This window comes from Pezoporus flaviventris, unplaced genomic scaffold, assembly GCF_033815535.1.
Source record: "Pezoporus flaviventris isolate CSIRO_AGI_PZ_B2104156 unplaced genomic scaffold, CSIRO_AGI_Pfla_v1 ptg000007l, whole genome shotgun sequence".
In the NCBI taxonomy this organism is placed as follows: domain Eukaryota; kingdom Metazoa; phylum Chordata; class Aves; order Psittaciformes; family Psittacidae; genus Pezoporus; species Pezoporus flaviventris.
Window position 1 is genome coordinate 60,856,604 of NW_026892555.1, and position 1,041,357 is coordinate 61,897,960.

Here is a 1,041,357-nt window from a genome sequence, read left to right on the forward strand (position 1 = left end):
CCCTTTTGTTGTCTGCTACCCTACAAAGCATTTGTACTCAACAGGGATGGTCCAGCTGATGAAGCCTGTGCTGCTCATATAGGATGTTTCCCAACAGTGATCCTCATTGTCACTAGAAGTTATCTTCAGGGAATGCTGCAAGGTCTTCTCCCACGAAAGCGAGAAGGCAGTGTTCTATAAACAGTTCCCACTCTTGGTTTACTTGGTTGAAAGAATAAAAAACATCAAGAAAAATGAAGGGGGGCTGGTAATGGATATAATGGGCTTTATTTCAGGCTTGCATATCTGCTAAATTTCCAACCAGGGTATTTGTTTTGAGCAAGGTATTTTGAAATAAACAAAATAGTCCATTTAGGAAATGTGGAATGCTTTAACTAATGTTCTTTTTTTGGTCTTTAAAAAAATTCAAAATAAACTTTGATGTGACTTTCATGTGGAAATTTTTTTAAGTGAGGGAAATTTTGACATCTATTTTGATACTTACAAAAAAAAAAAAAAACACTAATGGGACATCATATTCATAAGCCATGTCTTTTCTATAGTGTGGTAAAAGCTCCTGTGCCCACCCACAAAGGAGCATGGAGAGACAATGGCAGCTGGAGGAGCCCAAATACCTTGCCCTGGTGGATTCCTCCAGTTTTATTATTGCCATAACTCCAAATGAAATGGTAATTATGAGTATTTTACAATGATCATCAGGAGAAATCTAACCATCCTTTACTGACTGTACATTTATTCATACATTGCCTAAAACAACAAATGACATCCACTGCTGTCCTCAAAGTCAAGCTGAGCCAAAATGAATTTAATATAATTGCAAAGACAATTAAAAGTCTAAGTTGTGTAACTATTAAATTATGAGTGTTTTGTGCTCTGATCCAGCAAGGTTAAACCTAGTTCCAACTAAAAGTGGTTGCCTTGTTCTATTGCATACCAACAGATTAAATGTGGATTAGATGTTACCCTGAAATGAAGGCACTGAGCTGTATCTATGGACTTGAGAATGTTGCCATTTTTGCAAAGAGCAGCAAATTCTTCTGAAGATACAGAAGTTGTTTTACACCACTTTATCTGCAAATTTTGAAATGTCCCATAGAGAAGAATTATGCAATATCTGATGCAGAAAATAAAAATCCTGTGGCAATATGCAGCATTTCTCTGTTTTAAATATGCATATTAATATTACCTTTTACATGTGCATGCACCACATCTTTTTTTTCCCATTAATGAAGTTTGACAGTTTGTGACAGGATAGAAAGGGAATTCATTATATTTAGCACAGAAAACTCATTTCTCATTTTTCTAGTGCCAAGCAGCTGCAACAAAATTGCCTAAACCACTGTATCAATTCCTCACCATTGTGGTTCTTCAGGTCACCCTCAAGGGTCTTCAATTTCCTTATGTTCACAGCTTGGCACCTGGTAATTTTCAGAAGCAGGAAATATAAATAACCTATATATTTTTACTTGGAGAAGGATTTTTCTTTATTTAAGAAGAAATAAAACTGTCAGGTTGAAAATATTAAAAATCAGAAGCTTGACTGTAATAATCACAGCAGCGCCAATGCCAATTTTGTTTAGCAAACTTGGGAATGAAAATTTTCTGCATGACAAAGAAACCTCCCCTCTCCCTGAAAGAAATTGTGCATGTGCAGGAGAAATTGAATTTTTAGTTCAACAATCAATGGAGTTTAAGAAGAAGTTACGGTAATAAGGCTGAAATGTTCCCAGCATTATTTTTCCTTTAAAACTTACTCGGTATTCTTGCTGCTTGTGGTCATATGCTTTGTATACCAGCATTAATAATTGAGGAGATGCAATAGTACAGAATTCAATCTATTTCCTTAAGAATGGCTTCAGAGACTTGCTTTGGGCTCTTGCCATGAAGTGAAAGAAGGGTTTCCTTTTTCTCTAACTTTATTTCTACTGAACATATATTTCCTAAGTCTTTATCAGTGTATGACCTGAAATAAAGTACTTTTTCTGTTCCAGTTAAAATTTTGCTACTAATGGAAATATAAGGCTCCTGAATATGAAGACAGAAATTAAAAACAATAAAAACATTAGACAAAAAGCATGTTCTGAAAAAAACTACTTCATATTTATTCAAATAAACCCTCCAAAATCTGACACTTTTATATGCTCTCAGACTAATTTGTTTTACCATGGTAAATACAGGCAATCAAATTCACGAATTTAATACTGGCGTCACAAATTTAATTACTATGGTGTCATAAAAGCATCAGTTTTGTGCTCTGCTCTGTCCTTTCCTGTGCATCTTAACCAGATCAGTCTTGCTGGGACATGCCGTCCCCAAATTTTCTGTCCCTGGATCTAGGTCAGCACCTTTAAAGCCTCAAAGCTCTTTCAGGAGAGGGCAGGAGAGGATCTCCACTACTCCTTCCACCCCTCAATAACACATTTTCAACAAGGAGAGCAGTGGCCTTACAGAGGAGGTTATACAAGTTAGGATTACTTCAGTAACACGGAAGACAGTGAGACAAAAAGGAGCTGTCATCTATCATTTGCTATTACTTTCCCAGAAAAATCAGATCTTCTGAGGAATGTTTGCATTAGTGAGGAAAGTGAGAGAATGCTCCCTGGAAGCATCATACAGCACAACAAGTTTAAGATGATACAGGGCAGGACTGATCCCTCTCAAAGTCAAAGCAGACTTAGAAATTCAATACCATACTGGATTTACCAATATTCTATTAAAAGTCTATTCTTTTAAAAGTCCATTCATGATTTGGTCTGTTCTAGTATGAATGCACAGGCTTCAGTCCAGAATCAGAGATGTGATTTCTTAATATGGTTTGAGCAGACTTTTTACCTCCTCTGGATGAGCCCTGTGACTGAGAATCACTTATACTGTGTTTGCTAGTAATGCACACATAGAAATTCAACCCAGCCAGTTACTAGTTCAGTGCAAACACAGTCATGAAAAGCTGTATGTTATTAGCAGAGTTTTTCTCAAGTTGAAGTTGTGAGAAATCCAGTCTGCCAGGGGATAATAATATGAACTATGGACATATTCTTTTATGTACAAACATACAAAAGCGTAGGTCAGAAGCTACACCAATTCTTTGCTATGCATCTCATTAAAAGGAGCAACCTCATTGATCAACCCTCTTTCCCCACAATGCAAGTGCATTTTTTGATTATATCCTTCTGAGATAATCCTTCTGGACCAATTGTGGAAGATTTCCCACTGTTAGATCAGTAGGAAAAAAGCATGCTCATGATGCATCTACAGATTTACTAGTGTATCTGGTTTTAGAGCCTGCATTATGAAACAACGTGGTACATAAGCAAATGTCTTCTTGGACTTTCTTTATGGCTAAGAAATTATATAGGTCCTTCCTAAACAGACATCTTTTCTAATATATTTTTTTGTAGTCAGTGATTGACTGTCTTCCTGAATTATTTTCATAGTTTGACATCTAATTTTGTTTTATTTTTTAAGATATAAATGTGGTATTTTGAATCTCTGAAAACTGTATGAACGGAGCTGTTAATGGCTTCACATGTCTTTGTTACTGATACTAGTGGAATCCGTCAGCATTTAATGTCAAAAAGCTTGTTTTGAAAATTAAGTGGTTGGGCGGCTGTTTGTTGTTTTAGCTGTTGTCTTAGCAAAACCCCAAGACTACGACTTTATAGCAAAGCGTGCCTGCACCCCTCTTCACTGCTCTTCAAAAAATGCTGTGACTTGCTTAGCCGACTGGCTCAGTTGTGCGAGCAAACAGCCAAGCGTGCAAATACATATCAGATCACTAGGTGTCCTCCTGCCACAAAATTTCTTCTCATTCTCAGCAGACTGGGAACATTGGCTTAAAACCCGCAATCGCGCATAGCACTAAAAGATTGCTAGTGCAGATTTGTGCGAACAGCCTCAGCGAAGGTCAGAGCACTGCACTTAGTTTTTGTTACACACAGATTAGAACTTTAAGGGATACAGAGGAATTTTCTGTCACATTAAGTATTGCAAAAGCAGAGCTTTATGAATAATTAATCAAGCAGCAGCCACGATCTTAGCATGGTTCCTAGTTTCTTTGCCTTTTCCCATAGCTGCCAGGTCCTTACATGTTTCTGTAATACTCTTCTCCCCAACAGGTAAAACAAGAACTTGGTTTGCACTTGCCTGCTCTTTATGTCTCAGAAAAAAAGTTTGTTATCAGAATTAAGTTGTTTCTAGCACCAAAGTCTTTCAACTATATAATTTCAGGCAGCATTTCTAAACCAGCCAGATAACTTTCTTGGCTTCTATTTGTTCCTGTCCAGCAGAATCGTGGAGCAATATTACAAAATGCCAAGTCTGTAGTGCAATGGTTCTCTACAGCCATTTCCTGAAAATAAGGAATGCAGCAGCACTGAGAAACACACACTAAATCATGTATGTGGGTTTGGGAATTGTTTCACTGCTTTTATCCTATTGTGATATGACAGCATATTTAGAAAGTCAAGGTGCATCATCTTTGCAAGGAAGCAGAGCATTCTGACTATAAAAACCTTACGTGAAACACAACATTGTTTTTTATATCAAGTAAGACTTTTGGTTTCTGATCATGTTTCTTATTTGAATTCATTAGTGTTCTATGAATAAAACTACCTGCATATTTGTTACTTGGGGTGATGGTAAATCTTCAAATTGGACAGAAATGTGTAGATTACCAGTTTATTTACCAAGGGAAATAAAGATTTTGAGGACATGGAAAACTGTTGAAATGTTTACCAAACTGGAAAGGCTTTCAGCTGAAGTAGAAAATAATGTCCAAATATTTTGTGTGACTTCTAAATCTAACTTTAAAAAAAATTACCTTGTATATCTTTGTTGCTAAAATAAGTGAACAAGCCAAAACCAACAAAAACCTTTCATGTTGGGTTAAATAACACACACTGGCTGACAGACATTCGTTGCTCCAAAAGAATAAGTATTATCTAACAATTGATTAAAATTGACTCCCCTCTTCTTTGTCCTGAGTTTTGTATTTGGTCTACTACACAGGCAGTACTATCTATCGGTAGGCTCTGTGCTATGCTGGGACCTCACAGGCGCTTCAGTGCTGTGTTTCATATTTCCTAGAATTTACTGGTCTGATCTTCATGCTTTTATTCAGGGGAGAATTGCCTCTGAAGTCAAATGAGATATTCTTCAAATTAAAGGATGCATGGGGAGATATCCATCTGTCAAAAATTAATTAAATCTTCCGTAAATGGGGAGGTGACCCACATATTCCTGTAGCTAAAGAGCGTACACTGGAATATGGGTGGTGGTGTGACTGCTCCAGATAAGTGTTGTTTTAGATAAGCATGAGGGGGGTTGTTTGCTTGATTTAGAATGCAAACTTCACTTTAGAGGGATAATAACTGTTCTTAGATATAATTCACATGTGGGTCACATGCATATGAATTCATTCAATAAAGGACAGATTCAGCAGATAGTGACTTGGAAGTGTCAAAGATAATAAAACAGTACTGATGCAGTGGGGGTTCAGAAGGTACTTACATTTCATGCAATATTTAGGTGGAAAGCATGATGTTCTGATGAGTAAATAAAGCCTTGTCTTAAACAATGGCATGCTTCTGATTTCTAAGGTTCATTTGAAAGTTAGACCTCTTTTTCTGACTCGAAGCCTCCACGGTACCCATGCAGCAGTACCAAACTGGCTGAGGAGAAGCAGATGGTGTTCACCACTCCTCCCAGGCACATTCATGTTTTATCATGCCAGCTTTGTCATCAATTATCTCAGTGTATTGAAACAATGATGAATCTCATTCGAATGATTAAGGCCTATGACTGGAATCATCTATGTGCTAGCTACATATGTGATGAGAAATTTATGCTTGGGAAATGATGAGCTGATCATAAACTTCAATGTATAAAGTAAGGTTACTACAGTCATGCATCAAAAGTTTACCAAAAGCATTAAGTTTCATCAGTATATCACATTTTTGGAAATTCTTCTACCATGCCCAAATCCAAGGTCCTGATCCATGTGGAATAGACTAAGGAAGTTAACCTGTAAGAGACAAACAACCCTTGATTGGATCATGTACACAAATAGAATATGAATGATGTTGTCATGTCACATCTTTTGTACTTAGCAAAGTTAAATAGAAGCATTGTCCTTATTGCTTACTATTTACGCACTTTTTTTTCCAATTAATAGCTTCTCCTTCTAATTATAGAAACATTCATGTGCAAATCACAACTTGGCAATGCAGGTGTTTTAAGTAGCTGTTCTGGGGTACGATAATGCTTCAGATGTAAAGAGCTCATGAAGCATCTCACAGCTTCATGCCTTTTTCTTATCCTAGCCACTAGAGGACAAAAGACATAGAAATTATTCGGACGTGGTATGCTTTCACATGATTTTATATTATGAGTATTGCAAACTACAGGAATAAGTCAATGCTGAATAAGAATCTACAAAGGCTTTTTGCTTAGATGGACTTCAGATACAGGACACAACTTTGCTATCTTCTCACAAACTGAAAAGATGAAGTAATAATTAATGGGCATATTGAACTACAATAGACAATTCTGAGTTCAACGTTGTGGGTGTAAGTGAAGTTGTCATTAACTCAAGAGTGATCTCCTTTAGGGATGTGAACAGGTTTTTCAGTCTCTTGTTTGCTAACTGCCTTGAGGGGCTGTGTGGCCCCGACCGGCTCCACGCAGCTGCCTTGCTGCCATGAGAAAACAAAAGCAACTGCAACAACCCCAGAGGAAGCTCTGAGACCCAAGGAAACCTTAGATATGGTGGGAAATGGAACAGACAAGAGTGCTCATTCACTGTGTAACTCCACTCGCTTTGTCAGTTATGTGAATGACATGTGAAAAATAATTTCCTGCATCTCCAAGGCTTTAACCCCAGTAAATGGTAGTAGTTGCATTGCCCATCTCCTGACTTTCAGTATGGCTTGTCCTGGGCCGTTGCACTGCAAACATGCAGAGAAGATGGAGTAGCTGAATATTAGTAAAATATATGTATATATATATATATCTTACTGGCAGACATTAATAAGCCTTTGCTGTATGTTACATTTTAAGCTGTATGTTCTAGTCTTCAAATTATAATGACTAATTAGAGGTATGTGAACACTGTAATTATCTTCTGGCAATAAATTGCAATACATATTCATAGTTACATGGATTTTATCTTCTGTGAAATGGTCCTTATAAAAACAGCATATCAGAAATTAATCCTTAGAGATGAATGGAGAGAATGCCCTTTTCTCTTTGTCTCTGGTTTATTTATGTGTTCCCATTAATTATGCCTTATTTTCTGTTGGCACTTTTCTTCTTAATGCAATTCAGTTTTAGCATATCTTTCCATAGACTTGTTAGTAGGTAGGATCATCATTTATACTGTGTAGCACAAATATTTTATAATCCACTAATCTTGACGAAAAGTCAATGCCTTACCAATAAAAAAAATACATGAGGCATAATGATTCCCTGCTAGTAACTTATGAAGTCAGATCACCCAGTTTGAAGTGTCTATTACACTTTAATTTCACCAGATTTCTTCCTTTGTGAGCTGCTACTCTTTATCTTTTATTGAGGTTATTTTTATACCAGCAACTCATCCCTTGCCAAAATCAACTGCACAGTCATAGGTCAAACAATAGACACAAGGAAACAGAAAGGAAAATTCCTGGATTAAGCTAGAATTTCTCCATTATTAGAGTAGTCACACAGTGGAACAATTTGCCCAGAAGCTCAGTCCTATTCAAAACAACTGGAGAAGACTCTGGTCCAGCTCTGAAGAGAGCCCTGGCTCATGTGGCTGCTGATGACCCAAGTTTGCTCAGCAAAATAGGTGATGTAGAGCAAGTGTAAGGATAAAAGGCTATGGTGAGAATAAGAAAGTACTTTAACCAAAAAGCCCTAATTCTCCTGCCTCTAGACCAGTGTCATACCAGTCCCCCCCTCCATATTCCAGTGCATTTACACATAGACTAGCCAAGAGGAGCTCCAGATGAGGCCATGGTGGTGTCATGTAATTTGTGCATGTTCAATTCTCAAATTTCCAGAGCTTGTGCTAGGAAACTGGTAAAGTTGCTGTACCTTACACAAGCAATATTTAATTACATTTAGAAACAAAACAAGCAGTGATCACAACCAGATGGCAGAAAATGACAGGATAAAGTTAAACTTACTTCTACGCACCCTCAAATTTTGTCTGGTTAATCATTGATCTTAAGTTTAGGTCAAGACAGTAGCAACAGGTAAACTGTTGATCTCTAGATAATAGTGTGATAAAAATCCTTAGGTTTCACTTTCTGGCTGGAGCAGGTCAGATAAAAACTGATGCAGGCAGGCACTCCTGTTGCACTGTAGGTGAAGTAAAAGGCCTTTTTTAGTGTTTACAGCCCCAGCAGCTTCAGGCTGAGATATTTCCTCTTTTGCTATGCATACCGAAGCCCTCCTTCCTGGGAAGTGGCTGCACATCACCTGATGATGGGAAGTAGAGAATAAATACCTTGGTTTCCTTTGCTTCCACACTTGGTTTTTGCTTTATTAAACTGCCTTTATCTTGACCCACAAGGGGTTTTTATTCCCATGTTATTTTCTCCCCTCTTGTCCTGCTGAAGATGGGAGTGATAGAGCTACCTCATGTGCACCTGGCATCCAGCCAGGGTCAGCCCAATGCAGTTAAAAATTATATTCCTCAAATTGTCACTGATGATGATGTGAAAAGTCTGCCCAGCACAATTTACTCTGTAGAAATCATCCTTCAGTTTACTCTAGTGTCATAATCTCCCCTTACTCTCACAATTCAGTTCCAGAGACTTCAGCTTTAAATCAGACTAGCTTGGTACATTGTGGATGCACAGTATTGCTAATAGTTATCACCATTATACACAAAACAGAGGTCATTATGAAGTTTTCAAAGAAATGTTAAAAACACGTCATTACTGCAGCCTTGTACAGGCAAATAGAATAAATTAAAACCACTGACATTGTGAGTTGATTAATAAAACAATTTATAGGTATTACGGCTCTTTGGGAGTTCACTATAAGCTTTGTATGATCCCTTGTATAACTGATTGATGAAGTCTGTCATTCAATACATTAGGTGCAATTGATAGTTTCTAGCATAAAACAGTGCATATTGGTGCTTTCATTCAATATAACAAGCTACATAGCAAATAAGTGCAAAAAGGGATGTTTTCTTTCTAGCAAAAGAAGCCATAAACTAATTTATGTAGAGTGTAAAAGGTAGTAAATATTTATATTTTGTTATTTTATACTTGGAATGTTAATTTGTAAAATCAGCGATATAAAAGATGCTTGACCTATACTGAAGCATGGTGGGCTCATAGAGATAATGCAAGTAATGAATATAAGTAACAAAGTGGATGCTACATAACTTGTCTATCTTACTTCAGAAAAAATACTTCAGCACAAATATTTGTTGGAATACTACCAAATCCTCCAACCACCTGTAAAACATCTATAAAAGCCGTACCACATTAACTGTGCCTTTAAATGCACATCATCTGTGTTTCAGCTGTTCTCTAAATATGTCTGTGGAAGTGGTTTAGAAATCTCAGAGCTCACCATCCAGCTGTTCTTTTACCATTCACTTTTTTCAAGACTTAATTAAAGCATCAGCCATTACTAGAGAAGAAGGACATGCCTTTATTTCTGTGGTCTAATGATAAAGAGTAATCTAGCATTCATTATAAGCCACATAGCAAATTATGAAAAATAGCAATGCCCTGAAGTATTTATCACAGAATAACAGTCCACAGAGCAATAATACCTTATCTATTCGCATCTGGCGGATCCCCCACCCTCACTCCAGTTTTTGCAGCCTCTCTGCTCCTTGGATCCTCTGTCCTGCTTCCTCCTTGCTTGTTTTCAATGGCACTTTTTCAAGTTCTGACTTTTCAGGTTTTCAGAACTATAAAACTACCCTATCTGGTGGCTCTGTTTGGAGCTGATACTTAGTTTAATGACAATGAACATGAAAACTTCTCTTCTCAGCACCATCTTTTGTCAAGAATACAATCCAGTTACCTAAACAGATAATTCTCATTCACTTAAAGTGAGAAACATTAACATACTAAAATAGACTATCAGTGCCCGCTGATTCTCAACACTTTTTTCTCATTTCAGACGTAGTTTTTGACTGTCATATGTTTTCCATTTAAAACCTTGCCCCGCTGCAGCAGAATTAAATTTGGTTTTAATGATTGTCTTGCTGTAGTCGGTGCTGCCCAGATTCTTCTTTTCAAAAGCTGCACCCTAGTGGTGCTTTCTTACTTGCCCTGTACTTAGACTAAGACAATAAATTTCTACTCAAAAGATCAGACTAAAATTATTCCATAATATTTTGATGTTGAATGGAGTATTTCTTGAAAACGACTCATTTGTTGGCAAAGCACAATAGCGCTAGAGAGCCAGGAACAACTTCACTGAATCATCAGGTTGCTTGGAAATCTTTACAGTATTGTCAAAAATAAGCTTGGAGAAATGAAAAACATTCCTTGAAAAAAAAGAATCTGAATATTTGTGGAAAAACATTCTCATTGCTCAAAAAGACAGACTGTGTGTCTGCTTTTGCTGATATATCGCTTAACTGATACAAAAAGCAAATAGGCCCCAGCGGTAGCCTTACCGAAAAGGGATAGCAAAGCATGATGGACTCATCTAATATTTTTACAACCATCTTATATGGGCTGCCAAGGACAGCATCTGTCTCATTATTGCCATAAAGCTGACTGAACAAATCCTTAGGGATTAGTCTTAAAGGATATCCTTTGTGTGTGGGAGAGAACATGATATAAAATACTTTATTCTATTTTCCCTCCCCTGAGAAAGATTAATAAGAAAAATTCTCCAAATGTCACTTTCAGAGTTTTTGTGATGTATACGTGCATTTTAAAGATAGGCACTAAAGCAGATACGTGCACATTTTCTGGTTTGTTCAGAGAAACCAACATTGTTTTCTGACTTCCATCATTTTGAGATAATATATATCCTCATTTCTGTTCTGGAGTTCACTGCTGAGATTTGGACACAAAGTGAAATACTGTCTAAAAAAAAAGCTCATTTTGTAGGAGTCTTTAGCTACAGTCAAATGTCTTAATATATCTATGAGCTTTTTTCCCAGTCCAGAATTTTGCTCAAAATGCTCTCTCTTTATCAGTGCAAGTGCATACAAAAAGCAGTCATTTTGCTGTACATTAGACTACATAATTCTCTGCGGTAGTGTTATCACAGATAACTTCAGCTGGCTAGACATTCTTCAACCAAATCTCCACATTCTGATGGGAAAACTGCAACTTCAACTTTCATCTGGGTTGAAATGTACTGCAATAGTAATAACATACGGGACGATTTACACAATTAAAAACTTCTGGGGCTAAAATGGTATTAAAACATTATTAATATTTTAGTAATATGAAAATATTTCTGTTCTGCCATTTTAAAACTGTAAAGAGTTCATAGTTAGACATCTCCGCCACTTTCCAATGTGTGACTCCTTCAACTGCCATGAAATATACCTTTGTTTAATCTGAAGACGACACTGCCATAATTTCTAAACAGACACATTTTACGAACCCAGTTTTGCAGTAGCTCACTACTACATGAATAATAGGGGTTCTGTATAACTGTAAAAATAATGTGGTTACTTTTAGGATTAAGCTAAAGTAATTTATGGTATTGTTGCATGAAAAAGTTTTTTTTTTCCTCCTACTTTAGATTTGTCAGTAGTAGCATTTTTAAAATCTGTGTTGTGCTCTGAAAACCTATTCGTCCCAGGACCATGCACCAACCAAGCCAATATCACTGTCTTGTGTATACAGACCTTCACCTCGCATTCACAAAGGGGAAGCTCTACAAATTACAGAAAACTGAAAGAAGTAAAATATTTCTCTCTCCAGATCTAGGGTGGGGTAAAATATGAAATCACTGTGGTTTATGTGTTGTTTGCCATACACACAAGCTGCCTGCCACCTGGAAAGCTAGCTAGAAGCTTCCTTCACAGCCAGCAGTTGCTTTTGATCAAATAAGCTCAGAAATGTTTTGAATAATGTAGAAATACCCTCTGAAGGATACACAGTAAATCGTTCAGTCAAGCTTCAACAGCAACCACAAAAAGTGCTAGCAGATTCTTCTTCAGCAGGAAGAAGGAGAAGTTTTGATACAGCCCTTTCTGACTAAATTCTGAGTAAAGCAGCCTTAAGAGAAAGTTCCCAGTTATGGGTTACCTATAAAAAGATTGAGAGATTAACACTGAAGGTATTTCCTGGCTATAAATAAATAATTTGTGACCACACTGTACTCAGAGCACAAACAGGACCAGGAACTCAAAGTGCCCCTCGCTCTCCAGCATATACATTTATAATTGGTCTGGTGTATAATGAAGATAACTTGATAAGGATTGCACTATGACAGTTTTTCTTTCGCATTGGCTGCTGTTTCCTGTGGCCAGCAACTGTTTCCTGTGGCCAGCCACCTATTGATCTAGTTCCCTTCTGCCAGTGGTGCAGTTCCACAGGCAAATCAAAGCTACATTTTGTCTTCATTTTCATCTGAAATATGAGTTGATCTTTTGTACTCTAGACAGCCATTTACCACTCATTTTCCTTCATTGATGTTTATGAGCTGAGGCATAAAATTATTCTCAAAAGTAGTTTAACTGAGACAACAGTTGACATTGTGACCGTGACTACTGCTGCACCATGAGCTGCATTAATTCCATGAATCAAGGTTTGCTTCTCATTCACTTTTGAGGCAGCACACAGCAGAAAGTATCCTTAAAAGGCAACTATGCTGTAACTGAAGAAATGCAGCAGTTTGTCAGCATAAGGACTGAGGGGAGGAAAAAGTGCCCAAAGTCTTCAGCAAACAGCAACAGAACAGTAAAGTCTTTCTAATTTCTTCACATTCAAGGGCCTTTCCCCACATCATGTCTCAAGAAATCATTTCAAAATGCTTATTTTTACTTACTTCTTAATATTTTTCTCACTAAATTATTGGTAACAAAATGAATAGAAGGAAGAGCTGTCATACACAGCAAGAGGGAAAGCCAAGGCACTCAATTCATTTGTAAAATGGTAAAAGACATCAATACTATGGGCAAGTATTTTTTATATGCAATTATCAGCTCATAAGACACAGTATATCTCATCTCATTTCAACAACAGCTGATGCCTCCATTTCCCCCTGGAAACCCCTGCAGTTGCCATTATAAAAATCATAAATAATATGTTAATGAGATATAGATTGATTATGTTGGAAAAGATGACATTTTCATCCATCGTTCTAAATGATGTTTAATGATGGATTACCAACCAGTAATTCCTCTGGTACAAGCTTAAGCAAAATAGCAGGCTGTTTCAGCAGGCAAGTCCAAGGAGATGGCAATAAATCTGCTCAATTATTGTTATTACCAATCCTGTTTTCACTGCTAAGGATATTATTATTTCATTTAGACTTATTCATGCATCATAGGTTATTCCAGTCAGTCAATGGGAGAAACTGCTCTATTTTATTCTCAGAGCTGCAAAGAACTGAGCTTTGAGAGAACACAGTGTATGGAGATCAGCAGGCCTTAAGTAGACATAAAAAAGCTAGCAATCTATCAGACCAAAAATACACTGTGAAAACCACATTTTAGAAAGTAGCGTTTTGTTTGCAACTCAGCTTCCTTTACTTACGTGAAAATTCTCAACCAAAGAATACTGCCTGAGAAGCTGTCCCATTGAAACAGAATTATTGGATCCTCTATGATTCATACTTCACCTTGGTCCTGTAATATATTGAGAATTAGGTCATTCAGACTATCTTTTGGCCTGGGAAATTAGACTGCAAATAAGCATAACAAAAAATGTCCCCTTTTTTTCCCTGCCTCATGCTCAGGAGGGGAGAAAGCATGCAAAGAATTAAAAGAAGTCTACCACAGAAAGTTATTTTCTTTGCCAGCCAACCTGGCGTTGCAGTTTTGATAAACTCCTCCTCCTTGCAAGGAAATCAAAAATGTTGCACTTCTCTCAGTGCCCATGTTTCTCCCTGGGATCTTTTGTAACAGCAGATAAGACTATGGTATGGAGCGTATCTAGTGCCTATCTAACCAACTCAGATGTGAGGGAACTTTTAGATAGATGAGCAAATTTTAACCATCTATCCCAGACTGCTCATCAGTGGAGCAGGTGGAAACACATCGCACGTAAGTGTGAATGATCCCTGTTACTTCAGCACTTATTTTTCTGTAAAAGAAGGGAAGATGAGACTAATGGCTCCTCTGCTCTCCAAACATTAGAGAGGCAACAGCCTTGCAGTAGCAAGCTGTAATCTGTTCCTTGCAGGAGGGAATTTCTCCAACCCTGATCCAACACCTGCTTCCCAAGTTTTCACAGACCTGATTCTTTCCATGTGCTTATGGACATCCCCAAAAGAAAGATGTCACTAAAGTAGGATTTTCCTCAAAGCACAAATCATTTATACTCTAGCTGTGGAAACTGTACTGAAGCAGCTAGATGAACAGGAGAGATGCGTGGAACATAGAATTTATTTGTCTCCTAGTTTCATCTCTCAGGGGTCAGCAAAGAAGGGAAAGCTGCTGAGGTGCAATGGAAAATTTGCTTCCGGAAAAAGTTTCCTCCCTGACTCATTCCTGTTTCATAGCCCATCAGATAAGCTTTTATCTGACCAAAACAAGGGCATGTTGCAGAATAGTGCCACCATGGAAGCATAATCATAAGTATCTATGCAGTGCTGGACTAATTCAGCACAAGGGAAAGCAGTATGGGGGTCAGTATGACTAGGTCTTAGAAAAAAACATTAGTCAAAAAGGCAACGAGAATTGTTAGGAATTATTGAGACGGGAGTAGAAGTAAAATAAGAATGTCATTGCATCACTGCATTTGCTAACGTTACTTGTTCAAAAACAGTATAGCAGAGTTAGAGAATGCAATACAATCAAGAGGCAGATCAGCCTGACCTTACCCTGCTAACAGATCAGCAGCTAACTGCTAATTTTAAAAGGACAATGAATCCACCTCAGATGTTGCACTTCAGGGATGCACAGCATTGTCGAATTTCATCTTGGGCACCTTGACAGTGTTTGCTCTGTACAGAATTTTAAATGTATCCATGTTACCAATCTAGAATGATCACTCTGAAAATAAACCCAAAAGCCAAATAACTCAGTTAAGGACAAATTCCAAAGCCGTGTACAGAACCCACACACGCCTGAGTACATTTATGACGAGGATACATCCCAGGCACAAACTCTCCAGACAGCATTTGTCTGGTGTTGTTTTTTAAACTCTCTCTGCAGGCCTTGGCACAAGGAGCCAGCACCCAAGGACGTTGCACACTGCCGACTACTGTGAAGGGAGGGAACAGGATTTTTTTGCCATCATGGTCTGTCTTGCATGTCAGAACAGCTTTGTGTGGAGGTTGCATAATGAAGGACATCAGCACAGACCTAGGAGCAGAGCATGTCACTGTGGTGGCAGAACAAGCAGAGGGTAAATAAATATTGTAATTCATGTAATATGAGCAGATGGCATTTCATCAAAGTTGTTAACAAAAATGGTTCAAAGATGTTGATATTCTCTTAACCTACACAACAATATATACCCATATCTATTTTTCACCTTGGACAGCCAATAGATTATGATGATTTCTATTTTCTCAAACCGATTTTTATCTTTCCGGACTACTTCCCTTTTCTTCCATGTGGAACAGACACTGGCATCTGACAATTCCTACCTTCACATGATGTTTCCTCCCTTTTCCAGACTGTTTTTCACCTTTCTAGGTGATAAGTTGCTGTTACAGCTCCTTAGTTTTGTGATTACCAATGGTATCTCAGGATGTCTCCAGTTTTTTGGCACTCAGCTGCACTTCAATGATTCCAGCTGAGTTTCTCCAGGATGCTTCTGGTTTCCAGGCTGGCAGGCATTTTCCCTGTCAATATTTCAGCAGGCATCTCCTGTTCTGCATTTTTTCCTTTACAACCAGGTTGCCTTTATGGCTGCTCCCATCGGTTGCTGAGTTTGCTTAGTCTTTAATAAATTGACAATGCTTGACTCAGGAAAATGGTAGTTTGCAGGTGCTACAGGGTGACTGGAAAGGAAAGGTGTTCTGAAGATGTAAAAATGCCATCTCTTCAGCATACGACTGTTTACACCTCCTCTTTTTACTTTCTTTCCGATTCCCACCTTACCAAGGCTTTCAACAATAGGCTGCATGACATTCCCTGTAGCTACTCAAATCTGCCTTGATACAAGGAGTCAGTAACTCATGCACCTGCTCTGTAACACAAGGAATTCAATCTCTGAACTGTAATACTGGGTTGCTTGTGGATATATATGAAGGAACCTAAAGGAATTGTCTGCTGGCATTTTTTTAATATTTCTTTTTCATGCTATGTTTTTGTATCAGTTTTGATTCCTCAGTTTCTGTGATTCCCATGTTTAGGCCAGACTTATGGAGACTGAAGTCACTTATTTGATGTAAATCCAATTATTCTAATAACAACCCGTAAGGATCAGTAAGAATGTTATAGTTTTTTCCGATGCTGACTAAGACTGTTTGGCTTTGAAGAGGAAGTGTGTGTGGGGAGAGGAAGTCTGGCTATCTTTCCATGCCTTGCAGCCTTCCTGTAAGCACCGACGCAGTGCTTATTTACAGACCCAGTGGGGGAACATGCTTTGCATGGGTATCCTAATTTTACTGACTGTAAAAGCACCAGATATAGCTTCACTTTTTAATTATTATTATTTCTTCTGCAGGAAAGATTATTCACTTCTATACTTGATGCCTTTTTGAACCATCTGAGCAAGTATGCAAAAGGCTCCTTGGCATAGCACAGGCTTAGGGAGGTAAGCCCTCTTCTTGTCCTGTTAGGAGGTACCTCCCACCATTTTAGTGAAAGCAGGGGGAAAGGATGAAAGCAGCAACTGTCCCTGTTTGCATGGCCATAGCTGGTCCAGTGCCCTTGACTTTCTTGAACAGACTTCCTTCTCCATTGAACAAACAGGATGCAGCTAGTCCCATGCAAACACAAAGGTGTCAGCAAACAGCTCCCACTGCAGAAACCTAGCAGCAGCAGCTATTCCCTACTCACCGCCTGCAAAACACTGTGAAATGGAGGATCAGACCAAGAAAAGAGGATTACCAGAGATGGCTGAGGCTTAAATGGCATTTTCTTGCTGGACCAATTCTTGCCTTTCATAACACTGATAAGCTGATAGGCTTAACATTGATGAAATAATAGGCTGAGTGTGCTGTAGTAAGCTATCTAAAGATCACTAAAGCTTCCAAACGTGGTCAGTAGGTAAATATTCATCTGGTCACCTACAGCTGTTTTCTGCTGTAGGTGCACTCAGCTGGTCAGAAACTAGCCCTGCTAAACTGTCATCAGCCAGGACAGCTAGCTCACGGCCACACATCCAGTGGATACCTGACAGGCAGCCCCCCCTCCCCTCCAACTCCCCATCACCTCCAAATGGCCATTCTGCCACACACTTGGTGCCAGTGGCAGGGAAGTCCTGACTGCAGGCATGACATCACTGCAGCTTGCAGTGAAGTTCCTCTCATTGCAAGGGAGTGGCACAGCCCTCTGGGCACCCCGCACCCCTTTCCCCTTCTCACCTAGTGTGTTCAAAGCTCAGCCTACCGATTTGAAGTTTGCCATGTGACATCTGTTCCGAGGAGGTCTGGGAGATGCAGTCTATCGGTTACCAAACTTTTGTTAGGTTGTGTTGTGCTTTTCCAGAAACATCCCTTCTCCACACTGCCCATCTTGACTGGATAAAAATCTTGACCTGTTTCAGTTCAAGGAAGTGTCTTGCCAACGCTGGAAGAGGGTTGCATTCACCTCCGCAGTATCTGAAACTGACTTTTTTCCGATTCTTCATTAATTGGGAGAATTTTTGAAAGCCACAAGGAGGCGAGTTCCCTTTCTTGGCCATGCTTGTCCAGCATTGTCAGTTGTTCTAGCGCACAGTGTCTACTACCATGTCCAGGTAACGCTTCTCCCTCAACAAATGATTTCCGAATAGGTTTTCACTAGCTTCTTTGCCCCACCAGTAACTGTATCATTTATGTAAGTGCAATGACTGTCTCCTTATGTTAGTAGGCCAATTTCTTGTAATATGTGCGTAAATACATAACAATAACTCACTAGTGATTGTACAGTGGGTTGTTGTAGATATAGTATTATTTTCATTTCAGTTGTTGTAATTTAGCAACATTTCTTCCTGCTGCAGCTCCTCTTTGTCCTCCTATTTTCTCAGCTGTTATCAAAATGGCAGTGGTGCATTGATGGCTTCTCAGTTGCTGGGAGTCTCTTCTCTGAGCTGATGTTACACAACAAGCCTTGTGTCCAAGAAATAAAAGGTGCTATTTATGAATCTTCATTAATAAGTCTTTATTATACTCTAAGTGAACAAAATCCTGGGAAATCTACCCTAATGATGTTCAGTCACTTTAACCCCTGCTTGGGATTTACCTTGGGTATTTCAAGATAGCACCCACAGGCATTATGTCTTCATCAGGATTTTGTACCAGATTGGCTGTTACTGGGTAAAAACACATCAAGATATGCAGAAGTGATAACACAACCTTTGTGGAGTTCTGCAACTGTGCTGAGCTGATGCAACTGAAAATCATGCCACTTGCCCATAAAAAGTCCATTTTTTGTGTAACTAACTGTTCTAATCTTTCACTTTGTACATAACAATAGGCTTTGCAGGTGTTGACATAATACAGGTTATCATGTTTCTAGTGTGATTTAGTCATTTTGGATGTGTCTTGTCTGTTCTTGTATCAAACTAATATGTCTAAGCCTGTACAGGACGTGTGATCTTAATAGCTTTAATCTTCTATGCACTTCCTCTTTCTAAAACGAATTTTTGTTAGTTATAGTTTCAGATTACTCCCTACAACAAACAGCATCCATATTCTTTAGGTATACACTTCCTGTCATGATAACATAGTTATCTGCTACTATTGTGGGTTTGCCTGTTCCTATTTTTATTTTTTTTATTTTTTAAATCCATCTCCTTATTATGTGCAACCCTAGATGGTTATAATTCATTTTGTTGCACATATATCTCTTCTCTTTTAGTAAATTCAGGCTCTTTGGATGTAGAAATACTTAAGACTGGCTGGACCCTCAGAAGAAACTGCTTGTCTTGATACCTGAGTCAAAGTATTACTAAAATAATGCCTCCAATAGTGACTGATTTCCAAAAGGCCCATTGTTGCTGTTGATTATTAACAGGAGACAATTATTACATTTCCTCACATTCACACGTTTGTATAAGTCTTTTGGGATGTACAGATGCTATAATATTACGTTACTGACCCAGGAAAACAAATCAAATTACAGTTCTTGTAGGCCAAGAAATCTTTTGCTTGGTTTAACTTTGTTGTTTCTATCCCTTTAAGTTTCAGTTGCTCTATTCATCAGATATTTTACCTTTTACATCACTGATTAAATTAAGATGCAAATTAATTTAAGGGCTCTGACTGCTCTTGTCAGCAATTTGGATGCTTATTAAGTGGTTTAAAGTATAATTAATTAAGGATGTATTGCTTCACATTCAACAGTCAGTAAAATACTCAGCATTGACATCTTAAATTTATTTAAGCATTATCACTTTTTCTGTAGTTCAAGAAGAGTTTTAAAGGCTTTATTCATGATTTCCTCATTCTGAAAGAAAGACTAACCACTAATTGCACTGAATATAGTCTTCCTCTGGCCTTTTAGAATTAGAAAATTAATTGGCCTTTGCGAAGTGCTACATCTTTGCTTGTTCCTAATGAAAAAATTACATACCCACTCGCTATCTATTTCCCAGGTTAAGAAAGACTGCTGATCAGTAAGTCAATGGTAGAGATGGGTCTGGAGTTTAGGCACCGACCTGAGTCACACACTGCTCTGAATCTTTTTTTTCTCTGTTCTTTCTCCCCCATACTAAAAACCTATTCTAGAACAGCAGCAATCAGTCTTTTTAATATATTCCAAAATAGTCCAGAAGGCACAGACACACAAACAAAAGCAGCCATAATACCAAATGCCACATAAACGGATGTTTCTTGTGAGTTTAGTTTGCTTTCCCTTTCTCCAACACCTTTATGAAAGTTAAACCGTTATGCCCTGCCTTCACCTTCCCCACAAATCCTTTGGCTGTAACTACCAGAGTGGGGTAGGAAGGGTAAGTGGTTAAAACAAACACCGTATTTCTTTAAAGGTTCTTGGTGAAGAGAGCAGGCAGGAGGTCAAAAGCAGTGACTGGACCAGCCCCATTTTAAACCTGGAAGGAAAATCCTGGCCATTGTAGATATTTTTCACATTTTTATATAACTATTTATTTGGGAATAGAAGAAAGAAATCACATGCTCAACATGAGTTGAGTTAAAAAAGTACCAGTGACTTCTCCCTCCTGGTTTTTGAAGCTGAATTACTCTAAAATAATGGGGTATGTTGAGAGTAATCAGGACAGGAGGATTTGGACATCCTTCCCAAAACAGGCCAGCCTCTTTCACCTTTAGCAAAAAGAATTTGGTGTTTGGTGTTTAAAGAAGCAAAAGCAGAACTGGAGATTTCTGCAGCTGATGTCGGTGAAGATGAATTAACCTCCTGAGGTTTATTTGCTTGTTTAGTAAGGTCACCTAGCCCTCCTGTTGAATCAACAGAAAACCACACCTTCCACAGGCCTCCCCACTCCTGAGACAAGGAGGAGCTGGGTCAGGATCCTGACTATTCAGCATCCTGTTGGAGGGAGGTTTATATTGGACTTTAGGAAGCATTTCTTGACTGAGGTGGTGGTCAAACATTGGAACCTGCTTCCTAGAGAGGCGGTTGATGCCCCAAGCCTGTCAGCGTTTGGACAATGCCCTTAATAACGTGCCTTAACACTTGGTCATCCCTGAATTGGTCAGTCAGACTGGATGATTGTTGTAGGTCCTTTCCAATGGAAATATTCTATTATACTTTATTCTAAAGATAGGGACCCAGGAATACATCTGCCACTGCCCTGTATTGCACCAAGCCCCACCTGCCATTTTTGCAGGGTGCAAGACAGGACAATATCTGGACACATTCCTCCTTCCCCAGCACTTAGCTGGTTGCAGGCAGAAACATTAGGCAAAGCAATAATGGCATCAGTGGACTTTTCCTTGCTGGGCAGGTAGGGCCGCAGGGGGGTGCCAGTGCTGTTTGCCTATGTGAGAAGCTTGCTCTTATTTCTAAGTTACATTGGGAGCGGGTGCCCAGGCACTTGCAGGGGGGGCTGCAGGGTGGCCAGACACAGACACACAGCTCCAGCCAGCTCAGATGGACCCCCACAGTCAAGGTGATACCTCCTCAGAGAAAGCATACGTAAGACAGGGCAGAAAATGCGGGGCAGGCAGATGAGTAGGGAACACCAAGGTCAGAGGAGATGCTCCCTGGCAGAGCCTGTGGAGGACCCACCCCAGGGCAAAGGAAAGGGGAGAGGCAGGGCACAGCCTAGGTGCATTTGTGCACACCAGTCATTCCCTCCTCTCTTGCCCCTCCTTACTTTGCTGAAGGGACAGAGCATGACCTGTGGAAGTAACAAGGGGGAGGAGAGGAGCATGGGGTGATGCTGAGCCTGGAAAAGAGGAAAGGTGTTTCCCCCGAGCATGTTAGTGTTCATCTTCTTGCTTCCCAATACCCAAATCAGTAATTAAACACACAGATAAATAACTTGTTCATAAATTAATTTCCACAAATCAAGTCTGATTTGCTCATGAGGGTAATAGGTAGGTGATCTCCCCCATATGTATCTTAACCCATGAGCTTTCTTGATTCTTTTTTTTCCCTTTTCCCATCTCACCATTAAAGGGGATACTTGAATCAGCAGCCGGGTGGGAGCATGGCTACCCGCCGGGGCCAACCCAGCACAGATGTTCAGCAACAAAAAGTTGTTTGTAAACTCGAGACTTAAGACAAACGACAAGTAATTTAGGCTTATCAGTCTGTGTTCACTTTGCATTGACTTGAGTTGTCTGTGCTTCTTCACCATGACTCTACAATAAACTTCACATGAGAAAGACCTTTCCTTTTAAATCATCTTATTAGTTTGCACATCTATAAAATCATAGCTTCAATGAAACTGGTTATACAATTCTTTGAGTAAGAAAGTCTGTTTGATCTTTTGCAAAGTCAGTGAGACCTAGAGCTGCTCAAGCTTTGCACAGCAGCTTGTAAAAGCATTGTTTCTAGAAGCTCACTGGAAAGATAAAGCTTTTTCATCTGCAACTCATACCCAGGTTAATAAACAGTTAATACAAAATAAGGTATATACTATCCCAAGTGAATAATTTTCATGCATTTGCCTATAATCCTTTTCTTGTCAAATAGAAGTCACATTGTTCTTAAAACTGTTTGATATTAGTTTAATTCTTACTTAAGAAACTCTTATTCTGTGAAAATCTAGTCATTCTTCCCTCAGGTACTTTACTGTCTTGCCTGAAAGGGTACGTATGTACAACACAAACTTCAGAAGCTAATACAAAACACCCTACACAAGACAGGGTTGCAAAGGAGAATGGGAATGGTTACAAAAGAAACAACACAAACACAATAAAAGTATTCTTAAAAAAAATAAGCAAAAGCAGCATTTATTACGAGATTATAATACATGCCAAATAAAAGGGGCTTTTAAACCACCATGTTTATTAACTGTGTTTACTGGTTTTTCCTCCCATTTTAAAACTGGAATTTGGTTTTGTATTTCCATAATTATTAAAAATAAATATTTAAAAATGTGATTTGAGAACAGATGCATACAGTAAGGAAATGGTTTGAAATGAAGCCATTCCAGCAAAAGCAAGAGCAGAGGATGCATTAGGGTTGAGAATTTAAATATGCCCTACTTAAACTGAGGGTAAAATCTTGTGAAAACAAAACCAAATCACCTAAAAACTAACAATGCCAGCCTCTTTCATAGTATCACATCAAAATTACACAGAACACCCCAGTGATCACTAGGGAATCTGCCACAGTCTAGTTTTTCCAATCCGATTAAGTCCATACTTCGTGGAATAATATGTCCCCCTCCCCCTGCAGGCCGAAAGTAGATGCGGTCAAATCTCATCTTGCACTTGTATGCTGCATGCAGGTTGGTATTGGAGTGGGTGTCCCAAGTATAGCGGCAGTGTTGTGGTTTACCCAAAAACTCCCACATATCCATAATGTTGTCAGGTAAGTTTCCTAGTTTAGCTACCTGAAAGTAGAAAGTGGGGGGGGAATACACAAGACACTGAGTGAGTTCAGAAATTTTACCTTCAAAACCAGATCTGAGTTGTCACATCACTTTTTCTGCAAAACATAAGTTGTGGAAAACAAAAAGAGTGGAGATGTTTCTAAATCGTGGTATTTCTCAGGATACTCTAAAGCATGACCAATTTCTGTGGTACTTTCTAAATCCAACACGTTAAAAAATATGCATTAAAAAAATACCTCTGAAATTTTGAGATATGGGGTTCAACACCAAGTTCTCTGAATCAGTGTCATTCCAGTTTACTGCAAGGGAATTTTATGACAAGGAAAGATGAAACATTGACCTTTTAGTAATAATGCACAAATTTTACTTTAAATATCAGCAGCCAAAAATGACTTCTAATTTTGAATGTCTCGATAATGGGGGATTAATTCTGAACTCCAGAGATCTATTTCTCCAGAGTATTAACCCTCTGAGAATCGGAGAGTTGATCAAGTAAAGATCAGGTTCTCAAAATGAGAAGATGCTTCTGAAGTCGAAACTTCATCAACTATCCCTGCATCTTCTCAGATATATTGTTAATAAAGCATTTTGTTATTGGGCTGGTGGAGGGCTCCTCATATGTATCACCTCAACTATAATAATGCCTCAGCATATCAATGCCACAGCTTCTACTTACACTTTCACTTTTTAAGAATAAATGTCTCATATCTCTATTCTGTCTAAGGAGGTCATTTCTCATGAAAAGAACAGAAAAGCTTGAGAAGATTTTGGCAGAATACCTTCCCAAAATAACAAGGTTGCTTATTTCTATTTACCTCACTGTCTCTAAGGTTTGTATCCCCTCCAAATATAACAGTGGTGGACTCAGACTCCTTCTGCATTTCTTTAAACACTATTTGTAGTTGCTTCGTACGCTCATTGGAGTGATCTTTAGTGCTTTCCAGATGAGAAGTCATAAGGCAAAGTTCATTACCAGATATGCTCACCTGTGTGTGAAATGAAGAGGCAATGTTACTATCCACACTACGATAAAAAGTTCAAAGACAAAAGTATAATGTTGAAGTAAATTACTTACTGATAGGGCTCTGGTTAATATTAATTTTACATTGAAGAAAAGTGGCTTACAGGAGGATAACAGACTTTTAGTCTTGTTTTCAGACATTATGAGACTTGAAAACACAGTATGACCAGTAACTTAAATAAAAGATTTAAGTTTGCTAGTACCAAATGAAGCCGAGTTTGAATGTTTGGTGAAGTTTTTCTGCTGTTTGAGACTGTCATAGAGTAAAGCCAGTCCAGCCTTTCCCGAGATTTTTTTCTCTTTTGAAAGCAGAAATGCAGCTGTTAGGTACATACTGTCTCACTCACATGCACAACCAAAAGGTTCCTCATCATAGAGGTTGTTGGAAAAGGTATTATGTCATGTTTCAGTAGCTTCACTCTTGATTTCTTCAACATTATGACAGTGAAATAGCCATCTATGTTACCTAAAGAGGAACAGGGAAAGTCACGGTCAAGGATATCTTCTGCTGTGCCATAAAAAAGGTTCTGAAAGAGACCTTTTTGCCATGATCCAGGAGAATCCCATTAATTTTAATATACATGAAGTCATTAGTTAGAAGTTTCACAATAGGGGTGTGACTTTTTTAAACTTTGTAAATGCAAATATTTAATAAATTACTTACCTATGGGACTTTTTTCTTCTTTATTTTTTTGTTACCCTTGCTATCAGTTTCTCAAAATGCAGAAAAAATAAAAAGAAATCTGGAGAGAAATTTTTACAAAGGCATGTGGTGACAGGACAAGGGGCAATGGCTTTAAACTGATAGAGGGGAGATTTAGATTAGACATTAGTAAAAAAATTTTTACTATGAGGGTGGTGAGGCACTGGCACAGGTTGCCTAGAGCTGTGGCTGCCTAGAGCTGTGGCTGCCTAGAGCTGTGGCTGCCTAGAGCTGTGGCTGCCTAGAGCTGTGGCTGCCTAGAGCTGTGGCTGCCTAGAGCTGTGGCTGCCTAGAGCTGTGGCTGCCTAGAGCTGTGGCTGCCTAGAGCTGTGGCTGCCTAGAGCTGTGGCTGCCTAGAGCTGTGGCTGCCCCATCCATAGCAGTGCTTAAGGCCAGGCTGGAAAGGGCTTTGAGCAACCTCGTCAAAACACTAGTGGAAGGTGTCCCTGCCCACTACAGGGGGGTTGGAACTGGGTGATCTTTAAGGTCCCTTTCAACCCAAACCATTCTGATTCCAAACCAACAGGCAAGCAAGATTTTCACATGCATAACTCGCATTATATCCTGATAGTAAAACACAGTAATTTAAGTGCTTCTTTCTTGACTTTATTCCTTTCATTCCTGCAAATGGTCAGATTTTAGCAAAGGAGACAGAATAAAACTGAACTTACTTCTCTGGTTTCTATCTGAAAGTGAGGGTTATTTCTTACCTGGAATCATAATGTAATTGCCTGCTTTCATCTGTAGAAGACAGAGATGCTGTGGGACAACCTCTTGTAAAAACACAACATCTGGACTGTATCTGAAATCGGCAAGATGAGATTTTAAATTAACTACTGAAATGTAGTACTGTTACACTCTGAGGCCAAATGGAACAGGGTCGGGGGTTCAGGCACACTTTGTCCTCCTCTTTAGATACTTTAATAATCTGTTTTTTAAAAAAAGAAAAAACTCTCTCCATCTTATTTAGTAGCATGTAAACATATCACCACTGCTAAAAGGGAAGAAAAAAATATTACGGCTGACACGTACTGATGTTGTACAAGAATGCACTACTTCCTTTCACCTGGATCCTGCAAACATTTGCACAGGTTTCGTACACTGCATACACAAGGAATTCAACTTCAGGAGCTGCAAAGTAGCTTTGGAACATATTCTGCAACATCTAAGCTCTCCAGGAGATTCCAACTGTCACCTCGGTCCCTTACAACAGATCCTCTCACGTAACCTGCCATGCATTTTCTCCAGTCTCATCAATGACGAGCTCTTTTATTTCTTAAGAGTTTTTCAGTCAGTAACTGTGTGAGGCAGCAGTCCTGAAAATACTGATTTAGATATGACTTTACAGCTGTCCCTGTGTTTGCTATACTGCTAACAGCCCTACTGTAAGCAGGTAAAGGACAACCCTATCACCTTACTTACAAAAGAAAAATATGTCACCCCAGGTTAACAAAATCAAGTGAGAATTTATTTAGTTAAGGAGTTTCTGCTGGTTTAAGAGAAAATTAAATTATTACTTAATTATATTAAGAATATAATTACTTTATTAATTTACACTGATAAAGTTACTGTGTTAAGATAAATCAATTTATGTAATTGTTAAGCTGCTCATAAATATATTCATGAAAAGTTTCCACTGGTGGAACTATAAAAGATAATCACAAATTCTACTGCTTTTATCTTACCTTGCACATTTTCTTTTTTTAGTAGACAACAGTTACAGCAAGAGACCCACTTTTCAAATTTTACTAAAAAAGTCTCCAGTTTTTCAGTTTGCTCTAGAGTGATGTTATTCATACTACTGGAATGAGACAAGTTTCTTGCAGTTTTATACTTCTCATATACAGGATGGAAGAACGAAATACACCCTTGATACATGACTACAACTTGCACAATACTGATCGTTATAAAAAAGGCTTTTAAAAATAGGCACCACAAAATACATAACCTTTGGGATGCTGCATGGGCTCATACCTCTTCCATCCAGTATGTCAATGTTTCTTCAGCTATTTAGGATTTATAAAGCGATTGTATTGTTTTATCTAATATTAAGATAATCTGGGCATGAAGATTTGTAAATATCTAAACCAAGAAGCTTCCTTTTTCCTTTAAAGCTAGGTACATGACAATACAGAGATGAAGCTGTACTTACAATGCCAGGTAAGAACAGATTCCTCTAGCTCGTTCTTTTAGATTTCCTGAATCCAACCCATCAATGTTCCAGGTTATCAGTGAGAAGCTGCTGTCATCTTCTTGTTTCCTTGAGTCTGCACTATTGACACTGTCATCGCTAGTAGTTGCATCTGCTGTGAGGTCAATACTAAAGAGAGAGTTTACTTGTTTTACAACATGCATCATACGACTCTTCCTGCAATTACCTCCCTTATCTTCTAAAGCAAAATGTTTTAGACCCATCTAAATATCCCACCCATATGTGGCCATTAAAATTTTCCCAACAAATAAGTTAACATGTATTGATCTCAACATAATTTGATGGCTTGGCTTCGCAAGCAAAGATTTGGGAAGGGCTTTAACCACGCTTACCACATGCACGATGACCAAGGGCATGTGGGATATGCGAATCTGGTTGGAAAAAAAGGCTGCTTGGGCAATCACTAAGTGTCCGACCATGACTGTCATCTCCCGAGCTAACTCGAGCTACCCATGCGCTGGTCCACCCACATGCAAGGTTGGATCTGCAGCTTCCCATGCACCTTGTCACCTACCGTTTCAACCCTCGCCTGTCCATACAGACAAGTGAGAGTCAGCCCTTCCAGCCTGTGCAGCGGATTTTTTTAGGTGAAGTGCAGCTTGCGCAGAACTGGTCCCACCCTTTACACCTGAGGTTTAACTGCCACGGCCTAGTTAGCTAGGACGGTGACAGCAAAGTCTGCAGGTTTTGTAAGAGTGCCCTTCTCTTAGATGGAAGACCATACATGGCTAGATGAGCTCCATCAGCCCGGGTTTGAAGATAGGAGTTTTCCTTCTCCTATGAGGAAGGCTTGTCTTTGCTAACGAAGATTCGGAAAGACCTTTACCCATGCATTCTGAACGTCAACATAATTTAAAAGCACAGTAACATACAGACCTCAGTCACCCATAGCCTTAGTACACAGGAGAAGTAAGTGGGTTTTCCTCCTCCTTATACACACAAAATAACATTTACCATTCTGATTTAAGTTAATCAGACAGCCACCAATGTAATCCAAAGCACTTGAATAATTCAACTCTTTCCCTGTGCTAAAGACAGGCTGGGTGTATTAGTTTTTCAAACACTTTCCAGCATACTAAAAATGAAGGACTGCAGCCAGGACTTGCTTTTATGTGCTCATCTTTGTAGTACAGCCAAGTGTTTTCAATTGCCAAACCCCTGGGGAGATAAATGTGTTAACTCATTATGTAACAAATTGATAGCCTTTTTCTTTGGGAATATTCACTCCAAATCTCACCTCAAAAACACAGACCTCGTCTACCCTGTGACCAAAACGATATCACAGGGATGTGTCAGCTGTTGTGAGCAGTGTTTACCCAGCATCAAGGCCTTCCCTGCTTCTCTGTTGCCCCTCCAATAAGCAGGCTGGAGATGCACAAGAGGCTGGGAGGGAACAGCCAGGACAGCTGACCCCAACTGACCAAACGGATATCCCACATCATACAATATTGCGCTCAGCAATAAAAGCAGGGGGAAAGGAAGAGGAAGGGGGAACATTCAGGGTTATGGTGTTTGTCATCCCAAGTAATCACTACATATGATGGAGCCCAGCTTTCCTGGGGATGGCCAAACAGCTGCCTGCCCATGGAAAGCACTGAATTACTTGTTTTCCTTTGCTTGTACTCACAGTTTTTTCTTTACCTATTAAACTGTCTTTACCTCAACCCATGAGTTTTCTCACTTTACCCTTCTGATTCTCTCCCCCATCCCACCAAGGAGAAGTGAGTTAAGTGTCTGTGTGGGTCTGAGTTGCCCACCGGGATTAAATCACAACAGTGATCCAAAGCAAATTCCTTGAGTAAAGTCTGTAACAAAATACATTAAACAGTATAGCTAAGACTAGATAAACTGTATTTTGGCAAAGTAACGATACCAGAATTTTCTTTTAAACATAGAATTTGTATGCACACATGAAAATAAGGCCTGGAACCAAACCAAATCTATTCCCTAGATCTTAGTACTGGTTTTGTACTTAGTGCTGCATAAACAACCTAAGAGTCCACTACCATGCACATGTAATCTAAACTGAACAGAAGAAGGAAAGCAGAGGAAAAAGAGGAAGCTAAGGGATATTTAAATAGGTAAATAATGCGGTATATGCCTCCAGTATCTCCATGATGACTTTCTGTATTTATACTGTAACCTGAAGGACTGAGATGAAATACAAAAGTCTATGTGGTCTGGAAGGTCTTCAAATAGTCCTCCCTTCCAACACATCCTGCCATATAACAGCTCAAGGCAGAAGCCACAGTGCAAAAGACAGAGGCAAGTAGTGAAAAAGGTGCTGCCAATTTGATACAGATATATTCTAACTCATCATGGACTACACACAGACTAATGTTAATGTTCAGTAGGCTTGCATTTTTTCATACATACTGATTCAGAGAAAACTCCAGGAACAAACTCGCCAATAGAGTTTCAAGTTGACAAGGAGGTATTCTCTATTGTAGCGTGCTGGGAGACACGGGGAATAGCTCCTCCTAACGTGTGTCCCTGTATTGCTATACAGGCCATCCTTATATGGTCACTGGGCATATTACATCCAGAAAGTTTCCGGCATGCATACAAAAATGTGATGGTGGTCTTTAAGGGTCGTTTACTTTTCCCAACAATCTCCATAACCAGCTTAATTAACATTACAGACATAGTAATCACCCTGTCTTTCTACTTATCGGTTAGTTTAACTGCTCCCATCCTGGACATCTGCTAGTCCCAGATGCTCCCCATCCCCAGGTCCTGTTTATCTATTCTGCTTTTCTTACACCTTTTGTACTAAGGTCCTAAGGACCTGAAACTATGTCAACTACCTTCAAGCGCTGCAGTTATTTTCCATTACAAAGCCATCAAACTTACCATTACTTAGAACTGATTACATTTTGTGCTTTTGTGCCTCGTCTCAATACATATCAAGCAAAAGCCGATATGCTGTTACCAAATACAGTTTATAACTATAAAGATCATAAGAGGTCTTATGATCCTTATAGTGCAAGGTCCTGCAAGGAACAAGTGCAAGGTCCTGCATTCGGGCCAGGGCAATCCAAACCACAACTACAGGCTGGATGAGAGCTGGATTGAGAGCAGCCCTGACGAGAAGGACTTGGGCTGTTGGTTGAGGAGAAGCTCATCATGAGCTGGCAGTGTGCGCTTGCACCCCAGTAAGCCAACTGTATGCTGGGCTGCATTAAAAGGAACATGGCCAGCAGGCCAAAGGAGGTGATCCTGCCCCTCTACTCTGCTCTTGTGCAGTTCTGCGTCCAGCTCTGGGGCTTCCAACATAAGAAGGATGTGGAACTGGCCATTCCACAAAGATGATCAGAGCCTGCAGCACCTCTGCTTTGAAGACACGCTGAGAGAGTTGGGCTTTTTCAGCCTGGAGAAGAGAGGGCTCAGGAGAGATCTTATAACAGTCCTCCAATATCTAGAGGAGGCCTACAAGAAACCTGGAGAGGGACTTTTTACAAAGGCATGCAGGGATAGGATGAGGGGGAATGGCTTTAAACTGACAGAGGGGTTATTTAGATTAGATATTAGGAAGAAAATTTTTACTTTGAGGGTGGTGAAGCACTGGCACAGGTTGCCCAGAGAAGCTGTGGATGCCCTATCCCTAGCAGTGTTCAAGGTCAGATTGGATGGGTCTAGTTGGAACCCCCTGCCCATGGCAGAGGGGTTGGAACTAGATGATCTTTAAGGTCCCTTCCAACCTATTCCATAATTCTATATATAACACATAAGTCTAATATATAATACTACAGTAAAAAAACTTCCCTCAGGACTGCGTATGGCAGGGATCTGTAAAAGTTCAATTCTACATGCAGTTCAATACCCTCGGTATGCCCTATGGGTATGCTGTGCAATAATCTGTGTGTACAAGGAACAGATCTTAGATTCTAACTCCCACAGGTACATTTAACAATGTGTGCATGTACGTCAGTTTTATTTATATAAATATAAATGCACACAGAATCACAGAATCATCTAGGTTGGAAAAGACCTTTAAGATCATCAAGTCCAACCGTTACCTCAGGACTGACAAGTCCACCCTTAAACCATGTCACTAGGGCCTCATCTACAGTGTTTCTGGACACTTCCTTGGGAAGTTGTGAATGCTCCATCCCTGGCAGTGTTCAAGGCCAGGCTGGACAGAATCTTGGGTGACACGGTCTAGTGGAAGGTGTCCCTGCCCATGGCAGGGGTTTGGAATTAGATGATCTTAAGGTCCTTTCCAACCCTAATTATTCTATGATTCTAAACCTGTTCCAGTGCCTGACCATCTTTTCAGTGAAGAACTTTTTCCTTATATCCAATCTAAACCTCCCCGGCACAGCATCAGGCTATTACCTCTTGTCAACTACATGTAATATATGATATATATGCACAGTTTACATATATACAAATGCGTGTGTGTGCGGTAAAATCTGCATATGTATTGCTGCACAAGACAAGGCAAATGAGCTCATCCCTTCTCCAAGACTCACAATCCCAGAGGAAGGTGGCTGAAGCATCCACTGAGGGAAAGTGCATCTCACAAGTCTGACAGCCTCCCAGGAGAAGCTATTCCCCTCGAAGGGGATAGTGATGGGAAGCAATGAGAACTCCGGCAGAAACTTCAGTGTGAAGACCACAAACCACCTGCCTCACAGCATGTCAGCAGAGGTGCGAGGTCAAATGGGGAGAGGAGCGCTGCTCCTCAAGGGTACACTATGACCCGGACACAGCTCTCTCGGGTGTCGGGGACCCTGCCTGCACCCCGGAGGTACAGGCGGGTGGAGAGGCACCGCTCCCCTCACCCCGCCTGCCGAGCCCTCCTGCTGTCCCGGGCTCCACGACCACCTACCAGCTCCCGGGCCCCGCGCAGACCGTCGGCACCCTGCCCGCTGCCTCATCCTCCTTCTCCATCGGCGGCTCGAAGTAGGCGTTCAGCGCCCTCTGAAACATAGAGGCAGATGGCAGGGAAGGAAGGGGCCGCTGCCGAGGCAGCCCACCGTGGCCCCCGGGCCAGGCGTACCTCTATGTGCCAGTCGTTGCTGGCCAAGAAGCTGCGCGCCACCGCCGCGTCGCTGCTGGTGATGGCGGTAAACTCGGAGCACAGCACCTTCCTCCGCTTAGCAAGTGGGGACTCTTCCTCCTCCTCTTCCTCCTTCTCTTCCTTCTGCTTCTGCTCCCGCTCCTCCTCCTCCGCCGCCGGCACCACCACCGGCAGCTGCTCCCCAGCCTGCGGGTACCTCGTCGCCTCCTCCTCCTGCCGCCGCCGCCCCTCCGCCGCCGCCGCCGCCGCCGCTTCCATGGTTGCCCGGCGGTGGGACGCTCCGGGCGGAAACTAGGGGGAAAGCTCCGCCCGCCGGAGTTGCTGTTCCGGAGCGCGGGCAGCAGCGGAGCTGGCAGCATGGGATTTACGGTGGAGAGCCTGAAGCAGGCCATGAAGTACATGACAGAGTCGCAGGGCTTCGACCGGGTGCTCAACAAGGTAGGGGTGGCCTCAGAGCGGGACGTACTGGAGGGCGTCCCGCCGGCGACGGGCAGGTAACGGCAGCCTCTGACCAGAGAGACGGCGGTCGGGCGCAGCGGGGCTGATCGTTTAAAAGCCCCTTTTTTCCCCTCCTAGAATAAAAGGCTAAGCTGGGATGAGGTGTTGTGGGGGGTTGCCCTTGGCTGGATGCAGGTGCTCTCCAAAGCCACTCAGCTGGACAGGGGAGAGAATATACGGTAAAAGGCTTGTGAGTTAAGGTCAGAGAGAGATCACTCACCAGTTACCGTCACGGGCAAAGCAAGCTCGACGGGGAAGTTTAATTTATTATCAATCGCATCAGGGTGGGATAATGAGAAATAAAACCAAATCTTAAAAAACACCTTCGCCTAACCCCTTCCTTCTTCCTGGGCTCCACCTCACTCCCAAATTCTCTATCTCCTCCCTGCCAGCAGCACAGGGGAACAGGGAATGGGGGTTGTGGGCAGTTCATCACACGTTGTCTCTGCTGCTCCTTCCTCTTCACATTCTTACCCTGCTCCAGTGTGGGGTCTGTCCCACGGGAGAAAGTCCTCCATGAACTTCTCCAAAGCGAGTCCTTCCCCCAGGCAGCAGTTCTTCACGAACTGCTCCAGTGTGGGTCCTTTCCATGGGTGCATCCTTCAGGAACAGACTGCTACAGTGTGGGTCCCTTCCATGGGTGCAGCTCTTCAGGGACAGACTGCTACAGTGTGGGTCCCTTCCATGGGTGCAGCTCTTCAGGGACAGACTGCTCCAGCATCAGTCCCCTGCATGGCCACAGGTCCTGCTAGGACCCTCCACCAGTGTGGGCTTCCCACAGGGTCACAGCCTCTTTCAGGCATCACCTTCTCCAGTGTGGGGTCCTCCATGGGCTGCAGGTGGAGATCCGCTCCCCATGGACCTCCGTGGGCTGCAGGTGTAGATCTGCTCTACCATGGACCTCCACGGGCTGCAGGGGCACGGCTGCTTCACCATGGTCTGCACCACGGACTGCAGGGGAACCTCTGCTCTGGTACCTGCATCACCTCCTGCCCTCCTGCACTGACCTGGGTGTATGCAGGGCTGTTGCTCTTACATGTTCTCACTCCAGGCTGGCTAAGCTGCTCTATCCTTGCAGGGCAGTAGCTCCTCAGGCTCTGCCTCAGGCAGGCAGCAGCATGACAGACAGTGCCCTTGAGCCACACAGGCCAGGCCACTGGAGCTGGAGGAGGCCAAGGGCCGTGGTGTGTTAGCTGAACCATGACCTGGTGTCATGGCTGCAGGCGCTTCAGCAGCACACTGGTGCAGGCCTGGATTCAAGATCTCTAAACGGGTTATGGTGGTAACACATGAAAGCACAATTGTTATTCAGTAACTTTTAAAATGCAAGAGCTACCTTCCAGTACCTCTCTAAGGATTCTACTGAATAACCTGCTGTGACTTACTTAGTAACTAGTATTCTTCCCTTCATAGTACGTGTGACTAAGCTAACTTCCAGGACCGTGAAAGTATGAAATAAATCATTACTCTGTTTAAAAATTAAACATAGCTCGTTACAACATCTCACAGTTTACCTTGAGATCAGACTGAAAGCACAAGCATCTCACTGCTCTGTGAGGTTCCACTAAAGGCCCACTATGAAGAAATGCATTTGACTGGTATGGCTCTATTGTAATGCTACATTATGATCAAAAATGTTGAAATGACTTTACTGTGTTGTCCTAAAATCTGTAGTGTAGCTTCTGTGTAGGGTGGTCCTGTGAAGCAGTTTCATTAAATTTTGCAACACTAGAATTCTCCATTTAATTTCTTCTTTATTTGTGTAACTGTGACATAAAAGGATACAATAACTATATCTAAGAAAACCAACCAGGTCAAAATGTACACATTTTGCAATACTGAAGCATTGCTTTCATCGACAGCTTCATGATCCGACATATTTAATAGAAGGTAACTGTTTGCAGAGCAACTCTTCTTGTCTTGTTTCCCCAAGACGTTTTGGTCTTGTATATAAAGCTTAAGAAACTCATTTATTTATAAAGTCAAAGTAGTTCTTAGTCACCCCTTCACTGGGATAATTTACTCTCCTTTACCTTAAAACTTTACCAGTCTAAGTAGAGAGCAAATCACAGAATCATAGAATAGTTAGGGTTGGAAAGGACCTTAAGATCATCTAGTTCCAACCCCTCTGCCATAGGCAGGGACACCTCACACTAAACCATGTCACCCAAGGCTCTGTCCAGCCTGGCCTTGAATACCACCAAGGATGGAGCATTCACAGCTTCCCTGGGCAACCCATTCCAGTACCTCACCACCCTTACAGTAAAGAACTTCTTCCTTATATCCAGTCTAAATTTCTCCTGTTTAAGTTTTAACCCGTTACCCCTTGTCCTATCATTACAGTCCCTAATGAATGCAGTATTTCAGCTCATAATGGCAAATGTCTGGAAGTGAGCCTTAGGAGACTGGCTTCATTAAGACAGGCTTGCTCTGAAATACTTTTAGAACTTTTCTGCAATCTCCTAGAATTATGATGCTATGAACAAAATCATAACAACAATAGAAATGCAGTTTTGTTTGAATGTAAACTATTTGCTGGTTTTTTTTTTCCGGGAGATACCTGAAGCTTTTCTTTCTGTAATTAAATGACTCAAGATTTTTCCTGTTCTGGATAAGACAGATTCCAGTCTGAAACTTTCAAGCTCCAGCAACAGACTTAGTTTCTGGTTTCATTCCAATGTGACATCCACACAGGGCTTAACGATTGTGGGTTTTAAAGCCCTTTCTCCAAGGAAGTAGTGCATTGCAGTAGTAACTGGGAGCTGAAGCAGCATACTGTTCACGGAGACAGAGGCGTGGGAAGACAAGCACAGGAGGGCTGTGAGAAGTAGAGACCAGCAGTTCTAGCTATGTAAGTCCTGGAAGCATTCGTACATAGAACTGTTTTCGTCAAGGAGAGCAGGCAGCTAGTGCCAGATCAGGGCAATGACAAATGAAACCAGATGTTTTCCTTGCCTTGCTGGTGGATTGGAGCACTCCCTGACGGTACTGGAAACCATCTGCTCCCAGTGTCAGGCATCAGTGAAGTCCTCATTAGATCTGTCAGAAACTTAGACCTTCAGTCGGTGCAGCACAGCATGCCTGGTTTAGGATTTAGGATTTCTGTTGATCAAGGTGCTATTCCTGTATTAGGACACTGCCTCAGTGATTTCCTTCCCCTCTGCTTAATTCCAGCTTTTTGCATTCATAGACAGACTGTGTACTACGTCATCATTTATCTTAGTATCATTTCTCTGCAAAATTTGGGTAATTTTGGCCTTTCAGAAGAGGACATTGACTCAGACTGAGCACTTACACTGCGTCACAAATAAGGAATAGCAAAATGAGAGATATTTAAATCTTAATTCCATGTAAGATTAAAAAGATTTGAGTCAACTCAGCTGATACAGTATGGAAACATGTAACTTTTAAAATAAGTGTAAAAAATCAGTAGGAATTATAATAAATATGCCCGTATTTCCCTTGTGACAGTCTAAAGGTACTTCAGAGTCTTAGTTGTAGATGTAAATGCATATGCTGAATTTACCTCAGTTTTGCATCTGCTTTCAGATTTTGAACATATTTTGGATTTTGACTATAATGCTACTAACTGAATCACAGTAACTTTGTGGTCTCAAAAATCCAGCTGCTTGTGTTGATTGCAGGGGGAAACATGGTGCCATAGATGTACTGTAATTTTCTATTTAATACCTATGGGCTGGAATAAAAGTTTATACACAAATCATAGTGCTGTAGTACAGTGTGATACAACCTTGGATACTTCTGCCAAGGAATATGAATTTCAGTTGAGGGGGACCAATCTGATTAGCATTTCTAGTGCTCCTGGCCAAATACTGATTTTTACTGAGGTTGCTCTGATAGAATGATTATTAATGAATTACTGTCAGTCTCGTTTCCATTTAGTGAGCTAACAAATATGCCTTCACAAGTGTGGTACACACAGATAGAGCAGTTTTGTGTTCCCTCTAATCTGGGTTTCAGTCACAGATTAAAGCAAAAGGAAAACCAAAGAATAATGTTGTCTCCTAAGCAATTCCTGAGAGCGTAGTAAGTATTGAAGCTTTGTTAAGCTGTCAGTTTAAATGTTTATCTGCACTAGAAAGACATTTGATTTCTAAGGCAACAATCTTGTGCTCAAAATGCATGGAAATACCTAATATGACAGTTTAATTACTATATTTTGTATCTTCTGTCTCATGAGTCCAGAGTTAAACAAGATTTACTTTCAGTTTGATTCAGGGCAGTATTGGGTGTTGGTACTATTGTCAGTAAGCTTTTTTTATTCTTGTTTTGGTTATACAGATGAAACTTCTTTCTGCAACTCCTGGAAAAATTGTTTGTGAAATGAAAGTAGAGGAGGAGCACACAAACAGAGGTGGTACATTACATGGAGGTTTGACAGCCACACTTGTGGATGTGGTGTCAACAGCAGCGTTGCTGTACACAGAAAGAGCAGTGCCCGGGGTCAGTGTGGACATGAACATCACGTAGGTATCAGCCACGATATTTACCAAAACATACTAACTTTTCATCCCCTAACACAGTATTGAGTCCATTGTACATCATTTCTGTGCTGTAGTACTCACTTAAAAAAGTGTTTTCTGTGATTTTAGAAGTCTTGTTTTGATAAATTAAGGGGAGGTTGTATTTGGAGACACACCATTTGGTTGTAAAATTAGAGTTGGACTTTAATCTTTCATTTGTTACATACATTTAAGAGACGGTGTCCATTCATTCATAGAATACGAAGGGATGTTGATGTGTGGTAAACTTTAGTCTTAAGAAATTGGCTCAAATTCTGTCTTCGCTTGTAAAGATATGTTAGAGCGTCCTCAAACACCAAGATCTATGGTAAACAGCTTTCTGTAAGCCCTTTTTAAATATTACTGAATAAAATATTAAAACAGGGAAGATATTAAAATGGGAAACAGTTTAGCTCTGTTGCATGCTCACATAGAAAGCAAATTACAGATTGGATTAGAATTTCTCAGTGGAGGAAGATTCCTTTGCTCTAGGTCATTTAAAGGGAGTTTTATACAGAGAATAGTTCTTTCCGTAATGCAAATTTAAAAGCACAGTGTCTTTAAAAAAAGTTGCTCTAAAACCTTTTCTGCTCATGCAGTTACAGCTTGTCAGCTTTGATTCATTACTTTTAATGAAGAGATTATGACTAATTGGAAGTAAAGCAATCCTACTTGGAATAACTAACACAGAGCATTAAAAATCTTGGGAAAATATCCCATCATCAAGACTTAAACAGAAAATGTAAGTTTTAAAAGTGTCTGGGGAGCAATCTGTATCTTTACCAGGTTCCCTCCTTTCCCCCACCTACCCCATCATCTTCTGATTTCTCCACTGGATGGGTGGGACTGGAGAGTCTATTTAAGCTTTATACTGCCACTGTGATGACTAGAAACTTACTGGAAATGAAAACCTGAAATTCTGTGATTCTGTTGTTTTTTTTCCCTACAGTAATATAACAAGAGGCCAACATACAAATTATTTATATTATCAAGTATGCCTACCCAATTACAGAAGGGCTAAAATCTTAAGATAATTCTGTCTCTGGAGGTGATCCAAAATAACTGAGTAGCATAACCTTTTGGAAATGTTATGTCAAGCAATATTAATAGATTTGTTTAACCCAGACTACTGCCTTACTTGAACAAGTGAGATATTGCATATTGAATATTGCTATAATACAACTTTTTCCTTTTGGGGAAGGAGCTTTTTAAAACATTGACACAAGGGAAATATGTCAGTAATGGAAAGAACAGAGACACAGAAGCTTTTTGTTTGTTTGGGATATTTTTGTTGCTTTTTTTTAAATCACAAGAGGATCAGCAGCAGCTTCTAAGAGTGAAACAAAACTGAAACCATACCCTCTGTCAACTAGTGGGGCTTGTGCTACACCAGTATTAGGCGTGACTGAGAATACTTTTGACATGGTGTCATGGATAAAAATGGACTGGTTGATGAAAGTAATCTCAGTAAGATTTATATCCAGCAATTACACATCTTCCTCTGTAATTCTAACATTTGAATATTGTTCCCTTACCTCAGATCATGGTTGGATCATATTCATCCTAATTCTTTCCAGGCTATTTGTAGGGGAGTTTCTTCCTATTCCCTGGAGAGGAAATAAATGAAAATAAAAACTCATGAAAATAAAAAAAAAGAGTTATCTAATGAGTGGAAACAACATCAAACCTGGGAAGTTTTGAAGGCCTCCCAGATTTCCATTACTTTTATCATGGTGTGGGAAGCAGTTAACCTGTGCTGCGGTTCCATAACAGAAATGACCTTCTGGAGTCTTTGTAATAGAGACATTTTGCAGCTGAACCAGCTAGACTAGTTTAGAAAGGCTATAGGAAGCTAGTAGTGGCTGCAATAGGACTTGGAGCTGACCTTCTAACTGAGGTCTTTGGTATCTATTTGTTTCTGCTCCAAAATGGACTCTTCCTCAGAATCAAGCCAATGGGTTTTTTTCAGTCCTCTATTTTCTCAGAGAATTCTTATACTGAACTACCACTGCAGTACTTAGAGGAACTCAAGGACTTTACGAAGTGGTGATTTGCAAGCAGGCGGTTATGATATGTCTTTATTACTCACTTTTGTTAATTCCCTTTGTGATAATCTAAAACCACAGGAATAATCTTGGATTTGTGCTCTATAAAGCCTCTTACCTGTTCCTTTTGCTCTTCCTTGAAGATATACTTCTGCTGCTAAGATGGGAGAAGAGATACTGATTACAGCTCAGATTTTGAAGCAAGGAAGAAATCTTGCATTTGCCACCGTGGATTTAACAAATAAGGCAACAGGAAAATTAATTGCACAAGGTAGACATACAAAGTATCTAGGATAAGAAAGTAATTTAAAAAATAATAATGTTGGGTATAAGAATCCCATATAGAATTATTTTTCTCATTATGCAGTAAGACATTTGCACAAAGTTGTGTTAATCTATATGAAGTGAATTTGCCTCACTCATAATAAACAAATTTCTTAATGACCACCAAAGTGGCTACAAGCCTAAAATTAGTGCCTATTTTGAGATGAACAACAGAGTGTGATAGCATGGGATTGCATCTGGCTCTTTAGGGTCAAGATAGCTGAAGGGACAAGCCTTTGGAGCAGCCATATGGTTTATCAGCATGACAGTGTTTTAGGAGATCTGTTTTCCTTGCCTGTGGTGTGGTCGTGTGATAAAGTAACCCTGTCTTCAGGTCCGTAGCAGTCACAATCAAAAAACACTATATATGCTTACAAACTAAACTACTCATTGTGTAAGATGGTAGTAGTACAGAGTTCCTGTAACAGAGTGTGAAAATGGTTTGAGAGTGTAAAGCAGGGTAATACAAAATGTGATTTACTGATGCTGTAACAAATTCAAAAGTATTAAATAAAGCTTCCTGAAACCACCTTTTTAAAGATTATTTAATAGTTTTGTAATCTTTTTGCACTGAGTAAAAGCTTGCCAGCATGGAGTGCTTGAGAGAGTGTGTGATAGAACCCTTGTATGCAAATTCACCTGAGATGTCATCATCCCCCTGTGATTCCTGAATGTGAAAATGCAGTTATGTCACTGGGGCTTTTCACCATTAACTACCTGAGTTCTGGCTATATTTGTTTAAATATCATCAGTTCAGAGACATATCAAAATAAACTGGCTGAGCCTTTCATCAGGCTAAGGCTGTAGATTGCCTGACCTGGGTTGAATGTGGTACAGTTAAGCTGCTGTTCTTCAGCTGAAAACTTGTCTCCTCATGCATTCTTGTGGACAGGTTAAACCACTTTCTTCAAACTGATGACAAATGATCCTTGGCAGGGCTATCAGACTGCAATAAAAACAGTGATGCTATGTATGCTGTGCAGGTTTGCATAAACCATGACCTTAGTTTTTAGTCTCTCGTGGAAGATCTGAAAAAGTTTACCTACACTATTAAAGGGCATGCAGAATTCTTTTTGTCATTGTTGACAAAAGTCAAGTTGACTCATTGTCTTCAGTGCTTTGAATTTTGTTATCAAATGTGCAGACTTTTTATGCATTCCTAAACCTAAGAAATAATTTCCCATGAGTTAAGCGACCTGTTCATGCAGACTGATTTTCAGCATGAAGTCAAACAAGATTACCAGTATATCAGACTCTCCGGAAGTCTTTTCAAACAAGTGATACCTGATAACCTTTAATGGAAGCTCTCTAAAGAAATACCTACAGTGGGCTCAGGCTATCAGCATGTATTTTAGCTGCGAGTTTATAACAGTTATTTGTGGTATATACATTCTCACCAAGGCTTTTTCTCTGAGGCTGTCTTCAGAAGCTTACGTGCCTTACATGCCTGTGGGTAGTTGAACTAATAGCAGCATCCCCTCTCCAGCAGTGCATCTGTAATTATTTTTCCCCAGTATTTGCACTCATGCTTAAAATCATCTCTCCTATTTATAGAAACACAGTGCTTTGCTAAAGCAGTTCTCTGAAGATTACAGGAGCAACTTACTGCAGGAGCAATCTTTTCTGCTTAGCAGAATGATATGCTTCACTCTATTAAATTCTCTCACTTTACATCTTTCTCTGCCTGGAGCTCTATTACGAGTCTTAAAAATCTCCAGCTCCTCTACAATTACTAGGATGAGCAGACAGAAAATCTGTCATAGCATGTGGACACACCAAGTGGTTTAGCAATTGCTGTTCTAGTTGTTTTCCTATTAACATGTTCTGCCATCTCCAGTCATCTTTTTCTCATTCTTAAATTTACTGTCCGTCTTCTTCCATAGGTTACCCATGTAGCAGAGTGCAAAGGAGGATTAAAACTGCTCCCCCAGCTACTACAAACCCCACTAGGACACAAGAGGGATTTTGTCCAATATCTGAAATAAAAGGCAGAGGGTGAGAACAATGGAGGTGACAAATATGTGCCAAAAGATTGAATGCTCTCAGCTCCTTGTGCTGGGGCTGCTCTGTCCTTGTGTGACTGTCCCACTGCAACTTCACAGGACTTCCCTCAATCAAAGCTGGCTGCCTTGGGAGCCTACCATAGTTAAGTGGTCCCATTCTATCACTGAGCATTCATTGTATCTACATAATTACAATTTAAAAGTGTTCAGGCAAATTAAGAGCAGCAAACCTCAACAGGGAAACCACAGTATCCTCCTGTTCCCTTTACAAGCCTGGCAAGGGTTGTCGCAGGCTGAGAGGAAACAGAGAACAACGTCTTCCTGAAGTAACAAGTGAATTCTCTTTTCCCTTGTAACAGACTATTCAGCACAGTGTTTTAGTGCTGCCTAATTAATAAGAGGGACATCATTATTATTCAGGCCAGTTATTTTAAAATGGTTCATTGAACTGATTCTTTTAAGACAACCTTGTCTATTACTTCTCCACCAGCAGCAGCATGTTGACCTAATTTATTTCACAACATAACTTAGGCTTTGAGATGATCTTAGAAGGAATTGTTGCCACTGAGCTTGCATAGCTTTGGGAGTAAACTGTCAGTCATCAAGCTTAATGTTTGGAATTGTTCTTTACTGATTTCACCCTAGCCTACATGTTGAAAAATCTGTATTTTACCTTAGCTGAGTCTGGAAGTAAGGGAAAAAATTACTGTTCTAAGGACAAATGGTACATAGCTCCACCTGGCATCAGAACAAATAATCTCCTGCAGAGCTGACCTGGTTCTATCACTGCAGATTGAGGCATAATTCCCTTACAAGCAAGTGAATAAAGTGGCTTGATGAGACAATCTTGTGCGTCTTACACCAGGTTATATATCCAATAACTGACAGACATCTGTAAGCTCCGTATCTTACAGCTGCAAATGACACCGTCCCCTCTATATTGTGCTCTGTTTTTTTCTCCTAGTATTTTTTTTTAACATACCAAACACCTGCACTGTACTCCTTGATGCCTAGAGTTCTGTCCTTATGGAGGGCCACACTTTTCACATAGTGATATGTGATGTGGTGGCACAGTTTGGGTCTCTGTGAAAGTAACTGTAGCTTCTCCCTTCATGCAACATACGGGTCAGCCAAGCGTTCCATGCTGGTTTCACAATTGCACGAGTGCATTCAGGCAGACACCCAGATACTTGCACCAGGATACAACTGTGCAATACAGAGCCCTTGAGACAATGAGGAATTGGGACAGTTGTTCCATTGGAATTTAAAACCAAGAGTCTAGATACAGGACAAATGCACATCACAGATTAAGGTGCTGTGAGGAGGGATTTAGTCATTAAGGATTCCAGCTCTCAGGAAGAAGCAGCTAGGGAGAACTAGGCTGTTAAGTAACTGTTCTGAACAGCAGTTTAATTCTGTTCAGCTTCATTGACTGGCTCTGAGCCACTTCCAGGGCATATGGAAAAATTTCCAACTGTATTTTATCACTAACCATTTTAGAATTCTGTATCTGCAGAATCCATTCGAACAGCAGAGAGACTCCCAAAACCTCTCCCTTACCTCAGTGGCCACGGGAATGAAGAAAAACATTACTTTGATTCCTATTGTGTTACTCAAGTGCTCGGGGACAAGGTGATGACAGTTACTACTTTTTGATTCTGTAACACATGCACTGAATGACTGCTGTTGCCAGATCACCTGGTCCCAAGCTGCCTCAGTTGTGGGACACTGCAGCATATGCAGTTCTCACCTAAACCAGAGTAAATTGCCTGCAAGCTCTAATCAAACAAGACACATTGGCTATCCTCCAGGAAACAAACAAACCAACTAACTTTTGTTCACCAAATCAGTGCCTCGGGGCTGTGCCACTGTAGTGGCATCCAATCTTTGATTTGTTTTGCTTGGAAGCAGTAGCTGCTTGGGTAGATTTCAAGAGTGCAGAAAAACAGCTTGTAGAGTGGGTGCTCTAGCATGAAGTAATTGTGCTCAAATTAAGGGACCTTTCCATATGTAAATCCTTTCCGAGCAGAAGTAGGTCATAGATATCTTCAGCCCTAAAAAGCATTTCAGTCAGCCATGCAGAAGAGGAATTATGCTCACCACTTCGCTTGCCTCAGTTAACGTGTAGAGCTGGTGCACCCTTCCACCACATCCATATTGTCTCATCAGCTTCATGAACAACTGCGGTGCATCCGTCAGGAAGCAGCACCTACTGCTCTAGATAGAACTGCCATTTCTTCCTCAGCATTCCTGACAGTAAGAATGAAAGCCAAACCCTACACAGAAATATCCTTTCTGTGCGCTAGCAATACTAAGGGACAAGTAATAACACTGGCTTTATGGTTAGGGAAAGAGTGGTTTACATGTAAAGATTATCCAAATGAAAAATTCCACTAAAAGACTTCCAGAATAAACACCACTGAGGCTAGATACCATTCTTCAAACACCCATGCTAAGCTGTTCCCCTTTTGTAAGACAGTATTAAAACCCTTTATCTCACTGCTTCCTTTCAGAAAGCTGTTCCAGGATCTTAAGCTTATGCAGCTTCCAAATTTGCTGCTGCAGTAAGTACAAAACTAAAAAGGGAGAAGCTTTTCCAGGCTAATAAAAGAAAATGGCAGTTAAATGAACTCACAGCATGTATCTGCTTAATGCATGTAAATGTAGTCTAGTAATTCTTGGCTCTAACAGCTACCGTGCTAGCGGCAGGAATCTTAATGTAGTCTCAAATGAAGCCTGTAACAGCACATTAGAGTAATCTCACACTTAAGGAGCAAAAAAACCCCTTAAGTGACCATTCTCAGCCCCTAGAGATCCAGATGTAACAGGAGATGGTGTTCATTAACTGTGAGTAACTGAACGACTTTGCATGTGATGAGCACCAGAAAACACCATGTTCTCCCAGCAGCAAAACAGACGCAGACAGGGACAGACGCCTGCAGAATTTTCAAGCCAGGAGTATGCACAAGCAACAGGAATCTGTGGCACTTGTAGTAGGTTTGAAAGTAATTTTAAAGCTAATACATTATGCCTTAGCACGTCAACAAAGAGATGTGGTCACTCACAAGGACCAGAGCACCTACCTGTACTGAAGACTGATCCATATTTACAAACAACAACAAAAAAGCAGAGGATCAAGTATGTCTTTCAGAGGTATACTTTTGTAAGTCTGGAAAATTGAAACTGGCAAAATTACCATCTTTCCACCAGCTTTGTTTTGAATAGGCTTAACATTCTGATATGAAAAAAGAAACTAATAATCAACTTGTAGCAAGGGATCAGTGCCTTCATTTAAAGCTTTCAGTGCTCAAAGGTCAGTAGAAGTTTTGAGCAACTGATTTCTTTTTGCAAGAGAAACACTGATACCCCGAATGTGTTTCTAGTGCCTGATCTATCAACACAGCAATTTTAGTGTAACAAAATAGCTTTTGAGAAGCAATTTGTGTTGTGAGGCATATGACAAAGGGCATCAACTGCAAACTAGCTATAGACCTATTACATTTGGGCAACGCTTGTACAAGCAGTTCTATCCGTCCTGCTGTATTTTTGATACCACTTGTGCAGCTTAAGAGGTCTGACAAACGAAAGAAAACTATACAGCCATGTACAGGCTATGACACTTAAGAAGTTTCTCCTTGTTATCTGGAAAGCACCTTGTTTATCTGGAAAGCACAAGAGCTTCCCATCAACAGACATTTTTTTTCAATGCAAGGTTTAATGGGCATTTGCCTACTTCATTTTCGTGCCTCTAAATTTATCCCATTGGCACTTGCCAAGTTGACATGACAAATCCTTAAGCAGTAGCCTGGCAAAACTCCCATATTCAGGTGAGATAGAGCATATGTCAATTCTTGCTATTAGCATATCCAAAGGAGCCACAACAGTAGGTGATAACCAAAATTGTCTTATAAAAGAGCTTTTTCTTTACAAACAGCTCCACCACCAACTAATCTTGTTTAGAGTCACAAACTGCTTTGTGAACGTTAGTTTCATGAGATAAAACCTAGGCTCTGAAGAAAGCCTACCAAAAAGCCACTAAGCTGATGCCAAGAGGACCTGAAACGAAAAGCTTAGGTATTGTGAACTGCTCCCCTTCACTTCTGAAGGGCATTTTACTGAAGTAACTGAATAGAAGAATATTCCGAGATTGAACTAGAAGCTCCAGTGAGAAAGAGTGGGACAATTTCAGGCTTAATCTTTTCCTTCAGAAGTCATCCTGCTTAAGCGGAGAAAAAGATACCTTTCAAAGATGCCAAATCTTACCATCACCAACATGTAAAAAGCATTTGTATGCAGCCATTCAGGCCAACACCTCAAGGCTACTAAGAGAAACCAGAATGAAGAAAACTCCTAATGCAAGTACTACTGTCATTTCCTTTGCTAACCAAGATAGCTACAGCCATATTCTCACTGCTGTGAGATGACGTCCAAAATGACACATTAAGAAACGGAGGGATTGTACTTGGAAAGCAAAATCCAAACTCATGAAACTTGAGCATACAGGACCTTACAAAACCCATCTTGAGCTTTATGTGAATGCTTGGTATTATGTCTTACAGGTCATTCAAAGAAGGGAAATTTTAAGTACTATTACAGCAGGTATGTTGATTACTAAATAGTCCAGAAAGTCTCCACATTCTGTGAAGCAGCATTTTCGAGATATTTATTTGTGACTTAAGGCATTTAGAGTGAAGTTGCTGCTTTCAGGTGGTGTTTTTTCTAGGGTGCTCCAGTTTAACCTGGAGGACTTTATGACCAAAGAACTAGAAATCTAATAGTACAACAGTATGTCAGCGATATTTTTGACATATCACTATACAACAGTACACTAATGATACGTTTCACAGCTACTTTTCAAAACAAATATTTCACTCACATATGTAAGTACACCTCTGCCACTAATCTTTGTTAATACCATTTTAAAGTCTGTATATTTTCAGTGTTCGTAGTGGGTGATACTGTCAAGATGCAAGACTACTAAAATTCAGTTCACAGGATTTCTCCATAAATACAACCAGTCATCTTTCATCTAATTTATTTAAGTTCCATTTTTTTTCCAATTCCAAATAAAAGCTAAATACAAGTTTTAAACAGGTAAGCACTAGTTTTATCCAAAGGGAGCAGGCTTATGCAGTTTTACTCCAGTAAAGTACTCAACCCTTAAGCAGAGCCTTCTTTGTCATCAAAACTATACAGTAGTCTTCCTTTTATCATTGCACAATCTTAAAATGTTCTGTCAGAACCAACTTTTGACACTCCAAACACTATCTTACATTGTTTTATAACATCTAATCCAGAAGAAAAAGAAAAAAAAACAAAACAAAAACCTCGATGGGTTTTCCATAAGAAATGTTTTAGAAACCAGTATTTCCTGCACAGTTCACCTGCACGTTTACAAGTCTCAACTCTCAAGAAAAAATAATCCTCTACCAACATTGTTTCTGCAGCTATTATTTTACTTTATTTTTAGCTGCTTTAGCAACTTCAGACTCCTGGTCTGCCTCATCCATACAAATGCACTCAACTTGAAAGAATACTTCATACAGTTATACAGCAACTTGGGAAAGAGATCCAAAACAAAAGTGCCAGTAAACTTAAGACATGGCCCAGCAAAATAAAAGAGGCAAGAAATGCCTACACATTAAACGAGATGCCTTTTTTTCTAAAGACAGATTTCTTTCCCACATTTACTTCCTATTGTAATAGCCACTTTTCTGTTCATTAAAATGATTGGTAGTGCTCTTTGATACAATCATTAACAGCAAAGCTGTAAGGCTTTTATAGCCGTTACATTCACTTCTCACCCTCCGAATACTGATGGTTAACATTACAGATGTTAGGGGGCATGACCAGCACAAATGGGAACACCACCACAAATGATCACCTTGTGCTTTCAGATACATTTGTTTCAGTGTACAGTCCCTTCACATTTTAGCAAGATGCTGATGCAGTGCAGAAGGTGCAGAGCATCCTCTCTTTCACAAAGTCCATGCAGAAAACATCTAAAAAAAATTGTAAAGTTCTGAGATACAAATGATAAAAATAATCCAGGATGATCAAGGTTCACAATGTATAGTGTTCTGAACATGAGTCCATTTTCTTCTAAATTCTGAAAGAATAAAGTGGTGAGGAAAGTGAAAATCCACTGCTGCATTCTGTGATCTTCCCCATTTTGCTGGCCAGAACCTTACTCTGGCATGTAAGGACGGAGGTGATCCTCTATGGTACCAACTGTCCAGTGAGTGAGCTGCTCCTGTGGCAGGTACAGGCAGATGCTGCATAACTTGAAGATTGTAGCTTTGTTTTTTGGAGTCTAAAGGCAAAGACAAAAATCTATTAAACATGAAAGTTAACTCAAGACTAATAGGCAGATGCCCAGCAAACCCAATCCTTAGCTTGCCACTGGTTGGGAAGAACAGTACAGACATTTAAAAGCCACTGCTTCACTTGTATGAACAGCCAGAACTCACTAATAGGCTGACATCTGATACCTAAAGTATTTTCACTATTCTGTTCATTCTTCACTTGAATCACTTCTATAGTATCACCCAAGTTAAGCCAATTTTTATTTTTTCCAAACCACTGTTAAACCTATTTTAAACCTTATTTTTTAAAAAAGGTAATTTTTGTATGTATTAATCCTATTTATAGCACAAGTTTCCTCTGAGACTGTTGAAATTCAAGCATGAACGCATGAGCAACTTTTCTACTTCAGTATTTTGCAGCAAGATCATTGATGTTCCCCAGAAGAAAAAGCGTTTTGCGATTACCTGCAAGTGCTGTCTGTCAATGAAGAGAAACACTGACTGGTTAGGGTTGTTGACAACAATTCCAGTCTTGTCCTTTCGGCTCAGAACATGCAGAAACTGTTTTTCATAGTCACCATGATGAAATTCAAACTTGGCCTGCATTGTGTGAATGAGGGAATAAAACATTTAAGAAACTAAAGCTCACACTTAACTGATTTCCTCCCATCTGGAGCTTTACAACCACTTTTGTTTCTTTCCTTCTCCCGTCTATGAAAAGCAGAAACTGGGGACCACAGAGATGACAGCACACTTGACTCTTGGCACAATTTAAAGAACTCCCAAGTTTCATTCTGCCAACACTGACATCACTTACTGCAATGACATACTAACAATTCAAAGGTACAACATCAACTGCATTTGCAAAACTGGATTTAGCTTGTTGTGGCAGAAACTCCTGGTGCATCAATAATACAGCACATTGCTTCAAACTACTACTGCAGAACTGGCACAGAAAATACATACAAATGTTAAAAAAACTGAATGCAAACAGCTAAGTTTAGCTACTAAAAAAAAATTAGTCTAAAATGTTTGAAATTTATTTCAAGGTAAAATCATACTGCAAGAATTCCATCCATCTCAGATTCTCTTTAATAAAATACAGCAACTTGGGATACTCTGAAAACCTTAATTACACCATCATATTTAGACAAAGATTCGACTGTACTAAAAGCCACATACTAACATGATTCATGCACCTGCAAACACACCATTTACAAAGGTCCTTCAGTGACAAACTTTGAAGTGCTAAAAAAACAGTGCATAAAGATGGAAACAGAATTTGGCATTCAAAACACTGACTGCTTCATAAACAGAGAGCACACTTTAGCATCTACAGAAGATGCATAACTTTGCCAACAAATTGGTTAAGAAGAGAGTACTTATTCTCCCCTCCAAGTGCAAGTCACTGAATGAAGTTAAACAAAAATAATTACCTGAACAGGCCTAAAGGGTTCATCAGATCCCTTCCACCGAGAAAACAGGAGACAGACTATCTTCTCAATATCATTACGAGGCCAAAGAATGAAGTCCATCTCCTGTGTACAGCCAATCACATCCTGTAAGTAGCAAAGTTCTGTACTTAGATTCCCTCCATTAGTAAAAAACACAGATCAGCAAATTATCTACATAAGCACACAACTGAAAGGAGGTATTTATTACCATATTTGTGCAATGCTCCAGTTGTATTACTCATAGCCCAACTAAAAGTCTTCCTTACCTTCCACTGAAATTTAGTATCAGTATCCAGTTAACATGAATTCCCTTCTAAGGAACTTTCAAGAAAACATTAGCAAAGACTATCTTCCAATATTTGTAATGAGAAACCATTTAGCTCTGCAGCAAGAGCTGTTGCAAGAATTAACACCACACCTAAAGAACAAGGATAGCAAGAAGAGATAATTCCCTAGGCATAGTTGAATGAGATAGGTGAAGGGTAAAGCTTGAGCACTAGGTATTTAAACAGACTTTGAGAATACATACGTTGTTACCCTTCAAAACAGACCGCATAAACACAAGCCCACAAAACCTTCATGCAGCAAAAGAGACAAAAAAAAAACAACCCAAAAGCAGAATTAGCCTTAAGAGCCTCAAAGAGCAGCACAATATTGGAAACTATAACTCAGCAAGTGTGAAGAGGAACTTTACCCTGCGCATAGACTGGTAGCGGGGTGCATGAAGCTGTACTACATCCTTCTGCAGAAGCTCTAAGGAACTTTCCAAAGAATAGCTGGAATCCCGCACACCTTTCAGGATATTTTCTTCATAATTATTGGTCATGACTGGTATTACTTCAGACACTTCAAAAAGCGCTGACTTTTTTTTCTGAAAGAAGCACAGGTTACATGAAGGTTATAATCCTTTCTATGCAACTATAGATAACAGTTTGTCAGGATTTGTGATTTTCTGTTAGCATTCACATCTGAAGGGCACATCGCATCAATGAGGACTTTGACACAAACAACACTAAAACATACATGCAAAATTTTAGAAAGTAAACAGAATCAGTGCAACAACTTTTATAAAAAAATTAACGTTTTTTGTAGTCTCCAAAGATGCAGATTTACATGACAATCTTGCATACAGTAAAGCTGTATCTAAACATGAACAGAACTGCCCTTTTATCACGTAAATACATTACTTCAGGCCAAGAGCTCTCTGTAAATCAAGCAACACTTTTTTTCCCCCTTTGCAATACTTTAAAGCTGGCCTTTTATGAAAAAGGAAATCTTTCAAAGCCACATCTGGTAACTGCGTGATCAAGGTCCAATCTGAAGTTAGCTGTAAGTCATAACCTTAGGAGGACTATTTTGATTTGCTAAGTAACTTTTATAGTCACTACAAATATCTCAGTCTCTCTCAAGCAAGGCCAAAATATACTCAGGGAATTTGGAAGAACAGTTTCTGCTGCATGCAAAATTGCTCAAGTCGTGTATCTGCTTCTAACAGATAGACAGTATCTGTTACAGCTTACAGCTCATGAGAAGTCTTGACCTATTTAAGAACTACATGACAGGCAAAGCATATTTTATCAAATAACCCCCCCAAGCCACAGGCCAGAACATACATAATGGGCAACTCTGTGACAACCAAGCTAGGCTGAGCTAAACACCTACTTTAAGTAAACTGTCACTGATGGACATCTTCAGTTCACTATAAGCAAATTCTGTAGGATTTAAAACAGGCATCTGCAACTAATTTCTACAAAGCAACCAGAAAGTACTGTTAATGCTCCAGCTGAAACCATCAGAGTCATATCATCTAAGGAAACCTAATTTTCACTACTGCTTAAACATTCACATTTCTTTCTATTTCTTTGACAGTGCCAGAAAATTACATCCCACTATATCCATCTGTTTGCAGTAGAACTGAAGAACAAAAGCAAACTGATCTTAAGAATTAAGTGAAACTTTCAATTAAAGTTCAGAGAACAATCATCACTAAAAAGCACACAGCTATTAAAGCAAATGCAAAATCCATACATCTGAAGGGATTAAACACTTTCAGTGCTCATCTACATGCACTTTGTGCATTATGAACTCTGCTACCATTTGCTTCTATCTTCACTTCCCCATCATTTGTTCAGCACATTCTCTTACTACACGCACCTACTTTTCTTCACCATCTGTGGACGGAAACTCTCCTCAAACTGTGGGTCTATAGTTAGCTTTAGAAATACCACCAGGCTCCCCACCCTGGCCCACAGGCAGGCACACAGCATTCAGCGGCAGCAAAAGCAGCCAAGCAAGGACTTCATCTTTTGCTTTCCCGCTCCCTTTCAAAACGGTAGCAGCAGCTTCACATTTGGGCCATTTCACTATTGCATTTCACAATCCTTCCCTTCAACTGCCAGGTTCACCCTTCTGCTTTAACCAGATAGTTACTTTAGCAATTGAACGAACCAGATCTCCCTTTTCAACCCAACTGTTCACAGCCAGCAATTACACAATTCAGACTCCAATTAGGCTCAATACATTACAATATTAACTTTGAAAAACCTTTACCCAATTCAGAAGTTATCAAGTAATCATTTAAGGGGGCACTGGCACCTCTACATTACAAACCTACAAATATGTGAAAAGCCAAAATGACAAACATAAGCTAAATAAATATGGTGATTAAAAGAGAAATGATAAAAATAAAAGGGAATCTATTAAGGATAAACCATAAAATGCAATCGGGCAGCAAGACTTTACACAGCATAGTTAATATCCATCACAACAGACAACACAGCATGAAAGAAAAGATTAAGTTACCTTGTCTTTGAACACAAAGGCAATGTACATCTTGAAGTCAAACTGGTCAGCTAAAGATTCTTTTTTCTTTCTAAGCTGAGCACGAAGTCTGTTCAGAGCTTGTTTCTTCCGGGAGTTTGGGTCCCCCATTTTGTAACACAGGTGGTACTAAAGCCTTTGGAAACTGTCGCTAAACTATGGGCACCTTTTCGTAAGACTCAAGTACAACAGAAACAAGTCGTTTGATTCCTGCTAATATGACTAAACAGATAAAACGCTAATGTAACCCAAAACCGCACCTCAGGCACTATTTTACGAAAATGGCCTTTCGGAGGGGTCAAGGAACAAAGTAAGTAGTTGTCCAGCCATGCCTGGAGAAGGGATTTTACAATAAACCAAGAAGTAAAACCCCTAAGAATTTTGAAGACAAAAAAATTTTAACAGTTTAACTGCAGGAATAAGTGGGTAAGAAAAAAACAAACAAAAAAAAAAACAACCCACAACAAACGTTATCACAATTTATGTGTACAACAAAAAGCAACTGGCATAAGCCGAATCCATGGGGAGGGGGGTACTTTTGCTCTGCTTACAAAAGAAAAAAAAAAGTGAAGCTGAAATTACAAATTGCGTTTTACCCCAGCCAGATCCATGATTCTGATTATTATTATTCTCAGCCTTCCACTACTGCTATGTTGCCCACCTTATTTTTTTTCACCCCTTCAAAATTATTACACTTGGTGGAGAGCAGAGAAAAGGGTGCAAAGGACAAGTGCACATCTTAGGAGGTACATTTCTCTGCCAACAACAAAATCAACTACAGACAACACAGTGATGGCTTGCAGGGGAGCAAAGAGAAAAAACAGCGGACTCATTTCTAACTTCATTCTGCTCATCATCAGGCACATCACTGACCTGCGGCTACTGCTGCCAAAGAGAAGAGGGATCATGATGGCCATAGATGAGGGGCGGGCAGGGGTTTAAGGGACAGTATTATCTCACCTAGAGACTAAAACTCAAACTAGTGCCCCAAACCCAGGCTCCTTACCAGTGGGAGAACCCTATATCCCCCAGCACCTCACACACTTCCTGGGCTGCTGACCCCCCACGGATCCTTCTCTCTCTGCTGCTGCTGCGCTCAACAGCGAGCACGGTTAACCGAGGCTGTGCATGGCCAACGCTTCTCGCTTCTCCTTACGCCTCTCCCTACACAGGGTGGCAGAGGCTGCAGCAAGCAGGCCGGCGGCCTGTGCCCAGAGCGGCGGGACACCCCGCAGGAGGACGGTGTCTCCCCTCTCACTTCATGGTCACGACTTGGGAAACATGGGAGAGTTTTGCTCCTGCTTTTCTTGCAACACAGGTTTTTGGTGTCAAATTTTTGAGAGGTTTAAAAACTAAAAAAACCTGCAACTCTAGGTTGCAATTTTAAACCTCTAAAATACCCTCCCCCCAAAAAGTAAAACCCCAATTATCAAGTTATTTTCCTCCTCTCTCCAGACATTTTTTCCCCACCCCTGGTGTTTGATTAGTCGGGGTTAATAAGTTTTCAGGTTAGGAAATTCGTCGGACCAAGTTAAGAGAAGGGAGGAAAAAGTATTCCTCCCTCCTCCTCTCGTGAGGAAAGGAGAAAAGGAAAATAAAACCAAAAAAGCAACCCCTCCCAAAACTTCTCCCCCCACACTTAGGCAAGAGACTGAGAGACTCAGACAAGAGACCGAGCCCGTGGCCCGCTCGCTACCCGCAGCCGGCGGGCGCAGGAGGAGCAGTGGAGGCGGCGGCGCTGCTAGCAGCACGGAGAGGAGCCATGTCAAGATAAAGACACGAAGCCGCGGAGCCCCCCCATGCCTGCTGCAGTAGACACGGTGACCGGGCCGCCCGCTCTGCCGCTGCGCAGCCCCAATCTGGTCCCCATAGTCTAGCTCAGCGCCCCGGTGCCGGGGAGTGGGGAAATGGTGGCGGAGAGAGGAAAAGGAGGAGGAAGAGGCGGCGGCGGCGGCAGCAGCAGCAGCGGAAGGAGGAGGAGACGGCGACGGGTCTCTGCGCTAGTGGCTCCTACGGAGGGCGGCGGGCACAGAGATCCCGGAGTGGCGGATGGGGACGGACGGAAGACGGATGAAAGAGCTAAGGCGAGCTTCTCTTCGCCCAGGCGGTGCCGGGACGTCCTCGGAGGCGGCCGGCAGGAGTGAGTGGCAGCGCCGCGGTGTGCGCGGGTAGCTCGGCACGGGAGCGAGCGCGAAGCGGAGCTGCGCAGCCGGCACTGACCACTCAAAATGGCAGCGCCTGAGTCACACAGGCACCGCCCTGCCAGCAAAGCGCAGGCGCGTTCTGCCGGCGCGTACCAAGTGCTCCAGTCCCCGGGGTGGGGAGAGCACACGATGGACTCTTGTACTTCGGGCAGTAAGGCTCAGCGGTAGCTCGCTAGCCACGGGCACGCCTTTTCGGGGCAAGAGGAGAGCACATCCAGCGGCAGAGGACCCCCGAGCCGTCCTCACGGTGAGAGTTGGGGTCGCACCTCCCTGCTCTTTCCCCCCGCCACTGTCACGCCCCGTGTCATAGCCCTGGTGCGCCATGTGACGCCGGGTGGACAAGGGCTGGAGTTGCACAACAGCAGTTCTGTGGGGCAGGGGGTGAGGGGGAGTAACGTTATCGCGGCAAACGCCTGCTTCACGAATCTAGTCGCTCCGTCCTTTCCCCGTACTCATCGGGAAGCGAATGCTTAATCGTGTTTACACTTTAAAACACTGTGATTTATATTGGTAAACGCAGCTTTTCAGTCTGGTAGCAGCACGGTTTGTTCAGTTCTTTTCAGCCCGTGTGTGAAGTAAACTAAATTAACGAATGTAAATCCAGCGTTTACTAAAAGTTTACATGGCGATGGCCTGGCTCCAGTACCGATCTTGCGTGTTCCTAAGGTACTTTCCAACCCTAACTATTCTATGATTATATAATATGCTTAAAACAGGCTGTGTTACTCTGTGCTGGTGGTTGCAATGCTTCCAAGGAGGCGAGCTAATTGTTGTAAAGCAGTAATTGCTATTCCACAGACCCAAACCTAATCCTCGGAGAAAAGTAAAAAGAGAAAAGTACGCAGGTTTATCTCTCTACTATGAGGAAAGGCTTGTTCCACCCTCCCTGCAATGGAAGTGCAGTGAGGACAAACCTCACTTTTACCTGATGTCTTCCCTTCCCCAGGGTGAGAAGGAAGAATTACTATCTTCAGCACTGGGCACAGGCATTTGGTGCCCACCCCTCCTGTATCCCCGCTGGGAAAGCCCCATCACCCAAAATAACTCAGACTCCATAGGTCTCAGTCTTTTTTCCCCCTTTTACTTGTCCCTGCTGGTTTCCCTTGTTCTCTCCTGAGAACTATTTCCCCCTAGTACTCCTTTCCTTTACACACTTTCCCTTGGGCACCTTTCTGTTGGATTTTCCTCCTGCCTGCCTTGCAAGCAGCTGCCATGTTGTAGCCCTTAGACCTTGTTCTCACACAGCATGAGTCAGGCCCTCTGATGCAAACGCTGCATCTTGCCTTCCCCTTCATAGGCGTTACCCAGGACGCTCCTCTCTTGTTTGAACAGGAACAGAGCAGAAAGGGAGTAATTTTTACCCACTTACTTACAGACTGTTGTTCACTCCTCATGGCAGTGCCTGTTGGAAATCACCCTTTGTTTGGAGGTAAAAAGCAAAACCTCTACACAGGAATACTCTACTGCTGGGGCTATTAAAAAAAAATGCCAGCATTTTTAACCTATATTATCAGTCTGGCCTTAATGAGAGCTATGCTTAGATACCCTTTTTTTTCCAGTCATAGCGCTTTTGTTTGCCGTGCCCCCCCCCACCCCACATGGCATTTTGTGCTGCAGTCTTGTGCCTGCTGCTATTTTAAGCCGTGACTCACACTTGGCCTGTGACCCTCTTTGTGCTGGCACTGCCGATGCAAGGACGGGTGGCTGCAGCAGCACTGCGGGACACAAGGATTACCCGGCACAGAAGACCCTCTGACAGAACTGGCGCCTTTCCTACCTGCAGAGGAGAAGGGAAGGAGTTTTCTTCCAGCCCAGTAACTCCAGCTGCCCTCTGAAGTGAAGGGATGTGGCTGCAGCTACTGCTCTTTGTCACAAGGGATTGAGCAGCTGCCCAGCCCCAGGTTGAGGAATGCAGCCAAAAAAATCTGTCAAATGTAGTGCTGGCACTACAGTTTTTCTTCTGGAGGACTTTCTAGAAGAGCTATGAGGACTATACATACTTAGATGAAATATATATATATATATGCGCACACAGATATGCAGAGGAAACAGGAGGTCGAGTACAGAGTATTACAGGTTAAACAGCTGCCAGCTGTCTCCTGCAAACTTTGGCTGCTCGAATCTTTCCACAACATTTCAGGAGGAGATGGGGAACTGAAATCACCCCAGGTTCCTTGTGTATAGATTGCTGCTTCTCCTTATAAAGGAGAACCAAACACAGAGAAGACTTTTTCTTTTCACTCATGGGCTAGTAAAGATATCCTGACAGTGGTTACACAAATGAGTACATCAACCAACCAAAGTATGTTTATTATACATATATGTGCAGAAATATCTACACTATTAAAGCCATGAGTAGTAGCTGAGTCTTGTACTACATTTATAGTTTGTTGCTTTTCCTCCATCATGCAAAATGATGAAGCTCATATAGGAGGAAAATACCAGCATCTTGGTTAAAATATGTATTTTTAAGTAACATCACTGAATGGAGAGTTAAGAATTATCAAAATAAATATTTATATAAAACTGACCTTCTCTTGAGCTGATAATTTTATATTACTGTTTTGCTTCTTACTGGTTATGCAATGTTGTACCATTTGAAAGAGGGGCTTTGTGCCTGAAAGCTGGTGTGTGTTTTGCAATTACAATACTTGGTCTAATGACAGACTGCCTCTCTTCAAATCCAGTTTAAAATTATGTAAGCTTTATCATGAAGAAGAGAGAAATGTGCGTGGTATATAACACAAACCCGACAAGTGGGTTGTGGCAGTATATGCAAAATACATAATTGGGTTTTTTTTTTAGGCTTCAGTCCCATTATCACAGCAAAAACCGTGTTCCTTGTGCATGTTAAATCCAGGCTGAGCACAACAGTGAGTAGAGTGGGTCAGGTTCTGTTTGGTTAACACAGCACAGACAAACAAGCTAGTGTCCTTTAGTCTTTCTCCCGGAGTGAGGAGCACTTGGTAGGTTTCCATGTAGCTGCAGTCCCATGGTCTCTGAGGAATGAAATGCTTGTGTATCCCTAGGGACTTTGGTCTCTGCAGCAGAGGGGGTAGGCACTGTTCAGCTGTCATCCTGGAAAAATAGAGGATCAGGCAGCATGGGCAATAAATCGTGCGGAGGTAGGAGAGACCTGGCCACAAAATTACATTCCTTGGGAGAGAAGATGTCCGAGTAATGTAGTTTTGAGAAGTACTGTGAGTTTGGAATATCTGGTTCCTTGTGTATTTTTACCTTTTCTGCTCTGAAAAACTTTAATTTTCTGTTCACCATTTTATTGTTTCCATGCTGTTTTCAGTGAAACCAAACACTTATTTTCTTCACATTTCAGTTTCATATTAACTTGTGGAGTTTTCTCCTGTAAGTTAAAAAAGGATTGGTAACTTTATAGGAAGACCTTGTCTTTTTTTTCCCCCAAATTATGTGATTTCACAGTCTAATTCCTGTTTTCATAATTAAATGTTTACTTATAAGCACATGGGCAGAATTGTATGCTAATGCCTCTGTTCTTAATTTCCAGCTCAATAATTAGTTAATTAAAATGTAGCAATTTCTAGTTAATAATTAGTTTGTAACAGATTGTATCAAATTGATGTATATGGTATAGATATAGTTAGGAAGAGAGGAACTGTATTCTGTTATCTTTCTGGTTATGCTTTCCATGCATACTGTACTGGCATGCATATGTTAGAAGTAGTATCAGCCCTGAAGCTACTTGCTTCAATAACAGAACTATGATTAATTCAGTGCCAAAATGTTTATGCATGAGACAAAAGTAAATTAGTATTCTTTCTAAATTCAAACAACACAAATTAGATGGCAGTTAAAACTCTTTCATATACTTTGGAATATAGTGTGATTCACTGTTTTCTGCCTTTAGAGAAAACATTTGTTTCTAAGACGTAACAGGAATGCTTTTGTGCACAGAAATGGCAATGTTTAATGCATAAAATATTCCTTATAGCATGCTGTGGATGACTGTATATCTGCTGCACAGCTACTGCTACATAATTAAAGCTTCATTCATCACTTCCCTGTGCCTTGCCTTCTAGTCATAGGGCTCTGGTCACAAAAGCAGCCATATATTGTTGGGCACATGAGGTATTGATCCTAAACTTCTACCTACTGTCGTTGGGTTTGTTTCATCTAAATTAGTATAATCCTTCCTTTGGACAGAGTTTCAAGCATCCTTCCGTCCTGGTTAACCTAGGGAAAAGAAGACAAATCATGAACTTCTTGTCGGTAACACACGAAGCACTCCTCTATACGATGTAATACCCCAGAAACAAGACGCTGAGGGACGGGAAGCATTAGGCACTGTGATGCCACGCTGCCACCTAGCGTCACCCGGCAAATTGCGGGGAACCCTTTTATCCCTTAGCTAAATGGCCTTTTAATTGGGCAGAAAGGCCAAAAAGCAACAGCAAGAGACCCGAGAGCTACAATTCCTGTTTATTGATTCAGCGATCTCGGGGCTTCCTCTCCTGCAGCACTCTGCAGGGCTTGCACCCAGAGGAGAACTGAGACACACATAAATGTCTTACATTTATGTGCTTCAGAGGCACAACGCTGCACTGACTCCCTTGGCACCCTCCACGGTAGTTTTCTGCATCTAAAATAGTTACAGTAGTAGTTTACATTAAATACTAAAAAAAAAAAAAAAAAAAAAAAGAAGTGTTTATGATATTTACTTAATAGTGTCATTTATGAAATACAAAATTACAACGTAGTTTACCTGCACTTAATGTAGCAGGTAGAAATAGAGTCCTTAAGCACCCTAGAGCTAGATAATTATCTGTGGGTTACAGAGCCTTGACAAAAGGTACAATGTGACCATCAAGTAGAAACACCATTTTGCCAGTACTTGATTCAGATAGCCAAGTCCAAGCTCTCTCTGTGTAATCCTGACGAAGTTCCCACACACCGGAATCTAAGCAAGACTGGACCCCAGAGGTAGTAGAGACTATGTACTGCCTTCCCACCTATTCCCATGTTCCCAGATTCCTGGAATCATAGAATCAGCTAGGTTAGAAAAGACCTTTAAGATCATCAAGTCCAACCTTTACTCCAGGACTGCCAAGTCCACCACTAAACCGTAGTCACTACGTGAACTCCCAAGAAGCTTTTTTTCAGCTGTCATTTGCTATAAAAACTGATGACATTTATTAGTAGCAATGGAGTACAAAAGCTCTGAAAATTACACATACTGTCATGACTAATCTAACAAGTTGGCTAGGCTGTATGGGAAACCTCATGTCCTGGGTTCAGCAGTAGCAGTCATTTTTCTCCTCCTTGGTAGCTGGTGCAGTGCAGTGTTTTGACTTTCGGCCTGGGAACAGAGCTGATAGCGATGTTTTGGTTTGGCCAAGGACTTTGTGAGCCTCATGCTCTGCCAGGGGGGAGGGGAAGCCAGGAGGAAGCAGAGACAGGACACCTGACCCAAACTGACCAAAGAGGTATTCCATACCACAGCACGTCATGCCCAGGATGTAACTGGGAGTTAGCCGGAAGGGCTGGGAGACTGCAGGGTTGGAGGAGGTATCGGTCGGAGCTTGGTCGGGCTTGGGGGCCGAGTTATCGGTCAGCTGGTGCTGAGGTGTTGTATTCTCTTCCCTTGTTATTTCCTTTATCATTATTATCATTGGTGGTAGCAGTAGTGATTTGTGTTATACCTTAGTTACTAAACTGTTCTTATCTCAACCCGTGGGAGTTGCATTCTTTTCAATTCTCCTCTCCATCCCTCCGAGAGCAGGGGGAGGGCAAGAAAGGGGGGGAGGTGAGTGAACGAATTACCTGACTGGGTTTAAACCACGACACCTCAGTGTGTTTACTTAGGCTCATCTGAAGTGCAAATAGTTCTCAGTATTCGTGACAGAGAGGGTTTTTTTATGAAACAAGCTAAAATGCATTATATTGCTGAGGTGAGTAGCTTGAGAGAGGACGCCTGCAACACCGGAGTGGCGCGGGGAGAGATCGGCCTCCAGGAGCCTCACCTCAGAGCGACAAAAGCCATTGAGGAGGGAGCCTCAGGTCCTCAACAGGACTTGCCCAGGAGCCGGCACCTCAGCTCATGCGAGCAGCTGACTCACCGGGGACGGAGCCAGGAGGCTCGGCGGGAGCTGTGAGCGGTTAAAAACCTGCCCAGGGAGCGCGGGCGACCAGGAGCGGGTGGAGGCAGTTTGTACGGCAGTTCGAGTGAGGTGACCGCCTGATCAAGAGGACTCGACTGGAGCGCAGGGGGAGGAAGGACTGCTTGCTTGTGCGGGGAGACGTAGACGGACCGATCGACCAGAGAGATCATGGTCACCACTCGATCAAAACCTGTAGTTAGGAATAACGTGGGTACCCAGACTGAGCCTTCCTGCAGACATGCGGCCGTGCAGGTCTCTGGCTGCAGTAAATGACTGAGCCTGGCACTTGTACTGGAGGGAGCCAGTGACACCGCTTGTGTGAGGTGTGAGCAAGTAGATGACCTGCTAAAGCAGGTGGTTGAACTGAGGGAGGATGTTGAAAGGTTGAGAGCTATCAAAGAGTGTGAAAGTGAAATTGATTGGTGGAGCCACAGCCTAAGGCAAGGGCAGAGGGAAGTGGTTGAACAAGTGATAGATCCCTTTCCCTCCTACCATTAGATAGAAGGAGTGAACTTAAAGGACAAGGAAGTATGGAGGGAGGTCCCTCCTCGGAGAGGTAAGTGAAAACCCTCGCAATCCCTTCCTTCCTCCCAGTTGCCCTTGAGTAACAGGTATGAGGTCTTAGAACTACAGGGCCAGGTAAATGGAGATGGAGGGCTAGATCCATCTAGTGAGTCACCTAGGGCTTGTCACTCACCCCCATACCTTAGAACTTACTCAACGAAGAAGAAAAGAAGAGTAATTGTGGTGAGTGACTCCCTTCTGAGGGGAACAGAAGGGCCCATTTGTCGACCTGATCCATCCCACAGGGAAGTCTGCTGCCTACCTGGGGCTCGGACTGGAGATGTTAAAAGGAAACTCTCTGATCTGGTGCAGCCCTCTGACTGCTATCCGCTGCTGGTTTTTCAGGTTGGCAGTGATGAAATTATTACAAGCAGGGCAAGGGCAATGAAGAGAGACTTCAGGGCCCTGGGATGGCTGGTTAGAGGGTCTGGAGTGCAAGTGGTGTTTGCCTCCATACCTGTTACAAGCAAAGGTGAAGAGATAAATAGGAAGAGACTGCAGATTAATGTATGGCTACGGGACTGGTGCCAAAGGCAGGGGTTTGGGTTTTTCAATCGTAGGCTGCTATATGAGACACCTGGTTTGCTGGTGGCAGGTGGGATACATCAGTCCCAGAGCGGGAGAAGGTTTCTGGGGCAGGAGTTAGCAGGGCTCATTGACAGGGCTTTAAACTAGGTAGGAAGGGGAGATAACTGGGCCTGTTCGGGACAAGCCCAAGAGAAACATGCTAGGGCTTGAATAATGGCAGTCTAGGGAGAACTCTCGATCTATTGTCTCATTTGAGGGAAAGGGTAGTTGTTTAAACCCTGTCCTGCAGAGGAAAAAGGGTACCTGGGCAAGAGTTAGTAGAGCTCACTCACAGAGCTGTAGGTTAGATTCAAAGTGCGAGGGGGTTGTAGCTGGGTTTGAACTAGTGGGGCAATGTTCTAGTATGAATGAAGACCAGAAGGCCTCCTGCCTTCCAAGGGTGCCACTAGCATGCTCTGCTCGCCCCCTGAAATGCCTGTACACCAATGCACGCAGCATGGGGAATAAACAGGAGGAGTTAGAAGTCTGTGTGCGGTCTAAAGGTGTCACCGCACCTGGTGGCAATTACAGAGACATGGTGGGACAGCTCGCATGACTGGAATGTGGTTATGGATGGCTATGTCCTTTTTAGGAAAGATAGATCAGCAAAGCGAGGTGGTGGAGTTGCTTTTTAAGTGAAAGAATGTATTGAGTTCTGTCCAGGGACAGATGAGGACCAAGTGGAAAGTCTGTGGGTGCGAATTTAGGGACAGGCTGGTATGGGTGGCACAGTTGTGGGGGTCTATTATAGACCTCCTGATCAGGACGAAGGAGTTGATGAGACTTTCTACAGGCAATTGAAAGCAGCCTCACGACTACATGCCTTGGTCCTTATGGGGGATTTTAACTACCCCGATATCTGCTGGAAGACTTGTACAGCCAGTCATTCACAGTCTAGGAGGTTCCTCCAGTGCATTGATGATAACTTCTTAATGCAAATGGAGAGGAGTGCTGCTGGATCTGGTACTCACCAACAAGGAGGGTCTGGTTGAAGTAGTGACAGTCAGTGGCAGCCTGGGCTGCAGTGACCATGAGATGGTGGAGTTTAGGATCTTGTGTAGGAGGAATAGAATACCTAGCAAAGCCACATTTCTAAATTTCCAAAGGGTAAACTTTGGCCTCTTCAATCAATTGCTAAGGGAAGTATCATGGCAAAGGGTACTAGGTGGTAAAGGGGCTCAAGATAGTTGGTCAGCATTCAAGGACCACTTCTTCAAAGCTCAGGATCACAGTGTCCCAATGAGTAGGAAGTCAAGTAGGGGAGCCAGGAGACCAGCATGGTTAAACAAGGAACTGCTGGGCAAACTCATGTGGAAAAAGAGAATCTATGGATTATGGAAGGAGGGGCTGGCCACTTGGGAGGAATATAGGACAGCTGTTAGAGGATGCAGGGAAACAATTAGGACAGCTAAGGCCTCCTTGGAACTTAATCTGGCAAGTTGGGTCAAGGACAATAGAAGGGGCTTCTTCAAATACATAGCGAATAAAACTAACACAAGAAGCAGTATAGGCCCACTGCTGAATGAGGTGGGTGCCCTGGAGACAGAGGATATAAAGGGAGAGGTGTTGAATGCCGCCTTTGCCTCTGTCTTTACTCCTGCAGACGCTCCCCGGGGGACCCAGATTCCTATAGCCCCAGAAGGAGTCAGGATAAAGGATGAGTTTTCTTTGGTAGATGAGGATTGGGTTAGGGATCAGTTAAGCAATCTGGACATCTGTAAATCGATGGGTCCGGATGGAATACACCCGCGGGTGCTGAGGGAGCTGGCGGAGGTCATTGCTGGGCCACTCTCCATCATCTTTGGTAAGTCATGGGAAACAGGAGAGGTGCCTGAGGATTGGAGGATGGCAAATGTCACGCTGGTCTATAAGAAGGGCAAGAAGGAGGACCCGGGTAATTACAGACCGGTCAGCCTTACCTCCATCCCTGGAAAGGTGATGGAACAACTTATTCTTGACACCATCTGTAGACATATCAAGGATGAGGGAGTCATTAAGAGCAGCCAACATGGCTTTACCAAGGGGAAGTCATGTTTGACCAACCTTACAGCCTTCTATGAGGAAGTAACTAGGTGGATGGATGATGGTAGAGAGGTAGATGTGGTTTTTCTTGATTTCAGTAAGGCATTTGATACTGTCTCCCACAGCATCCTCATAGATAAGCTAAGGAAGTGTGGGCTTGATGATCAGGTAGTGAGGTGGGTCAAGAACTGGTTGGAAGGGAGAAGGCAGAGAGTTGTGGTCAATGGGGCAGAATCTAGCTGGAGGTCTGTGACTAGTGGAGTCCCTCGAGGGTCGGTGCTGGGACCAGTCCTGTTTAATATTTTCGTCAACGACCTGGATGAGGGAACTGAGTGTACCCTCAGCAAGTTCGCTGACAATACTAAACTGGGAGGAGTGGCTGACACACCAGAGGGCTGTGTTGCCATTCAGCGAGACCTGGACAGGCTGGAGAGTTGGGCGGAGAGGAACTTCATGAAATTCAACAAGGACAAGTGTAGAGTCTTGCATCTGGGGAAGAACAACCCCATGTACCAGTACAGGTTGGGGGCTGACCTGCTGGACAGTAGTGAAGGGGAAAGGGACCTGGGGGTCCTGGTGGATAGGAGGATGACCATGAGCCAGCAATGTGCCCTTGTGGCCAAGAAGGCCAATGGCATCCTAGGGTGCATTAGAAAAGGTGTGGTTAGTAGGTCAAGAGAGGTTCTCCTCCCCCTCCAGTCTGACTTGGTGAGGCTGCATCTGGAATATTGTGTCCAGTTCTGGGCCCCACAGTTCAAGAAGGACAGGGAATTGCTTGAAAGAGTCCAGCACAGAGCCACGAAGATGATTAAGGGAATGGAACATCTCTCTTATGAGGAGAGACTGAGGGAGCTGGGACTCTTTAGCTTGGAGAAGAGGAGACTGTTTACAAATACGTAAAGGGTGAGTGTCGGGATGATGGAGCTAGGTTTTTTTCAGTGATGTCCAGTGACAGGACAAAGGGCAATGGGTGTAAACTGGAGCACAGGAGGTTCCATGTGAACATCAGGAAAAATTTCTTTACTGTGAGAGTGACAGAGCACTGGAACAGGTTGCCCAGGGGGGTTGTGGAGTCTCCTACATTGGAGATATTCAAGGCCTGCCTGGACAAGTTCCTGTGTGATGTACTCTAGGTTACCCTGCTCTTGCAGGAGGGTTGGACTAGATGATCTTTTGAGGTCCCTGCCAACCCTTGGGATTCTGTGATATTGCACTCAGTCTGAATAAATATGTATTTTCCTAGCACTGGGTTGACAGAATTTTGCATATAAATGCCATAACCCCTATTTAAAGTTAACCTTCAGTCATAAAAACAGGAATTATTACAATAAAGTATCTGAGTTTGTAGTTATCAAGGAAATTGTATTTGCTGATGTGATTTTCAAAGTGGAAATTAAGTTTGTGCAGTTCTGGTGTCCTCAACATAAAAAGGACATGGAACTGTTGGAACAAGTCCAGAGGAAGGCCACAAGGATGGTCAGGGGACTGGAGCACCTCCTGTATGAAGACAGGCTGAGAAGTTGGGGCTGTTCAGCCTGGAGAAAGCTGCGTGGAGACCTCATAGCAGCCTTCCAGTATCTGAAGGAGGCCTACAAGAATGCTGGGGAGGGACTCTTCATTAGGGACTGTAGTGATAGGACAAGGAGTAATGGGTTAAAACTTAAACGGGGGAAGTTTAAATTGGATACAAGGAAGAAGTTCTTTCCTGTAAGGGTGGTGAGGCACTGGAATGGGTTGCCCAGGGAAGCTGTGAATGCTCCATCCCTGGCAGCGTTTGAGGCCAGGTTGCACAGAGCCTTGGGTGACATTTTTGAGAGTGAGGTGTCCCTGCCAATGGCAGGGGGGTTGGAACTTGATGATCTTAAGGTCCTTTCCAACCCTATTCTATGATTCCTTTTTGTGAGATTTTTGTATAATAATACTAGTTTCCCCCTCCTAAAAAAAAGGAGGAGGTTCTTTAGACAACTCTAGAAGTATTTTCCAAAGGATATTGTGGGCGATGAAAGTTTAAATGGCTCAGTGGGAAACTGAACAAGTTTATGCAAGAGATATTAGCTTTATTTCCTTATCCTTGTTTACAGATTTCCTAATTCATCCTTATTTATATTCTGCTCTTTTTTCTTTCATCAGACCATCACATGCTCCTAAGTACTATACAGTTTCTTCACAAACAGAAGGCTGACAGAGTGGAATGCTAAATAAATGCTTCTGTCTGTAATGATCCCAGTTTCTAATAGCTCCATCAAGTTGCCTGGAAAAAGGTTGATAGCTGCTCTAAACTACCTATGAGACCTTCACTGCAAGGAATGTGTCCTTAACTGTACAACTATTTACTCACAAGTCAGCAAAAGATTCTATTATCATAAATAAAAGATAAAAGTGCAAATATTTGCAAGAACATAATCATAAAGTGGCTCCTAACAACCTTAACAGCATAATTAATGGAGAAATGTAGTCTATATCATATGCAAAATTATTGTTTATCAGTTGCTGTGGCTTAACCATGTTAATTTTTGCCCCTTTTTTTTTTTGCAACTTGTACTGTATTTAGATAGGAGTGATGACAATTAAGTGGATACATGGTTCAATTCAGTTTGGTACAGTATCTTTACAAAATACAGTGAGTTTGGGGAGTGACAAAGCAGTCAGACAGACTTTCCATCTGCTTTCAAGCTACAGGGAGATTTTGAATATGGAACCAGTAGACCTTCTATGCAATCTTTCAATAGCTAAGATGAGCACAAGGCAGTGCTTGTGTCTTTCATTTCCTACAGCTTTACTTGGTCCAGGTGACTCAAGCCTTGTTACCTAAAATTTGGTGCAAAAGAAATACTCTCCAAGACTTGTTCTGGAGTTTTAGAAAGCAGGTATTCTTTATTCGGTGCTGGGAACACACGGGATTGCTCCACCTAGCATGTCCACTGAGTTACACAAAATTCATTCCTTTTATTGTACAAAACATGCATATGCAACACATTTCTTGGAAAGAGGCAGTCTCTCCCAAGAACTAATTAAAATATTTACATTCACATTCCGCATGTACCATTAATTGAGGCTGGGGTCATTTGAGGGGCTCTGGTGGTCTTTTAGGGTCTGTACACAGTGTCCTTCGGTTAAACTCTGATGATGAGCTTGTGCTGTTCAGACGTGTTGCATAACTCGTCAAGGTAGTTGATTGCACACTACCAGTCTGAACTGGTTACAGTTCCTTCTGTGGAAACCAGGTTCTTCTGATCTTTCTTGTTTTGTTCTTCAGAATGTTGACTTGTCATTTTTTATTGCAGATGTTTCAAAACAAGACCTTGCCTCCAGGTTAATTATTTATAGAAGCTACATACTCAGAATCAAGTATGTTACAAATAATTCAAGGGATCAAGTCTGCCCTTTTCTCATGAGAGTTTTTGATGGATTGTCATCAGAGACCCTCATACTAAACTTTTGTACCTAATTTTAAACCATATTTGAATATAACAACTACAACGTTGTATCACCATACAGGCAAGGATACAAATTAGGATAATCAAGATTATTCCAACAAAAAAAAAAATTTAACCAGGACAAGTCTGGCATCCAAGAGGTAAGTTTATCCTGTATTTATTGGAATACCCAAGAAGTGTAATCTGTGGTAACGTCATGTAAAATTTTAGTGCAATCCCAGATCTCTTCCAAATCTGTAGTAATTCTGCCACTTTGATCAATATACATGCAATAGCTGTATTTATGATGGTACAAACACCACCTTGTGAAGCCAATAACAAATCTAGGGCCATCCTGCTTTGGATCTACTTTTGACAGGCTAGATACTTTAATCTGCAAAGCCTATATGGCACAAATGGTTTTCTTTTCAATGTTTTCTATTACTGTTGAAATGTTTATTATGGTTTTCTCTAATTCAGTTACCCCAAGCCATGGGAAGAACCATCTCATAAAACCACTGAACCCATGGGCTCTGTCAGCTAAAGCACTATGAACCCTGTTTACTGTACTCCTTGTAGGTATGTTCTCTCAATAATTGTGATGTTAGGAACTAAAGCTCCAAAGGTACATGCTCCTCTCCATCCTAGGGTAATATTTTCTGAGCAGTTGTGCCACACAGTCAATAACATCCTGTTCCTGCAGGAACTAGAAGACCAGTGTAATTCAGTCATTGAAGTTCAGAGTCTATCTTTGCCATGTTAAAACAGCATCTCGTTACAACATGAGAGTTTTCCCAGAGAGATACCATTTCCTGAACTTACTTAATAGGTCCATGTACTATTTTCTTCTAATATAATTGTGTTTTTTTCCATTATGTTTCACACTTCTTGACACTGGATCTTTTTAAGAGCGGTATTGCTCCAAAATGTGCTATTTGTCCAAGAGCCATTAAGTGGGATTCCTATTAAGGATAACCTTGGACTAGAATCCTTAGGCACTGGGTGTGAATCCAACAATCTCATTTTTGTACAGGAATTGGGTAATATTTTGAATTAGAGATAAGTGTATATTAAGCCTTATTCTCACCAAGCAAGAGATAGAGCCTGTACACAAGTCATAAATGTTTCCTGACATCTTTTTTTCCAGCTGAGTTTTGTGTTATTCTTTCTACCATTCCACTTGACTGAGGTCTATATGGTGTATGCAAATCCCAAGAAATTCCCAATATTTTACTCATTTGTTGAACTTTTGCTATAAAATGCGAGCCCCTATCTGATGACATTCCCAAAATAATTTCAAATAATGGGAAAATTTCTTTTAATAGCATTTTACCGCTTCTCTCACTCTTTCAGTGTGCATGAGAAGGCTTCTGGCCAGCCAGTAAATGTGTCTATTAGAACAAGCAAATATTTCCATCCCCCTTTTCTTGGCAGTTTGGTAAAATCTATTTTCCAAAACTCTCTGGGTAAATTATCTTGTTTATTGGTTCCTAATAACATTTTATTCTGAGTGTTAGGATTATTTTTACTACAAATTTCATCTCTCTCTGTAACAGATCTCACAACTTCTATTGTATTTTGGCTAATAACAGTTTTATGTAGGTGTTTCAATCAATTTTTAAATCCCCAGTGTACTCTAACATGTTCCTCTTTCATGATTTTTCTCATCAGAAAGTAGGGTATTACTATTTGTCCATTAGGGGTCACTGCCCATCCCTTTTCCTGGTTTTGTGCTAGTAAAGTGTCAATTAGTTTTTCATCTTGAAGGTCATGTTTGGGGTTTTCAGTTAAAGTAAGTCCTTTTTTCTGGCAGTAGAGCTAACACTTCACCTTCCATTTCAATGCCTCTTTCTACAGCCACTTTTGTCTCTAAATCTGCTTATCTGTTTCCCAGTTCTTGAATGGTTTTTCACAATCGATGGGCTTTACAGTGCATAATAGCTTTCCTTCTAGGAAGTCTGACACTGTCTAACTAATGTGGTCAGCATCTTTGACCTCAGTCCCTTGTGCTGAAAGTATCACAGTACCACAGTACTGTGGGGACCTCAAAAGGTTATCTAGTCCAATCCCCCTGCTGGAGCAGGAACACCTAGATAATGTTACACAGGAATGTGTCCAGGTGAGTTTTGAATGTCTCCAGGGAAGGAGACTCCACAACCTCCCTGGGCAGCCTGTTCCAGTGCTCTGTCACCCTCACCAAGAAGAAGTCTCTTCTCAAGTTTAAGTGGAACCTCTTGTGTTCCAGTTTGTACCCATTACCCCTTGTCCTATCATTGTTTGCCACTGAGTAGAGCCTGGCTCCATCCTCATGACACTCCCCCTTTATATATTTATAGACACTAATAAGGTCGCCCCTCAGTCTCTTCTTCTCTGAACTATAGAGACCCAGCTCCCTCAGTCTTTCCTCATAAGGGAGATGCTCCACTCCCTTAATCATCTTCGTTGCCCTGCGCTGGACTCTCTCCAGCAGCTCCCTGTCCTTCTTGAACTGAGGGGCCCAGAACTGGACACAATATTCCAGATGCGGTCTCACCAGGGCAGAGTAGAGGGGAAGGAGAACCTCTCTCGACCTACTAACCACCGCCCTTCTAATACACCCCAGGATGCCATTGGCCTTCTTGGCCACAAGGGCACAGTGTTGGCTCATGGTCATCCTGTCGTCCACTAGGACCCCCAGGTCCCTCTCCCCTACGCTGCTCTCTAACAGGTCGTTCCCCAACCTATACTGGAACCTGGGGTTGTTCCTGCCCAGATGCAGGACTCTACACTTTCCCTTGTTATATTTCATCAAGTTATTCCCTGCCCAACTCTCCAGCCTGTCCAGGTCTCGCTGGATGGCAACACAGCCTTCTGACGTGTCAGCCACTCCTCCCAGCTTAGTGTCATCAGCAAACTTGCTGATAGTACACTCAATTCCCTCATCTAAATCATTGATGAATATATTAAATAATACCGGTCCCAGTACTGACTCTTGAGGCACTCCACTAGTTACAGGCCTCCAACTATACTCCGCCCCATAGACTACAACTCTCTGGCTTCTCTCCTTCAGCCAGTTCACAGTCCACCTCACTACCTGATCATCCAGACCACACTTCCTCAATTTAGCTGTGAGGATGCTGTGGGAGACTGTGTCAAATCCTTTGCTAAAGTCAAGGTAGACCACATCCACCGCTCTGCCATCATCCATCCGCTGTGTTATTTCCTCCTAAAAGGCTAAGAGATTGGTCAAGTATGATATAATGGTCAGGCATAATCCTCTTTCTTTCCGTACGGCTTCATGGGCATGAACTACTCCAAAGGTCCATCCAAATACAGACAACTTTTCTTTTGCTCAATTCCAAGGTATGGGTGACAGCTACCAGTTCTGCCTTTTGTGCTGATGTTTTCGGGAGAAGGACCTTCACCTCTGTTACATGCAGCAATCACTGCATAGCCCAACATATGCTTTGTTCTCACATAAAAATACTACCATCTGTATACAGAATCATAGAATGGTTTGTGTTGAAAAGGACCTTAAGATCATCAAGTTCCAACCCCCCTGCTATGGACAGGGACTCCTCACACCAGACCGTGTTGCCCAAGGCTCTGTCCAACCTGGCCTTGAACACTGTCAGCATTTACCACTTCTTTGGGCAACCCATTCCAGTGCCTCACCACCTTCACAGTAAAGAACTTCTTCCTTATATCTAACCTAAACTTCCCATTTAAGTTTTAACCCATTACCCCTTGTCCTATTGCTACAATCCCTGATGAAGAGTCCCTCTCCAGCATCGTTATAGACCCCCTTCAGATACTGGAAGGCTGCTATGAGGTCTCCACACAGCCTTCTCTTCTCCAGGCTGAACAGCCCAAATTTTCTCAGCCTGTCTTCATACGGGAGGTGCTGCAGCCCTCTTACAATCCTTGTGGCCTTCCTCTGGACTTGATCCAACAGCTCCATGTCCTTCTTATGTTATATAGTTCATAGTCCAGTTTTCCTAATGGAGCATCCTTCAAGTCTGGACAACTGGAGCAGGCTTCTTCAATGGTCTGTAGACAGTCATGCTTCAGCTGGGCTGAAAGAAACATGGCAGGATTGACAATGGCAGTTGTTTTGAGCACGACATCATCCTGTTCCAACAATACCATTTGGTATTTCAAGATGCTGCTAGGGGACAGCCAATGCGCTCTTTTCTGCTCCAGTAAGAAGAACCATATGTGGAACATATACTATCATTTACTGTCCCAAAGTGATCTTACTAGCCTTGTGTATTAAAAGTACTGTTGCTACAACAGACTTTAAACATCCTGGCCATCCTTGGCTTACAGTGTCCAATTGTTTGGAAAAATACGTCACAGCTCATCTTGAATTTCCCAGAAGCTGTCATAAAGCTCCCAGTGCTACTCCCTGCCTTTCATAAGTGAACAATTCAACAGCTTTAGTGGGATCAGGGAGCCCCAGGGGTGGAGCTTTCGTCAGTACTTGTTTTAATCTTTTAAACACAGCCCTGCTTTTTTCTGTCCCTTCCAGATGGGCGTTTTACAGTCGTTCTTTAGCATCTCATGTAACAGTTTAACTAAAAGCCCGTAATTTGCAATACACAGGCGACACCATGCGACCATTCCTAGAAATGCTTGCAATTCACAGGTACTCTGTGGCGCCAGCAGGCGACAGATGGCCTCCTTTCGTTCTGTGCTCAGCTGTCTTTTCCCTTTTATAATCTCAAGGCCCAAGCAGGTTAGTTTCTTGCACAATTTGTGCTTTCTCCTTCGATATCCTATATCTGCTGAGTCCCAGAAAATGTAACAGGCTGATAGTCAATATGGTACGCTGTTCTTGAAGTTCTGCTGCTATTAGAGTATCATCTACATACCGCAGCACCATCCCGTCTGTATTTTCTTGTCTCAGTAATTCCAACTCCTTAGCTACTTGGTTTCCAAACATTATATGGCTACTCTCGAACCCTTGTGGAAGGACTGTCCATGTGTATTGCGTTTTCCTCCTAGCCTCAGGGTTTTCCTGCACAAAAGCAAATAGCTCCTGACTCTCTAAATCAAGAGGTGTGCAGAATAAGGCAGCTTTTAAATCTAAAGCTGTAAACCAACCTTGCTCCCCCCATAACGGCAGTTAATAAAGTGTATGGGTTGGCTATTACAGGATGAGTATCTTGGACGATCTTATTTGTTGCCCTTAAGTCTTGAACTAACTTAAGGTTCTTTCCATCTGCCTTTTCCACTGGTACTGTATTTAGATTTACAATCTTTTAACAAATGGTATCTAAGAAATCTCTGAATGATTGGCACTAACACCATTCTAGATTCTAATTTTAAAGCATACTGTTTCAACCTTGCCTGTATTGATCCTGGTCTAAGCTTAACTCTTACTACTATTTTGGCATGTCTCAATCTCACAGGTATTTCTCCAGCCCCCACAATTGGGAGTACTGCTTCTTCTGTTTCCTAAGAGATCAGTGGGAGATACCACAAAGTGGAAAACATATCACAATTCATCATCCCACTTTCCCTCTCTTTTCAAAACCAACACTGACTGTAACAACATATCATAATCCAGTGTTCCACTCTTCAGCCATTTCTCTCCACTAATTTGTACAGCAGCCACCAATGATACTAATATTTAATTGACCTTGTCTCCTTGCAGTCCCTCCCTGGGGTCCTCCAATCTTTTCCCAGCGTTTCAGAAGACATCCCAAGGGAGATTTCTTTAAAATCCCCCCACCCTCGAAGGCTTATTACCCCTTATGTCACACTTACAATGCGCAACTACAAACAACAAATTTAACACATAAGTCAAAAGAGCTCTTTGGTGGGACTCCAGCCCACGATTACCAAACCTAGTGCACAAGAAACCCAAAATATCCAACTGCTGTGTAGGATAAATCCTCACGGCTTAGGTGGATGGGAATTTCCATAAACAATACCTTTTGTACTCACCAGGGGTCTTACTTCAAGCTCTCAGGAATCAGGGTTCTTCCCAAGGAAGTCCTCGGTGCCAGCTGGACGTTCTGCAGTCCCAGGGTCCATAGAGGTCTAGAAGCATTTGTCCCAGCTGGGTCGCCAAAATATTACCTAAAATTCGGCGCAATACTCTCTTAAGACTCGTTTTGGAGTTTGACACGGTACGTGGAGCAATCCGCCGTGTCCCCAGCACCAAATAAAGAATGCTTGTTTTCTAAAACCTCAATACGAGTCTCAGTATTTCTTTCTCATCGAGTATGATGTAACACCTAGGCGCAGACTGCACCAGACAGCTCTGTGCCGCTCCCCAAGGCACTTGGCAGGGCCAGGACGCGTGGTTCACAGCTGAAGTGTCTTATACCCCAGCGCTCTACTCCGAGTGTCCCTCTCACCTTTCTAAAGGTGAGGATCTCTCCTCGGACCGCCTCCAGCAGCAGTTGCTCCACCCGATCTATGCTCCCCCTTATCCCACCCGCCTCAGGGCCCCTCAGACCGCCCGCACGCCCTCCTCGCTCTCCGTCCTCCCGCCATTGGCCCACGGGGCGTGGCTCCGCCGGCTGGATGAAAGAGCGCGGCCCACGATTGGCTCGGAGAGCGGCATCTGATCACGTGGCCGTGTCCCCCCCACCCGTTCTCCGCGCTCCCTAAAGCCGTACGCCGAGCCCTAGCGGGCAGGCAGTTGTGTGCGCTCTGAGCTGCAGCTGCGCGTAAACGGCTGGTGGTGGTGAGCCGGGCCGAGGAGTTCGCTGGGTGTACGCGGTGGGTTGAGGAGGTGGGGGCCGCTCTCCGTCTCGGGGAAGGTTTTGGGAGCGAGGTGGGCGCAGGTTTTCATGGCGGCTTTTGGGTCTTGGCGGGCTCCTGCCTCGCTTCCCCATTGGCCGCGGCGGCGGGCTGGGAGGGGCGCTGCCGGCTTGCTTGGCGGGAGTGGTGGGGGAGGTGGGGGTCTTTCCGCCATCTTGGGCGTGCGGCTGAGGCGCTCTGCCGCTTCTCATCCGTGTAGGAAGGGACAGCGGGGCTGTGGTTCGTGGTGATGTCTGCCGTGGGCTGCTGTGGGAAAGACGGTGTCAGCGACGCGGGGTGTGTCCTCGGGCTTTGCGTTTCCAATGCCTGTGTCGGGAAGGGACCCCGAGAGCCGCGCGGTTCACGACTGAATGTTTAATGCTGCCATAGAAGTTGATGAGCGGAAGCTGTAGTGGCCTGTAGCTAGTGTCCCCGTGCTTGCGTTGCAGCTGAGCGTTAATCATTCTTTCTTTTTTTTCTTTTTTTTCAGTGATCCTATAAATTCCAAAATGAAACAGAACGCAGAAAAAACAGGACCCTTGCAGGTATAGGTTTTGAAGTCTTGAAGCTAGAGTATGGGGCAGATAGGGGTGGAAAATTAAAAGGTTATCAAGAGCATCTCAAACACGGGATTTCCTTTGTTATGAGGTTTGTGCTCAGTTCTGTAGGAAATGGTCCCTCTGGCACGTGTTTCGTATCTACTGAAGGAATAGAAAGGGATCTGTTGCAATGTGCTTCCACCTGGCTTATGACCTGTTGGCTTGGGTATCCTCATGGCAGGCAGTGTGGCTTGGGAACACTGTCCTGCTTGGGCATACGAGGTTAAGGCTGCTTTTTTCTTACTACTCAACAAGGCCTTTTTACCTCAACGCTGAGTGTGCTGTCTTTCCACGTGACTTAGGTTTTTAGGTACTGACTACCTGCCCTAATTTGGTTACTGAATCAGTCTGGCTGCCGAGGGGGTATAGAGTGGGTTCTGCAGTCTGCCCTTAAATAGGGCTGAAGAGTTAAATCGGTCTTGGCTTGAGCATGCTTTAACTGAAGTATTCATGCAGGCAGTTATGTTTTTGAAGTCACCCTCATGAATCATAGTTGCTGTGGAATTGGTGGAAATGCTTAAATAATACAGATTTTTTTAAGAGGTGGCTTATAAGAAGTTACTGAATTTTATACTTATTCTACTTTTGTTACAGTGTTCCTTTGTTAAACCTTTTAATGTAGGCCCTAAGTGGAATAGTGCAAATGCAAATAGAGGCTATTAGTCCTCTATAATGAGGAGTAGAGTTACTGTAATGAAAACCTCTGGTATTAATGAAAATTGCCAATTGTAAAGTCTGACTTATGCACATGGTAATCTTGTCCTGTAGTGTCTCTAGGGTATAAGTTTCTCAGTGTGGCTTTTTGTGCTTTCAGTGTGTTAACTCAGGTATTACTTAATAATTTCTTGGCAGAGTATACTTAACTTTAACCCTCAATAGCAGCAAGCAGTGCCTGACACCGTGTGCCTTCTATGCCCACAGCAGTTACTGTTTGGCCTTTAGTTTAATAGTAGGGTGATTGGTGGCAGAAACTACCGTGGGAAATGCAAGCTCTTGTCAACTCAAGTACAGTGTGAATCGGGAACTTTCTCACGCTGGTATGGCATTGTGCTCTGGCTAGTCTTGCTTGGTTGTCTGCCATTGTTTGCTGTTTCATGGTGGCTGTGTAACCAACCCAATCGGAAAGCTTTAATGCAGGAAAGAGGTATTTATGCATGACAGAAAAGATGATAAACATACTATTTATACAAAACAATAGCATGTCTGGATCGAAGCAAGGAAGCTTTAGATCTCTTTTAATGGGTAATCGAAGCAACCCATATATTTAAATGAACACCGCTTGAGGGTGTGTTCACAGGTAACCAAAGCAGGTACTGCCTGTGACTTAGCCGCATAAACTTGCAGTTGCTGTCACTTTGGTCTGTGTCCCCTGAAGTCATAAGACTGCTGTTGTCAAATACAACTTTGAGAGCTTCAGCTAAAGTTTGTGTGTCACTGCATCGTAACTGGCCTTGAAATCCAGTTGGAATATTTCTGCTGGAAGAATTTTTCAAGTTCCTTTGTGAAGGGGGCTTCCCATAGCTTCTTGTGATTAAGATCCATCTCTGCTACAGATAACTAGCTTTCTTTTACACAAGCCTTAACATAGGCTAGGGTATCATCTTTTTGTTTTGAAAATATGAACCATGTGTTACCATAATAGAAACGTGACAAATTCAGAAGCTTCATTCCATGGAGAGATAAGTGGCAAATGTCTGAAGCTTTATTCTTCTTTCTAGAAATACCTCACAGACACCACAAGCAGTGCTGCCCCAAGACGGACTCTTAAAATGATCCAGCCTTCAGCAACAGGTTGCCTGGTAGGCAGACGTAATGAGGTATGAATTAAAAGATAGCTTGTAGATGTGTAATTATTTCTACTTGTAGTGAAATGCTTTTGAGCTCTTAACTGAAAAGCAATATATTTGAAAAACCTAATGTGCTAATAAGTATGACACAACTTAAGCTTATTATTGTTTTAATAATTAACAATATTTAATAATTAACAATATTAACTAGCAATTTCCAAGTAATTCAGAAAAATGTTTGCTATTTTTCTTTTGTTAAACCTATGGTTATCAAGGAAGATGTCTGTAAATTAGAACTATAATATGAAGAAAGCAGGGCTTACGAAGACATGTTTTCAGTCATAGTGAGCAGATTTACAAGTCTTTGGTTTCTTTTTAAAAAAAGCTGAAACATTGCTCTGAAGTTAAACCTGCCTGTGTTCTATGTAGAAGAAGTCTTCAGTCAAAAGGAAATGCAAGTTAACCTCAAAGGCTTGTAAAGCTGGTGTGTCTGTGGTAAAGGAGCAAGAAAGTGAAAATATTAATGATGCTGTTGAAGCCATAGATCTCATGATAAAAGGTATGTGGTAATTCCTGAAATGTTCTCTTGCACATTTTATGCTTCTGTTGGAATAGAACTTGAAATGCTGTTCCTTTTGACAGTTGGATATGGGCTTTGTGGTGGTTTCTTTTGGTGATGCCTAGCAGGAATTAATGACACTTATTCTGTGTACAATGGTAAATACAGTGTAGATAGCCAGTGCTTAAGAACAAGTTTGGTTGCCAGTAGCTGAGAAGTGATGTGTGCAACAGTGTTAAGAAGTCCCGTAGCTCATTACTTGGCTTGGCTATGAGCTTTCAAGTGACTAAGTTGAGGTGAGAGCCTGTTCTGGCATAGTGTGCGGTGTGTGCAGTTCCTCAGAACCATTAAGCCCAATATGGACAGTGACTTGGTAATAAGACTTCTGTCTTCTACATAGTACAAAGATACAAAGTACATGTTAAAAGACTGATATTTGCAAACATGACCATCTGTATAGCCATTAATATATTGTAAGCTCTTTTCTGTAAGCTTACGTTTCTAGTTGTAAACTAGCAACTGATTTCTGGGAAAGCAATACATGGAATGAGCTCTTACTATTACAGTTTATAGAATACTTGTATACAAATTAGATGTCTTAAAGTGATCCCAAAAATTCAGTCTTAGCACAGGCTCACTGTAGTTTTCTTTCTTCAGAAAGTCCTTCACCTCAGTATTGGAAGGAACTGGCTGAAGAAAGGAGAAAGGCTCTGTATGAAGTACTTCAAGAAAATGAAAAGGTAGCTAGCGAAAGATAATTAACTTCCTTACTAGTGGCTAGTGTCTTTCTGTTTTAACATTTTGTTATTTGAACTCAGTTGCACAAAGAAATTGAGCAGAAAGATGGTGAAATTGCCCGCCTGAAAGAAGAAAATGAAGAGCTGATGTCCCTTGCTGAACATGTGCATTTTATGACCAGCATGATTGAGGTACTTACAGGACTTTTCAGTTGTAGAATGAAAATGAGAAGCCAGCAAAGATACTTTTAATGAATCACGGCTTCTTTTTTGTGTGCTCCCAGAACACTCCTTTTTAAGTTACTTATCTGTTTCCTGTAGAATTGCTCTAATCCAGAGGCATAGAGTTTCTTTTAGGAGATGATGTTTTTTTTTTCCACCTTGGAACCCACAGGGGTAACAAGAAAGTACCAAGAGGGACTTTTCCTGAAGGGAAGATTCAACCTATTGTCATAGCACAGGCTTTGCATGTTACAGATGGTAATAAGGGAAAGAAGGGTTCTTTTTCACTTTGAGGTGATTTAAATTCAAATGCTTAATAGACTTAGCATCCTTCCAGTATCTGAAGGGGGCCTATAGGGATGCTGGGGAGGGACTCTTCATTAGGGACTGTAGTGATAGGACAAGGGGTAACGGGTTAAAACTTAAACAGGGGAAGTTTAGATTGGATATAAGGAGGAAATTCTTTCCTGTAAGGGTAGTGAGGCACTGGAATAGGTTGCCCAGGGAAGCTGTGAATGCTCCATCCCTAGCAGTATTCAAGACCAGGTTGGACGAGGCCTTGGGTGACATGGGTTAGTGTGAGGTGTCCCTGCCCATGGCAGGGGGGTTGGAACTAGATGATCTTAAGGTCCCTTCCAACCCTAACTATTCTATGACTCTCTGAGGCTGCTGGCTAAACCAAGTGTTTGTACTGGTTCTGCCCTCTGGGGAGCTAAACTTGGAACCAGGACACATGAAGAGGACCTGCAAGAGGGAGAAGGAAGCACCTCTGCCTTTTAAAGTCAGGGTTTCACTGAGGAATTGCCAGTTTTGTGGAAGGGTCTAATGCATTTAAGTCTGTAGTTTTCATAAACTTGTAAATTTCAGAATAGCTTCCTCTGAGAAGTCCTTGGGGCTATATAGTTGTGTCACTGATTCCATGACTCCTCTACCAGGAGTAAGTTGTTTGTAACAGCCTCTGAAGCTGTCATAAATATATAGCTATGGAACCTTGATACTACAATTACTAGCTAGGTGTTTTTTGTAGGGATTGAGCTCTCAACTGGAGTATGTAGCTGGATGCCTGGCAAATACTTTGGTTCTGATCAGACTGGAGAGGTGGAAATAAAATGAAAAATTATTGCAAGCAACTTGAAGTAAACAAGTTAGTTTTTAGTTCAGTTATTTAGCTCAGTCTTGAGAGACTCCACTAATTTGCTACACTTGAATTACTTTGGTATTCAGGGAGTGCTGCTTGTTATGATTAACCCACACGCCGAAGTTAAATGACTTGAGGAATTAAAGAACTAATATACTTGAACTTCTCTACAGGTCCTCAGTGGTTCACGCTAACTTCTGAGGTTTTAATGAGCCTTAAGTGATACATTAAACAACTAGAAACCTTAAGAGCAGCCTTTTAAAGTCCTCTATTTTTCTTCTGTAGATCACCTTAAATAAGGAACTCTTAATTTGATCAGTGAGTGCTAGAAACTGTGGGGTCTTCTAATTCATCTAGACTTAATGTAGCTTCATTATCTCTGCTTAAAAATTGAGCCTCATCTGCTATATAGTAACTTTTCTAAAGTTATACCTATATAGTACTATAATAATACTTAACTTGGGAAGCTGTTTCCTGTATTTTAGGTTGCCTAACATAAAACCTAAGGAAGACCTAACAGCAAAGCAGCAGATGTGATCTGTGAGTTAGAGGTAGCAATTTGAGTTAAACTAGAGTGTTTTAAGTTTTTTGTGACTGAGGAATGTTTTAATTACACAACAATCTCCAAATGAAGATAATTAGCTTGCTTAATTTAATATGCACATTCTTATTTCACTGGCTGTTAAGTAGAAAGCATTAAATTTGCTGTCTCCTGTTTTTCCTAGAGGCTAACTGGGCAAGCACCTGACAGTCTTGAGGAACTGGAGAGTCTGGCTCTAAAGCAGTCCAAACAAGAAAATGAAGAGCTTAACTGTGCAGATGATACAGACAGTGCTTCTGAGGAAGGACCATCGCAAGTATCATGTGGTGTACGGGGGAGTATATCAGATCTTGCTTCAAAGGAAACAAATAATTTGCAACAGGAATAACAACCTTTAAATAGGTTTCTGTATGTGGCTTTTAATTGCAGACTTCCTCTTGAAAGGATATACTAAAACTTGTCAGGTATAGGTAGCTCTTGTGGAAGAATTACAGATGTTGGTTTTAACTGAATTATGTGCAGTGAGAGTGCCTGGATACTGCATCCAAAACTTCCCACAGGCTGTGCTTAGTTGCTTGTATAGAATGCAAATACTGTGTATTTGAAATTGTTGTGTAAATATCGGTTGGTCTGACATGATACATGAAAGTTGATAAATAAATCTTTGCATTATTAAAACTGCCTCTTATTTGAATGGAAAATTGCTTGTTCTAGATTTAAGTTAGTTGTGACTGCTGTAAATGGAAGCTTTCAAGTTTTTTAGTGAATACGTGGGCAGTTTTTAACTCCTGACTTCCATAATTCTGGAGAACAGAATGGTTTTGGTAGATAAAGCAGAATAAAACCTGTGTGCTGTTGGTGAGGCTTCAGAAAGTCAAGAATGGGTAATAAAGAGTCTAGATTTATGCTTTTTGGGTTTTTAAATGATTGCCTCTGTCTTTTAAGAGAGCCTTTTCCAAGATCTCTGGATCAGACCTTAAGTAGAAAGTATGTTTTAGAAATGCATTTATTGGCTTGTGAAGAAAAGGTGATGTGTTCTTGCTCCTAGTAGCAGCTGTACTGAAAAATTGCATGCAGACAAAGCAACTGCCTGCACTTGAGAGCTATTCTGGAGACACAGTATCTGTTTTCAGTGTACTGCTCTCGTATTTACCAAAAGATAAAGCACCTTTTTACCAAGATAGTAATGTTCTGAAGGGTTTACAGGAACATAAAGCATACTTTGGAACTTAGAACATCTTATCTGGCATTCATATGAGGTGAAAAATGCTTGCAGTTGAAAGCAAGTTAAGTACAGTTTTCCAGTCCTGAGTGAACTCGGCAATTTTGTAACAAGGTCTTAAAGGGCTTTAAAAGGTGGCTGCCATTGCAATATCTAGTGAAGATCTTAAAGTTGAGTGGCTTTCAGGAGGCAGAGGTACTTGGAGAGATTCTTCTTTGAGTCCATCAGGCTTTGTGAAAATGGGTGCTTCAGGGTATGCATGAAAAAATCTGCGGAGTTATTGGATGAGCACCTTTAGATTTCTTCTATATCTTACTCTCTCCCTGCTTCTGTCAGTAAGTTAATAGATTTTTCACAATTTATTTCAGTTGTGACATTTGGGAAATGTCAAACATTATAGGAAGTAATACTCTTGTCTTCCATTTCACCTTGAATCTGGTAGCCACAACATGAGGCATCATGTTTTCCTGGGAACTTTGTAAACAAAGGATTACATCATACAGTTTGGGGCTCTAGAGCATACTTGGATATAATTGTTTCCATTACAGTGCAGAAATGGTGACAAAGGGGTGTCCTGTAATTTGTACTGATGCTGTGTTTAAGAGAAAACAGCTGTATGCTGGATGACTGCTTTGTAGAGTAACCTTTGTTTTCTGTTCAAAAGAAATAGATAATGCTGTCAAGTGACAAACATCTCCTATCTCTGTTTCTTAAGCAATCTTAATGTTAGCAGTTCTTCAACAATAGTAAATAAGGAAATGCATGAAACCTTAGTTACAACTTTATGCAGTGCAATTCAGTTTGAGGTATTCACAGTTAACAGACATTTTTCAGAGGTGGCTTTATTTTTAAACATCGGGAATATTTTACATTTGCAGAGACTGCAGGAGGGAGGAAAGCACTGTTGCATAATAGCTGAACAGTGCAGCTGAGAGAGCAACTTACCTTCCACCATTTCACCACCTGCTCTGTGAACAGCTGTAATATGGATGCTGCTGTTAGAACCAGGATTTGCATGCATTATCTGTGTCTGGCTTTTTCTTATTTCCATCAAGAAGGGCAAGAAAAATGCTTATTAGACTTAAATCTTGTGCTTTTTCTAATTTTTATTTTTTTTTTTTAATAATAGACTCCCCTAAGTAGCTGCATGTCTACTTCTCTTGAAATGGATTGTGTGCAAAATGAAGCATGCAAGTTTTCCTTGTAGCCTGATGGGTATATTGCAGCATTTGGACCACCTGAATTGAAGAATTTTTTACATCAGAAAAACATGTGCCATGTAGTAGTGCATAAACCTGCACCTAAAGTCTTCAAACCAAGGCTATTACGGGTTTATTAATTTGAACTCATTAGACAGAATAGTTTGCTGTATCAGCTCCTGAAAAAAAGATGGTGCAGGACAGGACTCGGTGTGAAAGCTCAAGCAGAGCATAGAAATAAAACTGCTGTACATCTCAGTCTCCATCATTGATGTTTTGGACCTTTGATTGAACAATCTCCCTAGGCCTATTATGTCGGAAGAATAGTGTTGTCAGAAGGCTTAAAATGATGCATTAATCACTGCTTAAACATGTTCAAAAAGGAACAAGTTTCATTTATTCTGAAATTCCCAAGCATTTTTGGAACATGCATGCAGTAGAATGATGTTACATAGCCTAGGAACTTTGTATGCAGATGTGAAAGGCTTGTCAAATGTGTAGTAATTGTACAGAAATCTATGTAATTAGTTCTTTTACAACCATCTGACCTTTTATCTTTGTTTAATTATGTAGGGAAATTCATTTACCACTGAAACATAGCTATATAACAGCTGAAAATCAGCATCACTGAAGACAAAGACATTTCATATCTAGCTAAATTACAGAGACCATTCTGTTGAGCAGAATAAAATTACCATTTCTGGAACCTAACTGCATAATGTGATTCTTTCTGAGAAGTCATAAATGGTTTTGTGCACCAGCTTGACCAGCATGCTGACTCCTTTTCAGTGCAGGGACTATGGCCACAGTCTTGTTTTTCCCTGAAGTATCCTATGGCTGCTGAGAAGTGGGATGCTCCTACTGCATCCCAGCACTTCTCCCATAAAAAGCATGCCCCAACAGGACAATTTTAGAGATGTAAGGCTGAAGTGTGGAGAGATGGGCCATTTGCAGGTGTCAGCTGTTTGAAGGGGGAGCTGCTGTTCAGGGACAAGCAAACTGAGGTGGATGTTTGTGAGAGGAGAAGCTTTTTAATTGGTTTAGCAAAAAAATAACAATTCTGGTGTAAACATCCATTGTACTTAAGACGATGCACGGAGAAGTGAATTGGATGGTAGTAACTACTTGACTGAACAACTGAAACTGGTGGTTGGCATTGTGTTGCTTACGTGAGGGCCCACAGTGTTGTCGTGTGTTGTGTAAGTAGTAACTTTGGTCGTCAGTTTTTTGCAAGGAAGCAGGATGCATATTCATATACTCTTCCTTGAGGGCTGTCTGAGGTTGTTTCATTTTCAGAACTGGTTTTGAGATTCTGAGCAGGTGGTTTGCAAATCTGCCAAGGCTGTGTGTTTCCCATGCTCTGTTGTTCTTGAGACCGGATTGCATTGTTACGATTTTCTTCAGCAGAAAATGTTCACTGTGTATTGTTAATTCCTCTTTCCAGTCTTGTGACAACACAAAGTAGTTCAGCAAGTGCTAATGGTGTTCTGAGAAACTTTAGTTTGCTGCTGCTCTGTAAATCTGATACCTGAAATGGAATGTGATTGGCTGTGTTCAAGGTTAAACCCTTGGGTATGACCATACCTCTGTCATACCCTCAGGGACACTGCAGCCATTTGGAGAGGGTGCTATGCATCCTATTATTGGGATAATTCCATTGCAAAGCAGGAGTCCATACTTAAGATATGTAGTCTGGCAGTGTATTGACTCCTGATTTTGAATGTTTAAAGTTAATAACCTGGATATAACAGACTGCAGTATAGGATAAAGCTATAGTGGATGCTTTTTCTGAAGGTGGACTGGGGGCAAGAGTCTTAATAGTAGCATGAAGCTCTGGGCAGCCCAACTTATACTGAGGCTGTAGCTAGAGTAATATAGAGGTACTACGGGTTTATATCTACCAGGCAGAATACAGAGAGACAATAACAGCATCACAGGGGTAGTGAAAACCACCATAGCTATGAAAAGCATGAAGTGCAAATAAGCCACCCACAAAAGCACCAGTCAAACCCCTTTTCCCAGTGTGCTTTTCCCAATTAGCAACCTGTCTCCTCAGTCTGTGCTGTTACCGGGTTACTTCAGTACAGGAACTTCTTCCTGAAGTATTTTTTTGGGGCAGCCCAGACCTTTAAATTTGTTCTAGTCAACCTGCTGCAGCCCTGTGAAAGGGGTTGTCATTTGTCATAGAGTTATAGAATGGTTTGGGTTGGAAGGGACCTTAAAGATCATCCAGTTCTAAGCCTCCTGCCATGGGCAGGGACACTTTCCACTAAACCAGGTTGCTCCAAGTCCTCTCCAATCTGGCCTTGAATGGTGCCAGGGAGGGGGTTTTAAACAACCTGATGTAGTGGAAGGTGTAACTTACAATTACTGCCTGCTGGTTCATTCTTTGCTCATTAGTAAGCATCCTTCCTGCTATATTCACCTCTACAGGTCTATGTTTTCCTGTTCTACAAAGGAGAGGTTTTGCATTAGTGTGGTAGTAAAGGGCAGCACTGTCAGCTCTGCAAGCATAAAAGCATGTAATTTGTGAGACAAATATAGTGCTTGTTCCTTTTTATTTGCCTTCTGGTTTTGGAACTTCCAAAGTTTGTTCACTTTTTCAAAGTGACCCTGGGGGTCATGGGGATGTTGTTTGGTGTTGGACTTAAATTGAGAGTGTGATTTTATATGTTGTCATGAATCATGTTAAAGCATGATTCTTTGTTAGCTTTCTAACACCGTGTTAACACTCAAAGTGAAATTTAGCCTCTCTGTGTCTGTGTCCCAGGTTCAAGCTTGTCAGTCTCAGCACAACAGGAACTGTATTTGGTCTAACCACTCCCACTTAAATTCCTGTGAATTTCCTCACTGACTTTATTGACAGGAGGATTTGCTCCTGCCTGGTTCATATGAGCTGTGTACGTGGTTTTTAATGGTTATAATATTGTAGCAGATCAGCTTTAGGTTAATGGACTTCGCAAAAGGTGGATTTAAACTACAGTGAGATAAAAGTAGCTATACATTCCACTTGGCATGGTACCTGTAGGTATGAGCAGCCTTGTGTTCTCTGCAGCTTTGGCTCTGCTCCATAGGCAGTTCTGCATTCCCTAGGTCTGCGCCATGGGGCTGAATGTCTGCAAGAGGAAAAGGAGTGTCTTCTGTATGAGAAAAGTCTGTCTTCACAGAAGGAAGAAGTAGCCAGCGAAAGTCTGGTAACAGCCCTGGAGCTTCTTCAGCATATTTTCCACTAGTCCGTGTGAAGCCTTTCTTGATTATCTTGAAGGATACACAAAGCTGTTTTGCTCCAGACTTAAACTAGGACTAGCTAGAAGTGTAGGGTGCTAGTGCTTCCTTGAAAGTGAACTCTGCTCCTTCTGAAGTGACAGTTCAGGACGTAGCACCTACAACCGATGGCATTGTGGCTTTTGTGTTAACAAAACAATCTTCTGTGCTGTGACAGCAAACCTTTGACTGACTATATATTACAAGTAGGAGATTTTGGCAGAAATAAGAATATAAGAACATTCTCATCTTCTTTTAAATACTGTATACCTCTTGCTTTCACCCCAGAACATCAGCAAGAGCCTGCACATATGCATTGAAGCAACCAGAGAAGGAACGCTGAGAGGGCACAGTCCTCCCCTTGTCTTCCAAAATGGCATTTTAGTTTAAAACTGGCTTTTTGAAGAAGTGCTTTGGTTCACCTCACAGAGGTACAACTAAGAGCAGCTGTTTTCACTATACTTTCATCTCTTCTCTACTTCTTCTACTTTTGTGGGTTGTGTGTTTGTTTCAATTACTAAAACAATTTGCCACATACCCCCATCTTGTCCAGCAAAAAGAAGGAAACGCAGGTGTTGTGCATATTAAGACACAAGCTAGTGCTGTGCCTTTTCACCCATGCAGAAGTTGCAGTCCTCTGCTCTCAGGCAGCAGTCCTTGCTACATGTAGTTTACTTGTTCTGATGTTTCTGTAAGACTTTAACGTTCTTCTAAGTCTTAAAGTTGATCTGGTACACAACACAAGTTATTTCTATGCTGTTTCACTTGTTCTGATGTTTCTGTAAGACTTTAATGTTCTAAGTCTTAAAGTTGATCTGGTATGGAACACAAATCATTTCTATGCTGTAAGAAATCAGCAGGTGACTTCATATAATTTAGCTAAACTGAGATTGTCCTAAAGTTTTGACCTAACAGCTCTCCCCAAATCCAGCTGCAAGTAGTGAATGTAAGAGCTACCTGGGACCTGACTTTCAGGATGTTTGACGGTTGTATGAGCCTCACAGGAGAGGGGGTGCTGATAGAAAGAGGGACTATACATATGGACTGATGTGCTTAGTAATTAAAAAATAATCTTTATTATAACTTAAATGTGATAGGAAATATGGTGAGTACAAATGCCACAAAACTAAAAGAAAAAAAATAATTAAAAAAAAAGAATCAGAAGTCAGTACAAAAGGACACCTTGGAAGAATTCAGCTGATGGGAGAAGTGTGGTATAAAAACCGTAACATGGCTATTTTACCTGCTGCAAAAAGAGTCTATCTTCCTCAGTAAACAAGCATTTTGAACTGTACAAAATGTACTTTTTTAATTCAAGGAAGAATATATATTTATAAATATACAGATATGTACACTGTTGTAACATTCACAGTAAAAACAAAAACCTAAACAAAAGGGCCCTGGCCTGCCAAGTGTTTGGCGCACAAGGCTTCCTTTTGATGTGAACTGTTTGCAATCTTTTCTATGTAGCCTATGCAAATTTGGATACTTCAACTGACATCTAAATAGCATTTCATGCATAATGAACACAGTACAGGAACACTCTTCTGTTAAATTCTATTCACCTCCTCTGTTAACTTAACGCTCACAATCAACAGTTTGAAGTACTTACTGTCTTTCATCCTTGCAGTGGGGAGGGGGGGAATGCGTTCACTTCACCCTCTGTTTATTACTGCCTTCTAGGTCCACTTGTTCTAGTTCTTTGTATTGAAATGACTATAAAAAGCTACGATCCACTAATTAGAGTGTATGAAATCCAAGCCTGCCTGCAATTTACAGGAGCAAATGGCTTTGGGGACTCAATTAGCTGTATTCAGTCCTTCCTGGAATAAATAAATGCACTTTACCTTTTCATTTAGTTTTCAGAAACCTACGTGATTGATCCCCCTCACAAATCTGCATTAATAACAGCTTGTAGCTGGAGGGCAAGAGAAAGGAAATAAAAGACCAGTGAAGGCATTTAGAATGAGTCACCAAAGTGACACCTCCCAGGGTTTACATCATGCTGTTTCTGGAGGCAAATCTTGAAGAAACTTGCTCTGTCTTCCATTAATGAGAAGGCCAAGTGGTGGTCCTTGCTGCTGGAGTGTTGGTGGGAACACCAAGAGAAGGCTGCTTTGCTGTCCTGTTCAGGTAGCCTCCGACTTGTCCTTCTTAGGTACAGTATCGCACATCTCAAGCTTTCACGACAACTTCAAGGAAGTAAATGCAATACTCAGTAAAACAGATGAAGATGCCAAATCCTAAAAACTCAAGTTTGTTGAGGCTGAATAACTGTGATTACATCATACATTACTGATCAGTCAGGATAGTTCCTCAGCATCCAGCTGTTCCATCATGAGCTGCAAAGAGGAGCCAATAGGAACCCTTAAGCTGGATTTTAAATGTTGCCTTTCCTTAAGAGGTCTGTAAATTGCTACATTTGAGGGCTTTCTCCTAGAATTCTTCAAAGTCTTCCTTCTGCTCCCCACACTGAAGTGCAGCCTCATCCTATTAATGCCTGTCACGTGTAGGCAGGTGCTTTTCCACCTAAAAAGCTGTGGCAGTTTCAGTTCCACGGCGGCTTCCAACTCTAACAAATTCCCGGGGAAACTTGTCCAGCTGTTCATAGGCCAGTCTCCCATCTTCACCTGGATGCAAAATGTTAACGCATAATAATGTATTATGTCATTGCCCTACAACATTTAAAATACTGGATTCTCTGCTGTTAGGAAGTACTGTTCAGACACTAACTTCTTCCCCTTAAAATTCCTCTTGCTGAAGTCAACTTCAGAAATTAAATGGAAAAGTTAAGCATGCTCTGAATATTCAAATTATTTTATTTTCACATGTAATTTCCTGGTTTTATCTACAGCAAAGCAGACGCAGATGTGACTTGTATGATTAGATGACAGTATCTGTACCCTTGGCTTACTAAATGACCTGTAGTACTTGTCAAGATCTCAGTTGCAGCTGTGATATACTTGAGGGAGATGATGTTTATCTACTTCTACTTTGGACAGTATAAAGCTTACCCAATTCTCACTTCCTAACACTTTAAATAAGTGAGTCTAGCCACTTCTTCACTTTTACCACTGAAAACCAAGAAGCAGTCTATTTGCTAAATTTAACTATTTGTGTCTCTCACATTTGTTTTCTCTTAGGCACTGTCATCTCTGTGTACCTCAAGATAGAATTGAGCCTAGTGTGCTGAGCTGGCCATTAGGAACCAAAATGCTCTCTCTGTTTTGTCTACAGATCTCCCAGAGATTTCAGAAGTGTCCCTGCGCTAGTTGTTTTATAAAGTGAGCACTGACACGTCCAACAGCAGAGTGAATTCCTGCTGAACTGGTGAATGAAAGTATATTTGAAGGGCTTGCATAACTAAAATCACAGATGGGCACGCACATGGAGTAGAAATTCTTGCCTGATATAAAGGCCATTAAAATACAACTTTACTGCCCTGAAACTACTGGTTTGAGTACGGATGCCCTGAAACTGTGCGGCCTTGCTTGCAGTCACACACTGCTATGCAGCTAGATTACAGATTAATGAACAGGGTATCTCTTGTCTCAAGGACAAATGAGGGTCAATGCAAGGTGCCTGAGTTATGGTGTAAAGGACTTGCAGGCTAGGGTCTGCCCAAATAAGCATATAAATGAACACTTGGCAGTGCTGATGGCATTTGGGCGTGTGACTGTGGCACTACAAGGGTGATTGATAGGAGGGGATCTCCAAGAGGGGTTTTATGAGATGCAGCAGGCAGTCTGCTCATCCTGCATCCTCAATGCTGCTTGGTTTTCAAATTAATTATGAATTATTTCTGTTTGTCAATTTCTCCTTTGCTGTTTTTAATTTTCTGCTTCATCCTCCAGGCTCACACAATTCAATTGCTCTTTCTGGCTCATTTTCATGGTTTTCAAAATTAATGATATTTAAGAATATATATTTTTTTAGCCTGTTCGAGTTTCTAGGTAAAGCTTTGTTTCAATTTAGAGTCTTATGCTTGCATAACTTAGGTATCTTACATACTGCTTTGTCAAAAAAGAAAATTAATACTGCTCTAAACCAGGCAACTCACCAAGGGCAAGCAGGGTTTCGGACGCCACTTTTCTGATCTCTTCATTGTCAGACTGACAGAGTGTGACCAGCATTTTAATACTCTCAGTAGCCTGGGAAGTGCAAAAGATAAGATAAACTTTGTCATCATCACAGAGCCCGGCTGTTTTTGCCATGAAGCTTCTTAACTGTTCCCAGACAGTACAGTATCTGTAAAAGGAAGCAGTGCAGCAATGCAAAACAAAAACACTATTGCTGCTGCTGTTGCAATTCCTATTTTGCTGTTTGTACCTCTCAGATACTCTTTCTTTAAAGTAAAGCCAAGAACCACAATGAATTCATTGTCTCTTACCTTCAGGAACCTTAAAGCCAAGCAAGCTGCTTTCTGCAGCTGGAGGTTGGGCTGGGTTAGTGCTTCACAGTAATAAATCAAGGCCTGAAAAAAGATAGAGTAATGATGAAAATGTCTGTGTCTCTATGGAGCAGAAGGAGTGTGGAGGCATTGCTGCCCTGCTAAAGGGAGAGGGATTGCTGAAGTGAGCACATGGGATGGAGAAGCACAGCCCCTGCTACAGGTAATATGGTGGGATAATTCCCTACAGCAGATAGGGAATTGCCTGCAGACCAGGCCACTAGTTATTGCTTAGTAATCTCAGGCCAGCTTTTGGTGAGGAACAGTTCATGTGAAAGCAAGAAGCACAGTCTGGCATGCTTGAGAGCCTTTCCATATAAATTGCCAAAGAGCTTTAAATGGGCCTTGGAGTCTAAATAGCTCAAGACCTGACCCTTGAGATGGTCTCTCTAATGCAGAGGTAGTAATGAACAGTCTGGGATGGACCCTAGGGGGACTGCAGGTATCTATTATAAGGTTAGCATGAGCTGCTAGACCACTTTACTGTGTGGCCCTAGAAATCAGTAGCTACTGCTGAGCAAACAAACCAGTGTGAGCAGCAAATCTCAGCAGCAGTTGGCTGCACAATGAATTCAACTGCAGCATAAGGCTACATAATGCCCTCACACAAGGCACCTTGTGGTTCTTCCTGCAGACAGTGAACTAGGTATCACCTACACATGCCATATCTGTGACAGATCTCAAAGCTGAGCTGTGTCTGCCCAAGGTAGTCCATCCCTCCCAGAAATGGTGGGAGGTCTCATAGATGCCTCTTTTGGAAAAAAAAATACAGAAATCCCAGACCTAATTCTTTGCATGTTGGTGATGCTGAGGACTATTGCCTTGAAGCCTTGGGCTGAAGCCAAGTCTGAGACAGGCCAGCAGAAATGCTTAAGTGTGGAAGATACCTGGAGAGCACAGCAGTCAGTAAGTACCTCAGTTTTGGTTAGTACCTGTTTAGTGTAATGACAGGTAGAAGCAGACTGGTGTAATGACGAAAACAGACCTGCATATTTGCAGAAAAATTAGATGGGAAATCCCCCTGGGTAAGTTTAAATCAAGCTTGGAGCAATTACTTTATATGTGTAGACATTTGAGACACATAGGCAGAAAAAACGTCACGACGATACAGGTCTCTTATGTGACAGGTGATTTTCTGCCACTTACCTTCTCCCTGAAGTGCCTGTTTTCTGCAGTAGCTGTCAGAAGTGATGCCACAGTCTCACTGACTTCATTTTTATTTTCATTGAGAAGTAAAGCCAAAGCTCTCAAAACTTCTTGCTGTGGTGGAAGGTTATTGGAGTTTATTTTGGCCACGTTTTGCTGCAGTTTTCCATCTTTCACTGACTGCAGCACCTGAACCACAGAGGCTACAAGTGCAGGAGAAAGGTCCTTGTTATTTATTTTATCCTTTCAATATCCCAGATTTCCCTGCCAGCAATCCTCAATTTATACTATGCAGACAAAGTACATGAAAAAATCCCCCTCTGAGTAACTGCAGTATTGCAGTGTCTGCAGGGGGAAGGAATTGTTTGGGCTGTAAATTGTGCTGGTTTCCCACCTGTTTTTCCAAAGGAGATGAATAGATGGGCTAGGTGGGACACTGCAGCATTTAACGCCTACTCTGAGCTAAGGGCCTACCTGTCAATCTTCACTTTCTGCTTGAAGATGCAAATCCTCTCCGTAACAAGTGAAACCCACATCCTTGTCAGGGTAGTGACTTCCTGAGCATCTTTATGAGAGCTTTTCCTAGGCAGATTGATGTCCATCACCCAGAGCCATGTCTAATTGTTCCAGAGGAGGGCTGAAATACCTTTTTACTTCCAGGTTTTTGAGTAAAACTCCCCAGTAAGCCCAAATAATAATGAAAAACTAGGCAAGGTTCCTCCAGTTCCCTCTCAGAGAAGAAAACTTGGCACACCAGGGAATGCAGTGTAGAACACTCTAGATGCTCTGTGAAGCATCTGCTTCTCTTTAGCTCTCAATGGCAGAGCCTGTCAAACACTGAACTGCTGTGATACCTTGGCTCCTGAGAATCACTCAGGTGTCTTCATTAAGGATAGTGAAAAACTGGAATGTCATCCAGTCATCCAGGCAGGCACAGAAAACCTCCCAGCCCACCACCATCAGTCATTTCCAAAAAACTAACTTTCAACATAGTTTTTCCCATTTGAATATGGAAATGGAAATAACTGAGGAAGCATCTCCATCAGCTCCTTTCTTTCAGTGGGTTCAGGTGCATTTGGACCTGCTATCCAAGGCACTTCCTTGACTCTTTTGCCCCCTTCTTTTGTAAAATTAGCTTCTGGGCTGAACTGTTTTGAGCTGAACTCAGACACCAATGGACTCCCCTGTTAGCCACCAGAATTTATATATCCTACCTTCTTTTGCGAGCTGCAGCAAATAGCTTCCAAGGTCATTAACACTGTGGCTGGCAAAATAGTTGTAATACTGGAAGACGGTAATGATCTCAGAGGACATGCTGGAGTAGAGGACAGGCTCCGTCCGATCCAGGATCTGAGACACCAGGATCCTGAAGACTGCAGGCAGTCATGGACATAGGGAGATATCAGTGAGGGAAAACAGCTGCTGGCAAAATGCTGCAGTCTACTTTAAAGCCAGAAAGAAAGAACCATATTTGCAAAGCCAGATACATCCCAATGTTTCTAACCACAGCTGTGGCTAGGTTACAAGCTAGACAGACCTTCTCCCTGCCTAGCTCTTATCACCAGAGGATATCTTTGTAAGGACGAACCTCTGCCAGTTTACTGATGGCTAATGCAGATTTCTATCCCATCAATACAGTATTCTTTCTACCCGAATGATATCCTGAATCACTAAACACGTATCCACATGCACTGTCAATTACGACTCTGCGATGCTACTGTACTTCACTGAGATGCTCACAGAGACAGGATTTGGCTTTTGGCTTTGCTTGTTTTTATGTTCCTGCGTGAGCATGTGGCATGAAGAAAACTAGTCTGAGGCACTGTCTGTGAGAACTGTAGCATGGAGGAGGAAGGAAAACAGTACTCTGGGTAGGCTTCTGCAGTGCAGGTGCTCACTCCTGAGCAAGTCACCCCGCTTCCCTGTTCTGTCCCACAGACATCTAGTTTTCAGATAAACTCACTCGAATGTGTATGAATTTCATCCCCAGTGCACTGTAATGGGGCATGGACGTTATACAGACACATAAAATTACGTGTGAGGATTTGTACTTCAGCTTGTACTTTGGAATAAACTTACTTTCCAGTTAGCTCATAAACATCATTAGATCATAAACATCACTCTATTTTCTTTTCTGCTGACCTCACCTTTTTCCCCTATTCTGATCTCACTATTTGGGGCCAAAACTGTTTTAAGAGTTGTAGCATTAGACTTAAAATACAATCTTGAAGCTGTGACGAAACAGACCTCAAAGGGTTTGGAAAACAAAGCAATGAAGGTCAAATGAAGGTCAAAGTACACAACTGTTCTCCATTTTGATAACTGACACTTTTTTTTTTCTGCAGTAGTTGGTACCTGTTTCTGCAAGTCCTGGACACTCCTCATTCACAGTGGTGGCAAAATTGGTATCCAGCTGCTTCATCATCTTGTCTGCAGATGTGTGATACACTCCTGAAGGGCCAGTACACTTCATCCAGAAAGCCAGCAATGATAGCTTCTTGTGGAACTCTGGAATTGCTGGAGGAGAAGGCAATATGAACAATGAAACAAAGCAATGCTAGAAGCATCAACTTCCAGAAGAGAAAAGATGGTAAGAGCAAAAGAAACCTCACCTACTGATAGACAGTTACTGTTTAGTGTGTCGCCTTGTGCCATTACCTCTACAGAGTGTGATTATGTGCTCATCCCAAGTTTGTGCCATACTTTTTCTGTTTCCCATAGCAGGATGTGAGAAAATTTGCTCCTGATCCAGCTCTGGGCATTCACGTCTCTTCCTTTTAAATACCACAAAACACTAGGAAATACCACAAATGTTCTGCACGAGACTGGTCCCTTCCTAGCACTGCTTTGTGGCCTTGGGTAAGTCACTCAACCTTGCCTCAATTTTCTGATAAACAAAGTAAATACACCATGTTGTATTTATGTAACATGGCAGAATGCTCACAAGGGTAACTATGTGCTTGTCAAATACTTCCAAGGTATTAAAATAGATGCATCAACAGGAAAAAATAACTAAATAATTCTCCATAAAGATGGCAAAATAAAATTGATAAAATGTTCAAGAAGTTGTATTATGCCTCCCATAGTTATAAGGCAGATCCTGTCTTCCCTTGGGAAAGAGGAAAGAGAGGTGGAGGAAGAATTTGGCTCTTCAGAGGTGGCAGCATCCCCACTCTATCACAGTGGTGGTGGACCTCTGTCCGTATTCTACACAAGCAGGATAAGAAGTCCTTTCTCTTCTCAGTTGCTTGGTTTTGGATACCAGAGCTGAAGACGGTATAAGGTCCCTGACCTGCTGTGGCGACTGCTACATCTGCTGGTAAGTCATGAGTTGGCCCTTATTACGGTGACATCTCCTCCAGTGATGGTGAGCTCTGCACAGCGCTCATTTCAGCAGGCATGCATGCCCAAACAAACCATTTTCAGAAGGACACCCCCTAAATTGTCTCTTACCATCAGTAAGGGAGGTGATGTTTCCCAGGTTCTCACTGCTGATCTCCGCGATATTCTCCATCACGAGGATCTGCCTGGACAGCTTATCCAGGAGGTCTCTTGCCACAAAAGGTGTTTTACTGGAGAACACAATTTGCTGGTGGAGACAAATGGGGAGAGAGGAGAAGGAGTCAACCTCAGAAGAAAAAACAACTGGCAACTGAAGTGCAATAGCAAGTTCACTGCCCTGGAACCATGGCGTCTCCTTAACTTTGACAGTTATTTTTCTCTGGGATATTGTATGGTCATGGCTGATATGCATTCTTGCTTATATCTCATATAACACCTACATCCAGACCCAGACACTTGATTATCCAGGCAGCCATTTGCATATGTAATTTCTGATTTACGCACTCTGCAAAGCTAAAGGAATCTATCATCATAAGCCTTAAAGCCAGAACAGAGTATTAATCTGACTTTCACATAATATATGCTGCGGACTTACCTGCCTGGGGGCACACCAATGGTTGCTCTTTCTCCACTCCATTTCAGCTCTGATGAACTACTCGGGTGCCTTTATGAATTTGGTGCTTTCTCCCTGCTGCTGACATCTTCACGTCATTGTTCAGCAGTCCACATAAATATTGTTCATGTCCAATCTGCTCCATGTGTGGACAATAGCTTGAGCTCACCTCCCCTAGCTGCATATGTACTGTGTACTCTTGTATTTAAACCAAAACCCTCCCTTTTTCTCATACTTGTGAGTCAGCAGTGTCCAGCTCAGTACTAAAGGTAATGGAATTTGGCTTGCTCTCTATTGCTTCAGTGGGCCTCTGGGAAAATAAAGCTAATTATATCTACGATGGAAGAGCCAAATAATCACAAAGGGGAAGTTGCTGTATGTTTTGATTCCCAGGGAAACCCTGAAGCCCTTGCTTGCTGGAGGTTTAAAATCACATTTCCTGTGCTCAGGTTCCGAAAAAAAGAACGGCTCTAAAACGTTGTGCTAGTTAGCTGTGAGCATGAACAGACAATTTTGATGTCTGCCATGTGTCAGGGGGTTGTCATGTGCTGCCTTCACTGCATCTGTTGCAGACAGTCCACCTCACTTGCACAAATTCATTTCTGCTCTTGAACATGGAGGCCTTGTCTCAGTGGGGCCACAAGCTTCTGGTTTACCACTGAAGACATGGGCTGCTGTAACCAGCGGCCTATTTCGTTAGGACCTCCTGGTGAAGCCAGTGGACATTTGTAACCCAGAGCAGGGCCTGCCCTGCCAGGATGGAAATCATAGAAGCATAGAATGATTTGGGTTGGAAGGGTCCTTAAAGATCATCTAGTTCTCACTCCCCTGCCATGAGCGGGGACACCTTCTGCTAGACCAGGTTGCTCCAAGCCCTGTCCAGCCTGGCCTTGAACACTGCCAAGGATGGGGCACCCACAGCTTCTCTGGGCACCCTGTGCCAGTGCCCCACCACCGTCATAGTGGAGAATTTCTTCCCAATATCTAATCCCAGTTTCCCCTCTCTCAGTTTAAATCCATTCCTCTTGTCCTATCACTACATGCCCCTGTAAAAAGACCCACTCCAGCTGGTTGAAGGTGAAGGGTGTCACTGCCCTACCCCACACAGCTGCTGTCGCTGTGCTCACACTGCCTCCCAGGAGCAGCACAGACCCTGCTCGTACCCCACGTTACAGGCACACACCGGTGCCTGCAGGAAAACCCCACATTTCCCCAGAGGAGCTGTGCCGGTACCTGGATGAGCTGCGTGCAGTACTGCAGGTGCTTAACTATGGTGACATCCAGGCTGTCGTTCCCCGTGGTCAGCGGCAGGGGGCTGCCGGCCACGCTGGTGCCCACGCCAGTGTCCTCGGTGAGAGCTTCGCTCAGGTGTCCTCTGGCTTCCGGGTGCTCCGTCCTGTAACTGGGGAGGACGAAGGGAGGAAGGGTCAGTGCAGGGCCAGGCACGGCCGTGGCACACACACACAGACACGCTCACTCGGGGAGAAGCAAGCAGCAATGCTGGAAGCAGCCACATCATACCGCGAAGGGGCAGCGCCGCCTGGCCGGGAGCCGGAGGGCCGTACCCACCGAGGGGACGGCTCTCTGGGCCCTGACTGGTTTTCCCTGAGCGATGCAATGCCCTGAACAGCAGCCCTTTTTAACCTGCAGGCACTGTCGCTTGGTGGTGACAGCTTCCTCTCAGCTGTCGGTGAATCGCCTCCCCAGTCAAGGTGGATTAAGCACCGTTCGTGCCATCCCGAGCACCGAGCTGCTAAGAACAGCTCTGTGCTTCCCTTGTCCTCCTGCTACCAAACCTAGTGCTCGTTGCAGAAGGAAAGGAAATCCACTGCTGGAGTCAGAGACATGATGTTTTCATAGGCTGTTTCAGGCAGAATTTGTACAGCTTGCTTTGCTAATTGTTTCTGTAAGAGCGTAAAGCTGGCCTCACTGTGTTTTAAATCCTTATATCCAACATTGTCTTGTACGAATGTGTTTAAACACAAAGCCTGAGGTCAGCCTCCAGATGGCAAGTGTATTTGGCTGCAAGTTCAGAAGTTTCAGCACTTGCAATCTTTACACTGAGTCACACACTTACACATCTAAAAATGGAAGCAGGAATCTACACTGTCTGGGGATGAGCCAGAGGGGAAAAAAAGAAAATGTAACTTCTACTTTCGCTTAAGGGATTTGAGTTGCTTTCCGAGTTAGCTTGTAACTGACTTACATTTTTGCTGCCTAATTTCAATTCATGCTAAAGCGCCTGGTTAAAGCCGGATCCTTAAATCAACACAGGCTGAATGAGCTCAGTGCCATTTCAGCAACGCCATTTTCCAAGTTTGTCTTCCCACCAAGTCATATTCTGGAGAAAAAGATACTCAGTGTGGTGGTGGGAACTGCACGGTGGCTGCTTGTTTGCACTCAAAATCCTTTTAAACAGGCCACAATAAGCTGCAAGAAGCATTGCTCCCTGGCTGGGAAGCAAGGGGTGCCAGGGAGCCATGTTCTTTTCTTTTTTTCCAGCTCTAGCACTGCTTATATGCCTGTTGGGCATTGTGTCAGCTGCAAGGATGCAAACATGCTTTTAGGATCTAATGACTGAAACACAGCATCTTAAGGTCACACAACAATGACAGACCACGGCACAAACACCACAGCTATTTCTTTTTGTTTTTTTCTTCTCAGAAAGACCAAAAGTGATGAAAGAAGGGCAGGTAACACGCAGGGCCATGAACAGAGTACCAGTCATCACTCTTACATTCCAAAGGAAACCTACACCATGCTGCTTAAATCTGGCCCTGTGTTATTGTTACTGACAAGCTTAATCCACTGCAAAGACTCATTCGGCTAGAGAGAAAAGACAAAGGGAGGGGGGAAAAACCACAGAGGAATTAGTAATTGCATCCAAGGAAAGCCAGGTCCAAACCTATGTCAAGGAAGAGGCTCTGCCAGTATTGATGTCAGCTTAATTTAATTTAACCTTCTCCTTTGGAGGGCAGATTGCATATATTTCAACAGGGAAAAAAAATGATCCTGGAAGCTAAAGATTTTGTATGCAGCAGCCACAGGGAACCCTCTGACCCTATGAACTCATCAAGGATTACTCAAGTCTTCCTTGAATAATGTGTGCACCGGGATCCCCTGTTAGCGACAAAGAGCTAGGGTATCAGTTTGGCGTAAGCACAACTGGCAGTTACTACAAACTTACCTATTCTTCTCAATCTCAGTATCTGAAAATACTGAGTCTGCACCTCCTCCACCATTACAAACCTCCACACCACCACCATCCTCATCATCAAAGTCAGAGGTGTTCAGGAAATCAAAGCTCTCTAAAGCACTTTCAACTGTTAGACTTAAACTGGAGGACCTGCTTCGGCTTACTGCTGGCTTGCACTGCAAAGGCAGAACGAACCAATGAAAACCCCAGATATTAGCTACTACTGAAAGAAAAGAAAAAAAAAAGAATAAAGCTTAAAACTTTCAAATTCTTCATTTTATTTTTTAAACTTCATTTTATTGGGTGTTTCATTTCAAACCTTCATATTCATAGCACATACAATCAAAGCCTGAGAACTGGAAAACCCCTTCCATTCCTCCTCCCCTCCCCATCCTACCCACTTTCCTCCCCAGAGCAAAACCCTTAAGGGCAAAATTTGATGTATTTTATAGAAATGAGGAGTACAGCTTGAACCCAAGTGACTCAGCTTTCAGTGTTCTCCGAGAGGAGAGACAGCAATTAACACGGCGGAAGTTGAAAGGGGAGGGCATATTCTGTAATTACTGTTCTCCAGCTACAGAAGCCAATTTCTAGATGTCCGATGGCGTTGGGATTTATTCCAGATGTAACTCCAACAGACCTTAATCAGGAGTAAACATAGTCCCGTATCTGCAGATTTAGTCATGGGATGAGAGGACTATTGTGGCCTTCAAAGCCACATGGCTTATCAAGGAAAAGCCAAATCAGGCATCAGAGTTGACAGAGAAAGCCAGTATTGTAACTGGGAAGTTATCAGTGGTAGAGAGCGGGGAAGAAACGTGACAGAAACTGTGCTGTTGCTGTAGGAAGTATCAGACACTCTGGTCCCACATGATGACGCATCCAGACATGCCTACAGAGTTGATTCCAGGGTCACCTTGCAGGAGCAGATGTAGCTTGAAGGATCACCTCCACTGGTTTGTGCAGTGACTTCAACACCTTTAGCACCATGTGGTTATTAGATCAGAAACAGCCAGGAGCCACCAGTGCTGTTACCCGAGGCACATCTTCTAGGCAGGAGCCAGGACTGTCTCAGCTTGTGGAAAGAAATCCATTGGCCTCTGAGCTGCTGCTGACTCAGCACCAGCTGCTCTAGAGCTGAGGGGGGTTCTGTTTCCAGTTCATTTGCACACAGTATTAATTTTATAGCAGTTGTATGTTAGCACTTGACTCTACAGCCAGGAGCCGGTCAAACACACTTCCCATCACCTCCATGACACAGGTGGGTGCTGTATTCTGATTCCTCTGCCAGCACTGACTGTTTTAGCTACCATTTCTTTCAGGACTTCTTCAGGCAAAAGCAAACAGCAACATGTGGGCTTCTTTTCTTTGCCCATCTAATATGGCCAAGAGCGATTTCTTCAGCCACAGCTGGATTCCAGCTCAGCATTTTTGCATGGGGAGTCCAGCATGGCTGCTGGCAATGCAAGCTGATCAATAGGTGACACCCAGACATAAGCAGATCTGGAAGAGGCAATTCATCTCAAGAGTGCAGGAATCCTGTCTGCGTACATGTGTCCTCTCCCCCCCATCCCATCCTTTGTAACTTCTGATAAAAGGAGTGTAAATAAGCACTCTCCATTGTCCCTCTGCTGTTTGAATAGTTGAACTCTTTGTACAAGTTGCAGAGCCGCCAGAAAGTTAAAAAGTAACAGTAATGGTAGCTTTGCCTGCTTGAACCTCCTTGGGAAACAGTGCAAAACCCAGGGGCTACAGGCTGTTAAAAAACCACTTAACTTGGGGAAGTACCATGCAGCTGCAAACACCAATGGGAACAAGGATATTAACAAAGCTTTTGTGTAAAGATGATTCTGAAGGATAAACACATCCCTCCTTCCTCCTCTGCCATGTTTTTGAATGATGAGGCTTAAGTGATTAGCAGACAGACTTGCATATGAATATGAAGCATTTGAAATGATTATTTCCCATATAATACTCTTTGCACAGTAACGCCTCTAGAGTTGTTACCAGTCACAGTGATCAGGAGTAAAGGTATTAACAACACACATGCAAAACACTTCTCTTTTTGTCAACACTTTCTGTCCATTCTGATGTAATGACAGGATGTCTCTCATTTTGAAAATGGAGGGGGGAAAGAGGAAAAGGCTTGAAAGAAGCCTAGGTGATGTGGGGATGGCAACCTTTAGCAGGACTCGTGCATCTGAATCCCTTTGGTAATTTAGAAGGTTCAGATTCTATGGCTGCAAGGCCCGATCCTCAGCTGATGTAGTTTTACACAGCTCCACAGTAGTACACCCACTGAGGATGCAACCCATAGATTTAAAAGGCAGAAGGTTGGCTATAATCTGATTTTCAGTATGGCACAAAAGTGAGAGAGAAGGGTTTGATTTAATTACCCCTCTGCCACTGCACCTTTTTCTTTTTCCCCCAGGTTTTGACCACGTTAAAAGGTCCATTGCTGGAGAATACAAGGCTACAGTAAGCACATCATTGACCACAGAAGTTTAAAAATTGAACACTGTGAAAGGATGCTCCAAGCAGGAGCAAATCTACTGCTACTGCGGAGTTTTACTGGTCTCCAAAAGCCCTACTTTGATGTTTGCGAGGCAGGGGAGGAGATTCTACCCACTCAGATTTTCTTTAGGGTAGTATTTTCTGAAAACGTACTCACTTTTAGGATGTCATCTAGATGCATCACCTCCTGGTCCAGGTCCTGAAACTCTTTATACTGCTCTTTATGTGGCTCAAGAGCTAAGAGAAGCCCTTGCAAGGCTTCTTCAATGCTTCCATCCAGATAAGACTTGTATCCTTCTGATTCCCCACTAATTGACCCCTCGCACAGCAGCCTCTCTGGGATCATGGGTGCCTCAGCTGATGTAAGCCTTTTTACCAGCTGCTTCGTGATGTTACCCTCATAGGTATCCAGCTCCACAGGCTTGAGCTCTGAACCTTCATCTGTGTCCTGCAGGAGAGACACTGGGACACTTGTTTCTAGGAAGACATGATCGCTCCCAGCATCAGAGGTCTTTCGGCAAACTTCAGGAGCTGCCTTTGTGGTGCTCTTGTTCTCAATCACTGCGCCCTCTCCCTGGGACAGCAGGTCCTTCGGCTCAGTGACAGAGTCTCTGCGGGAGTCACTGCTGCTACAGTCCAGGCTTGAGCTCTTGGAGGAGTTGAGACCTTGGTGCTGGGTGGGGGTCGCAGTGATGTCGGGGCTGGAGCTGACATGAGCAGAAGAGGGCTCTGCTGAGTTGGCAGGGGGCACGTGGTCTTCATAAGGCAGGTCACCAAAAGTGAAAGAAAGAGGCCGTTTCTCAGTGGTCGCCGTTCCATTCTCAAAGACATCATCTGGCAAATTTGACTGAAAAGGTAATAGAGAAGGAGATAAAATGTTTTTCATTCAGCACTGGAAAGAGGGAAAAAATACAGTGTGTGCCTGGGAAATAAAAACATAAGGAATAGGAATAAAGAAGCATTCGAGACTTGAAAGACGGGAAAGACATTTCAGATCCAACTTCTGCTTTCATCTGGCACCGCTCCTGATTTCAGCAGGAAAACTGCTGGGACACTTGGGCTCAGCATCTCTCCGGTAAGCAGAGAGCTCTAGGAAGCAAGTCCCAGAACAGAGACCCAAACTCTGCTTGTCTTACCAGATTCCCTCAGACAGCATTTCCAGTGAGCTTCTCCAGTTCCTGCAACATGTCTCTTTTTAATGGAGTTGTACGTAAGCCACCCTGTATGCATTTTCCTATCCATTATAGATTTCTCTTGTATTTATTTTCTGACTTCTAAAGTAGCAATCCCCAAAATTTAGTGCTGTTTGCTCCAAAAGTTTCTCTAGTACCATGGCATTTAAATGGTGACATTACTGTGCTATTGCTTTTCTGTTGAAATTTTGTTCTGCATGTGGATATCTCTCCTAATTGTTGAGCATGAGTTATATAGAAGTCTCATTCGACAGGAGCTTCTGCCAAAATGAAAAAGAATTCTGTGGTGATGTATTGACCAGGCCACTGATCATTCAGGAAACAAAACCAGCATATACAGACCCAAAAGTGATCACAGCATGTCATGTCTCTGACAGACCTATAGAGAAAAATCACTATAGGAGTCACAACCTGCCTATCTGACCTACAGATCTTGCTCTGTTTTGTGGCCAACTCACAGAAATGCACAGCACAGATGAAAGGCAACTACTATTTTGCTGACGATTTGCTGGAAAGAACCATAGACATGCACGCATTGGCAAGGTGCTAAAAGGTGCCAAAAACTTTTTTTTTTCCCCAGCACTATTAGCAGTCTTTTTTTCCCCCTAAATATAATTATACTTGAAGGTTTATTTCTTCTTTTCCTCAATATGGGTATGCTTTTAGCATCTGAAAGTCATGTTACTAAGCAAATGTTTAACATCAATCAGTGCAGCGGGAGATTTTTAGAGAATACCATTAGCTTGTATTCCTGCCCTGCTCTCTGCCCACAGATAGTTGGCTTCTGATCATTATCCCTGTAGAAACCAAGAGGAATTTTGATTCAATGGGAGCAGCATGGGCTCACAGTCATGTTCTCCCCTCTAATCAGTCAGCAAAATGAGTGAGTTGCAACAGAGAGCGACGCATGAAGCATGCGGGGGAATGGAGATGCCACATGGGGACTGACAAAAACCTTCACCAAACATAAACGAAGACTCACATATAGCTCTAGCTTTGGGCTTAGCCTGAGCGATGGCAGGTCACTAAAAGAACGACTGCGACGAAGCTTGTCAAAGAAAGTGTCTTGCAGAGCATCTAAGATTGTCAACTTTGGCCTGTCTTGCAGGGGATGCAGCCATTTCTTCAACAGTTAAAGCAAAGAGGGTGTGAGGAAGGGCAAGTTAAATGAATGCTTTACAGCAGTGTACTAGATTACAGGCATGGGATTCAGCACTTGTAAAATTCATATCTGTACAGATGGTCTATTCAGTTTATACGCAGTCCTGATTAAGCAGTCAGGACTTGATTCACACAAAAATGTGGGAGCACCCTATGAATAGCTTAGGTACGGGAACAAATTTTAGCATGGGATACATTAGAAATACTAGTGCTGTAATGGTTGTTTAACTACTGTTACAAAATGAAGACACGTTTTAAAAAGCTGATTCAGGTTTTCTAGCAGGCAGGCAAGAATAGGTATGCAATAATTTGCCACATAGTTTGAAAGATGCCAAGACCACGGCCACCTTTTAGGATTAGCAGCTAGGAATGCACTTTCATTATAAGTATTTGTAAGGGTAACCTGCTGCAACCAGGGGAAAAAAGCTTCAATGTGTAAAGCAATGAAATATTTTCAGTACTTGAACTGCTTTAGGGCTTCTCATTACATAAACATGAAGCTAAACAGAGCTTACAAAGAATGAGTGGTCCTTGAAGGTTGGTGTTTCAGGAGTGCCTTGGCTGTACATGGACATTCTCCTCTGGAGAGCAGATGCCTTGCTCACATTTCCTGCAGATGGGGTCAAGTCTTCAACATCAAAGGGGCTACGGACACACAAGCAGAGAAAAACAAAAGGCTGTTAGGTTGAGAGAGAAGGAAGCTCAGGTCCACAGAAAGGATGTTTGAAAAGGTGGTTTGTTAGCACATCAAAACCCAGAGGCAGCAAGTTCTTTTAACAGAAATGTTTAAAAGAAAATGTTGCTAATTAGACAGCAGGTTCCCAAGTGTGGTTTTCTGTTCTGGTAAGTGTTCTACTCTCAGACATCACTTATGTAGCATAGTTATTCTTCTCACATGAAAAGTATTCTTGGATTTGAGTTACCAAGTGTCACACATACTAATGAGAAAGGTGCTCTACTATTAATAGAGCTGTTGCATTATAAAGGAAACCAGCAGCTGTTATTGCTGACTTCATGTTTATTGTGTTAGAAGAAACAGCATACATGACTGTAAAAGTTAAATACATCAATGCTTATTCATTTACCTATTTCATTAAAATGCAGTGAGAATTGGGTTTGAATCCTAACACTGTGCTGACCAATGCAGACACATATGGCAATGCTAGGAGATTTCCTACCATCCTCATGGTGAATGAAGCCCTTAAAAGCCGGCTTTTAAAGATGGACAACTTCTGATCTTGGCTAGGCTGGCATAAATCCAAGACAATCTACTGAACTTTACACTAATATTAAAAAAATGAATGCACATATGAGCACTCAGTTCTGTCCCTCTTTTGAGCTTAGGGAAGAATTTTACACTTAAACAATTCTATGATCTCTCATCACTATATGTTTCACATGTCTTTCAATGTCAGTACTTACCAAATCTAATTTAACAGCCGAAACCAGGCACAAACCCCTTTTGCCACAGGTAACACAACGAATCTATGGCTGGCCATGAACTATTTCTCGTCTCCCAAACTTGGGCTACAATTCCTTTCCCATCTGTCTCAGCAGTAAGCAAAATAAAGAGAAGAGACTACATGGATGGACCTTTTCTCTTCTGCAGTGAATTTTTACAGTTGCTTAACCAACCAACCAGTTGTACTTACTACCAGGTGATTTCAAGGTTCAGCTTTATTGTGCCAAGGTCATTAATGTCTACTGCAACCACCTGAGGCCGAGCTGCAAACAGGTCTTTTGTCTCACAGGTAACACTTCCCACAAGGATATGAGTAGCAAGTCCTTTAACTTCTGTGACCTGTAAGAGACCAGAAAAAGACATAGAATCGCAGAGTGGTTTGGGTTGGAAGGGATCTTTAAAGCTCATCCAGTTCCAACCCCCCTGCCACAGGCAGGGACACCTTCCACTAAACCAGGTTGCTCAAAGCCTCGTCCAGCCTGGCCTTGAGCACTGCCAGGGATGGGGCAGCCACAGCTTCTCTGGGCAACTTGTGCCAGTGACTCACCACCCTCACAGTGGATGGAGCAGTGGTGGAAAGACCTGTGTATTTCTCCAGATCAACAGATGCTGCTTTCTTATCTGAGCAGTATTAACAAACTCATCAGGACTGGGATTTTTTGGTTTTTATATATTTTTTATATTTGGTTTATATTTTTTTGTTGGTGGTTTTCTTGAATGCTGTTAGTAAACAGGTTTCCAGTGCTCCCTTGCTTTGATGTAACTGATCTGAGTTCCTGGAGAGTGATGTGAGGCTATGGGGAGAGTTAGGATAACCTCTCCACAAGACTCCCAAACTAGTAAGTCTCACAGCATCTAGGATGGACAATACTATAGTACATCACTCTAGTAGGTATGTTGGAAATACTAATGATAGCTCATTTCGGAAGAGTTTAATGATGCTGATAGTGCGTGAGAAGGCAGCTTCATGACTCCTTGCTTGCAGGCAAAGGAGTCAGCATGTGTACCTTAATGGAAATCAATCCAACAATGAGAGGGAGAAAAACCATTTCTTCTCCATCCCAGCTCTGCTTGCCATTCACTTCTATTTTGCCCTTCAGTTTCCATCGCTGGCGACCGTAACGCATGAAAATCTGAAAAAGAGAAATCCTCGTATTTTCTTGAGAAATCTGCTCTCGTGATGCACAAAAATCAGAAGCAGAACTGGGGAAAAGGGTCAGTAAAACGTTGGAAGAGGTAGTGACTTGGTGCTGCTCCCCATCAAGCCAAAAGGAAAAGGTCTATCCTGCAGTATCTGTGCCTCCCAGCTCTCCTAAACACTTTTGGTAATGTACCTCTTGCCCCAGCTTTTACCTTTGTGTACCTAGATGACAACCAGCTGCAGGAGTTTTAACACTATTTGCAGGAAAGCAGCAACGAGGAGGGCAGGATGAAAGCCCCCATGACATTTCCTGACATCTACAGCTTGCTGGATCTGCTGCCTTCCCAGGCAGAAGAGAGGGTAGATGAGCTCATGGGTATCCCCCATCAGAGGCCTCGCCAGCTGTGAGACTTTGGCTGCCCGGTGATGCATATAACAATGCAGTAAGACAATTTGAAGTGATAAGAGCAGCAAGCCCATTTTGGGCTGCGGGGTTGCCTGGGAGAGAGCTGTACCAACTAATTGGCCCCACAGGGGAAGCACACGCTTGCAGGCATGAAAGCATCAGGAGAGATTTCTCACAGGGAATGAGAGTGGGAACAAATGAATCAATGATCAAGACATCTGGGAAGTACAGGTTGGGGAGATCCATTACCAAGCCACTGTGATTTATTGCAGGGTTAGCTCTGTTCTCTATAGAGCTGGAGGCTTTTACTTAATTAACCTGCTGATAATATTCTCCACTGGAATGTTGTACTGACCAGAGATCCTGACACAGACTCATAGCAGGTAATGTCTGGGTCTCAAGAAATGGTTATTCTTTCTGCTGCTCTGCTTTATGAGGAAGTAAAGTCTTAGCATCCAGTAAGGATGTGTTCAGTTTGCTCTACATGCATGGGATGCGACATATGCATTTTCCAGGGGAATTAGAAAAGTTTGTCACAAATAAAATTTTTAAAAGTTAAAAAGCATAAAGAAAACTTGTAGTCCTTCTAATAGACATTATCCAGTGCTCTGACTATAATTTTCAGGTCTTCCGACAGATGCCTTGGCAAAGGCAGACATAAGGAGAACTATAAGGTTTTTCAGAGCGTATACTGGAAAAATAATTGCTGTTTCTTGGGGTGCTGATGTGAAAAGGTCTTATTCATTTTGATGTGAAAAGCAGCAGAAATCTGCCTTCTGATTCTTTTACTATTAAATAAACCATAAACCAATGCAAACATACCTCGTATTGATCTCCTGGGCAGAGCCGAGCGAAGCCAGCCAGACCTGAGAAGGAAAGACATGAGGGGCTATGGGAGGGCCTGGGCCCGGTGGTGTCCGGCAGCGGGTTGCAGTGGGGCGCCCAAGGCCACTGCTGCTGTGCTTGGACAGGAAAGGGTGGCAGCACCCTACAGCCCATTCAGCCACTTGCTGGGAGGTGTCTGTAACCCCCCTCTTATTTCTGCCTCCTTTCCCCCCAGTCTTATAGAATCATAGAATAGTTAGGGTTGGAAAGGACCTTAAGATCATCAATCTTAATTTTCTTTCTATTTTTTTCCAGTACATAATGAATTGGGTTGGGGCTTCTTGCATAAGAAAGACTTGCACTTCCCACCTGGTTTATCCTGAAGAGCTCCAAGTTTCCTTTTATGTAATAATTATACAAAAAGAAGAAACAGCTTCCTGACATCATCTGGCTTCAGAAGCTCGGCTTAACACCCTTACTATCGCATGGTGCAGGTGAGCTGTGGAATACCATGCACTGCTTGCTTCCTAGCACTAATCAGATGGAGCTATACATTTTAACACAGATTCCCTTTTAGTACATCTTAATAGAGAGACAGTAAATGAGACAGGCTCCTTCTGCTTGGCATTTCCTTAACATTATCATTCCCATACTAGCTGAGTATCTTTCAATAGTAAATACATCACAAAAAGTGACTGACATCTGTAAAATGAGATTTACCCATCTTTCCCCAGAGGGGGAGTAGTGCAGCAAAGCACTAGTGTTTATTTGATCTTTTCAGTATTTTTTCTTTAAGGCAGCACATGGTGATGCTATTTCTATACTGGCGCTGTGCATATGAAGTGAAAGTTTCCTGAGGAACCATGCTGAAATCCCAGGGAAGCTACTGTCCCTCTCCTAGCCTTGCGACCTTCTCTTCTATAGGATTGAACTGGTGGTTTTTCATTCAGAGGGATCCTCCCCTTTCTCACAGATCTCCTCAGTAGGTAGGAGAGCTGCACCTCTTTTGCTATAGAAATTTACCAGCTTTGCCTGGGTAAGCCTAAAACTATGCCTCTAGTAGTGTAGCAATGCCCAAAGAAACCATCTTGAGGAGACATACGAAGCCTGTGGCAGAGAAAGGAATGAAACCAAGATTGCTGGGGTCTTCAGGCTGCGTTTGTCTTAAAATGCCATGACTGAACCTATATGGGTGTGTTAAAATCAAAGCAAGTATGGTGAGCCCTAGTATTGGCTTTATTTGCTGGGCTGAATTAGTCCCCATCCCTGAATGCAGTCGTGGCCTGTCCCTGTGGCCTGCTTGATCCTCCTCTTCCATTTCTTTGACCAGAAAAGAGTTTTCTTCAGTCGTCTTACTGTGCAGCCCTTACAGAGGGGCCCTTGCACAGCACTCATATTACCAATTCCTTCCTAGTTTATTTACTGTTTATAAATAATTCAAGCTTACTAGCACTTCACTGCTGCTTCTTTCTCCCCAGGCACACTTTTATAAGTGAATTTGATCTCTGCTGGGATACATCACTGGAAGTATCTGAGGAAAATAAAAGGTCCTTTCTTTGCTCAGTGGATGGGGTTGGAGGGTGGGGAAGCACAGCTTAAAATTCCACATGGATGCTGTCTGGAGTCAAGGTCTGTGAGTGGTGGCTGGCCTAACCAGGCTTGTCAAGTCTCTTCAGCCTGATGAACAGGGGACTAAGAGCTTATTTGATTACAGGGGATACAGTACTTTCCTAGGAAACAACATTTTGGTAACTGACTGGCTTCTGGGGACCAAACACATGGCAGAAGCCAATGGCTACTATACAAGCACCATGCCTGTAGTGTAAATGGAATGGGTGATTGCTCCTGGGGTGTCAGCACAAGTAATTAGGGAATAGGGTCCTTACGTGGCTGTGGTAAGGTGGCAGGGCCACCTGAAGCTCACACAGCCTGTGCAGCCCTGCCCATGTGCAGGATGCTGGACATGTGGGCACATGGACTGCGGTTGTGGTGCTGGGCTCCATGCTGCAGAGCCCCTGGTGCATCAGGCCAGTGTATTGCGTTCCGTGTGTGAGACAGCTGGGTGTTTCACCTCCTGCTATCTTGGTACTTCCAAGAGGCAGAGGGGCATTTCCCTACACATCGTAACAGGACACACTGATTCCATACAGGCACTTCTAAATTTCCACTGTTTAATTTCAGCACCTGATTAACCCCTGAGCAGTAATCTAAGCCTGCAGAGAAGTTTATTCTCTTTATTTTGAAAAATAATTAGGCTTTTGGGGGGGCTTTTTTTGAATACCAGTTGTAAAAATGCAGTGTGGGTCCCCTGCTCCCTGGCAGCGCTGTGTAGTTTGGCTTGCTTTCAGTGTAAGTGACAGAGGGCACAACGTAAAAATAACTTTCACTGGAATGGCTAGGAACAGATAAGATTTGGGGAGAGGAATGCTTTGATTTTAAATTAGATCCTAAAGTTAGCTGGATATACTGCAGTATAACTTAAGGGAGGGGCTTGCTCTGTGATCTGCAGGCTTTTGTGCTAGAGCTGTTGTCAGCTTTAGCAGTGGCTGGATTGTCCTATTGTATTCCTGTTCCTAGGGAAGACTATCTAAATAGAAATCTTAGATGTCCTAATTAGAGAATACTGAACAATACAGCATTTCTCTTTGCTATTTTCTAATTTGGGCTTCTTTATGTTACGAGAACTGTGTTCAGAGGTAGCTGTTGTTCAAGGTTTGTGCTCAGCTCTCGCACATGAATGCAGCACCTGACTTCTTGAGAGCTCATAAGCTTCGCTGGAGGATTTGGACATAGAAAGTAGAAGGGGCCAGACCTTTTTCAGCACAGACGTTTGTGACACCATGACATCTTCTGCAACATGTCCTGCTGTCAGGAACTGTGCATTGCGCTGCATTTACAGCAAGTAAAGGAACGCTTTGCGGCACCTGGTGTGATGCAGTGCCCTTTCTACACTACGTGACCTCATGTTTCCTTCAGCATGTTCATGCTATGATTCTGCTGTGAGTTTTTGTATAGCAATATCTGACTTGGTTTCTGTGTGTTCATCTTGTCACTTTACATCTATGCATCTTTGACTGCCTTTCCAGTACTGAAGAGTGGGGGCTTTAAAACCTGAGGTTTGGTGCTGTGGGATGGAGCTAGGAGAACTCTTAACAGCTGCTGCACTTGTTTCTCTCATACGAGAGCACAGAGTAACTATTTTAACTTAATCTAAGCTAGACCATGTCAGTGCAACCACAAGAAACAACTAACTCAGCTGTGACAAGGCAGGCAGAATCAAAGCCCTGTATGAGATTGGTAAGCTTTAAAAAATGCACCAGCAGATTTTTTAAATGGCAAGATTTCAAGTGAAGAATTAAGAGTGCATGTGTATTTCGATGCTGATTTTGTTTCCTAGAACTATTTTCAGGCCAGTGATTGAAGATCCAAAAAAAGATATCCCCCTACAATCTCTTCTTTAAGAGTCTTAAAGGGATAACAGGATTAGCAATAGCCAGTGATTCACTGGTGCTTCAAGTAAAACTGATTCCATTGTATGCAAACCTGTCAAGTCTCCTGTCATAAAGACAAGGAGGAAAATGAAAAGGTGGGTGCCACCACAGAGTTATCTAGGTGATTAAATGGTAAACTACCTCAGCTCTTTGCTTTTTTATGTTTGTTTGAAAATAGCAGTAATCAGGATCAGCAAAAGTAAAGGACTTGCAAACATCTGTTGTCAAATTAAGGAAGTTTTGAACTTCAGCTCCGTGGGCATTCAACACCATTTCCCAGTCATCTACTTAAAGGATTATGAAAAGGCAAAGGGGACAGCAGCCTTCGAAACTGAATTGCTCTGGCTATCAGGGGAGTGTCTGAGGGAAGTAATTAGCCTTGAAAACAAGAAGCAGTATCCCAGAATGTCTCTCTGTTAGCTTTGATGGTCCTGGTTCTGTGATCCTTTCCAGTGTGCAGGGGTGTAAGCTGGGGATTTGAGGGCTGAACAATGCCTGTGGTGGGGGGCAAACCACGCCTATCATAAATACACATCACAGCAGTGTGTCTCGCTAGCATGCACAGTGGCTGCTACTATTTTGGAGAAAGGAGGGAAAGGTGAAAAGGCAATTACCTTTCATCTTGATGCAAAACTCCCCCAATAGGCTCTCCAGCTCTGCTTCTATGGTACACATGTTCTGTGTTGGAAAAGAGAACGGTGAGGTCAGACAAACCCTCTCTCTGCCTTTTTTTCTTTTTTCCTTTTTTTTTTAAGGTCTATTTGGAAGGGAAGATTCTGTCATGCAGATGAAAGCTGTGTTGCAATAAAATCAGTCCGCTGAGCCATCCTTGCTCTTTAGCTACGTCTGACCCTAAAAATGGCAGCTGAGCTGTGCCTGCTCCCACCAAAGCTGAATGTAACCCTGAGCTCTTCTTCTGTTGCACTGTAATCCTCCCGTTGGCACAGGGCAGTTGCGGCCCTTGAAGCATGACCTGGTCACTCCTCCATTCCCCTCCAGCCAGGAGATGTGCCAGCAGCAGCTCCATGCCAAAGTGGCTCCCAGAATGATTTAACATGAACTACATTAAGAAAAAAAAGGCTCTGTGAGGCGTTATTGGACCCAATCCGGTTCTTCCACCAGATTTAGGAAGGGTGTTACAGCTTGTATGCTGGGATGTTTGCAGCGCTATTAGACCCTTGTTCATCTACTGCCTGTTTAAATAAAATAGATCACAGTAAGTAAAATAGGATGGGTTGCAGCAGATATCTGTATACATGTGGGTTCCAGCCAACCTGCTATCCCCAAATTTGCAGTGGTTGGAGTGTAAGTAGGTTCAGGGCAGATTTATGCTTTTTTCTTGTGCAGCAGTTCCTGGGTGTAACCCTGCTCTCATAGAGCATAAACATTATTATTTCAAGGAACTTGCTGGGCCCATGTACCCTCTCTAACTCACTAGGTATCGAGTTGAAGACAAATAAGTAATAATTCTTTGCTGAGTTTGCTTTTGATCCCTTTATTTGGATGAAATTCTCCCTGAAACCAGTGGCAAAGTTCCCATGGCCTTCAAACAGCATGAGAGCAAAAAGAGCAAACTGATGAGGCTGTACCTCTGTGTACTCCTTGTAACTCCTGTTGATTTCAGTTAAACTCTCCCGAGCTGCTTTGCTGGCAGGAGACATTGCAAAGGCTTGTTTCATTTTGCTGGCACCATCGCAGAGACGTCTTTGGATACAATAGGCTTCATAAAGCTCATCCACCTAGTGGGAAAAAGGAAAGCGTATTGGAAAAAAAAACAAGAACCCCATCAAAATAAAACCAGCCATGAAGTCATTTGCATTGTAAGGAAACTCAGCCAAGCGGTTAGATCCAATGGAGGGGCTGAGCAAATGAAGCTGTGATACTGTTACAGTCTGTGAAAAAGAAACACAAGATAAAAATCACTTCCAATGTAAAAATCTCATTACAGTAAATGCTGCCAGCAATTCACCTGTTTGCCCTGCTTGCCTTTAACCATAGCATCTCCCTTTCCCCCATACGTGGGGTTATGTGCAATCATAACTGTAGAGCAGGCATGCAGCAAGCCTCTCAAATATATTGGTGTGGAAAAACTCTTTCAAAGGCAACTGCAATGCTCACACTGCCAAATCGGATTGGATGCATTAAATGGAACATTTAACAGGGCCAGCAATGTCTTCTGTATTGCTAAGGTCAGCTATGCATCAAAGCTGTTGCAGTATTTGACCAACAGGTAGTGTTGGAAAGTGGAAGTGATTCTTGGAATTCTCACTGCCCATCCTCCAGAAACTGGGAGTCATAGTCAGAATCAGCACAAGTAAGGGGCTTAGAAACAGCTGATGTCAAATTGAACTTCAGCCCCTCAGGCTGATAATTTCCTTGTCATCTTGTTAAACTCCTTTGCCGTGACTTGGGCACCCAACATTTCGTAAGCACTCTGGAAGTTTTGCAAAAACCTAGTCACACGCTGCTCACCTGGATCCAGCTTCAGAGTGCAATGGATTTACAAGTCTCAAGCTTTGGTTTCCCTTTTCCCTCTAATCCCTGCTCTAAATGTATATATTTATTCCATCTGAGAGGTTCAGGAAGAGTCCACAGTGGTATAGCTGGTGAATGTATATGTTTCCCAGCAGAATTTCTCTCTATGAACGCATCCAGTACCTTGACTTGTTAATGTATGACTTTTTGTTGCTGCACTAGAGATAAGGCTGATGCAACAATCCAGGGATGTTCCAAATCCCATATTCTAAGCCTTGTTTAACCTCTAACAAAATGTGCTGTTGCTTATTTGTTTGGAATGGGACTGGTCTTCCTGACAGCTTCAAAGCCTTAAGTTTTTTCCAAGGGTAGCTTGGATACCTGATGTCTGAAGCCTCTGACTTGAGGGATCACTAACCAAAACAGGGACTGCTTTGCAAATTGAAAGAGTTCAGCAAAGGGTAGTGGGCGCACAGGTAGCATTTTGCCATTTCCAAGTTACAAAATAAGCCTCTTGGAGTCACTGCTATGTCTTTTGTAAGTCAGCAAGCTAAAGACAGACACTATAAATAGCTGTCACTTGGTATTTACTTCTGCCATCAGGGTGAAGTGTTTGCCTAGGGTTGATGTTGTGCCCTGCCATGTGTACATGGCTAGGGCATGCTCATCTGCCCCCTAAATACACAGGCTCTGCTGCTGTGCTTCCCACTTCCCTCATTTTGGTTTCTCTATGGAATGGGGCAGAATGCATTGCTCTGGCTCTGATTTGGTGCTGCTGAAAAAGACCTTCTCTATTGGACAGAGCCTTGGGCAACATGGTTAAGTGTGAGGTGTCCCTGCCCAGGGCAGGGTGGTTGGAACTGGATGATTTTAAGGTCCTTTCCAACACAAACCATTTTATGATTGCAAAGAAAGATGTTTCTTTACCTGCCCAAGCCTGTAAGCTTTAACACAGCACAGCACAGCTCAGTTCCTTTTGTCTCTGTTGTTGTGGGTTACAGAAAGTGAACTAATGTACTCGGCAAGCTTGAGTAATACTGACCAGCATTACCCCTTGTGTTCGGTGCTTTTCAGTCCTATAATAAGCCCAGAAGCCATTAAATCCAAGCAGGCTGGAGTGGGAAGGACTTGGAAAGAAATGTTTTTTAAGCACTAATTTTGCCATTCATGTTGCCAGCAAGAGAGAAGGTGGTTTGGGGAACAAAATCTCAGTCTATTGCCTTATGATTTATATTTTTTTTCTAGCTCCAAGAGCAAGAGAAAACTCAAATTGAAAGGTATGGATGGGTTGTTATAATTGGAGCACTTCAAGCTGCATGAATGCTTTTCAAATGACTCTCTAAAGACATTTCATCCATCAAAAATAATTCAGTCTTTTGTCAGGCTCAGAAAAGCAACTAATCACTAGCAGATATGTTTATAAGTAGAAGAATACATGCCATGGATTTTGCCCGGCTGTAAAATGTATTAGTCACAACTACCTCTACTGAATACTCTCACTGATGTGATCAAGTGGACGTGGGCCCCAAACCATGCAGCAAAAGCGTTAGCAGTGAAATCCAGGAATAAATCCAATCTAGCTGCTGCGTACGGTAGAGACAATTGCTGAATTAAATTACTTTCAGATGCAACTCTCCTTCTACCTATAGTTTAACAAAAAGTGTGCATCGAGATAGATTTTCCCAGCCAGTGTCAAACCCTATGTTCTCTCTGTACTAACAGTGGGTGGGAGTGTTTCAGGGCACGGCTGCACCTCAGGGACTACAAACCATGTGGAAGCCTTTCTTTGGCTCTGATGACCAGCCCATCACAGTAAAAATAACTGAATCTGGGAGAGGCTTCATCAAGTGAGCCTCCCTGGAGAAGAGGGGCAGCAGGAGGCCAAAGGTTTGTTTTCATAATAACATAGGAGCAGATGCAGAAGAAAGAGGATAGGAGTGCTCATTACCTTGCTAATGTGGAACTCCAGCCTTCTCATATATCTTTCGACTGCTTTGATTTGCTGGAGGAGAGGAAGAGGTAGAGGGTGAGGCACATGAAACAAATCAGTAAGACACCACCACACTTTCTCTGCTAGTCCCCATGGATCTGAGAGATGACTCCTCAAAACACAGAGGGTTTCAGTGCCCTTGAATCTGGAATCAGCTGGCCCACCTTGCTACCATTAATCTGCTGCTGACAGCAGAATTCACTGACTTGCGCGCCTAATATATTTTCAAAAAGGGGTTGTCTTTGATGGGATTCCTCTAGTTTTTAAAATTTTTAAATGAGAAAACAAACAAACAAACGCAGAGAGCCTTTTTAACCCAAAATACTGTACTTTCAAGTACTTTGAAACCCAGTATTAAAATTGGATCAGATTTTGCATTTCAAAATCCATTCTCTTCCTTAGCAAACACTTTCTGACAGCAAAACCAGGCCTGGCATTTTGACTGAAAGAAAAAGCCAGACTTGTTCAGGAAACATTTTTGAAAGTTTCCTTTTTGTTTCACCCAAATCTTCCTGCAGGGAGAAATATGTCCAGCTTTTCCTAACCAGGAACTGGCAGGAGCAGGGATGAGCCAGGGCTTGACCCGGCTCCCACAAGACCCCCCTGGGGTGCCTGTGCCAGCCTCCCAGACACCTGGATCTGGCAGGGCCATGCTGCAGAAGGTGACAGCTTTAATGGCTGGCAGCTGACAGCAATAGGAGGTCTCATTCCTCTGTCTCCCTCCTCCCCTGCGCAGGGGTCTCCTTCCTTCCCTGTGCTTGTCCCAGAGCCTGTTTAACTTGATGGACCCTGTGACAGGGCTGAAAAGGTAAGTTTGATGCTGGGTTAGTGAGCACATCTGGTTGCCAGAGGTTCTGGATAATATCCCTGGGAAGAGGAGGGGAGTGGGACTTCTTCCTTTCCAAGAGCAAATTGTCAGATAACTTCTCCCTCAGCAGTGCTGGCCTGACCATTAGATCTGGCTGAGAGGTTTCCCATGCCAGCTACCTATATACTGTAAGGGTACTAACTTCCTTGCAAAACCAGTGTCAAAGGGAGTAACATACCTTATCTAAATCGTACAGGACTCCCTGCAACAGAAAGCACAAAACTGTGATTAATTTTGCAGCATAACAGCACTATGAGAAACTTGATGAACTATGAGAAATTTGATGGACCGTGAGAAAGTAACATTTGTCAGTCAATAGAAATCAGAAATTGGTCACAAATAAGACCAGGGCTGGAAGGGAAGAAGAGCATCAGTGCAATGTCTCAGTATCCCACTCCCACCCCCTGGCTGCCCCAGCACCTCGAGGAGGTTCACTGTGCATTCACACAATGAAAAAGCATTACACGTACCAGGCGTGAGTTTCTTTTCATGTCTTTTAACTGAGTAGTCAACTTATCCAGCTCTGTCTGGTGAACTTCCAGATACTCACTGTAAACACAAGCCAGAGAAAGGACGCATGAACTCTGCAGCACACAGTGAGCTGGCTGCTGATCATCCTAAAAGAAAATCTCTCCAACAAATGTCTTTCTTTACTGGATATGTTTTCAGACAAGAGCTCATCCGCATCAACCTGTCCTAAATGCAGCTCCCTGCTGCTTTTGGGGGAATAAATAGGAGCCAAGTATTCAGCTGTGTTTTAGCTGTATATTAGCTGTGTATAGCACTTATTTAGCTTGGTGTTCTCCTCTCACTGAACAGCCAGTTTCAAGTTTGCTAATCTGCTGCTTACTTTGTGGGCTGGTGCCTTCCAGTTACTGCCCTTGTATCTGGCTGGTTAAAGCCCGGTTATCGTCTGGGATGTTATCTCAAAGGAGATAGGATTCTAAGAAATCTATTTTTAGTAGGATTCTAAGAAATTCAGAGTAAAGAAAAAATAATCTGATTTTGAAACCCCAGCCTTTGGGAGCTTTCCTAGCAATTTCAGTGGAAATGGGTTTCTGCCCCCTGTATTCCTGTTTCCCATGCAAGTATTTCAGATCCTAAGTGTTATAATCCAGGCTCCAATAGGTATATGCTCCTCTCCTACAGTTAAGGATCCCTGTTCCTGTGATACATTTCTCTAGGCTATAAAATGCCACAGGAAGTGTCAATCAGAAGCAGGATAAAGGCTCTTACTCCAGGCCACTCTTCAGGGCTCGGTAGACCTCTTCCATCCTTTTAGGCTGGGGCTCTTTGGGCGTGGTGCTGTTCTTGTGGCCCAAATTATGCATTTTCTTCACCTTTGCTTGGGGCTTCTTGAGTGCAGAGGAATTTTCAATAAAGGAGTTACACCTGCAAAATGAACATCAAAGAGGAGGAAATCCCTATAAATCACAACCATCTCAAGGGAGGCGTAGCTTGGAGAAATCTTCTGATATTATCTCTGCTAGCAGAAAGGAATCTGGTGCTGTGCCTGCCAGTTGAAGGACTGTGTTTGTTTACAGGTTAAGAGGTCTGAGCAGCCCGGGACATGCGCTGTAGGCTTTTGATGTGCCAGTTGCCTTCCTGAGATATGAATGCAGGTCTGGAAATGCCGCGCTGACTATGAGGCTCATCAGACGTTTCTCTGTCTTATACCATGCCTGTCCTGCCTCACATTGCTCAGCCACAGCCATAAAAGAGCTGAGCTACATCCAGGTACAAGAAACACAAGGGAGCCCAGATAATCTGTGCCATAAAATGTGGGGGCTCCTAAGGAAGATTTGGCTCAGTTAAGAGTGCCTCTGGAGGACAGCATCACGCCTCTGGTCTTGAGCATGGACCATATTTAGCTCTGTATGAAGAGGGAGAATAGTTGTGCTACGTATAAGTGAATCTCCTGGGGACAGGTCAGCATCTAACAACCATTGCTGGCTTGACCTGACAACAGGAGGCGGCCCTTTGCCTGCTGTTCCTCAGCTGCTAACTGGTGGTCCGGCACCAGGAGATAGTGATTTCCACAAGATAAAATTAATTGTAAAGTAGCCTCTGGGGGCACTGGGGACTGGATAACTTGCTAAGTGCCTGATTCAAAGCCCTAAATCCTGTCTAGCTAAAGGGTAGTGCAAGGAAAGGCTCTAAAGCTAACCTCTGCCCTGTTTCAAGCAGGGCATGAAGGCAGGCAGCCCTGCAAGGGAAACAGAGGTGTTTCGAATTCATAGCAGCACTGCAATGGAAAAAACTGTCTTTTAGGCAGGAACAGTCTTAAACTGGGGGCGGTGGGTAGCGTATTGTGTTCCAGCACATGTCTCATGTTGAAAAGATCACTGCATAAGTTAGTAAATTAAAATGATTCTCTGAAATGCTCTCACAGCTCTGAGGCATGTGAGGAAGCCCTGCATTAATGGGGGAGAGGCAAACAGGCACTTGGGTAGTTAAGGTAGATGGTAACAGCTTGATTATACAAACAATACATAGAAAGATTTTTGCCTAGATTTCCTCTCACAAGTCAGGGAGAAGGCAGTCTTCTCTCACCTCTTTTCCACCTTCACCCCTAAACCCCAGTGCTCCCTTAGGACCCAACTTGGAAATTCCCCTTAGAAAGCACAGCACTTGCCTGGAGCGTCTCTCCTGAAGCCCGCTGAAACCAGCGAAAGACTGGCTTCTAATAATCCCATTAGGACCTCCTGGAGAGAATGAGTGTGATCCTATTGACATGATTTCAGGGAGCCTGGATGATATTCCTGAAAAACAACAGAAAGCAGGTCAGTGATGGAGGAGGATAAGAGGCAGGCAGTGAGGCTGGGGCTGCCTGGTGTCCATTAGTTATGGTAAGGGGTAACCAAATCCCAGGAGGAGCCGTGAGCCAGGGCACGAATCTGTTTGCGTTGCCAAATTGTCCTGACCCAAAAATAAAATGGTCCGATTTTAACTTCTGACTTACAGCCCAGGATCTACTGAAAATGTGCCAGAGACACCAAGAGGGTCTAATTGTGGGACTAGGAACTAGTCCCAGTGCCATCCCTGATATCTGCCATGCCTGGCATGCTTCTCCTCCAGTTCTGGTGTCCCCATCTGCTACATCAGGGTGTCCTGGAGATTACTCTGGGAGGGTGCAGAGCTCTTAGGGTGCACTCACCATCACTGCAAAATGATATTGCATATAATAACATTTTTAAAAGAGGGATCATTCAGCATGAGTCAAGTCCATATTCTCTGCGTATCACACATTTGGGAGGGGGCTTCAGCATGTTGAGAGGAAGCCCCTGCTCTGTGTGTTTACTCATTTCCAGTGCCCATCTCAGCATCTACACCAAACTAAGGTGATTTCAACCAGCACAGAAATAGCAAACAAGTGGCATTGTTCGTAACAGCTCCATCAACTTGCTGTTGCCATGAGGGTAAAGGGGGGATGCTTCCCTCTTCCTCTACTATGAGGGTGATGAGACACTGGAACAAATTTCCCAGTGAAGTTGTGGCTGCCCCATCCCTGGCAGTGTTCAAGGCCAGGTTGGATGCGGCTTTGAGCAACCTGATCTAGTGTGAGGTGTCCCAGCCTACAGCAGGCGGGGCTGGAACTAGATGAGCTTTAAGGTGCCTTCCAAACCAAACCGTTCTATGGTTCGATAACTCCAATGCTGGACCCAGATGGTCCCAGTTCATTTCTCTCCAACAGCTGGGTCAAGGGGTGAGTTTGGTGCCAAGGCAGTATGGTGTGGCAGGGGCTGGAGCTGCAGGCAATGGAGATGATGCCTGGTGAGACCATGACCTGCAGGCTGAGGAGGTGAGAGTCTAAATCATCCTCTCATCCTCACAGATGAGGAATGATCACAAGCGCCCAAAAAAACACTCACCTGTGAAGGTGACAGATTTACGATGTAAACCTTCACAATCAAGCCTATTTATTAAAGATAAGCGCCAAAGCTACATGGCTCCTGCATGGCAAACACTCACCAGAGAAAGCAAACATGTGGGGAAACACTGTGCCCCATCCAGTTATGTTTAATTAGTAGCACTAAGCTGGGCAAATACTCTTTGAGGTGGCAGTACGTGTAATGGCTAGCTACTGCTTCTCTGTGGAGAGGACTGCATTGCCTGAAGTGCTGCTTTATCAGGAGCATTTCTGCAAGAGCTCTGCTAGGAATGCTTCTTTCAGTCCTTGCATTGCCAGCGCTAGTAGTAATGTGAAGCTTTCTCTATTGCACAGTCAAAACAGTGTACCTCTTTCTGTTTTGGAAGCAAGGGCTGCAGTGGGCATGTGAGTAGGCAAACCACATGGGCTGCAATTGCAGTTAAGGCCAGTTCTGTCTGCAGGCTCTGGAGAAACTGCAGTGAGGATGCACTTTAGCTAACTTGCACAGAGGTAAACATGCTCAAGCCACAGCTGGAGATACCTGATTCTTCAGTCAGTGAGTGCCCGAATTTGGCCCTATACTCACCCCTAGCACCCTTAGGCTCTCGGCACACCTCTGCAGAGCTGAGCTCTGCTTAGGCTTGCAGCTACCCAGCACCTGGCTGAAGCTACTTTGCAGCTCCCAGGGTCACACCTCACATCCCAGTAGATGGCACAGCATCCACCCATGCCAGTCTGACAGTTCAAACCCAACCGAGAACCAGCTCCTGCGAGACAAAGCTGAAACCACCCCATCACAGTACTCTGGGAGTCTGTCTAGCAAGTTCCCTTTGGTTTTGCAAATAACCCGAAGATGGTTAAGCTGCGTGCCGAATGCTCCTATTTGCATACAAGGATTTGCATTAAAAGTGGGTCCAGAGAGCCAAGGAGCAGAAAATCCCTTGCAAGCGTTCAGTGCTTGCATCGTTTGATAGGATGATTAACACACATCCTGACAGCAGCTGGAGACCTATGAGGGCAGAAGCTAAACAACACTGACAGTCAGAGGAGATTTAAATGCATAAACATCAGCCATTCCTCAAAAAATAAGAGGAATAAAACCAGCTTGAGGCTGGGTGCTAATCATGATCACATTTGCTATAAAAATATAATTACTTTAGATACAAAACTCAAAATGCTAACGTCTTCCACACAATTAATATATTCTGTATTAATGTGAATGAAAGATGAATTGGTTTCCCGCTGAACAAAATCTTTGTGTCCAAATGTGACCATGTGCAGAGAGACTGGAAGTGTTTTGGTTTTCCTTTGGGTAAACTTAAAAACTTCATAATTTTGGAAAAGGAATTTACTTATTTTCTTTATTTTGCTCAAGCACTCAGATGGCTTTGCAATGCTTTAGTAGCTAAGACTTTCCCAGAGATACCAGAAGGAAGTGTGGAATAAGCGCAATTGAAATGCAAATTGTAGACCTGCCTGGAGCTGCTTTCGCTTTGCTTTTGCATAAAATGGTCAGAACTCAAGAGTGCAGATAGGCTTGTACTCTCTCTATATTATATATAATCTTAGTGATTAATGTATGTTTGGTTTCTGTACAGAAGAAAACTGTGATTAAAGGAGGTAACAGAGTTGGAACTGATGAAATCTCCCAGTTACTTTTCAGTTTGTCAGATTAGAGGTTGACCCTACTGTACAAACACAATCTGTTCTTGAGATTTAAACTTACATTGTTGACATCTCAAATACTTCCAACTGACCTTACAAAATAACACTGACTCCACCAGCAGCAGCCTCTTAGCCCAGACTCACATAGACACCAGCTGCATATGGGCACCACATCACTGGATTATTTATGATACCTGCATCTAGCAAAGACACTTTGAGTAATGAGTATTTGTCACATTGTTGTAATATACTTTGCCTCAAGCCATTTCCAGGCCTTTGTGCTATCAACTAAATAGACCTACCTCTGCATTTAATAATACAGTTGTATTCTGTTTCTGTGCATAGATACAGTCAATAGTATAATAATTTCAGTAAGGCTCAGTCTACAAGGATCTTTTACTGACCTGACTGGTATCCCTACAGATGAACACTACTGAGGGGATTTTGGCAGTACTCCAATGTAGCGATCAAGTTTCTAAGTCTACATTTAGTAGTTATATGACATAATGCTCCTCTCTTCTAGATACAGCATAAGCTTTGCTCTCAATATAAAGCATATTGAACATCTAAAACGATATTAAATGCCTTTGAGATTTGAGAGATCCACCTCAGCAGTGGACGCACTGACCATGCTTACATTTTTATATCTAGCTAATGAACCACCTACGTTTCATTTTAAAAAGGCACCAGTCTGCTTACTGCTAATGCAGAAACATAATTAATATAATTAGTACTGCCTGTGCTAAGTGCATGGCAGTTGAATGATGAGCCCATCAGTGAGTCAAGGGATAAGGTGAAATCCTATCAGTACTCTTTCCCTGCCCTATTCTCTGACAGCTTAGCTTGCAGCAGGGAATGGCAGATAATTGATGATGTCTCTGTCCCCAGGGAAATAAAAGTCCCCTTTCCCAGCTCTCCTTTCAGTCTGGAAATGGGAAAACAGCTGAGCCTGAGTTAATGAGAGGGGAAGGGACCATCAAGGCCATCACATCTATAGGGCTGCCCTCTCTTCATCACCTTCAGCATGAACCCCCACCTCCCATAATGCAGAAGTATTTGACAAACAGCATGGACATCAATCCAAGCTAAAAGAGGGGAAATTCCATCAGAAACATATGTGCTAAATCTAGACTAATTTATGCATGGCCCCTTTTGGTTTGCTTTTTCCCCATAGTATTTTTTATTCACCACATTTTGAGACGTTGGGTTTGGTACACATGTGCTAGCAACCACGTAAAGCTGCAATGAATATCCTAGTGGTAATGGTGTCCTTGATTCCCCCTGTTCTCTCCTTGTAGAAGCTATGGTTACAGCTCTGGGTCTAGGGTTTGCTGTAGGCTGTTAGGGAGCTCTCTGCAGCTGAGGGTTCATGGAATAGAGGCTTCAAGGACACTTCAGGATTATGCATAATCCTTGACTGAATAGGAATGAGGGGTAGGACTCAATGAATGAAAGGAGCCTTGATAATCCTTTGTTCCTGTATTATTTTTTTGTATGACACATGTTTCAAGGTCCACTTGGGATCTAAGCAGCTGCAGTCCCTACAGTGAGATGGTTTGTATGTTGTTCCTTCTGCTGATCTGTGTTCTGCAGGGTGCCCATTAAAAATTGGTGGTAATTATTTAGGTTAAGGTAAACTAAGGGTGTTCTCTAAACTGATGTGAGTGGATGGCTACAGAAGTCAACTGACTCTATTTTGCATGCTAGGAACATTTCTTATCTGCAAACCTGGGGAATGTCTAACAAATTAACTGGTATCTTCTTGAGTAATGAAAGAAAAGATGTCCCTCTTTCATCTATGTCAAGGTATGTTCTGTTTATCAGACTAGCTGGCCAAAGATAAAAACTTTTAATTGCAGAAAGATCACATTCAGGAATGTGCACCTCCAAAAGAATAAATCCAGTAAGGGAAGAAACTGGTTATACCCTAGAAGTCACGTAAGGCCAGGAAGTTCTTTCTGCTTTGCACTCATAAATCCAAAAAGCAAGCTCAATTCTGAACTTACTCAGGCTCGGTTCAATGCTGAACTTATTCAGTACAGCTTCAACTGGTGTCACTTGCTTTTGTAGCTTGAAGTCTAGTAATTTTTAATATTTAGTTTCCAACTTCTTCCTTCTTATTTAATTGAATCACCCTGGCAATATGAGGCCAGCAGGGCCAGTATCCCAAATAACCACCTGGAATTTATGGTTTCCATGTTTCTTAGACTCCTAGAAGGCACAGAAGTATGCACCTTGGATGAGAATGTAGACATTCTTGTGGATGTTTTTTTAATATAAAGAATTGACAATAATATATGGGTAAGAGCACTCAGGAGCATTATAAAAACTTTCACAAGAAACTTAATTCTCACACAAGAGTTTTTACACTTATAAGCATTACTGGTAATTCCTGAATATGTCAGGAACATTTCTGTGGGATTGGATCTCCTGGAAGCACCTGTAGAAGGGTGTCTTCTGCTGGTCACTGGATTACATGAGTTGTGGCTTTGATTGCACATTTTATGCTCCCAGTGACTGGGCTGCTCCTTCCTTGTGCAGAGTAGCATTCACCAGAGCTGTACAGGCATGTGAGCTCCATCTGAAGAACTATTCTTGGTTACCAAAACAAAATCATTTGCATTTTTTCCATCAAAGTCCAAGGCTATGAGATTCCTAAATAGCAGCATATGGCTATACTGACAAGCACACTTCCCAAGCCTACATCAGCCGGTGAAAGGCCAGCAGATCTGTGAGCTTCAAATGTTAATTTTAGCATACAGAACAAGAGCCACGTGGACTTACCAGCATGGCTGCAGAGAGCAGCACTGCACAGAGAAGGAGCTGTAACTGACACAGGCCCCTCTCCTTCAAATGGGAGTTTTGGGAGCACCTGGGTCATGCTTGGGTAGGCATCAAAGGTGTTGGTAGCAACATATCCCTGCCCCAGCAGAAGGAAGAAAACTTCTGCCCCACCTCTTAGAGCAACAGGAATCTTAGTTTAGTGCACCACAGCTTGTCCTGCCCCTGGTGGCAGCCTGAGGTGGGTCTTTTCCCCAGCCACAGACATCCAAGCCTTGCCACCACCTATCCAGCAGGATCTCTCCAAAGGCTTTGTGCTCACTTGTCACTGTTGCTTTATATGCAGTGACACCTACGGTGATTCTTTCTTTTATCAGTCTCATTTCAACACTTTCAGTTTGTGTGGAATCAGTTTTTACAATGCACAAAGAAGTGTTTATGCAACTCATGCATTTTTTTATAGCTCTACTTAAGTCCATAGCTGGGGGCTTTAGTTTGCCATGCAGAAATCGCTGCGAATGAGCACAAGGCACAGTTACCTATTTCTAAGAAACAAAAATGTTAGATTTGGGTATTTTGTTGCCAATTTTACCTTTTGTTTCAAGTAATGTTCTTCCCAAGACTTGATACTGACAGCAAGACTTGTACTTCATGGTCTCATTTCCATAAGAACATTTTTTACGTTGAATGTAAAGACATTTTCAACTCAAATGTTACAGTATTTGCTAGCTCATCACTAGACACTCCGAGCAGAAACACAAATTGTCTACCAACTGGAATAGCTCATGCTGTTTGTTCTGCTCCTTCTACCCAAATTGGATGTACAGAAACCAAAAAGCAATAATAATAGCAAGAAAAAAGCTAACAGTGAAGGTCAGTAAAGGTAAAGAGTATGTGGCTGTAAATGTATAGGACCTGATACCTGATACTCCCGCTGCAATATAGCTCCATAAATTCAGCAAGCATCAGTCACCTTTCACACCAGTCTAGCTGCTAAAGTCAGCATGGGGACTTTTAACTTTATCTTGAATTTTTTCTGTAAAACACGCCTTTGGCATCGATACTTCACGAGCACAGAAATAATGTCTGGGGGTGGCAAAAGTAAAAGCAGCACCCCTTCTGTCTTATACCACAATTAGCTTTCTTCCTGCTGCTACTCTTTCACCAGAGGTCCTGGTACATGACCCACTTTTCCTGCTGGGGAGCTACAAACTGCCCTTTCCTTTGCTTAACCTCCCCTCAAGAGAAACACTCACAGCATTGCTCCTTACCCTTGGTACGGCACATACCAAAAACATAAGGAGAGGGAAATGCGAATGAGTTATTCCACTGTCATAAACCCAAGAAAAATAAATATGATCCTAAATGGTTCCCGTGCAGGACAGATGGGTTCATGGTCACTGACCTCCTTTTTCCCAGTTCCAGCATTTGTTTCTCTCTGGCAGCTGGAGTGAGTGTGTGCATGAGCCCACATGGTACCCTCCCTAATGCCATTCCCTTACAGCACAAGGAACACGGAGCAATCATATTCAGCTGGAATTAGTGTAGATAAGCAAAATTTGGTCTGTAACAGTGTATATGAATGTGGCTGGGGGATCAGAATCCAGCTGTCTAATCAGATTTGACGTTCGTTCATTTCAAACCCACCCCGCTACGCAGAATTATCTTTGATTAGAAGTCAGCTCCAATCCTACTCATCATTGATTATTCGTTATGGCAATCAAGGATTTAATTAAAAACAAAGCCCCCCCTGCCATTCAAGTGCCAGCAAGTAACCTAAAGAAAATGTATTTCTGAAAATCAACTGAAAATTATCTTCTTGTGCTCTGAAGACACCTTTCCCTAACACCAATTCAGGGCGAGTGACCTGCACAAGCAATGAATCACGCTGTCATTTCAGCAGTGCTACCCAGTAGTAAAGGTGGAAGGCTTTGTGCTGTTCTGTTCTCTATCCCTGTATTAGGAGATCAACTACGAGGAGTGATCTTGTGTTAAGCACTAAGACTAGCATGATGCCAAGCAGGCTGTGGGAGCTACTCTGTCCAGCAGCAGCCTAGGTACTTCTCTACCTCTTTCAGCTCAAGCCACTGAACACTGCCTGGCTGATCGCACATGCTGGGTGGAATTTCAGTTTCTCAGTTCAGATCACATAAAGCAATCAACCTATACTGCACTTCTGAAAGCATTAGCGGTAGGGAAGGCCTAGGAAGCCATGAGTGGTGCTGGTGGTCTCCCTTGGCCTTTACTGACCAACAGTAACAGGTGGATGAGCCCATGAGTATGATCTGAGAACAAGGAGGGTAAGTCATCCCTGATATCAACAGATGCAACTCCAGTGGGAGTCTCTTGTCAAAATCCATGATGACTCTGAGCAGTGACCTAAATTTTTGTGTCAAGTACAAGCAGCAGAGTGGCTTCACTTTCTCAGACTGTGTAAGCAATGAACATAAAAACCTTCTCACTGGCAGGAGAGAAAAGCAATGACCCAGTAGTGTTTAATATAAAATCATCCTTAAGAGTACTGCTTTCCTTTATTACTTGGCACCAGTATTTCTGCTGTTTACAACTCTCATTTAATGCAGATGGCAGCAGCATGGGCAAGGACAGCAAGCAGAACATACAACCTCTTTGCATCTGCAGGGAAGTAAATGCATCAAAGAGACACATAGGATGATTTTGGTAACCAGTGGACTGCTCTAGAGATTATTTGTTTCGCTTCAGCCAAGACAGACAAATTGTAGCTGTACTTGGTATCCATTCCAGGTACGCTCTAATATAAGCATGAGCCAGCTAAATTAAACAAATAAGACAGGCTTTTCATCCTTGAAAGGAAAGTAAAACAGCACTGTTGTTAAAACCTTTCAGTTGCTAATGAGATACAAACACTTTGCTACTCCTCTTTAAATACATGGGATTAGGGTGACTTAAACCGGCCTGGATGTTTATTGATCATTCTATTTCAAGGGCCCTCTTAATGTCATGTTGCTCACTAAAATATTAAGATACAAAACTACATGTTTAAGGGCAGAGGATCTTTAAAGCTGAGCATTCTCGTCCCAGATAGGAGCATTGCAGCAATGGATTTGTTTAATCTTTTCGACACCTCACAAGAGCACTGCCGTAAAAGTCCTGTGTTACTTCATTTGTATTTGGCTATAGCATGTGTCTGAAGCTCTCCTCTAGTACATCATGTAGCTGAACACCGTCCATGCACAACTAAGAGAAGCTGTGTGCCCAGATGTTACTCCCTTGTCTTTTGTCTTCAGTCCATTTAAATTCAATACTTGAATCTTGTGCTAAAGAAGACCTTACACATATGATTTCTATGAGTTATATTTAAAGTTATGGCAGAGGTTATTATTCTTCTGGCTAGAGTATTTTAATCTTTAAAAACTCTCGAAGGTATAATAGACAACAGTCCTTATCTAATATCACTAAACAGCCTGAACTTCCCCAAAAACCACTACCTTCTTCAGCCAGGATCATTAAAGGAGCTGTAAAAAGCAGCTGAAATACATTTGATGCAGGATAGAGGGATAAGGGAAATCTGTGCTATGAAGAGTCCCTCTTGGAAAAGCTTGTGTTAATGATGCTCGTACTGGAGAAAAGATCTGACAACCAACAGGGAAAGTGAGCAAAACCAGGAAGGTGCTTGCTATGTGCAAGAGATCTGATTGTAGCCTTCCGGTTCTTATAGGGGGCTTATAAGAAAGTTGGGGTCAGACTTTTTAGGAGGGCCTGTTGTGATAGGAGAAAGAGTAATGGTTTTAAACTAAAAGAGGGCAGATTGAGACTAGACATAATGAAGAATTTTTTGTATTATAAGGATAGTGAAACATTGGCACAGATTGCCCAGAGAGGTTGTAGATGCCCCATCCCTCAAACCATTCAAGATCAGGTTGGATCAGGCTCTGAGCAACCTGGTCTAATCGAAGATGTCCCTGCTTATTGCAAGGGGATTGGACAAGATAACCTTTAAAGGTCCCTTCCAACTCAAACTCTGCTATGATTCTAAGTCTCTCATCATAGGAAAGTTGTTCCCTCTTGAATCTGCAAGGGTTTTCTGCTCCCTGGGGCAAAGGAGATTACGCTGCTTGGGCAATTGCTGGCACAGATGTGGTTTGGGCCAGTTTGCGCTCTCCCACACAACTACTGGGCATGGTCTGGGAACTGGCAAGGGCCAAGGACCATTCTCAAAGCAGTCTTCATGTGTTTTCCTCTTTTGAAGAACAGGGGAGTTTAATGCCACGGATACAGTCTGGTCTGTGCCTGTTGCCATTAGTGCCTGCGACCAATCCTAAATGCCTGTATTTTACTGTCACAGGCACAGTCAGAGCAAACCTGATGAAACACTTAAATACGTGGCAAGTAGATCTAGTCAGGTTAAATAGGTAAATTTAATCTCTAATTAATTACAAATTAAATTTTGAGTTAAATACAAATTAAATACATTATTAAATACAAAAATTTTGAGTTTAAAAGTCATACTGTCCAGCCATGCTATAGGTTTAGTTACCATATGAGTCTTTCAGGCACGGAGACATTACAGATAAACTGAGCATGGAATGAATAGATCTGACAGCGTTTATTGTTGCTGGACTACAAGGCAATTATGACGTATAACTTTGCATTGCTCAAATTAAAGCAGCAGTCATCTCACCACAGCCCTGCTTTTCCAGAGTCTGCCATTTGAAGGAAAAACCCACTGGGGCTATTGCAGGCTAATGGCAAGCTTAGAAGAATGACCCCTTATCTTGTTCTCCCTCTCACTCCTTCCTCATTTCCCTCTCTGTTGAGATTTCTGCATTTTCCAGTTCACATCAAAGTGATGGTCTGTCATTGAGGGTATAGGAAAAGGAGGATATAATGGGTTTATAAGATGATGGAAAACTAGTTCGTCGTTTTGCCAATGGAAGCAATTGTCTTCCTCACTTCACAGCAGCATGACATTCCCACAAGGAAAAAAAAAAAGTGGCTGCAGAAATTCTGCATACAGTATTTGGTTTATGTTCACATAGGAGCTGTTACACTGGATTCACTGGTCCCTTCTTCTGTACCAGGAAGGACGATTATTTTCTTTTTAAGGGCAGGGACACGAAAGAATGGGGAAAAATGCAGCCCCTTGCTGGATAACTTCCAGATGAAAAGCTATCTAATCATCAGGGATCTTTAGCTTTCATTGTAGGGCATGGAAATCAAATATACTGCAAGTGCTTCCAGTCCAGCACCTGCATGCATGGAAGCAAGGCTTTGTGGTCCAGCTGGGGAGATGATGGCAACATCCCCCTCTGATTTCAAAGAAAGCAAAACCTTAGTATATGCAGGCAGGATTTTAAGCTGATTATTTTCCAGCCTCAGCTGAAGCCTTAACCTTTTTTAAACGGCTTTGGTTTGGTTTTGTGTAGCACAGATGACTTACAGAGCATTTCCAGCTCTCGGCTTTATTAATCTAAGTATCTAATAAACTGAGCACTCGCCCCTGTTTACTTTAGAGGACATCTATTCTCATGCATAAGGTCTTGTGTATATCTAAGTAGATGCGGCCTGCGACTGTTACACTGAATTCAGAAAAAAGCCTCATCGTTCAAAGAGCACCTCACAGCCAATTGTTTCCTGCCCCACAATCATCTCTGTGAAAACCTCCAAGTCCTTCTTTGAACTAACAAAATGGTATATTGCGGATGTACCAAACAAGACAAGCAAAGGGCAGTCAGTCATGCAGGACTTGACACATTATGCACTTAATTGAGCATTGGCATTTTTTCAACAGCATCTTCATCCACGGACATGCCTGTATGGTTGGAAAAAGGCACAGAACAGCTGTTACTACCATAATCCAGCAACACTTGCAGGGATGGGCAGAGAAAAGTGTGTCTTCGTACCCGGGAAGACTCCCTGGCCAAAGACTGCTCGCAGGGATGTTATTGCACAAAGCTGAAACATACGTCCCTACCACAATTAAAGTTTTAAATCCAAACATTTTTAAATTAAATACCAACAGAGGATGTCAGGTTGCTTAATTATGGAAAAGGCCCTTTCCCTCATGTTATACAATTAGAAAACGCCCATAAGACTTCGACTACAGAGCTACATCGAATGCCCTACCTACCTGCCTGCCTGAGACAGTACCACAGACAAGTGACACTATCTCAGCCCCAAGCACAAGCCCCACTCCCCGAGACATCTTCAAAGGGCATGTTCAGTACAAACACTATTTTTTCCTCCAATTTGCCTCAGTCTGCAGCAGATGCAAGATAAAATCAAGAAAGAAAGATGCCTCACTGAGGGACAAGTCAAGCTGTTTTGGCTGCTCAGATAGTGAGATGGTAATTTGGGGAATGAGAAAGGAAGCTGGGGTGCTCAACCTTGCCCTGTCTGTTGAAACATGAACTCCTGCAGCTATCTGCAGGTGCTTATTTGCCTATCTCCAACGGATTTCACTGTAAATGAGTTCCTTCCTTTGGTCAGCTCAGATAGAAATGTTTAAATAGTCAGCCTAGCCTGGTCTTTTGTAGAGGTGAAAGCACAAGCTAAAACCAGAACCTTGGTGATTGCTCTGCTGCAACTGCTTTCTGGAGTTGATGGACGGCCTCAAGCTTTTCTGTTGGCAATGTTTTCAGGACAAAGTAAAGTCTGACAAATATCTGGGTGGTTTTGAATAATAATAAGTAAAAGGTTTCATGCAAAAGGAATTATGTGAAACAGATCTCGTGTCACTGAAGGGTTACCAGCAGGCTGCCTGACCTGGGAAGCTCTAGCTGCTGCAATTAATAGGGCTGTTTGAGGGCCAGGGGAGAGGGCAGGCTGTGAGCAGTGGGACAGCAGTAATGAGGTGGCTGGCTCTGCCAGCCAAGGTCAGCTTACTGCAGGCATCAGAGACCAGAGAGCTTCTGATGCTCTAAAAGGGCTGGACAATAAACTGTATGATTGTGACTACTTCATGTGTTGCACTGGGTCCAGGGAACTGTCAGCTTCAATTTGTTCCTTCCATTGAAGAGAAGGAAGATGCTTGCATACTTCTGTGCTATATACCCTTTCTTTTGTGCTGGCTGGGGAGTAGAAAATACAGGATACACTTCTAACATAAAAACATGGCAGAAAAAGGTAACTTTAGGAAATAAAATCCAGTTAGTTCTTGCATCATGCTTAGAGGACTCACTTCTTATTGAGGCCACTGGGTGCAGAGCCTGGATGCGAAGACCAAAGCAAGGTCTGTGTTTGTGGCTGCCAAAAAGCAATTCAGGAGCACCAAGGTGATTCGAGGTGTACACCAGCATGTACTGGCACTTGTTTTTTGATCACGGCTGGATACAGCCAATTCCTGGAGCCTTGCTGCTGCTCCCTAATTAACCTGGACGTGGTCAGGGAGGGCGAGATCCTCTCTCTTCCCAGCAGCACCAGACCCAGAAGTGGAGATACTTCAAAGCTGGAGGTATAAAGACAAAACTTGAGGGGCTGAATCCAAACCCCCTGGATGCAGATCTGCAGTGATAGGAGAAGGGGTAATGGTTTTAAACTAAAACCTGGGTAGATTTAGACTAGATATAAGTAAGAAATTTGTTATGATGAGGGTGGTGAAACACTGGAACAGGTGGCCCAATGAGGTGGTAGATGCCCCATCCCTGGAAGTGTTCAAGGTCAAGTTGAACAGGGCTCTGAGCAACCTGATCTAGTTGAAGACGTCCCTGCTGACTGCAGGGTGTTTGGATTGGGTGACCTTTAAAGGCCACAGAATCATAGAATGGTTTGGGTTGGAAGGAACCTTACAGATCATCTGGTTCCAGCTCCCCTGCCATGAGCAGGGACGCCTTCCACTAGGCCAGGTTGCACAAGGCTCTGTCCAGTTTGGCATTGAACACTGCCAGGGATGGGGCACCCGAAACTTCTCTGGGCAACCTGTGCCAGTGCCTCACCACCCTCATAGTGAAAAGTGCTTCCTAATGTCTAATCCAGATCTCTTCTCTTTCAGTTTAAAGCCATTTCCCCTTGTCTTATCACTACACACCCTTACAAAAAGTCCCTCTCCAGCTTTCCTGTAGGCCTCATTTAGGTATTAGAAGACAGGTCTCCTCAGAGCCTTCTCTTCTCCAGGCTGAACAAGCCCAGCTCTCTCAGCCTGTCTCCATAGGAGAGGCGTTCCAACCTTCTGATCATCTTTGTGGCCCTCCTCTGGACTTGCTCCAACAGGTCCACATCCCATCAGAATGGGACAGAATGGGACAGGGCAGGAGTGAGCCAGCCCTAGCCCAGCCACTCAGCTCACATGGGTGCAGATAAGCAAGGGCAAGAGCAGCATTTGCATGGAGGAGCAAAAATAAAGCTGCTGAGCAGCAGTGGCCAGGAAAATACAGTTTCTGCTTCGATTTGGGGTATGCAGGGAAGGACAGTCATGAGGTTCAAAGTGAGCTGGCTGCCTAGCCTGAACTGAGCCATTCCTGACATTAGGCAGAGATATATAATATGATCTGGTTTATTGCACGCAGGGTTGGCTCCTGCTGCCGCTCTGCTTCCAGCCCTCTCACAGGGAGCTGGCTAAGCCCATCCAGCTGCTCCTCCTCCAGCCACCCGGCTCCTCTCCACACAGAGTGCCCTCCTGTCTTGCTCTGGAAAAACTGAATGTTTGAAGGGCAGTGAGGGAAACAAAGATGTTGGCAACTTCACTACAGGAAACTGAATTCTCGTTTACACTGTTGCGCATCCAAACTGGAGCCACCACAGCCTGTGAAGTCCCTCAGAGCAAAATTGCTTTCCTCACAAGACTTGGAGTTTGATTTTCTAACTTCGCAGTGTGTCCAGTGCTTCCTCTCTGCCTTCTCAAAGGGCAAGCACATCTTGGAGCCAGTGGGAAAAAAGTAGTGCATGCCCTTGCTGATTAGTTTTGAAAATCTGACTGAGAAACATGTCTAAGAACCTTCCTGCCAGAAGAGCAGCAAGCACTGGAAGCTAAGTGAACAGAACACAGACCTCCAAGCTCCGGCTAAGTGTGAAAATAACCACATTTCTTCCCATTTTGTTAAGAGAGTCATCCAGGAACACATAGCTTGAAAGTGATGTGGCAGACCCCTATCTCATGTCCTCTCTAAGAAGCCTGTGCCATAGCACACACTCAGGCATCGTTCTCCTCACTTCCCTCCCTGGCTGCTTTCAGCTGATGCTCCGTGCTAGCTCAATGGGCACAGACACAACCTGCCCATCTCCCTGCTGCTCGCAGCTTAGCTTGAGTGGTGAAAACTACCCCAGTAAGTGGGTTGTCAGTGAGCAGCTTGTCACTGCCACATGTATAGCATGCGGAGAAAAAAAAGCCCAAGTCAGACCAGCCATCCCTTTTTTGGAAAAAGCCAATGCTGCCTTTAGTTCTCACTCCCACTTCTTCCCAGTGGGGAAGCAAGGCAGCTCTCCCCAGAACCAGACCTTTCCCAGCAGAGTGTTTTGTGTGGAATTTACCTTTCTGCTTGCTTGGGTTTAAAAATATCAAACAGCAAAATGTAACCCTGCATGCCGTGTGAATGCGCTGCTGAGAGTTGTGAAATCGTGCTCTGTACCGCTTGTACCCTGAGCGTTTGCTCTGTGATACTGGTGAATAAAGTGGTCATGTGCCATGAGACCACAAGGAAGTACAGCCACCTTCTCGCTTAGGGATGCTCCTTCATCCTGAACCACACACTTGTCCCTTTATACATTCTCAAATGTTTAAGGAATATTCATTCCGCTATAGAAAAACCTCTAAGATATAACTGGATTGTCATTCTAGGGAGAAGCAGAGATACAGAAAAGCTAATTGCTCTGATCCCAGGGCAGGATCCTGAAAAGAAATGAAATCTGTTCCTTCTTACAAATTAAAACAAACAAACAAACAACCCCCCTAAACCCACACCTTGTCAGGGAAGTGCTGCTTGAATGTCAGGCATTAAACCAGCACAATGATATGGATGCCAGGATTTTAAAAGGCCACATTGCACAAGTGCTCCCCTGCACTTGCAGCCATTGCAGACACCATCTTAACTGACTCTCCCTAGTGATTCAGTTACTGGCTGAGCAAAGGCTGAATTTACAGAAGAAAAGATAGATTCTGCTGCCTTTACACTCCCACTGTTTAATATATAGCCACCCACACTTACTTAAGCATGGAGCACTCTGTCACATTTGCCCATTATGGTTATAAAGCCATGCTCCTAACCCGGCTCAGCAGATGCCTTCCTCGAGTCTGGCCACAGTAAATCACTTATGTATCTTCCAGTGTGTGAAAATCTCAGAGACAGCTGGGCAGCAAGTGCAGACACCTTCTAGGAAAGACACCGTCCTCTTGCCTCCTTCCTTAAGCCCCCTGTTTGGGTATGCTTTCGCTCTTGTTTATTCAGAAGGAGAGGGATGCTTGTGAAACCTAATTAGCCACTGGAGAACATGAAGGTAATGTTTCTGTTTGGGAGTGTGTTCCCTGCCCCGGGCTCCAGCTGCGTGACAGCAGCTCAAACATGGTAATTAAGATGAGCGTGGCTGAATGCACGGCCAGATTAATGAATGCAGAAATTACACATGAAAACACATTCAGCTCTTAGGGAGATGTATGAAAGGGTGCAAAGGCAGAACGGCCACACGCACACAAACGCGCACACAGAGTTTCCAGAAGCTTTTTGAAACTTTGAATGAGAGACAGCAAAATGCTCAGTTAACACAGCCATAGAAAGACCAGCTCAGATTAGGCTGACCTTTTGTAACCAGAGCATTCAAAGGTAAACTGAAGTGCTGTGCCAGAGTGTAGTACGCTTGCATCAGTTCTTGGGAACGAGCTAGAGACTGAAAGGAGAACTTAAGAGGGTCTAAGCTTTCCTCCAACCAGTAATACCATAAAAGCTCACTGGAAATAGAAGACCTAATAGACTGAGAGTTTTTTTTATGGAAACCAGGCTAAGCACTTCCACGCGCGCTGGGAAACCATTAAACTCGTTCCCCCGCACAGCTTTTCACATCCCTCAGCGGACACCCACTCACAGCCGAGATTTTCCTCACATTCCCACCCCAGACGCACACACAGGACGCCGCGCAGAACTCCCTTGTCCAGCCACAAATACCTGTCGCCGCCTGACCCCCGCGACCGGCGGGGAGGTGGCACCGGAGAGGGGTCAGGAGCCGCTCGGGCACAGACGCTCTCCATCCCGGTTCGGCCACGTCCTGCCTGGGCAGCAGGAGCCCCCCTTCCTCCTATCAAGGGTTTCTCTCCCGCTCCGACCCCCCGAGCCCGTGCTGGTACCTGTCGGTGCCAGCGAGGCTGTCCGCGCCGGCCGCCGCTCACAGCCCGTCCCGGGGCGCCGCTCTCCCGCCGCAGCCCAGCGCTCCGCGGACAGCGCGCCGCCCCATCCCCGGCGGCAGCGCTCGCAGCCGCAGAGCTAATTATAGCCCCGAAGAATTAAAAAAGAATCATTTAAAATTTTAAAATTGAACAAAAAAAGGAAAACGGAGGAGGAGGGGGGCGGGCAGCCCGTCTGCGAGCCCAGCGCACCGCCGCTCTGGCAACGAGCGCAGCCGCTGCCGCTTTTCCTTGCGGAGCTGCGGGAGGGAGGAGGAGGAGGAGGAGAAGGATGGGGACAAGGCGGAGGAGGAGGAGGCGGGGGCGCTGCTGCGAGGCGCTTCGCAGCCGCGGCCCGCCCCCCCGCGGGCGGTGCGGAGCAGAACGGAGCTGATCCCCAGCGGGTGGTGTGGGCCCCCGCAGTGTCGTGTCCCCCCCCACCAATCTCTTCCCGGCTGGCAAGAGGCGGAGCTGGCGGCTCTGCACCTCTGTTGGGAGCGTCCGCGCGGCTCTTCCATCTTGTCATTCGACGCTTGCTGCCTCTCAGGCGGTTTGCCCCAAAGGTGGAACATCCGCAAAAGCCCTCTGATCCCGGCGCATATACCACGCTGATCCTTCCGCAGGGAATGGTGGGGGAACAGGCTCCCGCAGCTCCGCTTTCCCGAGGCCAGTTGCCCTCAGTAGTGTGTGCGAAAGCAGACTCTAAATGTGGATATTGGGAGGGCTAACGACGGCAATTAAAGGTGACTGTAAATGATAGAACATTGCAGTTAATGGACCTTACGTTTCTTCCTTTGAGCATCTTTCTTTGAGTATCTTCCCTCTGTTACCCCAGAAAGGAAAAAAAGGTAGGAATGCAGCATTTTCCCAGAGATTCTGGGGTGTTTTCTTCAAGTCCAGTCTTCCTTCCAAAATGTATAGTCCTATTTACTATAACGGGGGGGGAATCCCTGGTAGGTCTGTGCAGTTGGTAAATAGATACAATTTAGATGGTGGCTCAAGGGGGCAATATTGATACCATCCCGATATTCCTGTATCTTTATCTTTGCCCATTTGGGTCAGGATAGGTAGACTCACCCTTTCTCAAGGTATGTTTTTCATGGAGCTTGAAGACCTGTCACACAGAGGATGACGCAGTATGAGGAAGTTTAGGAAATCACAACAACGAAAGAGAGCTGGGCTTTCACAGAGCATTACACATGGAAAAAACCCAAACCCTCAATGAATAAAAATCCAAGCTGCTAATTTCACCTGATCTGGAGTGATTTTCAGCAGCAGTAATGAACCTGTGTTATTTATATTGTATGCTGAAAATAAACAGCACCCAGTACCCTTAAGCAGTAGAAATGAGAGAAAACAACTCCAGATTAAATAAAAGCAGAAAAGGATGCTGCTCTTCACACTGGTGTGCAGAACTCTGGGGCCTACAAGCTATTCCCAAAGGATTCTGAGTTCAGATGGGCTTTACAGCAATCCCAGCGGTGCATTTCCAGAGGCACACACTTCTCTACCGCTGCCACCACAATGCTACTGCTGTAGCTCCAAGGTGAGATGTTTAGGGTGACCTTTCCATGTCTCTGATGGGATTGACTACTCCCCATTTCATGGGTTTCACACAGGATGTGAACTGTGAGGTCAAGACAGAGAAGCTGCTTTCTGGACAAAGCAGCTGTGAGCCTCAGGCTGTGGAATGCCAGGGGAAGAGGAGACGGAATATTTGTGGCAATGCTGAAAGCTATAAATGTCTCATCATGCATACTTAATATGCTTTTGAGTCCATTTCAGCCTTTTAGGGGGTGGCAGATCTCACTGTGGAAGCCTGGTTAATTTATTAAATGTTTTCAGTGTTATATACTAATTGCAGCATCCTGCTCCAATCTTGAGCCTCCTACAGTAGTTCTTGGCAATTACTTTATCATATAACCCATGTCACAAATTCCCTCTGGCCCTTTTGGTATCTTGAGGAAGAGTTTTTGAACTTAAGGTTGCAGATGCAAATACCTCATTCATTTACAGCCTCCTCTTTCAAGGAAATATTCTCTACCCTATGCAAATACATGTGCTAGGGATGTATGAGCTTATTTCTCTTGATTTCTCATTGTAGTTTTGCATAACAAACACAGAAAGCTAGTTTCCTCCTCTTTGTCACCCCAAACCCTGCACACATTCCCTCTTCCCTGCTTCCAGTGCTGCAGCTTGCCGAAACTGCTGGGAGATTGAGTAGACTTGCAGATGCTCTAGATAAAATCTCTGTCCCACTTAGTCCTTCCGGAACATGTATTCATCCTGACGCACATGCTTTTGAAAGGCTCAGGGTCAGTCATTCCACGTGTGTCTTGTTTTGCTAATTCGGTGGAAAATGCCAGAGAGCTCTGCCTCCCTCAGTAATTAGGCAGGAACCGGAGCTGCCGTTGTATTGTGGCTGTGATCATGCTACTACTCCTATGAATTATTCACTGTATTACAGTGTAATCTGCTGTTATGTTAAAAATAGGTCAGCGTGAATGTCCCCAGTGAAATTTCTAAGTGACAACAGCTGATTTGAGCTTTGTCTCCAGAAAACAGTGACCTTTCCAAACCAGTAATTGCCAATTATGCTGCACTTCCACCTCCTTGCCAGCTCCTGTGCACCTTCACAAACACTGATTCTCAGCAATGGTAACCCCACATTATACTTGAGACAACTAAGCCAGAGTTCCTAAATTACCTGCTGAGCTTTGCCGGGGCACTTTCTTTGCCATTAGCCTTTGCTCCCAGGCCAAATCGTAAATCAGGATTATGAATGAAGAGATTATAGTCTGAGAATACCTAAACGGTCTGCTCCTCCCAGGCACCCGGAAGGCTTCTTGCAAGGGCTGAGCAGGATTTTCTGGCTGATATGCATCAGTTACACATTGCTCCAGGGGGTGGATATAATGAGAAGTACTTCACTTTTCCCATCACCCTCCAGGCTCCAGCCCACTAAATCCATCAACTCAGCAAAGCCAGGAGAGCTCCTGGCTCGCATGTCCATTGCAGACATACCTAGAGAAACCTGGAAAGAGGGAGCAGGACCCGGCAGTCTGGACACAGGTCTGGGGGAAACCCTTTTTCCCACATAAGATACTCTGTGGGAGGATTCTATGAACACCCCTGTGAAAATGTGGGATGTCGGTGCAATTTCCCTGCTGATAGTGGGGTGTATGCCTGTTATGCAGATACAAAGACTTAGCCTAGGCCTGGATTCTTTCACCTGCAAGCAAGGATTGGTGTCAATACTCAGCAGACCATGCAGATAGCAATTCACACGGAGGTCTCCCATCAGCATGTTTGGATCAGCCAAAGGAGGTGGGGGGATAGGCGGGCAGAAAATGGCTTTGAGCTTTGGATGTCTGAGATAGGTCAGGCCTGCCTTAGCTTTTAAGGAAGGCAATCTGTATCGGAGCTTTTTCTGTTGTAACGTTTCTTTGCTATGTTTCTATGTAACTCTCCTGCTGATAACGGTGTGCCTGGAAATGCATGGCATCTTCCTATCTCTGATGAATGCCCCACAAGACGTCTCCAGCAGGTATCACACTGTGTGAACACAGGTAGCAAGCCTGAGCACTCTTATTTGGGGACCGTGATCCAAAAAAAGGAGGTGAGTGATCACATTTGAGTGTGGGAAGCGCAGCAGGTGCCAGAACCATCATTTGGAAAGGCTCTTAGGGGAGAGGTAAAAGACAAGAGCCTGACGTCTGCCGTGAGCAACCTGGGCAAGACATGAGCTTTAACTTTCTAAGCATACACAAGTTCACTGTTACTCTTTCCAGCTAAACACATTAAAGTGTTGCCACAACTTTCCTGCTACACCTTGCCTGTGCTGCCCTTTGGGTTGACCCCCTTCTCTGTCAGCTGAGCCTGCCCAGCACATCTGGCTTGCACTCATCATCATCCTGTAACACTTCTTAGTCTCCTTCTAAAAGAGTTTGATCTCCACTTGTTTTTCACTGCTGACATCCTCTAACCACTGTGCAACCGTTTCCACCTTTTTACTTCCCATCACTGTGTTGCTGCTCTCTCAAGTTCCGCATTTCTCTTGCTGTTGCTTCTGTAAAGCTTTCCACCTGCTGCTCTTGGGGCGTTTTGTGGGAAAAGCTACTTGAGATGATCTTCTGCAGTTATTCAGGAGCAGATTCAACCTTTTGGGACTTCTGGCCAGATGCTCAGCACAGCCGGATCTTTGAGAAAAACTGAAGTATAATGCAGTGGTTTTGCCCTGTGGCATGGTGGTCAGGACACAATTGATATACCAAGGAACAGCTATGCGTGCAGAGAGAGGGCCAGGGACATAAAGGGGAATTGCCTTTAGCCTTTCATGTACTGCAAAAGATAATGCTTTCCATAGGTAATCCTTCCTTTATCTCTTCTTTGGTCTACCTTGCTGCATTTGTGCTGAACTGAGATAGCTGCCTTTAGAGCAAGAACACTTCCCACTGATGACCTGTGCCTCTGGCAGCATTTGAAGATAACAACTTAACTTTGGGAGGCATTTGCACAAGCATACAGCCTACCTGCCCACATGTGTATAACTTGGGGGAGCAGGAGGAAGGAGCCACTGATTGCTTTCCCCCCCCACCCGCCAGAACTGTCCGTATTTCAAAATCACCCTCAATGCCTTTTTCAGGCAGATTTTGGGTGGCAGTGTTCGTGGAGGGCTGCAGGGAGCAGCGCATTCCAGTTTCTCAGACTGCTTAGCAACCAAGGCCGCTGAGCCGCTCTTAAGTGCACACCAAGTGTGTGGATGGCATGTCTAGTGCTGCAGTTCTAGCCTTATTTCCCCCTCTCTCTTGGTTTTGAAAAGCATTCCTTGTTTTCTAATTAAGGCACACAGAAAAATGCTAGAAACTTATTTTTGCTTTCCAGGACAGCTGGAAGTCAGCTATGCAATGCAATGATCAAAGCTATGGTAGTGATCAGAGATCTGAAGCGACAGGTATGGTGCTGTTGGCCTGCTTTTTGGGAGCGCAACTGTCAGACCACCTCTTCCATGCTGTTGGCAATGGGCTGGCTTCAAGTTCTGCTGCTGGACAGACTTGAAACCCTCTTTACCACCTTGTCCAGAGGAGTGCGGAGAGTGGAATGCAGTGCTTCCCAAAGGTCTGCAGCATGGGAGATACCTGCTTGGGGCTGCCTTTCCCAGTACCGCCAGCATGCATAAGATCAAGAAGGCACTGTTAGACTGTTTCCAGGAAAGGATCCGGCTTTGTAGACAGAAAGTTGATCTGATCCCAGCTTCCTTGTTGGGATTGTCTTGAATCTTTACGTAATCTCTTGGCTCTTTCCTGTTTCTTGGCTCTCAAGTGCCCAAACCTGGCTCCCTGCCCCAGATTTCTTTTTCCATCACAGCAGCGGGCTGAATTCCCCACTGTGTTTGGGAGTCTCGTAGGGTTTGATGCCATCTCTACCCAAGTTACCAGACCTGTTGGTGAAACTTGCTAGTGACATCAGGGCTCTAGTTAAAATGTAGGCTCAGCCCATTTTCACTTCTTTTGCAGCCTCACCTGCACTTGTAAATCTGGGACAAGGTCTGAAGCGCAGAGGAGAAGAAAGCCTTTCTTGCACATGCTCAACCACTCTCTGGTTAGCAGTCCCAGGCATGGCTGGGCCAGCCCCATACTCATCCACCCCAGGCTATGAAGTAGGCAATTGACCTGGAAGGACCAGGGATCATGAAGGACAGGTATTATATGGGGCCAAACAGGGTAGGACATGTTATCAACTACCAAAGTCATCCTAGTTCCATGACTGAAAGAGCAGGCTGGGGCACCCAGGGCTTCGGCCTGCCTTGCTGTGCCCTCCAGCAGCAGTGTAAGGACAGCCTTTGCCTTCCTCCAGCAAAGTGTGTCCCACAGGTCATGGCAAAACCACAAGGAGCTGCAGGGATGAAGAATATGGTCTGGGGAAAATGATGGTCAGGTAGGAGAAGGATACAAAGGCTGGGGTGGAGGGAACAGAGCAAATCATGCCAGACAAGCTTCAAAATCAAGTGCCATGTATGAAGCCTGCAGTGCTGCACACCTGTACTCCTGCATGTTCCCAGTGTAGTGGCTTCATAACAGAAACCCAGGAAGAGTCCTCTGGGGAAAAGGCTCCAAGCAATTTCCACCCTCAGTTACACTAGTATAAAACCAGAGCTGCCCCGAAATCATTTCCGGATGGACAGCAGTATAGGAGGCCCAGCCAGTTCCTCAGTGTGGCCAGTGACCTGGGCTGACCAAGCCCCTCTTCCTTTCTCCTGGGCCACAGTTCTGCACAGCGCGCTGCAGCTTTGAGAAATCATTTTCATCCCCTTCCAGCCTCCAAGATACCACCACAGCCCTCTTTTCCTCATCACCGCATATTTCTGTGGCTTAAATATAGCAAATATAAAACAAGTGCAGCGCACATGAAATGCCATTCGGGGGAGCGCAATGAATACGCTGCCTCTGTAACATAATGAGCCCCAAGTGCATCTGCCAAATATTTGGACTGAGATTCCAAAGGAGAGGGAGTGGATCTACGGCATGGAGAGGCTCGTGATCAAACCCGCAGGCCAGTATCCCTATGCGTCTCTTGGGGGAATATAGGTTGCTCATTGGTCCAGCTTGCCTTAACATGGAAGTATTTAACCACTCTCAGCGGTTGTTTCCTCTAGAAAAGATGAAAAGCAGCTTTTTGTACCATGTCACTAGGGATGTGAGTGGAATTGAATTAAAAAATGACAAATAATATGTAATTTAAAGCAAAGAAATAGTGTTTTCTTAGGGGTGTGGTCTGGCTTTGTGGCTAAGGTTAAATGACGCTGATTAAACTATGTCAGCTTTTCAACATCTGACCCCGGGTACTATTTTCAGAGCAGTGGTTTTTGAAGTGATTAATGACAACAGCTTGGCACTAAGCAGTGGCTGGTGTTGCTGATTAAGCTAACCCTTCCTTGGCTCACAGCAGGCATCAGGAATAGAATGGGCAGGAAGCTCCCCAGAGTGACTGAAGAGGCAGAGCAGATCAGGACCTCCCGAGCTGCCTGCTCTTCCATGGGAAAATCAAAACAAAGCTATAGCCATCCAACTCCAGAGCTGAGCTCAGCAGTGCTGGAGGGTTCTGCTCCTCCTTTGCCTTCATTCTGCTTTGACAATATTTTTCTATGGACCCTTTTCAACATTCCTACCCCTCTCAATAACAAAAGTGACTCACTTGTTAAATTATGCTAGTATTGCTAGTGTGGCACCCCTTGCACATGTTTGTAGGAGGATCTCAGAGATGCTATCTAGCCTCAAATCTATCTGCATCTGTAAAATTCCTCTTTTCCCTGAGGCACTCAAGAGAAGGAAATCTGTTAGTTCAGTGTGAAGGCTGAGTATTATGGCCCAGTCCTTCAGTCCTGATGTTACCCAGACTCCCCAAATCATTCAGTTCATAGATCAGACTGATTATCCAGATGGCACTCTAGAACTCAGGGGTTCCCTAGAGGAAGCAGGCTGTTCTCAGTCTGCTCTTTACATCACCACCATTAGGAAACTCCAGTGACCCCTGGTCTGCTGGTGACATTTGAGACAGAAAAATGACTTATCTACTCAGTGCTACCTCAGTTATTTTCATGGCATTACCTGGGCCCTGTCCTATCTTTTTCTTCTTCCTTCTCGAGTGAGAAAACGCAGTGAGTGGGAGTCCAAAACTTACAGGGAGCTCCCAGTTGGCAAACTGCACTTCTACACAGGCATAACCACCCTGCTAAAATGAACATAGTGCCCGTGGGTTACATCCATGTTCACAGCAGAACTTTTTCACTGCCCTGAGCTATCACAAAGTGAGAAAGATGTGAATGAAGCTCCCTTTATGCCATAGAGCCTGAAGGCTGGCCAGCATCGTTAGCCTCTGGCATCTTAATCACAAACTTCAGAGAGCTGTAGGGCAAAGATGGAAGATTTCATCTCCAAGAGCATTCTGCAGGAGTCCTTGAAAACTTAATGCCTATGATAATGGCAATATATTCGTAAAGCCATCCCCTCAGAGAGGCTGTCCCCCTCTTTTCTGCTGCAGGTGGTTCTGACACACCTCCAGGGAAGCTCCTAGATGGCTGCTGGGCCACTGCCATTCCAGGACCATAGGCACACTCCTCAGGGGAGCCCAGAGGGTTTTTCACTCCAGTATTGCACGGCATGAAGAGAAGATCACTTGCACAAAAGCTTGTTGCTGTGGGTGACTTCCCCTCAGGCTGGGCACATGGTGGGCAGGAAGGCAGGGCTGGCCTGGGGAGCAGCCTGGCATGATGAAAGGGGAGGTGTTGCAAGCCCTTGTCTGAGTTTTTGAGCAGTTTTGGGTTTTGCTTCCCAGGGTGGTTATTTCACCTGGGATTATGGACTTAAGTGTTTGTCATTTGTTCATTCAGGGGCTGGGTCGCAGTGGAACTTTCTCCAAAATCTCTCTTTATTTTCTCACTCTGGCTATGTGCCTCTCACTGTACCTTCCTTTCTTTACACCTCGCTTTTTGTCTTTCCATCTTTTTACCAACTGTTTGAACCCTAGGCATCACTTCCAAGCTCTAGGTGCCTGAAATTTCCGATTCCCAGACTCTGCAATTAAACCAGAGGAAGCCAGTGTCAGCCCCCATGAGTTATGCAGCACTAAGCCTATTGTGCTCAGCATTTCCACAGTGGTTTTGCTTCACCTGTTGTCCAGTTGCCAAAGACGCAGGAATATCCGTGGCTCCTCACAGCATAAATGCTTTCCTGCACCCTCCCCACCCAATCTTTTTTTGGGGTGTGCAAATGCACACATATATACCTACCCCCCTTAGCTCAATGTCTCTGGGTTGAACTAGGAATTTCAGCAGTGTGGAAGGATTGCTTAAGTGGCTGCCACAGTGGGACCCCTCTTCAAACCATCTCCCTGCTCTTAGATGTCAGATCAAGCCAAAAATTCCGTGGGGCCTGACAGCACCCCTCATTCCCCCCACGCCATGCTGAGATGTAGGAGAAATCCTACCATGTGGGAATCATCCCACCATCAACCTCTGTGACAAGTCAAGTGCTCAACTACTTTCCCCTCTGTCTCTAACACATGTTCTCTGACCGTTTTCACTCTTCGCCTTTTAACTCTGCACTTCCTGCCCCGGCTGTTCTGTGACTGTCACACCCTTGGTACACCAACCACAAGGCTTTGGTTTTAGCATCCAGGCAGGGGAAGCTCATTTCAGAGGCAGCTGAGCTGTGCCTCGAATTGTTAAAGGGGTGAAGCTGTTTACGCCATCAGCTCATGTTAGCCAAGACACATCTATTTTGTGACTTTCATGATGGGGCTGGGCGACAAAAAGCTTGTTTCACAGAGCTTTGTAGAGACACCATCTAAACACAGGAGGGGGAAAATGGGTGAAAAGGAAGGCAATTTTGTTGTAGCTTTTGGTGGGACACTTGTTTTGCAAGCTTAGAAGGTGGCATGAGCACACCTGATCAGTGGTTTCCCTCTGGCTTGTACATACCTTCCTCTTTTCTCTGAGGGCTGGTTAAATGCCACTTGTTTATTTGACCTGTTTTTCTCCTTCACTGTTGTTATTGTGAGTGATTTAGAAATATTCTGACGAATACGAACCAAACAAGTTACCTTCAAGACATGGAGAAGGAAACAACTGAAAGATCAAAGATCTTTAATTAAAAAATAAGGAGACAACAAAGCAGAAAGTGTCTCTCCTTTCAATCCTTTTCAGTTCTGGGCCTCAAGGACTTAAGCATTTCTTCTTCAGCTACAGAGCACAATGGCCTGTTAAAAATAGCCCTCCAGCTGCCCAGGACAGCTGGAAGTGCAGGAAGGCCAGAGCACTGCGGGTTGGTTGATGCACCCAGGGTGGGGATGGGCATCTCGCACTGACTCCTCTGACCACAGAAAGCCCTCTCACCCATCTGCATAACTCTGTATCTGCCCATGGGCCACAACCAAAAGAAGCAGCTGTGAGAAGTAGGTGAGCAAAGCATTTAGTGTAAACGGGAATAAATGCTCCCTAAGAGAGCTCCATTTTCTCCATGCCATCCTCTTCCTACACATTAAGTAGGTCTGCCCATATTTTTGGAGAAAGGTGTTTCAATCTGAGTTTGTAGGCCAAATAACTCTTACTATGATCTATCTATCTGGTTAAAGCAGGCACTGTTGCCTTGGTGATGCAGTGATGGGACTTCTCTTCCCTGGATTGCAGTGACTATGGCACATGTGTTCTCCATTTCCGGGAGCATGAGATAACCTGAAAGGACAAGTGGGGCTGGTGGGACCTGTAAGCATTTTCAGGACAATGATACGTAGTCTCCCAGCAGTCAGGGAGGAAACGCTCCCATGCTTAATACATTGCAAATCTGCTCGCCTTTACTACAGCCTTCTCAGATATTAGGCACTCATATGCTGGAAAAAGCGGACATGTCAAACTCTGAGCTGGAAACAGGAAAAATGGCATCTCTGTATATCTCTAAGACAGACATTCAGTGGAATAGCATACTGATATATACTCATGGATATCCTTAGAAGACATGATTTGTTTAAAGTTGCATCAGTTTGATGTGCTCTGTGGGGAGAAGAAGTACCTGGACTGGTCCTCACCAGAGCAGGGCTCGCCATGGTGGGTGAATGGCTTGCTAGCTACAGCATAGAAAGAAGCTTGGGCCAGTGGGTCATGGACAAGCTATGACATTGATCTCCCTGCATGACTTTCAGACATGTCACTGCAGCTGTATGTATGAGGAAAGCATAGTCTTGTATTGCTTTAGGGGAAGAGAAAGGTTGCTTAACCTGAATTGTTGCTGAACAAAAAAGCATGTCTCAACTTTAAGTTAACATCCAAGACTTTATCCTCATTTTTCTCTAACATCAGCAGTGATGTTACAATACACCAGGCAGTACACATAACCATGAACAGCAGCTACCTTTCATTTCAGCTAAGCCTCAAAGCTGATCCCAAACCCCAGAGCTAAAACTCTTTCTCTCTTAAAAAGGGCAGGTAGGCTGTACAAGGATGTAAAGGCATCTGGTACATTTCTGAAGCACACTTTTAAAGTTTGATGCAGCTATTGTTCTGCTGTTCTGTGGCAGGCTGGAGTGCAGCTGTGTGCCATGGCAGCACATCAGTCCTGGGCAAGGAGAAGACCCTGGGACTCTGTGCATTGCACCATCTCAAGGGGAGCTCTGGTCAACTGAACTGGAGCACACACTTGTTATTGGACATTATGAAAAAGACAGCTTTGCTTTTTGCCCCCATGTTTCGGAAACATGGATGGGATTTTGTGTTGGCTCTGGCCTGAGAGGCAGGTGACAGTTATCATGGGTCCAGCTAGTGGGCATATAGAGGAGGTGGGAAGGGGAGACATGAGGAGAGGTCAGTGTGGAGCAGCTCTATGAAACAATCTGCAATAAATCACAGTCTAACTTCTACTTCTCCTGTGCATTCTCGGTTTGGATATGCTGATCACTGCTAAAGAAATGCCTGGACCCATATGCTACCTGTGTTTGCTGAGTGCTTGCAAACTCTGTGCACACATACGTCTGAGTTGATCCGGCAGCTCCTGCTGTGCCAAAACCCTGGACCCAGTCAGAGGCTGTGCTGGGGTGGTGGCATCATGCCTCCATGTGAGCATTCAGCTCTCCTCCCAGGAGACCAAGGTCTGCCAAGAGAGCTGACGCATGCCCAAATCTCCCTCCCTCCCTGGGCATGGGAGCTGCAGGAGCCTCGCTGGCTCCTCAGCTTAGACAGACCCAAAGAAAACCCACGCCTGTTTGGCTACAGTGATGAGGGGAAGCCTTGTGCTAGTGGAGGCAATTTCTGTAACTTCCGAATCTCAGGCACTTGGAGTCACTGAAAACTAAGCATTTTCCTCAAAGCAGGTGTTTTGACTGAACAAAGGTGTAAAACTAATTGATGTCACTTGCCTTGAATTAACATATTGAGTAAGGCCGTAAAAGAAACAAAACGTGTCACTGCCTATACTTTCCAGAGGCTGAAATGGTTCCTTCTCAAAACATTTGCATACTACAGCTGTGCTCTGTGAAACGATGAAAATGATGTAGAGAAGAGGGAGCTGTACTTCACTGAACCTAAGCACAGTCATTTTGCAAATTCTCTGCAGATCCTTTGAAAGAGGGTAGCATAATGTAAGTGCAAGGTTGATATTAGAAAACAAGAACATTGGCTAAAGTATTTTCTTTGAGGATGAACATTTTCAAGCTTTGAATACCTGCTGCAAGAGTCAGCCTGATTTTTCAGGAAGATATGTGTAGCATATGTTGCCACACGAAGCTCCGTGACTTGGGATTTCAATAAGGTAAATAGGTACAATAAGGAAAATACATGCTACTGGAGCATAAGCAGATAAAAATGGCGCAATTATCAATGATGACGCAATGGTCCTGGCCTTGTTACAGAGTAAGTTATGTAGGAGTCATATAAGCAAAATGCCCCATCCCTAGCAGTGTTCAGGGCCAGGTTGGACGGGGCTTTGAGCAATCTGGTCTTGTGGCTGGTGTCCCTGCCCATTGTATTGATAGTGTAATTTGACTTCTATAAGAAGTAAGACTTGATAGTGCATGAGATCTTATTCAAGAAGCTTAAAAAGGATTAGATCAATTTGGGAAATGCTGAAGGGCCTCAGAACAAGTCTGAATGACAGATGTTACCCAGCTGAGGAATCATCAGGGATGCCAGTTTCTAGTGAGGACCAGCACAGATTGATTCTGTCCCTATGGGATTTAACTCTTTTCATGTCAGTGACCTAAAAGGCAACTTTAAACTGAATATTAAGATGGCACAATGGCAAAGGGTAAGAGTGGTATGAATACAGTCTGTGGATAGTTATATGAGACATTTATATGTACAAGCAATAGTGAGTTCCTTGCTCTCCTGGGCAAGAAGGCAACAAACTCCAAAAAACCTAGAACAAATCAGCACTTGAAGAAAAAAGATAATGGCTATCTTTAACTGTGAGAGTAGCTAAGCATTGAGAGAAGCTAAAAAGGTGGATGGGAGATCTGTCATCACCGCTTTCCAAACCAAGCCAGATGTGGAGAACAAAAACCCTCAGCCCATGCCCTATGAGCTGTGGTCTGCACTGAGCTGCAGTTCAGCACCTGACAAATGCCTCCATCTGGCCTGGAAATCTCACACTCAGTTTTGGCTGGCTCCTAGGTCTCTGCAGCATGAGCAGGGTGACTGAAACAGGCTCTGCTCCTCCCCTCTCGGATCCCACCCAGCTTGGGGAAGAGCACTGGGTTGTCCAGGGTCAACAGCACTCCAGAAATAGCAGCCAAGAGTGAATGTTTTCCTGCTAACCCGCTCAAGAGAGAGGAGAGGGGCTGAAGGGGAAGGCTAGCACTGTGCCTGTGTTGTCCGGGCTTTCCAGCTGGCAGGTTTGGAAGCCAACAGACCCTCTGGCCAAGAGAGCAGCTGGGGTAGATGTGTTCCCAGTTACACACAGATGACTTGAAGAGTCTGTCACCAACTCCTAGGCGTGTAGGATAACCCAGGTGGGAAGGAAGCTCAGGAGGTGATGTAGTCCAACCTCCTGCTCCAAGCAGGGTCATGGAGAGGTTTCTAAAATGTTCCTGCTTTGATAAGCCAGCCTCCTCTAGCTGTTGCTGGATCAGCCCTGCCAGAAACAACTTAGTTGAGAGGCTGGAAAGGATTTCTTAAGTACTGTGTCTTTCCCTTCAGATAACACAATATAAATGTCGAATAACCTGCACAATTCCCCTCCTTCCCTCCTACATTTCTGATTAAGAGCATAGGCTAGAGGTTTCAGAAACAGCAACGAAGCCTAAATCCCACTGGCTCTTCAGAGCACTTGAAAATGTCCATATTGAGTCAGAGCACACAGCTGGTGATCCTGTGAAGCAGCATCCACCTGCATAAGAGCAGGATGCAGGGAATGCAACAGGGTACTTTCATTGCCAGTTGATTTGCCCACTGGCATTTCCCCATGTCTTCCCTGAACTATCAGGGTTTTTTCCTGAATGCAAATGATCTGATGTCTCCTTTCTTCAAATCCATTGCCCTTCTGAGCCCAGTCTGAGACACAGTGTGAGGAGTGGGGGCATATAGACGTGAGAAATGTATTTGAGTACAGACAGTACATCATTGAAACTGCTTTCTTTTCTGTGCTGATGCCTTTCACTGGGACACAGATAACTTGATTTGGCACTATTCATTGCTAAGTTTTCCATACCAACCGCAGCTGAGCTTTGTTTAAATGAGGTTTGCTGAAGCTGTGCTGAAAGTGAGTTTAAAGGTTCACAGTCTTTGGAGCAGATCCAGGCAGCTCTTTGTGCCTTCAACTCCCTTGGAAACTGCAGAGGGCTGGGGGCCGGGAGAAGATTTGCATGAGCAAGTTCTTCCCCCAGCCCCTGCTCAAGTGCAAAGGGCAGCAGCTAGCAGCAGAAATTAGATACCGTGGGCCAGATTCTTCTTCCTCCTCAGGGTCCTCTTATCTGCGTCTCTGCTGTTTTGACCTGAGATCACTTGGTACACATGTAACCAGTGACTTGGGATGCTAGCAGTGAGGAATCAAGCTACAGCAAAGCAGTTTTAGGGATAACAAACTACAGTGCCAGCTTTGTGCCCTGCATTGTGGCAATCAGAGAAGAGGAGGCTAATTTTGCTCTGGTAATTTAAGCAGAAAGTCACCTTTAGCCCCTATAAAGAGCTTCTACTACTTTAGTGACAGCTGCACCTGTGGTGAATGCCCAACGCTACTTTGCACAGTGTAGCCACTGTGGAAAACACATTTGGTGTTCCCCCAGCTATCTTCATCAGCAGTAACCCCCTTGCTAAGGAAGCAAGCTGCTGAAACAGTGTGAAAGTTATTTTTATTGTATCTAGGGTGCTTTTGTTCTCCATTCTCTTAGGAGAAAAAGAAAGTCTGGTCACCCTGTGACCTTGGAGCCCACAGACAACTTCAGATTTACCCAAGAAATACCACCCAGGCTAGAAACCGGTCTCTAGTCTGAGCAGGAGAAGGATTAATTTAAAAAAAGATGACTTTACCTTCCCCAAAGACATCATCTTCTTCCCCGGGTGCAGCCAGATCTTCTTGGGTGTGCTGCATCATGGCAAGGACGCAGCTCAGGGAGCAGCCAGAGCCAAGTGCTTGAACTGGTTCCTATGCTACAGCTTGACTGTTTCCTTTCACCGGTTCCCTAAACATTTTGGTGGTAACAGCTTCCGCATCCGCACTTACGAAAATAGCCTCATTCATACGAGTAAAGCTTCTTGTTTTTATGATGGGTTTTGAGGTGGGGTGTCCTTACTGCTGAGAAGCCGATACTGATACTGAGAGCAGAGACAGGCAGGATGGGCACAAAATGCACCCTGCCCTGTCACACAAATGTCACAGCAGGAGCTCTGTCACCCTGGGGTGCAGGGGTTTTGCATATGAATGCGAATCCTTTTTGGTGGCAGAGGCTGGGAACAACTTGGTCCTGCAGAGCAGCTCACTTTCACCCCAGGGACAGTTTGACCCAAGTAACCCCCTGGGGCTCTCTCAGTCCCATGTGTCCATGGTCTTTTTCTCATTTAGCATGGCAGCAATGACAGTGCATTCTCACCCCCACTGAGGTGACCTGTGGCAATGGACACATGAACAAGCTGGAAAGCCCTAGGTGACACGAACTGTCCCATGGGCAGATGCACTAGCAGGGATGTAATTCTTGCAGTTAGGCTTTCCCGAGACACCATCCTCAGTGTGTTACCAAACTAAAGGACCTTCCTGATGATCAGGTGAACAACAGAAGAACACCAAATTAGAACTTGCTGTCTGTCAGTAATAGGTATATTATTTGAGTATTGTTGTCACTCTAATTCTGTATCACACTGGTCCATTCAGTCTCTGTGTTTCCTGAACTTATAAAGCAAGTTGAATCCTTCCTGCCAGGTCTCCCAGTTTATGAGAGGACCTTGCCTACAGACTAATGTACTCTAAACTTGCACAAAAATATATTTGGGCTTCAGGGAGTGTATGAGCCTTGCACAGACCTGCTGACTTCATCAAAGCACTCGGGTATTCGTGTACATGTGTGTGCACATACAGGTGTGGGGCCTAACACTGCCAGTCCCTCACATTTCTGTTATCAGAAGTTAGGGTGTAATGACAGTAAACCTGTACCAAGTTTTGATTAATCAGTCTAGTAATTGCATGTGTTGCCACACCCTTGAAAATGAGATTCCCAGCACAGCAGAGGTGTTCGTTACAGCTTCCCGTACATGAGTCACAAGCAGATATAATGAGCTCATCTCCAATCATTATGGTTTGTTTTTTAAAGCTCAAGCAGTGGGTTACTGCAGGGCTGGAAATGGAGACAGCTGGTTTCCTAGGCAGTGCACTTGGACTAGTCCAGATGGAGAAGACAAGCCAGAAGATGGGACAGGTCCATTTGGAGCACCTGACCTAACCCCAGCCCAGGCTTTAGAGCCAAAACTTCCCTGCAAGAGCTGCTCCGGGCAATGGGCAGCTGTGACCAATATCATTTCCTTAAAACAGCAGGAGATGGGTGAGAGAAATCTTGAGCCCCTGTAAAGTCAATGGCTGAACTGCCCTAGGGTACTGTGGAGCATGTCAGCCCCTGAGGATTGGTGTGGGCCAGAAGAGGCTTCACAGTTCCTGCTGTGGAAGTTTTTTGGGCTTGATTTGAGTAAGTTGTAAGATGAGCAATACTACACATGCAGACTTGAATGACTCAAAACAGACAAACAGCCTAGCAGGAAGAAACCTGGAAGGAATATGCTGCAACAGCAATGCTAACTTCACTGTGTTGTCTTGCAATTTGAGCTCATTTGTAAATTGGGCATGGGCAGTTTTAGCCATTTACTGCTCTTTCAGAAACACGATGGAGCGGGCTATGTTGTCCTGGTTATTGCGGCAGCTCCCTTTTGTCCCACATTTCCCTGGGACTTGAAGTTATTTCCCTACCCGCTGTTTTCAGTCAGCCTCTCTGGATGCCTGTTACCTTGACAGCCCTTTTTTCTTTTATTTTCAGGAATTAAAAGGCATCAAAAGCTGTCCTCTCTCCCGAAAACAACTGTCACCAGAATGAACACACCAGTCAGGCTGGTGATGAATGGTAATGACTCAGCCTCCACTGCAGATGCACAAAGAGGAGTCTATTCGTTCCCATTTGCCACATCGTCCCTTGACGGCAGCCTCACCTACATTGTTCTCAGCATGAGATATTCCAAACCTGTCCCCTAAGGGAACGGGCTGCACTTTTCCTTGAGAAAGGATAAGTTAACAGACAAAAGCAGCCTACTTCAAGTGGATGCCCTGACCCTCCTTCTTCCTGCTCCATCTTTGCATTTGTGGAAGCATGTTTGCTGTGTCAGTTTGCATGCCCCTGTCTTTGCCATTTCCTGATCTTAGCCATCCAGCCTAACAATGTAGCTTCCTCCCTGCTTTATTTTGTGGCATCTCAGCTTCTTTATTCCCCTCTGTACCCACAAGAAGTACTTTGTCTTGTTCTTGTTGAGCTGCTCCAAAGCACAGTAACTTTTCACCTGTTGGCTAGTGAAGCCCTACTTCACACCAGAAAAGTCCCAAATCAATCTTGCAGTCAAGGCAAAGCTCTCACGTGTGTGTTTTTCATGTAACCACATCGGATGTTGCTCTCAGAAAAAGCCACCACCCATCCTCTAAAAACCTGTCAACAAAAAGTGGGTAGACCAGGGAAGTGTCAAAAACAAGGGCGGATCAAGCAAGAGACAGCTCCTTTAAATCACCCCAACTTTACTCTTCTTACCCTGCAACTTAGTCTATTAGAATTTCTGACCCAGGAGAAAAAATCAAGTGTTCTGATGTTTTATCTTCAGATACAGGACTAAAAGCAAAGACATCCTTAATGAAAAAGAAGCGTGAAAACTTGTGCCATTTAGCAGTCTGGATGGGGTTGTTTTAATTCATCCCTACCTTAAATTACCAGCACCTCCACATGCAGCAGGAGAGATGAGTTGGCCCTTGTATGCCCTGCTATGCTGGTGCAGAAGGGAGGTGTCTTAAACAGCTTCTGCCCTATTCATGTCTCCTGCTCCAGCACAAGGAGGATTCCCACGACACAGAAAGTTGTTTGTCAGAGGGTTAGTCAATGCTCTGCTTTGTTCTGGGGTTACTTTGAGGGTGAAGATTGCATATGGGGGAATAACCTACATGGAAAACGAGGGAAAAATGAGCTAAAGGAAGAGCAGATGACCCCAAGATGGAGACAGTATGAAGAGGGATATAGGAAAAGGTGGTTGACGTCAGTTAGTGGTCAGTTTGGGAAAAGGGAATGTTCACATGGATTTTAAGCCCTTCTGAAAGTTTTACTCTGGATATTGCTGCAGTTTCAGTTCTCCCGGTAAACATCCTCCTCAGAAACCCGACGGATGGTGCTGCAATAACTTTAGTTGTTAACTCATTTGCAAGTTACAGGGACTCCAGGGACTTAGGTTATATTTAGACAGTCTGTGTCAGTCACTGACTGAGCTTAGTACAATTTTTTCATTGCCAACTCTCGAGCCTTTTTGCACTTTTTTCCCTAAAAAAAAAAAAAAAAAAGGGATATTCAATTCCAGAGAAAACTTGGGAGAAATTCTCCCTCTTTCTGTCTGGGAGAAGAGTCAGCAGGCCAGGCCAGTAGAGGACATGACTCACTCAACACAACTTCACAGACCTTAGGAGCCCTATGCACAAATCTTCATGAGCCTATAAAATAGACACCACGTATGTGTGCTGATAAAAGGGCTGGATCCAGGAACCACTCACCCAGCAGAGAGGACAGTGGTTCCTGAGGACCCCCGTATTGAATTAGATGGTGAATGTATGAATTGGCCTCAGGGAAAACTGCACTCTTGTGCCAGGTGGCTGAAGAACCACAGGCTGGTTTGCCTAGCCCAGCTGGTGTCAATGTCCATCTTGGACACCTTGGTTTGGGAGCCTGGAGGGAGGTCCAAGCACAGCCCCGTACTCAATACCCCATCAGACACGCACATCACAGTGAGCAGGAATCACAGCCTGTGTTGTTGCTGCCTACCGTCTTCCTTCATGTTCCCTGCCCTTTTGTGATCAGTGAACCCTTCATATAACCTGGAAGTGAGTTGTATGTGTATCCATTCAGGTGTGCCACTGCATCTAGCACATCCCACTAGGCCCATCAAAGGTGACTTTGGTTTTCTTCTTCTTCATCTGAGAGCCATTTTGCATTCCAGTATCATTTGGACTACAAAAATAAATAATCACTTTCTCATAGCAAAATGGTAGTTTAGTAAAAGGGAGGAAGAAAACCACCCTGATGAAACCCCTAGAGAATGAATATAATCTTGAAAATTGTACTTAGTGAGTAGTTCCCAGTGATTCATTATCAAAAGAGAAAAAAATGGTCAAGTGCAATTTTGCAAGGATGGATCTGGTATTATTCAACATATCATTTAATATCCTAGATGATAGAATGGATATGATCACACTCATTACAATTACAGATACCGGACTGACAAGGAGCGTACAAGGACAGAATGAAAATTCAAGCTAATATTGAAAAACTGGAGAAGTGGTCTGGAAAAAACTAAATCCAAGAAAACAAGCTGTGAAATACTATGCTCAAGCAAGAATAATCAACCTCATAAATGCAGGCTGAGGAATGGCTTCTTAACTGTGACATTTTAGAAAGGAGGCTGGGAGCAGCCAAAGGGGGCTCAGCAATAACGCCTGAAAATAGCAGGCACCTTGCCATCAGGTGTGATCAAAAGCAGAGGCACAAAGCAATTCAGTCACTGTGGTTGGGCTTAGCAAGGCTTCTGCAGAGGCAGCACATGGCTTTCAGGCATCTCAGTTCAAGGAGAATAGAGGCTGTTTGGTGACAGTGCTGAGGGGATGGACCAGACTGCTCAGAGGGCTAGAAAACGAAATGGAGAAAAAGATAGGGGGAACCAGAACAACTTCATTTGAGGGAGACAAAATGAATAAGGGAGATAAGAACAGCCATCAATCCTTCTTCTTCACCTCTGTGGTGCACAAGAAGTCATAGACTTAGACTGCAGAATGAAAGAATCAAATTAGGAAGAAAATCAGCAAACTCAAACTAGGAAGAAGCAAGTTAGGAAAAAACCTTTCCAACAGTCAAGGCAGTGAAGCAGCAAAAGTGAGTGCTTGGGTGAGTCAGTGCTGAGTGAATCAGAGTGCTGCTTTAACTTATAAAGCATCCATAAAGATTTTAAAGAGCAGACTAGTCAAGTAGCTATTGGGAATAATATAAGAATAGTTGACCCTGCCTTAGGGAAAGGCGGTGGGAGTAAGGGATCTGTTGAGGTTAGGCTCAGTGTTATTTTGCTAGAGCAGCTATTGAGTAATGCTGGATTTCTACTTGTTAGGTTTATTTCTTGGTGACATTTAGCTGAGTGCTAAGTTCTCACACTGCTTGAGGGGTCCAGCACATTCCAGTGGCTATTGGCTGGGATGGGAATATCTTTGCTGTTTCAGCCAATTTATGTATCCCTACTGTCTCTCTCCTCCTGTATAAATCTTTGTGTCTGGTTGGTTTTGCCTTCATTCTTTCTTCCTAATTATTTTCACACCTACTCCTCTATGACCCAGAGAGGTCATTGTCATCAACAAGGAAGAGATGATGAATTTTTCACCCTTTGATGACTAAACCCCATGGGTTTCTCTCAGATGTATTTCAGATTGTTCTGATAAATTGTTAAAAAGAAGTAGTCTGCAGACCATAACATGCAAACTAGCTGATGCTATCCCCAACACAACCAACAAATATGCTCAATCCTGCTAAACATCAAAACCTTATGTTACACATCATTTATATAAACTTTTAACCAACTTGATCGAATTCTAAAATTGACCAAAGAGGTCTATACAATATTCTAATGCCAATGCCAAAGCCACAAGACCTTCTGCATTTTCTTCACCATAGCATCTGTTAATCAAACTTTTTTTCCCCCAAGAGTAGTTTTCCTGGGTGTTGGAGGAAGTACAGGGAAGAAACTCATCTCATTGTTCAGCTCTGTGTTTTCAATCCTAGGCAAAGTATGCCACAAGTTGATTCCTAGCAATATTTCAGTAATATTTCCATAAATATATGGACTTCCTTTTCTTTCCTTTTAGGAAGACTAATAGAAATGGAGTGAAAGCCCCGGGTTATTTACTGTAGACTCCCAGGTCACACTGTCAAACAAATGCTGCCTGTAGATGAATGTCCTTGCTACATGTTAAATTAGCTCTGCCTGTAGACTATTCCATTTTAGAACCTTTGCTGCTCTTCATTGTGTACGCCTTGTTTCCAGTTTCACCAGCTATTGGAAGGAGTGAGGAGCTGGCCTTCTCCCCTAGTCTTTTCTGTTTCTTCCAGTTCCAACCAGCACAGTGCTTATTCTGCTGCTGTGAGATGGCTTTTGACAGTATTGACCCCAGGCATTTTGCAAGACAATGTGGGGGGTTTTCTCTGACAAAGGAATTTCTGAAGACATTCTCCTATATTCCCAGAAACTGTGGGTAAGATGGGGAGCCGCAGTTGTGAGATGTCTCAGACCCTGCCTCGGGCAGCTGCAAAAGGAGTATGCAAACATTTCTCTGAGGCTGTCTGACTTAGCCACTTCCAGCACCAGGACACTGTCAAGTCTCAGTATTTTCCCTTGCCCACAATGCATTCCTTTTATCAGTACATAAAATGCTGTGAATCACTATTTAGCATGATTTTGTGGCTCTCTTACAGAGCACCACTTAACAGGGGCTGCCACAGATAATGTTCCAGGCAGAAGTATGAAATTGAGGCCATGCCTTTGCTTCCAAACTCCATTACAGAGAGAGCATGAACGCCACAGGTTGTCTCTGGCAGGGCTTTCTCTGCTAGACTCTGTATTTGCAAGAGCTGGAACAGCCCTAAACCTTTGTTTAGCAGGAAAGTGTTACTTCAGTCTTGCTCAAATAGGCAACTGCAAAGCTGGTATGGCACCAGCTTCACCACAGGCTGGAGACACTAGTGAGGTACTTTGGTATCTAGCCCAGCCTGGTTTCCATCAAACCTTTGCTGATACTGGTTCCTGACTTAGGTGCTCTCTCAGGCCATGTGTCACTCACACCTGGTACCAATGTGCCAGGGAATCAGAGCACTTAAACCCAGACTTAGTGGCAATGCCAACATTCAAGCTTTTGATCCTTCCCCAGTAGTGTGTTCCAATCCAGTCACTGCAGGTGGCCGTGGCACAGTTGTTTTAAAACTGGAGCATCTTTGTGTTAGAAAAACAAACGGATGTCTCTAAAAGATGGAAAAGCTCTCTTATATTGCCTGTTTGGTGTGTGACAGCAAAGAAGAATTTATTTGTTAAGGACAAGAAGGTTGTGAAGTTGAGGCAGGCCTATTCTGTTCTTGCTTTTGGGCAGCTTCTTGAGAATGTCTTGTGAAAAATGTCCCCACTTTGTATGTGCAACCTCCTGGTACATCAGTGCCACCCTGGGATTGAGTTCTCTGAATAATTGCAACAGCAGGATTTGCTTCTCCTTTTTCTGAAGCTGTAGAATAGAAGTATAGCTGAGAACGGAACCTGTGGTAAAGGAAACCTCGTTGCAAGGGATCCCCACCCTGTTTGGCTTCCTTCTTGAGCAAGCAGTACAGGGCATGCGCAGGGGCTGGACCCGCACCGGGCTGGTAATAGCTCTCCTGGAGGGATTGCTCCATTTTTACTCCTACAAAGTAGGGCGGAAAGGAGGATTTTTATAATTCATATTTTTTTAGCACAATGTCTCACTTTCTGCAGCTCGCTGAAGTGAGTAACAGCTCAGAAACAGTGCAATGGCCACAGCAGACCGATTTGACATTTGTGGGTTTGGCTGCTTTTAACTGCAGAGTAACACTTCTCCCTCCCCTGAAAAGCATATAGGGTCAAAAGAAGGGGTGTGGATTTGAGCCCCATCAAAAGAAGGAAGTGAAGAGCCACTTCCATATCTTCCAGGAAGAAATTCTGCCAGCTGGGTGGACAAGCAATGGTATTATTTGTAGAGTATCTTAAAATGAGGAAATCCCTGCAAATATTTACATGCTCCTGCAATTCCCTACCCCACCAAGGTATAGTGGTTTAAGATGGGAAGTGAAGAGCAGCTTTTCCACCTTTACATGAGGGATGTACATAAACTGGCTGCTGTTGACCATGGTATCCTGAACAAATTTCACTCATAAAATGTACCTAAAGCCTTCCACTGGCAAGGAGTTTGGTTCCCTCCTTCTGCATTGCTGCACTAACACTTAGCTGGCCCAGGGGAAGATCACCACCCACTGCATCAGTGCTTCAGAAGCCCTGATTTTGTTAATCAGCCCGTCTTTCATCCTGGCCTTGTTTGCTGAGAGAGCTACTTCAGAGAGAGCGGTACAACACAGGAAAGTAAAAATAGCAGCAAGAGTTTCAGCAAAATGTGGCACTTCATGCAATTATTTTTTTGCTGTTTGCATCTCCTGAATTTTCTTTTCCTAACAAGTTTAACTCTTGTGTAGAGACCACCACACACACAGATTGAGGTTAGTGAGTGGCTCTCCTAAACAGTGATGGATCAAGGAGTTTGCTTTTCAAAGTAAGCAAAAAATGGCTCAGTCTGCTGAAGCACAAGTGTTCATGACATTAAGTATTCTACAGTAAAGGCAGTTCAGAAATAATAGTCATGGCTGATAGAAAATAACATAGGCTGGCCAAAAGGAAAACCAGAAACAAACTAGCATACCCATATGGGCAGACTCTTTGTTCTAGTTCAGAAAGATGCTGTGCTTTATCTAACAGCCTCAGTACAGGCTTCACTATTGCAGATTTGATGAGAAATCGGTGATAGCAAAGCAGTGACCTGCAGTGTGTGACCAAGAAGCTATTGTGGAAGACACACTTGCATGCCCTATTTCATGCTCTCTGCATGGAGAGTGCACAGCCTGTGAAAAAGCTTGGGGGGTGTGTGTATATTCTATCTCAATTTGACTTCATGCTGCCCCTCTAGCTGTGGAGATAGGCAGAGAGATGCTACCGTTTGGGTAGGGTGGCAGGGATGGAGGAGCCTGGCTATGAGCCGGCTTGGTGGACAGCAGCAGACACTGCAAAGCGTGCAGCAGCTCACCTTTGCCATCAGAAGGCAAAGCCCCAGAGGAAACCTCTCCCTACCTCTAACCAGGTGGCTGCCCCCTATCACAGCACCCTGCCCTCCATGGGCTGGTGGGAGGCACCGATGGTACCCCTCCTCCCTGCTCCTCTGCAGAGGCTGGCCAGGATGGGGATAACATTCAAAGTCAAAAGAAAAAAGGTTAATTATATTTTTCATCGTGCATCTTAGCAACCACACCTACATGAAAATCTAAGTATAAGATCTTTTACCCCCCACCTTTCCAAGCAATTAGCATGCTGAAATACAGGCAAGAAACAGGATGGCGGTGTCAAAACTGACACGTAGGAAGACCGTTTCCTTTTCGCAAGGGTACACCAAGCTGGCTGAGAACAGTTTCTGAACTTTTCTCCTCCCTGTGGAGAATTGCCTCCGCAGCAGCTTTGGTAACTGTCCAAAACCTCCTACTTTTGGTGACTGGCACTCTGCTGGCAGTCGATGCCCAGAAGGTCTCACATTTCCTAAGTAAGAAAGCCCCAACCCCCGTGGACTGTTCTCCAGTGAAACTAGGTTGCTCAAAAACATCTGAGAAAGATGGAAAATGAAGGCTGCCCGTTTGAAGTAGAGAGACTGTCTTTTGGAGCCGAGTAGAGAAGAAAGGCAGCTGATGACATATTCAGTGCAGCGCTGGCTCTGTCTGAGCCTTCTTTTGTCGGCCAAATTTTAAATTAATCTCAGTCTGGTCTCTGAATCTTGCTGGCAAGTTTTCTGGTAAACTTCAGGCTTAGAAGAGGCTAAAGAAGGATGCTAGCCAGACAAATTTATGTTAGGGTTTCCAGGTGTGGCCAGCAGCGCCTGGGAAGCTGTTTGTGAAACCGGAGGCTGCTGTGGGAAATGTGGGGTGATCTCCTCCAGCACTGCTCATCTCCTCTGTGCAGGGAGAGCAGGCAAAGCCCCCCGGCTGAGACACAGCCAGGCCTATGTAGCTGGCCATGAACCAAACCTGTATATGCTCATGAGCTGATATATCTTGAATAAAGAGTAAATCCAAGGCCTTTGCTTGTGCTGTGTTTTCCTTCATAAGAGCAAATGATAACTTTTTCTTTCTCTTAGCAGCCAAGAAATGTTATTTCCACCCAACAAGTTCGCTGCTCCAACCTGCAGATGATGAATAGAGCAGACAAGGTGAGGCATCACCATATAGGGAGGATGTCACTGGGGAAGGCAGGGAAGATTGAGTTGGGAAGGAAATGCCTGTGAGCCTCCTCACACAAGGGAAACCAAAATCTCTAGAGATATCTCTATAAAGATATCTTAATTTCTTCATGTTTGTTGACATTTGACCTCCGAGTGCCTTGTCGGACTGACAGCCTTGTTCTTTTCCTTCTCTCTGTGCCCCACGAGTCTGGGACACTGCTTAACGCCAACTCATCCAAACAGTCCTTCCCAGAGTGCCTACTTGTCCCTGCGCTGGGTCTGGAGACTCAGGACCAATTAAAACAAGACAAAAGGTCTTGTCTTGAAGGTTCTAATGAAATTCCCTCTGTTAGCAGTTAGGTTAACAATCCATCACCAACGGGCTTGCAGGACTAGCTCTGTAAGTGTGCCTGAATAAGGCTGTTTCCATTTTCAAGGCCAAAACTAAACTTTTGAGGCAGGCAATAAGCCTGTGATTAGGCCTTTAGAGTAGTTTGCATTTGAGAAGATGCAATGACTTGTGGAATGAATCACCAAATCTGAAGTTGACTTTTCTGGTCAAGATTAAGAAGAAAGTAGCTGAGTGTAGGAGGATCACAAAATACATTAAGCATAACAGCAACAAAAAGTCTGACCCAGCCCTATGAGTTTGTGGGTTTTACTTTCTTAAGTGCTATTCTTCCTCTCAGGAGCTACCAGAACAGCAATACACTGAGCTTTTAGCACATGCTCTCCAGTTTCTTCATCTCATTCTCACCCTCAGCCGCAGCCAAATGACTGTGCCTGACCCTAGTGAGCTTGAGCAAGCAGGGGTGAGGAACCCTTGCTTGCTCAAGTCCTCTTTTCTGAGAATAGGGAAGGCAGAGCAACACTGGGCTCCACCTTTCAGACCTGGCTGTGGATGAGCTCTCACTCCTCTGTTGCTTGCTCCACAGCCCAATGAGCAGAGCAAACCCATTTGAGACAGACACATGCTCCTCAGTGGCTGATCCATGCTGGTGGAGAGGACTACTGCAAGAGCTGGTGAGCTTCCTTGACCCAGTGGTCAACCCAAACTGCTCTTTGTTAGCTAGCCTTTCCTACCACACATGCAGCAGTATAATTAAGTTCATTAAAAAACCTCTTACAAGCCAGAAGCAAACAGGTCACCAAAACACTCCACTGCACACGCTTGTCCCTTTAGGGATGGGAAAATAGAAGAAGGGAGCTATGGCAGATGTCAGTCATGCTTCCCAGCATGCCCCTGGAAGGGTGCCCTTGCCTTGGGCATGAGCCCAGCCATGGACCTCAACAGAAAATGGAACACAGCTCCCTGTTGTCTTGTGCAGTGCTCACTTAACTTGAATTTGAGGAAAGCCCTTTGAGCAAAGTGCTTTGCATAAGAGTAGCAGTCCACCCTGAACATCAGGATTATCTTCTGTTTCATAGCCAATGCTCAGAAGGCCTTATAACCAGCTTGTAAGCACTGTCTGTGGATAGCATTGCCTCCTGGACTACTTGCAGGAAAGGCATCACAAAGCAGACCTGGGCACTTCTCTTGCCTAGTAGCTGTGTTTAAAATTGTGTTTTCTGTGCTCTTAAAGAGAGGGGTTCCCAAGAGCACATAAATACATTATAAAGCAGCAGAACATTGAATAATTAATTTTCAGCAGGCAGAAGATTTTATTCCAACCAGAATGGCATAAAAATCCTTTTGGATTCTCACAGTCTGTAAGTGAAAAGCTGAGACAATTCAATCTAAAGTCTTTTGTGAAAGAGGATCAGACAACATGATCTGATCCTCACACAGTGATATCCTTACTCCATTCAGGAGGAAGTGCAGTTTTCTGTTCTGTTTCTCAGTAATAGGAGTAGAGAGTCCACAAAGCAGCATATCCTTTTCAGTCCTTTCCTCTTATTTTGTAATCAGAAATTATCTTCCAAAGTGCAATTCCGCTGCAGCAATCCAGAGCATCATCCCACTTGTTTCCACCAGCAGTGTGCTGTTTGCTCATTTGTGGTGTTGTTCCCTTCTCATATACAGCCAACTGGTAGTTGGAAAATGGTCTATTTATACTGTATTAAGGCAGAAAGAGCTGATGCATTATGTTGTTGGTACTTTGCTTGTATTGTGAACAGCTAAATAATTCCTTTGATGAATTACCAAAATACAAATAGAGATCATGAAGGACTCAGTCTTGGGATAAATAACACAGATAGCTCTACCTGGGGATGAATAATGCTTTCCACAAGCACCTTGGGTGACAGATGGCAGTGAAGCAGCTGATCTTGTGTCAGGAAAATGCCTATATGGTACAGCCGGTTTAAGAGATGAAGCAACAAAAGAGGAGAGATTTGCTAAAGACACAGAAAACCTTAGTGAACAAGAAAACAGCTTTAAAGCTAGTTACTATGAGTAGTTTTCTGCATACAAAGGTGTACAGGATTCTGACTGCATGACTTGCAAACCACCTATACTAAATTTTATTCTTCATTTATCATCTTTATTAATCTTACTGCTCAAAACCCAACAGCAGATAAATTGCTAACCCTGTGTAGTGCATTAATGTAGTTTTATTTTGTGGCTGGGTTTTATAATGCTTCCACTCTGTTACCATCCCTAGCAAAACCCACCAAATGCAGTAGACTGCCCACAGGGCAGCATCTCCTTACATCACCTTTCCTCAGCTCAACCCCACCAGACTCCAGCCATCAGCAGTATGTTCAAGGTGCAGACCCGCTTGGTATCTAAGGGTCTGAGAGAAGCAAAAGAAAGCTGAAGAGCTGTGTAGCCCCCAGGCCACAACCTAATTGGTAAAAATACCACTAAAAGCCAGGCACACCAGCTTCGGGTGCCAGTGCTGAGGTGAAAGCCAGGAAGATTTCAGGTGAGGTTGGCATCACTTCCCCAGTTTATCCAGAGGGTGTGGAAATCACAGACGAGGAGGTTCTCCTTTGTTGAGAATACTGTAATTCAAATGCAGTAATGAAGGTCTAACTACTGCGTGACTGATGGCCAGCAGCTGGGTTATTGACATGCAAGGACTGAAGCGGCTGCAGGCACAGGGTGAATTTGTACCCATCACCCAGCTAACCCACCAGCAGCACCAGGAGTGAAGTGGCACACAAGGTGCTCTCACAGCACTGGCTGGCTCTTACTTGTGCTGTTTCTGTGATAGTTATAATAGTTTTTTTCCACATTGGTCATAGCCTTGTGATGTTTCTGGTGGGAAAAAGCCATCTCTATTTCATGCCACCCTTCCATGAATTTTCATGGCTGCTATTCCAGAACTCATTTCAGTGAGTTTCCTCAGAGTTCCCCAGTCTGAAATGCTATGTGTTCCTGTAATAAGGATGCCACTTGTAGCTAGAGGCATTTTTCATACATTACTTATTCATTATTCTATGTGATGAATGTAGGAGGTGTTATGAATCCTTGGTAGGAGATCTGGAGGTAAACTCATTTGTTTCTAGTACTATGTGATTAAAAAGAAACTCTCTACTTGCTGAGGCAATGAAGGTAGTGAATTTCTCTTATCACTGAATGGTGAAAAACTTGATTTCTTTCATTTCCTCCATCAAGGAAGCAGTGACTGCCAGCACAAGCACAGCGTGATCTGTTCAGAAGATACACAGTTGCTAGACTAGATCTGTTCTCATCACTTGCAAAACGCAGAGCCAGGAAGTAGGCAGTTAAGGGATAACATCAAGTATTTAGGAGATAAAATCTGCACAGAGTATAAAATGAAAGATTTAATCTAAGCCTTGCCTTAAAGACCTGGGTTTGTTTTCCTGTCTACTATCTACTGCCCATATCCAAATGAAATGTTGGAAGTCACCCATGACATCCTCATAGGCAAGTTCAGGAAGTGTGGGCTGGACAGATGAGGTGCATAGAGAACTGGGTGAATGTCAGGTCTTGGAGCGATGTGGTCAGTGGCACAGAATCTTTTTGGAGACCTGTAACTAGCAGTGTCCCCAGAAGTCAGTACTGGGTCCAGTATTGTTTAGCTTATTCATCAGTGAATTGATGAATCAGTTTGCTGATGATGCAAAAGCAGCAGGAGCAGCTGATAGCCCAGAGTGCTGTTCTGTCACTCAGAAGGATATAGACAGGCTGGAGAGATGGGCAGAGAAGAACCTTCTGAAGTTCAGCAAAGGCAAGTGAAGGTTATTCCTGTAGAGGAATAACCCCATTCACCAGTACAGGCTAACCTGCTGGAAGGTAGCTCTGCGGAGAGTTACCGAGGGGTTCTGGTGGACATGAAGTTGTCCATGAGCCAGCAGCAATGTGCCAAGAAGGCCAATGGTATCTTGGGCTGCACTAGGAAAAGCATTGCCAGGAGGTTGAAGGAAGTGATCCTCCTTCTCAATTCTATTCCAGTGAGGCCCCACCAGGAGTACTGTGCCCAGTTCTGGGCTCCCCAGTACAAGAGAGACATGGAGTAAGTCCAGCAAAGAGCTACCATAATGATAAAGGGTCTGGAGCATCTCTCATACAAGGGAAGGCTGAGGAAGCCTGGCCTGTTCAGCCTGAACAGGGGAAGATCTCAGGGGAGATCTGATCAATGTGATCAAGTGTCTGAAGGGAGGGCGTCAAGGGGATGAGGCCAGACTCTTCTCAGTGGTGCTAGGTGATAGGAAGAGAGACAGTGGGTATAAACTAAAGCACAGGAAGTTCCACATGAACATGAGGAAGAACTTCTTTACTGGGAGGGTCACTGGGCATTGGAATAGTTGCCCAGAGAGACTGTGGAGTCTCCTTCCATGGTGATACTCAAGAGCTGCCTGGACACAATCCTGAGCAACGTGATCTAGGTGTCTCTGCTTGAGCAGGGAGGTCGGACTAGATGACACCCCATGCTGCCTTCCAGTCTCCACCATTCTGTGATGCTATGAGACATTACACTTGAGTACAAGCAATGTAGAGTTCAAAGTTGCTTGTTTCAGGAGTGCTGTCTTTCAGGGGTTTGCTTCTGTCTGTGACAGAAGCACAGACCTTAACAACCAGGTGAGATAGTCAAAGGTTTCATGTGGATTTAAAGGGGGTAAGTGAAGACATGTCTTTTTGGTTTCTTTATAGTTCTACAGTTTCACATTTCCCTTAGCACAAAAGACAACAAAACAAAACCCCACAAACCCCAGCCACTTGCAAAAACACCCAGCCCTTACTGAAGGTGAGCGTGCGGGTGGCATTCAGGAGGACAGAAGAATAGGACTGGTATTTCTTAGCAAGGAGGATCTAGGCACCTGCACAGACAGTACTGAGAGCTCTGTCTGGATGTGGAATACAGAATGAAAAAGATGGTGATGCTCAGAGCACCACGAGGACCTTTGCAGTAGCTCAAAGCCATTTCCCAGAAATGGGAGGAACATAAGCATGACCCAAAGAGATAAGAGATGGTAACATTCTTAGGCAGAAGACAGTCCTCCAAAGGGCTGATGGATTCATGTTGATTCAGTAGCTAATCACAGTGGCCCTCAGAGACGCTGGAGGTGTTACGCACCAGTGTCCCAGGGCACATTCCAGCAGTGGATATACTGCTGGAATCACAGCTAAAAAATGCCCAGAGTGCCTCAACCACTTACCCCTGCTGTGCTCAGCCCTGGGCTCTCCCTCTGCTCCACATGCCTCTGCCCAGCTCCCACTGCCCTGCTATCGTCTGCGCTGGGCAGAAAAGTACTCCCAGCACCAAGGACTTAGCAGTAGTTGTTTTTGCCTAGATCTTTCCCCTGCTTTGTTTGCATGGTTTCACTTCTGTTTGTATTCATCATGTTCCCTTTAATGTCCTGCTTCGTTTCTTAGAATATTACTTGCACAGCTACTTTGCTGAGCATCTTAGTGCTGGGGAAAGTGCTGGTATGGGAAGATTCGGGAGTATAGTGTCCTTTATTCAGCTGTCTCCTGGAGGCTGGGGGGCCTGCAAGGTGGGCTTCCCAAGCTGAACAGAAAGACCTGCTTTTAACAGTCTGATTCACCAAAAAATAATGCTGCTGCTGGGGGTAAGAGCTCTCCTCTGCTCCCAAGGCATGGACAGGCTAAGGAGCCATCAGGGATGAAGCACTGCAGACTGAAACTGAGGCTTGAGTAAACACTATAGTCCCATCAGCAGTAATGCACCATGCACGCAGTTGTCAGCATTTTGGTTTCAGACTAGTCTTCTGGGCTTTTCTGAGGGTGAGAAATCAGCTGAGGTCTCCCACCCTCAGCTTTCATCCTGAGCCCATCATGGTGCTTGCAGATGCTGTGCAGAATGCAGCCCGCAAACAAATCCCTTGGCAGGAGGCTTTCAAAGTCCCAGTGACATTCCTCAGGACAATCCAGCAGTGATCACAGTTGAGATGGCCACTGTGTGAAGCCTCACAACCCATGATGGTGAGGAGCAGGCAAGGCTGATGAGGTCTGGGAAAGCGTGAAGGCATCTCAAATGCTTCCTGCATAGTTTGTGGAAAGCCATAGCATCATATCCTCAACTACAGCATCCACAACTGCTGGGTACAAAACAGCCTCGTGGTTGACAACAGGCTGAAGGTAGGTGGAGAAAGAGCTTTTCCCATTATGGCTTTTGATGTAGTGGGAAGGGAGGAGGAAGGGTCCAAGGCCTTGGGATATGTGTATCTTGAATCACGCCAGAGTAACTGGGAAATGAAGCCTGGGGATCAGCCCTATTAAAAGAAGTGTGATTTCAAACTACATGAGAAATAAAAATTCATTGTTATAGCCTTCTGAGCACGTCTTTACTGGTACAAATTCCCTCCTCTGCTATCAAACAGTGGGGGCTGTTTTTCTACTTCTGTGGCAGGAATTGAGCTGTAAAGACAAATTTTCTATTGCTACACTTTAAAAGGATGCCAACAAAAAAGCCCAACCAAGAGCAAGAAAAGAACCCTGAAAATGCCCAAGGTCAGAGAATACAGAGCTGTACATATTTTTGATCTACAGTTAGTATTCTTATCTAGGCATAGAAGACATAACTTTTCTTTTTAGAAGTCAAGTAACTAATACAAATCCACTACGCTGGAGAGCAAATGCAAATCCCATGAAATCACTGTGCCCAGCTCTTATGGCTGGGATTTTGGCAGAGCCCTGGCTATACTGCCCTATGAGTGATGGCACCTCAGATGAAGGCTGTGGGCACTGCAGACAACTCTGTCAGGCTCGTAGGCAAGGGAAGTGCCCCGCAGAGGAAAATCATGAATGCAGCTTCTTACATTACATTAGTACATTCTCTTACATTAGTGCATTCTCGTTAGCCAAGCACCAGCTCATACTGGCTGTGCAACCTCTGAATCTGGTTGTGGGCTGGAAGCATGGCTGTTGAGAAGTGATGGGTTTACAGAACTACAGAAGTTGAGTAGGAAAGACCCATGGGTACCCCAGCTAAACTGTGAGTACATCTGTGCCAGATTTTTCCCATGAAGGAAAGAGGAACTAAAAAGGGACAGGGAAGGAAGGATTTTGGAGAGTTAATCGCATAGCATCAGCTAATATAAAGCCCCTGGCCCAGCTGAGACTCAGGCTCTAAGGTCTCCTAGCTAGGTAGGAGACATCAGAGAGCCACTTCCTGACAGAAAGAGATGCTGAAACCCGAAATGAAAGCTAAAGTTAACCTGAAGTTGAAAATCTCTTTCTTGGAGAAGATCTCTCGTAACTTCCTGAGAGGACATTTTGTATCTTGAATAACCATCTCAGTGAAGTTAAGTAACTTCTAGTAGAGGCAGAAATGCCCATCAGTTACAATTTCCACTTGATCTGAAAACTGTGGTCATGTGCGGAGTTGGTAGGGCCCATTTCCCCAGTAAACACTCTCTCATGAACACTGGAGAGCTGAGAAAATGCAGGCACAGTCCAAAAAAATGTTAACGCACAGTCATCAGACAAATCCATAGCAGCAAATGGAAGAAAATGATTTATTGCTGGTGCTACTCTGAAATTGTCCTTTCAGGACAGAACCTGACCATGGTAGCAGAATTGCCAGGAGGTCACTGCCTGACAAGTCCTCTGCCTCATTGAAAACACTTCACTCCTCCTGATAGTCAGTCTTAAAAAGCAAGAAAAATGCAACAAAACGTGACGCAATCATTGCAGATTATTGCAGCATGTGCTCAGCCGCCTTATCCAAATCCCAGCGTGTGTTCTATGTTGTGTGCCCTCTCATCACAAGATAAACCCTCAGCTCTTTTCCTCGTCAGCAGATTTTTGGCAGCCAAGGAAAATAAAGTGCCACTGACCATCTTATTCATGGAGTAACTTAAAAGGAGAAAGTTTTGGTGTTTGTGCTCATTTTTGGCACAACAAATGCCTGATTATCAAAGCAGCCCAGCCAGGCGGTGAGGACACTGCTTGGTGCTGGCTGGGGTGTGGTCCCAGCCTGTGATGTGTGGTGTGGAGCAGCCATGTCTCCCCAGTAGAAGATGGTGTTCCTGCCCCTATCACCATCACCAAGTGCCTGGGAGCTCCCCTCAAGTGTCCCCCCATACTCCTCAGGGCACCCACTTCCCCTCCCTGTGCCAGGCCAGGAGATGCTTGTGACTGCAACACTGACAGGGGACATCAGTTAAGGACAGAGGTACAGAGTTAAAATGCAGAAGTGTAGAAAATTAAAATAGTCCTGGAAGAGACCTGCAGAAATTAATTCTCTGCCTAAGGCAAGGCCACTCTATGCAGATTTGCTAAATTGTTCCCTAAGACCTCAGATAAGGTGGATCTGAGCCTTTCCCAGCAGCATGTCCAACTGCTCCGTGGTCTCCACCCTTAAAAAAGGCTGTCGGCTGCCTAAAGTTTAACCCAGCTCTGCCCTGCTGCAGTTTAAGACCAAACATCAATGCAACATTTATTTTTTAGCAAATATATTCAATTTATGTATATTTTAAAGAAAATCTACTGTAAGGTGTTTTCTGCTTACTTTTCTTGAGCAAGATATTTAGTAAGCCTTTATTCACAATAATCTCAAGCTTTTCCCCTGAATTCCTTGTTGTCAGTCACTTGTCAAAGGGATGACATAAGAGCAAAGGTTGATCCAGGGAACAGAAATATTCATGTGTGAAAAAGGAGTTATGGTTTCGAGTCTAATATCCTCTTTCTGAAGTGAAAGGAGTGCTGTGGTTTCATATCGTACCCTCAACTTTACAATAGTAATGAGCTGTGGAGCAGAGACAGGCATGTGTCGAGGTGGATCTGATGAGTTGGTTGACCAGGCTCGCTGCAGGGTGCATGGCTCTGGAACGCCCGGCTGGGTGGGCAGCAGCATACCTGCCATGCACAAGCAGAGCCCTTGCTGAAATCAAGCCATGGATGCTCCTGGTCCCCCAAGACTGGTGCTGCCTGGCACCCCACAAACACCTCTCCCTGTCCCCAGCACATTTCCATGATCTGCCAAGGGCTCTTTCTGTATTGTCCTGCCCTGACCTCACAGCTGGGTTTGCATGAGGAAACCGAACCACACCTGATACTTCTTGCTGCCAGGAGGGGAAGTTTCAGATGCTTAAAGTGTTGCTGCAGCCCTTGTGCTTGGCACCAGTTCAGCTCTGCTTGTTGCTGGTCACTTGTGCTAGAGAGCATTTGATATCATACTGTACATGGGGTGTAACAGGGATACAAGCTGCTGGGAGGCACAGATCTTGGTGGGAAAATTCTTTTTGCACATGGCAAAATGTGTTACTTGTGATGGGGAATTGCATCACACATGATCTGTCACTGGTAATTTTCATAAGCAAAGGAAATACTTTACGTAAGTAAAGGCTTATTAAAACCAGTAATAAAGAAAATGGAAGGCAGAGAAATTTGCATCTACATCAGCCCAGGATGATGTTCAGGATATGTGCAGTGCCCAGCTGCAAGTGCTATAGTACAGCAACTAACACTGCAAACAGATGATGCTATCTGGTATTGCTTTCAGTAATTGCGGCTTAGAAATGTCTCACTGAGAAAAATCAAGGGAAGTCATAAAATAGCAGTGAGTTGTTTATTTGCATGACTGTCCCAGCAGGAGAACGCTCTTTTGCACAAGGTTTGAAATCCCAGGGAGGACAGGGTGTAAACAGGGGAATGCTCACCAGAGATTGAGGAATATGGTCCAGCAACCCCAGCAGCCTCCAAGGGGGAAGAACTCTCCTAAAGGAATGTTTTGCTTGCCTTTTCAGCATCACAGGGAGGTTTTGCCACAGAGTCTTTCTGTGCATTATCAAGATTGTGGCTGATGTAAAACATTTGTTAAAACTTTTTAAAAGCCATTTCTGGATGGCAATAAGAGGCAGAACTCAATGACTGTGTGGACGTTTCTGCTGCTGCTTACTTTACAAGGGTGTGATGCCCTGTTTCTGTGGGGGTTGTGAATACTTATTCCTTGCTGGCATGTGGTATAGTGGAGCTACCGATGTCCTACTAGATATGAGTTTTTCCTTTAGCCTCTTGTCCAATGACCTCCTGAGCATGCAGTGCTCACCTTGCTATGTCCATGTGTCATCAGGGCTCTGAAGCACCAAGATCAAATGCCCCGAGGTGGATAAATTAAGCCCCCTGCTTTTAGTGTGTGCTTTTGTCCGGGACCTTAGCACCTCACATTCCTGCTGGCTCCATGAGATGGTGAGAGGTCCAAAGCTCTTCCCCTAAAGCCAGTTTTCCATAGATTTCTTGCTTATAGTCTCTGCCTCCATCTACCTCAACACATCTACACAAATGCACTTTGTGCATACTACATCATTTTGGTGTGTGAAGTGTTTCATTGACCCTAGATATCCTAGAGATGTTTGTAAACATCTTTACTAGAAGGTATGCTTCCTGTCAAGTAAGTCATTCCCTGAATTTAACACGGATTTTGAAAATAGGTCTCTGCATGTGTGAGTGCAAATGAATCCCTGGGTTACACTGCCTGAGTCTCAGCAGGATGAATGTGCCTCCTACCTCTGTGCTGCTGCAGGAGCACCAGGCTGTAAAAGCCTGGATGTTAAAGAAAGAGGTCAGAACAGCAGGTGGGTCAGGAAATGTTTAAGAAAAAAAAAAACAACTCATCAAATATGAAATCCTCTGAAAGTACATGAAGCTCTCTGCCATTAAGGAGGAACAGCCCCAGGATCAGCATCAAGATTAGGGGTGTTATAATGCTGTTCTCCGGCTCTGAATTAATCTGTGTGTGAGGAGCAAAGGCAGTGCAGCTGTGCCAGAGCTGCTGATGGTGTTTCCAAGCCATGTGGTTGGGAGGCACCAAGGGGAGCAGCTGAGGTCTGATGGGAGAGCTCCTGTGAAGGGAGCTCAAACCATCGAAACCCTTGCTATGCACGGCAGGCATTTCAACAACTGCCAGAAAGCAGCTGCTGGTGGAATTCCCTCAGGACATTCTACCTCTAAAGGAGGATGTAGGAATTGGGAGGAGACAAGCAATTCTTCACTGTGAGGGTGGTAAGGCACTGGAACAGGTTGCCCAGAGAAGCTGTGGATGCCCTGGCAATGTTCAAGATGAGGTTGCATGGGTCTTTGGGCAACCTGGCCTAGTGGAAAGTGTCCCGAACCATGGCAGGGGATTACAACTGGATGATCTTTAAGGCTGCTTCCAACCAAACCATTCTGTGATTCTATGATTTATCACCTACTTGTGTATTGTATCATTTAGGGACATAATCACAACTCAAATCTTCATTTTTATATCCATGTCATCACGGTTCTATTGGCAGCACCTTGCAGCTTTCAGACTAGAAAATTCTGGTAATCTTTAATAAGATTTATAATCCAAACTAGCTGAAGTTAGAGGAGTCACTGAGATGTGTAATATATAATCTGTTGAAGTTGGGTGAGCCAAATTCCTGCAGTTCAAACTGAAGCTAGAAAGTCTGTGCCTCTCCTCAAACTGCAGCACAAGTAACTTTTTGCTCCATCTTCATTAAACATGGGAGCTCTGTGTTTGCAGAGCCTGAGTATAATTGCATGTAATTTTTGACTGTGATAAAGAACCTCTAACGATAAAATACACTAAGGAAAAACAACAGAGATAAGATCAAAACAACTTGAAATTGGAACACTTGAAGTCTTGGCAGAGAATTTGCTTAGGAAGTTTACATGGCAGGGAGGAGTGTGATCCCTCAAATGCTGGGGATTACATTTCCAAAGTTACAGCAGGGGTATGCAATAACAGCTCCATAATATTTTGATTAGGAAGGAATCAAGCAACATACTGCTGGATGCTGCTGCCATAGCACACCCATTGGCAACACCCTCTTTAAAGAAAAAGGAAAAAGAAAGAGGGAAAAAAAGGGCAGGGGGAGGAATATTCCAATAGCTTAAAAATACATAGGCATAGAAGTCAGTGCTTAGAGAAGACATTTGCTTCTTCCCTTAACACTATTTTCCACCTTGAACCCATCAAACAACAATCTGTGTTTACAGAAACCCTGTTGTATCCAAGAAGGAAAACTTCTCAAGACTGTTGCAGCCACTGATGGTTTCTTTGGGATCTAACTGGTCTAAACAGGCTTTCCTCCCTTGCTTTTATATAAGTTCCCAATACTTTTCATTCCTGCTCAATCCCATGAACTTAGCACACACTTTTTACTGGCTCTAGGTTCTCAGACAGTGACATGCAGTGGCCTCTTCAAGTCTGGAGAGGACAACTTGATTTTAATTATTCACTTCTGACAGTGTTGGGGTTGAGGACATTTGAGGCTGAGCTTTAACATGGAACTGTAGCAGGAACTGTTCTTGGCTTGCTCTAGAATCAAGGTTGCTGGGCATTAATTAGCACTATCAGTTTCTCTTTCATGAGTGCCCACCCCATCGCCTAAACCAGAGAAGTGTCCCACAAGCCATGTGTCAGCCCAGGGCACAGATGGAAGGTGGTGTGTTATTCTTTCCAACACTGCAATATCAGCAGTCTGCATCTGAGTTCTTCTTCCATCCTGCAGGGACTTTCTTGCTGCATGTCATGACATAATGTAGGTGTAGGCTGAGCAAGAGAAGGTCCACTTCAGTCTTGTCTCACTGCAACTATTAATTTCTTACTTTCTCTCACAAATATCAGAGGGTTTTGAACATGCTGGTTAGCATCATTGCTAGCTCTTATCAGGTTTAATGTGGAAAACAGTGAGTGAGTGTTTGTCCTTATCTCCTGTGAGTAGTATTATTTCAGACAGAGCAACTACCTCACTGTACGCTTGTACATAATGGACAGGCTAAAGAAACCCAACTCAAACCCAAACCAAAAAGAACAAAGCATGGTTGCACCCACAGTGCAACTTGGGTGGCATTGAGACTCAGACTAGCTGAAGCTCCTCAAAGGTCATAGGCATCAACATTTTCACCAGTAAGCACCCCCCTCCTGGAGTTTCACTGATGACTTCCAGGGAGGCTCCAAATATCTTGGCACCTCTCAGACCTGAGACCATTTTCAGTGCAATAGACTGGTGTCCCCTGGCAGCAGGAGGACGTTCTTCACGGCAAAAAAACATTTACGTGCGCCTTGCGGTGGTCCCATACACCCTGCTATTGACACCAGCACTCACCTGCTCCCACCATGAGACCTTACATAGAGCTCAGACTGGAAAATCTAACCAACAAAAAGATTGCTTGAGCAGCTGGGCCTTTCGGGTGGGCTTATGATACTCCCAACATACGCACCAGTGTGTGGTTTGGCACAGCCAGAAGCTATATTGTTCAGCATTTACATTTATCAGGGATACTGGTCACACTTAAATACTCTTGGAACTCTGGACTTTAATTAGTAAGGTGTCAAAGTACTTGCAGTGCTTCTAGGAGATAGCTATAAGTGCCCCCAGACAGTGCCTGATGGAGCTGGCAGCCCCATCTGTAAAGGGGGTAGCTGGGTGTTAATGAGTGTCATCAGTACTTAGCATCACTCAAGATAAAGAATCAATTATTCTATCAATATCTATTTATAACACCTCTGGATATCTAACAAAAGAATAACAGTGACAAGCTAGTAACAAAAAGAAAAAGACAGGAAAAGGAGGTGTTTAGAATCATAGAATCATAGAATAGTTAGGTTTGGAAAGGACCTTTAGATCATCTAGTTCCAACCCCCTGCCATGGGCAGGGACACCTCCAACTAAACCATGCCACCCAAGCTCTGTCCAACCTGGCCTTGAACACCACCAGGGATGGAGCATTCACAACCTCCCCGGGCAACCTATTCCAGTGCCTCACCACCCTTACAGGAAAGAACTTCTTCCTTATATCCAATCTAAACTTCTCCTGTTTAAGTTTTAACCCGTTACCCCTTGTCCTATCACTACAGTCCCTAATGAAGAGTCCCCCCACAGCATCCTTATAGGCCACCACTGGAAGGCTGCTATGAGGTCTCCACACAGCCTTCTCTTCTCCAGGCTGAACAGCCCCAACTTTCTCAGCCTATCTTCATACAGGAGGTGCTCCAGCCCTCGATCATCCTCGTGGCCCTCCTCTGGACTTGCTCCAACAGTTCCATGTCCTTTTGATGCTGAGGACACCAGAACTGCACACAATACTGCAAGTGAGGTCTCATGAGAGCAGAGTAGAGGGGCAGGATCACTTCCTTTGACCTGCTGGTCACGCTGCTTTTGATGCAGCCCAGGATACAGTTGGCTTTCTGGGCTGCAAGTGCACACTGCAGCTGGCTCATGTTCATTTTCCCATTGACCAGCACCCGCAAGTCCTTCTCTGCAGGGCTGCTCTGAATCTCTTCTTTGCCCAACCTGTAGCTGTGCCTGGGATTGCTCCGACCCAGATGTAGGACCTTGTACTTGGCATGGTTAAACCTCATGAGGTTGGCATCAGCCCACCTCACAAGCATGTCAAGGTCCCTCTGGATGGCATTCCTTCCCTCCAGCATTATCAACCGAACCACACAGCTTGGTGTCATCGGCAAACTTGCTGAGGGCGCACTCAATCCCACTGTCCATGTCAGCGGCGAAGATGTTGAACAAGACCGGTCCCAACACCGTTCCCTGAGGGACACCACTCGTTACTGGTCTCCAGCCGGACATTGAGCCATTTACTACAACTCTTTGTGTGCAGCCATCCAGACAGTTCTTTATCCATCCATCAAATTGATGTTGCTCCAATTTAGAGACGAGGATGTCGTGTGGGACAGTGTCGAACTCTTTGCACAAGTCCAGGTAGATGATATCAACTGCTCTACCCCTGTCCATCAGTTCTGTAGCCCCATCATAGAAGGCCACCAAATTGGTCAGGTAGGATTTCCCCTTAGTGAAGCCATGCTGGCTGTCACCAAGCACCTTGTTGATTTTCATGTGCCTTAGCATGCCTTCCAGGAGAATCTGCTCCAAGATTTTGCCAGGCACAGAGGTGAGACTGACTGCTCTGTAATTCCCCGGGTCATCCATTTTCCCCTTCTTGAAAATGGGGGTTATATTTCCCTTTTTCCAGTCGTCGGGAACTTCACCTGACTGCCATGATTTCTCAAATATGATGGCCAGCGGCTTCGCAACTTCATTTGCCAGCTCCGTCAGGACCCGCAGATGGATTTCATCAGGTCCCATGGACTTGTGCACATTCAGGTTCCTAAGATGGTCTCGAACCAGATCCTCTCCTACAGTGGCCCTAGGGTTTTCATTCTCATGGTCCCTGTGTCTGCCTTCCAAGACTTGGGTGGTGTGGTCAGAGCATTTGTCAGTGAAGACTGAGGCAAAGAAATCATTAAGAACCTCAGCCTTCTCCAAATGCAGGGTAGATTTTTTAAGCCATTTAAAATGTGTGTGGTTAATTAACTACTGTGGTTAATTAGCATGAAATCATGCTAATGATTTCTAAACTGAAGATAATGAGACCAAAGTCAGATTCCACAAGGTCATGCCAGAGCTTGACCACAGTAACAAGGAGGCACAAAATGAACAAAAGTGCAGAAGCACTGGTTCGAATAACCCATGTACCCCAGCTTGGCTTTTTCAGCTTCAGTTGATGATTGAACTAATTTTTCCAGCTAAATGAAGCCACACAATTCTTAGGAGCAGAAAGCAGTCATATTATGATGTGTATTAAAGAAAAGTTGAATAAATGCTATGAGGAAATCCTTTTGTGATGATAGTGAGCTGCCTTTCCTGTAGCAAGGAAATGTGAAGCAAATATGTCAGGACTTGCTTCTCTGCAGAATCAGTGATGCCCTTGGGTGAAGGGAGCTTGAGTAGTACTATGCCTGGGTGGAGTAGTTCAGAGGCCCATTTTTGGTAAAGCTGCAGATGGCTTGTCCTCTTGATTTCTCCAACTCTGTTTCTCCAGACTTGAAGTAATGGCCTGGGAAGAGCATCACGGAGACAAACTTGCCCCTTTGAATTAGTGGGCAGAAGGACAGAAGTAGGTATGAGTTTGGAGCCTGTAATGAAAGTGCACTCCGTAGAAACCACACTTTGGTTATCTCTCTTAGAGACCTTCAGCTGAAAGAAGACTCTATGTAAGTTCTGAGAGGGGATTTTTCCTTTTAGTTTCTTATTTCATGTAGCCTCACAGGAGATAGATACACCAAACAGACAGCAGACCTTCGCAATAACAGATTGCAAACAGGATTAGCAGGGCTTGACTTCACCTGAGCGATCTGGCTCTCCTGTTGGTGGGCTGGATGCACAGGCTTCCTCAAAGGGGACTACTGCGATCATTACTAAAGGAGGTCACAGAAAGCAGACAGAGCAGGATGTTTTAGTCTTCAGTCCCTTTATGGTCTCATCTAAACCGAGGATGGAAGAATTGTACCTCTCTTCCTCAGCTTTACAGGGTGGTTTGTTTGGTTTGGGTTGTTTCACATTCAAGGACATAAATGCCTGACAAATTATACCTAGTTCAGCGTGATTTGGGGGCAGCTGAGCATCAGATACATCATGCTGAAGCTCACAGAGCACTTTCTTCTATTCAGGAGATCTAGAAGGAAACTTTCCCTTGGAAGATTTCAGGACTCTCTGATGCATTTTTGATGAACTGACTGCAAGTCCATCAGTGGTACTCGCTCCCAGCACCTGGGAGAGGAGACTTGGGCCCTATATAGGGGGTCGCATGGCTGCAGGGTGGGCAAGACAGGCTGCAGGCATTTGCTCTGCACCCTTTCCTGGGGAAAATGAGCAGTTACAGAACTGCGAGGTCTGGAAGGAAAAGCAGTCAGGTTTATCTCACAGGACAGGGGGCAATAACCCTTCAATCCTTTGATAAAGTACAGTATCAAAATGTGCCACCAAAGAGCTGTGACCACTGGACTTGCTTTATATTGTGTTAGTAATGCAAGTGCATATAGCAGCACATATAGATTTACAAGGCAATTTATTTGCATTTATTCAGCCTTATCCTGCCTCCAATTGGATATTTGCCTTTTCAGACAAAATTTGTTTTAATGTGAACAATTTTCATGAAATAACTGAGACAAAAAATGGTCCCTAATTTCTGTCACTTTCTATGGATAGCTTGATTAGAGAGATCTGACATAAATAACTCAGCATCTCTGCCCCAGCCACATTGTAAGGTTACCACACAAATGAAATCATAAGTTGGATGCACACTTTTGCCTTCAAGGAACAAATGTCCCCCAGATCCCATCTGCCACCACAGCAAGAGCGGTTTAAGCTTCTGCTTCTGACAATAAATCAGAGCAAAAACCTTCCACGGGTGCATATGCTGCAGGATGTGCTATTTTAAACAGCAGAGAGCAATTTCAGAAGAGGGAGTCTTTGGGGCTGTGCAGAGGGCAGCTCACCTGTTCCATTCCTGTGGGGTTTCAGCACCCCCCCAAAAGCACCTCCTCTTGCAGGTGCATACACCACAGCACCCTGCCAGTCCCCCAGCACACACAGTGCCTGCTGTCAGCATGTCCACCTACCTCACGTTACTGTCAGATGTACACACCAAGCCCATGCTGGAAGAATACTTAAGCTTAGAAGATACATGAAATCTGTTGCTGCTACTATTTGTGTTTGTTTGGGTTTTATTTTTAAGTAAATTACATTAATGACAATGCCTGAGACACAAAGTACCTTGTTTTCATTTTAATTAGCAATTATGGTTGCTAATTAAAGCAATACCAAAATAATTGTGTCATAGTACAAAAGTAATGCACATATTTCTCTGTGCCAGAAAAATAAGATTATGTCCTCCAGTCATAGTTCCAGAAAAGATAATGTTTTACTAATACTTTTACAGGGCTTAATTCAGTGTATGTAGGAGAGAGAAGAATTGTGTAGCTTTTGATTTATGGTGCACAGTTGATTTATGGACACAATGTCACATAAAGGTGCAGAGAAAGATCACCGCAGTACCTGTTCTTAGAATCATAGAAACAACTAAGCTGGAAAAGACCTTTAAGATCATCAAGTCCAATCATTAGCCCAGGACTGCCAAGACTACCACTAACAAGTAAGGGTTTCATCTACATGGTTTTTGAACACTTCCAGGGATGGTGATTCCACCAACACAATTAGCCAAAGAATCATCTTTAAGTGATCTCACATCCTCACTTTCTTTTGTTTTTTCAAATCTTCTTTGTATGCTAAAATATAATCTGTAATTCTGTTGGTATGGATTTTCTTTGCCTAGAGCCCTCATATAGACACATCTTTGACCATTTACTCAGGGAAGCACTCATCAGAAAAGACTGATTACCTGCAACCAACTAAATAGGGTTTTTCTTAAGAATAAAGGCACGTCCTCCACAAAAGGTAATTCATGCAGCACGACTCTTTGAATATATAGTCTATCAATACACAAGAGTTGGAAGTGGCACAAAAGATCCTCAGAAAACACTTCTAATTGATTAATTTAGCAGGGTAGGACTGTGGAAATGATTGATCTTAGTCTACCAGACCTCCCTCTGACCTTTTCAGAGACTCTGTTGATCAGTAGTTGAATGGACTAAATTGAATACAAATGGTAATATGACAATAGCATCCAAATTCTTTAAGCAAAGTTTTCCCATCATTTTCATGTAGCAAATAGACTGCAACAAAGATGCCTACCCTGGTTTCCTGCTGGGCTGATTAGCACTGCAACCCACCTGCGTATTGTACAGAAACAAGCATTTTTGTGCGATCCCCATTTAGGTCCCTCCTGCTAGAGCCATGGCAGCACATCTCTCATTATTCAGCATCTCTGTCTTCTTGGGCTGCAATAATTTCTTTTTTCTTCCCCTTACAGGTGCATAAGAATCACCACAAAAGTCTGTGCCTGAGTCCAGCTCCCAGACTAGTCCCAGTTAGCAGTGAGACACACTCATGCAGTTGTACCTAAGACAATCAGAAATAGAATCATAGAATGGTTTGGGTTGGAAAGGACCTTAAGATCATCTAGTTCCAACCCATCTGCCATGAAATGGCTTAACCGAGCTTACTATTACAAGCAGAGAAGTTAATTATCAATAATTAGCTCACTCAAGGGCTGTGGGCTTACCTCATGTGGTTAAAAAGGAGTGGGTTTCTAATATAATGCCAATTTTCATTACAGAGATAGCAGAGATAATATAATACCAATTTTCATTACAGAGATTTCATTACAAAGATAGAGTGGGTTTCTAATATAATGCCAATATTCATTACAGAGATAGCAGCAGCTATTACTCATCTCAGCATCTTAAAGATGTGGCAGTTTCTCCGTTCTTGCTGAAATACTTTGGTGTTTTTAATGAGCATCTGGGTGCATTAAAAAGACCCCATATGCATATGTAGGTAAAATATTGATTACTTAAATTTTAAGCCATAGTGGATTTATCCAGCACTCTTGCACTAGGAAAGCAAAGGAAATAGAAGCAATTACAGGCAAACTGAATTGCTCTGTTTATGTTCTTTATAGAAGGTTTTTTTCCTGGTAAAAAGGGGATTTGACATTTTTGGGTTAGACTTTAGGAACTCAGTGCAGGATCCTAGCTTTGTACTGCTGCTCCAAACAAGAAACGATTCAATTATGCAGCAGCCCACCCCTCCTCAAGACTAAACCCTCTCAGATCCTGAACTCCCTTCATCACAGTTTTTAAATAGAAAGGATAAGTAGGGTAAAGCTGGTTGTGGGAACTATTTTATCTTCCATATTTTCCATCAGACAATTCCTCTGACCTGGCTGGGCTCTCAGGTTTGCTGGCTGTGTTTTCTCTTCCTGGGAGATGCTGATTTCCTTGCACCATGTGGATGATCAGGAGTGGGAAACAGAGACACTTCTGCATTGCAGATCTCTCCTTCGTAACTCAGGGTCTAGCCACTACTGTGCCAAGATTTAGTGAATCAACAGACGTTTTTAGTATAAGGTTCAAGTTTTATTTCAGATTTTATATTAAGTAAAAGGGCCTAGTTTCAGTGAAGTGTAGTTGTCTGAAAGGACTATAAGGCTGTTCATCTTATGCAAAAGTATATAATGGTTACCCCTGCTAAGCAGTTTTACAAAGCTGGTGACAAGCTTATTGCTATTATTTTACTGCACACAGTTTCCTTAGTACTTAGAACACGTTCACCTTTTTTCAGTTTTGTCTTAGTGGTCTAAAGTCTGGATGTTAAAAACAAGATTGAAAATTTGACCTTAATTTCTTAGTTGTTTTAAATATGTTTGCATCCAGAGAATTTACCCCAGAAACCTGACTTCTGCAACAGAGCAAGCAGTGTAACATTTTTGAAAGTGGAGAGTTTTGTTTGTCATAAACATTAAAGCACCTTTTGCTGAGTATGTTGGAGGATAACAGATATAAAAATCAGAAGTGAAGAGCTCACTCCAAAAAAAATGGCAATTCTAAGTAAAGGGTTTTTTTTTTCAATTTTAATAGCACAAAGGTAATATTTCACTGGAGGTCTGTATTCCTCCCAGCATTTGTGTGATGCATACTGATATTCCCTAGAGCTGTCCATCACTTAGAAAGTATCTGCATTCCATTATTTAACAGAGATGCTTTATGAAGACTTCTGTAATTCAGTTTCTTCTCAGGAGAAACACCCAGCACTTGCAGAGCTACTAGAGCTGAGCCACAGGTGACTACAGCCCACACTGGCTTTGAAGGTGACTTGCAAAGAAGACTTCAGGAGGTGGTGACTGATGGAAAGCTGTCACCAGCACTTGGAAGCTTTGACAAAAGCAACTGCTGCCTATGGCACAGGATCGTAATCTGCAAGGGATTAAAAACCATGTCATCATAAACATCACACTATAGTGTCACCCCAATGACATATTCACCCTGCTTTCGTTTAAGTCTTAATCTGACAACACCTAAGTTTGGTTCTTTCTCAACTTTTAAAATGAAAGTTACATGCTTTTATCTGGACTTCTCAAACCAGATGCTCAGTGTGGTGACCACTCCGTGCCTGGTGACTGCTGTAATGCTTTTAAGGCTATTACGTGTCGTTTGCATTTTTTTTAGCCCTGATGTCCTCCACTCAGGTGTAATCTGTTGGTTTTTTTCATCACTTTCTCTTTGCCTTCCAGCTCAGTTTTCCAACATGTCACTCCTTACTCAGATCGACAGGATTAACAGAGCTAAAAAGCTTAAGTAAAACAGCCATTGTATTTGGCACAGGTTCACTAGTGCCTATGCTGCAGATACTGTAACCACTCTGTTTAAATGATCAGCTTTGGACCAGCTGATAATTTTTTACAGCTGACTGCTAAATCCTTACCTATTTTGAAAGAAAAAAATAGGGTTGAAACCCTCTTTAGAAGATCACTACAAGTGGGATTTACCTTGACTAATTTTATCCATCCAGGAGTTTTGGAACTACCTTAAGCCTGTACTATTCTCAGGAAGGAGAAGGGAGGAACTGAGGATAGCCAGCAGAGTAATTCAGCAATAGTCAGTGATACAGTAATACCAAACCTCTATACTACTGCGTTTGTCTTCAGAGCAGGAGCTGAGCATGTTATGCTCCAACCCAAAGGTTGTGCTGCACTGCTTGTGAGATGCTGAGAGGCAGAGCCCATCTCCTCTGCACAGTGCAAGGCTCATGCACCCCCTCAAGGTGGGATTTATGCAACATTGTCCCTAGGCCCAGGATTTAATTCCTTTGGATTTTATGTAAGCAGTTACCAAAGCTATTTAGCACAAGGCATTAGGTAATGGGGCTTGCTCTGAAGATGTAAGGCTTGTGGGTTTTCCAAATGTTCAGCAGAACAGTGAAGTCCTCACTGTATGAACATAACAGCTTTAATACAAAAAGCAAAGGGAAACATTTGGCTGTTGGAGAGAGTTATTTTCTTGCACTGCCCCATGTATTTGGCAAGTGTTGTTTCATGCCCAGCTGAGACTTCTAAGTCCTACAAGTGGGAGAACTTTAGTGGCTCAACTCCTTCCTTTCATGCAGCAGTTGTCTCCTAAGGCCAAGGCATCTTTGCCAAGACTTCACAGGACATCTGTCAGCTCGTGTTGTGTGAGAATGAGGAACAGTAGTGCCGTCCCTTCCATTCCAACAAAAGTTATTGCATCAGCACAATACTTTGTAACTGATGTTGAGCATGAGACCACTATCACTCTGCATGAGAGTTAGTCAGCTTTGCTGATAATTCAGCTGAGAACTGCCAAAGTTTTGCTGTAACCAGAAGGATGAAATGGAGGAGGGTTTATATGCTGTCTGTAATTATAAAGCAGAGCATAGAGGGGGGAAAACCAGAAGCAAAATAACTGTTGCTACTGGTTTAATTTATGAAAGTTTTTGTTTGTCTTGCTTAGGCAATTGCAATTATCACCTGTTTCCTAGAAATTCTTAATATTGGTGAATTATTTTATGTTATGTAAACGTACCTACCATGTTTTCACTGCCAACTGCCCCAACAGGGCTGTGCTGCAGCCTCACCATTAAGCTGTCAGGTTCCCTGGTTGTAACGAATAATGACAAAGCAGCTCCAACTTCTCTGAAATGCACCTTAAAATGAATGGTTGGGGTGTGATACTAAGAAAACCAAAACGAATCATGCAAATGTTGTTGAGGTCATTTTCAAAGACTTACTGATATGAAATTCTCAGTATTTTAATTGGTATTCAAAATGTACCTACAAACACATTATGATTTTCTGAAGGATTGAGTCTAAGCATTCCCCGGGCACAGCACTAACAAAGGCTCTGTGGGAAGAAGTTTTGCACAGCAATGGGTGAACATTAGTCATACTTGTATATTCTTTCATCACGCCAAAAGGTCTGGGAAGACAAAGAGCCATGCCTTAAAAGGTTTTGAAATCCATCAATCTGGATCAGTCTTGAATAGACCCCTCTGAGTAGAAAGGCATTTTGCCCACGCAAGTATTCACAGTGCTGCACAAGGAGCCATGCCTTCAGGTACATTACAATATGTTTTCCAAAGAACATTTCCCTGAAGTAAGAGGCAAAATATAGCTCTTGTACCCAATATTGCATACAGTCTGTCTACTCCTCTGTAGGAAAGCAATCTCCTCCTCCATTCCCGAAACAAAAAAACCATTTAAAACTACGTAAGTACCAAGAATGAGCAGGACAAACATCACACTCTTTTTTTAATTGCCATTTGATGGCTAAGAGTAGTTTAAAGCCAGGCTCACCTGTTAGATTATAGAATATTTCCACTTACAAATATGAATAATATTTCTGTACTCTTTTCTCTAATAACAGTGACTAGTATAATTAATTTTTCCTCTAGGAGCCAATTACATATACCATGAAATAAGGTAGGTTTTGCTATTGTGTGAGGCTGTGCAGTTTATGTACAAACTGTGGTTTTGCCTTTTTTTTTTTTTTTGGATGACTTTTTTGCCCCTGGATTCTTGCTTTTCTCTGGTTTTTGGTGGCAATTGATTTATTTCTTTTTCAGTTGGAAACAAATAGAAATGCATAGCAGACATTTTCCTGCCTAAATTGCCCAGCCAGTCTGAAGCAGAAATAATAAAGGGCTGTTCACAGCATTACTCTAGTAGGCCTTGCTGGTGAGGAGAAAAAGTTCCTAACGATGAATACTTCGTGAGATTTGGTCAAAGCTTGCCCCTGATTACTTGCTCTAACATTTACAGGTTGTGAAAGCTACATTAGCACCAGAAGGATATAGCTTTCTAGGTCCATCCTTGGTGGGCAGATGCTATGGGTGGACCGCTAACACTCGGCAATGCTTCAGGATAGGCTGGTGGTGGTGACAGGCAGTGGTGCCAAATGCTAAATCCAGACCTGGACCAGCATGGTGCTGCTGGTGGCTGATGCTCATGGGAAGAGCGTGTGGATGGGCATGTCTGTGCCTTGCCTCCCAGCCCCAGCTGGGATTATGGCTCTAAACAAGTCACTTCATGTTTCTGCTGCAGCTTCCCCACCTCTTCTCTTCGACTGAATAGTTAGAGTGGAGGAAGGGGTATGGATGGGTCCAGCACAGATGAGTAGCTGCAGAGACCACCCAAGACCAAGAGCCTTGCAACTTCTGAGCACCGGGCTGGCATAGCAAGCCATGAAAAACCATCTGAAACTCTCCTCATCCACACAGCCAGCAGAATTTCCCAATGCCATCTTCCATGAGGGACATAGAATTCTTTTTCTTCTTGGGAAGTCTTAGTTTTTTTGTGCAAACCCCATCTGTTAAATTTCAGGCAAACGCCTCACCACAGATCCGTAGGGCTTTAACATGTATTGGTGGCCAGAAGCCAAGTACATTTTGGGGAGTAGCAGAGCACAGCTGTTTTTCAGACTCTTCCCAGCCCAGTTTTAAGACTTGCTCCATGAAGTTATTACTAACATGACTCAAAATCTGCTTCCAACCCTGGCGTGAGCAGGACCTTTTTGCCTGCTTTCCTAAGGAAACGTACATGTGATGACACTCTGACCATCCATATTTTTTAATCCACTGGCCAGCTTCTAGCAGTCAAGCAGAAGTCTTGCAGACCCCAAGTTCCTACAAGGTTCATGAACCATAAGTGGCTGGGCCAAGGGATGTGAAAGAAAAAGCAGGTTAAACTGTGTGAGATCACAGAAATCCCAGGGACAGGGAGATGCTGTGGATGCCCACTTCAGAAAAACTTTGAAACATTCTTCATCTGCATGGACCATAGAGCATCCAGCAGGAAAGCAGGTTTCCTTAGTTCCAGTATCATTTTTACTAGTACCTTTGTCCAGTGTCTCCCACAGTATTGGAAGCAGTCACCACCATGAGGCAAAAACAAAGTCGATTTTGTGAATGTCAAAAGCCTCTCAGAGGGATTATCTGGCACAAGATGCAGTTGCTTTCCCTGGGCTGGAGGGACAGCCTCATCCAGTGAGGGAAGTGTTGCTCTCCATTTGAAAATGTGCCTTTGTTCAAGGCAGCGTTTTTGCCATGAGCCCACGTGCCTGCAGAGAGCTTCCTTCAGGGACCCAGCTGTAAAACAGGGCCATAAGGGCAGGCACAGAAGGTCTGCGAAGTCCTTCGGCTGTTTCTTTGAATGACTGTTTTAATAAGAAGGTACAGTGACAGCCTGTGCTCACAGGGACCTCAGAAAACCGGCAGCAGTAGCTTCCTTACCAGATTATTATATTCATTTCATTCTAAACTGTAGATTTCTAGACAGAAGAGTAGCACATCTGCTGTTTTACAGCAGTTTTGCTGCAATGCCTTAGGAGAAGGCAGCCAGGGAGGACAAGCTGAGTTTGGACACGAGCATCTTGCAAGGAGCAGGACTTGAGGACTGGCCTCAGTACAGATCACAGAAAACTGTGTTCCTTCACTGATGCAGACTAAAGCAATCTAATTAAAGACACCAGAAGGTATTTCGAGTAACAAATCCAACAAATACCCTTCTAAATGATTAGCATTTTTCAGACTTGTGAAGAAATAAAAATAAAAACATCTTTCTCTCTCTTTTTCTTTCTGTTCAGTCCTGCAATGTTTCCCTAAGCCAAATGCCAGACAAAGAGAGGGGCTCTGAGAGCTGTGCAAGCATAGCACCATTGTCAACCAAAGAAACCTCCTTCAATTATTCAGAGTATCTGCCATTCTCAAATTTCCCATTCTTATGGCTTGAGCTAAGTGGTGCTGCATGCATTTGGCAGTAGTTCTTATTAACTCAGGGGACAATCCAAGGAAAGAGCATATGTATTCATAGGATAATTAATGCTTAAAGTGAATGTTGTGGGAAGAATTTTCCATATACATTCACAAACTATCTGCCAAATATGTATTTGTGAAGAGCAGGGAACTTCAAATGGAAAAAGTAAATGTAACCCAAAGTAGACAGGAAACAAAACTGCTTCTTTTTTAATACTTCATTGACAACCAGAAAATCGATCATAAAGCTGTGGCACAACAAAATAATCACAAAGATGCAAGCACTGAAAACCAATGAGCAGCTGGGCACAGTCAACCAACAACTAGGAAAATCAGTCTTTCTGACATCTACCAGTAGTATTTTGAATCTGAAAGGCAAACTGGAGTTGAATTCGTGACAAAACTATATTTAAGAAGGCAACTGTGAGAGCTTCGTGTCTATGCTGGAACACCAGACTTACAAAAATTCAAACAGACCTTGGTGTCTCCACAGATAAACCAGAATAGTGAAATGACCCGAGTTTGGGGCAGAGGTGTTGACAGACAGCATGCTCCTTTTATGATGTTTATCCTTTTGCAATGTACCCTGAATAGCATTCTCATTCCAAGATCCCTCTTACAATATATCAGCTGCTTGACAGTAGAGACATGCTTCAGTTTGCCAGCCAGCCCAGCCCATCCTCCTGAGCCACTGCACTGAACCTCCTCAGGAGTGATTAAACACTACAGTTGCCTGCATCAGAGAAATCCCCAGTTTCCTCAGTTTGTCATAGATACATACCCTTACTGAGTCTCTGCAGAACCACTGGCAGCATTTCTCTCCAAGGTGCCAGCTGAAAGGCAGACTGAAAAAGCAGCTCGAAGTGGCTGTGTTTCCACACAGCAGCACCTGCTGTAGTATGTAAGGTCTGTCACAGAAGGCAAGCAAACTACCTCCAGTAAAACCATGGTGAAATTGTGAATAACGTACTGCAGCAACTTGCAGCAAGGCTATACGTTAGGTCAGTGATGTACATGGCTTCTACCAGCCAAAGAAGCAGGAAGACTCAGGACATGGTCTGCACTGTGGCATTTCACAAGCCACTGATCTGGTTATGTTCCTTTCGATCAAGCTTCTTTTGAATAGTGCAGCTGGTCAAAGAAAGAGGGGCAAGTATCATTCTGCATTTTTCCATACTCCTCTTCCAACACACAAACCACCCTCTTTATAACACTCTTAGAAGTGTGCAAAAGCGCTTAGCCATGTTAGCAAGGGACCCCGATTTCAAACCAGCCTTCCCCATAGATGTCCCACCAGCCACAGGTCTTTGCAGCGCCCATCAGCTCCCACCTCAGGGCTGTAGAGGACAGCCGTGGCTGTGTCCCTGCCCTTCCGCCATGCCCTCAGCAACGAAGAGCCCTGGGTGGGCTGTGGGGGACCCGCTCCGTGCTGGCACATTGTGGGATGGGTGCAAGCCATAGAGGGCAAGGGCCCAGGAGTGGAAAAGGGGTACAGGGTCGCGAGGAATCAGACGCCACACTTACTGCAGAACCGCCGCCGCCGCCGGGGCCCGCATCGCCACAGCCGCGTCCGCACCCAGTGCAGGCACGGGGACAGGTCCATGGCCCGAGGGGCTGCCCGGCCCCGGGGCCACCAAGGACGGCCTGCTCCTCGCCGGACAAGCCTGCGGCAGCCCCGGGCCAAGCCGCGGGCCGCCGGGAGGATGCGGCGGGCAGCTGCCGAGGCCCTGCCGTCCCGCTGTCGCCATGCCATGTTTTATGCATGAAGGAGACAGCGCGTAATTTCATCCTGATTCTCTGCGCCTGGAGCGTACGTGAGCTCCTGCGACGTGGGGGAGCCATGGCATCCATCCCAGGGGAGAGCAGCTCATGGGGGAGACGGGAGTGTGCAGTGCTCTTGGGGTGGGGGAAAGTGCCCGTCAGAGAAACGGGTGTTTGTCATCCTCTGTGGTACTATCTGAAGTTCATCCATCTTCATGTCTACCAGTGCTGCGCATGGTGAGAAGGATGCAAAGATATCGGGATGCACTGCAGAAACCCATGTGCCCTCTGGTCACAGAACCACAGGCTGTGAAACCTCAGCCCCGCTGCTGCAGTGTGCGGAAAACGGGGTGCTGAGAGTGTTTGAGCACAATAAAGCTTTAGCATGTCCATGTCAGTGCTGCACTGGTAGGGGTGGTCATATGTCTCTCTCACATTCTAATCTCACTTTTGATGTTACAGCAATCCCCAGAGTGCCGCTCATAACCCTGTCACTGTTGTCCAATGCACTTGTTTTGTAATGTGACAAAATGGTCTCCCCACCAATGAGTCGACAGTACCTATAAGCTTTGCCTCAGCAGACAGATTTATGGGTTTTTACCTTAAATGTTCCTTAGATCACAAGAAAAAGGTTACTGTCCACACATACTCCCCCAGCACACCCTTTACCAGGTAAGAGCAAAGCTAAGAAGTGGGTCTGGAATACATGAACTGTGTCACAAATGCACAGGTAGTGTCCTCTTTGGCAGGACCCCTGAATCATAGACTCATAGAACGGTTTGGGTTGGAAGGGAACATTAGAGATCATCTAGTTCCAGCCCCCTGCCATGGGCCTTTCCCTACAGCAGGTCCTGCTGTGAGACCACTGAAAGCTGGATGGGAGGGAAGCATGCCCTGCCACATGCACCAGTGTAACTGGAGAACGGTGGCTGGCAACGTTTCAGGTTTCCTTGCTGTCTGAATCTCATAGTAGGGTCATCCGAAGGGCCATCATCATGGATTTTTTGTGTCTGATGTAAGCAGGTAAATCTTGCATTCTCATTCATAGTGATGGATAAAACCCAGCAGATGCATTTGAGCTTCATTTTAAAGTTCATTGGATTCATCCTTGTCTGGAATAAAAATAGTAGTTTGAATGCCTACTGGAAATATGAAAAACTCGGTGATATTTACCCTGAAGTTTGTGTTAAAGCTTATGCGTGGATCACTGACACTGGGAATTCACATAGGATTCAGTATGACAACCCAAATAGCCTGGAAATTTAAAACCAAAACCGCAAGTCACTGTCAAGGGAAGAAATTAAATCCCATAGAACCCCATTATATTTTGTCAGACAACAGTCGTGTCGGATTATTTGGAGCTGATCAGGAATGAAAGTAATGGTTGTGCAGAAACACTCTGAAAAACGTGAAGAATTTGCTTTGAGCCTTGAGTGCGATAACTTCATTTTGAGACTCATCAGGGTGAATTAGCCGCATACTGTGGTGGACAACACTGCTGGCATAACAGGGAGCAACTGACCCAGGTTATTTTCTCCACCAACATGCTTCTGTTTTTTCAGTGGGCACCATCACCTATTTCTGTTCCTATCAAGAAGGACTCATTATGTGATGCTTTGGGTCTGCAGAAACCATTGCTGTACCAGACTGGAAGGAATTCCTGGGTCGTCATGTCCAGTCTCCAGCTGCCTTGGCAATCCCAGCGTATTTCCCGTATTTGATAAATTATATCTCAGAATTAATCTGCCTGCCTTATTTTACATGTGAAATAAGAAAATACAAGTTGAGGAGACTTTAAGAGGTGAAGAGTCACTTTTTGATTAGAATTCAGCACAGCAGTGATATCAGTGTCATCAGTTACTTGCAGTGACTTTGATGCACATAAAGCAATAAATGAGATATAGCAGCAGGTATGTGTGGGCTGGAAAAAGAAATTAGATCTGAAATGAGAAAGGTATAATGGCTTTGGTGTAATTTATGCTTAAAGAGTGCTTATAATTGTCTTTTTTAGAATTGTACAGACAAATAAGTAAGAGCAATGTAAGAGACTGGCTATGTAACATACAATGTGGCTTGTTTAAGGAAAATATATTATGGTGACAAGTATATTTGTGCTGATGATAGCTTGTTTTCTTCAATATTTGATGTTTGTTTTCCTCAGTTTTTGGTTTAAACAGTTTTTTTTTTAAACACAAATACACCTAAGCTTAGAATAAGATGTATATGTAGATATATTTTTACTTCAGAGGAGGCAGAAGTAATCCTTTTTTACAGCTGATTCTTTCTATTTCAGTATGACATTCTTCATAACATTCTGGGTGATTTGCATGCAGCCATCTCTCACCAAAGTGCAAGGAGACATTCAGAGGAGCTTAATTATGCACGTCATTTTCAACACCAACCCCCCTCCAATTTTCCTCCAACTCATTTTCTGTAAATTAATGATGACATGTCAGAGTCACAAGGCAGGGCACCCAGTACATGTGTCTATGCGTTTTACTTTAACATCTTGGTGGAGTGGAAGAGACATTCATTTGCACAGTAGAAAAAGGAACCGCTGATGCAGTTTGCACTCAGTTACGTTGCTCCTGTAAATCCAGTCAGCAAGAAAAACCTTGGCAACAGCCAACAAAGGCAACAGCCTTCAGTCATTGTAGGGTTTCCAAGGTTAAATATAACCCCTCAATCTGATGCCTGTCACTGACGCCCCAGCGCAATGTGGGTTTCTAATGGCTGCTACTATTCCTCAAGAAAGACAGACCTCTTGCAGATCATGATGGCTACAGATTGGCGCCTCAAGCCCAAACCACAAGCCTGCTAAATGTCAGAGCATTATACCTCAGCATGTCAGATGTCTATTTTGATGTATAGTGGAATTCAATCTTATTTAATGCATGAAAGCAGTTGATAAAATGTGGTGTTAGTGGATGTCAGGAGTACGCAGTGCACTCAGCAATGGAGTAACTAAGAACTTCCACGTAAGCCATTCACTCTGCGTGCTTCGGTGCAATGATTCAGTCAGTTAAATCACTGGGTAACAGGGTTCATAAATAACCGTGTGTGTGTGTAGACCAAGTCAGTATTGATGGCTCAGGATACAACCCCGTAGCTCAGCTTTCAAGGTGCAGTGCAGTGCAGTCGTGTGCTGTTCTTGTGCCACCTACTGACCAGTTCCTCCTAACTTTCAGTTCATCATTCCCTTAAACAGAAAATCGTCCAGTTTATTTTTAAATGCAAATATTTGATGTTGGATTTTGCCCAAGAAATTAATAGCTAGTCAACACAGTCTTCATGCCTTCATATTAAGCTCTAACTTACAGCTAAACCACCCTATCCTGCACTAGTTGGCTCATTACAAGAAAGTTGGGATGGGATGTCCTGTGTTACCCAGCATGTCAGATCCGATGGTGCTTTCTGTCTTTAAATATGTAATTTCCTGCTAAAATAATTATGGTTGCTCAGATGTTCAAAAGCAAAAGCTACCTGGAGTTTGCTCTCTGTCTATAGGTGCTTTCTGCATTGTGGCTGAGTTATGGTGAGGGACATTGAAACACAGGTTGCAGGCCCTTACCCACCAGGTGTACTAATGAAGAAGTGCTTTACTTTTGGCTTTCCAAACCCCTGAAATCAGGAACAATCCTGAAGAATTTAGAAAATACTTTCAACTTTTTTATCAAAAGTCAAATCAGTGACTAAATGGATATGTGTCCCCAAACAGGGATGTCCCTGAAGTGCTTAAACGTGGAAAACATGCACTTTATTTTAGCTGTAAAGCTACCTGTTTGCATCTGTTTTGGGTAGATATATGCCAGATTGATCTAACACTGTGAATTGCTCTGACAGCTGGTGAAACAGTGTCTTTAAACCTATAAAGAGTGGCATATTGATGTGACAAGCCTGGGATTGGGGATCTTAAATGACTGTGGCATCAATAAATTATTTCCCCACAATACCAGCATCAAGTGTATTTGCAGGCTGCTATCAGAGCAGGTAGCACTTACAGAGCTTCTTGTAGGCAAAAGGGTGATCAGAATGGCACTCTTTTCTACACATGATCTTAGATGAATGTGTTGCTATGGGGCCAAAGCAGCCTTGGCCAGGCCAGGGTGTGACACTGGAGAAGCTGCTTCCAGCTGCAGCTCCTACCTCCCCCTCATGCTGTCCTCCAGCTGCACATTTAAGTGGGGCCATGACCTCGCTCTGTGTTTTAAAAAATATGTGGAAAATAAGCTTTCAACTAATTTTTTTGTTAAACGGGCTGCCTCTTGCAACTCTTTATTCAGTGGAAAGGTAAAACTGGGAAGATGGGGTGACAGGCTTCTTCACCCTCCTTTAAAGCATGGTGGAAATGTCATATGCTCTTTAAAAAGGACAACAAAGGGACTATGCATAAATTTTGTGTTTGGAGACACAATATTTTAATTATTTAAACTTCATTCTGTGATCTTAATTAATTTTTTAACTTGCATTTTACTTGTTGGCCTGTGGGCAATTTCTCCTAAAATTAATTTATCATTCCAGAAATCTCACCTGGATGAGCATGCATTTACTACATACATGATCATAAAAATACTAAATATTTTTAGAAAAATAGATTGTCAGAGATTGGCAAGCATTTGGATTATGCTACCAATAAACTTGTCATGCCACTGTACGGAAAGAAGGGGGTTTTAGGTAACTAAGGCTATGATAGCCTTCTTATTCTACACTCAAGTACGCTACAAGACCTGCCACAAAGCCTCAAGCATTTAGAAATAACACAGTGCTTCCCACTTGTATACATAGATTTGAGTAAGAAACACTGCAGGAAACTCACCTCTGACAAAAAAGCTTTCAAAATAGAGTGCTGGCCATGAATAACAGCAGGGGAGATAGCAGACATACCTCTTAAAATATTTATCTTAGCATTTTCCAATCAAACATTGAAAATACAGCTGTACCACTTATGGGTCAATAAATACATACTGTACTTGAGGCACAGTTCTGTTGTTTCCTTAATCTTTTCCTGAACTTCCTTGTTTTCACTTGCAGACAGCTATCAGGTGCAGGAAAGCCAGCTCATTAAGCTTCCAGGCTATCCAGGCTTTCACAGGTGTGACAGATAAACCAACTGCTAAACTCTTTCAGATAGAAAAACTCAGGGTGGAGAGGATTGTGTCTCTGTAAAGGAGGATGCCTTAAATGGGAGCTGCTGTGAAAGTGGAGCTCATATGGAAGCTCTCAGCGTGACTTAACTGTAGTCTTCCTCCTTGAAAAGATGCACCCATGCAAAACATGTAAAAGTACACAGAAGATTTGTGACTGTTAATAATATTTGTAACACTTTATTACAATGATGCTGTACTTATGCTTTCATTAGATAAGTAGGTTTCACCCTAAAGGCCTCTTAATTAAGAATGAGTATGCTTTATAAGTGGTATCCATTGCTAAACTTACTGAGCTGCCTTCTGTCTTTTCCTTTGAAGCCTGTCCCTTATTAACTCATTTAAAATACCATTTCTGGTAGCCCTCTTAATTATCTCTTCTATTAGCTTAATCTCATATTTCCTGGGCTTAGCTTTACTTGGTATTCTTCTGAATATTTTTTCCCTTCTTGCTCTTTTTAAATACATGTTGATTGTTAACACATTGATATTTTCCATAGCCCTGACTATATTTTTGTTATTCTGCATCTTTCTCTTTGAATTCCTTTTGACAAATGTGAGTCCAGTACCAAACACGGTACTCCAAGAGCTTCACAAGGACTATATGGGCCAGAACTTTATGTCCTTCTTTTGTAGAGTTATGCTTTTGCAAGCACCGTGGTGTATACTCTCATATCACAAAGGAAGCTCACACCCACCCTGTTGGTATTTTTTTTCAGTCTTCACAACTGATTTCCTGTAAGTAAATTTCTTTCTTAGGATGTCATATTTATATAAAAGTGATTATAACTATGCTTCAATAATTTTAAATAATATCCCAAAAATAAGGGATGGTAGGATGTCTCATGTAACTATAACATACCTGACTGCCTTAAACCAGAAAGACGTAGCACTTAGACTACTAATAAGATTTCTAAAGATAAGTTTTCATTTACCTCCCACTATCCCTTAAGATAAATAATCTCTTTTAAGAATCCCGTCAGAAGGTGCAGCTCACGTCTTGGAATGGATGTGAACAAAGAATCCACAGCTATTGCAGCTAATATTATATGGACTTCCTGCATAGTCACGATTTCTGACTTTGTAAAGCTAAAAAAGGTACCAATAGCATGACTCAAAACCAAAGAAATGTGTAAACCTGTTTTCTAACCTATTGTGCTCTCAAACTGAGGTTGCACAAAGGATCTGGTAGGAGAGAAATAGGTTCAAATTACTCTATAGTCTGACACAAAATTTCCCTTCCACTTGTTCATGACTCAGATGCTTTTATTTACTGACTGCCTCAGAAAAGCATGCTTGACGAAACAGTCCTGGGCATTGTTTCTCCCTAACTCCAAAACAAATGACTGTATGAAAATAATCTTTTAGGCTTATTGTAGGGACAATTCCAGAGAATCAAAGACTTTAACTCGGTGCACTGCTGTGAAGGCACGTCAGTGGTCATCCAGAAAATACAAAAAATCATTAAGTCTGCAAAGTCATGTTTCAAACCTAGTTTGCCTCAGTCCCATAGGCACATTCATCTTCTCCTGAATTAATTCTGAAATTTCCAGGCTTCAGAAGCTGAAACTTGAAAATTACACCCCAGATATTTGTTATAAAATTGCAAAAGGGGGCATTATGCGTCTCCAGTAGAGTGGTAAATCACGACATAAATTAACTGCGAGTTATGCCGGAGCTTCTCTTCAAAGCGAACACTCTGATCATGGTTTTATTGAAAGTTTTCTGGCCTGTGGCTTGGTTTGACGTGTTACCCAGCTTGCTGGGTGTCATGGTTTAAACCCAGCCAGCCAGCTTGTTCACTCACTTCCCCCCCTTCTTGCCCTCCCCCTGCTCCCAGAGGGAGAATCGAAAAGAATGCAACACCCACGGGTTGAGATGAGAACAGTTTAGTAACTAAGGTATAACACAAATCACTACTGCTACCACCAATAATAACAATGATAAAGGAAATAACAAGGGAAGAGAATACATCACCTCACCACCAGCCAACTGATAACTTGCCCCCCTCCCCCCCTGCCCTCAGCCCCGACCAAGCACCAACCCATACCTCCTCCAACCCTGCAGTCTCTCAGCCCTTCTGGGTAACTTTCAGTTACATCCTGGGCATGACGTGCTGTGGTATGGAATACCTCTTTGGCTAGCTTGGGTCAGGTGTCCTGTCTCTGCTTCCTCCCAGCTTCCCCTCCTCCCTGGCAGAGCATGAGGCTCACAAAGTCCTTGGCCAAACCAAAACATCAGGCCGAAAGTCAAAACACAGCACTGCACCAGCTACCAAGAAGGAGAAAAGTTGACTGCTACTGCTGAACCCAGGACACTGGGATAACCCTAGTTCAGAGAATGACAGAAAAACTGAGATTGGAAGGTGCTCTGGAGGTCACCTGGTCCAACTCCATGCTCAAGTCAGGGTTAACTTCAGAATCAAATGAGATTTCCCAGGGTCCTCTCCAGCTGCGCTTTGAAAGGTTTCCAAGGATTAAGCTAAGAAAGCAGTGCTAATGTCCTCTGCCTACATAGTATAAAGACAGGCCCTCAGATTTTCAATCCTGAAAATTAACAATTCCTGGTTCTTGTCCTAGACCCATATTCTGAAATGCTAGGGCTCCTCCTCCTTCATGTTTGGCCATAACCAAAATTGTACCCAAACCCCACAACAGTATATTTTCCCTGGGCTCGTCATCAAGAGGTGTCTCATCCTTTGTCCTCCTTTTAGAGCATAACTACATGTGACACCTCTCCTACGGGGCACAGTAGCACAGCCTTGAGTGCCTCCTGCTGCTGCCAGCTAGTTTAGTGCTGAATCAATCCATCTGACACCCTCTGGATAGATCGACAGAGATACAATTGTGCATGCAAGCCCCACAACTTTACACTGACATGAGATTCAGTATATGTGAAAGCATGACCCATCGTACACAGCGCTGGAAACATCCAGTTCATTGCAGCTGAATAGTCTAGTGCTGGGATCAGCCTTTATCAGAGGCTCCAAATGTTAAACAGCTTCTGAGCAGAGGTAGCTCCAGCCAGGAGACCTGGCTTGGTTGATGTAATAGGTGTTTGGAGAAAGAGCTGTCATCACCTAGCAGAGTAAAAATAGAGGCAATGCACACAAGACCTGCAAATAGAGTTACTACTGCTACCAACCTGAAACACAGTTGGTGTATCTTGGGAAGACACACGCTATCCAGGAGGGTGCCTGCACAAGCTAAATGTTCAGGTGAAGCAAATTCTCCCAAACTGGGAAGTCCAGAAGAGGCATTGCCCTTCACTTAAGAAAGAGGTTTGGATGAGTCTTTCAGCTCTTAAGTTCATAAAGGTTCACACACAAGTCATCTTACAGTGCATACAGCAGCAGAGCTGGGAAATCTGTATCATTCCAACATATTTTTTTGTACAGTATTTTTGACATTGTCACTGTGGGTAAATGGTCGTTCGCATCATTATAATGGTTACCCATGAAAAAGTCACGGATTCTTTTTCTTGGGCATCTTTAAGAGATGACTGTTGCTCTTTGGGAGAAGTTGTGCACTCCATACAAACAAAACAGACTGACCTGGAGTCAGGTAATACTTTCACTGCCAGTCTGAACTAGCCCAATGAACTTTTCAAGAGCAGGAAGATGCTTTGCGTTTTCTTCCTCACGATGCCTTTTTCTTGGGAAAATCTTTCAGTTAAAATCTGAAGAAGTCAAACATACCCTCTCTGGCATTGCTGCTCAAAATTCACCTTTGCCATGCTGATATACAAATCATTTTCATCTTATATGACCTAAATGCTCGAGTTTGAGACCCTCAGGACAGTGAAAAGAGCATACAGCAAGCTCACTGCCCTGGACTTCAAGACAGCAGACTTTAGCCTCTTCAGGAACCTGCTTAGGAAGGTTCCATGGGACATAGCCCTAGAGGGCAGGGGGGCCCAAGATTGTTGGTTAATATTCAGGGATCACCTGCTACAAGCTCAGGAGTGTTGCATCCCAACCAGAAGGAAGTGCAGCAGGAGGGCCAGGAGACCTCCTTGGATGGGTAAGGAGCTGCTGAGGAACATTCAAAAGAAGAAAAAGAGGCTTATAAAAGGTGGAAGCAAGGACAGGTGGCATGGGAAGAGTACAGGGATGTTGTCTGGGAAGCTAGGGACCAGGTTAGGAAAGCTAAGGCCTAGTTAGAATTAAACTCGGCTAGGGATGTGAAAGATAACAGGAAGGGATTCTATGGGTACATTGTAAATAGAAGACAGACTAGGGACAATGTGAGCCCCCTCCGGAAGCTCTCAGGAGAACTGGCTACCCTAGATTTGGAGAAGGCTGAGGTTCTGAATGACTTCTTTGCCTCAGTCTTCACTGACAAATGCTGTGACCGCACCACCCAAGTCTTGGAAGGCAGACGCAGGGACTGTGAGAATGAAGACCCTGGGCCCACTGTAGGAGAGGATCTGGTTCGAGACCATCTTAAGAACCTGAATGTGCACAAGTCCATGGGACCTGATGAAATCCATCTGCGGGTCCTGAAGGAGCTGGTAAATGAGGTTGCTAAGCTACTGGCCATCATATTTGAGAAATCATGGCAGTCAGGTGAAGTTCCCGACGACTTGAAAAAGGGAAATATAACCCCCATTTTCAAGAAGGGGAAAATGGATGATGCAAAGAATTACAGACCAGTCAGTCTCACCTCTGTGCCTGGCAAAATCTTGGAGCAGATTCTCCTGGAAGGCATGCTAAGGCACATGAAAATCAACAAGGTGCTTGGTGACAGCCAGCATGGCTTCACTAAGGGGAAATCCTGCCTGACCAATTTGGTGGCCTTCTATGATGGGGCTATGGAATTGATGGACAGAGGTAGAGCAGCTGATGTCATCTACGGAAGTAATCTATGGAAGTCATCTACAGATGTCATCTGAGGAAGAAGTTCTGTACTGTAAGGGTGGTGAGGCACTGGAATGGGTTGCCCAGGGAAGTTGTGAATGCTCCATCCTTGGCAGTGTTCAAGGCCAGGTTGGACAGAGCCTTGGGTGACATGGTTTAGTGTGAGGTGTCCCTGCCCATGGCAGGGGGGTTGGAACTAGATGATCTTAAGGTCCTTTCCAACCCTAACTATTCGATGATTCTATGATTCTAAATCAGTGGATGAGCAGGAATATCTGGGTTTTCCTCTCTATTGTCTCATCTTCCCAGCTCACATCTCCAGCTTTAATCTGTTTTGTCTAGCTGACACTTCTTGTCCCCTACATAAACACTGAGGAGATTAGGCATTGCCTAACTACCCTTTGAGTATTTTGTTAGTACAAACCCAAGCACACTGAGTTCCTAGGAGTTAGTGTAATTTAAACAATACAAATACATCTCCACATAAGAAGAAATTCCAGGTTGGAGCGAGGGCTGTTTCAAGCCCATTACACTTACTACTTCCTTGAGCTAAATAGATTTTCAGAATCCTGTTTTTGCTAATTCAACAATAAAGAAACCAGAGATTTTAAGAGAATCTCAACATTTATATGCAAGTTTTACAGCAGAAGCAGAAATGACATCCTGAAGTAGCCAGAACTCATCTTGTCCCCACCTTATGGTGGCTCTCACACATTTCATTTGCTCCCTAGGCTGAGGTCTGTCCTGAAATGGGCTGACAAGGGGCTGGGGACCCATGGCTAACAGTCCTGGCAGTTTCCGCTTCAAGACTTGTTCTTGCCTAGGTCTTGCAAATGTCTCCAGTGGAGAAATATTATTCCTCCAAATCATCCGGCCATGATCTTTGAGCTATCTTCTCCCTGGGGGATGGTCTAGCTGGAGCAGAAACCCCCTATCTGCTGTCAGAGGAGCAAAGCCTCCAAAGGCATTTTTTCTCCCTGGGAGACAGGAAGTTCAACCATTCTTCGCCATAGAAAAACTTAAGCAAAAGATCACAAAACCACATTTACGCTTCTATTTCTGTGGCTCTTTAAAGACTTAAGTAAATAATAGTTAAAGAAAATTTTGCCTTATAGGGAATGGCAAATTGATTCGAAACGCAATAGGATTTTTTTCTTTAGCACTTTCTGGCCACAAGGTGTCAATCCTTACTCACAAGAACTAATGGCTGGCATATTCTCAATCAGAGCTACAGCAAAGTTTACTTCTCTTCCAGGAGCAATGGCAGTTATGGAAATAGAAAATGAAAATCCAGTAAATGCAAAGGATGAGAGTAAATCTCAACTGCAATGTCTTCTCCTTTCAGCTTGTAAGGAGATCACATACAGGGTCCTGCAAATCAGCACTATTCTTTCCCTCCAGCACTCAGAGTGAGTACTTGAATGCAGAACTGCCACTTGGAGCAATCGAAGTTCACCCGGGGAACCCGGAGGGAATTCAATGTCTATTAGCTGTGGTAAAAATATCTTTGCTGTATTTCAGCTGGATTATTAGTACTGTGTTAGGATTTCTGAAGGCAAAAGTGCTGTTTATACAGCACCAGTTGGCAAGGGGTTGTTTTATTATTAAAGCACTGTTGAAAAATCTGGCTATTTATTAGACATCTATATGGTGCCTAGATACTTTCCTGCAACATTTCAGTTTTAATGAGATATGTTAAAAAGCTGTACTCTTCTCAACGTGTTTCTATTTAACGAAGATGTGAAAACGATCAGCAAAAAAGACAAAGCTCTAGAGACTCATCCAGAAACACTTAACACTTCTGAATAACAAGTGACAGAAGAAAAAAAAAGGTGAGAAAAAAGAAAAGGGAGAGCCAGGCTTTCAAAAATCTTGACACCATATCAATGTCTAATAAATAGCCAGATTTTTCAACAGTGCTTTAATAATGAAACAACCCCTTGCCAACTGGTGCTGTATAAACAGCATTTTTGCCTTCAGAAATCCTAACACAGTACTAATAATCCAGCTGAAATACAGCAAAGATATTTTTACCACAGCTAATAGACACTGAATTCCCTCTGGGTTCCTCGGGTGAACTTCGATTGCTCCAAGTGGCAGTTCTGCATTCAAGTACTCACACCGAGTGCTGGAAGGAAAGAATAGCGCTGATTTGCAGAAGAGGAAGAGCACAATTTACATGGCACGTGTAATTTAGTGGTATTCTGAACTGCCTCTTTCAGTGCTGTTATATTTTTTTTTCTCTGTGAGCAAGACCGTGTGTGAATATGCATGAATTTATGCTCCATGGTGGCATAATGGGGGGGTGGGGGGAAGGCATTTTTGTGCCCCTTCAGGGATTTTTTCCATGTTTGGAAAAAATTGGAAAGTGGAGAAAACTCTCTTTCTAGCCCGCAGCAAAATAGTCTTCTAGTGCAACCACTCTCTGAAAATTGACTAATGATGGTGTGCTTTTACCCATGTAGGGTTCTTCTCACCTTAGTCAGTCAGTCCTTAGCTCTTCTCATGACTCTCAGCAGCCCTCTTCAGTATGTACAGCCACCAGCTCTGCCACCTTCATTGCAGTGAGCTCCCAATGTTCCCTCTGTACAAGAGCTACCAGATCCAGCAAGATGTCACTGATAGTGTCAACTGATGGCCACATGGTCACACAGGCACAGTCGGAGTCTGAAGCTTGTCAGCAGGACCCTTGATTGCTAGCACTGATGCTTAAGATGGAAGAAAGCCAGATTAACTGCTGGAGACTTGACGGAGTTGGCAGCTCAAGAAAACAGTGTTTCAAACCAAGCCTATTTCATGGGGAAATCATCACTCGACAGTAAACACTGCAAGCTCTGTGAATGGTCTCTGGGGAGAGCAGAGCAGCATTTCAGCAAGAATTAGCAAAACTAGGTGGGTCTTCCAAAGAAATGAAAAGCAAATGATAATTTAATGCTGTTGGAACTAAGCAATGAGGATCCTAAGTCTGGTGAGGTAGGGAGTTGCTTCAGGTAGGGTTGCTCTGTGTAAATGTCACAGGGAACTAAAGACTTCACTGGCCAGCTTCCACCCCCTGCACCCCTATTTGGACACAACATCTATGCTTGGAGGGATGAATACCTCCTGCTGCCCCCACAGTTCAGCAGTTCTGGCACACAATGCACTTGTGCTTTGGCGTGTGTTGCATTAAATACATTGTCATGTATTGCATTTCACCAAACTCACTGGTGTATATTATGTGTTAGTGTCTGGGCTGGTCCCCTTTCTGTGTGCAATGAGGACATCTGGCACATTTTCCCTTGCACAGAGGCTATGGTTTCACGGCTGAACATCCTTGTTTTGGAAATAAGGCATTGCAGGGTCCTAATTCCTTTGCTGAGAAAAGGAAATGAGTTGATTGGGTGTGTGCAACTAGGAGGAGTGAGGAGGAGTGAAGTATTTGTGTTTGGGGCAGTTTTCCCCCTGCTTTCTGTTGAATCATGGCTAAATAAATAAACAATCCAGGAGAGCCATGGGACAAAACCTGAAGAACACTCCTAGGCACAGGTAAAGCATAAATAAGCTCTGCCAAAGATCTAATTGTATATGTGCTCACCCTGAGATGCTGACAAAACACATTTTGCTGCTTATTAAAGAACATCAATTTCAGATGCCATCTGATGCAAACCTGGAAATAGATACAGCTACTCCCAGGGCAGCAGCAACAAACTAAAGGTTCATGGAGCTCCTAGCTTGCTGGGAAACATGCCTACACACTGCTTTTGGAAATGGGCAGCCAGCCTGGTTTGTGTCAGCCTGTTCCTGCCCAGCCAAGGGGAGGAGGTGCCAGTACCCCTCCCCGGGAGCCCCACAGTGCTCCCTGTGGTGGCATGAAGTCATCATGGCTGCTCTGTTTGCAGCTGGAGTAGAAGAAAGCTGGCTCTCCTCAGCATTTTCCAAATATTGTGGGTTTTTTTTTCCAGATGTCCATCTCTTCCCTAGATGAATGGGTTTCTCTTCTCCAAACCCTGTCCTTTGGGTGTCCTGCTATCTCTGCTGCAGTGCCTAGCAGTCCTACTAGTTTCTGTGCCAGAGCTCTGACTTTACTGAGGTGAATGCTGAATTAGCTCTTCAACTTCTATTTTCACCCCAAACCACAGTTTGCTCCATCATCTCTGCCTTATCTGCAAATATTACAGTATGCATACTGTACTGTGTACTTGCTGGTTGGGGTATTTTTAATAAGGCTGTTTCTGCTTCTCATTCTCCATATTTTGGTTTTCAGTTACTGCAAGTTTTACCCTTCCTGTCTAAAATGTGCTGTAGTTGAAAGAGAGATATGAAAAACCCAGGACCATCTGTCTGCTTGCAGCACAAGGAGTGACACTGCCAGCTTCATGCTGCCTCAAACTGAGCTGGTCAGCCCAGCTCTGCTCCAGCTCCTGGGGACCTTGATAGGGCCAGTACATCCCTTCACCCTCTGCAGATCCCTCTGTCTGCTGCCAGGCATATTTAAGGTCATATTTGTAGTCTGCCTGTACACCCATCAGAAACATAACTGTGCCCATTGAACAATTTAATGCAAGTTGTCTGACAAAGGTTTTAGGCATCTGTTACACTAAATGTAAATGAGCATGTGTTAACACTGACCAAGGTTTCCTGTTATGAAGCTACCTGGGGATAAGGGACTCATTTGTCTACCCAGATAAGCTCATCTGTACAGAAAAGTGAATAAAGCTATGCCATATATACAGAAACAGTGCTGGTATGTAGTATGTTATCCTCTTTTACTGCCCACATGATGGCATACCAAGTCAGCGTGAGCACCTTGCGGAAGTTACAGAGGTGACCTTTACTATTTGCAGCAGGTTAGGTAGGTCTTGTCTGTGCTAGGATTTTATATAGATTTAACTGGCAATGTGTAAAACCATAGCCTTTTGCAGTTCAAAAAAGCCTACAGTAACATTTAGCTATCACTATATTAAAGCCAATAAAACAATTCCAGAAGCCTTTGTGTGCACACTGAAACAGAGTCTTAAGCATAGGCAAAAAAACCAAAGCCAAACCCAAAAACCAAGTAATCAGCAAGGGAAGAATGGTGAGAGACCATGGTCCTCTCTAGGAAAGGCTCTTGGCTGCCTGTGTCACTTGCTATGTCACCACAGCAAATCTTACCTTCTCTCTGCCTGCCAACCAAGACAACAGCCTAGGTATTTGACATCACAGAGAGATGGAATTTTCCAAAGCTCAAAATTTAATGGGTTGTTGCAAAACAAAAACCGTTTCTGACCTCTTGCCGAAGAATGGGGAGCTAATGCTTTCTATCAGCAGAGAGCTGTTAACGCATTGAAGAGATGACGCTGATTCCTTGATGGCGGTGCAAATGAATTAGAATGAGGGAAGGAAAATTGTCATCTTGTACTGAACACCTCATAATTTTGCTGTCAGTTGAAGAGCTAACATTACTGCCAGCAGCAGATAATACACAGTGAAAGGAACCAAAAGCATCAAGTTGCAGGGAAAAAGATGAGCACATGTGCAGTGAGGCAGGGGAGGAAGAAAGGGTAATAAAACCCTGTTCTGAATAGTAAATTAACCACTTAGGGGCAGACTGAAGACTGCTAAATCCTGCTGGGTCCTTTCTGTTGAAATGAAGATGAAAAGATTAAATACAAACTCATCTCTGACCCTGCTTTGTTTTATTGCACATAATCATACTAAACTGATGCATTTGTGCTCTGAGAAATTATGTTACAGAAAATTGCAACCAAGGTTGACAACTGGGGAAAATGCTTCCAAAAATCTCCAATCAAATCCATGAGTAGATTCTGAGTCCACTGGGGCTGTAAGCATTTCATAACTGTTTTCAGAGACCATTTGAGCACCTGAACTTGATGAGAGCAGATGCTCATATGCTGAAAGCAAACTTCAGGCTGATTGTGAAATATGCTGTTCTTGCTATGCTAGTTTATTATGCAAATCATCCAGAGGGGGAACAGAAATAACACCGTTTGACCTATATCGCTGACTGAAAAGTGTAGCTTGCAAATTGTGAATGTTACAGCCAGCCATACAGTTCCCTATTTGCCATCTTTATGTCCCAGCCTAAATAAGGTGGTCTTGTTTCTGCTCCCCTGGCTGGGAGGCATCTGTAACTGAGATCAAAATGTGAACTGGAGATTAGAAACTGCAAATAGTTATTCATAAACTTGTGCTTTGCAGATCACTGATTATTTTCTGGAGAAGTATGCAAGTAATTCTTTTCTAATAACAAATACATTCCGTAAGTGTCTGATCATTTCAGTGGTGATTTGAGATTAGAAAAATGGAAGAGTCTAAAGCATTTACAGCAAGGTAAAAGATCAGCTGTGACTTTTCTGGAGCATCTGATTACGACCTCAACATCATGATACACTGACTTGTTTTCCACTTGGGTCTTCTCACTTGGCTTATTGTATGGCCCTGCAAAGAGTTGTAACTGCCTGGTGTTGTGGGTTAAGCCCAGCAGGCAGCTCAGCCCCACACAGCCACTTGCTCCCTCCCTCCATGAGATGGGGGAGGGAATAGGAGGAGCAAAAGTGAGAAAACCTGTGGGTTGAGATAAATACAGTTTAATAAGTAAAAAAAGGAAACAAAGCAAAACAAGTGATGCAAAACCCACAACTGCTCTGCACCAGCCAACCAATGTCCAATGCCAGCAGCAGCCCTGGCAAACTCCTCCCCCAGCACAGCTTTCATTGCTAAACATTATATGATATGGGATATCCCTTTGGCCACCGGGGTCAGCTGCCCCAGGTCTGTCCCCTCCAAACCTCTTGCCTACCCCCAGCTCACATGCTGGTGGGGCAGCAGGAGAAGGTCTTGACACTGCTCACAGCAGCTAACACATCCCCATCTTATTACCAATCTGGTTTTCATTAAACCTCAAAACACAGCACCATAGGGCTGCTGCAAAGAAAATGAACTCTCCCAGCCAAAACCAGTATGCCCAGTCAAATGACTATGAAATGTGGCAATGGCGTGAGCAGAAACATCTTCTGCTGTTTTTGCTGATGGCATGCCATGGAACTGCGCAGGCTTTCCTTCTGAGACCTCCTCATATTTGTGGTTTATCTCAGGAATTTTACAAGTGTTTTTCCTTCTGCTGTTCTCAAAGTGCTCCTTTGGCACTGCTGGCTTGAGGTCATTGCTTCTGCAGCAAAACAGCCAATGATTTCACTGTGTTGGAGAAGTCCTCTGAGCACCCTTCACCATGCAGGGAGGGGAGACAGAGTGTGCTTAGTCTAAGTCTATACACACAAATAATCTGTGCCAGGAACCATACTCAGCCCCTGGAAAGCAAATGTCTGCACTAAATAGCTGTTCTCTGGTTTGAGCCTGCCAAGTGCCACCTGGCAAACAACCCTCCATCACTGCACAGTGACTAAGGTGCTCCATGTACCCTTTGAAGGCTAAGGGAGTCATTAGCATAGGTACAAGCCACCCCATGATCACTATGCTCAGCACCCAGCAATGTCATTAGGCCATTCAATTTACTCACAGAAACACAGCCTTCCTCTTCACACAAGTAGTGTGGAAGTGTTTCTCCTGCCTTTATAAAGCTACTGATGTGAATTTTACCTCTCCTTTGCTGGGGAGCAGAACACCTAACTGGAGTGGAAAGTGAGGCTGGTTGGTTGTTGCTGGGCTTCCTTGCAGTACCCTGAGGGCCACAGTAAATGCCAAGAACTGTTTCTTGCCTCTTCAGGAAACCAGAACCTCCCACTACTTTTAGTTCAGTGGTGCCATTTGCTCCCGAATACCAGCCAGCTTCAGAATTAGAAGTAGGGCTTGGAATTAATAATTAAAGACACTATTTTTCAGTAAGATTGAGTAAACGGCCATACATGGAGGCAAAGTACTCAGAGGAACGTATGTGTGTACACTGATGAAAGGAGGTTGTGCATGTTGGTGATAATCCAATTGCACAGGATTATAATTTTTTTTCAGATCTGGAAAATGATGATTTGAACCCAAAAGGCAGCATTTTTTTTTTTAATAATTTTCTCCAAATCACTGTTGACATGTATGCGTCCAGAACAACTGGTGTGACCTCAGCTTTGCTGTGTTACTCAACTCTTATGTTAACATCCTGTTATGGCCAGCCCAGGAAATGGCAATCTCATTTTGCCAGTAAATTCCTATTACATTGCAATATCACATCTGATGCTGTTTTATATTAGGGACATGCAGCTAGGATGTTCCTGCAATTTGCTCACATTGCTTTCCCTGCTTGCTAACTCCTCTATATGTTATTCATAAAACTTTCATAAGTTGTCCAGAGACACTGGCTTCTGCAGAGGAAATAGCCCGTGCAGAGGGAGCAGAAATACCATACAAAATACTACTGTCATAGAACATATCAGAGTTCAGATATCCTCTGTGAAGGAGACCTCTGCATGTTCTAGCCACATCCCCACCTTTTCCTAAAGGTGGCTGAAATTCAAAAGGTTGGTACCTCAGTGTAGCTAGAAAGCTTTTTGGCATTTAAAATTCACCTGTAATTGCTGCCACTCTTCTCTTCAGTCACTATATATTCAACTTTTTCTGGTCCCAAGGCAGTAAAGTCCAAGAAAACTTTTCCTCTACACTGCCTACCCTCTCTTCCCTGTCTCTCGGGCTATCACACCGTGAGCTGGAGGGTTATGTGTCTCCCCGTTTAGGCTTAGCACCCCTTCTTAAAGGTTCTTGTTGACGCACCAAATGGTCAATGACCTCTCCAGAATGTGCTGCTTCTAAGAAAGCTTTTTGAGATTTGAATAACACTTTTTTTTGCAGTAGAGGTTGTTAGGTTGAATGAAGGGTATTGGTATTGATAGAAGGGCTGTTAGTAGCTTATGCAGGGAAAGAAGTAAGAAGAGTAAAGGCTGAGAGAGAAGCTCAGGCTTTTAAAAAGTAAAGAGATAATCATTTTATATTTGAAATTTAGGTAAGAACTACTCCAGATTTATTTTTATACAGGTTCACTTCATCCGCTTCACTGCAACAAAGAAAATCTTCCTCAGTTATCTCAGACAGTTCAAATAATGTCCATGGAGCATGTTTTACCACCTCAATTCCAAGGGATAGTTAATGGCATGGAACTAATAGAAACCCAATCAGGGCATGTTATTTGATTAAATTGGAATCAATGGTAAGAAAAAGAGGGTTGCTGAGATATTTGACATGATAAAAGTCTCTAGTAGAGGAGAAATGTGATTTCATAGACCCTAAAAATAGTTGCCCTGGGTTCAGCAGTAGCAGTCATTTTTCTCCTTCTTAGTAGCTGGTGCAGTGCTGTGGTTTTGACTTTCAGCCTGGGAACAGTGCTGATAACACCGATGTTTTTAGTTGTTGCTAAGTCATGTTTAGTCTGACCAAGGACTTTGTGAGTCTCATGCTCTGCCAGGGAGGAGGGGAAGCCGGGAGGAAGCAGAGACAGGACACCTGACCCAAACTAGCCAAAGAGGTATTCCATACCACAGCACATCATGCCCAGGATGTAAAACTGGAGGGTGTTACCCAGAAGGGTGAGATCACTGCTCGGTTGGGCTGGGTATCGGTTGGCGGGTGGTGAGCGGTTGTATTCTCTTCCCTTGTTATTTCCCTTATTATTGTTATTGATGGTAGCAGTAGTGATTTGTGTTATACCTTAGTTACTGGACTGTTCTTATATCAACCCGTGGGAGTTACATTCTTTCGATTCTCCTCCCCATCCCTCCAGGAGCGGGAGGAGGAAGGGGGGGGGAGTGAGCGAGCAGACTGCATGGTTCTGATTTACCAGCTGAGCTAAAAGCACAATAATAGTGTAGCTTGATTTAGTAAAAGGTGAGCTGAAGACTTGCAACACTCTCATACCTGTTTTTAAATGCTTTAGAATGTTGCATTTCCACTCAGTATCTTGCTAAGTGTATGCAGGCTGTTGCTAGTAATGCCTGGTACAGAACAGAGAAAAACAGGATGCCAGTTAGGCTGTGTGTCTAGGAATTGTCTGCTTTTGCTTGCTAGTTCCACATCTGAAGTCATAAAAGTTGTAACAATGTCTAGCTAAATGTGATGGGATATGCTAATTTGATGTGAATGCTAAGGAGCAGAAGCAGATGAACTCTTAGGCAACAATGATCCTGGTTTTATGTAAATATGCCTGCTAAAAATAAATGAAGAAAGAGGAATATGGAAATAGATGATATAATAATCATAGAATTATTTAGGTTGGAAAAAACCTGTAAGATCACTGAGTCCAACTGTTAACCCAAACCTGACAAGTTCACCACTAAACCATGCCCCTAAGCACCACATCTGCACATTGAATACCTCCAGGTACTTCCCTGGGCAGCCTGTTCCAAGGCTTGACAATCCTTTTGTCAATGAAAATTGGGAAAATAAAACTCCTTAATACCAAAGTAGCATTAAGAAGCAGGCACTTCTTTATTGCAGCACTGGGTGCTAGGTGGAATTTCCACAAATCAAGCACACCTCATGTTGATTTCATCCTTATATTTATATACAAAAATTACAAGGTAGTACACTCCCAGTTACAATGATTGATTAGTGATTTGCATACAATTATAATACCTGCTGTGTCATTCTCTTCTGTTACTATGCTTGCACAGCGTAAGGGTCTTCACCTGGGCAAGGGTGTTCTTGATCTGTGGGTGTTTCTTCTAGTATTATAACGAAGGCAATTTACTTTAGGACACCTTAAAAGTAAGCTTTGTTGCCAAGTTGACTGGCTAGATTTCTACCTTGCAGGTTGTCAAATAACTCATCCTATATACAACAGACCCTACGTGCTCTGGTTATGGTCTAGAGAATAAGGACTACGGCTAACATGTCAGAGAACAGGGACTTCAAGCAACACAGCATCAGATTTCAAGTAACACAGCAAACCATGCTAACATAAAGGTTCTCAAATCAAGATGTTCCTATAGGCAACTGTTTCACAAACAGAAAATATAAAAAGATTCAGTAAACTTAAGACAATCTGCAACACTTTCAGTCAAGTATTTTTTCCTAATACCCAATCTAACGTCCTTGGGTGCTACCTGAGGCCATTTCCTCTTGCGCTATCACTTTGTTACTTGGGAGAAGGGACCAACACCCACCTCACTACAACCTCCTTTCAGGTAGCTGTAGAGAGCACAAGACTGAAATCAGACTCCACCATCCACTGTCTCAAAGATTGGTGTGAGAAGCTGAGGCCCACTACCTTGAAGGTGGGTGTGAGAGCTGAAATAGGACTCCACTGTCCACTGCCTGAGAGATGAGTGGGAGGAGCTCAGATAAGATTACATTATCTCAAGGGCTGGTGTGAGGAATTGCTGTCCATTATCTCAATGACAGAGTGCAGCTGAAGATGCAAACTGGATGCAGGTCATCCACCAGGAATGTGAAATACCTTAACAACAGAGGTACATCACCCAACACATAACAAAAGGGGAAAAAGGTAATTGCCCTTGTGGCCACCCACCTCCAATGAGGACTACAGACCCTGGGGGAGGACACCAACCACTGATGAAGATCATGGACCCTCGGGTCACTGCTGGATCCACGGTGGTTGAAGATGACCAGCTACCTTGCCTATGCTGCATGCACTGGTGTAGATGCACCTCAGTTGGGCTACGGCTCCTGCCACCTTTCTGGGGGGACAACTCCTCATTCCAGGTTCTTCCATGGTTTCTAATACATCCATAACACTTGTGACTTTGCTGCCACATAGATCTCCATCCCTGACTATGTGTGGCAGATCTCATTAGCACACCATCCATCAAACACTGGTGTGCCACCCCAAGGCTTATCTCTAGTGAGCCTGTTTTTATCCCTTGCCTCTTTCAAATACAGTAGAGTAACCTGAATTATTCTGAATAGATTTCCCTTATTAAGACAGGTCAGCTGCTCTTTGTAATTACCTTCTTAACACTACTGTCAACGTATGCCTTATCAAAATATGCATCTTTGCTGCTGCATTTATATTCACCCTATTTAAAATCAAGACAAAATACTTGTGTGTGTGTGTGTGTGTGCGTGCAGGGTACTGAAATAATCCTAAGTGCATACGGCAAGCCAGAGGAGATGGTCTGAAAAGACTCAGTCACAGATTACAGCAGGAGACTACTTACAAGTGTGTCATTTCCTTTGCCAAACTAGCAATTGATGGAGGACACACATTCTTCCTTATCAATTTTGTCTCAGCTGGTGAATTCCAAAGCTGGCATCCAGTCATTCAGCAATATAAGACATATTTATTATTGTGCAATTAGCTACCTACTTGTTTTCTGCTCTTTTTATAATTAATTTTTCATGTCAAAGCATCCCTGACTCCTGGAACATCTACAGGTTTCTGAATATATGTGATTAATGAGGGGTCTAAATACCACATTTAATGGCATCACCACACATAGACAATGAACACAAAGATATTAACTGGGTAAAAATTATTAAAAAAGCCCCATCAAAAGCCCAAATAAACCCTCCAAAAAACCCCCAAATAAAACCAAACACAAAAAACTAGATAGAGCCCAAAATTGCAAGTGCTATAAATTATTTTTAGGCTGAGTGGAAATAAAGCTGGCATAGATGGGCAGACTTCATGAACTTCTGAGCTCAGGCATAATTGGAAGTATGTATCTTAATTGTGCTTCACATACGTCCATAGAGTGGTAGATTAGCTGCCTCTCGGTTTTTAAAATGCTTGTAATAATTGCAGTGATTGAAAAGAAACACTTCCTTAAATGATACTGCTTGTGGATACGCTTGACTGGCTACCACTGTGGGACATGAGACAGAGTGACCCCATTCTGTCTGCATTCAACTAGGGCAGTAAACAGTATCTATGGGGTAGCAAAGGCATAGCTGAGGAAGAATTCATCCCTTTGAATTCGTGCTTAGAAACGTGACTGGCAAGGCTTGGTGATTTATCTCTAGAGCTGTCTTTTATGAGACGTTCTCAGCTTTTGCTGCATACTTCAAGACAGCTTTACAAATCAGACTGGATCATGTTGTTCCTCCCACCAGGATGCTGTTTTGCAGCAGGATGACTCCAAGGCCTGACTTGAATATTGGTCTGACACCTGCTGTTGGCAACCGAAATCTTTCCACTGGCTTCAGGAGGAGCAAGGTCATGCAATTGACCACATCATAACATTGATATCATACCATTGCTTCTCAGGAAAAGAGACAGATTCTTCAGTGCTAAAGCCATAATCTAAGTGGGAGAGGAGTTGGCAGGGAGGATGTGCAGCAGTTGAGATTATGAATACCCTACCTTACCACAGTGTGAATGGCTTGGCACCAACTCTTATTGACACCTGCCTTATCTGCAGGAGGAGAGAGGATTTAGGCTAAGAAGAAGGACAAGGGCAACTGACTGGCTGCAAAACAGGAATACGTTACACCATATGTCATAGAGTCATAGAATCATAGAACAGTTAGGGTTGGAAAGGGCTGTAAGGTCAACTAGTTTCAGCCTCCCTGCAATGGGCAGGGACATCACACACTAAGCCATGTCACCCAAGACTCCATCCAACCTGGTCTTGTAAATACAGGGTGTGAGGTGCCACGATAATACAGACCTCTGAGAAGTGGAGTCACAAGTCCCTTAAAAGTTACTTCATGTAATTAATGGCTAATGTGATGCATGAAGGCTGCAGTTTTGAGGACATCCCCCCCCACCCCATCACTTTCTGTCACACATGCCTTCCTGATCCATGTCTTCTGAAGCTCCTAGTTCCCCCCTGCTCTGTTACTGTCAGTTAAATATAAGCTGTGGATGCTGCAACATTCCCTGTAGCCATTTAACACACAATCCAGCCCACTACTCTCATCAGCATTTCTGTCATGCCAGAAACTACAACAACTTGAGCTGCCTTCAGAGAAAAAATATCTCCAACGAAAACCACACAGATTCCATTCCTGTGGCAGGCAAATCAGTTCCCCTTTGAATAACTTTAAAAATGACTTCTGCTCTGGCAGAAGAACATGTAGCATCTTTTCATTCTCCGCAGGCCTGCTGCACGTGTGATATGCAATGCTGCACTACTACTGGAGCATAAACCTAGCTAGGGCACTGAAGTGGAGATCATTTGTAGCAATGCAGGTAATGTGAGGTTAGGAGGCCCTGCTAACATAGCATGGACTGCTCAGGAGCAGCTCAGGGCATGAGCTGCACCTGAGAGTTACAGGAATGCTGCTGAACTCAAACAGGAAACCCAGTCATGCCAGTTTAAATTGGTCACATTTGTCGGTGGGCAAGGAGGGATAAAAGACAATTCAATTACTGAAATGACAAAAATCCCCTTTCTGACCCACTTCACCTATTCAGGTTACAACACAGTACCACAATTTCTCACCCTGGCACAACATGCAAAGTAGTAAACAGCAGTGAGTGAGCATGGATGGCTTGATGTAGGGGGCTAAACTTCTTCCAAGTGTCTTTGCTGTATCCCTGCTGAACTGACTAGGGGAGAGTAAGGGTCAACAGGAGAGGACAAAAATCGTATTTCCTTACAAAGCCAGCAAACTCTGTGGTGCTCCTTTGCCTTTAAAGTGTGGAGGAGAGGCTCTGTTGTTCAGAAGGCTCTGGGGGTTGATTGTCTGGGATCCCTGGGAAGGAGTCCCAGTCTTGTCTGTGCTGGGAGGTGGATTCCTGGGACTGGAAACCCCCCTTTTTTCCCAGGCTTGACTGACATGATAGCTCCAATCCACAGGCACAACTGCAGTTGGAGGAGCAGGAAGCAGCAGCCTGCCTGGCCAAGCATGTTTTGCCTCCTGTCCAGGGAACAAAGAATGGGAAACCATGCATTTTGCTGATTGAACCTGGCCTTGGGAGCACTAATCCACCTGAGTTTAGTCTGTACCTCCCCTCCCTTGAAAAAGGTCCAGCCTCCCAGGCACCAAAGTGGGGATTATACAGTAGCCTTGGCACTGCTACTTCATTAGTCTATAGCGCTGGTGACTAAAACCCAAAACAAAAAAGCCCTGCTTGCTGCCAGTATTCTTTTTTTCTTCTCTTCCTTTACACATCCTGGACTGGCTGTACTGGCTGTCCTGGCCAGCTCATGTGGTAGAGATCTGGGAGGGAGGAGGTGCTAGCTGTATCCCGGCAGAATGATGCAGGCAGGCAGGCCTGGAAGGAACACATCATTTTTGGAGCTTATGCATGCTGAGAGGCCTCTGGGTGTCTGGTCACAGCCAAGGAAGCAAGGTCCGTGCTTCAAATACTGTTTCAGACAGAAAAGAGGCGGTGGTTTACTGCAGGATGAGAAACTGTCATGCTTCATGTACAGAAGAAGCATGTCAGTCATAGATCCATAAATATACATTTTTTTGCAGTGCAAGTGAATGGTGATTGAAGAGAAAATATCTTCATGGAAGTTTTAGCTGAACACAGGCATTAGACTCAATATGGAAATAACTCCATGAAATAACATGGCCTCTCTTATGCACACTTTATGATCTGATTTTTCCCTGTTGGTAGGAGGAAAGGTATGAACTTCTCAATTCTTTTTTTGTTCCCTGCTAGAAGATGCTCATGTTCCTTGTCAGAATTAAGCTAGTGTGTATACAGCAAGCAAGAAACATAGTTTTCTGTTGAGCTGTGAGGAAAGACTGGCAGCAAGGGAAGGAAGAGGCCAGCAGGTATTCTGCATACATTGGAAAAGTATTCAGATACAGTAAGGAAAAGAGTGCTAGGGACTGTCAATGGACAAGGAATACAGTGCATTCTCTCTATATATATACATATCCAGGCAAGATCTGATTGACATTGTTATTTATTAAAAGCACTCAGCTTCTTTACTATATTCTTTTACTAGTATGTTCACTTCTTGTTTATTTTCTTTAAAGGGTGTCCTTATTTGTTGCATGTAACCAACAAACTGGAGAGCAAATTGTAGCCATTTCTGTAGTGATTGCACCTGCATTGGTAAAATCATGTCTGACATTATTTAGAGATCTGGTTGGTGCCACAGGGAATCATCATGAAATTGCTTGACAACTCATATTGATTTCAAACTGCTAGTCATGTTTCTTCCTAAGACCACCATATGCAGTAGTCCCTGAGACAGAGAGTGCTGCTGTGTGGTACTGTAACAGCAAAATAACTCTTCTTGGGTTTATGTCCCTGCTCTCACTGAATGCATTCAGATTCCTTAATTAGGCATAAATGACTCGGATCTCCCAGATCCGTCACTCACTTTCAGAGTGCTCAAAATACGAGGTTTATACAGCAATCCACCCCTTTAGGATGGAGAGCGGCCAATCACAGTCCTGCTGCAGTGAAAATGATCCTTCCATCGAAACCAGGCATAGCTGCCAGAAGGCAAAGGATTCCCAGAGCTGCCGAGCCTCTTCCCTCGCTCTCATCCAATAAGCTGCTTTCCGTCCTCGTTTTTAGAGGTGCAATTAGGTACCTCGCATGCAGCATTTCTCTAATGTGGTTTTAAGGCACAACAATATTCTCAGCAGCAAAATGTAACGAGCAGAACACTGCAAAGCCGTGGATTTGTCTCTGGTCCTGGGAAAGAAGGCATGTTCGGTTCCCTTCGCCCCAGCCCAAGCTCAGAGACTTGACTCTCCCTGCACAAGGAGTTTCCTAAGCAATCTCCAGCGAGGGTGTTATCTCAGAACAGGTAGCTGCCGTCCCTATGGAGATAAGGGTGGGGGGCAGGGAGAAGCAGATGCGTTCTGGATCAAAGGTTATCCTCTTCAGGGCTTGAAGTGATCCAGCCTGGGCGATCGCTTCCTCAGGCCGCGAGGACTGACTAACGACCACAGCCTCCCCCGCTTCGTGCCACGCACCCTTTTAATGGCATGAAACCAGCGAATTCCCGCGGCGCAAAGCCCTGAAGGTGAAACTGCGAAAAGCAGAGCGGAAGCTGCAGAGGGCCGGTGCCACCACCACACACCGCGCTGACGGCCCTGGCTTGCGGCTGAAGGGCCGGGCAGCTCGAGCCGCGCCGCTCGCAGCCGCCGGCAGATGGCCCCCGCCGCCACCCTCTGGGTCAGCCGCAGCGCCGGGGGCTGATCACGCGAAGGAGGGGCCGGCTCCGCCGCGCTCGATTTCCCAGCTCGCTGCCCTCCTCCTCCTGTTCCTCCCTCTCCGCGCCGGGGCGGGCGCGATGGCTTCCTGAGGGCGATGCTCCGGGCCACCGCCTCCCGCTGCTCCTCCTCCTCCTCCTCTGCCGCCGGGTGCTCGGTGGGAGCGGGCGGGCGGGTGGCTCCCGGTGGCTCTCGCGAGGTGAGGAGGCCGGGCCGGGGATCGGGCGCCAGCCCTCCCGGGGCGGGGGCAGCCACCGCCTCCTCCCGCCCGCGCCTCAGCCGCCGGTGCCGGGCGGGGGGAGCCGGACAGCGCGGAGGTGCTGGCTGTGTGAGGGGGAAGGAGGGAGCGAGCGCTGCGGGGTGCGTCCTGGCTGTTCCTCCGCTGGAAATGCCCCTCCTGGCCTCGCCGGCAGCCGGGGGCGTCATGTAGCGCGAAGGGAGCCGGCTCCGCGGGGCGGGAGAAGCCCCTTCCGTCCTTCTCTCTTTCCCTCCCTCTCTGCGCTCCGCGCACACCCCGCACCACAGAGGCACCGCACGGGCGCCCCCTCCCCCGCCCGCCGGTTGATGCCCGCCTCGCCTGGTGGAGGGGCGGCACGCCGCTGAAGCAGCCCCGCCACCGGGCACCCCCGGGCGCCGGGCAGCGCCGCCATGGCCGAGGAGAGCTCCGACGTCCCCAAAGAGTTGATCGGTAAGGGACGGGGCATGGCGGCGGGGATGGGGATGCAGGGGCTCGGGGGAAGGGGGATGGAGGGCAAGTTTGGGGGCGACCCTCGGCTGCAGCGCTGGCGGTGGGGGGACCCGGTGGCCGTGGAGCCCGGGGGGAGCTCCGCGGGATATGGCTGGGGAGCCGTAGGGGTACTCCGAGGAGCCGGTGGGGGGCAGCGGGGCCGCGCCGCAGGCGCTTGGCCCCGCTGCTGCCGCTGCGTGTGGGGAGCGGAGGGCTGCGGGCCAGCGGCGGGGAGCGGGGCGGCGGGGAGCGGGCAGGGGCCGTGCCCGTGGAGCCCGCTTCTGGAGGCGCGAGGCTCCCCTGCGGTGAGCGGTGGGTGGCAGGCGGACCCGGCCCAGCGGCTGCCCCCCGGAGGGCTCTGCCGGCGGGGCTGCGGGGTCTGCAGTGGCTGCCGGAGTGCGGGGAAGCTGCCCCGGTCCCCCGAACCTCCCGCGCCCGGACAGCAGCCCCGCCGGGGCCAGTCCTCCGAGCGCCTCGGCCTGAGGGCACGGGCTGAGGCTGCGAGCTGTACCTCTGTCCGCTGCGCCTTATTTCCCCTCGGGGCTTCGCCTTAAGACTCTTTTTCCAATGTATGTACGAAGGAGTGAGGGTATTTATAATTAAAGTTTTATGGCCACATGCATGCAACCCCCGTGTTGCACGGTGAGCGCATCATAGGGGATTGTAAGGACCTTGGAAATGCCGTCATCGCTGTTGGGGAGCTTCCGACAAGTGGATCATTAATGCTGTATGTTGGCAACCGGTGTCATATGGAGGGAGCAAGTCTGACGCTCTAGGCCTGGTCCTCAGCTACCTCACTGAGGCTGAACTTCCTTTGGTTGGCAGTTTTGCCTGTTGAAGGAGAGATCTAAGGATATCACCAACGTTAGAATAATTTAGTGTTGCCTTAATGATAGATGGGAGCAGAAATTTGTCAGACAGTAAGGTACATATTGTATTGAATACAAACCTTTGAACCTCACCTAGTTCATTTACAGTGTTGCATTTCCTTCAGTTTCATCAGTCAGGGCTATAGGTGGCAACTGATTTTAGCATTTAAAAAATATTGCTAAAAATCTGATGGATGGTTGCAGCTGTCATAGGATTTTTTTCTGTATAGGCAAAACAGCTCTATTTTGCAGTGCTTTTAGTGTGCAATCCATGTGGTTTGCTTTAGTCTACAGCTTACTATCAAGAAGTGATGAGCTGGGAAGGCTGCTGGGGGTAGCTATGATCAAAAAAAACATTTCTTTTTAAAAATGGCCAGGCATGTTTGAGGTGCTAATACATGGTACTTGTTACTCACTGTGGGTCAGTGCTGTGCCCTAGTGTTGTAGGTGAGGTTTAGAGCAACGTGAGCATCTTCACGCATCCCCTTGTCTGTTGGCTTTAAGAATTACCCCTCAGTCCTGGTGCCCTGCACCCAACTTGCTTTTTCAAGGGCTCTTTTGTGACATGTGGGTCTGTTAATATAGATTGGTTTAATTTCTAGCAGTATTTTAGTGTCTGCATGTTAAAATTGAGCCTCTTAAATAGTCTTTTTGTAGTAACCTTGTTTTGAGAACAGGATGGAAGGATGTGCCTTAACACTTAGCGATTGGAGCATGGAGATTAAACTGGGAGTAGGAGTAGATTAAACTGGGGGTGGAAGTGTTTGAGCTGTGGTTTTCATTGTGTTTTTTCCCATGTGACCTTTGTCAGGTCTCATAGGTCACAGTCTGCAAAAAACCTCATTGTTGGCTTACCTGAATCCACTCCTCTGAGGTGTGGACGTATGAAGTCTCCAGCATCAGAAATAGATGAATGCTTTAAAATGTTTCCATCTCTGAATCTGAAAAACAACTTTGCAAGTCCACTTGCCACCCAATGTGTAAGGAAGTGGCCTCAGTCACATGGAGAATATCTATGAAAAAACTCTGAAGAAGTTTTTTGAGCCCTTTCTGGCAGATAGAGATTTGGAGGGAGCTGGCATCCTGATGCTTTCTGGAATTTTGGGTCCCAGGCCCTTTCTCTCACTTCTGTGGCTTGTTGAAATAAGAGGCCTGGAGCTGAGGGCTTGCAGTCGCTCCCACTGCTGCTGTGTGGGACAACAAAGGGAAGAAGAAGGTCTCCCCACATCGGCTCTTCAGGAGGAAGTCCCTTGCTAGATGCAGTCATTTGGAGCTGTTAGTGGGAGAGGAGAAATTGAAAGGCAGAGATAAAGTAGCAGAAACAGCACATTATCTTTCCTTCTGTGAGGAGGTAGGACTTGAAAAAAACTGAGTGGTCAGCTTGCTACTGGGTTCCTCAGCAGGAACAGAGAATCCAGAACTGGGGGTTACTCATGGGAGAAGAGGACTCAGGAAAATAGTTCCCATCGGGCTGGACTTTTCCCTGGGCTTTGGTTACCTGGCTGTTCAGGAAGCTGACTGCCTGGATCCCCCCCATGCCCGGGGAGCTGGCTGTCTGCCACAGGGCTGCCATGGCTTGGGACAGGCTTCTCGCCGGCCAAACCGCTGCTACCGAGGAGCTTTTGTTTCCTGATATGAAAATTAAAATTCCAGGGGAAATCATGCTGATTCCTCAGGACAAGCTCTTTCTGGTGGAGACCAAGTGCATGTCTGACTTGCACACCCTTGTGCCCTGCAGGCAGAATGCTGTGGCCTGGGCTAAATGTCCAGACTTAATAAGTGGTGTATTGTTTGCTGTAATGTATTCTGACTACCAGATGCAAATTGTGCAGAGAAGTGCTATAAAGAGCTCTATAATTAAAAGCCTTAGGAATAGCCCATTATCTTCAATTTTAGCCTTTAAACTTTAGCATGCGCAAGGGCAAAGTGTGTGTGTCTGGGGAGGGTGGAGACTTGCCTTTGGCAGATGCCAGTTGTAGCGCTGGAAATAGGTTAATGTGTTTAAAAGGTTTCTTTCTCATTCCTTTTCTGTGGGGGCTGGGGAGAGAAACTTAAGGAAGGTGCCAAATTGGCTCTTCTAGATGAACTTCTCTGTTTATCTCCCAGTTACATCAGTGTCAGTAGTTGTATAAGCTTTCTGACACTGTTCCCTGTGTTAGCAGTTCCCTTCAGGCCAGGGTGCAAACGTTTAGGGGAAAGGCTGGTTCATTTAGTACTTGGCAGAATGGTGTATACATGTGTATGCATATACATATTGAGGCATTATGGCAAGTAATGTAACTTTGGTGTTGGCACCATGAGGTGGCTACACTGTCGTTAGGACTTGGACTGAGACCAGTGTTCCCCTCCATAGCATCCTCTGCAGAGCTGTCAGGTGTTAGCATCTGGAAGTCTGCTTGGTTTGCTTTGCAGCTTAAATGCGCAGAATGCAAAATGTGTGAACACTTGCTTTTCCTTTGCCTGACCCATTTAGCTTCCCTGATACCAGCAACATGCTAAAATTTTTGCAATGCAAGAAGTTAATTTGCTTTAGCAAGCTTTTCAGGTACAAATAATAGCAAGTGAGGAATCTGTTGTCTTTTCCCAGAGTAGAGCTAAGCAGTGCTGGGGCTTGTCTTGGGAATGCTTTTGATGTCTAAGTAGTGCTGGAAAGAAGTATCGAACTATGTTTAGAATCCTGGCATATGACATTGATAATCCTATCATATTAGACCTAAATTATTGTGTAGATGACATATTTAAAAAAAAGTTGTACTTGTGTTAGGTTGTGTTCAGTCCTGGTGAATGTGCATGAGACTTCCATGATTGCAAGCGATCAAGAACAATGTGTTGTTGAGCTATGTTGAACAATGTAGCTCTGCGTCTTCCTGAAAACTCGAAAGAGGTGTCCTTTTTTTCCTTCTCATGTTGACACTGAAGGTATTTAATTAAGGTATTTTCTTTCATTTCAGAAAGTGTCAGGGATGTTATTGGGAGGAAAATCAAAATTTCGGTCAAGAAAAAAGTAAAGCTGGAAACTAAGGGAGACAAGGTGGATAACAAGGTATTGGTAAGTATGACAGAATGACTCTGATTATATATGTGAAGGAAAAGCCAGTATCTTTTCAGAAGGCATTAATTCTCCTCAGAAAAGCTCCTTTGAACTTTGTGTGTGCCATAAGATACATGTATCACTTACTTTTGTACTTTCTCACTAGCCTGCACAGCAAGTTGATGTGAAGGCATGCACATGAACACACGTTTATCACTGAGTTCTTCTTCAGAGTTTAGGGTATTGGGTTGTGGATGATGTTAAAGCAAGCTATTATTAGAACCTCTTCTAAAATAATTTGCTGCCTTTGCCGGTTAGGTGTTGTTTACGTCTGTAGGAATTTTGAGTGGATGAGAAATGCAAAATGAGGCCTGTGGAATTATTTATCTTTTGAGAATCTTCTGAAGCTGTTATGGTGGTGAATAGTAAAACTATTGTGCTTTTTGAACTCAAATGACTATTCGTACTTTTTAGTACTCTCTGTTAAGTCACACATCTGCATGTTAAAAGAAATGCTTAATGTGTGGGATCCTCCATTGTCATTCCTGAAACTGTAGTGGAGGAAAGTGTCAAATTAATCTCTCTTAAGTATGCTTTCCTGTTTTCTCAATAGTAGTTTTGCTGGCCTCTCTTGATAAGAAGCAAGCTGTGGTAATGAGCGGGTATGCTTACATACTATCTTGAATACTTGGATATGCAAAAAGAGATGGAACTTTGTGTTCTTTTGCTATGTCTTTCTCAGGAGAACTAGAGTAACAAACACAAATAAGTACAGTGCTGCTGTAATATTTTGCAAGATATTTGAGATTTGGTGCTTTGTGTCTGTAAAAAATGTATTGCAGATTTGAAAGTTTCGTTGCCAAAACTTGTTACAAAGTTTGGGTACATGGCCTATGCAGATACTCTGTTTTGTCTTTAAAATCTGTAACGTATTAATCAGCTCTGAATTGTTTTCATAAAGTACATGTTGCGTATTCTTGGGCAGTAAGACTGTAGATGATAGCCTACTTTTCATCAAGAGCAGCTACTTAACGAATTTGAAGTATTTTCTGCATAATACCTACCCATGTTATTTGTGGCTCCTGGATTTACAGTTCTTGTGGTGGAAATAGGTTGACTATGTAAATGCTGATGGATTGTTTCAGTTTATTTAAAAGCCATGTTCATAGGGAAGGCTGACAGTTTCACTGAAGTGGTAGCACTTGATTGACTTTTTGTTCTATACAGAATTGTTATTCTTACCAATACTGAAATATATTGTGAAAATATTGCAATACTGTTCTGACCTGATGGGACCTAAAGAATGTTGAGATTCGAATTGCCAGTGAAGTTTCTGAGGGGTGTACTACTTGGCCTAGATGTGATGACTTGCATGTTTTTTCTCTCTCTAATCTCCAAAGCTCTCAGGTGGGGGACTTTAACCTTTGATGACTGAAGAGGTACTGCAAGAGAGACGCATTTTTAAGGTGTTCACAAGTTAGTGAGCACTTCTTGTGTGTGTGCATGCACACTGTCTTCAGTGCAGAGGATAAGTCTTTCATGGGGATGAATTGCTGAAGGGGATGTTGTCTGGAAGAACAAATGGCTCCATGATACAAAAATGCAGGGGACTTATATTGGGGAGGTGTAGGGGGGGAAGTTTTCATGGTCAGAAAAATTGACTGCTGACTGCTTGGGTTGGATTTTGTGTCTTCTTCTACCACAGAAGAAAACTGCCCTGTGTGAAGCTTCACAAACCACTATGGCATCTTTTTTAAGTGTTTCTCTAATTGCATGTGTATCTTTATGTGGGTTTGGGTTTGGTTTTTTTTTGTTTGTTTTGGTTTTGTTTTTTTTTTTTTTTTTGTTTTGTTGCAGAAGTGCTGAGTGCTATCTGCTGTGGCAGGGCCAGTGGAGGCTGTGGCTCCTTCTGGGGATTCAGAGTTCTCTGAAATGCAGAGTGCTCTGAAAAAATGACACCAGTGACACCTTAAGTTGCCATAAATTAGTGGAGACTTTTTGGCCTTGCTGTGTCTACATACTCATTTTTGATCTGTGAAGTAGAGGAGATGTACCCTCCTCCCCTCCAGAGTGATGCTGAAAACAAATAACATTGCTTCAGAGAGATGCAGATGCTTAATACTAAATGCCATAGGAAAGCTACTGACAAAATTAAGATTTTTTTTGTACTCCAAGCTGAGACTTCACAATATTCAGTAAATAACGCATATGGTTGCATTCTGACCAGGGCAGGTAAAACTGAATGCTTGAATTACTGTGCCTTGGGTAAGCATGTCAAACTGAATGCTGAATTAAGTGTTGGCAGCAAAGGCAATTCAGTAATTAAAGACTATATCCTTAAGTGTATGCACCAGAGGGATCAAATGTGATTGCATGGGCAGTGTTCATGCCAGCACTCCTTGACTCCTGAGAGCTTGGTTTTGAGATGTTAATCGTTTGAGAATGGTCTCTTGAGTGCACGTGTAGCAATGAATTGTTTCAAGATTTTGGTTTAAATTTTATTAGTAGTTGGGAGTTTGTAAGCAGATTAGGTAGCATTCGTTGGGTCCAGCACTTAATAAGGAGAAAATACCAGTTGCTGTCAGGCTAGCCAACCCCAGAGCCATGGTGAAATTGCTCAAGGTTTTAGAGGAGGTTGATCTCAGAGGCTGGCACTGAGCCCTAATACCCACATCTGTGCTTTAATTGAATGATCTCTCGTTCTTCATTTCTAGGAAATTTGAGCAAAATCAGTACCAATTTGAGAAAGGGAGATTATTTAAAAATGACTGCACTTGGCAGGTGCCTAGGAAATCACTTGACCTCTAGTCCTGTTGTTCATAGTCTGTTCAAGGTGTAGAGTACTAGAATATGAATATAACCATCTACTTAAGTCACTCTGCTATAGGAAATTCCTCTGATAGTTAAGATAGAAATTGGAATCTGAGAGTAAAGATGAAACAGTGGAAAACCCCTGCTGTTGCTTGAAATATGGTCCTAATGTTGAACTGGTGAAATTGGTAGATGAAATCCATGCTTGCCTTAAGGTGCTTTAGGATCTCAGCTTTCAGTGCCAAAGTTTGGAAATTATGACTAGGAATTTTGATGTAAACCAGACTTTTTCAGTCTGCACAATGAGTTTGCTGCCTTAGTATTCTCAATCTGCAGTTGCTTAGTTATTCAGTTAGTCATAATGATGCAAACTGGTAAACACAGTGAGCTGCTCAACTGCCTCTGGTCTGTTGGTACCAGGTCTTGGGTGGTCAGGCAGCAAGCGGGTGCCCAACCCTAAAAAGGCAATAACCAGCTTGAGTGGGCAGGTCAGTCCTCACACAATTAGGGTCAAACTCCAGCTCTATCCAAGTCATCTTGATAGCAGGGCAAATCTGCTGTTAGGTAAGGTGAGGAACTTTTCAGGTGACACGCTGATGAGGAATTGCTGCCCCATGGGCAAGGGGTGCTGGCAGTACCACCATGCACCAGCAAGGCAGGCAGCAGGACCAGGGGTGGTGGCTGGGGGCAGCCTTAGAGCTGCGGCAGAGCCGAGGTCAAGCCAGGCAGTTGGGTTTGCGAGGCAGGCTCAGGCAGGAAAATGACCAAGCACAGGGATTGCTCAGGCTGGGGCTGAGTGCTGGAGCTCTGGAGCAATATGGGGAGCTCTGGTCAAGGTGTCTCCCAGGTTTTTGGTCACATACTTGTGCCACATTGGGTGCAGACAGCCAAACTGAGGCAGGGCCCTGGGGCAGGCTGCCCTAGCTGGTTCCATGTGACCTTCGAGCCAGAGGCAGAGTACTACTGCGCTGGGCTTCAATGTGGTTCTCACAACAATAGTCTTATTGGGTTAAAATAGATAAAGATATCACTATTTTGTAATCAGTCAAGGATTGCTTTGGTTTCCTGGGATTGTTTTGTTTAAAGCTGTTTTCTTACAAGGTCAAGGCTTAAGGCATCATGCAGAGTGGCTGCTGTGTGCCTTTCTCACACTGAAGACTCTGACCTTCTCTCCAGTTTCAGCTTAAGCTGATGGGTATGTAGAGGTCTCAGTCGAAATGGGGCGCTGGGGAAAGGCAGGCAGAAAAAGAAGAGAAACTTGACACCTACTCCCTCTCATAAGGGCCTCATTTTGGCAAGATAACGGATCAGTCAGAATGTCCTGTCCACCAGAAAGATTTCAGTGTTTTGTCTTGGCCTTTTTTTTTTAAACCAGAGGCCTCAGGCCTTGCCTTCAGACAAACACCACTGGAAAACTAAGTTTCTTGCTTTCAGCTGCTTTTTCACCCTCAAAATAGCCAAGGTATCTGTACAATACTCAGCGTTTTGTACAATCTGTACAAATACTCAGCATTTTGCTGAGTATTTCCCATTGCGGTTTCTTTCTATCAGATTTATTGTAATTAGTAGCAATGACAGGTAAAATTGTAAGACAAAAGCAAGATGTTAAATACATCGGACCAACTCCTTATGAAATACTGATGTTTTTGGGAGTGGCTCATGACCAGAATTCAGGATTCCTCTTACTTTTTTCTTTCTTTCCTGTTAATGAAAGAGAATACTCCTAGACTAATTGCCTTTGAAATTAGTTTTCCTTTCCAAAATAGTTTTATTTTAGACATTAAGGACAAGAAAATGTTGCAGGAGACCATGCTCTCTGTATGGCTGGTCTGTTTTTTTGCTATATTTTTGGGTTGATTGTGTTTTTGTTGTGATTGTTGTGGTTTTTTTTTTTTTTTTGTAATGTCTTCCTAACCTTAAGGGCATGAAGTAGTGTGATGTGATGTAGTGAACAACAGCACTTCATTAGTAAATCCCCTTGAGGATTCTCTGTTAAGCTGTTGCCCCAGGTCTTTTACTTTCTTCTCTTTGTTACGGTAACACAATGGTGCTTCTGGAACCAGGACAGTTGCTTTGGCAGGTGGCTTCCCTGGGAGTAATCTCTATGTCCCTGTCACTTTCTTTGGGACATATGTTTCCATGGGCTTTTAGAACAAAACTTAGTCAACTCCTCTCAAACAGGTTTATATTTGTTCTGTGCACATGGTGTGAGATTTCATGTTCTGCTTCTAAAGACTCACAAAGACTGAAATTCTATTTAAAAAATCTATCTGCATTCATTTTTAAAGGAGCAGTTTTGCACTGTCCATGTGGTTTCTGAATGCTGTCTGAATAACCTGGCTGACTGCCCTGAAGCAGCTGAGGAAAGCCTGTGTGAGCTGCAGTGCCTGTTCAGCTATAAGGGTGGCAGTCTCCAGGTGGAGGCAGAAATAATGTTTTGCATTGCCAAAAGTATTTTGGGATTAAAAGCTTTGGTGTTGGTTTCCCGTTGCTCATCTTCTGTCATGATCCATCCATGACATTATTTTCAAATAGATGAATTTCTCTAGGTGCAAATGTCTTGCCTTAAAAAATATGTACTTGTATATTAAACCACTAAAAGCATGAAGCTCACAGGGGGTCCAAGGTTAGTTTTACATAAAATGTTTGCAATCTTGCACATTATATCATGACAGCTGGTGTGTGATAATGTGTTAAATATGGGCATTCTTTTAAAATAATGGTGTTTTCTCTTCCCTGCCCAGAAGGTTGACTGTTATGACATATATCTTAAGTGTGTGTTTATGAAGATGAAAGGAAGTAGGTGTTGGTACATCCCTCATGTCAGAAAATCTAAATGAAGTGAGGTAATCAAAAAGTACTTATATGTGAAAATGTATTTTAATACATTTACAAGGTGCCTCTTAGAAAACAATTGAACTGTAGCCAATAAGATTACTACAGAAAACTGAAATAATGAGTGCTGCTGGAAAGAGAATTTATTAATCCAGCCATGCAGTTGTATATGGTCCCAAAATAGGACCTATTTAAAAAAATACTCATTGATGTGCAAGTTTGACTGAAATCTATATTTATGTTGTATATCGATCTGTAGGGTTACTTTTTACTGGTGGGAATGCCGGACCTAGCATTCTGATGCTGTGATAGTGCATGCAGGTGTTGGATTCCTTTTTGTTGACATGTTTCCACTTCTGTGAGGAGAAATTGGCATTCAGTGGAATTAACAAGGTTGAGAGAAATGCTTCCCTCCTCTTTGGGTTGGTGAGGTTGGGAATTATTTTTTTTCCCCCCTTCAATTTCTCTTTCCAGTTCTTACTTCCACTTTTTCTTTTCCCTTATTTCCCACAATCAAAGCATCAGTTGCAGATAGAAACTTGTTTTGTGTTTATATCGGTGTTGACACACTTTTTGGGATATAAACTCTGAGGCTTCTTCCCCTTAGGTTTGTCTGCATTAAGGGTAAGATCTAATCTAATTGCTTAATGAAATTGGCCTTTGACCAAACAGAAACAGTCCTCTTTCTCTGGCTACCCAGGCAAAATGTACATTTTTCTGCAATCCTGGCTCTTTTGTGTCCTTTTAAGTGCAGGTCTGACTGGATGATTTCTTGCTCATCAAAGAACATAGTGTATTCTTTGCACGCTTTGGGAGGGTAGCATAACCATTATAGAAGAAGGGCAGCTGCTTGCTCTCCTTTTCTTTAATTTTGGGCAACTGGTATACGCAAGGAAAGGTAAGAAAAGGTAACTTCTCTTTTGGTGCCTGCCCTTGTGCTGTCTTCTGTACTTTGCATGTGCACACCGACCTGTGGGTGCATCTGTCCTTAGCGGTGCTCTGGAAGAAGGAAGTGTAAATATTATCTTGCTGTTAGCCACTTCTGGTTTCTTGTTCACAGCTCACAGGGGAAAAGGAGTGGTGGAAGGCAGGAATACACTGTGGCTCTGAATTGTTCATGGGATCAATTAAAAACCAGTTGTGTGTGTTGTTCTTTTTTTTTTTTAAATTTTTATTTTTAAAATGTCACACTCTTTCTACTTTTTTGGCTGAATATATAAATGGTATAATGGTACCAAAGTGGTTTGCTGATCTACTTTTGTTTGTAGACGGCCTGCCTCTTGCCACTGTTATTTGTGAAATGGAGCTCTCCTAAGCAAGGGTTTATGTTGAAAACTGCATGAACGTGGCTGAAGACTATTGCATGTAATTTCTCAAAAGCTGGAAATAAAAAATAGAAGATGAGCATTAGGGTCAACTTCTTGTCTCAGTCACTCTTCTCCACTGACGGCTTTTTGTTTTTCTTTTACCCAAGGAACAGAATATGTGTTCTTTGGTAGACCAACATAAATGCAAAAACGTTGTCCGTATTTACTGGTGGCTTTCTTTTCCTTTTTTTATATTTTTTCCTTGTATGGCTTGTTTTGTCTGCCTGAAGATACTTATTCTAAGAAAAGACTTTTTTTGCACAGGGAATGTGTTTCACTTCATGTAAGTGGTGTGGAGGAGCACACTGTAAGCTTAAGAGGCCACAAGGGCTGCTAATTCAAAAGTTAGTGCTGCATACTGTGAAAAATGCTTCCTGTTGCTCAGAGCCCCTTGTCTCCAACCATTGTTGTGGTGTGAAATTGGTGAGCCTTACTGATTTGTCTGATTATTAAAATAGTTACTTTGGATCACTTGCAATTCTGCTTCATTTTTTTCTCAAGATGGTGGTAATTTAATTCTGTGTAAAATAATTACAGGGCCAGGATGTAAAATTACTCTTGAACTATAACTGCTGCTAGCTGTGCTTCATATTGCTACCAGAGTCCCTAACGTGGGTTAGAATGATGGTCCCCAAGCTGATTTCTGCCCTTGTTCCTGTCTCTCCCTGTTTCCAGAACACCCATTCTGTGGCAACTCATGAGTGACAGCTTTTTGTTAATGATGGCTTCCCTAATTTGATTATTTAAGATGAAAAACTATTACGATGAAAATTTAATTATGAGAGCCAGAGTCTGATAACCCAGTGCTTCTGAAACAGACCTAACCAAATTACTTGCCCTGCTGGATGAAGGAAGAGCTACCCTGGCTTGGCGAGTAGAGGTTGCAGAATAAGGTCCAAATAGCTGCAGGATGCGATGTTAATGTTAGCAAAACAAAACAAGTTTCTGCTGGTTGGTACAAAGTTTGAACAAGAAGTCACATTGCTGGTGGGGAGTGTGGGAGAGGTGGCTGCCTGGCCCCATAAGGACCAGGCCAGCAGCTCTGGGGGGAGCAACCGGTAGGTGGAGTTTTAGCAAAGGGGAAGGCTTCTCCCCCTTCACAGCCAAGCAATATTTGCTCATTGTCATATTACAGTTACTCTTCAGGGGGCTTTGCAAATGAATCCTAACAGTGCTCACCCCTCTGAACAAATACAAATTGAAAGGTCCACGTATCCTCTGAGGCTATTGCAAAGGTGCCCACAGGATAGAAACCGTGAGCAAGTGAGGAGCAGCTCTCCCTTGGACAGGTTGTGTTTCTGGATCTTCTTTGCAAAGTGACCTTTATTTGAAGACAAAAACAAGAAAAAAAAAACCCTAAACTTGTGGTTGGACTTCTGGGTGGTGGACATGTTGCAGCTTATTCCCTTATCTGACAAGTGGCATTTGTATCTCCATGCACAGTGGAAGGCCTGTGTGACAGCAGGATGAGCTTCAACAAGTGTGCATGTGGGTATGGAAAGTGGAAGGGGAGAGTCTGGATCTACTTTTGTGTTAGGATTTAAGTAGGTTGATAACTAGATTTAATTTCTTCCCCCTTTCCACAGTTAAAATAGCAGTTAGCAGTGTGCTGCCTGTGAAGTGGGCAGCGATGTGGTTGTGGTGTCTGGGAGAACTCTAACAGTCAGTGGTTAGGAGCCTGAGGTCGCTCAGAGCAAGCCATTTCCATTTCGTGCTCCTGAGTGCTTGGACAATGCTTGCCAGAGGCATGTATTTATGGAATAAGCACTTCAGGTACGTGTTGCATCCTCAGGTCTCTGATTAAACCTTAAACCTTAGGTGGAGCAATCTTCCACCTAAAACTTTGATAAACCACTGCCTTTGGAGAGCTTCATGAAATTTTGAGGAGCTAAGTTACAGATACCTACTTGTTCTTGGGGCATGGGAGGAAAACAAGAAGGTGAAAGAGCTGCTGCAGAACAGTTTTTACTCAAATCTGATTAGGGGAGGTGAATGGCTGTTGACCCTGATCTGAGCTGAGAGACAGGGCATTTCTGTGTTTGTTCAGGGTCAGCCTTAGAATGAAAAGACTTCTCCCTCTCTGCCCTCAAGGCCATAAGCCAGACCGAAACTTTTTACACAAAACTAGGGATAAAGGGGAAGCCCTGTTAAGAGAGGAGCCTCTGAAAAAATTTGGGCCTGGTGCTTAAGGATGATACTGTCTTACAGCCCTGCGTGTGAGCTTCCACTCCAGTGTAGGTCTCTTGGAGGCCTCAGATTGGGAGCAGTGAAGGCAGATCAGTACAGATGTCTGGATTTTTAGTGCAGCCCACTTTCGCTGATAATATTCTCTTCTGGTGTTTACCATGTTACCAGTAAATATTTGCAGAAATACTAGCTTTCTTAGGTACTGATGAGTAATAATTTCTGCTGTCTTGGTAAGTTTATTCATACCCCAAATCCAAAATAGGTAACTTTTAAATTATTAATAATAGTGTAACATGAAAAATGTATTCTGAATATAACAAGCAGTTTTCTTAACTATGTTACTGCTCACATTTGTACCTTGCAAGTGTCAGAAAAGCACAGTGGGCTTTGGGCTTTCTGTTATCTCAAGAAGATGCAGAAATGCATTTTTTTTTTGTGAAGCATTTTGTTGTATGCTGTATGCAGCTGTGGCATACACTATGGGTATCTTTATGCCCCTTTTCCCACCTGTGTCCCTCTTTGTTGTCATTCCATCTTCGCTGCTTCAGCAAATCCCAGGAAACTTTTTATGTGTAGATAACCGTCAGGATTTGTGTTCTACCCCTTCTCACACTGGTGTCCTCATTTTCCCAGTGGTGTGTTGCCTGACTTGTTTCTTCTCTTTAAAGAGATAATATAAATATCTCCAAAGACTTCAGTATCCATGCAAATATGCGGATGATGGACAGAGCATAATGCTGCTATGCTAAAATATGTTGATTGCTGCTATAAAACTTATTCTGTACATGACTTTGATCCTGCTAGCCAAGTTCTCTGCTACCTTGTTCTTCTCAGATTTCATAAAAATCTGTGCTAGAGCTGTTATTTGTGTGGTGGAAGCAGTTTGGTTCATGCTGGGTATTACGGAGCTGTTAGTATAATCTGGCTTTAGGTTCTTTCTACCTTTCTCAAAGCTGCTTTCTTTGGTTAAAACCAAACAAAGCCCAAAACAGCTTCTAGCATCTCAACAGAATGCTGTGCAAATGATGCTTGTCCTGAGGGGAAGCAAGCCATTAGGATGGACACAACTGAACTGTATTGGTCTCTAGGTAGGTGAGATGTTGGGCTGAAGAAAGAAGAAAAAGTGAAAATGAACCAAGTAAAGAACTGTAGTATAACATGGCAATTTAAATGCAATTACCTGATGTGCCAGAGCAGTCTAGAAGACTGTAAAATTTTGCCTGGCAAAATCTTGGAGCAGATTCTCCTGGAAGGTATGCTAAGGCACATGAAAAACAACAAGGTGCTTGGTGACAGCCAGCATGGCTTCACTAAGGGGAAATCCTGCCTGACCAATTTGGTGGCCTTCTATGATGGGGCTACAGAACTGATGGACAGGGGTAGAGCAGTTGATGTCATCTACCTGGACTTGTGTAAAGCGTTCAACACTGTCCCACACGACATCCTTGTCTCTAAATTGGAGAGACATCAATTTGATGGATGGACCACTCGGTGGATAAAGAACTGGCTGGATGGCTGCATACACAGAGTTGTGGTCAATGGCTCAATGTCTGGCTGGAGACCAGTAACGAGTGGTGTCCCTCAGGGATCGGTGTTGGCACCGGTCTTGTTCAACATCTTCGCCGCTGACATGGACAGTGGGATTGAGTGCGCCCTCAGCAAGTTTGCCGATGACACCAAGCTGTGTGGTTCGGTTGATAATGCTGGAGGGAAGGAATGCCATCCAGAGGGACCTTGACACGCTTGTGAGGTGGGCTGATGCCAACCTCATGAGGTTTAACCATGCCAAGTGCAAGGTCCTATATCTGGGTCGGAGCAATCCCAGGCACAGCTACAGGTTGGGCAGAGAAGAGATTCAGAGCAGCCCTGCGGAGAAGACTTGGGGGTGCTGGTCGATGAGAAAATGAACATGAGCCAGCTGCAGTGTGCGCTCGCAGCCCAGAAAGCCAACCGTATCCTGGGCTACATCAAAAGCAGCATGACCAGCAGGCCAAAGGAGGTGATCCTGCCCCTTTACTCTGCTCTTGTGAGACCTCACTTGGAGTATTGTGTGCAGTTCTGGTGTCCTCAACATAAAAAGGACATGGAGCTGTTGGAACAAGTCCAGAGGAGGGCCACGAGGATGATCAGGGGACTGGAGCACCTCCCATATGAAGATTGGCTGAGAAAGTTGGGGCTGTTCATCCTGGAGAAGAGAAGGCTGTGTGGAGACCTCATAGCAGCCTTCCAGTATCTGAAGGTGGCTTATAAGTATGCTGGGGAGGGACTCTTCATTAGGGACTGTAATGATAGGACAAGGGGTAATGGGTTAAAACTTACACAGGGGAATTTTAGATTTAAGGATTCTTTCCTGTGAGGGTGGTGAGGCACTAGAATGGGTTGCCCAGGGAGGTTGTGAATGCTCCATCCCTGGTGGTGTTCAAGACCAGGTTGGACGAGGCCTTGGGTGACATGGTTTAGTGTGAGGTGTCCCTGCCCATGGCAGAGGGGTTGGAACTAGATGATCTTAAGGTCCTTTCCAACCCTAACTATTCTATGGTTCTATGATTCTATAAAATAGCTTTAGAAGGTTTTGTCTGTGAATACAATGCTATGTTCCCTATTTTGATAGTTTTCTCTTTGCTTTGGGAAGGCATCTTCTAAGAGATTTCACAATTCTGTCAGTTTTCAATAAATTTTACTGTATCTTATGTAATCTCTACTACTTCCTTCACAAATTATTTCATATCCACTTTTCTGTTTTCTTGCTTAGCTATACCATGTAGGCAAACTGCAGGAGAAGCTGAAGGCTGATTTAGGCTTCTGTGTACGTACGTCGATGAAAGCTTGGAAAAACTAGTTATCTAGAGAAAAGTGTTATGTTCAGTCTTTAGCCAAATGCTGAGAGAAGTCTTCAGGAGTGGTTTAACGCAGCAGGGACTTATGTTTTGTTTCAGTTGTATGCTGGTTTTGTTTTCTTGCCTGCACTGAATACTGCTGAAAATGGTAAAGTGTGCAGGTCTCAACTCCTAAGAGCTGCGTATTCAAATTCAAAAGACTTTAGGTAGTTGCAGGATTGATGCCAACACTGAAAACACAATGTCTTTTTGCCCTCTCATTGTTAAACAGTGACCTTTTGTCAGCTGGCAGAGTTTTCTTAAACTTAGTAAATGCTTATTGTAAGCCTTGGAAATATATTTTTCCCTTTTAAATAGTTTGAGAACATTCAGCAAAATGTACAAAACCTAAAGAAGGGTTAGTTTCATGTGATGTTTCCAGTGTAATGCTATCCTTTTAAAGTATTTCCTGTAACACTGTTAGATGGATCTACTGTTGTTTGTATGTGCGTGAAATTGTGTGAAATTAAAATCCTGCAGTTTTTTGTATGGTATTAATTTATCACAATGTAGCCTTAATGTAATTTTAGTAGGTCTTTGTTCAGCCTGAGTGGTTAAGTCCGCCCAAAATACATTATTCTTCTATTTTAGAGTAGTCCTTTTTTTTTTTTTTTTGTTCCTTTTTGGAGTGTCTGTTGACTCCCATTATAAAGAAAATATTGCAGACAATTGTTTGGTATCACGGCTGGTCTTGAGGACATACGTGTAGTTGAAGGAACACTGGCAAGTCTGCTTCTCAGCCTCCCGTTGCACCTCTTTAACTACTCCAGCCCTCTACTGCTGTTTAGGATGCAACTTGTATGGTGGTGATGGTGCCTCTCCTTTCAGCCAGGAGCAGCATAAAGTTTGCACGAAGGGGTTAGTGACACAGAGTGCTATGGACCTCCTTTCCTCTGCCTTCTGAGGTGCTGCCTTCTCAGAAGCCAGAGCTGCCTGGTGGTAATGCTCTCTGCCTCTGAATAAATGTACTGTAGTGTCAGGGTAGCTTAGATCCTAATGAGAGGAGGGATGCTATCATGCTTGTACCTCGAGATGTGCTGCAAAGAAAGCTGTGCTGTGGAGCAGCCTGTGGACTTCAAGTTCACAGTGTGGCATTGTGGCCATTCCTTGTGCAACCTTGTTTGTGTGCCAGAGCTCCAGGGAACTGGAAGAGGCTGCACTGCGCTGGAAGGGGAGGTGTCTCTGCACAGTTTCTTCTGTGATGTTAGACTTCTCTCTTGCCAGATGCATGAATTTGCACGGTGCTGCTCGACATCAGAAAATGATATGAGGGAGGGTTTCACTCACTGTACTGCTGCTTTCGTTGCACCAATGAACAAGAATAGAGGAGTTACATCGCAGGCACTGCGTGCTCCTACCACATCCATTTCGCTGTACTCATTCTGTGAGGTCCTAGCCTCAGAAATGTTTTCCCAAGTCATCTTCACCTGCTAATTTTTTGGTTTTATTGATAATACTTGTAAAAAAACCCTCATTTTATGCAAAAGGGGATATACATCCTTGCAGAACTTTTTCCACCTCCCTGTGTCACTGTTTCTAAAGTGAGAATAGCAGCTTTCCTGGAACATAAAGAGGAAGAGCTGGCAGAGACATGAGACTCTCAGTTGGAAGCCTGGCAGGAATTAAGCAAGCTGCCTTAGTTGTTCTTGTGTTTTTGTGTTCTCTTGAAGTGTATTTTCTATGGTCCAGGCAGAGGGATTTGTTACAAATACTGCACCAATCTCACTGGGCTTTGAGACCCTTTGGCAAAAGGTGTTATTTTCATCCATTTATTTATTTATGCTGTTGCAGTTACCCCCTTGAAAGAAAGTTGCTGCAGTATCACAAATCGCATCGGTTTTATTTCTGTAGGAATATGCTTATGGTAATTGAAGCAAATTGACAAGAGGACTGCAGAAGTGTACATGAGAGACCTGCTGCACTGCATGGATGTTGCTCTGCTTTCCCACAGTACTGTTTCAAACTATATGTTAGGCTTGGGGTCCAGTGAATTAAGACTTAATGTAATAAAACATGTTGAGAGAATCTGTAAGTGTGTAGGGTCCAGATGCATCTTCGGGGAAGCCATCAGGGTTGTTTGTACATTGTGGTTGTTGCCACCTAGTGTTTTGAAGGACACAAAGTTGTGTAATTGACTTCATGTGCATGGGTATTGAATGACCCTCCCTCAGGGGGCAGAGAGGTTTTCTTAATTGACCTTTGGATAATCTGATGGCATTGTCTAAGAGAACAAACAAAAACCACACGTGGTCAGGTGGAATTTTTCTTGCTACGTCATTTAAACTTGGGTGGTAGAAATCCATTTAACACAGATCTGTTGTATTTTTAGGATTTCTGAATAACCCATCTGTTCAGTTATGTTGAATGGTACCTACTTAAGATGTGACCAAAACCTGATTTGGTTTCCTAGCTGTAATCCCTCGTGGTCTAAGTATAGAGCACTCCCAGGTGGCTTTTGAACCCCACATTTGCAGGGTGAAGAGAGGATTGGATTGCCTTGTTCAGAATTTCTTGCACAGCCTGAGGATTAGTGGATCTGTTGGTGCGTGGTGGAGCCAGGCCAGTCAGGCTAAGCATTAGGTTAATGCTCAGGGCATTGTGACTGCATTGACATGAGGAAATTTAGTATCTGGGTTACAGTAGCCTCTGGCAGTAGCATTAAGCTGCTACTGTAAGAAAAATAGTCCTTTTCTCCCTCCCTTTTTTTTCTAATTCCCCTGTAATGGAAAATCTGTCCTGAGCTGATTTTAGCATTACATGGAGGTAAAAATTCATAGTGGTTTGCAGTTATCACTGTACAACTGTATGGTAGGGTTGCTTTTCTGTAATGGGGATATTGATGTTCTTCCGTTCCTGTAGGCAGAGTTCATGCGTAAAATGAACGTTGAGCTTTTACGTGTGTTTAATCATCACCCCTCCCATGAATCTGTACCAGTGCATGTAATGTTGCACACACTGATGCTTGAGATGGGTCTGTAACTGAAAGAGCTAGTTTGTTATATATTGCCTAATATATTTCATGTAGATTATATACATTTCAGAGATTATTATGTTACGTTCTTATTTTAAGGTCAGTGGAGTAACTTGAAAGAAGAGGCAGTAAAATCAAATCTTCTGAGCCCAGCATGCTGCCTCTTGCATCACAATGATTTTCAGTTCCTAAATGTGTGTTTTTTTCCCAGACAGCGAGTGCATCTGCAGATTCTGCAGTGCCCATTTGTTTCAGCCTGGGCACACTCCTCTGTCAACACTTGCTGTGAAATACCATAGCCTGGTTCACCTTCTGTGCTGCTGAGTTCTTGTAGCTTTATCTGCGTCGTTTATTCATTATTAAATGCATACTTTCTGCTTGACAAGTGCTATAAAATCCCTTTCCCTGTGGCTGTACCCAAGAACCTCCACTGAGAGTCTAGAAGGGTTATTAATTTTTTTTTTTAAATGCAAATACTGTGTATTTCTATTTTCTACTGAAGTGCTCTTCCGGCTAGACTGCTTAACAGGATGGTGGATCCTTTCCATTCTGGTCTCTAAGCTGTGTAGTTGTGTAAAATTAAAGTGCTAGATTTTTGCTGAAAACAGAAACAAGACTATCCCATGTATTTGAAAATTCCTATGGAGATCTAATAATATATTAGGTCTACCTAAAAATGGATGTTCATACCATATGTATGAACATTCTGTACTTCTGTATTAATGTACCTGCTATGCAGTCCCCATGAATAACATGCGCAGAGCATAAAACTGAAAGGTGTGCTTCCCTGACATGAGGTGCAAGGGTTTAAGCTTTCTTAAGTTTTAATTTTAAAGTAACTCAGTTTAGACATCCAGTGTTAAAGGTTTTTTATTTAAGTTTATGATGATTTGAGAGCAACAAACAAATCAAGGCGTTGGGTTTTCTTCCTAAGCTCTATCTTATGTATGCACTGGCTTGTCTTTCAATTATTATTAAGCATGTTCTGACTAGTTTTTATTGTATTTTATTTTATTTATCCTTTCTTAGATGAGCATTCCTGTATTTGGGAGTTATAAACATACCTGATACTACTCCAGAACATCAGCCTTTTCTCTAAAGGGAGAAGAACAAAGCTAACCACTAGACCTTGGTTTGAGAAGAAGTTATCTTTCCAAATACAGGCTTTTGTTTCTGATTCAGAAAATACAGCCATGGTAGATTTTAGCTCAGTCTCCACCTGTGTGTATTTATTTGTTTGCTTTGAAAAATAACCAGTTTGGGACTGTAAGGTTCTTTTTCTGGAAGATTTCACCTCTTGGGTCAAGAGAGGTAGCCTCAGGACTTCTCATGCTGTTGGATGTAACACCACCAGTGACCTGGGACAGCAGTTTTGCTGTCAAGATAGCTAACAGTGGAAGAGCTCACTCTTCACCAGAAAAGAACAAAGAATAAGAGGGGAGGCTCTCTGAAGAATATTTCAAAGAAGGGTCAGGAAGGGTGAGATCAAGGCCAGAGGAATTACTCAGATTGAGTGAGCTTCCTTCTTGCTTTCTGTACTTGACAGACTGCAGCTGTGAACCTTGTCCTCCTCCATGCAGCAGAAGGCCTGGAAGGAAAGGCGTATTTTTTTCCTCAGAGTAGGGGTCATCTAGTGTTTCTTTAATTGGGCAAACAGAAGCTGAAAAGAAAGCGATGGAGCTCAAGTGCTACATGCTAAATGTTTTTATGGCCATTATTAGTAAAGCAGTCCAAGGAGTTGAGGCTTTCCATGCCTCAGACTCGTAGGTTTTGTCTGGTCTCAGCTGTGATTATCTTAGCTGTTCCATAGCTTCACTCTTACCTGGCCAATGGGCAGCTGTACATCTGTTTCCAAAGCTGTAGCTGGTAAAATAGCCGTAGGTAGGCCATGAGCATGGCAGGCGATGTGCCACCTCAAAATGCTGTAAGACAAGCTGGGCATGAGAAACCAGTTTCTTCTGACTAGTGGGCTGTTGGTGTCACCCCCCTCCCCAGTTAAAATGGCAGGCTAATTCCTTTTGGGTCATAATACCTCCTCAGAGTAGAGGTAACTGGATTCCAGGGCAAGTGCGCAGCTGAGGACCCTGACCCTTGCTAGATCATAGAATAGTTAGGGTTGGAAAGGACCTTAAGATCATCTAGTTCCAACCCCCCTGCCATGGGCAGGGACACCTCACACTAAACCATATCACCCAAGAAAGATACAAGTCTACATGCAGTCAGTACTGGTTTAGTCCAAGTGAACCACTACCTCTTTCTACTAAGGAATGCTGTTCCATGCCATAGCTGTAATTATCAGGTACAAGCTCTTCAGTAATACTGTCTGCTGAAATACATTTCCAAGGCTTAGAATAGAGCTTCTCTGCTTGTTTTAGTGCTGCAGAATGCATGGAAGTTGTGGGAGCACTAATTGGAACCAAGTGTGTCATCTGAATAATTAATTGTATAAATGTATACCTTTACCTCTTCTGTATGGTTATGCATTTACAAAAATGCCATGGTTTTTGTTTTTGAGGTGGAATTAACACCATTCCTTGGAAATCTCAGATGGCTGTGCAGAGCTCGCTGTTCAGAGGCTTGAGTCTGGCTTATTGGATATTTGTTCAAATGATTTTTCCACACCCAGACTTATAGATGTTGGAAGCATTTCTGGTGTGAATATTTATTTCTGTCTCCTGTGAAGACTCACAGGGGTCAAGCCCTGCTATCATTTCTGTGGGTGCTTTTTCAGTCAGCTGGGTTTCTCAAACACTTGTTGAAGCACTTGGCGAGTCCTTGTGTGAGAGCGCTAGCCTATGGCTTTTGGTGCTTGCTGAGAGCAGTGTGTGGTTGTTTGCTTAGCCTTGCTCTCTTTACTGAGGTTTCTAGTGCTTTTCTTCTTTCTGCCTTTTTCTGGGCAAATCTAAACTTGAAAATAGAACTTTCGGTTTTGTGCTTCTGATGGCTGACCACATAACACTATATCAGAGTACACAAGAATGGTGTTAACTCTGAACTGCACTACATGTTAGCTGTTGTGTTTATGGGTGAGGAATTAGAAAGTGGGACCTGTCACACAATCATTTATAATGGCAGTTTCTAGCAACAGAAAGCCAGAAGGAAAGTCTGTTACCTCAGGTCGTATTGACAGTTGTATCTGCTGTCACACTCATTTCTTTGGATTTACTGGTAATAAGAATTCCTGAGCATAAGCTCTGAGCAGTATATTGATAACTGAGTGAATGCTAAGTATGAATATTTAATAGCGTTAAATACTTAGGATCAGATGTATAAAACTTTAGCTCTAGCCAGCAGCATCCAATAATTAAGCGAGTTGTCAACTCACTGTAGCCATCACATAAATCATCTTGCACCCATTCACACTGAGGGTGAATGGATCTTCCCCCACACCCCCAACCAAGACAAATCAAATGAATTTTGTTTTGTTTTGTTTTGTTTTTTTAACCCCACCAGACTCAAGAGGTAATTATTTGCCTGCAGCGAGGGGGATAGTTTAATGACAGAAGGATAAGATCTGAATCCTGGAGTCGTAAATGATACTAGGAGCTTTCAGCAGCTGTCTGTTTTCATGAGAAGGCAGGCTCCTTTGGAGTGGCTCCACTTTGCAGCTGGGGAAACGCGTATCAAGCAGAAATGCTGTTGGCCTTGACCAACTAACATTTTTTTAGTTTTAAATATTTTTCTTCCAATGTCATCTCTGTGCTCTGATGGTGTGATTGCAGCAGAGTTTTGGTGCTTCCCAGTTTGTGCTTCCCCAGTGAATCCCATGTGATAAGGTCTCTTGGACAAGTGTTGTCTTTGCAGGGCAACTTACGGTCCTTGAACCATATGATGAGCTGTTGACTTCTGGTAAGTCTGAGGCAGACAAGGCCACTGACTTGGACAAACAAATAACAATCTAGTGTAGGAGAGATTCTTTTTTAAACTATAATGTAGACTATTCCTCTGTTTTTAAAATACTAGTATTTTTCATAAGATCTGCATAACTTTCTTGCACATTATAGCAAACTAAGTATATTGGAATATATTTATTATTAAAAGGAAAACAAAGCAGAAGGGAGTTGTCCGAGTCTGACTCTAGGGAATATCACCTGTAACTTAGATGTAAAGCTCTTCCCTGAAGTGAAACACCATGCAGGCATATTTGTTGTTAGTAAGTAGGGGAGAAAATATACTGTGAGGCAACACAAGCATTTAACAGATTTTAATAAATACACAGTATGCAAGGACAGGGGAAAATATTTATAGTATTACAGGTCTGCTAATTTTTCAAATGACCTTGAATATATGCAAGTGCAGCTGTTGTTAATGTGGAAGGATGGTGCTGAGTGGGTAAAGTGGGACATGAGTCTGGTGGGCTCTGTGTCATATCCTTATAAGTAAAAATCCTGAAGATGGTGACTGGTGACATTAGCGTCTAGTTTGAGTTGGAAAGGTCTATGGATTTGAAGCAGACTTTAGGAGGCTGTGTTAGGATTTAGGTACTGTCCCTCAGTATTTATCTAGTTTTGACTGATCAGGCTGGAGGAGGGATATCTTTGCCAAGAAACTAGCTTGAAAGCAATGCCGCAGCTTTTAAAGAATATTGCTCATTTGTAGTTAAGTAGTGGACATGAGCTACTTAAATTGCTGGAGAAACTGGAGGTTTTCTAACTTGGGCCCAGTCTGGTTTTGGGATTGATTCCTAAAATGCAGGAGGTCTAGGATAGAAACTGCCAACTTGATTTGTGTAATTCAGTAGAAAGAAAGACAATATTTACATGGCCAAAATGGCCTTTAGAAGGGCCATGATGAATCATCTTCAAATGTTTAGTTTCTTTGTACTTCTTGGATGTCTCTGTGTGTACTGAATAAACTGACTGACCTTGAATCTTCATGATCTTGTAAGAAAAGATTGTTTAGTTAGGACTTGTCAAATGCTGAAAAGGATTAAAGCTTGACTCAGTTTGGAAACTCCCCTTATACAGAGGAACATGTAGTGTAATCCTTTCTCTAGAAGTTAACTAGTTTCCATTTGAAAGGTCATTAGTGTTTAAAAATGCATTTGGAAAGTTGGTTTCTACGAACTTTGTGAGGTCATATGTTGTCAGGATTTTTCTACTGAGCTACATGAGTGATTAAACAAACTTCCCTGGGTTTTGTGACAGTGTTATCTTTTCACTGAAGAAGCCACTTCACTCGGTTTGTTTTTCCTCTGTAGAGAAGTCCATTGATCCCTTAAAAACTTGATACAACAGTTACGGTTTTTTTTTTCTGTGAAAAACTATTTTCTTTCTGCTTTTCATTGTTTGAATGCCCTGTCTCTTCAAGCAAGGTATTGCACTACAGTTTATAATTCACAGGATGCTTTATGGAGGTAAAAATGTCCAGGGAAATGAGCATCTTTATGAAGGAGTGACCTGATGTTGAAGCTGTTGATGCTTGGCTTTTGTGGCTTTTCTCTTACCCATGTTTAAAAAAACACAGTGTTGATTTCTTTGTAATCTGCCTGCCCCTGCTGAGAGAGAGCGAGCGGCAACAACCTATGGATGTTTTGAAAGAATAAAAGCCATAACAATAACTTTGAGCTCTTTCTCTACCCTGGATTTTCCTTTGCTATTTGTTGTGCTAGCCATAGGTGAGACACCAAGCTGTTTGTGGTAGGTTTTCATATTTCCTTGAAGGCTGGAAAGGACAGGGGGAAAGGCTTTCCAGCTAGAGAGCAGCTGCCCATTACTGTGGTCTGCTGTGTTTTCCTGAGCTGCTGTGATGAGCAGAATGACAGTGAGTAAGCTGAGCAGGCTCAGGCTGCTGCAGGGCAGCTTTACCTGTTAGTGTAGATAGAAACCAGGCAGGTGTCAAATCAAAGTGCAGTGGGATAGCTCTTGCGAGCTGTAGTTAGTGGGCTTCATGGTGCCAAGGAGGAAAAAGCAGATGGAAACGCTCAAATGTATTTCCTCCCTCCCCTTTCCTTTCTCTTGGATCTTTTATTTCAGTCAGTAATGGAAATCTGTGCTTCGAGTTTTGAATGAATGGCTTACACTGTGCTAGCGTTAAGTACTTAATGAGCCTCATTTCTCAAAGATCTTGCAGTCTGCCTCAGTTAACCCAGCTGCTTTTTTTAGGAGAACTTGTTCTGGCAGAGACTTTTCTGTGTGTATGAAAAATGAACAAATAAACCGTTGTGCAATTTGCAATTAAGAATGAGGTTGTAGGGAACGGGACATTTTTAAACTAGGAGATCAGAGACTACAGAGCCAAGTAAAACAATTGCTCAGCATCGCTTCATAGACCTCTGTCTCAACAAGACCTCTGTGTTTGCATTGTCTGCTGAAGAGAATGGAAATGTGAGTCCATGTGGGGGGGAGTCCTGCAGTGCTTATCAGTAACAAGCCATGGCAAAGGGATGTGGAAGTAACCTGGAAAGGCCAGAAATTTAATTGGGTTTGGCTGATTGTTTCTTGATTTCATTCTTGCCTCCCCAGTGTGGTAAGATACTGCAAAACATGTGCAAGGATAGTGGTCAGGATTACTGTGATTAAAATGATTGAAACTAGCAACTCCGGAAGTGTGTACTTCCAAGGAGTGTTTGAGAGGATACAAATACATAAATCCAGAGCTTAGCTGCAGCTGCAGAGTTGTTTTGATTCACAGACATCAGCAGTTAGCCATAAGAGTAGGTGTGCTGAAGCTTATGCTGAACTCGGATTTCTGCACTGATTAGGTTAGCTTTAAGCAGGAGTGGTTTGGTCTGATATAAATTTTATTTGGGATGGAAAGGGAGGAGGGCTGTTGCCTGAGTTAATTACATCCAATCAGCAGTTCCAGTGACAGCTTGGTGCTGGCTAGAATTCCAACTGTAAACAAAGTTTTAAAGATGGACCTGTGTTTCTTTTCTTCCTTTTGTATAGGGGTCTTGAACAACTGTTTCCTGAATGGGCTGCTTTAAAAACATACTTTTTAGAAGTATTTGGAATATGGAAGAGGACATAACTGCACAGATTAAAAATGTCAGCTGTGGGTTACACAAACAATTGCCTGATTACTGGAATTCAGATGTCTGGCATATTTGCTACAGCTGGCATTTGTGTGTGTGCATGCTCTTGCTCTGTGAGAAGTCCTGTGTAACCTCCTGCTGTTTGCGATGGTCAGCTTGCCATGACTACTGCCCTGCTGCCGAGATGTGCTGCTGAGGAAGGACCATTCTCTGCATCCAGCTTCTTGTGATGGTGTTTTAGCCCTACGTCTCCATCTTCCTTAAGAGACTGCAGCTCAATACTTTGTTAGTCATGAGGCAAGATAGAACCTGCTGCATGTTTAGCTGGCAAAACCCAAAGGGTTTGTTATTTGAGCTAGTTAAATCATCAGAGAACAACTCTGAAGCAGGTGGGGTGAATCACCCTCTTTGAGTAGAGAGGGACCAAAGGGGATACCTATATTTCAACTTGGGTTAAATGCCTGTCTTTTAGGTAGCTCAGGAATGATTTTTCACTTTGCTTCTCTGCACTTTGCTTTCATGTTTGAGAAATGGAAGAGCGGCTGGGCACTGCCTTGCAGAATGACCATCCCTTTGCCTGACAGGTGTATCCCACTGTTGTGCAGGGTTTTTTTACTGTGATGGGTTTCCACAAATGTGTGGCACTTGGTCATACTGTTGATCTGTCCATTTGTCTTGCTGTGGCATGCTATAATTGTGGCTTCTGGTCTTCTGCTGAAGTGTGTAGTGGTGTATGGGGACATCGGCTATGGGCTGTGGCAAAGCATTTAGCAGATGTTTTGTGGAGTCTGCTAGACACTCTTTCTACCTCCTTGTGATCTTCTAAGTGTCCAGCACTGCTTTCCTCTCTCTGTCGCTTAGAGGTGAACAAGACTGGAATATGTTCTGGTATCCCCAACATAAAAGGGACATCGAGCTGCTAGAGCAAGTCCAGAAGAGGCCATGAGGATTATCAGGGGACTGGAGCATCTCCCTTGTGAAGACAGGCTGAGAAAGCTGGGGCTGTTCAGCCTGGAGAAGAGAAGGCTGCGTGGAGACCTCATAGCAGCCTTCCAGTGTCTGAAGGGGTCTATAGGGATGCTGGGGAGGGACTCTTCATTAAGGACTGTAATGATAGGGGTAATGGGTTCAGACTGAAACAGGGGATGTTGTAGAGGAACACCAAGTAACCGTGGAATTTGATCAAAACCAATTTGCCTGGGTTACAGCTGAGGAGGCTTTCCTTCACCGTCTTGATGGAGGTCTTTGATACCATCCTGCCCTGGTATGTGCAGGAAATGTGGCCAGTGCTTTGGCAGTCCCTTTCCTGTGACCAGGGTGGGCATCCCTTCTGTGTTTCAGGCACAGCTGGTGTCCCATCGGGTGCTGGAGGAAGGAGGTGTGCCTTTCTCTTTGAGACCAGTGCCTTTCATCAAGTGTCTTCCAATGCCTTTGCTCTAATCATAATACCAGAAGTTTCCCTTTGTTTCTAAGGAAAATTTTTTCCAAGGAGCCCAAGATCAGAATGACTTTAAATAAAAATAAATAATTTAGAAGAGCTGAGGCACATGCTCTTAAATCAGAGATGAACAGAATAAAGTGTTGTCTAATCCGTCACTAAAAGCCAGTTGAACTAGCCAGCAACAGTTGTGAAGGGACTGTCTCACAGGAGCAGTCAGGTCACTTCAGGGAGTCTTCCTCTCCTCATGCAGGAGTTGCCTGTTACCAGCACTGTAACAAGACTCGCAAAATGCAGCCTCTGAACTGGTGACTTGCATCACTGATTTAATACTATCTTGGCAGTTTCTGAAAGTCCAGCTGTGAATCTACTTTGTTGTATTAACCATGGGATCCTATTTTGTATTCACAGAACGCTTGCTTAAGCACAATATCCTGGGAAGGGTAATAATCCATTGTAAATATAGTATAGCCACTGAATGCCTTATTTCATGGAGCTTCTCATCTTTCTCCCTTCCTCCAAGAACTCTTAATTATTTTTCTAGGCTCTCCATGCAGTTACGCTATGTAAACGTGTATTTATTTCTCTCTTCCTTCCCCCCTTCTCCTGCTGTTTGTTGCACTATAATGTCTGGTGTTAACTGTTGCAAGCCTAGGGGGGAGTTGATATCTGTGTTCAAGTAAGACATTGAACTCTCAGTTCTAAAAGGGTTTGTAGGTGCTGCTTGAGTGGAAATAATAATGAAATGTGCTGTGGTTTTGGTGATATACGGTACATGTTTGTGGTGTTTAGCTTGGGATATAAAAAAGAGGGCAGTTTAATGACTAGCTACTAAAAAGTGGTAGTAATAGTAGTTTTCTTGCAAAAACTCATTATGTCTGGAATACAGAACATTTTCTTGTATGCAACAATTCTGCCTTATGTTTCATCAGCACCAGAAAATGGGCCTCGAGCTTTGCTGTTGTCCATGGTGGTTGGCAGATACAATTGTAACAAGTGGAATCAAAGAATCATAAAATGGTTAGGGTTGGAAAAGACCTTAAAATTATCCAGTTCCAACCCCACTGCCTTGGGCGGGGATACCTCACGCTAGAGTATGTTGCCCAAGGCAACATAAGTGAGCCAGGCTATTGTGCCAGGGTGCTTGGAGTGATCAGGGTGATAGGGAGGAAATGGAGAGGACATGGTGTCTAGGGTTCTGCATACAAAATTTGGGAGCCATCTGAACGAAGATGCTTCTTTCTGTTGGATGAATTTGATTTGCAGAGGTGCCACAGACATAACCTATTGGTTCTCTTTTGAGTGCTTCAAATAGGTGTCTTTTCCTATGGAAGTAATTAGCAGCTTGCAAAAGTTTTCTTGTATGTATAACCCTGTCACAGAAAAAAAATCACTGCATTAATAAGCTGCTAAGACTTTTTGTTTGGTTTTATTTTACAACCTGGTGGCAGATGTCTTTTTCTTTCTCAGCCATTTTACTTATGTCTTAAATACGACATCTCAGCAAATGATGTTCCTCTACTTCATCCCACTTTCCAGAGGATTTGGATTAGAATCGGCAGGTATCAAAACCCCCTAAATCCTTGCAGAAAAAAGAGCATGCAGCAGTTTGTGTGAAGGATTCTTGCCTGCTTCTCCCTGGCCTCTGCCCTAAGAGGACTGCAGTCCATTGGGGAAGCTGTTGCTTGTTTGCCTGCCTTTCATTTGGAGAATGACTTTGCAAGGGCCGGTTTGTAATGGGCTCTATACTCCCACTCCTCAAGCTGCCTGGGGTGATTTGGTCTTTAGATGCCATTCATACTGTTAGAAAAGAAAGCATTTTTCTTTTTCCTCAGTATTTCTTGTCTGTCTGGTATTTTTTAGAACAGATACAAGCTGCAAGTGGTGCTTGATGCAGTTCAGTAGAAATTGTAGCCAGTTCCAAACTGAAATGACAAACTTTCTTCATCTTCCAAATATGAAGTGTGAACACACCTGAGGTAATTTACTCCATAGGAATGAGCCCTGAGGTATGTCCCTTCAGTGTGACTACAAGCGTACCTGCCTCTGTATGCCAGGTACGACAGTTTCTAGTCTGGTCTTTGTGTTCCTGTTATGTTAATGTAGTCCTAACAGGACAGGTGGGTAGGAGACAGTGGCTTTTATTTTAACGTATGTTATTCCACGGGTGGCAAGGAAGATTTTTTCTAGTGTTTGACTCTGTATAGTCCCACTAAAATTAGTAGCCACCTTCTATTTATGACAGAAAATTTTATCTTTCAAAGTTTTATAGAAAGGTGCTGTTTTTAAACCTGGGTTAAAATGTAGTACATAGCTCCCATTTTGTTTTAAATATGGAATATCTCAAAGGAATAAAACTGTCTGGAAGAGAATGCATCTGTGTTCTCAAAAAGACATAGATGGGAATGAAAAATAGACATTGTTTAATGCCCCATCTTCCATTAATTTGCCAATATTCACCCCATGGGAAGACCTTAAAGTGTTTTCTTATTTGTCACCTTATCTCTCTTGAGTGCTGGTTACATCCTACTTCTCTAATTTATTGACATATTGTTTTCAAGAAATAAATTTTTTTAATTTACTGTATACCCTAGTAGAGCAAACAAAGAAGATAATTTTCTTTCTGTAGAAATGTTTCCTGTAGGAAACAAAGGGCTACTAGCTAAGCAGAGATATTATCTAGGTGTGGCAACATATGTGGATAGGATTTTGATAGCAATTCTGCGTGTTTCTTGCTGCTTTAATGATTTTTGAATACACAGGTAGAATTTTGAGACTTTTGAAGTAAAGGACATTCTGGACCTAACCTGGCTACATCTTGTAAAAATCTAGCTAGTTTCGTGGCTGTATTTATAAGGTGCTGAATATGAATACCTTTGAAAACCTGCTTAATAGCTGGTAACTACTGGAAAAATAGAGAAGAAATTAAATTAATTTGTATTCTTTTTGAAGATCAATGAAATGAAAAGAGGATTTTTTTTTTCTGTTGGGAAATAGCATTTTCTGAATTATTTTGCTATGGAATTTGCAGGGAAGTGTCATGAAAGGATGTTTGTAGCGGTGGTTTTGTAGCTGATACAGTGGAATCAAATCTTGCAAACCACCACTTTGCAAACCAGTTTCTTGTTTATTGTGTCTTTGACTTCTGAGATATTTTAGAAATCTTGTTCATCTTTATGAAAATACTCACCTGACTGTGATATAAAAGCATCAGGAAAGAAAAGAAATGTGCTTGTAATAGAAGATTAGAGCAGGAGAGATAGATAAAGGCTGTCAACTTTGATCTGATGAGGCTCCCTCTGTTATCAGTGTATAGATATAGGGGCTTCTGCAGACAGTGATTGGGAGAATCGAGATTAAGCTGCTCTTCTGAACTTCTTTGTGGAGACTGCTATATCTCTCTGTTGATTACCATTTACCTCTGAATTCAGATATTTAATTGCCTGGCTGCACCTAAGCAATATGAATATCCTCTGCTGCCATGAATCTGAAGAACATGATTCGAAAGGGGTGAGCTTGTTTGGGAGGGAACAAAAAAGGGAGCTCCATACCACTACATGTGTTTTGGAATTTCAGTATGAAGTAAATGTGAGGAATAGGTGTAAAAAAAATTTCTTACAGTGTCAAGTGCAGGGGCTTTAAACTTTCCTTGGAATGTTTTGCCTTGACAGTTCATGAGTTTTATTGCTTCAGTTTTGGCAGGAACCCAGACATGCCAATATTATGTTTGCATGGATAATGGAGACTCCATTTATAACTGTTGGACTGAAAAACTATCAGTGTAATTTAAATGGGCTGCGCTGGTAAGCACTCTTCTCCATTTCTGAAAGTGCCTGGTGCATCTGTGTTAAGTCCTCCTAGAAGTGCATCTTGTCATATCACTCTGTGTTACCTCCCGGAGGTTTCTACTCTTCCAAATTCATTCTACAGTATAGCTCCTGTGTAGAAGAGGTTGTGAGGGATTAGGTGTTTGGTTTTGGCACTCATTGCACTCAGAGTTGACAAACCAGTCACTTGTTGGTATATTGCTGGATGACTACACTGGAGAGGAACGCCACTGCAGGGATGGGGGCGGGATGTTCACCGTCAATGGCAGAAGTGTGTGAATTTCAGAACTGAAGAGAAATAGGCTAGTCCAGTGTCCCCTTTCCATGTTTATTGTCTAAAAGAGTTGAAATACTAGTCCCCAAACACTGTAGAATATATGAAATATCTTCTCAACATATTAAATATTGTTTATCCCTCTCCTCCTGTTGTTCTTTTTTTTTTTTTTTGTTCTGTTTTTAACAATTAAAAAAAAAGTAAATTGCATTGAGTGGCTCAGTGGATATATAATAATAAAAAAAACCAGATAGGCCCTTGTTTAGTATTCACAGTATCATATTTTCTAGGAAATGAGATTAAGCTGTTAAAGCATCCCAAGAGGAACTTTTTTCTCCTTGGGACTTGTGCTTACATGTAATTACGTATTTTTATCCTTACTGCTAAGTATATTCATGCATCTCCAGCCCCAAACTGCATCACATGAAACATAAGTTGTTTCACGGCTGATGAAATCAGCAGAGGCAGATTCCCTCTGGCTATAGAAAGCTGGTGATGCTTCCTGCCCTAGGTAAATCGAGGAGACTGACCTAATGATGACCCATCAAGCAGTGTAATGATAGGGTGTGCTGTATCCCCAAATCTGACCTTCGTAGCTGGATTATGGGTGACTCATGAAGGGCACTGCAGGGTTTCACTCCTTTCCCAGGCTTTACCCAGGAAAGCATCCTGCCGAGTTGCAACAGTGGACGCGATGGAGAAATGATATCTTGTTTTGCAGCCAAGATGCTGGTTTTTCTTCAGGTGTGGTAGTTGTCATTTACATCTGATAAAGGCTGGCTGGAACTGATGGGCTTGCAGCTTGTTGAGAGTGATACTTCTAGTTACTTTTTCTTTCCACATTTAATCACTTACAGGTAGGTTTTGAAACAGTGCATGCTTCTCGAGTAGAAAACTTAATAAAGATGGGGAAAAAACCTGATAAAAGGTAACAACAAGGAAAAAATGCTTTTAGAAGGTGGAAGAGGTTCTCAGGGATAGTGGAGTGATAGCAGTGAGTTACTGCTTTATAGGCACCATTGAAAATAGTAAGGAGGATTGCAGTTATCCAAAGGACAGGGTGTTGGCAAACACTCAGGAATCCTCTCATTGGCTCCCAGTGAGGGACATCAGTGTTCTAGGAAGGTGATCGTATGTCCTGTATAGGAACAGCCAAAACAGAGTTTTGCAGTCTATGCCCACAGCTGTTTTATCTGCACAGGGAAAAGAAACATAGTTTAATTTTTTCTTTTCTTTTTTTTTTTTTTTTTTAGCCATTGAGATATATGTTTATCCAGCTGGAGAAAGGTTGGATGACACTCTCCAACAGGAATATGATGCGGTTGCCACAGCTTCCTAAGGCTTTCCCTTTTCTAATTCATATGAATATCTGTTAACCAGCCAGCTTCCTAACAGACCTTTAGTTGTGTATTTCTTGCTTTTAATAGCACATTTCTCAGTTTATTGCAGTGAAATAATAAAGATTTTAAGGCTTTGTTTACCACAGGCTTGCAAAAGAAGTGTTATGTTACAAGGGCAGCTTCGTGTCTTGATTATTCATAAAGCTAAGCTATACTAGTCAGTAGTCATGTGGGTTTTCACTTCATTTCAAGGCCAACACTGATGCTGAATATCAGAGGCTTGCACATGATTACTGTACCACAAAATGGGAATGTTTCATGTGACTCTTCACTTGTAAGATTGTGCCTTGCATTTTGTGGGGTTACTGCACTGTATTTGGTGTATGTGGGTGTTTTTGGCACTGTACCGCTGCTATAAAACTTCTGGATAAAGATGTTTGTTCAGAAGTTTGAGTGGGCTGTGTAAATACCTGAGAGTTTGGGTCCCAGAGACCAGCTGGCATCAGGTACCAAATGGTTACAGGTATGCAAACATGTAAGAGTAAGAGGGAATAATCCCCTAATCCTATCTGCTCCCGTTTTGTTCCAGCTCTCCCTGCAGTTGGGTGCAGAAATGCTGCCCACATTGCAGCAGCAGGGAATGACCAGGAAGTGACACACGCCGGTGATTATCACCGGGCAGCCAGAACAGGACGTTCAGATTGTGAAGGAACATGAACTTTCCAATTTTCTGTTTTGTTTTGGATTTTTTTTTATCTGCTATTGTTTAAAACTGACCTGTTGCTTTCTTAGCTGGTGTCATTATTCCAGGGGAATGTCAATTCTGTGGTTGTAACTTCACAGCAAAGAAACAAATAATGGTTTCATAATGATGAGGAATCAAAACGTATTTGTTAAGGTGACAAATTTTGCCCCCTGGTTGGTGTCAGTGAGGTGGACAGCAATAATGTATTCACTGTGAGGTGACTGAGCTGAAAGCACATTTATATTTATGCTTTATCATGTTGCTGGATTTGCTCTTGATTTTCTACCTTTCACTCGTTAGGATGTTAAGCCAAGTTAGTATGCTCGTTGCTTGGCAGTTAACTCCCTGTTTTCCATCTCTTTGGAATACATGTGTTCATAGTGCTCTTAGAAAAAGCTTATTTCAGGGAATGATTCCACCATTCTTAATTAACTTTGAAGTGAATATCAGTTATTTGTTACTCCTGTTCATGAGTAGGCACTATTTTCCTCTAAAAAAAAGAATGCATATTTGCATGGCTTTTCATTTTGTATCTTTGCAGGTGCCTTGCTGCTAAATGTTTCTGTGGAATGCATGTAAAAATTGGTGAAAATAAACTTGTATTTATTTTATAATTACTTCTGGCTTTACTTTTAAGATGTGGCTCACACTGAGCAGTTAATTTTTACTTAATTTTGTCAGTAACAGAACAAACCATTTTTTGTATAACATTAATACAGCATTACTAAACTGATGGGATTACGCTAGTTCCAAGATGCTATAGTTATTGGACAATAAATTTGTAAAGTAAAGGCCATCTGTTTATGAACTTCATAGTTTCATATCTAAGTCGGTTTTGATAGCATTATCTAGTGTGACCTACCCCTTCCTGGCTTTGCATGATAGGTGGTTTTCCTGCCCCATTTTTGTGGGGAAGTCTCACCCAGGCAATGATACGGCTGCTGCTACTTTATCAAATCAGTGCACTGTATTGTTGGGAGGTAAACAAAGACTGGAAGGTTGAGTGACTTGCCCAGGAATGTGCTGGCAAGGGAGAATTCAGGCATTAAGGCTTGCTCGGCAGTAGAAGATAGGACAGGAAAAGATGGATTTTGTCTTGGGACAGGATAAACTATTGTGAGATGAGGTGAGGAAGTATGAGTGTCCATCACTGAGATGAGACTTGCGGCATAGACTTAAGTGACTTTTTTGGAGTTACAAAGGGGGAAGTCTGAGACAGTTCCATATTTTGGACTAAGGTCTTCATCTCTCATATCTGGGGCTCCTGACCTGGATCCATAAAATGAAGAGTATTTTACCTGATTTTTGTAAAGATATTTCCCCTCTGTTTTCCTCTGGCAGAATATTGTTTACTGGCAAGTATTGCAGGCACAGAAACCGGTATCATAATAGCTTGTCAGCACTGGCTCTTGTCGCAGAATGAGGGTGGTACTGGTAGATATCAGGCAAGAAAGTGCGTATAGTAGCAACTGGTGTCTGAGATGGGCTGACTGAAGGCTCTCCTGGTTCCATGGATCTGATGAGTGTGGTTTGCCAGACCAAGGCACTCTGGGATCCTGACAGCCAGTGTTACATCTGTCAACTTTGCAAACTGGGTGTTGGTGAAGAGTCCCCTCAACACCACTGCACCAGTGCTGAGGAGATTGCTTAACTGTCCTGTTGCCAGGATCTGGATTGCTGCTCCCTGATTGCCTCAAGGGGCAGCACTGGCCAATTTGTGCCTGGGTTGGGCTGCGCACTGTGGGCTTCCTGCGTTCTCCAGCGCTCTATGCTCAGCCAAAACTCGCCTCATAACCCTACATGAACTCTTTACGGAAAGCTTCCCAAGGAGCATGGCACTTTCTCATCATTAACATAATCAACTTGTATTTATTCAACTGAGAGGCTGAATTGTAATAAATGTTGTTGACTCAAAAGCAATAGGAAGAACCAATTGCTTGTGGGCAATAACTATCTGTGGCATAAAGTATTTAGAACGTGCTTGAATTGTCAAAGCTCTTGAAAGAGAATGGGGACTTAGTCATGTCCTATGGCAGGGCTGGCTTGTTCAGCCTTGCAGGGAGACAGGTAAAGATTAACGCAGCAAACATGATTCGTTTGAACAAAATGAATGTGGGTGCTTGCTCCTGATACACATGGAGTTTCTGCTGTCACACTCTGGCTGTTTGCTGCCATCCCGACTTCTCAGGTTCGCTAGTAGTTTTTATCTTCAACTGTGGTGGTGAGCTGTTGTGAGAAGTGCTGTGTTTTCAGAGGAGAATGCATGTCCATGAAAAAGCACAGTTTCATGTATTTGGGACCCAAACGTGTGCACACATGCCTGCCTAATATATCGAGGGCAGTGGAACTATGTGTGCACGTGGTGTTTGTGTATGTGCTGTATGCAAAATAAAGCCTGCACTTAAACATTGTCTACAGTTTGGGCCATAAGCAGATAATTAGTTTGGAAAGCATTTGGTAACTGTACAAAGCATTGTGGTTTTACAGAACTCTGATGTGACTGTACTGTGAGACAGGGTAATGACAAGGTCATTCTTTGAAAACCAAGGTGCTTGGTTAACATCCTGCCTGAGTACTTTGTAACTGATTGGGGTGGAGAGGTTAGAAAACTCTTCATATGTCTGTGAGATGGTTTGAGAAGCTACAACATTGGAGAGTTTTACATCTGTACAGAAGAGAAATTACTTTTATGGACATGTTTCAAACGGTTCTGAGGTATCTGGGGAAAATACAGTGGCTTATTCCCCTCCTACCCTCGCCCCCCCATTCAACAAGAAATAGCTATGTAACAATGTTATACACAAATGTTCACAAATGTTTTGGTTTTTAGATGCTGGTATATTGTCCTTTAGTGTCTGGAAAGCATAACTGAGCAGTTAGATCATATTTCCTGACATGACCAGTAATTTACTGGTAACCACAATACCCCAGTAACTGTTTAGCTAATCTAGAGTATTTCCAAGAGAGGAAAGCTAACATGCAGAAGTATTTTAGTTAGTTGTGCAAAACACAGAGGCATCTGTAAAGAAAATAAATGCCATGAATGCATAGCCAAAATTCAAAGTGCATGCAACTTACTTTAAGGCAGCTGAGTGCTGTCCAGGAGCAGAACACATGAGAATTTTACAAAGTACCTCATGCCTGAAGTGCCTTCAGCCTGCGCAGGGTGCTGCTACTTCTCTGGAGGGTCTGGAAATCTGTCACCTTCCCTCCTTTCTGAGAACATAACACCTTCTGGGTTAGATAGGCACAGTCTTTGCATGCCCATTCACTAAAGGGTTTGAAGATTTGCTCCAGGGCACATGAGGCTGTACTATCGGAGTAGGGGCAGTGTCAAGGGATCCGGGGCTTTGGTGGATTATGTGACTGGTAGTATTGCTCACTGAAACTTTAAGCTCCTGTTTTGAAGCTGGAATAAAGCAATGGAACAGGAAGCTTATACCATGACTTATTTTTAATTCTCTTTTTTTGGGCATTGAGAGGGTGCTGCTGTGCAAACATATATGCAGCACTACAGTGTGGGTGTTTTTGACCAGAATAGTATGTACACCAATATAAAACAGTGCTCGTTCTACAAATGAGACAGTTTTAATGTCACAAATTTGGGAAAGAATTTGTGCTGTGCTGAGCTGCAGCAGCAATGTTTCTTGTCCCTTACATTAATATTTGACTTGTGCAACAAAACAGAGCATACTTCTTAAAATAATGGAGTTGCTTTTGCAGCAGTAGTGCCTCAGACAAGGCGAAAGGAGGTGAAGTATTGCTACAGAAGGCAAGGATCTGAGAGGGAGCATCCCAGAAGTCAGGAAGAATGGTTATAGGACATAATAGCTGCACATGCTTAATACAAGCTAAAACATAGTTTGGGGAAGTCTTCCCAGTTCTATCGTTACAGTAAGGAGCCCAGTGCCTCAGTCTTGCTTCCTCTATCCACTGAAAGTCTAAAGGTTGGCTGGAAGAAATGAGCGCAGCCTGGGAGGCTAGTTCCAGGAGCCTGGGCTAAGAAGAAGGACAAAGGAGAGAAAAACTGTGCTCCAGTTGACATGGAGAAATTGGCTCATGAGTTTATACCGTGCTTGCTGTTTGAGCTCAAGTCTTGTGTATATGGCAGCAGCATTTCAGCAAACTTGGGTGGCTGAAAGTCCACTCAACTGCAGAAGTGCGTTGGAACCGACTGGGAGGAGCAGGGTGCAGGCACTGGCTTTTGCTGTCACTCTGGATCAGAGGCAACACGCAGGCCTGCTGGACTTGATGCTGCTTTATCCCTTGCCCTGCCTTCCCTGCTGTCTGCGAGCTAGAGATTCTAACCCAGTTTAAATGCATTTCCCTTTCTGTGTACCTGAGCTCTCGTGCATCATCCAAATACCCTCATGCAGCTCAGTGAGGAAAGTCTGGCCTCTGAGGTGGCAATTAGGCATTTTACTGGCTTCAGCAAAGTCTTTGAATACCTCTCTGAGCAAACCCAAGATAAGCATTCCTGTAATAAAGGGATCTGAAATTCACTTGGTGCCTCCTCTGTTCATGTTTTCCAAAAGTGTAAAATAAACTTTGTAAGGATGGACAGTGTAATAAACCCTAAACCCTTATTACCCATTATCTCTCCAGCAAATTCTCTGATGTCTGTAATATGCGATGGTATGTGATGAAGGCTGGGAATAGCAGGGAAATGAGTTTTTGCTGGTTTGCTGTGAATGTTCCTTTTCATGAAGTTTACTAGTCACAGTTATTGCCATTCATCATCTGCTTTTTCTTTTCTTGAACAGTTCATTTGTAAATCTGACATCAAGTTGCTAGATTTGAGATCCAGCCTCCTCTACTTTGTATATAATACATCCAGTGGTACTCAGCATTGCTTAGAAAGCCAAATTTAGAAATACTTCACTGAAATAATTTAAGCTGTATGGAAAAGACAGCTATGCAACTCATCATTTGAAAGTTACCTTAAATCTTGTGTTTGGACTTATGTGCTTTACTGACCTTTTCATAGTTGCTGCTACATAATTAGGCAGTACTAGAAAGTCTTTGAAATATCACTTTAATATCTTTTTCACAGTAGGAAGCTTTTCTCAAGGAGTTTCAGTGATTTTCTGCCTTACAGTGAACATGGAATGAGATTAGCAAACTTCATAGAGCATTAGTGTAATGTAAAATAAAGTTTTAATTGCAGTAAAGAAGTAGTTTCTGTAAACCACAGTTAAATAATTTCTGAGAATTCAAATTAGGATTCACATTAGTTTGATAAAACTCAAATAAACCAGACACGTTGGCAGTAAAAACCACTGTGATGAAATGAGATGTCAGATAAAAAGAAGACATTATTCCAAGTTCATCGGCTACTCAGTGACTTTGAAAACTGTCCAATAAAATGCTGATTTATATATTTAGGGATCAGCAAGTCATGCTACATTAAATACTGGGGGTTTTTGTTGTTGTTTGTGTTTTGGTGAGTTTCTTCCTGTGACATGAACTGAGTAAGTGCCATTTTGCTGAAAAAAATAAAGTGATTTTTGTTGTTTGTTTTCTGAATCTTTCCAAAGCTTTTCTTAACAGGGTAGTTTTCTAGGAGGTGTCAGGCTTGCATGGAGGTTGAGGTCCATCTGTGTTAAATAAATCCTATCCTTTGGTTGTGAAATAGCATTGATTCCTGTTCTGTGGCTGCCCTGGAGCCCTTTCCTTTTGTAGTTGACTGTACTAGGTATTTTTTTTCTCCTGCTCTTCGGGATTAAGGTATAATCTTTCTATTAATTTCCATTGTGTGGGAAACTCCTCATAAACATTATATCATCCTTTTAACTTCATTGCAAAGAAAGAGTATTTTGCAAATAGGCAAGTCACTTTTCTTCTACAGCAAAGAACAAGGGTCCTCTTAAACCCAGTGAGCTGGTCATCATCCAGCTTTCCTTGGTGAACAGTCTTTATTGTCCCTCTGTGTTTGGCACTGGTGAGGCTGCACCTCGAATATTGTGTTCAGCAATTGGACAAGAAGAAGTGACCTCAAGCTGCACCAGGGGAGGTTTAGATTGGATGTTAGGAAAAATTTCTTGACTCAAAGGGTTGTCAAGCATAGGAACAGGCTGTCCAGGGAAGTGGTGGAGTCACCATCCCTGGAGGTATTTAAAAGACATGTAGATGTGGCACTTGGGGACGTGGTTTATTGGTGGACTTAGCAGTGTTAGGTTAATGGTTGGACTTGATGATCTTACAGGTCTTTTCCAACCTAAATGATTTGATGATTATAATGCTTAGTAATTAAAAAAAGGGAATAGAATCCACAATAATTCTGGGAGTTCTTCCTTCTTCTCTCTTCTTTTTGAATATGGTTGTTATGATGTAGCTAAGCTAAACATGTTTAATCTGCAATAGAGGTTTCTACGCAAAGTTGTCCGAGCCACACGGTAGGTGTCAATCTGCAGCAGATCCCAGGCTTCTGCTGCCCTCCAGCAGTCTCTTGCCTAAAGCAGATGTGTCAGCCATGGTATGCTTGATTTTTGAATTAATTTGGGGTTCTGTTGGTGGGCTTGTGGGCTTAGTTGAATTAATGAATTAATAATTAGCAATCTTTGGGGAGGAGGGAAAGTGATATGTTGACTGTCCAGCAGTTTTATAAATTTCTGCTTCTTTCAAGTTCAAGTTACTGAACAGAGAATTCTTTGGGTAAGTGTTGTATAATTATGAGTATTCTCTGAATTATTTGTTCCTTCTTGCTCTTTTCCTTTTCTGTAGTAGTATTTATTTTAGAGAGAGGGTTTTGGTGTCTGTTTTAGTAGAGCTGTGTTCACATGTTTTAATTCAGTTGGAAAAAACTTCAATACTAAGAAAAAATCCCTTTTTTTTTTCTCTCCCTCTTCCTGTTACTGTTTTTTATACTCTTTACAGTAGCACCCAGTGTCTGCTTTTTAAAAGTAGTGCAAGAGAAGAGTGAAACAAGTAGGGCATTTTCAGCCTGGCAGGGGAGAGATGGAGGGGTGGTGGGAAAGCACTGGATGTTGGAACAGCAGGTTTCTTGTTGCTACAGCTCATGGGTGTTCCAATGGGGAGGCTGAACATGGACATGGGTCTTCTGCTCTGGGACCCCATTTTCATGTTGTTTTCAGAAGGGAGAAAGGGGTACAGACATAGGATAACAAAGACTAAATCCTACTGTATGCCTGAAGAGCTATTTGGTGTGTGTATGTATATATATATATATATATATTTGCTTCTACAGAATACATAGTATAAAGCTAAGGAAAATAGGGAGCAGCTGTGAAGTGCTGTGATGCACAATTACAGCGGTTTGTTTTGGAACAAACATGCTTTGCATGTTCCTGTACAGCTATCACAGACTCTTAAAGTGAGGTTTTCTTAACTGTTACATGTGCCATATTGTTTAGATCTTCCATTTTCAAAACCAAGTGTCAGGAGTGCTGCAAAAAACATACCAAAGAGGCTTTAAGTTAAGTTCATCTCGCTGTAAATTTCTTCCAACCTTCCAGTTCCCAGCAGATTGGTCACTGTAAGAATAAGAGCAAATAACATATTTGAATCCCTGAGAGTAAACCCAGCCCTTTTAAGTGCATCTAGACAGCAGGGATGGCTGTACCTCTAGTAAGGCTGCATACTGAATCCCACAGAGTAAACTGTGATTGGTTTTTATTTGTTCAAGTTTGAGTGGTGTATCTTTTTTCCTGCCACTCAGTTCACCTGGGGTGAACTGCTTGACTTTGTACGGACGTATTTTTTGGAGAGACCATAGTCTTCTAGTTTGGAGGTTTATTACAGAGGTCTTAGAAGGAGGAGTAAAACCAGGAGGAAACCCTCGGGGATGCAGTGAAAGAGAGGACGATTGAGAAAGAAGCTTCTTGAGAAAGAAAGTTGTGAGTAGCAAGAAGTGCATAAACTCCTTGCCTGGACAGTTCTGGGATGGAAATCACCTTGCTTTTTTTCCTCATGTTATAATTTGATACACTAAGTGGCAAGCTGTTAGAGCTTATGAATTACCCGTGCTTGCTGGCAGGTTAAAAATAATCGGAGAATATGTTACTAAATACATTGGGAGTTTATTGAAATGGTAGTTTATTTAAATAGAAACCATTCATGAAATCAGCAATTCTTAAACTTGTTTTGCTGCTCGTGAGGTGCTTTTTTGAGGTAGGGGTCCTGCTTTTTCAGGCTCAGCGTTCAAAGCTAAACCATTGCATTTCTGCCAAGGGTTTGTGGCCTTTTCTTGAGAATGGTGACATTGGATTGAAGTGTTATTTCACTGACTGATGGTATGATTTCCCATATGGCTTAGGTTATCTTTTCATTTAGTTTTTAAGTGAGCGGTAGTATTGAAGAATGATTTAGGAAAGCTTGAAAACCAGGTGAACGAGTTGAATAGAAAATTAGACTGGACCTTTAAGGTATTTCTTTGGTTTTCATGCCTGGTGCCTGCTACCGCCAGCAATGGTTAAATGGCCTTTAGTTAACCTCTTCTATTTCTTTGAAGGCTGTTTTTGACTGTTTTCTGTACTAGTATAAGAAGAACTTCCTGAACAAGTTTACATGATTTACACTGTGCTACATATCCCTTCTTGTTTCTTTTTCTCAAACCTTTGACTAAAAGTATGCGACCTCATGGGGTGCAAATAACTTGCAGACCTCGTAAATCAGTGGCAAGTTAAATGTACGCTAATATTTCTTAAATAGACGCAGATATCTTTTTTAGGCCTAAATATAGGAAGCCTTGGTGTCTAATGAAGTACGTGATTTTTATGCCAGACACTTGTTTCTGTAATACAGTATAAAAATTTTAGAAGATATGTGGACAATATTTCAGCAAAGTAAGTAAGCACATGCCAAAATCCAGCTATACACTAGTATCTATACTTGAGCATAAGGGTATGTGTTAAGGGACTTCTCCATCACAAGCTAAAGAATTTTGAGTTGTTGGGTTTTTGTGTTGTTATTGTTTGTTTTTTTAACTATAATTGAAAGAATCTATGTGATGAGAGACTTGGTTGTGCTGTAACAATTGTTTTAGGTTTATTCTTGATGTCTGTGTAAGTCATGTTTGGTTTCTGTGCAGTTATTATTATCTGAACATTACCAGTCTTGAGTCTTAGTTAATAATTGATGTTTTGTCATTGAGCAGACTTTATCCTGGGTGAGAAAGAAGGTTAGAAAGAAACCATTTGTTCTCTGAGGCATTGCAAGCCATTTGGACTTCTCTGTTTAATTACTTCTGCATGGACAGGAAAGGTGTGTCAGGTGATACTGCAGTGGAGTTCTTCATGGATTGCTTTACACTAGGAAACATCAAATACTGCCTTAAGTCTGCTAAAGTATGTTTCCCTCTACTCTGGGCTTTTGATGGTGATGAAAAAGAGTATATAACTGGAGGTTTTCTTTCTGGCTCTGTGTGAGAGGAAATGGGTGGTTTTCAGAGTTGTGAATTTGCACAAAGCTACTTTGTCTCAGAGAAACTGGTTTTGAGGCACAACATAAACTCAGAGAAAAGTAGTCATCCTGTGGTTTTCCCCAGGTAACTTCTAAAGAGATGAACTCCAGAGGGCTTTGCCTGTTAGCATTACAGTCTAGCAGGGGTCAGACAGCTCTAGATGCCTTCTTGCAAGCCTGGAAAATAAACTCTCAGAAAGGAAAGAACTGTCCCAGCCTGGGGTATAGTGATGGATGTTTGTACTCAAGTAGTTTCTTTTGAACGTTTCTCTCTGGAGTAGTTAAAACACAGGGGCACTGAAGCTGTTCACAGACTTACAGCATCTGTGGCATTCATCCTTATCCCATTTGCTGGATGTCTGCAACATTAGGCCTGGTGAAACTTTATTGGACCCTGAATGACTGTGGGTCACATAGCTGCTTCAATAGCTTGAAATTCTTGTCTGCTGCATGTGTGTAGCTATTGGCTTTGCACTTTTTTCCCCTGATGTGTTAATATCTCATTGTGTAAACAGGGTGCATGAAGAAGGAGAGTTGTGCTCTGCTGTCAGAAACCTTGATGGGCACTACAGTCTTAGATGCACACAGCAGGAATGACAGCTTGCTGGAAAAATGATGAAGGGCTGGAAAGGTAATGGTAATAGCTTTGTCCTGGCTGTGACATGTGCTGAGCAGCACTGGGTCTTGCATCCTTCAGAAGAGCAACCGTTCATGAGGTACATGATTTAGTTCACCTAAATCTTAGTTGGCCAAGGATGAAGGCTGTTAACAGCTGTTTTAGTAACCTCTTCACATTCAAACCCAGTTGCTTTTATCTCTCAGTGAGTTGGCTAAGATCTCTTGCACAGATGTGTCTTTTGCACCTGTCTTTTCAGGTGGCCAGCCCTTCTGGAGTGTTATGTGAATTCTGACAAGAAAAATTGTAGGCCTTTCTGCTTGCAAGTGTGTAAGGTTCTGGATATAATTTCAGTGTTGTCCAGTTTCTTAACTGGGGAATTCTTTTCTGTTCTGCTAGTTTTTCAGCAAGGAGAAAACCTGCAGCCTTTATTAAATAATCCTTAACAAAGATTAATGTCTGCTATTGTATTTTGAATATTTCAGATTGAATTCTCAACCCTGTGCATGAAAGTACTCTTTCTGCATGACAGGAGAGAGTCTTACAGCCTGCTTCTTCAATATTTCTCAATTGCAGCAATCAGTGTAATAAAAGATGAAGTGAATGACTGTTACAAGAAGAATGGAAAAGAGTATCTAAATGAAGTCTGTATCAGGAACTTTCCAAGATAAAATTTTGGATGTTAACTTTGTCTTTGGGAAAAGTTTTATTTAAAGAACTTAGGATAAAACTTCTGGTAAGAAATTTAAATGGTAGATGCTTGCAGGAAGCCATTCTGTCACATCCCAAACATACCACAAAGTGATCTAATAAAAGGTGAAGAGCTTTTAAGTTCTATCTCTGTCCTAGGAATGCTGAAGTTTATAGAAGTATGGAGAAAAGGCATGAGAGGATAAAACGAATAATATCTGCCATGAGTAATAATTTCCATTTGCTTCATCAAACAAGGCACTAATTAGATAAATTCTAAAAAAAGGTCATGATTCTCTTATTCTCATAGTATTTTTTTGTTTCTTGTAACACTAAGTACATGGCTGAGTTGATTACAGTAGAGCAAGAACAACTACAGCAATTCTAATCATATCTTATTGCTTTTAAACCCAGTAGTACTCACATGACAGAAATCCTGCATTTATTCAGTCTGCCTCCTGAAAATTTGATTCACATCACAATTTGTAATATGTTTACCCAGTGAAGTATGAAATCGTGAAATATACGGTCCCAAAATAAAATTACCTCCCCCCCCTCCCCCCCCAGTCTCATTCTGGTTGTTCTGTGCCTGTTTACTGATTCACTGTTATGGAATTCAGTAGGAAAGGAATTTAAAACAGTCATCTTGCAGAATCTCAGTGAATGGAGAAGTGGGCTCACTATAGGTTGTGTAAAATTAATCAAATCTGTAGTCTATGGATTTTAGCAAGTGGTATAAGTTCAATGTGAGATGGAAAAAATAATGTACAAACCGAAAAGTGAAAAAGCAATTGTTTTGTATTAAAAAAAACCCCATGCATAAAGAATGCTCTTAACTTTATTCCTAATTCTTATTGTAGGAAACATTGGCTGATGTGTCCAGAGAAAATTAGTGGCTGCTTTGTCCTAAATATAAGAAATTTTTCTGTACTATTTTTCTTTCTGGAGAGTAATCAGTATTTTTAAAGTTATAAATTCATTGTTCTAACAGGGAGAAGGGAAGGTTCAGAGAGGCATACAGTTTTAAAGTACAATAAAACATGGAGATTGTGAAAGGGGAGGCGTGTAAGTTGACAGTTTTGAACTTTGTTGAATACTTTGATCGGGGATTACCGTGATGTTGATATTAATAATAGTGTCTCCAGGATGAGCAGGCTAGTTTTGAAGGGATTAATTTACGTGACGGGAGCTAATATTGAAGATTGATTCAGTGCTGGATTTATGCATTTGTTGATGTATTAATTATGACAACTTTTAAACAAAACCACTAACCAACTAAAAGGCTTTTCATCCTTATTTAAACTCGCAAAGACTTTGGGAAGTGGCTTTTCTCAGTGGGTCGGTACACAACGTGGAATGTTAAAAAGTGTGCTGAGAAAGGAAGAATTGTTAATACCAGCAGAAGAGTCAAATTTTAAACAAGCAAACCCAAACTACACAGCATTATTAAATTACCCAAATGCAGGCCTGCCTGCCCACAGCCAAGGTTTAAATTCCTTAAGTCAATAAAGTGTTTATGATGAAGAGTGCTGATGTACAACAGCTCTTTAGTGAGTGATAGATGGTAAAGTCAACACTATAGGGCTTTCTTTGAGATAGAGCTGAATCAGGCAAAAAACATTCCCTCCCTCTTGTGCGGGATAGGACTGCAAAGATCCTGCCCTCTTACGTTTTCCAAAGTGTGCTATTTTAATTCCTGATGTAACCAGCTGGTTACAAGTGTCTAATTATTGTGATTTTGTGCATGCAGACTTCATCAGTTTTTTTTCAGCTGGAGCTGGCAGTGCAAGAGAAGCTTGGCATTTTATCTACTGTATAATTTGCTTGGTTTTAGGCTTAGTGTAACAGCTTGCTGAATGAGCGCCGCGGTGAGATGTAGACAAACAACAAAAGGGGGGTGGGCACCCAGGCACGTGGGTCCTCAGTGGTCATTGCACACATCTGAAAAGGCCTATCAAACAGGCAGTGGGAACGCCAAAAAAGTGATAGAATGTTCGGGAGTGACTTCTGCTGCTTGCTCTGTTGACACCTGCATCTTCAGTTTTCCCCCCGTGGAGGTAATTTCTCTCTGGGTGAATGACATGCGTTGCTTGAAGAGGGCCCTGTGGTGCCTTCCCTTGTGGGCACAGCAGTTCCTGGCAGCAGCTCCTTGGGATGTGCAGGGGGGTGGAAGGAGGACATCCATTACTGGAGTTTGTGCCCCATCGTTTTTGGGGTGGGGTCAACACCAGGGATGACGGTGTTATTCTGCGAGCAGGACCTGGCCACCAGCCTGCCACCAGAACTGCTGGAGGCTGGTTTGCTGAGAGGTGTTTCATCATGAGGTCTCTGGAAATCTAAGATAGCTGCAGTCAAGAAACATGTAAATAAAGCCCTGCCCGCTGCACTGGGGCAGAGTGGGAGGCAGGGGTGCCCCTCTGCTGTCAGGACATGGTGATGGCTCCTTGCTTGTCCCGTGGTTACAGTGGAGCGCTCAGCTGAGAGAAGGGCAGGAGCCTCAGCAGGCCTAGCTTATTCCGTGGCCTGTACTTACACAGCAGCCCCATTGCTATAGCCTCATTGCCTGTGTGCTTCCCTTCCTTGTGTACCTGCACGTGGTTAAGAGTTTACGTGGGGTAATTTGTTGAAGGCCACTGCTGTGTTCATTTTAACAGCTTCCTTCTCCCACAGATAGCAGGTGACAGTTAAGCACTAGATCAGAAGGCTCTGGTTTTGGTTCCTAGTCCTGCAGACAGCTTGTGACCTGTCAGCATTGGTAGATAGGATCATGCTGGAAGCAGTACAGGTCAGACCAGGTGTTGATCCCAGTCAGTGCCTCAGGTAGGTGTGAAGGCTCTCCATGGTCATGCTTACTCGTCTGCCCTTGCTTTCACTTCACGAAGCCTCCGTGCTGCTTCCTCACTGACTGGACTCCTCATCCACCCTCCCCTTCCCTGCTTTGCATACACCAAGGCTGCAGAATGATGCAGTGAGCTCTGGGTTGTCTCAAGACTCAGCCAAGTTGTTTCCATTCTGAACCATGACAGGGAAGATTTATCTGTGGATCAAATTGCTCCTTGAGAAGCTGGCTTAAGTCACCTGGCATGGGATCTGCAGCATGCCAGGAGGCAACTTCTATGACCTGCACTAAATCCTGTTGTATACTGCTTGGGTGGTTGAGTAGTGCTTGGGTGACTCAGTACTATACCACACTCTGAAATAGCTTCCCAGAGGCTGTTACAATGAAGTGAGGGTAGAGGATGTTAGCAAAGTGACACATTTGACTTCTTTTTGAGCGTGTCCCTTGGCAGTGCAGATGGAGCTGTGCTAGCAGCCTGCTTTTGCTTGCCAAGGAAAAGTAAATATTTCAAACCTGTACAGCAGGACCTTCTGAAGCCTGTGTTTCCTCTTGACCTTTTTCTGGGTTTTAAGTTCCAAAGTTTGTGATATTTGTGGTTGTTCTTAAAGCGGTGGCTTGGTTTTATTTATGTTCTCATTTTGTAGTTTTTAGAGTGGACTTCGTTGGCATAGCCAAGATTTTATTTGGAAGCCTAAGGTGCACGTTCAGGAGATTTTGGGGAATAAAACGGGCTCTGATATTACCCTGGTATTGACAACGGGATGTGGGATTTACAAAAAAAGTATGGTATTATGAGACTTGACAGTAAAATGATGAAAGGTAGTTTAATATCCCTTCACAGTTCTGCCTGCAGTGAGCTCATGGAAATTCTCAGTTACCTCTAAAAGGTCACTAGGTTGCAGTAGGAACCATTGGGTTATGATAGTATTGCGGTTTATTCATACTTTGTTCTTCTGGAAATTCTAGCATTGCAACAGGAAATTAATGTTTTCTTATCTGAAGCTGAAACACACACCCCAATATTTTGGGAAGTATTCTTAAAATGAGAATTCTGAAATACTATTAGGAGGGGCATTGAAATGTTGGATTTCAATAACGGTGTGAAACTTCTTTATTTTTTAAAAAAGGAATTATTAGTTTCAGGTACTAAATAGAACTAAGGCACATGTCTACTCTTGAGAATAAAGAAATAGAGGGCAAAACAACTGGCATAGAAATGTCAATGTCATTTTAGTTTAAAATGCCTGTATGCCTCTACATGTTTCCATGAAATGCTGAGCTCATCAGAAAGTGCTTTGGTATGTGGGTTTGGTTTTTTTTTGTTTGTTTTTTTTCTTTTTTATTCCTTTTTTCTTTTGGGTAAAGTATTCATTTGAAGTATATTTAACAGCCTGTCTCTTCCTCCTGCCCCTTCCCCCTTTTTTGTTTCTTTCATGTGCCATATGTTGGATGTCTTCTTGCAAGATCACTGGGGATAGATGATATCTAAATATACTTTTTCGCAGTTTTATCACAATGTGGCTCTGATCCTTAGTGGGGCTTGAATGTTCTTCAGGATAAAAATGTTAAGGAATATGATGCCATTTGTGAAATGGACCCTTTATAAACATAGGAGGTGCTTTGAGCCTTCAGCAGAAACAACATTTCTCCAAAATGTCCTGGTATTTCAGCTGAACAAGGTATCATCCAAAACCATGGGATATTAAGTAATATGAAACAAGTGGGTTTGTTTTTTAATCAGATTTTATATGCATGGTGTATTTTCATGTTCTGCTGTGAGTTGTATGTGCCCTGAATAAGGACTTCAAGACAGTACGTATTTGTAATGTACTTAAAATCTAAGGCTGAAATAAGGAAAAGTTAAATAAACATATCCAACCAGCTTTTTAATCTCTCTTCTATGCCAATAAAGCAGTTCCTCCCTTATGTATGATGTCTTACATGTTAACACTGGCACACTGAGGGTGCTGTGTCTGCAGGAAGTGTCTGGGTTAATGGAGACTGCCCCTTGTGTTTGCCCTGGTCTGTGTCTTGGTCTCGAGGAGGATTTGTGGCCACTGCCATGGGTCCCTGCAAGAAGGTGAACAAAAGTCATTAACTGAGGCAGAAGTTGGAGTTGCCACGTGGAACGAGAAGAGCACATGTACACTGCCTGGGTGTTTCCTAGGTAGATAAAAGTAAGCAGGACATTTGATGAGCTCTTTTCTGGCCTGGTCTGAGTAAACAAAGTTTTTTTCAGTATAATCTGTTCTTCTGTTGTTTTTTAATTGTAATGGGGTCTAGAAATCAAAAAGCAGTTATCCATGGCATTCAGTGTAATGGCTAGGGATTCTTGGGCAAGCCTAGACCATGCTAGCTTGAAGTTATACTTCAAGTTGCATAGTACAGAAAGGTACAGAAAGGAAGAGATTATAGCAGTGAATAGTGGCTTCATAGTGCTGTAGGTGAGCTGCTTCCTGAGGCTATTTGATGTGCTGCTCCTCATGCCATTTAGACATAACTATGTATCGCCCAAGGCACTGTCCCTTTCAAAAGCTTAAAAATAGACTAAGTAAGGAAAGATTATGAGAAGTTACTCTGAAGTAAGGGGACTTGCTTGGATTTGCTGGTGAAGTCATGCGCAGACTGAGGTCTCTTGTGTCTCTATCAGGCTCCAGTCTGTTAGACGCTAGAGTCTTTTAGTAGCTTATTCCCTGTTATTCAGTAGATGAAGGATATTGGGGTAAATAAAGTAATGAAGAAGACCATAAGCCTCTTATGGTGTGGATAGTGGTTTGGGGAATGGCAAGCAAGTTTCCTTTGTCCTCTTGTGTTTTTGGGATGTGCTGCAAATCATAAACTGTGGAAAAGAGAGCTTTCTCTGTGAGATCCCAAATGCAGCCAAAAATGGTTTGAAGCCTAGACTACAATTATTGCAGCAGGATGGAGGGAAGTGCAGGATGTACCTAGGTTTATGGTTAATTTTGTAGTATTTCTATGTATTCAGAAGCATTTATACCTGACAATTTTGTGCTGTTTGAGAATGCGCAGTAATATTTCTTTAGGAGGACTAATAAACAGAAGTCTACTTGCACGTCCTAGATGAGCATGATTTTCCCTTCCTTTACCACCCTCCCTTTTTACTTCCTTGGTTAGTGAATGTGAACTATTTTGGATTTGTAGGTATTAATTTGGAAATGTTACAGTTTCCTGGCAGCAGTTTTGTCTGCAGCAGAGGAATCTAGAAGTGTTTGTTAATTAAATTAATTTATTTTAAAGTACACATTATTTCAATATAGAGTTCTGGGTTTAGTGTTCATAGAAAGAAAACAAAAACTTCCAGTTTGGGAACATTATTGTTCATGTTACTGCAGTTTACGGGAAGAAATAAAATCGGATTGACTGACTCATTTTAAGGATATTTTGATTCTTTTTTCCTAAGTGGAGCAACTGTTGTGGGCTTTTTTTGTTGTTGATTATCTTCTGTTACTGCTCACATCATACTTGGCAGCTAATTCTGTGTCCCTTCTATACCATGCTGTTCTGGATCCATTGCTTGTGGGTGGGTGTTTTTTTGCTAGCTGTTTTTTCATGGCTTGTATTACAGCTTTTTCCCATTGTTACATCTACCTTTCTCCATCTTCCCAATGAAGCGCATTAGCAGGAACACTTACATAACTGAATTGGGATATAGAAATTTGCTTTTTATATGTATCTGACATGAATTGTGTGGATTCCGGAGGTGGTCTGTGAGAACTGAATGCACTGCTGGACCTACCTGTGTCAAGCCGGGGCTAGCTGCACCTCCAGACGTGCATTGGTCCCAGGTGTCCGGTAGGATTGCACAAGAATTTAACCACCTAAATTCCACTGAACTTCCTCTGGCTGTTTGTAGAGGAGACAGGCAGCTAGCAGTTGGAAAGGCCAGTCAGTGAGGAGTAAGAATGTCACACTGGTCTGATGTGGTTTTTCTTTTTGCTGCTGGCAAACTGATGTGTTTTACTGTTTTCCTTCAGCCTGTTTCTTTAATTATGCTTCCCTTTGCGATGTGTTCCAATGCCATATGTTTCTACCGAGGTGGTTTTTATGAGCAGTAGTTGCCTGGATGACTTGTTTTTGTTGCCACTTCCTCTGCCTTTTTAAACTTGTTTTTAAATCTAGTTACTGCATTTTTTTTTAGTGTTTTCAGGTCATATAATACCCTCTACTTAATAGTTTTATGAAAGTCCTTGCACCTAGCCCTGCAATTGCATTTGCCAGTTCTTTAAGAATCCGCAGATGGCAATTACTGAGGTTTTTCTAGTTTGGAGTGGATTAAGCTCTTTTCGTTTTGCTGCTGTTTTTATGCTCACTGCCTCATAGGCATCTTGAATTTCCTAGCCTCTAAAACAAAGTTAATTCCATTTCAAGACTGTTGAAAGTTGCCTGTAGGGCATGTTGATGGCGGATGCTCTGCACAAATGTTGTGGGATGCCTAAGTGAAATTTTCATTTTATTGTTTAAAAGTAAGGATAGCAGTGCCGTGGAAAATCTACAGCTATGTCTTGATTTTTTCTTTTTTTTTCTTTTTTTTTTTTTTACCCCAGTGGAGTGTTCCTCCTGCTCTTCATCTACACTTCTCTATGTGCTTGTTCACAGTAATTCCTTGCTGCAGTGCTCACCCATCATTCAGTGAGGTACCACCCAACAGACGACCTTTTCAGGCACCTCGTCCTTTGCCCAGGAGGAGGCTTGTGCTTGTGCAGCTGTTGTGCTGAACTCTTGTCAGTAAAAAAGAACCAATTTCTCTGCTACCTGTCAGGATTTTGCAAGGACAGAAAGAGGCAAAAACACACGTCTGAGTCATGGAATATGGTATTTCCCAAAAGATAATAGACCCCAAAAGATGCTTTCCCAATGTGTGTAGTAAAGCTAGGAGTGGGTTAGATGTGAATGATGGTAGGAGCCAGACTGAGTCACCTTGGTGAGTTTAAATAGTTTGTGTAGTTTCTAGTTCACAGTGTGTTAAAGTCCGTTGAGATTCAGAAACAGCATTTCCTCAGCTAGTGAGGTGAGTGAACCCAGCTCATCTCTGGCTTCATTGGGGAACTACAGAGTGGGCAAGAACAGGTAAAAAGATAAAGCCACCACAGAAGAAGTGTATTTGGGCAAGTGTTATGACTTTGCGTGATGGTTCTTTCACTGACGACTTCTCTTATAATAAGGACATTTTAAACAGTTGAAGCTCAGCAGATGGCCATATCATCTGTAGTTGAGACTGTAAAAATGGAGGTTGAGGGGACTTCTGGAAGAACTTGACACACCCTGACAGAGGGGAAGTACAGTCAGTGCATGTCTCCTTTTGTGCAGTGTCTCCTTTTGTGCAGTCCCTCCTTTCTGTCCAGCTGCCTTCCCCAAACCCTAGAGAGCAGATGCAAACCCTGTTGCATTCAGGCTGCTGTTTACAGAGGGAGATTGGAGGGCTTCGATAAGTATGATTTCTGAAGCTCATGAAGCATCAGCTCTCTAGCAGTGGTGTTTTCCTCTTCCCTTTTCCTCCTGAATTATTCTGGGAGCTAGGACTGAATCTTAAAAAGTCTACAATTTTATAATTTAAAATTAAAAAAAAATAATTAAAATGCAGAGTTTTAGAATAGGCAGAAGTAAGGGTTCAGAAGGGTTGTCTTCCTGAACAGGAGGATTTATGCAGTAGGGATGATGCTGTTGCTTAACCAACTGCTTGACCATAGACCCTTCTGTTTGGATTGCTGTTGGAGAGGCTTGTTAGACTCTTAATGTTTTTTGTCATTGCCAAGCCAACTTCTTTTAGCCTTTCACAGAGCAGAAAAGGAAAGCCTTGCTCACACTTTAAGGAGTATTTGAAATCTACTGTTGCCTCAAGCTTTAACTTCCTGTGCTGTGCACTGGAGTGTCTGATAATGAAAGATGAAAGCTTTCTATTTTTGTCTTGTGAATGTAGCTCATGTTTCGTGGGCCAGATTGGTTGATTTTTGTGTGTTCCTTTTCAGTGCTGCCTTTATCTTGGAGAAGGAGGGAATAGCGGCTTCACTGAGATGCTAAATTTAAAGTGGTTAGAAAAAGTAAGGATGTGTATCTGGGATCTTTCCAGCTTTTCAGGCTGAAGGCACCTGAAGAGACTGATGTGTGACCGCGCATGTCAAGTTGAAAAGATGGTGGCTGGGCATCAGAAACTGCCTTGCCCTTCATCCCAGTGAATATCACAAGTGGCAAATCTGTGTACCCTGTGACACATAAAGACAATCTTTATGTCATTTGAAGTATACATTGCAGAGATAGCTGTCAGTGGTGTGTTCTGATCTCGACAAGCTTAAAATACACCTTTGAAAAAGTTATGGTTGATTCTGGGTGTTTAATTCTGTGTGCTTAATACACTAAAAAGTTTGATATAGTAATTTTTATTTACATAAAAGTGTAAAGTATTCTCAAAGATGAGGGACAGCAGACTTGTGTTGTGGGTTGTTTTTTTTTTTTCTCACTCCCTTTCCCCCAGCTGTGCGAAGTAGAGACAATGTTAAAAGGAAAAGGGAGAGTGCAAAAAGAATACATAGAGGAGAGGCCATGACATTCTGTGCCTCCAATGTAACCTACTTTCTGCCTTAGATTTATAGGGGAAACTTGCTTACCTGGACTGTAATTATCCAAGTGTTTTTACTGTATGAGTATAAAAGCAAAATATGATTTGTATTTTCTTTTTCTAAGACTTACAGCCTAGCTGTAGAATTAATATCTTTTCATTATAGTTGTGTGTGTTGGGTTGTTTTTACACCTCATTTTCAGATGTTGCTATTTCCGCGTTCTTTTTTAGGATGATGGATACCTTCATTAAAAACATGTCTGCGCAAGAGCTGCAGAATGACATACTATGTCTCTTCATGGCCTGTGCCAGGGGGGTTGGAACTAGATCATCTTAAGGCCCTTTCCAACCCTAACTATTCTATGATTCTATGGTATGTTCCTGCTGTAGGAATTTTTCTGCAGAGACAGAAGCCTGCATACTTGTGTGACCAGTCTGAAATGCTCCAGAGCAGATGCCACCCGTGTTCTACAGGGGGCTGTAGTCCAGGATGCAGTTCTGTCTTCAAACCCCAGCCAAGAAGTTCTGTGTCTCAGTCTTCCTTCTCTTTTTCCCTCAGCTGTTCACTGCTATCCCTTTCCAACCTGCTAGTGGTTGGTACTGGCAGCAAGTGTGATGCGTGTGATTCCTAGGCTGTTCTGGAAGAACTCAGGTTAGGTGAATGCTACTGGATTTCACCTCCTTCTGAACACTGGCATACCTGGACAGCATTCCACACCAAGGATGGCCAAGATCCCCTACAAAGCAATGCTGTATTCATTGCAAAACAGTTAGGGTTGTTAATGTTTTGTAGTAGGTGCTACTTTTTGTGATGATACACCCCAACTACAGCTTCATTGTCAGGATGCCTAAGACATTTTGTACCACACAGTTCATTATGTTGTTAATTAGCATCATTAGCATATTTACAGTAGGTCCTGCTTTTTGTGATGACAGTATCCAGACTTTTGTGGAGCCAGGTGACTAGTTTTCTTGTTTGGAAATCACCTTGGCACTGCTGGGTTTCAGGCATTTGTGAGAAGAGTTTGGCTTGTGCATGCTTTTGTACAGCAGCAGCAGCTCATTGTTAGGCCCTGCATGTGTAGTACAGAAAGAAACACTCAGCTGCTTGGGCAGTCTTTCCTGCTGGGAGAAGTGGTGTTCTGTTCTGAGGAAAAAGATGTCTCCTCACATGAAAGCATCTGGGAAGGCTGTATTCAGCTTCCTTAGTGTACCTTATTTTCTAGAAAGCAAGAGCTGTGCTAAAGGCAAACACAGTCATCAGAGGTTTCCTTGTTGTGAATGAGAAAATTCACAGTGATTTTTCTTTTAGTTTTTCTATGACAAATGCCCAGCCTGGGAAGATGAGACTAGACTACAAATGATGAACAGTGAGGCTAACTTCATGGTTGGTCTGCAGTATGAGCTCAGTGCTTGTTTTTACCTGGTTATGAAAATATGAAGATTCTTATGTTTTACTGTTTCACATTTGTAAGATAGCATAAAGGACATCTTACAGGGTATCATTTTGATCCTGCTTGTTAGAATTCAAAGTACTGTATTCAAAAGACATAAAAGTGCATTTTAATCCAAATCAGAATGACAAAAAAGGAGTGTATGTTGGAGAGCTGCCTTTGGAGTGTACTTGAAGTGAGTTGCTGCTTTGTTCTCCAAGTGCTCTGAGACAGAACAGGCTGTTGCTGTTACACGAGACCTTTGTGCAGTGATTCCCTAGGTCTCCCAAGCAGTTTAGGAAGCTCAGTGCCCTGGTATATTTATTACACGATTGAGCTGTCATGTTAGTAAACAAAATAGGTTATGTTGAAGTCATTGATGGGAGCCAGAAAGGAAGTATTATGTAGACACTGTGGCCTGTGTGGTGTGTGTGAATAAGGAGGTTCTGTGCCCTACTCTCAAGGGACCATGTTTACAAGTAATGGTGTGTGTATGAACATTGCACAAAACCACACATGTTCATGTGTAATTGTCTCTGTGAAAGGCATGGCAGAGAGCTGACTTGCCTGGCTAGACAGCTTGACCTGGTTGAGCTATTGCAGGTGGATTGTTCACAAAAATAATCAGTTGCTTTCACAGAGTTGGTTATGTCTGCCCTGCTTGTTTTAGCATGAGGCAGAAAGTTGTGCAGTGCATTATAGGCTGGTTTTGTTCAGCTTTATACCTGCAGCTGCTACTTTTTCCACATGCTGGAGCTAACCTGTTTTTCCTCTTAAGTGAAATATGTCCATAATTAAATAAACTCCTCGGTGAGCCAGGTTGCTGGTGGCTATGGCATTGCTGGAGGATGGCCAGTGGTGCTCACTGACTGAAGATAAGGATTGGAAGGCAGCAGCATGTAAATCTAGAAATGGGAAATGCTGGTACTTGGCTACACAGAGCTAGAACTGCTTTGTGAGCAGTCTGAGCACCATAAACCAGCTAGTGACACATCCCTGAAAGATGGGTTTGGCTTGCAATCTGCTGTCACGCTCTATGAGTTACAGAGCAAACTTCAGTTAATGTTTGCATTTTGTTTGGTAGGTGGCTCTTTTTTAATGTTGCTCAGGGTAATTTGTGCTCTTTCCTTTTTCCTGTCTTCCTTCCCTCCTGCAGCATGTGGTACAGTTATTTATCTTCAGTCTTTCTGTTTTCTCTTGTTTCTCCTTGTTGTCTGCTTGCTGCTTAGGTCCATAAGGAAATGGATTCAGCTCTTCCACCTATATGCTGTGTCAGTAACTGAAGCTGCCTCTTCAGAGCAGAGCAGGGAAGAGAAATGATGGTATCTGTAATACTGTCTGTAAGCTCAGAAGTCAGCAAGTTCCCATGCTGTATCAGTGTGACATTTCCATTGTTAAAAGGGGTTTCTGAGAGTGTGGAAAAGCGCTGTCAAAGTCAGATTTAGAAGAAAAAGGGGTTGTGTAAAATCACAGGCAAGTTCTCTAGCAGTCAATACCTGTTTGTTAATGGTTCCACCTTTATGACAAGTTAGATTTGTAGAGAGAAATTATTGTAGGGATTACTTTAAGTGGAAATACCCACAATTAATGGATTTTCAGAGTTGTGTTTTTTTTTTTCTTAAGAGGCAATAATAATGAGCAGCAGTACTCCTGATATTGTCTAAGAGTCTAAACAAAAGCAAATACCATGTCTGGAAGTAAATTACTGCTTTGGTTTCTATTTCTGGGGTTTGCTTTTGTTGTTTTTCAGTGACACCCCGATCCTGTTTGGTACTGCAAATCTCCAATGCTGTTTTAAAGCTTTCCTGTAGAAGTAAGAGACAAATCCTGACCGTTCACCAAAAATGAATGCACAAAAAGTTGAAATGTGTGTTTAACGCAAGACCATTGGAAGCACATCCAGATGGAGAGCTGGTGCTGCCTGAAATAATGGAGCTGTCTTTGTAGGAAGGAGATGTTACTGCTGTCCCATTGAGGAGTGAGTTTTTCTAGAACTTCTCAAGTTTTTTGAGATAAGTTTTGTGTTCTGTAACGTGCAGTGGCAGAAAGTTACGAGGCATACCATTGTTGATTACATTTTATAGTTCATAAACATGCTTTAATGTCTTGCTTAGCAAATGTAATTGTTGCTGATGAAAATTGGGAAGTTAATACTTACATGACCCAAGGCAAACAGCTGCGAAACAAGCCCATTCCTGAAGTTTTCTGTCTGAGCAGATGCCTCCATTCAGACAAAACTTCAAATAGCTGTGACTCATGGCCACCAGCTACAAGTCTTTTGCTGTTCCTCAGGGTACAAAGCAATTTCTTTTATGTTTTGAGCAGTGAGTCATGGCTGAAAAACATGTCGGTGGTACTTCTAAAGGTAAATTGGAAATGGTGATCTGGACAGCATCTGAAATTCATGCACCATTAGTTACTTGGGGTGAGGGACTTTGGTTTGGTGTTGTGGCTGTGCTCAGAAAAGATGACCAAGTGGTTCGTAAGGTTTATTCTGATGGTGTGTTTGACCTCCTCTGCAGGCACTGGTGACAAAGAACCATGAGCTTTCACAGTTTGGTACTGGTTGTAGACAGATAAGAATGTTGATGGTTCCAGTTTCATTAGAGATGAGGTATGGGATTGTGCAATGCGGTGGTAATTCCTGGACTGATTCACCATGCTTCCCTGTTGTGCACATATCAGGATTTACAAAACATGCAGGCTGCTGTTGCTTCCAGTTGACTCCTTAGCTGCATCGACAGTGCTCTGTTGTGCAGCCTTGTGGTGTGTCCGCCTCTCCGTCAGACTACCTCAGCCTCTGTGCCATCGGTGTCTGTGAGGTCTTCTTGTTGCATTTAAGGTAAAACTAAAGTGCGTTGCCTTTACTGTGAGCTAACCTGAGAACAGTGTCATGAAATTACAGATGTTTTTAAAATATAAAAAGCTATTAGCCTGGCAGTTAAGAAGAGGGTGTCAGCAGTTAGTCTAGTGCAGTAGCTGTGGATATGGGAGGGAAGCATTGTTCTTGCCTGCTGTTCCAGGTGAGAACACTTCTGCCTGTGCATGGTTGGCAGCAGATTGTTTCAAGCTACTTTGCCTGTCTGCAGGTCTGAAGTTGTTTCTTCCTGTACTGGAGGAAGTTTTATGTTCTGGGATAGCTATTCTGGCTGCATATGTGTGACTGCCTGTCTGTGCTACACTCAAGACCAGAGGTGAGTAGGGCACGTCAGCTGTGCATGGGGTTTCTCTGAGTTTGGTAGCATCTAGATGCAAAGGTGTGGGGATTCGCACAGCTGATTCCAAGTGAGGGGTGGAAAAGCATAGCTGATAGCTCTCATGTCTGTGTAACTTCTCCCTTGTAGGGGGTGGAGGGCAGGTAGCTCCTCTTTCTGAGGGCAGCAGGCATTGAACAAGCAGAAGGATTGAAGCCGCCTGGCCTCTGGAGTGCAAGTATTTCACGGTTTGTAGGGCAGCTGGGCGGTTGAGTAAGTTGCCTGGTGTGTTCTTCCTCAGAGGCATGGATTTGATACTGTAGAGAGTGTGGACTGCAGCTGACTTCCCCAGTGACTCTGCTTGTCTGCTGACTGTGTTGTAGATGGAAGATAAATTGCTCATCATTGCAGTCTGACAGCTGCCTAGAGAGCAGAATAGGATTAATTCCTGAAGCTCTTCTTTAACTATTTAATTTACCTGGGTGGATGTTCACTACTGAATTTCTAATTCCTTTACGGGAATGAGTAGTAATATAATTGTATCTTGTTCCTTTCGTGTATGCTTAACATCCTAGGTAACACAGCTAGTATATTGTTATTTATCTGTCTTGGGGAAAAAATCTAGCTTGTTAAAATAAGCTGATAATGCAGTCTTACCCCGTTTGGTAGAGGCTGTTGCCTTGGGCTATGGCTTATTTCATTAACCAGTCATGAAAACTGTGCAGTTTTCCATCTTTGCTCTTCACTGGGTATATTACCATTTGTATTATGTATCTACAGTTTGCCCAGGGTACAGGGGTATTTGTAGGGTATTTGTGTATTTCTGGTGTATTTACACAAGGCTGCTTTCTCATGATTGCAGGCTGGAGTTGGGTCTTAATGCATGTGTTGATGGACAGCTGCTGTGTAATTAAGTAAGAAAATGCCCTATTCATTCGGCTGGGAGGTTTGCTTACCTTGTATTGTGCCATTCAGTTACCTATTGAGGTGTTACCCGGTGAATGTGCTGTAATAACAACAGGCTGCTGGAAAAGCAGGTAGCAAAACAACAGCCTGAAATAAAATACTTTCTGGAGGTGTCTCAGGGGTGGTTAATAGATAATTCCTGAGCTTTTAGCTGTTGAAAGTCTACTCTGAGCTCCAGCCAGATTACGGATGTTTTGTCTGGCGGTAGTATGGAACAGTGAGCCAAAGGGTTATGAACAGTTAAAAAAATCCTTTCTGACAGGGTTCACGTCCTTGTTTAGAAAAGCTGTTAAGACAGGGTGAAGGAGGTAGGTTTTCTCCTGGGTATCCAACCCAGGAGTTGGATAGTCAGGTAAAAGCAGACTTTGAGGTATGTATTTGTTGTTTCAAACCTGTATTCCTCTAGTGCTTTTTGTTTTTCTACTGATAAGATTCAGTATTGGTTGGAGAAGGCTGCTTAGCCACTGGACTTAGCATAGCCACAGCCTTCCAGGAGGGAGAAGGCTTGGGCTATTATGGGGTCCTGGTACAGGGGATGGGAGTCTGTGGGCACCACGGGCTAGGAGCGGGTCTGAGCGGAAGCAGGCAAGGACCCAGATATAAACTTGGGAGCTTAGAGGGGAGCGCTGGCAAGGACTGGAGTGCAGCCCAAATGTGCAGACTCCAGACAGTGGCGCTGCAGCCACCTTTGCTGGTTTTATTAAAATCGTAAATGGTGCTTTGTGAACATATAAAAAAGAGACCTTGGAGAATGGTGTGTGTTAAAATGTCTGGGTTTAAGTTGTTATTTATTGGGGTATTTTTGTGAAGATGGGAGTCAGTTATTTGTTTGGCTGTTTTTGCTTTATTTAGGACCTTGAAAGGGAAAACTCTTTCATAAAATGAAACTTTATTCCTGCTTAGAGTTCTGGGACAGATGCTGTATGTTGTCATGTTCTCATTGGAAAGCAAACGTAAATATAGCTACAGCAGTTTTAAATGCTGTGACTAACCTAAGATGCTCTGTAACATACTGTTTGAGATTTTATGCTGCCAAGAAAAAGAACATTTGCTACAAATTTATTTTAGCACTCTGCAAGGGGTTGCTAAGCATATTTGACAAATGGATTGCTACCTTCAGTATTGTGAAGAATTTTGGAAGAAAATCGTGATAATGTTTTCTGATCCTTTAGTATCAGAGAAGTCCTGTGGAAAAGAAATGCCCACGTATCCTTTCTGTGTATTTTATCACTCCAGTGTATGCATGTATTTATGTATTTCTGTGAGGACGCCCTCTTCCCCTCCCCCCTCTCGTTATTTAGTTCTCCTCTAATTGCTGATTACTTTAGAAGAAAGTGTACTGTCAGGTCTTGTGTTTTCATGTTTTTCGCTTTCTGTTTCACCAGCTGAAGAGGTAATCTATACCTCTCCTTGTATTAGTAGAGGTTTTTTTCCTCTTTTCCTCTAGGCAGACACAATGTCTTCCATGGTGCTGTGGAGGCTACTATGTAGATGACCTCTGCTTTTTAATGTGCAAGCAAAACGAACGGTGTGTGGGCATAGTCAAGCGTAAGGGGTTTGTTTGTTTTTTTTTTTCCTATTATGGTTAATTTTTTTTTTTTTTTTAATAGCATAAACCTTTTAGAAAACCACCTTTAGTATGAATGTGCTTATCTTGGCTGATGTGATAGCTAAATGGAAACTGAAAGGCTCTTTGGAAACCCACTTGTGTATCTGTGGATAGCAGGAGTGTCAGGATTACAGCCAACTTGACCAAAATTACGTGCTGTATGTATGTTAGAGCATATGAGCAAAGCATGCTACCAAGTTAACTTGCTCAGACTGGACCCTGATTTTACAGTAGACTCATTTCTTTGCTTCAGTTTTCCTGAGTTTGCTTTCTAATTCTGTGAGTTAGCATCTCATACACATGGGAGGGCATTTTCTTTGGACCCTGCATTGAATTATTCTGAACTGTGTAGAAGCCCTTGCAGTGAGAGGAGTTGAATGTCTCATCTATCCTGTTAATGGGTTTTTCACTGTGTATTTTTGCACCTATTTGGAGCAGTGATACTAGCTTTCCAAGTACTGATCAAGCTCTTTGAGTGTGCCGATGAGCAGTTATGCAACATGTCTGAGTCGCTTCCTTTTTCCCAAGAGTGGGCAAGAACTGGCTGGATAAGTGCTCACTCCTGTGTGCAAGTTAACTCTTGAACTGAGATTCAGAGCTCAGGCTGTGAGAACTCTGAACAGATCCCAAATAAATGAGGATGAGGGGGTGCTAGCTATTAAAGAAGGGATGCCACATACTAGCACAGTGTCAGGAGGGATGGATTTCAGTCTGTGCTTCTGAAATGTTGAGTGTAAATTCATGCAGCATTGCCATCTTTCAGCTACTGTAGAAAACGGTGAAGGGTTTTCATTTATTTATTTAAGGTTAATCTATCCAAATGGCGCTGGTTGTTCTAGTGTAGTGGTTAAACAAAAACATGAACCCTCGTGTGTGGGCTTGTTACTGTGCTACTTGGTGCCTCAGTGGTCTGCCCTTCCAGCTTCCAGCATCTGTTACGCCTTCAGGGACCTCCACCATGCTTGTGCCTCTGGAACCTGGAGCAGCTTTGTCAGGTTTATCAGCAGAGGCATCTCCAAATGAGGCATCTGTGTCTGGGTAGGATGCTTGGGGGTGAACTGCCAAGTGGTAATTACTAGAGTGGAGATCTGCCAGGGCTCAGTCTGTATACCTAAATCATAGAATGACTCAAAGTCATCCAGCTGTGGTGCATCACCGGCTTGTTTAGAGGTTTAATTACATTGCCCTTCTGCTGCTGCTCTTTCCTACAATAATAACACCCCTAGCTGAGTTGGTGGCATGGCCATGGCCATGCACGGCTGCATGGGGTGCTGGAGAACTGATTTGGTGTGCATGTACAAGTTAGCTCCATGTCTGGATGAGCGACCTGAGCAGCTGTGTGGCATTGAAGATGCCATGCGCAGTGGTGGAACTGGGGGAGGATCAGGCTCAGCCGCTCGGGGATAGCCCTGTGGTTATACTAGATTAGTTGTAGTATGCAGCTGCATCCTAAGACCGCATTTTGGCACGTGCATGGAGGCTTTGCACTTCTAATTGATTTCCCTCACTTTCTTTCCTGTTTTCTCCAAGTGTGACCTAGAACATGGAGTGCCGAGGCTGATGCAGTGCTCTTGGTACTGCATGCAGTTTTATGTATTATTACAGGGTATGAATCCCTTTTTAACTGGGGGATTTTTCACCTTGGTTTGAGTGATCTAGATTTCCTGTTGCTTATGAACGTTTTAGTGGATGCAGCCGGATCTTGGAAGAGAGCAGTTCATACACATAAGCAAGGAAGAAAGAGGAGGTGGGTCCTGCTTCTAGTGCTGGTGGATCATCTTCAGATGTGCCTTCATGAGTGGGTGGTTAGAAAAAAAGGCACTATGTACTCGTGTGACTGTTGTAAAGCTTCGTGTATTTTTCTTCAGTATCCCCAATTGTGTGCAACTGTTGCCCTCTTCCCCTGACACCCTCCATCATCTTTACTTAATAACTAAGGTAAGACGCAGATGACTGCTTAACTCCAGACTTTTAATTTTTGTGTGTGTTATAGATTTGCTGACTGTATTTTGATAACAGAGTTGACTTCTGAAGCTATACAAAAAACATACCAGCTCTGGGTAAGATAGAGGATGCTATCTCTGGGTGAGATATCATTAGCTGTCATTTTTTGTTGTTGGTTTTTTTTTTTTTTTTTTTTAAGAGACATTAGCTTTTAAGCCTTCTCCTTTCCTCCTTTGGAGAGCCTCATTTGTTGTTGCAAAAGATTTCTCTCTTCTTTAGTAATTACTAAATTAAATAGAAAACAGTATGGTTTTGTCGTTTCTTCAGAATTGTTGCTTACCTTGTATTTGTAGTCTCTCTGTATTTATTTGTTAGAATGAAACAAAAAATAATACTTGAATCAGTGCTCCATTACAAAAGCAGTCCTAAGTTTGAGTGTGCATTGCAAGGGATGGTGTTCTGAACTAATAATCAGGAATAAAAAAGCACTGTTTTGTTTAAAATGTGGTTCTGCAGCTGCCTATACATTTGCTGTTGAAAAAGGGTATGTTTATAACATTAGAGTGGATTTGGAGAAGCAAAACATATTTCATGGTGTAAAAGTGACCTGGAAAGAAACATTTTCCTACAGTTTTATGTTGTCACTGTTTTTCATGCATTACGTGCACACGCATCCTTGGCTGAGACATTCTTTTGTCTTGTTGGTTTCAGAAGCTACCTGGCTTTTCTGTTAGAATTGTTTAGTGTCCCAGATCTGCCAGTTATGAGCTGCTCAAGCTGTGGGCACAGGAGCAGAGGGGTGAACCTCCAGGGAGAAACAACACTGCAACACTGAAGCCGCTGCAGACAAAAGGGCAGGCTGTGCATTTGGTAACATTAGAATTGAGTGCGCTGGGATTGAAACGTAGGCATATGAAAGGTGACAAATTTAGCCCAGGGTAAACTTGTCTTTGGGAAATAACTCAGTCCCTAGTAAGTGTCAGGTGTTCACGGCTTTTAAATCAAGACAGCTTGACTTGCACAGATTAACCCTTTTGTGAACCCCGTCCTTGGTCTTTGCAACTCATATACATTTGGATTTCTCTGATCATGTTACCTGCTTCCACTTGAGGGAAACCAAAACTAGGTAAAATGTTGAAGGTATGGTGCGTTTCTTCTGGATTTCTAGGCCTGTGGTGTCCCAGAACAAACAGTGGCTCTGAAGATGCTGAACACCTGGGAATCATGGCCACAGCTACTCTAGGTATACATGAACACAGTAGCCAGACACAGCTTGCATGAGCTGCATGTCAGGACACATAGAGTGTGTCAAGCATGTTGGCTTGCCAAGCATGAGCAGAGAAGCTATCATTTGTAGGCAGCAGAGAAGCCAGATGCATTTGACTTGCTGTGTAAAAGTGCAACCTTAATGTTTTGTATGTATAGCAGATCTTTTAGAGCCCCAATTGAAGAGGTTGGTCAACTTTAACCTGATTTTTTTCTTCCAAATTCTTCTTCAGTATCTGCATATTGTCAATAAGTAGCAACTTTAGATACTATAAATAAAAATCACTGTCCTTAGCAATGGAGGTTTGTGTGGGATGTTGTAGTCTTTGGACTGGTAATGCAGCCTTCTGGAAGCAAAAATGTGGCAAAGAATGGAAATGAAGCTAGAAGCCTGTGGTCTACAGGCTTTGACCCCTTTGAAGGGAGCGTTACTGAGTACCAGTGTTTTCAGACAGCTGTGATTCATTCAGCATGTGTTTGCAGTGACATGATCATTACAACCAGGGTCGGATCATAAACTGTAAATCTTGAAGAGAAGGAGAAGCTTGTGTTTTCCTAGCTAATTTACTGGGATTCAGAAACTCCATAGAATTAATTGGTTTGTGCCATGAGTGGGTCAGTGATGTACTTTGAAAGTTCTTGCAGATTTCTGTTTGGCTCCAGGGAAAGTGAAACTGCCCCCCTCCACTGTTGGATGTTTTAAAGCAAAATTCTTCAGGCTTTTTATTAGGAACCACAACAGACAGCTACTGAAACTGCTCTGAGGGGTCAGACTGAGGAGCTGAAGTTACAGGTCCTGTGCTGATACTGTGGATTTAAAACACTGGTATTTGACATCTTTTCCTTAAAGAGTTATACCTACTTGCTTCTGTCACATGCATTTTTAAATTAGGGCCTTAATCACACGTCTGTATGGTAATAGCTTCTAGGCTGGGAGCAGCCTCATTAAAATGTACTGTATGATCATGATAATGTGATCATTTGAGGTGAGAAGCCAGTTAAATGCATTGGGTAGTGAGTGCCCTTGCTTTTTTAAACTTAAACTGGAGCTTTTACTTAGCCTGGAGTAGATATCAACAGCGCATCTCATTGTTTCCATCTCCCTTGACTGCTACTTTAGGAGAAATCTATACCTGAGGACAGAGAATATCTTAATTTCTGATCTAATTTATGACCAAGGGGAAGTGTCTCTTTCAGAATTGGTGAGAGTTCTGCAATGCACCTGAATTTAAAAAATCATAATTCCACCACAGGCATGTTGATGCGGATGCTGTCTTCTTGTCCTCATTTCTCGGTGCACTTGCTGTGTGAGAAATACTGGTAGCGTAGGCAGATTGAGTGATCACAGGACACTGACATAGAAGAAATGGAAGATAAAATAAGGCTGGGGGGGGTGTTGTTTTAGTGTGTCAGTTGTGGTGGGAGGTTTTGATGGCTGTGCTTTACTGACATTAATGCTCTCATCTGAATAATAAAGTTAATAGTCCAATAATACGAATGTTTGTGTGTGGGTAGAGTTCATATCTTCAATGTATCTGATGTTCTGTCGGGTGCAATTTTCTGCAAACCTGCTAAGAAGACTGTGGTCATTCATTTATGGTGTTTTGGGGAGCTTATCTGTGAAATTCAGAAACTTTACTGTGATTTCCCCTTCCCTTTCCAGAGTTCTAATTTTACTTGTACAAAACTTGTGTGTTGATGGAAGTATCAACACTCAACAAAAGAAAACATATTTAGAACTTTAAGCAACAAAAGATCTTGAGAAGTGATGGTAAACAAGAAGTGTGCTGAAAAGTTGTGATGATATACGTTGATCAGCCATTTAGGCAATACAATTGAAGGGTTATTTTCCCTCTGACTGGTGAGAGAAGACCAGCAAAATTGGCTGAGTCCAGGTGCATTTAAGTAGTTGATGGATGATGTATAACTCCAGCAATAGTTAATCAATGTTATTGTGAACTTAATTAGGCTAAGGATGATAACCACATTAGAAACAAATTTAGCTGAACTGGTGTGTGTCTGTTAATACCATACTTTAAATTTGGTATAAACTTATAATTGCAATTGTAAGCCTTTCTCTTACAAACTAAACTTGGCTTGATTGTCCTTTAACCAAACTAAAACTTCACTTGTGAGGACTTGCACTACCTAAACTAAGTATTACAATTCCACCTGAAGCTAATAGGCGACAAGGAAAGGCAATAGTAGCAACTGTGTGAGGTCCACCCTGGAAACTCAACATTTGTAGTAGTTTTTTAAATGATAAACACTTGTACATTATTGTGAAATACAGCTACCAATTTTTGGGTTTGGTTTTGTAGTAAAAAACCCCATTCACCAAGATTCTGAATCAAAGAAACCACAGCTTAAAAAAGAAATAACAGCAAAACAGCAATACTTCCTTGAGATTGTTCAGGACAATTTTAGCATGGGTTTTGTCTCACATTGGTTTTGAAGCTGCAATGATAACATGGTGAGTTTAAAGTTGTGTTTAAGGGTCACTCTGTAGTAGGATGAAGGCGTTTAGGGTTTTGTTTTTCTTAGGAACTGCCTACCTTAAGACCACAATAAAGACAGAAATTGTGTTTGTAAACACCTTGTGTCAGAGCCAAAAAGGTAAAGCATTGAAAAGACAGAACATGAAAAATTTTGTTTATGATATGTTGAATTTCAGCGGAAGGTTTTCCAGCTTTATTAAAAGCAGTATTTCTCCAGTGCTGGGAGAGCCAGTGGGTTTTCAGCCATGCTGTTGAATAGGAACAGATAATAGGCCTGGGGGTACTGTGCTTAAAGGCATCCTGCTGCTTAAATTTTTGTCTGTATTAATTTTTTCTCTGTTTTCATCATTAGTGGAGCTGTGTTGATGGCAAGAGCATGGTGGTGCCTGGGAAAACAGGAGCCTGGGAGAAAGGGAGTGCTGTAAAATGTGCCTGTGCTAAAGTCAGGATACCTTCTGACTTGTAGTATTCAAGGAAGCCTTAAATTTCCATGAAACCACGGTAACTTACAGTAGTGTGGAGCTCAGTTCATCCTGAAAGACCTGCCCATGGGATGGAGAAGTTGTTACGCACTTAGCTCACCTAGAGCACCATGTTCCTGTGCCTCTGCTGCTGATGGTAGCTGGGCTACATTGCTGCTAAGCTGAGCTAGGTTTCTTGAGATAGAAGCTGCCTTTGACTGTTCTGGGCACATCTGGTGGTTCAGTGCTGGTGGCATGTGGGGCTTAGGCCGATGGGGAAGGTAGTCTCACCACAGTGCAAACTCTGCTGCTGAGCTAGGTGGGTGCTCACCTTTCCTTCTTAGTTGAGGCACTATACCAGCTTTTCCTCTGTTAGAAATTCCTTCAAAAATAAACCACTCAATAACAGTTTTTGAATCTGTGTTCTGTCTACCCAGGATGATTTTTAGGGTGTGTTTAAGGTGATTGCTGGAGATTGAAGCCTGGCTTGCAGGAGGCAGGTCTGTCAGTTCCTGAGATTGGGGCATTGTGCTGCCAGCTCCCAGAGGCTGCTTCAGCTTTTCAGGCTGGCCAGCACTGCTGCTCCTCATGCTGCTCCGTGAGCTCCCAGCAAAAAACTTTGGAGAGCAGGTTGGTGTGGTCAGCAGAAGAGCTTAAGCAGTTCCAGAATGAGTGGGGGGGAAGGCTGAGAGCAACCAATGGCTTGGCTGGCTGGAGAACAAGGCAGAGCGTTGCCTGCAAACCTACCATCTAAACAGAGCAAAGGATGTTCTCAGGTTTGCTTTCCTTTTTGGCAGACTGTACTTCCATAGCAAAAGTTAAGACAAATTGAAGAGTTCATAAGTCATAGGGTTAGGGTTAGGTAAAATGATAAACCCCGGAAGATCTAGTTTACTTTTGTAGCTTGCACTGGCAAGCTGAGTCGTTTGTTCACATTTGCAGTAGTGAGTAACCTTTTAGAAGCTCTCTTCTCTGAGACGTCTGTGTTCTGAAATGAACAATGATTAAGCCACATCAAGCATGGTAGCTCAGTTCTTACAAAACCAAAATTCGCCCACAGAATTGCTCTGAGAAACAGTTTGACTTGGAAGACCTTTGCATCAGAATCTCATGAAGGCTTTTTGGGGAATCTAGCTTTTTTTCCCCCCCAGTTTTTCGGAGGCAAAGGTAGTTTACAAACCACCAGAATCTTCTTTACAGCTGGGAGCTGACTCCTCACGGAGTGTTGTGTAACAAGTGTAACATTTGTTATACTTAGGAACTAAGTTTGAAGAGCAGAATTATTTGTTATTTTGCATTAAGTGCATTGTAATTTCTGGTTTGGGTTGGTTTGTTTGTTTGTTTGTTTTTAGCAGTTTCTGGCATTTTGGGAAGTTTAGTTTCCATTTGGCTGTTGGAAATTGATGTTCTCAGGTAAATAGGGATATTTCATTATCACATATTTTGTCATTTTAATATACTATATAAGAAAGCTGTACAAGTAAAACACAGGCAATATTAGTGTGATATGTTTAAATAAGGATCTTTAAAAAAACAAAGTATTAAAATAGCTTTAATATTGGACTGGAGCATATTCATTTTTAATAATGAACAGCATTAGATAATTGCCATCACATGACTTTTAAAACCCAGCACAAACAATAATAACCCTCCATCGGGGTTACTTAGTGGTTTTTGCTGAGCACATGCAGCTTGTCCTCCTTAGGCAGACAATACTGTGTGCATGGTGGGAGCGGGGTGAAACTGCAAGTGTTTGTTGTTTTTTTTTTTTTTTTTTGCAGGAAGTTGGAGGCAAAAGTGCTTTCCTGGAATGTGGCAATTCCTGAATTTCTGTCTGAGGGGAAGCCAGATGCAATCAGCTGTGTCAATGCCTAAAGCTGGCTTGGCCTCTGGGTTTCCTGCTTGCTATATAGAGTGGGAGCAGGGGGAGGGACTCTGGGATTTATCATCTGGTGCAGAATTTCATAAGAAAGAAATCTGTCCAGCGTCATGCACCTGTGTGTTGGGGGTGAGAACACTGTTCATGCCTTGGTTATTTAGCCACCCTGGCTGCAAAAGTGCCTGACCAAGAAGCTTTGTCTGTTTCCCTGGGTGTCAGCACTGGGTAGGCCAACAGAGGATGCCTCAGCCGTCTTCAGCTCCCACCACTTAAATGGTAAAGTATGGGAGCTATGGGAAAGCTCCATAATGGAAGTAACCTCCCTTTCACTGCCCATTGCATGCAGAGATGGCAGTGGGCAGTGAAAGGGAGATCCCTTCCAGTCCTGCCTTCTTGTGCAGGGAGAGGGGTGATCAGTTTGTTCTCCTTCCTATTTCGGAAAGGTGTTTCAGAGCTCTGAAAGAAAGGATTCCTTTAGCAGAGGAGAAATGTGATACAATAATAATAAAATAGCTGCAAAAGAGATAGTCTTATAAAATGTGAAACAGTATAACAAAAAAATACAAATTTGGGGGCTGGGAGTATAGCGGTGGCTGGTTGCAGTACTTAAGCACCGTTCCTGTCTTGAAAGACTGATAGTCCTAAGATGTCAAAATACAAAAAAGATAAAGACCTGTAGCATATCTCAGGTGATTAAAGATGGAGTGGCTGTCACAAGTCATGTTAATTCTAGCAGGTACTATGTATTTTGCAGATGATAGAGATGGAAAAAGGGTTCTGTTGGGAAGCAAAAGAAGGAAGAGGAAATAAGAGTGCACCTGAGGACTGCAGTGAGGCTCCTGGAGTGATGTAGAGGAGCAGATCTTGAGTAATCCCCTCTGAACCTAATGGGTTTTGTCTTGCACCTGTAGCAGTGGTTTCTTTGGGAAGGAGTTGCCTTGGTCTGAAGGTTTTCATAATTCTATACCCATCAATTTGGTTTTGTGTTTGAATGTGTTTGTGCCACGGAGAGGACAAAAATGACTTAATTCTGCAGATTTATTAGGCCAACATCTTTCTCTGGCCCTTAGAGCTCTTGGGGCTGTCGAAGGTCAATATTATTGAGACTGTGGTTTGTGGCATTGTGTACAGAGCAGAATTTTACTATGTTTATGTATTTTATTTTAGTATTAAGTGGAGCTGAGTGCATTGCACTTTATTAGTTGAATCTTCATTTAATTGTTGATAACTAAAAGCAAATACAAATGGTTGTAGAAGAGTTTTGTATAAAACACTTCCTTGATGGACAAACGGCCTTTCCTCTGTCCCTGAAGTTTTTGTTTTGTTTCCTGGTCTTTAAAATTCTGCATGATGGTTGTGTGTGACATATATACAAAGAGAGCAACCCCGTCACCAAGGAACAGTGTGAAATGTTTAATCTGGCATTTCTAAGTGATGAAATTAAAGACGGTAAGAATAAAAGCACTGCAGTAGCAAAATCTATTTCCAGCTGCTTCTGCACAGAAACAGCATCATATGCAGCACACCAAAATGCTTTCAGTCTTACCTACTGCCCGTAAACCTAAGGAAAGAGGCTCTCTGTAGAAAGAGGGAAGGTATACAGATGTTTCTTATTACTCACATCAGGGATAGATTGCGGGAGAGCTTTTCTAAAGGGTTCCTGTATGTTCTGTTTTTATGAGGGAGAGAAGTAATGCATGATCATAAAAAAAATATTGCACAGAAAAGGCTAGAGCCCGGGGCCTTTTGAATTACAAGTCAAGAAAAGGCTTTAAAACTATTATTTAACTGAGTATCGGGGGGCTAGAGCATCGTAAAAGGCTGGTATGTGGGGAAGGTATCCTGCTGTGGCACATCGTAACCTGCATTGAGGCAGTGAATCTGTGTAATGGTTGTGTACAGAGGAGAATGAAAGTGGGAAAAAATCTGAAATAAAGGTATATTAGCAGTAATGTGCTAGTGACCTATTTATTTTTAATGTAGGTACAGAGAAGGAAAAACTCCTTTGGGGTTATGTGCTCATTGATGAGTTACAAATGAATGTACATGGTTGAGGTGGCTCCCCTTCTTCACCCCAGCTGGGGTCAATGTGCTGGGTCCATTTGTATCCGTGAAATGCATCTGCTCTGTTTCCTATTTTCGTGACTAAGAGCAGGCTTAAGTAATATGGTAGTTAGGTCTTCTGGTATTTAGTGCTTTACAGCACTGCTGTGTTTTGTTGTTGGGAATTGTGTGGTGGGAAGAGGATCAGCAAGGAAGTTTTGCAGTCTGCAGGGGGTTGTCTTGGTTTAGGTGTTCTGTGTTGGACATCTCGCACAATGCCATGAAAATCTGTTCCGTGACAGACTGGTTGAAAGAACAAGGAAGCCCTGCGCACATTTGGCTGCCCCTCTGCAAGCAGCTCTGCGGTTAATGGAAACGATAGGATGTGATAAGCAATTGAGTGTAAAGTCTGTGAATCAGGGGAGTCCCAGTCTGCACCACTGGTGACCACATCACAGCCTGCTTCAGGTGATGGGCTGGCAGTTGAGCTGTCCGTGGCTCCTGTTGCTGCCATTGATGGTGTCCAGCCAAAGGTGAACCCCTGTCTCAGCATCTTCTGAAATCCCACCTTTACTGGAATAGCTGGGTCATTTGCACAATGCAGATAGGGCTATAACAAGTATTTATATTAATTTGTGCTCCAGGTGTTAAAGAAGCACAATTTGAGTCATGCATCCATTGCAGTTTGCAGGGCTAGGATCCTTCCTGGAGGTGATAGTGGTATTGTTGTTACAGCTGTTGGGGGAGCTGACAAACAAATTTAGCTTAAGCAGGAGATTTTGGTTTAGTTTGCTGATAAACCTCCAAACTATGTTGTTTTCTCCTGTACTCTAAAATTAAGAGGTGTTTACTCCGAAATTCTCTTTCAGGCTTGGCTACTTCATTTTTCCCTTTTGCTTTAGACAGATTTCTTGGCTTGTCCATGCCTTGTTTTTGTCAATTTGAAAATGAGGATATTTTTTTCTTTATCTATCTTTATCTATATTTTAACTTATCTTCCAGGGAGGACTCTGAAGTAGAAACTGCTCTGCATATTGGAGCAGTTCTCCAATAGCTAAATAGGCTTCTGTTAAAAGGACACCTTTCAACTTCGACTGAAAGGGAAATTTGAGCCAAGCACTCCGTTGTGCCATCTTGTGGTGTCCCCTGTCTTGTTCGGTGAATTATTTAAACGCAGCGGATTTGTTGCCAGCAGTTCTGATATCTGACCCCACTTTGTTGTAAAATCCCATTGCAACTAAAGGCTGTTCCCGTACCATCCTTTGCCATCCAGAAAATACGGAAATTGGTGGCCCATAACAGATCAGCCTTGAGTTTTTAATGCAGTACAACAGCGGTAAGGACCAGTGAAATGAAAACCTATCCTCTGCACAGTGTGCCCATGGGAGGGTGGAGAGCAGGCTCTCTGTCCATGGCTCCAGCAAGGGGACCTTGTTGTGGAAGCTGTGATTGACTTCAGGAGTGATCACAGAGAAACATGCAGCAGAGCAGTTCTTCATGGGGGTAGCTGAGGTTGTTACTTGCACTGCAAGTAACGATCTCAGAGTTGATGCAGAGGGAGAACAACGGCTTCGTTTGCTGCTGAGGATCTGCTCCAGGGTGTGTTTTGCATAGGTCTTTGGCTGGCCACACAGGCACCAGCAACTTGGGCAGGCCTGGGAATGTGTTCAACTTGGCTGTCAGTTCAGGGACAGAGAAATTCTGGTTTCTGTTGTTTTTTTTTGTGTGTGTGTGTGAATGCCAGGAGCTGAATTGCATTAACCCTTTCCCAGAGCATCTTCCCCAGCTACAAAAGCTGTGGTATTGGTAGGTAAATAAAGTAATCATTTGAACAGGAGTGAGTAAGCTTTGTCAATGATTTTATCATAGGTGGCATCTTAAAAGTAGCCAAGACCAAATGCTCAAAGTCAAATTCAACCTTGGATGACTGAGAGGGCTGTGGATGAAGGAGGTGGTGCTGCAAGCTCTTCGACTGGGGCTGAACTGGGCTCCTTTGCTGGTGTTAGCGCTTTGCAAAGAAACTCTCCATATTCCAAGCAATACCACCATTTCAGAAGCAGCATACGTGTTCATGTTGTGCCTGAGCTAATTAGCTCTGTAAGAAGAGCTCTAGGATGTCATCTGCCCTCTTTGTGTAGGGAAGCTCAGTGCTTTTAACAGACACCACCTTGCTTTAAACCAGCTCTAGTATCTCTAACATGATGCTGAAAGGGGCCTTTTATCTAATCGAACTCCAGTTGCTTCAGGATGGAGCATTTATAACATCAGACATGCGACGTGGTAGATGAATGGTTGATCCTATAGGAACTGCGGGAGACTGGATGCTCTAACAGGTATTGATTCATCCCTATTTTAACAAACAAAAACTATTAGTGCTGCTGCTTTACCTCACATTATTATGTGTACATTAGATACTGAATCAGTAGTAGTAATGGAAAGGCATCTAGTAAGTGGTGAAACTTAAAAAATATATATATATTATATTTGGGATAATAATGGTAATGAATAGTGATAAAAATAGGGATGGTATAACTAAGTGGTATATAAAGAAAAGCAACTGTATTCTGGGCTTCAAGGAATTCTCAATATGATGAATATCTAAGTAAGAAAACGCATCACAGGTGCTTCTTTCCTTAAGTAAATTGTAATGGAAAAGACCAAAGCAGTTTTGAGACTGACAAAATTGCAGATGCTGGGGGAAAAGAAGCAATGGTGGAAGAAAGAGATTAGAAAGTGTATTTTAAGAAGTAAAACTGCAACAGTTGATCAAAAAAGTACTAGGGTATTTTTTAATATCTGTGTCAATCAGTTCCAACAGCAAAAAACCGTAGAAGGAAGTTTCAGAATGAAAGTGAGTGGAGCGAGCATCACTGAGTTTCCCGGGGCCTATGAAGTGCTGAGGTGGTTTCATTTTGGTTTATGTTTGATCATGAAGCCATGTACGGTCACTGTGTTTTCCAGCGGTCTCTATTCCTGTGCAGTTAAAAAAAGGTAGTAGTAACTTTTAAAATATGTATTTAATTTGCTTGTGAATTTGAAACAACTTTAAATATAGATAAGGTGTCTTGAGTTGCAGTGGTCTGTCTGGCAAAACAGATGCAGTTAGCACAGAGCTGTGTTGCTCTAATGATCTTCCCCAGAATGACTGCCAGGTAGGGTGGCTGCGTTAACCCTGTCAATTTAACTTGCAGTTAATGGGTACTAAGGCTAGGATTTGAGAATAAATCACAAAATGCATCTATGTTTATGTTTTGTTGCTATACTCACTGAGGATCTGTGTTCAAATTAATTTTATTTTCTGAAACAAATTACTTATTCTGGTAAATAGAAGAAATAGAAGATGACCTTGTAGGCCACAAGTCTCTGGATAAATAATTTGCAGGGTATGTTTCTGGTGAACGTTTCCAAATTAATTTCCAAATATTAACTTGTTTCATGTGCACTGTGATCAGTGTAGGGAGCGTTACAGAATTTGGATTGATAAAAATGTAAAGAAATCATCAACTTGGGTATCTGTGTGTGAGTAGGAGTCATTTAACATTCAGATGATAATCCTGTTTTGTGCTTGAAAAAAAGGCAGAGTAGGAAGAGACAGTAAAGCTCCTGTAAACTAAATATAATTCTCTTTCATTGTGTCTTCCATGGAGCAGCAGACAGATTATGTATAAAATCGGCTCGGATGTGCTTGCTGCCTTCACATCAATTACTTGCAAACCTTTTGGTATACAGCTGTGTATAAAGAGTGAGCCCACTTCTGAGTCTCTTTACCCTGCACTTGTTTATCTTTTGATGTGATCTTTTGACTTTATTAGTGATTGAATACTATTTGTGACCAAACAAGATGGCTGTGGAATGGGGGTGCAACTTGTTGAGTTGAACAAATGGTCATTTTCTTATCAGAAGACAAGATGGGTTATACACTGTGCTTAGCTCATTGCTGATGGTTTGTGAGCGCTTTGTTCAGAGTTGTCCAGGTACAGGGATCGGCACCTCTGTGTCTTTGGTTTTCAAAGGAACTTTGACCATGGTGCTTCTACTGTATACTCAAGGTTCCCCAAGAGCAGAGCAAATATAATGGTAGCAAAATCTTCTCTTCTAGCCTGACAACTGCTAGAGAGTAACTGGTGGCTACTTTTGCTTTTTAGTGTCTCTGTATGAAGAGATTAAAATCTCCAGGAAATCTAGTATCTGCCTATTCATAAAACCCAGCACTCCAGGATACTTCTGAAAGCTCTAGACAACTGTGCAATTAAGCACATACTCGTTATTCATGTCAGAGGAATGCACAGAGACCTAGAGTTTCTTTCACAAAAATAGCTCAGTGTTTAAAGAGGGGACTTGAATTCTGAGTGTGAAAACACCTCCTGTGCTGTGTGCCTTTGGTGCCAGCATCGTATTTCACACGGGAAGGAATAGAGTGATCTGTTTAAGTCGGCTATAACACAAATTCCGTTGTCCTTGCAAGTACTAACAACCTATTGACAGAGACGTGGGTGAGCTGGTACCTTAATGGCCATTATTTGTTTATGCACGCAGCCTTATCAAGAAAGAGGAGGTCACTGGAAATAATTCATGTTTCCCAGCTTATCCAACAAGTCTCAAGTTAATTTGAGGTAGAGGCTACTGTGTTCTTAAACATAAACAAAAGCAGGGATGTTAAAATGCAGCAGATGTCACATAAAAATTCTAAAAAGATTGAAAAGAAATAATCAGAGAGCAGTAAATTAAAGCTGGTCCTGTCAAAGGGCGCAGTGCATGCTCATGGATTTTAGCAGCTAAAATCGTGGTAAGTGCCAACCCTTCTCTTGGCCAATTCTGCCAGTGTAAAAAAATAAATAAATAATACAGTCTTGCTGCTGTTAAAATGGGACATTAATTTTGCAGTAATAGTTGACCTTCAGTTGAACTTAGGTGAAAATCAGACTCTTGCTTGTTTGTGACAGTCTTAACTGTAAAAACGGTAGAAACCTCAGTGTTACTGGGTTACAGGGCTCAGGCATTTTGTACCACCTTATTGCTCAAGAGTAGTTTCTTTACCGGCTGAGTGGGGAGTATCATCTTACAGCAGTCCTTTGTATGTAAATGTGTTTTCTTAAGGTAAGTGGGTAGTTCAGCTGTGGTGGTTTCCCCAAGATCACTTTAGGAGCACTGATACATCTCCCAGGAGAATATACACTGACATGTGCTCTGTTGGAACATCATTTCCCAACATAATTGTATTAAAGCCTTCTGGTTACCTGGTTTGTGTTTAAATTTGTTGTTTGGACTGCTCATGTGTACTGTGATCATGTTAAAGGGACCCTGTCAGTGCTTATATAAAGTGGCTTTAACCCATTTATACAGGCAAATGTCTTATAACAGGACCGTGACATGATTTTCCTGTAACCAGCTGTCCCAGTATGGTGACATACACACAAACACTGATCTCTCTAATATTGTAGGTGACTACATAGAAGGTAAATATGGCAAGCAGTTCATCAAAAGCTGTCCTTTCCCCTGACTGTCTCACTTCTGCACCTGAGATATGCTGACCAGAAGCAGATACTCTACCTTGGATACTTACCAAGCAGAACTTGGTTCAAGAGGTGCCAGCTGTGTGGAAGAGCTCCATACATGCTGTGGGACTTTGACCTATATGTTCAAATTAATTTTACTTCTTTTTTTCTGTCTGGAAAAAGATGTAGCCAATAGTAGCTAGTTCTGTAAGCAGGTCAATCAAAAGTAATACTGGAGGTTTGCAGAACAAGTCATCCCTTTGTAAACCTGTGAGTGGGATGTGCCACGGGAGTGTGGAGTGGTACTTGTGTGTCATATTTTGATTGGCAGTAACTTCCAGAATATTTGTTTCCTTGTGTTTTCTCCCAAAGTCACTGGTCTCACTGATTCCATTGTGTTTCTTCATTGTTTTTCTGGAGAAGAAATTCAGATGGTGTTAGTGAGAAACCTTTGTATTGTTACTCTAGAAATGCACTGAGTATGTCCAATAGAAAACATTTGTTTATGGTCTCTGTATTACTAACAATATCATGTTTATCTTGCATATTTTTGTTATATTTAAGTACCTCATGTTTTCCTGGTAGGACTTTTTATCCTTGCTTCATTTTTAAATGTCATTAAGGTTTCTTACATCATCATAAGATGTTCTTGAGAGCTTGATTAAACAAATTTTTGCAGTTCATTGCTGTCCTAACTATCTCATAGCTGATCAGATTGCAGCAGTCTCTTCACTATGCTCTACTGGATCTGAGCCCAGTTTTCTTTCCCTCAGTGTATGACAGCAAAGGGAATCAACACTCACTCTGCTAGAGGCCTTTTCTTTCTGGTTTCAGGATTTTCCTGGAAATACTTCTTACAAATTCTGTTCTCTTGTTTGGTTTTTTTTCAATAGGTGTTGGCATCATGTCGGGCGTTTCTTTTAACATCTCGGATTCCCACCAAGGTAAAGTTACTGTGTTTCTATAAATATTCTAATTTTTTTAGATACAAATATAACTTGCATAAACTTAGCTATTTTAGTTATACTCGTTCACCTATTTAAAAAACGAAAGAAATGGTACATTGCATGGTGTTGCGTTAGAGTGGTGCTTCTGTTAGTGTCATCTTAAATGGATTTGTCAAAATATACGTATGCACATACTGTTTCAGAGGAATTTTAACTTCTAGAAATGCAGGTAAGTGAAGAATTATGTTGGAAACACAAACTTGAAGAATTGTGAGGTGAGCCTGATGATCTTTCTAGTGGAACGGTTTATGTGCAAACAAACTGATGGTGTTATTCCCTCCAGAGCTTGTAGTATCAAAAAGTAATATATTTGATTTGGAGACAGAAATGGTGTTGATTTTTATTAGATTCTGCTGTTTTCTGATGATTTCTGTTCATTTTGAAAAGCATCTTGCCAACCTGCCTTGCCAGTGCCAGTGAATTACTTTTGCTATTCCTGTGACAATTTGTAATGATTGTTGTAGCAGAGAAAGGTAATTTCCACATGAATGAAAATGACTGACATGCAAGAACATCTCTTGTCCAGCTTTGAATCAGTGAATGGGAATTTGGTACATGTTCTATTTTGTTGTGTTTTACATGTGTGTGCATGGAGGGATGTGTGTGTATACACTTTACAGAGATACAAAAATATATGCTTTATAAAAAAAAAAACAATAAACCCAAAACCAGAACTGATAAATGGAATGACTGATACCAGATTTTCAGTTATGGTCACTGATAAATGTGACCATCCTTACCTATAATTTGAAGATGCAAACAGGCAGGTAGGATGACTCCAGCTTGAATTTCTTCGGAGATCTATTTCCCTCACTTGATTACCCTGACCGTGTAGCACAGACATCACCAGTTGGCTGTCAGTTGGCTTTTGGATCACTTCAGTTTTCAGCCAGGCTGTTTTAAGACAGGGTCTGGTGACGGATTGCATGGGACCAAAGAGCCAGTTGGTGAACAGCTCGGACATAAGTGCAATGGCAGGATGATGGACAGGTGGTGTTGGTGATCCTGTTAAATAATAGTAAAGCTATTGTAATTCATCAAAAAGCTTTTGAAGGCTAGAACTTGGAGTACTAAGGAATAGCTGTACTTCTGGTTTAGCATTACAGACTCCTCTCAAAACTCCTTTCATTAAATGTATTTACATAGTTGAAAAACTCAATTCTGTTTTCATGGAAATCAAGAATATGTACCCTGTACAAGAAAAGTGACTTTAGTGCTAACAAATAGAAGAAAGGCTAGCAGAAGAAAGTGCTTGCTCATGATGTATGTTCAAAATTAAACTTTGTATATCTAAACAATTATAGAATGTTTGAAAATTCATTTCTTTCCTAGCAGGGTTAGTGAAACTTACTGAATTTTTTAATGTCTGTAGGATTTTCAGACGCTTCTCAGAAGCTTTCTGAGCCCAAGAACTTTCAATGCAGGCAGTAGCTACTAGCAAGACAGCTCAGAACATGCAGTAAAGACACTTAATTCCCCCAAGGACTTCTCACAAAATTGAGTATGCTGAGAGACGGCCAGTTCTGAGTGGCTATTAATACTACATCTAATTCCAAGCTTCACTTTTCTTTAAACAATGCTATTGAGATGCATCTACTAAACAAGGATCAAAGTTAAAAGGTATAAAGTTGATTAACTATAATATCAACTCACATGATTTTCCTTGAAGCAAGGATATTAAAATGGCCACTTCCTAACTCTACGCTTGGGTCCAATCGGTCATTTCCACTGATTTAGATGGGTTGCTAGGAAAGGAAGTACAGTACTTAAAGCTTGCTAATTCTTGCTACAGCCTATTTTAAACATAGTTGCAACAGTAGTGTATGCTGGATGTCACTAAGCCAAAAGTCAAGTGTGTGAAATATTTGTAGGAGTGTATTTCAGGTTTGTGAACGTATTTCTAGTGCCAGCTTTCGTGAAGTTTTGATTGAAAAAAGATTTGAAACTGTGAAGTTAGCCATCTTGGTAACTGAAGGGTCCCTAGAGGAGAGGCACTCATAGCCTTTTAAGAGGATTAAAAAAAAAATTGTATGATTTTTAGGTATTAAATGCCATTATGCTTTTTATAACCTTGTAAAAATAATTTCACAGTTAGAGGTAGATGATTTTTAAAATGTGCTCTGTAGCTTTTCTGCAACTCAAGGACCATAAATCCATGTTTTTAAATAGAAAAACAAAGCAAAGGTGAACTATAGAAATGTTGCCATGTTTCCTGGTATTTGTTAATTCTAGTCAAGAAGATTTTTGCAGATTGAATTCTTGAGTTTGGATCTATGTATTTTGTTAGGCATAGAAGAGTATTCTGATTGCGTGTACATATGCGTGTTTGCACATGCACAGTACATTAACAAAAGCAGATCTTTCAATCTGGTTGGTAAATAATTTGCAAAATAGGAAGGATTTCAATCACAAAAACTCTTCCCTTAAAATTTCATTGTGATTTGGGTAAGCAAATGTTAGATAGTCTCGTGTTTGTTTAATCTGACTAGCACTGAAGAAGAAGAGCTTTCCGCTTCTGTACGTGTCATCTAGCTTACTTCAGTAGCCAACAACAGAAGCTGTTATGTATTTTTTTCCTTTCCTTTCTGGCCTGAACGAACTGCACAGGGCCATGTCCTCTCATCACAAAAGATTGCCAGTCTTAGCTTAGAAATAAGGCACTGAAGAGGAGTGAATGTCTTACCCTTGGAAAAATGCAATACTTTGGTGTGGGCACTGGGAAGATGCTTGTAATGGCTCTGCCTTGCCTGCCTCTGTTCCCTGTGCACTCTTGCTCCATCAGTAACTGCAGTGACACCCCTGTGGTCTGAAACTGCCTTGTTGCTGTGGATGCTGCCCCTGCAGCAGAATAAGGGAAATGAAGCATGTGAAATACAGAAATACAGGGTAGAGTTTGGTCACTAAATTAGGTCTTTGGTAGAAGGTGATCGTGGCACAGAAGTGCCTGAAGGGTGCTTGTATCTTTTGGTGCTGTCATGAGGGCAACTGAAGGGAAAAAGATTCAGAAAGTAGTCAACCGAAAACAAATAGAGAGCAATAACATCTTCAGTCTCTGCAGCTGTGGGTGTATAATGTAGCTAAGTGCCTAAAAAAGCTCTTCTGATTCATTAACCTCCCCTCCCCCCCCCCCCCAATTTCAGTGCATTCTATATCATAACAATTTTAACTGGATTTTTTGGGGCAGCTTCATCCTGTGATAACACTGTGACTACTTATAGATTTGCCAGTTAGACCTTGACATTTAGGAGCTCTCCCTACTATTTTGCTGCTTTCTGGAAAATTTCTAGCTGGTTGTTACGGATGGAAACTGGTACTTTTGTTCCCAACTTTCAGATATGCTGTTGCAGCTTTGTGAATGGGGATTCTTGAGCTGCGCCTGGGTTCTGAGCACCCCAGGAGTCATTTGGGGTCATCTTTTAAAGATTGCCACATGTACAGAAATAGAATAACATGGTGTTAGCCTGGGAGCACCCTGACTGTGAACCTAGGATAAAATAAAGGGCAGGAAACTTGGTGCAGCTCATACAGACTGCTCAGTTACATTGGCTTTAATAATAAGTAAAAGGAAACGTCCATAATAATGTCTTGCCCTGTAGTTATGATTTAGTCCAAGAGGTTTGTTTCTTTCTGCATATCTCAGCTATCAAGTTGTTTGTCTACATAGTTGTGAATTCATATCTTAGCACACTCCCTGTAGCCCTGGATTTGTCCTTGGAGAAGAGGACTTCCCTTCAGAGTTTCCATTTGGATTCAGTTTGTTCACCTTTCTTCCCTGCCTATCCTGCCTGTCGTCCAGATAAGCCATTCACACAAAGCTAACGTATTACTTCCTCTACTGAAGCAGTTTCGAGCATCTATTTATCTGTCTGTCTGTATCTATTTATGTATGGTATTTTTATTTCTATATGTACATATTAAAAATTGTGCATTCATGTCCCTTCAGCTTCTTTTGCTGAAGCTTTTTTGTCTTTTTGGGGATAGACTTTTCAGCAGGGTATGTTGTGACAGGACAAGGGATAATGGTTCTAAACTAAACCAGGGAAGATTCAGGCTGGATGTGAGGGAAAATTTTTTTACAGCGAGGGTGGTAAAATACTGGCACAGGTTGCCCATAGTGGTGGTGGATGCACCATCCGTTGGAGACATTCAAGGCCAGGCTGGATGTGGTTCTGGGCAACCTGATCTAGTTTAAGATGTCCCTGCTTATTGCAGGGGGGTTGGACTAGATGGCCTTTGAAGGTCCCTTCCAACCCAAGCTATTCTATAATTCTGTTTTTCCCATCTGTGATTAGTATAACTAATGAAAGAGTAATTGTGATGCTGTAAGTATTTTAATTAGTGATTATTTAGTCACAAGGGTACATACACATCAGCAGGGCATTGTATAAACACTGTTTTTTATAGTGAAATTTTGTCATAAATTTTATTAGAAGTTCATGTGCTTAACGCTTGCAGTAAAAGGTTGTATGCCTATAACCTCTAATAACCATTTGAACTTGTAACAACCACATGTGTTCTTTTAGGGAAAAATGAAATGAGATATTAACAAATACTTACTGTCAGTTCTAGAAATTGATATTAAGTAGCAGTAGCCTTGCTTAAGGATTTTTAATCTTATTGAAAAGCGTAAGTGCCCTTTAAAATATTATGATGTTTGCACTAATGTGGCATTTTCTTTTTTAACTACAGTTAGAACTAACTTTCAGCTACTTGGAAATCCAAGGAGTAACTTCCAGTAAACCAGGTCAGGTAAGTGTATTCTAGATAAGATACTTGTTCACTCATTGCTAAATCTGTTCCACCGAAGGAGGTAATGCTCTAACATGCAGGTCTCCATATCCAGTGAGTAACTGTATGTTTTTGCATTCTTAAATTCATGCTGCTTTAAAGTCTTAACAGTAATGGTAAGAATTTAAAAAGTCAATTTTAGGAATGTGTTGTGCAGATGGGATGATGATAAGAAATTCTTATTTTCTCCTAGTTCAATATGGTGCCAGTTTTCATTTGTCTCATGAGTGAATATGTTTCTCGGAGATGATGAAACAATGGCAGCTGGTACACAATCATTACCACCCAAACTTGCATGGCTTCTGTGGTGTATACCTTTACAGTGAAGCCAAAAGCTACTTAAGCTACTACTTACATTGCAGGCAGAAATAGTTCCCTTCCAACTACTCATGGTGCCATTACTGTATACAACACAAAATATATTTGACACCAAGTTGTGTGCCAAAATAAGTAAATGCAAAGAGAAGGTGCTGAAAAGAAGAATGCCTTCAACACATTTTTAATTCATAAGATGAGCATATTTGAACACTTCATTTGAACTCTGAAAAGCTCTTACTGTATTTAGCATGTCGTCTTTCTAGCCTGGCTTTTGGAGCTTTCCTTACAGAAGGAAAAAAAGGTCTGGGTGTTTACTATTATAATGGGAAGACATTTAGTAAATTCTGTGTGTGTTGCTGTAGCTTGCTTTATTTAAGGTACTAAAATGCCATGGTAGCTAATACTAATTATTCCTGGAGGCATAGACAGTCACTGTTGTAGCAGGGTTTACAAGGGATTTTCAGCAGCCTCACTTACATACCATTTTCCTAAAATATTTTTTAAGGTTTTGCATGTTTACATTTATTTGTGTTTTAAATGTGTAAGCTTATAGCTGAAGGCAGGCCAAATCATAGACTATTGCTTGTGGGGCAAATCATACTGCTGCAGTTTTCCTGCAAACAGTGTGATATATCCATAATACCTGAAGAATGTAATCTTGTGCTAGGCATTTTGCAGAAAGCCATGAAACGCTTCCCTCTATAAGAATAGGGAACAAATGGAAAGAGTGATACAGGGAAATGTGTTCATATTGGTGACAGTGAAAACCAGTAGTAACTTGCCCACTCATCTTCAAGGAGCAATAGCAGCAGGTTCAGAAAGGAGTTGAATTGGTGGGAAAAGGTGTGAAGATTCTTGGTGTGCTTTTGGGGTAATGCAGCCTTTTCAAGGATTATCCTCATGATGATCCTGGGAACCAGTTTCAATAAAATCCCATCTTCTGTAGCATATTGTGTCCTCTTGTACTGTCTATCTGTATTTCTTATTTATTCCTAACGTTAGCTTCTTACTGTGAGTTCACAGCTCCATATCTAAAAGACTAAATATGTGCTAAATAGTCACATTGGGGAAGACAAACATTACATTGCTTCCTGTGGTGCAGCAGACCCGATGTGTCAGTCATACTGTAATCTGATTTAATTCTGAATACTCCATATATAACAGAGATGATTTGCAAAAGGCTTTATTTTTCCCCTTTACTGAAGCAGCTATTCCCCAGACAGCGGGACAGTTATGTTGGCTGAGTTACTGCTTCATCCAAACCGAGACAATGTATTACCGTAACATTTTCTTAAACTGCTTAGATCAAAGCATTAGTGCTTTTCCAGAGGATCACAGCCATTAAAGACTTTTACTTTTTGCTGGAGGAAGCAGGCCCTGCTTGTTCAATAGTTTCCTGTCAGGCTGCGCTTGCTTCTTGTGGTGTTCTGGGACACATTTCAAAAGAGGACAATGATGTGAAAAGTTCTTGGTTTTCCAAGTGCCAGCTGAGGTCAAGGTCCTTTGAAAATTTACTTCCTATGGGAAGCAGGGTACTGTTAGGAAAAACAGAGTTTGAGTACAGAAGTCTTGTACGTTCAAGAAGAACTTTCAGGAAACTTTACCTGGAGCATTGCTATGTCATGTCTTAAAGAGTAACAGGTTCCTACCAGTGCACAGAGCATTTAGCTGGCATTCAGAATGCTCTCTGTTTTAAATAGACGCAAATTACATGATACCCAGTTCTTGCCTTCGTGCCCTCTTATTTGTAGTTGATTATGGAAACTGAGAAATGCAGCATCTCCATGAAGATGGCGTCCTCAGAAGACGTGAACGAGGTGCTGGCACACATCGGGACCTGCCTCAGAAAGATATTCCCTGGACTCTCACCAGTGTAAGTGTCTTTAAGGGAACCTCTAGTCGGAACAGATTGTGCAGCATCAGTGGCAAGCCACCACTTCTTGTCCACTGGTCTCCCCACCCTGACCTCAGAAACACACTGAGGATATAAGAAACACCTGGAGACACGTGCTGAGCTTTTGTCGGAAGTGTATGGCAAAACCAGGAGGCAGTGCAGAACACTGGGAGGCTATGTGTCACAAGAGCCTTTGCTTTGAAGAGGGGATTGCAGGTTTTTGGTGTCTTGAGTTTTCATTTTACCTTGTTGCCTCTCCAGACTCAGGTATAGCTTAGGTTCTGGGGTTTTGTTGTAATTTACTTCTTTTGGGTTTTGTGCAGGTTTTGCTGGTTTTTTTTTTTTTTCCCAGAAGTAAAATCTGATTTGGGAGAGGAGAGAAAAGTTCTGTTTACTTTCAGTGTGTGTGAAATGATGCACATGACTGGGAGACTTGTTCTTCAGAACTGAGCCCTGGGCAGTCTTGTTATATACTTTCCATGGTTCAGCTCGCTCCTTGGATTGTATGTCTCCTTTTCTGTCATTTCTTTGTTCTGCTTCTTTCTGCAGTGCTCTTGCCTCTGATTTCCTTTTGTATCTGTACCTCTGAATTTTGTGTCTTGCAGCAGTTTTCAATGGTTTTTATTAGTTTCATTTTCTTTCTTCTGTCTGTCCTTGCCTTATCTTCATCACTGTCTACCAGGTCATGCAGTTCTACTATTACTCTCTTCAGCTTCTAGATTTCGACAGTATGAGAGAAAGTGGGACTGTGCAGCAGAGTTTTCTTGGACATGCTGATCTGTATAAGTGAACTTTTGTAACAGACATTAGATGTGAATGGTCAAGCTAAATTTAAATGTTTTATTTTGGGTGCATGTCTTTATTATTCACCTTTCCTGTAGGCAGAGTAGGAAACAAAGTTCATAAACTCTGAGCTGGCAGTTTCTGGTTTTGACTTCCAGTGTTCTTCTGTGGCAGTATTACTAACTGCCCTAATGGAGATTGAGTTCTTCCTTCAAAAAGCATGCAGACAAGTAAATATTTGTGAGCAGGTTTGCCATAAAACCTCAGTCATGATGTGAGAAACGCAGGCAAAAAGAGTAGAGCAAAGAGGGCTGCAAGACTCTGTGTGTTTGAGCAATATGCATGTTTTCTCTGACCTTTCCTGAGAACACGGGTGGAGTATTTTGGGGTAGCTGTGTGGAGTGCTTGCTTCCCAGAAAAGAAATCAAATTTCTTGCTTTCCTGTCAGATGGCACAACTTTCCAAAATGAAGACACTGAGAGTTGTGCAGATGATGTGAGATCAGAACAGGCAAGAAGGGGGATGGAGGTTTTTCCCATTAATATCTCTTAATACTTCCCGTCACCCTGTTTTATGGAATTCTGCAGTTTATGAGGCAGTCTTGTCATACAGAAGAACAGATAATTCAATTTTTATAAGGCAGGAGGGATTATGTTTCTGTCCTGGCGAGGAAGAACATTACCCAATTAGAAAGATCAGAGCTGAGTAGAGTGCAGCCTATGGGCCACATGTAGTTACTGAGCGTGCTCTATTTGCCCTATAGTGCTTTTACTGGATAAATGCAGTGTATAAACAACAGTGGTTTCAGGGTGACCGACAATACCATGTCTCTCTCCTGTTTTAGGCATCCTTGTGTTAGATGAGGGCCATAAATCTCCTTAGCTTCAGTGATCCTGTCATGAAAAAATACTTAGTTGATCCAGTAGTCACAGGGTTAATCACTGGAAAGAAAGAAGAGACAAATAAACATTATTCCTGTTGGACTGCATCACAATGTGTGTGGCTTTTAGGTAGAGAATTGAGTTGTATTGAAGTTGGTAATTCTTCCCATACACTCATTTAAAATCATACTTGAAGTAAAGAAGATTTATGAGTTTAAAAATACTTTCAAAGTCATGAATGTTTTTTTTTTTCTCCCCCCTCCCTTCGTATGTAGGAGGATTCTCAAGAAAGTAACTATGGAGCCTTCAGAAAGACTGGCTAATCTCCAGGCCCTGTGGGACAGTCAGACAGTGGCAGAACTTGGACCCTGTGGTATGAATTTAAAGGCTCAAATATAAAAAGGCTGGAATTGAAAAGTCGGGAAGTTTAATTCTATTTCTGGCAGAAGCTTGTAAAGGTGTAATTAGTTTTAAGGTGTAATTAGTATGGAGCAGACTTCTGATTGGTAGGTGAAGGCACTATATTAAGCTTTCTTGCAACCTACCGGGCAAAGATAGGATAGTCTCAGTTTCTTTCAGCAGCACAATGGACACTGTTCTGGGAGAAAAAAAGAGTGAGTTTTGAAAGACTGGGTCTTTAAGTATTAAAGTGTCCTTTTAGATGTTTGTTTGTTTGCTGCTGTTACTATTATGTTAACTACTCTCTTGGGTTGTTTTTAGGGGGCTTTTCCCAGATGTATGCCTGCGTTTGTGACTGGCTTGGGTTTCCCTACAGAGAAGAAGTACAGTGGGTAGGTACATATCTTGTTCTGGAGCTCTTTTCAGCTAACTGTACAGAGGATGAAAGAACAGGTAAATCATAGAACTTGGAGAAAAAAACCCAAACCAACCGTTCTGTAAATATGTATTTGGTTATGTATTTTTAACAGGATGTTGATACAATTTATCTGACACAAGATACCAGAGAGCTGAATTTGCAAGACTTCAGCCACCTTGACCACAGGTAAGCAATATGCAGTAATCATGGTAATATTTTGCAAACTTTCCTTGTTCTCCTTCTCAGCAGTGTTTGCGTGCCCTTGCTAAAGTGGAATGGTCTCATAGCTGTTACTTGAATTTGTAGACCTGTGAAGTGACCATCTGTAGCATTTTTACTTTTCAGCACAAAGCTGCTGTTTTTGCACAAAAGCCCATGGAGACCACATTTCATTGAGGATCCTGAGAAGAAAAATATATTTTGCTATTGGAAGCACTCCAAGAAGTTAGCAGATAGATACTTTTCCTGTGATGGCGGATGCAAGAACTCGAATTCAGCAGAGAAAACAGGCAACTGCATCTGGTGGGCAAAGTAAAAAAGAAAATTATGCAGTCTTTACATAGGCAGAATCTTTTTCTCATGGTATACACCGTAATGAGGATTATTTTTGTCAGCAAGTCAGTGGAAGGTTTGAGTTGCTTAACTGAATCCCAGCCAGTAGTTTCTTCACTTACAATAGATGCTATCAAAAATGTGTGCTTCCAGAAAGGGACTAATTGAGGGTAATTTCAGTGTGAAATGTGGAGATATAGCTAAGTGTTGCATTTAGTTTACTGAATTTAGCTGGCTGAGGAAATTGGATTCTAAGAAAGTTGAATCTGAAGATATATAAGTAGGAGGAAATGGGAGGGAGTCTTAACTAAAATCCGTCATTATACAAGGAAAGTGACAAATTTAAGAAACTGTAAATAAGACAGAGAAAGCACTTGTTTCTTTGGGAAAGTCCAGTGGAGGAATTAAGAATCCGTCAAAAGTACAATGTTAAAATATTGTAACAGGAAAGCTGAACTTGGAGGAAGGTAAGTAAGAGTGTTTTGCCACAGGGTTCTTTGCAACTTTAAGTTACCTGGTCTGTAAACTCACAAAAAAAAACCCCACTCAAATACTTTATTCAGCTTCTGTGATGGATTTTCACAGTCTGCACCAAATCCCATGCCAAAGTTATTAACCAGTTCCCATGTTGACTAATTCAGTGGTAACTCAGACAAGACAAGGGCTAGAACTACTGCATGACAGATACAGACAAAGACTGGTTAGTTAAGCCTTGCTGAAGCAAGATAAGGGAAGGAGTACTATTCAGCACAAGCAAATATGAGACAACTTGAGAGTGCTTTAAACATACTGCAAAGTGGAAGTGCTGAAAACCCCATGGGGCATTCTTCAGAAAGTGGCCTACAGATACCCAGCTTTAATAGAAATTAAAATGATTGAACAATTTATGGGGAGTGAAAAACGCTACTTATTATGAAACAGTAGATAGAACTGTTTTAATATTTAGGATATCTCAACTGGTTCAAATGAGCTGGCTTTTGGAAAGCAGAATAATGGACTTGTTGCTTCACAAAAGCTTTTCATTGAAGTATACTTTACATAATTGACATCTCTAAGGAAATATATTGGCATGGTTAATAAAAATCTTTATTAAATGTGTCATGATTGTGTTAAGTCCAAAGATTCATAACAATTTTGGAGCTGTTTACATGCTGTGGAATCTATCCTGTGATGAGAGTTTCTACATGTTGAAGACTGAACTGAGGAAAATGTTTTGGATTGCAACTTCAAGAGAAATAGATATTTCAGGAAGTCAAAGTCTTATGTTATTCATATACAAATTAGGATATGGGATCCCAGTCAAGAATGTATGTGAATGTTTTGTGATATATTTAGAAAGTAAGAATGCTATAAATTAACAATGCACCATCATCATTTGCATTTTGAGAGACTGTTGTCCACATAATTTTGGGGATTGCTGGAACTATATATTTCATGTTGCGGAGTAGCTCTGAAGTGAAATAGGATGAGTGCACCAGTCCTCTAAATAGAGGGGTTATGCATTGCAAAAATAAACAATTTGTGGTTTTCCTAGGAAGGCATTTCTGTTAGAGGTCAGCATAAGATGTCATGGATTATAGATGAATTTAAGTTCCCAGAGCATCTGACTGAGTGCATAGCATGGCTTGCCACATGGGAACATGACTTCTGAGGCTTTATCTGAAGTTATATCATGCTGCGAACCATATAACTTTTAAAAAACAGGAAAAAAGGCTCAAAGTGAACAGGGCTTACTTAAAACTCAGTGGCATGATTTTCATCTGTGTAGCGTATGTTTTAGCATACTTGGACATTCAAAAAGATTGTCAGAAAAGCGTGATTGGTTAGACTTCTTTGCGGTGTTTTAACTTTCTTACCGTTTTAAATGCATGAGGGAACGGAGATGCTGAAAAAACATGAAGGCATTAGATCAGCTTGAATGTTGTGGAAGCTTGGAGAGGTTTTCTGCATTCCAGAAGAAGAGAATCTGTTCTCAGTTTAAGATGGCACAGATTTACATTTTGTAAATTTTTCTTTATTCTGGATGGTAATTTAGTAAGCAAACTAATGAATATAAGCAACCCAGTGAGTGAACGTTATGAGAAGGCCCTGCCTTTGGAAATGGTTGTTCGTGTTCTTTCATACTGTGTTGCAGAAAATTCAGGTAATTATTAGCACTGCATCTAGAATTTAATTAAGTGAATAAAGCAGAGTATAATGTTGAAAAGGAAAACTCAGTAAGAAGTGCACTGAGGTTAGATAAGCTTGAAGAGAAGTAGAGGTAAATTCCTAATGAACACTCACTGGTCAGAAGTACCTTCAGAAATTTGAACAAAATGGGAAAAACCCTAAACTATGTATCAGATGGTAGCATCTGATAAAGCAGAGTTTCTAAACAGTAAGGCTTTTGCAGAAATGGGCAGGGGTTTCTCTGTCTTCAGGCATGTGAGGAAGGAGGGAACTGGGGAGAAGCTAGCAGTTGGTGTTACTGAAGGGTGCCAGTATCTGTGCTTGTCTAGTGTTTGGACAGACAAGCCTTGAATACTGCAGAAGACTAAACTATTTAAAAAAGAGAATTTGCAAATCAGCTGCATTGATTTGTTTTAAAATATCCCTGTCCTGTGCCAGCGATGTTTCTTTAACTTCTTGAAAGTATGATGGTTTTCCAACTAAGCCTGAGAACCCCCTGCCCTTTAGCATTTCCCTCCCAAACCTGGGGACAAGAGAGGAGAAAGGAACACCTCAGGCAAGTTCTGCCTGCAGCCACTCTACTGCCTAGAAGTTACTGAGCTCTTGACAGCCCTCCTAGCTGGCTTATCAGCTCCCTGATAGTGTAAACATTTGGAACCAGTGTTCCCCTATCCGTGTCCTTCTGTTCCTATGGAGGAACTAGACTGTGGCTGATAGCTGAAATACAGCTGGTGGTGCCTTCTGCCTCTTTTAGGATTGGTGGTCCACAGCATTAACAGCTCTGCTCCACCAGTGTGAAAGTGGTACCGTCAGCCTGTCCAGTGTTTGCCCTGCAGCATTTACCGCTAGCTGTGGCTGTCTGGTTACCACTGTGTGGATAAACCAAAATTACACCTGAAAGCCTTATGTTCATTCCACTTTCAAGCCAAGGGCACTGGCAAGAGTGACATTAAAGGTGCTAATTCATTATCTTCTTACTGATTGTGCCAGGGGAAGGCAAAGGAAGACAAACCTCTCTGTGTGCACATTCTGTACTCCATAGCAAGGTTTCTGTCTGCCCAAGGAAAATGCTGGGAAAATGCTTCTGTGGTTGTTATTTTTCCCTCCTGACATTTCACTAGTCAGTTACTGCTTTACATGGAAATGAAGTGTATGTGTGTAGGAACAAGACCAACATGGTGGACAGAAATAAATCTATACGCTTCATGAAGCTGCTAAGACTCTAGTGTGCCAGTGGAAACGAATTCACCATGACACTTGATGTGTGCTGTGAGCAAGATGGGAAACAGTCAATCCTTGAAGGGCACCACACACTAGTTCCTCTGCAGGAGTGTGAAAACAGTCTATTTGCATGAGCTTCACAGTCGGTGGGCTACAGTCTTGCTGCAAAATGCTGCACCTTCGTACTGTTACCTTAGTGATGGGCTTGCACTTCCAAATCTAGCAACCGCATTTCCCAATATAGCCTGCTGAAGGCTTGTCCGTATGATGTTGCCTTGTCTCCTGGCTCTCCTACGTGTTTAACAGCCACCCTGAAGTGTCGGAGGGTTTGTAGAGAAAAATTGAAGAGAGGAAGAAGGAAAAGAAGATGGAAGGATGCTGCATGTTTACTGTAGATCTGTGCCTGCCTGCCTGCCCTATATCCTGAATGAGAAGCTGGGGGGTGGGGTGTGGTGTGGTGTAGGACTGGCTTATAAAAGCCAATACTTTTAAATTTCTCCCTGTAAAAACTGAGGCTTGGATTGACACTGTTTTGCTGGTCTGATAAGTTCATGTATATTACAGCTCTTTGTTTCATTATAAAGACAAGGGCTTTCTAAGTAGCTGTTAAGTCCCAGTGTAGGTGTATATATGTATTTAATATTGCATCAAAATGATCCAAGTGCTGTGCTGCTAAATGGTGTGCTAGTGCCTGATGAATGATTCAGCTGGGGGTAGTGTACAGACATGACATTTTTCAACGTCTGTTATTGCAGAAACTTAACAGAGGGAGAGCAGATCGCATTAAGAGCCTTGGAATGAAGAAAACGGGAATAATTTAGAATTTCATTTGTGAAATCCCTTTTACAATGAAGGAGGGCTGAAAGTCACATTATCCTTTTGCAGGTCTCCTGCTTCCTGGGGGAATTTAACTATAGCAATGAGACAAGGAGGTGTTCTCTAGAAGCATTCAGTCATGGAATTATATTAAATCATCAGACTGCCAAAAAGCTTTTTAGCGTCATGCTAAATTATAATTAGAGGTGATTAAGAAGCTAAAATATGTCACAGGCTGAAGAAAAAGTAATGCTATGAGTAGGAATGGCAGCCCAGACAAATTCCTGATTTAAAAATTCGTGCTAGAATGGATGTCAGTTGGACAGTAAAAAATCTGTATTAAAATACCAAAAAGACACACATCTACTGGTGATGCTCGATTTTTAGAATGCTGAGCTTTCTGTAATGAGGATGGTACTTTGTATTGCAAAAGCATGGGGAATTAGATATGGAAGAACACTTAAGAGGTTGTTTCAAATGAGCAAAGACAGTTATATGAAATGTGTGTAAAAGTGTTTTTCTTTTTCTAGAGACTTAATACCTATAGTTGCTGCTTTGGAGTATAATCAGTGGTTTACAAAGCTGTCCTCCAAGGATCTGAAATTAGTAAGTAACAAATTGAAACAGTGTACTTGCTCCTACCAAGCTGTGCTATGTTTTAGAGGATGCTGTTACATTTTTCAAAGTGAACCTTTTTAGGCTGGGTAATCTATTGAATTTTTGTTTTCTCCCTTAATCAAATCAGGAAAATATAAATGGTTGGATAGTTAATTCATACCATAGAAACACTGTCGAGAGGCAGGTCTTGTCAAAACTTCAAATGAATAAAGTTTGAAAACTTCCTTGGGTGATAACAGTAGCCCATAAAACTACTTCATTAGCACCCCCAAACAGTTTTGGGTGACTAAATAGGAAACTGACTTTAAAGCAACAAAACATCTGCTACTTTTTGGAGGTGGAAATAAAGTGTCAGGATTCGGGGTTTTTTTTCTTTGCATATAAAGCATGGTTTTCCTCATAATTTTCATTGCAACCTGATGATTTTTTTTCTCCCCATTGTCTGACGCTAACACTGTGTAGTAACAAGTATGTAGTGATGTGTGACATTGACATTCTTCTACATCAGTTTTGTTTCTGAAAGAAAATCTAAACGAGTTGGACAACTGAAGAAAAGGCCAAGAAATTCAGTTATTATTTGACATTTTAAATATTTCAAAATACACTATTTCTTCTAAACTTGCAAGTTTATAGTCACAGGTAAGCTCAGTGGTTTGAGAAGTTACTTTCACAACTGCATCCAGAAGCTTTTCTCCTTAATAATGGGAGGTTGAGTCTCATCTTGTTTAAATTGGTGCAGTTTTATTGATCTCAAAGTGCTCTTATTGCATTCCTAACCTATAATTTTGCATGGAAATTCAGTAGAAACTAGCTTATGTGATTCTTGGCAGAAGAAGGCAATAAACTGTCTTGCTAGGCCATCTTACTCAAAGTTATACGCAGAATGAAACGGGTTATTTTTAATCTTGTAGCACACTGTTAAAATCAGCATTGTTAAAAAGTACAGTGCAATTAATCAGTTTCCACTTCAACAAAATGAGACAGTTTGCTTAGTTAGAAGAGTGGCTAGTGTAGTTTGCTTAGAACCAGAACTGGCCACATTATCTGTCTGAGTATTTTTGTGTTCTTAGCAACTTTTCTGTGGAAAACAAATAACTTTGTCAATCTTGAAAATGCATCAGTTCCTTTAAAAAAAAATCTTCCACACATTCCATTTTCAGTCAAAACCAACAGGAAAACATGAATTGTTGGACAGTAAATCTGTGCTATCGGAACAGTGCTGAGAGTCAGTATGAGGTCAGACATATCTAGAGGCTATTTAATGCATTGTGTTTCATGAGTCCTGCTCTGGCATTGTGTTTGATAGATGGTACCTATCTTCTTATAGTATAGTGTTTTTATAATACATGCATGAAACTTTCCACTAGCAGTCACACTGCTCTAGAAGCATTGTGATAATGTGCTGAATTATTAAACTATAGAAGTCAAAGATAGAATTAGGAAGATGAGTAAGGTGACAGTCTTCAGGAAAAAATTGTCACCTTTACTGCGTAAAAGATGAATAAGATTTTATGTGTGTGGAAGAGCAGGGGTTTTTTTTTCTTTTTAGGAGATTCAATTAGCTTAAAGGTATAAAAAACCCAAACCCCAAACAAACAAAAACAACCAACCAACAACAATTAACACACCCACCCACACACCAACCCCCCCCCCCCCCCCCCAACTAGAAAATTCAACTCATTAGAGACAGAGATGTCCCAGGTATGACACATTGTTGTTTTTAGAGGCAGATAATGAAATAGTTTCAGCACTTCATGATCATGACTGAAATTCAGCTGTGGACATCACGTAATGTTGGCTAATGTGTGCTGTGGGAAAAAATAGTCAAATCCAGAAGTGAAATAAAACATGATAATTAAAGATACTGAGGTGTAGAATTCACTGTATGGCTTTTGGATCATTAAAGTTTTATTTGTTTGAATGAGCACAGCTAACAAACAGTTTTGTAATTGTGTTTGGTTAATGGTACTTGCAAATGTCCATGCAAATTCTAGAATCCAACAACAGTAAGATCATGAAAATTTACTCCTCTGTAGGCTGGGAGAATTCAAACTGAAATACACTGGCCCTTAAGCACTAGTCCATAGCAGTCTTTGGAGGACCTGCAGCTACGCTGCTTTTGCTTTTGAAGTTTTTTGGGGAGGGGATTGTGTTTTGTTATCATTCCTGGTTAGGCTTTATTATCCTTTGCACTAGTCACTTTTTTTCTGAAGAATTATCACGTATATGAACAAGATTTCTTTAAGAATTAAGTGAGTGTTTTTTTTCTGAATCACAGAGCTTGGTTTTTTACTATCATTAAAAAAGTCTTGCCCCTATGTTTAGGTGGCCTAATTCATAAATGCCTTGCTTTCAGTCTGCCTCTTGCTTCTCTGAGTCTTTTGCAGAAGTCCTCTGTTGCTACCTGACTCTCTTTTGGATGTTTCTGGTATATTTGCTTACTATTTATGTAGTGTAAAATGATGGCCGTGTCCTGGATTCCACTATGATGTAGAGCTTATAACTCAATAACCAGCTGTTCCATGTTTGTGTTAACACTGTTCTGTCTCTTCTGTGGCAGTCCACTGATGTCTGTGAGCAGATACTGCGAGTGGTGAGTAGGTCCAATCGATTGGAAGAACTGGTATTAGAGAATGCCGGGCTTAGAACGTAAGTAATTCCTTTGAAATGTTGCATTAGTTACTGCTTACTCCCAGTAAAAGGGATGTGTGATGTGTGTTAGCTAGAATAAGCATTAAAAAACCTTGTGCTTGATGTCTACCTTGCTCTGAGAAGTCTGTAGTCACAAAGCTTTTTATCAGGTTTTCCAGAGGTTCCTATGTCTAAGAAATCCCCTTAAACTGATGTATTTTGAGATTCTGCCTGGAGAGTTGGGTTAAGCAGAGCAAAATGGATTGGATAAGAGCATAAACCCTCAATCAGCTCACACTGTTCCTCTCCAAATAAGATTGCCAGGAGAAGTAGGAACACCTTTTTATCACTTATCATTTAAAATAGTGTTAAGAAAGTGCATTATTGCATCTTGCAACAAATTGTTTCATTACCAAGAGAGCTGTTCTTGTCTTACCCTGGATTGCAGTCTGCTCAAATGTAACAGGACTTCAACATGAGCAAGTTTTTTAAAGAAGCAAGAAAGGATATAAATAAGTTTTAATGTTTTGCCAGAGCCTTAAAAGAAAGATACATATAAGTAAGCCATAGAATTTAAACCTTGCATGTGTTTTAAATACAGTAAGTTGTAGTTACTAGGTGCTTGCTTTTTTTTCCCTTCACATGAAATAGAAGGAAATTTCAAGTTACAGACTAGCCCACTTGGAAGTATTTGTCTCCTGGTTTAGTGTTAAGAGTATCCTCCAAGACCATGTAGACAAGAAAAACCGTAGCACTAATGGATTTTTTTATGTTAAAAAAGCAGAGGAAAGATGGGCAAAGCGGAATGCTATATTGAATTGCAAGTGAGGAAGGAAAACAAGTGCAGGGAAAATATTTGGTGTGCTTTATATTGTCTCCTCTTCTACTGTTTCAATCTTCTTTTCCTTTTTTAAGATGGGTTTTTGCATTAAAATACCTGTAACAGAAAATTGCCTAAATAACACAAGAAACTTGAGGTCAAGTTTGGAATTACACCCAAGCTTTCTGATCACTAGAGCACTGCCTTTAATAGCTGTCATTCAAACATACCTGATTTTAATCCCATTTTTCTTGCAGTATGTGCCATGAAATCGAGTGATAATCATTAATATTAAAATATACATTGACTACCTTTACACATTGCCTACCTTAATTTATCAGAGTTGGATTAACTGGTTTCAGTTTTAACAGGATTTGACAGATAATCAACCTGTGACTTTGGTTTTTGTGTCTCTGTCTACGTGCACAGTGTTTGGCATTTTGCCTTGGTGTGTATCTGCTCTGATCAGCATTGTCTGCCTGTTTTTGTCAAGGATGTATTTGTCAGTTTTGGCATTTATCATATCTGCTTGCTAAGAGGAAATACTGTTGTTACTCGGCATCTTCCTGTGCATAGTTTACAGACCAGTCATTTTTAATGAGCTGTGACAGAATGCCAAACCAGGGTTAAGAAAGAACTACCCAGAGTAATAAGCAGATGCAGGAGCATATTTCTTCCTGCAGTAGAGTCAGTTTCAGATGATTCCATTCTCTCCTACCTCCAGCCTCTCATTTCTGTGATTTGGTTTGGGCCATGGCCCCTTAAACACTTGTCATCCTCCCAGCTGATAAGGCAGAAAACTATTGTGCGGTAGCAGTTGAAAGGATGCAGGACTAGGGAAGTGCAGACTTGCTGTAGGGGAAAATGGTGTCAAGTGAAACCTCCTGTCTGATGAGATTTGTGACAGTTTAGATGTTCTTGAAAATTCTGTCTCCATTGCTGTTTCTTTATCAGACGTTGTCCTGGGTTCAGCAGTAGCAGTCATTTTTCTCCTTCTTGGTAGCTGGTGCAGTGCTGTGTTTTGACTTTCAGCTCAGGAGCAGAGCTGATAACAATGATGTTTTGGTTTGGCCAAGGACTTTGTGAGCCTCACGCTCTGCCAGGGAGGAGGGGAAGCCAGGAGGAAGCAGAGACAGGACACTTGACCCAAACTGACCAAAGAAGTATTCCATACCACAGCACGTCATGCCCAGGATGTAACTGGGAGTTAGCCGGAAGGGCTGGGAGACTGCAGGGTTGGAGGAGGTATGTGTCAGTGCTTGCTTGGGTTAGGGGGATGAGTTATCAGTTGGCTGGTAGTGAGGTGATGTATTCTCTTCCCTTGTTACTTCCTTTATCATTATTATTACTGGTGGTAGCAGTAGTGATTTGTGTTATACCTTAGTTACTAAACTGTTCTTATCTCAACCCGTGGGTGTTGCATTCTTTTCGATTCTCCTCTCTGTCCCTCCGGGAGTAGGGGGAGGGCAAGAAGGGGGGGAAGTGAGTGAACAAGCTCTCTGACTGGGTTTAAGCCACCACAGATGTAAAGGGTGCAGTCTAGTTGGATGGCTTTAATGTGTGTATCAAACACTAATGTTTTGGTTAAGTATGTTAACTGAGGTAAATGATAACCATCTCACCAGGGAAAGGAAAATCATTCAGGATGACCTGAACAGATGAGCTTGAGAGTTACATCCCTGAGGTGTTTTATAGGAATGGGACAATATTAGATAACCAGTATTCATTTCCATGAAACGGCAAGGCAGGCTCTTCAGTCTGCAAAGGCCTGTTTGCAGAAGCTGGTGAAAATGGATCTGTTTGCTGTGCTTACATACTCTCTGAAAGCTGGCAGGCAGAATGTCCCTACGACCTTGTGCACTGCTCTCTGCAGGCCTGTTCTAAAGGGAGTGCCCAGCTCCAACAGAGAGGAAAAAAGCAGAGGTGCCTGGTGCTGGTACCTAGAAAGCCTTTGGCAGTGATACTGTATCTCATCTTCCCCTGCTGGATGGGTTCTGAATGTCCTTAGACCTAACAGTGTTAGTTCCTTCCACACACGTCCTCTTTTTTTGTGTTACAGGAATATTATCTAGACAGATTTTGAGAAACGACTTTTATTTTTCTGAGATTTATGGGTCTGCGGTGTTGTTATTCCTGGTGTTATATCCTTACCTGCCATAGGTACAGTTTAATTGAGTCTTTTTTTTGAACTCCATCTTCAAGCCTGGCTGTGCAATGCATACAGAGTGAATTCCACCTCAGTTGTCCAAAAGGTTCTGGTCATCCTGCTTATATTGTTGGCAGAAACTGGAACAGATTGTAAACAAGTCTGGAGGTATAGGCAGGATACTCTAATGGCAAGAATCTGTTAGGGACAAAGGAAGAGGTGGAAACTCCTCATGAAGAGCAGGGGTTTGTTTATTTGGTTGTTTTTTTTTTTAAACTCAAAAGCTCATTTTTCTTGGCTGGGCATATGGAGCTTAGTTCAGTTGCCTAAGCACAGGCATCTAGTGCCATTTGAAATGCTGGAGGGTATCCACAGAGTGTTGGCACATGTATCCGAGAACCCACAGGAGATACGCAGTCTTCTGTGGCAGCAGCTGGTAGCAAAGCAGGACACCCTGAGGCCTGTGAGGTAGCAGAGATTCAAGCCCAGAATTTCTTTTTGTCGAGTGTTTGTATTCACATGGTGCTTGTATTTTAGGAAAAGAATACCCTTTTCCTAAAGGCAGCCCATCATGCATTTGCAGCGCTGGAACCTGTTCTAGCCCCAGGAGTCTGTTTAAGGACATGAGGTTTCAAGCGGAAATTAAACTTGCCTGGAACATCTCTGTACGCAAGTACATCTTGCAACAACAGATAACCAAAAGTTATTGAGGCTATTGCTGTCCAGTCTCTGCTCTTTTCCAGATACTGGAAGAGAATGCTACCTCCACTGCAGTTCTCAGCACACAGACTAATCTACTGATTTTATGATAGGCAGGATCTGTCCTGAGGAAAGAGGGTGGTGTTGAATTATTACTCTCCTAGCAACGTAGCCAGTAGCTCTCCACTACTAGGCTACAGAAGGTAAGATGATGCACTTCAAGGCAGAGAGAAGAAAGCTCAAGGCATATTTTTGATTTCTTCTGCCATGTCTAATTTAAGTGAAGCAAGAACATTGAAATTATAGTTTATTTTAATGAAAAACCACAGTAAAGCTAGTCCTCTCATACATGAATTCTCTGTAGATAACAAGGACAGGTTTGAGGATTTGTCTTGGTGCTCCTAACAGCCAACAGTCTTCTGACTAAATGCAAGGAATATCTCCACCAGCGTCTGACAGTGTGGTTGTATAAGAAACACAAACTAGCCTTGAACTTAGTGCTGTGGATAGGGGTAGTCCAGCAGCAGCAGAACAGTCTCAGACAGGGCAGTGTTCCTTTGCCTCTCAAGTGGATTTTGAACAGATAAGAGGTCATGCTACTATAGCTGCCTACTATAGTTAGTTAAAGTTAATTCAAAGCTATTTGTGCTACCTGGCCTGGCTGTTGTGAACACATAGAACTGATATACCATAGTCTCCTGGGACCCGTTACTAGGGCTGTGGTTGGCTAGTTATATGCTTGGATGCTTCTCACTGTAAAAAGAAGCAAGCAAATACCAATTCATCTGTGTCCTGCTGTTCTTTGAGAGAGCTATTCCTGCTCTTTCACAAGGTCATAAATACTCCTGGTTTGTTGACCTTCTGGATGTGTTGCAAAGCCTGTCTGGGTGACCTGGTAGAGAGCTGCTGCAAGTGAGGGGGTTGGCTTGTAAGTGAAGGAGGTAGTGGTATGCGAGTTGATGTATGTATCTCATTCATGCGTTGAGTCTCTCCATGGAGGAGATGAAAGATGTGCAGGAGTTTTCATTTTTTCTGTGTAATTCCTATTTCATATCTTTAGATCTCTATCAAAAGCAGATTGAGCTTTGATTGAGTGCCCTCAGTCTCTTAGGTCGTTGAATAAATAAATAATATAACAATCCACTTTGAAAGATAGCAAATTAGCCAGATAAGCATTGTTTAGAACCATGAAGAATCAGTTACTGCTCTGCAGTAGGATAGGCCACTTCTGGCTAGTAATCCCTTGATGCTTTTACGCCTTTGAATGTGCTGTTGATAGAGGAGATAACAAGATTCTTTCTCCCTCTATTTTCTTTCCTTGCAGAGATTTTGCACAGAAACTAGCCAGTGCCCTAGCCCATAATCCCAACTCAGGACTCCATACGATCAACCTTGCCAGCAATCCACTTGAAGATAGAGGTATTGTAACTGTAACCTTTCTTTTTTCCTCTTTCTACAAATACAGTAGGAGGATTACTGCTGCTCTATTCAGCTTTGCTTGGATAATAGGTTATTGTTCTGTGTGTAATGCTATTGTAAATATCTGTTGTTCTCAAATGACTCAGAATCTCTGTTCTTCTTTGGTTTATACGTATCCATTAGCTTGTGAGAAATATTTAAATGTCTTAAGCCAACCATGGATTTCATTAGATTTCATTACATTTTCAGAGAATTTTCTTTTAAAGGAAGATAAAACTCAGTAACTATTTAGGACTAAAGTGGTGTGCATTTTAAAAGGCAATGTAATCAGCTGAAAGATTAAGCATAAGGCAATCTTGTTGCTTGAATTATGTTTTCCTAATTTTTTTTTTTTTATTTCAGCCATAGTATTAAAACTATTCCTTTTTCAGCTTTGATTTGCACAGTGTGTTGCCAGTTTGCAGTGCTCAGTAATACTGGTGTAGCTGGTGTGCTCATGGAGCAAAGTGCCCATGCCACAAGATATAAAATCAAGCTGAACAGAACAGCTATTCTTAGATAGGGCACCACTAGGCATGATATGTACCGAAATCAAATCATTCCCCTCCCTTGTCTGCTCTCTTTTCACCCAAGAGGCACAAGGTTACATTCTTTCAGGCTGGAGTTGACCCGTCAGCGCTGCCCATGTGAGGTTCCCGTTTGCTTCACTTAATGCATTTCAGGGACTCAGTGTCCTGGGATCAGACTTTCTTGTGCTCCTGTTGGGCCAGAAGAAAAACAAAAATTTTGTACAGTGAACCTTTTCTTCATTTACTTGATTTGAGGAAATTTTCCAGTCTTTTTGCTGTCATGATTCAAAATAGAAAAACTGCTCATTTTGATTGCAACCTGTGTGACTCAGAATGTTGTCAACGCAGGGTTGTGTAAGTGTCTCTCCTTTTTTCCTCACTGGACCGGCAAGAAAAGATGGAAAGGGATTTTTTTTCCTTTCCTCTTTTGTATCTCTTTTCTTCTTGACTAGAAACAAGTATGAAAGTATTTTTGGTTGTTTTCTTTTTACCTATTCAGAGTATTATTTTATTTACAATTGTTCACATGGTTTGCTTTAACTCTTCTGATCACGGCTTGCCTGCTGATTACCTCTTGTCCTCCTTAAGAGTCTGTATCCCATGAAAGCAAATGGTTTGCTGAAGAACATCACTATTACAGTGTGCTGTAGGCCTAAATGCATTGTACAAGAATTTCTGTTGTAAGCTGGAAAAAGGCTGTTATGTTGTTGGTGCACTTCTTCAAAAGCAGAATTTAGGTTGTGTTATAGGAAAGGTTTTTCTAAAAGGAGCTCATCTTTATCTTGAAAGCAAAGCAAATACTCATTTGACTGACGTTATATAGTGCAGAGGATTTTTTTTTTTAAACACATCAGTGTGGGTACTTACTTTGCAGCAAACTTATAGATTCAGTAGATTCTAACTGTTCTGTAGTATCCACATGCAACATACGTACAATGAAATGCAGCAACTACAACTTGGAGGAATTAGTAGTGTGGGGTTTTTTTTCATTATCTCAGTCTCTCATCACATATGCAATTAAGATTTGACCTTTTCTTTAGGGAATTAGGTAAATTATGGGAGTACTTAAAAAGAAATTAACTATAATTGCAATGTGCAAATATTTCAGCTTTTCAGTTTAAGAAAGATTTACGTGTCCTGTGATCTGATATTCACTGAGTGCAAGGTAGATTTGACTTTATTAGATTTGAAGGGGAGCAAGCATTTCACAAGTAAAAGCTGGCATAATGGAGATTCATGTAAAAATTAATATTTCCTAAAATCTTGAAAAATCACCTGCAGGAACTGGACGTTCTACTGTATTATTTTCAGTTATAAGAGAAATAACACAGTTGTGTGAATTATAGAGAAAAATGTATCTTTGTGCCTTGTTTGAACAAAAAACCACCCTAAGCTATTGTATATTATTGAGTGCAAATAAGTAAAGACTTTATATTATTACATTAATGCAACTGTCAGTATCCCAGTAACATGGGAAATGCATAAGGCATAAGATCTGGCTTCAGTTCAGATACAAAGCAGTGTTTATATGAAGTGATTTACACTGAGACCAGTCTCTTAATGTGTGTTTGGCTTCCCTTTATGGTACTGTCAATATTTTTGAGACTGACACCTGGAAAGTTTATCAGTCTTGGCTTTAAAATCTAGCCATGCTAAAGCAATGGGAGTTCTGCTTTTGGCTCTACTAAGATCAGGATATAATGTCATATTTTGTTAAAATTAATGCAAAACAAACATTTTGAAACCTGGAAATACTCAAATTCAGAACTGTGTGCGCCCTGATGCAATTAACTCTATTTCTGGCATTAGAGGTCTCATCCGTATTATGAGGTTAGCAAAAATGGGTGGCTTAAAGAGTGTTTAAGGGCCTGAGTGACCAGAAGTACTTTTTCTTTTATGAACCTGATTCCTGCATCTTAGAACTGGGTGGATCCTTAACCTCCAGTGCTGGTAACATGTTAAAATTACTCTGTTTGGCTAAAGTGGTAAGCAGTATGCAGATTGTTAGCTAAACAAGAATACTAAAATGGAGAGGTAAAATTATTTGCTGCATGTCTTACTCAGAAGCCTTCACAACAAAAAATATTGTTAGTGGTCCTGATTGTATTCCTTTTTCTCCTCTTTTGCCAGCGTAACTCTATGTTGATTTTGAAAGCATACATTGTGACTAACCCAGCTTAAGAAATATGGACAGTCCACAACAGATTATAAACTCTGAGGCCACTCTAACATAGATTGAGCCTTCTATTTTGTGAGGAACTAAACAGATTTTATTTTAATAGTAGAGCTATGAAAGAAAATCTGTTAATATGACTTGATCTGTTCTTGCTTAAAGTTGCTGAAGACATCTGGTTACCATTGTGCTTTTCAATAAATGATGCCAACACATTCATGGGTCTTGTATTTTGGCAATATAAATAAAACACGGTATGTTATCTTGAGCTGCATGGATGTTGTACCTATCACCAGCATACACGGCATGTTTTTACAGAGAGCATTAAAGACCACCATCCCCCGCAAAAATATGTGCAAGGTAGCTACTCATTCATTATCAGTGATAGTTAAAAAATGATGTCAGCAGAGTAAACATATGTGTATGATATACTAGTGGACTGTTTCTTGTCTGCATATGTGAAAAAGGGTACCAGCTTTTGCATTTACTGTGTTTTGAATCTTTACTCTCTTTCTCACTTTTCTCTCCAAGTTTCTGTAGAGAACTGTATTTCACACCTCAGGTTAAGCCTGGAGATTCTCTGTTGATTTAGTCCTCTAATAAATATTTCAAGATTAGTTCCATTGTTATTTAGGAGGTGCTCTCTGAATCAAATTTCAGTCTTTTGCTTAAATGGAAGAATTAAATTTATGGAGTGTGGAACTTGGATACTGTGAGAAATGGCTTTGATAAAAAAGTGTTGGGTTGTGGGTTTTTTTTTTCTTTTGTTGGATTTGTACTGAGATAGTCCAGTCTGTGTCTGCATCTTAGTGGATTTTTGCTGTTTGGGATCACATGCATTTTCAAGCCTGTGTCCTGGCTGGTTACCTGCAGGCTACTGTAGGGGAATTAAGTAGCCATTATGGTTCAGTAGACATTTGAGGTTCTCAGGGGCAGTGTTCGCTAGCATGGGTGTCTCTCTTGCCTTGACAGCCCTTCCTTTTGAAAGATAATAAAAATTGTTGGAAGTTTCTCATGAAGTACTGTTGTTGGGTTTTATTTTGTTGTTGGGTTTTTTATGTTGGATTTTTTTTTGGTGTTTTTTTTTTTCTGACTCATAAAAGGCTTCCAGATTTCTTAAGTGCTGACTGCTTGACATATGTAGCATCTGCCCTTTGACTACTTTTCCAAAGTATGTGTGTATTATATAGTCATTAAATTAATCAAGGTGACTCACTGATCGTTAACAGGAAGATTTCCTATTTGTTCAGTGTTTAGCAAAGACCTTATCTAGACTAAGTCAATCATTTCAAAGATTTACGGTCATAAAAGGTAGGGTCATTTTGCTTCTTTCCACCCCCAATGAGTGCAATTCTGTAGTTCCACCAGTGCCATTTGCACTTGTGTGATTGTGTGAAAACCTGAAATCACACAGTTGACCTAAAAATTTCCATTTCTCCTTGCTCCCCCAACAGGCGTGTCATCTTTGAGCATCCAGTTCGCCAAACTTCCAAAGGGACTGAAGCATTTAAATTTATCTAAAACCTCCTTGTCACCTAAAGGTATGTTTTATAGCTATGCTTCTTTACTCTGTTCTACAGGTTTCAGGCTTACAGTGTAGTAATACCTCATGTTACCAGATTATAAAGTAATTGAATCTGTAAATGATTTACATATGTATTCCCAACAGCACTGATGCTTTTTTGCAGTCCTGGGTTGCTGAACTGTGGGCTGAGTTCTGTGTTCCCTTCTTACTCACTTCTGTAAGCTTTGGGCTTGAGCCTGTACTGTTCAAGAAAGATTGAATTTAGACTTGGCGTAAATGTTATGTTTCATACATGCTTCAAAAAGATGTCTGAAGTAGAAATGTGTAGGGAGTTTTCCAAATGTTTTGCATGCAATTATTTGATGAAACCATGTGTTGTGACAGTGGCTGCTAAGTGGTTTGTTCCGAGTAAAGATTTCTTTGTTTTGTAACTTGCGGATTTCTGACTTGATGCTGTAATTGCAATGTATATTTTAAAAGCAGTAACAGTCCTGAAACACAAGTCAGAAGCTTTCACAATTTTTTGCATTGCTGTTTTACAAATAATAGATGCAGCCACCTCTCAAGCAGGCTGCATAAATCCAGGCTCTCCTGCATAGGACACGAGTGTTAAAAATAGAAAAAACACACTGAGATTATTGCAGCATTTTTGCAGATGTTGATGACCTGGAAAATATGAGTTAAGGTCTATGAAGGGCATTAATTGATAACAGATAGTAGCCATGCTCTTTTATCCTTTCAGCTACTGCTTTGTGAAGTGCAAATTCTGTTCACCTAAGCTTTAGGGCTGACCTGGAGAGAAAGGTTTTTTGGTGTGTTTTTTTTAAATGAGTGTCTGTAGCTTGTTATGCTGAACTAAACAATAAACTATAAACAGGTTCAGTCATGATTGTCATTAAAAAGACTGTTAAACTGTGGGGTTAATTTTTTCCACTGTTAACTGCTTGTCACTAAAAATGAAGTTAATAAAAAATCTTGGCTAACCTTACATGTACTACATTCATGAACATTAGATGTTCATGAATTTGACAGAAAGTCATGCAGTTCTGCTATGTTCATTCATCCTGTTCTATTCTTCATGTGATCTGAATGATTTCAGCAAGTGCTTTGAGATTGTTGAGTCAGAGAACACTCTAGCTACACTTCTGTCTTTGTAAAGAATAAATTGCCAGCTTCGTGAAGTTCATCCACAAAACTCTTGTCAGTAAAAATGAATTCTGAGATTATGAAAAGAATTTGGAAGGTTTTTAACAGACTTTTAAAAGACAATCTTGAAACAAAAGCTGAAAATGTTTCCTAGTATGTCTAATACCTCATGTGAATCCTAGACCAGACTACATTGCAATAACTGTCTATTCTCCAGAGAATAACATGTCACCTTGAATATTGTCCCATGGCAGATCCTCAGTATTCCTTAGAAAAGTATATGCAAAGTCTTACAACTGGAATTCTTATTCCCTATTCTCAGTAACCCTCTTCACCTGAAAAAACTGACCTTCACTTCTTCATTTGTCTGCAAAACTGTCTTATCTTATCCAGTTTAACTTAAGAAGACAGCACTGAATTGGTTTTAACTTGTGAGGCTATTTTTGAATTTGTAATACTTCCTATGGGGAAGTCTGAAGGAGACCTTGGATTTTGGATTCAGTAGACTCCAAGGTGCGTGGATTAATTTTTTTCCTCAGACTTTTTCTCTTTTAATATATTTTATTGTTTTTTATTTTGAGCTTTTCAGTTTCAGAAATTCTGTACAATCCCTCATTACTTTTTGACTTTTTGAAAGTTAAAAGAACTTTCTCTTTGAGATAAGTTTCTAAGGTTGAGAAGTGAAGTTCAGGTGGTAACTTCCCAGCTGATCTTTCTTCAAATATTGTATCTCAAAGTTCCTGAGAGCCATTAACACTTTGAGCCTTCTGAGAGCAGTAAAAGAGCATAAAAGATTGTCTGCAAATGAAAGTGAGATTAGTATTAGAGTGTAGCATGAGGTAGGTGAAGTTCAAACAGAAATATATTGATTTGAAGATTGTGGTTAAATGGAAAATTCTAGTATACTCATTCAAAGATAGGGCTTGCTTTTCTGAGCCCAAGCCAAAGGCTAATTAAATCCTTCATTCACCTTGTTTACCTTCACTGATGTGCCTGATTTTGAGCAGTTGGCCCTTTTTGAACATGAAACAAGCAGCAACGTTATGGATTGTTTGATAGCTCTTCTTCTCCCCCAAACTCAAACACTGCTCCTGAATTCCCATAATTGATTCTTGATATCACAATCTGAATTGTTAACAGGACATTACATTAAACTAGATTTGAAGGAGTTAGAAATAGCCATGTCCTAACTTGTATTTGGAAAAGCTGAAGAATTTCAGAGAAAGAATGCTCTGACTGGTTTGTTCTCAATGCGAGCTTTTAATTTTAATGTAAGAAATATGTATTTGTTTTGATCAGGAGCTGAGAGTCTTTATGCATCTCTTGATATTTTAATTAACTGTTTTTCTGAAATTACAGGCAAATACATTAGCTGAAATATTTCATTTTCGAGGTCTTGTCAGTTGCTTTTGAAGTTTTCGCAATTATAATTGTTAATGTCTTTCACAGATACTTTCATCTACTGCAACAGCTACTTTTATCTAAATAGTATTGTTTGCAAGAAGACGCTGACTGAACATTAGGGAGTAAACTCTGTTTTAAAAATCTGTTTCAAAATGGGATCACACTGTTAAAGCCACTCTAGGCTTGGCAAAAAGATTTCTTCTCTGGATCTGGGACCTGTAACACACTGTGGCTTTGTCAGGGCAGCTGGTGGAGCATGGTCCATTCAAAGCTGTGCATCTTGTAGCAGGGAACAGTCTCATATCTGCCTGGTGATCTGTATTCCCCTGCTGCAGTGCGCTGATGGTAACAGGAGGTCATTAAACATTTATGTACGCCTGTGTTCACTGAAACTGCACTTGCAGGGTCTGGGCAACTAAGTTGAGTACTGACAGGCTTTTCTTTTTTGGCAGGGGTGAACAGCCTTTCCCAGTCACTGAGTGCCAACTCGCTGATTGCAAGCACGCTTGTCTATCTTGATCTCTCAGGGAACGCGCTCCGTGGTGATGATCTCTCAGTAAGCAAGTTCTTCTCATTTGGGAGTTGATGAATGGATGTTTTAATTGTTAAGAGAAAGGCAAAGTCATTTAGTTTAGCTCCTTTTTTGCCTTTATTTCAGTACAGTTCTAGGAGGGATAGAAAATAACATTTTGATCTCTACTCCTCACTATAGTCAGAGAATTCAGTTGTCCCATGCAGCTAAACAAATCCACCTAATTGTAGTTCATACTTTTAATCCTTGGCTTCTCTGATAAATGAGGAAGCTGCAAGTGTATCACTTGTTTTAGTGGACATACCATGCTCCTCAGGTTCTGTTTGAAAGCAAGCAAAATAAAAGGACTCATCTATTTTTTTAGTGATAAGTGTATTAAAAATTTTTTGTTGGAAGGTTGGAAACAAATTATTTCTTTGGAAAGAATTTCTGTTTTCAATGTTTTTGTTTGTGTAAATAAATCCGTGCAGCCGGTTGACACATGCTGTTGAAGCTTATGTTTTTTTTTTAATAATGTAACTATTTTCTTCATTTCTTTGTTCATTTTTTTGTCAGTTGCCATAGAGGTGCAGCTCTGTTTTCTCCATAACAGAATCCACTTAGTTCTCAATTTGTATGTATTCGCTTTTTGACTGTTACATCCATATTTCTCTCTCACATCAGAAGTTGTGTGTATGTGTCAGGCTTTGAATTCTTTATGTATTGAGCATCTAAAATGTGCAACACTAGTCACCCAATCTTAACCATTTAAAGTGCACTCAGACACGACTGACTTTTTCACAAATCTTACAGGTTTCAGATTCATCAGTATATTCAAAGAATTAGTCTTTTAAGACAGAACTTCAGTGGGACAAGAGGATTTAAAAGGTAGCAAACAACTAGTTAAATGTACATAAAGACACACAGTGAATACTCTTTGAGAGACTAGCATAGCAAATAATGTAAAACCAAAAGGTAAAGTAAAATGTACAATTTTGGTAGGCAATGCTTAAAGAAACCTGATATCTACCTACAGTATTTTAAGGGACATAAATGCAAAAGTGGGGCTTTTCTTAGCCTGTCAGAGAGATATGGTTCAAAGAAAAGGGTTATTAATACTGAGATCTCTTAATCTGTGGAACAGTTTTCGAACTGGAGTAAGGAAATCCTGTTATATAGCAGTTAAAATAAACCCTAGCAAATCACAGGGATTTTTAAAGCAGGGACCTTTGTTGCACTGTAGGTATAGGGGCTAAATGACCTAGTTTTTAGAAAGATGGATCTATTTTAGAAATGTTGAACATGCTCTGTTTGGCTGGTTTTCATGTGGAGTTGAGCATTCCTTGCTTCTGTGAATTGGGTCATACTTTTATCTTTCTGTGTTGTTCTCTAAGGCTAAAAAAAGCCCAAAATAAAGCTATAGTGAGAAGTTTTAAATACACTAACATTTACTTGACATACCTTATGCAGTACTGAAACCATCATATTAAAATCTTATTACCTGTACTGCTGATACTAAGAAATAAACATGGGCTTCAGATGCAAATTAGTTGCTTCCCTCATGCTTCAAGGGGCTGGCTTAAACTTTACAAACCAATTAGCCTTTCTGAAGTATAATAGCAATCTGAGTGACATTGCAAGGTATTTCTAACTGAATTAATCATCATTTGCTGCAAAAGTGAATTGCAAGGTAACTCAAGACTTGTGCATTAAGAGTAATGTTTGATAAATGTAGTCTGATCGCCAATATTTCCCATTATTTTAAAAAATAATAGCCTTCAAAAATAAAATGGGTTTTGCTGCTTAGGTGAAAAGAAATTTCAGAGACAACTCTTGTAGCTCAATTTTATAATAAAAGCCTAAAACCTAATGAGAAGTAGGGATCCAGTAATTAGTGTCATCATATCAAAATTAACATGGATTTATTTTTTTTTTTCCTCTATTAATTACAGAGCCTGTACAATTTTTTGGCCCAGCCAAATGCCCTTGTTCATCTGGATTTATCTAACACGGAGTGTGCGCTAGATATGGTAAAAACATTTTTTTCTTGGAGATTCAAATACCAAGGAAACACTCCCCACCTTCTATCCCCAGGCACTGTTTTGGTTAATATGAAGTAAAATCAGCCTTCCTTGTTTTAAACCAGGTGTGTGGAGCCCTCCTTCGGGGATGTCTTCAGCATCTAGCTGTCCTTAGCCTCTCTAGAACTCTTTTTTCTCACAGGTACAGTTTAAATATCATTACTCTCAACTCCTGCAATATTTTGTTTTATCATTTCTTGCTCTCATCTTGCACTTTTCTTTCTAAGAAGAAACCTAAGACTTTAAAAAGACTTTATAAAAGTCTTAGAAGTCCTAGTGCTCTATGAAATAGTTATTATTTTTTCCATGCAAAATACTTTCTTTCCCTTCCTGCTCTTTGTCATCATTACCTTGCCTAATATGTTTTTTGTGATATTGATGCAGTGGAAAGTCTGTATGTATCTTTTCTCTCTAAGAGGCATTAACATCAGGTTTTGAAGTCTGACTGAGTTGATTCCTCTATAAATTTGGATTGGTCTTTTTTTTTAAGTTTGCGTTTTTCAGGATTTGATGATGGTTACAAATGCATTTTTGCTTTTTTGTCCTCTTCTGGGAGGATGTCCCTTTGAAAGTCTTTGAGACTTAACACTGACTTTAGAATACTTGCACTGTAGGAAATAACAACATTAGCCTCCACTTTCTTCAGATCAGTGTCTTGGGTCTATATCAGCGATGATACCTAATTGGAGGTAAGCTATACCAGCATTGAGTAATTATTTCTTGTGGTGAACAGGCAATTTCAGGGTCTTTGTCGTGTCCTGCTCGATCTTCTGCTCATAAGATACAAGTATTTCCACTATTAACCAGACCTAAATGACCATTTTTTATTTTGTAGTTCATCAAACAGAAGCTAGATAGTAATGTCTTCTGTGCAGCAATGCAATGCTGAGGTTTGTTGAATCAACATTTTGATGACATTATAATTCTAAGCTAATTGAGATCCCCTGATTACAGAGCTCTTTAAGGTAGAGCAAATTAAACACGTAAAAGATCATTATGATTCTGACGGTTTGCATTCACTGTTTATTGGAATAAGGAGTGTCTAGATGCTATGTCTTAATGAATTTGCTTACTTACAGAAAAGGAAAAGAAGTCCCTCCCTCCTTCAAACAGTTTTTCAGCAGCTCACTTGCTTTGATGCAGATTAATCTGTCGGGAACTAAACTCCCTCCTGAGCCTCTAAAGTAAGAATTTCATTTTCTCCTGTTGCTTAAAACCTAGTTTTCATTGTTCTTATGTGGGTGCCTTATATTAGAAATGAAAGGGAAAGGATTTTGCCTCTTTTTTCTTCCATTGTACATTATTGATACATTGCCTGAGTTTCATAATGATGATGCATTCAGAAAATGATGTTTCCATCTCACAGTTGAGGGCATTAATCATACTTCGTTCTGTGGGAATGTCACAGCAGTTTAGCTTCCATCAACGTTTTTTTTGTGATATATTTCTTACTTTATAGCTTACAAACAGAACTGTTTGCTTCATGGAAAATGGGATTATGTACTTGTGCAAGTGCCATTCCTTTGAGGCTGCAATATTGCAGCGGCCATTATGAAACTGAACCTGTTGCAGTGCTTGGGAGGAGAGACCTATTGCACAGAGCTCTGCCCTCCTTTTGCAGGGAGAGGCAATGGCAGCAGCTTCTAGGAGTGCTAAGTGCAATGCGTCTCTTTGCTGTATGTCATGCATCCTGTAGCTAAAAGGTTGTGGTGATGTGGGTTGGGTACTTGAGAGAAAGTCTTCTTACAGCCTCATGCGGGCTAAGGGAAATAGTGAAGCACTGTGTCCCTTCCTGGGACATGCGCAGTTTTGAACTGTGTTGAACTTTCCACACATGAAATGTAAAGGTATGTTTTAAAGTCAAGGTAGGTCTAGATAGACAGGTCTAATCTAGGTACATCATTCAATGAGTCTGACAGAATCTTTGTGTTTATTGGGCTAAATTAAAGAAAGCGCTCTTTCCACTGTGTCAGCTTGCTAACTAATAGGCATTAAAACGTACATAATTCTATCCGTAGTAGACATCTAGACATGTTCATTAACCATTTCAGGGAGCACACCTCCAGAAGCCTAATCTGGACACAGATACAGATACATATGTGTATGTATGTATATTTGCATGGTTGGGGGCCTGCCTCCTAAGGGAGAACAGGAAAGGGAAGTGGACAGTAGCTCAGCAAGGTTGTTGATGGCAAAATTAGAGATATAGTATATAAAGAATAGTTATGAAGCACTGGATGAAAAGTTGATACAGTCTGGGGGAAGCTAAGGGAGAGAAGAGTGGCAAGTGCCCCACAGAAAAGAGTAGTGTGCATTGTTTTGGAATATTTTTTCTTAGTGCAGTTTGAGATTGGAGAGGATAGTACAATATGATGCTTAAGTAAGATGCACTGGATTAAAATCAATATTCAGCTGCAGGAGCCTATCACTTTACCTCTGATCTTTTACTGATCTGTTTGATGCTCTTGGTTGCTGTCTTGTTTTGCTAGGATTGGAAGGTGTGGTACTTCAAACAGAAGTCTTTTCAAACAGAAGGTGGTTATTGAGAAACACATTGGTTGCATCTGATTATTTTAGGGCTATTGATTCTGTGGTGAAGGGCAGCAGGGAGCTATGTTTAATGAAGCAGAAGAATGGAGAATATACACAAGACAGTCTTATCAGTGCTACAGGAAAAAAAGAATGATGTGAGACACTGACTATATCTACGCAGATTAGGAAAGGTGAGAAGCTCCAAACACTAAGGTTTATATTTAGCTCTTCTTCTTGGCATGTTGAGTATCTCCTGGGGTGTGAGGAGTGTCCAAAGTCCAGCTGGACATGGAGGGTTGCAAAGTGTCCATGCCACTCTCAGCTGGCTGGCATTCTGTCATGGGCTGCTTTTGTTTTGTTATGATGCAATGTTCCCCTCTGCCTAAGAGATAGGTCAGAGCTCTTAATATTTTCTGTTAGTTTCCTTGATGTGCTTTCTCTGACCTGAGTTTCTTCTTCAGTCTGAGCTGAGTGTATTTCACAACAGCCGAGAGAGCTGTGATTGGCAGTATATCTTGCTTTCCTTCTCACACCCGGTGTGGCTTGAGTAATACGCTTCAAAAGCATCCTGTGGAAGTTAATCTGATGTTAAAACAACTGATGATGTGCTATATCCTGGGGTAGCTGTTTAGCCTTTTGGTCTTAACTGTAAAAAATTACAAAACTTCTACAGAACAATCAAGATTGTAGGATTTTTTGAAGACAAGAAAATGGAAACACCTTTTTTTAGACAGACTTATTTGTCATTGCCAAGATTGTAATAGCACATGAGGGATGATCTCCTAGAAGGAAAAATAAAAATGACATAGTGTATGATAATAGTTCTTCTCTGGCATCTTTAATCAGTGTATGTCAAAATCGTTCAGACAACATCAGCCTTTGGAACTGTCCTGTCACAAAGAAGTTTCTGGTTTTATGTCCATGAACCAGAGGTCACTGAGTTACATGCGTGATTCAAGATCAAGCCTGCCTACAGAAAAGAAACAGATAAAATGCAGATACCTGGCCCTGATTTCCAAATTCCCCTGATTGTTAGTTGATTCTTTTCTTATCAACTTCCTTTAGATCAACAGTTGTGGCATGTTTAATTGCATATGCTATTACGAGTTTAAAAATACTGGTTAATCAGTACAGTCAGCAAAGGAGACAGACTTACTTGTATAGTGATGGTCCTGTTAATATAAGTCAAGCCTTTCAGGGGAGAGATTTGCTAATAAAGCTGTACTGTGAGGATGCTATGTAGTGGGTGGGGAAAGGGTGCTTCTGGTTTTTGCACATAGTTAATATAGTTAATGTTCCATCACAGGTTGCTCTTTTTTTTTTCCCCTTTTTTAACTGAGTGAAGCTATTTATACTCTTTTCCTTGTTTAAGTGTATTATGATGGTTTAGTTCATTTACAGACATTGCCGAAAGTTATATTTTGATCTGTCAGTGCTACAACAAGGGAAGTTTCTGATATGCTTCTCATGCAAATGCTAATTACAAGGCCAAATCTTGGATTCTGCATCTAGCACAGTTGACAAGACCTTTCCATATTGCCTTGTGCGATTTAAACATAGTGGCTAAGTATAATTATGTCTGCCTTCAGTGCCTTTGGATGCTGGTGATTTTTCATGACAAAAAGTTGAGACATCATGAGATTTTCTTAGGATGAGTTTGTAGGAAAGAGGAGGTTAGGAATTTAAAATAACCCTCTTCCTGTGAAGAGAGTACATTTGAAGCAGCATTGGGTCTCTCTTTTAATCTGCCTTTTCTTTATGGTTGCACTATATTTTTTTATGTTACCTCAAAATGTTTAGGAAGTTCTTTGCAAAGTTAACATCAGCCAGACTAACTTTGAATAAAAACATGTTTGGGAAGGAAATATAAGCTAAAAATCTGTAAAAGCTGTTGCAGAGCTTTCACGTCTGTTTCAAAGTCTGTACATTGGTAGCTTAAGAAGTAAATAAACACAAGATACTTGCCTTTGTTAACTGTGAAGGTCTGATTCATGTTCATACCTGCAGGGCAGATATAAATAGGTTTAAGTGAAAAATCTTCCTGGGGCACACACATTTTAAATGTGGCTTTTACACACTACTTGCATAGCAAGCGTGTAGATGAATGGCTCAACAAAGTGGATTGGTTTTTGTTCCACGCATCAGTAGTTTGGATTCTGTTAGATTGGTTTTAGCTGAAATGAAGTTTGGGAAAGAAGTCCTTCTGTTTCTTTGTTCAAGTATTAATTCAAAGCAGCATCTCTTTTAAAGATACTAGAAGGTGTATGCAGATTGTGTTTGCTCCTTCTAAGACACATACTGTTGTTCTTTCTGATTTGACAGCATTAATAGGAATGTGATGTTAACACTGACTTTTATATGTGGAAACAAGCTTCTGTAAGGCCTTAAGGGTGGATTTAGGAAAATCATGATCAGTCGTTGCTACACTTGTCTGCCATTATGCCTAAAGACAAAGGATATCATTGTCTGGGTTATCATTCCAAAATCTGTAAATATTTATTGGGTTGCAGAACTGAGAGTGTTGTGTGATACTTGAATATGATCCAGTGTTTGAGTGTTACAGGCACTGTGCCTGGATGAAATGGCAGTCTGCACAGCATCTTGCATATATTAAAAATGCAATCTTCCCCTGAATTCTTGTAAAATCAGAGGGCTAGTGTGGTTGCACAATGGAGCACTCCTTTTGTAATCACTTGACGCTCTTTGAAAGCAAATGTTGAAGCAAACTCATCTCTGATGAATGTTATTAAATGTTGATGTAGCATTAGCTACACGGTTTCTTTATTAGCCTTGCATCCCCGCAGTTTTTGAAGCTGCTGGAATGTTCAAAGTGTGGCAGGTTTGTGCTGCCATTGTCATTTAATTGATCAGCTATTGTTATTTTGTCTTGAAATGGTTCTTTGCATTATAGTTATATTAACCTGTGACCTCTTGGATGATGATGTAAAGCTGCTATTCTTTTTTTCTTTTAAATGGTTCTAAAATTCATCTTTTTCAGAGCGCTTTTGTTAGGCCTGGCTTGCAATCACAATCTGAAGGAGGTGTCTTTAGATCTCAGTAGCTGTGAGGTAAGGAATATTTATCGGGATGTGTTCAAAAGATGCAATAATGTGGAATTAGAGTTCTCGTGAAATCCTCTGCAGTCAAAAGTTGTGGGAAAGGTAGAACTCAGAGAAGCAGTTACTGTAAAAATCAGCTGCTCTGTGTTACAGCATCCTAAATAATGAGCCCAGAGGTTCAAAGCACCTGCAGCACCAGATTATCAAAACCCTCCTTGCAGCATAGCTGCTCTTGATATTGAGCCAGCGTGCTGTTTGCTACTTGGTGGCTTATGCTGTTGGTGCTGTGATTACACAGGACCCTGCTGCAGGACTTTCCAATGCATCCAGATTTGAATGGCTCACAGGAATCCCTGAAGCCATGTCTGTGATACACTTGTTTTCCTTCAAAACCAGAGACATGCTTCATCTTTTGCAGATTTGGTTTTTAACCCTGGGAGGACCTCTGCTTTCCTAATCAATTAATCAATTCAGGCGAATAGGGAGCTTTGGTAAAAGTTGATTGAAATATTCCATTAATGCAAGAGGCACTGTGCAAATGGCTTTAAATAGTTGAAGAATAAAGAAAAACAATTGTTGCAACTTGATTGGTTTTATCTTGTTTCCTCTTGCTTCGCTGTGCTTTGTTGTGCACTTCATTTCTCAGGATTGTCCATACTTTTGCAGGACGATGCCTGTGTGGCTGCAGCTTAAGACAAAAGATCAGCCATGACCCTGGGGAGTTAGTGAGGCAAAGTTACATAGAGAACTGTGGGGACTTTTGCCAAAACCAACATGAATCAGCTTAGGCTCAGGCCCCCTGGCTGAGCAGCCAACTTTTCCTTTTTAAGCTGCAAAGAAAGCCTCTCACTTGTTAGGCAGATCTTTCCATCACCTGAGTATTAACTGTTCTGAAAGTGCCTTTCAAATGCAGTGTTTTCGCTTTAAGTAGTAAACATGTAATTTGATGAACATGTTGCGGTGCAGTAATCCTTGCTTTAGGTTTGAGGTGGATTGCTTTCGGAATGTGCACAGAGTTCCTTATGAAGAAAAAACAAGTCATTGTGAATGCATTTCATAGCTTGTTTTGATACTTCATACTTTTTTTAAAATTGTATTACTTTGAAGAGCACTACATGTAAATTCCAAATAGAAAAGCTTTCAGGTCAAGTACACATGCTTCTGACTTCTGAGTGGAGAGATCAGAGGGATGATAATTTTTCTTTCAGAGAGAGGAAGGAAAAGGGAGGAGTAATTAAGTAACAAAAATAAAATCCTGTAATCATAACCTTAAAAGACTGAATCAATAAAACACAAATGTAAATAATGAGGGTATAAATTAGCATGTAAATTATCAAGGGCTGACAGGAGTAAAAACATTATTCTTTCATTATATAACCTCCAGGGTAGGATATGGAAGAGTCCTTTGTGGGGCGATTAGCTTTATTGGACACCAAAGCACATATAATCATGTCTATCTCTGGTGACAGAAAGGAAGAAATTGTGCCCAGCTCATGGTGTTGCGTTCCCATAGCTGGTCTGCTCAAACTGACAGCACTTCCTTAGATCCTTCCCTTAACATTTTTTTTCACAACCCTGAGCTTTATCCATTCTCATGTGCTTTGGAAAGAAGAAGTTATGCTTCCACCATCAGGAGTCTTGATGTCCCAGGAGCTGGGAGTACTCTCAGTGGGTCCTAGTTCCACCTCTCCCTGGCTCTGTTGTGAGCTGGGCAGGGTAATCTGCACCCAGAACAAAGCTGTGGGAAGCTCTGACCTGCACTATGCCTGGTTCCTGCAAACACACACTGTTAGCAGGCTGAAGAGCTGATGCTTCAGCTTTGCTCTCCTCTTTCCTACATCGGGCAAGCTTGTATTTAATTATGGAAGGATAAATCTCAGTTCCTTCCCTCTCCCACCACTTTTCATTTGCTCCCATAATTTTCTGATATATTAACTCCAAGCTTAATCATTTTATATTGCTTATTTGTTTGGTTTTAATTATTTTTACTATGAAAATTACATTTTTATTTCTACCTGCTCAGCACTGATGTATTGCACTCTCTTCCCTTCTGCTTCCCTTAGCTTGGTCACTGTGTAAGTACCTTCCATGCTTTACCTTAATTGTTAAATCAGTAAGCAGCTTTGTTTGCCCTTCCTATATTGGTACCTCAAAGCTTTGAACGTGCTTGGCATTTAGAATTGTTGAAGGATGGTTCTTCGTTTGCTCTGAATAAGAGCTTGTATTTGTAGTCTCAGAAGAATGTCATATAGGAGATGTTGCAGAGGTTTGATTTTTTTTTCAGTGTCACAGTCCACATTGATAAATAGCCATTCAATTTATCTCTGTGTGTACACATACACACACTCTAATACAGTTGCAGTAAATTTTGATCACAAAAATCAAATTATCCTTGCCCCAGATTAAACAGATATCACCATATGCACCTATGAAATACTCATGTATTAAAGTTTTTGAATATAGTTATCAGTACAAGATTGAAAGCTGCTCCTGAAAAATTGTCCACTTCAACCCTCAAAATATATAAAGCATAAGCATTTGGATTCTATTGTGAGTATAATTTAAGTGCATGGCACTAAGCATAGTAAAAACAACCAATGCAAACTATCACACACACATATATAAATACATATATATATATATATTATATATATATATATAAAATTTACCAGTTCTATAGATCCTGCAATAATAGCTTTGACATTGTGTGTTGTAAAATGGTCATTTTCTGGTGCACCGCACTAGGAGAGCAGTGCAGAGCAAAGCTGAATGGTTTTGGTATACACCAAATGCTACAAATGCTCTCAGAAAAATGAGTTAAAATTGCACCACTTCTGCCCCAAATACAGACTTTAATCTGATCACTTCTTGAGAGGATAGGGTGAAGGATAGGTACGCTTTGTTTTATGCTGAAGAGGAAAGGTGCCTTACGTTCTGTATCTCTTACACTTCCAGATGTGATTTATGATTTAGATGTTGTCTTTGACTACCATTGTTCTTTAAATGCTTAGGCCAAGTTATTGAGCTGCATGTTAACCAGTCACATATCTCAAACGTTACAGGAAGTGCCGAATTGCGTCTTTACTGAAAAATACTTCTAGAAGGCATATATGCTTCCTTAGTTATAGCATAGATAAAAGTAAAATATTACTCATTTTTTTATGCACAGGAGGTGAAAAGGCTGTTTGATGTTTGATAAAGCTTTCAGATTTTTTTTTTTTTGAAGCAAGGAAAGAGAAAACAGAAAATATGGAAATAGATTTTAGTAGATTTTTTCCTCTCTTTTGATTAAGTTTTTCTCTGGGGGATGTTCGTAAAGTGAAGTGCACTTAAGTAGTTTATGTGGCTGCAGGAAATAAGAAAATGCGTTTGCTTCTTTGAGGGGAGTAAAACCCTGCCACATTGCATTAATTCAGTACCATTAGTAAATAAGTGTGTAAGTTTTCACAACTGTGAGTCTTGATGTTTTCCCCTGGGCCATTTAATTGTTTTTTTTTTCATTAAATCCTGATATTTCTTTTCTATTCATGTAATATTTCAGATTAATTGTATCATAATCAGTACTTTCCAGCTAGGCATTTTTGTTATCATTGCTGTTTTTCTTTTTTATGTTTTTAAATTTAGAATAATGAAAATTACTGATTTTCTTGTTTATCGTCTTTTGTGGCCATTTTACAATTGGATTATTTAAATTTTCTTTTCAGTGAAAAAGAAAACAATTTTCTTTGGGAAACGTAATTATTTCATTGCCTGTGGTTTTTTGTTTGGGGTTGTTTTGTTTAATTTCTTTTTATTTTTTATTATTTCCTACTCATCTTTGATGGAGGCACCCTAGCATTGTCCTGAGAGCTGAAAGAGGACTTGAATGTAGTGAGATCCAAGGGTGACAGTGTTGCATGCTTGTAGGCTGGGCTCCATTTATTTTTTTTCTTGCTAGATGTTGGAAATATCCTGGACTTTTCATGTAAAGAAGCAGCACCAGAATCCTGCAGTCACTGCCTAGCAAAAATGCTAAAGGATTCATTGTGTTTCCAACATTTAAATCTTTCACCAACGTTAACTGTTGAACGATAGTTTTAAGAGAAATCAGAGTCCTTTTTCTCATTTATATGTGTATACTGAGTTTAAGGGATGAAAATAGTAGGAATGTGTGCATAGGCTGTCATTTTTATGTCTATAACTCCTTGTGTTGCTGTTTTTTTTTGCTGCTGGTAGTGCTTTCTGTATCCACAAAGCTCCTACTGCTGTTTTCTGTGTTATCTTGAAACCGTAACTAGTTTGCAAAAATGGATGATGTTTTGTCTCTAGTTAAGATCTGGAGGTGCACAAGTCTTGGAAGGATGCATAGCAGAAATACACAATATCACAAGCCTAGATATTTCAGACAATGGTAAGTACACAGTAAAGGAATGGAGGATCATGCAAGTCAAGAATCTGAGAAACTTTTTCTTTCAGCTCACAGTGTAATCAAGGATGGTCATTCTTGCTTTATGATTATTGACCATATTGATTATGGAAACATCTCGGACCAAGAACTCCCATTGCTATAAAGTGTATAAGGAATGTTAATAGACTAACTTGGAAGTTTGTTGTTTGGGATAATATGTAACACAGCAAAAGAAATTGATGGCAGCAAGCGTGATATTAGATCTAGAAGAATGTGGGTTTAAGTACAAGTGGATGAGAAGCTAAATGAGAAGTGAAAGCATAATTAAAGGCTGGGAAAGACCAGGTAGAGAATGAAGCCCTGACACTGAAATGAGGGAGGGAAGTTTGGAGCAAACAGTCGAGCAGCTTAAGGTCAGAGAAGACTTGTTGGAGTCTTTGGAACCTTGGACTGTTCCTACATTTTGGGCTCTGTGCTTCCTAGCTGGGAATAGCAGCTGGCTTCTCATCTTGCAGACTTAGAGTGTAAATGAAGTGGAAGAATTCACCCGATGTGTTTGCCCCTCTAACAGCCAAATGCTGAAGTATTTCAGAAACAGATTTCCGGTACAGATGAATGCCCAAAAAAGGTGGAATGGCCTGGTAAATAGAAAGTTTTGGGTGGTGCTGACTCAGCCCAATTATGTAAACAGGTTTATTATTATAAATAGACATACTTAATACCTAAATTATCCTGTGGATCTGGATCCTAGGTCACTGTAATCTAATTAGTGGACTCTTCAAATGCACCAGTAGTTTGGGAATACAGTACTGCAGCATGTTATTTTCCTCACTCAGGAGTAGAATAAAATTTGGCTTGTTTTTCAGATCATTTTGTTCATAGCCTTTTATTGTTGGCCTTTTTGCTCTTGAGGGCTTTGAGACCTTGTTGGTACACAGCTCTGCTAAGATTAAATAGCGATTAGTGTGGTCTCAGAATTCTCAAAGGAACTTTAAACTCTGCCTGACAATGCAAGGAGCTGCCTTTGGGTGGTTGACTACAGGCAAGGGACTATGTTTCTCTTCTGAGTTTCTGAGAGGTCCCTTCAATGGCTGATTAGGATGGAGATTTAAAGGGCTTATTTTAGAGAAATCATTTATTCTCATAGAAAAGCAGAGGAAAAATAAAGGAGTAAAAGACTTAAAAACAGAAGAATGGAAATTTTTCTAGAGCTCTTAGAAATTAGTACATTGATATAGTTACTTGAATTAATATAGCACTAGTAAAGACCCTGCCTAGGTCTTTCTTGTGAAAATGTGTTTTAATTCTTAATCTTATCTGATTCTTTACAGGCCTAGAATCTGACCTCTCAACCCTTGTAGTCTGGCTTAGTAAAAACCGATCGATAAGGCACTTGGCGTTAGGCAAAAATTTTAACAACATGAAATCCAAGTAAGGCTTTTCTTTCTTTTAAATAACAAAGAATGGATGAGGAGAAGCTGCTGCTTTCATTGTCACCCTAACTTTTATTTCCTCAGAAATCTCACTCCAGTACTTGATAATTTAGTTCAGATGATTCAAGACGAGGACTCAGTGAGTATCTTTCTACCTACTATCATCATGTGTATTTGTACCCTCACAACCTATTTCTGTTAATTTTTTTCACTGTGTTAACTTGCTGCATAAGACTTGATCATGACCCTGCACAAACATGTCCAACATTTTAGTTGTTTGGGCTATTTTTTTTTCTTTCAAATAGTAATTTGGATTATGTGTAGCATGTAGGTGAATGTTTCTTAGGATAGTCTTAGGATCTATGCTTGTTGAAAAGTAGTCATTCTAAATAGTTGGATGTATGTAACCTAGTTGTTTGAGGTTTAAGTTATACAGCCCTGCAGGCACAAGTTTTCAAAACTTTTGTGCCCTGGTAGATTTCAGTAGTAGTGTTCTCTGGGTGGCCATACTTTTAATTAATAGTATGCACTATTTGCTAATAGCTGTTCTTAGGTATCAGCATTTTTTTTGCTTGACAAAATGCAGAGTTACTGCAGTGATCTCCCAGAACTCCCTTCTCCTTCAAAAAATGCAGAAAAACTGTTCACTGTGCTGTTCTTTACTTCTTCCAGTACATTAATCACAGGAAGAATTTCACAGAACCCTGTCAGAGTGCCTTGCTGTGTCCTTGTCCACTTTCTTCATTTCCACCCTCTTTCCTGATTCTGAAAGACTTCTGTGGTTGGTTTTGTGTTCTTGCCTTACTTAGCATCCTGGTTTTGGTTAGAAGGGAATCTTAAGATGCTCTGTTGCTCTCATGCTTGTCAATCTTTATTCATCTATTTGTAGTCCTTTCTTTCTCCTTCATTTCCTGTGCAAGTAGCGAACAAGCCGTTTTCCTTGTTCTCCAGACATAGCTGACTGTAGAATTCAGTTGTCTATAAACAGCTGCTATTCCTGTTGTCTTTATTGTCTCACCTACAAGTTCATGGTCTCCACACTAACTGCTTTCTTATTTTCTCTTCTCATCTGTATCTGTACCCTGCAACTCAGAGGAGCATTTTTTACCAGGGTTTCCAATATCTCCTTCCATGCAAGGAAGAGGTATTGGATTCCATGTTCTGTGTTCATCCTTTCTTAATGCTTGGTAGTATTTGAAGTGATTTGTTAAACTCTCTCTCTTCTGTCTGTGTCCTCTTAGTTGGGATTAGTGGTACTGTTTCTTCTTGATTCTTTGCCTGCCTTATGACTTTAAATCATTGGTTGTCAGTGTAATGCAGTGAAGTGCTGTGTGTGAATACCAGAGCTGATTCTAATGGAGTTAGCGCTTGTAATGAAAGCTGTAAGTCCTCGTTTACTCAAGTCAGATGGATTGTGTTAAGAAGTATAAGTAGATCTCTGTATTAATTCTTGTACCAAGCTAACCTTTTCATTTTGTGACGTGGCCACCTTCTACTTTGTCTATAAAGGGAATGCTGCAAGACTGATTTCCCCTTCTCTCCTTTTCCTGTTGATAGCATGCTGAAGGGTATCATTTAATCAGGTAGCACCTGCTTCTTCTCTTTGAACATTTGTCTCCTGCCCTATCTCTCATGTTAAATCTTTCACAGCTGTCCTGAAGACTGTTATGTCAAAACAGATTACTCATAAGCAAACATAATTTAGTATTTTTTTTCTCAGTTTCCTTCATCCCTTTGCTCTGTTGCAGGTGAGCATTTCTTCCCACTCAGGCCATAGACTAAAACACCTCTAACACACTCCGTGTCTGTTAAGTATACAAACCTCTGTTGGTTTGTTGGGTTTTTTTTCCTTTTTGCATGACTATCCTGTTCATATTATTTGTTCGTAAGGATAAACATTCCAAATTTCACCCTGTTGTCTCTATTAAGTGTTACAACCTTCTGTTTGTCTTTCTTGGCTTCTGCTTTGGTAGCTTCCAGGTCAAAGAAAAAGTAGCTGCTAAATTTTTTGGATGTATCATTCTCACAGCTCTCCATCCTTTGCATCATCAGCTTCAACTTCCTGCGCTCCTTTTCTTTTCAGCTCATGGGTGATCTCAGCCATTGCTCCACTTTCTGCCTTTTCCACAATCTGGTGGTCAAGTGCTCCTATAATTCTTACTTACTCTATCTTTCCTCAGGTAGCAGCTCAGGCTCTCTGGAGTCTCATCCTGTTTTCAAACAGTATTACCATGAAATAATCCACAAAAAAGTTACTTTATTTAGGTACTTAATAACTGTCTCTCCTATATGTTATGCATTAACCTTTGAGGTACAGTGTATGAACCTGTCAGTGTTACCCTGTTTTTTCTGTCCCGGTGTTCTTTTCTCCTGTTGATCCTCTTTGGTGAAGGAATCTTGTTTCTTTCTGTCTCATCAGGTGCTAAAATCAGTCTGAAGCATTTCCCAGCAGCTGCAGAGTTGAGGATGAGCTGTAGTGCTGTGGAAAAACCATGTGTTGCAGATAGCTTTGTAGGATTGTCCTCACTATACCCTGATGCTTAGAATATTATTTTAAATTTCTAGCTATTTTGACTTGGATTTGAGTTTTAAATGGGGTGGTCCTTGTTATACCATTACATATTCTATACCGTTACTGTATTTACTGCCACAGGACATTAAAATGAAGATGGAACTGGAAAGAGCAGAGTATGATGATGCCCAGCGCATACTGCTTTATCAGTATTGCCTGCAAGCTAGTACAGTTTAGGGACTGTGCATTGTCTTCATGGAGAGCTGAAGCAAGAGGCTTTAATCTGAAACAGTCATCTGCCAAATGCTTCTTCATGTATTTATACAAGCTTTAAATAGATCTGTTGCTGTGTTAATGTGAGTCATGAGTAAAATGATTTACACAATCAGTAGCTCAGTTATATGACTCTAAAAATAGAGCTAGACACAAATACAATTCTACACAATTTGAAAGCAGTAGTAGTAACTGACACAGCAAAATTTACAATGTGTTTAGAATAAACAAGAATGTAATACTTAGATTTATTTGGGGGGGTTCTTTTCAGTTCCTGTCTATTTATGTAGATGCTATACTGTGCAGGCAATATTCTTACTGTACCATTTCCTGTTGCAAAAATTGATGTTACAGTGCCAAGTGTCATTACTCAGGGTGCCAGTTACTCCTTCATAGGTGCAAAGAATTACTACAGTGCTAAGTATTTTTAGTTTTTAGTTAATGTTTGTGGCAGAATTGGCCTTTTGAGAGTTTTTACAGCATTTTTTTTCTTAGGAGAACAAATTTAGCTTGGTTTAATTCTTGAACATTTTCCAGCAGGAATATGACAAAATCAGTGGGCTACAATCATACAATTTCTAATTCTGTTCTTTAAGAATTCCTCTTCTGTGAAAAGATGGTGTTAAGGCATCTTCACTGCATTGGCACAGTATCTGTTTTCTGCAGCAGGGACGCTGAAGTGCTTGTCAGACTTCTTTTTCTTCTTTTTTTTTTTTTTTTCCTAAATATCCATCTCAAACTACTAAGTTGTTACAAGGAATTAGTGTTTGTAGGCTATCTAGAGTATTGCCCTTATTTTGGGGGATTTGGGTTTCATGGCTTTTTTGTTGTTGGGTTTTTTAATGTAATGGTCAGATAATGGATGTAATGACTATTTAGGCCGTATGTTTAATTATACCGAGTTAAGTTCTGATTGTAGTTTGCATTCAGGGCACCAAGTGAGTCCAGAGCTTTTTGCTCCTTGTTCACCGAGTAAATGATAAGGGTAACTGTGCAAGAAAAATAGCAGTTCATCCACTTCAGAGACACTGCTAATATATCAGGTACTTTACTGGGCTATATACATGTTTTCTATGTGGTAGTAATGATATATAGGTGTAAACCCTTGCAGAGCACAGTGCAGAAGTGTTTTCAAGAATGTATTTTTTTTTTTCAGAGTATTTGAATGCGAGAGGTGAAACATCCTCTCCTGTGAGGATATATGAGGTTTAGAAAAATTGGCATGTGGGAGGGAGCACCTCCAGCTAAGTTACTTGAATGCACCTTTCTGAAGTGGCACGTAGGAAGCAGAAAAACCTTGACTTTCATAAGCTTATTGGCGATTTCTGTCGGAGTGATGCTGCGTTTCTGTGAAATCTGTCACAGGAGGTCTCCTCAAACTTGTGCCAAGAGCTCTAAGTGCCATTCTAACATGATGCTAATATTCTTTAGGGTACATAATGTAATAAAATGGGGAAACATAGACAGATTAAGGTCATTAACATAGTAATTTAATAACTTCCATTTAAAATAAAACCAGCATGTGGCTTGTGTTACTGTTAGCCTTTTTAATTATAAACCTGCTGTGCCTCCAAATACTTATGCATTTCCTCATTTGTAAGTGTATTTCCTATTGTTGCAAGCTTTTTAGTTATCACTGTAATCCAGTCATGTCTGGAGGCTGGAGTCCCATTGTATAACAGGTACCATGCAAGCATCTTGGACTCCAGAAGGTGTGCACAGTTCAGTTATTTATTTATATTAATCTCAGCTTTAGGCACCTAATGTGGGTTCATCCTTAAAAGATACTGATTTTCCCATTCTGACAGTTTGGACATTTTAGTTTGGACATTTGGACATGTAATTTGGACATTTTAACTTCTAAAATTCATCCTCCAGTACATGCTTAAGTGGGCGTATGACAACAGCAACCTCCTCTGCATGAACTCACACTTGAGCAAGGGAAATGTTTTGTGAAATTCTCGTGCATCAGCTAAGACAAATTACAGTTTTACTTTTAGCAATTGTAATACATCTGCAAGGCATGGTGATGGACAAACTGTAGTTCTTGAGCTCCTGCTGTTGAGTGTTGGGACACTGAGAGAATACAGACATTTTTAAAAGAGGTTTTCTTAAGGCTTAAAGTTTGCCTTACCAGAGCCCAGTAAAGTAGTTTCAGCATAACATAGTGCGTGTGTATTTATTTATCTATCTGTATGTATGTATGTATAAAGTTACCTAAAGATACTGCAGTCAGAGGTGTCAGAACACCACTGCGAATAATATTCATTGACTTACACATTTAAATAGATACTTTCTTACTGTTTTTAATTTCAGACCTGCTACAGTTTTCTCTCTCTTTCTTCCCAAATGACCATGCCCGTAGTTGAAGGAACACATAAGCACAATCACTTCTGAAGTTGAATAATAATAAAACAGTTTAAAGGAATTGGTTTTGTTTCAGCAATGTCTCGGTTCCTAATTTGCCCTTGGATAAATCTCTCGGTCTGAGGGAGAGGAGGGAAGTGCTAGACATTTTTGTCACTGACAGGGAAGCATGCTGGTTAAGTGAAACCTACTGGACAATAGAGATTTGTCTTGCAAAGCTGATTGTTGCCTCATTTTGGGTTTATGCTGTGTTCTGTACTTAATAGAACACAGGAAATTGAAGGCACTGTCAGCACAGGGTGTTGCAACTTACCGTGTGTATGTGTTTGACACCTGTGCTGTAAGTTGTTGACTCCCAGTTTATCATGTGTTGTAGGATCTGCAGCAAACACAGAAATAACTCTTTGATGGTTATTGCTGTCTCCAAGAGTTTGGGGAACTTGCAACTTTTGGTTGGTGTTTGGGAAATGAGTGTGTTATCAGTTGCTGTTCTCAGTGCCCTTTCTGTGCTCCACAGCCTCTGCAGTCATTGTCCCTCGCAGATTCCAAGCTGAAGACTGAGGTCACCATCATTATTAATGCCTTGGGCAGCAATACTTCTCTTACAAAAGTGGATATTAGTGGAAATGCCATGGGAGACATGGGAGCAAAGATGCTGGCAAAAGCCTTACAGATAAACACCAAACTCAGGTAAGGGAAATGTATTTGCAGTAAAAGACAGAATAGCTTAATAATACTGAAGGTGATGACTTAAGCTGTTTCGCCTCAGAACCCTTCTGTGTATAGCCACCTTTATAGTGTCTCCATTTGGAAAGATTCTCATCCTTTTTTCTTCAACAAATTAACAAAAGCCAGGAAAAGCAGATTGTTTTTTGTAAAAACATTTCTATAACTGAAACCAGAGAAAATTACATTTTCTAATTTAAATGAAAGACCTCTTGTTGGAACAATAGAACTCTAAATTTCTTAGGATCATAATAAAAATCCAAGCATCCTTGTTAATAGAGCTCTGAATGTTGCGTAATCCAATGTCCTTCTCAAAGGAAGGCTGACTTTAAAGCTATACGGGGTTGCTCAGGGCCTTGTCCAGGTAGGTTTTGAGGATCTCCAAGTACAGGTATTCCATGGTGTTTCTGGAAACCCTGTTCCAGTGCTTAGCCATTCTCTTCTGCTCTGCTCAATCTTTTCTACTGGAGGCGTTCCCAGCAGAGAAATTAATATTTGATGGGAAACTAAGTTAAATCATTCTTTGTCTTCCGGATTATCAATTTGTTTAGGAGAGCTAGAAGCATGTGGAATTCAGAGTGGGTAGCAGCATGGACCATCCCTCCTTTCCCTTCCCTACTACAGTGCTGATGGACCTTGGCATCTCTTCTCTGCAACTTCATCCACCTGACAACTTCGCTGCTTTTTAGCACATGTCTGGCACTGATGGCTTGAGAGTATCACTTTTTTCCTATCCAGCATGTAAAACCTTCAATCAGTATGAATCTGGATGGGGACCTCTAAATATGTCACCGTTATCTGTAAAGATAACTCCTCCTCTTGCCAGACTGTGCAGATGAACCTTCCTAGTGTACTGTCTGTGTGAAGAGACCACTTTATGCTTGGTCTCCAGGCATTTGTTCCCCGTAGGATAGAACAGTCCTGGCTATTTTGTTCAGAAGCAGGGATTCTGGTCTTTGTGTTGCTGTGCCCAAACTGAATATTAAAAACACTGGAGAGGTGACTTAGACTTATTGAATGTATTAACCTGAAATGACCACTGTGCCTGACAAAATAAAAGCCTTGACAGCTTTCAAGATGGCAGACTGAAATGTTTCACAGTACATTGAATGTCACAGTTGGCATAATGTCACCACAGTCTGTGGTGTGATTACAAACTGAATAATGTAGTCGTAACTGGCTCTGCTTAAAATGTTATAACATCACATCCGGGTAGAAATACAAACACACTTTCCAGTGACCAAAATATTCAAGATTTGACCTTAAATATATCTGATCTTTGCAGAGTGGATGTTCCTCTCTTTATCTCCATCTTTCCATTTGAAAAATAAAGGGGTAATTCTGCAACAGCAGAAGGGTGTCAATACCTGTGAAACCCTGCCATCTATCTTTTCTCTTTTTTTGCCACAAATCTTGAGGAGGGGGTTGCCTCTACTTTTTAATCACAACTACAGCTAGTGCTCTTGTACAGGCAAGGTTTATCTGCTTGACTGTCTCTTCTGACTACTAATGAGAACTTTGAACATGTGTTCACAAATTGCCAGGCAGTCTGCTTGAGTGGCCTAAATTGAGGGAGGAGGAGGGTGGCTTGATCACTCATATCACTGTTGTGTATTCAAAAGAGCTACAATTATGCACCTAACCTAATGGCTTATACTGGCAGCTAGTTATGTTGCATGTGGAATCACAGGAACTGTATGGTGAGCTAGTAGAGGACTGAATATGCAATAGTCTGCAATTTTTGACTGCCACTCAGTATGAATTCTTTAAATACGTTTTTCTATAACTGTAGCCATATAACCTATATAGAACAGGGATTGATCACTTGCTGCAATGTTCTTAGTTTTCAGTGTGGGCTTGCAAACACAAACATTTGAACTTTATTTTTGATTCTGTTCCTGGAAAAAAGCTGGCATTTTATCTCCAAATCCTTCTATTAACTGTATTTTAGGAAAGTTACAATTTTATGCTGGTGGTAGAAAATGCAGTACAGAGTCTCCTTTAAAAAAAGAGAGACTGAATTTTGTAGTATCTTTGTCCCTAACTTCTGACATTTCAAGGTTTTAGGTATAACTAGAGGCAGGTTTTTAAAATGTTGCCTTTCACTATACAACTTTCAACATACAGCACTGGCTTTTTTCAATAAGCAACATTTCAGTATAGATTTATTCAGTGCTTTTTGTTTAACCTTTTTTTTTTCCTTTTTTTTTCACCTCCACCTCTTAGAACTGTAATATGGGACAAGAATAACATCACTGCGCAGGGCTTCCAGGACATAGCTGTGGCACTGGAAAAGTAAGTTCTCAAGCAACTGAATGATTGATGAAGAAGCCAAGGACTTAGATCCTGAATGATCTGAGCAGCTGCAGTTCTCACTGCAGTCAGTATGATCTGAAGACGCTGAGCGCTCTCAATTTTAAGCATCAGGATGCTCAATCTAAAGGAAAATGTATGACTTCACATCCTTCAAAAGGATGGGAAAGGCTCTAATGCTCTTTCATCCATACTCTGCTATCAACATTAAGGCCATTGAGTTCTACTGTTAGCATTAAAATTCTGAATTTGAGAATATTTTCCATTTTCTTTATTCTTTTGTGTGGCTAGCATGCAGAAATTCTATTCTAGTCAGTGAATGAAGCTGTATGTAATAACAGAAAATTACTGAAGCATGCCTTTTGGGCTGGCTTTTATTTTTCCCTTTCCCCCAGCAAGTTGAAACTAATTGTTATCTCAGGAACTGCTATTTTTCATTGTAATCACTGTAGTCTAGGTCATTTTGCTTCCCTGAGCTTACTTATAGTTGCAGCCATTACCAGTGATAGATGCTAAACGACTTCCATCTATCTCCATCTCCATCACATTTCTTTATATGTTGTTACTACTTTTTTTAAGAGGGAAAAATTACAGATTTAAATTAAGCAGCAGTTGCAGTTGTGTCACACTGTTAAATCCCTCAGGAAGAAAGGGTGTCTGCAGAAGGTGAAGGTAAGGTGCAATTGCTAGTTACTAGATAAAATGTCTTTCAAAACAGTGTCACTATTTAGGGCAGTATTTTAGCCCTTGGAGGGGTTTTGAGGCTAGAGCTTATAAAGTTACTTGTTTTATGAAACTGTTGTAGTTCGTATACTTGTTTTCAAAATGAATTCAGTTGCACTGGTGGGGAAAATTATATAAATGATGCATAATTAAGCAAATCATCTTGGAGTGATTCCATTGATAGTATTGAATAATAATTTGCAAAGGTTACTTTTCAGCTTGCAGACATTTCTCTTTTAGAGGGCAATAGAATGTGTATTTATGAGACGGGGTAGAAAAGAAAATATGTCTATTTTCTGGGGAGCATCAAGTTTTCTGTTTTGAAGTGCTTGGATAAGTAAATAGAAAGGAGGGGGAAATCCTAAGGCAAAAGCAAATCATCTAAGAAAAAAAAAAATGCTACAGATAACTGTGTGGCACTCTGCTTTGCTGAGGTGGCATCTAATTTATTTACCTTTGAAGCTGAGGTCATTTTATGTCTCCTCTAACATTTTAAAATTGTTAAAACCATTGGTAATATTACAAACTAAGCCACAAGCAACAAAGGTTTAAACCTGCAGGAGAGGAGCTGTCAATAATGACTGAAAACTATTAGCCTTTGAACAATCCATCTTGAAAACATCCTCCACTATATGTTGCCTAAAAAAAAACATGAAACCATCAGTACTCCGTAGGAAAGAATTGTTGCTCAAAATGGGTCAAAATATACTGAAAATGCTTAGGGGTATACTTGTTGTGTGTGGTGTTTATCTTTCTAAAGAACAAAATGAAATCATACACTAAACCACTAAAAAAAGCAAGCTAGGCTTTCATAGTATTATGCAGAGGCTGAGGAGAATTGGGAGGGATTGTAACAGACTTTAAAACAGGCTGAAGTAATCTAAAGATTGTTTTTTTCCTCTCCTTCCAGCTTTTTTTTCATCTGTTTATAGTTGTATTCCTGCAAGGGAATTCCAGGAGCATGGCTGTTGGCAGAGTTGCCCCAAGGGTGTCCCAGCCAGCTGATGTGAGATGCTGAGAGGATCTTCTGTAGAGTTCAGGGTTCAGTACAGCTGGCAGCTCAGGAGAGCATGTGAGAATAGTGGGCATCCTGTTCGGCCTGGCCATTAAACAGGGACCTGTATCTCTGTAATTTTAATATGAAAATAAGAATGTACTTCTGTGCTTTGCAGCCTAGAGCCCACTTTATCATAGAAGTGTCCAGTATTGCCCCACATTCATTTCTAAACGATACTTTTTCTGTATGGACTGATAGAATAAATAGCTCAGGTTCTAAAATATCATGGTAAATGCTGGGGTTTGTTAGAAGGCTACAACTTTTTCCCTTAGCAGTAACATGAAATTCACGTGCACAAGCCTGCAGAACAGATGATCTTATTCCCATTAAAAAGAAAAACAAATAGGTAGCAAAATCATCATCAGTGCAGCAAAGAATGTATGTCATGAATGGGACAGAAGCTACTACAAGGGACCAAATGTAGGACTGTTGTCACACATGCTGTATGTAGAGGGAGAGATGGGATGGGTTTGAGACATCCTTTCCAGTATCTTAGCACCCTCTGAAATTTGACATCCTTTAAATATAGTTATGTTGCTGAGAATATTAATGCATTATGAAATCACTGGATTTTCCATTTGGTAGAGAAATACACTGGTACAAGAGACAACTGGAGTGCTAATAAAAAGAAGAATGGAGGAGTATTTTAGACTTCAAAAGAAACAGAGAAAAATGAAGCGTGAAGATAAATATTGCTCTGATGATCAAAGCTAAAAAGCAAGCTTTAAATTCTTTCTTTATTTTTTTTTTTTCCCTTAGAGCTGCTTAATTCTTAGGTGAAAATAAAGTAGCATTCCAATACAATGCTATCTGTCTGGAAGGAAAGCAAGTACAGAGCCTTACTGAGATAGTGGTCATCTGAAGTTTGGCCTCCGTGACGCTGTGTCCATGAAATCTCTTTGCCTTTCATTTCCCCACCCTTCTCCTGTGTGTGCGTGTGAGGGACAGTGCACTAAGCTTTTGACTAAATTGAATTTAGCATATAATTACTAGCATGAGAGCTGACAATTACCGATTTCAATGCATGAGTTATATTAAATGTCAAACAGCTGCAGAATTCCTTGGAATTCTACCTCTGTTTTTAGCTAAATAAATACACCACCTGGCAGGTAGTGGGCAATCAGCATGTTCTGTAATTACTGTCTGACTTTTAGCTTGGTATCTTTGGCATTTAAAAATTTTCCCCATGCTGATGGGCAGCCAGTTGTTTGCTGTTTAGTATTACATGAGGACACTAACAGGGTCTGCATTGTTTGCACAGTTCTCTCGAAGGACAAGTTTTATGGCTATAATGCAGTAGGCCGTTGAACAGTGTGGAAGGACGGGGACCTTGCTGATTCCATGTGAGCAACTGCCTGGCACTGACAGCTATATATATATTCTGTAATCACAGGATGGTTTGGGTTGGATGGGACCTTAAAGATCATCCAGTTCCAACCCCCCTGCCACAGGCAGGGACACCTTCCACTAGACCAGGTTGCTCAAAGCCTTGTTCAACCTTCCAGGGATTGGGGGGTCTACAACTTCTCTGGGCAGCATGTGCCAATGCCTCACCACCTTCACATTGACATTAGGGAAGAAACATAGAAGTTTTTAATTATAATTTAAGGTAAAATGTTGGGTAGTGTATATGAGACATTGATGTGTTTGGCACTTCAAAACACTGCTGCCCTTCAGAGAGTGGTGTTTCATGTAGCTAAGCAACTGGTGGGAGAGGAAGTGAAAGAACCTTGGAGTTTCACAGTAGTTAAGGTGTCTGCCGTTGGATTTTGCGTGTTTGGTGAGGATGGGTCCATTGAAGTCAATGGAGTTGACTCAGTTGAAATGGTCAACTTTAAAGTGCTCAAAAATACGGGGTTCCATCTATATTTATGTATTTCTCTATGGAATGGGAGCAGAGGATGGGACGTACGCAGATGGCTGGAGGAGGAAGAGATGTTTGCAGGAAATTAAGACTATTGAAAATAGGAAGAAAAAATTCCTTTCCAGGTTTTAAGAATTTCCTGCTGTTTTGTTTTCACTTACTCAAATTTGAAGGTGTGTGGGCACAACACTTCATGTAACATTTTAGGTTTAACTGTGTCATGCGAGCCAATTTATGTTCTCAGTTTAAATGCAATTTTCACTCAAGACCAAAACCCTGTCTTTATTCTCATATCGCAGCAGATGGACAAACCTATGGAAATATTTTGCAAGCAATAAGTAAAATGCAGGGAGCACTTGTTTGCATGAAGCGGTGTAGAGATGCTATGCATGTTTTGTCAGCTTTTATTAAAAATTCAGCAAGTGTCTTCAAATCCTTGTAAACATAAGAAGTTATTAAATAGTAAATTTTCGAAACTCAGTTTCTTAGTCACTATCTGTCTGTTACTGAATATTTCCATTTAGGCTTAGATCTGATAGAAATGCCAGCAGGCACTAACACTGCCTATTCTGTTTTGAAGTAGGAAAAAGTAATTCAACCTTGTGCACAAAGGTACAGAGGACAGCTTGGCCTTTTAATTCACAGCCACTGGGCATTGGTCACTTGACTGCCGTTTTCGCTTTTCAAAATCTCCACCTCTCTCTAGTGGCAAAGAAGAAGTAGGAGCAAAAAGGAGCGTGCATGCCTCCAGTTAGTCCACACAAATGTGAAAAATACATTCTTAGTACCTTCCATGGACAAGCTAGATGCATCTTATTTCTCCGGTCTAGTCATTCTCCATAAAGAGGCACAGTAATAAGGTTAACTTTTATTATTTAAAAAGTCTTTTATTTTTCTTTAGGAATTATACTTTGAGATTCATGCCTATACCAATGAATGATGCTTCCCAAGCACTCAAAACAAACCCTGAGAAAACAGAAGAGGCACTGCAAAAGGTATTGCATATACATCCAACTTTATGGAAATAAAACCACTAAAAATACAGTAATAATGTTAAGTGGCTGTGATTTCAGGCTTGCATGAGTAAAACTTCTAGGCTAGGTTCATTGATTGTTTGATTTGTGTGGACATGTATGTGGTAATCAAGTGCTGCAAGAGTATGTAAGGCTTTTTATTCTAAAGAGTGGTCGGAGTGAAGGCTGATGGAATGTAATGGTACAGTGTCAAAAAGTCATAAGTACAAGCTAGAACTTGTATTGCTGTATGCCTAACTATGAAAGGGAGAATTGGAAACTGGCATGTTTGTTACATGTGTGCTTGTGTGCTTTTCTTTCTTTGTGCCTAACTATGAAAGGGAGAATTAGAAACTGGCATGTTTGTTACATGTGCTTGTGTGCTTTGCTCTGCTTTCCATGTGCATAGAATTATTGGTATGTGGTTTTCATTTTGTCATAAAAAGTGCAGTCAGTGCTGTATAAGACAAAGGGTGCTCTTTAATTGTGGGGGAGATTGAAAATGTTTATTGCCTGTGTTTTATATTGTACATATAAAATCTATGCAGTATGTTGCCCTAAATAAACAATTGCACCAAAATGTTCTTTTGGATGAAGAGGTGTTGACAGTATGTGTAGCTGTTCCATTTGCATGAGTTATTAAAACACAGCTGGGAGTTTTATATAGTGAATCTTGCAAGCTCCAAATGAGCCTCCTGCTCAGTCAGAAAGCATACAGTTCACATCTCTTTAATGAGCAGTTTTCCTTCAGCCAGGATAAGGTCATAAAAACCTGATAAATAGTTCTTACAGATAACTGTGATTAAAAAGCAAACGTCTATGATCCTTATTAGTAAAGAAATTTTCAGTAAAGTGATTCTCACAGGGAGAAGTGCTGATAGTTAGTGCCTTTTTCTTTGATGCATAAAATGATTAAATTCTGCTTTAAGAAAGCTGAATCGTGGGGGATGGATGTGTTTCTTACATCTCATTTAATATAATTGTAGATAGGTTCATATCTAGAATGATAGGTGCATCTCTGACAAAAATGTGAAGCTTCTGGCCATGGAGATTTAAATTCTCATTGATTAGGCATTACGTATAAAGAGCATTTTGTTTTACTCATGTCAAAGTTGCTTAAACTGTTAGGCCCTGAGTTTGTTTTAACCTGTGTGGTGCAGGCTTTCTTTACACAACACAAGGAAGGTCTTTCCAAACAAAAGGTCTCGGGAGCAGTGCTGTGAGCACAGCTAATTCCATGCACACAGAAATGCCTGTCTGCACAAACTGAGCTGTCATGCCCAGTGTGGGGGCACTTCAACTGACTAACGTCTCAGGAGGGCCTGTAAGCTTCAGCACACCACAGCTTGAGTACAATGAGAGTGCTTCTGGCCCTGGTCCAGCACCAGATGGGCATGGTAGCAAACCCCTCGAGCTCTAGTATCGCTGCAGCACACTTAATGTGGCCAAACTGGGTAAACTCTGCGTTACTGCCAGGCATGGTCAGACTCTTCCAGTTCTTGCTGCTGGTGCAGATTTAGAGGTGACCACCCTTATTAGTCTCTGCCTCACAACCTGTGGCCCCTCCACCCATCATTTTCCCCTCTCTTCTTTTCAGACCAGATCCATCACCTTTGATAAACCTTAAATGTTTGCTAGTAGGGGTTTTTTACTTGACTAAGTTTGATGGGGCCAGGTTAGGGGGTTACTCTGTGTGCCACTAAGCTGGCTGAAGGAGACAAGAGGTTCCACTTAAACTTGAGAAGAAACTTCTTTTCAGTGAAGGTGACGGAACACTGGAACAGGCTGCCCAGGGAGGTTGTGGAGTCTCCTTCCCTGGATTCATTCAAAACTCGCCTGGACACATTCCTGTGTAACATTATCTAGGTGTTCCTGCTCCTGCAGGGGGATTGGACTAGGTGATCTTTTGAGGTCCCTTCCAATCTCTAGCATATCTCTAGCATACTGTGATACTGTGAAGGTAAGTTTACTACTGGTGACAGTTGTGGTAGGCTGTGACCAGTAGCTGTAAGTAGGAATCACTTGTCTTTTAAGAGCATGTAAGTACTGCTTAGCCTTACGTAACGTTTGAACTGAGGCTCCTGTAGCAGTTAGGCACTTTCAGATATTTTATCTTCTCTCCAAGACCATACTGCTACTTAAATCTGTGTCTTTGCAGCGGGCCAAATGCATCTAAAGGAAATGAAGCTACTATCTTGTGTCATCATGGTCTCTACAGCAGCACTTCATGGATAGAGTCCCTTCTAATATTTCTCAAACCTGGATCTACTCCTTTGTCAACATAACTTACTAAATTGTTCAAAATAGAAGATTAATTCGGAAAAAACTGGCTAAAGCACATTGTTTGATGATGTTTCACTAGTCTATGAGTGAATGAATACAAAGCACTGAGACACAAAGTTTGCAGATAACCAAACATACTCAGGCAGCTTTTCCTGTCAGTCCCAATTTTTGATATGACAGCAAAAATGAAAGGAAATTGCAATATGGAGAGTTGAATCAATTTCCTAAACTGGCTTTGTTTTTTAGATAGAAAACTACTTGCTTCGTAATCACGAGACCAGAAAGTACCTGCAGGAGCAAGCATACCGGCTGCAGCAAGGCATTGTCACTAGTACCACTCAGCAGGTGAGAACTTGTTCCTTACTGGTACTTCTTAGTGTCTAAAATCAGCCTGGGGACAAAGTTCTCTCTCATTCTGTCAGAGTAGCTTGAACCTTGATATAGCTTGAGGGTGAAACTTAGTTTCCCAAAAAATAATAATTATTAGTGATAATATTTTGTGAAGGAAAAATAAAGCTTTTGTTAGAGGGAGGCATTGCGTATAGTAGCAGTGTGTAGAGAAAGCCTCAAGCTATTTCTGGATGAGCTACTGTTGGAAGCAGGAACAGTTTAGTTCATTCGTGCTGAGGAGTCTTGACTTTTCAGAAGGCTCTCATCAGTGTGATAAGCATCATCGTAATGCTGTGCAAATTTTGGAGTCTGAGTCAGTTCTAGTGTCTCTGCCTAGCACTGAGTAACCATGTATAATCATGCCTTTAAGTGCCACCAGAGTAAATAGCCTTAGAGAGCAAATCATTGTGTACCTTACACATTCAGAACTGTGGGTATCATGGGAAGCTGTACCCAGAGAACAGGAGCAAAGGAAGGTGGAAGTTTTCTGTGCTCTTTCTACTCTGGACAGCTGAAAAGCCTTCCTGTCTAACACAGCCAAAAATATTGCTTGAATCTGAGAAGCTTCTGTGTTCTGTCAACCACTACCAGGTTTCCTAAATGCCACATGTTGTTTTGTTTCTTTATCCTTTCTCTTGAGAGATCTACAAGTGTTTTCTCTGGTAGATTACCATTCTCTCTGTTCTAGTGCATTTCTTGTCAGTACCTGTCAGGGCTGTTTTCAGCTCCAGTACACCACTGAAGGAAGGTGGTGTAAGCAGAATAAAACTTGTCACTGCCTTTGTTTTAAATTTACTTCCATGTTTGTTTGCACCAGTTGTGTTGCCACACAAATGGGACACTCCAGCAAACAAGAAAGGAATATCTGTTTTGCTTTTCAGCTGAGTCAATGAAATTTGTTTTCTGCATTTATGTTTTTTTTTGTAAATCTTCATTCAAAGTGGCCTCCTTCTGCCTGTGTTATTAAAATTTAATGGGGCAGAATTTTATTACTAGAAGCTGAAATTGTACTTTAACCTCTTGACAGAGAAAATAGTATACAGAGATGTGCTGGTACTAAAAACTGGAAGAGCAGTATCACTTTATTTTGTTTTAGTAATTTATCTGTTCTGAAGCCACCTGTTTTTCCCAAGTTCATCTGAATTAAGTTTAGATCTTCTCATAGTTTGGTGGTTTTAGTTGTGCTTTTCTCCAACAACCACACATGCGTCAAGCTTCAGTAACTGTAGTTTATTGTTATTTTAAAAGTAAAATTACTCATTTCTAAATTAAATTGTGTACAGTGAGGATGGGTTTCAAAAACAGTTTTAATAGAGAGCTGGAAAAGATTTTTTAGTTAGGATGGTGGAATTGCATGATTATTCCCAGAGTGTTGGGGGTTTTTGTGTTTTCTTTTTTTTCTTAGTCCAGATGTCCCAATGGGACTTTCCACTCTAATAATTAATTAGCTTTTTGTACTTCTACAAATAAACCCCATCCAAAACCCTTTGAAGAGGGAGAGTCATGTGGAGCAGAAAAGGAGCATGCTGTGAGATTATTTCAGTTCTTGTTGCTAATGATATGTGCTAGAACTCCCGACTTTTCATGATGATGACACATGCGCTCAGATATTGCTTCGAAGTGTCAAATAGCCGGTTCTAATGAATGCTCCATGGGCTGATAAAGACTTTTAACTATTATGTCTCCTTGCTTCATGTATCTTAATCAAAACTGACTGTGTGTTCAGTATTCGTATTGGTTTGTAATGTAAGGATACAAATACACTGCCCTGTATTTTCAGCATGTTGAATGCGATTCTATTGCAGATACACATTTAAGTTCAATTTATTCTACTGCAAAAGGTCTGATGGAAACTTCTACTTTGGTAGTTGTAATTTCCTTACAACAAGGAATATTTACATTTGAAAAAATGGTCCATAAGCCTGCGCAGTTGCATTTTGCTTAGACAGGAAAAATCTCTTGGCTTTTTTGACAAGCTTTCTTTTACTGTCTGAAATTCTTAACAATTCAGGGACCTTCTGAGCTAAGTGTTAGAATTGGCAACATTTTCAGTATTAAACTTGCTCAAAAAAAAACAGAACAACACTTGAAATGAGTAACTTGTTGGTTATTTGCAGTTATCCTGGAGGTAACTGGGAGGTAGGGGGAGAAACAAGAAAACGTTTCTGTGGGTTTTCTTTAATATTAAAGTTTTATTTATTTTTCCAGTGCTTAGGTGTGTCTTTGTGAGATATAATGCTTTTCTTCCGTGGCATTGATATACCTCTAAGCTCTGATCATGTGTTTCCAGATTGTTATATTGTCTCTACAGATCTCATCATGTTAGTATTGATTTTCTACCTGGACTGAATTCAGTTTGCATTTGACCAATATTCTGATGTTTTATCTTTTTTGTGTCTTTTGTTCAAGTAGATGATTGACAGAATATGTGTTAAAGTGCAAGATCATCTCAACTCTTTAAGAAACTGTGGTGTGGATGCTGTACAGGAAGATGTCAAATCTGCAGAACGGCTTATGCGGGATGCTAAGAACTCCAAAACAGTAAGCCTTTCCTAGCATACTGGTAATACTGAGAGCAGTCCATTGTGTGGTTGCAGCTTTTCTCTTCTGGGGGAGTTGAAATAACAATCTGTCAGAAAAGTATGTTTTCTTCAAATGATCACTTACAGGTAGTATTGAAAGTGACAAAATAATTCTAGTTAATAAAGGCTTTGATTTAGCAGAGAGATTTCGTGTTTGTCCAGGCTTGAAGACGGGTGTTGATGAGCCTACTTTCCAAAGAGATTATTTCTCTCTTACAGCTCCTACCAAATCTGTATCACCTCGGTGGAGCTTCTTGGGCAGGAGCGAACGGTTCACTCTCCAATCCAATCCAAGAGACACTTGAATCCATGGCTGGAGAAGTCACAAGGGTTGTGGATGAACAACTTAAGGTCTGTGGATAGATGTGTTACTGTCTCTCACATGCAGGAATAACTAAATCTGAGGTTTTCTGTTGCTAAATGCAAATGTGCCACTCTTGTTTGTTTAATTTTCTCAGTGTATTTATACATAAGCTATCTTTTCATTATTAGCTCCTTATAACTTTGGGTCTTATCTGGATGTTTGCCTGTTTAGAATGAAAAAAATTGCTTTAGTGTTTGCAAAGGGCAGTAGGAGCAAAAACTGTTTACTATCATCTTATTTTGTCTTGTAGAAGGGGAAGAATTGCCAGTTGCTCCTTAGACCCTTAATAAAGGCATCTCTCAAACACCCTAAAAAGTCTCATGCCATGCATAAAAGTACTCACTAGTTAAGGTATCCCACTGGAGTGAAAGCTGCTTTTCTGTAGACGGCATTGCAGAATTTTTTTCCCAGTGACTATTTTGAACCTGGTGCAGAATTTCCACTTTAACTCTTTGGTTTGGGTAACTTCTATGCATTGAGAGTGCCCCAAGAATTGCTACAGGCAGCTTTACAGGAAATCTTTTCACAGGCTGCCTGTCAGACCACAGTTCTGGAAACAGACATCATTGATCCGTAAATATTCTCACCTGAGTTCAGCCAGCTCTTGTTCAGAAAATTCTACCTTTAATTATGTTAGATCTTGCTGTATAATAAACATGAAATAGATACCCATAAAGCACGTGTAAGTCCAGGAAGAAGTCAAGGTGGGGAAACTTTAGCAACTGTTGGGATCTGTATGGAAGCTGATGAATTTAAGGATATGATTCTGAGGCAATTCAGATCAACTTAAATTTAGGATTAAGCCACCTTTCTTGTGTTTCTCTGTATTTAAACTTATCAAAGGATCGGAAAGTGAAGGTTGAACTTTCAGTTGAAACAACATGAAAATGTTTCAGTCAGTGGGAATATAATGAAAAGCAATAATAATACCATATTACTAATTACTTGTTGGAAATTAAAAAGTTAATGAGGAGGAACATCGTGCTGAATTTCTGGTATTTTCCCTTTCCCCATTATATGAAATGAGGTGAAGTTTTCCTTATCACTTTTTTTTAATCTCTGCAGACATGAAAGCAATTTCTCCACCAGATTCTTCTCAGTAGAGCTTCTAGGATATCATTGGGATGGGAATAGTCACGTCAGCCCTTTTTGCAGGGCTCATACACTTAAATAAGTCCTGTGCATTTTGGAGAGTCTTAGAGAAGGGGGAGGCAGGGAGGAAAGCCTCTTCAGCATTTGGAATGTTATTTATAGTTCCTGGCATAAGATTGAGTTAATGGGTCTTCCATTTACACTTTCACACATTTACAGCAAAAGGCACTTTAGCTCAACCATTCTAACTTTTACATTTACTTCTGATTTGTGTAGTGTTTAAGTGCCTCACAAGAAACTATGAAGTCGTAATGCTCTTTGTATATTGTAACGCTCATTAATTTTACACTCAAGGCTGAAAGGTTCTATGGTGCCATTCTTGGCATGGGAGAGAAAATGTTGAACATGGATTAGGATTTTTTTTTCCCAGTCTTTTAGGTCAATTTAAAAACATTATGTGCAGTTTATTACTTGTGAAGATAGATAAGAGAGCTCACGTAAGTATAGTTCTTTTTGTAATTGTTAGGGGGGAAATATCCTAGATGCTGTAAGTGGAGTTTTGATTTTTAGCTTCCATAGCAACCGGAGCCTGATTTTAGATAGGAGTGTTTGTTTAGAAATTGGGTAAAGTCAGTGAATGCTTTTCGGGCAAGTAAGAGATTTTTTTTTCTTTCCTTTTTTTTCCTTTTAGCCTCAAAGAAAGGAGATGGGGGGAGGAAGAAGTTAAAATAAGGAAAAGTAAAATCTTGAAGGGAGTTGAGTTAGTCAAAGAAATTATAGCAAGGCCGTTGTATTTCTTTTCTCCTGCTGGTGTCACTGTGGACACACAGGACCCGAAGGTGCTTTATCCAGTTAAAAAGGCCCAAAGGAAAATTGTATGCAAGACAAATGGTGCTTAGGCAAGAGAAGATCATGTTCCTGTTGAAATTTTCAAGTAAGGTCTTTAGTCTTTCCTCCTGCTTCCCACTGACACCTTCATGCAGCATTTTGTCTTTGTGACTGTTGGGAAGCTGAGTGTGGTTTTTCAAGGTAGAATGCACAGTTGCACCAGTGAATACATGGGTGTATGGGAAAATGGGTTTGTCAGAAGTACTCATTAGTAGTTTGGCTGGCTCAGTTTTGTCTGCCATTGAAGTTCTTCATCTTCCATATGGATAATGCTGCAGGGATTTGAAAGGCTCTTTTATTAGTGTTATGACACCATAATCTGCTTGGGTATTGAAGGAGGGAGTGCAGGACAAGTCCTTAAAGTGCAGAGAATTTGGGAACCCAGAAACAAGCTCTGTATTAGCTATAATGGCAGTTGTCCCTTATACTTGTAAATCAAATGTTGTAAAGATCAGACTTCCCTGTGCTCTGTGGCTAGTTCATGCTGCTGCATTGTCCTTGTAGATCTACACTTAGTCAATTAAAAGCTACAGACTGCTGCTTCGAATCATTAAAATTATTGTGCAGTAATGGTAGTTTTATTTCTTACCTCAGTATCTGCATATGAAAGTTGCCAGTTAGGGCTATGCAAGTAGAAAGATGTTCTGGTAAGATGGAGTTCAGCCTGAGGTCACTTACCAATGGAGTGAGATTGAGAAGAAAAAGGAAATCTGTAGAGTTTTCATGGGGTACAGTTTGTTATTTTTGCACAGTTTAAAAGCATCCAAGTTAAAGCTAGGCATACCTAGGATAGCATTTCAAGGAAAGTATGATTTTGTTCCTTTTTTTATTTGTAAATACCTTTTATATTTGGTTATCAACCTTCAGTCTTACTGGAGATGACTTGGCCCATTTCAGTAAAGTGGGCTCTGTCCTGTTCCTCTCTTCTTTCCATCTTCCTTTGAATTTAAAAAAATGGCTCAAAAGCTGCATGCAACATGGCGTATGTTGAAAAATCTGATGTCTTCTAATAGATGCTGCTTGTCCCACTTATGTAGAGTATTCAGAGATGGGGGAAATGGGTCTTGCATGAACCAAGGATGGTGTCTTTATTCCCCCTGCCACTTTGGAAGCACTGTAGCCTGAGGAGACCCCACGGTCACTGGGGTGCAGCAGGATGACAGCTTCAGTGTTCAAAGGGACCAGCTGCCAGAAAGAACCATCTGTTTACCAAGTAGCACCTCATGCTGGGAATGGACGTGGAGAGTTTGTTTTCAAATCCTGTGCTGATGAGCCTTGACCTCTTGCAATCTCTGAAAAAAGTTATTTGACGGAAAATTAATTGATGGTCAAACAGCCTCCAAATATGCATAAAATAGATTTCCTGAGTTTCTGGGACTGGAGATGAAGTGAGGTGGATGTAGGAGAGAATTTGAACAATTGCCAGTCTTACAGAAAATACTGCTTAGTGTGAATCTGTTTTACTGTACACAGGTGTACGTCAGCATGTAAGTAAATCAGTATGAATTTAAAATTTAGCTTTCCACTTGGCCAGATGGTTGTATCATTCCTTCTGTGGTCCTGCCTAAGCTTTTTAGATCCAAAAACTGAAAGCAATTAAAAGAAAGATGTTTCAGTGTTGATGCGGGAGTCACGGACAATGCAGAGACGATCAATGTGATCAAGCGATTGCCGAATTTATTACAAAGCCTTAACTCCTTATATACTATTTCTTACGTGCACTTACAGTGAGTTGGCATATTATGGTTGGATACATGTCTTGAAGACCCTTAGTGACTAACTTATAATTGGTTAAGCACAGGTGTGAGAACTTGGCCTCCAAAGCTTGCCAACAGTCCACAGTTCTCATTAACTCAGTGAATTCCAGCTTCTTCTTATCTTGCTTGCTTAAGCTTCTTCGGGCCTCTCATAGCCTTGCTGTATCTTTCAGGATTATTCAGAGTTTATGTACTAATTATGCATTCTCCCGTGAGAACACTGTCTCCACATCTCCCCCTTTTTGTTTTATATATGTTTTGGGTGACCCTACTTGAGCAGGGGATTTGGGCTAGATTATATCTCCAACATATGCCAGCTACAGGCTGCTGGGCCTGCCCCTTTTTTCTGCTGTATGGCTCTCTGATAACAGGGGAGGCCATCCTTCACATCAAGGTCTGGCATGGCATGTGTCCCCACTGCTCCACGCCTGCCGGGTTGCAGCCAACAGCGGAGCTAAAGGTTCTTCTTGGTGGCAAACACAGAAGCCAACCCAGTCTTGCCCTTGACTGTGGTAGCAGGCATTTTGTCAGCCCCAGTCCTTGCACCTTGTTGTCAATGCACAGTTTCACCTGCTTCATCCAGTAACAAGTCGCTACTACAGCAAGACACACACAAATTTACATTAGCAGAGTAACTATTACAGGGTGCAGCAGCATGTTGAAGATGCTGATGGCAGCGAGGGACTAGCCAAAGAAATTTCTTACCAGTGGAATTCTCCCCCCCTCTTAATTTGTTCCAGTACCTGCTTTATAACACTACCATTGTATTAGAATCTTTCCAGCTTTTGCCTTAGCATTTTCTAGCAGCTACTGCAAATTTCCATATTCTAACGTCTCTTTTACAAGTGACAAATCTATACAATACAAGGTGTAGTTCCTCATTAGCAACTGGCTAGTAAATACAGGCGGTTTTATACACAAAATTACAGCCTCTAATAATAGCTACTTTACAGGCACACATATTCAGGATGTTACTTTTCAGTTGCCCCCAAGTGATGTTTTGCAATCATGAGTTTTTCTCTTCCTCTATCTCATTCTGCTTGGGGTATTCACAGTCAGCTCCTGTAGCTGAGGTGTCAGGTTTTTCCATTCATCTGTCCAGCTCATGGCAAGGCTTGACAAACTTTGCAGGCAGTCGCCATGGACCTGTAGACAGGAGGACACAAATATAGCCCCTTCTCCAGGTTATCAGTTCTTGAGAAGCAGACAGGTTAAACTGCACATTGTTAACAGTCACGGAGTTTGCTGCATCATTGCCTCTTTTCTTTCTTTTTCTTTTTTTTTTTCCTGCCACCCTGATGCTGCTTAGGTGACGGCTCATAAAGCTTGTGGTTGCACTACCCCTCTCGCTTTTTTAGTTAGCAGTTCTTATTTCAACTGATCTATCTATTCCTCCAAGTCTTGGATTCACCCCCAGGTTACCTTAAACATACCAAGCAAGGTTCCTACCATGCACCCACTGTGTTGCAGGTGCTCTTTAGGCTTTGTCTGTGGCATCTCTACAAACTGCTTCAATACCTCAATAGATTGAGAGGTTGGGTTTTGTTGTTTGGCTTTTTTTGTTGTTTGTTTTTGTTTTGTTTTGTTTTTTCCAAAAGTCGCTCACCCTGCTTTGCACAGCTACAAATGCTGGCCTGCTCAGCAGCAGCTACAGCTGCCTGCCTGCTTCAGCAGCAGCCATAAATACCTGCCGGCAACCACACTTTTGCATTAACCCTTTCTTGCCCGAAATGTTAAACTGCTACCAGTTAAAAACGTTTACATGAACCCAACAACAAAAAATACACAGAAAAATACACAGAACACCGTCTGCCCTCAACACACACACACACACACGTATGGGATCCCACAAGCACACTCCACACAACTGCAATATTTGAAGCACAAAATCCAGACAATCATTACTCCCACTACAGTCCCACGTACAGAACATGGCACTAGGACCCTGTGGAGACTAACAGGAAACCAGCTCCGAGAAGCATCATTGCAGTGCAAGGTGGCAGGCTCATCCTTAGCGGGTGTCCCCCCAGAGGCTCTGCCTCCCCCACATCGTATGAGGCTTGGGCTTTTATACTGACCAGAATGCACACTCATTCCAACACAGCTGGCCAGCCTATGTTGGAAGAAGTGGCCAGCAATACCTATAAAGGTCTCCAAAGGTCGACAGAAATGTGGACATACTTACATTTACCAACTTCTAGTACATGAGTATCACAGGGAGACTGTATTAAAGGAGTTGTATAAGGGATCCCAAGTCCACGGTCCATCACAGTATGCCCAATACCCCTGATAAGAGCATAAGAGAGACCTTCCCACCACCAGAAAATCACACAATATGTCTGTATCCCACGCTGATCTTGCTTCCCTGGAGGCTTGGGGGAGGAGGGTGTGGGGGTGGGTGGTGTTTTTTTGGGGGTTTGTTTTATTTTTTTGTTTGATTGTTTACTTTAACATAAAAAAGGTTGCTCCCTTCACTTTAAGAAGGACTGAAAACATCCATAAAACGGATGTCCTAAGCTCAAATTTCAGTTCATTCAATCACTGACAAGGGGGGTGTCCTGGGGTGATGCTGACTATTTCCAGGGTTTCACCCATCGAGCTGGCACCCACCGCAAACCGGAATCTGTAATTTACACACGTATAACCTTGACCAGTTAGTTTTACTTCCACAGGACCTTTCCAAATGCCGGTTTCCAAATCCTTGTACTGGACAAGAATACCCGGAGGTTTAGTCATATAACCTGAACCTAATGCCTGACCATGTATTATAGCAGGGGGGGTCATTAAAGTCTCCTGTCAATCACAAAAAAAATCATAACATATACAGCTTGAGTATAAGAGGATTTTAACCCGTATGTGGTCACCGCTTGTCAGTCCTCAACTATTTTGAGATCAAATGCTTCCCACTCTTTACGCCCTGCTGTGTAGTAAACACAGGATATGCAGAGAGGCCCACTGCAGAAAATTCACCCGTAATAATTGCATCTTTGATTAACCCGTGCCAACAGTGTGCAGGATTTGTGCCCCCCGATACCTCTCCCAGCCCCTGCCCTGTTTGCCTTCTTTAAGGAAGCGGTTTTGCAGAGGATAAGGTGGTGACACCGATAGAGATGTGTCGGTCCGAGTCTCCAGTGCTTCAGGCTTTTTCATCAATTGTTGCAGCTGAGCATCTCCAAGACCAGTGGGTAGTTGCTGATGAGCCAAGCAGACCGACCCAGAAGACGAGGAGTCAGAGTCTGGAAGCAGAGGATATAAATCTGGCTCGGATTCAGGGGACTCGGAGTCCAATCCTGGGTCGAACTCGGGGTCTCTGTTGTTCGCAGCTATGTCTTTCCTGTCAGGTGTCTCTCGTTCAGTACATGGCCATCTGCGGACCTGGCTCTTGCTTTCATCGGCTCAGGGCGTTGATTTTTTCGGCGCCGTTCCAGGTACCACAGGAGGTGCAAAAGTCATAGCTGCAGCACTATGATGGGGGTTAGGGGAGACAGCCCCTTCTGGAGCTGTGGTGGCAAATACAGAAGCTACCGCCGCCCTTTCCAATTTCATCTCTTTCAAAGTCTCGAACACCAATCTCCAAAGTGTAGAGTGTTTCTGTGCATCTTTGGTCCCTTTACTAACCTCGCGATCACGGGACCACTTTAACAGCCTCTGTAAGGCGGCGCTATCATATTGCAGTCCTCTCTTAGAGAGGATGTGTTGGAGGAGCTTCACCACTGCCTGTTCCTCTTTGGATAGCAAGTGCCCCATCTCCTCCTCGGCCGCTCACCTGATCAGAGTGAGATTCCCGAAGTTTTGCAGACATCTGACTTCCCAGTGCTGGGGCAGCGCTGACTTTCGGCCGGCTCTCCGCCCCCTCCTTTTCGTTGGACCTTCAAACTCTTCTTCGTCGAGTTACCTATCGGAGGGTCCCTGTTCGGGCGCCACTTGTTGATGCGGGAGTCACGGACAATGCAGAGACGATCAATGTGATCAAGCGATTGCCGAATTTATTACAAAGCCTTAACTCCTTATATACTATTTCTTACATGCACTTACAGTGAGTTGGCATATTATGGTTGGATACATGTCTTGAAGACCCTTAGTGACTAACATATAATTGGTTAAGCACAGGTGTGGGAACTTGACCTCGAAAGCTTGCCAACAGTCCACAGTTCTCATTAACTCAGTGAATTCCAGCTGCTTCTTATCTTGCTTGCTTAAGCTTCTTCGGGCCTCATGGCCTTGCTGTATCTTTCAGGATTATTCAGAGTTTATGTACTAATTATGCATTCTCCTGTGAGAACACTGTCTCCACATTTCAGTGACATAGGGCACTAGTAGTGTTTCTGTGTCTCATCCTGATCCCCGTGTGTGTACATTAGAGCATTCCAGCACTTTTTGTGACACAGATGGGTGATTGTGAGGAACTGAGCCCTCACCTGTGTCTGTAGTGAGGGCTCTATAACCTTCTAGTCAGAGCTGGGATTTGGAAAAGAAACCGGATAAAACAGGATTTAAACTAGAATTACCTTTTCTCACAGACACAGATAGGAGATAAATCTAATGAGATTGAAAGCGTCTTCATAGCGTAACATCATAGCATTGAAGTATATATGAAAGATTTGTCTAAGATGAAGTCTAAGAAGGAAGAAGTTAGCTTTATACCGTTGGCAGGGGAGACTTTATTTTAAGATGAAGAAAGTTGAAGGGATTTGGAGTTATGCGGTCCTGTTTCTGGAGTGTGTATGGTTTTCTTTTGTCCTGGTTTGTGATTTTGATCAATCATTAAAAAAGAATAGAAGTCGTTGACTGCACCTAAGTTTCACTGTGGGCTTCCAGGTATATAAATGAGATCCATATATGAAAGGTTTGTATGCCCACTCAAATCATACTTGTAGCTACTTCTTAATACTTGGCTAGTATATTCCAGCTCTGTACAGCATGTCAAGTTCTTACAAGTCTCCTTCATGTACTCATGCCTCTTACAAATTGGTGGGTCAATGAAAATTGCTGATTCAGGGCACAGCTTAGAGCAAAGGCAGCTGCAGCAGAGCATCTGCTTCTGCAGCATGCACAGGCAGCAGTGGTGGGTGTACAAGGCAGATTCTGGCAAATATACAGGTATGTAAATGTTTCATATTTAAAAAGGCAATCAAGTACAGTTGTGGGTCTTTTCAAAACAAGTACGTGGTTCTTTCTTATCTTTATTTTGTAAAATGGATTGGAAATTAGGAAGAGAATTTGTGAAAATTACAAGTCTAAAAGTGTCATAGTGCTATGGCCCAGAATAATGCTGTGATCTTCCAGCTGATGAAAACCTCGATAGCTGATGTTAGCTTTTGCTTACTGTGTTGTAGACACTCCTTGAGTCTATGGTGGATGCAGCAGAAAACCTGTGCCCAAATGTAATGAAGAAAGCTCGCATCCGTGAAGACCTGATTGAGGCTAGCACTGAGAAGATTTCCATCCCGCGCACTTTTGTGAAAAATGTCCTCTTGGAGCAGTCTGGAATTGATATCCTCAATAAAATTAGGTACTTTAAAAGAATAACTGAATAAAATTAGTTACAGAATTTGGATCTTGGGTTGCATGTATGTGTGTGTATAGTAGAAGATTTTTTGAATGCTTTGGTGACTCACAAGAAACTATATTAAGGAATTCAAAGAGCAGGAAATTGTCGACATGTCTGGTGAACTTAGTTCAAGACATTCAAATAGTTGGAATCTCCAGGGATGTTGACTTAATCATTAATGCATGTGCTTCTGTTTTATTTAGTAAGAGTTTGGGCTTATGGTACACAAATAACATATTCATGACTGATACCTTTTTTTTAACTTGTTTATGTTCTCAGGTAATATTGAGCTACTGGAATAGACGAAAATTGCACTTAACTTGCTTTTTATGTTAACAGTGCGCTGTCTGTTGCTGCACTTAGCCTTGTCCTGTAGCTGTAGAAATCACTTTAAAATTTTGTGTGGGAGTTGTGCACAGCAGTCAGACATACTTAAAAAATGGAAACTTGGATATTCAAACCACAAACCTGGACAGAAACAGTTACCCCAAACAACTCTTTGTTTGCTCTTTAAAAAGGAAAGTCTTTTACCTGACCTTTTGCTGCATCTTTCTTCGTATTAAGCAGATACCAGTTTAATGCAGTATAAGGTGGTTGACCTGTACTTAAACCTTTGCAGTTGCCATCATTTGTCTTAGGAGTCCTTTCTGCTTGATGGAAAAGCACATAATTTTCCATTGTGATGCTAATATCTTTGCAGAAGAGGGAAAACAGTAAGACTTAGAAATTAGCTTTGCAGGGTGCAGCAAAATTGGCAGGAAAAGGTGTTAAGAACTTTAGCTATGCCTTCAGAGTGTTTCAAATGCTTCAGGGAGTGAGTTGTCTTCACTTCAGTCCTGTCAAAGAAATCTTGACCCTGAGACAGCGATAGTTCCCGTTCCACCTGTAGAAGCTGCAACTGTCAGTGGGTGCCACACTGTTACCCTTCCTGCCTTATACTATTTGAAATTATTGTGTAAGTAACTGAAGAGAAATCCCTTCACTCTTGTTCTCTTTCTGTCATGGCTTGGCCACCATTCTACGTCTCTGTGAATTGCATTGCTTTTCCAAGGAGTTTATTATCTTTTTCCCCAGCCTTTGTGCAGCAGTAGTGCTAGCTCCAGATAGATATAGCTTTGTTAATCCAATGTAACTCAGTCTACACATAAAAACTTTAGAGCAAAATGATGTTACTTACCGGTAAGTGTCAGTTGAAACAGTTGCCCTTGACACTGTAAGGGCAGGCATACATGCTTGTCAGCTGCAGCTCAGCTGCCTTCCACAGCCTGAGCCTTTTGTACTGTGGCCAACGATGGGACTCCAAGGGAACAATTCAAGGTACACATTTCCTTGGTAAGAGGTTACCAGTGAAACCTCAATTCAGGTATGGGGTGTGTGGGTGTTCCACATACATCTGTGTAATGGGAATGGCAGACATTAAGATCTTCAAACAAAGCGGTTACCTAGAGCAAAAAGAGGACGCCAAGTTATGATGGTAAGGACTGGAGAAGCAGCATTGTACAGTTGTTGTTTAACTGGCAGACAAACACAAAAAGAAATAGAGAAAATGCCTGGATTGTAGTAGTGTTAAACAGGCAGCACTGTTCTAATCCCATTCACCTGAGGTTCACGTTTCTCTGACTCCAGAGGTGGAGTGTTCCGTGCTGCATTTCACATGTGGTTTTAATTCAGCTCTCTTACCCAGATGTTTTCATTTCAGCTTTTAGAAAAATGTGAGAAGCAGGTTAAATATGGTACAGAGGCTCTTCTGTTTATTATGTGATTCATGAGTTTATTTCTGAAACCTGCAGTCATGTAGCCTGACACCCTGTAATGTTTTACTTCAAATAAAGTGACAGCCCTGTGGATAATCATCGCACTGTTGAACGTGTAATAGAGACAAAATTCTCCTGTGTGAATTAAAATTTTCTCTGTCTCATTTTAATCTTCACACAGTGAAGTAAAGCTAACAGTGGCTTCTTTCCTGTCTGACCGAGTGGTAGATGAAATCCTGGATGCACTTTCCCATTGCCATCACAAACTGGTGAGTATTTGCATGGTTGATAGCTGAATCTGCTGGGTATTTTAACAATGCCACTGACATTCATAACTTGTTCAGTTTCCCCCTAGCACAGCTCTATTTTGAAATTGTTCTTATTTTCATTGGCATCACTGACATAATTTGAAGTATGATTGTGGGGCTCCTGCCTCCTTGCTTTAAGGAAGATATAGCCTTGGGAAAGGCTGCATTATATATTTGTCCTATTATCTTTTGCACTATTGTCAGATCTAAAATAGAAGTGCCATCAGGATGTAGCATTGAGTCATTAGTTACAAACAGTGCCAGTACTTGTTCTGGTGAGATGATAAGAGTTGGTTGCTCATGAAATGAGAGGTAAAATTTCATTCTTTAGAGAAGGGACTGCTGAGATCTTGTTCTCTGAACAAGTACATCTTGAGGCTACCTCAGAAAAATAGGTATAAAGTTGGAAGAGAAAGGAGTAGAAACATAGCAAAGGAAACACTGTTTTGTTATTTGAAGGTGCTTAGCTGTCGGAAGGCTCAGTTGTTTATTATAAAGGTTGTTGCTTCACCAAAAGTAGAAGAAATAACCAACTGTGTACCTACAGAAAAACGTTTCTACTTCTAATGTAAGTAAATTACATTTAAGGGCCTTTGTAAGGAATATCCAGTGCTTTTTTTTTAAAGAAGCTATTGGGTGGTCATCCTCCTGGTTGAAATTGCTCTTCATTTCTAATTGAAACTTGTCTGGCTTCAGCTTGCAGTCATGGATTTTTTCAGATGCTTTTCACCACAACATAAGGGAACCATATATATTTCTCTTTATTTCTTCTCTGTGAAAATCCTCATACACAGAAAACAAATCACACTTTCTCCCCTCCCCCCTTTTTAAAGATAAAAAAAAATAAAAAAATAAATGACTGTTATTTGAGGGTGTGTCTTCATGATACAGAGCAGCATTGTGTAAAGTTACCACCTCTGGTCTCAGGAGCTATGCAGCAGTGGCCACGTTGATGAGCTGCAGTTAGTCCTGGAGCAGACTCAGCTGGCATGAGCAGTGGGCTGTCTCTGTCCAGTGTTATTGCACAACATGGTCATGCCCCGACTCTTGCACAGTAAGTCATTTTCTCCAGTCTTTGAGTCACTTCAGTAAGAATCCACTGCACTTTGTCCAGCTGTTTTAAAAGCCTCTTTTAAAACTATGGTCCCAGAATCAGACGACTATTCCAATATTTTAACCAACACTATATATAGGAACAAAACTGTTTTTCTCCTGATACTCTTTACTCTTCATATTTACATAGCCAAGGAGGTAAGAGTGCCTTCCTTTTGTCAGTGTTTCAGTGGTACCTCATTTTCAAAACTGGGGTTTGCTCCCTCCCAGTAATGGTTTCTGGATGCTTGACACTTGCTGCTTTTCACGATTGTGTCCATAGCTAGTTGCCTTAGTTCCTAAGGAATGATTGTCTGTACATTCTTTTTTTGAGTTGATTTACTTTGTGATCCATTTTGGCCTGCATCAGGAACATGTCCTCTTCACTGTTTAACTCTCCTGTGTTTGTTAGCTGCAGATTATTTCAGATAGTACAGTACTATTGAAAACATTAAAGAGTAGGATTCTCAACAGATGCCGGTAGAGGAGCTCCTATCTAAATTGTCAGTGTGAGAGCTGGCAGCTAGTTCTTAATACAAGAAAGAGTAAATGTACTGATGGAGTTCTGTGCCAGCTCCTGAAATTGGAGTGTCATATACTAATACTTCAGCCACGTACAAATATCTGTGTATGTTACACTGGCACAGCAGTGTTTGATGTGAATTTGAAAAGTAAAACATATTCAGCAAGACCTGAGTTTGCTAATGATGATGATTAGCATTAATTATTATTTGAGCCCTTTTAGTGTGATTGAAGAGAAATCCATAAGAGCTCTCCAGTTGTTTTTTCTGAGTAGACACTAGTCTAAGTGAGCTATAATTGTCTCAGGTCATCTGTTTACTCCTTTTCATGGTTAACAGACTGCGATCCACTGGTTGTCCAGAGTCATGCTAGTGTTAAGCAGTGGACTACAGCTCTCCCTAGCTGTCTCTGAAGGTTTCTGTGATTAACTGATTTGGGCCAGCTGATCTTCAAATACTTGCTTTTAACTGATGTTATTTAATATCTTTTGTTAGCAACAGAACTAGGAAATAGTTCATCATTTTCCTGACATGTGGTTTATATAGCATTCTCTGTGCTCTTAGTAACAGTTCTTGCTATGCAGGTCTAAGAATGGATTTTATTATTGTTAGAGTATTTCATCTCTGATACTTAAAAAAAATAAATCTTATCCCTTAGATATATCAGTAAATAACTTTTTTTTTTTTTTTGCTTTTTTTATGGTAGCCCTAACCTAACTCTTCCGGGAAACAGAAGTGAGGTATTTAACAAAGCTCTCCTGTGTTTTGAATAGCAGGTGCTAACAGTTTGGCCATCTAATAGTTATGAAAAGTGTATTCACTGAAATTGTACTGGTCTTTGTGTTATTTAATTAAAAACAACAAACAAACCCACAACAAAACAAACCACAAATAAAAAAAAAACCTTAACAAACAAACAGACAAAATTGTCCTGGACAAAGCTTCTCTTCCACCCCTTTGTTTTCTTTGTAATAAAGGCAGAATAAATGCTGAGGAAGTCCCATAATACTATTATAAGTCAAAAGTAGGACATCTTTTTATCTGATCTTTTTCTTTTTTCCTATTAGAATGTTATCTCTTCCCTCTTAGAATGTGTGATTGTCGTGGTTTAAACCCAGTCAGGTAATTCGTTCACTCACCCCCCCCCCCTTCTTTCCCTCCCCCTACTCCCGGAGGGCCGGAGAGGAGAATCGAAAAGAATGCAACTCCCACAGGTTGAGATAAGAACAGTTTAGTAACTAAGGTATAACACAAATCACTACTGCTACCACCAATGATAATAATGATAAAGGAAATAACAAGGGAAGAGAATACAACACCTCAGCACCAGCTGACCGATAACTCGCCCCCCAAGCCCAACCAAGCACCAACCGATACCTCCTCCAACCCTGCAGTCTCCCAGCCCTTCCGGCTCACTCCCAGTTACCTCCTGGGCATGACGTGCTGTGGTATGGAATACCTCTTTGGTCAGTTTGGGTCAGGTGTCCTGTCTCTGCTTCCTCCTGGCTTCCCCTCCTCCCTGGCAGAGCATGAGGCTCACAAAGTCCTTGGCCAAACCAAAACATTATTGTTATCAGCTCTGTTCCCAGGCCGAAAGTCAAAACACTGCACTGCACCAGCTACCAAGAAGGAGAAAAATGACTGCTACTGCTGAACCCAGGACAGTGATGGAAGGGGTTCCGTTAAAGAAAAAACAACAGAAAACCGAAACAAACCTTGTGTGAAGATTCACACACACAACTGAGATTTGCTTTTGTAATTGGCCTTTTAGGATCTGTGAATACTTAAGTTCTGTAAGCTTTCTGGTTGGGTTTGGTTTGCCTTTTTTAATAGTTTGATTGATGTGCTCCTGTCTTTATCCTTGCCTCCAGGCTGACCATTTGACCAGACGTGGCAAACCACTTCCACAGCAGGAATCACTGGAAATTGAGTTAGCTGAAGAAAAACCAACTAAACGCTCTGTTATCACAGTTGAGGAATTAACAGAGATAGAACGTTTGGAGGACCTGGACACCTGTATGGTAAGACACATTCCTCTGCCCAGTTAAGCATGCAAATAACTGGAAAAAAATGCTTTTCCAAATGTCATTTGGCAATTTCATGTTATCAGGAAACTGAAGTTAGGAATTGTCTTGTAGAAAAAATAAATGTTAGCTTGTGAACATTGAGTTGCATGTTGCTGTTCAGCAAAGGAAGAGCTTTTCCCTTCATTTCTCCTTTTCTGGTACCTATTCAAGGGCCTATCCCTTGTCTACATTGCTGCAATCAAGCTTAATACACTAAAACCTCTCCCACTGGCCACAGTTTCACAGAGGTTTTAGTTGCAGGAATAAATTGGATCGTGCTGTCCTTTGACAACACAAATCCATGTCTTCATTCTGCTTGATGTGGATTCCTCTGAGCCATGACAAAAAATGCTTCTGCCTGGAAGTTGTATTATCGACCTTGAACAGAAGTTGGCTTCTTTAAAAGTAGCTTTTGAATGTATGGAGGAAGTCTTAAAACCTTGAGACTGGGCTGCAAGTGATCCTGGAGGGCAAGCTTTTCAAAAGTAATTGATTTAAGAGTATGAGATTCAGTAAAAATGCTGAACATAAATCACTGAAGTACTTTATAAAATTCTTAAAAATTTAAAAAACTTCTATTATAAAGATTACTCCGTGTCATATAATGATTCTTTGAGATGTAAATCCACAGAATTAGAAATTAATGGTTTTCTACCTGTTTCCAACCTCAGACCCCCCTCCACCCAGCTCACTCTGTTGAGGAACTCTACTGCGGACAGGAACTTCAGGGGGCACGTCTCTATTAGAAATTAGTCAGTGTAATAGATGGTGTCTGCTGCAAGGGATGGGCTTTCTCTTCTGCTTTCCTGCCTTTCCCAGGAAGCTAAACTGGCATAAAAATGGGTTGTGTCTTTTTGTAGAAGCTTTATTGATTCAATTCCCTGAGTAGACTTACTGTAAAGTCAGACGAGTACAGCTCGAGAGAAGGAACAGCAGGGTTGCTCCTTTCTGCAGCAGCTATCTTCTGTTCTCACGTAACTGTATAGAACAAAAACACACCTTCATTGGAAATACCAGATTAAAAATCATTCTCTCTCCCTTCCAAATCTCCTTCTTCACCAATATTTGATTTGGTGAACTATTTGTCTGGACATCACAGGTCACTTTGAGGTGTGTATTGCTGATGGCATCATCTCGCTCATCACTGGTACTGTCAGGTTCCAGAAGCGTTCTGTAGCCAACATTCAGTAGTCATTTTTAGCCTTAAGTCCTATGGGAGAGAGACTTCCCAGTAAAATGTGTGGCATCTGAACCCTGTACCTCTAAGTTAATTTTTACATGCTGGCTTCATTTATAGAAAAATAAGCTAAGTGCTCACTTTGATACCCCACTCTTCCCCTTGAAATTTATTTTTGCAGCCTGTTAAGAATAATAATTCTTTGAGAATGTCTTTATCTTGTATCACCATGGATATATGAAAGGATCCTATTGCTATGCTGCTATCTTTCATTTTGGTTATATTAAAATAATAGAAATGTATCAATGCTTACACTCTGTAAAAGATGCATTAGATGCTAACGGTACTTATCTTCAGAAAGGTTTATATCTCTCTTCGTTCAGTTCTTTCACCCTCTTCTTGAACAGAGATTCAAATACCTTTGTGACACAGATTCTCATCAACATATGATTTCTGAAGAGAATGAAGCATAAAATAAATACGAGGCAGTAATCTTAATGCTAAAGAATCCATTCATTAAAAACTGTGATCCATTTTTAAGAGCTGCTTTTTGCATCCTGGCTGAAAGTGATATTGGTTGCTGTTGTAAAAAAAAATATATGGATAGCCCCAGGAGGCAGAGTAATACTGGGATTTTTATGGAGCTAGTGTTCTATCTGAGGTTTTTGCAACTAAAAGCATCTTAAGAATGGATTTCATGCATCTTTGGGGTGGAGTTAGAAATTCAAAGATAGCATTTTCCAAGTGATGCATTTTTGCTATAGGAAAATCCTATGGATTTCAGATATTGTCTTAGAAAAATTGAGAGGATTTGTGGCAGATGTGTCATACAGATATTTGCATGGAAATAAGGATCCTTCTGAAAGGGGCATCAGTGAATGCTTTGTGAGCCGCTTAGTGCAGGAAACAGATATGTTGCTGAAAGATTTTACTAGAAAGAGAAGCATGTGGTTTTGTGAACTATAATTATTTTCAGTCTTAGATGAGATACAGCTATGTAGATCCCACTTCCAAAATAGCTTTAGTCCAGAACGCTGCCTTGTTTGGCCATTGGAAATTCCTAAGCATTACAAAGTGTGATGAACAAATCTTAGTCTTGTGAGTAGATGATGCACCTGCTGAGTATTCTGTTCTGCAAACCTCAAACCTGAAACCTTGAATTTCAGCTTGGTGGTGTGCATGTTTGGGAATCTAATCTCTTAACTGCCAAAAAAATACAGAACCTGGGATGGGGCTGATCAGGTTGCTGGGATGCAAGGAAAAACTTGCCTTGTCTATCAGTTTGCTCCAGCTGGTTGTCAGGTTGTCTGGGGAAGAAGAGATTTTGGTCTTACAGGAGAGGCACTGAGTTTGGACCATCGTTTTGGGGTAGCTATTTTTTTTCCATTTGCAAAATTGGATTCATTTTTCAAACCCATTTATCTCCAGCAAGCTGGTTCTCTTCATTCTTGTTTTCTTCAGCAAGCTGATACTCAGCTAGTATTCTAGCTGAGGCAGGGTATGCAACAACATGTTGTTATTTACCAACCTCCCTTGAAGGTGTATTTGAACAATGTGGGGGAAAATGGATCCCAGTTCAGTTTTGATTCTGTGGTTTCAGGTAGATTATGCAGCACTGTAGTTAGGTGAATGACTATGAATGAGGTAGGTGTATTTGTAATAAAATGCTTATGAGCTATTTGGTCTTATATGCAGATTGAAAGGGGAAGGCAGGAAGGTTTGTTTATAAAACTTGGACTGGCAGCATAGGGATCTGAAACTGCTGCTGGTGATAGATCAAACAAACAGGCATTTATGCATTTCACAGCTTGCCCACCTATTCTGAAGCTGGGTACAGAGTAGTTGTGGCTTGGAGCATTTCCAAGTCAGTTGCCGTGGAAAAAAAGAGACTTTAAAATGTTATTTCTAGTATTTTTTTGTTGTGGGAATTAGGACTTAACTACACACCAAGTGTGCAGTTAAAGCTTATTAGCTTTAACTACGGATATGATTTTCATCCAGCCTTTAATGATGGCCTAAGAGCCCATAATATGAAAGTTTTGTCAGTCATACCAGAATTTGCTAGTCTGTTAAATGAGCTCTGAAGAACATTGGGAGCTATTGAGTGGTCCAGTGTAGGACGCAATAGCTGGAACATTATGAACCCGAGAGTTGACACCTCCCTGAGCTGCAGTACAATAAATTGATGGTTCCCTAATCTGCAGCTTAGTTGTCTATGTTTAATTAGGGCTGCATTGATGGTAATAAGTAATTAGATAAAAGTTGTGTGCAAGTAAGATTGAAAGAAAAACCTTTATGCAGAAGATTACTTACTGTTCTCAGGTTAAAGAAAGAATCATGTCCTGATTTTCAGAGCTTAGACTCAGTCATGAATTAACTTCATCAAATAGGATGGTTTCTCTAAATTTTTTATGACAAGTGTGACACATTTTAAATTAATACATACATTTTAAAACTAACTTTAAATAAAGCATCCTTTTTTTACTGAGATTGAATATCATGTATCTTGGCATGTGTAATTGATTAGGTAGATACTAATGGATTTAATTTTGCATAAAGTTGTACTTTATCCTGTCACAGCCGTTAGTTCTTTGCGGAAGTGAGAGATTTTAAATAGTGCTCAATTTCCCACCAAAAGGTAATGGAGCATCTTTGTTAGATTGTGTTTAACAATTATGTTCTAAGGTGGTTTTTTTTAATTAGCTGTTGGAATGTTTGTTTGGCTTTCAGAGTGCAAACAGGAGATCACAAGAGTAGAGTCGCTATTTAAATAAAAGTTCTAGGAGAAATAGGTTTTTACTAGAAATCCATGTACTCATCATCTTTCAAATATCCATTTCAGCAGTATAATTTCATCGCTGTAGATAGTAACAAGCATACAGCTGCCATAAGTATCATTTTTAGAGCAAAGCAGAAGTTATTTGCACTATGAAGCGGTATGGTAGGAAATTGTTTGAAACACATAAAGGAATTGTAGGTTGTAATACACCAGTCTGCTTATAAATCTTCTTTAAGGCCTTTCAGTGTCAGATTGAAATGCTTGGATGGTAAATTACATGTTTGCAAAAATGCTTGTAGCTAATAGAAAATGACTGCCTCTGATGAATGCTGAATCTTGGCCATTTCTCATCTATTTCTAATTTTAACCGTAGAAATGGTTCATTTCGATGGAGGACAGTTGTTGTTTTTGTTTAGTGGTTTTGTTTTTGGTTTTGTTTTAATAGGCTATGAGCAATATATTAATGTTTTAGTCTTTATTGAGCAACAGATTTCACTTGTACAGTGGAGAATAAAATTTGCAGAAGTAGCAGAACTCCTATAGATTGATGGTGTATGTTTCTTTCCTGGGAATGTTCTAACTAGCCATTGTCAAAGATTTAGCAGGTTAGTCCAGTATTGAGGTGAAGACTTATGAACCCATGGGTTCTGAAAGACAAGGAGCATGTGAACCTCAGTGTTTTCAGAGAAAAAGGAGAAATTTCTCTCACCACACCAGAACTGAATTTATTTTGTATTTTAAATAAAACTCATAAAGTACCACCTGGAAGCTTTCTCTCCCCACTCCCTCATCCAAAACAGAATTAAAACAACAGAAACCCCTTCAGTTGTTTTCACTGGAGGAAGGAGAAAATCATGGTACAGACTCATTTACATGTGCGCTGATACTCTAGGAAATGAAAATAAAGCAGATATTCTCCAGTATGCCCTGAAGCTCTTCCACATCTGATTCCCATTGCTGTTCAGCTGCAGCAGAATTTTCTCAGGCATAGACAGCTTGTTGGATGAAAGACTAAACACCTACTGCAGTAACACCCTAGTTCCTATTGGATTCCCTGTTCTCTTGTGCTATAAATAAAGCTCTAGCTCTGTGCCTGGCTTAATCCAGGAAAAATCATTGTTCTTGCTGAAAAGAGCATTTCCACTTTCCCCAGTACACAGTTCACTCTTTCTTGCCCACACCCTCACACCTGTACTGGTATTATCACAGGCTCACTATTAACTGAGTGTGGGAATTGGTTCAGCTGAAAATTAAGCTTTTTATGGAGGATTTCTTTCCCAGGTTTGTTTACAGCCAGACTAGTCCCCTGGTTGAGTTACAAAACAAATCCTGAGCGGCAAGAACAAGCAGGCAGGGATGAAGGCAAAGGCAGCAGCCTGGATGAATGCTGGATTAAATTGATTGTGACACATGAGTTTCTCTCTTGTATACATTAGCAGAAATGGGCCTTTGATGTGTAGTAAATACAGCACCCTGTGGGAAGCTAGGAATTGGCATTATGGTATGCGAGAGTATTCTTGGCTTCTGAAAAGGCTTCATCACAGGCATGTGAGCAAATCTGCTTCAGTGGGAGTCCAGTAATATTTCTGACTCACCCCAAACCAGGACAGTTCATGAAAGTATCACCAGGAGGGGCACAGCACAGTGCCAGTGTGCTCCCTAAGCCCTTCCCTACGCATGCAGTGCTACGGCTGAGAACGTAAGAGGTGAAGAGAGCCAGTGTGACAGTTTTGCAGAACCTGCAAATCCCTTATTTATTTGTAAGTTGTGTGTTTAGCCTCACCATCGGTATTATATCAATTTTAATTGTGAATATATGTTACCTATCTATTCCTGGATTCCTAGATACAGTTTTGCAGCATCCTTGCTGCCCTTGGAGGTCCTTATCTGTGTGTGTTCAATGCCTGTTACCTGTATAGACTACAAAGTGCAGTCACTTTCAGGCTTATTAGGGTTACATATTCCCAGCTGAAATGCTTTACGAGAAACCTGGCTTTCAATGTCTTTATCTTGGTCTCTGAGTGTAAGGAGATGATGGATAATTAATTGATATATAGTATGTTTTGTTTAAACCAACTGAGATTTCTTAAGAGTTCAAAGCCGTCTCTGAAAATCTAGGGTACATTATTTGCACAATATGAAGTAAAGGCTGTAATAAACTGCTTCTGTTAAAGCACTACATGATGTCTTAAGCACTACATGCTATCTTAAGAAAAAAAAAGTAGTGTAAAATAGGATTCTGTTTTCTGCTTAGGTTAGAACGAGAATTGTGAAGTGCAGCCGAGTGTTCTGTTTGCACGGTGGCACTTCTGTATCAGAAGCACACTGCCATTCTCTTGCTCCCTCACAGTGGGATGGGGGAGAGAATCAGAAAAAAGGTAGAACTCTGGGTTGAGAGGAAGGCAGTTTAATGAATAGAAAAGGAAGGGAAAATAATGATAAAAGAATGTATAAGACAAGTGATGCACAAAGCAGTTGTTCAGTACCCACTGACCAATACCCAGCCAGTCCCTGAGAGGCGGGTTTCCGTCCCCCAGCCAGCTTCCCCCCCCCCCCCCCCCCCAGTTTTATTGTTCAGCACAATGCCCTATGGTGTGGAATATCCCTATGGTCAGTTGGGGTCAGCTGTCCTGGCTGTATCCTCTCTCAGCTTCTTGTGCTCCCCAGCCCACTCGCTGTTGAGGTGTTACGAAGAGCAGAAAAGTCCTTGACTTGGTGTAAGCACTGCTCAGCAACAAATGAAACGTCATTGTGTTATCAACATTATTCTCATCCTAAATCGAAACCACCATAGCCGAGCACTGTACCAGCTACTAAGAAGAAAATTAACTCTATCGCAGCCAAAACCAGGATAATATCCACCCCTTATTTTATACCATCAATGTCATGCCCAGATCCTACACTTTCCAATACCTCCCAATTAATCACCTTCATGTTTCCTGTCTTGATATCTACACACAGGTATCTTAGTCAATGGGCCATCCCTCTAAAATATACATGAGCATCTACATGGCATACCTTCACCACCACGTTCTACACTCTCACCACAATGCAGTAGCCCAGATGGGTTTACCTCTGCACAGCCAATTGCTCTGCTTCCATTGCTGCAACCACCCCCACAGGGCATTTGCCACCATCCATAAGTCAGTGTAGATAGAGCACCATCCAGTTTTCTCGGTCAGCAGTATCTGTAGCTAGACTAAAGTAGTTACATCCTGTGTGGCAGTAGTTGCCTTACTGATTTTCTATCATTTTATTTCACATGTTGTGAAAAAGCCATGTTGAAAGGAGAGCTCAGTTACAAAGCACTCACTGAAACACTGATCTTGCGAGTTTAACTTCCCTGCAGTGGTTTTAAGAGGGAGTTTACTACTATGATGTTAGTCTGTGGCAAACAGAAAGGTCTTCTTGAACATGTAGCTATGCAGTGTACAGTTAGTGGGAGCCCTGACTGCTCAGTCCCGCCGTTCGCCACTGCATTTGAATACCTAGGCTGCAGGTAGAGTCACCCCATCAGACACGAGCAAGCTGTTGCAGGCTGTACCTGGACACCCAGATGAGAGAGGTGACTATCCCTACCTGGTTCAGTGTCAGTCAGCACTCATCCACAAAGCCAGCAGCAAGGATCACTTACCTACTTCAGGTAAAGCTAACAGGTTTTGAGGACAAAGACCCTTTACACAGTCTGGATCAGGGGGCATTTTGTCATCCCCTTTACCAGCAGAGCTGTGGAGTCAGTTGATGTTCAGCACAAATGGATACAGAATTCACCTTTCAACAGCCTCTGTTTATAAGAACCTACTCACACATTCCCACGGCAGATTAGCACGAGCTCCTTTGGAGTTGTTACAAAATCTTGATTCTGTAATCTTTGGCAGAAGAACAACCACAAATAGCAGGAGAATAACCTGAAATAGTGCTGTTTCTGTAACACACATCTGTCTGCAGCTATAATGCTTCTTGATTCAATTAATATCTGGCAAGTTGACTATCTCAGGTGCTTGAGGAGTTTTCTATATAGGTTGCATGGTCCTTTCTACTGTTTTTTGGTTCTTGCAGTGTCTCAAATGAATAACTTGGCACAAGTTACTTATCTGTACTGTATGGGGGAGTCTTATTTACTCTGAAACATGGAGAGCCTGCTGAAAATAGCATATGCACGAGTCTGTCTCGTGCACTAAGTGCACTTTATGGTTCTCAGTTCACCCAGAAGAATAGGAGGCTTGTAATTTTTTGCTCTGCAAAATCAATACCTCATATTTCTGGGATAAAGCATAGCGCTTATAGGAAGAGGGGAGTGGAAGTCTCTGTTAGGGCAAGTGGATGTCGATTACCATTAGATTTTGCTATGTTTTGTCAAGGAAAAGGAGGTTAGGATGAGCAGGGCTACGTGAATAGGAATTTTAAGTAACTACATAAAATCAAGCATACATAGTGCCAAAAATGTAGAAGACAGCTTCTGAGTCATCAAATCTTATCCCTTCTGTCACTGACAACTGCATCATGCAGTCCTATTCGCAAATCTATCAAGCTTCCTCTCAAAACATCTCTCTCAGATTAGAGGAAAACTTAGAAGTAAACAGACACTTCTATGTTATTCAGGTCAGCTAAAGCCTCATTGCAAAGTGGTGGGTGTATCTCTGCAGTAAGATCTTACTTCATGTGAGTAAAGATCAAATTACTGTGAATTTTTGAGGTCAGTAGTGACAGGATTGGAGTACTGATCTGAAACTAAAAGCACTTGAACTGGTGAAAAAAAATCTTCAATGAGCACATGTTAAAGAAAAAGGAATATGCAAGATAGACAAAGTGATTGAAGTGTCAGTGCCTCATGCCTGTCTGACCAAGCAGCATTATTTAAATCATGTATCACACTTAAGTGCTGGCACTCCATAGACCAACCTTTGAGTTTGCTATCCTGTCTTGGGTAATTATGATTGACCTCTTCTGTTAGGTTGTTTTAGAGACAAAACTTAAATACTCTACTGAGGTATTTCTGTTTCCCATGTAGGGTCTTAGAATATTTACTTGTTGTCTATCAAGATATTTCCTGGTTTTAATAGGGAAATACCTTGTTATAGTAGTTCCTGACAGGACTTAAAAGCTCAGAAGGTTGCAGGTTGGGTTTGGTTTTTTTTATGTTCGCAAAGTCTGATGGGTATAAAGATTTGCTGTGCATGCCGGAAAGATGTCTGAAATAAACTTAAATGAGAAGAGAACAGAACAGCAGCAGCTCAAGTACTGGGTTTTCCCCATCCAGGGTAAACTGTGCCTGATTGAATGTGATGCATCTCCCTGTAGCGTTTCTCCTTTGAAATGTCACTGCTTCAGTGCAGGTCTGCCCCCAAAAGGTCTAACGATGGTGGGAAGATGACTGATTTTTTTTTTTTTTTCTCCCTGGATTTCTACTTATCCTTTTGGTATCTGTTCACTCCAGGATGTTGGGAGGAAGCAGACATGCAGTTGGTTCTCGGTCCTGGGAAGCTCTACGGCAGGCAGATAGCACAGTCCCCATTCATGAAATCATAGAAGGGTTTAAGTTGAATGGGACCTTTAAAGATTATCTAGTTTACCCCCTGCTTTGGGCAGGGACATCTTCCACTAACTCAGATTGCTTAAAGCCCCGTCCCATGTGACTTTGAATGCTTCCATTCATGAATACCTTGCCTCAAACTTGCTTTAATGATGTTATTGCCCTGGGGTACCAGATACATATGGTGGCCGTCTTTAAAGAATTGCCAAAGAATATCTGAGACAGTTGTGCACCCCTCTGTATTTTCTGAGTTTAAGAACATTTTCTTCTTACTATATAGAAGTTTGGCTCATGAACAAAGTAATTTTTGCACCAGCATTTGCTGGCTGAAGGTAATGAACAGCCACAAGCAAGAAGGTTGTGGTGGCTTAAAGAAATAGTTTGTGCCACCTGACCTGCAGCAGCTATTTGTTCTACACTTAGTTTTTAACTAGAATAAATCAGCTGGAAGCATCCTTTTTGCTCATCTTAAAGCCCAGCTGCTGTAGAAGATGCTGCTAGCCTCTTCATGAGCAAGTAGAAAACAGAACTGATGATACAGAGCTGATGATATGGAGAATTGCTTTTTTTCTTGCAGTGGTAGTTGCAGGCACAGTTCCTTGCAGGCTACTAATTCAGAACATGAAATAAATTATTCAGTTTAGTAGTTTTAAGAACTGCTCAGTTTAATTCATGCATCTAATTCTTTACTCTTCATAATAAAAGCTTTGGATATTTATATGCAGGAATATTTATTAGCAGGAATTTTACATGACTTGAAAAATGCAGTAGCAGAATTATTTATTAAAATAATATATTGTAATGCTTGGTGAAATATTGAAGATTACATGAGCCACATCTCAGCAAGCAGAAAAGCAAAGGTTTCTTGGCTAGTAAAATGAAATGAGCTTAAGGGCAAATCTGTTGAGCTTATCTTACTGCAGTGCTACTCCTTTTCTCTCAGAAAATGTTGCTGTGCAAAGTATTCTAAAGGTCAGGCTGCTTTAGATGAGACTAATTGAATTAATTCTGAACCACAGCTCATTCTCTTGAGGAAGGGAAGGAAATAAACAAGTAAACCCCTTATATTCAAGTATGGATTATCTTGTTTCTGAGGCTTTCTATACAGATGATGAGACAGCTGCGTGTCCAAAGATTAATATGCAAAAAGGCAAGGTTGGTCAATTTACTGCTCTGATTTATAAAGAATACCTGAAGTTGATTTATTATTAATGATTTTATTACTATTTATTTTAATGAGTCAACAGATGTGTAACACATCTGCCAAAGGTAAGAGACTAGAAGAAGTTCGACTGACTGGAATGGTGTCATGGCAGTTTTACAGGTCAGGACTCCTTACAGCAAAACAAAATAGCAAGCGCTTGTGATAAAATGCTGTTTTCTTATTCCTCTTTCTTACCCCATAAAACACATATAGCTGAAACAATTTAGCAGTGGTTTAAAATGTCCTGGAAGAATCCTTCCAAATATTTTTTTCTGACAGCTCATTCCCATTTCGCACATCGGCACATTGTTACAATTCCCTGATTTGGTTCTGCTCGCGTGAATTTGGTTGGGATTTCTGGTTGTGGACTGGTGTTTTGTCTTTAGTGATGGCCTGTGTACACTGGGAGGCAGACCACTTTATTTTGCAGTTATGCTTAGTGCAAGTGAAGTGAAGGGAAGGGTTGGGTGGCCTCATGGTCTGTGGTATCTCAAGGGTCTGAAGACTGGCATCTGCAGAGCAGCCAGATTCCATGGTGTCTTCAGGCAAGTCCCTTAGGCTTTGCTTTGCTTGGTGGTGCTTCCTTGTCTAACCTGTTGCCTGCTGTGTGCCTCCCTCTCCTCCTTCTCCCTCCTTACCCCCACTCACAAGCTGTTTAGCACCTTTTAAGGTTTAATCAACTCAGTAGTCACACTCACTTAGGTGAGATCACTAAAGTGTTGAAAGTAGGAGTATCCGTAAGCCCTCGATGGATCAGGACCATAGACTGTAAACTCCCCCAAATCCTGGGATTGCTTCCTGTTATATACGTATCACTTTGCACTTTGGTCCTAATCACCTTTCCAGCCGCTTGTATAATGTAAGTACTTTTCCTACCCCTGAATTAAATACACAGAACGCATGGATGCTGTCTGAGAGAGAAACCATGGTGCAGATTATCTTTGAAATGTGCTGGAAATTTATTTTTAAAATGTTTCTCTCTGAATTCTGCAGTCTCTCCAGCAACCTCAGGGCAGCCCTAGTGAATCTTACAGAAGATAGGCAAGAGAAGAGAGAACATGGGTTCTGGCAGGGAAGCAGAGTAAGAGTGTATGTGTGTGTGGACAGCATACAAAAATGATAGTAATGAGGAGGTTTGCCTGTACCGCTGTTAGCTGAAAAAAACTGCATAAAACCAAAGTTTCTGAAGGTAAAAGAAAATAAAAAACAAACAAAGGGTGCCCCAAACAAACAAAAGCAATCAAACCAAACCCGAGGACAGCAGGAAAAAAGAGGAAGTGGAGCTGTGTGCAAGAACACCGTTCTTGCTATTCAAAGATAGCCCATCATATCTTAAAAATTTAAGCTACAGTTAACCTTAAGTGTATGAACTGTGACAAGTGAATCATTATTGTTGAAAATGTCGAAGCATTGAAAAACCAACTTTAATATCCCCGCAACAATTACATTCTGAAGTTCATGTTATGCACAGTCTGTTTTCTCTGCTGATAATTAAATGCCGGTGCGATATCCATTTGAAAATGCAGTACTTCCTTGCCTTGAAGTTTAATCCACACAGTGGCTGTTGACTTCTGCCACAAACACACTGCTAATACCAGCAGTGTTGTTACAGCAGTAGTACCCATTCAACTTGGAAGACAAAACCACATTTATAATAATTGATTTTTATTACTCTAAGTTAAGGAAGGGCATGACTGGTTACGTGCCACACGAGATGGGATACGGCATTGCTTCCTTTCTTTTAGTTTTTTTTCAAGGGGAGAGGGAAGGTCATGCGCTATTCATAGGCTGACTTTCTTATAATATGCCAAAAGTGCCGAAAGCCTGCACCTCTAAGCCTCCCTATAAGAAAGAGAAATACTGTTGCTTTGGCTTAAGTTTATATAAACCTCAAGAGAACACACTTGCATCCTTTTTTATTGCTTCGAGAGAAGCTTTGGGTTTTTTTTTCCTTCTTTTCCTGCTTTCCATAAAAAACTGCAGATTTTTAATTTAGAAGCTTCCTTCAGACTAGGAAATAACAGAATTACAGGGGTTTTCTCACTCCTGATGCCGGGAAAATTAAAACCACATTACAGGGGGACAGTAGGTGGCAGGTTGGCACCATTGGTGAGTGCCATGTATTGGAAACAAGCCTCTGAAAACCTGAATTTGTCCCAGTATAGGTTAAACATGGAAAAATGAAGTGTATAGCCCTCCAAATGCAAGGGATTTTTGCCCCATTCTTGCATGTCACCTTTCCTGCTAAGACTTCTCAGTGTTTTGGCTTTAATTTTCTTTATTTTGGTGACTCTGGTTTTGCCTCCTTTCCTGAGAACTGCTATTGCTTTGTCTTCCCCATTCATATTCTTTTTCCTTTCTTTTTTGCTGCATGGAGACTCTCTGCTGTACAAGTGTAAGTATTTTTTTAGCTCTGCTGTTTCTGGCCTACTGGTTTACGTTTTTGTGCTCCATTTGCCTCTGTACTGCCTTGTAAATCTCCTGGGAGACTGTAGTGTCATCCCTCTGCACCTACAAATGAAATAGGCATCAGTTCAGGGGTGAGACTGGATTTTACAAAAAGTTTCAGCTTAGCATACCATCTGAATTTAAAGCATCCCTTGTCTTTAAGACTAAACCAAAGCAGAGTGCTGATGTTGGATTCATAAGCACAAATATTGGTGCTCAGAAAATCTATTGATAATCATCATCCAGCTTAATGAAAGAATGGCTTAAAAATGGGCATAAACTATGGCTTTTTTGCCATTAGGTTGGAAGAGATGTCAGGGGTTATCTCAGTTTGGTCAGTTGTGTTTTCTTTATCCAGTTGAATCACCTTGAGCTTTTGACTCCTGTTCTCACCTTTTGTGCTGTCACCCTTAGCCATTAGTGTTTCTGCAGGAAGGAGAGTTGAAGGGAGCTGAATTTCAAGATGGAGGAGGAAATTGTGCATTAGTTTGCTTGAAATCTTTTGAAAGGGAAGTGACAGGAGGGTCCCAGAACATCCCTGTATCTAATAGAATTGAATATAAATTACTTTGGATGAGGAAGAGAAAAACATGGAAATGATCACATCCCTTAGCACTGAGAGTAATTTCAAACATCAGTATAATAAGAGAATGTGGAGTATTGGAGAACCTGCTGCTATAAGCACGTTGCTTTATAGCACTCAGACTGGTTTTATTTGTTGTTTTTAATTCCCAAGGTACTAGTGTTCTTCCACAGTTGATAATATAATTTAAAAGAAAAACCTCAGGAGAGCCCAGGTAGTTTTGTGAGTAAGGGAGTCAGCAGAGAGGAACCTGAGACACTGATCATGGTGAGAGATCCTGGGAGTTTAAAGTTGGGTGGGACATGTGAAGAGTGTCTAACTAAATAAGCCCTTATTTGGGAGCATGATGGAGATCTTCTGGCTCCCATCTCCTGCAGAAGGGTTCCTTTGTGGAGCCACCTCCAGAGATCTCAGTGGCACAGACTTCAAAGAGTGTCTCCCAGCACTCAGAGATGCAGTTTATATCTGTTCTGCTAGGCAGCGTACAGTATGCTCACAGAAGTGCAAGGAAGAAGTTCAGAAGGTGTTATGCTAAAATTGAAAGCCCATGAAAGATGTGGAAGAAGTGAAGGACGGGAGGTTGATACTAACAGTAAAGGGCATGAGTGAAATATAAGGCAGGAGAGACGCATTGTACTTGCGTGGCCAGAGATGCTGGGAAGGCAAAAAGTGTGCATCTGCCAGACCTGAACTACTTCCATGAACTGTGGGAAATGGGTCTAAGGCTAGGGAGAGGTAGAGATCTCTTCCTAAGAATTCAGCTATCTCCTCTAGTAATGACATGTGCTGTGCTGCTGTAGCATACTGTGTGGAAATATTAAGCTGAGATTAAGTCTAATGTTTTGTAAAAAGAGCACACTGGCCTATTTAAATTAATGCTTTGACCCATTTTGCTCTGTGTGTGATCTAGAAAGTTCACTTGGCAAGAAGCCTTTCATCTGTGCACTTTCTAAATAGGCTAGAAAACAGCAGTTTTTCAAATAAAAGTGTATGTATAGCTGTTATTCATGCTGTTAAAGCGAATGGGAGGCATCTCTATCCTTCTGCCTTTATCCCCAGCAACCAAGCTGCTGATGGATCATGCCAAGCTGACAGACAGTAAGTTACAGCAGTGGTCCAGCAACCAGCTTATGGGCATCAGCACAAGCTCTGCAGGGTCATCTGGGGGCATTTTCTTGTTTGAGAAGGAAGATGAAATCATTGTGTTCCTGGCTGTTTAGGGATGTCTTGGAGTGCTTAAATCCCTACACAGGAACCTCAGAATTTGCCCTGTGTTGTTTTGCATTGCTGCCCTGGGCCAATGCAGCTCTCAGCTTGTCTGTCTTCATCCAGGAGCACTCTGAATACTGGCTGTGAAGTTACTGAGTGATTTGAGGTCTCCTATCAGCCTTGTTTTCTGCCCTACTTTCTGACCTTCTCTAGCTCATGAGTTGCTTCATTATCCTACTAGGTGTAATCTTCAGTTGCACCACCCAAAAAAGTGGCCAGCAGACCAAAATGCATGCAAGTAAACATTGACAAGAGAATTGGGCTATGGCTGGAAATAAAACCAGGGACTACTGATGGTGACTCCTAATTGCTGTTCCCGAAATGCTGAATGGCTTCAACATTTCCTTACATGAGGTGTGGATGCCTGTGGTTGTTTCAGGTTTGGGTGATTGGCAGCTGTTGAGGTGTGCAGCTCAGATGTTGTCCAGCTGCCTATCAGTTGCACAACCCACTGCAATTTTGAGTGAAAAAGTTCAGCACCTCTGCAGCCACTTGCCATCAGATCCACTGCATTTAATTTATTGGTAACCCTGAAAGTAATGTTTGACCTTTTGATGCAGTAACATTTTCCTTCCTCATTAGTTTCAGGGTAAGTCAGCTCAGGTGGCAAGCTATTTCCTGGTTGTTCTTGAAATTGTATCATTTGCTGATGCTTGTCAAATGTGGAAGTGGAAACCTGTCTCTTTTTACCTCAGCGGTATGCATGGCAATAAAAACAGAGCTCTGTTGTGCAGACAATGCTATCACTATTCACTCTCTAGTCTTCAAGTTCTTTTCTGGTCTTCAGAAGATGGGTAATAACTTTCCTGCTATGAAAGTCTGTCATAATCCTGAGCATGTGAATAGTGGCATAATAATCCTCCTGACTACTTTGGATGGGAATATGAATTCAGTACATGTAAGTCTGTGCACTGAACTTTCCATACATGAAAACTAACAGATGTTTATCTTAACAGTTCATGATTTGTCTGAAATGTCAATGCCAACTATATCTTTTCTGGCTCATATATAATTGATACTACTAAACTTAATTAACAATTCTGTTAATGAGTTTTGAGCTATAACAGCTTCCTGACGGACAGTCCAGGTTTGAAGCCATGAGACTTTAAGTCTAGCAAGTATATGGATTGTCACTAAAGCCAGCAAGTACCACAAAAGGAGCCTGTCTTTGCAGAGCTGAGTCATTTTAAAATAACTCTTTAGAAACCCTGAAACCAACTTTTTGGTTGAAAGTCTTACAGGGCTAAGGTTAGGAGGTTTGGAATTGGTGACGCATGTAGCAAACCTGTCTTTCTTGCCATGCAAACCTTCAGAAGAGTGCAGGCAAGAAAACAAGGGCAATTTTTTTTCCAAAAATAACAAACTCGGGTCTTAAGTCTTGGGTATTTGTGCTCTTAAGGCAAAATACTTCTTTTCTTCTGGGAATGTGAACATGAGAAGAATAATAGCACATACCTTTCAGGAACTGCATTGGCTCTGTGATGAGGTAACTTTCCACCTATTCTCAGCCTATCTAAAGCCCAGGGAAGTCAAGTATTTGCTGGAGATATTGCTAACACTGACACAGTATTTTTTCTTTTTGAAGAATGTCTGTGTGCTCCAAGACTGCATTTTGCTCAGGAAGTTTAGTGAGCTGTGTGGTGGTGTCCACAGCTGAATTTTAATCACTTGTCACTAGCAAATGAACTGAGGGAAATGTGTTTTGTATCAAAAATTAAGTCAGAGCAAGGAGGAAACTGTCCCTGCTACTGTCATTAACTGTGCAGTACCTGACAAAGTAATTCAGTTTTCTGTGCCTCATGATCTCAAATGCAGAGGTGAGGTTTTAATAGTTCCCTTGTTTTACAGTTGGGAATCAATGCGTTAATGCTTGGACAAATCAAATAACCACCCTGTGTACAGCCTGTGGTTTTAATGGGAAGAATAAACTTATCTCCCTGATTCTGTTCAAAACGGAGTTGAACAAAATGGTAATTTAGAAAAAAGTTCTACATGTTGAAGAAGGGGAGGGAAAAAAAGACATTCCCCCCTGGTGTTAAACCTAACCATATCTTGAAATTACATGCATGCTTGAAGAACTGATTTGTCAGATAAAAAAGAAAGGGTGTTTTGTCACGTCTTCTGTCTGCTAGGGTAATTTTTGTTTTGTTTTATGTTGATAGATGACTCCTAAATCAAAAAGGAAAAGCATCCACAGTAGAATGCTCCGCCCAGTGTCCAGAGCTTTTGGTAAGTGAGAATATCTTAAAACCTTTTCCCTTCCTTGTTTGCCTGAGATTCTAGTAGGTAGTTCTTGACTGAAAAGCACAGGTGACTCCCCCTCTCTCTGGATTGCATCTGAGGCCCACACTGGTTGCTTTGGTTTGTGACTCTGCTAGTGTACTTGGTAGTAAATATTTGCTCACAGTGTTCTGTCTGCTCACAAACGTGAGTTCTTTAAATGTGTTTATAACTATTTACCACAAAAGAGAGGAATGGCATTGTCTTTTGTTTTAAGTAGCATGCTAACTCTAATTAGAAAGTTTTGATTTCTCTTAGAAATGGAGTTTGATCTAGATAAAGCACTGGAAGAAGTACCTATCCATATAGAAGACCCACCATTTCCTTCCAGCAGGCCGGACAAACGAACTTCTGGATTTATTTCAGAGTTACCCTCAGAAGAAGGGAGAAAACTGGAACACTTTACAAAATTAAGGCCCAAAAGGAATAAAAAGCAACAGCCGAGCCAAGCAGCAGTGAGTCCACATTAAAATATTGCTGGCGATGTCATCTGTTGATTGCTTTTTGCCATGAGTCAGGCCTTGCAATGTAATGCAAGTTTTTAAAGTCCCCTGTTAAAGTTTTAAAAGCCATAAGCGACTACTTAATTTTTCTTCTGATATTCATGTCTTTCAGTGAGCAATCTCTATTACAAGCTTTTTCTCTTGTTTGACACAGCCTAAAACCAGGATATGTGTCATTGTTTTTCCATTTGTTTTTGTTTTTACATGGAAGCAGTTTCTGGAGGTAGTTGGAGCTTTCACAGGAAATGCACAAAATATCATGAGACTTTTCAATTATACTGCAAGGTTTTGTTAAGTCTTAATCCTTTTTTCTGCCTGCATTAAGACATGGTAACTTGGCATGAATTTTTATTTCTGTCAGCTCTCAGAGGAGCTACTCTGTGACACCCAGCTTCCCACAGCTCCTTAACTAAAGATGGTGTCTGGGCCAGCAAATCTACATAGTCACAGATCTGCTTTTCATGCTGGAGCCTGCCTTAGAAAAGCAAAACAGAAGAGCACTGTGTCTACAAAAGGCATTGGTGTGAACCCAGGAATATGTGTGAGGAGTTCCCACAGTTCCATTTCCTTGGCATACCACATCAATAAAGATTTATTTCTGTGGTGGTATGTCCTCAGGGTATGTAAGGACAGATCTGGAGGAGTTACAGAGCTATCTCATGGCAACAGAGCACAGCTGATATGATAAGTAACCCTTATCAAGGGGCAGCCATTGCTTCTCTGAGTTATGCTGCCTAGTAATGAATGCCTGTGGCCTCTCCTGCTTGCTAAGAATTGTCAACGGAGAAGACCACTGAAAATTTCCCTAATGCTGGAAAGATCATATCAGGTGATAGAGTGTTTTTTGCACCATTTGGAAATGCAGAAACCTTCAAGCAGAGGGGGATATTCAAGCCAACTTTCCATTCCCTTGTGCTATATGGGGAAGGGTAGAGGTAGCAGAAGGATGGACTGTTCTCCACATCGTAGTAAAAACACATCTGTGTTTACTTCCTCCAGTTTCAGTTATGCAGAACACGCGTGTTTTCCCAGTTGCTACAATTGCTTCTCTTCCAAACTACTCAATGCATCCCATGCCGTCTGCACAGGGGTTTGGAAGGAGTGGGGGCATGGGAGAGAGCAAGTGCTTTACTACCAGGCATGAGACTAGGACATGCAATATCTTGCTCAACAGAAACAAAAAGCTTACTTCTCGTTGAGGAAAAGTGTTGCTTCCCATGATAGTGCAATCTGGTGGGAATGCTCATCCACATTGAATTACTTAGGAAATCGGGGTTGTTTAGTTGCAGAAATTGAAAGAAACTTTTTTCACTTAAACTTAATTGTCCCTGTCTTGTTTTTATGGACTATTTAATTCCTTACTATTTCTGACCCCATAACAAGTCTAAACAACTTTTTGAAAGACTTAAGGTGTTTGCTTTGATGCTTCCAAAAATGAAACAGCTGAATTTTGAAGGCCAGAATAATGAGTGGACTGTGTCATTGTTTTGGAGGTAGTTGGAGCTTTCACAGGTAATGCACAAAATATCATGAGGCATTGTCTGCAGAATTCATTTGCTTCTGGTTTTGTCACTTTGAGACTACAGAAAGCAGTGGTTAGGAAAAGCACGTGAAATGAGCAAGGCAAAATCTTGACCTTTTCTAATGCTTAAAGCAGATCTGTAGGGTTGTTTGCTGTTCCCGTTATTTCCATTTAGTGATTAAAGGGGTCTCTGATGGTCAGAGCTGTACTTCTCTGGTTTTGCTGAAAAATGTAAGGAGGAAAAAAGGGAAAAAGAGAAAAAAGGGAGGAGTGAAAGCTAACATGGGGTGGGTGGGCAGAATTAAGATTTATAGTTTTGTCACACTTTTTACTGAAATGAGTGTTCAGAGGGAATTAAAAAAAAGGGGGAACATTAACACCACTCATCCCCATGTAGTTTTGAAGCAGTACGATGAAGCAGTTGTTTATTGTTCAGATTTTTGTGGGATCTTAACCTCATGAGTTCCTCTATCGTGTGTGAAGATTTAGTACAGCAAAGAGGTGAATCTCGGAAGTATGCAAGAGATTGTGATTCATTTTATTTAGTTCTGCTTCCAAGCCAGTTTTTTTTCCTTAATAAAGAAACAGACAAGGCTCACTTTTAAACCTAGGCTAAGAAAAATAATAGGATTGACAAATGAAAACTAAACTATTTTGGTTTGTTTAGCATTAGGAATGTAAAACATAAACCAGAGCTCAGTCCTTTCCATGAATGTTGATCACTAAAGGGCATTACATTAAATATCTCTAGGAAAATCTTGTGCTTTGAGGACCTTATTAGGCTCTCAACATTTGTGTATGTCTTTAGGACATTTTTAGGAACTTGTTGCTTTTCATGTACAAACTAGTTTCTGTTTTGAGGTAGACCTCATTTGCTGCAGATCATTGGATTCTTCTATTACTTCTCCTTCAGGAGATGCATTTGCCTTTGATACTTCCATGTTTGTTCCTACTATCTGGAGGGTTCCAGTATCAATATTAAATGGTGTCTCATTCTGTTGAAATGTGTCAGCCACTGTTGGTTGATGTGTTTTGGTTGAAACGTCAATGTCAGCTGTTTTTGACTGAGGAGGTAAATATTTACATTGAGACAAGCAACACTGGTGTGACCAACCCAGATGTTAGCATATGCATTGCTGCTTAGTGTCAGATGTTCCAGCTAAACAAGTTCTCTGCAGAAAACCCCAAAGGTGGCAAGAGTTGGAGGTCTGAGAAGTCATTGTGCTTCTTAGAATAAACTGGTTTTTAATAGAAAATACACAGTTTAGCTGGCAACAAGGGAGTCATTCCAGGTGGGCTCTTTTCAGATCAGTATTACATTGCTGCAGCAGGTATTCATAAAATATTAACTGTTGTTTGATAAGAAAGTAAATACTTGGTTTCTAATGAGGTTCAGTAGTGAAGAGTAAGAAGTTTCATGCATGTGTCAAAGCACATCCGTTGTCCTGGCTTAATGGAGTCTGGGTTTGATGTTAACTGCAGCTTTTAAGAGTATTCATTTTTCTTATTAGAGGTATAGAAAAAAGTGTGCATTCCAGCTGAAAAGAGAAGCTGGGATTATTCTTAGTTATTGTGGCAACTAAGAGATTCCTTGATTTAAATTGTTTTAAATTACAAACCCTGCTATTTTGTGGCAGTCCGATACCTGGTGGTTAGTACTACCAAGAATACAGCTGGGTTGGGTCTTGTGGAGTCCTTTGTAGTCACCTAAGAGGTTTCTATACAGCATTTAAATGGAAGGAACTCTCTCTACTGGTACTAGCAGTTTTCCACATCAAAGCCACATAGAGGAGCCAGACCACATGAGAAATCCTCCCAGGAGACAGCATGTTTCATCTTCAGGAGGCTACAGAGTCACAAGCTAATCTTCACAGGGCCTTTGTGATCAGCAGGTATTACTACATCAGCCTGGTTTAGGTGCTTCTGTCACCCACATTCAAAATGTGGGCACTGAAAACAAAAAAGGGGAGTGGGTGCGCCGTTTTCAGACACTCAGCAAATATCTGTGTTCAGTTCCTAAAGTGAAACACCTGATTCTGTATTTAGAGTCTCTGCTTCTAGTAGTGCTGGACTGAATGGACTATAAAAGGCTTTTTGTTAGCCTGCTGGAATTCTATTTCTGGATCTCTAAATCCAAAATCTAGAACATAAGTTTTTTCTCTGAATGGGGGTACAGCTAGCTGCTGAAAAAATGTTCTCCTCAGGTCACCACATGATCAGGATGTCTTAACTCCCTTTTTAATTTCCTAGCTGAACTACTGATCTATTCTCATAAGCCCAAGGCATTCAATGCCTGATCTCATGCACTGCAGTATGCAATTTGTCACTGATATTCTGGGTTGCTTCACATTTGATGGAATGCGTCACCTGCCCTCACTGAAGGGAAGGGGAATTCCAGTGGTGATTCCATTGTCCACACTGAGGTTTGGTTGGCTCACACAATTTTTATAATGTCTTAACTCTCAGTTATTATCACTGAAGCAAGTATGCTTAGATTACTGTATACCAGAGCAAGTGTTCTCTTCCTTCAGGTATCTGCTGGAGTACCTCCAGAAGGTGATCAGAATGGCCTCATGGGGAGAGTGGATGAAGGCGTGGATGAATTTTTCACTAAGAAAGTGACAAAAATGGATTCAAAGTAAGTTCAAATTTATTTTTTTTAAGTTTAATTTTCTAAAAATAAATAAAAAAAAAACAACCCACAACCAAACAAGCAAAAACCATCCTGGTAGACAGGCACATAGCACTTCTATGTTGTGTTTGACTTCTGTTCCCAATATCCAGGGTTGCTGTAGTCAAAGGCAGAAATTATCTTGATAATCAATGCATTGTGAATTCAGTTACCCTCCCTTAAAAACTGCTACTTTGTAATAAATTGCTTTAATATACTGTCCTGGGTTTAGCAGTAGCAGTCAATTTTTCTCCTTGGTAGCTGGTGCAGTGCAGTGTTTTGACTTCTGGGTTGGTGAGTGCCCAAAAAGAACTGTCATGGTTTAAACTCTAGCCAGACAGCTTGTTCACTCACTCCCAGTGAGTGGTGCTGGGTTGGAAGCAATCGAGGCCCCCCCTGGGGCTCTCCCCTTCCCTGCTCCCGGAGGGATGGGGAGGAGGATCGAAAGAGTGGAACTCCTACGGGTTGAGACAAGAACAGTCCAGTAACCAGTGTTCAACACAAATCACCACCGCTGCCACCAACGACAACAATGATAAGGGAAAATAATAAGGGAAGAGAATACAATACCACCGGCCAAGAAACGAGTCCAACCCAGAAGCCCGTGTCCTTCCGGGTAACTCCCCGTTCCCCCCTACCCTGGGCATGACGTGCTGTGGTATGGAATACCTCCCTGGCTAGCCCGGGTCAGGTGCCCCATCTCTGCTTCCTCACGGCTTCCCCTCCTCCCTGGCAGAGCATGAGCCTCACAAAGTCCTCGGTTAGGGTAAACATTACTTAGCAACAACTGAAAACATCGGTATTATCATCACTGTTCCTAGGCTGAAGTCAAAACACAGCGCTGCACCAGCTACCAAGAAGGAGAAAAATGAATGCTACTGCTAAACCCAGGACATATACTGTGTGATGGGAGTTACTGATTCAGGTGTATTTCTGTAATTCAGTTGCCTTCATTTTATTCTTCAGTGGAGCTCATTAGGGCTGGAGCAGGGCTTTGTATTGGTTGAGGATCTCCTCTCCAGTGCTAGTAGTGCACATGGGCATCTCTGTTTAGTAAGGACTGCTGCTGGGCAATGTTTTGATAGATGATTGAAATAGTAGATGATTTAGTAGATTTAAGCTGATTCAGAAACACGTTAAAGACATGTTTGATCAAGGTTTAGTATCCCAGATTTAGACAATTCATTCATCTGAAAGATATATCTCCTTCAGCTTTGTAGAAGAATTATACAGCTTATACAGTTGCTTTGTAGCTGGTTGTGTATTTACAGGACCACAAATCTAGATGTTCTTGTATTCATGCATGTTTGTGCATATACATACAGAGACACACACAAATACTTGCATAAATAAATGAGAAAGCGAGGCTGATTTCCAGACAACTTGGAATGACCGCTTCTGTGCTGTATGTGACATCCATTAAGGAATGGTAGGTGTTAGTGGGTAACTAGATGTGGCAAGAAAAGCAAATGTTTTAAAGTCAGCGTGAGTTATCAACAGTGACATGTGAAGCCATGTGTGATACACTATGTGTAGTGGTTAAATGATGGCAGCTTTGAAAAATGGATTAGCCAGGTTGGGTTCAGGGTGCTCACAGACTACTGCATCCTCCTGTGCTTCCCCTGGGTGCCTGCCAGCCACTCGTTTTCAGATATCACTATGAACTTGCACTATCCTTGTGTGCCCATCCCTGGACATGCCTGTTTGCTGCTGTGGTTTGCTGCACTGGTGGTTCTCTCTCCAGTTAGGATGTTCTTATGCAGGCATGTTATGCACCCAGCTTTCCTCTCAATACTCTGCTTGTAACATACATGCTGGCATTGGCTCTATCAGACACAGGGGAAGCTTCTAACAGTTTCTTCTCACAGAAGTTACTCCTCTAGATCCCCTCCCACACACACTACCAAAATACTGTCATGTGAACCCAGTACAGATGTGCATAGGCAGGTTGGGTAGAGCTGATTGACATTGGAAACAGCGACGTTCCAAGTGCAGATGACATAGTTGCCTCTCTTCAGTGTACATGCACAAGGCCAGGACAAGAATCCTCAAGACGGTATGATCAATGTTAATTGTCCAGTTTGTAATTTAGACACACCAGCTAATGACTTGGCTGAGAGCAACGTATGGGTCACACAAAAGATTGGTTTGCCCAGTAGAAGAAATTTGGTACTGTGTAAAAGAGAGGGAGGAGGGGAGTAGAGAATTGTTTAAAATGTCTATGTCTTAATAGGAGACCATCCGCTAAAAGTTCAGAGAGCAGTGAACCCAGTGAAGCAGGCGATGAGAAGAAGAAAAGGGACTCAAGGAAGAGTGGCTTCCTTAACTTAATCAAATCAAGAGGCTCCAAATCTGAACGTCCCCAGACTGTGATGGTGGCAGAGGAGCCCTCCTCACCCAAGGTTGCTGCAAAAAGTCCAGCTGTGGACACAAACAAGAAGGAGGTAAAGCCGGCAGAGCAGAACAGTGGTACAGAGCGATCTGAGGAGTTAAAGACGCCAGACTCGCTGGAGGAGGCACAGACAGATGATGCAGCAAAAGCCGAGAGGGGTGACAGCAAAGGAAGCCCACAAGGAGGCCGGAGGTATGGCGTGCAGGTGATGGGCAGTGGACTTCTCGCAGAAATGAAAGCCAAGCAAGAGAAGAGAGCAGCGTCTGCTCAGAAGGTGAAGGCAATTTGATTTCTCTTGAGTTGTTACAAAAATGGGTAAGAGCCAAGTGTCTTCAGGGGAGGTGGACTGGGTCTACAAGGGTTGGTGCCTGGGGTTTGGCACATCAGTCCTGCTTTCCACTAGGGATTATGGTGTTCTGCAAGAGGTTTGCTCTCTGCTGTGTTGGTTAAACATGAATACCCTGGCTAAGGGCTAGGCTGCAAATGTGGAGGTACAGCAGGAAATCCGCTCTTAAGCCTGTACTTTCCTCTTGTGGAGAAGGTGACACCAGCTCTTGCGCTTTATGTCAGGCCATCACAAGCACAGAAGAGGGCACGTAATTGTTTACATGCGTTACAGAGAAATTTTTGGGCAACTAGTAAGCACAGCGTGGAAGTCTTCTCTCTATATGATGTGTGGTTTGTTCATGTGTAATGGAAACATGCTTTGGAAAAGGTAAAACTAGGACAGATGTCTTACTGTGTGCCCCCTGCACATCAGTATCTCAAGTGTTCGGCAGAGTGAACTACAGTGGTAGCTGCATGTACTCTTCTCTTTTAGAAGGTGATGTAGAAAGATGGAGAGATGTACTGTATTTTAAATTATATATTCCATGCAGAGAAGTAAATCTGGCTTCGTGACACTGTTTACAACTATTCAGATGATACTTTTCTTTATGCACTTCATTTTTACATCCTTTTTGCCCTGCATCTAATTATTGTTATGCCTTCAATTTCTGTATTTCAAAGCTAACACTCAAAGAAAATAAGCTTTCTAAAAAAAAATTGGTCTATTCCAAATTATCTGTCTGGATTCCCTCCACTACCCTCTAATTTTCTCCTCTGTGAAGTGCTGATGCTGGGCAGGAACCTTGCTTCACTTTACAAACGTGTGGAGTGGAATATCCTAGTGTTACTCTGAAGCATTTTAGGCCAAACTATTTTGCCTTATGTCCATTTGCCTTTGAACTTCCCCATTATCATCCCAGCTGCAGTTGCCATATTCTTAAATTACCAAAAGATCAACCTTTTTTCAGTCCTCTCCTTCTTTTCAGCATACAGGGAACTTGGATGCTCTCCATTCCCCACCATTTATCCCTTGTCATTTGGAAGCTGTTACCTTATGACAGAGCTCATCTGCAAGCTTTGCTGTGTTTTCCTTTTTTTAATACATTGCAGGTTCATTCTGTCTTTCTTTGTAGTTTAAAGTTCTCGCCATGATACCTGAACCATTCCTGCAAACACTGGAGTCTTGTAATAAGCAGATTCAAATTAACAGTTGCCTATGGTTCATTGAAGGGATCCTCAGCATAAAACTGATTTTTTTTTTTTTTTGAAGAAATGACCAATTTCTGCCATTCTCATTGGTGCTGAGTATTGCCCGTGAATAATCCCACTGGTTTCTAAAACACCAAGTTTTTAAGGAAAATGCTGTATGATTTTAAGTGAGAGTGTTATGCTCTGCCTGTAACTTTAAATTTACCATGCTACTCCAGATTATGTACATTTTTACAACTGCAAACAGTGTATGCTTGGTGCTCTTCAAGTTCTTAACACTTGTCATCTAGAGTTACTCAGATCTGGAATAATGTGACTGAGGTATAATATTAGCATATGTAATTTTTTTTCTTAAGTGGGCAGAGTAAAAGTGCTCTGTGATTGATGAGCAGCTTTGTAGCATTGATTGAAAATTTGAGTTTCATCTATCAAAAAGAAAAGTTGCCTCTTCCCAGTTTTTTCCACCCTTTGCTTTTTTACTGGTTGGAAAGGTTGCCCCTCTTTTTCTTTAAGGTTTAATTTTCAAGAAACTATTATTGATTTTTTTTGTTAGATTTTTGGTTTTATCATATTTATGGAATATAAACATAGAGGGGTTTTTGTACTACTATTTAAAGAGAATTGAAGAAAACAGAATTGAAATAGGAATCTGTACACAGCAGGGTACCGAGTTATCCATTCTTAATGTTGCCAAGACCACACAAAATTGAACTGCTGTTCAAAAGAATTTTTCACATACTTCATCCTGGATCACAGTATTGAATAATTTAGGTTTGTACTTTTATTCATGATATTCACAAGGGTGAAAATCATACAGTATCTGGATGGTTGAGCTACAGAAGACAGCATCCTACTGCTCTTACATTGTTTAGGATGGGTATGACATCAACTTCCCTACCATCTTCAAATTTATCAGAATTCCAGTGTGATGGAAAATGGTATTTTCCTTTAAGCTACAGATGGCTGCTTATATTCTGAGCTATTTTACATGCAAACAAAGCCAGAAGGAATTTACTATTTCATTCATACCCTACCGCAGTCTTGTTACAGATACAAGCAGGTGCACAGTAGATGGAAAGATGGTAGGTAGATGCTTTTTTGTTTTCTTTTGCTTAGAATACAGTGTGTGAATTGGCATTAAGGGTAGAGTCTTTGGCCATGCATAAAACTATCTTTTAGCTCCATCTAGTGTTTGCAGACTGCGTTTTTAAGTACCGCAAGCAAGACCTAGGAGCAGACCATCATTTGTAACCTGTTTATTCACTCTCAATGGTACCCAACTCTGCAGGATTTCCCAACCTTGCAAGAATTCCTATTAAAAGTAGGGCCTGCTCGTTATTTATCTACGTAATAAATTCACCTGCATTTATCTGACATGACTGACAGCTTCTCAGACTGAAGTTTTGTAGCTAGTATTAAGTGTTCTCTTGGGACTATAAGCAGTTTGTAATGTGTGTATTGCAGGTAGCCAAACAGGGTAACATCCTAATTGCATTTTTAAGTACTCCACTAACAGATGGCAGCACTGGCTGTTGTACTTGTCTCTGTACATGGTCTGATTTCCCCAGTAGTCCCATAACTAGGGATGGAGGCAGGAGTTATAGTGAAATTAGTTTTCATATTGTCATACAACTGTCTTAAGTCATTTACTGTAGCTAAGTGTTATGCATGTATCTTCAATATTTACATAGAAAAAAAAGTATATTGGTGACAGGCATGAAGAAATTGTCGCAAATTCAGTTCCCAAAAGCTTTTTTACCAAGGTATGGAAGAAAAAAAATTAAGCAGAGAGTGCTATTCACTTCAAAAATACATACTCAAGACCGTCTTACAAAGAAACATTTTACTTTAGGTGGAGGTGGAAAGGTGAGAATTTAGCCAAAATGTCAATGACAGCCAAGAAATTTTAATAAAACCTGAGTTTTCACGCAGTGGTACAAAGCATAATGTTCCTGCAGGTCAGACACTAAAAGGAGGCTGGCTCTTTTACAAGCCCATCAGCTGCCTATCTAAGCTTCTTCTAGTGAGCACGCAGGTTTCAAGCTTACTTAGGCTAGAGCTAGTCTTTGCACCTTTTGTTTTGAGGCCAGGATGTTAGGAAAGCTATTTTTGAGAATATAAGACTTAGCCAGTATACCATCCATCACATGAACAAGAAGACCCCTTTCTGTAGAGGTGCTGAGCATCCACTGGTGCTTGTGATGGGCAGCTTTAAACACCTTTCAGTAAGTAAGGTCTGTTGTGTAAAATATGTTAGTACTGCTACTGCTGTAGTAGCAGTTTTCTTCCTGCTTAGATCTTCAAGAGCTGCAATAGAAACAAGGAGAATCTGCCATTTATTACTATCACTGCTTTCTCTGCCTTATGGCTTCCAAATAAGAGCTTTTTTTACCCTAACAGAACCACTGAGTTGTATTAATTACAGATACATTATTAATATGAGAGATTTTCTCACTCTTTCAGAAACTTGGAAATGACACAACTCCCAGAGAATCTTTTGACACCACGACGTGCTCAGAACGGCTGGATGGAAGTGGCACAGGTACAGTTTGAATGTCCTGGTATAAGCTTCTTTTTGAAAATGCAAAATGCTTAACCTCAAAAATCTCACTTCCTTCTCCAGGTTGTGTGCCTACAATTGCTTAAGTGAAATATGAGCTTACACTATGTGAAAAGGATAAGAAACAAGCTCACTTTTTTTTACTGTGTTGGGCAATGCTTCTTGTGAAGGCAGCTCTAGGGCAGAGTTGACAGCTTAGCTTTTACTCATGTTCCACATTGTACAGAAGGGAAAGTACTTGATGCATATGCTTGAGGTACCTTCAAAAAGATGCCGACTTGGGATCAGCAAAGCTGAAGATGAAACCAGGAGTCAGCAAAAATGTTTGTGCAGGAAGAAGTGAAACTCAATATATCTGATGACCTAAGTATGACCAATTTGCAAGATTTATTGTAGTCTGTGCATGTGCCAGCTTTCAACTGCTAGACTAGACATCTCGTAGGCAATGGCAGCTGGCTCTTCCAAAGGTTTACCTGGCTTGACCAAAGCCAGGGTTGTCTGCAAAGCTGTGGAAGCCCTTGGACATTGCACACATGCACAAAATGACTCTCTGTTACGTACAAAGTAGAGTCTAGCCTTGCAGTGCTTAAAGTACCAGTTCCCTCTGCATGTAGTCCTGGACCCTGACATGGCAGTGCCTACAATGCAGCCATATCAGGACAAGATGAAATTCTGGTGTCTGTGTATGGTTCTGGAACTGGCTGGCCAGTGAAGCATTCAGAAGAGATTCAGATCTGGTGATTCGTGCATACAACAATGACTGGACTGAAAGGAGGAGGCTGAACTGGGAAATCCAGGTCTGATTTCCTAGTGGTAGGTATCCTGCAAGCATGGGACATAGGGCTGCCAAAACATACAGAAGCAAGGCTGAAAAAAACAGGCTGGAATAAAAATCCAAATGGGGCATATTCAGAGCATGCTAAACTCTGTACATCAGCACTTTTAAAGCCTGATTATCTTTTGAGGAGGACCTTGTGTACTGTGTGTGCTCCCTAATACTATCAAACTGAAGCCAGAGGAGCCAGAATAATCTGTGCTTGGGGCGTTAAAGTAGGTGGGAGTGTCTGACCCCAATTTTTCTCTGGTCCTTGTCTCTGTATACGACACATTTCATCCCCACCTCACTGCACTGTGCATGTCCCTTCCATTTGGCCTCCAGCTGTCAGTTCTTTTATACCTTAAAAAAGTAAACTCTTGCTTAAGAGCTCCCTGGGGCTGCTCTTCGCTGTTGCGACTACAGTTTGCCTTTGGTTTGGGTTAATGTATTTTAACTTACTGTGTTCTAATGATATTAGCAGGCCTGAGGTTAGGAAGGCAAGAGAGACAGTTAATGGAGAATGCTACAGGAAAACTGAAGCTGGTGATGCAGAAGGAGAATATGGGGGGTTTTATTCCTTGCTTCATGTCTGGATGTTGCCTGCTTTTTTTGTGGAGAAGGTGTCCTCTCCACAAGTGGAGAAGGTGTCCTGCTGTTTTTTGCTTGCAGCATGAACGTCTGTTGCATGCGTGAAGACCCACAAAAATATGTATGTGCCACCCAACTCTCTATAGTTTGCCAGAGTTTAACTCCAGCTGGACTGAAAAACAGCTACATAAGCTGGAAGAAGGTATTGGAGATTGGCTTGCAAAAAGCTGTATCAACATTCCCTTCCCTCCCACTGCCCTTAAAATGTCTGTGCTCAGCACTTTTGTCACAAGTAGGATTTCTGAATGGCAATAGCAGGTAGGTAGGTCAAATCAGCATCTTTGCCAAGTACCAAGGCTACCAGTCTGCATTTCAGTCTGTAATTCTCTTCTGAGGATAAAGATGTGACAATCGTTGAAAGTCCCAAGCTAACATACAAGTGCCAAGATAATCATTATACCCTCTACGTACAAGCCTTCAACCTTTCAAGAGCTGCAACATAGGAAAGGAGGGCGGGCATTTTGCTTGTTTGCAGCCTGGAGTCCCGCAGGCTTTCTACAAGTTGCACAGCTTGATAGGACTGATTTATTGCCTGCAAGTCAGTGTAGCTTTATCTGTAAATACCTTGGCCTTTGGTTGGGGTAAATAATAAGTTGATAAATTTGCTAATGTGTGGAAACCATAATCCATATACACTGTTACTAGATTAATCAAAATGTTATACAGTGAATACTTTGATCTCAGCTAAGTTTCAAAACCTCCTCCAGAGCTTGCTAAAAGCAACAAATAAAAAGATGTAGCCTGCTGATCACACATTTGGGATTTATTTTCTGGGCCAGGATTTCTCTGTTGATCTTGGATACCCAGCCTTTTGTCTGTAGAGGCGCAAAACAGCCAAAGACTGCCTTTTCCACCGATCATGCTTTCTCAGCAGGTAGGCTGTAGCATCTGCTCTGAGAAAGGTGAAGGAAGAATAAGGTCCAGCCAGCCATCGCCCCAAGTGCATTAAAAAAGGGGAGATGCCATCATTATGAAGCTTAGCACGTGTAAGAACTAGCAGTTTTAGAAGCTTTTTTTGCAGTGATTTTGAATGAACTGTTAGGGGTCCTCTTACTCACCCAGCAGTGCAGCAGTGATTTGTGAGGTAATGGTGGTATTTTCCACACGAGCATATCTCTGTACGAAGCCTTCTGTGTTGCAGGAGATTTTATTTTATGTGTCTCTGTATTTTAGTGCCTAAACTCCAGCAGCCCCTTCCAGAGAGCCGATTTGCCTCAAATAAAGGTGACTCCATCTCAGCATCATCTGAAAAAAATTCAAAAGCTGAACCAAAGGCAGAAGCTGGTGCAAAGGCAAGAAGTTCATCCAATACACCGACCAGCCCAAAACCCCCACTGCAGGCAACAAAGCCCAGCCTGGCAGCACGACCCACGGTGCCACAGAAACCGCGCTCTGCCTCTCGTACTGGTGAGGAGCTCTTCTGGGCATTTGCTGTTCCCAGCTGGGTACTTCTGAGTGGTGTTTGTGGGGGCTGTGGAGGAGACACCAATGGCCACATGCTTAACAGAAGTTAAATGTAGAGGGGCAGGTTCTTGGGCAGGTTCTTCCGTCGCTTGCTCTTGACTTGCATCCTTCTTTCCCACCTCCCTTTGCCCTAATTCAGATAAACTTCCTAAAATGGTTCAATCTGTGATCTCTGATAGTAAAGCCATAAGAGAAGCAATAGCAGCAGCAGCAGAGCTGTTTTGAGTTAGCCTGCTTTCATGGAAGAGGTGATCACAGAAAGCTACTTCAGCATCAAAGCTCTGATGTAATAGCACTGACAAAAGTAACTGTATTTTCCCTAAACACTTTGCTCTAAGTACTGAAGTCCTTGGGTGTTTTCTGGCAGGATTCTCCTAAGTCCTCAAGTAAATGCCTGTTTTTAATAACTTAAACAAAACAACTCTCTCTCACTCTTTTGACTTGTTTTGCCTTTGTTTCTTTCCATATTGCTTTTGACTGGAAATAATTGTAACTGTGCTTTTATAACTCTGTAAGTCTGCCAGTTGAATGAATGTTAACTTCTGTTCTGCCCTAACTTCCTGCCTGGTTATTATCTCCAGGTTTCCAATAGTGAGAAATACCTCAGCACGTCTCCCATACATTTGTCTGTCTGCTGCTTTAATAGGCCAGTATCACAACCCCCTCATCCCAAAGTACAGCCACTGCAGTTGCGGAGAATTAAGTGGTAGTTACTGACTCTCACATCAGCTATCACAAATGCAGCTTATTAATTGCTAATGACTGAAAAATTTGGGCATAGCCATCTGTAAGAGCTTATAGACTTCTGGACTTTTCCCATACTCACTGTTGACCTTAGGAAAATATATCTGGTGAGGATGAGGGGACAGAGGGATATTACAGCCTCCTCCCTGCCCTTCACGTGTAACCTGAGCATTACTTAGTCTCTGCATTTCAGTGGGTAGGATGTTGTTCAAACACAGAATCACCTTCAGGTTTTAGATGGCGTTATATTTGCTTTATTGATCATTTTAGAAATGGCCATAAATGTGAGAGGTGTTGGGTAAGATGCTCACAAAGATTAATACAATAGGAAAGCAGGGCTTATATTGTGATGCTTAATCTGTAAAATAGGCAGTGGGTTATCTCAAAATCTCAGATATCAGAAAGACCTAAGCTATCTGTTTCTGCCAGCTCCTGTTTCCTGCAGAGAAAGCATACTGTGGGTTTAACACAAGGGAATTAATATTTATTTGTAATAGGCCAGCTCCTCAAGTGGCAGAAAAAGCAGCACCATCTCTGTTGCAGTCTAACTTCTGTTCCTGTACCTGTAACAACCTGCTGGTTAAGCATGCCCAGGTGATGTGGTGAAGAAGCCAAGCAATAATTCTATTTACACTCTTGCTTCCGCTGTTGTTCCCAGTGGTGTGGCCAAACTGTGGTAGCAAATTCTTGCTAAGTCATCTGAGGGACAAGGAACACAAAGCAGAGGTCCACAAATTATCAGAGACTGCAAGTGGTTCCTCAATGAAGTACATTACAGCTTTAGTTCAGAAATACATGGCTGTGTTTGCCAAGCACTGAGCGCATCCGTATGTTGATACCAAGTTTCCCAAGCAACTGGCCTCACACACACATCAAAAGCATGGAGCAGGTCCAAGAATTGGTGTATCTGTTCTGCTTGAGTTGCATTTGGAAGTTCATCACTTTCCTATGCTGAAAGTAAAAAGATTGTCTCCTCTGTGGTGGCTCCTCCACAAAGAGATTAATTCCTATTATTTTCCAGTATGCAACTGAATTGATTCATTGTACAAACATGCAATACAGGTGATACCCTTGAGTTCCTTTTTCCTTCTGTCAGCACTAATGTATCTTCTTAGTCCCTCTGTTGTGTACATATGTCACTGTTTCCTCCTTGGGAGGCAAACATACAAGCAGTTTAAGTAATCTATTGTAACTGCACTTCCCTGCTGTCCAAATGGTAGGTGTCTAAGACTGAAAATGTCTTCCTGTAATGACTGTAAAGATGGTAGTCAACTTGCCATACATAATGCATATCCAGTCTTTTAGAGAAACAAAATATCCAGGTGGTTTAAACTATGAATGTGAACTTAAGTTTCATGTTTCCTCACAGTCTAGAAGGCAAACTATTTTTTTCTGTTTAGAAAGTCTTTGCAGATGTGATGTGATCATGTTATGTACTGGCAATTTATTCCTGGAAGTAGAGAGCTCTGTAGGCTATTGATGAAACTTGTTTCCCTAGTTCAGTTTTATGTCTTATAACTGTGAAACAGTACTTTTAAATTGACCAGTTCATTATGTTTCAGTACAATGAAAATATAAATAGAATCAATATTTCCAAAAATCCATCCAAAATAATTTTCAGCTGTCCCTTACAAATTGTATACTTACGTCTTGCAGGAAATTCAGTTGGTCCCATTGGCTTACTATTTGTGCTGCAACAGCAATACAAATTAAAAATGCTGAAACTGAGATCTTGGTTTTGGCTATTAAGATCCTGGACCAAAGGCCATCATATGCTCTCTTGACATAATGTAAATTCCTCCTAGATTCTTCCTAATGTAGAATCCTCCTTTTTCTGACACAGATTTTAGCTGTTTCTTGGGTTTGTATTGTGTTGTGGTTTGGCCCATCATAACAGCACCATTTCTGTGAGCTACAGCACAAATGTAACTTCTCACCCTTTTGTTCATGGTACTCCACAGAGGATGCTCCAGAGTCTCCCTCTGGCCCCAGTTCCCCAAAAGTTGCCCTGATTCCACCAGTGCTGAAGAAAGTTCCTTCTGATAAAGAAAAGGATGGTCAGAGCAGCCCCTCTGTCAGATCGTTTTCTCAAGAAGGTAGGTGTGTTGCTCCAGCTACTAGAACTCGATATGTCCCTTGATTTGTTTTCACTTGGATTGGAAGAGGGTTATTAATTTGGAGGAAGAAAGAGAAAGGAAAGTGTATCTAATTATCTGTTCCTCACCTCCACCCTTTGATCAAGCCAAATGAAAGATGAGTCCTTTGGTGTTAATAATGTAGCTGAGCAATTAATGGACTCTTGTGTATATTATGGTTTAGTTTGGTCTGAATTGAGGTGCTGATTGGTGTTGGTCACACACAGTAATGTGGAATGCAGCTCCGTGGTTCAGCACATTTCCAGGGGAGCAGCCACAACGTTGTTCCTTGCAGCCAGCCTCTTGCTTTGTTCTAACTCTTTCTTTCTGCAGGGTCATTGCATGTGGCTGAATTAACCTCCTCAGACCATGATACTCTATGTGCCAGGTCAGGGCTTGGTACCTTTTACACACACCAGTAGACTGCTGCCTTGTCATTGATTTTCATGTGTGCACTGCACTGCTACTTTTGCTGGTGCATTTCCTTGCCCACGGTGGCCTCTTAGAATTGCTAAGGCTTCCTCTGATAGCATAGGGTGTGTAAAGAAGTCTTTGCAGAAATGTTGCTCAGTGTGGTGCTAGCTGGCACAAAAGACATTTGAAATCTGGGGGTAACACCTCTTCCTTCCTGGGACTCTCCTCATGAATACAAAGCAGTTCCCATCACTTCAGCTGTGAGACAAAGGGGTGCCCTTTCACACTCTGCCAGCATTTCTTTATGGTATGGCATTGGGGCAGGTAAGTCAAGGCAGATACCTAACACTAGGTTGTAGAGACCAAGCGGTTGTGCTGCCCACAGAGCCCACGGTTACTCTGTAGACAAGAGGAGGGGCGAAGCGATCTCCAAAGCAGGATGGTCCAGAGGTATATTTTGAGAAGCTTCTCCCTTTCTGTCCTGAAACTACCATGGCTTCTATGAAACAGCTTACCTCACAGTCTGGGTGTTGCTCTGCTTTAAAAATTCCTGCTGTGTGGCTGTGATCTGCATGTCAGCACATGTGGGGTATTTGCAGGTTTTGACTCTCACTTCAGCCATCTATATGATGCCGTTGGGCCGCTCTCGTGCCCTAATGGTAGCCCAGCAGAACCACCACAGTCACACTGAATTACCTAAAACCAGCAGGACACGACACACCCAAGGACCTCTACTGTGTCTGGAAACGGCTGAGGGTTCAGAGGTCCATGATGCCAAAAGCTGCTGTGGTCTGTGGCTCAAGGTCTGGAAAAGACAGCAGGGTGTCTGAAGTGCCTTCCAGTATTTGTGGCATTACGAGGGCTGCAAGGCAGAATAGAACCTGTTTATTCTCCTGCATTTAGTCACATCAGAGCCTGTGTTGAGACAGGTGAACTGGGCTACAGCTTAGGCATCAGACTTGCTCCACTAGTGCTGTCATGTTGAGAGCTGTTGCAGTCAAAGGCTCTTGTCACAGTAGACTCTCTAAGCTGCTGTCTGATAACTGCCTTTGCTGGAGTCCTTGTTTTCTCATCAGCTTTTCATCAGACTGTGAGAGTAAACTTGGTGCTACACAACTATAGGTCTGGAAAGAGTAAATTCTTTTAGGCTTTTTAATTGTGTTTGAGGTTTTCCTTTTTCTTTATTGCTGTTGTACTTCCTCACTCAGTCATTCCTCTGTCCTTGCTTTCTGCCATCTTTCAGGCTAGCATGCTGAGTTTATTTCTGCAACTGGTAAATCACTGCAAATCTGCCTAATAAGTAAGCAAAGTTGTATCTCGTGCAAAAGAGAGCTGCAAATTAGATGATACTTGATTATAAAATCGCTTTGAGACAGTCTTGGAATACACCTCTTTACACAGCATACCTGTAAGATTGGGCTGCAGTTACTAACATAAATATCTGGACTACATTTAAGCAAGCATCTCGCATATTGATTACTACTCTGAACAACTGATTAAATGGGATGGATAAATGAAGTTATTTATATTACTTTCTGTATGTGGGCCTATGGAACAGCTTAGAGATATGAATCCTTTTCCCTGCTAGAGCAAACAGGAGATTGTCAAAAAAGAGATACAGTTCCTGACTGTGCCAAGCCATCTAGCAGCATGAAAACCACTTCGGGGCAGTGTTCTACCAGTGCAGAAGAGGAGGCTAATGTGCTTGGGCAGAGGAAGGCACAGCCAACTTCTGGTTAGAAGTTTTCATTTTTCATCAAGACAGTGCTTGATAACTGGCACTAACAATTGTAATAGCAAAGAAGCCACAAAAGGGTGTGGGTTTGTCATTGGATTATGAGAAAGGCAGAAATCTCATGGGATGCTAATCATCTTTCTGTTCCCATGGGGACTACCTGGCATGAGCGAATTTCCAGAGAAGAAATGCGTGTGAATGTCCAGATTGGACAGAGCTTTGAGCAACCTGGTCTAGTGAAAAGTGTCTCTGTCTGTGGCAGAGGAGTTGGAACTAGATGGTCATTAAGATACCTTCCAGCCCAAACCATTCTGTGATTCTATTATTTTTCTTTCATGACAACATCAATGACCAGTACCATATAGGACCTGTAGCCCTTCTGCAGAAGAGGGTTTATTACAAACCGTGTTTGCTCATTGCAGTGATGCTGATGTGTAGGCATGCTGCAGGTAGACTGTCACACAAAAGCTTTGTGTGCTTCCCTACCTTCCCTTTTTAAAATGTGTGCACTGAAGTATTTCAAAATACATTTCAGCCTGAATATTGTTAGTGCCAGTTTCAGTACATCACTCACAAAACCATTTGAGAACTGGGTAAATCAGGTTATTTTGACATAGTACTTAGATTTTCAGCTTCATAAACAAACACCACCAAAAGAACCCAAACCCAGCCCTGTGCTGCAAGCTTAAGCCATTACTTCCTGAAGAGCAGCTTTGACTTACGGTGAATTCATTTAGTAGGCTATAAAAATGGTTGATCCATGTGTTTTTAAAACATAGAAGCTCCTGTTCTCAAATGGTGTGTGTTTACATGGGTTTTTTTTACCTCTTAGCTGGTTTGTCTAAACAATGATTCAAAATTACTTTTTTATGAAGTATTTTAATGAGGGATTTGAACATCTTATGTAATTGCATTTACCCTTCAGTTTTTCTATTTGTAAGACATCATGTATCCCTTTTGTAACATCCTCAGCCCAAAATGTATGAACTTGTTTCCTTTTCATACTGTAGAATCAAACTTAGCCCACCCAGACTTGGACTCCCTGTCATAATCGAATTATTATATTTTAGTTTGTTCTAAGATCTCTCTCTGATAAAGTAAGTTTCAAAAGCTGAGATGCTGCCACAGGTCTATGCAGGTCACCTGTGTATGGTTTCATCGGGGCAAGGGCAAGCTCTTGTGGCAGAAGCCTGCTTTGCAGTATGTGAACTTAGATGCTTGATGATACATTTTTCAGGTAATTCAGGGGCAAACTACCTGTCTTAATTTATCAGGTTCTAAACTAAAATGGCTGCTGCAGGATGTGTTCTGGGTTTTGTTTGAAGAGTGAATGGAGGCCAAACAAAGGCCGTGTAATTATTAGGAAGTACAACTATCAAAAATGACTCAAAAATTTCCAGGCACCATTTCTTTGAAAAGCAGTGGTGTTTGGGAAGGTGAAAATGCCTAAATGGTGGGGGTTTTTTTAAGGAATTTTTAGGTATCTTAATCCTCTCCAATTCTATTAAAAAACTGTATTATTTTTAAAAATCCTTTCCTCTCTGTCCCAACTTGCAAAGCCAGGGTAAGAGTGCAGCAATTGCGTAGCTGTTGGCTCTCATTTCCTCCCATATTTTGGGTAGTGCAAGCAAGGAAACAGGTATTTTTGGCTCAAGAATGCTATTTGGGTAGCAATTGTGCCATGTGTGCGGAGGTGGGTCTCCACAAGACATGTGCTGGATATGTCTGTTCTGCTTTCATCACAGCAGAGATCCAGGACTGGACAATGTCTGTGCCAAGCAGAAATGGTCGAGAGCTTTTTGTCTCTAGTTTCACAGCATGTTGGCATGCAGCAGCGCTGCCTGGCCACTTGTGCTGGCCCCCTGTAGATACAGGGAGCATCCCTACTCAGGCTGCCGCAGCAGCGTTAACTCCCTTGGGATTCCTCTTTGCATCTTCTGTATTCCTGGCAGACCCTAACACAGCCTGGCACAATTTGTAATGGGTCATGGAGATGCATCAGTGACAGCCTCCTGCTTCCCTGTCCCTGCTGTGGCTGGAGCTGCATGGTGGTGACAGGCAGGCTGTCCCTTGCAATGGTGAAGCTATAGGTATGCAGTACATGGGAAGGAGAGGTGGTGCTTCTTGGCCACTGTGACTGCTGGTGGTGCCTTGTTAAGCGAGGTGTGCACAAATGGGAACAGGCACAAGGATCAGTGTGAACCAAAGCTAGACATCCTTATCTGAAATGGTGGAGCAAAGGTGGTCTTGTAATTTTAACATTTATTTTTCTGGGTATGAAGAGAGACAACTTGCAATGAAGTCCCATTTAACACATTTAAGTGTGTTTAAAAGTTCATTTTAATAGAAAGAATGAGATTTCTAAATCTATCAATCCTTGTGTATGATCACCCTCATTGATGGGCATAATAACTCTCTTGTTACCACAGCAATTGTGGATCACTGATTCAATTAGAAATCTTAACAAGGTTTCACAACCTTCTTTGTAATTTATTTCAAAGCCTATAGGTTTGGGGAAAACCCTGGCCTTACAGAGATGATAGAGTGCTGGGTGAACAAAATGGGTGTTGTTTGCATTTAGATCATGGGAAGTGGGTATGTCCTGCTTACCCCATTGCCAAGCACAGCAAGGTGCAGAGCCTGTGGTCTCAGCTGGAAGAGGTGCAGATTGGGCTCAGAGCCATGGGTGTTTTCCTTTCCCCATCAGAACAGAGTAGGCAGGGAGCAACACTTCAAGTAATGTGGATGCCAAGGTGAATGTCTGTCCTGATGAAGGCTGCTGAGTCAAAAGGGACTCAGAATATGTAGATGTGTCCTGCTAGGAAGACAGGCCCACCTGGGAATGTGCTGCACATCTGAGGGGTGGCCAGTGAGGATGTCCACCTTAGCAGTCAGGAGTACATTGCCTGAGATCCAGCCCAGTGGGGAAGAAAAGAATACTGTTCTGGATTTGAAGTGGTGTGATGAGAGGAATGTCTCCAGGCTGTTTCTAACTGTTAGGTTTATCCATGTCACAGTGAAGTACTGAGTTTCATATTTCAAGTTTCCCTGCTTGGCAGCCAACACTGGAATAAAGTTTGCTCACTCTCTCTTCTCTCTCACCTTTTTTCTGGGTTGAAGATTAACAGACCTAGGCTAGTCCCACTAGTGCGAATGAATTGAGTGGGAGCAGAAGCAGGTCCTGTGTGCACGAATGACTATTTATTTTTTGCTGTCTTCTCTTTTCTGCAATTATTAGTAAGACCTATTTCTGCTTTATACAGCTGCGAAAAGAAGCCCTGGCCAGCAGCCTCATGAGTTCCAGAGATCCTTAAGTAAAGATGGCCATCAGGGAAACAAGTCCAGTGACTCTGGAGAAGAAGCAGATAAAGATTTTATTTTTGTTTAGCAATCAGTACAAGTGCTTCGTAGTGCAAGAGCTTTTTATAACAATCAGGGTACAGCAATCAACAGCCCTTCTATCCAGCTGCTCTTTCACCACAGGTACATTTCCATGCAGAAAACCTGATCTTCCAGTCATGATTTACAGTGCCCTCACTTAGCATTGATTTGGTCCTTAATTTCTGTTCTGTAAGACGCAGACATTCCTTTCCATGCCTTTGCTAAAGCCAGCGACTCTTTCATGTATTCTACTTGAATTTCTCTGAAGCAGCTACCAAGTGTGCCCTGCATTAGGGCACTTAGAAAGCGAAGCAAATTAACTGGACATTGTCTTACACTAATACACTGTACAGCAGGTAATGTGTTGTACTGCTGAATGTAAATGTGTCAAATCTGCACGTGACTTACCTATAAATATATTCTTGCGGTATGCAATTGCACATTGTAATTATATTAAAAGAGCACACTAATAAAATAATTTGTATAGATTATATATATTAAATGCTTGGGTATGGTTTTTACATTCTCCCATAGGGAGCTTCTTTCTTCCTGTTCTCGTACTGTACATAAAGCTCCAACGCTTACATTTGTGTACCGTTCAAAAAGCACAACAGAGAAGGATTCGGATGACGTATAATCATGGTATGCTTCCGCATTCGTATATTAATGTATATAGTTGGTTGGAATGAGGGCAATTGAAATTTTATTAATATTGGTGTTTTCTAGAGGCCTTCCTCAGTTCTGTCTGCATATTAGCTTCCTTTCAATGTGTAATTCTACAAGAAAAATAGTTTGACATCTGTAAAAACATTTCAGCTTTTGAGGGAGGGGGTTCAGATTTCACAGCTACCCACTTACATTACAGGTTGAAGGGATTTTATTCATATGTATATTTGTAACAATAAAAAAATGATTTTACAACTGAAATGCTCATCTGTGTTTTTACCAGCACTATTTGTGGTCTGATAGTCTCTGCTTGCTGAATGATGCTGTTGTGTCAGGTAGACAAAGCATAGTTAAAATACATATAATCTTTTTCTGCTTCTAGTAAGATGCCTGTTCCTGCTGAAAGGGAGACATGCCACATCACCTCTGTGAAACTGGTGAAAGGAGATTTCTTTGCTAATCTCCTCCCTTGGCATCTTCAGCAAAGCAGCCTTCTCCTGAGCCAGAAATACCTGCCATCCTAATTCTCTATTTCAGTGCCATAGGAAGACAGAACAAAATCATTTTGGTAACTCCCAAGAGCAATTTCCCTGCCCCAGCTGTGGCTTCTTGCCTGGATGGAAATGCTCAGTTAGCTGTCTGTCAAATGACATTCTGTCTGATCCCTGTGCACATACCTGTTATTATGACTCCTCCTACTGCAGTATAAAGGGCTGCTAAGTCAAACCAGTATCCTTTTATGCCAGAACACCTTAGAGGCACTTCGTAGAGGTTAACATCTTGAAAGTAGGCTACAAGGCTGTGGGAAAAAGGTCCTGAAGGATGGGGGTTCATACCCAGGGGGATTGCACTGTTGTGGAATTCTGCTCTCATCTAAAACGATTAAGAGAAAGTTCTTGATTTTCACATATATTCCTGATTTGAGGGGCATCGGTGAGAACACAAGACAAATGGCAAAGGAAAGCTTTAAACTCCTGTATTAAAAAGGAAACACAATCCAGTCATAAATAAACTGCAGTTTTATTACCACTGGATATGGAAAAGACAACTGAGAAATGTAAGTATGCAAACACAGTTGCCTGATTAGTTGGCTTTGTGAACTTAAGGAAATTAACAGCAAGGTTTGTGGTATTAAAGAAAAAAAAAAAGAACAGACTCTTAACTTCCAACTGCTGAACATTTCTCTTACTTGTGCTTGATGTCCTTCTTACCAGTCACCTGAGACACTGTACTGCTCCCGCTGTGAGAAATCACGGCAACAGTGTGTGCCTGGCATCAGCAAACCAGACAGGGACGTCTGAAACGCTGTACAGAAAATATGTTTGTGCTGTTCAGAAGACGAAAAGCTCCAGTGCTGTAATAGTTACCTGCTGGAGTGTAAAGATTTCATTAGACACCAGTGTTTTTCCACATTAGTTATGGAAAGCCTTTCCAGTCTTTATTCCAGCCATCAGTGTGTTGTGGGCAGGCTGAGTGGTGGAAAAATGACTTTAGGGGAGTGCTGGAGTGAGCTCTTGGAGACCTGGGGTTGGTTTTGTGTGCCTGTGTGGTTTTGGGTGTGGGGAGGAGCAATAGTTTTCATTTCTTTACTGTCTTTCTGCTTGCTGAGCCCAGCACTGTTGGCCCCATTGCAAAGAATTGAGGTTGCATCCAGGGCACCAGCATTGTACCTCTTACACAGTTAAGAAATAGTCTCTTTCGTGTATCTTGAGCCCATAGAGGCCTCAGGTAAGTGTCAGTGTGTTTCAGGGAAGTAGCAACCACTGCACCCTGTGCTCCCTGCCCTTCCTGGGCCATGTGCTGCACTGGGAGGCCAAGGGACACAAGTTATGTCCTTTGGTGGGATGCCAGTGGTAGAGATCCTGGGAAGCTGAGCAGAAAAATCAGCTGGTTGTACTGCTGAAGAGAAGTGCTGCTGCTTGTTCCCCCATGGCATCCATAATATCTCTGAGTACTACCAACACTCTGCCTTGCTCTCAGCCCCACACTGGACACTGCTTTGAGTACCTCAAGCTGTGCTGGTGGCCGTGGGAACAGAGGTTGGCACAGAAGAGGAGGTATGCTGCAGAGCACACTGCCAGCCTTCCTCTTGCAGCTGGGGGCATGTCCCCAGCACTGTGCTGTGTGGACTTGGCTGCTCAGAATGGGCTCACAAGGTCCAGCTGGGGTTATGTCTAACACAATGGTTTGGTCTCAGGCAAGACAGATGCTGCATGTTGCATTCTCTGTTTAGAGGTGATAGTGAGGTCCTCTTCATCCCTCCGTGCATTCAAGCACCACTCCCTACTAAAGGAAGTGGGCTCATAGATTTTGAGCATTTTAAAGTATTTCCTGGCGTGCAGTAACAACAGTAAATAGCTGCTTCTGAAGGACGGGGACAGCAATTGTCTTAAATCTTTCCCTTCCACCAGAGCCATCCAGCCGGGCTGAGATGATTTGGGAATTAATGTGGCCCATTAGTCAAAACTCTGAACAATCCATTGCTCTAAGCTGAGAGCTGCCATGGGCACAAGCTCTCGCTGCTGCTGCTTATTAATGGATTCATGTGGAGATGACTTCTCTTTCCTGTTGCACAGGAAAAAAAGTTACTGAGATACATTATCTAGGAAAGAAAGCTCTGCTCGTGTTCCAAATGTTGCTTTCCTGTGGTCATGAGAACACTGTACTGCTTTGCCCGTGCCCAGGGGTGTTAATGCTGGGTGGGCTGTGCCTGAATCCCACCTCTGGAGATTATCCTCTGCTTGTGCTGAAGCTGGCTGGAGGTTTCAGGTAGTGACACTGTCCTTTGCTTCTGGAGCTGTGGTCCAGAGTGTCTCTTAACAAACACAGCACAGGTGAGTACTAGAGATTATCATTTAATGCCGGAATCTTGCTGACCAGGCCTGAAAGCAGAGCAGTCTTTCCCCATCCTAGGAGTTTGTAAATGGGGAGGATGAAAACTGCTACATAAACACATGGTGATGACCTTCTCTTTCCTTCAAATACAGGAGATGCCAAAACCCCATTGCCTGAATCATTCCCCCCCATCAGCCCTGACCTCCTCTGTGTGAGCCCTACCCATAGCCCCAGGCAGGCAGCTGGTGAGCTGGTGCCCAGCCAAAACCCTTCTAACATCTTTGGGTACCCAACAGCATTGCCAGGAAGTCTCTCAGAGATTACAGCCTGCTCACTGGATAATGAAAATGCCTCCAATCTGTCGCATAAACATTAACTTGCGCTCTGCTAAAGCAAGACAAGTGCTGTCTGGGGTTAGCCTCCATCTCCTTATCCTGAATATAAGCATAGGAAGGTTTGCCAGGCACCTTCCCAGCTTTCCTCCTCATCCTCCTGCAGTCCCTCATGCCTCTTCCCAACTCTTGGGTTGTCTTTCTGGGGCTCTGAGGTGGGGAGCTGAGCATTGCCAGCTTCAGCAGGGGCTCCTGTGCTGAAACCCAGAGGTACCTGGCAAAGGACATGGAACCATGTTTGACATCCCGTTGGGAGCTCCCCAGCAGGGTTTGTGTGTTCAGGGACCTGGGAATAGGCATCTGAACAAGGTGAAGAAATGCAAAGTTGAGGTCCCTTGACTCAGGGTGAGCTGCAGCGCAGTGAAACAAGGTGAGTGGTGTAAAAGCTGATGGCAAGCCCCTAGAAAGCAGCCTAGGGGGCAACATCGAAGTATCCCTTGAGGATGTGACACATCCCAGAGCCTCTGGGGTCTCACACGGTGAAGGGAGATCGGAAGAGTCCAGTGCAGAGCTCCTGCCTCTTATGGGAGGTATGGAGGAGAAGAGAAGCTTCTCTATCTCTGCCAGCTGAAATGAAATCTCTCAAAAACAAACAACGAAGTTTTCCCCTGGGTCTGGGACAGAGCTGTTGGCTCTCCACCAGCACTCAGCCAGGGACACGCTGGTCCTTGGGATGAGGCACTTGCCTGGGCTGGAGCTGGAACTGCCATCCTTGCCCTGCCTGGGGGGTAAACCTCGTCACCATACCTGGGCTGCCAGGTCACCCCTCCCGAGACATCCCACCCATGGTCACTCCTGCATCAGAGAGGTGCTGCAAGGGCTGCCTCTGCCCTGGGGGTCCAAATTGCCCTGCTGTCAAGTACCACAGAGAAATTGCTGTGAGAGCAAAGATGCTCATCAGCACCGAGGAGCTGAGCAGTGAGACCCTGTGTTTTCAAACAGAGGGGAGCGAAGTGTGAGTCTGCACATCAGGTGAAGTGCATTTGTTAGAGTTGCCTTTGCAAGGGCTGTGCTGTCGCAAAACTTTATTTCTTACGTTGTATCCAGCCACAAACTGAAGCGGCTCCTGCCAATATGAGCAGTCTCTTCCCAACATGAAAGCCCCTCTGCCTTTGACCACCCCTCTATCAGCTGTTCTGGGGCTTTATTAGATGCAGGTTTCAAGCACCTGTGTTTGAGAAGCCTGTGTGGAAAGCAGAGATGTCGCCATGGGTGTTCTCAGCCTCATGGCCCAGTCCTTGCTTCAATGCCCCTGTGCTGGAGCACTGTGCTGATGCTGCTCTGGCAATTCGTGATGAGCTCTGCCAGCTGACTCCAGGCCTGGCCCTTCAGAGCCTGTTTTCTGCTTTTTCAGTCAGTTGAATTGAGGAGAAGAAAAGCTGCTTGGAGAGAATGAGATTTTAATCACATTGGTGCTGGGCAGAGAAGGCAGGAGAGGGGCTTCAAATCTGATTTGGTTTCACTGAACGGAGGAGTAAAGTTAATTCTGTGATCTCTGCTCAGCATCACAGATGCAGGCAGGTAGAGGAGAGCAGAATGGGGGCTGTACAACCCCCACTTTATTCAGACAACGTTAAATTCTAGTCAAAGACTGAAATAATGAAGGTCATGAACTGTAACTGAGGTTGCAGCCCCTGGTTGAGGGGCATCCAGCAGCATGTGGCGAGGGGAAACGTTGGGTTTTCTTTTGGGGAAATCTCTTCTTATGCCCTATCTGATAGCCTGAGTCCCTTTCCAGCAGCATCCTAGTGGGAAGGTGTTGGCCGCTCCACTGTAATACTCAAGGGGTCCTCATTGTCGGTCCAAAGAAAGAGGACAGAGGACTGACGCCTCTCAGTTTGTGGGGCTGCATGGGAAAGGATGAAGAAATCTGGCCTTGGTTGGAACCTGTGGATGGGAACATTCATGTGATGGTTGTCCTTGCATCACATCGCATCCGTCAGTACCACAACCTGAACTGTGCATCTCCATGCACCCCTGCAAACACATACTGTCTGCCAGCTGAGGCACAGAGCATGGAGCCAGCATCCAGCCCAGCACAGGGATGCGGGATTTGCTGGGCAGAAAGGGGGAGAGAGCAGAGGAAAGGAGGAGGGTATCTGCCTTGGAAGGTGGGGTAGGGTCTGCACTAATAAGCAGCTTGTACCCGTTAGAGGGTGGAGTGGAGAGGTCTATTTCTTTTCTGCCCAGCCAGCTTTATCTCTGACTCGGTTTGCAGGCAGATGGCAGGGGAACTCACGGACTCTATTATTTCCACTTTGTTTCCCCTTCTGTTTCTCTTTCATCTGCTTCTGCAGCGTCTTCCCTCGCTGGGGTGCTCATAGATCCTTGCCGAGTGGCAGCACGTCGTCCCCTCCCTCTGCAGCCCCAGCTGCGCGCAGCAGCTCATCTGGCACTCCCCTCCCACCGCCCCACTGCAAATCGGGCGCTGGGGAGCATGGGTGACACCGGGGATCCAGGCTTGGGTTTCCTTCAGGACCCAAACTACCTGCAAAGCACACGTCTAGTGCAGGAGGAAACACTGATGGGGGCCAGCGGAGACTTCCTCAGCATCTCCAGTAAGTGCAATAGCAAAAGCCACTTGATGAGGAAAATCATTTCCATTTGTAAGTCCGTGTTTGCATCTATTGGGAATTACCTTCTGACAAGGTAAGGGACGGGACAAAGCTGTGCCACAAATCCAGAAGACGATTTTTTTTTTGTTTCCTGTTCTGGTCATGGAATCCCAAATGTGTGTTTGAGTCCAACCCAAAGAACGAGGCATTTGTCAGCTGATCTTTTTATTGTTTCCACATCAGCAATGTGCACTTCTATGCATGTTTTTCCATTTACAGTCGCTTGATTACACCTTTCTCCAGAGCTGGCCCACCCTGAGGCTTGGCCACACGCTCCTTATTTGGAAAAACTGCCCTTCCTTTTATTCGTTTAGCATCAGCTAAATGATACAGCACTGATGGTGTCCTCCAGCTGGAGGGCTCCCCAGCCCACAGCAGGGCTGCATAGTGGCCTTGCAAATGCTTCCAGCATTGAGGCACCTACTGAAGTACATTCATTAAGAGCCAAATGCCTCCAAAGTCAGGGTGTGTCCAGGGTATTTCCTCCTCTTTGCAGGTGTGGGGCAGGGTTTTGGGAAGGGTGAGGGGTGCTGTGGAAGAGAAGCACCTCTCAGGGAGCCCAGGAAGGTGCAGAAGCCGGGTTGGAGGCTCCCTGAGCAGCAGCAGAGTGAGGGTTGATGCCCACCAAAACGAGACCACTTGAGCTGAAAGGAGATAAGAGTTACTGGGAATAAGCTATTCATTTCTGCTTCCTAGTGAGTCTTATCCAAATCCCAATTTTTTGGTTGTGTTTTTCAGGAGCCTTGAAGATCACAGGGAAAAGAGGTTTTCTAGAAAAACTGCTATTTTTATACATTTTCAAAGCTATTTTGCACACCTAGATTGATACTATAAAAAAAAGGGGGGATATTTTTTATTCCTTGATGTCCAATTGCCATAATGTGGAAATAAACCAATAACAGAAACAGCTGAACTAATGATCTGCCACCCCAAAGCCTCCATGGAGAAAATCATCTTGTCAAGTATTATTGCATTAAAGCCATTTCTGAATTTAAGAAAAATACACTGGGACAGTGGCATGGTTTTCAAAAGATGCATCTTTAAACATCCAAAATGCTCTGAAGCAAAACAATTCCATTGGCTTTTTTCATTTTCAGCTTTTCAAAACACGGAGTTGAGATCTTTTACCTCGAGCGTTACTGCACAGTGCAAAGCTGGAGCCACAGAAGTCCTTAATCAAAAGCATTCTCTACTTTTTTAAATGCTGCCTACCCTCAATTGTTATTTATTCTTTATTCTTAGTTAAGAATATACTTAGTGAGAAACCAGCTATCACGATCATACTACCAAGGACCGTCATTGGTATCAGCCATGGTGGTGCTTTCCAAGGCCAGATTACAAACCTTGCCAGAAACTGATCTGCAGCTCTTTGCCAAAGAAACCTGACCAGGATGTTCCTATCTCTTCCTGTCCTGGGCTGCCAGCTAGAGAAACCCTGTACCAAGCTGCTCACACACTGCTGCTTAAAGGCATCAGCTCTGTGGCATCTCCTTTTCTTTTGCATGCTGGAAAAGCTGGACATGTCCCCCTGTTGTGTTGTGGTGTCTCTGAAAGAATGTAATTTGCAGACCTGGTGTTTCCCGAGTAAAACACAACTTTTAGTTCTTCACGTTTGGGGTTTTGGTTTGGGTTTTTTCCACCTCAGATCAAACAGAAGCCTGCTCAGGGCAAACCAATAGCTTTTAAAGGGCTTTCTGCTCTGAAAGCCCCTCTAAAGAAATCTGTATTCGCATAAAATTGAAGTATATATATCAAATCAAAAGCAACCAAGGAAAAACTGTCTGTAAGGGACTTCAAGGGAGGTAATAAGCTGTGAAAACTGATTCTGGGAGCACCCAAAAAGAGACGGAGCCCAGTCCCAGGTACTTGAAATCACCACTTTCACTTGAAAGGTGAATATAAGAGTGACACCCAAAACATGTGCAGTCCCTAGCAGGACCTTCAGGAATGTAAATACTAGCAATTTGCTGTTAGCACTGAGACCTCTAACCTCAATATTCCTTCTTTTGCTTGGTATTGAAGGAGGAAGAGAGCTTGGATTTCCACCTGTCTTCATTTCGTGGCTCTTCATCCCTGTGAGGGAAACCCTGCTGATGGCTGGAAGGGATGAGAAGGTGAGATTCATAAACTGAGGAGGAGGTACAAGATTCAGTTGGGGTTTTCCCCCCCTTTTTCCCTAAACACCCCATGTCCTCTGAAGTCTTACGTTTCCCTCAAGCACCTCTGCCCCCTTCGGGTAATTGTGAAGCTGTGAAGGTTGCCTGCAAGCAGAGCACGGCTCTCCAGAGCAGTGGCTATGGGGCGGGTGCTCCGCATCCTGAGGACCCTGAGGTCCGTCCTGCCACTCCTGTGCCCGGGCGCACCCCGTCTACTCGCGGGCCTTGCTCCGTCCCTCCACAGGCCCTGCAGCGGGTGGGAGGGATCCGAGCGGCTCCGGGGGTGGGAGCGGTGGGACGGGAGGTCCTTCCCCCCCCCCCCCCCGCGGGGCGGGGCCGCGGCACTCAAAGCCTGGGCGGGCTGCGGGCAGAGCCTGCGGGGCTGAGCGGGGTCTGCTCGGTGAGGGCGCCGGCTGCAGCAGCACCAGCACCATGGAGAGCGGCGCGGCGGGGAGCCTCGACGCCGCCGTCTTCCTCGGAGCCTGGCGGCGCTTCGACGCCGACGGCAAGTGGGGCTGGCGGGGAGAGCAAGGGGGGGCCCATGCCGGGGTGGCTGCATGCGGGTGCTAGGGTGAGACACGTGAACCCCGTCTCCCTCTTCCTCCTCATGCCCAGTAGCAGGGCTGAAAATCTCCCCACTCCCAAGTTTTTGCCTGTTCGTCACCTCCCTGTTTCTTTAGCTGTTCCCTCGTGTGCGCACAGCTTGTGACGTTTACCTTTCCCTGAAAGGTTTCCTGTAAGGAAACTCCTCGGGAAGCTTGGAAACACTGTGCCCAATGTCAAATAGATGGGAGCTGATCAAATGGAGCAGGACCCCCCCCACGAGCAGCAGGAGGCTGACCTTTCTGCAGGCAGCCCACAACATGATCCCAGACCTCAGGCAGTGCCACCTGACCATTAATATGTTTGACTTTTATTTAGACAATGGTTACATAGAAGGGAAGGAGCTGGACAACTTTTTCCATCATCTCCTGGAGAAAGTGGGACCAGAAGTAAGTACTGTGCCGTGGTAATTGTGCGTCAAGTCCAAGCAAAAAGGTCGTTAAACTGAGATATGATTCATACTTGTTGTTCCCTAGCTTCCACAGCAGCCCCCAAGGTAAAGAGCTTTTCTCTCGGCAACAAGGTGTAACCATGAGTGCAAACACCTGAGAAGCTGATCCATTGTTCTCAGTCCCCGGGTTGCTGCCTGGGTAAGCCTGCTGTCAGCAACTGCTGAAGGGGATGGTTGGAAGGATGGAGAGAAAGTAATTTATTGCACTTGAATAGAAACAAGTGGAAAAGCACTGGCAAATTGTCTGGCAGGGCAATGAGAGGACAACAGTGGTGATTTACTCGAGCAGGTGCTGGTTAGTTTTGTTAATATGATATGTTTCTTTACAAGGTCAATCTTTAACAACTGTGCTGCCATTAATTTTTAACGGTACTTAGGAAGAAGATGTGCATCTGTAATGCTGCAAATGGCTAGAAGCCAAACAGGAGTAAATTCTGCTGCTCGTAATGTCAAGACCTCGCTCTCAAGTGTTTCTGGGTTTCTCCCATGGTTTCCTTTCCTTTCTTCCCCTCCCTCACTCTTAAAATCACTGTTCTATCAGAAGCTGCACAGCAATTTACAGGAGCTGGTTTCCCCAGCTCTAGGTCATACATTGCCTTTGACTGTCACCATTGGTGAAGGAGAAATCCTGGCACTCAGGCCAGCTTTTCATAAGTATGTAAAGAATATATTCTGATAGCAGGCTTAATATTCTCGCTACACAGTGTGTACCCAACTAGGAAGTGAATAAGAATGAATAAGGAATAAGAAACTTCCAAATGGAAGGGGATGCTGTGCCAAAAAAAAAAAACAGAGATGAAACAATACCTTTAAGCAAAAAGTAATTAATGAGAAGGGAAAAGGTAGCTCTTAAAAGGCATAAATTAATGAGTATCAAGTGTAAAATCGGAATTATGCTTACAAGTCAATTAGGATTCTTGGATCTTTGGGGCTATAATAAAAAGATAGCAGCCGTGAATAGTTTTTCAAGCATGTTTTTGTTTAATTCGCAAGTAAATTTGGATAGAAATACTGTCAGTTTCTGTAGAAATGTTTTTTCTAGAGAATGGAAGATTAGATGAACAGATAGGCACGTGAAAAGACTTTAAAGCAAATCACAAAAAATTCACCGATAAGCGATAAGAATCATTAAGGACACAGAAAAACTGATTTGAAGAGAAATTGAAAAGCTGAAAAACCAATTTGAAGAGAAATTGAAAAGCTCATGATGGTTTACCCAGGAACAAAAGATGAAATGGGGAGCTGCCACTCTTGGGGTATTGAAACACCAGCACAGGGCATGTTTAAATGATCCCAGTGACAGCAAATGTGAGCTGTTGAAGGAGAGGCTTAAAATGAGGCCACAGAGCTCAACACTGTAGTGGGTCATTGAAGAAATGACCTCTGAGTGGGGCTCTCCAGTGTTAGCTAAAGTGAAGTTTAACCAGGGATCTCGCACTGCAGGCAGGTTCGTAATGATGAGAGGTCAAGAGGAAACTTCCAGCTCCACTGTAGCCCATCACTGCCTTTGCACATCCCTCATGTGAGCTTTTGGAAACAGCATCACACCGGGTGGGTTGCAAACCCAGTGGGCCACAGCAGTTTTTGTGGTCTTGCTGATATCGACATGAACTCTATTACATTCAGCACAAAGTAAGGGTGTGTTAGTGATGAACTGTTCTGCTTCAAGAAATCGGGAACAGTTTCATTGATTGCCAAAAGTCACTGCTCAGCTGACTCCAGCTTAAACCAGCACCCTCATGTGGCTTGCATATCCTTTGCTTCCGCTGCCTAGGTTTTGCCATTAAAAGGAAAAGCTTAACACAAATTGACTAAAGAAAGAACTATCTCCCTCTCTCCCTGCTAAAGAGAATGAACAGGCAAGAGACCTACAATGTTGTCTAACAGCATTGAGCCATTTTTGCCTTTTTCGCATGATTTATGTTGTACGGGTTGTGGTTATAGTAGGAGAGGAAAAGGATCCCCTTTGCACGGGTGTTCACCACCTTACAGAAAAGAAGTGTCCTCGATGCAAGCAGTGAGATGGCACTGAGCGTCTCTGTGCTTCAGTGCTCCTTTTGACCTTTACTTCTTCCTTTGGCTCTTAATGTCTCTGTTTCCTTGCACAGTAAAAGGAGGAGACAGTGACACACTGGCATAACTTCCAGATGTGTCACAGGGATTAATTAGTGACCGTGCCTGAAGTGCCATGCAAGTGATAAATAATGTTATCAGCACTTAAAGTTGTCTCACTTGAATTGAATAGCGAATGGCTTCATAATTATATTTTTTCAGCCTGCACTCTCTAAGCTGTTATTTTTCTTAATGACCACTGTAGTCCTTCAGCTCTGTTTTTCTTCCCTGCAGCATCCCCAGCTGACATTAAATGCCAGGGGGATGAGAGCAGCTGGGAAAACAATGCCAAAGGGAGCCTGTTGGGAAGCTGAGAGGCACAGCTCTTCCTGACGGCGCCCAGCAAGGAAGAAAGCTTGAAATATCATCCAGCAAGGGAGGCTAACTCATCATCTTTTGCTGAACCATCAAGATTTAGGGGGGAGGGGGTGTGAACTTTGCAACAAAGGTAGGCCTACATTAAACTGATCTACATCCCAGATGCTGCTTCCTGTTTCTCCTCCTCTAGCATTTGGAAAATGCCCTTCACAACATGCTGAAGTGGTTAGGTGTAGGCCTCTTGCAAACAAAATAGTCTGATCAGTTCTATTCTGTCCTGTTCTGTTCTGGTTTGTTCCTAAGAAAATGCCTTTGATTTCCAGGTGTGCGTTACGTATCCGTAAGACTTCAGTGTTTTATGACACTGAAGTTTATATAAATTCTCCATCAGCTGGAGGGGCTTCTGCAGTTTGATTTGTTTGGGGGATATGGGGCAGAATAGAGGATAATGCAGCCACACGCTAGCAGAGCTTTTTGAACGCTGGCATTACCCATCTGCCGTTGTTATTACTCCTATGACTTCTCTCTAAGCATTCGAACCTCCAGCTTCCAATTGCTGCTTCGTGGCTGCTGTGAGTGGCCTGTGCTCTTGTCTGCTCACTCATAAAACTTCTCATCGTACATTTTGGCTATCATGCATTTTCTAGTTTTTATACTAAGGAGATAATTCAGTGGGGAAAAAAAAGGGAATTTCTTTCACCACTGAAGGAGTTAATTTTGTTGGAACAGAAACTACAGCCTCTGCCTTTCTCTCTTACATTGCTGTACATCTTTCTTTCTGTATAGAGATCATTTAGGATCTTCCTTGCTTGCTCTTTGCTATAGTTTCAATGCCGTTTTATGTATATTCTCATAATGATTAGACAAGAAGCTTTTTATAGATGAATGGCTACAAATTTGGGGTTTGGATTACTGAAAATCTCCATAAACCCAGTGATGTCTGGGCAGATGCAGAAGGCTCATTGCCATTATGCTCTCTGGGCTTTCACAGACAGGCGTTTCACTTTGCTTCAATTATACTACAATTAGACAGAAGAGTCTCAGATAAAAGTTGGTTGCCCTCACCTAACTGTAAGTGTGTGAGAAACCACATGTAAATATTTTTGATGTGTAAATTTGATCAGGCAAGACAGGTATTAGCCTTGTTCCAATCCCCCTGCCCAAACCATGTAGGTAGTTAGGACTGGAAGAAACAGTCATAAAGGATTTGTCTTTGCTTTTTACTTCCAAAGAAGATAAGCAGCCTCCAGTTGCTCTTGTACTTCATCTTTGACTCACACAGTGCGTTGTCTGTCTAATTTATGTGTTTAACTTAGTATGATCACGAATGCAGCACCTAATCATTCAAAGTTCAACAGCCAAAATACCAGCCAGCCTCAAAGCCATCCAAAGCAGACTTCCCCTATGTATTACCAATCCAAGAGACCCAGGATGATAGACCAGGTCTCTGGTGACCATTAGGTTAACAGCAACAAGACTTCTAACAGGAAGCATTCATCTTTCATCCTTCTCCAGACTAATTCAGAAATCTAAACCTTGAATCAATCCTGATTATTTAGACATTAGGAAGAAGTTCTTTACTGTGAGGGTGGTGAGGCCCTGGCACAGGTTGCCCAGAGAAGCTGCGGCTCCCCCATCCCTGGCAGTGTTCAAGGCCAGGTTGGATGGGGCTTGGAGCAACCTGATCCAGTGGAAGCTGTCCCTGGCCAGTAACTAGATGATCCTTAAGGTCCCTCCCAGCCTAAACCATTCTTTGATTCTGACACAGTAGTTATTTCTTTAGGTGTGGCTTTTGACAGCATTGATTAGCCTTACCATAGCCTTATTATTCCTGTTCCTGAACATTAAGGTAGGGCGCTGCAAGTGCCTGGAAGTATCTCTAAATGCAAACTCAACGTGCCCATGGGAAAAGACAGACATGATATGCTTTGAGTGTCCAAAGGCATGTCAAAAGACTTCCAGCCTAGTGGAAAGGACAGAACAAAGAACCTGTCCAAAGCCTAACCACAAAACCGTGCTGGCACAGGGAAGACTGTAATAGCTTTTGTTGTATGGTGGTGTCTTCTATGTGAAAAAATATTTCCCACATATGTGCTGATGAGAGCAAAAAACGCAGCGTGAGATGACAGGATAAGCACTCATCTATTGTAGCATGCAGGATTACAGTAAATCCTAACTAAAATACAGGCCCAAATTCTCAAGCGATAGCACTGCAGTTAAGTAAGCAAGGTTGGCCCAAATGAGACGTCTCAGGAGCTGCATGGTGAAATCCCACACTAATACAGGCAATCCAATGTACAACTGCATGGATGAAGTGAAGTCATTCATGTGATTCATTTCTTTTAGCTACAGGATTTAAAGAAGAAATCTTTGGCCAAAAAAGAAGTGGTTCTTTTAGCGTCAAAGTGTACATTAATGCTGTCTCATCTGGTATTTTCTGGCATCCTTTCTGAACTGTGTGGCTTTTGGCATGGTGATAGTTGTTGAGTTTGTTTTCCAACTAGGTTTCTTGGCAGATGTAATTTATTTTCATAGATCTTGTACGAACTTGATATCTCTGGGACGCTTTGCTCTTCTATCAAATTTGGCTGAAACATTAGCAGAAACATGTAACCAATCCAGCATTTTCAGATAAAGAAACGGCTATAATAGTCACTTACATTTAGTTTCTTCTTGCTTTTTATACCATTATCAATATAGTGGCTTGCTTCCGAAAATCATGTCAAGAAAGAAAAAAAAAATCAATTTATGGTAAACCTGTCCTGACCAGCAGGAATTAAATGAGACTTTTGAAAGCAGAATGTGTTTGGTTTCTAGGCTTTCCTGCTCGTTGCAATCTGTAGTTGAATGGTGAGTTAATAATTAAAGGGAAGGAAGGAAAAACAAACTTCCTGGGGAAACCGGTGGCCACAGCACTCAGTGCAGCACCTGTGTGCCCATGTAAATACCATTATGTCCCTGCGTTCGCCTGCCTGGAGGTCTCCCCTTCTTGCTCTCCTCATCCTGATCTTTCTCCCTTTATCACAGGACTTGCCCTCATCTGGGAGGCAAGGAAATACTTGTAGATGCCCAAAGGCGGAGAATGAAAAATCAGGCATCTTGATCAGTAAGCTGCCAAGCTACTACCTTGGCCTCCCCACATCAACCTCAGCCCAAGGTGGCCAAGGCAGTGAGGGCACCCCTGTATCCCCCAGTGGAAGTGGTATGGCTTACTTGATTCATTTATTTATTCATTTATCCTCTAGGATTGGGATTTTTGGTAAACATAAAGGTCATCTTTGAAACCTAATGGTCATAAACCAAAGTGTATCATTCTCAGTGTAAAACTTCATACTCTACAAATATTTTTGCCTTGAGCAAGCATCTTGGGAAAGCCAGTTTGTGCAATATCTTTTATCCATTGAGAGTAAAGGATGCCTTTTAGTAGATCCATTACCACTTCTGTTTTATAAGTTTTTATATTTATGGACAGAGAGAGATCGTCCAACTTAAAAAATCCACTGTGTTGTAACCCCTTGGACTAAAAGCTGCTGGAGCTATGTAAATATTGTCACTATTTCCGGTATTTAATTGATGTAATCTATAGTTTAAATCACTTAAAAATAAATAATAAAAAAGGAGGCAGTCCTATTTTTCTGTAGATAACAACGCTCCTGCCACAGAACGCTCAATGAGGTGGTGGTTAATGGCTGACAAGAAGCTGAGCAATAAGCTTTCTTAACAAGTGACTAGTCTGAACTCCACAGCACACCTTTCACATACCAGCTATGATTATGGTTTCAGAAATAACTTATCCAACTGGGCAGGAGGAGTATAATTTCAGAGTACTTTGCAAGCCTATTGAAGTCAGCAACTGGTAGGCTTGCCTAACTCCTGGGAGCTATCTCGAAGCATCAAGGTGCCATCAGAAGGCAATTTAAATAGCCTGATGGCCAGTTATAATGCTAAGGGGAAAGAAAAGTGTATGTGCATGTTCAGTGGTAAGCTCTGTCCACTGTGGCTCCCAGCCATATGGCCTGCAGGGCTTGCTGAACACCACTATGGGGATGGAGTATCCTGCAGCTGTGCCCTGGGACCTGCTCATGACCAATGGCAGGCTTCAGGAAGGGGATTGCCATCTCGAGCACATCCCTGTGGGATCACTGCTGGGTGTTTAATCCCCTAACTAGGAGCTTCCAGCCCTTAGCATTGTACCCCAAGCATGTGTCCCAGGAGCTGCAACCCACCTGCCCTACAAAGACCCATATAGGTACCTCTAGCCTCCTATTCCCACTCCCAGATTCCCAAACTTTCCATCGTCTGACCCATCCTAGTCCTGTGGTGCCATAGATAGTGAAGAGATTGAAGAGCTTCACTTGTTCTAAGCAGAACTCTCTCTGGTTGTTTTGACTTGACATTGATAAATCAAAGCCAAGTAACTCTTTTTCCCCTGAATTCAGTGCATGATCCTCTGCACTGACAGTAAAGCTTTTCTATAAACCTATAATGACTTTGTGCAAATAAGTGTTCATATACTCTGAGTCTGCTCTGAAATGGGGTGAAGGCAAATCAAATTATATCATAGGTGATCACTCATGCTATTGGCCTACCCATCTACTTATAGCTATCTTTTTTTTCTGTTATTACTAGCAGCAAATTACAGCTTTTGGGAAATACCAGTCACATCTAAACACATGGGGAGAGGTAGTGACAAAGTGGGTGCAAATGTGCACCTCAGCTTAAATGAACCTAAGCCTAAGATATCTCATTTTCTGTGACAACCTAGTGTATCTACTGTCCCAGAGAGGGCCACCTCCCATAGGGCTGGGAGAGGAGCCAGGACCTGCTCAATACAGGTGAGGAGGGTAATGTTAGACTTCATTAACTGCTTGGACAAGATTGAGTAGGTGAGCTTCCCAGCCCAGCCACAAAGCTTGTCTGACCAGAAACCTTTCCCCAGGGTAGGGAAATTGTGCTTTGTGTAGCCTAGTCAGGCCAGATACTCTAATGGTTACTGCTAAGAGAAAGAAATCATCACCTGTCACAGAGATGCCTGTCAAAACGTACAGCCTGACAAGTCCTGAAAACTCCTCACTATGTATAAATTGATTATGGGGTTGATGCAAAGGGAATGTGAATTGCTTGAAATTTCATGCTATTAACCTAGAAACACTGACAGGGTTTCATGCCAGGTCTTGAACCGGTTGACAGGCAATAATAAGCCCCACTGACACCTTTTGGGGCTGATGATGTAATGAACTAAGGGATGTAGCTCAAGGATAAGGACAACTTCCTGAAAAGCATGAGTTGAAAATGAGTTGCATGGAAACCGCTGTAACACACACTCAAGGAAAATCAAACCCCAGTGATACAGTGGGAACAGTTGGATAAGGAAGCAGGTGTCACTGAAATATTTTGGGGTCTCCAAACACTGGTCTTCCAACTGAAGCTTAGTTGCTACAGAGCTTTGCATAAGACTTGTTACCAAAAGTTAATCTGTGGTGAAGTGTTTGTGGGCTTTTAGGAAGGAGGTAAGGATACAATGATCCTGATGGTTACCAGTGAGGCGAGATTTCCTCCAGGAGACTCTTCTAATGCCCTCAGCAATTTTCATGTGCTTGTTGTTTCCCCATGGCAGAAAACCATCACAGAAGAAAAAGTTCAAAGGATGAAGGAGCAATTTATGTCTGCCTATGATGTCACTGCAGATGGACGTTTGCAAATCCAAGAGGTATCTCTCCTGAGCCCCATCCCAGGATTTCCTTTATAGAAGGTTGGAGAGTTAGGACAGAAAGGGCCTGTCGGGATAGGACATGGAGCAGTCATTTTAAATTAAAGGAGAGTAGATTCAGACTAGATGAAAGGAAGAAATTTTTTACAAGGGGGGTGGTGAAACACTGGAGCAGGTTGCCTGGAGAGGTGGTAGATGCATTCAAGGTCTGGTTGGATGGGGCTTCGAGCAGCCTGATCTAGTTGAAGAGGTCCCTGCCCATTGCAGGGGAATTGGAATATCTGAACTTTAAAGGTCCCTTCCAACCCAGACCATTCTATGGATCTATGAAATGGGCCTATAGAAGACATGGAAGATAGAGCCTGAGTGGGGAGGACGTGAGTTGTGGAGTACTACAGTAGCCAGACCTCTTGGTATGGGGTTTTATTTCCAAGGCAACAATATGCCCAGTATATATTTTTCATACTGGGTGAGCAGCAACCCAAGTTTTTCTCTTTTCTTTACTTTCACAGTTCGGGTTTGGTTTGGGGGGGTTATATGTTTTGTTGTTGGTTGCATTTTGGTTTTGGTTTGTTTTTTTTTCCCCAAGCTTGCAAAGATAATCTTGCCAGATGATGAGAACTTTCTGCTGCTTTTCCGACGGGAAACTCCCTTGGACAACAGTGTGGAATTCATGCGGGTCTGTATATCCACATTGCCTCTTCCCCTTGCAGCACCAACAGCTTCTTCAATGTGTATGCTACCAGTCTCTGTAGTACATAACATTGGAAATACAGGGGTATTGTGGAAGCAAGATGTATTCTGACCTGTTCATGTAGAGAAGGTTATTTATACCAGCAAAATAGAGATGTGGTAGCTCAGAGTGGACAGAGGGCACCCAAAGAGCTCATTAAACTTTGCAAACAGTCTCAGCCACCTATCAGTAATGCTGCCAGAGACAAAACTTTATGGTAATGCAAACCCAGTGGTGAATTCAGCCCTGTTGGGAGCTACAGCCAAAGCTGCCTTTCCTGCAGCACAGCATACACCAAGAAGGCACACCAGGCATGTCTTAAGTGCCATTTTATCCTGAAGCATTAGCCTGGTAGGGTGTAGAGTGGAAATCTCCTTAACACGGGTCAATTGAGGAGCAAAATCCCATCAGTTTTCCTTAGCCTTGCCCAATGTCTCTGCTCCTAAGCATCCCAGCACCAATTTTTTTTCCAAGACTACTTGCAGTTACTTTCATTTCACATCAAAAAGAGGGCTTCTGCAGATCAATGGCCAGTTCTGTATGACCTCGGCTTTTACTCAGAGCCATAAAAGAAACTGCATGTACAAATTAGGTAAAAAATGCAGAGCAGTTTCTTAGTCTTTTCTTCCTTTTATAGACAGTGTGTCTGCATTAAATATGTGATAGCAGCATGTCACATGTGCAGCATCCAAGTGAGAATAAAAGCTATTGTGTGAAAAGTTTATTTTATGTCATCTACAATTAATTAAGTATTGGATAATGCGCAGCTTGCTCATTAGGGAAGCCCTGATCTGAATCTTTACAATCTATCACCCAAGCAGATGATTAACTGCAATATTTATGTGGTCATATCAATCTATCCCCATTCAGATCTGGCGCAGTTACGATGCTGACAGCAGTGGATTTATCTCAGCTGGTGAGCTCAAAGTAAGTTATTCTAATAAGTCTCTTTGGGCTTGATCTGCAGCTCACTGATGTCAGTGGGAGCCTTTACAATGGCTTTGCCAATTTGCTGCCTTTTTGTGTGGTTGACAAATAGCTTTTTGAGGTTGTTCATGGCAAGTTTAAGGACTGGGGATCCTCCAGCCTTCTAGTGTGGCTGCAGGGACCCTGCTGAGACGGAGTATGCTCTGCTATTTCCCTTGCTGTCCTGCTTTCTCCTTGCCTCATTACATGACCCCATTTGTCTCGCAGACCCCCAAGCACCCCAGGTGAGGCAGCACTCACCTTGGCTTTTCGCATATGCCTCTCCCAGCTAAACAGAGCCAAAGCTGTTGTGTTTTATTAATGGGATTTCTTCAGTCTCTTCCTGAGCCTGCAGATTTCCTGAGCACTGATTTCTTTTTAAAGCTCATGCTATTGAGGCTGAAGCCTGTTCAACTCAAATGCTTTGAGCCAGCTGGGCACAGGAGTCCATCCCTGGGCTACAGACCCAGCGCTGACATCTCAGAGTGTGGTTCCAGCTTGTGCCCTAACAAGGAGCTAAAAGGATGCTTCAGTTTTTGCTGAATGACAGATATTTTGGTTTGAGATCAGTTAGCAAACATTGCAGGGCTTACATTATCTTCTCCTTATTTTGTGAGTTAATTATGACTCCTTCCAGTGTGCCTGCTCGGGGGAAATCTGGTTATTTTCTAATGTATTTATTTAGGTTTCAATTAAAAAAGAAGTGAACTTTATGTGAAACTGAATACACCAGAACTAGTCAGGAATGTGAAACAGATTCATGTAACCCTGCTGAATTTGGATTTAATTTCTTACTGGTTTTTCTTGAATTTACTCCAAATTTACTCTTTCCTTCCTACAGGATTTCCTGCGAGATCTCTTTTTGCAGCATGACAAGGTGGTAACTGAAGTGAAGCTGGAAGAATATACTGATACCATGGTAAGAGAAGATGGTGTTAATATTGCTTAGATTATAGTACTGCCTAAAAATCTCCTTCAGAGTCAGTATCTGTAGGGCTGTAAATGCCGTCTTAAGAGGTGTATCTTGTCCAAGAGATCTCTCTGGGAACTTTGCACATGCTGCTGCTGTTTCTTTGCACTGCACCAGACGTCAGCTGTGAAGAGCATTTCAGGTATTTTTGCTGTGAGTTGAACTGTTTTCTATGAGAAAACAGCTTGACTTTATGCTAAAGCAAACAGGGCTCTATGCCCCTTCAAAAAAGAGGTGAGGTGCATCCTTCTTCATCGTGTGTTCAGCTCCAGCCAGGTTTGCAGTTCCTTCCCTTCCTCCCTTCCTCCTAGCAAATCATTTTGCTCCCAAGACACGCACGTATCTGTCTCTTCTGCTCTGTGAAGCCCAGCAAGCCTTGAGGGCTCCCTGCTGCTTCCCTGAAAGACTGGGATGTTGGAAGCTTCAATTCTTTCCCTGCCTTATCACAATATAGCTTTTATACTGCAATCAGCAACATAATATTTGGTGTAAGTTTAGCATCAGTCACCTGGATTTCAGAGCAACTTGTCACATCTAACCATCTAAAAACAAGAAAAGGAAAGGAAAGCAAAAAGCTCATTTCTTATGTCACTCGCAAGGGTATCATTTGAGTTCCACTAGCAGACATCTACCATTGCAATTTTCTAAATGAGCTTCAGATGGGACTGTCATGATTCCTGGCACAAAATCTGTGCTTGTGCCTGAAAACCAGCTTGGTATGCAAGCAAAAAAGGAGCTGCCAGCATATTTTGCGATGCTGAGTTATGAGTGCACGATGCATCTGTGCCTGAAATGTGATCCTTTAGAGCAAAGGGTCCATAACACTATTGAAGATTGTGGATTTTTTTCATATTTGTAGTATAATGAAGGGAGAGGAATGCAGGCAACAGAAATTCCTTCCCAACTGGCAGGGCTTGGAAACAATAGGTGCCAGAAGCTACAGCTAGAGCAAAAACCTTTCTGGTACTGTTCGCAGGTAGCAAACAGCTTTTATGCTGCTTCATTCAGGTTTCCATCCCCAGTGGCTTATTTATGATCAGGTGCTGGGGAATAGGCAATCTCAAGCCTGTAGACATCGGGAGGTTCATTTCCTCCAGCTCTTTTCCCTTTTCCATAATTTCCCAAGAAAGATTTGCCATTTTCGCTGCTTCAATGCAGCTAGATGTCAGTGCAGCCCAGGGCTGACAGCCAGGAGGCCTGCTTTCTTATCACATGGGTTTTTATACGTTGGCTTTGTGTCTTTGGAGAGGCAGTTTGGTCTCTGTGTCACAGGATAAGTTTTGATCTGGAAAAAGGGATGTGTTGTTTATCTGGGGAAATCTGTGATCCAAAATGCAGATTTGGCTCATGAGGACAAAACACTGCAAAGCTTCAATGTCAAAAGCATCAGGGATGTTAATGGTTACTAGAAAATGAGGATATGGCAGATGACTTTTTTCCCCTTGCAATTTCTTGCTATAAACTGAAGATCAAGGATATTTACCAACACACCTGATCCCAAGAGCTAAGGCAGGGTATGACATTACAACACGTGCAATCTTACCCTGTGATATCCTGTAGTAAAAGAGAGGATATGAATTCTGTACATCACGGCAAAGTATCCCCATGGACCCTATCTGCATAGTAGCAGATAGATAAACTGTACAAAGTGATAGCATGGAACTTACCTGAAGTAGGAGGGCAAAATTACAAAGAAGGAAGGAAAGATTCAGTCTTACGTTTGCAGTGCTGGATTAAAAAGGCAGAAGTGACTCAAGGAGCCAAGAGCAAAGGTATGATGTCAAGGTCCAGGGCAATGAAAGCTCTTTGCTTTCTCTCTGCTTTCCATGTGGAGTTGGGAGCTGCCAAAGTGCAGAACTGTGATGGAACCCTGCCACAATCAGTACTGTCTGAGAAAACAGAGGGACAGTGGCCCTTACATTTCACTCTTGAGGCTTTCACAGACTTCCTGATGTATCTTTAGTAACCAGCTGCACCCATTAATTTACTGCAGAATGGAAATATTTCTCTCCCCTATTACTTTGCTCTCACTCTTTTATCTGTTTAGAGCAAAAGGTCTTTGGGACAAGCATCTGTTTCTGCTGTACACGGCTACAGGGTCTCTCATGGTGGCCTATCTCTCCAACTCAGGGCTTTCAAGTGCCACTGTAATAACATTACTTGAAATAAGCTGTGCCCCAAGGAGCTGTAAGCCCATCTGTCTCCACAGGATTTTATAGATCTCTGCCCTCTTTTCTGTGCATTCACAGCCAACTGCACACATCCTAAGAAGCTACTGATACCCTGAGTGGACCGTACAGCCTTCTGGGGACAGGGATAAAGGGGAAAAGACAGAAACTGTGATTTTAAAGAAGCTCACCCAGGCATGAAGGAAAAAAAAAGATAAAGAAAGAAAAAAGGCAGTTTGTGATTCTGTGCTGAGTATTTGCTGCTTTAGCTTGTGAGAGGTGTGAGCAGATATCATATTAACCAGGCTATGCTAAATACTTGTCACTTATGTTTCTATGAATGACCTTAAACCACATTAAAAAAAAAAAAAAGCTGGAAAGAGGGAGAAAGTGTTTCTTTTGGAAGAGATTTGTTGTCTCCAGAAAGAAATATCACTTTATCAGGTTGCTTCGAAGCCATTTCTTAGGATGCTATTCTGTTCCCTTGTGACCTTGAAATCCTCTAGAGAGCACTAATAGAGATCAGCGATTTGATGAACAAGTAATGAACCCCTGGAAAGAAAACAGGTAGTGAATGCATTGGCATTGCACAAGCTCCAGGAGTCTGCTAAATCAAATCTTAAAGAGCACTAAAGCCACTGGGGAAAGCCAGAAAATAAAAACATTTTAATTCTCAGGACTCTCCATGGGGGTTTTAAAGTAGCAGCCCTGTGCTGAGGAAACCCCTTTGCAGCCATAGTTCTAGTTAGTTGTCGTACCTGCATATATGTATGTTTGTATTAATAGTCATTAAGTGTGTATTGATGTTTATTTATCGGCACCTGCTTGCATGAGAAGATACACAGTCATGTGTAGCTCTGTATCCTTGAAAACAGTAGGTTTGTTGCCTTCCCATGGGTGCAAACCAATAGTTGTCAGCATGGAGCAGGTACTTGGAGGCTGAGGCAAAGCCTTCTATTGCTCTGAGACTCTCCAGTCCATGAGAAGTGATCCTGCGGGTCCTGTTCCAGGAGACAGGACAAGCATAGCTGAGAATGGAAGGGTTTAAGAGCATGGTGGGAGTAGTCTGCCTTTCTGAAAGAACAAGTTGGAGAAATTAAAATTTACCCCCTTATTGCTTCATGATGAGAAGGAGGCTGTAGAGGATCACAGCAGTACTACCAGCCTTTCCCAATCCCTTACCACCACCTTTCAGTCCCCAGAATCAAGGTATGATTAGGCTTCTGGGTCCTGGTGAAGTTTCAGCCCATGAATACCCAGCTTACACATGCATTTGACAATATTTTTTTATGAGTGACAGCTTCCATGCGTGTGCATGCATACAGCTGTGTACTTGTAAACGTACCAGATATTGTAAAGGCTGGAATATGAACAAGATTTAAGACATAATTTCTGATGAAATGAAATATTCATCCTTTTTCCTATTTAAGAACAAAATTCTCTCTCAGCTGTTGCATCTTGGCGTATGTTGCTACCTTTTCCATAGAAGCACTGATAGTCCATAGCTTCGCAAATAGCAGCGTGCTACTTCTAGTTAGTAATTCTAGTGTCTACAAGCCACATTCAGGGCAAGCTCATTACTGAGGCAAACTTCAGCAAATTAAGTTATATATATACTGCTGAAGCAGTCGCACATGCAACACTGACATTCACTTTTTGCATTGCCTTATGTTGATAATGTCAGACTGAGCATGAAAAAGTCCTTTAGTTTCAGCATTTTTTTGTTTGAGGAAAATGTAAAGGATAAACCCTCCCAAGGCAGCATACCATCTTTGCTCATCGCAAGATAAATTCTAGAGAGGCAATAATGTAAGTGCAGTGATAATAACTCAACAAGCAAGGGTCATGAACTGCAGCATTTGAGAGCTCGCAGAAGGAGATGGCAGAGGATGAAATATGAACCCCAGAGAAGTCAATATAGAAATCCTCCCAGCTGCAACAACACCAGGGTTTTGCTGTGCTCATCTGCAAAGTTTCTGAACTATGTACCCCAATCATGCCAGCCTCCAGCTGACAAGCTGGGGGCTTCTCATCTTCTCAGTGCAGAGGGGAACAGGATGACTTCTCCCTGAAGCTGGTCTGTGCCCATGAGTATGCATGGTGAGTTATCTTTACTGAACGTTGCAGGGATTTCTGGTGCTTTTGAGGCTGCTGTCTGTCCTGTCTGTGAGGACAATGATAGAGGCTCAGTGTGGCCATTTCTTTAGCTGTGAAAGCCTGTCTGTTTGTCTGTGCTCAGTGCCAATGCCAGTGTGTTTATGTAGGAAACAAGTCACAGCACAGAAATCACAGGTCATTTAGCCCCTTAATGCCTTATGGGCCAAGCCAGCTTATCTGTGTTAATGGAGTCTCTTATGATCACCAAAGTAATGGTGCAGTAATGGAAAGGCAAATATTTATTGTATTGAAAAAAGCCTAAAAAGAGTTTGTTATGCTTATTAACACACTGAGCAAACCTCCCAAAGCTCTAGAAATATAGTAGGAGTGGGTTATAGCCTAGAAGACTGGCTGCCTGGAGGAGGTCTTTATACATCCCTTCTCCCGGCAATGGTTCATGCTGGCCTCCCTCCCAGGTGGCTCCGTAAGGATGCTGTGACCTCCAAAAGACTGCATCTGCAGTGATGCAGTGCACTGCAACCATCACATCTCCTACCCCCGGCCACCACTGTAGGAGCCACCCCATTTCCAAAGAGCTTCCTACTGGCTCTGGGTGGGTATGATTCCTCTTGTTGCTTTGCTGTGTGGGATAAAGAGAGGACCCGCACAGCTGATGAACACAACTGAGGGAAATCTGCCTCCCTTTTGCCTTCTAGACTCGATCACGATGATGCTGTCACCTCTAGTTTCGCACCACACTTCCTGTGGCATAAGCCAGGGGAAGCAGAAAATCCCATTTAAGCTGAAACTTTATTTTTGAAGATCAAAAGCAGCAGAACTCAGGAGCCTGCAGGCTTTTGAAAGCCTCAGCAGATAACGCCTTGGTCTTTTAGGAACCAAAACACTCTCAGAAATCCTGCACTAAATGACTTCTCTAGATTACACAGGCAATCTGGTCAGGAAGAGCACCGAGCATTTTGATCTGAGGGCAACAGGGCCCTCCTGTTGCTCTGCAAAAGCCTTTGCTTCCCCCTCCCCTTCCTTCCCTAAGGAAAGAAGACACAGGCAGTCTTACGGCTCGAACACATTCCTGTCTTTATGCTCCTTTAATAACTTTGGAACTCACTAGCCAGTTTTAGTTACTGCTCTCGGGTATAGGTGCCCTCAGTGTATGTATTTGTGAGAATAGGAGGTCAGGCAAGAGGCAATTCTTTCTGTGTTCCACTTGGGAGATAAAGCACTTTATTGCACACAGACAACCAGAACCAGAGAAGGTTTAAAAGCAGGCTTTAGTGAGCCCACTGATCACTGAACTATTTATTTTGGTTGTTTACTTCTTTCCTTATCTCTGTCATGGAAAATATTTCACATTTATAATCTTATATTGCTCTTCAAAGCACATGTGTCTGTCATATTGTGGTGTTTCAGTGGCCTTCTTGATAACACTGGACTGGGAAAGCAGAGATATTTCCTTTGCTGTATTCAAAGCCAATGGCAGTTTTGATTTTGCACTTAAAAACATGAGATGTAACAACTCTTGTTTTGCAAACCCAGCTCTTACTTTTATGCTCTGTCTGCCTCTGAATGCATGGACTGCATTCGAGTAAATAGAGCTAAGACTTCCCTGGTGCACTGCTATTAAAATGTCAGTGAATTAATTTGTGCAAATGCTTTAAAACATGGGGCAGCTTGACAGTAAAATAAATGCATCATTTTATAAAGCATACTACTAGATGCAACAAAGCTTTTACTGAAATGCAGTGCTATTTAAACATGCCAGACCTTATCCTTAACCACATTGGGATGTTTCATATCAGCCTGGCAGCATAAATACACCTTTCAGGTATTTAACCTTTAACTGAAAATCCACACAGTTTAACGTATCAAGATGGTGTGTAAAGGTAAAAAGTGTAAACTAAAACAATCTCATAATGATTTCAAATATCTGCTTCTCCCTTGATGTATGCTTCATAACACTGGGTAGGTACCCTCTGTTGTTTGTTGTGTAGTATGTACACAATTGGCAGATCAGATCAAACACATGCTTGAAAACTGGAAGTTTAATTCATAAGCTTCCCAAGATTTCCCAATAAATTTTCCAAGGCTTTTCCCAAGTAACACAGCCCAAGATTGCCATGCAGTGGGTATGCATGAGTTCGAGTTTTCCAGATAATAGGATTAGGTCTATCTTATTAGCTGTGGTACCTGAACTAATTCAGTAAACACTGGTCCATCTTCCCTACATGTTTTCCATCTTTCATGTGGAAGTCACAGGACAAGAATTAGCTTGGCTTACGTCTTCCAGACAGGCATTTATTTTTTCTCTGTTGACTGGCATGGACAATCAAAATATGGCATATGTCTGAAAAATTTATTCAGGATACTTGTTGCGGAAAAAAAGGCCAAACAATTTGAAATCACAAAGATTCTGTCTTGGTATTGCAGCAGCAGAGCTGAGTGAAGGAGGTCAGAGAGGGGAGCTGGTTAGCTGTAAATAGACACAGTCAACCACTATGTTGATGTTAATGTTAAGGTCAAAGATAGGGTGCAAATGAAATAAATTTTATTTGTTTCTTGGGGATGTTACCTTTCGTTACGGTTCCAATAAGGAAAATATCGTCTCTGCAGCCAAGTGTGTTTAATGGGGTCTGTGCCACTGCTGGAATATTGTGAGGGGTTCAGAAATAGACGGATTTGAAAACCACCAGCTCAGAAAATCGTGCCACCCTTGCACTTGGTGCTAGCAGAGGACATCCTGCCAGGGGCTTCGGCAAGCACCCCAAGCAAGCAAAGAGAGGGCACAGGATAGAGTAAAATATGTACTGACAGCTCATGTGTGTTCTCCTCATGGCTTCCCTATTTCATCTCTGTTTTCTTGATTTTTAGATGAAAATCTTTGACAAAAACAAAGATGGACGACTGGATCTGAATGACCTGGCAAGGTGTGCTTGAGTAATATTGATGGGGTTTTTCAGCTCTCAGTGGCAGATCCAGGCAAGGTGACGATCTCCCACTGGGCACATGCATTAGAGCCCTACCTCCTTTCAAGTTAACTCAGGGACTCTGATGTAGGTATCACAGGTCTCTAACATATGGTCCCCATCGCAGTAATCTAAGAACCCAGAGCCTGTGACAGTGAGCAGTGCCAGGACCTGCTTGTGCATTATCGACATGCTCTGGCATGATCTGTGCTACCTCTCCAATGCTCCTTGGGAGGTGACAAAGCAGCCAGTGGCACTGCTTCTTCAAAAAAGGATGGCAATCCCTTCAGCAGGGCCATGGATGTGTGCATTTCACATCATTGTGCGCAGCAGAGATTGCAAAGGACTTTTCTTTCTTGTTTGAGGAATAAAAGTGCCACCACAAAGCATTTTGCCAATGTTTTTGGAAAAACAATGTGAAGACACTTGTGAATGAGGCTGGGGACTCAGTCATGGACCACAGTCTCTTTTCTATCCTTAGAGGTTTCTTTATATGATTTTCACTGCATGCAGATAGAGAGTATGCCTCTGTCTGTAAATTTATGTGCAGTGACTGCACAAAACTTCAAACATGCAAATACAGTCTTAGAACACCAGGTTGGGAGATGAGAGGAAAGAGGTACTGGTTTGCCACTGTTTCTTTCTGCTTGGGATCATGATGCAAGCCAGCACAAATAACTGCAGTGCATATAGCAGTTCCCTTTGGCCACTGAATACATTAAGAGAAAGAAGGAGAACAGAGAATATTTAAAGGGGGTTGCTGTTGCATTTTCCTGTTCATTGCAGTTCCCTGCTGGTGCCTTACCCCAGGCCAGTTGAGGCTCCCCTCCGGTCTGAGCACATTTCTCACACCCCAGCCCCAACCCTCCTGTGTGCAGGCACTGCTCAGCATGCCCAGTGTCATAGGCTCTAAAAACCTCAGGGTTAGCAGAGCAGCCAGAGAGAAAAGGTTTTTATCAGTTCTCTAAGGGTCTTTGGGAGGGGAAAGGAGAGGAATTTGGCCAGTCCCAGTGCACAGGCCAGTAGTACTTTGTCTTTTACAACCACCAATTCTCCCTCCAAAAGAGAGTGATAAATTACTCTTTCCTTTAATGCAGCACAGCAGTCCAGTTACAAGGAATGATTGTCTGGTAGCTTTTGCTTCCAAAGCTGTCAACCTCCATTGTGCAGGACCACCGGAAATGGTTTGGGAGAAGCAATGGTGCTAAGAAACTCATTTGTAGTGAGACAAAGGGCACCCACCATTCCCCATCAGCCAGGGAGGGGGGCATATGTTCCCATAACAGCCCTCTGTAAATAACCCTACAGGCAATTTTCTTTTTGAAAAGCCCATAATCTAAAACCCCTTTGCTTTATGACCCAGAAGTTTGTGTGCAGATAATAAAGTGGAAAGATCATAATTTAAATCTCTCCATTCAGGATTCTGGCTCTCCAGGAAAATTTCCTTCTTCAATTTAAAATGGATGTAAGTAGTGCTACTTGGTGATGCATTGTCCTGGGTTCAGCAGGACAATGTATCAATCCCATTTCTCTCAGCTGAGATAACCTGGGCCCAAACTTGATTCTTTTTTAAATGTACTTTTCATCTGCTTGTCCCCTTCTCATGCAGGCTTGCAGCACGGAAGAGAGGAGGAGAGATTTTGAGAAGATCTTTGCACACTATGACGTTGTGAGTCCCAGAAGCAATTCCATTGCAGTCTTTAAATCACACAGATTTAGCATACTCAGACTTACTCCTCCTGCTCGGTGCTGTGGGGATCATTCAGGAGGTGCAGCTGTGCCTGAGACCATGGGCCAGAGGGGTCCAGCGCTGGATGTAAGGTGGGGGCAGAGGGAAGCGATGCTACCATACCTGGTGGCAAAGGACCCATTCTGACTTTCTTCATCACCGCAGCCAGTGCTGCTGCATTAGCAGCATTTCACTTCAAACGACTCAAGAGACGTAGAGGAGGTCATGTCTTTAGCATTTGCAGTCTCTGGCAGTTTGGGACCTGCATCACCACCACCTTGAAATGAAAACCCCTTCCTGTACTGATCCATGGGTTATTTAGGGAGTCTGGCCCAGGACAGACATAACCAGCAAACTGCTGTCAGAAATCAGTAATTCAGTGCCACTCTGACAGTTAACAACTCCCTCAGTGTGGTGACCATGTGAACCTACTGACCAGTAAACATTGTAGTGGTTTTGACTCATTGGAATGTTTTGAGTTTATTTCATCTTTCAGAGTAAAACAGGAGCACTAGAAGGTCCAGAAGTGGATGGGTTTGTCAAAGACATGATGGAACTGGTCCAGGTAGCTTCATGGCTCTTTCTGTTCGTTAATATCCTGTTTCTGAGAGGAGGGTGCATGTTTGGGAAAAGTTAAGTAAATAGAGGGGCTAGTAAGACCATAGAGTCAAATTTAATCATCAGCAGAAATGGATGTCAGTCTCAGCATATACACTGTGGAGCATTTAATCATATCACAGAAATTCTGCCTGACAAATTAATACAACTTCACTCTGCAGCGCTATTTAAGGAAGATCCATTCTAGCTCATACTCTGAATTAGGCAAGATGGTATATGTTAGCGTCGCAAATTGTGTTGACATGGATCAGTCATCAGAAGTTCTTTCTTCACTGTGGACGTAGCCCTCACCAGAATGACCTCATGGTTCATTAGTTCATCACAGGGCTACACCTGAAAATTACTTGAGGTCTATCTCTAGTCAAGAATACCGTATCCAGTGTGTAGAACCAGAGAAAGCAGTACAGCATTAGGAACATAAAGAGACAGTGTAGCTTGTAATGTGTGTCTTTAGCATTCATGTGATCCACTAAAGGTATTTTTAAGTTGCTGACTAGCCTGTAAAATAGTAGCCTGCTGACAGAAATGCCACATCACTCCTCATGTAGCAGGTTTGAGAGAGGAAACCAAATGAAAGCACAGGTAGAAAAGTGCAGTGATTTGTATTGCGCACCTTTCTGCAGACTTTTGTTTGATATGGATAGGATACTGATGGCCTTGACTAATAGACACAAAAATCATGTTGCACCTCCATACAGTTACTCACAGTCCCATACCCCTTCTGTTTTTGCAGGGTGCCCTTTCCTCATGCTCTGTTTGCCTCCCCACTGTGTATGAGCTGATGTAGGGTCAGGCCATTTGGTTACCCTTCCTCAGGTGGATTTTCCAGCTGCTGCACAGCTTGCTGCTTTACAGAGCTGAGGGAATCCAGAGCCGTTTTCTCTCTCAGCACTGTCTTTATCTTTTGCCTGCAGCCCAGCATTAGCGGGGTGGACCTGGACAAGTTCCGCCAGATCCTGCTCAACCACTGCGACGTGAACAAAGATGGCAAAATTCAGAAATCCGAACTGGCTTTGTGTCTCGGGCTGAAAATGAACCCGTAGCCAGGGTTGTGCTCGTGGTTGTGTTTCCCTTGTGAGATTTGCCTGCTGCTCCTTGTAGAAGTGTGTCTGTGCTGCTGTGTGAGGAGGGGAGCTGGAGAGTGGGATCTGCATGGAGGACCTCCATGCTCCACCAGTCCCTTTTGTGGTGTTCACGCGCTTCTTGTGGTTCCCGTTAGCTGTGTTTGTGCCCATAAGCACAGCAGCTGCTCAGAAAAGTGAGTGCTGTTCTTCTCCTGTCCCTATGGAACGGTGTCCTACCATTCCCTAGACTAGGGACAAGCATCTCCTTAATGACATCCCGTCAGTGGTCGCAGAGTGCAAGTACTAGGTGTTTCCGATGGTTGCCTTGTATGTGTGAAGTCATTACTTTGGTGAATGCTGTGCTTTGTTCATTTAAAATATCAGGTGGATGACAGTGTATTTGTGCAGAAATAAAAAATGGCAGTTGTAGAAATTCTGTAAGATTGGAGTTCACGTGTCGCATACAGAAAGCCATCTGCCACAGGCTGGCAGAACATATGCAGTAGCCACTTTGTGTAAAATACATCATATGGCCGCATATAGGTTTTGTGATGCCTATTGGGTGTGGGGTTTTAATCTGTCAGGCAATGAAACATGGTAGATCCTTCCCATGGGGAAAACACACACCCCAGGAAATAATGTCACCTCCAGGGTGAAGCCACAGAGTAGCATCACTTCTGGAGGAAACCTTTCTTCTGACTCGAAATAATACACAAGGTTTCCATAAACTGGAAAACTGGAAGGACAGAAGCCTAATGAGAGCAAAGCTACTGTACATGCTTAGTTTTTAGATATGCAAGAGTTAGTAAATACTTGTAACCTTTAATGAACTTAAAGCTTCCCATCACTTCCAGGCTATGAGTGCAATCCTGGAGCCTACTGCCAACAGCATCATTTATGCCATGTTTTGCCATATTCCAAAGGCTTTGACTGAATAGTCAGAACACACCTACACTATTGTGCCCAAATAATCCTTTCTTCATTTCCAAAGAGAAAACTGTGGAGGAAGGTTTGTTGGCAAAAAGCATGCACATTTCAGCATTTCTGTCCTCTACTGATGACAGACCCCGATTTGACACTACAAGCATCTTCCTGGTGAAGTTTTTTGCACAAGGCAGTACAATGAAACACTCCCTTTATATTTGGGTTTATGAAAATTAATCAGAAATTACCTTCAGTCAACATGAATAGAGATGGAGGCGATGATTCAGTCCAGTGCTTAACAACATACACAACTTTAGGGATACGCTCATTTTTCTGTTTTCATTGATGATAAGCTCACAGACTGAACAAGTGCTAAGTGCATGTTTAACCCTAGCACAGAACCAGGGCTTTAAACTCCCAAATTGCTTTTTATTACCCTGGAAGCAACATAAATCACAACCACAATTACAAAGCTTTGCAGTGGCTCAGAAAAACAATAAACAAGAATCAGGCCTTAGCAGCAGCTCCCCAAGCCGTCAGGGATGCAGCTTTACTCAGGGATGCTGATGCCCCTCTGAGGACAACACAAAGGAAGCCAGCAGAGAAATCCCACACACTGCTGTTGATCAGACATGCTTTATCACTGTCCTGAGCAATGTGTAACAAATTCAGTGATGCACATCACCAATCACTGTTTCATCGTACCTCAAATAGAACGTGACTTACTAGACTGTAAGTGTACACTTCTGTTTCTTTCTCTTCTTTAAGTCTTTATATCATTATTGTTGTTTCTATTACTTTGGACATAGGAACAATTTCTGTACCATCCCCTACAATATATTTCCACAGAGTTGTATGATCTTTACACTATTCGTATTTTTCAGTGATGGAAGGTCCATTCTGATTTACCTCTGTTTAATCCTGTTGGTAGCATAGAACTTTCTCATATATTAAAGTAGAAATTCAAGAATATTCTGCCCCGATTCACCAAAAATACAGCAACTTTTAACCTAAAATGGCAATTATTTTCTAAAGACTGTGTACAACCACAGCTCTCATTTTAAGAATTATACACTTCCTCTTTATTGAAACCTTATGCTTTTCACATCTTCTACAGCCAATAGTTTTGTTCCACAGACACTGAGCAGTAATGAATTTGGAACATCAGTGTCACAATGTATTTTGCTGCTTTTGTACAAATCTGGGTTTGTTTTTTTTGAATACTGATTTTGCTGAAGTCTTCGTTGCTGCAATTCATGTAGCTGGTTTCGTTAGTCTTATATATGTGAGTGCATAGCCTTCAGTAATGGAGTTTACGGGAGCATTTTACAAAACATTAGCAAAAAGTAATTTGGGGTCATGGATTAAAAAGTTATATACAGAACTTAGAAGAGCAGTTTTGGTTTGGATTTGTAATGTAAATTTATTGAGTTTTGCATTCCCATGAGGATATTCTTTGTGTCCAGAGCAGAGACTAGATAGCAGGAAAACAGGCATGCACACTGTCTTGTTTGCAGGGACCATAGGAACCTACTGGTTCCATAGGACCACTGGTCCCTAGACATATCCCAGTGGGACTAAAGTCTCAGTGACCTGCAGGTCCCCTAGAAACAAAACAAAATATCAGGAGGTGCAGCAAGATTTGAGCCCATGTTACAAAGGTCAGCAAGGCAATTAATAGTGAGCCATGGTCTTACGACCCTCTAGCCTCTAAAAGTCAATGTTATGGCAGGAGGCAGGCATTTGAGACCTCCCATGGAGAAGGCATGTTTCTTACTTTGAGATTATTTTTGTTATTATTTTCACTTCAGTAATGAATGATTTATAAGGCCCTTTGGTCTCAGGCTCTGGTGATTTCATCCCTTTAAGCTGCTATAGATATACAGCTTAGCAATACATTTGGATAGAACGTAGCTATTTGCCATTTTACAGACTCTAAGGGTACTCTAATGTGCAGTACGTATTCCTTTATGTACCAAAACACAAGATACTATTTCACATTTGAATGGTTACACAAAAATATGTCTTAATTATACGAAAACATCTTGCCTACAAAACCAAAAACATTTACACACCGTGATGCCTTCTGTGCTGTAAATATACGGATGATATGCAAGGAAGGTTTGGAGCCGTTCGATCAGTGCATCTTTTGTCAACAAAATTCTGCGAATAACACATTATTTAGGAGCCTGCCTCTTAGTAACTAGAATTTGAATGCAGAAAGTGAATGAAAATGTTTGCTAAGATTATTTTCCCTTGGTATTTTCAGTTTTCCTCTAGAAAACTGGGATTGAAGGATTCAGTTTCCTATTTCTTCATAGTATGCAAATCTACAGAAATCAATTTTAACTGACTTATCTTATTTAACAGGTATATTTCCAACAGACATTTAGCTACCTCAGGCACAGTGTTCAGTATGTACAGTGCTCACAAATGTGTCATTTTATGGTTGGTTTTCTTCCCTTGCTTGTTTAATCGGCAAACTGCTGGATCTGGAAACCAGTGTGTGAATTTCCTCAGAGCAAAGCTGTTCCTTTGCCCCTCTTTTTGCTGTGAGTTATATGAGATCATGCCCCCTGCTTGCCTCAGCCCTTCTCATTTTTGGCACTCGACATAGATTTTTCTGGGTGACTTGCCGTGACAACTTTGTTCAGGAGCAGCCTCTGACAGCTGCAGCTGGTGGCGTAGAACTGATACCTGTTGAAAATAAACATTTATAGGAGTTTTTAACTCAAATCCACTTTAACTTCATTGGTTTCACTGGAAATAATGGTATAGAAAGACACTTTTTTGTCCCATCATTTTGAAACTCAAGAAGCTGCTTGGCCATCCCAAGCCATCACCATGGAGGTCTGCCACTGGAGACCCCCAATTTCCTGAGCCAGCCTCACAATCCCAAATTGCTCACGTGCCAGTTTTCCCTTGGCCTATGCAATTTTTTCTTCAGAATAATGAACCCACATGTACATGTTCACCTCATTCCTTAGTCTGGACACACTCAAGCAATCTCACATCACTGACACCCAAACTGGAATGAGATGAGATGTTTAGAAATCATAACATGTAAGTTTCATTAGTGCTTTATTTTCACATTTTCAATAAAATAATTCTCCCCCACTGTTCTTACAATATTGCTTTACATAACATGGGTGAAGTTGTCTGTGCGTCTTACAAAACCTGCTCTTTATTCCTACTGAAAGCATCAGTCCAAAAGAAGGCTCGGAGCATAGGAAACCAGCACAGTATTTTGATTAATCTCCTTTTCTGTTTGTGTGGCAAGAGAATAGTGTCAATATTAATGAAAACAATTGTGACTAATGCAGCCAACAAAACTATCAGAGAATCATCTGCCACATCATAATAGGAACCCATCACAAGAAATACCTTAATTACAACTATTATCTCTTAAAATAGCTGGGTGACTCTTACATTAATCTGTTTTGAAATAAAAAGTTGCTGTTATGTAGTGAGATGTTAAATGAGGCTTTGCTGTGTAATTACATGGAGTAAAATAACTAGGAAAGTAGTTTTTGCGTGAGGGCTACACTGAATGCTAACAAAAAGCTCTCATTTTCTGGCACCTGTATTTTCAGTAATTCCACAGAGAATCACGTCTCGTTTTAAGGAGTATTTGCATGTGAGAAAAGGGGAGGTAAGAGTGCCAGTTACAACCATCATGAGAGAAAATGAGGGAACCATGTGCCTAATGCCAAGACACATCTACAGGGAATTCCCAGTGAGTCCCAGAGGTAAAACCACTTCCCTGCCCTCTCTTGCTTAGCTGGTAACTACTGATTTTCACAAGCTCATCCCATGGCAATGCATCCTGCTGCCCACCTGCCATGTGCTCAGCTTCAGGCTGAGCTTCAGGCGTTGCCCTTCCTCTTGGTTTTGTTCCTTATATTTGCTGTTGTCTATAAAACCCACTGTGTTGCTGCGCTGGAAACTCTGCACGGGCAATGGGAGAATCAGGGAGGATGTCTCTGCTCAGGAGAAATGGCTGGCACAATGGCAGGCACAGTGTGGACTGGATACCAGGCTGCATCTCTGGTATCATCTGGCATCATGTTAGATGAGTTGTTATGGGAAAAAAACAATTTGAGTGGATTTTATGGGGACACCACAGCCCATGAGAGATATTACTATTAGGCAACATGGCTGGAGAATGAGCATCTGCCCCAGGCTTGGAGAGACCTAGTTTGAAGTCCCTGCTCTCCCTGATGTGGCTGTGAAGCTCAAACGGTTTCAACCTGCTCAGTCTTACCAGGGAAGGTTTCTGTTGTGAATGATGTGACAGCACATAACTGCATGTTGAAAATTAGCCAGTCTGGTTTGGAAGTGTACTTTCCAGGGATATATTAACAACAGCGACCACCATGTCCACAAATAATGGAGAGCTAAATGTGCTGGTGCCCACACGCAGTAAGAGGGACAGCATGGGCTGTCACTTATGGTGAACCTTGTTACTGCTTTGAGGTCCTCCTGCACCAGACCTTACTGACAAAGCCAAGGTAAGGATCTCCAGGTGTTATGGAGGAACACAGGGAATATAAGCCCTAAATTAATTTTGAATCCAGCTGAGGCCTGCATCCTTTTACGGTAATGTTTGTACCAACTCTCCATGGTTCTGCTTTGTAAAGTAATCAAAACCAGAGTGCAAAGAGAGAGAAACTGGTCACCTCTGATGGGGTGAAGAAATCACCCTTCCTGCATTTCTTTGTGAGGTGGGAAATGGGTTTTAATGCTGCTGCACAGGCAAAAGCTGCACAAGGCAGCCACAAGGCTCAGTCCTCTACCCTCAAGCTGCTGCCAGCCAGCAGAGACCCCTTGGCTCCAATGGAGCCAGGACAGCTCAGGGTGGCAGGAGATGTGGCCATGGCTCCATTGTTAGACATATTATAAACTTTGAAACCTGATGTTTTCTAAATTAAGTCATACCACTACTAGAAAGTGTCAGCACCAAGGCTTGCTCAAGCTGACACCACAGTCAAATACCTCTAACTCAGAGGGAAGATTTTGCTAGGACTGTGTCTGCTTTATATAAGGGGCTGTAACACAGCTGTGAAGGGGATTCTTGTGGCTGGTAGAGCTAAGGAGATAGTTTTTGATTCCTTTGCAAAATCTCATGTAAGATATCACTCCCAATGCCTCATGGAAAGAAGGATGGAGGAGACAGACGCACTCAGAAATCCCATTTGCACGGCTGGCTGAACAGATTGCTGTCATCTGCCACTTTGGCTAACATATTTCTAACTTTGATTGTGTGGCCAAATACAGTTTTTATCTACCATCGTTAATCCTTAGGATATGGGTTAATTTCTCCGGTGCATAAAAACCAGGAGCTAGCAGACTGCTGAGGTTTACTGTGCCAGCAGGGGAGAAATCTTGGGTTAAGATGAGGATGCAGGTAGCAGCCGGGTGGCAGAGCCTGGAGAAATGTAGCACCTGGGGTTTAGGTGAGCCTTGATTCAGCTGGCAACTGGAGTGAGGGCAGCAAGAAGTTGCAGCTCAGGGGAAGAGCAGAGACTCCTCCAGACACACTAACTGGATCATTGGGAAACCCATGAACGCACAGGAAGTTCAGGCCAACCCATTTTTTCAGGTCTTCCTGCAAGCAGAGAGCGTGCACGTGACAGCTCAGGAGACACGGGGTGCTTGCCAAGGCACCACAATAGGTTGATTGTTTGCCTGAGACCTCATTAATGAGTTCATCAAAGGCAACTGTTTCTTCCTTCCTGATGCCTAAATGCGCACAGGAGTATGGGCATGAGTCTGGGATGTTTCCTGGTCATTAAGCTGAGAGTGATCTTCTTGGGTTTGGCTATATAGAAGGTCATTAACAAACCCTCCATTTTTATTATTAGGCAATAAGGACCTTAAGTGATAGATACAATGACAGGATGTCATTTAGAGACTTGTTCTACAACTTCTTTAACCATCTCCTTATAATACACAGATGGTATTTTTTTCAGCAAGGATTTCCTTTTACATCTAAAGAATGGAAGATCCTATGGGATTATTGTCAATGACATTCAAATAGCTTTGTTTTGATTTTTAAGAGCTAGCAATTGCCCAATTTTAAACGTATCATGTAGGTGTTATTGTTAGGTTCCAATAAATTATGGTACATGTTCTGCCTCCTCTCTGCTTGCTGACCATGAAATTTACCATATGTTTTCCCTGGCCATTGCTTCCACTCTCCTGCTGGTGGGATCCAGGAATGCTGCAGCCAACACCTGGCATGCAGCAGTTACGAATCAGGCCACACAAGATCAAGCAGATGGTTTTAAAACCCATGTAATCTCTGTTCTTTTCCTTCTTTCCTTGCCTCCCTTCTTCATCTTTGCCCTGTTTCTCCTTGTTAAAGGAATCTGTGGGATTCTTCCTACCATGCTTTCTGGGACTGAAGCCTCTTGGCTGCCACACCTGCAAGCTTTGCTCTTGATTCCCTGCTCTGGAACAGACAGACTGATAGGTGGAAAGAAGAAAGGAAAAGTAACAGCATGCCAGTCCAAGGCAGCGATATATGTCATGCCATAACCAAACACGCATCTGTGCCTAAATTCATGTGTTCAGGCTCCTCTGGCAACTCAGCTTTCCTTCCCCTGCACTTGGGAGATGTCAGTTCTTAGAGCTGCTGTGTTACTGGTGAAAATGTCACCAGGCTCCCATCAGAGCTCAAGTGAAATGAAGCAGGGAGGTGTACGGCTTTTCAGTCCACACAGAGAGGGTGTGAGGGATGGCACCAAGCATGGCCTGAAGGATGCCTGAGACTTCCCCCTCAATGTCTTCTTTTCACTGCCTCTGAGGTTGCTGGTGCTGGGGGGTGTCCTCTGCTGCAACTTTAAATACAGATTTTGTTGGCCACACTCCTGGTTTTCAAGAGTCCTTGTGATCCTGATGGGTTTTTGGAGGTAGGGGCAGACACTGCTTGGGCTTAAGCAGGGGAAAACGCATTATTGAGACTGTTCCAGACCATGTGAGAGCCCCCAAAGCTGTGTGTATGGGGCTGCAGCAGAGGAGCTGAGGAAATTCCTTGTACTTCTGGCATTTCAAAGCAACCCAGGGAAAGTGCCCCAAGAGTTGTGAGGACATTGCCTCTCAGCTGGAGGGAATTCGGAAAGAAAGCTTCAAAATACCTGTTTCTGAAGCAGAGAAACTCTAATGCTGCCTGGAGACATATCTGGAGAGAAGTCCTCAAACCACACTATGTATGCTTACAAATGGATATGAGAAGAGTGATGGATTAGTCAGTGACAAAGATGTTTTATACCCTGCTGGAAGAATAACAGAAAGAAATGGCTTGTGTTAGCATCCTCTGTGTCTTATCTTCTGCTGGATAACAACGTATCAGTACATTGAAATATAGTACGTGGTTGTCGTCTTTGGGAGATTGTCTGTTTTCTGCTTTTTTTTAAAGGTCAGCTCAGTAAGCAGCAGTTTCCTACCACACTGTTAATTTTTTAGAGTTTTAGTAGGGAAAGGGCCACACAGTAGCTGTCAGCTACAAACTTCATCAAGCTCCTCCATCTCTGTATTTGAAACATCACCACAGCTAACTTGGTGTCCACAGAAAAATAATAGGAAACTCAGCTTATTTCAACATACATAGATAGGCCTCTTAATCTCCCAGACATGAAAGACTTCTCACAAATAACTGGTGATGAATAATTAATGTAATTAAAATATCCACTTTTCCCATCCATGGAAACAGATCCTTCATTTTTATTGCTTCAGCACTTTCTGAAGGGGATCTTTGATCAGCTTTGTAAAGCACGCTGTACATTTCCATTTTCTGCTTCAGATAAGTTTTATCACTGGGCAAAGTGCTTAAGGAATTAATTTAGCTTGTGACTCTGTCAGGCTTAGATTTCAGTCTAGGAAGAAATGGAATTTTTTTTGAATGTCAAAGCCGTCCCTAAAATGAGTGCACTATAAAATATAATGCTTGGGTGCAGAGATAACAAAGCCCATCATGGGTGCTACTGCATCATCTATATCTATATCTATACCTACACCTCTGTCTATATCTATATCTATACCTATACCTATATCTATCTATTATATATCCTACATATTTTAGGAGAATAGGTAACAGCCTCAAGCTGCACCAGGGGATGTTTATATTGGATATAAGGAAAAATTTCTTCACCAAAAGAGTTTTCAAGCATTGGAACAGGCTGCCCAGGGAAATGGTGGAGTCACAGTCCCTGGAAGTGTTCAAACAACATGTAGATGAGGCCCTCAGTGACACGGTTTAGTGGTGGACTTGGCAGGCCTGGGGACTTGATGATCTTAAAGGTCTATTCCAACCTATCTGATTCTATGATTCTATGATATATTTGTTCTTGTCTAGTTTAATGGTCCCATTTGAAACTTTTAGGCCCAGCCGCTAAATAAGCAGGCATGTGTACGTGTCCTTTTATTAAGTCTTATTACAGAAAAGGGAGTTCTTTGAAAGAGAGGGAGATTGGTGAGTGGTTAGCTTAAATTGTTGCACATTTCCTTTGAGAGCTGTGTTAAGGGTAGTCAGATCATCCAAATTTCAATTCTACTAATCCTACAATCCTTCAATACTACATCCATATAAAGTCATCATAATGCAGAACATCAGCTTTGAAAAATCTAATCTGTCCTGGAAAAGTCATCTTCATCTGGATTATTTGAGTCCCCAGTGCAATTTTCCAGTGTGGACTATTTCACAGCCTTAAAATTCACTTACCTCCAGCAAGTGTGAAAAGCAGGCTTCAGCCAGTCATAAGCGTACAAGAAAAGAAAGAACTGAGACCAGTGACCAGAGCTCTTTAAAATTCCAGCCAATACTCATGGAAGTATTTTCACATTTTCATTTCTACAGAAAACTGTGCACAGGCCAATACTAAGATGAATCATAGCTCTGGGTAGGCTCTGTCTTGTGCATGTCAGACCTGTTTCCTTCTTGTCAGCACAGAATCTATAGGTCTTATAGCTGTACATTAAGCAATGCAACCAGTGTCTGTCCTGCGTAGCTCATCCCCTCCCGGCAGCTTCCCCAAGGGAGCAATTAGATGTGTAGCATTACAGTGTGGTGTGGCACGAAGGACCACCAGGAAAAGCAGCCAAAGTTCAAAGGTTAAATTGGTCCTGTGGATCTCTGCAACAGATGTGAGCTAATTAAGGTTAACATTAAATTAACATTAAATGAACTACATTATATTTGAGAATCAACTCAAGTGACTCCCTTTTTCCTTCCCTTTATGTTTTCCATTGGTTATGTTGCCATTTATGTTGACACCTAAATGCCATGCTACTTTTCGAAGCCTTGTCATGAGGTTTGTTATTTTGCTGGTGCTTTCTAATTCCTGCAGTCCAGATATGTAGCAGTCTGTGCTTGCATTGTTGAGCTCCCTTGCCCACAGATGTGGCTCCTCATGCAAACAAGCATTTGCAACTACAAACTAGACCATTAGATGTGATTGCCTCACAGCACTCAGGGAAATGGCCGTTTCATGCACAGATGAGAGGTTTTGCAAAGGTGAACACATGGAACAATATGGAAAGAGATGTGCTAAAAATGCCACTTGCAGAACATACACTTGCAGCACCCTGGTTTGGTGGGAGTGGACTCTTGGACCAGAATATATTGCTGTAGCTGCAGTGGGCTGCACAGCATTCCTTTATGATCTGCAATTGCAGTTAAACACGATATAGTTAAAACACCGTGTGCTGTATTCAGGCCTCTGCACTGGCCTGTGGGGCTCATAGAGCTCTTCTCAGCTTTGTAAGGACTTTTTCTGGGTTTCTCTTTGAATACAGAAAAGCAACGTTATTATGCTGCATTGGGTCAGCCAAAGCTATGTTCATTGAGTGCAGCTTTTTCCAAGGGGGATATGGCTGATCTTAAAGTATCAGCTTAAGCTTATCTTAGCCCTTATTTCACAAGGTATGCACTTTTTTGCTAATAGCAACCTAGGAGGATTTCTATCCAACATAGCAGAGCCAGGGGTGATGTTTGACTACAGCACAAGCTGCCACTTGCACCTCCACCCCTTGGCATATGGCTGAGCGTCTTGCAGCCAGACCCAACAGTAGTGCAAGGTGGCATCTCACTGATCCTAGTCTGCGTCAAACTGGGCTCTTCTGTGGTGTCCTGTGAAGTTCCCCCACACTGTCTTCACCTTAATTTCCCAGGACTCAACTGGTCCCTTCATATCCTTCTCCTTTCTATTCTGTGCTTCTTCTCCTTCAAGAATGAGCAATTTGGTCTCTTGTTTCCTACTTGTAAATGATGCTGACAGGTAATAAGTCTGCATTTGTGGCACCTATACTGAGCAGCCATAAAGAGAGGCTTCTTTTTTCGTAACTGAAGATGAGCAAGCAGTTAAAGCCAGGAGGCTACTTCAGGTAATTACAGCAGGTGAAGAACTGGCTCTTAATCAGGAGGCTTTCATTGCTCTCATCCCACCTTGTATGAACACTGGGAGACAATGTTAAACCAATAGAAGAGCTTGTGAAGAATTAGCAAGGTTTACTACTTTTACCTGCTCTCCCCTCTCCCCACAAAGCTCTTCTGCAGAGTGCTCCCAAATGACCCTTGCCTAGCAGGGAAAGGATATCCACAGGGGCTTGCACGGGTTGTGGGTGGCAGGGAAGCAGCTGGGCACAGCAGCAGTGTTAGTGCTTCATCCCAGGTGCGGAGGCTGCTTGGCTGCTGTTTGGCACAACAGAACTAAAAAAACCTTTTTACCTTACTGCCAGAGGTTGCATTTCCATGGCACAGGCATGGCACAGACTTTTCTGGTCTGGGGATCTGGTCTTGTATCTGTTTGGTTAATGCTACAAATGCATGTTAACACCTTCTAGTTGCTCACAACTGATCAAACTTGGAGTAAATACCGTACAGAAGACACTTGGGCATCGCTGTAAGCAAGCTCCTAATTTGTCTAGGATCATATGTGGAAAAGGCAGGACAGAGGTTCTTAAAGGCTGATGGTTAGCAGTAATGAGAGAGAGGCTTTCATCCTATTCTGATGTCAAAATAAATCATGCGTCCCAGGATTTTTCCTGTTTTATTATCTCTCTTATTTAGCCTGTTTTGCTAAAGCAGATTAATGCTTCTGCTTACGTCTGTATGAGGACAGAGCCACAACCTGGAGGTTTGCCAGATCTTCCTGGCTCAGAAACACTTTCCAGTGGGTGCAGTTTGGACCGAGAGTGCCTGCTTCTGACTTCTGTAGTCCTGTGTACCAAGGAGGCATTACTGATGGTAACACTGGGATGTGTCACAGGGCTTCATGAGCAGGAATCTGAAATTCAGTTGAATTAGAAACCCCAAATTTCTGGGGGCAACTTACATCAGTCACACACTACTACATACAGTGGCTGTGTATATGCAAATATACTAACACACATGCACAGATTAAATGCCCGAATTTCTGTATGGTATCCAAGCATGTGCATATTTATTTTAGTTTGAGGTTGCATGTACCCTTCAATCAAACAAAACCGAAGAGGGATGTCTTATTGGAAGAACCATGATGGAAGCATGCACAGGATGCCAGAAACACAACAAAATTACCCTCTAAGCAATTCAAGTCTTCTGGGGGTTTGCTTTACACTGTAATTTAGCATTTCTGGTGTAAGCAGCTCAGTCAGACCAACACTTAATTTCCATGGTTTGGAACCATGGAGCCATTGCAGAGCTGGGAATAGCTGGCTGCCAGAGAGTCTGGTCCAGCCCGCTCCAGCAGCCAATCTATGCTACTGGCAGGGGATGGAGGCTCTGATATCCTTTCTCCCCAGCTGCAGAACTAGACAGCACACATCCATGGGCCACATGGCCAGGGAGCTCTGCAGCGCTGCTGGGTAGAGTCTCTGAACAAACAGAGGCTCTGAACAAACAAAGGCATTAACAGTGCCTTTTGGACCAAACGATTGTTAAAGCTATCCTACATAATAATTAGTGCACAAGTGGTAATTATTAGTAGCAAGTAATTATTAAATTAGGCTTGAAAACCTTGTTGTGCCAGCTTCTGAATCAATACACCTGAGGAAAGACATCCCTGCCCTGAATTCTTACAGCCTTGTTTGGTGACAGCTCCCAGGGTGCGGCCAGAAAAGAACACAAAACACGTGTCAAGCTTCGTAGTTCAGCGGAAATTCGAACTCAACACTTGCAAATACCATGTCCTCTCAGCTGCTGGGTACCAGGACTCTCAAAGGTGAGGTGATGGAATGGGAGTTTGCAAAAAGCCTTGCAAAAAAATTAGGGAGAGAATCCTACCTTATAGCACAGAACCATAGAACCACCTAGGTTGGGAAAGAACTGTAAGATCATCAAGTCCAACCGTTATCCTAACACTGTCAAGTCCACCACCAAACCATGTCCTCAAACACCACATCTAAATGTCTTTAAAATACCTCCAGGGATGGTGACTCCACCACTCCCCTTGTAAGCCTGTTTCAATGCTTGACAATGCATTGTTCCCCTGTACTTGGCACTGGTGAGGCTGCACATCAAACACCGCATTCAGCTTTGGGCCCCTCACTACAGGAAAGACATTGAGGTGCTGGAGCAGGTCCAAAGAAGGACAACGGAGCTGGTGAAGGGCCTGGAGCACAAGGATGATGAGGAGTGGCTGAGAGAGCTGGGGGTGTTCAGTCTGGAGAAGAGAAAGCTCAGGGGGTGCCTTATCGCTCTCTGCAACTACTGAAATGAGGCTGTAGTGAGGTGGGTGTTGGTCTCTTCTCCCAGGTAACAAGGACAAAGAGAAAACTGTTCCATGTTGCACCAGGGGAGGTTTAAGCTGAATATTAGGAAAAATCTCTTGACCGAAAGGATTTACAAGCATTGCAACAGGCTTCTCAGGGAAGTCGTGGAGTCACCATCCCTGGAAGTATTTAAAAGACATGTAGATATGGCACTTGGGGACATGGTTTAGTGGTGGACTTGGCAGTGTTAGGTTAATGGTTGGACTTGATGATCTTAGGGGTCTTTTCCAACCTAAACTATTCTATGATTCTATGAAAGGCAACCTGACATGAACAATTTGATTCCAACTGTAGGCTTCTGCTTGCTCCCTGCAACCAGCAGATTGCTGAACCAGCTTCTGTTATTATCCCTGGAGAAGGATAAGCATGTCCAATGTTCAGAAAGAAAGTGTGTAAAGCATTAATTAACTGCAAAATACAGTAATATTAGGTGATGACATACAGATGAAAAGCATCCTTTCACTGTATTTGGCTGGATTGGAATTGTTCTGTGCAGTCGCAGGGTGGATTAAGGACAGAGTAATTTAGCATCATGGTCCTAGGGAACTCATTGTTCAAAGTTATCTTCATGTAAGCATTGCAGTGTACTGTGTAAAACAAGGATTTCAACCTGTTTCTGTCTGGGTACATTTTCTCACCACAGAAATCACCACTAAAATTTTTCAATAAAGAAAAGTATGCCACCACCACTGGGCTAGACAGCAGCTTTTTCTTGGGCTATCATTAAAGACTATTGATAAGCTAATAGGAGCTAAAGCACCTTTCACGATGGCTTAGCATGGTGCATGTAAGGTAAGAAAGTCAGCCTGAAGGGGGAAACCCCAGTTAGGATTCATTCTGGGAGGGCCTGGACTGGTTCCCACTCTACTTAGGCTCCTGCACTGTTGGCCCTTGGCAGAACAGGTGGCCCTTTCCTTTTGGGGTCAGGATCTCCTTCTCTTCTGAGTTCTGCTTTTCAAACAAAGATCATAAAAAAGCAAATGCTCCCGACGTGTGTGTTTGCTGGCCAGTTGTGGAAGCCCACCTGAGCAGAAACAAACTAAACACATGGGGTCCCAGTATGGATCCTGGAAAGATGCTGCTCTGAGGTTGTTTTGCAGGCCTGCTAGGTCAGAAAATCCCTTTACCTGCTGCTCTGAAGAAACACTCTTGTCCAGCTTGTTCCCTGAAAGCTCTGTCCTAGTTTATGAAATCTACTATGCTGCTTTGCCTGGATCATTTTTCCATTAAACATCAACATCATTAGTGTAGAAGTAATGGCATTTAAAAGGTATTGTCCCAAGGATCCAAATTAGATCAGGGTCACTGCCATGCTGGGCACTGTATGTGCACAGAGAGAGCTGCTTGTCTGGGAGGATTTCAGACTCTTTTTTTCTCTTAAGCTCTTCCATCCAGACCTTCAGATGCTTGTTGAAGACTGTGGTAGGTACTGCCAGCATCTGGATAACCACAGGGGGGTGGAAATAGCATGCAGCTGTGAGGAGGTAGGAACTCCCTTGCAGCCACGTATAGCTCATTGCACGTTGCTTTAAACATTCAACCTCAGCCAGACCAGAGCTACAGCCAGGAAGGTCAAGTAAACGTATTTCAAGGGTGCAACTAAACCACCACAGAAAGCTGCTGCTGGGATGAGAAGACAGTCCCAAAGCGAAGCGCTTAAGCTGTGACAGCATCAGCCACAGCACCCGAAATTCAATCTATTACGATGCAACTGCTTTTCATCAAATAGACAGGGGAAAAGCACTTGGCCAGTGGAAGTATCCTACATCCCACTGACCACAGAGCCTTTTTCTTCTTTGAGCAAATGTCTTTTTTTTTTCCTCTTTTCTTATGATGCTCTCCTTCACACTAGCAAATTGATTAGTGCATTTTTCACACTGTTACGGAAGGTGGTTATTTCTGAATTGGCAAAGTGAAGGCACCAAGAACATAGGCAGGCATAACTTCTGCTGGTCAAGGAACTCTGTGGCAGTGGAGTAAGAAGCCCTGAAGGGCTGAAATTTAGTTGACAAAATTTGTTTCATCTCCCAAAAGAAGCTGCAGTGAGCAGAAAGCTTGGAGGAAGAACGTATGTTAGATGTTAACAACAGTTACTGTTTTTCCAGTTAACAGTCCTCACTAGCCCTAAGGCAGACTTTTAGACAGTGTGAGGTGGTCTTTCATAATACATGATGATATTAGTACCCTATCTCAAATCCCAGGTTGTGGTAGTGCTGTAAAATAATTTTCTACTATTTCCATTCTATTACTTTTTTTTTTTTTTTAATTTAATTTTGGGATTCATGGATGCATCTCTTTCTGCCTTCTGATGTGCTTTTGCTGCTGTGTGGTGTCTGAGAAGGCAGGGTCATCTCAGGCTTCAGTTACTCACATCACTGAGTTAATCTACACTGTAAAACTGCCCTGACATCAGTAAGATATTTAGGTGTATAAAAGGAGGGATGAAAGCATACGGGGAAAGTCGGACTCCTTCAAAATCCTTGGCCATTGCCTTTCACACAGAAGGCTGTATCCAGGCCTTCTGCAACAAGTGCCTCACCTCAGTGTCCCAGCTCTGGCAACTAAAGCCAAGGCAGGGATAAGCTCTTCAGATCATCTGCTCTCAAACCACTAGGCTAAGGTTACCTATGGTGCCCATAGCAAAAAGTTGGTATCCTGATAAGATGAAAACCTGTAATGGAAGGTCTTCATACTTGCCTGTAGCTTCACTTCCAGAGTGCACAGCTGTATGTGAACTTCTGCAGGGCGGAGTACCAATTCCCTGTACCAAGGCGCTGTACATTCACTTAGCTGTGAATTCACAAGAAAGGCTAACAAAGCCAGCACTGGCTTTTCTGACTCTAAGCTCCAGCTATTCCAGGCACAGATTTCTTGGATGTAGCATCACAGACTTGAAGTTCAGTTATCTGGGTCCTCTCAAGGCAGAGCAATGAGAGAGGCATTTAAGGGATACAGATTGCCTTCAGAAATATTTGGATGCTTCTCTGCCAGGTATCCATCAAAAGCAGCATCCATGTGGCAAAACTTGCTGCAATAATCTTTCCTGGTTTGCTCAGTGACTGAGGCATGTGGAGCCTTTGCCTTCCTGGGACCATTTGCCCTGTCCACCTGAGCAGAAGCAAACGTATCCTTGTTCATAAGCCTAGGCTTGCTGTGTAACCTAGTTACTCAGGCTCAGTGTGGTTTCTAGACAACTCCTGTCTCTGGTCTATATGAGATCTCTCTGGTAACATTAACACAACTTGTACGTAAATGACTGCAATACAGTCTTGGAAATAATTATTTGCTTACTTTTAATGAGGCATATAGATATATAAGCAGATGCTAATGTTGTTAACATGATGCTGATGTGAATGTTTAACTAACTCAAGTGTGATTAACAGGTGATAATAGCTGGGTGAAGAAACTTCCAGTATCCTCTTTAAAGACAAAGGTTGTAAACCAGATATGAGTAGTAAGGGCAGTGACAATCTAGGCTTGCTTGACTGACTACTTCCTCTCATGCCAGGACAGTTGCACTTAAGTGACAGGAGAAAGACCCATGAAAGGAGAGAATGGCTACAGATAAGAGCTTTTTCTACAAAAACAAGGCTTCTACTGGCCTACAATGGATGAAGTTCAAAGTGGGTTCACTGGACAACATGGGCCTCTCAAGGAGTTTGGAGACAGCCATCAGAACAGGTCTAGATGCTGGTGATTAAAGGCTGATGACCTCAAGGCAGCAGAAGGCCATCAGGTATACTCAGATGTATCGCATGAAAAATTTGGGCAGTGATACCAGCTGTCTTTGCTGGAAGTTTTGATGAGGGGGCAAAGCTTGCAGGAATGTCCCTTCTGATTATTCTTTTCTACTCTTGATTTACTGTTGTCAGGAGAGCAACAATTTTCCTAGGTTAAAGCAAAAGTGAGCCTCTTCTGGTGCCTTGTAAAAAAAGACTTTGCTGACTTTATAACTCTCTAAAGGTTTGGTGAAGGCACTGAATAGATGGAAGTCATCTTGTCTGTCTCTCTGGTTTGTTTTGTTTTCTTTGCAGTTACTCTTTACTATCTGGTATCATCTCCCTAGAGTTACATGTGTTCATTGCAGGGCTGAGAAAAACAGGGTTTTTTTCCAGACCTCTTCCCTGTCTGTGGCTATATATCTCCTTTGCTAACTCATCACTTTTCCAGAAAACTAAGTGGGACCATCTAACTCAGTAAATAGTAGGTATTTGAAAGAAAGGAGGTTTATGTCACACAGTATATTGCTTTTATCATCTTTTGTACTTCCTCTACACTGTGTAGTAAGATATTTTATGGAAGCATTAGGCCACAGCTCTAGAGTGGAAGAATTCCTTGAAAAATTCAGTTTGCAAATGGTTGTGGTGGCTTATGCAGCATTTTGGCACCAAAGTCTGTGTCATTCTTTAAAATCCAGACAATGGGAGTATCCTTATGGGAACTTAATCTGTTTGATTTTTTTTTGTTTGTTGGTTGGTTGGTTAGGACCCCATGGTCCTTCTTTTAGGCTGTTTATATTGGAAAAACACTGATCAACCAGTGCTGGTGGGAATTCTTTCTGCCCTTATATACTGTACCCCTTGCAGAGACTAGGAGAGACGAGGAGAATGTCGAGGGAAAAATAAACCTAGATTACAATACAAGGACTAATAGGAGCCATGCACAAGGGCCTCTGCGTCTGAGAGAGAGGAAAATTATCTGAAAGAGAAAGAATGATTTCCACTTCTTGGACGGAGAATGTCTTTATTTTATCAATATTCTCTTGTTTGTGCAGACATCTTCACACTAACCTGTCAAAAGGCTTGCTGCGTAGGATGAGCAGAAATGTAGTCAATCCTGAGTCTAGAAAATCACTATGATCTTTATCACTTTCCCAGTTAATTCTGTGCTGATAATGGCTTGTGTCTCACTGCACAAAAACTTTATCTTGTATTGAACCATTTCTCAATTCTGCCTGCCTTCCCTGAAAGACTTACACAAATAATTCCCTCTAGACAGAACAACCTATTGCTTGCTTAAGGCCTAAGTCCTGCAAACATGTAAGCTTGCATTTAACTTTTTTCTGGTTTCTCATCCCATTGACGTCAGGAGAGTTGTTCAGACAGGGAAAATGAAGTATTTATGTGTGCTGCAGCAATACAAACTTTTGCCCTTGCTTTTGCTATCAGTCCTGGCTCTCCAGAGTGCCTGTGTAGGCAGGAGACTTTCCAAGCGTAGATGAGCCATGAAATAAGCTCTGGACATTTAAGGGAAAGTCCAGCTGTGCATCCATGGCCTCTGCTTTCAAATGCTGCTTTTAATGGTGTAGCCAGAGCTGTTTAAAAAAGCAAGTTTTCTTTGCAAGAGGGAGGATTTGTGTCAGAAAGATTAAATCACTCATCAAAGAGGCAGGAGCAAGCTCAGTTATGGGAGTTTTTCAATTCCTTCTTTCCTCCTGGTACACAACTGCTGCAGAGACACAAACACTTTAATGCCAGCTGCTGATGGAAGAAGGTCAAAGACTTTGGCTCCAGAGGGAATGCTCCCAGGCGCACTGCCTGCAGCATAACAGAGAGGCAAAGGCCACTGAGGTGGTTGTTTCTGGCACAGTTTATTTGATATAATAGAAACTTAGTTCTAGGAAAATATATGACAGTGTCAGTTCTACGTTCATACAACTTGGGGGAAATAGACACAGAGGCTGTAGATCATCTGTATGCCTGTGCATGTCTGAAAGCAGACCATGATGGAGCTGCCTTTGCTTTGGTTAGTCTCAGGCATATTGACAGAGTGATGGAGAGTGAAGTCTAAGGATAAACCTGCAGTCAACCTTAATTCCTCTGGAGAGGCTTAATCTTTGGGCACCTCTTGTTGTTTTGTTTTATGACAGTGTTGCACAGCGGCCTTCTCTCACTTGGGGGTTTTACTTTCTCATTCAAGTCTCCCTGGAGCAGAAGTCTTCCTCCTTGGGACAGGGGGTTGAATTGCTGCCCTTCTCTCCATCACAAGTGAAGTCACCACAAACTCCCTGGTCAAGAGAGTGCACGCAGTGCTTTGCTTTTGCAGTGCATGTGCCAGGATGGAGAGTGGGTTTAAAGGGCTGAGTGAGGAGCTGAGAGCAGCCTGTCTTTGCTTGGCAGCCAAAGCCATCCTGTGGGCTGCAAGCCAGAAATCTGTGAACTCCAGGTGAGGGTCAGGGGAAGGTGCAGAGAGGTATCTGGTGACAGGAAGAGGTGAAATGCTAAAAGCTGGGGAGGGAAAATTGTCGTCTGGCTTTGGTCCCCTTGCTCACTAGGGGAACGTAGTGCCAGTGTCATCCAACAGCCAAAAAGAGGGTGTTGGGCTGCTCTCCAGGTTGGGCCAGGGCTATCTGAGCAAAGACTGAATTGGCAGGTGGATCAACAAGTTACTTTAGGAGCTTCTGGGACAATATTGCTTCAAAGAACTAGGCTCTACATTTTTAACTTGGTCATTTGCAGTAGCTGACCATTTGTGTCATAAGAGAAAGCAACATGCTACAAACCCAGACCTGGAATATCTTGTATTAACCTGCACTGGTGGAAATGACCCTAAAGTGGACAAAATGGTGGAGAGCTGGACTGGTGAGTGTAAGGAAGAAGTCTTTGGCACAGCCCTCTACATCCACATCTTCCAGAGGTGGGTTGCACCACATACCAGGAAACCCCCACACGCCAACTTTGGAATGACATTAAAGGGGAAGTGTTCCATGAAGAAGAAGAGCACAGGCTTGGAGACACTGCATGTTGCCCATGCTCCCGTTCTCCTCACTGGTGTGGTGTGTTCCGGGAGCTCCTCGCTGCCAGGGAGGGACCTGCTGCTGAGCTCCAAGGTGGCAAGTGCATGGTCCATCCTCAGTAACAATTAGTCCAGCAGTTCATCTCATTTTAATCTCTTTAATCCTTTCCTCAGATGCCTGTTGGAACTGCAGAGAACAAAGCACATTTTATTTTTGCTAGGGGCTGAGAAGGAATGGTGTTTTAATTACAAACATCTACCCCGGAGAGAGACAGATTACCTCTCCAGGCCCACTTCGGCTTGGAAGAGTTAGCTGTGCTCCAACCACATTGATCCCTGTATAGAAACCACATTCAGCTGTAATGCCTTCCATTTTCTGCTTGCATTTTAAGTTGAAGAACGCATAGATACAGACGTTCATTAAAAACAAAACAGCACAACAAAACTGATTGTGTAAATGTCATTGAAAATCTATATTTGATGTTTTTCCTGTGGCCATAACTTTTTTTTCCTCTTATCCCCTTCAATACTCCATTCAATTATTTACATACTGCATGTAAGTCTATCAATCAATATGGTACCTGTTGATACGGATTATGTTTTAACTGCTTATTCATTGTGGGTGCAGCTTGCTTGAAAAACAGTCCTGTTAAATTGCTTTTGGACAGTACTCTGCAGTAGTCGGTTCAGGTTCAAGTATGCTGTGGGCACAGGCATTGTCCCTCAAAAATCGTATTTAGGGAGATTTCTTCCAGGGTTTTTTATAAATGTTGTGTGGCAATTCAGTTCTTTACACTGACTGTGGTGCAAGACAGGAGCATTGTGGTACATGAGCCTGGGATCTGCTCTGAAGGGTGAGACATGGAGAAGGGCTTGCAAGCATCAGACTCAGGTCTCTGCTGTCTGGAACAGTTTAAAATGCAGTGCACTCTTTTTTTCATTTTAGAGTTAAAAAGACCAGATAAGAAAATCCTAATTTTGAAATAAAGTTAAAAGAGCCCGAATATTTCATGTGCTAAACCAGACAAAAGGGAAATAAGGCTGTAAGTTTACCTTTCTGTTTATCATAAGACCACATGTGAAGATGAGTGACAGGCAGCAGCCCTGTGCTGTCAGGTCAATAAACCAAGGCTTTGTGTGTTATCACGTTTAATTAAGGCCTGAAAAACTTGTTGCCAGCAACACTTGTCAAGGCTGTGTTCATTTGTAATTAGCATGTCAATCCTTTCTGCTTAGCCAGCTTCCAGTCTGAAAGTCTATAGCAAGCCACCATCTAAAACACAGATTTTTAGATGCCGTTGGCTGTTAAGTCTTTTGTGCCCCTCATGAAAGAAGAGGTGCCCTCCCCAGCATTCTTCATAAATATTCCTGACTCTTCTCGCCTCTGCTATTGTGTCTTTCTCATGTAGGATTTGATTATTCATTTCTGAAGGCAATTTTAAAACATCTGGAAGCAATTACCTTGCTTTGAGGGGTTTTTATAACTGGCTCTTTTTTTGCACTTTAACCAATGTCATTCAGGCCCTGGGGACTCTGAGGAATCCCTTTCTGCGCATACCCCAGAATGTGTGAAATAAAACATCAGACTTTGCTTGCTGCCATAGGGCAGGTTTTATTTCAGCTTAAACCTTAACAGACATTTTCAGACCTAATCCTGCCTCCTCTGTGGGCTCCGGTATGGGGAGTATTGGCCAGGGCAGGCTATGAAATCCTGGTGGGTCTCCATGCACTTGTCCTACAAGACATGTGGGTTCTTATCAAACAATGATTGTATTAATTCATCATTTTCTTCAGACCTCCTTCTGAGAAGGGGGCTCTGGAGCTTCTGTAGGAACCTTTTCCATGGAGGCATCTCCATTAGAGCCCCCTGTCTCAGTGTGACATATCCCATTGAAACAATAAGGGGGTCTTTTCAGCTGGATCTGTGTAGAATCATAGAATGGTTAGGGTTGGAAAGGACCTTAAGTTCATTTAGTTCCAACTCCCAAGATTCACCCATATCTTCTCTCCTGGTTTCTGGGAGCTGGCGCTAATAACAGCTAAGGGAAAACAGAACGCCACTACCTGTACACTTGGAGAACCAGTTACTCCAAGCTGGTTGTCTGGAGCTCCTGAGTACTACAACTGCATAGCCAGTGAGAGGTCCCATGCTTCTTTTCCTGGTTGTAGCCACCAGCAGCAGTTTCAGATGGAAGTGGAAGACATGCCACTGCACCCTACGAGAGGAAGTTTCTGAAGGTGCTGAGCCCTTTGGGCTGTATGCTGATACAGGGCACTTGAAGCCCTTCTCACATGGCTCTTTGTCCTTGGCTGCTTGATTCATCAAATGTGCTAGCCTACATATCCTGCTTGCAAAACCTCTGGTCCTGCGTAACTCCTCCTGTACCAGCAGCTGGCATGGAACGGTAACAGCATGTTGTGCTAGAGCCCCTGATGCTGTAGGGAGCATTTTTAATACCTGTATGTGTCCTCAGTAGCTATCGTCGTTCTTACTGTTCTCTTATGTTTTGATTTTTATTTCAATTGTTACTTAAGACATCCAACAGAAACTAGTAAATCATGCAGGAAATCTACATAAAATTCCTGTATTGATGAAGCACATAATTTCTTCCTATTAAACAGACTGGGATAAAGAAATGGAGGAGCATTTTCATTTCAGAGTTTGCAAACACTTCTAACTTTCAACCATGCAAATGGCAGAAAAGGAATAATGAATGATACACAGCTCATTCTCTGAAAAGTCACTTCTGTTTGAAAAAATATATGACACTGTATACTTTGGGATTCTTATTTAGTTCTTCTATTCATCTAATTCAACAGGGCTTTTTTCCTCTTATTAAAATATTTCAAAAGCTTTAAAATGTACTCAGTCTGACTTATGGAAAAAGGCATGTGTAAAGCTTTGTATCTTTACACATACATGTATATGTACACATACTCATATACCCAATAAGTGCATATGTTATAACATACGTGTTAGTGTATACATCTCAACATACTTCTAAGATGCAAAACCACAAGGAGAATTTCTCTCAGCTCCTTGTCAGCTCTTCATGTCTTTGGCAGATGTTTCTAATAAAGCAGAACCATGCGAGGGTTTAAACATCAGTTCTGTTGGAACATCAGTGTAGCTTCTGCCATTAATTTCTTGCAAGGCCAGAACTGCACCCCAGCCTCTGCCTAGATCAAATTAGCAGAAATGTGAACATCACATCACAGGCTTTCCACATGGGTTTGGATTAAGTGCTGATACCAAACAATCTGCGGGCACCCCATCCCCTTCTGAGTACTATGAGGAGTTTGAAAGGATCACCTCTAATGTTATTAGAAAAAAGAGAAAATATCTGAAATAACAATGAAACTTGCCACTGCTTATGCCTTTGTCTTGTATTTTCTGCTACTGCACTACATAAAAAATAGATATATTCCCTTATTTGCATATTATGTCAATTGAACACTTTTCTACAACACATTAAATATGACACTCTGCTTTATCTCTAAGAGACAGAGCAAATATTCCCAGATTGAGGGTAACAAAGGGCACTTTGCAAAGTGTCTGAATCCAGAAGTAATTTGGAGAACGGCTGTTGCGTACCCGAGAGTGTAATTCTCCCTATGGCTGCTTTTTGTTCCCCCTCATCTATGGGAAACGTTTGGAGGTTTTATTAGAACATTTCTGCTGCCCACACTACTTTCTGAAATAGTTCTGTGTTAAAGGGAGTCAGGAGATGTTTTCCTTCTTGTTTTCAGAGCAGCATTGGTTTTGCCTGTGGAATGCAGGGGTACATCTGCTCCACATCAAAACTCATTCCACGTTTCTCTGCCCTCTGTCATCCTGTATTTGCAATGCATTCCCCTCTCTTTCCTTAATTTCTCTTTACTTTTCCCTGTTCTTGGCAGGCTTCAAGGACACTGGAAATACACCATCACATGTGTTACAAAACCAAAGAAGAATATGTTATTTAAGGATCATCAGAACAATTTCTGATGAATTCTCAGCACCCTTGCATGTGGCCTGCTTTGCTAATGCTATCATTGATTTAATTTCCTATATAAATGCTCTCCATCCAATGTTTATTTTATTAGGGTTTGGTGAGCTTTGCTGCACATCTCCAGATGGATGGCAGTTTAGATTACCAAGGTAACTTTAACCCTGCAACAGCAAACTTTGCTCTGTAAAATGCAAGTTTTTCTTTTGCTTGCAGTACAGAAGCTGCCAAAATCCACAAAAAAGTGTGACAAACCCCAACAGAGGTTGACTCAGCAGTGTAGTCTACTAAAATGACATGCTGCTGAGCTGTCTGCTAGCATAGTATGTTCCTCATAGAAGTATACAGCACATCTTTGGAGTATTTTCTTCATAAGAATGGAGACAAAGGGTTATTTGACTCTGGCCTAACTAACCTATGAACCAGCAAGTGACCACAGTACTTTTAAAATGCCGTATAAATTTGTTGCCTGGTCTGCTGCTGAGTTGTAGTCCTATAACCATCTGCACTGCACGAGGAAACTGAGCTCCAAGCGTCCCCTTCAGAACAAGCTCTCCAGTTTCCCCTAGAACATTATCTGGAACTATGCTTCTAAAGGACTAAAGGTTCCATGTTCTAAAGAACAACACTAGAACTGAACTAGGTTGCAGTCCCACTCACTGCCACAGCATTTTGTACTCTCAGGCTGCTTCTCATGCAACATGTTCGAATATGCAATGCGTTAATTTCAGCATCCTGCTATTATACCCCCTCTGGCTGTAACATATATATTTCAGATGTGCTGAAGTGAAAAATAAAGGTATTTTTGGGGTGCCACATCAGGCACAATAGAGCCAGGACATGTACATTTCAGGGTAGATGCCACGATGCTGCACTAGGCGTGACTACCAGGAGTGGCACAGATAAGTCCTTCTCTCTGCCACTTGGTCTGGGCACTGGGGATCGTGTCCTGCCATAGATGCTCTTGTTGCTGCAGAGATGTCTGAAGAAATTGAAAACAGGCAGCATTATTCCTTCATATACCCAGTGAATGAATTCCTTCCTATATGCACAGCCCTGAGCATAAATTTTGCTGAGCTAGGTGAACTTGGCTTCTGTGGTGGGCACATAGGTAACCAGAAAAGCTCCGAATATCCTCCTTAACAGGATACCTCTGCTGAAGGCTATGGTATGCTGGGTTGCTTTGCTCCCATTGTTTCTGCATGAGCCTCTCAGTACCAAAATGCAGCACTGATGGTCACAGCAGGCCAAAAATTAGGTCTGCTTGTAAAATGCTCTGAGAACATAAGACCTTTTTTCTTCTCTTCACACAAACCTCCTTGCTCATCCATAACTAATTCCCAAGTAACTTCACTATTTGTCTGCATCTCCTTTACCCTTTATACAGATTGTGCATGTATAATTTGCATGAATTATAGACAGGAGACAGGAGAGGAAGACACAGTTGCATTTTTACACGAGCTCTTGGATTAGACTTTGGCATAGGAAGCACAAGACAAAAGGGCCAGGAGGGTCAGCTGGGTCCTCCCTCATCTTGCCCATCGTTTATCATCTTCAGACTTTTTAACAGCTAGCTCTCTCAAGGAACAGACTCAAGACTTGGCCTTTTTTCTTTCCCTTATGTTGTCTTTCTTGTCTGGGAAGGCCACTCACCAGCGTAACACTTGATCAGCCTTCAACAGCTTAGTCGGTGTGACAAGGATCTGTTGCAGCACTGAGGCCACTGTAAAGCTAGCATGGAAAAGTATCTGTGGTTCTTCCAGCATTCATCAGTGGTGTGCTTTTTTTTTGTAATTCCCATCTGTGTTGCATTTTGTGCTTCATTTTCCAATCTGCTTTTGTTCTCAAGAAAACATAAATGCCTTGTACCATCACATTGCTTTCCTTGTCTATTGCTAGACAAGGGATAACTGGGGAGAATCGATTGTGAGCATTCACGGAGTCTTCCCTGAGCTCCTCACTTCTCTGCCTTAGAATCACAAGAAAAAAAACCCTCCCATTCCCTTGTGCCCGTAAAGAAACACTTCAGTTTTAATGCTGCCATTTAGATTGTTCTGCTCTCCATCCCACTACCGGTTTCACGGAACACAAATAGTTGGAATATGCCATCTATGGGCCTGAGGAAGGTTTGCAAGTTTTAGTATTTGGCTATACAGGGCTGATCTGCTTGTGGAAGGCAAGGTGTATATTCCATTAAAGAAGTAATGGCAGTGTTTGGAGGCAATTCCCAGGCCTCATATTAAACCACTCTCATTCAAAATATAAACCTGCCTGGCCATGCAAGTGCCTCCTTTTAAGAAGCAAATATTGATTGTGTCCTATTTGATAGCACTTTACAGTGAGGCTAGAAAGGAAAAACAGATGAAGCTAAACTCCCCTGATGCTGGGGTTTGGGGTTTTTTTTTGCTGAAGTATTAATGTGCTATTCATATGGATTAACAACTGACTTCACACAGCTCCTGCCAAAGTCCTGGCTGTGAAGCCAGCCCAAGCTTGCCTAAGACAAGAGCTGGACTTTCTGTTACTCCTCTGGAAGTCATGATCAGGGATAAATAAGGCTTCTTTGGCTGGCAGCACCTTTTAAAGCAAAAGAGCATTTTGTCTGATAAAAGGCGAAGACCTCAGATACAGCTAGCAGGAGTCTGCTCCGATAAAGCTTTACCTGAAAGGGCACAGCATGACAAATACTGAGATATCTCAGTAACTGTGTGTAACCAAACCTTAGTGGCAGTGAGAGGTATTTAGAAGGGGACAGACTAATCTTATTCATAAGGATGGATTCACTGTCATTCACACTGTAGTTGCCCAAGGATCAGTAGAGCCAAAATCACCTCTCAACATCTCTAGGCCTGCGCTTCCCCACACCACCCCGTGGTCCAAGTTCTGCTCTCAGTTACATGTGCCTGCAAAAACAGACACACCATGGATTGAGATCAGCAGAAAGGGTTCATGTCCCAGTTTGTGTCATGGCCACTAGGAAGTGACTCTGTAAGACAGAAAGAAATTAGCTAGCACTTTCAAATTTGGAGTGCTCAGTGCAGGGCCTGAGATCTATATTTAGCACCTTTTGACAAATTACAGGGCATTGTCTGTCCAGCACCTCTCAAGAGAAAACAACTTACTTAGGTTTTTTAATATTCCAGGCATTCAAGTTGAAGAGGACAGCTGTTGCTGTCTCCTCAGAGGTTGTTCATCAACAGTGTGTCAAGCAGAGTGTTTCCTGGGATGAGCTTGTTGCTTTGCATTAGAGTTTGCCTTAAGCCTGGCGGGTTGTTCACCAGTACCAGTAAAGGTTGTTCCCAGAAAAAACCAAACATAAATGTCCCCAAATCCTCATGCTCAACAATAATGCTCAGAATCTATTTCCTAAAAAATATTACAAAGGCATGCAGTAGACAAAGCAATCTAGTCAGGAGATAGCTACTAGCTGACACTTCAAGGCAGCAAGAATAAGCGAAGGAAGAAGCCCTGGGCCAGAGACGCTCATTTTGCAAACCTCTAAAATACATCCACTGCCGCCTTCTCGACTAAGGCTCACTTTCACTCATGTGGTGGTGTGGTTTGCAGGATGCTTCCTCACAGCAGAGGAGGATGCAAAGCCCAGAGGTCCTTCTCAGCCATCCTCCACATGGTTCACAGTTATCCCTCCCAGTGATGCTATCTTGAGGTTAGTGGCCTTGAGAAATACTGACCAAGCCAATTATACTCATTAAAGACAAGGACAAGGCTGAAAGGAGACAGTTTTAAATGTCTATAAATAGTGAGCTAATCTACAGGGGGCAGCTGCTCTGCACTCTCATTTAATTGTTTCTGAATAAACATGTTCTTCAGCAAAGTGTGATATCGATTCTCCCAAAGTCACCCTTGGTACCTTCTCCCTTGCTTGCCACAGGCACCACTGCCATTAGGCTCCTTTTATACACCTACACCTTATCCATCATCTTTGACCTGATACTCTCTCCCTTCACATTCTCAGACACTCAGTGTCTAATCATGCTTTCTGCACAGCTTCTTACTCAGCTCATATGCATATCCAAATATTCAGCTTTCTCTAATCACCTGGACAGCTGAAAGCTCTCCTCCAGGTTCATACTACTTTCTTGGCATCCTTGCCATGGCTCCCACTTCTCTACAGCATCAAATACATGCATTTTCAAAGACCTTTCATAACTGAATTAAGGATCTGGTCTCCCTTTCTGAATGCAGATCGGACTCTTGAAGACCTTCAGTGATGGGCAGAGCCACTGAGAGGACTATGGGTGTTCACTGCTTCTAAATTAAAAACCTAAAAGAATAAAATTATAGTTATTAGCTGTACTAAAATGAATGCCAGTGCTCCTCCTCATAGCATAGCTCCACAAGGAGCTCCAGGGATAACCACAGGGAGACTCCTCTGTGCAGCACAAGCTGCATGTCTTCTTCCCCTTTTATCTTTCCTCACTGAGTGTAACTCATAAAAGGAGGACAGCAAGTGCAAAGAGGACATCAGGATCTACCACAGCAGTTGCTAGTGCCCATTTGGTGTATCTCAGGCCTGTGTCTTGAAGAGCTGTGCATTTGGTTTGAAGCAATATGGACACACTAGCACCGGCACAGCTGTGAGGGGTGAGTGTTGTGCTGTTATGGCATTACAAGATCTGTTCTCCAGCGAACCACAAGCCTGTGTTCCTGCAGAAGCCCTAAGTTAAATGAGGAAAAGGATTCCCCATGCATCAACTCCAGCTTTCCCTTCTTTGCTATTCACAATTTGTTAGACGGTGCAGACAGTTTATCACAGAGCACTGCTTTTCAAGTCTGTATAGTTGCTGGAAGTGATGGTTGCATTATTATTCTAGGTGCAGAGGGGTAAATAGGAGTAGTTGGGTTTTTATCTACAAATAAACTTTTTTTCTCGCACATGTGTTTGAAGTAGCCATCCCAGCATTTAGGCTGTCTTTCTTATGATTAATTCCAGTATTTTTCCTGTGGGTTGGTTTAGGAACACAAAGGAGAGAAGGTTCATAATTTAGTAATTACTGTAACTTTTCCAGGGAAAAGAATGAGGTATGCTAATGATACAGGTGTGCTTTTAGGTGGGACATACGAAGGTGAAAAAGAAGAGAATGGAAAAGAATAGAATAGAACTGAACAGAATAGAAGCTCATGTTTGACTGAAGATTTTTCCACAGCAGTCCACCTTTATCCACTATAAATGCATTCTTCCAGATGCATGCCCTAAGTCTGACATGCATAAAACATAAATCTAAACCATATGGTGTGAACGGCTGGGCCTGACAGTCTAAAATATCCAGAAGACCACAGGATAGAAATCTCATTATGGCCTGATGGCTGTTGTGCAAACGCTTTAAGTTCATATTTTATTCTTACCCTAATGACTGAGGACGTTGGATGGAGAGCAGAATGCCAATGTTTCTTTCACTTGGCAGGAGATGGCTATACCCCAGACCATTCACTGTTTACACGTTTTGCTGCTTGATTTATGGGTGGCTCTCTTCTCCCACTGCCTTAGCACAAACACCAGTGAAACCCAGCATTTCCAGCCCACTGACTGGATGAAAGTACAGCTGACTGAAAGAGCCGGCCTTGGAAGCATGAGGCAATTAACACCTTCATGAGGGTGATTAAAGGAATAAGGCAGTGGGGATGTGGAAGCTTCCCAAAGTCCCAGCAGGGCCAGAGTGATGCCGGCAGCATCTCCTCTCCAGGTCTTGGCTCCAGGCATCCATGCTGCTACTCAGGGCTGCACCCACCAACCTGAGCACAAGGCAGGCACTGCTCTGGTGACATGGCTCACCCTGGTTCAGAAGCAAGCACTTTGGGGTTTAGTTCTGCTTTCTTTGGCTGCTTGAGATTCATGAAGTGGTACCAACCCACCAATACCATAAACAAAGGGGAGATGTGGAATTGTGGGGGCTTTAGGGTGCTACCACAAAGGATTACTTATTTTCCTTTATTTTGTGGTCTCGCTGGCACACTATCTCATTTTACAACTAAGAAATGTGGACCTCCACCACATGGTGGTTGTCACCTAAATCCAGACAAACTCTGACATCTCCTTTTGTTATTTCTAGATGAGTACAACAGAAGAAACAGCTGGTGTATGTGGAAGAATTACACATCTTGTGATTTCAAAAGAACTATATCCTCATCCAGTCTTTATGGAACAGAAGTTTTGCTGCTTCGGGCACCCTTGGACTTTCCACCCTTCCATTGGGGCTTGGTGGATCTAGGTGATACCCAGTGCACCTCTGCAGATACCTCCCTGCACCTCTGTGCTGGGCTCTCTGTCTACTCAGTAAGTTTTACCAGTGCCAGAAACTCTAAAACTAATTTATGCTTACACATGAGAACAAGCAGTGTCTGCAGCAAGAGTACCCCCTTGCTGAGTAAGCGACTTTCCACTTTGCAAGATGGTCAGCGCTGCCCATTCTTCCTTCCCACACCATGATAGCAGGTTTGGAGTTGCCCCAGAAAACATGGTTTAAAAGCTTGTACCATGCTTAAACACATTGGTTAGAGCCCAGCTGCAAGGAAAGGGTTAAGGCTTGTGCTTCAGGTGCGCAGTAATGGTCTCCTCAGCAGACACTGTAAGTCCCAACAAAGTCAAGGAAACATGATATGCTAAAAGCAATTTAAGTGCTTCCATACTTTATGGAGCAGAATACCAGGCTTTACCAAAGTCTTGAAAAAAGGGCAGCAAGTGCTTCATGGGCATGACTTGGGGATTGGTGAGAATGTGGATAGAAAGTACTGAAGTTGGCAAGAAAGGGGAATATCAACCTGGGAAAATCAAAGGGGAATATTAGCCTGGAGAAGAGAAGGCTGTGTGGAGACCTCATAGCAGCCTTCCAGTATCTGAAGGGGGGCTATAAGGATGCTGGGGAGGGACTCTTCATTAGGGACTGTAGTGACAGGACAAGGGGTAATGGGTTAAAACTTAAACAGAGGAAGCTTAGATTGGATATAAGGAGGAAGTTCTTTACTGTGAGGGTGGTGAGGCACTGGAATGGGTTGCCCAGGGAAGCTGTGAATGTTCCATCCCTGGCAGTGTTCAAGGCCAGGTTGGACAGAGCCATGGGTGGCATGGTTTAGTGTGAGGTGCCCCTGCCCATGGCAGGGGGTTTGGAACTAGATGATCTTAAGGTCCTTTCCAACCCTAACCTATGATACTATGGTTCTAACCTCAGAGAACAAATCCTAATGAAGAGGGAGTGGAATAACACTGCTAACTTTTTTTAACTGTTATTTATCAGACAGGCCATGCGTCTATTCGAAATTAACGACAACGTTAGTCAAAAAAATCTCCTTAAATCCACTGAAGTCAATAGAAAAGAGGATCTGGCACTGAAATGCCTACTGAGTCTGATTTCATGTCTGACTGAGAAGGCTGATTTGGGATTTGAAAGGATAGTCCATACAAAACAGGGTAGCCCAAATGTTGTGTTAAAATACAGAATCATTTTTTCCTCCCTGTTCCCACTCTTGCAAGACATTGGTGGGTGGGGTAAATGATGTATGGCTCTTTCCTCCCTGGGATGCCTCTGCTGCTGGCTGGCGGCACCACAGCGCTCCTTGGAGCAAGAGGAATTATTTTCGTAACATCTGCCTACGTGAGGGTCCTGGAATTTGCATCTTCCCTGAGCCTGCTTTAGCTCACCTCCCTGCCTTCTTGGCATTCCCCTCTCATCCAGCAGATAAGAGCACATTTCCAGAACCAGTTTTGCAATTACCCATCTTCTCAGTTTTCTTTCCTGACCTTTAAAGGGGATGCACCGAACAAATGCCTTTGTAGGAGAGCCAGACTTCCTGCTGGGTGGCTATTTCAAAGGAGCAAATATGATCTTTTCATAAATACCATGTCAGGCCCATGTAACTTGCAACTTATTTATTACAGTCCTAATGCACACCGTGGAAGCCAGGGCTAGTGTTGCAGAAGAACATCTATCTAAAGCATTTCAGAACTGTGAAGCAAGGTAGACAGCTAAATTTTTGTGCAAGCTGCTTAGCAGCTGTTGAATTTAGCTTTTACCTGAGTTTTGTGAAGCATTTAAAACTATTCAGAGTTTAGAAGGAAATGATAAAAGTATTGCAGCCTGTGAATTATTTGTGAAGCATCTGGTCTTGGCATTCAAAACCCAAACTGGTCACACAAGTACATGGACAGAAAACTCGCCAATGACACTGAGTGTAACAGTTTGCCACCACTGACCAAATATTTCAAGCCTCCTTCAAAGCCTTTTGGGGTTCACATGTCCCCAAAGGTCTCACCTGAACCAGACAGAAAAAAACATTAGTTGAAAGCTTACCCATCTTTCCCGTACTTCTCTGGCTGTTATGAAATCCTCAGGGGGCTAAAAATAGCCCCTTTTCTTTCTTTGGTGTGCGGTGTGTATCGGCTCCACACTTCAGTCACCAAACCTGGCCAGAGCGAGGCCAAAAAAAGCCACTTGTTTTACTGAGCAGCTTGGCATGGACCTGGGGTGCCCTTACCCAGGTGGCGATCAAAAAGTAGTATTTGTTGAGAAGCACAGCAGGATCACAAGCATTACAGCTTCGGTTGACCCCTTTATTTCCCAAATACAGCAGTGTAAGGGAGGATTATGAACAGTGTGGAAGAGCCATGAATTCAGAGCATCACACCCCAAAGCTGGCTTCCCTGTTATACATGTATAGCATAAATAGCTAAATCTTCCTCTGCTCATCTGTCTCTCTCTGGTGCTCATGTGTGTGGTAGATTGCGAATCTTCAGGAGGTGGTGGGTCCCTGTGCTTCAATGCAGTTGTGTACATTTTGCTCGTAGTTTCTGTGATGAAAATTTATCACGTAGCTTTAACAGATTAGGGCCAAGTAATTTATACTTAGTGGAAGCAAAGAAACCAGTTCAGCATTTTTTCAGTTGCATTGAGTGCCCCTTGGCATCTTTACAGGGCTGGATACTTCTTAAACATGTGGCTCTAAGACCTTTGGTGGAAGCAATAGAAAATCTTGCTATTTGTCCTTAAAATGAGAGAATGACCAAGGTCCTTTCTGCCTGCTGTCACCCCATTCAAAACTGATAGTGTTTGATACATCCTGAGACAATAGCGAAAGTATGAGGATAAAACAGTTAACAAGCAAACTGCATATCACTTGCTCCACTCTGTACTTCATGGATAAACGTGCACAAACAGATCTTAGCCTAAAAAGTTCTGATGTAACACACACCACCACTGAGGCTGAAAATGCTTCTGTACTCTTCATTTCACGTGGTCTGATTTTGTTTACTGAGACACTGTAGGTGCTGGCATTTGATGCTTAGCTTTCACTTTCAAATCTGAATTTCATAATTAGTAGCCAAACTCCTCCGTTATTCTGGTTTGATTTAAGCATAAATTCTCTTTGGTGGTGGAAGTGTTTTAAAAGCACCAAATCCTCCAAGATGTTTCACGGGGCTGGAAAGCCAGTTTGCTTGAGAGCAAGTATAATAAAACTGTGAATAACCACTTTTTCCTGCAATTTTCAGAAGGACAGAATATATTAGAACCACAAAAAGGATGTTACAGAGTCAGCAGAGCCAAAGTCATACAGAGTTTAACCTTCACTGAGCCATTCCTTCTTTTCTCTGGCAAGAAAAGTATTTTGTGGCTCTATATTGACCTTCCCACGAATAATCCCAAAGTTGTACTATCTGCTGAGCCTGGGGGTAACTCCATTAGTACTCACCACATCTTATTTGAATTCCACATACAGTCTGGTGTTTAAATTACAGGAAGACTTTGTGTTTAAGAGTTTCCGCATCATGCTGAGGCTTGGGAAAAAAAGCCCAGTTTGACACATAATAGGGATTGATGTGCTACTTCAAATGCTGGTGTTACTGGAAAGGAAGGAACTTCCACAGGAAGAGCAAGGGAAATTATACAGGAATCAATAAAGGATGCTAAAAATAGGGTTTGACTTATCTTCCGTGTGAGTCAAAATACCCTGCTCAAGGGCTGCACATGCTATATCTTGGCTGGTATATTCAGACTGCTTTTACTGGTGTACGGGCTGTCAGGATTTCCTCATAAGTCAATGGAGAGTGGCAAGTGTCCCTAGAGGACAGTTCATCCCACCTACCTAAGGACTTGCCAGCAAAAAAACCAGTGTGGTAGAACCTGCTGTTTCCCTAATTGCCATCAGCTTTACATGTTTAAAGTCAAGCATGTGCTTAATTACTTTCCCCTTGGAGAGCTGAGTGCCTGGTAGGATTGAACTGCTAGCTTAGAGGAAAACAAAGCAAATATTCTGGATGAACCTGATGAACAAAACTGGGGAAAGAGGAGAGCTTGCCTGCAAGGATGACTAAGTTGCAGGCTCAGAAGAGTAATAGGTCCTAGGAGAGGGAATATGATTAGTCAGGCAATTTACAGGTAATATGCTTTCATCATTTTCTACTTAGCATTAATTTTCTAAAACATCAGGAAGGAGTTTGTTCAGGGAGGAGGAGGGAGGCAGTGGACAGGGCTGGGCTGGTGTGGGGTTGCCGTGCTGCGCAGGGCAGGGAGCAGAGCTGTGGTCCATGAGCCCCATACTGGCTGTGCTTTTGCTTAGGAAGAAGGTCTCTGAGTTGCTCCCTCTTTCCATCCACGAGGCCCCTCTGTCTGCATCAGCACAGTGTGGTCGAGCTTGTGATGTTTGTGACTGGGGAAAAGGGAACCATCACAGCCACAGCCACAGCCACACATTAGAAAAGACTTTTCCACACATTGGAAAAGACTCCATCCTTTGGGATTCAAAGCAGGTGCTTCAGCTCAGAAGTTTACAGGCATTTTGACTGAGCAAAGTGGAAGTACAACTGAGCAGCATGAGTTTGGAGATGTTGCTGTTAACTAAGGTGCTAACAAACGGTGGAGCATGTGGCAGGGAAAATGACGGGTGTACAGCAAATTTTTTGGTGCAGGAAGGGTGTCACTCAGCTTTCTTCATATTTGGGATGTTCTTAATCTCCCTACACTGTAGTTGTTGTTATACCTGATCAGGTACCTGTTAACTGATCAGGTCTATCAATTAGGTGTGTTTTAAGCCCATATTTACATGAGCACTCTTAAAGAACAACGGATTATGATTGCAAAATACTTTAGCACCTAAGGTCCTTCTGCAAAATGTGAGAAAAGGTGGTTTGGGCACAATTAAGAAGATTTTTGTTTCTTAGACACTATTAAAGCCTATTACACAAACTCCTCAGGGCTTTCTACACTCCTTAATGGGGATTGTGTGACTAGATTGAGAGCAGTACGAGGCCCTAAATTTGAAGATTATAGCCTGTAACAAGTCACAGAAAGTTTTTAACATTGCCCCTGTTAATCAGCACCAGGCAAACATGTGCAAGAAATAATACCCTCCCTGTATGCCCCCTACCTCCAACCTCCCCATCTTGCAAGCAAAAAACTGCAAGCGCCAACAGATCTGTTCTGGCTTGTTTTATTTCACTTTGTGCTTATTAAAATGCTGTGTTTGCAGTTTGTATTTCTTGGCATGCTGTTATTTCAAGGACATTTAAACAAGAACAGCATAAGCAACAGGCAGACTGAGAGAGGAGCTTGTTTCACTCTGCATTTTGGAAGAATCTTATGTAGACTTATTATCACCAATTGCATTATCTGTGCTATTTATTTGCTTTCTATTTACTTAATTCGAATGGTGAACACAAGCTCAGCTATTTCCCTGGTTTTCTACTCATTTCCACTTTCAGTTTCTGAAGTATCAGCATGACAAATAGGGCAACAACCAAGTTAATCTACCAGAAGCAAATGTTTACAACAGAAAGAATTGTCTACATGGATGTTTTAGCTATATAACACCAAAAAAAAAAAAATCTTTATTAAAAACAGGGTTTGTAATGTGTGACTTCACTTCCTTTTTCTCCACAAAGCCAGAGCTTGGCATCCAAACTCACTAGTGTTGCCCGAATACTGCTTCCGTGGCTGGCCATTCCCTGGCTGATAGCTGCTCACTTATCCATGTGAGTATTTGACAGCACAGCATCAAAAAGTCCCTGCCGTCCTCAGTAGGTTGGTATCATCCAGAGCATTGCTGCAGGCATTTATGTTGCCTTGGTAAGGGCCCTTTTAAAAATCACTGCCAGTTCCCAAATAAGCTGTTCAGGAGTACTCAAATCAAGTTCTGTTACCTTCCATGTACAAGTTGTAGCTATGTCTGTACAAGTAAACTCAGTGTTCCCAGCTCCAGTCTGTGGCACTAAGTGCCCCATGACCGTATATTTAACCTCTCGTACCCACCAAAGAATGTGTCTATACCCAAGCTGCCTTCAGGAATGCTCCCTGGGTTAGGAGCTCTTTGGAAGATGCTCTTTGGCAGGAGCTATCCTAACAATTTAACAACCTTTTGCAATTGTTCAGCGATTTGAGCAAAATTGCTTAACAAGAGAACAAGCAAGTTATGTCTCCTGGGAAAGGTCCCTGTGGTTGTGTGCCTGGACTAGTAAACTGATGTCCGCATGTGACTGCTCATTGAAGCTTGGCTTGTGAGTCCCAGCCTGAGTCAGCCTCGTGCTCCTTGGTCCTGGAGCTGAACATTAGTAGGCAGGCAGCATAAACTTGGTGTAATCCACAAACTGCATAAACTTCACCCCTTGCTCTGTCCATCAGTCAGCCCACCGTGGGGCTCTATTTTGAAGGTCCTTAACAAATGAGCCCTTTTCATGAAGTACCAAACATACACAATTCCTAGGCAATCCATAAAACTTTTTCCTGAAGTCAGGAACCAGAGTTCACTTTACTTCAGTGGTGCACAGATAGCACCACAGCTCTGCGGATGCTCTGCTTCCCTGAATACATTGGTGCCTTCATACGGTCAGGATTCAGGCTCCAGTTGGAAGACATCAATTTTAAGATAAGCAAATTCATCTTCTGTGAGCTGTGCAAGGCAGTTTTAGCTCTGCTTATCTGCTGAAACCAAGCTGAGATGAGAAGGCAAAATGCTTCCTTTCCCATAGCCCACCAATGAGAACATTTTTCTTATCAGGTTCTTTTAGGAAAAATACACTATGCCTGTATATGATATTTGGATAGGAAACTTTTTTTTTTATGACTACTTCATCTCCATAGTTTATTTTCAACCTTTTTTTCTTTAAGCTCTGAGAATTTAGGAATTCTTCCCTCTTTGTCACTGGAAATAAACACCTATTCCACATGAGTTTGTGCTTCAGGAAGCAAAGATAAATCTACTATTCCCCTACACACTGGATATTGAATAGTGAAAGCACCCCCCTGTCAGTAGTAGAATCAATGATGAAATGTTTGACAAAGGTCAGTCAAAATTTTAATCCTATTACATGTAAAATCCAACATAATTCCAGGACAGGTGTCACTGTCTACCAAGAGCTCCCTCAACCTCACTGGAAGCCGTGGATGTCTTTCCTATTCTCTACTGGGAAATACATGTTAGCCATCTTCTAACAGGGAAGCTGGAGTGACAGTTAATCACTCCACAGTGAACTTAATGTAGGTGAGTGTGAAAGTGCTAAAATAAGGCAACATGTTAATCAGAGGAGAGCTTTGACGTCCTCTTAAAAGCAGAATTGGGAATACTTTATACCAGATTGCCCAAATAGGTAGGGAAATGGGAAAACCAGTCAGAAATTATTAGGACTTGGTGAAATGAACCCAAGATATTTGGACAGTAAGCTGTCTACATCCTGAAGAAAAGAAAATCTTTTGTCAGACAATGACAAGATGATGTGTAAATGCAGAAAAGAAGGGATGATAAAGTTTGGGGTAGTATGTTCTTAAAGGCCAGATGAAAATCTTATCATGGCATGGGGTCTTGTATCAAAGGCTCAGACTGAAATCTGAGGATATGAATACAGTCCAGTCTGATGTCCTACCACTGATGCTGAGGAAGACATGGAAGAGCTGAACAAGAGGTTGCAGTTAGTCACAAACAAAATACCAACACATGCATGCTACCAATAACAGAAATCCTCAGTCTTAAACTGTCAGTCAGATGCTGGTAATCTGAAAGTTGTGAACACAAATTGTCAGTGAAAAGGGGGAAAATAAAACCTCTGTGACTTTCTCTTCTAGGAGGAAGCATTCTCATATCATAAAGTCACTGAGCTATCCCCTGCTGAGAAAACAAAGAGGTGAATCAAAATTGCCCAGGCTGCCATGTGGAGAATACCAAGGTAAAAGTGAGGAGCTGTGTTATGCTGTATCAGACTGTGCCCAGCCATGGCAGTCATTTTGATGCCATCAGCAACCTCACAATGAAGTGATGGAGGACAGCAGAGGAGGCAGAATGTGGGGATCTGAAAGATGCAGTTGTCTAAAGCTTCCCATTGTGGAGTGAAACTGGGTGAAACCTGAAGGCATAAGACAAGAGTGTGCTAAGCAGCTTCAGAGAAATTCCTACAGGAAGAAATAAACAAGAAGGACCCCTGGCCTGGATTTGATGTTCTTTCATTTATTCAGGTCCATTAGCAGCCAAAATTGTCCTGCAGGCAGCACAGGCTCCTCTTCCTCACACTGCTTCTCTAACAGGAGAAAATGACTTGCCAATTGTCTTAAGCTCATTAGCAGCATAATTTCATGTTTAACTTTCCTACTACTATGTCTGAAGCCCAAATCTTGGCTTTCCAGTCCCTGTGAACTAACTCTTCCTGTTGTAAGAAAACCCTTGGCAGTGTATTAAAGGGAAAAGATACCTTTGGAGATTACTTCTTCTCTTTTTTAATTCCAGGAACATTTTCCACTCATTCACCTTGAAGCTGATTCAAGCTAGGAGACCTGGTCCTGCAATCTGGTGGATGGCTTAAAAACTAACAGGTTGTAAGGTACTGCTTATCTTCTCTGGAGTATTCAAATTGCACATGACAAGCTCAGTGACACAAGGTTCACTAGTCTTGTTTTATATTTATGCCTGTCACCTACTCCCTCACTTAATCTAGTTCCAAAACACCTGCAACTGGTAGCACATTTTCCAAAACTAATTTAAAATAGCAAAAGTAGACATTTCCCATGAGAATCCCCAGGAAGAAAAATGTAGGGTTTATCAGTATTAATTCTTAGCTGGCACTTCTTCCCAAGAATTATTGTTCCCCTAAGAAGTGGTTTTGAGGCAACTTTACAACATAACTTAAAACATGTTGCATATTACTCCGATCTCATACTTTTAATGAAAAGAGAAGACCAGCATCCAGCCAAAGCATAATTTGTACTTGTCTTGCTTACGGCTGTTTTATAGACTACAACCTTTGAAAGAAAGCGCAATCCTAGCTGGAAAGGACTAGGTCCAAGCACATATTTGTAGCTGAAAGCGAACAGTAAAAATTGATCCCTGATGTAGCTCTGCTATTGCAGCGTTAATGAACTTCAACCTAGAGAACCTTATCTTGGCCATGTTACTTTCCCAGTTGCCCCAAGTGATAGATGGTGCATGTCCACAGCTGTTGCACTGTAAGTAGAACAGCCACGCAGCCTGCAGTCACTGAAAAAGGTTAGGAATTAATACAAAAGGGAAAAAAAAAGTAATCAAGAACTAGCACCAGCATACAGTGCTGCTCCTCCTGGTGTGCTCTTCTGGCTTCTAGCAGCTAGCAGCACAGAGGTTTCTAGAGTCAAAGGATGTATCTGCAGCTCTGTGTTTATTAGCCTTGATAGCCTTTCTTCCATGAGCCTAACTGCTTTTGAACTAATTTAATCTTTTAGCCTTCACAGCATCCGGTGGTGTCCCACTGTTTAATGATGTGCTATGGGAAAAAAATACTTTCTCTTCTTTGCTATAAGCCTGCTATTTGATAATTCCATCTGAAGCTTCCAAATTCTTGTGTTATGACAAAGTTCTAATAATTATTTCTTATTCACCTTCTTCATTCACTAAATGATTTTATAACCTTTTCAGTTTATCTTGTTTCTCCAGACTGTGAATCTTTTGCTCATCTTCTGTAGTGGAGAAGCTGTATTACACCTGTAGCCAGTTTTGTTGGCCCTTTCTGCACCATTTCAAATTATACTATGCCATTTTTGAGAGCTGAGACTAGAACCACACACCAGATATTTAAGAGGGACTCTCACTGCAGGTTTATATAATGCATTGCTGAAGCTTTGCCCTTCCCCTCCTAATAAACCCAATAAAGGAGTTGATTTGTCTTTTCAAGGACTACTGAATCAATGTCTCAAGAGGATGTTGTTTTAGAAACCTGGTACTAAGTCTCTGCACAGTGATTACCGAAATGGCCTCACATATTCCTTGCTGCTTCACATACTTTATACTGCTTTGCATTTAAAAGAAAAGTCGCTGGAGCTGCTTTTCAGGTGCAAGCTTGCCAGCAGGAATTCATAATAGAGACTACCTGCCATACACAGCCAACGCACACGAAACAGGGTGCTGAGGGAGCAGACCAACCGCAGCAGGCAAGATGAGTAGCCCACCACAGGTTCAGGTTGTCTGGCATTCCCTGGCACAAGATCCTGCCTTTGTTTCCTTACGGCACTGCTAAAAGTGAGCAAGCCAAAATCTTCCCCCAGTGCCTACCTCAGGCTAGTTTAGTCTTGTTGGTAGTTGATTTCAGTTTGGGATTTTTGTGGTTTGGAGGGGGTTGTTTGGAATTATTTTGAATTTTTTCTCCCAGGCAAAACAGCTCCGCCAAAGAAGAGGCCAAGGAAGAGGCTAGGGAATGTACCTCTTATCCATATTTAAAATAAATAAGTTGTGTGATCTTTCATTTGGAAATTACTAATGTTAGCAGGATTTGAGAAAAAGACTGTATTCATGCAGTGCTTCGCTGAGTAGAATTCTGGCATCGCCACTGACATGCACCTAATTTTTAACAAACCCTTAGCCTGTGAGGAGTCCTAGTTTGCATGACCTTCGGAGATCTGAATGGTTAAAGTTGTAAAGAAACCCCTCTCCCTACATTAATCATGCTTAGCTCCTGCAGGTTAAGCTAGGCCTAAGCACCCATGGTGGCCCATCACTCCTGCAAACAGCAGGAACCTCAGCCTTGGTGGCAAATAGCTAGAGATTGCACCAGAAGAAACAAGCGTCAGGCAGAGGAGGAGGAGGAATGCAGCGAAGCAAAGGAGGCAGAGGAAATCAAGGGAAGCAGCAGGGGAAGAGCAGGAAAACCAAGAAGAACCATTCACCTTGGCAAAGGATTGACCTCTTTGGAGAGGAGAGAGAGTAATGAGGGAAGTGTTATTTATAGGATCCTGGTTTAGTTCTGTCATTCAGCCTGACTGCAGTGCAGTTAGCTTCCAGAATTTAAGAGTACACAGCTTTGGCTCTCTCCTGTCCATGTGTGTCACTGCTTCCAGCACCTCAAATACCTCTGCAGGCAGGCATTTTCCTAGCAAGTTACAAGTTTGAAATATGGAACAGACTTAAACTAAATAACCATCATTGCCCAGCCACTGACAGACAATAAAACCAACCAGGGCCCATCAGAGTTTTGCTGACTCTTTCCCATCACCCACTCTTTAGAGACTGCTTTCTCCCGGCACCCAGGAGAATAATGTCAGATCCCAGCCAGTCATGTGGCGCCAGTGCAAAGGGAACAAAAGCCAAGGCAGTTGTGGGAAAAAGGCCATTGTTCCAAAAAATTTAAATGATGTCACTCTATTCCTTAACAGCATCAGTTAAACATCCTTCCCAATGGCGAGTGCCTCTCTGCAGTTGCCTGCAATGAGGCTAGAAGGCATGGAATGGATTAGTCTGCTTTTAGAGGCTAGATGTTTATCATAAACCACCATGTTTCAGCACAGACTCCCTTCTCTCCTAGACACAGAGCTGAGCGGCACTGGTGTAGGTCCGGGTCCCTCGAAGGGACCTCATGTGGTGTGAAGGCATGCGGACAGCAGCGATGGCTCAAGTGTGCCTGTTCTCAGACAGAGGAGAGCTGCTTGTGCTCCTCATTACCGTGCTTCCACTTACTATCCATCGTCATCTGCGTTATGACATCTGCTAGAAATCTTAATCATGGGTTGTGTCCCCAGCGGAGTATGCCTGAACAGATGTAAGAGCGACGTTCCTAATTATCTTAACACCTTTCTGGCAAGGTGGTATGAACACAAGTTAATTAAGCCTCATGCTACCCCTGTGGTGCAGAGCTACAGCTATTTTTTCATTCTGATTTACAAACGAAAAAGCTGAGGGACCAGCTTATACCTGCTACTTGGTCCCAAAACCCAAGCCCTCCCCTGGCCTCTCCACCTTAGCCACCAGCTGCCTTCCCAGACCAACACGTTTTGACCTGTTGCTGATAAAATTAACAGAACACGTCCTGTGCCCCCTGCAAAATCCTAAGAATATTCTCTTACAACGATGAAAATCATGAGGAGCTCCAAGGTTCATTACTTCTCCCTACCTGGGTGCCCTGAAAGCCCCGCCAGCACAGATTGCTCACTTTCAAAAACTCATAGGCCAGCCATGACCTCACCATGGATGCACTTCCAAAGGCACCCATACCCATGAGTCAGGCAAGGTATAAGTCTTAATTGCCTATGAATTGTATCTCTGTCATGGCCCTCACGACCTTGCAGCTACTGATAAACCCTAGGAGTGAAAGTCAGACCTGCCTCCCTTGCACACTACTGGCCACCCATTTGCACGTCTGCATCATGATAAATCCCAGCCAGCATGAAAATCTAGGCAATGGATGACAGCTGTAATACCTATGCCTTGAGAGAAACATCCTGGGAGATCAGGATGCTGACGTCCTCCAGTGATGGATCCCAGAGCTATGTGTATAGGAGCATTACTGGAAAGAGCTAGCATGACTGCAAGAGCCACACTGGTGCGCCAGATGTGCTCAGGTGGACTTTGGGCAGGAAAGGGTGGAATAAGACTTGCTAGACATCTTCCACCCCCCACCCTCCCACCGCCCTGCCCCCCAAATATTTACAAGAAGGGAGAATACAGGTTCAGCCCCTGCCTTGAAAGACTTCTCCCTTTCAGACCTCTCGGCACCACCCATGAGCTGGGTCCTTTCAAAGACACAGAGATATTCCCTGTCCCCACTAGCCACAGTGAAAGGGCTGGAAATAGGAGGCTGGGGCAAACTGGGCTTGGTGGGCATTGCTCCCTACTCGCAGGCAAAGCATGCACACCGACAGGCTGACTTCTCAGCTGAAGAATGATTACTTTCCAGTGGCAAACATCCCCTGAAATTGCATTTTATTTTTCAGATAAGTTTTAGAGAGGAAAAGCACAAGCAGAGCTGTCAGTGGAATCTCGATCAGTCAGATAGAGATCATTAAAAGGACTTTAAGGTGACTCAAAGTAGACACTTAGAAATTCAGATATGCAGAATTAAGCAACTATAAAACCCTTACCTAGAGTTTCCAGAAGTCCTTCGTTGTCCTTGCTAAGCAAAGCTCGCTGATGTTCACAGTGATGATAAAAATCCAAGGCACCAGCCCTCAGCTAGGGGAATCTCACGAATTAAATTCCATCTCTTTTATTTCAGAATCTTTTTATTGCAGAATCACTCTGGTAAACTGACCTGAACTTAAGAATGATGCATTCGAGCACCTTTTGTTCAAAACTCTTTTTATGCTGTCAGGTGTGAAAATAAGAAAGTCTGTTTCAGCCCAATTTTAATTTCTTGGGTTTGAGGTTAATGTTATTATTATTTATTCATTTATTGTGGGTGATCTCAGAGAAGGCTTAATTTAGGAGTGATTGTAGTAGCATTCTACTACTCTGCAGTGGCCTTACCATCAAAACAGTATTTAAGAAAATACATCTTGACAAACATGCAAATTATTATGAAGCCCTTTTTACTGCTGTCTTATATTCTGAAGAAAACTTTATCACTGAAAACTGAGGCTCCTTTGTTGAACTGCTTACACTGGTGAGCTACAGGCAGAACTGTATTTAGTGGGAATGCTGTTGAACAGATGGGAACCCTGTTTTGCACTTGATTCTGGAATGCAATAAAATTGTTTGGTTCTGGGAAACAGTTTTTCCTCCCCTGACACTATCAAAACGGCCAAATGGCCTGATTCTGAAATCCATACTCCCACGAGTAATCCTCATTCATTTTTCAGGAAAAAGCAAGTTATGAAGGAGAAAAAAACCATGAACATCACCTTTGCTTAGAAATAGTCTCATTTCCTGATCTTAAGAGGGTGCAAAAGGGAACTTGTTTTGGGAGGAAACAGATATAAAGAACCTATGTATGCTGCTAGCAGCAGAAACACAGAAAGGAACATACGTAAATACACCGCAACTGAAACCCCACGAGGATTTCTGCGAACTAGCCTGGAGAACTGGTGTCGGGAATTTTCTGAGGGATTTCTCTTTTCAGCACCTCAAGCCAGCAATCCTGAACACTTCCCACTCCTTCTCACCTCACAGAGGACATTGGTGTGGGATAGAGGTTAGACCAGAGATTACAAAATGGAGCCCTTCAGCAGCAGAGGTCGGGGGGGTCACTTGGCTGAAACACACAGGGCCAGATTCTTGGCTGGTATAAATCATTGTGGCCCCAAAACCAGTCACTCTGAGGCTCTGCCGCTTTACACCCACTGAACATCTGGCCCTCCGCCTGTGGGAAGAGGATATAATGTGTCTCATGCTTCACGCGTTTCTAAACAGTTGCTTTGAAGGAGTCCTTCAAGCCTCACATGAGACTATTTCCCCCCGCTGGAAGCTCTGGAAAGGATTGATTGTGCACAAACGATTTAAAACTTCGGTGTTCACAGGGCACAAAGGCACACTGACAGACATCTCTAATGTAGTAAGCTGCTTGGCAAATCTCTTTGCAAATCAGGTGGGTGAGGAAGAGATTATGTACAGTTCCAATTAGAGCTTCACAGTGCCTTTCCACCCAGGAGTTTGCTTCAGTAGTTCTGATAGGATCAGGCGGTTTCAGCCTGGTACAGCTATGTTCAGTGGTTTGGCATATATCAGGTGGATTTTGCTATGTGAATATATGTGAACCTTCCCTCTAAAAGCATTATATTATTATTATCACTATTGTTATTACTGTTATTCAGGAACTACATCACTGAATCTACCTTTATCTTAATGCTGCCACTGGTCTAGCAGATCTGCCAAAAAAAAGTCTCACAAAGAGCAGATTTAAAAATCATCTGACTTTTTCTTTTACTAAGCAGCTTTTAGCTGCAGCGTGCTACATATTTTAGGGATTCAAGCTAGTAAGTGAACAGTCAAGATTTGTTTGTTGTATGACTTGCATGGCTAGGACAGTTTCATATTATTTTCCCTTATTAGCAGGTGAGACCACAAACCACCACTTCCGAGAGGGCTTGACTTAATAACAGACAGACCTAGCACCTTGCAGATTGCTTACAGCTGAAATTCAGGAATGTTGTGGTTGTTTATTTAAAGTGACATATAGTCACTTCCCAAGTGGAAGTTCTCAATAACTTGTATTTTCACAAAGATTCTGGTTGCTTTTTTCAGTTACCTGCATCCTATGGCAAGCTAAAATCCTCTCTGGGCTTTTGGTAGGGGACTGAGTTAGACTGGGCAAGAGTTGTACTCTCTTACCCTGTTACTAAACCACATGCTTCAGCTGCCAGGGCTAACAAAGATGGTAGATGGCATTCATATGAGTTAAATGGTTACCTGAAGGAGATTAAAGCCAGTTTGTGGTTGAGAAGAACTGTAGAGGAGTGGCACAGGCAAGTTTCTCTGTTCACTGAGTAAGTTGGATAAGCACTTGGTAGGAAGGCACAACTATATCTTCGTTTCTCATATCGACATTAACTTTTGAAGATTAATGGTACTACTTTTCTTTCCATTTTATTAATTTAAGGAAGATCTGGTCACCTTAACTCATTAGAAAATTTGGTAATGCCAGCGTCATAGGGTGTGTTTCAACAGCTCATTCAAATTTTCACAGATAAGATGCTTAGAGAGATAAAAGTGACACCAACTGCATAAATTGTTTGATAGCACTGACCCAATTAGAAGATGTATCCTGCACTTGCCAACTTATAATTATTCTTCGGTGTATTGTAGAAGTAGGACCAACAATAAAGGGACAGAGTGAAGCACAGCTTTCTCTTGGAAGAAGAGAACCAGGCAGATGCTTGCACACCCCAGACTTGTGATCAACAGTGCTGCCTTTAAATCAGTTGTGCTTTAAAACTATTTGCAGTAGTCATTCTAGTATCCTAAGTAGCTGCTATCCGCACAGCAGCTTTAGTCTAGAGACTTAAAGAGCTCCCAAAAACAACTCAGTGCTTCCTGAACAGCCACTGAATGTCCCAAACCCATAGTACCAACCAGTAAAACCCTCTTCTTTGCTAGAACCTCTGCTTTCTCCCTTTTTCTTCTCCCTGCTTTTTTTTATTTGTTTCTTTAATCTCTGCTACCCTTAGTATGAAGTCACAAAAGCATGCAGTAGACACAGAAACCTGGCTGCACTATGCGAGGCGTATGAGCTACTGCATGTAAAGTCTGTGATGATTCCAATGCTCCACAGCAAGAAATCACATTGTAAACAACATCTTTACCGCATGTGGAAGTAGCAGGACCTACTGCTGGACAATTGGTGGAGGATGAAATTTATTATTCTGCTGAAATTAATGATGTCTGGGGAATGTTACTGCTTTTTCTCCTTAGCTAAGAAAAGAAAACCAAGAATGAAAGCAATTGAGGGAAAAAAAAAAAAGAAATTTAGCAAATACATGTTCAGAACAATATAGTTTGAATATTTCTGTGTTTTGGGGGCAATGTCTATCCTGGTGATTCATATCACCAGAGCATACTCTGGGAGCATAATAAGGAGCATGATCCTCTCTTCTCCCTCCTCCCACCACCAAACTCACCTCTGCCAATCAAACTCAACTTTGCCACCCTTATAAAGTGCTGATGTTTTTAACCACAATTCAGATGTAATCAGTCTCATAACCCACCCTTACTCCCTATCTGGTATGCTCAAGAGCTTGACCACTGGGATTGTGGTATCCCAGATGCTTTGGTTCCCAAATTCTTTGCATGCTGATACGTGTGGATAAGTAACTGGTCCTGTAGTATACACCAGTTAAGGCAAGGGTGGAAAATTTTTGGCTGATACAAGAACACGTTGACCTGATCTGCTGAAGCTGGAGTACCTGCATGCGGACAGCCTGGGGAACTTCACCTGCTCCCCTCAGCACATGAGCAGCATCATACTGCTCCCTTCCCAGTGCTGTTTCTAAACAGAAGAAAATTGACCTCTAAAATACAGTGCTCCTGGCATCCTTTTGAAGCTTTCAAATTCTCATCCCTAGGGCTTCATCTGGCCTTTTTGAGAGCACATGCCTCTTTGGAGGGGGATGGTTAGTGTGGCTTTCTCCCCTGCTTTGGGGCAGCGCTGCCATGCACAGCATCCCAAGACCTCTCAGGGTATGGCCAGCCTTTAGGTAGTGATAACAAAGCCCAGTGTTGGGAGTAGAATTCTGGACAAATATTAAAGGGAAAGGATAGCAGTAGTGTGAAGCAGTTCTCTGGAGAAACCCTGGGAGCTGCAATAGCAACTGCCCATCTCATGCTTGCTTGTGAGGTCTTAAGTGCAGCTCAGCAGATGCTGTTCCCTCAGCTACAGCTCTGGCCTCTCCTCCTGGAGTACTTTGTAGTAAAGTCATGCAAGAGGTTACTTTGATGCTCCCTCATCCTGGTAGAAGAGAAGCACCCTTTGAGAACAAACACCATCTCTCTTTGCTCTTTTTCCCATTAGGTGCACATACATCTCTTGAGGGCCTGAAGGCGAAAGCTCTTAAAAGGAAAGAAAATGAAGACATTTCACCACCGAGGGTTGGAACAATGGAAAAGCACTGCAGCAGCTGGTCTTCTGTCCTGGAGCATCCATTACTGCTGTGGCTGGTGGTATTATTCTTCCTGCTGCCATCTAGATAGGCCCTGCTCTGGGGCAACTGATGTTCTCTGGCATTATCCTCTGCACCTGATGAAGTAGAAACCATCCTCACTGTGGCAGGGACACTGCTTGCCACAAGAAAGACAATAAAAAGTATTAAATAAAGCTGTCATCCCTCCTCTTCTCCCCCTTGTGCTGTGCTTCATTTTGGTTTACATTTATAGAAACCAAAACCAGCCTGTCATTGCAGCAGATCCCCCAGGCCCTTAGGACTTACTCTTTGTAACTCTTGCAAATTTGGAGCAAGGAGGGGGAGAGAAAAAAAAATCCTTGCATGTGTCTGGGGTATTTTTTCACCTCTCAGAGCATGCAGATGACTTGCTAATACTGATGAGGCATGCAGCTAGTTGGAGGGAAGCCCCTTGCATTCTGAAAAACAGCATTGCAGGGGTGTGAATCAGGCAAATGTTGCAGCACCTTTCATTGGTCTGGTAAAGAAAAAGCTTTGGAAACAGGAGTATCTGAATACTTTTTAAACATACTGCTAGGATCCCTGGGCTGTGGCACCTCTGCCTAGTTTAGGGCAAGAACCAAATGTATTTGATTCATTGTGCACTCAGAAAGGGGCTATGTTGCAGGGCAAGAACACGTCCACATGCTTTGGCTGCATCTGGAAACAAGGTGCCTGAGAGACAGGCACCCAGGAAGAAATGGTGATTTAAAAGCTGTGCAGGTCACAAGCAGGGTAAACTAACTATGGATTACTAAAACAGATGGAGATTTATAGAAATTGTCAAAGGAATGCGGTGCCCTTGGCAAGCGATGAGAAAAACCAACCCTGAAAGGTGCCTGAGCAAAAGCAGTTAAATTAAAACCATCTTTGTGTCTGAGTCTGAGGAAGAAAACAGCTGGTAGGGGCTGCAGCCTGGGAGTACACGCAGTGTTATGGTTCCTCCTGGTACACCGAGCTGAAGTCACTGCTCTTTACAGTGCAGGCATAGGAAGTGGAGTCAAGAGAAGAGGGGGACTTCTCAAGTTGTTTCAGTTGTGCATCAGCTCTGCTCTGGAGGAAAGGGATTGAATCTGCAAGTAATTGGAAATGGGAAAAAAAGAAGGAGTATCTTAGGGGATTTACAAAAATGGAACAAACTGGATTTCAGTGAAGCTTGGCTGAGAAGTCACTTTGAATAATTTTAATTACATTAATAGTTAATACTAAATGATACATTAATAAATACTTGTATGAGATTATAGTATTTTCCTACTAATTAAATTATACAGCCAATTTTTCATACTGTGACCCACTACCCATGTATGTGCCTGGTTCAGCCTAATCAATAAGCTATCCAGAAACTGATCATTCCCCGGATCAGAGTGGGTAAAAATTGTTTACGTTAATTAACAAAAGAATGGGTATTTAATTCAAATTAGATTTCTTTTAGGTAAAAGACTTGTATTTCAAAAATCTGTTCGACATTATATTTGAAATCCTGGCAATGCTTATTAAAACCTGAAGAAAAATAATTGAAATTCAAATATCTTTTTCATTTACCGATGGAGGTTTTTTTAAAGAGGCAAACAAACAAAAAAAAAACAAAAAATCAACTGAGAAAAAGTGGCAGAAACCAATTTTTTTTTGCAGCAGTTTGAAAAGAGCCTTTGCTAGCAATAGCCTCTTTGAAGGTATAAAAAGCAGATTTCCTCATGCTAGTGTATTCACTCTGTTTACTACAGTAAGTGTTTAATGTGAGGCTGAAAATGGGGGCAGGAATGGAACAGCAGAAAAGCAGCTCTTCTTATGGGTGAATAAAACAATAAATAAATAAGAGAGGCAGTGATCTACCACTTCTAAATTCTGGGAGGATAGAAGAAATGGAAACAACATTAGCTCCACTCCGCAAATACAGTAACTCGTGTCCTCAATACACCTGTTAGCTTCAAAGGCAGGGCAGATGAGAAGAAGAGGATTGTGTATTCATGGAAACATGAACAGGATCTTCAATGGCTGCTGCTGACAGGGGAGGGAGTATGGAAGTCCCCTCAGCTCTGCTGATAAATCAATGCTTTGAAAAATGTATCCTTATTATTTACACATCCAGCATGGCTTGCCAGCTTTTATCTCACCCCAAAATATATAGTTTTTTGTTCATTGTTATTGAATTCCCATTCTGTTTACACACAGCTTGGTAGGAATTATTAGTTTGAATAGTCTTTATTAATATGAAAGAGATGGTAATGAAACACATGCACTCCCTGAAGGAAGCATAAAATAAATTGAAAAAAAGATAAATTAGTTTAATCTGTGTTTCTCAAATGAAAATCACAAATACAAGAAGTACCAAATCTAAAGACTAAAATTAAATTGCTTATTGATTGCCAAGTGTTGAGAACTTACTTTTTCTTATAAAAGAAATAAGCAAAGTAAATATTTGAGACAAAATTTAACACAGATCTTTCCTTCTCTGTGGTTATAATTCTAAATTCAACTGCATCTTACATGCCTGAAGAGTGTAAGGGCACTCCCTTAAGGGCTTTTTCTAGACCTAGGAGGTAATGTAAACAGCAGGGTCCCTTTCTGAGGGTCAGCTGGAGGACGGGTGGGCTGGAATAACATCCCACCTGAAGTCCCTCCTAATACTCCCAGTGATGCAAGCAATACCAGATGCAACCAATCCCCGCTGGAGGTTACATGACTAGACCGGTCCTTCAACTACTGATTAACTTCCCTCCAGTGAACTGGACTTGTTGCTCCAGATGTGGAACAACTAAACCATATGGATCCAGCTGTTGAATTTCAAGTTCCATCTTTGGATGGAAAACTCCCAGGAGGGATATTCAGGCCCTGGGCACCCCAGGGATTCTGTATCTCCACAGCTCGGACTTGGCCATCACAGCAGGAAGGCAAAGTTGATGCATTGCTCATACTAAGATAAAAAGAGGAAAAGACCAAGTTCACACAAACATTTCCTTTCTCAGCTCTCTGGACTTTATTTTTCTAGCTTGAGTTACAGCAAACCTTCTGAATACAGTGCAAGCCCGGAACATGTGGTTAATGATCATTTCAATCCATTTTCCAGTAAGCTGAAGCTGGTTTGTAGCTGGGACATACACTTTGATCCTCCCATTTGGAGTCACATGAAAAGTCAGCTCAGTCGTTTTTTCCTGCCCCTGAAGTTGTGGGTATTCCCTGTTGCTGCCATTGATACCTGGCCAGTGGGTCTGGGTGATTTGTCACATCTGCTGGGAATTTATGCTCCTTCCTTGGACAGGCAGACAACCCTAGGAGATGTCGAGCAGTAGGAAGCAGGTTGCACAGGTCCCTGCCTTGTCCTCAGCTTCTTTACATCATGACTGGTGCCTTGGGCAGGACTGTGTAGGAAAACACATCATTGTCAAAGGCTGTCAGCGAATAAAGGCACTGACTGAAGAGAAAAGGTCTGTTAGAAGAATTATAAAGGTCCTTGGCAGAAGATGGAAAGAAGTAAGTTCCTTTGAGATTCCCAAATTAGTAACCTACCTAATTAATAAGGACTGGTAGCAGAGGGAGGCAATCCACCGATTTATTTAAAGGAGGGAGTGGTGGAAACTCTCCTCCCAAACCTCATGGTCTGTGGTCTCAAATTAATGACTGCCAGCAATTTTCACACCCCAACGCTCTTAATGAACAGCCAGTGCTGTTTGGAAAGTTCGCGCGGGTCTTAGTGCCAACGCTACGGCCACCCCCAGCGCACCACGGTACGACGGCTGCTTTGGGTGCACTTTCAGCATCGGAAGTGATTTTGGTGGCGGGACCACTCACGGCCTGTGGGAGCGGGCAGGTGCCGGGGCCTAACACCACCGCCGCGCTAAGAAGGCACCGCCTGTACCCCCGCCAGCCCCTCCGGCAGCGCTCTGCACCGCTTCCCCAGCACCCCCGCCCGCCTCCCGTCACCGCGAGGAACGTCCGGGCCCGCCGCCCGCAGCCGCGCACACGCGTGGGGCATGGGGCGGGACTGAAGCGGGGTGCAGCCAATCGGCGGCGGCGTTGGGAGGGTGATGGGCGTGCCAGTGGGCGTGGCCCGACGGCCGGAGCGCGGGCGCGCGGCTGGCTCGGGAGACCCGGAGCGCGAGCGCGGCTGAGCGGCTGTTCTCTATTGGCGCGCGCGAGCGGAGGGGGGGAGACGCGCGCACAAAGTAGCGCTGAGCGGGGCGCCGCGTGCTAGCGGGGCCGATCGGCTCGCGGGGGCGGGGGCGCGTCCCGGTGGGCGCTCCGGCCCGCGGCGGGCGTGAGGCGGCGGCGCAGCGGGGAGGAAAGGGCAGCGGGGCCGGGAAGATGAACCGGAGTTTCAACAAATCTCAGACTCTGCGGTATCTGGAGTGCAGCGCGGTGGAAGTGAAGAGCAAGGTGAGCACAGCCGAGGCCGCGCCGCGCTGCCGAAAATGAATGGATCCCCGCCTCGCCCGTCCCGTACTCCCCTCGTTCCCCTCCGCCCGTCTCCCCGCCCGGTGCTGCCGGAGCGTGGTGCCGGGCTGGCAGTAGTTGGCGGAGAGGCGGGATCGCCGCTTCGGGCGAGCCCCCGGCGAACCGCCCCTGCCCGGCGTGAGGCGGCCGCGGCGGCGCGACCCTTCCCCGACCGCCCCCGGAGCAGCGTCGGGGCGGGCGGGCGCCGGGGGCCCCGCGCCCGCCGCTCCCGCTCGATCTTTTGTTTCGCCGCGGGAACTTCGATGGTAACTTTGTGGGGCAGCTCGGAAAGCGCCGGGCTCCTCGCCTCGCCTGCCGGGAAGGCTGGGGCTCGGACTGGGGGTGCCTCTGCTACCCGCAGCCGCCGGAGCACACCGTCCCGCTGCTTAAGCCGTCTCCCCGGTGGTGGGTCCGGTCTCCCGGCGCGGTTTGACAAGGGGAGAGGAGGAGTGAGAAAGAGAAGGGCTCCGCCGCTCCGGGTCTTGCAGCGCCGAAATCCTGCACTTGATTGGTGTATGAGAAGACAGAGCGAGGCCTGCGAGAAGCTTCACTCTCCTGCGGCGGCTTGGCCAGGTGGTACAGAGGGTGCGAGCACCAGCCGTAAGCCATCCAGCTAGTGCAGCCTCGTACTGTTGGGGAAGGGACGGTATCCGCAGGCTGTCGGGCACAGAAGCAGCCATCTGCCGGAGCTCGGCTACTTAAAACGCTGATGCCGGTTCGTGGTGTCTTTGGTTGGTTTTGCTGAGTTCTATTCAAGAGGTTGCGCTTGGTTGAACCAGCGCGTCAGAATCTTGCCTGCCACCCCCTGTGTGTAAAAATAAGTTGCATTTGAGGAAAACTGAGAAATCTCCCTGGAAGCCCATACTTTACATGCTTATAACAGAAAAGGTGTAGGCAGTGCATAAGTTGAAAAGATTATGGAGTAACGTTAGGATGTTCTGGGCTTGTGCACAGCCCGGGTCACCTGGTGTGACAGTGTTGGAGGTGATGTCTTTGGGACTCGGTGCTGAGTGCACCCCCTTTTTGTCCCTTGCTGCTGTTAATATTTGCATTGGATCAAACACCTCTGAGCAACACAGATGGCTGATGGGACAGCTTCAGTAGAACTACCTTGTAGCCAAGGGACTCTCCGATCATTTCTAACCGTAGCACCTGAAATGCAGGTTGAGGCCATTTCCTGACCTTCTGTTGCCACTTGAATGGGCTCAGCTGGCCTTAAAAGTTCCATCCTGCTTCCACTGCTGTAAAGTTTTGGTTCAGTTTCTACCTGTTTTAAGGTATAACTTACACACAACATTCATTGCGGCCCAGATCCTGTTTTCTCATTGCTTTGTTATACCCCATGCACTGTTTGAGCTTCAAACTAAACCCTTGACCATGATAAGACTTTTTTTTTTAAATTATGTTAATCCTCTCTCTTCTGCTTTAATATTGCTATAGCTTGACTTTGCTCTATTAACAATTAAAAAGCAACATTATAACGAACACTGCATAGCCTCCTTTACAGCTGCAGCATATCCTGTAAGTGAGCCCATGTAGCTGTATAGACAAAGAGTGATTTAGGGAGATTTTAAGTGTACAAATGAGTCTAGATTTCTGGAGAGAAGGAAAATAAGCTTGTGTGAATGGGAGGAGTTTACTGGAGGTCTTCTGTAGCTCAGGGTTGTCACTGCTGATGGCCCAGAAGTTATTTTGGAGAGCTGTACTTCATTGAAAAGAGGCTTAAAATCTGCTGAGGGCCTACACCCAGTCATGATCCATTAACATACACCATGGATCAGTGCAGGGTGTGTTGCTGCTGGGGCTATACTGTTAGCATGACTTGTGAACAATAACATCTAGACTGTTTATGTAGTAGGCTGTTGGCAAACAGGGTTGGTATTGAAATTGCAAGATGGTTTTCTTTTGTTTGTAAAGCTTGTAGGTTCCCTCTGATGGACTTAATCTTCAGTGGCTAGAGGAAGATGCAGTGAAAAAGCTCTGGCCAATGGTACCTGGCAAGGTACTGTGTAAAGACCTTATACCTTTTGTTGAAGAGTGGTAATCTTGTGGAGACGATTATCATGCCATCTGCCTTGTCTCTATGGATCACTGGCTTGTCCTGCAGCCATCTACATATATGAATTGTATTACTTTCTTTTTTGAATGGGTGGACTATCTAAGGCTAGGGAGACAAAAAGATCCCATAATGCTGCTTTTGGTAGTCAGCCTTTTAAACACTTAGTTGCCTGTGTTTTGAAAGTGCAAGGCCTGCCTGGACTTGCCAGAGAACTTGAAAGTTGAGTCTGAGAGCTCATGATCGTGCAGCTATCGCCCAGGAGCTTAGGCTGCCAGGTGAGCGGAGGTGGGTGCAGTCTGCCTCTGCGCCAGGGCATGCTGCTGGCCCACGATCAAGGGATTCTCGGGTGGCTTTTCAAAGGCTGGGGAAGTGGTGGGCTATGGGCAGGTGGAATCCCTTTTAGCGGAGGAGCTGGGTGTGAGAGCTTGCCACTTGTATACCACAATGCGAAATGGCTCTTCTCCTTTCCTGACGATAGAGCTGGATGTGAAGGAGCTCTGGAAGTAATAGCTGTGGGGAGTCATATGGGCAATAGGCTGCAAATGTTGGGTTTTTTGATATGCCTGCCTCTGTTACAATAACCAGGTGGTTCCTTCCTTAAGGGTAATCCATCATACAGCTGGTGTGTTGCATTAGTCATGATTCAGAAATGGCTCCTGTGAAAACTGACCAAGATTTTGCTGGATTTCCTGAGTTTCCAAACAAAAGTTCTTGAAAGTTGGCTTGTGCCCTAGGTTATTGGAAGAGGAGAGTTTGTCAGCTGCTTAGTACCATACTGGGTAAAGACACTTCTCTGACAATCGTCAAGTTTCCTTCACTTGTAAAATTCTGATGTGTATCAAAGGGTTATTAAAACAAAGGGGGGGGGGGGGGTGGGTGAGCGAGAAGGGAAGCATCTTGGTAGCCCATAAGCATGCTTCAGCTCCTGACGCTTCTGTCTGTGGATGTTTTAATGACTTGTGATTATGTGGTGGGAACATTTGCAGCGATATGTTCTCTGTCTACAGGTCTTTGCAGAAGAATGAGCTTTGTGGCGATGTCTAGTATCAGTTTATGTATGTCAGGTCGTTTTTCCTCTAGGCAACTAACGAAGCACCTCGGATCTCTGTGTTGGAGCAAATACTGAAAGGAAAAACGCATCAGACATCTGTCTGCACCTCTGCTTTCAGACATGGCAATGATGGAAATTCCTATAGTCTTCTGCTTTAAGAAGTCCCCTTCCATCAGACTCTGTGCTTCCTCTCTTCCTCTGTCTCCTCCCCAGAGAGCTAGCCTTATAATCAAAACACTTAAAAGCTTATTTCCTAGATAGGAAAGAGGAAAGGTACAGAGAAGCCTGCTTAGAAATTGGCACGTCATAGGAAAATATTAATTGAATCATAATTACACCTTATCCTTCTCCTGTCTTTTACAACAGAATAAATGAGAAACTCAGTTCTTATCTAGGTGTTGTCTGTGTAGCTCAGGATTAATGTTTCGGCCCTTTTAGCCAGGATCTGAAAACACATTATCTTGCTGGTGTGTAACAACTGTGTATTCTCATGTGTCTAGTGTTCCCTGGCTCGTTTCCCTCAATGGGTGACAAGTGAAGTATCTGTCCCCTCTGAAGAAATTGCCTCTAATCTCTGAAAAAGGTTTCCAGATGACCCTTTGTCTCCTTCTTCTCCCTTTTACCAAGAGCTCCAGTGCCTGCAGTGTGTGTGGCTTTTTCTGTTTGTTTGTTTAGATTGGGATCTCCTGGCTTAGGATTCTTAACCTATTTTTCATTTTCTGTGCTTACCTTTACAGAGAGATTGCAGGCCTCCTTCCCTGTGAGTCTAAGCCTAGAGAAGAATAAATACTTTTAGAATAGGAATTCCTACATTAATGGTGAGACTTCTAATTACAGCTCCATGTAGCCAACCTTCTCTTGTCCTTCTCAGAGTTGAAAGAGATTTCTTTTTGGTCATTTTTATTCTTGAATTGTATATACAGCTTTTCAAACAGGATAGCTGTCAGCCCAAGTGTGTACTTCTTTTCCAGTGGCTTGAATATTCTGGAATAGTAGAGGTGTAAGATTGCCTCAGGCCTTTAAATGGTACTGTTTGAATTGTTTGTGAAAGTGTGGATATGTTTCTGGCTTAAAAGCAGCAGAGAACTATTTTTCTGCTACTACTGTATGATTTCCTTCAAGCTGTACATACGAGCAAGAACTAATTTTCATGCTTTTGAAATGGCTAAATGCACTCATGGCTCCCCAAAATATAGTCCTTTGTGGGGAGGGAAGCCACCTTTTTTGTTGCTGAGCCCTCTCAGACAATGGAACTCTTGATAATGGCTGAGGATTATAAAAGTGCAGCTAACCTGACCCAAGTGCTGACTGTGACATTTCTGCTTCGTCAATAGTATCATGCTTTCTTGCATTGCAAATTGGTTTACAAATTAACAGTAATGTGACTAACATCCTACTACTATAAACAAACCCATTAAGGTAAATATAACCAGTTAACTATAACCGTATTTTTTTTCTCTTTTCCCACCCTGTTTTGATTTTGTTCCAATAAATGATGGTGTTCAGATGGATGCTGCAAATGGGTTTTAATAAATTTTCAGTCATTTTCTGATGAGCTCACAGCATAGATGTGATGCTGTTACAGCTCTCGAAGACAGCATGTTTGCGACCAGCCATGCTCTGTGTTTTTATGAAGTCACTAGCAGATAACATGATGTGTTTTGGTGTGGGGCAAGTATAAAAGTTAGTGCTTCAGCAAGTCTCCCCAACTGCTAGATTGATGTGATTTCCAAAGACCTTGTGGGTTGGTTGTTCTGCTTATATGTTGTCACCCCTTCTTAGGAGTGTACCTACCTATACCCATTCAATGAAGATAGCTGGTTTTAAACCTGTCACATCTTACCACCCCCAAAAAAAGTTGCTGATGGTGCTCAAACACCTTAGCAGAATTGCATGTCCGTATGACCATTTAACTACTACATTATATGGACACACACTGTGCATTTGAAAGGTATAAAGTATAACATCAAGCAGTGTTACAACTAGCAATAGCTGTAAGAGCAAACCAGTCCTGTGTAAAGAGATTTTAAAGTTCTGGTTCTTCTCTGCCTGGTGTTAACTGAGAGAGGTCTACAAATTGTGTTTTCCAGCCTTTTGTACTTTGATTTCCCTCTAACCCTGAATGAAGCCTTAGAGGCCTTCTGAAGTTTTAAGAAATGTTTTCCATGTGTGGCATGCTTCAAAATTGATCAAAAAGCAGCTCTCTTCTTAAACCTGCGGGATGTTAAAACAGACTTCAAGTCTTCTGTAAGTCTTTAAGCAGTACTTTAGATTCTTCCAAGCTAAGGTCATACTGTTGTACCTAGAATAAAACTAAAATAGATGCAGTGAAAAGCTCTGTACCAGCTGATTTAACTTCTGGTTTTGAGCTTCAAAACATATTTGATTATATGCAAACCAAATGTGGCACGGACTCAGAAAACCGCAGTGCTTCCCTCTCTCAAATGCCACAGCATGCCACAGTATGCCACAGCAATAGCAGCTTGAGATGGTTTGGACTCTTGCAAAACCTGTCAGGAGAAAGAGACTGTAAACATTAATCTCTTAAGAAATCTTGCCTCTGTTCCTTTCCCTCCCAGTTTGCTGGGCTTCTGACAGCAGGTATTGTATTTATTCTGATGTGCTAAATAGCATCTACTAAACTCCTGATTCTTCTGTTAAAACAAATCTTTGTTTTTTTTCATAGTAGGATGACTTTCTGAAGTGGTTATACCGAGTAAGCTTAAGTCTGTCTTTAAATGTCTAGGTGACTTGAGAGAAAGTGACTACAGCTTAACAAGTTGCCATGCAGCAGCTGAGCCACAGCAGTTGGTCCTGTGCATGCTTGCTGCCCTTCACAGATGAGAGGTGTTGGTTGCTCAAAGTCATTTTGTGATAGTTCTGTTCAGGTGATGGCTGTAATAAGTACAAGCATGGTGTCACCATCTTTCCTGACCTGTACTCTGGCACTGTGTGTGCCTGTAGGAGATACAGGGAAGTCTAGGACATGTGCTTTGAGCTACCTGGCTTCATAGAGCTATGGGGTGGAAGAGGATAAGATCTGGGTGCCCATGTTACAGTCTCACAGTCTCAGGTCCTTCATAACAAAACAAACTAACAGAAAGTCAAAATCTAGTTGTGGAAAGATAATTCCTCTAACAATGTTCCCAAAGTAAGCGTATTGTAACAGGCTTGGATATAACTGTGCTGCCTGAATGTTTATCAATATCCGTATGATGCGTAAACTGGAAGGCTAGGGCTGCTACCTTGCGTTTCAGCATCTCCCATACTCTTCTATTCTTGATCCTGCCTCCAGGTTTTCCATCTTTGCTTTTGTAATCTTTTTCAGACTAGTAATTTGGGAATTTCCAATCTGCTTAGAACTTCATCCAACCGGTCTGTCTTTTGTGAGGAGTCTTCTGAATTTTAGTCTCACCGCACTGAAACAGTCTTAAAGGACACAGAACAATGAATGGACTTTTAATTTTCTGAGGTGCTCTTTAAAGTTGAAAAGTTGTTTACAGCCAAGTCAGAAAGGAATGTCTCTTGTGTGAGGTTAAAATACCTGTGGAGGCTCTGTCTGGCAGGCTGCAGGACTAGCTCCCTCCAAGGAGTTCTTCAGGGGTGCAATTAATAATGCTTTCCTTGGTAGGCCCTTATCATTCCATTTGAAAGAGACTGCACATGCTTAATCTGAGCTTTTAGTAACCAAGAAAGATTGCTTACTTGCCTGCTTCTAATTGCCTTTACAACGTGGGCCAGTACTTAAAAGACGAAATGCATCTTTGGAGACATTCCCTCTGTCTAAGTGAAGGCAGAATTTCCCAGTGCAGAGGTAGTCCTGTTCCCATTGGAAATTCCTGAGGTTAATGGAGGCAGAAGTGTCTGGGTCAGGGTGTGGTGCAGCAGCCCCAGAGCCTGGGGCCATCCCTCCTGCTTCTGCCCTGCGTGGCTATTCCCAGTCCCCCATCAGGTCTCGCCAGGGCTGTGCATGTGTACTGATTGCTCCTCTGCAGCTGATGTTGGCCCTCAGCTCATGGGGAAACCTCTCGTGGAAACCAAAATGGCCTTAAATAAGCATCCAACCAGCCAGAGCCCTTACTGGTTACAGGTGTCTTGTAACTATGTGGGTATCTCTTCGTAAATGTTCAGAATGTGATTTGCTCTTGCTGGAGACCTGTACTGGTGCAGGTCTTCCTGCAGGAAGCTGGGATCATGGTTTTTTCTGCTGTTGGCAGTGTTGATCAGACTTCCTGATTCAGTGGTCCTTTATTCCTCTGGGTGGCAAATGTTCTTTCCCCTTTGTACTGGTGGTGACATGCCGTGTAAGCATGCATCCTGACCTGTGTGCTGAAGCTGTGTGGTGTGATGGGTGTGTGGTGATCGGTGTTCACTTGGAAGTACAGGGACAGCTTGGTCTACATCCTTTGCAAAAACAGACCTTGGTTTGTACCCTGGTTTGTACTCAGAGATGTGGGGGACTGGAAGAAAAAAGGAAGAAATTTGCCTCTGGAAAGACAGACCAACCACTTAAGGCAAAGATTTATATTAAAGACTTCACTGTGAACAATTGTTTCTTGAAGAACAGCACTGTGGGCTTAAATATTAAGAGTTGAGGCAGTACTGATTGAGAGATGTGGTAGGGGCAAAGCAGCTATGTAGGTGACCTGATGGGAGAGGAGCTATTGAAGCTGTGGTAGCAAAGAAAGGGAGGGTGAGCTTAGAAGAACAGGATGGAAAAATTACTCTTGTGGATAGCTGTTTTCACAGACTGTCACCAACCAAGAAATAGTTGAATGGCATTGAGGCAAAATAGTGTTTAGGAACACTAGGGAAAAGGACAGAGCGGCAATCAGTTGATTCAAGTGATTCAGTTACTGAATCTAAAATCAGAATCTGAATTTGTCTTCTGAGTGGGTACAGAAGAGAAAAAAATTGTTTTCATGGACTGAGATTCACAGACTGCTGGAGAGGTTTGGAGGGGTTTCAAAGGCTGTTCTGAAAAGCAGAATCAGGAAGCATTGTGTCCCAGAAGAAAGAAGAAGAGGGGAACCACTTGTTTTCTTTGGGACACACACACACACTATTCTAAGGATTGAAGATACTAAAGCATGGTGGCACTTTTAGAGGGAAGTGAAAGGGGAGCATACAAGGAGGAAGGGTAGGAATATGGCATAATGCCAATCAGGAAAAGGTTTGGGGGAGAAGGTAGTGAAATTATGCCTGTGATGGGGTTCTTATGAAAGGCAAGTAGAAGAGAGGATGTCTTGTTCTGTGAGTGTTTCTTGGAAGAAATAGCAGGGGGCTGAGCAGAACATGCTTCCCACCAGCTTCTTCATTGGGATGGAGCAGAGGTACTTTGGGCCAAGAAATTAGAGTCTGTGCAAGGATGACAGTGTTTTTCTTTCTGTTCCTGATTTTTACTTCATGGGAGAGGTAAGTGGCTAACGTAATTCATGTTTATTGCTAAATGTTGCTCTTTGATGTTTTCTTATTAACAATAGCCTGAACTCAAAGCCAGCAATAAACTAGAGGGATGGCACCTCATAAACACAGGGCTTCATTTTTGACTATGTAAACTTTGTGAAACTCTAAATTTTAAGAAAAAAAAGTCCTTTTTGCTTGTAAATAACTCTTCCACTGAATTTCACAAAATAACAGCCCTCCAAGTAAACAAACCTCAAATCCCTCCTCTCCCTCCTCTCCTCTGACCTCTTGTCCCCGTAGCCAGAGAAAGAAATCATTGCTTGCTCTTGGTCAGCCTGTGTAAGTTTTTGTCAGCTGGCAGTGACTTTCTTCTTCTTTAGCTGGGTTTGATCAGAACACTGTGCTTTTTTTCTTCTTTTTGCTAATTTTTCGTGGCATCTGTGTTTTGCTGAGGGTTCCTGTTTATTGTACAGTATTTTGGTGGGTGCTTTTTCTCATCTAGCTGCAGACAGCAAGTACAGTGTCTGGATGATACTTCGGATGATCCTGGGACAGAGCTTATTCTTTGTGAAACAAAATGTACAGTTCTTTCTAGTTTCTTTTTTCTTCCAGTCATGATTAGCTCTGTCAGACTAAATTCTTTCAAGTTCTTTTGGGTCCTCCTGTCCTCTGACTTCTGCAATAGTAGATGCAGTACTTGCATTACAGAAATAGGTCAGAATAATTTACTTCATTATGGAAGACTAATCTACTTGTTAAAACTACTGGTTGTCAAACTGTAATACAGTATTGTTCTAGCAGAGACTCTGCTGGCAGACACTAGCCCTTGTGCGTCTTTCTGTGGAGGTATATACCGGAGATGAACTTTGTAGCTTAGAAAAGCAGATAGTCATCTTGACTGTCTGCAAAGCCCTTAGAATCTGTAGTTTCTGGAAGATAGGTAGTGGATATTATCTTGAAATCCTGGCCGAATACAATGCAGAGCACCCAGTCTCCAAGCTGTGTGGTACTGCAAAACCTATTATTACTGTGATACTCTCTATCAGCCTCATTAGAGATGATGAATGAGCCAAAGCATTCCCCCCCCCCCCCCCCCCCCCCCGAAAAGACCCACTGACAGTGGTTGCTGAATGTGTGTGCATAGGCACAGAGTGAATTAATCAGCTAAACTACTACTTCAGTATTACTAACCTTTGAACAAAAAATCCATCATCCTTACTATCTGCTTAAATCACTTTTGAGGAGATTCTTCCCTGCTCCTCTCAGCAGAATCACCTTCTAACTCCCTGCCTTAAAGGGAAAAATCACAAGTGAAATTGCTTGTGTTTATTGTTGTCTTGTTCCAAAGTGAAGGAAATTCCCACTTGGGCTTTCCTGAGGCTGAACCTGTGAACAAGTAGATTTGACTGTACAGTGTTCGCATCAGACCTCAACACCCCAAGTCTGCAATTGCATCCCTGTGGGTGGACTGTTTACCCTCGTGTCACGCTCCACTGATACTATCGTGTGTAGTCTGCCCACAGGGGTTAGGATGGGAGGCTGACCCTTTCACCAGCTACCCACCTCTCATGGGGCAGCTTAAGCTGAACTGATCATACCAAAGTGTAAATAACCATCCATACTTCTTTCCTCTCTCATTTCACATGTCACTTTCCTGTTAAGCATGATGCCCCAGCATGGAAGCTGGCCTGTGCCTTGGTGTGTGTGTATTGGGCAGAGCAGGACTGATGTGCTTCCTAGCAGACCATGCAGGGTGGGTGTGTAGGAAGGGATGGGTGTTGCCCTGGCTGGGATGAGACCCCATAGCATCTTCTTCCTTGCAAGTACTGTGCATGCCAGTGGTCTTAAACAAGTAGTCTGTCCAGTAAACAAGTGGTTACTGAGATTGACATCTGACTGCCCTGCTCTGGTGTGTTTTTTGGCTAAAGGAATCCTTTATTCCTGTTCAGGTGTGTGGAGCAACTCTTAACAAAGCCTACAACGATCTTGTTCCTGCACCTTTACTGTAAAGATGTTAAACTTGACACTTGAAGATGGGTGCTTCTTATTTGAATTGAGGAAAAAGAAAACTGTAAAATACCCTTTAAATAAAAAGACTTAGGCTTTTTTTGGGGTTTGAAATGTGTCAACAGAAGTTAGTTGCATCTTGGATTTTTCTGGAGAGGAGCAGGGGTGGGGGACAAAAGAGGACTGTTTCTCCTCCATTGAAACCAGCTGTGGTTTGTTCAGCTTTTGTGTATTTGGATGGGCATTCTGAATTGAAATCCAAACTGGAACTAGCAGTTAATATTACAAACAAGCAGCATAATTTGACTAAACAGGCTTTCAGATGATCATAACTAGGCTTTGATGCTGAAGAGTGGGATTTTCATAACTGCGGAAGTAATTTGAGAACATGCTTGCACCCAAAGCCTGTAGGGTTGATTTGATGTTTTTTGGTTGTTGGGCTTTTTTTCTTTCCTTGAAGATTATTATGGTGATGATTCATACTTTTGTTGGTCTTAGCAAACGAGTGGCTTGCGTGCATAGTTGATTTAAAATCTGAGCACCTCTAAGCAAGTAATTCTTCATTTTGAGAAAGAATTTATCTACAGAAAGTTCAGAAAATTTTTTTTTTTTTTTTTTATCCTTTGTCTGCTTGTTAGTTTTTTGTCTTTGGCTTCTTGCCCTGGTATTGACTGTCTTTGCAAATGAGAGCTTCCATGAGATCATGGTCACAGCCTTCCTTGTCCTTGGATTTGTGTGTGTGATTCCTTGTTTTCAGGAATGAGTTAGCATGGTTAGGGAAGTTCAGTTGATGAACAGTAGTTTACTAGTACTATACAATTTCAGTTATGAAGTTAAATCTAGCAGAAAAATGATTTAAGCTCCTTATTTTAACTAGATGCCTGTTTTCACTGTTCATTTGCCTGAATAGAGAATCTGTTTTTTTCCCTCCCTCCTGTTCTTAATAGCTTGTTTGGCTTCTAATGTCAGAAAGAAGGTCCATTAGAATATTTTTTTTTTCAGTCACTTTCTGATTAGCTTAAAGCAACTTAATGGATTTTTAACACTTTCAGTTGTGCCCTCTTTTCTAATTTTTTTAAGTTTTTACTTTTTTTATTATTTTAACAGCCACTCAGTGGTCTGTAAAGCTTCAAAAATAAAAACCAGTGGAGTGACACAAAAACTAACCCCATGAAAACTAACTTGGAATAAGAGCTTTCCTCCTCCTGTATGGATTACCAGGAAATTCAGGGGGCATGTAGAATGAGTGTATTTCCTAATAACAAGCTGCGTGCTCACATGCCACACTTATTTAAAGGTCTTGTGGTTGGGATCCCAGTAGTATTGATGAGAAACGTGAGAAGAATTTTTATAAGGTTGCTTGAATAGCTGAGTAGCTTCTTTTGAAAGTGGTAGAGTAAATGCTTCTACTTTGGAGAAGAATGATTCTGTGGGTGCCCAAGGTGATAATGAATGATGGAGCTTCGAAGTTAGATCGTACAAATGCAATTATCCTCTAGAGGATTTATTGGAAACTTAATATTTAAAAAATACACTTTTTTAGGGTGACACACTTTACAGTATCTATTGTCAAGTAGGGTGGTGTCTTGGTTATGTTCTACAAATGGACTTTTGGGTCCTCAGATTTGAAAGCACCAATATGTGATAATATTCATCATAGAAAGAGAGAGGTGATGCAGACCATGTTAAATGCCCAGCTAGAGTGTTTGTCTGTGGTGGCATTTGACAGTAGATGTTTTGTTTGTTTTCTCTTGCAGTTTGGAGCAGAGTTCAGAAGGTTCTCCCTGGATCGCTACAAGCCGGGAAAGTTTGAAGATTTCTACAAGCTAATTCTTCACATTCATCATATAGCCAACCTGGAGGTGATGATCGGATATGCTGATGTGCATGGAGATCTTCTCCCCATTAATAATGACGACAACTTCTTCAAAGCTGTTTCAAGTGCTCATCCGCTGCTCAGGGTTTTTATACAAAGGCAAGGTAAGATGCAGTTTCATTTCAGTGCCTCGGTGTTCTGAGGGAAGGTGAAGATTGGATTTGTGCCCCCCATTTAAAGGCTGAAATGATGTAAGAGGGACCTAGGAGCCCTCTCACTCCTCAGGACTCTTGTCATGCACTTCATTACCATTTGCAAGGATGGCATGACTTCAGGGCAGGCAGAGGAACTGCATTGCTGCCTGTGAGGTGTTTGAAGGATGACATGTTGAAAATCACCATGAGTTCCTTTTCCAAGGGGAGTGTAACTTGCGCTGCTGGTACTGTGTCATTACATCAGCATGCCAGCTCCACTTGTTTTGAGCAAACTGAGGAGGAGGAGGGGATCCTAGTAGTTTACATGTAGAAATCTTACCTATCCGTCGTGATAGTCAGTGTCATACCCAAATGATTCATGCCTGTGTAGGGTGTGAATGGACACAGATGTGTGGTTATTAAAAGAAAAGAGAGATTGCAAATCTGTCACAAATGAGATCTTGTTTGACTGTTGACCTGGCAGACAGACAAATGATGATTCTCGTCTCTGTCCTTACTGAGGAGTGTTGAATCTTCCCATTTTGAATCGTCTTGAGCAAGAGTTGCCTAAATGTCAAGATGACATCAGGTTTAAGTGTTTGTGTGTTGTTCTTGTGAAGCCTTGTGGATATCTGAAACCTTCTCCTTGGAGACCGTGTTTGACAGTTGCTTCAGATGAGGATTGAGTTTTATAACAAGGTGTCTTCCCCACAGTGCTCCTTAAATCCCATGGGAACCTAACACTGTGTTAACACTACCTCCATGTTTTTTTTCAGTCATGTAGTGATTTATAGCACAGGGCTCTTGGAATTAAAATCTTGTAGCAGATTCAGAAACGAGATGATCTGAGGCTTTGAGCAGTCATGTAGCTCTTTTGGCCTGGATTTCCTTCTGTGTGGGTGTTTACTGATAAGGATTTAGCAGGAGGCTCCAGCCTGTGCATTGGTATGGGCTGGTATAGTGTGTGGTTAGATTCAGTGTCGTCAGATACATCCAGGGCTGTGTGGCCCTGCCCATTCAGGCATGTTGTCTGCCACCTTCCTTTAGATGGGAATAAGTGCTCAAGGAGGCACTGAAGAAGAGGATCTAGAGGAGTCTGTTTTTGTTTGTGTCCATCAGATGAGTGGAAATGTCTGTGGGAAAGGACTTGGGTTGCTAGCTCTCCCTTTGTGCAGAAAATGCAAAGGTGGATGACAAGTCCTGTTAAATCTGCTTCCTGTAATGCCTGTTAGGGCTTGTGAATGTTCATGGTGGGTCAGGTCATGAGAAATTGCTTGCAGGACTTTGTCATGCTTGCATCAGGTCAAGTTTATTCATGTCTCTGGATCAGTCCTGTTCAAAATGTGTCTGTCTCTGCTTGGGCAAACTGATGAAGTTGCTGAGTACCCTTAACTCTATTGGGACAGGGGATTGCCACCAAAATGCTGATCACAGCAGTAAACAAATGAGAGAAAACTCTTGACTACATGTGGGTAAAAAAATGCTCCCTCCTCTTCTTCAGCAGAAGTATGCTAGTTGTGGCCGTTTATAACTTGTAATCTTAATGGCCAAATGCATTCTAAAATGCTTTTCTTTTACCTCTTGCTCAGTGGAAAGAATCATGCTGACAAGTAAGGAAGCCCATACAAGATGGAAGATAGGCCCATGCCTCCTCTTGTGTGGCAAAGCCTGAAAGTTTTCCCAACACACAATCTCCTGTGCTCCTTTTATAAAGCTGAACAGAGCAGTGAATTCTGGGCTTTCCCCTTGATTAATGGCACTTTTAATAAGGGACTCCTGAGGTTAAACATTAGAGATTATACTTGTGGGTGCTCCCAAACATCATGTCCATTTTCTTTTCTGAGAAAAAGCCTTTAGAAATTGTTCCCTTAAACAGTAGCAGGAGCTACTGAAATCTTATTTGTCTCCTCTTCCTTTGCTCCCCTGCTGTTTTCCCTGTCTTCAGACTAGTGTGATGGAGCAATGCTGGCCCTTCTGTTGGAGACCTGCACTTAGAGAACAAGGCAACCAGCACCATGAAATCACTGTGCTATCCAGGGAAATGTGGTGTGCCTGCAGTGCTTCAGCTCACACTCTAAAATCTGACTTCAGAGGCAGGAAATTAAGCTGACAGGGGTGCTAGTAAAATATGAGGACAGTCTTTTTCTGTGACTTTGAAGATTGAGAGCATGGGCTCTCTAGTCTGTTGGATCAGGGATCATTGCCCTTCAGTGGGGAAGTCCTGGGAGGTGGCTGCCCAAAGTTCTTGTAGTGTTGTATAGCTGTGATGATTTGAGAGAACTGGGCAAAAGCATGCAAGCATGGAAGGACTGAATAGTTGAAGTTCAGGTCTCTTTCTAACAGAGGGAACTGCTTATCAGCTGCATGATTAGTCATCTGTTTTCCCGGTTTGCAGCTAGGTTATCCCTTCTCTTGTCAAGTAAATTATACAATCATGTTAAAACTGCTTATCTCTATGCTCCCAGAGTGGCAACATAGGTAACTTACTCTTTGCACAGCAGTCAAACAACAATTTGCTGGTTTGTTTGCCTAGTTGTTTTTCATCTGAGCTTAGTCTTGCACTTTTTAGATCAAAAGTGCTGCCCTCACTTTTACCCAGAGGCAAGCCACGTGCACGCTGCTTGGCCTCTTGCACTCCGTGTTCATGTGTAGGTATGGGATGGCTGTTCTATTCCTCTTTCTTATTTTTGTTCAGGTATTCTGAGCATCAGATTTTTCAGGATCACAGTAGCTGTTGCTTTCCCAGGCAGGAAATGTCAGTGCTTATTAGCCAGCCTTTTTGCTTAGGATCTGGATTGTCATATCCAGTGTTCTTGCAACAATTACTGTTTATAGCTTTGGAGGTCTTGAAGGCTCTGGGATGCTTGCAGGTTATGTTTGAGTAAACTCAGCTATAACAAATTTTTATAGCTTATACTGATCCGTCTGCTGAAAATATGTGGTGCTTTTCTTTTCTTTCCAATACCAAATTACAGTGCAGACAGAAATTCTAATTACAGAGCCAGGCTATAAAAAGAAAAGGCAGTTTTCCTTTGACTTGTTTTCCCAGGCTGCAAGTATGGGTTGTGTTCTGTGTTGTAAACCGATGTGGCTTGTTTGACTTCATTAGCACAATAGTGATTTGTATCAGCTTTGAGCCCAAGAATTTATTCACTTGGCTCTAACTAATATTAGACATCTAGAACTCTCTATGTAAGGTGCCTGCTGCTGGGGAAGGGACGGATGTCCCAAAGATCTTAAAACAATGCAATGAATTACGGATGTGTTTTACTTGCTCCATAATAACCGAACTCTTGTACTATAACCAAGGCTTGCATGAAGGAAGAGCTTCATTTTTTCAAGGCTGTGTTTGTTCTGGCTGAAGCTACAGCATTAGAGACAATCTCTTGAATACTGCAAAAATATTTAAGTGTAAGCTCTGAATTCAACCAGAAACAACAGAAAAACTGAAAGGAGTTAGTATTACATACTGTCAACCAATTTCATTTTTTCTTATATGATTAAATGGAACAATATTATTACCAAATCTTGCTTTAATACCTGTTGGAGGCAAAGGTAGATCCAGGACCAAGATGCTGAAGTACAGCAAGCATTGGTTGTGGCTGTAATTCTAACTGAGCACACCACTATAAATCCAGACTAATGATTCTGAGAGAAGTGATGGAGGCTGCTGACAACCAGACCTTCACATCCTACCACTCTTCAGGGTAGATTTTGCATGGTCATTAAGAGAAGATCTGCTGTACCACAAGTAGCAGAGGAGGCCTAACAAGCTGCTTACCACGTCTGGTTCCCAGGCTGAGGTCAAATGATCTCTTCTTCCGGGAAGCTCTATTCTTTTGTCCCACTCACAGCTGGAGGTGTGTCCTGATGGTGGTTTGAGGCTTTGGAGCCCTGCTTGCTTTGCCTGAGTTTTAGCAAGTGGCCTTGTTCCTATAAACTCATATATATATTGATGAAAACGTATCCCTCAGCAAACTAGTTCTCAAGAAAAACTTAAAGGAGTTGGGGTTTGGAGAAATAACAAACCTACTTAAATACTCGGGCAGTCTTGACAAGACATATGCCAGTAGGGACTGTGATTGTGAATGTGGCTGTTGGGTGAGCACAGCTGCTGTTCCCTGTGAATCAGCAGTTATATTATGATTGCTTTTAAGGAATTTCCATAATAATACAATAAATTAATGAATATGGGGGTACTTGGTGAATCCTAAAGCAGGTTCTGGATCAAATTCATTATCTTTTCACCCATAAAGTTAAAGGTTTAAATGGTTTCATGGTGAGTGTCCTACTACTAGGAGTACAGGTGAAGTGCTGGAGTGTCAGATGCTGTGTCTGTATTTCTGTGTATCTTTGTCAGATATCGCACATCTTGCAGGAATAGAAAAGGCAAAAAGCTGAAGAAGCAAAAGAGCATTCTAACAGCAAATAACCCTAAACCCCTTTCTACAGCTAACTGGAGCAGGGCCTTACATAATAATTTAGTAAATGCCACAAATGAACTGCGGCTGTTAATTGAGGAGGCCTGATGCTGGAGAAGGCTGATGTCTTCTGATACCTGTATTGTTTTGCATTTTCTGGTCTGGAAGGCTTGCGGTGCGTAAAAAGCCATCAAGTACTATCTTCAGAAACTTTTCGGAAAAAAAAAAACCACCCTTCTTTTGTAATTTTATTTTTATAGTCCATTACTGTAACAGTAAACCAGTGTTGAACACCAGTCACTGCTTTTCTCCTTGAGTGGTTAGAGCTGCAGTCTACCATCAGTTCTCACTTAAAGCCTCGTCCAAAATCAACAGAGAAAAATATGCATTCACCTGGTTGGGCTTTGGATTTGGCTTAGTTTAATTTACATTAAATTACAGATTGGAAGATGCTGTTTCTCCTCAACTGCATGCAGTGACTAATGTATTTAAACTGCTGTGCCGTGCAGCATATTTCTGTATGCCCAGAAGTAGTTTGTAACTCCTCGATTTGCTATTTACCTGGCAAGGTTCTGTTCTGCTCTAAGTACCAACATCTGTGCTTAGCTTTCTTGTATTACAAAATCAGAGCAATCACACTCAGTTTTAAAATAAAAATGTGCTAATGGGAATCATGCCCAGCTTTGACTGAACACCTAATAGTGGGTTGTTTTATTTTCTTTCATACTCTAAGCAGATAATCTCCAAGAATGGTGGTTGGTTGTCTAACCAACATGTGTTAAACACAAAAACTGGCTTTGAGGCAGCAACTAAAATGAAACCTGTTTCCAGCTACCTTTAACTCTCTGCTCTGTCTTCTAGAGCAGGTACAGTTGGAAAAGCTTGAAACTTTTCCCATCTTTTGGTTCTTCAGTAACCTTCCTGTTTATTTTACAGCACAGCCATTGCCTTCGCTTTCTCAAGATGTATTTCCAAGCAAGAGCAATATGATTTTACTGCTCTTGTTAAAAGCTTCTCATACATTTAATAATAAAGCATGTTGCACATGTTGAGGGAAAATACTGAACTGTTTTTGATGGAGCTGGGCAGATTTTCACTATAGCCTTCTATGAGTCTAAGGGAATAAAATCGAATTAAGGGTACAGAGAAGGTGATTTGAGTTCTTCACTTTATCTGATCCTGTACAAGAGAGGGATGGGGAGGAGGCAGGGAGAAGAAGCTCTTCTGGCACTCAGTGTAGCTCTCTGGGGTACTGGAGGATGTGGCTCTGCTGTTTGGCAGGCTGTCAACAGGGCTGCTACCTTGTCTCCTCTGCCCTGGCACTGATGTTACCAGGTGTCTGAGCTCTCCCAGCCAGCTCTTTGGCGGTAAACTTAGTGTTTGAGTGAGGAGCTAGCATGGGATGGGCAGGAACAAAGCAGATTTGAAGTGACTAAACACCGCCGTGAAGCTTCTGCTTCCTGGGAGGAAGAACTTGGCTGCTTGTAGCCTTTGGAAATGTGTGATGCCACTGTATTTGGAAAGGAAGCAAAGCATTGTGTCTTAGCTTTGACAAGATTAGAGGATGGTGGTAGATTTCGTGCTAGTATAATAGTAATTGCTGCTAGGCTTAAATTAAATCCTTTCACAATTTTCCTTAGAAACATCTCTGGTTTTGAGCTGGAGGGGTCTTTGAATGCTTGTCAAGCCAAGTAATCTTTGTCCCATTCAAGTCCTTTGATATCTAAAGATAAGTAAAATGCAGCTGTTTGTTCCAGTGAAGTCTGGCAACAAATTACTGTAACTTCTCTGCTCCACCTTTCATGTGCAAATGATGAGACTGGTTAATCATTATCTTTCAACTACTTTATTAAGCAACTTTAAAAACATTATATTTTATCTGGCTTGTCAGACATAAACACAAACAGCCTTGGATTTTTTTGCTGGTGTGGTTAGTGATACTTGGTGGCTGAGCAGGCCATCACAAGGCTGCTTCTCTCTTTGAAAACTCCCTTTTTAGAGTATGAGGATACTTGATTTTCATCATTGGTTACTTTTCCAGTTGTTCTGGTTGCAATTAAGCAAGAATTTTTAGTGAAAGGAGGGGAAAGTGTGTGAAAATAGCATAGCCTAAGACAGGCTTTGTAGAATCAGTCAATAACTGATAGTGGGAACAGTAGCAGAAATATGCACTGCATAAATATTAGTAGTTGTAGTGTTTAGTAAGCATGGAACAGAAGCCTGGCAAAGATGCGTGGCTGCTGCTGCTGCTCTGTCACTGACAGCAAACATACATTGCACTTCTGTGTTTGATCTACATGGGATTTGGTTTCAGTTTCAAAGTTTAATAACTTAATAATAAATACATATAACCAAATATATTAATAGCAAAAAATAAACTTCAACAGTTGATGCTTCTTAAAGATAGCATCAAGCTGGTACCAGCACCACACAGTTTTGTTGAATTTAGACGAAAGAAACTTGTTTACAGTGGGAACTTGTGCAGCCTTTAATAGAAGCCTCTACTCAACTCCATGCTTAGCTTTAGCTGGTAAGCCACATAAGAACAATCCAATAAGCACTGTTTTCTCTCCCTTCAAACTCCTGTTTGTTGTCTTACAGTTGCAGATTGCTGCTCTGACACTGCTTTAAAAAGCAAAATAGAAGAACCCCCCAACTATGTCTACTTAAAGATAGTCTAAAGTAAAACTACTTGTTGTTTCCTTCCTTGGTCTGACCTTTTTTATGTAAGATAATGAAGCTGCTCTAACAGGTGGCTTGGCTGTATAAAAACAGTGGTGAGCACTTGTCAAATGATCCACCCCTGTTGAGGTCCATGTGAGGGGAATTTTCCACTATTTATCTTTCCTTACCTTAGTAGTCAAAACAAGAGATTCTGTTTCCTGCTCATAGCTCAGGTTTTTTTCCTGTTGTGCCTACTTGTCATTTCCCTTCTGTAAGTGATGGAAACAAGTACAATGCGCAGATAATAATGAAATGCACTTGATAGTCTCTTCTTTGACACTGGATTTTACCTAAAGTGACCTCACAAGCTCTAAGTAGCTTTCATGTAATGGGTGAAGAGTAGATGGTGCTATGCAAATACGAACATTAACTCAACATTCAGGCCTTCAGAAATTTAGCAGAAAGCCTATTCCAGAAGTACTCTAAACTAGTTAAGAATACTGAAGGGCTTAAACCAGCCTGATTGGTAGACTCTTGCACTGAAAGCAAGCATGCAGTGAAAGATGTTTTTTCTAGGTGTTTGGAGTAGGCATTGGAAAATTAACTCAAAATATAACTCTAACTCTAAAAAATTTTAAGTGACTGAAAGCTCCTCTTTTGTCTTCAGAGTGCTTGCTGTGTTGGGATTGCACCTTCCAAATTTAAATGTGTCAGCTTTAATACTGCATAAGAACTCTGGATATTTTTCAACTCCAAGAGAGAAGGCGGCTCGGGGGAGGTTGAAAGAACTCTTCTTTGACCTGCCCCTGATGATGATCTACTGAAATCTTATTTTTTCCTTTGTGCTATGTTTAGAGTAGCAAAGAATCCTGTGGGAATATTAAGGAAACTATTAACCTAGAAAACTTCACTGTTGTTCTTGCTCTTCAGTCCCCTGCCATATGCTGACATTAAATAACCTCTGAAAGCTACACAACTTATCTCTTTCCCCCTTGCCTCTGCCTCCCCGCCATTTTCTTGTATTTTTTTCTATTCTTCTTTCTCCTACTTATTGCCTTTTCTTCCTTGCAGCTCTCTGCTTTCTACTCATTGCCTTAGCTTTTTAATTGCTCTGCAAGAATATCACTCGCTGGGTGGGAGTGTGTTGAGTAAGAGCACACAGGTGCTACTGCCTGTTTTACTCCTAAGTGCTTGAAGAATGCTTAGAGAATGTTGCCATCAGTGGGGTGGAACAGCAGTGGCAGAGCAGATATGGAAAGAGCAATTAGTGAGGAAAAACTGTCTGTAACCTTGGGTCTTACACCAATTAGTTTTCTTCTCTGATTATCCCTTTGCATTATAAAAGGGATATTTAAAGAGCATTTAAAAAAATAAGCATTGTGAAATTTGGAAGGAGAACATTTGTCTAATTTGGTATGAATAAGAAATTATGTACTGCCTGTGGAAGCTGGAAAGCTGGAGTCCAGCAGAGTTGGTTGAAGGCACCATCTTTGCATGGCGAGGGCACTGGCCACAGGTGATGGTGTTTCTGCCTTTTCAGCTGCTGTAGGTAAAAATGACTGTTCCCTTTAACGCTGAGGTACCACCTGAGGATTTGAAAAGGCCTAAAGCCATTTTTGTCATCCCTGAATGCGACTGAGATGCGATAAGAGGAGGACTGTCAGTTATGACCTCGGGTTGGACACTACGGCAACTGGTTGGTTCACTTTGTTAGCCTGCTTTATTGCTGCTTCATTTTAATTCTGCCAAGCAATTTGGTAGATGCAGTGATTTTGTTTACAAAATAATGCGATCTTTACATTTTTGCTTTTAAGTACTTACTAAGGTCTAGTTTTAAAGGCAGCTGGCATGAGTAAGGAGGAAAAAAACGCATTGTGTTAACCAGCAAACCGTAAAGTTTCAGAAATAATTCCCCCCAAACTGCAAGAATCTGAATGAATGAGTGAATGAATGAATGAATGAACAAATGGGTGCTTTATAGTAGAGCCCATAAATAAGTCCAGGGGTAATGTCTTTGTGACTAGCAACAAGAAAAAAAAAACCAGAGTTCCCTGAGCTTGCATTCCTTAGAGCTGCATAGTTCTATTGTTGCCTTATCATTTGTAAGGGGGAAGTGTAGTACATTTGAAGAACGGTGTGCAGTGAAATGTTTTAAAACTTCTGGTTTCAGAGCAATTCTTAGCTGAGACAGAGTATCAGTAGCAGGAGGAGTGACAATGTCTACTATGCCTGCATTACTGCTCTGTCCATTAAAAGTGTACTGAACACTTGTGCAATATACTTGTTGCTTTTAAAACTTACACCTGAGTTGTAGAGAGAGGGGAAGGTACCCTAGGGGGACTAAGCATAACTTAACATTTATGTGTCAAGCCTTGTACAGGATCACTTCCCAAGCCTGTATAGTCTTTAAAGCTACAGATGACCCCTTCATAATGGGTTTTACCTCTGCCTCTCACAAAACGTGAGATCCCTGTTTCCAGTGTTAAACTGAACTTGGATCTATGGTTGAAACCTGGGTACTATGGCTGAAAAGTTGTTTCTCCATTAAGTTCCTTCATGAGGCAGTTACTTTTACATGTGGGTAGCCACATTTGTCAGCTTGCTGTACCTGGAAGGTTGTATCCTAGGGTTTACCCACTGACAGACAGTAATTGAAGCCAAACAGTGCTGCTGAGGACTTGATAGTAAGCTTAACATTTGTAAGGGTGACTGAAAAACGCTAATTCTAATAATGATTTTCACTAGATCTGGCTAACATCTCTTCTTGTGTAAATAGACCAAGCACAGAGGCACATCAGGTTCTTTGTGTTAGCTGATTTCAGCAATTGTGTGGCTGGTGCCTTTCTGACCTTTTCAAGGTATCTGTGCTTGCATGGAGCCGTGACTAAGAAAAACAGGAAACTTTTTATTTAACTTTGGTTTTATGTTCATTGTTCAGGTCTCTTTTTGCTTGTGGATGCAGAGGTGAGAGTATGGCTGAATTTCTCCATCCCTGTTCTTTTGGCTGATTTCAAAGGCCCTGTGACAGCAGTGCCTTTGCAGCTCTTGTCACAGTGTAGAGTTTGATGCGTTTACATCCCTTGTACTGAAAGAGAGGAATTGAATAGCTGTCTATAGGCTGCCCTGAGTGCCCCGGCCTGCCCCATAGAAGAGTACTGGCCTATGCTGTATTTCACTTTAAGCAGAATTTAATTTCTTTTTCCTTGATCTATTTGGCTACCATACCATAGCACACTTTCCCCTGCCATATACAGTTTCCCAGTCAATTTACAAGGGACATATGGTGTAATAAAGAAGTACTTGGTGGGTTGTAATAAAGGTTTTATGTTAGAGGTTGCTTATTACTGTACACTGATCTCTGCTGTACAAGCACTGCAGGGCAGTCGGGTAGGGGGAGGTATTTAAATTCATCTTGGGCTGCTGCGTCATCCAGAGGGGATGGAGAGGACAGGGGGAGCATTAGGAGAAGCTGCAGAGTGGGTTATCTGTTGTGATTTAACATGTGCTGCTGTGGGCAGAGTGGCTTGGCAGTACCTCAGAAATCCACCTCCCCTCTCTGAAACTTTCCCAGAAGCAGCTGGCCACATGAGCCAGCTCATGGGTTGTAGATCACAGGAAACAGCTTGCCGCAACAAACTTGGCTTCCTCTGCTCAGATGACCCTCAGCAAGGGTACGTGTCATCTACTTTGGCTCTGGGCTTTGCATAGTGATGGTGAGCAAGAGGAAGGGTGTTGGAGGTATGTGTGTGCACAAGGCCCTGTCTGATAGTGGGCTTCACCAGTGTTGAACCCCAGACCATGTGGAGAGCATCCCTGCACTTGTCTTGCCTCTGAATGCCTGAAGTAAAGCCAGATAGCAATATTACCCTGAGTGTTGTTTTCAGGACTGTAGCTCAGTTGGTCCAGGTTCAGCTGGTAAGTGGTAGCTACATTCCACACCCTTCCAGCAGCTGCATCCCAAGTTTGCAGAGCCATATTGCATCATGAGGAAGTACAGGAACTGCAGAGTGTAGTGCAGGTGTCTTTCTACCTTCATGGGTGTCATACATTGTGTGGGTAGCATGCTCTTGAGTCTTGTTAGTCTGGTTTATGGGTGTGTTGTGCTTATCAGGGAAAATCAGTCGCTAGCTCAATCTGCCTTCAGTAATATTATGCCTCTGTCTCAGACTAATTCAGTGTGGATGTCCCAGGACAGCTGAAAGAGAGTGATGTGAAGAAGATACTTCTCTATGTGCAGCAGAAACAGCCTTGAGAGGAAATTGTTTCCCTGATAGTGTAAGCCTGGTTAGCAAGGTTGCTTGCCAGCACTTGCTAAACAGTATCCTTCCAAGGTGGCTTTGTTGGTGTGGAGTGAGCAATTCCAGCAAACCAGGACTCCCTGCCTTAAAGATCTGGCACTGTAAGGCGTGTGTTGGCAATGTGTTGCTGGATAGCTGCTTGCGCACAGAAATAACAAGGAGTAGTTGCATCCCTGCTGAGAGAGATGCTGTTAGGGATATTTCTGGGTAGTTCTGAGGCCTGAAGCAGCTTGCTACGGTTCTGTGTCTGTTAGGTCCGCAAAGGCTCTGGCATAGCCTTGCATCCCTCTTGCATGATGGGGCTGTGTCAGCTCATGGGGACTGGCATGGCTTACAGAGCAGAGCACGTTCACACTCTGTGCCATGTAATTGTGGGGTCTGTTACTCAGATCTGGTTCCTGCTGTCTTGCTGAGACATGGTTCCTGACTCTTAGTGTTTGTACTGTTTCAAGGAAAACATAAGATTTGCTTATGTTACTAGCTTTCATGCAGCCTAAAATAAACCAGGAATGCTTGTTATTCAATGCAGTGAATGAATCCCTGTCCTCTTGAATGTGGTGCTTGGCTACAGTGCACGCAGATGGGCTTTGTGAACTGATCCAGTGCATGAATACCAGAAGTGGTGTGCTTCCATGAAGAGCCCTAGGGCAGAGTTGAGGATAGAAGGGCCTGAATGGGATTCTTGTCGTATGCAGATGAGTCTGGGTCTCTTTGGGCTCATGTTGCACATAACTTGTAGCTCTGCTTGGTTGCTTTGTTAGCTTGCAGGAGGGGGTCTAACAGTTCTGAGATTGCAGTCTTCATATCACTGAGGTTCCTTCCAGAATCTGTCTACTCACAAACAGAAAGCTTTATTACAGTTCAAAAAGCGGAGAAAGGGGCAATGCACAAGAAGTTATAAACACCTATGGGAAAGATGGGGAAAGAACTGAAAAAAAAACCTGACAAAATCTCACTGGTTTTAAAAAGGAACCCAGCGTGGACTTCCAGATTCACATGCTCTGTTTGTAAGATCTCACTTCCTAGGTCTTTTGCCTTGAGACTTTTCCTGTAGTTAAACCAGGAATCATTTAAAAACAAATAATTGGCTTAACTGTTTCTTTATAGCATTTAGCATTTGCAACCAGCTGGCTTGAAAATATGTATGTAAGAACAGTAGCTGTTCTGAACAGCATTTTGAGAGGCCTGAGGAGCTGATAACTCATTATTGGCTAGAACAGCTTTTGGAGACACCCTACCAGGGAGGATATCCCAAGGCTGAATATTGAATTTGGGTAGTAAAGTACAGAAGATGGTTCAAGTGTTTTATTGGTGTCAATAGCACTGAGAATATTGGCACTTGGAAGAAAGAGAGTGGTTGGTTGCATGTAATATTTGTCTATCCTTTGATATGTTTTATCAAAATATCAACATCAGTTCTTGGCAGCTTGGATGTTAGTAAAATAAGACTAGTTCTAATGTAAGGTGTCGAAGAACAGAGCTACCGAAATACGGCCCCTGAATCTGCTTGTGTTGTAGTGCTTCTGTGGGGAGCTTTTCACTGTTCAGAAGAGGGTTTCTTTTGGAAGCGGGGCAGGAGGCTGATGATTACTAGCCCACAAGTTCACACAGGTGGTGTCTGCCAGTGTAGTGCCACAGTCACTGCCACGAGCCACACCTGAATAATGTAATCATTTCCATGATAAAGCATGTGAACTTTTGCAACTTGTAGAATTCTGCCTTCCCAACAGCTGAAGGTGGGTAAGCTTTCATTTTTTTCCTTTTGTGATGGGCAAGTTGTATGCTTAACGCTTTATCATCTCACTGTGAGCTGGATGAACAGCCTTTGTGCTGGCCTAATAAGCTTTTCTTGATAAAAATAAATCACAAAGTGTTTTTAAGACAGTTATTGTTAATTTTTTATGCCACTTAGTTATTGCTAATGATAAAATGAGAAGGAAAAAAAACCCTCAAGAGTTTGGGTGTGTTTTCTAGTCACCTTCAACTGGGAATCTACATCAACTGGGAAGAGTTGCCAACTAATGGTTTTAAAATAGTTGTGATGAGTAATTTGCTCTGAACACATGTATACACTTCAGAGTGGTTTACTTTGATTAAAGCAAACTGTCAAATGCACAGTTCCACTGACTTCTTAAAATACTTTGTTTCCTGTCTGTCTCTCCATATATGAGCATGATACATTTGCTATGCTCTGCTGCTTATTATCTGTACTCTGTTCCCTCGCTTTCCCAAGGGTGAAGTGGCCAGTAACGGCCTGAATAGGCAGCAGCCCAGGACCTTTGGAGAATGATGAGATTTAAAACTGGGGTGCCAGTCTCAGTTCAGACCCTATAAAGACTCCAGATTTGTTCCTCCACAAGATTGAGTCCTTGTATATGAAGGCAGCTGTGCCTGATGGCTCAGAGGATCTGAAACGGCCAGTGCAAAACAAATCCTCATGTCTGTAGGAATCCACCTACCCAATATGTAAAATGTGTAAAATGGGAGCTGGTAAACAGCTGCTTCTCTTCAGACAGTGTGCTTGCTTGTTTTTTCAAAGCAAAAGAAGGTGTTCAAAGGGAAGTTTGCAACCATGGCTCTCTTCCTTGTGATCACCTGTGTGCATCCCTCTGGAAACGCTAAATATGGCACCTTGTGCTGAAGTTTAAGCACATATATAGAAAGAAGGGAATTTCATTTCAGCTGTTTTGAAACTGTGGCTTACAACTACTTTTTTTTTAATTGAGATATATTTACAAGCAGTCTAGGACGTACGTTATTCCATGCTGTTCTCTGCGTGGCAAAAATTGTACAGAAATGTGACTTCTGTAGCCATTCAGTAAGTTTTTAAGCCAAGCCTTCTTAGAAATGAAAAGTTTCCGTTTTAAATTACCATCATTCATTTGAAACAAAAATAACCCCCCAAAAATTGTCAGGCAGACCAACAGGGGTTTTTTTGTACATTAACTAGCACTGTCCAGCTTTATTATCTTAGCAGAAATTGGGTAAACAACTCGTGCAATAGCATGACACATTTAAAACAGTCAAAGCAAAGCTGCATCAGAGCACATCACTTCTGTCAGTAAAGAGCAGAGCTACATTCTGCATGTGTTGTCTCATGTACCTGTATTACCTTTTAGAGGCAAGTGAGAGAGGCTCCTTAAATAACAGCTCTAGTTAATCAAGCATTTCATAACCAAGGTATTTGACTCATCAGCTGTTGGGAATAGCAGCCCAGGTCCATTTTGCCTGTGGGGAAAGGGCTCCCTGGGAGAGGCTTTGTGAAGCCTTAACACAGTTCTGCCTTCAGCTACATTCGTTTGTATTTTCTGTTGTGGTTGGGATGCAGCATGGTGGTAAATCCGTTAAGCTTGGGGCATGAGGTCCTCTCCTAGGATGCTTTGTGGATTTTCATGGTTCTTTTGCACAACAAGGAGAAAAAGACCTTATTTTGGAGTGTTGCCACCGTGTCTGCTGAATCATGACCATGAAAACTGCTGAAGGGGGTCTGTGCTAAATAACAAGTGTCGTATGCCAATGGTTATTTTTGGTGGTTTCAATTACAATCCTCCTTTCTCTGAGAACCACACTGGTGTTTGTGTAAATGAATGCCAAATCACAACAGTAAAGCCACTGAGTACCCAAGCCAAATCTGAAGAAGAGTGGACACGTTTGCAGCAATGTTCTTAGCTCTTCCAGCCCATGACCCTCAGCCTCTTCCTTGTGTAAACATGGATGGAGGCAGTCAGGGGCGTTTTTATTTAGGAGCGGTATCAGGAGGCTTAGCTTAGGGAAGAGGCAGCGCAGAGGATGGAGCAGCGGTTAGGCTTTTCAGGCTTTGTCTCAGTGGGAAAGTATGAATGCATTTAATACTGTATTTGCACTCATGGCTGGCTGGGACCCAGCCCTGACCACAGTGCCTGCTGATGCTGCAGGGATTGCTTTGGTTTTTAGCACATGGATGAAGGAAAAGTACTTCTGGGAATTTATTAGTAGCTTGGGAAGAGCAACCTTCTTTGTCTCCTTTCACTTTTCTCTTTGTTTTTCTCCGCCCCTCTCTCTCTTCCCCCCCAACTTCTTTCAGCAAAACTCACTGTTTAGACATCTTGTGAATGAATGGTGGAAAGTCTTTGACTTCTGTTTTGAGGGTATGCCAGGAGTGACTAACATTCCTTTATCTGATCTTATTGCACATTCTTGTTGTGGATATGTTTTCTTTTTTTTCCCCCAACCAGAAGAAGAAAACAATCCCTGATGCAAGTGGCTTTTAAGCTCTGTCTTCCTGTAGCTCCCCATGTAGTTAGTTCTCTGTATCCATTTGGGAACTGACTTTGTGTATTGTTTTGTTTTCATGCAATAGATCTTTCTCCATACTGTGACTTGAATAAAAGCAGGAGGGAGTTCAGATGCTGAGAGTCCCTGGTGTCAGCTGAGGCAGGCAGCAGATAATTCCAGCTCTGTTCTGTACATTCATTAGCATTCTAGAAATACCTGACATGTCTGTTTCCTGATTAGGAGATCTGTAGTCAAATGTTCATTTTCTCACAGGAAACAAAGTATTCAGAATTTCTCTGGAAAGATTTAGGAATGCCTTTCCGTGTACATAACTGTGGCCTTTTTTTTTTCATTTGCACGTGTTGCTGTTTGTTAGGGACCTCTGCATCCTGGTGAAGTTTCTGGCACAGAAACAAAGCACGCTATCTTGCTCCCTGCACCCCCATTAATTCCGATTTCTGCTTTTTTCTTTAATCGGCAGATGTGGGAGATGAGCTTGACAGGAGCTGAGAGACTTCAAAATGGTTTGGAGGGGAGGGTAGTGTAAGGAAATGTGATCAAAGCTGGCTATTATCACTGAAATACGAGTGTTGCTGTTGATGCTTGTTTACAGCTTGTTAAGTCTTATGTGCGTGTACAGTTTCATTTTATAGGCAGATGGCTTTTAAGAAAAATAATGACTTCCCAGTGTGCTCTCCTAAAGTGAAACACCACTTCCTTCCTTTCCCCCATATCCCCCCCAAAGTAAGGTTTAAAGTGTACAGCTACCAGGAGTGCAGGATTCAACCAAAGACAAAATATATCCTTTTTGTTTACTAAATAATCATCTGGCTTTGATTTTTTGGCTTAATTTAGTCCAAGTGCTTGAGGGCGGATAGATGGGAATGCAGTGTTGGGGGTGGAGACTTTCAAGGGAAAACTCAAGGAGCAGAAAATTAAAGTAGAGGCTGTATCCAGCACCGTAGCACATGCTGTTGCTCCTCAGTTCAAAGAATGAAGCTGTGATTCCCAAGGAAGTATATGATAGTTAATATACTCCTAGTTAGGTAAACTTACATTGCTTTATTTAGCTCTGGCAATGCTGGGTGTTTTTATTTGCAAAGCCCATGCTTCTTCCAGAGTTTGTGGTCAACTTCTGAGGCACTTCTGCAGGTTGTCTGGTTTCTGTAGTTACCAAGGAGAAAAACTCTGACCTGAAAACACAAGCAGAACAAGTATCTAAGGACCTCATTGCACAGACAGTGGTACAGGCATTTTGGCTGCTTCTGTGCTATTTTGGCTGGACACAACCTGGTTTTGCTCCAGAAGCCACATAGTTGGGTTAGCGTGGTGCCAAGCTTGGATTCCTGTGCCTGATGTCCGGAGCAGGCTGGAAGGGCAGCCATCCACCGTGGATGGGAGAGCAATGCCCTTGGCCTTGGTGCTCCTGGGGTAAACAAACACAACTATGTGTATTCTTCCCTGTGCTATGCCCTCTTTTTGGGTGAGAAAGTGAAGGAGGGGAACTGAAAGGTGTGGCTAGCACCAGATGTTCACTATACTATAAACAGATACACGCTCTACTACACTTCAATTTTTCTAACATGTGTGGTGCGAATAATTCTTTTGCAATGTTAATTCAGGTATTTGTGCACTAAAAAGGGTCGCTGGATAACAGTGAACAAACGCATGCTCTACAGGGCCAGATTTCTCCGTAAGACTTTGTACGGGCTCCATCACCAACCATTACAGGAAGGAGGAAGAGTGGTGGTTTCCAGAGGCTAACCTCAGACCTTCAGTGATGACTCAGAGCTGTGGGGCTCTGAGGAGTGGGACTGAAGGAGGCTGCTGTTTGAGGGCAGAGAAGCAAACCCTCCTGAAAGCACAGGGCTCTGGCTTTATTACTAAGACTGTTTTCCTACATTTCAGTCCCCCTTTGCATGTACCCTGTTACCCTGATCATTGCTTCCTGAAGCAGCTGGGGAGAATGAGGCAATTGCTGTTACTCCTGAGAGCATCAGTGACTTGGGTGCTGGAGGGACAAGATGAAATGCCAGTGTGTTGAGGTAAAACTGCTTCTGAAAAGGAGGAAAACCTATTTGCCAAAGTTTTTTCCACTTATACCCAGTTTCCTGTAGTACAGCAGTTCTTTGCTTGGCAAAGTCTTTTATATCGCTATTGCAGTAAGTCTCATAAGACTTTGAATTATAGTATGCATGCTAATAAGAATGTTTTTTGCCCTTGAAATGAACAAAGCCACTCCCACTCAGTATCTTCAATGTAGAGAAAAGCACACTGTTCTCATTGTGCCTTTCTCTCCCCTTTCCCAAGCACTTTTCCATGCTGAGCGAAGTTGCTGCAGATTGACTATATAGTTTGTGCAACCTGTTCCCCCTACTGCCAGAAGTGTTTACCCATGCCTGCGTTCATGCTGGCAAAGGTGGATCTTTGGAGAACTGGGGAGGACATGCATGTGGGAGGGGAAAAAAGTATATGGTCCTGCATTAAGCTGAGACAGCAACTGAAAGCCTCAGGAGTGTTTCGACTATTGCTTGAAGCTCTGGGGGGGGGGGGGGGGGGGCAGGAATTTACATTTTCTGCCAAAACTTCCCACAAGTTACAATCTCCTCTTAAAAGAGAATGTATTATATAGGGCCAAAATGGGCTTTCAGACTCTGCAGCCTAGCAAACCATCCATCTTTTTTAGTCCTATGGCCCTGCATAGCAATGTCGCAGAAGCCTGGTGCAAACTGGTATAATACCCATTTCTGGGGGGGAGTTTCCTCAGCTGGGGGGCTACTGAGTTAGCAGAGTGGCTGCTGCCACCTCTCCTACTCCACCAAATAAGCAGTCTTATCTGGACCCTCCATGCCAGTATACTTGCCTTGGCTACTGGTTCCCTTCCTGCTGCATCAGCAGCAGCCTAGCACCTAGCCCGTGTAATGGCCTTCTCTGCAGTGTGTTCCTGCTCCCTCACTGCTTCAGGGTTTGACCCACCTTGTAAGCAATACTTCATGTTGGGGAGGACACTTCAAAAGTAGCTGTAAATGCTGCTCTTCAAGTCAGCAGTTTCATCCAGTGTTGTTGATGGCAAACTAGAGAACGCTACAGAAGAATATACTGCAAAGACAAATGTGGCAGGATGCATTCACAAAAAAAAAAACCCTAGCACACTGGCATCTGAGAAGCACTTTGGCTTAAGGGGAGCCTCTATTTAATGTACTGTGTTCTTTTTTTACTGTTAGCCCTTCATTTCGGGAAATAAAGGTTGAGGTGAACAGCAAGAAGATGAAGAGGCTCAGAGGCTTAGGAAACTTTTCCTTCTGTTTTTCCCTAAATTAAACAGGTAAATTTAGGGAGAAGAAAATAGGCCTGACACTGGTGTTGGGGTAAAGATGTTGGAAGATAGATAGGCCTGCTTTTAATGTTTTGATTTGGGTCAGGAGGGCACTTCTGAAGTTAAACCTCTTGATTCTTCTCCTCTCTGCCCTGTGTGCTGGCTGGCATTGCAGAGCAACATCAGGGCATGCAAGCTGGGTTCCTTCTCCCTAAAAGAAAACCAGAGGCTGCATTCCCAAAGCCCACCTTGCTCACTTGATGTGCCAGTTGTTTGGTCTGTGGCAGCAGGCTTGGTCTGAAGTAGAAGCCTTTTTAATCTAGATGTTGAAACCTTCTGTATCATCTGGTAGTTTTTGTTCCAAAAAGACATAGTTTTGACACATGCTAGAGATCCCATTGTGCAGTCTGCTGTGCATCTTGGAGATGGATCTCCTCACCCTTTGCCCTCTGTGTCTGGATGACTTTGTTTTCAAACATGCTTGATCTAAAGAGCCTCTGAAGTCCAAGCCTACCACTTGCCTCATGTAACAGATGACTGGCAGGTTGGAAAATGCAAGTGAACTTGTGCAATGCTGTTGTCCTTGGATTATGATTTCATTGCTGCAATCCCAAAACCATCCATGTAACTACTTGCTTACTGTTAAAACTGCAACCCCAAAGCTGCAAGTTGTGGGAGTTTGGGAAGAACAGAAGAAAGAAGAGTCTATTCCATCTCCCACACAGCATCTGACATTGACTAAGATGGGAGAGGAAGGAGCATTATTGACTGATATGAATAGTCAATAAATAAAATCTAATCTGAATTAAGGCGGCAGTGTCCTAAATGACACATGCTTCACATAAGCTCATCATGCTGTATGTTTGGTTTTGGCCAGCTCTGGAAGAAATTCTAATTATTAACCAGCTATTAATTGCTCTGTGTCTGTGTGGTTGGGATGTGCCGCTTACACAGGAGAGAGCAGTTCCTTAAAGGTTCACTCACTAGTCACGTTGTTTGGAACCTCCAAGGTGTCAGTGACCCTTAAACCCTCAGGGCGTTGGTGGAATGATCGCAGTTTTGCAGTTCAGTGACTTGGTCTTTCACAGGGCTTTTTGTGAGTCAATTTTTAGCTTGCACTCTTTATTTTGCCTCTTCTTGGGGAGCTTTCTGCTTCCAGTGGTTGTTGGCCATGCTCTGCTGTGTTCAGGTATGCCAGATGTTCACTGTGAAGTAGCTGAGTGTGAGAAAAGCCTCCATCTTTGGTGGCTAGACTGGTTTTGGCACTGATGATGATTTCATCTTTCAGCTATGCAGTGTGCCTGAGACTGGGTTGGCTGGAGACACACCTGAGTAACTTCAGTTGTGGAGATTATTAAAGAAAAATGCTCCCCCTCTAGTTATAATGAAACTTCTGCCATCCATTTCCTGAGCCTTACCGGCTCTGAGTGAGCTGTCATGGGGCATTTCTTAATTTTATTTTTTATTAATTTCTCCCTTGTTGTTTGACCAGCACTTGATGCCAGCGTTGCTGGATCAAATTAAGTTCAGAAGACCTAGTTTTGCTGCCTGTATTTGAGGGAAGGAAATAGTATGCTACTCTGTCCTAGAAAAAGAAATCCTCCCTGGATCGAGGCATAATAAAGATTCCATTTAAACATGGTATGTTCTAGCAGGAAAGGGCTGGAGTGCCTTGAACCTGCTTGGGTTTAGACGTTTTTTGTTGTCCAGGCCACTTTTTGTTAACTTCTTAAAATGTTCTTTGCTGGAGTTCACTTGTGTTGGAAGCTGTTCACCTCCTTGATCTTTGTATCTAAGGTGGCAGTCGTAAGGCATGAGGAATTCACAGCAGACTCTTGACTGCTAAGCAGAAGAGCCTCAACAACATATTATGAATCTTAGGGTTTAGGATTAATTCAATCTGAAATTGAGGTTGCTTTATATTACAACCTTGTGACCACCTGCACTGGGCTGCACCTAATTTATAGTGTATACTTCTAATCCCCACTTTTAAAGAAGCATTTCCTGGCTGTTGCCCCCATCTCAGGACCTGTGGGATCTGGCATCAAACATTGTTTGTGTTCACTTATGGGGATAGAAGGCAAAGGTGTGGAGCTCATCCTGCTTAACAGCATCTCTTTTTCTGCTCCTGAGCCAGATGCCTTTGCATGTGGCCTTGGGTGCCAAATTGTGTTTCAGCAGGCTGAATAGAAGGATTAGTAAGAGCCAGCTATTGGCAGGAAGGCATCTTACTGTCAGTGTCATGGCATGAAATTGACTGGATAGGTACAGCTCTTGCATCTTACTGGGGAACTTTTTTTAGCTCTGTTAATCACTGTGGGAAATCTTGAGTCAAATACTTGAAACTTCCCTGCCCCCTGTCCCCCCTAAATTAAGGCTAAAATCCTGGGATTCTTGGTTTTGTTTTTAGTGACTACTGTATTGAATAAATAAGGACCCTGCCTTTAAAAATGCAATGGGCTGCTTCTGTCCTGGTGTGTCTTGACTGGGGCTGCCAAGAATTTCCTCATTCAAACTCTCAAATAAAGTTGCAGTCTTGCTGCATGAAATTCAAGCACCTCATGGGCAGCAAGGTATTCAGGGATCTGAGATGTCCCCAGGGAACTGCTTACAATTAGAAAATTCATCTTCCTTGTTCACTCACTTGGTATGCACCAGCTTCCACTGCAAGTCTTGTGGGGTGGCTGCTGGCACATGTGAGGAGTTGTGCATGTCTTGTGCCTGATAAAAATTATACAGCAGCGTGTTGCAGAACTCTTGACCTTAGCCAGCAGGCAGCATGACTACGATTCATTTGGTACCGCAAGTTTTGTCAAGATAAGAGATTAAAGGACTTTTAAGGTGGGTCTTGAGATGCCATTTCAGTAGAGTAGGTAATGGTTGGTTGTCCTGGTGTTTTTACACTATAAATCTGGCAGCATGCTTTCCCAAGATAACTTGTTCTTAGTCTGTGTATGCTCTGTAAGACAAGTATTTTTATATCCTACGTAGGAGTAAAATAAGCTTGAATAGGCTGATTAAGGTAGGACTATGGTAGAGGCAGTGACTAAGGTGGAAAAGCAATGGGTCATTAAATGTGTGGGCTCTCTTTAAAAGAGCATATTGTTTTTCAGCATTCTTCCATTGTGCACATCAGGGTGTTCATCTTGGTTTGCAGTTATCAGTGATTTTCCCCTTAGATAAGTGACCAGTAGCTGAGCTGTCGGGCAAATGATTTCATGCCTGCACAGCCTGGGCTGGGCACCTAAAAGAGAACCAAAAACATTATGTGGCTGCTGCATTTCATAACTGCTGTAAAACAATCACAGTGGGGCTTTTCCTTTCCAAAATGTCAAGACAATAGAAGTATTTCTTCTAAAGAAAGAACAAATGGAGGAGGAAGGCTCTAATTGCCCTTTAAAAACAAAATCCCTATCTTGCTGTGCTACTTCTGGTCTAAAATTAAAAGTTAGATTAATCTTTGAAGCAATGCAAGAATCTCCCAAGTGGCTTTCCTCTCTCCACCCAGCACGTGCCTGGGTTTCCCGCTTGCTTTAGGAGCAAACCTCTCCTAGGGATAAGCTGAATTTTGTTTGTTGCTGCCAGGAGCAGTGGGATGGATTCAAATTTGGGGAGGCGAGGGGAGCAGCACACTGATCTCCCTTTTCCTTCTTCCAAAACAAACAAGGGTTGGATTTTTATTAAAACCACGGCTAACTTTTGTTTCTTAAATGAAAACACACGCTTTATTGACTTTTTATATCGGGTCTATCCTTTCCAGTCATGTTCTGTTGTTAAGTGTGCCCTTTCCCTGTCTCTCTCAAACCACTTGCAAGTGGAGTTTAATGAAGAGTATGTTTTCATGTTTTTATAGTAAAGAGGGAGGAGATCAGTCTCCAGTTGCTTTGCTAATGAGACTCTGAGGAAATCTATCCTCAGTGTTCATCTCTGTTTCAATTACTACTATGATAGCTCACCTTCCCCCGTGCCTTGGCAGAAGGGCATCTGCTTCACCAGCAGGAAGGGGATGAGATGCTAAAGCTGTTCTGATGTTTGCATTATTGATTTTGGCATTACTGCTCCTTCCATCCCAGACAGCCCTCTGCCTTCCTTCAGCTGTTGCCTCTGCTGAAAGAAGAAAGCAGCTTTCCCCTGGCCTGCTATTTCTGAGCAAGGGAGAATTCAGTTTTGCTTTATCTTATTTCTGGCTTCACTGTGAAAATGCCTTTGCTGGCTGATGATGGAATAGGACCAAACAGGATTTCATGTTTGAAACATTCAAATGAATGGTTTCCTATCCTTGCTGTTTAACTTAGTTAAATGCTGTATGGGCCTTTGAAAAGCTGTTCACTGGAACTCGCAGGTCTGACTTAGAGCAGTAGGTGTTAACCACTAGTTTCCCTCTGACGCTAATGCCACTTCGGTTTTGGCCACTGTTCCTGCTTGCTGGTATTCATTATGTACGTCTCCTCAGCCCGTTGAGCCAGGCTGTGACTTCCACAGATGTATAGTTGGCTGTGCAGTGAGTTTCTCAGGCTTTCATTTCTTCACAAATATGCCTGTGCTGCAAGATGCAAGCCGACCATCACAGTGGTCTCACAGAAGAGCTGTCTTTTTATCACACCACTCCTTATAACTAAGGGGCTTTTTGCTGATGTTGGGATCTGGAGGAGGCTAGTGGCAAATGTTATGAAATGTCTTCTCCTCACTGCCTGCTGCAGAAGGAATATTGGATACTGCTGATGTGAAGCTGTGACTTGGGTTTTGTGTGTGTTTGTTTTTTTCTCTCACACTTAGAGTCTCAGCAGACTGTCCTTGCTGGAAACCCAAAGAAAAGTGAGTGGCTGGAGATGTCTCACTGCCTCTTATCAATGGAATATCGATGCTTTCAGTGAGCCTCACAGAACACTAAGTGGAAAAAGGCATCTAACTGGCTTCAGGAGACCACCCTATAATATTGGGTGTAGTAGTGCGGAGGATTGGACACATATTCAGTGGAATTCTGTTGAAACCTGAAAGTTTGCAAATACCTTCTAGCACTACTGCTTCTGAGGAAGAGCTATATGAGAGAGGCTTGTGCTGCTGCAGGGTGTGCTGTGCCTGTCTGGAGTGTTGTTGCAGAATTGTGTGCAAACAGGAATGAACTACAACAAGCACTAAATCTGTTTAGCATCTTGTCTACTTTTTTCAGTTCCTCAATACTGACATACAGCTATAATTACATCTTTATAGATGTATTCTTCTATGCCATAGTGCTGGAGTTAACCACACATGGGAAATGCTGCTCTGAGGATAGAGCAATTTTGCCAGAATTAAGAGTTGGAGTGTGTATTCATGGAGTGATGTGACTGGGCTTGGCAGACACTCACTGCAAAGAGGTAGGTCAGTTTGGTGGTGATGACTCAAATAAGGCTTGTTTGGAATCTATATTACTCATTTAACAAAGCTGTATAAATCAAGTGACTTTTATAGTGAATGCTTTCAGGCCCTGGCTACAAGGACAGTGGGAGAGAAGTGTGATGTCTGATTAATGGTAATCAACCAGCTGTTAATGAAGTATATTCTCAGTTTCTCAAATTATGCAGAAGAATTTTTAAGTGGGTTGTATCCAGTATCCAAACTTGAATGGGCATGTTTTGAGGCTGTTAGGTACAGTTGTACTGGAATACCTTATAGCAAAGGTAGGGTGGAAGATCTTTTGTCTTAATTACCTAAACAAGCTTAGGCTGGAATATGTTTTCGTAAGGTGGTGTCGTTTTTTGCAGGATTAAGTCTGTAACCTGGTGTTAGCTGGCTTTCATTCCCTGGGACGTTAGTTGACCACCTCTTCTGGATTGCTAGAGTTGTGAACAAAGGACATACAAACATGCGTAGTAAACTAATGGTGATAGTTCAGCATTTAGTTCTCATTCTCCTGTTCCACAGAATGGCTCTATGAATTACTCTCTTGACGGAGTTGTGTGACTTGTAAGTCATCTGTAGACGCAGTGCATCCATCCTTCAGCAGCTGCTTGTTTCATAGGTTGCAGCTTAGCCATCACCACTCCTGAAGAAGAAGGGATGTTTTGGGAGAGTCCAGTGTAAGTGGTAATATGAAGGGAGTCAGCAACGTGGCGCTGGTTATTCAAAGGAAAGGGAGATAAGAATCATTCCAGGCAGCAGTGTGGTATATGGGCATTTTGTACTCCTTGGCTTTTCCCAAACATAGGTTATTTGCACCTCTTCCTATTCTGTCTCGGCCTGTATCTGTGACTTGGTTTTGACTCCTGTCTGTAGAGAGCCTGTTAGTGTCATCCTTTGTTTCCTGTCCTTTAAATCACTTCTGGAGTTCAGTAAAGCGCACATGCACACACAAGTGATTGATAAGCCTTTAGGTTACAGAGCAGCTTTTACTTCCACTGCTCCCAAGAGACTGCAGTGTGGTTTTGGGCCAGCCCTGTTCTTGTTCAGACATCTCATAACATGTCTGTCAGGTGTGCTTTCTTTCCCTCCCTCTCCTGTTTTTCTTGATAGGTGCGTGAGATCATCTTTTACCACCACCCCCACCACCCTTTTCCCTCCTCCCAACACCTAACGTGTACTGTGCAGACTGAGATTTTACTCTACGGTCTCATCTTTGCAGGGAGCAAGAATTCTTTACTGGGTGTAGCACTGCTGCTGGCTCAACCTCCTCTCCTCTGCCTTTAGTACTGTTATGCTCTGCTGTACAAGTGAAGCAGTAAAACTCAGTGACTTAAATTGCTGACAGGAGAAGCATAAGGAATAGCCATGAAATGGCGATAGGGTAGGATCAAAGTTTGCTTGGCATGTGTTGCTGGGTTGTAGGTGCTGTGTCTTTTCTGGTTTTAAGCAGTACTCCTGTCTTTCAGCAGCACTGAAGTGGGATGGTGTACCTCCTGCCCTCTTGTAAGTTATGCTCAGTCTTCACAAAGAAGTCACCCATACGTGATGTGATAGATCTATCCCTGCAGGCTAAAGAGCTTACAAAGCTCTGTTCCTTGAACACATGCAGACTGCTCACCTGTCTGCAGAAAGAAAAGTGTCTCGAGGAGGAAGTGTTTTTGGGCCATCCTTGTTACTTCAAGCAACCCACCCTCATGGAGTAGGGAAGCTTGAAGTAACCGCTGTGTAGAAGCAATTGTCTCTGCTGTTTAGAAGCTGATGACTCCTGGGAAGCAGAAGTGATTTTGAAGTCCAGTGAGCTTCATGGCATTGTGGAGTTCCACCACACTATACGAGTTAATGGGCCCAAACTGGCCCTAACAAGCAGAATGTAATGATTAATCCAAGTGCTGTGTTTCAAACCTGGCTTAGTGAGAGGCCTGCACCCTCCTTGAAGCATGCTGAGGCACAAAGCAGGAGGAGGATCACAAAAGACTAGGCCCAGACTGTGAAGACTTGACCAACAACAGAAGCCAGAATTTACTGTCATGACAGAAAGTAGATAAATCTCTGAAGGAAAATACTATTTTTATTCTGCACCTTGACAGCATATTGGACTGTGATAGTTAAAGCATGAAGCTCATAAAGCAGGTCCAGCTGCAGCTCCACTGACTTCAGTAGTGATGATGATATATGATAGCTGATGATGTGGCCCTGTAAATCTAGGTCCAGCTTTATAGATGCCTGAAGCTAGAGTTTTTAATGTATCATTTGAAGATAAAAAAGAAAGCTTTCTTTTTCTAGAGGAGAAATGGTTTTGGTGTCAGGTTGGAATGGGGTTTTCTGCCTGAATACTATCTTCAGTGGAAAGAGAGGAGGATACAAATAAACTAGCAATTTGTCTCTAGATGGTGTGAATTGTGAACTTTTTCTTTATTTACTTCCGGGAATCTGCATTAAGGAAGGCGTATCTCAGACTGAAGTGAGATGACTGAGGAAACTCTCTTTGAGAGGTCCTCTGTAAATAGACTAGTCTTTAGCAATGATTTCAGTTCCTTCCTCTCCCAAATGAATTTCAGCTTTCCTCAGTGCTGGCTGCAGTGCTCTTTCTACCTCATGATCTGACGCCTGACCCTCTTGTTTTCTTATCTTCTCCTGTGGCTAGCCTTCTAGGACTGTACAGACTTTGACTCTTCTAAATACTCTTAGTGCTTCTTTTTGGTAATCAGTGCTCCTTGTAATGTAGTCATCACCTCAGCACTACCCCTCCTGTTCTCTCCCCCCCCCCTTTCTGCTCATTTTGATTTTCTTCTTTTCCCCTCTGTGCTGCTTTAAGTATCTCTGTTACTGAGTGTCCATGGCAGCCTTTGGCTCTCTGTGTGTACACTGGACTACTGCCTTGTACGCCTCTGCTGTGAAATCCAGATTCTTTTGAGTGGATATCTATAAGCTTGACAGTCTGAAGAACAAGCTGTTCTTGCTTCTGTTTTTCTGGAAGATTTTCACTTAAGTAGCCACTTTTTTAGTGAGGTCAGCAAATGCTCAGATGCTTTCTGCTTCTTCCACAGTAGCACTTAACCCTGCTTTCATCTGCTGGCTCATCACAATGGCTTTGTTGGCCTCAGTCAGTGACACTGGCCAGAACATATGCATTGCTTTAAGCTCCTGTCAAAGCCTCCTAGGACAAACAAGCCTGTCTTTTATCTGCTCTTACTCCAGATTTCACTCGATGTCCTTTGCAAACCTTACCTTTCCTTTAGAAGATGTCACTTCAGCATTTGACCACATTGTCAAAGTGCGCTGTGGCACTGTTCCCTCTCCAGGTCCCTCTGCTACAACTGAAGTAACTTGCTGTCAGTTCTCTGCATTTAGAGCAGAGGTTTATTTACAGGGTTATAGCCCTGTATTTGGATACACGGGAGTTTACATCCATGAGTGGTAAATCCACAGGCTAACTTCCCTTTCATGCTAGAAGGCTGTGTGCAGACAGCAGTCATTCTTTTGGAGCAAGTTGCTAGCCAGTAACAGTAGGAGCAGTGTGTGTCATGCAGTCAGCAGTCTTTCTTTAAAGGCCTTTTTTATACGCAGATATATTCATACAGAGTTAACTGCTCCTCTGATGTTAGCCACATGGCCTCCTTCAGGGAGTACTTGCAGAGCTTTTCATTATCTGTTGCTCCAGCGTGTCTGTGTACACGTACGTTTCTTTTCCCAGGAGGAACTTGATAAGGCCAGAAGTTCTTCACTGTCCTTTTGATCTGGGGCTCCTTGAGGACTGGTAGGGAAGTTTCAAGAATTCATTCTGAAGCCAGGACAGATGGACAGTCAATTATTAGCTCACTATCATTGGGATTTTTGTTAGTGATCCTTTAGGTGTCTCCTCAAGTCCCTTATCTCCAAAGCAAAAATCATTAGTTTATTTCCTGGCTGCTTTCCTCAGTAGCTCCTTTAGATATGGTGTCTGTATAGGCAGGTGATAACATCCATAAGATTCCTGATTACTGTAAAGGCATACAGAAGTAGTTGATACAGAGCTATCATACACATTTGACTTTAACAGGCCTCTCTTGGCTTGAAAAGAATCCTTTCCAAAGCAAAGTCTACAAAATCAGACTTGGAGCAGACTAGGCTCATGTTTTTGAGCTAAGACAGCATAGGAAATATTTACCTCTAAGGACCAGTGTTTTCAACCTGTGCTGTAACTTCTTGGTCCTAAATTAGTAGCCTTCTGCTATAAAATTGCACATAGACTGCATGAAATAAGCCTGTGCTTCCATATATTTAAGTATTGAGGTTTTTTTGTTATCCCAGGAACTTCTTAGAATGGGAGCAGGAGGACAGTAAAATGGGAACGTAATAATTACATGATAGTAATTTTGAGAGAGGGCTGGCTGAAGGAAACCTTTCTACCTTTCTTGATTTAGCTAGGAGAACTGAAAACCAGTTAATGCATTTAGTATCCCACAGTCAAAAAAAGGCGAAGGTGTAAATAATTTTGTAAATATTGATCTGTGGAACTGCTGGCACTATTACTGCTATTTCATTAACCTGATGAATCCCAAACCTCTAGGCTCCCACAGGGAGAGGCCAGAAGCCATAGTCAGTGACCTGCAGGAACTGGCGATGACTTCCTCCCAGTTGCTCAGAGGCTGTCAAGGAGGAAGCACTTTTACTTGGCCACAAATCCCACTGCTTTAACTGGAGAAAGGTACAGCAGTGGGTTTTGGCATGCTGTAGCAATCCTGAAATCAAGCTAGAGTCATGCCATGCCACAGCCTATGGCAGCCTGAGAAGATAGAGAAGATAGCCCAAGTTTGTAGTGCAAAGCATGGAAACGCATGCTGGAATTCCTCATGGACAGAATCTGTCCTTCCAGCAAAGCTGCCACCAGCCTAAATGTGGTCTTTGTAGCTCGTGTCTGTTTTTAGCCCTTCTTTAGAACTTAACAGTATCAATACTTCTTTCCTGCTGCCTCTCAGGTGTGTTTTCCATGCTTCTTTTCCACCCTTGGTTGTGGAAACAGAGCAAAGTTTTCACACTGAAAGTCTCTTTGTGTCCAGAGTTGAACATAAAGCTGAGGTGGGCCTTCCCTTGTCTTAGGTTGCCTCTTCACAAGCAGAATCATCAATCAAGTTCAGTCAAGGCAAAGCTGCTTTTTGGATTACATCCAGATTGTCTTTAGGCCTGTTCTGCCTAGTTGGAAACTATGAAACGTTTGATACAGTGTGGCTGTCTTCCAGATAGTAGTGGACCAAAACAAATGAAAAGGCGTAATTGAAAATTGTGAAATGCATGTTCATATGTATGTATGACCATGAAAAAATACATATTTCATATACATATATGTGAAAATACTGCATTCTTTTTACAGAAAAGATTTAAAGATTGTTTACAAACCAGTACTTTCCTTGCAAGCACTCCCTCAGGCTCGAATGATCTCTGTTGTGTTTAGAGTTTGAAGACTCAATGTACCAAAAATGTTGATGCAGTCCCTGCCGTGAAGATCTCTGCTGGGAGAGACTAGACAGGAAGGGCTGGTGCATGAGCAGAGTGAATCAGACCAATAGCTGGCAAATTATTTGCTTCTCCTGGTGGTTCACCTACCAATGGATCTGTTTTTTACTGGTGTGGTGCTGTTGTTTTCCCCTTCAACCTTCTTGTTGTGTGGAGCTGCTGAACTGCTGCCTGTATTAATACAATCAGCAGTAATAAAAAGGAGTTTGCTTATCAGCGTGGAGCATCCTGGGCAGCCTAGTTGCTTGTCAGGATGAAAGAGTGGAGGGTGGAGTTTAGTTAGCAAAGATCAGGTATGTCCATGGGAAGCTGGCAGTGGTGGAGGACGCAGAGAGGGCCTGTTGGGTGGGTTTGGCAAGCGTGCACTATCAGTGTGAATCCATGAATAACCAGAATTGATACCTGCTTTGTGTGTATTCCAGCTTTGTAATGAGCCAAATACTGTTCCAAGGGTCTTCCTGCCATTGCTTGTGAGAGGTGTGGTGACAGTCTGAGCAGGTGTCCTCCTCTCTCCCAACACTGGGTAGGAATCTGGCTTTTATTTGGGGGTGGGAATGCTGATAAGACCCACAGTGTGTCTTCCCCTCTCTCAATTCTGTAGTGATAAGCTGCTGAGAGTAGGACAGAGCTGTGCTCAGCGCTTGCTGGAGCATGTGGAAGGCACTTGTGCATGCTGCAGGGTGTTCGGTATGTTCTTCTTGCAGTGGCAGTCCCAGCTTTGCCAACATTAATTGGCTCTTGCACTTCAAATTGTGGTGACTCTGCCTGCATTTATATATGGTCAGGTTTGAGTTGCAGGTACAAAGTACCTTTTAGTAAGCCAGCATCCAGCCAACAGTTCGTGATTTAACTGGAAGGACAGGAGACCTGTAAGAGTAATATAGCATGTCTAAAACAGAGCATCACAAAATCAAGCCTGTCCTAAAATAAAATGACAGCTCAAAGCTTTTGTAAGCTGAAGTCTCTGCATTCCTGGCAGCTTAGTATCAGAATCCGTATAGCAGTTTGAGCCCTCACAGTGACATCGGGGGTGTAATAGCATAACATAGCATACATCTTTCTGCACAGATGTCCTCTGAGAGGGCAGGACCACATCTCTCTTCTGCTATCATTTCCTACCCTAAACAAGCATTGAGCAATGTTTTCCTTCATTTCCCATTCCTCTCATGTTAGCTGCTGCTCACATTTTGCAATGATTCTTCACCAATACACTTTAGGTTGGTCTTCTAGATAAACATATGTTAATGACACAAATTGGTGTGGTATTTCAGGTGTTAGCTTTTAATTGGAAGTCCCCTCCCAGGTAAGTTTTCAAGTCTAACAGTAAACAGGAGTTCCTCCATGTTCTGCACGCCACTGACAGCATGACTTCCTCTGATGGAAATTAAAGGATGCAATCCAGCATGTTTTTTACATTAGAGGTGCTGACAGGTTATAACACAGTGTGTAAATTTAAAGAGCTAGAATCTCTTGGCTGTGTTGCTGGCAGAGAGTGACAGCGGATGGGACAGAGCAACAGCTTTCATGCTTTATTAGACATGTGAAGAGGGGAGAATGTTGGGGGAGGGAAGAGGCCTGATACAGTTTGTTGTTTGTTTTTCGTGGTGTTTTGGGTTTGGCTTTCTTTTTTTTTTTAATGTGGCCTTGCCTACTGGAACAATTGAGAGAAATTATCAGTATTGATCTTGTGTAAATTCACAGAAACAAAATAACTTCTCCTCCCTCATTCTGAATCATTGTGCCTCACAATGCAAGAAGTCTGAACTTTCTTGGTGTGCTTGGCTGCCTTATCTTGCCCCTAGACTGTGAGGCTTGATGCAGAAGTTGCATTTGGAAATGGTGAAAACTTGCAGTAGGCAGCAGAGCCAGCAAAGCCCCCTATGAAAGGAGCTGTCATTCAGAGTTTCAGCCTGTTTCAGTGGCAGAACTTGCTGTGCAAATGTTGCGCCTACGCCAAGTTCTCAAACTTCACAAGGTACTGCTATTGTATATGCTTTAGCAATATGGTCACTTGCATCAGTTTATCTCCATTGTAACACAAGTGATTTCTTGAAATGGATATAGTGAGAGTACAAGGGCAGGCTTTTTCTGAAGAGTCTGCAAATATTTGTGGTTGGTGATGTGCGTGCTGCCAGCTGTAATATCTGCATGAGCAGCTAATACAATCTGCAATAGCTGCACATGCCAGTTAGGGACACTTTGTGTGCTGCTCCAGGCACTGGTACCTCAAAAATGGAAATTCTAAAGCAGATTTCAGAAAGCTGTTTTCTCATGAGAAGAAGTGAACCGCAGGTCTTGTTAACAATGTCTTTGCAAAGGCACAGTTTCTGTCTGCATAGAAAATGAGGATGTTTAAAGTGCCCAGCAGAGACCTGGTATTTTATTAGAAGAACAGGAAGCTCTCTTGCAAGGCTTTTGTGTTTTGGGGATTGAATTGTTAAAAACCTGTGCCACCTTTGTTTATGCCTGTTAACCATTGACAGCTGATAGGACATAGTCTATACACAGTTGAAGAAGATAAAACCTGAGGATTAAAGCATCTTAGTCAAACTGTTGTACTGTATTTTCATGTCTGCTTAAGGCATCTATAAATTCCAGAGGAGAAGAGGGAAAAGTTTTAAGATGGGGAGAAGGTGACAAGATGTCTCCTGCTTTCTGAATCAATGTAGTAAAGGGGTTTGCATCCTCACTGTTTGCAAATCACTTTGAAAACAAGCCATTGTTGCATGTGATCCTTGTTCATCAAGTGTCCAGCTTGTACCTTTTAGAAAGTGCTTCTGGTAATGAAGGCAGTCAGCACACTGTGGAAAGAATAAATCCTCTGAGGATAATGGATCTATCAGAATTAGACAGGAAAACCATCTCAAGGACCTTCCTCAATTAGTACCCTTTCTCTCAAGTGACTGGTGGTATTCTTACGGCTTCTTAGCCAGCCTTTGGCCTGATATTCTTCTGAACTGTAAGCCTGGCTCTTTGCTGGTCCCCTCACTGTCTGCTTAAAGGTTATGATAATGCATCTCCATTAGCCCTTTTTGAAAGTAAACTTTTAGCACAAAATGTGAATAAGCCACATGAAAAGTTTATTTGGAGTGAAGGAAGACTTCCTGAAGTACACTGCTATGCACCCTCTAGCACTGCTTATCAGGCAGGTGGGAAAAGTGTAAATTGCTTAGAGGTTATGTAGTGAACAGGTGTGCTGAAAGCTCTTAATTCCTGTTTATTCTTACCTTTAGCTAGTGAATAGTTGTCATCCCGTACAGTATTAAGCATCTCATGTGACACATAAACAGCCCTCTTAATTAGTCAGTCTCTCATTTATTGATACCTCCCTCAAAGCTTAGTTTGATCAGTACAGAATGGGTTTGGGTGGGTTTTTCCTTTGTTTTCTCTTGTTCTTTCTAACTAGCTTGCTCACACCTTCCACATTCTTGATGATAGTCAGCTGTAGCTTCAGAAAGGCTGTCAAAGTTGCTCAGGCTTGCAGCTCTCCATCCTGTTCCTCTCTGTGCTGAGCTGCTCTGGTTACTCTACCCATGGGTGCCCTGTGCCACCACACCTGGCTACCATTTGTGAAGGCTTCCTTCGGCTGGCTTTTCTCCACATTCCTCCTGCTGCCCAGATTGAGAGAGCAAGGTGGCAACTGCTCTGGCCTCGTGCTGAATGCATCTTCAGTGTTCAAACCTGCTGTGCTAAAAACCTTGCAGACATCAGGCAAGGGCAATACAGGTATCCAGAAGGACTCGGCACTTGGTGTGGTACTAATATCTGGTATTTCTCTTAAGCAATTGGGGTAACTTCTAAAGGTCTCTTAATTTTCAGGCATGCTAAGCTGTAAATTACTTCTGAATTGAAAGTTTTATGACTTGCGAATTGGAGATTCCCTGTTGGCCATACCTAACTAGAAGTACTGAGGCACAAACTTGTTTAAGCTGGTAAACATAGCTGCTGCCTCACCATTTGGTGACATTATTTCCTTCTGGATATTCCCTGTTGGCTTCCAAATCACTGCCAAGGTATATAGAATGACTCACTTCTTGTAGTGCTTCCAAGATGGAAATTCTTAAATCTAAGCTTGGAGGTGACAATAGTAATATTTTTTTTTACTTACTTGATAGATTAGTGGTTGGGGTGAGCCCAGAGGTGACACATCCATATCCAGTAACTCGCCAGCTAGCAACTGCTTTTTGCATGTTGAGCGGATTTGTGTGGGGCTGGCTTTCTGTTTGGAAAATATGCTCAGCCAGCCAGCCCTGTAGTTTTAGGGAGGTTTTTATGTTGAGCTTCAGCAGAAAGCTCCCATTGTGAAGGAGCTCGGGCTGACTCTGCATAGCATGACGAGGCTCCTACGCAGCACCCTCCCACAGCCTGTCAAGCCGACAGCGCGATGCTGGCTCTGCATGTAGCAGCGGTGAGAGCGCTGGGAGCTATTGACTAACATGATTATGAAGCTAGGAATCTCCTCCTCGCTTCCTGTGGGCTGTGTAACACAAGAGCAAGACTTTTTAATTAACACAACAATCTGAAGCGAGGGAAAGAGCAGAGCTCAGCTAAAACAGTTTTCCCAGCTGTTTGGGCAAGCAGATGATGTGAAATCTGGCATGTTAACTTTACATTGGCCTTTGACTGATGTGACAGGAAAGGCATAAAACCGAACAGAGCGGTGGTACTTTCTCAGCAGAAATGTGTGTTACAAATGAGATTTTCCTTTCCGTTGCCTGGCTTTCTGATACCTGCAAAGCCCAGCTGGTCTTGAATGCCTCACCACTCTTTCAGAATACCTCAGATATTCTTAGGACCAGGATTTTCCAGTTGTCTATCTTTCCCAGACAAGCAGGTGATTCACAGCCACATCCTTTTTCCCCATTTTCTTTCTTAATCTTTTACTGTATCTGTGTATTAAAAGTTGGAGACTAAAGGCTGGAGGTGATTCCTCTCAGCTAACCTATCATTTGACTTGCCATGGCCAAAGGCTTGACTTGTGTGAAATGAACTGAAACAGACAAAGGCAAGATGACCTGTCTTGTGTAGAGTTTTAGTGCAGTGATCTGAATGTTAAATTGCATCCACACAGAAGGAGAAGCTGAAGCTGAGCATTAAATGTGATCTGGAAGGGTAAAGAGGAAAGAAGGTGAGGAAAAGGATTTCCTACCCCTGTATTTTATTTTTTCCCCTTGCTGCAGCTCCCTGGATTAATGTGGTGGTAGCTGTGAAGCCAAGGGCAGGTGTTGTTAACTTTGAAACCTGTTTAACCTGCCTCCTTGATGCTCTATCTGTCCCTCAGCATGGGAGGAAGCACTCAGATCTTTTCAGTTTCTGCAGGAGGGGCTCTGTGTTGACGCTGTGCCTGAGTGCTGTACCAAACACTAAGGTTCTGCACTTCTGTTCTTGGCCACCTTAAAACATGTCCATCAGGCTTAACGTAAGCACAAAGCTTTTTAACCCTGAGAGTGAGTTGTTGGTTCTCTATGTTGATCTCTATGCTGTAGCCACAAAACTTTGTGGAGCTGGTAGACTTTAAATAAGCAGTTTTGTTAGCTACTGTATTAATAAGTACATGTTAAAAATACAGCACAACTTAGTGCCGAGTTTTGTATCCCCCTCTCCCAAGGGCATTTTAGCAAGAAGACACATTGATCACATCAGCCTGTGTGCCAATGTTTTTGTTTTATATAGTGAGTAGTGTTCACTTTTAATGTCCTTGGAAGAGGTTTTTTGTTGTTTGTTTTTTTTTTTTTTCCTGAAGATAGAATGCATCATCAAATAAAAATTCTTGTCTTGGTCACCACTTGGCTCCTGTTGTGGGAATTTAGTATGGATTAGTAATACTGCCTGATCTTATTATTAAAGATCTTGCCAATTCCTGATGCTGTCTAGCAATGTGAGAGAGTGAGGTGAGGAAAAGCATGGCAAAGGAACAGTAGGCTTTTGTCTAAATAAAGCTATGGGGTTTTTAATTCATCCTTGTTTCATAGGGGGAAGGGGTGTGGGTGTGTGTGTGTGTGAAGACATAAACTGGCTGCTCACAGCAGTACCAGCCCAGGAGGGACTGAAAGTGGAGGAAGGTCTCACAGCTACAGGCAAGAAGTCAGTGGTGAGCTGAGGTTACTGGTAGCAGTTCGTGTGTCTGGGCTTGGATGCAGCTTGTATCAAAGCTTGTCAGAGTCAGCTTAGCAAGCACTTGCCTTTTGTATTGGGAGGATGCTTCTGTTGAAAGCATTCTTGGAAACAAGCTATGTCGTGTAATAAAAATAAGTCCTAACGTACCACATCTGTTCTTTCCTTCCTTTGAACCGTGCAAATCCCTCCTCCTTCCTTTAAAGCTGCTGGGCTTTGCGTAACCTCTGATGTATTCTCCAGGTTTATAGCTTAACCATTCTAATGGGAGCTTAGTCCCTCATGAACACTAAGTTTTTATTTTTAGCACTATGGGATCCACAGATGCAAAGTGCTTTATGTAATTAGCCCTCTTGTGTGGGATGCTCTCTTTAAGGTGACTTTCTGGAACTTACAATGGGGGTAAATCAGTCAGTGCCCACTGCATAGTTGTGTGGCTGTGGTCTGGCCACAACTGAATTCCTCTGGGCACAAGAAGAGCCATGTCTATGCAGTTCACTCAGAGCAGAGATCAGGCTGTGGATGCTGTATGTTTTTTAAGGTATACTTTTGCCATTTCCCCACAACGATGTCACTTCACAACGAATGCAGTGATGACTCAGTGTTATCTCCTGTGGAACAGGGTAGCTGAGATCACAAAGGGAATTCCCAGTGACAGGAATACTGGGTGTAGCTGAGCATGGCAGTAGGAGCCTCTAGTCTGTTCATAGTGGCAGGAGATTGCTGTTAGCAGAAAGGAGGGCTGCACTTAATAGCATCTGTGTTTAGTACCTCTGGAGCAGCAGTGCCATCAGCTTCCATTCAAAGTAACTTGTTTGGGTGGAAGCTGGAGGTCTGTACTGTAGTAGTGTTTGGTGTAACCTTGCTGGTGAAATACATGGAGTAACGTGTGCTCCCCAGGAGGCATATCGATGCTGATGTTCATTAAGGAGACAAAATGCATACTGAGCCCTGTATTGGGTTCAGTAAGTAAAGAGAAAGCTTTCTTACATTTGAGCGAGTACATGTCAGCTTCACTTGCCATGTGTCACGTTTCATTCTGGTATCATGGAACCTGATCTAATTCTTTAATTTCTGAATAATCACTTCCTGTCTGCCACTCCCTTGTTTGTATCATGTGCTCACAGGAAAAAAAACACTATTTTTTTTAAAAGCAAAAGGTACACCAGCCACTAGGTTACCACACTCACATAATGATGGGGTGTCTCAAAAAGTGTTTGAAGAAAGAAGCCAGGATTTTTAAGTGGTGCAGACATCACTGGTGTACTTTGGGGAGTTTTCTTCTGCTTGATTGTTTTTTCAGTCTTGCAGATCAGTACTCGATATTCTGAGAAAGAGAAACTTCACCATCTAGTTAGTGGTCATCTGAGGGCTGGACCCCTCAAGTATGCAGATCATGCAAACATCCATGGCTTTTGGAGAGTCCCCTCAGGTGCAAAGTTTTCCCAAGCCACAGCCTTTAATTACTTTGTGTACGCAGTTGGGCATGGAGCCCTAGCCACTGGTGGAGAAAAGAACACAGTATTATAAAAATCATGTTGGGGAAATCACTTGGCCAGTAACTCTACACAGCTGATCCTTCTGCCAGAATTTCCATGATCCTTTAAGCTGCTTTTACGTAAAACATGCAGTTTTTACTGACAGAAGTGGGATAAGTTAAGTGCTTCTTGCTTTCTGGCAGTGGCCAGGCAAGGATATTGCTAGTCTAACATTAAAAGTAACAGATTTATCTTGTTCTCAGCTGGAGAAGCCATGGTAGTTGTGTTTGATACAAGGCTTCGTTTCTGTTTTGAGGAAGAGGGTTGGGGACATGGTGTTGACCCTCTTGCTTCATGCTGTTACTGCTGCTAAGGAAACAGGGTGGTAACATGCTGCTGTAGCCCAGGTAAGTGCTGCCACTGCAGCTGAGGTTAGGGGTACCATATGATGGGGTGGGGTGCAAACCACAGGGGTTACAATAAACTTCACATTGATAACAGTTTTAATCTTTAAATATCCACTGTTATGCTGCAAAATAAAGGTGTATTGTGGAGCTTATCCCTCTGTTGAGACAACCAACATACGTTTGGGTCTGTAGGGGGAATGTGCATGGGGCAAATCCCAGATAGGCAGCCCTCCTTGGAATGACTTTCTTCAGCCTTTCCTTAGCCTGTGAGCAGGGGCTGCAGATACACTAGTAGCAATGTTCATCTGGGGGCAGCTGTGCATTAGGGATGGGGATGGCATTTTGTTCCCCAAGTGGGAACAAAGAAGTGGGAACTCCGTTCTTCCCAGCCCTCTCTGTAAGGTGGATCAGCTCTGCAGTGCCTGGCACAGGCCTATTGAGGAGCAACTGAGTTCTCAAGAAAAGCAGCACTTGCTTGTGCCCTTGGGTTTAATCAGGAAAACTCTTATTTTGCATTCTGCAGGCAGCTTTTGCTGCCTGTCATGAGGAAAGAGGGCTTTCTGGCATGCTTTGTTTCTATCTAGAAGAAGCAATGTGGGGTGAGCAGCCTTGCCCTCTGAAAGAGGAAGGGTGCCGGGGAAGTCAAGTGTTACAGACACAATTTGAATGGTAATAGTTAGATCGTGCTCTTGACTTTGCTTCTTCTCCACATTAGAAAACAGACCATTAAATAAAATTATATAAAACGTGTTTGCTTTGTACCAGCAGTGCTTTGAGGTTGCTCTTTTCTCGTACCCTGCAACCTGAGGGGTCCTCGTTTTTGCTTCACTGCTTGCAGCTCTTTTTCCATTGCATCATTCCCATGTCTGAAGCACAGGGTTGCATTGGCCATACTCCCTTGGTGCATAGGATACTGGCTCCAACTTGCTTCTGCCATGGCTCCGTGCCGCTCCTTCTCCTCCTGCCTGCTGGCTTGCTCCTGCCCGCCCTGGCCTGCTCCAGCCTGGCCAACAGGGGACTAGAAGACATGTCGTGTGGGGCAGTGCTGCCTGGTAGGATTCCCACAGCTCCCCTATCCCACAGCCAGGAGGGCACCAGGGTGCATGCAGGAGGCTGCAGGTGGAGGCGAGAGCCTGCCAGTGCCATAAGGCCCGGGGCATCTGAGGCAGTGCTGCGTGGGGCTGATGAGAGAAGGTGCAGCTGTGCAGAGCCTTGCGCAGGGCTGGCCTAGGAGGGGTGTTTATCCTGTGACTCATCCGACTCCAGCCAGCAAAGTTTGGGAGACTCCCAGAGGTCGCGACTTGAAAGACAAGTGCTGTAATTAATTTCTTATGCCACGCTTGTTTGGAAATCTTTTTAATTCCGCGATAAGAGGCAAAATCTGGACTTTGTTTACGATCTGCCAGCTTGGAGGCAGGAACCAGAAAAGTGCTTTGTAAAGCATTGTAAATGTGTTTTCTCTCCCTCCCCACCGCTGCAGGATGTATGTGGCATTGTCACGCCACAAGCAGTGAAGCTATCAAAACACGATTGTGGCCTTTTTTTTTTTTTGAAGAGAGAAAAGAGATCCTAGAGGAATTTTAACTGTGTAAACCCACCTCTTTTCTGAGAGGTGGTAGCAACTTTTTAGAACGATCCAGGGTAAAGAGTAGGGAAGAGACAAGACCGCTGCCTGTTTCTTTGAGGCTTAAATCTTCATTAAATATGAACTTGTCCATAGTTTGGGGATTTCTTTTTTTAGTTAATTTTACTGGGACTTTAGGAGTCTAAGTGAACAGGCACTTTCTAGCTTACCTGTCTGAACTAGCTTGGGATGAATAAGGTGTTACTCAGCAAAAGAATGCATAGAAAGAAGTACTTCAGTATAGAAAACAGTTTTTTTTTTTTTTTTGGTAGTACCCTTGTATCTCACAGATTTAATGTCTGCAACAATTGAATGTCCCCACTGCCACCTTGAATAAGCTATTAGTGCTCCCAGCTCTGGGATATGTTTTCTCTCTAAATAGGAAAAGCCACATTCATGCTACAGAAATGTGATTAGCAGTTGCCTGAACCCAGGATGATAGATGATTCTTGATCACTATCAGTTTTGCTTTCAGCTGGGGAGGGAGGAGGACAGAGGAGGAGAGAACCTGGCAGAGAAAGTAAAGGTATGTGGCAGAAGACAGCAGGAGGGAATGTGAAATACCTTGTTAGATTCAGTTCCCTTGGGTGAGCTACAAGGTGTGTTAGCTGGGTAATATAGGTCCTGCCTTCCCAGCCTTGCTCAGCTCTGCTGGCTCTTGAGCAGAACCCTGAAATGGCCTTCAGTGCTGGCAAAGTTCCTTCTGAAAGGAGAAAAGACTGTTTTAACATTAGTGTCTGTAGGATGACAGTTCTGATCAGATTCAGTACTGCAGCTCTTCAAAAACTTTTCCTTTGACCTCTGCTACACGCTACCTTCAGTTTGTGCTGCCATTCCAAGTTTCCTTTGCAGCTTCTTCTGAGACTGAGGAAAACATTTTTATTTCTTCTCAGACGTATAGAATTTGTATTCTGAATGAATAGGATCCTGAGGTGAATCTTTATTATTATTTGTGGTGGCTTTCCAAATATTGAAGTTGTGAAAAACAGAACAGTATTCTCCGGAATTAGCTCTGTGGGTCAGTCTGTTAACTTCCTGCCTTTCATGCTTCAGACTTCTGCAAAAAGTAACTGGTTTTCTACTACCACTTGGGAAACAGTTATACTCGGTGCTTGCAGAATACGTGATAAAATACACCACTTTTCTGTGTTGTTAGTAAGATTTTTACTGTATCTGCAGTGCACAGTAAGAGTTATTATAGCTGGGTTTCTCATTTTGCTTCATTTTGTTTTGCTTTCCCTAATGTGCACACATTTTCTTTTGTAAAGAAGAGATTTCCTTTGTGCTTGTATGGGGAGCAAAGGGTGCTCCCCTCAATTCCCTGATCTTCTGAGTGAGCGGAAGAGTGTGTTTGTTGCAGGTAAAAAATGGAGTGGGTAGAAAAAAAGTAATTAAAGGGTTGTTTTTTAATAACTTTAAATGTTAAAGTTCATGATGATGACTTGCTGAAGAGATTGCATGTAATTATAGGTTGGAGAGTGGTGGTTTTGGAGGGTGTCGCCCCCCCCCCCCCAGCATCTTTGAATAGGGCTGATAACCACCCCATTTTGATACCATCAGCTGAGTGACTACAATTTTTGATGGCTGTTGGGAGATGCTGGATACATGTTGATAGGCTTCATTTGTCAGGCTGTGACCGGACAGAGAGCTGCTTACAGGTAATGTTATTACTGTCTGCATGCATCACTGACCCATTGCTGCTGCTGGGTGTCTGCTCAGTGCTGACTGGCCTGGGAAACAGTCTTGCCAATAAAGCCACCATATCAGCACCTGCGACCTTGGGATGAACTTAATAACAATTGATGGCTGAGATGTGCAAGAGAAACATGACGTTCCTCAAATTCCCACTGACCCACTGCAGGAAAAGGGAAATATTAACCAAAGCAACAACAAAGCCAGAGCTCAAAATCTACAATTTTCTAATGCTGCTATAACATAACCTTGCAAATGTGGTTTGTGGAAGAAAACAAGGGGAGAAGAGCTGTTTGATTCATGTTTGAGAGTAGAAGAGAAGTCACATATGAAACTTAGAGGAATAAACCCCTGACAATCCTAGTAAACACTATCCAGAACTTTACCAGTGAAATTTGTAGTCCTGTAGCTGGCTTTTGGGCTAGTTTGGGGAGCTGGGTTTGGAGGTTTCCGAGGGCAAGGATGGCTTTCGGAGGCACAAGCCTGGATGCTTGTTTTACACTTGGTAGCACCTTTCTTCTTCAAAGGCCTCACTTGTTTCATGGGGCAGATTTGCAGTTCAAGCAACAGCTGCTCCTTCGAAGCAGTGCAGCAAGTCAAAAATAGGGAGTCTTCTCTTGAGAGGGGAAGAGGTTCAGCAAGGGAATGGTGGCCTCTGATGACAAGCAGTGAGAAGTGCAGGAGGCCACACCAGCAGTGCAGACTAAATTCCCAAGAGGTTATCTTGATTCTCAATGGAGGCAGCCTAAAAATGTTTCTTATGCATGTCTGACACTGTGAAGAGAGCCTGACACTTAATACAAGTAAGGTTTGCTTGCTCTAGCATGCTAAACCAAGGAACAAATGATGTTCACTTTCTTGAAAGGGGGTAGGATATTTTAAGTTCATAAATGGGTTGGGAGTAGAAAGACATGTTTGTGTTCCTCAGTTTTTAATCCTAACCTACTAATGAGTGCTTCCTAAGTAGTAAGGCAAATTTATTTTCTTAATGCTGAATCACTATAAAGGGAAAGTTGCTTTTTGCTGAACTGCAGTTTGCTAGGTTTAGCAGGGGCTAAACTAGAGTAGGATGGTGTTCTCAAATTTCCTTTCTAGGGCAGTTATTTGGTGACATTTCTTTTAAAAAACATGTTATTGAGTTTACAGCCTACAAGCAAGTGTCTGGAAAGCCTTGTTTAAGAAACTAAAGGATTAAGATTAAGGGTCTCAAGGATAACATGCTCTACTGTTAATTTGAATTTGTCTTTTTTAATCTTGTTTGTGCTTTAAAAACCCTGTTGAATGTTGTAGATAAACCATAATGTTTAGGTAGGCTTCTAAATATTGATGAGATTGTGTCCAGTTCCTTGTGATATGAAGGGAGAGAAGAGAGTGTGTGTGTATATGTGCATGTGTGGAATGCATGACTTTCTATGGAATAGCACCTACAACTACTTTACCTGCTATATGTTTTTCAGGTTGGTTAACCCAGAGCTTGCTGGCAGCAGCAGTAGCTGGATTTTTTTTACTATTCCTGCAATACACAGAATGCAGTGTTAGCATTCAGTTAACCTTATTTTTCTCCCTATTAAATATTCCTCGATGAGTGATATTGGCACTGGACCTCCCCCTGAGCCATAGTTCACTTCATATCTGTTTCCTCTTAAATCCCTTTGCCTGTGGTCAGCCCTACAGGTCATAGACAAGAGACTGCCAGCTTATTTGTTGTCTGATTACTTTCCAAATGCTTTTGGTTTTAATCTGAGAAAATAGACACTGAATGCAACTTGAGTCAAACATGGGCACTGTTTTGTAGCTGGGATACAGAAGGTAGAAGGGTTAAACATGACACATTCTCTTGCAACGGTTTTATGACTGCTGCTAATTTGAGTGCTCAGTATTAGAGATCTGTTGGATGGAGGGGTTACCCTTCACTATTAATGACTCATTGGCCTCCTTCCCAAGCTGCCTGAAGTGCTGCTCTCCCTAGTGGAAGTAATTTTGTCTTTGAAGTACTTTCCAGAGCTGTCAACTAATGTTCCACAGTTCCCAGAGGAAATAATAAGGCATGAGTGCATGTACACTGAAAACGTAGAGTCTGAAATGAACTGTTCCTATAGGAGCCTGGCAGTCTGCTTCTCTGTGGAATTCAGCTTGTTTATACAATCTTATCTGGCTAAGCTTTGGTATTTCATCTGGCAGGCAGTTCGTATGAAAAGCAGCTGTCCAAGCAGTGGGAGTGGTGCTCCTGGTGTTTTTTTCAGAAGGTCTATAATTTCTTGTTTCATGTAAATTAAAGAAATACAATACTCTTTTGGCTACAACCAGATGCTCTAAGCAGTTTTCTTTCCCTTATAAATAGCCTTTTAAGTATGCTCTGCTGTTATGTACTGTATGATTTAACAATAGGATTCACAATGCCCACCAGGAAAGTATAATGAATTCTGTGAAGTCACAGGCTGACTGCAGAATTGATAGAAGAGTAACTCAAAAATGTTCCCTTCTATAACTTTCTAAATATGGGGGTTTACTAAAAATAATATTCTGATGGTAAAATATCCATGCTTCAAAATGAAAACCTTCTTTAATGGGTTTTATTGTTGCTTGACAAGTTCCACCATTTAAAAAATAACCAAATAAAACCCCCAAATAAATAAAAACCTGCCAAAAAAAACACAATGCCACCACTACCACTGTTGTCAGGAAAGTGAGCACAGGTATATCTCTGCATGAAGAGATCTGTAGCATGAACCATCTCTAATGGAAAAGGTCCGCAGGGATAAGTAGGTAACAACAACTCTATTAAGGAAAAACAAAAAAGAAGGCAGTGCATATTAACAGAAAGGATGCAGCCAAAATACTTAAGGTCTTGTGTAACTCATTGACAGATAACAAAATGTTTTTTAACATGCACTGGAAACTGAAGCTTTTGGCGAAGAGAATTACAATAGTCTGCAGAATGTCTACTCAATGTCTGCAGAAGAGTTTGAGGTATTTTACATGTAGATTTGAGTTGTTTCAAGTAGGAGAGAACTGGGAAGCTGAGGAGTCCTCCAGTTGTGGTAAATGTTGTTCATCTCTTTTTACAGGAACAGTATTTTCAGTGGGAAGCAAATTATGAGCACACGTAAAATTGAAGTCCAAGCCTTCCGAAGTTTAGTGGTTATCCAGGATTATCCGTGCACATCATAATGCATCTTTGATTGAAAGCACTACATCTTGTAGATGAAAAAGCTCCATGTAATGTGCTTCCTTCTAAGAAACAGGAGTCATGTTCAGCACCTAAGAGACTAATTCTACTTCTGTCACCTGCATGTAGCATTTCACTCAGGCATAATTGAAGCCATAAGAAAACATGACACCTTGTAAAATACGAGGATTTAAGCACTGTTCAGATGTGCCACTTGATGGCACTTCTGCCAGTATGCCTGAAGATTTCTGTAGACCTTTCGCTTTGTAGAAGGAGAATTTGATATTGTGACAACTGAAACATGAAAAATGAGCTCTGTCTGGTTCCATATGGTATATACTGGTTTTCACTGAGACCTGGCATCAAGCACAGTCTGTTTCATTAGCTGAAATGGCACTCCTGCTTGAAATCCTATATGGTGAGAAACTCAAAACCTAACAAGAAAAGGCTGACCTTCATCAAAAGCGTGTCATAAATTATACAATGATGCTGGTTTTATTTCAGCCTGACACATGCCACTTGAGCAGTTTATTACTGGAAACAGGGAATACACCAAAGTGTGATCACCCTCTCATTGATTAAAGTGAGTGGTGTCACCTGACTTCTCTGAATAACCTCATGAGGAAGGAAGATTCTTTTCATTATGCTAGGGACTGATGATTTTCTGCTGCCAGAGCAGCAGCTGATGTTAAACATCAGTACTTTGCTTTATTCCTGCAGCAAGAGGAGTGGCTCTAAATAGCATCAGCAGGGAGGAGGGGGAGAGGTAGCTGCTTTGTTCTGAGGTTCGGTTACTTATTTAATTCTATTTGTATTTATTTAGGGTGATTCCAGGAAAGTGTAACTGCTAGTGAGCAGGTCATCCTGAAGTAATATAACAATCCCCATACTGTCAGGTTGGAGAAATAAGTTTTAACACTTCCCCCTGTTAAAACTGGGACTTCATCTTTGGCCCTCACAGGATTATGTATGAGAGGGCTGGAAACTAAATGCATGACACTGTTTTAAAAACCAAAATTCCAGTCATCAGGACATGGTGGAGTTCTTTTTTTTTTTTTTTTTTTTTTAACATTCTTCAGCTCTGGAGTACTAAATCCAAGAGTGGTCAGAGGTTCAGCACTGAAAGTTGCCTTCATCCCTTGTAACATAATCCCTGCCTCTGCCTAGTTTGTGTTTGGAGGAAAAAGATAGCATTTTTGTGGTAAGCTGGGCTTTTTGTTATTAAGGGAGATGGTTGTTTTGAAGCTGCTCAGGGGTTAGGAATGCTGGCAATCATCTGGGGAGACAGGTTAGTGGGCTGAGTGCAGGTGAGGAGGTCACAGGTGCAGAACAACCATTTCTTTTGTGCTGTTGCCCTGGTTGGTAGTTCAGCCAAAGGAAGTTGCTTCAGAAATGACCTGTGTCAGGAGGACCATAGTACTTCTGTTGTGACATTACTACCTGATTATCCCAAACTTGCCTGTTGTGAGAACTAACTCTCTGAGTTGTTGTTAATTTAAGGGGAAGAAAGCAGTGTTGTAAACAGATCTTCCCAGGTGAATTATTTGGTAAAGCTTTTGCAAGTCTGCCTTAAAGTAACTCAGCTAACAGGGAGAGAACCCAGGTGCTTTTAGGGAATAGATGGATAACTAGGACATGTGTTTCATTTTACCTCCAGTGAAATAAACTGGACTTGCCAGCCTAATTCTTTTAGTCTTTAAGGGACGCGGCTTTTGAGTTTGGTTTGCCAGCACTGCAAGAGATAGCCTTAAACACATAAACCCATGTGAAATTTTAATTGCCATCTTAAGTTGGAATTTTGGGATAAAAGTCGTCTTGGGCTATAAGGTACAACGCTACTGTTCTACAGCACTCTGTTTTAAGTGAGGAAGAATTTCAATTCCAAATCTGAATCCCCAAGTTGTTTTCATTGGACTGTTACAGAAATCTATCAGTGAATTGTGAGGGTGAGCAGGATTCAGTGTTTAAGGCTGTAGCTCTGCATGACCTGGGAGGAGGTGAGTATGACATTAAACATAACAATCTTGTGTAAGGACTCTATTTCACAGAAGCTTTTCATTCAGGATGACTTTCTAGATGCCTTGTGATGTCCTCAGTGTTATTATAGCCAATGTAAACAAGTTGTAGGGGAATGTAGGAATGGTCTTTCTGAAGTCTTCACGTTATTTTTTTTCCAGCCCAAAGGACTGTGTAGGATCAGAGAATAATTCAGACTTCCGGAGGCCAGCTAATGCAACCCCTTGCTCCAAGCAGGCTCAGTTAGAACAGGTTGCTGCTTACCACTTTTTTTTTAGTATCCTTTGAGTTGTTTAACTTGTTGACAGACTTCAAGGAAGTGACATTAACATGCCTCAAAAGCTGACTTGAAAATGAGACCTTGCAAGCACAAACATGTCATTGTATGCTTGTTTTTACTAACATTTCTTTTTTTAAGCCTTTATCAGATAGAGGTATTGTCTTTCTCAAGCATTAGTATTCAAGGTTAATTTGTTGGAGATAATTTTCTTAGTGGCAGTTCTGTAATCATTCTTCTGTATTTTACTGCTCATTTTCAACAGCAGAATAAACTGAAGGTCTGTTACTTTATCTGAAAAGTGTTAGCGTGCTTAAACCCCAGGTGAAATAATTTTACAGCTAGTATATGCTTCATGTTTAAAATATGCACAGTATTTTTAATGTGAGGTGCAGTGGTGCATTTTGTATGCTAACAGCTTCATGACTAAGTACTTTCTTATGCAAAGCACGATCTGAGCTTCTTATAGGGAATAATTTGTCATATTACTTGGCTGATTTAAAGCTGATCACTTTGCACATGCCCTTGAGATACCACTACAGAGACTGAAGTATTAAAGCATTCCTTAAACAGCAGACCATAGAAAGGCTGCTTTCCTGTGGATCTTCCTTGCAAGGGCAGGAGTGAATGTATGAGTCTGTGTTTGTTCTGTGGTCCTTAGAGTATGGACTAGGCAGCAGCGCAGTTTCTTTCTCCCTCCTTCTTCTACTGGGCCTCTTGCTTACACAGAAAGTTGAGAATCAGAAGTCTTTTTCCCTCAAAATATGGAAGGAATATGGCTAGTCATTGAAAACAACTCACTCATTCTGAATGTTGTGGTGATGGACATGAAATGAAGGTTAGAGTAAGTGGAAGAATCCATTTGATTTTTCCATATTATTAGGAGTGTGGATTCACTGAACCAGATTTAAGAGGTAAATGCCCTGTAGGTTGTGTTATTCTCTGTTTGACTGATACGTTGGTGCTGTTCCTTTTTCAGATGAAGTAGACTACAGCAATTTTGGGACCAACACACTATCAAGGAAGAAAAAGGCTCTGGTGACTCTCCGCAATGACAACCTCCGCCGACGTCCTCACATTAACATCAGCATGCCTCATGATTTTAGACCAGTGTCATCCATAATCGATGTGGACATTCTTCCTGAAACACACAGGAGGGTGAGGCTGTATCGACATGGGTGTGAGAAACCCTTAGGATTTTACATTCGTGATGGCACCAGCGTAAGGGTTACTCCTCATGGACTAGAAAAGGTACCTGGTATCTTCATCTCTCGTATGGTTCCTGGAGGCTTAGCAGAGAGCACAGGTTTGCTGGCTGTGAATGATGAAGTCCTGGAAGTTAATGGCATTGAAGTAGCAGGAAAGACTCTCGACCAAGTCACAGACATGATGATTGCCAACAGCCACAACCTTATTATCACAGTCAAGCCAGCAAACCAGAGGAACAATATCATTCGGAGCAGTAGGATGTCTGGTAGCTCTGGCCAGTCTACAGACAGCACTGCGAGCCACCACAGCTTGCCCACATCACATGTGCTGCAGAACTTCCACCCTGATGAAATGGAGAGTGATGAAGAGGCTGACATTGTCATCGAGGGCGGTTTGGAGCCACAGCACATTCCTAAACTGCACAGCCTTACTTCCAGTAGCCTCTCTCGAATCAACGGCAGCAGCCTTAGCCACAGACTTCAAAGGGACCTAGTGCTCAACAACAACTCTGGCAGAGAAAGCAATGGCAACATCCACAAATTACTCAGTTCCTTAAAAACTGATCCCCGACACAGTCTGGTTATCCCCAGAGGAGGTATTGAGGAGGATGGAACAGTCATTACACTTTAGTCGAAATTCCTGCAAACTCTCCTTTCAGTCTTAAGTGCCGATTGGGACAATTGACTGTTGTAACAACGTTATGCACTAAACAGAGAATTGGTATTCTCATAGACCTCACGAGTGCAGAAAATCGTTGCTTTCTAGGAAACGTGGCATCTGGAGGTAGATGTAAAACTGTCATGCACTGCAAAATTTGTCAGGAGAAAGCCAGAGTGTAAAACCTGGTTTATGTCCCAGCCCTAAAGTGGGAACACATACTTGGTTTAGTTGGTATAAATCTAAGCAATCTTACAGGCTACCAATGGCAGTGCTACATACGTCGGTTTGAATGCATGGGTGGATGTATTTATACATGCATGTATATGAGTTAGATTTTAACAGTAACAGACATGTCTATTTGCAGTGGAACCTGGTTTTCTTCTAATACCAGTTTAAAGAGAGTGCTCCTTAATAGCCATCCCATCTTCTACTGTTACTTACAGACCTTCCACTAACTTGTTTACACCATATTTGCAACCTTATGTCTAATCCAGACAAGCTCTTTAAACATAGCGGTTTCCTATTCTGGTGGTAATAACGTTAGGGAGATGCTGCAAATACGTTTTCCAGATGAAACTATATATATGTATTTTTAAAGCATAGGGAGGGGATGTTGGAGGATGTTGCTGTTACTGCTGTGGGTGCAGCACCACCTGCTGTTCAGAAGCAGCCCTGCGTGCAAGAAAAACACGACAGTAAGGGCTTAGAAGTAGGGTTCAGGCACCATTATGTGTAAATGTATTCTTTTTCGATATTTATTAGATAATACCTCTTTTTTTTTTTTTTCCCCCATCATCTCTTTTTCGTCAGTATCATGATTCATGTGAGATTTAGGGGTGCAAGAGATTAGGTGACGCAAGTGGCAGAGTGTCCTAGGACTGTTCTCTTCACCTCAGAGCTGACAAGTCGTTGCTGTGCCTTTGGGGCGACCTAAACTGCAAGGTCTTTCCTCTAGAAAAGGTTGGCTGATTGCTCTACAGAGGAGGGATGCTGACTGGCTGCCAAAACCTAACTTCTGTTATTTTTGGACTCTTCTAGTAATAAAGCTTAATGTCTGCACAGGATTTCTGGAAACTTAAAATATACTGGATGTTTGCGATGGTCAGACATGCTGACTGGATGCTGGCTGGTGGGTAACTAGTGACTGACGAGTTGATTAACCGTCTGCTTCTGAAAATGCCATGAATTGATTAAAGTGGTCTAATCTAAAATATTTTGTTATATCTTGGATCAGTGTAAGGAGCAAAATATAAATGTTTCACAGTGTATTTTTCTACTTTTAGCTTGTGTCATTTGCTTTTTGTTTGTAACTTTGTAGTACATTAAAGCTTTTTTATATGGTGGAATAGACATTTCTTAAATATTATATGGAGATGAAAACTCAGAAGTCTTGGTTTGAAAAAGTTACATTCCATTCTGGAATCTAATGGCTGGACAAAGGACAGAATACCTGTGGAACAGCCAGTCTTCTGCTCATTGTTAAATACATCTGGGACATTGAACTTCGTTTATTTCTTTTTAGATTTGCTTTAAAAGTTTATTTTAAAATTCTTTCACATACTCGAATTAAACCTTTCCTAGGTATCACAGCAGTTAAAGAGCTGTACTTATTTCTCCCAGCACAGTAAGAATAGAACATTGATTGTGTTCATCTTAAAACTGTGTTTGTGCTTTACCAAAGGTTTTCATAAAAATACCAAACTGATTATTGGTGCAGTAAAAAACCTGAATAGCTGGATATGCTTCAGTCAGACCATCTGAGCAGGAACACTCTGTTACACCTTAAATAAGACTACTTTTGTGAATAAGTGTATTTGTCTGGCTGAAGTTACCTGTTTTACCTTATTTAACTGATGAAAATGTGACCTGTCTGCAATAAAATGTGCACTGTCTTACTTCTACGCTATTATCCTTTTCCCTGTGCACAAGCACACCTTTCTGTGGAAGTATCTTCTGTCCCAGTAGAAACAAGATACTTTGTTTTGATGACTCTTCAAATAACTAACCACTTACAGTACTGATTTTTTCCATACCAGTACAGACTTGGATTCCCCGGGTTGTTGTTAGTGATACCAAGTTTCTTTCTGTAATGTTTTTAACCAGGACTGCCTTTACTAAAGGGTACTGTTACACTGATTCCCATGGGAAGCAAGTGGTTTGCCGCCCTCCTCATAGGAGCTTGACATTTCCTGACGTGGAGGACCTGGGGTAGTTCTGGTTCTTCAGGAATAGCCCTCAACACCTCTGGGTTACTCATGTGCTGCCACACGACAAACTGCTCTGTGTCACTGTCCAAATAAAGTGAGATAATATGGAAATACCCAAACTTGTCCATCTAATTCATCCCAGGAAGTAGGAAACATAAGTTGCATTTCACACATCAGCGTGAAAGTACTATACCCAAAACATGTTACAAGCTGAGAACAGCAAAATATTGATATATGAGCTTTAGAGCTAACACTTTGCAAAGTAACTCCAACGGCTTGTGAACATTCGATGCAAATAAGACAAGGGGGGGGAGGGTGTTCTATTTTTGCATGTACCATATTGGTAATTGAAATTAGCTGTGTTTGTACATTAGCTGCTTTCCCAGTACAGACTTGTCTCAGAAACCGCTGTGAGGAAATGGGATGGAGCCGGTTAGCCTCTTAGGATGTGAGGTCAGGTTGCCTGATGGGGTTTTAAACGCGGGTGGCTGAGGGCAAACTCTCCACAAACGTTCTTACAGGGGGAGCCGCGTTTCGGTTCCTGACTCCAAGTGTACGGCTGGGGCAGCTCGGAGGCCACAGCCTGGGCCTGTGAGAGGCAGCAGTTCCTACAGTGCTCGAGACTCCCAACAGCCGGACAGGAGGACGCCGCCTCCGTGCTCCGGCACCGGCGACATATGCGGCCGACGCCATGCGCCGGGGCAGGCCGCGGGGCCGGGCCGGGCCGCTCCCAGCTCCGCCCGCCGAGAGTGCGGCTGCGCCGGCCCCGCTGCGCCCAGCCCGCTTGAGGGGAAGTGGAGGGTGGCGGTGTGATGGCGGACGCGGAGGGGGTAGGAGAGAGCGGCGGGGCCGAGCTGTTGGGCGCCTGCCCCGGCGCGGACAGTGGGCACGTCTCCCAGAGCCACAGCAGTGCCTCCGGCCTCGGGGAACCGGAGGACGAGGACACCTTGGAGGCGTTGCTCAGCGCCACCGCCGCCGCCTACTCCGCGTACCTGCTGGCTGACCGCAGCCTCTTCAGCGATGAGGTGAAGGGGCCACGCTGGGACAGGGCACCCGGCGGGTGCTTCCTCACCGCTCCGGCCCTGCGGTCCGGCCTGCCCGGCTCCCCGGGCCCTTCCACCCCGGCGCGTGTCCGGCCACGGAGCCCGGCTGCCCCGGCCGTGCAGGCGAGACGGGGAAGGCGTCACTGGCCTTCGGGAGAGGGGCGGTTCAGCACCCGGCGCCGGTTCCAGGCTCTCGGAGGGGTTTTGTGCCCGTGTGTCGAGTCGTTGCGCGGTGCCTAGCCGGGAGGTGGGGAAGCCGGGGGTTTGCTGTTCAGGTGGTGTCAGTCTGGCTGGTGTTTGGACTCGGAGGCTTTCTCTGGGAGAACCTGGGGGTTTGCGTCTTTTCAGGTATCTTTAAGGGGTTTCTGTTTTGCAGATAGAAAGCTTAGACAAGAACCTAGAAGATTTGCTGACCAGAGTGGATGAATTTGTGGGAATGCTGGACATAGTATGTATAACGTGTGTGTACTTGTGCTTTTGAAGTCAGAATATAGTTTAATGCCTGTTTCTGTTTTTAAGTGCAACAGATATAGGAAGCAACCTTTGGCAGGTTCCAGTAAGCACATTTGTTAATTAGGTAACTTGTTTTGATAAGCAAAACATGTCCATATACAGCTATGGGCCATATAACTATAAGCTATAAAACTGTACATTTTCATAATTGTGTATGTGTGTGTGCACATAAATGGAACTCTGTTTTAAATGGCACAGTGACAGATGTTTAAAAGAATAGTGTGATAGTCTGCTTCTCCTCTAAAATACATAAAGACCTCCTCTGTGGTTTTGGTAATCAAAGTATCTAATCAGAGTTGCCAAGCCTCCAAAGCTAGATTTATCTTTAGGGGGACCCTTTCATCATAAAAGCATCTTTGTTTTCACTTTTGCAGTGGGGAACTGGACAACTGAATGGAAAAGTTCCCATAAGCTGGTACTGGTGTTACAGGTTGTCTTTTACAGTGTAGCACATGTAGTTCCTCTGTGCTACTGAAAGTGGAACTTCTGTTGTTTTGGTTTTTTCTTTTTATAACAATAAAATGAGATTTTGTATACAATTAAAACAGGATTTTGTGGCCTTTTTTAGCAAAGCTGACAAAATGTACAGATAGCAAAATTTAAGTAAAAAATTTAGTATATTTGACTCTTCAGTATGTCTTGGGAAATGTTCCATCTCTTAGTTTTGTTAAGGCTGTAGCAGCCCATTTTTAATATAATTATAAAGGTAAATATTTTTGCCTATGCAAAAGAGATTTTCTTCAAAATTACTTTCTAAACTATACAAAGAAGTTAATTTTAATCTAATATTTTTATGCTGTCTGACTTCTTAAACTATGAGTTTTAATGTGTTAATTTGTTCCTTTTTTTAATGAAATCTACTAACCATTTTGTTTTATTCATCAATATTTGTGTTATTTCTTTGAATCATCTTTAGATTCGAAGTGATTCCTCTCAAGTTATCAATGAAAGTATACCTGAAATTTACACAAAAGCTACAGAAATGAGACACATATACAGGAAGATTGACAAGCTAGAGGTATGTATTTAGTATCTTTTAGATGTATTCTGTTTCTTAGCGGGGTTTGGGGACAATCAATGATGTCCTGTAATTGTGTGTATATGCATGTATGCATGGAGAGTGGGCTCAGATCTGTTTTGTTCTCCATGTCCAATCTGGGTTCAGTGCTTCAGGGTTAATAAAGATAACTCAATTTTTTGAAGAATTTCTGAAGACTGAGGGACTGAGGTTATTCTACTAAAAAAATATATATTTTTATTTACTGCTTAAAGCAAGACAGATTTTTTCAGAAAGCAGTAATACCATTTTTCCTTCTTTTTGTTGGGTGGGGTTTTCTTTTCTTGGTTTTTTTTTTTTTTTTTGGTTGGTCTGGTTTAGTTTCTGCTACAGTATCCTTCAAAATTATTGTCTTAGGAGCTATTTGGGTACGAGCGGAATGGAAGGTCTACTGATGCTTGTTAAAACTTCAAAACTGTGATTCAGGTCCTTGGTCCCACATTTAGTAGAAAGGCAGATGGGACTCTAGATACTAAGAAGTCTAAATTAGTTATTTGAAAGGCAAATAGGAAAAGGAAGACTGATTATTTCATTGTGTTTAACCTGGTTTTGCAGACTTTTAAGTATTTCAAGTATTTTTTTTTTAGCAATAAAATGAACTTCATTAAGTAATGGAACTTTCATTTCACTGCTTTTATGCAATCTATAGTCTGTTTTAATTTGTTACTGAAAAAGTTGGGTTTCTTTTGGTTTTGTTTTTTTTTTTTCACACTAGGCTTTTGTGAAGATGATCAGCAATAGCGTAGCTGGACTGGAAGAACGGGTCACAAAGGCAGAAACAGACCTTGGAGCTTTTCCAAGCACATTCAAGAAAATCTTGCACACAATCAGCATACCATCCTTCCTTAATGTAAGTGAAGTTTTGTTCCCATGTGACCAGCTTAGTTGCTCTGCTTACCTGAGTAGGTGGTCAAAATTATAAAAAGTTTGTTACACATATAGCTGAATTTAACTGCAAAACTCCTATATACTTTATTGGGATTTTGGAAAAGTTCTTAGACTTAAATATATATGTATACAAAAAAAACCCACGAACACCAAAACAAACAAACAAAAACCTTAAAAATCACAAATTCTTACAAAGATCTTTGTAACTTTCCAAAATAAGGCTGAATACACAAGAGACCATGGGGGGTACAAACAAACACATACTGCACAAGCCTCTATATGAAAGCACCCCTGATCTCTAATGGTATGTAGCGCAAGTAGAAAGAGCCTGTATAGACAAAACTGTTAAAATAGTTGTACTGCATTGATAATATCACTACAGAAATATTGTCAAAGAAGGAAATGAAAGCTACACAACACTATTTTTAAAATAAAGGTACTCTTTATATTCAGTCCACATGGTTCAGTAATCATGTAACCACCTTGTTAAACTTTCTAAGGATGCAGTTTTCTCTCTCTTCCCTTGTTACTACGTGTAGACTTCGTGTACAGAAGACTTGAAGTGACAAGGAACCTGTTTTTTAATGCAGCCTTTAAGTTAGTTAACTTCTCATTCCTTCATTTGCGTTGGTGTTCAGGTGTAGAGTGATGTCATCTTTTCTTTTTTAAAAGACCAGCACAAAGCTGCTATTTATGGGCCAGTTACAAAACCAAACAACTGCAGCAGTTGCCTTGAAGAATATTCAGCAGTATTCTTCATTTTGTTGCTCAAAGCAGTTGTCAACCATGAAATGAGAATCTTCAATTGAAAACTTTGAAAGTTCTAAGAAAGTGCTTTTGTTGGTGTTCTTGGGAACACTGTCCACTTAGCATGTTTTTCCGCATCACTAAGGTGGAAAGTCTATGAAAGTGTCAGCAAGCTGGGCCTGGCACGTCCAGTGGTTTCTTTGTCTGAGTGTGGCTAGCAGTAAAATCAGCACTCAGAATTTACTGGGATTAACTTAGTAACTAAAAGGGAGGTCATTGTTCTGCAGTGGTACTGAGTATTGCATAGTAAAATATCTATTTTCACTAGTAAACACAGGCATGTCTTAATTAAAATGTCTGAGGAGTTTTCTCCTCATGCCTGACATGTGGCTAGCATACTCAATATAGAAATGCTTTGGAAAAGGAGGCTACACCAATGTAGGGATTTTCACTGTAGCTGTAATTCATATTTCACTGCTACAATTTGAATTTAATCAAGGCCCCTCTCTCTCTTCTCATTTAAATGTATCTGTTTCTTTACACAAAGGATATGCTTTGTGTTTCTCAAGCTGTGTATTTGTAATCTCCCATTCAGATTTTGCCTCAAGTTCTTCCCTTATGAATACCAGTCAGTATAAAGTACAGTACTGTAAAACGTCTAATATTGCTAAGGATGTAGACTTCTTGTCAAAAGTGCCTCCTGAACAGCTGCAAAAATAACTCGTCATAAATGTGTACTTAGGCAACTGTGGGTACTGTGCCTGCCTATGAATTTCCTCACTAGATTGAAATTATCCCCTTCTTTCACATATGTAAATATAGCACCTCTTAAATCAGTGTCAGGAGTTGCAGAATACTTGCAGCCTTAGTCCTTACTTGCCAGGTGTTTTCTCACAGGGCAGTACAGGATAGGAAATCATTTTTAAAAGCAGAACTTTGACTTCTAAGATTGTTTTTTACATTTGGCAAAATTTCTGATATAGAGAACATTTTAAGCTGAAAGAGGGGAGATTTAGACTAGATGTTAGGAACAAGTTCTTCGCTATGAGGGTGATGAGGCTCTGGAACAGGTTGCCCAGAGAAGCTGTGGCTGCCCCAACCCTGGAAGTGTTCAAGGCCGGGCTGGATGGGGGTTTGAACAACCTGGTCTAGTGGAAGGTGTCCCTGCCTGTGGCGAGTGGGCTGGAACTAGATGATCTTTAAGGTCCCTTCCAACCCAAACCGTTCTGTGATTCTGTGAACATTGGTAATCCTCACTATTTATAGATCTGTTTATATATATTTTTATTTCATTGCAACTGGAATGGCAAAACAAGCTTATTTTGGACAAAGTTACAGTATTGTAAAGTTACAAATATAATTTAAATGTCATAAATCTGTACTTTTGGATAGACCAAGAGAATATGTACTTATTGTAAAGTTACAAATATGATTTAAATGTCATAAATCTGTACTTTTGGATAGACCAAGAGAATATGTACTTATTTCATATGGAGTGCAAGTATACAACTCAACTGAATATTGGAAAAAATCCACTAAGCTGTTATGTAGATACACTTATTCACATCCTCATTTTGGTCCTATAGAAACATTCCAAACTCAAAGTATACCAATGGTAATAGGTATGGTTTTAACTTTATTATTGGTGAAGACTCTAATTTCCTCATCCCAAACAGGCGAAAAAAGTATCTGAGGAACTCTGCAGACAAACTGACTGAGGTGTCTGCAAAATAGTTCATAAAAATCTTTTCATGAGTCCAAAATAATTTTCAATGAATGAAGTCTTGATTTCAAGCCTTCTATTTAAGACCATGTATTGAAAACATACTCTGGGTCTGTGTTGCAGTGCAGTGTTATTTACATGCAGGAAGGCTGACATGTAGCGGTCCTTGCTGTTGTCTCTTAAAATGAGCCATTTGGCACAGCAAAACAATGTACAGTTAGTATTTAAAAGAAGCATGTACACTTTTCCTAAAAAACAGTGTTAACAGTTCTTTTCCAGTCCACTACTGTATTATTTTTAATGGTATGTCATAGTACATATATTCTAATGTATACTTGATGAATAAGCTCAACAGGAGCAGCAACTTTCTTGAAAGCAACATTTGCTTTTTCACTAAGTAAATGAGAACACAGGGTTAACTCGAAGGAAGCAGCTGAAGGGAACTCAAAAGGTTGGAGCAGGAAAGGTAGAGGTATATGGTTCTGGAAGGATAAAGGTTACAGCGACTATACCATCAGCTGGAAAAGATTGCCTGTCTGGCTCCTGCAAAGCAGACATGTCATACACTTTCCAGGACTGAGTCTGTTCAGGTGATGGAATGCCAAAGTTCAAAGGCTACTTTTCTTCACTAGCATATGCTAGACCCATCTGACCTATGGTTAAAAATTTGCCTAATGAAGAAGGTATGTCTTTACAACTCTTCTTGTTTTGCATTTTAGCTCTGTAGGCTTTGTTTTAAAACTTGCTTTTTCAAGAAGATGAAAAATAAACTTATCTAATTTGCAGAAATCATCTTCCTCACGACAACAGCAGACCCTCTATGAACCTCCAGTCCTCTTCAAGACTGAAGACTATTTTCCATGTCTTAATGAAGCACCTTACGAATGATTTTTGCTTTGGGATTGATGTGAATCAGCCAGAATAGAGACAGCCAAGTGAACAAAAGGAATGCTAGCCTCAAAATTGCTGCATTTTTGAACATTATCAGTGGCATATTGCCATTATGATTCTCACTGTCTTCCTTCAGGCAGTATTTTTCAGGTAATCTTTTTTGTGTACATTATTTCAAAAGTCTTCCTAAAACACATTATAAATTTTCAGATTATTTTGAGGAAGGAATGTAAGAATACTTTCACATTAGATTTTTTTCTTCCTTTTTAAAATAGATAAATAATAGGAAACAATTTTATATATAAATTTTTTAACAAAATACTTGTGCTGCTGCAAGTGTAAATAGCTATTCCACAAAGACATGGGCCTTTGGTTTTTTGTTTGGTTGTTTCTCCCTCTGCAATATACTTTTCGGGGTGAAAGAAAAACTATGCATGAAATAATCTACTCCAAGTATTGAAACCTGGTCCCTGCAGTTTGTACAAGGAAATGCACTACATTGGGATGTAGAGGTTGCAAGGGGAGTACTTGGAAGTTCGGTGAGGAGTCAAGAGCGTGAATCAATGAACATGGTCTAGTCCCAGTTCACAAAGCAAACATCCTGCCCCCACTGATGATCATCATGTCGAAGTGACTTGAGATTCTAATTATTGCAGCGTTGTATTGTTTGATGTGTAACCAGGTGGGCATAGGATATATATGTTTAACCTGCTGTCAAAAAGTATCTAAGTTGAGGCAGTGATGTCCTTGGGCTGAGCCTCAATCAGGTGCCTGGACAGACTGTCTGCTTTTCCCTCTCAACCCTTGGTATGGTTACTGGGATTCCCTGCTGATTGCAGGGTGAGTATATTATCAATAAACTAATAGCTATCTAACCCCTGTTGTGATCTTGCATTTCACCTGACAGCTTCGAACTGCACCATTGTTCCTGAAAACCTTCTTGCATGCAGTCTCATATAGTGCATAGCAGGTATTACTCATAAATTGTTTTATTCCTCTAAACAACAATTTTATCACTGCTGTTGTAGTACCAGTATAACTCACTAGAAATATGCAAAATTCAAATATCAGGGGAATAAAGAATGCATTAGGGAGAAAACATCTGGTGATTTTGTGCAAGCACAGAAAAAGGTATGCAGTTGTAGAGCAAGGATTATATATTGATAGCTAAAGCTTTGAAAACTGTATGTTCTTGTCTTCAAACAGCAGAGGGGATCAGGTTCTAAATAGTATCTAAAACAACATCTAGTAAAAATTAAAACAAAGATTGTGAAGTCAAAATTAGTAGGTTCCAAAAACAGTTGTAATGTAAAACAATTTTAACACGGAAAATCTAGAAAAAAAAAGTTAACATGTAAACACGCAGAAAGTTAGAGCCATTTGACTTTGAAGAAGGGCTTCCCCCTGCTTCCCATACTCCTTGCTCTCATAATTATTTCATTATTTGGGTGTTCCACTGCAGCAACACTTGCATTTCCAAAAGGTGTGGTACTTTTCAGGTTATGCATAAATAGTCTTTGAAGGCTTATCACTCCTCAGTGAAATCTAATGAAATGGCTGCTTAGTGCAGTAACATAAGGCTACGGTCAAATACTCTTAAACACACTTATGCTGACATTACAAAACATTTTATAGTAACTTTAGAACAAATTTCTAATGAAATTAATCATTTTTTTAAGAACTTTGCCCTCTGCTGGATGGAGCTAAAATGCAGTTATTTTAAACACATGATATAATTTAAAATATTAAGGTAATAAAGATCTCAGCAAGTTTATACAGCTGAGTATTTGTCATAATATAAATAAGAGAAAAAATTAACATATTCTGAAGTGGGCATTTATGTTGAACAGTTGTTTGTGGGGAAAAAAAAAAATATCTTCAAAGCACACCACAAAGAAAACTCATGCAATTCCTATAACTAGTACAGTTTTGTTTGAAATGCTCTAAAATATTTTTATTACTGAAAATAATGGACAATCCATGGCAGTTTTATGAAGGAAATGCTATAAGATTACTGACAGTAAACTGTGGGGTTTTTTTAAATAAATGATACAAAATAAATAGCAAGGTCACAGTTCAGCTGTGAACTACAGTCTAGAACACTTAAAAAGTTATGGTGTTCTCATAGTACTGACAAGACCTACATGCTTACTCTGCTTTTGAATTTACTACCTCAGCTGACTCCTTGATTGTGATCGCTCTCACCAAGCAGGAGTAGCATAAACAAAATCCCAAGTGTTCACTCTCAGTAAAAGACTCATGGAATGTTCCTTTAATCTGTCTGTTGTTGTTACCTTGTATTAGTCTAAACCCAGTAGTAACTATATTATGAATTAGGCTTGATATTCACTATATTTGCCAGCTGCAAATAAAATCTAAACCTCAAAAATCACTGATACTAATATTCATATATCCAGAAAGCCATACCTCTGTCTTTCTCTGGACAATATTTATCTTTCTCCTCTTGCTCCTCCAAAATACAAAGACAGTAACAGTAGCACTACATTACCTATTTTTAACATTGAGAGCTTTTTCGATAGAACTGCTGTAAAGCAGGGCATCACGTTTAATGAGGTGAGCTGCTAAAGGTTCGTTACTGAGTGTGTGAAATGAGCTAATATTTAGTATCATCAAAAAAGTCTGCACACAAATCTTACTTTTATGACATGAAGAAAATGTTTTAAAGTTCTAGTAGAGATAATGCTACAGATTTTGATCTGGTTAGGTGCATTTTATTTTTGTTCTACTCTTTAGCAGTGCTACTGCAGGTGCTGTAAAGCCCAAAGAAATAGAAGGATTTACAGATTTGATGACTTACCTGACCAAATAATGAATTGTTTAAAGATTTAAAGAGCCACTGGGTTACACTGGCATTATCAAAACCCAGAGCAGATCATTACTTCTGCTAACAATAACCTTCAAGGTTAAGTAATTTTACCTGCAATACCAAGAAATCAGTAGCAAGATTAATTTGCATTCTGTCCCACAGAATGACAGGACACAGATGACAAAGAGTAAGTGTCATCAGATGACACTGTGTGAGGTGTCCCTGCCCATGGCAGGGGGGTTGGAACTAGATGATCTGAAGGTCCTTTCCACCCCTAACTACTCTATGATTCTATGACACAGAGTGTCATCACTTACTCTGTCCCACAAGTAAGTGATGACACTTTCAAACTCCCTCAGTTTTTGTAGAAAAAATCCCACATGCCCAGACTGAAGCCCTGCTTTGAAAAGCCAAAATCCCCATCAGATTTAGCTATTGCCAAAAAGGAGCATAATGGGAGTTGGTAATCTCACTAGCCACTGCTGTTAAATCCATCAGGCATGAGGAGTCTCCAACTGGTGGGATCCACAGCCTTGTATGAGTGAGTTTACCGTGGCAAGCTGTGCTGCAGGTGCAGAGTAGAGGCTTTGTCCGCTCCGCTGCTTGTGTTGATTCTACTCTAAGCCGGTGGGTGGTAGTACAGCCTAAAGGTGTTAGCACAAACTCCAGCGCCGTCTGGTCTCGGTGATCTGAGGAAGTTACTTTCTTGCTTACGATTATCTACTCGCTGGTCATTTTTATGATTTTACAAAACAGTATAAGCAGTTTTCGAATTATGCATGATCAATGCCTTAAAAGTGCTGAGTAACAAGCAAAGTAGAAAAAGGGGAAACAAGGTACTGCCTCCGGGCAATACACAACAATGCTGGTGAGACAGAATGCAGTCCCCTATAGATGCATAGTTTGAAAAAGAAAAAAATTAAATAATGCCTTTGGAATTCTATCAGACAAAAGGCTAAGACAGGAAAACCGAAGTATACTGTCTAAAATCCACATGAAAGACTCAAAACGTCATTCAATGTTTGTCAACTTTAATATCGGCTGTACATTATTTGATGGACTGTTAGTTTAAGGAATAGAAATAAAAGACATTAAAATTACATAAATAGTCATAAAATACGTTTTCAATCAAATGTGCTATACAGGATCTTGAACAGTCATTTAAAAAAAAGCATATTTAGCATGCAGGCATATAAATGAGCTGGCAGAGCTAAGAAAATGAACTGAATGCTGGCAAGTATTCCACCAGTCTTCCGAGTGAAAAAACAAAGGGATAGAATTCATAGGGGAAAGTAAATGAAAAATACACTTGCTGAGTATGAATGAAGAAAGAAAAGAAAGATGTTTCCAATTTGATTTATCGTCCCCTCCTGTTCAGAAACGGTAGGTTTCCTGAGAATAGCTTGATGCCTACATTGATTAAAAATAACTTAATCGCCATCTGTTTCTTACAGGTGACACTGTCAGGATTTTCTTTGCAAGCAAATAGTCTAGAAAACAACCTTTAAATCAAGAAAAAGCAATAGTTGAAATTCCTGCAATGCTAAGACTTTAAAATGAGAGCTGACACTAAGTATGACAGGAGCATCTGAAATGTTTCTCTGAACATGAGTCAATCTCAAAGGTTTGCAGAGAACTGCAAGCTGGCAGAAAAATTGGTTCAGATTGATTCATAGGAAAAAAAAGAAAAGGGAAAAGAGAAACAGTAAAAGCCTCATGAAGGAATGGAAAAGGCAAAAAATAGCATAGCAGATAAGCCAGGGCAAATGCTGAAGTGTAAACTTACAGTGACAGAGCCTTGAGCAGCATGAACAGATGAGGGCAGGATCTCTGAACTGGGGTAGATGAATGAAGATCCACAACAGAGCTGACATACGCATGCGGTTTTGTTATTTGTTCATAGTTTAGGAGCTTTTCTCCTCTTCTAGTACACAGTTTAGGAGGGGCTTTACCTGTACTAGAAAAACTGTGAAAGAACTGTCTGGACCAAGTGCAGTTACTTCCTATTGTTCCTAACTCTTTCACAAAAGCGGTAGGACTTGCAGGTATCATTAACCGCTCTGACTAAAAATCAGTCCTACCAAGGCAAACAGTCCAGTCAAGCACTGATGTCTTAGCACAAGGGTGAGGGGTGACACCCCTCTACTCCCAGCTGTAGCCCTGAGAAGGCAAACAAAGCGCTTTCCCTGGCAGTGTCACCAGCAATACGTACAAGCCACGGAGATGCTTAATATGGAATTAGCATCAGTTTTCCTCATGCTTCTTTGATAAGCCCTTTGCTCTGCAGGGATGGCTTTGTGATTTGGTTTGAAGTGTAGAAGGAAAGAACAAAAAAAATTAGGTGTTGGGAACAGCCTTCTCTTCATCACTGCAGAAGTGCCTGTGTGCTGTGTGTCTTGCTCAGGTGCATACTTTCAGCAACGTTTTATCAACAACGCCACAGTGGTTCAACTGCTGGTGTTAAGCAGTGCCCTCACTCTTGGTGTCAATGGTTGCTGGGAAGTTTTTTGGAAGTGTGTCTGTTGCATATAAAATCCAGTGTATTGGAAGACTGTTAAGGGAAAAAAATACTTATTGAGGGGAAAAATACTAAACAATATAATTTAATAGAAATCATGTTTTCTTTCTGGATTTATTAGTTTGACTTTTCCTGGATTTAATTGTGTTTCTGTAGCCACAGGAAGGAAAACACAAAGTAATGCCAGAGAAATCTTGCCTAAGGAACATCAACTATGATGTTGTTAGCTAACCAAGTAGATGAGCCATTGCCATTTGCAAACTCATTGCATATACCAGTGAGATAAGTCAAGACTCCACCAAACAAGTTGGATGAAATTATGGGGACACGGAATCAACAATAGAAAGAGATCAGTGAAAACAGGGCTAGATGATATTCTAGTGCCCCTCTCAGTCAGCATTCTAGAATCCGTAATTTGCACCATGGAACTGCCTGTGGGTGTGAAATGGATTCTTTTTGGATTCAGTATAGCCAGAGTCTTGCTCCAGGAGTTTATCTGACAGGCTACAACTGCTGTTGTGTATTCATTCCATGCTGCTGGCCTGTGCTAGTCTTAGGTCAAGGTGAAACTCAATGAAATATTTAGCTTGAACAGCTGGCTTCTCCTTACAAATCTGCCTCTGCTGTGCTGAACTACTTGCTAAGACAGGTAGAACCCCAGGGTGGTAAACAGCAGTCTTCAGGAGTACAAAGACTGAATCAAAGCTGTGTGATGAGTGCAGATGGGATGGTTTGCTTTTAAGGACTTGAATGGGTCACTAAAATGGAAATGAAATTCATGTAGGAAAACTGTGAAGAGAAGAGCCTGAAAGCTGCTGGAGAGGAGATGATGGAGATGATGTGATATGGAGGAACAGATTTAGACCAGCTGAACTCACACGTAGTAAGGAAGTGTATAGGAGGTGGAAACAGGGGCAGGAGACCCAGCAGGATGATAGAGCTGTTGTTTGATCTTGCAGGGATAGGGTTGGGAAAGCCAAGGCCTACCTGGATTTGAATCTGGTGAGGGGTATAAAGGGCAACACAAGAGGATTATTCAAGAACATAACAAGGAAGACCAGGGAAAATGTGTCCCACTGCTGAACGCAGAGGATGATGCAGGACACAGAGAAGGCTGAGGTACTCAGTGCCTTCTTTGCTGGTAAGTCTTTACTCAGCTGTCTTTACTGGGCTTGCCAGTACAAGAAAGATACAGATGAACTAGAGTGAGTTCAGTGCAGGGCCACAAAGACCATTCAGGGACTAGAGCACCTCTCCTAGGATGAGAGGCTCAGAGAGCTGGGACTCTTCAGCACGGAGGAGACAAGGCTGGGCTAAAATTCATCAGCATGTATAAAAACCTGAAGGGAGTATAGGAGAGGGAGACAGACCCTTAGTGGCTGCGGTTACCACAAGGGGCAATATGTACAAAAATACAAACTCCTTGCCAAAGCACCTTCTCTGTTGCATCCCACATCCATTTTTCTGAACCTTGTTCCCACAAGGTTCTTTTTAATATCCTCTAATTCCTGTATTGGAGGCCACAATCAACATTCATGGACCATCTGTGTTGCTCATCATCTTTTGGTAATGTCTGTAATTTCCCTTTCCATGATCTCTTCCCTTGGCTGAAGAATCACAGAATGGTTTGGGTTGGAAGGGACCTTAAAGATCATCTAGTTCCAGCCCCCTTGCCGTGGGCAGGGACACCTTCCACTAGACCACATTGCTCAAAACCCTTTTGTTTTGTGTATGAAGTTTCCATGCCTTTTTTGCATTTCTCTGATTCTTTTTCCACATCTGCTGTATCCTTTTTCAGATCAGGAAACCAGGACTAACTGCATAATTCAAGGCACAAGCAAATCAGAGATTTAAACAGTACCACAATCTGACTCTGTTTCTTCTCTAGTTATTCCTAATATCAGATGTGCTTTCTTGTCTTCTTCTGAACATTTAAACTGATGTTATCAGGACCTATCATAGTTAGTTGTGTGATCTCATTCACAAGCAACTGCTCAAATTTACTTTCTGACTCATAAAGTGGTTCATATAAAGGATATTTTAATGTAATGGCTAAATATGTGGCTGTTAAGCAGGAGGTGCTTCCAGTTAGTAGGATGAGGTTTTGCTAAAACAAAAGTTATTGCATACATGGATCTGATATAAAAAGTAGTGGATTACAGGGCTATGCACAAGGCGGCGAACACACAGATGCCGCAGAGTCAATGTGTTTACATATAGGTAATACTGGAGGTCAGCTGCTGGTGTAGGGGTCTCACTCCTCTGTATATTTGTGCTCACCTGGCCTGTCATTGAACTTATAGCTACAGTGGTCCTAGAAAAATGGTGTTTAACCTCAGCCTGCAGTACTGTGCTGAAGCAAAGAGCCTACAAAGTGTCCTAACACCATGCACCAGGTGCTGTTCAGCCCACTGCAGCCTTGGAGGAGCAAGGTAAGACTTGGTAGCACTGACAGAAACTCTCTTACTTTTGAATTCCCTCAAATTCTTTCTTGTGCCGGCATTCCTTCCAGGGTGCTCTCTTTACCTTAACTCCTCTGCATCCTGAGGCTGAGCTGGCCCCTGCCTGTTACAGAGCCATAGTGGCTCCAGGTCTTTCTCCATGGCTGGGTGCAGGGGAAGCACTCTGAACTTCCACAGAGGTTGGAGGGAACTCTTCTCATGGAGGCTCCTGTTGGGAGCTAGCTGAGAGCAACTATGCTGAGGGGTTTCCTCTGGTTCTTTCCTGAAGCTAGAATCCCAGTAGCTTGGTCCAGGTTGAGGAACATCCTGCGGCTCAAGTGGGCTTTTCACTGCCCTGCTCTGGTGAGATTTGTGCACTTGTGCTCTCTGACATTTAGATTGTCAAGGACTGAGCCTGAAGAATGTCACTGGGAAGGGTGCTGGGTGTCTCAACAGACAAGCAGGGCCTGTGCCACACTCTCCTTTGGACAACAGTATTCCCAGATTTTGTACCCCAAAGGCAGGGGTTGAATCCAGCCCTTAAGACTGTTTTCAGTGATTTATCATGTGCTACTTTTATCTTGCAATGTGTAGGAAGAATTCAAAGTCAATGACTACTCTGCAGTGACAGTCTCCTCTTTTCTGTGTGAGGGTTTTGTGGATGTAGTTAGTCAATAACGGCACAGTGCTGAGAAGAGAGGAATAGCCTTGCTTTTGTACTCTTTTCAGAAGCTCAGTTCTTTTCATTTTCTTCATTTGAGAGTTATGGTTAAACTAGAAAGCGGAGATTACTCCTCTTGCAAGAAAAACTGACACCTCAAACTGTTAAAGTTGAATTTTTGTGACCCATTACAGCCTGGATTACTTTACAGGTGAGATGGCAATACCAGATTTGAGTCCCACAATCAAAGTCTAGCAGAACTGGAACGAGGAATATTCTTAAATATATTGATACTGATTGATAGTGTATAATTTTATTATTCACTCATGGTTCTTGACACCATATGGCTTATTATTCGTATGTGATGTATTTATATTCATCTGAATGCTGCTGGTCCTTAGGGTCACTTGTTAAGAGTCTCTGGGGAGAACAGATTGGTTACATTTTGTATTGCTCACAAACTTTTCATATGCATGGTTTGACTTGTGAAGAAACTGCATAGTGTTGTGTTTAAAAGAAGGCTGTGAGGCATCCACACTTCCTTGGCAGGCCTTACTTATGCCTGTTGTCATATGTCTCTCCTAGTTTGTGTGGGCACCTAACTGTACCTGACTCACACCAATTGATGGACTGAATTAATGATTCAAAACATTAATGATGACAAGCATTTGCATCAGCTGGACCCATCAGAGCGTGCACATGTGAAAAAGTTCATCTCAGGCCTTCTTAAATGTGGGGATCTGCATAGGCAGGGACAGCCTATTTCATTATTACTGCTGGAACAGAAATCAGGAGGCTGAAATCCATGATGTGTCTGGAGCCCTCGCAACAGACACATACTGGTGCAGAGTTCCACTTGCCAGATGGAGATGAGTACTCAGCTCTGTGGAGGCAGAACGGTGGGAAGACAACAGGTAGCCTGGGGTCTGCCTGGGATTTCTTGCTCACCCAGGGCTGATCACAATGCAAACAACAGGCTGAGGGCATCAAAGACAAACTGCTGGTGGGAAGAGGTGCAGGAAACTTCCAGAAGAGACAGCAAAGCAAAGCAGGGGAAGGATGTGGGTTTACGTATGTTGATAAAAGAGGAAGTTATGAGACTGTAAGCATTAGGGTCAGTCACATTAAGGTAAAGAGAAGTGGTTAGTGTGGATGGGTGAAATGGATTTTCTTTGTTGAAGATGGAAGCTGGGAGAGAAGGAGGAATCTGTTTGGTCATCTAAATGCCACATACTCAGTTGGACACCAAAATTTTAGCCACAGATGAAATAGCTCTACTGCAGATGAATTATCTCTAACTCCCTGATTGAAACGATTCAAGTACTTCCTTTCAAATTGCATTTTTTCTTCTTATGTACTCTATAACCTGTTTCCAGAAAGAAAATTTATTACACCAGTCTTTAATAGTTGAGTGTTACTTTTTCTAGCCAGCTGTTTTGGTTAAATCTTCCTTTTAGCAGAAAGATGGAACAATTAAAAATGAGTCAGTCCATGTTGTACTTTTTTTTGTATCTTTCCCAGAAATGTTTAGTAGGGGTTGCTATAGGAGGCAGAATGCTGGACTCAGATCTAATTGTGTCAGAGGTTTCTGTTTTTGTAAGATAGGATAGTTTCCAATGCCCACTCTTAGATAACACCAATGTTATCCTAGTATTTTATCCAGAATAATTAAACAAAAAAGCATCTGGAGGTGCTCTGATACATCATAAAGCCAACAGGAAACCCCGTTTGTTTCCATTCAGATTCCAGTATGTTTGATACTACCTGAAAGTGGTGAAAGAATATTAATGATTTACAGTTTGGATATTTCCCCAGCAGTGGCTTTTACTTTCATTGCTTTCAAAGACTTGATTACATTTTTAACTATTAGTGTACAAACTTCCTCCAAATTTCCACCTGATAAGATCAGCAATATTCATTAGTGAGGAAATTAACAGGCAATGTTAAATATGCTAAAAATGCCCAGCTCCACCTTTCCTCTTTGTTTGTGCGTATCTCAGCTTACATTGCTCCCCAGTCCCTGCCGAGTCACGGCATTTACTTTGTACTGATACTGATACTTTCCACATTCCACAACGGAGCAGTGATTTTGATTTCCTTGTTTTCTGATCAGAAGCACCACCACTGTTTTCCTGTAGGCAACACTGGATTTTTGCCAGATCAGAAAACCCCTCTTTTCCAAGTTATGATTGCACAGATGTTGTAAATGCAGGTGTCTCTGGTAACTTTTGAAGATCTTAATGCTGTCTTCTTAGTAGCAGTCCAGGTCTCCAGGGGCTCTTGCTTTATAATGCAGCTGAATATTATAAAGATCTAAACCATCAACAGTATAAAATGAAACAATCAACTATGAGGATATAAATGAACATTTCATCTACCAGACTCCCAACTATGCAAATTTTCATTCCCTTCTATACCTTGTGATGGCCATATGGCGGCATAGGTTATTGCTGAGCACTGGTGTATGATGCCCTGGGAGTAGTACAGCCCAGTATTTCAGGTTTAGCAGACCATTTTTAGAGGTAGGGTTCACAGCCGATGGTTTTCTCACTCCTACAAGCAAATAAAACAGTGGCTTTCACCTCCAGATAAAGGGTGCTGATAATACCAGCTCCAGCTCTCACCCTGCTCCTCAGCCAGCTACCACCACTCATGGCAGAGGGAGTGGGGAGAGACTTCCTCCTGCACTTTCTCTGACCTCCTGCTTATTGGTGAAGGGATGCTGTTTATCCCCACCTGCTGCTGCTACTTGTTTAAAAAGGGGACAAACCCAGACATTTTCTGAGTTTTCTTTCCTTGTTGTGGAGTTCAGCCTCCAGAGGTAGATAAAGCACAATTAAAACCTACCGAGTCATCAGACTTGGCACAAAACCAGGTGGAGCCTCGAAATTATGAAAGGCATTGTAAAAAAACTGGGAAGCACTAACCTCAGGTGATTTTTTGTGATGATAAAAAGATGAAAGTTGGAAACACGTAACTGAAGTATTATTTGGAGAGATGCAGCACTTCTGAAGTTAAATCAAAGCATCATGTTTGCTGCAGTTGAAGTAGTTAGTATTTGCCAGATTAGCTTGAGGTATTTTGATGTAGTGTGAAGATAACAGTGGCAAAGTGCACTTGCACAGGTAAAATGAGGCATACACACACCGAACTCCTTTCATAGAAATACACCATCAGCACAGGTCCTCTTTAACCTGCAAAATCTTACACTGCATTTTACTAATACCTTCTACAGATTATGTCAGAGGAGTGCTGGAAGTGATTTATTTTAGACATAACATGTAGTTACACTTCGAACTGCCTTATGACTCACCTGTTTCAACTTTGCATACAAAAACTGGGTAAAACTTGAACAACTGTTCAGCTGTATGAATTAACCTCATGGGCTGTTCCTGCTGTGGCAGCAAGATTATTTGTCAGCAGAATTTCTTTTCACAGCCCACTCTTACCAGAAGACAGCCCCAATTACTGAGCTAACCCGGTATGTGAAAACAGACGCTGTTTTGGAGCTGCTTGGTTACTGTGGAGGATAAATAGCTCCTGACCCTAAACAGGATCTTCTTAAGCAAAAAGAAAAGCGGTGTCCTTATGCCTTATAAGGCATGGGCAGGCTTACCCCAGCGCTGAAGAAGGGGCGCTAACGGGCTCGCGTTGCTGAGTTTTCCTCGGCAGCGGTCGCAGGCGGCTGGAGAAGTTGAGCTGAAACTGCAAACACTTGGAACCCGGCACTTAGGGGAGAAACGCACTCAGGAGACGAGGCAGCAGGTGAACTTACAAAACCCCAAACCGTCGCTGGATCATGGGGAAGTCAGGTGAGCAAATGCCCTCGTGGGGTTTGCTGTGCGTTCCTACAATGCCTGTGCCTGCGTTTGTGCTCAGGAAGCATTGCTAAAGCGTTAGTGGCTTTCCTCAGAGAAAGCTGCTTTCATTTTGCATGGTACAGCCCGGGAGGAGCTTTCTCTCCGACACAGGGTGAGATTAGAAATCTGGTGGAAACGACACCCTCTCCCCAGCCTGCACAATGCAGAAGGACTTGTATTTTATATACAGCTGACAGTTTGTAACCTATAGTGGCTTTGCTGTATGAAATAATTATAAGCCCTATAGCTTCAAAATTATCTTGTGTCTGTCTGTCTGATAAAACTTACCTGCCTTGCAGATAGGCAGCAGGATGCTTTGGGGGGGGGGGGCAGTTTTTATCACCCTTCTTGTCGGGAGGATTTAGATTTAAGGTTTGGTCACTGTTTAACTGAGGATGGCCTTGCTCAGCTCTACAGTCTCTCCCCAGCTGTGCGCATACTCATGAAGCCTCTCCCTGCTGCTGGCTGCATTGTTGATCCTTTCCCCATTGCCACTGGCTGGCTGTCTCAGCTGGGGGATACTCCTCCAAATCTGCCAAGGAGTCAGAGACCTTAAGAAGAGAGAGAGCTTGTGCCCAAGACTTCCTCTGTCTTTCTCCTTTTAGAGTCATGAGTGAAAATCTGTGCTGATCTTCTGAAACGGACACGAAACTGGATGGTTTATTTTTGTTCTTGTGGTTGGGACATTACTTCTGTGACAAATCAGAGCCTGACGGCATATTGGCTGTCTGTCCTGTGTGTAAACAGCATGTATGGGACACACTGAGCAAGAGCTAGTACTTGATTCACTCAAAATCATAGGCCTCTTCAGAGAAACTTGAGGAAAATCTTTGTGCTTATAGCACTTTAATGAGCCTAAGCATGGGTGTGTTGAGCTTTTCTCCTTTTTTCTTTTTCCAGAGGGCAGCATCAGAACTGTCTGCAAATGTGGCTGTAAAGGGCTTACTGATAGGACACCCAGTCCAGGTGAAACACCATGTAGCTGCCAGTGGGCGGTTTTGGCCCTGTGTCCTGGAAGCTGCATATATTTTCAAGTGGATTGGGAGTTAGTAAATAACCTTACAATTATTTGAATAATTGTGGTTTCTGAGAAGTACTGAGTTCAGCCATTCCTTGCTAATAGCATAAAAAGTACAACTGCAGTCTAGTGGCAAAGCACATCAGGGAAAAGCAGTGTAGATATTCCACTGTGCACATTCTGATTCCTAAATGTTTAAAATGTTAAACATGATTTGTCACTTGTGTCACTTTTCAGATCAGTGGTAAACTGGGCCCAGGTTCCTGGCTTTGAGCTGCATGCAATACTTTTAGGTGAATCGTAAAACTGAGATCCTGTCCTGACAATTGGTTTATTGACTAAACCCCATCTGCACTTTTGCACTGAAGTCTTCAAATTCCTGTCTGAGATCATTCAGTGTGGTTTGCCTTTGAATGGGTGGGAGCAGCTGTTTTACAGTGTACTGCTTCAGTGCCTCTTCCTGTGTGTTTTGTGTCAAACACCTTGTCACCTCGTGTTCCTGCTGTAATACTCTTGAGGATATGGTGTGAGCAGGTTTCTCTGTACTAGGATGTATGGAAATGTAACAGGTTGGGATCTGTCTGAGCTCAAAACAGAGTCCTTGCTCTTCTCCTGAGTCAGAAAGATTAATGGGGATTACTTGAAAGCATAAATTTAAGGATGCTCTAATTCATGTAAAGTGGGGCCACTATTTTAGAATAAATGTCTTCAGAGCAGTTATTTAACTTTTTTTCTTCAGTAAATCTATGTTGAGGTCTTGGAATCCCCAGGCAAAAAAAGATGCTGCTACTGAAAATCTCAGTTCTTTGGTAAAAGCTTGATATGTGTTGTTACTAGACACTGGATCATATTTGAAACAGTGTTCATTGGAAGTATCAGAGCTAGAGTCTTAGCACTGGTTTTGTTTCACTGAATAGAGCTGAGTGTTGGAAGACATTTGTACCTCTGACTCAGCTTTCTTCCTTGGAAGCTGCCTGCTGCTGAAACCACATCCATGCTGAAACCACATCCATACTCAAACTCCATCACCAGGTTTAGAAAAACACCTTCCATGTCTGTAACTCCTGCAAACACTTAGCCAGACAAGGGGACCTCCTCTGCCTTCCCCCTGTTCTTCTCTTTTTGGACAGCATTTGGATTAGTGGCTTCCCTCCTTGCAGATCCCGGAGAGCTCTAATGGAAAAGACTTGGACAAGTATTTTCTGCAGGAAATGAGGCGATGGTGAGCTGGCTGCTCTTTGTTGTGCTGTTGCTGAGAACACCGTGTTGGTAGGGCTGTGACCTCCCCTGCAGCTGTGCTCAGTGGCAGGCCGGGGTCCTGTGGCAGCCTACACCCCAGAGGGGATATCTATGTGAGCAGCTGCGGGTGATGCTGAGGAAGCAGCTGCCTGCCAGCTCTACTCCTACGCTCTGGAGCGCGGGGATTTCTGCTGAGTGCCGGGAGTCTCCGAGAAGGCTGGGATGTGGCAGAAAAGGGCTGCTAAAAGTCTCACTTCTTTGCTTCCTGCTGCTTGCTCCCTGAAAAGCAGCTGGAGGTGACAGCAGGGGACTCGCCCTGTTTCTGGGTGCAGGCGCTATCGGACAAAGACGGGGATGGGTTCAGTAAATACTGGCTATCTTTTCACACTGTTTGCTTTGCTTTTTCTTTTCCCACTTTTGCAAATGTAGGTGGGACTCCAGAGAAAGGGCTGGGAGTTTCCCGCTGTGCTGCTGTTGAGTCAGTACAAAAATAAGGGCTGAGAAAGGGTTTGACGAAAAGGAAAGAGACAGGAACCAAACTCGGTGCAGATTTCCATGCTGGTTTTAATCTTCCTTAGAAGCATGTGCTGGTTTTTAACTCTTCAGATGCACCTTCGGACCACAGTAAAAAGGGCTGTTGTGTTTTCTGTGGAGCGAGCTGCACTTTCAGCTGATCTGAAGTGCAGACTTGTACTTTAGCATCTTGGTAGGAGACAGCTGTAGCAGCTCATAGCAAAAGTACATTAGAGAAGTGACCTGTTTGCCTTCTGAGAAAGGCAATACTTGCAAGCTGCCAAAATGACAAGGCGTTTTGTGCTGGCTAGTTTTACAGGACCAGTGGGGATAGAGGAAATGAATTAGTCTAAGCTGATAGCAACCAAGCATTTGTGTTTGGTAACAGTGGGGCATTTGCAGAATTTGTCATCAGTACAACTTACTGGTGTGGTCGGAAAAAGGCCTTTCAAAAATCAAGTTAATTCCGTTAAAAAACCCACACTTGACCAGTTTTTGTGTGTAGAAGACGCTGATTATTTGGTATATGCTCAAGGCAGATGCATACCAAAAAAGTATGAAGGGCTCACAAAGAAAAAGATGGAATGTGATGATCTGTAGTAAAGGAGATACCACTCAAGGTTTCCCATGCCATAGAGTTGCACATCAAAAAGCATCAACTCTCCTTTCTGAATTCTCCAAGAAATCTTTCTCAAAAGAAAAATTAAGCATCAAGAAAGCTTTTATTACTGGAACCGCTCAAACCCTTAGTTCTCTATCAGTACAGTTGGTAGTGTCTATCTTGCCTAGATTTGAATTTGCCTCAGTTGCTGCTGTGTATTCAAGAACAAAAAGAAAGGGGAAGTAAGACTCTTCATTGTAAGTACTTTGTGGTTTATTACATATCTCATCAGGCCAGAAGGCTATTTCAGATCACTATTTTGGTAGAGGCTGTGCTGTTCTCTGAAAGATTAGCTGGAGCATATCTATGTTATGTTTCTGGAGGCAGATGCCTGGTTTTTGAAGGTCTGATAGCAGCTCTGCCAGATCTGGGCTGGGTGACCCTGTGGAGGGGGACCAGGCAGGTGGCCAACCCCTCTGGCTCCTGTGTGAGCAAGTATGAGAGATGGTAGTAGTGGAGGAAGAAAACAGGGACCTGTTTATGGCCACCGCAAACATTATTTAGTATCATTCAAAGTTGACTGAACTGGGTTACCAGAGTGAATCTCTGATTTGAACAGAAATCATGTGGTCTTTATCTGGTCTCCAAGCAAAACATGATCTTTAAGCATGATCGTTGCAGAGCTGCATGAAATGGTGAGTTAATTGTCCTTCTGAAGCTTTGCCAGGCCACCATTGTAGGTGGGATGTTTGGGAGCTATTTTCTAACACAGATTGTGTGGGCTGTCCCTGAACATACACCTGTGTGTCACTAAGCTGAAATGGTGTGGTTGCATGTTGCTGAAGTCTCTAATTCATGTTGTAAATTTAAACGCCGGGCACAAGGAACTGTTTTCCATGAGACAGCTCTGATGATAGTTTGTGATAGACAGATGTTAAGAAATTATTGAATACATGCTTGCTTGTATCCTATGTGTGTGTTTGTCACACTTCTAAATACTGCAGGCCATTGGTAGGTGTTGGGCGCTTAATAAGTGATCCTCAGAAAGTGATTTGGGGTGAACTGTCGTAGGGAATAATCCATTCTTGAACTTTCCCTGATGAAGACCCATTACTAAAACAAATCTTTCAGCTTAGAATCACAGAAGGGTTCAAGTTGGAAGGGACATCTGGAGGTTGTCTGGTCTAATTCCCCCTGCGCAGTCAGGACCACCTAGAGGTGGTTGCCCAGGACCATGTCCAGATGGCTTTTGAATATCTCCAAGGATGGAGAGTCCACAGCCTCCCTGGGCAGCCTGTGCCAGCGCTCTGCCACCCTCACGTTGAAAAAGCGTTTCCTGGTGTTCAGACTTTGATAGCTCCTGGATCTTCCATAGCCTCACTGTATGAGGACTTCCAGCTGTGTGGAGTAAATTGCCCTGAGCTACCCCAATGGCAGGTCACAGGAGGGGATGTCCATGACACAGTGTTGTAGGTGTTTCATTGACTTTCTGGGGTTTAACATACTGGGGAGGGGGATCAGAAAGATGATGTAATTGATAGTAAGTATGGGTAAAGAAAGCTTTCTGTGTCTCCCTGCCTGGTCTGTGCTGCTGGATAGGTGAGTTTACACATCAGCAAGCACAAGAAATATACATGGTCATATTTCCATGCCTCAGGGAGGTGCATAAATAAACATACTTTAAACATTGCCCCAGCTAGCTTGGATGTCCTTGGCAGAAAAGCGAAGTGGGAGGGTACTGGAGCTAGTGAGTTGAAAGCTACTTCAGGTATGACTACCCCAAACAATGGTAAAACATAAATGGTAGAGGTATAAAATGGCAGAGCGTAACCCAGGAGATGTGGGGTAGTTCTACCTTTCTTCAGTTCTTGTTTCAAAAATCTTCATTTTGCAAAGAGTTTTAATTCACACCAGACACCAAATGACCTTGAAGAGCTGTTACTTGGTGAAGAGTGTATTATTATTCTGCTGTCATGCAAACAGGAGGAATCACAACCTAATGGCTAAAGCTCAGATTTCGTAGTAGGGAAGTTCTGATTTCTGGTGTTGCTCGTTAGTGAGTACAGTTGTACCTTATTTTCTTCATAAATTACTATAATTAGAAACTCTAAGCAGATACGATGTTGGAAAGGAGGAAGAGAAGAAATGGAGAAGATTGCTTCACTTTCTTCTGCGTAGTGTGGTCAGTTCTAACTTGGGTAACTTGTAGCTGCGTATTTTGAAGTGTACATACCCCAGGAATTGCATGTACCCTAGGGATTGTGTGACAATTAGGTTTAAGAACACAAGGCTTGGTTCTGCTCCAGGCTGCTGATTAGTGTTGCCTGGAGTTTTTTTAAATGCTTATACACAGAAGTCTCTGCTCCCTCTCAGAGCTGTGCAGTTTCCAGTTTACCAGGTGTTCCTTTTTAATCAGGGCAGTCAATTGCCAAACAGTTTATAAAAGGCCTTAAGTGAGGAAGTAATCAACACTGTCTATTATAGCAAGAATAGGATTTGCAATCAAATAGTGACATGACTAATATCATTGAAACATTATTACACTGGCAGCTTCATATTCTCAGGCAATAGGCTTCAAATTGGGTATGGGTGGAAAGTAGTGTGTTGTGTCATATGGCACAGGTAGTGCAAGGTTACTAAGATGCCAGTTTGCTGTAGCAGAAGCCCAGAAAATAAAATAAGTGTGGACTTTGTCCATCCAATGCAGTTAACTTGGACACCTTACTCACCTCGGCAGTAAGTAGCTGTGTAAGAAAACTTCAGGCAAAACTGAATGCTGAAAGACATCAGAGAATCTCCCCCCTGAAGAAGGATCTCCTGAGCTGAAGGGAAAGCTATTTTGAGCAGCCTGATAAACACAAGGATGTTCCAGGAAACTACTCCCATTCAAACTCATGCCTAATTATAACCCCCAATTCCTTTCATTCCCATAAGCAGTACTGTTTCTTCTAACTTTTAGTAGGGTCATAGGACAGTTCAGGTTGGAAGGGAAATAGCACACCAACAGTTATGGTATCTGCCATAAATGCCTATTGTATGGGATGGAGATGTTGCCCCTTTATCGAATTCTTGGTTCAAAGGTGTGAAAGAAGACAAATCCCACCCAAGATATAATGCTTTCTGAATATAGTAGTGTCCTGGGTTTAGCAGTAGCAGTCATTTTTCTCCTTCTTAATAGCTGGTGCAATGCTGTGTTTTTGACTTTTGGCCTGTGAACAGCGCTGATAACACCGATGTTTTAAGTTACTGCTCAAATGTTTAGTCTGACCAAGGACTTTCTGAGTCTGATGCTCTGCCAGGGAGGAGGGGAAGCTGGGAGGAAGCAGAGACAGGACACCTGACCCAAACTGACCAAAGGGGTATTCCATATCACAGCACGTCATGCCCAGGATGTAGAACTGGGGGCAGTTACCCGGAAAGGTGAGATCACTGCTTGGTCAGGCTGGGTATCGATCAGTGGGTGGTGAGCGGTTGTATTCTCTCCCTTTGTTATTTCCCTTATCATTGTTATTATTGGTGGCAGCAGCAGTGGTTTGTGTTATACCTTAGTTACTGGACTGTTCTTATCTCAACCCGTGGGAGTTGCATTCTTTCAATTCTCCTCCCCATCCCTCGGGACCATGACAAGTAGCATTTTCTCTTTCCTTCCCTCCAGGATGTATATATGATTTCATTTCTTCTGTATGTTTCCAAGCAATCAGCCAGTTTTACTAGAGAACAGGGGAGTTTAGCACTGAAGGAGTTCAGTTTTTATGGCTGGAAGTGATTCATGAATTGGTGTGTCAGATCCATACTCCCAAATGCTATATTTAAGAATAACATTAAGAGACAGTCCTTGAAGACATTACTGTCCCAAATGGGGAGTAGGAAAATGTAGTCAAATACATGAAGAAAGAAACATGGAATATTCACACCATGGGGCATTGCAGAGGTCAGCAAGTAAATGACCACCCTGAAGTGTTTGTAACTTCAAACCCAAGTGCCGAGTCAAAATGCACTGGAGGCATAACTGGCTCCTTAACATTTCTTGTATCAACTAAATATCCATCACTTCTCCCTTGAAGGAACATTATTCCCAGTGTGAAAGGTTCAACCAGGGCTAGTTTCCAGGGAATTACATTTCAGGTGAGGATAAAGTTTATTAATGATAAGTGTGTCAGGTCTCTTTAGGTCTAGGCGAAAATGCCATCAATTGGAAGCTGGGATGTCTTTCACTCTAGAATTTTGTTTGTTTCCAGCCTGTTAATATGCTTTGAGAAGTTTGTCAGAACAGAGGTAGCTTCAATTATATGGAGCAGTAATAGGAGACTTCTGGATATAATTACTTTGCAGTTCCCTAAAGCCTTCAATGATCTTTTGTATTTTTTTTCCCCAAACCTGTTGGCCATATTAAAAGTTGCTGCATTCTTATTCCACACCCAAATTCTGCTATCAGGGTAGGGTAGAGAAATTCTGCAGAGTCAAGGGAGACTGCAGGGATTTCAGTATTAAAGCAGAGTTATACTCCGTGTTTAAATGGATACCCAGTTACCTTTTTATGTATTTTCTGTCCACTTTGCATTTTTGTCCTCTCCATGTATTCTGGTGCTTGGCTTCTTTCTGTCTGGGTTCTGGTCAGGAAAGGGTGTGGAAGTAGCACGCAGGACCCATGTCCTGGTTAATATGAGTCACATTGCCAAGGCTGATGGTATCAGGTTTTTTCATTTACCTCTTTCAAATAGGGTGGGTCCCTTGAAGTGTATTTTGCAGCTTGCTTCAGATGTGTTGCTCTGGCCATTATACAAGCAAATTTGTAATTACTTATTTTGGGGCAGAATTGAAAGGTGGGGTTATTATCTCCATTTACCTGTAATGCATCCATTGGGTGAAAAGTTGTCAAGGTTCAAAGAGGGATTGAGACTGACATAACGGTATGCTTTTGTGTACTATTCTATATGAGGTCCATTTCATAGACTCATAGATTCAGAATAGTTTGAGTTGAAAGGGACCTTTAAAGGTCATCCAGTCCAACCCCCTCGCAGTGAGCAGGGACATCTTCATCTAGATCATGTTGCTCAGAGCCCCATCCAACCTGACCTTGAATGTTTCCAGGGATGTGGCATCTGCAGACTCTCTGGGCAACCTGTGCCGGTGTTTTGCCATCCTCTTCATAAAAAATCTTCCTTACACCCAGTCTGAATCTACCTTCTTTTAGTTTAAAACCATTCTGCCTTGTCTTATCACTACAGGCTCTGCTAAAAGGTCCATCTCCATTTTTCTTATAAGTATTGAAAGGTCTCCCCAGAGCCTTCTCTTCTTCAGGCTGAACAACTCCCAACTCCCTCTTGTTAACTATCTGAAGCCTAAATAGGAAAGCTTAGTATGTATGGAAAGTACAAAATTACCGGTGAAGATTAATCCATAAACAATAAGAGAGCGCCAAGAAGACAGTGATACTTTGATACTGTACTCTTTCTTGAATCACTGGGGTGGATCATTAGCCATAAAAACGTATGCCCTTTTTGTTAGTAAAGTGGATACCTGGTGTAATGTTGTGCATCCTGAGTGCTGACATAAGGGCTGCATTATGTATTTCTGTCGTGTAGGTATTGGGTAGAGAGATTTCATGGAGTATTTTACTGTTACTCTTTCTTCACATCATTTTGCAACTCTGCAAGACCAGTGGAATGTGGCCAGTTGATAGCTTCAAAGGTGATGCAGAGCAGCATCCTTTTTGTGGAAAACATGTTCAGATAACTTGCTTCTGTTTTGATGTCCAAACTAAGAGAAGAACAGAGCAGGAGAAGACAGGAGAAGAGGCAGGAAGAGCCGAAGAGGCAGGAAAGATTCAGGCATGAAGAGCTCTTCACCTGAGAAAGACTGAGTAGGTTGGCACTGTTTAGAGACAGTAAGAGAATGGAGAAATAGTATACTGAGGAAAACAAATCTGTTTGGACAAGGCAACCAAGTAACCTTCTGCTTACTCTTCCATGGTCACACAAAGTTGATCAATGAAACTGAGAATCCAAACCTGTAAGAACTGTAAGGTGTGCTCTGTAGCACACCACAGCCTTGAAATGTATTGTCACATGCTGTCATTATCTTTAATGACATTATCAGTGTTCCAGAAGAATCCAAAATAGAGGTAAAAAATTGAATAATGAGGAGCAAGCAACTGTATCTGATACCTTTAGTTGTTTCACTTACTAAGCCGTGTAATGATTCATGACCAAACCTAACTTCCTGGCAGTAAGAAATAATTTCTTCTAGCAGCTGAAGCAGCCTACATGAAGAGAAAAATGTACGTCTCTTAAGCTGTTTGGGAAGCTGTTCCCGCTTGGGTGGGAGCCTGAAAGCTCCTGTTAGCTCTCACTTTTAAAGTCTGGCTTCTCAGTGTATGGAATACTGGTAAAATGGAAAAACTTAACATGCCTTCCAAAACTAATTTGAAATACATCTGGTGGCTGGGTCGTCCCTCGCCACACATCAGCATGCACTGGAGAAGCCCTACAGAGGGAGGCGGTTAGCACATGAGCCTGAGTCATGGTAGATAAGTTTCTATAGAATTCACTTTTGAGGGAAGGGGAGGATGGAGGTTCTGTAGGGACAGCATAGCAGTGCCTGCTGTGGCTAGAAGAAACTCAGTTTTGTCCATGTCTCGTTGGTGTTTATAAGTCAAAGTGTTAGTACAGAGCTGGACTGTTGCAATACTTCTGTGCATGGATGAGCAAAGCCTGTGTTTCAGTCAACTTAATTTTTTTTTTTTTTTTTTAGAATTTCAATTTGTTCTTGTCATTGAGAGCAAATAATTTTAATAGAAACTTTCACACCTGCAGGTTAAATTTTTTATGCACTATTTAATGCTGAGTGGATGAGATATTAAGTAATAACAACCACAAGCTTTAAGATGGTCTTTTGCACCAGCAAAATGCATCCTGGAGTATGTGATGCAACTTCCAAAGCTATGTATTGCAACTTCTTTGATTTGCAGTCTGTCTTAAAATTCCCCTGCTGGAAGCATGGACCCCTGCCTCAGTGAATTGGGTACCTTAGAAACAAGCCATGACCCCATATGATGCAGCAGATGAGTGATAGAATTGGTGAGCTGTGAGCAATGGTAATAAGAGTGATGGGACAGGCTTATTAGCAAAAGGGTGTGTGGGTGCTTAAGCACCAGAATGGAGGCGTTTGTTTAGTTTGATGACATGTAACTTGTGACACACAAAATTGAAGGAAGACCTAAAAGGAGGAAGGTGGTGGGCAGATCTCATCTCACTCAACAGGGTTCATGTTGCTGTCTTATGCCAACAGTCTTATACCAAAAAAATTGAGCCTGAAAGCATGTTGATGGAGAATATATTAGATGTATGTTCACAATGGCCCTTTGGTCTTTGGAAAAGATCAACCCAACTTCAGACTGTGTTCAAAATGCTTAAGGTACTGCATGAAACAGCGGTGGTTTTCTGTGTGCATTGGATATTAAGAATACAGATGCTTTGTTATCCCAAAGCTATTGGGGAAACTGAAGAGAACTTTGAGAACAGCTTAAAGCAGGAGCATGGGTTGGGTAATCACCTTAGGAAAAAAACACAAGAGCAGTTATGTGCAAACTGACAGCTCTATGTGGGGGAAATGCATATTACAAACAGTAGAATAGTGGGCACACTAATAAAAGAGAATGATTGATAATAGTTGTTAGGATTGAGTAGTGAGAGGAAGTTGAGAAACCTAAGGTTAATAACCGGAAACTCTAGTCCAGATGTCTTGTCCTGTTCAGAAGCTTCAGCAAGACAAAGTGATAACTGTTTTGAAGGTGCTATGTATACCTCTCTAACTGTTCTCTCAAAACTCAGTTTCAGGTTCCAAATTTCTCAGCAAATTCCAGAGGGTGGCCAATGACAGATTTATTTTTTTTTTCTTTTCCTCTGAATCTTGGGGGAAATCAGCAAAGTCATAAGAGGAGGTAACAAGAGATTGCTGTCAAAGTGAATTGCATTGTGACAGGTTGCGCGTCCTCTGCCTTGCACTGCTAAAAGTCTCGAGTTTATGAAGGTACAAACAAGAACTCTTTGAGAGCTTTGCAGTAACTTTTGGAATTCAGATATTTACTGAACACACTGTAGTACAGGGGAATAAACCCATCCCCAGCAGTCATTTCTTTCCTTACCACTTGTTTGTCAGCAATTATTTGTCTTGAGCCAAATAAAGATGCATTTTGAGATTTCTCTGAATTTGTTTTATTTAATGAATAAAAATAATAGTGCATGTTTCGAAGTATTTGTATAGTTCTAAACATAGTAGCTTCATTTTCTTTAGGTGATGTTTTGACTAATACAGAAAATTCTTGCATACAGTGACAATAATATACATTTTGAGTGCATTTCCTCAAAGGACCTGTAAGTCACTTACACTGAGACTTTGCAGTCATGATGCAATGAACTGAAATCTTAAAATGAAAGTCAGTCAAACTAACCTTAAATCTTCTTGCTAATGAGTAAAAGAATAAGGTTCACATTACTCTTCAACTTTTAGTGATTTTGCAAGATCCCAGGGGGAGTTAGTTCACGGATGGAAGGTGTTAACATCAGTTTCATCCTACTCACAGGTCAAGAGGGTGGTATTCTTCTTTCTTCAGTCCAGCCTGCGCTAGAATCTTAGCTATAGGGTATGTTTTTTCTGCTTCACTAATGTCTGTGTTTGACAGGCCTTCCCATTTTTTTTAATGTGATTTCAGCTTCCAAACAATTTGCTGAAGAAGTCTTGAAAGCACACAATGACTACAGGAAGAAACATGGAGTCCCCCCATTAAAACTCTGCAAGAAGTTAAACAGAGGAGCCCAGCAGTGAGTTCAGTCCTTTCTTTTCTCTAATGAGATTCGTGACACTTTTATCTGTTAGGTTTGACTGTGTATACTGTAGAAATATTTGTGTTTTGACATGCTGACATTCAATGAAGACTTACTGGGTGGAGAGTGAGGGACTCCACTCTTTGTGTCTCCCTACCCAATTCTTTTTGTCCTTTCTTTCTCCTTCTTTCATCACATAGCACCAGCTGGTCACATGGACACTTCTGTGGTTACAACTTTATAAATCTGTCTTGCACCCTTTTACAGGCATGGGCTGCATCTGTCTACACTGGTGTGTCTCCTCTGCAGACGGTAGTTGGCTAAAACATGCTTCACCACCACCTCTGTCACATGGTGGATTGTCTTCTGCAGGACAGTAACCACTGCTGCCAAAATAGAGAGAACTTTTTCATGCTACAAAATGATGATTGGTCTAAGATCAGTGAAATGAGAAAGAAGTAACTTCAGATCATATTGTCTATCTCCCTGCCCCAAAAGCAAAATCAGTATATGTTGTTCTTTACATATCTCTTCTCCAGTGCTGAAGACTGCGCAGCTTCTTGTCAGTCTAATGTACATATATCTTTATGCTGTCTGACTTAAATCTTCCTTACAGAAATTTGAATCCAATGCTTCTTATCCCTTTTGCTGCAGATGCAACCAGGTTGTTTCCTTTCCTTTTACAGCAACCTGTTTCAAAGTAGATTTGAAAATCTTTTTTTTGTTTTCTCAGGCTGAGCCTCACAGTACAAAGGAGATACCTGAAGGAGAATGCTGATTCAGAAAATAAATGTCCTTCCACAGTGGCTAAGTAGTGGCCAGTTTGATCCCTGTAGGCATGAGGCTTTCTACCGTAAGCGTGCAGACTTATCTGTGCTGGCCAGCTGGGAGGCAGAGAGGCTGTAGCCTTTCTCATACCTGATTTACTGTCCCAGCATAGTGCTGCACTGTCACACAGATGCACCAGCTTCTGCACTCCTAAACCAGAGATCTCTGCCAGGTGTGGTGCTCTACAATGTGCACGTGCCCTCTGGCACCAAGCAAAATCTGCTTCTGTCTTGATTTTTTTCCCATCATTTTTTCTTGAGACACCGTGATAAGTGGATATAGTATTTCTAGGAGATGGAATGCCAGTGACTCATCCACATACCTCTGTAATCTGCTGGGGTTTTCCTTCTGCTCTTCAAAGGGCTGTTTTGTTTCTGTTTTACGCGGTGCATCAGGAGGAAGAAATTTCATTGACTTGTCAATAACACTTGCGTCTCCAAAGTGCTACAGTTGCTTTGAACAACTCAACTTGTATGAATAGTTCAGATTATTCTGTCAAATATGCATTGCTCAACATTTATCTCTAAGTGTTATACTGCCCTTGCTAGATATTTTTAGATCCTTCTGGAATTCCTGAGTCCTCTCTGGTCTCAGCTGACTTTCCCAGCTGTGGTGAATAACAATAGTAAACCTTTGTTTGGTTGTGCAATGACACATATTCAGAGACTGATGAAACTGGTTGATAGCAAGAACCAGATGGTTGATCTGAATATAAGACATGAAATATAAGAGATGTCATATTTGTCAAGACAGATTTTGCATCTTGTTAAATTCAAAGAACTTTACCTTTATGTATATTTGACATCTCTGTTGCTATGCATTTGGTGTATATCTGGATACTTTTCTGTGCTTCTCTGTGCTGAAAATGGTCTGTTTCTTACTATTTTCAGTTCCAATAATTACGACAGGTTACATGAACTGAATATTGGATCTCCACTTTAGCATGAGATGAGTCATCCTCAGCAGATTTATCTCTGACTGTAATGAAGCATAGGGTGGTGATCTCAGATGTAAACCTCATGCTTTTAACTGCCTGAGCTAGATTGAATTAATCACTCTTTGTCTCAAGCCCTTGGCAACTTTATCTGTGTGCAAAGTGTACTTCGTTCCAGCCTTTGCTTGGGATGTGGGAATCCTTCAAGAGAAAAATTACAGGACTGTAGAGATACAGGGCATGAAGGAGCAGTTAGGGATCCTCTAGTCCAGGATCTAGCAGACTGACAACTGACAAGTTTACGTTCATCCAGACTAATAGATCTAACTAATTACTTTTTTTGTTTGTTGTTTTGATAGAAGAATTAGGACAGAAGGAAATAAGAACCCAGTGTCTGAAGTACTAGCTTGGGCCAAAATGTTCAGCTGGACAAATTTCCTGTCTCTGGCAGATGCCAGTAATTCACAGATAGGAAAGGAGTAGCAGGACAAAACAAATGTGGTGATCCTTTCTGCATGATCTTCTCCTGGAAGTTACAGATTTATACTGTAAATTATGGTTTTCCTAAGCAGAAGGTTGTATCCTCATTTTTTGTTGCTGTTATTTAATAAGCCCTGAAGGTTACTCCTCACATACACACACTGTAAATTAGTCTAGCTCTTTTTCAAACCCACACATGCTTTGGTGTCTACATTGTCCTGTGGCAATGACTTCTAATGCACAGTGTGGAAAAAGCACTTTGTCTTGCTTCGCTTTTAAATCTATGACCTGATGATTCTGTGTGTTGCCTCCTATTTCCTGTAGCGTGAGAAATAACAAATGGTCTTTCCAATTTCAGTGTCTCTGTACTGAAGCCTTTCCAATGTTGAATAAACAGAATAATTGTTTTACACGGATATTCTTCTTAACCCTGTTGTGAGACAATAAAATACATCCCACACCCTCACATGTCAGGTTATATAAAAAACAGTGTTGCTTATCGCTGTGTTGGTGTACACAGTTGTTGCCTCAGATGCTCCATGTGGTCCCCTTCTCTTCTATACTGTCGCCTGGCACATTGCTCTTGCATTGCATCTGACTTCATTTGTAAATATAGGGTTTTTTTACAATTGCTTTGACTGAATCCCCACTTCAGTCTTTTTTCTTACTCAGTGTGAACATTTAAGTTACTCCTGTTAGTGGCCTAGAAACATCAGGAGGTGACACCTGTAACAATCGCTGCAGGTACTTCCCTTTCCACCAGCAGCTGCAGCCAAGGATGGCCAGTGGATTTCCAGGTGCAGGGAAGAATACGGTGGGGGAGATCTGCCCTTTGATTTCTTCTAGGCCCTTTTCAGCAGTGACACAGATGCTCATGAAAGAAAAGAAAAATGGCCTCTGGGCTTTCCCTTTGCCTAATTCTTAGATCTATGTAGGTTTAAAGCATCCCTGGCTTCAGAGCTTTACAGTTGAGTAACTTAAACTGTCATAGAATCATGGAATAGCTAGGGTTGGAAAGGACCTTAAGATCATCTTCCAGCTAAACTCCTTGCTTGCATCTCATCCTCTCCCTCCTCCTCCTTCTCTCTGCTTGCTGTGGCTGTGTTCCATGGCTCAATATGTGGATTCCTTTGCTAGGTATGCAGAAGAACTGGCTACCACAAGGGTCCTCAAACACAGCTCTGAGTCTGCTAATGGAAAATGTGGAGAAAACCTAGCATGGGCATCCTATGACCAACCAGGTAAGCTTTCTACTCTTGTTGTCACAGAGACACTGTATAAATGTGTTTTCTCATGTACTTTGGGCTCAGACCATCTAGTTGCAACAGTACTGGTGTTTTCTCTGCTTCAAAAAGGCATCCATTGCAGTCCCCTAGTGTCCCTGGGGACAGGATGGTGGTTTGCAGTAACCTGCATATACTGACAGCAAGAACCACATGTGGGCACAGAGGAGGTAAGGGACTGTGCTGTAGTGTGCTGTGTTCTTTTGGAGATAGGAGTTGGCAGCTAGGCTGCTCCGTATGTCCCCACTATGGAGCTGTCTTGAGTGCTACTTGTATGTGCATGTGAAGAGAGAAGGAGGTTGTCAATGCCACATACTTCACCTTTATCCTTAGTTTGTCCCAGCAAAGAGAAGGCTGACCACAGGCCAGTTGTGGTGAGGAAGGTGGAAAAATGGCCACTGCATGCTATGTAGCAGTTTCTGTTTGTATGGGCAAAATGGGAGCATGGACACCAAAGTGTCAGAGGTTAATGTGTTAGACATCTATAGTCTCTTCTGGTCTGTCAGCAAAACAAGCTTTGAGCCCTTTTCCATGCCTTCATTTTCAAAGACAAAAGTACTCCATATATTTTTTTGATCATAAATCTAACATGTAACTGGCAGCCTTTGATTTGGATGCCCCGGGAGCTGAATTTTGGCCATGACAACAGCCTGCGGTGAGCTTTCAGTTGGAGTGATGTTCAACAGGCTCTTCCCTCCTGCCTCGTCGAGTGGGCAGGGCTCATGCTTTAGCCTGCTGAGACAGCAGGTGGGATGTATTAAAAGTGACCACTTGCTTTCTTTGTTTCTGTCTACCCCTGGAATTTCCAGCACAGCCTCAGGGAGACAAAAACTCATTTCTGCAGGCTGGAGCCTCTGTCTGAAGGACCTGGAAATCTTAGGAAGTGAGGTTTAGACTGAGGGACACTGCTCGGTTCCTATGCAAGTGCCAACTCTAGTCCCCAGTGGGTACTTTATCATGTTGAAAAAGAAAGCCGGGGTGGAAAAATACAATTTGATCTACTCATACTTGGCATTCTGTCCATTGCAAGAGTCTGAAGCAAGGGTTCAGAGCAGCATGGGAAAACACGGATGTACGGCGAAGTTTGTGGCTATGACTCACTGACTGAGCTTACTTCTTCCTTCTTATTTGTGTTAATGGCCTGTGCTCCTTCCCCAAGGTTAAAGTCGCAGAATTGCCATTTGGAGAGCTGGAATCAAAACACATGCATTCTTCCATAAATTATATAATGCCTGTCTTTTTCTGTATCCCATTTGTTCTCTTCAATGCACTGTTTCCATACTTAACTTTCCAGTTCTGAGCAATTTTGTCGCTATTTTTTCATCCACAGGATTGAATGTCTTGCTGAGAAAATTAAGCTACATCCTCTTTTGTTCTGTAAAACACTTCTACATTTCCTATGTAGCAGGATCATTCAAAGTGCCAGAATGAGAAAACTAGTTCTTCAAAGAAAGTTATTCTGTCCTCTGGCCTTAGTCTCTATCTCTATGGAGCTGGTTCGTTCTTCCTCTTTTTCTCATTATAGTTCCCTTTGGATAGTTAATTTGTACCCTGCTCAATGAGGCTGAAATGTGTATTAAGGAATCCATTCAAGGGCTTAACAAAGGCAGGCAGTGTTTTCCTGTTTCTTTCCCAGATAAAGCAAAAGCCAATAAACCTCTAGCATACCCTGTATTCTCTCTCAAAAAAGTGATGCTATTGTTTGTTTTGGCTCTTACTGAGTTCTGTAATAATGCCAGAAGATACATTTCTTGTTTCAGAGAAGATTTTAAGCTTTCAACCATAAAAGCCTTCTAGCTCGACTCTTCTCCTGGTTAAAGAATACGTTGAATTGTATTCAGGATTTGGGAGTTACGTAGCCTAAAGCTGTTGCTGGAAGTGTGTTTATCCGTGTAATCCAAGAAATAGCTGACAGCTGTTTCCTCCCTCCAGTCCTACAGGAACTGCTCCGTGGCAGACTTCTCTTTGTGCTCAAGTAAGTGAGCTGTCATCTGCCACTAATGTGAGAGACCACAGCCGTCCTTGGCAGCTGTAGTATGTCAGGCTTCTCAGGATATCATCTCATTGCATTTCTCATCTGTTGCGAGGCTGAAGGCAAGCACTGGATGACTAAATTCTGTTTGGGATGGTTGGTGCGGTCGTGAAGAGCGTGCCATGCCGCTTGTGAAAACACTGCTGCTTGTGAGCTCCAGAGAGTTTGTAACAGAAATTCACTGTATGTTAACACCCAAATCTGTTATGGGAGGAACCTGGGTTTGCCTACAGGTCAGTACTAGAGGGCAGAACAGCAGACACCTTCTGCCCCAGCCTGGGAGGAGCATGCTTTGACTGAGTGCCTACCTTGATGCATCTCTTGCTGTATAACACCAGGTTTATACAGTACTGTTAAATAAAATAAAGTAGAATAAAATAAGGACCTGCATGTGGAATGCTGAAAGCAGAGGATTACTTCCTAGAACTATCAGTATGACTTCAGTCTAAGTACATCATAGCTCATTTCTGAGGCAAATTAAATCTACCTCTATGTTCTTTCCCCTCAGCCTGGTGGAAGAAAGGTTGTGATAAAAAAAGCTAGAAAAACATTTGAGGGAAATTCTAGGATTTGGGGTATGTGGTTTTTAAGTAGATCACCATGGTGCTGTCCATCCTTGCACAGATATATGTCCTATGTGATTTTATTTGAATGTTTTTAGCAACTTACTCAATGGGATTACTTGGCGATTTAAGGATTCTTTTTGTGAATAGAAACAATAAGGCTGGGCCCAGAGAAATTAAATGTAAGAGGGAGCTGAATCCAGTAGTAGGGCTGCCGCAGCCTTGTGTTCCCAGTAGTGAGGCTGAGAATGTATTCCCAGGCTTGCATACACAAGCACACATGTACAGCATGTACATGTGTATATATGCAGGTGGCCACATAGATAACCACAAACAGATACAGTCAATATTAAAATGAACAGTGTCAGCAGGCTCTTCCTGTTCCCCTTTTTGGCTGATTGCAATGAAGTATGTTACCAGACTATATATATATATATAAAAAAATAATAGATATTAAAATACATATTTCCTACCAATAGATTTAAAAAAATTGATATAATTTATATTTTTATAACATTAAATTATACATATATATATATACACAAAACTCTGTGTGTATGTGTATATATATATATCTCGCTAACAGAAATAAAAGTCCAGTGTGGATCTCTGCAGCAGCTCAGTCTGCCCAGTATCTGTTCCTGATCCCAGTCTCTCCGGTTGCTTGAACCTGAACGTACCACCCCCTGAGGCTGCAGTTCCACTCTGGTTGCCAGTACAGTGCGTCTTGCACACATGCAAACACAGCTCCCTGGCTGTTGGCCAGGACCCACCTTGTCCCTGCGGTGGCCATACATTTAATGACTCCTCCCAGGCCACTTCACCTCCTCACCAGCTGGTCCAGCTTGTGCTTCACTAGTGCTCACACACTCAGCACCCACACCGGTGCTCCAGTTGCAGACACTAAGGTCCCTGCTACCCTTAGTGTGATACTGATTGTTGGCACTCATGGACACCCCACAATCCACATGGAACAGAGCTTCTCACCCAGGTGAACAGAGAATAGCTAGAAATGGAATTTAATGAGGCAGCAGGACAACTGATGAGATGCAGAGCATGGCCAGGCAAGAGTACTAACATCTGTTTGCAGCAGTGGCCCTTTATTATCTCTCTGTCCTTCAGAGAGTGGTATCAGCAGAACTTTGTTCCAGGATTTCTAGTCCTATGTGTGCACTGACGTCACACATTCAGTCTTCTGACCACCTCAGGCACAGTCAGTGTGGCCACTTTACTAGCTTATAGCTTGGATAAGTAAATAAAATCACTGTGCTGATTCTGGACCTATTCTTGGGCAGAACTATGATTGGACACTAACGCAGGGTTGCTGCACCAAGTTTTTATGCGATGCAGATGTGTCCTGTAAGTCATGGTACTGATGAAATTCGTTGGAGAGAGATTCAGCCTGTTCTGAAATGAACGTTCAGTAAGCCTAACGGAGCAGGTCATTAGTCAGTTATTGCTAGGATAGGGGTGGAGTCAAACTGTGTTTCCTTAGAGAAAGTGTTAAAACTATGGATGTGGTTTACAGCAATGCAGACAGGAAGGGTATTTAAAAACCCCCAGCAGCATACTAATTGGTTCTGCAAGTGAAGCAACAGAAGGGAAGCTGCAGTGCTGACTGTAGGACTGATCTGCATGCTTTTTGACAGAAACAAACTTCTATGGTTTCTACTACAATTGGGAATGAGGGGTGGGAGTGAGTTTTCTGTGTTCTTTCCTTCTGATTGAAATGCATTTTGAACAGCAAACAACTCCTGGTTTGGGTAGCTTTGGGGGGAGTGGCAGCTGTTTTCAGTGACACATTGAAATGGAGGGGAAGCTGGCACACTGCATCACTTACTCCATAATGATTTGAAATCTAAATACTGTGTTCTCTGAACCACCAACTCTGAGGATGCAAGTGTCTGCTAAATCAGGTAGGCTAAGTGCTCTGCTGACCCTTCTGCTGTCTCTCTCTGGAACCTCAGGGGTCACTGGGCTCAAAACAGAGTTTTTCCTTAGTCCCCTATGGCTCAGCTATCACTTTCAACACTGTTTTGGTTTGTGTCCCATCACTGCATTGTTTACTGCTCCCCAGGGGCAAGGAATCAGAAAGAAAGTATTTCAGAGGAAAGTGAGCATGTTTAATCACTAGGTACCCACCTGTTTTCTCATGTGGTAGTAACTTCCCTTCACCTCCTGTGGCATATGACAAATAGTATTCACTCCCTTTACTTCCAGGACCCTTCTTTAGCGTGATCTGTTAATCTGTCAAAAGTTGCCTAGTCCTTTGGTCACCTTCTCTTTTTGTGGGAACAAGTTAGTCTCTAATTTCTCACAACCTCTGATGTAATGACTCTTTTAATTCAAGGAGGATGACAGCAATGCCATGTAATGATAACCTGATCCTGCACATGAAAACCAGGATATAGCAATCAGCTTCTAGGCTTTCACTGCCCAGCTGCAATGAATTGCAGGCTTTCATACATGAAGGCTGGGAATTAGCACATTACAGATTACGCTACCCAGCTATGCTCGCTGATGTTCATGTACAGGATTGAGATATTCTTACCTGATAGCGTTGCCATCTCCCTTGAATGAAAGATGAAAGTTACCAAATTTTCACAGGATGGGTGGTATTTAAATAGACAAACCCCCCACCCCCAAAAAAAAAGAAAAGGAAGAGAGACTGTGTTTGTCAAAGCTTCCATGTGTCCTGCAATATATCCATTATGGAGATTTTAAGCTCTTGTCACATGGAGCCTATGTACACCTCTTAGAACTATAGTAAGCAGAGGGGGGACGACTTCTGCTTGAACTACTCTTTATGGCACACTGGTAGGTTAACAGAAGCAATGACATGCTGGTAGCAATGGGAATGCAGTCCTACATCTGTGAAAATACTACTTACATAGTATGGTCAGTTAAGCACTTGTACACATAAAGTACATGTGCTTCATAATGCACACATGTGTCTGCAGTCACATTCTGTACTTGTGTTCCATCGAGTTTCCCACAAACATGCCTGAAGGAGATCTTCAAGCAGCCTTCCAATGCTCAAAGGGGGCCTACAAGAAAGCTGAAGAGAGACTTTTTTCAAGTGACAGGACAAGGGGGGGTGGGGGGGGTGGCTTTAAACTGAATGAGGGTAGGTTTAAATTAGATATTAGGAAAGAATTCTTCACTGTGAGGGTGCTGAGGCGCTGGCACAGGTTGCCCAGAGGAGCTGTGGCTGCCCCATCCCTGGCAGTGTTCAAAGCCAGGTTGGAGAGGACTTTGAGCAACCTGGTCTAGTGGAAGGTGTCCCTGCCCATGGCAGGGGGGTTTGGAACTGGATGTTCTTTAAGGTCCTTTCTGACCCAAGCCATTCTGTGATTCAGTGCTAAATCTTTCATAGCTTTGAAGTCTAGAGTGGAACAGGAAGATCTGCTTGTTTTGTTGTTTGGTTAATTTTTTTTTTTTTTTTTTTGGGGGGGGGAGGGTGTGAGGTTACTTTGTGCTTTTTTCTTTTCCTCTTGTATTTCATGAAGATTGCTCTTTGCACTTTTTTTTTAGTCTTCATTTCAGCTTTAGTATGAGTGACAAATGAACAGATATTTATTTATGTTACATACTTCAGCCTTAAAACAGGTGTACAGGGTTTGTTGTTTGGCACAGGGAAAGCAGGAAATAAGGAACCTGTTGTTATTCCTGAAATTTAGGAAGCAAGAGAGATTTTCCTACCTTTTCATGTGGAAAATGTGAAATGACTCTACTAAGAGAGCACTAGTCCTAACAGGCAGTGTGGCATAGGTAAGTTCACAGTATTTCCAGTCCACAAGTCTCTCAAGAGATGGTTTTTCATTCAGTAATTTCTTTTCAACAACAGCTCTGACAGTCAGCTTGCCAGGCTAACACTACCATCCGTTTAGCAGGCTGCACTCACAAGAAACTGAAGTTTAAAGAAGCCAGTGCAGTGCCCGACTTCTAGAATAGTGCAAGTTTAAGACTTTTGGCTGCAAAATAGCAGCAAACATGAGTCATTGCTGTTCTGCAGCCAGCAGTCCACCAGGGACCAGCGTACTTCATGGCGGTTGGCTTAACAGTGTTGGCAGCTTGCTATGAAATCAACTAACCTTGTGATACACATCCTGGAATGCTAAGCAGAAATTTCTTTATCGGTGTAGCTCAGGGAAAAACCTGCTCCCTTGACCCCCCACAGTGTTTGACATAAAATTTCCTAACAACCAGTAATGGAAAAGATGCAGTCTTTGAATTTTGGTACACAGCATCTCCCAGGTTCTCACCTGAGCTCCTGCCCTCTGTGCTGCCTGTTCCACAGGACCCACTGCAGATTATCAGAATCTGCTCCTTTCTATCAATCTCCTAAACTGTTCAACAGAAAGCAAGAAAGGATTATTTCTTTGTCAAACATCAACCTTAGGGACCTACAGACATGTAGAACTACATCACTCACCATAGTCATAGGCCTTACACAGCTGTGATCACAGCATTGGAACAGGCTGTCCGGGGAAGTGGTGGAGTCACCATCCCTGGAGGTATTTAAAAGACGTGTACGTGTGGCACCTGGGGACATGGTTTAGTGATGGACTTGGCAGTGATAGGTTAATGGTTGGACTTGATGATCTTACAGGTCTTTTCCAACTTCAACAATTCTATGATTCTATGATAACTGAGTAGCTACAGCTATTGCAAAACAGTAATAATTTGGTAAGTTACATGCACTACCATGTTACCTATATTTCAAAAACTCTTTTCAGTAACAAGACTGTTTCTCCATGTTTCTAGAAGTTCTTGCCAGCTATTAACAGATGATCTTGCTAGCCACGCTGTGTGTGTCTGTGCTTATATCATGATTCCACAGCAGATTTCTTTTGTCTTTCAGGAAAGGATGTGGCTGACAGATGGTACAATGAAATCAAAAATTACAGCTTTCAAAACCCAGGGTTTTCTTCTGGGACAGGTAAGGTCAGACTGGGCACTGTCTCTTCAAAACCCAGCTTTTATGTTAAGAAATTGGTGAGCCAAGTTGTTTGGTATTTTTCAAGAATCTACCTTCTTTTCTTAGGAAAAAGGATAGAGATGAAAAAAATTTTGCATTTCCTCAAATGTTAGAAACTAACAGAAGGGTAAAAGGAAACTGAGAAATGAAGAAGTAAGCAAATTTTGTGGGGTTTTTTAATACTGTAGATTTCCTCCAACTCCAAAGTTTTTAAAAGGCAACTTATTTTTAAGGCAAATTAATTTGTAGAAAATACTAAATTGGGATCATATAGGTTTCTTTCTTACTATGCTGGTGTTTGCGTTGACGTGTGCTTTCTACCAAATTATACCATTTCAATCGCAGAGATCACTTCAGATATAACGTGGAGATCAGGAACAGGCCATTGGCTGCATATTAACAATCCAGTGTTTAATGAACATAAAAACATTGTTCCTTGAGTAATGCTCAAGCAAGAGATACGCCTGAGCTTGTTTCAGATGAAGAAAATCATGCTTTTCACCCATGGGATTTGTCTATGCATAGAGGGAACAACTGATGGAGCAGCACAATGCACGGGTGGCTATTACAACTAGGCAGAAGAAGCCACAAAAGCAGTATTATTTTTAACAGTTGCACATGCATATACATGGGGGAGCATGAGATGGTTAAAGCAAATGAATATTAGTCACTGTCAGAACTGCTGTTCACACTGCAGGGAGTATAACCATGATGTCTGTTGAATTTTGTATCAGATACTCATCAAACTACTTCTTTCTTGATTCTCCTACAAGATATTCTTATTTGGACATGGAAATGGGAATGGTAGTGAGGAATCAGATCAGGCTGTTTCAAGACAAAATGCTAGATGCAGGGTTTTTTCATGTTCTTAGCTTGTTCTCCAGTTAGGAAAAGAATCATTTTTTTATTGTTCTTTCTTTCCCCACTCCTCATGTGTTAAAGGGAGTGCTGCAGATTTAGTACCTAAAATGAATGCCTATGTTTCTCTCTCTTTCTTCAGGTCACTTCACAGCAATGGTTTGGAAGAGCACAAAAAAGATGGGAGTTGGAAAAGCATCCGCTAGTGATGGCTCAACGTTTGTGGTGGCTAGATATGATCCAGCTGGAAATGTAGTAAATCCAGGCTATTATGAAGAAAATGTCCTTCCTCCACGAAAATAACTTCTTTTTTTCTTTTTTTCTTTTTTCTTTTGTTTTAAAAGGTAGCCTTATTGCTTAATGACAAGTGAACCTGGATTTGGACTTGACAGTGTTTGAAATGAAGCACGAGTCAATGAAATTTCCTGTTTGATACTGCTGTTCACTTCTCATTACAGAGGAAGCAATTACATGTTATTCGAGTCAATCTGCACGTTAGGTCCCTGTTGTTTCTGAGGGGGCTTCAGTTTAACTGAGGATGAAGTACATGCAGAATTTCTGAAGGGTAACCTTTATAAGTTGTTTTCTTTTTTAATAGCTTGCATGAACTCTGTGTCAGCATGTGAGTAAGCACATGTTGGATGTCTTTTTTTAAGTGAGCAAATTTATAGCCTTCTGTAAACTGAAGATACCAGCTTCTAATTATATCACGCACTCCCAGTTTTCCAGTGTTTTTTAATAACTGTAACTTCTTTGTCTATACCTCCTGCTACTGTGGAGCCTTCTCTCTGCAGATGGAACATATGCAAAACTTCCTGTGTGAAAGGTACACATGTAAAATGTAGTGGCATTCAGACCTATGTTTCTTTATTAAGAGGATCTCACAGAACACTAAAACATCGCTGGCAAAATTGTATCCATCAAGCAAGCCATAACTGATGTGTGACTTGAAAGCTACTAAAATTGTTTAAACCCCAGTTACATTTTAGGTGCTAATATTTAAAATCTGCTTGAGATGAGTGTGTTTCAAGTTCAAATCCCATTTTACGGTTTACAGCATGTACATTGCCTCATAATCAACTTGTTTACTTCTGTTACAGGAAAGTAAGACACTATTTTTTCTCTTAGATATTACGCACAAAGAAGTGCGATAGATTGCTAGATTTTATTTCTCAATAACTTATTTTTACTTTCTAAGGATTATCTTCTGCATGTGTTATGCTATACAGACAATAACATTCCCAAAACATCTCTTGTCTCCTTCAATAATGCCACAGTAGGAGGTATTCACATGGCCATGATTAAGAGATTCACATGATCTTTGTTCGTATCATTCAGTAACAGTGAAAATATTTCACACTCTGGATTGATGCCTTGAAAAAAAAGTCAGACTGAATTTACATAAAGCAAGCAAGCAAAATTCTGAAGGACACTTTTTTTTCTCTTAAGAACACAGATTGGACCATTTTGGCCAGGCTCATGTACTGTTCGACTTGGGGTTTTGTTTTCTTTGTCAAATTTTCCTTTGCCTTCTGCTGAGATTCTGTATGCCAGAATTTGGTTCATGAAGAGTGCCATTAAAGAAATACCTATTTTTGTTTACACAGTTGTAATAAACTGCACTGTTGCAACTTGATTATATGTCACTGTGATGTGGTATGTTACAGTCCTTTTGCTGTAACCAAGAATTTAACACATATAATGAACATCTGAAAACAAAATATTTTTTAATATGAATTACTCAAGCCTTTGCTGTTACCTGAGTCTTTGTTGAATAATCTTCAGACTCTATTTCCAGGACGTTAACATATGACACGATTACTTTTGCAACATCGAGCAGACAGTATTCTAGTCCAGGAAACAAAAAAAAAAGATGAAACCTTCTAAGAAATGCTAAATCAAATGGCAGATTGTACATCATCCCGATATAAAAAGATTGAGCTAACCCTTGGAGCTGAGGAGGCGTACCTCTTTCTGTCTTGAACTCCTGCTTTGTATGTTGTTTCGTTTCTGTGTTCCTCCTCTCAGTTGACATGTTCTCAGCAAAGCATACCTACTCAACTCCAACTCAGATGCATGTGTTTCAGTAACTGCAGTCTCAGGACCTTTCTCTCTTCAGCCCTCAGCTGACAAATGCTGCAGTTCCAAATAGACTCGTTTTCTACATATAGTGCATTATCATCGTAGAATAATTTGGGTTGGAAGGGACCTTCAAAGCCCATCTAGTCCAGCTCCCCTGCAGTGAGCAGAGATGTCTTCAACTAGATCAGGTTGCTCAGAACCACATCCAGCATGGCCTTGACTGTCTCCAGGGGTGGTGCATCCACCACCTCTCTGGCAAGCCAGTGTTTTACCATCCTTATCACCCCAGAGAATGAAAATAGGACTTCCTGGAAAGAAGAAAGGCACACTGCGACTAACGTAAAGGTAAAAGCTGATGCTAAATAAATCAACAATATTGAAATATTCTGTTTTTTCCTAATGACATTGCTGCTATCAGCCCTTTAATTCCTTGAATGGTTGGCATAAGACTGTATGTATCCTACATAAGTGACTCAAGTGAGAATTTTGCTCTGCTGCCACCTAGTTTTTGTTTTAATGTCAGAGAGAACGGGGAAGGTAGGTAAAGAGAGGACAAGACAAAACAAAACAAAGCTTGTAATTATCTTTATTTCAAATGGTAGTGGCAAGTGAACTTACAGAGCTTTTTAGAGCGTTTTGAGGGAGCGTCAGAGGTAATCAGACATGGAAGAAGCACAAAGCCACTCAAAAAGATACAGTGCCTGCTTCATGCACTCCACAGGGTCCGTGCAAGTAAGTATGATTGTCACAACTGAAAAAAAACCTTGCCAATATAATTCTTCATGACCCAACATCATGATGTTGATGCCGCTTGCAAATGAACAATCACTGTGCAGGAAACTGTGGTGTATGTAGGAGGCAAATCCAAAGGGAAGAGTAACATTGCTGATGTGACTCACTCAAAAGCCATATGATTTTGGGGAGGTGTACACTGAAACCTGACTTGCTAGCCATCTGTGTTAGAAGACTCTGTGTAGGTGTATTGCTCCACTCTCTACTACATCTTGGGCAGTTGTGCAGATTGGCAGGTGCAAAAGAAAGGTTATTTATCTGCTGTCCTGTTACAGCAGAACAGGGTGCTCAAGAGCTTCCTCAGCCAGGGTTGTACAAGTCATGTTTGCCCTGGGAATAAAAAAACAGGCTTATCTGACAGCTTTGATACCACAGAAAATCACCTGTCTTTAGAGGCCTGCAGATGGTTTCTAAGGTCATTTTTTTTGCAGCAGCAGCAGCAGCAGAAGGAGGAGGAGGAATTCTAGCTGGTCAAGGCCTCATTTCCAGTCTTCTCATTTAAATAATAACAAAACACTTACTTAGGAAAGAACTGGGACCAGTCTTAAAAAAAGCACTAAAGAGGGCAGCCTGCATTACACATCCTAATCTGCCACCTTGCCTCCTTTGTCTTCCCAAAAGGACAAAACTCAGGCAATTCCTCCTCCAAAGAGTGGAAGATGACATTGAGAAGTGGTAGAAGTACTGTTAGAAGACCACAGATCAGACAGAAAGCCACACCACATGAACAACAATAAGCCCATGGGCAAAAAAGGATTCAAACACTTGGTGGAAGTCTTGCAAATTGTACTTGGAAATGCTTTGCAAGCTCAGCCTCTCTGCTTGTCCCCAGCTTCAATTTTTCAGGTGTGCCCCAAACAGCAGCCCGTGGGCTGAGCAGCCCTTCTCTGCTGTGCTCCTCCCAGACACTTCCTACATCCTCTGTTCCTCTGCAGAGAGTAGGAGCTCAGTTCCTGAGTAGTAGCTGACCTTGCACAACCAACCTAGCAGCCACTGTAAATCTTCCTGGCAAGGTTCCTCATTTGAGTTCATTTACTTTCTAGAGCAGTGCTGTCAGGGCCCTGCCTATCATATCCTTGAATAAGAAGTTTTATGTACTCTGCTTTAGCTCAAACACTAATTCCTCTGTCTGTCCTGGGCTGTCTGTCACAGCCTGTCTAGCAGGTTGCTGAGAAAGACAGGATTCCAAGAGCCTTGTCACTGATACAGAGAAATGCGGTTGGCTTTAAGTTGTGCAGGTGAACTGTAAAGAGTTCTGCAGAGAGCAAGGTACATGAAAACACGGCCAGGATGCAGAGCCTGCTGATCTCAATGCCTGTCTTAACGCCCTGTCCAGCCTGGCCTTGAACATTATCAGGGATGGGACAGCCACAGATTCTCTTGGCGACCTGTTCCAGTGTCTCAGCACCCTCACAGTGAAAGAACTTCTTCCTTATATCTAAACTGAACTTCCCCTGTTTTGAGTTTTAACCCATTAACCCTTGATGTCTCCACGCAGCCTTCTCTTCCCCAGGCTGAACAGCCCCAGTTTTCTCAGCCCGCTCTGCTGTCACACACGTGTGGTCTCCTACAGATTTCCACCAGGGAATTTCCTCCACTTCTGCTTCGTCAGAGGCTCAATCTGTCTGTCCTCATGACTGCCAGCCAGAACCTTCTGGAGGGACGTCCACGGTCATTCTTCACCACACCTCGCCCCCCCGTTTGGCTCAAGTGCCAGCCCTGGGCAGACGGGTTACTCAGGCAGCGTGGTGCTGCTCTCACCTATCCTGACCAGGGCGCGTCCCGTCTGTGCTTCCCGGGAAGCGCGGCCAGCCCGTCCCGGCAGGTGGCAGCATCGCTCCGCGGTTCCCTCGCCGGGCCGCCGCGGCCCCCGGAGAGCCCGGCTTCTGCCGTGCCGCCTCGGGTCCGGCTCTGAGCGCGATTCCTCCTGTGCCCGAGTTACTGAATATATTAAGACCAGTCACAGCACCAGCTGGAATAAAGGCGGGCTGCGGCTTTTTGCTGCAGGAATTTGGTTGGAAATGGAATTTGGAAGGGATTTAGCTGAGCCCATCCAAATATAGAGTGAGGTAAGCGATGGGAGCAGTGTGTGGATGTGTGTTCTGTCAAGTCCTTTTTCAGTGAGCCCGGGGGCCACACGCACATCTGCCTCAAACTCTGCTGCTTCGGGACTGCTGCTTTATCTATACCTGCATTCAAAGTTCACGTTAAACATTGGCTCCAGAAAACAATTTAATAACAAGGCAATTTATGACATGGAAAGCTTGCATTTATCAAAGTGTCTCGGCTGATACAGTTCTCAACCTTGTTCTGTAGTGCAGACTCAATAGTTAGATATCCTCACTGGCCTTGGGCACAGTGAGAAGGTGCTAGATACCTGTAAGTGTACTGACTGGTGTCTATGAATTAGCTGGGAGCCAAAGATGACAGAGGAGGAGATGTGTGGCCACACTGCCGGTGGGAATTGGGGCTGGAAGGCTGCTTCAGAGGAGCTTGGCTGGATCTGTAGCACTTGCTGCCATCTGAAAGGAAACAATGTCCTGCCTGGCTGCATTAAGGATGTAGATGGCATCCCTTCTCCTCCTGCCTCCACTTTTCTTCATTCCTCCACATTTACTTAGGCTTTCTGCAAAATAGAAGAAATCCCCTGCAACAGTGAGTTGACTCTTGGTGGGGTATTGCTAAGAAGGGGCTCATGACCCTTGGGACAGTGGCAGATCACTACATGCAGCTATCCCATATGTTTCTTCCATGAAACAAATAGCTTACAGTGCCTTGCATTCTCTGTGTTTGTGTTGTGCACAGGCTGAGCCTCCTCTTAGAAGCAACAATACAAAAGCTATGCCAGTGTAAGAACCATGGAGGAGACTTAGCCCTGTCCCTCCATCACAAGTACATGACCAAATGCCTCACTCCAGGCAGAGTTACATTGTGGAATATGTGTTGAATCACCATCCCTAGAGGTATTTGAAAGACGTGTACATGTGGCACTTGGGGACATGGTTTAGCGGTGGACTTGGTAGTGCTAGGTTAATGGTTGGACTCAACAGTCTTCAAGGTCTTTTCCAACCTAACCAATTCTGTTATTCTATGATTCTTGAATTGTTTCTTCAACAAGCAAGCTATTTCTCTCCGATATTTGATAATCTGTGTCTCTGTTGGCTGCTTGCCCACTTCCCTTGGCAAGTGCAGAGCTTTCATGTAAAGCTCAGAGTCTTATTCAATTATTTTGGTTTGTCCTCCCTCTGCCTTCCTTGGTTGGGAATTGCTGGTGAGCACAGTGCCTTCAAGCTGTAATTTCCTGTTGCATATTTTCTGAAACCATGTGAGGGATTGCTCTTGATGAGCTTTCCAGGAGCCTGCTACAACTGAACTTGTCTCATTATCAGCCAGAAATAGCCTTCAGCTTCTCGTCATCCTTTTACTCTCACAGCTCAGGATCGTTTTATTTTCCCTTCCCGGGATTTGAATGCTGATATGAGGTCATGGAGTCTCTGAAGGTAAGTGGCACAAGTCCATCTGGGCTAGCACAGAAAGAGGGCAGGAAGAGAGTGCTCTGAGTACTATGGATAATTCATAAAGGCATTACATGGTGCTTATATCCTAGATCAGGTCCTACCACGTGGTGGTCTAGGAGGCAGCAATGGCTGTTCATGAGTGTGTATCACCCTTGTGCTAATCTTCAGTAAAGAGGTGATCTGGTGGACAGAAATCACTGAGAAATTCCTAGGGTTGAAGGTGGCAAGTGGCCCAGAGAAGAGGGGAGGATCAGCAAGGCTGCAAAGGATCATTCTGTGTTCATCTGGCTTATGCAGTGGAGCAGGTTGAGGAGGTGACTCAGCTGTACTTGAACTGAGTTGAGGACTCTGACTTAGGGCCATGAGGAGCATTCAGCAATGTAGAGTTGATCTTTGCAGACCAATAGGTGTACCAATATGCCCTGTCTACCACACAGACAGCTGAAAGGCAATTCATGACCACGTTTGTAAAGTTGGGCAGCTATCCGAAGGCTGATGAAGAGATCCTTGTCCTGGCTTTATGTGGTGTAAATGGCCTGGAGTGGTCTACAGGGGCTTTGAAATTCTCTTTCTTACTGCTGAGAGATCCCCTCTCTGAAATGGCAATAGGCACTGTAGCACCGGCAGGATCTGCCTTCACTCTAGGTAAGAAGTATTGTCGTGAATTCCCACAAGCACCATGGTCTCCTGGATGTTCTGAGGGAGGCTGTGGTATTCAGAGCTTTGAAAGATCAGAGGCAGCTTGAAAGCTCATCATTCTTTTCTTTAGTCCCTGGGCTGCAAGCTTTGTGCTGTCTCAAGGCACAGCTTGAGATTGCTGTGCCTCTGCAAGCTAAAGGAGGGTCTGCTTACCCACATGTTACCTTTCAAGCAGCATCTCTGTCCATCTCCTCTTTCAAATCATAGGACTAATGAGCAGAACTGAATACTCGTGTTTATGTATAGCATCTCCCATGCATTTATCAAAGATGTGTCCAAAAGCTTTAGAAACTTATAAACTCCTATAAAATTGAACACAAGAAAACCTCAATGATGGTTTCCGCCGCACTGTAACTTGTGTTTCAGTGTGCCACTGTACTCGGGGAAATGTATTATAGGTGCTAGTAATTGTTTCTCTATACCCATCGCAATAGCTGAAGAGTTAAAATTGGTAATGATCTTTCCAGCAGCCCAGCTATTCTTCAGCTGCTCACTGAGGCCATTAATCAACACACCCAAGACTGCTTGAGCAACATTTGTTAGCAATTAACCTATGGTTATAGGAGTATTTTTTTCCCTATTACTTTTCTATTCTAGTCTGCACCTCAAATAAAAGATGTACCCGAACACCGCTTTTGCTAATTGAAAAGCCTAGAAAACAAAAGTTCTCAGACTTAGATGTACCAGCTTGATAGGAGAAAAGAGGGCATCCAGTATGCTGGAAATGTGTTACATTAAATCCTTTCCCAGACTACTGAACATTAGCTGTGCTCTTCCTTTTCACTTGCTTTTTCTAATGTTATAGAGACAATAAGACAGACATCTGAGGTGTTGCAGTTTGTCCATACATATTTTAAAAGACTTATTGGAAGACTCCATTGGGAAGAAAAGCAAATGTATGTGTGTTCTCCTGGACTTTACACTGCCCCACTTTTTCTCTGTTCTCATTCCTTAAACACTGAGTAGTTTTATCGCCTCAATTTTCACTAGCAAGACTGAATATTTCTAATGTTACTCCAGTGGTGGCAGTGAAGTTACAGCTGGGGTAATCTTCACCTCTAATGTTTTCTAGTGTCTACAAACTTTATTTGATTCATGAATGTTAGTGTGGGGTTTAATGGAGCTTATGTCACAGGGCCTCGAGCAACCTGGTCTAGTGGGGGGGTGTCCCTGCCCATGGCAAGGGAGTGGAACTGGATGATCTTTAAGGTCCTTTCTAACCCAAACCATTGTGTGATTCTTTGAAATGGAAGAAGCAGATTGCCTCCAGAATTACTGCAGGGGACTTTTCTGGCTTGTAGGACTTGGCAAGATGGGGAATTAAAAATGTCAAAAAGAATGAACATACACCATAAGCAGAGCTGGTGCAATATCCTATGTGTGTTGATATGACTGTATAGGACTGGTACCTCACATCCCAGCTTCTCCTCGCAGTTTGTGTGGAGATGCTCTAAAAGCCTTAATGTTGCCTAAAGCTAGAGGAGTGTCACATCCTGTAACTGTGATCAGAAGCAGCTTAGACACAGGAGCACATGCACCAACAGCCGGTTTGCGACGGCATACCCACTGCTATTAGCCTTAGTGAAAAGGCAGAAGCTGGAGCACTGAATGGAGACCTGTCTATGTGCAAAGGAGCTGTTTTCATGTGCATGTCCTTCTGCTGGCTGTATTTCAGGAGTACAAGAGGAAATAGTGCAGTCCTTTACTATAACCAGTAGTAACTTTAGATCCTAGAAGCAGAAGAAGGGCTTGTAAAATAAATCAGTTGCCTGCTATGCCTTACAGCTTGTTTGCATCACTAATTTGTACTTTTTTGATATTGAAGATAGGAATAAACTCATTACTAAAGTACCAACAGCAGAATCATTTTTGTTTCTTGTGACCCCAAAGTTCCATGTTTGCTGTCTATTTTCCTTCAGCCCCGCTCCCTGCAGGGAATGTCATCATACTGTGCCTCAGGATGCCAATTTTTGCAGCATTTGTCATTCAGCCATGCAATTCTCATAGGCAGGACTGTAAGGGAAGCCTAAATATAACGATCCTCTTGGCCCTCATTTATGTCAGAAACAATGTCAGTTTCTAGCCCATGTCATTGTGGGGGAAGGAGACTTCAACATGTGACACAAAAGCGAACAAAAGAAGATGTCTCCAAACACACTTAACATAACACTCTTGCTTTCTTTTGGAGTATGACTCATGAGTTTTAAGTGATCAGTAGAGCCTCCGCTTCATTAACCCTCCACTCAAAATAGTCCTGTTACCTCTGATAAGAGAGGAGGATGTCACTTTATTGAGCATGGTGTCTGTTATCTACACCAGAGTGGAAAAGCAGGAAAGAAGTGGGCAGGCTCCATGCATTGAAAAGGGACGGTTTAGGTCCCCTGTTGCATTTGCCAAGCTCATTTAATACCTCTAATTCTGGCGAGTGTGATCTTCACAAGCATTTGTAACATGGTTGGTGATTTTGGGCTGAGGGGCAGACCTTTCCAGGAGAGCGGTACAAGCCAAGTTACAGAAACAGAAGCTGACACCAGGTCTGAGTGTAATGCAACCTAATTAAAATTAAGAACAGTTGGGAACGTGCTTGGCTGTATTCTGCAGGCAATGAAAGGCTATTTCCCTAAAAATGCTATCTCCATGATTTGTCCCATTTATATTCTTGTCTTTCCATTTATTAGTCACCTAAACCTTATAAAACAGAGCTTCCCCCATCCTCATGAGGCAGGTATGTATACAAATGGCAGGTACTGATGAAATGTTTACTGAAAAGATTAGCTTGTCAATGAGGCAAAGGATGGATATTGATCCCCTTTCTGTGTTTGTCAACCTGTAACCTGTTTAAGAAATGGCCTACAGCAATGAAATCCAATCAAGCACTCTCTGCAGCTCCAGTTTTCTTGTAATATAGGGAGGGGATTCAATCACAGTAGAGGAAATGAACCACTTATCATATAAATGAGACTAAGGCAATTAACAGGTGACAGGTTCCAAGTGAGGATAGTTCTGGCTGCAATACAGGATTAAAAGATGGGTATTCTTCTGTGCACCTGAGCTTTTCTATGATCTTTCTATGCTGAGGGGTTGTTACACAGCTGAACTAACAGGGTTAACAGGACCAAGTGCAGTGTGTGCCTCCCCTAACTAAACCCCTGTTTGGTAACTGTGTTCGACATGTTCTCAAAGATGTGGCCAAAATAGTTTTCTGAGTAATTAATACCACTCACCAGTCCCTGAGGCCACAAGTTTTTGGTTTTATGAGAGGTGTGAGAGTGGAATTTTCATCTGATTCAACATCAGAACAAAACTGAGGTTTTTCTAATATCATCCTCATACCCCACTTCCTCCCAGTAATGTAAATATCAGGCCTAAGCTGTGCTCAAGACCAATGCTGCAGCTGCCAGACTGTAGAGAAAATCTTCATTCCTTGCACTGAAACAGTTTTTACTCACATGAATGAGTAAGAGGGCAGTTCGACTTACAGATGAGCTGAAGTAGACCCTCTCTTACCTCAAGCATAGTGGATACCCATGTACAACATCCAATTTTAAGGTTCACATCCCTACCCTGAAACAGAGAAAACAGCAGCTGGTATTGAAGGATTTGCCACCTGGGGCAAGTGATCAATCCCTTTGCTTTCTTAAGTCTGGGTTTCCTTCTCCAGAAACACAATCCTGGGCCCTGTTGGGAAAATATGAAATCAATTTTTCTGTTAAAGGCTTAGGTCTTGGTACTTGTCGTGGGTTGATCTTGGCTGGCCACCGGAAGCCCACCAAGGCACTCTGCCATCCCCGCTCCTCAGCAAGATGGGGAGAAAATAGGATGGAAAGCTAAGGATAAGCTAATAAGACGGTCATGGTAAGGACAGGGAGATCACTCACCAAATACTATCACTGCCAAAACAGCCTCGAGGAAATGAATTTAATTTACTCCCAATTAATATCAGAGAAGGACAATGAGAAATAAAAACAAAACTAAAACCACCTTCTCCCTGCCCACACCCAGCTCCTGGTGCCTTCTTATAGAAGCCACCCCTTCAGCCCCCCACTGCCAGAAACTTGCCACATAAATCCAACACAGTACTTCAGTGTTTTCCAGCTGTAAAAGTATGTCACTGCAAGCATCTGATCAGTGCTTAACCCAGAGAAGGAAGTTTTCTTTTTACTCTTGCATCTCCAGTGCATTTTCTTTTCCTTTTCTAAATATTATTTTTCCCAGTGGATGCCTTTGTTGCCTCAAATATGCAAAGAAATAGATTTCAATTGATAAGCAGCCTTCAGAGCAGAGATCAGTGTAAGCTTACACATGACAGTCAGTAATAAGAGAGAATTTAGTGAACTCATTGACTTGGGGTAGGCAAGGAGATACACAGCCCTCCATCTCTGCTCTTGGTGTGAGCTATTGCCACCAGTGAACCTGGCAGCCTGTCCTGTCTGACAGGGACCTGGCACGTGTCTCTAAGTTCAACACAACAGTCTGTACCCATAACCCCAAATCCCCTTTTGGGACAATGATTTGAGCACCCAAGAACCAAACAAGCATGGAGGCTTTTCTCTCCCTTTAGCTGAAGGTACAGAGAGACCACAGCTGATCTAGAAGTCTTTCTGAACATGTGGCTTGCATTCACCTCCCTGTGTGACCCTGCCTGGGAAGCAGGACAAGTTCTTGTGCTTAGTTTGCCACCAGCGCTGGGTTAGTTCACAGTTTTTAGCAATTCACCTTGCTCAGGTAAATTGTGTTGTAAATGTTAGGAGCTGTTGTAGGTGTACACGTACTGTGCTGCTTAGCTGCAGCCACCCTTCCAGTGATGGCTGTTGCCATGTTTACCACCTTCCAGGTCCAACCTTAACAATCTCTTTCCAGTGGAGTCAAGAGTCCTGGAATCTTTTCTCTTCTTTCCATGCTATTAAAAGCAAAATAATAGCAATTTAATATTAAAAAGAGTAAAATAAATGACTGGAACTGTTCCTCAGGAGTTTGAAACCTTTGTTTTGTGACTCAGACTGGCTCAGACAATAGGAATGGGATATGAATTGAAAGTAAATTTGAAAAGCTTGAAATAAAGAAAAGGGCTAAATGTTTCACATCCAAAAATGTTGAATTTTTCATAAGAAATCTAATGTGAAATAAAATGCTGAAATACAGCTGTGGCACGGTGGTTTATATTCCAGGAATCCCAAGTACAATAAATATGCACAAAAAATTAGTATAGACATTGAAATACTCAGGACAGAGTCAAACCCTTGAAGGGAGTTATGGCATTATCTTGCTATGTAGATACGTTGATGGTCCAGTGTTCCCAGTTGGAAGTGCCTGCCACTCATTTTGTAGGAGAGAAGAGAACTCTACACCTGGTTCCTTCTCTTCTCCCGATACCATGTCCTCTAGAGACCTCCTGTCTGCTTCGTTAATGATTAAGAGCTAACTACAGAAGGGCACGTATCAAGTATGGACATATTATATTGTGTCAGAATTGAGGAGGAAGCCTCAGCCTTGTGTCCCCTGTGCCTCTCTCCAGTATTAATCTTCTCAGTACATGAAATATTTTCACCAATACATAACCTCACTTATTACTTCCTGCCATTAAGTGCAGCAAATACTCAGACACTCTTCTGGAACATTTCCAAATGAAATCTCAGAGTCATTACATTAACCTTTTCCATTATAGAGCAGAAGGAAATTAGCTATTGGCACACATAGAAATACACAGAAAACGGTACGATATTTTGCATAATTGTATTTTCATACTTTTTGACAATGCAAAGAGTTAAAGAAAAATGTTAAAAAACCTGCATGCTTCATTAAAAACTCTCAATTTCTCTATTTTCAGCAAAATAAGCCATCAGTGTTAGATTCTATAATTGACACCATTGCTTAGGGAACAAACCTATGAATCTTATTAGAGACAAATTCATTACTTTAAGTCCACCCTTAGGATGCAGAGCTCATAAAAGAAACCTCTGGAGGGTTCAGCTTAGGGGATGAGATGATTTCAGGCTGCAAATCTACAGATTTGCTGTAATTAACCTGAACTAATTATTGTCAGGCGATGGGTCAGACATCCTGGATAAAAGACCCTGACTGGTTCTGTGGTCTACTGGGTTTTCAGTAAGACAGCTGCTTGTTAAACAAAGAAAAAGTACTGAAAGCACAGCCCTCTGTATTCTTAAAGTAAGATAAATCTTTCCACTGGGAGAGAATAGCAGAGTCTATTTAAAATGCACAATCAAACGGCCCAACTGAAATATAGTAATGGTTAAGACTTTTGCTAGCTAGCTCACAGCAGGTAACAATCAGTAGCAATGGTCAAAAACAACTCCTAGGCAGGCTAAGCTGGTCTCTGTATGAAGTGACTGTTTGCCTGCTTTTGCACATATCGTGAGAAGGGATCTATTTGAACACTTTTTATGCGCTGCAAACACACTGTTACAGTCCTGCAATGGATGCTGCCCTGTCACTCTGCTTCCACTGCTACTATTTTAACTTGCATGATTTAATTTTGCTACCAAATATACAAACCTCTGCTAGATTCACTCACTCAAGCCTGCATACAAGCACAGAGATGTGCATAGGGGTCCCTCTGTGTGACCTGGAGGATAAGGGGCTCTGGCTGCATTCCTGGGGCAGGCAGGGACTGGTTGTCATGAAGTGGTTTGCTGGGTAGGTGTATTTGAGCTTCTAAGGATTGATGTTTAATACGAGATAATCTTTTGCTTCTGATGACTTCTTATTTAACCGTCTGACCCTGGAAATATAAAGAACAGCTTACAATGCATTGTTTCCATTTCCCAATTGGGGCATCCTTCTAACAACATTGCATCTTCAAAGTGTTGAGAGAGCAGGAGGAGCAAAGCCAGCTAAAAAGTGCCTTTTCCCCATCCTTCTGTCCAGGTGCTCTGCTGACCTAGCTGTACTTTGGCCCTATTGAAGCACGGGCCTTTTGGTCTTGATATAGACAACACTTTTGATGTTTACAAGCTTGTCTCTGTTGACTGTTCCCATTTACAAATAAAAGCTGTAAACCCATAGCCTTTGCTCTGTTCTGGCCTCAGGTCCTTTTCCACTTGCACTTCACTCATGCTATCTTAGTACTTCTGTCGCATACTCCTACAACAGAGGGAAAGTCTCCACAACCCTCACTTCACTGTGACTCACTGGCTCATTAACCCTCATTAGCTGTCACTGGTATTTCAGAAGTGGTTTGGTCAGGAAACCATAGGCGGAAGCAGAACCAAACTACTCTGTCAGCCCAGATGGAATGGCAACATGGGACGGAGGAGGCAAACTCCTTTTACACGGCTACATTTAACTAGCAAAACAGGGACAAGAAAAAGAGATTCAGATGACACTAAAGGGATGCTACTCCCTTTGTCCTTCTGTCCTGCAGAAGCACGCTACCTGTCACCCCTGCCCACCTTGGGCTACAACAGGCTCTCCTAAAGAGACTCTGCAGGGTCACCAGTCCTGCAGTGTGGTAGAGGTGAGAGCAGGTAAATTTTGCAATTCTGCTATATGGGAGAAAAGCAAGCAAGCATTTCCTTGTGCGTTTGGATCAGTAGAGGGCCCTCTGAGAACTGGTCTCTCCCTGATAAGTGCAGCTTAGGGCAAGACTATTGCAGGCTTGCTCTGTGGCTCTTTATGACAGATATGACAATAAAAACTAGTTACCAGTGAATGAAGACCTTAACAGGAGCAGGAAAAGCTGCAGTTGTCATGCATCACCACTGTATGCCACTGCAGACTAATTACTCTGATGTATCCCAGAGGTGAGACATTGCTATAGCAGACCCCCAGAAACATTTAGTTAATATTAAATTATAATCCTATTACCTTTAGAGGTTCTCAGTGCTATTAATCTCACAGTTTCTAAATCATCAGTTTAAAACCTGAAAACCACAATGCCATGAACACCTTTGTGTGTACATCATTTTTAAGCACAGAAGCCAACAGGAGCCAAATAATAATAATAAATTTGTATTTTCAGTATCTTTCTTTTTAAGAATATTCCACGTGTAATTTAAAACTCATCAGAAAAACATCAGTCACAGAACAGATTATTTTCATATCTATTGATGTGAAAGATAATCATGAATAATCAGATATGAATTATCTGACACGCTGTCTTTTATAAGTAAGTCCTCTATTGGGCTAGTATGAAATTGCTGTCCGATGTATATCCTTGCATCAAAAGGAATAACTAAAATGCACTACAGAAGAATTCTTGGGTTTATATCTTGAAATAGATTCTAGAGTTAATTTATATCTTAATAAAATACTTTTTGGAAACTCACTAGTGGTGTTGCAAAAAATCTTACTGCCAGGACCAAGTAAAAACTAACTTCATGCTGACAGAACATGAAGAACTCTTTAAACATTTGTGTGTAAATGCTTCAGTAAGCTTGTAAGTGCTGCTTACATGCTTTTTGAATTATAACCTGAGTTAGGTCTCCATTTCGATTGCTTTCTCCTACAGGGTTGGAGTCTGGAAGAATACTTTGATTTTTGGTTTCTTCAATTTTCTGATATTCTCATTTGTTGTTTCTATGTCTGGTTATTAACAGATTTAAGCAACTGCTCATTTCTTTTTCATCATACTTCTGCTCTTCTGTTTTCTTCAGTTTTTAGTCTGACTGCAGTTTAAACTATCATTTGCTCTAGATAAATCCTTATAAGATGGGTGGGAGAGGGAGGATGTCCAGGGCATAGACTCCCAATAAATAAATATAGAAATTATTACTTTGTCGAAATAATATATTCCTAGAATTTTTAGCTTCTCTTCTAGAAATTGTAGGGAATGTCTCCTCCATCTCAAGGGTCAAAGCCAGGTAACCTGGAATTGTAGTGTCTCCAAGAGCTGGAATATTTAAATTCAAAACTTCACACCAAATTAATCTTGCATAGGCTGCATCATCACCTCTCCCAGGGGAATTACAGACCGTCTTGGATCGCATCCTTTCCATTCTCCAGTCAGTGAGGAGAATGGGTGGTGCAACCCATGGGCCATATTTCCTTTTATTGCCGAGGTGCCTGCTCATCTTTGAGAAGTGGTAATACTAAGATAAAAAGAGGTCAACCCAGAGCCATCTTTCCTCTTCCTCTGCAAAGGAGCTGTGTGACATTAAATTGCCTATTTACAAAAGAGATTAATACATAAAGCTGTATTAAAGAGGTGAAATGGCTGGAAAAAATAAAATAAGAATACGGAATCTCCCTTGAAATTTTATTCATAGAAGGCTGAGAGCTGAACTTTGCCACTGAAGCAACATCTATGAATTGTTTCAGTGCTGGAGACCGTTCTAGCTGATATTAAACTACTGATATTAAGCTACTACTGATAAAGCTTGATGATGCTACTTCTGCATTAATGCAATAGCAGTCGCATGGAGATGGTACAAATTGATGCATTTTTTCTAAGAACTCTTCCTTGTCCTCTGGGGTTTCTATAGGCAATGTGGCACCTGACTGCTACCAGCAAACTGAATCCAATCCAAAGGTTTAGCTCTCTATGTAACTTCAATCACCTCCTGAGCTACATCTAATAATAGTAACTACTTGTATGTTTGATATTGTATTTTACACTTCTGCAACAATTCCTGTTTCTGACTGCAGTGTAATAGTTGAGCTCTGTAAGGGGTTATTCCAATCCCACAAGTGAATGAATTCTGAATCCCTTCCATAAGAGTTACCCTCTTAAAATAATTATTGGGAAAAAAAATGAAAGACTAATCATTAGTCCAATAACAGCTCTGGAGAAAGGAAACCTAAATTAAGTCATATTGGATCTCTGGAACATTAGATTAGGCAAATTAAGCATTTTACTTCTCTTTATAATCCTAAACCTATAGTAGGACTAAGACAGTGAAGTGCTGCGTGTGAGAGGGAAATAACTATCGGTTGTGAAATATCTTTAGACTGTTTAGTAACATTACCATTCACAGCCACGGAATACATTGTATTTTATTGTAAGCTTCATTCCTTAGAGAAGTATAAATCTTGGAAGTGTGTCAATACTTGGCAATGTAAATAGTCTCTGGAGGCATAAAATGTATAAGACCATCTATCAAGTATAAGAAGTTGATAGCAATTAAAATCAGAACTGTTTATGTATAAACATAAATTGCGGAGGTAGCTTAAAACTGCCCAGTAAAAATCTTGGCTAGGTGGAAATTCCAATTGCAAAAGACTGCAAAAAGCAGCATCTGAATTTTAAGAACTGGTTTTGTAGCGTACACTTTTTTTCCTTAGGAACAGTATTTTCTATAAAATTTTATGTCATTAACAGAAATATATTTATTTATTCATTTATTTTCACATTCAGGCATTCTTAACCCTCCTTCTCTCCCCCTCAAAAAACCAAAACCCAGCAAACAATGGATAAAACCAAGAGAAGTTGGATAAAAAGTGTTTGCGTTAGATGAGCGCTAAACCAGATTACATTTCAATGCTCAATTTTCCCCCAAAGTGATATAGAGAAGGATGAGGACTATTTGAAGTTAATTACTGTAACCATTAATGATGAATATTTTTATAAGGGAATGTTTTTACAACCTTTTGTATTATTATGCATTTAAATGCAGTTATTAATTATGTCTCTTTAATGCACATATCCACGGGACCTGATGAGATGCATCCACAGGTCCTGGGAAAATTGGTCAATGAAGTGGCCAAGCCACTATCCATCATATTTGAGAAGTTGTGGACATCCAGTGAAGTTCCCACTGACCGGAAAAGGGAAAACATAGCCCCCATTTTTAAAAAGGAGAGAAAAAAGAAGACCTGGGAAACCACAGGCCAGTAGGTGTCACCTTAGTGCCTGTCAAGATCACGGACCAGAGCCTCCTGGAAACTATGCTAAAGCACATGATAAATAAGGAGGGGATTGGTGACAGCCAAAATAATTTCACTAAGGGCAAATTGTGCCTGCCGAATTTGGTGACCTTCTACAATGGATTTACATTGTTAATAGATAGGACAGACTGGCATCTATCTGGACTCATGCAAAGCATTTGACACTGTCCCATATAACAACCTTGTCTCTAAAGTGGAGAGGCATGGGTATGATGGATGGACCACTTGATGAACCCATGTGGATAAGGAGTTTGATGGATGGCTGCACTCAAATTGTTGTGGTCGGCAGCTTGATGTCCGAGACACCACATCCTTGTCTCTAAATTGGAGAGACCTCAATTTCGTGGATGGACCACTCGGTGGATAAAGGACTGGCTGGATGGCCACACACAAAGAGTTGTGGTCAATGGCTCAATGTCCGGCTGGAGACCAGTAACGAGTGGTGTCCCTCAGGGATTGGGGTTGGGACCGGTCTTGTTCAACATCTTCGTCGCTGACATGGACAGTGGGATTGAGTGCGCCCTCAGCAAGTTTGCCGATGACACCAAGCTGTGTGGTTCGGTTGATACGCTGGAGGGAAGGAATGCCATCCAGAGGGACCTTGACATGCTTGTGAGGTGGGCTGATGCCAACCTCATGAAGTTTAACCATGACAAGTGCAAGGTCCTACACGTGGGTCAGAGCAATCCCAGGCACAGCTACAGGTTGGGCAGAGAAGAGATTCAGAGCAGCCCTGCGGAGAAGGACTTGGGGGTGCTGGTCGATGAGAAAATGAACATGAGCCGGCTTCAGTGTGAGCTTGCAGCCCAGAAAGCCAACCGTATCCTGGGCTGCATCAAAAGGAGCGTGACCAGCAGGTGGAAGGAGGTGATCCTGCCCCTTTACTCTGCTCTCGTGAGACTCCACCTTCAGTACTGCATCCAGTACCCCAACACAAGATGAACATGGACCTGCTGGAGCAAGACAGAGGAAGGTCACAAAGATGATCAGAGGACTGGAGCACATCTCCTATGAAGGCAGGCTATGAGAGAGTTGGGGCTGTTCAGCCTGGAGAAGAGAAGGCTGCGTGGAGACCTCATAGCAGCCTTCCAGTATCTGAGGGGGGGCTATAACGGTGCTGGAAAGAGACTTTTTATACAAGGAAGTAGTGATAGGACAAGGGGAATGGCTTTAAACTGAAAGAGGGTAGATTTAGATTAGATATAAGGAAGAAATTCTTTACTGTGAGGATGGTGAGTTATTGGAGCAAGTTACACAGAGAAGCTGTGGCTGCCCCGTCCCTGTAAGTGTTCAATGCCAGGCTGGATGGGGCTTTGAGCAACCTGGTTTAGATTATCCTGCCCATGACAATGGGGTTAGAACTACATAATCAAGTACAAGTACAAATAAGCACCGTATTGACAAGAAGATGTGCACGCTCCTGTTTTTGGTCTAGTGGACAGTCTCAGATCATTGTATTTGGGTCAGTTCTTGAGGAGATGCAAGGAGCACAGCTAAAACTCTGGTTAATGTGGTGGCGGAGAGGATGTGTTTCGCTGTAGGTGGACCCTGCTTCTTCTACCAAGGCTGCCATGACTTTGGGGATCTGCTAATAGGCACCATATAGTGCCACATCTTATGGTAAATAGAGCCAGAGAGATTATCTCCTTCCTTAAATATAAGGAGGTGGGAGGAGGACACCAACTTCACATGCGACAGTCCTGAAGAAGCTTGAAGTGGAGAGGTTCTCTGTCCATAGTGAGTTTGCTGCAGCAGGTGATGAGGAGTGAGTGGCCTTCCAGCCAGTGCCACAGCCACGGGGAACCTTACTCGCAGCAGAAACAGTGCCAGGATGCTGGGTGGAAGGGAGAGGCTGTGGCTGGGAATTCTTGAAAGGAGTGATTCAAAAGCCATGCCTGAAAGTGGAATAAAGCTACAAAAAGTGAAACTGAATGCTGTTAAACAGAGCATAACGTGCAATGTTTATTTGAAATTAATGTTGCTTGCATGCCTTCAAACTGCATTTTAATATTTAAATTGCTGCAAATGTGAACTATTAAAATAAAATGTCCATGAATTATCACCCCCAATCTTCCAAGTTACAGTGTTACAAATGAGATGGAAAGAGTGCCTAAGGCAGCTAACTAAATGAAAGACTTTCCCCATCTTATGTTGAATTTATTCCACAATAAGAGAACCTCTTTTCCCTCCTTTTCAGCTGTGGGAAAGATATCTCACGGAAGAAAATCTTAGAATGGGACCCAAATGAGGAGCTGGTATATAACTGAGATTTTGGTGCTCCAAACAGCAATACCCACCACTGAGGGGACTGAGTGCACTCACATGAGTAGATTAATTCTGGCATTAGACAGGGAAGAAGGTTCATCTCATCTCCCTACTTCCAGAGGAATATCAACTGAGCAACTATTTCTATGTCTACTCCAGAATGGTGAAAGAGAAGAGGGCTTTGTTAAGCACTCCCAGCTTTCTAGAGGAAAAGAGTGGCTGGACTTCCTCACAGAGTCACAGCAGTCCTGCTATGAGCACATGCTGCGATGAAACCATAACACAAATAAGATGGTGAGACAATTTCACTGCAGATTGCTGCTATACGTTGGATCTCATCCCTCTTTTGTTGGAGGAGTCCTTGGGCAACAGAGATGTCATCATTCTTTGGCTTCAAAAGACGGGGCTACTTATGGGTCCTTTAGTAACATGAGAGTAAAGGGAAACTGTAGGAAGTAGCAAAACTATTCTGTATTTTTAAACTTAGACTTTGTCTTACGGTCTCTCCATCAAAAATATGTGAGAATTTAATGGAATAAGACATGACAAATCAATAGAGAAAACAGCATCTGAACCACAATGCAAGCATTTATTGTCTCCTTGTGCATTAAATTACCCAATTAATGTTTCCTGTTGCCTTAGCCTGTTCTAATAAGGCTTGACTGTCGCTTATCAGCCCCTAATCTTCTAAATGATGAACAAGAACTGCAGCTGGATTTACAAGAGCCTTTGGGGCACAATACCAAACTCCCAGAGCAGCGAAGATCCATCTTTGGTATAATGCTTATTAGGGTTTCTCATTCATTACCCTTTACTTCACACAGATATCTGCTAACAAGATCAGCTCAGCTTTATTATTTATGAAGTACTATTAAAATAAATATACTGGACAACCAATCTCTATGTATTACACATTTGTCAAAAAATAAGCTTTTCCTTGCATAAAAATGTCATTTCAGATAGCAACACTCCCTCAAACCAACCGAGTTTGCCTATTTCATTGGCTTATTTTTCCTGAAAGGGTGATCTATGGCTTAAAACATTTTATGGTAAGGAAAATGTTTCCAGAGTAGCTGAAAGTAATTCTTATGGTTTGTGTGAATGAGTTAGCTGATTAGAATAACAATGTTGGTAGAGTTGTGAGTAATGAGTAACTAATAGGGATAAATGATTTTTAATAGACAATGGTCATGTCTTCAGAATGATAAATACTTTCCTATTGTTAAAAAAAATATCTATTTTACTAAGAAAGGCTTCTTATGAACTGTGAGGTTGGGGGGGGGGGGGGGAGGGAGGAATAGATTCATTTAGATAAAATGCTATTAAATTGCCTGTATAGTGTCCTGTCAGACAACTATCGACCCCATCCCATGGGAGAAATTGATTTCTGTGCAGAGAGCTATGTGCTTTCTGCAGTGCATTGCTTCAGTGCTATTGCTCTGGTAATCACACACTGCTGCCTCTTCTCCTTTCCCTCTCTGTGTTTATTTGTTGTGGAAAGATTGATTGAGAGACATGAGGGATTTAAATTGCCGTATTTGTTGTTATTTGACCTTTTCAATTATATTCTCTTAAAAATGTAAATACTTCATTTGTAGTAATGTACATATGAATTTGCTCAAGTGGTCTGCAAGTAAGGCTTTCAGGAGGAGGCATTTACCTTTGTTCTCCTATAGAACTGTAAGAGCTGACTCAGTTAAGTGAATTCTAATGCAGCAGAGGATGCTCCCTGCTCAGTAAAGCTATCTAGGTTAATTCTCAACACATCAAGATCTGAAGATGAGAAAAATAATCCAAATTGGTAACACCAGAACCACCGGAGTGCTGAAAAGTGAAATGATACATGGTTAGGTATCCTTGCTTCAGTTTGAATTGCTTTTCCTTCTTTTAGGCATAAATACCTTTTGTCAGCTTTCGCTAACGATAGTCATTTTTTAACAAGACAAAGCCACTTGAGGTCAAGGATTTAAAGTTGAAACACAGTTTTAAATCTTCCCGCTTTGCAGGTAAGTAAGAAACAAGGTCTTTAATTGTCATGGCATGGTCACACATAATTTCTCATAATACAGCTTCAGTTTACAGAACTGTTTGTCTAGTGAGTTATGTATGTGCTTGACTTTTTTTACTACTTCTTGTCATTCTTTCATTAGTTTCATTAGTATGACTCACCTTATCACCATCAGCGCTAAAACAGGGGTTTGGATGGTGGGAATCTAGGTCCTTGCTGTTCTCTGTGAATACACCTTGGCACTCGCACAGGGGGGAATCTCTGAATGGGAAAAATCCAGCATAGACTTTCTTATTCTACCTCATGCCAGTGTTAACTAAGGGCATAGAAGGGAATAAAGATGTGCTGGTAGATCACAGTTATACTTTAGAAGTCACAGGCTGCTGCATTAGGCCTTGGGAGGAAAGTATAGGATGGCTTAATTAAAGCCTTGCATTCATCCAGACTTGAAGACCAGTGAACTTCTGAGTCCACCAAAGCTATGCCAAATATCCAGAGTTTCAATGCTTTTATTTTTATTATGCTGGGTGGACAAAGCTGCAAAAGCAGAACCGTCGATGATCTGTAAAGTCGATAAAGACAGGATGCAGCTTTCCTTTGCCCTTTACTTGCCCATGCCCTTTAACCTGTAGTAAATGGACATAAAATGCTGTCTAGTCAAAATCACATTGCTTTATGCTGATCTTATGCTCCCTCCCTGCTGTGTAAAGAGATGGCAGAACTGTGATGAAACTGCCATGAGCAAGGATCATTAAGTGCCATATAGAAATTTAGCTGTGCTCCTGGGCATTTAAGCAGCTTTCTCTACCTATGCCCCATCAGCTGTTTGGCAAAGCTGCCACAGTCTTTTTTAGAGGTGCTATGAGGTCATGAGGCAAAGTCCAAGCCAGCAAGATGTTCCACCACAGCTCTTGCAGAGCATGCACCAAGGCAGGAGAGGAAGGTAACAGCACCCTGTTGATGTCTTGCAGCAGTTGTAAGGTTGCTGCCTTGGAAGGGATCAAGGATGACTATGGAGCAGGTTTGAAAGTGAGAGGGCAAGCGGGTTGCTTAGCTGGAGGCTAATTCAGTGAGGACAGTGGGAAAGGAAGGCATGTTATAAGGAGGGACAACCACAACAGGAGAACCAGATAGAAACTTCATCAGAGTAAAACCGTCAGCCTCCCGCTGCCTTCCCTTTTCAGGGGCTGGTGACATTGGTTTCCAGATCCTGTCGTTTGTGTTTTGCCTAACCTTTTGCTTTGTGCTTAATGGTGACTGGGGTACACGTGAAAATCATTGTTACTGAGCTCTGGAGAAGTGCTAGAGGAGAGCAGAGACAAACTGGAAGAAAAACTTCTATTTCAGCATAGAGGAAAAGAATCTCAACTGGGAGAGTGGTGAAACTTTTGAACAGGTTGCCTAGAGAAGCTACGACATCCGTTTCCTTCAACAGTTTCAAAGCCTGACCAGACAAAGCCTTGAGAAAATGAGTCTAACGTTAAGGCTAACCCTGCTTTGAGCAGAATGTTGGACTAGAGAACTGCTCCTATTCTCCTCACACCATGGTCTCTTTGAAACGGAATCTTTCTATGATTTTATAACTTCAGCTCCTGATTACATTTAAGCATTTGCCTGAGATACCACCTTGTGAGGACAGCAGCTCCATCCCATGAAATCGAGACTTTGTTTTTCAATCGCTTGTTAATACTTTGCATGGCACAGCAAGTGAAGATAAATTTCTGCCCCTCTTCCTCCATGCTGGCACTCCTCCTCTCATTAAATAATTCCCTGTAACTTTGCTGCAACTGGAGGCAGACGCTGACTTCTCATGTCCTTTCAGGCAGGTGCCTAAGCAGGAGGGAAAAGAACGTATCTGGGAGTATAAGGTGCACGTGTACAAACAAGTCTCTCAGCCATGAAGAGATGCAGCTGAGATGGGAATGTTCAATCTGGGTGACAGAAGCTGCTGGAGAAAATCACTGACTGCAGCACCATAAACCCAGTGCTTCTTAACTTCTGGCCTGAAGGTATGAGATTCTCTCCTTCTGTCTTGGGGTGAGGAAAAGGAAGGAGAAGCTGCACAGTGTGGTTTTGTTAGAAATACAAAGGGAGGAAGGTGGTAGGGGAGGAAGGATCAGGAGTCAGAAAGACAGGAATAAGATAGAAGTGTGGGGGAGAATGTATGTGGGAATTTGCATAGGGAATGGACACCATTATGCATGTTTGGTGAAACATCATTGTATGAGTACATATGAAGGAAACAAGTCTGGCATGTGGGGAAAAGCAAAAAGCTGCAGCAGTGACACCTATTACAGAGAAGATGGCTCTTTTCCTTATCTGTTCTCAGGTATCATAAGAAGTTTAGAGAAATAATTTTTGTCTAGCTGTGACAAAGCTGCCACCTCTCAATAAGCAAACAGGGGCTTTAAACTAAATTAACGTGAAAGGAACCTTAGAAATAGTAAAGGGATAAAAATGTCAGTTGCATCTCTAAGGTATGAGATTTATTGAGACCTGTTCTAGTTTGCTTATGTGTATTCTTAATTAAATAGGATTTAAGTTGATAGCCCGTTAGAAGTACATCCAAAGGGAACTTCTGGATGCCCCTTAGGGAGTGTTTCTGTGCTTCTCTCTCACAACAGAGCGACTTTTTGTAAAATAAAGCAAGCTACCTGTAATTGGAGAATCCAGTGTTGCTAAGCCCAGGATTTTAGTAAGACACCCGTGCATTCCAAAGCACCTTAGCGTCCACTTATCGGCTTGTGTTCATTATGTGCCCGTGCTTCAGAGAATGTTTAATCAAGGAAGAAACTGCCCCTCATCCCTGTCCCCACTAGTTTAATCCAAGAATCCACCATTTTAATATACTTTATTTGTGCATGTGTAAAAGGCTTTGCCTTTCATGCTGTGACGGGGAAAGCAAAGAAGGGGAGGAGCTGTCAGATAACGGCTGGTAAAGGATGAACTGCTTGCAGAGCTTACTTCTGGACTGATGTTTTTCTTCTATTCAGCGTCTTCCTCCTTTGCCACCCATTGCTAAAGACAAATACAAACAGACATGGGAGAACAACTTAAAGCAAAGTTGCAGCGCAGGGAAACACAGAATATCTGAGCATTGGTTGCAAACATTTCCAGGTCAGAGACCAAAGGGTCTGTGTTACGCTTTGAAAAACATTTGTGAAATTCATAACTTCAGTCCTGTCTCCAGTTCTCTTGCAACCCCCACAGGATCCCACCACCATAATTAGCATCCTTACTGGTGCATACAGGTACAGACTAAGCCTCCTCATACCTTGGTTTGATTTAACTAGGTGTGGGTTGCATTAACATGGCAGGGTGATGAGGAAAACTTGTGTCGTTCTCTGCTTTGAGCTAGTAAGTGCAGATTAGTCTGCATTTACTAGCTCAAAAAGCATCTGCTTTTGACCCACTGAATTTCCTTTAAAGGAAAGAAAGCTAAACTGTTCTAAAAGGCCACAAGAAGTGGACTTTACGATTACCAGCTGTCAGTGTGATAACTCCATTCTCATGTTTAATTATGTCATCCCACTGTTTTGTATGTTCAAGTGTGAAGCCCTTGGTTTGGTCCTGCAGTTGTGTTTGAAATTAGAAGTTAATGAACTTCCATGGTGTTGCTGATGAAAGCACAACCTAAACTTCCATGGGACTTCTTTCTATCACTACTTGTTTCAGATTTCTGTCTCTGCAATCCACCCATATCTTTGCAACCTTGTGGCATAGCTATTTCCCTTGGTTCCCTAGGTTCAGCTTCCCACCAAGTATAAAGCAGTAAACAGGAGAAACGTTGCTTCAAGTACAATGCGGTCACTTCTCTTATGTACAACCCTTCATCTAGTAAATGTACACTTGAGCTGAAATACTGCTAACTTCTCAGAAGTCATCTGCTAATCATCTGTATGAGGAGGACTCTCACTCACAGATGGATTGGACAGTGGAAGTTGTACCACCCCGGGGAGTTCCACCTCCATGAGAGCTGGCCTCCTTGGACATCATCTGGGAGGCCTGGGATGCAGGGGAGATGCCACTGCTGGTAAAACCTGATGAATGGGTTGAGCCTCTGGCACCTAGAACAGATACAAAGGAGATGTTACTGACTGGAAGGAACCTTATGGCGTAATTATGAACTACTAACAAGGCTAACAAATGTACCAAAAGTCAAGGAGACTGCTGGTTACTTGCTGATGACTTGTTCCATCAGGATACTGCTTTTTAGCTGCCACCTTGGGGAAAGGATATGTGCAGTGTTTTGTGGATAGTTCCAGAACACAAAGAAAACCTTCAACTCTTGCGCAGACTGTTTTTCATAGATCGCCAAAACAGTTTCAGCACCGTTTGTCTCTGCTGAGGAGCTACCTGAGGACAGTGGGACAAATTCCTACAGGAACTAAGGGTTGTTGCAGACTTCACTGCTTACTGCTCCAGGTAAAAGATACGTTCCTTTCACTTCACTTTCCATAGCATAAACCTGTATATAATAGATACCTGTAAAATTCAAACACTGCGGTGGCTAGTGAACAATTTCTCTATATATCTCCTTCTCAGTAAGAATAAGCCCGAAGTATTCCACTGCAATTTCTTCTCCTGGGAGAGGAGTAAAGCATTAGTGATGACAAATGTTCGTGATAATGCTTAAAGCATTCCTGGAGAATGCTCAAATATTTTGGTGATGAGCTTGTTATAATATCATCTGTAAAGTGATACTGAACAATACTCATGCCCTGCTGCAGAATCAGCCGCTCCTTCGAGCGTGTTTGCTCTGGGGGGAGGAATGGTTACAGTCTGAACGAAAAGGTTAAGAAGATGTGTTTGAAGAGTGAGAGATTTCAGTGAGCACCTGCGGAAATGAAATCAGGCCCTTTTAGCTCTCAATCAGTCAAAGAATGTGTGGCAAGCTCTCCTGCTGCAGGGAGCCAAAGCTCACACCTGTCTTGGCAACATTACAGAGCCAGCATTTTTCACATGGATAAAAGCTCTTTTGGAGTATCTCCTGTAGGCATGGCTAAGGTTTCCTTGAGTCATGCAGATTTCTCTTCACCAAAATAGTGGGTTTCATTAAAGTGCACAGTTGGTACAGACATTGCAAGAATAAAACTAGGTGGTTTTAAATGTTTATTTTGCTTATCTCTCTCTCTCATAAAGATACTCAGCATATGGAGGGATAAAAGTCTTCAATCTTTTAGTCTGGAAACTACAACTTCATGTTTTCAGTGGCATCACCACTGAAGAGTTTGCCACTGACTGTGTACTGCTGTAGGCAAGACTGTGCAGGTGACTCTGTGTATGACTAGATTAAGTAACTGACATCTCCTGTGTACCAGGATTTCTGCTGCTAATGTAGCATGGTGCTAGAGAGCATCTCTCAAGCTCTCTCAGTTCTCCTCCTCTCCTGATTCTCTCTCATCTTCTGTTCCTCTGCTGCTACAATCCCTTCATCTCTTTGCTATTAAATATTCAATAAACACTGTATTCAGTAACCTAAACTGAAGGATCAAGCCATACAGGGTAAAAATTAAAACATGCCTCACAGGAGTCACATGCAATATTTCTCTGAAGTGATTTAATGTCGTTTAATCCCTCTCTGTCTGGAGGGCCACACACTATGAATAATATTGCAGTGTGAAACATACCTTAAAAAAATAATTTACTTTCTCTTAATTAAGTTTATCACATTTTTTACTGTTAAAAGGTGCCCCAAATCTGGACCCTGCCCAGCTCACCCAGCCAAACACCCATTTTATGTCTGGAAGATTTCAGCTCCATCCTTCAGTAGACTTCCAGCTGCTCACTACGAAAAGAATTGACCAGATCATGACCAACATGGCAGAGAACCCCACCTATAACCAGCCTGCTGGTTAGTGTACTCCTGACATGTGGGAGATATGGGTCCAAGACCCCTAAGGGAGAAAGTGTTTGGAAGCCTTTATCCAAGTCAGCATGCTAACTACTGTACTGCTGGGTAAAGCAGGACTGTATGGGTCACTGTTTTCTGTGGAGTGATGCCTTCTTAGAGATGACTGCTGAATCAGGTCACACAGGCAAGACTGGCAGGGAGAATATGTCATGCATCAATCCCATGGGATCTGGGGTTAAACAGGTGCCAAGCTGCTTAGGGTCATCAGGTCAGGGATTGCTCTGTGCATGCAACAGAAAAGCAAGCAGGGCTAGCTCATGTGAAAGCCAGCTATGCCTAGTTTTAGTACTTATATACAGGATGTCAAGAATGTGTATATATTCCCTTCATGAATTCAGCTCTTGCACTGCAGCTAATTTTCCTCTGCTATAGTGTCTGCATAACATTTTTTGGTTTACCCTGTATGGATGTATGTGAGTAAAGAGCAAGGGAAATCTGATAATTTATATGAAATATAAGTACACAGATCATGTTCTTGCATAAGTGTATTGTTGCTTATTGCTATCACGAATTCCCATATTATTGATGATTCCTAGCAGAATGAAGAGATAGCACAAACTTCAAACAAAACACTGCCCTGCATCTCATAGGCATGTGTACATTCGTGCATATGTACCTATATAGAAAATACTCTTCATAGCATCCCACTCATAACACACAGTTCAATATAGAAATTGTTTGTCTTCAGTGCAATATGGAAGGTAGGAGAGAAGAGTTTACTTGCCAAGCTTATTTTCAAGTACAAAAACCTCTTTGTCCTTAGGCAGTAAACCACAAAACCACACACACACAAAATGGCTCATACCCATTTCCTGGAGAGTAGAGGTAGGGCCTCCAGAGCGCACTCCTCCCCCAGAAGCTTTTGCTTCATGGGACATCATTGATGAAGCAAGCGAGCCTCTTGTGATCCCGGAGGGAGAGAAACCAGCGTTGCGGACATTTTGGTCAGACATTTCTCTTTCTGGTGGTGTGGAATCCACTGAAGCACTGAGAGGCTCAGCCAGCTTTTTTATACACTGTCTAGGTCACAGCAGAGAAATGAAACTGCTGCCACCATCAGAAAGAAACGAAAACAAAACTTACCCTCACCCATGAAATGAAACTGAACCTTATGAAAATGCCTCTTTAGGCACCCTCACAGCGTGAGGGTGAAATTTAGGCAAACCAGCTGATTTCCTCTTATGATACTAAAACAAATTAGTAGCATGATGAATCATTGATCGGCAGCCAATGTGGCTGAGAATTTTGCTTCTTCATTCTTTTGCTTTGCACTCTATTGTGCTGAATTGCACCTGTAGAAGCTAGCCCTTCGTTTTAAGAATTAATACAGCCCTGAGTAAAGTCAATAGGAAAAAAGGCAGCAAAGTGGTGGTCATGCAGAAACTGCAACTCGAGTTTGTTATAGCACCCTGAGTTCAGCTGTGGTACAGCTGCCCCTGGAAAAAAAGGTTTGCAGAGAGCTGGAAATCAGAACTCCATTAACAATGGATGGTTGAAATTAATTTCTTTGTGGAAGGAATTGTTAGGGGCCCTTGCATCGTACAAGCAGACTGACACAGATGTTTTATTCTCCCCCATGATAAAGCAGAGCCTCTATCTTTAATGAACAGGCCTTTGCAAATGGCACACACTCCTTTATCACAGTTTTTCTAAGCCAATAATTTAAATAAGGCTATAGACTCCATAGGTCTCCTCCCTTAAGTCAAGAGGAATATCTGGTTAGGTCAGACTACCACAAGGATGGCTCTTGAAGTGGAAATATACAAAATAAAAATAGAGCATTTTCAGGGTTCTATAATATCTATATCTTGTACATGGTGGGTTATAGAGCCAAGGACACAAAGCCCATTCCTTTCTTCTTATATGTGCTATTTATCTAAGCAGTGGGATATCTGGCCCATGTACCCCTGAGCAGTCCTGCTCTTTTAACCCTTTCAGTCATTTTTTCTTTAATTCATATATGTTAGTTTTCTGTAATTCTGAAGTGTGTAATTTTTCTTTTCTGTTTGCTTTAGGGCTTCTCTATTATGATGAATCTTTATCCCCATGAATTCCTAGGTCTCTCATTTATGGTTTTAAATTACTTAATGTTACAAAATATCTACAGTTGCAGCTTAAATGCAAGTAAAATTCCATATAAGAATATGACAGTTAGTGCTGTAGGCACACTTCAAAGTGGCAAAAAAGACAAAAAATGTCACTTCCTTTTTATATATTACTACAGATCCCTCTTTTAAAACGCTAAAATCTTTTGGTGCTTTGTTAATGCAAGTTATTTAATACAGCCCATCAGGAAATGATTATAAAGTCTGGCAAAGCCACAGATAATGAAAGCTTCACAGACCTGCAGAGACTTTGTATGTGATGACCTTTCACTCCATCTTAAAACACAATTCATAATGGTTACACACAAAGTTGTTTAACTAAAATTACTTAAAATTAGACAAAATTGAAGTTTTATTGCAAGCAAAGTGCCTCAAGGTAATTCACAATTGTCAGAGACATCTGTGGATAAGCAGGGAAAGGAGAAATTAATAGTAGTATCATAAAACCAAGAAGAAACCCAATATAATAAGCAGAGGGAAGTCACTGAAGAGATTCAAGGGAAGCCTTTGTTTACAACTGTGCCATGGACCTTGACTTTAAAATCTGCCAAGTGGCTGCAGTGAGTTGGATGAAGAATGTGTGAATAGTCACAGAGGACACAGTGCTAAAACCAGCTGAGCTCTCCCTGCTCTCATGCTCTTGTTACTGTAGTGACATGGCAAATAACAGTTATGGGGAAGTTCTGACCTAGAAGGGGTTTGCATTTACTTGTTTTCAGCTTACTATGAAAACCCAACAATCTCTTGTGTGAAAATGAAGGAAACCAAGGTCAATCTCTTGTACCTTGTCAGGGCTGAGCCTGCTATTAGGTCTTAATAGCCCTGGACAGACCCTGGCAGACTGAAACTGCTTCTGGCTTGACCTTGGACTTGCCTTACCACTACAAACTTTCCTGATGATTTGGACTCTCGGTTCAACCTCTGGGTTTGCTGGGCTCACCTTGCTCATGATGGTGTAACAGGGCCTTCCTGTGCTCCAGTTTAAGCATACCAAATGTCAACTCTGAATTGGGATTAGGAACAAGAATTTAGTCCCTGAGCCTGCAGCTTCCAGAGGTCCTCTCCCTCCACCGATTCACCCAGAAAGATATGCTTCTTCTCTCCTCTGCTGGCTCTGTGAAATGTCACCTAGCATTTTTGCTTTGTTTTACTGGCATTTCTGGTTAGAAAGTGTGACTTCCAAGGTGTTAGGTGAGTGTAGTTGATACCCAGCTGAGTTTACAGAGAGCTTGGCACAGGAGCACTAAGGCAGTTCTAAGTCTTTGTGGACCGCTTGTCAGAAATCCAAGCAGTGATAATTTAAGAGACAAACTGATGCAAGTTCTAGTTCAAGTATGGAAGGAAACAGAAATACACTGAGCCTGACATTAAAACAGTCAATTGGACATGGGAATAATTTCCCTGTCCCAGAAGGTAAAAATCTGAGGAAAGAAGACAGGTCTTGTAAGCTGTAACAAAAAGCACCCAGTGGCACTTCTAAGCCTCAGAGAACAGAGAGTCAAAGCCATGAATACCAAGAGTACAACTGCCTTTATTTTCAGTGTCACTACAATTTCAGTAGCCTTAGGTGCTGAAGCATTTATACATATAGTCTGATTTTTATACATAGGCTGATTTTTAACTCTCTGAGTGTCAGGTTTCATCCTTCAGTGCCAAAAATCATGTGCTGTCTAGACTGTGTGCTTTTGAAAGGAACTGGTAAACAGAGGCTTGGTTGGAAATTATCTGAAAATCCGGGCCATGGGCATCCTTCCATTCTTCAGTTAATAAAAAAGAGAAGAGGAAAGCATGCTAAGCTGAAATCACAAACTAACACATCCAGATGTGCATGAAGCTCTTCTATATTTTGCTCAGGAATGACCTTACTCTCTTGTGCCTGTGGATATATAAACTGCTGTGTCTCTTCAGTATGTTTTCCTTGAAATTCTCACTAGTGTGCCACTTAAGAGGTATTTTCCTCATAGTGAAGCTGGGCAGCTGATCACAGACATTAATCTCTGTATAGCCTCCTTTTGGTAGTCACCCTTCTTATTCCAATAACATGTTCATTGAAGACACTTTTTCATAAATATTTTCCCATAAACCTCTGTTTCAAAAGAGATTATTCAAGCAGCTTTTAAACAATTGCTCTTTTGAAGGGTCTAATTGAAGGAAATAAACCTGTAGAGAATCTCACTGAAGCAAAGATCTTCAGCATCCAAGATTATCTATCTGTCACCCTGTGACCTGTTTCCTTCACACTACTTTTTAATTTTTGTAGCAATTATAGTGTATATGGATAATACCTATTAGCATATTTATGGTCATTGCTTCATATTTATTGTCTGCACAACTCATTAATCTTCATCTAGTGTGTGAGGCTGACAGCTCAATCTATTTTGCAATCTCTGGGCAGCAGCCATATCCAAAAAGCTTTTGTTTCCTTGTAAATAAACTGTGTTCAGGACCAGAGGACAATGGTACATCACACAGTGATTGACACAAGCCATGGCTGCTAATCAAAAGTAGATTTTATTACCAGCTGAGTCAAGTGCATTATGGGGCCATTGTTCTAGTGCTGTCAGGGCAAGAGCATACGTAGTCAGTCACCTTCTCAAGATAGGTTGATTGTTCTCCAAGATTAGACAGAGTTGCCTTATTATCCATCCCAGACAACAAGGCATCTCACCCAAACAGACGCTTTTACAGAAACTGCCTGTACATTGAATTGATTTGAATTGCTAATGCATAATCTGTCCAGCACAGATGTGCAATGAATATTTGGATGTTGTTTTGCATGTCAGTTGAGAAGGCTGAATGATGAGGTGATGATCGTTCAGTGATGGGTACTGGACATTTGCCAACAATTGAGTTTGAGCACTTTCCCTGACAGTAATCAGATCAGCTTCCAAAACGTCTTTTCTTCAATTCACTGACAATTTATGTTAGAAGATAATGCAACACTCTCACAGTTAACACAGTTGGCAGCAATTTGCATTTTTTTCATATAATTAAATTTTTCATTTCACCCAAGAAGAGATATATATACAAGCCGCATATGACATACATATTCCAAGACACTTCCAAAGTAACCCCACTTGAATAAGAGGCCATCTTGGGAAGTCCAAAATGTTGAAACTCTCCGTAATACAGATGGCATTAGTTTCATTAGTTATAAAGCTGCATTTTCTGTGAAAAAAATACGAACCTTGTTATCAAGCTGTATTAGGTAAGGTCTCCAAAAAAAGCATAATTAATATAATAAGCTTTTAATATAGGACCATGGTCACGCTTACAGTAGGAGAGCAAACACAGTGTTGTGACCGAAAATATTTCAGTCTCTGTCAGGGTTGCATAAAATGGGATCAGAAATGGACCACACAAGGCTGATACTATGACATCATGGAACTGATAGGAGCTCACACAATGACATCACATGATTCACATGAATGGGAAAGAGGCCTTTATGTAGTCATAATCACAGAATCACATAGAATGACCCCGGAGGTCATTCGGTTCAGACGGGGACTTACCATGTTATTCACTCAGAGACATGCTTAGTTGAGTTCTAAGTATCTCCAAGGATGAAGATTTCACAAGCTCTCTGGTCAACTTGCTCCAGTATTTGACCACTCTTATAGTGACATTTTTTCCCCTGTATACCTAGTCAGAATTCTGCAAGTTATGTCTGTTGTCCTTTCTCTGTGCATGTCTGAAGAGCTTCTCCATCTTCTTTATATCCCTTATTATTTCAGACCTAAAAGGCAGAGTTAAAACCCTACCTTTAGGACATAAGTAGCTAAAGAGATATCGATAGCTTAGAAAATCAGGGGCTCATGGGGACACTTCTGATACTAATTAAATTTTACCTTCTAACTTTAGGTATGTGTCTAGTGTATCTTTAATCATACAGTGAAATATGTTCCCTTAAAAGTAAATAATAATGCTTCTCAAAAACTTCTAAAGCTCTTTTCAGAATACACATTAATTAATGCAGGGTTGTTATAAAGGGAAGAATCACTTCCTTTAACTAGCTGGATTTCCTACTAGTTAAATTTATTATAGCTAGGAAAAGAGTGGGAAGTGTTTGAGCCAAAAGTTTCACAACCAAGGTCAGAAGGAAGTTGACAGATGAGTTTGATTTTTCCACATATCAGCCTTGCTCAGGGTTAGGCTAAGCGGATCTCATTTCGATTTTTATTATTAATTTCATCTGTCAAAAGCAAGTCATCATTATCCCTGCATTACAGATGAAACAAATCACAAACTTGCAGTGGGGGCTTTTTGGGAGGAAGAAAATTCCAATTTTGGATGCTTTAATTTGGTGTGCTACTAGAAAGGGAACTAGAGACATTAACACCTGTACACACTGCATAATTGTAATATCAGCTGAAATTCAATGGATTTTCCAGCTAGAAATCCAGAAACAAAGCCTTTGAATAAGTGGCCTGAGAAGACTAAGTTTAGACCTTGAACAGAATTAGATGGCAAAATCTTGCCAGATGTCCATTTCATACATATGGATTCCAGCCTGTACGCTTCAGAGCCCCCGTAGCTGGATTCTACCTCACACTGGCACATCTGCTTTTGACCTTAATACTATGTTGGTGAGCATAGTCAGTCTTAACGTTGTAGTTTATGTCAGGATTTTGCTCTGTAATCCAAACATATCAGGTGAGGCCCTCCTCAGAAGAGATTCTGCAAATGAGCTAGCAGTCCTGCCTTGAATGCTCAAGGTTAGAGGATTCACCCAGATCAAGACTCAGCCCTTTGAGAGCTCAGCCATGGTGTCACATTCCCCTTTGTTCTCTATCTCCAAGGAAGTCTTCATTATTTCATTGGGCGTCCCACTGATCCTTCCCTACCCTGAGATGTCATGCTTTTGCGACATGGATATGGAAGCCTGGGCATCGTTCTCAGGGCTGTTAATTGATGCTGCAAGTAGAGTGGTACTTGAAAGATTTCAGGAAATAGCCAGTAAAGTATGTTCTTAGTGAAGTAATCTTTTAACCCAAAGACATGTAACACAAGCCATTATTCCTGTGTTGAAGGATCCTCTCCTTAGGGCTAAAAGTCTTATTTCCCAAAGCATGGAAAGTTACTTCACCTGCCAAATAAATGTCAGCAGTCTAGTCTTTTCTTTTTTGAGACCGCAAATGGAGGTAAAGATAAAGTTGAATTGTTCCTTTACATATTATTCTGTAACAGAAACACATAGATAAGTGGTAAAACTGTGTCACCTGCTGAGTAGAAGTTCCAGTTTATCTCGAGGTTGCAGTCTTCCCATGTATGGTTATATTAACAGAACCTCAGAATACAGGAATACAGACTACTGTAGACTGTAGTGAGGAACAGGGTATTAATTAGTTTATGCAGTCTTCAAGTTGTCTAGACATGAGGGAAAATTGTAAGTCTTTCTGGAACCTAAGGAGCAGATTCATGAAGGTAGACAAAATACATAAGCCACTAACGGGTTTTACCTCTCCCTTAAGAGAATATGATGCCATTCTTTTTAATTATTTTTTTTTCCTGGAAAAACATGGTGAAAACAAAAATAAAAGGTGAAGGAAGTGAATTAATGCTCCAAGTGTTATTTTTAGCAATATTGAGCTCCTACTGCTATTCAAATGTAATCATAATTGTTGGTTTAATAAGGGCATTTCAAAATACACCATATACGAACATTAAGTAAGCATACATAAGTAAGCTTAGGAACCTTTTCTAGTCCATAGGCATCACCTGGGGAAGTTTATGTCGCAGAATGTACTCCAGGGTAAGTGCTGAGCAGTTTAGAACAGCCCAGGTCACTCAGGGCAGGGAACCTGCCCTCACTCCTCCCTCAGCCAGGGAATCTGACCCAGCAGATGCTGCTACCACAGGTTTGGTGGATCCAGTTCCACACAGAAGCAGCTGTCAGAAAAAGATGCTGTGATGCCTACCGTCTGTAGTCTGAGACAGAGGACATGAGTTCAGTGGTGGTCTCTGCTATGTGGGTTGTTAGCTCTTTTCCTCATCTCCTATACTGCAGCTTCTGCACCCAAGGAGTGCACTCTAATCACATGTCCAAGGGACCTAAGCAAAGCTGTGTTTTCAGAAATTAAAGGGCGAGCCTTGTCAGAAGACAGAAGCTGAACAGAGACAGCTTAAAACATACGGTCCTCTCCTTGCCTGTAAGTTGAGGATTGGTATTTTCCTATTTCCAGGAGATTTCTGAGGCCACATGCATTATGCTACTCTAGCATTATGGTAATAAGCACAGTATAAACATTTAATATAGATAAAGAGGTTTCAAATGCTAATACAAGTGAGTATCTATGAAAGCATAAGTGCTGGAAATGTTTTTTATGGATGCTTTGAAAAGCAATTAACAATAAAGTGGCCAATCTGTTACACGGAAAACAAGGGTTCTAAATACCAGATGGCCTGATTTACTTCTCAGCTCCAGCTGCAATAGGTTTCAGGCCATTCTTACGAAGGACTGAGAGGTTTCCTTGGAAGAACAGTAAGAGTGGCTGGTTCTTTTAGACTCTTCCAGGCCCTAACAGCCTGTTTCAATGAGGAGAAACCCCTCGTTTTATGTTTCTTGGTAAGTATTTACATCTGAAGGATGTTTGGATTTGTCATTAGTCTTTTCTGATTTGAGAAGGCAGGCTACATGTTTGTATGACTTCTGCTGTTATGCTGGAGATTGAGTGCCATCTGGTTGAAGCTGGTGAGTCTTCCTACTGTCATTGTTACAAAGAAATCTGACACAGCATCCGAGAAATCATAATGGGTAGACAACTGTAGCAGCATGTGTAAGGATGAAGTACAGAGAGAAAAGCACACAGCAAAAGCCCTCCCTGGAAATATCATGGAGCATGTCCTCTTGGCATCCATACTTAAGCATGTGACGGCTGAGAAAGAAATCAGCAATACCCAACACAGAGTTGTCAAGAGCATATTGTCCATAGCCAGCCTGACTACCCTCTGTGTCAGAGCGCCTGGTATACCAAGGGCTGTGGAAGCTTTCATAACAGAAATAAAATAAAACATCTCAAAGAAAGATGCTCGCAGAGAAGTTTGTAACTGTAAACAAAAGAAACAGCTTCCTCACCTCTACAGGATTTAGGGAAACAGTATGACCACGAAAGCTTGTCCTGGTTTCGACAAGGCTGCACATGGATAGATGCCTTGAATCAACAGTGCCTTCAGCAATTAGCCTACTTTTATTATGAGAGAGGTGCCTGTAAGCTTCTGAACATCACCAGTTTATGACAACACAATGCAAGCCTTAAGAAAAGGTTCATTGAATAGATCTGAATCCTTGTGGCTATTTCTTAAATGGAAAAGAAAGTGCTTTCCTATTTATAATGCTAAAGCTGCTGGGTAAGACATAGTGAAAGACTTAAATTAAATGTCAAATCATGAGGTACTAACAATAAATAATGGAGAGATTTCTGTTGCCTTTGGTGGCTGCAGATAAGCCACTGGATAAACTATTTACTGCAGGTAGGGTGAGCAGTCCTAGATGGATCATTCTGTCCTAGATGGTTCAGCTATGTGTTTTACTTGAATGAGTGAGCAGACTGGTGTGAGCCTGTGCTAATAACATCTGAGAGCCTTTATGATCTCAGGCCCTTTCTATACTGTACCAAAGCTTCAAGAGCAATGCTCCCTCATCTCTTCTCCTTATTCAGTAGAGACCCATCTAGTGTACTAGCCTTCCCTACATCATGTGTAACCTGTGGTGTAGCAGCATGCTTTGCAGATGGATGTGCTTTCTGCAGGATGTCTAGTAGGTACGGATGCTGATCCATGATCCAGCAGGGAATTAACAGAGGGAATACGAGATGACAGGGTGCTGCACATGGGCACATGGCACCAGCGTGTGTAAAAGTGTTAATATGGAGCTGGGATTCCTTTATCAGGTCTCTCAAACTCTTTCCCTGGTGTGCAATTCCACCTTATTGATTCAGAACCCATTTACTTCAGTCTTACAATATTCTCTCTTGCCTCCACCACTTCTTCTCCTCTCCAAAAGTCCCCAGACACGTGTGAGGCAGTCATAGGCTGCAGAACTTGGATTTTGTCATTCAGGCCTGCAATGTAGAGCACTACAGCAATGTCTGGAATTAGCAGCAGAGGCTGCTGTGGGTATGGCTCACCCATATATACAATCCCAAAGGCTGATATATCCGGAAGGAAACAAGTGAGAGTGTTCCATGAGGAAATCCATGCAGGAGCAAAGGGAGGTTCATTAGCAAAAGAGTTGTCAAACTTTCTGTCCAGTTTGCCAGTTGTGCGCATCTCCTGAGCCTGCTCTGACAGAACAAATGGACAGGCTCACCCCAAATTGTTCTATTGCCCTGAGACAAGTCTGATAATCCATGCGGGATGGAGCCTGTTCTGAGGAAGGCTGTTCCTTGTCTGGGGTAGCTGTCAGAGCTTAGACATATGGTGAAACCTTTCTTGGGAAAGAGTGATGGAGCAGAAGGCAACTTTCACCTTTATATAAGGAGGACATGGAAGAGGAAAAGCGCATGGACAGAGGAAAAGGCACAACACGGACTCTTGTGCAACACTTTTTACTTCCAGAGAAATAACTGCAGTCCTTCCAGGTCATGGTGGTTCTGCTTTCTGAGACTGTCTCCCACACTCCCTCAGACACACTAAGTTTGCAGACCCGGCGCCTGTCATAGCACCTGGTCTAAGTCGGGGCGATGGGAGCTGTCAGAAGACACTATTCTGGCAAAAGAAAAATAGTCTGTAGGAGCTGATTAGTTGCAAGAGATCACAATATCCCCCAGTGAATGCTTATTACATGACTGCAAGGGGGAAGAAGCTGCTGCAAATTTCCCCCTGTTCACACCTGAGCACCATGATCTAGTGATACCTGAAACTGTTTCTTACCACTATCTGTCCTTTATGCCCAGGTCCGCTCTTATTGGTCTATTTGATTAAGACACTCACGTGTGATGGGAGCTTTGGAAAAAGGGAATGAGAGATGTGGTGCCCTCTGAAGAAAATAATTTAACAAGTCAACACAAGTGGTTGCTTCTTGAGCTCAAGAATTAGCACACAAACTCCAATCCTGATGGCAGACCATCCAGTAACTCTTTATTCCCCACAGCAGAGTGGTATTTAGAAAGGTGTCCCAGTGGGAAAGCCATGTCAAGTTCAGTTTAAATATCAGCAACTATTCTAAAGGAGAGCTTGAATTGGACACGCTTGTAAAGTGCCAATAAAGCTGATGAGAGGAGTAAGTGCCATGGGGAAAAAGGAGGAAAAATGTGTAGTATTTGCTGGCTTTTCTTAAGTACAGAGGAATAGGACTTGAAATCTTATTTGTTCATTAAGATTTTGACACTTGTCAGTTCCTGCCATGGTTATGTCACAACTCACATGAAAGTGAGTATCATCAGCTTAAATGAGATGTCATCTGAAAGTCTATTGGGTAACTTTCTGGCTGTAGCTCCACCTCCATCCATTTCTCTTGCTCTTTGCCTCTCTCAGGGTTGCAATAGTTTTTGCAATCAGCAAAGGGAATCTGTTACTGGAGGAATACGTTGCAAACAACATTGCAAAGGGGGAAAACTATTTTTATTCTTCCTGTCCCTACGCACCAAGATGAGCACCAAGTACAGTTTGATGGGCAATTTGGGGGAGGTGAGAGTTTCAAGTCAGAACTTAGTTACTTTGCTCAGCTTGTAAAGATGTGCTGTGACTCTGGCAAAGCACCTTAGGAATCAACTGCTTGTCCTTTTGTGCATAAATTCTCAGCAGCACAGTCCTAGGGTGAACTTTGAGCCTAGAATCACTATGGTGGATGTAACACATATGAAAAAGAAACTCTTATCTTGAAACCCACTGTGGGAGTCTGTCAGACTCAGGTCCCGCCTGAGTTCTGTTTAATGCTCTTAAAGATGTTTAACACACTGAAACTACAGCCTTTGTTATTTGTTCTAATCAACTTTCTATTGCCATTGTAAATGGCCTTGCTCTTTGCCTGGGTGAGAGAATTTGATATAAAAGGGTTCTAAAGAAGGAAGGGGAAAACTAGAAGAATCCTGCAGGCAAAAGAGAAGAGATTCAAATTAAGTTGTTAAGGAGTTGATCTTCCTGCCTGTTTATCACTGCTTATTATCCAGAGGAGTTTCCATCCAGGCAGCTGCAACACTGCAGTCTCAGAGTACCAGGAGCCTTTTTTAACACGTTCATACCATGGTCATTGGAAAAAGTCTCACAGATCCTAGTGTCTTGTAGATTTAATCTTTCTTTCAGTCTTCTATATGGCTTTCACATACTCATAAGAGCATCTCGGTGCCACATACAATTATATGCAGCATTAATCACAACAGGTAGCAACCTCTGCTCCTTGCACGTGGTGACCATGCAGTCCAGTCTAGGATGAAACTGTCTGAGATGAGGAGAACAGTTTGCTGAGTATTTTGTAATAAGAAGGTGCCTCTTGTATCATAGTGATAAAGTGATAAAGAGATGGAGGAAATGAAACGTGATAAAAGCAAACAGTGAGTGTATTGCATGGAGAGAGAGAGAGAGCAAACACAAGATATCAATGCCAATATAATCACTACTTATTACAGTGTGAAACTGGACTTGAGGTGTAACTGCTCATAGCACAATACAGCTTGGGTTTAGTGTGTTTTTTCCTTTCTTCTGAAGCACTCTTCAGCAGGCACAAAACACTTAAATTGTTGCTTGCACATGAAGATCATTTCACAGTTGGCACTCCGAAGTGATATTATATCCGGTTCTAGACAAGGATATCAAGGATATTACTTTATCCACCTGAGTTCATAAGAAGGTCTTCTATAAAATATTTTCTTAAATAAGAATATATTTATCTACTTGGAATTTAGGGAAAGAGGCTGTTCCTTCCTCCAGTTCATTAAAATAAATCAAATACATGTACACGCATATATAAATTCTGATTCCTATTACTGTGAAGAAAATTATGTGTAATTTCTTGTATATCCATACTCACTCCTGTTGCTCCAAATTTGCTCTTTAAGAAATGAGTGTGGTTAGGGCCTATTTTATGTCTGATGGAGAAAAATGCCTTTTCACAGAATCACAGAATCCCAAGGGTTGGCAGGGACCTCAAAAGATCATCTAGTCCAACCCTCCTGCAAGAGCAGAGTAACCTAGAGTACATCACACAGGAACTTGTCCAGGTGGGCCTTGAATATCTCAAATGTAGGAGACTCCACAACCCCCCGGGCAACCCATTCCAGTGCTCTGTCACTCTCACAGTAAAGAAATTTTTCCTGATGTTCACATGGAACCTCCTATGCTCCAGTTTACACCCATTGCCCTTTGTCCTGTCACTGGACATCACTGAAAAAAACCTAGCTCCATCATCCTGACACTCACCCTTTACATATTTGTAAACATTGATGAGGTCACCCCTCAGCCTCCTCCAAGCTAAAGAGTCCCAGCTCCCTCAGCCTCTCCTCATAAGGGAGATGTTCCATTCCCTTAATCATCTTTGTGGCTTTGCGCTGGACTCTTTCAAGCAATTCCCTGTCCTTCTTGAACTGAGGGGCCCAGAACTGGACACAATATTCCAGATGCGGCCTCACCAAGGCAGAGTAGAGGGGGAGGAGAACCTCTCTTGACCTACTAACCACACCTTTTCTAATGCACCCTAGGATGCCATTGGCCTTCTTGGCCACAAGGGCACATTGCTGGCTCATGGTCATCCTCCTATCCACCAGGACCCCCAGGTCCCTTTCCCCTTCGCTACTGTCCAGCAGGTCAGCCCCCAACCTGTACTGGTACATGGGGTTGTTCTTCCCCGGATGCAAGACTCTACACTTGCCCTTGTTGAATTTCATGAAGTTCCTCTCCGCCCAACTCTCCAGCCTGTCCAGGTCTCGCTGAATGGCAACACAGCCCTCTGGTGTGTCAGCCACTCCTCCCAGTTTAGTATTGTCAGCGAACTTGCTGAGGGTACACTCAGTTCCCTCATCCAGGTCGTTGACGAAAATATTAAACAGCACTGGTCCCAGCGCTGACCCCTGAGGGACTCCACTAGTCACAGACCTGCAGCTAGATTCTGCCCCATTGACCACAACTCTCTGCCTTCTCCCTTCCAACCAGTTCTTGATCCACCTCACTACCTGATCATCAAGCCCACACTTCCTTAGCTTATCTATGAGGATGCTGTGGGAGACAGTATCAAATGCCTTACTGAAATCAAGAAAAACCACATCTACCGCTCTACCATCATCCGTCCACCTAGTTACTTGCTCATAGAAGGCTATAAGGTTCATCAAACATGACTTCCCCTTGGTAAAGCCATGTTGGCTGCTCTTAATGACTCCCTCATCCTTGATATGTCAGAGATGGTGTCAAGAATAAGTTGTTCCATCACCTTTCCAGGGATGGAGGTAAGGCTGACCGGTCTGTAATTACCCGGGTCCTCCTTCTTGCCCTTCTTATAGACCAGCGTGACATTTGCCATCCTCCAATCCTCAGGCACCTCTCCTGTTTCCCACGACTTACCAAAGATGATGGAGAGTGGCCCAGCAATGACCTCCGCCAGCTCCCTCAGCACCCGCGGGTGTATTCCATCCGGACCCATCGATTTACAGATGTCCAGATTGCTTAACTGATCCCTAACCCAATCCTCATCTACCAAAGAAAACTCCTTTATCCTGACTCCTTCCGGGGCTATAGGAATCTGGGTCCCCCGGGGAGCATCTGCAGGAGTAAAGACAGAGGCAAAGAAGGCATTCAACACCTCTGAGGAGACTGGTTCAAAAAAACCTGCCTTTGTTATGATTGCATGTAGAAACCTTCATTTCTCCCAAGTCTCATCTTGAAGAAGATCCTGGCACAGAGTGTTTTATTTTAGACCTTTGCATATCTTTCTAATCCTTTTTATTCACTATTTATTTTAATACTGTGATTGCTTTGTATTCAGTGGATCTGCTGCTTCAGAATGGATCCTTCTTCAAAATTTACTGCTCTTCTACTTACAGTGGTCTCAGGATTCACTTTCTCTTGACCTTCCATATGAATTGGCAGAACAATGAATCATTTCTTGGTAAGTGCAAGATCTGGAGCATATGAGACAGTCTCCTTTGCTCATCTACAGAATTTTGCTTTAAATTACTTTTGGGGATAATATTCATGCTTGGACCCAAACAAAAATCAAGGAATCTACAAATGTAGGTATCAGCTTCTTTGCACCTTAAAGGAAGGAATGTTAATGCTTAATTATTCCTATGGGATGGATGCATGTTCTCTAATCCTTCTGGACTGACGTCTATTAAATCTTTTTAAATCCACCTCTATAGTCCTTGCTGAGATGTTTTCTTTGAGATGACCACAGCTGGTATTTTTTCAAATTGTCTTTTAGAGAACCCGTTCACCTGCATGAGTCAGAGTTTGTGTTGCCTGATTTTAGTTAAATGGGTATGTAATCACAATCTCTTTCTTTTGTCAAATACGGATGTTTTCAGATCTGCAGGGTTAGATTACCATGTTAGACTAATGGCAAGTGCCCTTACTCACTGCAGAGAATATTTTAAATTGAATCCTAATTAGTAACTGTTTCAGCCTCTAGAAATGTAGCCTCATGAATAACCCCATAACTCCCAATTTCTAAGAACTGACTTCCCTTTAAGAATATATAGGCAGAAAGTAAACTTACATCAGCATTTTAATCACTGTGGGGGACAGCTTGGACTGGGACTTTCCCATTTAAAAGGTCAGATCTCCACAGTGGGCTTGTATATATACAAAGTATATGAGCACAGATGAAAAGATGTGAGCATCCCAGATTATTTATGAAATACAGTAGGAATGCAAGCTGGGGAATTTTACTCTGTCACCTGTCATGAACTTTCATATAGCTTCAGCGATCAAAAATTCATAGATGAAGTTTCGTGATACCGTTCACTTTATTCACAGTATGTCACAGATTGGTAGCTTAATTTAAAAGTGCCAATTCCTTGTCTTGCATTCATGCTGAAGTGTTAGAAGAATATTTCTATGCAGAAAATTAGATGCTGCTGGAATAGGTGACAAAGCATGCTCTCCTTTAACTATTATTAAAACAGCCACTAGCACTGGATGTATTAAACATCCCCTTTCAGCAGAATTCTTTTGGTGTATTGCTGTTTATGACAATGCATAGATTTTCTACGGGACAGGAACACTTTCAGGAAGGGAGTTCTCTATTTTCATGTCCTTAAGCACTGCATGTGCTTTTTGGGTGCCTTCTTGATCCATTTTTCCATGTTTTGGGATACTTAAGGATAAAGCTTCTGCCCAAGAACAGAAGAGGCCTGAATATGCATCAAAAATCAGATTGTATTTATATTCTGTTGTCCTGGGTTCAGCAGTAGCAGTCATGTTTCTCCTCCTTGGTAGCTGGTGCAGTGCAGTGTTTTGACTTTCAGCTTGGGAACAGAGCTGATAGAGATGTTTTGGTTTGGCCAAGGACTTTGTGAGCCTCATGCTCTGCCAGGGAGGAGGGGAAGCCGGGAGGAAGCAGAGACAGGACACCTGACCCAAACTGACCAAAGAGGTATTCCATACCACAGCACGTCATGCCCAGGATGTAACTGGGAGTTAGCCGGAAGGGCTGGGGAGACTGGAGGGTTGGAGGAGGTATCGGTCGGTGCTTGGTCGGGCTGAGGGGGGCGAGTTATCGGTCGGCTGGTGGTGAGGTGTTGTATTCTCTTTCCTTGTTATTTCCTTTATCATTATTATCATTGGTGGTAGCAGTAGTGATTTGTGTTATACCTTAGTTACTAAACTGTTCTTATCTCAACCCGTGGGAGTTGCATTCTTTTGATTCTCCTCTCCGTCCCTCCGAGAGCAGGGGGAGGGCAAGAAAGGGGGGAAGTGAGCGAACGAATTACCTGACTGGGTTTAAACCACGACATCTGTTTTCAGCAGTGCCTGAAAGCAGATGCTTATATCTAGCATTATTTGCATGTTACCTAATTCAGTTTCCAGCTCCTAAGCACCAATTGTTGATGGACTTTCTAAGCAGTGACTGTATTTGGAGCATCAATTTTAAATCGACCTATTTGCCAACCCATTTTTTAAACCTATTTTTGGCTTTTAGTGTTATTTTAGCACTAAGAAGAATAGTTCTCATAATGTAACTGTGCTGAGAGGAAGAAGACTTTATGGGTTTTTTTTACTCTGCAGTAAGCCTGTAGAACCTGCAGTCTAGTGCTACTGTTAAACACGTGTCAACATGCAAAGGAGAAAGCAGCATAATCAACAGAAACAGGAAAAAAAAAGGACAACTGTATTTTCCTATCTAGTGTTTCTTTTTTTTGTGCTGCTAGGTATCTGCAAAGCACAAGTTTAACACCGAAGCATGACACTGTGCTTGCTACATGTAAAGGTGAGGAACAGGTTGAAACCTGGGAAGCAGTAGAAAATAACCACCATTCATACAGTGATACCCAGTGGGTCCCTCCAGAGGCTTTCTTCACATTTTGTTCCCATGCTTCAAGCAGGAATAAATAGTCGTGTTTGTTAGTATCACTTCCAGATCCTAGTTTCAGACCATTGGGACTTCTCACAGTGTCAGAATATAGCCATTGTAGATAAATGGAATTAACTGATTGCTCAATAGCTGTGGACAGTGCACATGGAAAGGGTTTTTTTTAAAGTCACTAGACAGCTCCTCCCAAGCCAGTCAGACCCCAGCCTGTATCGCTGCTTGCGATTATTCTACCCAAAAGTGCAGGGTCTATATTTATCTTTGATATCTTCAGTTCTTGTTGGCTCCATCTTCCAGACTGCCCAGACTTCTGTCTGTGATGGTTCTACTTTCCAGCATATATATATATATCTCCCCCCAGCCTGCTGTTATGTGCAAACTTTGTGGTGGCAATTTCAATACCACCGTCCAGATTGTTGACAAAGATGTTGAATACTATTGGACCCAACAGTGACTTCTGAGGTACTCCACTCATACTCTCTGGCCAGAGCCCATCCTCTCGCTCAAAGCAGGGTCAGCTACAAGATTTGATCAGGCTGCTCAAGGCTTTATAGAGTCAGGTCCTGAAAACCTCCAAAGATGGAGACTGTGCTCCCTATCTGGGCAGCTGGTTTCATGGCTTATCTGTTCTCATGGTGACCAGAAGTTTTTCCTAATATCTAATCGGAACCTTCCTTGATTTGATAGAGTTGGAACTAGATGATCTTAAGGTCCTTTCCAAGCCTATTATATGATTCTATGATTCTACGATACATGCCCTTTGGCTCTTGTCATCCTGTGAAGCACTAGGGTGAAGAGCCTTGCTCCTTTCCAGGAACCCCTTACAAGAACTGGAAGGCTGATAGTAACAAGCCTACTTTCCTCAGCCTCTCCTCACAGGTCACATGCTACTCTTTGACCAGGTTCTTTTACATATTCCATGCATGAAGAATTTAATGTTTAACAACAAGCCCACTGTTTTTTAAAGTTATCTTATGTTACACAGGATTTTCATCTATCAGAGTGATACAGCAACGTCCTTAAATCACAACTCAAGTACGTATTATTCTTGGGAGAGTTTTGCAACTGTAATGTGCAGTTGAGTCACAATACAAATGTGATTCTATTACTAATCTCTATAATATATTCACCATAATGAACATGGGTGTTTCCACCCTCTGGGAAGTAACATGTGGGTTGAAAGCCACTCAAGTTTGTATATCTCTTCCGAGTTCTTCCTGTTTGCTGTTTGCATTTTATACTCTATATTGGGCTGACCCATGCTGGTATATTTCCATTCTTTTTTATTAACTTGGGGACCAACAGCTACACAGATAGTTCCTTCACCCAGCTGATACAGCCATTTGCCTAGAGCTGGTTCCCTTTCTGTTGAGGTAAGTTCACAGCTGCGCAACAGCTATGCTTGGCAACTCCCACATTCTGACATCTCCAGGGCTGTCTGGCTCACCTTGCCTGAATACTGTGGGATGCCCACCGCGTTATTACACAGTGGTCCTGGTTCCCCGTCCCTTAGTAACCAAATGGCCCTTGCTGCTCCCTGACCGTCTAACTCTATCCTGACTGGATCTGCACAGGTAGTGAGAAACAAGAGAAAGGATTGAGTGAAGGGAAACTGATATAGGTAGGGATTGAGGTGGCTCTGGACTTCTTCCTGGCCTATATGAGAGCTGGTTCCTCCACTAGCACCCAAGATAGCTTCATTGTCTCTGACTGCTGATAAGCCCCCTCTAGAACATGAGGCATCTTCATTCATCTGCTGCATTACCTGTGCTGCCCCTGTGGGAGCTTTCTTTGGACCTCTCTCACCTTAGTGAGGGTCAAATGTCCTGCTAGGCTTCAGTCACTAGGTCCCTCTGAGCAGTCCTTTGCCATGTTAGTGTTCTTGGGCTTTACGTGATTAAGAAAAGGGTTTTTTTTAAAGGGTGAAGGAGGCAAATAGGTCTGTCTCATGGTTCAGGCGCCAGAAGGGTGCCAATGAGAGATATAATCCTGACAGGGTTTGTTCTTCTGTATTTCTTTGTACTCTTGTCCTGGCACTCCTACAGGAACTGATGGTCGGATCTCTTCCTGCAATTAACCATTACTAGGTTTGCTTGTTATTTCATATAGCACCTCATTCTGCTGTAGTTTTATTTACAGGGCTAATCCTAGGTGAGGATCAAGATTAAAGAAGAGTAAATCAGAGGTGTGATGCTCCTGTGATTTGTTTTGCACACTTGCAAATACTTAGAGATGCAACTAAGAATTTTGCTTGGGAATAACTGAAGAGGGCTTCTCAATGTGTTGTCTTTTACAAATCCTGCTATACAGGAATTCTGTATATAATTGTGAGGGGAAAAGTTCATTAAAGTATGATATGCGCCTGCAGTTGTAGTGTAGGTCGTTTGAAGGCTAATTTCCCAGCGATTGATTGTCTTGCATAAGGGTTTTAAAACTTGTTCCCTTTATCCATGTAAAGCAACTCCAACTGATTTCAATTTTCGTTTCCTCAATCGTTACATTTTTCTTCTCTTTCAGTGCACAGGAATGGGAGTCATAAAGATACCATAACGTTAACAGATTTGTTTCAGAGTTCATGAGGTCAAACTTGTTGGGTCTTCCCATATGACTAACAGCGTAAAAATCTGGAATCGCCTCAGTTTATCTCGAGCATAAAAAGACTGCCACTGAAGAACTGCACATCAATAAATCACCTCTGATTTATTTCTTATTGGGTAACATGTTCTAATTTCTCCATAAAAGCAGATAAAGGTAACTCTAATTAAAATGTCTATTTCTTTCTCTACTATTTGTGTTAACATTCATGCTATTGCATATACTCCTTTCATAATACTATAATTTTTCAGTAGTCTACAGTTACTGTTTAATTTAAAATACCCCTGTGATATTAACTGTATAATAAATTACAATTCAAAATATATCTGCCATTTCATCCATGAGGAAGAATAATAAAGCCATAATAAAAAGGAATCAAGTTTAGCAATATGATCATGTAGCATGAGGTTTTTATAGACTCTCTGTGAATTGTAAAATCTATAAATTTGTTATATTGTGTAAAATTGTAAAAAATAGTAATGAAGGGGTGAGGGGAGGAAAAAAAGCAGCATTAGCAGCCAGGTTTAACCCTGAAATTGGTGGCTTTTCCATTGTTTTTTTAATAATTTGAAAAGAGTATACAGATTATGCATATGAAATCGTGGCTTTTCTTATTTACTACAGGTACTAAAGGTAAATTGAAGACAGAACACTGTGGGCTTCCACTTTCCAGCCCACAGTATTTGTAAGTGAAGAAACTCTAAAACCTCATCACCTCTCTCTTTGCCTTCCTTTGTTCACACCAGTACATACTCTATCCTTATTTGTCCAAAAGCTTTAAACAACTTCTTTATTTGGCTTTTTTTCATGTATCTGGTTGCAATCGAAGGTAGAAGGATGTGCAAACATGGGGAGGATAGGACATGAATTCCTCCTTGCAACCATTTTTTTCTTGTTGCGTCATCCTTCACACTACACTGGTGGGATATAAATTCAAAACCTTAATTTTCTTGTAGGCTAATGATAATTTATTTAATTGTACTAGTCCAATACTTAATATTTCTTTGGACAGCAGACTGCACAAGGCATTTGTGATTTGATTTAAATAAAACACTCTTAAATAAATTTTTATTTAAATAATGGAGAGAGGAGGAAAGATATACACAAAGAATATAGATTTCTGAACCAGGTTCAAAACAGGTACAAATAATTATTGCTTTAGAAACCTGTCATTTTGGAAGCTCAACACTGGTGAGCCTGTTTTCTTGTATTGCGGTGGTCTAGACACAGCACAACAAAACGTACTTGATATCCCCTACATCTTGCTGATGTGTAAAATTTGGGGGCACTTGTCATCCCATGATGGAGGTGCTTCTCTTTAATTGTGTGGGTCTCTAAAACAGTAGTGAAAGGGCAGCTGTGATTGCCCCACAACTGTTCCAAATCAGTCATCAAGTTTTGGAGCACAGGGCCCTTGTCTTCCACATGGTCATAATCTCCTCTTAGGGTGCTCCAAGAGCTAAGATTATTACAGCTGAGCATCTAATGTCCCTTGGGATATACAACCCCGGGATAGGCTGTAAAGATTAGCCACACCTGACTAATAAATCCTGATACCATCACCCAGTCCCCACTGAATGCTTCTGGAAGATCATAGAAGCATGGCATGGTTTGGATTGGAAGGGACCTTTAAAGATCATCTAGCCCAACCTTCTTACAATGGGCAGAGATACATTCCACTAGGTCAGGTTGCTTGAGATAGGGAGCAAGAGATTTGAAGCAGCCTCAAGTGCTATGCCATGTCTCTACATGCTGACCATATCTTCCTGCAGGAATTTGAGGTTTACCAGCAACTGATGGCAAGCCCAAAGGCCTGGCTTCATGAGATTCAGCTCAGGTCTTGAGATGGCCCAAGCTACCTGCCAGGAACTAGCAAGACAGGCTGCTCTACAAGGAATGACAGTCCAAAGGTGATCACAGGACAGGGCCCAGCATCCAGGAAAGAAAATTCTGTTGACAGTCCCAGCGGTCACCAAGAGGGCTAGGCACATGCCAACACAACTCAGGAAAGGGCTGGTAGCCATGATTTGAGCATAAATGGAGCCACCACTGCAGCTATGCTGATAAGTGTGCACTGGTATGTACCTTACACTCCATATTAACTCAGCGCAACCTGGACAATGTAACATCAACCAAGCAACCACAGGAACTAGCTCCAACTAGCCTGCACCTTCTAATTGGAGCTTAAAACCTAGGCCAAACATGTCTTGAAGGTGTTAACATCAATGATCACAGATTATTTTAACACTTTCCAGGCCCTTCAGTCACTCATTGCTACTCCTATCCTGAAAAAGTTGCACAAAGATTTGGGAAAAGTTTAAGGGGTGGGGAAGAAACACAAATGCTGGAACAGGCAAGAGATGATATACTGAGGCTAGCCAGTTCTTCTGACATGAACAGAAATGTTGGATATAGGGCCCATGAAACCACCTGCTCCCAACTTATAATGAATAGGCATTATAGCACCCCAAATTCCTGATTAAAGACAAGGACAGACTTTGAGGATCTTTGTTTATTTGACTTTAAATAAAAGCCTTCTACTGAGACCTAGGCTGCAGTCCTAAGCAACAAGACGACTGGCCTCTTTTTGTGAAGTACTAAATGTGAAAATGCCTGAAACGATTTTAAATACAAATTGCAGAATTTAGACGACAAAATTGCATTTTATAGCTAAAACATGATTTCAAGGAATGAGGAAGTCAAATTACTGTCATATGTGCAGTCACTACATTAGGAGGAAAGTATCCCCCAGCTAAATTATTCAGAAAAGTTACACCAAAAAGTTACCACTAAAACAGGCAAAATAAAATGTCTTTATTGTCTGCTGTGTTAACACCTTTTTCAAGTGTGCCATCATTTAGAATGAAATGTTAAATAGAGGGCATATCATTTAAGTCTCTACAAAGGAAATCTCAAAGTAAAATTACACCCCCAAGCACCAGAGATATCTGCATAGACACAGGATTTCAGTACTGTTTTTACGTGAGGGAGTCTGATGTCCCTGGTTTAATTCTAGTCTGTTTCCTTCTGCTCACACCTGTACACTTATGACACCTAGTGTGACTACATGATGCAATTTAAGAGCAGTAAAAGGTCGATCATTTTTAAACCATACAATTCACATGCCCAACAGTGCTGTTTTTTTAAAACATGCAGTTGGCTGGAAAATTCTCTCCATACTTCATCTGAGATATCTTTTTTACTTAAAAAGTATTCTTGAACATTTTAAATACATAAAGTGGCACTTAGCCATTTACAAAATGTGGATTTGTACAGGACCGCATTTTGTATAGTATTAAAGCAAAAGGTTCAGTAATTTCCTAGTAAGTTAATGCCTAGTAAGTTATAACTATCCATTTTTCCAAGGCACCGTACACAAAAGAACTGCAATGGCAGACCAGCCTACCACATGAAAATTTTAGCCTTCTGATGAGGCACTGGGGGCCGTTTTGCCTGTTCTTTGTATCAAGTGGCAGAAGGCAACACAAGAATAACAACACAGGAATTCGTATGTCCCAGATTCTTCATCATAGTCACAATAAATACCAGCCCCCTACACAAACGAGAGATACAAAGCAGTAAAATATAAAATGGGAATATAATTTTATTGTGTTAATCTGCATATGTATTGGTACAGCTGTTCCTTGAATGCTTCTGAGGAAAATTTTTCCGTAACTCTGGCTCTCCCAGCTGTTCCCATTGTGTTCTTTAAGAGAGGATCTCTTACAATTTTTTCCATAGCCTCAGAGAATTGTGTTGGCAGAGGATCGCACAAAAAACCTGTAACATTATGCAAGACTGATTCTAAAGGACCACCTGAATTAACTGCTATAACTGGACACCTCATATACATTGCCTCCAGAGGGACAATGCCAAAATGTTCATTGCTTGGTGTGTAAAGCACACATACAGAGTTATTAAAAAGAGCAATTTTCTGTTCATCTGAGAAGGATCTCAGAAAAGTGACATGGTCATTAACATTAAGCCTGGCTGCAAGTCTCCTCAGCTCTTCATAGTGTTCCACATTTTCCAGAACTCTTTTGTCATAACCACCTGCCATAACCAGGTGAACTTCATTCCACTCATGAGAATCAAGTCTTCCTCGAAGCTCACGCAAAGCTTCAAGAGCCAATGGTAGATTCTTTTTTCTCTCATACCTATTAATGGAAAGAAACAAGAACTTTTTCTTTTTTGGTATCAGGTCAGCTGTGTCTGCAGGAACAACCGTTTCAAAGCTACTGATGTTGAGCGATGGGTAGAGGACATCTGGGTTTATGTGAGATAAGGACTTAAATGTGTCCTTGAACACACTGGCGGTAAACCTGCTGTTCACAACAATACAGTCTGCCATGCCAGTCGTGTACTCTTCTAGCCAGTCTAGCGGTAATCTGTAGATGCGCTTTAGGACAGATTCTCTCTTGGTCAGAAGCTGATCAGGAAAGTGACAGTAAAACAAAACCTTCTTACGAGTTCTGGCCAGTCTGAGTACAGGAATGCAAGCAGACACCTAGTGCAACCAGGAGAGACAGGACAAGAAGAGACAATCATCATTTGGTTTAGTGCTGCTGCTGTGCACACATGATTTCAAAGCCATACCCTGAATGCCAGTCTTGTTACAAGCCAAATACCTTAAAATCATAGAATAGTTAGGGTTGGAAAGGACCTTAAGATCATCTACTTCCAACCCCCCTGTCATGGGCAGGGACACTTCACACTAAACCGTGTCACCCAAGGCCCTGTCCAACCTGGTCTTGAACATCGCCAGGGATGGAGCATTCACAGCTTCCCTGGGCAACCCATTCCAGTGCCTCACCACCCAAACAGGAAAGAATTTCTTCCTTATATCTAACCTGAACTTCTCCTGTTTAAGTTTGAACCCATGACCCCTCGTCCTATCACTCCAGCCTTCTTCTCCTTCTCCCCTCCACATCAAACTGCACTCTCTCACCCAAGACCTCCCACTGTAGCTCTGCATTTCCTCCCTCATCTCGGCCTGCGAGGCCGCCAAACCCCGCCCCCACCCTGGGACTTCCCCGTGCACTTTCCTTCGCCAAGGCCCATCACCAGGAAGAGGGGTGGGGGAACCCCAGCAGCAGCCGCTGCCTCTCCCTACAGCTGTCCCGTTACCCGCCAGCACCGCCGCGGCGGCGCCCTCCGCCCGGCCCGGCCCCGCACCTGGTCGCAGACGAAGACGTCGGCCCACTCTCCGCTGAGCAGCAGGATATAGAGCGCCACGAAGGCCATGCGCAGGGCGGCACACAGCGCGTGTCCGCGGCCCCAAAGGCTGCGCGGCAGCCACCCGCCCGCCTGCCGCACCGACAGGCCGCGGGTCTCCGCGAAGCACCGCCCGGCGTCGTAGTGCGCCGTCCAGATCTGCACCCGGCAGCCCCGCGCCTGCAGCGCCAACGCCGCGTCCACCACCAGCCGCTCCGCGCCGCCCAGCCCCAGGTCCGGGTGCAGGAACAGCACGGACGGGCTCCCCCCATCCGCCTCCTCCGCCGCTGCCATAGCCGCTGCGCTCAGACCAGCGGCCCGGCCGCCAGCCACGCACTACACACAAAGGCGCATGCGCAGCCCAAAAGCCGCCGCAGGACACGTCAGCCATCTCCCCGGGCCCTACCGTTCGTCCTCCCATCGGGCTGTCCCGCCGCTGCCTGCCGCTTCGCCCCACGAGTTCTCCACTCGGCCGGCGCGGCCTGGTCGCTGGTGAGGGAGAGAACTCTACCTCGGAGCTACGGAGAGCCTGCTCGCTTGGAAAGGGGCTAAGGAGCAAGGTAGGGTGGGAAAAGAGGCCGGCAGTGCTCAGGCATCATCACTGGTAGCCGCAGGGCCTTGGGAGGCGCGGTGGGGGTGGGGCTTGCTGCGGGCAGGGACGTGGCCGGAGCAGCCGCTCGGGACTGTGTGTGAAGCTCTGTTGAGTGTTGAGCGTTGAGCCAGCGTCGGTACTGCTGCCATGGTGAGGTTCTGCCCCAGGCAGGGGGCGGCTGAGGCGGTTCCTCTCCCTTGGCTGTGTCCGCCGCCCCTTACCGTTTCCCGGCTCTCTCTTTTTCCCGCAGCCCGGGCCCAACCCCAGCGCTACGAGCGTCGGTTCCTCCGGCCGCTCCCCGAGCAAGGCCGTGGCTCCCCGCGCTGCGGGCTCCACTGTCCGGCAGAGGTAGGTTCTCAGAGTGGGGCAGCTCTCTTTCTCTACCGCCGTCCTTTGCACTTGGCGACTGGGCACACACAGCGGTGGGCAGAGGGGCTGAGCCGTGTGCTTCCGCGGGATGTGCGGGCAGAGCTCCAATGGGAGCCCTCACCGGGCCTCGGTGCACTTGGCTGTAGCCCTAGGAGGTGTTGAGTCGACCGTTGTGCTCTCCGCTTGTCTGGCTGCATAGGCTGATACCCTCCACTTGCCTAACTGTACGGTCTGATGCAAGTGTCTTCCTTCTTCACAGTCTCTTGGGGTGCTTAGTGCTAGAAGCTGGCTGACTACTAATGTGTTTTGGTCTTTGTTTCATTCTGTTGTACCCTAAAGGAAAAATGCCAGCTGCGGGACAAGAAGTGCAGGCCGTGCCACATCCACAGGCACTGGTGGGATGTGGCGATTCTACACTGAGGACTCTCCAGGGCTCAAAGTGTAAGTTGGGTGTATGGGTGGTGGCAGGCATGGGGGCTGTGTATTTCACCTGCTTCTGTAATCTTTCAGCCTTTGAACTGAGGCATCAGTGTTTTGGTGTGTATGGGAAAACGTGCTGAATTGATAGATGCTTAGATCTGGGACAAAGCATTTTACTTAATATGTAAATTTGGACAGGTAGTTCTAAAGTTTATAAAGTTTGTAATGGCTTTAAAAAGGTAGATACAAGTTACATTTTGTAATTGTCTAGTCTTGCCTTAAATGGTCATTGAAGACCAGCAGTCCATTTAAAGTTGGGAAAAATTTCTCATCACAGTTAATTTAGCATCTTTGTGCATGGTTTTGTTCTCTTTTAGTTAAAACTTTTGTTTTTTTTTCTTTATTAATAGATGTATTGTGTTCTTTCAACCCCCTTGAAAGCATAACTGATATGCCATGTACTTGCAGAATCTCAGATGTTTTTATTGAAGAGCTGAAGATAAATTATTTTACCTAAGCTTGCACAGCAAATAGTATTGTGGTATATCTCTATTTTTTACAAGGTGACTGTTCCAAGATTGTGGTCAGATAATAGCGGTAGTGTCCCTTAAGCTGTAAGGAGAGCCTAAGTTTTTAGGTTTTGGCTGGTTTGAGTCAATCAGATCACTTTCCCAAACTAGCTTTACAGCCAGATACTTGAATAACAAAGGTGGAAGGTGTATATCAGCTGATGGATGCATGCTAAGTCATACCCTCAGTGGGCATTTGTGCTTCCTGTAGAGTTATACTTGTTGGCCTCTTGGTCTTACTGGATTAAAGATAATCCATTAGTATTTTATTTGGGAGCTCTTTAAGGGGGCTGCTGCTGGCTGTGCAAACAGAACATTTGGGGAAGGGCTTGTGATAGTGATTGTCATGTGGGTAATCCTTCCTCAGAAGCTCTTATGTGTTTTTTCATTTTCATATGTGCTTGATTTTAAAAAACAAACCTTTAAAAAGAAACCATTGAAGTAGTGGTGCTCTACTACTTCAGGTTTTGCTTTCTTCATTCTGAATCCAAAAAGGAGGCAAGTTTAAGAAAAGAAAAAGCTGAAGAGCAGTAATAGTGTTCTAGAGTAAATCTGTGCAGATAGGCAAAGGCAGCAGTTTTCCATGTTGTTTGGTCTACTAAAGCTCAATTAAAAGTTAAAACCAAACTGAGAAAAAACAAGTGTTATTGTTAGGTAGATTTTTATATTGTTTAAATACTGTGATGCAAGCTGTGATGCAAGCTGTCAAAGCAGCTTTACCAATTTTAATAAGTTTCATTGTGACTCCTTTGGTATCACTTTCGGTGTTGAATGGCCACTTAATTGTTCTAAACTTTAATACAAGCAGGTAAGTAAGTAGATTTTTCCCTTCTATTTACGTTGCAACACAGTGGTTCCAAATTTTGAGGTTTTGGAACACTGGGAGTATCATTTGGGTTTTTTTGTTGTTTGCTTGCTTGGTTGGTTGGGGATTTTTCTGCAGGCTGCCATGGGTAGCTGTATGGTAAGGCTTTTAATGGATGAAAGCATCTGCACACCAGATGTATCACCTTCTGAACCATGGCTTGGGAGGAACATTCTTTCTTACAGATTTCCATGTATTTTTCTACATGTTTTTTCCATAACAACCAATTGTTATGTTCTTTGTCCTGTTTGGTAGGTTTTAAAGTAAATACAGGTTATAGAGGGGTTGTGGTTGCCTCAGTAAAGTGCTTCAGCTGAAGTTTTTAAAAATGTTTGTGATTGCTACTGCATACAGCAGTGTGAGAGCTTAGCGTGATGGTGTTTTGTTTTAATCCTGATGTTCAAAATATGGGATCTTGAAATTAGTATGGAAAAGAAGCACCATAAAACCACCTGAGAACAGGCTATTTCATGCTAGTTATGATTTTATATTCTGTGTAGTTATATTTTAGTCATTTAAAAGCTGTACTCAACATCAGAAGAGTATGTTGAACAAGCAAGTTTAGTTTGCCTTAGGAAAGTACATTTATCTGTAGTACAAGATCCTAGAACATAGGAATGCCTTTAAAAGTAATATTAGCAAAAGGGAGCTGTGGGGAATCTGGTTGAGAGTGGGACACAATATTTTTCTCTTTAAAACTCAGATCGAGCATTGTATACTGTGCAAGGAAGAGCATTGTATACTTTGCAAACCCAAACTTTTTGCCCTTTCTGTGGCAATTGATACCTGTGGTTCCTGTGTCTTGTCTTGTGCTTTCTTGTTTGAAGAGCTATTGGTGGTGTTTCCTGTGGGTAGAGAATCAATTTGGGCTTGTGATATAGTATACAACCTTATGAAAGACATTCTGAGAATGAACAGTGTCAAGTCTTAGAGGTGCCTGAATCTGTTTATTTAAACTGCGCATGGTGTGCAGAGAAGAATCAGGTGTATGGAGGAGAATGGCAAGGTTTCAGCAAATTGTCTTTGGGACTGGAGGAAATAAGATACATGTCAGTATTGAAAAACTGTTTATTTTGTCATCTGCAAGTTAAAAAAACTCAAAACAGCCAAACGGCCAACAAACATACAACCATCCTTCCCTTGTTTATGTCTGTGGTGTTCTGTTCTGGTTAGTGGTGCTTCTCTGTTCCCATGTGCTTTTGGCATAGAGTAGCTTTGCATGTTACTACTGCTAAAGGCTCAAAGGGATTAAATAGTAATTCAGGTACAGTATAAGACTGTGCACCTGATACCATTGCAATTTATATTGTGGAGAACATAAACTTCAAATACGTATAAAACACTGGGGATCGAGAAGTATGTTCTGTTGCTTGGTGAAACAAGCTCCTTGGTAGGGGTTGCTTATGTAGTCACTGTGCATGTATATTTTACTTTTTTATTTTATTTTGCATGTTTTGTCACTGGTTTATGTGATAAATGCTTTGTGTCTGTTCAGGGTTCTCCATACCCCAATAAATCTATGGTGGATAATAAATGAATTTTAAAACTCGATATAAGATTACAGTTACAAATATTTGAAGTACATGGACCATGATCTCATAGAAAAATGTGTAGTAAATTGTTTCCATCCACTTTCAGCTTCTTTCTGTGTACTTTCTTGTATTCAAGTAACAGCTGCTTATACACAGTAACCTGAAGGATACAGTTAGTCCAGGCTGGATAGCATAATTCATGTTGAAAATCAAAGTGAGATCGGTATGAACCAGTACTGAGTGCATGTAATTTTGTAATAGTGCAGATAACAGTATCTTAGCACAGTGTGAAACCACTGATTTAGTCTCTCACCGTGCTAAGATTAAATTGTCTTTTAAAAACATCACCATACAATTTCTAAACAATATAATAATGGGGAGGAAAAAGTTCAGAAATTTGTTAATTTATACATTCTGGGTAATGATTTAATGGTGGAGTTAACTTTGTCATTCTGTGTATCTTTCTGAAGGAAACAAAATCTCTGTTTCTCACCCAGTGTTGCCATTGTTTCCACAAGAAATAAAACCTCTAGAGAGAAAAAAAAAAGCTAATGTGAATCTTATGCCAAAATTTTACTAGCCGCTAGAGGACTCTGTTGTTTTTTGAATCTGACTACATCTCTGCTCAGGTGGCTGTCCAAGTAGTAAATGCAGTTGATAATTTTCCAGAGATTGTTTGTACAACATTGAGTAATAACGAACCATTAATGGCTTTTTAAATGAGTGATTTTTGTATTTATTATTATTATGTATTGTACTTTATAGTTATGTAACAATTAGGGTGTGTAAAACTATTTAAAAATGGGCAGCAGCAGTTTTTGATAGAGACGGATATCTCATTTCTAATACTTTAAGGTATTTCTATGGGAACAGAATAAGTTTTTTCGTACAATTGTTTGTGAATGATTAGTTCATTTGCCTGATAATGACTGACCTTTGGACAAAGCAAACTTTTTTTTTTATGTTAATGCATTTTTTTTCTTTATTTTTAGTGGGCCTGTTCCAGTTTTGGTCATGAGTCTTCTTTTTATTGCTTCTGTGTTTATGCTGCACATCTGGGGTAAATACACTCGTTCGTAGACTCAGCTGCCAGCTTAAAGCATATATCTTGGACCAAAAATATGGTGGATCCTGGTTGTTCTTGGAGAAAGACTGGGGAAGCTTCCTATCATCTGTTGAAGTCCTGTCAACTTTGGCTCTAATACTGAATTAATTTCTCAGTTTGCTATTTGGGCAGGTTTAAAGTTTGTTGTGGGTCATTTTATATTTGTATCTGTACACTCGGAATACAGGAACTGCAATAAAAGTTGTGTATGGAAATAGAAACAGTTTTAACTGTATTTTTTCCTCCTATTCCAATATTTGACAGTTCAGACTCTTCTATACTCTACGTTGCTATATAATTTTATGCAAGAAGATCTTTGGTTGGTTGGGTTGTTTTTTTTTTGTGAATGGGAGAGGCAAAATCAGGTGCACAGACAGGTGAAGGAACAAACATGTCCGTTGAAATAAAACAGAAGTACACTAGCTGAGCTGGTCATGTTTAACTCCAGAAAAATAGCTGGGTTTATTTCATTTATTTCCCAAATGCAAGTTGAACTTTACTCGGTGTTCATTATACATGAAAGTATATAAGTATGCTTGTCCTTCAAACTGCACTGAAGGAACAACAGGATGAGCTGGTCCCTAACTGATTTTAAAAATAATAATTGCACAACTGTCAAAGACATGTTTCTTTTGGAATTCCAGACTCTTTCAACGAAGACTTGGTGAGGAAGAAGTGGAATGGAAGGACTTCAAGAGCAATGGCTGTGTTTTAGATAACAGGACATGCAAGTAAGCTGAGATACAGTTAAGTGGCTCTTCAGTTAAGTCTCCAGTTTCCTTGTGGGTGGTGGTCTTTATTTGCCTTTTGAACATTCAGACAGCTCTTCCTTCTTTTTAAAGGTACTTACATATCGGTGCATTAGTGTTTCAGATGTTTCTTACTGCTGATGTGATGTTGAGATTCAGATAACCAAATCAGGCCTTTCCAAACAGTTGGATAGAATTATTTTAGCCTGTTGTTCATGTTACAATTTCTGTTTGAATATCAGCTTGTAATGAGAAAACTGTTTATGGTTATGCAGCCTTGATACAAGTGTTGACTGCTGACACATTGTAGAAGCAGCCTTTCTCACGCACTACTTTCCTTTAAAGCAATTCTTAAAGTACGATTACCTCTGAAAGGAGAAACTTCAGGATAATTGCTCTGAGCTATGCTTATGCCATAATGCCTAGTGTAAATGTAGAGGGTTGAAAATTGTCTTACAGAATATAATGGTAGGAGGATTGTGTTTTCAGAGGTTTGAAGGTTGAGCAATGGAATTCTGGTGACTCAAAGGCAGTGGGGTAGGAGAATACACTAAAGCAGTGGAAATTGAGCCAAACAAATCATATGTCAAAGGGAAAAGGATCCACAAACCACTTGCTGCTATGTAAGGGAGCTAAAAACACAAGGGAAAATAAAACAAATAGGCGTATTTGCTCACCATTTTAAAAGGCAGAGATAAGGACCTCATTTAAATGTTTGCCTAACAAGAAAATGAAATCTGTACAGTCAATATTTTCATTTTAAGGCAAGAAAGAAAACGCTAAGAAAGGACCAAATGCAAGTCAGTTGTTCTACTGACAGTGTGGACAGACTCTGCTGCTGACTCAAAGGGAAAGAAATAATGTACTTTTATGCAAGTAGTGTAAGGGAAAGGATTAATGGGTAACAGTAATATCTAAATAGGTAACCTTTTCTCTTGATGCAGTTTTCTAACACAGCAGAAAACAATTTTCTTCAAAATGCTTCCGGTCCTAAAAGCTGTTTTGCCACATCAAGTAATTCAATTTTAAGCTTTCCATATTTTTACTTGCCTGCTATCCGTCTGCTTCTAAAGACCAAAATCAGCTATGAACTTAGAAAATGGGGGGGGGGGGGGGGGGGGGGGCGGTGGGGAAGGCTGCACAGCATAAATTTAATTCAGCTGAGTGTAGTATGAAAATGACTATTTTGACAGTGCTGTTCTTGATTAAATATTTTGGGGTTTACAATTGCCTGTATCAGATTTTTACATACACTGTCAGAGTCTAATGTCTCTAGTTTTGTGCAATTTACTTCCCACTTCTTGACTTTATATTTTGGAAGTGTGTGCTTTTCTGTGGTTTAGAAAAACCCTTGCTGCTTTAATTCATGAAAAAGTGATATTTGGACACAGCTAGCTGAAGTATCATAGCTTGCTTTAATATTCTTTGTACATGATAAAGACGGATTTCTCCATTGTCTGTTTTCAATTTGTGATCATTTTAATGATCAGCATAAAAGCATTAGATAATTCATGCTCATATTTTTAGCATTTTGTGTACATGACCTGTACAATTCTGTATTCTTGCAATTAATGTTTATCAAAACTTCAGCCCCACAGAAGGACAGATAAAGAAATGCAGGTTGCAGAGACTTACCAGAAGTTTGGCTAATAACGAGTGTGAAATTCTGTTTGGTCTTTGTGAATAAATTATGGCCATGCAGATAAATAGTAGCCAGCCTGTAATACAGGAAACTAGTCTTTTTACAAATAGGTGGAAAAGAAGGATGGTCGTTTGCAAAGCTTCATATTAGAAAACTAGGAATTAGTAAGACTGAATTTCTATGCCTGTTTGTATGTGATTGAAATACAAGCTTGGCTGAGCTGACTGTTAGAAACTGTAAATATCTGTATAGTTTACTTAAGTTCCAGAGAGGGCTCTAGGTCTGCAAAGAGCTTTACTCTGTCTCCTTAGCGATAGAGGTTCAGGACATCTGGAAGGGGTTGTATTTCCATATAAGATATGATAATGTACGAGAACCTTTTATTCTTGACTTAAAAGAAATGTAACCTCAGATTCCATTATTCCTCAAGTGATTAAGGGGTTTTATAAGGAAATGGTCCTGCTGTACATGAGAACATCTGTGTTGCTTAAGCTTTCCCTCCATCCCCCAGCCATGAATCTGAGCCCAGGAGCAAACTTCAGTCTGATTTAAGAGAGGAATAGAAGCTGAAAGACCATGTTCTTGAGGGTTGGGTGGAATTGGTAGCTGTTGGAAGAGGGAGACTGTAGAAGTTCCCTCTGAGCAAAAACTCATTTTTAACTTGTTACCTATGAAGAATAGGGTGAGAGGTAGACGACTTAGATGTCCTTAGGATAGGAAAAGGTTTAATCTTTGGTCTTGCACCTTTTTTGCACACTGCAGTCAATCACGGACAAGCTATGGATCTGTGGGTATGTGAGCTTCATTAGTTCTGATGTTTCAGAACTGCTTTTTGCTCTGTAGACTCCAGCTGTACTACACAAAACCAATCTTTGTTGGGGATTGGTTTTTATCTTTCCTACCTCTAGGCTTCACTATTTACTGGTATCCAGTTGGTTATATCCGGGCCAACCTTCCTGTAGTGTGCATATAGCATGTGAACTCCTCCCAGCTTTTGACATCGTGTCATGATAAGTACTGTGCCTCTGATAATCACCCTCAATGATTGTTCATTCTTGAAGGGACCAAGGGGAAGGGCAGTTGTTTGAGTGTATAATTTGTGATTGTCCCATACATACTTGGCCCACTTGCAACAGAAGGGTATCTTTTCTTTTATCATGTCAGACTCTGAATTTGCCCTCCAAGAAGAAACTGTCAGCTCTTTCCAGTGTCTCATCTATATCAAGCTGTTTCTTAAGCTCTCTGAGCCTATGAGACATAACATAAACTAGTGCAAGCTCTCTTTAGTACTGTTCACAGTAAGTTATAATGCCTTTGCTGCAGCTTTGTATATGTATCTGTAAAGACAGATGTATGCAAATGTGTACAGTGCTTTATCAGTTTAGAAATACAAAAGGATGTGTCTCTGAAAATGTAAGATGGTACACCCTCATTAGACTGCACCATGACAGCAGTGCAAAGAAGCAAACAGAACAGCTTGTGTTCTCTTCCTCAGCTGTGTTAGCTCAAGATGAGTGGATGGTATACTGAGATCATGTGGTGAGCGCTAAATGATTTCATAAATACATTAATGGATTCTGTGAGGGGCTTGGTAGAAAAATTTATCTTGGGGTCTTTTTTGATTGGAAAAGAGATGCCTTTTATTTCTTGAAAGGCTAAGGTTATATATTTCCAGGTTTGATAATGCTGTATTGACATCCTCATATTAGCTGTTTATTTAAGTGTGTTTCATAGAAGATTGTTTTGTAGACTTGGTGTTGTTAGTAATATGTTAAGAGTATTAATGCTTAACTTGGGATGTGAGCTGTAAAAGGGGACTGTTTGTATTTTTTTAGTTGGAGGGGAAAATTATATAGCATTTGTGATTTCTGCTTTGATTTCGGAAGTTGGTGAAAAGAAAGGCAGGCAAAAGAAGAGCAGGTGTGAAGTTACTGAGTACCTGGCTATATGTCATTCTTGACATGTATTGCGACTTTCTCTTCTTCCTTTTGTATTCTAGTTGTCTCTTTTTCTCTGAGGGCTGCTGATCATACTGAATTGTGCCATGTATTTTGATAATGCTCTGGTAATGCAGAGACATGGCAGGTAGTAACAACAGTGAACAGAACACACCCATTTTACTGATAACACAATCCAAGTTCAAATGTGGATTGCCACAGATTTAACAATTTTATCTCGCGTTTGGCTGCAGGTTGCAAAAAAACTTTACAGGACATTGAAAACTCGCGCATGGAGGAACTCACAGTAGTGGATAATAGAGCCTTTCCTCTGTCCCAGGTGGAATTAAATAATACTAATCTCCCTGCTGTCTGCATGCAAATTACTTACTAATGACAGAGTTGTCCTCATTGAATGAGGGTGTGTGGAGTGAGATACCTCCGTGCTTCTGAACAGAGAAACAACCTCACAATACCTGTGGGGAGAAAAATGGTTTTGATAATTCTGCTTCCAATAATGTTTTCTACCTGCAAGTTAAAATGATTTTCAACCACTTTCTGCCTTGTGGCAAACTCAAGAACAGGAGAACATCAGATAAGGCCTCTTGTCGTGGATGATCGCTTGAAGATTGACCACTTTAAGGGGAAAAGTTTTCAGTAAAATGACTTGTTGCAGCAAACCTTTTATCTCTGTGTTTTAGGTTGTTGTGGCTATGGCTGTGTAGAAAGCATCTGTGTCGAAAGCATGAGAAAGCATCTGTGTTCTGAAGGAAGCACAGAGGTCTTTTATTTGTCCTGCTGTCCAGGGTAGTTCACATGCAGCTGTTCCTTCCTGATACTTAAGGAACACCACTACTTCATGCAGTGGTAGCCCTTTCTCTCCGCTTTTACCTGGCTTCTTTTGAGGATGTGTAACTCGATGAACTCCTTTTCTCTGTGTGAATGACACGTACCTCCCCTCTCTAGGGTGAGATTTAACTTTAGATTAGCTAACTCTAGACTTCCAGAATCATAGAATCATAGAATAGTTGTGTACCTTTTGTAGTCACTGGTGACAAACCTGCATTTCTAGGTTTTAGTTCTGCTAACCTGTTTTAGTGTCAGGTGAAAAGGTATCCTGTAGGTGCCAGTTGCTTCGGGCAGTTGAAGAACTCTGGACAGCAACTTGGAGTAGATGGAGCATTTGTTAACATTGTAGGTGCCAGATTGTTTGAAATGAAATTCAACCCTGCATTCAACAGCTGCTGCTGACTGAGCTACGGATCTTTAACTTCATGTTGCTGATGAAATAATCTGAGAGTATACAGTGGTGGTGAAACCCGAAAACCTCATGAAGACATGCTTGGCAGGTTCAGTCATCAAAACAGACTTCCCAGAGACCAGAGGTTTTAGGAGCTCCATGATCCTTGAAGAAAAAAGTAATTGGCAATTCAGGCAAGCACTTTAAACAGACAGTAAGTCAGTAAATGCTGTCAGAGCATGTTTCTTCCCCATGGATATCACTAAACCAGTTCTGTTTAACTTGCTTCGTGTTGGATGTGCCGGCACAGAGTTAGAATCTGTCTGTTAGTGCCTTGCCATCACTAGGCGGAATTCTGTGGTACATATGGCTGAGTCACTCCTATGCAGTGGGAAAAACCAAATTGCATGGATATAAATTTTGCCTAGTTTTATTCTTGTATGAAAATAATTGTCTCACCAGTGAGGAATAAAAAGAAAACCTGTTAGAGAAATGTTAGCAAACTTTGTGTGTGTGTGTCATGGGCTTGACTGTCTCATAGTGAAGCTAATGGGAAAGCTGCTAAGCATCTGTTCGAGGAGGATGAGGCAGCTGTGCGTTTGTGTTAAAAAGGAAATGTAATGCTTTTATTGTTCAGTTTCTAAGCTTGCTCTTTACTGCAAACCTGAAATGAATACCCAGGTGCTATACTGATCATTACATTAAATTTTATTAGAAAAATAGATTCTCCTTGTACTTAAGGTAAGGAATGAGGTGTAATGTGCTTCCTCCAAAAACCTGCTTTTCTAGTGGAAGTTGTCCCTGCCCATGGTCCCTTCAACCCAAACCATTCTATGATTCTATGAAAAGTGCTGTGAAACAATTTTATTAATGCTCCAGAACCTGTTCCTCCACCATCTACTCTAAGACAATGGCTTTCAAATAATGTTGAAGTTGGGAACAATACTGCTATTGATAATTCATGGGTCAGGTGACAAGGAACCTTGTAATAAAAACTGGCATATATTTCCAACACAGCGTCCTAACTTACAGCAAAAGAAGCATCCGATTGTGAAAAATCTGCAGATTAAAGTGGTAGGGTGATGGCACTGCAAGTTCTTGCATTCCAGGTGTAATGATTGTTTTATTGTAAGCCAGCAAATGTATGGAGTCAAAGCAATATTTCACATACAAAGTCTTATTTTTTCACTGTGCATTTAACACCATCAGATCCCAGACTTGAAAGTGTTACCGTAGTGCCTAATTAGCATGCCCAGGCTGAATATTTCCAGCACCTGCCGTGACAGAAGAGGTTTCATGCAGTGCTTCCCTTCTTACTTTTCACTTCTCACCCTTAGCTGATGCTGCTGAGTAAAACCCCTGTAGCACAGTCTCCCTGGAAGACTGTTAAGGTGCATCAGAAGACAACAGTCATGCAGAACTGGAAGTAAGTTTTAAATAAAAGCAGACCTACTTACTGTCTTACAATAAGATAGTAAAGAAAGTATAATAGTCTGAGATATTACTAAGAACCACTAATACTTACTAGCTCTTTGTAGCAAAATCTCAGTAGCTCTCACAATACTGTCTCTCACAAGCAATATCACCATCATTTTTTTATTCTCCCGCTTTGCTGCCTTCAAGTTTTGACCAGACTAATGCCTAAACCTCTTCTCTGCTTTAAACAATTGTACAGCTTCCACTCCCCTGATATCCGCACTGGTTGCAGTTGCTACTTTGTAGGAATTATATCATTTGTATATAGCTCAAGTTCATGTATGGGATATAATTCACTGAAGAGCTGTCGTGATGTTGGTTGTGGCTGGGCTATTCCCTTTTGCTTCCTCAGAAGGGCAATAATCTTATGTTCTGTTCTTGGTTGCTGTGTATGGGATAAAGCCAATTACATCTGAGCAAAGCCAGTGCTTTTCCTTCACTTTAATTTCTGCACTGCATCAGTGCCACTCCCAGTTTCTTTGTGTATGTGTCTACCTTTGTTCATTGCCAGAAAGCACTGCTTGGGTTTCTGCTGAGGCCATCTAGCATCATCCTGCCTTTTCCAGGAAAAATACAGCCTGAGCTGAAAGCACTTGGTAGGTCCCACCTGATCACACCTGCTTCTGAAACTGGTCCCAGGGCATCAGGGGGATGTGTTTTTTGTCACATTAAAATCATACATGTCAAGTTGGAGTGAGCTATTTGTATGTTTTCTATGAGATGTATGCTGTCCTTACATGGAAGCAGTGTGGGAATTGAAGAATTTTCTCCTCACAGCAGTTCAGTGACACAGGCTGGGCTAGAAATCAGGATTTAAGTTACAAATATTCCTTTATGTAATGCTGTGCACCTGACGTGAAAGTATGAAGTCCGTCTAATATGAGTCAGCCTCTGCATGAGCTGTCAATACAAGGAAATGCAGGACAGCGATGGCACAATGTTTCAGTTTGCAGGAAGAGATGCTGTGTCCAGTTTTGAGCACACTCAATGTAGGAAAGACAGTGATGAGTTGGAGCAAATACAACAGAGGTGTTCAGGGTCTGGAGCACTTGCTCTGAGAGGGGAGGCTGAAGGAACTGGACCTCTGTAGCCTGGAGAAGGGGAGGCTTAGTTGCAACCTTCCTATATCTACGCAGAGGTCATGAAGAAGTTGAAAGCAGGCTTTTCATAGCAGTACCTAGCAGGAGGATGAGAACCCATAGGTCTAAGATAAAGCAAGATGGGTTGGATACAAAGAGAAAGCTTTTCACCTTGAGGACAGTCAAGCATTGGAGCAGGTTTCCCAGAGCAATTGTTCAGTCTTCTCCCTTGGATTTTTTTCAAGACTGATGGATAAAGCCCTGGGAAGCCTCATCTGATCTCAGAGGTGGCCCACCTTTGAGTTGTAGGTGGCAGGGCATTGCACTAGATGACATTTCAAGCTCTCTTCCCACCTGAATTACTTGTGATCATATGGTTCTTGTGTAGCCTTTCTGATACGGACTTGAATGTCTGCATCCTCTGAAACTGGGGATATTTCTGCTGGTCAGCAGTTGAGGTAAAGAGCTGACTGTGAACAGAACCTACTTCAGGTTATCAAAGGTCTTGGAGAGTCATGGAAAGAAAGAAGATTCTTAGAGATTTTATTCAGGCTCTGGAGCTTGAATTTTTGATTTACTGAGCCAAGTAGATGATATTAGCTAAGAATACAGTATGCAGTCCGAATAAGTAAATCACACGTCTGCAGGAATCATCAAAACTGTACATGCTACTCCATCTGGTGGGGGAATCAATAACAACTTCCAGTGTTTAAAAGGTGGAGACGTCCTTCAATTACAAAGGCAGGATTTTCCCAATCTGTTTGACTATCTGTAAGCAAGTGTCCTTTCTTTTGCAATACTGACACTACACAGGACAGATGGGAAATCTTGTTTGGTGAATTTTGGTTTTCAGAAACTTCTACAGGTATAATTATTATTTTTTGTCCTGTTCGCTTTCTTTCAAGATGAGTAACCCAAATCAATGTGGTTGATGGGTTGCAAACAAAAGACACAGTCCTGAAGAATTGGGCGTCCTCTTTTCTACTGTTGTAGGCTCAGAACATGAGAATGTTTGCTAAAATACCCTGAGCGGGTCTCTGAAGTTAGTCTTTATGGTGCAGGATTGCATTCTGTCTGTTCGTGGAGGGGTAGCTCAGTAGGTCCTGATTAGTACCTCTCTACACAGCATCAGCAGCTGGAAATTTCTTCACCAAATTCTGCAATGACCCTGCATAGAGGTAAATGAAAATGCCAGCATTGGCAGTGCCTGGAAATAACATGAAGCATTAAAATCTCATACATTTTTGGAAGATTATAGGAGTAAAGGTCATGTTGCTTCTTTCATGAGCTATGAGATTCCATGCCTGGTAGTAATTTATTTCTTGAAATAGAGAACCTCATAAGAAGAACACATAACCTCATAAGAAGGAGTAAAGGCTAAGCAAAGATTTATATGGATTTCATAGGTGTCTTTTTATTAGCATTATGTAATCAGTGACAACTTTATTTCGAAGTAACACACATTGAAATGTACAGAGAGGTCAGAGATGGTGAGTCTCAGTCTAAATCTGCGTTTGTGTTTGGATATACAGGCAGAGGCTGAGGATTATGTTGATTATCATGGAGACTCACGTTGTTTATTCCTCTGTTTTGAGCTACAAAAGGAGCAGCGAGCACCTTTCAGGAGTGTGATTGCTTCATTTTGGTGAGAAGTAAGCTTTTATTTGGACCAAAGAGGCTGTTGCAGTGTTTCACAGCCATGAAATCTCAGTTTTGCTCTCCTTTTGCAGTGAATAAGAATGTCTGTTTGTTTACTGTATGATGGCAAATTTGTAATTCAGACATTTGTTGTAGAGACTGACTGATGAGCAATGTGATCTCGTCTCTTCTAATTTAGTTTGAATTGAATATCTGATCTCGAAGAGAAAGGGTTTGCTTCACAGTCCCTAGCACTTGCCAGAGGTCCACTTGATCTGAAGACATAAATCCTTGAGATGCTTTTTCAAACTGAGAATTTGACTAGAGACTTTACTGCTGTAGGCTTTCAGATCTCTTTCATAAGGCCAGTTCAAAGAAAATCTGTAGCCTTGTGCCCAGTGGATGTGGTGTTACCATTAATTATAAGAGGCCACAGGCTTTGTCTGAAGCTAAGAGCTGAGGCCTCTGGACTTTTTGAGGTTTGTATGGACTTGTCTTGGCCTGCCTGCAGATTTCTTTTAGCTTGTTCGCCTGTAATAGTGATTGCCTAATGACCAGGTAACTATTATTTTGTTTTAGCTTTTGATCAGCTTTGAACAACTTGAATACTGATAGCTCACAGTTCCCTTCCCCTGCACTGGAGCTATCATGGTTAAGACTCATAGAAGCAGTAGAAAGGAAAGCATACCACCAAAAAAATGGGTAGATATTAAAATGTGTGTGTACAGATTTAACTGAATATAATTTGAACTGTGACTTGTTAGCATCATTGTAACTGGATGGGTAATTCTTTCATTAGATTGTTTAGACTCGAACTAGACTCATGGTAAGTTTGTGATTTCGCATATATGGTGTGTTCCTGTTGCCGTTAACATTTCAAGTGTTTCAGACTTGAATTCAAGCAGCCTATAATGTAACCTGAATGATTTAGTAGCAAAGATTAGGAAGCAGTCATGAAGGGTTGTATATCCCTGACTGATACAGCAAAAGTGTCTTGGGATGACCTGTCATGAAGGGGTGCTGGAGCACATGAACCTGTTTCCAGAGGTTTTTCTCAGAGGAGAGTAAAGGGGAAAGCTCTGGTCAAGGAAGGTGTGTGATTATGTCATGAGTTGCTCTCATCCTAGAGAAGCAAGATGTATGACATTTTTGAGTCTTTAGGTAAAGACTTGCACATTTGGCCTTCAAGCACTTTACCCAAGTATAGTGAATATGTGGTTTATTTTATGAGATATTATTTTGGGATGATTCAAGCAGTTATCATCCTCTGATACCAAGATCTGCTGTCTTTAGAGAAAATTTTTAAATGCTTCTGAAGTCTGAGGAAGCAGGAGGAAACCTACCATGTTTGAAGTTTATTTACTTTGTCTAGCAGTAAATACAGTGATTTGGGCAGAATAATCATTACATTTCAGCAGATGTCCAAAGAGAGCAGGTCTCTGAAGGAGAAGGGTCTGTTACAGTGTTCAAAGAAGAACATCGATGACAGAGGAAGGGAAGCAGCTACTGTGTCATTTTAAAAGACTGGAGAACAAACCACACCAATATTAAAAGGAAATAATGCAAACCATAGGCTGTTTCCTGTGAGGCCAAAATGCAGTCTCTACAATTCAAATTGTTCTTCATATTTGTGAAGGACAGATTTAGACCCACGAGGGAAAGAAAAGCTGTGAAGAAGAGAAGGAGGGCTAACAGCTTACTTCTTGGCTGTTAACATTGAATAATTAAACACTAACAGCCAAAAGGAAAGCTGTTGTTTTCCTAGTCCAAATACCCAGCCAGGAATAAAACATTAAGCAGCTATACAAATGATGTCTTTCATTTTCTTTTCATAAAACAAACCACTAAGTTAAACAACATATACTTTGGATACATAGAATATAAGTACATTTCGTATAGCCAGAAGTGTAATTTCTGGAATTTGTGCTTTGCACATCACAGGTAAACCGAACATTACTTACTGTGCTGAGCTTTTCCTTTAAAATTCATTACGCGTCTGTGGAAATTAAGGCTAGTATCACTTAAAGCCATTACTACTCTATGGTAAAGAACCCCTAGAGGGCTTGTGTGTCCAAAATCTTACCCGTTTGGGTTTTTTTTTCCAGCTATAATATTTGGTAAAAAAATTTTATTATTTACTAACCCCATCCTGCTTTTGGAATGTGAGTCATTAGTCTGTGCTTTTACTGAAGGAGAGTCTTAAGATGTTGTGGCTTTAGCCTCTAGCCCCTGCTCCTTTTTGTAGTCTTTTCACAAAGGCTGAGCTTTTGAGAAGTTCTCAAACCTTAAGCTTACCAGGGAGGAGAATAAAACAAATTGTTTTGCTGGTATTTTTTGCTGTGTGTAAAGCAAGGATTGTAAAAATTAGAGTGGAACAGACACCACATTCATGATTTCAGACTACAACCCATTCCCATTCACACGTTTTACTCTGTAAGAAAACTCAGAGGAGAAGGGGGGGAGGGGAAGCTAGGAGAAAAACAAGACATATGAAATGAAGGAGAGATGGTGTTTAGAATCCAGTATGTCTGACAGAAGTAAAAGCCCCCAGAGCCAGAAAATTGTCATCAGGTAGCGGTGATGTCAGTCTAGAGCTCCTTCCAGCTTTGGATCACAAGGCCCATCAGCAGAGCTCCCCGTACACAGCACCCCTTCACAGTCACTCATCAATCAAACAACTCTGAAAATAAAGAGCACATGTCATCAAATTTGTGGAATTCTTCCCTTCCTGTTTATGCAAGAACTGCCAGATCACTTATGTTGCTGCTCCAGCTTTCTGTCCTCAGAGAGGCGGGTGATTTTTCTTTTCCTCGTATTAGAGTAGTAAGTCCTTTCAATTCTGGTGTGAAACTTAAATGTTGTTTTTACAAGACAATTTCACACTGCACAGGACACTGGGGACCTTTGCAGGAATGCAGAGGTTATATCTTTGAAAGGCTGTTTATTCATCTCCATAAAGCTCCCTTGCCACTTTTTATGAGGAGCGATAGAATAACAGATCCAAAGTACACTGTTTGCCTATGCAAAAGCCTTCATACTTGTTTATATTGGTTGGATTCAAGTGCTGGAACTGGCAGGTTGCTCCGAAGAGGGTATAGGAGCAAAGTATGGAGGCACAAACAATGTATGGAGTAGGGACCCAAAGGCTGTATCTCAGTTGCGAACTAAAATGGGCCAGGGATTTCTCTGAGATCCTGGGTCCAACAGGCATGGTTGAGGTCATGTTTGTACAGATCAACTCCCTTAAGCTGTCCTGCCCATCAGAAAGGCTAGGTATAGTTGAGGTCATGTTTGTACAGATCAACTCCCTTCAGCTGTCCTGCCCATCAGAAAGGCTAGGTGCATCTGGCGTGGCTGTTGACCTGCATTAGCTCTTGAAGCATTGCTGGGATCAGCAGTGTCATTCTGCCTGGGCCAAAGCTGTGCTAGGACACGTGCTGATGCTTTCATGGTGAGGCTGGTTGCTTGTCAGTGCTCAGTTTGCTTGGGTAGGTGTAGTCAGAGGTTCCCGTATTACGCTGGAATATCAGGTACAGGACAAAATAATCCTTTTTCAGTGACCTGTCATCTGTATGTACTTCACTCCTACTCTGCCTACATCTTCAGAAGTGTCATAAGAAGTAGAGATCACTCTGTCTAGTAACCAGCACTCCTTTCTCTAATAAAGCTGTATACATAAGAAAAAGGTTGACATTTATATTAAAAGCATTAAAAAAATAGCGGTACTTCTGCTGGCAGTTTTCCCAGCACACCATATGTCGACCTTCACTGGTCAATGTAAAACCCGCAATCAACTGTTTTGGGATTAGTGTTTCACATCAGATGTATCACCCCACGCTTTGCTTTCTCACTGATGCCACCCTTTCCAGGTGACTTCAGACTCCCTTTGTGTGACCTTTTGCTTGATGCTGCTTCTAATGCGTGTTCCCACAGGAACCATCTCAGGATCACAAAACATAGCCTGCATGTTTCCCAAAGCCAGGATTTCATTCATCCTCATGCATGTCTGGGCTTGGACCTAGTTTCTCCAGTGTTGCTAGTCCAACCTTAGAATACAATTTGCAAAGCTTTTTTTTTGTTGGCTTCCAGGTTTCTTTCTTTGATTATCAGAGGAATATCCAGTTTCTCTTCCATACCTGTCCATGTTTTCATTCTCTTTTACCCACAAGACAAATTTCTGAGGGTTCTCCACCCTCCTGGCTCATGAGGACAACCTGATGCCTGTTCTTTGCTGGTCTTTGCGCCATATGCTGAAGATGAAAGCTTTGTATATTTTAATGTTCTCCCATAGCATTAATTCTTTATATCGAATATGAATTATTGGCAGATTAACAGCAATCTGGAAAAGCAGATGGTGCTTTCCAGACCTCCCTCCTCCTTCCCTGTCATGGTTGAAAGGAAACTAACATTAATGCAGCCCCAACCTTCAGTGAGAGCACAAGCCTACTCAGTGTGTCAGGCTGCCAGTTCTTTACGTCCAACTGTATCTTATCTATGTACTTCCTATTTCTGGATATAGAAAGAAATCTCCAATACATACCAGTATTTTTATTCTGTAGTTACAAATGCAAATATAAAACCACCATATAATTACATCCATGTACAATCACATAAATATATATCAGTGGCTCTGCATTTGTACTACTAAATAAATGGATGTGTGGTCACAGAAATGCATATGTATATATATGTGCATGCATAATACATCAGGTATTTGTGTGTACTTCGTAAATCCATTGAGCATCAATATTGACATGTTTCTCTGTGGAAACTGAAATTTAGTCTGATTGAAAGTGGATAGCATGGCTTTGGATGACAAATGTCCACCAACTCCTGATTAATCACAGGCATCTTCCCTGCCTAGAAACAGACCTGCATATCACTCTCTCTGCACAGTTGCACTTATGCCCTGCCTTTATGCTTACATTGTGTTTGGCGCTTTTTCAGTCTTTCTCTGCCGGACAACTTCCTTCAAAGATTTCATGTCAGGAAAACTCATCATACTGGTTGTACGTGTGCCTTTTCCCTGTACCTGCAGAATTATTTGTCACTGATTATACTCTTAACAATGGATAAGAACTAGTTTGGATGTGCACTGATACACCTCAAGATCTTTCTTCAAGCTGCTGCCAGGAAAACATTCATCAACAATTCTTTTGTTTCATAAGATAAGTTTAGTATGAAATTGAGTATGAAAGATTAGGATGAAATTCACTGAAAACAGCAGAAATTGGTAGCAGATAATATATGCACATGCATATACACATTGACACACAGAGGTTTCAGTCTGAGATGTACAGCCTCTTTGTGGCAGACACTTTCCCTTTGTTTTTGGTAGTCTATTTCTTGCTGTCTTTCCTTCCAGCCTACAATTAATAAAGTCAGTCACGGGGCACGGAAATTATTTATGCTTTATTCTTCATTCGTTGGTATACTGATAGCCTGTGTGCTGTTCCTTACTGTGTTACTTGTAAGAAGAGTTTTAATGGAAACCTTTTCAAGACAGAAAGGATCCCACAGCACTGGGGAGTTAAGGAGGCCCGAGGTGCCCTCCTAAATTCTGCACTTCTGCACTACTTATCGTATTTAATTTTTCAATAATAGTGTTCAGTTGCTTGGTCACAGCTTCCCTACATCTGATGGCAAGAGGCACTTCACCTAAAAAAATCCACTGCACAGGCTGGAAGGGCTGACTCTCACTTGTCTGTATGGACGGGCGAGGGTCTTATCGGTAGGTGACAAGGTGCATGGGAAGCTGCAGATCCAACCTTGCGTGTGGGTGGACCAGCGCATGGGTAGCTCGAGTTAGCTCGGGAGATGACAGTCATGGTCGGACACTTCCTGATTGCCCAAGCAGCCTTTTTTTCCAACCAGATTTGGATATCCCACATGCCCGTGGTCATCGTGCATGTAGTAAGCGTGGTTAAAGCCCTTCCCAAATCTTCGCTTGCAAAGCCAAGCCATCAATCAGTCAAACCTTGCCAGTGAATATAGCATCCATGAGTATGGAGTCTTTGATGGTAAGCACTGCAGGGAGAGAACGTTGGCTGGGATGTGGTGGAATTTGTGAGGTTTTCTTGTGTTTTATTTTGGCTTTGTTTCTCTGTTTTGTTTGTGTTTTGGATGTTTGGGAAGTAAATGTACTTCAGGCAAATCTTGAAGGATAACTGGTTTTCCGTTCCCCCATCCCTGTGCAAGTGCCGTGTCGTTTAGGATCAAGCAGATTAATGAAATAATTAATCTTAAAAGATAATTCAGGGCCCCATGGTGGAAAGCAAAATTCATTTATTACTACTGGCTTCTGGTGTTATTTCAGACTGTTACATGCTCATCATGTAAACAACCTCTTGCACTTACTCAGCTATATACTTAAACTCCAAAAAGAGTAGCATATGGGGTGAAAACCAGATGCCCCTGCCCACATAAAAACTCTATATGTTTTTTTGAATGTACTCAGGAAAGAGTCACGATCTTCTTCCCACTCTCAGAGGAGTCAGCTGAATGCAGCCGAGCCCCTGTTTAGCTCTCTGTGACTACTGATGTTGCCTAGACTCTCCTTGGTGGGAAAATGGGGCGTCCTGTCTTGTCTCATAGGATGTTCCATCATGCTCCTCTGAACTTTCCATACTTCATGTGTTAATTCTCCGTACTAACATAATCTTCCTTTTTCCTTCAAAGGCTGTCTGGGTTTTTCTACAGAAACTTTCTACTTCATTCATCTCCAGTATCTAGCTCTGTATCTCATTCTTTGCATCTGTGGAGCAGATCATCAGGGACCTTCTTCCCAATAGCACCCTATATGCAGTTTTGGCCTCTGCACTCAGAGGCCAAGTTTGCATCCTATCCAAAGACCGCCTTTAATTCCTCATCTTGTTAAATCAGTACTTCAGATGAGAACCCCTCACAAAGCCTCTAATAAATCACAACTTTCATTTCTGTCGCATCTTCATTTCTGACCACTTTCTGTTCAGAGGTCGCTATTTATGTCAGCCATTAATTTTGTATAGACTCCCTCCAGCTGCCTTGCTTCTGCAGTTTCCTGGCATGTGCAATTGCAACAGAATATGCTGCTCTGAACACCAACACAGGTCCCCTTCCTTGTGGCATAAAATCTTTGGCGTGCCTCGCAATGAGATGGTTGGGTTTGTCTTGTGAAGCGGAGGTCTGCTTCCATGCTCTGCTAGTGACCCGCCATGCGGGGGCAGAACAGCTCCACCTAGGAGCATGAAATGAGTGCTCCCAAAGAGAGCTGGTGGCTCTGCAGCTCGTCTCTCCGCAGGAGCAGATGTTCCACTGAGGAAACCTGCAGTATAAACTGAGTTCCGCAGAAGCCCTTTGGGTTCAGGAGGGTCTCATCAGTCTTGTGTTGTCCTGATGCGCGCTTGCAATAGTGATTTGGCTGCTTTTACTATAGCCCCAAGACATAGGAAGCCCACAATCATGAGAAATTTCATACCTTCTGCTGCACCTGGATTGTCAAACAAACCAAATTCACCTCAGAATATTTAGTGAAGATCAAAATGAACCAACAGTACACATGACTACGGTGTGCTGGAAGCATCATTCTGTAGCCTGAGTCAGGTGTGATACCAGTGGGAACTGGATACATAGAGGAGCTGCGTGACATGCAGAAGTCTCCAGTGTATGAACCTCTGACTCTCGTGTGTATTTATCTGACTCTCCTATCCATTTATAAGCTATGCAGAGGCATGGCTTTCTGATAGGACCTATATTATTTTAATAGTCTACTTATCTCAAGAATTCTGGGCATGGACAGTAGGTCTGTAAAGGCATTGGGCTATTTTTAGTGATGCTATTCTGAAAGCCTGCAGAAATTGAAATACTGTTTTAAAAAGTCTCTACAGCTCTAAGTCATATGAGTCACTAAGGGGTTTCTATCTTCCTTTTTAGATTTTAAGAGTTTATTTCTCTAGTAGGTTTTACTTTGCTCTCCCAGAAAAACTGATGGGTTTGTTCTTTCAATCAGGGTAAAAGGTGTTATTGAAGGCCCTTTGATACGTTTTTCTCATGTACATCAGATGATGGAGGTGATGAATGGTCACATACTGTCCATCCATTACGTGCACATGTTGACACTATGACTAACATTTGACTTCAAAATGCCGTTTAATACTGCGCTTGGACTGTCATCTGTCCTGTTGGCAAAGAGACATGTCATTAAAAGCCTGAATTCAAGCAAAGAGTCTTTGTATTTCCATCTTTTATTAAAAGTGAACATATATGCAAAAAGGCTTAACTGGAGGAGGAGGCCAGTACTCCTGCTCTCCCCTGCACTTCCACCTACAAAGGAGCTTCCCTTCTGAACTGAGTGACAGTATATTTCTGGTAATACCTGAATTTCGGTCCTCCATATCCTGGTATGGAAAAACTTCCCACTGAAATCAGTGAAAAATGCTAAAAAATCCCTTTTCATCAAGAGCAGCAAGAAATAATGCAAAGCTTTTAAAAAAAATCTGAGTTAAATCCAATTCCTTAAATCCCTGATGGAAGAAATCTTATTACCTTCAATACTATTATATACAGGACAAAGCCTGTGAGCTTTGCTGAGTGATTGAAAAAGGCAAATTAATGGCAGCACTTGAAATTACCTGTAATTATCAGTGACACCAGGTCAGCACCATCGCGCTGACAGTCTCAGAGAGTGGTGACTCTGACTGGTTTGGAATTTATACAAAACTGAAAAACAAAACCTGACCTCCACAATTGGTGTTAAGGTATCTCTGGAGCATTTAAGCATCTGAATTCACAATCTAGTGTGTAGCTGCATTCATCTTTTGAAGAGCAGTTAAATTCTGAAGCAAAGAGTCCCAAGTGTTTTCCTGGTCAAAATCACCTCTCCTTTCCCATTCATATTTACTCAGGCCTCTCCCTTTGCTGTCACCATGACACAATGTCTCTGCAGCAACTATAACAACTGCTTATATGGAAAAGTAATAATAGGAAGGCGTTTAATGAATTTTAAGCTGACTATAATGTAATTTAGCAGCTGGAAACACGGAGAAGAGCCAGCACAGTGTGACCTGTCAGCTCTCTATGGATTGTCAGTGGTCAATGTAGCACATACTTCAGCACTGTTCTCCAGGGTATGCTGGCGATGTTTCTTTTCTCCAGCTACATTCCCGATTTCAATTAAATCAGAGTCTGAAGTACTCTTTCTGATATAGTTAATACATTCCAATAAATGCTCTTGGCTTTGTTTCTCCCCAGACGCTATCCTTCCTCACACTTCTTTGCTCAGTGAGTGGAGCAGACATCACCTGAAAAGCAAAGATGTTATTTTTAGAGAGACTAGAGCCGAAGTTTTGTCTTCAGAAAGCAGAGAAGGAAGAAAAAAGGTCCTTTGGTTACATAACAATAATTCCTTCATTCCTGGGAACCTCTCAAAATCTTTCTTTTGTTCCTTTGATGTTAGTGGTTCAGTACTAGGCCTGCAATGTTCTTGCCTTTTTCACTCTATCTGTAACTATAAAGGAATTTCCAGCATAAAGCTACTCATCAAATTATGCAGCTGAAGTTTTTAGTTTGCTAGGAACAAGCATACCTTAAAGTTGTTTTCTCTTTATTTTCCACTAAGTATATGAGCCAAATTGTTAACACATTGACCCAATGCCTTTGGGGCATTATAAAGTTTTTTATGACAGCCTACAATTAGTGTGGTATAGTTTCTTTTGAAGGAGGCTTGCAACAGGTGTCTTAGCTTTCAGCTTCTTGCTTCCATCCCCTCCAGTTCAATGCAGTTTAACACCATTTATTAAGATCATCCTTGTTTCCAGTTCACATGCGTGTGTGTTAGGACATGTGAAGAAACTGGTTGTATAATGTGAGGAAACTGGTTGTATACTAAGCTGGGCAAAGGACTGCATTTGCCCTCATTTTTGCAAAACATTTTGATGCAAATTAATTTTTGCAGTTTTCAGTTGCTTTGACCTTTAAAAACAACACAAAACCAACCAACCATAAAAACCCTCCGTCACACTATTGTGATGAGCTCCACAAGTAGCGCTTTGTGGTGGTCCTGCTACTGAGATCCAGAACAGCACATAGAGTTGTGCTGGTCATATCTGAGCCATTCAGCTGCTTTGAGCTTTGCAGAAACCATCCCAAGAAGATAGTGGCCCTGTGACAGTTTCCTTTGCTTGCTATGGAAGAGTTGTGTAGATCAGGTTCATTTGGCTGGATACCAATATAACCCCTCATATCTGTGTCATTCTCAGTTTTTCCGTTTGGATTGATGACCAACCTGTGGTAACCTATGGCTGCTGTACCAGTATGCCCATGGCCATGCACAGCAGATAGCTGTAGTTCTAGGGACCTGACTGCTGATGATTACCATATCTCCAAAGGTGTTAAAGCAATTGCATATTGTACTAGCTGTACAACTAACATTTGAGGTAGGGTGAGATTGCCTGTACCTCCTGGCCTTCATGTGTTGTATGAATCACAAGTGCTGGGCGCTGTTCTGATCACAGCTGTGCAGTTGGGCTACTCACAGCCATATGGCAAAGGTTGCTGAGGGCTTCTTTCACTGTAAACCAAGCTCAGTGCTGCTACCTCTAAAGTGAGATGCTGGTGTAGCACCCATGCTGTGGGAGAGGAAACAACAGAAAAAGAAGCTAGCTCAGAGGGAAAGGGGAGAGCCAGGGGAATGCACCTTATTGCTGCTGTTAAATGGAATGAGTGAGCGTAAAGATCTTAGTTGAAAGCCTCTGTCTCCATTCCTTCACTGGTGTCAGCAGCTGCATTGACATGGCTCTCTGCATCTTTGGTGTATTCAGAGCAGAGGTGCCACAGTTCCCAAATACGGAATACGTAAAGGCCATTGTATACTGACCTTTCACTTCTGTCACTTCACTGCACTTTGCTGGGTAGACTGTAAAGTCTTAGCCTGCAGATAACATTTAAGTTGGGACCACTGCTGAATATCCCTCCCCAGTCACACATTCTTGTCACTTGTTTTGTGATGTCTCTGGCACCCCTACACAGTGAGCAGTTCAGAAAACTGGCCACGTAACAGAAGTGAACCCTTTTGGATCACCAGTAAAGTAGAGGAACATGAGAGCTAAGGCCAAACTAAATGTACAGCTGGAGTGAGACCAGGTGGGATTGTGGTGCAGAGCAGCAGGCTCAGATCAGCAAGACTATTTTGTTTACTAACTTCTGTTCCAGCAGCTCGTTTGGCATCTGGACCTAACTTTGCTCTGGAGAGTTTGGGCACAATATGGATTATTTCTGGTCAAGAATTTCTTGTTTCCAAATTGGACCATTGTCACCATAGAACAAATGCATTTGTCACTGAAACAAAAGGGTTATATGTGATGAAGAGCAGTGGTATGACACTTGTCTGAAAAATAAGCTCAAAAACCCCAAAACGTAACATTTCCATTTCCTTTGCCCTCTTCAAATTGACCCTGTCTCCCTTCATTTCCCTTAAGCATCAGCTTTAGGTTTTCTGGTTTTAAAGAAAACCACCCAGGCATGTTGACAAATTCAGTGAGCAGTGTAATTAGTACCTATAGATGGAAAACAGCTTGATGCATACAAAAAATCCTTGTGATTCTGATAAATACACATGCAGATGCAAGTTCCTTGGGACATTGAAAACCCTATATGCAAATTTTGCGAACAACTGATTTCAGAGTCTGTACACACATATGTACTTACGCTGTCTTGTACTGTTACCACAGGTTTGAAATAATTCAGTTAATAGATGGGTTATTAAGTATATACTAAATTGTAAGCACTGTATTCTAAAAGTCATCTTTATTAATATGAAATGTGAAAAAAAGGGAATGTTTGACTAAACCTGTGGACTCCTGGGGAATGGCGTCCACAACTGTCAGGGCTCGAAATGCCTAAAACCATTGCTCAGAGCCCAGAGCTGAGGTGTGAAACACATCACTAAGTGCTGGGGGATTCATAGTTACTTGCAGACCACAATGTGAGTGGGCAGGCTTGTGAGCCTTTCTGAAGGGAGGCATGATGCTTTGGTGTGCCCAGTAATTGCATTATGAGTTCTAACTGATGTAAGCACCGAAGAGAGAGTGCCCCATGGCATGGAAAAAAAGACTGGCAGATGCCTCTAGTCATTTGCTGTGCTTTGGTAAGAGATTGTCCAAGTGAACATCTCTCCATTCAATCACATTTTCCACTGGAAATTCCTCTTTCCTTCGCGTATCTTACAGTATATGAGACTGTCTGTGGGCTCATTTGAATAGGTTGCCGCACAGGTACATCAGATGAAACCACAGGCTGTAGCCTCAAAAGGAGCGGAAATACTATTTTAAAGATCTTGTCTCTCTCTGAGAGTCAGGTTGGCACTGTCTGTTGCTTTCCTGCTTTTACATGTACTTGCCAAAAAAAAAAAAAAAAGGCTGTACTTTTTAAGGACTTAAAAAAACCCAACTAAATAAATAAAAATTGCTCTCAAACCAAAATGTGCTGCTGTTATGCTGCATCTTCAGAAACATCCTCAGAAAATCCAAGGTAATTTCATGAAATCCTGCGTGTTTCTGGTTGGAGCAATATTTAAACCCTGAGGCATGTCATAGGATTAATTACTATATCTGCCTCTGCATAACCGTGGTAGGTCTGTGTGAGTAATTGGGGCAGGAGCTGGTGTCTAAAATCCCCTTTCACACCCCAGTTTAGCAGCGTCACACAGGTGAGGAATCAGTGACACCATGGGAAATATGACTGACATTGGTGGTGATCACTGAGATTAAACTGGAGAACAACTCTTCTTCTAGCTAGAGTGCGATGGTGACAGCAGGATCTGTATGGCTCTGTTGTTTGCCAGCTCAATAAATCACCTTTTGGGGCCTCTGGTTCCTCACCTGTGAAATGCTGGGCAGGAAAGAGTGGGACAGCACTGTTCATCTTGGCAAGAGCAATGAAGAAGAGCTCTGCACAGAAGCTGCCTACTACCAGAATTCTGCCCTTGATTATTATTCCTCACAATGAAGAATAAGAAGAAAAACTGAAGTTAAAAGATACTTCTTTTAGGCCACAGAGGGAGGAAAGAGGGCCTAAGAGACAGGCAGATGAGTGTCAACCATGGGTGTGACGGTGAATTCATTCACCAGGTTTTCTTTAATGATGCTCCTTGAAGAACTGGCATTTTAATAGACATTTTACAGTGGGGATATCACTTGCAACTTGACATAAAATCTGAACTGCGCCATACTTACAGTGAAAACTTGTAAGAAGTTAATTAAAATGTCAGTATTGTTTTACTGCTTATTTGGTCTGATAAATGCCCTTCATAAAAATAATGACCCCAGATGTGGTGGTTCAGCTGGATGAGGGTGATTCCTTCCTCACCACCTGAATCCAGCACAGCAGCTACTGGTGAAGTAGATGTGGCTGCTGGTGTAAGGAGGCACCAGTATGCATGAGTAAAGCGGCTGGGGAGCACATACTCTGTCAGGATTTGCATACACCATCCTGTAATTCAGGCACTTTGTCATGACATGCTATTTCTGGGCATGGTGGGTCATTACTGGTTTAATAAGAGCTTCCTCTGAAGCTGGCAGATGCCCTCTCCTGTCCCTAACTCAGGGGCTATTAGCAGGGAGAAAGACTTGGAGTAGAAGACAAAGGTAGCCATGGAAAGGTGGGCTTAAAAAGAGCTGTTACTTCATGAATGCTGCAGGTCTTCTGGAGGGCACATTTATGGTCTGTAGTCTCCTAGATCTTGGAAAGCATGCCTTGCAAGTGCACAGGATAGGGAGAAGTCAGTAGCAGCATCTGCTTTCACCCTCTGGAGACCACAGAGTTGTTAATTCCTTTGAATATTTTTTAGAGGGCATGAATTGCTATCCATCAATAACCACTAGGGTACTCTGTTGGAATATTAACACAGAAACTTTGGTGTCTTTATCCAATTTTATCCTCTTAGGTATCATAGGAAGGTTTGTAGAATGTGATCAATAGAAGTAAAGGATATTATTTAATTCATTTTTTGTTTCAGTTCAACAGTAGCATAATTATTGCACATAATTTTGCAATGAATTTTTGTATAAAAGTAGTATAATTGCAGTCTATTCACTCTTCTTGATCACCTTCAGGTCTGTCTCCTGTTCATTTGAATGGATGCAAAATTAACGGTTTTTCCTGTTCTTTATAATGATAAATGACCATAACTAGATCACAGATTTTTGCTTACATATGTAAATGATGCTAAATCAATTTGAGTTGCATTCATCTCTTTTAAGGTTGATGAATTGCAAATTATGAGTACTGGGAACCTATTACTCCTCTTTTTCTGGCCGCCAGACCCAACAATCACCCCAGTTATATTATATTATATTATGCTTTTTAAAAGATGATTGTTACATTAATGCTAGTGAGGATAGGAACGCAAGTATGTGAAATACAAATGCAGAAGGAAAGCTTAGCCCTAAAGAGCTGAAAAACTAGTTAATAGGACGGTAGGAAGAGGTAATGTAGGAAAGATGGAGAAAAAAGTGAAAACAGAGCAGTAATACTTTATATTACATTGTCTTACACAAAATGCATGACTTCTGGTGGGAGGTCTTCTGAAACATATAAACTCTGTGTCAGATCCTGACCGGAGCGCTCTCACGACAGAGCAAAGACTGTTTATGGAAAATCACTGGGTTTGCAGTGCTCTCTGTGAAGGTGCTCCTTGACTTTGCGGGGCTCTAGTAGCAATCCAAGGATGTGCCTGTTAAGAGTCAAGGTTTAAGGGCAGAGTGATACTGAAGAGGCTGTGGTGGGGTCTGACATAAAGCCCCTAAACAAGATGTGGAGGGTGAAGCTTTCTACAGACAATTATAGAAGTCTTCTGATTGCAGACTTTTGAGTCCCATTTCTCACGGGACATTTCAGCTACCCAGATTAGTACTGCTAGGCTTCCACCATGTAAGCAACCGAAGAAGTCCCTAGACTATGTTGCTCACAGTTTGTAATGCAAATGGTGGAGGGACTGTGTTTGACCTGCTTCTTGCGAAGTGGGAAGAACTGGCAGACAGTATGGCAGAAATGGCAACTTGAGCTGCAGCAACCATGAGATGATCGAGTTCAAGGCACAGAGGAAGGCTGGGAAGAAAAGCAGCAGAAAGAAGGAGCCTGGACTTGGATCAGAGTTTGGCCTAGGGAAGTTGTGTGCAAAATTCCTAGGGAAGCTGCCAAAAGGGAAAGGGGAACAGGAGGTCTGGCTGATTTAAAGTGGAAAAACATAAATAAATTAATTAAAAAAAATCAAAACCCCAGGCACAAGTACGCAAAACCCCTAAAACTTACTGAGATGTGAAGAACAATCTGCCTCATTGTACAGGCTGGGCTTTCAGCAGAAGGCTCTCCTGACCAAGCATGGAGTTGCATGGTGAGCCAGTAATGCAACCACATAGCATGCTAGAATTAAAAAGATGAACGTACAACAAAGGAAGCATATAAACATATTGTTTGAGCCCTTTTTTTTTTGTAAAAAATGAGTAAGATCAAGGCCCATGTGGAGCTAAGATGAGGAGAGGGCATTTAGAGTAACAAGAAGGGATTCTATGGGAACACAAATTACTAAAGAAGTTTAAAGAGCATGTAGGCCTTTGGGGGAGAACAAAAAAACATTACAAAACAGGGTCTGCAGTGTCTTTTTTGAGTCAGACAAAGCCTACTCCCAGCTTTATACATACCAGCACTATTTGGTATAGAAGGTAGCCTGCAGGGAAGAAGCAATGAGGTAGCGGCAACTACAGCTGGATGTAATCAGATCCATAGGGCTTGATGAGATTCATCAGTACTGAAAGAGTTACCTGTTACCTATCATCTGTGAAAAATCAGGGTGATCTGCAGAGGCCCATGAAGACTGGAAAAAGGCTAAAGACTAAAAGGCCCGTCTTGCATATGGGCAAGAAGGAGAATCCAGGGAACAATATGACAGTTATTGTCACCTCATTCACTGAAAAAGAACATCTTGAAATTCATTTTCAAACATAGCAAAGACAAGAAGCCAGTGGCCTGTATGAAGAGGCAGATGGCACCGTTAGCAAATTTACAGACTGTGTTAAGTGGGGGGGAGTGATTGACACACAGAATGGCACAGCTTTAGTCCAGAGGAATCGTCAGGAAGTTGAAGGCTGGGACAACAGAAGTTTCATGAGCTTAAGCAAGAAGAAATGCAAGTTTCTGCATTCAGGGCAGAGTAACTCCAGCACTGGTACAAAGTGGTAGCTGGCTAAGCAGCAGCCTGGCTGGAATGGACCTCAGGGTTATGGTGACTGTTTGAGGCATGTATGGTTGAGCCAAAAGGTAAAGGCAAGGTAAACCACACATTGGGCTAGAAGAAGAGTAGTCAGCAGATCAAGTTGTTCTCATCCACCTTTACTTAGCGCTGGTTAGGCCATACCTGGAATCATGCATCCCTTACTGAGCCTCCTTCCTCCCCGCAGTTTGAAGAAGGCTGTAAAGAGGCTGGAGGCATCCAGCAGAGAGCTGCCAGGATACTGAAGGACCGAGAGCACAAGCAGCGATTGACAGATTAGTCTGGTGAAGAGGAGGCCGTAGGGAACATGTTACTGAGAAAGACTATGCAACTTCCACCAGGGGACATTTTGAAGAGTTGGCCAGACAAACCACAGCTGATGGGCCCTAGTGCAGATGATACCCATGGTATCAAGCAGGAGGATGGACTAAATGATATCCACAGGTCCCTTTCAAGCAGCTTTCTATGATTCTATTATAAATATCATCTGTAAGTAATAAGAGATACCTATGTGATTACACAGATGCAAAGACAAGTCTTATCAAGATGAGACAGGCTTCTGGGCCAGAGCAAAAGCAAAAATCTCTAGGAATGTTTTTAATGATGTTTCATTTATCTTTTACATGTGTCCTAACAAAGGAATGTTCATGTTTTTGTGCCTCCAGGAAATGTTTCCTGAAACACTGTTCTTCCTCTTCCTGATAACCACTGAGCAAAGTGTTTGTTCTGTTTCCCAGTATTAGTTTGTGTCTGTCTGCAGGTTCCTGCTTCTTTGGAGAGTTTGAAGTCACTTCTGCTGAACTTTTCTGTGTTATACACTTGTAAAATCATTTGGTACCTGAGTTATGACTCCTGAAACTTTCTCTTTATTTTTGCCCGTGAGTGTCTTTATTGGGTTTGGTTGGGTTTTGTTGCTGTTGCTGGTTTTAACAACCTTTATCCTAGATCATACAATTGCAGTCAGCATAACTTTTACAAAAGTTTGATTTGTGATCTTCTCATTTACTCTGCTTCAGTTTCCTCCATATTAGGGAGTACACAATTCTCATCCTTCCAGAAGCCCAGCCAGATTTTTTCCAAGTGAAAAAATATTGCTTCAGCTAATGTATTGCTCTTCTGAGCTCTCCGAGGAGAGGAGGGTGTAGTGGAGACACCAGGATTGTATTTTTTTGAGGTCTATGAGAGAGGAGGAACATGGAAGTAGGTACAGAATAGCCCTCAAACTCACTGGGGCATTATAAATATTCCCTCTGCGTTTCAACGTAAAACTGAGACAGTTCAATCTACTTGCTAGTTCCTGCTCTGCTGAAACTAGGCTGTGGTCTCCCTCATCTCCAGACAGTACCTTTTGCAAGGGAGTGTGTGTGTGACTTTCTCAGGCTTTCCAGTTACGTCTGTTCTGCCTTATATTAATAGTCATTGAACCACAGAAAGACTGACTTGGCTTCCTTCACACTCTTGTAAATCAAGCAGAGCTGGGACTTGTGTCTGGTTCTCTCATGTACTACATGAATTTCCCTGACAAGCAAATTACGATTATCCTGGCATTCTTTTCTTCCTCGTTTTGACCGAAGTTTGTGCCTCTCCTTGTTGATGCTGCCCTATTTTCACCAAAGCTTGTATTTCACTAATGAATATTTTTAACAGTACCAGAAATAACAATTATTGTGTAGCCACACAACTAGGAATCCTAGAATCTTAATTGGGATGGTTGTTTTTACACAAAAGGAACAAAGACTGTGGGAGACCCCAGACAGCTGATGAGTGACAGGATTCAATAGGGTGAAGCAAGAAAAGAAATGGAAAGTGGCTGTGTGCACATTCATGAGAAGGGAAATATGTTGGTAAAATGGTGAAATGAACATAGAAGATTGGAAAAGTTGTTCTTGTCTGTTTTTCTATCTGTACCCCTTCCTCCAGTCTGCCCTTGTTAATAAATAACACTCTTTGTATTCAGCTTCCAAAAGTTGTGTACAGTTTTCTGGGACTGATTTGGACCTTTGCTGGGATTATGAATATTACTGTCTAGACTTTTTTCTATTATATTTGGTGGTTTCCATTGTTATTGTGTTATTGTTACATTATCTTCCTTGTTTTCTCTTTTGTTATGTACTACTTCATATTTGATGTGTGCTACTCTGTCACGTGCCATTTGATTATGTAGTTTCTGATCTTTTTACATGTTTCTCCAACTTCACCTCCTTTTGATTGGCTATTAGCTGGATCATTGTTCTCATGCATTAGTTTCTGCCAGTGATTTGAGATTTCACTTTTTCAGCTGCACATTTTGGTTTTACTTTGATACTGCTTCTGCATATTCCATTACTATCCCCAAACAGTATGAGCCCGTAGTGATTTCTGTGATTCATCCACAGGGCTGATATTGGTGTCAGTGAAACTGAAAGCAACTGCAGTGGCATATTCAGAGGGAAAAAGAGCTGGCCCTAAGTTTTTGCATTTATGTCCTGTATTAGTCTAAATGGTGGAAGGAGAAGAGGATGTTAGACAGTAGCAACACGGCAGCATCTCCCTTCGCTGTGTGAAGCTGATCCCAAGTATGACAGTAAGTTCTTACCTACTGAAGCAGTCTCTCACTGCCTGCAGAAGAAAGCAGCAGGACAGAGTTTTAATTGTGTTTGGCTGCTCCTTTGAGGTTGCATGCAGACCGTCAGTGGTACAGACTGGAAACCTCTGAACTGAAAGAGCTGGCATTTATCAGCAATTTGGAAGGAAAGGTATACTTGTCACATAGATGCAGATGATATAAACAGTGACCCAGTAGGTGGATAACAGCATTTAAGACCTTCAGGCACTGAGTCCAGTTTGTTCCACTCAGAAGAAGGGGATTGTTCAAACCATTTTTCATACTACTCTTCCAAGTGCACATACATAGTTTGGCATTCCTCCCCCCAGCCCCAGTCTGTACTGTTCTGTTGGAAATTACTGTGCTTCCAACCAGTGCTATTTTATGAAGGAAAGGGTTGGGTTCATTTTGTGAGATGTAGCAGTTTGTAGGTAACAGAATTTCACTCTCTGCAGGTGCCAGTGGGCTTTGATGTACAACCAACCTAGGTGGGGTTGTGGACCCTCTCCTTCCCTTCCCTACTTTAAGAAACCTAGTATTGCCTGTGATTTATCAACACACACACACCTTTTTATGGAGTCAGTGCTACAACAGTACACAGCAGAGCAGGAGGGCAGGATGCTGTTCACGTTCACTTCTATTCTTTACATATTGTAACACACACAGCCAAGGGTGCTTTCAGTTCAGTTTCTTCCTAGCAATTAATAATTTATAGTTTAGTAACAGCTCACCTGTGGCAAGTGTTTAATGTTTAAATTAACAGGCTTCTCAGGGAATCACCAGTTTGGATGAGGCCCTTAGTGACATGTTTTTTGGTGGGCTGGGCAATCCTGGGTAACGGTTTGAGTTGATGGTCTTAAAGGTCATTTCCACCTAGCTCATTCTGTGTGATTATGGCTGATTCTGCATAATTAAATTAATATTAAATGCCAAGGTACGGATGGAAAAATGTGGAAGCAATGAAGATTTGATCCAGCAGTATAGATATACCCCACAAAGCACTTATCATGTGGATCAAGCAATTTACTACATATTCTGAGATTAGGTCTTTCAGAAGGTTCACCTGTGTTTGCTGTCAGGTTTTGTTTGAACAAGCAGAGATTGCTGGTGACACAGTGGTGTTATGCTACCAGGGAGATACTTGGGCGAGCTCTGCATAGGATTCTTGCCTTTCCTCACATGGACTTACACCTAGGGAGTTCTCTAGTTTGGTTGTCAATTTCAGCCAGAAGGAGGTCTTTATGAAAGTGTGTCTTCTTCAGCAAATACAGAAGACAGTGTGCTGCTCTGAAGGAAGAGTACAATATAAAAAATGGATGGGAATTTAAATATTAGTGTAATGAAGACAGAGGGCCTTTTCCTTCCCTTTTCCTCTTCCCCTTCACCTTTCTCTTTCTCTTCCTCTTTCCCTCATTGTAATCAGGCTGACATTCCCAAATACGATGGGGAAAACATTTCTGCTCCTGTATTGCTACTCCTATCCATTTGCCTGCTTGCAACATCAAATTTAACATTCAGAGCTAAGCCCATGTAAGGAAAAAGTTTAATACCTCTTTACTTCAGTTTGACAGTGTCTTTACTAGTGTCTTCATCACTAAAAAAAAAGAAGTAAATACATTATTACAGTGTTAATGTGCACCTACACCAGGCACAAGTTTGAGTTTTGCTCAAGGTTAGTTAAAAAAGGTGGGTTACCTCTAACGTAATCACTACCTCTTTCCAACTGGAAGGATGCCAAACAAACCTTTACTTTCTAAAGTTTGGTCTCTCTTTTGTTTTATTTTTGCACTTCTCAGTTTAATAAGCCTCTGATATAAACCCAGGTTCTGCAAAAGTCTTAGTGCCATTTTTGTCAAGAAAATCAAACAATAAAGTAAGATCCAGCCTTAGAGAAGCCAGTGGGTTTGGATTTGAGTGAGCTTGCTATCATTTCTCAAAAATCACCACACACCTGAATGTATATTTTAAAATAAAATGTCACATCATTAAATGGGATTTCTTAGGTGCACTGTAGAAGCATTCTAGTGCATATGCTGAAGCTGGCATTGAATCTCAAACTTCTTTTCAAGGTGATGAGTGCAATACCAAAATATTTGTATATTTGTGTGAATAATACCAGCAGTTATTACAAGCCCACCTTTTGTTGAACTGAGCAGCCACTTTGTGAAACAAATGTAAAATTTGGGTTTAGTTAGGAGATTTTGCCAAACACGATATTAATTGTAACTGCTTGCCGTCTTGTAGTGTTTAGAAACTCTAAAACTCCTGAGAGACACATACACACGCCACATGAGTCAGGACCACTTACCAAGTCTGCTCCCACTGCACTGTCTGAGAAACCATTTTCTGGGTACCTAGGATTACACCAAACTTTTCTCTTTAGCAGATGGCATGGTAGTCATGATACTGAAGAAACTCTAAGAAACAAATCAGCCATGAGAATGGAGCAGATGAAAATACTTCCTTTTTATAACATTTTCCATGCTTTCCTTGCTCTTACTTCTCTGCATACATACGCTTACATGCATGCATGTGTGCCTCACTCTGTGTGTCCAGTGCTTTGCTCCCAAACTTGTTCCAAGACAAGCATCTGGCATTCACTGTGTTCTGCAGATGGGCCGTGAGTGACACACACACGGTGCAGCTGTCTGTATCTGGCACTCAGGTGATTATTTGTTTGCTAATCAACCAGCAGCTCCATTAGTTGAGTTGAGGGTTAGGAGAGGGGTGATTAAATATACAAAAAGAGAGGGTGTTACGTAGTTGTGGGTGAAATGCTGGGTGGTAATTACAAGAGAGGTAAGGATTGTTATTGTAACCAGGGCTGTAGCAAAAATTAATCTATCTATTCAGACTGCTTGTCACTGAATATCCAGTGGCAGTTTCCTAAAGCAGACAAAACACCAAACCAGCTCTGTTCTGCAGTGAGAATAGAGGTATCTCCATATTTGCATTAAAAAGCTGCAGTCACCTGCAAAAATGATCAAATTTCAAACCAAATCAAATATGCAGTTTCTCACAACCTCTTGCAAAGGACGTCAAGATTTATGTGTGAAAAGAGGAGTGCAACCTAATAGCTTTGTGCTGCTCAGTTCAATTAGCTTAGCTAGCTGACCAAAACCGCAGGTGTTAATTCTGCAGGTGCCAGTTCGGTTTAATCAATCTGCAGGTTTAATCTGATGCTTAGTGTAGCTCAGCTGGCCAAACAGCAGGCTTAATGCCTAGCAGAGAGGGATGGTCACCTGCTCTAGGATGTGATTTGTTGCTGTATTTAATGCATTTTATAATATAGCTCCATATAATTTTTAATTTAATGTGGGTTTATATGAGCATTTAACCTCTATAGAATGAGGAAAAAAAATCCTCAAATGGTTCTGAAATGTCAGCATTTTATCATTAAAATACACAGGGTGACATCCTGAGGTCATTGGTTTTGACCTCTGCAGGAATAGAATAGTGTCATTAATTTTGAGTAAAATGCTCCTGTGCTGTGGGCTGGAGCATGTAACATAGCAGGGTGGGCTGACAAAACTTGGGTGTTTGGCCCAGAGAAGAAAAGGCTAAGGGGAGTTCTAAGTGCTATCCTCAGTCTTCCAAAGGGGTTTACAGAGGAGACAGAGGCAGGCTCCTCTCAAAGCTGCTAAGCAAATGTACAAGAGGTCTCAAAATGCAGCAAGGTAAGTTCTGATAATAGGAATGAAATTCTTCACCAGGAGATTGAGTCAAACACTGGAACATATCTCTCAGAAACATTGGAGTCTTTGTCCATGGAGACATTGAAAGCTTGCAAGGCAACTTGGTCTGTCTTGAATAAGTAGTGGAATTGGAGACCTCCAGAGACCTCTTTTAACCAGAATTGTCCCGATGTTTGCATTGCTGTTCTAGGTTCACTTGGCCGTGATCTCCCCTCTGATTTTCCAGAAGGAGATGGAGCTCATCCTCACCTTGGGATCCTAAAAGAGAGCTGAAAGGATGGCAGAGCAGGCTTGATTTGTAAAAGAAGCTTTAAAAAAGTGACTGTGGCTTTGTTAGTTTGCTGTTTCTAATTGAAAGCTCATGAGGAGTATGGTTTTGCTTTCTAGTGGTTAGCCAGCTGACTTGTGTGCCATCACTTGTAAGGACCACATAGGACAAACTCTGCACTGAGTTAATCTCAAGAGACCTTGTAGGCTTCATCATATCTGGGTATGTAATAGGGGCTGTGAACAAATAACTTGTTCAATAACAGTATTTGGCTTAAGTTAACTAATTGCAGATGTTTATCTGAAGAAACAGCATCTCTCCCTTGGGTGCTTGTAAAAGCAAGAAGGCATCTGTGGAAGCAGCGGTTAGCTGTCCCGTCCATTTCCTTGCCAAGTCCTGCCTTTGGCCAGGAAATGCAGGGGATATTATACACAGGTCTCCTACAATGTTGCGTCTTACAACACCTCAAATAAGCCAAATCCCAGTTCCTCTTGGGCACTTCCAAAATTAGCATGTTAGGTATACATGAGAGAATTGCAGGACTTTTAAAAGACAGAAAAGGAGCTGCACAGTTGTATATTCATTCTGTAGGCCTTGGTCCAACCTTACTGTCTGTCTTCCTCTACTTTTCTCACAAAAAGGAAAACAAGCCACCTCCTATGGTCACAGGCTGGGACTCCCAGCCCAGATTACCCTTTTCTAGGACACTTGCTTGGGCTTCTATCTTGCATTCAAAAACTGCTGTGTTTTACTGGCTCCAAATGCCTCTAAAGAAGAGGGAATAGATAGTCCTGGGAAGTGCCCTGGACTTCTGAAAGGAGTTAGGGGATTGTGTTTCTTGTTGGGAGCTGTTTTCTTTCCTAGAACCCTGAACTGAGAGATCAGTATATTTATTTAGTGCAGGCACATTTCATGGGACACCTTCGCAAACCTGCCTTGAATAATCTGAAAAGCTGTCACTGTGTGAGGGCACAGGAGCACATGTGTTCAGAACATCTGCTGTGCAAGACTTCTTGTTTCTCTTCAAGCCTGAACTCTTATTTCAGAAAAGGAGCATTTTGGCCCTCAGTTGGTGGCAAAGAGATGGTGGATGGATTGAGTTCCCCCTGCCTCAGCCCCAGCATGCCTGAATGGGATCAGCTAGATATGCTGTTGGGTGATCTGAGCTAGCATTCAGTAATGCAGGACCCCTTTGTAGGGCTTCATGGTGAAACTAATAGTATTACCTTGGTGCCTTTGCCTTGAGGATGAGATGACTCAAGGACCTCCATAGTGGACCCCTTCCTTCCTGGAGGACTTTTGGAGGTTGACATCGGGCCAGATGAGCACAGAGCTGCTCTCTACCTGAGGAGGAATTCGGGATGCCTGAAGGCCTTCAGCGTGGACACAGGTAGGTCCCACCATTTTGGAGCACCCCGAGTCAGATGGTCTTAGGGGTGATCTAGCAAGGCTTAAATCACAACAGCCCTGTAGGTGTGGCCAACACTGTCCTTTCACGGTTACATGCACAGCTCTGGAAATCTCTTCCCCCATGTAATTGTTCTGCAGTGTTTCCCAGGCTTTAGGAACTTGCAAAAATTTAAAGAGCTTTCTCTGCACAGCGCTAATCTGCTTGGGAGGCATGGTAGGTTTAGGAGAGGTACTGGTGGGGCTCCAGCCTTTCAGCTTAGCTACTGTGCAGCCACACGGGTTTACACAGCTAGCCCGGGAGCTCACAAACTGCACTGGCTCCTCCAGGAGCACAAAGAGCTGCTTTACCTTCACACACCTTCATTTAATGAGCAGCAACTTCCCCCCCGTACACAAGTCTTGGGCTGTGGCAAGCAGCCATTGCTATTCTGTGTTTGTAGGGTGCCTGGCAGGGCCTCGCTTTAGGTTGGTACTTAGGCGGTATTGTAGTAAATTATAAAAGACCTTCTCTTTGATGCCATGTGGGAGAAGGCACTGGGCCTGGTTTCCCCCCGCCTTGTTTCTTGTGCTGTGATTCACTCAAGTCGCTATGAACTGCTACCATGCTGATTTGGTAACCACTTTGCCACAGGTATAAATTACAACCCTGGGTGCACAGCAGTGGGGGAATGAGGCCAACTGTCTCTAAAGGTCAAAGGAGCATTCATCACACCGCCAAGTCTACTGTGACTTCATTGTGACTTCACATCAATCAAAGTGCTGTTGTTAAAGAATTCCAAATCGATACAAAATAGATAAATATAAAAAAAAAGAGACACACTTTCCTTTTCTATTCCTTTGTTCTCCATAGACATCTCTTGTCCTCTGGTCTTCTCAAACAATGTTCCTGGGTGTACAGGTTACAGATATAAGTGTATTTAGCCAGAAGCAGAGTATAAAGGGGTGGAATCATTCGCAGCTAGCCTAAAATAGAAGGGAGCAGCGGTTAGAAACAATTGCTGTAACTGTGACTTCCTCAAACAGCATGGCTCTGATGTCAGATACCGGGAAAGAGGAAGCAACAGTTAGCATGCTTGATGGTTTAACCAAAGGTGCAATTTGTTCCAGCTTTCTGATTAAGTCTTTCCCCTGTAAAAAGGAAATACGAGTGGAGCAAGCAGAGTACTGTTAGCTGTACAGAAGTAAATGAGGAGCAGATTTGGTCACCCTCAGCTGTCTGGCACTGACTGCAAGAATACATGATTGCTCTCAGTTCTCTCCTCATATGCTTCTGCTTTGATCTGGAGAAAGCCTGCCTCCCAAATCCCCAGAAACTCCTAGAGAAGGTTAAATTACAGTTCCTTAAAAAAAAAAAAAACAAACAAAAAGCAATAACAAATCTGAAATAAAGTAAAAGCCAAGATTATGCTGTATTTGAGAGCCGTGTTGGGATTTTTGTCTGCTGCTTGTGTTTGGATTACAGCATGAAGTTTCCTATGTTCAATTTATTACTAAGTTTGAGCAGCCTACAATTGCTGGTTTCAGTGTATGTTGCATTTATCTGAGAAAGCTAACCATGAATCAGTGTCACGTTAAAATATGCCTTTAAATTTAAGGTAGTGGTTAACTGAGAATGTACATCTGAAATTCTTCTGAATTCTCTGTTTGATGCTGCATTTCCAACAGACGTGCACGTCCCCAGTGTTTCTGTTAGGTTTCATTTTGTGTTAATTAGCCATGATGTGACCTTGAAGTTGCCCTGCTTGAGCAGCAGGTTGGACTAGGTGACTCCCAGAGGTGCCTCCCAGCTGAAGTGTCTCTGTGGTCCTGTGCCCACAATGACAACGGCTGGCAGACCAGAGCAGCAGGCAGGAGGATCTGTGGTGAGCCTCACTGTCTCTTGTGACCCACCATGCTCAGCTGATCAGGGTGCGTGTTCCCCCCTCAGTAATACGAAAGAAAGTGGGAAACCTGAAGCTTCCTGTCCATCAGCCATACAGAACTTCATTTATAGAAAAGTGCAGAAAAAAGTAATTTCCCCTCAGTGTTTATAAACCATGTGATTGAATTTACGTGTGTTATAGACCAGTTGTTTTGTCAGTTCAGCTGAAAGGAGATCTTCCTGTATCAAAACATAAATTCTACTGACTTTTCACAAGTCTTTATATGACCACATTGATCTCATCCCTCCTACATTCCTTAAGTCTTGTAAAAGTAGATTTGCTTGCCCTTCATGACCTGCCAAACAACTGCAGCCATTCTGTTGTGCCCAAATTGGAGGCAAAAAAAGAAATGGCTTCGGTTTCTAGTGGTTCTTTTTAACAGAGTTGCATGGCATCAGCTCAAATCCTCTTCTCTGCAGAGAGCTGAATGTCTAAATTATGTTCAGTGGGCAGCCAGAAGACAGTGACACTGACCTATTCACATGCTCTGAATGATATTAAATAGAATTAAAAATAATTCAGTAGGAGATGGTAAAGGGAAGAAAATTCTATCAGCAGTTTGGGAAGCATCCCTGTTCTCCTCCTTCCTTTGTTCCTCTCATCCAAAGACCTTTGGCAATAGACCCTCTTACAGATACGAAAATTGTGTGGCCACAGGACTGTCTGGTGGACAGGCTCATGTATTGTCCACTGGAAGAGAGTATCTAAATTTTGGGAATACCAGGAGCAAGGACTGCTGCTGTTTGGGCTCTGCCTCAGAGCTGGAATCTCAACTTTGCTGTGAGCAGCTCTTCATTCCCATGAACAGCAACACCAGCCTTGTTCACCACCAGTCATGACTTCTAGTGGGCTAACTGGTCATTCCCACTGGCTGCATGCTGCCCATTGCTTTCTGTCTCCTTGTGCTATAGCATCTCATAGAGCATCCCAAACAGCTTTCGAGAGAGGGGATGGTGACAGCAGCAGAAGTAAATGAACTCCCTACTGTGACAAGTGTTATATATGTGAACTAACATTTTGTAAAGCCAGAAGCCCCAAACATGGTCACCTTGCAATGCCAAAGAAAGGAAATTTCCCAGCAGTAGTTTTCAAGTGTGGAAATGAGGTGCCATTGCAGGATCTCTAAAGCTCCCTGCCATGTGAGGGCTGCTCTCTCCCTGGACAGGCAGAACAAAATGCCTATGGCTGAAAATGGAGCAGTTGTGAGGGACAGTAACAGAGGAGGAGGGCTCACAGAGTAATGGCTTCTTTTTCTTCATTTTTATGAACACCTCTTTAAATTCAAAGCCTATTCAGCACTCGGTACGAAAGACAAAGCCAAAAATTTTGTCTGTCAAAAGCATTTTTGATGTGCCCCTTAGCATACCATTTAGTCGCCCATTGCTCCACTGTAAACATTTTAAGTGGAGTTCTGGCTTGAATTAAGTGGAGCTGCAGACTCTGCTGCCACTGAGAATTACAGAGAGTGAATCCATGTCTTTTGACGAAAGTCAAACTGAGATACTTTACCAAACTGAAGCATCCTTTGACCAAGATAAAGGCTACTCATCCCCAAGTTTGGAAGCTGCTGCACCATCAGGTTTGCAGTCCACAGTAACGGCTTCTCCATTCTCCTATGTGTGATTTAAAAAAGCTACCTGGCTTTTTCAGCCTCAGTTACATAACTCAAAGACAGCGCCGTGTGCTATCACGTGGTGTTGCAATTATCAAAAAATCATGTGTAAGGTCGAGAGAAATGTGCTGAGTGAACCAAGACATTTGGAGTCCATAGGCACACGGCCTCAAGGCTGAAGGAGATTAATGCTTTTGGCATCACACAGAGCCAGTATTATATTCATGCTGTGGTAGGGATTTCTTTTTCCATAGACCTCCTGATTGTAAAAGGGGATTCCAAAACTCACATGCAAGCAGCAAATGTCTCCAAGTACACTGTGGCACCCGGCCAGGAACAGAAACCCCCGTTACTGTCTGCTGCCACAGTACGCTGATTGGAAATCAGATAGCCATCCAAGCGCAGTGTATCGCGGCACTCGGGAGTCATGTGAGAGAGACATCAAGAAACAGTAGCTGACAGTCACAGCACTGCCAGTCAGAAAGGGATAGGTGCTTAAAAGGAAGCCCTAGATGCTTTCAGCATGACTGAACCCGCTGCTAATCTGCATATGTCTGGATTAGAAGTCACACCATCATAAAGATGCCATGAGCCAGGCAGCACCCATATGTCATTCACGATGTGACAATTCCTAAATATCCCGTCCCCCACAGCTCTGTTCCTAAGCGTAAACAACAAATAGGAGGCAGAAGGCAGAGCACACAGACTGTAAAGCATCCCAGTCCTGATCCTGGAATCCCTGTATTGTTAGGATTGCTAGGCTTTTATGCTCCGGGTATATTTGCACATGCTCTTCATCGTTTGAAAAAGAAGATAATTGCACTCACCAATAGTTTTTCATTTTAGTCCCAAACCAACATTATTGTGCTGGTTGACTGAATATATCACTCTTAATCAGATGCAGAACGGCATACCCTACCTTCCTGACAGTGTTATGGACCACATACCATTTGATTTAGTCTGGTGACAGGGTTGTAAATGTGGAGTTTCCCATCAAGCTTCCTGCAGGGCTGGTGCCTCCTATTCCAGCCCAAATGCAAATACAGCTGGAGGTGGGGGCTTGGTTCTGAGTAACCAGAAGATGAATAGGGGTGCCAGTGCGTGTCTGCCTCTGGTTCTGAATGCTGGTGTGAGCTTGGAACAGAAAGGCAGGCAATTTTGGACAGATTCATATGGATCATTTTGGCCATGTGGCTAAAATGAATCAAAGCTCAAATCTGATGAGCCCAGGTCTGTGCAGAAGAGATGAGTAATATACAGGATATACTTTTTTTTTGGTGCATTGACTTCTGGAGAAGTCCTGTGTGATGTGACTTCCCAAAATCTTTTTCACATGCTAGTAAGATGAGTTCAGTGGTGAACTGTGATTTCTACAGTAGGCTGAAATTAAGAAGCACAAAAAGGTTCTTGTTCTATTTAATATAGCAATTAAAGTAAATGCAGGGTTCCTGATGAAGACAGCTGTGCCATGCATACATGAACAAGTACTTCTTGAACCAGTACCAAAAATTGCACTTCTCGCAAGTCTTTGTTTACACAGGTAAAAATCTTTGCACAAGAGGTTGCCAATGAAGTGTAGTCTCCTGCGTTGCATGTGGAGTGACAGGCAAAATGGGGGAGGGCAGATCACAGCCCACAGCTTGGTTAGGACTCCCAGGTGAGAGGCATCCTAAGTGCAGCTTCAGGTTGCAGGCTACCTGGCAGTCCTTGCCAGAAAAGCTCCAGGTTACCAGGATGGGAGGGGGGAACAAGCTGTGGAATTGCAGAGCCCTTGTTTTTCCCTTTTTTGTTCAGAAACCAAGTACATGAAGCAGCTGTTCCAGTTGCAGTGCTCTCCACTCATCACTCCTGCTTCACATTCTTTCTGCTGTCGGTATGTAGTTGCCTTGAGGGTGCTCAGGCTTCAGTAAAACAGTATTAGCCCAGTTTCTGCTGGGTCTGAATCTGGGATACAAATCATATAGAGCCAAAGCTAAAGCTGAGTCAGCTATTCTGAGCACTCCCATGTACTAGGTACTAGGCTCTAGTCAGTTTGGGAGGATTTTATGTTGGGTTGAGTGAATGCCTGGGCAGACCTCATCTGTAAGTAAGGCCAAATATCCCAAAATTCTTATTCAGAGATGCTTGTGGCAAGTTTTCCAAACATGACTGAAGAAATTCAGTATGCAGCTCTTACTGATTTCAAGAAAGCAGTGGGAGTCAGCCAGCAGGCCTGTTTAGTCACACCTGAAAATCCCACAAGATACCTATCTGTGTCTTTCAGTAGCGTTGAAAGTCGCTCTCCTGGTGCTTTCTAGAGTGTGTTGTCATTAATATTGAAAGGTCAGTCAGGGTTGCAGTATTATTTGGACAGGGCTGCTGTGTGCGGAGGAGACACATGCACATCGCAGAGGAAACCTGATTCCTGCACGGGAATGCACAGCTAAGGCTGGACTGGACTTTGCTCTGCATGGATTGAGGCAGATGAGCACTTCTTGCTGGAGATAGGAATGTAGACTCAGGGTAATATGATTTAAATAAAGGCATAAATTCTGGATCAGGACCCAGATATTTCAAGCTGAAGCAACTGATATTTTTTAGGCACTCAATGCAAAACTTACTCTAAATTATTCAGCAGCTGTGGGCCCTGTAGGTATTACTGCATGGTAACTAGCTTTCCTGGGTTAATGTTGCTTATTCTACTTTTGAATAAAGCTAAAAAATTAATTGTTACAAGCTTAGAGCTTACCTTGTTTGATCTCACATGCCCTCCCTGCTGCAGAGTTGGAACTACAGTGACTTATGAGGGCTGGGTACCATGCTTGTCCAAACTATAAGAATAATGAATAAAAAATAATGTATGTATTTACCTCAAGGACACACTAACAGGAGGCAAGCAAAGTCACCGTCATGTTGGTACAAATGCTACTACCTGAAATGACGTTCTTGGGCTTAGGCATTTATATTTATGGGCTGTTAACCAAGGACATAACATTTTGCCCAGGAAAAGGACTTAGATGAGCTGGATTGCCTGTTTTCTGGCTTCCATGACATGGGACAGCTTGAAGGAAACAGGCTTTAGGAGCCACTTGAGAAATTCTTCCTTTCGACCTGTCCTTCCCACAATGGCCATCTCCTTAGCCCTTGTCCTCATTCTCCATGTTCCCAGTTTCATTCTGGGGAGTTGTTTTCTCCTCCTTCAGTCTTCCACCATAAACTTCCTCTATCAGGGTAGGAGCAGGGAGGCAAAAGGCATACACATCAGAAGGAAAAGTAGTGTCAGGAAGAAGGAAGGCCTGCAAAGCCTGGAAGAAGCGTGGTATCTGGAATTGGAAGAGGGAAAATGGCTGGACAGCAGAGAAGGTGAAGGGGGGAGCTGGCAACATAGAGTTACTGGCTCTGCAGGGCAGCAGTAACAGTTTTGCTGGTCAAGAGCTGTGCAGAGCCTTGGGCAAGACCAACTCAGCTTGAGGGTGAGCTCAAATTTTCATCCTTCTTCGCTTCTGCATAAGGTCTGTCTGTCTTAGTGGTGTGTTGCCTACCAAATCTAATTGTAAGTATACAGCTTAAGTCAGGATATGCATGTCTTCCTCAGCTGGCATCTCTCACCTTGATCTGCCTTTATCCTTACCATTTGTTTTCAGCAGCTGTGAGTAGTCACCTGAGTGCAGGGTGCTGTCAGCACACCAGAGCATTTCAGGATGAAGGGCATTTGTGATGATGTGGTGGCTGGTCATACAGTAGGGTTGGTAAAATATGTCAACCTTGGGTAACTTGGTGACTTTTGTCTTGCAGTGATTGCTGCCCTGGGAGGCTTCAGTGTTGGGCTTGTCATGTTAGAGGAAGGAGGGTGCCTGTGATCGGGTCTGTGGTGAGCACTTGTGTGTCTGTCTTTGTTGGACAGTGCTAACCAAGCTGGGTGGAGAGGTGGGAATTTGAAGGAGTTACGTTTCTGCATGCTTCAGCAAGGCAGGTGGCTGGGTAAGGAGATCAGAGCTACCTTCCTGAGCCCAGTACAGGCAGTCCAAACTGGCTGCTCACGCCTGGATGATAAAGGGTGCACTTGGTACCAGATGGGTCTGACATGGCCAGGTGCCGAAGGGCTGCCGAGGGGAGCCCCCTCGGAGGCTGCAGTGGCGGCAAGAGGAGGCGGCAGCCAGCGGGAGGCTCCACTGCCCCACTATGCCGAGGGCTCCGCGCTCGCCTCGGTGACCTGCGGCGGCAGCGGGAGACCGGCGGGGAGCGGGGGCTGCGGAGCCGGTTGCGGGGCAGCCCTGGGAGCTGCTGTGCGTGCGGGACGGGTGGCAGCAGAGCACGGGGCGGATCGCTGTGCGGCTTCCCCGCGGCAGCGGCCGCAGCCGGGTCGGGGGTAGTCCCACCGGAGTACCGGCTCCTCGCTGCGCTGCCCCCACGTATTGCCCCACCGCATTTTCTAATGGAGGCAGTTTCTACTTCTCTTCGTTCCCTGTGTACCTTTGTTATGGCTAGAGCAGTTCTCCTCCCACCCCAGACCTTTTTTTGTTTTCCTTTTTACTTATTTTTTTTCTTTTTTCCTTTTATCTTTTTTCTTTTCTTCCTTTTCCCCTTTTTTTTCTTGCTTTCTCTTTTTTTCTCTTGTTCATTTTTTTCTTTCTTCTTTTTCCTTTTTTTTTTTCTTTTTCCCTATTTTTAGTTTTTCTTTGTTGTTTTTTTTTATTTTATTTTATTTTTTCTGTATTCTTTTGTCTTTTTTTTTTTTTTTCTGGTAACATATCCTGGAGGCTCTCACTTATCTTTCCTTCTTCCCCAGGGACATGAAAGAGCAGTGACTCCCACAGCATAGCCAGGGGTATGAGGTAGAGGGGAGACAGAGTTGGACAGTTTCATTATCTTAATAGAGTCATCAGAATGGCTCCCATTTCTTTAACGTACTGGCAGAAGCTCTTCTGTCCCTCCCGAGCTGCTCCATGTAATAGGGCTGACTTCATGCACATTTTGTGTTGACAGAAGATCAGTTTTTTTTCACAGTCCATCTTTTCACCCCACAGAAGGGCAGTCCTGAAGAAAGAGGGGGTCAGTCACTGGATTAGGGTGTCCTAATGTCAACACCAGGAAATCAATAACAAGAGAAGGCAAGGGGCAAAAGTGTATGAGGAATGAAAATAAAAATGCTGGATACGTCGTAGCTTTGAGATGATAGAGGAAAAGTTATTTGCGAGAGAAATGTGGAACCTGGAGGTTAAGGAGCAGCAGATGTTAAGTAAACAAACACATTTGAGCCTATATTCTTCTTGCTTTCCTGCTATCCACAGAAGAACTAATTAATGAAGAATCTGGCAGCTTGGATCGTGTTGTCTGGAGAGCAGACCACAGGAAAAACATGTAAAGTTTTGGCAGTGCTTTAGTTATAAGGTCACTCCAGGCGAAGGAACACTGCAACGCGTTTACTTACTTTGTCCAAGGAATTTACATTAAAATTATCTGCGTTTTAAACAGTCAGCAAATCTGAGACTATGCCCTCCATTCAGAAGGTTAGAACTTAATTCACAATTCTGTTTTTTTTCACCATTTATCAAAATAGGGCTATAGCTATCTAACACAAATCCGTGTTTGCTTTTATTTTTTAAGCACCCTGGTAATATACCAAGAAGGAAGAAATAAATGAGGGATATGTAAAGAGAACACTGACATAATCCATTAGTGGAGACAATAATTAGCAAATTGTCAGCAAGTAAGAACAGAGGCGGTGTAGAGATCTCATATTTAAACCTAGGAATGAGGACACGTTGTTAGACCAGTTTTTGTTATAAGCACTTTCTCATAGTTTTAAATAGCAATGTCCTTTTTTAAAGTATCCTGTTGATTTTGCCTGGGGGAGAGGCCTTCTTACAAATGCCACAGAACAGGCAAAAGCTGCTGGTGTAAAAAAAAACCAAAACACAACACCGTGGTGTACTGAAAACCAAGATTACTAAACAAAGAAAAAGTGATATTTGAGGGAGTGACAGTGATACTATTGCACCGTCCTCATTAACCTTGATATTTGTTTGATTAAACATATCTTTTGTTACAGTAGAAAAGATGCAGTGGCAGAACTGGCTTTTGCCTCCACCACATTGTTGCAGAACCTAGGAACTTTGCCAATACAATTACAGTAGAGTTAGTTGGCTGTGGAGTATGTGAGGCCTCTGTCCCAAATCTAGGTAAACTGAGGCATAATCATATCCTCAAAAAGGAGGACAAGGCAGTCACTTCAAGCATGCATTTACTATAGAATGATCAACGGGACTTGCAATACATTACATTTACTCAAAACCTTAATGCTACTACCAGTCTGGGTTAGAAGTTGTCGTGGTTTAAACCCAGTCAGGTAATTCGTTCTCTCACTTCCCCCCCTTTCTTGCCCTCCCCCTGCTCTCGGAGGGACGGAGAGGAGAATTGAAAAGAATGCAACTCCCACGGGTTGAGATAAGAACAGTTTAGTAACTAAGGTATAACACAAATCACTACCGCTACCACCAATGATAATAATGATAAAGGAAATAACAAGGGAAGAGAATACAACACCTCAGCACCAGCCGACCGATAACTCGCCCCCCTCAGCCCGACCAAGCACCGACCGATACCTCCTCCAACCCTGCAGTCTCCCAGCCCTTCCGGCTAACTCCCCATTACATCCTGGGCATGACGTGCTGTGGTAGGGAATACCTCTTTGGCTAACTTGGGTCAGGTGTCCTGTCTCTGCTTCCTCCTGGCTTCCCCTCCTCCCTGGCAGAGCATGAGGCTCACAAAGTCCTTGGCCAAACCAAAACATCGCTATCAGCTCTGTTCCCAGGCCGAAAGTCAAAACACTGCACTGCACCAGCTACCAAGAAGGAGAAAAATGACTGCTACTGCTGAACCCAGGACAGAAGTCTAACCCATTTCCTCACTCTATCTGATCTTGTCTGGATTTTACAGCGGTTATAGAATAGAAAGGGATGTTAAGGAAGTGTAAATACAGGATCAGATATGTTCATGTTAGAAAATGTAGCATTCAAATGGACATGCTTAAAGGCATCTTTTTGTGAACAGAGGAAGACATGGGGATGGAAACTCCCATCACTGACAGGCAAGAGAAAGGGGTACAGGCAACTACATGGCAAGTTCTTGAACATGACTAGAGCCAATATTCCCTAATGATTTAAACATTAAAGTGGCAAAAACAGCCAGTCTCCTTTTCTCTGGTGTGAGGCGGGCAGTATCGCTGTGTTTCTGCACATTTGCTTCCAGCTTTCTGAGCAAGTGGCCCACAACAATGATCTGATGCTCTCAGTGTCACTAAAATGGAATCCCAGATATTAATCCCTCATGTGCACAGGGTCACATGTTGTTTTTGGGACACCATGGGTAAGGTAAAGAAGGACAAGCCTGAACAAACTGTGCAGCTGAAATACAACCCTTTTTGATCATATCCATCACATGTTTTTTCCAGGGGGAAAGGCATGATCAGCAGGGATGCTAAGCTTTTTAACCTTGAATGACATCCTGTGGTAAGCCCAGGCACACAGGAAAAGAAAGAGGCAATGGTTTCCACCCACCAGAAGTCTTATATTTCTACAGTGCTGAGGCTGTGATAATTATGACGCATCCAGCTGGTGCTATTATTCAACTATTCCTGCAGGAGAGGGTCGGTCTTAAGCAGCATAAAGATTGCTGCAAAACTTCATGGCGACAAAAAGTTAATTAACAAAAAGGAGTTAACTATTCAGATGAATGGCAGGAACAACTTCCACAGCCATGTGATTATATTTGCATTCAGCGCAGTGCTTAAGATGCCTCACTCGTGGGCCAGAAGCCCACTGTGCTAAATGCTGCATGAAACGGCTGAATGGAAAAAAGAGAGAACAAACTCATAGTGGCAGTTGTCAGCCTGCTCTCAGAGGAACAGTTGTTGCAATTGAGCCAGTGCCAGTATAAAACTTGCAGTGGGAAAAAGGGGGGAAAGAATCACAGCATCACCACAGCCTCAGCAAAGCTATTAGTGGGGGGAAAAGGACAAAAGGTTGAGCACAGGTGCTGATGGACTGGAAGATGCCAGAATGCCACCTGAGGGAGCAATGGATAATGCTGAAAGTGACTCGGTCACAATAGGGAGTGGAATTTGACAATGGAGGGAACAAAGAGAGGGAACAAGTGTTGGTGAGTAGCTTTTAGGTGAGAGGGAAGGTTGAGGCATGGCTGCAGACAATATGATGACACAAGTGCAAAGAAACCAGTAGGATTAGCTTGTCATGAGCACCCAAGCACCTGCATCTGAGGATGAGTGAGGGTGGAAAGAGATTGAGGAACTCTAAAATTTCCCAGGAGACACAACCTCAGGGCAGTCACGGCTGAGAGCAATGTAGGAGCAGAGGAAAGGCTTGGATACAGGGCTATTCAAAATAGCAGAAAGGAGAAGGAAAAGAAGGGGAAGGGAGCGTGAGAGAAAAAGAGGCATCTTTGTGAAAAGGTGACTTTAGTGACAGTGACAGCAGAAAAAAATGCATGTCTGTCAGGGCTGGGAGATGATGGAGAAAATAGTTTGGCTGTCTGCATTTAGAAATGGTGTGGTCATGCAACAGACTGCCAGGGAAAAGAGGGAAAAACTGAGTAGAGAAGCATTCAGGCTGGGTATGTTGTCATGAGAGGTTATAGCAGGAGACGCTCATGAGGGCAGCAAAGAGGAGTGTGGAGGTAAACAGGCAGCCAGGTTGAGTCAGGTGTCATCAGAGGTAGGTCAAGGTGGGGTCTGGGTTTGTGTTGTTGAGTGAGGTGAGAGCTGGGAAGAGCAGCAGACAGAAGAGTGAGTGACAGAAATCAAAGAAAAGGACTCAAGAAGAGTTTCCTCTGAGGGGAAAGGGGAGCACTGTGAAGGTTATTCTGGTACTTCCTTGTGTAGCCAGAGGGTGGGATTTTCTGGAATGGAAGTTGCGTAGAGTGAAAGGGGTAGTTGAGATTTCTTATCAGGCATACATGAGAATTAAGCCTGAGGAAATAAACTGTGTTTGTTCATTTTACCTTGCATGTATGTTACATCTGCCTTTGAGGCAAAATTGCATGTAGTGACCTTTTCCGCAGTCTCCTTTCCAGCACTGTGCTTTGCCACCTTTTGGAGAAAAGGAACCTGGCTGAGACAGACCACTTCTCAGTTCTTTCCTGAGCTTCTGGGCTCCGGTAGCTGTCTGCTGTTATTTTTAGATGATGTATAGATTTGCATTTCTTCAGCTGGAATTTCCTTGTTGTTTTCAAGCACAGTTTTCAGCCCCACTACGCTGTCAATCTCAGATCTCCCCAAAATGCCTGAAATCATTCTTAAAACATGATTTAAAGACTTTTCATATTCCCGCTGTTCATCCAGCTTCTTCCCTTTCTGCCTGTAGACCAGCTGTACTGGCTAGGATGTCATTGTAGGAATCATCACACCAAATTTCTGTTAACACTCATAAAAATGCATGTTCTGTCAATGACTAAAAGTGTTCATTTTCCTTGCCTTTGTGTTCAGACAGCTTCCTACATTCATACTTTACTTTCTCTTCTGAATCTTTTGCCTCAGACAGAGTTAATTTTCTGATTTACTTTTTTATGTTAGAAATACAGGCCATGTCATTTGAGTTAAACAAAAAAAGCCTCCTATTCCTCTTCCCCTACACTGTTTGAACAGAGGCCTGTGTAAGAAGCCCTGCCAGCTTTGAAATGGGAAGGCTGGTAATTTTTTGCTCTCATTAGGAAAGATATAAAGGACATTCCATTGTTTCTTGAATCCAAAACACTCCTAAACTGACACATTTACCACTTGGTCTCAGTTTGCACAGCACAAAGCACATAAGAGCGCTTTGTCTGCAGTGTTATAATGCTGTTCTTTCAGAAAGCTGATAATTCTCTAGCCTGCGCTTTGGCATGAACTGACTAACAAAGCTCAGCACATGGGCAATAGGGTGCATATCTGAGGGATGCCTTATGTCAGAGGCCTTAGTTTGTTATAGCACTAAGTGATCCTTGTCCTTTCTGTATGCCTTCAGTGGTATGAGACAAAGTAAGCTACAATCACAAGCATCCCTTACATGCCAAAACTTCAAGCCCAGATTACTATCATCAACTGCTTGAAGAGCCATTACATGCTAATTGGGGTGCAAACATGACTTTCAGATCTATAGGAGCTTGTTTACAGCCGTGAGAAATTCAACCTCAGCTTTAAAGAAAGGCCAAAACCAAGGAGGGAATCTGCTCAGGACACCATTGGTCTAATCACTGACTGGTCTCTTCATGCTATTAATTGTAGTCTTTAGAAAGAGGATGATTTGGACTGGGCAGCAAGTGTCAATCTTTCTGAAGAGAAGACATAACTTTGCCTCTCTGAGGATGCTTGATAGTTTTCTACCTGCCAGTCATACACATGAGAAGGTGATCCTGCAGCTGTCTTCACAGGCTGCTCCAGTTCTTTTGCAACCCTTGTTAGCACATAGACTATGACATCTGCCCTATAGTTGCCAGGCACTTTAGCTTTTGGACTATGTACAGCTTTTGAACCTTACCAAATGGGAAGGTATTTGTGAATAGAATGAAGAGATTTGGCGGGAGAGCAGCTGACAGGCCATCTCTCCTTTGAGCTGTGTAAAATGCCTACCTGCCCTGTAGTTGGGGCAACAAATACTCATGGAGGATCTGCAACAATACTCATTCCAAGTCATGTGAAAACGTGGCTGCAAGAAGTTTTAACTGACCTTACCTAAGAAGAAGTCTAAACATAGCTTGAGAGAGGCTAGTTTACTCCTTCACTTCAAGGATTAATACGTTCTGAGCTTTTACTACATGTGTCATAGATTTCAACAAGTTGCTAACACTGCATTAAGTGAGATGACAGTTGGGCTTTCAAACTTAAACATTTTTCATCTCAACCACCCCCTGTGGTTTGAGAGTTGATGGATATGGTTCAACATGTGGATTGAAATGAAAAAGAGACCAAATTTTAGCAGACGGGATACCCTGATACATTGCCTCTGAGGAAATGAGTTGGGCTGGCAGAACAGAGGCTAGAAAACAAAACTGTTTTGAGAAAACAACCTTGTGGTTCTCTGAAAAGGGCAGTCCCTCCTGATAAGTAGACTCTGGAGGCAGCTGTCTCCCCTATCTGTGCCACGAGTAGGATGCACTCCTACTTCCTGTCTGAGCAAGAGATAGACAGCATGAAAAGCCACCGTGACATTTGACATTTCCTTTAGTTTCCCTTTTTATAGCCAGACAGTGTGATTCACTGAGTTTCTTCTTGAAAGTGAAGAGGTATGAAAAGAAAATTCAAGCATAGGGCTCAGATGTAGAAAGGTGACATTCCTACCCTTATGACTGTCTCCAGATGAGAATAGGTCCCATTCGTACCAATGGGTACCTCATCTTCTACTCCATCATAGATACAATTCTCTTATGCCTGCAGTTCTGGCTCCTCAACTTCTGTCACACGGGAGTAGATGGGATGAACCATTCACTGCTCAATGCTCTGGGATGACCAGGACACAGAAGGGCATGACTTGTGTGTGAACATCTGTGCAGTGGAGGTGTACTCTATGTCTTTACTGCTTCTGCATTTTGTTTGAGCATGTTGAGAGACCTGCCTGGTCAGTGCCAAGCACATCCACTCTACCTTAGTTCCTAGCCATATCCCTTGCAGGAGAACTTGCTTATCTTCTTGGGAGGTAGGGACATTGATACTACCTCCTAGCACTAGTAAAGGACTTGTTTGTATGCAAATGTACATACGTGCAAAAACACACATGCACATATCTACAAATATACACACACACATGCATATGTGTATGTACAGTGAGACTTATATATAGATGAAACTATGTCTGTGCCAGTGATTTTGCCTTTGTAGACAAGCTGTGGGTGTGTGCGTGGAGCTCCTGACAAATGTCATTAGCAAGGAACAGAGCAGGTAGCTGATGAACTCACAGAACTGTAGAATAATTCAGGTTGGATGTGACCTCTGGTGGACACCAGTCCAGCCCATTGCTCAAAACTAGGCAGGCCTCTGAGCAACATGAGGTTGCTCAGGTCCTTGTCCATAGAATCATAGAATGGTTTGAGTTGGAAGGGACCTTAAAGCTCATCTGCCATGGGCAGAGACACCTCTCACTAGACCAGGTTGCTCAAAGCCCCATCCAGTCTGGCCTTTTCGGTTTTCAAAATCTTGAAGAGTGGAGGTTCCACAACTTCAATGGCAAACTGTTCCACCATGCTTCTTCATCTCCAAGTCTTTTTTCTGTGTGCGTGTGTTCTCACATGCATGTGTGTCGTGGTTTAAACCCAGTCAGGTAACTTGTTCACTCACTCCCAGTGAGTGGTGCCGAGCTGACAACAATCGAGGTCCGTGTCCCGTCCCCCCCCCTTCCCCCCGGGCTCTCCCCTTCCCTGCTCCCAGAGGAACGGGGAGGAGGATCGAAAGAGTGCAACTCCCACGGGTTGAGACAAGAACAGTCCAGCAACCAATGTACAACACAAATCACCACCGCTACCACCAATGACAACACTGATAAGGGAAAATAACAAGGGAAGAGAATACAATACCACCGGCCAAGAAAACGAGTTCCACCCGGAAGCCCCTGTCCTTCCGGGTAACTCCCAGTTACCCCCCACCCCGGGCATGACGTGCTGTGGTATGGAATACCTCCCCGGCTAGCCCGGGTCAGGTGCCCCGTCTCTGCTTCCTCACAGCTTCCCCTCCTCCCTGGCAGAGCATGAGCCTCACAAAGTCCTCGGTTAGGGTAAACATCACTTAGCAACAACTGAAAACATCGGCTTCACCAACACTGTTCTCAGGCTGGAAGTCAAAACACAGCACTGCACCAGCTAACACAAAGGAAAAAACATGACTGCTACTTCTGAACCCAGGACAATGTGCATGCAGAGAATGGGGGTGGTGGGAGGAGGAGGGAGTGCACAGAGAGGTGTGTATGTGTTCACAAACAGAGCTGTGTTCATGAAAGAGCAAACCCAAATCCTGTCTCCTCTTTGCCAGGTAAAAAAATTGGCAACCAGGGCAATTGCTGGGCAGCTTTTAAAATGATCTCCATATTACATGCTGTGATCAGTGAGGTATTTTTAGAGAGGTGGTGTGGTTTAACCGCCCTGGCAACTAGGCACCCCCCAGCCGTTCACTCATTCACTTTCCACCAGTGGGATAGGGGAGAGAATTGGAAGGGTAAAGTCAGAAAACTCAGGAGTTGAGATTAAGACAGTTTAATAGTTAAAGATGAAGCCATGCACACAAGCAAAGCACAAGGAATTCATTCAATGCTTCCCATGTGCAGGCAGGTGTTCAGCCATCTCCAGGAAAGCCAGGCTCCATCACGTGTAGTGGTTACTAGGGAAGACAAGTGCCAGAGCTCTGAACATCCCCCTGCTTCTTTCTTCTCAGATTTATATGCTGAGCATGATGCTGTATGGTGTGGGATATCTCTTTGGCTGGTTGGTGTCAGCCATCCTGGCTGTGCCCCCTCCCAGCCTACTTGCTGGTGGGGTGGGGTGAAAAGCAGAAAAGGCCTTGACTAAAACATCCCTGTATCATCAACACTGTCCTCAGCACAAATCCAGTATGCGGCCCCACAGCAGACACCATGAAGGAAACTAACCATCCCAGCCAAAACCAGCACAAGAAAATATGCTTTTAGTTTGGAATTAGTCTTGCAGTTATGCAAGGATTCGCTGCTTTTAAATAACTGGAAAAACGAGTGCCTTGAATCTCTTGCACATTGAGATCTATTGTCAGTTTATTAAATTCAGATTTATTGCCGACTTTGCTATCCAAAAAATAGCTGTTAGCGCACTATAACAGAGCATAAATTTGAGTTCACTGAATCAAAGACATTATTAGGGAAAAAAATTACTTAATGACCTGTCTGATCTAATAAATCTTGTCATTTGCATAAAACTAGATGACAAGAATTTATGTCCACTAGATGTGTAAAACGAAGGCAGTCACAGCGGTTAGGATTTGAAATGGTTTCTTCATCCAACTGGTCTTTACCATAGGCTTTTGAAGGTAGAAATAAGGTAAGGATAGAAATGGCTAGGAAAGATGCTGTTGAGATGATAGAGACATTTTCTTATGTAGCATTAAAATCAAAGCAGGCAGATGGTTTGAGATTTCTGAGGGTATCTGTGGGCCACCATGCTCCGTGACTGGCAGAATCCTCTCGACAAAAGACCTGCTTTTAAACTGCAGGCTTTAAACTGTAAACTGCAGTGTGAAAGGAAGCTAACCATAGTCCCCATTTGGGAAATCCTGTTTAACAGTCTGACATGAACTTGCTGGCCACCAGCTCCAAGTGATAGAAAATCTGTAAAGTGACTTTCCTTATTATTTAGCATGGGTAATGTCTGACTGAAGATGTCCCTTTCTGGCCTGCCCACCACTTGCCTTGCAGCTGCTCCCTCTAGCTACCGTGGTGGCCCTCATGTGTGGAAATAGAAACCACCTTACTGACAGCCTCTTCAAAGCCTGACTGAAATTCGCCTTATGTTCCGCTCTGATGACCTTCAGTGAGCTAGCAAAGAGCGCAGGGGTTTCAGCTCCCTCATATCCTTGTTGAGCTCCACTTGCATGAACACACAGGTTCACAATCACTTTTCTATAATGAAGTCAAAATAAGAGACTGCCTTTGCTTCTGCCACATAGTTTTGCATTAACCGACCACCTACCATTCATTGTCTGAAAGTCAAATAACTAACTCTGTAGTTTCACTGCTAGGTTTGATTGTACAAACATATGATTCAGATTCCTTAGTACATGTGTGTGTGTATATACACACATATATACACATTATGTTGTATTTGAGCAAAAAGTAATTCTGAAGACCAGTTTCTGTTTAGTTACAAAGCTTACATATACCTGGAAAATTTCATACATTTATGGGCCACACCTAAACTTTATTTAGAGTCAGGCATGTTTTTGTTGAGGCTCAGCCATCACTCTTGTAACAGATGCCATAGAAAGCCAGGCGCTTCTCTTCTGTTCTCCTGGAGCAGCATTGCCCCAGGGCCATCCTTGGAGGCATCAGCAGAGCCCCAAGTTTCTTTGTTTGATTCAAAGCATATCAGCATCAGTTCCTTGATTGAAATGTACTTTAGTTCCATTCATTTCCACACATGTAGTGCTCCCTCATGGCAGGGTCTTGTAACTCTGGCTCAAGCATCACAGCTTTTGCTGTCACATCTGGGCTGAATTTTCCCAGGAGCATAAACACTTGAGGATGGGTTTCCTAGCACAACTTCAAAGTGGGCACTCCTATGACAGCATTTCAAAGTGCTTTCTTTTTCTTTTTCTTTTTTTTTTCCCCTAAATTCTGAAGGTTCTCTGAGCAGCACAGTAACTCTTTCCTTTATCCCCTTAAAGGCAAACCTTGTGCAGCCATCAATTGCTTTATCAAATTAGACCCACAGAGTTTTAGAATCCTTCCCATTTCTGCCACTCTTTGCAGTCCTCAAGAAGACTAATTCACGTGCATCATCATAATCTCTCTTCAGGATTCGTGTGTGTGTATGTGTGCATATTTAGGAGTGATGTGCCTCGGATAAGGGGTAGTGGTAAATCAAAGAGAGGGGATCAGCTCAGAGGGAAAATGAGAAAGAGAGGAAGGGAAACAGCTTTGTGAAGAGTGACAGCATATAATAGTGAGCTCATCAAGACTGGGAAGAAAGGGGAAGCAAGTGGATGACAGGTTCAGGGAGGTAGTGCAAAACCATCTCTGCTTTCTTCAAGAATACAGGCTTTTTGTCTGGATGATTCCTTGAAATAGCTTAATTGTTTCTAAGGCAGGGCATCCCTCATTTATCCTCTTTAATTCAATCTCTACAATCCTGTAGGACATTTGGGAGCAGAAGAATTTTCCACCCATAAGAAACAAGCCCAGATGGCCTGGCAATGTTGAACTCCCTTGCCTCAGGGGTTGCATTGTTATGTCTTTTCTGGTGATAATATGTCAAAATGCAAATATAGTTGGATTTCAGGCCCCCATGTGGAGCTTTTGCCCAGGAAATGTAGCTGATGTTCACATCACACTTTCATGTATTTATTTTTGTTGATAAGTTTGAACATATTTTCCTCAGCCTGCAATTCTCATCCTGCTGGTTGTACACATGTAGTGAATAATTCATTCCTGAGAATATAATTTCACTGCCTTAGTCCTGATGATTTTCTGCTATAAATCCAGATGTGTTACTCCATTAGTTAAGTTCTTCTAATGTTAGCATTAATAATCATAGGATTTGCCACAGATGGCAGGTGCATTTGTGTGTTTCAGCTCAAGGTTCTATCAGTGGACATCTGTGTGCCTTGAAAGCACGCACCACAGGCAGAGATGTGATTTTAGGGTTATACTAGCTCTGTCAATTGGCGATTGTGCAAAGGAGACTTTGGGAAAGAGATAAGTTAGTCCACTGAGGCTTTCTCATTTAAGAATAAGATACGGCTAGTTACAGAACTGATAGAAAACTCATTCAGGTCAGTATTGTCTTTGTCCAGTTTCAGCACATCTTTCCATGTTTGAAGGAGATGGAGCATATCTAAATCTGAGTCCATGACATGTATCAAGACAGGAGAAGCAAACACATTTTAGGAGCTGACTACTATGAATTTTCAGTTGGTAGAAGTGAATATGAGCATCTAACTATGAAAAAGTGTAGCCCAGCATCTAGTACCTTTAAGTCTCACAGTCCTTTGCCACTGGACATGGGTTCCATCAAGCAGGGTACCAGTCAGAGGCGGCTTCTAGGTTTAGCATGCTAGGAGCAGCAGGTATGGAGACTAACAAATGAAGAGATCTTCCTTGCAGGGAGTCTGTCAGGTAGCTATAGAAAGCAAGAGGATGCTGTCCCTGAGGACCAGAAAGTCTGAGAATATCTCCCCTCCTGGAAGCTTGTCTGGCTGGGCTTAGGGCCAAATAGAGAAAGTGCATTTGAGGGGTCCCCCTTTTCCTCTGGTGATCTTGAAGAAAGCACTCCCCAACCACTCAAACCCTCTTGACTCAGTCACTGGTTGGTGTTCCCCAGTTATAAAAAATAACACCTTTAAAGTCAGAAATAGACCCCCCTCAGAAGCCACATTAGATTTCTTTTTTCATTCCCAAAGTTAACTGTGAAGCATGGTTTCCAAGTCAGGCCTACTTTTAGTAATGTATAGATGCATACTAGAGATATATTGGGGTTTTTTTTTTGTGAATGTTGAGGTTGCTGTTCCTGAGGGAGAAGACATATGGGATATAAGGAACATACTGTGCATGAAAGACGAGTAAATAAAGCTGTCACCAAGAGTTTTAAGTCTTAGTGTTAAGTTGATCCATACTCATGGTATGGCCTTGAACTTTTAATGAAAATGAATGCTCTAGTCCAGAGTGATCTAGTCCTCTAGTTAAGAAAAACATAAGAAATGAAAGAAGAAATTGAATGTGGTCAACAAGAGTCCACACTAGCTTGTGGGTAGCAGTCTGTTCTGGCCCCGAGAGAAAGTGGCTGGTTGATTCAGAATACAATGAACGTATATAAATTGTAAAAGTATTGGCAAAAGAAGCTGCTATTATCTTGCTTTCTCTGCTGCATCCCCTATACTCATCCTCACTCTTTCTGTGTCTCTGAGTGAATTGAGATATCGTCTGAAGAACAGAGCCAGAAAAAAGACTGTCGCACGAAGGTGCATAGCACATTCAAAGCATCATCAGGTTTTACAAGCCTGTACCAACATTCCAGCCATTTGGGCTATCCAAAGTGTCTTGTTTGTTCTAAAAAAGAACCTCTATTATTATATCTATTAAGACATCTGAATTCTCAGATGATCCATGTAAAATATTCAACTGAAAGTAGGGCTTTGCCTCTTGAATCTGGCTTATACACTATGTTTCTGACATACTTGAAGACACCCTGTACATCACATAATTCATTTGATATGACTCCATTTAGACTGTCTCACACCCAGAGACACGCAGCTGATCAGGTGCTGAATATGCATTATAGCAAGAGGAATTGCAGACATGTCATACATCTAGACAGCCTCCAAAGAATAAGCAATGAAAATTGCATTCAAGGTCAGATGGGGGAGCAGTTGGATCATGGGCAGCAATTAGAACATCAAGAGAGGAAACAAAACATTCTTGTTGCAGGTCTCCCGTGTGGTTGCAGTTGATCTGTGAAATTCAGGTCACTTGCCAGGTTTGTGTTGCTACATTAAACAGCATTACAGTGGAAACAAGGCTGTAGAGCACAGGGCTTAAAATGAAGTCGTTGCAATACAAAATGAATGTGAGAGGTAAGAATGAAGAAAAGGGACACGTAACCTTTTGAAATAAATATATGCTCTTCATTTCTAAATTAAAAGCAAAACCAACTGGGAAGAGAGTTTAAATTTGCCTTTTCCTCCTTTCTGGGAGAAATTCCGCCTGTTGGTTTGGTGGGGCCCAAAGTTGGGCCAGAAATAATCGCAAGCTGAGAAGCATGCTGAGCCAGGGTGTATCCAATGGCAATCGAGAAATAGTAAAGGAATTTCTTTGAAAAAAGACAACTTCCAAAAAGAAAAGAGGAGCCAGCTGTGTCCACTGAGCATGGCATTAAGGGAGAAAGGCTGTGAAACTGGGAGATTCAAGTGATGGTGTACCAGTGTGTGCAGGGCTGGGTTTCCGAGGGGACCTGACGGCAGGATGCTGCCCTCACAGCAGGGAGGGAGAACAGGAGCACGGGCTCTGTCCGCTCTGCACAGTTGAGTGGGATCACAAATAATTGATTATAGACATCTGCCTGTTTGATGTGGGTGTGAAATTTTAAATTAGCTAGCAAAATGGTGCTTTGTATTAATAACATGCATGCAATTTAGTCCGTAGTTTCCCTGAGAGAATGGCAAAGTTAAATAATTAAGCATGCCTCAAAACAGCATTATTATAGGGATTAAGAGAAAAAATATAGCTGCTAAAATTAAAAAAGGAATGTAGAAACAATGCCTCCAAACCATGGCTATTGTACATAGTATTTTATATGTTAGTTAAACTAGAAACAGCTGAAAATGAAGAATCTGGATGCATCTATTAACCTCAATCTTTAGTGAGAAGACTGATCTCTAAAACACGGCACAAAGATCAACTGATACTGTTGTTAATCACTCCTAGAGTGTCTCTCTCTAGGAAGTTTAGAGCATTTTCTTCCAGGGAGAGGGATGGGATTTCGCCTGTTTTTCTTAGAGATGCACCAGGTTAGAGACAATTTGTTTGCATTTATGAGTGGATCTGCTGATCATTTTTCGTTTCCTCAGAATTATTGTGCACATTTGCTGTGTGTTATTTTAAGCCCTCCGATCTGTGCTGTGCGGTTGATTATTCCCTTCATGTTTTCCCAATGTATTTGTGTTCCTTTTTCACGTATATCATTTGGTTTTTAACTGACATGTTTTTTTTCAGATTTCACTGAATCAGAAAATAAGTTTTGTAAATTCCTCAAATACATGGGCAGAAACCAAACAAGATAAATGTAAATCCAAGATGAATTAAAGATAGCTTTAATCACATTTACAGAACAGGTAGATTACAGACAGATTTGAAAATGATGATGCTCGGGTTATTCAGTCAATATGCATCCTTCCCTTTTCATCCCACTTCATCTTTAATTCTTAGCTCTGTTTACTTTACAATGACAGATAAATACTCCCTGTTGTCTTGTACTTCCTACTTCCTACACAGTGGATCATCCATTTAGCACATGTAATTTACATCCAGTGTTGCAAAGAACAGCAGCAGAACAATTTTCATTTGTGGTGCATTCCTCTGAAAAGAAAATATTTTTAAAGGGGAACTAAAGGAAAGTCACTGGAATTAGTGAAGGCTAAATTAACCTGTAGAAGTCTCAGAAATCACACTGGGGATGCTCGCCATTGATTCAGCAGCTGCATGAAGGAGTTCATCATCACTGCCTGGAATCCCAGCCCCACTAAAGTCAGTGAAAGTTTTGCCATTAATTTCAAAGGAGCCAAGATTCCCATGCTGTGTTTCTAAGGGTTTTTCTTTCCCTTCTGATGTAAGTCCCCAGCCTTTACGTTTGCAAAACCAGTTTTATCTAGGGAACAATGTGGTAATAATCTCAGCTCTAACTTATAAATGATAAAACGTTTCCAGAAGGAGAATGCCTTTGACTCAAACCAATGATAATTCTGAACATATTCATACAAACATAAATATTGGTAGTATTTGGCATGAAGACCAATACTTATTTTTTCCAAGCTGGCCTATGTGATCCAAAATCCAGGAAAAAGAAAGGACCTGCCTGATACATTACATTAATAGTTCCTATGCCCAAGTCTATTCTAAGCATGTTCACCATTTACTGAGACCTGGATTGCATAGTGGGAGCTCACATGTGTGACATCTGCATGCTACGTGCAAAGGCTCTAGTGGGGGCCAGTTTCATTCTCAGTCAACGCCTCAGACATCAAAAGAAAGCACAATCTTTTACTTACCTAACCTTTTACTTAACCCTACATAAATGAAGTGCACTCTAATATATGTAGGTGCACATACCTACGGTATACCCCTAAAGATAATGTTTGGTTTCCGAATCAGAAAAGTGTAAGGGGAGAACTCACTCAGCTGTGACAATCTAAAACTGGAGTTTAGTCTATGTTAGTGATCTCAGCTTCCTCTTTAATTAATGCAGAGAAACAGGAGACAATTCATCCCATCTACAGCTAACTGTCCAACAGCTGAGAAGAATCGACCCTTGGAAGCAACCATCTGTCACTATGGACTCCAGTAAATGAGTATTTGACTTCAAGATCTGAGCGGACCAAATAATTTCTGTTACTGCACATGTTTAGAGTACTTTGCAAGGTTGTTTCAGATAGCTCTTTTAATATTCTTTGACAGGTCAGGACACATCCTCTTTAATTATTGATTAGATAAGCAAGCAAAGTTTTCCAAAAGATAGTATCTTCAGAAAAAAAAATGTTCTCCCTTGGTTATGTACTGCTGTAGGCCAATATTGCAGGCCCAGAGGGGCCATCTCCTAGATCACCTAGCTTGGTTACAATAACTGTCATATATTATGACTAGATTTCTCTATCTTAATATGATTGTGTAGAGTTAAAAGCCTTGAACGATTCATTTACCTATCCATGTTCTTAAAGACTTTGTCTTTGGTATCTGATACATTCACCTTGGAAAACCTTTATTAATAAAATGAGTTGAAACACCAGGAACAGGTCACTGCTTCCCATGTCAAGCAGATTAGCTCTGTTGAGTTTTTACAACGCACAAGAATATATGAAAGCTATTTTTCCTTTCCAATAACCTGTTACAATATATTTGCACATTTTTATTAGAATCTAATTTTTAAATTACTAAAGCTTTATTCCTGATTTCCAGTATTTCCCACAAGTGGTATTTTCTGGTCAGTGTCCACTTTTCCACCTCTAACCCTAGTTTGGTCTCTCCCTCAAATGACTTGTGTGCAGTTTCTGGAAAAATCAGCCTTCTGATTGATCCTGGTTGCAATATGGATGTATCTGAAGCTCCCAATATTCCACAGAAAAACCGAAATGGACCAGTGGCTGTCACAGGTAAGTTCAAAGAGAAGAAATACTGCACAACCCAGAAGAAAGAAAGGAGAAATACTACACACCCATACATGCAGAAAGCGATGTCCCTTGACACTGATTGGTTAAAAAAAAGTCCCAAAAAGCTCTAATGTAATTCAGTCTCCAACTTCTGGATGGCTGATAGCAAAGCTTTCTTAGTTATTCACACACTGAGCATGATGCCATAAAACAGATCATGAAGTGTATTTGTAACAAGATCTTAAACGTGACCTGTCAAATCAAGGGAAGAATTGTTTGTTCGTTTTATGTTTTTCTCACAGGAATCGCCTGCATCATTAGTGTATGAGCACATATTCAGCCTTTCTGTGACTATGTTCTTTTCTCAGAGTAGAGCCAGTAGTATGTCTTCTTAGGAAGATCAGAGAAATTTTGAGCAATTGCTGGTACTGACTTTCTATCTAGCTCCCATCTTTCCATGTGGGTGTGAACGCAGGATGGGAACTATCTTATCTCCTGGCTTCCACAAATGCTTGTGATAACAGAAGACTCAGCACCCAGGTCCCTCATGCCTGAGGAACCCAGCCAATATTTCAGTTCTATATTGTTTATTTGTTTATTTTCCATACTCATTAAGTTCACTCATTAAGTTGTGGGTGGGCAGGTTTTTTTGCATGTGAGATCGAAGTGGAGTTTTCCCTTTGTGGCTGGGTTGAACTGTGCAGTGGGTATGACCACAGCATTCCCTGTAAGACTAGAGATTTCAAGATCAAAAGGCACCTTTATGCCTGTTCTCCTTTACCAGACAGTGTCTTTGGACAGAGCCTGGAGTGGCCATTGCTTGATGAAAGGAAGTGGAGAAGTATGCAGGCATCTTTTGCAGAGACACAGGAGGGGAAATTGCTATTGCTACAGATGCTGCTCTTGGTTCCTCAACAAATTATGCTTATAAGCACCCATTTTAGAATACGACTGTGCTGACATTTGGTCTATGCTTTTAGCTGTCAATAGAGACCCTAAACCACAATTTATTTTTGTGGAAGCTTTGCTGTCAGATGAAGTCTTTCAAAGGGGTCCTGCTGTTCAGTCTTGTGCAGGAAATTAAATTCCAGCACTTTCTTTCCTTCACAGCTCTGTTCTGCAAGTTGGATTTCTCAGTAACTTTGGGTAACTGCAATTGTGGAGCAGCAGTTGTTCAAAGGCTTTACTTTTCTGGGTCATATTCTGTGCAGCCTTCTTATCCTCACTTCCACCTTCCACTTACTCACAAGGTTCAGCAGAAATGCATGTTTTGAATCCCAGCCCAGCATTCCAGGGACATGGATATCCCAGAAGACAAATTCCCAAAGTTACTGTACTAATGGGACTGCTGTCAGCACTCAGGGTTTCTTGTGAGGTTGCTGGAGTTGATCTCACCAGCTTTTTAATTAAAGACACAGGTCAATATGGAACAGCTTTTGACCACCAACCAGACTTGTGGAGCATGGCTTAATATCAGTGGCTTAGAGCAATACACCCCACATAATTACAGTAGTAGTAGAAGTGGGCTGAGAAAAATGATTTAAAGCATAGCAATGTCATGGAAGAATTTCTAAGCCCTGAAGCACCTTAGATGGTGGTATGGAAATCAGTAATGGAACTAGAAATGCTGGATTCATGGGAAACTGAACGAGAAAATCTATTTCAAAATTTGCTGAAGGGAACAGTCCAACAATAATGGGGAAATGTGGGTGGATGGAAAAGGCTTCCCATGGCTCTTTTGCATGTTTCCCCATCAAAATGACAAAGGACCAATTGTCTCCAAGGAACAGTAGTTGCAAGGTTGGAATGCATTAAAAACCGATCAGTAATACAGGGACTGGTATATATGTAAGATGTGGTGTTAGTTCTTTAATTATCAAAGTAGCACTCAACTTCAAATACTTTGTTCAGATTGTTTCATTGCTGTGTTAGATCTGGGATAAGTAACCTGTTCTTATAGGCTGGGTTCTACAAAGTGAACATCACTCCTGTACTTACAAAGGTCCTTATTCATCTAACTGTTGTCCCTAATGGAATTTTACCAGCTGATCTGAGTGCATCAGACTGTAAAATACAGTATCTAAGATGATCAGAATTTCCGTTCATATCTGAAATTTTTACCACCATTTGAAATTACACGACAGCACACCACTTTACAGCTTTTATTTATCTTTTCCAGGTCCTCGTATAGCCAGTTCCTCTAAAAGGTGCATGAATCTTCTTTGTGTACTTACAAAACATATCCTTACTTTAGAAGGTAATTTTCATTGCAACACCTTCGTATGGCATGCAGTGAAAAATGTATACCAAGTTGTGCAATCCTGGGAACATCCATTCCAAAGAATGGTCAGTGAAAAAGCTGGCAATTGACCAGATTAAGTGGTTAATCCAGTTTTAAACCAAATTTCAAGTACTATGTACATGGTGTTCCTCTGCCTCATGTGCTGGAAGAGACTGGCAGTATGTAGAGATGCTGCTTCTTAGTATGCTTGTCCAACCATGGGAGTCAGGTTGACTCACTCTTCCAGCCCAGAGTTGTGGTGAGTGGACTTAGTGGACTTAAATTCAGCTGGTGGTCAGTCACAAGTGGTGTTCCCCAAGGCCCAGTATTGAGCCCAGTTCTGTTTATCAGTGATCTGAATGAGGGAATTGAGTGCACCCTCAGCAAGTTTGCAGCTGACACCAAGTTGATGTGCTTGAGAGTAGGAGGGCTCCACAGGGGTATCTGGATAGGCTGGATCCATGAGGTTCAACATGGATCAATGCTGGGTCCTGCATTTGGGCCACAACCACCCCATGCAATGCTATAGACCTGGGTAAGAGTGGCTGGAAAGCTGCTCTGTGGAAAAGGACCTGGGAGTGCTGTTTGATGGCTGCTGAACATGAGCCAGGTTGTGCCCAGGCAGCCAAGAAGGCCGACAGCATCCTGGCCTGTATCAGCAACAGTGTGGCAGCAGGGCCAGGGCAGTGATCATCCCCCTGTACTGGGCACTGGTGAGGCTGCACCTCACATACTGTGTTCAGTTCTGGGCTCTTCACTACAGGAGGGACATTGAGGAACTGGAGTGGGTCCAAGGAAGGGCAACAGAGCTGGTGAAGGGCTTGGACCATAAGGCTGATGAGGAATGGCTGAGGGAGCTGGGGACGTTTAGTCTGGAGAAGAGAAGGCTCAGGGGGGACCTTATAACTCTCTACAACTGACTGAAGGGAGTTTGTGGTGAGGTAGGGTCAGTCTCTTCTCCCAAGTAACAAGCAATTGGATGAGAAGAAGCGGCCTCAAGCTGCACCAGGGGAGGTTTAGATTGGATATTAGGAAAAATTTCTTGACTCAAAGGGTTGTCAAGCATAGGAACAGGCTGTCCGGGGAAGTGGTGGAGTCACCATCCCTGGAGGTATTTAAAAGACATGTAGATGTGGCACTTGGGGACATGGTTTCGTGGTGGACTTGACAGTACTAGGTTTACAGTTGGACTTGATGACCTTAAAGGTCTTTTCCAATCTAAATAATTCTGTGATTGTGTATATGTGTCTGTGTCTGCCTTTTGGGAATACATACCCAGCCTCACTAGTGGCAGACATGGCGTGGACCTGGAGACATGGAGACATGGAGCTGCAGCAGCCTCACCTCTGTTGGGCTACTAGATAATGGGCAACCTCTAAGCTTATCCTGTTCTTCTTGAATAAGTGAGTTAGTCCAGTCTGGTTTTTGTGCATGGCATCTCTGCTTGCATGCTGTAGAAATTTTGCACAAGACATGCAGTTTCATCTCTTAATCATATCCACAAGAGGAGAGAGAAATGTTTTGGGAGTCTCACAGCCATGGGCTTTGATTACCCTATCATCTTAAGGCAAAGAAAGTGGATCATAAGCCCATGCTAAAGTGAAACAAAAGCTTAAATTCAAACACTACCTGTCCTCGGTTGAAAGCACTGGTTCAAGGGTTAAAGACTCTCTGTGGCTGCCCACAGAGAGCTAAGTTCAGATGACAGTCAGGATTTACCCTGCAGTAAAGAGACTTTGGAATTTCTTTTTTTGTTTTTTTTTTTTTTTGTCCTAAAAGCTCCTCAGAATCCATAAATTTCTGTCATTTCAAGTATATTGATCCAGCGCTGACATGTGTTGTTTATAGAGATCAGAGCAGGCACTGATGCTGGCGAAGACAGATCCGCATTACTGCCTCACTCTTGTCCTGTGTATAACATGTCAGCTGGCATGCATTATGGTCATGTTGTGGAAACTCACCCTCTTTCCTAGGTCTGGTGTTCCTTCACTGAACAAGCCAGTAATCTTTCCAGGAACCCTGCGCCTTGGGATTATACAAGGCTTCAGTAGGTGCAAACAAATACAAGTCTTGTTACCTTCAGTCTTCTTTCACAGCTCTTTTCTCATGATACTTTGGAGTTTTTCAGAGCTCATACTAGCACCAGTGAAAAGAAAGATACGGAGATTATCATAACTGATTAGTCCCTATGTAGGTAGTCCAGCGTCATTGAATCAGGGCTTGATTTTAAGTACTATGGCAAAGCATTTGGTGTCTCCAGTATGGATGACTCTGTCCACCAGAAAACATCCTATTTCTTGAAAGTCACTAATGACTAGCTTGTGCTGTGAGGTATAACAGGTGGCTATACCAGATTTGGATAGATGTAGATGCATTACATCTATTTAATATTTAATTGAAGTTTGGTTAACACATGCACTAATTTATGAATAGGAGTCAGACAAGGATTTTGGAAATCAGCCTGGTTTTGCCCACATAATATCTAACCAAATGGCCCACAGTGGAGTTTTCAGAGGTCTTTTTCAGAGACGTGAAGTGCTTTCAATGGAGCTAAACTTACCAAAGTATTTCTTATTAGTAGTTAGACATACTTCTTGCGTTTCCCATGCAGGAACAAGAGCAGACCAAAGGAAACTTGTCTCACTCAGGTCACTCCAGCTGTCTTTTCACAACAAAGCAGCTATGCCCAGTTTCCAAATACCCAACAGTTTCCATTTCTCCCTCTTTGCCTGGAAACAATTCCTCCGTCCCCTCAAAACCCCCACCCCTAAACAGAAAACTAGTACCAAATTATCAATAAAATACACACAAAAAAATGTGTGACTTATTACATTTTATGCTTCATCCTGAAACCATTATAAAAGTTCTTACAACATTTTGGCAGTCAGTTCTAAAAAGCTGCTCTGTATTGGAGAGGGAGCATATGCACCATGTGATATGACATCTGCCACAGTAAGTAAGCTTTTAATTGAATATTTGAGGAAATAAACATGTAAAACCCATGTAACTTGATGTCAAATAAGTTATTGTTGCCTCAAGGCTTTCTTGATTTTTTCCATTTTTATTTTTGGCAGGAAAGTTTGAAATATTGTACATATTGGAGACAGGAGCACTTCACATACAGTCGTCCGTCAGGACAGAAAACATAATGTCGTATTACTGCTGCTACAGCAGCCCTCCCCAAATCTTGGCAGTTATCAAAGTGGCATTTGGGATCTGAGATTAACAATGTCTCTGCTCACATCTAAATATATATATTGAGTGCAGAGAGGAAGAAAGGGAATTGACACACATTCAATTGACTGCTGTACCACTACTAACTAGAAACATCTTTCTTACATTACCTCTGTGTTTCTTTTTACTCCTGTAACCTTTCACAACAAGCAGTGTGGTGTTTTCTGTATCCCTTTCTCTTATGAACGCACACATAGAGGCACAGGAAGTTTGTGCAGCTCAGAAAGGAACAGTGTCGATCCATCCTTCCCTAACCTTAGCATCTTTCATTGCCCCTCCTTTTCGCTTTCCCTTATGCTGCACACTGGCTTCAGATGAGAAAAGAGCCAAAGATCAGCTCATCAGCAGGGAACATATGCCTCTCAAAAGGCCATCCCAGCTCATTTTTCAACTTTTCCACCTACCTACACTAGTTAGTTGCTTCTTATGTGCTCGGTGTGACACCGGCCAATGCAACACACTTCAGTCCTGTGGTAGGGTAATTGGTTTAGGGTTTTCCTGCCCATTCAGTATCTGGTGGTGCTGAAAATCTCACATTCTCATTTGAGTAGCCCATGCTGGTGGCACCTGTGGGTCTCCTCAGGCAGTGTGCTCCCTACTGGGAGTTCTCTCTACAGGATCAAGCTTTCTCTTTGACTTCTCCAACCCATTGACAATGATGTCAGAAGTGATGGCCTGTGTAGCTTCTTATGGGGTGATTCCCTGCATCGTCACTGCATTTATATCCACACTACAAATCTGCAGTAGCCCATTTGAATTAATTTAGTGGGTAAGGTTTTGGGGGGTTTTATCAGATGTTTTACTAAAAAAATCCCTGGACCCTTGATATTTTAGACCTAATTCACTTCATATGTGCTGATCTTATTCTCTTGTAATTCACTTGAACCAGGTCCTCCTCTCACTTAAGAGTACTATAAACTTTATTTCCACAAGCTCAGGCTGTGACAGGAGTGAAAGCCTAGATTAAGGGGGTTCCTACTCCCATTAGCCCTACTTTTCTGCCATAGAAGTTCCTCACTGATATTTGGCATGGATTTACCTTCTACAAGCCCATAACACTTAATGGCCATGAACCCAGTATCTCCTAGCTGTTTTAAGAACCTTCTCTAATAGTTCATCCATTTTTTTCATTGAGCTGAGAAGCATTACAAGGCAAATACGAAAATCAGACCAGTAATACCGAAGGAAGCACAGGCTCACTGCAGGCCAGACATGTTGAGAAGTTAGAATGATGAAAGGTGCAAGGTTATCTGGAGCAAGGTCTTAGTCCTGCAGCAGGACCTCAGCATGCTCACAATGTGCAGGATCACCGCTGAGCTCTGAGGCTGCAGAAGAGAACATAGGGGATCTGTCACAGCTTCAAGGAGGCTTAACAAGATAACTGACTTCAGTCTGAAAATGAGGATCCTACGCATTATGGTTCCCTCTGTAGTATTTAATTGGTTATGAAATTCCATCTGTTTTGCTTCACTTTGTATTTTCAACTTGGCTGATAAAGCTTAGAGCAGGGACATGTGCCTGTTCTGGAAAAGCAATTAGGAGGTCTAGAGGGTATGGTAAGTGGGTAGGTGGATCATGGGATGGAGAACGTTGGGATTTTTTCTAGGCAAAGGCCATTAATAGGGTGCTAAAAGGACTTGTACTGAGACAGACACCTGAGGTTAGGGATTTAGATATGAATACCAATACTGGAACAGATGAATGGCATCCTACGCACCCACCAGGCCCACTGTTTCAGGGCCTTGTCTAATTTAGGCAGCATCACTATGACTAAAATCGGTTGTAGACTGGGTTCTTTTGTTTCCTTACAGCAAGACAGGCTCAGAAATTGACTTTTCCTAAATGAGAGCATGTGATTGAGAAGCAGAGCTGTGTTGTGAGGCATGGCCTTTGGCCGGCAGCTATAGTAGACTGCATCCTAGGTACAGGAGACCCGTTCACAGGATGCTGTTCTCTCCTTCACGTAATTTATAGACTTCTCTTATCAAGGGGTTCCATAAGTACAGCAAGCCACTGCCTGTGAAAGAGGACATGGGTAGATCCACAAATAAGGGCCATTTATACTGATGTGCAGGTGGAAACCATAGGAAGAAGGACTCAGAATTCCTGTGGTTCATCTGGGGTCTCATGTGAAATAGGGTTTACAACACTGACAGAGATGTGTGCCTTTAGCTGTCTGATAGGTCACTGCAATACAGATATCTCATTACGAGGCAGCAGAAGGTGAGCCAGAAAACCTGTCACAAGCCTTAAGGTCATTCCTAAGCTGAGTTATAAAGAGGAGAGCAATTTTTCTGATGGCAGAGGCTTGAAAATGAATGATAAAAATCTATACTGGAAATCCTGGTGAGACTTTAAATGGTAACCTCCTCAAAGCACAAGGAACTCTAAGTGATTTCTCTTGGATTTTATGATTAGCAAAGCACAAAATTTTAATCATTTTGATTTCATGGGAGGGTTGTGTTGCCTTTCTTCCAGAAGACTGGTGCTGAAGATGGCTATGTTGACTCTTAAAGGTCCATCTTACCTACTGTGTTAGTGAGGGACTTGGCAAACATTTTGAATGAAAAAAAACAAGACAAAACAAGTCTTAAATGTGTTGATGCATTGTTTAGTCAAGTGTATATTTAACTAGGTTTATTTGGACCCTCACATCTGTTTATTGATGGGTGCTTCAAAGCAATCTATTTCTGTAGGATGCAGTTGGCACTGTCAAAGTGTATTGTGTGCTGCAAAGGAGAGAGAAGACATTAAGAGCTTCGGTTTGTCATTAAGGAAAACATTGAAATTAATTTCTTCAGAAGCAAATACAGATGACGTAGTAGAAGCTGCTAATATCCTAATCACAAAACAAATAAAATGGACATCTACAGTACTGATAAGATTAAACAGCCTCTCTCTTAAACACTTGCACACACACAATTCCTCACATAATGCAAGTGTTAATATGCACTTGAATGTCCTTATTTGCCCATTTTAGCATGCTATAGAAGGTTACAGAAACCGCTGTGTAGCACAAGCAGGCAAACAATAGCCTTACCCCTCTTTATTTTCAGGGGCAGTATAAAATAAATCTCCTTGTCTGACCCAGTTAGAGTTATTTGTCTTTCCAAAAATATTTTCCATATGGAGATCTCCAAGTCTGAGTGCCATCTGTGAGGACTTCTTGGGTTTCTCTTACAGAGAAGTCTCTGGAGGAAGCCCAAGTGCAAGACTGGGCTGGGCTGACAAGATTTTTTCAGGGAGAAACAAGGACACTTTCGTGTGGTGGGTCCTACTTCCTCGTCGTTCAGTTCAGGGTAATTCCTTAGTTAGGACTGTATGGCTCACTGGAAATGCTGTGCTGCAGATGGACCTTGAACGTCTGGAAGAGTAGGTGTAGCCATGCAGTTGTTCCAGGGTCTCTAGGATGGATGTTTTAAAATGGCAGTCAGGCTTTGAAATGGGTGCCCCATCCAGTCACTCTGGTGTAACTCAGTCCTGTTGGTCATCCCATAGGATTTTCCTGTATACATTTCTACCTTTTGAGTTGCAAAGCTGAACAGGTGGAAATGCCTCAATTTAGTTTGAGGGGGGATATCTAACTGAAGACTTTTGAGAAACAAGAACTGAATATTGGATTCCTGTTTTGGAAAGATGCAGGGAAACATCTGCATCCCCAAAGAGATGGGATGTGGTGTGCCGTGTTAGCTGATGGTGCATCACCTTATTCATATGGGATCACTAATGTCATCAGGACACAGTGAGCTCTCAGTGTTAGGACAAAAAGGACAAAAATTACTACATTTTGTGGATCACCTGCTGCAAGCTCAGGAGTGTTGCAGGAGGGCCAGGAGACCTCCTTGGATGGATAAGGAGCTCCTGAGGAAAATTCAATTGAAAAAAGAGTCTTATAATAAGCGGAAGCAAGGACAGGTGGCATGGGAAGAGTACAGGGATGTTGTCCGAGAAGCTAGGGACCAGGTTAGGAAAGCTAAGGCTCAGTTAGAATTAAACTTAGCTAGAGGTATTAAAGATAACAGGAAGGGATTCTACAGGTATATAGCAAATAAAAAACAGACTAGGGAGTATGTAGGTCCCCTCCGGAAGCTCTTGGGAGAACTGGCTACACAGGATTTGGAGAAGGCTGAGGTTCTGAATGACTTCTTTGCCTCAGTCTTCACTGGCAAAGGCTCTGACTGCACCACCCAAGTCCTGGAAGGCAGATGCAGGGACTGTGAGAATGAAGACCTTGCTCCCACTGTAGGAGAGGATCTGGTTCAAGACCATCTTAAAAATCTGAACGTGCACAAGTCCATGGGACCTGATGAAATCCATCCACAGGTACTGAAGGAGCTGGCAAATGAAGTTGCAAAGCCGCTGGCCATCATATTTAAAAAATCATGGCAGTCAGGTGAAGTTCCCGATGACTGGAAAAAGGGAAATAAAACCCCCATTTTCAAGAAGGGGAAAATGGATGACCCAGGGAATTACAGACCAGTCAGTGTCACCTCTGTGCCTGGCAAAATCTTGGAGCAGATTCTCCTGGATGGCATGCTAAGGCACATGAAAATCAACAAGGTGCTTGGTGACAGCCAGCATGGCTTCACTAAGGGGAAATCCTGCCTGACCAATTTGGTGGCCTTCTATGATGGGGCTACAGAACTGATGGATGGGGTAGAGCAGTTGATGTCATCTACCTGGACTTGTGCAAAGCATTCGACACTGTCCCACACGACATCCTTGTCTCTAAATTGGAGAGACATCAATTTGATGGATGGACCACTCGGTGGATAAAGAACTGGCTGGATGGCTGCACACAAAGAGTTGTGGTCAATGGCTCAATGTCCAGCTGGAGACCAGTAACGAGTGGTGTCCCTCAGGGAACGGTGTTGGGACCGGTCTTGTTTAACATCTTCGTCGCTGACATGGACAGTGGGATTGAGTGCGCCCTGAGCAAGTTTGCCGATGACACCAAGCTGTGTGTTTCAGTTGATACGCTGGAGAGAAGGAATGCCATCCAGAGGGACCTTGACACGCTTGTGAGGTGGGCTGATGCCAACCTCATGAAGTTTAACCATGACAAGTGCAAGGTCCTACACCTGGTTTGGAGCAATCCCAGGCACAGCTACAGGTTGTGAGGAGAAGAGATTCAGAGCAGCCCTGCGGAGAAGGACTTGGGGGTGTTGGTCAGTGAGAAAATGAACATGAGCCGGCGGCAGTGTGCGCTCACAGCCCAGAAAGCCAACCGTATCCTGGGCTGCATTAAAAGGAGCATGACCAGCAGGTCAAAGGAGGTGATCCTGCCCCTCTACTCTGCTCTTGTGAGACCTCACTTGCAGTATTGTGTGCAGTTCTGGTGTCCTCAACATAAAAAGGACATGGAACTTTTGGAACAAGTCCAGAGGAGAGCCATGAGGATGATCAGGGGACTGGAGCACCTCCTGTATGAAGACAGGCTGAGAAAGTTGAGGCTGTTCAGCCTGGAGAAGAGAAGCTGCGTGGAGACCTCATAGCAGCCTTCCAGTATCTGAAGGGTACCTATAGGGATGCTGGAGAGGGACTCCTCATTAGAGACTGTAGTGACAGGACAAGGGGTAACAGGTTAAAACTTAAACAGGGGAAGTTTAGGTTGGATATAAGAAGGAAATTCTTTCCTGTGAGGGTGGTGAGGCACTGGAGTAGGTTGCCCAGGGAGGTTGTGAATGCTCCATCCCTGGCAGTGTTCAAGGCCAGGTTGGACGAGGCCTTGGGTGATATGATTTAGTGTAAGGTGTCCCTGCCCATGGCAGGGGGGTTGGAACTAGATGATCTTAAGGTCCTTTCCAACCCTAACGATTCTGTTATTCTATGATTCTATGATTTGAAAAGCCAAAAGCAAGAGATTGAGAGGACTATAGGGAACTTTTAGCAGAACTACCAACAGAGATCTGGAAATCCTTAGCATGGTCTCCTGGGATTATGTCAGCTTGATTTGCTTCAAAGGCCTGTCAGCTTTTTGAGACAGCAGTACCTCGACTGAATGCTGCAGAGATCTGGCAGTACAAGTACAGCCAATGCTCTTCCTGGACAGAAGTTAAGAGAAGCCACTACCACTACCTTTGTCCTATCCATATGGAAAGCTTAATTGTGAATAAATTAGAAAATGTCAAAGGTGGAAGGGGAAGCAGCTACGTTTGGATTTTTCCAGCTGTGTTTCTTAGGAGGGGGAGATTGCAAACTAGAAGGCAGACTGCAAGTCTTGTTTGATGGTCACTGTGTTTTTTGGATGTGGGCTAGAAAACATCCTGCTGCAAGGTGAGCAGCAGATATGTTGTTAAAGGAGCACTGGGGCCTTCTCTTAGCAAAAGGCACAAGTATTAGTGTCTGTCTTTTCACTACCTTTGGAGAACACAGTTTTTGTCCTAGTACTGAAGGGACTGTCCAGTTTGTGAAATAGTCAGTCTCAGAAGTGGAGCATGTCACTTATATAGGCTCTACAGAAGGATTTTACTGCCCTGGATTCTCTGGGTCCCAGGCAGCTGCCCTGACTCGGACTCCTGCAGCAGGAGATAAGGGTCTCTAGAGGGGAGCAGAAAATTTTTGGCTATTCAACCAGCTATCTGGCAACCTCTAGTCACCCTGCTGGGCATTATTTAGGACTCTCCTAAACAGGCAAATATGTAGACAACGCTGAGTTAACATAAGTCCTGGTGCAGACACTCTGTTGCTGTTGCAGCATGGCTGTGCTTTTTCTGCTCTGTTACTCTGTCCATGGTGGAAGGCTTGGAAAGACAGAAGTCCTGACAGGTGCAATGCTTAAGCAAACTATTCCATCCTCTTAAGTGTGCTCTCAGCATCCTTTGCACTACCAAAGTAGGTGAGTTGGTCTCTTTTAATGGCTCCGGTGCTGTACCTGAAACATGACAAGTCTGCACCTCTCCCACTGCCAAGTGGTCTCTTACAAGGCACCTTCACAGCTGCAATAAAATATAATGAATTTGTATGAACAGAAAGGTCACACTGATGTCAAGCAGAATGAAAGGGACCCCAGAAATTTGCCTTTTTTAAAAAAAAAAAATAGCATTGTGTATTCTGTTTTGCAAAAATTAAAGCAGACTGGGGCCACAGAAGAGTAATGATTGCACTTAATGAGGGGCAATTGAAAGGCATGAAGTAGTTCTCCCAAACAAGTTCTAATCGAAGCTGGAACCATACAGACACTGTGCTCAACAAGCTTTCATATGAATAATGCACCTAATTACCATCTGCTTTTTTCATAACATGGATAAAAATGTGATCACATATAAAATTCTCACTGTGTTTCCTAGGATACAAGGTGATCCTCATTTCAAACTAGCTTGAAAATGGCAAATGAGCAAACTTAATTTTAATAAAAACAAGGAAACTCACATATGTGAAATATAACCTGGGCACTTCTGATTTCAGAAAGAAGTGTCTTTGCTTTTCATAGAAAACCTAGTGAAGAACTTGATAGTATAGCACAACAAGGTACTCCATATCTGTGGTTTAGCTGGTCCACGTGGAGGATGGCAGCACTTCTCCTAATGGACAGACAGCGTGAGAAGGTTTCCATATTAAACAACGAAACAGTAGACTCTACCAAAAGCTTTTTTTTCAACAGTGTGAGTCAAAAGATGAGCATAAATGACTTTCATGATGCAGCCTTTTTTTAATTACCACCATAGCTGGCTAGCTTTTTATGCAGTGACACTAGTAAGTGCACTGCTTAGTGAAAACAGAGAAAGCTAAAATTATACTTGTTTTACTTGCACCAGCTCACAGTGAAGGGCCTGTGTCACAGAATGAATCTTTTTAAATAGTGTGATATCTGCAAGACACTCTGATCCTTATACCTTGTTTGAAGTGTGCACTGTTCTAGATTAAGGAGGTCAACTGGGATTTTGTAATCTGAGCTCCCAATCCTTCCAATAGTTGCTGTCAAGCATATCATGTACTGTTCACCAGAGTATTCACATTATTTCACTGATGTTCCTCGGACAAGTTGAATGGGATGATGGAGAAATGAAGATATTGCCTGCTCGTGTTAGCCAGCACAACCATGGTATTTTATGACATGAAAACCTTATGAGAGGGGGTATGGCTTCTTAGTGTTCATGGCTTGTATGCAGCACTAAAGGTTAAGAAATATCCCAAGATTTATATATTTTCAGTACCATATCTTTTTACACAGTAGACAGTGAAGATGTCCGTTGTGCTGGATGAGAGTGGCTTCAGACAATATGATAATTCCATTTCACTTCATCCCTTGAGCCTCCCTCACAAATAAGCTGAAGGCAGTTAGTTGACTACCATTATGCCCTTTTGACTTCAAATGTATCCTAATATGACATCAACCTCCATTTACAAACTTGGATTACTCTGCTCTGCCCTGATCTTAATTGACAGGAAGTTCAACTAAGCTATTCCCACACTGAAGACAGAAAGCTGCAGCTTTGGCCTATGGACTTTCACTGCTGCCCTCGGGCCAAGTGGGAGCAGTGGTGAAGAAAGAATAAAGCAGTTTCCTTTCTGTCACTGAAGGGAAGCTCTGCTCTCATGCTTTGCAGAGCTTAGGAAATGCTGCAAAAGTCAGAGCTTAGAGACCAACTGTTTCTGAGACATCCCATGTGATAATTTTTCCCATTCTTTCCATTCTCTCCATTCCCCAAAGTGGAGAGGGAAGGAGGAAACTACAGCAACACAGCAGGGCTGATGGGATTACATATTCTGCTAAGGAGCTTGTGCATACTAAGGGCAAAAGGCTCATCGATGACTGTGACTGTGTGTATCTCTCAGAGAGGTGTTGTAGATAATGCTGGGTCTGGTAGCCTTCCAGCTCTCCTCCTCTCACATTCTTCTGCCCTGAGATGCCTGTCCTTCATCAGTCGTTCTCGAAGAGAGCTGAAGGTAGGACTAATTACAATGGTAGCTGTTGTCCCCAGCTTCCCAGGACATCGGTGTCCTCTTTGCTCCCCTCTGACCCTCCCTACGTAAAACTCCGTGAGGCAGGCACAAGATTCATGTGCACAATTCCATCCTCTTTACAACCTCTTCTTTGCCAAGCACTGTGTATTTGTTTTAGTTAAAGAAGCTTGTGACTGAAAACAGCTGCAGACTGAGTGGAAAAATACCACCTAAAAATAGCCCCAGCCTGAGAGCACAATGTGCATTGATTTTACTATGAAGAGTACAAGAGCAGGGAGATGGTGACTAGGCTGGTATGTTCTAATACGTCTCACCCTGCCATATTTAGAGTGCATGTAGTAAGCCAGGCAGCCAAGTCAGTCCATGTAGGTATTTGACTGCTTTGGAAGGGTTCCCAGCAAAGCCACTCCAACTACAACAAATTAGTGTGGTATTTTTATAAGCTGACAGTGAGGAAATCACCCCACAATATTACCATGTTCTGCAGAGAACAGAGAATACGTAACTGCTGAATAAGGAAGACAAATCTCTTGCTGATTGTAGCCACTCAAAACATTTTCCTAGAATAGATTGTAAAGTAGATAACATAACTTCCTCCTGTCTGCTGTATGCTGGGATGGGACCTGAAGCGGAATTCAGTTTAGATGCAGATCACAGACCCAGATGCATTAATTTCTCTTACAGTTTTTCCAGGTTTAGCAAGCCAAGCCCATGCCACAGCTTATTAGAAATACCTGTTCAGATTCACTTTTACAGACAACAGGGGTGATAATGGAAAGCACAGCTCTGTCAGAGACATCATTTTTATGTTATGACAATTATGACTATCTGCTTAAGGTGTCGGTGTTGGGATCATGTGCTACACTCTTAAGAGATGGCATCTGTATAATAAGGACCCTTGCCAATGAAGACCCAATCCAGCATGAACTTGCCCACTGCCCAGCCACCTCCGGGCCTTAAAGCCATGGAAGCTGAGGGTGAATGTTGAAGAACCATATTTTTTCTCAAGGCTAAACCAAGTAATAAAGAAGCCCGAGTTTTAAAAATGGAAGCAATGTGGTTCTTGCACCTGTGGTTGAGAAGGGCTGTAGTTCTGCCTTCACTTATCTTTTCTCCTTAGGCTTTGAAATGTTATTAGCTCATTAACAGAGCAGTGCAAATCCCCTCTGAGAGGCAGAAGAGTGCCCTGTCAGGAGATTTCAAATTGTTTCTATGCCAACTACAGGTCTGTTGTGACCTGAACTCCTAACAGAGGGGGCTGCTGCCTGAAGAGTGAGTTGAGAATACCAGGCCCAGAGGGTGGGTCTGGGTGAAGAAATGCAGTTCTGAACAGCTCACGGCTGTTAAACCCCTTTAAAATCACTGTGTTTGTTACATATTTGTCTGCAGATTTCAGACAAACAGATTCAGCAACTTGCGGGATAAGCTTCCAGCACCTTGTAGGTGTTTGTGATAGGACCAGATATTTTTCTTTAAACAACTAGAACATCTTAAAACTAACTAAACTGCCCCTCACAGCATATACACAGAAAGGTTTTCTCCTTAAAGATACAGCTTGCTCGGTCTATGTGGGAACAGGAAGCTCAGAGAAGCCCAGCACTTCATCTGTGACTGATGGACTGTCCCCCATTGAAGGGATATTCAGATTAGTGCTTTCAGAGAGGCACCCCAAACTCCTCTCTGCAGTTTGCAGGAGGGAGGTCTGTGTGAGTCTACAAACACATAAGCTTCTTTCTGACTTGGTTACAAGTAGACCAGTGCAGTGTTCCTAGTGTACTACTGTCAGAGGACCCACTGAGGAGACATTGTACCTTTACTGACTTTACTGACAAGTCAGTAAAGGAAGGTGAGGTGAATTCATACCACCGTGAGGTGAATTCATACCACTGGTGGACTTGTTCAAGGGCAGCAGAGGCAGATGTTGATCTTTTCAGAGGACAGATGCACCCTGTTTTCAGCCTGGTGTTGCCTGAATGAGCACCCATATCCTGACCTTGGTTTCACTTCACTTTCAAGGGAAGGTGGACATCTGAAGCTCACAGTCCCTGAATTTTATGTCATTTGGACTTTTTGCAGATACTCAGAACAGCCTTATACACTGATGTACAAAACAAAGCTTCGCTTGCCTGCTGCATGGTTAGCATTCTCATAACCTGACAAGATAAATGTTAACCAAAATACAATCCCTTTACCTGGAAAGACACGGGTGTGTGTTTTTCTGTAAACACTCAAGGGCTGTCCACTTACTGACACTAGTATTTTTCTAAGTAAAGAATGCTTGTGCATGACATGGCTCAGGGTTCAGCAACAAAGTGACCTGACCTTGCTGCCTAACTATAGAGTGAAGGAAATTAATTGCTGTTTAAGATATTTGTAATTAATCCATATAGCAAGAAATGAACTAGTGTTGGGAAACTATAAATAATTAATAATTGAGAAATAAGTGCAATCTGGTCATAGATTTCCCAGGAGGAGAGAGCAGATAAAGCGTTTGATGTAAATTATTTGCTCAGCTTTACCATTTTGATAAAACATTTCTTTACTAAGGGCAAAACCAAGTGAAATAGAAATGACTGCATGGTTAATGAGTCAGACATAAATGGTACAGTTCTTACTGGAATAGCTGATTAGGAAAGATACACCAAAAAATAGCAAAATATATGCACACAGCAGATAAAATGAAACCATGTGACAACGTGTACAGTTGGAGAAACAGCTTTGAGCAAAATTGCTAAAGGTAAGTTAAAACTTGTACAAATGATAGATAATACAAGACCTAAGGCTAAACCAAGACAAATGTAAGAGTGCAGCCAGAAGTTTTCTGTATATGATTTGCATGTATGCACATCCCCAGAATTTTCTACAAGGCTGGTAAATTGCTTACATTTAGAAACTATTGCTACAAACTGTTTTCTGTGAAAATGTCATGAAGCCACTGGGTTCCTGTGGTCCTTGATAATGCAAGTAAGCAGTGGTCTGAGTGTTTATGAAAGGACCAAGTCCCTGCAAAAAGGGTAATGAATCTAAGAAAAACTTTGACCATGATCTGAGTCTGTAGTGACACCCAAAGGTATGGGAGTTTCCCAGAATGCTAGACTTTGCTTGTTAAGAACATCAGATGAACATCCCCTAGGGAGTTAACTTCAAAGTTAAGTACTAGGGAAAAAAGAAACAAGGTACAGAGTAGAGACTCAAGGAGCAAAGGAGGAATGGTTGTCCAGGAGAGGAGGTGGAAAGAAACAGAGATAAAGACAGAGCTGCCAGCCGCATTAGAGGCAAGTTAGTAAAAGCTTCATCAATGACATCTGAATTCAGTTTCTAAGCAAATGAACAGAAACTTCAAACTATCAAAGTCCTGATTTGAAGCCAATAATGACATTTTGATACGAGAATAAATATATTTCCATGCATATATCTGCAATACAATATGAAGTTTTTTTCCCACAATGCACCAGGCACCACGCTAGCCTGCATATTGAGTAGCAAAGTTAATCAAATATACATCCAGCATGAAAATCCAGTGTTCTGAAATGTACTTAGTCAGTCCTGTAAAGATTGAGCCTCTGACAGTATTAACTGGGCACCTAGATTTGTAATCTGCTGTTGCATTAGTCTGCATACAATGTCTTGAAAATGTAGATTGAAGTCCTGTACATATCTGTACGTATTATTCTAAATACATGGTTTCCTATCCTGTTTGTCCCACTCTGTAGAACAAGCCCTGGGCTGGGCAACCATCCAGAGTGTGTTTCCCTGCCATGAATACAAAAGGACAGTCTCTAAAAATGTGAAAGGGCTTGGGTGATGACAGTGGGATACTGGAGGAAAGCCGTTCTTTGACAGCAACTACAAAAGCCAATTTTCTCTACAAACTAGTGACTCCAGAAGAAGAGTTGCCCTGTGGGCATAGTTATTCACCAAAGCACCCTGCAGACTGGCTGTTCCCCATGATACTTCCAGGCATGACTGCTCATGGATGCTGGGTCGTGTCTTGAACTCAGGCTGTGGACCATGTCAGGGCTGTGATACACCATGCCTTGGCTAAGGTCCCTGGCACTGCACTCCATCCAGTGTGCAGGTGGAGAGAACATCAACTTTAACATCTGATGGAGGGTCCTGTGAATTGAACACTGGCTTTTTTGACCTGGTTTGATAAACTAGGAGATGACGAATTTCCAGTGAAGTACTATGTTCATGCTTGTTGCTCTGACTTATCAAGGCTCAAATTTCCTGATTTCAAATGAAAAACCTCCAAACAAACAAAAAAAGCCCTTTTGTTCTTAATTTAGATTTAGCTTAATCTCCCAGCAGTCTGTCTCCTCAAATAACTGAATGAACTATGTCTAATACATGCCTCCAAATATTTTCATGAAGATAAAGAAAATGAGTGATCTTTTCCCATAATTTCTCTACACTGTGCTTTTAGGTAAATGCTAATATACACCTTGTGTCAGGTATAACTAAATAAACTGTATATGTATTTATGTCTGTGTTTAGTGCACCTGGTTCTTCTTTATTCTTTTTCAGTTCTGTTTTCATTGGCCTATCATTGAGCTCATTCTTACAGAAGGTTTTCAGATTGGGTATCTATTTTCTAGAATAAGTCTGACTCCCTTGCTGTTTTAAATCACAGTAAATCCCTAGGTTACCTTGGTGCTTTATTTTTAAACTTGTACTTTCTATAATTTCTCCACTGGTACCTTTGAATAGTCTTTGCTGTAAGTTTCAGGGAGTTTATTTTGTGTCAATGTTTGTACCAAAACTTTAGGAAATTTTTAATCAGCTTCTTCAATTTACAGTAATTACTCTGTTATGACAGTACAATGTCTTCCCTAAGAGAAATAAATTGAATATTAGTGCGACGCCTAACAATAACTCCTTCTTCCTTCCCTGTAACCCTGGAGTAGTTTTATCCAGGCAGAGCAAGCGTACTGCTGAGTCTTAACAAGTCCACACATACTTTTCCAGAGCTGCATATCCTTTAGGTGCAACACAGGTCACTGAAATTCTCCATTGTCACAGTATAGAACCAGAGATAGATAGGAGCAAATTTGGAAGGCAGAAAGCTCGTTGGTTCAAAGGGATTAATTTAATTTCAACTCTGCTAATTTCAGGTCTTCTCAGAATATCTCATTTTTACTTTTCCTTGATTTGCATGCTTTCTTTTTGCAACATAACGTTGATAATACATCTTTGCTTCTTCCTATCTGCAAAGAAATAGAGAACTGAATGTTATTTTTTACAAATAGCATGCTCCTCAGGTGACCTGCCTGGTATTTTCTTGCGTTAATTTGCAGAGTTAAATACAAGGAATTTATAAGGGGAAAAAGAAAAGACGCAGCTGTAAATGAAACAAGGGTCTTCTCTAGCCATAAGAACCAGGTGAGATTTTTAGAGTTGTCTTAACCTAATTCCAAACTATTTTGTTCTGAATAAGAGCCTTCCCACATTTCTCTGATCCTCACTGTGTGTTCCTGCCCTTTCCTTTGGGTTAGCCCAGCTGATCATGGGGGTGAACAGTGAGTTAGATTAGCCTTTCACTAAAAGGAGCTGGTGCAGCTAGCCTAGACTACACTACTTTTGGCTGACGAGGTAAGGTTAAATGGATTTCTGCCCCAATTAGTTGTTTTGTGCTTTTCTGAACTCTTAAATAACAGCCATGTATAAAATGTGTTGGCGTTTCCGAGATGGGTGAAGGGATTAAAATTTGTAAAGTCATTAGATTTCAGATTTGTTTGGAATTAAATGTACTATAACAATAAAGTTGTTAGTCTTCCACTGAGCACTCCCATTTTGCTGCATAGACACCAGTAAAGACATTTGAAAAATTACTGTATTATTATTTATTATATGTACAAAGCAAATAGTGAAGAAAAGCCACAATAATAATTTAAATACACCCAGTTTTAGCACAGAAAGGAAGATCAAACTAATTAAATCCGTATTATCACTTTCTGTACAGATCCCACACTGTTCTTGTGTGCTATAAATTCAAGTCCCATTAAATAAAGACCTGACTCTTCATATGTATGTATGCATGCATGAGAGTGGGGGCTGGAGAGAGAGGAGATGCAAAGAGTCCTTCCATCTCATGGGGCTTGTTGCAAACCCCCTGTTAGCTCTAAGAAGTATTGGGGCAGGGACTTCTGTGCCTTTGTGCAGTGTCCCAAGTGTAAAAACACAAGGGTAGTAGCAGTGCTGCTTCTGTTGTTTCCTAAAAGAGGTCTGGTAAGATTGGGTAGGTGTGAGGTAATGAGTGATTTGGCACAGAGCATTCTTCTATGTTCTGCTCTGAATCTCCAAGAGACATATTGGCTCAGCTGATCAGATTCCTTTAATAACACAGCTTCCAGGTCTACACGTGCTGCTGCTTCTCTGCTCTATAGCCAATGATGGTCATGGCTTGAGGCCACAGTCTAACACTGTGTCCTCATGAGGACTGGCATTTTTAATGTCAATCCAGCGTTGTTTTAAAAGAGAGACCAGGAATTAATGTTTGGGGGGGGGGGGGGGGGTTGGGGGCAGATTTCCTGTATACTTTTCAAACTGGTTCAGGACTTAATATTTGTTAAAAGCTGTCAGTAAGGTTGTGACAACACTGCAACATCTCAGATGCAGCAGCCATGGAGCTAGTTGACAGAAATGTGCTGAAAAATGCCAGCTTGCTGAACTTGAAACATTGCCTTCAAAGGACATCCACTATTATTTGCCATGGTGAAAGCCAGGTGTTAGTCTTGACCATTTCCTTGTGAGTTTGCCTACCTGTTTGGGTTATTGAATGTTGCTGTGCCCACAGGAATAGACTAGATCTGCCAGGCTGAACTTACCTGCATTCAGTTGGGTGACTGGATCACAACTAGCACGAATAGGTGAATGGATGGATGAATTAAAATATTGTTTCAAAGTATTTGGTCAGAACAGTTATGATGGCTTATTGCTCCTGTCACAGTTATTTTCCTTGAATCTTCTTTCAAGACAGTCACTGGCAGAAGTTACTGAAATCAGTATGTTTTATACCAGGGAAAAGGTGAATTTCTAGTACAGACAGCTCTTATTCCAGGATATATTCGCATCCAGTCAGGAAATAGGAGGAACAGCGTTCAACTTATTAAACTAATAAATTGGATATCAAAGAGTTACTTGCATAACCAAAGTTATCCATCCTCATATCATGCAGCAGATTTTCTAAAATGGGTAATTTTTCAAAAAGCATCCCAAGATGTCATCACCCTAATTTGGAAACAAACTTAACACTGAAATGTATTGAATTATGTATTGTCTATAAGCAGCTTTCTCATTTATAAACATATTTCTTCTCCCTAAACTATACAATAATAGTAGCAATGCAGAAAACATTCATTTACATTAGCTATATATTTGATACATTTCTGCAGTCTAGGGTGGATGACTGTTCAAGGCTAAAAATTCAGTTTTTCATTATTAAAAAATACCAGTCTTTGCTATAGGTGTTGATGATTCAGTGAGAATTACAATTCTAATCAAAGCATAATAAGTATTTTGAGCCTCTTATAATTGCTGCCAAGAAGCTATTTATTCAGCTAAAGAATTAAATTTTTGTTTGTAAGCTCTTTCTTGTTCACAATAGAAATAAAAGTGTGTGACTTGGCTCATGAGCAGATACCAGTCTGGCTGTTTTACTAAGAGTGAAAAATAAGCATTCGTACAGAAAGACTTATGACACTTAAACCAATTATTTATACATAACGTGCTTCTATAAAATCCAGTGTTTAGCTGCAATGAAGCTACTGACTGCTCTTTTCCTAAGAAAATACCCTAAGAAAACAGACATTTCACACAACTGTAATAAATTTACATCATCAGGAAAAATACTCTGACTTGATATGAAGGGTCTTTTACTTACTATCTTCTCTAAATATAAAAATATGTCAGTAAATTCACCAGGTAAAGTCTTTTAGTTTTAAGAATAGCAGGCACTTTTGTGCAGAGTCTGATAGTTGGAAAAAGGCAAAATCTTCAAAAGAACATTGCAAAGTAAGTTCTTTTCAACCCAAGTCATTCAAGACATGCCATTTGCTCTCAGTTGGTATAATGGAAAACATAGCTCCATGAAAGGAAAAGACATCAATGAAGATAACAAGAATGTACATAATGACTACACTAAGGGCCTTGGTAAGGCAGAGGACATCTTAGTGGCTGTTTATTTTAACAATGATGTCTGCTAGTACTGTACTTTTCTAATTGGATGGGATATCCTGGTTTAACTCAGATGGCAATTCAGCCCTCAAATACGTTCTTCATATTGAGGTAAGAGGCCATGGTAGAAGGGATACCTCATATGATCAAATCTTTCTCCCATCATACAATCATAGAATAGTTAGGGTTGAAAGACCTTAAGCTCATCTAGTTCCAACCCCCCTGCCGTGGGCAGGAACACCTCACACTAAACCATGTCACCCAAGGCTCTGTCCAGCCTGGCCTTGAACACTGCCAGGGATGGAGCATTTATCACTTCATTAGGCAACAAAGAAGTTACATACAACAAAAGAATAATGCATAATAATATACGACAAATACAATTTTATATGATAAGGGAAAGGAACACAAATGCACATCATGACATAGGCCTACGTTTGGCTAGTTTTTGTATAGCTTGGCTTTATCTATGCAGTTATGCTTAACAGGGAAAACTTTTATATTGGGCATCCAAAGTTACAAAGCCTTGAACAGCTGCTAAAAGAAAACAGTAATTTGCTGAGAAGCCTATACTTGTTCTAAAACAAGGACCTTCACTTGTTATCTTCTATCATATGTGCTTTGCACAGAGGTAACATGTCAAAATATCCATGCAAAATGTTTGTGGGAATTAATGAGAATGTATGTGCACTATATATCCAGGTAAGAACAAAATGTGAGAAAGGCTGATTTGAAGTTACTTCTTATACCAGTAAAATGAGGGATGCTATAAGACGGCTTTTTTTTCAAAAGAAAAATGTTTGGGTCATATCCTAAGTCAGTAAGAATTCTCCCTTTAACTTCAAGAAGATCAAGATTGGAGCAGCCACAGTAGTCTTAATAAATGTAAATCTTATTAGAAATACCCTCTTTTATAACAAGTGCCAAGCTGTGCAAAGCTCCAGGCTACATTACCTTACAACATTGACTGAAATGGCAGAAGAGTTTACCATCCCCACTAATGAATTTTTTTAACTGCTCTTTGCAAAGAGGGTGATACCAAAACTCCAGTGAGAAACAAGTTAATCCTCAAATTGAAAATACACTAATAAGGCTTAAATCAAATTAAATACATATATATATATATATATATACATATTTTTTGGTTGGCACTATTACTTTCTAAACCACTCTAGAAAATGCTAGATCTTTTTTCTCTTCTTTTTATAAGTCATTGAGGGAAAAGAGCTGCTAACACTTTTGGAGTATGTCTACTTACTCATTACAAACAAGGGCATAGACATCAGAATTTAAAACTTAAACACACCATCAAATGTGTTTATCACCCTACCAGCTAAGGATACAGTGACAAAAGAGAAGTATAAAGGGATTCTGGGTGCTAAGGACCATTCCAGTTGTCTTTCTCCAACTTCCTTTGGATTGTTACTGAGAAATGAAGCTGCCAAGAGCCATTATATGCTTCAGGCTTCCTGCTTACCTCAAGAGATGTGTATCCATAAAAGTGGATGCTAGGATCATAAGGACAATAAAGGGGTGTGAGCATAGTAAACTGTGAGACTACAGGCTCAATTGGTCTTAGACCATCCTTCTGAGATGCTGTGGGGTCAAAATGATCACCAGTATAGATGGCTTTCCAGGCTGATGGAGCCCAAGCCCAAGCCCAAGCCAGCCCTTCCCTGCTGGGAAGGTCATTGTGTGAAAACTTTTACTGGCAGAAAAATCAGTGAGAACTGAGCCAGAGGAACATGGCATTCTACCAGTCTTCCTACAGTCATGTCCTGGGGAATTCAAGTATGCCCAGTTCTCTTACAAAGAATGGGTGGCCAACTGGGAGACAGATTTTTGCTGGGGAGATGTATATAATAAAGAGGGGGTTTACAGTAAATGTGAAAGGTAATATGAAGCTTTCATTTTTGACAAAAAAACAAATGAATCAATGCAGGTTAATCATGAGTCAGCTTAATTTCCCCCCACCCCCAAATGTGAAATTAATTCATATTGGAATTTTTAAAACTTTAATGTAATTTATTTTCTTATCGGAATTTTTAATTTTTTAATTTCTTTTCTTTTTCTGATTTTCTGCATTTTCTAGTAGGAAAAACAAATATAGCTGCTAATTTCCTAAATTATTTACAGTCTTGGGAGAATAAACAAGTATCTATTTTCATTTACCTTCTCCTGTGAAAATATTTTGAGTTAACCAAGAGGTGTTTGAAGTCTCTAATCTGTTTTCTAAAGAAAATCATGCTAATTCAACTACTTGCTCCAAGCTATCACTCATGCATGGAAGAGCAGGAAATTCTTCAGTATGTTACAAAAATATGCTAAACATATGACTGAAAGAAACAGCCACTACTTAGGTAATTGGCTCAGCTATGACAGGTTAAATTTTTTCCACTCTACTATTACATATAACAGAGTACCTCTCTTTCCAGATCTGAACAGTAATCAGATACAGCTTGCCAGTGAAATCATAGACAACCCGTAGAACCATAATAAGACAGTAACAGAATCAGAATAAATCCATGGGAAAATATTTTCTCCTCTTTTAATTTAATTAAAAAAATACATAGCTAAAATAGATTGCATGTCTCCAGAAAGGATAGACCTGATTCAAGCATGAGGTCAAAAAACTTTAGGTTTTGGAAACATTTTGATATTTTGTTTGCATTCAGTTGTCCCTTTTTATGCCATGGTCCCAGATGGTCCCCTTGGCCACAGGACTGACACACGGACTGGACCAGGGGAGATCAGAACATGATCTTGTCCTCAAGTCTAAGCTGAGTCCACAGCACCACTTTTGTGCCGTCTAATGCCAGAAGACTTGTACCCAGCATTTCAAGTAGTGTGTCATGCAAAGAAAGTACCATAAGGTTTTGTAATTAAAGCCTGATTCTGATCAGCTGTAGAGTAGGTTTCCCCAAGCACAACCCATGCTCAGCTGACCACAGAAGACAATGGCAGTGAAGGGAGCACCTGGATGGCCTAGAGCTTCCATCCTGGCTCCTGGATATGCTTTGCCTCATGAAGAGCCACATTGGGGGAAATGTGCTGTTCCTGAACCAGATCAAGGTTTGGGAATGGCAGACATCCTGGAGGGGAAATTCCTGGGAACTCTACTGTGCATACAACATATGAGTACTTGGTATCATGCTATTGAGAAGGAAAAAGACATAGCAATTAGATGAGGCAATTAGCCATTCTTCAGACAGAGAATCATTTCAGAAACATGAAAAGAGGAGTAAACTCCATCTCTAGCACCTACACAGCACCTATTGAAAAGAGTGCAGGCAGTAACATCTTTTCTTTTTTTAGGTAAGTCCTGTTTTTCATGTGGCTTCCAAGGTTGTCATCAACCTGTGTGAAAAATGAGACTGCAAAATCCAGACTAATTCTTTAGTTAAAATAATGACACTCCCTGATTTTGAAACTGCTGCTCTCACTGAGCTTTGTCTGGCTCTACCCGCAAACAAACAGTGCCAGAGATTGAACATTACCAAACAGCAGAGAACCTTGGTTTGTAAATGTAGAAATTGGAAATGGGAATTAAAGTAAGATGAATCGCCAAAATCTGGAGGAAGAGATACTTATTGAGATGAATAAATGAGATATTTCAGCAAAAGTCAATACTAGGAGTCATTATCCGAATCAAATTATGCAATAGTTTTCTCTATGTGGGATCAGCAAGAGACTAAACCTAATTCCAGCTGAGCAGAGGCAGCCAATCTAATCTTGTTTACACATGATGACATCATGAGTCACAAATACTGAGGAAAAGAGGAACAAGAGATATTAAAATGGCCATGAGGATTAGCCAGATCATGAAAAAGAACAGAAATAATTTAAAGTGGATGATACAAGGCCTGCCTAATCACCCTCTAGCATTGTCTACTAGTACATTGCTTTGTATCTCACCTTATACAGTGAACACTGAGAAAGTGGAAGCAAGCAGACAGGACTATGGGCTTTCATTTAGCAGGGACATTTTAGTGTATAAGAACAGGTACTCTGTTCTGAGCAAAAGATCCCCATGCTGGAGATAAATACATGCTTAAGAGACAGGAAACTTAAATTGCCCTTCATGGAATTCCCTTATGATCTTGCTGAATTGCTCTAGGAAGGGAGAAGACCAGAGAGTTAAGTTCTCTATGCCAAGCTATCACTGGGAGGTTAACAGGCAGGCAGAGACATCTATGGAGAGCACCAAGACTTTGATGGGCATCACCATTCCTCTGAGTGCCCTCCCAGCACACTGGCTCTGCCTGCTACTCATTGAGTATAGATTCTCCAAGGGCAGCAGAAAAAGCCAGGTTGTTCACAAGACAGAAAAAACATTCCCGATATAAATGCAGGCTGAGTTACATTTTAAACCTACCTTCAGTCTGCTCTGAGGTATAAGGGGCTGCTTTCACTTCTTTTCCCTTTGTTCATACCTCATGGTGCTGGAAGAGCCACCTTCCCCTTCCACATAGGCACAGGGAGAGCACAGCAGAGAGGAAAGGTTATGAAGAACCAGGGAGCTACCAGAGCCAGGTACACCCTTACATATTTCCCATTTTTCCTGGACAAATATCTGAGCTCCGCTCCACAGAATATTCAGTACCTACAATGTTTTGACCAATGTCCCTGTACCATCACTATGGTGTTTATTTCTGCTCATTCTGAATTTGAATTAAAAATGTTAATAAATAAAGGCATATATGGAAGCGTTTCCAGGTAACTGTGCTTTACTAAATAAAAATTACACTGGCAATTCTTAAGACTTTAATACTCTGTAAAGCATAACAGCAAATAACAGCACCGTAAAGAATCTGGAGAATCTAGGATTTTTTTTGTATGTTACAACATGTTTTGATAAATGGGTAATATTTTACCCTGCTGGTCCTTTATCTCACTCATGTTCTTTCCAGAAGTTCTAATTTGTAAATGAAAATATGCAAACTTTAGATGATCATCAACTTTTCTTACTTTAGCAACTTGTGCAGGGAAGTAAGTTAGCCTCTAAACATGACAAGTTTATTTGTTCATTTATTTATTTTTAAATTCTAATTAGAGAAAGGAAAAGGGTGTCAGGAGTCTTTAGTGATTCACATTTTAACAGCCAGGTTATAATTTATTAATTCCCAACTTATAAAATTTTCACAACCTCTTTCCACAGGAGTCCAAGAACAACTCAAATTTATTTATTGTTTCTACGTAGGGTGTCATTAAATATTTGTTATCTCCTAAAGTTCGTTGGGAAACGGGATTATTTTCCACATCAAATCACACCAATGCTAATGGGAAAAGCATTAGATGTTGACCCAGCAAATTAAACTGTAAAATATGAGACTCGTTATTATTACATACAGACACATTTTCTGTGCTCCTTATTAAAACCATCTTAATCAAACTCATTGTATTTTAGTCATGTTTTAAAATAATCATGCCAGAATATAAAACACATGAATATATAAAGTGAACAAGTTCTACTTGAATATGTTCAATTTAACTTTATAAAAAGAATTTTCCAATTGGTCTCCTTTGACATTTAAATTGATCACCTACCAAGAGGAAAAAAAAACACCACACTGAGAGTTGTTTGTGCTTTCCTTAAAGCTTCCTCAGATACTGCTTCTATTATATTTTCCAAGGGGAAGAAAATAAAAGTCAGTTCTGCATAGATGAAGCTCATTTAAAGAATATTTCTGAAAATTCTCGTTTCTAAGTCTTTTTATTATATTACCATTGTTTCGTTAAGAAGGACGAAATTATCCCATCGTGGGGCTCAATGTTCTCTCCCTCCGGTGGTTACTCTTGCCTGGAAAATTACTGGGGAAACTCTCCTTCTCCTTCGATTCGTTTATGGATCTGCACTCCGCAGTTTGCCCTAATTCACAGAAGTCTTACTGGGACAAGGTAATTTTTAATGTTCTGAAACTAGAAGTGGGATTCCTGATACTATCTGCAGAGTCCACTTGCTGGGTGGATGTCCCTTCTTTATCACCAGTGGAAATAGAACCGATATAGAAACTGGGGTTTAGTGAATGATTCGTCTGGCCAAGCATAGATATTTACCTTAGGATAAGAGGGGTCATGCTCTGTGTTGAGGTGACTAACTCTGCCAGGTTTAAAGAGAGTCTGAGGTCTGGCTCAGATTGTGTTTGCAGGTATCACCTGTGAAATCAGAATGCATGTTCCGTGTTTGCTATTGTTTTGTGTATTTGGCAAGTGGTGAGGGGTTGAGGGCTTTATCTCCTCTGCTTTTCTGATTAGAAAACCAAATTAATGAATGACAACTAAAATGTTTTGCACCAAAGAAGACTCTTAGTAATTTTGTTTTAGGAACCACGGAGCAGATTACTACAGCAGATCCAACTCACCTGGGGTTACTCACCCCATTCCCACTAGAAACACAGAGCTTTCCCTACATACCAATTCCTGATCAAAGGATACAAATGATTGAACCTTTATGTTAACTCCCATTTAAAGAGCACAAAGCCAAGGTATTTGTTTCTGTGCCTTGTGGTGCTTCTCTGTATGTGAGGAAATGGACTGCAGGCTAAGGGACGTCTCCACACTTCCTAATACTCCAGACATACCGCAGCTGGAAAATTCACTTACCACAGTGCATTTGGCCTCTTCTCACACAACACACACTTAGCATTGAGCTCTGCCTTAACTGTTTTCGCTATGGCACTGGTCAGCGCTGCTCTGTTCTCCCTGGTGTTGAGATGTCTCTTCGTCTGCTCATTCATTCGCAATTCTACAGATGTGCAAACATCTCACTTTAAATCAGGGTGTGAACCATTTGCACCGTAACACTGCTGAACATTTATTTGCTACATTAGAGCAGCATTCCCATTCCTTGCTTACCAAATGCTTCTCAGACTTGCTAAATTTTGCTAAATTAATCTCTCTTCTTTAAAAAGCTGTGCATTCCCACTGGTACTTGAGACCAGTCTTTTTGCAAGCCAGACCCTTAATCGTGACAAGCTGCAGAGTTTGTTAGGAATTTTGCGGTAGGCTCCAAACTGAGCTCTCAGTTCAAGGTTTGGTTTAGCATCATGGGGCAATGGGAGGTTTTACCTTCGTGATGGTTGAGCTCCTTGCCCAGGTCCCAAGGAAAGGCATCACTCACCATGTTTTTGGAGCATTTAAAGAAAGAACTAGTAAATTCTTCTGTAATTTTCTGTGAAGTAATTGACTTTATTATATTCAGAAACTCTGCATAAAGGCTTTATGCACCCATGTGTATGTATTTTCCACTAACAAGTGCCTAACTCTTGAAAAATTAGGTGGAAATTGAGTATTAAAATTTATAGTGGAAATGCAGGTACAAGAAAAGATGGAAGAGTCAGCACTGAACCTGAGCTAAGGAGTCAAACCATGAGGTCTCAAAAGCAGGTGTTAGGGAGCAGGTAGAGGGACGAAACAGGAGCAACTGACTGGACTATGTCCATACTCCATAAAAATTCAAGTGAAAGATCCAGTGTCTGCATCCTCGCAGAGCAGGCTGGTGGGCATCCAAGAGGTAAATCTAGGCCAGATTCTGTTGCGTAGGCATATTTTCACACTGCACTCATAACTGGTAGCTTTATAATCCCCTGACCTTCGTGGTAAAAGCTCCAGGAAAACCCTCTGGAATTTAGCCACATACGTTTGCTGTAGTCACAGGAGTAACTTCTGGCGTGAGCACTTGCAGCTGAGGCACAGCATGAGTCTCCAAGCAGAGGAGTAAAGTATGACCTACCCTTTCCTACCTGAACACCTGAGACATATGTAAAAGTTGCACACCGGTTTTGAGAAAATGCATGCAGAGAGGCTGTGTAATCTCTGAGATTTTTCTTAAAATCTCAAATTTCTTTATATCAGTACTTGGCCGGATGCAGCTCTGAGCAACCTGCTCTAACTCTGAAGCTAGCCCTGGACTGAGCCGGAGCTTGGACTAGAACTCTAGGAAGGCTCCTTCCTGTGTAAATTCTGCTATGATTTTAGGACCCTGTAGTTCTCTTGGGGACTAAGGTCCCTTGTTGTACTAGACATTTGCCATTAGAGTAATTTGAACACATGAACTCTGATGTAATGAGACGTGTTACAAGTGGCACATTGCTCAGACCAGCAATCCAGTCTCGGTGCACGCACAGAAAAACCTCCTGTTGGCATTTAGCTAAGACATTGAAAAATACATGAATACCTGCCTTGCAAAGAGCAGTTGCTGTAGTGTCAGCAGCAAGTTGACAAGCACAACAGCCAGATAGCCTGTACCGTAAGCAGCCTTTTCCAGAAAGGAATCTTACCAAGAAGCCAGCATGGGGTCAGTGACCAGGCAGGCCTGCCAAGGCATGCTTTGCTCGGTGACAGAGACTCCATGTGGGTCACATGTCCCACTGGCTTATGCCACCTCCTTGGCTGCTATCCCTCCTCCTGTCTGTCACCCGGCAGCCCTCGGACAGCCAGCACAGAGTGTACAGGAGGGACACGCAGGGTTCTAAAACAAAATAATCTCTTATAAAAATAACTCGGGAGACTCCTCACACCAAAGCTGGAAATAGCAGAGAAAACACCTCCCATGCTGATTCAGAGGGGTCTGCGTGGCAGGGAGGAACTTGCTTGCTGAAGCTCCCAGTTGTCACTTTGCATTTTGACTACTGCAGGCTCCCTGAAGCTGTAACTGTTCCCTCAGGGGCACTGCACATTTACCAGCCATATAACAAGGTGATCCAATCAGCCATTTAAAGCCAGCAGCATAGGAAACAATACTGGAGATAAGCGGTTGAGGTAGAAGGTTAGATGTGTCACAGTCAGAGGAAAAGAAGAGCCTGAAGACGTCCTAGGAAGGAGGAAGGGGCAGGATGGGAGCAAGCAAAAGATTAGTATGAAAAGGGATGCAGAGTCTTGAACCATTTATGTTAGCGTATTTACTGAGAAACAGCAGTGTCGGCTGAAATTCAGAACCTGCTGTAAGCAGGATACAGGTGTCATCTGTGAACTTGCTGTATACAGGCTTCCTAGTTCAAACTCGTGGTGCCCAGGAGAAGCACTATAATATTTTTCTATCATCTTATATATTTTTATATCATGAGAGGAGACAGAGTGGGCAGTGGTGGCGGAGTGGAGAGTTGTGCTCAAACCATGACAGGAGTGTTGAGCAGTCAGGGCAGGGGGAATATCAAAATCTGTGTGTGCCTTACAAGGAAGATGAACTTGGCTAAGATGGTTTTTTCCTCCTTTTTAACCCCATAATAGGTTAGGGACAGTATTACTTTCTAAGGATTTTACCAGAGGAGCTAAAGAATGCATTCCTGAGCCCAAATTTTTCTTCTGTAGTTTCACAAAACATATCAAAGCACAAGGGTATCTGATTATTCAGCCCCTGCTTTGGCATCACACAATACAAACAAGTGCCACACAGCATGAATTGAAGATTCAGAGAGAAAAAGCTGTTGGGGTTTGATAGTGTTTTGAATCTTGAAGAAATCTAAAAATACCAAATACAGCCGGCACATGTGCAGTACTTTAGCAAGCAGAACATCTGGGAGCATTCTCAAACACTCCCCTTTTCTGTTGCTTGTTATGCTACCAGAGAGCAACAAAGTGCAAATGCCAGCTTAGCAGATTTCTGTGGTGCTTCTAAGTTCAGATACAAAGATATCAAAAACAATAATGGGGAAAGTTAACATATCCCAGTTTACAGCCCCCATTTATTTCAGTCTTAGAGGACGCTTATGAGTGCTATGCTGCATTTCTCTGTAGTCTCTGGATGAACTATTATACTCATTGTATATGCACATTTAAAATGCATACGTTGGTATTTCCCTTATGGTGTGATTTAACTGAGACTTGTGGAATGCTTTGCAAACTCAAAATGAACTTCACATAATGAGGTAGAAATAGTAATCATGTCACCCACCACTCAAAGGCATCACTTTTTTTGACACAGTACTTGCTTTTGATACAGTAATGTCAGTGTAAAAAGCTTCCCTGTGACTCAAAAGTGTCAAAACAGAGATCCAGGTCTAAAATAAACAAAGCAGTTTTGCTGTTCCATAGAAGGAGTTTTGCTATAGACTTCAGTGAGATGAGGATTTACTCAGTCCTTTAAATTTTGCTCATTTATATTGCACAATCTTATTTAATAAGACTACTTAAGGGAGTAACTACAACTGTATGTGTCTGGGTGTGCTTAACAGGTAGGGATCAAAGAGCATAGCATCTGCACAAGGCTGTTTTCAAGTCCTTGACAAACAGCATAATTTCAGAATCTTCCAGATCAAAGAGTAACTTTCCCAGATTCATACATATTAGAAGCTTTTATCAGCCAGAAAGGAATAGGATTTTGCCAGGATGCAACAGCAACAGGGGACAAAGAGTATGAGATGGCAGCAGCCAAGGCTAGAATCTGGAGGTCATCCAAAATGAATGGAAAAAAAAAACAACCCTTGTTTTTTGTTATTTTTGAAATGCACCTTTCAAACTGTTCAGCCACATGACCAAGATTTAAACAAAATACATCAATATAGGCTCTGTGGTGAACAATGCAATTTTTAAAAGACAGGGCCAGGTTGGACAGAGCCTTGGGTGGCATGGTTTAGTGTGAAGTGTCCCTGCCCATGGCAGGGGAGTTGGAACTTGATGATCTTAAGGTCCTTTCCAACCCTAGGTATTCTATGGTTCTATGATTCTATCTTGCAGCTAATTGAGTGGGTCTTTTCTTTGGGTTGTGCTTTTCCACACATCATTAGGTAGGCAGTCAGCGCTATCTCCTGGAAAATAAATACTCATGGAAATAATACTCAGAGGACACATCAGCACAACCCCCCCCCAAGTTCACACCTTGTTGGGTTCTAAGTAAACACATTGCTATGGAGAAGACCAACAAAAGAACTTTTGAATAATATCTGCTACATACTTGTTTCAACAAATGAATGGCTTCGAATTGCAAGGGGATGAAGACAAGATAAGAACATGAAAGAGGATCCTGTTTATTACGGGCTTTGGCTTCCATATAGCAAAAGGTATTGTAAGAAATGCTGTCACCTTGTAAGGTGAAAATAAACCCTATTGGAGAAAGCCATATCAGTAAATGCTGACAATATAAACTGACTTGACAAGACCTTTGCTGACTTACAGAGAAATCCCTGAGTTACAGAGGAATCATATACTAAAGGTATAACTTCAAAGATACATTCATTCCACACCAACATCTTCCACATGCTTACAGACCAAGTGAAAATCCAGTCATCCTTCTCCAGTGATGGATGCTCTGCTTTTACAGGCTGGCATGTTTACGTAGCCACTGAGAGACAACAACAGAAGCAAAGAAATAACAATACCCATGTCCATATAACTAGACAGATCTTGTATTTGAAGAGAATGCATGTGCACATTTTTATGTACAATAATCAGAATCAGTGGTAAATTTGCACAGACCCTGTGAGCCACCACTTAGCAAAATATAGAATGAAATCATAGAATTGTTTATGTTGGAAAAGACCTTTAACATCCCTGAGTCCAGCTGTTAACCTAGCACTGCCGAGTCGACCACTAAACCATGTCATGGTGGCCAGGGAGTCACAGTTTTGCTTTCTCAGTCCCCTTTTCCTGAATTGAAAATAGAAATAAACAAATAACATTCTCCTTTCTTACCCCTCTGCCCCCAGTAAGGACACCAAAGTGGGATCAGTGCAAAACTAAGCAATAAATGAAGTGGAATATTTTGGGGGCATCAGGTGCTCCATGTCTGGATCATCTTTAAAACATCCATAGGGAGAGTTCTAGGCAGGCTGCAAAAGCTGAAGAATGGCCAGATCACAGGATTTGTAATTAGAGTGAGTACATGGTGCTTCCTCGCTGAAAAAAAAAAAAAAGAAAGATGAGCAGCTGTCTCAGCAATATTGGAGTCAGTGAGGACTCCCAATGAAATCAGATGCTCGTCTGCAGAGAAAACAAGTACCATACATCCATCAGCTGGGCATGTGTCACAGCTAGTTGAAGTGAAATGGCTTCTAGAAAGTTAAGCTTCCTCTGAAAACTCAGCACATCTATTAATAAGGGAGAATGAAAAGAAGGCTAGGAAATAAACTAGAAATACAAGCAGTAGTCACCTGAGGCTGCACATGATTAACTTCACTAAAGCACATTACATGCTTCTACAAGGAGAAAATTCAAAGAAATACTTTATTGCATTAGATAACAGTAAAAATAAACTGGTGTGGCTTACGTACCCATGTGTAACAATTTCAAGACTCAGACAATTATTTGGGACCTGGGTTTTATACCAATTCTATTTTGGTATAACTACGTTTATATTGAGATAAGTTTCAATGGAGTAATTGCACACATCCATCAATTTAAACAGAGAGGCTCCCAAGCTTTTGTCTAAGCTCTGAAAAAAATACAAGCGTTTGTCTGCAGAACTGAGAGTTCCAAATTTTATCCTGCACCGTGCAAATATTATTTTACTGTTGCAAAGCAATGTCTTCAAAATGGTTATTAAAGGAGCCTGGGAGCCAGAATAATAACCAACACAGTTTTCAATAGATGCTGACCCGAGAGGTCTCAGAGACGAGGAAATTCACACAACTGGGTCTTTACTGTGTCTGCTATTAGCCCTATGCCTCATATCTATTCTGCATAGGAGACTAGCTTCACTCTCACTCCAGGACCCCGTCTGCCAGACATAACCGGTCACTGCCATATCAGCATCTATCCCTTGGAGACAGTAGGGACAACACGTACCTTCTCCTGCAGCATCTCAGCTGAGACCTGCTGTTGTCACCACTCAGCGAGCAGCAGCAGTGAGAGGCACAGACCCACAGACCCCCCTTCTTGCCTCACGTACTCTTCATGTTTACTAAAGTTTCATCACCATTTTGAACTATGACTTGAAGACCTCCTTCGCTGCTAAGTGGGTCCCATAACATGTTGACAGCTTCATCCACCTGCTGGACTCCCAGAGCAGGCACGAGGGGCACAGGTGCTAAGAAGTACTGGGGGTTTCCTTTGAAGCTAAGCAAAGGGGCTAGAGTTGAGCAGCAAAGATGATGGAAACATCTTCCCTCTTTTTTTTTTTCTTTTTAACCACGGAGAACTTTTATTGTGTCTGTGTTTCCATAATGTTTCTAAATAATATGACCAGAAAGTGAAACAGAATGAAGTTGAATCTAATTTAAAGTGCTTTAAAAACAGGTAATTGGCAAAGCAGACTAACACAATTATGTGCCTGCAGGATGAGGTGCTTTTATTTCTCCTCAGTGGGTAAACAGACTTCCATGCAGTACCGTGCCTCTTTCTTCCTCTTGCAAGCAGGAGAACAAGAGAAGTAACAGCATCAGACAACTGTTATTCTTCCTTTGCCTTGGAACAGACACTGTTTCCCAGGCAAGTGAAATTGGTACCGTTCTGCTAGTGTCAGATAGCAATTAATCTGCTCTCCCTCCACAGCTAGATCCAATGGGGCTTCCATCTGTCCACCCTGAAATGCACGGCAGGCTGGGATCTGCAGGGAGATAAGCCATTCTTGCTGTTCCTCCTCATGCAGACAGCATTGCTGCGAAGACTTATGCAGCAAAGAGCCTGAACGGGCCATTGTAGCCCAGCCACAGCCATGCCCTTCTCTTTCCTGGGAATGGAGGATTTTGTCAGCAGGACTATGCCAAAGGGCTTGGCATGTTCTCCATTTTGGTTGCATAATGGAACTGTTCAGACACTGGTGCAGGGACATAAGCTGGGCCTGAAGGCAGAAAACTGCCCAGAGCTATGACAACACATGTACTGTGTACAGACTCTCCCGTCTGAAACGCTTATGACAACAGACAAAACATCACTACACAAACATAGAAAAAAATTTACTGACAATTTATATGCTCCCTGAGGATGGCCAAGACCTGAAATTAATGATTTACAACCTAATAAAGCTACTGCTCCTCCAGAAGAGAGAGTCAGCCTGTCAGTCTCGGGTCCAGGGACAAGTGAATCTCCCTGCAGGTTAGCTATGGGAAAGCTCACCATTTCACCAAAGCAAGCAGCCTAAGCTGCCTCTGCAGCTGCTGAGGACCAAGGAGCAGCGCTGTGGGGTCACCACTTCCCCAAGGGTTGGGTAAGTCATCCTTCTAGAGGTGACCTTCTCTCACTTGCCAATGGCTGGTTCAGATTCTGGTTCGGATCAGATATTGGATGTTCCATGTCTTGGACTAGAGGAGATAAATCCTTCCCCTTTTTCTGCTTGAGTCCAAGCTTCTATAGCAAAATTTCTTTCCTTTCACTGCTAGCTTTTGACCAGATCAGCATTTTGGGTCTCAATTTGGTAAGCTGCCATGGCTTTGTAGTAGAATTTTTGCACAGTTTTTTAATTAGTAGTTCATATAAATGGTACTAATTAATTCCATGTAATGAATTTACGCTGCATGTCACAAATATTAGGCTTATATGTTTCCAGCAGAGCAAACATTCTGAATTTCCCAGGCAGACAGCTGTCTTCGCACTCACAGGTCCACTCATGTAGTCCACCCAGCCCTGGCAGCAGGCCTAGCTTGCCCTCTGTTACAACACCCCAAAGCAGCAGAAGTTTTCTGTTAACACAGTACAAAAACTTCATTTCTAATGATCTAGTGATGCTGTGCTCTAACTGAATTTTCAAAGTCTTTCATAGTATTCAGTCCTGCAAACTGTTATTCTATACTCTTAAAAAAGCAGAAAGAAGAGCAGAAAGATGAGCAAAGTTTTCTATATTTGCGTATTTTGCTTATAAAAAGAGCGCATAATGGCATATGTTCTTTGAACCAGCTCTTAGCAATTAAAGTTGTTTGTTAATAAAGGTTTGTTAGTTTAATAATACAGACAGAAATGTGTAACTGGGCTATACAAGCAAACTTAAACATACACTTCCTTACTTCATTTGTAATACATTGCAGAATATGTTGTGAAAAATACTTTAAGTATGTGAAGCAACAAAAGAATGCAATTAATATTTAATTAATAACTAGAAGATTCATTACACAGTCCCATATTTTGTAAATTCATTGACATAAAGTGTCATAAAGATACTACATAGGCAAGTTAGCCCGTCTGTTTTGATAGGCTTGCATACAGGAATGATTTTTGACAATAAAAACGTTTGCTGCAGTGCTGGCTTTGTCAGCGTGGCACTCTTGTAAAATACAATGGAGCTCAAGAATGCTGAATTTCAACCTACAATACAAAACCAGACTGAGAAGACAAGTCAGAAGTTTGTAAAGAAAATCCGATTGAGAGAAAAGGCTTTTAGTGAGACACTGCAGGGAAGCCCAACATACATTAACCAAGTGAGCATTTGTTCCTTTGCCCAATAAAAAAAGGGCATATTACAAAAGCACACTGCATAATCAGCTGAAGGAAATGCACTAGTTTGTTTTCTGCTTGATGAATAATTAACATGCAGTTAATTAAGAGGCATTCAATAGTGAAGTTTTTAGCCACTTCTATATACATTTCAGCAATTAAGTGCATGCAAAATAGCTTATTTTGCAGAAAAAGAGTACTAGTTGAAAGCATCAGCTGTGCTTAAATATAATGCCCATTATATGTTACCATTTCGTGACTAAAAAGAACTTTAGTTGCAAAAGTGTACTGCAAAAACTCTGTATCCTCCAGCACTGAATTACATAAAAGTGAGCAGAATCCAACTGAAATTCAATTAAAAATGAGATAAAGCAGAAGCATAGACCTCTCTTATATATGGGACTTCCTCCAGCTTCATCCTTTGCATTGTCAAAACTCAAACAGACGGAGCAGAAGGAGTGCATTCAGTTCTGAAACTGAAGCCAGAACAACAAGCAGAAGATCCAGGCAATCTGCTGTGTTCCTCACAAGGAGAATTTACAAATAGTGGGAATGTTTTTAATTGTCCGTCTCTCACAAAAAGAAAGGAAAATAGCTTAATGGCAATGCAAACTTTCAAAGTCAGACACATCTAGGTGTTATCACCTTAATAGTTGGTGTACAAACAACAGGTGTAAAATTTAAGGCACCAAAACCTAACATACTGTAAAATTGGGAGGGCAAAAAACCCAAGGAAAATCAAACTGAGAGCAATACTGGGGCAGATCTACTTCTGCAAGTAGCTGTAGATCCACTGAGTGATATGTCATGAAATGTTTTCTTGGGAGTTACTGAAGCCGAGTGCCCTTCTTATTCACCCTTTTTCCGTACACCCTCCAAGTTAGGCCCTACAACACATTTACTTGTGGCCTCTGACTATTTTGTCCACATGATGTGTGTTGTTTATAGACATACAAATTGCAACTCATATTCATGCTTTTAGTTCATTTAATTCAACAGGCAGCTGTGAACCTCACTGACTTTCTAAGTAGATGAGCTAGGCCCTGAAGCTTCACGAAATTAAGCAGATATCTAAAATCTGATTCAATATTCTACGGCACCTACGACATACCCTCTCTCTCCTGCCAGGAATCAGTGCAATTTCCCTTCTTCTTACCAGGTATTACTCAGTTATCTCAATGCAACATTGTCTGTGAAGACAGGTTTCTACCATTTGTAAATATGTTGGGTTTTGCAGCTCTGCTCAGAGCAATCCTCCATGTAGTAAGCAGGCTCCAAGGTGCTCCACCACATCAGAAACAGTAGGTACTGACTGAACTCTAAATTTTGATTCCTTTCCAAGGAGTAGGGAAAAAAAAAACAACAATTTCCCCAAACCCTACCCTGGACATCTATTTTGCCACAACTATGTTGATGTATAATCCATGTGATTCACATATTTACTGTGGCATGGGGCAAAGCATACACAGCTAGTATACACGCAACCTTTTGTGCCTAAGCAAATGCATATTGAAAAGGGAGCAACTATAAAACCTATATATTTAAATGTGAATATTATAATATCATCTTCATAATTATCATTCCCCTTGCTAGTTTCCAAGATGCTCTGGGAGGATCAAAACACAGCTGCTTCCCTACTGAGAATTTTCACACTTACACCAGCCCCAGGTTTGTTTCCGTCCCGGCCAACAGACGGCTCGGAGCTGCTGGTCCCTGGGCATGGCAGAGCTACGACTGTTGACTGTTACTTTCAGAAGAAGGCTAAAAACTGACAGGCTGTTTGAATACAACTAAAGATGAAAAAAGGAAAAGGACTTCACTCAATCCAAATGATGGTCTTGCAAATCTTGACTGTTTTCCTTTAAGCCAACTCCAACTAGCAGGTTTTTTCTACAAGAACATCAGCATCTGAAACACCAGTGTAGGCTTAAGGAGAAAATGGATTTTCACCATATGAACTGTATGCATAATTTCCAGATAGGAAATGGCATGTTACTTTATTCACATACATTCACATTCATTTATTCACATAAAAAATAGTTCATATTCTCAGCTATGATTGACATAAGGTACGAAGAGGGTTTCTTCTGCAAAAAAAAAGCAAACAAATTACAAGGAGTAGGAAGCAATAAGGTTGTTTATTAACACTCTTCTATCTTCACCCTTCTGCCCACCCCATCACCCATAAAATGGCATTCCAAATCCTTGACACAAAATGATAATATATAATATCAACCATACGTTCTCTGCCATTCCCATCTGAACCTCCATCACTGCAAATGTAGTCATCTTCTTTCCACAGTGGGAAATAGCAAACATTCATACTTGTGCGTTACCTTTATTTGGCACTCAAACCCCTGTGAAGTAGAAATTTTGCCATTTAACACAATCCCAGCCTCACAAAATACAGCTTTTTGAAGGATAAAGAAAAGCTTACAGTTTCTGAACATGTTTGAGACACTTTACTAGCATTCTTGCAAGGCTCCTGTTTGAATTGCATGATTATTCGGGTGATAGAGGTTAACTACCCTGACCAATAGGAGGAAATCAAGCTATGATCTTACATGCACAAATATGCATAGATTGAGATTCTTTATTTAGTTTCCTGAAAGATTATTGGCAATGCCTATAGTAACGCCTATTTTGTTAATTTTAGCTTTTATTACAACCACCTCTAAGAAACAGCAACATTACCAGAGACACTCCTTGTGCAGAAAAGAAACTACGTTCATGGAATACATTTCTTGTCGCAAATTATTTACCCGAGGCAGAAATGTTTATCAACCTCTCTGATTTGGTGGCATAGCACAAGCTCCTGCAGCACGGTGAGTTCAACAATTAAGTGGTTGCCCTGTTTGATGTTTAAAAAAAACACATTGTACAAGCTGTGCTGAATGCAAAAGTAGTTGTCAGCTGTTTACATCAAGGGACAACATCATGCTCCCTTTACTTGTGCAAGTTCTGGCACTGAATGAAGCTAGACTGTTTTTTTTTTCCCATGGTTTGGGTCAGAGATCATTAAAAAGAAGTGTAATGAAAAATTCATCAAAGTAAAATTCAGTTTTGTGTTACAAAGATCTCAAAGTCTATGAAGACCTGCAGGAAACTCCAAAGATTATCGAATAGCTATGCTGGACTCAGAAGGTGAATTCCCTGTTACAGCAAGGCATAGGAAGGAGAAGCAATACCCAGTTCTTCAAGGTTCAGTAAAAAGGGAGCAATTGTAATTAATCTGAAGTGACTCGTGATGCAGTATCACTGTAGCACAGGATAGATGACAGGGAGGTGCTCCCAGGTGAAAGGAGTAATTTGGTGCCTCGTGGAAAGCGCTCGGAGACATGAGAGAGAAGTCTTGGCTTAGCAAATGTCACGGTCAGTATAGAATGACTAGAGGTGAGCCAACGTCCTGCCGGTGACACCAAGGACAGGATTCCCTCTTGCCGGTTTACAAGTGCTAGACACAAAGCGCTTTCCCTGATCCACCAGTTAGGGAAAATTCCTCCCCTACCAGCACTATGCCCTTCCTCTTTGTTTTATAGATTTTAAAATAAACATGTTGAATGAGGAAAGAAGTGTTAGCATGTTTCCAGAGCTTGCAAGAAAGCTTGCAAGGGTCTATGCCAGCTGGGTCATTTCTGTATACATGCTCATGGCACAGAGGATTTGTGTAGGTGCATCCTCAAGGGTGAAACTTCTCAAAGGGATGTGGAGAACAAAGATGGGGTGGAGGAAGCGGGCAGGGGCAGGGAAGCCCCTGGACACCTGAGCTGCATGCAACAGGCAGGCTGCATACTGATGGCCCAAAGGGAAAGCCATCGAAGCACTGTGAGGGACATCAGTGCTGATGGTGCAGGCTGCACAGCTCAGCACCGTGTAGAAGCAGCCACAGGTCGAAATAGCAGTTAGGGGTTATTGTCCTGCACTGTGAGAAACCAGGATCAGGTTCTGGTGGGGTTTTGGTGATTTGTTCCCCCCAAAAGTTTTTAATATAAACATAATCTTTTTTAGAGGTAGATGTGTGATGCTTCATAGAACTTAATTAAGGCTGGCCAGAATCCAGACCATCTTGGTCTGTGGTGGTTTCTAATTTTGTCAGCTGAGGAACATTGGATGGGTTCAATACTTCCCCTTGGAGCACTGACACACATGCCAGGTTGTTAAAGGAGGTGCTGTTTGCAAAAGGGCTCTTCCCCGTTGAATCCAAAATGGATTGAGAAAAGATTGAGTAGTGTGGGGAGTCACTGAGCCACAGGGTGTTTCCCCTTTCAGAAGAAATGCTATCTATTATTTCCAGTCCTCATAGGCTTGCTGGCTGTTTAACCATGTGAATGAGAGCGCCCTGATGCTGCCTTTGAAAAGCTTTGAAATTAAATTATGGTATGATACGATGGTGTGATAGCAAGACAGAATGGGTTTAGAGAGGAAGGGCAGGGAGAAATCAACAAGATGCTCTGTTGTGCCTGTTAAAAATATATGGATATAGTTGTGTGTGTATATTTATATGTATGATCTACACGCAATTTATACAAAGACTTTATTTAGCTGTTCAACTTTCATTTCCTTTGCCAGAAGCTGTTTGTGCATTTGTAAGTGTGATTTTCCACTGTTTTCTGGTGGCAGGGCCTCATGACACATGAAGAAGTGTCTTTTCTAGCCCAGAGAACAACGTTCCTGCATCTGAAGTCAGTGTCCTTAAATTCAGGGCCTGCTCGCAGTGATCTCTCACCCAGAAGGTTTAGGTTACGGATGGTAACTAATAGGTTTAGGTTACTCTCATGTGCTTGCGGCAGCTGTCACAATCAGCCACAAAAGTACCTATCTTTCAGCAATATCAGAAGCAATTTAAGTAAAACCATCAAAACCAATTAAAACAAATAACTAAGCATAGAGAAGAATGCACTCAGCCTAAGATGCTCCAGCAGACCAAAGCATCTGTGCACCCAGCTGTTTGGTGTACGAAGCAGATGTGACAAGATGTTTGGATCTGGTGTTGTTTATGTATCAGGAGATTTGAGCTGGATGGATTCACAGGTTATAACAAATGTCCTCATTTATTCTTGCTTGTTCCTATGCTATAGCTTAGTCCAGGGGGCAGACACACAGCATACAGAGAACACAGGGAGTAAAAGCTCTGTGTGAAGCTTCTAATTCTGAAAATGACTTCTTTAGCTCTTATTGAGAGCATGTTCAGTAATATGGAATGCAACAAAACCATGCTTGGGGTCCTTAGATAATTCTTAATCGACAAAATTCCCACAAGCTTAAATGTAATGTGTTCTGACTCTTGGGATTTTACAGTATAGATCTCCCAATATTTGGGATTTCAATTCAAGCACTGCTGTTGGAGTCAAGTGCTTTGTGAGGGTCTCATTCTGCCCTCAACCTCTTAGCCCCAGAGGTTCTATCTCTTCTGGTTGCAGAGAAAAGCCTGAAAACATAACCCGTATTAAGTCTCAAACACCAGACGGCAAACAGAAATACACAACATATATTTATTTATTTATTTTAATTTCCTGATTTTTAACACTTAGAGTTGGCAAAATTGCAACTGGAATTTGGTTTGAATGAAGCCTGAGGGATGAATGCCAACTTGCTCTCTCTCTCTCTCTTTCTGAAGAAAAGCGATGCCTGGAAATGCCTGGAAATGAAGGGCCTGATTCACAACTTCCTTCCAGGCAGCTCATGCTGCCTTACCCTGCCTGTAAGCCTACATCCAAATATTCATGCATATTCCAAAGCAGGTCCAAATCCAAATAGTACAAATAGTCTCTTTCTTTAGAACGTACTAACCTCAGTCCCAAACCACTTTCATTTGTCATATGTGAAATCTGGATCTATTTTAAATAAGGCCATATCTGCTTCAAATACCTCTTTAAAATCTCTGGAACAGGGTACACAGAATAATCTGAGGATGTATTTTTAAAGAGAATGTTTCTCTCCTGTTTTGTCTTCGCCAAGTGTTGCCACGAGTAATATGGTGTAGCAACAACTGAAAAAGCACTGCTTATTCTCTGAGTAAAATGGCTTCTGAATTCATATGCCTGGATGGCAGTGCTTCCTCAAAGCCACCAAACACTGGATTTCAATGGAAAAAGAAAAGCTAGTTCTGCTTTTTTCAAAAATCCCAGGAATTTTAGTGAATGTAGATATCTACCAAAAATTTCCAGTCTGTTGGTATGTCTACCAGTAACTTTTTGGATCAAAACAGGTTAATTTGTTAATTTCTTGTTAGTTAATAAACCACCCCCACTTCTCTATGTATCCAGCTATACCAGAGCACCAAGGGTGAATTGTGTGTGTGCATATTTCTGCCCTGCCAGCAATTTTCCTTGCCCTGTTCAAACAACGTAGGCTTACAGTTTGCAAAAGGTAGTTAGGTCTGTGGCTCAGTTTTGGGGCTCTGGGCCCAGAGTGCTCTGGTTAGACGTAATGGACATTTTGAAAAGCACAAACTATTGTATAAATCATTTCATATTAACACTTAACATGAAACACTTTTTACAACAAAGGATGTTATTGACAAGGTGACAAGTTTGATCAGTCACATGAAACGGAATTGGTGCTGCAGGTTCTGAGCGTTGTCTCCTGACAACTCTTGCATTAAGCTACAATGTACTCGTATATAGATTTAGTGCATTCCAGAATCAATGGGAAAGGCAGTACAACATTACTTTGAAGACTCAAGTTTGATTGCAGTGATCCATAAGCATTGTCCTGGTGCTTCTCTCCATAATGGATAACAGCAATATCTGGGACCGCTCGTCATCCCTCAGAAAGGTTCTTCATCATAGCATTGAGTAAATAATTCCTGTTTATCCTGATATGGTGCATTTCCCAGTGCAATCCCCTCCACCACCCCTGCAGCATGCTCTCACGCACGAGCAGTGCATGAGGAGGAACAGAAGCTGGCCACTGCTGTTCTCAGACCCGTCTCATGCACTGACTTTCACTGGCAAGCACAAGGTTTCTGCAGCAGAAGCCTATTACCTCAGCTGGTGCTGTCCTGCGCCACTGAAATTCTTTCCATCAAAGGGAAACCTCTGCGAAGCAGCAGAGACCAAGGGCTGGCTGTCAGCATAAACTTTTGTAATACTTAACCCATTTCCTCCCCTCCACAGCAGCTCTTCAGATGAAAAAGGTTCTCTTTTCTTTTGATAAGTCTCCTTCTGCCACAGCCTAGTGCAAATAGTTGATACTGTAGAAAGTCAGATATATTGGCAGTAGGCTGCATAGGCTTTCTTATGAGTCTGTTTTATCTTTTAGTAACCTGCCTGCCATTTGTGTCTGCAGAATAAGTCTAGTACTACTATGAATTACAAAGCTTGCTGCTGCTTGTTGGGGAGACAGAGAAAAATGTATCAGACAGAGCAGTGAGAGGATGTTATCAAAGCTTCCCGAACCCTGCTTGTTCACACCCACCCTTCCCCCTGTGGAGAGCTGACAGGGAAAGAACCATCCATATATGCGTAAAAATATCATATCTTTGCATACGCTATAAAAAACTTGTCTGGACACTGCAGTAAAAACATTGGAGAAAACAGCTTTAAGGAGATAGCTGAAAACTATGCCAGTGCCAGCTGAAGCCGTTATTGCTACTTGTAACTTGTGACAGCAAACAAGTGGCTCTGTTAATGAGCCATGATTTTGATATACTCATTTCTTACTGGTATGAGGTAACTGACAGATTTACCTTGAAAACATAGATGATCTCACCTCTGCTCCTGATATGTACAGCTATTAGTGGCATGTCATTTGTGAGCCATGTGCATATCACATGCCTGTGGCATGACAAAGGGAAGATGGGTTCTGCCTCCAGAAGGATGTTTATGTATGTTCTTTCTTGTACAGTTTTAGCTGTCATGTGGCCGTGGATATCAGAGACATTACACACAGGACAGAATGCTTGCAATTACGCTCCTGTTAAAAAAGTTATAACAAAAGAATTAAGCTGTGATTCCTCAACTCGGTAACTAACATCGGTAGTTAGCTTTGCTACTGTGCCCCACCAGTGTGAACCATGCCCAAAGCAAGAGACTCACACAGACGCTACATACTGCTGGCCTGGGGTGATCCTTAGGACCTAAAAGCAGTTTATTCTCTAATGGTAAATCTAAGGCCTGGCAGGAACTGAGGGGCACTGGAAAAGGCAGGTTTTTTTACAGGACAGTTTATAATCAAAGATACATAGTTATGATTGGGGTTTTGGTTTGGTTTGGTTTCTTTTTCAGACATGCTTCCCTTCTAGCTTTTAGTTTCAGTTTGTAGTTTGTAAACCATCAAAAAACAGCATTGGCTAGTGGTAGAAACACGATTTCACACGGAAGGACTCCCAAATAGGGTAATATCAGGATGACATGTTTTTTAAATAAAAGCATATAAAGACAGGCATGTAGATTCATTCATATGTAGTCACTTAACTAAATGCATTAACCTATAAAACATTAAACATGTGCGGTTCTCACTGACTCTCAACACCTGCCCATGACTTACTGGGGATTTTGCTGCCCAGCTTTGGAAGTACATATGTGAAAACAGCAGTTTTGATTTTAAAACCCTGACTTGGCTTTACAGGCAGCCAAAAGGTGGTTGTTTTGGGGTTGTTGTTTTTTTTTTTAAATGGAAGCATTCACTGTAGTGGAGAAAGAAACAACACTGGAAAAATTAGTAACAGGGAAATGTAAAGCATTTTCTACTGTTGTGATCAGCATACATAAATCTGGACTTGTGTGAAGCTTATTCAGTCTCTGTCATGCTGAAATCAGTCTGAAAATGGAATTAGTGTTAAGAGTAGGAAGTACAGAGAGAGAGATTCAAAAAAAAACTTGTAAGCTTTCCAAAACATTTCAAACTTAAACAAGATCCGCTTCTAGGAGGTTCCATTTCGGCTTTCTTCCTTAACTTAGCTTCCTGCTGAAACTTTCCTCTAAAGCCTGCTGACAACAAAGCATTAAAGGCTTTCTCCCTAACTTCAGTCCTTTCCAGGAATTTGTTCTTCAGTGCAAATAAAGATGTTATTATGTGTGCAGAGGATAACCTATTCCCTACAAAAGCATGTGGGTATCTCAAAATCCTGGGCATATGATGATGACAATATCAAATGAGTCAGGCGTCCTGAGTCAGCAAGCTGAATGCAGTGTTTCTAACCTCTGTAGAGGGCAATTCCCTTAGGTCAAGTTGAGGTCACTAGAGCAATGCAGGGAAACCCATACAGAAAACACTACGTAGGAGCCCCAGCTTGCAGTCTTGATTTATGGCTGCAGCACAGTATTTTCCAGCATTTTCAGGGGACTTTTACACTGAAAATACAAACTAATGAGCTGAAAATAACATCTGTTGCATTCAAGTTCCAAAGCATGCACCTATTTCCAAGAAGGATCAGGAAAGCACTGAATCGTCTATTTCAACTATATGGTAGCAGTACTGGAATCATAATAATTTCCTGATCCCTGCATCCATCATCACACAACATGAACTGATGCCTCCTCCAGGAAACACCAGAATAATTAATATACCTTTCAAGCATCTTCACCTTTAGCAAATGCAGTGGGACTAAGAACACAGCCTTGCAACTAAACCGGGAGAAAAATGATGCCAGCCATTAAAAAGCAGGTTTGCCAAATCTACCACCGAGTTGCTTTTTTTTGTGCTTATCTGTCTATCTGCTGTTGCACAAAAGAGCTTTCAAGACCTGGCCTAAAGAAGCATTCTCATTCTTTCTTCCCCCAAAAAAAGGAGACCTGGCATAGGCACAGTAAATAAAAATAACAAGCATATGATGCCCAAGATGCATGTGAACATTAAGTGACGTTGGCAGCCCCCGCAAATAGAACTCTGGTTATAAATAGCCTTTGTCTAAATGTGGAAAGTGAGTAAATATAGTGGCAGTTTCAGCTTACTATAGAGGCTTACAGGCTCCAAGTAACAGAGCTTATTATAGAGCATGTGCGTCAGCAAAGGGAAGAAAAGGGAGAAAAGAAAAACAACGCATTCTGCAATTAGTATCTACAATGAGACATAAATTAATTTTTCCCTTCATTATTTTTCTTCTTGTTTAAAAAATGGACAAAAGAAGGAGTGTTTGAGAATCGTTACGGTGCTAAAGAGAAAAAGAGCTGGGATTGAGGAGAAAGCTGAAACTAGTACCGAAGAGCAACACAGGGAGCTTTCTGCACAAAGGCTGGTTGCAGAGAAAAAGATGTACAAAGAGACGACAGGACAGATTTTGATCTCAGTCTCTCTGAGACAAATAAGGAGTACAGTAACCTGACTGGAGAGAGCTCTCCTGGATCTGCATGTGCTTATTGGACTGAACATAAGCCAGTGAGCAAACTTTTGACTTGACTGAAAAGAAAGAGACATCAATGCTTTCCCCTACCTCTATTCACTCCCTACTTTCAAGGAAATCTCCTGAGTTTCCAGTGATTGCAGAACTTGCTTCACTGCATCAGTATATCTGCTTTACCTCGTGTTTCAGTTCATAAGCAATTTGCAATGTAGCTGAGGCTGGGAAAGCCCCAAAACAAAACCTGTGGGATACCTTACACCCGAGGATGAGTACCTGCTGCAGAACGCAGGTATACATTAATTATCATCCTCAGGATGTTATCTCCAAGCATGATGCTGCAGGCAGGGGGTACTTCAGCATTTTTAACATTCTCTTCTGGCTGAATTGACAAAAATAGGAAAAAAGTCCCTGTTTTGTGCCTCTGATCTTCTCAAATCAGAGGTGAAGGCGGGAAAGATCCTTCTTATTTCTTTCAGTGCTCAACTGAATTAAAGCAAAACTCCCCTAAACACTAAGTCCTCCCCTCATCCATGCACAAAAGGAAAATTTTCACAGGGTTCAGTGTGCTTCTGCTTGTGCACAGTATTTCTTGTCTTCTTCCTTTGCAGTAAGGATAACGGGATGATAGTCATAACAGAAAAACAAAAATCTGGGAGTGTTAGATGAGATGCAGCATGATATGAAAGTTGTGGTCAGCTAAGAGTTGTCAGCAAAGTTGCCTTATTCAAATGGCATGGTAAATAAATGCTATAAATTCCTAAGTAGAGCCTAAATTAGCTTTTGGCATAGTGCATCACTGTAACAAGTTAATTTTGCAGCTCCAAGGAATAGCCTTATATGGTTCACTTAAGTAATCATGCTAAATGAATGTTTAAGTGAGAACCATTTGCCAAATGCAAAGCAAGAACCATATATAACCTCTTACACAACTACATAACACAGCAATGCTGGCTGGTTTCCAAAATTCTAGTTTATGTACAGATTATATCTCCTAACTCCAACCAACACCTGAGCCAAAAAGAAGATACCTGGACAATACTAGCATGACTGTTAAGGATTAATAATTTAGCATTTGTCCTGGTTTGTCTTCCTCACAGCCTGCAGAACAGACCTTTCTTTTCTTTTTTTTTCTTTCTTCTTATTTTCTTTTTTTTCTCATTTCCAGAATGACAAAGAATAGTTTTGGCGATCTCCTTTACTTTCATTGCTTTGCTAAGAAAGAAGAAATAAGAAGAGATGGAAAAGGGAAAAATGATATGCCAAAAGCTGCATTAGTTATCCTAAACGAAATCTAACCTCCTTCTAATCTAGTGTATCATTGTTCTAGTATTTGTGCTGTTTCTCTGGTATTCTTGTCTTACAGCAATCAGGGGCCGCACAAAAAGTATTCAGGAAAGGCAATTACAACATAAGCTGTGTAAGCTTAATACTGATTGCTTCTCCCTCCTCTCCCCTATTCTCCCTCCCCTTTGCATCGTCCACCACCTATAAATATGGCAAGTTAAACTATTAGGGATAAGTGAAAAAGTTCAGACATGCCTATGTCTATTAGTCATCATTCAAGCATTGTACCAAAATAACCCACAATAGATGCCGTCTTGTTTCTTGCTAGAGAGTGCTGTTGAGTTCTTGCATTCACAATAAATCTGTTTGGAAGACTGCCCTTAAAGAGTTGCCATGGTGATTATTTTGGTACCACAAAGTAGAAGAAGCTAAAGTACTTACTAGACGTATCCAAAATCTTGTCTTTTGGGGGAGAAAAAAAAGAAATCAGCAGATGGCATTTGTCAGAAAATCAACATTCTGATTATTACCAGAGTTGTGTTTTTGGAGGAATTCTGGGCTTTGAGGTTTTCTGGCTAGAAAAGGGAGAATGAATGGGGTGAGGGGAAGGGAGTGGAAAAAAAGAAAGTTGGAATATGTGATATCCCTTCAGCTTGTACTATTACAACAGTTTAGTAATAGTTCTTTAAACAGTAGGTGTTAAGTAATGAAAATCTTTGAAGGAGTCTCCTTCCAGACTATTTACTAAATACTTAACGTACTGCAGTAAAAAGAAAGGGAAATTCCAAATGATTAGTTATAACTCCCTTTTGCACCTTTTTTATGATGGAATCACAAGGAGAACACGAGGAATGTCCCAAAGAAATCCAGATATCAGTCTTTCTACTCTGCACAGTGTAAATGCAGCAACGTGGTTCTTTGAAGTAGGCTGTGTATTTGGTGTGACTTCATCCAAAAAGGTGAATTTAGGCTGATTTAGTGATGTTAGTGCACCATTTCACTTCAATTAAAACAAACAAACCAACCAAAGCCAGAAAACAACCCATCAGTTTAGCTGCTCAAATGGCTATTTGCTGAATTCTCCAGACAATCGAATATCTGTATGTGGGTTTTAAACAGATTTAAATTTTACAGTATGGCACCAAATTGGGATAGGTATGTGTGCTAGCATGCACTAAGACATGAAGTTAGGTACCTGCAGAGCATTAACAAGCAACGGCTGGTCACACCAGCACAGTACAGTACTGTATAGATACTAGCTTGTGTCCTAGAAGCAGTGTAACTACATCAGGTACAAGATATGTGGCTCAGGCAGAGTGCCATGCTGACAGGGCTATAATGCTTCTCAGATTTAGAGTTAGCTCAGGTATTACTGCAGCAGGCTGCTTTGCGTGATTTAGGAGAGAAGCAATGTGTCATACAACTTTCTTCATTCACAAGCCTCGTTTTTTGCTCCTTTTATCAGTCAGTTTTCCTCAGAGCCAATAGCAGCTTCCACTTCTTCACATACAAAGAATCCAGAGTTTTGGTGAAAAACAGCTTTGTTTACTTTAAACTTTATTTACTTAAAACTGTAAAATTGGCCCCTTTCTGGTGAAAGGTGCCAGATGAGCAGCTTCAGGAACTGAAACTCTTTATTCACTCTGGAGCTCATTTGCAGCCCATTGGAGTCAATGACAAGCCTCGAATTGACCAGTTTTCTGGCTCCTGGGTCAGGCCTTTACAGGATGGACAGCAGCTGTGCAAACTCCCTCACACGCCTTCCCCAGCGCACCTCTGAGGGAGAGCTGGGTCCCAGCACCAAGGGGCTGCTTCAGCCTGAAATCAGTCTCAGAAACAGCAGTGCTGAACAGCAGCCTGCCTGGTGATGAGCGCTTCTTTTTCCAAAGAGGCAGTGTTCAGGCTCTGGGGACAATGGAGCTTTTGCTGCCTCTGACACCTCAGGAACATATTTCCTGCCCGTGCCCTGTGTCAGGAACAGAAGTGGTGGTAGGATGTCAGCAAGGACAATGGAAGAATGGGCAGCGCCTCATCTCACCTTGAGATGAGCTCTGTTCAACTGCTGCTCAGGACAGCAGGTCACTACTATTCCTTGGGCTTGTTCTTGTTTCGCTAATAGTTTTCCATCTCTGTACTTGGGGTGTTTTTTGCATTTTCACTGCCGAAGACTAGAACCTGACTAGTGTGGGGAAAAGCAAAAGGCAAAAAAAGGAAGAACATCAGCATGACAAATTCTCACCCCCTCTTTTGAATTAAGGCACTTTGTGGGAAAAGGTAGTAATTTGTTGAAAAGATTTCCAAGAAATTTTTCACAGGACATGCTCTATTAATGAAGAAAAAAAACCAACAACACACAAAACTAAACCACCATCAAACACCTCCCCCCCCCCCCCCCCCCCAAACCATAACCAAAACCGACTTCACTAGCTCTAGTTTCCATTTATGTGTGGGTGTCAAGGAGATTTCACAAATTACTTCTGGTCCCTTTTGACCAAGTAAGTTTGGCTTCAGGTTAATGTCCAGTCATAAGACCTGGGCTATCCGGGGACCTCATAACATCTTCTCTTCCTGTAGAGTGATGCAAGTCCTCAGCAAAACTGGTGACAGCTCTTCACAGGCAAAGGATACAAGAAGTGAAGATTTGGGATCAGAAAGGGAGGAGATGAAGAGTATTCTCATGCAGCAGGAAACTTGAAATGGCATCTGAGGACTGCATTGCCAGAGTGAATCTGAAGATAATTCAAATAAATTGCACAGTTATTAAGAGGCTCAAGAAAGTCGGCAAAGATACCGGGAGGAACATAGAAATTACTCAGTTTCTTCTCTTAAGTGGCAGAGAAATTGCCAAGTAGCATGTGCTAGTAATTTATTTTTATTGTTCAAAGCTTTTGTTGAGCACCACATCATCTGTAAAGACAACAGTTAAGCACTTTGTACATGGTGAAGTTTTCTGCTATAATGCAAAATGTCATGTCTTAAAGTTTAGTTTCACCATAGCTCTCAAAATATTTACTGACATGTAAACAATACCTCTCTGCCTCTTATGTTATTACCACCAAGGTTTCCCTGAGGAAAAAGTTTGTTTAATAATTGACATAACAGATATTAGAATGAATAATAGAATATTAACCAGGGCGATTTTTGGATGAAAAGACTGAAATGGTGCATTAGAAGACCTAGCAAGTAATATATGCAGAGCTCAAAAAAGTAGCAGAAGGGAGAATCAGCTCCACAATGGAATGAGCACACTCCATGGGCATCTTCATTCAAGGAAAGGTGTCAATGTAGACAACTTGAAGCCCTGGTTCAGTTATCTGAAATCAGGAAAAACTCTATCAACTTGTCTGGGAGGACATGACAAAGTCTGGTTCTAGAGGTCTCACACATGATACCCTCCATTTGCAATGGGACACCGTTGGACAAATTTTGACAACTGGCTGGGGAGGATGGAGGCCTAGGAGCAAGGGGTTGAGCAAACTGCTAGGTTAGGCAGTGACTGTGTATCCTGGTTTGACCTCTTTTTCTTTACTAGTACTTGGATGGACAGATCAGCCCATGGGTCAATGGGTCTGCTGATTCTCTCCTAGGCACTTCTCCTCTCAGAAAGGCAGTTCTTACAATTCTGTTAGTTCACACATTGCTAAATTATCAGTGTGTTCATTTTTACTTCTGTCAGTCTTATTTCCTTATTTCTTGATGTAACGAGTTGTCTAATTACTGCAACATCAATTCCTTAAGGAACTTCAAATTATTACATCTGTGTATTTCAATGACATCCTGAAGAGTTTGGGGGAGGATTGCTTCAGGCTCAATAGCATCAGGTGCCTCCTGATACATACACTTTCTGCCAAGATCTCTCTTCTTCCCTACGCCCTGAAACATCTAGAAACAAATATATGTCAGTCCTAATTAAAACAATCACCCAAGTACTGGATCTGGCTCAAGGATTGTCATTGTAATTTTAAGAGCTGCTTTCTCCTCACAGTTGTACAAAATGTCTCATTTTAATTGCAATCTTCATGTTTCAGTGAAACTACATTTCACTTTTTCCTTACTTTCATTTTCAAAAGGGGTCAAATTATACAGTTGCTCTTTCTGTAGTTATGTGTACTCAAAGGAGTAAAAGAATAGCAATGAGCTGGAAAACTTTGCTTTATTTTGTTAAAGGATTGGTATAGTCTGCTATGTATTTTCTCTTTCTTAATGTGCAAGCAGAACTGCAGTCCTGTTTGCCTTTAACTGAGTCAAGGAAGGGGCAGGGGGAGCTGTATAGAAACAGTAGTGGAAGGGGGCCCCATGCTGGTCTCTAAGTAAGACCAGTTCTAGCACAACATCTTTAATGCGAGTGTCAGCTGAGACACCAGGAATACAGGATACTGTCCCTATATCCTGTACTGTCACTTTGCATTAGTAGTGAAACAACACAGTAACTCAGCAGACATGCAACCTCTCACTTCCCAAAATAAGCAAGCTATCTCAAGAGCACATTGGGATTCACCCTTCCTAGCTTCACACATCCATACCTCTATCAGTCACCTAAACTTTAAAGAGGCATTTCCAGGGTGAATTTACCTCATCCTAATGAAGCTATGTAAAATATTCTGGGTAAATTATACCACAGAAATCCCCTTCTCCCCATTTCCAGACTATAAAGTCAAGAATAAAAGCTTATATGTTGTAAGGTCCATCTTACATCTGTTAAGGGTGTTTGGGAAAAAGCTTGTGCACTTTATAGAGAGGACACGTGGAAGAAAGAAGGGAATAAAATCAATGATGTAAATATACCTATCTGCTCTGTCAGAAGACCACACTTACAACTTTGGGTCCATCTTACTAGAACATTGTACACGGGTATCGGCAGAGGCTCTTTTAAACATTAATGGTCCCTGGCATATGTTCTAAATAAATGAGTGGAATGAAAGAGCAAGGAAAAGTATTTTATACTGGGATTATTAATCTCCGTTGCATCCAGCCACTTCTTAGCAACAAATATTCCCCTGAGGAATTCTTTCAATCAGAACTCGCTTCTTGGTCTCAGAGTCCTTTTGGGCGTATTTGAATTACACATGGCACATGAAATGTATTTTGGGGCGTAACCACAGGGCAGTTTGGAAAGACCTTGGGGGTTGTTTTGTCCATAGACTGTGAGCAGATAAATCGCATATAAAATCATCCACTTGGAATCCTAATGTTCTTGAAGAAGTCACTTCTTGAGATGAGCATGAAACGTCTTCGAGCTGAACACTGTTGCATACCAATAAACAGCATCGTACCCCCAGCAGCAAAGTCCAATTGAAACAGTTCTGCGTGTCCTGTGCAAACGTGTTAGCAGATGCATGGTACCTGTTTTTAATCACATTAAAATCAGCAATTAGAAAAGTTAGGGAGGAGCTTAATGATTGGAAGATTAAGTGATTTCATTCATACTTCAGAGATGGTAATGAATATTTTTTGGCATGGGAAGCAATAGTATATTTTTCTTCTTTAAAGTACGTCAACAGCTTGAGAAGATTAGTTCATCTTGCAGAGGGCTGTACAGAAGGCTGTGCTGAAAATAGGAAGGGATTTTATAAATAGAGTTTAACTACACGTTTAGGTAGCAGGATGCATATTCAGTGGTCACTCCAGTGGTCACTTACCAGAAAACTACTGTAATTCTGTGGCTATTCAGTACCTGCAAAGAAAGGCTGCAGAGGATGATGTAGGAGTTAGTCCTAGCAAGGCCCTCAGGCCTCACACTTCTTCTCTGGCTTTGAAAACAAAACCTGCGCAAACAATGAACACTGGGGATGCCTACCATCATCTCTGTTTCTGTTCCATTTCTGTGGAAGGGAGCTTGGAGTTGCAATGGTTTTATTAACAACATAATATAGGTATTACATGTAATGCCTATATTATATGTAGGTATAAGGGAAGAGGGACCTCTGGAAGGTCAAATGTAGTCAAGTGGAAGTATTGTTATAAGCCTAACCATCCTTTTGCTTCTGCCAGGCTTGGTTCCTCTGCTGAGCTTTCCACAGCCAGATCAAAGAAACCAAGCATGAATATTTTAGAGCAACATCATACCAAATCTTTGACACACAGCCAGAACAGTGTGTGCATTCAGAAGTTCATAATGGTCCCTATCCACAGAAATTGTAAATGAACACCTGGTCCCACCTAACTTGCAGATATTTTTACACACACCTGAACCAGTTATCTAGGTTTTTCTTTTAGCCTGTGGAAAGAAAAGGGGTGCTATTGCACCATTTCTTTAGAATTAAATGAATTACGAGCTAAAATGCTGAGAATCCCCAAAGGGAATCTTAGATGTCGCCATCTAAGGCTGGGCAGGATTGGCTGGAGCCAGAAAGCCAACATATAGACCCAGTCTCACCTGTGACCCAGAATTATCCCGTCTAACTCCAGGCAGTTAAACAAAGCACCTGACTTCAGAATCTACCATCCCTCAGAAGCCACCAAAGACTGATAAATTCAAAGACCAAGACATCATGATGGACACAAGTATCACTAGAAATTTCTCCCAATCAGACCCTACCCTTCAGCTGATACTTGTGCACCAGCATACAGAGGCTTCACATCATGAAAACTGTTGTGCTGTTACTGCTGCTACACTTTCTAATGTGTGCTCCTTCACTAAGCCCAGACCCACTGAGCCAAGCTGCAATGCTATAGGTCTCTGCACCTCCCACAGCTACCTTTGTGTACTGGGCATCTCACCGCTCACCCAGCTCATCCAGCATGATACAGCGGCAGCATAGCACTCCATCTCAGCACACAACTTCAGAGAACAAGATCAAATTTCCTTCATAGCTGCTATTGTTTTATCCATTTGGTAACTAATTTTCATTGTGTATGCCAAGTTTCAGAGGCCAGTTAAACATTTGGCAACACTAAACAATTAGCAGATTTTAATTTACGTAGTAGTAGTCTTTTGGCAATCACATTGACTTGCAGGAGAACACTTCTTTGCAGTTTATTGATAACACATATATTTCAGACATCTCCTAAAATAAATACTGATCAGTTGCTAGAAAGATCTTTACCAAGAATATTCAGCCATTGCTTCCCAGAATCTACTTCCTGCACCCACAAAGTCTCCGATAGTCTGTTAGCCGTATTAATACCTATTTTACTTCACTGTGTCTGTCCTGGAACTAAATAATTAAATAATAAGGAGAAATGTCAAATAAGGCATTAGAAGACACTAATTTTTGTAGTATCTCTTTTCATACTGTGAATAGGGATTGTTGTTCAGTTGGCTCTTTTAGTTGTGGAAAACTCTGACCCAATGCAACATAAATGTGAGGAAAGCATGAAATGCAGCTCTGTAAATACCCTTCTCTTGTTCTCTTGCAATTAGCTACCTGGAATCTGTTTTAAAATATGCAAATAGAGTAAAATGTAACTTTGATCATAATTATCAGATCGAAGGTCTGGGCTGTGCAGCACACACAGCCTGCCAAAGACCATTTTAAAGACAGTCTCTAGCACTTTTCTAAACAGATCTAATTCTTCATATTAGAGAAGGTGGAAGGGGCTTGTTATTTTGATGAGGAGCATTTTTTATCAGAAGCAGCTCACAGTGGTAGGCAAGGCAGGCTTTCTTGCTTTCACTGCATTTTTATTCATTTTCTTTGTTTTCTTTAAAATTAAACTCCAGTAAACTTAATTTCAAAATGAAACAAAACATTCCCCTAAAGAAAAATCTAAGTATAATTCCAAAGCTTTGAACCGAACTGTCATTTCTTTTTGAAAGAAAACAATGTAATGAATTTTACACAGATGTTTCAATTGAAAGGGCATTTCTTAAAGTAAAAACATCCCCTTCACATTCTCCTTTAGAACAAGTCTGTAAGAACTATGCTTTGATTTCACTAGAAGGTGTTTGCTGTTCTTGGTACAGAAAGGTATATCTACCCCCATGTTTGCCATTATCTGTGGCAAAAATCTATGTAGGTGAGCCTTCTCTACTCCTCGATACAAGGGGATTGTTGGAGGTGACTGCCAGATAGTATCCTTCTGGTTTTGATGCATTTGAGCAAAACCTGGGCAAAAAAATATCCTTTTCCTTGCTGGCACCCCTTGTGTAAGCAGTGCTCAGGAGGGGACTGTTTCCAGCTAAGGGTGTTGCTGAACACTGGGCTAGAGTGCTTTTTTTCTCATAGTGCAAGAATGAGAGGGTGAGCGGGGAGAGAAAATATCCAGTGAAGTTAGCAGGTGGTAGGTTTAAAGACAGCAGAAGAAATAACTTTTTCACACATCAGAGAATCATTATGGCATATATTGCCATTGGATATTGGGGAGGCAGGAAGAGTAAAAATAATTCAAAGGGAGATTAAAACAAGTTCACTGGCAGCCTATACAGCTATCATATGCTAAAGTGTAGAGACAATATCTGGCTCAAGCAGCCTCCACATTCCTGGTTTCTCAGCAAACCACTGGAATGTATCTCTCTGTAATTGCCTTGTTCTGCTTCTCTTTCTCTAAACATCTGCTGCAGGCCACTGTCAGAAAATGCGTGTTGGGCTGGCTGAACTTCCAATCTAACCCACTGTAGCAGTTCTTATGGCATACACTAAGGGGACGAAACTATCTCATCCTGCACACCAGCCACTAAAGCTGACAAGATGCAGAAAGGAGTGCAAACTGCTCCCTAATTAATAGTGATGCAAGAGCAGCTCTGGAGGCACTCTGCCTCCCTAAGACATGACAGCTCCCAGGACTGGCAGAGGAGTGATAGGGGCTCTACACTATCCCTAGAGCATAGCTTGTTGCTTGATGCTATAGTTTAGTACGAAGTATGTAAGTGTATTTTGAACATAGCTGGTGGCAGAAATTGCACTTTGAAGCTGTCTGGTGGATTTATATGCTTAAAGGATTATGAATTATTGCAAACCAGTACGATTTGCAATGTTTTGCTTTCTATCCTACAGTTCCAATTACTTAAGGGCATATTTGATTGTATATGTAGTTAGAATAGGGGTTTGCTGCGGTTATTTTACATTTTCATTACAGTAAGTTAATACAGAGGCAGACCTCAGTCTAACAGGCTCGTGCTAAACTTTGGCAGTATTACTTAACTGAGTAAAGCTAAGTATATGAGTAGGCAAAGAATTAGCACAAATCTCAACAATCAGGCATCTCTAAGGATGGAACCACACCACAAATAAACAAATCTGGAAGGATATAAACCACACTTAATCCTGCTTGAGTGACAACAAGTGTTTATGCCTGAGCCACTCACACAAAACCAGATTTGAATAAACAATTTCTAGGGTAGGAAGCAAAATACATTGTATATAACACTGTCCAAGTACATATGTAAAGACTGCCAGCTTTTCTTGAGCAGTCCACCTGATCTCATCAAAAGCAGTGAAATTCATTTGCATAGAGCTGTTCATCCTGATAGGAGGTGCATGTGGCACGTATCTTGCCATGAAGGTAAGAGAGGATTGAACACATGCAGTGTGAGCCAGGCCACAGAGGGAGACTGGAGAGCTGGGAGAAAACACACAGACCTGTGCTCCACTTTCATTCCAGAGAGACTGAAATCTTGAATCCTATCTCAGGGATCAATTGTCTTTTATCACTACCAACCCTGTGTGAAAATTTATGTCACAATCTCATAGACTTCTCTAGTTTTCACATTAGAACTAGCACAGGGCATATCCATGCAGGTGAAACAAGCAGGACACACTCCAATACACACACCAGAGTTGAGAACAAATGCCGTGGACAGGCATAGCCCAAAGGATCGAACAACTGTGATAATTTTCACAGAGAAAAACCCACTTCATAGCCACTTGGAAGGAGAGGGAATCCTTTCAGATTTACAGTAGGACCTACAGGGTTCATTAAGAACCAAGTTTTTCCAAGCTACCATACATGTTATCTCTATAGCCACCCAAGATATGGGTAGTATAGAGAAGACAGATAGAGTCTTTTCGGAGATGCAAAGTAATAGGGAAAAAGGCAATGAACGCCAGTTGCAACAACAGAAACTCCAGCTAGAGCTGCATGATGAGAGCAGTAAAACCCTGGGTTAGGTAGCCCAGAGAAGATGTAGAGTCTCAGTCCTTGGAGATATTCATATACTCATTGGACAATGCTCTAAACAACCTACTGTAACTTTGGAGATGGTCCTGCTCTGAGTTAGGTGTCGGACTGGGGACCTATAGAAGTTCCCTTTTCCCTAAATGATTCTGTAATGTTAGTAAACTTGTGTCTAGTAAGTGCACTTTTGTAACTAATAGCCAAATGAGACATTTTGTCATTAAAGAAAAAGCAAAATTGGATTAAGCTGATGTTCTTTAAGGAGTACAGAAAAGGACATACGATTACAAGTACAAAACAATTGCTAATGGGGAGGAGGCATCATATTAGCACACAGCTGCAATTACAAAGCATAGTAGTATTTTCCTGAGAGCCTGAAGTAAGGCTGTGCTTACACTTATTTAGCCATGGAGATATAATACAGGTGTGCATGACTGACTGTGCATGGAAACTGCATTGTATGTACAGCAGGGGTTTTGGTTACATTTATGAATGCAGCCATTCTTTTGCATATGTTCCCACTCCAAACCTAATATCCGCTTGCTGAGGATACAGACTTTAGCCTCATGCTTTCCATCACTGATTTATCCAAAAGACTGACCATTATGTAGACAAGGTACTTTAAACACACTCTGTCTAGATTCATACTTTAAGAATGTAAAACCAGATAAAATAATAAAGCACCAAACCGTAAGTTCAGCTGTCATTTGGTCTAGTTTTTATGTGCATTCAACATAATTCTCCTCTGTGCAAGAAAGACTTCAACAGACTGCGGCAAGTTCAGTGGAGGGCCACCGAGACAGATGGGGAGGCCTCCCCAAACTACAAAAGACAGGAAGAACTTAAGCAGTGCCAAAACCCTTATACATTTTCATATAGTCTGGTGCCTCCACACCTACAGACTGCTAGTCAAAGCCTGAGAACCTTTCATAACTGCAGGAGTTTCCCCTTCCATGTCCATATTTCCTTCACCGGTTATGTTTCATATGAAGCTTGGTCATTGGCTCTATATCCATTGCATCTGATCAGAACTGTTTTAGATCACCTCAAAAGACTACAATGACTAACATCATGGTCCTTGGGTGCTGTTACCGTGGGTTTTGCCATTTGTTTCTCCTCCTCTACATAACATCATCTCTTGTCTTCTATCTAAAAGGATTCAGCACAGAGTGGCAATCGCTGGTTTAAAACATTCCAGCCCTGGGAAGGAGTGGGGAGGGTTGCAGCCTCTATGCACAAAGCAAAATCAATAATACAGAGGGGAAGAGAGATTTCCCACTACTTAAAGAGGAATTTCTAGTCTGCTGGGATCAGTCCCTGTTGATTAGATGTAAAATGTATATGCTGAAAGACACTACTGTAAAACTCCAGGAGGTCTCAAGATATAGAGAGAGTGCCACAAAAAGCAAGAACAAAAATCAAGGGATTGTGCACAACTTACTTGCTAAATCTACAGCAAACTGGGAACACTGCCAGACCAAACTGCTCCAATGAAGAGAGGCATTTGCCACAACAAACATTCCACTCCACATCCTGGATCACACAGTTTTAAAAAGACATATTTGAGCAGCAAGTAAAATGCAATGACGGTATCAAATTTAACATCAAAGAGGAATCTTTTAGTACCTGCCAGTCCTTTGAGTGTCAAATACAGGGAGAAAATCAGAGAAGCTAAGGCTCCACTTTTTGCTTTCCACTGTTTATGATGAAATGACTTATTCAGAGGATAGATACCGTGAATATGTGAGCTGTGCTATGACCAGCTGGCCTATTTTGGATTTCAGCCGCAATACACAGATGGAAAGTATGTTTCTAGATTGCACGATTTCTTTTTAAAATCTGCTTTTTTTTTTTTTTCTTTTTCTTTGGTTAAGCAGCAATTACTGAGGTTAAGGAGAAAGTGTTGCAGTTCCTTTGAAGCCTAAAGAGAGTCCAAAGAGCATTCAAACACCATTTTCTGAATGGTTTTTTTCTAAAGACCTGCATATCTTTTGTAATCCTACTGCTGAAATCTCAACACAGGTAACAGAAATCATATGTTGTTTAACAGCTTGCCCTATGGAAAAGGCATGAAAAAAGTCAAAAGATTTCACAGAGAACCATGAAAGCTACCATGTGTATTTGCTGTCCCTGTCAACATGAGCTACATTTAGTTTGGACAGGAGTCTTTCATTATCAAGACCTCAAGGAATATGAGGAGCTGGAGAAAATAGAAAGTAGGACCATTCTAGGTGCCTTGCAGCGTTGCTGGAGTCAAGTTGTCAAAAACAATCTCCCTGTGCACGATCAATTTGCATACAAACTGCACAGGCTGAATCAGTCCTCTCCTCTTATTTGGAATGCTGCATGGCAGCATTTCTAGATTAACTTCCTTTAATCATTCCTGGATCCCAGCACTTTTCTTTCTTTTAAACCCACACACAAAACCTCACAAACTCACTCAGGCTGATGTCTTGTTTCAGATTACGATTGCTATACCAATGCCTGATTTGGGACCAGTGTATTTGACTTCAGTGTTTATAGGGGCATATAATCAAGTAAATGTGGTCCTTTCTAAACATAATGCTAACACACAATTAAACCAGGATGCTATATGTGTTAATGGGAGAAGGAGTAGTTCCAGGTGTACACCCAGCTGATTTCTACTCTTCCTCCTCCAAGAGACAGAAAACCAGGAAGATTCTTAAAACCAGGAAGCAGAGAGTTGGGGTCATGTCTTTCCTAGCAGCCCTCCACAAACCCCAAAGGTGACAGCTGTCCCATAATCTGCATGTGCAGGAAACTGAAGCTCAAGATATGATGTTTTCCCTACTTAAGGAGCTAGAAGAGCCAGCTCAGGCTTCAGCAAATGAAGATTAGAACTGGTTATAGAACAGATAGATGTTTATTTCTGGAATTGATTCCCCCTTATATTTGAGCCAGGCTTTGTTATTCTGGTCAGGTAAGTGTTGTTAAAGAAAGATTTTATTCCAAAACCTGAACACGTGCTAAATGCAGTCACTTGCTGGTGAATCAAGCACATAAATAACATGGTTTTATTTCACAGGGAAAAAAGCCCAACAACTCCCTCCCTTCCCTTGTTCTCCCCCTCCCCACACACAAAGCACTCTAAAGCCATAGGATTTTTATTCATCCATAAACAAATCAGTGGTTTAGCTCTCTTCTTGTACTGACAGGAAACGGTCTTCTGTGAACTGGAAAATGCAGCAAGTTTCTGAACAGATACATTCACATTTCTGGATTGATTTTTTATTTGCTCTGTAAGAGAAGCCTACAAATGTATTTTGGCCAAAGACCTTGGCCCTCCCATAAAGACAAAAAAAACCTCACATTGCAGAAAGTACATTTTTGGGATCTGAAAAATCACCTCTAGGTAGCTTTGTAATGACCCACTTTCTTTACAGATTGTCTGTAAGACAGGGAAGAAACCTTGTGTAAGTAGCCCTGTGCTGTCGTGCTTTGCCATGCACCATGATCACGTATTTTCAGTAATCTATCATTGAGCAAGGGTAGCAACTGACCTAGAGAAAATAAAAATGAGATCCATGTGAGAGAAAACATCTTGTTTATAATGCTCCGTGAAAATGCCTTGCAATATTCCCAGACTGGCAGCTACCCCTTTGGACAAACAGGCTCTCTAAAGAGGTGAAGACAGAGTATAGCCATAGCTGCAAACCAGAAATGTATTTCATCAAGTCATATACCAAGAAGTACCTTTGCTGTTCAACCAAATTCAACTCTTTCTAAATAAAATGACAATTTTTGCCTCATGTTGATGCAAATAGGCAGTGTTCCAGACATCTCCACTGAGAATATCATTTTAAAACTAGGCAAACAAACAAAAAGTAAAGCCTTTTGAATAGTTTTAATTTTCTAGAATTTGCCAAGGCTGCTTACTGTTAGGCTGCTCTCCCTGCAGCACTATTTTCTTGGGCACAGAGTCCAAGCCCCTGGTTTCTTCAAGCCTTCTGCCTTGTAAGCATTATGCCCATGGAATGGGCAACAATACACAATTATTTGAAACGTCAGAACGAAACAATTCTCATTTTGAGTATCAGGTGTCAACTTCTCATAGCAAACCATCTGTAACCCTTACAGCAGAAAGGTCAGAGAAGAAATATTTTTTAAAACTTACAATGACAGGAATTGTCTTTAATTCATTCAGTTTTGCATGGAGTTTTCACATCGTTTCAGAAGACCTAAGAAAGCTGTACTATGAAGGGGAAGCTTTCAAAAACATAATTCCTCCATCAGACTCTTCTCCCTACACCATCTTATAGACATATCTGTGGATTTTTCTGCTTAAATTTATTTTTAAACTTCTCAGCAGAATGTTTAGAAGTACTAGAGGTCTATGACTCTAATAATTCTACTAAAATTACTCTGGTAACTCAAATACTTTGACGAGTATTGAAGCTTAAGACAGACTGAGATGGGTTATGTTTTCCTTATGCATCTTCAGCGATACTGCTTTTAAGATTTGAGTCAGCAATAAGCAAGATAACCCATTATTTGGCAGGGGCCTGTTCCTAAGTCCTCTTTAACCAGGTACATACCGGAGCACTTCAGTGTGTAAGAAAAATCAATAGATTCTCCTAGTTTATAATTACTTGTACCATGGCATTCACGGTACTTCCCTTCATAGGACTCAAGTACTGAAAGAAGTACTTGAGTCAGCATGTACCATCATTTGGGTCAGGTTTACATTCTCCCATTGTCTTATATATGAGGTTAAATAAGAAACAAAGGGAATTAGAAAGAAAATATGGACCAAGTGTCCTGGGTTCAGCAGTAGCAGTCATTTTTCTTCTTCTTGGTAGCTGGTGCAGTGCTGTGTTTTGACTTTCAGCTCGGGAACAGAGCTGATAACAATGATGTTTTGGTTTGGCCAAGGACTTTGTGAGCCTCATGCTCTGCCAGGGAGGAGGGGAAGCTGGGAGGAAGCAGAGACAGGACACCTGACCCAAACTGACCAAAGAGGTGTTCCATACCACAGCACGTCATGCCCAGGATGCAACGGGAGTTGCCCGGAAGGGCTAGGACTGCAGGGTTGGAGGAGGTATGGGTCGGTGCTTGGTCGGGCTGGGGGGGCAAGTTATCAGTCAGCTGGTGGTGAGGTGTTGTATTCTCTTCCCTTGTTATTTCCTTTATCATTATTATCACTGGTGGTAGCAGTAGTGATTTGTGTTATACCTTAGTTACCAAACTGTTCTTACCTCAGCCCGTGGGAGTTGCATTCTTTTTAGTTCTCCCCTCTGTCCCTCCGGGAGTAGAGGGAGGGCAAGAAGGTGGGGGAAGTGAGTGAACAAGTTGTCTGGCTGGGTTTGAACCACAACACCAAGATATTAAGTCAAGAGTGCAAGACATACATTTCTTGCTGATAACAGAGTTACTTGTGCCTACTTTCGTCTCTGTATAAGCCACTCATGAGCTGCGTCAAGTCACTGGGAAAGCCTTCAGTATCAACTTCACCAATTCTACTGACAATATGTCTGTTAGTCCTTCTGTCACTATGCTATAAATTAACCTTCAAACAATATGAACAGAGTTGCACAAGATTAAACAAGTTAAAAACAAAACTAACATTTTGGTCTTATTTTTTCATGTAGAATAAATTTTAAAATATTTTAAAATATTTACTCTTCCAGTAGTTACTTCATTTCTGATCATTCAACATGACATAAACCCGAAAACCAGCACAATGTTTGAGTCTTGGCACCCAGTAGACTAAAGGAACCTGAGTTTGTTCTGCATACAATGCATAAAACAAGATACATGCTAGATCATGCTCCTAAAGTTTCCTTTTTGATGCTCATGCCCACATCTCTCCAGTGTCATGCAGATGTGTTCTCACAGGGCCAATCTGCTGTATGAACTCCTTTTCCCTTGCAGTGGCATCTTGCCTTTAAGAGCTGGCAGTTGTGCCATGCCATTGGAAGCACAATGTGGCTATGTGCAGCCTGTGGAAAGGTGGCACCATGACCATGCAATTAACAGTGACGTCCCCAGATGGCTGGGCTCCTCCTGCTCACGATTGGCACCAATTATATGTTATATGTTATATGTTATATGTTATATATGCTGTTTTTCCAGTAGGGTCATAAAACACTAATCCTGGCTGCTGATTGGATAAAATATAACTACGTCTCTCAAAAAAAAATGCTGTCACTACCTTCCAGTGGCCAAGATGAGTGACGTTAAGCTCCATCTTGCTAAGAATAAACATTGTAAAGATTCATATTCTAGGTAGGAAAAGTGTATACAGAAGGTAGAAACCAGGTCAGGTTGGTAAGAACAACCATAGCACATAGTCTAAGTACGTAACAGGTGAAATTAGAAATGCCTATATGAGATACCTAATGAGGGATATGAGTAATATCTTGTTATAATTTCTGTAGCTATATCAGTGCTAAGCAGATGATCAGTAGAGTTTTAGTCTGGTTGTTGAAGAACAGTTAATGGTACGGACAAATGGGACTGAGATCATCGTCATGTTTGCTTTCTTTTTTTATTTCACTCTTCACAACTGCAAGCCAATGACTAACACATCAGAGACAAAGTCTAAAACAGGTTACTAGAGCAGCTAACAGAATACACATGGTTGTTTTCAGATCAGCTATGCCAAAAAAAAATGTTCATCATGGAATTCTCTGGGTCAGACATTTGTCAAAAAGAGATTTGCTGTTGAGAACCTACAGAAAAGAGGAAGATGCTACAAGATTTTAAAAAGACAAACTCCTGGTTTAATTTGTGAAGGAAGAAAAAGCTGGGGGGGGGAGGGAATCACAGACTTACTTATCTTTACTTCTGCTTTCAGGGGAGAAAAAGTCTCATTAGAAAAAGAAAAGAAGAAAATAAGAAGAAAATGTAATATGTTGGTAGTTAATATTAATTTAGTAGGCAGAATGAGATGTGCTGAGAAGAAATCTGCAGTAACATCTCTTGGAACTCTTAGTATTCAATACTTTCATTAGACACCTGGAAGATGGACTGGAGAGCCTGCAAACTTCACAAGCACACAACACAAAGCTGGGAATGACTGCAAGAATGGAGAAATACAGGCTTAGAATACAAATGATCTTGACAAAATGGAGGCATGCCTACAAAAAAGACTGGGTGCAATTCAATCAGAACAACTGCAGATATTTGTACTTGGGTAGGACAGAGGCATTGCACAAAAATTGCGGGAGAATAACTAGCTTAGCAGCAGTTTTTCAGAAATGGATATAGGTATTACAGGAAAACCCAAGTTTGATGATGTGGCAGCAATGTAAAGCTGTCATGAAGAGGGCAAATCATGAAAAGATAACTAAGGAAAAATGAAAATAATTGAACCTTTTGAGAGATGGGGTATTTCTAACAATGGTAGCAAATGGATAGCAATGGGAGTGTCTCAACTGAGAACATGTAAACATATTTTATTCTGAAGAAAATGTAAATTAACAAGGGAAAATAAGACAGAAAACAGACCAAAACAGGATAAATATATGATACCGGTTGTTTTCTTAAGGGAATGTAACCAATTGCAATTTCACTCTCATGCTGTATATCAGAGGTTAATATCTGAGTAAAGATAGTTGAATTGGCTTTTTATTATTGAATTATAATCACTTGAGCAATTATAAAAGCAGGTGTTGCTGATTGAAATCAATTATTCCTTCACCTGATCACTATACAGCTGATAAGAACTCAAGATTGCTACACAAGTACTCTCTCACTTGTGCTGAAGCCTTCTTGAAAGGCATTTATTAAGCCAAGATGCTCTGGAAAGAAACTCCACTGAAGGACAAGGACAAAGATTAAAATCTTCTAAGAAAGAGTGTGCAGGCTGTGGTGTCTGCAGATCTTGATTTGATCATTAAGTAGCCTTGATACTTAGCTGACTATTGAAAAGAAGTGTTTTCAATGTGTCTACAGGAATTTTCTCAGGCTTCTAGACCGATTGTTTAGTCTTAAATCTTTCAGTCTACAAAAGGCTATGTACTCTGTGCAAGTGTGGTAGTGTGTTTAGTAGCTCAGCTAAACAGAAGTTCAAGTAGTAGATAGTACGTATTTGGTTTAGCTTTAGCAATGATATGACTGGAAAAACACCAGGGCAGGGACATCACAAGCAGCAGAAATATTTTCCACAAGCAGCTGGAAAATAAGCTTGCCTGAAAACCCAGTGGATATAGCTGCTGCTTTAAATTAAACACTGGTACTTTGTATGAAGTAGCAGACAATATCTGAAATACTTAAATGGGATCAATATAATTCTGTATTGGTGATAGTAAGGAAAATGTCTACTCTGAGATGATTTATCTGTCATGTAATGGATGTTCATTCTGATCTTCCCTTTGCCAGAGCTCTCCCTAAATGTTTTTCTAAACTGGGGTAAATTAAGTGGGACTTCCTAAGAAGATGGCTGCACATTAAGGTCTATTAGTGTCCAGTTGATTTTAACATGGATTCTTAATCATTATTTCTCGTTGATCATACATCCAATACAAAATTTCATATATATGTCTCAACATCATAAATGAAGTTAAACTTCATGTTCAGCACCATTCACTCAGCAACCTGTGTATTCAGAGTAAATTTACCTTTACATACTCCTGTGAAAGTCCAGTTTCCTACTAATGTGGAAATCCAGTGCCTTTGGTTGCATAAAAATGCATAGAAGTCAGCAGTTTGATTACTTCTTTTGTGAAGCTGAGATAAATACAGTACTTAGATTCTTCAGGCTCTAAAATGTAAGTCTAGGTTTCATTCTGGCAAAATCTTGCATATTTTATGATCTACTTCTTCCTATTTGATCCAGTTATTTGGATGGAGCAGCACTTACTTCAAATGCAAGCTGCCCCACCTTTATCAAGTACCAAATTTATAATACGGTATCTACAAGATTTTGCAGGAAGTGTAATGTTGGTGCTTTTACTGCACTGCTACATTCTGCCTTTGCTCTCTTTTGTTTGTGTAATATGACCTAAACATTTGCTCCAAATAAAGCTGTCATGGAGACAGTGCTAAGTTAGAACTTAACAAGTGGTCTTAACAGAGTCTGCCTGTCCAGGTGCTTTGCCTTTTGAGTAAGGCAACACTGACAGAAAACTTTCTCAACAGGTTATTGTAAATTCCTCTCACAGTTGATGATCTATGCTGTGAAAGAAGATGAATGCTTTTGGTACAAGCCAAAATATCCACTGCCAGAAATAAAAGACTAAAACAACTTTTAAAGAAAAGCGTTTCCTATGTTGGGAAGAATTGCTTTTGGAGCCATGTTTCATGAAGAGACCTTCCTCGTGGGCTTCTGAACTTCAGCTAACTCCATCTACGAATATAGGGTCCCAGGAAGATGTAGGCAGCTGGACACAGGCTTCAGCAGCCTCCTTAAGTCCTCAAATCAGCAGTGGAATCATTAGTGATACATATTACGAGATTTATAAAGAATAAACCTACTGAAAGCAAAATTGGCTGATCTTGTTGCAAGAAACAGAAAACTTGCAGGGAGCATGAATATGGTAAAAATTGACTAATGCCAGCAAAACAATCGATGTTGTTTCATGAGGACTTTCTACCAAAAATTGCAATAGCGGCACCATCATGCAGAATGAAAACTCCTTCAGAAAATCCAAGAAAACGCATTTATAAGCTTTGGATTCATCTAGGAAAAGATTTTTTCATAGGTCTCTTTTTTAAGCATCAGTAACTTGGAAGAGAATATAGGCAGATCATTCATTGCATGTACAGTTTAGAACAGTGTCCGTAAGTAGTTAAGCACCATAACTAAACACTGCAATCAATACCTTAGATAGGAAGGCTAAGATTTGTTTCCAAAGGCACGGCCTTCTACAGATCATTTCTGGAAATAACTGTTGGTATAAATACTGTGTGTGCACACGGATTTTGGTAGTAAAAATTGAAGCTATTCTGGATGCATGGATGAAATAGTATATGGTTCTTGGTGATGCCTTATTTAACATACATATTGTCAAACAATGTTTTCAGGGTAAAATAACCATTCAATTCCCATAAAGTATTTCCATAAATATTTCTTAATATTTCTTTAACATTTATAAATACTTCATCCAACGAATTGCCTGGTGAAAACAAAACACAAACACCAATCTGAATAACATTTCCACCAAAATATTTTGATTATTCAATAATTTCAATAATATATTATCTGCAGGCTGAAAAAACATGACTGTGATATTTGTGTGGTATTAGGAAAACTTGTCTTAACATTTTAGAAAGGAAGAACATGGCATTTTTAATACTAATCTGGTAAAAAATGTGAAAAGCTGTGTAACAAAAGATGTCTTGAGCCTGCAGAGAAATGCAGCAGTTTCCATGCCTCAGTCTTTGAAACACCAGTTGTTCAAGGGGATTTGCAAGTGACCTGCTCAAACCAGCTTTGCTGGCTGGCATTTATTGACACAACTTGCAAAAAAGTTATCTTTGGTATAATAAGTCACAATTTCAGACAGACCAGGCATTGACTGATAAGATGCTAGCATGTAGGGTCCCAGCAGATGGCTGGCATGTACTATCATGGTTCCACTTTGCTACAGAACCCCAATGCATCTGACAACTTTAAGTGTGTTACTGACTCTTTGTCAGAGTATGTTGCTGTACAGTAGTTCACAAAGAAAAATTGCTTCAGAATTCATGGCTAGAAAATTCAATAGGACTTTTCCAGCTTAAGCTGCTGGTTTATTTTGTGATTTTTATGTTAAAAATATATAGTGGTGAAGTATTAAACTAAATATATCTATATATTGAAAAGTCAGAGTAAGCCCTTTGCTTAAAGCAAATTTTGATAGTTGAGGCTGTGTAAGACACCACAGGTGAATCTTGAATTCTCAGTGACCTCTCTACACAGTCCCACATGAGCAAAAAACAGCAAGCTATCACAGTATCAGTGACCTAGATGTCCAACTCCACAAATGCACAGAGCACCAAGAACAAAAAGTCACATCAGTGTCAAAAATGGATATTAACAATTCACCAGGTGTTTTCTCTTTAAAAAAAAAATTGGTTTTTTTCCAGGTCTTAGAGTCTTGAGGAAATTAAAGAGGCCTCCTTTATGCATGTGCCTTTTAAACAGCTAGAAGTATATTTCTAGCTGTACCTGAATCATTGTTCTAACTAAAACATTACTGCAAGGCAGACATCATCAACTATCTGTTGTTTTATGAGCTAGTTAATGGAGGAAAGACAATCATTTTTGAACTACGTATTTCCTCGCATACCCCTAATGTCACAAAACAGCATCAAGTGTTCTCATTTGGCATTATATTTATAGAGTGTGACAGTCATCCTATAAAAATGTGCATGTTATGCTTGGTCAGGGGTGGTCTGAAGTTCTTTTTATGTTCATTGTCTTTGGTGACAACTATCCAAAGTTACAGCTTGAATGAAGGCAACCTGGATGAAACGAAGAAAGACCAGACAGCAGAAGTGTATTTGAACCCCAGGGCTGGGCCATGGTCACAGAGATGTCTCTGTGACACAATATCAATATCTGTGAAATTCTACAAAAACACCTTAATTTTAAATTCCCTGTACAGTGCTCCTACTCATTCCATCCTACCCATCCCATCTGGGGCTGTCCATCCATCCAGGGCTTCCCAAAGTTTCTCAACAATATTTGGCTGATTCTTCTTTCAAGGCACAGGGAAAATTTACCTTGCTCTGAAAAAAAGGACTTCTACATCAATAGGCTAAAGATGTCTCCTGAACGAGTATCTCAAACTAAACCTTAGATGTCAGTCCAGTGTGAATTTGGTTGTGACTGGAGTAACAAAGGTCTGATCACCATCCAAAACTTAGAAAAACTTATCACTAAATACCCACAAAATCCAGATGATATATCTTGCTCCTTAAGTATAAGATGAAGTGTTCCAAGTACTGGTAACTGACTATGACCAATAAGTAGGCAATGATATATATGTTTTAATATCTAACTTTTCAAGCAAGAGACTGACAAGTTATTCTTACAGTAGTGGAGGCTTTGTGTTAAACTGTTTTGTATCTTCTACTATTTTCAGCAATGACCTAAAATGATGGCCTAATTCCATCAAATACATCATTTTCCTTACCCCCCTTCTCCAGAACAGACCATCTGACCAAACTCATGAAACAGAAATAGCCTTCCAAGAGGTTCAGCTCTGCAACCCTTATGCTAGAATCACCAGCCACAGAAGACTCTTTAGTTCTCCCTGTCACAGTGCACCCACTGTGCAGAGACGAGTAAGTGATTCCCTGAATCAGAGAGTAATTCAGATTTGAAGGGGAAAAGTCAGACTGGGAGTCTCAGTGCTTTATCCAGTCAGGTGTCAGAAACCTCCAACTTACAGAACTACCTCTCTCCACCCCTGTTGCAATGCTTGGCTATCTTCATGGTGAAAACGTTTGTCCCTGTATTCAGTCTGAGAACTTTTTATTCCAGTTTATACCCACTGCTTCTTGCCCTTTTGCCATGCACCACTCTGAAGAGCCTAGATACACTTCTTCAGTAATATCCTTCTGTAAGGTGCTCCTGAAGCCTTTTCTTCCTCCTAACAACCCCTGGTTCACTTAACCCAGCACTCCAGCCCCAGTCACCTTGGTGGTCCTCTGCTGAACTTGCTCCAGTCAATCCATGTCTTCTTGTGCCAGGGTTCCCAAAATTGGATGCACAGTATAGTTTAACAGCTATACTGCTACTAATGCAGCACAGGATGCTTTTAGCTTTCTTTGCTGCCAGCACGCTGCTAGCTTGTGTTCAGCTTGCTGACCACCAGGACCCCCAGGCTGTTTTCAGACACACAGCTTGTCAGTCCCCAGCCTTTTTGTATTATGCATGTCAACAAAAATGTCATCCATTGCCTGTGTGGGCCAGCGCCTGATCCTACAGGCGCTCATTCAAACTTAACTTGGCTCCCCAATGACAACCTTCTGCAGCCCATGGGTGGCTTAAGAGTAACCAGTGCCAGAGGATGGTGTGCTCATCTCCCAGTCTGACACAGCCATGCCTGTATCTGATGATGAACTTCATTGATCCAGACCCTGACCCATAGACTGACCCTGAGGCAGTGGTGTGCTGGTCTCCCCTCAGCGCATGGGTGGCCCTGGCAACATGTGCCTCCAGGACAGACATTCTGGTGGCTGTGAAGAACAACTTCAGCTGACCAAAGCCTGCTGCAGATGGAAATGTGTGAAGATAGGACTTCTTTTTCTTCGCAGGCATGGGCACCAGTAACAGCCCTTTATGACCATACTTGTGTCCTGCCTCATAGGTTCCTCTGATCATTGTATCATCCTCTGATCATTGTTCCTCTGATCATTCCATTTTCCACTAAAATGTTCTCTGTTAGTACATAACAACAGGATGGAGACCATGACACTGAAGGGGAAAACAAACTAGACAGTTAAGTTTTGATGCCATTCTCTGCAGCTCCTGTTAATCAGACAGTAGAAAAAGAGCAGGGTAGTTTGGGCTGATGGACTTCAGATACAGGAAAATGACATTTTCAGGACAGATGCATTGTTTTGCCACCATGTTTTATTATCAGGCTGCTTTACTAGAAAGCGAAACTTAGCTGTCAGTATTAGAATTAATGATAATGATGCAATTTGAAACATAAAAAGTTTTAAAACTTGATTGATTAATAATAGTATTGAATGTCCAGTTAAGAGATGCCTTGTAAGAAAGAATAGTATCTGGAGATTTCTTTTTTTCAAAAAAAAATTTTTAAATTCACCTAGTAGGTCTATATTCTCTAGAAGACAAAGTTTTCAGCTCCTTTTCCTTAGGAAAGTACTTGAATCATCAATACTTTTAGCTGCAATTTTATAAGATATAATGTATATCTTTACAGTAAATAATACAATTACAAATGCAAAGTTTAGATACTTTGCCTATATGCAGCTGTATCCAAACTCACCTCTTTCTTTCTGCTGGGGACCCACATCTCCATTGTTCTTAGGAAGTGTCAACATCCAGAAGCTTCACCAAACGTGCTGCAGTTCTGAATTCAGAGCTAGTTATTCGCTGCAGTCTTTCTCCCTCACAGCTTTATCAACACAGGGAAATACACACCATGATAACTTAGGCTTGCTGAGGGCTAATTAAAAGGCACTGATATTTCTAGTGACAGTTAGACTAGTTTATGTTCTCTTTTTCCTATCAATACATTACTTTTCCAACAGGCAAGAATACGACCATGATAGGTAGCTGTCACATCCCTACTTGTTGGAAATCAGTTTACATCTTACTTATTTCTCAGCAAAGCATTTTTCAGTAAGAAGCCCATAATTTGCAAAATACAGAGCAATGCATTACATTTACTGCTCAGGGAGAAAAGGTGCAGAGCTATTTATTCCGCTGGTCTGAGTCATATTATAACTAAATATGATTAGGCTGGGTTCCTTTCTTTTTTAAACAATGAGCAATAGATCAGAGGCTTGCTTAGCTGTTCTTCAGTCATTAACGCTATACCTGTCGAACTCTGCGCCTAGCAAAATCCAATAATTGCAGATAGCATTAGTTCTGCATCTTTGGAGAATGGCCAGTACAGATTTTAATGAAATAAGCCGACCATGCAAATAGGGATTTAGGAAGTACCGCTATGCTGCCTACAATGACATTTTATTACTGATTAAATAATCTCTGAATCTGACTGTTCTGCAATATTTTGCAACCTTACAGTAGCTCGACTCAAATGCTTTATGAAAATAAGAGTAACAGGACTCTCAGAGGGTCTAATCTTTTGAAAATGGAGACAAGTTGCTCAAAACCAGAATCTCATTAGCTAGCTCACTCAATTTTACTAAGAGTGGATCCAAGCCCTATAGGCAAAATGTCTTTAAAAGCATATAAAGTAAATACATTTTGGCATAAGTATTGTGAAAATTAGTCTATTCATATTCAGCAATATAAGCAGTATTTAACACTCATGCTTCATAGTCTCTGCTGATTTTTTTGAAGGTTTCTAATTGGAGTTTTAAGCTGGGGTCCTGCTATGTGGAAGATCAGTCCTCCCTACAAACCTTGCTTCTATTATGTCTCGGAACCACGGTATTTCTGCTCTTTGTCCAAAACTTTGCACTGTCTGTGTGGTCAGATCAGGCAGCCCCAGTCCTTACAACAGAAGGATACCACAGTCAGAGCTTTTTCTGTAGAACAACCCAGAGTGTGGCACTGTTCTGCAGAGTATATCTATCGCGTGCTGCTTGCAATCTGTCTTGCAAAGCTTCTTTCAGATGGGTTGGGCCCCAGCATCACAGTGGATCAGGGACAGCGACTTCTTTTATTTATGTAACATATTTTAATTTATGCACAACATTCTTGATATCAGGGGTTGGTTATAGCACAGTTCATCTGGGCTGAATTTCTCTTGAAATACGCGTGGGGTCTCAGAAGACCTCAAACAAGCACCAAGAGCGGCTGCAAAAGCTTCCTTTCAATAAATGTAGAAAAATGTAAGAACTCAGCATCACTAAATAAATTAACCAATCAAACCAAATTTATCCAATCAGCTTAAAAATCAGTCTTGCTATCATAGGAACACATACACTATTGTGCGTATGAAGTTTCAGCAGCATAGACCCCAAGAATCACAACATATATTTCATTCCAGGGGAAATACAGTCCATGGTGTTAGCACTGTGTTTCAATTTACTAAAGGATCTTTTAGCTACCAAGAGGTCTATAATTTTGAAAGGGTCTCTTTCAGACCAGGAGCTGTGTTGAAAGGCCTGGTGTGGGCACTGGGGAAAATGTCTGGAGATTCTTGCAAATAAACTGGCCCAGGACTTGGTAAGACATATTCTTTGATTTTTATTTTTTTTTAATCAAATTTAAATATACTTTATATTACATTGTCACATCCTAGGGATGCAGCGACAATGTTTCGGTTTTGGTGACCCTGATTTGTAAATCTTGATGCCGATGAAATGCAATCTATCCTCAGGAAAGACAGCATTATGTCAAACATTTGGGAAGAATTTTACTGTATTCATTATGTAGACTCCTTAACCATAACTACAACTTTCTGGGACTTCTTGTCATATTTATGGTTCCTACCAGGAGTGAATATGGTTTGTATTTAGCAGTTATGATGAATAGCTTTTGTGCATCACAGCAAAACTTGGTATTTTAAATTTATTGTTGCTTTGAATTTGAATCATGAAATATTCATTACATTTTCGCAACAAAAAGTTCTTCTAACAAATCATTCCTCAGTTTATTTTGCATACTGATTTCATGGTAGGCCTAGAATACAAATTCTGTGCAGAAGTATTTCCACAACAGGCAGCTGGTTACCAAACATTTGGAATTTGAGTATTTGAACAAATAATGTGACTTTAATTATTTTTAACTTGTAGGCTGAGATGGGGTCATAAATTCTTTGTTTGGGAGACACTGCTCAGACTCTATAAGTTAATGGTATTTTTGTAAGCAGGAAATCAACACTCCTTGCTCTGCTTTGCATCACTGTCTGTATCCATGAAAAGCTAATATAAGCTCCCATAACAAGTTTTAACTGACAATATTTTGGCACGTTCAACAGCTTCAGACCTACTTAAAATATGTATGTGCTTTGTTTTGTCTGGGCATCTCTGGTTTAAGTTTTCTGCAGGTGTCTTTTCATAGCAAGATGAATCACTGTAAAATACAGTCACATATAAAAATATGGCATAAAAAGTTTACATGGTTCTTTACCAGCCTCTGAAAACACAGGTCAGGGTTGAACGTTGCACTGCTTGGCTTAGTCTTCAACATTTCATGGGAAGCTGCTGACTTTTTCCATATCCATCCAGCCAGGGTTGGCAATGCTGGAGTGTAGAGGTAATATTATGCCTCTCTGCCTCAGATTTTCACCGCTGGTGGTGACCAGGCTAGGCATAAACAAACAACAAAGAGTCATCCATATTTCCAAAAGCTGGCCACTGCTTTAGTGTAGCCATTGATTTTAATGGCTGGAGGGGAAATGTAGAAAGCCTGAACTTAAGTCTGTCACATTTTACTTGCCAGACTTCTCTTGTGATTAAGAGTGACGATAGTTAAAGCCACAGTGACTGATTATATATATTTTACATCTAGGATTGACTTAGGAAGGTGAAACTTTGAAACTTGGATCAAGGTTCTTTCCCAGAAACTTTTAAGGTTCAGTGACTGATTACCAAAATCGCTATCACTCAGGAAGCTTGTTCAACTAGAAAACTTAACATCCATATTTAACAATATTAACAAACGTATTTAACAATAGACATAGCTCCTAGTTGCCATTCAGTAAGATGGCAAGAGTTGTATGTGAATTACAATTTCTATTAATAACAATTTTTCTATATTTAAGTCGGACAGTCAAAGATAAAATTGTCTGTTTAAATTCCATATAAACTCAATGTCTATTTTCTTTCTGAGGCAAACAAAAAAGGTTTAATTTTGTGGGATTTCGTTTCACTTTTAAATAATTTTCCAAATGAAGTTTAGACAACTATAAGTTTTCTTTAAAAGGATCGGAATCAAACCAATCTGTTTCCACATTTTCTTCAGACTTTTGCCTGGTAAGGTTCAGGATTTCTAAATGGGTAAGTTGTTCCAATCATCTTAAAATCTGTACAATTTTAAAATGTTATCGTGACTTTTGATAATATGCTTGTGAAAAATTTCAGTACCGTGATGAGTAAAATGAGCTGGAAATGCATTTCCTTTAATTTAATTATGTGTTCTCTTTTTAAAATCAATACAAATGAGAAGTCTGCAAACTTTTCAATACAAGACTCTTTCTTTCTTCCAAAGTCCTTATATTTCCAACTACACTGTGGGCACATAAAGAATGTAACCAAAGTAAAAAAAAAAAAAAAAAAGGAAACCAGAATATATTGATTTAATTTCTCTGATGCAAATGTTTTAAATCTGAATCTTGATTTCAACACTTTATTATGACTGTGCAAAAATCAAGCTATGTATCTGATAAATTTGCTGAAGACAGAGCCTGACCAATACTCCTCTAAGCAAATTCTTGAAAGATCAGCATTAGTAATAGATCCAGACAAATAAGTGAATCCAGCCACAAGATACCAGAAGAAAAGAGAATGGAGAATTGCCACTGCAGACTCAAAAGGCTAAGTGCTAAGAAAAATAAATATAAGGTAGTTAATTAGGCCAGTAAAATAAGGGGGAGAGGTTACATAGAATAAATTAAACTAATTCAGAAGCATAAACGCAGAGATAAAACTGGAAATTCCAACATTAGACAATAGAGTATGCAAGAACACAACCCTTAATCTCTGCTGTTTCTTCAGTATAAACAAATTTGCTGGTTGTTAGCATTATTGCTGAAAACAGATCTCATAAAATTGTACACAGAGAATGAGTTTCATCTTTTGGAAATAAAGCTATTACTTCCATTATACCTCTTTGTCCAGGAAGCCTACAGTTAAGTGCAGATTGAAAACAGTCAAAGACACAGTTTCTTATTAAGTAGTTAACAACCTGAAGGCACTGCTTTCTCTAAAGCCTTAAATAAAAAAAAGTAAATAGGGAAAGGGGTCCAGAAGGCAGGATCTAATGTAATTTAAAACTGGAATTACATCAGCAGTTTCAAACAGATGGCAGAATGTAGAGATAAATGTCTTAGCTCCTTTAGCTTATTTGGTCTCCCCATTGTTTGCATCATTAAAACCAGGAATAGTTTAAAATTTAAAAATATACTGTGTATTATACACTGGAAAAATGGACATGCACCTACTGAGTGGAAGGAGGTAGGATTAAATTAATTTGCCATACTTTAATGTACTGTATCTGGGATGCTTTAGGCAAGTCTGCAAATAGGTTTCCTAGGAAATGAGATGAACAAAAATATAATGACCTTGAAATTATACCCCCAAATGTCCCAAGTATTTAGCAACCTGGCTCAGAAGTGGTAATTACATAAAAAATACAAAAGATCCTTAATTGCTTCAGTTAGAGTGTATCTAGGCAGGTCAGTTACTGTACACAGCTGCAAAAAATGGGACGTGATTAATAGGGGGTTGCTTATGATAGAGCTAACTAGCTAGTGTATAGTGCAAAACACTCATTTCTTTTCCAATTAAAGGAAAAAAAATCTGGTTTTGATTAGGCTCTTCAGAAGGTCTAAGTCTGTAGCAACAAAATACTCCACTTTCGCACTGTTAAATGTTTTACTCAAGGACCAAGCAGCACATATTCATGAAGAACAGAATGGTTTAAATAAAATACCAGGGTGAAAATGTTCCAAATATCAAAATAAGACACTTTAGATCATTCTGGTTACTCTAGTTTGTTGACAGTAAAACTAGAGGGTAAACCAGATCAAATAAGACTATACAAGTGCATCTTCAGAGCTGGAACTAGGCACCAACTTTCTTATGATTCATTAAACTGTAATTAGTCGTTCTTTCCATGGAGCTCTAAACTCATTCCAGCAAAGTCTGAAGAAAGAAGCATTCAAAAATCACGTACGAGAACCTGCAATACTTCAACATAGTATGAGGTCCCAAGAGAGCCGGGAGAAACATTGAACTGCATGGAGAGTTTTCTGGATTTGTGAACTTCTTGTGGTTCATCCATCAGCAGGTTGGGAAAAATGTGCAGTCATGATCTTTGGAGCATTGCCTGAAAAACATGGCCTGCAGATGAGCTGCTGAAATGGATCCTGCTCAGATCAGAGTGCGTGCACATTGAAAGCATGACTTGGTCTGCTGTGACTCTAGAGCCTGCCTATCTTTTGGGCATGATTTAATGATGCCCATGGGCTCTGCTGAGTTCCAGGCATGACTTTATCCTAGTTTCTGGAGGAGAAGGGACCAGGAGTCAGGGAAACATGGACAAATCACAACCATCTGTAGGGCTGAAATCCTGACAATTTTGGGATTTCCTCTTGTCATCTCGCAGGAGAGGCATGAAACTTAACACTGACAATTCATTCTTCATTTCCTGGGTGAAACATTGCACACTTCACAGAAGTGGATAGAGCTGCTTGCTCAGGCATTTATTAAGGCTTCTTCTTGCAGGTGTCTCTGTATCTTGGCAAATTTTCTTCACGTGTCTGAGGTCACAAAAGCAGCTAGACAGTGTTGATTTTTTTACATAGCAAAAGCTGAGAGTCTAGGAAATCAAACAAGACCTTCAAACAAATGCTGTTGTGACAAATGGGCTTTTGAAACTGTTCTCCAAATTTTGGTCACAGCTTTGTCTTCACTTGAGAAAAAAAGGTAACAGCTATTTTTCTAGTTTCTTGTGTGCATGTGAGTGTGTATATTCACAGTCATTGAGTTTAGATTCTGCTAAATTTATAGTTTTCAGAGAAAGTAGTAGGCAGTTTTTAAAGCTCTTAAAATGATCACACTATTCCCTGGCAAGAGAGTAGATTTAAAGGCAAAACAGAATCATTTTGTGCAATGACTTGACCATTAATGTTATCCTGCCTATTGAGCATGAACAGAAGCTACAGCACTGTGAAAAGAGATCTGGGAAGAAACTTTCACAAATAAATACAGACCTGCATTCTGCTTCGCTTATCACTAGGATCATGGAAAGGGAGACTTTGAATACAGAGAAATGATGCAGCTTTAGGAACTCCTTGGAAAAATTCTGAATTATCTTTCAAGGGAATCCCTCTTGAAGCTCCATTGAAGCCATCTATGGCAAACCTTTTCCACTGCCCTTAAAATGGCAAAGTTTGTCAAGCTCTGTGGCCACTTGGCTTTGCTATAGGCTCGTTGTGCGCCCACATCTTTTCCCTGCCGAAGTTTCCTTGCGCCTTAGAAAAGAGTACAAACTCAACTCTCCAGCATATTTTGGATTTGGCATTCTGTAATCTCATCCTTGGCCTCTATGCAAGGACCAGTCAAAAACTGATTCAGAAAAATCAGAATTTCCTGCAACACAGGCAAAAGTCACACCAAATGGCCTAATTTCCTTAAAGGGTGTGATCTCACATGTTCAGATTCTGTGTGGATAATGAATTCAAAGTGATATCTTTCTTGTATCATTCCTACTCTAGACTGCCACTCACCAGATCAAGAATAAAACTTTCAGTTTTTAGAACTGAACTGCATAGCAGAGAGGGTATCCCCCCAAGAGAAATCTGCACAAAACAATATTAACTGCAAGGCAGGTCAAATGTTCACTGACACGTCTTGACAATGCCCCTTTTCTTTACATTGACTCTATTTGATTAAACTGATTGAAATGCATTTCATACTTGTGCTTTGTCAGTCTATATTTTGGGCTTCATGAACAAAATGATACTAGATTGACTTACCCAGATACTTCACAATGCTTGTCATGTTGAATTAATTAATGTTGCTTGTACAGCATGAAAATATGGAGATTCATCTTTTCTTTATTTGCTCATAGCCATATAAGGGGGTGATAAAACATTACATTAGTAGTTACTAGACATTTCAAATGCTTCAATTTCTTTAGAAACATACAATGGAAATATTACAGTAATTGTCACACATTATGTAACATTAGTTACTTGAAAACAGAAATACTACAGTAGTAGCCAAGAGTAGTAATGAATAAAACTAACTATGCTTTCTCTTTTTTTCCCTTATTTTTGGTTAATGGATTGTGCAGAAACTGACCATACACACAATTGCTCTTTAGAAACCTGAACATTTTATTGAAACCTGAAAATTTTACTAAGTCTCCAAAATCTTGGGAGGAAATCTTGTAACATTGATAGTGAAGTCAGTAGAATATTATTAACTTCATTTACAGCACCATACTGCTTCCCCCATCTCACTTGCAGATTTAACACCTATTTGGGCTTTTGGAGGGTTTTTATGATATACAGCACCTTTGTTGTTAAACGCTATGCCTTAATAATGCTGAGGACCATTTTAGTGCGTTTCTTTTAGCATTAAATAAAACAAGCAAGCAGTATAAAACATTAAATATGTCAGTTTTACAAATGCAATTAAAAGCAATGATGTGAACACATTGTATTTTTAGGTGAGAAGCTGAAAAAGCATTGTCAAATATGATTGGCATTCTAACAGATGCAAGATGGTCAAATACAGTGTTCTATCCAGAAGCTGACAATATTTGGTTTTGTCAAAAGACCCTTTTACCTTTTATTCTTTAGTTATGAGATCCATGAAACAGCATTTTTATACTGGGTTACGATGCATGCATCTCTTTATTTCAACAGCAATGGAGTCAGAAGTCCAGGTGGAAGCTATAGAAGCTCCTATTGCCAAAAGTTCATTCACCATCATTATAGCTTACATGCCATAAAAATACATTAATACATCTGAGTGCCTGAGGAAGCATGTACTTTTCCTGGTACACTAAAATTATCTCTCTGAACTCTATGGCTCTTGTCCCCCTTCTTCTCTTTGTGGCAGAGGCTATGAAAACTAGTCTTGGTCCTGGTACTGGTAACTAAAATAGGTTCTGCCTTTGCAGGGAGGAAAGTGGGAGGCTGTAACATCATGCTGGTAAGAAGGAGGGCAGTAGATATACCAAGCGTCTGCTGAAAGTGAAGCTGAAGATTTACAGTGGTATGTAGTCTGCTGAAAAAGGACTACACCAGACTACACCAGTTCTGCTCCAGACCACCCTTCACATACCAGTGAATTCCATACATATGGTTTAAGCAGCTAATCAACACAGGGATATAGAGATGTGAATTCAAGACCTTGTGCCAAAGGTTGCTACCAACCGACCCAGTTACTGGAAGTGGAAAGAGGAGTCACCCTGTGGTGACATCAGTGATGGAAACAGTCATGCCATAATTTAGGTTTTCTACCTTTCTAGACCTCAAACTTATACCTGCCTCCCTGGAATTTGAATATCGTTCATTTCTACTTTCAAACACAGAGAATATGACTATGTATCTTCTTTCTTCTGTCTTTCTTGCAATCTTAAACTAAGTAACTCTGTCTTTTGATTTTTGTTATGCGTTTTTTCTTAGGAATAGTGAAAAGCAGAGGTAACTACACTCTCACTTAAATTTCTGATAATGGCAAAATTCCTCAGGGGCTGTGGAGGGAAGAGGGAAAGCAGAAAGGAAGGGAAGGAAGAAGGGGGGAGAAGAAGGGAAGAAAGGACGGAAGGAAGACAGAAGAGAAGGGACAGAGAAAATGGAAGAAAGGGAGAAGTGAGGAAAGAGGAGGAAAGTGCAGGGGGGGAAGGAAGAAAAGAAGATGGGAGAGAAGAGAGGAAGAAGGAAAGGGAGTAAGGGAAAACACCAGAAGGGGCAGGAGGAAGGGAAGGAAAAGGAAAGCAAAGAAGGGAAAAAAGGAAGGGAGGAAGGAAGGAAGGAAGGGAGGGAGGGAGGGAGGGAGGGAGGGAGGGAGGGAGGGAGGAAGGAAGGAAGGAAGGAAGGAAGGAAGGAAGGAAGGAAGGAAGGAAGGAAGGAAGGAAGGAAGGAAGGAAGGAAGGAAGGAAGGAAGGAAGGAAGGAAGGAAGGAAGGAAGGAAGGAAGGAAGGAAGGAAATATCAAAGGAGATGAGAATAGGTAATAGATTGCAGACAGAATGAAGTTTTCAATTCAGCAGCCACAACTGACAAGATGAACTTTTTCAGGCAGCTGAAAATCTAGTATGAAAATTAGGCTACAGGTTGGAGCCAATAAATCTGAGGAAGAATATGACAAATAAAGTACAGCTGTGCATTGGATTTGTAATAATGCCGCTTAATTAGCAAGTGATTAGAAAGCATAATGGTTATCAAATTATGCTTATGCCGGAGATGCATTGCAACTTATTTACAAGTGCTATGAGACCCCTTGCTTCCTCACAGAAACTTAGATAAGATGCCTGCGTTACAGGCAAGCTGCCAGTTGTTGTTTCTTATTGTGGTAAAATGCTTAGAAATTCAGTATTGATGACTTCTTTTCTGTTAAGTTCATAAAATTATTCTGGGTTTATGTATGGCATTATATAAACCTCTTTGCTCTGGTCTATAACTAATATTTTGCTTATGTCATTTTCAAGTAAGTTATTTGAAATACTTTCCTCTTCCATAACTGGAGCTTATTTGGTTGCTAACCTATTTGGTCCAACAGCTTAAAACACTTGCAAATGCATCATTCCTGACTGAGATTGAATACAACTTTTGTAAAATATCCAGTACTTGCTTATAAATCTCAAGCAACAGAAGCAAAGTTCATGTCTAGGTAAGTATTTGCTAGAGGTCAAACCACACCAAGAAGTAGGCAAACCATTACTAGCTTTATTTATCTACATTTACTTTCCAGAAATGTTATTTCTGTCATTTTCTGTAGTGTTCAACAGCTCTTGTGTGCCATAAATGAGTCTTCTTTTAAGTTTCGTTTCGGTTTGGATTTTTTTAAATATAGAAACTAAATAGCATATTGCATCAGTCACACTTAGAAAGGTTTTACAGAGTTGTAACTCTTTTCTGAACTCTTTGTTAAGGACAGACTGTTTGGTGCTTAGACTGGGTAGGATTTTAGTGGCAGATTCCTTAAGGCAATACCACCTTCTATTCCTACTTGGCAGCCCTGCTTTTACAGAACATGCTCCAACGCTCTTAGCCAGACACCCACCTGAAGTCCATGGGGGACCCCACACTGGAGCAGTCTGTTCCTAAAGGAGTGCACCCATGGAAGGGACCCACGCTGGAGCAGGGGAAGAGTGTGAGGAGTTCTCCGTTGAGGAGGAAGGTGCAGCAGAGACAATGTATGACAAATTGACTGCAACCTCCATTAGCTGTCTCCCTGTGCCATATTAGGGGAGGAGGTAGTGAATTCAGGAGTGAAGTGGAGCCCAGGAAGAAGGGAGGAGTTGGGAGGAAGGTGTTTTTAAGATTTGGGTTTATTTCTCATTACTATAATCTGATTTGATTGGTAACAAACTAAACTCATTTCCCCAGGTCAAGTCTGTGTTGCCCATGGAGGTGACTGGTGAGTGGTCTCTCCCTGTCCCTACCTCAACCCATGAGCATTTTGTTATATTTTCTCTCCCCTGTCTAGTTGAGTGACAGAGTGGCTTTGGCAGGCACCTGACATCCAGTCAAGGTCAACTCATCTCACCATCAGACAGCAACCTGCATCAAACAGTTTAACATATCGTGAACAATAAAAAATTATATGTTTTAGATGACCGTTTGTGATTAATTCTCAAATAATAGAACAGGAGTGAGTTTTATCAAGTGAATGATTGAGCCACCCTTGCTATCTTCAGTACAAACTTTGTTGAAACCAATCACATTCAGCTGGAATGACAGTGCTTAATGGAATACACATCATGCTACATAGTCTGCTAAGCCAAAATCGTCTTCTGCGTGAATTGGCCAGTGTGGATATCACAGAGAAGCAATGCCAGTTACCTCCTGGTGGAATCTCTAGAAAAGTTTTAGAAGGTCTGAGAATGCACACAAGTTACAGTGAAAGCAAAGTGACCATGAAGTCATTCTTGCAGTTAAAATACTTCTAACATAGTTTTTATGTTACTTTGTTGTTTTTTTTTTTTAATTTCCCAAAGCATAAAGGGAGTTACAGCTTAAAACTCTGTTTTGACAGTATATCTGCCTGTGAGGGTATGAAAGGTATTACCAAGTTCTTTACTTTCCTCTGTCTATTATGGTGAAGTTTAAGAGCAGGAAGCATAAAATTATATCCCCTGGTAACTGAGGACTGTAGCACAACAAATCCACTAGAGAGTACAGGTTGAATATGGGGGAGTCACACAGGTGTGGCTGCATCTCCGCATGTCATCACTCCTTTCTAGTGCTATCAATGCTTTAGACCCCCACCATCCCTGACCATGAACAGAGGCACCACCAGGGAAAATGTCTAGTGTCAAAAATTGTTAGCAGCTGAATGCAGTAGAAATGGTTATTGGATATGAGATGTGAATTGATTGGATCACATTGTAAACAAACTTGAGAAGGTTGCAGATTTGGTCTGTCTTCACTCTGTAATACAAACAAAAGCTCATATATTGGAGCAAATCACTAGTATACTTGCCTACAGCTCCACGCAGCAGTTAAAAAATTGGTTTGGCATTTCCTGGTTGCCATGCCTCTTCAGTGTATCTACATTAAAAATATACTTATCTATATTTGTAATGTGTTAAATACTTTTATATTTCACGTTACATTTAGGTCTCCTTTCTGTGATATTGCCAATGTCAGAAGAATGGACTTCAGTAAAGTCTGGTGCTCCTGGATGTAAATGTAATAAAAGTAACTGAAAATGAAATTTCAGATTTATGACAATAAGATACATTTCAATTTTAAATCTAGATGTTAATGGTATAGCCAAAATGGATAAATACTTCTCCTAAGTCATAAAAGACCACTTAATAAGTTGGTCAGTCTCCTTCCTCACTTAATATAGCAAAGAGAGGGGGATTCTTTAGAAACGCTCGTATAATGTTAAGTGGATTTTATATCTGCAGTTTGCATTTTTTAAAAGATATATTTTGGTCTGTAAAAAGAAATGTATTTTACTGCAGAAAACAGCAGTTGGTTTCTGTGCAGTTGCCTTGAAACTGCTTAGTTCCCATTATCTTCAATTGAGATGAATATGTATATGAGAAAATATTTTGGCCTTGAGAGAAAGAAAGAAGGGAAATAGGAGCACTTGCTTTTGAGCATCTGCATAACTCCAACTTATTTTCTTAGTACAGCTGAATCTACTGGTAACTCTTGGTAGAAGCTAGCTTTTCTTGCACTGAATACAGAGCCCCAGAGACTTTAGTCAGGTGCTTCATGGGTGACTGAAGTGATGGAATCAAAAGACACTGTCCTGTGGAACATAGTCTGGTGGTGGAAGAGTGGAAGGGAGCTACTTTATCATCAGTTTGTATTTATCTTGCTTTGTTCTATTTCCTGAGCTAACAAACTCTTTTCTGGTCACATGTCTCTGCCTTTTCAGAGGACAATGGGAGATGTTAAGTTTTCCAGGCTTACAGGGTAAGAAAGAGGAAACAGATTCAGTTATTTCTCAAGAAAGACCTCTCAAGACTTTTCTGCTGATATGACAGACTCAGCAGAAGATCTCCAATATTGAAATGCTACCTACTCTGCTCCTGTCCACCTTTCTAGTTAAAGCAATACTACATCTAAACTCCTATTTCACTTTGCAGCTGAACTAGGGCAGACCTTCACCTGTATATCAGCAATAAGTATATTAAAAAGAACAGACTTTTCTCTTTGACATTCCTTTTTCCAGCCTCTTTTGATAGTTTCCTCCCTTTTGATAGAAAGAGAGTGAGGAATGTGTGCAAACACTTGCTCTCCGCATCAAGCCTGACCGAACAATTTCTCTGCTACTCTGAGCTTCTGGTGAACTGAAAATTACCAGCTGTACAGAATTCTGGCAAACTGTGTGTGTGTGTGTGTGTGTGTGTGCGCACGTGTGGAACAAAAGACATAAACAGAAACTACCATATCTGATGACAGCAAATTAATTTTCACATTTATTACCCAATCTAGCATTTAATTCAGTGACTAGAAATGCAGCTTTGCTTTCTGATTAAAGACTATTTCTTGGAGCCCTCATATAAGCATATACGTGAGCATGTGCAGAACAAGGAATCCTCTGATGCATTTCCTGGCTGAGATATAGTTAATGAATAGAATGAATAAGCACACAAGTGCAGTCATCATTGCACAGGTTTGAAAAAGAAAATAAGATTGTGCTAGGGAGGAAGACAGGTATTTTAGAGGCATATGGTACTTCAGGATGGCTGATGCACGTAAAGACATGCTCAAAACTGATCAATGACAGCATAATTTTGTAATCTAAAGAGAAGATTACAAGCAATCAGGCTACCAGAGTTTAACTAACTAATGCTCCTCAGGTGATTTGCGATGACAAACTGTAACTCATTAAACTGTGATAACACATTTGCCACCTTTTGATGTCTATACTCTTGCTATTAAAGTGGTAACAACCTCAGCTTTTTAGCATGTGCTACGTCACTCCCTCCATGTCAAAGTAAACCACAGTAGCTATAAAAAACGTGTGGTTACAATCCAGCAAGCTAAATACTTGCCAGCTGTCTGCCAGAGTCTGCCAGAATAGTGTCAGCCAACTCATACCATGTGTGCCTTGTAGGGTCATGGCTTTAAAAGGACAACAGAGTTGCCAAAATCTATTCATCTTTTCATCTGGAATCCTCTCCATCACTTATGAAATGTAGTCACACCTAACAGGAACAAAATAGACAACAGCCATCAGAGCACTCCTCGGAGAAAGCGAAGAATGCTTTTAGACCCCGAATACGAGCACTTTGTGTTGGCAGAATGGGACTCCTCAGGCTGAGACGCATAATTACATCCTGAAAGAACACTCTTTAAAACACTTTCTATGACTTGCACTCCTCTGAGAACCTGCAAGACAACTGCTCTTTCTGCGTGTTCAGACAGTTAACTGAAACCCACACCTAATTTTCTCAAAGGACATTTATAAACACATTCTAAAAACTGCCTCCTCTCTGAACACCACTGTCCAGACAATCTGTTCCCCCAACAGGACTTCTTTGGCAGAAGGCCTCTCCTCTCAGACTTTTTAATCAAATATGGTCCATCTTTGATCAGAAAGTTTTCTGTTCTCAGCAGGGATGTAAGCAAGAACAGAAGACTTTGGAAGTCAAAGACCTGACTTTTATCATAATCATGATTAGGTAACCACTACATGTGTTCAGAAAAGCTCTACACTACAAGTGCAGCAAGTCCACTACATCTGGGACAGGTGGTCTGTATTGTACAGGCACACCAGCCTTGCAGTAAGCATGTGAAACACAAGAAACTTTCTAGTCTTAGATATGGAATTTGGTGAAATCTATTTTACCTTATAGAGCTGGAAGGAACACAGACCAACAGTATGCTTAAAGGTCCAGCAGACAGCATGAGAGATGGCTTGCCACAGAGCCCACTTTGGTGGAATTAGGGGACAGTTCTTGTGTCTCTTTCACAGAGTCAGAATCTCAGGATGACAGGCTAGAAGGAGGTCACTGATGAAAACTGCACAATCCCTGATTGCCCCACTGCCACTGCCGTTTGTTCTGCTCTAAGTATTTGCCATATCTGAGTTTGCTTGGAGATTTGCATGCAGTATCTTTGTGTTCAGGAATACCCTCATTCACACAGCATAAAGGGACGGTGCTCTTTCTTGGTAAGATGAGGAAGAAGCAATGGAGACCTGCATTCTGGGCTCAATGGCTTAAGTAAGATAAACTGAAAAGGATATGAGAAGATGGGAGGGGAGGAGGGGAAATGCAGAGGAAGCAGAGAGAAAAAGAATAACAAGAGACTGGGCAGAAAAAAGAAGTACCAGAGTGGACACACAGAAACAACTGAAAAAGAAGGAAAGGCAGGCAAAATCACTTTGGGAGCCCAGAAGCCATGAAACATTGCAGTTTTGCAAATCGAATTCAATAAAGGATCAGACTGATTTTCATAACTGAATTTGCCACGGGGAGAAAAAAACAAAGAAGCACTCAGCTCCAAAGACCTGGGCTGAGGCTGGGTGTGAGCTCATTTCACAGGAAGCTCTAACAGCAGGGAAAACTGCGTGCCCATGGGTAAGGGGAATGCTAGTGACAGCGCTGCCAGTGATGGCACTACCTTCACTGACCATTTGGGAGGTGGGGGACAGCACAGGAGGGATGCAAACAGCTTCAGCACAACACTTCCAGGAGAAAAGAAAGAAAAAACTCCCCCGCTCTCCCTCTGTCACCCGTGATGATTTATGAACCTCTCTGTGGCTCTGTCCTGGTCTTTTCAGTGAAAGAATCCAGCCAGCTTTCTCATAATGGTAGAAGTAATTAAAAAGGGGATCAACTTCAGAGGAGCATAAAACACAGACCAAAAGTCTGTCTATAATGATATCTCCTATGTTCTTTACTGGCAGGGACTCTGCTAATCTAATACCTGTTAATTTTCTTTCTAATTAGGGCTATAGCTCACCAGAGGCTGTTTTATACTTAATTTGTTGGGGGTTTATTATATGGCTCAACAGTCAGCCAACCACTGTATGCATCATGTGATCCTGGTTGAGATCTTTCAGGCATTACTGCACACTGAGGCCCTTGGAGAGAATGTGCCACTACAATTTGTGAGTCACCCGTTCTTGCTCTGCCTAGGTCTTGTCATGTGTGTGCTTGTCAGGATTCATCTCCATCTCCATTACCCCTGGGGCAGAAGTCATAGTTTGTTTCTGCTCACTTGTCTGATTTTTAGCAGATCATATTCCCATCTTCAGAACCTTAAGCAAGTGCCATCTTTGGAGAATTTAAGGTGGCATTCTACGTTCCAATTTATTTCAACTCAAAAACATCTTTTAATTGGCAAGAAATACCCCCAGTTCAACCACTTTCCAAGGCTGATGCAGACTCCTGTACAAAAGCAAACAAATAAATCAAAAATATTCTTTGTTGCTACCAACAAGAAAACTGATTTTCTTAACTGTTTTCCTTGTATTTCTGTCATTTAAAAAACATTTACTTTCAAAACTTTGAAAAGAAGTTGAGATCTGAGGCAGAATTTAGTCATCTGAAACACACCCGAGATCTTCAATAACTCTATTTTTTCCAGGAAGGTTTGCAATCAAATTATGCACCAGTTAACTAGTTAGCTTGGGAATTGTCAAGAGAAAAATCACAGATAGGCAAAGTCCATGGTGCTTTAGTGACCAGAAATATAATATACAACAATGAAAAAACATTTTATTTAGCCACTATGAGCCAGCCCAGGGGACTGACCAATCTTTTTTTTGTGCCCCTAAGATGCCAACTTCCAGTAAAAAAGTGGGCACAAAACAGTGAGTGGTTCCTTTTTGGATGCCAGCTTCCAGTAAAAAAAGAAGAACAAGATTGTTCCTTTCCACAGCAAAAGAAATCATCCTCAAATGAAGAAACATTTACCAGCTGAAAAGGTTCTACCTTACTGTCCCATGCAAAAACACAAAGCACAACAAAACCCAAACACTACCAGCTAAAACTCACTGAACTGAAGGAGCTTCAGATGATGAGAGGAGTTTTACTGCAGATGTGATATACCCATATTTTTCTGAGCATGCCTGGCAGGCCTGGGTAGATCTCTAGAAAGGACACAAAACCTACACAAAATTAAAAACTAGAGGGGAGAGTAGCACAATGTACACCGAAGTTATGCATCTTGATGTCACCCGCTGCTAGGTAGGCCTAACAAACTTCTCTGAAAGACAATGAAGATGAGCATCAAGGTCTTGTCCAATGGCAGTCTTCAGACAGAATGACTTGAATTCTTGACCAGAAGTCTCTAACCCAGAGATTGACAGAGATATGTAGAAGGGATGTAACAAAGGAGGAGTCACTCCAGCAATGGCCAGTTCCTCTATTCTTCTGCAGGCACCCATCTCCTGTTGGCTCCCACCAGAGAAAAGATGCTGGGCTAGACAGAGCTTCTCCATCCAGAGGACAGATTTTCTGCTCTCTATTCACCTGTCACTGATATCCCCTCCTGCTTGCAGACCTATCTGCATGCAATGCTCCAGTCCCTGGCCTTCTTAAGAGGGTCTGCAAGCATCAAGGGATGTTACTGCTGATGCGATCATCAATGACTGCTGCTGGAAATCCATGCAGACATATGTGCTATGCACAGAGAAGCACTGAGCAGCATCAGCCAGCTCGTCTTCCCTCTCTCCCTTCCTCCACCTGCAATTGAAATTCAAGGAAACTAAGTCCCACTGTCCCTTATTAGGAGGTTGTTTCTGTTCCTTGGGCAAAGGGCTAGTGAGTGAAAGTCATGCCTTAGTGGTACCCCTCCCAGCAGTGAGCCCATGCCACACATGTAAATACCAATATGTGTATGTAATTACAGTGTTTTGATCCATCTGAATAGTTTTCCTCACAGGAGGGAAAGAGAGAAGTTCAGACAGTGGAAGCACCTCTATCCTTTTAGGACAAACTGCATCCTTACACCTCTGAGACATGAGGCCTCCCATAGTCCTGAGCAGTTTGTGGTGACAAGGTAGGTTCAAGACCAAGCCTGACATGCAAATCATCAGGTCGGGGTCTATGCCAGGTCTGACAGTGCTAGCCAGAGTCATGCACATTCTTGTGACCAGTGGGTGAGTCCACAGTGACAAAGCAGGTCCAACATGAAGCCCAGAGCAGAGTCCACAGGCCACTGTCTAGCCAGATCAACAGGGCCCATGGCCAGGCATGACTGCAATACAGCTGGAGCTAGAAACAGAAACATTCATTGCATAATTCAGGCAGGACTGAGCTGCAATAAAGTCCATAAGCAGAAGTTACGGGTGGAAGCCTGAGGTGAAGCTGGTCAGGGCATCTATAGCCCGTTAATGCACTCGGGACCCTTGAAACAGTTTTCCTAGGAGCTGTAAAACAGGAGAGGTGAAAATATGCCAAGAAACTTTGGCCTGAGCCAAGGATTACCCAGCAAAATAACAAACCCCAGCTGTTATAACAGGGCTCATGCTTGCAGGAGTGTAAGACAGATTCAGACATTTCCTGTCCAATCATTTTGCCCCAGAACATTTGAAAAACACACAAATAATGGCTGGAACCAATCTGTGGTGACCATGCCCAAGAGAAGACTCCACCAGCCAATGTGACATTTGATTTCCTCGCATGCAGAAGGGCCAGCAGCAAACAAATTCTTAAGGATGGGCTAGGAGGAATACTAAAGGCTTTGAGATGCAATGGATTTTAAAACAACCATTGTAAAATTTAGCACAACGTACTATACTAATAGCATGTTTTCATAATGCATGGGTTATATGCAAGAGCACACAGCCTTAGCTTTGGATTTCTCAGGTTTTGTTGCTTTCAAATTCACCCTTAGGATTCCTGTTGTGACTTTTTTTTATTTAATTTCTCTACAAGAAAACAAGTAGCTGGGTGAGCACATAAACTAACGCAGCCTAATTTTGAACTACTTTTGTGGTTTTGATAACTGACTTTTAAACTTCTTAACCCCATTGTTAATGACCAGAGAAGGAGTCTACACAGTAGATCCCATTGTCTGCATCCATAGATGCTACACAAAAACATTTTCTGTGGCTGGTCAGTCATAACAACGCTTTTCCAAGAGCATCTTTGACAGATAACATAGGTAGCTATTTTCCCTGCCATGAGGATTAAGAGCATCACCCTTTTCTACTCTGTGCTTAATTTCATGAAGTCTCCGGGAACAGAGTATGTTCAAGATCTCTGGCCCATTATCAGATATCACTGAAATGGGCAGTGGATTTCAAAGACACGTGCACACACAAAGAAAGGTAAAGAAAGAAAATATACAGGATTACATGAGTGAGATTCCTTTGGAAAGCAAGCTAACAGGAAAAAATAGCAGTAACATGATAACCACTCTAATTTAATTTTTACCGACAGGTCGTTAAAGCTCTCTAAAACCAGAAAAGTTTGGGGGGGGGGGGTAGAGTGTATGTAAAAATAATAGTAAATATGATACTAATATCTTGTATTTCCTTCAAATACATAGATCAAACTGTCTGCAGACATTGAATAACTTAAGCCTTGTCTGTGAGGCAAAAGAGTAACGACACTCATTATATAGCGTATTCCAAAGGTTTTGAGTCTTGCACGAGATCAGAGAGAGAAAGAGTTGTGGGGCTGACAACAGTACGTGAGCTTTAATGCCTAAAACTACAACAGAGTAAAAATATATCTTTATTCTATTGCTCTTTCAATAACAGTGCAAGGAGAGAGATAATAACAGGGGTATCGCTTTATCACATTTGACAAAACAGGAGAATGACCAGCTATTTTATTAAATTTTAATGTATTAGGGAAGATACAAGTGATTCCTCTACTTTTTTTATGTGGTATTTGCTAATAAAAAATCATGTGAAAGATCAAAATCTTGGGATATTTCTTCATGTTTCATCTCCAAACTGTAACAGTCCTTTCCATCACTACTTGTTCTGAAACACATTATAGAAAATATGGCTGGAAGCATTCTCAAAAATCAGCCTAGTTCCTCCTTTCAACCCACATCCAGCCATGCCTGAGAAATACTTGCCTGAAGCCATGGCAATATAACTCAGTTCTAGAGTACCTTTTAATATTTTTTCCCTTGATTTGGCCATGAATCTCCTTTACTGCAGTTTAGACCCATTACCTGTTGTCATGCATTGTGTCTGCTCTGAGTACGAACTATTCCTTTCCAGCAACCACTTGCTTACCTGAAGAATATTTCTCCTGTCTTCCTTTGGAGTTCACTTTTTCAGGCTAAATAAATTCTACTGTTGTAGAGTTTTCCTTGCTGCTCACAGTTTCCAGTTGGTCTCAGTTAGTACATCCATTTGGCCAAGATATTTTTCGGAAGTATGGTGCCCAAAATGTATGGAATAATCTGGCTGAGACTTCCGTTCATCCACATTTTGACATCTCCAGATATTTTCTTTTGGTTTGATTTAGTCTTGTGCAAGCTCTGTCAGCGTGTAAGGACATGCATTTTTGGAAAAAACAAGAATAAAAACAAAGGCACCCAATTTAGAATTGAGGGGTTATGAGAGTTTGTGAGACACAAACTGTCAGAAGTGAACAGAATTACATTGACAGAAGGGGGTTTTATTAGGAATAACTGCAAGTTCACAAAGCAAACATATAACCTCATTTCCTCCTGACTGGTGTCCTACATTCCTGCAAACATTATAGATGGCCATAAACTCCATTAGAATTAGACTTAGCAGGTATCTCTCATAACCTCGTATCCAGTTCCTTGCAGAAGACAATCCCAGTGTGATAATACTTGCAAATTTTTTTCAAGTGCAAGGTCCTCAGGTGGATCCGTGAAGTCTGTTTCTCAAACCTGGTTTGCAAAGCTCACTGGGCTCTGCAAACCAGCCCAGTGTAACCTTTAAAGGAGCAGAACAATTATGAAAGTCCCGTATAGTCATTTCAGCTTGATCAAGTAATAGATACTGTATAGTAAAGAGCTATCTCTGCAAATAAGAGGATTAAGACTGAATACCTTGATAGCATTTTCCCAAATGTCGTTTCAGTGAGAGCCTGAAAAACTGGGGGAAATTATTACTTCTTGACAAGGCAGTCATCTATTCTACTTCAGTACAAGCTGGGGATGTTCTAGATGAAATGTGTTACACAGTACAGACATGATTCCCGAAACTCCAGTTGACGTTACTCTGCAACCTCACTGAAAGTTACTCTTTGTGAAAAATCGCAGACAAGGATTCTGACCAGCTACACAAAGTGGAGCTAAAAATACAGGATTTTCTATTAGCAAGAACATTTTTTAAGGCACATTAATCCATATCAGTGTATTCTGGGACGACCTGGTTAGTATAGTCATCACGGAATATGTACTAATCTTGTTTCAACACAAAATCTATGTTTGCAGGCCACTTTCTATCGGCACTGGACAGTTTCTGTGATTCACAGTTCTGTGACAGGGTCATCATACAGAATGTGCTCCAGCTTACAGATCCTGGAAGCCTACTCCAGCACTTCTAAAATCTAGATCTTAGTTCTGTAATGGGTAAACTGGCAGCTTTCAGAGCCTCCTCTGCCCCAGAGCTTTGAGACCTATAGTGCTGGGAAACCTCAGACTCTGCACATACTTGGGAACCCAGTTTGTCAATCTGCCTTTTGGATCTGTCCTGAAACACAGTTAGGAAATACCTGCTTTGCCAGCAATCCAGCAGCTCAGACAGGAATTTTACAGGACTCGTGTGTTATAAAGTAATGAAAAATACTTGTAAACTCCTCAGCCTCAACAAAAGCTTAATTGATCAAAACCTATTTCATTGAGAAATTTCTGTCTGACTTTTAAAGTGGAACAAAAGAGTACATATACAGTTCCTTTTCAGAGGTGGTCTTTATCCAGCAGCCAGATGTTCTCTTTGCCTCACTTCAGTGCTGGAGGGATGCTGGGGTGGGAGGAGAATGCCAGATATTCATAATTCCATTCTGCTAATGCATAGTAGCCCTAATTTTTGACTTTTTCAAACATTGCATAAAATATGATGTAATGAATGTTAATACATTTATGGCTATATCGAGCTTTCTCCCTACATGATCTCCTTCTGTTCAAAGTAGTATAAGCTCCATACATTGTCTATAGTGGTTTTGAGCCAAGATAAAACAAGCTATTGATCTTCCAATGTCTTGTGTAGCGTGTCTCCCACTGCCTTCTAAAATCTCTTTGTATAGCTCCAGATTTTTTCCCTGACTGAGGATTAGACCTCTTAACCATATTTATATTAAATATAAAACAGCCTCCGGTGAGCTGTAGCCCTAATTAGAAAGGAAATTAACAGGTATTAGATTAGCAGAATCCCTGCCAGTAAAGAACATAGGAGATATCATTATAGACAGTTGGTCTGTGTTTTATGCTCCTCTGAAGTTGATCCCCTTTTTAATTACTTCTGCCATTAAGAGAAAGCTGGCTGGATTCTTTCACTGAAAAGACCAGGACAGAGCCACAGAGAGGTTCATAAATCATCACAGGTGACAGAGGGAAAGCAGAGGAGTTTTTTCTTTCTTTTCTCCTGGAAGTGTTGTGCTGAAGCTGTTTGCATCCCTCCTGTGCTGTCCCCCACCTCCCAGATGGTCAGTGAAGGTAGTGCCATCACTGGCAGCGCTGTCACTAGCATTCCCCTTACCCATGGGCACGCAGTTTTCCCTGCTGTTAGAGCTTCCTGTGAAATGAGCTCACGCCCAGCCTCAGCCCAGGTCTTTGGAGCTGAGTGCTTCTTTGTTTTTTTCTCCCCGTGGCAAATTCAGTTATGAAAATCAGTCTGATCCTTTATTGAATTTGATTTGCAAAACTGGAATGTTTCATGGCTTCTGGGCTCTCAGACATTCCCCTCAAATGATTCTTGAAGAGCTTCAAGGCCAAGTGGAGTGAGACACTGAATTCCACAGTTTGATTCTTGCAGACAGTATCTCTGTCTTTTTTGTCTCTTTTTTTTTCTCTCCATCTGATAAACAGAAGCCACAAAAGACAGCAAGTTGCACTGGGGAATTCATCAGCAAATGAAAAGGTTATTTCCTATACAGTACTTGCCATTTAAAGGCCTTTTAGGCTCTTTTGACGTTTTGCTGTGTGAAACAGCTCCTCAAACTTCACTGCTATTTTATATGTACTCTCCAAAATACCTACTCAGAGCATCTTTTGATCCTGTTGTCACCAATACTACAAAAGCATATGTCCCTGTACACATGATCTTCTAATCATGACTTCCTCTCAGAGAACCAGCCTAGAAAGAGTCAGCACATCTAAACTATTAAGTTAAGCACATTGAAATATATATCACCTGGACCTACAAGTCCTTGACCTAGTTTAGTCATTACAGCCTTTATCATTGATTTTAATCTTGCTCTATACTTAGTGTCGACTTATAACTAAGGAAAGCTTACTTGTGCAAGGATAGCGTTCTCAAAGTGCTATCTAAGGCTAAAATAATTCTCCAAGAAACTGAGAATCATCACAAATGTCACTACCTTCTTGTACAAGGCACTTTGAGTTTACTTTCAGTAACATGAACAGCAAAATATATTTAAAACACAGAATATATTTGAACATCGTAAACATTAAAAACAAGAGTTAAGGTAGTGGGGCCTACAAGGAAGTTGGAGAGGGACTCTCCAACAAGGCCTGTGGCAACAGGATAAGTGGTAATGGGTTCAAATTTAAACGGGAAGTTTAGATTGGATATAAGGAGGAAATTCTTTCCTGTAAGGGTGGTGAGGCACTGGAATGGGTTGCCCAGGGAAGCTGTGTATGCTCCATCCCTGGCAGTGTTCAAGGCCAGGTTGGACAGAGCCATGGGTGACATGGTTTAGTGTGAGGTGTCCCTGCCCATGGCAGGGGGTTTGGAACTAGATGATCTTAAGGTCCTTTCCAACCCTAACCGTTCTATGATTGTATGAATCTATGAAGCCTTAGTAAAGACAATGGTAATACCAGACAGTACTACAGCAAACCTCTTAATTCAAAACCCAGTGTATAAAGGTCAACCTTTTATTTTGGAAAGGCTTTTCATCTTAAATAAAATTTATCTAGCAGAGACTTTACATCTGACAAAGACTTTAAAGCAGCAAAACCCTGCTCCATGTGATAACAAGTGGGACAAAATGGTGATGGAAAAGTTGTAGGATAAATATAACTAAATGTGGAGTGCGGAACACAGAAAGCTGGGGCAGGTGTTGTCATAGCTGTCAATGTACATGTTCCTTATTTCTTCAGATTTTCCAAATCACATTTTGATTCTTCATTAAAAAAACATGGAATCCCAAATAAGGACCAATTATGAGATTTTGGGTTTAAATCCATAATTCCAAGTCTTTTGAGAACCAGTCTAAAACTGCTGCATGTAGGTTTAAAAAAAAAAACATAAAGTTGTCTTGATTCCCTTTCCTAGAGTTCAGAGCTTTGCTTCTGAGAGATGAGGAGAGACAAGAGTTTCTGGAGAAGACAATAACAGTCTTAAAATATGAAAGCCTCAGATAGAACACATAAAAATACAACTAAATATTTTATAGAAATGGATTTAAAACACCTCCCACTTGTAAACGGGTAATCTAGAAGAAATTTTAGCATGAGAACACAGAGTTTGAACTTCATAGTGAATTCTCAGAGGCAAAAGTATCCCATGTTGTGTCATTTCTGTAAGGACTGAAATGAGAAAATCCCCACCATTGCACAAATAGCCAGCACTGGCAAAGGACAGTCAACTGACCTCAGTAAATTAGAGAAACACTGGCAAGCGTGAACCTTGACCTCTAGCAGTGATGTTCTCATTTCAAGACTTAGAGATCTACACACATAACCACCTATTTCTGTCAGAGTCTGCTCTTGCTGCAATCCATCCCTGGGCAGACAGCCAGTGCAAAATCTCTCCAGCGCAGAAGCCCCACTTAAGCCATGGGTTTAATAGGAGCACAAATGAAGGGACTGCTTGAAAATAACCTGCCCTTACAAGGCAATCGCATTTCAGGATTCCCAGGCTATAGGGAAAAGTCATCCATACACAGCAGTCTCTATGTTCTGCCTTTCCACACCACCTTCTCCTTGGAAAAGAAAACTGAGTAATTCCTGTGAAAGGAGCAGCCAAAACACAGCAAAGAGAACTTTCAGCATTGTTTTTGTTTTTTTCCCCTTAAACTCCCCCTCTATGGCTATACTAACAGCAGCTGAGCAGTGGAGCACACTTTTTCCCAGTTCTGTACAATGCAAGAGCAGAGGGATGTGTGCTCCTGGAACCTGTTTTCAGATGGTAAGTTTTTTTTCTTTATGCCTTCGTCTTTTCCGCTAGCTCATAATCTGCCCACTAGCTTCCCTGGGGCCAAGGAGAAGAGGATGATCTTTATATAGCTCTCCTCGGGGACTGGGTGAATCAGAGAGTAACATCTAATCCCTCTTGCTCTCCACAACTGTATAATATCCCAGCTGAATATCAAGCCACAGAAAATAAGTTGCAGTTTAAAATACAAAAATCAAGCAGAAAGATTACAAGCACAGTTAGAGCAGTTATCAGTTTCCACCAGAAAACTCAAACTGAAAAATTAAACAAAGAAAAGGTGAAAAGGGGAAACAACCAGAGAACAAGAAGGTGCAGAAAACACCTAGAAAGGCCAAGGTACCATGGTAATTGGGTGAATATATTCCGTGATTTGTTATTTTTTTACTGGACAGGGCAAGGAGCCATGCTTTTTTAAATGCTTGGCCACCATGTTTGGTATCTGAGCTGTATCTCATGCACTGTTTGTCATTTCATGCCACTTAGAACAAATCCCAGCTGGCTGGAATCCTAGTCCTGTGGACTGTGAGTCATGGATATTAAATGACCATCATGTGAGCTCCTGCATGCTGCTGTGGTTAGTGTATGACACTGTAAAGTTGTACAGTATCTTATCACAGAAGATCATCAATGTGAATACACAGTTTGAGTGGGAGCATTTTCATAACAACATGAAATAAATTACTTGTTTTAGCAAGCAGTAAGTAAAGGGTAGGCATGTGTGAAGCTGAAGCAAAGGTACAGTGTTCCCATGTTTGTCAGAGGACCAGTAAGCCACAGAATAGCAGCTGCTGGTTCAGTTATAGCAGAAATGGGACAAGAACGAAAAAATAGCACTACCTGTAATGGAAGGGTTTACAAGAAACTGAATCTCAAGGAAATTCTGTAACAGTCTTTTTGATGCGTAATTATAATCCAGCCCAGTCCCACTGAAGTACCCTACCAGGATAAGGAACTGAACACAAGCATTGAAGAATCTGGCTCTTAGGAACCAGAATTAATTTTGGGATTGACTAAAATACCAGTCCCATTTCAGAATTTTAATTGAGTAATGAGATCTTTTTCACTGGCATGACACAGACAATCCTTGAAGTGGATGGTTTTAGTCTCGCAGAAGCCCAAAGAGAAGCCCAAGATCTACTGAACAATCCATTTCATGCTAATTAACATCATGCAGGCAATTTGTACTTACAAATCAGATTGGAAAAAAACTTGGGGCAAGAAGGAACCATTATTTTCAAACAGTAACATTTCATACCTGGTTTAGGCAGTTTTATTCTATCCTGCTTACAAGCTGGGTAAGTTCCTGTCATCGATGATAAAATGAAAATCCATTTTAGGCAAGATACAGAGAAATCCTTTAAGAGTCAGATGTGAAAGCCCATTTCCATCTTCATTAGTGTGGGTAAGTTACACAGGCTAGAAATTGTTATTATCCAGTCTGGTCTGTTATCCAGTTATGTTCTGCAGGTTACTATGAAATCACATGATGCTGTCAAAGGTTCTTATGCCTCTATAATGTTTCAGTCTTCAGTCACGGATCCAACAAAATGACTTCTCTAGCTGCCAGTTCCAGCTTAGAACTGTTTTTCTGTCTTGCCTCTTTTTCTTCTTCATAAACAGATACCAGCTTCTTCCTACTGCCCCAGCAGTTTCTCCTATCTTTGCTCATGTTTCCACCACATCATAGTGGTGTAGCAAGCTCCCCTTAGGTCAGCAGAGCCAGGCATTCATAGCTTGCACTTTCTAACACTTTTCAACCACTGAGGCATTCAAAATATATTATATTTCTTGAGTGAAGCATCAAAAACTTTGCATTTGAAGTCTGTTTATGGAGCAAAAGAGACAGGTAAAACTCCTTACTGTTGGTTTTTTTTGTGTAGCAGTCCAGAGTTTAAAAGAGATAAATATGACTTGAATCAGGTGGGAAGAATTTATCCAACTTGATCCAGAATTAATCAAAACCACAATTATAAAGACACCAGCCAGTCATATCAGAGAAAGACTTGAAGCTGTTAATGCACTGTATTCAACTTACTGTGACTGTCAGAGAAATGTCAAACACTATGTTGGGTAGCATTAATAAAACCGGCATGTTAAAACCACAACTATGTCACTACAGATAGCTCTAATCTTACATTTTATTTTGTTAAATATAGGGATAATTTTTTTAATTATATAGAATTTGAGAGCTTAAGAGAGAAGATCTTCAACTACAGAGATGTTTTCATGGAACAAAAAGACCAAGGGGAAGCAGGATTATTCACAGACGTATGAATAGACATTAGAGATAAATCAGTCTCATTAACCAATTGGGAAGACAAGAAAGTAATAAAATAAATATTAACACGAAAAATGCTGATTAAAAATTAGGGAGATTTTCATAACTATGTGAAGGCAGAATAAAAGCAGCTGCACATGCAGAAACAAAGCGCCAGGAAAAGCTGTGATATTAACTTCACAGAGGATATTCAAGACACCTGTCCGTGGGGAGTCACTTCAGCATAGTAAAATCAGAGCTTTCAAGATGCAAAGACACGTGGGGGTGAATACGCTCAATGCCTTCTAACCCAAACGATCAGAAATGGCTTTGGTTAGATAAATGCTGTCACAAGCTGTCCCCATTTGTTACAACACAGTTTTCTTGAAAATACATGGAACAGACCAACAAATAAGCTGGCAACAGCCTTGTAACCTGAATGTGACAGCAAGGCCAGGCAGATAGACTGGGACATTTGACTGGTATTTTTCCAGGTCAAATCTTTCTTTTTAATTTATCCCGCTTTAGTGAAAACATTCTAGAAGTGTTTCTTGAAAACATACTGACATATATCCTCGAAGGGCTTTTTATGAATAGATGTGCTTTGTTTCTAGCACAGATTAATGCTTTTGCATAAGGGTTGGAAAGCAGTTGTACAGTCAAAGGAAAACAGAAGTCACTGCTGATCCCTCAGAGAGAGCGCAGAGACCTGCCAGTCTGATTTGGGTGTTTGGGAATAGAAATATTTTCTTCTTTCTTTCTGCAACTGTGATAACAATCTGTAAGCCAATGTACAACTAAAGTGTCTCCAAAAAGTACAGTGTTTGCAAGAAATGCATTTTAAAATTATTATAATAGTGTACTAAAGAGCTTGAAATTTCCATGCCCACAGGGCAACATAGCACTACATTTGTGATTTGATGTCACAAATATGTAGACTTTGTTAGTTTTATAAATACTCTTCAAGGAAATATTTAATTTTTCTCTCTGGGGAAAACATTAAATCCTACCCCAGAAAACTCTACAGGAGAAAGGAAATTGTTTTGAGATTGCCATTTTGGCTTCCGGTCACCAAAATCAAATCCCCTCCCCCTGTGTATTCCAGCTTCAGGTTCATAGCCCTACTGCTCTGAATCAAAATAATAAACTTCGGACATATTTTACCTTTTATATTATATATCCACTTGCAACATTCCAGAGAGTTTTTCTTGCTGTCCAGGACTCTGGAGAGCCATGATTACTTTGGGTTTCTAAGGAAATGAAGTTACATGACCACAGTCTGTCCACTCATACATCTCTTCTCATTCTTCCTTTCTTTAGAAACAATGGAATAATTTTATTCACACTTGGCATATGGATGAAGATGCCAAAGACAAAGCATTTCTACAAGTTTTGTGTAGAGGAAAAAGAGACAAGCTTGTGCTGCCAAAGGGTACCAGCCACTATGCATGGCCAGAGATGGCAGCCAGGTGGCCAGTTGGCATGTGTGTATTGCCAGGGCAACCAGTACCTCACATGGCTCTGCCCCTGCCACACCACGTGCTGCTGTTCACCCAGACGGTCAGGTAAAACCCCTATAACAAAGCCAGGATGTCAGAAATGATCCACAGAAAACCTCCTTCTGTTTTTGGAGAGCTGTGTGGATTCCAGCCTCCAGAAGTACACAGCAGCACAAGATAAAACAAATCCCAGCACTGCCAAAGCCACGTAAGTGATGAGCCCTTAGGATTGCCAAAACAGAGGCAGATATCCATAATTACCTAATATTCAGCATCGCTGAGGTTCTGCAACAAACACTCATTCACCCAGACCACGTGCAGGGGTATGGCTTCAGATCTCTGTTTCTGTGCCAGAATTCATCCTGGCGTGCTCAGTAAGGCACTGTTCAGCTTCAACTACAAGCTAAAGGTATTAGTACCCACAGAAGCATCCTGCCCAGTGCTGGGAACTTCAGCACAGTTGGCAACCTACCTAGTGTACTGGGTAGCTGCATTGACATACAGTCCAAACAGTGGCTTTGATGCCATAGCTGTCATACTTTGTTTAAATGTAGTTCAGTTATGAACTCCATCTGCTTCAAATGCATCTGGGTAATGATAGGAATCAATGCATACAAAAAAATTAGCTGTACTCCTTTCTGAGCAACCTTGTTGGACAGGGGAAGGAAGGTCTTTAAGGAGCTGGGATCTAGAAAGCTTGAAACTAGTTGAGCTAATACGAACTGGAGAGAGAATTTACAGAACAGAATGTCAAAAATCTCAAATATACTATCTAGTCAATAGTCTAATTATACTAACATGGTATTTATCTTCACATTTTCCCTGTTAGGCTGCTAACCACTACAGTTCTCATGTTTTACACACACGCCGCTGAAACAATATCTGTAGTGTAGACACCTATGCATAAACCCCTCATATATCTATCAACTTTACACCCTTCAAATTCAAAGGAGGAAAGTGGGCACTTAGAGGGCAAGAGCTATCAGAGCAATTGCAGCAGTCTGCTGTATAATGGGATCAAGTCCTTTCTGAGAAACTGGCAGCACGTTAATACCATGCAGTGGGTCCAGAGCTGGCCCTGGCATCAGCAGTGAAAACACAGCCTTGGTCACAGGGCTGAGAGCTGAGACTGACAGCTGTGTTACAGGGAGCTCAAGTGAGAAAGGCTAAGGATGAGGGTCAAAGTGCTGCAGGAGTCAAGCGCCACAGTGTCTGGTTTCAACCAAGAGCCAGAAATTATCTACCTGCACTTATGTCCTTTACACATTTATATACAGTATTTTGTTAACAAACCGATTTCTATAAGATGTGAATTCCATATAGCGATGCTTCACATGGAAAAATGCCTAAAAATCACCAGTCAGAGGATAGGAATGAATTTTATCTCTTATTCAGCAGAGTTGTGAAGAAAATCATACTTAGCTTAACAGAGAGTGATTTGCAGATCCCAAGGAAGAGAGAAAATAAATAATTTAATTAAGAAGAGTGGCCAGGACAAAATCTAGAATGGGTCTGGGGGTGAAAGAAATAATTTATCAAGAACTTCTTCAAGAAACTTGCTCTAAAAGCTGTCATGCTCCCCTAAGGTAGACACTATATGAAGGACTGAATGGGGTAACCATTCAGTGGGAACAGGAAGTTATATGGGCAAGGACTTGGTGGACTTTTTGGACTAGATGTACTTAATGGTCTTTTTCAATCTTGTTGATTCTAAGGGGAAAAAAGAAAAGAGCAACCATTCTGATGTAATTTTAAATGGATTAAGCCCAAGTTTTCTTCCCTGTGTCTTTTAAAAACTATTATAAGTGAATTATGTACATTGCGTATATAAATGTATGCCTCATGTAATCCTAACCTGATTTGATATTAATGTATTATGATTTCACATTCCTGACCAACAAATGTGGCAGATCCCAAAGCAGGGCTCCAAAGCACCTTATCATGCACACTCAATGCTCAACACACCTTCCAGGGTATCCAAAGGGCAGCAGAATGGATCATGTCATAAGCTAGTTCAGGTAGGTGACGTAGGAAACAGATGGAAGTGTCTTCTACTGGCTGGCGATAACCAGGAAAACACTCTGACATGCAGCAGTATGCTAGGGAGCCCCAGCAGAGCGTTCATGTAATCAGAACGTCCTTTCACCGCCTGTGCAGACTACTAAAAGCAAGTTGCAAGCCAATCAAAGAGTAGTTACAAATTTCCCACCTTTGTGATTCCTGAGGAGCTTGAATGAAAAAGTACCCTGTGCACCCTCAAATACCACATGAGAGATGGTGATAGAGGGAAGCCTGAACAGTCAAAATAAGCACACCAATTTGTTGGTGTCTCAATCTGCAGAACCTAGCCTGGAAAAAGATGGATTGTCCGCAGTGGAAGCTGTTGACGTATAAGCAGATTTCCAGTCACTGAGTTTCAGTTCAAAGGCAGAAGGGGAGACTGAACTCAGAAAGATGTTGTACCTGGCATACCACATACTCCTGAGGCCACCCCAGATAAATTAAAGGTACTCCAGCTTGAGATACTGAGCTGAATTTCAATTCACATATCAAGAGCAGTGAAAGGAGACCAAATGCACAGATGGCAAGAGAGCTCCTGTGGCAGAATCTGATTGCAGGAGGGATTAAAACAACTAGCAATGAGGAGAAAGGAGGACAACCACAATGGAAGGTAGTACCAACACATCTGCCTTATATGTTTTATGGAAAATGTAATTCCATTCTGGCTTATGGCTCTTTTTAGTGCTCTAGAAATGTGTATCGGATGCAGGTGCGTGGACACTGGCAGTGGAGGGCTACAGGGTGGCCTCTGTGAGGAGAGGCCAGGGCTGCCCCATGCCAGACACAGACACGTTCCAGATGGTAGAAAAGACCCACCACAGGGCACAGCTGAGCCCTGCAGCCAAGGTGATAGCACCTTGGGAAAAAATTATTTTGAAAACAGCAACCATTGTGCAGGAAGTGAGTAGTGAGGAAAAAAATGTGTGAGCAAGAGCCCTGTAAGCAGCAAGAGCGAGCAAAGGAGGTAGAGGAGGTAGACCAGGCACCCAAAGCAGAGATCCCCCTGCAGGCTCTGGAGACACCATGATGGAGCAGAGATCCACACTGCAGCCCAGGAAAAACACAGGGCTGGAGCAAGTGCATGTTTCCTGAAGGAACTGCATCCCATAGGGTCCATGAAGGAGGAGATTTCGGCTGAAAGAACTGCATCCTGTGGAGGAGCCCAACTGGAGCAGGGGTATAATATGAAGAGAAAGGAGCAGCAGAGAGGAGCTGTTATGGACTGACCATAACATCTCCCTTTCCTCATCTCCCTAGGCCACTCAGGGCAAAAGGAGGTAGAATAGTTACGAATGAAGAAGTGATGTTGAGTCTGGAAAAAAGGGATGGTGAGGGGATAGGTGCTTTAATTTTTGTTATTGTTTCTCACTATCTAACCCAAATTTTGCTGGCCAATTTCCCCAAGTCACCTCTATTATGTCCACAATGGTAACTGGTAATTTATCTCTCTGTCTTAATTCATGAGCTTTTTCGTCTTATATTCTTCCTCCTGCCTTGATGAGGAGGTGGAGTAAGAGAGATGGACATCTAGCAGCCAGCCAAGGTCAAATGCAGCAAAATGATATTAACATTGATTCATGAGACTGGAATGACTGTCAATAAATCATAAAGATGAGTACCTGTTCGGTCAAATAATGAAAATGTGCAAAAGCAGGAGACAAGGAATTTCTGTCATAATGCATTTGTTTCATGATGTTTCATTAAACATCATGCATTTAACTCTGTCAAGGCAAAAATGTTTTCATTGTGTCTGAGACGTAAGAATTGATGCGAGAACTATGAAGTACATGCTGGTGAAATTCAGATGTATTTCATTCAGGACAGTTATTTCAGTTTCATATCAATATCTTTTCAGAATTGTATTTTTTAATATGTAAGGATACTGATTTTATCGATAATTCTTTGATAAAGCAGACTTACTTAAAACAATAAGGGCATCTGTAATTAATTTCAAAGAAAGGCAATGTATTAAAATGTGTCCACATATAAAATAATTATCTTAAAATCTGGACTTCTAGAATTTGAATAGGATCTGGACAAGTGGGAAGTTGTCAATTACCACTTGAGATGTTTAAAGGATGTAAACACTAAGAAGTACTCTTTGTGTGGCTAGTCTATAGAAATCCCCTTGAAATGTGTACCCCCTATAGAAGGAATGGAGTGCAGTAAGTGTCTGTTTTAATGGTAAGGACTGACCTTGTGAGATGACTGTAATATCAGTTATACACTATAGTAGCCTTTGAAGAAAAGAGAAAAATGGGCTGACATGTGAACCCAGGAGTCATATGAGTTCCTTTTGGCCACAAAAGCTCCCATGCATCAGGAGAAAGAAATGGTGCTGAGCAATCGAGCAAGGTAGGGAATTCCTTTCAAGGCCATTTGTGACCATCTCTAAGTCACATGTTCAGTGCAGACTGGCAAACTGCTAGAAACAAAGCTAACCACACAGCTTTCCGCAGAATATTTTATTTTATTCTTAATAGATTTTATGTAGTCTCAGGGTCAAACTGGGTATCATAACCTACCTGTTTTTCAAATTCCCCTTCATATTCCACACAGATATTGATGTTTGTGGCTTGGTAAAAGAACACATGGAGCTAAGGATGCTTCTTAAGGTGACTTAAGTAGCTTCTTACATCTGACTGCATACATATTTTAGGGAAAATTTGAAACAGAACTACATAAAAATATTTCTGAGGCATAGGAAGGCTTTCAAACTGCAACATATTTACTGCACTCAGGTGGGAAGTGAGACTTTTAAAACAGACTAACTCATGGAGAATGCAACCCAGCTGTGACACATTGGTACAGAGGTGGGCACCAAATACAGTTGGTCTGCCAGTAAAATCCCAGTTGTTGAGTTAGAATCACTTGAGCGGGTATCACCTGTGAGGCCCTGTTCCAAGCCAAACAACAGCATCTGAAAGACATTCTTTCCATTCTGTTGGAAAAGAAAGATCATCACATACAGAATGGGAAGTTCCAAGAAGAATGGGAAGGGAATAAAATGGATTTGCAATGATGAGCTGAAAAGCTGTGATAGGTAGAATACTACATAAATAAGTAAACATTTGTTCTTACTGTGTTAATTTGCTCCCCTGACTTCATGTATGTTTGGCACTGGATGTCTTGGGAATCATGTCATGGCCTCAGGCTTCATAGTGTTAGGCTGGATTTAAGAAGTATGTCTGATGGACACCATTAGAAGAGGCAATAAATGTCTGCTGGTCTTCTACCAATGTAGTTGTTTTACTTAAAGGTACGAATTTACTCAAACACAGTAAAATCAGTACTACTACAGCTACATCAGTTCTGTGTGGCATCAGCTGTTAGCAGTATAATTACATACTACAAGAATGCTTGCACTGGCAGCAAGGATGTTGTTTGCCTTTGCTTCCTTTGATTCCTTATCTAATGAATTCAACATAACGTAGTATAAAGATGCACTAGGCTTAAGAGAAAACAAATAGAACAGACGCAGCAAGTAACTACCTCAATGGTCATCACTGATATTGCAAAAGTAATGTCATCAAGCTCATGGAACCTTCAGCTGACCTGGTAGGAAAGGGAGGTGGCTCAGTAGTCATTCAGGATCAGGAATATGACATCTTCCTGGTGCCTTCTGTGTCCTGAAACACTACAACTCATACTACTGCAAAGCAGAATCATTTCTAACTGTCCAGCCCAAAGCCATGGCTCCACACAGAGTTAAGAGGTTTTCTGAGATTCTGGATTCAGGAATATCTAACAAGGTTGGGAATGAGGAAAGCAGTTAAATGTCAAAGGATGAAGGAATTGAGGCAGAAAGAGATAGATGTTTCTCTGGCACATGGCTGAACTGTCTGGTGGAAGACTTTAGCAAAAGCTTGTGATCTGCATGTTCCTATTGCTGTTAAGAGGAACTGGGCTTTGTGTACAATTCTGCAAACACACAAATGATCTCAAGACTATCCCAGCTTCAAACCCATTTTTCATCCAGATGCACCTATTCTCCTGAAAAGCCTGGGTATTCAGTCTGCTATGAAACCAAAAGGGCAATGAGGCTATCATCCCCTGTTTCACATAGTGAAGTAGCCCAGCAACAAGCAACGCAAAACTGAACTACAGATTGCCCCATCCATTAAACTGCACTCTTCCTTTTCCCTTTCAACAGTGATGAGCCACAGGGAAAACAAAGAGCTGCTCTCATCAGATTTTGGACTAAGCCTTTCCTCTTTTAATCACAAGAAAAAAATGATTGTAATCAATGGGATGTATATTTTCAGATGATTTGGGCGATGCTTAAAAATGGCACTTCTTGCAATATTTTAGCAGTTCCTGGGCACAGCACAGAAGAATGGAAAATGAAAGTAACAATAATTGACTTAACATTTTAAGTTGAAAGATATAATTCATTAGGAACCTGAAAGAAGCCCAGGATTGCTCTGACTTTATTGGAGCCGTGTTTTATTTTACATAAACTATAAAGGGTGGGAAATTCAAGCAGATTAAAAATCTTCTGCTAAAGTCTGCAAAAAACTGGCCTGAGAATAGGTTTACATAGGCAAACACATTTTCTTGATTTACTTTCCATTCAACAGTGCTCTAAGACTGTGGTGAATAGCAGCAAAAGAGAGTGACTTGCAATAGAAATACTTAATGATCCTACAGGGTACGTGATAACTATGTAGCAGGAGCTTTCATGAGCTGCCTGACAAAAAATGCGGTGCTCTGCTACATTAATCTAATTGAACCTTTTCTTTGCAGCTTCAATTGACAGTTTGGAAACCCGTAAACTTCTCTAAACATAGACAGCTTTCCATTTGCTGCAGTTCAAGAGGGGACCCTCTTCTTCAACTCCTCCCTTGAACTGTTTCCATGGAATGCTGTCCATATTCAGAAAAATGTACAGGTTGCCAAATTGTCAACTAAAGCTGTAATGAATGGCTCTAATTACATTCAAGTAGGAGAGAGAGCATTGCCATTTTAATCAAATCTGAGCCTTGTGAGATATTTGGCAGAAATACAAGAGAAAGCCTGAGGAAAACACTGCCAAAATGTTAGTAACCTTTTATTCTAAATTCTGCCTGTCAGAGAACTGAATACCAACTGCTTAGCAAAGGTTTTTGTTTTGTGGGGCTTTTTTATTGTAGCCTATATGGTTTCATCATGAATTATTATGCCGTTCTCTAACAACAAAGCAAAACACAACTGAAAATGATGAACAGCAATTTCACTAATCAGTCAGCTACAGTCACGTTGTCAGTCACAGAGGAAAGGGGGACCTTATAACATCCTTTCACTGAAAGAGTTTCTGCCAGTGCTCAGCTTCGTGTTGTGTACAGCAAGAGACATACAAGCAGGCTGCTTTGTCAGATACCTCGTCAGATGCTGCCCCAGCTCCTTTCCAAACAGCATAATTTTATGTTCCTCATTGCTTTCTTACCCTAATAGTGTGAAAGAGTTGCTCTTACCAGTGTCTGGTGATACTGATATTCCATCCCTCTTTACCTATCAAAAATTTGGAACTAACCCCAAAATTATAGCTAGCTATTCATTTATTTACCACAGCTTCAAGACCTCACTGTGATTTAAATGTAAAGTATGAAAATTATCCAGTGACAGGAAAAAAAAAGAGAGTAAGTTATCCACTGATTCTGTAAGTTTAATTGATAATATGAATAACAAAATATCCAGAATTTTACAAAATCTGTTCTGGAGAGTGGAGGAAGGCCACAAAGGAATTCCTTCCCCTTCCAAAGGAATTAATTTGGTAACATAAGACTTTCAATGTCATTTTAGTCACCCGTTATGAAAGCATCTGCACCAAGAGCATTACAGGTGAAACAAGACAAAAGAGGAAGGATTCATCTCTCAGATATTTTAGGTGCAGCACAATAGATCTCCATCCACCACCTATCTTCACTTTCATGAGATGGTTTTCATTTATTTCAGTAGGCATTGTGCTAGTCTTATCCTGCCAGCTGTCGTGCAGAAGTCCTGCTGCTTCATGTCCCAGCAGAAGGCCAAATGCCAACCAAGTCTTACTGCTCACTATTGCATTATTGGAGTGCTGTTTCTCCAGCTCCATTCCCAGCAACAAAAGCCCTCAGTAGAAGTGTTCTTCCAAAGTTCCAAAAAGTTTCCTTATTCATATTTTTTCAATTACACGTTCTAAGTTCACTCTGTATGGTTTTAAACTGTACAAAACCTAAAAGAGGGGCAACCCAGGTCCTTTGCAACCATCTGTCTAAAAACTAACTTTGAAGTTGCCCTCACTACATCATTTCAGCTTCCTGAATAGTGGCAGGGGTTGTAGAGAAACATAGCCTACCTATAGACAGCCCTTCCATTGTCCCCCTCAGTGACAAAGCTTAGAACCCCTCAAGAAATAGCCTCTCGATTCTAAATCCTAAGCTCTTTTCCTCACACAGAACTGCATGATTAGAGCAGCAGCCTAAACCATTGCATTTTCTTTCCATTTTGGTGAGGCTGTTTCTAAAGAAGGCTTCTCTATTTTTCTTGAAGCTTTTTTTATTTTTTTTCCCCCTTGGTAAGACTTTTGCAGACTACTGATGGGTTCTTTGGGCTAAAGATAATCTTGCCATTACCTTTTTCTGGAATCTGCATGTTTTGAAGCTGCTGGTGAATTTGCTTTCTGGTACACTGATGGTCAGCATGGGATATGTCATAGAATCATAGAATCATAGAACAGTTAGGGTTGGAAAGGACCTTAAGATCACCTAGTTCCAACCCCCCTGCCATAGGCAGGGACACCTCATGCTAAATCATATCACCCAAGGCCTCGTCCAACCTGGCCTTGAACACTGCCAGGGATGGAGCATTCACAACCTCCCTGGGCAACCCATTCCAGTGCCTCACCACCCTAACAGGAAAGAATTTCCTCCTTATATCCAATCTAAACTTCCCCTGTTTAAGTTTTAAAACATTACCCCTTGTCCTTTCAGTACAGTCTCTAATGAACAGTACATCCCCAGCATCCTTGTAGACCCCCTTCAGATACTGGAAGGCTGCTATGAGGTCTCCACGCAGCCTTCTCTTCTCCAGGCTGAACAGCCCCAACTTTCTCAGCCTGTCTTCATATGGGAGGTGCTCCAGTCCCGATCATCCTCGTGGCCCTTCTCTGGACTTGTTCCAACAGCTCCATGTCCTTTTTATGTTGAGGACACCAGAACTGCACACAGTACTCCAGGTGAGGTCTCACAAGAGCAGAGTAGAGGGGCAGGATCACCTCCTTCGACCTGCTGGTCACGCTCCTTTTGACGCAGCCCAGGATACAGTTGGCTTTCTGGGCTGCAAGTGCACACTGCAGCTGGCTCATGTTCATTTTCTCATCGACCAGCACCCCCAAGTCCTTCTCTGCAGGGCTGCTCTGAATCTCTTCTCTGCCCAACCTGTAGCTGTGCCTGGGATTGCCCTGACCCAGATGTAGGACTTTGCACTTGTCATGGTTAAACTTCATAAGGCTGGCATCAGCCCACCTCACAAGCGTGTCAAGGTCCCTCTGGATGGCATTCCTTCCCTCCAGCATATCAACCGAACCACACAGCTTGGTGTCATCGGCAAACTTGCTGAGGGCGCACTCAATCCCACTGTCCATGTCAGCGACGAAGATGTTAAACAAGACCGGTCCCAACCCCGATCCCTGAGGGACACCACTCGTTACTGGTCTCCAGCCGGACATTGAGCCATTGACCACAAGGAACTGAAATATCAGATTACCTAATAGAAAGAGAAAAAGGGTGGTTTTTTTTTTTCATTCTAGTTGCATTCTCCATTCCTTAAATGTATTCTTTAAATACATGCATAGGTCTTTCTGGCTTCAGCTAATAACAGATGTATTAAACATGATGTAAAAGCTCCACACAGAAGGATATTTCTCTCCTATCAACTTCAGTTTCAAACATGAAATATAATTATCCTTATATCATTATCTTAGCCTGCATAGTTCAAAGAAATAAGACACAATCTGGAAGTGTTTCTGTGCCAAAAAATGTGCTAGCCTTTTCTTTTTCTAAAATTTGAGTAGCAGTTAGAAGGGAGAGAATCCTTTTTCTTTTTTACTGGGTGAGTAAAAATGGAGTGTTTTCTTCACTTTACATTCCAACACAAAGCCCAGTATCACAAGCACCCTTCCTTCTGGCTAAGGCCTGAGATAAGAGCATTCAAAATGCATGGAAGACACCTAAGTTGAAACAGTTTAATTTTCACGCATGCTTAGTGCTTTCTGCAGATGGTGCACCACTGGTGCCTAAGAAAAGCACAACGTTGGGCAACCAGAACTAAGGTCTATTTTAATGGGAGAAGTAATGTGGCCTGTTCCATTCTGTGTGCCCAGGTGCCTTAATGCATCTCCCATGTTACTCCAATGAAGAATAGTAATGGCAGCTGTGTGAGAGGCAAAACAGGTTAGAAGCAGAAGCGCCAAAGAAAATAACAGCTCTTTTACATAAATCTTTGCAATCTATAAATTTTCTCTATGACCTTGATAAATTAAGTGCAGTCAGCTACCCCATGGACTAGGAACACCATTTGCCTGATGGTTGAAATGTACAATGCGGACATTTAGACAGGAATTAATCACCATAAATTGTTCTTAGAATCAATGGGCATCTAGTCAGTTTAATTAGCACAAACTATGGAGCTACTTATCTCTGCCTTAAGCAGATTTTTAAGATAGGTCAAGTGAATCCCATGCTAACAGTTCTCATTGAAGGCAGTGTGGATGACAAAGGCAGCTATAGCGAGGTGAGAGGAACCTGATTCCAGATAATGAAATGTAAAATGTAACAGATCTTCACCTTCCCCTTGAGAAGTGAAACCTTGGGTCACTGCTAATGGGACCTTGCTAATGGGATCTTGCTTCTTTACACCAGGTAAGAAGTCAACTCACTTCTGTTTGCTTTGCTACTGATGAGACTCAAAAGAGCTAGTAGCTTTCCACATACTAACCCAATTATTTCAGCTACAACTTAGGATATTAAACTTCACGTTACCAGACTTCATACAATTTAATATTATGTGTAGTGTCTGTAACATCAGTCACCTTCAGCTGTCTTGCAGTCCCTGAAGTGAAACAGACCTCTGCAAATGATGGTTCACATGACCTACCTTATACACAACATATTTTAGGATTAGATGACCCACATTCCAGGAGTGCTTTTTCTCTTCATCAACAGTACAGCAACTAGATACCCAACACAAGCATGAACATCTGATTTTGATGAACATAAGGCAGGGCAGGCTGACTTCACCCACTGTCTCACTTGCCCAAGATTTGTGGTGACCATTCCAGACCTGACACAGCATAGTGTTTTCACAGAATCATTGAATAGCTTGGGTTGGAAGGAGTCTTTAAAGGGCATGTAGTCCAACCCATCTGCAGATAGATCATGTTACTCATTTTACATGAAGTACTTAGTCTCAGACAGTATCTAGGTTATACTCTTCTCCTCTGTACTCTCTCTTTTTCTTTTTTCTTGTTGTCATTGTTGTGAGAACAGATTTTAGTAACGGAAGAGACATTCCTGATTACCTGTGATGTTACTTTCCCAAGGACAGCAAGAATTACATACTGAAGCTGAGATAAATTTCTGAGTGTTGTGGAGATGAGAGAATTAGTGGTAAGAAATTTACTGCACTGGACATAATTTCTTGCACCAAAGAATCATTCCACAGATGAAACTAGTCACATTTGTGTATTTTTTTTCTGTTTGGAGGAAGGGGAGTATTGTTTTGAATGAAAATTAAATCCTGGGAAATTGTAAGAAGTAGATTAGTAATCCTTTCTTCAATTATAAAGAATTTCTGCTACTCAAGACCTCTTAAGGAGACAAACCACTCCTTGGGAAAAACAGTGACAGTCAGGAAGAAAGAGAAGAAACAAAAAGCTTATGTGTAGAATAAGCAGTAGATTACAATGCAAAGATCCAAATGCTACAGAAGTTTATTGACTCCAACAGGCTTCTGCTTTCCCATAGTTTCATTGCTACAAGATCTGAGCTAGTGTATCTTAAAGGTTGTCATACAATGTAGTGATACCAGCACACTTCATTGCATAGCGTATGCATACCTCATGACAGCTCAAATTAGAACTGCTACAGTGCCTGGACAAAATGGGGATGAGTCCATGGTGAAGCAACCCAAGTGCTGTGGAATGGCTGTGGAGATTTAAGGATCAAAAGGGTTTGCTGAAAGGATTGGTGGTAAAGCAGTGTTTCTCACTATCTTTCCTGGAAGTCACTGCAAATGACTACTCCCAGAAACAAAAGCCAAGAAGGCATAAATGCTGCTCCATGTGAGGTCATTTTTAAATTGAAGGTGGAGATGGAGCATGTTTAATGTGCCACCATTCTCAGCTCAGTGCCAGGGTTTATTTCTTCCTGTTTGTTTGTTTGTTTCATTTTGTTTTACCAATGTTTGGAGGCAATTCAGCCTGCTAGTCCAGATTTTCCAACATATTTGAACATCCAAGGAGAGATAAAAGGATATACAGTACTCACTGCAAAGCTAATTATGATACCTATCAGAAGCACCGTGGCTCAGAAGCACCAAGTTGCCTTGAACCAGCATCAGGGTACATGTGACTCAGCTGTCAAAAGATGATACTCAGTTTAGAATCATAGAATCATAGAATGGTTAGGGTTGGAAAGGACCTTAAGATCATCTAGTTCCAACCCCCCTGCCATAGGCAGGGACACCTCACACTAAACCATGTCACCCACGCTTCATCTAACCTGGCCTTGAACACAGACAGGGATGGAGCATTCACAACTTCCCTGGGCAACCCATTCCAGTGCCTCACCACCCTCACAGTAAAGAATTTCCTTCTTATATCCAACCTAAACTTCCCCTGTTTAAGTTTTAACCCGTTACCTCTTGTCCTGTCACTACAGTCCCTAATGAAGAGTCCTGTCACTACAGTCACTCTGAGGGTGCACTCAATCCCACTGTCCATGTCACTGACAAAGAGGTTGAACAAAACCAGTCCCAACACTGATTCTTGAGGGACACCACTCATTACTGGTCTCCAGCCAGACATTGAGCCATTGACCACAACTCTTTGCATGCAGCCACCCAGCCAGTTCTTTATCCACCCAGTGGCCCACCTATCAAGTTGATGTCTCTCCAATTTAGAGACAAGGATGTCATGTGGGACAGTGTCAAACACTTTGCCCCATCATAGAAGGCCACCAAATAGGTCAGGCAGGGTTTCCCCTTAGTGAAGCCATGCTGGCTGTCACCAAGCACCTTGTTGATTTTCATGTGCCTTAGCATGCCATCCAGGAGAATCTGCTCCAAGATTTTGCCAGGCACAGAGGTGAGACTGACTGGTCTGTAATTCCCTGCATCATCCATTTTCCCCTTCTTGAAAATGGGGGTTATATTTCCCTTTTTCCAGTCCTTGGGAACTTCACCTGACTGCCATGATTTCTCAAATATGTTGGCCAGTGGCTTCGCAACTTCATTTGCCAGCTCTTTCAGTACCTGTGGATGGATTTCATCAGGCCCCATGGTTTCATGTAGAGCTTATCACCATGTTGCTGCCCACTGCTGTATGAAGATCGTGGGACTGTATTATGCTTTAAATTCCAGATGGAGGAGGCTGGGATTCCCATCAGATTTCAAGCAGCAGATTTTACCTGAGTATTTCAGGAGTGACCTGTATCTTGAGGATAATAATCAGAGCTTCCTCAGTTAACCACAAGTCTTGGTAATTTTGATGAAGCGCCTTCTCTTATATTTCTCATAACACACTAAATGGTTATGACTATAAAGATATATGATAGTTCATGATTACTTGATACGGTGTCTTAGTGTGTGTTTAGTCGGCATACAAAAGGACACAAATCTCTTGGTTAGGATGAAATTTTTTAGTTAAACCACTCAAATGATGGCAAGAGCCCAATGATCACCAGTCAACCATGGTATAAATGAAATGAAATACTTAAAGGTGTGGCACAGTCCTTACTGCTGAAGAAGTGAAAATAATAGCAAGGTACCAGCTACAGGCAGGTTTTCTGCATCATTTCATAATTTGTTATTTCATTTTGGAGACCGACTGAGCAATCAGGACAAATGGCTTCATGCTGCAACACTGTGAACATAAGAAATTACAGACAAAACTAGGAAATACAAGATCTTTTACATGAAGATTCTCCTACGTTAAAAACTGACATTTCTGGAGATATCTGAAGTGCTGATTAAAAGATTTGTTTTTAAGACATTATGGACCAGAGAGACTATAGCTGTCTACAGATTAAACCAGCAAAGAACCTTGCAGGCTGATACATGGAAAGTAGTCTGAGTCAGCAGGATTTAGATGTGGCTATTCCTGCAGATATTCATTCCTGATTACATTAAGATGTCTTTTGCAAACTGGTCTAGTCTGAGATTTGTTTGCCATATCTTAACATATCCTAACACATCTTACATAAATCAAAGTAGAAGTCAGTGTTTTCACAAGAAGACTTATGGTCACAAAGTCCTGGGAACCATAGCCACAAGCAACAATGAGCAATTGAAAAAATTCAAATGTTACAAAGGAGATGACTTGTTTACCCATTGGATGATAACCAGCGATCCACTTATACACATTCGAAGCTTTCTCGAAAGTATTTGTTCCCTTTTGACTGTCCCACACAACTCACCAAAAACTGTACAAAATGAGCTTTTTGTTGCTTGTCACTTCACTTCCTGAAGCCGAAAGATCCCCAGAAAAGAGACGGAGAAAGTGACTGCTTCATGCACTGACAGGCATTAGTCTTAATTAAGGCCTTCATCATAAAAATCAATGATATGATGCAGAGGCCAGTCAAGTGATTAAATCAGTAATACCCCCTTGAAGAAACCTAAGAAGACCAGTTTCAATAGTCTCAGCTGTTCTTATATCAAAGTTATTCTGAAAGACACCACAGACAGCTCATTAGTTGCTGTAGGGAAGTCTCCAGCTGCAGGCTCTCCTTTGGTCCCCAGGATGATTACAGTTCTTACTAAATAACTCTATCAATCATGTGCTTTACCATTGTAGCTACCATCTGAAGTTCTGGCCTCATCTGTGCACAGAGCCCTCTTGTCACAGCACTTAGAATACAAACCACCTGGATGGACCTTCACTTTGCCTTAACCCAATCACATCAAGCGCGAGGCTGAGCTAAAGGACTTACCTGCATGCCATGCAACTGACAAGAAACAACAGCCTTTGGTATGTTTGAGGAGGGCTTCTTGATTTACCCAAGTGATGACAAGGAATGATAACTCTGTCTGCTGCTCTAGCCACTACTGGTGCTGATACTCCTGCAATTGCTATCAGGAGCAGGAACTTCTGGGTATATAAATAACAAAAATATGTGGGGCCTGAGTCTCCTCTGGCTTTCACTAAAGGCACTGCCATTACTGTCATGCATTATTTCAGATTGACAAAAAGCTTTAGGAGGAGAATTAGACCCAAAAGCAGAGAGTGTGAGAAATGTATCAAAAATTTTCAGGCACTTAATCTTTTAGGAAATACCACTAAGAAAATATACAGCCCTTAGAATGTCAAAGAGTCAGAGAATAAAGCAAAAGTTTGCAGTCAGGCAAGACATTTGGAAGTGCCATGAAGAAAGCATAACTAGGGTAAATTGGCACAGTCTCTAGGAAGGGGGCTTTAGCTGTTTATGCTAGAAGAGAACTGGACCCAGTATCTGGGTCTGTGCTCAGCTCAAGCTAATCAAACTTTCACAATCCCAGTTTTGCTGCTTCAAGAGACTCCCTGTTTAAAAAAACCTGATAATTCCTAACATCAAGCTTTCATTGAGGGCAGGGGGAGGAAATTTGTCTCAGTCGTCTCCCCCACTTGCACATTTTGTCTCTTTGCCCTGGAAAAACAAACTTCATGAAGAATTTTACAGAGACTCCTGCTAGTTAGAAGGTAACACAATTCATTTCATTAGCAGCAACTATGAGCAACTAACATAATTTCCTACAAAAAGCTGGCAATGGACATCCCACAAGCAACAGTCTTTCTCAGGGAGCAATACAGATAAAAGATCTGTCCTACTAGACATATTCTTTGCCTGATTGTAAAATGGACAAAGAAAAGTAAACCAAGGGAAAAAACATCAGTTTTGACAAGTACTATGATCAAATTGGCAGTTTTCAGAGAGAAAGACTATAATGCTGCTTCACAAAATTCTGACTGATGTGACAATTTGTAATTCCCATGACATATCAAGAGGCTGCTTAGGCATTTGTATATATATAACCCTTTAGTCAGTTACAAATCACATTAGAGCTTTCATACATTAGAGAAAACATTAAAGCAATGGCATTCTGTAACTGTAGCACAATTGTGGAATCAGAATCAAGCTAAAGTGAGTTTTACTTTAATAGGCCTCTCAAAGTTGTCTTATGTGAGAGTCTCATTAGCAAGCTTGGAAAACATGTCTACAGAGCAAGTAATTTGGCACAACAGTAGCAGGCACAACTAGAGCCCTGTGTTCAAAGACACCTAAAAAACCAACCACTAGTTTGGGCCCCGCCAGTCTTTGCTGGGAATTGCAGAGTTTTCAGTATATACCTGGAGACAAAATTCAGTGAGTTTCATCTCCAAGGTGTCTAGGTCACACACTCCAAAACCTCCATAAAACCAAACCACACATAAACAGGCCAAAGATACACTGATCCTCCAAAGAAGATCATGAATGTAGACACAGCCAGAGACTAGATGCAATTACTGTAGAGTAAGCAAAAAAAGTGGCCCAAAATGTTTGCACAGAGTAGTTAATAATGGTTTACTATCAGCCTGAAGGCTCTATTGAATGGAGATATATGAAAGTCTGTTCTAATATAATGCTGTTTGATATTTTCATTATCAGCTTTTATGAAGAAACAGAAAGGATGCTTATTTAATTGGCTAAAGACACAAAAGAGGAGAGCTATACAAGTATGCTGGATGTCCACAAACTGAAAAATTAGCCTGAAATTCCTAAAGAACACCTAATTGAAATCATTATCTACAGAAATATAGGACATGGACCCACTGGCTTAGTAGTTCTGGAGAAAAGCATTAGGCAACTTTATCACAGGCTGAACATAATTTTTCTTTAAAAAGCTGTCTGTGATAAAAGTCATGTCAGGATGTATACATAGGAATACAGTGAAGAGCAGGTGAAGCTGGCAAGGCTTCAGACAGAAGGAATACTGCGTGCACCAGGTCTGGAACAGAAATGCCCGTCCATCTTCCATCCATTCATGTCCCTTTACACACCGTCCTCTGTTTTCCTTGTGATAAGCAGGTACTCTTAAGATGCCTAACCAATGCTAGTAGTAGCAATAATAAGAAACAATAAAAGTAGCAAAACTGACTCACCAGCAACAGTAGTAATTGCTGACTGAATTGCTACTTTAAGCAATTCATTTCTGCAAAGCTACTAAACATTAGGGTTTAGTGAGAGGGGCAGTGAGAAAATGACTTTTCTTGTCACAACATTGATCAACTTCCCTTCTATCAGTCATCAGCCGGTTGTGGTAGGACCCACAGTCTCTTTCAATGTATTGTCTCCTTTCTAATCTTACTCATTATGTAAATGATTGTTGGCACCATTTTTCCTAAAGGAAATTTAAGCTTTAGCATCCAAGAACCCCCAAAGCCCATCTTACATCTTGTCTTTTCTTAGGCTATAAATTTCTGGGAGATACTTCGTGACTTGAAGCAAATGACAGAAAGTCTGCAAATGATTTCTTATATTGTGACTTGCTATTTTAGAGAATAGAAGAGGTATGGAATCTATATGCTTCCCCTCTTCCCCCTTCCTCCCCCACAAAAAGTCCAAAAATTCTGTGTATGCCTTCCTGCATCATTTTCTTCCTCACTCTACTACAGATTGAGTCCATCCTGGAGACAGTCCAGAGTTCCCCTTTGCACAGCCTGGCTTTCTGATTTAAACTTGCTCTGAAAGGGACAGTGAAAGATTTTTTAATTAGGCTTCAAATTCTCTTTATCAGGAGATGTGTCTCTCTCAGCCCCTCTTGCACACTCCCATCCAATATCTATCCACAATCTAGCTCTGTGTCATGTCACTATGAAGTAGTCTGCTCATTAACACGCAACTGAATTTCAGATCTGAAAACATCAAAAGTCTCTTTCTTTTATTAGTAGTCTTTCCTTTAACTTAATGGAAACAAGGAAATCCTTTAACACCTTTCCCTGCCAACTTTCTACTGTGTGCAAGTTTCTCTAGAAGCCTTCTGAGCATTCTGGCCTAGCATAGACACCGCAGACACAGGGGAAGGCCCAGACTGGAGTATAGACAGCACCCTTGTAAAAATTAAATTAACTTTGTAGATAGGTGTAGATAAAACAAGCTTGAAACCACAACTTGTATTTCTGTGCTGCACACTGTGGCTATGTACAACTACTGATCAGCAAGCATTTTCTTTAACGGATTAAAATAGCCTGTGTATTCACCATCGATAAGACATCTGTTGTGCTTTTATCACTCACTTGAGCAAGATATCCCCATCTTTCTGATCCCCAAACTTCTGTTTTTATCAGACAAAGCAAATCCTGCTCAATTAACCTTATTTTGTGTGAATGAGGCACAAAATGTTATGAAGGGCCAGACATGAAAACAATAACAGAAGATGTTACATTAACAAGAGGTGTGGGAAGACTATGTGTCAGAAGTTTGCCAGTTTTGGTGAGAGATATAAACATAGAGCTTTCAGAAGATCTGATGCCATTTATTTTGTTTGGCCTTTATCTGTGGTAATCTACTTCAGGGGTTGTGCAGGACCATAAAATGTATGAAGAATTGATGCAGAAAATGTATGAAGAATTGATGTCTGAAGCAGAGCCATTAACCACAAAAATGCAGGTGAAATGGCATTTATTAGTATCTAGCATACAAATTCAAGTTCTAATGTGACAGTACAGAGTCATAAGCTGTTTTCCCATTTAAGGAAACAAGTGCAGGAAGAAATTGTTTTTTAAAAGTCGGTTTCTTTCTGTTTAAACAGCAGGTTCTTTTGTGAATTTAAGTGTTTTAGTGAGAAATAACATCAAATTCCAGCTTTTTTTTTTTTTAGCAGGAGCTATGAGTGAACTTTTATACAAACAGTGCCAACTTTGTACATAATAAACGTGGGTTTTTTTTGCTCCATGCACTCTCAGACAGCTTTGATAATGGGTCCTAATGAGAATGAATTCAGATGAACCAAGAGCACTGCAAGCTTTACCTGACAAAATATATCACCAAAATGCCAAAATTTCTCCTTCTGACTTACTTAAAAGGTACACTTCAGCCTTTCGAAATGTCTGCTTTAGCCATGTAATTTTTGAATCCCTAAATTAGGACAGATTAATTCTACCTAATGCTCCTGTTTACTAAATCTGTACTATGCTATAATTGCAAACATGCAATCTATAGTTAATACTGCAAACAAAATACAACAGACCCCTACTCCATGAACTAGGAACAATCAGCATCCAGCAACCACTTTTGGGATCACCTTTTGTCCTGGGTTCAGCAGTAACAGCCATTTTTCTCCTTCTTGGTAGCTGGTGCAGTGCAGTGTTTTGACTTTCGGCCTGGGATCAGAGCTGATAACAATGATGTTTTGGCTTGGCCAACGACTTTGTGAGCCTCATGCTCTGCCAGGGAGGAGGGGAAGCTGGAAGGAAGCAGAGACAGGACACCTGACCCAAACTGACCAAAGAGGTATTCCATACCACAGCACGTCATGCCCAGGATGTAACTGGGAGTTAGCCGGAAGGGCTGGGAGACTGCAGGGTTGGAGGAGGTATCGGTCGGTGCTTGGTCGGGCTGGGGGGGGGGGGGGGCGAGTTATCAGTCAGCTGGTGTGAGATGTTGTATTCTCTTCCCTTGTTATTTCCTTTATCATTATTATCACTGGTGGTAGCAGTAGTGATTTCTGTTATACCCTAGTTACTAAACCGTTCTTATCTCAACCCGTGGGAGTTGCATTCTTTTCGATTCTCCTCTCCGTCCCTCTGAGACTAGGGGGAGGGAAAGAAGGGGGGGAGTGAGTGAACGAGTTGCCTGACTGGGTTTAAACCACGACACCTTTTCATGCCTCCCAGAGTGGCACTGGCCCACAAACGACATGTTGAGCAATGCTGGCCTCAATGAGTTCAAAGGCAAACTGCTGCACAAGTGCAGGTCTGTGTGGACTAGGGGCAATCCAGCCACCACAGCGCAGGCTTCAGTGCATGCTGCTCACTGAAGTAAGCTGCCTTCTGCCTGGGGGTTTGGCAATCTAGTATCAAGGCCAGTTGAAGCAGGTGCTGAGCCTTGAGGAGAACTCTTTGAGGCTGCTAGGAAGTCTCAGCCGCTGCTCTCTCTTTTTCTCTCTGGAGCAGCTTTCAGTCTGTAGGTCTCACCCTTGGTCAGCGACACTGCAGTGTAGCTATGACCAGTCCTGGCTGATGTACCCTTGCAATCTGCACCTCAGCCATCACCGGAATTGACTCTCCAGCTTGACCATGGACCAGGCTCATCACTATGACCACCAGACTGTGTCTGATCCTGCCACTGACTTGCTGATCTGTTGCTGGCCTGACCTGATTACCTGACCTCAGACTTGCCATGCCCCCATGGGCTTGTCTGGCAGTCTGGACTTCGGGCTAAAATCTGCTCTGCTTGCCATGTCCAGGTGATACAGAATGGCACTCTTGGTGAGGACACCCCCTTTCTCTGCTCCCCTTCCTGCTGAAACCTGTGGTGCTGTGTTTTACTTGATACAGTGACTGAAACCACTGCATCTATGGGTAGTCTCAGAGAAGCATGATGAAATGCTCATCATTCACGAGTTGTGTATGGAGAACATGTACAATAAAGCATATGGTCAACACAAAAAATGCCAAATCTGGTAAAAACAGAGGGTAACTTTTGCATGTAGAAGTTCAAGTTTTTAAACATCAACTTCAGATGAGCACGAACACAATTTGAAATAGTCTCTTCTTTGGAAGCTATATTTAATGTGACCCAGAATTATGATAGGTATGACTACAGGTGAGTACCTCATAATTTTCCTCAAGGTTCACTTCTCTCACAAGCCCCTCTGATGCATGGCAGAAGGACTGCAATTTGTAAAAATGACATTTCTGATAAATAGGTTCCATATGTACTGTAAATAGCCACTCATTTACACTGTTGATTTCCCAGCTGTGGTTTGGAAATCACCAACCTTGGGAGCTCTCCTAACACTACACAGAGTGGAAGATACTTGGTTAAACAGTGAAAGGGATGGTGTTTGAAGGAAAACTGTGGATCCCTATATGGATTTTCCTCTCTGTGTCAAGTGGTTGACCAGATCAGAATGCAGGTAAATCAATAGCTATAGGTTTATAACATTCCTGTAACTACATTTTCTTTGAACAATGAAAGTATTATCTCTCTATACATAGTAAATAAAAATAAAACCTCACAATTCCCTGTCCCTGTCAGTGTTAACAAGTTTATCACATCTCCTAATGCCCTGTACACAAATGATGGGTAAGTATGCATTCAACATATCGTAGCATGTTTCTACTTAGGTAGTAGCTTCTAGGCTTCTTTGAATTGAAACTTCTGAAAGATTTCCTGTTTGACGGTGAATGAATGAGAAGGTATGAATCACTTTTTCTTCCGCTTTCTGACTTTTCAGACGATTTCTAATGTGCCTTTTCCCCAAGTTTTACTCGTTCAGGCATTTTAATGCATAGAGAATTACAAAGAAAACCCAGAGAGGTTGATTTTTTATTTTGTAACTCCCAAGTTACAGCCATCTCCAACCTATTCTGACAAACACTTAAACCAGATTTTTATTAAACCATCTTATTTTAAAGATAAAATTGAAGGTGATATAGGCAAACACTTGTGAAAAACCACTTCTCTCTTATCTGAATTAAGATATCTAAATACATAAACAGATCTGACTACGCCAGTCTTTTATGTTTTGCCAGCAACCTACAACAGACAGAAGAGAAAGCAGATGTGGCAAGTAACTGGATTTCCCCAAACTGTTAATGAGTCAATATCTGTTCACTACACTTTCATTTCTATTTCCTGGGGTTATTCATGTATTGCAGTTAACTTAAGTAGATCTAAGAACAAACATTACTCAGGATGGCATGTAATTGTTAATATTTAACAGGTATAATTATTGTTGAGAAATCATTATTAAAACAGCAGAAGCATCCACAATAGAGCTGATCTCTCTTTTACCTCTGTAGTTGGCACTGAAAGACGAGTCTTCTCATGATTTACTGCAGGAATCTGACCATATTGATCAATCAAATTCAGGTTTAATCTACAGCCAAATTCCAGCCCTGCCTTTCTCTGCTGACTACAGAAGAGCTAAAGAAGGCTATCTTCACTAAGGGATAGCCTTTAAGAATATCCTTCTATCATGCCTGATTAAAACTACTAAAGCTTAGACAGTCTGAAGGTTCTTTAGAAAGTCATATGAACTTAGAGCCTTGCATTAACAGGCAAATGGTCCAAGCCATTACTACGTGTGTGGTTTGCATGTTCTTTGAGTGTGGTACAGAAACGGTTCCTCCATTTTCTTTGCTGATTATCTGGGATTGATTAAAAAGAGTTACGGGCCACTGAATTTCATCTAAGTCAAGGAGGCAAGAGGAAGAGGATGTTTGGAATACTTTTTAATGTCTGATTAAGGGCATGCAGTGATAGGACAAGAGCTAATGACTTTAAAACAGGGTAGATTTAGATTAAATATAAGGAAGAAATTCTTTACTTTCACTTCCAGTGAGCCACTGGCACAGACTGCCCAGAGAAGCCGTGGATGCCACATCCCTGGCAGTGTTCAAGGCCAGGTTGAACAGTCTTTGAGCAACCTCGTCTAGTGGGAAGTGTCCATTTCCCAACCCAACCCTGCAAGAGGGTTGAAACTAGATGATCTTTAAGGTCCCTTCCAACCCAGACTCTTCTGTGATTCTGTGACATCTTTTGTTTGGTTGGTTTGGTTTGGATTTTTTATTAGAAGAAGTAGCTCTTGTCACAGCTTCTGTTCTGAGAAGTTTAATTCCAAAGAATCAAGTTACACTTAACAACTCAAACTCAGTTAGTAAGGGTTGTTTCAAGTGCTTGACAATTTTCTAAGGTATCCTCTGAGTCCAGAAATGATAGTTCACAGTCAAGGGGCATTTTGGAATGAAAGTCTAAGTTGCTTGTTACTCATCTTGAGTTCCATACCATAAGACACACCTAGCGGAAGGGCACATGTTCTGCATGTAAGGTGCACCAACCAATATACGCAGTGACTCATGGCATGAAGCCTGAGTATGACAGAACTATGAAGTAACTGGAATCAGTTCAAAGTTCAGATGTCTAAAAAGAGAAATCCTGAACTTGTATTGCCTTATAGTTTGAGGAGCACAGATAACTGATGTATTAATTTCAGGTTTTATGCTTTTTTACTAAACAACACACATCTTGTTTTATTTTTAACTGTGGAGGAAGAAAAGGGATTAACTATTCATCTTTGATTTTGAGGCACAGAGGGATTACCCCTTTTATGCAGGGACAATGAATCTACACTGTATGTAGCCTAGAACACCTGTGGTGGCAGGTAACAACTAGCATTACTTTTGTGCATGGTGAAAAGGATGTGAAGCAGAAAGAAGATGGAATCATCTAATAACAAAAGGAGAAAGGTTTATCTCAGCAAAGACTAAATCCTTGCTGGCTGCCCCTAGTAACTTCAGTAGCATATTAACCCCCACCTACACTACTTACATATAAGAGTACTCTCAATGCCAGGCTAGAGTATGCTACTTAAAATTCTTGGAAAAAAAACTCTGGTGTGGTTGGTTTCCAGAAGATACCCAAAATTAGGCCAGTCTGGCTTTATTTTACCAGGTTTGCCCTTGCTCTGATGGGATAGGAGAAATAGAGGACCACATGAAAATCCCCACTTGCCAGCTACCACAAAAGGAATTCACAGTGTCTGGAGCTCAGGCTGAATGTGACAGCAGTGGTACTGTGATCTCGAGGGGATGATTGTACAGTGCAGCATCACAGAGACTGCAGCCTCAGTACGAACACATTTTCAGTGAATTTGGTGTCATACCTCTGCAGTTGGTTAAAAGTTGGAAAAGTTCTCTTGCTCTGTCTGCATTAGGAAATAAAAAATGTGAGGCTTCTCCTGCATTATTGACTGGGAGCAATGGCAGGTTTGGTTTAACTGAATTTGCAAAGGAAAGAGATAGGTCAAGGAAGAAATTGATGCAGATTTTTTACTCTTTATAGAAATGATCTAGTTAGTAGCATAGATCAACCCTCTGCCTCTCACAACCCACTTCTGAAGGAAGCAGCTGAAAAAAGATTTCATAAGATGGTCCGTAGGGAGCAGAGAGGCACATGTTTCAGACACCTAAAGAATGTCTAAAGACAAATATAGGTCATACTGTGGAGTTTAGACACTTCTATGAGTTGGTAGCTAGTAAACAGTGGGGTTTGGATTGCATTTTTATATTTAGGCACTCACTTCTTTTTCTGGTTTGAATTCCAAGACATCAAAAGGGATCAAGGAGACAGACTCCTTCAAGACCTCCCAGTCTGAATAGAAGAATTACAGTGCAGGTGAGAGGATATTTATTTTGATTTATTTAACTTCCACACATTTTGGACAGTCTCCAGTTCTCAAGTCAGGATCTTCCATTTAATTCTGGTAGGCAGCTACAGCCAACAAGAATAACCCAAGACAAATCCTAAGCAAAAGGACACAAACAGTCCTTCTACACCAAATTAAAATCATGGGATTTTTCTCTCTTCCCTGCCCCCTCTAAAGCTGTTGATTTATTGCCCTGTATTTCCAAGCAAAGCATTTAATTCAAAACCAAGTAGTAAAATTGACATTGAGTTAATGATTTGTGTGAAAGAACTCACATACAGAAATTATGGCAAAAATGCAGAGTACAGGGCAAAAGGAGCAAGTAATAGGTGTCCAAGAGGAAGCTTCATTAAATTTGAAAAGTTAGAAAAAAAACCCTATTTAATCAAACATTTCTGCTCTGTTCTATTAGTTCTCCAGGATTTCTCCATATTTTACTACTGTGAAATACATCATTCTTCTTAAATCATAGAAGACCACACTTTCAAAATGGATAACTTACTTATTGCTAGAAAACATGTTCAGTTAGAGCTCTACCCTCAGACACGCCAGTGAAGCCTTCATGTATCAGTGTTTGCCCAGGCAAAACTCATATTTGTTCATGTAAATGTCCAGCTAGGACATATAAATATTGATTTGTTTATGTAAGAAAGATATTTTTGCTGGCAAAAGTTTTTGCCCTAACATTTAGGCCCAGATCATTTAATGGTCTTTAAAAACAGAGTATTAGCAGGCAAACTTTTTTTAAGTTTGTCAAGGAATAACAAATTTGAAAAATACACATTCAAATTTTCATGTTTGACCATTCTGAATCTTGAATACAGCATTTCAGAAAGAATAAGGTTTCACAGAAGGAAAAATGGTCTCTATTTAAAGCAGGAGCCTGGGAAAATGAAGACATATGTTCAGTTCCTGTTAGTGCAACAAACTTTTCTGACACTGGGCAAGTATCCTAATCACTCAGTCCCTTAGTACCCAGCTGGCAAAAGAGGGAACAGTAGTGCTTATTTTTCCTATCTTGCTTCATTAGCCTTGAAGGTCTTTGGAAACAGGAATGTCCCTGATTATGTATGGTTAGTGTTTGCAGAAAAAAGAGCCAGACCTCAACTGGAAGCTGCAGGAGCTACAAGGAGCAGGAGTGGACAGTGTGCAATTAAAAGGGTGAAAACTTTCTAAACACATTTCCTCAAGTGCTCTTTAGAAAAGGGGGAGGGAAAGTTCTAACTTTCTTTTATGTAAGTTTCAATTAATCAAGCTATTTCTTATTTCTTTTGAAGACTGAAAAATACAGACAAAAAATACTGTAAGTAAGTGTATTGTAAGTACATTCCAGGTATTTTTAAATTTTGCTAGTACTTTGGCTATTTTACAAAAATAAGCTAAGTTAGCCCTGAGAACCATGTCAGTAAGACCACACTCTGCAGCTACTCTTCAAACTAGTGGCATTGAAAATCCCTTTTTTCACATGAAGCTCTGGAAGGATATGTTAACTGGGGGAAGTAGATACAGATACTTTTCTCTTTTTCAAAGCTGTGAAACCAGGACAGCACATCGTGATGTAAGATAAAAATTGTGTCACTTCTGCTAAAGAACATAGCTATTCCTTTACAGCCAGGACTGAAGATTAACCACTTTCATCGGTGCACACAGTCTTCCACAGCAAACCAGCAACGTTGTGTCACAGGTAAAACTGAGACTTTTCTTCACATTTCCAAGCTTTAATTCTTGTCATTCAGCATATTTTTCATTATTAAAACAAATAAAAAAAAAAAAAAACCCAACCAAAAAAGCAAACACCACAGTTTGAGGCCACGGACAGTGTTTGTCTTTTAGGTAAAACCGAGACATGAGAAAAAGAACATCAATCATGCAAATTGTTTTAAATTGTCACAGAACTGAAAGGCAATTATAACTAGGGTGGCACAAACAACTGACATAATGTTGGCTGACCATCAGCTATCGGCTATTATTTTCTACAGTGGAATAAAAAGGGAAAAGTATGTTCCATTTCAGATCAAATGAAATTGTTAAAATTGGGGGGCGGAGTTTTTAATTTTTCCCCATTTCACTATTAAATGCAACTTTGTTACAACAACTTAAGTTTTAAGTTGATAACTTTTCAGTTAAAACAACCTGTGGTCACAAATGTTTTTATTTACTCTGTGTACAAAGCAATCAAAAATGTTTCACTTAACTCCACTTTGCAACACTAGACATCTCTTAATTTACGATACTAGCATAGAAAAATGTCAGCCTCTGAAAGCTCATGAGATTTGTTTCAAACAATCAATATCAATATTTGTGGCAAACTTACCTCTGTTTGAAATCAAAGGAAGCCTGACCATACTCTTTGTGAGGCTGATAATATAATTTCAAAGTGACTGAGCCTTACTAAGTTTGAGGATATATCTGGGCCAGCAACAACCTAGACTCACCTACATGGAGCTTTTCAAAGCTGCAAGATTCAGACTCAAAGATGGCTAAGAATTTGGTGATGAATAACACTTTAAGATCACTGTAGCCACATGGCTTTCACTGCACTTGTCACCATGTCATAAAGACCAGCAACTAGAGGGAAGCGAAGACCCTCAGTCTACCAGATACGTCACCTCCTCAGGAGGAAAAGGAAGCAGTAAATGAGCAGCTCACATCCATTGCTGCCAAGCTCACCAAAAAATCATGACTCTAAGCACCACAGCTACAAGTCTTTTAAATACTTCCAGGGATGGTGACTCCATTAGGTCTCTGCGGAGTCTGTTCCAAGACTTGACAAACCTGTTTCTGAAGAATTTTTTCCTAATATACAATTTAAACCTCCCCTGGGGCAACTTGAGGTCATTTCCTCATGTCCCGTTGCTTGTTACCTGGGACAAGAGACCAGCCCTCACCTCACTACAACCTTGTTTGGGGCAGTTGTAGAGACTGAGTATTATCACTTCATATCAAATTAAGCAGAAATCTCATTCTCTCAGCATATTCTGCAGAGGCAAATTTTAATACTTTCCTTAAGAATCAAAAATTTTGTGTGACCACAGTAATGTCTTCAGCTATACCATCACATATCTTCTTGTAAAATCATATATTCTTATTATATTCTTATCTTTTCTCAAGCAAATGACAGATTGAAAATGTTTGAGCCATGAGGGACATATCTTTCTGTAATTCCTTCATGTTTTCTTAGTAAATTCTCTATGTAACTGATAAGCATGTAGAAAACTGTTAAAAAGTTAGATGGGATCTTGGGAGGTGAGACGTTCCTGCACTAGTCTTGCATTTTGTCCATCTGAAAAACTAGGGATTTCAATCCCACTTTGCACTTACTTTGGTGCTGGTTCTTTTTTATTTCAACATTCATGACGTAAGAAATACATCTGTAGATCTTCGACTTCACTTACACCTTCCTAAGTTTTAATAACTCATCAGAAATTTTGTTGTTCCTTTATGCTCTGGTTGCTTCCTTATGCTCTTTAAAAACATAATGCTTTCACAAGCGGTTTAGTAAATATCTCTGACTCTTTGTCTTTATAGGCTTCAGCACCAGGGTAGTCATTAAAACAAAAGTCCATCTATTCTTAATATGACTGCACAGAATCATAGAATGCCCTATAACAGAGGCTACAGTATCAATGCACTCTGTACACTTCAATTAACAGTTTTCTAAAGTCAGATCATCCCTGTGTGATTCTCACCTATTCACTGGATTCTCTGCTTTAGCTTTGTCTCGTCTCTTATTTTCATTTCTTTAAAGGAGCATTTTTCTCTCTTACACAATAGTGGCCTAATCATGAGTACCTCCCCTTAGGCTGAATGTTAGTCTGTTGTCTTATGTCAGTTTATGGTTGATCAAGTAGATAAGAACTCCATGTCTGAATATTAATGTATTCTTGCAAATGCCATTGTGAGTACAATGAGACGGTCCTTAGAACCTCAAAGATTACTAACCTGACCCTGCTGCAAGCAGCTGTGTCACAGGTATAGATCCTTCTTCTTTTCCTACCTTAATACCTTAGTGTAAGGATCATTTTAATGTAAAGAATGGGAGCTGGCTCCCTCAAGTTTTCTCTAGACTTCATTTACTGTTTCTTCAGTGAGATCACACATGCTGATGTCGAGTTTGTTTGCAGCTTGTTTCAAAGACAGTAACAGCACCAGCAGATTTTTGTACTCAAAGGTTCCATTTCTTTTCCATTCTGCTGAGATCAGGATGTGCTTTTGAGGTATTTGCTCCACCACATTTGGCTGGGATTTCTGCCTTTGGTGAGGTCCAGATGTTCCACGTTACCAGCTCTTAGTCTGTTTTCCATAGCTGGGTAATTTATCTGTATTCTTGTTTATCTCCAATATTTATTTGACTTTATAGCAAAAGAAGAATAGCGTTCAACTTTTGCCCAAAGGCCAAGCGGAAGACCAGATCATGTCTCTGGCCAATTGCCTCTAGCCTGTCCTGTTTGGCAGGTTTTGCTTACAGCAGAACAGGTTTGACATAGTTCCGGGGGCCATGGAAACACGCAAGAGCTGCCACCATGACTGGAGACTAACTCAGAGTAACAAAGAGATTCAAGGAAGATCAAAGCAGTGCACAAACGAGTGGCAGTCAGAGGCAGAGCTAAATTTATCAAGCAACACATTCTGTCCACTCTGCTCATTCATCTCTGATGACTCTGATTGTGAGCATAATTGTATTTTTCTGCAGTGGTTGTTTGAGCTCATTTTACAAGTGCATCATACAGCAACATTCTAACGCCCCCAAAACAAAGCTTTTTTATTTGCTTGAATCATTAAACTCCAGATAAAAGATTTGGCTTCTCCAAAACCAGCACAGAAGATTCTATCCAATATTCACAAAAAAAGGACTAAAAACTAAATTTTCCTAGGTTACAATGTGCATAAAACCATTCTTAATATAATTTGCTGATTTATTTTTTGATAGTAAAATGAATTTCAAACCAAACTTAAGATATCTAAAAATGATAACTTCCTGTAGCAGAAAATAAACAGGACACTTGACTCCTTTGAAAAGCAGAACCATATTCATTTACCATTTTTATTTCTGTACTCTAAATTACTCTTAAGCCAGTCATTATTCCAAAACCAAGAATAATGCTTTGCTAGATGCACTGCAAACCACCTTTTAAAATAAGCTGTATTATTAGAAATTAATATTTATGGAAGCTAGTAAGAATTAGCTCAGAAAGCCTGACAAACATGTAACTGTTAATAAAAAAAGAGAAATTGGATACATCTGAATGAAAGCTGAAGTTTTAAGTGGCAAATGAGGTGTAGTAAGTAGGAAATGAGTGATGTCCTGCTTAGTTTACTTTGGCTGTAGAAACTATGCAACATCTTCTATATTTCCACCAATTAAAAAAAAAAAATCATAAATTACTCAGATAGAGAAATGTTCTTAGACAGTCTATGGTCACACACTTAGAATTTTATGCACAATTAAAACTTCTCACAGTTTGTTCCAGACTACTCCCAAAAATCCGGTGGCCCTGAGGAATCTGGTGGGGGGGGGGTCTGTGGGAGGTTCACAGCCTCTGAATATTGTGTCCCCTATTACACCACAACATAATACATTTAAACTTGAGAATGAACCCCAGAATATTTATTACAGAATAAAATTAGAAGAAATTAATCAGCAGGGTACACAGTCAACTACCAACTTTTACTCTGCTCTTAAAGGAAGAAAGTCCTCCAAGATACTGGCATGTTTGGTGGTGCAAGGCAATATATACCGAGCTCTTTCCGAAAAATGATGTCTGTTTTTAAAACCTTTTGTGTTTGTGAACCTCTTCTAGGCTTTGCCTGATCTACCTCATCTTGTGTATCTAGAAGAATGTTTTTCGCTCCTAGGCCTCAGCAGTCCTTGGGTGGCCTTGGTGCTCAGCACCAACAAAACTATCAATTCATGAGCTTAAATAAATGGGAATTTACTGAGAGTCAGGCAAACACTAAAAACTAGCTCTTAGCTCACAACAACCAGCACGTGTAGAACATACAGTGAAGTAAAATGCACGCATTCAGAGCCTAGAGAGGGTTAGGTTGCAGATATTTGAGATAATAAGAAAACACACACATCAGATATTAGTCTTTTGACTTGAAGGTGTACTCACACTGCAATGATGAGAGAGGAACATTATACTCAACACACTGTCCACACCATCCTTGAAGTAAATGCCCATAGTCTAGTGGTCATAAAAAAGGCCGAGTTGTATCAAGAACTACATGATGACTTTCATATTTTCTTCTACAGGCTTCTCATTGCAAAGCAATTAACAAAAGAAAGGGGACATCATAAAGTGGTTGGAAAAAAACTCAAGAATTAGCCAGCAATTAAATACATGACAAGAAACTATCAATTCACCAAGAAAACAACTGCTAAGATTAAATAGTGAAGCAGCAATACTGTTAAATCACAGCCCTCAGAAAGTATTAAAAATTAAAATACACTTAATACTTTTTAATACGTTTTTTAATTCAGATGCAAAACTGTATCTGTAATGATACAGTTACGTGCCAAGATTATGTTGCTGGATGATCAGCATCCACCACAATTTGGACATTAAGTCATGTACACCACGCGTTATTGCAGATTCTGAGTTCATTGTTGCTTGCATGTCCACTCACTTGCCCGTTGTTCAGACCTGCAGACTTTGATGATAACAGATATCTAGCTCAAGAAAAAATCCTTGAAGGCCAGTAGAAGGCTAAGAGGCAAGACATATGAGCAGCAAATTCAAACTGGCCTCAAGAACAGTGCTTAAGTGCTAACATTTAGGTCTACCAGAAGACATTGTTTCTGCATCATGAACCTCTCTTCATGTGGCAGAACCACAAAACCTGTCACAATAATATCTGGTTTTAATACAAGCCACACAGAAATCTGGAAAAGTAAGAATAAGCAGAAGGAAGTGAAATAGAGAGTAAAACAAAGAAAATCACTTTCTCCAGAATACCTCCAGGAAGGACAAGAACAGATAAAAATTCTATATGTAACAAAGGACAGAAAGCAGTGAAAAATAGCACAAGAGACAAAATGAAGAATTTATACAGTACTTTAAAGCATATTGAAGTAGTTGCTGCTAGAGTAATAGTGAAGCTTTATCAGTTTAACAGGAGCTCAGCAGGCATGTTTAAGGCCGCCCTAGGATAAGCAAAAAGGATTTCTCAAATAGACAAGAAATAAAGAAAGCAATAAGTAAACAGTTTCAAGAGCAGCTAAACAAACACACACCATTAAAAGATATTTTAAAATACTTTCTCAAGAAAGGTAGTGTAACACATCACATCTCAAAGCGGCAAAAAAGTCACTGAAATAGATTCTATCTAAAACCAGTACATCTCAAGAAATTTGTGACAAAGGACCATCATGCTTGTGGTAGATCAGAAGCTGCAGTGTGGAGACATTGGGAAAAATGTGGAAATCCACTACAGGTACACATTCTTTAAAGTAAAATGCTTTAGAAAAATGCTGATATTGTATGGGATGTATTTCTAGTAAGGGCTAAGATTTCACAGAGTTCAGATATTTGTTGCCTTTAATGTTATCCATACAAAAAAAAAATAAATGGTCAAATGTCGAAGAAAATGCTGAAAGGGCAACCGTTTGGTGGGACACAAAACCAGAGCTAAGCACTGAAGGGGAGTTTATGGCCTTTATAGTGAGGGAGATGCCAGAAGCAACACAGCATACGCAGGTGTAACAGAGCTATCTTTGTGCCCCTGGCAATGTAATGGCAGTATGGAAAATTTCAATTCCATTTTCTGCATACTAGAACTTTCACCTGGCATGCAAATGAAACCTGTGTGACTTCCTGTGTCATGACAGCGTCTTTCCACACAAAAAGTAAATGAGCCTTCCTTGCTAACTTCTGCATCTGATCTGCAGTGTATGAGATAATGATACAAGCAATGCACTGTTGAAAAAGCTACCTTATTGGATTTGAAATGTGGCATATTCCTGGAGACTGAAATCAAACTCTTGAGAACAGGAGGGAGTGGAATCAACACTGTTCTTACAAAGCAGATTCAGCCTTAGCTCAGTGTATCACTTTTACTTCTTTTCAGATACAAAGGTCCAATACTAAGTCACCCTGAGGGACGGGATTTGTTACAATAGAATATTCATTTTGGTATGTTCCTATATTATGTACTTTACACTTGAGATTTAGCAATTTTACCTCTTCTTATCAGAATGCACATGTGCAATGGCTGCTCCATTTTATATGTAACTGAAATTTTGCATATTAATGAAGCACTGAGTGCATGTGTTAGCGAAATGGGCCAGAGTACAGTGTTTAAGCACATACTTTATTTTCATATCCATGACTGACGTTATTAAAGTTGACCGGTTTACTTAAATGTCACTGTGTCCCGAATACCCTGTTGAACTGGAGTCATAAAGAGGCTGTACCTCATGAACAAAAATGTTACAAGATGCAGGTGGAATTCTCATTCTCTGTGGAATATATGATTCTGTGTGTCAGGTGAGCAAAAGAAAACTGAAGGTAAAGTTTCTGGAGTTTGTGTCAATAAATTACTTCCGCTCGCTTTCCTGTTTGCTTGATTTAACACATTAGATCTTCAAATTGTAAATTGTTTTCTATTTTTACTTAAAAGAAAAATTGCTTACAAACTTCTATTCATGTTAAAGTTTATGGAAACAACATTTTGCATACACATAGCACAACTTTTTGCCAACAGTACCTTACATGCATATTGCACAAACTGATGGTTTTCTAGGAGGGAAATGACCACATGTCATTTCAGGATGCAACCTAAAAAGCATGACAGTACTAGCTGTCGTTGTTAATGAGTGTAATCAAGGTAAGGAAAAAGAGATAGTCACTACACATAATACAGTTTAAATTCCTGCACATAAATTTTTATGAAATTGTTTGTGTTGTGCTATAAAACACCAAAGATCTTCATTAAGAGGATAACATATTTGCAAAGTAAATTTTTTAGATGTCAGAATTAAAATTGCCATGTAACTTTAACCAAGTTCCATTGTGCTTTCATATAACACTGAAGAAGCAAACTAATTAATCCTGTACCAATTTTTCTCCAGGATTTCTACCGCAGTTCAAAAGTCAACCAGCAGGCATTCAGTCAGCCAGTGAGGAAATCTACAACATTTTGAAAGGAATTTCCCATAATCTCAGTAATGGTATTCATCACTGCAGCTTCTGAGTGAAAGTTAATGCTTGAAAATGTCAACTAATTTAAATTTGTAGCATTTCTGTGAGGACAGAGAGTTGACTATCCCCAGTTTACAGTGGGACAGCAGAATCAAAGGGCAATTAAAGACAAAAACATTCAGGAAATATGGATGTCTATTTTGAGATGCCTCATACTTGGATCTTGAAGAGCACTTAGTAATATATATGTGGCATTTTATGTATCCAACATTAGGATTCTATCGATTGCATCTCATCCCCAGACAAGAGTATAAAGCAGTAGCAGAAGAACTTTGAAGTGTTCATGCATAAAACACTTGGTTTAGGGAATTCATGCATGTCTACAACAAATAGAATTCAATTATCTGAACAGCATCCAGCTTTCTTAGAGGAACCTTTGTTTTCCACCCTCCCACAGTTGCCTTGTGCATCTTCCAATTTCTGCAGCTAATGAAGGAAGCCTACAGAGAGCAGACTCCTTAGCTGTGCAAGCCTTCTCCACTATGAAAGCACAGTCCATCATGCATAAAAAGGGAGAGAGCAGCAAAGAATGGGCACACCATAAAATTGAGGTGATTGGGCTTAGAATTCTGTGATTGTAGAGCTTTGAGACTTGGAACAATACGTTTATTTACCTTTGTTGGACAAGCTCAAGTTGTTTATATTTTAACAACAACAACGTGTTAATCGTATTAATGCATCAAACACATTTCAGAAATGTATCAGCAGATATAAGATATGGACTTGTCATAAATAACCTGTAAAATAAATGATGCGGAGCATCTTTGATATTTGCTGCAGGCTAAGGACTAGTTTACTTCCTTCTATTTACTCCTAAATTCCTAAAGAGAAAATTTATGTCTTTCTAACCTTTTGAGTAGACCATAGGAGTTGCTGTTGCCTTCTGGAAGGAAAGAGACTGCTAGAATATATCTTATTAGAAAGGTTTCTCTTTGATACTCCAATGTAGTCTATGGTATATATACATATATGATATTATAAAACATTTAGGAGCCATTCTTGGGTTGTACAAAAATCATACAACTTCATATATCAAAAAATGTGATCTGGGATGGCAAGAGAGGATTTCACAAACTTTTTTCTTTTTTAATGTATGTCATATACATATTTTGGCTGGTGGGAGCAATAATTTGGCGCACATATTGTGGGCCAAAAATACACACATTTATAAAATCTTTATAATCAGATTTACTGACTTTTTTCTAAAGATGATAAATGCAGGGTATGTATTCATAACGTATAGAGAACTATGCATCCACGGTAGCTATGTAACAGGGCTCTGGGAACAGAGGCTTTCTGAAGCCACCCATAACGCTAACTCCAGCAAAGAATACTGTTCCCTGTGGGAACATGGCTGCAGAAACCATACTTTTAAGAGGGCAAGAAGTCAGATACAGGCATGCTGTTGGGGCTGAGTATGCCAGTCTAGCAAATATAGAGGACAATTAATTACCCAGACACTACAGCTAATTCTTGCAAATCCAAGTTCGAGGATAGATTCAAGCACATTTTAACTTCTTTATTTTACTTACACTAGTAGCAGCTGCATGCTTCCTAGAGTGATATGTACTTCTAGAAAGTGACTTTACTCAACACTAAACCAGGGTACTCTATTTTAGATGTGTTCTTTCTCCCTTCCTCCCTGTTCCCTCCAAGTTAACAGATATGCCCCAATTTTGTTGTGAGCTTCTCCATGCCGAATCTCCTCTTATGATTTCCCACCTGCATTTCTCAGCCTTATACTATCTTTGACAGACAGAAAGCCCAACTAGCTGACTGTATTAAAAAGCAGAACACACAGTAGAATCAGGAGTAAGCTCCTTGATTTTAATTCATTTCCCTCATCATAGGACAACATTGTGGTTCCTTCATGGTGCACTCCTGAGCACCTTCTTAAGATACAATTGAGGTCTGTATCTTAGAATTCAGAGTTCTTCATTATTCACCATCTCGCTTCCTCAAACTGTATAACCAGTCTCCACAAAACCATTGCTCATGGCAGCTTTTCATACTATTAGGCTCAAGCTGTGATTTTTTAGAAGGAGGAGACAAGAAATCAGCTTCTCTCCAAGGCAACATTTGAAGAGGATGCTTCAGTTATGTCCCCTCCATTGCTCAGGTTGATCAGAGTTGCTAAGGGTATAGAAAAATGAGGCCCAGAGGATGAAAAAAAGCAAGATCCAGTGAGAAATTGTTTCCATTTCTCCTCCTGCCTCACCAACAGATATGTTTTCTACCACTTAGAATTGTCTACAGTTCAGGCTGCAAAGGTATCATGGGGAGAAAAGTATCATGATAATGCTTAATAAGCTGAAAACTCAGACTGCCTCGAGAGAATAAGGTTAAGTTTGTGCACTGATGTAAAGAAGCATCTTTTAACTGATAAGACAAAACAATCTTTTTGTCAAGGAGGGATCCTTGAGAGACCACAAAATGGAGGTCCTGGATGTCCTTCTCACATACCCGCATTAAAGATTAGTACTGCACTTTAACGAATAAAGTTTGAATGTTTGCTACCCAGCATATGTCCCCATATTTAAAAGTCCCCCATGGGTAAAAGAACTCCATGGGTTTGAGTACCAGCTGAGTTGTCCAGGATATTTCATTATTCTGATCTTGCTTGGTGGTCTCTAGAGAAGATAATTCTATTTTCAGCTTATTTTCTTCTTCCTTAATCTTCCCACAAGTACTTAAATAAAAATTACCATCAAATTATGTCTCACTGTTACTGGACACATTTATGGCTTTTGATAACCTTTTATCTCTACAGTTTTATCCAGATATTTCTTTGCTCTTCAGGTCCTGCATGTTTACAAGTTTTCACATGAGGATGAATTTTCTACAACTTCAAGGCAGTTCACAATGTTTCCTATCACTGACAAAGACATGAGCCTCAGCCAGATTGCTGACATCTGTTCAGAGCAAACATGCAGGTGAAAGTACTAAAGGAAGCAACAAACTCTTCATTACTTGTCTCTATCAGAAATAAAATGTCCTTGTTGTTCTGGGGCTACACAAGTCACTTAACTCCTGACAGAACAGTTACACAATAGGATCTTGCTAAAGTCAGTTTTACTATTGTAGTTCTTAATGCCCAACCAAGGAGGCAAACCAGGTCAAATGCAGGCTGGGTCATGAAGACCTACAGGTCCAACACACTTCCTGATCTGGGTAACAGCAGGAAGTTTGAGGCAGTTTATTTCAGTAGCTCACATATCCAAACTCACTCACAACTCATCAGACTGTTTCTAAGATGTTCAGTCTCCTAACAGTCCCAGCCAGAGAAACAGCCATGATCAGAAGTGGCAAGAAAATGCTTCCAGAATTGTAATTTACCTCTGCCACCAGAGCAAGGGAACTCTTTGCATTTTAAAGAGGAAAGAAAGAAGCCCTGCATCTCTGGCTCTCTTTCTCTTGTTTGTAATAGAAATAAGCTCTAGATGTACCTCAAAAAGTAGGATGAATAAAGACAATTCCAGGGTCCTTTGTGAGTATTCTTAATCTCTCTACTGCTTTGAGCAGGAGCCCACAGCAATAGCTGTGTTTATGCCAAGGAACTCCAGAGCATTGCTTGTGCATCAGGTAATGGAATTAATAAATATGGGAATACAAAGTGTCCGTTCACCTCAAAAGGGAATATATGAAAGCAAAGGAGATATGAAAGAAAGCAACAATCACTCCTTCCTCTGAAGAAACCCAGTGTCATTTCAAAGACAAGAAGGAAGATCTGGGCAACTGCAGGCTGTTCAGCCTCACATCAGTCCCTGTGAAGGTGATGGAGCAACTAAATCTGGAAACAATTTCCAAACACATGAAGGACAAGAAGGTGATTGGAAGTAGTTAGCATGTATTTGCCTAGTGAAAGTCACACTTAACCAACCAGATAGCCTCCTATAAAGAAATTACTACCTTGCCATATAATGGGAAGAGTAACGAATGTTGTTTATCTCAACTTTATTAAGGCCTGTGACACAGTATTCTATAACAACCTTACAGACAAGTTGATATAGCATGGGTTAAGTAAGTGGACAGTGAGGTTGATTGAAAGCAGCTGAACAGCCAAACCCAGAGGGTTCTGGTCAATGGCACAAAGTCCAGTTGGAGGCAAATCACTAGTGGTGTACCCCAGAGGTCAATACTGGGGCCTATATTGCTTAATCTCTTCATTAAGGACCTAGACATTAGAGTAGAATAAACCCTCAGCAAATTCAGAGATGATACAAAATTGGGACAACTGGGCAGAATGAAACCTGATGAAGTTCAACAAAGGGTAATGTAAAGTCCTGTCCATGAAGAGGAATAAACCCATGCACTGGTCACACTGGGGGCTGACTTTCTGGAAAACAGCTCTGGAGAGAAAGACCTTGGGGTCCTGGGGGATGGCAAGTTGAACGCAAGCCACCAATACACTATAGCAGCAAAGGCAGTCAACAGCATTTAGGGCTGAATCAAGAGAGCATTGTCAGCAGGTCGAAGGAAGTAACCCCTTCTTTCTACTCCACACTGATGAGGCCACATCTGAAATACTGTGTCCAGTTCTGGCCTCCCCACTACAAGAGAGAGATTAACTTTGTGGAACAAGTCCAGTGAAGTGTTGTGGAGATGATAAAGGGACTAGAGCATCTCATATGAGGAGAGCTGTGACTCTTCCGCCTGGAGCAGAGAAGGTTTAGGGGGGAATGTCATCAATGCGTGTAGATACTTGATGGAAGGGAAAGAAGAAGCACCCAACTGTTCTCAGTAGTTCTCAGTGACAAGACTCCAACATTCAAATATTGATTTGGATATTTGGAAAATCGTTTGAAGTAACTTAATAAATTATCCAACCTTTCTAATCTGTCAAAATTAAGATGACTGCAATTTTTTTTTTAAACAATTTTCACTCATTTAGATATATGTTTAATTTCTTTTGAAAACTGTAAAGCTTTCATTTTTAAACAACAATTGATGGACTTCTGTCAGATACTTTTCATGAAAGTAAAATTTTTGTTTCCTGGAGAATTCTGACATCGTAACAGTTCCTCCCTTCTAAATTGAAGCAAACTGAATGCTTCCCCTAGGACCTTATAATTTTTTTAATTCACCTAATATGAACTTACATGAAAAGTTTTGATTCTGACTTCTTTTTTGCCTAATTTATAATATTAAACACAATTCCAAATGAAATGTTGTTCCAAAATGAAATATTCATATATTCTGTCATGACAAGATTATAAAAAGGTTATCAAAAATCTGTTTTGATTGAAAGCAAAACAAACAAAGTGTAGTCAATCCTGACACATTCCCACAGAACATTTACAACTGAATTAATTGGCATTTTCTGAGAAACCTTCTGCTCAAAATTTCTGAGCCCCTCCACTGACAAGTGCATAGAATCATTGCTCTGTCTCAGGCAACCCACCATACATACATGCATCCGGTTGAGCTGACATGATATCTATCAAAAATGCTGACCTTTTTAAAGTGGAATCATATCACTATACCCCTATCACAAATGTAGAATAGAAGGAAAAGCAGAGAAACTGGGGGCGAACAGGGGGATGTCTCAGATGAATAGTTTCTAACTGTGCTTCCCCTGAGACAACATTTTTATCCATTCTTTTTCCTCCAGCCCATACCTAGAAGTAGCATCGAGTCCCATTATAGGTCATTGAATATTATTGCATAGTTACATGGATGTCCTGGGTTCAGCAGTAGCAGTCATTTTTCTCCTTCTTGGTAGCTGGTGCAGTGCAGTGTTTTGATTTTCGGCTTGGGAACAGAGCTGATAACAATGATGTTTTGGTTTGGCCAAGGACTTTGTGAGCCTCATGCTCTGACAGGGAGGAGGGGAAGCCAGGAGGAAGCAGAGACAGGACACCTGACCCAAGTTAGCCAAAGAGGTATTCCATACCACAGCACGTCATGCCCAGGATGTAACTGGGAGTGAGCCAGAAGGGCTGGGGGACTGCGGGGTTGGAGGAGGTATGGGTCGGTGCTTGGTCGGGCTGGGGGGGGCGAGTTATCGGTCAGCTGGTGCTGAGGTGTTGTATTCTCTTCCCTTGTTATTTCCTTTATCATTATTATCATTGGTGGTAGCAGTAGTGATTTGTGTTATACCTTAGTTACTAAACTGTTCTTATCTCAACCCGTGGGAGTTGCATTCTTTTCGATTCTCCTCTCTGTCCCTTCGGGAGTAGGGGGAGGGAAAGAAGCGGGGGGAGTGAGTGAATGAGTTACCTGACTGGGTTTAAACCACAACAGTTCTTTTTGGCGTCAAACGTGGGGCTCGAGGGGTTGAGATAACAACAGATCTGACTGGATTAATAGTCACTCATCACAATAGTGATTTATTGGCTCTCAGAGTTGTTCCTCTTGACCTCACAGTTTCAGAATGCAGTACATTACTTAGAGCCGGTATTTGCTGTGTTAGTGTTTATCAAGTGTGGGGCCTGGGCTAAGGTTCTTGTCTCACTGTGCTTTATGGCAATGGCTTGTAATACGGGCGGGCTCCAGCAGCAGGGCGGGACGGACGTGGCCGTGGACTTGTACCTGGCCGTCCGGCTGCTCTTCACCGTCCTGGCCCTCACCCTACTCTCCATCCTCGTGAGGCTGCGGGGAGCCGAGGGGGAGCGGCCGCGGGAGCCGGCGGCAGCCGAACCGACCCGGGAGAGCGGCCCCGGGGACCGAGCGGCGGCGGGAGCGGGGCCGGAGACAGCGAGGGGACGGCTGCCGGTGGAGGAGGTCGGGGCGGTCGAGGAGCGGAAGGAGGCGGCTGCCGAGCAGAGGGAGAAGGCGGCGGAGGAGCCGAGCCCCGCGGAGGAGCCGAGCCCCGCGGCCGAGCCCAGCCCCGCGACGGCCGAGAGCATCCCCCGGAAGCCGCCCGCAGAGCCCCAGGAGGACGTAGGAGACCACGCAGCACTTCCCAGCAAGGCAGAGGAGGAAGAGCTGGACTCAGGAAAAGAGAAGCCGGTGGTGGGAGAGCCGGCAAGCACAGCAGCTACACCAGCCCCAGTGACAAGTACAGCAGCATCAACTGAGAGTTCTGAAGGCTCTGAATGGCCTTTGGGTATCCTTGGGACCTGCCTGCTGATTGTGATGGGGATCAGCATGTTGGCACACATACAGGCTGTGTTTTACCCACAACCATTTTGTCTGATCTCAAAAGTTAAGCAGAGTCAGGTTTGGGTCTTGTCTGGGGTTAGACGACGATATAGGAGGACCAGGAGATTTTCCCCAAGTCTGGACAGTCATGAGTGGCAGGGTGTGTGTGACAGTATGGACAAGTATCTAGTCCACTGGGCCCCTCCAGTGCTTTGGAAGCATCGGAGATGGAAGGCAGCTGTATGGAGTCCCCAGCAGCAAGCTGCAGAAACTGCTAAAGGGGACAGTGAATTATGTTGAGCCTGATGGGCCCATGGCACTTCAGGCCATCAGAGCAGAGATGCAACATAGAGATGGACTCAAGATCGAGGGGTGGACTTAGCAATGGACACTATTGCCCAGGTTATTCACGAGTGTGAACACTGCACACAGTCTCTCCTGCTCTGGAAGACTGTTACAAGAGATGGAGCCTGACATCATGGACCAGATGGATTTAGCAGCTTTATAGGGACTGGTCCATGCACTAAGATAAGAGTGATGGTATATTGAAAATGTGAGATCTAAGCATGACATGAATGGTATGGAATAAGGGGTGGATAATGTCCTGGGTTCAGCAGTAGCAGTCATGTTTCTCCTCCTTGGTAGCTGGTGCAGTGCAGTGTTTCGACTTTCGGCCTGGGATCAGAGCTGATAACAATGATGTTTTGGTTTGGCCAAGGACTTTGTGAGCCTCATGCTCTGCCAGGGAGGAGGGGAAGCTGGAAGGAAGCAGAGACAGGACACCTGACCCAAGCTAGCCAAAGAGGTATTCCATACCACAGCACGTCATGCCCAGGATGTAACTGGGAGTTAGCCAGAAGGGCTGGGAGTCTGCAGGGCTGGAGGAGGTATCGGTCAGAGCTTGGTCGGGCTGGGGGGGAGGAGTTATCGGTTGGTTGGTGGTGAGGTGATGTATTCTCTTCCCTTGTTATTTCCTTTATCACTGTTACTATTGGTGGTAGCAGTAGTTATTTGTGTTATACCTTAGTTACTAAACTGTTCTTATCTCAACCCGTGGGTGTTGCATTCTTTTTGATTCTCCTCTCCGTCCCTCTGGGAGTAGGGGGAGGGAAAGAAGGGGGGGAGTGAGTGAACGAGTTACCTGACTGGGTTTAAACCACGACAATGGAAGATTTGGATATTCATCACCTAAGAAAACTAACCTGGGGAGAAAAAGCATAATGTACCTCATGGGGTGCTTTTAAACCGTTATCTTTATAAATGTTCAAAAACAGTCTCAAAGCATGCTACCAGAGTGATATAAATGTGAAAGGTTGCTAATGCACACTAGGCATCAGTTAACCATGTTAAAGCATCACGTATGCTTTACCATGATTTACACAAGTTGCTGCTATTAATTTTTATATTTACATCAGTATTTGAAAGGTGATCTACTTTTGAAACTTATTACAGTGTTTGTATTTTAATCATTTTAGTTTAATAATGTTTAAAAAATAGACAAGGAAATATTGCAACACATTCCTATCCACCCAGGTCATCAGATAATTTATAAGGCCTTTTTTTCTCCCACCTCCTTTTGTAGGATGACTCGCTGTAAAGATCTCTGCCCTTCCTCTAGACACAAGGGTTCCTTCAGCACACTATTGAAAACTGAATGGTGAATGTTTACAGGAAATCTCTTTAGCGGATCCACTTCACACTTGTCTAGGTCTTAAATGCTTTCTTACAGTACATTTTAGATTATTGTATGACCGTATCAGAAAGGGGAGTCCCATAGGAGCTGTAAGACTGGAGACACATTATACGATATATATCGCTTGCACATAGCAAACTGTAAGTGGCATAAGTAGAAGACTTTAGTCACAACTGAACCCAAACATGAAACGAAAGCAAAGCATGTGTTGTTTCCGCTCAGTTACATACAATTTTGCATCATGTACACCATTTTATTCAGGCTTTCAGAAGAGCCTCTACAGATAAAATAGCTCAACAGATACAACAGGAAGAACTGAATATACAGTGGTGACCACTATGCATAAATATTCTGAAAACAGCAAACACACAGTTTTATCTGAGATACAGGTTTCAGAGAGTGCATAGGTAATAGGCATGCAATCTTGTCTCCTATTAGATGGAAACTTCTGACTTAATATTGACTTTATAATAGCAAGTAGAAAGACAGAAAACAAGATTATTGACAGAACAGTTTTTATTTTCCCCTGATGTCATCTGGTCATGTCACTCATCACAGTTAAATTCAATCTCTAATTGCAACACGTATTATGAACAGCATTCATGAATTTATTATGTGGTGCTCTGCCAACCCTGCATTTCAACGCATGTTCTAGTCATTTGTACTTCTACAAGTATCTATAACTCAAGTCCTCTTCACCTCAAAAGGGCTGAGTTTGATGACAAAGCATGTGTGTGTGTGTAATGTGTGATATCATCAAAAACATAAGCCCTCACTTTTGTTTTTCTATATGCATTCCCTTACCTTCACGTTTTCCTATTTTCTTTATGATCCTATTGTATTTTGCAATTTCATCTCTAGGAAGGACTGAAGTTTGAAAACACAGGAATCTTGCACCTGTTGCTCTATTTACACGTGTGGAAGATGATTGCAAAATGCAAGCAAAACACAATACTGTCAATATGAAAATGTTTCACAGCCATATTGCATGAGCAGAGGCAGACATAGGAAATAACAGTCAATGAACCAGTCTTCTGTTTCGCATCATTCACATATTGGGCATTAAAAGTCATTATGAAGTCATCAAGACTGCCACATCTATGAAAGCCCCAGCCAAATCTGCAGCCACTTTCAAGGCTCTTTTACAAAAACAGAATTTCAGAAAGGAACAAAAATATAAAGGAGACTCAGCCCATAATATTTTAGTGCTAAATAATAAGACTGGGTGAAATATTGCATATGCGAGACCAAAAATGTCTACCATTTATATGAGATACAGCGTTATTATGATTGTATGTCAGGATATTGTTCTGAAACATAAAAACACAGGCTACCAGATGCTGAAGTGTACATGACTTTCTAATGTGCTGCTCTAATGTTGGCAAACTGAAAACTGAAGAGGTGAATTTTTATATTTAGCAACAGTTATATCAGTTTAGTTTAGGAAATTCAGTTCTAGATCCTTTTTCCTCCATTTGCTCACATTCTTCTAGCAAAATCCCCAATTAAAATAGATTTTATTGATCTTTGTCCAGGAGGAGGAAGACAATAACTTCAATCTCAAGGCCCACATGCATAATTTACACTCACAAAAGTTGGAAAAAATTGATTTTAGGCACTAAAATGATCTCTGATTTCCCATTCTTCTAACTCAGTTTTTGGGTTAGTCATTCAGAATGTGCAGGACTGCAACATATAGTAACACCAGTGTCCTGGGTTCAGCAGTAGCAGTCATGTTTCTCCTTCTTGGTAGCTGGTGCAGTGCAGTGTTTTGACTTTCGGCCTGGGAACAGAGCTGATAACAATGATGTTTTGGTTTGGCCAAGGACTTTGTGAGCCTCATGCTCTGCCAGGGAGGAGGGGAAGCTGGGAGGAAGCAGAGACAGGACACCTGACCCAAACTGACCAAAGAGGTATTCCATACCACAGCACGTCATGCCCAGGACATAACTGGGAGTTAGCCGGAAGGGCTGGGAGACTGCAGGGTTGGAGGAGGTATGGGTCGGTGCTTGGTCGGGGCTGGGGGGGCAAGTTATCGGTCAGCTGGTGCTGAGGTGTTGTATTCTCTTCCCTTGTTATTTCCTTTATCATTGTTATTATTGTTGGTGGTAGCAGTAGTGATCTGTGTTATACCTTAGTTACTAAACTGTTCTTATCTCAACCTGTGGGAGTTGCACTCTTTTCGATTCTCCTCTCCGTCCCTCCGGGAGTAGGGGGAGGGAAAGAAGGGGGGGAGTGAGTGAATGAGTTACCTGGCTGGGTTTAAACCATGACAACCAGCTATTAAAACTAAAAATCAGTTTTAAAAGCTTCCTTGCTGGTGGGAATCTCAATAGAACTCTTTGCAGTAGGAGTATGGGGGGCATGTACACAAATGATGTTACAGGTTATGAAGTATCAAGAAAATAAGATATATTGGAATGCACAAGAACTCTAAAAAGTTTAAGTTAAAAGCTTAACTTAAATCTGTTAGAAAAATAAGTATTCACAGAAAATCTTTTACAACATGTAACAAGTTATAACTTAAAGCCATTGCTACAAGACGTAACCTTTGGTGGGGTTTTGCTGCCTATCCTCAGACTCATAGAGTCAGATATGTAGCAGTTCTGCTGAGGGCAAAAAAAGCATGCATCTGGAAAATTATGTGCTTATGTACATGAAAAGTTACAAAGTCTTTCAAAAGAGTAAGGCCTTTTTTTTTCTCTTTTTCCAAATATGAGAGCTAAACAGTCTTAACTTCTTTGTATTGCCTTCACAATGGATAACAAATTCTTGTTTTGTCTAACATTGTCTCCTAAACCCCCATTCTGCAATGCCAACACTACGTGTCAGTATTAGGATAGAAAAATGAAGAAAAAACAACGTTTATAAACTTGGGAGGGGGAGTTAAAATAAAGAGGTTGAAATGACAATGTCAGAAACTTCTCTAGCTCTTAGTAAAATTTTCCTCCTCTGGAAAAGAAATCATACACACCATAGACAACAAATATATACAGTCCGCACATATTTAGTCCCTGGACTGCAGACTCTTTTCCTTAAGGTGTTATTTCTGATTTTATTTTCCCTTGCTCAGTCAATGAGTCCAGCATAGGGGGGGAAAAAAAGAAAAAAATAAAATAAATATTTCACTAGGGCTTCATTATTTGACCAACTAATAATAAAATAAATAAGTGCTGACAGATTTGAGCAGGCAGATTTTTCAGATGATATCTTCTTTATCATTCCTACTAAGCAGCTTTTTAATTTTACCCTATACATGTGAAACAAGGATGCAACCAATACTCTCAGGAATATTTTTCAGTGCTGTGTTGCTCCCATTAAGCTGTATCTTGGCATGAATTTTTAAGGGGTTTCTTATGATTTTAAACCCTACCCCTCCCATTCAGCTTCAAAGGGATGCCTACATTGCCAGAAGTTAGCATTTTCATAAATGTTTCTCATAAACATTCACTTCCTTGCTTTCAACTCAGCATTTCTGGGGTCGTTTGAAATTATTTCTTCCTCATGCCTACTGTGATATTGAAAGCTGTTAACAGACTAACTGTGGGCAGAAAGAAAGATCATCTTTGTAAGTACAGGGTGAATTCTCCACTGTCTTTCCTGGCACAGTTCCATTCAACAGCTCCTTTGGCACTGCAGTACTCTGCCTCTTTACACTAGAGCTTGGCCTACAGCTTAGCTGCCCTTTCTCTCGTACCACATACATCCATTTTACTTTCGTCATATTTTATACATGTAATTTCTTAATACTTTAATAAATAGGCATTAACGGAGTGAAGGAACTGAGTTAATAGGTATTAACTGATTTCAAGCATGCATCCCAATCAAGTGTATGAGTGAGGGTATTCACATGGATACTTCCACAAAAATCAGAAACTTATGCACATTTGCACTCAAGGCTGTTCAGCTGCTGAAATATCTTAGACAAACAAAGCTGAATGAACTAAAAAGACCTTAGACCTCCCTTCACTTCAACCCTCAGTTCTGTGCTTCTTTCTTGACAGTTAGTCTTTGCTCTCCCCATGTTAAATCTGTTGAGGCTTTATAACCTATAAACAAGCTACTTCCCTGCTTTTCCACTTCATTCCTGTCATTAATGTTTCACTTCCAAGAAGAAAAACACTATGTAGTTTCTTTAATTGCATCTAATGCTAATCACTTCCCCTACACATGCAAGTTGCAACTGCTGGTATCCTCCTCCTTTTCCTGCAGCAGTGCTTTAGCTTTTTCAGAAAGGTATGATGCAGCAGGCAGAATTCATTGACACAATTTCTCTTTCCTTGAAAAAGCCTTCAGTTTTCCTCATCAACAGCTCCTACGTACGCTTCAGATACCTCAGTCCTCCTCCTATTCATGCTGTAGGTTGCAGTATTTCTTCAGTGACCTCTTTTCCTTGTTACCCTAGGGATGGTTACCCAGGCTTTTCCAAACAGGGAGATAATCATGTTCAGCTGGTTTTTGTTTTTTGTTTTTTTTTTGTTTAAGTCATATTCTCCCTCAAGTTAAAAAGTACCCATGAACATTAAACCAGCTCAGGCCTGACTTATCCAGCCAACATCAGCAGAATACAAAGGCTTTAAGATGGCAAAAGGCACTGCCATACCAGTCTGAAGAGATGTGTGCAGGCACAGAAGCAAAGGGAGTAAGTTCCTCTAGTGCTGTAACACGTGGCTTCGCAGTGCCTCTGCAGTCCAGTAGATGCTGGGGCCAGCTGCACAATGCTGTCAGGTCAGTGAGGACAGGAGGTGCCGGCACAGGGCCGTAAGTTCACAGTAGCGTCAAAGCAAAAGAGAGGTGGTGGGGAGCAGGGAAGAAACATGAAATCCTACCAGTCCATACAGCTCACATGGCATGTGGCGAAAATGGAAGGAATCATTTACTGACAACAGCACACAACACGGGCAGCAGAACAGTACTGTCCCTGTGCTGGCACCTGCTCATTGCCTCCTTCCAACCCAGGAATGCCACATTACCCTTTGGAAAAGAGCTGTTCCTCCAGAACAGAAATGCTATGCCCAGTTTCTTGCCCTGAGAAAGGCAGTGCATCTGTCAGCAGACAGTCTACACATGAAGTTTAGAATGAGGTCCCCTTGCCATAAAATTGCCAAATATGTTCACCCCAACTCTACCCGTTTCAGTACTTCAGTAATGGATCAGGTGTGGTGTATGCCCCACAGGCCAGGCAAATTGTTCAAGTGCCATGATTTGTGCAAGAATACAATTTGATTGTGAGTGATTTCTTACACAAACACAAAAACATACAAAACATATTGGCCACTTCACTGATAGGCCACAGTGAGTGCCATGGCTTCTTCACAACCTGACGCACGTGTGAAAAACTGCAGACACGCAATCCCAAAACGTGAGTCACAAAACTGGTGGATTTCCCACCTCCAAAAAGCTGCAGTGATAGTTGTTGCAGCATTAAGCCTGTAGGGACTTCCCAGTGGCAAAGAGTGGGGCAAATAGGAGCAGTTTACCTCCTGAGTGCGCTCGCACGGAAAGCCTTTTTTACAGGGCCTTTTAGAGGCTGTATTAACTATAGTAAGTTAAGGAATGTTATCTGTGCCACATCTTATTTTTTGTTCTTGTGGTCAAAGAATAAAAAGCCTGAAATTAAAGCTGCATTGTTCCATTTGGTGGACACATAACTAATTGAATCATACAATTAATTAGTCATACCTTTATTTTTAGACCTTTATTTCAGGTAGTCCTGCAACTATTCGCTCTGGCAAGACAATGCACAGCTAGGGAAGTCAGACCTCCAAAAATAGTAAGCATTCCACATTTTGAGTGGGAGAGCACATTGGAGAGCACTCATACTATTACACCCTACCCTACATGATCCTGCCTCTCTTGCTGCTCCAAACACCATCTTTGTGACTTCTGTCAGCTCATAAAATGGAACCAAAAATATGGGATCAACTTTAATGCAACAGCAACTCATAACTGGCAGAGGACAGTTAAAACAGCTGTTGAATTATCAATGCACAGAAGAAACCCTTATTAACTCTTCTACAAATCTCTTTTTTCTCATCCTCTGTAAATAGACCTCTATCTCACAAATTGCTTCTGGATGACTGCTATCCTCAATATTTTACTGCCTGCTTTTGGGTAACTAGAGAGATCATCTTTGGCCTAGGGTGTCCAAAACAACCTTAATAATGGCACCTCTGTTACTTGTGAAATCAGTGACATTTCTGGCTTCATTCAAATATCTTCCTTGGAAAAATAAATTGCCTTTCTACCAGCTCTGGAAAAGAATAATGCATGATGTATGCCTTGTCGTACCATCTGTGTAAGCTTACCACAATATATGGCAATTTTCAAGTCTGCAATTCCAATTATCCATTTTAAAATAAACACATTTTCAGGTAATTCCCAAACCTTTGTTTTCTCCAGTCAGAATTCTTGCTCTGGAAGGACAAGGAAGCACATGCCAAACCAAAGCATATAAGTAGTCCCCATGGCTTTTTGTAGAGATCTTTACATATGTAGGAGCTGGTATCTTGGTAACTGGAACTCAAGGGCCAAATTGTCTGCTAGTGTCATCCTGTAAGACCATGTCCTTCAATTCAGCTTCACTGATTTATAAGACCAAACTGTATAATGAAATTTAGCCAACTGGAAAGCAGAATATAAAAGCATTATCATGCTGTCAGCTTTACAGTAGAAAGCCTTGTAGCTAGCATTTGTTTGGAAAAATAACAAGCCCTAAAGATGTTGGCTAGATTTCCTTAATAAGTCATCTTATTAATGACATTCCTCTGTGTGGAGAACACAGTGCTAATCCTAGGAGCTTAAACAGAACCAAAAATTACATGAAAATTTTTCATTTGTAAAGGTCTTCTGAATAAAATGAAGCCCGTGGTGACAAGCCCAGCAAGTAGGTGCATGGTTGCCTCACAACCTGCAATTCTCCACTGTACTTCCCTGTTCTTACAAAGCCCAGGATCAAGGATGTGAAACTGCAATTCCTGACTAGTTGAAAAAGAAACTACTACTACTGTGCCCAGGTAACAGTTTCAAGAAACATTATTTAGAAGTTCAAAACAATAGCTGTCTTAAAAGACTTACAGTGCTGAAGTCACTCACTGGCTTGCTTTCTGCTTGTTTCATTCAGCTGAGGTTTCTGTTTGTTTCCTTTGGCTCCATTTCTTGCTTGTTTGTTTCCTGTTGTATAACTTCAGTCCAGCAAGGCTTCAGACTGACTAAAGCTCTGCAATGTCCACAGGAAGGTGAAAGGGCAATGTACTATGAGGTTTGGGCTACTGTATAGAACAGTATTTTTGCCTGCAGTTCCCTGCAGTCTAGGTACAAACGTATATGGGTTGTCTTGTTCATAAAACCATTCAGTTCTCGCATGTTTTCCTGTATCACAGGTGACTCCAATGTTTAATATAACTCTAACGTAAAGAGTAGCGTAGCTAGTTAAACAGAGATGAGTACCACTCCAAAACAAAATCTGTTTATATTTATATTTAACAACAGGAGGTGTATCCTCTAACAGATATTCCAGTCTGCCTGGAAAGCGTATATGCTCTATTAAGGGAGGCTTACAAAGGCTTTGACGATTCCTATGGTAACCCAGTAGAAAGGCTGTTACCATGGGGACTAGCCAAGCCTATATAAACCTTCTGTCTTCATTAGAGTATCTCTGAGAGTGGATGCTTTAACAGTTACCGTTCTGGAATAGTTAACAACAATCTCTGCTTTGGGGAAAGAATTAATTATTTCTTTCCGGTAGAAGTCCAGTTATTTTGTCAGCTTTCAGTAACAGTCAGCAGTCTGCATACCTGTCAACAGTGAACAGAATAAACAGTAGTATACACTTTAAAAAGAACCATCCTAGTATTACAGCATACGTACAGCATACGTACATTATGTATTTGAAACTGCAGTTAATTTAAGCATAAGGACAGAATAAGTCATACTTCTTAAGCTTAAATTGAGGAACTTGCGTGCACCAAATACCTTATATCTGTGCCCATGTGTAGTTAGTTATCTGTGAAGGTGACAATCTGCTTCTCATTCAGATTCCCCTTCCCAGTTACTTGCAACTCCTTCTAAAACTTTCTAACAAAATAAAACAAATTATTTATTGTAAATGTAAACATTTCATGCTTGGTCCCAGCCATACTTGCTTTGTTCCTTTCCTTTTTCCTATTTCCTTTTTCCTTTCTTTTTTATTTTGCTATAAACGTATCAGTTTTTGAGTTATGCAAGTAGAAATAAAAGCTTCATTTCTTCCATATGTCCTACACAAAATGTTTGTACATTCACAACTCTAAAATGCTTGAAGAGAGAAACTTCAGACTTCACCTCAGCAATTTCTGAGTCATCATTAATTTTACTACCTCTTTACTATACATTAATGAGACTAATTTCTCTTTTTATGCCCTTTTCCTTTGATATAAGAGTCTTTCTGAGCACTCTCCTTCCCATACCCTTGGGATATTATTCTGCACATAAAGATGTGCTGTCTAAGCTACAATATGCAGATCTCAGAGTAAATAAATCAAAGAAACAAACAAATGAAAATCTCTGGATAATTCTTAGAGTTTAAAAATGTGTCCCCAGTTAGTTTGTCTCCAGTTGCAGCGCCACATCTGCTAATGCAGTATTTCTTGATTTGAGTGTTAGTATTAGCTGAGAATAGACTGAAATCATTTTTCTCTACCTTAAAAGAAAACAAAACCCAAAACGGTGCAGGTGCCCTTTATGATAACATTTGAAACCTTTCCTAAAAATAGTTGTAGTTAGTGTAGGATTTCAGCATTTTTCAGAAAAAAAAATCCCCAAAACAAACAGGACTTGTCTGTGATATAGCTTTCTTCCACGCTTGCAGATTTAAAACCAGCAGAGATTATCACAACACCCCTCCATTTTGGATGGATAATAACAAAGATGATGATTGATGCACCCAGCCAGAACCACTGTATCTCTGCTCCCTTCGTGAGCTGTTGCTAAGAAGTACCCTCCAGTACAGGATGTTTAGAAAACTCAAGGCTTTCATGCATCTATCTGAGCCCAATACCTGCCCAGCCTACTAGCAGTTGTGCAGGCTTAGGTTCTTCAGAGAAGACACTGCTTGGAGTAATCCATCATTTATGCACCATGCGTGACAAAGCAAAAGTGCTATCACACTTCACAACTTTGCTTTCTATACAGACGCCTTGTTCTCCCACTTGATGTGCAGTATATCATGAAGACAGAAATTAAAATTTGTTCTATCATCTCTTATGATACCTCTTTTCATTGCACTAGCATGTTCAGAACAGCATCACACACACACCACCTGGAAGACACATATCTCGCATTTGATCTTAACTGCTTATTTTCCAATATGCATTTAGACCCATGGCCCAAGACAGTATCTGAATGATACACTTGATTCCAAGTAGCACTTGATTACAGATTACAGGGTTTAAACGCACTTTCTAACGTAGTATAATCTGATGCGACTCCTGGATCAGTCAGACCACTTTCTATCATAATAATTTTCTTCTTCAGAATAATACTGAGTTCCAAACTCATCATTAGCTACCCAAACTGAGAGCAAAGCTTCACATACTCACTTCACGTCAGTGCAGCAAACAGGAGGATAAAGAAAGCTTACCTGTTTAATAACTTTCTGATTGTGGATGCTCAGTGCCTTTTCAAAATAAATGGTACCTCATTAAGGAAAAAAATTTGAGAGAAAAGTGAATAGCATAGGCAGTAATGCTAATGTATGCCTCAGTTCTTGTGAGGATCCAAGTTTTCAGGCTAGACTGGTTTTCAGAACTGCAATATTAAAGTCCAATTTTGAGTGAGTACACTATTCACTCTAGGCACACAGGCCCAAATTACACATGTATTCCATCCCTTAAGTTTACATTTTATTACAGTTGTGCACACACTCATAGCAGCTGCATATGCCAACTGGAAGTACAAATGCTTTCACTGTCCTGAAAAATCTGGGTCTTAACATGTTGTGAAACAAGACAGAATACTGGTTCACAGTGCACTGCTGGGCAAGCGGTCTCTGTATTGCGTTGAAGCATTGTCTATCCGTATCTCCCTGTCACCATACTCCACAACTTCACAAGCATTCAGACTAAAATGAAATGGTACCCAAAAGGCATTGTAACAGAACCCCTGTGAATCTGAACAATTCAAGCAATTCTTTTGAGGATAAGTTCTACTAAGGAGACACAACATTTTATGCAGCTCTTAAAATACCAGTGTTTGCATGCTGCCATAACATTTCTGTGTGGACGTTTATGCTATGAATTCTGCAAGCTGCATGAGATGGCATTACTTCGCAAATTCCTTGTATTTTCTGAAACTATGTGTGCTTAGTTTAAAGTGTATTTTAAGCTTTTCCATTCATCTTCTCTACTTAGTTTTCTATTGGGCACTGAAATAATGATATCTCATCTAACTCAAACAGTAGCATTTAGACACCACTACCAGCACCCCTTTAAGCAGAGCCCAGTGAATGCCTTTGAATCAGCAGCGTACATGCCAGCTGAACAGAATAAGGTCATTTCTCTCCCTCGCATCTCTTTCACAACAAGTAAATTGCTCAAAGGAGCAAGCTTCTTTCAGTGTTCTTGTAGTCAGGAAATCATTGCCAATTATTACAGTTATGAATGATCCCTGACCAGACCAGAGAATGCTCCTTAAACCAGCCCCACAACCATGTATCAGGCACAGTGTATAGATGTTATAATACAAATGCCCTAAGAGTGTCGTAAAGGGAGAAGACTAGGTGATGAGTGATACATTCATTCCTTCTGCGTGGTGAGACAGTTTGAGATGATTCAGTTAGGGAGGATGTCAGCAGAGAGTTTTTAATCTTGTTAAAGAAAGCAGTCTTCCTTCCTATTGGATAACTACTGGCAGTCTCTTGAGAGATGAATTTTTCCCAGTGTTGCACAGGATCCCACTGCTTGCTGTGCTGGAAGGAATGTGTCAGAACTAATCTTACAATAACAAGTTGCACTAACTGCTGACATGAATCTTGGCACTGACGTAAGCCTGAGTTGTTTAATTAGTATTTATGAAAAATGAGGAGATACCATATCTTCAAAAAATGGTAACATTCTGGTAATCTCATATCATAAACTGATATAAAGATTTCAGCCAAACTAAGATCATCTATGGTTTAATAAGAGAAGAGGTTTGGAGAGCACAGCATTATGCAGAAGTAAATACATAAGCTTTGGCTTCATGGTATTTATTTCCTATTTAGCTTCACATTAAAAGCAATTTAATGTTGAGAGAAAAATTCAGCTCATTATTATGAATGTGTTCTGAAAAATAGGTGAGCACCACCACAATATTCCAGCAGTGATATAGTAATTGACCACATTGGCAAAATGGGGATCAGTATTTAATATCTCCTTAATTAAAAAAGAAACGCTTCCATGATTCATAGACCACTATTTTAAATGCAGAACTTCATTTTCATAGGCAGTAGAAACCAACAAAAATACACCCAATTAGTCTTTGATAGATTTTTTTTTAAGTTGATAATTACTGCTAAATTCCTATAGATTAATAATAACATACATATACACAGACACTGTACATTAGTCCACCTTCAAAAGAAAAATCCATTTAAAAATTATTATTAAAAGACTCCTGGGGACATTTTCAGGTGTTGTTCTACTGTGATAGCATTAGCTCATAATAAATTCTGCTCATAGCTTCACAATGTTTAATTTCCCACAGTCAGCTGCTTTCTTCCATTGAAAATCCCATGGGAAGTGGTTTGAATAAAGGGATAGTAACAACATTCCTCTTCTGCTGTGTTTTTGAAGTCAATTTGTGCTTATCTCTAGGGAATGACCAGGCACATAGGGCTACCCACAAGGGTGGGAAAACACTTGAGCATAAGTATTTAGCACAGTGATGTTCTGTGTGAGGTTTTCTGTGAATCTACATGGGATGAGGCAGACAGCTCCCAAATGTTGGACTTGCTCTTTCTTCAAACCTCATTCCCATACACCTGTTTGTGTACAAGAGGGCTGCTGGAGGCCTTGCAGGAGGTTTGATATTATCAAGTCAAGTAAGTGACCTTCTTTCCATGCCTCTCCTTTTTCTTCATACAGAAAGGGGAAAATGTGTGTGTGTCAGATACTTTCCTCATGTCTCCATTACCTGGATCAGTCTCAGTTCTCTCCATTAAAGCTTCTGCACAGCTTGTAAAATCCATCTCTCTCTTGTTACTATATTCCACCTCCAGAGTCACTATTTTGCACACATTTGGTGCAGCTCATTCACGTGTTGAATTTCGTCTCTAGTTAAAGACTTTAAATTCACTCAGAGACAGCCTTTGCACTAATATGTGCCCACAATACATACATACGCAGCACTGCTTTGATCCTCTCTTATCCTAACTACCTATCACAGTGTAAAGGTCACATCTCTTTCCTCAGAAAGTCCCCTGCCTCCCCAAGTCTCTTTTTCCCTATTACTGTTTCCTGGTGAAAGCCATTATCTGCTCTCCGTCTTTCCTAGGTGGGCTGGAAACCACAATGCTTTCATAATTCATCTATTCTCCATCTTTCAGCCAAGGTGCTCCACTTTCATATACTGCCTTAAACTTCCATCTATTCCTCCCATGTCATACATTTAGCCTCTTCATGCTGCTCCTTAGCCTACTCACCTAGTCAAGCACAGTTCATTTTCATCTCTATCGATGACTTCAAAACATCTCACAGTCATACACACACATATATATGTCTTACACATGATAGAGAGGTGAAGACTTCATGCATGAGAGCACAATACTACATGGAGTGCAGTGGCCTCTTTATCTCACTTGAGTTCTACTTAATCTCTTTTCACCTGATGTGATGTTCAGGTATGAACAACTCTGGCTCCAGGTATGAAGTCTCTGGCTATGGAGAGAACACCAAAGAACCTACGTCACAATAGTAATGTGACATGCTTCTCTGCCCCCTCACTGTTATTCTGATACCAGGGTAAGTGGGGCCAGCACTGATTTTTATCATTTCATCCAGATTTTTATCCCTTAAAGGGATATTTATCCCTTAAAGGATATTTAAGGGATAAGGATATTTAAGATGAATGCACAAATCCTGATCACTGATAAGTGAAAATTGACTATAGACTGCAGTAGCATTAGTAGGCCTAGAAACAAAGCAATCTCTTATTTCTGCCCTGCACTTGCCCATTTCAGAATCTCAGGGTAGAAAACTATCAGCACCCTGAAAACTAAATTATTTTCTGGCATCTTGGGGTTTTAGCTGCAACATCTCAACTAATCCCAAAAGACAAAGGAAAGCCTGTAGGGAGACAGGACAATGGACCTGGACCCTCTAGCTGTGGCATTAAGACCACATTTCATCTATCTAACAGCCTTCCACACCAAGACTCGGAGCGTCAAGAGCCTCTCAAAGTCCTCCTCGGTCGGTACAGCTTTATGCCACCCCCAAACAGGCGGGTGGTTGTCAGGCACAATCTGGCCTGGACTATTTTTCATTGTATAAAGTTGCTATGGTATCACCAATTAAAAATTCTAAAAAATAATCTGCATCTGTACAGCATGCTAAAATAACCCACCAAATGACACGTCCTTTCGTAGAAAGCGAGTCTACTAATTGCTGAGGGGCAGATTCCTCCACCCTTCCTCTTGCTGAACAGTGTCTTCAAGCTGCAAATACTCCCACTGCTTTCAGCATTTGCCAAGCCAAAGCTTTCCACAGAAACCATGAGTCAGGCTCCAAAAATCAGGAGACAGGCTTAAGAAATCATGAGATTTAACTACAGCAGGTGAAGTATTTTGCCTTGACGACCAGATTTGCTAGAGCAGGCATTCAGTCTAAGAGTCAATATCACAGCTAAAAAGCAGGTGATCAGCAGAATCAGAAGACAGTGATCCCAGGCACGTCTGAAAATATGTGGTCTAACAATTCAGAAGCTTTTTGTTGGTGTCTAGCAGAAGGCAAATGAGATCCTAGTTTCCCTGATCATTTTCTTCCCTCCCCATTTTTATCTTTCTGGTACTATCTTTTTCTTTTTTTTTTTTAATTTTTCTATCCCTTCACCTAAATTTCCAAAAGCATTTCAATAGATTGGCCATTGCAGGGACAATATGAAAGTCAAGACTTAGATAACAAGATGGTTCTGGTAGCCAGGAGTATGACAAAGCCATGTGAAAACCTTCACCAGCCTTTGAAGGTTTCCTCTGTCTCTTTGCAGAAAAGATTTTGCTGACCAGAAAGAAGGCGGAGGCTGATTGTATTTGATTTCACAAAGCTTTGTTTCCCCCTCAATCACCCATTGGCTTAATATCAAGGACTCAAGGTCAAATGATTTAATAACTGAACTTGGTCAACAGTTTCTGAGATCACAAACTGTTCAGTCTCATAGGCTACTCATCTGCAGTCAAGGGCTGAAACTCATGGCCTCAGCTGAGCACTGCACACAGATGCTGGGGCCCTGGGCACACTAGCAGGACTTACTGACCTTCACTGGTCTCCATTGGTCCTCCCATTATGGTTGGGGAGCTCCAGGTACATGAAGCCCTTTGCTGCAGCCTCGAGCTATGTCTCTGGGTGGGTCTGCTTATCTGCCCTCCCTGACCCTGACCTGTTGACTGGTCCCGGACTGGCATAGACCTGACCCGGTGCCCTACTTTTGTCCAGTGATTACTTGACTATTGATAGAACCAAGCTGCCCTGCTTTAGAATGTCCCTTCTCAGTGACGTTATTGTTCCTATCTTTAAACTGCACAATTCCAGGTCAGTTGAGTGACAGAAAGGCTCGTGCCATAACATGGATCAATTTGAAATAAATCCTGGGCTGGCCATGTGTCTAAAGGAGGCTGTATGGGAGCCATGAGCAAAGCTGAGGACCATCACTCCTTCTCTGATGATAGGCACAAACATGAGTGTGAGTACTACATGTTGAACATGCAGACAAATCAGAGGATAGATTTAGTCCTGGTCAGACCTGATGGAATGAGAACCTTTCTTCACTTACTTCCTCCTCCTGTTGTGAGTCTTTTCACCCCCATATTTATAGAATCATAGAATAGTTGCAGTTGAAAGCAACCTTAAAGCTCATCCAGTTCCAACCCCACTGCCATGGGCAGGGACAATTTCCACTAGGCCAGGTTGCTCAAAGCCCCATCCAACCTGGCCTTGAACACTGCCAGGGATGGGGCAGCCACAGCTTCTCTGGGCAACCTGTGCCAGTGCCTCAGCACCCTCATAGTGAAGATTTTTTTCCTAATATCTAACCTAAATCTACCAGCAATCTTCTATGCCTTCCACCAGAACAGTGAGCTATAAGGACATAGTGCACAGAAAATGAGATCTCAGCATATTCTCTCTTCAACTCAAAGATTTCCTCTACCCCACATGGAAAAAGCCTGAAAGCTCTGCAGCATCAGCTTGTCAGTGTGGGACAACATAGCTTCAAGAAATTATCAGCACTGATTAACCTTATGAAGTTTGAAAACAAAGCCCAGAAACAAGGTTTATCATGTGAGTTTTACAAGGTTCTATTAATTAAAGATGCAAGCATTTATATACGTTCATGTTATTTGACTAATTAAATGCATGTTTTATTTCATAGGAGTTTATCAGACTTTGGCCACAAACGTAGACATAGGAGCATAAACAAAAAGGAACAAACAGGCACCTGGATTTTGGCAAGGAAAACATCAATCTGTAATGTCATGAGATGAAAAGGCTGTTATGTATGATGAAAAAGAAAGACTCTGGTCATTTTCAAAAAGGAAATATAAGTTTGGGGGTTTTTTAAATGGGATTTGTGAAGAGCAAAGTGAAGGATAACTGTCTGGGTGCTGCAAGTGGGAACACGTCTAGATGCTATAAATTTAGAGATGAATAATCTTGCTTTATAACAAGTATAAGAAAAGTACAGAAAAGATGCTCCATTTCGAGAAAAGTCCATATAAGCGGAATCAGCTTCCCTATGAGGAAATAATTACTGCACGCTGCAAAAATAGAAATAAAATCTCTGACGAATGGCTGGTGTATGAATTCCTGTTACAGTTTATTTATGCAGACAATATAGTGTCTGGGATGAAACAGCTCTGTTGGCAGAACAAGCATGAGCCACTGTATGTGGGCTCTCAGAGCACTGCATGGGAGTGTTTACTTCAGCTCTCCTGGAACCATGCAGAAGTGACGTTATCATGCTAGAGCCTGAAATAAGCAGTGAAATCGCCAGCACCAAGAGAAAGCTGAGCGTGTGGTTGAGATTTTCGTCATCTGAGAAGAAAAAAGAAAGAAACAAACTAAGAGGAAAAAGTATTTGAAATTTCTTTCTAAGCAGAGCTCACTGAACTCACTGGATCCAGTCATTCCCCTTTTGCCACCATGATCATTTACCTGTAATGTTTTCTGCAGGACAGGGTAAACCACATCTATTTCCCTTTTTGTCTGTATGTTTATATTGCCTTATTCTTATAAATAAGAGCTCAAATTGTGCTGGATATTATCAAAACCTTCAGTAATTCCCAATAAGAACAAAATACTTTTTTTGGACAGAGATAAAAACAAATACGGATTTTATGCAAAGGTTATAAATAACTTCTTTTTCTTATCTAACGGATGAACCTGAAATTAAAATGCATTGATGAAATATGCCCACTTTCACATCTGGGAGATGTGCTGATCTATTCCGTTAAAAGATATCATCAGTAGGCCTTTCTATAGCCTTTTTGCTCAGAAGAGTCACAAATGAAAAAGAAGAGAAAATACATGCACACAAGAAATAGTGAAGCTGTGGCACACAACCACAAAACAGAAGACCCTGGAGAGGCCATTAGCGCAGCATGCTCTGCTATGTCATGCATCACCCAATCCACAGCACCATCACTGGCAGATGGAGTTCAGCCTTCCTGGCCTGCCTGGTGTTGCATTTTCCCACTGAGCTCTGCATGTTCTCACTACACCCATAGAGGTGTGGACAGGTTCACCAAATGCAGAGCACAAGGTTGGCCTTGGAAGAGAGTGTGGTCACCCACTACAGGGAGACAGTGCCACAGCTCATGAGAGATAGAGCTGTGAGATCGCAAATGAGCAATGCTGCACTGCCCTTCCACCAGAGAAACTCTCTATCAGTCATCATATAACTCTTACAAACCAGTGGATCCTGCCAAGGGCTGAACTCCAACTCATAACTCACCTGTTTCGTCCTGCACCCCCTGAAGTAAATGACAGAGGATGCTTTGGTGTCAGGGACAGAGCATCATACCTTGACAAGAGGAATCACACACAGCTGTTTCCTCGACACTAGGTTTCTGTGAAACCACAATTTTCTCTTGCCCCCAGTGTTCAGCTGTTGGAAGATTTTTCCATGTGTCCTCCAGTAACATACTTCTGAAGTGCCTCATGTAAAACCTGAGTACAGGTAGAAACCAGCTACCCCTGGGCATGTAAGGCAGTGTGGTGCATCCAGGGATGGGCTCAGCAGTGATGCAGCTGAAGGAAGAGAGCTATATAGATTATTTAAATCTAAGAAATTTGCAGGAGTGGTGTTTCATTGCACGGAAGTCAATTGGAGTCTTCTCATTGATTGCATAACAAGAGAGCTGGCCTCTGGGGTTTGGATTTGAGGGGAGTGGAGGGCAGTTGGTACCTACAGTCTCACCAAAACCAGGCAGTGATTATTATTTCTTTTTCTATTTTCTGAATTTCAAATTTTGTCCCTCTTCTCTTGCCAGGCATTCTGTAGCATTCAGGTACTTACTTGCTTCATTAAATGCTCAGAACAATTGCTTCAGGACCTATGTTAGATTCTGGCAGAAATATTTAGAGGGAAAAAATCCATTGTTCATGGACAACTTCTTCCAGAATGGAAAAAAAAGATTATATGTTTGACCCTACAAAAGATATTAATGTATCTCAAAATAAATGGCCAGTTAAGAGGTATTCTAAGGGCAGGTGACTGAAACAGACACACCTGAGAGGAGCAAATCACACCCACTCATTATTATGATAAAATTGTCAGTAATAGGCAGTACAATGGTAAATTATCAAAAACTCCTGCATCATGTTGAGGAGGAAGACAGAAGAAGACGTGCAAATAAACATCCTGATGAGGAGCGTGTTTTTTCTGTTCCAGATTCTGTCAGGCAAAAAAAAGGGTATGCAAGTGGAGATGTCGCCTTTTACAGAAGGAAAAAACAAAACAAAACAACAACAACAAAATACACATGGGGAGAGATTATTTCATGTCTTTTCAAATTCTAATATTTTATGGTCCTGTGTTAGAATCTCTCTGAGTTCTCCAAGCACTGCTTTTGCATTACATGAATCTCTGGTTTTGTCAATATGTGCACTGAACATTATGATTTTTAAAATACTCTGATTTGCCTTTGTTCAAAACTGGAAGGAAATAATATTAATTATTCTCATCTTTACTTTTCATAGCCTTATAAAAAGAGGAAAACATGCAAAACAGAACTTCTACTCTGTGGCAGGAAAATCTAAGTTGCTGTGTTCTCATCAAATGTATCTATATTTTTAAATAGTGTCTTCACTACTAAAGGAGGAAAGTCTGTGGAGCTAGATATGTACATGCTGAAACAGATGTCAGTAACTTTTAAAAGCCTTTTTCTACCTCTTAGAGATCCAAAACAGAGCTATTTTCTGAAGAGTGAAGGATCTTTATAGTATCTATAGCAGCCGTAAAAGCAGTGGCATCTGATAGTGCTAGCCAAAGCAGATATAATGGATGAATGTTAAATAATAACTTGAAGTAATTTACAATAAATTAAATGCAACTGCAGCCTAAAACCTATATGAAGGAAAGTAATAAGTCACTTCTTATAATAATACATATCCATATGTACTCAATTCCATGCATAGACATCTAATTATGTGCAGACAAATAGATACCAGTTTTAAGGTATTGGACTTATTTCAGGATATGATGTGAAGACCCTTTTCAGGCACTTAACTGTAATTTTTATTTCTCCAAGTGCTCCTACTGAACATTATTACTACTAAAACTTCTTAGGGAGTTTTTAAAAGTTCCCGAGTTTATATATTCATGAAGCATGGGATTTTGAATATATCCAGTTTTGAGCCTTTTAATCATGCACTTATTATCTGAATATAGTTAGTCACTCTGCATTAAAGAAAAGATCTTTTCTGCATTATTCTAAATAGATATCAATTATTCAGCTTCAGCTGAATCTTCAGTACTGCATTTCCTGTTTTTTTCGTGACATTACAGATGTGTAGTTTTAATTTGTTTGTTTGCTTATTTTTAACAATTTTTAGTAACAGAAAAGGATGTATTATAACGAGCACGTGAAGTGCTGTATCTAGCATAAGCTATAGCTATTCTCAAAATGAGTAGGATATTACCTTGGTAGTATTAATACCAAAACCTTTACCCAGGGAAGTCTGGGTTGATGCCTTCTTTTTACTTTCATGCTCACCATAGGAAACAGGTTCATTTCCAAAGGGCTTACACTTGCAAAGCCCTGTAGTGACAGGAGAGGGACGAAACAGCAGGTGATAAGGTGCACTGGAAGCTGCAGATCCAACCTTGCAGGCAGGTGGTTCAGGACATTGATCGCTCGAGATTGACTCAGGAGATGACAGTCTTGTTTGGAAACATCCTGAATGACCAAGCAGCCTTTTTTCCAACCAGATTTGCCTATCCCACATTGCCCTTAGTCATCATGCCTGTAGTAAGCGTTAGGTAAAGCCTTTCCCAAATCTTCATTTGCGAAGCCAAGCCATCATCATCATCACCCCAAGCTAGTTTGAATTTTCTAAGACTATTGTTACTGTCCACATCAGTCATTTTTCCTAACACAGATGACACAAATGATGTTCTGAAGGCTGTATTTTAAACATCATTCTGGTCTTCCTTAGGCTAGGATACAATCAGATGGTCTTCATCCCTGATCTGATCTTAAACAAGCACAGTCTTGATGGCAGTGTCTATATTAGACATCCATAGATGACAAGAAGGTAATCCTTTGTGCATATTGCTGGCTCTTCTTTTCCTGCTGTAGGTGCATCTGATATCTGTATGCAGACATTCGGTGGAACCAGTGAGAGAAATTACTGTGCTGGGTCTCAACTGGTAAGAGATATAATAATGAGGTAAGCTTTCCACTTTCCCATAAAACCTCTTTGGAAGCCCATCGGGAAGGACTTCAACTGCTTTAGAGAATTTTAGGGAATATGAGAAGACCTCACTTAATAGAATGTCAGTATGCCCTTAGCTGACAAAATGGGATTGCTAACAGTGTTCCCATCACTTTTCCCAATGAGTGATCCCAAAACACAGACATATTGCTTCTTGGAAATATAGTGTTATCATGCTATTCCTAAAAGCTGAGATTGTGCTGCTGTGAGCTGCCACATGGGCTGAACAGGAAGCAAGTCAACACCTGGAGAGAACAGTAAAGGAATCATAAGCCAGGGGTTGTTCCAGCTTTTATTTTTAAATGACAGTGTAGTAAGAGTCATAAATGGTGAAACGCTGCAGGATGTAGCCAGGAGCTACAGCCACACACTGAAACAGTGGGGTCATACGGAGGAATTGAGAAATTAAAGTATCCCTTGGAGAGGTAATTTAAAGCAATGATCTTATGCAATAGATGGAAAGAGAGTGGGTGGTGTAGTCATATAAGAAAAGAATCTAGCCCCCAGTCAAAAAATATGTACATTTTTTGTTTTAAAGGACTTCTCATGTTTTAGGCATAACAATCAAGATCAGATTAGAGCAATTTGTAGATGATGCTAGTTACCCACCGTGAAGCGAGAAGTATGTTGTTTTAAGGGGTATAAGGAAGACTTAAAAGGATCTGAGAGAGTTTGTCCTCATGCAGTAGCCCAAACCACTGGGGGACCATAGCAAAAATTAGAACACAGATGACTTTGTGTACTCTTTGTAAATGCTTCATGCTTTCCTGCTAGCTGCATATCCTACAAGACGCCTTGCCATTAGTACGTTGTTCTTTCCATTCACTTAGATTTTCACAGAGTCCAGTTCAGTCACTTGAAATCAGAGGTGTCCACATTAAAGGGGTATAAGCTCTAGAGGCTTAGCTATGAGCGTAGATTAGCTGTGGGCAACAGTTCTGAGAACTAAAAAAAGGGAGCACTGCATCACCGGATGAGCTCTGAATGGAACAAAAGGATTAGCTTAAACTCATGCTCAAAATAGAAAATAATTTTAGCAATGTTGTTCCACTAGGAGTCTTGGTTTTTTTTTTCTTAGAACTGATCTGCAAAAGGAAAACTGTTGCAAAGCAACTTCTCTTCCATTGAGCTCTCAGGGCTTAATTCTTTCTCAGTACAAATTCTACAAACTAATTTAAGTATCTCAAGCAATGAACCGGATGATTCAATATGGTCATGTTACCATGAGCATTGTGAATGTTGCTTTTTTAGTTGGAAAGTTTGCCAGTTTACCTGAGATTCACATGCTGCCTATCATCCTGGCTGCCTCTCAAGCAATAACTAAGTCTTTTGGCAAACTTTAGGATTTGGAAAAGTGGAAGGATAGTTTAACGTTGTATATACATTTCCTCTTTAAAAAGCATGTTGCAGTGAGAACTGTAAAGGTCACATCCACTCCCTCGTTATTTGTTAGTGCTGATTTGGGCAAGAAGACAGTCAGTCATGTTCATGGAAAAACTACAGTCTGATGTGATACATGCAGCGGTTCAGAGCCCAGGATCAGAAAGGTTGTTCCACTGAGAGACTGGACTGACCATATTTCTGCCTTAGGATGCTGCTTCATGGTACTTCTGCTTCAGAAAGAGCCCCAGGCACAAGCAGGTAGGCAGGGCTTACTGGAGCTACTGTGTTTATCCAAAGCACTACAGGACACCATTCACGGGCTGCCAAAAATATGTACTGAATTCAACATCTGCTCATAGCTTCTATAACAGAAGGAGGTTAGGGAGTAAGATTTAATAGACAAAAAAAGGTCTGTTTCTCTCAAACCCATTTTACCTTATTGTCTGTTTCCAGGCAATGGGCACATCTTCACAGCCTTACACCTTGCTTCATTTAAACTATTTATAAAGTCATTTTCCCTTTCTGGACTTTCAATAGCTGTCCAAATATGGTTAAAAACTCTTTAATTGAGCCCATTAAATTCCACAAGAGTACATCTAGCAGCAGATGTGCATGTTTGTTACCAGCACTTAAAGTACCTGGCAGTTCAGTCAGCTTTTAGAAAGAAGCAAACACTAGTTACTTTCAGTACCTGAGTACAACTTTTTTGATAGCTTTTAAGTTGACAGGAGCTTTTACTGAACTAATGGAGAAATCCAATTGTCCTGCAAAAGCCCGGAGTGTGTAGGGCTAATGTTTAATGATTAGAGACTAGACTTCACAGATACTGAATGCCAATGAGTTTTATAAAAATCTGGGAATTTTGGCATTTTCTTGCAATCTTTGCTTGCAATTACTCTCTTAATCCAGTTTGGTTTGAAAGCCTAAGAGGTGACACACAAGGTGCCATTCAAATATTTTAGCTCAGAGAGCTCTCTGATCTAGGAAAGTAAGTTCATCCTTTCCATTTCTTCCAAGTAAAAGTCAGTCCACCATCCCTTATGGTTTAGATACAGTTTCCTCATTTTCTTTTATTCTTTGTAACAGTAGGAAATATTTTAAAGCTGAGCCATTTACAGCCATAACCCATTGAATTACTTTCTGGTGAAGTGGTTGAGAAAATCTTCCTTTGGAAGAACTAGTGACAGTGTGTACGTATTCCAAATCATAATGCATGCACCAATAAGTTGCTGGGTTTAAAAATGCCTTCCTTTACTTATGTGTAGCACAAATGAAGTCAGTGGGGTTTCAAATTAAATAAACTTGGCACTTCTTCTCAAAAAGCCATATTTTGTTTTGCTAGATCTGCATAACTCAAAATTGCCTTAGTGAAAGTTTCTTGCACATAAGAGAGATGAATTTAGCTTAAAAAAGAAATTGTGTCTTAATTTAAATCCCTAAGGCAAACAGGTGTTAGTTTGTGCAGAATTTGGCCCCCTGGGTCCTTTTATTCTACCTCTACATTTATGTTCTCTCTAAAGCAATTAGGCAATTTCATCATCCATTCAAAGATGAGATATGACCCATCACTCTGAGACCCAGGCATGGATCTCCCAGCTCTGAACAATCCCAGTCCCGATAAATGAAAGAAACAGAGAACAAATGCAATGACAAAAAAGAAAACCCAAACCCCAAACCACTTGAGAAAGCCATAGTCTCTTATTTTAAGATTTCGGTTTTGCCTAAGATATGAAGAAATCCATGGAAGTATTGCAGATTTTATTCTAATCACTGTTCAAGTATGCCCAGAAAAAAACAATACGGATGAAATTCCCTATGCCTTTTATCATCCCAAGGTTGTTATTTTATGACTTCTGAGGCCTTAAGCAAGAGCCACTAATATTTGTAATTACAGGATCTATTCTAGAAGTTTAAAATAAAAATTTTGATTTGTATTTACCTTAATATGATGATGTAAGAGTAATTTCAAGTTACGTAGGTAAAGACAACACATTTATCACTTAAGTGTACAGAATACAAGTTGTAGTACACAGATATTCCAACTCTCCTGCAGTTTTAACAGAGTATTAAAGCAAAATAGTTTGGGCTGCTTTGAAATTGATAGCTTTCCTTTGAAAGAACAAAGCAGAGATCTTAGTTCCAGACCACACAAGACTGTAGATGCGTAAGTGTCTTCTGGTGGGCAGCAGTAACCAAGGAGGCTCTCTGGCTGACTCTGAGAGAAGATAGTGGGGAGCAGATGCAGAAACTCAAGGGTCCCCTGGGAGTTTGCCCCAGCCATCAATTATTATATTTGAAGAAGTGGACCAAAAATAAATCTTACTTCTTTTCTGTCCTTTATTTCAAGATCAAAGCAAAGGGAGATATAGTTTAGATGAACAGCCAATCCCCCAAAACTGCAACAACAAAAACATTTACCTCCTTTTCACTGCTACATCATTAAAGCACCATGTAGATATGAAGGTAGAGAAGGTATTGCTTGGGGAATATTTCATTTTCATTGTGAATTCCAGGTAATACCTACAAGCATGTTCTTGAAACGGAGGCTAATGTGGTGGGATCTGGTGGTAACTGACATGCCCATAAATTGACTATGTTTCTGCTAGTGGGCAGCAGGAGACAATGTTGCAGTGTTAACAAGGTATGCTCAATTCCAATGCTTGAGTAACAGTGAACTGTTAGTTACCTAGCTATTCCCGATGGTCAGTAAAGAAATACAACATTTTTAAGTCTTTATGGTGTGGTTTAACCCCAAGCCAGCAGCTAAGTACCATACAGCTGCTTGCTCAGTCCTCCCCTCCATACAGTGGGATGGGGAGAACAATCGGGGGGGGGGGGGAGGTAAAAATCTGTGGGTTGCGATGAAAACAGCTTCATAATTTAAATAAAGTATAATGATAACAGCCATCATAATTATAATACAAGCTATAATAATAATACAATTATGATTACAATGATGATGAAAAGAGCACTAAAACTAAAGGAAAATAATGCTGCACAACACAATCACTCACCAGCCACTGCCAAATGCCCATCCCATCCCTAAGCAGCAATCAGCACCTCCCAGCCTTTTCCCACCCCTGGGTTCATAGACTGGGCATAATGTGCTGTGGTATGAAATATTCCTTTGTCCAGTTTGGGTCAGCTGTCCTGTCTGTGTTCCCTTTCAACTTCTTGTGACACTTCAGCCATCTTGCTGGCAGGGCATGACAAGATGAAAAGCCCTTGACTTAGTGTAAACACTACTTAGCAACAACTAAAAACATCAGTTTGTTACCAGCATTATTCTCATCATAAATCCAAACCACAGCACTGCACCAGCTACGAGGAGGAAGATTAACTCTATCCCAGACAAAACCAGCACACTTTAAAAAGGGCTGAATCATAAACAGTGTTCAGGTGGGCTTTCTGTTTGAGCTGTGCTAGTTTACCTCTCCTACTGCAGATCTAAGCAAATTACTTCAGTCTTTCAACACTCTGCAGGAGTTTTGAAGAATTACTTTGCAAATCTGGCCTCTGTGTGTGCTCTTGTGTGCCTGTTATCATAAGGCTGCAGAGATATTTTCAGACTAGTTTCTTGGAAGAGACTAATTTACAGGCTGCTTTACAGGGAATTTTATAAGCCTGAACACAGAAAGAATTCTGATATTCAGTTAATGTAGAGAGATGTGACAGATACCCACACACACAGTCTATGTACGAAGATTAAGAAATGCAAACACATAGGCACTTTTTTCTGGAGGTGGCTCTGTAGCTGCTGCATTGTCTGCAACATGCCATGTTCAGGCACCTCTCCATCCCAAAGTGAAAATTAAGTCCTAGCAGAAGGAGTGGGAAGCCACAAGGTGACCTATCAGCAGTCCCAGTAAAAAAGCAGTGGGACATTGTGAACAACTGGACTTCAGGAATAAAGTAGCTTGACACTGCACATTACTCTGTCAATCTACCTTCCTGATTATTATTTCCTTTATTCTTTAGTAAATTGTTTGCTACATCCATTGAATCATGCATATCAAGGGAAAAGTAGCTCCCTGAACAAAAGAAAGTGTAATTTTCTCAGGGATTGTTTTGGTTGGTGGGATGGGGACAGAGGCTCAAGCTGGTATTTCCTTGGTATTCCCCCAAATATAAACCCAGTCCATATTGTGTCCAGTCAGGTCTTGTCAGGAGGATTGTAACTAAATGAAGAAAAGCTGCAAGGAGGACAAAGTAGCCTACACACTCTTTTCCTTCTTTTCCCCCCAGGGCAAAGCAGAATACAGGCACATCCCTATTCACCCCTCTCTGAAGGACAGCTTAGAGTACCAGATAAACTCAGAATACCATGTTTCAGATTTTTGTAGAGAACAGCCGTAACATCAAAAATATGCTTAGGAATAAGACCTGTCAAGGGAAACACTATCAACCATCCTCCAGAAAGAATAGCCTTTCCTCTGATTGAGCATGTCTGTAGTAAGAGCCTGGCTACAGAAGAGGGACGCTGGTGCAGCTATTCTTAGAGATCAGCCAACAGGACCAACAGGCTGTATGTCATTCTCTATGGCTCAGGAGGAGTTTGGATGCTGAGCTTATCAGTTCTGACAGAGACTCTATGATCTGTGTCAACGTGGGGAGTGTGCTGCTTGTATCTGAAGGCAAAGCAAAAGGAAAATGCAATGATAGTTTACTGCTATTCACAGCTGAGCTGAAGGCACAGACACTAAGCTTTACTTTCAACCAGAAGAGACCAGTTATGGTAGGAAACAGCAAAGCCAGTGTCTACAGAATGCTTTTTAAATTCTAGGACACATTGCTTTCTTAGCTATGGCACTTTGTGTTTTATGGGAAAGCAGGCAACAAACAACTCAGAGACTGTGCTTAAAATACACAGTTGTTGTTATGGTTATCCCAAGACTAACCCTGAGAGTCCTCTGTTGCCTTGTATTAAAACGATGACATAATCCCTAGCAAAAGCCGTTACGGAGCCTCTGGCTAAGTAGTAAGCAGTCAGTATTTCTGGATGACTACTTCTTACCTAATAAAAATATCAGCCTACTGGATATTCATTTGCTGAGTAAATCACACTCATAAAGGCTTACTCAATCCAGTTATAAGTTAACTGTTCTAACAAAGAATGAAAACAAGTAGCTCTGTTGACACCCAGGTGATTGTAATTACATTGCAGCTACTCAGGTTTTATATATGCTAGAAAAGCTTTAATAGTTCATCTTCCTTGTCCTGCACTTGCAGCCCAGAAAGCCAACCATGTGCTGGGCTGCATTAACAGGAGCCTATCCAGCAGGTTGTGGGAGGTGATTTGTCTCCTATTCTCTGCTCTTGTGAGACCTTACTTGGAGTGCATTCAGCTCTGGCACCCTCAGCATAAGAGGGACATGGACCTACTTGAGCAAGTCCAGAGGAGGAACATGAAGATGGTCAGAGGGCTGGAGCACCTCTCCTATGGAGACAGGCTGTGAGAGAGTTGAGCTCTGGGGTGACCTTATGGCAGGCTTCCAGTACCTAAAGAGGGCCTACAAGAAATCTGGAGAGGAGCTTTTTACAAGGACATGTCCTTGACAGGACAAAGGGAAATGGTTTTAAGCTGGAAGAGGGTAGCTTAGACATTAGGAAGAAGTTCTTCACTGTGAGGGTGGTGAGGCGCTGGAACAGGTTGCCCAGAGAAGCTGTGGATGCCCCATCCCTGGCAGTGCTCAAAGCCAGGTTGGATGCTTCGAGCAACTTGGTCTAGTGGAATATGTCCCTGCCAATGGCAGGGGGCTTGGAACTATATGTTCTTTAAGATCCTTTCCAACCCAAACCATGTGATTATATGATTCTTTGAATCATCAGTGACAGTCAATTTGGAAAAAGGATTCACACAAGGGGGACTGTCCTGGGTTCAGCAGTAGCAGTCATTTTTCTCCTTCTTGGTAGCTGGTGCAGTGCTGTGTTTTGATTTTCAGCTTGGGAACAGAGCTGATAACAATGATGTTTTGGTTTGGCCAAGGACTTTGTGAGCCTCATGCTCTGCCAGGGAGGAGGGGAAGCTGGGAGGAAGCAGAGACAGGACACCTGACCCAAACTGACCAAAGAGGTATTCCATACCACAGCACGTCATGCCCAGGATGTAACTGGGAGTTAGCCGGAAGGGCTGGGAGTCTGCAGGGTTGGAGGAGGTATGGGTCGGTGCTTGGTTGGGTTAGGGGGCGGCGAGTTATCGGTTGGCTGGTGGTGAGGTGTTGTATTCTCTTCCCTTGTTATTTCCTTTATCATTGTTATTATTGGTGGCAGCAGTAGTGATTTGTGTTATACCTTAGTTACTGGACTGTTCTTATCTCAACCCGTGGGAGTTACGTTCTTTTCGATTCTCCTCTCCGTCCCTCCAGGAGTAGGGGGAGGGAAGGAAGGGGGGGGGAGTGAGTGAACGAGTTACCTGGGTTTAAACCACGACAGTGACAAATAGCAGCAACTCTTAATAGCAAGCATGATCCATGCATCTTGCAAACTCTACAGTGAAAACAAACTTCTGTCTTCAGTAGCTGTACTTTTCAAATCAAATTTCTAGTAAGATGGAAAGGGAGGAAATTTATCTATATTGAGCTGAGCAATGCTGCACTGAACAATGGAATACTCTTCATTAAAAGAAAATTTGAGAACGTTTGCATGAGCAGCCGTGAGCAAGGCTATGGAGAAACTGGTGATATTTTGGCCATGTGTTTCACGTAAGAGTTACACAGGCTGTTGAGCAATGCTGAGGCTGCTTCAAGTACTTCTTTGATTATTTAAAATGAAGATTTTTTTTTTTAATGAAGACAATTAGGCCTTTCTTCATAGATACTGACTTGCTAAGCTTATCTGTGATAGCTGCTGTGAGAAGATATATTGTCCTCTACATTGCATCTCCATCATGCCTCAGGCTTTACTTACAATTTTTTTGCAGGCTGACTGGCTTATTCTTTATGGTCTCTTCTTCTCCTACCTTGCAGATAGCTGTCGAAGTTGCATTATGCACTATCTTTTCTTGGTACTTAGTGAATGATACTTCACTCTTACTTGGTTCTGAGTGGTACTATACTCTCTGAATCAAAATATATCATCCCTTGACTTTGCCATCCCCAAGACCTCAAGATCAGAATATGTCATGCTCCATAGCCTAGGCCTTTAGCTTGGGTGGATTGTCTCAACTCAACACAGATTATTTTGCCCTCTGTTCATTCAGACTTAAATGCCTGAGGATATAATCAGCTCTTTGGTTAAATGACTTCCTACCTCACATCAGTACATGGCTCAAACTACAGAGGAGTATTTATTTGAATAATTTTACACAGGGATGGAAATATCACAGGATTTGATATGAATGGTATCAAGTGTTTTTCAGTTGGCTACACAGTTGATAAGCACAGTTGAGTTTTGTAATACTTAGTAGTTCTTTTGTAAAGAGGAGTAACAGACAATCTGACTGAAAAACAGCCAACTTAAAATGGTCTGGATCGTATAAGATACTCACAGTAGCTATCAGTATCTGGTCAATGCTTGGAGCTCTACCTCTATATCAGCAAAATAGGGAAGCTTCCAGGGAGTCAGATCTGGTTTAAGAGATGCAGAGCACTTCTTCTCTGGCTGAAGATAACTTCACAAAACACAGGAAGACCTTCAAGCAGCTATTACAGCTGTCCAGTTCAGTAACTAAATTCTGAACCACATCACTCATCCACTTCTCATCCCAGATGTTGTACTACCCAGCAATAATGCACCTTCCCATTTCATTTATTATAAATTCTGCAGGCTTAACAGAAAATAAAAGGTTTTGTCTCAGATAAGTACTTCTGTTCTGTGCTTTAGCTTCATTTGCCACTCTCTTTAAGACACAGTGAACAGAAAAGCAGTATTCACTGACAGAAGTTGAAAGTTACTTTGCTGATATCCATGGCCCCGTGTTGAACAGCCACAGATAAATATATGTCACTTTTTTCCCTAGTTCCACTCTGAACAGATGAAGGCCAACCATAATAGTTTCACTGACTTCAAAGACTACAATGTGCTTCAGTATCTGATCATCACTTATTAGCTTCTGAATAACCATGCCAAGTGCAAGGTTCTACACCTGGGTCAGAGCAATCCCAGGCACAGCTACAGGCTGGGCAGAGAAGAGATTCAGAGCAGCCCTACAGAGAAGGACTTGGGGTGCTGGTTGATGAGAAAATGAACACGAGCCAGCTGCAGTGTGCGCTCGCAGCCCAGAAAGCCAACCGTATCCTGGGCTGCATCAAAAGGAGCGTGACCAGCAGGTCAAAGGAAGTGATCCTTCCCCTTTACTCTGCTCTCGTGAGACCTCACTTGGAGTATTGTGTGCAGTTCTGGTGTCCTCAACATAAAAAGGACATGGAATTGTTGGAACAAGTCCAGAGGAGGGTCACGAGGATGATCAGGGGACTGGAGCACCTCCCGTATGAAGATAGGCTGAGAAAGTTGGGGCTGTTCAGCCTGGAGAAGAGAAGAGAAAGAAGGATGCGTGGAGACCTCATAGCAGCCTTCCAGTATCTGAAGGGGACCTATAGGGATGCTGGGGATGGACTGTTCATTAGGGACTGTAGTGATAGGACAAGGGGTAACAGGTTAAAACTTAAACAGGGGAAGTTTAGATTGGATCTAAGGAAGAAGTTCTTTCCTGTAAGGGTGGTGAGGCACTGGAATGGGCTGCCCAGGGAGGTTGTGAATGCTCCACCCCTGGCAGTGTTAAAGGCCAGGTTGGACAGAGCCTTGGGTGAGATGGTTTAGTGTGAGGTGTCCCTGCCCATGGCAGGGGGTTGGAACTAGATGATCTTAAGGTCCTTTCCAACCCTAACTATTCTATGATTCTATGAATACTCTTTTCTGATGCATCATATCACTCTAGAGACAAACCAAAGGTCATGCTAATAGTTTTGTGAAGACAGACAGTAAATCTTGGTGTTGCAGAGAGTGCTGCTGTACAAATTGCAGAATTATATTTGGTTTCTGTAGACTCTCTGTCCTTTCAAGTCTGATGATGGGCTTTTACCTTGATTCTCATGATCTGCATGAAGGAGAGAGGACAGGAGACCAACAAGTCTTCCTTTTGAGGAGACAGCTATTCACTAGCGTAGCCATAAAGACAGGGTGTCTTAACTCTCACGGAATTACTTTCTTTACTCCCTTGGACTTTTTAATTCTTAGAACCAGAGAAATACCACAGAAAGAATTATGGCATTAGAAATTAAGGAAAGAGCAAGCAAGAGAAATATAAGGAGCATATGGGACCGATCTGCAGGCTAGACGTGATCTAAAGAAGAAACCGCCTACAGAAGACAACGGAGAGGAAGAAGAGGGAAGCAAAGAAGCGAGGGGGAGAGAGAGAGAGATGCTGTAGTTTGAGAAGAAGCCCTAAGGTGCAAAAAGAGGATTCTGGTTGCTCTGAAGGGCTCATCAAAATGTTATAAACTGATGAGGAAGCAGAGAAATATATGCAGTATTATTTTTTCCACTTCTATTAATCTTTTATGCTTGCTACACTGAAAAATAATTGATTTAGAACCTTTTGCAATTTTCATTGCTTGTCTGCTTCCTCCACAACACACTGAAGACACAAATGTAACCTTCAGGCACCCAAATGGGTTAGAGAGATGGAAAAAAGTGAGAAATAAGAAAAAAAAAGAGACATTTATCTTGAACATCTAAGAAATATTGTTCTATGAATTGTGAGTTCCATACAACATTGATTGCCAGAGAGAAGAGTTGCACCAGAATGGCCAAAGTAAGAAATTGCATCGTTGCCTTTTTCAAATGCGAAAAGTTCAAACATGCTCTTCCAGCATCATGGCACTCAAGCACAGTTATTTGTCACTGTCAGTTGGAGGGATCTCTCTCAGGACTCTATGGCAGAATCCTCTGCATTAGGAACAACATTAGGAACAGCATGTGGGGGAAGGTAATCCTGCCTTTCTGCTCAGCACTGGTGAAGCCACATCTATTGTTCTGGGTTTCACAGCACAGAAAAAGATAGAGACTTGCTGTACATACTATTTGCTACAGATGAGATATAAAACTTAAATCCCAGCCATGTGAACACTTTGTAGGACAACAGCATTCGTCCAAAGCATACTTGCAGCACTGACTGCCTAGAAGCATGAAGGTATGCAAACCTAGCATGATCAGCTGGGAGGAGCAACACATCCAGCTCTCACCAGCTGGATGTGCCTGTTGAGAGAGGAATAGAAGGGTACATCTTGCAATGCCATCTTGCAATGCTTGTTCTCAGTGGTGCTTGGGGCTTGATCTAAATGACTTACTGCCCAGTGATAACTATTGCCCAGAAGTTAGACCCACAAAAATTAATAAATTTTTACAAGTTATAATTTTATCTATTCCCTGTCATGAATGTCTAGCTTCACTACCCAAAACAATCAATTCCACAAGATGAGTATGTTGCGGAGTTATAGCTGTCTCACACAAGTGTATTTTGAGAGAAACACACAAAAAATTTGATTAAGAACCTTCAATATTGAACACATTAAATGAGTAGGACAGCAGTGTTGTTTGTTATTCTTAAGGATGAATTAATTATGAATGGATAATTAGAACTCAACCCAGCATTCTTTGTATTGGATTAGTAATGATCAGTATGACTAATCTAAGGCCATTGGGATGCCTGTGCTGTCTTACAAACACATTTTGACATCACAAATGTGGAACCACATGCTCCCCTCAGCTGCTATACACAAACTGCTACCACTAGACATGATGGTGATTCTGTCTATGCCCTGTCCAAGGGCAAGAGCCCTCCTCAGTATACAAGCCAGTGCAGGGATGAGGAAAGAAGAAAGAAGTGAATGTGCACAAGTCCATGGGACCTGAAGAAATCCATCCACGGGTCCTGAAGGAGCTGGCAAATGAAGTTGCTAAGCCACTGGCCAACATATTTGAAAAATCATGGCAGTCAGGTGAAGTTCCTAATGACTGGAAAAAGGGAAATATAACCCCCATTTTCAAGAAGGGAAAAATGGATGATGCGAAGAATTACAGACCAGTCAGTCTCACCTCTGTGCCTGGCAAAATCTTGGAGCAGATTCTCCTGGATGGCATGCTAAGGCACATGAAAATCAACAAGGTGCTTGGTGACAGCCAGCATGGCTTCACTAAGGGGAAATCCTGCCTGACCAATTTGGTGGCCTTCTATGATGGGGCTACAGAACTGATGGACAGGGGTAGAGCAGTTGACGTCATTTACCTGGACTTGTGCAAAGCGTTCGACACTGTCCTACACGACATCCTTGTCTCTAAATTGGAGAGACATCAATTTGATGGATGGACCACTCGGTGGATAAAGAACTGGCTGGATGGCTGCACGCAAAGAGTTGTGGTCCATGGCTCAATGTCCGGCTGGAGACCAGTAACGAGTGGTGTCCCTCAGGGGTTGGTGCTGAGACCGGTCTTGTTTAACATTGTTGGTGGTGACATGGACAGTGGGATTGAGTGAGCCCTCAGCAAGTTTGCCGATGACACCAAGCTGTGTGGTTCGGTTGATATGCTGGAGGGAAGGAATGCCATCCAGAGGGACCTTGACACGCTTGTGAGGTGGGCTGATGCCAACCTTATGAAGTTCTACGAAGTGTCCATCCCTGGCAGTGTTCAAGGCCAGGTTGGACAGAGCCTTGGGCAACATGGTCTAGAGTGAGACATCTTGTCCATGGCAGGGGATGTGGAGCTAGATGATCTTCAGGTTCTTTCCAACCCAAACTGATTCTTTGATTCTATGATATCATGCCATCGCATGGCCCTCATCACCAACGAAAGAAAGAGAGAACACAACACTGGCTAATTTTCTCAAAAAGGAAAATATTGTGGCAAAAATTTCCCTCACCTGTGCATGGATTTCCCAGACTGGAGTTGCTTCTGCTTCTGACTATTCCAAATCTGTAGCTATTCAGCAGTATAATAATGACAGTGACTTGCTTTTCCTGGTTTAACCCCGGCCAGCAACTAAGTATCACACAGCTGCTTGCTCAATCCTCCGCCCACTCAGTAGGACGGGAAGAAGAATCAAAAAAGAAGGTAAAAACCCATGTGTTGAGATGAGAACAGTTTAAGAATTTTAATAATAATAATAATAGCATAAAATGAGGCAACAAAAAGAGGAATAAAACCCAAGAAAGATAAGTGACACACAATGCAATTGTTCACCACCCACCTACCGATACCCAGCCCGACCAGAGGGACCTTCCAGGTGACACCCCGCCAGTTTATATACTGGGCATGACGTGCTGTGGTATGGAATATCCCTTTGGCTAGTTTAGGTCAGCTGTCCTGTCTCTGCTTCCTTCCAGCTTCTTGTGCCCCTCCTCACTGGCAGGTCATGAGAGACTGAAATATACTTGATTTAGGATAAGCCCTGCTCAGCAACAAGTAAAATACTGGTGTGTTATCAACATTATTCTCAGACTAAAGCCAAAGCGTAGCACTGTATCAGCTACTAGAATCAAAATTAACTCTACCCCAGCTGAAACCGTGGCATTGCTAAAACACTAATGCATTTAGCAGGGCGCAAAGAGGGGCAGAGGAAATTGCCCAAGGTTCTTCAATAAGCCAGGCGATGGAGGTAGAAACAGAAACTACTCTGTCTGAATGCCAGCATCATGTTCTCTTTACTGCATCTCAGCCAGGAACACTCTACATTTAAGAGAGATGCATAAGTAGGAAACTCAGGAAACTGAAAATAGTTAGTAAAAGAAAAGTGGTAGGAGCAGGAGAAAAAAATCATCTCTTCTACGAAGTCGATAACCATACTATTATTTCAGGTAAGGGAGACAGTAGATGGCAGTGTCCCCCAATACTTCCTAGGGAGACACAGCTCTTACACTCAACATCCCTGCTTCAGAACACAGACCCACACCCCAGTCAGTGACAGATGCTAGACAGGACAGACTTCACTCCCCATTGCCATTTAAAAACAGGCAGTGTCTGGAAGAGTAATGCTATGCAGCTTCTTAGCTCATTTCTCCTTAGGAAAGCCTTGTAACTCACTTCTTCTGTCTTGCAAGTTAACCTACTACAAATGACATCTGACAGATGACAGTGGAAGTTGATGACCATTTCTGGACTGAAGGAAACACTGGTTAGGCAGCTCATCAAATATATTCCATAGGAACAAACTTTGACAGCTTTCCATTTTCTAAAATCCTGACATCTGGCCTTCAGACACAGGGTATTAAAAAGCCAGGAAAAAGGTCTTAGGGCAGAACAGAGATCTGGCTTCAAATGATGTGTTTCTGCTGGCTTCCTGTGTCACAATGAGCAAGTGACTGTGTCCATCTCCATTCTGGTTTCTGTTGCAATTCAGAAATCTCTGCTTTGGGCTATATACTAAACATTTTAAAAACTTCTGCTCTCCCAGTCAATGAAAGAATTCAGAATAACTTCAAATAATTAAATAATCAGATTTCTGTGGCAGATATCTAAATATCTGTTGAAGCCTTCTCACAGGAAATTGTCAAGGTTATTCCATTAAAATTTGTAAGACAACCACCATATAACAGCCGTAAAAGAAACCAAGACAAGAGATAAAATAAATACAGAAGGAAGCAGCATTTTTGTAATGGTTTTCTCAACAAGTCAAAACTGGGATCTGTTGGGCAGGAGGTACCTTTCTGGTTTCTCTGAAATGAGAACAATAAATGGACTCAATGGAAAGGTCAAGAATTTAAACATCTGCTCTTCCAGCACTACTGGATATTCTGTTCCCTTGTAAAAATCAATATAGATCTGTCAACTACAATATTGGCATAAACAAGCTGGTTATCTGACCTCTGCTCTGAGCTTTGGTGTTAGCTTGGATTCTGAAGACCATTCTTAGAGTGTTTTGCAGCTAACCAACTGCTGCAGAGCACAGTGATGTGAGCTTTTAACACCTACAGTGAGACCAGAGTGGGGCATAGACCTTGCAACTGGCCTTGGGTGGAGGGATAAAGAATAATGGCAAACTAAGCCAACCTGACAGGGCATGCCACCAGCATTTAAAATTAGCCTTAATGAGTCACCCAGACATGTGCTAGAAGACCAGATCTCAAATCATCCCCATTCTTAGCCTCCTTCCTCTAAAGCTCCAGAGTGATAGAAAACTTTTAAATACTGGTTTTAATATACAAAAAGAGATACAAAATGGTAATTTTAAATATACACAGAACATACTGTGATGCATCTCGTGGTAGTAGAGGACAGTACATGCAAGGTTCAATAGGGATAAGAAGAGGCAGAAACAGATTTATAAAACAACTCTGATCACTAGGTAATTGCAAAGCTCTTTCTGTTTTCAGCATGTTGAGGAAAACTGCCCTGCAGAGTTACAATAGAGCAAGATGAGCAATTTCAAGACTTCCACAGGCAGGGTGGGGAAAGATTCTCCTGCAGAAACTGCCCAATTTGCAGCTACAGCCAGCTGGCAGACCACCTCAAGCAGTGCATCTTGCAGGTTTGCTTTCAGTGGCACAGTCAGTGGGGAGAGGGGAGAGAAAAGAAAATAAGGGCCAGGCAATTGCACCTGCACCTCCCTCACGTGTTTCTGCATGATCTGCATTGATTCTTCAGCTCTTTCAAGAAGCCAGGAAGACAGACTTCCCTTTGTGCTCATGAAGACTGGTTTCTCTGATCTTTCCAAACACATTCACTCAGTCATATACGGGCACCTCACATTTTGTGGAATGAAAGGTTTGCCTGCTTTGTGTGTTCAGAGCTAGAAGTTTCCTGAACTAAGCAACCACTCAGTAAGAATCCATGAAGGACATAAAAAGAAGAGATTGTTCAACTATTTAGGAAGAAAAATAAGTATACTTGTACATTAACCCCTAATTTTAGGAGTCTGCATGGTACATGGATACCTTTAAAAAAGATACTTTGCTACAGACTGCACAAGGTGTGTATGGCAGAAGAAAGCTGTGTCATCAGAGAAACTTGAAAAAAGGTGCTTATTTACTAAATTACATTCAGTTAATACTCTAAAGCTTTTACATCTTTAAAGGCATCATATTATAGCTGTCCTACCTCTGAAATTCTTCTTTCTTACAATCCCAATACTATATATGAAGCCAAGAATGCCTCTACATGCTATATTTATTAAAATGCTGTCCAGCCCACTACCATATCTTTGCACCACCCAGGCATGCTGCAGCACACTGCTCCTCCTGGATCCTGATATCTCCATCCAGAAATGTCCTGAATATACATTCTACTGCTATGGGTTTAGCACCAACTTAGTAAAAGAATAAGCATTTCTCAGTAGCATCATTAGAAGTATCCCCAGAATGTGCTGCAGGTGTTCAGCATTGCAAATCCTGCTTAACTCATCAAGATGAATTGCAAAGTAATGGCTTGGGCTGAGGTTCAAAAGTTGGTTTTGTTGGCATTTTCAGCTATGCCCCTGGTGACACTAAAGACAGGAAATCATTCAGATTTAGGTACCTGGTAGGTGTTGGCCAGGAATTTGAGTAACAGAATTTACAAATTTCTGGGAGTTCTCAGTTTTCCCTAAAAAATCAAGCCTCAAGTTCACGTTGATGTTACAGAAGCCAAACAGTGACAGTGACTTTGGAGACTTTGATAGGCAGTATCTCTGAACACAGGACATAGGGTGAAGCTCTGAATCAACAGCTGCTACAAATCCTTACTTTTTAGGTGCGTCCATGCTTTCTTTTTCTCTTTGAGCTATGAGGAGAATACCTCATCCCCATCCTTCTAACCAGCCTGTCCTTTCAAGTCACGCTTCAGCCAGTGTCAAGGCCCAGCAGAATAAGAGCAGCACAAGGCTCAGCTGTGCCCTCCAGGTCTGGTGTTTGTATGCAGCATACCTTGCCATCAGACTCAGTGTCACATTTTGTCCTAGTCTGTGTACAGGCATGCTTATGTTTCATGTCACATATAATAAAGAATTTTTTTAAGAAGGCTTGTCCTATTCTGTGACAGTTGTCATATACATGCAGGTAATAGAAGCTCTTGCTGCTTACTTTCACAGAAGTCTGTATTGAACAGGACTATGCCAATAATTGATTTTATTTTTAGTTCAGCAATCTAAGGAAAAGCAGACAAAAAGAAAGAAGAATTTGTACTCCTATGAGCCAGGATATAAATTTTTTCTTCTTTAATTCCCCTGCTTCCTTCAACAATAAAAAGTAGGTATCACACTTGCCCTAAAAGAATAGACCTCTACAGAGTTGATATTTCTCAGCCATCCTTTAAAAAACCACTACATTCCATGCTTTTCTACATGGTGTGCCATAAGATCCCGAGGAGTACAAATCACAATGTCAAAGCAGCATTCCTCAAAATCCATGAAGAGAAAAATTAATTAATTAGGTGATCTAGTACTATGGCACCTTTCATCTCACCTTTTGGTTCTAAGAACTTACAATGTTTGCTCTGCTCTTTTACCAGCTTCTAATAATCTAGTTCAAACACACACTGAGAAAAAATAGCTTGGACTTTTTTCCATCCTCTTATTCCTATTTTAAAAACAAAACCTCAGGATTTACCTTGTTTTTCTCTACATATTCAGCCTTAATCAGCAAACTGAGCTGTTTTAAGAAGAAAACAGTGGTTTCAAATGCCAAAAAAAAATCACTGCATGTTATAGTAAAGCTCCTGAAGAGCCTGCCATTCCTAGCTAAAGTCCACAGCTCTCACATGTAGGAGACAGTGGAACTGGAGAATGAAAACAGCATGAGAGGGTAGTTCGAAGACGTTCTGCTAGCTCCTATTATGAGCATATTCCACTAAGGTTGAAATGCAGATGAAAACATTTATAATGTATTTTTACTGGACAACCCCCTGCTTGCCGTAGCAGCATGCATTACTTCAACAACAGCTGTTGCACTGTGCGATGCAAAAGGACTTCAAGACCTCACTCATCCCTAGCTGACCCCTGACTATCAACAGTTTACAGACTGCTCCTGTAGTGGGGATGTACCCCACTACCCAAGTCACAGCAGTACAAACCCTGACAGGAGTAGCCTCTTGCAAGATTTTGCTAGTCATTTACGAATCTTAATGAATGTATTCCAGAGAACCTCTTAAAGCCAAATTACAATAAAGTTACAGACAGGATCCTCACAGTATAAAGTACCCTCCCCCATGTCTTTAAGATGACTAGCTTCTTTCAATCCTGGGCATGCTCAAGCTCTAGGTGATTCAGATCATGAATTTTAACTTGATAGCTAGCCTATTAATCTATGTTAATTATTAACATTAATCTATGCTAAATTAAATCAAAGCTAAAGTGCAAAAAAACCTTATATTTTGTGATGAAGTTAAGCTTTTCATTTTTTCCTTTTTGTTTGATAATCAGTATATTCTGTTGAATAACCAGTGTATTTCCTAATATAGCTACAAGGAGTTTCACAATAGCATTCATTCATTTAGGAAAGGGACAGAGTCAAAGCTCTACTGTCTTACATCATTTTCAATGAATGCTTTAGAGTGAAATGGCAATCATGAGACCTCCGGCCTACACAAGGAGGAAGTGGTTTTGCAGGCTTGCCAGATTAAAGAGTGACATCACATTATCTTCGTCAATGCTGATTCCAGTTCTTCGATAATCAGGCAAACATGGAAAGTGCTGTTCTCGTGTCACATGGTCAGACATCACTTTCCATTCATTAGCAGAGTTAGCAGTGCTTGCCTCAGCAGAAGCCCTGCCTCTTGCCTGTAGGAAACTTGCAAAAGCTGAGAAAATGTGACTGAAAGAGCAACCATTTCTACTCCCAGGTTGATCTATGCAAGATGCACAGTCCAATGCCACTTGCTATTTGTTTATATCACAAGCCAGAGAAAACTGAAATTCTGTCCTAGCACAGAAGAGAGTGTTATGTGCCATCGTTTCCAATCTAAACTGACTGTCAGCAAGTTTTGCCATTTTTGTGTGTAAGTGTGAAACACTCAGAAAGCTCTAGGTTTTTAAATTGCTTACGAACATGCAGACATCATTTTGTGTATAATACCCCTTTCTGGAAACCCACTAACACAAACTGCAAATGATAGACATGATCCCAAAGACCAAGAACTGAAGAAGTGAACCATTAATTTTTTGGTGACTTGTTTTTTCAGCAGAGTGCCAGTAACAACCAGACTGGGACTCTTGTCAGGTTCCCACACTGAAACTTTGCTGAAATAAGGGATAGCCTGGGTTCATAGCAGACATTTCAGAGAACTCTCCAAGGTTACAAATTACACTATGTAACAATTCTGTTAACAGAAATCTGGGCTTAATTTACAGCTCTTTTGAAGTAATGACAACGATGTCTTTCTATATATACCTGTATATAGGTCTAGCATATTATCATAGAATCATAGAATAGTTAGGGTTGGAAAGGACCTTAAGATCATCAAGTTCCAACCCCCCTGCCATGGGCAGGGACACTTCATACTAAACCATGTCACCCGAGGCTCTGTCCAACCCCACCTTGAACACCACCAGGGATGGAGCATAGTTAATGTGTTCCTGATTTGCCTGGAGAGGGAACTTTCTGACTGTAACATATAGTCTCAAAATTAATTTCATCACTGTCTCTTAGCTGAGACTTAATGCTCTTCTCCACACAGAGTTGCATAATGTTTATTAAATACCTCTAAGTGCATTTTCACATAACTCCAAAAACCATGCCAGATCTTTCACAGAACAATAGGTGACACAGAGATACTGTGCAGTCCAAGGCATCCCTATCCCAGAGGTCTTCCACCTCTCACAGAAGTAAATGCTCCACAGCTGAAATACACAGAACAGCAGCAGCACCGATGCTAGCACAAGGCTTCCTACAGAAACCTAAGTTATTCATCCAGAACACAGTACTAGACAGGAGCCAAGGTGAAGATGAGGAAGCAGGCTTCTCTTCAGTTCTCTTGTGGACTTGTTCTTTATCTGTTTCTACTGTTTGATCTGGAAGGCTGGGAACAGAATTCCTCACTGTGCATTTGGACTGAGAGAAGGCAGGCCCGAAGATAGCAGACAGAAGGTCTCCAGCTGAGACTGGGCCTTGAGAAAGCATTAGACTGTGATGCCATTTCAGCAACCCACAACTAAGGACTCACATTTTCTGCAGACTTATGCTTGCCTGGTTTTGACATTCAATTAGGCATGAGATTCGGATGAAGCTTTTCTCATGGCTGAGAAAACCTTTTATAAGGTTCCTCTTTTTGTCCTTCTGGTGTCCGAGAGACCAGCACACAGTCCCTCAGTATGGGCACAGGTAAGCTTGTTCTGTTTCATGTAGCTTCATGGCTTCTGCAGGAATCACATCTCTTTAAGACTTCAACTTTTTGGTTGTCTAAGAAGCTACCAAAGGACGAAAAGCGACGGATAAAGAGGACAAGCACACTGTACAACAGCATAACCTGAATTTTCATATGAAACCAAACTAAAGCACTGGTAAAGCAGAAGCCCTGCAGAGATTCATACAGAGAGTGTGAATATGCCTACACTGAGCACAGAGCACACACAGAGCTTTATATAAGCAGCATCACCACAAGTTGCAGTGTTGTGCAACTAACACCTAGGCAGGGCATGGCTCCCACCTATGAACCTCTGGCTATGGGATGATGGTTAATCTTCCCAGCCTCCCGAGATTCACAGCAAACCTTTGGGTGACCTAGACATTTACTATATACAGTGAAAAGCCATGGGAAAGGGAACTGTTTGATTACTCAGAGGTGAAAACTGATCCTTCAAGGCCTGTTATATTCTGTTACAGGCTGAGGCTGGTCTGAGTAAGGAAGTTTATCTCAGGCCAACTTACCAATGCCATCTCAGCAGCTGTTCTGCTTCCTCCTACAGCAGCACACTAATCTGAGAACATCCCATGCCAGCACAAGGTTGCTGTTGGCCTCATGAAAGCTTACCACGCTCCCTCATTTAAACTGTTCAAAGGACACCTACAATCGCTCATCCATGCACTGCTTCCAGGCCTGAAACATTTCCACTTTGTATCAAAATTTTCCCCGATTACTGATGGCAAAACAAGCAAACAAACCCTAAAGTGTTCAGTATTACTTTTAAACCAGCAGGATTCAAACTGTCATTTGGCTCAGCTACTCTTAACTCAGTTTATCCTCACTGTTTAATCTCTGGGTTTTCTGGGTAAAATTAGAGGTGAAAGACACCAAATCTTATCAGAGTAGAAGCAAGTTGTTCCCTGAAGTAAGTTCCCTTTTTCATTTGCACAGCTACGTCATAGGTGGTAGAGGAGGAAATCTCCCAAGCCTGTCAGGCCCAAAAGTGGTATCACACAGCAACGCCCACAAGGTTAAATAAGCACTATTCTGATAAACCCCAGTCAAACAAAGGAAAGAATTACGGCTCTCTTTATGAACTGGAAGTCCCAATCAAGATTACAATCCCCAGACACCATGCCCCAAAAATAAAAACTTAAATAAATAACAAACGAATATACATTGGAAAAAAAACAGCCTAGGAACTCTGCCATTGGTATGATTATGCACACATTCATATAGTTCATCTGAACTGAAGCACTCTACAAACAAGTGCATCTCCCCAGGACTTTTCATCATAAGAATGAAAACCTCTCAGTATGCAACAAATAAACAATAAATCATTTAGATCATGAAACCTGGATAGCAAGCAGCAAGTTCAGAAGAGTGCATATTGTAGCAGAAATTCACTTCCTCAAAACAGTGGCATTTGTACCAAAGTTATAAAAATTCATTTTAGCCACTTCTCTTAATCTAGAGTCGTGGGTTCATGATAGATGAAAATGCTCTGACCACAGACATTTCCTAACTGAAAAGGAATTGGGAAGTGATGCCAGCTTCTTCTGTCATTCAAAGGTTTTGGCTAATAAGTGTCACTTCACATCCGCTTGAAAACTTTTCACTTGTAGTCATGGGATGTTTGCTTATTGCTTTTATTAATATTACTAATTTGAAAACTAAAGATTGAACAGGTTCAACTAAAAGTTGAACAGGCCATCGTGCTACCCACCACGCGTCACACTGTCGTAAATCTATTCTTTTCTATAAAATTTAGATATAACCAGACATTCAGGCAGGTTATTGTTTGTGGAAACAATGGGCTGTAGAGTTTAAGGAGAGGTGACAAGAATATGCGTTTACATTAACTAGTTTTGCACAGCCTAGGCCTGAGAACACCTGTTTAAGAGAATGGTTCATAGCCTATGCCCTCTGATGGCACAGTATGGGCAGGGTAGACACGCAGGTATACACTCTTTCTGTATTACTGATCTTAAAGATGAAAAGTATGTCATCTCTAGCTGGTCTCTCCTAATATCCCAAAGTCTCAAAGGCATGTAAGTTGTCAAGCAGCTTTAATCATGAAGAGAAAAAACATTGCAAAGTAAAATAAAAATATCACGGGGAAAAGTGTATCTTATTTTCTTACGGGTGTGTGAGTATTATTCTAGATAGGCACCTCTTGGAATAGCTATAGCACACAATGGCAAATGGTTTCTTGAGGGTGCCCTTCCTTTGTCCCAGTTGATCTCCTTCTGCTTGGCCCTGCCAGTGTCAGAACCCCTCAGACTGTATACCTAGCATACCAAACAGAAATGTACCTATCTAGCCAGAACCAGCCTGAGGCAAAGGCAGGGAATTTTGTTGTCTGGGAATGGCAGGCTGCCAGGGTCAGCCAAGCACTCATCCAAGAACAACCTCATTTTCCAGACACACATTTGGGTTAGAATTAAAATCAAACCAGTAAAAATGTAGTCTATTGTGCTCAAAAAAGACCCGGTATGACCTACATGTTCAGAGCCCCTGGAACATTCCCAAAACAAAAAAAACAACCTACTTTGAGTTGTAATAGAAACACTTGCACATGGAGAACAACTCATAAAGCAATAAAGATCACAGATTTCAGCAGGAGTCAACTGTTTTCCAAAATAATCTTTGTAGCTGCCATGGAAACCACAGAAACCAATGGCCAGAGGCTCATCTCTTCTGCATGATGTGGAAGTCCACCCTCACAGGGTAAGAAAAAAGGGTGCAAATGGAAGGATGTCCCTCTAAACCAGTGGGATTTGAGCACCAGGCTGCCTGCTTCACTTACAAATCAGAAAGATTTGAACTGAGAGCTGATAGCTGCTGTCAGAGGTAGGGTGTTCCTGTTTTGCACAGGTTCCTTGATGTCCCAGGTGATTCTCATCTGAAATTTCATAAAGGAACTCCAACTACTGATAAGAAGACACATTCCATCCTTAGTTCTACATTCTCAAAAGGGAAATGTAGACGATGCTAAACAGCCTACCCATCTGTTAATTACACCATACAATAAATTGTGAAAGACCATAAAACTATACATCTGGCCAAAGGAGCCGTGATGGGACTAAAGGACACAAAAAGAACATCTGAAAATGACCATAGGATGTTTACCAAAGCAGCTTCTCTAACCGCAATGAGGAGCTGAAGGTGCCTCTGTTTGGTACCCAGAGTTCACAGTTGGAAAAAAACCGACTCTTCTAGCAGGGACTGCAAAGGAAATGCAGCACTCAGATGCATGGCTAACCTTCATATTGCACAGAGTTCAACTTCTTTAATACCCAGAACTTGGCAGGCTGGAGAAGCAAAAGGACGGGAGTAAAAAATTAGGAGGGTTACAAGCTCCTCTGGAGCACCATCCACGTTCTGAGCAATATTATTTCCACTTGCCCTACAGGCCAGCCATGTTCTCCAATGCAAGAAGACCTGCTTCTTAGCTAAGCAGCGCTTTACCTTGCACAGGGAACAATTTGCAGAGAAAGCACAGACTCTCCATGTCTGTCTTCTACTCCACAATCCACATAAAAGTATCTTCAATGATTCCTAGTTCCTTGAATGTGAAACTCCATCACTGAAGACACCCACAGACAAAGAAGAATTCAATTTGTGACAGAATAAAGTCACTGGTAGTTGGATGTGCATGGAAGAGAAAGAGTGATGTAAGAGGAGTGACAGCAATTGGGAATAGCTCTGTGGCTGTATGATGTCCCATTATTTTCAGTGTTTAATGTTGCTAGGCTGTTTGTTCAGCTAAGGCTCCTTCCCCAGCTGAGGGTTTTCAGTTTTCAGTGACTGAAGTCACTAGTCCTCTTTAATGTCACATTTGCTCAATTGCTGATCAGTTCCATTCCTTGCTTGTGTATTCTGGGAGGTCATACCAGATACACCAAAATGGGGTCATTATGCCATATGCTTATTTACTACATGTACGTTAGACCTTTTGTGTGCTATTTTTCACTTGTTATCCATCATTATATGTATTTATCTTCAAGTACCATATGGAGCAGTAGGATGGGTATATATATGGAGTCAACAGATGGTGAGACTGTGTGTGATTAATATGTTCTTATAACTTTTTATTGTCTCTTTTACTTATACGTTCTACTTTCAAAGTGTCATTCCTTTTGTCATCCCTGTTCTCATTTCTTTATTCCTGTATGCTGTTAAACAAATATAAAAACTTTCAATGTCTGATATTGAGATTTGTGTTTATTGTGTGCAAGGTGTTACCTTTATTAAAGTAATTCATAGGTTTTTCAGGCCAAAAGGGCCCATAAGCTCTGATCTCTTTTTCTAACACTGGACAGGACGTAAAATTTCACCTTGCAACTTTTTGAGTTAAAGGAGAATTGCTCCCAGCTACTGTATGAACACTGTCAATATTCTACTGTCTGTATTTCATATGGCAGTCATTCAATAAAGCATTAAAAAACCCTTTAGAATATGAAATGATAGTTCATGCTATTAAATTGTAACTTAAATGCAGACAGATGGGCACAAGTTGAGTTAGAACTTGTTCGCCATGCATTGCAGAAGCTTAGCTGAGATGTCCACATGCGCACTGAGAGGCATGACAGAGAAGAAATTGCACATATGCTCTGGCCTGACCCTACATATCACACCTCCCAGGCAGTGAACAGCTTTACCCTGTTTCATTTTGACTGTCTTTGCTCAGTAGTATGCTGGTTTCACTCCAGCTGTGGCACAGGAAGCATAAGTGTTTCCCCACCTAATTCATAGTTTCCAGGAAGTCTCTTGCATCTTACTTATCTGAGTGGGAGAGCATCTTATCAAAGGTCCTGATTCAGCTGTATTGCCTTTCCTGACAGGTATATTACTTCTGTTACATGGAATTTCTGTGTCCAGGACTATACAATTCTGTCCGTTGCTAAAATCACTCAGAGCAACTGGTCCTAGTGTTTGCTGGTCATTTGCCAGGCTGAAATGTTGTTTGAAGCCATGACTGGCTTCTCTCCCCTTAGTCCTCATGCGTCCTGAAAACTAGGAAAACTTCAGCATTTACTGAATTCTTCAGGGAAGGACTTTTGCTTTTACAGCAGCATACATTCAGGAAATCTACATTGCAATGTGTACAAGCAAAAACTTTCACCTTGATAGATAAGTATACAAAGCTTCATGCCTTTATTTACCAGATACAAGGATTAGATAAAATCTAATTGTGACTTTCAGGATCTGCTGCCGCAGATGAGACCATACTGAAAAGGTAAAGCACAGGATGGTGAGAACAGCGTATTTCCAGAGTGAATAAGAGAGTGGCTGTGAACTCCATGCTCCTATTCTATGATTTCCCTGGAATATGATTACTAGAAGGATTTCGTCTTACATCTTTCTCCAGATGCACCATACCTGACACAACATTGTTTAATAGTAAACCACTGAGTAATAACAAAGGAGTAAGCAGCTTGCAATGATATATGGTTTGAAGTATATGATCAATAGCTGTTGTTCCCTATTTCAGAAAATTGCCATCAGAGTCCAAGGGAATTTGCAAATAATAATAGTGTAGATTAGTGTAAAACCAATACTTATTTTCATGAGATGAATACTTATTTTTCATGAATACTCATTTTCTGAGTATTACCATCATTTCATGAAAATGAGATCTTGTCTAATTGCAACAAGACAGATCACAGATAGCAGTGGTGAACCAAAAGCTGTGTTGAACATGAAAGTCATTTCAGACACACAGTAATGTTTGTATACAGTACAGATATACTCATTATACCCTTTTCAGATCATATAAGGGAGAAACACACGGGTTTCTCAGTTGTCTGCTTCATCCAGATAGGGTCAATACAGACAGCAATCTTAGATGACTATCAGTGACTGTCAAGGTTGTCAATGACCGTCAAGTGCTAGACTGTAGGAGGTAACCAGAATTTATGTAAATACACTGTTTGGAGGGAAGCAGTCAGCTGAGGCATCAGCAATTAGTCACAGATCACTGAATGTTGGGGCTTTTGTTTTGGAATGGTCTTGAACCTCTGTGTCATGATAGTGTTGATCATGAATACTATGTTTGACCAGGGAAGGAGGATGCATAGAACAACACGGGACCCAGCTAGCTAGATATGCAGGTGTAACCCTATGTGTTACATAGAGGTTGAAGTTACATAGCACTAGTAAGCTAGACCTCAAATGCTTGGTGAATCAGACTCAGTCAGGCTTTAAGTGGTAACCAAACACCCACGAGCTAAATGACAAAATGTGAAAAAAGAGACCAAAGATATGTCATCAGAGTCAGTTCTGCTTATCTGCAATAGCTTGATGATACACAGTGCTATTTCATCATCTTTCTACTAGACAAGGCCTACTAAAATAAGAAGTAAATTCCACAGTAGTTTGTGTAGAGAACCATGAAATTTGAGTCTATCAGTCTACCTATTAACCTGGCTGATTACAGTTCCTTCCCAATGAGTACAAGAACAAACAAGTAAAAATGAAGAATTGAGTGAGATTCAAGCTTTTAAATCCCTTGCTTGATTCACCTGGTCTAAGAAGGAAAAATATTTTGTAGAAATCCAGAAGACAGGTTAGTCTTTGCTGAAATCCCAGAAATATTAACATTTTGTCTACAGGGAACATCCTTGTTGAATCAGATAAACTATAGAGAAGAAAGCACTTGTTTTCAAGAGCCCTGGGTGCTCTACCTACTGAGGATTTCCCAACCAAAGTCTTCTGTATGTTCCCAGTTAAGAAGGATTTGGCAATACATCTGGATATGCTGTGAGTGCCCTTCACCTTCTGAAGGCTCAGTTTATGTAAGTACAGCATGGTCATAGGGAAGGAGAGGTAGTTATCTCAGAAGAAGAGGTGAGGAGAAGAGAAAGCCTCCATACATGGTATAAATGTGTGCTAATGCTGTGCTGGAAATATGCTGTGATGGTAACAGCTGTTAAAGCTGTTGCTTTTCATGAACATAATGTATAGGCAACAGCAGGAGTGTGAGCTAGCAGTGCCCTGGATTAAAATTTCTCAGAAATAAATTGCTTTTACACAGTTGTTTTTAACCTATTTTGAAATGCATGCTTTCATTGCTTATGAAATAAAAAGTAAGCTTTCATTACTCACTATAAATATTTCCACTATGAATAAGTATGCAGTATCTTTTTGTTAAATAACAGCTGGTTACCTATACAATAGACTTGAATTCAGTATTTGGATACCGTGCCTTGATTTTTAGTGTGTCAGGTATCCTAACATATGCTTTAGTTGACACATCTCTTGTGCTGCAGCAAACATCTAAATGGAAGTGCTAAGAAGAAACACTGACTGTACACACTTCATGCTGGTACTGGGCAATGTGCTCCAATTTTGAAGACTTATTTACTGTCTATAAATGGCACTCTTCACTTTCTGGGACTGCAATTTCAAGATTGTTTTCTATCAAAAGCTTTGGCTGAAAAGAGCCTTCGGTGACATGGTCTAGTGTGAGATGTGCCTGCCTATGGCAGGGGGGTTGGAACTAGATGACCTTATAGTCCTTTCCAACCCTAACTGTTCTGTGATTCTGATTCTATTCATCTACATAGATGCAGGTACTGAGGAGATCACTTGAATTTCTCAGGAAAAAAAAAAAGCAAACAGCCACAGTGATATCAGAAGTCCTCTGTTTTATGCTGCCCATCAGTTTGATGAGGAACATGATGCCAACAGAAAAAGATGACACAGTTTGAGTAGACTAGTAGAAAGACAAAAGGAAACAGGGGGTATGCAGAAATCAACCTTGATTTTGCACCAGCTATATGTTGACAAAAAGGTACATACACTGCACTTTACATATTTATGAGACCTCCCCACTGATCCTTAATCAAAGCCCAGCTGAGCTTTTCTCTACATTTTTGCTAGAGATCTGTGTTTTACTACCATTTACTAGGCTTCAAACTTGCAAGTCAAGTATTTTTCACTCCATTTATGCCCAGTTTGATTATTTCTCCACATTGGCTAGTTCTTTGAGTTTCTTGTTGTTCAGGGTTTTAAATAGCATTTTCTAAATACTTATTCATAAACTTATCCAAATACTTATCAACTGATTTGTGTTACATGAATGCTTTATTTTTGCAGAGGAGCATAAATCTTTCTTGTTGCTGACAGCTGACAAGAAAGCATTCCTATCAATCTGTTCTGTGCTTAAGACCAGGTAGGAAATTTCAGCTTCCACTTCAGTATCAGACACGGACTAACCTCATCTTTCCTTGGACAAGGCAGTGAGAAATGATCACTTTTAAATGCTGGGCAAAATTACACTCTTGGTTACACAGACGTAATACAAAAACAAAGAAGCCCTCTTAGAGATCACATGTTCCAGACCAGGTTGCTTATGATCAGCTTATGACCTAAAATATCATTTCATGTCTTGACTCTGGCTTTTTTCTAAGGAAAGGAATGAGTCTTGCGGTTTCAGCTACAGGAAGGTTTCAGTTGTAGCTTGTGCTGCCAAGGAAGATCACCACCCTGCCTAGAGAAGGTATTTGAAGCCACAGGGCAAGGAGATCCACTTGTTGTCTCTCCTCCATCTCACAAGCACTCATGCTATTTCCTCTTCAGGCATATCTTGAGCAGATTCTATTCACCCTGAGCAGCATTTTGCTCCACTGAATGTGTCCCAGTGAATTTTAGAACACACATCCCACTGAGTTTCATGGAAGCTAGGCAGGAATAGAGCACAGCTCACCATCAGTAAGTGGGACAGGCACTTATGAAGATGCTAGCATGAACAGGTAATGAATGATGAAAATACATATTTGAAATAAAACCAAAGTAGTTGCACAGTATAAGCAGTTTTGAATTATAGAATCATAGAATCAAGTAGATTGGAAAAGATCTTTATGATCATCAAGTCCAACCATTACCTCAGGACTGCCAAGAAATGAAAAGACAAAACACTGAATTGCAGAGGTTATCTTTATTCTATTTGAAAAGACAGAAGTGTAGCGTTAAGCGAGAAACTTCAAACATTTCCTCCTTTTATCCTTGTTTTTTACTGGCGGGAGAACAGAGCCTTGCATTTTCCAGACGCTACTAGAAAACACATTCATAATGATACTCAAATATAGCTATTACCATATTTAAATATTTCCTCACTGTTTATTACTTACACAGTCTGCTGAAGCTGTTTCCAATTCAAGATGATTACGACATGCATACGAAAGAGCTGAAAGGGAGGAGGGAACAACTTTAGTTCCTAAACAGCTTACCTCTTCAAAAAAGAACAATATTTACTGAGATAAATGAAGAGAGGGTGGTTGTTTTAGATCACTATGACTAATGTTAAGAAACAGCTGGTAAGGAATATTAGGTAATCACATACACAGGCTGCACATTGGGAACATTACGCTAACATACCTACTATAATTTTATTCCTGTCCCCACGCATTTATTCAAAGCTGCAGCTGTGATACTGGCTTTTGAACATTAGAAACTATCAGGAAAAGCAGCATGAATCATCATCTTTTGCTTGTGTTATTTAACTTAGTCACTCAAGTGCAGTTCTTCTAAGAGGAAAATAATAGAAGGAAAAGGATAGTTTTCTTTCAGAGATTTATGAAGACTTTCTTTCCTTTTTTCCTTTCTTTTCCTTTTTCCTTTCCATTCCTTTCCTTTCCTCTCCTCTCCTTTCCTTTCCCTTCTCCTTTCCTTTACTTCTTCCTTTCCTTTCCTTTCCTTTCCTTCCCTCACCTTCCCTTCCCTCACCTTCCCCCCCTTTCCTTTCCTTTCCTTTCCTTTCCTTTCCTTTCCTTTCCTTTCCTTTCCTTTCCTTTCCTTTCCTTTCCTTTCCTTTCCTTCCCTCACCTTCCCTTTCCCTTCCCTTTCCTTTTCCTTTCCCTTCCCTTCCCTTCCCTTCCCTTCCCTTCCCTTCCCTTCCCTTCCCTTCCCTTCCCTTCCCTTCCCTTCCTTTCTCTTCCCTTCCCTTCCCTTCCCTTCCCTTCCCTTCCCTTCCCTTCCCTTCCCTTCCCAGCAGCCTGCTCAGGTAAAATGATAGCACTTCTATCAGATTTGTACAGCTAACCTGTCCATTTCCTGAAGAGTATATAGGCTGCTAAAAGACAAACAGAACAGCTATTCCACCTGCCCCAAGGCAATTCCATTTCTCTTAGACTTAAATTGGCAACTCAGTTGGCTGAAATGTGATACAGTCAATGTAAGCAATACTGAAAGTGAGGATACTTTCAAAACCCCACAGAAAGAACAATCCATTTCTGTTCTTTAGCAGAGATAATCACTGGCTTTTTCAGCTAACTTGGTGCTCCAGCCACCACGCAGGAACTCAGATGTATTTGAAAAACTCACCAGGACCTCAGACATGAAGTGGGGTTCTGCAACAAAGTACTTGTGATGGCCTCCATTGTGGCTCTACTGTGGGGCTGACAAGGCAGGTTGGACTTTTCAGAAGGCAGCATTTCTGTTCCTCTGGTTCAGAACAAACCTATTTAGGAAGGAGAGAGGTGGGAAGGTTTATTCTGTACTAGCAGCCTGTCGATCTTCACTGCTTCCCTGACCCCTTTAGAACAAATTCTGAGGAAACACCTCAGGTTGTTTCTAGTGGCTTTGTGATTAAACATGTTATTGCCCAAGTGGTCATCCATTTAACTGCAGCCAAGCAACAATTAAGGTTATTCCTTACACCACTGAAGGCAGGCCTGCAGCCCCAAGCAAGCTACTCTTTGCTCTTCAGACAGCTCCTTTTGTATCAAACCTGCTATTTCGTTGCAGTTTTATGCTTCCCTGAGCATGTTGACCATACAAATCAATTCACTCAGAGAAGAATCTCTAATGTTTCTGGGAAATGCAGCCATACTGGAGTCCCAAAAAGCCACCCACAGGCTAGAAAACTCCTGGGAAACTATGGTTCATATATTAGGGATAAGTGGACGTATCTACAGACACCAACAGGAGCAGTCCTTAAAGTCACCGAGTGTTGTCAGAGAGGGATGATCATTTACAGGAGAAGCACTTGCTGCCTCAGGTTCTTTCAGATGCTCTGCAACAGCGAAACCATGGTTCAAGCCATCCTTACCTTCTCTGTATGGCTAGCACAGGACTCCTTCTGTCCCAGGTTTTCCCAGTACTTTACACACACATGCATGTGCTCACAGAGCAGATCTTACTGGATGTAGCACTGATGTTCCCAGTTTATCCTCCAAGCCAGGGGGTATTTGAATAAATAAATAGACAGTGTGATGCCATTTCTACTTTCAATTTGCACAGAAGGACCATGGAGTTATGCCTTGTAAGGAACATGTTCATGCAATATCTGGCCATGCTTTGACATTTTATCAGTAGCTTTTCAAGCCCCCCTTTCCCCCCATATCTCATTTCTCTTGCTATGACTTTTCTTCTGGACCACAGGTCTGTTGTTAATGCAGACTTACTGAGATACTGATGAGACAGACATGCTAGGAACAGCCCTGGGCCCTTGTCACGATAATTAAGAGGTGGAAAAGAAAGCCATAAGGAATAAACATGCAGTGTCTAACATCAAACAGATATTTTAACAGATGCTGTAGCATGCTAAAAAAAACAGTGCTAAGTGACATACAATAATTACAAGCTGGTGGAAATGGGCCTACCTGACATTTGCAAAGGAAGACACTAAACAGAGCAAGACTTTATTGCTACAGAGATGTGCACAGCCAAATAAGAAAGTGACAAAGATCCAGCCTCGAACCAGAGATCTCCCTCCAGCCGGAAAACTCCAGGGTCTGGGAAGGATCAGTGCACTCACTCACGTGATACCTCTAGTTTTCAGCTTCTAGATCCTCTCTTTGGCATCCAAAAGATGGAAACAGTTGTTGTCCCCACAGGATTTAAGCCTGGTCCCTTAGGGTTGAAATACATTGTCTCTCAGAACTTATCACTGAAGTGCAAGTTCTACGGTGTATCATTTATCTCTTTGTAAGTACTTGGTAGAGCTACATAAACTAAAAACAAAAGTCAGACTTGTGGACAATGTTCATTAAGATTCCACCACTCCTTTCTTCATGCCATGATAAATACATTAATCTATAAAAAAATAAGGCCTTTAAACCACGACACTCCTTTTCGTCATACTATCAGAGCCTTCCTTTGAGCGTAGTTCAGATCTTTTGGACCTACACAGGTGATTTCTGGTAAGATCACACACCTCTCCTGAAACATGGGGTACTCCCAAAGCACCATACTATTTCTAACCCAATCTCCCCATTACAGCAGCTTATCTGTTTTCAGTCTTGTCTCTTCTTGAGGACTTTCTGTGATTCCCATTTATATATGACTTTCTTTTCTCTTTCTCATAATTTTCTTTAACCCATACTTTTTGTTCAGACACAACAGCCAGAATTGCTTGTTCTAAGATTCAGACAATCCTTGAATCAAACATTTTCTATTTAAATCCCTAATCATTGGAACTTAGGAGCCAGCTAGTGCCCTTGACCTGAAGAGACGTGACAGTCTCACATACAAACATGGATGTACATGGGAAAAAAAGTATTTATGGCACAACAGAATGCACAGCAAAAGCTAAAAAATTACTTCATAATGTCAGTCAAATTCAGGCACAAATTTCTCAGATTATGCAGAGCAGTGGAACAGGGATACACTTAAGAACACCCTGTATCTATTTTAGGAAAATCATAGTCTAAATGGCCAGCCCTCACTACCAGGCTCTCACTTGATTCTACCTCCTGCAAGATGAGTGGCAGACAAACTCCAGAATATTCATTTAGCAGAGTTGAACCCATCACTGTTGCTTGTTGCACACCTCTTTTCTGTGCTTCCCTTTGAGAGCCTACTACCTTGATAGTGCAGGCAGTGGTAGAGGACGAGGGTCTCCCTGTCAGTCCACTACCTAACACAGTTGTATAAATGGCTTCAAAGGTGGGTGTTAATCTGGAATACTGGACAGTGCCCTGGGGCAGTCAAGGAACTGATGTGAATCCTGCTTTGTTACCTTTGCAGCAGAGGCAGTAACCCCTGGAAAATGACATAGGTGCGGACCAGCCATCCCGTTAGACCTCCGTTGATAATCCACCAGAGCTATCCCACAAAGGCCAAGACTGCACCAGCTATTCTCTGGCACAGCTCCCATCTCTTGACCAGTGGATTCCTCTCAAATGGCAATGTGTAAAACAGCCTGTAGCTCTCCCTACTCCCCATCCAAAACCTGCTTTTGCACAAAATCACTATAGAGACTTACGCATCCCCTGAGCTCTGAAAACCTTTGGTCTAAAGAAGCAGTCTTCCATCAGTCTGCTGGGACATTGTCTGAAAGCTCACACGGGATAAGCACAATATTCCTGAGTTCACTGCTCCTCTGGGTTGCCTTCCACCATTCTACAAGCCATTACAGTCTGTCACAACAATGACAGAACAAGATAGGAGGAGGGAGAATTCCTCCACACAATTGTCAAGTTCTTTTAACTCAATGAAATTGTGAGAAGTGTGATAATGCATTTTAGACTGTTACAGAGAAGGAAAAGTATAAACTTTGTTAAAATTGAATACAAACCGGAATTCATGCTAAACATTCTAAATAACTTAATTTCAATCAATTTTTACTAGAAGTGGTGGTTTTTTGGATGGTGAAAATTTATAAACTTTCCATGCATCTAGGCATATCAGCCACCAGATTCGGCGTTTGTGTGGGCAAATAGTCTGGAGCTACTTTCCAAGTCCTGAAAACACTTCTGTTGGCCAGCAAGGTTGTAAATGTCTGGTTGTAAATACCACTTATGAGCCTCTTAACCTGCATGATGAGTAGGGCCCACAGGTGAGTGCAGACAGGGCTGTCTAGCAACTGCAAACGACATCATTTGGAGGAGGGAAAAAATCATTCTGCTCCATCCCAGAGGATAAATACTGACTAGTTTTGAGTAAACCAGAGCAGAGATATCTCTGGCAATATTAACTCTTTGAGATCCCACACCTCTGTTTGCTGGGACAGCTGGCTCTCAAGCTGCACCTTGCAGCTTTCTGACAGGACAACACAGGGATTGCTATAGACTTGCCCAGGTGGCACATCACAAAAAGGTTTTATTTGCATCTACTCTATCCGTTCCTGCTACGGATTCCGAGAGCTCTCTTAACATTAAACTAGGTTAAACAGAAAAGCAACAGATTCATTCTAGCAAGGCAAAGATAATTCTTCTATCATATTTTTCTTTTCACTTAGTTAAGTGAACAACAGTTATAAAATTGTATTGCAAGTCTAACTCCTATCATACACTAGAAGTATTTCCAGGGCTCTTTGATGAACCAGTCCTTTCCAGAGATGTCACATTAATGAACCTTCTTAGTTTTAGGGAAATTTTGTTTAGCCAAACTGAGGAACAGGTAGGGATCAGAGGTCCTTACTACCACTTCATATGGTTTCTGAAGTTCATCCTACCAACTCCATGAAGAAGCAGACTCAGAAGCCTCTACTGGGTTTGACTCCACAAGGTTTCCACTAACACCTTTTCATGTTGGCAGTCATTAGGAGGATGACAATACCCACAAGCCCGGGACAGGCACGATCATAGTGATACCAGGATGCCTGATCTGGCTCAGGTGTTCCCTGGCTGGCTAAGAAGAGCATGCTTCCCCATATCCTCCTCACATGATGCATGTTCTGTGGTCAGAAAAAGAAGTTTGGTTTATTGTCCTAGTTTAGTCCACAGTGATAAAGCACAAGACTGCCCAACAGATATCCCCAGACAGCATTAATTACACCTTGCTACCTCACATATTCCCTTTTCCCCTTCTCATTCTCTTCTGTTTCATCTTCCTCCTCTCCCAAACAAACGCTAACCACCCCTGTTCACTGTTTTTCCCACAGGTCCCAGTTGTTCTTACATGAATACCTTGATACTCTAAACCAGGTGATTCTTCCATTCCTGATGGTACTAGCTACAGCTTTTGCCAGCTTCTTACTTTATTGTGTCATGTTCAGGAATTTCTAATTTGATGCTCAGTAATTTCACTTCCATTAGCCTAAGTTCAGGACCTAGCCAGTGATCTGGCACAGTTCCCATCTCTTGACCAGTGGATTTCTCTCAAATGGCAAGGTGTAAACTGTTTGCTTGCAGCTCTCACAGTTGTCATACGCGTGACTAGCCATAATAGGTGTCTTTCTGCTGTGGATTTAATTCAGTATGGAAACAGGTATTAGGAATACACCTATATGAACTAGTTTCATATACTTTAATACACAGATACGCATTAGTAATGTTTGCATTATGCTAAGACAAATTTGTTACTATAGAATATCTTATATAAAAAAGAGACTTGAGTTTTCATTTTCTACTCTCCACTCTTTATTATGTATTTATTTGTTTGGTTATATACTTGGAATGTTTTTTCTCCCTCACACTTCTCCCCTCAAATCTTTGGAGCTTCTTATCAAGACAGATAAATCTCATTTCTCTCCCTGGATCAGTACCAGTTTTAGAAAAAAATAACAATGTTAAATTTACAAAAATCCCATCAATAAGAAGAAACGAACAGCATTGTCTTCTATTCTTTCTGGTTCCTTGAGAGCAAAAAACAAGCCTACAAAATACTCTTAGAAGTACAATTGCATTGTGAACTGATTTTATGCACCTCTGCCTCTGAATGCATCTAAATGGAAGCCACTCAGCCCTGATTTGCTTTAAAGTTGAATAGTTAGAATCCATGATCAGCCACTGTGGAAAGGCCTAGCAGAAAGGAAATGGATGGGTTAGAAGCAAGAAACTTTTTTCTTGTAACAAACTCATGGTACTTTCTGTAGTAATACCACAAGCATAAACCTGATTGTTACAATGGTGATGGGCCAACTGAGAGTTTGTGGGTCATGGTTAAAGGGAGAACAGCGATGGGGGACATTACTGTGGGGGTCTGTTACAGGCTGCCTGATCAAGAGGTCTCTGCGGATGAAGCGCACTACAGACAGATAGGAACAGCCTCATGCTCGCAAGCCCTTGTCCTCATGGGAGGACTTCAACCACCCTGATATCTGTTGGAGTGACGGTACGGCCCGGCACAAGCAATCCAGAAGGTTCCTCGATTGTGTGGAAGACAACTTCCTTCTGCAAGTAATAGAGGAGCCAACAAGGAGAGGTGCCGTGCTTGACCTTGTGCTCACCAACAGGGAAGGGCTGGTTGGAAATGTGATGCTCCAGGACAGTGAGAAGAGCGTGCAGCAAGCTCACTGCCCTGGACTTCAAAAGAGCAGACTTTGGCCTCTTCAGGAACATGCTTCAGAAGGTTCCATGGGATACAGCCCTAGAGGGCAGAGGGGCCCAAGACTGTTAGTTGATATTCAAGTATCACCTGCTGCAAGCTCAGGAGTGTTGCATCCCAACTAGAAGGAAGTGCAGCAGAAGGGCCAGGAGACCTGCTTGGATGGGTAAGGAGCTGCAGAGGAAACTTTGAGGGGAAAAAACAGGCTTATGAAAGGTGGAAGCAAGGACAGGCGGCCTGGGAAGAATACACGGATGTTGTCCGGGAAGCTAGGGACAAGGTTAGGAAAGCTAAGGCCTAGTTAGAATTAAAATAGGCTAGGGATGTGAAAGATAACAGGAAGAGATTCTACAGGTATGTAGCAAACAAAAAACAGACTAGGGATAATGTGGGCCCTCTCTGGAAGCTAATGGGAGAACTAGATTTGGAGAAGGATGAGGTGAAACCAAGCCAAGTGCAAAGTCCTACATCTGGGTCAGGGCAATCCCAGGCACAGCTACAGGTTGGGCAGAGAAGAGATTCAGAGCAGCCCTGCAGAGAAGGACTTGGGGGTGTTGGTCGATGAGAAAATGAACATGAGCCGGCTGCAGTGTGCGCTCACAGCCCAGAAAGCCAACCGTATCCTGGGCTACATCAAAAGGAGCGTGACCAGCAGGTCGAAGGAGGTGATCCTGCCCCTCTACTCTGCTCTCTTGAGACCTCACTTGGATTACTGTGTGCAGTTCTGGTGTCCTCAGCATCAAAAGGACATGGAATTGTTGGAACAAGTCCAGAGAAAGGCCACGAGGATGATCAGGGGACTGAAGCACCTCCCGTATGAAGATGATAGGCTGAGAAAGTTGGGGCTGTTCAGCCTGGAGAAAAGAAGGCTGCGTGGAGACCTCATAGCAGCCTTCCAGTATCTGAAGGGGGCCTACAAGGATGCTGGGGGGGGACTCTTCATTAGGGACTGTAGTGACAAGACAAGGGGTAACGGGTTAAAACTTAAACAGGGGAAGTTTAGGTTGGGTATAAGGAAGAAGTTCTTTACTGTAAGGGTGGTGAAGCCCTGGAATAGCTTGCCCAGGGAAGCTGTGAATGCCCCATCCCTGTCCGTGTTCAAGGCCACGTTGGACAGAGCCTTGGGTGACATGGTTTAGTGTGAGGTGTCCCTGCCCATGGTAGGGGGGTTGGAACTAGATGATCTTAAGGTGCTTTCCAAATGTCCTGGGTTCAGCAGTAGCAGTCATTTTTCTCCTTCTTGGTAGCTGGTGCAGCACTGTGTTTTGACTTTCGGCTTGGGAACAGAGCTGATAACAATGATGTTTTGGTTTGGCCAGGGACTTTGTGAGCCTCACGCTCTGCCAGGGAGGAGGAGAAGCTGGGAGGAAGCAGAGACAGGACACCTGACCGAAACTAGCCAAAGAGGTATTCCATACCACAGCACGTCATGCCCAGGATGTAACTGAAAGTTACCCAGAAGGGCTGGTAGACTGCAGGGTTGGAGGAGGTATGGGTCGGTGCTTGGTCGGGCTGGGGGAGGGCGAGTTATTGGTCGACTGGTGGTGAGGTGATGTATTCTCTTCCCTTGTTATTTCCTTTATCATTATTGGTGGTAGCAGCAGTGATTTGTGTTATACCTTAGTTACTAAACTGTTCTTATTTCAACCTGTGGGAACTGCATTCTTTCGATTCTCCTCTCCGTTCCCCCTGGAGTAGAGGGAGGGAAAGAAGGGGGGGAGTGAGTGAACGAGTTGCCTGACTGGGTTTAAACCACGACACCAACCCAAGCCATTCTAGGATTCTATGATGAGCTTCCTGGCTCTTGTAGGTGAAATTTTGTCCCAGATAGCATTATCCCTTGTTTGAAGCAACAGGAAAACTGAAACACAGAAAGACAAAGTAATTTGTCAGGAAACACTAGCAGATCATTGGCAGAAGTCAGGAAGAGAGTACTGGTCTCCTATGTCCCTGCCTGATACGCTCACTAGCCAGAAAAGGTCAATTTAAAATGCAGCCTGCCATGATAGTCCCATTCCCTTGTCCTGTACCTCTTCGCTTGTACGATTACCGTCCCAAACCTGTGAATGGTCTGAAACAAATTCAGCCTTCTAGCAGAACTTACAGCACAAGTTCTTGAGGGACAATCAGGCAGAACATTCTATGTAAACCTAGTCTTGTCACCAACAAAGCACATATTTGTGCATTTTTGTTGTGCAGGAGGCATACATTCAAAGTGGGTCATATCCCTTTCCTTCTCTCATATGATTTTATGCGAATTCCTATCTGTAACAAGTACCGGGATTCAAAATACGTATATATTGTGGCCTATTGTTTCATTAGCTCATGAATACTAATGGAAAAAAAAAATAATCAAAAGTAAGTCTCTCTCCCAACCAGAAATGCTGTCATTAGCATTTATGAAGGATTTTTGTGCAGTTAGCATTATAGTGGCTGTCATTATAGATAGTGTAGAGTCACACCATTCTTTGGGGAAATTCAGAGATTCTTACAGGACAGGATTCCAGCTGGCTGGTCTTAGAGTGATCACAGCAGCTGGTAAAAGGCCAAGTATTCATCTAAGCAGCAAGAATAGAGGTCCTTATACTAGACTACAGCTCAGCAAAATCCACCCATAACATTCCCAGTACCTAAGGCTAATATTTGACAACATCCATACTTTGTGGATGTTCACATAGTACTTATCTACAAGAACCTGGCATGGTATCGAGAAAGGGGACAAAACAACAGATTATACAGTTTCAACAATACCATGACATCTCCAGAGATGGCAGAAGTCTTCTGATAAAGAGGCAAAACAAGTCTCTTCACACAAAGGAAGAAAGCAGCTAGAGCACCTCATTCTGACACAGCTTCCAACTAAGCCACAGGACATATGAGTCTACAAAATAAGACTCAAACTCAAAAGATAAACCTTAAGCCTGTGACAGCTTTTTGAAATAATTGTACTTTCCTCCCCTTTTGTTAAGAATAATGTTAAGATCAGAGTGAGTTAGAGATTTCCAAATTGAAGAAAAGAAGTATTAACATGTTGAGCTAAGCTGAGACCATGGAGGAGCTACTGCAGAAATCTTTCTTGCCATGCCAAATGGCCAGTGATCATCTGGAATTTCCTCCAGACATATTCAAGTGCCAGACAGGGCACTTACAAACTTGTATCACACTGGTCCAACTCATAGCAGAGATACAAAATCCTTAGTGCCCAAAATACGTCTTCTTGGTGCTTCAGCTAACAAAGATGGCTTTTGTAAAGCATGATAGCAACAAATAATATATTAAGGTTCAGGCTAATGTCAAATTTACTGAAAAGGTATTAAACTACAGTTTTCACAGGAAGATGAATTTGCCCTCAGTCTGCAATTCATTAAACCCCAGCTCTCACCTTCACCCTTTTGCCATGAGGGAGTAGAAGAGCAGCAGACATAATTCCCTAGAGCAACACAACCCTAATATGTAGAGCTTGAATGATAGTTTCCCCAAGAAAGGCTAAAAACTGCTCCCTTTCCTTGCAAGATGATTTTTATCTTTAATGCACAGTTTCCCTTTACAGCAAAAATCAGACGACATGTAATGGACAATAGTCCATTATTTATACAATCAGCCAACATCAGCTATTTGAAAAAAAGGGCCAGTGCTATTCTGGGGAGTATCAATAGGGTTATTACAGGAAAACAACCAACATCATTACTGCAGTCTAGACAGCAGTGACTAGGCCTTAATTGGAATAAAGAAGTTGGATTTGAGTACCACAGCTCTAAAAGCTGATTATGAAAAAAAAAAAAAACACTGCCTAAAAATAATCCAAAGAACAATCAATTAGAAAATACAACCTATGAAGTTTATGAAAGGACGTAGATATATTTGGTTATACTCCCTGCCCACTGAAATGAAGCTTCTGCATGTTAGCCTTTGTCAATATAAGGAAGACAAGACCTGAACAAATAAATGCAATACATTCATGAGTAGAACCCTTATAAAGAGCAAAAACGTAATATAACAAGCTTCAGGGCTGAAAGCTGTGCAAGTTGAAACTACTGTCACTTAATATGGACACCTATTTATTTAGGTGAAGCTTAAAAAGATAAGTTTTGTTGTGATTAAATGGTGGACCTGCAGTACAGTTAACAGAAATCCGTATGGGATGCCATATTCTTGACAACGCAGCCTTTAATTGCCTCAGAAGTTGGCTCACCGTCTTTCAGGGGTGAAAACATAATAGGAAAGGGAAATACTATTTCTCATCCAATTTTCACTCATTCAGCATTCCTGTTTCCCTCACTGTTATACTACCATATTCAATTCATTGAGATAAACCTGATAATGAATACCTGTCTAAACATTTCAGTTCTTAAGGGGGGGAGGGTTTTAAATAAATTTCTATGCCTTTTCACACAATCAACTGAAATTAACATTAATTTGTAGCTTGGGTTTAACAAAACCAATATTTAACACATTTCCATACCATCTGTTTTCCAAAGAAAAGTATTCTTCACAGTGTGCACTCAAGTTAGCACAGGGCACACTGAAGTCAATGAATAGTCTCCAAATTGGAGAGACATCAATTTGATGGATGGACCACTCAGTAGATAAAGAACTGGCTGGATGGCCGCACGCAAAGAGTTGTGGTCAATGGCTCAATGTCCGGCTGGAGACCAGTAACGAGTGGTGTCCCTCAGGGATCGGGGTTGGGACTGGTCTTGTTTAACATCTTTGTTGGTGATGTGGACAGTGGATTGAGTGCGGCCTCAGCAAGTCTGCCAATGACACCAAGCTGTGTGGTTCAGTTGATAATGCTGGAGGGAAGGAATGCCATCCAGAGGGACCTTGACACGCTTGTGAGGGGGGCTGATGCCAACCTCATGAAGTTTAACCATGACAAGTGCAAAGTCCTACATCTGGGTCAGAGCAATCCCAGGCACAGCTACAGGTTGGGCAAAGAAGAGATTCAGAGCAGCCCTGCGGAGAAGGGCTTGGGGGTGTTGGTCGATGAGAAAATGAACATGAGCCAGCTGCAGTGTGTGCTCGCAGCCCAGAAAGCCAACCGTATCCTGGGCTGCATTAAAAAGAGCGTGAACAGCAGGTCAAGAGAGGTGATCCTGCCCCTCTACTCTGCTCTCTTGAGACCTCACTTGGAGTACTGTGTGCAGTTCTGGTGTCCTCAACATAAAAAGGACATGGAACTCTTGGAACAAGTCCAGAGGAGGGCCACGAGGATGATCAGGGGACTGAAGCACCTCCTGTATGAAGACAGGCGGAGGAAGTTGAGGCTGTTCAGCCTGGAGAAGAGAAGGCTGCGTGGAGACCTCCTAGCAGCCTTCCAGTATCTGAAGGGGGGCTGTAGGGATGCTGGGGAGGGACTCTTCATTAGGGACTGTAGTGACAGGACAAGGGGTAACAGGTTAAAACTTAAACAGGGGAAGTTTAAATTGGATATAAGGAAGAAGTTCTTTCCTGTAAGGGTGGTGAGGCACTGGAATGGGTTGCCCAGAGAAGCTGTGAATGCTCCATCCCTAGCAGGGTTCAAGGCCAGGCTGGACAGAGCCTTGAGTGACATGGTTTAGTGTGAGGTGTCCCTGCCCATGGCAGGGGGGGTGGAACTTGATGATCTTAAGGTCCTTTCCAACCCTAACTATTCTATGATTCTATGATTCTAATTTAGGGAAATAGAATGAGAGTTTAAGGATAGAGACATGGAAAATTTCCTTACACAAGGCTTGTGCAGCAGGTGTACTACTGATACCTCCACCCTCCACAAAATTTCTCAGGCAAAGATTTCTGCATCCAGACTTGGAAGTTCAGCCTGTCACAAATACCTGTGATTTCCTGAATGGCCCATGCTTTTCCAGAGAAAGCAACCAGCTCAGTTTAAATTTACTTTTGTTTGTCGTGGCTTTAATACAAATTCAGGTATTTGAAAGTTGAACGAAATGCTTGTTGGTTTTCCTGCTTTGATGTGAAGTGTTTTTAAGAATTAGACTGTGATGCATGAATCAGTTGTCAATTCTTTTTCCTAACTTACCTTTCACAGAAAGCATTACCAGCATACAGAAGCCTGTTATGATCTTTAAGTGTGCCATAAAAAAAAACCTTTTAAGTAGCTGTTTAGTCATTGAAAGTATCACTCCCATCCTCATCAGCTTTAAAGATATTAGAAATTGCAATTAGGAAATCACCTAATGCAGAAAAATAATGTCTAACAGTGAGGAAACTTTCCAAGATCCCTTCAAGCACACAGTTAAGATAACACAGTTATCTGGAAGAAACCTTGAAAGATAACACTGTTATCTTAACTGTAAAGATAATATTTCTGTGGAGATACGCTTCAGTAGTTCCAAATACTCAAGGCTCACATAAATCTGGAACTCTTTTGACCACTGAAGTGGCTATAAACATGATTGCACATTTTTTGAAAACTGAGTAATTATTTATGTACAGCGTACTTTGCTGTGTTAGGGAATAAGAGAGCCAGGAACCTAGTAGTGTTTCTAGAAAGTCAGTGTTACTTCTATCAGTATAAATGATTATATGTTTTCCAAAGACATATTATCTTAATGAACTGTACATTTCCCATTTGCAAATATTCCTAATGCGGCTTCCTTGTTTCTTTTTTAATTAATCAAGGGACAGAGGCTTGTTCCTCTTTCAGAGTTGTGATAATGAAAAGCTATCAGAAACAATGATATTTTCACAATTTGAGTTGGTGCCCAGAAAGAAAATAAATGCTTTTTCCAACCTAACTGTTTAATGGTTTTCTCAGCTGAAAGAGGAATTATTAGCATGTACATAAAATTCTAGTTCTATTAAGAAGTATTACTTTAGTTGTGAATAAACCTTGGAAGAGAGCATGTTTTGAGCCTTTTGTCACATATGAATGGCTCTGGATATTACCAATATTTCTTCAGGATGAGTTCCACACTGAAAACCAGGTTTAATCAACAGTACATGCTTTTGTATCAGTCTGCAAATGTTTGATTCACTTGAAAAACTAATGAAATATGGAATAAAGGAATCTCCTTTACAACACGTAAAGGTTGGTCATCTTCCCCAAAAGGGAACTATTCTTAGAAACTTTGACAGATGGCCAATATCCAGCCTGCATATCTCATAGAAGACAAAAAAAAAACAAACCCCAAGAAACAAAAAGCCAAGCAGATTTAGTATTCCATTATTAAGCCTCAAAAGTAAACACGCACTGTGGCAATGCAGTCTACATGTGCTTAGACAAATACAATTAAAAGCAGCTTCTAAAAACTCTGAAAAACACTTTTCCAGGTGAGCCAAGGATTAAACTTCAAATTGGAAAGGAACTCCAAGGCAGATTTGCTTAACCTTATAAAACGAACTTCACTTGCTCCTAAAAAACTGGAAGGCCTCTTCAAGTGAAAAGCCATATATGTTCTGGTATTTTACCAAATTTTTGCTACTAAAACATTCCAGGTAAATGAGGGGACCTTAACTACACTGGTACCTGCTGGAACGTACCAGGGTAGTTAAGCAAGGAACAAGCAACTCAGGCAGTTTCTGGAGCGCATTTATGACAAACTCCTGACACAGGCGAATGATGAGACAGCGAGGTCTCTCCTGCACCTTATATTTACAGACAAGGAAGAAGTGGTCAGAGATGTGAAGATCAGGGACAGCTTTGGCTGCAGTGATCATGAGATGGTGGAGTTCAGGATGCTGAGGAGGGAAAAAAATGAAAAAGCAGGATCACAATCCTGGACTGTAGGAAAGGAGACTTTGGCCTGTTCAGGGATCTGCTTGGAAGAATGCCAATGGGTGACCATTCTGGAGGGAAGAGGGGTCCAGAAGAGCTCACTGATTTTCAAGGGTCACCTTCTCCAAGGTTCAAGAATGGGACTAGATAGATGGATAGTGAGGCAGATTGAAAACATGAAATATTGGACTCAAAGGGCTGTCATCTGCTGATCTGCACAAAGTCCAGCTGGATGCCACTCACCAGCAGTGTACCCTACAGGTTGGTAGTGGGTCCAGTGCTATTTAGCATCTTCATTACTGTCCAAGGTTATGAGACAGAGTGCACCCTCAGCATGTTTGTAGTCGATATAAAACTGATAGGAATGGGTGATAGGTCCAGTAAAGTCTGCTGTCATTCCATGGGACCTTAATGGGCCAACAAAAATGTTAGGAAATGCAACAAAGTGAAATGCAAAGTCCTGCACCTATCAGTACACACTGTGGGCTGGCTGACTAGAAAGCAGCTTTGCAAAAAAGGACCTGAAGGTCCTGGTTGAAAAGTGGAAAATGAGCCAGCAAGTCACCCTTGCAGGAAAGGTGGCCAGCAGCACCCTGCTGCAATAGGAAGAGCATCTCCAGCAGGATAATGAAGAGGATTATTGATGAGAACAAATCTGGAGTGCTGTGTAAGACAGGCACGGAGATACTGGAGTGAGCCTAGCACAGGGCCATGAAGATGATTAAGGGTTTGAGTGTCTCAAATAAAAAGAGAGGCTGGGAGAACAGCAACCGATTTTGCCTGGAGAAGAAAAGCCTGGAGTTAAGGGGCTTGTGTTACCAATGTATATAAATATGACAGAAGGTGGTAAAGAAGAGCCAAACTTATCAGTGATGCCCAGTGACAGGACAAGAGGAAATGGGCACAAATCAAAATTCAGTTTAAACACAAGAAAGATCTTTCTACTGTAAGGGTGCTAGAACACTAGAGCAGCTTGCCCAGGACAGCTGTAGTCTTGATCCTTAGAAATACCCAAAACCTGACTGGAGGCAACCTGCTCCAGATGACCCTGCTTCGAGCAGGGTGGTTGAACCAGACAATCTCCAGAGGCCCCTTCGAACATCAGCTATTCTGACTCCAAAGCTGTCTCTTCTGTGATCAGGCTGCTGCTCCTGCCAACCAGGCACATTCAGAGCAGTAGCTCAAGACAGCAACAGACAGATTCATGTCCAGGCTGTTAGCTGAGACAGGCAGAATCTACACAGCTGACAGCCTGCCAGCACAGTACAGAAAGTATGAGAGGAAAGAGCTTTGCAAGACAGAACCTTCTGAAGTAGGGCTTTAGTCTCTAGTTCCAGGTTATTTGCTTTATTTGTTATTGGTACCCTTGTGTACATCACTTGGTTCTGAAGATTTTAAAATGCCTACAAGTGAGAATATTTTGATTTTCCATGGCTGGCATAGTATCGTTCACTCCACGCCATGGAAGGCCAGGCCAGGACAAGGCAATAGAAACACGTTAATTAGAAAGAAGGAAGCATGTTACTATATAACAAGCCCAACACGTCTACCGCTTTAAATAATGTGTCTATATACTACAGAACACTTATTATTTCCTTAAATTAAATATAAATTCCTCAATGTCCCTGGGGGGAAGGAATTACAAAAAAAATAAATAATACCATGAGATATAACTAAGCCTTCCAGTCTTGCATTCTTCTTTTCCAATCTCAATTTTACAGACAAAGGAAGAAACTTGTGGAGTTTTTTCACAGATCCAGCCCCAGCTTTCTTTATGAAACTGAAAAATACATCGAGAATAAAAAGAAATACATTGCTAATAGCAAAAAAAAAAAAAAAGTAAAAGGAGGAGTGTGGTTTCATCCCTTTCCTTCCTTTAGCCTTGTCTCTAGCTGCAGAAGCATTTGGTCACACAGAAAAGACAGTGATCCTATTCTTCCACAACATCGTCAGCAACTAACAGGACAGAAAAACAGTGGAAAACTTCTATAATCCTCTTTATCTATTGGACAAATCAATGCTCCCAAACGTCTCTGGAGCACTGAATCCCTCCTAGAATCTTATGGACCATCCATGTGGGACTTGTCACATGCTGGGGAGTCATCCATCATGTGAGGTCACACAGCAAGGGAAAAGCACTGCAGCAGAAGACACTGATGGTAGGCTACATCTACTTCATAGCACTCGTTAGTTTTTAAACACTGTATTTCCACACAGTTCTGCAGATAAGCTCCAGAAAACTTCTCATGGACTTAAAGGATATACAGAACAAGTACGTAACATCCCCAGATAAGCAGATAAACTAGATTATAAGTTTATTCCCTTATTTGCATAAGTAACCTAAGATGTGATTGAGTTCTGTACCTTGTCCATACTGTGAGGCTTTTCTAGAGACACAGAAAGGTGTATATTTATTACCACCTTCATATCCACCATGTTTCAAATACCTCCTAAATTAAAACAAATGCTCTGGGTTTTTTTCCAGCAAAAGCAACACGTAGTCACATTTAATGGATGAAACAACATTCTTGTAAATGGCTTAGATTCATAGTAGCTGAACTTCAAAAAAGTAATCACTTATAACTGGAGACAGTCATCCAGCACAGAAGATCTGGACCCGAGGAGCTGTTCATTACAGTCAAACAGCCTCTTGGGAGGAGAGTCCTTTTGATGAAACATATCCAAGAATGCCAGCTATGGGTGACACCACATATAGACTTTTATTTACCTCAGTCAAGTTTAAACACCACCCAGTTTCTATCCACTACATTTCATAAGCAATATCATACAGTGGACCTGTAAATGAACTGTATAGAATGCCAAGCAATGATAGTGAGAACCAGGACTCATACCTGAGCTTCATTCCAAATTTTGCCAGACACCTGCATCAGCAATTAACTTACCTATGCATAATTTTCTTTGGAAATACAGGCTGGACTGCGAGATGTCTTCATCATTCAGCCATTCCTCCCAGTGAGAGTGGAGGAGGCCTTTTATTTTTCTGGGGCTAGTCAAATGTAAGCAGTCCAGTCCATAACAGAAACGACAAAAAGAATATCTCACAGAGGTATTCAAAATCATAATATATAGTGAAGTATCTTGAATACTATGGATGTAAGCCATTGCAGCAATCCAAACATATAATGATAATTATCCTTACATAATAAGAATATCCGTCTAGTCTGATACAATCCCTACATTATTTTCAGTTGCTGATGACTTTCCTAAATTAATGCTTCAATTCTGATGTGTTGAAACCCCATAATTATTTCCATAGCTCCAGCATAACTGACAGAATGGGTGCTTTCTAATGCTTGTTAATAAGCAAGAAAGAATGTAAGGGTGTAAAATAGTGCAGCTGTACTACTGAAATCAGAACACTACAGAGTTGAATATTTCCTATAATTTCAATCACTAGGTAACCCTTCTGTCCCATCCTGATTGGCTTTAATTAAAGGACCTGTTCAGTTCCTAGACCTTTCAAGTAAAATTCTTATATGACATCTTGAGCACTCACCCAAAAGCCTAAGGGATTATATTATGCTGTATGAAGCATAATTTATGCCCAAAACTCAGATAACATTCTTACTTAGATGCAGCAGATCACTCAAAAAGTTTCTAAACAAGCAGAACTTCAGGGGCTTTGGAGATGACAACACAACCAAAGTTGAGTTTAGGGAGACCAGAGTTAATCAAAACTACCATCAGCTAGCCTCCTCCCTTTCTTAGGGTATTCCATCAGATGTCCTGACCCATCCCCCTTCCCATAGGTGTGAGTTGCTGCTGATATAACTGCTGTTACTCTCCTGCACTGGAGATGGCCATCCACATTATACTTCCCAAATAACTTCAGTAGATGATTGCTGTAAAGGGAGGAAGAGTTTCCCAAGACTCTCCTAGTTAGCCCAGCTCTGCCCAGAGCAGAGGTCCTACTCAGAACTTTTGTACTCAATGACATCTAGCTGGTCTACTCCTTGACCAGTCCATTACTGGTACATACAAGTCTGCCAGGCACCACGAGTAGCTGCAATACCCATTAGCCAATTTAGTGATCTACCAGCTCTGCCGTGGCAACATGCCCTGGCCACTCCTTTCTTTCTTCACAGACAGTCATTACTCAAAATGAACAAAATGAGTCCTGACAATAGGGAAAAGTTTCCAAATTCATGCCCGATCTATGGCTTACACCCCAGTACTACAGATTGTAAAGCAGCCCGGGCAGTCCTAAGCAAGTACAAATATTGATGTTACATTGTCTTTCATTTTAAAATTTAGCAATAGTTTACAAAGTGGGATGTCAGCTACCTCAAAGTTTACATGCACGTGAAACCTGGACCATATAATCAAATCATCTCACACTTCAGAAGATATCAATAGAGTTCTTACTCCCCAAAAATGTGGGATGCCCAGGAAATATCCTGGATTAATGTCTTGTTTAAGGCTTAAAGTCACTTGGTCAAGACCTGTATAAAATGATAGTCTTGGGGCCAGTTATTCTTTTCTGTTAGAAGGACTTCAATACTCAGAACTTCAAAAATCATGTATGGTCATTCTGATATAATTCAGAGGAGCCCCTCATTTGATCTAGGGGATCAAGCTCCTCTAAATGGGGAGCTGACAAAACTCTGGCTTAATGCTCGCTAGAGAGGCTCCAATTAATACTTGTGAGAGAGGATTTCTCCCCACAAATGCAGCTAGTGTCTGGTAGTTCTAACAACCAGGTTCTGGCAGGTTCATAAGCAAGAGATTCAAAGCTTGTGTGAAGTGGAGAGTAGCATAAGAGCCATGATATATGATATATATATGATAATCATATGATATATGATATAATTCAGTATGTTCTGGTACATTTGCAGCAAAGAAAAATATACTACTGTATATATTATATATATATATATACTACTGAGAGAACCAACTTTAGTGCTAGGCCAATTTTAATTGGATAATTAGTTTCCTTCATTGCATCTAAGTAGGAGTTAAAATGCAGTTTATAACACAAATACTATTTTCTCATCCTTCTTTTTGATAGGCTGGGAATAAGGAGTTTAAGCCAGACCTGAGAACAGCAGCCATACACCAACTGTCGTCTGGTCCCAGAAGGTTCTTGTTGTGGCAACATCTCAGCCATTTCTATTCATATCTTTGCATATCCACTCTCCTTTCCATCTGCACTGAACAGTTACCTGAAAGTGCTGGCAGAACTCAGAAGTTACTGCAGATTGAACACGTAGCATACATTGAGAAAAGCCAGTTGCAAGCATCTTCTATGTGGGGCACAATTAGTCCTAGAGCACAGCTCTTCTGGTGCTTTGCCAAGATGGAACTAAACCCTAAAAAGGAGTAAAACTTAAACCATGACCGAAGCTGACAGCAAAAACCTTGAAGGCCAAGCTACCTGTACTAGTGTTTTGACTCCAAGATAATCTCAACAGTTTTTAGCTGTAAATAGAGGTGCCACTAAAATTATATTTTTTTACATGTTATGACAATAGCCATGGTTCTTTCTTATAAGTGTAGCTTCCAGGTTTGGACAGTGCTTTACCATGACTGTGTCTTTACAGAGATTCCTCTAGCAGAAATGCCAAATGAGTGTGAGTCCCTGTGGCTTGAATTTGAAGGCAAAGCTTCCTTTCTGGGATGTCTTTTGTCATACTGAAGCAAAACATTATTTTTTAAAAACATGAATGTTCTGTACCTGTAATACAAAATTATCTACATTGCCTGTAGTCCTGGAATAACTGACAATCGTATGGGTAGACATGTAGAAAACCCTTATATTTTAGTTATCCCTTGTGCTTCACAGTAAATCAGTATAATCTGCCTTTTATTAGGTTACTGGATGCTGTGGCAAGAAAAAAATAAACACATTTGGCTTCTAAGCGCTTTGAAATGAGTACTTTGAAGCCTCAGTAAGTGATAATCAAGAAAAATGGCACTAAGATCTTACAATAAATCTTCTCTATATATTTAAGTAGGATTACTTGTGAAGCCTCAGAAATTAAAATTATTATATATAGCCTTACTTAAGACTTGAGTTTAATAAAGCATATGATACTGGTTTATTTCTCTTTTGAAGTAAGGTAGATATAGCAATGCCAGTCAAATGAGCTCTCCTGTGAGTAGTAGAACTAATGAAAGATGGTTCCTTCATCCCATAAACCTGCTGGACACCACCATTTCTCATCATGCCACTCCAATCAGAGAGTACATGCAATGTGGATAGTCCAAAGTTAGACTTAGCCCACTACTGCCTATAAAAATATACAGTGTTTGCTTTCTGCCTACCCTTTCCTCCACATCAGGCTAATGTAAGTCTCTTTCTTCCACGCAGCCCCTAGTTTTTCACATGACTTGAAGAAACAACAGTAAGCTACAGCCCATACAGATAACTCAGATTTGGCTCAGTTTGACTAAGGAATTAAAAAAATATTAGCTAGAGGACGCAGAGGGACAGACAATGCCACAGCATAAGTCTCTCCCAAATATCTTGAAATCAAGTTAAAAAAAAACTTCTCTCAGTAGCCCATTCAACTAGAATTACTACCAGAGGTTTCAGTGTTATAAAAGTAATTCTCATTTTCACCATGGAGTGATTCCAGAATCTCTTGTTGGCTACTAAAGAATTAAAGAGTATTCAGAAAGCTCATAAGATCTCAATCCTCTTGGCAGATATAAGAATTTTGCTGTCAACTTCAAAGTCTTTTTCTTCCTGTAAAATCCCGTTATCCAGAAAGAACAGTATCATTTCTCTACAACATTTCTCCACCTCTGGCTACAAAAGTCATCTTTCTGAGTATCATTACTAGACTATGGAACGCAGTATTCTTGACTCAGTATTTCCAAAATGTCAGGTGTTTTAACATTTCTGGAAGCATAAAATAAGTGGGGGAATGGGCATAAGAAGGCAATAAGACTGTGAATTCTAAGTAATGATGTCTAATTTAGTCACTTGACATTTAGAGAACCCTAAGTTTACAAGAAACAAAGATATTTTCTATAAACTCTTCTCTACCAGTATCATCTTTCCTATATAATCAAGTTTCTCAGGACCATCCAATGGTCTACATAAATCAATGAGCCAACCTGAGAGCAGACCGGGACTGCGCTGGTCATAGCAGCAGGAGCACTTGTTTTCCACACATACACCTTTGCAAGCATTGCCCATGGCTTTTCACACAACATGGGTGATGGTTTTTAATTCTTCTATCTGTCAAGTTACAGGTCATAGACAAATATCACCTGTACAGCAGCAGTTTCAGATCTATGAAAAAACTTGAAGGTTTCATATGAACAAAGTATATATATAAAAGCCAGCTGATCGAGGAGCTTAGTGCTAACAGTTAATTGCTTCAGGGTTTAACATCTCTCACTTAACAATAACATGTTTCATTTCCACTTTTTAGGACTGGCTCCAGAGCCAAAAGTTATGATAAATACCTATCAAAATTACTAACCAAAAAAAAGGCCACCTGTTACTTTCCAGACTATTGAAATATGTCAGGGGAAAGCTTCTATAAAATTTTTAGAGTAGTAGGTAAAAATAACAGTTAAAAGTTACCAAAGCGGAACTAACGCAATGCAGACATTCCCTTGGGAATACGTTAACACTTAGGAATTTATCTTGATTTTACATCCTGTGCCATGAGTGTCTTGCTTGTAAACTGTAAAATAAATATATTTCTGTCTTCAACATAAACCACAATTCTGAATCTTTCTTTACACAAATTACAATAGATTTTAACTTGTTCATAATTCCTTTTTAAGATCCATCTATAAGAAAGCAGAGGCTGCAAATTTTTGGGGATCAAATTGGATGTCACAGTAGTATCCTTCATATTAAATGCCAGAATATCAATATGCCAAGGGGTTACACAAATAAATATCTGCACCTGTTAAGAATGACAGGTCAAGATTTTCCCATTTTCCTGGCATATGTGGCTAACAGAAGGCTGAGAATGATATCCCAAAAACCAGTGAAAGCAACATTTCACCTGCATACATGAACTACCTGGACTTGGCAGGAGAAGATGTGATGCTCTCTATGCCAAAATGTCATCAAGCCACCTCAGCTAGGCACTCTTGTGGAGGCTCAGGAGCAAGGGAAAGAGTAACAATGGTCCATGATGCTTTCTGCCAAGCAAAATGGAAAGGTTAGGGCAATCACCAGTAATTATGGTAAGTGTTTTATTGGATATGACAGCATTTTCCTCTCCAAAGCAAACCAGAAAGGTTCATTCGCCTTGAAAACTTTTTAATAACAGCTGCTCACAATTGGTTTTAAATATGTCTGGCTAGACATAAAAGTTTATTGCATATATTACCTTAAACTAACCAATAACTCATAGACTCTGTTTGGTTTCATGGTTAGGACTATCCTGTTAAAACCAAACTCTTCTTGCATCTGAAACAGAGCTGGACTTGTGCAACAAAACAAAGCAGTACTTTTGCCATCTGATACTTTATCTCTGGCAAATTATTTTTCAGATTTTTTAGGAAGTTTATGTTGAAGCTGTTTATTTACTTGTGGAATTGCTACTCTGCTTCTGAGTTTTAGTGATGTGAAAAGAAGGCAACCCAGGGAATTTCTTCTCAGGTTATCATAGAATTCAATGGGAAACAGAATATTACCTAACAACTTAAATTTTTCGGCAGATCTGGGACTCTCCTATGTGAAATACAACTTCAAGTATATTTATCCATGTGAAAATGCCAGTGAAATTTAATGTATGTTCCTCTCCCACTATGCTTAATCACTAGGAGCTGGCAGAAAGTATCAGCACCGAAATCCAGCTTCAACAAGTTTGGCTGGAGCCTCATGAAAATCTGAGATGATGATGGTAATAATGACAACAACAACAGAATCATCTACCACCACACTAATAACACCAAAACCATCACCTAGTTACTTCTATGTTGAAATGATGAATCTTTTTCAGCGAATAACCTTTTATGCTAGGTTCATTCTATCTGTAAGTTATAAGTAATTTATAATATTACCTGGTTCTTAAAATTGTTAAAGACATGCAAACTAGTCCTAAGGCGAAATAGGGATCTGAGATTTTAAATTCTATCTAACCGGACTAAAACCCCTGAGCTACTTATCATTGCTCCTTACCAAACACTTTTGAATGACTGTCTCAAAAACTCTGCTAGCTCTTATATGTCAATAATGCTAATGATTACAGATCTCCTACCAAGATCAATAGGAATGGTTATTTAAATTACATCTTGTTTTTTTTTTTTTCCTAGCTTGTGGCCTCAGTCAGGTAGTATCAACTTCTCATAAGCAATGCATTACTTGCTTACCTACCCATTACATTCACCTGTACTTCCAGGATGACAATGTTTTGGAATCTTTTTTCTTCATTTTGCAAGACAAAGACCAAAAAGTTATTTTAAAACGTCCTGGTTAGATAAAACTCAAGGTTGTATATAACTCTTTCACTCCCTTTGCATTCACTGTTTTTATACCCAGTATATCAGTGGCCTCAAGCAGAGCAACACACATCAATCAACCATTGTTTTTTTATTCCACAGCAGGCTGAATGACTTCAAGGATGCTGTAAAACCCAGTTATGTACACTAACATGAAACAGAAGTAAGCTGAAATGTAAAGCTCAAAAGATAGAGTCTTGCCTAGCCGCACTCTTAGCCTCTTTTGTAGGAATTATTTGGCCTGCTGTTCACCCCTTACCTGTTATTATTGAAACACTGTAATTGCTATGTTCCTGTCAGAAATGACTAGTTATTTAATTTATAATTCCACTCTCAGCTTCATAAACTCACAATTAATCCCAGATGCAATCAGGTCAGTGTCAAACACCTTCCTGAATCATACAGTGAAATAATTACCAAATATTGCTTGATGTTATTGCAAAGACATTATTAGTTATTTGGGTTGGTTTCCATGCTGTGAGTGCCAAAACCAAAATGCATACTAAGAATACCAAGTGCAATCATGACAAAATTAAAATAATTTTGTGGCTAGCATCATTTGGTTACAGGATCAAAGCAAAAATATTACTGGATGCCAAAAGATCAAGTTCTTTTGTTGTAGCAGAACCATGAGTAATGAAAAACTGAATAAATGCATTACTGCAACTATTTAGTATGGCCAAAATCTATTTTGCTAAGAACAATTTGCAGAAATTCCCAGTGCTCACAAATACTTGTTAATGAAAACGTCACAAAACAGAGAAAGGGTCTTGTTTGTTTGTTTGTTTGTTTGTTTTTACAAGCCTCATTGAATACAAGTTTCCTCACTTTTCCTGGCATTCTTCTATGGCTGCAATCTGAAAGGAATAATCTTTATCAGAGACTTCCTTAAATTATCTTGCTTTAAATCGTAACAGAAACCACTTATGATAGTCTATAGTAGTTACAGGTTTTGTTTCTTTGTCCATTGAGAGAAAAGCTTATCATCTTAAAGCCAAACTTTTCACATCTGATAAAACATGGACTACTATACAATAATACACTGTGTGACAAAGGAAATCAGTACTACTTCAGGGAATCATGCTGTAACTGGAACCAAACCAGGCTTTATTTACAAATGTGTATGTTCTGCTACTATGGTGTCTACTTTTCTGCAAAAATACTAAAAAAAAGAAAAAAAAGCCAATTACACAATTTACATAGACAAGCACCTCGATCACTTCACTGGCTGGTACTCACCTACTGCCTGGTTTTGCCCTTCCCTGCTCCTCTTGCAGCACAGTAATTTGGACATAGCTGTAGAGGCACTCAGGGAAGAGAAGCAAGAGGGCATGAAGCACTTAGCAGGCACTAGTTAATGGCAAGAGAGAGCAGTGCTGTAAAACTGACGTGTAAGCACATGCAAAGTCATGCACAGACCACGCATATAATAATTGCCACAGAATGGCAAAATGAGAAATGAAAGGTCTGGTGGGGGTAAAGAGAAAAACAAAATGTATCTTACGTCATAACATTGTCCTACTCGCTACAAATGTTCCTCTTGATAAGAAGAGGAAAGGTTTATTTTTAAAGTGGCAAGGATGCATTAAGCAGATTGACAGCATGGCATTACTTAAGTATATTAAGAAAGAAAGAACATAGAGAAAACAGTTACATGCTGCCAGTTCAACATGACAGCTATACACACACATCATATCAGAGAGATCTGCATAACATGCATGACACCAGTTGGCCTCACCTCAAGCCACCATTGCAGGCTCATGGCCAACAGAGATTAGCACTGGTTTTGTGGACAACCTCAGGATGACCTCTAAAATCAACATAATAAAGATTACAGAGTTTGTACAGTACATATGATAGAGTTTCAGTGTGTTATAGGTCACATAATCTTCCACTGCCTGGCCTACACAGAGTAGAAGATAGATACTGAAGCAATTAAACTTCACTCCATTAAATGAATTTGCAGAAGCCAATTCAACAATCTGAGGGTATTAGAATTATACATAAAAGCAATGAGAAGCAGCACAACTGCTTTCTTCTAATGAACTGACGGATTTCACTGCTTTCCTTCCATCTTTCCCTAAACTAACATTAGAAGAATAACTTTTAGGATCTAACACTCAAAGCTTGGGAAGTCCAGAATTAAGACTGCCCAAGCGAGAGCAATGTACATCATTCACACAGAGAACCATTTGCTGCTCCAAACACCAGGCTCTCCAGTGCTGGCAGTCTCCATGCTGACAGACATCATCCTAATTGTCAGCAAAAGCTTGTTATGTCATCTCACAAAACGTCCTTTGTCATTTATTTTCCTTGTCTGTAAAATAAGGATGCTACTGCTAAAGGACAAGGAAAAGAGTTTTGGAAGATTTTTTTTTTTGTCACTTTCCATTAAAAACTGCCAAAGTTATTAGGTAAAGAATTTATAACTAAATAAAAAGCAGAAATTTTGCTGAAGAAAGAAAACCATCTTACTCCAGAAACCACTAGTAGAACATATCTAACTTTTTTCACATACAAAAATATCAGGGCAACTAATTTTGGAAGTCAAAAGAAATGAACTCTAAAAGGGTAGCAGAATGCAGAATGATCGCACTACATGTGGGAAGGTGGCTGGAAATCAAGTGCTTGCTGATTTTGCAAGCACAAGAGGTAGGGACAATTAACAAAAGCTGGTAGGAGACAGGTTCAAAGAAATAAAAGGCAATGATTTTTCACATAACAGGTGGAATTTTTCCGAATGCTTTTCTGCTATCAGCACCTAATTACCAGGAAAACGTAGACAAATTGGATTAAGTTCAAAGAAAAGCTATGAAAATAATTAGGAGAGACTAAACGAGAAGAAAATATGAAAAGAGACATGCACGTATAGTGCTGGCTAAATGACAGCTAAGTTATGATTACATCTGCAACAAACATTTTAAATGTGCAAACTCTACAGTGGTTCATTAGGAGGATCATTTGGAGAGATACAAGAAAGTATTAACAAGTATAAGGGAAAAAAGAAGGTATGAGCATTGAAGTTCAATAGTAGCGAAAACTTTAATTGGTCCCTGAAATTAAATTAATTGACATAACAGTAGATTAGATAAACGCTCACATCTGCATTAATTTGGGAATGATCCTGTACTGCAGTAGTTAACACTGGGGAATATAACCACAGAATCACAGAACGGTTTACGTTGGACGGGACCTTAAAGATCCTCTAGATCCAACCCCCCTGCCACAGGCAGGGACACCTTCCATTAGACCAGGTTGCTCAAAGCCCTGTCCCACCTGGTTTTAATCCTTGTTAAGGACCCAAACATAAAGTTGAAGCAATCAAATAATAAGAGGAAGTTTCAAGACATTTTGATCAGCAATCTTGGGGGAAGAAAAATGCCAACCAAATTGATACTTTTGTCAGGAAATCATTATTTTATTAAAAAATTTCATTCTCTTGTTGACATTTCAGATTGCATTGCTTTAAGATTTATTTTTCTTTGCTAAAGTATATCAAAGGGTGTACCTATAAAGTATACAGGAAACCCTATAAAGTAATTGTTTCAGTCCTTCCAAAAATTATCTGGGAAAACAGTCACAGTTCTCTCACTTCTACCCTAAGCATGGTAAAATTCTAGCTATCACTGTCATTTCAGAATTCCTCCCAGATGTGCTCCTTTCCTGTCCCATGCCTGTCTTCAGGCACTTACCTTTCTGTTGCTGCCTATTCCTCCAAGCAGCAGCTGAGTCTCTTCTGCCACAATCCGCTGTTCCACACAGGCACTCCACAAAGGAGAAGTGCCCGCAGTCGGTAAGGTGTCCTTGCCTCTCCCTACTCAGTGTTATGCCAGCACGAGACAACGAACGGCTCTTCAAAGACAGGGCCTCACCCAGAGTTCTCTTATTTGGCATTTCTCCATGTTCATCTGTCAAAACCACTGAGCCTGTGCCATCTCCATGTCAGGCTTTAAGCCTTTGAAGCTTAATGATGGGGTTTTTGAAGGCAGATGTGGGAGTAGAGAACTAACCAAGACTTCAAAACCCAACCAGAAGTTGAAAAGAGAGTCCTTCACAAGAAGGCAAGAAGAAGTTAAAGAGACCTACTAAAGTTCTTTTGCCAGTCATAGCCCAACTTCTTCAGGACTTGAAAAGCTCTTTCAAAGAAGCTTTCAGCAGATGTGTCCCCACACACTCTGACCTAAACAGCAGCCAGAATAATCTGAATCTGAACAGTACAAAAATGCAAAGAACTCAAAATAACAAGCATTGCTGTTCAGTGTTACCCCACATTTTGGCAATTTAATGAAATAAAAAGGGATGCTTAAGAATTATCAGTTAGAAAGAGTTACCTAATAGACTGCAAACACTGCAGACAAGAGAAATCCAGGGCAAGAAATCCAGCAGCCTCTTTCCCTTACTGCACATGGGAACTGCAAGATCTGGGCCAGAGGTCCAGATGTGCCACTGAACTGTGTCACTGAACTGTGTCACTGCTGATTACAGGTCAGCTTTGTCTCCTCCTCCTCCACTTCCGTGACACCTCAGTCATACCACTTTACTGTCCATGCGTCCGTATTGTTCCCAATAGAACACACACTTTCGCACTCCCTTACTTCTTTCCCTGTTTTCTTTCCCATTGGAAAACATAACAATCCTCTTTTCCGCATCACTGTCATGAGATTTTCCATGACAAAATGATAAAACTGGATGTTTTTAAAGCAAATAAAGTGCTACACACCAAAAAGACGTCAGATCAACAGGTCACTGTGATAATTTTGCACAGATGTCACCATCTTCTCCTCCCTTTCCTCATTTGGAAGTTTTCCATTTTAGGCTTCAAACTTGTAAGAACTGCATCTTCCCATGTGCTTGTACAAGCCACAGCAATCCAAGCTGTACTTAGCACAGTGAGAACAGCAGTGTATCGAGTTTGCATGGCAAGCTGTTGCTAGCTGGGGGGACTAAGGAGTGGCTTCTGTGAGAAGCTGCCAGAAGCTTCCCCCATGCCAGCTGGATCCAAGACGGACGTGCCACTGGCCAAGGCTAAGCCACCAGCAACAGTGTTAGTGCCTCCAGGACAACAGATTTAAGAAAGAGGGGAAAGAAACCCTGTGCAACTGTACCTGGAATAGAGGAGTGAGAACATGTGAGAGCAACAGCCCTGCAGACACCCAGGTCAGTGCAGGAGGTGATGCAGGTACCAGAGCAGAGATTCCCCTGCAGCCCATGGAGGTCCATGGGGGAGCAGATCTCCACCTGCAGCCCATGGAGGACTCTGTGCCAGAGAAAGGGGATGCCTGAAGGGGGTTGTGACCCTGTGGAAGCCCACACTGGAGCAGTGTGTTCCTGAAGGATGCACCCATGGAAGGGACCCACACTGGAGCAGTGTGTTCCTGAAGGATGCGCCCATGGAAGGGACCCACACTGGAGCAGTGTGTTCCTGAAGGATGCACCCATGGAAGGGACCCACACTGGAGCAGTGTGTTCCTGAAGGATGCGCCCATGGAAGGGACCCACACTGGAGCAGTGTGTTCCTGAAGGATGCACCCATGGAAGGGACTCACACTGGAGCAGTGTGTTCCTGAAAGATGCACCCATGGAAGGGACTCACATTGGAGCAGTGTGTTCCTGAAATATGCACCCATGGAAGGGACTCACATTGGAGCAGTGTGTTCCTGAAGGATGCACCCATGGAAGGGACCACAGTGGAGCAGTTCATTAAGAATGGCAGCCTGGGGGAAGGACTCGCTTTGGAGAAGTTCAAGGAATACTGTCTTCCTACACTTGAGCAGGGGAAGAGTGTGAGGGGTCCTCTCCTGAGGAGGAAAGAGAGGCAGAGACGTGTGTTGAACTGACCACGTCCCCATTCCCTGTTCCCTGCACTGCTAGGGGAAAGGAGGTAGAGAATTTGGGAGTGAAGCTGAGCTCAGAAAACAGAGGGGTGGGAGGAAGGTATTTTTTGATTTGGGTTTATTTCTCATTATCTTACTCTAATTGATTGGTAATAGATTAATTTTCCACAAGTCAAACCTGTTCTGCCCTTGACGGTAACCGGTGAGTGATCTCTCCCTGACCTTATCTTGACCCATGAACTTTCCATGATATTTTATCCCCTGTCCAGCTGAGGTGGGAAGTGATAGAGCAGCTTTGGTGGGCACATGCATCCAGCCAGGGGCAACCCACCATAAGCTGCAAAAAGAAATATGTTGGAGCAAGACGCGGTTAAAAGTGCAAGTAATTATTGTGATCCAAACGTAGACAAATTAAGTAGTGAATGATGTGACTTTCAACTTTTAACCTGAGGAGATTCCACAGGAAACCTTATCTTTAGTTTATGAAGATTTCTCCTGTCATATACCACAAGAATCATTATAGTTATGTAGTTCTGAAATATGACAAGAAGCCTTTGCAGCCCATACAGTCATTTAATTAGTACATGAAATACCAGCTTTTTCCATTCTGAGAACTAAAATTTTGTGATAAGATCATAATGTCAATAGTTCACCCATGGGTCTGAGTTTATACCAGTATTATATGCATAGACTGTCTAATGTGTTTAGCTTCTATGAAGAATTTGTTAACAGCAAGTCAACATTGCCATTATTTAATAATATGGCTGATTTCTATCCTGCTATGTGAAAACAGTCAGTTCTGACTTTCAAACATCTTAATTTCAGAGGTCATTCTTTTGGATGGGCAGCATTAAGAAGCACTCAAATCAGAGCAAACATAAAAGTCTACCATGATTTTTTTTTTGGCAAGAAAAATACACACTGACATTTCTTTTGTCATGCAAATGCATGCTGAACACACAGGGTGAGAGAAAGTTGTGTTGCATCCTGTTTGCCACACACACACGGATTCCTATTACAGGAATTTCACACTGTCGAAGGGTGGTATCCTAAAAAGTGGGTGAGAGCTTCCCTGTGGAGGCATCCCAGTGGTGCAGGGACAATAGTGGCTAAAATGCAGAAGCAATCAGCCAGCAGTATAGGACAGAGGAAGGCCATAGCTAGGCTGAGGCATGTCCCTTCTCAGGCAGGCAGCACTCTCTATCACTGCAGTCTGGCTGGGTCCCGACCCAAGCGAGTGGCACTTCTGAAACAGCGTGCTTAAGTTGCTGTGATTTCTCTTGTTAACGCATCAGAGAAAGGGTTAATCCCTGCCAAATGCAAATGGTCCTGCATCCAGAACACCATACTTGTGTACTCAGATCACATGCTGTATACACCAGGTATTTGGTGTGCGCACAACTACTTTTCACCACCTCACAAAGCAGCAAAAGGGAGTGAGAAAGTGCAGCTTTTCTCTAGATACCTTGGGTCAGCAGCAGAGGGGCTATTCCTTCTACCTACCTCTTACCACAGAAATAAAACAAGTAGCATGTCTGTAGCATAACCTCTGGAGGAGTGGCCTATATCTAGCTAGTGCTTCAGTCGTCACTTCAAAGGGAATGACGTGTTGCAACCTCTCCCTGCCAACAGAAGCTGGAGAGGACACTACTGCTTCAGAGGGAGAATGTGGTTTCCTGGGAGATGCTGGAGCACAGATGAGGGGCAACTTCTGCGTTTCAATCTCACCATGCTCCCGGGCTTAACAGCAGCTTTGCTGGACAGGGCTCAGATGCTTGGCCCTTTGCATGATCAAATCCATAGTGACTTAAAATTGAAATCAGGGTTACCAATAACTAAATGGAAATAGTGTTGTTTCCCAGAACACAACAGATCTTTCACAATGTACTGGGGTGCATGTTTTTCGTCTCCACTGAGCTATGAACAATAGGCAACTCTCTGCTTTTATTAGAAACTTTGAGGGATTATTATTTCAGTTAAGCCTTTAAGAATTCATACCTATCTGGAAAGGGCAGCTTGTGTAATGCACTTCCTGTTTTCATCATAGCTGGATACTGCCTTTTGCTGTTGCCTGTTATTACCCAGTTAATATGAACTGCCTGTAGTTTATTTTTAGCTCACTTGAGCCCATTGTAAGGTCTGCCCAAGAATTTAACTTTCCAACCAGAAAATGTAATTACTGCATCTAACACTGAGTTTAGGAATATATTCTCCAGTCCTTTTAAACAGCCAGTATAGCAAGTGAAAATAGATAATAAATAGTGGTTGAACGCAAGTAATCTGTTCAACTCAAAAATTACCTTTTATTTTCAAATTATACACTTAATTTCTAAAGTAAGTACTTATTTGATAAAGAAGTCATGCTCCATTAATTTAATTACCAACTCAAACAGGGAGATGAATAAATATTTGCCAAATGAGCAGGGGAGTATTTTCATTTGAGGAAAAACATGTCATTATCTAAATGTCTTCATACCACAGAATAAAAAACTTCAGTCTTCTGTGTCAGACAATTTTTTCATGATATAAAATCGTATTTAGCACAAGTGAAAAGTACTTCAGACTGAAATGAAACCGAACGTAAACTCTAGAAAGGACACTATTTACATCAGTCTTTCAACCTCTTACAGAAAAGAGCATAACAATAATAAAATCACATGTAATCACAGGATAATTCAAGCTAGAAGGGATCTCAAGAAGTCACCTAGTCCAACGTCCTGCTTAAAGCAGGGTGAGCCTTGCGTTACTCAGGGTTTCAGTCTGGCCTCAAAATTCTCCAAGGATGGAGAGTGCACAATTTCTTCTGGATAACCTGTTCTGGTACCCAAGTCTCCTCATGGTGAAAAGGTTTCTCCTCACACCCAGTGTGAACCCCTCATTTCAACTTCTGTTTGTTGCCTATTGTTCTCCCACCTTGAGCCACTGAGAAGTGCCAGGCCCCATCCTCTTGATGAGCTTGTCACAGGTAGGGGAATGCTGTGATTAGGACCCCCCCCCAACACAGTGTCCTCCTGAGTTGAACAAGCCCTGCTTCCTCAGGCTCCCCCAGCTGGGCAAGTGCTCCAGAAGTGGCCCTCCACTGAACTCATGCCAGTTCACCACCAGTTTACCACAGTATCCAAAAGTGGTCCAGTGATGAGTAAATGAGAACAATCAGTTTTCTCCACCTACTGACTGCACTCCCCTTCTGGATCCTGCCCAACCTGGTGGCCATGACCCTTTCAGGTCCCTTCCACAGAGCTGCTCACTCTGTCCCCAGCCTGTGCTCCTCCATGGGGACCCTCCTTCTCAGGTGCAAGGTTCAGATTTGTCCCTGCCAAATTAGTACTAACTTCATTTCAATGGATAATTCTATGAATTATTCTTAAATAGCAGCTTAACATTTTCCTCCTTTCTGTTTTACTCTACTATTGCAGGCCCATTTTACTACAATTTAGGTTGAAGAGGTGAATTAAATAATTCAGGATACATTTAAAATCTGATTAGATTTAAAAGAGAGATAAAGAAGTCTGTCCTGTTTTCCATGAAGAATTTCTTTTTCACTGTCTTCCACTTGCTATATATATTTTTACATTTGCTGCTGTAACTACTTTGGCTTTGACAGACCCATAAGAATTTACAGAAGCTGTATACTAAAAAAGTCAACTTTTAAGCAAGTCTGATAAACCATGAATCACAGTACTTCCTATGTGTATACATTTTCAACAACTTCAACATTAAACCTTAGTTATGACAATCCCTACATTATTTAGCTTAAGCCAATTTGATGTTAATAGTAATAAGTAAATTTTATAACAGTAAATAGTAAGAATAGTAACAGTAACAAATTTTCTACACTCTGCAGGGAAAGTGACCATTAGTTAGAAATAGGATGTTGAAAAGGATTTATAGGTGTGTCAGGAATGCAAGTTTGACAAGTTAATTAATAGTAGTTTCATTAAGTTTCAGCTGATCGCACGTATCATTGAATCTTCAGAGAAGTTTTGTTTTGCTGTAAAACTAATTAATTCCTGGTCAGCTGCTGCCTGTGAAATTTCAGGGAGCACTGCAGTTTTCAAAAGAAAAGATGCTGTAAGTTACAAAACTGGGTACATAGCATACGCTCTAGGAAAGGGTATGTTTCTCTGTCCTCTCAAGGAGACTGTGTGCAATCCCAAGTGGCCACATTAATACTTTGTTTAAACCTTTTAAAAAGAAACGCTGAAGGACTGAAGTATCAAAGGCAGCTATTACAGGCTGTTGAACAAAGGAAAATAATTTTCACTTTAAAAGCTTTGATTTTTGCACTACATGTCACTGACATTGTGATCTTTTTTAACTGTTTATTGCCTTCTACTTAAAAAATAATCACCCTGATGATTAAAAAAATAATAATAAATCAAGAAACACTGTCATTACAAACCTTTCAAGACAATTTCCAGTGAAAGCTACTTGTGCTTGGTTTGAGTATTCAATATTAGGTCTGCTTCCCCTCTCTCCTTCTCTTTATCTCTCCCTCAAAACCGATCTGTCAACAAGGACCTCATCATGAGGAATTACATAGTGGGCACTTGGTTCAATTAAAACATTCGTAGTCCTCACATATAATAAAACACACCTGTGGTGGGTTGACCTTGCTGGCTGCCACAAACCCACCCAGCCTTCCTCAGCAGGACAGGAGGAGAATAAGGACAAGGAGATCACTCATCAGTTACTGTCGCAGGTAAAACAGACTCACTTGGGGAAAATGAATGTATTGCCAATTAAGAATAGAATGAGATACTGAGAGACAAAGACAAAAGGAAAACCCTCTTTTCCTCACCCTCCCTTCTTCCCAGGCTTACCTTCAGTCCTTCATCTGCAGCTCCTCTTCCTCCTTCTCTCTGACCAGTGTAGGGGATGGGAAATGGTGGCTGAGGTCAATCCATAACAGCTCCTCCCTGCCATTCCTTTCTCTTCTCTTCTCTCCTGATCCAGTCTGGGTCCTCTTTATGGGCTTCAGTCCCTCATGAACTGCTCCAGCTTGGGCTCTTTGCCTGGGCTGTAGCTCCTTCAGGGTAAGGCTGCTGCTGAAAGGGCAAATGGCTGGAAAAGCAGGTGGTGGGATAAACTGCTTCACCTTTTGAGACAGATAAGGGCTCCAGCCTGATGCTATCTGATGGCTGGTGTGGGGAGAACACACAAAGACGTAATGGGAAGGCAGCCTAAATACACTGAGATTATCTACTCTGTATTAGCCAATGAGTCACAGCAGCAGCTCCAGCTGTAGCTCACCCACTGAGCTGCAGTGTGGATATCTGCTTGACCATGGTTGTCCATGGGCTGCTGGGGGACAACCTGCATCACCATTGTTTTCTCCAGGAATTGCAGAGGAGTCTCTGCTGGGGCCCTGGACCACCTTCTCCCTTCCACTCCTTCAGCACTCAACTCAAGGCTGTTTCTCTCAGATTTTCCCTCACCCCTCATTGCCAAGCAGCATTTGCCCTTCCACATGCCTTCCCACAGCCACCACCATCTTTGGCTGTGGGGCTCAGCCATGTCCTGCGATGGATCCATTGGATCCAGCTGGAACAATCTGTGTCTGGCACAGGGCACCTGTCCTCACAGGGGCTTCTACAGCCCCACACTGTCGATGCCTGGGCACATGCACTGATACAGCATCGATCAGATTGAATCCAACTCTTCATTACTTGAGCCCTACTTAGTCTAAGGTGCCTGACTCATCCTGATGGTTCAGCATCATAAGGTCATTCAAATGTGGCTTTTTTTTGGACTAGCCTAGCCCATTCTGGATGGAAATCTAGAACCACAAAGACATTAATGGTTTTAACATGCCTGTCCTCACCTGTTACAGCCAGAAACATTAGACACCTTGTAGTTCTTCCACTGCCTCAGATCCACATACCAATTCCAAGCAGAAACTTGCTCACACGCAGAAACTTGTCTCCTGGGACCTGATGAAATCCATCCACAGGTACTGAAGGAGCTGGCAAATGAAGTTCCTAAGCCACTGTCCACCATATTTGAAAAATCATGGCAGTCAGGTGAAGTTCCTAATGACTGGAAAAAGGGAAATAAAACCCCCATTTTCAAGAAGGGGAAAATGGATGATGCAAAGAATTACAGACCAGTCAGTGTCACCTCTATGCCTGGCAAAATCTTGGAGCAGATTCTCCTGGATGGCATGCTAAGGCACATGAAAATCAACAAAGTGCTTGGTGACAGCCAGCATGGCTTCACTAAGGGGAAATCCTGCCTGACCAATTTGGTGGCCTTCTATGATGGGGCTACAGAACTGATGGACAGGGGTAGAGCAGTTGATGTCATCTACCTGGACTTGTGCAAAGCATTCGACACTGTCCCACATGACATCCTTGTCTCTAAATTGGAGAGACATCAATTTGATGGATGGACCACTCAGTGGATAAAGAACTGGCTGGATGGCTGCACACAAAGAGTTGTGGTCAATGGCTCAATGTCGGGCTGGAGACCAGTAACGAGTGGTGTCCCTCAGGGATTGGTGTTGGGACCGGTCTTGTTCAACATCTTCGTTGCTGACATGGACAGTGGGATTGAGTGCGCCCTCAGCAAGTTTGCCGATGACACCAAGCTGTGTGGTTCAGTTGATACGCTGGAGGGAAGGAATGCCATCCAGAGGGACCTTGACACGCTTGTGAGGTGGGCTGATGCCAGCCTTATGAAGTTTAACCATGACAAGTGCAAGGTCCTGCACAAGGGTAGGAGCAATCCCAGGCACAGCTACAGGTTGGGCAGAGAAGAGATTCAGAGCAGCCCTGCGGAGAAGGGCTTGGGGGTGTTGGTCGGTGAGAAAATGAACATGAGCCGGCTTCAGTGTGCGCTCGCAGCCCAGAAAGCCAACCGTATCCTGGGCTGCATCAAAAGGAGCGTGACCAGCAGGTCGAAGGAGGTGATCCTGCCCCTCTACTCTGCTCTCGTGAGACCTCACCTGGAGTATTGTGTGCAGTTCTGGTGTCCTCAACATAAAAAGGACATGGAACTGTTGGAACAAGTCCAGAGAAGGGCCATGAGGATGATCAGGATACTGGAGCACCTCCCATACGAAGATAGACTGAGAAAGTTGGGGCTGCTCAGCCTGCAGAAGAGAAGGCTGCGTGGAGACCTCATAGCAGCCTTCCAGTATCTGAAGGGGGCCTATAGGGATGCTGGGGAGGGACTCTTCATTAGGGACTGTAGTGACAGGACAAGGGATAACGGGTTAAAACTTAAACAGGGGAAGTTTAGATTGGATATAAGGAGGAAGTTCTTTCCTGTTTGGGTGGTGAGGCACTGGAATGGGTTGCTCAGGGAGGCTGTGAATGCTCCATCCCTGGTGGTGTTCAAGGCCAGGCTGGACAGAGCCTTGGGTGACATGGTTTAGTGTGAGGTGTCCCTGCCCATGGCAGGGGGGTTGGAACTGGATGATCTTAAGGTCCTTTCCAACCCTAACTGTTCTATGATTCTGTCATTATTCTCCTGTAAGGACAAGGTAGGCACATGGATATCATATGGTTGAAGCTAGAATATGTCTACCATGCTGCCGCTAGCAAGTCTTTTCTAGGCGTCCTGCCATGGGAAATATAATGTCAAGAAGTAATATGAATTCTAAGTTCCCACCTCACTGTTCATGTTTCAACTGTGAATATTAACATTTAGGCCTGGATTGGTCTCAGTTAAATCAGTGCAAATCCAGAGAATCTACACTGGCTTTATTAGTGCTAGTTCATATTCACAGAAGTATACCTAGGCATAATAGCTCATACAGTAACCACAATACCAATTTCATGTCCTGTAGGCAGTAGCACACCGCAGGTCCATTCACATTCGTACTGAGCAAAGCATTTAAGAAAATCCCACTAAAATATTTGGAAAATACAAGAAACACTTCAACTACAAGTAACTGACGTTAGAAAAAACAAGTTTTGCATTGTCAGCACTGCCTGTTGCAATCAATGAAATTAAAATGAAGAGCAAGGAAACATTTTCACTTAACCTTCTAAAACAGTTTATGCCAGTGAGATCATCTAGGGCAGAGGATAACTTGCCAGGAGAGGTCATATCACTTCAGTGTTGTATTTTCAGGATGAGGAGTCCAGAAACTAAGGAGAACTGTGTGGCAGCCTATGCAAGTCCTCCTGCAGCAGTGCAGAGGGAATGCCAGGTCATTAAAAATTAACTTTCCTTCTATTTTCTGATGTGCAATCTGCTATGCCCAAGTACAACACCATGTTTCATTAGCCAAAGAAAATACATCACACACTGGAATTGAATACAATAATTGAACAGCTTTAGATGTTCAGTAAATTGACAACTGTGCACCACAATTCTGGTACGTCAAACCCCAAACTCCGTAAAATTGCAATATTTATCTCCAAAACCGTAACTGTCTAAACATTTACATCAAGTTTCTTCCATAAAACACACATTGAAAGTTTAGAAATGTTGACTGAATCATTTCCTGTGACTCAGTGATTTGCTATTGCATCTGTGCAGAACACCAGGAGAGCTGTTTTTAGCTTGACAATTTTACAATTCAATGGAATGTTAATGGCCTCTTAAATTTCATATAAAACAGCTTCTTATCACATTCTTATTATCAGATATTATCTAGACTGAAAAAAAAAAAATCAAAGGCAGATTATAACCATGGAGAGACGAAGTAAGAAAATTCTACCATGCAACTGATCTCAAATTAAAGATTAACAAGACCGTGTGCCAGTGATTTCCTGTGATTGATCAGATATCTAGAGAATCATTACTCTGTTCCCCTATCATATGTTAGGCAGCACACATGACGAGAAGGGGTGGTATGCTGCTGGAGTTAAAAGTCATGAATCTGCTCCTAGTATTGGCCAAAAGTAGTTTACCATGTCCTGGAATCACCCTTGGAGCAGTTCATAGATGTACAGGCTGTTGCAGCCATCTCTTCAAAGGGTTTACATTATGCTGAAATCTAACCAATCTAAAGTTGATTTGAAATGGGACAAATTCCACATCTGTCCCTAAATCCCCTGGGATATTTCTGTGGATTTACAGTATGGATCCTTTACTTTTTTAACAGGTTTCACATCCCCTACTGACATATCCAGTAATCACAGAAATGAAAAAAATTGGTGCGTGCCAGTATAAAACTCTTATGAAAAGAGTGAAACTGAATACCCACACTGTGCTGGCACATGGACAGAGTAAACAAGCTGGAAAGAGAGAAAGAAAGAGCAAGAGATTCTTTTCCTCACCCTCCCTTTCCAACCCTTCTACTTACTTGACGTTTAAGTTTTAAATATGTTTTAAAAGTAGGTTAAAAAATACCATCGACTTGGTTCCTTTTCTCTTACACTTCTCCATTAACACCTTTATAAAGATCCACAGTTTTTACAATGCATTGTCTGTTTGGTTTAGGAGAAGCTCTTACCATGTGATTGCTTAAAGCAGATAGGATAGAACAAACTGCATGGCTTTTGTTGAGCCTGCATTTTAAAGCAAATATCTTTGAAGCACAGCCTACTGAGAAGAACAGCATTTCACAGGAAACAGAAGAAACTACTGTGCGCTTGAGACAAATGGGATTTTCCCCAGGCAAGAAAGATGTAATAAACATCTCAATACAAAATTAGTTTAGAAATATGAAAGGTTGTGGGTTGATCTTTGCTTTTACAAAGACAAAGGAAGAAAATGTCTACACTGAAAGACCTACAAATTCCTCTAGAGCAGATTTCAGATATAAATAAAAAGATTTAAATGAATGCTCTGATATATGCCTGCAAACCAGCCAATATGACAAGAATGTGTAAGAAACAGCAGAAATGTGGATACCATTCATTCTCTATCATGCCACACTGACAGATTAAAGCAGCGTAACTGCTGTAACACACCACATTCCCAATCCCCCTTTTTTTCTCATGCTCCTCATTTTCCACGTGCACCTCATAATAGCATTTCCCATTCTTCCCCTCCGATTACTGTTCGGCATCACCCCATTTCTGTCCCCATTCCCCGATACCAGGTGGGGTCTTTGACTCTGCAGGTCACACCTTCACTGCCCCCAAGTCACAGTGCTCTAGCTCCTTCCCTGCTGGTGGGTCTGTCTGCCCCATGTCCCTTCTCACTGCCAGCCATTTCAGTGTCCACTGAAAGTTTTCATTTACTGGTAATTATAAGCAACAACAACTTAAAGACAAAAAATCCCAGATACTAGTCCCATCCAAAGACCAAGCGTAGTTATGAGTCGGCATGTAGGGGGAAAAGGACCCTGAAATAGCTGTATGAAAGTCATGCGCAAAAGGCTACCAAGCGCCAGCGGTAAGGGTATGTGGCCAAAGGTCTGAGCTGTCTGCGAAGACAGGTGATTCTGAAATGTGGTTTTTCAATCTCTGCTTTCGTAGTGCCAAAATAGAAAGAACTACTCCCCAACAGATGTTCTAAAGTCTAAATGTAGGATCACTGAATCATTAATGCTTGTACCCCTCAAAGGGGGGTCTTAATTGTTGTTGCATTTTGTTATCACTTGAGGAATACAATTTTTAAAAGAACAGAGTACATATTAAGTCTAAATCTCCAAAATTTAAACCCTGTGTTTTCCCAAGGTTCTGTTGCAGAGAGAAGGATCTTCAGTGTTGAAGAAAAGTCTACAGTCACTGGTGAAAGGCACAGGATTTTGCTCTGGTCAACAGTGTTGAAACTATCAGACATTCAAGTCAATTTGTTCACCAAGAACAAGAAATCAGACTTCGGAAATTATGTGACTACTTTTCCTAGTGGGCTCTGAACCACATAAAATTCTCTCTGGCCTTAATTAATTTGTCTGAATTTGGGAGAATGTTCCTATATTTAGCTGTTTGTGTATAACCCTCATGGGACTGAGGCTAAAATTGTTGGTTGATATTTGACCTGCCTTTCCCTATTAGTCACTGCTTCTAAAGACCATTGTAATTATGGCCCATCTCTTTCTGCTCTAATTTAAATGTCCAGAGGAACAACTGCACCAAATAAAGCAGTGAAGTTTACTCCACATTCTAAATCTGAGTCCCATATGGCTGATACTGAGACAAGGGGAGTTCCTGGAGTTTTCTCCAAATCAGTACTCAGTATCTTGTTGCTGTTTGACTTCTACTTAGCTATTTTTTCATTAGTTGAAGATCTCACTAGAGGTTAAATGATTCATGTGAAAAAAAATTAACTGCAGAAGATGTGGAATATACCTAATGAAATAAGACAAGACCAGCATCTAGGTCACAAAATTCAGCAAAGTCCAGAAAAATACAGGCATGCGAAGAGCTAAAAACACAGTTTACCTATCAGTTCCTCATTTGAGAGAGAGGAAAAAAGACATTTACAAAATTAGCAAGGAAAACTCTTTAATTTTAATTGGAAAAATTATTTTAAGTGGCATAAACCCACAGCATGGGTAGAGGAAAACAATAAATGGTTCCCTCAGCTGAAAGTATGAAGTCTGTCTTCCCCTTACTTCTTCTCCTGCTCCTCTCTTTCTACGCCCCAGCTCCTATCTTCCTTCTCCCCTGCTCAAAGCTGCATAATCCATTGTTATGTTTTATGCCTGTAGCATCAGTCTCTTCTATGCCTTGATTTAGACTGAAATTTTGGAAAACTACCCACAACATAAATGGCATAAATGGTCTGCCATTTAAGCTAATTAAATCAGTTTCTGGAGAGAAACAATTCCCAAAGAAATCACAAAGTACACGATGGGAAAAGAAAGGTAGAGGATCTCATAATTTCAGTAGTGGTGAACTGGCATGTCTGCTCATTCTGTCTCATTTGACCATCCCCTAAAATGACACCATTCAAGAGAATATGTCTGTGTCTCTGTCCCACACATTTCTCATCCACAACTGATCTCAGTGATGTTGTAGCTATCCTGGAATTCCACCAGAAGTAGCTTATTTACTCAGGAATCAGATTTCCTTCTACAGCTTCAAAGCACTGCATTCTGTTCTTCTGAGTGCTTTGGCTTTTACTACCCATGTCTCCATAATTCAGCGGAGCTGTTTTTAATGACAAGGATGGGAAACCTTCTGCCTAGGGTTCAGAAGCTCTTTTTCTCATTTTAGAGTAGCAAAAACTACCTGCACTCAGATGCTCTCAAAACATCACCCCTCTGAAGAAGCCTCTGCCCAATATTCATCCTGGCTTCATGGTAGAGCAGACACACAGAATTCTGCAGCTCCTTCTCGGCTCAGAAAGGGTTCTACCCTCAGCTCCATGTTTGCAAAAGAGATCTGGAAAAAATGTCCTTTGTCTGAACATTATTGTTCCTTAGGGGTGGCAGAGCATGCCCCTTCTGCAAGAGAGAATAGACTCCAAGGCCCCCCATGGCACACAGCAGCTCCCAGGGAATCTGTGATAGGCCAATACCCCCCATATGCCTCTAAACCATCCACAGTCCCGGACAGCCACCATGTCAAATGACAATAGTGCAGAATCCCCAAAAGAGTTTCAGTCTTCTGACAATGAATTGAGAACTTTATTACAATAAGAAGATGAGAATTCTCCTTAAGAAGACACTCCCAAAGTATAGTCCACCAAGCCAGGCTAAATGCTCTAAGGCTGGCCTGCTAAAGTCTATTAAAATGCTGTTTTCAACAGTGTCTCTTTTAAAGGTTTGATGAAACAGCTCAGTGGCAGTACCAGAGAAAGAAGGAAGCTAACATGGATCCATCCGTCATAAACCTTGGGAAATATTACCTTAAACCACTTTTCCCCCCAAACTCCTACTCGTGGCAGAGTTTTTCATCTCCTTTCTGCCAGGCAAGCCTTTACAGACTGAGCGCTCTCGTATGCATAAACCCTCACTAGGGTTCTCCTTCTCCGCGAGGCTCTGGATCTTCTGAAGAGCTGCACCAATGCTCAGCCTGATGACCAGTCTGCCAACATGGACATCCCTGCCTAGAAGAAATTTCTGCCTTTTCAGTTCTTTTGAGTATCAAACACCACAGAGGTGGAACTCCTTCAAGAGACCTTTTTCTAGGGTTCCAGCATGACTAACCTTAGCCTCCACAGCACACCACAGCTCAGTGAAGTTTACATACTTCAGTCAATGGCAGTGACATATGGTCTATGTCTAGCAATAGTGATGTCAGCTGGTATTGCCCAACATTATCCCTACTTAGTTTTATTGCATCTAGATTGCATGAGTTCATCTTGTGCAACATTTCTGTGGGTAAGGAAGAGAATAATGGATTTTTGACACCTACAAGTCTCCTTTCATTTACATGTGGCCACTTGAAATGAAAGTGGTGGTGTTCCCAGCTGCTGGCTGTGCAGCATGTCTGACTAGAAGATTGTCTTTAAACCAAGAGGAGCTCACACCAGCCAATGTTGCTACAGATGCCTGTCCTGCTCTCTTAACCAGCCTGCTCCCTCATGGAGGGAGTAACCAGGATGTTGTATGCTCAAAACCACGCTGTGGTTTACACAGTGCCTGGAGCATTACGGACCTAAGAAACCGCTCTTAATCATGGCTATTCCTCCCATGTACCAAATGAGAAAAATGCCTAAGATCCATTCATTGTGGGGTTTAAAATGTAAGAAGTCTTTCTACAAATTTAGATCAGCCTGTAGCTGTGGCACAGGTATCACAGAAACGTCGTGTCTTTCAGCAGCTGGTGCTCAAACTTGAGGGTACATCTCAGAGGTGATATTATTCTAACCTCTGCTCTCAGCCTAGCCTTCACTGATGGTCAAGCCCAAAAGCTACTCCCATAAAGGCTGTATTTCTTTTTACTACATCCCGCTATATATTCTACGCATTTCTTGTATTGCAACCAATATGGGGACTCTTTACATATTTGATTCATCCGTTAAATGAAATAATGTGATTATGGAATTACCAATGCTGAGTGAGATGACCGACAGGACATGTAGGGTCTTTCATGTTCACTGTGGGTATTTTTTGAGATGGAGATGCTCTAGGCTGTAGTTTTTGTGCAGCAGCTAGCATCAAATTTGGATGCACTTTTGATGCCTCTCTTGTGGTTTTACCAATTCTACAATACATGTCATTAACATCTTTCAAAAACCTAACTTTGTAAAACTCTCCTGGACGGACATAGGAGATAGGAGAAGGTACCACCTTCTAATGTCTCCTTGATCACTACAAACACTGAAATCTGACCATGGACATACCTTCAGGTATCTCCTGTTCAGAAACAGAACAAAGCAAAGCTGCTCCTGGGGTTAGTATTAGAATTCGTTTTGCTGCTTCTCTAAGAGTTCTCATCATATCCCAGACTTGCTCTCTACTACACTTCCTTGCACATTAGAAATTTTGCCCAAGTAGTCCTAAAATGTGATAAGGAACACACTAGAAAATTACCTATTTGAGAAAGCTGGGGACAAATCACATACTGAGAAGCTAAATCATTGCATGTGTTTTGAAATGTCAGCAAAGTCTTTTTTTTTCTTTACAGAGTTTTAGTTTCCTATCCTTTTCCTGTCCTTGGCACTTCTGTTTCCACCTTCCTGCCTTTTCCTGTACTCCCCAGGATGAATGACATTTCTTTGAAGACACAGGAAAAAAAAACTGTCAGCAAGAAGCAAAAACAATGTGAAGTACTGGCCCCATATTCTGTGAATTGTCAATGCTTTCAAAGAATGTCTAATTGTTGAAAACTACCCCATCAGAGATCCTGAACGCCCTTAGAACAGCCTCCTTCCTTAGCACAGCGTAAAAGTCCTGTAAATACTGCTTTGGGAATTTTGCCATGTATGAATGTTTCTTCCCTTACCAGACCCATCATCACAAATCAAAACTACACCTGCTGGTAGCTCCTCATTCCCTCAAAATCCCCTTCAACTTGCACAGAGCATGACACTATAAACTCTACCCATACCTAGCCATATTAATCTCATCATCATACTATTTGTATTTTTCCTCACCTGTCAAATACATACAGTTTCTTCTTTATTTTTTGTTTCCTGTATAATCTTTCATTTATGGCTGAGGAGTTAATTTAAATATATGATACAAGACAGCAATAATCTTTATTGTGCTAATACTTTTCATGCAGGAATTTCCTTTGAAGCAAGATGTTGTGATTCAAAATAGTCTGGATAAAGAACTGCCTGGATGGCCGCACGCGAAGAGTTGTGGTCAATGGCTCAATGTCCAGCTGGAGAACAGTAATGAGTGGCGTCTCTCAGGGATCGGGGTTGGGACCGGTCTTGTTCATCTTCGTTGCTGACATGGACTAGGATTGAGTGCGCCCTCAGCAAGTTTGCCGATGACACCAAGCTGTGTGGTTCGGTTGATACGCTGGAGAGAAGGAATGCCATCCAGAGGGACCTTGACACGCTTGTGAGGTGGGCTGATGCCAACCTCATGAAGTTTAACCATGACAAGTGCAAGGTCCTACACCTGGGTCGGAGCAATCCCAGGCACAGCTACAGGTTGGGCAAAGAAGAAATTCAGAGCAGCCCTGCGGAGAAGGACTTGGGGGTGTTGGTTGATGAGAAACTGAACATGAGCTGGCTTCAGTGTGCACTTGCAGCCCAGAAAGCCAACCGTATCCTGGGCTGCATCAAAAGGAGCGTGACCAGCAGGTCGAAGGAGGTGATCCTGCCCCTCTACTCTGCTCTCCTGAGACCTCACTTGGAGTATTGTGTGCAGTTCTGGTGTCCTCAGCATAAAAAGGACATGGAACTGTTGGAGCAAGTCCAGAGGAGGGCCATGAGAATGATCAGGGGATTGGAGCACCTCCCATATGAAGACAGGCTGAGGAAGTTGGGGCTGTTCAGCCTGGAGAAGAGAAGGCTGCGTGGAGACCTCCTAGCAGCCTTCCAGTATCTGAAGGGGGGCTGTAGGGATGCTGGGGAGGGACTCTTCATTAGGGACTGTAGTGACAGGACAAGGGGTAATGGGTTAAAACTTAAACAGGGGAAGTTTAGATTGCATATAAGGAAGAAATTCTTTCCTGTTAGGGTGGTGAAGCACTGGAATGGGTTGCCCAGGGTGGTTGTGAATGCTCCATCCCTGGCAGTGTTCAAGGCCAGGTTGGACAGAGCCTTGGGTGATATGGTTTAGTGTGAGGTGTCCCTGCCCATGGCAGGGGGGTTGGAACTTGATGATCTTAAGGTCCTTTCCAACCCTAATTATTCTATGATTCTATACTGAAATGCTTCTGAAATCGCTTTCTATCCCTGATGAGTTCTAACCTTTTCTGCAAGTGTTATGTAGTATATATATATATGTATGTATGATCATGATGGTTTTGAACTGTACTCTGAAACGTAAAAGATTACATGTATTAATTAATCCAACAGTATATAGAAATAAGAAAAATCAGCTGTAAACTACAGTCATGCTAAAGTACCCCATCCTCCTAGTCATGAGTCTTGATGTGCCAAGCCACTCTATTTGCTGATGGTAAACAAGTAAACCTACAATCACATTTAAACAGGCATGAAGCTTTTCTTTTCAGAATACTCATGTTGCCTGCAGGCTCCTGTACAGATGTTGCAATAAGTCTGTTGGATATTAAAACTAGTTCAAGTTGTAAAATACTTTTCACTTCCTTTTCTGAGTATCTCTTTGCAAACTTCAGGCCAGAAATAAAACCGGTGCACAGTCAACAAAGGATTAAGACACCTTTTGTACTCTGCATCAAAGGTAAACACAAATATCTGTCCTATTTATTCTAGTATATTTACTATGAGTAATCTACACCATTAGAATATATATATTTTGACTTAACATTTTAAATTATCTTTACCTATCTAAAGCAACATTACTGAGAAACCACATAAACACTTCCCTATACAACTTTTTAAAGGCTTGTTTTTTCCTAGCCATGTAACAATTTCAATAAGCGGCATGATGCTTTTAGCAAAACTCTCAGGTGAATACAGAACTCCTAGCACAGAGATACTAATCTGGATATTAAAATTCATTACACTGCCACAGCCTATAGCTAAAATACAAAATTGTACTATTAATAATTAGGTTTGGAGAAGGGTATAATTTTTCCCATACCAATATAAATTGAAGCAGTAAGAACAAGCTTTTCTGCATACATGTATTCTCTTTCAGAACTAGTTGTGTGGCTTGAAGTTTCTCCTCATAACCCATTAGCTGCAGGTTACTGCTTGCAGAGCCCTGCTAACAAAAGAGACTGTATGAGCCTTCCCACATTCACACTAGTCCAGTCTGCAAGGTTATCAGATGTTTTAATCAAGCCTTCTAGTTGGGCCTGTAGTGGTAAAGTAAGCACACACTTCCATTACAAGACTAACCAGGGTGATACTCTCCAGCAGCAAGATCAGTAAGGAAGACATGATATTTTAACATCCCAACAAGACCAGGTATTTGCAAAGTCAGCAACTGCCACCACAGCCCAAAGCAACTATGACTCAAAAGAAAACAATGCCTGTCGGGATCCAGCACTTAGCCCTGCTGGGCCTCTAAGGCATCCACTCCAGGGTGAACTACTGAGGTCTGAAGGTTATCTGTTTGATAACCTTATACCTACATACTGCCCCAAGGATAGAGACTCCCTTGCCACTAACGCACAAATACAAATAAATCAGTATTTGCTTCACTGATGGAAGCCTGGCTCCTGACTCCAACAGGGGCATGTTGTTATTGTGTCTTAGAAAAAGTAAAACACACACTCACATTCCGTGCTGATCTGAAAAATAAGAGGGCATCAGTGAAAGCTTGAGTATTTTGGTCCATTATTCTGCACTTGCATTATGGTACCTCAATATGAAAGCAATGTCATATGCAAACAGGTAAGAAGTCATTCAGTCCAACCTAAAGGCAAAACTACCATCATCTTTGCTTTACAAGGTTCTCCTAAACTATTTAGTAAATTTTCTTCTCCAGTCAAATGTACAGCCCCTTAGTTTGGTTTGAAACATTAGTAACCCATATGATGTCATTTAAATTCTTTGCTGTGGGTCCACACAAATACAGAATCACTAAAATGTTAACTTCAGAAGGAGAAAAGCTCATTAAGTGACATTTATAAAAAAAAAAGTTGCTCTGATATACCAGTTATACATCTTTGTCACTGTTTTTTTAACATAATGCTTCTTCCCCTAGTTCCATAATAATATGACACTCCTTACTGTTAATGGCCAATCTTAGGTAGTTTTTAAAGTATTCTAGAGTATACAGAGGTGCTCCGTTGCAATACTTTGAGTTAAAAGAGATACTTCTTATCAAAGCCTGTAGTGATAGGACAAGGCCTGTAGTGACAAGACAAGGGCAACACCTTTCAGCTGAAACTAGGTAGATTTAGAGTGAACATGAGAAAGAAACATTTTACGATGACGGTGGTGAGAGGCTGCCCAAATTGTGGATGCGCCATCCCTGGAAGTGCTCAAGGCCAGGTTGGATGGGGCTTTGAGCAACCTGATCTAGCCAATGGCAGGAGGGTTGGACTAGATGGTCCTTAAAGGTCATTTCCAACTCAAACTGCTCCATGGTTCTGTGATTCCATGATTCTGTGAAAAACGCTTCCATTGACATAATTCCGGTGGCGTTGTCCAGAACATGAAGGTCTTCTTGCACAGCTCCGCTGAGGAAGAAGACAATTATTTTATCTTATTTTTTTTATTCTAAGTGGCAATCACAATCATGAATGCACTATTGTAACCAAAACTTATTTGATAGTACTGACATAGGCACTGAGTTACAGATGTAGGTCATGCTCTGAATATTTCCCTTGAACTAATGGTCAATGGTACTCAATGAACCTCAGGTCACTCCTTAGCTCAAAACCATCAGCTGGAAAGGTGCACTTAGGATTGCAGAGAGGACTGAAGACTGAATCTGTTCCTTAAGACTGAGGTCCCAGACCCTCATGTTCCTCCAAAATTTAGATGTTCTCGTAAGAAACAAGAAACAGCCATCATTGTACAGCTTAGGTCCACAGTGTCATGGGAATGCACAAAATAGCTAATATAGTCACTCTACACACTATACTTAAATATCTCCAGTTAATAATTGAATGGAATTACAATAGTAAATAAATACGCAGGCTGCTAAGCTTTAACAACTACACGGGTTGAAGGTCAACAATTTTCCAATGCTATTGGAATAGGAAATATATAAAAATAGATTTGGCTTCATGATAAAACAATTCTGTATTTATAAAATTAGCACTGCATTGAAACATCCTTCTTTCCACAACATCATAAATGTAGTTACCATTCCAGTCAGGCATGTGAAAAGGACTTTCTGATGATTCCTCTAAATTCCTCCCTTGTCCTTCCAGCGTTTCGTTTTCTATGTTCTACATTAAGTTGTGGTAAAATGTGTGTATGTGCCACCGTTATTAAAACGTGAGATATTAACTGATGGGAGGCTGCTACTCCACAGAGCACTGTTTTCCTGAGATCAGTTAGCAGGTATCTCAGAGATTGCCTTCATCCAAACTAAAAGGATTCTTCAAACTCTTTAAACTTTTCCCACACTGTTAAGGGTGGAAATAAAGACATTTTGCCATTAGACCAATGGAGGCATATCCTCAGGAAAAAAAGGACTTGCCTCAACCTAAAACTCTTTTACTGCCATTATTAATGCTACAACACAGTACTGATTTTCTCCTTTTAATTGTTTATTTGGTGAATTGAAACAATGATTTCTAGTGGTTGAATATATTTTATATTCATGATATAGACATTCATTTTATATTAATGATCATAGACATACAGACTAGTGTCATATAACACAGTAGAGACATAGATTTCTGTTGGAGAAATTTAGTTTCAAACAAATGTCTTTGATTATTGGCACAGAGTTATTTGTTCACTATTTCCTCTTCCTTTTTTCCAAAGCTTTACTTAATTATACTTCAGTAAGGTTTTTAAAAAGTTCACTCTTACTTCGAAAAGTAGCTCCATGGAAAAATAAATTAGCTTCTTATTAGCTCTATTTTATTACATTTCAAATCCAGAACCATAACTTTTTATTCCAGCATATGGGTATCACAGCAAACAATAAACACATTACTGTAGCATAATGAATTACTGTTCAGCATCTGAGCAACAGTAACTGACCCCATGAGTGCTTTTACCAAAATCAGACCCATTATTTTCAACACTGATGAGCATGTACATCAGGTTCTCCTCAGAACCATCACAAAGCATTGTTTTTCCAAAATAGGAATTCCCTGTAAGAGGGCAACCTAGATTCTGTATTTCTACCTGAATTATCAACAAAACCATGTACTAAGCTTCATTTCATGTATTAACTGAAAACCACTGAAGACTGTCTTTAGCACCACTCAAGGCCTAACAGAAAAATTACGTGGTTGCATCAACGCCTAATATGTCCTGCAAATTCTTTACTGTGGAGACAGCATAAAAATGCATGATGAATCTCATCTGATCCTCCCACCTCAGGCTGCAGTGGAATGGCTCATCCTCATCACACATAGAAATCACTTGATATGAGGCTCTCTGGAGACCCAGCAAGTATGGAAACAAAGGATGCCAGGCTTAGAGCATCATTCTCTGAAGGAAGAGCGAAAAGTAAGTTTTGCTATGAACAGGTGTTTATTACAGCTAAGTGGCAAGTTTATCTTACAGTATGGGCTATTTTTAGGTATCTTTTAAATTTTATCATCCAGGAAGAAAGCTACTTTAGAAGTGCTGCCAGCACTTCCAGGATTGCACTGAAGGAAAACACCATGAAGCAATACAGCCTCAAGCACAGCACAGATCCATACAATCCTATCTTACTGTGCACTCGCCTCTGCCTCTGGCAAAGTCCATGGAGGGAGAATGCTTCTGCTACACTTTGATTTTAGTTTTCTTTGTAAACTGCCCATCTATTAAATTCCAGATTAAATTACAGATTCAGGACAGTGACTAAGGCTGTACAAAATCAAGACAAGAACAAATTTAGTGGGGAGCTCCACCTAGCTGGCAAAATTTCTCTATTTGGCCCAGTTTAATTTCACATACAGTGAGAGAAGCTACTTCACGGGGCAAGTTCTTTCCATACAGAAGCTCCCTACAGAAACCACAGAGCCAAATGGGTATCCCTCCAAATGCACTGGCAGGACATCACACTAGTGATGAATGCATTGGAGTCCTGAAACAGAAGTTTCCCCTTTCAGAGGTTCTGTTTAGAGGAGTGTCAGGGAAAACCAATTCTGCTGACACATTCCTCCACCTTTCTTCCCTCTTGATTACATTCAGAATTGGGAAGAAGGAAAAAAACATACTAAAAAAAAAAAAAATCCTCACAAAAAAGCCCACCAAAAACATAGAGGAGCAAGAAGATCAAAGAAAGAGAAAGTGTTAGACATGGATGCTACATGCACATATATCCAAATGCACGTTGCATCTTCGATCCTTTGCCTCTGTAGAAAGAACTCAACAACTTCATAGTCCTTTGTGCTTTAGATTTCCAAAAAGAGTGGTAGACTTGCATATGAAGGATCCACAAAGACAACTTCCACTAAATAAATCCATTTTACAGGTAAGCTCAGAATGCCATAAGGTTAATACGCATTCTCCTTCCTCAACAGGCTATCAGAATAAGCTCTATGAAAAGGGACCTGGGTCTTTCACAAGCTCTCTTTTGGATTTGTTTGATGGCCTGGATTGTAAGGAGCTTTTGCACTATTTTAACTACACCATAATACAGTTATTGACAGAAGTCACTGCTCTCAGGGATGAAGCTGTTCATGAGGCCAGTGGAATTTGAGTGCTAGGACAGAAACCTGAAGTCAGCTGAATCCTGTATTACAGCAGGTGAAGACAAAACGTAAAGGAACTTTTCCCCAAGTCATAGAACTATTGTGTCTGCCACATAACCTACCATTTCAGTCCATTTTGGCTTCTGGAAATGTCACACACTGAACATGAACAATTTTTAACTGCTTGAAGAGGGATCCTGGGACGTAAAGACCAGCATGTCTGACCTCTCTACCAACCAAACCTGTAAAAGCTACTAAATGAAGAGAACTGGCTAATTTCTTAGGAGAGGAGAGGAACGGTTCCTTTGTTTTAATAATGAAGACTTGGTGACTCATGGAGTGATATTTGAGCAGAACACCAGTTTTCTCACCAGTTCATAACTTCCTTCGCACTGCAAGAAGGCAGGCTTATATGGATCCCACTGGTCCAGCATAATTAAATTTGGTCAAATATATGCTAAACAGTTTCTTGAAAGAACTCTAGTCAATGCATGAATAAACGTACAGAGCAAGCTATTGTCAGAGTCTATAAATTGTTAGCTTCCATGAAGAGAACAGGTTTGAAGGGGGTTATTTTATATACATAAAGAGTCTAAATAAGTTGTTTCAAATTCTGGAGCCTACCCGCCTAACCACCCCCCGACTCCCCCAGCATTAGTGGACACAAGGACCACAAAACCATGAAGACAACTCTCATAGACTTAAATTTGCTCTTTCTTCCACTGGCACACATTTCTTCTGGGCCTTCAAACTAAAAAGTTAAAAGTCACTCATCTAACTGTAAAATGAGCACTTGCAGCCCTCAGCAAAGACCGAACTAGAGGAAATAAAAGAGGCACTATGAGCATAGCAAAAATAAATCCAGTCCAGTAACCCAAAGAAAGAAATTACTCAAACCAGCACCCATATACAAGATTATTTTATTATTATCATTACAGAGTTAAGTATCACTTTTCATTGTTCATTAATTGTAAAAAGCGGAACACTTGCACCTTTGTTCCTTGTATGGACTATTCCCCTAGTTATCTAATCACTGTGCTTTTTTTTGAGGATGGGAACTGGAGCAGCAATACTCAGAACTTTGTCATAGGCAGAAGTTTTAACCACAGAATTTCTATTATTGCCTTCAGTCTGATTCAGGAAACATTTTCCACAGGACAACTTCTTGGTATTTCCTAAGAGATGCTGAGAAGACTGGCACTAGAAAACACGTATTTCGGTATTACCTCACTTGCTTTGTACAGGGTTTTATTTAAAAAAAACATAAAAAAAGACAAACAAAAAATCCCAAACAAACATTGGAAGAAGCAGTTTTCTTTCACTTCCAGTCTGATTCAGTCTTGAAGAGATAATAACCAGCAACTGTATACATTTCTTATTATTAGACTGTGGCGCAGCAAACACATCTGACAAACTGTACATACAGGTATTCACTGCCCTGGTAGTTACGGTTTTCTCCAAGTCCATAAACTTAAGAAATCCAGAAAGTTCAGAAAAAAACTTTTTCATTCCCATCTTGCTTTTTAAAGTCTTCAGGGATGAAAATAAGTACTCTCCACCCCAGGACTCATTCTCACAGCTGTTATGATTAGCTGCAATTCCACAGACAGAAGTGGCTCCTGTAAAGCGTGCAGGACAACTGGTAAGGGAGCTTTGGCCGCAGTATCACCAAAACACAGACAATACCCAACTCTTGATCTTCACTACCTTGAATTTAGACAGCACCATCTCCCATGTCTCTAAATGCGTTGAAGAAATTGGTGCTTGGCTGAAAAACCTCTCACTAAGAAACTCGGTGAGGAGGGGAAAGGCTTTGCAGTGAGGAATGAGAGACTGAAAAACAATCTTTGACATTACTAAAACATTCTTTGACTACGTGCCCTTGGATCACCCCACGGATCATCTTCCACAGCCTACTGAAAGCCTATAAACATTTTTATATTATAACCACCCATCAAATTAGCATGTGGCAGGCAACAGAGTAGGCCATGGTCTTCTATATGATTTTAGACCGAACTTCAATTATTTCCATCTTTTTTATGTTCAGGAACAAAGCCTTCCTTCCTTTCCTCAGCTGTTACATGCACACACCACATCCTGTCAACAAGATGCCTCATCTGCTAAAAGCCACACTGCAAATCACCACAGTGACTACTGTCAGGGCTGAGAATGTAAGGCACTCTCCCCATGTCAGGCCATCATATTACTGACTCTGTGGTCCCTTACCGTGGCCCACGGGGACTACTTCAGGAGAAGCACAGCACCATCCCCCTTTAGGTGCAGGCATTTTAGGGTCTTTGTGAATCAGAAAAAGCATCACCACCTTGATGTTTAGTAATCCTTGGTGGACCTCTGTCCCCCTAATTTGTCAATCACTGCTTTAACCTGCTTATTCAAACTACCTGCAGGAACAAATGTCACAATGTAATTATTTGCTTGCATTTTTTTTTTCCCTTTAAAAGTACCTCTTCTTGCTTGTTTTTAAACTTGCACCCTGAAGACCTCATTTTCCTTTACTCTTTAATACCAAGAAAGGCATTATTTGCTCCATGCCTTCCTGTCCACCACTTACCCATCTGCATAGAGCCATCATATTCAACCCCTCTCCCCTAAAATCTATTATTTAAGGTGAAAAACTTTTCAGCCCTTGTATGAAAACCATTATAATGATCCTTGTTCTTTTACTTGAGTTTCTTCCAAATTCTACTCTATCTTCCTTTTGATAAGGTGACCCAAAATCCATGCAGTTTTCAAGAAATGCATGGATTCATATAACAGCCTGGTAAGTCTTGGAGTGTTTTTTTTGTTTGGTTTTTCTTTTTGCTCTTTCTACCACTTCCTAACGTTGTTCTGCTTGCTTTTTTTGACCTCCATTGGGTATCAAGCTCACATTTCCACAGAACTATTCACAATGAGTCCAGGATCCTTCCCGCGTGATAACAGGTAATTTAGAACACATCACTGTGTATGTATAATGAGTTGTTTTTCTTCATGTGCACTATTCTGCACTTATCAATTCTGAATTTCATCTGCCATTTTCTCACTCAGGCAGAACAGCAACATTTTCTGCAGTGCTTTACAGCCAGCTTGAGTTTTGATTTCTCCGAAAGCTTTGTCATACCCTCCATTCTCCTCAGACTGCTTTTAAACATGAAAATACAGAGACAGCTGCACAGTGTCAGATCAGTGATTCCCCTAACCAAGCATTCTGTGCAACAGTGACAAGAAAAGAGATGCTTAGGCAGCAGCATCGGGACACATCCCTGGAAGAGTCTTCACTCTCAGCCATTCCCGAGTTTCCACGCTATGTCTTTACAGCTACTCTCTATGGCTTGCTTTTCTATGCGGCTGTCTCCTTGGACCCAGGCAAGTTTCTAGTATTTGTCATGTCCCCAGGCGAGGAATTTCGGAGCTTAGCGACACACTGTGCAAAGAACCACCTCCTCTTGTTCTGAACCTGACACCCACCAGCTTCCTTTGGCACTGCAGACACTCGGTCTCTAGTCACCCTCTAATGACACCCATGATTCCGTGGACTTCTGTTGTTGAAGACTGAGCCATTTGTTAGCTATTTCAGAACAGATTTACAGTTTCTTTAGGCTCAGGCCCAAAATATAACTATCGAGCAAAAGGACTACAACAGCCAGATGGGCCATCAACGTTGCCCAATACTTTTCCTGGAAAAAAATTACAGTGGGTATTTTCTCCCTGCTATTCGACCACCTTACTCCCATTCAAATGCAAGCTGTAACAGATCAGTGAGGTTCTTGTCCCAAGAACAGTTGCAACACTCCTGCAACAGTTCATAAATTTTACTGTTGCATTTCAACAATCAATAACATGTCTGTAAATTGAAAAAAAAATACATTAAGAATAGATGTGCAGAGGAAGGAGGGAAGGAAAAAAAAAGGAAGCAGCTAAAGTTTTAGAAGCTTTAGAAACAGTTTTCTGTGTTGCTTTTCCGCTTGGCTTTCTATTGTCTCCTCTTTGATTGGGATTTTTCCTCATCCAGAAAACAAGCCTAAGTAGCATTTCTACTGCTGGCCAGCAGAGTGAAAGTTCTGAGGACAGAAGTCATGAGGCAGTCCTGCGCAAAAACTGCACAGGAGTAGTGAACAAAATCTACACCAGTTTTTCTGTACTTTTACATAATTATATTTGGGCCTTTTAAAAAGAAATGAGATCATCCCTATCGCCCTATCGATACCTTGGGGTTTTCTTCCCCCCCCCAACTTGGTCATTGTGGAAAATCGAGATCGAAGCAAGTGAATTTTACACTTAATTCTGAGGACAGGGAGGTTTATAGTCATTCTGATGTGTTCCAGGAACGAATCCCTCAGTTGTGGGCTAGCTGCAGAAGCAGTTTGTCTCTCCCATTCATTCCCCATTTTGCCAACAATGCCATTGTTCCAGTGGAATGCAGCTGTCATGAGCAGCAGTGACTGCAGAAGGTGTTCCCTCAGGCGGCTTGGGCCTTTGCCATCAAGCATTGTAAAGTCTAAGACCAAAACCAAAACCTTGAACTCGTCTTGGTACTCAGCAGGGTTACAGTGCAATGAGCAGAGCTTCAGGGTGCTATGCTTTCAGCAGCCTGTATTACGGAGGAGATGAATTGCTCCATTTTGCGTCAGCTTTGCAAATCTATACCATATGACTGGCTACTAAAAGTCAGTAGCCAACTAGAGCACAAGGATTTGCAGCTTCTAAAGTTATTGTGAAATTAAGGGGGGAGGGAGTAGTTCAGTATTTATACAGGCGAGAGGCACAATCTGAATTCAGGAAACTGTTTAAATATAAATAAATCTGTACAATTATGCATCCATGACTCTACTGAATCCCACACACTGTTCAGCCAAGAATTTATTTTAGCTTAATGCTTAACTCCTTCTTCAGTTTTAAGAAACAATTAGGACAGTTTTCAAGAAGAAAACATTCACTGCTCATGTAAAGATGTGAGCTTGCGTGTATGCTTTCACATTTGCTATTATTATACCAGGATGCACAAACTGATTTTTCTACAAGGGCAATTCAAACCTCACTTGGAAGCAGAGGTTAACAATGTTTTGTCTACATTGACGAATTTTGCAAAAACAATCTCTAAATCAGTATTTCTTAAAATTGCAGCACTTCAGTATGACATTTTCATGCTTTCCTCTGATTTGTAAACTCTCCCAATGCACTTACTCCAGCCTCTATGACCTGTACAAGATCTTCTCCAATATTACCAAGACATCTTACCTTTCATTCCTCCCATTTTATCAGTCCAAGTTCTAGCAACAATTGCAAATCGTTTACCTTGTTCAACCACCCTTCTCCTACCCATCTCCACCAAGAACTGGCCCAATGTCCAGATGATCACACCCAAGAACAATCACCTAAGCCTCTATCACCCATTTTTTTAGCTTTTCCCCATCATTGACCAAGGAGATTCAAATGAAATTAAAGCACTCTGCAGATGGCTGTACTGGTTATTTCTATCTTTCATTACTTTCGTAGCACTTCTGCCACAACTAAAGCACAAGCAGTGCTAATTAAGCACATCATGCACTTTTTTAGTATTGAAGTAATTCAAAGAAAGCAATAAGCTCATCCAAGTACATTTCTGTAATGAAATTTCTGAGAAAGCATGCAATATCTTATCACTTTGACCCAAGGAATTACAAGGGCTAGCATGATAATAACCAGCGTCCCTCCCACAAAGACCACATTGCCACTCTTCACATACTTACAAATACCTCCAGTCACCTTGGGGAATGGGAAATGGAAGGCAGTCACCAGTCCTCCATGACTACTTGCCACTCTTAAGGCTCTAGAGGCCTTAGGAATATTAAAGACAGACTCTTTTCCTCAAAGAAGTAAGAGGGATGCTGTCTCAAACTTGCATCTCCTTCCCAGTGCAAAAGTCTTGGCTTTGCCATGGAACACTGAGCAAGCTGCAGACCAATTAAGCAGGAAAGAGAAGTTCTACTTACTAGTAGAAGACACCATCATAAGGAAAGGCATGCACAAATCTCATCATACATAAGTAGCTCTGTCTCAGTTACATGCCAGATCCCACAGCAAAACTACTTTCTAGTTTCTATTCATGACTTAAGTTAGTTCTGAATGACAAAGTCAATAGCAGAAGAGCGCATAATGAAAACCACATGTCAAAAAATGTTTAGAAAAAGGCTGAAAGCAGCACAAGAAAAAGCCACATGCTTTAGACATTAACAGGTTTCATTAGCACTTCTTCCACAAGACAACCAGCTTGGGGGAAAACAAGTAAATACAAGCTTTATTAAAACCCTAGAAAGCTAGCAAATCAGTCCTTATTTTTAATACAAAACCAAACAAAACTAGTCAACTAGGGAAGTGTGAAACAGAAACTCCAGAACTGGCCTATTGTGGAAGGAAGGACACCCAAACCAGAGACTGGAAACTCTACAGTATAAGGCAGAAGAGATATTACAGTGAAAAGAACAGAAGGCAGAGAAACCAAGAAGGACATTTTTAAGTGTGACCACAGACATAAGCTGAAGGTTGACATTAACAAACCACATTATCTTGTGCTCTTCTGCTTACAATGTCCCACTCAAACCATGAAGTTAGCCTGTTTTTGCTTCTTATGAGAAGAAAAAGAAGGCAACAAAGAAAACAACCTAAAGCTTTTTTTCAGACCATGGAACCCCTGCACACAGCATCGTTACAATCATATTCAAGAACTGTACCAAGCCACACTTTTTACTTTTTTAAAACCAGATTTTAATATAATCATGTGCGTTGTTATATTCCATCCAAACATGTTTTTCTAACTTAATTTTCTTCACTTCAACAAATTAAACATTACTGGAAAAGCAGCAACGTGAATTTGCTCAAGATAAACGTTAGCAAAGCTGCTCCTAGACAACATCACAGAACTAATAGAATGGGTTTTTTGCTCTTATTCAGAAAAGACATGCTGAATTCTGTAAAACAGACTGGCATGATTTCACTGACGAAAGTCTCCCACTCTACCTGAAGTTAAGAGAGAAAACTTTAAAAAAAAGATATTCCAAAGAAGGCATGTTTTGTGAAGTACTGAATGTACAATATTGTCACATTAATATCAGATTTTCTTGTGATCCAAGTGGTATTTTTACCATTTGCAATGACAGAAACACCATCAATTAGCTTGATCACAGACAGCACCACTGCAGAGGATGTTCTGATCACAGACAGCACCACTGCAGAGGACGTTTTGATCACAGACAGCACCACTGCAGAGGATGTTTATTCCCAGCACTGAGAATTGAGAGAATTAAGCCTGGGGAGACAACTATAAAGGAGAGTAGGTTTTTTGCTTCATTAGTGTACTCTCAAAGCCATTATGGCTTTGTGCCATATTCATTTTCTCTGCTTTAACTTGCCTTCTATTCAAACAAGTCATCACTACACCGGTAGAATTACTACCCATGCATGTGAACTAGAGAAGTCTTTTTTTGTTTTAGGTTGGGACCCACCAAGATGACCCCTACTTCCCACTTTTTCCATCCTCCTTAATTCAAAGCCTTGGGATCCAGCACTGACAAGTGACACAGTGTTAAAGTCAGCTTTCCTCAGCCCACTCTTGAGTGTCTCTTTTCCAAGGAAGAGAATTCACTGAATAGCTAAGTGCTTTTGCTATCAAAAACCTTTAAATGGCCAACAAGTAAAGCACTTGATCCCTGCAGGAGCCCTTTAGGCATTAAATGACAAAAAGCTTGACAAAATGCTTAACAAAAAGCTCAAGATCAGTTTAATGGAAGCTTGTTAACAATTTTTTGGTCAAATACATCTGAAGATCTCAATCTGCCCACCAGTGACACTGTACAATAGCTTTCCCGAAGTTGTCTTTGAAATATCACAGGGTGAAAATACGAAGTCAACTTCCCCTGAAAGACAGTGCTGTGACTCAACTCCACAACTTTGAGAAAGACAAGTTAGACTGAGAGCTTGTTCATAAGTAAATCCTTTCATCCTTTTCACCTGCCTCTGAGCAGCTACAAATGGCTTGGAATTCGTATTTTGTGAATGACTAGGTAAAGGCAAAGATACCAGCCACCCCACTGATAATGCTGCAGGTAATCCATCCTACTGCAACAGTGAAAAACATCAGAGGAAATCTGTCACAAGTAAGCAAGCTGCTCCTAGTTAAAGCTCACCTGTGCAGCCATTGTGCTTTCTAGGAAAAACTCTTCAGCAAACTACAAACCTTACAGATAAAGCAACTGCAGAACCACTAAGTTTCTCTCAAAGAATGAAGTTACTGAGGAAGCAAGCCATCTTCCTTGAGAACTGAAGCTGGCATTACCATCAAATTTGAACTCCCTAGAAAGCTGACAGTCTGTACGATGTTCCAGGAGACCACATACATCAGAGAAAGGTACACCTCCAAAAACCCTCAAGATTCTGAGATGCTCCAAGACCTCTGAGAAATTACTATGTCCAATATGCCCTAGAAAGACAACGAAACATTAGGATTGACAAGTATCATGATTCAGCCCACCATTAGTTGTAAAATTTTCACTTTCTCTGATGACAGAAATGAACTTGTCTACTCTACCAGGGCTAAACACTTATAACTCCCCAAATGCACAGAACTCAGTGGAAACCTTGAATCACTGAATTGGTTAATTCTCTTAATGGGAGAAGATTTGTTTGATTCAATTCCTTTGATATAAAGCACAAGATGAGTGTAGCACCAAATAATTTATATCCTATAATTTAAGCAAACCAATCAAGTTTTAGATGTTGACCTACGAAATTAAGCACAAAAATACCAGACTAAAGTGGCTGGGTTTCCCAGAAGCCCAAGCACCAGAAGATATACATTAATTATGGTTACATTAGTTATTGCTATTTACAATTATTACTTTGTTACTCCTTTGCAAATCTTTCTGGAAGAAAAACACACACTGGTGCAAGCAAGTAAGAGGCATGAGATGACCAGTAACTGTGTGATCCCCTAACTAGAAAGTTTAAAACTAAACCTAGGTAATAATTTAGTTATAATATCATTTAGCAAAAGTTTAAGTACTAGGATTAGATTTATTTCTCTAGAATTGTTTCTCAACAGGTTGTTCAGCCAGTCAAGCTGGCCTATCTTTGAAATTAGTCCTATAAATTTAGGATGCAAGCGAGATGCCCAAACACCAGAGGCAAACACGCTTCCCCCCTTTCATCAAAAGGGGTTACTCAGTCATCTAACACTGCTGTGAACAGACCAATAGCTACTGACACCTAGACTGGTCCAAGCATTTGTCTACCCACTTAAACCCCAGGGATACCATGTAATCACAAGAAAGTTGTCCCGTGCCTAAAGCAACAGGCAGGTATCTTAGCGATGCGTCCCATTGCTAACCAAGCCCAAACATCTGCCAGTATCAGAGGAGCAATAATAAGAACCTTCCTTAGTGTACTTCAGGCAAAATTAGTGCAGTGTGGGGGCGGTAGCTCTGGCAGAGGAAAAGGCAGCAAGCCACTGGGGGAAGACTTGCATCTTCAGCCAGCACAGCTGCTTGCAAAATGAACTATCTTGCTACACCCCTTGCCCTGAGGGGCCTAACACACACTGATGACACTGAGACCAGCCATCACAGCCACTTTTCTTTTACAGCAGACTGGTTGGTACAGCACCTGCCCAAGCTGTGAGAGAGTGACATTCGCTCCCCTCTTCAACCTAAAGGGATCCAAAAGAGCACTGCCTACTTCCCAGATGTTTGCAGCTCAGCCAAGCCCATGAGACACCCGCTGTGCAGCAGGGAATACATTACCTGTATTTCTAACAAGAAAATATAAAGTACATATGCATTCCCTGAAATTCTATCTGGGATCTCTATCTCAGACTAGACGGACAGGAGCAAGATCACTGATGTTACCATTTCTGCTGCACAATTCATCTCTACTCCATACAGACGCATAACCAACTGTAGAGCAACTACTGCATCACTAACTCACAATCGACACGAAAACAAACAATAACACAAAACACATGGCTGCAAACTGCCAGAGTCAGGCCTTGCTACACAACCAGGCGAGAGTGAGAGAAGACCACACCACCTGCTGCTGGAACGCGCTTCACCCTCCCAGGAGGAGAGGTGCCCTTTGGCGTTCAGCTCCCCTGCTTAGAGAAGCCGAGGCGCGGGCACCGGGAAGGGGCTGACCCTTTTCATCCCTAACCGACAAGAACCCCACGCACGCGGCGGGCACACCCTTCGACGGCGCCGCGCCTATCGCCCCGGCCTGACCCAGAACCCTGTTACAAGTGCGCAATTACGACGTACACAACGAGCCGTGCCTCACCAAGAGGAGGGAAGCAGGCTCTACGTGTAAGCAAGCACCGACTGAGCAGGCCCGCCCTCCCTCCCTACCCCCTCACAGCCGGAGAGGGCTCCCCTCCGCAGCACCAGCCCCCCGCGGCGGCGCCGCCCAGCAGCCGCTCGAGGAAACGAGGCAGCGGTCATCAGGGCAATGGGGGCCGGCAGCTCCCCGGGGAAGCTCCGAGAAGCAACCACGGCGGCAGCACCGCCACCACGGCCCGCGCCCACCCCTGGCACACGCCACCGGAAGTTTATTTATAGATTGGCCGGATACGTGCTGACGTCACGGAGAGCACCGCCCCCGTGCGTCAGCGTAAGGCGTACGTAATGGGAACGTGACACACGCACGGCGCGGGCTATTTATAGCCGGTAGAAGGCGGAGGTGGGGGGTAGGAGGTGCGCGCGCCGTTTGTTTGACATCCACACGCGCTGCGGGGGGGCGGGGCAACGCCGGGACAGGCCACGCCCCCTTGCCCCTTCAACCTTTCCCCCCGCCCCCCCCCCCCATAGTGGAGAGCGGGGGAAGCCGGGCAGAGCGTGATGGGGGCGGTGTGGGGCTGTGGCCGGGGCGCCGGGCGGGGGATTCCCGTTCCTCATCCACCCCCACACCGGGAAAAACCCCACGGAAAATTAACGCGTACGAGCCGGCTTCCGGGAAGCCGAGTGTCCGCCCGGGGCCGGCGGTGCCGCGGTGCCGCTGTGCCACAGAGCCCCGGCCCGCTTCTCCCGTACAGTGCGTGGGCCCCGGCGGCAGCTTCTAAACACCTTTCCCCTTCTCTCCCTTGCTATCCCGCCCCGGCGGGCCCACCCGTGAGGGCAGAGCGGACCTGTGCCGCGGCAGGTGCCTGGCCGCCGAGCCGGGGCTGTGTGGGTAGCGGTGTCTGCCGCTTAGCGCCGCGATAAGTCCCGTCCCCTTCAAGTCCCGAAAGTTGCGAAGGGCCTCCGCTGAGCTTCCCCTCCCGCTCTGGGGACGGGAGCCTGCGTGTCCCCAGGAGACCTCTCTGCGCTAGAGCCCGGGTCACGGCGGTGGGGTCGGCGGGGAGGTGCAAGGGGGTGCCCCGGCGGTGGCGGCAGCGCGCGGGGACACCTGTTGGCGCCGCGTCCGCCGTCACGCGGCGCTCAGCTGGGCGGGCGCGCGGCGGCGTCACGGGACCGGGCGCGCGTGCAGGAGCCCGCGGTCACCTGCCCGCGGGGCCGCCGACACCGGGAGCGGAGGGGTACGGAATGCGGGGGGGGGGGGGGGGGGGGAACGGGACGGGGGACACCTCTCCCTCCTGAGGTCGTGTCATTGTGTGTCTCTCCCCCTTATCCCCAGGGTGAAGTGATGAGCCCCAGGAAACGCCGCGATAAAGGGAAGGTCTCTGCTAAACTGGGGTTAAAAAGGGGGTTAAAGCCAACCGGTATCATGCTGAGGGGAGGGGGGGGAGCCCGCACCCTTTCACTCACCCGTTCACCGGACGCGGCTTCCGTGCCGGCTGTGGAAGAGAGTGGATCTCTGTTAGGTAGCTGGGGCAGTGAGGTTTCGACCCCTAAAAGCTCCTCTCGCACGCTTATCAAGTCGGATGAAAAATTAACAGAGTTTAATGGATGTGCCAAAGAGCCTGCGGGAAACGTGGAACCCTCCAGAAACGTTGGTCATACGGCAAAGCCATTAAAAGGCCGGTCGAAGAGGTGGAAAGGAAGTGATCGTGCAGTGACATAATTTTTAATAAAGGCCTATCCGTGGAACCGATTCGTGTCCTTGTAATTAGAAAATGCCATGCTTGGGAAAGGTATCCTGAAGAGTAAAAAATGTGGAGTTCAGCAGCGTTATCCATCTACTGAAAACAGGATAGTATTTGCCTTCATTTAAGAGCAGCAGCATGGAAAATGAAGGGAATTGCCTAAGCTCTTGAGGGTACAAATACTGCAAATGCAAGTTACTATTTCATAACAACAAAAAAATTATACAACAGGGAAACAGCATAATAAAAGATTTCTCATTCAGGACAGATGGCAGGAAAGTGATTTTCCCCCATTGCATATGGGATAATCGGTGGAGAATTTTGGTAGGGTGAAAGCATCAGAGCTCTGGGACTCTGCACTTGAAAACTTTGGTGAAGGAAAGAGAAGATGGGAATGAAATTTGTGTTTAAAATGTCCCAGAACTTCTAATTATGCATTAGTTTCCATTGCCAAATTTAACTGCAATATGACAAAACTCCTGCCTCATCATCCCCAACAAATCTCTTAAGAAAAAACCCAACAAACGTATCCTAGGAAAAAACCCAGAGGAGACTGTTCAAACACAGATTCCCTTGCTGCACAACGTTCCAGTTCCCGTCCTGCAAAGCAGAGTATTGAGGTCAGCCAGCACTGTGCAGAAGGATGCTGACTTTAGTCTTTGCAAAGGCACTTGCTGGTGTTTTCTGTCAGTGTCACGGGAATTAGAGGGAATGGATTAAGACTCCGCTTCTCTGAAAATGGGGAGGTCCCTTTACTAGAAAAGCACATGCACCTCCTGCGGCGAGCAGCTCCTCTGGTTTTCAGTTCCACCCCGGGGCTTCCTGTTTGCTTCTGCAAAGCCCGAGCACCCAGGGGAGGATAATTCAAGCAAGCAGGAGATGAGGCGTGGAATCTCTCTTCCCTGACGATTCTCCCCCTCGTCTCCATCACTGAAACACGTATTCTGTCTGTGATTCTGGATCTCTTTCTACTCTAGGTGCCCCAGAAGCAGCGATGATTGTTTTCTAAAGCTGCATTTAGACGGTTTTGACATTCAGTTCTCGATGCTTCATAGTTTTGCTATTTGAACCACATCACCGCCTCTCGTAGCACTCCACCTGTAAGTTTTTGTGTAGCCTGTAATTGCAATCAGATGAGCCTGTCAAGTTCCTTGGCTCCTTGAAACAGAAGGGAGCAAAGTCAGGAATTCAGCTTCTCTTTCAGTTTAACTTTCAAGATCAACTTTCCAAGACACATTTCAAAGCTCAAATGCTTTCCTGAAGAGCATGAGGCATTCTCCTTTGCCTTTCTCACAGCTTTTCCTGCAGAAATGGGAGTGGGCTCCTCCTCTTTGGTAAAAGAGGAACAGCCCAGCTTCCCTTATGTCCTGGTTTCAGCTGGGATAGAGTTAATTTTCCTCCTAGTAGCTGGTACAGTGCTGTCGTTTGGATTTAGGATGAGAACAGTGTTGATAACACACCAATTTTTCAGTTGTTGCTGAGCAGTGCTTACACCAAGTCAAGGACTTTTCTGCTCTACCAGTGGCTGGGCGTGCACAAGGACCTGGGACGGGACACAGCCATGACAGCTGACCCCATCTGACCAAAGGGATATTCCACACCATATGGTGTCATGCTCAGTATATTAACTGGGGAGAAATCTGGCCAGGCACCACTGCTCAGGATCTGACTGGGCACCGATCAGTGAGTGGTGACCAATTGCATCGTGCATCACTAGTTTTGTATATTATAATTACTATTATTACTATTATTAATATTATCATCATCATCCCTTCTGTTTCTGTCTGATTAAACTATCTTTGTCTCAACCCACCTACTTTTTCCCCCCAGTTCTTTCCTCTATCCCACTGGGGCGGCAGGGGGAGTGAGCGAGCGGCTGCATGGTGTTTAGCTACCTGCTGGGTTAAACCATAACACCTAAGCTGGTCCAACAGCAGCACACCTGCACTCAGCGCACTTTGCTCCTTCTGTCTGGAAGTTTGTTTTGGCACTGCTCACTCCTGCCATCTCCAGAGAGCTGCACAGAGAAGCGTCCATAGTGCAGCTCCAGGTATGACATTTCCAACCCACTATGGGCACTGGCAGCCATGACTTGGTGGTTTCACTCAAGTTTGGCTTACAAGATGATTTTCACAACCCCAAAGGCTAGACTCTGAACTCACTGGAGCTAGGGCCATAAGTTCAGGCCTAGAGAGCATACTCCACATAGACCAGAGCATACCTTGTCTCTCATATACAGTGCAGGGGACAGAAATGGAACTGACTCCATCAGCTCACTGTAACGGTGCATCTCAGCTGATTCAGAGGTGCCAGAAGGCTTAGACATAATTGAAGAAAGCTGATGCTTAAACTCTCTTAACATGTGACGTGATATTAGAGCCCAGTTCTGATCTTCAAGATGTGACGAGCTTGAAATAAACAGACCAGATCTTCTCAGGTAAATTATTCCTTTCTTTATACAAGAAAAAAAGGAATCATTGCCATTGAGGGGTCCAAGGCCTTGTGCATTAGGAAGACATAATAATAATCACTAGTTTTTATTTCTGTGCCTTTACTTCCTAAATCCCCTTCTGTAACTTTACAGGTGGGGGAAAAAACACAGGCAGAGGTAAATGGAGATATGCAAAGGCACAAGCAGGACAGAGAGGAAGCAACAAGCAAAACCTGATGGTTGGTTGCCTTGGCAGATGGACTCTGCCACTGTCCTCTCCTCAAACCCCTCCAGCCTACCCCAGCTGAGAAGCTTTTGGAAATGGGTGGTTCGGACAGCACAGTAATGAGAAGGGAGAGAAACAGACAGGGAAATAGTAGGAAGGAAAGAAAAGGCAGTCCAAGAAGAGGTGAGAGGGACAATAAATGAAACACAATGCCTGGTAACATCGGCTGATGGTCTGGAGATCATTAAGAGTAAAACAAACAGGGTAAACGGTGGTAATAAGATGAGGTAATAAGAACAGATGGAATGTAAAAGGTTCTGCTCATAGAAAGATGTTAGGAAAAGTAAATAAATAACAAGTTGATGCTTTTGAGGAGCTATCGTCTGTCAACATGAACAGAAAGTAGTAGTCTGCCAGAATGGCAGTGCCTGCTGAACAAGCCTTGATGACTATCTGGGATAAATTATTATTTTCTTTATAATGATACAGTTGCATTTCTGAAGTACTCCATGAGGTAAGTAAAGAGACTCCTTCTCATGAACAGAGATTGACAATCCAGTCAAGAATAAAACTGAGAAATGAAGGGCTTAGAAGAAAGCCATGGGAAAAGAACTTAGAAAATAATAATGATAATTGCTATTATTTTATTAATTATGCGGTAGAGGAGAAAAAATATTAACTTTTGGGGTTTATGAACCAGTCCCACGGCCTCGATTCTTCATTAAAATCCATCTCTCTATAATAAATATTAGACTCTTCAAGATCTTTGCCCAGGATAAGATGAGCTTGAGCTTTTTTTTTTTTCCCTTTATCTGATTTTTCCTTAAGTGAACACAATGAAATAAGATTGTCCTTCTGAAAAATTCGAGGCCAATGCAAAATGTAGTTCTTTTGTATCCGTGATAAATCCAGTTTAAAGCTGCTTTATTATTGCATAATTAATGTACTTAAATTAAGATACCTCTGAATGCTCCTTCATCTCCTTATTTAATAATCTGCTATGCTTGCATGTCTGAACCTTGTCTGGTCCTGGCTTCTCCCATTCCTAATCAGCTCTTACGTGGGCAGCATGAATTATACTCTCAACAGCCCCTCCACTTAATATGATCACAGTTTGGTCTGTGGGTTTCTCTGAAAGGCAGTCGCTCCTTTGGTTAACATGCAACCTCCTGTACTTTTAATTTTGGATCTCCACAAGCAAGAAAGAATCGCCTATTGTCTTACAAGCCAGGCAAAGTGAACAGGCTGAGTCAGTCCGGGAATATTCAAGCCTCCCCATCTGTGGTATTGCAGAATTCCAGGGCAATTCCACCAGTTGGTGGAGCTTCTGTCTGGGAAAACAGAGTTATTGTGAACAAAGCATACTGCACATATTTCTAACATTCATAAAAGACTGGGTTTGAATCTTTCTCAAAATTTCTTCCTTTGGGGCAAAAATTTCCAATGCATGGCCTCGATCCAATTATAGTCACTTGGAAAATCTGAGCATAAACCACCCGACCGTTTCTTTAACTAGTTGGGAAAAGAAAATATAAACTTTTGACTGTAAAAATATGATGGCAGGCTAGATTAAACTGGGACTTAATTTAGTCAAGACTAGGACTCAGTTTTGGCAGGGTGTACTCTGCCAAACACACCACCAAAGGTTAAGCTAGGCCTTCCCTTCTTTCCCATTGTGACCTTGGTATGACTATGTCATCTTTCAAGCAGCGGAGATGGGATGAATTCCTCTTTCAGTCTGGAAACACAGAGGTGATGAATTGGGTGTCTTGACTTCCTATTTTAGCGCGTTGCCTCACATAAAGAGACTTGCTGGCCCAACCACTAAATCCAACAAGGTTTAAGGTGACCAAATTAAAAACTGCAGTGTTTTCTTTAGTGCCCCAGAAAGAAATCCAGAAATCCCGGTTACTCATTCAATTCTTTGCATGCTTGTGAGAAAAGCACACAAAACAGACTACCTGCAACAAGCTGACGGGCCACATTCCAAATCCCACCCTTCTGGAGCAAGGCTATGTAGCTTAGTGCTGCAGGAAGTCTTAGGGTATCAGGACCCTATATTGAAACTGCTCACCTATGAGCTTTTCCAAAGACACAGCTGGAAGGTGGGTGCTACCTTCTGTTGACTCTGTAGCTTTGTCAATTACAGCACTCCCTAGAAAACAGAAGATCTGGGATTCAGCTCCTTTTTCTGCTTAAGCAGACCCAAATCCACGCTGACTGCTATCCAAGACAATGGCCTCATCACCAGCTTACTGGTTGTGTAGGAAGGTAGGGAAGGGAAAGGGAGCTTTTACTATACGAATCATGCTCAATGGGAAGGGACTAATCAGGCAAGAAAGTAAGTTCAGGTGAGGCCATGGCAGTATTTTTATACTGTAGGTGTTTAACATAAAATAACACAAGCCATCCTTGGAGCAGGAACGGATAAGCAGATCTCCATCCCAGCAGACAGCCTGAAGCAGTAGACTTCAGTGCTTGACACAAGCCTGAAAGCAGTTTCACCACTTCAAACAGGCGGGTGAGATGCCACCCAGAATGATGCAGCGATTACAGCAATCTCCTGGGAGGTGGGGAATGTAGGTTGACTCTCCCCATCCGCACCCTTGCCCCCCTGCCCCAGACAAAACTATGTGAATATGGGTGTCCTATTTTCTGTGTGCAGGTGCTGAAACTACCATGCTATTGTGTATGGTGCATCAACCAACTCCTCTTTTGGGGGTTTCCTAGAAGGCGGCATTTAGGCAGAGGAACAGTTGGTTTCTACATCTTAGAGGAAGACAGGTGTCATGGTTTAAACCTATTTGTAAGTAATACAGTGGGATATTCTTTGAGTAGGAGGTTGGACTAGGTGACCATCCAAAGAGCGCTGTTGAATTGTGGTGCCTCCAGATAGTTGGCAGCTGGTCAGGGTTTTCGGACTGCATTTTTTGACTTAGGCATTTGAATTCTGCAGCGAAAGCCTAAAAACAGTGACATTTTCATTGCCTTGGTCACAGAAATTTGCAACCTGAAGACTGGCCTGGACTGCACAAGCTCTGGTCATGGAGAAGTCAACTGCAAATTCTGATAAGGAGTCATCATTGAGTTATTTGGCCATAAATGCAAACATACGGGTGAGCACTGGAAGTCAGCCCCTTAGCCAGCCTCTCCACACCGTTTGCTCCCAGTGCTCCTGCATAACTTCAGCCTTCCCACCTCTGGCATCACTCAGCAAAGTGTCCCTGCCTTTCCAGCCTCTTGGAGCTTCATTTCCCAAGGCTTCCTTCAAATTGCTGTAGTCTCCCTCCCCTCATTGCACAGCCTCCAGTACCTGGTTTAATTATCCCGAGTTATCCAATAAGCCCCAGGCATCACTCCTGCCCCACCAGCAGCAGCGAATTCAGCCAACATGTACACACGACTCAAACAATTAGCTTCATGTTGTTCCTGTCTCCTTATCTCGCCCTCCGCCCCGGTGTTTGTCCTTAGACTGGGAGCTCCTCTCACGAAGGACTTCCTTTTGGCCGCTTGGGAAGCACGCAGCGTTTAGTGAGTGACCTCTCATTTCATAAGTGACTGCAGAATAGACGACCGTACTCTTCTCCCTGGAGGAAACTGCTGCCTTCGGGCGGGCGGGCGGGCGGCAGCGAGTGCCCAGCTCTCCGCACAGCACCCCCATCTCCCCGAAGCGCGTAGCGCTCTCAACGCCACTTTCTAACCATTTTCTCCAAATATCCCGTTTCCTGTGTAGAGGCTCTTTAAATAGCACCTCCAAGAGTATTTAAAAGGCTTTCAAAACACTCTTGCCGCCGGTTTTGGGTTTGGGGTGGGTTGGTTTTTTTTTAGCCTTCTTGCATGACGATATTTTCACGTCGTGGGAGACAGGAACAGCTCAAGGAAGCTGCGAAGTTGCACGGAGTACCCGCGGGGAGGGAGGGAAGAGGGGGAGAAGGGACACACACGATACGGTTTCTAGGACCGTCCACGCGGTACCCAAACTTTGTGCACACACACGCGCTCTCAGTGCCGGGCTGCGAGTTTTGTGGTGGCGGTGGGACTTTATACCCGGGTGGGAGATCCCCCTCGGAGGGGGCGATCCGGGTGGCGGGGTCCCTTTCCCAGTAGAGAGGCCGAGATGCAAAGGAGAAATTACAGCATGGAAAGAGGAGTATTTTTACGGGGGCCGGTGGCCGGGGTGAGCGGCGGGCGGAAAGTGCCACCCTCTCTCCTCCCCTGCCCTCGGCCGCCCACAGCGGCAGCGGCATCAAAGGGAATCTCCCTCCTCGCGGCGTGTCAGCCCCGGGGATGAGCGCACCGGCCAGTCATGGCATTTTCACTTCTCCCGGCGCTTACTCAACAGGCGGGGGGGATAGGGTGGTAAAGGGGGGGGGTTAGTTTGGAGGTGGCGGGGGCACGGGGAGGACTCCCAACCAGAGCCGCTTCTGCCATGAGGTCACCGCCGCGCTATGCGCTCTCGCCACCGCCCCTGCTCCGCTCCGTTGCGTCAGGCAGGGGGTATCCCCGCCGCGGCCGAGCGGGGCATCCCCGCCGCGGAAACACCCTGTGCTTCCACGAGTGTCCCGCACCCGGCGGGGCGGGGGGAGCCTGGCTGCAGACCCACCGTCACCGCCGGCCCCCGCAGCGGGTGTTTGGTCGCCGCTCGGCAATGTCAAGTGTTTCACCCCCGGGAGGGCAGCGGTGGGATTGGGAGCGAAAGCAGCGCACGCTGCACTTAGAGAATTGTCCCGACCCGGTGCAGGGGGAGCCCAGCCGCCAAGCTCTGCCCGGAGTGACTTTCGTCCTTTATGTGGGGGGGAGCCGGGGACGTCGCCCCCCCCCCCCAGCTGCCGGGCCCCTCCGGAGGGAGAGTCGCGGAGGGCAGCCGGGGTCCCCGCGTCTCCGTACGCCACCCCCTGCGCAGAGGAAGCCTGACGCGGGCGGGGCCATGGCCCCACGACAATGGGACTTCGCCGGCGCTATAAATACCCGCCCGCATCTATATTTGGTTTGGCCGGATCACAACCCGGGCCGGAGGGGGGGGGAGGAACACCCAAAAATAGCCCCGCGCGCTCGCGCGCGCGCACCCCGCCGCCGCCGCTCAATGGGCTCCGGCTCCGCCCCCTCCCCCGCGCGATCCCGACCGCCCCGCACGGGGCCCGGCGGCTATATTTAGCAACGCCGTTTGCGTCAATGACGCGGCTGCCGTGCGTCAGCCCGCTACGCCCCGCCCCTCGGAACGGGGCCCGCCGCGTCCTGTGCGTGGATTGGCCGCGGCGGCACGAGGATGGCGTTCCGCGGTGACGTGGAGGCGCTGATTGGCCCCGCCGGGGGCCGGCTGCGTCCGGAGGGGGGAAGTGTCGCCGCGCGGGGAGCCCGGCGGACGGCGGGTTCCCCCGCGGGGGGAGCGGGGGCCTGGCAGCGGCGGCGGCCCGGGAGGGAGGCCCCGGCGCACGCGGGGAGGGGGGGGGGGGCACGCGGGACAGCGTGCACCGACGCGGAAAGGGGATCCCGAGTCCGGACGTGGACTCCGCGCCGCCTGAGTGCAGCCCGGCCTCATGTCCCCGCCGGCCCGGGGGGGAGCGCGGTCTGTGGCGGTGGTGGTGACAGGCTGCGGCGGGACCCGAGCGAGCACAGCCAGAACGCTGCCTCCTCCGGTCCCGTCGCTTCAGGGCGCACGGCGTGCGCAGCCTCGGCTGCGGCCCCTCAGGCTTCCGGCCCCCGCCGGTACACCTCGGTTGGCGGAGCCCTTCTGTAAGTAGCACAAGCACAGAAACGTCAGTAACGGCCGCGGTGACAATCGCAAACGGTCCGGGTGCCGTCTGCAGAAGTAAACACGGCAGCGGCCACGGCGGCGGGCGCCTGCTGCCCGCGGAGGCGGCGGCGAGAGGACCCAGCCGGTACACACAGACAGACACAGACAGACACAGACCCACAGACGCGCGCAGGCGGGAGCCTAGGCTTTGTCAGGGCCGCTCGGAGCGGCGCCGTCCCCAACCTGCTCTCTGCTCCTGCGCACTGGGGAGTTCCGAAAGGAAAGAAAGGGGTAAAAAGGAAAAAGGAGAAAAAAGGAGGAAAAAGGGTAGTAGTAGGAAAAATTAAAAAAAAAGGGAAAAAATAAAATGAGAAAAAAATGAAAAAAATAAAAATGGAAAAGAGAAAAAAAAAAAAAGAAAAAATAAACCTTTAATAATTCATCCTGAAAGTGCCACTAATTAAGCAAGCAAAGCTATTTTTCCTTTGAACCACTCCAGTAAAGAGTTGCTGCGTTTGCAAAACAATTCAACTCGATCTTTGTAATAATAAAATATAATAATCTTATAATGTAAATCTGTCTTGTGCTGCCGCGGCCGGTCGGCCACCCTCTCCCGCTGCCGGCGGTGCGGAGCGGAGCGGCCGCCTCCGTACACGGCTCGGTACGGCTCTGCACGGCTCGGTACGGCTGTGCACGGCGAGGCGCGGTGCGGCGGGAGCGCGGCGCACACACTGGGGCGGGAAGGGGGGGGGGTCAGTAGCGTCAGGCTCCCATGGCGTCACTATTGACGTTTCGCATTCCAGCCGCTCTATGGAGAGGCCGCTAGGGCTCCTCTCACATAAATGACGTTCAGAGAGAGGGAGCGGGAGAGCAGCGCAGAGAGGCGCCTCCGTCCCCTCTCTCCGCCAGGCACACGCGCACCCCGGGGCGCTCGCACCGGGGACGCGGGCGCAGGTCCCGGCCCGGCTCCCGCCGCGCACACACAAAGACACATCTCGGCGGCGGCGGCTCGGTATCCCTCGCCTGCCCGCCCGTTCCCTTCCTCACTCTGTCTGCCCGCGGACGGGCTCCTGGCTCCTCAGGCTTTTGCAATCCTTTTCCATGCCTCGGGATAACGCACCGTCCGGACCTGCAGCCACCGGGAGTCGCGGGGGTTTTGTGTCTCGGGTCCTGCCGCTGGACAGTGCCTACATGCGCCTTTAAGGAAGAGGGCACTTACAAACTAGATGTAAAGACGGAACCTTCACAGCAACCGAGTACGTATACAAATGAGCGGGAGCGGCTGCGGGAGAGGGACAAAGTTGCGCCTCCGGGGGAGATGCTCGGGAGATGCCGGTGGCTAACGGTGCGGCTCCGCAGTGCCGGGCTCTGCCTGAAACTTTTCCCTCTCCTCCTTCTCCTTCCCCCTCCCTTCCTCACTCCTTTCCCGTGGATGCTCGCTTTGCCACCCGGCTTCCGAGCCTCCCCGCGGGCTCAGCAACCCGCGCCGTGCCCGGGGCACCGCCGGTCACCGCACACGGGGAGGACCGTTGCCGAGAGGCGCGGGAGCTGGAGCCGGTGGTACTGAGGTATTTCTGCTACTTGTTGTCATGGAAATGATGCTGCCGGCGGCGGCGGCGGCGGGGAGTTTATAGCGCCGGTGATGAATGGCAGTAATTTGTCTGCTTCCTTTAGCCGCGCTTGGGAACTAGGTTGCTTTGTTTGCCCGAGTTCGAGCTGTCTAATAGGGACGGCGGGGCAGGTTGATCTGACCTCACTTCAGGAGAGAGCAGCTCCCCTCGGCAGCCCGAAGGAGCTCGCCCCAGAGGTAATTGCTGGAATGTGGCATATTGTATTGAAATGAGACAGGAGCTTTGCTCGGCACGTCTGCCCGGCATCTGCTCCTCGGAAATGTGCACTTTTCCCTTCGGAGGTCACAAACGGTAACGAGGGGCTGCAGTACCCCGGCACGAGTGGCATCGGGCGGGGAGGCTCCGCTGTCCCGCTCCCTGCCCGCTCCTACCGCGCTCCCTGCCCCCGCCGCGTCGCTCGTTTTTCCCTTCTCGCCTTAATAGCTGCGAAAGAAGTTTCAGTCTTGGAAAGAGGAGAGAAAGCGCGGCCGCTGTGTTGCGATTTTATGTCGAGGGATGGTTGTCGGGACGGCATTATCGCGATACTCTGTCCCAGGCTGGGACGCGTCTCACCTTTGCGCGGCTAGTTAATAACGCTGGTGTTTAACTCGCAATTTGGGGAGAGGATGGATTCCGTGCTAGGGTATTTCCCAGGGAAAGAGTCGAAAAAGCTGCTTTCGGGGGGGGGGGGGGGAGGGGGGGGGGAAGGGGGGGGTGATGTGTCGGGATCGGATTTTTTTTCTCCAGGGAAAAAAAAAGTTTGGGAATGAATCGCTAACTTTTATCCAAGCCGCTTCACTCGATTACATTCTTCGCCCTATTTTCCTCTCCTCCGTGGAGACCGTTGTATGCTGGAGTCAAGCCCCGGTATAAAAACAACGGACTAAACCAGACCAGACGGTTTCTTCGGAGGTGAATCTCACGCGAGGTCGTGGATATTTGCTGGAGTGACCGTGCGGCTCGGGGCGATCCCCCCAGCCTCCTAAAATCATGAAAATCGCGAGCTAACCGGCGGTGGAAATGGAGCTCGAAACTTTTTAATTCAATGGAGCTTCCCCCTCCGCGGTCCCTCCCGGGTAAATGAAGGTTTCGAAACCCGCCTGAAGAAGTCACAGTCACAATGGAGTGTTTCACGCTTTCCTCCTCATATTACAGGGCGGGGAGGGGTGTCACTCGGGGCTGAATGTAAAGTGCACGGAGGAAGAAAAGAGCTTTGACAAGGGTAGTTATTTCCTCCTAATTTACAGCCCTTACGGCTCTGCGCTCCTGGCTCGGGCGGCCGCGGTCCGGAGGGGTGCTGCGTGGTTAAAAGCGCAGCGAGTGTCTCTAGGTAACCGGGGGGGAGAGGAGCCCTAGGGCGCTCCGCGCAGAGCGGGAAGCCGCTTCGCAGGAGTTCGGGAGGGAGCAAAACCCTCGGGAGAGAAAAAGGGATGAGCTGGTAGTCAATTAGCATCCCTGGAGCCGGCGGGGAGTCAAAGACGAGGGGAGCGGGGAAGGCAGGAAACGCCCCCAGAGCAGGCAAGGAGCGGGAGAAGGAGCCGCCGGGAGCTGCTGCCTTGGACAGGGACCGGTGCCCCCGCGCATCACCCGCGTTGCCGCGGAGCCCCCGACCGCGTTGGCAGCGCCGGGACAGACCCGCCTCTGCCAACAGCACAGCGGGGCGTCCCGCGGGGCAGAGCGGGGCCCGGGGACGCCGCAGGCCGGCCGCTCTGGTGGGGTACCCCTCAGGACCGGCCGATACCTTGTGTAGAAACTTCCAGCCAGAAAGTTCCCGCGGGGAAGCGGACGCACGGGGATGCCGCCCCGCTTGCTGCGGTCAGCCCGCCTGTGCTGTCCTCTTTCCCTCCCCAAGCTCCTTGCCCGGTGAACAAACCGGCGGCTCCGCTGTCCCATCCTGGTGCTTTTGTGTGATGAGGGCGCGGGAGGTGGTAGAAACCCGCTCCTTCTCCGGCTCCCCCTTTCCCACCCGTGAAGGGGGAACGCGAGGCGGGTGGTGTGTGTGTGTGTATGGGGTCCCCTCGATGCGCCCCGCGTCCCCCCTCAGCCCATCGGGTACGGCAGCCTCTGACTCTGCCTTCTGCTCCTCCCGCCGCGCACAGAGCCTGGGTCGGAAGAGCGCCCCCCGCCGAGGCCAGGCCCCGCACCCACCACCGCAGAGAGGTCCCAGCCGGCGCCCACCCCACCGCCGCCGCCGCTGCCCGCCGCCGCCTCCGTCCGCACGTCCAGCCCCACCATTCAGCGCGCAAGATACCCGCCAGGTAAGCTGCGCTCCGCCGACCAGCGCCTCTCGGGAGAGGAGGAGGAGGGTGTGTGTGTGTGTGTGTGTGAACGAGAGCTCCTGCCGCCGCTCCTACCCTTCCCAAATCCCTTTGGCATCGTCACTCCCGACGTCCCGTCCAGGGGCCGCGGGGTGTTTAAATCCCCCAAAGGATTTTGGGAATGTTTGGCCTCAAATTGGGCATCCCTTACTTCAAGCTCTCTCAAAGATAGCAGAATAATAAGGTAAGAGCTGTGAATGTCCTTACCCTGATTGTTTCTCTTTTTTTTTTTTCTTTTACCCATTCGTTTGGGCTTTGATGACAGGTTGCTCTGCAATGCGCCTCCTGTGGGGTGCTCTGTTTTTAATATTGTTGGATAAAGAAGAAAAATATATCCCAGCTTATTTACTTTGCAGGGTAATTAATATCGGTGCCCCAAGTGGAAAAGTAGGCGTTATAATCAGTGTGCTGGCAAAAGGGCGAGGGAGGAGGAGCCCTGCAGAGCCAGGAGAGACCAGACCTTTAGGTTAGGGATATTTTTTCTGTCCTTAGGCCGGACTTATTTTAGACTTCTGTTTTCTTACTCCACTTTGCCCAGGATTCAGTGACGTAACCCTGCTATGCTCAGAAAAATAATGCCAAAAACCCCCATGATGGTCTCTTTGCCTGAACTCCTGCTCATTTTCTGAGCTAGCAAAAAAAAGCCTTTATTTCCTTCACAGGGTTGTGCATCAACAAGTCCACGGGTGACATTATGTGTCAACTCATTCAGTTGTGGTCCTCAGTCAGTTCACACTGGAGGTTTGTGGAAGGAATTTCTCCCCTTTTTAATTTGATCACTACATTTTAACAGATGGCCCTTAAATAGCAAACAATAGTATTAGGACTTGCCATGAAATGTGTGTGTGTGGAATGGCATGGGCAGAAATTGATGGGAAAGAGCAGAAAGGTAGAGAAAAAACAGAATTAACGCTGGGAGGCAAGGCTTATGAAAGGGCTGTCCTGCTTTTTTCTTTAAGCATTTGGATTTACAAGCAGGAGGTACTTAATTTCAGAAAACAGCACTTTTTTCCCCCCTTAATGTTTTCTCAAGAAGAAGGAAGATCCAAATGGCTTTTGACAGTACGATAATTGAAATCTGGTGCTTAGTTTAAATATGTTTATCTGCAAAGGGGGCAGGAAATAATTAGCAGTTGCTTTAACACAAATTATTTGGATTCTTGCATGCCAGGCTCAACTGACTATTTTAAATTTATAAGTGAAGGGAGTTCTTAAAATACTGAGGAAAACCTCATTATTTTCAAGGCAGCTTTTTTTTACTATGATTTTTTTTCTCAATTGCTTTTGGAATATAAATTACCATTAAGGAGAGATGAACTGCACTTAATTTTGATATACATTTTCCCCATATTTACTTCCCCCCCCCCCCCCTTTATAAGAAAGTATGTATTAATTGAAACATTGTATTCCTCTGCTGCAGAACCAAAATGCACCACGCACATTTAGTTTGAGTTTGCAAATATTGGGCTAGAATCTCACAGTGTTTAGTTAGGCAAACCTCAAATGGATTGCAGAATTGGGTCCATTATTTCCTGAGAGCAGCAAAGGAAATAGCAAACTAGTAGGAAATGAAAAAGAAAAGAATAAAAACCAAATCTTTATCACCAGGCAGCATGTTGCTTCAACCATCCCAGCTATCGGTGAACCACATTAGCTTTTAAGACTAATGGATAAACCCAATTATGTTAGCATCCTCAACCTCGCTTTCCCATAAAAACAGAAATAGCACACACTACTTCTTTTGCATTTTTTTTCAAATTCAAGGGTATGTTGTAGCCCCCACTTTCTTTAGGAGAGTGTTCTATCATAGATAAGCCTTAAAACTACTGGTCAGACAGCAGCCTTGAATTATTAGCTGACCAGAAATACGCTTCAAAGTCCCAGAGTTGAGTAAGCAATATTGATATTTGCAAGTCCTAAGCAGCAAACACTGTGATTCAAGCCATTCTCTGCCATGTACTGAAAATGCTGTTTCTTTAAAATAAAATGTAGTTTTTCATATTATGCATTTGATAGTCTCGTTTACCCTTCATGAAAATTTTAGGGCACGGTTGCATACAGAGACAGGTTTAGAGCCATAAACTGTTTTCATTCTGCTTATCTAATTCTCATTGACACCTATGTATATTAAGTAGCAGATGTAGGGCAGCTTGAGATGGATTCCTCTTTCCCTGACACTGGTATAAATCTGAGTTGCTCCCTTGACTAGACGAGAGCAGGCTCCATAATACCTAATGCTTAGTTGATCCCTAATGCATATTTCTTGCTGAAAGGCAAAGACACGAGGCTAACGTATGTCCCATGTCCAAGAGAGACTGGGAGTCGGGTGTCTAACTGAGCTCCGTGAAATGTGGGAAAGCTTCTAGGAAAGAAGTTCCTGAGGGCCTGGGCTCGTTGTTAATGTCCCCCTTTGCCCTTGCAGATATGCCCTGTGTGCAAGCGCAGTATAGTCCTTCACCACCCGGTTCAAATTATGCAGCTCAGACCTACGCGTATGGCTCGGAATACAGCTCAGAGATCATGAACCCTGACTATGCCAAGCTGACCATGGACCTGAGCAGTACTGAAATCACTGCCACTGCCACCACCTCCCTGCCCAGCTTCAGCACCTTTATGGAGGGTTACTCTGGCAGCTACGAGCTCAAGCCTTCCTGCCTCTACCAAATGCAATCTGCCTCCTCTGGCCAGAGGCCCCTCATAAAGATGGAAGACACCCGTCTCTCCCCCTATCAGCCCTCACTGCCACCCTCCACGGATGAGGGGATGCCCAGCACTTCCATGTACTTCAAGCAATCTCCGCCCTCCACTCCCACCACACCTGGCTTCCCCTCTCACCAGAGCCTGTGGGATGAGCCGCCACTGCAGCCCACACAGACCTGCCTGCCACCTGGCCACCTGATGGACACTGCTCCCATGAAGACCGTGCCTCCGCGCTTCCCCCTCTTCCACTTCAAGCACTCCCCTCCGCACACGCCAGCCGCAGCTGCCCACATGTGCTATGATCCTGCCTCCCTGAGCCTGCCCCTGGGCTCCGACAGACCTGCCGCCAGCCAGGCACCCATGGAGGGCCATTCCTACGGGCTTCACCTGGCCAAAAGACCAGCCACATTAGCCTTCTCACCACTCGGCCTCAACGCAGCCACCTCCAGCCTGATGGGTGAGAGCAGTGGCAGCGGCAGCAGCGGCCTCCCATCTCCACCCAGCAGGAGCTCCTCATCTGGGGAAGGCACCTGCGCGGTCTGTGGGGATAACGCCGCCTGCCAGCACTACGGCGTACGGACGTGCGAGGGCTGCAAGGGCTTCTTCAAGGTGAGAGCTCTGCGGTTTGCTCCCTACCCCGCTTACCCCAGCCTCTCCTCCCTCCCCATGTGCATGCTTCTGGTCCTCACCCCAGGGCTCAGGAGCATCCTGTGTTAGAGCTCAGAGCCCCCCAGCCGGGCAGGATGTACACCCATCCAGCTATTGACAAAGACCAAAGCAAGCCCTCTGTAGGATAAAAGCATCACCCAGTCTCGGCTAAGAAAGGGCCAGAGCAGTGAGCTGGGCAAACCACATCCCCAGTCTGCCAGCATCCTTCAGCAGAGCATGGGTCAGCCCTGTCTGAGCTATAAACTGCATTCACTCGATAGCAAAACTCACACGGAATGCATCCAAACTCAGTTTTGTTTATCAGCCGTTCCAACTAAACAAAAGACACCCTGAAATCATCTGCCTAAAAAAAAGACACCCTGAAATCGTAAAGTCCACTTGATATTTTAGTTGGTGCACTGGTGCCATTTGTTGCCCTGGGGCAGCTGGGGTGAGGAGGACTGTGGGGCTGCCCTCAGGGGGAAACCCATTTCACATGAGAGGCCAACCCAAGCACTTCTAGTTTTATTTGGTTGCTGCCTCGTCATTACTTTTCAGTTTAGGAGCCCAGTGAGTCCTCACTAGTGGAAAGCTGCTTGCAGAGCAGTGACTAAGCACTGCACAGGGTCCCGGTGCCTGCTTGGTATCCAAGAAAGCTTTGCAGCTGAATAGCAACACAAATAACTTCCACACGGCAGTTTCCCAGTGGAAACTTTGTGTTTGTATTTTTAAGAATTGGATACTCTCTTTTTGCTCGTAGATTTGGGTGACTTGTAATTTGTTTTCAACAGGCTGAGTTGAGATTCCAGCATTATTTTCAGAAATAGCTTGTTTAAAGTGAGGAACTTGGGACAGACTTTTGTTAAGGATGGTTCTGGGCAACAGGCTTAAGATCTGATACATTTAGGGTTGATTTGGTATATTCCTGCCTACAAAGATAGCAGTCATGCCCCTGTTCTAGTAAAAGCTACGATGGGAAACAAAACCAGTCCAAAAATAGTTGTGGGGAGGGCTTATAGCATTTTTGTTTAATTGTAGACAGAGCTGCCAGTGTTACTTAATAATAATCCTTTCACAACATGGTAAAATACACATCTCCCATGAAACTCATTTGTATTTAAATGTAACTGAAAAGGGGACACAAATAACCTGGAAACAGCAGCTCTTATGGGCCCGATCCTGACCCTGTGGTAATCAATAGTATATCCTTGACTGGGAGCAGTATCTCCAGCTTATTCTGCAAAATTAGTAAGTTTTCAGCTCCAAAGCGCAATGATAAGTATTTGCTGTGGCTCTTACATTTAGTACGTTGAGGCTGTGAGTTGAAAAGAAACACAAATTATGAAATAACATTTATCCATTAATTTAATTGCAGTGAAAAAATTAATACTGAATGCTGAGTTGATAAATCTATTCCTGTTCTGATGTCTGTCCTCTTAAAGTCTTTTTTCTTGGTGCCAAGTTATTTATTGATGTATCTTTGATTTTAAGGATGGGAAAACATACTACATTTTTGCATCAATATTTGTTACGTTCTCTCAAAGCTTACCGGGTTTTTACAAATTTTGGATTTATTGTATAGTCTTAAGATCATTTTAGAGTCAATTAAATGTAACACAGAATAATTCTGCCTGGTTTGTTTTTTTTTCCCCAGGTCAGGTTAGCTTTCCCAGAATATTGAACTAACCATATTTTGTAGGGGTTTCTGGTATTTGTATTTTCTCCCCAATGATTTTAATGGCTAACCAAACCAGTTATTGTGGTATTTGACTAACAATAGTGATACCAAAAGAAATACACTGCAGATCATTTTGATTTTATTTTAATAAGGTCAGCAATAATCAAGGGAACGAACCAAGTAGAAAATTGTTCCCAAAGGGATATTAAAAGCGGAGATAATCTAATCCCCAAAGGTAGATGTGATGACCTGGTAATTTCAGATATGATTTTATCATTCAAAGTTGCCTGTCTCCAGAGACTTGCTTCAGAACAATCCTAGATGATTTTCATTGTCAGCAGCTAACACTAATAAAATTGTTTTTCCTGCAGGCTAGTGTGTTAGGAAATTAATTTTATCTAATTATATGAATTGCACTGTCGCTTTTCATGTTGTAATTAAAACACATTTTGTCAGGTTCTAAGTTGCTCAAGAAATGATTGGTTTGCTGGGTTTGTGTTGCATTTCTGCAGAGAACAGTTCAGAAAAATGCAAAATATGTTTGTCTGGCAAACAAAAACTGTCCGGTGGACAAGAGACGTCGTAACAGATGCCAGTACTGCCGGTTTCAGAAGTGTCTCAGTGTCGGCATGGTTAAAGAAGGTAAGGACTATCGCTATTATCATCCCAAACACTGAAATACTGCGTTTAATGAACCTGTGTTTGTGTCTGTATGGATATAGGTGTCTTTACAGGGAATTTTATAGGGATGGGATTCATAGCTTACCCCCAGATGTGTGTATTTGTGTAATAATATATTGATTTTCTTCTTTTCACCCATATTATCATATTTAGACTTTAGACTTGAGAGTTCAAGAAGAGCAAGGTCACAAGAGGATAATTTGACACTGGCCAAAATGTCTCCTTTATTAACTTTGAACATTGCTCAATAATGCTGTTGGCTTCCCCCTGTTATCTCACCAGGGGCTGCACTGGCTTGTGTGCATTTTGACATAGGATTTTGTCTCATTCCCATAAGCTGATTGTAAATTTGCAATTAACTTAAATGGAAACAGGATCAACTCATTAGTCCCAATTCTGCAAATATTTAAGTATGTGAGTAATACTGTATGAGCAGTCCCACTGCAAATACTAACATGGATAATATAACCTATATAGTGTGGCCATATTCCTTCAAATGCTTTAAGAAAGCTAAAATGACTTTGAATGGACAACTGTGCCTTTTAAAAGGTGCACCAGCAGTAAGAACAATAGAATTTGTGTTTCACATCCAGTTTTCTTTCAGCAGCAGTGTCTGTGTGTGTGCATGGGCACACATACACAGGCACACAGACATGCTGCAAACAAAGCATGAACAGTAGGAACACAGCTGGGCTTTAAGTAAGCAGCTACATTACTGCTTACAATCATAGGTCTGACGCAATTTCGGTATCGTTTGTGTTCTTTTGCAATCAAAGGCATCAAGAGCATGTGCTGAAACTGGAGAATGCTCCTACTTTTGCTGGGCTGATGACCATAAGAAAAGCAGGTGTTCATTCTGATCCAGCATTACTGGTATCTTCACAACTGATTCCTGCTTCTTATGTTGTTACCTAGTTGTCCGTACCGACAGCCTGAAAGGGAGAAGAGGTCGGCTGCCTTCCAAACCAAAGAGCCCCTTACAGCAAGAACCCTCTCAGCCCTCCCCACCTTCTCCTCCCATCAGCATGATGAACGCCCTTGTACGAGCTTTAACTGACTCCACGCCCAGGGAGCTTGACTATTCAAGAGTATGTTTCATTTTTCTTTGCTTCTTTGTTTTCCACATAGAAATGACTCACAGGCTGCATTTCTACCTACCAGCTGGTTTGCTAAAATGAGACTAAATGTGAAATTTGGATTAGGGTAGAAATTTGTCCAGCCAGCCATGTCTTTTCATGGTAGGTGGGTGATGAGGGGAAAGGAGGTGCAGTAGAAATTCCTGTTAGAAACTACCCATCATGAGGATCTTAGACACAAAATTACCTGCTGTATATTCAATGGGTGACTGAAAGCAAAAATGCATGGATAAACAGAGCGTTCTTCTTGGAAAAGGCTGTGCCAAAACACTGGCAATCACAATACAATTGATTAATTTACCAAACTAGGAGCAGTGCTCACATGTCCAGTATCTCAATTTCCAGGTTCAGAAGGCTAAAATCTAATAGCACTTCCCTAATATTCAGGTATAAGGGTTGTGCAAAGTAGCACTGGATGGACAGGGCCATTTCTATTGAAATCAGTAGAATTTTGCCATTGTTCAAATGGGGCCAGGGTCTGGCCTTGAATAGCCCAGCATAAGTATTTCTTCAGTAAAATTCACATTTGTAAAACAAGCCTTTTAAGAGAAAAATTCTGAAAAACTGTCTCAGCAAAGCTTTACCAGAGATTATACATTTTTGAACCTTGTTCTTTTATGTATCATAGTCACTATTTAAATATTCATGGAATATCTTGAAAGCTTAAAAAACTGTTCTGTAGTTATTAAAATACAGCATTGAAATGGCTTGTTAAATACATTTTTAGGCAGGTAGATATAGGGAAAGAAAGAAAATCCAGCTGAGGAAAACCAGGATAAAATTCCTTCCCCTTAATGAAAAATTATTAAATCCAAGACTTTAAAAAATACACCTGTATTCAGGCAACATCTACGTTGGCCGTTTATCACTTGTTGCTAAGTAATATTCAATACTAAAATGTATTTGTTTATAATTATATAACAACTAGATTATTCCATTTTAGACTGTACTTACATATATAATTTAGCAATTTTAAGCATGTTGTAACAACTTTTCTTCTTGCTTATCTGTAAATACACAATCATATCATTTCCCTAATTATTATTAAGAATCTAGCTATTCAGTATCTGACAGCCTTTTAGGGGGAGAATGCATTAGCCATATTTAGACATATTTTAACTTAACCAGGATGTCTCAGGGGGTCATTCTGTAAATACCAAGGTATGTGATGAGCTGTGCTCTTTGACAGAAATCTGCTGAGTTCCACAGAATTACAAGCATATAATAGCCCAGGCCATGAAAGCAGTATCTGACCTTATGTATTTATTCATTTGTAGGCATAAAGATCTTTTGCATTTACAAAGAACTGAATGAAAACTGCGTGGTTTTATGTGACTTTTTTCTTTGTCCTTCAGTAGTTATTTCTCTTTTAATGAAAACAGACCTGATTGTTGAACAATTCTGTTGGACGTTACAGGAAGCCTATGATTGACAGTAAATTAATTTAGTCTTGGTAGCTAAAAGGTTAAGCACGATTGTTTGTTAGGACATAGTAATATCTAGGTTTTTCTTTACAATAAAATATATAATTGTTGTGCTCAGCAGTACTGAAAAGACAAAAATATGCTTAAAGAAATTAATAGATTCTTATGGTTTTTATAAACTTTATACTTACAGAGGAAAGTTAAGGGAGATCAGAAACAAGTGCTGCGTAAAAACTGAAATTAACTGAATGAAATATGCTGTAAGCACACTTCAATGATTAAAAAAAATCCCTTTGAAGCATAATCCTGTACCCGTAAAGGCAAACTTCTGACATGTCCAGCTACGCCGTACCCCTGCTGAGCACCACAAATGGGTGGATCTGGAAATTTGGCTTTGGAGTCAGTCCTAACACTTCTGCAGACGTGACCTTAATGTTTAACATGGTCTTCATGTTTACAAGCCGTAAAGTCTTTACCGTCTTAAAAGCACTGATAAGAGCTTTGGAGAGGAGCTCCTTCCCTCCAAAACCCCCTACACACTCGAAAAGAAAAACTCTAAAAACCAAACCCCAAAATAAATTTACATAAGCCATGAATTTTCAACCAAAACAGACTGGAACCGGTTCTGTTCAGAGCATGGCTACTTTTTTTTCAGCGCTGGTTTTAACTTACCAGTCCACAGCAAAGGTATATTTAGGTCCTTGGTTTCAAAAAAGCAATTGCCAGGAAGAGAATTTGGTTTCTGAACTCCTTAAAGGCCAAGGGCCGCAGTCCGGTCTCACACCTGTTTTACTGGTGCAATTCCCCGAGTTTACACTTCTGAGTAAGTGAGATGAGAAACAGACCCTCTATCTTCTTGTCCTTATTCTTGCAGATTAGCCACTGACTTAAATAGAAGTGTTGCTTTTTTGGAGGGAGAGTGCAACATTTAGGTAATAATACCCCCTCCTTCCCCAGCCACAAAATTAGGCAAAGAGTGGGGCTTTCATACAAACAAGCATAGCTTCTCCTCTGTTATTGTTGGGGTTCTGCAGCTGTAGCAGTTGGTGAAGGTCAGATGAAAGCAGGCAAAGGGTAGAGCTAGGTTGTGCTATAAGGCTCTCCAACATCAGGCTTTCTGTATCTCTTTAGATATGCCATACAATTTAATGTTGCTTGCTACACATGCAACCCTTTCCTTGAGCAACAGTCGGGTTTCATTCAATTCCCAAAGGATCTCTGGGCAAGGGAGTAAGGCAGACCTTTGTCTTCTGGCTTTCTCACAGCGTGCTTCCAGTTTGCATAGGGCAGGTTAAGAAATGCAGATTTGTTCCCTTCCCTACCGTGGCCTCCTGACCAAGGGTAGGCTTGCCATCTGTCTTGGTCAAAAGTTAGGTCAAATTTCACCTCTTCTCAATGAAATAAACATGGAAAACCCCACCGGTTTTGGTGCATAAGCCAGAGCCACACATATTGTTTATGGTTACTTTTTATACTGCTAAGTCTGTAACAAGTAAATAATATTTTATTTTAGCTATTCTTTGTAAGTGCAAACTCTTTGTAGTGAGCACTGATGTATTAAAGCAGCTACAAATTATACAATTGCATATAACATTTACCTTTCTTCTAAAATTGTTCTCACGGGATAAACTGTAACAACAAATACAGGTTATAATTCTTTTACATGTATTCAATTTAATTCCTTGTGGAATATACCATACTGTGGCATTCACAGTTATGTGACATAATGCTGCATCCAGTTTCATTAGAAAACATGAAAACTTTGCCTTACTTTTGCCAAAGGTGTGTTTCATAAATATTTGGGACAAATTAATAACTGGCGTAATTACACTGACTTGTGATAAGTTGTATATGGAATGAACTTAGGGTAGTATTATTTTTCCTTTGCTTTTCCTTCCTCATCACTGCTCAAAGGATCAAGCATGTTTCTTGCCTTAACAATGCCTATGGCAGAGCAGGAGTTTTCATCAGCCTGTTTGATTTCCCTGTGCTGAAAGGAGGACATTATTCAGCTCCTGCATAGCAGAGCACATCTCCCAGAGCCAGGATGCGCACTAGCTTGGCTTGCTCCACAGCTTCATTTTAAGAGGGTTCAGAACATGCAAGGTGCCTGAAAAAACATATATTATTTTTCTCCCCACTAATCACCCCAGCACATATTGCTGAGGTCCAGTGCCAGCAGTAGTTAGTTCATGCTGCTCAACTGCTCCATTCAGATGCGGGAATGAAAACGTAAATGATGCAGCATAAAGATTATTCTGCCATTGGTCCACTCTGTATTTTGGGCTCTACCGGCTTCATTGAGACATGATTCTTCAGAGTAGCTGGGGCAGAATTTGTCTCTGTGTGAACTTTGTAAAGAGGGATTACACATTTCACTAGCAGACTAGAGATGTGAGCTGGAGCTTACCATGAGAAGCTCACGCAGTTAGCGTTGGGCAAGCAGAACAGAGTCATTCAGGGCTAGCACCAGTACTCCAGATACAGCCAGAGGTCTCTAGGATTGCTTTGGTTCTCCAATCAATCAGCAACTCTGATGCTGTGTACTTCATCCCTTATCTACCAACAGCAGCCAGCTCCAAATAGGATGGGCAGAGAGCAGGGCACCCACCTGAGAAGTTCTGCTTGCTGTCCCCCTCTCTTTTTCCTGCACAGAGGTGACTTTTGGGTTGCAGATAGCAATTTGGGTGATATCTGCAGCTCCAGTGGCATGCCTGTAATAAGGTCCCCCTCCAGGCTGCCAGCCCACTGATAATGATGGGAAAGAGAGCTGTGTCTTCCTACTTCCACTCTGGCTTTGGGAGTTGCTAGGGAGACCTTTAAGCTGATGGACTCAAGCCCTAGCTGCATGTGGCAAGTTGTTGCCAGAGGGTGTGCACAGTTCTTTCAGCCATGGAGACCACTCAGCCTTTCCTTGACTGAATCCCGGAGAGAGAATGGGTATGAAATCTCTTCCAGAAATAACCCACCAGATGTATGATGGCAAGGAAGCTGTTACAATAAATGCCAAATTACCCAGTTCCTGTTCAGAAAACCAGCAGCACAGAGTTGGAGTAAGCCATGAAAGCTCGTGTGCTATTTTCTGCCAAGAGAGAGAGCAGCAGCAGGGGAGTGACAGGGATCCATTGGTGGGGAAGTAGGAGAGAGCAGGGAGGGAGCTGTCAGGGGATCACGGGGAAGCTGAGCAAACTGGGTCTGTCAAATGGTTGTCTGGAAGAGTTACGGCCACATAAGCAGGATAATAGGTTCTCCTGAACCTTAAATGCTTCTATTTGAAGGATAGGAGGTGATATGGGGCAGCCTTTTTTACTTTGAACCAATTATGTATTCAAATGAAGCAATGCTGCATGTGTCAGATAAAACATGATTTATCTTACGTGTCTCTATCGCTGTCAGATAAAATGCAATTGCAGAGGTTTTGGAAGAAATCTGTGTTTTGGACATACTGAGAGAAATTCATCAGTGGGAAAAGTGTTTAATTGTAGCAAGTTAAATAATATTCCTCTTCTAGTGTGATGGAAATTATCTTACCCACCAGGTTTCTGTTTCTGTTTACTAATAGCATACAGGTACTTGTGAAATGTGATGGTAATTATTATATTTTATTTATATATATTAATATATATTGTTTATATATTAATTTATAATTAAACATGTTCTGTACATGTGGAAATATTTTTGAAATGTACATCTGAATAGCAAAATGCCTGTAGGTAGCCAAATAGGTAGATAGATATAGGCCTACTTATTATGCCTTTGATAATAATACCAGCTTTGCCACAGAAGAAGATGTTGTTGGGCAAGTAATGAAGTATGTTTCACAGAATGCCCTTAAATGCACATAACATTGCTTTCTGTGGCTTTCATTTTAGTACTGTTCCACTGATCAGGCTGCTGCAGGCACAGATGCAGAACATGTACAACAGTTCTATAACCTTCTGACTGCCTCCATTGACATAACTAGAGGCTGGGCAGAAAAAATCCCAGGATTTACTGACCTCCCAAAAGAAGATCAGACATTACTCATAGAATCAGCTTTTTTGGAGCTGTTTGTACTAAGACTCTCCATCAGGTAACTATTTATTTCATTTCCTTTTAAGATGATGTGAAAAATCATCCATCTAAATATTTTTAAGGAATAAATATGGTGCGATCTTTGAACATTGTCAGTGGTACCGAAAAAAACCCCACAGAACATCAGCAATGTCTGCATCCAAAGGATCTGGTGTTTAATTCATTTTACATTGCAGAACCCCCCCCCAAAAAGGTGATTTAAAAAGAGAACGTAGGTCTTGCTAATGTGCTTCTTTTTATTTGGTATACCCCATCCTCTTCTTCCATAGTAAGCAAAATTGATCCTCAGGTCCTATTTGCTTCATACTCATCAGCATAAACTATAGAAAAGCACCTTCAGTATGAAAGCTTTTTCTTTTTCCCCTTCTCTTGTGCTTGCACATCTTTGTCATCCGTTTTTGAAAGGGATGAAGAAGATTTAAAATCTTGTTCAGATTGCTTTTCTACTTAATACCAAGTCATTTAATAGAGTGAGATGCTATTTGTCAGTGTAGCACTAGTTAAGACACTTAACCTAAAACACTTTCAGGGACTGGGAAAATTCCAGGCTGGTGATTTGAATTATGCCCTGTTTCCTTAGGTTGAAAATGACCTTTGCATGCATTTTTTAACAGGGGTATTGGGAATGGGGAGGAGAAGGAGAGGAGAGCTTGGCTGTAGTATCTATCTTACACACACATTTTCATATGAAAGAGTTTATGGTGTGATGTGTATTGTGGTCCATTACTGTATGTGTTTTCCATTGTTTTTTCTTTATCAGTTTTTACCTTCTGAAAAATGCAGATGAGGAAAAGTAAATGCTGAGAGGTGCAGAATCTCTTCTTTCTCCATTTTTTATTAGTTTTACATTTCAAAATGCACTTGCTTAGTATTCCTTTGGTTCAAACCTACAGTATTTAATGGAAAATGTCTTCTCTGTTTATGCCTTTGGGCAGGACCAAAATCTTAACTAATTAGACAGTCTACACCACATGCTACAGCTAACCTCAGGCTTATAACCCTACCAAGTAAGCAATCACAGAAGCTTGTTTGTTGTACTTTGGCCCCAAGGGAGAAGCATATTGTAAACGTGAATGCCCACATATGTCTCAGGATAATATGCCTTGGATTTTAAATGACAGACAATTCAATACTGGTTATGCATTTTGCTGTAAAGTAGAAGATGCATTTATAATTTTTTCTATTATTTTTATTTGAGGTCTGATACTGCTGAGGATAAGTTTGTATTCTGCAATGGACTCGTGCTTCATAGACTTCAGTGCCTTCGTGGATTTGGGGAGTGGCTCGACTCTATTAAAGACTTTTCCTTAAACTTAAAGAGCCTTAACCTTGATATCCCAGCCTTAGCAAGTTTATCAGCTCTAACTATGATTACAGGTAAGTGCTCCTTTGTCAATAGAAAGCTTCAGACCATAGTGCTATGCTTTAATGTAGATTCAAGCAATTTCAGTTAATTTAGCTGTATTCAGGGTGAAGAGAGTATGATTTTTAAGCATTGGAATGACCATACTGAAATTGTGGACTAACATTAGGCTATCAGATGCTTGTATTAAAATGTAATCTAACTCTATTTCCTCATGGTTTTGTTGTTTTCTTAGAATAGCCTCTAAAAAGCAGAGTTCTTCCAAGCAAATTGTATGTAGCTCCTATAAAAATGTTCAAAATACATGCTGAGTACCAAGAAAAGCCTAATAAAATGACCAGAGCTAGGTCTTCTGTGTAGGAATACTAATATTAAGGTAGCTTGAGAGTTAGTATAGCTCATGTCTCAGCAAGGTAGCCAGACCAGATAGTTGGCAGCTTCACAAGGGCAGACGGGCTGCTTTCATTAGCCCAGCTACTGTAGGCAGTCCATGTACTGCTTTCTTAAGAGAGAAAATTGGAGACTAGTAAGGAAAAAAAATCCTCTTTCACAGTCGTGCAAAAGCTTTTGGGTGTGCATGTGCTCACATCACCCCTGCCTGCGGGGATGAACAGCAGCAAGAAACTAATGACAAAATCTGCCAAATCTGTCCAGTAAGTACAAAAAAGGGGGAGTATAACCTTACAAAGTCTAATTTTCTCATTCCTGAAACAACAAAGCCCCTTGAAGTGCACACTGCATACCTTGGGCTTCTTGCAATTGAAGAAGCATGGCTAATGGAAACAGGGAAGGTCAGGAGCAGGGGTGTCTGACAACCATACACTGGAAGTCAGAGAAGCTGTCATCTCTGCAGAGCCTCACACTCATTTCAGAAGAGCTGGTAGTATAAAGGTGCAACTGTGTCATCAGTGCGAGGCAGGGCTCCAGTGTGCCTCGGATGCTATAGCCCCACTGGGGTGGATGTTGATTTCCTTTTGCAGTTCGGGCATCCACCAGTTTACAGGCATTGGCCTCAACAATATCAGCTGCAGTCTTCATTTTACCTAGGATGATGTGATGGGATAAAACGCTCAATGGCAAATATAAAAACTAAAATTGGCCAATTCCTGCTGATATCTGGTGGGGCCAAGGTTTTGGATTCAGAGTTTGGTGATACGCTTCCTTTCTACATTTTGGTGAAGGGTTAGGGTAAACGTGTAATGTGTGTTTTAAGAAAAGTGTTTTCTTCAGTAATTTCCGTTCATTTCTTCTGCAGTTGAAAATGGTACCTTAAGGTGCAGATTCTTGTTTCTTCGATAAAATGCTTAAGTCCAGAATAACTCCTTGCAGTTGCTTTGTTGGGTATGAATAATTTTCAAAATGAGTGATACGTTAAAATGAGAAAGAACATTGCCAACATATTTTTTACTCCTATATAGAAACATCCACTGACATGTGTTCATGAATACTTACATATATGTATTATAAAAGCAGTTATATATGTGTATGCCTATACAAACCTACATACATATATAATAGGTTTGTGTATGCACTTAGATATCTACAAATCAAGAACAGGTGCTGTGTCTCTCCGTATGTATTTATAAACAGGCATATATGCTCACATATATGTAGCATATATAATTGAGTTAGATTATTTATTATATTGTAGATATGTCTTTTCTAGATAGACACAGATAGCTTATTCTTGATTATTTTCCTGGAGACTGAGAGGATGCAGGTCAATGAACAAAGAATGTAGAACAAGCTATTGTACGGGAAGAAAAGCTATTCTCCTTACAAACCCCTGCCCTGTTTTAATAGGATAATTCTTTGTTCAGTTAGACACTGGTTGCTTGCCCTTACATGAAGTGTCAAAGTTGTCCAGTGGCTGGCTCAGGTTACCCTAGGATATTTAACAGAAATAGCTTTTAACGGGTATCACCCCTCATTTCTTCCTTTCCTTGATAATAACCCTTTCAGGAGTTGGCTATATTCTGTTGGTCTTCCCAAGTTTCTAATCAAATGGAAGTAACTGTTGCCTTTAAAAGGAGTCCATTTCTGTCCATAAAAACTTTAAGGTTTTCTGAATTTATCAAGCTTTTCTTGTTGTTTTTTTTTTTTCACCTGTATGACATGGTGCCTAAAATGAATGTAATTTTCTGCTCATTCTTTTATTTCATGAGGCCAGTATATCTCTGCTGATTTGTGCTCTTAAGGACAGAGTATACTTACAAGCCATCTAAATTAGACTGAAGCTCCTCTGCCTAGTGATGTATATTCACAGGTTTCAGACCTCCAAGAGCAGCTAGCTAGCTAGCTTAGGGACTTAGCCAGAAATTTGCTCATCTGAAAATGGATGCTATTTTATAATGAGGAGCAGTTTTGAAAAGACCCCTAACAACCTGAAAGAGGAAATCAGGTAATTACGGCACAAAATGCTGGTGGGCATAGTTCTTTGGATACATTCTCAGTGATAGTATATTGAAGTATATTCAGAAAAGCCTTGAGATTTGCCTCTGTTGTGGCATCCCATGAGAAATGGCTTCTTGTCTTCTCCCTACGGTTTGAGTATAACAAGCCATCTGCTGGTTTTCAGCAAGTCCCGCTAAAAGAAAAAAAAAAATAATAATGATGAATTCTGGAAACATAAATCTGTTGAACATTTTAAGCATTGTTTTGAGGCTTATCTTAGATTTAGGTGGGTTAGCTACCATACTTTATCTCTGGTGAAGGTACTCTTCTCTCCTGTAAAGGACTGTTGAAGGCAACAGGTAGTTAGGAAACCCTGGTTCAAGCCCTTTCTGTGAGTCAGAGCACGAGAGAATTACCTTTTCCAGGAACACAGAATATCTGTCTATTGAGTCACTGTCTGTTGTGTTGAGACCATTTGACATATTTCACGGGCTGTAGAATGGCTGTTGTGTATGTGGGGACAAGCTGGTGCTCAGAGGGACACCCAAGGCCCAGTCACTGGTCTGATTCCAACAAAAAAGGAATCCTACCATGAATCTCCCATGTCCCAGATGGATATTTATGTCATTGAGCTGCAAGATAGGAAGGAAAATTCTGTTTTATAAGTCTAATTGTTTGATTTTATTAGCAATACTGCAAAACCAAAATGTTGGCTTGAGCAAGATTTTCCTTATTATTGCACAAATCGCTCCAGTTCTATTTTGTATTTGTCAACTTTTTATGACTTAATGGCTCAACCAAAAAAAGAAAAAAGACAACAATCCTGTGTTCTATAATAGTCATTGCTTGTTTTAATACTGCACAGCATCTTAAGTAGCACCAAATTCAAGAATTGTCCCTCCAGGGAAAGAAAAATGCTGCTGGGAATGACCTGTTTGTTCTTCTTGATTTCATGAGTGCTGCCCATAGCCCAGACAAAGTTGTGCTCTTAGAAAACAATCCATCTTCCATACTGGTCATTAATAGCATTGCTGAAAGAGAAAACTAAGAGAAGCTGCTACTCTCTTTTGCATATTCTCTCTCAGTCCTGCAAGGGTGTCAGTGAGAACTAACATCTCTCTTCCAGTGAAGGAAGAGGGAATGAATGTAAACATTAGTGTTGGGGGCCAAAAGACATTCCACTGTTCCCAGTGTCCCAAGGTGGTGAAGGCTGTTCTCTCAAATAGGGACATCAAACCAGCTCCCCAGTAACAGCCCCAGTAGTTCCAAAGCCCTTTAACTAACTCTGCTGACTTGTTTGGAGCAGCTAAGCTCCATGTCCTGTCTCAGCCACAGCTGCAGATCACAGCAGAGGATGCATGATTACAGGCATATATGACCGTTCACTGTTGAGTGATTTTGAAGAGAATGGCAGGAGACTTAGTATTATAATACTTGCTAATTCACTGCTTCCTTTGAGTAAAACTAAAGTATGCACAACATAAAATAAACAGGAAAAGATTTTGTAATATTTTGCATTGTATAATCCACTAGAAAGTCCATATATTTGTGCATTTTCTGTTTATGTTTCCTGGGAATTTGCAGCATGTTGCCTAGAAGGAAAAGCATCATGTTGGATTGCTGCTGAATTTTCAAGTCCTTTCAGATAGGACATCTACTTGAAAAAGCACCCAGAATGAAAGAAGTGGAATCTGGTTTATTGTGGGTGGCTTGCAAACAGTTAAACTCTGCAATGCCCCAATACATCTTTTTTTATTTAAAATACTCCTTTAGGATCTTCCTCTCTCTGTCTCTCTTCTCTTTTTTTACTTCCTTCAGCTGGTTAAGAAGAGGTGGACACAACTTCCTCCAGAGCACATCAGCGGCATTCTAAGCATCAGCTGGATGAAAGTAGTTAGGGAAAAACACATGACACTTTCCCCACATCCCCATGAAAGCAAGAAATGGGTTCTGTCCTGTTCTTTGTCTTTTGGGTTACTTATTCTGTTGGGACGTAGAATCTAAAGAGCTAAAGAAGAGTGCCAAAACGTGGAAAGAAAATGCCGGTCTTCTTAGGAAAAGGTCTGTCCTTACTTCCACATGGATGATTTCTTTCAGTTTAGTGTGCTGGATGGATCGCAAGTGTTCCCGCACAACCACTCCATGAGGGATTAAATAGTGTTGGTGATGACGCTTTGCAGAGTAGGCCAAATATTAGCTCAGCCTATTCTTGAAAATGCTTCCTTAACTTCCCAAATGACCATTCCTAATGATCTGGTTTACAGTTTTCCTAACAGGGTGTAAGTCCAAAGACTGAGAGTCCAATGCAGATCATCTCAAGGGCACACTCTAATTTAGCCTCAAATTTCTGTCTGCTCTAAAACTGCTAGTGTTTTCTTTCTCTCTCGTTGATTTGCTTTTCCTCTCGGCCTCTTCCTTTCTCTATCCACATCAAAATATTATTGTTTTGCCCACTTGACACTCTCAGTGGGATGCTGCTGAGTACAGAGCATTCAAACCCTCCTTCAGCCAAAGTTTTTCAGCATATGTTTTATTTTAAATGTGTTACAGACCAGCGCAGAACCACTGTATATATTGGGCTTATTCACACTCTTGATGCTTTGTTAGACTGGCACCAGAATATTGAAGAATATTGTGAGGTTTCAATTAATTATGAGTTTCTGTTTGTCTTCCTGCTGTTGGGCTTTCTGTTCCAGTTTACGAACACAATTTTTAGCACCATCAGTCATACCAAGAAAAAGTAATGAGTCCTGTCTGGCTAAAACGGGTCTGGCTGCTGCAGTTCCCTTCTGAGCATGAATTCGTTCAACTTCCCTGCGGAAGGGAGGCTCAGCTACTCTTCAGCAGCAGTTATCCTTCAGTCCTGTTTCCAGGAGCCTCTGGAGTGGGTGCTTCTTGTGCTGGGTCTACATACAAGCAGGTGGCAGACTGTAGGAGTGTAGGAGAGCCAGATACAAAAAAAAAACCCAAACCACCCTCCAGATTGCATTGTCTGCCTTCCCCCTGCCACTTTGCTGAGGGAAATACTGTCAGCACCAAAGTGAAGCACTCACTCCTCCACTCCCACCCTTTTGCTGAGGCAAGAACTCTTTCCTTCTACAGCAACCAGCAGCCTCTGTGTTACGCTGTGGTTTTCTTAAAGGAGGGAGCAATCTAATGGTGTCCTGTGTGGTCATTCAGCTCATCTGACTTTTAAGTACCTTGCACAGCTGACACAGGGCACTTCCAGAAGATTATTCATCCACTTAGAATTGTAATCATCTTCTAAAAATGCCCAGCCTTCCACTGATGTTAGGAGGAGCTCAAGAAGTCTGTGCTCCCGGGTACGGCACCCTTGTGAAGTACAGGATTGCAGCAGGAAAGGAGACTGCTGGATCTGACTGATGAGTTGCAATCTTGCTGTGTAACAGAGTGTGCATGAGACAACCAGAAAGGCAACTGAGCCTTGTGTGTGAGTTATAGAAGAGGAAGAGGATTGTGAAGAGGGAAGAGAAAATCAGATACCTTATTGAAACTGAGACAATCAAGATGCCTATTTTAAGTCTGCAGCGTAAATCTGTTGCGTTTCTGATCTGGCTGACACCCCAGAATGAATTAAGGTTAAAACTGACCCACACTGACAAAGAGCACAGAGGCTCTTTGAGGTACTCAAGGTCTTTGAAATACTTACGCTCTTTGAGAGGTGTTTCTTATAAAGGTAGCACTCTGTCTGCCCAGCCTTGCATAATCTGCCCTGTGTCAGAGATTTTGGAAAAAAGGACTAGCACAGCTGGCGAGGGGTTTTCCTGCTCTTTTGCTTTCTTCCTATCAAGTTTTTGCTGATCAGCATAATTATAGCACAGAACTGCATTTTGGTTCCTGGGAAAGGGAAAAAGGTGTAAAAAACTTGCTGTATTCAGTTTGCCAGGATGAGCTGCTAAGTTTGCAGAGCTTTAGAGGCAAGACTCCTGATGAATCATTTTGACAGGCTTATGGAGAGCATCTTTGCCATAAATCACCATTTTTCTTGAAAAAATCAATGTTATCCTAAAACACAAGGCTGAGAAATCCTATATTCACTTTACCCATGCCTTTTTAATTATCACTGTAAGAAAGTCTAAATACAATAATATTTACACAGTACCTCAATCAGTTAGAGAAAAATCTATCCATTTTGACTAGCTGTCCTTGGGATAAATCTTATCACTCCTGTGTGGATATGAATATCCTAGGTGGAAGAAGGAGAATTATTAGAGGCCATCAGCTTCAGCATCATTGCACACTTACCACAGGTGCCTCATACTGCTCCCTTGAGTTGAGTAAGGTTAAGTAGACTGTGGGTTTTTCTTTGTGCAAATGGAACTGGCTGTGTGGGAAAGGTGAGAAAATGTGCTTCCTGCTATTTGAGCCCCATTAAATTTAAGTCTTTGAGTAAATTAGACCCAGGACCCCCCAAGTCTACCAAAGAGAGGAGCTGTTTCTTATGCAAGTACATTCCCCAGAAAGTTGTTGGATACTAACACCAGAGACTGCGTTAACAGTGCCAAGGCATGCAGTGCCCTTTAGTAGCTGAAGGGCTTCTACGCAGATGGCTTTGACTTTCTACAGGTCAGTGAGGGATGCCTTAGGGGTGGGAGACTGGAAACCCCTGAGACCATTCCAGTCATAAGGAATTTCCTTTGTAGAGATCTGCAAGTAGCAGAGGCCATTGCACGGCGATTCATGCAGGAGGAAACAGTTTGGGTTTTCAGAGACTTCTTTAATATTGTAGAACCAGAGAGAGGCTTAAGGATGGAGTATCTCCTAATTCTGAATTTTGTTAAGTACGGCTACTAATATTATGATCTTTGCACATACTGTGTTTTCCATTGGCATGTTTCATGGCTAGCCACTAAAGACACCTTCTGAACTTGCCAGTGTGAGACAAAGACCGTGTAGTTCTGGCTGGAAATGTTAACAGTGTTTCTATACGCTCTGGAGCCAGAGATAATTTTCCATACTCTGCAGCAAAGTACACACCTACTGAGGCATTGGTTTAAAAATGTGCTCTGCTAATTTGTAGTCAGATTTTTGGATCCATTCTAGTATTTCAGCTCCCTAGACTTATAAAGGTATCTTCATTTACACAGCCAGGAAACAGCCTCAAAACAGATTAAAAGAGGGGAACTGTTCAAAGACTGCGAGATTAATTTAATGTCCTGCAGATTCTCTCAGTAGGCTAGTGGTTGAGAGAAAAAAAAACCAAACCCTACAGCTTTTCAAACCTGTATAAAATATTTATTTGCCAAGATTTTTAATGGCAGAATCTGCCTAAGTATTTACTCTCAGTGACCTGTATAGTTAAGGCTTACATGCTTACACTACACACCATTTACTGGAAAGGCTTTAAATATTCATTGACTCCTCATGTTTTAATGTAAACAAGGCACTTAGAATGCCTAGTGGTTTTAGTTCCTGCAAGGTGAAAAAGATGTCTGAAGCAGATGTTACTGCTTGGATGAGTACTGCTCTGAAGCAACAGGGCAGATTGATGGTACTTAAATGATAGAGCTTCTGGCCGGAGATGTACACGTCTCTGATTCTGATCCCAAACCAGTATTCTTCAGGAGTGAGCTTTGCCTAAGTAAATAAAGTTGAAAGAAGTGTAAAATGGGTGAATATCAGTGGAAAAGCAGACCTTCACCTTTCTGACTGCCTTCATTGAACCCCATCTGTTTTATTGGTTTGTCACAAACATCTCGCTAAAGCAGGGAGCCGGTGAGGAGTTTATATACACATCTGGGCAAGGCACCACTGTGTGCCTGCTTCTGAAATTAAAGGAAACTGCTTCTGGAAGTAAAGGAAACTGAACTCTTTTCACTGTTCATTAAAGAATGGACAGAGAAAACATCTATTGCTTGCTTCGCCTGGAGCAGAGGAACAAGATTCGGGGGCACTGGGCACTATAGGGACCATGGCTGCCAGGGACTGGGGAGACAGCCAGGGACAAAAGACAACTTCAGATGCATCAAACACGAGAACTGCCACAATTACTCCTCATCTGCTGCTGTCACTGTTTTTATACATTAAGTTGATAAAAATTGATTTAACCTGCGTTTTCTTTGACAGCCCTATCTGGTATAATTTTATTTCGTATGTAAAGTATTATGACTTTGTTTTTGAAGCCAATTCCTACTTAACTGTGAATTTCAAAGTCAAAGTCAAATCAAAGCATCACAAAATTGATTGAGATGATTGGTCTGAAATGTTATATTGATTTATCTACTAAATCTGGATAGCAAACAACACAATTCTTTCCCTGTGTAGCAGTAAAGAGACTGCTTTCAATCAAGCACAAATCTGACTCATTCTACTTATGCTTAAAGAGTCATTGTAGTATTTTAAACTGATACTTTAAAAAGGTATCCAGCTACCTTTCCTTTCAGGAATGCTGATTTTTGGGTTTTGTGACGGATAATACAGCAGCCTTTTCTCTTTAGGAATTGCTCACTTAAAACAAAATAGTTAACTTCCAGGCTTCTTTTATCTTAGACCTTTTAAAGATGAATAAACTAAAAAGCAATGCCTGATCAAAATAACAAAGGGTGGTAAGGTGCCTTTAGTTTCTTATAAGAGTGCCTGCAAATTCCTGGTGGAATTCTAGGCTGGGCACTGATGGAGCTGGCTGAGGATATCGATCGCCACTTGAATTCACTGAATAAATAATGGTTGCCATAGTTATTGAGCATTCACAACTGGTGGGGAAGCACGGAAATCTCCAAAACACCTCCTGTGATAGTTTTGCTGGAAAATCACCCAATTAATTCTGTCTCATATCATGAAAATAATGCAAGATACACAGGATGCTTGGACTGCTTGTACTAGAATTTAAATTGTATTTGAGCATCTCTGCCACCTATTTTAGCAGCTAAAGAGAAAATGGCACTTGCAACCTCTTATTTCATGTGACAGAAAGATTAACGGACATCATATAACCCCAACTGTTCTGAGAAATATTATGCTTTCAAAGCACTTTTTGCGTTGAGTGCCAGAGTATAGATTTGGGTTAAACCAAAGAAAATGAGTTCTCTCGATTTTTGGTAGGGATGCTGATGTGTTTTCTCCTCTGTCTTTATAGAACGGCATGGATTAAAAGAACCAAAGAAAGTGGAAGAGCTATGCAACAAGATCACAAGCAGTTTGAAAGATCACTTAACTTTCAGTTGCCAAAACAAAGGACAACCGCTCGAGTCCGCAGAGCCGAAGGTACTGGGTGTTCTGGCTGACTTGCGTTCTCTCTGCACACTGGGACTGCAGCGCATCTTTTACCTGAAACTGGAAGATTTGGTGCCAGCTCCTTCCATTATCGACAGGCTGTTTCTGGACACCTTACCCTTCTGAGTCTAACCACCCTCTGAAAAGGCAAATGCCCACCAGAGCAGGCAAACAGATCGTGACTTACAGCTAACATTTCTGCCCTCACTTAACAGAAAAGCAGCTCCGAGTCTAAATTGAGGTCTTTTCTGGCGCTTTGTCCTTACAACCTGAGGCCTGAAACTTACTGGCTTACTGTTTTGGGGTTGTGTTCTTTGTTTTCTTTCGTGTGATTTTGGGTTTTTTAAATGGCTATTATGGCACTTTTGGACAATGCTATCCCAGCAGCAGTAAAAGGTTAACATGACTGTTTTAAATCTGTTGTTTAACACCTCATGGTGTATGAGGAGTAATTGTAGAAGCTGTATTTGAAAACAAGAACAGCGAATAGTTGTTTGCCAGGGTAGTATGTGTTTTGTGAGAATACCTTTAGCATACTTCCTGCATCAAGGGCACATACATCAGCACAATCGAAACAAAAATTCACTTTTTTTAGCAAAGTACATTCAATTGAACATTTCATACAAATCAAATATAGCAAAATGACAATGGCTGTTAGCTCCCATGTTCAAGTGCAATTTTTTAAAGTGCTGTCTTACTAAGTCTCGTTTATTAACTAATTTATTTTACTATCAAAACAAACGGAAGAAATCAAGTGAGAAAATTTACATGCACTAACTTACCTGACAGAGTTTTCCAAACTTGATTCCATGTAGCGCGACTTATTGACAAATGTATGTGGAAGACACGGGAGCAATTGTGGCTCAGTTGTTCCTTAGCTAAGGAAATCCGAGTAAGTAGTGATTGGAGCATACAGGGTCAGCATCAGGGATAGTTCAGTTTTAGACTTCTAACACAAGTGACTAGTTAGTAAACAGACAGAAGATGGTTTTCAAGAACAAGCAAGTCTTGTAAAATAGTATGAATGTAAGTGCTAGGAAGGATATAGTGGGCTGCGTTTAAACATTCCGTGTTCGTACTCCTTTTTGTATGTTTATACTGTTGATGCCATATTAATATGAAATAATTTGTTGCATAGTGTCTTTATTTGTATAAATGTTTGTATGCATGGTATATTGTAATGGCTTTGCCTGTATTTATTGCAATGACTGCCAGCTCATGGGAGCCCTGTTACACATGATAACTAAATGGGGTGTTCACACTGACTCAGATACACCAGTTGGAAAACTATATACATATATATAATGTGTATATATATATATGTATATACCTATATTTGTGTGCGTGTGTGTGTGCGCGTGTCTTTTTATTAACCATTTGTATATAAAATATCTGTCCAATCACAAGCAGAGTTATTTTACAGTTTATTTGCAGTGACTTCTAAGGCAGTACTGTTTAGCACTTTGATATTAAAATCTTGCTCATGTTTTGCTAAATTCAAATACTATTTAAAAAGTTTAGTTCTAAAAAAAACTTTATATGCACTGTATTAAGTCGAAATTTTGTTGGTCATTTTGCTAAGGAAATTTTTGAATGTCAACCTGATGTCACTGTATCTTTTGTTAGCTTTAAACATTCTAGCTTTTGTCTTTTTTTAAACTATGCTGTTTATATGGAAAATTAAATTATACAATCAAACAGATGCCAAATGAATTGCCTAATTGCTGCAAAGGATAACCCAGATATCGAGTCACTGTATGGTTTTCAGATAGTAATCTGGTATTTTATCACTTACTATGTTTGGATGTGCTTTTATGAAAAAATTATTCTTATATCAAGATTTATAGTAGTGTCAATAGGGAAACAGACTTCTAATCACTATAGTTAATATTTCCGGTTTACCTGCAGATAATATTTGGAAAAGTATTGCTTTTTGTATTGACTTTTAAGCTTATGTGCAAACATAATAGCATAATTAAATATCAGAGAAGCTAATGTTTCTTGTAGGTTGCTGTAACAAGCCTGACCAGCAAGACAAATATATTTTGACTGAATTTGCTTTTGTATATACTAAATATATATATATACATATATATATACACTCACACACATGTGCGCATACAAAAACATACCCACGCAAAATCCAAAAGTATATTCACTTTTGCCTCCTTGTGTAAGACACAAGGTCCCTCGAGAAATGACTTTTAACTAGGGATAAATCCTGCCGGGTGCTGAGCACCAGCCATAGGAGGGCGCGCAGGCGCTACTTGCGAGTGGGCCCTTTCACAAAGAATTTTCAGGCAAATCAGCATAGTACAGTCAAACTGCTTTTTTGTTGAGCAAGGTTTGTTTATTAAGTGGGATGTGAGTGGGAGGTAGCAGGTCCAGAGCGCCATGCGAGACTTCACGTAGCCGGTGTCCTCCAGTCTTCCATAGATAGTCTTAACTGTGATACTCTCCCAAGTCATGTCATCCATGGAATTGTCCTTCATGTCCACTTCAATACACAGATTCATCCTAGAGTACAACCAGCGACAGGTCACAGTGCTAAAAGAAAGAGTTAATGCAGACTAAATCTACTTCTTTTCTTAGAGCTCTCTCAGTGTGAACATGCCTTTGTCTAGGCAGAATTCAGGAATATATCAGGTGTTAAGGGAGAGTGCCTTGCTTTTATTTCAGACAACAGTGTTTCAAGAGTTTCTTCACTCCGCTGACCGCAGTACTTTTTTCTTTTCCTTTTTTCTTTTTCTTTTTTTTTTTTTTTTTGTGGTGTTAACCTGTGGGTTGAAAGAAATGCTCTTGTACATATACAATGTAAATTAAAATTATTAAATTGAATAACGTTTTTTTCAGAGGCCCCATGTGTGTTGAATAAGTATGCTTAATTCTGTTAACATCTGATGTGAATTTTTTATCATTTATAAAACATTAAAAAAAATTGTCTACTTGAGTCTTGAAAGTGGAAAAATTGGTGAAGCATGCTTAAGAACACTGGCAACTTAATGGCTAGTCTTTTGATTAAAGCAGCTTTTATACAAATACAGTAAGACTCTGCAGTATCTGGTGATGCAATCTCTTATTAGATACTGAGAGCTGGACAATGGCTGTCCCAGAGGTTGAGCTGCACATGGACCAGAGCAGAGGGACTACCTGCCCCTCACTGTGCTTCCCCTCCCTGCCAGGAAGGGATTGTAATTAACTCACAGATTATGATGGCCACAAGGGAGGGAGGGGATGGCTATAGGGCTTGTGGTCCCATAGTATGTCTGGCTAGAAAGAGCTCAAAGCTCTGATCCCATCTTTTCCCCTTTTTTGTCAATAAATCCTGGTAAGACAACCCTTCAGCAGGCACCTGCATCATTCTCTTTAAATGTGCGTCCAATTGCTTTCCTTACTGTGCCTTTGCTTTGCAGGAGGGATCACTTATCCCCTGCCAGACAAAACTGTTTGGCTACAAATGCTTTTTTACCAAATGCAGTTTTGAGAGGCATCTGCCACTGTTCTGAGTATGGCCACAAGTACTGACGGCTATGACATACCTCCGCAAGAGCTGTTCTGCAGGAGCTGCTCAGCTGGAGATTACATCAAATGATGTGCTGTGGTGGGATGCAGGATCGGCAAGCTCTTTCTTTGGAAATGTGACAAAACAAAAGGTTGCTCAAACCCTTGCAAATTATTTGTTGCTCTTTTTTTCTATGCCTTATTTTTAAAATTGAACGATGAATCTTAAAATTGTTAAAGATCATGGCAATGAGTTTTGCATAATAGTCCCCTGTTGGGCAAAATATGCAGATCTTGTAACTAACCCGCACCACGTTCTGAATATTCACCCTACAAGACAAAGCTTATCCTCACTAAACTCACGAGTATCTTAACTTGCAATTACTTCAGGGGCCAAAAGTTGTGTCCTTAGGCATGAGATCAGGACCGTGTCCTGTTCCAGGTCACCTGCCCTTGTGTCCTTACATGTGCCTTTTGTACTCATACTCTTCAACCACATCAGTGGCAGAGTCCTTGCAAAGGGATGTGATGTCTGATGATCGATTCTGACAGTGGGAGGTTGCGCTGAGTTAGGAGTACAATAGTGTGTTCTTCTAGTAGGACCATCCTTGGATGGGAGACTGGCACCCAGACACCCAAAACTGAGCAAATTTAACTAGAGGTGAGTCAAATCTTTTCCTACATCTTTCCTACTTTACACATTCAGGTTCATTTGTCCAATATGCACAGCCAACATTTCAGTTCTGTTGCAGAGAGAACGGAGAGAGAGAGAGGTTTAATTGCATAAAATTAAGCCTGGCTCTGACAAAAATTGGCAACTCCCTCTATGGACACTATGAAACATGTCTTTTGATTAATTATTTGTATTATAGCAACACCTAGAGGCCACAACAGAGATCAGGACCCCATTTTGCTAGCTACCCTAACTAGCACCCCCAGTACCCACCCGCCCAGGAGAAGCTCCAGCCCAAATAGACAAAAGAAAAATAAAGAGGAGCGATAGGGGAATAAAGGGCGTAGAGTGCCATGCCCAAGGGCATGCAGCATTTCAGTCTCAGAGTTAGAGGTACAAGTTTTTGTTTACTAAGCTAGTGTCCAGTGAATGCTCTCATTTTATTTTCCTTTGCTTTCCCTGGGCAATTTATGCAGCCACTGTATCAAATTTTATGGAATAACAATAAAAGCATTGAAAATTTCAAACTAACCCATGTATTCAAAGTGATCTTTTTTATTCTGTATGTATAAATCATCCATGAGACTATTCAAAATCCTGGTCAGTCATATGTTTGAAACTAAGCTGTCCCGCAGGATTTATAAAAGAGATATTTAGCTGTTCTTTATGAAATGAATGAAAGAGACCATTAGGAATATTGTGAGATACAGATTAAACAATAATTACTAACGGATAAAATGATTAACTTTAAAAAATGACAAACTACTGATGCAGTAATTGAGTAAATGGGGAGTCAATTAACCACATTCTTAGCAGCAGGTGACATATTTGAGAACTGCATTCCAGACCTATGTTTGTGAGAATTACCAACACAATGTTTTTGTCAAATAAAAGAAAAAGAAGCTTGTTTACCATACGGAAACACTTTCTTTTTTTTTCTCTGCTTTCAACATTAAATGCCTTTACTTGTATATCCATAGTATGGAAAGTTCTGGCTGCATTTGGTTATAAAAGAAGTCTGAATACATGAAGTTGTGACACAGCTGTGAAAGTTGTGTGGTATCAAGATGGTAAATGCTCCATCCCTGGCCAGGCTGGACAGAGCCTTGGGTGACGTGGTTTAGTGTGAGGTGTCCCTGCCCATGGCAGAGGGGTTGGAACTAAATGATCTTAAGGTCCTTTCCAGCCCTAACTATTCTATGATTCTATGATTCTGACCTGTTAACCTAGCACTGCCAACTCAATCACTAAACTATGTCCTTAAATACCACATCTACATGTCTTTTAAATGTCTTTAGGGATGGTGACTCCACCACCTCCATGGGCAGCCTGTTCCTATGCTTTGATGACCCTTTCAGTGAAGAAATTTTTCCTAATATCCAATCTAAACCTCCCCTGATGCAGCTTGAGGCCCTTTACTCTTATCCTATCACTTGTTACTTGGGAAAAGAGACCAACCCCCACCTCACTACAGCCTCATTTCAGGCAGTTGTAGAGAGCAGTAAGGTCCTCCCTGAGCCTCTTTATCTAAAGGCTAAACACCCCTGGTTCCCTCAGCTGTTCCTCATCAGATTTGTGCTCCCGGCCCTTCACCTGCTTTGTTGGTCTTTGTTCAACATGCTCCGGCACCACAGTGTCTCTCTTGTAGTGAGAGGCCCAGAACTGAACACAGTATGTGAGGTGCAGCCTCACCAGTGCCCAGTACAGGGGGATGATCACTGCCCTGGCCCTGCTGCCACACTGTTGCTGATACAGGCCAGGATGCTGTCGGCCTTCTTGGCTGCCTGGGCACAACCTGGCTCATGTTCAGCAGCCATCAAACAGAACTCCCAGGTCCTTTTCCACAAAGCAGCCTGTAGCATTGCATGGGGTTGATGTGGCCCAAGTGCAGAACCCAGCACTGAGCCTTGTTGAACCTCATACCACTGGCCAATCCATGGATCCAGCCTGTCCAGATCCCTCTGTGAAGCCTTCCTCCCCTCAAGCACATCAACACTCCTGCCCAACTTGGTGTCATCTGCAAATTTGCTGAGGGTGCACTCGATTCCCTCGTTCAGATCGTCAATGAAGATATTAAACAGAACTGGCCCCAGTACCAAGCCCTAGGGAACACCACTTGTGATTGGCCACCAACTGGATTTAACTCCATTCACCACCACTCTTTGGGCCAGACCATCCAGCCAGTTTTTTACCCAGTGAACAGTACCCCCGTCCAAGCCATGAGCAGCCAGTTTCTTCGGGGGAACACTGTGGGAAACTGTGTCAAAGGCTTTACTAAGGTCCAGGTAAACATCTACAGCCTTTCCACCAGTTAATACATGGGTCACCTTGTCATATAAGTACAGGTCAAACAGGATTTGCCTTTCATAAACCCATGCTCACTGGGCCTGACCATCTCATTGTCCTGTACGTGCTGTGTGTTGGCACTCAAGATGATCTGCTCCATTTTAGATTCTTTATCAATTTTTCTTAAAAGAGCAGAGAAGTCTGGGCTTGTTTAGGTGAAATTTTGTCTCAAATAAATAAATAAATAATCAAGGAAAGTGACATTTTAAGCAGCTGAAATACCTCAAGTAACCCCAAGTCTTTAACCTGCTAAGTAATGCATTAAAAAACTCCCTCCACAATAACTTCCACTGTGGTCTGTGATTAAGCACTACTGTAGAATGAAAGCAAATTACAGAGATGGCTTGATACTGGGGGAAATTTCAAACGCAGTAGATAGAAAACAGAAATTAATTTACCTTTCATGGGGTCTTATTATTTATCTTGCTGTGTTTCCTAATTAATTGACGATATTGATGTTTACACAGGCATTTGCTCCTTTCCAACTTCTCTTGATCCTGTGAAGAAGTCAGAATGCTGCATTTGTAGTATCACATTTATTGCCATGGCAACAGTCAGGGATTTCACAAACACTAATTAGGGCTGGCAACTTGGAATATTGTCAGTACGGCCCCATATAATTTTCCCTCTTTTATCCATTTCTCATTATACCTCACTTTAATGATTGACTTCAGTATGGATACAGGTTTTTTCCCCATGTCCTCAGGATTCACTTAATGCCTTCTCTGGTTTACAACTACCTTTCTACACCTCCGCACACACCCGGTTAAGAAGTAACTGCAGTCCCTACCTGCATTTGTGTTAAGCTCCATTTCTCACACTTCAAATTAATCCAAGTTTCAGTACAACCAGCTGGTTTCTACGCCAGCATGTGCAAAAGTAGTAAGGAAATGTACAGAGGCTTCGCGGCATCTTCCCAGACAAGCTACTTTTTAAAGGTAGATGCTAAATCTTGCTCAAGGCAGAGTACAAGCCTTCTGTTCGTGGAAGATTAACGTCCAAAGATCATGTAAAATATCTTAATTCAAGCATGACAAAAGCATTTATAGACATTTAATTTACTATGTAATAATATGGAGAGCTGGGCCCACGTGAACCTCATGAAGTTCAACAAAGCCAAGTGCAAGGACTTGCACCTGAGTCGGGGCTGAGTGATGAGTCTATTCTGCCCCTGTATTCTGCTATCAGAATCCACCTGGAGTACTGAATTCAGACTTGGGGCCCCCATCATAAGAAGGACTTGGGCCTTTTGGAGCAAGTCCAGAGGAGGGCCACAAAGATGATCAGAGGTCTGGAGCACCTGCCCTATGAGGAGAGGCTGAGAGAACTGGGGTTGTTGAATTTAGAGACGAGAAGGCTCTGGGGCAAAACTTTTTGTGGCCTTCCAGTATTTTAACGGGCCTAAAGAAAACATGAGAGGGAGTCTTCATCAGGGAGTGTAGTAATAGGACATGGGGTAATGGTTTTAACCTGAAAGAGGCTGACTAAACATTAAATTAAGTTCTTTACTGTGAGGGTGGTGAGTCACTGGCGCAGGTTGCCCAAAGAAGCTGTGAGTGCCCCCTCCCTGTCAGTGTTCAAGGCCAGACTGGACAGGGCTTTGAGAATCTGGTCTAGTGGAAGGTTCCCTGCCCCTGGCAGGGGGTTGGACAAGGTAATCTTCAAAGTCCCCTCCAACCCAATCCATTCTGTGATGCCATGATTCTATACTAATCGTGTATTACCATTATCCAATTGAGTATGTGCCCTAATTTACCCGGAAGCTTTATCAAACCCCACGTTGGCAGAGAATTTTTGAGCCTTCCTAAAAGCAAAATGTATTAATTTGCTAGCAAAGAAAGAAATCACATTTATGATGGCATCATCAGCAAGGGGGGAGATTTTACTTCATTGGTCATGCTCAGGGTAAGAAAGAGATGTGCCTACTGAGCAAAGCCCCCATTCAGGGGCTCACTTGAGAACAAGTCCCAGCTGGCTGTCAAACCACCCACCCAGTAACGATATTCAAATAAAAACAAGCAGAGAAAATATGCCCTTATTTGGAAAAGAAGACAACAAATGAGACTGGTTACAGTACATTTATACTCTAGGCCACTGTAAATATCTAGAAAAAAAGAGAAAAATAACAGAACCACCTGGACCATCTTCAATAGGTTACAGGTGAAATCGTATCATGTTTCTAATTTAGAAAGGATTTTTTCATTATTAACAGAAAACTAGTATTTTAATAATAAACTCTGAGCCTGATCACCATCTTCCTTCCCTACATGATGGGGACATAAAGATCCTCTTAAATGATGGGAAAATATATCATGAATTATTAAGGAATTGAGAGTTTACTTGGCAGTAAATTCCTGAAACTTTTTAGGAGATTATAATTGAAACCAGGGTAGAATTACTATAGTTGATAAAGAAAGCTTATTGAAATAAACAGTATAATGTACTAAAAAAGCAAAGTAATGATTTAGACTAGACATTCCAGGCAAACGTGAAAGACTGGAAAAAGCTTTGTATTCCAACGGATGCTGAGACAAAGCTAACATAAACATCTAAAGAAAGCCTTTACTGAAAAAACCCTGTTGCCTCAGAAGTGTACATTTTGCCTTCCTTTTTTTCGAGGAAAGGCTGAACCATGCCAGCTTGCCCAGTTTCTGATGATACTTCCCACTGCAGTTCTCTGTGAGGATCAGTTTTGAAACCTACCCCTAATGCTTTTGAGAAATCTGAACCCAGAGCCCTCCAGCCTTTGGGACTTTATTTTCATTACTTAACTTTGTTCCCCCTATCCTTAATTTCAAAAGGCATAACCAAACTCATGGCAGGGCTCTTCGTAAGCTTTGTGAACTGGGCCACAGTCAAAAATTTCCACACTGAGTAATTTTATTACATGAAGTTTCCCGCCTGCTGTACAGAGCTGTGCAATATTCAGCACGGACATCTGCTTTTCATCTGGTTTCTAAAGGAAAGCCTGGTGGATTGCTGCCCCTTTGAAATTAAGGAGTCAGGGAACAAATTTAAGTCGTGAAAATAAAATGGCAAAGCTGGAGGGCTCCGGGTTCAAAATTTACAGAAGTATGGATGCTCTGTTTTAAACTGATCTCTTGAGGGAAGCGCAACGGAAAGTATTTCCATTGATTGGGCAAGCTGACACAGCTCAGTCTTTTGGAAAAAGAATCAGGATCTATCGCACTTTCAGACACCAGAATTACATCCACTTTAGACCTAAGTGGTAGCTTTCAGTGAAGGACTTCTCAAGGTAAGTAATACAGGGTGGCTAAACCTGAGAAACTAAAAGAAAAATAAACAATGAATTTCACTGAAATCTTCAAATCCTCTTAGAACACAAGGGTTTTGTACAAAGACGTGTTTTCCTCCACTCCTCTAAAGCAGCTTCCCTTCCCACGAGATGGAGTTGTAAATTCAACATGAAAAGGCTGCAGGATTGTGCTGCTGGCCTCTCGGGGGCAGAAACAATCACGGAAATTTAATAAATATGGTGGGAAACACTATTCGGTGTTAGCATTTTCCACTTTTCCATAATGTGTAATTCATACAACTCAAGTAAAACACAAGGCCTGGTTTGGTCTGGACTGCCACGTCGTTTAGGCTGCAACTTCACAGACGTGACTAGCTGGCATAAGGCAGGACTTCTGCCACCTCCATCACAACATGTCTGCCTGCTTCTTCCCTCTATGGTGCTTTCCCTTCCTTGGGTTTGTGGCAGGGATTGTGTGGATGGGAGGAGAAACAGAGTAAGAAACTCATCTGGGTTATAACTAACCTGGTTTTTTCCAGCTGGGGTATCATCTCTGTTCCAGGTGAGACACCACCTGGAGTACTGCATCCAGCTCTGGGGTCCCTGGTATAAGAAAGTCATGAACCTGTTGGAGCAGGTCCAGAGGAGGTCACAAGATGGTCAGGAAGCTGGAGTACCTCTCCTATGAAGGCAGGCTGAGAGAGTTGGGCTTGCTCAGCCTGGAGAAGAGAAGGTGATGGGGACACTTGATTGTGGCTTTTTAGCATATAAAGGAGGCTTAGAAGAAAAACAGAGAGACTTTTTACCAAGGCCTGTAGTGACAGGACAAGGAGCAACAGTTTTCAACTGAAAGAGGGTAAGTTTAGATTGGACATAAAAAACTCTTCCTTGTGAGGGTGGTGAGACACTGGAATGGGTTGCCCAGAGAAGCTGTGGCTGCCCCATCATTGGAAGGGTTCAAGACCAGATGGGGCTTTAAGCAACCTGGTCTAGTAAAATATGTCCCTGCCCACAGCAGAGTGGTTAGACTAGGCGATCTTTAAAGGTGCCCTCCAGCCCAAACCATTGTGTAGTCCAATCATTCCTTACCGATCTGCAATGCCATTAACATGTACTTATTTTCACATTTGCTGTTTGGATACTTTGGCCTAAATTTTAGATCTGCTCCATACCCATAATGCCAAATAGAAGAAGAGTCCTGGGTAATCTTTTGAATCCTACTGCCATACACGATTTGCATGGGAGTCGCCTGCAGAATTCCCAGTTGAAAAAAGAGGCCCATTGTGCCAAGTCCTCTTCACACACTTAATTGGAGACACCCCCAGACACCTCCTGCTCCAGAGACATTTATAACTAATGAAGCAGGATGGAGAGAAAAAGTGTTACATTTGCTGTATGGATAGAGGTATTCAGAGTTTTGCTCTGTCACATGGGAACTCTGGAAAAGCTATGAAGTTAATCCAGATCCCACCGTACTAGCCTTTTGCTTTAGAAAAGTAATTCCTTCCTGTTTTATGCCATGAGTCAGCATACTTTTCCAAAACGGTGCTTTCAGACTAACAATTGTCAAATTGCTTGGGGAGACTCTAACCTGACATATTTAGTACATTCTTCCCACAGCCCTCACAGAAGCCCACAGATGTCAGTTTCGATCAGACTCAGCCAGGGCTGCAAAACCCACAGGGCTAGTAGGGCTAGGATGCATCTTAAAATGGCCTAAAAAGTTAATCCTTCAAAAATTACTGTGTATTCTGCACTTAAGAGAGACACATAAGGCTGCGAAGGGCAGCATTTCCACAGGCTGCCCTGAAATAACAGCCTAGTTATTAGTCCAATATTGGTTTTAAACCTAGAAATTTATAGATCATAGGAACTCTTTTAGAAGCAGATTACTGCTTTAAGTCTCACACTGCACATACAATGCACCCTGCTGTGAAGAGCTGTCACCATCTAGTCAGCGGAGTCCAAACCAGTCTCATAAACCTGAATGGCATAACATATAAAGCAAAAGATGTTTCTGTAATGCTCTGTATAGTGATTACTATCAGAGTAGGTGGTTAAAAAAAAGAAAACATCATATAAGAGATTTTGTTTCCAGTACTCAGTATTAGAAGAGTAATTCTTATGACTGGACTCTTTAAAAAAAGACCGTAATTCAGTAAGTATAGAAGAGGGAGAAAAAAAACACCACAACCCAAACAAAAAGAAGGGTATCTTGTTAGAAAGCTACAGACAGTTCATGATCACAGAAGGCTCTGATTTTACAGATTAAGACTACATGAGAACTCATGTGTTAGTTTCAAGTGAGGGTTCATCTAGCCCAGCATCTTGATGATGGCCAGGGCAAACTAGAAGCAGGCTCTGAAGGCTGATCTTGACTTTATGATCCCTGGAGCCTAAGAGTATGCTTACCCCGCATCTCATCATGCAGTGATCTCCAAATCTTTTTGATTGTGCACCCCTATCAGTAAAACATTTTTAAGCATGCACCCACAATATATGTATGTTTACTTATTGATAAATCATATACATAATTTTTATATATAGGTATACAAGCTATATACATTATCTATATATATTGTGTGTGTATGTATATGTGTATATATATATATAAAAATATATATATACATAAATATACATGTGCTGATGAAGTTCTCTATTTTTTTCCTGCACCCCAAAGGATCATCTTGCAGAGCCCCTGAGGTACATGCACCCTACTTTGGAGATCACTGTTATAGGGGCTGTCCCATCATTTTAGTAGCATTCTAGAAACAGTGAATAATATTTTTTAAACACAGAACATCTTGCAGCCAATGCAGACACATTAGTTACTGGACCTCATTCAGATGGTAAAGACCTGCTGTATTTGGCTACCAGTAATCACAACGCTCTCACATTTACTTCATGAACACTGAATGCGACACCAGTTAGAAACAGAAAGGGACAAATTGTCCAAGCTTAAAAAAACCCTTGTTGCTTTAACAAGCTAGGAACATTATTTTAATGTGGGAAATATTAATAGGAACTGGAAATTGTTCAAGAACATTCTACTGGGTATATATATATATATATAAAAGAAAAGTGCCACGAATTTGCAAGCAGAAAAGAATTCATGCTGGGGAAGGAAGAATTTGTGAAATAGAGAAGATGCAGAAATGTTAGTCAAACATTAGCAATCAAAGCATAGAGAATATAAAATAGGATAATAGCAGCAAACTACGAATTTCTAAAAAAGGTACTCTGCTGAAAGCACTTATATAAGAAAAGATCAATGGGCAACAGTTAGAAGGAATGTACCAAAAATACATTAGAGTAAAAAATTTTTGCACCAATTATTGGTCCATTGCTAGAAACAGGTATAATTTTGAACAAAGGCTCAGAAAAGACATCACTATTTTGATTCTGATTTCACAAGGAAACAGAAGGATAAATTTGCCCAATAAAACATTGTAGATGGACCAGATAACCTGGCATCCAGAATGAAGAATTATGCAGAGTAGCTGCAATTACACATGTACAAATTAAGCAGCCTAGAGAGAAACAAGCAGCATGGAAAAGAGGAAAAATCTCAAAGATCTTTGAATTGCCAACACATTCCAAATATTAAAAAGAGCAGAGAGATGATCCAGGAAAATGCAGATCTGTTGGTTAAATGCTGAAACTGGATGCATAATGAAAAGTTTTGTTTAAAAGCCCACCGACAGAATTGAACACTTAAGGTGCAATTAATAATAATCAATAGGATTTCATAGAACACAGATCTTGTAAAACAAACCTCTATTTTATCTTTTCCAGTTTTCTTTTTGTTCACAGCCATTGCTCTGGTTCACAAAGATAACTATGCTCATACAGTAGATTTGTAGGCCCATGTTGTCAAATCATTTGACCATGGATTTTGAACATCACATTATATGGAACTAAAGGGATATAAATTTGGAATTGGTTCCTCTCAGTCTAACAGCGAATGACTTTGTCATTGCTACACTTTCCACTGATTAAATTTGCACAGGATACAAAAAACAAGTTGGATGGTAAGCAAGCACAGGCAATTTGTAGAGAGTCATCTGAATTGCCTGATTAAAAAATTGTATGGAGATGTGAAGACACGTATTGAGGAGTAAGAAATATAATCTCACAGTGCTGAAAACTCACGTTAGAGCTGGGACTCAGAGGAGCACATATGGACCATCATAAATTAAGCTGAAACTAGTGTAGCTAATTATCTCCCAATGACGGGAGGGGATGCAAGCGTTGATGGAACCTAACAACTTCATCCTGGCAGTCTGAATGCTCCAGTGTGTCTGAAGTTGTAGAACTCATTCTGGGGATCATCTTTCATGATCTTCATGTACAAGATAAGCCTGAGTTGTTTGTTTGGGGTTTTTTTCTGGCTCTGACTGGCAGGGAGCTATATTTTCCTGACAACTTTGTAGATCAACCTGCAAATATAAGCCTGACGTAGGAAAGGCACTCCTAAGCTCCTAAATGTACCGATGACAAGTCAAAGTTTAGAACATGATAAACAGTGCAGAAATAAATTTCATGAAATTGTATTCAAAGTCCTTGCCAACTTCATGCTCCTTTTTATCCCTATCTCTGATTTTTATTAGCATAAATGAGTTGCGAATGTCTGTTTTCAGCTGAATTCTCAGATACAAACATAACTCTTCATGCATAATTAAAAGTATGTTTTGTTCACTAATCATTAGTAAGCATACCCTAATTCAGTATCCAAACTCCAGTAACAAATCATGGAGCATTAAAACCACAATGCGATTGAAATGAGCAAGCAAGCAAATCATCAAAGTTAAAAACTCATGGGCATAGACAGTATTTTCCTTCCAAATTTTCAGGTGAGGACTTTGAAAATCAGCCTGTTGGGAGGAATCAAGATCGGTTCATGAATGATTTGTGAACAAAACTAAAAAAGCTGATGCTATCCCATAATTTATTTACAATGACTGATTCATCCAGTCCTAGTAACATCCATGCTAGCACTTCACAGCTGACCCAACCAGTTACTCTATTTTCAGGCATCAGCAGAGGTATCTCTTCACACATGATCTTGACACAGGTTCCACGCAAACAGACAAAACCTGATTCTCCTTCTGTGAGTGCAAACTGCTGTCTCCACTAGATTTAACAGAGCTATTTCATTTTCAGCAATTTCTAGCTCAAAATCTAGAGCTGAGCAATAACCTCAACTGCCACAGTAATAATAAAATATTATGGATTGCTTGTTTTATGAAGGACATATGTATATTAGCTTTTAATAGGTTTAACAGGCTTTGTGGATGGCTTTTATAAACAGTTATGCAGCTTACTGTGCACACATTCTGATTTCTGCAGTGTTTCCCACTTGTTGCTCCAAGTTTTCTTTTCTTTTGTTCCCTTAATTTCCATGCAAGCCTCAATCCAGCAACTTTTCCCTTGTGCTACTTTGTCTTTCCAGTGGTTCCCCACCTAATCGAGCAGGCAGCTCGCTGCCAGTGGTCTGTATCCTGACATTCTTGTTTCCTAGGGTTATCTCAGGGTAGTCTCACTGGCAGTCATGACATATTTCCCTCCACATCTGACACCTGCACCTCATACACATATAACTTGTTGATGTTTACCCTGTACCTGCTGTGGGCAGCCAAACTATTCTTTGTCTATATTCTGGGACTGGTGGAGATCCATGGATCAGATATGGCTTCTGTGTGGACCAGTATCACTGTGCTTCAGAAGCACTTGGTAAAATTGCATTAACTATACTCCCTTTTGAGATTATGAAGACCCAGCTGTCCAGTCTCCATGCAAGCCTCGCTATTTTTAGTTTGGTGCCTCCTACATTTTACCTCTCGCAGATTTTCTAACATTTGATTTCATTTTCTTACTGAAAACATATGGTAAACAGATGCTTAAGCAGGGCTCCAGGCACCCGTCTCTTTCCAAACTTTTCTGGATATCTGGGAAAATTCTGAGGTTTATCCTGATACAAATTGAACTTGCAACTTATTGCAAGTGCTACCTTTCCAGTGACAGGCACCCCGAACACCATCAGTTTTGGAGATGCATCATTTTAAAATCAAGTTTCTGTTCCTATATTTCTTTTTTACACTGACAACCTTGAAAACATAAATGAACTAACCACCAGGTTTCAGAAATGGTGGTGTCTGGGTATCAGTCAGAGGAAGCAAAAATGATCTAAAGATCTTCTTTCTCCTTCTCATACACACCTCTCAAAATCGAAAATTAATCAGTAGAGATTCATCTGCAAAGATCAGTTTACCAATCCCTCCCTGAACCTCAATTAATACTTTCCACTCAATGGCATGACAATGGCTCTGTCTGAGATAAAAGGGAAATGATCTGAAGACTTGAAAATGCTAAATCTAGTTCTGCTTAAAAACTGCTAGTCCCCTAAGAGACCAGGATTTAGCTCTTTTGTATAGATTATGAAAGGGCTGAGTTTGGGCAGCAGGCCCCCCCTTGCTGTGGCCAAGGCAACTATTCCATGGGAGAGAGCATATTCCAGACCAACAGGAAAACAAGAAAGTCTTCAGTAGTGTTCTGGGTTCAGCTGTCACAGCTATTTTTCTCCTTCCTAGTAGCTGGTGCAGTGCTGTGTTTTGGCTGTAGCCTGAGAACAATGCTCATAACACACTGATGTTTCAGTTGTTGCTCAGTAGCACCTACCCTGATCAAGGACTTTTCAGTCTCATGCTCTGCCAGTGAGGAGCAGCACAAGAAGCCTGGGGGGCGGAAGAGAGACAGGACACCAAACCCAAACCAGCCAAAGAGGTATTCCATGCCACAGCACGTCATGCCCAGCATATAAACTAGGGGGAGTTACCCGGAAGGACTAGATCACTGCTCAGGTTGGGCTGGGTATTGGTCGGTGAGTGATGAGCAGTTGTATTCTCTTCCCTTGTTATTTCCCTTATCATTATTATTATTGTTATTGATGGTAGCAGTAGTGATTTGTGTTATACCTTAGTTACTGGACTGTTGTTATCTCAACCCATGGGAGTTACATTCATTCCATTCTCCTCCCCATCCCTTTGAGAGCAGAGGGTTAAAAGGGGGGGAGTGAGCAAGCGGCTGTGTGGTTCTAACAAGTAGAGCTGTCAGTCTCTATCATTGTCCTGGGTTCAGCAGTAGCAGTCATGTTTTTTCCTTTGTGTTAACTGGTGCAGTGCTGTGTTTTGACTTCTAGTTTTGAGAACAGCGTTGGTGAAGCCGATGTTTTCGGTTGTTGCTAAGTGATGTTTACCCTGACCAAGGACTTTGTGAGGCTCATGCTCTGCCAGGGAGGAGGGGAAGCTGTGAGGAAGCAGAGACGGGGCGCCTGACCCGGGCTAGCCGGGGAGGTATTCCATACCACAGCACGTCATGCCCGGGGTGGGGGGTAACTGGGAGTTGCCCGGAAGGACAGGGGCTTCCGGGTGGAACTCGTTTTCTTGGCCGGTGGTATCGTATTCTCTTCCCTTGTTATTTTCCCTTATCATTGTTTTAGCTGATAGTAGCGGTGGTGATTTGTTGCTGGACTGTTCTTGTCTCAACCCGTAGGAGTTGCACTCTCTCGATCCTCCTCCCCGTTCCTCCGGGAGCGGGGAAGGGGAGAGCCCCGGTGTAGGGAGGGGGGGGAGACGAACACGGACCTTGATTGTTGTCAGCTTGGCACCACTCACTGGGAGTGAGTGAACAAGTTACCTGACTGGGTTTAAACCACGACAGTTGTTTTTGGCGCCCAACGTGGGGCTCGAGGGGTTGAGATAAGAACAGATCTGACTGGATTGATAGTCACTCGTCACAATGCTGATTTATTGGCTCTCAAGGTTTTTCCTCTTGATCTCACAGTTTCAGTATACCATATCTTACGTCCATCCGGTATTGGCTGTATTAGTGTTTTTCAAGTGTGGGGCTTGGGCTAAGGTTTTTATCCCATTGTACTTTATGGTAATGACTTGTAATACAATAGAATCATTGATCATGAAACTGATCTGGTTTATGTTCCCAGTGTGGTCACCACCTTTATACTTTGGGAGGTATATGATGGAGGTGCTTAGCAATTACACATCTTTTTTCTCCTTCTCAGGTGCTCAACCTGTGAAGGAGACATCCTTTTACCCTCCTAGTCGTCCCCCCAGACCATTTACATTTGAGAGTTTTGAATTTTTTAAATGGCCTTTTAATGCTCTTGAGACTGGTTTGCTGATGGTGATGGGAATCACCATGCTAACACGCATACAGAGTGTGTTTTGCCCACTACTGATTTCAAGAGTTAAGCAGATTCAGGTTTGGGTCTTGTCTGGGGTCAAACGACGATGTAGGAGGACCGAGAGATTTTCCCAGAGGCTGGACAGCCATGAGTGGCAGGGTGTGTGGGATAGTATGGGCAAGTATCTAGGTCAGTGGGCCCCTCCAGTATTTTGGAATTTCACTACCGAACAACTGCAAAATCCAGAAGAATTAGTAAAACACTTAAATGAGGTGTGTGGTCATTCTGGCCATACCAGAGATGGGCAAATCACGGCAACGTGCTGGGGCTTGGCCTATGCTTACAGGGCCTTGTTCAACACTATTCAGCACCTTCAAAAGGAAAAGAATGTCGGCGGATTTGAGGGCAAAGTGACAGTCGCTACTCAAACTTTGGCTGCAATGAACTGCGCAGCTACCCCAGTGGCAAGTACAGCAGCTGCTCAAACTTCAACTGCAACAGACAGCGCGGTTACCCCAGCTCCAAGCACGGTAGCTACACCACCCCCAGCAACAAGTACAGTCGCTACTCAAACCACAGTGATAATCACTGCAGCCAAACCAGAGGACCAATTCGTACCAATATCAGTTGCCCCTGTACGCAAGAGAACAAGCAAAAAGGAGGCAAAAAGGGTGAAGCGAGATGAAGAACCAATGAATTCACCACCCGGTCCAGAATCTGATCAGGAGTCATCCTCACATGACGAAGAAGAAGAAGAAGTAACTTCTCGACCTCGGACCTCAACCGAGCTGCGGAATATGCGAAAAGATTTTACCCGTCAACCAGGGGAGCACATCATCACCTGGTTACTCCGATGCTGGGACAATGGGGCCGATGGTCACGAACTAGAAGGTACAGAAGCCAAGCAGCTGGGATCACTTGCTAGAGAAGGGGGAATTGACAAAGCAATTGCAAGAGAGAAAAAGTCCCTCAGCCTTTGGAGGAGGCTCTTGGCAGCTGTGAAAGAAAGGTTTCCGTACAAGGACGATGTTACGAGTCGTTCGGCCAAGTGGACTACTATAGACAAAGGCATCCAGTCTCTGAGGGAATCGGCCATCGTAGAGATGATCTATCACATCAAGCCGAATAACGGGGATACACCTATAGATCCAGATGAAGTTGAATGTACACGACCCATGTGGCGAAAACTTACACGGAATGCACCGTCATCATATGCCCATTCATTGGCAACAGTGACCTGGAATGACATAGTACCACTAACAGTGGATGAAATGGTTCATAAACTCCGAGAGTTCGAAGACAATCTCACTCCTTCCATCATCTCAGCCGTGAAAAAACTGTCCCAGGACCTCGACAAATTGAGGGACGATGTATCTGATTTATCCAGCTCCTCACGTGTACCAACACGCGTCTCAGCTATTAACAAAAGACGTCCTATTGTTCAAGAGAGGAGATACAGAAGGTATACGCCACGGGGTACCCTATGGTTTTACCTGCTGGATCACGGAGAAGACATGACAAAGTGGGATGGAAAACCTACTTCAGCTTTGGAGGAACGGGTGAGTGAACTGAAGAGGGGAGCAAGGGCCAAGACTGATCGTCCCATGAGAGCTACGGCTTCAGTCTCTGGTGAGCAGTTTCCCAGATGGAGTGGAAGAGCTGATTTTACTCCAGCTCCTGTGATAACGAAGAATAATCCCTTTCAACACGACTTAAGTGTCCAATGCTGTGACGACCATTAGAGGGGCCCTGCCTCCAGCCAGGTGGAGGTAGGGGACAATCGGATTTACTGGACTGTGTGGATCAGATGGCCTGGCACATCAGTCCCACAGAAGTATAAGGCTCTAGTAGATACCGGTGCACAGTGTACCCTGATGCCATCAAGCTGTCAAGGGGTGGAACCCATCTATATTTCTGGAGTAACAGGAGGATCCCAAGAGTTGACTGTGCTGGAGGCTGAAATCAGCCTGACTGGGAGGGAGTGGCAAAAGCACCCTATTGTGACTGGTCCAGAGGCTCCATGCATCCTCGGCATAGACTACCTCAAGAGAGGGTACTTCAAAGACCCAAAAGGGTACCGGTGGGCTTTTGGTATTGCTGCTTTGGAGACTGAGGAAATTGAGCAGCTGTCCACCTTGCCTGGTCTCTCAGAAGATCCCTCTGCTGTGGGGTTGCTGAAAGTTGAAGAACAACAAGTGCCAATTGCGACCACAACAGTGCACCGGCGGCAATATCGCACCAACCGAGACTCCCTGATTCCCATCCATCAGCTGATCCGTAGACTGGAGAGTCAGGGGGTGATCAGCAGGACCCGCTCACCCTTCAATAGCCCCATATGGCCAGTGCGAAAGTCTAATGGAGAATGGAGACTAACAGTAGACTATCGTGGCCTGAATGAAGTCACACCACCATTGAGTGCTGCCGTACCGGACATGCTAGAACTTCAGTATGAACTAGAGTCAAAAGCAGCCAAGTGGTATGCCACGATTGATATTGCCAATGCATTTTTCTCCATTCCTTTGGCAGCAGAGTGCAGGCCCCAGTTTGCTTTTACTTGGAGGGGTGTCCAGTTCACTTGGAACCGACTGCCCCAGGGGTGGAAACACAGCCCTACCATTTGCCATGGACTGATCCAGACTGCACTGGAACAGGGGCAAGCTCCAGAACACCTGCAATACATTGATGACATTATTGTGTGGGGCGATACAGCGGAAGAAGTCTTTGAGAAAGGGAGGAAAATAATCCAAATCCTGCTGAAAGCCGGTTTTGCCATAAAACGGAGTAAGGTCAAGGGACCTGCACAGGAGATTCAATTTTTGGGAATAAAATGGCAAGATGGACGTAGACAGATCCCCACAGATGTGATCAACAAGATAACAGCAATGTCTCCACCAACTAATAAGAAAGAAACGCAAGCTTTCTTGGGTGCAGTGGGGTTCTGGAGAATGCACATCCCAAATTACAGTTCGATTGTAAGCCCTCTCTATCATGTGACCCGGAAGAAGAATGATTTTAAATGGGGCCCTGAGCAGCAACAAGCCTTTGAGCAAATTAAACGCGAGATAGTTCATGCAGTAGCCCTTGGACCAGTCCGAACCGGACCAGATGTAAAAAATGTGCTGTACACTGCAGCTGGGGAGAACGGTCCTACCTGGAGCCTCTGGCAGAAAGCTCCAGGGGAGACTCGAGGTCGACCCCTCGGCTTTTGGAGTCGGGGATACAAAGGATCTGAGGCCAGCTATACCCCAACTGAGAAAGAGATACTGGCAGCCTATGAAGGGGTTCGAGCTGCTTCGGAAGTGATTGGCACTGAAGCACAGCTCCTCCTGGCACCCCGGCTGCCCGTGCTGGGCTGGATGTTCAAAGGCAGGGTCTCCTCTACACATCATGCAACTGATGCTACATGGAGTAAATGGGCTGCACTAATTACACAACGAACTCGAATAGGAAATCCCAGTCGTCCAGGCATTCTAGAAGTCATCATGGACTGGCCAGAGGGCAAAGATTTCGGAATGTCACCAGAGGAGGAGGTGGTGCGTGCTGAAGAGGCCCCACCATATAATAAACTGTCAGAAAGTGAAAAGCAGTATGCCTTGTTTACTGATGGCTCTTGCCGTATTGTGGGAAAGCATCGGAGATGGAAGGCAGCTGTATGGAGTCCTGGACGACAAGTTGCAGAAACTGCTGAAGGAGAGGGTGAATCGAGTCAGTTTGCCGAGGTGAAAGCCATCCAGCTGGCCCTGGACATTGCTGAACGAGAAAAGTGGCCAGTACTTTATCTCTATACTGACTCATGGATGGTGGCAAATGCCCTGTGGGGGTGGTTGAAGCAATGGAAGCAGAGCAACTGGCAACGCAGAGGTAAACCCATCTGGGCTGCTGCACTGTGGAAAGATATTGCTGCCCGGGTGCAGAATCTGGTGGTGAAGGTACGTCATGTAGATGCCCATGTACCCAAGAGTCGGGCCACTGAGGAACACCAGAACAACCAACAAGTGGATAAAGCGGCTAAGATTGAAGTGGCTCAGATGGACTTAGATTGGCAACATAAAGGTGAATTATTTTTGGCCCGGTGGGCCCATGACACTTCAGGCCATCAGGGCAGAGATGCAACATATAGATGGGCCCGTGACCGAGGGGTGGACTTAACAGTGGACACTATTGCCCAGGTTATTCATGAGTGTGAAACATGTGCTGCAATTAAACAAGCCAAGCGGTTAAAGCCTCTTTGGTATGGAGGACGATGGTTGAAGTATAAATATGGGGAGGCCTGGCAGATTGACTATATCACACTGCCACCAACCCGCCAAGGCAAGCGCCATGTGCTTACCATGGTGGAAGCAACCACCGGGTGGCTGGAAACATACGCTGTGCCCCATGCCACTGCCCGGAACACCATCCTGGGCCTTGAGAAACAGATTTTGTGGCGACACGGCACCCCAGAGAGAATTGAGTCAGACAATGGGACTCATTTCCGGAATAACCTTATAGATATTTGGGCCAAAGAGCATGGCATTGAGTGGGTATATCACATCCCCTACCATGCACCAGCCTCTGGGAAAATCGAACGGTACAATGGGCTGTTAAAAACTACACTGAGAGCGATGGGTGGGGGAACTTTCAAGCATTGGGATACACATTTACCAAAGGCCACCTGGTTGGTCAACACCAGAGGATCTGCCAACAGGGCTGGCCCAGCCCAGTCAGAACTTTTACATATTGTAGAGGGGGACAGAGTTCCCGTGGTGCATATGAAGAATTTGCTGGGGAAGACAGTCTGGGTTATTCCTGCTTCAGGTAAAGGCAAACCCACTCGTGGGATTGCTTTTGCTCAGGGACCTGGATATACTTGGTGGGTAATGCGGGAAGATGGGGAAGTCCGATGTATACCTCAAGGGGATTTGATATTAGGGGAAAACAGCCAGTGAACTCAATTGTATGCTGTTGCCTGCTGTGTAATGCTTTTATAGCCCATCAACTAGATGTCTCCAGGTCACCAGCGACTGGCCCTGACTTCCCTCCAGCCATCATCCCAACAGAGAATGAACTTGGAACATCATGGACCGAATGGACTCGGCAGCATTATAGGGATTGGTCCATGCACTAAGAAAATGATTTTTTTTCCTCTTGGTCTGTATGTATATGGATGTATATATGTGGGAGAGCGATGGTGTATTGAAAATGTGGGATCTGAGCACGACGTGAATGGTATGGAATAAGGGGTGGATAATGTCCTGGGTTCAGCAGTAGCAGTCATGTTTTTTCCTTTGTGTTAACTGGTGCAGTGCTGTGTTTTGACTTCTAGTTTTGAGAACAGCGTTGGTGAAGCCGATGTTTTCGGTTGTTGCTAAGTGATGTTTACCCTGACCAAGGACTTTGTGAGGCTCATGCTCTGCCAGGGAGGAGGGGAAGCTGTGAGGAAGCAGAGACGGGGCGCCTGACCCGGGCTAGCCGGGGAGGTATTCCATACCACAGCACGTCATGCCCGGGGTGGGGGGTAACTGGGAGTTGCCCGGAAGGACAGGGGCTTCCGGGTGGAACTCGTTTTCTTGGCCGGTGGTATCGTATTCTCTTCCCTTGTTATTTTCCCTTATCATTGTTTTAGCTGATAGTAGCGGTGGTGATTTGTTGCTGGACTGTTCTTGTCTCAACCCGTAGGAGTTGCACTCTCTCGATCCTCCTCCCCGTTCCTCCGGGAGCGGGGAAGGGGAGAGCCCCGGTGTAGGGAGGGGGGGGAGACGAACACGGACCTTGATTGTTGTCAGCTTGGCACCACTCACTGGGAGTGAGTGAACAAGTTACCTGACTGGGTTTAAACCACGACAATCATACACCTCTTTTCCCAGATAGTAGCCTCAGTTTATACTGTAGTTCATCTCTCCCCTTTCCCATGCCTCAACTTTTGATGTACCACCCCAAAGCAATGCATTTTAAATTAGTATTTGAGTACATTGACATTATTTCTGAATTCTTAAAAAGTGTATGTATGTTCTGGGGGAAGTTTGTTTCGGTAAGCGACTATACATGAATATCAGCATTCTTTAGTAAGGCTGCTTTGTAATGAATTGCTCACATGGGACCTGAAAGCTGAGGAACAGTGTATCTGGTTTTCCTCTGCTTTGTCCCCATCCTAGGATTTACTCATTCCAGAAACATAACATATTGAGCACAGAATTCAAGATGCAATCATGTGTTAAGAAGAGAGTACTGAGAGCCAAACATGTGCAAGGTGGCAGATTTACCCTTATGACTAGACCTATCTCCCAGGCATGAAGACACCCAAGGTGTGTTAAGATCTGCTGCAGAGATCAGGCATCAGGATGTAGATTTATTCACACAATGCAAATGTTTCATTTAGAAGCTATTTGAATGAACTGCCTCTTGAATTCACTGTCATGCTTTCTTTTTCCTTTCTCATTAAAAATGTTGTGCTTTTTTGCACAAAGGATGAAAATGCTGCAACGCGCCTTCTTCTGTATCAATACTGTGGTGAGCCGACCCTGGCTGGATGCAGGTGCCCACCAAAGCACCCTCCTCAGCCGGGCACAGAAGAGAAAATAAAAGGAAGGCTCATAGGTCAAGATAAGGTCAGGGAGAGATCACTCACCAGTCACCATCAACATCAGAACAGGCTCGATTTGGGGAATGAGTTTAATTTGTTACCAATCAAATCAGAGTAGGACAGTGAGAAATAAAGACAAAATCTTAAAATGCCTTCCCCCCATCCCTCCCTTCTTCCTGAGCTCAACTTCACTCCTGATTTTCTCTATTTCCTCCCTGCCAGTGGCACAGGGAACAGGGAATGGGGGATGCGGTCAGTTCATCACACATTGTCTCTGCCTCTCCTTCCTCCTCAGAGGGAGCACTCCTCACTGTCTTACCCTGCTCCAGTGTAGGGTTCCCCCCACAGCAGACAGTCCTCTATGAACTTCTCCAGTGTGAGTCCTTCCCACAGGCTGCAGTTCTTCATGATCTGCTCCAGTGGGGGTCCCTTCCATGGGTGCATCCTTCAGGAACAGACTGCTCCAGCGTGGGTCCCTTCCACCAGTCCACAAGTCCTTCCAGAAGCCTGCTCCAATATGGACTTCCCATGTAATCACAGCCTCCTTCAGGCATCCCTCTCTTCCGGCGTGGAGTCCTCCATGGGCTGCAGGTGTAGATCTGCTCCACCATGGACCTCCATGGGCTGCAGGGGCACGGCTGCTTCACCATGGTCTGCATTACGGGCTGCAGGGGAATCTCTGCTCTGGCTCCTGCATCACCTGCTGCCCTCCTGCACTGACCTGTCTGTATGCAGGGCTGTTGCTCTCACATGTTCTCACCCTTTCCCTGGCTGCAGATTCTTGTGCAGGCTTTTCCCCCTTCTTAAATACATTAATCCAGAGGTGCTACCACTGTCTCTGATGGGCTCAGCCTTGGAGCCAGCTGGCATTGGCTCTGTCAGACACAAGGTGAAGCTTCCAACAGCTTCTCACTGTAGCCCCCTTGCTACCAAAACCTTGCGACTCAAAACCAAAATATGTAGCCATCAATTAATACTGAATTAGACTATTTTACTGTTTAGAAGATATGCAGTGAAAGCTGATACGTAGGCCGGATGAAACTGCTCTGAAAGGAATAGCAGGTGGTCAGGAAAGACTATCAGCTCTGAAGCCACAGAGTTCCTTCAGAAATGATTTACACATATCTTGTTCCATATTTTATATCAAAATTATCTGGCAAAAAGGAAATGTAAAGCAACTATATCAATGCCAAACTGATGGTTGTATGTGCTGTTTCTTTTCCCCTGATAGCTTGTATCAACACAAAATGTTCCCGACAAATGAAGGATCCATTTTTGTTGTCCATAGGGAGGAAGGGCTAAGGAAAATAACGACACACTTGCCGTCATAGGTGATTCCAAAGGAGACTTAGTTTTTCTATATCAATACATAATGTTCCTTACAGACAAAGCAGTCATTTTTCTGCTGTCTTTACCATGACAGGCTAAAGAATACAGAAAATTTCATTACACCAGGTCACAAATGCGATTGCTGGAAAGAAGCAAAGTTTCTGATGTAGGCTGTTGCACCACTTCGCAGCACTCTCTTGGTAACATGCTCCTTAATTTGCCTCAGTGTTCCTAGGCATCGTTTTACTGTTAATTACCGAATGTGGGTGAGCAAAGCATTTGGCAGCTTATCTTTTATAGCTGCAAGGTGCAGCTGCAGACCAAAGGTGCCGGACTACACTCGGCGTAGAAGAAATCGTGTGGCACCCTGTTAGTGAGTGCCACCTCTGCCCATAGTCCTTTCAGCCTGTGCCAGTTTCTGCTTCATCTCTGCCTACAGCATCAGAGGGACCATAGGAGAACTGTGATTGGAAAATAACATGATTTCTCTTTTAATTTGATGAAACACTTGTATTGGTTTCTACAACGTATGGATTCTTTTTTTTTTTTCCCTCCTGAAATCACAGCTTTCGAAGAAAACTGATTGCAATCATATGCATTAAAAATGGCATGTAACAGTGACTTTATCAAATGCATTAGAATATTAGTAGATACATGTTATGTGCATAAATTTAACATGTTTCACCTTCTCTATCTAATCCGAGGGTTTCTTATTTTCCACGCACCCACTCAGTCACACAGTTATTCACTAGGTACAAAAATGAACTGCACACCTTAAATATATTCAGATTATTGTAAAACTGCCTCCACCTTGTTACCAGGATTGCCAAGGCAAAAATACTCATCTCTTTCTCAAAAGATAGATGGTGATACTATAGAAATGTTTCTACTTCCACAGCGCCTATCCTACTACAAGGAGACAGTTCTATTTAAATATAAATTTGCACTTGAACAATTGCTGTACCTGATATGTGCATTTCACACACATACACATACACACACACACACACAAAGAATTGTTTAAAAAGTTATGTAGCTCTAGTCAAACATTTAGAAGTTAGGAAATAACAGGTTCAGGAAGAACCTTCTGTGCCTAAAGAACTTACCTCCCCACCCCCCTTCCTTCTAAGTATTACGACACAGTCCTTAATTACATGAAAGTGTGCTTTTTTAACCTCAGGAATCACCTTGTTTAATCCAAAGAACACCTTTTTATCTTCAAATTGTTCTACCTGTGCCATGAACACCCATAATATTATTTAATGTTCTCTCTGGCCTAGTTTCTAGTCAAACAAAGCTTATGTTACGCTATGATTCTGTCTCTAGAGTCCAGTGGGAACTTTACAACCCACTGGGTGGTTTCAACCAAATACAGTGGAAAAATAGAGGTTTTAAAGAAGAAAATCTTATCCAAGTTTCAGGGCAACTGAGGAAATGTGAAAGCCCCATCAATGCCTCCATCACAGTAAAGGCTGAAGGTGAACCCAGCTCTGCTGCCAGCATTTGGGAGGCTCAGCCCTAAGACCCTCAGAAAACCTGCCTTCACCCATCCTGTTGCATATGGGCCACCCATATCCCTCGCTTGGCCTCTTTTTTTCCAAGCATCTTAATTTTTTACAATTGTTTTGACCATGAAAATGTTCTCTGTGTGGTACCTCATGGCTTGGGATGATGGGGATTACACTCTAACGCCTACATCCGTTTTTACACAAGTGAAATCTGGTTTTGTTCTTCTTTTCCTTGGCACTCCCACTGCCCTCAGCCACTTGGTTTTGTCTCTGTATTTTGTCTCTATAGCTCTCCCTCACCTTGCACATTCAATTTGCCGTTAAAACTCCCCTTCTAAGCTGAATGTTTGGGCTGTGCTGTTTAGGCTTGCAGCCAGAACTTTGTGGTAAAAGTTCTATACACAATGCATGTCAGGGCAATTTCAGTATTAGGTGGTAAAATTCCCCTTCTGTCTGTGCACACAAGTCACCATTCAGTCAATGTTTCCAACAGCTGCTCCAGTCTCTGATATCCTCCAGTGTAGCTAAGATGGAGCTGGGTCACAGAACACAGCAATAATGCCTTATGTCATTAAAAAAGGAAAATTAGATATAAAAGAATCAGCACACTACCTGAGGGTTCCCCAGCCATCTCTGCCTAACTTGCACCTTGGACAATGTATTGCAATTTTGCTAAATACTGTCAATACAGATGTTCGCACACTGTCAGAAAATGGATTAAATCCTACCGTACTTTTCATTCAAACTCTGCTTCCATTTTCTCTCCTAAGACAGAGGTTTAACAGTAGATGGTCGATAACCTCTGGTGTATTCATTATCGCCATGCAGTACATATACAGACATTATCACATTGGTTTTGCTGTGTATGCCTTTACTGTCACTCTTCATCACTGAAAATGATTAAATGAAGTAGCAGGCACTGAAAAACAATGAAATCTTTCAGTTTGGCACTACCTGTAATACACTGCAGCAAACCTGCTTATGTCCATGAATATCCAACCCATCTCCCAAGCATCATCTTTTCCCCATTTTGTAAGGGTCCCAGTGTTAACTGTCTCATGCACAGTGAGCACCTTTACTTTCTCTCTTTCACTCACTTTTTAGAGGACTGATTTGATGATCCAGTTCGTATCCACATGCACCTGGTGACAAATAACACTCTGCCTTAGCAGAAAATATCTATTGAAGAGCTGCAGTGAGACTGGACACCAATCCGGGGAAGAAACACCACAAGGACTACAGAACAGTCCTGCAGTGCATGGCGAAAATTAAACTCTGAAGTAGAGCCTATACCTTTCAACTGTGCAAAGACATTTACTTAACT

The 1,041,357-nt window shown here is 42.1% G+C and overlaps 14 protein-coding genes and 5 long non-coding RNA genes across 34 annotated transcripts; 11 read left to right on the forward strand and 8 right to left on the reverse strand.

Moving 5' to 3' along the window:
• Positions 1–22,609: 22,609 nt before the first annotated feature.
• On the reverse strand, positions 22,610–32,580 carry TDP2 (tyrosyl-DNA phosphodiesterase 2). The gene is made up of 7 exons (XM_061448938.1): positions 32,179–32,580; positions 32,008–32,099; positions 27,114–27,281; positions 25,672–25,763; positions 24,606–24,724; positions 24,053–24,223; positions 22,610–23,237 (listed from the first exon to the last, which is right to left on the reverse strand). Exons 1-7 carry the CDS (start codon positions 32,455–32,457, stop codon positions 22,956–22,958), a joined length of 1,203 nt encoding a protein of 400 aa, XP_061304922.1. The 5' UTR covers positions 32,458–32,580; the 3' UTR covers positions 22,610–22,955.
• Positions 32,463–40,116, forward strand: ACOT13 (acyl-CoA thioesterase 13). 2 transcript variants are annotated; one of them, XM_061448943.1, is made up of 3 exons: positions 32,463–32,594; positions 37,000–37,184; positions 39,409–40,116. In XM_061448943.1, exons 2-3 carry the CDS (start codon positions 37,000–37,002, stop codon positions 39,560–39,562), a joined length of 339 nt encoding a protein of 112 aa, XP_061304927.1. In that variant the 5' UTR covers positions 32,463–32,594; the 3' UTR covers positions 39,563–40,116. The 2 variants fall into 2 exon arrangements, with proteins under 2 accessions (XP_061304927.1, XP_061304926.1); XM_061448942.1 differs by having other exon boundaries at positions 32,505–32,637.
• Positions 40,117–46,610: 6,494 nt separating this feature from the next.
• On the reverse strand, positions 46,611–53,835 carry CUNH6orf62 (chromosome unknown C6orf62 homolog). The gene is made up of 5 exons (XM_061448941.1): positions 52,154–53,835; positions 50,046–50,222; positions 49,334–49,456; positions 48,363–48,497; positions 46,611–47,905 (listed from the first exon to the last, which is right to left on the reverse strand). The coding sequence occupies exons 1-5, from the start codon at positions 52,280–52,282 to the stop codon at positions 47,780–47,782; spliced, it is 690 nt and encodes a 229-aa protein (XP_061304925.1). The 5' UTR covers positions 52,283–53,835; the 3' UTR covers positions 46,611–47,779.
• A 693-nt stretch (positions 53,836–54,528) lies between these two features.
• Positions 54,529–80,074, forward strand: GMNN (geminin DNA replication inhibitor). 2 transcript variants are annotated; one of them, XM_061448940.1, is made up of 7 exons: positions 54,529–54,622; positions 74,304–74,358; positions 76,131–76,229; positions 76,629–76,758; positions 77,416–77,498; positions 77,577–77,687; positions 79,581–80,074. In XM_061448940.1, the coding sequence occupies exons 2-7, from the start codon at positions 74,323–74,325 to the stop codon at positions 79,782–79,784; spliced, it is 663 nt and encodes a 220-aa protein (XP_061304924.1). In that variant the 5' UTR covers positions 54,529–54,622; positions 74,304–74,322; the 3' UTR covers positions 79,785–80,074. The 2 variants fall into 2 exon arrangements, with proteins under 2 accessions (XP_061304924.1, XP_061304923.1); XM_061448939.1 differs by lacking the exon at positions 54,529–54,622 and adding an exon at positions 73,976–74,110.
• A 6,057-nt stretch (positions 80,075–86,131) lies between these two features.
• RIPOR2 (RHO family interacting cell polarization regulator 2) lies at positions 86,132–150,263 on the reverse strand. Its single transcript, XM_061448945.1, is given in 23 exon segments — positions 86,132–87,675; positions 87,677–87,711; positions 89,142–89,232; positions 89,472–89,555; positions 90,678–90,880; positions 91,892–92,050; positions 93,033–93,194; positions 94,131–94,266; positions 95,866–96,034; positions 97,820–98,004; positions 100,500–101,189; positions 103,212–103,341; positions 104,349–104,497; positions 105,166–105,291; positions 106,528–106,571; positions 110,636–110,699; positions 111,611–111,760; positions 114,445–114,498; positions 115,533–115,556; positions 115,825–115,903; positions 116,591–116,746; positions 117,990–118,116; positions 149,966–150,263. Coding segments are annotated over 23 exon segments (3,372 nt in total). The 5' UTR covers positions 150,030–150,263; the 3' UTR covers positions 86,132–87,384.
• LOC133267044 (uncharacterized) lies at positions 87,581–93,486 on the forward strand. Its single transcript, XR_009742617.1, has 3 exons — positions 87,581–88,411; positions 93,023–93,267; positions 93,399–93,486. It is a non-coding gene; the product is annotated as an uncharacterized LOC133267044 (long non-coding RNA).
• A 65,025-nt stretch (positions 150,264–215,288) lies between the features above and the next one.
• CARMIL1 (capping protein regulator and myosin 1 linker 1) lies at positions 215,289–410,704 on the forward strand. Of its 8 annotated transcripts, XM_061448954.1 has the most exons (40): positions 215,289–215,574; positions 219,434–219,531; positions 292,981–293,031; positions 297,784–297,843; positions 299,952–300,073; positions 302,034–302,131; positions 302,479–302,549; positions 302,688–302,761; positions 307,864–307,939; positions 310,512–310,600; positions 315,572–315,666; positions 319,863–319,949; positions 322,936–323,039; positions 324,947–325,024; positions 325,141–325,217; positions 326,155–326,259; positions 330,606–330,675; positions 332,730–332,741; positions 334,975–335,056; positions 336,385–336,484; positions 336,571–336,625; positions 342,156–342,328; positions 344,591–344,659; positions 349,223–349,316; positions 351,864–351,962; positions 354,420–354,548; positions 354,809–354,940; positions 364,027–364,202; positions 366,177–366,264; positions 369,788–369,937; positions 383,053–383,070; positions 387,138–387,204; positions 387,514–387,710; positions 391,812–391,918; positions 394,185–394,617; positions 398,343–398,421; positions 401,078–401,311; positions 404,074–404,208; positions 406,250–406,396; positions 409,660–410,704. In XM_061448954.1, the coding sequence occupies exons 1-40, from the start codon at positions 215,535–215,537 to the stop codon at positions 409,782–409,784; spliced, it is 4,296 nt and encodes a 1,431-aa protein (XP_061304938.1). In that variant the 5' UTR covers positions 215,289–215,534; the 3' UTR covers positions 409,785–410,704. The 8 variants fall into 8 exon arrangements, with proteins under 8 accessions (XP_061304938.1, XP_061304940.1, XP_061304939.1 ...); XM_061448956.1 differs by lacking the exon at positions 383,053–383,070; XM_061448955.1 differs by lacking the exon at positions 332,730–332,741.
• An 8,168-nt stretch (positions 410,705–418,872) lies between these two features.
• SCGN (secretagogin, EF-hand calcium binding protein) lies at positions 418,873–441,388 on the forward strand. Its single transcript, XM_061447570.1, has 11 exons — positions 418,873–418,946; positions 419,363–419,433; positions 427,543–427,635; positions 428,225–428,314; positions 429,239–429,295; positions 430,176–430,253; positions 437,456–437,511; positions 438,970–439,015; positions 439,160–439,219; positions 439,776–439,844; positions 440,812–441,388. Exons 1-11 carry the CDS (start codon positions 418,874–418,876, stop codon positions 440,938–440,940), a joined length of 822 nt encoding a protein of 273 aa, XP_061303554.1. The 5' UTR covers position 418,873; the 3' UTR covers positions 440,941–441,388.
• Positions 441,389–477,321: 35,933 nt separating this feature from the next.
• LOC133267055 (uncharacterized) lies at positions 477,322–974,688 on the forward strand. The gene is made up of 3 exons (XR_009742623.1): positions 477,322–477,339; positions 974,387–974,617; positions 974,648–974,688. It is a non-coding gene; the product is annotated as an uncharacterized LOC133267055 (long non-coding RNA).
• Positions 492,132–492,925, reverse strand: LOC133266383 (uncharacterized). The gene is made up of 2 exons (XR_009742354.1): positions 492,686–492,925; positions 492,132–492,537 (listed from the first exon to the last, which is right to left on the reverse strand). It is a non-coding gene; the product is annotated as an uncharacterized LOC133266383 (long non-coding RNA).
• Positions 493,356–555,294, forward strand: PARD6G (par-6 family cell polarity regulator gamma). Its single transcript, XM_061448946.1, has 3 exons — positions 493,356–493,552; positions 505,890–506,112; positions 553,727–555,294. The coding sequence occupies exons 1-3, from the start codon at positions 493,481–493,483 to the stop codon at positions 554,584–554,586; spliced, it is 1,155 nt and encodes a 384-aa protein (XP_061304930.1). The 5' UTR covers positions 493,356–493,480; the 3' UTR covers positions 554,587–555,294.
• On the forward strand, positions 557,605–564,805 carry BLOC1S4 (biogenesis of lysosomal organelles complex 1 subunit 4). Of its 2 annotated transcripts, none has more exons than XM_061448947.1 (5): positions 557,605–557,848; positions 558,243–558,314; positions 559,296–559,397; positions 560,152–560,286; positions 563,581–564,805. In XM_061448947.1, the coding sequence occupies exons 1-5, from the start codon at positions 557,636–557,638 to the stop codon at positions 563,680–563,682; spliced, it is 624 nt and encodes a 207-aa protein (XP_061304931.1). In that variant the 5' UTR covers positions 557,605–557,635; the 3' UTR covers positions 563,683–564,805. The 2 variants fall into 2 exon arrangements, with proteins under 2 accessions (XP_061304931.1, XP_061304932.1); XM_061448948.1 differs by lacking the exon at positions 563,581–564,805 and adding an exon at positions 563,369–563,479.
• On the forward strand, positions 574,358–601,783 carry GLIPR2 (GLI pathogenesis related 2). Its single transcript, XM_061448963.1, has 5 exons — positions 574,358–575,944; positions 588,077–588,185; positions 591,568–591,671; positions 599,173–599,250; positions 600,290–601,783. Exons 1-5 carry the CDS (start codon positions 575,932–575,934, stop codon positions 600,448–600,450), a joined length of 465 nt encoding a protein of 154 aa, XP_061304947.1. The 5' UTR covers positions 574,358–575,931; the 3' UTR covers positions 600,451–601,783.
• Positions 625,191–629,264, reverse strand: LOC133267047 (interferon alpha-inducible protein 27, mitochondrial-like). Its single transcript, XM_061448949.1, has 3 exons — positions 629,076–629,264; positions 626,277–626,423; positions 625,191–625,374 (listed from the first exon to the last, which is right to left on the reverse strand). Exons 1-3 carry the CDS (start codon positions 629,221–629,223, stop codon positions 625,346–625,348), a joined length of 324 nt encoding a protein of 107 aa, XP_061304933.1. The 5' UTR covers positions 629,224–629,264; the 3' UTR covers positions 625,191–625,345.
• Positions 652,014–653,962, reverse strand: ALG2 (ALG2 alpha-1,3/1,6-mannosyltransferase). Its single transcript, XM_061448950.1, has 2 exons — positions 653,603–653,962; positions 652,014–652,934 (listed from the first exon to the last, which is right to left on the reverse strand). Exons 1-2 carry the CDS (start codon positions 653,933–653,935, stop codon positions 652,032–652,034), a joined length of 1,236 nt encoding a protein of 411 aa, XP_061304934.1. The 5' UTR covers positions 653,936–653,962; the 3' UTR covers positions 652,014–652,031.
• On the forward strand, positions 654,280–686,939 carry SEC61B (SEC61 translocon subunit beta). 2 transcript variants are annotated; one of them, XM_061448952.1, is made up of 4 exons: positions 654,280–654,383; positions 654,484–654,581; positions 654,942–655,043; positions 686,826–686,939. In XM_061448952.1, the coding sequence occupies exons 1-4, from the start codon at positions 654,381–654,383 to the stop codon at positions 686,863–686,865; spliced, it is 243 nt and encodes an 80-aa protein (XP_061304936.1). In that variant the 5' UTR covers positions 654,280–654,380; the 3' UTR covers positions 686,866–686,939. The 2 variants fall into 2 exon arrangements, with proteins under 2 accessions (XP_061304936.1, XP_061304935.1); XM_061448951.1 differs by lacking the exon at positions 686,826–686,939 and adding an exon at positions 658,981–659,314.
• Positions 737,633–779,520, reverse strand: LOC133267048 (uncharacterized). 2 transcript variants are annotated; one of them, XR_009742619.1, is made up of 5 exons: positions 779,293–779,520; positions 761,832–761,922; positions 758,278–758,398; positions 739,707–739,796; positions 737,670–737,769 (listed from the first exon to the last, which is right to left on the reverse strand). It is a non-coding gene; the product is annotated as an uncharacterized LOC133267048 (long non-coding RNA). The 2 variants fall into 2 exon arrangements; XR_009742618.1 differs by lacking the exon at positions 739,707–739,796 and having other exon boundaries at positions 737,633–737,773.
• Positions 830,562–871,082, reverse strand: LOC133267052 (uncharacterized). 2 transcript variants are annotated; one of them, XR_009742621.1, is made up of 3 exons: positions 870,377–871,082; positions 835,868–836,025; positions 830,562–831,089 (listed from the first exon to the last, which is right to left on the reverse strand). It is a non-coding gene; the product is annotated as an uncharacterized LOC133267052 (long non-coding RNA). The 2 variants fall into 2 exon arrangements; XR_009742620.1 differs by lacking the exon at positions 830,562–831,089 and adding an exon at positions 834,560–834,798.
• An 11,831-nt stretch (positions 974,689–986,519) lies between the features above and the next one.
• On the forward strand, positions 986,520–1,015,605 carry NR4A3 (nuclear receptor subfamily 4 group A member 3). Of its 3 annotated transcripts, none has more exons than XM_061448966.1 (8): positions 986,520–986,652; positions 989,106–989,264; positions 991,747–992,633; positions 994,863–994,992; positions 995,947–996,119; positions 1,001,464–1,001,663; positions 1,002,864–1,003,042; positions 1,012,519–1,015,605. In XM_061448966.1, the coding sequence occupies exons 3-8, from the start codon at positions 991,749–991,751 to the stop codon at positions 1,012,779–1,012,781; spliced, it is 1,830 nt and encodes a 609-aa protein (XP_061304950.1). In that variant the 5' UTR covers positions 986,520–986,652; positions 989,106–989,264; positions 991,747–991,748; the 3' UTR covers positions 1,012,782–1,015,605. The 3 variants fall into 3 exon arrangements, with proteins under 3 accessions (XP_061304950.1, XP_061304949.1, XP_061304948.1); XM_061448965.1 differs by lacking the exon at positions 986,520–986,652 and adding an exon at positions 987,724–988,082; XM_061448964.1 differs by lacking the exon at positions 986,520–986,652 and adding an exon at positions 989,987–990,065 and having other exon boundaries at positions 988,775–989,264.
• Positions 1,015,606–1,041,357: the final 25,752 nt, after the last annotated feature.

Excerpts from the sequence above, each read along its gene's own strand:
- LOC133267047 (XM_061448949.1), bottom strand. The coding sequence starts at position 629,223 with ATGTCTGACCAAAATGTCCGCAACGCTGGTTTCTCTCCCTCCGGGATC. Across the intron at positions 626,424-629,075 it reads CTCTACTCTCCAGGAAATGG|GTGCCAGAGGCTCAACCCAT; the intron begins GTATGAGCCATT and ends TATCTGTTCTAG. Across the intron at positions 625,375-626,276 it reads TTCCACTGTCCAATCCATCT|CAATGGGTGGCAAAGGAGGA; the intron begins GTGAGTGAGAGT and ends ATTTGTCTTTAG.
- NR4A3 (XM_061448964.1), top strand. The coding sequence starts at position 988,917 with ATGAGGGCGCGGGAGGTGGTAGAAACCCGCTCCTTCTCCGGCTCCCCC. Across the intron at positions 1,001,664-1,002,863 it reads GTACTAAGACTCTCCATCAG|GTCTGATACTGCTGAGGATA; the intron begins GTAACTATTTAT and ends TTTTTATTTGAG. Across the intron at positions 1,003,043-1,012,518 it reads AGCTCTAACTATGATTACAG|AACGGCATGGATTAAAAGAA; the intron begins GTAAGTGCTCCT and ends CTGTCTTTATAG.
- SCGN (XM_061447570.1), top strand. The coding sequence starts at position 418,874 with ATGGAGAGCGGCGCGGCGGGGAGCCTCGACGCCGCCGTCTTCCTCGGA. Across the intron at positions 430,254-437,455 it reads AAGAATATACTGATACCATG|ATGAAAATCTTTGACAAAAA; the intron begins GTAAGAGAAGAT and ends CTTGATTTTTAG. Across the intron at positions 439,016-439,159 it reads TTCTTCAATTTAAAATGGAT|GCTTGCAGCACGGAAGAGAG; the intron begins GTAAGTAGTGCT and ends CTTCTCATGCAG.
- GLIPR2 (XM_061448963.1), top strand. Across the intron at positions 588,186-591,567 it reads TTAAACAGAGGAGCCCAGCA|GTATGCAGAAGAACTGGCTA; the intron begins GTGAGTTCAGTC and ends TTCCTTTGCTAG. Across the intron at positions 591,672-599,172 it reads GGCATCCTATGACCAACCAG|GAAAGGATGTGGCTGACAGA; the intron begins GTAAGCTTTCTA and ends TTTGTCTTTCAG.
- SEC61B (XM_061448951.1), top strand. Across the intron at positions 654,582-654,941 it reads GGCTCCACTGTCCGGCAGAG|GAAAAATGCCAGCTGCGGGA; the intron begins GTAGGTTCTCAG and ends TGTACCCTAAAG. Across the intron at positions 655,044-658,980 it reads GACTCTCCAGGGCTCAAAGT|TGGGCCTGTTCCAGTTTTGG; the intron begins GTAAGTTGGGTG and ends CTTTATTTTTAG.
- BLOC1S4 (XM_061448947.1), top strand. The coding sequence starts at position 557,636 with ATGGCGGACGCGGAGGGGGTAGGAGAGAGCGGCGGGGCCGAGCTGTTG. Across the intron at positions 559,398-560,151 it reads GGAAGATTGACAAGCTAGAG|GCTTTTGTGAAGATGATCAG; the intron begins GTATGTATTTAG and ends TTTTCACACTAG. Across the intron at positions 560,287-563,580 it reads GCATACCATCCTTCCTTAAT|AAATCATCTTCCTCACGACA; the intron begins GTAAGTGAAGTT and ends TCTAATTTGCAG.
- CUNH6orf62 (XM_061448941.1), bottom strand. The coding sequence starts at position 52,282 with ATGGGGGACCCAAACTCCCGGAAGAAACAAGCTCTGAACAGACTTCGT. Across the intron at positions 50,223-52,153 it reads CCTTTGTGTTCAAAGACAAG|AAAAAAAAGTCAGCGCTTTT; the intron begins GTAACTTAATCT and ends TGCTTCTTTCAG. Across the intron at positions 47,906-48,362 it reads TTGACAGACAGCACTTGCAG|ACTCCAAAAAACAAAGCTAC; the intron begins GTAATCGCAAAA and ends CTTTGCCTTTAG.
- GMNN (XM_061448939.1), top strand. The coding sequence starts at position 74,064 with ATGTCTGCCGTGGGCTGCTGTGGGAAAGACGGTGTCAGCGACGCGGG. Across the intron at positions 76,759-77,415 it reads CATAGATCTCATGATAAAAG|AAAGTCCTTCACCTCAGTAT; the intron begins GTATGTGGTAAT and ends TTCTTTCTTCAG. Across the intron at positions 77,688-79,580 it reads TTATGACCAGCATGATTGAG|AGGCTAACTGGGCAAGCACC; the intron begins GTACTTACAGGA and ends TGTTTTTCCTAG.
- PARD6G (XM_061448946.1), top strand. The coding sequence starts at position 493,481 with ATGAACCGGAGTTTCAACAAATCTCAGACTCTGCGGTATCTGGAGTGC. Across the intron at positions 493,553-505,889 it reads CGGTGGAAGTGAAGAGCAAG|TTTGGAGCAGAGTTCAGAAG; the intron begins GTGAGCACAGCC and ends TTTCTCTTGCAG. Across the intron at positions 506,113-553,726 it reads GGTTTTTATACAAAGGCAAG|ATGAAGTAGACTACAGCAAT; the intron begins GTAAGATGCAGT and ends TTCCTTTTTCAG.
- ACOT13 (XM_061448942.1), top strand. The coding sequence starts at position 32,557 with ATGGGATTTACGGTGGAGAGCCTGAAGCAGGCCATGAAGTACATGACA. Across the intron at positions 32,638-36,999 it reads TCGACCGGGTGCTCAACAAG|ATGAAACTTCTTTCTGCAAC; the intron begins GTAGGGGTGGCC and ends TTGGTTATACAG. Across the intron at positions 37,185-39,408 it reads AGTGTGGACATGAACATCAC|ATATACTTCTGCTGCTAAGA; the intron begins GTAGGTATCAGC and ends TCTTCCTTGAAG.
- ALG2 (XM_061448950.1), bottom strand. The coding sequence starts at position 653,935 with ATGGCAGCGGCGGAGGAGGCGGATGGGGGGAGCCCGTCCGTGCTGTTC. Across the intron at positions 652,935-653,602 it reads ACGTCTTCGTCTGCGACCAG|GTGTCTGCTTGCATTCCTGT; the intron begins GTGCGGGGCCGG and ends TGGTTGCACTAG.
- TDP2 (XM_061448938.1), bottom strand. The coding sequence starts at position 32,457 with ATGGAAGCGGCGGCGGCGGCGGCGGCGGAGGGGCGGCGGCGGCAGGAG. Across the intron at positions 25,764-27,113 it reads ATCTGTTCTTACCTGGCATT|ATACAGTCCAGATGTTGTGT; the intron begins GTAAGTACAGCT and ends TGCCGATTTCAG. Across the intron at positions 24,224-24,605 it reads GGAACCTTTTGGTTGTGCAT|GTGAGCATATCTGGTAATGA; the intron begins GTGAGTGAGACA and ends TTTCACACACAG.
- CARMIL1 (XM_061448954.1), top strand. The coding sequence starts at position 215,535 with ATGGCCGAGGAGAGCTCCGACGTCCCCAAAGAGTTGATCG. Across the intron at positions 307,940-310,511 it reads CCTCCAAGGATCTGAAATTA|TCCACTGATGTCTGTGAGCA; the intron begins GTAAGTAACAAA and ends CTTCTGTGGCAG. Across the intron at positions 349,317-351,863 it reads CAGAAGAGGCACTGCAAAAG|ATAGAAAACTACTTGCTTCG; the intron begins GTATTGCATATA and ends TTTGTTTTTTAG.